Source organism: Anabrus simplex, chromosome 2 (genome assembly GCF_040414725.1).
Source record: "Anabrus simplex isolate iqAnaSimp1 chromosome 2, ASM4041472v1, whole genome shotgun sequence".
NCBI classification, from domain to species: Eukaryota; Metazoa; Arthropoda; class Insecta; order Orthoptera; family Tettigoniidae; genus Anabrus; species Anabrus simplex.
In genome coordinates this window covers 1091970824-1093124256 of record NC_090266.1, presented here as the reverse complement: position 1 = coordinate 1093124256, position 1153433 = coordinate 1091970824, and the positions used below count along the sequence as shown (strand labels likewise).

The following is a 1153433-nucleotide window of genomic DNA, read 5'->3' as shown; positions in this document are numbered from 1 at the left end:
ATTTTGTTTTACGTCGCACCGACACAGATAGGTCTTATGGCGACAATGGGACAGGAAAGGGCTAGCAGTGGGAAGGAAGTGGCCGTGGCCTTAATTAAGGTACAGCCCCAGCATTTGCCTGGTCTCAAAATGGGAAACCATGGAAAATCATCTTAACCCACTATCTCCCGAATACTGGATACTGGCCGCACTTAATCGACTGCAGCTATCGAGCTCGGTGAGACGCATTCTTTAAAACAAATGTAAGTCATAATCAGTTATCATAATGCAGGTACTCTGCTATGTTGTCCGTCCCTATGGCTAAAGCGTGCTGGCCTTTGGTCCTTGCGGTCCCGGATTCGATTCCCGGTAGGGTCGAGAATTTTAACCGTCATTGGTTAATTTCGCTAGAACGGGCGCTGTGTGTATGTGTCGTCTTCATCATCATTTCATCATCACGACGTGTAGGTCGTCTACGAGAGTCAAATCAAAAGACCTGCCCCTGGCGGGCCGAGCCCTGTTTCATTTCTGCTATGTTTATTTCTAAGTAGATCTTAAAAGGGCTATTTGCAGTAGAGTAGGCTTTTACCGACAGAGGTGCAATGGGCTTGTATGCAGTCATTAGATTAATGAAGCAAATGTTCAAAATGATCACCTTGTTTGTTAATGCAAATCTGAGCACGGTGTAGGAGAGACATTCTTGCTTGCTGCAGCGTATGTGGTGGAACTTGCATGCCGATTTCAGTGATGAGCCGCCGTAAATGATTCGGGCTCTCTGGCTCCTGTTTATAGACCCTTTCCTTTAAACAAAGCAAGAGGAAATCCTCCAGTGGAGTAAAGTCAGGTGAACTAGCCGGCCATGTAGCAGGACCCTCTCGACCAATCCATCGTCCAGTAATTCCGTACTGCCAACGGCCAGTGTGGAGGAGCTCCTTCCTGCTGGAACCACATCCTTCACCGTGTCATAAGGGGCATATTCTCCATTAATGCCTGGAGGTATTCAAAAAGAAATTGCGGATAGCGTCGTTCCAGGAGGTTTCCATCGAAGGAATATGGCCCAATTATGTTGTCACCTATTATCCCGCACTACACGTTGAAGCCTCATTGTAAGCCGAAATCTAGATCCCGTCATCCGGTGAAGATTTTGAACGCTCCAGTAATGGAGGTTGTGACGATTAACAGTTCCGTTGTTGTGAAATCAAGATCCGTCACTAAAGAGAATGTCCATTAAGAAATCCGCGTCTGATTCAACTCTTTGCAATATCCATTGCGAAAATTATATCCGTTTTTGAAAGGCATCTCCGTGAAGTTCCTGGTGTAGTTTTTGATTGTAGGAGTGGAATTTATGGCGATGAAATATGCGCAGTACAGATACATGACTAATGTTCAATTAATTTCCAATGGCCCGTGAGATTGTATGCGAGTTTTACACAACTTCATTTTCAACAGCTTGTTCATTATTTTCAGACGTTACTGGGGCATACCGAGCGCAGGGTAATGTTTGAAATGACCACGCTGCAAGCAACCGTCTTTCAACACGTCGAAATATATCTGCATTTCCTTCGTTCAGGAAATCGTTCTTGATACAAGCGTCTGGCTACCCGTGAATTCTGCCTTGCTTTCCAATATTCAGATTATGAGGTGTCATGTAGTTAGCATGAAGAATCCTCTCGGCCATTATTCTTGGTTTTCTAGACCGGGAGTTCGTTGTAGCCGTTTGCCACATGAACGTCGCTCGTTGTTATTACTTTCCATGCTTTCTTTGTAAAGTTGAAAAATGTCTTTTGAGACTTAAGGAAATTGAACCTTAATTACGAATGCCTTTACGAGTATAACATATCAAATTGAAAAGTTTGTAACTAGATTTGAACTCCTAATCCCTGAAAACGATCATATGCTGGCTGCGACTAGTACCATGTAGCCACTCCCGGTGACAAACACTGCGTGTCGTAACTCTGCACTAATGGAATAATCTAGTCTATTGCTTCGAAACAGTTCTATTTTACAAATACTTAACTCGAATTTGCAGGCAGGTTTGCCTTGTTCCAAACACCAGAGTGTGCTAAAGAATCATGTCTCTCTTAAGCTCAGATAGTTGCAACCATTCCCTATTTGTAGCGATGTACCTCCTACCTGTCTGAATGAGTCTTACGTAACGTTTCAGGTGATATTCACAATGCATTTGTCCATAGTCGTGCTTACGTGGCGATTTTTTATATTAAAACTTGCTTAGAAGAATATCTGAGAGTTCGGAAAAGAAAAGTCCTCCGATAGGATGCTTAGGCGAGTACGAAATGAAAATTAAGGAAGGCATGACTCAAGAAGGGTTTGAAACCTCTCTGCTCCAAGGAGCCTATCCACTTACATGTAGCATGCATAATTCCACGTAGTTACTCCCATCGTGGAGGTTAACCCCTAATCTATATATATAAAGTAGCTTGTCCTGACTGACTGACTGATTCATCATCGCCGAGCCAAAACTACTGGACGTAAAGAAATGAAATTTTGGGCATAGATTCATATTAAGATGTAGGTGCTCGCTAAGAGAGGATTTTTGGATATTCCGTCGCTAAGGGGGTGAAAAGGGGGGTGAAATTTTAAAATGAGTGTGTCTATATCTCAAAACTTTAAAAGTTTACAGATGTGAAAATTGGTATTTAGAATCTTCTTTAAAAATAAGGAAACACGTATTTTTTTGTTTTGAGACAATCCCAATAGGAGGGGCGAAAAAGGGTGAAAAAGGGGTTGAATGCCTTTAATCGGGATACCGGTACTTATATCTCAGAAACTGAAGATATTACAGACCTCAAAATTGGTACTTTTGATCGCTGTGAAAAATAAAGAAACACATATTTTTTTGTTTTTGGAAAATCCAATTAATGCGAGGGTGAAAAGGGGGTGAATTTTTAAAATGAGTGAATCTATATCTCAAAAGTTTTAAAGTTTAGAGATGTAAAAATTGGTATTTAGAATCTTCATTAAAAATAAAGGAACACGTATTTTTTTGTTTTCGGAAAATCCCAATAGGAGGGGTGAAAAGGGGTGAAAAATGGGTTGAATGCCTTTAAAGAGAATACATATATCTCAGAAACTGAAGATATTACAGACCTGAAAATTGGTACCTTTGATCTCTTTTAAAAATAAAGAAACACGTATTGTTTTGTTTTTGGAAAATCCAACTAATGGGGGTGAAAAGGGGGGTGAATTTTTAAAATTAGTGTATCTATATCTCAAAACGTTTAAAGTTTATAGATGTAAAATATGGTATTTAGAATCTCCTTTAAAAATAAAGAAACACGTTTTTTTTTGTTTTCGGAAAATCCCGATAGGAAGGGTGGAAAAGGGTGAAAAAGAGGTTGAATGCCTTTAACGAGGCTACTTATATTTCAGAACCTGAAGATATTACAGACCTGAAAATTGGTATTGGGGATCCACTTTAAAAATAAGGAAACACGTATATTTTCGTTTTTGAAAAATCCGGATAATGGGGGGTGAAAAGGGGGGTGAATTTTTAAAATGAATGTGTCTACATCTTAAAACTTTAAAAGTTTACAGATGTAAAAATTGGTATTTAGAATCTCCTTTAAAAGTAAAGGAATAAGTATTTTTTCGTTTTATGTAAATCTCAATAGGAGGGGTGTAAAAGGGCTAATAGTGGGTTGAATGCCTTTAATGAGGATACATATATCTCTGAAACTGAATATATTACAGAACTAAAAATTTGTATATGGGATCTCCTTTAAAAATAAAGAAACGCGTATTCTCGGAAAATCCAATGAAAGGGGGTGGGGGGAAAGAATTCTAAAATTAATTGACTTAATTGTATGAGAATACATACATCTAATAAAAACTAAAGTTGTTACGGACGTGAAAATTGGTATTTTGATCTCCTTTAAAAACAAAGAAATACGCGTTTTATGGGGGAAACCATCTTGGGGGGCGGGAGTGGAAAGGAGTTGAATTCCTTTCATGAGGACACATAAATAAAAAACTGAAGAAGTTAGAGTCGTGATAATTGCTATTTAGAAGATCCTTTACTATTAAAGAAACAAGTATTTTTTGCCGGAAAATTCACTTAAGGGGGGGGGGGGGAGAAGTGTGAAAGGAAGTAAAAAGAGCGAATTATTTTTATGGGGATACTTATATCTCAAAACTCAAGGTAATAGACGTGAACATTGGGGTTTGGAATCTCCTTTAAACATAAAGAAACACTCCTTCTTTTAATTTTTTTTTGGGGGGGGGGGGTAAATAAACTTAACGGCGGTGGGGTGTAAAAGGAGGTGAGACCAATTGATTTTGCTGTTCATAATGCACTTATAAGGAGCCTCCGTTGCTCAGGCGGCAGCGCGCCGGCCTCTAACAGCTGGGTTCCGTGGTTCAAATCCCGGTCACTCCATGTGACATTCGTGCTGGACAAAACGGAGGCGGGACAGGTTTTTCTCGGGATACTTCGCTTTTCCCTGTCATCATTCATTCCAGCAACACTGTCCAATATCATTTCATTTGTCATTCATCGATCATTGCCCCAGAGGAGTGCTTCGGCAGCCGGCACAATTCCTACTGTCGCCGCTAGATGGGGCTTTATTCATTCCATTCCTGACCCTGTCGAATGACTGGAAACAGGCTGTATATTTTCGATGTACTTATTCTGATCATAAACCGATCTTTTTAATCTTTCCTGGGTTCGTTTTCAACAGCCAACTTTTCCTTCGGAGAACGTTCTTATATTACAGTAGATTCTCCTGGCATATGAATAAAAATTTGAACCCATTTGAAATAAACGATAGGAATGAGATTGACCGTCCAATTGTTCACCTCTATAATAAGGTCAATAATGCACGGAAGTATGTCATTCGTATCGCCAGAAATCCCGCACACTTGCCTACGCGCGACATTGGTGCTGGTCACATTCTCAACAATAACAATGGCAGCAGATGTAATTTACCGCCAAGTAGCGGTCTTGCATCTTGCTGTGGGGTCCAGAACATCTATAATAATAATAATAATAATAATAATAATAATAATAATAATAATAATAATAATAATAATAATAATAATAATAATGTTCTGGACCGTCGTCAAATGTGCGGACCGCGGTGGAAACGGGTCCTGGACGGGTAATGACTAAGAATGCAGTCGGGCCGCGGGTTCAGTACCGCCAAGGCACCCAAGAAGACACCACGCCGGATCTCCTGAAGGATTTGTTCCATATTAAAAATGCTTATAAGAAAAGATGGCAAAGATTTAGGGACCCAACTGACAGGGTGGAATACCTGGACCTAGCCTGGGAAGTACGAAATCGATTGCTGGAAATAAAGATTGAAAAATGGGAGGAAACTTGCCATAATCTATTAGAAAACGAGTCAGATCGCGAATTTTGGCGGATTCTCGCAGAAAACGATTCAGATCGCGAATTTCGGCTGATTATATATCTAAAACAACATTCAATTATAAATTTCAGTATAATACCGTAGCGAAGCACGGGTATCTTGCTAGTTAATTATATATTCACGAGGAGAGCGAATTTTCTCGCTTCGAAAGTTACTGATGTGTTATAGCCTTATGGTTCAGTTTTATACCTTTATTGAACGCTATATCGGTAGTAACATGACATAAGCTATAACATCTGGTGTTTAGCATTTGCGTGTCGCAGATTATAAAAAACGGTCAAATACACGTTTCTATCAATTTCGATGTGATGAGGCTGTACAAAACGGCGGTGAATTTTCATGTTCGTACTTAGTCCTAACCTATCGCGTTTGTTATGGTACAGCGACCACGCTTTTCTACGAAAAGAAAACTTCCTCTTGGATCAACCATGTGCGCAATTATTTACCGACTGCTATAGTAGAGGCTATGATTTTTACAGTGCAGTAATATTGCGTAAGAAATGACTAGAATACTGTACTCAGTTCTATATAAAATGGTACAGAGTTTTTGAGTTAGGCCTCACTTACTACCTTTTGTACTGTTCTTTTATTCCGCGTGGAAGTCTTTCTGTGCTAACTCCACATAAAATTACTGTAGGATGTTGCGTAAGATAGGACAATTAATTTTTTTAAATCCCAGCTGGTTGCATATGTTTGGGAAAAATAGGGGCAGCTGTACCACCCGGTATATCATACAGACCATCGGTCACAATAGTCGAATACTGTCCAGTGTCGATGTCGGATATGGTTATTTGGAAATCAATATTTGTACGTAATAACAACAGTACTTTAAGGAATGGCAGTGCTTTAATGGATGCCATGATGATGCAGTTACGTCACATGTAATTATCCTATTATAGTATGGTCAAACAGAACTGTGTGTATTCCACTGTGCTGAATCATTTAGTAATTTCTGACAAAACCATCGAAGGTGTTCCATGAGCATCAGTATTTTAATTTCAGTGATCCACACCTTGTTACGAGGTATTTCTTTTTAAGATTGTATAAACGCGGTGTTGAAAATATTTACAGCAAGGTTGAATTCAATAAAGAAAAAGGTAAGATATCGTAAAACCTCAAAAATAGGACATTTAATTATGGTCGAACAAAAACTGTCGTATGCACCTTGCCTATGATGGTAAATAAGACGCTCGTTTTATAAAAACTCTCGTGTCTTCACAATGCTATTAAAGTTTCCTTTCATAAAAGCTATTATCGTAGAGGACTTCATAAAGAAGTTGTTAAAATATTTAACCTACAGGAAATACAGTTAGTAGAGTCATTATTGTTTGACTGACCCATACCTAGCTGTTTATCATATTCTAATCGACACGAGGTACTTACTCCTGGTTTATTCAGTTGAACTGAGAACATCCGCCGAGATTTCACAAGTGATTGAAATCGACCAGAGACGAATTGGTGGAAGTCAGGGGTGTTATGTCCAGGAATCATACTGTAGCAACTAATTAGCTGTGGCCAAATTAAATTTGGTTCTGGGAAGCCGATAGGTGACCTGAAACTATCCTTTCCACAAAGTGAAAATGACATGGAGAAGGATCGTCCAGTTCACGAACGGATCCGTGTACTTCCAGAAATACAAGGAAACAAACAAAGAGAATGTCATTCACAGCAGTTGTGCAGCATCTTCAAAAATGTAATGCTCCATTTGCCTTGTTTCCCTTGATAACGCAACAGTCTAAAACGAACATCATCCTAGATTTCTCGTAGATAGCTCACATTCTGTACTTAAAAAGAATATCTGGAACTCTGTGACTCATATATAGGGAAATTATGACTTAAAGAATGAAAAAGACACAGAGACAGGGATGAATCTGCGACAGTTTTATCAAATATTCACCTTGACAATTTCTACAACTTCATTAGCTGTATGCCTCATTGAGTGAAATCATCTCAGATATTCAGGTGAATCGTATTCACTACCTAAAACTCTACAAAAGTGTTTTTCTCAATCTGTTTTACGTCACGCCAACACAGCTAGGTCTTACGGCGACGATGTAATAGGAAAGGACTCGGATTGTGATGGAAGCGGCTGTTTTCTCTAGTGTGTCGTTCCAGGACGAATTATCATATCTGTCAAAGAGCATTTCAAGAAATTGTTTTACACAAGTAAATTCGGCATCTTGCGAAAAGAATACAATTGCAATGATACGCATTATAGTTCGTATCCGGCTCAATAACAGGGTTCCCAGAAATGTTAAAATGTGTCCACCTCAAATCGTCCAGTTTTTCTTCTTTAGATATTCTTTCACCATACTACCTGGTACCAACACATTCGACTGCGGTTTTTCCAGAGAGCTTGTCATCACTGCACTGAACATGACCAAACCATATCAGTATTGACTCTGGCATCTTCTTATTTACTGGAATGATACCTAAAAATTTTGCGAACATTTTCGTCCTTCATTTGATCTAATGTCATTACTCAAAGAGACCATCTCAGTATTTTCATCTGCATGGTGTGGAGAGTCCGCTCGTGTTTCTTTCTCACTGACCAACACACTGAGCCACACAAAGCCTCTGTTCAGACTACAGTACGGTATACCTTAGACCTGAGAGATATTTTTTGCTAGTTGCTTTACGTCGCACTGACAAAGATACGTCTTATGGCGACGATAGGACCGGAAAGGCCTAGGAATGGGAAGGAGGCGGCCGTGTTCTTAATTAAGGTAAAGCATTTTCCTGGTGTGGAAATGGGAAACCATGTATCAAGAACAGCGGTGAAAATTCATTACCTAAACTGACGTTTTTCCACTCTCCTGTAAAATTACCAAAATATGACTTAGGCATACGTTGTTCCTTTCTTTGTTAGTGGCTTTTCGTCACACCGACAAAGAAAGGTCTTAAGGCGACGATGGGATAGGAAAGGCCTAGGAGTTGGAAGAAAGTGGCCGTGGCGTTAATTAAGGTACAGCCTCAGCATTTGCCTGGCGTGAAGGTGGGAAAACCACGAAAAACCATCTTCAGGGCTGCCGACAGTGGGGTTCGAACCCACTATCTCCCGGATACGAGCTCACAGCTGCACGGTCCTAACCGCATGGCCAACTCACTCGGTTAAAATTATTTTCTTGTCACCTAGAACTCCAGTGACCTCAAGCCATTTCATCCAGGCAGTATTCGCCCGTGTTTGAACTTCCAAGACTGTGTTGCAGTCAGTTTTGACACGTGTCCCCAGGTATCTATAACTGGTTACTTTGTTCATAAGCATCGTCAGCGGTATTTGTCAATCGTCAATAATTAACAGAAGGTCGTTAACGCCTGTTCTGTTCGAATTTAAATACTGCTTATATTATCCGTCACCAGTAGAATATGTTCACGTTATAGTATACTAGTTCGGGAATCAGACGTAAGAATAAGAATCATCTAGGTATGTTCGAACTTCGGCATGGGTATACAGTAGTGACTGGAAGAATAGATTGGTCAAGAATATATAAAAAACCAAACCCCCAGGCGCAAGAGCCCCGAATGGCCATGGCCTACCAAGCGACCGTTGCTCAGCCCGAAGGCCTGCAGATTATGAGGTGTCTTGTGGTCTATACGACGAATCCCCTTGGCCGTTATTCTTGGGTTCCTAGACCGGAGCCGCCATCTCACCGTAAGATATCTTGTGAGTTGTAATCACGTAGGCTGAGTGGAACTCTAACCAGCCCTTAGATTAAGGTAAAAAACCTCATTAGGCCGGGAAACGAACGCAGGTCTTTCGAGTAAGAGGCAGGTACGGTACCCCAACACTGCGGAGCCGGATTCTGGAATATATAATCACAAAAAATGTTATAATCACCGGGGAATTATTGTGTTGACTAGGATACTGCTGGGGAAGAAATCTTAAAATCTCAAGCAGTTCAATTCCCATTTCGAAGAAAAATGTGAGGCGGCAGCCTAAAAGAACGACTTACGTGTAATATCGTTATGAGTCCACAGTGCGGCAATATAGCGGTCCTGAATTTATAACTACGTACTCAATCACGGCGTTACGTTATAGATTACATGGATTACATTCTTACTTCCTCGAGAAGGTATGTAGTACGGGTGATACGTCTATGATAACGTGTTCTTTTAGGCTATGGTGTATGTATGTATGTATGTATTGAACCCGAGTGACTTAGGCCCAAAGTTAATCATGATTTGATTGATAAAATAATATATGGTACATTTATTGAAATACAGAACTGTAGTTGAAAACATTTCATATATGTAATGTCGAAATAGGAGCGAAGGAAGGCCGACAGACTGGAGCCTGACGGATTAGCTCGACACACCAACATTTAGCTACTTCACAGCAGGGGATCTCATTAGTTGGCGAACAAGGAAATACAAGTCTACAAATAAGTCTTGGTCAGAAAGAGAAAGGGGGTAGGTGATACAAAGGAAGCTCGCTACATGAGTAATGCACTGGGATATTTTTGGCAGGACGGAAATTCCGTGCCGTCATGGAAAGCTACAGCGGCTGCGAGTACATTCGCTAGCCTAGGTTCGGGCAGGTGGAGATTTAAATCACGTGACCGCTTGCCGGCCAATCGTAAAAAATTGATGTAAGACTCAGGGATACCATCTTAAGGAATGATGGATGAGATATTCTCGTAACTTCAAAATTAATCAGTAATAAATTATTGTGAGTACACGGATCGATGTAATGAATTTATTAGATGTCACGCATGGAAAAATAATCAATAATTATTGGCAAATTAAATAAATTGAAGGGTGGATTTCTTGGAAACCAGACAGCTTGAATCTCATTGGCTGGACAAAGACCACGTTGTAAGGGACGCTTCCGAAGGCGCGAAATGTGAGGAGCTAAATCCACCCGTATCTCCTAAATCTGTGATCACCAGGAGTTCATATTTAATCCAGCAGATATGCTAGCGGAGTGGATTAATTTGATGTAAATTTTAACGTCCAATTCGGAGTGCAAGTACCGATATTAAAAATCCACCCCCTCCCTCAGGGGTATGACGTCAATGAATCCGCGGGAGAAAGCTTCATCCATATATACGGGACAAGGGATCCTCGCCAACACACTTGAAATGAATCTCTGGAGGTGAACCGTCGGTCGCAGCTAACTTCGAATTTTACAGGCATACAGTAACTCAACATTTAATGGCGCGAGCATCCGCCAGTGTTTGTAAAATGTGATCGCGCTCAAGCGACATGAACTGGAAATAGTTAACGTAGGACAGTGTTTGTCAGTTATAAATATCAGTGAAGTAAATTAAATGCACTATAAGAGAGTAATATAAATTGTACCACAATAAGTACGTAAATAACCTACTGTGTGACGAACAGTACTTTAAGGGAATAGTAGCCTGTACTTTGCAATATCGAACCGCTATCATGAACACTTAAGAGTGCCGTATGAAACGGGCGTATCGCGTCAGACGACATAAATCGCGACGGGCGTAAAATTTGACACCTCGTCGTACGTGTCCAGGTCCATTGTGCGGTAATTGGACGAAGATTAAAATAGTGTAAATATTAAATTTTTGGGTCTAGGAGATTAATTTGTTGTATAAAAGTTAAAGTATTCAGTGTTAACGTTGTCAATGGTAAACGTTTTGTGATAATTAAGGTATTAGTGTAAAATGGTAATGTGCCAGGAAATCTTTTGTGGAACTACGCCATCAAGAATGGAGGAGTAAAATGCAGAGAGGGGCCGAAAGGAGCCTCTCATCTGCAAAGCTGTAATGGAATACCGAGAAACTAAGATGAGTACATAATGTATATAATATTTGGGAAATGTTAGCGTGATTGGGAAAAATGGGAATAATTTGATTATACTTGGTTACCTTCTGTAACAAGATGAGTCGCTTAACGACCCCATCCTAAATTTGTAGCACGGACAGTAGTAAAGATAACAATGTAAATAATCGGGTCTTTTTCTGTATTCAGTTTGTTGGAGATGTAAATTTTGTATATATAGTGTAGTACGTTAAGTCATGCATGCATTCATATTTCTTTGTAGAATAATTTTCTTTCATTTGATTTTGGCTATGATAGTTAAATAAGACCCGATATGTGCTTTTCTGTTTGTCATTTTAACGAGCTATGTAATGACACTGAAGGAAAATCCAGCTTCGCCATACCAGTTGTGTTTTGTTGTGATTAGTATGTTCATATTTTCAAAGTGAAGTTGTTAAATTTGTGAGAAGCGATTATAATAATAATATTCCAAGTAAATCGTATCTGGAGTTGATTAGTGCCAGAATAAATCGAAATTGTAAAAGGGGTTATGCGTTAAACATCTTAAGAGTGGACTACCGTGTAACAGGCGAAATTAATTTTTTTAAATTAATAATAATAATAAATAAAAAAATAAAACTACTTTTTTTTGAAGAATTTTTTAAAATTTTAATTTGGATATAATAAAATTCATGTGATATCGGAATTTTTAGTGAGCCGTGCGTAATAGTACATTTAAGTGATCAGGTGTTGTGTTTGTCGGAAATCATTTAATGACGGGACGTCGTTTTTAATTCGGAATTAAAGTGTGTGGTAATTTCACTTGATAAATTAATAATATTGAAAAGTAGATCGGTGCTAATAATCCGTACATGTTAATGAACGTGTGGTTTAAATTACGGTCCAATATTTTTCTTTACGAATAAATGTCGTGTCTTAAATTTGCAATTCATTAGCCGGAACACGTAGGAATAATATTACGAAACCATGATTGTCAAATTTTGGTAAATATAATTTCAAGATGTTACGATTATTTGTGGAGAACGAACTAAGGCGTAGATCAAAATGAGATAGAAAAATGTTAAAGAATCTGCAGTCAGATAATAAAAAGGTCGTACGATGTCAAAAGTGGAATAAATAAGTCAGTTGATAATTCTGTGAGAAATAAATGAATCAAGGAATATTGAGATAGAAAGGGAAATAAATTCCTTACGAGAGACACTTAGGATATTGAAATGAGTGTAAAATGTACGGGCAGTGTCACAGAGAAATACTGAGTTACGTAGCGGGTAGAATTCGGACCCGTGACAGCATGTACGAAATAAATAGACTGCACAGCTATTCGTCGAGATACTACGGATCTAAGGATAATGAGAGTTCAGAGTCCACATAAATGATCGTATATTGTAATCATTGTAATGACGAGCGATGACAATCATGATGTCGTGATAATAATAATAATAATAATAATAAATATTGCAGATTGGACCGCCTTAATTAATTGAGCGTTGATAAAGATGTTAAACGGGAATCTAAATGATAATATGCAACCGATAATAATAATAATAATGTAAGGACGATGTTAAATCATCGCGGTCAGCTTAATAATAATTGTCATAATAATAACAGTAATGATGCCGTTGGTTGATCAGTGAAATAATTATAATTGCGACCGATATCTTAATATATTTGGCGGAAGTGACCGATTCATTAATAATAATAACCTCTTGAGTGACATGAATAATAATAATAATATCTTGAGTCACCTATTCATTAATAATAATAATAATAATAATAATAACCACAAGAGGGATATAATAATAATAACATTAATAACCATTTGTGTTTGCATCCCGCATAATAATGACGATATTAATCAAACGTGACAGTGCCAGGAACCGTTGAATAATAATAATAATAATAAGAAGAAGAAGAAGAATTTCTAGGATGATAATTTCATAAATATTCTGACGATAGTTAATTAATTAATTGGTGACAACATCCCTCGATTCGTATGTTTAAATAATAAGAATGATAAATATTAGTCATTTGTGACCTCGTTATCGTACGGTTTCCCCACGGTATTTCCCATCGCTTCTCGTTATCTCATCTGTGGCAGTAGTCTACTGAGGCTCCTTTGTAGCATTTCAGATCATGTGTAAATAAAATGTAAATGCTAATTCTGTGGTATGGTATCAGCAGGACATCGTAAGATAGGAACTGTCCGTGTAATCCATTTTTCGTAATTCACGAGAAACATTACCCAGTCCGAGTACCGGTCTCGGAAAAATGTATATAGCCGGAGTACATCATCTTAGTTAAATCGAGAAGCCGACCGTAACATAGGTTATGCTCGGGCTCCCGATAGAAGGAAGCTATATCCTTGAACAACGGTTCGATTCAAATGGAATCGATCCGTAAATTATACCTCAAAATGTCATTTTATTTCAGAAGCAACCCAGCAAGATATTGATACCACTTGCGGTATAGCGAGTGATTTGTTTATGTAACATGTGTGGGAATTTAAATATCGTTGCCAAATGTATCAAAGTTTCGTACGTCGGATGGCGTAATAAACTGCTCTTTCTGGCAATTATTTCAAAGGAAACCATTCTCATAATCTTTTTATTGTAGTTAGATGATGCCTTTTTTAAAGTTAACAGTCACTTCCTAGTCCTATCATGGAGTCCTTAAATTCAAGTTTACAATCGAGCCTTCCCCAATTTTAATTTTAAATTGCTCCGTTCATTCCCGTGTTCTATTTATGCCGCTATAGTTATATTTGATGACTTAAATAATGAACCGACACCCCTGAGATAAATGCTAGTCTGGGACTCGGGAGGTGGACGGGTGCAAAATGGCTTGCCCAACGTGGTGCTTTAAGAAAGGCAGAGAGGGCCTAACAAATGAAGGGAAGAACTACGAGTCATGTTGGTTGACATCAGTAAAACGATGACCAATTGTAGGACATGTTACAGTTGGGCCAGAAGAAATATGGCTGGTTTAAAGTGAGACTTTACTGTGTGCCCACTGGGAAGCTTGATTGCATTCTAAAGAGGCCAATATCATTGCTAATCAATTGTAATAATTTTTAATATACTTTTTTTCAAATTTTATATTTTTAAATTTTGATTTTAATTAATTGATGACCGCATCACGGTCAGGTGTGTGTTCACTTGTAACGTAATATCATGCTAGAGTAAGGTTAGTTTCGAACGGGGCTAGATTTGGCTAGTTTATTAATATAATCCATTGCTAATCTCTTCAAGTTAGGCAATGATTCAAAATTCAATAAGCTCGAAGATTTGATGTTTCTCTTTTTCCCATATGAAATTTAATATTATTTTGGTAATTCAGGACTCCATTTACATGTCATTGGACATGAGATGAATATTATAAACAGTTATGTAGGAAGGCTTGAATTGGTAAAAATATTACTGAGCACCAGTTCAAGTTATTATTTAAAAAGAGGTTGAGATGGTATAAATTAAAATTAACGTATTTCAGGGCCGGAGATTTCCAACTTCATCGTTGTTTTTAATGTTGTTGTTATATTGGAGCAGTTTATTGTGAAATCTTAGGCGCAAGCCAGCAGTCAAGTGAATGACGTGCAAATGTAAACAAGTTTTAAAGTCAAAATTTTTTTTTGTTAAATGAAAGTTAGTGTAGGGGTATAACATCATAGGATAGGGCCTAGACCCAATAGCGTATTCCTTCGTGTGCAGCAAGGTGAGAGGCCGATCGGCCCTTTGCTTTCTCAAGAAAAGTTTATAATGTCTGACGACGGTGGGGAGCGACCCCTGGACGTAGTAGATGGACAGGGAGAGGTGAAAGATACAACGTTAGAGAAATTAATGCAAGCGTTGGCTTTGAATAATGTTTCGATGGAACGTAGGTTCGATCAAATGCGGGCCGATAGTGTTTCGATTAAACATGAACTTGCAGAACAAATGCAGGCCAATAGTGCTTCAATTAAACATGAACTTGCAGAACAAATGAAGGTTAATAGTGTTTCATTAGAGAACAAAATAGACCAAGTACAGGCTGCGTGTGAAGTTAATAAAACAGAACTCAAGGCACAAATAGATGCAGTTCAGGCCGCGAGCGTAGCGATGGGACAGGAACTTAGGGACAAATTAACTCAAGTCCAGGAAGCATGTCACTTCGCGAAAGATGAATTAAAAGGGCACCTGGATTCATACATTACCATCATTAATGAAAGGGTTGACCGCGTTAGAGATGAGGCTCAAATGGAGCGGGCAGAAATTAAGGAGAAATTGAACGCTAGTGTCAAGGAACTCGCCGCTCTACGATTAACTGACAGACAAGACATAGAATCACACATAGAGGAAATTCGGGATGAATGTCGGAAGGAGAATGACATCGTCCGGGGACAAGTAGAAGAAAAATGCGCGCAGATAGCTGGCACCTTGGACAAGCATGACAAGGGCATGAACGAGTTACGTGGGGAAGCTGCTCGTACACTTGTAATCGTAGCAGGACTGAAAAACAAAGTCGAGGAATTAACTGTAAAGTTAGAAGACCGTAGCCAGAGAATAACCAAGTGCGAAGACGCAAACCTAGCGTTATTCCAGCGGACGGAAGACCTAATTGAACAGGGCCAATCATTTGCCGACACGGAAGTTCGCCTATTAGAACAGTGCAAGGCGTATAATTGGCAAATTTCCGGCACAAAAGAAATGTCAAGTAGTAATCCCGACGGCATGGATGACATCCGAAAAGACTTGGAGATGTTGAAGGCTAGGTTGGAACCGTCAGCGTCTAGCCAAGACTTTAACCTCCAATACCGTGAGTACGAACCCCATGATAACCAGGGGATTTATAAGAAAGGGGGCCTATCCCAAGTTGACACAAACGGTTTCAAGTTTGAGAACAGAGATGGGTCGTCTACATCATCGAATGCTATCCCGACATCGGTGGTACATGTTATTAAAATGTCTGATGACAAGCCACCAAGGTTCGATGCCCGTGGGCATATCACCCCGAAAGGTTTCATCCGGGAAATCGCCGGTTATATAAATGAAAATAAGATACCAGTAGAGCGACAACTGCGAACAGTCGAGAAATTCCTAGACGGAGCACCAGCTGTATGGTTCAGGGCTTTCTTGTATACCTTTGAAGATTTTGAAGGATTTCGGCGGGCTTTTCTCCAAAAATTCTGGAGCATTCAGGAACAGCAGGAGTTAAGGCTGGAAGTCTACTCCAGACGATATTCAACATCTTCACCCACGAAATTCTCAGATTACTTTGTGGCACAATTTCACAAGCTACGAGAGCTTGAAAATCCAATGAGCGAAACAGAATTGATTAGCGCCATTGGAAAGCAATTGCCATTTGAGGTCCAACGAATGATGATAGCGTCAAATGTCCAGACGGCTGTCGAAGCGGAGGCTTTGTTACGTCAATTAGACCTCACAACGCATCATTCGAACCCGAGACAAATTAGGAGCAGGGACCAACAGGTGAACAATATCGAACGGACAATCGAACCGAAGACCACTAGTACAAAGAACCAGGGAACTAGTACTGATCCGGAACCTCGTCGAGCATATAATACGGAGTGGAAGCCGCGACAATGGACGAGACCTAGGAATTTTGCGGAAGGCAACCGGCAAACCAACCAAGGTCAATTTCGAGCTGACAGGGGATACCGTGGATTCCAGAGAAATAATTATAGGCCGTATCATCTAGAAATCAAGGGAACCCGAGATATTACCAGGGAGGATCTCGTCAGGAGAAGGATGACAGATATCAAGAGTCTAGGTGGTACATAGAAGAGCTGAACAAGAGAAAATGGAAGGAGGCGATCCATGATCGAGGCCGTGATGAGGAAGCGACAGGAGCGGAGAGCTTGGAATTCCAAAGAGCAAGGAAAGGGGGCAGCGACTTGAACCCGAATGCACCGACGTTCGATTCGGGACAAGGAAACAAAGGGATGTGACTAGAAGCAGAGATTGAACGAGAGGAAGCAGATGACGAGCCGGAAGAAGATGATGTCGAAGAAGAAGATGAAGAAGAAGACGGACGGGAAGAAGAAGTCCAAGTAATCCATACACCAATTGAAGCAAGGCCATGTCCGGAGTGTGGAGAGATAGACAGCGATGTGCAGGAATTTGTCAATACGATCCATCAAATCGAAAGACAGAACGAGGAGTTAAGGTTCAGGAACCAGATGTTGAGAGATGAAATCAATAGCCGTCACAGGACAGAGGATCCGATGTCAAATCATGATTGTGATGATATGGACACACCATAAAAAAAAATTCTCATGATGCTCACTAGATTTTTTTTTTACCTGGGCAAGAGGAAGATGAACCCGATTGACTTAGGCCCAAAGTCAATCATGATTTGATTGATAAAATAATATATGGTACATTTATTGAAATACAGAACTGTAGTTGAAAACATTTCATATATGTAATGTCGAAATAGGAGCGAAGGAAGGACGACAGACTGGAGCCTGACGGATTAGCTCGACACACCAACATTTAGCTACTTCACAGCAGGGGATCTCATTAGTTGGCGAACAAGGAAATGCAAGTCTACAAATAAGTCTTGGTCAGAAAGAGAAAGGGGGTAGGTGATACAAAGGAAGCTCGCTACATGAGTAATGCACTGGGATATTTTTGGCAGGACGGAAATTCCGTGCCGTCATGGAAAGCTACAGCGGCTGCGAGTACATTCGCTAGCCTAGGTTCGGGCAGGTGGAGATTTAAATCACGTGACCGCTTGCCGGCCAATCGTAAAAATTTGATGTAAGACTCAGGGATACCATCTTAAGGAATGATGGATGAGATATTCTCGTAACTTCAAAATTAATCAGTAATAAATTTTTGTGAGTACACGGATCGATGTAATGAATTTGTTAGATGTCACGCATGGAAAAATAATCAATAATTATTGGCAAATTAAATAAATTGATGGCTGGATTTCTTGGAAACCAGACAGCTTGAATCTCATTGGCTGGACAAAGACCACGTTGTAAGGGACGCTTCCGAAGGCGCGAAATGTGAGGAGCTAAATCCACCCGTATCTCCTAAATCTGTGATCACCAGGAGTTCATATTTAATCCAGCAGATATGCTAGCGGAGTGGATTAATTTGATGTAAATTTTAACGTCCAATTCGGAGTGCAAGTACCGATATTAAAAATCCACCCCCTCCCTCAGGGGTATGACGTCAATGAATCCGCGGGAGAAAGCTTCATCCATATATACGGGACAAGGGATCCTCGCCAACACACTTGAAATGAATCTCTGGAGGTGAACCGTCGGTCGCAGCTAACTTCGAATTTTACAGGCATACAGTAACTCAACATTTAATGGCGGGAGCATCCGCCAGTGTTTGTAAAATGTGATCGCGCTCAAGCGACATGAACTGGAAATAGTTAACGTAGGACAGTGTTTGTCAGTTATAAATATCAGTGAAGTAAATTAAATGCACTATAAGAGAGTAATATAAATTGTACCACAATAAGTACGTAAATAACCTACTGTGTGACGAACAGTACTTTAAGGGAATAGTAGCCTGTACTTTGCAATATCGAACCGCTATCATGAACACTTAAGAGTGCCGTATGAAACGGGCGTATCGCGTCAGACGACATAAATCGCGACGGGCGTAAAATTTGACACCTCGTCGTACGTGTCCAGGTCCATTGTGCGGTAATTGGACGAAGATTAAAATAGTGTAAATATTAAATTTTTGGGTCTAGGAGATTAATTTGTTGTATAAAAGTTAAAGTATTCAGTGTTAACGTTGTCAATGGTAAACGTTTTGTGATAATTAAGGTATTAGTGTAAAATGGTAATGTGCCAGGAAATCTTTTGTGGAACTACGCCATCAAGAATGGAGGAGTAAAATGCAGAGAGGGGCCGAAAGGAGCCTCTCATCTGCAAAGCTGTAATGGAATACCGAGAAACTAAGATGAGTACATAATGTATATAATATTTGGGAAATGTTAGCGTGATTGGGAAAAATGGGAATAATTTGATTATACTTGGTTACCTTCTGTAACAAGATGAGTCGCTTAACGACCCCATCCTAAATTTGTAGCACGGACAGTAGTAAAGATAACAATGTAAATAATCGGGTCTTTTTCTGTATTCAGTTTGTTGGAGATGTAAATTTTGTATAGATAGTGTAGTACGTTAAGTCATGCATGCATTCATATTTCTTTGTAGAATAATGTTCTTTCATTTGATTTTGGCTATGATAGTTAAATAAGACCCGATGTGTGCTTTTCTGTTTGTCATTTTAACGAGCTATGTAATGACACTGAAGGAAAATCCAGCTTCGCCATACCAGTTGTGTTTTGTTGTGATTAGTATGTTCATATTTTCAAAGTGAAGTTGTTAAATTTGTGAGAAGCGATTATAATAATAATATTCCAAGTAAATCGTATCTGGAGTTGATTAGTGCCAGAATAAATCGAAATTGTAAAAGGGGTTATGCGTTAAACATCTTAAGAGTGGACTACCGTGTAACAGGCGAAATTAATTTTTTTTAAATTAATAATAATAATAAATAAAAAATAAAACTACTTTTTTGAAGAATTTTTTTTTTAAATTTTAATTTGGATATAATAAAATTCATGTGATATCGGAATTTTTAGTGAGCCGTGCGTAATAGTACATTTAAGTGATCAGGTGTTGTGTTTGTCGGAAATCATTTAATGACGGGACGTCGTTTTTAATTCGGAATTAAAGTGTGTGGTAATTTCACTTGATAAATTAATAATATTGAAAAGTAGATCGGTGCTAATAATCCGTACATGTTAATGAACGTGTGGTTTAAATTACGGTCCAATATTTTTCTTTACGAACAAATGTCGTGTCTTAAATTTGCAATTCATAAGCCGGAACACGTAGGACTAATATTACGAAACCATGATTGTCAAATTTTGGTAAATATAATTTCAAGATGTTACGATTATTTGTGGAGAACGAACTAAGGCGTAGATCAAAATGAGATAGAAAAATGTTAAAGAATCTGCAGTCAGATAATAAAAAGGTCGTACGATGTCAAAAGTGGAATAAATAAGTCAGTTGATAATTCTGTGAGAAATAAATGAATCAAGGAATATTGAGATAGAAAGGGAAATAAATTCCGTACGAGAGACACTTAGGATATTGAAATGAGTGTAAAATGTACGGGCAGTGTCACAGAGAAATACTGAGTTACGTAGCGGGTAGAATTCGGACCCGTGACAGCATGTACGAAATAAATAGACTGCACAGCTATTCGTCGAGATACTACGGATCTAAGGATAATGAGAGTTCAGAGTCCACATAAATGATCGTATATTGTAATCATTGTAATGACGAGCGATGACAATCATGATGTCGTGATAATAATAATAATAATAATAAATATTGCAGATTGGACCGCCTTAATTAATTGAGCGTTGATAAAGATGTTAAACGGGAATCTAAATGATAATATGCAACCGATAATAATAATAATAATGTAAGGACGATGTTAAATCATCGCGGTCAGCTTAATAATAATTGTCATAATAATAACAGTAATGATGCCGTTGGTTGATCAGTGAAATAATTATAATTGCGACCGATATCTTAATATATTTGGCGGAAGAGACCGATTCATTAATAATAATAACCTCTTGAGTGACGTGAATAATAATAATAATATCTTGAGTCACCTATTCATTAATAATAATATTAATAACCACAAGAGGGATATAATAATAATAACATTAATAACCATTTGTGTTTGCATCCCGCATAATAATGACGATATTAATCAAACGTGACAGTGCCAGGAACCGTTGAATAATAATAATAAGAAGAAGAAGAAGAAGAATTTCTAGGATGATAATTTCATAAATATTCTGACGATAGTTAATTAATTAATTGGTGACAACATCCCTCGATTCGTATGTTTAAATAATAAGAATGATAAATATTAGTCATTTGTGACCTCGTTATCGTACGGTTTCCCCACGGTATTTCCCATCGCTTCTCGTTATCTCATCTGTGGCAGTAGTCTACTGAGGCTACTTTGTAACATTTCAGATCATGTGTAAATAAAATGTAAATGCTAATTCTGTGGTATGGTATCAGCTGGACATCGTAAGATAGGAACTGTCCGTGTAATCCATTTTTCGTAATTCACGAGAAACATTACCCAGTCCGAGTACCGGTCTCGGAAAAATGTATATAGCCGGAGTACATCATCTTAGTTAAATCGAGAAGCCGACCGTAACATGGGTTATGCTCGGGCTCCCGATAGAAGGAAGCTATATCCTTGAACAACTGTTCGATTCAAATGGAATCGATCCGTAAATTATACCTCAAAATGTCATTTTATTTCAGAAGCAACCCAGCAAGATATTGATACCACTTGCGGTATAGCGAGTGATTTGTTTATGTAACATGTGTGGGAATTTAAATATCGTTGCCAAATGTATCAAAGTTTCGTACGTCGGATGGCGTAATAAACTGCTCTTTCTGGCAATTATTTCAAAGGAAACCATTCTCATAATCTTTTTATTGTAGTTAGATGATGCCCTTTTTAAAGTTAACAGTCACTTCCTAGTCCTATCATGGAGTCCTTAAATTCAAGTTTACAATCGAGCCTTCCCCAATTTTAATTTTAAATTGCTCCGTTCATTCCCGTGTTCTATTTATGCCGCTATAGTTATATTTGATGACTTAAATAATGAACCGACACCCCTGAGATAAATGCTAGTCTGGGACTCGGGAGGTGGACGGGTGCAGTATGTATGTATGTATGTATGTATGTATGTATGTATGTATGTATGTATGTATGTATGTATGTATGTATGGGAGCGCACTATACTGTTTTACACTTTATTTCTTTCTACCCAAATGAAGTACTTTACACATCATTTCTTACGTCTTCCTGAAACCAACATTTCGGAGTGCTGCATACCTATGCTTTGACAGCTGTGTCCAGTTTTGCAAAATCTGCAAAACGGCGACGACGCACAGGTTTATTCATGTGCCCGAACAGGTGATAATCACTTGGTGCCAAGTCGGGAATGTATGGTGGTTGTGGCAGCAGCGTGAACCCATTTGATCAATGGCAGCGTTGGTGTCTCGGCTAGTGTGGGACCGGGCATTGTTATGTTGCAGAAGCGCACCTTTAAACCATTTTCCTAGCCGCTTAGTTTGAATGGCACGACGGAAGCGCTTAAGGGTTGCCACATATGCTGCACTGTTAATCATGGCCCCAAATTCCAGCCAGTCAATGTTGATGCTGTCCTTTGTGTACAAGAACACTGCCGCCATTCGCTTGTCAACTGATGGCATTGTTCGACATTTCTTTGGCGGTCGACTGCCTCTATGCTTCCATTGCATCGATTGTTGTTTCGATTGTGGCTCATGGTATTGGAGCCATGTCTCATCACCAGTCTCAAGTCTAGCCATGAAGTCGGCTGGATCTTGATCGTGGAGTTGCAAAAGTTCTCTGCACACGTCCATACTCCTCTGCTTTTCGTCTGTAGACAAGAGTCTAGGCACCCAAGTGAATGACTCCTTCCTCACCTGTAAGTTGCCGTGCACGATCCGCTGCAGGGTGTTTCGACTAATTCCCGTGGCTGCCTCCATTTCCGTAAATGTGATGCATTTGTTTCCTTGGATGGCCTGTTCGACCCGGGCAATTTTGGCTGATGTTGACACTCACATTCCTTCCAGAACTGGTTCCCTTGTCCACCGATTTTCGTGGACAAGGTTTTCAAACCTTCCACCCAGTTGCAAACTGTTTTCCGTAACGGCGCATGTTCTCTACAGACTGCCACCAAGCGCCTACTTTCCGTAGGAACGAAGTCGTATAGCGCTGCCTTGACGGTTGGTTTCCATGTTGTCTGCTCCTGCTGACAATGTTGTTATGAAATGGCTAAGACGAGTGCATTCGTTGGCCCCTGTGCGTGTGCTGCCACCAAACTCTGGAACAAGACCGTAGTTATACGTCACCACCTTCAAAAGTGAAATGTGAACCATACCCGGATGTACAAAAGAAAAAGTGTAAAACAATATAGTACGCCTCTTCGTATGTATGTATGTATGTATGTATGTATGTATGTATGTATGTATGTATGTATGTATGTTCAGTCCTCAGCCCGAAGGCTGGTGGGATCCTCAACAGCTCCACCATTAGCTGCCACAGATGGCCTAGGTATCACTGAAGAGGCGTACTATGTAAATGAGGAGTGAGGTAGTTTCCCGTTGCTCTACTCATTGAGCCAGAAGTTGCTATTACACACCAGTCTGCCAAGCGATGTGAAACTCTCGTTTCGTGTATCTTGTCCTAGTGCAGTGTGAGAATACGCCACATCCTGTGGCAACTGGTAACGAGTTGAGTAACAGCCTATAACTAAATCAACTGGCTAATTCCAAATATCCGAATCCTGCCTGGACGACCACACTGGTACTTTCGGTTTAGTTGATCTAATTATATTCCCATGGCATCAGGTTAGATGCAGGTTGAGGATGTTCAAATATTATGACGACTCAGTGTCGTTGAAATCCGGCATATTAAAGAAATCCTCCACGACAAAATCCTGGAACCCCTGATTCTCTTACAATAAATAGCGAAAAGACTTGAATCAAGTAACATTATTATTTAAATTCTATCAAATTTTATTGACGCCACGGCCGCTTCCTTCCTACTCTTAGCACTTTCCTGTCCCATGGTCGCCATAACGTGTAACGTAAAGCCACTTGCAAAAAAAAAAAAAAGTATTTTACTTCTACTAAGTTATTAATAATTGAGAATATATTCTTTGATCTCAGTATTTCCAACATGTATTACATCGTAACTCTCCTCTATCAGCTTTAGGTACTTGATGGACAACGAAATTTAACCGTGAAATGTACGAAACAGCACTCGCGTATGTTGAATAAACAACCATATGCCAGTGCATCATAGAAGGGGAACAGATGCACTTACCCGTAACATCTGATTTGCTGGCTGTTTATGGTTGAATGCCGGCAATGTTTACAACTGATGCTTGTAGCATAATTTAGGTCCATTTTGGTTCGGTACTGTTCCTATTCTCATGCTGCCCCATTACCGCTTCCATTCACCCATACAGAAGACATGCACCCTGACTCATTGTTAATAATTGTGTTATCTGCTCCATGCAGCGTTGGCCGCAGGCTGAAGGAGGGAGCGTTCTCCCTTCCATACGCTCATCATGTTCATTATATCACGAATATTTTTACACAATTCTGCGCGCGTGCAAGAGAAGTTAGCGCAGAGCAGCTTTAGAGCTCATGCTAGTCTTCGGCCATTCCACGAGTGCAGAAGTGAACGATATTATTTGAATCCGATTATTTTTCCCTAATACTGTATTGTGTTTTCCGGGATAATCCCCACACCAACATGGTTTATTATACGTGAATATTCATGAAATTCTTTCTTAAATAATGTATTCACCAACTTGCCTACAAAAGCGAATTATAAAGTCTTCGCCCGATTGACGTAATAGAACCATATTAAGGGACTTGCATTCTCCTTATTTCGTTAATTCTCTGTGATATACAGGGCTGTTCAGCTAAGCTGTGCACCTCAAATAACTCGTGAACAGTTAAAGACAGTGATATTCTGTTTTCACTATCGATAATGATACCAAGGAGGCTCATAAACGGACTTTCACTACTTTGTTATTTTAAATAGAACTGCACTGTTTTATGCACATAGCCTTAAATTTTAAACATTACAAAATCAGCACCGTAAATAATTTTAAAATCCTACTCTTAGAGAAAATGTGATGTATTCATATGTGCTTCTTCATTTGCCCGCTGGGGACTGCTCTGTTCGATTCGCGCTACGTACACGTATGAAACATGAGCTAGCTGTTGAAATACAAGTTGCTTCACTTTCTTCTTACAGATATGTATTCTCTCTAATGCCCACGTAAATACACTACAGCATGATAACATGTATTATATCTGTACCTGACAGCTAAACCAAAATATACCGGCCCGGTCAGGGGCGCGCGGCTGTGAGCTTGCATCCGGGAGATAGCGGCTTCGAATTTCACTGTCGGCAGCCCTGAAGATGGTTTTCCGTGGTTTCCCACCTTCACGGCAGGCAAATGCTGAGGCTGTACCTTAATTAACGCCACGGCCACTTTCTTCCAACTCCTAGGCCTTTCCTATCCCATCGTCGCCGTAAGACCTTTCTTTTTCGGTGTGACGAAAAGCCACTAACAACAAAAGGAACAACATATGCCTAAGTCACATTTTACTAATTTTACAGGAGAGCGGAAAAACGTCAGTTTAGGTAATGAATTTTCACCGCTGTTCTTGATACATTTTGTGTAATCTTTGTCAGTGAATACATTCATTCATATAATTTACACTTAAACAGGTTAATTATTATTTTGTAAAGAAGGAAGTCATACTTAGCCGGGCTCAGACGGTTGAGGTTGCTGGCCTCCTGACCCCAACTTGGCAGGTTTCATCCTGGCTCAGTCCGGTGGTATTTGAAGGTGGTCAAATACGTCAGCCTCGTGTCGGTAGATTTACTGGCACGTCTCCAAAACCGTAGAAGTAGTTAGTGTGTCTTGTAGCCAATAACATTATAATTAGGAAGCCATGTCTTCCAGTGTCGACTTCGTTAAATGTAACTTGAAATCTTTCCAGTCTGTCAAACACACGGTTTCAATATAAATTATAACACTATATAACACCTCGTAAAGAAATACACACTAATACACAAACAATGACATGTTTCCTTCTGCAAGAGAAGCTGAGAATCCCCGGATGTTCTTGTACAACGAAACATGTCATTCTTTGTGTGATAGTGTGTATTTCTTTACTAGATGTTATAAAGTGTTATAATTTATATTGAAATCGTGTGTTTGACAGACTTGACGGAATTTATGTTACAATTACTATTTTTATTTCCATAAAAGTAAGATGACACTGGACTTACGTTCATATAGCTGTAAGTTTATTTCAATACTCCAAGATTTGCAGTGTTAAAGTATTATGAAAATATTAAAAAAATACCATGTGGAATAACCATATACATGCGTTAATACTTAATAATATTTAACATAGTGATGAACAGGTGCCTCCGTGACTCAGGCGGCAGTGCGCCGGGTTCACACTGCTGGATACTTGGTTCAAATCCCGTTCACTCCCATGTGAGACTTGTGCTGGGCCATGCGGGGGTGAGAAAAGTTTTCTCCGGGTATTCCGGTTCACACTCTCATTATTCATTACAGCAACTCTCTCCATTTCATTTCTTCAGTCAGTTATTAATCATTGCGCCCTACGAGTGCGACAGGCTTCGGTAGCCGGTACAGTTTCTATTCTCAACGCTAGATGGGGGTGCGGGTCTTCATATATTGCATTCCTCAATCTGTTGACACTGGAAACAGGCTGTGGACTGTCATTTTCATTGTGATGAACAGAACTCCTCAAACATCATCTTCTACTTTATCTTTATGGGTTAGATTTCTGTAGTAGGAAGGATAATTCCCTGGAATCCATTGCAACAGTGTCATTCAATCTTTATGTTTCAACCAGTCGATTTGTTAATGATTTGTCTCGGTTGAATATGCAATGGAAAGTATACCAGCTTCCGAATATTTCGCCGTATATCAAGAGACTGACATTGTTCGGTGAAATTTGTTTTGTAAAATAGGATCCCAAACGCATCCTCTCGTTTTTGCAACCATACCACTGAAGATATTTTGAAAGGTATCACCTTCAGTGCACTTCACAGTCTCAGTCTTCAAAGGAATTACTAACAATGCCTTTGTCAAGATCAAACATATGCACATTGTATCCCACAACAAAGACTTGAAACGATTGTTTGATTGCTTGCTTAGAGCTAAAACAACGCATTTGTACTTAAGCTTATCGATCCCTAAAATATTTAGAACCATTTTGTAGTAACGTGCCTTACATTTATTTAGCTCCACTATGCAGTAGGACTTGCATCATTTTAAATTTGCCTATTTCCTTTTTAAAATAAATTTCGGACATAATTTAATTTAGTTGTAAAGCAGGAGGCCATAGGAACCTTCTTCTCAGGGTTTTCTCAGTTTCAGCAAAAAATGCTATTTAAGGGATAGCCCCAGCATTTACCTGGTGTGAAAATGGGAAACCACGGAAAACCATCTTCAGGGCTGCCTCAAACTCAAGGAAAGAACGAAAACCATAGCCTATATGATAGACGTCATGAAGGACATCTCCCCTTAAACCGGTGGCAAGCGACATGCGAAAAACGGATTGCAACACATCCCGACCAAGTTCTGCGAAAAGTGGTATTGAAAGAAGAAACATTAATGAACAAAAAAGAAAGAGAGGTGTAGTTTGAAAGTTTTAAAGTAACGGAGGTAGTGGGTGTGTATATTACTTGAAGAAGAAGTACAACTACTACAAGTGAGCAATCACCCCTTCTTAAGTCCGGCTCCATGGCTAAATGGTTAGCGTGCTGGTCTTTGGTCACATGGGTCCCGGTTTCGATTCCCGGCAGGGTCGGGAAATTTAACCATCATTGGTTAATTTCCCTGGCACGGGGGATGGGAGTATGTGTCGTCTTCATCATCATTTCATCCTCATCACGACGCGCAGATCGCCTACGGGCGTCAAATCAAAAGACCTGCATCTGGCGGGCCGAACCCTATCTGGGAACTCCCGGCACTAAAAGCCATACGCCATTTCATTTTTTACCCCTTTTTAACACTAATCAGAAGGGGAAAAAGAGAAGTTGCTCTATTCTTCGGAGAATGAACAAAAGAAACAAAGACCATAAAGGCCGTGAAAATGGAAGACTCCCCAGCCACCGCAAATCGAATACCGTGGGGATCACAAAAGAAGGGTTGACTATGTGAAGTCGAGTAGGAAAGGAAACTCGTCGCATTTCTGCTTATCCTTTACCTGTTATCTACGGCAATATTAAAGGTGTTAAATCATACAATTTATCATTGTGCATTTATGAGCACAGTAAAGAGAATATCTACAGACATGGACAAAAGTATTCATACCCCTACCCATCTAATACAAAATGCTTTATTGCTGGACCAATACGGAGTACAGGTCAAAATTGCAAATCCAAACGTATACCTTGTACAACAGTTGTCATTACAAAGCACAAAATAAACTGGAAATAACTAACAGTACATGACAAAGTAACAAATGCGTACTCCATGGCACTACTTGTCTGGACATAAGTATTCATACCTTACGTGTAAAAATGGGGTTTGAACGAGTAAACAGAAACCTGTGTTGTTCCGTGGCATTAGTTGTGCAGTAGATGCAGACAGAGACGGACTGATTAGCTAGTCAGAGACGGTTCTAGTCCAATGGCGAGGAAAACTAGGGAAACGTCTGTTGAAGAGAGACGACTTATTCTGCGCCTTCACCACCAAGGAAAATCGTATTCTGAGATCGGAAACATCACAGGAAGAAGTAAACCATCTTTGCAAAGCATCATACAAAGGTTAAGAGAAGAGTATGTTCATATAAGCAAGAAAGAACATGGACATCCGAAGAAACTGACCGCATGATAAGAAAGGTTCATAGTAACCAAAATTAAAAAACAACCACACACTACATCTTCGGCAATAGTATCGCAGCTGGCAGAATATTTCCATCATGCAGTGTCACACAAAACAGTAAGGAGGGCCCTTCGCTCCCCGGGTATCGATCTAGGGTCCCAAGAAAGAAACCGCACATAACGAAAGTGAATCGACGGAAGAGACTACAATTTACAAAGGAACATGTGGCGAAAGATAATGCGTTTTGGTCGACAGTGATGTTTACAGATGATAGTAAATTTAATATTTTCCAAAGCGATGGACTCATTTTAGTGTGGAGACGCCCCAACACAGAGCTCAGTGAGCAGAACCTTGTTACCACTGTGAAGCACGGCGGGGGTAGGGTAATGGTGTGGGGTTCAATGGCCGCTTCAGGTGTTGGGGAGTTGGTATTTATCGAGGAGACCATGGACAGATTTCAATATCTGAATATCCTGAAAGAAAACTTTCGCAAAAGCGCCGAAAAACTTGGGATTCCCAATGAGTTATATTTCCAACATGACAATGACCCCAAACATACGGCGGAAATTGTTCGTTTGTGGGTACTCCACAACACGCCGCACACATTAACAACACCTCCCCAATCGCCGGATTCCAACCCCATCGAACATCTATGGAGAGAATTGGAGTCCAGGCTAAAAAATACCACATAGCAAGTAGAGCACACTTGAAACAGTTACTATAACAACAATGGGGGAACATTTCATCTGAACTAACACGGAAACTGGTGTTCTCAATGCCCAGCAGGTTAAAAGAAATAATATACAGGAAAGGCAAACAAACGCGCTACTGATCGAGTTGGTAATATCATTCTGTTTCTTCATTGAGTTGTGAACTCTTCTGGGATACGGTGTGAATACTTATGTCCAGACAAGTAGTGTCATGTAGAACGAATTTGTTGCTTTGTCATGTACTGTTAGTTATTTCCAGTTTATTTTGTGCTTTGTAATGACAACTGTTGTACAAGGTATACGTTTGGATTTGCAATTTTGACCTGTACTCCGTATTGGTCTAGCAATAAAGCATTTTATATTGGATGGGTAGGGGTATGAATACTTTTGTCCATGTCTGTAGCTGTCAAAAGAATATGATGCACCTGCCAAAGGCTAGCTCATGGTTCATACATAGCGTGAATCGAACAGGGCAGTGCCTAGCAGGCAAATGAAGCACATTTGTATACATTGCATTTTCTCGGGGATTACTTGTCCGATTTTCAAAATAATCACGATGCTGAATTTGAAATGTATGTAGGCTTAAATCTAGGTATAGAAAACAGTGTAGTTCCATTCAAAAAACTAAGTTTTTACCATTTTTTTGCTAGTTGCTTTACGTCGCACCGATACGGATAGGTCTCATGGCTACAATGGGACAGGAAAGGGCTAGGAGTGGGAAGGAAGCGGCCGTGGCCTTAATTAAGGTACAGCCCCAGCATTTGTCTGGTGTGAAAATGGAAAACCACGGAAAACCATCATCAGGGCTGCCGACAGTGGGGTTAGAACCTCCTATCTCCCGAATACTGGATACTGGCCGCACTTTAGCGACCACAGCTATCGAGCTCGGTGGTTTTTGCCATTATCTCAGAAGATATTGCCGCCATGAAAAAGTAATGCAAGTCCGATTGTGGGCCCATTGGTATCATTACTGCACGTTAAAACAGACTGTCGATAACTTCACGAGATATTTGAGGTGGACAACTTAGCTAAATGTCCCTGTATATTCAATAGCACAAGCAATAAAAGACTTTAGGAAGAAAATTGACCTGCCCACTTCAGACATTGGTAGGCTCAAGCAAAAACGTCTGCGATAAACGTGACAAGAGAAATATTACTAATTCAGAAATCTTGTGTTACGGAAGAATGCTTTTTTTTTTTTTTTTTTTTTTTTGCTACTTGCTTTACGTCGCACCGACACAGACAGGTCTTATGGGGACGATGGGACAAGGAAGGGCTAGGAGTGGGAAGGAAGCGGCCGTGGCCTTAATTAAGGTACATCCCCAGCATTTGCCTCGTGTGAAAGTGGGAAACCACGGAATACCATTTTCAGGCCTGCCGATAGTGGGGTTCGAACCTACTATTTTCCGAATACTGGATACTGGCCGCACTTAAGCGACTGCAGCTATCGAGCTCGGTGCGGAAGAATGTAAAAGTAATGTAGAAGAAGTAGGTTATTGATTTAACGTCCTACTAATTACTTCGTGTCACCGAGCTGCCGGGAGTTTGTCCCGTAAGAGTTCTCTTACATGCCAGCAAATCTACCGAGATGAGGCTGGCTTAATTAAGGATGTTCAAATATCACCGGACAGCAATGACCGACCCAACGAATTTGGGCCCAGAAAGGCAAAGCTCTACAATCAGCGCCACTTCGCCCGGTACAGAAGAATTTTGAAGGTAAAATTACTAGATAGGATCACAAATTCAGAGATGCTGAATGGAGATGGTGAGGAAAGAATAATTTGGTGAAATTTGACCGGAAAATATGATAGATTAATAAGGCACTTCTTGAGACACCCACGGCGTGTTTAGTTAGATGTTGACGGATATTAGTGTGGGGAAAGAATGGTACGTGTTGGTCAAGGCATGAATATGACAAACAGATTAGAGTAGACATATGCGATACAGCAATTCCGTAAAGATGAAAAGGTGAACACAACATGGGGTGACATGAAGTACTGTCTCGAACCAATCTATAAAAGTAACAGCCAAACAACAACAACAACAACAAGAAACAATGTTTGTTAGAAATTTGTTTACGTGCGTGTATTGAAACATTCTCATTGTTATTTGTATGGAGATAGCATCATAGTTCATCCACATCTGCCGGAAATTTAAGACAAACTTGAATGTTAGAAATAGCTTCAACACGGTAACGAATGAAAATATTTCAGGTTAAAATCTATAGTTTCCCAATTTCAACTCCTAGCGAGTGGCTGGGTAGTGCTCAACACAGAGACCACGACCTATACATTGGTAATCCTAGTACAAACTGAGTTAGAAATTCGTACACGGTCACAAGTGCCAGAGCCAGACAGGCACCCAAATATTTACACAATATTTATAATGTCTCATGTCTCTTAATTACAGCAGTAGCAACAATAACAACAGTAAACGTACTTGAGAATAGAATGCCGAAGTAACTAAATGTCCCATTAGAAAATAATGTTGCGTCTCTTGAGATCAATATTTGAGTGTGTTTTGCCATGAGCTTCATCTAGATTAGTATTATTTCTGAATCTCATTACTTCAATTTAAAAATATACTTTTCAATAAGTAGAAACGTTATTTTATGGAGTGATGGCATTACGTCGGAACAATGACGACAGCTGATTCGCATTTGCAGCAGGTATGGCATTTAGGGGACTTACTTGTTTGATCGCGTAGTGTATGCCGTAAACCCTACGAGATGATCTGCTTGAGCAACATCTGTCTTAAAAGCTCTACTTCGTGTCATTGAATAGCTCTGGCTACAAGAAATGGTACTGTAACTATCTTAATTCAGTTAATATTATTGGTTTTACGTCTCACTAACTAGATTTGCGATTTTTGGATACGACTTGATGCCTGAATTTTATCCTATAGGAATTCTCTTAGGAGCCAGTAAATCTACAGGCACCACGCTCGCGCACTTGTGCACAATCTGATACAACCAGATTGAGAAGGGATCGAGTCCGCCGTCTTCGGCTAACACTCCACCACCTCAACCACTAAACCCGATGCGGATGATCTCTCCCCCGGTTGGCGGGTGTTCGTGACTGGAGGGAGGGGCTGTCTCTTCGCGGTTTTCGTTTGCTCGAATGTGGTAGAAGTATGTTTGGAATGTTATAAAAATAACAGCACTAGGTGCATGTGATTGCGAATATAGCTGTGGAAGGGTGGTCTCTTCCACGGTTGGTGGCCATTCGTGACTGGGGTGGGGGTAGGAGTAGGAAGGGGATTCTATTCATTCTCTTCGACCATTCATATGTAGCGTAAATAAGGTTGTATAATATGTACTGTGTATACAACATATAACATATAAAGGATGACCCAGAAGTCCGTTCACATTTTACGAGGCAATATTTCACGGAATATTAGAGGAAGAGAGGTAATAATTGGCATACATGATTGGCATGACATGGGGTTTTATTGACACTAAAATAAAGTACACAAAATGACCAACAGATGGCGCTGGGCACAAGCACGTCAGGTAAAAATGGCCACACATCCTTGTCATGAAATGGGGTTTTATTGACAATAACAACGAATGCACAAACAGGCCAATAGATGGAGCTGGATAGCAACAGGTCAGTGATGCAGAATGAGACCCGTGTACGGTATAAAATGAGCCGTCGTGAGAGAGGGCGTGACACCCAAATAACGCCCAGTGAGCCCTCGTAAAACTCCTCCTCTCCACTAGACAGCAATCTCAAAGCAAAAACCTTGGTACTAATACATGTTAAATATGTTTCAGAAGCAGTGTTCACCGTCTAAATTGCCAAATAACCTGTAGGAATGATTTGTTTCCAGCAAAGTGCAACACTCAATCTTAAAAACCACGTAAATATTGCAAATATTGTAAATATTGTAAATACTGTAACGAACAGTAAATTCTGTAAATACTGTGCAACTAACTGTAAATACTGTTATAGTACAATTATCACAACCTCTGTATACTATCAAATATGCAAACATTGTAAATATCTTAATAACCCCCAATAAAGTTCTTATAAAGAACCGGGGGAAATGAATATCCTCTTAAATGTAAATTGTAAAAAAATATATATTGTAACCGTGTAATACCAAATGTATAAAAGATCACCAGAAACCTTGTAAAGAAAATGTAATAAGACACAAAACATTTATTGTAACAGTGCAAATGCAAATTGTAGAAATACAAAATATGTAATTTGTAACTGACTGTACAAACTGGAAAACCAATAAAACACTTAGCCAAGAGGTCGAGACCCCCTCCCCCACTCTTTCACAGAATCAAAGCCCCGTCCCCCTCTCACAAACCCCAAAAATCCACCAAACCCGCCGAATCTCCTGGCCAGAGAAAAAGCGTCACTTTCTAGCTGGCCCGCCCCTCCCCTTCGGGGAGGGGAATAGGAACATTTCCTAGGTCTTAGGAGAGGGTGTCAAATGCACCTGAAATCGCGGCATGTTGACGTTACCAGAAAAGGCACTGTTAGTGAAGCTTTATTAACTTTATTTTGGTGTCAAGGAAAACCCATGTCAGGCCAGTCTTGTGTGTCAATTATTACCCCTCTACCTCCAATATTCCACGATGTATTGCCTCGTCAAATGTTAACAGACTTTCATTATATATATTTTTTACTATTTGCTTTACGTCGCTCCGACACAGGTAGGTCTTATGGTGACGATGGAATAGGAGAGGCCTAGGAGTGGGAAGGAAGTGACCATGACCTTAATTAAGGTACAGCCCCAGCATTTGCCTGGTGTGAAAATGGGAAACCACGGAAAACCATCTTCAGAGCTGCCGACAGTGGGGTTCGAATCCACTATTTCCCGGATGCAAGCTCACAGCTGCACGCCCCTAACCGCACGGCCATCTCGCCCGGTAAACAGACTTTCGGGTCACCCTGTATTTCAAACATTATTGTAACACTTCAGGAATTGGAATATCTTTGTTTTGTTTGGTGTTTTCTTTTTTTGTAGTACGTTGAAAACTAACTGATATAATAATTTAGATTACAATGAACGAATAAGCTCTCCCTAGTTGTTGGTCATCCGTGATTGGGAGAGAAGTGTATTCATTCATTAATTCATTCACTAAGCCCGATGTTAAAATTCAAACTATACTCGTGGGACTGAGGATATCCTGTATTTCAACAACTGAAACGTCCACAGACTGTGACACACCTTCATGTTGGTCATTATAATATATTTTTATATTTGTTCTTCGTTTTCCTTTCCAATTTCTGAACTACTCATTCCGAAACGTGAAAAATAAATTATTTGTTTTCTGAATGCTCTACATCAACTGTACGTCACATCTATCTCGTTATTGGACCGCTAATTAATCATCCCGATCCTCGTAATAACACCGTAGTTGAAGATAATGCGTACCATATATATGCTCAGATTCTGAACAAAGCTGTCCACTATTCGTGAAACGTTTCTGAAGCTACTTATGGAAAAATACTATGAAATATTATTACCAGAGTCCGGATTTCCATGCACTATCAAATATCAAAATGTGCATGCATTCATACACTATCATATGGAAAAACATCCACAATAAACTGAAAAAATATGCACTTTCAAAATTCAGTTCCTTTTGAAACTTTGAACAACAACTACCGTAATTTCTCCAAAATGTCTTGATTTAACCTCATCCATTTATCTGTCAGCACATTCTTAAGCACAGAAAATGATATTTCTACGTGACAAGAAGTGACAGGTGCATATATTTAAATGAAGACATTTGGGAAAATGTGAGGTCAAATTGTACGTCTCTTGCATTTTCACCACAATTCGTCTTTTATAAGCTCGACGAATTTAAATAAGGGTGTCAAGGGATCACTTTGTAGCTGGCGCAGCTACTTCTCCGTGCGATGATTGCAGACACATTTGAATTTCCCCAATAACAGGTAACGATTGCCTGCTACAATAACAAAGACGTGTGACGAGTGAGAGTGCTGGGTAGAAAATTCCAGGACAAGAGGGTTCAGTGCAATACCAAGGTTTGTAAGCTGCTATCTCAGTACCGCGGTGGCACAGAAGTTGTGATACAAGTTTTATTTTGTTCGCCTAACATAGGCGAAAAAATGAGCCCTCAATGAGTAATGCATAACTTACGATTCAATTTAAAGCAATGTATAACTGGGACACCTTATTCCTGAGAATTACAGAGATCGACGTGGAGCCTTCCGTCTTACGTCAATGTTTACTTACGCAACAGATAATAAAGTGCTTAGTTATTTTGGTTATAGACTTCTACCGTATGTACCAACTTTAGTTGTCACTTAGGATGCCAGGAATACATTCTCTCCGTCTCTCAGTAATAGACATACAATATAACGTGGAAAAATGGTCCCAATCTCTTCAAAACCAACATTCATAAAAGCACTAACCTGCAAGGTAACATCATACAGGTTGTTAGGGGTATACGTGCAGATATTTTGCTAGTCGGTAAAGAAAAGTACATCTCACAACACGTACTATGTACGTCTTACCATGCCCTATTAGTTTCCCTATAAACGAGCCAAATATTTCAGGACCTAATGTGTTTTGAACTGCCGTAGTAGGAAACTCTGGTTATGTCTTACTGTCCTCGTGTCGTTGAGTCACGTGTTCAATTACAGTAGAAGAGTATAGGAGTTGTTGAACCTGTTTGCTATCGTAGGCCAATGCATGTTGGTGTGCTCCTCCCCTTTTCGCTGGGGAAGAGGGCTGACAGCCTACGTGCGAGACGAGGTCATGCTGTAATCGTAAACCGGTCTAGCTTTCGTAATAATAATAATAATAATAATAATAATAATAATAATAATAATAATAAGTTTCACGACCCACTAACTACTTTTCCAGTTTTCGGAGATACTGAGATGCCAGAATGTTGTCTCACATGACTTATTTTAGATGCTACTTATGCGAGGCTGACGTAGTTGAGCACCTTCAAATATCACCGGACTGAGCCGGATCAAACCTGCCAAGTTGCGATCAGAAGGCCTGCGCTCTACCGCCCAGCTAATCAACGCGGCATTAGAGCATCCGTTTCACCATATTTAGGGCATTATACACCCGTTGAGATCCATAGTTATAAACGTTGATGAGTGTTTCCTAGGCACAGCATTAATTACGAGTAGTCAGTTATTCTCCTTCCTATTATTATTATTATTATTATTATTATTATTATTATTATTATTACACATGCCTTCGCTCCATTGATTTATTCCAAAATGCATTCTTGTGTTTATTTTAAATGAATCTCAAGACACTGTTAACTCTACGTATACCAGTCAGATGAGGGAATGATTTTACGCAGCTGGTATGCAAGCAATCCGAGTAACGTTATACTCAGCAGTAGTGCGTGAACAAGTGAATGCGACAGTGGATGTAGACTCTACGCTACCTGCTCCACTGTCATTGCTGGCAAGTTGTTCCTGCCTGTCCCGCAGTCGGGGGCTAACATCACTGTAGCCAACTGATTACATAACGGAAACATTTACATGTGCCGAATTAGCTGATATTCACCTCGTTTACGGAGCTGTACAGACGAAGATTTCCAAACCGCCGTATTTCCAATAGCCGAACGTTCGCCGCTGTGTGCCGGACGCTCGGGGACTCAGGCTCGCTTCATTCTCGGATCGAGTGCCGTGGATCTCATCGCGATCCCTCGGAGCTTCGGCGGGAAGAAGGATTTAAAAGAAAACTTGTCCAAAAGGGGCCGACTATAAGCACAAGGAGCTTGGCAAGACAAGGAGGTACATCTAACTGGACTGCTCATCGTACATTGCGTGAACAGCTATTGTACCCACAACACTACAACAAAGTTCAGCATCTCACCGAGCAAGTAGCCGAGTGGTTTGGGTTACGTAGTTATCAGCTTGCATTCGGGAGTTAGTGGATTCGAACCCCACTGTCGGCAGCCCTGAAGATGGTATTCTGTAGGTTCCCATTTTCACACCAGGCAGATGGTGGGGCTGCAACTTAATTAAGGTCACGGTTGCTTCTTTCCCATTCCTAGTCCTTTCTTATCCCGTTGTCGCAGTAAGACGATGGGATAGGAAATTGTAAAAAAGTTCAGCATCTCCAAGAAGCGGATCACCTACCAAGAGCTGAATTCTGTACCTGGTTCTTGTAACAATGTGAACGTAATGCAGACGTTCCGCACAGTGAGTTGGTTAAAAATGAGGCCTCCTTTACCGGGGAGGGGGGGGGGTAAAATTATTTTTCACAATGCCCATACATGAGCAGAAAAAGATCCTCAATGCCATTCACAAAGGTCATTTCCAGCACAGGTTTTCTAAAGATATTAAGGCTGTAAATTCGGGAGATCCGCTTCTTGGACCATTAGAGCTGAATGCACGATTGACTGGCTCTAATTATCTCCATTTTATGCAGTTTTCTCTTCCAGCGTCTCTGGACGACGTTCCACTACAGATACGTAAGCGGCTGTGGCTCATGCACGATGGGGCATCTCCTCACCCCAGTATGTATGCTCGTCGATCACTCGAACGCCGTTTCCCTAATCGGTGGGTTTGTCGGTATAGTCGCGTCAGCTGCCAATCGATTTCATCCGAATTAAATCCACTAGATTCTTATTTCTGGCCGCACCTCAAAGACTTGGTGTACCAAGTGGAAATGCCGATGAATTTACTGTGAGCCGACGTACTGGGGATGCCATCGTAACTGTGAGAGCTGACAGGGAGGTGTGGAGGTGGGTGAGGGATTTACGCTGTCACCACATGGAAGTCGGTCGTCGAGTTAACGGACGACATTTCGAGCACCACCTATGAAGGAACAGAACGGTAACTTCGAAGTACATGTTCAAGATATTTCGGAGTCGTGTTCAGAGTTAAGATTAACAAATCGGATAATAATTCAGAGTTGTTGACACTTCATTATTTTCTTTTTCGTGTATTCTGACAAATTAAGAGCTACAAAGTTTGAGTGTGACGGATAGATTTTATTTTAATAATAATAATAATAATAATAATAATAATAATAATAATAATAATGTTATTTGCTTACGTCGCACTACTGGTAACGGTTCTCGGAGACTCCGAGTTGCCGGAATTTTGTCCGGAGATCCGGGGTGCCGGAATCTTGTCCCACATGTATTTTTTAACGTGCCATTAAATCTATTGATAGAAATGTGACGTATTTGAGCAGGTTAATATACCACTAGACTGAGCCAGGATGAACTGTAGGTACGTTAATTTATGTACACTGACTGACAGAGCAAATGCAACACCAAGAAGGAGTGGTCAGAACTTTATGCCAATTGCAGGGTAGACTGACGTCACTGAGGTATGCTCATGATATGAAATGCGCCGCTGTGCTGCGCACGTAGCGAACGATAAATGGGACACGGCGTTGGCGAATGGCCCACTTCGTACCGTGATTTCTCAGCCAACAGTCATTGTAGAACGTGTTGTCGTGTGCCACAGGACACGTGTATAGCTAAGAATGCCAGGCCGCCGTCAACGGAGGCATTTCCAGCAGACAGACGACTTTACGAGGGGTATGGTGATCGGGCTGAGAAGGGCAGGTTGGTCGCTTCGTCAAATCGCAGCCGATACCCATAGGGATGTGTCCACGGTGCAGCGCCTGTGGCGAAGATGGTTGGCGCAGGGACATGTGGCACGTGCGAGGGGTCCAGGCGCAGCCCGAGTGACGTCAGCACGCGAGGATCGGCGCATCCGCCGCCAAGCGGTGGCAGCCCCGCACGCCACGTCAACCGCCATTCTTCAGCATGTGTAAGACACCCTGGCTGTTCCAATATCGACCAGAACAATTTCCCGTCGATTGGTTGAAGGAGGCCTGCACTCCCGGCGTCCGCTCAGAAGACTACCATTGACTCCACAGCATAGACGTGCACGCCTGGCATGGTGCCGGGCTAGAGCGACTTGGATGAGGGAATGGCGGAACGTCGTGTTCTCCGATGAGTCACGCTTCTGTTCTGTCAGTGATAGTCACCGCAGACGAGTGTGGAGTCGGCGTGGAGAAAGGTCAAATCCGGCAGTAACTGTGGAGCGCCCTACCGCTAGACAACGCGGCATCATGGTTTGGGGCGCTATTGCGTATGATTTCACGTCACCTCTAGTGCGTATTCAAGGCACGTTAAATGCCCACCGCTACGTGCAGCATGTGCTGCGGCCGATGGCACTCCCGTACCTTCAGGGGCTGCCCAATGCTCTGTTTCAGCAGGATAATGCCCGCCCACACACTGCTCGCATCTCCCAACAGGCTCTACGAGGTGTACAGATGCTTCCGTGGCCAGCGTACTCTCCGGATCTCTCACCAATCGAACACGTGTGGGATCTCATTGGACGCCGTTTGCAAACTCTGCCCCAGCCTCGTACGGACGACCAACTGTGGCAAATGGTTGACAGAGAATGGAGAACCATCCCTCAGGACACCATCCGCACTCTTATTGACTCTGTACCTCGACGTGTTTCTACGTGCATCGCCGCTCGCGGTGGTCCTACATCCTACTGAGTCGATGCCGTGCGCATTGTGTAGCCTGCATATCGGTTTGAAATAAACATCAATTATTCGTCCGTGCCGTCTCTGTTTTTTCCCCAACTTTCATCCCTTTCGAACCACTCCTCCTTGGTGTTGCATTGTCACTGTCAGTCAGTGTAGTTTAATAACACGTACACTACCCTTTTGAAACAAAACGTTCAATACTACTCATTTGGATATCCTATCCCATGCATTATTTCCTTGACGCAAGGAACGTTGTTATCGAATACGCCAGCATGATTTTGCCTTATGCAATGCAAAACGGGGATAGTAGCATACTTCATGTCCTGGAGTACCTATCCTAACTCTACTCTCGAATAATTATCATAACACACAATCTTACAAACCCCATACTGACACTGATGTTCAGGCCATTCCACACTTACTAGAGCATTGATGCTGATGACCACAAATATCCCAATCCACTAACGGACCTATCAGTAACAGAACCCACATTAACACCGGCTATTCGATACATCTCCATTAACCGAGATCGCTGAGCAGTGGCGTCTGAAGATCTTAAAAATGGAAATCACAGCCTGTTTCCGGTCATTTGACCGGGTCAGAAATGGAGTGAGGATAGGAAATGTGCCGGTTGTCGAAGCCTGTCTCACTCCTCTGGGGCAATGACCTGTACCTGGCGATCCGAACTTGTCCTTGGGCATTCCCGGCACTAAAAGCCATACGCCATTTCATTTCATTAATGACTGACAGATGAAATGTTAATAGTGTGTGTTGATGGAATGAAAGATGACAGGGAAAATTGGAGTACCTGCAGAAAGCTGTCCCGCCTCCGCTTCGTCCAGCACAAATCTCACATGGAGTGACTGGGATTTGAACCACGGTATCCAGCGGTGAGAGGCCGACGTGCTGCCGCCTGAGCCACGGAGGCTTCCTGAAGATCTTGAAACGGAAACAAAATGCTAACAATTTATCGCGGACAGGCTGCTCGTAAATAAACAAAACTGGTTTGGGAAGAATGTTACGTAACATATCATGTACCAGTAGCACCAGCCTTCAGCTGTTATCTTGGACAGGCTGCCGAAACACGTGAACAAAACCAGTTTGGCTGATTTGGAGCATAACTTGCCATGAAGCACCAGCCTTCACCTATTATCGTGGACAGGCTGCCCATATACATAAACAAAGCAGAGTTATCCTTTCACATCAAAGAGGCGTATTAACTACTCTAAAACATCATATCCCTTTGCTCACGAAAGTACCTTCCGACGATTATTAAAAAATTGATATATATTGGTTCGACACATCATTCTCGATTGATACAATAATTATCTGCGCGTATACCCCTAACACGCTGTATATGCGCCAAAGTCAGAAGAAAAGTCATATTATGTAATATTAAACGTCCATATATTCGCTATTAAATCCAAAATCTTCAAAATATGCATTAAAAAACTAAAAAGACTAAAACATGAAAATATGCAGGGAAAATGAACGATTATTTGGATTCGTTAAGCCATAAAACGAATATCTGCAAAGTTTGAGAACTGTGACCAGCTTCTTTAAAAACATGGACTTGCATGGAAATTCGGGCTCTAATTATTATTAAGAAATAAATCGTAATTGGGAAATATCCCGGTGGAAATGATCACTTCAGTAGTGTGATAATGAACTACAATTTAAATACGATTACCCAGTAACAGATACAAGAGTGCAACAAGCAATTCCATGGAAAGAAAGTATTACAAGAAACCCCACTAGTTTAACATTATAAATCCAGCATCAACATATAGAACTTAAGTACTTCCAGTGCTTAACACTACGGCTTACAGTACTATAGGTTGAGCTTACTACTAATTTAACATTACAACACCGTCATATAAAAATTCACACGTACATTAATACTTGAACATTTTGCACTATAACTTAAAACAACAACAACAAGAGTACAACAAGCAATTCCATGGAAAGAAAATACTATAAGAAATCCTACTAGTTTAACATTCGAAATCCATTTCTAATTATAATTGCTCTTTGATACTGGTACTTGGTGCCCGGAGACTCCGTTCGGTGGCAATTTTCCTTTTATTCAGTCCAGCGATAAAGAACACCATTTTAAAGCAAACTGGTATAAGCAAGGGAAACGGAAAAGAAAAGGGAGAAGAATGAACGTACGAAGCTTTCGCTCACAATCACAGCAGCGACTAAAAGATGTGACGGCATTGTGAAAGAAATTCTATGCTGAAAGGAAGCTTTGAGGGCATGCCTTAATTAACACGAAAACATTTAAACGTTAAGTAATATAGCTCTTAAACGAATTGGATGAAGAAGAAAGAAAGTTAAAGTTATTCTGAATGTCGAATTGACGTGTATACATCCACCTTATGACCTGACATGAAATATTTTGTCTTTAGAAATTTAGGAACATTATTAAATTAGAAAAACTACTTACTATAAAGCTATAGTAGCAATTGTGAAATAAACCATATAAATGGTCATAATTTACTTTACATTATATTTTACTTAAAGCGGAAATACTTGACCGTGCGAGTTAGCTACATGGTTCGATTCACGCAACTAAGAGCTTGTATTCGGGAGATGTTGGGTTTGCACACAGCTGCCGGCAGACCAGAAGATGGTTTTCCGTTTTTCCACATGTCCACACCAGGCAAATTCTAGGGCTGTACCTTAACTCCTAGATGACTTCCTTCCCAGCCAGGCTGAATTGCTCAGACGGTTGAGGCGCTCTCTCCCTGTCCAAATTGGCAAGTTCGATCCTGGCTTATTCCCGTGGTACTGGAAGGTGCTCAAATACGTCAGTGCCGTGTCGATAGATTTACTGGCAAGTAAAAGAACACCTCCGGGACACAATTCCGGCACCTCGGCGTCTCCGGAAACCGTCAAAAATAGTTCGATGGTCGTAAAATTATTATTATTTTCTTACGAGTCCTATCCCGGTTCTACCTCATCGCCACCATAAGGAATGCCTGTGTTAGTCCGATGTAAAATAAACAGAAAAAAGATCTGGAGACAATTCATCCTTTAAGGACCTCAACCAATTTTACAGCTTTCAATTTTCCAATTCGAGCTTACGAGACATTCTCAAAAAAAGAACTCGCTCTCGATGGTGTTCACTTGATCCAAACATTTCTCTCTTGGAACAATAATGATAGTCGAAGTCGTTTATTGCGACATCGCTTTTAACGACGTATTGGATAGAATGAGGAAATCTAACTGCCCCGCCTAAATCCTATATAAACTCTGTATTTAAACGAACGCTTAGTGCGACATCGCTTATTACGGCATCGCTTATTACGACATCGCTTATTACGGCATATCATGTGAAACGACGTATTCTTATCACATTTTCGAATAAATTTTTAAAGTCCAATATTATTTTTGTATGTTATGCGCTTGGGTATTTCTGACAACAATATAAAGCTTGATTTCAAACTCTTGTTTTCAGCAGTGTGTAAATTTAAAAATTGTGTCTGTCTATTAAATAATCAAAAGAAAGGGAAAGTGCTTAATACTGAAGAAAAGTCACTCGTAATATGGCGATTACATAATGGGGAAACAAACGCCAGTATCGCGAAGGAATTGTGTGTATCACACTCAACAACTTCTACAATATGGAAGGGCAGAGGGAACACCGTTAACGACATTATTGATCAGTTTACATTGCTGCTACGTCTCTCCTCATTTATTATTGTATATATTGCTGACATATTATTGCTGTACGTACTGTGTTAACGTTAGAAGAAAAATTTCTCTCATTTGCATTCCACAAATACTATGTTTTGAAATTTTAAGGTTTTCTAGTTATTGAAACTTGCAGATAGAATATTTTTAGAAACAAAAGAAAAAGACCAGCTTATGCGGCTATCGCCCATAACTACCATTAATTGGCTTCCCTTTGTAGTATTTAATAATAATAATAATAATAATAATAATAATAATAATAATAATAATAATAATGTTATTTGATTTACGTCCCACTAACTACCTGTACGGTCTTCGGAGACGCCGAGGTGCCGGAATTTAGTCCCGCAGGAGTTCTTTTACGTGCCAGTAAATCTACCGGCACGAGGCTGTCGTATTTGAGCACCTTCAAATACCACCGGACGGAGCCAGGATCGAACCTGCCAAGTTGGGGTTAGAAGGCCAGCGCCTTAACCGTCTGATCCACTCATCCCGGCACCGTAGTATTTACAACCGATTTCAACTGTATTTATAAAATTATTTTACATTCCATTTCTAATGAGGACTGAGCATGTTAAAACTGCTATAACCGCTGATCTCATACAGACAAAAGAAATCATTAAGCTGCAGTGCTGATCATTTCAAGTACTCGAGGTGGAGACCAAGTTTACTGACGTGAGTAATGATGTGTAGCAGAAGTATGGAAACACGATGTACTTACGTCCCTGTCATCTCAAAGGAGAAGTTACTCAAGTATGATAGTCAGACTTCTAGCGGATCACTTTATGTGAGAGAGTTCTTACATGAACTGAAGATATGTGCACTGCGGACTTAGTATTGGCTTGCAGTTAATGCTTAAAATTAACAGTCTTTCGATTAAGGAACATTGGAAAATATGTGTGCTATAACTGGGACCTGAGTATGCGTTATATTCGTCGAAATTCGTCCACATTACAAGTGTTATAGACAGTATGTATCCGGAGATAGGTTGAAGAACTGTGTCCATTTCATTCACAGCAGCTCTTACTTCGCTGTTTCTCTTTAAGAATCGGAGATTTTTTTTGATCACCTAATCGATTAGGTTAGATTGTCATATCGATATGGACGTGAAGTGGATAGATTGTAATTCGCTGTTTCTGTTAGTGATTCCTTATTACGATAAGGTTTCTGCACAGTGGATGATCTGTGGATCTCTAGGATATTCTTATTCAATGATGGAACTTGTTTCTTTCGTAATGGTGATGTAATAAGCATAATATGCATGCAGTCCCATATTTATCAATAGACAAACCAGGACAGTTGCGCCTGGCCGACAGAATTTCAGAGGTGGCATTTTCGCCAGGAAAGATATAAACATTCTCGAAAATGGTTATGAGAAAATCGATCAAGTGGCAGCAAAGGTTGGGCACGTATCTGGGTTCGAACCCCACTGTCGGCAGACCTGAAGGTGGTTTTCGGTGGTTTCCCATTTTAACGCAATACTGCGGGTGTACATCTAATAAGGCCACGGTTGCTTCCTTACCATTCCTAGCCCTTTCCTATCCCATCGTCTCCATTAGACCTATCTGTGTCGGTGCGACGTAAAGCTTCATCATTTTCATCATCAAATATTCAGTCGAGTGACTGGTCTGATGTCACAAATTGATGCCAAGCTGTACGGTTTTTGCAGCATACTTCATTGCTACGTAGTTTCCCTTTACGGTATCTTCCTGGATTTGTTTGAGATATGTATATCTCGGTTTACCTCGAGGTTGATTTCATTAATTAATTATTCCACAATAATTGCCATTAGCTGAGAATGGCGTAAGGTGTGGCTCCACCAAGAAGGACGTCATTTTCGAATCAGTTCTATAATAGGTCTCTTCTGGTTTACTCTGTGCAATGCCTTGGTATTTGTCACCTTTCCTAACCACGGAACTTAATGATCTTACGAGAACACCGCTTTTTGAAGGCCTCAAGATACTTTACACGTTTTCTTGTTTACTGTCCATGGTTCTGAGGCGTGCAATGGAACAGTTGAAACAAGTGCATGTAGGATCCTTATAGCAAAGGATAGACTGAGTTTATTGCTACATGGCAACTTCTTTAACATAGCTATCAGCTTGCATTCGGGAAACAGTGTGTCTGAATCCCACTGTCGGCAGCCCTGAAGATAGATTTCCATGTTTTCCCATTTTCGTGCCAGGCAAACGCTGCGGCTGTACCTTTATTAAGACCACGGTCACTTCCTTCCCACTCCTTGCCCTTTCCTATCCCATCGTCGCCATAAGAAAGATATGAATTAGGGAAAAATCTTTTAAAATTCGACATTGCTACTAAACATGTTTTATCACATAATTCCTTCAAAGATTCAATCATGAAGTCGAAAGTACTTTTATAAGTTGAATTTCATTTTATAAATTATAATTTCCTATGTCCGGATATTCTGGAACCGAGTAAACGATAAATCGCTCTTAACAATTTTTTAAAATTTTGTTTAAATATTTCAAGATATTGACTGTTATCGATTTAATATTTAACTTGTGTTGGTTTGCACGGTCAACAGTCTCTAATGTCAGCCAAATTAGACCTGGATATTTCTGATATTTATTATGTTGATGAATGCATCGGGAAAAATGTTGGTTGCTTGAGCGGTACGCTTAGACTATCGACAGCAATATTGCCAACAATTGTTTGAAGCATCCGATTTAATTTTTGTAACTGAAAGATGCAATTATCACATTGCACATGTATTTTGCTGAGTGATCGTAAGGTGGTCAGGTTATTCAGAGAGATAATACAGCAGATAGTTGTCCCTATATAGGAATCGAAATTCGGCCTCCTAATCAGTTCATATGAAAAAAAAATATTTTATCTGACGGTTGGATTAAGCAGGGCTTGAGTGATAAATCAAGATTGAACTTGCCAACAATGAGGCGTATGTTCTCTTTCAGATTTTATTTGAAAAGGCAGATCCAATGCATGGTATTTCAATTCGGGGTGTACGAATAGTGTCTAACAATCGCCAATGAATTTTTTAACACAGAGAGGTCTGGATAATGGAGTCCGGTATTTTCTTAGAAAGTTGTACGTCTCCGTAGGAATTGACCCTCTAGCGCCAATCATAAGGCCAATGACTTTCCATTTTGTAATTTCATACTTAATTCCGAGATCCTCAATGCATGGTTCATATATGGCTCTTTTCTACTAACGCACTAATCGAGGCTGGTGTTCATTTTCCTCGAACTTTACAGTGGGATTAATCACCTTTCGCCCGGTCGATCACAACAATATCAGCTCGTCTTGTGGATCCAGTTGCGGAAAAACATCCTGCTTCATCATAGATCTCCAAGTGGTATTGTCTGTGGACGCTTCCAGCAAGGAATGTGCGAAATGTGTTTCAGTAATTGATTCCTCATCAGCTCTCCTTTACGACAGCACCCTAATATATTATATTAACTATATACAGTAATTCTTCGAACTTATTTAAGAGAAGACCTTGTAAATAAGTGATAGGGAATCGGCCACCTGGGCGACTGCCCTAAATGAAGATCAGTGGTGATTGATTGATTGATTGATTGATTGCTTGATTGATTGATTGATTGATTGATTGATTGATTGATTGATTGATTGATTGATTGATTGATTGATTGATTGATTGATTGATTGATTGATTGATTGATTGATTGATTGATTGATTGATTGATTGATTGATTGATTGATTGATTGATTGATTGATTGATTGATTGATTGATTGATTGATTGATTGATTGATTGATTGATTGATTGATTGATTGATTGATTGATTGATTGATTGATTCATTCATTCATTCATTCATTCATTCATTCATTCATTCATTCATTCATTCATTCATTCATTCATTCATTCATTGAAACTAATTCTAAAAACAAAATTACTTTCTAAGTAATCAGAGTTCGGTCCAGCAAACTGGTACTTTCAAATCCAACGCTTCTGGCTTAAGTGATCATATTTTCGATTCAAAAATACAGCTACAGTGAAGAGCACAGACATTTTCTCGCCAATTAATGACAGTGATATTTTATTTCCTCACGAAGCCATGTTTTTGAGAGTTTTCTCCTCAATTAGTCACGTAAGGAACAAAGGCGAATAATTTACTATTGCCCCGGGTGGCAGAATGTCGAAATTCAGCCCTGTATACATGAATGGCCGCAGGAAAATCTACATTCCGTACATACAGCTGGTCGGTAAATCTACCGACACGAGGCTAACGTATTTCAGCATCTTCAAGTACCATCTGACTAGTGATGGGACATTCGATTCATTTTACTGAATCGATTCATTTGATTCCGTTCACGTTACTGAATCGATGCAGTGATCCGATTCACGGCTCATTGGTCACCGCTCCTACTGCATCTGTGCAGTATGTGCTGGTAAGACAGCAGCAACAGCATTCAGTGCTCGCAGCTGCCATCTGGTCTTCATATTATGAACTCCTTTCTTAGGAAAAATGCTAGTTACTCTAATACATCGAAGGTTTCCGGCGACGCAGGGTGGGAAAGGTTAGGATTAGGAAGGTAGCAGTCATGACCTGAATTAAGGTACAGTCCCAGCATTTCTTGGTTTGAAAATGGGGAAACTACGGAAAAACCATCTTAACGGCTGCCGACGGTGGGATTCGAACCCACCATCCCCCGAATGCAAGCGCATAGCCACGCGATATTAACCGCACGACAACTCGCTCAGTCATATTAAAAAAAGTATTTTTCTATCAGCTGAGGATTTTTTTATCGTCATATTTTGTATAGGCTACCCGAGATGTACAGTAGCCCGCTGGTTTTCTGATTCAACATACTGTTAATGCGTCTGTCCACATATGATTGAAATCTTGTGCAACGATGTGACATATGAACTGAGAGAATACTGAGCCGTTCTTCCCAGTATAAAACAGGTACTTTTGAGTGGTCATGAGCATGACTCATAGTCATAGGGCAGGCTAGGGTCGAGTTTAATTGTCAAATGTCAACTAAGTTATAATACTAAGATTCATTAAACTAATAAATAGTATAACCTAATAGCCTACCTACTTACTAGCTACTTCAGAATTATGTTGTGACTACCTTTTTAACACTGCAAATAAATCCATCTATTATTTAAACCTCCCTGTAAGAAGAGGACAGTGAATGCAAATGGGTATTATTTTCAAATGAGCTGAGCTCGAGAGTCCATTATAGCATACGATTCTTTCAGTGTAGCATGGCTCACTGTATGTCTCGCTGCAGTGAGCCGATAAGGAGCCGTGTGTATCTTGTGTCTCACTGAGCCGCGCTGGTTCACGATTCTTGCGATGTGCCATGGCTCACTGTATGTCTCGCTGCAGCGGAAGCTCGGTTCTCCGCGTGTCCAGTGAGCCGATAAGGAGCCGTGTGTATCATGTGTCTCACTGAGCCTCGCTCGTTCACGATTCTTTCGATGTGCTATGATTCACTGTCTCGCTGCAGCGGAAGCTCGGCTCTCCGCGTGTCCAGTGAGCCGATAAGGAGCCGTGTGTATCATGTGTCTCACTGAGCCGCGCTGGTTCACAATTCTTTCGATGTGCCATGATTCACTGTCTCGCTGCAGCGGAAGCTCGGCTCCCCGTCAACGTCCAGTAAGTGCGCCACTCAGCACTGTCCGCTGGGAGTAAGCTGAATCGTGTGCCGTGAGCTCGCCGTTCCTGTGAATCGATTCACTCGGACACTTGAATGAATCGATACACTGCTTCGAATCATACATTCAGTAGCCAACACTACATCCGACTGAGCCAGGATCAAACCTGCTAGGTTGCACTCAGCAGGCTGGCGCTCCACCATCCCAGCTACTCACCCCTGCTCGAATGCATCATAAAATACTACGGCAGACATGGCTGCAAACAATTCCTAAAAGGCAACCCCATTATATTTCGGTACATGGTATGTTGCTTGAATAAGACTCAGGGGTACCTTATAAATTTTAAATTGTGCCAAGGACGAAATCCTCGTAAGAAATAACAGGACGAGAAGGCTTTCGGTAAAGCTACAGTGCCCTTCATTCAAGTGATTGAGGAGTTTCCACTATAAGTGAACCTGCTGAGATTTGGGGTTTATTTGGACAACATATTTACCTCTGCTGCCTCATTAACAATGATACGAGAACCTAGATATGGAAGTACAGGAACAATACACGAGAATCGCGCCCCTAAAAACCGTGAATTGATCATTTCTAAGCAAATGGTTAGGAAAAAAACAGAGGGACTACCACGAGTACAGGAATAGCGATGAGAGGTGAATCATCAAACGATGTCTCGACACTATTGCTTCAACAACGCACGGAATGAGGCTGGTTTCTGGAAAAAATTTAAATCGTCCCTCGTCCATATGCATTTAAAGAATAGTGCATAACCAGCATATGGGTGGAACTGAACGAAAACACTGCAATATAAGAACACACGTTCGAGGAAACAAAGTGGTGGTGGCCTATATGCACGTGGTTGATAGATGTGTCCGTTAACAAAGCTTCAATACTGTATCGAAAAAATAGAATGGTCTGCCTCAGCTTCAATTTAGAAGACATATTGTGCACTGCTGACATCGAACCTAATGCTACCGAGAGGACTAGGTCGTCCTGGATGCTCTTTAGAATCCATCCATATCAAAGAAGACATCAGATATGATGGGAGAAATCATTTGCCGGCCATGGTTGCTGATAAGAAACGAAAGCACTGGCTGCGGAAACCGCCGTGTGCGTCAAATGTGCAATAGGTCTGTCTATGGAGGGTTTTGTACCGTACCACACCTAAAAAAATACTGAGGAGAGATAATTCAGTGTCGTGGTCCCTGGTGTGAAAATGAGAAATCACGGAAACACATCTTGAGGGCTGCCGACAGTGGGGTTTGAACCTACTATCTCCCGAATACAGGTTTCAAATATTGATATTGTATAATTTGCTTAGCGTTCCTATATAGCACACACTGTATTATTCACTATATTAAACGAATTTCATTGAAGTACTCTAAGAAAACTATGAAGAGCGTTTGATACTATTCTTTTCGAACGCGGTCTGTTTCATGCTTTACAGGAGGAGATCGTAGTTGACTGAAAAATATTTTTCAACGTAGGCAAGTCAGTCAAAAGTAATAAATATATTTTCAGAACATGTACAGTTATAACTAAATTCCTAAGACAGTTATTATTTTATTACCTCTATAACTGTACAGATATGAAGGTCATATCCTTAATAGTACTCTTCACAGTATTTTATATGTCTTATGGCTGGAGGTCATCCGATAATTTGTGTAACGCGACGAAATGTATGTCGGAAGTTACGTCACATCGGTCGTTACCGTAGCCCATGGTCCACAAAGATGCTGCGGTTGTGTATTTATATAAAGAGAGTGTGTTGAACTAGAAAGTGTATCGTTAGTGGCGTCACATTAGTCATGATGTTCTGTGAAATGATGCAAATAAATCGTTCGTTATCAATATTTGAGTTACATTTATTGAAAGACATATTCATGATCATTAGCTTTTCGCAAACGGTGAAGTTTCTTTCTTTAAAATGTTGAGTGTCGGAAAAATATACTACATTCAACAGTTAATGTAAGGAAGACCTGAACAGAAAAAGCTGATATTGCTCAGAAATGAATATCGCCAACAATTTTATTTTTCTAAGATAATACTACAAAACTGAATCGCTAACAAGTTTAACCCTTAATTAGTCGCTCACGGAGATTTCCTCCGGGCCGATTACATTTTGTACGGTACTGAACTTCCCAGTTGAACTGTGGGTGTCCCCATCCCTATACATTTCTCCTTGTTCTTGTGGACTCGTCCTGTCAGCATTTCGGCGCGATCGTGCATCTTGTGTGCGAGTGCGGGATTATTCTTTTGACGAGTGACATCGCCTGGACGTATCCTGCGTGTGCGATTAAGTACGTTACCTTATATATTAGTGCATTTTTTATTTCTGGAGGACCGGGCGAGTTGGCCGTGCACGTAGAGGCGCGCGGTTGTGAGCTTGCATCCGGGAGATAGTAGGTTCGAATCCCACTATCGGCAGCCCTGAAGATGGTTTTCCGTGGTCTCCCATTTTCACACCAGGCAAATGCTGGGGCTGTACCTTAAATAAGGCCACGGCCGCTTCCTTCCAACTCCTAGGCCTTTCCTATCCCATCGTCGCCATAAGACCTATCTGTGTCGGTGCGATGTAAAGCCCCTAGCAAATAATTATTTCTGGAGGTCGATGACCTTGTTGTTTTGTTCCTCTAAACTTATATAAGAAAAATATTATTTCACATTTCATATGATGTGATCGTCGTAGGTAATGGCGAGTCTCACGAATTTAATATCATGAGATCATTCGACATAGTTAAGGTCTACAGTATTCTGCTTTTAGATCAAACAAACTGTGTAAAAATAACCTACAAGTACTAAAAAGGGTTTCTTTTAATTATACCGGAGAATACTGCAAAAGAACATGCCAAAACAACATCGTGAAGGACGAAAATGACGCGCATTTTTAACCCCGGAGGTTACCTCCGTGCGCGACTAGTAACGTACTAATTTTCTTGCGACTAGACAAGGGTTAATTGTGAAGGATAATTTTATGCAAGGTTTGCTTCAAGCGAGTATCTTCTGGATGTTACTTTAAGAAAAATTCCCGATTCTTTAGATTAAATGCACGAACACTAAACGTTGCGCGTTGTCCGTATTATCACAAGACTCGTCCACCTCAGACGCATAATACAGTACGTGTTTGAGTTCGAAGAATCTGAGCCTTGTACACGTTTATGAGTGTCAATAAAACATCCTCATTCTATTCAAATGCCTCTACAGCACCAATGGAATACACCGTGACTATGTTTGTACGGGTAAAAGGCTTCATATTATGCTATAATTATGTTTACTGAGGATCTATGAAAGGATCAGAGTGGTTTCAGTGCTCTTTTCTCCTTCCGGATCAACACCTCTGAAACTGGAAAATACTTGGAAAAGAAGGAATCTACCTAGGATTCTCTAATGCTTCCACCAAAGAGGTAATTTTCTGCATAATATTTATGCGTGGTTTATGTCCTATTGTGGTAGGAAGAAAAACCTACAACCTGTTTTCCAGTCTTTGACCGGTTCAGGGATGTAATGAATGAACTATTATTACAATGGGGTCGCCACTCCCAAGGTGATTTATTAATGACTGATAAATGCTATGAAATGATAATGGAGAGTGTTGCTGGAATGAAAGATGACAGGAAAAACCGGAGTACCCGGAGAAAAACCTGTCCCGCCTCCGCTTTGTCCAGCACAAATCTCACATGGAATGACCGGGATTTGAACCACGGTATCCAGCGGTGATAAGCCGACGCGTTGCCTGTTGTGGTAGAATGTTTGGTTATTACAATTGTATGCTGAAAAACAAAACACACAGCTGATTTTTGCAGCAGACTTCTCTTCTTTTGCGTCCATATTTTACACCACCTACTATCGGGTACAAACCACGAGGTAAATAATCATAAAAGATTGAATATATCCTGCCTTCTCCAACAAACGGGAGAGTCTGGAAGACAACGACAGGTCAGTTATATTCGCGCATGGACGTACGCCACCTCAACCGATTTTCCTCTAATACCATTATCAGCGGCGCCTTCAGAATTCTGCCTGCAGATGGCTCTGCAGGTAGGTATATTTGATTTCTCAATTGCTGAAAAATAATAGCGTAAAATAAAATAACGCAACTTTTATTCTTAATAACTGCGTTATTTCAATATAATACAGTAGTGCAGTGAACAAAACAATTTATTATATTTAATTTTTTGTTCATTATTTGATCGATCCGGAAGTTGAAGATACGCGATCCGATTTTGAGCTCGGGTACACCAATTGACACCTACGACACTAGGCATCATTCGAAACTATTTTCAATGATATCCTTATGCTTATGTCACTAGAATAATTGCAGTAACTACACTAAGCTGGGTGTTTAACTATAGAATGGCTCCGGAGTGAACGCGAATACGTGAAGCCCTATCGAAATACGTTTGTAAAGATTGTTTGCTTCAGCGTAGGGATCTTTATGTAGAATTTAAACGAGATGCTACCAGTCCTACCAGAGAGGATATAGCCACTTGACTATGGAGATTAGTTGATCTAGGTAGCTAGGAAACAGCTTCATTTAACTTTGCATTAGTCACGTGTTATCTGAGAGATACACGGTGGTGATTATTTGCTGTAACTTGAGTTTGCCTGAGACTAGAAGCCCATCTCCCCTCCTAGCTTCCTGTCTCGGAAGTGGTGGCATCTAGTAGTTTTGTGACCTTCATGCAATACAAATGTCATGGCTGCTGCTAGCTTTACCTCGCAGATACGACACGTGTACATTTGTGAAGTATTTGTGAATATCTCTAATGCGTTTGATTTGCTGTGTATTACCTCATTACTTTTTGTTAATGCTTGCAGCTCGATATATTTTTAATTCAAAATGAAGATGATTTTGAAAAAAAAATTTTGTGTTCAGTGAGTTGTTAGACTAATCATTAACATTACGATCTCAGGATCCTGAAGCCTGTAAAAGAACAATCAGATAATTAGTTAATTTTTTTAAATATTCCAGTGTACTTTCTCAACATTTCAATGGATATGTTGTAAATATAACTTAAAGTGCATTTTGTGTTGGCTTCTATCTTCCACAAATTATATAGGAGTTGCGTAGATGGACTAAATTTATGTATCTCTCAGATATGACGCGAACACTGATGCTACTTTTAGGACGTACCTAATGCAGTGTTAATTTATGACCTGATCTAGCTTGACGAGCTGTATAATATTTCCTCGCTGAGTTGAAAGAATTTGGCTCCATTAAATAGTTCAGTATTTTTTTTAATTTATTTATTTATTTATTTATTTATTTATTTATTCATTTATTCATTTATTTATTTATTTACTATACCTTTGTAGGTGGTGAAATTAGGGCTGTTGAACCTCTCTTACTCTTAAACACCGTAGTGATACACCATTGGGAGCAGAGTTTGTGTACATAATATTATATAGTAAATAATAAACTACACAAAAATACATGAAACTATTCTAACTCACATTCATTCGATCATGCAGTCATACAAGTTAGTCAGCTGCATTCAGCAGGTAGTCTCGGCAAGCAGTCTTAAATTTAAGTAACGAGGTGGTATTTCAGACACTGACAGGCAGAAAATTCGAAAGTCTAGAACCCGTCACAACAGAGGAATTGTCATACATAGAGGATCGGTGAACAGGAATAGAAAGGAAGGAACCGGAGCGGGTTTTACTGCTGCGAGAGGAGGACAAATACTTAAGCTGGGATTAAATGTATAGTGGTCTGTCTTGAGAGAGCAGTCCGTATATCTGTATCAGTACGCTCGTCGTTTATCAGGTTTCAACCACGAAATAGTGTGATACTATGGGGAGACATGTGTATCATAACTCAAACTGTATATAAATCTAAGGCAACAATTAATCACTCGCTTAAGTTTCGAAGTCTGCTATTTTGTTGCGTCTACAAGAATGACGTCCGGCTCCACGCCTAATGGTTAGCGTGCTTGCCTTTGGTCACAGGGGTCCCGGGTTCGATTCCCGGCAGGGTAAGGAATTTTAACCTTAATTGGTTAATTTCGCTGGCATGGAGGCTGGGTGTATGTGTCGTCTTCATCATCATTTCATCCTCATCACGACGTGCAGGTCGCCTATGGGTGTCAAATGAAAAAGACCTGCATCTGGCGAGCCGAACATGTCCTCGGACACACCCGGTACCAAAGCCATATGCAATTTCATATTACAAGAATGACGTCATGGTAGTCGAGGACTAGAAGCACTAGTGTTTGTATGAACTTGACTCTCACATTACAAGGCAAAATATTGCCTTTTTCTTTTAACTGAGTGAAGAATCGAAAATATTTTTACACACATATTTAATATATTCAGACCAATTTAAAGTTTTGTTCAATGTCACTCCAAGATTTCTCACAGTTGGGTTGAATGGAATAACTCTGCCATTCAGAATAACTGGAGGAATAGTTTCTTATCGTCGTGTGGTTAACAATTTTCGAAAGTTAATAATGATTGCTTGTGTCTTGGAGGGGTTAAGAAGGAGGGAATTTTACAAGGAGTAAGCAATAAGTCGCTGAAGGTCAGCACTAATGCCTGTTAAGGCTTGAGGCAAATTAGAGGTCTACAGTGACAGTATATTTGTAGGTCGTTCGCATAAAGATGGTAGCTACAATTCTTTAAATTAGATGAAATGTCGTTCGTGTACAAAACAAATAGCAAAGGGCCTAAAACACTACCCTGCGGCGTGTCTTCCTTCCTGGTTAGCCAATTAGAGGTTTTATCAAGGGCTGTAATGCGTTGTGCGTGATGTTTGAGGTACGATGAAAAGAAATTAATAGTTCGTTGATTTAAGTAGTAAGATTGCATTTTGTTTAACAGAGTCTGGATGTTTATAATGTCAAATGCGCTACTGTAATCGAGGAGAGTAAGTATTGTCACCAGTCTTTCGTTCATTGCGTGTCGTATGTCCTCAGTCACTTTCACCTGTGTCCCTTCTTGAAGCCAGATTGCAATGGGTCTAGGAGAGAATGGTTGTTTAAGTATTCCAACACCTGCCCATGAACCTGACGCTGGAGTGCTTTGGGAATCGCAGGTAAAATATAAATTGGTCTGTAGTTGGATGGTTGGGAGGGTTGAGGTTTCTTAGACACAGGGATAACATTGGCCAGTTTTCATAGTGAAGGAAAGGTTCCGTTCTTAAGGCAGTAGTAAACAATGTGGGCAATAATTGGTAAAACAGCACCAATTATGTTGTGTACGTAAGTTATAGGGGTATCATCTACTCCTCTGGCTTTTGATTTGATAGAATATAATACATGTTTATTAGCAGTAACGGGGTGGAATGTAAAATGTTGTTGGTCAGGTAGGGGGTTCTTTACGGAGTTGGGTACCGAGTTTAGGTAATTTAGTGTATTAGGTGGTGTTCTTTCAGCAAAAATCTCATTTAACTTATCGAGTGGTATTTCTGGCACATGAGGTTGTCCCTGAGGTTCCCCTATGCCTAAGGAACGAATAATGTTCCAAGCACTGCTAGAATTCATATTTCAATCAATCAATCAATCAATCAATCAATCAATCAATCAATCAATCAATCAATCAATCAATCAATCAATCAATCAATCAATCAATCAATCAATCAATCAATCAATCAATCAATCAATCAATCAATCAATCAATCAATCAATCAATCAATCAATCAATACTGATCTGTATTTAGGGCAGTCGCCCAGGTGGCAAATTCTCTCTCTCTTGTTTTGCTAGCCTTTTCTTAAATGATTGCAAAGAAATTGGAAATTTATTGAACATCTCCCTTGGAAAGTTATTCCAATCCCTAACTCCTTTCCCTATAAAAGAATATATACCCCCAATTTGTCCTCTTGAATTCCAACTTTATCTTCACATTGTGATCTTTCCTACTTTTAAAGACACCACTCAGACTTATCCGTCTACTGATGTCATTCCACGCGATCTCCCCACTGACAGTTCGGAACATACCACTTAGTCGAGCAGCTCGTCTCCTTTCTTCCAAGTCTTCCCAGCTCAAACTTTGCAGTCACGTTTCGCAAGTAAGTACATTTACGGTTCCTAACGAGCTGTTTAACTCGAGTTCTAAGAACCCGATAATTTTCGAAGTCACATTGGCCAGGAGCCTGTTTAATGCGTCCTTAAAGTGCGTCGCGGTGGGCCATCATGTTTTAATTGCATTATTTATCCATGGACAAGATGGACGAGTAAATTTTATCTGACGTTTAGGGGGGTGTTTATCGTACAGAGTGGTTAAAAGGGAGTTCAACTTGTCTACTTTCGCGTCATTATCGTCCAATAGCAGTATGTCATTCCAGGGTAGATTGTAAGCGTCATGTCTTAACTCGTCCATATCAATGCTTTTTGTGTTTCTGTAAATAACATACTTAGGTTTATATGTTGGCATTCGGAGGAAGTAGGATAGGTAGATAAGGTCATGATTGGAGATGGCTGGGACTGAAATCTGGCCGTGAGTTATAACTTTGTTAGGGTTATTTGTCACAATGTGGTCAATGAGCGTGTGTGTTCCGTTGTTATCTGTGTAAGTGTGATTAGTAGGCTCTAAACGGAATATGGTCATATCACGGGAAGAAAACATGTCAATAAATTCCGAAATGTGTTTGTATAGATCTAGTTACGTAATCGTCAAGGAGATAATGCATTGCCGGTTGGTAGTCTATTAAGTAGGTGTTCCATTGCGAACCCACTACCATTAATGCAGAGAGATAGATAGATAGATAGATAGATAGATAGATAGATAGAGAGAGCCATTTTAATTATTTTTTGGTGTTTGCGAAGCTGGAAAGCCAAGCTATGTTCCGATCCGTTCCCACGAGCTCGTGACGATGGCCTTATCACGCGTCAAGTTCTGAGTTTTATGTGGAACTTTGGCAAGACTATTTTCCAAACAGCTAAGCCCTTGTGGGATGAAGAGTGCTTTTTTCTAGTATTTACCAGTATAATTATATATTTCTAACTTGAGCAGAATGATAATCCATGAAAATGCGTGCCATTTCAATTGACAGGATTACTGAGATTTAGACAGAGAGAAAATAATGTGACGAACGCCACAGAGTTTATATGCAGAAATCATGCCACCACAATATTTTGAGTACCAGCTTCATGATGACGGGATTTGTCCACGCCAGTTGATACTAACTTTAATGCAAAATGTTCCAAGTGAGGAATTTAAGGTGTTTGTCAATGATGCATCATAGAAAATCCTGGAGAGGGTAGCAAAACCAATAAAACTAAACACACTATGTTGATTGTTATCAGTATTCCACGAGATTTTCGACGTGCAGCCACGCAGCCCAGCGCCAGTTCAAAAGTGTCTGTTTTTATGTTAGAGTCCAAAGTGTGGGACTTCTGGGTTTTGAGCGAGGTTGGCGGTAGGAACATAGCCGCAGAACGCATCAAAGTGTGTCATAGAATTTGGAAGTACGATGTAGGAACTTTAACTACTTGGAGCTACCAACGATACAGATGGTGTTTCAGATATTAACATTGTCAGTTACAAAACTTAGCCTTAATTTGTGGTTTGTTGATTTCAACTTTTACTCCGTGAAAAGGAGCATAAGACTGCGACATTGTTACATTATACAGTCAGACCACTGAGCTCAACGCATCGTCTCAGACAGAATTGCTATGAGATTATTTGTTCTGCGGTCTGGTCGTTGCAGTTGTGAGACAGCCGTTTTCAAAGTATATTAGACTTGAGAAGAATGAAGACCTCAGATAACAGAACTTTACTGACCAATACATTTGTAATTTATATAAAATATCGGTCGTTCACGGAAAACATGTGGAAATATTAAGGCCAGCAACAAGTATTTTACTTGATATAAATTACCGAGCGAATTAGCCTAGCGGTTAATAGCGCGCATCTGTGAGCTTTCATTCGGGAGATAGTGGGTTCGAACCCCACTGATGGCAGCCATGAAGATATTTTTCCTTGGTCTCCCATTTTCACATCAGGCAAATGCCGGGGCTTTGCCTTAATTAGGCCGACGGCTGCTTCCTTCCCACCCCTAGCCCTTTCCTACTCCATCGTTGCCATAAGACGTATCAGTGTCGGTGCGACGTAACGCAGATTGTTAAATTATTATTATATTATTATATGATGTCCCCTGTACCAAAATTGGTAATACATGTACAGGTCTGACCATGTTTCATTGTTACGAGTGCATACAGCAAGATTGAAGACTGTCTCGTGCGATTTTTTGTTTCATTATTTTCAGGTTATTAAGAATTGTCAAAGCAAGAAACAACCATAATGAAATTGCTTAAAATTATGATGATGGCCCAAAAAACGGAGATCATCAGCGTATCACGTTGGAGGAAGGGATCTCAAATCAGGTCTGCGATTTACTACGTGCAAGTGCTATGTCAGTGTTTCATTTGCATGCGTGGTAGATTAGCCATGTTTCAGTGAGTGTCTATATGTGTAATTTCCAGTGTTCTAATTTACGTTTGGATAAAATATCATAGGAATAGTGATATCCGAATGTCCAGACAGCGTTACTGTGTTTGTAGATAGAAACCTGTTAGTTTTTTATCCATGTTAAGACGCTGGAGTATTAATTATTATTTATTTAATGTCCGATTAACGGGTATGAAGCTTACTTGTATACCAGAATCGCTAAATCTAAAGTCACTGTTACTTCTTGGTTGTTTTTGTTGATCTATTATATTAAATTCGAGACATTTTAATATCCTAGATATGTGAAGTCGATTTTCTGTGTCAATACTGGTGAAATTTGTGATATAAAATACTTTAAAGAACAGGGTATCCTTCGTCACGTCATGTGCATTCTTTCTCGTATGTTCTGGAGATCTGAGGGGTGGGGGTGGGGGGGTTCGATGTTTCCTTCGTCAACGCAAAGTTAATTATCATCACCATCCCAACGGTGCACTAACCATCAGAGTTTTCGAAAGGTATGGCGATTCAAATGAAGAACCCAGTGCCACACTGGAGCGAAACGCTGGCAATTTCAGGACTGAAAAGCCTGAAGAGCTTGAATACATCATTTGTCATGTTAAAATATTTCAAAGTTTTCCCATTCAAGTTCTCAAATTAAATAATTCCATGAATATTTTGTGTTTCCGAACACAAATAATCACATAATGTAATTGATAATATACATTTCTATTTATAACAGAATATCATTAAGTTATTTATTTAACAATCTGCTTTTCGTCACATCGACACAGATACGTCTTATGGCAACGATGGAGTAGGAAATGGCTAGGAGTGCGAAGGAAGCAGCCGTGGGTTTAAGTAAGGCATAGCTCCGGCATTTGCATAGTGTGAAAATGGAAAACCACGGAAAAACATCTTCATGGCTACCGACAGTGGGGTTTGAACCCACTATCTTCCAAATGCAAGCTCACAGCTGCGAGCCACTAGCCGCACGGATAACTCGGTCGGTAATTTATATTAAGTAAAATACTTATTGCTGCCCTTAAGATTTCCACTTGCTTTTCGAGAACGACCGATATTTTATATAAATTACTAATGTATTAGTTGGTAAAGTTCTGTCATCTAAGCTCCAATATTGTGTGAATATTGACAAGGAATTCTGGCTCTTCATAATATATGTGCTGCAGGTCAGTATTTCTCCAAAAATATTATCACATAGCGGTTTGCGCAGGCGCAACGACTCTATGTACTTCATATTCTCTTCTGCCTTTAAGCGTTCAGTTTGAAGGCCTCTGTGAATTAACTATGCACTTCCACAATTCTCCATTTGCAATTAACATAATGATCTCATTTAATTCTACACATTTTATCATTAAACAATTCAAGCTACATCTAATTATAATCATAATTGTCTCCCTGTGCTTCTCTTACACTCCATAGATTAGTCCCTTACACTCCTACGTAACCTATCCCCCTCCATTCGCATTACACGACCCCATAACTGAAGCTGGTTTCATTTAGGTTTTTTTCCGGTTTGAACCGTGTTGTTCTTTTATGTACATTACGTACAGTTTTCCGACGTTTCGAATACATTGCAGTATTCTTTGTCAAGGCGACTGAAATGCCCCTACTCGATCCGAGGTAATCAATCTCCCAGGCAGCAATCACACTACAAGAGTGGTTCCTGACCTTGGTCTATACAGTATATCCTAGCCTTTCTGGCTGACGTAAGCCCACTGGCTGTCTGGTGAGAATTCTGGAAGGTATATGTCGCAGCCGGGTAGTGGGGCCTGCCCGCGCCTTTATGTAATAGGAGGTGCGAACTGCATGTTTATGTTGTGGTCTGTATGTCTTAATCTATGTATGATAAGCATCCAAACATTATTGTTTTATATACTTCGCCTAAATTCATATTGTTGGGATGTTTCTTGATTTCGATAGCCTCGCGGATTTTCCTTTCCACATTTCAACCCGGCAAATAAACTAAATAATTCTACACACCGTGGAAGCTTCACCTCTATGAAGCTGGTTTGTACTCATCAGATTAATCCACCCAGTTCATTCCTAACCGCCTCTGTGGATCCGTGGTAGAGTGTCGGCCTCCGAATCCCAAGATAGCGGGTTCAAACCCGGCAGAGGTAGTCGGATTCTTTGAAGGGCGAAAAAAAGTCCATTCGACACTCCATGTCGTACGATGTCGGCATCTAAAAGATCTCTGGTGATACATTTGGTATTTACCCGACAAAATTAATTAAATCTCAGCCATAGACGCCCAAGAGAGATCCGGTTTACTCTGTCTGCCATCTAGCGAACCTAGAGTAAAACGAAACGTCGAAATTGACGAGCAGACAGCCAGATGGCGTCAAATCGAAATGTCTGCACACGGTAGCTGAGGCCATACGATTATTATTATTATTATTATTATTATTATTATTATTATTATTATTATTATTATTATTATTATTATTATTATTATTATTCCCAACTTAGCTCTTAAGTGCCAACGGCCGTAGCCGTGTTGAAACGCCGGATCCCGTGAGATCTCCGAAGTTAAGCAACATTGGGCGTGGTCAGGAGTTGGATGGGTTTCCACGCGCTGTTGGTGGGGGTAAGGGAATGGAGGAGCGGAAAGGAACTGGCCACTCTACCGCACGTAAACTCCGGCTCAGGAATACCTCTGCGGATGTTCGGACCTGCCTTCGGGCAGAACAACCCTTACCTAGCTCTTAAGTACTCCTTCCGAGTATCGTCCTGCCCTTTTCCCACATGTTGGTACGAAGAATCACTTATACCTATAGGTTTGTTACTTCCAGTTTACGTAGTAAAATAATTTTGGCTTTAGAGTTTTAAACCTGATTCCGGTGGACTATTCTCCATCATTCGACATACGATATTAGTTTTCGGAATATTAATTTACCTCCTTTATTGGATTGAGGCAGAAATGAAAATGTAAACGAATTTTATACCATTCATCATTTATAAACGTATATTTAACAGAATTAAAATCAGGGAATATATGGCAGGGGTGCGAGAAATCTGGGCCCGTGCTCGAGGATCTGAGTGTCATTACTTCCAGTACAGAAGCAGAGTGAGGCACCAGGGACAAGTCATTAAGTAGCTCACCTACAAGGTCCATAATATTAGTTCTACGGCACGGAAATGATGGAGAATTAACAGCAAAGCTTTGAAGTTCTAACCTCGGCCGTGAGGAGCTTCCCGGTGCGCCCGCTGAGCGAGTGTCATTTATTTGAAGAGACAGTGCGTCCAGCACAAGCCTCACCGGCTATTGAAGCAATCCGCTTAAATGTTATAGAGGCTTGGTAGCCTCACAGGAAACTCTGTCTGCTTTCCTCTCCTCTATTGATTACAGCCTTCGCAAGACTGACATTAGCACAGAAATGAAACTGAAGGGCGCTCTACTGGTAACCACCAGAGAGGACCGCTCCAAGTAGGGATCAGCAAAATGGACCTCTTATTCGGAAAAGTAATTTTCTTTTACGGATCGCCAGTTAAAACATTCTTTTACAGTTCGAGTTCCTTTATTAGGATTAAAATAATGGAAGAAGAAAACATAATACTGAAGAAAATGATATTGATAACTCAGCATAGGTCTATGATGGGACAATGGGACAGGTTGAGGGTCAACTTCAGATAAAAGTAATTCTCTGCATTTTTCTCTGCAAGGCAAAGCAAAATGCCATGAAGGCCCTTGGAGGGGTGGAATGTGAAGGCTTCCACAATCCGTAATCTCGATACTTGGTGGGGTACGGGCTAATGGGACATGTGGAGGGCCAACTTCAGATGAAGTTAATTCTCTGCATTTTTCCGTGCCTTATACAAAATCTCAAGCGAACATACTAAACTACAGTGACTCGCATAATTATTCGGACAGACATGATTTATTATAGTTTCCTTTATATTAGTGCTTTCAGTAATAATAAAGCACTCACATAAATTAGATACAAGTTTCTGTATGGAATATAAAAACTAAACATCCATCTTTCTTATAATGAATACGTTCAATGAAAATATAATCATTAAAAACAAAATCGAAATCGAAACCAATATTGCACAAAATTATTCGGACACTTGCCGTTTTACTTATGGTCCTAAGGGTTCAGTATCTGGTGGGCTTTCCTTTCATTATAATTACTTCCGTGAGTCGACTTGGCATGCTCTCCACTAATTTCCGGGTGTAATCGGGAGATATCTTCTGCCACTCTTCTTGAAGTCCATTTTTCAATTATTCTCTAGATGTGATTGTTGTTTTCCTTATTTATTTATTCAGTTTGTCCCAAGGATTCTCAATCCCATTCAAGTCTGGTGATTGATGGGGGGGGGGGGGGGGTATGAAGCACCTTTGCGCAATTAAACAATAACCACATCCTTATATTCCAGGCCATATGCTTTGGGTGGTTATCTTGATAAAACCTAAAATGTTCACCAATCCCCATGTTTTCGGCACTCTCTTTCATATTGTCCCTCAGTATTTTAAGGTATTGAAAGTGGTCCATTTTACTCTCAATAAAAACCAGTTCACCAACTCCATTCGCCGACATGCACCCCCACACCATTACATGTCCACCACCATGCTCCACAGTTGCTTTCAGATTTTTGTCTTGAAGCTCAATCTTAGGACACTGCCAAACTGTTAACCTCCCATCATATTGACATATATTAAATCTACTCTCGTCAGCAAATATAACAACATTCCACCACTCATTGTATTCTTTAACATGCTCTTTGGCAAACAGCATTCTCTTTCTTCGATTTACTTGATTTATGAAGGGCTTCCTTCTTGCAATATGGCAGTGAAAGTTACCTCTTCTGAGCACTCTACGTATTGTTTAGGGATGCACTTTCTTTCCGGTGTCTGCGGCAATCTCCGTAGCGAGTTTTGGAGCACTTAACTTGGGTGCCTTTTTCATTTTTCTGATGACATAACACTCTTCCCTCACAGAAAAAATTTCTTGGACGTCCCGTATGCGGTAGATGTCAATCCTATCTTCCTCCCGGAATTTTGTGACAATATCAGAGACTGTACTTTTCTTCATTTGTAACATTTCAGCAATTTTACGACAACTTTTACCTTTAGCATGGTGAAAAATTACTAGCTGCCGCTGTTCGATTGTGCTCTCTCTTCCTCTGCGGCCCATTTTCACCTACGTTGTACACAGCTCTTTAACACACTGAATGTTTACGTTCACACTGTCCGTGGCTCTTTTACATACGACCCCTGCACGGCAACTGACTTTTGTCCGAATAATTTTGTTGAAGCACGTTAACTACGTTCTGAGGTTCCGTGGTCGCTGGTTCTCTCCTGTTTTCTAAAAGTACACATTTGAACGTCGTGTTGAATCTGTCAAACTGGGTTCTGTCAGAAACTAGCTTACGTGTACGATATTTTCTCAGAATTATAGGGCCAGTGTGTAGCAAAGACTATAATTACTAACGTGTAGGAATAATCATTGTGAGTCACTGTATATTATATGTCAATAACCGGTAAAGAACAAAAATGTTATTTGTTGTATGTCCCACTAATTATTTTTACCACTTTGGGAGATATCAAGGTGCCGGAATAATTTATCTCGGGTGTTTTTAACGTGCCGGTAAATACACCAACACGAAGTCAACATGTTTAAGCGCATTTAAAAACCACCGAACTGATATGGGATGGAATTCACTCAAAAGGTCAGTGCTCTATTATCAGAGCCAATCAGCCTGGCTCATGAGATTCCATTACTGAATCCAACACTGTAGGCAAATTAAGGCATTTATGATGGTATGGAAAATATTCATGTATGCCCTACGGTTACGCTCTGAGTCCAGGAGGATTTCGAAGTTATTCCTGTCAATAAATTAGTCCTAAACCATCAGTCCTTCATTTTGGATGGCCGATACAGTCGCTAAGATAGAATAAAACAAATCAAAGATTCAGCACTTTTCCGATTATTGTGTTCCAGCAGGACAATACAAGGCATCATGTCGTTAGTCATCATCATCATCATCATCATCTGTTTACCCTCCAGGTTCGGTTTTTCCCTCGGACTCAGCGAGGGATCCCACCTCTACCACCTCAAGGGCAGTGTCCTGGAGCTTCAGACTCTTGGTCGGGGATACAACTGGGGAGAATGACCAGTACCTCGCCCAGGCGGCCTCACCTGCTATGAACAGGGGCCTTGTGGAGGGATGGGAAGATTGGAAGGGATAGGCAAGGAAGAGGGAAGGAAGCGGCCGTGGCCTTAAGTTAGGTACCATCCCGGCATTCGCCTGCAGGAGAAGTGGGAAACCACGGAAAACCACTTCCAGGATGGCTGAGGTGGGAATCGAACCCACCTCTACTCAGTTGACCTCCCGAGGCTGAGTGGACCCCGTTCCAGCCCTCGTACCACTTTTCAAATTTCGTGGCAGAGCCGGGAATCGAACCCGGACCTCCAGGGGTGGCAGCTAATCACACTAATCACTACACCACGGAGGCGGACATGTCGTTAGTCACCTGTAATAAACTATACGAGATTCACTGGGGCGTCTCAACTCACCTGCCAGTTTCGTCGCTTATTGTGCCATACGGCGTAACTTACCTCGCCCCCTGTAACCACCGCACTCAGTCAGTGGGTGTATATGTTGTCATACAATCAACGAGAATGAGAACTGTCTACCATTCGAACGAGCGGTTTGGCTATGCGGTTCGGGTTACATAGGTGTGAGCTTGCATGCCGTGTGAGCCCCACTGTCGCCATTCCTCAAGTTAGAATTCCGTGGTGTTTATTTTCACAGCAGGCAAATGACTGGGACTGTACCTTTGCTTAAGTCGCTGTCGGCTCCATAATGACACGAAGACTAAGCAAAAATAAAGGACGATCAAAAAAAGGGAAAAATGGTTAGATGGTACTGTATTTGCTCTGCTGCCGTAGACACGTCAGAAAAATAAGTTGTTGATAATTAAAAGAATATGGAGTCAGTGCTAAAATATTTTTGATCTAGAACTAAAGAATGATATCGTATTAGTTCCTTTCCTGTCTTATCCCATCGTCGCCATAAGACCTGTCTGAGTTGGTGAGAAACAAAACCAATACCAGAGAAATATACAAAGGTCTACATCACATAAATGCTTTCATACATACGCACATAAGGACAACTGAGCTCGATAGCTGCAGTCGCTTAAGTGCGGCCAGTGTCCAGTATTGGGGAGATAGTAGGTTCGAACCCCACTGGCGGCAGTCCTGATGATGGTTTTCCATGGTTTTCCATTTTTACACCAGACAAATGCTGAGGCTGTACCTTAATTGAGGCCACGGCCGCTTCTTTCCCACTTCTAGCCCTATCCTATCCTATCCTATCCTATCCTATCCTATCCTATCCTATCCTATCCTATCCTATCCTATCCTATCCTATCCTAAAGTCGCCATAAAATCTATCTGTGTCCTTGCGACGTAAAGCAATCTGTAGAAAATAAACTTAAGGTCGAAAATAGATGGAATAAATAGACTAAAAATAGACACTACGAATATTAGATGGCAAATGTTCAACTTTCATAGAAGTTGAAGGGATAGTGTATGTGATCTTCAATCCACTGTCAGCTACCTTTCAGACAAATTTTCGTAATATCCCGATTTCAATTACTGGAACATTCTAGATAAATGTTACCCTTTCCAAATAACTCATCCAATTTCATTACAATCCTTGTCCTTATCATAAACATATCGTATGTCCGCCTCCGTAGCGTAACGGTTAGCACTATTAGCTGCCGTCCTCGGTGGCCCGGGATCGATTCCCGGTACTGCCAGAAATTTAAGAATGGCAGGAGGGCTGGTATGTGCTTGAAATGGTACACGCAGCCCACCTCCAATGGGGGTGAAAATAGCTGCACTACCTCCGGAAGAGAACACGAGTTTACTTACGATCATAAATATATGAAATAGTATAGGCAACACAATACGAAACTAACGCGTCCTTCACGCGGATACTGCTATGATATTCCCTGTATCTGAAATGAGGAAACAATACCTTTTCGATGAATATATTGCAACACTTGCCTCTGCGAGTGATCTTCTGAGTAAATCATATTTGAGAGCTCAAGTATAGACAGAAGTCTAAAGTGCCGGTCTTAAGTTAGTCTGACTCAACAATAGCGCTCTGTGGGGCTTGAACCATTCTCGCACATGTTAATGATACTCAGAATCTACGTTCTGACTTTTACACACTTCATACAAGCGTTGAGAGCTCATTAAAACACCTACCCCTCGTCAAGTGAATTGTCATTTCATATACAATTCACAGTTGAAGTGGACGCCATACAGGGGATTTCAATCAATATAATACCCCTTACTAACATGGAAAAACTCGATTTAGGTAGTCAATGGTCTTTAATGCTTTGAAGGAGAAATAAGAAATTTCCTACAGTTCTAACCATGCACATTAAGACCATTGGGGCCCAAGGAATTAGAGCTGAGTTTGGACTGCGGTAATCTATATATATAAAATCCCTAATTCTGTCTGCCATTCACAGCGATATTGAGAAAACGAGAAGGTTTAAACAACTAAAATAGGTAGGCCTACCAGTTATAGGTTGGTACGCCTTATTTACAAGAAAAATGCAATGAATCCCTCACGACCATGACTTTTGTATTTTTCTAAATACAAATACTTTTCCATCATCGAAGTTGTCTCATATTCGCCATGACGACGTAGGTACAAGAACCAAGAGGTCGAACTAATACTCGCACACTTTTTAGTGATAGATTGACACCCTAATGCTGAATCCGTCGACCTCCGCAATCTTCGAGACTCGTATTGGCATCCTTTGAAACACCAACTATGAATCGCTTATGCATCGCTGTGCGACATCTGGCGTACACTTTACGCACTAGTACAGTTGTTCTTTACACAGCAAAGCCAAACTATAGAATTCATGCTAGGAACAAGATTCGCATCGAGAATTGTTATATAATATTCTATATTGTGTGTGTGACACAGTTGTTGGCTTAAGATAATAAAGCTTTAGAAAATTCATATCGACCAATCATATTATCGATTCAATTCAGATTTAATTTCCATTCAGTTGGCAGTATTACCGGAACCGCGAGATCTCCCTCCTTACTCCTCAATCCCGTACACAAATCTATCACTAAAAAGTGTGCGAGTAATACGTACATCCTGATTTCTGTAGCCTTTCACAGATATGAGAAATCGGGAACGTGAGAGAGGCTTAAACTGGTATCAGAAATGGGTTGCAAGAACAATGCAATGATGACCATCAAACTTGAACTATTTAGTGAAAGATACTATATTTCAGTGAAATGAAAGAATCATTTTTTTTTTCCATTCTGGGATGTGAAAACGAATTAGGCCTATCTTCTTCAGTTATCCCTGCCCGCTTGGTGGCCATGATCGTTAAGGCGTGAAGTATATGGTCTGACACAGTGGTTAAGCGATTAGTGTCCCGTTAGTCGAAAATATTTTTATCATCAGAATGTTGGCCGGCAGGTTATGGGATGTGGTGGTATAAAAGTTCTAATCACTAGATTGCGTGCTAAAAGTCTTATACAAAAGACGAATGACCAAACGTAAACTTTCTTAATAAAATATAATAAACAAAACGGATGAGTGGCATGGTCAAGTGCATATAATTAACAATATTCCAAAAAGAAAATCACGAGGGTGCCCATGCTCACAGCCAAGTCGTCGTAGGTCAAGATGGTGAAACCACTTCGCATTGTATTATTTTAGGAGCTTGTTTACACTCCTTTTCGTAACATCCTAGCCACACTAGCGTGGCCTGAATGCCATCCTCAGCACCAACCCATATTTCAGCAGCTGCCATAGTGTCCAAGTCATACTTTGGAGGAAGTAACATTTTGTTGTGGTCTGTGTCAAGGGACAGATACAAAGACACTGCATCCATCAAAAAATATCAACAGAGACGAAATAAATAAATAAATAAATAAATAAATAAATAAATAAATAAATAAATAAATAAATAAATAAATAAATAAATAAATAAATAAATAAATAAATAATATTACCCAGTATACGACAAATTAACTATTTTAGGGTTTCAAGATATATCGAGGTCTTGAAATTTAATCGTGTAGAAGTTCCCTTACGTGCTGGTAAATCTACCAAGAGCTGGCCTATTTGGGCACCTTCTAAAACCATCGAAACCGTCAACCTGCGATCAGAAGGTCAGCTCCTCTATTGTATGAGGCACTCAATCTCACTATATTCTTATATCTGAAGCATTTTGTTAACTGCCACTCTATGTACTAATATTGGAGCAATATGACGTACTTGTACCTCATAGTAATTGAAAAACTAGTATGTTGGTTCCACCATTAAGTTTATTTACAATTAAAAGTTGTAAAAGCATTTTATTAAAATAACAGGACATGTTTCGGCCGTATATGGCCATCTTCAGCTGTTTAGAATTAACTTGAAGTTAAAATACTAAGACTTACAAAACAGGAAAAAAATTCGCACTCGTATGATATACGGTATTTATAAATTAAAATAAGTGCATATTTAAACATCATCAGATGAAGAAGTCGCTAGATGCAATGTGATGAAGTTAGAACAGTTATACGTAAAATGACGATGAAGTAATTAAAAGTTTGTTCTATCCTTAAAATTAGTTCCATGTAAAAATAATTCAGTAAAATTGTTATTCCATTTAATATAAAACATTCTAAAATGTTATGAATTCACAAATATAGATCGAATTGATTTAATGCAGCCAGACTACTGAGTGGAAATCAACTGCCGTACATCCAGCGTACAGGCGTGATATGACGTAAACACAGAGCTGTAATTTCATATCGCACAAACATGACCGAAACTGGTTTGATCCCAGCAGGTTCACAATTGACCGTCATAAGAAATGTATGCGCCATCGGCGGGGTATACTGAGAAAATTAGTATTCAAGTACATTCCTGTTGCATTCCAAACCGAGCCAGAAGATGCTATTACATACTTGTGTACCAAGCCTGCTGGCATGCAGACACCAATAACTGAACCTATGAACATCTTCACGCTACTCAACACTGGGGTTGGCAGCAAAATGAAAGGTATTTATGGCACCGTTTATACCACAGTCACCTTCATACAGTCAAAGCCAAGTATGACAGTGGGACAGATTAATGGTAGTAACAAAGTTGATCTAACCCATACGCTACATACGTAGTAGAGTAATTAAGTTCGTGGACTGGCCGCCTAGTGTTGCTGTGGTGCACTACATGGAGAATTTGCGAATATTATGGTGTCATGATAGTACTTCGCTAGTCCCAGTAAGACGCAGTTGCGTGCATACAATATTCTACAAGCAGAGCTGTGTTTTCTGTTCAGAAGAGTAGCTGAATGTCAGTGGTGCAACTTGAGAACGTCGTAGATTGAGCAACAGCCAAATTTCAAGTTTTTCCAAAAAATACGGAAAGCCGGTAGCGAAACAATTGAGGTGCTGAAGTCGAAATCACGCTTATCGGCGAGGCGGGAAAGGCCGCGCAAAGGCAGGCCGAAAGACTAGTGATCGCTGAACTGAAGGCGCTGTTCCATGAAGTTATTGACAGTAGTACGTGAGAGTGCGTTGTGTTGCCTACACTATAGGCGCCAGTCCACGAACTTATTGGCTGTAATACATAAAAGCACGCTACTTTACCGAAATTTAAGGAGACAGTCCACGAACATATTGACTCCAATAGTCGTGCACTGAATCCCATCTACCCCTGCGCTGCTGGGGTAAAGAACTTTGTGTAAACATTTCCTAATTATTCCTTGGAACGCTTTTAATAATGTTAAAAAAATTGCGAACATCTAAGCCAAGCCAAGTACAGCTGTCTCGAAAATCCGCTCGCACTACCGCAGATCAGCTTCTCCAGCAAGCTGGGTTTCCTTGCCGGCGCGGAAGAGAGATACCCCAGCGGAATTTAAGGTCGCTTGGGTGACGCATGCACTTGAAGGTTCCCTTGTCCTGGGAGCTGGACAGAGATGTAGGCCCCAGCAATTTACGGCGACAGGCCAGCTAGCTTAGGTAGGGTAATTTTAGTTTTAATACTTGACACTCGAAGTCTTCAGCGCCACACAATAGAGACTGCAAGAAAAAATATCAACATCTTAACAGTATAGCCACTTGCATATCGTCTTGCTAATAAAAAGAGAACCAGTATATGAAATCAATTGTAATATAGAAGAGTATATTTTAGTCTTGGGTTTCTGAATGTATACAGTTTCTTCGAGCAATTCATTAATGGCACGTGTAGAGTATGTGTTCCGTTAGCTGCAGAAAAATATTCAGGTTGGTTGTCTGTGATGGTGGTATATAGCGTATTTTTGTAGTGTTCTTTTTGGATTATAGGTGAAGTTGTCGCAAGTTCTGTGGCATTCTTCATGAATATAACGTGTGTTATACGTCGTGACAAATATTTTCCCTCGTTTGTCGTTGATGCACGTACACTCAGTATGCGAGTGGAACTATAAAATTTCAACGACTGTAAAATACAAATTATTTTTTCTGATTAGTTTAGATTAGGCTTTTTAAGCAAAAAACCCACATATTAAGTCCCAGTGTAATTTTGTGAAAACCATGACTGTACTATCATGAACTGTCGCCGGATGAAACTGTAAGCACATTGTTCAAAATCTTCTATAGATTAAGTTATGATGGTGTCGTCACTGCCGTGAATATCAATTTGGAAGTATATAGGCTACGAGTGTGTGGTTGAAAATATTCTTGAAAGATCCTTCTCAGGTAGACCTTTGCACGAAAAACGCAGCCTTATAAAATGATAATGTTGACTTTAGAGAGTGTAGTGGGGCTACGATTGTTTATATTTTTTAAAAAAAATTGCAGCTGAGGTAATGAATATGTTCACCGCACGCCACTGCAGATATTGTATGTCAAACTAGATGGATCTCAGCTGGCTTAACTAAAAGGTAGTAACATTTCGAAATCCTCATTTTTGAATTCGTCTTGTGCGAAGTAGATCGCGTGTGGTCGCGACATTTTGACCTATCCCTACGTTTTCCGGAATTACATAGCATAAAATTGCCGGCAAAAGAAGAAAGGTTCTGCAAGCGGTATCTCTGTACAAACAGACTGAGAATGGGTGAGTGTGGTAACAAACCTGCCGTCATGGATATGCCTCACTCCGTGCAACCGCAGCAGAAAGCGAAGCGAGCTGAACGGTCGCCAGCCGGCCGGGTTCCCGTGGCTTGTGTGTGACACACATATTAATGTTTGCAGGGAGGAAGCCAGTTAGTTGGCTGACTTGCTAGCCTTGCAACATTTCGCGTAGCAAGTGGGAGAATGAGCATTGTAGATCAAATGATATCTCTGGTCATTCCGCTCAACACCATGTTCGTGATATATTAACACCGCAACTCTCCACTTAGACAGCACATTGCTCTTATTAGGATACATATAAGCTGCGATATCATCATGAACAGTGCTGCTGTATCAGAAATGCAGTTCATTTTACAAAATGTTGCATTGAAATTTCATTGGAATTCTAAATACAGAGTTTAAAATTAGTCCATTCGAACCTCGGAGCGTTGCAGCCCCCGGTAATACAGTATATTTAAGGCAGGAACCAACTCGCTACCTCGTTCTTCGTAATACTCGAACGGAGAACGATGATATTGCCAGTCATGATTCTCACGAATACGAAAGGATGATATTCATAAGTTTGTGGAACACGTTTAGACAACCAATAATAATAATAATAATAATAATAATAATAATAATAATAATAATAATAATAATAATAATAATCTTCTTCTTCTTTTCCTACCGCTTTTCCCACACCGGTGGGGTCGCGGGTGCGATCTGTGTCGCACATGTGGATTTGGCCCTGTTTTACGGCCGGATGCCCTTCCTGACGCCAACCCAATATGGAGGTATGTAATCACTATTGCGTGATTCTGTGGTGGTTGGTAGTGTAGTGTGCTGTGTGAATATGAAGAGGAGAGTGTTGGGACGGACACAAACACCCAGTCCCGGAGCCAGAAGAATTAATCAGAAGCGATTAAAATCCCCGACCCGGCCGGGAATCGAACCCGGGACCCTCTGAACCGAAGGCCAGTACGCTGACCGTTCAGCCAACGAGTCGGACAATAATAATAATAATAATAATAATAATAATAATAATAATAATAATAATAATAATAATAATAATAATAATAATAATAATGAACCCTTGAACTTACCGTCTCATCGTTAGTCGTCTGCCTCGGCTGCTTCGGTAGAGCAATATCGTACTCTCGGGTCTCAGGGCCGTTGCTAGTGTTTTTCTGTCACTACATCGACCAGACGATAGAGTTCAGAGGGGAGCATAAATATTTCAAATGAGGAGCAGAAATGTGCCTGCGAGTTGGCCGTGCGGTTAGGAGAGCGCATCTGTGAGCTTGCATCCGGAATATAGTGGGTTCGCACCCCACTGTCGGTAGCGCCCGAGAAGGTTTTCCGTGGTTTCCGCTTTCACACCAGGTAAATCCCAGGGCTGTACCTTAATTAAGGCCACGGCCGCTTCCTTCCCATTGCTAGGCTTTTCCTATTCTATCGTCGCCAGAAGACCTATCTGTGCCGGTGCGACCTAAAGCAAATCGAAAAAAAGTGCTTACTAAATTATATGTTCAATCTAAATTGAATTGATTTATTTATTAAATAGGTGAGAAAAGTCAATTAAATTTTTCATAACATGTTTTAATGCAGTCACAATGTCTAACGTGAGGGTAAATATATTTTGAAATTGTTTATTATTGTCTTCCAAAAATGGAAACGTAGTGTAAAATTCGTGAACAGCAAATACCAGAAAAAAGAACAGAAAAACATGAAAATCGGACATCATTGATCCAAACGATAACTGACAGTTCATATACACAGTCCGTGGAAAATCTGACCTTCAACAAGTAGAATTCCAGATTTGTATTTAATAAACGTTATCCACCAGTTTATTGTCCGACTCGTTAGCTGAATGGTCAGCGTACTGGCCTTCGGTTCAGAAGGTCTCGGGTTCGATTCCCGGCCGGCTCGGGGATTTTAACCATCATTGGTTACTTCCAATGGCCCCGGGGCTGGGTGTTTGTGCTGTCCCCAACATCCCTGCAACTCACACACCACACATAACACTATCCTCCACCACAACAACACGCAGTTACCTACACATGGCAGCTGCCGCCCACCCTCATCGGAGGGTCTGCCTTACAAGGGCTGCACTCGGCTAGAAATAGTCACACGAAATTATTACCAGTTTATTATTCGTGATTTAAAAAATCATATTTCCATACCAATTTTTCAATACGTGGACTTCATTTTTGAGTAAGAGTAAGTCTAAGAGTAAACATTAAATAATAATAATCTGACGAGCGGCTTCTCTGCTTTTGGTTTGCATGCTTTCAAAATTGAAAATAGTTGCTCGCAAGCTCATGTGAAGCCAAACAGCTATATTGACGGGATATACATTTTTAGGATTTTGTGTAAGTCACACATATTCCCGACATTCTTATACCAATATTTTGCATCCCCATCATACTGCAAGTCTATTAGCTCCAGCTGCAGGCCAGAACCAACGTTATCTGCAGCAACTAAACACGGTGTGGCCACGATTTGAAATTCAGATGCCAGATTTTGGAATATTGAATCGATTTTTAAATTAAGTTACCATGTTTTCTGGGTGAATTCAGTGCTGTTTTCAGTATCTATAGATTCAAACACTGAATCCATTTTGCCACAGAGAGTTACTTCCCTCCCTACCCCTTTCCAGCCATCACCTGAACTGCTCAATTACTTGCTACGTTTTAATTTTTTCGAATCGTAAAGCTGCTCTGACGTCACAAGTTGGTTGAGCGTGGAACAGACGCTAAATGAAACCAACATACTTTAACGAGAAACCCATCCCACTTCAAGGTCAGGGAAGCAAAATCTTGGAGAAAGAGTTGAAACGGTCACTCAACGTTTAGTTTACATGCACAATATTGGTTACTACTGAAAATACTTGCCTGGAGGACAACAATGGTACATTGAATTTTGGGTAATAGGAAAGGCATTTGTCTTTAAACAGGAAGATTTCCTATAGAAAACAGGATTAATACATTTCATAAATTGATCATCATCAGAGTTTAATACATTATCAAAGGGGACTTTTAACTTGCACAATACCCGTTTTTCTTACTTTTACGATTTGCTTTACGTCGCACCGACACAGATAGGTCTTATGGCGACGATGGGCTGGGAATGGGAAGGAAGCGACCATGGCCTTAATTAAAGTACAGCCCCAACATTTCCTTGGTGTGAAAGTGGGGAAACCATGGAAAACCATATTCAGAGCTGACGACAGTGGGGTTCTAACCCACTATCTCCCGGATGCAATTTCACAGCTTAAGTGCGGTCAGTATCCAGTATTCGGGAGATAGTAGGTTCGAACCCCACTGTCGGCAGCCCTGAAGATGGTTTTCCGTAGTTTCCCATTTACACACCAGGCAAATGCTGGGGCTGTACCTTAATTACGACCATGGCCGCTTTCTTCCAACTCCTAGGTCTTTTCTATCCCACCGTCGCCATAGGACATATATGTGTCGGTGCGACGTAAAGCCAATAGCAAAAATAATTCACAGCTGCGCGGCCCTAACCGCACGGCCAATTCGCTCTGTGCTGGCACAATGAGCAATGAATGAAGAATGGGTCACAATACTGATCACAAAATATTACTCCATCTGAATCGAAAGCGAACTCCTTCAGTGCGCTTAACCATTCGGGATGATGAAGTCGGTATAGCATGGTGCTGTAATATGCTTTATATAAGGATTGTTCTCACCTGTCACTTTGAAGCGAGGTAAAAGTCAAGAATAATGAGTACATTAAGTTATATTGTGTATCCATGTGTGCAATACGTACAGAAATTACAGCAAGAAGTAATGAGTGAGGTGGACAGTCATAATGCCATTAAAGTGATCCAAAAAGGCAACATGAACAAGGCAGTCCCGAGACTGGAGCTTCTAATACATAGTGCTACTTTGCCCGTCGTTTGTCCCAAAAGACAATCAAAATCGTAGTTCAATGAAGTTTGTTACATGGCCCGTAGGTCCACACTAGAATCTCCACAATTAGCACTGAACCTTCCAACTGCTGAGCATTTACAAACTTATACCAAAATGAGGAAGGAGTACATACGTATCATGAACGAAAGAAAAGGAAGCGTACCAGAAACAGGAAGAACATTGTTTGATTGAGGAGGCGGAACGGGACCCATACAGTGTACTCAATCCAAGGCAACCTAAACACCCTAGAAATATTCCAATGGAAGTTTTGGAGAATCATCTTAGTAATGTTCTACAAAAGGAAGATACCCGCCCATTAGATAACGAAGCAAGTAACTGTAATCATGGACGATCCAGAATGTTTCACAGTTGAGGAAGTGGCCAATAAGATAATAAGGCCTCTGGCCCTGATCGAATTTACAATGTGCACCTCAAAACTGCACCGCCAGTGCTTAAACAAGCTATTACTTCAAACATTTTTTTAATAGTGGCTTTACATCGCACCGACACGGATAGATCCTATGGTGACGTTGGGATAGAAAAGACCTAGGAGTTGGAAGAAAGTGGCCATGGCCATAATTAAGGTACAGCCCCAGCAATTGCCTGGTGTGTAAATGGGAAACCACGGAAAACCATCTTCAGGGCTGCCGACAGTGGAATTCGAACCCACTATCTCCCGGAAACAAGCTCACAGCCAAGTGCCCCTAACCCCACGGCCAACTCGCCCTGTACTTCAATCTTAAATGGGTGTATTCAACAGGCAACAATCCCTAATCATTGGAGGAGCACAACTGTTAGAATGCTCTATAAGGGAAAGGGAAACACGAAAGACCCAAATGCCTATAGAGGCATTGCTCTCGAGTGCACCATGTTCAAGATTTTAACAAAGCTACTGTGTAAACATCTGACTAGAGAAATCGATGCCAGACTCCCGGATGCACAGTTTGGATTTCGGAGGGGAAGATAAAACATACAGGCTATTCACTGTCTTGAACATGATATCGAGGCAGCTCTAGCAGTCCCAAGAGGGAAATTACATGTCATTTTCATAGATTTTTCCAAAGCGTTATCCGACTCTTTGGCTAAATGGTCAGCGTACTGGCCTTCGGTTCAAAGGGACCCGGATTCGATTCCCGGCAGTGTCGGGGATTTTAACCTTCATTGGTTAATTCCAATGGCCCGGGGGCTGGGCGTTTATGCTGTCCCAAACATACCGGAAACTCTCACACCACACTTAACACTATCCTCCACCACAATAATATGAATTTACATACACATGGCATATACCGCCAACCCTCATCGGAGGATCTGCCGTACAAGGGCTGCACTCGGCTAGAAATAGTCATACGAAATTATTATTATTATTATTATTATTATTATTATTATTATTATTATTATTATTATTATTATTATTATTATTATTATCACCAAAGCGTTCGACACAATCAACAAGAAGATCCTGTTAGAGAAATTAGGACAATTGGTAGGGAATAACAGTTGCGTAACACCACTCATTAAGAACATACTGAATTCAAATCATTACATAGTGATAAATGACGGAATAACGACATCTGACCCAATAGAACAAACCACTGGCGCCTTACACGGTGATCCTCTGAACCCGTTATTGTTTATGATTGCGACAGCGGATGTTGAAGAAATGTTTTCGGAACATGTAATTTTGTATATGTATGCAGACGGTGTCGGGTTCGAATTCAGAGCAAGAGCTGCAAGCAGCTTTTGACCTGTTAATGGAATGGGCGCAAAGAATGAACTTCATCTTAACGAAGAAAAGACAGTCTCGATGACGTTTAGGAAGGGTGGAAGGTCAGCAATTTTCAGGGCAAGGGATAGACCCCTAAGCAGCGTAAACAGCTTCAAGTACCTGGGCGTTATATTACAAATTTCTGGCAAGCATTCTACACTGCACATTAGAGATCAAGTAAATGCGGCAATCAAGGCAATTAATCCTACACCCAAACATACTCTCCTTAAAGATGGCTCTGCAATTAATGTTTCATCTGAAGGTAACACCCGTTGTGGCATACGGCGTGGAAACCCTGTGGGCATATCTAAAGAAGAAACACTTGGCGCTATTAGAAAAAGTTAAAGCGACTTTCTTGAAGAAGGTTTCGTGCGTTTCAAAGTACACTCTCTCGTGACTGGCTAATGATCTCACAAGGGAACTATTTTACTTTGAGGAACTTCGTCTCAAAATGCTTCTACAGTCCACTCCAGGATATGAACAACTATTGCAAGAACTACAATTAAAAAAGAAGGACATGTGGGGAGACTGCTATGCCACTTATGCAATGATTTATAAAGACTGGATGCGCAATGGATACGACTTAAGACATATAGTCACTAGGTTCGCCGTCCGTGGTTTTCAGTATAAACTGTGTGAAACAAAACGGTTCCATGAACCAGGACCGTATTGTACAGTATATGTGATCACTGCGGAAATCCTTGTGAACGATACCAAGCAATGTACTGCAAAACCGGAATGAATCCTAGAAGAAATTCTGCTCTGACGACTGTTATATAGTGCAATTTATTTATGTTATTTATGTGCTATATTGGAATATTGTATAATTCGTTATTCATAATGGGCATTGGCTGGAACAAACATTTCATTCATTCGTTATATCTACATATATAAAATGACATGTCCTGCCTGCCTGACTGACTGATTGACGGATTCGTCATCGCCGAGCCAAAACTACTGGACATTGGGGATACATTTATATTACATTGTAGGTGCTCACTACGGAAAGGTTCTTGGATATTCCGTCGCTAAGGGGGTTAAACGGCGCGGGTGGTGAATTATTTAAGTAACTATATCTCAAAAACTTAACAGTTTACAGATGTGAAAATTGGTATTTGGGATCTCCTTCAAAAAAATTAAGACGTTTATTTTGTTTCCGAAAAAAACCGCTTAAGGAAAGTGGAAAAGACGTGAGAAAGGTGTTGAATTCCTTTTTATAAGGATACTTATATCTCAAAAACCGAAGCTGTTATAGACGTGAAAATTGGTAAATGGAATCTCCCTAAAAATAAGGACACATGCATTTTATTTAAAAATCCAATTGGGTGGGGGTGGGGGTTGAGGGAAGGACTGAAAAAGGGGTTGGATTTTTGAAATGGAAATACTTGTATCTCAAAAATTGAAGATGCTACTAGAAATTGGTATTTGGACTCTCCTTAAAAATAAAGAACCCTTTTTTTCGACCTGAGAGAGAAGTGTTTCTCACATGAACAGTTCTATGTGCATGTTCCAGAGTTAGCTCTGTCAGTATCTTGGTCATCATAGCCCCTAAAGGCAAGACCGCGAACGTGGATTACAAGGAGGTACTGGGGTAAGTGAAATTCAGTTTATCTGTGAGTTTTTATACTTTAGGAATTTTCAGATAATGTCTTAGTACAGTACCGAGGAACGATTATTTTTACGAAATTACGAAATCCACGCGAGCAAGGCCGCGGGGAAAAGCCAGACTGTAATATCCGGTAATTTGTGCTGAAACGCCGTGTACATGGTTTGTACGGCTCCAGCATGCTGCATAATAGAGCGCCGCATATAAGATCTTTATCTCATTCTCCAGAAGTAAGCTAGTGGCGAACTGCAAAGCGCTCAGTATGTTATCTACTTTTAACGTTTTGTAATCGCTTACCAAGGAAGTTCCGTGCCAAACAGACGAGCTTGTTAGGAAACTTAGTGGATTGAAAAAAAAAGACCACGAAGAAGTGAGGAACGTTTGTTTGACGTTTATGCTCATGTTAACTTTCTTAAACTTTGGAGGGAGTACAGCTGCGTTCTTAAGTCATTGCAGCAAATGGAACAATAGAGACTTAGTAAATAATTTAGTACGTACCATAAAATCGGGTGCTTTTGAGTTAAACTATAATTATTGCACAAATTAAGCAACTTAGTCAACTGTGCAAAATTTAAACAAATTATTAGACGAAGAGATGGGGATAATATCGCGAGACTTTTAACTTCCAAACAATAATATGAAATATAATAACAAATAATAATCATCTGTAAATACCAAGACTGGGCGCCACCTGTAAAACAATTACAGGAATATATAACTATGTAGAGCAATGAGTAACTCCCTTTCCCAAGGTGACGGTCATCAGGCTGACGAAGCTCCAGACTAACTTTATAACCTTACCTGTTTACCCCTGAAATTAGATTCATCCATACTCTGATAAAAGATTCACTGCAGGTTTCCTTCCATGACTTTACTCCCAAAATAAATAAATATATATATAAATTACCTCAATAATCATCACTTGATGAGACCAACACCTGTTCGCCGTTTACAAAGGGCAAATATACAGACCACTAAAAACCACATACAAAAATAAATCATTTGACGAGACCAACTCGTGTTTGCCGCTTACAAGGTCTAATTACAAACGTCTACAAACCACCAACATAAATAAAGAAACATCACTTTACGAGACCAACTCGTGTTTGCCGTTTACAAGGCAAATTACAAACCACTAAAAACACCAAGTTAAAAAAAATCACTTAACGAGACCAACTCGTGTTTGGCGCTTATAGAGGCAAATTACAAACATCTTCAAACCACCATAAAATTATCTTCACTGTTTACATTTATCATACCTTCGGGTAAGAGTCGCACTGCACTCTACAGTTGCAGAAGAAAAGCTTAATCTGGTAAAGAAAAGTACGACGACTTTCTCTACGTACGGATGCAACCTTCTTTACGAAGAGCATCCCTAACATTATCTACACACTTCTTCATCGACGTCTTGGATCCTTACCGATTGCTGCACCGGTTAGTGTCACGCCTCACGTTTCTCCCACCGAAACGGCATACTCGGCCGACGATGAATTACTTTATGAAGAAATCTAGAGTTGTTCAAGCTGAACAATAGACGATCGCATTGGTAACTGCCTAAAATATGAAGCTCCCGCGCACCGGTCCGAATGAGAAACACACAGAATCAGAGACAGAAACACAATCAGAATCAGCATTAGAATTAGAATCAGAGTCAGAATCAGCATTAGAATGACTTGCCGCACACGCGTACCTGCTTATATAGGCTTGCTACACGTGGTTATAGCGACCAGAAAGGTTTACTGGTAGCAACGCTCTCACAGGCACTTCTTGACGCGTCACTCAGTCAATCCAACCTCGCTTAAAAACAAAGCCCTCGTATTGGCTATCGTGCGTCTGATGTGACATCGAACGTCCACTCACGTACATCCACATTGATCAACTCCAATTCTTCAGCCTATACTACCTGCCGTACGCCGTGTTTCCAAGCCACTTTGTTGCAACACATTCAACTGACTTCAACCGTCCTTCCCGATATAGTCACAGTTTTCCCGGTTGCACAATCCTTACGGCTAGGCCATACTTACAGACTCTTACCCAAACGGAAATTTATACAAAATATAATGATGCACATACGCAATATTCCCTAACTACACATTCTTCTTATAATATTACATTTTTACATTCTCAATAAACAAAATTACATGATTTTAACATTACAAACTATATACGAAAATTTCCTAACCTAAAAATTCGGGGATCGTACATACGTACGGTTCCAGACTCCAGAGACTCTTAACACCATAAGCAATTATAATGGACGTTAAACAAAGAGTATTTTTAAATATTATTATTTGTTATTATAATGTCCGGCCCGATAGCTAAATGGCCAGCGTGCTGACCTTTTGTCCAAGGAGTCCAGAGTTCGATTCTTGGCCGCGTCGTGGTTTTAACCTCCATTGATTAATTCCGATTGATAGGAGGCTGGATGTGTGAGCCGTATTCAGCACTAGAATTTATCATAGATTGGTACACATCCTCATAGACGCGCAAGTCATGATCTACACGAAAGACTTGCACAAGGCCTCTCCGGAGGCCACGTACCATTAATTAATTATGTATTTAATATTATTATTATTATTATTATTATTATTGGTCGTGCGGTTAGGGGCGCGCAGCTGTGAGCTTGAATCAGGGAGATAATGGCTTCTAACCTCAATGTCGGCAGTCTTGAAGATGGTTTTCCGTGTTTTCACATTTTCACGCCAAGCAAATCCTGGGGATGTACCTTATTTAAGGCCACGGCCCACGGACGCTTTCTTCCCACTCCTAGGGCTTTCCTATCCCATCGTCGCTCTAAGACCTATCTGTGTCGGTGCGACATAAAGCCAATTTGCAAAAATAAAAAGAAAGATTATTATTATCATACTTATTCGTTCAGTGAGTTCTTGGTTGTCTATATACAAGGCTTGGGACAGTATCGTCAACAGCGCCAAGAAGTTAGAGCGTGTGATACCTGCCGGGTTACCTGTGTATCGGTTGAGTTGGCCGTGCGGCTAGGGGCGCGCAGCTGTGAGCCTGCATCTGGGAGATAGTGGGTACGAACCTCACTGTCGGCAGCCCTGAAGACGGTTATTCGTTGTTTCCCATTTTCACACCAGGCAAATGCTGGGGCTGTACCTTAATTAAGGCCATGGTGGCTTCCCTCCCACTCGTAGCTCTTTCCTATCTCATCGTCGCCATAAGACCTATATGTGTCGGTGCGACGTAAATCAAGTAGCAAGAAAAATGATTATCTGTGCATCTATATGATTTCTTCAGGTATATGTCGTTGCAATTAATTATTATTTTGGTATGAACGTAAGTTTTGGGGTAAAGCAATCAGGTACCATCTTGATGTTCATTTGTAAATGGAGTGAAAAACCGTGGAAGCCCAGTGAATTCTGAAGACAGGTTACTTAAGCCATTTTCGAAATACCTTGCACTGTCATATTGTAGTGTCCGTACGTGAACGTCTGGGTGCTTAACAATTATCGCTGCCTCACCTTCCAAAGGTCATTTTTATGATCATGTTGTACCATTGGGAACTATGGACTAATACCGACTGGCAATGCACGCATCATTTACACTGAGTGGCCAAGACACACTGAATGTGATGTTAATAAAGAGTTGCTGATCCGCGAGCCCTCAAGACGGCAGCAATACCGCGGGGCGTTGATTTTACAAGGTGTTGGCCTAGTTCTGGAGCGATCTGGACCCACGCAACTTGCACTGCTACCCACAATTTGTCTTGTGTAGTTGGTGCGTGGTTCATGAAACGTACACCAGCATTGACAGAATCCCATAAATGCTCCATTGCATTAAGATCGGGCGATCTGGGAGGGCGATGGTGGTAACTTCATTGGTGAGCTCCTCGTACCACTTGCGTGCCACCACAGAGCGATGACATGGCGCATTGTCTTGTTGAAACATGGCATGTCTCTCAGGGTACTGTAGGGCCAGAAAGGGATGTACATGATCTGAAAGACTGTCCACATAACGTGCACCTGTCAGTGCTTCCTGCAACCGGAAAATGGGGACAAATTGCGACCATGAGAACGCCACCCAGGCCAGAACTTAGCCACCTCCCGCCTGGACACAAACTTGTTGTCACGCAGGATCCATAGCATCATGGGGCATACGCCACACTCTCACGCGCCCGTCCAATAGAAACAACTGGAACCGGGATTCATCGGACCATACCACACACCGCCACTGTTCCTTGGTCCACTGCCGATGTTCGCGGGCGCACGCACGTCGTTGAGCTCTGTGTCGTGGTGTTATCAAATTGACACGAGTTGGTCGTTGGCTGGTGAATATTATTCGGTGTAGTTGCCTCCCTACAGTTCTGGCAGAAATGGGTTCCTGACTCTCACCTTTCAACGGGGTGGTGATATGACTCACAGTAGCAAGTCGAGCGCCCAGTATGGTTCTGCGGAATCGACGTGATATCCGTTCGTTAAACACCTGTTGTTTTCCCTTGCGGCGGCTCACGCGGTTGGTAACATTCTCTCTGCGATAAGGATGATCCATCCTCGACACTGTTGACTTCCTAAACCCGAATTCGCATGTAATGTCCGCAATGCTATGACCTGTGTGCCGATGATCATCCCACGTTCGAAGTCGGTTAACTTGCGACGTGTTGCCATCTTCCCGACACTGATGTCTGTGACAGAGTGCTCAGCTGCGCCGCAGCTAGCCGCAGCGCTCAGGAGTCATACACGGCACATTTTGTAGTGGGACACCATTCCCGTGACTTCTGGCCACTCAGTGTATGTTAAGAATACAATATAGTATATCAACAAATGCAGACATGTTGTACGAAAGGACTAGGTTTGCGATTTTCATTCAAGTATTCTTCACCGATATTGGTTTGATTTGACATTATATACGTAGGAATCTGAATTACTTCTTATTTCCGTTTTATATTTAGTTATCACCCTTCTGACGGTGTATCTTGAATAATAACAAATCTGGCTACAGAATCTCCACAACGTATATTTTATCAGTCAGTACTACACCCACATCCGAAGGAGCTAGTATGTCATTCAACAAAGAAATCTGTTTCTCTCTTTCAATCTTAATCAAAATGTTCAATGTGGATCCAGTCAAAACACTAACGCAGGGCCTCTCAGAGTGCATGCACCGATGTATTGTGCGGCGCAAGTTGCAGAAGACGATTTTGCGAGGTTGACCAGAGTGCAGACTCCCACTCCTCGATTATGAGCAATAGCGCTGTCTCTCTCTTTCCTAACGCCAGACACTCTCGCTCCGCCTGTCTCCCCCTTCTTCACTTGTTCTGCAGAGCTCTATCATTCGAGCAGAGTTGAGCAGAGTTGAGCAGAGTTTAACCGAGCTTAGCCGAGTCGCCCCGAGACAATACGCTGGTCCGAGGCGAGCGGAGTCGGACCGATCCACCGATCCACGGTTTCCCCGAACCGTGCACCTCAGTTTGCACGCGTGACATTTTGGGCGGCGTGTGAAAGGCCCTGAACCAACGTAACCATACAGAAGATTCCGTCTTTTATGTGCTCTTCGTAACACAAAAAGAGACCAGACTATATAGTACGGAAAAATCAGTGATCTGAGTAAATATTTTATTTTATTTTATTTTCAACCCCTTCAATTTTGTCATTTTTGTTTTTTTTAAATAACAATACGCATTTGGTTTGTTTTTTAAACATAAAACCATTAACTTAAGGGCTCTTTTGGGTGTTTCCAATTGTTTTTGTAGCAATTTTTGAGCTGTAAGAACGTTCCTTTCTGCACAAAATATTGTCAGATCGTCAGCGAAAAACCATGCCTTTAGTGGTAAACTAATGAAGGAATCAATACTGTTTGTTGCTACTAGGAATAACGTCACGCTGATAATGTTAGTTATGGGACTCAACTGTTCATGGCAACTTCCTCCGATTAAATTCCATTCCTCTGACTTGGATTACTCGATCACGAAACAAATTAAAAATAAACGGCAATTTGTTTCCAAAGATGTTTATTCCCATCAAGTATATTTCTTCCACACTATGTCATAAACAAGGAACGGATATATATGTACTTACTAATAATTATTGAAATATGTACATATATATGTAGTTATTTTTATTGAAATATGGAATTATGTATGGACTTAGAATTACACATATAACAATAATTTCTATTTAATACCGAAGTTCAGAGAAGCTAAACAAAGTACATTTACATGCAACATAATTTTGCACTTCTCATTTTAATATATTTGAAGAACACAGAATATTTTATTCTCTGTTACCAAAAAAATGGATTACAAAACGTTCTTTTAAGTGCTAGAATGTGAATCTTCTCCCATTATCTCTAAGGATAGATTTATGTTGACTGAAACTGCGTTCAACCTCGGAAAAGGCAATGGGGGCATAATTCAACTTCACAATATCTGCTGGGGTTAAATCCAATGCTAATTTTACACTTAAATCTCCACATGGCATTGCAGCAACCTTTGTCATTTCTTCATGTCCAGGGTTCTTTGAAAGTACAATGGCCATTTTCATGTTTGCTATATCTGCAACTTTACTTGTACCACGATTTAGTTGTTCCACTGTTTTATTCATAATTTCACAACTTTCGGAAAGTGAGAGATGGGAGTTTTGGAGACTTTTCAGTGTTTTTGTGATGAATGAAAAATTATGCTGAATGTAACATAAGTCATTTCCCACACCTGTACCGCAGACAACTGTTTTCGCGGCTTCAATTGAGGCTGCATCTTCAGAGTCCATGGCATGCAGAACGTTCTTAATACAGTCTACAATGGAATCTCTGGATACATTTCTTTCAAAAGATGAACTCTTCTGTGGGCTTTGGGAAAAACATATTACACTGAGGAAATCAATAAATCTACCTTGTGGTAACTGTCTCTTACAACTACTGCCACACGATGAAAGGCATGTGCTTCACATCTTAAATGAGTCATCTTAGGATATAAAACACATAATGCTTCTCAGGCTTTTATCATATAAGGTGCGGCATCGCTAATAAAAAGTAGTACTTTATTATACTTAACGCCCTGTGGCCAGAGGATACCCACAGCCTCATTCAACAGTTTTGCTACAGTTTTGTTATCGCACTTTTCTAGAATATCACAGTGTAAGAGAATCCATTTACATTAATCTTCGCTTAACAAACCAATGATTACGTTGCCAATTAGCGTGCATTCTCTGTCTGTTGTCTCATCAATGGAAACCCAAATTGGACCATCTTTAACCTCTTGCCTTATCTTCCGAATAGCTTCATCGTATATGACTGAACAGTATGTTTTTCTGAACGTTGACTCATCCAAGATGGATCGTTTAGTATATTTATCGAGGCATTCCCTGAAGCACTAATTATTCAGTTTGAAGATTATGTCAGCAGAGATGGGAGCACGGCAGAGATCGGTGTTGAACTCGGACGTTACACCGGAAGTTGATGGTTGTGTAAGAAACAACTCTGTCTGCTTGGAATCTCGTTGTTTGTTAGCCTGGTGTTTACTGGTTGAAACGTGCTGTTGCACAAGGAACCTTTGAGTAGATGTCACTGTACAATGACACAAATTACGGTACAAAATAGTATGTTACTGTCAGTTGATAAACCATCTTCTTAAATTTTGATACGTAACTTTTCAGTTTTAAACTGGTTGCCTGAGCTACTTTAGGCATATTGTAACAACGTTAATGTCTTCAATGAATATCAATATACAACTGCACACACTGAACGTACAAGAACACTATGATCCGTCTCACTGCTAATTCAAACTGTGAATGACTGGTAGTGAACTAGATGGAGTTATGAAGCAATCAAAGGGAATGCCCGAATTACGAACTAATCCGTAAACCGCTATCACATCGTAGATGAATGAGATTTCCCTAGTTACAAAATTATGGCACAGACATAGTCGATGTTATGTAATGCAGCTTATCAGTGCCGTAAGTGTGATTCAGATAGTCACGGTACTGACCGGCTGATCTCCACCACTTCCGGGCTCAACCTCTCTCTGTCATCGCACCTCTTATCAGCTAATTTTATCAGCCCGGACGTGGACAGGCGTGATAATGACCTGCACACCAGTTAAAATATTAATTTTTCGAATATAGATTTTAATTTATTTCTCCATTATTGAGACGACTGCTAATTTAATATAATTTAATACTTTTTAGCCGAAATATGGACTATATTGATTTTAATATCGAAGAATATGGAACATATGTGCTAAATTCCAAAATCTTGAAAATTATGGAAAATGAATACTCCACTTTTCACCTCCACACGTCATGATTCGTAAAGACAATGCAAATATAATTAATTTTAGCTTCCTAAACAGATATGTCTTTAAATATTAATCCGTTCCCTGGTCTTAAACTTATTTAATGTATAAACTGGCTGCTATGAGATGGTGTTTGTTGATGAACGTACCCCAGATTTCGGATTCTAAGTTTAGCAAGTAGTGTATAGCTGAATGTGCTTCTCGAAACATATTTGCATTGGGCTACAAATGCAATGTGTTCGAGATATGAACGTAGTCTATAAAATGATTTTTTTCAGTGGCTTGTAAACTATATTCTTTAATGCAATGAGCCGGTAGCTGTCAGGCATAGTGTTTTTCTTTCCTGGTTAAGTACTGGAACTCCAATACCAATAGCGCAATGCATTTGATCAAAAAATAATTCGTGTTCCATATATGGTTGAATAATGCAAGCAGGCAATAGAGAATACTGCACTGAATGGAAGTTGTTCTAAAAACCCGAAAGGGACAGCACCAGAACCAAGATTGGAACTTCCACATTCGAAACGTTCAGTAATTACTTCTTGCAACAGTGAAATGAAAATCTACAACCTGTTTCCTCTCATTCGAATGGGTTAGGAATGGAATGAAAGAAGCCCCCATCTAGCGGCGAGGATAAGAATTGTGCCGGCTGCCGAAGCATTTCGCATTCCTCTGGGGCAATGATTAATGACTGACAGATGAAATGAAATTATATTGGAGAGTGTTGCTGGAATGAAAGGTGACAGGGAAAACCAGAGCACCCGGAGAAAAAATGTCCCGCCTCCACTTTGTCCAGCACAAATCTCACATGGTGTGACCAGGATTTGAACCACGGGACCCAGGGGTGAGAGACCGGCGCGCTGCCGCCTGAGCCGCGATGGCACCCTGGTTCTCACAACAGCAAGGTGTCAATAATAACCAGATCGCTGTCAATGGAAGCTTCTTCTAAATTTATCTCTTCACAAGTCGTCTCAGTGTGGAGAAATTCCAAGTCTCAATTGGTGTGATTGGAAATTTCAGCAAAAGTATTCGCCAATTCAACAGCTAAGCCTATGTGTTGATGATAATTTATACATGATCCATCAACTGGATTCCTGACATTTGTAATTCGGAACTAATGGTTGATGCAGTTCATTGTTTTGAATTTATCCCACCTAACTTTTGGTGGACTTTTGGCAGTATATGGGGAAACAAAAGTTAGCCTAGAGTTTGTTTTACTTTAAATTCCTTGCGAGCTATTGCTCTATATTTCTCTTAAATTAATTTATTTAACATGCATATGATAATAATATTATTGGCCTTACGTCACACTATTTTTTAAGGTTTTAGGAGACGCACAATTTCAGGAATATATTCCCGCAGGAGTTCCTTTACGTGTCAGTAAATCTACCGACATGAGGCTGAGCACTTTAAAATACCACTGGACTGAGCCAGGATCGAACCTGCCAAGATGGAGACATGGATACGATTTTGGGCGGGGTGTCTATTTGGACGGAGCGTCATCAATTCAGCGTCGACCGAAAACCGACGCCGTGGTAACCAGTGTCCGTCATCTATTTATACTAAATCTTCGTCATCTTCTTCCTCGCAACATTGCCGTGTGCGAGAACTCTGCCTTGTATGCAGGGTGATCGGAAACAACGTGAACCTGGTATATCAGCGTTAGAGGGTTCGTCATGCTGATAAATAATTTCACAGAAATAATTCGATATATCGCCCCGTTGTCATTTTATCAGCTGCTCAATTTAGCCAATCAGATCTCTTCGCGAACGAATTCAAATTGGCTTTGTGTGGCGGTGTAGCTAAATCAGCACGTGACTTCACAACGGCTTGAAAGTCATCCAAGAAATTAACATCAAACACAAACACACCGTTGGTTTCAACCAGTGTCACTGTAGCGTACTTGCTATGGCGCGATCCAGTCAGCCCGGAGGTCTGTATTCAAACCCCTCCGCAAACCCTCGTCTGGTGCTCTCATGCCGGTTCCTGGCCACGTAGCAACACAGCCTCGCGAGATCCATTTGAAATCGCCAGCGATGTGATTGGACTGGTTAAGTCCAGTAGCTGATAAAATGACAACGGTGCGAAATATCGAATTATAACTTTCAGATTATTTATACGAGTGACCAACACTCTAACGCCCATATACCCGGTTCGTGTTGTGTTCGACCACTCTGTATATAGTCGGCACAAATGGCGCCATGTTTTGAAAGAGTTTTTATTTCCCTGGACTGGCGTTTCGTCCAGGTCACAGCAAAGTCGCTTACAAACGATGTCACTGAAGGCAGGAGAATTTGTTTTCATAATACGTTCCTTGTGAATATTTATGGCAAAACCATTGTGAGCTATATCAGCGACCATTTTCTTGGACGTAGATCTGGGTAAGTGACATAGCAAGGGAATCTTGCGTGCTGGATCAGCTACCATATTGTTGTACGTATATCTCCTTTTGTTTTATTACTCTAGTTTACTTCGGGTTGGCCCAATAAATCTACACACACATATAGTAGGGCCCTCACACACACTAGTTTAATCAACCTTGAGTGGCCACACTCAATAATTGCTGTAAATTTACAGGTCTCTCTTCCTTATGGCAAAGTAGGCGGTCCGACCCCTTGCTATACCTGGAGACGATTAATCCTTACTTTCACTTCGCCAAGTCCACCTCATACAGCAGCCGTGTGTAGGCCGCTGGGTCTGAACACAGGGATACGAGCCACTCAAAACATGTTGACTGTTATATGGATCGACTCCAGCTACAGTCCAGTAATTCACACTTTCATATGCAGTGAACAACCAAACAGCAACAGCTCAACAGTATTCAACGACAGGACGATACTCACAACAGCGAACATTAACACAGGCCCATTTAACCACACACTCACGATAGCGGCTTCCCTCGCTGACTCACGGTGATCCTCAGTCCACAGGAATACACAAACACACAGCACTATCAGAGAGTACACAGTCTTTCATTCCGCACGTCGTCTGCTGTCCAGCTACTTGCTTGACACTCCGAAACACCAACAACTCCTCGTTCAAACCTCGGTGGGACACCGGCGACAGCCAACTCCTCTGTCGTCCTCAGCCCAACCACCGAACCCCAACCCACTGAGTCCCACACTGACTTCACGACAGAGTCCAATACTCACTCCGATTCAAGCACCAACACAACACTGACTATAGCTCCATCACGGAGCCCAGTTCTCTTGACTATAGCTCCACCTCGGAGCCTAACTCTGACCAACTGTCCGCGGCTAGCCTTCCATTTTTATAGCTCGAGGGATGGGAACCATAATGTTCGCGAGGTGGCGGAACATTCCGGTTGAATCTTCAAGAAACTCACAGACAATTCGGCCGACGAGAATAATACACCAGTCCCTTCCAAAAAGTATAGTAAGAGGCTGGAGTGAAAGGATGCCGCAAGGGGCTACTAGGTGGGGAACAACCAAAGAATCGGTACTCGCTTTCTGCCTTTCCAAGCCCAAAAATATAATCTCGATTCTATGCTTTCCCGTGTTACGGAGAAATGTACTTGTATCTGTTGTTCGGGAGCGGATTTTCTCCTCTAATATAAAAAGTACAGTTTTTATTTCTTATAGCCAATTTACAAGATTCATTCCACCACGGTACCCTTTTCTTCAAAAAATATCGTTATTCGAATCCAGAGATTGAACTGTTTCTTCTGTAAAACCACGAACAATATTTTTAATATGCTAATTAGGGACTTCAGTTGGTAATGTTAAACCATTTAAGAGATTATTCACTTTGTTTCTAAACAGCTGCAAATTCGCTTTTGTCTGTCGGTTCCGGTATTCAAAGCGTGCTGCGCCACCTACCCTTTATCTGGCGTGAGGAAAGAGCGATTAGGAAGTGTGGGATTTTCGACGAGGACATCGAAGTGTTAAAATTGGTGATTAACCCCGTGCATAACACAGACGTAACCCATGGAAATAATACTTACCTCATTTAACGTGTGGGAAAATTGCAAGATACGGTTTTAGTTCCTATTTCTGCATAAATGACATGGTCTATTACGTCCTTGTCTTCAAAGACGACATTTTATACTCACCCGATATATATATTGATTTTATGCTTTAACCTTGTTTATCATTGTATCTGAATGTATATACAAACTAATGAATGAACCAGAGCACGCATTATCTCATAATATCCTATCAGTGAGCTGGTAATTTCATTAAAGGCCACATATTAAAATATTACTATAATGGAAATTTCATCGGAGCAGATGTGTTAATTATTGCAACGATAATTCGGTAAATATTGTGTAGTCTGGTTTTATCAGCCAGTAACTTAAATATTCACCTCTGATATTGACAATGATGAGAGATATGAGAATATATATCAGAAACAGGCGGTATGACGAAGTTCCTGTATTTTATCATTTTCAAAAGTTATCTTACTTCACAGCATTGTGCAGTGAATAACACTGAACGACATAACTCTTCTAGAGTGTGCATATAGCCGTTAGTGATCGTAGTTCACACTATAAAAACTGGTTTGAAATCCTGAATTCGTTATGCCTTTGCTGGTGATACCTAATGTTTACAGTGCACTGTGTCTTCTGGAATGGGCTACAACAAATTTGTTACTTTCATTGACCTGTCTCAGTTTTTGCGGTATGCTGACTGAGGAATCAGTGATGCTAGTATTGCCATTACTTACGCAGCCAATTCCAGTTATGAATGGTGAAACAATGTCGCTCATAGGGCCGATTTGCATGTGCGTTTCGGTGGGCTTGTCAGGCTGATATAATAGCAGTTCAGGCTCGGTGAGGAAAGTAACTGGAAAATGCATCACTCCCCACTTCCCTTGTACACTTATTCAGTGTTGCCCATAGTATCTATGACCCCTGATAGCGGAACTGTTGATAATCAGAGCAGACTTCGAGCTGACTACTAAATATACATACTTCAATTTTATATCTCAACAGTCGTAATAGTTCACTTTTATCTCTGACTATATGTCTGTTACGACATCACACGAACGCATTTGATAGTCAATTTATGAATCTCAGTATCTGAATTGAGAAAAAGAAAAGCTAGGATAGAGTTTATCTGATTAAAGCTACAAGGCGCGATAATATTAATCCAAGTTGAATATTATTGAGAACCTTATTACTAAAAATAGGCAAGGACGTCCAAATACAGGGAATACAACTTGCTTTGTGTCGCACCGACAATGATAGGTCCTACGGCGACGATGGGATAGGCTTAGGAGTGGAAAGGAATCGGCCGTCGCCTTAATTAAGGTACAATCCCAGCATTTTTCTGGGGTGAAAATGGGAAATCTCGGAAATTTATCTTCAAATACAGATAATAAATACCAGGCATAGTTTGAGAGAAAAATAAGTCTAAGTAAATTTTGGCAAGAAGGAGCCATTTGTCTCGTAAACATAATGAATGGAGCAACACCCTTATAAAGATCAATACTGGGGTATTATAAAATAATGACTTACGAATTGAATGGAAGATTACTCCGCCCTCCCGGTTCACTAGCCCGTATTCAGGAAAGGAATGAGAATGTGAGATAATACATTTTATTATTAAAACTACAATACCGGGCGAGTTGGCCGTGCGGTTAGGAGCGCGCAGCTATGAGCTTGCATCCGGTAAATAGTGAGTTCGAACTCCACTGTCGCCAGCTCTGAAAATGGTATGCCGCAGCCTTGTCTGTCTATTTGGTCTACTATCTTTGAAGACACTCCGTTTTTCGTTGTGAGTATTTTTAAAATAATCAGACCTCTGATTTGTTAATGTCTATTGTTCTAATTCCAGACATAGAAACAGTATAGGTCTATATTTTAAAATATATTTAGTATTGTTACATCGGCAGACTATAACACTCTGGGAAAAGCGCTGACAGTTTGGTGGCTAAAAGTGAAAACATGTTTTCGATATTTTTAAAGGAATTTAACCTCACTATGCCATTCTATTTGAAATGATATACAAATGAGTGAATCAGGACCCATATTATCTCACAATATCCTATCAGCGAGTTGGTAATTTCATTTAAAAAACACATATTACAATATTAATATAATGGAAACTTCATCGGAGCAGATGTGTTACTTATTCCAACGGTAATTCGGTAAAGTACAATTGAGGTAAAGTAAGCTTTAACAATCGGAGGGATACATTCAGTTATTTAACTGAAGCGGGGAAGTAAACTGTACCCAGCGTTGAGAGATCGATGTTATTATACTGACAGGACGTAAAGGAATCATTTGTAAATTCAGGGTATCCAGCATCATTTCAGACCGTTAGTAGCTCAAGGGATAATAAGTACTTGCAATTCTGTTGACTATTCAGAAGGAGAGAGAAGGTGACAAAACAATGATATCCGAAAATTGGAAAGGGCACGAAACAGACGCTACAAACTGGCTCTAAATCACACATCTATTGCCGCTGCACTACGAGAAGTAGTAATGGAGAATTTTGTTCAACAGTGGGCATTCTATATATTGGAATTAGAAACATTTTTGAACATAAAACGAACAATGCAAGGTGCACTCTGGATATAATGTTCTTGAATCTCAAGAAATAGATACGAACGAGACGAGAACTTGAGCAGCTGTACAAATGTGAGTTAATTACAGGAGAGAGAGAGAGAGAGAGAGAGAGAGAGAGAGTAAGCCAAAAGGAACCAAGGAACGAATGATCCCGAAGTTAGACCCTAATGATCAAAATTATAATGAAGCAAGTATCAAATTACTTCTTGTCGCGTAAGATGCACAAGTTTGGTTCAGTTCGGTTCGGTAGACGTAGTTTAGATCATAGGATGAGAATTTAGTAGGAGGAATAATGACTTAGGAGAATAATTAGTTTGTCTGCATGGAGGAAGATAAGCGCTACACCGGAGAAAAGCATTTGTCAAACCCTTGAACAAGCACACTGGTCGCTTTTGAGCGATGTAGGATGGATGGTGTTGCACTGGTACCTAATGGTCATGTGACCCTTCACCACATAAATATGGCCATAGCCTTGAAGTGGTGTGTGTCAGTTGTATGGGAACAGCGCATCAAGCTGAGTCGAAGTAAATGTGTGTCAGATTGGCAAAAGGGGCTATTGTGTATGGATATGCCCATGACCACACAGTGAATGAAGTTGCCCAATTTGCTGCTGAATGCGGACATCAGCACCTCTGGAATTTGGTGGCTCTATGGGATTTCATCATCTGTATATGGCTACAACTGGAATGGCATACAAAACTCGCATCCCAAAATGTTCTTCTTACCCTTTATGTTTCTTAAGATTGGTCACACCTTCTGGCCACACATGGATATGCAGTCCATCAGAACAATATTCGTTGCGTTTATTTTTCTGCGCTAATATATAAAGGAAAATTAACTTTATTGTACCTTACTGAAGGAATGTATATTTTCACGAAGTATTTGCATACTCTTACAGTATGCATTTAAGGTCCATGTTTATTTACTCATCAGCACAGGGAAATTAACACAACGAACGTTGTTCTGATAGACTGCAAGACCATGTGTCGCTGGGAGGCGTGAATAGTCGTAAGGAAGGTAATAGATCAGAAGAGTATTGCGGGATGCGAGGGACTGTTCACGCACCATCGACTTGTGGACTTCCTTCCCTGTCGAATGAATGTGGTTATCAAACCGGTGTTACACGCTATTAGACTGAAGTTTCGAGGGGGTAATTAGTTTTTGGGCCTAAGAGTTTACTTAGAATGCGGTAATTCGTTTCACTATGCTTTCAATGTCATTTGGGTAAGGCGTTTGTACGCAAAAGCAACTGCTGTGCGAAGAGAAGAACATAGAAATGTTTTTTCCTTTCTCAATGACCTTATAGACTGAACGCAAGATGTGTAATGTACAGTATGTATGTATGTATGTATGTATGTATGTATGTATGTATGTATGTATCCACAATGGAGTATTATACCTTCATACCATATCACAATTGAGTGACTTGGCTACAGGGTACGGGTCGCGAAACTGTATGCTTGCATGCAGATGATGATAGGTTCGAATCAAATCGTCAATCCTAAAGATGGTTTCCCATGGTTTCCCATTGTCACTCCATGCAAATGCTGGGACACGAGCAGAGGATACTGGATAAACTAATAGAAAATATTGTGACTAAGGTTACATTATTGGTTTAAATCTGTCTGTCTGCCTATTTTAATAACATTGTTTATCCTATATTGATTGATGTGTTGATTTCGTAAATAATAATAATAATAATAATTTCGTGTGGCTATTTCTAGCCGAGTGCAGCCCTTGTAAGGCAGACCCTCCGATGAGGGTGGGCGGCATCTGCCATGTGTAGGGAACTGCGTGTTATTGTGGTGGAGGACAGTGTTGTGTGTGGTGTGTGAGTTGCAGGGATGTTGGGGACAGCACAAACACCCAGCCCCCGGGCCATTGGAATTAACCAATGAAGGTTAAAATCCCCGACCCGGCCGGGAATCGAACCCGGGACCCTCTGAACCGAAGGCCAGTACGCTGACCGTTCAGCCAACGAGTCGGACGATTTCGTAAATTATACTTGCATTTACAGTCTGATAAGGGAATAACATTATTTCAAATGATATGTTTAATTTTATGTATTAATATCCCAACGAATAACAGTCTCAGAAATAAGAAGTAGGCTCAGACGATAGAGTTCTGGCCTTCTGAACAGAGCTTAGCAGGTTCGATCCTGGCTCACTCCGGTGGTATTTGAAGATGCTCAAATACGTCAGCCCCGTGTCGGTAGATTTACTGGCATGTGAAGGAACTCCTGTAGGAAAAAAATACTGAACAATGGTGTCCCAGAATACCGAAAAGTAGTTAGTGAAACGTAAAAAGAATAATATTATTGAATCCGTCGAACGCGAACAAGTGGTAAGGGAAAATTGCCAATCAACAGATAGGAATTTTAAGAAACAGATAAGGGGTCTGGCGGGAGCAGATGTGTTGTAACATTCAGTTACCAACATAAACCACTGTTTCTATAACGGCATGATTTCATGCACCCAAGTGTACATATAATACACCAAAACGTCCAGAATGAACTGTTTGTTACATATAATTTCTACTTTCCCAAACCATTTCCATTCCAAAAATTCCTCTCAAGTCCACTGCACTGTTTTTGAAGTTATATTGCATTTGATATCAAATAAAAATGAAAAGAATGGCATATGGCTATTAGTGCCGGGATGTGTCAGAGGACTTCGGCTCGCCAGGTGCAGAATTTTTGATCTGACGCTCGTAGGCGACTTGCACGTCGTGCTGAGGATACAAAGAAGATGAAGACGACAGACACACCCACTCCCCGCGCCAGGGGAATTAACCAGTTGTGGTTAAAATACCCGACCATTCCTGGAATCGAACCTCGGACCCCTGTGACGAACGGCCAGCGTGCTAACCAGTAAGCCATGGAGCCGGACAAGTGAAAATGAATAATCAAAACGTTTCGAACATTTTAAAATACAGAGCCTGAAGAAACATATGTTTATAAAATGTATACAAAATTTGTGTCGATACTGCTAATATTTCCTTAATTATCCATTATCATTATCGGCGAAACAGCAGCATAACAGCATGGTTAGCAGATTTTTTTATTTGTAACCTACAATTCTATTCTGTAGTTTGAGGCAACTGCCATTGGCAATTTCATAATAATAATCATAATAATAATAATAATAATAATAATAATAATAATAATAATAATAATAATAATAATAATAATAATAATGTCAAAAATTGCTTTCACAGCCGCAGATCTTAAAATCACAGCAATAGAACCCGCTTTTGGGTGGTTAGGCCGTGTGCATTATGCAGAGTTTCGTCCAGACGTGCCAAATGCTGTGATTTTAATAATAATAATAATAATAATAATAATAAAATGGTTAATGTCCCACTAACAATTTTTGTGATTATCTGAGACGCCGAAGTGCTGTAATTTCGTGTTGCACGAGTTCTTTTGTGCACCGGTAATTCAACCGACTCGTGGCTGACGTATTTCAGCACATTCAAATGCCAACGGGCTGAGCTGGGATCGAACCCGCCAACTTGAACTCTGGAGTACAGCGATCTACCGCCTAAGCTACTCAGCCCGGCAGCATTTCAATACAACGATTAACTGAATTAATAAAATTATATATTACCCTATAATTTCACACAGTACATCTGGTTAAATTGAATAAAATTATTGTCTGGATTTAGAGTTGTACCATATGGGCATGTTCATTAGGTCCAATCACTTCAACCAAACACTATATATAATCTATATCAGACACGTTATTTGAGTTCCGAAATACATTTTATTTCCTACGAACAGCTTCATCGTTTAGCTCCATAAAACTTTTATTTTTATTTTTACAATTTGCTTTAGATGGCGACGATGTGATAACAAAGGAAAGGAAGCGATCGTGGACTTATTCAAGTCAGCCCAAGCAAATGCTGGTGTGAAAATGGAAAACGACGGAAAACAACTGCCGGCAGTCGTGTTTGAACCCACTATCTCCCGAATGCAACCTAACAGCATTAATCATTAATTAGTTCAGGATAACATTTCCGGAAACAAGTATAGCATCTTCTGGTAGAGGTATGCGACTTTCCAGAGAAAGAGAGAAAACTTAATATTGTATCTGCCATTCGTAATTTATTTACGGCCATGACCCGATGACGTGGGTCCTGAGGACCGAAACAATGTGAATCATAGCTTTAATTTTCAGAATGCTATCCAAGCTAGGAGAAAGGGAGCTAAGCAATGCAATAACGCTTTTATACTTTGAACCATTGACGGTGGAGCAGTCTATCACAATATAAGGCTTATGTTCATCAGGAGACAGAGTTACACTTGTATGTATAGTACATAAATCAAATATTATTATAAAATCCCCAATCACTGTGCAGCTCACACCCTTCATCGCCTCATGAGCAAGTGCGAAGGGATTTCTGGAAGCACCACGCTCCCCTCGTGCAACCTCATCTTCAACCCATCAATCCCAGAATCCCCTTTCGCACATCCTCCCCCTACCACGTGTGATAAACTGCCACTCCCGCGCCTTCTCTGAACCAACAAGCGTGACGTTCTGCCAGTCTACACAAATCCTCGGATGAAAGTTGCGAATCACTATTTCTTACAGGTAATTTTGATAGAAACACTGGCTCATGAGTGATAGAGAAGAATGAAAGGAAATTTGTCTTCCTCTAGAAGCGTGAGCACGTATAGGCCTACATTTTCCATACAATGGTGAAAATTATTATGTGAATACAGTATATAACGTATTGAAAATGAAAATCCACAGCCTGTTTCCAGTCATTCGACAGGGTCAGGAATGGAATGAATGAAACCCCCATCTAGCGGCGAGGATAGGAATTGTGCCGGCTGCCGAAGCCTGTCGCACTCCTCAGGGGCAATGATTAATTAATGATAGATGAAATGAAATGATAATGGAGTGTGTTGCTGGAATGAAGTATGACAGGGAAAACTGGAGTACCCGGAGAAAACCTGTCCCGCCTCCGCTTTGTCCAGCACAAATCTCAAATGGAGTGACCGGGATTTAAACCACGGAACCTAGCGGTGAGAGGCCGGCGTGCTGCCGGCTGAGCCAAGGAGACTATTGTTTAGCGTATTATTGAGTGAAATGATCTGTAGTGTACCCGTCAACGAAAGGTTATCTTTTGTAACTGCAGCAGTTGTGCTACCTCCGCGGAGAAGTATGGCAGAAGATAAAAAGGACAACGATAACCATTCTTTGTAATGTTATTATTGTTAAATTTAATGGACTTGGAACATCGTAGGCCATCGCATTTTGCTTTCTTCTGGCTCCACTATATTATGCCATTCGATATCTGGGATTTCAACCTCCTCTCATATGAATCCATCCTTCTTCATTCTTCGAGTTACGGTTCGTTCACATTTTTGAGTCATCTTGATCTTTCTGATCAATAAGAGCTAGCACTGGTTTGCAGCTTATAAAATCATTCACCACTACAATCACTACCACTGGCATTTAGTTTGTACCACGAAGACTGAACAATATTTCCAAGTTAGTGATTCTCGCCGTTGTTAGACTTAGCAATTAACATCAAAATTCCTTAATATCTGCATTATTATAGCTCATACGGTAAGAATGTGCAACATGTAAAAGATTGGAAATTATATTGCCCATTGCATTTCTTACATAGTGTCCGGCTCCATGGCTAAATGGTTAGCGTGCTGGCCTTTGGTCACAGGGGTCCCGGGTTCGATTCCCGGCAGGGTCGGGAATTTTAACCTTAATTGGTTAATTTCGCTGGCACGGGGGCTGGGTGTATGTGTCGTCTTCATCATCATTTCATCCTCATCACGACGCGCAGGTCACCTACGGGTGTCAAATCAAAAGACCTGCATCTGGCGAGCCGAACATGTCCTCGGACACTCCCGGCACTGAAAGCCATACGCCATTTCATTTCTTACATAGTAGTATTTCCGGAGATACTTTGAGGAATGTGAAAAGTGTAATAATGGTGAATAGCACCGTTATAATTCCTCGTGCTCTAAAAACGCAAGAAACATAAGAGTACGGGAAATTACCTTTTACACCACTTTTATTATGTTCAGATTTTCGATGCAGATAATATTAACAGATAATTTTTATATTTCCTTTTGCGGTCCACTAAATATTGCTCTGGTTTGTGGTGTGGGCTACTGTACTCACGTCCTAGTTCGTGAACTAAGGGCAACGACTGAGTAGCCTAGGACCTAGGAAATGGGAGGGGTGAGCCACCTAGAAGGTAACGCCTTCTCTCTGGCCAGGAGATTTGGCGGGTTTGGAGGATTGATGGAGTTGGAAGAGGGAAAAACGGTGATGTGTTTAAGTGGGGGTGTGTTGGAGGATTGGCCTCTTGGCTAAGGGAAGTGCTGTTCCTCAGTGCTTTATTAAACACACACATATATATATATATATACAAAGATTTATGGATATTTAAAAAGATACATGTGCGATTTTACAACCAGGTTGCATATGGTGGCGTGACGAAGTGAGGGGTTTCTCTAGGTTGAGGGAGAAGCTGGAGTGCTATGATATGGTACAGGGATGAGAAGTTTACCAGGGAGGTGAGTAGGAGGCTTAAGAGGTTAGGAGGAGGAGGAGGGGGTAGTGGGAAGATTGTAGGTGGGGGTGGTGGATAGTTGCTGGGTGGATGTGGCAGAAAGCGAAAGCGAAAGTGTGGACGGGGAGGTTGAAGAGGGGGTGCAGGCCGGGAGCTGCCCTTAGAACCGGAATACCAGTTGCGGTTGAATACGAGAGGGCATTTCGAGGATATATTCTGAGAGCTGTTCCTCCTAGTTGACCTCAGGCGGCTAGGACTATGCAATCCACCGGTGGTCCGTAACTTGTTATATGAAATATTCTCGCTGAGACTATGTCTAAATAGGCCAGCATCCGGCTTGAAAGAATTTATCGGGCTCAGATTATTTTGAGAAAGCCTGGAGTGTGACTGCGGAGTTAAATTAGACTATGGCATTGGTAAGTGGGGAACTGAGAGTGAGAATTAAAAATCGTAGTGAGTGGGGAGAAGATATGGATCTACGTTCAGATGGCCTTCACTTGAACCGCAATGGTCCATATCACATGGGGGTTTGTTTAGAAGAGATATAGGGAGGTGTATCCAGGGAAACGGGGAGAAATAAGGAGGAGTGATGACATAGGAAGCAGGAAGTCATGTACGGATGCCATAAAATTGTTAGTGTACAACGGTAGAAGTATTGTAAAGAAAGGAATAGAATCAAATATATTTACCAAATATTTGAATAGGAATTGAATGAAAATGAAGTGGCGTATGGCTTTTAGTGCCGGAAGTATCCGAGGACAAGTTCGTCTCGCCAGATCCAGATCTTTCCGTTTTAAGGACGCAGGCAACCTGCGCATCATGATGAGGATGAAATGATAATGGAGACGAGTCATACACCCAGCCCCTGTGCCAAAGGAATTAATGAATTATGGTTAAAATTTCCGACCCTGCCGGGAATCAAACCCGGGGCCCCTGTGACCAATGGCCAGCACGCTAAACAATTAGCCATGGAGACGGACAGGAATTGCATCGTGGCTGAGGAGTGGAAGCCGATTCTGGTTGCGGAAATTTTCTCCCGGAACTGGAGTGCTTATTGTACAGAGAGTTTAGGAACGATAGGAGGAGGAGTATTAATACTTCTGAAAGAAGAATCTGTAATCTACGAAACAGTTAAGCATGGAAAATATGAACATCGATCAATCAATAATGATCTGCATTTATGGCAGTCTCCCAGGTGGCAGATTCCCTATCTGTTGTTTTCCTAGCCATTTCTTAAATGATTTCGATGACATTGGAAATGTATTGAACATCTCCCTTGGTAAGTTATACCAATCCCTAACTCTCCTTCCTATAAATGAATATTTGCCCCAAGTTGTCCTCTTGTATTCCAACTTTATCTTCATATTGTGATCTTTCCTACTTTTAAAGACGCCACTCAAACTTATTCGTCTACTAGTGTCATTCCACGCCATTTCTCCGCTGACAGCTCGGAACATACCACTCAGTCGAGCAGCTCCCAGTTCTTCCTAGCCCAAACTTTGCAACATTTTTGTAACGCAACTCTTTTGTCGGAAATCACCCAGAACAAACCGAGCTGCTTTTCTTTTGATTTTTTCCAGTTCTTTAATCAAGTAATCGTGGTGAGAGTCCCATACACTGGAACCATACTCTAGTTGGGGTGTTACCAGAGACGTACAAGCCCTCTCCTTTACATCCTTACTACAATCCGTAAACACCCTCATAACCATGTGCAGAGATCTGTACCCTTTAATTACAATCCCATTTATGTGATTACCCCAATGAAGATCTTTCCTTATATTAACACCCGGATACTCACAATGTTCCCCAAAAGGAACTTTCGCTCCATCATCGCAGTAATTGAAACTCAAAGGACTTTCCCTGTTTGGGAAACTCACAACCTGACTTCTAACCCCGTTTATCATCATGCCATTGACTACTGTCGATCTCACAACATTATCGAGGTCATTTTGCAGTTGTTCACAATCCTGTAACTTATTTATTACTCTATAGAGAATAACATCATCCGCAAAAAGTCTTACCTCTGATTCCACACCTTTACTCAAATTATTTATATATATAAGAAAATATAAAGGTCCAATAATACTGCCTTGAGGAATTCCCCTCTTAATTATTACAGGGTCAGATAAAGCTTCACCTACTCTAATTCTCTGAGATCTATTTTCTAGAGATATAGCAACCCATTCAGTCACTCTTTTGTCTTGTCCGATTGCACTCATTTTGCCAGTACTCTTCACCCTATCAAATGCTTTAGACAGGTCAATCGCGATACAGTCCATTTGACCTCCAGAATCCAAAATATCTGCTATATCTTGCTGGAATCCTACAAGTTGAGCTTCAGTGGATTTACCTTTCCTAAAACCGAATTGCCTCCCATCGGACCAGTTATTAATATCGCAAACATATCTAATGTAATCAGAAAGAATGCCTTCCCAAAGCTTGCACGCAACGCATGTCAATCTTACTGGCCTGTAATTTTCAGCTTTATGTCTATCACCCTTTCCTTTATATACAGGGGATACTATAGCAACTCTCCATTCATTTGGTATAGCTCCTTCAACCAAACAATAATCATATAAGTATTTCAGATATGGTACTATATCCCAGCACATTATCTTCAGTATATCCCCAGAAATCTGATCAATTCCAGCCGCTTTTCTAGTTTTCAACTTTTGTATCTTATGGTAAATATCATTGTTATCATATATAAATTTTAATACTTCATTAGATTTAGTCACATCCTCTATCTGGACATTTTCCTTGTAACCGATAATCTTTACATACTGCTGACTGAATACTTTTGCCTTTTGAAGATCCTCACAGACACACTCTTCTTGTTCATTAATTATTCCTGGAATGTCCTTCTTGGAACCTGTTTCTGCCTTAAAATACCTATACATACCCTTCCATTTTTCACTAAAATTTGTATGACTGCCAATTATGCTTGCCTTCATGTTATCCTTAGCTGCCTTCTTTGCTAGATTCAAATTCCTAGTAAGTTCCTTCTAAAGATAATAGGCCAATCGGTGTCTTTGGGGTGTAAAGATCTGATAAGGCTGCAGTGGCGGTGATACGGCCTTATGTGATACGATGCAGAAAGGAATGTTATTTTAGCGGATGATCTCCATTTAACATTAGTTAACTGGGAAGAGAATGCAAACGACGGAAAGCATGACCACAAATTGTGAATAAGTTAATACCGAAGGACAGCTGAATCAGAAAATGACGGAACCAACTAGAGGGAATAATGTTGTAGACGTGGTGCTGATAATAATACTTTATGATGATGCTTGTTGTTTTAAGAGGCCCGACATCTACGTTATCGGCCCCGTGGTACTAATAAAACCAGATGATCTCTATAGAGAAACAGTAATAGTAGATGGTATATGTGGTCATGAAACTCTGTCGTAGTTAGAAGTAAATGTGATAGATAGGAAGGTTGTAAAAGTAGGATTATTTGGCAATACCATATGATTGATAAGACAGGCATGGGTAAATTTTAAAAGACAATTATTATCAATGGGAAATATAAACAGTGCATGGGACGGGTTTAAAGAGATAGTTGAGAAATTTTGAAACAGGTGTTGTTGTTTGAGTCATCAGTCCATTGATGCAACTCTCCACGCCACCTTATTTCGTGCTAACTTTTTCAATTCTATGTAACAATTGCATCCTGCGTCTGCTCTAATCTGCTTGTCATAATCATACCCTGGTCTACCCCTACCGTTTTTACTTCCTACACTTCCTTCATGAACCAACTGAACAAGTCCTGGGCGTCTTAAGATGTGTCCTCTCATTCTATCACTTCTTTTCGTCAAATTTAGCCAAATCGATCTCCTCTCACCAATTCGATTCAGTACCTCTTCATTCGTGATTCGATCTATCCAGCTCACCTTCAGAATTCTTCTGTAACACCACATTTCAAAAGCCCCTCTTCTCTTTATTTCTGAGCTGGTTATCGTCCATTTTTCACTTCCATACAATGCCACGCTCCAGATAAAAGTCTTCAGAAACCTATTTATAATTCCTATATCCATGTTTGAAGTGAGCAATTTTTTAAGAAAGCTCTTTCTTGCTTGTGCTAGTCTGCAGTTTAAGTCCCCCTTACTTCTGCCATCCTTGGTAATTTTACTACCCAAGTAACAATATTCATCTACTTCCTTTAAGACTTCATTTCCTAATCTAATATTTACTGCATCACCTGTCTCCGTTCGACTGCAACCCATTACTTTTGTTTTGGACTTATTTATTTTCATCTTGCACTCCTTACCCAAGGCTTCGTCCATACCATTCAGCAACTTCTCGAGATCTCCTGCAGTCTCAGATGAAATAACAATATCATCAGCAAATCTCAAGGATTTTATTTCCTTTCCTTGGAATGTGATTCCATTTCCAAATTCCTCCTTCATTTCCTTTACTGCCTGTTGTATTTAAACATTACTACCCAAGTAACAATATTCATCTACTTCCTTTAAGACTTCATTTCCTAATCTAATATTTACTGCATCACCTGTCTCCGTTCGACTGCAACCCATTACTTTTGTTTTGGACTTATTTATTTTCATCTTGCACTCCTTACCCAAGACTTCGTCCATACCATTCAGCATTTCTGGATATCTGCTTCATTTTCAAGGCCCTGGATTCTTATCACTGCAGACTGATTTTTATACAGATTGTAGACAATTCTTCGTTCTCGGTATGTGATCCCAATCACCTTCAGAATCTGAAATAGCTTGGTCCAATCAACATTATCGAATACCTTTTCTAGATCTACGAACGCCATGTACGTGGGCTTGTCCTTCTTAATTCGATCCTCTAAGATCAGACGTAAGGTCAGATTGCTTCACGTTTCTTCTGAAGCCAAATCGATCTTCTCCCAACTCAGCTTCAACGTGTTTTCCCATTCTTCTGTAAATAATACATGTTAACATTTTGCAGGCACGAGGTACTAAACAAATGGTGCGGTACATTTCACACTTGTCACCACCGGCTGTCTTGGGAATAGATATAACAACATTCTGCCGAAAATCGGATGGAACTTCTCCTGTCTCATACATCTTAAACACTACATGGAATAAACTTGCCATGTTGGTTTCTCCTAAGGCAGTAAGTAATTCAGAGGGAATGTCATCAATTCCAGGTGCCTTGTTCCTATTTAAGTCTATCACAGCTCTGTCAATCTCTGACCTCAAAGTTGGGTCTCTCATTTCATCAGCATCAACAGAGTCTTCTTGTTACAGAGCTGAATCATCTACATCTTTACTTTGATACAACTGTTGGATATGTTCCTGCCATCTTTCTGCTTTGTTTTATTTCCCTAGAAGTGGCTTTCCTTCTGAGCTCTTATTATTCATAAACCTAGATTTCTTTTCTTGAAAGGTTTACTGTGTTTCCCTGTATGCAGCATCTACCTTTCCTAGGACCATACACCATTCGACACATTACACTTCTCCTTCAGCCATTCTTCCTTAGCTACCTTGTACTTTCTATGCACTTCATTCTTTAATCGCCTGTATTCGTTTCTGCCCTCTTCATTTCTTGCATTCTTGTATTTTCGTCATTCATCAATCAGGTCTAGTATCTCCTGAGTCATCCACTGATTATTATATGATCTTTCCTTCCTTCAAAACATTTCTTCAGCAGCCCTACTGACTTCAATTTTTATGACTATCTACTCTTCCTCTATTGTGTTTCCTTCAGCCTTTTAACTTAGTACTTGTGCAACATTTTCCTCACACCCTTTTCATTCAACGTGTCTAGATTCCATATCCTTGCGTTCCTTTCCTTCTTCACTTTCAGATGGCATTTCATGACCAGCAAGTTGTGGTCAGAGTACACGTCTGCTCCTGGGAAAGTTTTGCTATCCAACACTTGGTTCCTGAAACCCTGATAATCATAATGAATTCTATTTGATACCTTACCATGTCTCCGGGTCTCCTCCATCTATACAGACGTCGTTTGTGGTGTTTGAACCAAGTATTAGCAAGGACTAAATTATCAACAATGCAAAATTCAACCAGCCGATTTCCTCTTTCAGTCTCTTGTCGCAATCAGAGTTCTCCTACTGTATTACCCCCTCTTCCTTGACCCACCACCGTATTCCAGTCCCCCATCACAATTAGATTCTCGTCACATTTTACATATTGTAATAAATATTCTAACTCTTCATATATTCTTTCAGTTTCCTCATCATCCACTGAACTAGCAGGCTTATAGACTTGCACTATCGTGGTTGGCATTGTTTTGGTGTCTATCTTGACGACAATAATTCTTTCACTATGCTGGTCGTAGTAGCTTACCCGCTGCCCTATTTTCTTATTCACTATTAAACCAACTTCTGCATTTCCCCTGTTTGATTTTGTGTTGATAATTCTGTAGTCGCCTGACGAAAAATAATGTTCTTCCTGCCAACGTACTTCACTTATACCAACTACACCTAACTTAAGTCTATACATCTTCCTTTTCAGATTCTCCATCCTACCAAAACCATTAAAACTTCCAATATTTCACGGTGCGACTCGTAGAATGTCTTTATCCATCTTGCTGATGATCGTCCCCTCTCCTGTAGTCCCCACCCGGAGATCCGAATGGGGGACTAGTTTACCTCCGGAATATTTTACCCGGTAGGAATCCATCATCAGTACATCATTCATACAGAGAGAGCTGCATGTCCTTGTGAATTCGTTACGGCTGTAGTTTCCCGTTGCCTTCAGCCGCGTAGCAGTATCAACACAGCAAATCCATGTTGTGTATTATTACATGGCCATATCAGTCATCATCTAGACTGCCGCCCTTGCAACTTCCGAAAGTCTGCTACCCCCGTTTCGATGAACCATTCGTTAGTCTGGTCTCTCAACAGATACCAATCCGACATGGTTGCACCTGCGGTTGGGCTATCTGCTTCCTTGGGACGCGCAAGCCTCCCCACCGCGGCAAAGTCACATGGTTCGCAGGGGAGGGGAAACAGGTATGCAACTTCAAAAGTAGTAAATAGTAAGAAATGGCAAAGGCCCATTATATTACAACATTGAAGGAAAGAGATTAAAATGGAAATGCACATTAGGAAGAAATATTAGAAATGTTTGCAGAAGTAAGGAGTGATTGAAGGAACTAACAAGGATACTGAATTTAGCAAAAATGTCAACTAAGGATAATGTAACGGCAAAGCTAATTGGCAGCCATATGAATTTTAGGGAACAATGGAATGATATGTATAGATACGTTAAGGCATAGTCATTTTTCAAGAAGGGAATTCCAGGTATCATTAAGGAGTGAGGTGAGTGTATATGTGAGGACTTACAGAAGGCAGGTTTATTTAGTCTGCAGTATATAAAGGTAGGTGGATAAAAGGATAATATCCAGATAGCGTAGGCAACTGATACTGGCGAATTACTGAAATATATCTATGATCGTGAAGACCAAAAAATTCAAACGTTGAAGGCTAGAAAATCAGCTGGGATTTATAAGATTCCTGGGGATATAGTAAAGGCAATGGGTTGGAATATAGTGCTGTATCCGAGACACTTATTTGATTACTGGTTGCATGAAGGAGCGATACCAAACGAATGGAAAATTGCAATAGTAATCCCAGTGTACAAGAGAAGAGGCGATAAACTTTAGGTGAAGAATTACAGGCCAGTCAGCTTGATATGTGTCATTTGTTAGGTCTGCATACTTTCTGGTTATATTAGATACGTTTGCGAAATTATTTACCGGTTTGATATGAGGCAGTTCAGCTTTAGCAAAGGTTATTTCAGTGAGGCTCTACTTGTACAATCCAGCAAGATATAGCAGATACATTATAATCAGGAGGTCAAATGGACTGTATTGCTATTGACCTATCCATGATTTTTATAGGGTACATGATGGGAGTTAGCTGACGAAAATGAGGGCTATTGGACTAGACAAAAGAGTGGTTGGATGGCTAAATTTCTAGAAAACAGAACTCAGAGAGTAAGAGTAGGTGAAGTATTTTCTAATGGTGTAGTTATTAAGAGGGGGTTTCCTGAGAGCAGTGTTACTGAACCTTTATATTTTCCTGAATTGTGTATAACAGACACGATTAAGGAACTGGAATCATAGATAAGGCTATTTTCGGATGATTTTATACTGTAAGCGTGGTATGTTACAGGGTTGTGAGCGATTACAAAAGAGACCTAGACTATGTTGTGAGGTGCACAGCGGACAATGGTATGATGGTAAAGGGGATAAAAGTCGGGTTGTAAATTTCACCAAGGGAAAAGTCCTCTCAGTTTTAATTACTGTGGTGATGGAATGATAGTATCTCATGGGGATCACTGTAAGTACCTAGGTGTTAATATAAGGAGTGACCTTCACTAGGGTAATCACACTAATGAATTGTAAAGGCAATTTACATATCTCTTCACATGGTTATGAATGTAATTAGGTATTGTAGTAAAACTGTAAAGGAGGGGGCGTGTAAGTCTCTGGTAAAACCCTAGTTAGAGAATGGGACCCACATGAGGAATACGTGGTATGAAATCTTGAAAATATCCAATGAAAAGCACCACGAATTCTTGTTGGTGTTTTGCGACAAAAGAGTAGTGTCACGAAAATGTTGCAAACTTTGTGCTGGGAGGACTTGGGAGTAAGGAGACGAGATGCTCGACTGTGTGGTATGTTCCGAGCTGTCAGTGGAGAGATGGCTTGGAACGGCATCAGTAGACGAATAAGCTGGAATTCAAGAGAAACAATTGGGGCAAATATTCATTTATAGTACGAAGGGTTACAGATTGTAATAATTTTTCTAGTGAAATGTTCGATAAATTTCCAAGTTCTTTGAAAATATTTAAGAAATGTGTAGGTACACAATTGGTAAGGAATCTGCCTCCCGGGCGAAAACCCTAAAAGCAGGTCATTGATGAATGAATAGGAAGAAACTTGCCTCAGTGTATTCATCGTGTTAGCGTTCAGATGAGGATGAATTTGACATTTGCTATTCTCATGTTCATGAACACTTACTAGAGCTTATTGTGGCCGACAGATTCAAAGGCTTTAGCGTACTAATGTATTTCTCTAATTATCTTCCCTTCTTTCATAATCCGGCGAATGTTAGGACTTTGATCTGTGCTTCCTCTGGCTTTACGGAAACCGGCTTGTCCCTCAGGCAGTTCTGTGTCTATATACTTCGGAAGCCTATTTTGCGTCATCAACAATAACTTTGATAGCGTGCAAGATGAGTATAACTGTCTGGAAGTTCGAACATTCTTTGGCACTGCCCTTCTTTGGAATTGACGAACCCAGATTTTTCCAAACTTCTGACCACTGTTGGGTTTTCCATATCTGGTGACATATTGATCCATAGTATGTAGGAAGATGTATTAATTTTTTATTTTCAGTCACATTATGCCGTGGCCGTCATGTCTGTCTTGTAACATTAAGTAGAAATTCAGGGATCCGTCCCGTCATTTGCCTGGAAGTGAAAATGTGAAACCATAGAAAAGCATTTTTCAGAACAGCCGACGGTGGGTCTGAAACACACTCTCGTCTGGAATGTAGTTGTGGCGTGTGTTAACTCGGGCGAACACTCCACTCGGTGTTTGGTTCAAGTAATGCAAACAATTCAGTTGTATCCACTTCATGTTCTTCTTTCTTCTCCTGGGCTTTGTAACATGGATATGTTTTTGGGAAGCGTGTCGGTCTGGAATTAGCGTCCTTCAAATCCAGACACCATTGTAACCATGGCAACCAGTGTTCGTCTATGTACACTAGGTCAGTAGCGTCATCTTACTTTCTTCTTGTAACTAAAAACTACAGAAAACCTCGTATCAAAAAAAAACGTTCTACTCCTCATACCAGAATTAATAATCCACATTTCTAGACTTTCAGGAAAGCAACTCAATGCTGAAAACATCCTAGGGATATGAGCTACAAATTGTAGGTAAATAAAATATAAAAAGTTATGAGAATATATTATTTATTTATTCCTAAAAATTGCAATCCTTTTCTTATTCTTCGTTATCCGGTCGAATATATTCCTTTCTTTTTTGAAGTTGTTTTGCATCGCACCGACACAGACAGTTCTTATGGTGACGATGGGACCAGGAAGGGCTAGGAGTTGGAAGGAAGCAGCCATGGCCTTAATTAAGGTACAGTTCCAGCATTTGCATTGTGTGAAAATGGAAAACCATAAAATCATCTTCAGGGGTTCCGACAGTGGGGTTCAAACCCACTATCCCCCGGATACAAGCTCACAGCTGCGTGCACATAACCGCACGGCCAACTTGCCCGGTGCACCACACATTAACCTCCACTGGACATGCATATGCTGTGCTCGAACCACAGACAGGCAGCGCTCTATCCTGTAGCATTGGTGATAGTGAAGCCGGAAGCTTGCGGCCGCTGCCATCATACGTCACTACAGATCCACTGTAATCATGTACGTTACTGTGTTACGTGCAGTTTTGGTTTACATATTTTTAATGCACATTTCACATCAATTTTTCGGCAAACTGCTGAGTAGCAGAATGATGAGTACCTGCGTAGTATCTGAGTGTAGTTTTTCTATTCAAGAAGAAATAGGAAGGAAACAACAGGAGTTTCAATACACCGGTAAGTGGCTTACATGTGCTCATGTGCACTTGTTTTCCGGTTAATATTGTAATTAAATTTAATATTAAAGGTGCCTAATTATGTAGGAGACAGATCACTTCCTTCCGATGCATATTTGTTGGCGTTAGCACCCTTGTGATGGAGTGCGGCAAAATATTAATAATAATAATGATAATAATAATAATAATACATTTGGCTATAGGTTAAGTTTATGTATCGGTTTTGTTAGTAATTGAATACTAGTGGTCTGGGTCTCTTCTATTTTTTAAAGATATGTTGTAAGGATGTCAAAATTACTGTTAAAATTAGAGTGGAAGGATGAGTAAGCTTGCATAAATCGAAATAGGTGTTAGGTTAATTATCAGAGAATATTATTGAATATTTCTCAGGATTTGTGGTAAAATTTTTAGTCAATTCTCTACAGTGCGATACTTGCAAGGAAGTAGTTGTACAAAAATAAAATCCTTATCCATTCATGATTTTCAAGTATAGGGGTGTCCGACTCGTTGGCTGAATGGTCAGCGTACTGGCCTTTGGTTCAGAGGGTACCAGGTTAGATTCCCGGCCGGTTCGGGGCTTTTAACCTTCATTGGTTATTTCCAATGACCCGGGGGCTGGGTGTTTGCGCTGTCCCCAACATCCATGCAACTCACACACCACACATAACACTATCCTCCACCACAATAACACTCAGTTCCCTACACATGGCAAATGCTTCCCACCCTCATTGGAGGGTCTGCCTTACAAGGGCTGCACTCGGCTAGAAATTGCCACACGAAATTATTATTATTATTATGTATAGTATAGGGGTAATCTGTATGTTCCTACGAAAGATGTTATTCATGTGTGCAAAATTACTGAGTGTATTTCAGAGAAAATACTTGTACCGAAATGGTTTAAGTTCAGTCACGAAAGGGAACATTCCTAACGAAGTTATAGCTCTATTGTATGAAAGAAATTGATTTTCGAAGTTAAGCTCACATATTTTAGATCTGAACCCAGTGGACACGAATTTTTATCGCTTTATTAGTGTAATTTTATCGTTTTATTTGAAAATAGTATGAATCATGCTGTAAGAGAATTGAATAGCAACAGATTTGACCATAGATCGTTCTGTAACAGGTTGGCTATGTTTAAGCATTTGTAAATTGATATACCAGTGTTTCTTTGCTTTGACAGTAAAATAAGGGACCTAATGGGTCCAATTATTCAGTAATTTTGCTATTATTTCGATGGGATTTTAATCATTTTAATTATCTCCTGTCCAATATTCCCGTTTCGGCTATTAGTTTACATTCATGCATCGGGTAGTGTAGTGACGTAAGATGGCGGCAGCCGCACGCTTCCGGCTTCAAAATTCTGCTGCTCATTGCCAGTCTAATTCTATTTGCCTGTGGCTCGAATCCAGTGGGGGTTTGCTGGAACCCAATAATGGAGATTGCGAGTGTTGACAATGGAATCATTCGAAAAGTAACATTCACCGCTCCACAGGATATTCCTGATAAAATTTGGATCTTGCTGTAATGCCGCGATCATTCTTCGGCAATATGTTACCCCGCGATCAAAATCATCTCCATGGAATTGCTGATGCAGATGCGGCTTATATGGGTGCCAATTTCTCTCCTTCGGGATGCTCTGTATGGAAGTTTGGGATATTCGTAGGTCATCTTTGTCCTGGGTGATATTAAATATGTGCACTTTTAACAATGATGGTTTGTATATTATTATTATTATTATTATTATTATTATTATTATTATGATTATTATATCATCACAGTAAGGCGAAGTTCAACATGCTGTGTGAAGGATAGCATTAAAAGTACTGCAGTACATTCTGCACAACGTCGGTGTTGTCAAAGACGGGTCTCTCCCTGCTCGTATGTGCCTTGAACGATCCATTAGCTCTTAATTTTAGCTCTGTTCGGCGAAATACGTGAACAGAAGGCAGGCGTATGTTTGGAAACTCGTGTGCATTCCGTCCGCGAGCTTCGACTGTATTCCCACCAGATTCTCCATAGATTAAAATGATGCTTATGTATTCGTCGTTGCTGAACACAGTATCCATTGCAAATATGCAGACAGCAAATGTAGTCCTTGTGTACCGTATACGAGCGTAGTACTATGCGGTCGAAAACGAAACTCACTAATGCAAGGGGTTGCATTAAACGTGTAGTGCTGAGGAACTTCCAGCGAGCGGCTATCCGGTCGTTATCACTTCATATTCTCAGGTAACCTGCCTGCTGGCAGTAGTGCCCCTGTGAAAACCAGTTAGTGGACATTCAATTCATCATTAGTGCATACGGGACATTTATACGTAGAAAGTGTGGTGCTCGCGGGCAACCTGGTATATCTAGGGTTACTCACCTAAGATTTTACACGGAAATAACTTGTAAACTATTAAAGATATCGGCATTCCGTTTCCATATTCGTAAATGGTACCCAGGAGCTTGTAAAATAATGTGCTAATTATTCTCGTGGATTGATTAATAACCGGGATAGTGATACTAACTCCACATTTTTAAAGAGACGGCACAAATTCATACCTCTTGTCTAAAAGTTCAACGGCATGTAAGTTCAAATATGTATTTTGAAAATCGGACATAAGTTTTGACATATCAATAAGAACAAAATGCGTTGTTCTGCATGCCGCATCAGACAGTGTGAAGTCGGACAAGGATATATTGACGCGCAAGCAGGTTCTTGGATGTGATTCCAGTCACAGAATGGATAAAAGGAATGTAAGCATATCGTACACATGTGATGGGTTTGCAAAGATTGTATGACGGGCGAACTCATGACAGGCCAGGGAGGTGTGATGTTTTGAAAAGGAATAAAATAATTACTTTGACTTCAAGGGAACATAACGAAAGCTATAATTGTCACTGGCTTGAGTGTACAGTACATACTACTGCATGAATATAGAAATAAGCATAATACAGGACACCGGAAGAGCTCCTTCTAGAAAGGGAAATGAATAATGTCTGACTAATCTCCCTTCCCCGTTGTGAGTTCGCCAGTCATACAATAACGTTACACAACCTGGGTATGTTACGGTACATCACATTCTGTGTACGATAGTTTACAGTACATGCCTGGTATCCGTTTTGTGGCTGGAATCAATGCCAGGAAGCAGCTTGCGTGCCAGTACGTCCTTGGCCGACCGTACGCTGTCTGATGCGGCACGAAAAAGCCCAAATGCGTTTTTTATTCATATCTCAAAAAGTAAGTGTCCGATTTTGAAAATACTTAGATATTTGAACTTGTACGCAGTTTAACTTCTAGGCCAGCAGTATGCATTCCTGCAGTTATATTTAAGGATATGTAGTTAGTATCAATATCTAGGTCATTAATCACCCCATGTCCGATTCGTTGGCTGAACGGTCAGCGTACTCGCCTTCGGTTCAGAGGGCCCCGGGTGCGATTCCCGGCCGGGTCGGGGATTTTAACCTTATTTGGTTAACTCCAATGGCACGGGGACTGGGTGTATGTGTTGTTTCATCATCATTTCATCCTCATAACGACGCGCAGGTCACCTACGGGAGTCAAATAGAAAGACCTGCACCTGGCGAGCAAAACCCGTCCTGGGATATCCCGGCACTAAAAGCCATACGACATTTTATTTCATCACCCCATGAGAATAAGGTAAGGTAAGGGTTATTCTGCCCGAAGGCAGGTCCGAACCTCCGCAGAGGTGTTCCTGAGCCGGAGTTTACGTGCGGTAGGGTGGCCAGTTCCTTTCCGCTCCTCCATTCCCTTACCCCCACCAACAGCGCGTAACAACCCATCCAACTTCTGACCACGCCCAATGTTGCTTAACTTCGGAGATCCTACGGGATCCGGTGCTTCAACACGGCTACGGCCGTTGGCCCATGAGAATAAGAAGCACGTTATTTTACAAGGCCATGAGTACCATATCTTTAATGGTTTAGAAGTTATTTCCGTGTAACCTCTTAGGTGAATAACCCTGTATATGTCACATCTACTTTGAAGTGCATATGTTGTCTATGATCTAATCACCAGACAGCATTTTGTTTATACGAATGTAATGTAATATGAAGTACTAAACTCATCACTCTGTTTACACAATAAGAATAAGTTCACGTAAGTTTTAATTACACTAATGTTATTTGTTCTATGTCCCACTAACTAACTTTATGGCTTCTGGACACGACGAGGAGCCCAACTTTTGTCCCATAGAAATTGTTTTATGTACCATTATGTACTGAAGCAGGATCGAAACCGCCAAGTAGGGCTCAGAAAGTCAGTGATCTACCATCTGAATTACTCAGCCATGATCCATTTTTGAAGTACTGTAAACTGGACTGATGTTCTTTCTGGCTGGCTGAAGACCAAATATTGAACCCTTGAACTTACCATTCCATCGTTGGTCGGCCACGTATCGTTATCGTGACATTAAAGCTCCACGATTGGGCCGCCACTTCTTACTGAACCCTTGAACTTACCATTCCATCGTTGGTCGGCCACGGCTGCTACAGTAGAACAATCTAGAACTCTTAAATCATGGGTCGTTGCGGGAATAAATTCCGTCACGATCTTAACCAAACGATGGGGTTCAGAAGAGAGCCTAACTACTTGAAATGAGGAGCAAAATGTGCTTACTAACTTTTATTAAATTGAAATAGCACGATAACATTATTAATTTAATATGCATTCTTGAAGAAAAAAATTATAAATTATTGATTTTTGAATATTTCAAACACAGTCACATTACATAGCGTTGATTTGTTTCTTACAATATCGAAGAGTTGCTTCGGAGAAGTTAATATATTAGTGGACAGCGAAACTGAAAAACTGAAAAGGGGAAGACCTGAAAACCGGGCACCTATTATTCCAAACGAGAACTGAGAGTTAATCAACACGATCCGTGGAAAATCTGACTTTCAACAAGTAGAACGCCTGATTTTCTCTCAATTAAGGTTATCCACCAGTCGAATACCCTTTACGGATACGGAACACCCGCCGAATGGACCCTTAATCGAACCAAACTGACTATCAGTTGCTTTGGATAGGTTGCGAAATATTATGGGAAAGCATGGTGTTCACTACGAGTTAACAGCATCATTCACAATTGAAATAAAATCCCACCATGTATTTGTCATTCATGACACCCTTAAGTGATAAGGTAATCCCGATGCTAAATGTGCATCACCCAAAACAGCTGTTCGGAAGGAACCAACAACATCATGATCCGTGAGGATCTTACGTTATGTCGTTCTAAAGGAACAAAACTGCGAAATGCAGGAAACACTTATTCATCATGCATTTAGAAGAAATGCCAAACACTGAAGTTAATTAAAAAGTGGAAAGTCACTTGAAAAGTATTATTATCGAACCGATTTTCAGGTTAGAAATGGGTTTGTTATGCTTAATAAAATTACCAGTACACGTTAAAAATTACTACAACTTTAAGGAATTCTTTCCCATGAAAAACAATGCTACCAGTACAGATCTATTTATTTATTGTCTGTCCCAACACACTACTTATAAAGTGATCACTTAATTACTTCAACTATGAATAAAATGAAAGTACGACAAGATTGAAAATAAAATATTGTTACTGGCTGACGAATCGAAACCGCATTCGCAACTCAAGTCTCACACTAATACACTGAGTGTCAATATGCACACTATCAAACGAAACGGACGTTAAAACGAGGAAACAATAAAGTCCATAAAATAAATTAACATATCGAAGTCATTAAAGCTCAACACGCACGGAGAATTACAGTAAAGATAGTTAATCTAGATCAGGTCGATGTCCAACATTTGGGCAACCCTCAGCCACCGATAGCGGTCCCGTTATCTCAAGGAGAGCTACACCCAGACCCTCTTCATAATTCATATTTACTGTAGGTGCTACCTTCGTCCAGGCCACTTCAACAAAAAAACAAAAGAAACATCTAAACTGAGACTTGAGTGTGTACAGCTGACATCCCAGACCTATCGTCGGGCTCACTTGAAATCTGTACATCCTAACACTAATCTCTATGTACATGATACCTTCCAAATTCTATCGTCGGGCGTGAACTAGGACGTCTCATCATCAGTGACTCCAAGGATAACATGTGACGTCCTAAATCTATCGTCGGGCGTCAAAGTGGGTCGTACTACGCCTCCCTTAACATATCAGGCGAACTAGCAATTTCAAACAAACTCCGACTTTCAATACTAAACCTGGTCCAACTAACAACACACGACGGAACACGTCTCTTACGATCAAACGAAATGCAAGTCGAAAAATACAGTAAGTCTCTACCTCGTTACAATACGTGAACTCAAAAATAAATATACGTGACGAACGATTCTCCACCTCAAACACAATCTCAGCCTGTGCACTGAAGTTTTAGGGAAGCAATGATAATTCCCAACACACGTTTACCATTTAGTGGATGCCTTCAAAATAATAATCATCACTACCGCATTCGAAACTCAAAATCGCCTATCGTCAATTCCAACTATTTATATCAGTGATCTATCCAGTGCACAAATTCAATACAACACCAACCGTGTGTCCAAAGTGCTCTTTTATCCTTGAGGTCGCATTATCTTAATATTCATACGGGCTTTACGTAACAAAATCACTGGACGTTTACTACCAATATTTTAACCTTTTACTAGAATCGTTTTCACTTGGGATCTTACTATAAATCTACGGTGCTTCACACAGTAGTCGTCTCAAATTTCAGATTGGTAGCGGAAACCAATACAGCCTGCCTCAATACAGCCTGTTTCCTAAATACTTCCTCTGCAAAAATATAGCCTGTCTCAAACTCTCTCCTCGCTTTATTCCAGCGGTATCACTTAAAATCCAGGCTTCATTTCATCCACCTCTCTCATCTCCACATACATATAAATTCGTCGCTCTCAATCCCTTTTTCTTATATTTCCAAGACCCTTTTTCATAATTCAATCCCCTGGTGAAAACAACAACCACTATAAAACACATCTCTTACTTTCTGTTATTACGACTTCCGGACCCCGAGAATCCAAGAGCACACCGCGACTTTTCGTATCATTGATATACACGATGTCTCAAAATTTTTCTTCCCATGAATAACTGTAACGCTACCAAATTTCACTGAAATTATCTAAATGTGCCTGCGATCCTTGTAAAAATATACTGGTTAAAGGCACTTTTAACATACAAAAATGTCTTTATCCCGCGGTAGACATTATTATTATTATTATTATTATTATTATTATTATTATTATTATTATTATTATTATTATTGACAAACATTTCCGAATTCAACTGATATTTGAAATTTAGGTATTCGCCACGACTAATTTACACTTATAACTTTCCAAAAATCCACGCTTTGGACAATATATCATCGAACATTAACACCAAATTTTTAGCGTCGCATTTTACCGTTTCTTGACATGAAATTACACACTGAAAGTTTCACACGCTGACCAAAAATTACAACACCTTTCGCCTGATCATTACGAATATCAACCCGACAATCATCTTGAAAAATTTGTTGGGACAGAACAAATAAAACTAACTACAACATAATATAAATATAGACAGACCTGCACATGGCACCATTCCCAGTATTCTGGTTACATCGTCACCAGCTGACCTCGCTCCTTAGCCGTACATTTTCACAAAGAACATTATCATTTCCAACATCTCACTCTTACAAACACTACCCTTCTCACACACGATATTAAAATTACCACATAAATCACGCACTTTTCTCTGTAATTGGCACCACGAACTTCCCTCGTTCTGCAGTCCTCTGCGACTGTCTGGCCCGTTCCCGACGTTGTCTCTCTCTGTTACTCCAATAAAACAGGTGTTCAACAGATAAAGGGAGCAGAACTACTCTGAATAGCTTCCCCAACCCTCTTCACTTTCAAACGTACATGAGATGATATAAATAAAATCTGCTGTGTATATTTTAACTAACGCCTACACTTTCCTAGTTCATCGGCAAACGTTCAGAACTTTCCCATCACCTTCTCTTCTTAACCGAGTATGTGGACCTTAGCCACGGACATGTATTTAATTATTTGTCGATCAATCTGGCGCGAATTTCCAATGACGACGGGCACTAGCTCCCGCGGCTTCAAGTTCCAGATCGACACTGAAAAATATACGGTGGGGGGTTTCTTTTATAATCTCAGAAGGGACGCTATCCCCACTATTAAACTTGATTGTGTAATCTGCCAATTTTGCGTCCCATAGACCGATTTTGATGAGACTTGTCCAAGACTTCCGGACAGGCTTGCACTTATTTAAGATGTTAATCTTATAATTTTACCACACTCACAACAGGGGAAATAAATTATTTCTGCCCGTGCGTTTCGCGCGTTTACTTCATCCCCTGACCTTGGCACGTGTAGCTGGTTCACTGATCTGACGCTAACATGTACTTAGGCTTAACTGCATTTATGTTTTTCCCTGGGGGCTCTGTCTTCACGTAGGGTGTACGAATAATTTAACTTATTTATTTCTTTATTTGCTGTATTGCCAAAATCCCTCGTTGTATAGAATTCCATGAATTTAAAGAATTGTCGGGCACTCGAGTTGCGCCGAGGTGTCCCGGTATTTCACGAGCTTGCCGTGAGTGAGATCCTTCCCACGCGACATCGGGGCTCTTAGGAACGCAACGTGGCTGCCCTCACACATAAAAGTAGTTTCTTGATACCAAATAAATATTGAGAAAAAAATATTTTTCTCTCCGTAGAATTATGGGTTCAATATATCCAGGCAACAGTAATTGCTAAGTGATTAATATATTAAATGCTATTGGTATCACCAAAAACTGCTGCTTCAGAGTTAGTAATCTGTAACTGCTATACTGCGTACCATTGGTTTTACATTCCATAGTACCGGGCGAGTTGGCCGTGCGCGTAGAAGCGCGCGGCTGTGAGCTTGCATCCGGGAGATAGTAGGTTCGAATCCCACTATCGGCATCCCTGAAAATGGTTTTCCGTGGTTTCCCATTTTCACACCATGCAAATGCTGGGGCTGTACCTTAATTAAGGCCACGGCCGCTTCCTTCCAACTCCTAGGCCTTTCCTATCCCATCGTCGCCATAAGACTTATCTGTGTCGGTGCGACGTAAAGCCCCTAGCAAAAAAAATACATTCCATAGTCTTTATCAACATCCAAGTTTAATAAAGTTAGAATAAATGTACCGGGCGAGTTGGCCGTGCGGTTAGGGGCACGCAGATGTGAGCTTGAATCCGGGGGATAGTGGGTTCGAATCCCACTGTATGCAGTCCTGAAGATGGTTTTCCGTGGTTTCCCATTTTTACACCAGACAAATGCTGGGACTGTACCTTAATTAACGCCACGGCCGCTTCCTTCCAACTCCTAGGCCTTTCGTGTCCCACCGTCCTCATAAGATATATCTGTTTCGGTGAGACGTAAAGCCAATAGCAAAAAAATTAAGAAGAAAGTATCCAGCTGAAGTGTTATATGTGTACTATAAAAATAATGGTGCGTGGTCAATGGAGAGGCCCAGTTCAGGTCTTTCAGTATGACGCCATACAGGCGGCCGCGCGTCCCTGAAGGTGGTACCCTACCTAAGAGGAATTCCACTGCAGAAGACAACATCAACATTCAGCCCCCGATCCAGAGGAATTAATTATTGTAAGTTAAAATGCCCGGAAATCGAACCCGAGACACCTTGGACTAAAGTCCAGCATGCTAACCATTTAGCCATGGAGCCGGACACTTGTATTACAATCAATAAAAATAGAAAGTGGATTCCTTTCCTACTGAAATTTCTTGCTTTAAGAGACTGCCAGCTAAAACCGTAATGCCGACGTATTTACGTTGGAGTCTTAAGACTTTCTGATCACTCCTGTTATTGTGATGCCTATGAGGAAGTCCGCAGTGGTGAGAAGAGTACCAAAAGGGACTTAATTGGGATGAATTACAGTTACCTGAGAAATATTTTATCCAACAAGCATTTGTACCCATTCTTCTCACAGGAATTTTGTAGTGGATTCCATGTTACTTTCACGAATTTATGCGAAGTAACGTACGATCTAAAGCGACATATTAAAATGATATTTTACTACGAAAGCGCGTGGCAGTAACATGAAATATGATGAAGCAGAACAAATTCGAGAGAGAATGATAACGATTTCCGAATTCCTTGTACGGTACATTCCTGGCCCGAAGTTGTGCGACATTCTCCAGGGTTACATACTGTATCTCTGACCAATTCTCATTGTTAAACTGAGGTCTATTTGCATTGAGAAGTTACACCTTCATACTAGGAATTCTGTCTTGGGAGCTAGTATCTGACGTTACGGCTTTGTGCCATTGTAGTTGCAGATATGAACCATACGTACACTATAGTTGAGTATGGATTCATGGATCCTATGTCTGGAACGCTCGAGTTACTTCTTCAAATAAAATCAAAATCTCTTTATTTGCAAATGAGGTGTCTACCTCGGTGGCAAATGGTACATAAAATACATTATTGTCAAGCAGTAAATTTTAAATTAACAAGAGAAGAAAATTTTTCTAGAATACAATAATATACAATTTACGCTAACAATTCTTCTATTAAACAAAAAAATAATAAATTTATATTGTTTACAAAAATCTACTTATAATATCTCCTATACTTACAAACATAGTCAAGTCATATACACTATGTGGAATTACTTCAAATAATACTATGCAACTGGTATAAGATTGAAATTTACATTGCATTTATTTACTTATTTTTAATACCCATTTTGGAACCTAAGTAGCATAACGACCTGCTGCGTCTGAACCAGAGCCCCTTTTGCCACCACTTTTCAGAGTTCCTGAAGGGCCTTCACAGCTACCGTAGCGGTCCCAGGGCCCTCGAAGTCACCACTGTACTTCACCCGTACAGGCAGTCCCCTACTTTGGCTGTTCAAACACCTTAGACCAGGGGATGGAATTAATTTTCTCACACACATTTTATATTTACAATAGCCTGCACTGATCGAATGCCCTCTAACATTTCATTCATTTTCCCTGTTACTGTTTATTCTCTTCTTGAATATCTGTACAGATTTTGGAAAAGGATCAAACACTACCCCTGGTAAACTGTTCCACTCATTCACGCCCTTCCCAATGAATGAAAATTTACCCCAATCGCTTCTGCTAAAATTCCTTCTAATTTTATACTTGTTGTCAGTTCTGCCGATATAATTATTTTCCAACTGAAGCCTCTCACGTATTTATCCCCATGCTTCTTCTCCTGTATAGGCTCTATATAATCCTATAAGTCTAGTTTTCTCCCTTCTCTTACTTAAAGTTTCCCACCCAAGTTCCTCTAATATTTCTGATACACTACTGTTTCTCCTGAAATCCCCTGTTACAAATCTTGCTGCTTTCCTCTGCACACTATCTATTTCTTTTATTAGGTATTCTTGGTGAGGATCCCAAACACTGTTTGCATATACCAATAATGGACGAATCATACTTAAGTAACTTTTTTCTTTTATTTCTTTGTTGCAACCTTTAAGTAGCCTCATTATGACATGTAACGATCTGTATGCTTTCCCAACAATGTCATCAACATGACCCTTACAGTGCAAGGTACTTTCAAATCTCACACCTAAGTATTTGCACTTGCCATCTTTTGGGATAACTACCTCATCCAAAGTATATTCAAATTCAGTTTTAAAGCTTCTGTTTGTAAATGTTGTAACAGTTGATTTGCCTCCATTTACCTTCATATTATTTTCTTCAACCCATTGTTGGATACTGTCAAAGGCCCTTTGTAATTCTGAACAATCCTCAATGTTATTTATTTCCCTATAAACAATTATGTCATTTGCATACAATCTTATTTTTGATGTTATATTGTTCCCTAAATCATTTTTGTATATTAAGAAAAGTAACGGATCGATTATACTACCCTGTGCAGTTCCCTTCCAAACTTTCCCTTCCTGTGATATATTATTTCCTACTTTGACTTTCTGAACCCTTGAATTTAGAAATGTTCTTATCCAACGTATAACCCTTGCGTCCAATCCTATTCCCTCCAATTTCTTTAATAATATTCCGTGTTCCACTCTATCAAAGGCGTTGGAAAGATCTATGGCTATGCAATCTATCTGGCCTCCTGAATCCAACTGATTTGATATGTCCTGATGAAATCCCACCAGTTGTGCCCCACAAAAAAGTTTCTTTCTAAATCCATTCTGGCTCCTCAGAAACCAATCTTTATCATCACATATCTTTCTGATGTACTTTGCTATTCAACTCTCCAGTATTTTACAAACTATACTGGTCAGGCTGATTGGGTTGTACGGTAGTTCTGTTTTCCTTTTATCACCCTTTCCTTTATAAGTTGGTATTATTATAGATTCCTTCCAGTCTTTTGGTACTACACTATTATTTATGACATAGTCAAAGAGAAATTTTAAATAAGGCACTATGTACCACCCCATTGTATTTAATACCTCCAGAGTAATTTGATCACTCCCTGCTGCTTTTCCTTGCTGAAGCAGTTGGATTTCTCTGAGAATATATTCATTTGTGAATAGAAGCTTCTTGTTTCCGTATGTGTCTCTCCCTCTCTATCTTCTGTTACTGTTTCCAACTCCTAACAATCTTCTACTGAATCTTTGAATTCCCTACTAAATAGATTTTCTTTCTCAGTATCTGTAAAATAGTGATCACCCCCTTCTCCCAAAATTGTAGGAATTTGGATTCCTTCTCCTTTTCGATCCCTAATATACGAATACAGCTTTTTCCATTTCCCTTTGTGGTCATTACCCTCTTGAAGTATGCAATTCTTATATTTCTCTTTTGCTCCCTTTTTTACTCAATTAAGTTCCCTCATTAGCTGTTTTCTAGTTTCACTATTTTCCCTACCCTCTTTGATTTTCCTGTTTACTATTCTACACTTTCTTTTTAATTTTATTATTTCCCTTGTATACTAAACAGGGTCTGAGGTCATTTTACCCTTCATAACAGGTACAAATCTCTTCTCTCCTTCCCAAATGATTCCTTTAAATTTAGCCCAATGTGTATCCACATTACTCCCTTCACTTATTCAACAACTGAATTGTGATTTAAGGTAAGTCCCAAATTCGTCAACTTTAGTTTTTCTGTATAATTTCTTGTCTTGTGTGACTCTCTTATCAAGCATTTTTGGTACGAGTCCTACATCCATTATTACAGCCTTGTGGTCACCTATTCCTTCAATTACCTCAGTTTTATCAACACTTTCCCATGGTTTAACCAATAATACATCTAGCAAGTTATTGAGACGAGTCGGTTCTTGTACTACTTGTGTAAATTATTCCTCCCAAATTAACTTATTTGCCAGTTTCTGTTCATGGGCTTCACTTGCAGTTCCATTCCATTCAACTTCAGGCAAGTTTAGATCTCCCCCAATTATTACCATATCATTATTATTGTTTTTATTTGTATGATCTATTATTTTCTCAAATATTTCGATGTCTCTTTCCTCTCTTCCAGGCCTTTATGTTCCTATAATTCCCACCACCTTCATATTATCACAAACTAATTTATCCCTAATATTTCATCCCTTTCATCGGTAAACCATTCATGTGAACAATAAGTTTCCTTCACCAGAATAAACACCCCCCTCCCTTTATACCTCCTCGGTCTCTACGACAGACTGTATACCCTTCTGGAAGTACTTCACTATTACCCACCCCTTCTCTCAACCACGATTCCACTCCTATCACCACATCAGTCTCATAAGGTTCCATCAATGTACCGAATTTTAATTGTTTATGTACTACACTCTGACAGTTTACGAAGAGCAATCTCAGACCCCCTTCCTCCCTAAAACTTGACTGTTGCAATTGAGTAACATTTGACTCATGAATTGAGAACGTCCCTGGAACCCAGATCCTTGTACATAGATCTTGATTTAAGGATCTGAGTTTTCTGGCAAGTTTCCTTGTATATGCCAGTTTAGTGGTATGGGTTTTCTTAAGTGCATATTAGTTTGCAAATCTCTGTTGATAATTGTGGCAATTTGTCTAGAGAGGGTTGCTTTTCCATTACCATTCAGATGTAACCTATGCCTAGTGAACATTTGCCTGCCAAGACCTAAAGTATCTACTAAATATGCATTTCTAAAACTCTTACGTAATCTCTTGATTTTTATATTTACATCATGTACAGCTTCGTCCACACACGAGTCCTCTAAAAGGTCATACCTGGGTGGCACATTTACTACAATTACTTTTGGGTGAGGTAGTTTGGAAATCTTACCTCTGAGGGTCGTAATTAGTTCCACACCTTCATTTGCAGCAATGTCATTTGTATCACTCACAATCACCACATAATTGTCCTTCTCTAACACAGGATCACAAATTGAAAGGAGGTCTTCAGTTTTCGCACCTGGTTTTATTAGTCCTGAAACCTCAGTTTCTGGATTATGCAGCTCATTCTTGATGCCTTGTGCCATACCCCGCCCTTGACTGTCTCCGTAGAGATGAATCTTTGGCGATCTTGATTTTCGGTTGGTTTTCTCCTTCTGTAGGTTACCTCCACTGGATTTAAAATTATTCTGAAAACTAGATGTTTCTTCTTCTGGAACTTGCTGCAATGACTGAAATATATTTTGGAACAGGAAAGAGTTTTTCCCGGTTTTAAGTGGAACGTAGTTTTTCCCATATATTTAACATTAGGCCTAACACGGCTACGCGTCACTTCCGTCCACGGCGATCTTTCTTCTCCACTGTCTTCTTTTTCTTCCATTTTCTTTATTCTATCCGTTAAGCTTTCATTTTCAAGTTTCAGAGCAGATAAGTCTTCTTGTAGCACTCCTAAAATCTTAAGAATAGATTCGTAAGTCTCTCTTTCTTGTTGTTCTGCCTCACTATCAATTTGTTTACACTCGGGACACAGCCACACACTTTCTTCAATATCAGTCCTATTTACAATATTTGCACAATGAAAACGGCACCATTCATCACACTTACGACACAGAATCCCATTTTTAACTACTCTTCTGAATTTGCCACATTTTTCATTGCATCTTACACCATTATCCAAAACGGATATCACAGACTCACACACAGTAGTCGCCATCTTGTCACTTCTTAGATTCAGTTATCGTAATGCCCCCATTTTTCCCGAGCTAAGCCCAGCCATCGAGCGAGGAATCCCAAGGTGGACCGTTCGATCGTTGGCTATCACTTTCTAGAGGCATTTAAGGGTTGTTAAGGATTGATGACCAAGCAGGATAAAAGAAATATTAAAACAACACTCTGACATTTATTCACATAAGCAGACAAATAACAAAATATTCTTGATGATATTTTTCTTTTTACATAACAGAGCTTTCATAATATCGGATTTCTTCCTCGATTTAGAGTGACACGTGTTCATATCTCCAGCTCTACTGTGCTGTAAATGAAACCAAAGAAGTAATTAGGCCACTTGCCTTTTTAAACCAAACATTTGACTGAAAGAACTAAATAAATTAACATGTGTTCAAAGTTTCACCAATTTAAAGGAGTCTCGACACGTGGTTTTTACAATGTACACAACTGAATTAGTCATTTACAGTATTTAATGTTGATCAATGACACCAACATGAACTTCAGTAGCAAAGGAAACACTGTTTCCAAAATTCTCAAAATTAATTAATTATTATCTTGATTATTATTATTATTATTATTTTATCATTCAATTAACCTGTTTCATTGTCACACGATCGTGTTCTTATTAATTCTCCACCGCATCATTTACCTAATGATCATCATTAGCATTTCAGAGTAATGATTTTTAATTAATTATTAATGACTTATTTTCACAATGTTTCAAAGCAATCATGCGGCTGACAAATTTCTATCTTTGATCTTTGCATTTCATTTCTATTCAAATTAATCTCAAAGTATTTCAGATCTTTAGAAATTTACATTACCAACGTGTGAGCTAGTTAAATAAATTTTACTTACAAATCGAGTGCCTTCACAAAGTAACGAGATGATCTTTCCTTTTAAATCTCGCTAATTAAAAAAAATTAAATTAAATTCCTTCCTAGTCTTCCTTGACTTAATTTAATTAAACTTTCTCTTAAGGGCATGAAATTATTTCTTAAGGCAACACACAACGATGAATGTGATCCGCGTCACAGCGAGTGCGCGACCAGATCAAAATTAAATGAAATCAACATGGCACAAGAGAAATATACACATTTACACACACACATTCACGCTAGGGAAACACGTTTTTATGTACACTATTTACATCGAATCCTGATTTGGCAAATTTATTTATGATTTTTATCAATGGTCGGGACGCGTAATGTCTCGCAGAATAATCCGTGTACAGAAATTCTCCTACATTAATGGTGGCTAGTGATCGAAGTCATGGGTATCACTTGGTAGAAACACATTTCACATATCAGCGCAAGTTCATCTAATTCATGAGATTATAATGGAAGATTCTAGTAAAATCCATAAGCACTACCATCATGTGGGCTACAGGTTGAATTTACCGTAAGCGTGAGCCTTACTCGCATTATTTTTACTTCCTACCTGTGAAATACACTCGCAAACACGTGCTCCACTAATTATAATCTATCTTGCGCTCCAAATACACAAGAATAAATCAATATCGCCACTAATTCATCATTTACTCAATTATGCAACAAATATCCCTCAGAATAGGCCATATTCCAGACCCTTCATGAACAGAGCACATTTCATCTCACATTTAGGAACTCTACAGTAGTTTTATGGCTCACGAGCGTTTACATCTGTTTTACCCGATCTTTAGTCAATATTATTATTATTTAAGTGATTATTACATCTACTGATTCTCCTGGAATGTCGTAAAATTAGATGACTTCATCATAAAAACAACAAGTGATTTTAAAAGACACTAGGTTCGACCCTATTCACTCAAGATGTACACGCAAATTTTCCGTCCGGTAACTTTCAATATTACAAAGAAAGTAGATTTATCGTGTGGTCAGTGATTATTAAACTTAAGCTCCTTAAGCATGGGAAGTCATTCAAAGACAACCTACATGTCTACTCTAATAGATTCCAAAATTTCATTCACACGTACCTAGTCTACCACGACACCTTAAGAAGTAGGAAAATGAAATATTTCTAACTACAGCAAACTGATAGATCTACGACTTAAGAAGAAAGACCTCTAGTTGTACAAAAGATAAGACAGATAAATTAAATTAAAAGGGTACTCAAGTTTTTGTAGAGTTCGATTCCCGTCGACAGTCAGTTATTTCAGCATACTCCGGCCAGTCTCCTTCCCATTACCAGAGACGCCTTACATTTTTACAGCTCCATGGAGGCTCTGCGATGGATGTCCCTCGATGAAATGATGTTGGTAATTGCGGAATTCTTCATCTTGAGACGTTCAATTCCAAGACGTCTTCCGTTGATTGCTGGTCACAAGCTGTAACTAAGATGACAAAATTAAGTATTTTGCACAAGCACACGCAGAATATAAACAGCTCGTCTACACTGTCACACTTAACTTGGCTCCTAGGTGTTTTTATTCCACAGAATTCACTAATTATCAGACTAAATTCTGGTAGAACGGGCGTCGACTTGACTTGAAAATTTTCTCTCCACGTGGTCCGGTAATGTGATGTCTCACGCAGCGAACAAGCATTAAGAAACAAGCATTAAGAGAGCGATTCACTCGAAGCAAGGCCTTTTATCTAATTAGCCCAGGGAGGTGTGTTCTTCAGCGAGAACGGTAATTGGCTGATGATCTCCTTTAATTTGCGCAGACTATTCCAGAAACAAGCTGGGTCGCGCGTGCGAAGGCAGTCACGTGGTTTGCTATAACCTTGGCACAGTCTTGCCGATGACGTATCGCACCCCTCTGAACGACAAAAAAAACTCGTTCTCGGCTCGCCACGACTTCCCAAGTGATGTGTTGCGGCTTCAAGCAGACAATAAAATTTTTGCTTTCCACTTGTTAAAATATTTGTAAGATCGCCAATTTTCACGGGGACAGTAATATAGTTCTGGAAGTCTGCCTGTGGCTATATAGTAATGGTGAAGTGTTTTCATATCAATCAATCAATCAATCAATCAATCAATCAATCAATCAATCAATCAATCAATCAATCAATCAATCAATCAATCAATCAATCAATCAATCAATCAATCAATCAATCAATCAATCAATCAATCAATCAATCAATCAATCAATCAATCAATCAATCAATCAATCAATCAATCAATCAATCAATCAATCAATCAATCAATCAATCAATCAATCAATCAATCAATCAATCAATCAATCAATCAATCAATCAATACTGATTTGCATTAGGGCAGTCGCCCAGGTGGCAGATTCCCTATCTGTTGTTTTCCTAGCATTTCTTGAAATGATTTCAAAGAAATTGGAAATTTATTGAACATCTCCCTTGGTAAGTTATTCCAATCCCTAACTCCCCTTCCTGTAAATGAATATTTGCCCAGTTTGTCCTCTTGAATTCCAACTTTATCTTCATATTGTGATCTTTCCTACTTTTAAAGACGCCACTCAAACTTATTCGTCTACTAATGTCATTCCACGCCATCTCTCCGCTGACAGCTTGGAACATACCACTTTGTCGAGCAGCTCTCCTTCTTTCTTACAGTTCTTCCCAGCCTGAACTTTGCAACATTTTTGTAACGCTACTCTTTTGTCGGAAATCACCCAGAACAAATCGACCTGTTCTTCTTTGGATTTTTTCCAGTTCTTGAATCAGGTAATCCTGGTGAGGGTCCCATACACTGGAACCATACTCTAGTTGGGGTCTTACCAGAGACTTATATACCCTCTCCTTTACATCCTTACTACAACCCCTAAACACCCTCGTAACTATGTGCAGAGATCTGTACACTTTATTTACAATCCTATTTATGTGATTACCCCAATGAAGATTCTTTCTTATATTAACACCTAGATAATTACAATGATCCCCAAAAGGAACTTTCACCCCATCAACGCAGTAATTAAAACTGAGAGGACTTTTCCTATTTCTGAAACTCACAGCCTGACTTTTAACCCCGTTTATCAACATACCATTGCCTGCTGTCCATCTCACAACATTATCGAGGTCACGTTGCAGTTGCTCACAATCTTGAAACTTATTTATTACTCTATAGAGAATAACATCATCCGTAAAAAGCCTTACCTCTGATTCCCTTCTTTACTCATATCATTTATATATATAAGAAAACATAAAGGTACGATAATATTGCCTTGAGGAATTCCCTCATAATTAATACAGGGTCAGATAAAGGTTCACCTACTCTAATTCTCTGAGATCTATTTTCTAGAAATATAGCAACCCATTCAGTCACTTTTGTCCAGTCCAATTGCACTCATTTTTGCCAGTAGTCTCCCATGATCCACCCTATCTAATGCTTTAGACAGGTCAGTCGGGATACAGTACGTTTGACCTCCAGAATCCAGGATATCTGCTCTATCTTGCTGGAATCCTATAAGTTGAGCTTCAGTGGAATAACCTTTCCTGAATCCGAACTGCCTTCTATCGAACCGGTTATTAATTTCACAAACATGTCTAATATAATCAGAAAGAATGCCTTCCCAAATCTTACATACAATGCACGTCAAACTTACTGGCTTGTAATTTTCAGCTTTATGTCTATCACCCTTTCCTTTATACATAGAGGCTACTATAGCAACTCTCCATTCATCTGGTATAGCTCCTTCAACCAAACAATAATCAAATAAGTACTTCAGATACGGTACTATATCCCAACTCATTGTCTTTAGTATATCCCCTGAAATCTTATCAATTCCAGCCGCTTTTCTAGTTTTCAAATTTTGTATCTTATTGTAAAAATAATTGCCATGATATGTAAATTTTAATACTTCTTTAGCCATAGTTTCCTCCTCTATCTGGACATTATCCTTGTAGCCAACAATCTTTACATACTGCTGACTAAATACTTCTGCCTTTTGAAGATCCTCACATACACACTCCCCTTGTTCATTCATTATTCCTGGAATTTCCTTCTTGGAACCTATTTCTGCCTTAAAATACCTATACATACCCTTCCATTTTTCACTAAAATGTGTATGACTGCCAATTATATTCGCCATCGTGTTGTCCTTAGCTGCCTTCTTTGCTAGATTCAATTTTCTAGTAAGTTCCTTCAATTTCTCCTTACGTCCACAGCCATTTCTAACTCTATTTCTTTCCAATATGCACCTCCTTCGCAGTCTCCTTATTTCTCTATTATAATAAGGTGGGTCTCTACCATTCCTCACCACCATTAAAGGTACAAACCTGCTTTCGCATTCCTCAACAATTGCTTTAAAGCCACCTCAGAGTCTGTTTACATTTTTATTTACCGTTTTCCACCGATCATTGTAACTTATTTAGAAACTGCCTCATGCCCGCTTTATCAGCCATATGCTACTGCCTAATAGTCCTACTTTTAAAACCTTACTTTCTCTCACATTTATTTTTATCTACGACAATAACAGCTTCATGATCACTAATACCATCTATTACTTCAGTTTCTCTATAGAGCTCATCTTGTTTTATCAGCACCACATCCAGGATATTTTCCCTCTGGTTGGTTCCATCACTTTCTGAATGTCTCTTGGCACCGGCTAGAGTAAAATGTGACTGTGAGTGTACGGCAGATACTGTGGTATGGGCGATGCTGAGTAATGACATTTCAGAGCACAATTACTGCGTCTAGATCAGAGGTGCTCAACTGGGTGCTGGCTGAAGCTAGCCCAGTGCGCCCGGGCTGGCCTGACGTATATGCGGCAGCTTACCTAGCATGCATACGCCACAGTGAAGCTAGAGGGCGAACACACTTGGCAGGAAAGTGAAATCATGCCGTTTGATTGTGACTACGAATCTCTCCTCCACCACTCAGCAAAATTTGGATTCGGATAAAATATTTATAATAATATAAAGGCTATAATCGCAAGAAAACCGGTCTTTCCAACATATTCCCGTTTTATTTATACTACGTTCGATATAAACAGTCAGTTTTATTTTATTATATTTATAAACTGAAAGACAACCGACACGTTATAATTTTTGTGTTACAATTTACAAGGATACAGCGTTTAAGCGTACAAGCTTCGATATACTATTCCTTGGATGAGAATGAGAGTATTTCCATTCAAAACGTAACATTATTGCTAATAACTCAGCTAAACGTAACACATTTATATAATTCAACAAGTTTACTACTTGATTTTGCAAAGTGTATCGTTACGTGATTTTCTGTGTTCACTGAATTTCTGAAAATCGTATTTAAAACTTATCAGGAGTCCGATGAAAATGACAAGGAGTGTCATCACGAGTGAGGACATAGATATTTACTATACTAAGATGAAAGTACAACAGTGTAAATGCATCTACCCAATAAATGCAAAGTATCTCTTCAAATAAATAACCTAACTTATGTCATTCCTGGTAAGCATGATTGGATTGTTGGTGATTTTATCAGAGAGTTAGACCCAAGCAACTACACGCCACAGCTTATCCACCGTAACTCCGTATTATACTAGAAATGTTTCTAAAGCACATCTTAAAATATAATAGTGAAAACTGTAATTCATTACGCACAGTCCAAAATATTTGGGATTGTACGGCTAACTCTTTATTGTATCCGGTCAAAATGCATGAACTTCAATGAACGTAGATAACTTATTACTTACAACGTAAATTGAAAATGACATGGATTTCTGCCCTTTTTCATTCATTATTTTCTGCCTCCATTTCAAACTCGGGTAACGCCGCAGTAATCGAGAGTGACTGGGAGAACATCGCCCAACCTTCACGGCCTCTGGCTATACGACGACGTCACTGTAACTGAATAGCATATGCTGATCGCCCGCCTGCCCACCCGCTTGCAGTGCTGTGTGCCCGCGGGACAGCCCAAGCACCTCTGGTCTAGATGTTTTCAAAGGTGCTACTCATATAGTCAGCCATGCTTGACTCAGTGCGGAAAGCGAATGCAAACTACCTCACCCCTAATCGCGCCTAGTACACCGCATTATGACACCACCGTCAGTTTTTGTGGTTCCATTATAACAGCGTAACCCTCAGTGGTGTTATTTGAGGATCTGACCAGCCTGTGGGCTAATGACGTGACTGATAGTACTGGAAACACCTACTATGAGGATGATTTTTGTTCGACTTCCTCTTAATGTATAAGAATCAAGTACCAGTATACAACCGCACCTCAAGTTCTAGTAAACTTTTCCAAACACTTGTACCGGAATATTATCTAAGGAAGCCATAATTGATTTACAGTATGATAAAGAACCAACCTCCCGTGGCTTTATGCCTTAAAAGCCTGTTGTGATCTACAAGAAAGCGATGCACAGGTATAATATTTCATGTCTTTTAAATTTCAATGTGCGTGTCTCCATGTTTAAGTGTAAAAATGTTTTCACAGTTGCTTGGCGGAGTGACTCAGAGAGTTGAGGCGCTGGCTTTCTGACTCCAACTTGGCAGGTTCGATCCTGACTCAGTCCGGTGGTATTTGAAGGTTCTCAGGTATGCCAGACTCACTGGCACGTGAAAGAACTCCTGCGGAACTAAATTCTTGCACCTCGGTGTCACCGAAAACCGTAAAAGTAGGGCCAAGTTAGTGGGATGTAAAAACAAATAATATTATTTTATAGTTAAAGCATTTTGAGTGAATGGAGCTATTGAATCAAGCTGGTGGTGTCTTCCTCAACAGGAAATGGAAGTTACATCAAATTCAACATTTTTGGCGTCTTAATATCGCATTAAGAACATTAATTGCACGAGAACAAACGTGTTTTCCAGGTCAATAGGTAGTTGTAAGAAGGGTGATGAAACTATACAGCGCTGACGGAAATAAAATTCCGGAAGACTTCCTGAACTTGCCTGTGCAGCAAGGAATGTGAGAAACATACCCGCCTCCAGCGGGAGGGCCCTCAGCTGCTCGCGAAATTTTAGCAGTGAAGAACGTTCACGTCTTGGTGAACATACACTTAACGATATACCAATACAAGCAAACGGTACATTTTCCATGAATTAAATATGTATGAAGGAATTTTAAACTTTGGGAACAAGTGGCAAAACTACACTTCTAAAATATTGACTTACGTTTTAATGTTTAATTATTTTGTGGGAAAGGGATTCCCCAATTATTGAATGTCAAGCTCCTTGGCTGAATATTCAGCGTAGTGGACTTCGGTGTGCAGTCATGATATACTCTTAAGAGTGGTGAACCACATGGTTCTGTTCTGGGTCCCCTGCTATCCCCTCTGTATTTTCGATTCTCGGCCTGGTCAGGAAAGTCGTTGTCCAATTAGTGTGCAATGCATGAATCGGAAATAGGACTGGTACTTACTACGAGAGATGACAACGGCAGTAAGAGTGGAGCATCAAACAAAAGTTCCTTCATCGAACGTGTCCAGATACCAGAATCTACAAATGGTGAGCTAATGGCACAAATGACTGCAAGTCTCCGCATAACAAATCATTTTACTAAATTTTATTTCATTCAAATTGTTTTCTTTTATGTTCAGTGTTCGTAAATACGCCGTCACGTTTATTATCCTACTAAATCTTTATTTTAATTTGTACTTTCTTAAAGTCTTATTAATTATCCTTAGTTTCGTAGTTTTAGTGTACTTGATGGTTAGTGTTCTGTCACCACAACTCTGGGAGTATCTAGAGTCTCATTACTTATTACTATCAATTATCCACTATTATCTTCAAGCCGTAACTCTGAAGGCTGGACCCCAAGAGATATTGTTTATGGAGAGGAAAATTAGCGAGTTTTTATTTATATTAAAATTAAAGTGGCCTGGCGCGTCACAGTGATAAAATTTAAAACAACGGATATTCGCGTTCAAGAAAACCAGGATCTATTCTTCAGTTACCGTTGCATGACATAAAACTGGGTATTTGTTGAGCAATCACTCATTCGCGAACCATTGCGCCTTTTGCCTTTGTCTTTCATGTTCTTTTACTTATTTATGGTACCTCGAAAATATCCTTGTACATGTTTCCCAGGAACTTACCGTAGGCTAACTAACATACGGTTATTCTCGAAAGAATCCCTTACGATGTAAGAAATTTGTTGATGCACATTATTTGGATGATTCATTACAGTGTATCCAGCCGTGAATTATTCCTTGCTTGATAATAGTTTTGCTATGTCAACACTTTATTTTAGCCCTCTTTCTAAAATTGTATTGACATATGTCGCTTTTCAGCGACACTGAGTAAGGAAAGAGTTGAAACAGAGTATAGCGGTCTCGGCCTTAAAGAGTGCCCAGGATTTTCTCTGACGTGAAAACAAGCAAACTTGGAAGGTCATTTTCAGGGATGCTGACGGTCGGTCTCGAAACCACATCTTCCACATTAAGACTAAAATTAAACGACCAGTACCGTGGAGTTAGTTTTACGTTTTACCGATTCAGAAAGGTCTCATGGTGACTATGGCACAGCCCAGGGCTGGGACTGAAAAATAAATTATCGTGGCCCTAATTAAAGTACAGGTGTAATGGTAAATTGCCTGGTGTAAAAAGTGAAACCACGAAAAATTATCTCAAGTGCTGCCGACAGTGGGGTTCGACCCCACCAACTCACGAATACAAACTTACTTTGTGCGACTTTCATCCTTGGAGTAACCCTTAGCGAATGAAGTATGAAGAAAATTCCCACCTGTAGGAATAGCTTGAAATAAAATCCTATCAACTGACACCAGAAGTGATTAATTCAACAGTATGTCTCGAAATCGGATTAAAATTTATCAAATATGCTTAATAGAGTACGGTCAACACCTCCAGGATATTTTGTGAGAAGCATATGAATAAGAGTTACGTTAATTGCATACTTGTTTTTATTTTCACTTACATAATAGACTGTTGTGATGCTCAGTTATTGTCACAGTTGACGAGAGATCTTTGCAGGAAGCTGGCCCCTCGTTGACCCGAGCTGTTCTCTCCCGCTGCTAACCGCAGGGGGTTGCATTTCCAGGCACATGACCTGTACTATAAAGGGTTAAGAACGCTACGTTTTGTTTGCTATTGTGTATGGTATGGTAATGTATGCTTATCATATTTCGTTCCATTTTAAAATGTACATTATGATAAAAGAACATATGAACAGATTATACGCGACTTTTGGACACAATAGTAGTTTCATAACGAGAATGCAGTGAACACATAAGGAATCACTAGCAGCGAATGGTGTATTGGCCATTGAGATGGATGGCAACGTAGCAGCAGTAGAGGCATGACCTATGACAGAAACCGTTGTTCACGTTGTCATAACGAGATCGAAATTTTCCTCACGCCTTAGGACACTGTACATATAGTACAACTATAATTAATGCCAAGCATCACAGCATTCGCTCCATTCTGGCCATGAACATAAAAGATTCCGACAAGGTTGTTCATGAAGAAGTTCGTGGCATCTCCAGTACAGGTGGTATTGTTCGAAAATACACAATCGCCTTCGACGAACGAATAGCGGGTATATAACCGATTCAACAGTCAGATTCTATACGGATGTAACACTGCTAGTAGAAGTGGACAATGAGGAAAAGAATATATGCATCCTCTGTAAAATCTACTACCACAATAAATATAATCTCAAAAACCTTGAATTCGTGGCACTTACTGTTGGATCCAGAGGCGCAATTTCATCTTCCTTGTCAACTCTTGCAGCAGACTTAGGTCACCAGATATCATCCATGACGTTGCCTTACAGCACTAAAGGGATTATATTATGAACGCACCTGGAACCGTAAATTACTGCGTAAATCGTTTCATTTATATTTTTGAGGAATGGTTTGATAGGTACTTGAGTTCGACAATATTAGCTGATGTAAACATGTGCTCATAGGACGAAAACATGGCTATGATTTCAAGGATTTTTGGATGAATCGGACAGAGAATACAGTGATTTTGAAGACAGTACTTACGAGATTGAAAGTTCAGTATCATGTGAAAGTGAAATGGATTGATATTGGGGCGGTAGCGATGCAGATAAAAGTGCAGCATTTCAAAGTATACTTACTTTCCACGATGTTTCCCCGTACGATCTTGGACTTGCTTACACATTGCCTTCCAATGTATCCACACATCATTCCATAAACCTCCAAAGTAATTTTGATGTTGACACACATCCTATAGATTACTTTAACCTTTTTCTTAATGACGAAATGATAACGCACTTAAGTGAAACTAACATATATGGTGATAGGAAAATGGCAATAGAAACATCACCATATTCTTGGGAGGGGAAGTCGGTGTATATTGAAAGAGTGATGTCGAGGCCCTACCGAGCATGATTATAAATGTGTCTACATCCTAGATCTGATATAAAGGATTATTTTACAGAGGAGTGGCAGAAGTGCATGCCATTTTCTGGAAAAGATTTTTCTTGTAATAAATTCATGTTGATATTCCTGAGCTTGCATTTAAATCATGATCATGGCCAAGGTGGCACAGAACATATAGATCATAAAATAAGACTAGTGCTAGAATATATTTCAGAAAGATGTACAGTGTTCTGCACACCTTCTGAAAATGTTGCCGTAGATGAGAGTACTGTCAAGTTCAAGGGGGTTTTCTCCTTCAAAATTTACCATCCTAATAAACCTGTGCAATTTGGCCTCAAGGTCTTTGCCTTCTCTGAAATTGGGACAGGTTATTTGTATTAACTTTTACCATATTCTTGTAAGTCCATCGTTATTCCTGGTAGCAACCAAGTGAAACCTCCCAAGTGGTTTTACGCCTATGACAGTCACTTGCAAAAGACACCAAACAGCCACCCAGAAGTTTCAATGTATATACTGATAGATATGAAGTCCTGAGTTAGCCAATGAGTTTGGAAAAATGGGTTTTACTCTTACAGGCACTGTCATGCCTACAAGGAAATAGATGTCAACAGAACTGAAGAAATAGGAAACTAAAATGATGAAGAAGGGCGAGGTCAAAGCCTAGAGAAAGGTCAATATTATGGGTTTAGCATGGAAGGACAAGAGGATTGTAGTAATGCTGAGTACAAAACATGAGGGTGACAGCATTTTAGAAGCCGTCAAGCTACCAACTGAGAAACCAGTAGTAGTTCATCATTATACAAAGAAAATGGGAGGTGATTTCGAAGTGATCACTTGATTTCAAATTGCGAGTTTATGTGCAGGACACTAGTTTGGTGGAGAAAACTCTTCTTTTGGTTAGTGGAACTGTGCATCAGTAACTCCTACATTCTCTACATGTCTATGAAAATCCACCACCAGAGGAAATCACTGTCACATCGTGCTTACCGTGAATCACTTGAGAAGTAACTACGTAGCTGCAAATCGCCTGAGGAAAATGGGGGATATGCCTGAGAGAAAAAGAGGGAGAACTCAGAAGGGGCCAGAAGACGAAAGACTAAATGGAAGACCTCACTATATGGGAAGGAGGATAAGGGATCTTTCAGTCGTGTTGTTTGTATCAGTAGAAAGCAAAGAAGAAAGACTATTTACTACTGTAAGACTTGCACGGACAAGTCATACCTTCATCCAGTGGGAAGATTATCATTGCAAGAAACAATACTAAAAACCAACAATGTGAGTCTCACTCATCATGGTGTTACAATCTGTGTTTCTTGTTGTTTTTTCTTTTGTCAATTGTTAAGTGTTATAAGGATTGCGCTTTTATTGAAGAACAAAAGGGACTGATTTGTAGACTGAATATGAACAATATTAACATTTAAAAAAAGATGTGCATGATTTGGAAATTTCCCTTGAAAAAAGAATAAACACTGAGGAAAGGTACAAAATTTTTCAGCGACACTGGACGGGTTAAATATTTCCCTTGTGAATAACAATAATGTTATATGAAAAACTTATTGCAGAAATGTCCTCTCCTCACAGATTAACATCTTTCATCTGTAGCAATAAACACCTTCATAATGTTAGACATTGTAAGAAAGCTAACGAGTGAAGAATGATGTATATTTCAAATAAATCCTAACTCTTTAAAGAAGTGTTGCAAAGAAACTGATGATCCTGACAATTTTTTGAAGAATTCTTCTCATACTGTCAAAACTGATTTAATAATTCATGGTAAAGTTCCAAGAGCAATTTTGTATTTCTTCTTTTACAATTTGTTTTACGTCGCACCAACACAGATAGATCTTATGGCGACAATGGGATAGGAAAGGCCTAGGAGTGGAAATGAAGTGGCCGGTGCCTTAGTTAAGGTACAGCCTCATAATTGGCTTGGTGTGGAAATGGGAAACCGCGGAAAACCATCTTCAGGGCTGCCGACAGTGGGGTTCGAACCCACAAGCAATTTTAAAACGGTCTGATTCACGGGGAGAATATCTACGTTATTTACTTTATGAAGTTACATACTTATGCTCTCTACAGTGGATATATTTTTACACATGTGTTAGTTCACCATTCCGAAGTACAAGCATAATTCTTATATATGTCCTAACCTTTGAAAAATATTAAAGTATTCATACAAGTAAAAAGCGACATCTTAGGTATTGCATACAGATCCATAGATTCGGTATACTTTTTATTAGGTTAGGAGTGAGTGGAAATCTCCACACAGTGAATTTCTTCGAGTTTTGGAAGAGACGTTCTTCATAAATATGGGTTATCTTGAAATGCTTTCACACAAGAAGTGATTGAAAATGATCCTATGGAGTAAGGCAGTTACCTATGTGCACGTGGTGGATTTTTTCTGGAACTCCATATCTAATTGTGTTACTTTCCCGAAATAACTACGTTTCTTAATCTCATTAAATTACATTATTAATTACTTTTGTTAGTAGGGATATGTAAGTTAAAATTAATAATGGGGAGATATCCGGATTCTTTCAGTATAATTTCTTCGTAAGTATATAATTAATAGAACCACAGTACTCACTGCTTCAAATAAATGGCTGGAATTAAGTTCTTTAAATCTATATACACATTTAAAAGAATTAGGGGAACATATATTTGAACGTATGCCATACTCCACAAAACAATACCTCACACCCAGGTATATTACTAACTAAACTTTTATTCTTTACCATTGAAGTGCACAAAAGAAAATCGATGGGTTCGCGTTCATTTTTAGAACGCAAAAGGAAATGTCCAAATAGGAGGGAAAACAAAGTGATAACAGTTCTCCAGGGTGGATATCTCATGGGATGTGCTGGTGTACGTATAACGTGCTCAAATGACCGCAGTAGTCTGTGTACCTCACAATGACACACTGACGCACTGCTATTCAATTTGTTTTGAAGGGTCACCTGACAGTTTAATGCATGGCTACGCCTACAGAGGGAGTATAATTTGGATTTGACATACTGTATATTGAGTAGCAAAGGTCTCAAGGTGTGTTGCAGGACGACTGGAACCCCATCTACCGAATTAACGTTCACATACCAGATGTTACAAAACATATTCCCCTACTTTTTTGAACTGTGTATATAAAGTAACATGTCCTGACTGACTGACTGACTGACTGACTGACTGACTGACCGACTGACCGACCGGCTGCCTCATCATCGCCCAGCCAAAACTACTGGACATAAAAAAACGATATTTTGCGGATACACTTATATTAGTGTGTATGTGCTCACTAAGGGAGGACTTTTGTATATTCCATCGCTAAGTGGGTGAAAAGGGGCTGAATTTTTAAAATGGGTATATCTATATCTCAAAAACGTACAAGTTTACAGAGGTAAAAATTGGTACTTGGGAACTTCTTTAAAAAAGAAATGCGTATTTTTTTTTGTTTTCGGAATGCACCATCAAGGGGCGTGAAAAAAGTGGAAAAGTAATTGAATACCTTTTATGAGGATACCTAAATCTCAAGAACTGAAGGTTTTACAGATATGAAAATTGGTATTTGGAATCTCCTTTAGAAAGGAAGGAACAAGGAACACGTATTATTTTTTGTTTCTTGTAAATTTAATTAATGGGGGCTGAACGGATGAGACGAAGGGAGTGAATTTAAAAAAGACTATATCTACAATATATCTCTTTTTTTAATTCACTCCCTTCGTCTCATCCGTTCAGCCCCCATTAATTAGATTTCCAAGAAACAAAAATAAAAGACTATATCTACAATATATCTCACCGAGCTTGATAGCTGCAGTCGCTTAAGTGCGGCCAGTATCCAGTAATCGGGAGATCGTGGGTTCGAGCCCCACTGTCGGCGGCCCTGAAGATGGTTTTCCGTGGTTTCCCATTTCGAGACCAGGCAAATGCTGGGGCTGTACCTTAATTAAGGCCACGTCCGCTTCCTTCCACTTCCTAGACCTTTCCTATCCCATCGTCGCCATAAGACGTATCTGTGTCGGCGCGACGTAAAACAAATAGCAAGAAAAAAAATATATATATATCTCAGAACCGTAAAATGTTACAGACGTGAACATTGGTATTTGCAATCTCCTGTAAATGTAAAGAAACACAGGCAATTTGTTTCCGGAAAATCCACTTAAGGGGCAGAAAAGAATTGAAGAAGCGGTTGAATTTTTAAAATGAGTACCGTTATATCTACAGTACGTGTCAAACACTTTACATGTTACAGACATGAAAGTAGGTACTTGAAAATACCTTTAAAAATACAGGAAGATATATTACTTTGTTTTCGAAAAAGGCACTCAACGGGGGTGAAAAGAAGTGAAAAAGAGTTATATTATATTTTGTGAGGATACTTATATCTCAATAATTGAAGATCTTACAGGCGTGGAAATAGGTATTTGGAATCTCCTTTAGAAATAAAGAAGCAATTTTTTTTCTACTGAGAGAAGACTGTCATGTACAGATCTATGTCGCGTGGTCGTCTTAGCCTCAAAAGGCAATACCAAAAACGTGGTTTACTAAGAGTTTCTCTAGTAAACTAAACACAATTTTTTCGGCGAGGTTTTATACTTTAGGGATTTTCAGATAATGTCTTAGTACAGTTCCGAGGAACGATTACTTTAATCAAATTACGAAATATACGCGAGCGAAGCCGCGGGCAACTACTATTCTAGGATAATCCATAGCACCGTATATATCGGTGATTCGAACATAGCACTTGATCTCTGTTAGAAAGATTGTAACAATTGCTGCTAACGTCTAGAAATGAGGAGCGGAAGAAGTGTAACGACTAAGGGCTACACAACACACCTATCGCTTGTGACAAATGTTAATTTTGTGAGCTATTTTTTGTTTTTATATTGTAATACTAGTTCATATTCTGTTACAATACTTCAATTTCGCCGCTGTAACGATCATAATAGAGCGGAAACTATTAAAAAGCTTAGGAATTCGGCTTAGTTAATATTCGAAATTGAAACTAACCTGTTATTTGTTTTGCCAGAAGCACCATGTAACACAGGGGATGATGTGGATTGAAGTCGGGACGTTTGTCACATCAGAAGTAGATGAATTTTGTTTCAACACGTAACAGTGATACTAGTATATTAGCTGATCTAAGTAAGGTTTGTTTGCTATTGCTATAGCTATTTTACGAGGACGTATGCAAGAATGTTGCTTAACGTGATGTCAGTACCGAGATTATAGTCCCATGTCCTCCAGTTGCACATAGAAACTGAAACACAGTAATATGACATTTAATTTCAGAATTTCCACGTGTTATCGTGGGTATCAAACCGGTAACATACGACTCTGCTATCACACCCTCTATTTTGATGATACACTAGTGTCCAAAAGTTAAGCATAAGTTACGAATAAGCAGGGCAACAAGAAATAGACCGCAAATCACATGCCATATGCCCTACCAACCTTACTTCTTCGCTCTGTATGGGAAAGGAGTGTTCCCTGCTTTGACTAGTGGCGTAACCGCACGGTAAACACAGCCAGTGCCTGCGCCCCATATTTCCTCAGTCGTGTTTGCTCTGTTATAGTGTGCGGAGTGTGGCCTCGTGGTGAACGTGACAACATACTGGCACGACGACGCCATTTGGAGCCCGTTTTGCAGGGTAGAAAACTCGGTCGCCTGGAAGCAGGCCGGACACAGACCGAAGTTGCCGTATCCATGAATGTGCCACGAAGTGTCATTTCCAGGCTTTGAAGACGATTACGATACACAGGAGGTATTAGTCGTAGGCCAGTACCAGGTCGACCATGGGTAACCACACCACACCAGGTCCACATCTGGCCTTAACCGCCCGACGAAATCGGAGTGCACCTGAAAGACAATTGTCGACGGACCTTGCAACCGTCTCAGGGGTTGCCGTTTCCCGGCAAACTGTGTACCGGAGGCTCAGAAAAGTACGGCTGTTTGCCCGACATCCAGTGGTGTGCGTCCCGCTCACTCCAGAACAGAGACGGGCCCGTTTACTGTTGAGCCGTCAACATCGAAACTGGACCATGAATGAATGGAGTCATGTGCTCTTCACAGATGAATCCCGCTTCAGTTTGCATAACGATTCCCGTCGCACATTAATCTGGAGAGAACCGGGTAGCCGATACAACCACAGGAACATCGTGGAACGGGACCAGTATGGTGGTGGTGGCGTCATGGTGTGGAGCGGCATCATGTTGAATGGCCGTACAGACCTTCACAAATTCTCAGGTGGTGCGAGGAACACTGTTAACGCTCGGAGATACAGGGATGAGGTACTGAGACCACATGTTCGACTCTTCAGATATGCGGTTGGTCCAGACTTCCTCTTAATGGACGATAATACCCGACCGCACCGCGCTGCTCTGGTGGATGAATTTCTGGCTGGGGAAGACATTCTTCGCATGGACTGGCCAGCGAGGTCTGCGGATCTGAATCCTATAGAACATGCCTGGGATGCATTGGGGAGGCGAATTGCATCCCGTCAACCTCCACCAAGGACCCTCCAAGACCTTAGTATTGCCCTTTCGGAGAAATGTGATCGACTGCCACATGAGCTCTTGGACCATCTGGTAGAGAGAATGCCACGTCGCTGCGAAGCATGTGTGGTCGTTAGGGGTAACCATTCACCACATTAACAGCATAGTTTGTTGTGAGCCGGGCTGAGTGGCTCAGACGATTAAGGCGCTGGCCTTCTAACCCCAACTTGGCAGGTTCGATCCTGGCTCAGTCCGGTGGTATTTGAAGGTGCTCAAATACGACAGCCTCGTGTCGGTAGATTTATTGGCACGTAAAAGAACTCCTGCGGGACTAAATTCCGGCACCTCGGCGTCTTCGAAGACCGTAAAAGTAGTTAGTGGGACGTAAAGCAAATAACATTATTATTATTATTAGTTCGTTGTGAAAGACATTGCCAAATTTTGTTAGCTGTCGTCAAAGGTATACCTTAGCTACCATAACCTTTCTGACACTGTTTTTGGATACGTTGTGTGATGTATTGTGTGTGATTCAGCTTCCGTTTGTTCAGCAATCCGTCTGATATTCTTATCAGGCGGTATGGCCTCGTTTAGTGATTATGCTTAACTTTTGGACACTACTGTATAACATAACAAAGAGAATATGTTAACTAGTAATTCTGTAGCTTAAAATAATACTGTCAGTTTCTCTTCCATTAGTCCCTTCTTTCTTTCTTTCTTTCTTTCTTTCTTTCTTCCTCTCTCCCTTCCCTTTCACCCTCAAATTTTAGCGATGTAACTTACGTACTGATGCGGCTCATTTTTGGTCCACTACCTTCTTCTTAATTTGAATTAAGTCCAGGTGTTAAGTACAAATACGTATTTCAGGGAAGAGCTATGTGATTAAAGTGCGTAGCTAAATCGCGAGGTTAGGTACTATTATAATACTAAGAAGAGGAAGAACTTAAAACGATATTGTCTTGGCAGCTAGAAACACGTCATTTATTTCGACGCCTTCTGGGTGGGCTGTACACCTTATAACAAATATAATAGTATTTCCATACAAACTAAGTATATGTGTGTAAGATTCTGAGTCTCAAATAAGGTGCCGATGAATAGTTTCACAATTATAATAGGATGAATATCTTACGAAATAAATATTTCATAGCAATAAATGTATTGAAATACACGGGATATTCTGCCCACAAATGTTCCAACTCTGACTTTGCTGACCACAGCAACATTGCGAGTGAATGAAAAGTGTTCTGCCTATGCAACCTGGGGGGGGGGGGGGGGTGGAGATTGGGGGTTATTGGGAAATTCACATAATGAGTTGTCCTTGGAGGCTTTTATGAAATGAGGACGAGCCGTAGACTCAATAAACTTCTGATAGACAAGTCTCTTAAAGGAAAGACGCAGCAGCTATTGGAAGTATAGTCGCTAACACAGGTGAAGTCTTTGCAAGATGACGACAAGTCATCACTAGATACACTCAATCCTTAACTTCTTTTATTATCTTCTCAATTAAATTGGTGAACAGCTTCACTGCTACAAGCATTTTAATTCTGTAACACACAAATAAAGACAATTGCTCTTGTTCGGCTATACCGTGTGTTAAGGACTAGCTTTGATTGAAGGACTGGGAGTTAGAAACTAGTATTTTCTATCAATATGAAATATTTACCACTAATAGCTATAAGTTTCAGGACAATACTCTAAAACTCTCAGTTTAATTCATCCCATTCTCATATTAATAATTTTGTTATTAAATTATTGGTACGCTATAAAAAGTAACTAAATTAGATATTATCCTGCCAATGTTCTGCAATTCGATATCCGTCACCCGTGCAACCGTTCCCATACGAAAGATACAGCGAGCAATTGCGGCTAGAGAAAGCTAGTGGCAGTATTGAATTAGTCCTTCTATATACTGCCTAGAGAAAGTGAATAGGATTTTCATCTATTTGGATAAGGGGTTAAAGAAGGTATCTTACGTTTTCCGTTTCTGCACATGTACTTAAATTTTTATTCGGTTCTAAAGCAATTTTCATTTACAATTAGTGATAAAAAATGTACACATCTTAAAGCGAAGATTATTCCCGAATATTCCTGCTTTGAACGGCCATTTAGCTCACTTGAGATTAAGAAATTATTCTGAAGTAAAGACTGTACTATGGTCCTCATTCATTATTCACTGCATCTGTGCTTTGAATTTTTGAGCCAACAGTAGATTAAAAGAGTAGATTATATTTCCTCAGTCTCAGCGGCACGTGAGCTAATTACATATAGCCTCTGATACGTATTTAAAAATTTTACGTCAGGAAACAAAATTATAATATTCTACGTAGTTACGCATTATGAACTTCCAGCTGCCTCAAAGCATTCAAAATACAGCGTTCACCTTTAACTGTGAAACAAACAAGAAGAAGACATGGCTATCGAACAGTACTGCTAAGTACATGGAAAAAAGTGTATGACGTTCTAACTCTGACGCAATTTTCCCTCGTAATTCCGTGGTAATTATATTTCCTTTCCATGAATTTCATTTGATACACATTTATGTCTTAATTTATGATTCACTCCAGTCATAAATACTGAATAAATAAAATCATATACATTATACACTGAATAAAGAGATAAAGAGGGATAAAAGGGAGATATTTGTACTTCTAAATTGAACATTTTTACGGAATGTAATAATATAAACTGTCCTTATACGATTCTATGGTCTGTACCGTCATTCGGGGACTGTATTTGCAAACAGGCTGAGACAACAGGTCATTTATACTCGAACTCCTAACTACCTTTAACTTCTTTCTTGAAATTTATTTACTCGATTTTTTAAGATGTCATTTTGTGTTTACTATCAATGTTAGATCATTATTTCTTAAAGTAATACTTAGTACGAATGTTCGTAATAATTAACTGAAATTACATTTTTTGATACCGAATCCGTTTTCCATGCTTAGAGAATTCCTCCAAATAGTTTAAGCAACCTGTAGGTCAACTAAACGCTTATTAATTAAATATTACAAAATATACAATTAATAAAGGAATGCTACTGTGGAGGTAACGTTAATAACATTATGATAAAGTGATCTGAGTAGTAGTAGTAGTTGTAGTTTGTAATTGAGAGGTGAGGACAAGATACATCAAACTAGTCTATGGGGTGATGACCCGCACAACTACAATTTTACTGTTCCAAGTAGTATGTCAGAGGAACAGCTAACATCATTAAATAAAGACAATAGGGGTAAAGTTTCGTTGTAAATATCTTACATCTCACTCAAAATTTAGCAATGCTTTAATAATCCTTATGATATGAGAGTATCTAGGGATTTTAGCGGCAATGATGCCTGATTACCGTCAGTTGTATAATTTTCTATTGGTGTGGAAATCAGGAACGGCCTTGATACTTTACCGCGAAGACGACTGAAAGACCATATTGTACTGATATGGCTTTCTACATGTCACTACATTAGTAGAAGAAGATAGCTATGATTGTATTAGAGCACATTTTGGAAGTGGTGTTCATATTCAAGTCAACTAATGTTTAATAAGATATCAATTAATCAAAACACTGTATACACGTATTAAATTAAAATTCACACCATGGGTAAAGTAACATATATCCTATATTTTGCGTTCTTGCCTCCATAAAAATTTACAAATAGGTGAACAATCATTGCTTTTCAATAAACCGAGACCTCTTTGTTATTCAGTCTTATTTTCCTTTCTAATAGCATTACGTGATACGTTCCGTGGAATGAAATGAATAAATAATATTTATTTTTTTAAATTATTCTCCGGTAAATAAGTTACGATTAAGCCAGTGTAGCTGTCGGTAATCTTACATTTTTTGATATGGAACACGTCAATTATTGAACAACATTCTGAATATTTTACTCATTCTATACTCTGCTCAATCGTTCAATACACATTCTACCTGGTCTCTTTAGCCACTACTTCCCTTGCATCACTAGAAGTCACATATATTACATACATTTCATTACATACATTACGTACAAACAGTGACAGATAATGAAATCACAACACCAAGAAAGAGCTGTGCTAGATAAATGAAACTTGGGAGGCGTGATTCCACATCTGACAGATGACGCATATTAGAATTTGCGCGTTAGTGTAGTGCTAGTAGCGCCACTATGATCTTCAAAGTAAGTTTGCTTTAAATACCGGTACGTACTGTACATTTCGTGAGCGTTAGTCATCATCTGGTGTTAACGTTGCGAAGAAGGTGTGAGTCAAACATGTATTAAGAAGACGAGGAAGGCAGTATAAGCAGCTTGCTGAGTTTGAACGAGACTCTAAAGGGGCCCATAGACGTTCAATATTATTGCGCAAAATGTATTGTACAATATACTGTTAGCAGCCTATAGACGTACAATATTATTGCACAAAAATCGAGTGGAGATAATATTGATAGTTGTGCAATATATTGTGCAAAGCCGTCATAGACGTACAATATGCGTTTTAGTATATAGTCAGTCCATGCCGGTATTTTATTTGGTGATTATATTGAGTGGTCCGCCTCTGTGGTGTAGTGGTTAGCGTGATTAGCTGCCACCCCCGGAGGCCCGGGTTCGATTCCCGGCTCTGCCACGAAATTTGAAAAGTGGTATGAGGGCTGGAACGGGGTCCACTCAGCCTCGGGAGGTCAACTGAGTAAAGGTGGGTTCGATTCCCACCTCAGCCATCCTGGAAGTGGTTTTTCGTGGTTTCCCACTTCTCCTCCAGGCGAATGCCGGGATGGTCCTTAACATAAGGCCCAGACCGCTTCCTTCCCTCTTCCTTGCCTACCCCTTCCAATCTTCCCATCCCTCCACAAGGCCCCTGTTCAGCATAGCAGGTGAGGCCGCCTGGGCGAGGTACTGGTCATTCTCCCCAGTTGTATCCCCGACCAAGAGTCTGAAGCTCCAGGACACTGCCCTTGAGGCGGTAGAGGTGGGATCCCTCGCTGTGTCCGAGGGAAAAGCCGACCCTGGAGGGTAAACAGATGATGATTATATTGAGTGACACTGATCTTTGCTGCGTTTTGATCGCCGTAGGCGTAAGTGCCAAAAAGAAGCAGAAACGGAAAAGAGGCACAAGGGACAAACAGTGGTTTCTAGACAGAGAAAAGTACACTCATGAAAATTTACTCAATGAATTGAGAAAATGGGAACCAAATGATTTTCGAAACTTTCTGCGCATGAATGGTGAATTGTATGATGAACTCCTCGTTTTGCTCTTAACGTCCCACAGAGCTGGAAGGCCATGGTACACTTCAATAAACTCAAAAATAAACTTTTTCTCCTCCTTTTTGCCTGCCATCACGATACCTTCTCCAACGCTTGTTGATTCCAACTGGCGGGAGGACGGGATATTGCACAATATTGCCAACACACAGCACAGTATTTTGCGATTTGCGCAATATATTTCAAACTTTCTTGATTTCGTACAATATATTGCACAACCCTTCAATATTAAATACACACTATCAATTTTATTACACAAACCCCGATATTGCGCAATAATATTGCACGTCTATGGGCCCCTTAAAGTAGGGCTATGAGAAGGGGTGTGTTTATTCCGCAATATAGCAGAAAGATTTGGCAGAGATGAATCCACAGTTCATCGGTGTTGGCAACAAAGATCACGGGAAGGTACTGTCTCATGAACACCGGGGTCCGGCCGAATACGGGCCACTACAGAGAGGGAAAACCTTCATATTTGCAACATGGCTGTAGTGGATTGTACTTCATTTACAGCAGCCATTACAGATTCAATTGGCACCAGAGTGACACACTAAACTGTAACAAATTGATTACTTGAGGGGCAGCTCCGATCTAGATGTCCTGTAGTGTTCATGCCACTAACTCAGAATCACTGTCATCTGGTGTCAAAATAGAACTTCAATTAGAGCTCATTGGAAGATGGAGTGGAGATATGTTGTGCTCACAGTCGAAATTCATTTCTGTCATGTTGCCATTGATGGCTGTAAGTTGGTATGTAGGAAGCCAGGTGAGCGCTTGTAACAAGCTGTCTGCGGTGTCGACACACTGGACCTACACCAGGAGTATGGTCTGGGGAGCGCTTTCCTTTGACAGCAGGAATACTCTCATTGTTATCCCAAGAACATTGACAGCGGATTTGTACGTCTGACTGGTGACTGATCCGGTTGTGCTGTCATTCATTCGCAGTATTCAAGACGGTGTTTTCCAACAGGATAAATTTCATCCCCATACCAGGGCCGATGACTTTAGATGTTAGGCCCCTTTAAACAACAAGCAAGCATCCTCATACCGCTGCTGTCACCCAACGTGCTCGACAGAGTGTCGATCAGTTGCTGCGAGAACACCAGACGTTTCGCCCATCGAGCGCGTATGAGACATTATGTGACAAATTCAGCACCATCCAAAACCAGCATCAACCGTTGTTAATTTGACTGACCAGATGCAACAGCCGTGGAACTCCATCCCTTAAAATGGTATAAGGCACCTGTACCATAAAATACATTCACGTTTGCATGATTGCACTTAAAATCGTGGCGACTACCGCGGTTATTACTGTACCACCATGCCACGTGTTTTCTCGCGCATACTTGAACCTGTGACCTGGAAACTTTAATCCAATATATATGTTACCTAGACAATTGCTTAGCCTGAATTGCATTCCTCTAATCTTCTTGGTATTGGGATTTCTATTACCGCCAGTATACATACATACATACATACATACATACATACATACATACATACATACATACATACATACATACATACATACATACATACACACATACATACAAACATACTGCACCCATAAGCTAATGTGCATAATAGATGCCTAAATTAAATGTTTAATAATTCGCATATGGGAATACTGCAGAAGGCTGGGAAAAGCTTGCAGTCTCACAAAGCAACATTCAGGCGCCGTTCAGACTGAAAATATATCCACAGAATATGTCTTAAGGCACGAACAGGAAATAGCTGGCCTGAGTGGTACGTCCAATTATGTTTATGATGCCCACGAGAGGTGGAAACTTTCTATCCAGTTCCCACGTGAATCCGCACATCGGAATCTGCACTACCTAGATGTGGGACAGAGAAACGAATAATGCCCGTCATCCCTTGGCAGAAAGTGGATGAATCCAAGCTACTAAGAGCGCGAACGTCTCAGCCAATCACAAAATTGCAAATTTGAATGTCTTGTCATAGCGGGAATCTACAGCTAGTATTTCGCGATTTGGTGCCCGAAGTAGCTGTGAAAGATTGTGTCCTAACTTCCAAACAATATTTGAGGATTTATCAGCGCAAATGTGTGGTTAATCAGTGGTTAAATAAGAAATTTTCAATTTTACATGGAAGAGTGTTATCGCCCAGGAAATGAACAGTCATGGCGCAAAGGTGCCATACTCTTGCAGAAAATAGAGCCAGTAACGCGCGCCATCGTATAAATTAACCTGCGATCGTTTCTCATAACGCAATGTAACACGTAAATCGGACCAAAATTAGGAATGTTTAGAACACATTTCCTAAAATTCTAACCTACGGACGTATGATAAATCGGTCCCAAGTGCAGGATTATTACGCCACATCCCTTCCACAGAACTATTTTCGAAGTGGGGGGAGGACAGTGTACAACACCAACGACACCAGTGTGGTGAATTCTCAGTCTTGTACGAATCTCCGGTCTTGTTTGAGAATTTGCTCTTGTCCGAACAGTTTTGCGGGAGAACTTAAATGTATGGAGTCTACTCTACGGAACGCGATAAGAGACAGTTGTTGGCATCCGAGCGAGTAATGTATTTACTTGTGTGAGTAATATCTTAGCCGAAATGAACACTTTGATAAACTTTTATTCAACTTTAGTTTATGCAGAGATAATCAGGCAATTAAATTAACAAATGACAACGGTAGTTATATTCTCAACACTTGCCTTGAATGAACTTATAACATGCTAGGACCGAGATGAACAATGAATCTTTACGTAACACGTAGCTGCATAACATTCTTCCTAGTTCACGTGTAGCTTGTATATTTTGTGGAAAGGTCATATTTTGGAGGACGATTATTATAAAAATTCTCCGCATATCATCGGGAACATTACATTTAATTTTTTCCACACTCTCATAGAACTATTATTGCAAGTGAGATATTTGGGAGCAGAATTAGTCAAGCCAGTTACAGGGAGAAGGACTTTGTTTTCGCTAGTGGAATGCTGCGGCACTAAGACCTTGAGTCCAGTGTTATGGTCAGAGAAGGTGAATAACCAATCATCCTCTACACAAACAAACTGAGAGGGGTGAGAGAGACGACAGTAGGAGGCTAGGCAGATAGCGGAGTCCAGACTTTCAACTTCACGACAGGTGCTCAATGCAGTGTCATTGAATAATCTCCATAAGAGTGTTAAAATGCGAGTGCTAATATAAATGTGGACGTGTGCAACGCTATCGTAAAAATGCATCAAGTTTTTGCGTGTGACATCTCGGATAACCACATAAGCTTGAAGATGGAGTACTAAATTCATCATGACGGAGGCCGGAGGGTGATCCGACCTGCCTCCAGCACAAATAAGGTAAATGAGCAGAATATAAATATGTAAATATGTAGGACTATGAACAATCGATGATCAAAAATGTAGTTTAGAATTTTAGATAGGACTGTAAATAATTCACGTGTCGGATGGTATTAAATATAGTTTGACATCATTTTCATTTTTGAGTTAAACGTGAGACTACGACAATTATATTTGGCGACTCGGAATATAAATGCCATAGTGTCACAATAATAGTAATTATAAAAGTTACGATCGTAATAATAATAATAATAATAATAATAATAATAATAATAATAATAATAATAATAATAAATAAGTGTTATTTGCGTAGTTTCCTTAAGTAAATGTTTTTCATATTATTTCTGGATCATTTCGAAGTCAGTCATTTTGACATATGAGAATCCTATTTTACTAAGAAATTTACATACAGTGTAGTGCAGATTTTAGAGTGATGGTAATAATAATAATAATAATAATAATAATAATAATAACTATGGTAATGAGCGTTATTTTGTTGACGTTTTGATTTTGTAGATGCCGCCATGTTAGTTTAAATGTTTACTTTTGCTACTAGTGCATCCAGTTTATTATTTCATGTTATGTAATCATTATTCAGATGACCGTTTCCGGTAGCTCTCATACTTTGTATTTCGTGACGATATGGTTGATACGCAAAATTTAATTTCTTTATGTAAACGTTTTTACACATTTCGATAGCCGTTATTTCAGTTAAATAATTAGTGACAGGAAGCCATTAATAAGTTAGCTCTGATATTTCATAATATGTGAAACGGTAGATGATCAAAATAACGAGCAAAGTAATAGTAGTATCCCTGATGATATGCGGTGAGAAATGGAAAATGTGATATTTGGACCATGTCATGAATAATGTCGTAAAAATGGATATGTGAACGACACAGTTATTTCGCCCGCGTGATACGAGCGAGGCCGTACTATGAGTTACTACGTCGAGAATATTGATGAATAAATAGAATTGAGAGATGAATAATTTAACCGAGAGTGTTAGATATGCGATGACATGTGTGATGGTTGTAGGTGAAAAGCCTGTATTGTTTCAAATAGTTTCCAGGGAAAATAGATGCTCGGAAAATATGCAAGTTAGAGTCCGAGGTGAATTGTGAACAGAGCGATCGATCAATGTGTGCTTCGACAGTCATGTATAATCAATGATGACATATAAGACCAAGAATTATTGTCCGTAAAGATTGAATAGTGCCATGCCCAGACATTTTTCGTCTGAGGTTAGAAGATTGCCATCAAATTCACATAATTTTGCTACTTGAATCAGGGTAATATTTTATACTTCGATTATGCCCATTTTTATTTCAAAATTTTATTAGGCTGCGATTTTTCAGATCTGGATTTTTATTATAATATCCTTTCTTTGTATATATTTTGTCACCGTATTATTTTAGAATCTGATGATACGTGAATAGTGTTTGTATTTAATTTATGTAAATAAAATAGGTGTAGTCAGGTTATTTTATTTTCAGTATTTCTTGAGAGCAGTGTTTCTCCATTGACATGTTCATTTATGTAAATAAGATTTCATGTGTTAGGGTAATAGATCATCGATTAGTTCACAGTCAAAACCATAGTAGTGGTATGCTCACACCAGAAGACAGTTAGTAATCACCAAGCCTTAGAAATCCACTACATTTCAGTTAGGCAAATGAAGCGAACTTTAACAAGCAGTTGTATCATAAGTGCCGCAAATGAGTTACATAAATAAGATGGAATCTGCCTCCATCTAGAGTTGGTACCGCACAAATATGCATTCGCAATGAAAATGCAGGCAGCGGCAAACTAGGTAAAGTTAACGATGTAAAGGGATCGCTTTCATTTGAGATGTAAACTTGAGGCACTTGGCCTAATTAATTTAAGTATTTTAAGCGTCCAGACTATCACAGTTAAATAAGTAAGGTTTAACTAATTAAATGAGTGATGGTAGCACTCAGGTTTTTGGTTCAATAAATTTTCTTGTTTTCAGCCACGAGTAGTTTAAATATGTGGCAAAGGTTATATAACGGATGAAGTACCATGTTCATAGTTGTTTTGTTTTTCTTTCTTCTTTTCATTGTTACACATGGTTCGTGTATTCTATTACTATTTTAGAGTTGGGTGTTTCCCAACTGAATTTGAATATGGGTTATATATTTGATAGACACCTCAAAGTCAATGTCAATTTGATGAATTAACAAATTAATTAATTACTCAAATTTACTTTGAGAGGACTTTTTACAAGGTACTGCAAATCATTTATTCAAATGAGGCTGTATTTCTGACCAGTGTCTTAAATGTGGTCACGTCATCGTCATGAAGACAGTGGTTCGATGTAATCCAGAATATTTAAATTTAATCGACATTCAGTCGAAATTTATTAAGGCAGTTAATTAACTTATTGTATTGCAGATCTTTTAATTGTTTTAAATTTTAATTTCATTTCATATTATTTTATCTTACACTATTTTACTTTCATTTTCACTTTGCAAGTTTTGTTAAATAAATCATTTTATTTACTTAAATTTTAATTCAGTCTTTGGGTACCGTTTAATAGTTTAGTTTACCCCATCTTTCATTTCCTCACCCCCGATCGACGTGTGGCCCATCAACCCGAGGGATCCAAGAACGCACCACGCCTGAGAAGAACAGTCTACATGAGGCGGTAGGTATTTTTAAATGTCATTATTTGCAGGAGCAGCCGGCGCATATATCAAGAAAGAAGACCACCGCATTGGGTGCCTTAAAAAGGGCACAATACATACATACATACATACATACATACATACATACATACATACATACATACATACATACATACTGTCCCCGTTCAACACTGTCGACGTGTTCAGAGACCAGTTCTTGTCGAGCGAGTATTATACCTACCTGCCAATTTGCTTTCATCCGACAGCTACGCACTCTGGCGAGTAAATGCCGACCACCACACGGTGTATCCCATTTATAAAAGCTGGCATATCCTATTTGTGCATGTCCGATCTCCTGCGAGGGTCAGGATTACGTTGCCACTATTGTATTTAGGGCCCTCGTATGTACAGTCGTAAGCACTTGCTATAGGCCTAAATAGTGCATTAACCCGGTTAGATGAAAGAGAAGGCCACGATGCCTTCACCTTACTAAATCAATCAATCAATCAATCAATCAATCAATCAATCAATCAATCAATCAATCAATCAATCAATCAATCAATCAATCAATCAATCAATCAATCAATCAATCAATCAATCAATCAATCAATCAATCAATCAATCAATCAATCAATCAATCAATCAATCAATCAATCAATCAATCAATCAATCAATCAATCAATCAATCAATCAATCAATCAATCAATCAATCAATCAATCAATCAATCAATCAATCAATCAATCAATCAATCAATCAATCAATCAATCAATCAATCAATCAATCAATCAATCAATCAATCAATCATTCAAATCAAATCAAATCAATATCTGCGGTGCATTAGGCTGGGCAGTAGCCCTCTTGGCAGACATAAGGCCTAGTATAACCTATGGGCTGTGAAATTAGCTACGTTTTAGTATTCCTTGCTTTATTTGCCCAGTAATATTTAATTCAGATCATCTTCCTTTTCCTGTCCTTTTTCTACATTAATTGTGGTCTGTACTAATATGGATTAAACAGAATTTTACTCTTGGATGTCCTCCCTGACGACAACCTTATGTGGAGGGAGTGTTCACTACTGTGTGTTTCTGTGGTGGCTTGTAGTGTGATTCGTTGTATGTAAATAAAAGTATGTAACAAGAAAGTAGCCTACGAGCTTAATGAATTATCCGGACGCGGTTAAAATCCCTGCAATAGAAGCCGAGCCACTATGAACAGAAGTTCATTAGGCTAAAAATTCACCGAAGAACCGGACAAATATTTCATTGAGATGATGAGAATTTGAAATCACCTATTTTGATTTACTTATATTATCAAGTGAGTAAAATGACATCAGTTCGTGGCTAAAACAAGGTATGAACAGAGTTTTTTTAACTGAGTAATTTCTGAACAAAGCAATTTGACAAATAAACTGTAACTTGTAACAGAAGCACATTATATGGATCGTACGTCGTGAAAACGTAACATTCTCCAGATTTCTTTCTCAAATTTAAATTATGGAATTAGATTTTGATACCACTGTTGTCACCAAAGGAACATGCCAGTACCTTGAAGCCAGTTCATGAGAAGATCAACATGACAGGCCAGAAATTAAAATTTCGAGTGGTTCCCGAACAGAGGAATTTCACAAATATGTCGTAATAGAAGTGTACTTAAACAGGATTATTTTGTTCTTACGCCCTGAAAACATAATACACCGAGCAATTTAGTAATGACGTGTCGTAAAGCTTGAAGCATGGATTGAGAAGATGGTAGGTTTGTACCTCGTCGTCGGCAGAATAGAATATGCCTTTTCCGTGGTTTATCACTTTCATTCTAGAGAAATTTTGGTATGAAGTTTAAGAAATGCCCCGGCCGCTACTTTCCCAATCTAAGCCATCACCAATCCCATCATTACCGAAGACAGTATTAGTTAAAGCGACGTTCAACACATTGAAAGGAGGGAATTATTTATATTCCGTGCGTACTTTGCAAGTTTAGGCTGCTGCAATGATCTCCCTATCCATTATATTCCTTAAGCTTTGTCACACTCGCAACCACATAATGCATATGCAGTCCATCAGAAAAATGTTGATTGCGTTCTCTTTTGTTTGCTTGTGTCAAGGAATATGAACCTTAAATACATTGTCCTGTACGATTGCGTAAATATATCACCCAAATGTACTTTCTTACAGTGCGGCAAGGTTCATTTTCCGTTACACACACGAATAGGAAAATGAACACAATGAAGATTGTTGTGATGGACTGCATAGGCCTATCCTACTCTGCTAGTAGCTTTACGTCGCACCGACACAGATAGGTCTTACGGCGACGATAGGATAGGAAAGGCCTAGGAGTTGAAAGGAAGTGGCCATGGCATTAATTAAGGTACAGTCCCAGCATTTGCCTGGTGTGAAAATGGGAAACCACGGAAACCATCTTCAGGGCTTCCGACAGTGGGATTCGAACCCACTATCTGGCGGATACAAGCTCGCAGCCGCGCGCCCCTAACCACACAGCCAACTTGCCCGGTCGACTGCATATCCCTATGTGGTTGGGCGGCGTGACCAGTCTTAAGGAAAGTAAAAAGGAAGCAAGAGCATTGTGACATAGGAGGTTTTGTTTCTTCAATGACCATGCCATAACGTAGACGTTTCCGCGGGTAACTCTGGCCTTTTTTTGATTATTTTTTTACGAGTTGCTTAACGTCGTACCGACACTGGTAGGTCTTATGGCGACGAAGGGATAGGAAGGGGCTAGCTGAGGGAAGGAAGCGGCCGTGGACTTCATTACCTGGTTCCGGCATTGTTGTACCGCTATTTACGATATTTATACGATACTAATAGTGGCTAAGCATAGCAATGACAACACACGTCTCAGTGGACACGGTCCCTAAAGCCTCCCACTTACCATCGCAGAGCAAGTCCAGTCCAGACTGACTGTAATATGAAGGTCATATAACTGGGAGGATTGTATATAATCTAGAATTTAATTCATAACATGACACGAATGTTAATGAAGTGTCCGTCATATTTCGTGCGGTGCTAGTCATTTGAAATAGAACTGACAGTCTGCTATCAATACGAAATTTAGCAGTCATCATCTCGTTGTAAGTAGCGTCCTTAATCAAGAATAGCGCCAACTCTACTTGAAACAGTACCTTTATATACATTCCCCCCCATGGCACTACATCGCTTGAAGGGCGTTGGCCTACCAAGCGACCGTTGCTCAGCCCGAAGGCCAGCAGATTGCGAGGTGTCGTGTGGTCAGCACGAAGAATCCTCTCGGCCGTTATTCTTGGCCTTCGAGACCGGGGCCGCTATCTCACCGTCAGATAGCTCCTCAATTCTAATCACGTTTGCTGATTGGACCTCGAACCAGCCCTCAGGTCCAGGTAAAAATCCCTGACCTGGCCGGGACGCTGGCAGGCACGCTACCCCTACACCACGGGGCCGGCTTTATATACACTGCCTGACAAAAATACAAAAATGAAATATCCATAAGGGGACGAGGAAACGAAATGGAACTTCACATGCTGAGAGAGTATGTGATATTATTTCAGTGAGTACGAAATCGAGTCAAATTTACAAGGAGCTTGACAGTAGGAGACCACTTATCAATATGACGTTCCACCCCCTCTGGCCAGGATGCATGCACTGATTTGGTTGGGAAGGGTGGCATTAAGCCGTTGTATCCTCTCATGGGGCAAGCTGGCCCACTATTGTTGTATAACTTCCTAGTCATTTATTTATTTTAGTGCATGTTCCTGGGGTATCATATGCAGTACGTCACCAATAGACAATTAAAACAATGATTCAATGGATCATGTCTGCCTTATCTACCGTATGATACATACAGTTACGATTGCTACATGTTTTACGTCGTACCGACATGGAGAAGTCTTATGGTGACGATAGGATAGTGGAAGGAAGCGATCGCAGCCTTAATTAAGGCAATTGTCTCCAGCATTTGCCTGGTGTGAAGATAGGAAACTACGAAAAAAACCATCTTCAGGACGGCCAACAGTGCAGTTCATAAACGAATGATACATAAAGGAATATAACTACCAAACAAACTTGTAGATTCCCTATACCACTATGTCCATACTATATCTCAGTGACGTACTTGGAAATATCACAAACCCTCAAATTGAAACGTGCAGAGATTTAACCTCTGTACTCGATGTTCACTTTGTTTCTTACACTTCATATATCTAGAGTTTGTTGCTTGGTATCAAAATGAGTGTGGAGGTAATTTACTCCGTAAAATAACGTAAAAGCGCTTAAATGTAATTTTAAACTTTCAAATTTGATGAGTAATTTCGGTCTTCATGAAGCTCATTGGTTTCCTGGGCAGAAAGGCATTCGTGGAATTCTGGCGATTTATGTGACCAATCATGGTTTACAAATTGCACTCTTCTGATATATAACCGTTCATTCACTATTTTCTGGCCATGTATAATAATAATAATAAGAAGAAAAATTTTATCGAGCGTTTTCAGGAACTTTTTATACTACTACAAAGACACCTCCGTACAGGCCATGAATGCCCTTGGAGGAGTGGAGGGTAAGGGCTTCCACCATTGTTAACCGCGGCACGTGATGGACTGGAGTGATTAGCTCTACACCCGGCCACCTTTGCTCCCAGGAATTAACCTGGTACTTATGTTTGGTGTAGGCTGAGTGAACCTCAGGGCCATATGCACCTCCGGAAGTGGAAATCTCGTTTCATAAATTTTTACGACTTCCTGTCGGGGATTCTAACCCACGTCCTTCCGGGCGAACCGAGCACGCCTTTACCGCCTCGGCCAGGCAGCCCTTTTTGATATTACTGGGTGTTCTTTTTTGTTTCACAAACGATGATGACCCGCAGTCTACATTAGGATGGTAAAACTTTAACGTATTGCCTAAGTAAAGTAAATATACATGTACGTGGACCTACCAATCATTATCTAGATACTTCCAAAATGCACTTCTATAAAAGACAAATAGGAACGTAAGTATCCCACTAGGAATGTCACAAATGCAGCCAGTAATGTACTGAAACGTCTGCAAAGCATACTGCGTCGTTGCCTCCTCTGCGGATAATAAACTATTTGTAAAATAAAACCTTACAAAATAATTCTGGCTTTCATAAGTTAAGGTAAAGAACTCAGAGGATGTGAAAAAAAATTGGAAGACAAAGCTGAACGGCATGTGCTTTGACAAGGTCGGCTTTCCGTGGCTGTATTGAAGTTTCATTCTTCCTCCTACAAATTTCCCCCAGCCATATTTTAGGCTACTTAATGATTAGTGGTGGTAGAGGAGATTACTTCAAATCATTTCACTGCCATGAGACAAAAGTGATCTACAACGGGGGCCTTCCATAGATATTCATGGAGTGGTATATGCATGGGAATGGAAGTTTGCCCAGTTATAATTTCAAAAGTAGGCGTCTTAGCACCTTATTAATTTACTAATTTACTATCTTAGAATTTTGGTCCATCGTGTATCTTCTTAACAACAATAACGAAAACAAGAAAACGTCACTAATAAAACGTCGATTTTTTTATTGAATTCTTGATTAAGTCCCAAAGAACACATCTCTTCAAGTGGATTTTAGATGCAAGAAGCCCTTGTATTACCCCTAACATCATTTATTCTATGCAACCCCGAACCAATTTTACACCCCAGAGACGTCATTGGTAGAACCCCTACACTGCATCTGCTTGCTGTTTGACTCACATACTTGTAACACATCCCTCTATCGTGTGAGGTTGAATTCATATGAAGTGCATTCACCCTCGCAAGCCAGCAACCCCCAGAACAACACTCGCTGCCTTTTCCAAAAATCATGCTGTGCAATGATCACTATATACATAAGGACATGTAATACTGGACGCCCCACCATGTTAAGATCACTGAACATTCTCAATATCTATAAATGAGTCACTGGGAAGAAGATTATGGTGAAGAGTTATTGCGTATTAGTAAGAAAGCACACGGATATTTAAGGAAACGAAATAAATACGGAAATATATGTCCGGCTTTATGGCTAAATGGTTAGCTTGCTGGCCTTTGGTCACAGGAGTCCCGGGTTTGATTCCCGGCGGGGTCGGGAATTTTAACCATAATTGGTTAATTTCGTTGACATGGGGGCTAGATGTATGTGTCGTCTTCATTATCATTTCATCCTCATCACGACGCGCAGGCTGCCTACGGGAGTCTAATAAAAAAGACTTGCATCTGGGGAGCCAAACTTGTCCTCGAACACTCTCGGCACTAAAAGCCATACGCCATTTCATTTTTTCATCGTGAACTGTGATCATCCCGGGTAGATTATTCTGCTGTAGCGCAATAAGACGAGTGTATGGACAAATACTTCTCGAAAATCACTATGAATACGGAAAGGGCCCGTAATATTTTTCCATACTACCAATGTAGCTTGCTTAATCGAACTACCTTCCAAAAAGCGCAGGACTACACCGTAGTACAAAATGAGTAGTCTAGAAGTTCTGCCTTGTAGCTGCAGATTATTACTGGTCTGTGCTTCAAAGTATCACAGAGTAGGATAGATAAGAACTCTTTCTCATTCTGGAAATTATTTGAAGAATTTGGAACCGAGGCTCGAAACCGACCCCTACAAATGTACAGTGGATCGCCGTGGTGAATTACCTCACAGCTAAGGCAAAGTGCGAAGAGGGGATGGGAAAGGGCTAGGATTTGAAAGGTAGTGGCCATGGCTTTAAGTGCAGTCCCAGAATATACCTGGTGCGAAAGTGGGAAACCGCGGAAAACCATATTCAGGGCTGTCGGCGGTGGAATTAGAACCCACTATCTCCCGGATACTAACTTACAGCTGCCCGACCCTAACCGTACGGCTTATGATGAGAGTTCTCCGTATTTTCCGAGATAGAAAAGTGAAGGTGCATCCAAACAGATAGTAGGTTTAGAACTGCCTTCTTAGATCACGGCAGTAAAGACCAGTGCAGTAAGGGAATTGTAATTATTCAGTGACGAAATTCGCTTCAATCTGGTCGTGAGTAACGGACATAGGAGGGGTGACGTACTGCAGACCTAGAGTGAAACAATGGTTTTGACACACGGAGCCAATTATAGGATTTATGGTTTGAGAAGCCGTGCCGTAAAACAGTTGAACACTTCTCGTCATTACCAACGTGACCCTCACAGCCATTGCATGCATGCATTCTCTTCCAGTTCGCGGTTTTCCACAGGGACAATCTTCTAGAAAGAAAAAATTCCAATTACATTCTGTGCAAGTAACACAACATTCTCTAGTAAATCCCAGACGCCTATGGCCCACTCGATCTCCAGACCCCTCCCGAATAGGTAGAACATGGGTGGGATATGACGTACCCTTCTCCGAGCATGTACGATAAATCTCACATAGTTCGGTGTATAGCATTTACAGGCGGGGAAAACCGAAACTCGGTGGTATTTGCAGCAACTTTACGACAATTTACATGAGAGAATTTGAGCGGATTTTACAGCACAAGGTAGCGATATATGATAGACTACTTATGCTTGTCTCGGGTCGTTAAGGCTTCTGTCTGCAAAGTATACAATAATGGAATGATACATTCATACTGAAAGTGAGGGCATGATTTTAATTCCTCTATCTTTCCGCCAGATTTCTGCTATCTGCCGTTATTCCTACCAGGTGTCACTATTTTAAGCCCTAGCCCAGCCCTGGATATTCATTAAGAATGGCGTCTACTTTCGTGTACAGGAACTTCCTGGAGGGAAGAATATTATTTCAAGTCGTGGAGAAAATTTTTTGGTCCTCTCCGAACAATACGTATACCGAAGTAGTATAACTTAATCCACAATATTCAGAAAAAGACTCTAAAGAGCCCGACCAGTCACTGTCTATGTTACTGTTCTTCGCATGTACGGGTAAATAATGTGGTCTTAAGATTTCAAATGAGAAATTTCAAGATATATATGCCAACGGAGTAGCTCTTGCCTAAATTATAACACTGCAACTCGTTTCAGATCAATAGAGAGTAGGTAAATTTCTTTTAAATTTTATCCGCTAGGACAAGCTCCAAAGTATTACAAAGATTTAAGTATCAAAATGCAATCTCTGTGATATTCGACATCATTATCACAACACCTCGTATAATGTATGTTGATGTGCCATTTGCTGAGAGGAACATAATAGAATCGAGGTGTAGTGCTTAGACTATGGTAACCTCAACAGTGACGCCATTGTCGTAACTGTGTGGTAGGCTAGTCGGTTGACCAAACTATCCAACAGTCAATGGTGAATGGTGCGTTGATTAGTAGCCTATTCAAAAAAGAGAGGTTTTAGTACTAACCGTCGTTAGATGTTGCGGTTTCCCGCGACATTATTCCCACGCTGTAGGTAGGGTTATAGTGGTCTAAAAGTGTCAAATTTTGTCTATCAGCAGGTAATCCAGGTGTAATATTAAATACTAAAGCTCATATTAGAGCCCATACACAGAAGCGAACAAAGTTCACATTCACTTGACAGTGAAAAGACTAGCATTTACTGAACATACGAGTATCATTAAAGTTGCAGATAAGAGAGATGCGTTATCAGTACTGCTTGGTACATGAGGGTTATGCTTTTTCCCAGAAAAATACAGCCATAGTACCCACTGACTGCTAATCATCCTATATAAATCGAACTCCAAATACTCTAAATTATAGGAAATAGACTAGACGCCAATCCCCCTGTGGGCAGGAGTGCTATAATACCTACACGGTATTCCCAGCCTGTCGCAATGGGGACTAAACCGGGTCCCAGTGCATATTACCTTGGGAGAGTGGGTTGGCGACCATGAAACGCTTAGCTGAGTCTTGGCATTATCTTCCACTTACTTGTGCCAGGCTCCTCATTTTAATTTATCCTATCCGATCTCCCCTGGGCAATGCTTGTTGTTTTGTGACCCCTACGGAATCAGAACATATGAAGCCTAGGCAGTCTTTCATTATCACGCCCTTCATGGCCCTTGTCTTTCTTTGGCCGATACATTTATTTTACGAGGTGTTGGATCCCTTCAACTTTTCCCTTTGATTAGTGTTAATAGAGGATGGCTGCCCAGTTGTACTGTACTTCCTCAAAAATTTATCACCACAACCACCAGCACCATAATAGCAAATGGGCCTACTGCAATCATACAGGATGGTGATCATTTTCAACTAATAATAATAATGATAATGTTATTTGCTTCACGTCCCACTAACTACTCTTTTACGGTTTTCAGAGACACCGAGGTGCCGGAATTTAGTCCGGCAAGAGTTCTTTTACTTGCCAGTAAATCTACCGACACGAAGCTGTCGTATTTGAGCACCTTCAAATACCACCGGACTGAGCCATGATCGAACCTGCCAAGTTGGGTTCAGAACCATCTGAGCCACTCAGCCCGTCATTTTCAACTTCTAACTGCTATGATATATGATTATATCTTAGTATATTATACAATAAATTAGTGAGGGGAGTCTCCCTACGCCAGTGTGCTACAAAGAAAAGTAACCAAGTAAATTGTTTGTAAAAACTAACACCTGCTAGTTCTGCATTGTCAGGAGCGGCATAGTACCTTGAATTGCGGTGAATGGAATTTTAATATTTTCAGCCATTTATTTACTACATAAATAGAATAGATACCTCTTTTACATATTTTCTGCCTGTTCATGGAGTTACTACTCCCACGAAATAAGTATGGGTCACAAGGGCTTCAATTATGTTGGATTATAGAGCATTTACAAACTTATAGAGCGAACAACTCATCCATTGCTTGTAAAACATGTGGTCTCTAGTTGTCATGAAAATGGTGAGAGGAGTAATCCACTGTGATTGGATGTGGAAAAAAGAATGAAGGCACGGTTTAGAAGAACCTAGCAATCTAATAGTAAACAAAGCTTCGAAACAGGTATAAATCGATCTGACGGCTGCAGGTAACTCACGATACTGACATAAAAAACAAAACAACCATCACCACATTACTAACCTAGTATCATTTCAAGATACTCAATTTTAACAATCTCACTTATTTTTACTAAGTAAAGACTCTATTGATCACACATTGTGAAATTGCGTTGAGCTCTGCAAGGTGCTCATCATCAAAATAATGGCAAAGTCCACTTTTGATTTAGTTCGAATTCTCCTAGACATTGCCAGAACCTCGCATGTGGAGTGTGAAATCTGATGATAAACGTCATTTTATGGTATCTGTACTGGGCCTAGAATCAAGAAATATAAAATCATCCCCGTGACCTGCCATGTGTGCTCCTTGTAGCGGAAACCTGTCAGTGATGCCCAAAAATGCGAGTGTGTGTATTTTTCTGTAATTGAGAAGTAAACGATGTTCATGAAAATTGAACCATTTGAACTCTTTTCTAGACCTGAAATAGAACACAACCCAAAATATTTTCATGAAGAGCAGACGGGGGTAATTCAACTTCACGACATCTACCCACCGGATATATCTACTATTTGAGATTATTTTTTTTGCTATTTGCTTTACTTCGCACCGACACAGATAGGTCTTATGGCGACGATGGGATAGGAAAGGCCTAGGAATGGGAAGGAAGCGGCCGTGGCCTTAATTAAGGTACAGCCCCAGCATTTGCCTGGTGTGAAAATGGGAAACCACGGAAAACCATCTTCAGGGCTGCCGACAGTGGGATTCGAACCCACTATCTCCCGATTACTGCTATTTGAGATTATTAATATGACTGGGTTAATTTAGGATAGGTACAAACCGACTTGAAATAATGACGTAAGAAAAAATATAATTGTAAGATACAAAAATCGCCAGGAATACTGTAGAATTTTTTTTAAATCACTCAACTTCAGATTCTCAGGGCTGAGTGGCTCAGAGAGTTGAGGCGCTGGCCTTCTAACCCCAACTTGGCAGGTTTGATCCTGGCTCAGTCCGATGGTATTTGAAGGTGCTCAAATACATCAGCCTTGTGTCGGTAGATTTACTGGCATGTATAAGAACTCCTGCGGTACTAAATTCCGGCACCTCGGCGTCTCCGAAAACCGTAAAGAAGTAGGCTTTTGGTACTTGCCGTAGGACACTCAGCTATGTAGAGGCTGGGAATGTTAGAATATTCCACTATAATCACAGAATGACGCATGAACGATCTGTTTACGAGGGGTGGGAGCATGCACAATAGGCGCAGATTGTATGTGCACAGTTCCGCTCAACTATTTATTTAAGAATATCTATGTTGACGCAAGAATGCCAAGGAAGTGAGGAGTGGGGTGAGTGTAAAGGGTGACTCACTAGCACGAATCCCTAAGTATTCCCCAAGTGAACCAGGAACTTTAAAGAGAAACGTGTAGGCTTGAAAAAAATTCCCTGTCTCTTGGTTTGGTAAGCAATTTCTGGGCTGGGAGAATATAAATAATCGAAGTTGACAGACAGTCACGTCTGTGTAGGCGCGTTTACATGCAGGGACGAAGTTGTGTCCCCAGAGAGCTGGCTTGATAGATGCTCTTGCTCCGGCACCGCCTCGTCACCTCCCTTTGACAGTTGCTCGAGGAACACATCTCCCCCTGACATCTCCATATAGCTCTTGGAGGCTTCCAGCAGCTTCACATTCCTCTCCAAAATACTAACCAGTCGAATACAGATATCTCTTAAAATATTCGGAAATTCAATTTCTTTTTTGACAGACAGAGAACGCTAAACGTATGATGTTCTTCAGTGAAGAAGAACTCTGTCCTCTACAACAGCAAATGTATTCAATTTCAGACTTTCAGACATATTTCCTTTGATACTTCATTACGGAGATTAAATTATTTTGCACATAATTGCCCTGTGCTAATATTAATTCACTTAGAAAAGCAAATCAAACTCATCTCCGTACAGGCCATGAAAGCCCTGGGAGTGGTGGTAACCTCGGCACTTGCTGGGGCAGAGTGGTAAAATCTACGCCCGGCCGTATTTGGCCCCTGCTACTCATGTTTGGCGTAGACTGGGTGAATCTCAGAACGAAGTGCACCTCCGGAAGTGGAAATCTTGCTGCATAAATATTTCTACTTCCTGACTGGGAATCGAACCCACGTCCTTCCGTGTGCACGGAGCACGTCTTTACTGCCTCGGCCAGGCAGCCGCTATTAATCCACTTAACATCCCTATCATACGTTAAGGTTGCCATGGTATCGGAACATCATTTAACATTTGAATTTCTAATGTGATATCTGAGATTCTAAAGGTATTAGGCATTACATACCGAGAAAGTAAGTTTATCTGCAATCTACGCAAAGTTCATCCTGCAATGATAAGAATATGGGGCTAAAAGACGTAACTAACCTGAAAGGAATAAAGCAGGACCTCGGTTTGCAATTATTCTCCCCACATCTCACACGTATTTTCAATGTTTATATAGAACAAGTGGTAAAGGAAATTAAAAGGGATTTATAAAAAGGAATCACAGTTATAGATCCAAATCAAACCACATGGCGCAACAGCCGTGAAGGACCATGGGCTACAAATCGACCGCTGCTCAGCCCAAAGGTCTGCAGATTACGAGGTGTATTGTGGTCAGCACGACGAATCCTCTCGGCCGTTATTCTTGGCTTTCTAGACCTGGGCCACCTTCTCACCATCAGATAGCTCCTCAATTGGAATCACGAAGACTGAGTGGACCTGGAACCAGCCCTGAGATACTGGTAAAATCCATGACCTGGCCGGGAATCGAACCCGGAGCCTCCGGGTAAGCGGCAGGCAAGCTACCCCTACACTGTGGGGCCAGCTCAGAGTTCAAGAAGGTTAAATAAATACCCTATGATTTGCCAATGTTGTTATTTTATCTGAGTCTGCAGAAGATTTGGAGAAATTGCTGGAACGAATGGACAGTCTTGAAGGAGGAGTACGAGATAAAATTAAGTAAATCTGAAGAAAAGTAATGTAATGCAGTCGAATAACTTCAGGTGATGCAAGAAGTTAGATCGCGAATGAAGCTTTAAAGAAAGCAGGTGAATACTGTTTCTTGTGTGTGATAATGTCCAACGATGGCAGCAGTAAGGAGGACACAAAATGCAAACTAGACCAAGCAACAAAGGCCTTTTTTAAGGTAGCTGGACGTGAAAAAGGCATGTCTCAATGCCCAATTTGGAGTTTCATATCTATGAAACTGCTTTTGTTTAGACTGCTAAACTTTAATTACCTTTTAACAGTAACTAGAGTAAAATAAATGCATAATATAATCTATCTACCTCCCTAACATCGTCAAGAGGAATGCATAAAAGTACCAAATCACATACAAAAAATTCACATTTCTGTCACATCATTACTCACAATTTTCACAGAAGATACTATTTGATAAAACATAATACTTCTGGTGATATTATGATGATGTTTTTGTTTAAAGGGCCTAACAGATAGGTCATCGGCCCCTAATGGTACGAGGTGCAACGAAATGAAACGAAAATTAAAGCTTCAAAATATATCCACTGACTAAAATACAAAACAAATGATGAAAAATGACCATGAATTCAAAACAATCAGTGGATCGAATTCACAATGCCTTCTTTTCTGAGATGATGCTTCTTATAAAAAGGGGTTCAAAATCCAGGTCACCGGCCCATCACAATAGAACTAATCACAGGTATAGCAGAACCATGGTGTCCCTCCTACAGTGGTACTAACCACAAGTAACGTAGACTCATGGTGTTTCTCGCATGGTGGTACTAATCACAGGTAATGCAGATTCATTAAAATTCTTCTTGTAGAAGTTAAGAACACTAATATCTTAAACAAAGAGCTGCAAATATATCCAAAATACTTTACCTTATTAAAATGGACCTCGAAAAGGTAATATGTTTTTCCTAAACTATGTGATGGGTAGTTAGTGACGTGTTATTTATATATTAGAGGAAAATAGGGTTTTCATATCTTCCTTGCAGCTTGTAGGCAATTAAGGTCGTGTACTGAGTTTGATATCCCTAGCACCAACGGACCCTCAGAAGAATGTATCCCTTTCAGCAAAGTAACCTTAGCTGACAGGTGAGGGGGGGGGGGAAGGCGGTATTGCCGTCACATTTGAACAGGAAAACACACTTCTGGTGCAGAAACATACAGACATTACATATTTTTAGTTTCTGCCAAGCTTACTTCATTGAAATATTAGAAGGAAGAATATGTGATTTCTTGATGACGTTTGACGTCCGAGTGCACTTTACAAAATTAATTGCTCACATAAAACATAGATATGAATATTAGAGAGATGTTTCTGAAGAGTGTGACGTATGGTTTTTAATCAGGAAGTACCTAACGTAGAAAGAAAGACTGTTTTATAATTGGCTTTACGTCGCATCGATACTAACAGATCTTACGGCGACGAAAGTATAGAAAGTGCCTAGGAGTTGAAAGAAAGCGACCGTAGCCTTAATTAAGGTACAACCCCAAAATTTGCGTGGTGTGAAAATGGGAAACCACGGAACACCATCTTCAGGGCTGCCGATAGGGGGGGGGGGGGGTCGGACCCACTATCTCCCGAATGCAAGCTCACAGTTGCGCACCCTAACCGCACTGCCAACTCACTCAGTGAGAGAAAGAAAGAAGAAGAATAAAGCATTTTGAAGTCTAATGTTACAGGAGAATGCTGAAGGTGAGATATGAAGACTGGATCAGGAAAGAAGACATACTGAATCGAGATGTTGAGAAGAGAACAGCAGTGTTGCCAACTCTCGCAGAATGTGTGTTATAGCGGGTGTTGGGTTTTCATGTGACTGCCTCTTATAATAGTATAGGAACCACTCACGTGGGATGAAATGTGACCCAGAGTACATCAGGAAATGATACGGGAACCTGATGTTAGAAGATGAGAAGCCATTTGTTCTCCTCAAGCTCCTTGCGGGAGAGTTGTACCTATAGCAGGACCAACTATAATTAAACCTGACCGTGACCTAGAGAAAACATGGCGGACATCGGTGTGCGACATGAGAGGTTCAAGGAAAGATTATACGTGTTTATTTTGAGTCACCTATAGAAAACATCACAAGTCGAACGTCATGAAATGCAACTCATTAACTGTAAATATGAATAATTATGCACCAAAAGTAGCGTTATTGCGTAATTCTATTTTAAATGTAATCGTAATAATAGTGGAAAAATAAGTAAGAGAGAATTCTTTTATCAGCATCGGTTGAAACAGACACACACTATAAAAATATTTCACATATCAAACTAAGACCATAAAATAAGATAAATAGATGTCAACAAATAACACTATTAACCTTACATGAAATATCATGCAACATCACCATTAACCAGAGCTCAATATGTAAAACATGCAATCAAATATATTTATTGTACATAATCTCAACTCTGTAAAATCCACCTGAATTGTTGAATAGGTTCAGTGATATTTGTATGGTACACTTGAACATACAAAGCACCAGTCAGCTAACTCACCGGAATTGATGTCACATCACCCTCTTGTAATTTATACAAAAGAACCTAATCCTTATTTTCACTCACAAGAAATGGGGTGAGGTTTTGTTTACGCACCTCCGTTGTAAAACGCTGAAAATTATTAAATTCATACTTCATGCACCACCGTTTTAAATTATTTTCGTCTCTCAATCAAAACTCTTGGTCACGATTTTCCGGATCTTTACGGGAATTACTTAATTTTCTTTGTAGTAATGTAAGTTGGCTGATCGGAGAAAATGCTATGATAGGTATCATTAGTTTTAACTTCGGAAGTTTGCGCGTCACTTTAATTGTATCACCACCTTCTATGGGTATAATATCTTCCCTGACAATGAATTTGGCATCAAAATAATCAATGCACACACACTATTGGGCTTCAACGTTGGTTCGAAGTTTTCCCTATGAATGCACTTAAGGCATTTTTGCCGTAAAACCGGATCTTTTGGAAATCTGAATAGAGATGTTTGTGCACTACGCCTATGATTGGACTTTCATACAGACACACAGCTCATTTAACTATAAATATAATGCACAGGTAATTGAAAATATAAAGCAAATACTTTCAGAGAAAAACACGAGAACCACCACCGACATTGTTCGAATAAATAGGCTCTTTAATAACAAACAGTTTCTTACTTCACAGAAAGAGTCTCTATAGCTTTCTTCAGACAATAAATGAATGTAATTTACGATTAATAATATTCAAATGTCCGTAAATATTTGATAAAACACGGCTTACACAAACCGAAGCAAACACATGCTAGCATTCCAATAATTGCCGCCATTACAGACAGTTTCGATAGGTCGGTTAAAGTCTGAGGTATTGTAGTTGATCTTGCCTAGGCTTATAGCAAGACAGTGCACCGGCCCATTGCCCCCCGAATTATGACTGATTGGTCCGATGAACAGACATGGATATGAGGATGCTTGCGTGGCCCCCAAAGCCACCCGATTCAATCCTATTGAGCACATTTGGTTTGTTGGCGAGTGTGATGTGCGGGTCTTCCCGTGGGTCCTGCTGAGACCAATCTCCGTGTGTTATGGGAGGCTGTGCAGCGGTCGTGATCAGTATGGTTCCCAAGGCCTTCTCTTCGGATGTCCTTGGTTCGATTTTCAGTCACATAAGGGAATTTAACCGCATAGGGTTAATTCCGCTGACTCCGGGACAGGTAAGTTTTGTTTGTGCCATCACACACCTCTTCATAAACATACAGTAGCCACAGAAAGTATTCGTTCACGAACATTTTAATGTATACCTTGTACATTAAGCACCATGAAGTAATATAAACACTTCCAGTGAGACATATGCATAAAGAAAAGACACCTAGCTGTGCATTTGCTATGAGATTTACAGCGCTTAACATAATAAACAAATAAACTCGCCTTTTAACACAACAAAAAGTATTCGTACACTACTAGATAATTCAAACACTTGCCGAAGTCTTTGTTCAAACACAGTCTTAATACTTTTTATGCATGCCTTTAGCTTTGATGACCTGTTCCAGACGTCTTGGCATTAAGTTAACTAAACGTTTGGTGTACTCTTCAGATATGTTGGACAATGCATCTGAGAGTACCTCTTTAAGATGTTCTTTACTAGTAGGACGGCGTTTTTGCACTTCTTTGCCTAGATGATTCCACAGGTTCTCTATGGGATTGAGATCTGGACTCTGCGGTGGAGTGAGAAGTCTTCTAGGGGCATTGTACAACAGCCATTCACGGGTTATCATGACACAATGCTTAGGATCATTGTCCTGTTGGAAGTGGAAAACTCCTTCCAGATGAAGCTTGTGTGCACTGCTGCTTAAATTATGGCGCAACACATCTATGTACTTCCTGACATCCATAATACCATCAATAGATCCCAGGTTTCCCAATCCATTCGCAGCCATGCAGCCCCAAACCATCAAACTCGCTCCACCGTGTTTTACCGTGGGGGTTACATGTTGAGGTTCAAGTAAAGTGTTTGGCTTCCGCCATACCTTGCTGCTCCTACCAGTTCCAAACTATGAAAACTTCGCTTCATCAGAGAAAATAACGGTGTTCCAAAAGTCCATTGTCTTTTCACAATACTCTTTCGCGAACTGTAGGCACTTCTGCCTATTTCTTTCACTTATAAGTGGCTTCCTTCGTGGACATCTACTATGCAGGTTCGCGCTGTGCAATACATTCCTTATAGTTTGCACGCTCTCCGTTTTGTTGGACCTTGAAGCGAGTTCTGTAGCAATGGATGCAGCACTCCGGAACGGTTCCTTTCGTGCCGGATGCACAATAATGCGTCGCTCCCGTACTGTCAGCACTTTTGGACGACCAGATCTGGGTTTGTTTTCGGTTTGTTCGCTGTGCTTGTATTGATTAACTATTGAACTCACCGTAGTATATCTAATGTCCAGCGGTTTTCCAATTTGACGATAACTTTTACCTTGTTTATACAGTAACACTATATTCTCTCGTCGACTCACTGGAAGTACTCTCTTCTTTCGCCCCATACTAAATAACTTTGTGACAACAACAGCACAGTGATGACTGAAGAGATAACAACCCCTCCTGCAGGCACAGCGGCGTAAACCTGTGCGACAACTGGTTTAACCAATCACAAAGCAGTACACCCACACTGTACGAATACTTTCTTGGCGGTACGATCTGTAGTCTGTATAGAGCAGGGCCTCTCAGGGTGCATGCGCGTGGTGCATGCACTGTGCACGGTGCAAGAGACGACTTGGCTTGGTTGACCAGGGTGCAGACCCCCACTCCTCGATTTGGAGCAATAGCGCTTACTCTCTCTTTCCTCACGCCTGTCTCGCTCGCTCCGCCTGTCTCCCTCTGCCCCACTTGCGCCGTAGCGCTCCAAATCCAAGCTGACTCGAGCCGAGCATAGGCAAGTTGAGCCGAGCTTAACCGAGTAGCCCAGAGACGAAGCGTTGATCCGAGCCATGCCGAGCGGCAGCGATGCACAGTGCACGGAGCTCTCGCGCCTCTATCTGCACGCGTGAGATTTTGGGCGTTTGAGAGGCCCTGGTATAGAGTATCGTGCCGATCATGTTACATTTTTAAACGATCTGCATGTTCAGCGTGTATATCTGATGTCTGATGTTATGCCGTTTATAAATATCACTTCAGCTCGTATACCGTCATGATGTTCCATCACATTCCATAGGTGTACGAATACTTTCTGTGGCCACTGTATGATTCAACCGCTTGCCACGCGCGTTCGTCATCCGGCAGTCTCCTTAGTGTCAGGTTGTTTCTTACAGTGTTGTCAAATACTAAATGATTGTTAAAAGTATAATCACGCCGTGCTTTTATTTAATTGTAATACATGTGTAACATAGCTCCTCCGGTGAAAGCATTATTATATAGCATTGAATCAAAATCTCAAAAAGCTATTATTACCGCAGTTAAGTTGGAAAACTGACAACCTTTATATCTCTGTCCAAATTCGCTGAGAGAGCATAAAAAACTTACAATTTTGTAGGTTTTTTCCGGTTTGATGTATATACTTCATCCCCCCCCCCCCCCCCCGCGCGGCCGCTATATCCCAAACCCGGGTACTTTATGTTGTCTGTACATTTTTGCCCCCATTTCTAATTCCCAACCTCCGCTACTAGTTATGGAAACACCAAACTGCAGTCTATAGGAAACCATACCACTTTCCAAAGCCGCTACTGTTGCGGGTTTGCCTGCTTCTACTTCAGCTTCGGTTGCAGCAGAACACTGAGTGGAGTAGCCAAAAATGTTGCACGCTTCTAGCCGGGCTGAATGGCTCAGAGGTTTGATGCTCTGGCCTTCTGACCCCAACTTGGCAGGTTCGATCCTGGCTCAGTCCGGTGGTATTTGAAGGTGCTCAAATTCGACAGCCTCGTGTCGTACGAACTACTGGCACGTAAAAAAACCCCTGCGGGACTAAATTCCTGCACATCGGCCTCTCCGAAAACATTTAAAGTATTTAGTGGGACGTAAAGCCAATAACATTATGTTTTGCATTCTTCTAGCAGGTATACGGTTATGATCGTTCAGGCGTGGCCAAGAAGTGGTGATATACAATTTATATTCACTAGAATGCGTGACAAAATACTAGATGCAATTCCAAACCTCTTCTCAGTGTTCATATGGGGAGAGGGCATGTGATGCTGTTCATAGGGACTCGTCCGTCGGATAGATACGTTCAGCCTTGATCAGGCTCATTGCTGTTATCTGGCAGGAGTAGGCTTTGTGCCAAACTCGGGTTTCACCCTCCTCCTATCTCACTGCCATCATCCCAGACGCCCAGGTAGTCCATGGGCGTCAAATAGAAAGACCTGTACCATGTGAGTCGAACATGTCTGGCACTAAAAACATACGTTATATAAATAAGCAGATATAGACTGCATTAGAATAATGAGTTTGATATATAGTCCGACTCATTGGCTGAATGGTCAGCGTTGAGGCCTTCGGTTCAGAGGGTCCCGGGTTCGATTCCCGACCGGCTCAGGGAATTTAATGTTTTATTAAGTCTTTTAGCACGGGGAGTGGGTGTTTGTGTTTGTTCCAACACTTTCCTCGTCATATTCAGACAACACACTACACTACCAACCACCAGAGAAACATGCAATAGTGATTACATCCTTTCATATAAGGTTGGCGTCAGGAGGGGCAATCGGCCGTAAAACAGGGCCAAATCCTCATGTGCGACACAGGTGTGGGAAAATCGGTAGAAGAAGAAGAAGAAGAATAATCACCTTGATATATCAAGATGTGACAAGTGAGGCGCTCAGAATACAACTGGTGTAAGTCCAAAATATATTGTTTTTTAGAACGGAGGCGTATTATATTCTATAGTAAGGGGCTTTTTCAGAGGACTCGTGAATGAAAACCGCAGTTGAGCTGTTTTTCTCCAGGCGGCAGTACATTAGATGACCTCTGAAGCAGGTGTTCATTATGTCAGAACACAAGTGAAGAAAGTCCACACTCCATGTGATTTTTTGTTGTTCTAACACCATTTAATCATTATTATAGTCAGAGAAGAGTGTTTGGAAGAAAATTAAGGTAAGTTTTTTCTTGCTAGTTGCTTTACGTCACACCGACACAGATAGGTCTTATTGCGACGATGGGACAGGAAAGTGCTAGGAGTGGGAAGGAAGCGGCCGTGGCCGTAAGTAAGGTACAGACCCAGCATTTGCCTGGTGTGAAAATGGGAAACCATGGAAAACCATTTTTAGAGCTGCCGATAGTGGGGTTCGAACCCACTATCTCCCGAATACTGGATACTGGCCGCACTTAAGCGACTGCAGCTATCGAACTCGGTAAGGTAAGTTTTAAAGCATATTATTAATAATATGAAATCATTTTCTGCCCATCAGACTCATTAAATCAGAAATAAAAATCATGAAAAACCCCACAATTGTCTATCCGCAAAATGGAGAATATCTGCGCGTGCAGGAATGTAAAGATGAATAGAAAACACCAGTGAAATAAAAATTCTATTACTATGTTTTCGCGACCAAATTTAATCTCCATTAACAAAAATATTTCAGTGGAACAGAATGAAGCTAAGCCGATGTCCCTGAAGCAGGGAGAATTTAAAATTAGATGCAACTAATTTTTCAGATTAATGTTATTATGCTTGCTCGAAAAGACGTAGGTGATGAAGACAATGGTGGATTGTTCTGTGTGTGAATCTGTAACGAAATGTGTTAAATACAAGAACTGCGAATAGAAACATTGGAATATGTAGTTTTAAGGTGCATTTTGTCAATTACAAACTTCAAATGACATTTTTATATTGTGTACTGAATATTTTGTAATAGTTTTCTGTAGAAAACTGAAGTGTCCGTAATTACTTTTTCATGAATTTCATGAATTTTCGCATTCCAAATAGGTAAAATTTATACTTGTAAAATATATGCGGATTTTTTTCCCCGTATAGCTCCAACCCCAAGTGTCACAATGGCACTTTATCTGGGCTTACACCACTTGTATTCTGAACGCCTCGAGTGGAATTAACACATGTTATACACTGTAATCAAGGTGACATTTCGAGTGTGTTGCAAAGTTCCAGTCCACACATTTCCTACTTAATGAAACTTGGACGGACACACACACACACACGCGCGTCTTTCCTTCTCCATGACAACTCTTTGTGTCAGTGACTTTGTCCTGTTGACTTGTCCAGTATCCAGATATGTTACAGCATGTTTGGGACAAAATAGAAAAGAGGGACATAAATGTGAACAGTCGACCTCTGTGATACAGTCAGTGAGCTGTCATTCTTTTCTTACCATAACAGCGGGTTCAATCCCGGCTGAGGTCATTGAATTTTGAGGAGTTATAAATGTGACAACCTGTTTCATTGTCTTTAGACATTAAAGATTTCTTTCGTCGCCATAAGACCTATCTGTGTCGGTGCGACGTAAAGCCCATAGCAAAAAAAATTCTTGTGAGATAATGTTCTGGCGCATCGATCTCTCTTAGGACCTATAGCAAATGAAGGAGTGTTAAACTGATCTCCCTTTTTTTCGTTTACGTCCTTTTAACTACGTTTACGATTCTTCCGAGACGCTAAAAATGGCAGGGAGGGTTTCGGTTAAGTGAAAAAATATAGTAAGCAGTTCGGCCAGCGCCGATGACTTGGTCTTAATGATACATTGTGCTGAAAGGCTGCAATCTGATGTCTTGGAACTTGAAAATTTGTGCTGCGAGTGTGATTTGAAAATTCGCATTTTTAAGGCTAAGATGTTGTCGGTATTGAAGAAACCTAAGAGGACTAAATGCCAGGTAGGGAAAACGAAACTGGAACAGGTGTTTTCAAGTATTTGGGGTGTGCGTTCTTTCGGGGTGGTAGTATATTAAGTGACATTGAAACAAGGTGCAGAAACACTAATTCTCCGTTATGATCAACGGTTGTGTAAGAAAGAACCGATTTCTAGGACGAAAATATCTTTACATCGACCGACCGTAAAAATGCTATCGCTTGTGGTCAGACCACGAAGGTACTATTTCGGGCACCACGTAAGGGTACTTCCAATGGTTATCTCGAACACATTTTGTTTCCGTATACATTTATGTAAGAGCTGCTTCCTTCCTACCCCTAGCCCCCAATGAATTGAACACAAACACACCGGTGAAGATACCTTGACGACGAAAGTGAAAGGCGGGCTCCGACTAGCGAGTTGTTGCATGTAACGTAAAGGTTACCTTAAACACATTATATTAAGGCGCATTTAGACGGGCAACATTTTTGCGGAAATGTATGGCGGCAATATACTTGCCGAGTGTGGCCAGGAAATGTGGGGCAATATTGAGCAATGTGTTTCGAATACCACCAGGTGTTTCTGTACATTGCCAATACTGTTTCTAGCAATCTTCGTGTTGCCTTGAAAATTTCGGAGGGTTGCCGAGTATTCCACTGGAGGTGGGAAACTCGGCAATGTTGCCAGATTAGTGTGAGACTGCAGACGCTGTATATGAGTGTGGTATTCCGTTTCGTGGTTTTCAAGTCAAAATGTCTTGGAATAAAGAGAAATTAGTCGACTTTATCAATACTATCCAGTTACATAGTGAACTGTAGGACATAATATCATCCGACAAGTACAGAGACTGAAATTTAAAACAATAACAAATGTTATGAAATCGCAAATAAGTTTGGTGTTTCGGTAGACGTTGAGCGTTCGAAATTTAAAAGTTTAAGGACATGTGGTAGAACTAAAAAATGAAATTGTCGGCCAAGAAGAAAAGTGGCAATGGAGGTGGTGAACAAAGGAGTTCCTGGTTTCTCTGCAAACCATATTTCCCAAGATTTCCGGACATGTTTTGCCCGTCTAAATGCACCTTTGGTGGAGACTCTTTCAGGACTATGCTGGCGTTTGGACTTTATAACAATGTAGTGAAGTTTTCAAGCAGGTCGTCCTCAAGTCTTATTTCACGATAAAAATTTGTATTACAATGTCTTGTAACCAAATACGAACATGTCCACAATCTCTTCCTTCGTTTCATTCGGTTGGTAATTATTTTGTGAATTATTATATTCGACTCTGCTACAACTGCGATATCCATGCTGCGATTCGCTAGGTAACATAGCGAGAATTTCTTGCTCATCTAAATATAATTTTGCCCATCCATTCAGTTGCTCTAAATTTCCGAGTAAGTTTCCGAAATCTTTCTTCGCCAGTATTGCCGGAAAATGTGTTACTAGGAAATACTGAGGCAAGTTTAAGACTACTTATTTCCCAAGATTTCCGGACATGTTTTGCCCGTCTAAATGCACCTTTAGTGGAGACTCCTTCAGGACTATGCACGCAAAGTACTTCGAGCGCGACCTATAACACGACGCAATAATCACTACCCGTAGATTTTCGCTGCAAACACAAAGGAGGCTCGCAGTAAGTTCGTGAGCCCCATACACACTGGTTTGTTAATGTGTATGTTTCTTCCAAGTCAGGATTAGCGTTGAAAATCACTATGGAGTGGGGCGATGAGAAAGATTCTGAATTTAATTGAAATGTATTAGAAAAAACGGATAATATGGCATCAAAAAGGTAAAAATTACTATTTAAAGCACCTGAAATTGGTGCAGCTATTTACATGACGAGCACCAACTGCAAGCAAAACATGGTCAATTTGCTCGCATATATAAGGTAGGAGAGAATGAAAATAAGGAAAAGTATACGAAATTTCCCTAATGACCACTATACATTTTTGTGATTTTAAATCCAGATGTAAAGGAGAATCGTTACCTTCGTCGTACAAAACATACCGCCATCATCTTCGTAAGTCTTTATCGTCTGTAATTAAGTTGTGTATCAGGGTATACGACGCCCTGACAATTAACTCAGCCGATATTTAAGAAGGAATATCTTTACGACTAACTCGCCACGAAATCTGCGGATCTGACCGCCCGTAGTCAGTTACATGACGACTGTAAACCAGGCCTCTACACGCTACAAGCAACAGTTTGTTAATGTATATCTACCTAAACATAATACATGAGATAACTGAAGGAACAATTTACAGATGTATGTTGAGCCCCGAAGTCTGGCTGAATCCCATAGAGCTCCACTATCAGCTGCCATAGACAGACAGGGCGTCACTAAAATGGCGTACTATGAAAATTAAAAATGTGATTTTTTCCAGCGCTTTTCTCTGCACTAGAAGGACGTATTGCATATCAGTCTGCCAAACTCCATTAACTGACCCTACGAGTGACAATTTCCCGTCATTCGCAGCACAAACTGACTTCATGAGGAATCGAAATACTCGCATTGCTCGTGCCTCGGCCACTTCCATGTTTTCAAAGCTAAGGATGAGACAGAGACAGGTCAGTGAAAGTAACATTTTTCTAGCCCTTTTACACCCCAGGGTACAACATTTTTAAATAAATGTTTTATATTTTTTAATGCTGGAAAAAATGACAAATGACAGGAAGAATGTCAGAAAGAAAATTATCACTTTTTATTTACAAATTCGCGACCTACACATTTCTGCGATCTTGGTTATTTTTTCCCAATTTGCCCTTTTATCACAGACTAATTTCAATTGTAACCACACAACATTTGAAAAAACTGAACAATACTTATTGCATAAGTCCTTGATTTGTACGAGGTTGGTTGAATCCCAAAGAGCCCCACTAAATTAGCGGCCATACACAGACTGGGCGTCACTTGAGAGGCGAACTAGGGAAACGAGGAGTGTTGTAGTTACCTGTTGGTTTCTTTACTGAGCTAGAATCGGTTTGTACTATTTAAAAGACTCAAGTGGACTAATTATATGGTATTTGTCCGGCTCTATGGCTAAATGGTTAGCATGCTGGCCTTTGGTCACTGGGAACCCGGGTTCCATTCCCGGCAGGGACGGGAATTTCAACCATAATTAGTTTATTTCGCAGGCACGGGGGCTGGGTATATGTGCCGTCTCCATCATCATTTCATCCTGATCATGCCGGGCAGGTCGCCTACGGGAGTCAAATCAAAAGACCTGCATCTGGCAAGCCAAACTTCTCCTCGAACTCTCCCGGCACTGAAAGCCATAAGCCATTTCCGTTTTTATACGGTATTTTAACACTTATTAAAAGCCTCCGTGTCTCAGGTGGTTGCGTGCCGGCCTCTCACCACTGGGTTCCGTGGTTCAAATTCCGGTCACTCCATGTGAGATTTGGGCTGGACAAAGCGAAGGCGGGACCGGTATTTCTCCGGGTACTCCGGTTTTCCCCGTCATATTTCATTCCTGCAACACTCTCCAATATCATTTCATATGTCATTCATTAATCATTGCCCCAGAGGGGTGCGACAGGCTTCGGCAGCCGGCACAATTCCTATCCTCGCCGCTAGATCGGGGCTTCATTCATTCCATTCCTGACCCGGTCGAATGACAGGAAACACTTACTGCTTGGTATGTGGTACGAGGACTGGAATGGTGTCCACTCTGCCTCGGGAGGTCAACTGAGTAGATGGGGATTCGATTGCCACCTCAGCCATCCTGGAAGTGGTATTCCGTGGTTTCCCGCTTCTCCTCCAGGCAAAAGCAGGGATGGTACCTAACTTAAGGCCACGGCCGTTTCCTTCCCTCTCCCTTGTCTCTCCCAGTTTTCCCATCCCCCACAACGCCCATGTTCAGCATAGCAGGTGAGGCCGGCTGGCGAGGTAGTGGTCCTTCTTTCCTTTGTATCCCTCCGACCGAAAGTCTCACGCTCCAGGAAACTGCCCTTGAGGCGGTGGAGGTGGGATCCTTGGCTGAGTCGGAGGGGAAAGCCCACCTTGGACGGTAAACGTACTGATTGTGAGAAAGAAAGAATGAAAGAAAGACAGAAAGAAGGAAACAAATAAAAAATTACATATTGCACAGTCAATGTAATGTCAATGTCTTTTTTTGGAGACAGATGCTCATCATCGCATTAACATTTCACAACTAAGTGCTGCAGCTGCTTCAAGATTATTGGAACATTAACCGATTGAAGCAGGGAGGGTAAAGCCAACACAAACGTGTGCTACAGTATCGAACGGTCTAACGGGAAACATAGCCCGAAAGAAAACATGTTCCTGATTTGTGTGGGCAGGGTCTGAAAAGGCTATCCCATATCAGAAGACAGTGCACCATAAACAGTATGTCTCACCAGAAATGGATCTGGGTTTAATTTACGGATACTAAATGACTACGGCATTATTTCACTGCAGGACCCGCAAAGTTAATTAACGTCCCTGCAAAAATCGGTGTGGCACATGTCAGACACTCCCCTTGTAAGTATATCATGCTTACGCCATACAACCGTACAGTTCAATTTGTCGTTCATTGTTCATGCTCTATTCCTAAACAAACTTTTATGAAGGCCTACTGTACTTCCATGACTACAGGTATAAGTCAAAAGAGTATTAAGTTATTACATGTCAAAATAATTAATTTCGTTTCCTACATATAACCTAACGAATGAATAGAACTAGAGATATTTAATTAGCATATGGCGTGTGTATACACAAAATAAGTTAATTTATTTCCTCACCATAATATAATGCACTGAACAGAACGACAAAATGGCTCAATAAATGTCTTAAAAGTTGCAATCTATTTTGATGCGCGTCCCTTCCTTAGTTGTTCATCAGAACCATGTCCGGCTCCATGGTTAAATTGTTAGCTTGCTGGCCTTTGGTCACAGGGGTCCCGGGTTCGATTCCCGGCAGGGTCGGGAATGTTAACCTTTAATTCCGTTCGCACGGGGCTGGGTGTATGTGTCGCCTTCATCATCATTTCATCCTCATCACAACGTGCAGGTCACCTATGGGAGTCAAATCAAAAGATCTGCATATGGCGAGCCGAATTTGTCCTCGGACACTCCCGGCACTAAAAGCCATACGCCATTTCATTTCAGAGCCATGTAAGCAGCTGCTAGGCCGTACGTTTCGTCAGAGTGAATACTCTGCTCCTCTTCCTGACTGAGATGGAGTGTTGCTCACTGTTTTGAATTGTGCACACCTTCGGTTCTAACACATCAGGGGTGTTTGCAGAGAGCCTCTCGAAGAGAGTGAGCTTCGCTTAGCGAGGGCTCTACTTCCTATCAATCATTGGCGCACATTGTTAGGGATTTTTATTGTGTGGTGGTTGGTTACGAAAGTTGCGCGTTTTTATTTCTGGGAATGATGTAATCTGGATGATATTTCACCGAATGACACTGGGAGTTGCGGTAGTAAGTGTGGAAAATAACGCGCGATTCATTATATTACAAAAATAAATATTCTTCTAGGGGGAGGTTGGTGGGTCTCTGGCAAACACAGTGAGCATATCCCTCCTCTATAAGCAACAATAGTAGTAACATTATTGGCTTTACGTCCAACTGACTACTTTTTTACTGATCTCGGAGACTCCGTGGTGCCGGAATTTAGCCCCGCAGGAGTTCTTTTACGTTCCAGTAAATCTACCGACACGAGGCTGGTGTATTTGAGAACCTTCAAATACCACTGGACTGAGCCAGGATCGAACCTGCGATATTGGGGTCAGAAGGTCAGTGCCTCAACCGTCTGAGCCACACAGCCCGGCTACAAGCAATCCGTGTTAACATTAGCATCATTTATTTATCGCTATAATGGTTTCTAAACCTTGCGGGGCCTTTAGATTAACTAATCCCAAGAAGATTTATAAGATTTCTTTAAAATTATCGATATGCATACTTTACACAAAAAAGAGCAATATTTAAGATCCATCAGCTCATTTTCTTTCAGTACACAAAACGCCATATAACAACATTACTAAGGCAAAACGGTGTTGCATAATATCTTCATCTCGCCTGCACTGGCCGTGAGTAACAGCTTTTGTGAGAGGACTCCTTTCAATTCCTTTTCGATATGACCTATACAGTCAGCAGTTCTCCTTGTATGCTATCGAGATCTTCTCGCACGCATCAACGACTCACCCATACGTCGTCTTGCAATAACCTATTCCTCAATCTCCGATTCGCTGTCACTGGGTCTCAATCAATGAACACATTATATGCGCTCCACGAGTAGGGGCAGAGGAAGAGGGAAGCAGTATCTCACAAGCGGGGCTAGAGCGGAAGGAAAGAAATAGTAGCTCTTGAACTGCTGCGGGCGAGAAGTGGAAAGAAATTTAAAAGTGGGGAATTTAACGAACCTTTCAGTGGGCTCATCACTCAATACCCAACAGCATTTTCATGAACTCATCGTAATAAAGAAGATGAAATGGAGGGAATTAGCTGCCTATTACTTCCGACTTTTCTAGAAAAAGGTTTTTTCTGTTATCGATCTATTTCATAGACTTAAAAGGATATGCTGTTGCATTAATATGGTGCCTCTAATAATGCAAAATTTTCAATAGGTAGGTATCTTGTACGTACTTATCAAGCATAAACCTGAGTGTATGTGGAAAAGCCAAGAAGAAATACACTCAAAACATGTAAACATGTAAAACGGCATTGTCGAGAACAGTTTAATTTTTATATGTATTTCCACATCTTTGTTTGTTTTTATTTGTTTTTTGGCGATATCGCGCACATCATTTGAGTTAGGGATGGCCAGGCTGTGCTCCAAGATATATATTATTTATTAACTAGCTGATGTACCCGTGCTTCTCTACGGGATTCTCAGAAAGACTGTCTTTGTGGTTTTCCTACCTGAAGTCGTCAGTATGAATGTAACAATTAAAAGCAATGTTATCATATAAAATACTCGATCAAATGAAAAACCGCACATTTTCTCACTTTTAGCGAACAGTACTACGGTGCTGTCCAGCTCCATGGCTAAATGGCTAAATGGTTAGCGTGCTGGCCTTTGGTCACAGGGGTGCCGGGTTCCATTCCCGGCACGGTCGGGAATTTTAACCATCATTGGTTAATTGTGCTTGCACGGGGGCTGGGTGTATGTGTCGTCTCCATCATCATTTCATCCTCATCATGACGCGCAGGTCGCCTACGGGTGACAAATCAGAAGACCTGCTCCTGGTGAGCCGAACTTGTCCTCGGACACTGCCGGCACTAAAAGCCATACGCCAATTCATTTTACTACGGTGCCGATCAAACAGTCCAAAGTTCCAGTGCTCTAATGACCAGACCGGAGAGAGCCGTGAACACTCTTCGGCCATTATTCCGTTCAATATGCACACTGCTCATTCCAATCAGTGCCTCAGAGTCGGGATTGTATAGCTCGAATGCCATGATGAGCCAGTTTGTTACGTATCAGTAGTATCAGAAAATGTATGAACCAGAGGAACGGCATGCTAAAGAAGAAAGTTATATAACTCCCCAGCAACTTCCCGCCAATATTCAGGCAGTTTGTTATTTTCAGTACGACCGGGCGGGTTGGCCGTGCGATTAGGCGCGCGCACCCGTGAGGTAGTGGGTCCTAACCTGTCGATAGCCCTGAAGATGGTTTTCCATAGCCTCCCATTTTCACACCAGGCAAATGCTGGGCCTGTAACGTAATTAAGGCCAGGGCCGCTTCCTTCCCACTACTAGCCCTTTCGTATCCCATCGTCGCCATGAGTTCTATCTGTGTCGGCGCGACGTAAAGCAAATTTTAAAAAAACCTCGGTATACAGCAGTAATCCCATCTATCGGAGAGGACTGGCAACAGAGACAAAAAGCACATCACAACAAACAATGGTCAATGTAATGTTATTGTTGATCAATGTTATGAGCTTTCTGTATTGTAGGCCTTCACATTGAGTTTTCTTTCGACTCTGTAATATTAGGACGTTTTATAAAATTAATTATAGCGTAGACTGTAGTTCCTTCTTCCTCGACTTTACATACTGATTTTCATTAAATTATGTTTACCCATTTTCTCGTAGCGGCGCTGAAATGGACTAGCAACAAAAATTCAAATTCATGAATATCTCAGTTATCATAGCCGATACAGTAAAAACGTATAAGACATAAATGATCGGAAATTTAACAATATATAATTTAGTTATATTTTATTTGTCAACAAGACCACTAATAACACACATAATTGATTATTCAATTTTAGGCCTTCCCCTAAACTACAGTACCATTTCTCTCAGCCTAGATTGTAGCGACTTATTCCCGGACTTTACACACCGATTTTCATTAAATACTCTTCAACCGTTTTCTCGTGATGCGTGGTCAGACAGACAGACAGACAGACAGACAGACAGACAGACAGACAGACAGACAGACATTACGGAAAAGTAAAAAAATGCATTTCCTTGTTACTATGGATAAGACCGATACAGAAATTCTGAGCAATGTACAGACAAAACTCTTGTCTATATATATAAAATAACTTGTTCTGACTGACTGACTGACTGACTGACTCATCGCCGAGCCAAAACTACTGGACATAAATAAATGAAATTTTGGGGATACATTCATATTAAGATGTAGGTGCTCGCTAAGACGGGATTTTTGGATATCCCGTCGCTAAGGGAGTGAAAAGGGGGGTTACATTTTAAAATGAGTGTATCTCAAAACTTTGAAGGTTTACAGATGTAAAAATTGGTATGTAGAAACTTCATTAAAAATAAAGAAACACGTATTTTTGGTTTTCGTTAAATCCCAATAGGAGAGGTGAAAAGGGGTGAAAAAGGGGTTGAATACCTTTAATGAGGATTCCCATATCTCAGAAACTGAATATATTACAGACCTGAAAATTGGTGTTTGGGATCTCCTTTAAAAATTAAGAAACACGTATTTTTTGTTTTCGGAAAATCCAATTAATGGGGTGGTGAAAAGGGGATGAAACTTTAAAATGAGTGTATCTATATCTCAAAACTTTGAAGGTTTACAGATGCAAAAATTGGAATTTAGAATCTCCTTTACAACTAAATGAATACGTATTCTTTTGTTTTCTGTAAATCCCAATAGGAGGGATGTAAAAGGGTAAATAATGGGTTGAATGCCTTTAATGAGGATACATATAACTCACAAACTGAAGATATTACAGGACTGAAATTTGTGTATGGAATCTCCTTTAACAATAAAGAAACACGTATTTTTTGTTTTTGGAAAATCCAATTAATGGTGGTTAAACAGGAGTGACAAATTAGGGTGAATTCTTGTAAAGATAATATCTACAGAATATCTGAGAAACGTAAAATGTTACAGACGTAAAAAGTGGGTATTCGGAATATCCTGTAAATGTAAAGAAACATAGGTGATTTATTTTTAGAAACTCCACTTAAGGGGAACTAAAAAGGGGTGTAATTTTAAAATGAGAATTTCTACAGTATATCTCAAAAAACGTAACATGTTACAGAAGTGAAAAATTGTATTTTTTATCTCTATTAAAAATAAAGGAACGTATATTTTTAGTTTTCGGAAATACCACCTGGGAGGAGGGGGGTTGTAAAGGTGACTGAAAATGGTGTTGAATTCTTATAATTAGGCTACTGATATCTCAAAAATGAAGATGTTACAGACGTGAAATTTTATAATTGGAATCTGCTTTAAAAGTAAAGAAACGCGTATTCTCGGAAAATCTAATGAAGGGGAGGGGGGTTGGTGGTGAAAGAATTGAATAATTAATTGACTTAATTGTATGAAAATACATGCATCTAATAAAAACTAAAATTGTTACAGACGTGAAAAATTGGTATTTGGATCTCCATTAAAAACAAAGAAAAACGCGTTTTGGGGGGAGACCATCTTGGGGGGCGGGAGTGAAAAGGAATTCCTTTCATGAGGACACAAAAATAAAAAACTGAAGAAGTTAGAGTCGTGATAATTGGTATTGAGAAGATCCTTTACTATTATAGAAACAAGTATTTTTTGCCGGAAAATTCACTTAGGGGAGGAGAGAAGTGTGAAAGGAAGTGAAAAGAGTGAATTATTTTTATGGGGATACTTATATCTCAAAACTGAAGGTAATAGACGTGAAGATTTGTGTTTGGGATCTCCTTTAAACATAAAGAAACACGCCTTCTTTTATTCTTTGGGGGGGGGGGGTGGTAAATAAACTTAACGGCGGTGGGGTGTAAAAGGAGGTGAGACCAACAGATTTTACTGTTCATAATGTACATCGTCGCCATAAGACCTATCTGTGTCGGTGCGACGTAAAGCTACTTGAAAAAGAAAGTACATATAAGGAGCCTCCGTTGCTCAGGCGGCAGCGAGCCGGCCTCTCACAGCTGGGTTCCTTGGTTCAAATCCCGGTCACTCCATGTGACATTCGTGCTGGACAAAACGGAGGCGGGACAGGTTTTTCTCCGGATACTCCGTATTTCCCTGTCATCATTCATTCCAGCAACACTGTCCAATATTTCATTTCATTTGTCATTAATCGATCACTGCCCCAGAGGAGTACTTCGGCAGCCGGCAAAATTCCTATTGTCGCCGCTAGAAGGGGCTTTATTCATTCCAGTCCTGACCCTGTCGAATGACTGGAAACATGCTGTAGATTTTTGATGTACTTATTCTGACCATAAACCGATCATTTTTAATCTTTCCTGGGTTCGTTTTCAACAGCCAAATTTTCCTTCGGAGAACATTCTTAGATTACAGTAGACTCGCCTGGCTTATAAATAAAAATTTAAACAGATTTGAAATAAACTATAGGAATGAGATTGCCCGTCAGATTGTTCACCTCTATAATAAGGTCAATAATGCACGGAAGTATGTCATTCGTATCGCCAGAAATCCCGCACACTTGCCTACGCGCGACAATGGTGCTGGTCACATTGTCAAAAATGACAATGGCAGCAGATGTAATTTACCGCCAAGTAGCGGTCTTGCATCTTGCTGTGGGGTCCAGAACATCTAATAATAATAATAATAATAATAATAATAATAATAATAATAATAATAATAATAATAATAATGATAATAATAATAATAATGTTCTGGACCGTCGTCAAATTGTGCGGACCGCGCTGGAAACGGGTCCTGGCCTGGTAATGACTACGAATACAGTCCGGCTGCGGGTTCAGTACCGCCAAGGCACCCAAGACGACACAACGCCGGATCTCCTTCGGATTTGATCCACACTAAAAATGCTTATAGGAAATGATGGCAAAGATTTAGGGAACCAACTGACCGCATGGAATACTTGGACCTAGCCCGGGAAGTACGAAATCAATTGCTGGAAAGAAAGATTGAAAAATGTGAGGAACTTTGCCGTAATCTCTCAGAAAGCGAGTCAGATCGCGAATTTCGTAGGATTATATATAAAACGTTAAGCATTCAATTATAAATTTTAGTATAATACCGTAGCGAAGCACGAGTATCGTGCTGGTTTTATATATATAGATATACAGCGGCGTTGCGATATTACGAGTCCAAGGCAGGAAATGCAAAATGTTTCATCCTTTATTTTTATGTTTTTTTTAATCGTATTTAGAATGGAATGGAATACTTCCATCTCCTCGAACCGGATTGCCAGGAATTGAGGAGAGAGTAGGACCTAATAATTTACTGCAATCCAAATTCTTTTTGATATATATTCATGATGTTCTAGTTCCAATTAATTTACCTGTTACTACATTAAATATAACAAATACGCCTAATCACTATTTCCACCCAATCTGTAAATTTTAATTTTTTCGTCCTAGATATTAAGAGTGTTATATAATCTAGGACAACATGGATCTTACCCTTGTATTAGTGCATGAATTTTCCTTTTGTCATGAGCTTTACGTCGCACCGACACATATAGGTTTCACGGCGATGAAGGATTAGGAAAGGACTAGGAGTGAGAAGGAAGGGGACTTGGCTTCAATTAACGTACATCCCCAGCATTTTCCTGGTGTTAAAATGGGAAACCACGGAAAACCATCTGCAGAGCTGCCGACAGTGGGGTACTAATCCACTATCGCCCGAATGCAAGCACGCAGCTGTGCGCCACTAACCGCATGGCCTACTCTCTCGGTATGTCATGAATCTTAACAGAGTTATCCTAAGCTTACAGTAGATATTATGAATGAATGAATGAATGAATTAATGAATGAATGGATTGGATACATGCATGCATGAATGAATACAAACTGATAGAGGTATTCGTGATTACAACGTTTTACATAAACTTCCAAATATCTCCGGAAGCATTAGTTATATCTATATATTGTACATGTAAACAATGTATTGAATCCATAATTCTACGATGAAAAATAATTCCAGATATTTATTTCAGCTACAAATAACTTTTTTGAGAGTAGCCATGCTTTATTTCAAGAGTCTCGCTCTCTCGTGGGAACCGAATTCACTGTGACAAGCGAGCTACCATCTCGTTAAATGCCGGGATATTTCGGTTGACCTCGAGTACTGATAATTTATCAATTTCGAAAAATACTTCATAACGAGAGACTTTTGCGACAGGGTAAATCCAGGAATAAAGAATCTAAATTATTAATAAACCTTACATGAAGGTAGAATCCCCAGGGTAAATATAAATGCAGTTAATCCTGGAGGAAATTTGGCGTCATACTCGCGGATTTGCGGCAAGTGTCGAGGTCATTTTCTAAAGAAAGCGACGTTACATGTCAGAAATAAATTTATTATGCCCGTTGCAAGTATGGGAAAAATATAAAATTAACACCATAATGAATTATAATTTTGTCTGAATTTGTGAAATAAATTTCAAGAAAATTGGTCCAGTGGATGTGGAATTAGCAGGTTGAACCATCGAGCTTCATGGTGAGGGAGGCGTCCACTCAGAGAGTATAAAAGAAATCCCCTCCATCTACTTTTACTCATTCCATCTGAAAGTCTGGATGGTGAAACCCATGTCGCTCGTCTGCAAGAAAGTGCGGGGTTTAGCTCTCAAAATAACTTGTTATAAATTCGTGTCAATGGTTCAAGTAGAGTATTAAATGGAAGGTGATAGAAATTTTCCTGAGCTTCCGCCGACGAAAACTGTGAAGGCTTAGATATCTGTTTAAAATACGTAGCTGAGTTTCTCTCTGTATCACATTGTGTGTGTTTGATATTGTCATAAGAGAGTCTGGAGGCTAGCCAATGAGGTCTGATTTTTATCTAGTGAAACACCCGGCCGGTATTAGGGTGAACTAAATCAGGGTCCTGAGAAAACTGTCGCAGTCGTCAGTAGAGAAGGAAGTTTGTCGCATGTTAAAACGCGAAGAAAGTGCGTCATTTGCGGTGTTAATCGATAGCGAGTGTAACATCTGTGTAATTTAAGTTATATGTATAAGAAGATGATGTCTACTATAGCCATGAACGGCTAAGTACGAGGGCAGCTGGCTAAATGTGGCCGGAATCTCCAAGATGACTACTGTTACAGGTCTGTGTCTATATTTGTATTATTGTTGTAGAATATAATTTGTTTGTCCCAATAAAATTTTCAGTGTGTGTGTCGAATTAATATTTAATAATGATCAGGCGAATGTGTTATATTTCTGGTCGTCGTGTGAAACTCTTCAGGGCAGTAAAATTCGAGAAACTGTAAAATGCGAAGTTTAAATAATGTGTTAACATACTTTGAGATAGTGTTCAAACTGAGTAAAATTAGGACGGTGATAACGATAATGTAGTCGAGGTGAATGCAATAATTTCGAATATCGTATGAGTTCGGATATTTTTGTCCAAATAATAATAATAATAATAATAATAATAATAATAATAATAATAATAATAATAATAATAATAATAATAATAATTGTTCCGGGAGGGGCACCTCAACGCCGCGCATTCAAAATTAGCGCCTAAATGAACTCCTCTACTGGTAAAACAGTGAAAATGAAACTAAACCAACTTGGAACTGTAATCAGAAGATGTCACCACTAAAATATTGAGTAATTTTGTTATTGTGACGTTTCCTAAACTGACTAAATTTCTCCTAGTTTTGTTTGCTATACATCAAGAGGTTTGGACACTCTTACATATATGACACTACCAAAAAACTATGATCATGCACCCTGGTGAAAGGTGTATAAAGTTATAGATTAAAGAAGTTTTGTAATTCTAGGTTTTTGTAACTGATTGATGTTCATTTATTTGTGGGTTAGCAATACTGACTTTTTCTTTCCGCCAGTTTTGAATCTAGCCTGTCACTAATTTTTGCAATTAATTTTCAACCTATCATAGGCTTCTTGTTCGATTCTGAGGGTAACATTATGATTAACCAATAAAATTGAGAGGGTGTGGCTAGTTTAGTCTTGAATGATCTCGAACCTTCCCTGAGGGTTTATAAACTGCGGGTTTTTTCGTTTCCTGGCCAACTGATCGTCGACTATCTGAGTGCGTGTGCTTAAGCAGGAGGTGGGCGGACTCTTTCGTCGGCAGCTAGAACATCTACAAAGTAATGGCCACATAACTTTATTCTTTCTTGCTACCTCCGCAGTTTAATCCGAGGGAAAGGTCCGAATCTTTAACTGCGTAGCCTACTTTTCTAAAATGTAAATCATCCTTCCGCTAATGTAAAAATTTAATAAAATCTTTAACTCTAAATCGGGGATAGAGAGTGAATTACCCTCTCGAGTTCCCCTTCATCTTGGTTTGAGGTGACTACGTTTTGTAACCTTTTATTTTCTTCTGTAATGTGTTAAAGTAATTTCTATACGAATCACCTCAGTTGTTAGGGAATAGCCCCTGTTCCATCGGCCTAGAACCCTTTAGATTTTTAAGTGTTCATATCTAGGAGTGCAAGCATACGCCTCCATTCATCTTTGGTTCGGTTCATTAGATTAAATGTTATTCTTATCCCTCGAAGGCCCAGTAAGTTGGGTATTTAATACCCCCTGTAAAAAACGTTCCATTTGTAAATGGTGGTTTGAGAGACCAGAGATTGATGTAATGTTGCCTTGAAGACGTCAGACGATACCGAGAGCTTGTTCGCTCTTTTTCAAAGTTTTTGTAAGATAAATGAATGCCCTGGGAGGCTTGAGATTGTGATTTAGGGAGTAAGTGCTCTTCAATGAGGGGATTTCTGCCCTCAACTAATTAATACCACTTCCATTTTAAAATTGTAAAACTAGGGGCTTGAACCCAAAAATTGTTAAGGTCCTGAATCATAGATTTTTCCTAACCTGGTTTCAAGATTGGCATTGTACCTGATATGTTTTATGTTAAGCAAGTGAAAATTGTTAAGTTGTTCTTTTCTGAAAAAATATAAACTTCAGTTCAAGTTTTAAATTAATTTTGATATTGTAGATAGACCCATTCACCCGGCACCTTCTTTAACCTCTTTCTGCTCCACGGGTAGCCCCGTAACAATAATATTTACAGCGGGAAAAATATTTTCAATGTTAAAATTGTATTTAACAGATAAGTTGAGTAAGATTTGCGTCCGTTTTGAAATCCAGTGAAGTCTGAAAAATTTATATTTATTCGTGGAAAGGTAATATTTGTGACATCGTGTATGTTAGTGATATAGGAAATCACGGTGTGTTATTGTATTCTTGAGGTCCGAAAGTTGTTGTAAAAATGAATGAAAAGGATTCTTATAAAAATTGTTCGTTACGGGAGTATTGAGGTTTGAAATGTTTTGAAACAGGAAGAAATGGATTGTGCCGGAATGATATGTTGAAGAGAATAGTCGTGTAGATGTTGAAGGCATAGGAAGCCTGTATTCCTGTAATGCCGCCGTTCTAGACGATGAAGATGAGTTTTTGAGAGAGTCTATATTTGTCGATGGCGAAGAATTTTTGAGACAGGCTGTATATTAAATGTGATATTTCTGAGGCAGTCTGTATTGAGATTCCGTTAGCAATCCGGAACAGCTGACCGGGTGAAGGTTGGTTCCGAGTGAGTGCTTTGTGACGTACATTATGATTTCAAGTCAAGAACTCCCAGTGAAGAACAATTTCTGTATAAGATTGTAGCTCTTGGCAGTTAAGTCCAAACGACGATCTAAGTAAAGTCAGCATAATGTATATTATAGTACGCGATCCCAAGGATAGAAGAGCATTCTGAATACACGGTGGTGTTATTTGACTGTTACAACGAATTTCCATTCAGTAAATTTAATATATTACGAGCCGATAAATTATCATTCATTCGGAAACATTGTGGGATGAGATATTGGACGTTATTAAAATGATAATTTAGCTGTGTAGATTCATTGAATTTCGCTTCACTGAATAGTGTATGGATATGAATGTTTGGAATAGTGAGATGGTAGGCGATTTTGGGCCTCATCCTAGAATTACAGTGTGGATTTTTGCTGTGGTGATGATTACTGTTTTGGCGATATTCACAGAATGTAAGACGTGTGCTGAAATTCATTATTATTTTCCAAACTTCATTGCGCATGTCGAGATCGTGTTTGAGTTGTGGATTGTTTTCTACGCGTTATTTATTTTCAATTTCACGTTTTATTGACAAGATAGGGACTTAGTTGCATTTTGAAACTTGCGTTCATTCTGTGGAAAGATTCGTTTCATTGTGTGTTATAGCTTCGACAAGGTTTCCAGCTAAATATCAAAGAGTGTGTTTGAAGTTACGATTTCGCCTGACATTCTAGAGGATGCGTAGACAATCCAGTTTCCGCTCTACGATAGATTTAGGACGTTACGCAATCATAGGAGTATACGGATGAGTAGACATCTCCATTTACGCTCAACGATAGGTTTAGGAAGGTGTGCGTGTACATAGAGGTTATTGTTAGGGTGTGTAGACATTATGTAGGCTTGACGATAGGTTTAGGATGTCGTCTGTATATATTCAAGTCTTAGGTTAGGTGTTTTTGCGAAGTGACTTGAACGATGGTAGTGTCTGCAGTAGTGTATGCAATGCGAAGAGAGTTAGCTAAGTAATACTGAGCCCATGTTTCGGAGAAATACTTACAAGCTGGAAGGTGTTTACATAAGATTATGGAACCATTAGTGGCCTGAACGTGAGGGTTGTTCAACACTGGATACTTAGCTAATGGTGACTGAGTATTACTGCTGTCTGCCACGCGTGTTTGAGTTCATTGAACTTTAGTATTTATAATTTATTTACGGACTGAATTGTTTTGTCGTTCTGACGTCCGATTGCTTTGTTAGTGTGCGTGTTGACACTTAGCTTATTTATGTGAGACTTGAGTTACGAATGCTGGTTCGGTTCGTCAGCTGGGAATAGATTTTATTTTCAATTTTTCGTTCTTTCGTTTTTATAATATTTTTGATTTGATTTTACCATGTGGATTTGCAATTTTATTAAACTTAACGTAACCGTTTATAACCTGAAATTTGGTTTTATAAGAATATTTTTCAAGTGATTTGCCACTTTTTCTTTAACTTCAGTTTTTGGCATTTCTTCTAAATGCATGATGAATAAGTGTTTCCTGCATTTCGCAGTTTTGTTCCTTCAGAAGGAGGTAACGTAAAATCCTCTTGGATCAAGTTGTTGTTGGTTCCTTCTGAACAGCTGTTTGGGTGATGCACGTTTCAGCATCGGGATTATCCTGTAACTTAACAGTGTCACGACAAGGCAATACATGGTGGATTTTTATTTTTAATTGTGACTGCTGCTGTTAACTTGTAGTGAACACCATGCTTTCCAGTAGTATTTCGCAAACTATCCAAAACAACTGATAGTCAATTTGGTTCGATTAAGGGTCCATTCGGCGGGTGTTCCCATATACGACAGGGTATTTGACTGGTGGATTAGCTTAATTAAATTTAAATCTGGAACTCTATTTGTTGAAGGTCAGATTTTCCACGGATCGTGTGAATTAATTCTCAGTTATCGTTTGGATCAATAGGTGCCCGATTTTCAGGTTTTACTTTTCTTTTTCGAGTATTTGCAGTCCACTGATTTGTGATACTTTCTAATATCCTCCGATGAAAGTTCTTCGATAAATGTAACTGATAAAAATCATACAATGCAATGTGACTGCATTAAAACGCTAAAGAATTAAAATTTCTGGATGAATGATTATAATATATTAAATTTTTTTGCATTTTTATAATTCATAAAAGTTAATAAGCACATATTTGCTCCTCATTCCAAGTAGTTAGGCTCTCTTCTGAAATACATCGTTTGGTTAAGATCGTGACCGTAATATTCCCGATACGACTCCAAGATTTAAGAGTTCGATATTGCTTTACTGCAGCAACTGTGGCCAACCAACGATGGAATGGTAAGCTCAATGGTTCAATATAATATCACATTTTCCATGTTTTGTAACGGATAAATTTTTGCCGTTCGTGCTACAATAATGGAGGTAATCATAACTTAGATTTTTATTACCAAGTCCATAAACGGTGAGTATCGCAGATGTTGAAATACGGTATAGTCCAGTGGGGTGCACTGAACCCCATCTAAATGGATTTGTATGAACATTTTCTAATTATTCCTTAGAACACTTTTTATAATGAGTAAAAAATTGCGAACATCTGAGCCAAGCCGAGTACAGCTTTCTCGACAATCCGCTCGCACTACCGTAGTTCAGCTTCTCCAGCGAGCTGGGTTTCCTTGCCGCTGCGAGAGAGAGCTACCCCCAGCGAAATTTAAGGTCGCTTGGGTAACGCATACATTTGCAGCTTTCTCGAGGAGAGTATGTGGCCTCTCACCCCACAGCAATTTACGGCGACAGGCCAGCTAGCTTAGGTAAGGGGTGTTAGTTTTAACACTTGACACTCGAACTCTTCAGCGCCACACACTACAGACTGCAAGAAAAATATCAACATCTTAACAGTGTAGCCACTTGCACATCGTATTGCTAATAAAACTAGAGCCAGTAAATGAAATCAATTGTAATATAGAATAATATATTTTAGTCTTAGGTTTCGGCATGTATACAGTTTTTCGAGCAATTCATTGATGGCACGTGTAGAATATGTGTTCCAATAGCCGCAGATAAATATTTAGTTTGCCCAGCATGAACACAGAATTAAGCACGAATGGTTGTCTGCGATGGTGATCTATAGTAAATTTTTGTAGTGTTCCTCTTGGACTATAGGTGAAAGGTTTCGCGAGTTCTGTGTCATTCTTCGTGAATATAACGTGTGTTATACGTCGTGACAAATATTTTTCCTCGTTTGTCGGTGATGCACGTACACTCAGTATGCGAGTGAAGCTATAAAACATCATCGACGGTGAAATACCAGCTAAATTTTGCTGATTAGTTTAGATGAGACTTTTTAAGTAAAAAACAAACAGTCCCAGTGCATTTTTGTAAAATGTACTATCACGAAGCGTCACCGGATGAAACTGTAACTACATTGTTCAAAATCTGCTATAGATTAAGTTATAACGGTGTCGTCACTGCCGTGAATATCAATTTGGAAGTATGTGCGAGCGTGTGGTTGAAAATATTCTTGAAATATCTTTCTCCGGTAGACCTTTCCACAAAAAATGCAGCCTTATAAAATGGTAATGTTGACTTTAGAGGGTGTAGTGGGGCTACGATTGCTTATATTTAAAAAGCTTTTTTTTTTTTTTTTTGCAGCTGGGGTAATGAGTATGTTCACCGCACGCCATTGGTATTGTCGTAACGGTAATGAATCAGCTGGCGAAGTTACTCTGAGTTATTACGGTTGTTAAAACCATGAAGTTATTAGCCCTTGTTGTTCAGCAAGATAATGATGACTATCGAAATAAGAAGAAAAATATGACGGAGCACTGACTTGAAAGATGAGGGAAAAGGTAATTTCTAGGTCTTGAATGTTAACCGAGCGGGAAGAAAAGAAAATGTGGAAACTCTAATAACAACAATTTACCATTCCCCTTATCAACAAAAACGTTACATTCCCTTATCTGCTGCCCGCTGATCTCCGCTGGAACCGCAGTTATTATTATTATTATTATTATTATTATTATTATTATTATTATTATATTATTATTATTGTTGTGATTATTATTATCATAATGTGGCTGTTAAGCAAGATATACAAGATAAATATACAATATTCTTCTTTGTATTCCAATTTTCCCACACTGCTGGGTGTTTCTGTGGTAGCTGGTAGTGTGATATTTTGTGTGAATATGACGGGGAAAGTGCTGGGGCCAACACAAATATCCAATCCCCGAGTCAGAGGCAATAACCAGATATGATTAAAATCCCCTACCCTGAAGAGAATCTACCCCGGGTTCTTCTGATCCGAAGGCCTCAACGCTGATGGTTTAACCAAGGAGCCGAACAAAATACACGTAACATCGATCTACAAATTAATGCCTAGATATAACAACCAGTCCACAGCACTCGGGGTCACTTCATGAAGACCACTCGGCCATCTTGAAATACACGAAATGGTCAAATAATGCTGTCGCTTTTACGTCCCACTAACTACCTTTGACAGTTCTTCGGAGACACCGAGGTGCCGGAATTTTGTCCCGCAGGAGTTCTTTGACGTTTCAATAAATCTACCTACATGAGGCTGGCGTATTTGAGCACCTTCAAATAGCACCGGACAGCCAGGATCGAACCTGGAAAGTTGGGGTCAGAAGCCCAGCCCCTTAACCGTCTGAGTCACTCAGCCCGGCACGAAGTGGTCATATCTCCACGATGTACGTCATCGTCTGCCTCTCCGTTCCATAGTCGCATGTAGCACTTTCACGGAAACCCCATGCATTCAGGGTGTAGCTAAATCTCCCCTGTCCTCTTCGAATACGGTTGAGTCTCGCGTGGGTGAGATAAATACCTCTACCTCCCTTGTTGAGTCTTGAATCTCGTGCGCATTACGTGGTGTAGTTTCATTCTAACGTTCTCTCCATTTGGTAACTGCTCCAATGAAAAAAGCTTACCCATTGACGACGGTTATATGACAGCTAGTTGATTATAATCACTTCTTCAGTGCTTAGGATGTTGTTTGTGAAAAGGTAAATGTGACGGAAACAGAAATAGTCGTTGTATATTCTCCGTCTGACAAATATAGTTGTCTTGCAATTTTGAGAATACTCTAATGTGAATACCTTAAATGAACGTTTATTTCCATTTTTGAAATTACCAAGACAATTGCCAGTTAGTGAGCAAAAGGCAGTAAATAAACGCCCCATAGGTACGATATGACGAGCTAACATCAATCAAAACAGACTTAAACAATATATTGTGCTGTAGCCATTGTTTAGTAACAAGATAAAACAATAAAATAATGATTTTATTGGAACTTAAAAAATATTGTTTATAACTTACGTGATGGTTATAAATTACACAATAATTTTGATTTAAGCACAACGTTAGTATTATAGACGTACTATCTATATTAAGGATCGGCAGGGCTTCGGTAACAGCAAGTGACAATGTTAGCGGAGTAGAGAGATCTTGTTTCCGATCACCTCTCCAATAACCTGAGAACATTTGTTTCATTCTCCAATACCAAGGAGAAAATGTAATGTAATGTTGAAGACCGCAAAAATACCCAATTCCTGAGCCAGAGGAGTTAACGAATGAAGGTTAACAACCTCGAGCTGGACGAGAATCACACCCGAGACCACTCAGACCATAGGTCCTCCTGCTAACCAGTTAGCCATGAAGCCGGCATTATTTAGTGATAGTCGAAATATCACTAAGATACAAATATTAATAACTAAACAGTACAGTTATTACTAACAATGAAGTATTCCCTTACTTTAACCTAACACAATACTCCACAACAGCTACAATCCGTGCAGAAAGATGAGGCAGAAGCAGGAAGCTGTCCAAAGATCCCCTACGTCCCTCCTACGCAACATCTCGTCCCGACCTGATCGTCTAAAGAACTCTGATACAGTCTTCCCTCTCTCAAGGCCTACTGAATCGTGGGCAATCGATTTACCCTGTACTTCTGTGATCTTTTTCCTCCCTAAATCTGCTACCAGTTCTGTCTTCAAGGTATTAAATTCGTTCACCGAGCGAGAGGCCGTGTGGTTTGTGTCATGCAGCTGTCAGCTTGCATAAGAGAGATTGTGGATTCGAATCTCACTTTCGGCAATCCTCGAATGGTTTTCCATGGTTTCCCATTTTCACACCAGGCAAATGCTGGGACTGTACCTTAATTAAGGCTACGGCCGGTTCCTTTCCATTCCTAGCCCTTTCATGTCCCATCGTCGCCATAAGACATATCTGTGTCGGTGCGACGTAAAGCCAATAACAAAAACAAAAGATTTCCTCCATGGAGTTTGAACCTATACTCTTGGAATTCGGAGACAGAGTCCAGCAACGATCCACAGACGGAAGAGCTAATTTGGCATGTAGTGTACATAGTTCCTGGTTCTAGGCTGCAGTTAGCAGAAGTTGTAATTTGTCTTGTTTCACAAGAAGCAATTGAGACATGAAGTACAGTATACTGATCAGCATGGGAATTGGAGATAGCGACCGTTTATGAGAAATGGCGCTGTAGTCGGACCGTCGAATATAATAGTACAGTGGGCTTTCCACTGGTTACCGTGTCAAGAGGTCTCCGTGAGTACGTGGATTCTGGATAAACCACCGCCACCAGGGTCAACTACCATCGTCTACAACGTGTTGATAACAGGGGTCGCCATCTGTTAGATCGAATGGTAGAGAGCGGATAAACGCGTCAGATCACAGGTGAATTAAATGCTAGATAACAACGATGTGTGAGTAGCCAAACCATCCAGGAACTTTTCCTCGCAATGGAGTAAAAAAGCTACTCAACAACTAGGGGAACTCTCCTCGCCGCACCTCATAAGACACAATGTCTGAGATGGGAAAAGGAATATCATTGAACTCTCGAAGCTTGGTTAAAGATCACCTCGGCAGATAAGTCGAGGTACCAGTTGGTACACGCTGATGTCTGGGTACGAGTGCGTACCAAACCACATGAGGCAATGGATCTCTCTCGCTAGCAGAGTGCAGTTCAGGCTGGTGATGATGGTATCCTTTTGTGGATATTGTTCACGTGAGTTAAAATTTGGTCCTTCAAGGATCTGCCAATGTCCTCCACTGGCGAACGATACACCAACTTGCTGCCAGGTCATATCCAACTGTTGTTTCCCCTTCAGCAACCTGCAGGAGACCTATACCTAAATCTAGTATATTGACCCGCTTATCGCCCACGAATTGTGGGCTATTGCTTTGATAGGTATGGGCATGGGGATGCTTGCCTACCCCCCAAAGTCATCTGACCTCAGCCCTATTGAGCATATCTGGAATGCTGTCGATTGGGATGTACAAGCCTTGGACATTGTTCCGACAAATCACTATGCACTTTCGGACTCTGTGCAGTGGTCGTGCATCAGGATCACCTCCTAACACTTTCAGTGTCTTCTCGAGTACGTATGACCCCACATCGCCGTCGTCATCAGGAAGAAAGATGGTCCAACACGCAACTAGTCAGGCATAACTAACTCAGTTGCTCATCACTGTGTTTGCGAAGATCGATTACTTACCCATTTATAGTGTTTGTGCTTCTTTGTAAATTTATAAACTATTAAAGGATGTTTGAACTTGAGATATGGTATAATCCCGATATTCACCAGAAATTGTGAGTTAAAATCCTTTCTAGATTGACCAAGAGTGGTAATGGTGCGTAGATTACCTCCAAATTCCCCCCTCCCCGAATGTGAATTTCACACCATCCATCCAACTCACATTCTTAGTGGATTTAGAACAGAATGTGATCCAACCGGTTGGGAGGCCGCCGTTTTAAACCGAAAAACATAACTTTTGCTAGGTAATAAAAACTAATTTATACGTAACTTACTGAATGGCGAGCTAATAAGGTATAGAGTTAACTGTGACCCCACCCAGCATAGGCACATACCTGTAAAGAAAAAATAATATGTTAGAAGGATTAACACAAAACATGCATATGTCAGAAAATAATTTCTAAAATAAACTTGCACTTTTTTGACAAATAGTTGCACATATGTGGTTGACAAGGTAAGACAGTCTGAGAGTATTTAAATAAGGGAACTACAGGCGCAGAGCGAGAGAAAGAGCTGTTTTTAAAATTAAATATTGCCCAGTTATACGCTTAATCTGTATGTCTGTATTATGGTCAGAAGAGGATTTTAAGAGCTTTTACGGTGAATGTCAACTTCAAGTTCCGTGAGAGACTTTTGATGATTTCTGTTACTGGTATACATTAACTAAAATACTGAACCAAAACAACTGTTAAGCTCAGGTGTTGGGTCTGTATAATTACACTAGTGTCCAAAAGTTAAGTATTCGTTACCACTAAGCAGGGCAACGGGAAATAGACCACAAATCGGACCACATATGCACCTACCAACATCACGCGTTCGCTCTATATAGGAAAGGGGTGTTCCCTGCTTTGACTAGCGGCGTAACCACAAGGTAAACACAGCCAGTGCCTGCGCACCATATTCCCTCAGTCGTGTTTGCCCTGTTATAGTGTGTGGGGTGTAGCCTCATGGTGAACGTGACAACATAATGGCACAACAACGCCATTTGGAACCCGTTTTGCAGGGTAGAATATTCGGCCACCTGGAAGCAGGCCAGATACTGACCGAAGCTGCCGTATCCTCGAATTAACCATGAAGTGTCATTTCCAGGCTTTGAAGACGATTTCGAGACACAGGATATATTAGTCGTAGGCCAGTACCAGGTCGACCAAGGGTAACCACCCGACAGCAGGACCGAGGCTCAGAATAGCAGGGCTGTTTACCCGACGTCCAGCGGTGTGCGTCCCGCTCATTCCAGCACAGAGACGGGCCCGTTTACTGCGGAGCCGTCAACATCGAAACAGGAGCATGAATGGAGTCATGTGCTCTTCACAGATGAATCCCGCTTCAGTTTGCTAAACTATTCCCGTTACACTTTATTCTGGAGAGAACCGGGTAGCCGATCCAACCACAGGAACATCGTGGAACGGGACCAGTTTCGTGGTGGTGGCATCATGATAAGGGGCGGCATCATGTTGAATGGCCGTACGGAATTGCACATCTTCATGGGTGGTCCGAGGAACACTGTTAACGTTCGGAGATACAGGGATGAGTTACTGAGACCACATGTTCGATTTTTCAGAGGTGCTGTTGGTCCAGACTTCCTCTTAATGGACGATAATGCCCGACCGCACCACGCTGCTCTGTTGGATGAATTTCTAGCTGGGGAAGACATTCATCGCATAGATTGGCCAGCGAGGTCTGCAGATCGGAAACCTATAGAGCATGCCTGGGATGCATTGGGGAGGCGAATTGCATCCCGTCAGCCTCCACTAGGACCCTACAAGACCTTCGCATCGCCCTTTCGGAGGAATGGGATCAACTGCCACAAGAGCTCTTGGACCATCTGATAGAGGGCATGCCACGAAGCTGCGAAGCATGTGTGGCCGTTAGGGGTAAGCATACACCCTATTGACAGCATATTTTGTTGTGGATGATATTGCCTTTTTCGTTAGTTGTTGTCAAAGTGCACCTTAGATATCAGAACCTTTCTAACACAGTTGTTTTGGACAAGTTGTGTGACATATGGTGTGGGAGACAGATTCCATTTGTTCGGCAATCTGTCTGACATTCCTACCAGGCGGTATTGTCTCGTTTAGTGATTGTGCTTAATTTTGGTCAGTATTGTAGTTTCAAATTCGACTAAATTTTTCAGGGAGTAATGCCAGCTTTGACAAGACGAATGTGAGTTCTCAGTACTGTGTACAGAATTATCTACAGTGACACGCATCTAATTCATAGATGCAATTATGCCTACACATGAACCTACAGTCAAGAAACTAAGCAAAAAGGCTTGGAAAGTTTTTTTAACCCTTACATGCACAGCATTGCGTATGTGCAAAAGGAAATGTACTTGCGTTTTATATCTGATTTACGAGTTTACAAGTGTGCATTTACTTCTGAAGTGTTGCAGCAGCTAGAGTAATCGTACAATTTTGCATTTACCGATACGTAAAACATTCAAAACACTTAAAATTTTACTGATCCAAATACATATTAGAAGTATTTTTACAAATATTTTTAAAAGTATTTTTCTGATAATAATGTATTACTTTCGGAATGAAACACCATAATGTATTAAATAAATAATAAATCGCGCATTTAAGGGTAAATTCACAACATTTTCATAATTTACTTTATTTTCATACCGAAAGAAAATATTATGCACGCAAACTACTTTGTAATTATTTTAAGAAATATTAGAAGAAGAATGCCTGGCTGAGTGGATTATACGGTTGTGACACCGGACTTCTGACCCAAACTTGTCAGGTTCGATCCTGGCTCAGTACAGCGGTATTTGTAGGTGCTCAAATACGTCAGCCTCGTGTAACACCAGAGGGACAAAATCCCGGCATCTCGTGCCTCCGAAAACGTTAAGAAGTAGTTAGTTGAACGTACAACCAATAATAATAATAATAATAATAATAATAATAATAATAATAATAATAATAATAATAATGCGGTGAGGTTCACGCAGCTGTGAGCTTGCACTCGGGAGACAGTGCGTTCGAACTCTAGTGTCGGCAGCCCTGAGGATGTTTCTCCGTGGTTTCACAGTATCTCCCCAGGCAAATGCCGGCACTGCACCTTACTGAGGCCACATCCTCTTCTTTCTCACTCCTATCCCATCGTCACTATATGACCTATCTATGTTGGTACAACGTAAAGCAAACTTTATAATAATTGTTAAGGAATACAAGGGCATTAGACGGCAAAATGCGGCAGGCCCTTTGCTACTGGACAAATGACCACACAAGAATTTTCTATTTTTAAGTTATTTCTTAAATGATTTTTTTCTTTTTCATTACTGTTCCAATATTCTTTTAAAAACAGCAACAATGTAACAAATAATAACAACCAGAACAAAAATTTAGCAAAAGGATATTTACAATCATACGCTTTAGAGCTTAATTATTAACAGGGGAGGAAGAGCTCCCCGTTTTATAATATTTGCTACTCTTAATACATCTTTGGTACAGAGAGAGAGAGAGAGTATCATTGGTACTAATTCGATGGAGAAGCTTGAGCCTCCAATTATAAATATATCCCTTCGCAGGTACTTCGAAACTTAACTTTATTTTAGTATCGCGCAAGGGCCTAAGGTTCATATTTATGTTCCTTTACACTTAAAAGCTTATCAGCTCTTATCCAAAATGGCACCCGATGCCATTGCGAGGGAAAGCAACAACACAACAGGATAGATATATTATCAAACACTTTGATCAGAGTTTCATTGGATATAGACCTAATGCAACTCGAAATGGGAACTTTCAACTTTTCACATGACGACAAACTGTACTGATTTAAAAGTACACCGCGGCTATCCTGTTCGTGCGTGTATCTGGAGAACGACGAAAATCATTTTCAGCATTTCTTGTGAAAGGGAACCTTTATAACCCACTAACATTTTTTTAAACAGCAAAACAGCAGCACCGGGCGAGTTGGCCGTGCGCGTAGAGGCGCGCGGCTGTGAGCTTGCATCCGGGAGATAGTAGGTTCGAATCCCACTATCGGCAGCCCTGAAAATGGTTTTCCGTGGTTTCCCATTTTCACACCAGGCAAATGCTGGGGCTGTACCTTAATTGAGGCCACGGCCGCTTCCTTCCAACTCCTAGGCCTTTCCTGTCCCATCGTCGCCATAAGACCTATCTGTGTCGGTGCGACGTAAAGCCCCTAGCAAAAAAAAAAAACAGCAGCAGAAGTTCATACTACACGGCCGAAAATGACAATAAAAGTTTGGATAGGAAAGTTCTAAAACAAAATAGAATGGAATGTTAAACCCACTCAAGCAATGACTTATTATGAAATCTAATGGGGCAGAAGGCCCGGTAACAAAGAGAATAACCCAAACTACGTTGGTGACTAAGGCAGGAAAGAAAATAACAGACCGAAATGCAGATATAAAATTTAGAAGTTAGGAAACTTAGTCACTAAAACGCAAAGCGAACAAGGGAAACGAGTGTCCTTACTCGCACATCCTTAAGACATTTGATGACGCCCACTAGGGTGATTACACTCCGTACGAAGGCAACCTAAGAACCTAAGTATTAACAAACAAGGTGAAAAGAAGATAGGCCCAGTCTTTATTAAAATACAGGTAAACGCTAACCGTTTCATGGTAGAGGGGATCGCCGGTATCTTCCCGTCACCACACGCAAGTTAGTTCACATGATTAGCGAAAACTCTTGCCGCCTACCTTGGACGCTACCCTAACCTGTCTGCAGCCTCCTGTGAGGAGAACCTTGCTAGTTGCTTTACGTCGCACCGACACAGATAGGTCTTATGGCGACGATGGGACAGGAAAGGGCTAGGAGTGGAAAGGAAGCGGCCGTGGCCTTAATTAAGGTACAGCCCCAGCATTTGCCTGGTGTGAAAATGGGAAACCACGGAAAACCATTTTCAGGGCTGCCGACAGTGGGATTCGAACCTACTATCTCCCGAATACTGGATACTGGCGGCACTTAAGCGACTGCAGCTATCGAGCTCGGTGTAAGGAGAACCTCACTTGTCGCTGCACTGATCCGATCCTAATAGATACATAAGTTCCTAGTTTACTCCTATTTATAGGTGTGAACAGGGCCATGATTGACTGATTTAATTTTAAAACACGGTAGTGGCAATTTGGAAACAGAAGTCGTAAACTTCCTTGTACCAACCACTAAACAATTACAAGACACATTCCAAGCCCCCAGGCGACACTCTAAAATCAAAAGTAGTGATATATGTTAATCAACTGGAAAATCAAGTTCTCTTCATAAGGTACAGTGTATTTCCGTAAAACGTCACCGCCTTCAGGTGTTTGTAGTGTTGCCTACCACGAGGCAGAGGCCTTACTGATTGCAGAATAATAATTATAACATTAATAATAATAATAATAATAATAATAATAATAATAATAATAATAATAATGGACAAGTCGAAGTAATTTACGGAATGGACATAATGTAATTAAGAACCTTCAAAAAGAGCATTATGCATATACTCGTAAGAAATGGAAAACAACTGAACAGGAGTAAAGGATTGTAGCAAATAGAGAGAGAACAGAACGAATATAAACATATGAATATAGAAAGAGAATAAAAGATTAACTTGCACTGTACCAAAGACAATTAAGAACCAATTACTCAAAAGTAGAATTAAATTACAATATTAACTGTTGGAAGTCAATTCAAGAAGCTAGTTTCTTTCGCTTTTCAAGTAAATGAACTGGGGTGTGCCAATGAGCAACTTATTCCGTGTTAGGTAATACTATTTTTCAAAAGTTGAATCTAGCATCGATCCAAATCCGCTTATTATTCCCAAATGATGCTTACTTACATTCAAGGAAGGAAACACGTACTGCCAATGAGCTACATAACAGTGATACGGAAGTACACATAAAAGTGAGTTAGATTGCAGTAAACATTTTGACATTCATATTTCCAAAGATTCTTCGCATTATAATTATGCATTAGATAGAGCCTTCAGCTATTCTCCTCGCAAAGCACTAAAAGCTCGTAGGGTATCTGCTGTCTACTTGCCAATTTTCTCTCTCCCGCACGCTTGTTCTATGTTTGCTGCCTGTTTGATAACTTTCTCTGTTCCGCTGTAGCAGTCCCCCACGCTACCTCCTAGGACCTAGGATGTGAAATGCAGCCACGATATACTTTTAAATCAGTACAGATTGTCGTCATGTGAAGAGTTGAAAGTTCCCAGTTCGAATTACATTAGGTCTAAATCCAATGAAACTCTGATCAAAGTTTTTGATAATACGTCTATCCTGTTCGTGCGTCTGTCTGGAGAATGACGGAAAGCATTCTCAGCATTTCTTATGAAAGGGAACCTTTATAACTCACTACTATTTCTTTAAATGTACATTTTAAACTGTTTATAACAAAAAGCCTTGAATATCGCATTATACTGAATAATATTGATAATTTAAATATTTCGTCCACACGTAACCCGGAAGGCTCATTACTTTAGGCGTGGTGGCATTCGACCAACTTGTCATGCTATTGTGAGCTTATGTACCGATTTCTGGCTGCGGAGAGAATAGTTGAAAGCATTTTGTATATATTACAGATTAAATATTAAAACACAATCAATGAATTCAATTATATCCCTGGAAAATAATTAATTGAAACAAATATTTACCGAACTCCTATGGTGTCAATCGCTTGTTGTTGAGACTGTCTGAAGAAAATGGCTTGTGGAAGCAAACCGACAGTTCTACAATTTTACCAACAACTTGAGAACACACACACAAAAAAAAAAAAACTGCAACAAATGTTCAGTTATATTAGGGTGCACAGGAGAAATTTTGCTGGCAATAATCACACGAAAGTTAGGTTGGATTAGGGTAAGCTATTATTATTTTTTTTTTTTGGTTTTTGCTATTTGCTTCACGTCGCACGGACACGGATGGGTCTTATGGTGACGATAGGATCGGAAAGGATTAGGAATGGGAAGGAAGAGGCCGTGGCCTTAATTAAGGTACAGCCCCAGGATTTGCCTGGTCTGAAAATGGGAAACCATGGAAAACTATCTTCCGGGCTGCTGACAGTGGGGTTCGAACCCACTATCTCCCGGAAAATGGATACTGGCCGCACTTAAGCGACTTCAGCTATCGAGCTCACAGCTGCAGCTGCGCGCTCCTAACCGCACGGCCAACTCGCCCGGTAATACGCTAAGCAATTCGAAAGCTATGTAAACTGAATGAATGAGTTAGTATCCGATGAATAAGCATTAATTTCGACAGCAAATAATTTAAATTTGGTAAGCAAATACACATAATTAATTGAATAATAATAATATAGCTCCCTGCTGAATGGACAGCGTAGTGACCCTTGGTTCAGAGGGTCACGGGTTCGATTCCTAGCTAGGTTAGAGATTTTAGCTAGCCTACCATGCAGCCACTGCTCATTCCGAAGTCATGCAGATCACGAAGTGACCACAGGCTTAGCCTACGACAGGAACATTGATATTACATCTCTTTCTGAACCGATAACCCTCTAATATTGACATTCATTATTTTTATGATACTACTACTTAATTTAATAATTTGCTATTTGTTTTACGTTTCTCTACCGACTTTTAAGATTTTGAGAGACGTCGAGGTGCCAGAAGTTTATCCCGCAAGAGTTCATCTACGTGTCAGTAAATCGTACAAAACTAGGCTGGCGTAGCCTATTTGAACACCTTCACATACCACTGAACTGGGCCGGGTTCGAACTAGGAAACATGGGGTAAGAAATCCATTGCTCTACCATTGGAGCCACACAAGTACTTTTAAGTGGTATTTCAAACAAATGGTGTTTTTCTAAATTGAAGAACCCGACGGAAATCTGCACACAAGTATATTTTTGGATTCAGCTGGTGGAATTATATAAACACCTTAAATTATTTCTTTGTAACTGAACAAAGTACCCAAGTGATGGGCAGTGAAGGAGGAGACACCATTCAACCAAACGGTCCGATGTCCTGAAATGGGTTATGGGACTAGTTTGGATGAGGACTGCACGTAACAGAGGAATTTCGAAGAGGTGGTGGAGGCGTTTGTCCGAGGAGGGGAGAACACAACATTGAAGCAATACACTTTCAGAGGTGAATGACGGTAGATCAGAAACACCGTAATACTTACTACACATTTACTTTTTCAAACATCACAGCAGTAGTTAATTTAAAATTAACCCTTAAATGCACAGCATTTTATACGTGCAAAGGAGAATTTACTTGCCTGTTTTATCTGCTTTGCGAGTCTACAAGTGTGCTTTTACTTCTACCTTGCAGAAGAACTCGCTAATGGTCACGAATGTATTTTAAAAAAATGAATATTTTATGATATTTCTTGCTAAACAGCTGGAGTGAAGTGTAAACTTTAAACAGTTAAGGTAAAACAAATAACATGTTGTTTACCTCAGAGAATTCGTGAGCAAAGACATACCTAATCAGTCACTACTGATCTGCATTTAGGGCAGTCACCCAGGTAAATGAAATGGTGTATGGCTTTTAGTGCCGGAAGTGTCGGAGGGTATGTTCGGCTCGCCAGGTGCAGGTCTTTTCATTTGACCCCACTAGGCGACCTGCACGTCGTGGTGAGGATGAAATGATGATGAAGACGACACATGCACCCAGCCTCCGTGCCAGCGAAATTAACCAATGATGGTTAAAATTCCCGACTCTGCCGGAATCGAACCCGGGACCCCTGTGACGAAAGGCCAGCACGCTAACCATTTAGCCATGGAGCCGGACAGTCACCCAGGTGGCAGATTCCTTATCCGTTGTTTTCCTAGACTTTTCTTAAATGATTGCAAAGAAGAAGGCTATGTATTGAACATCTTGCTCGGTAAGTTATTCCATTCCCTGACTCCCCTTCCTATTAACGAATATTTGCCCAAATTTGTCCTATTGAATTCCAACTTTATCTTCATATTGTGATCTTTCCTACTTTTAAAGACACCACTCAAAATTATTCGTCTACTAATGTCTGTCCACGCCATCTCTCCACTGACAGCTCGGAACATACCGCTTAGTCGAGCAGCTCGCCTCTTTTCTCCACGTTTTCCCAGCCCAAACTTCGCAACATTTTTGTAACTCTACTCTTTTGTCAGAAATCACCCAGAACAAATCGAGCGATGACTGAAGTGTGGCAGTAGCAACAGTAATCGTACAGCTTTTTTATATACCGTAACGTTCCGTAAACATTCAATTTCCGTAATATTTTGACTGATCCAAATAAATAAGTAAATATTTCGACAAATATTATTTAAATATTTTTTGGATAACGCATTACTCATGGAATGAAGAGCCGGCCTCGTGGTTTAGGGGTAGCGTCCCTGCCTCTTACCCGGAGGTCGGAGATTTTTACCTGTATCTGAGGGCTGATTGGAGGTCCACTCAGCCTACGTGATTAGAATTGAGGAGCTATCTGACGGTGAGGTAGAGGTCCCGGTCTAGAAATCCAAGAATAACGGCCGAGAGGATATGTCGTGCTGACAACACGACACTTCATAATCTGCAAGCCTTCGGACTGAGCAGCGGTCGCTTGGTAGGCCAAGGCCCTTCAACGGTTGTAGTGCCAAGGGGTTAGGGGGTTATGGAATGCAATGCCATAATATTTGAAAGAAATGTTGAATTGCGCTTTTAAAGGTTAATTAGATAAACACACACACACATGGAGAGAGAGAGAGAGAGAGAGAGAGAGAGAGAGAGAGAGAGAGAGAGAGATCTTAAAGTAACTTTCTATATTCTCAAGAAAATGAAGTAGATTAATAAACTCGTAAGTAGCAGTATTACTTCCAGACATTTTATCGATTTTATGTGTGATACAGATCTGTTAACGTGTTCACTTTTTATTTAACATTCCTCACTACCATCACCGCTTTATGTGAACATTTTCCTGCATTCTATACGTAATAATGAAAAAAAGAAGAAGAACACCTGTGGCGTTATGAGGAACTTCGCAAACAGTTACACAAGTAACGTTGTTTCCTCTTCACTTTTACTCAAACTTCTACTTCTTTAGTTATTGAGCTTTAAAATACTACAAACTGTTGTGTGTTTCCATCAGTGACTCTGTTTGGAGCATTGCCACATTGCGGACTAGAAAAACATTTCATTGAACTTCGACAGCTTTATGAAGTAACTTCCTGCATCACTTAACAAAGAAGGCAATAGAAAGTCATAATAATAGATTTACCTCAATTTCTCCTGTCTCGTTTCTAATTTACGATAGCATTCTTTAGACTAATAACCAAAGTACTAAACTCACACAGTTCTATGAGCTGGTGAGTATTTCTGTCACTCATCGAATTAATCAAATATTCGAACAGTACCTTCCAAATAAACCTCGTGTAAATATAATAAATATCAGTTGATATCAAGAGATATTAGTAAAATTACTATAGTCGTGAAAAGGAAAAATAAATAGAACACATATTTGCATACACTTAGAGCAGATATCCTATTTCACAAAAGGGCACTGTAAAATAACACCACTTTAAAGTCTGACTGTGCAAATGAGACTGCAGATTGCAGTGCGACAAACGTATTGTTATCAATTATTTTCACATTTACTAGGCAAAATGAAATATGTCATCTGCTGATGCAATGCAGATTTCGATATTTACCGCATGGAATAAAGGATGTTCAGTAACTGCAATTAGTTTACATTAATATTTTCAAGACGAAGTCATTGGGAAAAGTATCTGAAAATCTCTCTTGCGTTTATGCGGTAGGTTTCAGGTTTAATTAAAGCAGAAACTATGAACAGGTTTTCTATCAAATAGGAGTATAATATAATTTTACACTTTGGATTAAGTAGTTGCACGTTTAAAACCACTTCCGACTCCTTTGCTGACTGGTCAGAGTGTTGAGACCTTCGATCCAGAAGCTCCCGGGTTCGATTCCCGGAAGGTTCGGTGATTATAACTAAGTACGGTTAATTCCTGTAACTTGGGGAGAGGGTTATTTTGTTTGCCCCAGTACTCTCCTCTTAAGCACATCATACTACCACCAACCACAGAAAGATGCAATAGCGAATGCGTCCCTCCACACAGGGTTGGCGTCAGGAGATGCATGACTGTAGAACTGGGCCAAATACATAATGTCAGATACTGACCCCATGGAGTTACGATATTCCATGGGGCAGTATAATAACATGCACGACCGAAACCACAAAAAATAATTTTTCAATTGTAAGATAACAAAGGAATTTACATTATGTAATTTCACAATTAGTTTTCACACACAAATTTTGTTTAAACGTAGTGAGACAAAAATGTCGTACAAACACTGTTGTATAAATTATTATTTGTGACTGCGGCGACAGCATTCAAACTACAAGTAGTTTTATACTAATAATGACGCAATGTAAAAGGTGAAAAATTATGAAAACCTGATGGTAAGACTTTGAAATCAATTCAATGAGGAACAATGCTTATGTGGCATTAAATGCTTTTCAGATTTCCTAAAATATACCAATTACCTGCTATTAACCTCAAAGGAAATTGAAAACCTTAAAGAAGAAAAGCATTTTAGAACGTAATAGGGAAGAACAGACGATAGTTAAAGCATGCTGAGCTTTATGTGAACCGTTCAGCAAATGAAGTGGACATTACGCGGCCTCGTGATCGTTCCTAAAAACTTCCGTCCTTAAGGGTACGTGTAACATTCTTGTCCTTTTTGTACACCCGTTCCTATTGTTTTTCAAGACCTGGACTTTAAATTTCCTTTAATGGTTCTCGTTTGGTGATAAGGAATCTTCATGTCCGAGTGCCGGACATATCCAAATATTTTAAATATATCTTAAAGGCTGAGCAAGTTCACTGCACTTCTGCACCTCAACAGAATGGCAGTGTGGCTCATTACGCACTTGTCTTCTCTGCTGAAGATTGAGAGATCTAGTTCAAGTGGAATAAGTGCTCAAATTCAAATGCTAGAGACCCGTGCCATCATTACTTTTTACTTAATTTGTAATTGTATTTATGCTAGAGGTTTAACATCGTCCCAGCTTAGAAATCTTCTTTGTTGACGATGGGTTTGAAAGACTTGGAGGACGTGACCGTGGCCGTAATTAAGGTTGAGCATCAGCATTTGCCTGGTGTGGAATTGATATACTACTGAGAATCGTCTTTAGGGCTGCCAATAGTAGGGTCCGAACCCACCATCTCCCGAATGCAAGCTAACAGGTACATGGTTCGTACCACTCAACTAACTCGCTAGGTCTGTATCAGTAGTTAATTTGATACGTTGTAGAATACTTTCATTAGAACTTGTCTGAAGACATGGAGTTGAAGTGAAATTACAGTCATATTATTAGTATTAGAAGAATCCTGCATATGTAAATTATGCGGTGTGCAATGCATCCGATACCTTGTACCCGCGTGTTCAAATTGAAGTTGGTGTGTTGAAGAATGACAAAACTGCTTGTGAACATTCTTATTTGGTACAGTGTAAAGAAATGCTTGCTGCAATCCATGCCACTCTACCTAGGTTTTCAATGAAGCCATGCACTTACTTTGGCCAAAAGGTATAAAATACGACCATGTATTGCTTTACCTTACTGATAGTGCAGCTTACATGAAAAAGGCAGCCGAAGGCCTTTCTGTGAGCTTTCCGAAAATGATACACGTATCTTGCGTTGTTCATGCTCTACACCGATTATGTGAAACTATGTGGGTTCCGTATCCTCAAGTGGATAAATTAGTGTGTAATGGCAAAAAAGTATTCGTAAAAGCACCCTCAAGAAAAGACCTGTTTAAAGAAAAGAACCCGGATCTTGCGCTTCTTACTCTGCCTACTGTTACGCGGAGGGGTGCCTGGCTTAGCGCTGTGTTATACTATGCAGACAATTTCGAAAGTTTTGCATCCGTTGTGAATGCACTAGATGAAAACGACGCGTCGTCAATTAAGATTCTTCAAGGGATACTGAAAGACAGCTCTTTGAAAAATGATTTAGCGTTTATATCTGCCAATCTAAGCTTCTTGTGTAAAACTATAGGCATACTTGAAAAATCCACTAACCTCTTGGCCGAAACAGTGAAGGAAGTGCGCGCTGTAGAAATTAAATTAGATTCACTCCCGGCTTCACAGGTACAGGGACTGCTAAAGGTCAAATATCAAAATTTGTTCAGGAAAAACAGAGGATTTCAAACAATGTGCCAAATTTCTAATACATTAGAGGGTGCTCACAATGGCGAAATTGATGGCGTTATTGTTGGTTAACCATGCACATCTGACTTCCTGTGATGTGGAGTGATCGTTTTCGTAGTATAAGGCGTTCTTTAGAGATAATCGGCATGCATTTGTGATGGACAATTTGGAGATGAACTTTGTCGTTCATTGCAATTCTGAGACTACTTCTAGCAACTAATATTCTAGCGTGTCATGGCTGAGTACGAACTGGTACCATTTTTTCAAAGATGATAGGTTGCTTTTGCCATATTTAAACAAAACATTACCTTTTAAAGAAATAACCATTCATAATATCTACTCTGGTACATCAAAAATTAATATATCATAGTGCACGATTCCATACACAGACATCAATTTGCCTTAAGGAGCACGTTTGGTAGCACCACGTTCTATTACAAAACGTTATACATATTTGCTTCTTGAACGCGAGTAGTTATGTGATATTTAAAGGAAAATAATTTTAATTTGTTACCACATATGTTAAAGTTTTTCAGCACATAAAAATATTTTTCGAATTTTTAGTACATAAAAATCCGTTCCCTATACATCAGATCTTACTGGACCATGTAATATGGTACATGGAGGGAGATTTTGGAGCCTATATAAATATCCACGGCAAGAGCTGGAGAGGGCAATTCTATCGAGCAATTCTAATCATTACATCGGAGTGGACTGTAGGTCTTGACATTGGAGAGGGTCATAACTTAGTTCACTTCGCATTTGAGTAGAGCACTACACAAAATTACTCTCACTGAGACCTGTTTATCTCAATGACGAGAGTTAAAGTCAACGAGAGACCGATTTTGACTGGTATATGACAGGAGGAATTTTGTTATGTATTTAGTTACGTTACAATACTGTAATACGGAAGAATAAAAGTGTATTCTCTCCATGAACGTAACCCAAGGTGGTTTTGCTACTGAGATTAGCACTCACTACAATTTTATGTAAGGAGTACTGTAGGGAGTATTAAAGTCAGGAAAGCCATGGTTCAATTAGTGAGCTATGCACGAATCAGGAATAGGACTGGTACCTACAATGAGAGTTGTCGATGCCAGCACGAGAGGTCCATCAAACATCACCTGCTACATAGATCGTGTGTAGATAACAGAGTCTAAAATGGTGAGTAAATGGGATAAATTACTACAAATCTCCGCGCAACAGTTGAGTTTATTAAATTCTATTTCATTCAATTTTTCTTTTGATTCCGTAAATTCAGAGTTCGTAAATACGCCGTCATGTTTTTTTTATCCTCATAAACAGTTATTTTAGTCGGTATTTTCAGAAATACTGATTAACTATCCTTAATTTCCAGAGTTAGTGTGTACTAAAATGGTACCCCATCTCTGGGAGTATTTAGAGTCTCATTACCTATTATTATTATTATTATTATTATTATTATTATTATTATTATTATTATTATTATTATTATTATTATTGGTAGCTCTCTATAAGCTTCAGTTTCGAAAATGATATTTTTGCAGAATGAATAATTAGTTCTGAAATGGGATATTTTGATACCAGTTTTCACTGTCTCTTTCATAAAAATTTGGCGCAGATTATTGCGAGAGAGCGTGCCGCTCATGTTACGACAGACAGCTGTCTTAGACCCAACGATAACAAACCAAACAAACCCCATGTTTGAACAGCCCCGAAGGGCCATGGCCTACCCAGCGACCGTTTCTCAGTCCGAAGGACTGCAGATTGCGAGGTATAATGTGGTCGGTACGACGGGTCCTCTCGACCGTTATTCTTGGCTTTCTATACCGGGGCCGCTATCTCACCCCCAGATAGCTCCTCAGGTCCAATCATTTAGTCTGATTGAACCTCGATCTAACCCTCAGATCTAGGTAAAATTCCCTGACCTGGCCGGGAATCTAACCGAGGCCTCCGGGTAAGAGGCAGGGACGCTACCCCTACACCACGGGACCGGCCTTAGACCCAGCAAACTAATAACGATACTTCCAGGCAGTAGAAACCACCCGATAGTTACTCTGCATAGCCACTGTACGAGTAAATCAAACCTATTCGGCTCATTCTACAAACATATCACGATGTCACCTTCCCCGCGTAGAGTAGAATTCGGGTAAAGTTAATTACGATTTGTTTTCTAGGGAGGTCTGCGGGTCCCTCAAGCCGCTGGCAGGCTCTAACGTTACGCCACTTAAACGACGAAAAATTGTGCTATTTTATATCATTCTACTACGTCCACTATTCGGGTAATGTCGACAAATAGGCAAGTATCGTTTCCAAGGCTATATTGCATTCTTAAAGTTATAATCAGTGAGTTCTACTAGCCTGCATACTATCAAGAATTTAGCTGTCCCAATTCTGACTTTTGTACAACTATGGAGGTACTGTAGATATGTTATGAATATTTATCGTAACTTACCATGTGCCAAGTTAAAAGAATCTGCGAACAGAACTAACCACTCTATCTCACGATGTACCGAGGTTAAGAATAGTGGAATATGTTGCCTTCCACTCTTCCAGGAACTGTAATTGCCTATACACAAATCGTTTTGCTTTGATTGTAATACAAATTCCATAATTTGCAATTAAGTACTATTTTGGAAGTTTCAGTCATGACTTAATGCACATCACTTAAAAGAATACTTGAATTCAAGAGATCATGTTCTTCTGTTATCTTAGCTTATCTAGTTTGCTCAACTCATCCCCATTGCGCCGATTATCATCAGATTTTTAATAGGTGTTTATATTCGTAATTAATTCTCTCTCTCTTTAGCTTGGTCTGTTTCAAATTTACATGAATTTTCCTTGTGAAATTTCACTCTAATGATTTCCCAAACATCCCATCTTCAAAATTAAATATATGGTCATTTATGTTATTTTTCCTACTTCTGGATTTGAAGGTAATTTTCAAACTCGTACAATGAGATTATTCCTCTATTGCATGGTCGTTTTCCGAATATTATAAGGAGTTTTATTCATACATCAGTTAGAAATCAAAATGTCCCAGATTACTATGTTGAATATAAGTGCACATGTGTAACGAACAGTACGAAATAGCCCCTAAGCGAATTAATATCAATGACAATTTAATAAATAGCCTCTAATGCAATATTAAGCATTATTAGTTTCATTTTTGTGTTGAAGGTCTCTATCGACGTAAATCATAAAGCTTTCCTTGTATGAGGAGTACGTGTTATGCACAGTAGTAATCGTCTTAGTGATACCGAACTAATGGACCCTTTGTGCGCTTGACTCATGGTCACCATCATGCACAAACGAGAGAAGTAAGTCATTTTACTAATTTCACGAATACGAGGTTGGCACTACGCCGTAATGTTAAGCGAAATCAACTTTGATTTCATTACGCATCATCCATTAATAAATAGTAAAGTGATGACTTCAAAAGGAAATCACTGCACTTCATCATCGGTTTTTAATATAGAACATTTACAATGAATCTGAAATATATTATATTAATTCACGGTAATTCTAATTTTATTAAGAGCAACGCAAGGTAATACGTGTTTCAAACTAAGGATGATCACAACTAGTGAGCTCGAAAGTAGACAATCTAAGTAAATTTTAATTTTCTCTCTCTTTAACTTGGTCTGTTCCAAATTTACATGAATTTGAATCCCTCTTGGGCTCCCTATAGTCTGAAGTCGAGTATTGGAGTAATTCGTGGCAATTGCATGTAGAACAATCTGAAGCTACTCAACAAATGATCTACTTAATTTCCGACTGATGAAACGGAGAACGGAAAGGAGATTCTAGTAATATGTGACTGCTGATATCGTGATCGCAATCAAGTGACTTTTACGTGGAGTCCAAACAGCAGAGACATGTTTTTAATTTACATAATGTAACATAAAATCTTTCCAGTCTATCAAACACACAAAAATTTCAATATAAATTATAACGTTATAAATATACCTGTAAAAATACACAATATTGTACAACGAATGATATGTTTCGTTCTACATGAACATCCACAGATTCTTTCAAATCACTTGAATCATGCGTATATATGTGGAATAGGGCTTACGTTGCGTAAACTTATAAAATCGTTATTTAGTAATACTAATTACACCAACCACTACACCAGAGATGTCCTTTCCTTATACGGCTTGTTTTATTAGCAATGTGTCCCGGGTTAAGTCAATGAAGACTGAGCGCTGTTTTATTGCAGTTTAGTTTGTCTGCTAGGCAGCACGATTGTACACATAAGTGTTATAATAGAACGCGTTACAGCTATGGCTGTGTAACTGTCCGATTTGGAAAATACTTATATTTTTGAACTTGTACGCAGTTGAACTTGTAGGCCAGCTGTGTTTATTCGTGCCGTTATATTTAAAAACATGGAGTTAGTATCAATACCTCGATAATTAATCACCCCATGAGAATAAATAGCACATTATTTTACTAGCCCCTGGTTATCATTTACGAATATGAAAACAGAATACCGATATATTTAATGGTCTAGACCAGAGCCTCTCAGAGTGCATGCACCTGGTGCATGCACTGTGCACTTCGCTTGGTTGACCGGAGTGCAGACCCCACTCCTCGATTTGGAGCAATAGCGCTGTCTCTCCCTTTCCCCACGCCTGTATCGCTCGCTCCGCCTCTCTCCCTCTTACTCACTTGCTCCGTAGCACTCCAAATCCGAGCCGAGATGAGCCGAGCTTAGCCGAGTAGCCCAGAGAGGAAGCGTTGTTCCGAACCGAGCCGAATGGGACCGATGCACAGTCCACAGCAACTCTGCGCCTCAATTTGCACGCGTGAGATTTTGGGCGTTTGAGAGGCTCTGGTCTAGACGTTATTTCCGTATAACATCTTAGGTGAATAACCCTGCATATTGCACCCGTCCACCTCCTGAGTCCCAGACTAGCATTTATCTCAGGGGTGTCGGTTCATTATCTAAATCATTAAATATAAATATAACGGCATAATAGAACACGGGGATGAACGGAGCAACTTAAAATTAAAAGGGGGAAGGCTCGATTATAACTTGAATTTAAGGACTCCATGATAGGACTAGGAAGTGACTGTTACTTTAAAAAGGGCATCATCTAACTACAATAAAAAGATTATGAGAGTGGTTTCCTTTGAAATAATTTGCCAGAAGGAGCGGTTTATTACGCCATTTGACGTATAAAATTTTGATACACGTGGCAACAATATTTGAATTTACACACATGTTACATATATAAATCACTTGCCATACCGCAAGTGGTATCAATATCTTGCTGCGTTGCTTCTGAAATAAAATGACATTTTGGAGGTATAATTTACGGATCGATTCCATTTGAATCGAACCGTTACTCAAGGATATAGCTTCCTTCTATCGGGAGCCCGAGCATAACCCATGTTACGGTCGGCTTCCCGATTTAACTAAGATGATGTACTCCGGCTATATACATTTTTCCGAGACCGGTACTCGGACTGGGTAATGTTTCTCGTGAAGTGCGAAAACTGGATTCCACGGACAGTCCCTATCTCACGATATCCAGCTGATACCATACCAATGAATTAGCATTTACATTTTATTTACATGTGATCTGAATTGTTTCCAGTTAGCCTCAGTAGACTACTGACACAGATGAGATAACGAGAAGCGGTGGGAAATACCGTGGCCAGTGACCCCCCTCGCATCGCGAGCGAAGTAAACAAACACGCAAGTATGTAACATCGTCCCATACGGAGACCGTACAATAAAGAGGTACCAAATGACTCTAATATTATCATTCTCATTATTCAAACACTAATAGAGGGATGTTGTCACCAAATAATTTAATCCACGAAATTATCATCCTCGAAATTATTATTATTATTATTATTATTATTATTATTATTATTATTATTATTATTATTATTATTATTATTACTCAACGGTTCCTGGCACTGTCACGTTTGATTAATATCATCATTATTATGCGGGATGCAAACACAAATGGTTATTACTGTTATTATTATTATTATATCCCTCTCGTGGTTATTATTATTAATTAATAGGTGACTCAAGATATTATTATTATTCACGTCACTTAAAAAGGTTATTATTATTAATGGACCGGTCACTTCCGCCAAATATAGATTAAGATATCGGTCGCAATTATAATATTCACTGATCAACCAACGACATCATTACAGTTATTATTATGACAATTATTATTAAACTGACCGCGATGATTTAACATCGTCCTTACATTATTATTATTATTATTATCGGTTGCATATTATCATTTATATTCCCGTTTAACATCGTTATCAACGCTCATTTAATTAAGGCGGTCCAATCCTTTATCTGCAATATTTATTATTATTATTATCACGACATCATGATTGTCCTCGCTCGTTATTACAATGAATACAATATACGACCATTTATGTGAAATCTGAACTCTCATTATCCTTAGATCCGTTGTATCTCAACGAATAGCTGTGCAGTCTATTTATTTCGTACATGCTGTCACGGGTTCGAATGCTACCCGCTGCGTAACTCAGTATTTCTCTGTGACACTGCCCGTACATTCTACACTCATATCAATATCCTAAGTGTCTCTCGTACGGAATTTATTTTCCTCTCTATCTCAATATTCCTCGATTCATTTATTTCTCACAGAATTATCAACTGACTTATTTATTCATTTCTGACATTGTACGACCTTTTATTATCTGACTGCAGATTCTTTCACATATTCTATCTCATTTGGATCTATGCCTTAGTTCATTTTCCACAAATAATCGTAACATCTTGAAATTATATTTACCAAATTTTGACAATCATGGTCTCGTAATATTAGCACTACATGTTCCGGCTAATAAATCGCAACTTCAAACCGCGACATTTATACGTAAAAAAAAATATTGGCCCGTAATTTAAACCACACGTTCATTAACATGTACGGATTATTAACACCGATCTACATTTCAATATTATTAATCGATCAAATTAAGTTACCACGCACTTTAATTCCAAATTAAAACGACCTCCCGTCATTAAATGATTCCCAATAAACTCAACACTTGATCACATAAATTATTATTATCCCCGAATCGTATTAAAAAAATATCTTCACAAAAAAATAGTTATATTATTTATTTATTATTATTATTAATATTTAAAAAAAATAATAATTTCGCCTGTAACTCGGTAGTCCACTCGTAATATGTTTAACGCATAACCCCTCTCGCAAAGTCGATTTATTCTGGCACTAAACACTCCAGATATGATTTACTTGGAAATATTATATTAATCGCATCTCACAAATTTAACAACTTCACTTTGAAAATATGACCATATTAATTTCAACAAAACACACTTGGTATGGCGAAGCTGGATTTTCCTTCCATGTCATTAAATGGCTCGTTAAAATGACAAAACATAAAAGCACATATCGGGTCTTATTTAACTAGCATAATCAAAATCAAATGTAAAGAAAATTATCGACTACAAAGAAATATGAATGCATGCATGACTTAACGTACTACACTATATATACAAATTTACATCTCCAACAAATTGAATACATAAAAGACCCGATTATTTACATTATTATGATTTACTACTGTCCGTGCTACAAATTTAGGATGGGGTCGTTAAGCGACCCATCTTGTTACAGAAGGTAACCAAGTATGACCAAATTATTCCCATTTTTCCCATCACGATAACATTTCCCAAATATATTTTACAGTTTAGTACTCATCTTAGTTATCGGTATTCCATTGCAGCTTTGCACACGAGAGGCTTCATCCAGCCCCTCTCTGCGTTTTACTCCTCCATCCTTGATGGCGTAGTTTCACAAAAGATTTCCTGGCACATTATTATTTTACACTCATATCTTGATTACCACAAACCTTCACCATTTACTACGTTAACACTGTATACTTTAATTTGGATACAACAAATTTCTATCCTAGACCCAAGAATTTAATATATTTACACTATTTAATCTTCGTCCACCTACCGCACAATGGACCTGGACACGTACGACGAGGTGTCAACTATTTCGCCCGTCGCGATACGCCCGATTTATACGGCATTCTTGACGTGTTCATTACATCGGTTCGGTATAGCTAAGTACAGGCTACTACTTCCTTAAAGTACTGTTCGTCACACAGTCTATTATGTACGTACTTATGGTGATATATTTTATACTACTCTCTTGCAGGGTAATTACTTTACGTCACTGATTATTCATAAATAACAAACACTATCCTACGTTAACTATTTCCAGATTTAACATGTTGCTTGAGCGCGATCACACTTTACAAACACTGGCGGATGCTCGCGCCATTAAATGACTGTACGTCCGTAGAATTCTAAGTTACCGGCGACCAACAGTTCAGCTCCCGATATTCAATTCACGTGTGCTGGCGACCGTCAATTCAGCTCCAACGATTCAAGACAAGTGGCTGGCGACCGTCAATTCAGCTCCGTATATATGGATGAAGCCTTTTTCCCGCGGATTTGTTGACGTCATGCCCCTTAGGGAGGGGGTGGATTTTTAATATCGGTACTTGCACTCCGAATTGGAAGTTAAAATTTACATCAAATTAATCCACTCCGCTAGCATATCTGCTGGATAAAATATGAACTCCAGGTGATCACAGATTTAGGAGATATGGATGGATTTCGCTCCTCACATTTCGCGCCTTCGTAAGCGTCCCTGACAACGTGGTCTCCTTTCAGCCAATGAGATTCAAGCTGTCCGGTTTCCAAGAAATCCAGCCTTCAATTTATTTAATTTGCCAATAAGTATTGATTATTTTTCCATGCGTGACATCTAATAAATTCATTACATCCATCCGCGTACTCATATTAATTTATTACTGATTACTTTTGTAGTTACGAAAATATCTCATCCATCATTCCTTAAGATGGTATCACTGAGTCTCCCATCAAATTTTTACTATTGGCCGGCAAGCGGTCACGTGATTTAAATCTCCACCTGCTCGAACTTAGGCTAGCGAACGTACACTCAGCCGCTGTCATTTTCCATGAGGTCATGGAATTTCCGTCCTACCAAAAATATCCCAAGGTCTTACTCATGTGGTGAGTTTTCTTTGTATGACTCTCCCCCCTTCCTCTTTCTGACCAAGACTTATTTGTGGACTCTGTATTTACTTGTACGCCAACTAATGATATTCCCTGCTGTGAAGTAGCTAAAAGTTGTCGTGTTGAGCTAATCCGTCAGGCTCCAGTCTGTCGTCCTTCCTTCGCTCTGATTTCAACATTACATAAACGAAATATTTTCAAATACACTCCTCTGTATTTCAATAAATGTCTCATATTATTTTACCGATCAAATCATGATTGATTATGGGCCTAAGTCACTCGGGTTCATCTTCCTCTTGCCCAGGTAAAAAAAATCTAGTGAGCATCATGGGATTTTTTTTTTTTTATGATGTGTCCATATCATCACTATCATGATTTGACATTGGATCCTCTGTTCTGCGACGGCTATTGATTTCGTCTCTCAACATCTGGTTCCTGACCCTTAACTCCTCGTTCTGTCTTTCGATATCATGGATCGCATTGACAAATTCCTGCACGTCTCTGTCTATCTCTCCACACTCTGGACATGGCCTTGCTTCAATTGGTGTATGGATTACTTGGACTTCTTCTTCCCTTCCGTCATCTTCTTCATCCTCTTCTTCGACATCATCTTCTTCCGGCTCGTCATCTGCTTCCTCTCGTTCATCCTCTGCTTCCCTGTGGTCTGCTGGCGTGTGGTAAAGCTTTAAATTTGCAGCGTTATAGATGTTCTCTGAACTTCCATCCAAGCTCTGAACTTTGTAAGCATTGTTGTCATAAGTTTGGATAATCTTGAAAGGTCCCACGAACAATTTACAAAACTTGTGGTACACCTTCTGCTCTGGGTTAGATACACTAGGCTTCTTCACTAGAACGAGCTCGCCAACCCTCAACGGACGGTGGAATCGTTTATTTCTCAACCTTCTCAATCGTCGTTCTGCTTGTGCCTCCAAATGTTCCCGTGTCTTTCTGATACAAATTTCGCTGGATACGCGTGGATCTGCAGGACATGCTACTGCATTATGCCATGGCCTGGCCGGATATCTGTTAAAGTGAACCACTTCCGGTATCTGGCCTGTTGCTTCGTGGATCGTGGTGTTAATACATTTAGTTATAATGGGCACCACGTCAATCCACCGCCAATGTGCCTCGGAACAATAGATCCTGCAAAATTTTGCAATCTCTCGCATAATCCTCTCTGATGGATTCGATTCGGGATGGCGAATCGAACTAAGTACATGCTGAATATCCAGTTGTCGTAATTGATTTGCAAACGCAGCAGATGTGAACTGACTACCATGATCAGTAAGGATCTTCTTAGGCTTCCCCATCTGTGGAATGATATGTGAAGTAATTCCTCGTAGTACAGTTTTAGAATTTGCCTTTTGTAGCGGATACAAGGCTACCAATTTAGAGAATACATCTAAACTAACAAGGATGAATTGATTTCCCCTACGGGCCTTGGGGAGTGGTCCGTACAGGTCCATTGCGAATATCTCGCGGGGTTCAGTAGGTAACAGTGGGCGCGGAGATTGCTTAAGTAAGTACGGATTAGGTTTAATCCTTTGGCAGACGTCACATGATCGTAGTACATTTCGGACTGTTTGGTTCATCTTGGCCCACACGAATGTCTCTTGGATAGTTGCCAAAACCTTCCCTATACCTCCGTGTCCAATGACCCGGTGTACATGGTTGACTACCGGTACTTGCATTTCAGATGGTATGACTATGCGAAGTTTCGTGTGTTCCTCATCCAAAAACTTATGAAGAACCCCATTCAAATAATGGTAGCTCGCTGATAATTTACTAGCTCTGTCATACTGTGGATTGTCTGGTTGCAATGTTTTGTTAAAAAAATTCTATCATCAAGTTAGTGAACCCATCTCTCTTCTGTATCGCTCCGATGTCCTTCAGATTCCTTAAGACCTCCTGATCCTCTTCTATCAACTCAATTTGGTGGATTACGACTTCCTCCGGGTTTGGATGTCGACTCAATGTGTCTGCCAAAATATTGAGTTTCCCGGGGCAATGTTCGACTGTTAGATCAAATTGCTGGATAAATAATGCCCAACGGCTAACCCTCTCGCTTGCCATATTGGTTTTCATAATGAACGTCAGCGCTTTGTGATCGGTACGAATAACAATCTGAAAACCATACACGATCTTCTTCCAATATTGCAAAGCGCTCACGATAGACAGCATTTCCAATTCCGTGATAGTATACTTTATCTCATGCTTCCGCAATTTCCGGCTCATGAAGGCAATATATGTCTTTATGCTTGGATCATCGGGGTTTTCCTGCAGTAACACGGCTCCTATACCTATGGTTGAGGCATCTGTTTGAATTATGAATTTGAGGCTGAAATCCGGGTATCCGAGCTTAACATTATGCAGTAATCGTTGCTTGGTCTGGGCGAACGCCTCATCACAAGTATGGTCCCACTTCCATCGATTATTTTTCTTAAGCAGGTCCTGCAATGGTGCTACTACGGTTGTGTAATCAGGGCAATGATCAGCGAAGAACTGACACATTCCAAGGAACTGCCGAACATGTTTTACTTTAGTAGGCTTAGGAAACATCCTAATGGCCTCAATTTTGACTGGGTTTGGTCGCACACCGTCTCCATCCACAAGGTGACCCAAAAATAACACCTCCTTCTGACAAAAATGTGATTTCGATAGGTTGACCTTGAAGTTATGCCTTCCTAAATCGGTGAGGACTTCATTAATATTTTCCAAGTGCTCCGACAGTGTTCTTGTAGCTACCAAGATATCATCCACATACATGATAGTCGCCTCTTTGACCTTTGGACTTAGATTGCGGTCAAGAGCTCGAATGAGAACCGAACCCGCATTCTTAATACCAAACGGGAGACGATTAAAGACATAAGTCTGTTGATCGAATAAGAATCCCGTCAACAACTTAGATTTAGCTTCCAACAGTATATGATGAAACGATGACGTCAGGTCAAAAGTGGTAAAATATTCCATATCTTTAAATCTCTTCAGGATCTCTTTAATAGGCGGGGCCTGCTCATACTCTGGGACTAATCTCTCGTTGATAGCACGTGCATCAAGGCAAATGCGCACTGATCCGTCCGGTTTCCTTACTATCACTAAAGGATTCAAAAATGGCGTCGGTGACTTCGATATCAATCCACTTGCTTCCATTTCTCTAATAGCTTCGCGGACTTGGGGATAGAATTTCTCGGCAATTGGATATAATTTCTTCTTATACGGGGACCAATCATTCACGTTTAATTCGTATTCAAAATTTTCAATTTTTCCAGGTTTTGAGCCAAACGTGTCGCTATGCTTTGTTAAAATTTTGAATAAATCTTCCTTCCCCTCGGGACCTATTACAGCTGCATTAACTTTATCTGCTATAACCTTCCCACAGTTGATTTCACCTTCCTGCAATTCTGCCGCAAACAGTTTATAATCATCAGAGGTCACATGATCATCCGTCTCACTCATGACACTTTCGTCCGTCCTAAGCGGATTCACGACTTCGGTGTTCCAAATTTCTTCATGTTCTCCTATCTCCGACTGAGGGTTCATGGTTGTATCCTCAATACCTTCCCTGTGCTTAAATCTGACAGAGTTATCCCCCATATCGATCACAGCCTGGTATTCGGTCATAAAATCGGCCCCTAGGATCAAGTTATAGTTGATTTTATTCATGATAATAAATGTATGAGCAAATTTTGAATTTCCAATTTCGATGTCCAATAATGCCTGGTTCTTACATATGACGGATTTATCCGGGATAATTCCACGAATCTTCAAATTTGAAACTGGGATAATCGGGATGTTTACTTTGGATTGTAGTTCATTTACCAGAACTTGGGATACTACTGATACGCTGGCGCCTGTATCAATGAGTGATCGAACCCTCACGTGGTTGATCCTAGTGTATATCACTGGTAGTCTCTTAATTTCCTTGGAAATTTGGATTTCGGGATCGTCAATTAATTCGTCAGAGGTCACAACCCATGTATCGACCTCTGCGATGATCCATTCTTCAGTTAAAATTCGGCGTTTTTTTTTTCGCCCCGAGCCGTTCTTCAGATTCGAACGTCGGTGCATTCGGGTTCAGGTCGCTGCCCCCTTTCCTTGCTCTTTGGAACTGCAAGCTCTCCGCTCCTGTCGCTTCCTCATCACGGCCCCGATCATGGATCGCCTCCTTCCATTTTCTCTTGTTCAGCTCTTCTATATACCGCCTAGACTCTTGGTATCTGTCATCCTTCTCCTGACGAGATCCTCCCTGGTAATATCTCGGGTTCCCTTGATTCCTAGCTGGATACGGCCTATAATTACTTCTCTGGAATCCACGGTATCCCCTGTCAGCTCGAAAGTTCCCTTGGTTGGTTTGCCGGTTGCCTTCCGCAAAATTCCTTGGTCTCGTCCATTGTCGCGGCTTCCACTCCGTATTATATGCTTGACGAGGTTCCGGATCCGTACTAGTTCCCTGGTTCTTCGTACTAGTGGTCTTCGGTTCGATTGTCCGTTCGATATTATTCACCTGTTGGTCCCTGCTCCTAATTTGTCTTGGGTTCGAATGATGCGTTGTGAGGTCTAATTGACGTAATAAAGCCTCCGCATCGACAGCTGTCTGGACATTTGACGCTATCATCATTCGTTGGACCTCGAATGGCAATTGCTTTCCAATGGCGCTAATCAATTCTGTTTCGCTCATTGGATTATCAAGCTCCCGTAGCTTGTGAAATTGTGCCACAAAGTAATCAGAGAATTTCGTGGGTGAAGATGTTGAATATCGTCTGGAGTATACTTCCAGCCTTAACTCCTGCTGTTCCTGAATACTCCAGAACTTTTGGAGAAAAGCCCGCCGAAATCCTTCAAAATCTTCAAAGGTATACAAGAAAGCCCTGAACCATACAGCTGGTGCTCCGTCTAGGAATTTCTCGACCGTTCGCAGTTGTCGCTCTACTGGTATCTTATTCTCATTTATATAACCGGCGATTTCCCGGATGAAACCTTTCGGGGTGACATGCCCACGGGCATCGAACTTTGGTGGCTTGTCATCAGACATCTTAATGACGTGTACCACCGATGTCGGGATAGCATTTGATGACGTAGACGACCCATCTCTGTTTTCAAACTTGAAACCGTGTGTATCAGCATGGGATAGGCCTCCTTTCTTATGAATCCCCTGGTTATCATGGGGTTCGTATTCGCGATATTGGAGGTTAAAATCTTGGCTAGACGCTGATGGTTCCAACCTAGCCTTCAACATCTCCAAGTCTTTTCGGATGTCATCCATTCCGTCGGGATTACAACTGGCTATTTCTTTTGTGCCGGAATTTTGCCCATTATACGCCTTGCATTGTTCTAATAGGCGAACTTCCGTGTCGGCGAATGATTGGCCCTGTTCAATTAAATCTTCCGTCCGCTGGAATAACGCTAGGTTTGCATCTTCGCACTTGGTTATTCTCTGGCTACGGCCTTCTAAATTTATAGTTAGTTCTTCGACTTTGTTTTTCAGTCCTGCTACGATCACAAGTGTACGTGCGGCTTCCCCACGTAACTCGTTCATGCCCTTGTCATGCTTGTCCAAGGTGCCAGCTATCTGCGCGCATTTTTCTTCTACTTGTCCCCGGACGATGTCATTCTCCTTCCTACATTCATCCCGAATTTCCTCTATGTGTGATTCTATGTCTTTTCTGTCAGTTACTCGTAGAGCGGCGAGTTCCTTGACACTAGCGTTCAATTTTTCCTTAATTTCTGCGCGTTCCATTTGAGCCTCATCTCTAACGCGGTCAACCTTTTCATTAACGATGGTAATGTACGCATCCATGTGCACTTTTAATTCGTCTTTCGCGAAGTGACATGCTTCCTGGACTTGAGTTAATTTGTCCCTAAGTTCCTGTCCCATCGCTACGCTCGCGGCCTGAACTGCATCTATCTGTGCCTTGAGTTCCGATTTATTTACTTCACAAGCAGCCTGTACTTGGTCTATCTTATTCTCTAGTGAAACACTCGCGGCCTGTACTTGATCTATCTTATGAATAATTTCCTGTTTATCTGAAACACTGTTAGCCTGTACTTGATCTATTTTGTTTTCTACCGAAACACTATTAGTCTGTAATTGATCCATCTTCAAAGTTAAATTTCGTATTAAGTCCACTAACGTGCTATCGACCACCTTTCCCTGTCCTTCTACCACTATGTCCTGGGATCGCTCCCCACCGTCGTCAGACATTATAACTTTTCTTGAGAAAGCAAAAGGGCCGATCGGCCTCTCACCTGGCTGCACACGAAGGAATACGCTATTGGGTCTAGGCCCTATCCTATGACATTATACCCCTACACTAACTTTCATTTAACAAAAAAAATTTTGACTCTAATACTTGTTTACATTTGCAGGTCATTCAACTTGAATGCTGGCTTGCGCCTAAGATTTCACAATAAACCGCTCCAATATAACAACAACAACAACATAAAAAAAACGATGAAGTTGGAAATCTCCTGCCCTGAAATACGTTAATTTTAATTTATACCATCTCAACCTCTTTTTAACTAATAACTTGAACTGGTGCTCAGTAATATTTTTACCATTTCAAGCCTTCCTAAACAGCTGTTTATAATATTCATCTCATGTCCAATGACATTTAAATGGAGTCCTGAATTACCAAAATAATATTAAATTTCATATGGGAAAAGAGAAACATCAAATCTTCGAGCTTATTGAATTTTGAATCATTGCCAAACTTGAAGAGATTAGCAGTGGATTATATTAATAACTAGTCAAATCTAGCTCCGTTCGAAACTAACCTTATTCTAGCATGATATTACGTTACAAGTGAACACACACTTGACCGTGATGCGGTCATCAATTAATAAAAATCAAAAATTTAAAATATAAAATTTGGAAAAAAAAATATAAAAATATAAAAATTTTACAATTGATTAGCAATAAAATTGGCCTCTCTGCCGTTCTTAAAGCAACACTTTGCCGTTCTTAAAGCCCCACGTTGGGCGCCATTTTGCACCCGTCCACCTCCCGAGTCCCAGACTAGCATTTATCTCAGGGGTGTCGGTTCATTATCTAAATCATTAAATATAAATATAACGGCATAATAGAACACGGGGATGAACGGAGCAACTTAAAATTAAAAGGGGGAAGGCTCGATTATAACTTGAATTTAAGGACTCCATGATAGGACTAGGAAGTGACTGTTACTTTAAAAAGGGCATCATCTAACTACAATAAAAAGATTATGAGAGTGGTTTCCTTTGAAATAATTTGCCAGAAGGAGCGGTTTATTACGCCATTTGACGTATAAAATTTTGATACACGTGGCAACAATATTTGAATTTACACACATGTTACATATATAAATCACTTGCCATACCGCAAGTGGTATCAATATCTTGCTGCGTTGCTTCTGAAATAAAATGACATTTTGGAGGTATAATTTACGGATCGATTCCATTTGAATCGAACCGTTACTCAAGGATATAGCTTCCTTCTATCGGGAGCCCGAGCATAACCCATGTTACGGTCGGCTTCCCGATTTAACTAAGATGATGTACTCCGGCTATATACATTTTTCCGAGACCGGTACTCGGACTGGGTAATGTTTCTCGTGAAGTGCGAAAACTGGATTCCACGGACAGTCCCTATCTCACGATATCCAGCTGATACCATACCAATGAATTAGCATTTACATTTTATTTACATGTGATCTGAATTGTTTCCAGTTAGCCTCAGTAGACTACTGACACAGATGAGATAACGAGAAGCGGTGGGAAATACCGTGGCCAGTGACCCCCCTCGCATCGCGAGCGAAGTAAACAAACACGCAAGTATGTAACATCGTCCCATACGGAGACCGTACAATAAAGAGGTACCAAATGACTCTAATATTATCATTCTCATTATTCAAACACTAATAGAGGGATGTTGTCACCAAATAATTTAATCCACGAAATTATCATCCTCGAAATTATTATTATTATTATTATTATTATTATTATTATTATTATTATTATTATTATTATTATTATTATTACTCAACGGTTCCTGGCACTGTCACGTTTGATTAATATCATCATTATTATGCGGGATGCAAACACAAATGGTTATTACTGTTATTATTATTATTATATCCCTCTCGTGGTTATTATTATTAATTAATAGGTGACTCAAGATATTATTATTATTCACGTCACTTAAAAAGGTTATTATTATTAATGGACCGGTCACTTCCGCCAAATATAGATTAAGATATCGGTCGCAATTATAATATTCACTGATCAACCAACGACATCATTACAGTTATTATTATGACAATTATTATTAAACTGACCGCGATGATTTAACATCGTCCTTACATTATTATTATTATTATTATCGGTTGCATATTATCATTTATATTCCCGTTTAACATCGTTATCAACGCTCATTTAATTAAGGCGGTCCAATCCTTTATCTGCAATATTTATTATTATTATTATCACGACATCATGATTGTCCTCGCTCGTTATTACAATGAATACAATATACGACCATTTATGTGAAATCTGAACTCTCATTATCCTTAGATCCGTTGTATCTCAACGAATAGCTGTGCAGTCTATTTATTTCGTACATGCTGTCACGGGTTCGAATGCTACCCGCTGCGTAACTCAGTATTTCTCTGTGACACTGCCCGTACATTCTACACTCATATCAATATCCTAAGTGTCTCTCGTACGGAATTTATTTTCCTCTCTATCTCAATATTCCTCGATTCATTTATTTCTCACAGAATTATCAACTGACTTATTTATTCATTTCTGACATTGTACGACCTTTTATTATCTGACTGCAGATTCTTTCACATATTCTATCTCATTTGGATCTATGCCTTAGTTCATTTTCCACAAATAATCGTAACATCTTGAAATTATATTTACCAAATTTTGACAATCATGGTCTCGTAATATTAGCACTACATGTTCCGGCTAATAAATCGCAACTTCAAACCGCGACATTTATACGTAAAAAAAAATATTGGCCCGTAATTTAAACCACACGTTCATTAACATGTACGGATTATTAACACCGATCTACATTTCAATATTATTAATCGATCAAATTAAGTTACCACGCACTTTAATTCCAAATTAAAACGACCTCCCGTCATTAAATGATTCCCAATAAACTCAACACTTGATCACATAAATTATTATTATCCCCGAATCGTATTAAAAAAATATCTTCACAAAAAAAATAGTTATATTATTTATTTATTATTATTATTAATATTTAAAAAATAATAATTTCGCCTGTAACTCGGTAGTCCACTCGTAATATGTTTAACGCATAACCCCTCTCGCAAAGTCGATTTATTCTGGCACTAAACACTCCAGATATGATTTACTTGGAAATATTATATTAATCGCATCTCACAAATTTAACAACTTCACTTTGAAAATATGACCATATTAATTTCAACAAAACACACTTGGTATGGCGAAGCTGGATTTTCCTTCCATGTCATTAAATGGCTCGTTAAAATGACAAAACATAAAAGCACATATCGGGTCTTATTTAACTAGCATAATCAAAATCAAATGTAAAGAAAATTATCGACTACAAAGAAATATGAATGCATGCATGACTTAACGTACTACACTATATATACAAATTTACATCTCCAACAAATTGAATACATAAAAGACCCGATTATTTACATTATTATGATTTACTACTGTCCGTGCTACAAATTTAGGATGGGGTCGTTAAGCGACCCATCTTGTTACAGAAGGTAACCAAGTATGACCAAATTATTCCCATTTTTCCCATCACGATAACATTTCCCAAATATATTTTACAGTTTAGTACTCATCTTAGTTATCGGTATTCCATTGCAGCTTTGCAGACAAGAGGCTTCATCCAGCCCCTCTCTGCGTTTTACTCCTCCATCCTTGATGGCGTAGTTTCACAAAAGATTTCCTGGCACATTATTATTTTACACTCATATCTTGATTACCACAAACCTTCACCATTTACTACGTTAACACTGTATACTTTAATTTGGATACAACAAATTTCTATCCTAGACCCAAGAATTTAATATATTTACACTAATCTTCGTCCACCTACCGCACAATGGACCTGGACACGTACGACGAGGTGTCAACTATTTCGCCCGTCGCGATACGCCCGATTTATACGGCATTCTTGACGTGTTCATTACATCGGTTCGGTATAGCTAAGTACAGGCTACTACTTCCTTAAAGTACTGTTCGTCACACAGTCTATTATGTACGTACTTATGGTGATATATTTTATACTACTCTCTTGCAGGGTAATTACTTTACGTCACTGATTATTCATAAATAACAAACACTATCCTACGTTAACTATTTCCAGATTTAACATGTTGCTTGAGCGCGATCACACTTTACAAACACTGGCGGATGCTCGCGCCATTAAATGACTGTACGTCCGTAGAATTCTAAGTTACCGGCGACCAACAGTTCAGCTCCCGATATTCAATTCACGTGTGCTGGCGACCGTCAATTCAGCTCCAACGATTCAAGACAAGTGGCTGGCGACCGTCAATTCAGCTCCGTATATATGGATGAAGCCTTTTTCCCGCGGATTTGTTGACGTCATGCCCCTTAGGGAGGGGGTGGATTTTTAATATCGGTACTTGCACTCCGAATTGGAAGTTAAAATTTACATCAAATTAATCCACTCCGCTAGCATATCTGCTGGATAAAATATGAACTCCAGGTGATCACAGATTTAGGAGATATGGATGGATTTCGCTCCTCACATTTCGCGCCTTCGTAAGCGTCCCTGACAACGTGGTCTCCTTTCAGCCAATGAGATTCAAGCTGTCCGGTTTCCAAGAAATCCAGCCTTCAATTTATTTAATTTGCCAATAAGTATTGATTATTTTTCCATGCGTGACATCTAATAAATTCATTACATCCATCCGCGTACTCATATTAATTTATTACTGATTACTTTTGTAGTTACGAAAATATCTCATCCATCATTCCTTAAGATGGTATCACTGAGTCTCCCATCAAATTTTTACTATTGGCCGGCAAGCGGTCACGTGATTTAAATCTCCACCTGCTCGAACTTAGGCTAGCGAACGTACACTCAGCCGCTGTCATTTTCCATGAGGTCATGGAATTTCCGTCCTACCAAAAATATCCCAAGGTCTTACTCATGTGGTGAGTTTTCTTTGTATGACTCTCCCCCCTTCCTCTTTCTGACCAAGACTTATTTGTGGACTCTGTATTTACTTGTACGCCAACTAATGATATTCCCTGCTGTGAAGTAGCTAAAAGTTGTCGTGTTGAGCTAATCCGTCAGGCTCCAGTCTGTCGTCCTTCCTTCGCTCTGATTTCAACATTACATAAACGAAATATTTTCAAATACACTCCTCTGTATTTCAATAAATGTCTCATATTATTTTACCGATCAAATCATGATTGATTATGGGCCTAAGTCACTCGGGTTCAATATATAGTGCAAAGATGTAGCTGCGACGAGGCTCGACCTCACGTCGTCGAGGTTCATAGACAAGTACTGTAAACAACCGGCTACCGCTCCGGTTGGCAGTAGTGTAACTCTCCAAGTATATATGCTTTGCATTGGAATCGGGGATTCATCAAATTTTCGGAAATTATTAGGTTGCGGACCTGACATGTTTAAGTAAAATTTGTTCGCCATTCAGTGTTCTATCACCTCCACTTGGTCCGAAGCGGATACTGGGTCATGGCATTTGACCTCATTTTTTTCGAAAACGAAAGCGTATTGACCTAAAACCTTCCAAACGAGTTTCTGTTGACTGTCCCCCGACAGGTATATCGAAGCAAGTTGAAAGAGGTTGGACGCAGGTTCTGGCATCTCCTTGTAAGTGGACTTCGAACAAACTCTCAGGTCTTGGTAGAAATCCGTGACTTTGCCGAGAATCGAAACCGGGGCCTCCGGGTGGGAGGCTGACACACGGGACCGGGGTGAGTTAGAGAGAACCTTAAATTATTCTGCTCAGTGTAGACGTGTATACTCGCACGCAAATTAATACAATTGTGATCTGCTCACTGTTGATACATTTCACTTCAGAACACTTAAAATGCTGCACATTAATATTTTTTACCAGGTGTACGGATACGTTTTTACCGTTTTTGTGGAAAGCAAAACACGTAATTTTCAAGGGAAATTTATTGTTTGTTTATTCAAAATATTGGCCATCAGCTTCTACAGCCATCGCTCATCTTCCAGGTATGTTACGAATGCCATGCCAGAAAAACTGCTTGTTATTTGCGGCAAACCATTCGTCGAACCATTTTCCAATTTCCTAGAAATTGCTGAAGTGCTGCTCTGTAAGCGCGTGCCCCATAGATGCGAATAGGTGATAGTCAGATGCCGCCAGGTCGGGGCAGTATGTCGGGGTGCGGAAGGATGTCCTATCCAAGCGATTTCAAGGTGTCTTTCACAGGTTTTGCTGTGTGAGACGGCGCGTTGTCGTGTAACCAAATAACTTTGCCACGAATTCTGGCGCATTCCGGTCGCCATTCAATTATACGTGTTTTAAATGAATCATTTGTTGGCGATAGCGTTGTGCATTAACGGCTTCACCAGGCTTCAAGAGTTCATCATACACAGTGCCACTCTGGTCCCACCAGGCACAAAGCGGAAGCGATTTGGCCTTCGCCAGGTGACAGCCACGATTTTCTCCGCTTCAGGTTTTCAAACTAAATCCATTGTTCGTCACCCGTCACAATTCGGTACAGAAATGATTTCCATTCATGGCACTGAAGCAGCATTTCACAAGTGACTTTCCGATTTTCCATTTGCCGTTCATTCAAATCGATTGGGACCCATTTACCTAGTTTATTGATCTTCTCCTTTGCTCTGATGATTGTTTCTTGTGACACACTTAATGCTTAGCCAATTGCTGTTGAGTTTGATGCGGGTCATCATCCAGAGCGCACACTGTCTTTCACATTGAAGTCACCACGTTTAAATTGTCGAAACCATGTCTCCCATGTTCTAATCGATGGAGCGTGTTCACCATATGTTTCTTCCAGCAAACGATGACTTTCCACACCGTTTTACTTTTGACTAAATAAGAAAAGCAATGTGTGCCGCAAATATTCTTTTTCAGGTACAGACATCGACATGACCACTTTACGACACAATACAGACGCTAGTGTTTGGCGGACTCATCTTGTGTGTGACGTGTGTGTAAAATGAATACGCTGCGTACTGTTCGCTGGCGCCATCTCTTTGTAAAACCGGAAATGACTTATGCATACACCTGGTATAACGTACAATTAAATCAGTGAAAGGATAGTCCTCTATGCCACGTTGGTGTTAATTAGTGTCAGGGTGACTTGATTTCTGCATACCTGGGGCGTAAGATGCTTCAGAGTTCAGGACTCTCTCGTTCGTGGCAGCTGATCAGGTAATTACTAAGCATGGCCACGGAAGTCCATTTCATTCTATATATCTAGCAGGACGAGCTATGACAAATGCAGTATATATCCCAAGTATGTACACCACACAATCTAATTGGCCTATCAATCGAAAGGTTCTAATCATGCAGGTACTGTTCATTTAAAAACCTGTAGTCTGTAGGCTTTTGGGGTAGTATACAGAACATAATAGACTGCAATAATGATGGTGTTGGCATTACGTGCCGCTAGCTACTTTTAAGGTGTTCGGAGACGCCGAGATACAGAAATTTAGCCCCGCAGTAATACCTTCACGATTGTATATTAGGTACTAATTAGTTACGTCCTTCAGTGATCGAGCGCTAAGAAAGGCATCCCTTTGACATCTTGTGAGTTAGGTGACTGCTCAATTCAGTAAACATAACAAAAAAATTTTGGTAGACTGGCTAAGTACCTTTTTCCATCCGACAGTTTATTCACAAGTCTAAGACTTGAAGAGAATGGCGTACGAAAATCCCGCCCGCCTGGTTGACTCATTTCTTTCCAGTGACAGATGGAAACAACCCATAATATGCATTGACAATTATTATAACCCCATCGCAATATCTACTTCTCCTTAAAGTGCGTTTTCTATAAAGTGCATTATTTGAGAATGATATGTAATGTGTGAGAAAACTCCCCCATGTGTTTCTATCCTGGGAATCAGTCGCTGAGAATAGCTGTTCCCACATGATCGAAAGCGTACCGACGACGTAATTAGTTTACTCCTAACAAATACTAGTGTAGTCTGAATAATACTGTACTGTGTATTATTTATCGTCACTACCATATCCCCATAAAATGATTTGTCTGGATCTCAAATTATTACAGAAACTGCCACCGGAATGTTTTCCCGTGCAGAATTAAAATTTGTATATTCCATCTGATGTGGTAAAAGTACAGTTGTAACTAGAAATAGCCCTGAATTGTAATAAAATTGAATTTTTATCAATAACGCGGACAAATAAAACGTCCATGTGCAATGATGGCAAAATGTTTCCATTCTAAACAGGTTACAGGATTACACTGAGTAATGCGGTGGAGATAGCATGTAGGGTATCGAGGAAAGAGACGATATGATGGCGCTAATCGAATCACTTCATGTTATATGACTGGGACTGCCGCAATCGATATTTGGGAAAACGGTGTGAACACCACCATCTGCAGCTACACTACAGCAAACAGCGGAAACACTCCCTATTAACTCCCGAGCGACAAGTAATTGAACACGCACAGGCTGTAAATAAGATCTCGTAATTTCAATCCAGTGACAATCTGTTTTACCGCATTGCCTATCACTGGAGGGATTAGGAGGGATGGTGTCAATAATTATTTAATTATAACTTGAGAATTATATTAGGAGGGATTTTAGGATTACGCGTCTATATTACAATATATTTCAGGGAAATGCCCCTGGGAACGAATTTAAAGGCGAATAATTTAAGCTATGTAACGGGATGTACAGGCTAATTAAAATTAATTTACAGGTGGCTAATCTCAACTGTGACAATTCTGAAAATGAACTTGTATATTCAAGAGAGTCAACATTGTTATAATAAAGGACTACTGTACATTGTAGATGGAGAAGGAGAAGATACTTTGATCATTCGTAACTACTGCGGTAGTTGAGGTATCTAAAACATACACTAGTATATTTATTTACTGACAAATATAGACCATGAGATGTTGTAGAGAACAGAATGCATACAACAAATGTACACTAACTCCAGGCCCAAATTTCATCGGTATTGGATCACCCTATTCCATGAGATTTTCAAAGTTAACCAGCATTGGGCGTGGTCACCATTTGGATGAGTAGTCTAAATGCTATGGAGTGGAACTGGCCACCTTACCGCAAGTAAACTCCAGCTCAGGATGCCTGAACAGTGACGTCTGCCTTTTCTGGGAGAAATGAATAGTTTGCCAAAGTCTAGATTTTATTTATAATGGTATTTGCTTTACGTCCCACTACCTACTTCTACGGCGTCTAGGTTTCCATAAAGCATTTGAATATCGTTGCTAGTATTATTATTATTATTATTATTATTATTATTATTATTATTATTATTATTATAAACGCGATGTCGATTCACAAATCGGTGAAGATCAGAAATATTCTGTCCGCTTCTCCTATCAAGTAGAATAAATTAAGAGACTGTTCATGATCATGTTACGTTTCCAATGAAGAATGATGGTGTTATGTTATCACATCATTTCAGCACTTACTGTGATAACGTTAAACTCCCCATGAAGAATAGTAACTTACATAGCAACTATATTTAAATTATTTGAATATTTGTCCAGCTCCTTGAATGAATAGTTAGGGTAGTGTCTTCGGTTCAGTGGGACCCGGGTTCTATTCCTGACAGGGCTAGGGATTTTAACCGGATCCCGTTAATACTTCTAGTTCGGGCGCTGGGAAATTTTGCTCATCATATAACCATCTATATGTACATACAGCATATCACTCTACAAAACACCACAGAAACACGTGATAGTGAATAAACCATTCCAAATAGATTTGGCGCCAAGAAAGGCATCGCGAAGTAAAACAGGACTTAATCCACATATAGTGCCGATACCATGTGCTTGGGAAATGGCAGGAAGAAGAGAAGAAGGAGGAGAAGAAGAAGAAAAGGAATGCAATTTAAGTAGGGTAGGATGGGGCTATTTGAATCATTTCAGACTTAACGGAAGTGCATGTAAAAACAAATTTTCTCTGATGGCAAAATACAGTCTAGTACTCTGCTATAAATGGTGCAATAATAGGCGCAAAAGATCGATTAATTTGCTAGCAGTAATATAAAAAAGTACGCCTATTGCAAAATATCACTTTTAAAATATTGTGGGGTGAATAGTATCATACATGGTGCTACTTGGATCAACCAGATCGAAATGCGCTACACCTGCTGCAACACCAGCCTCATGATACGTTTCACATTTCTCACAACATATCCAGTCGCCTATCTTGAACTATTCTAGGTCCGAGTAGAGCATCATACGCAACCCACAGGCTGAATGCCCTTCTTCACCTGACGTTTCGGATAAGGAACTTCATAAATATAAAAGCGATTTCTTCCTACTCGTTCCTGAATGCTCAGACCTCTTGCTGTTACCCACTGACTTAAGTTTGCTGCTAGCCGCAGTTTGTTCTTTCGAAAACTGCAGATTCCCCTTTACCTGTGCTTTCTGGACATGTTCAGAAGATGTCAGGTTGCAGCCTGAATGCACACCGTTAACCGTCTTTTCCACGATATTTTCCTTCGGTGACGGTAAAATAACGAATAAAGTTTCTGAAATAGGCCTAGGTAATAATGGCTTAGGTCTAATACTATCTGAACACCTTTCTCGCTGTGAGGAGTGCAGTGCATTTGAGGTGCATGCAACGGGAGCATTTTTGTTTGTAGATGCACTGGCTTCATCAGTAGGAGAGCTTGACGGTCCTGGATTTCCTATTGATTCAGATAGCTCAATTACATCATGATTTCCTCACCATGTGAAAAACAAAACTAACTAACTAACTACAAATGCTTTCATTCCCCACCCTGAAGGGGTGGGGCGGGCCACCTAGAGGGTAACGCCCTCTCTCTGGCCAGGAGAGGTGACGGAGTTGTGGAGATGTGTGAGAATAAGGAGAGGGGAAAAGGAAGATATTCTTTATTACGGCTTGGCAGCGGAGATGAAATTACCGGAGATGTGTGGAAGGAATCGTGCATTTTATTGAGAATTTTTCATGAGTTACATACATTGAGTTTCATAGGGTTTACAATACAGTTTACACATTAATATAGTGTTGGTACAGTTTGCCGGTTGGACGTGATGGTTTAGTACGGGGTACTGGGGTAGAGTTGGGATGTAAGGAGGTGGATGGTTGTTGTAATGTTGGTTATGGATGTGGCTAGAAGGTGGAGAAGGTCTAGAATTGGGAGGGGCGGTAGGAGGAAGCTATTTTGAGGAAAGGGTAGGTGCATGGCGTGCGGTGGTGGGGTGGGTGGTGGGGGTGGCCGGGGGTGACTGTGAGGGTTGTTGGGAGGGGAGCGCATAGTATGGGGTGGGGAGCGTGAGTGCTCTACTCGGTGGTGCTGGCTGTGAATACGGATGCCGTTGGTTATGAGATGATGTACGTCTTCTTCGGAGGGGAGTTGAATTCGTACCATGAATGTTGGGCCGTGCCTGTTGTAAATGCGATATACTCGGCGGGCTGGAACGCCTGCTGTTAGGAGTTCTTGAAGGATGTTTCTGGTTGTGATGGCTGGATCAATGCCTCTGCTGGGGTGCTGGTGTTGTGGCGGTTGTCTCTTCTTGTGAGGCTGTGCTGCGTTGGTTACATCTGTTTGGTTGGCAGAGGGTTGCTGAGGACTAGGTGGTGTGAAGTTTATAGAGGTGATGGGTGTTGACATAATGGGAGAGGGGTGAGTGGTCATGGTAGTTATGATAGAAGTATGAGGAGGGGTGTAAGCCGAGGTAGTGATGGTAATGGTAGTAGTAGTAGTAGTAGTAGTAGTTGATGTGGCCGAAATGGAAGTTGGGGGCGGTGGAGGTTGCTGGGTTGTTCTAGGTTGATATTCATCAACGGTGGGAAGGGTGTTAGGATTATTGAACATTTGCTGCAATATGTATTCCGGAGTTGGCAGCACTTCATGAAGTCTGTTATTGATCTTCGCACCGCTGGTTTCGAGGACTGACGTTTCGTCTCCATCTCGTAGGTATGCCAGGACCTGGGTTGACGGTAGTGAAGTTGATCGATCCCGGAGCCTGCGGACATCGTGGACTCGGGAGCCGGACATGCGTAGTTCGGTGAGAATGAAGTTCTCCGTGAGGGCAGTGTCCACACCTGTGATGAGGCAGGAACACATGATGTGCTGGGGAGGCGACAGCCAACTAGGCGTCTGCCTATTTATGCTTTCTTGGGCCGACTGAGTTGCAATTAGAGGTGAGGGCACCCCAGCCGAAAAAATACAGCTATTTGGTTGATCCCGAGTTTGGTGAGAGATTGTGTGAAAAACAAAACAAAACAAAACAAAAACAAGAGGTACTTATAATTAATATACGCAATTGTATTCTTCATTCGGGCAGTGTTAAAGAACTTAAGAACATATCATGCGGGAAAAGGTCTTGTTAGTGTTTCATCGTATCAAAGACTAAGATAAAATCAATATTTTCATACGGAACACATAAAATATCTTGTTTAAAAAATACTGATCCAAATAGCCCGCGAAAGATGATTCAAATATCCCCATTTGTAATATTCTACTAAAATGTTAACAGTTCATAATGTTGCCAACAGAATGTGCTAGTTGGCATGGTGGATGGTGTGTTAGGCCCATTCTTACGCCTACAAATAAGGCACTAACTTATTCTCAATAGTGTGAACACAATGTCTGAAATATTACGTCTCCAACGTTACATCAAGATAAATTACGAACAACTGTCAATTACCTCAGCTTATTTAAACTAATATTGGTGGAATGTGATGATAGATCCCGTCTAGAAAGCCAAGAATAACGGCCGAGATGATTCGTCGTTCTGACCACACGGAACCTCGTATTTTGCAGGCCTTCAGTCTGAGCAGCGGTCGCTTGGTAGGCCAAGGTCCTTCAGGGCTGTAGTGCCATGGAGTAAGGTTAAGTTATGATGATAGATGTCTTGGTATAGTAAAACCTCAGCCCACACACCTCTGGCTCGCAATGACTCCTGACATGCACTTCCTGAGTGCGCAGTGATCCGAATAACCCCATCATTCACACAGCCCTGCCCTACCCTACTCCCTATGATAATTTGATGCTCCTCATGAAGAATTGCGGTATGTAATATGTTTTCAATATTGCTATAATGATTTTATATTTCGTATCAAGAATTATGGCATCTCACATAATTTCCGTACATACTATGATGATTTTATGATTTTCCGCGAGATCGTTAATTCGTCACTGTGTGGGCAAAAGTTCATATCTCCTAATGCTCCTCCTATCCATCATCTTCCTTAAGACTGGTCACGCCTCTCAGCCACGTATGGATATTTAGTCCATTAGTACAATATTCGTTGTGTTCTTTTTCCTGTTCTTACTTGTAAAGGAAAATGAACCTTACCGTACCGCACCCTAGGAATGTATGTTTGCGTGACTTATTTACGCACTCCTACAGTATAAGTGACTTAAGGTTCATTTTCCTTTACACGTTAGCATACGAAAATGAGCACAACGAAAATTTTTCTGATGGACTGCATATCCATATGTGGCTGGGAGGCGTGACCAGCTTTAAGGAAAGTAATAGATAGGAAGAGCATTGTGAGACATGACCTTCTGCCAGAAGAGCAACGAATTCTCTTCTTCAGGTGAGGGGAATGTTTCAGCAGGTCTGAAAGTATAACATTTAGTTATGTTTATATCTGGGAGCCAAGGCTATTGTACGAATAACTGACATATTAATGAGATTCTTTTACTGTAATTGAGAAATCACTCCTAAAACAGACGAGGATTGGTAATTATATGAAAGGAAGAAATGAGTGAATTTAGAACATGCAAAATAATTAGATGAATATAATGATGATTCCTGTTTTACTGAACCTTAACTTTCAGACCATAGGCTCCAGAAATGATTAACAGAATGTGCCTTAGTATAATAAATGACTAGTTATTTACTTTAAACGAGCCGACATGGAGATTTCGTGTTTCAGTTGTGATGTTCACAACCCAGCAGTCAGGCGAGGCCTAAACGAAATTTCATATCGAATATGTGAAGCACTTTTATCGCGTGACCCAGAATATTCTATCATATGTCTTTATTTTTATTTAAATAGTAATAACAAGAACTCATTACGCTCAGTTCAGCGCCCACCATTCAAACAATCGATGGATATAACAATAATGTAGGGAGTTTCAGATGAAGAAATTGATGTTCCACTAATAATCTAAGATAAAACGTAGGATGAAGCTGGGAAACTTATTCTTGCCAAACCAGAATTAAAACATAAAAAGGAATATAAAAAACTTTGTTCTTGGCAAACAATGAACAACTAAAATTATTAAAACGAACATACTACGCTCACATGATGCAGTCCAGCCATCTAGTAATTAGCAATATTACATTGACAAGTTTCTTATCGTATGGTTTTATATTGGTAAAAGTTGATTGCGGTAAATAACTTCTGTAACATAAATTTTCACTTTCCACATTGTTTTGAACAATGTACCGTAAACATACGAATTTCAATATACCATCAACTATAGAACATGCTAAAATATGTAGTGTAGTTATAGTCATGTTTACTGGATGATTAAAAATATAATTCTTATTCTTTTTTTGTATTACCTTCTAAGAAGGACATAAAATTTAACAACGTTAAAAGAAAAATTAAGAAAAGATGATTATCCATTAATCCAATAAGATAGTCATCAGAGTTTTATGTGTCTTGTATCACAGGGTGTCCTCCAACGCCCTATGCCTCTGGTATAATATCAAAATCAGTTTCTTCAATCAGGATATGAGTGAGGTATTTTTTTTTGCTAGGGGCTTTACGTCGCACCGACACAGATAGGTCTTATGGCGAGGATGGGATAGGAAAGGCCTGGGATTTGGAAGGAAGTGGCCGTGGCCTTAATTAAGGTACAGCCCCCGCATTTGCCTGGTGTGAAAATGGGAAACCACGGAAAACCATCTTCAGGGCTGCCGATAGTGGGATTCGAACCTACTTGCTCCCGCATGCAAGCTCACAGCCGCGCGCCTCTACGCGCACGGTCAACTCGCCCGGTGGGTGAGGTCTAGGAGTGTCTTTGGCACAGCAGAATGGCCTCGAATCCGTGTGTTAAGCATCTCTTCTCTGTATTATTGTTATTATTATTATTATTATTATTATTATTACTATTTTTCATATCTTGGTATAGGCATGGCCCTGTTTTACGGCTAGATACCCTTCCTCACGCCTACTAGAAGGGATGTGTTCATTATTACATGTTTATGTGGGATGGTGTGTGAGAAAATGGAGAGGTCAATATTAAAACAAAGACACCTCGAGGAAAGATCTGACCAGAACCGAAGAGTGCTGCGCGACAATTAAGCCAATATTCTTCATGTATTCGTTAGGATGATTGTAATTCTAAGGGGTATATCATCTAGGTTATCGGTGTGTATCCGTTAGGATTAAAGTAAAATTTATCAGTGGACAAATCAGTACTTGAATTTGACCTTCAATGAGGAAGATCTTCCTGATATCTATGACAGATAATTGGATGACTTGAGGTGCATGATATTGAATTCTGGGTCTAAACTAAATTCGTCCAGCAACATATTCTCCTCTAGTGTGTAGGCAACATGCACCGATGTGCCAGTGCATTAAGACTACCCGAATCCGGGAACATTTAACGCGCCTGGAGTGGGGAGAGTAACATGTTACATGCTGGTATCATGCTTTTTATAAGGCAGGTCTATATGCTTGCTGTTAGCAGTGCCTCCAGCGTCAGAATGGGAAAGCGGCCGATCTCTTCACGTATAGTAAGAGGAACCTTTATGATGGCGCTGTGGCCTTGGTACCAGCATCTCTGAAACGGCGCGGCTTGTAGGGCGTGTTCATGATGCTGTTGTGAACGCGTATCAGAAGTGGTGTAACGATGGCAAACAACAAACCGCCGTCAAGCCATGTGTCAACAGCGGCTCATTGATGTCAGGCGTCAGCGGTGGCTGTCGCGCATTGTTCGGAGTAACCGCGGAGCGACACTTCCAGAAGTCGCTAACAGGCACAACGGTGACGACCAGGCCAATGTTTCCTAGCAAATAGTTCATCGGACACTGCTGCGCATGCGACTGTGGAGTCGACCACCCCGTCGAAACCTGATGCTCCACCGAGCATGAGGCGGGGATAAAATCATCGCCACGGGACTGTGGATGAATGGATGAATATTTCTGGTTCATCACGTCGATGGCCGAGCGCGTGTACAGCGATTTATATCGGAGGCTATGGCACGAGACCCTCTAGTCGGGCGGGGACAAGCTGTTGGAGGAGGAGGCAACTATGATCTGGGCGATGTTTTCATGGACACATTGGGACCCATTATTCCGGTACACAATCCCTAACAGCTATCCGGTAACTGGACGTTATTGAAAAGCAAGTCCATCCGCTCTGGTCAAGAGTGTTCCCTCTTGATCCCCGCTAATTCCAACAGGACAATGCGCCATGCCATTGTGATGGGATGATTCGAGGGACATGATAGTGAATTTGCTGATTTTGCTTCAGGCCAATCATCCCCAATAGCCCCGATATGAACATATGTGGGTCGACTTGAAGAAGCGAGTTCGTGCTACATTACCGCCCAACCGCGAACGCCGTCTAGTAGAATTGCAGATACGCCGCGATAGCTAACTCTACTTCGTTGAATCGATGCCCTAGCGTGTGGCCGCGGTTCTTCGCGCAAAGGGTATTCCTACATCGTATTAGGTCGATGGTCATAATGTGTACGTCTTTGTGACAAAGCATCACGTGACCAGGAAGGTCGCTAGAATGCCTGGTCTGATGTCACTAATGAGGCACCAACATTTTTCAAATCCAATTATCTCAGTAGGTTAGCTGCTGGTTGTCCACACAGACGACCGACAATTGCTTGGTTTTCAAACCACTTTATGACACTTTGGATGATATCAATTTCATGTTCTTTGCTTACCGTACTGCTAAAGGCGTAAATATGATTTTAAAATTTTTCAAACTTACCAGCTGGAATCATTAAGTAAAAGGTTACCAGTGGTGAGTTGCTAATATCCAGAAGTCCATGGCAAAGGAATAGGGGGCAAATAATATTATGTTCTGGGTTATTTTCTTACCAACCTTCCATTCCCAGTATGTCGCAGCAACCACAACTCTCCATCACGACCTCGCCAAAATCCCTTTCTGTGCACCTCAGGTGAGTACGTAGTTTAAAAATGTTTAAACGTTATAATTGTTCCACAGCCAATTCACTCCTTACCACACATATATTTTACTCATTTGCTTAATCATTTATTAATTACAAAAGCATCTTTTTTGCCATTCTGGTGTGTAAATTTAAACTGGAAAGATATATGGATAGAATAGAATTGAACTGAACCTTTCTAAAAGCCTGCGACGACTCCAGTTCATTCAGCACCAGATCAAATTCACACACACATACACGAGAAGAGACGCTTCACTAATACAAGGGTACGGTCACACACATTGCAGACATTCAGGAAGTTCATAAGACTGCTGATCACTATGTCATACGGATTACGTGCCAGATGCGACCCGGCCATTATCGTGCCAATAGCGACCGAGTAGATAAGCATCGTGCCGCATGCGAAACATCAATCACTTACAATTGATCTGCGTTAAGGGCTATCACCAAGTGGCAGATTGCTTATAAGTAGCTAACTTGGTATTTTCTAAAATAAAGGTCTGACACCGTGGTTAGCAGGTTCGAGTGCCGTTGGCCGAAAGAAAAATATAATAATGTTGCTGGCTTTACGTCCCAGTAACTACTTTTATGGTTTAAGGAGACGCCGAGCTGCCGGAATTTAGTCCCGCAGGACTTATTTTACGTGCCAGTAAATCCACCGACACAAAGCTGACGTATTTGAGCACGTTCAAATACCACCGGACTGAGCCAGGATCGAACCTGCCAAGTTGGAGTCGGAAGACTAGCACCTCAACCGTCTGAACCACTTAGCCTTGATGAAAAAAAAATCACCATCAGAATGTTGGCCAGCAGGGTAGGAGAGTTGGTGGTAGACAGTTTGTAATCACTAGATTGCGTGCCAAAAGCCTGGATTCAAATCCAAAACTTTTCGCAGTGTTCAAATGGAGTGAGGGGATATGATGCTGTTGATGGTGATTCGGCCGTCGGATGGCGACGTAAAGCATTGAGCAGACCCCTTGGTATTATTCGAGAGGAGTAGGCTACGTGCGCAAACCGGGTTTCATCTCTCCCTACTTCACTATCATAATCCCACATCCAGACGCGCAGACCGCCCACGGGAGTCAGGTAGAAAGAGCTGCACCAGGCAAGCCGAACACGTCCTCGGACACGCCTGGTACTAATAGGACACGATGAGGAAGTAGGCCTAAGTCGTAAATAATTTCAGAGAATTAGGATCTTTTTTTGCTAGTGGCATTACGTCGCACCGACACAGACAAGTCTTAAGGCGAAGATGGGATAGGAAAGGGCTAGGAATGGGAAGGAAGTAGCCCTGGTCTTAATTAAAGTACAGCCCCAGCATTTGCCTGGTGTGAAAATGGGAAACCACGGAAAACCATCTTCAGGGCTGCCGACAGTGGGATTCGAACCCACTATCTCCCGGATGCAAGCTCATGGCCGCTCGCCTCTTACCGCATGGCCGGTGGGAAAAGACGTAAACGCATCACCATGTTTCGTGTTGTAAAACGAGTTTCCCCCAGAAGTGTTATGTAAAGTAGGGGCAGTAGCTGCTTATAGGACTTTTGCACTTCGTTTAGCTTACCTTATCTTGGGGGATGACACAACTTATCAAATGGCAATTCGCTTGTCAACGCCGGTCGCATCCGGCACGGTTACAGATTATGCGGTCGCTAGTGGCACGGGTCGCATGCGGCACGTTCGCACCTGGCACGCCACCGTCATACGTCCCAAGATACGTAGTTACTTGCTTGCTATCGAGGAAAACCTCCCTCGCACTCGCGCGGAACATATACAGTATCTCATTAAGAACATTACTCTGCCGATACGGCAACTGGCCAGCCAGATGCCACGTGGTCAGTCATATTGTTTGGCCGCCCTAGCCGGGTCTACTGTCTCTCATATTAGACATCACCTCAGGAATTAAAGTTGAAAACATTTCTTAGAAGACAAGTACTGAGTACCCATACTACGAAAAACATAATATCCTCAATTGTGCCGCACGATGAAGTGCTAAAGGTCCCGAAAAAGTTTCAAATTGTGAGTATTGGAGAGTTCTATCAAACTAAAAAAATAGGCTATATTTCGAAAATCACTTCCAGTGTAAATGCAGTTCCGGAGAAACAGTTTGAAGTCGATTATTTCTTTACTCCCTTTCTATTTTTTTTTTCAAATTGTATCCAAATGAAATCATTTACAGTCCATAATTCTTTCTCTAATGTGCTTTTTGGTTCAATACCCTCAGGAATTTTATGATTTTTAGAAAAATTTCTACACCGAATGTAGTTACAAGGGCTTAACTGAAACTCTGCATGGACTCACATTAGCGCTCGTAGTCGTAGAGAAAGGAAAACTGCTAATCTAATCGACCGGATAACGATGACTAAGAAAAGGATTATAATATTTTGGAATAAATAAAGAATATGTTATCAGAATATATTATCATACTTAATTATATTTTACTGTCCGACTCGTTGGCTGAATGTTCAGCGTACTGGCCTTCGGTTCAGAGGGTCCCGGGTTCGATTCCCGGTCGGGTCGGGGATTTTAACCTTGATTGGTTAATTCCACTGGCCCGGGGGCTGGGTGTTTGTACTGTCCCCAACATCCCTGCAACTCACACACCACACATAACACTATCCTCCACCACAATAGCAGGCAGTACCTACACGTGGCAGATGCCGCCCACCTTCATCGGAGGGTCCGCCTTACAAGGGCTGCACTCTGCTAGAAATATCCACACGAAATTATAATAATTATTACATTTTACTTACCTAAAATTCGTAGCTCATATCCCTAGGATGTCTTAAACATTGAGTTGCTTGCCTGAAGGCTTGGATTTTCAGACGAGACGAAGTGAACACCTCACATCCAGAATTCTACTCTATGATCATGCGAATAAGAGGCAGTTTCGCAACACCTGAACTACGGATCTGGCCAGTTCCACTAACCATGTACAGAAATAGAGAATTAATACTCTACACCCTTCTTAGATCATGCGAGAATGTAGTATTTTAGAGCTACATTACTGAAAATCTTGAGTAATTCGTCACGTTTATTTACATTGTGTAGGCGGCGTCGAAAAGCGAGGGCGTGGTCACGTAACCTTTACGCAGTATATTCCAGTCTTGAAAGAGAAGGCACGAACTTGTATTGACAGTGTTCTCGTAAAATCTGACGTGCAAGTCATCTAGCCGGACTGAGTAGCTCGGACGGTTCGATCCTGGCTCAGGCCGGCGGTATTTTAAGGTGCTCAAATACATCAACCTCGAGTCGGAACGTTAAGGGACTCGTGAGGGACAAAATTACGGCACCTCGGCGTCTCCAAAAAGCGTAAAAGTAGTTCGTGGGACGAAAAATAAATGAACTTATTAATTATTAAGTCTGTAAGAATTGATTAATTTGTCTACATATTTACCGTATGTTTTTTAGTGCCGGTAGTGTTCGAATAAATGTTCGGCTGACGTAGTGCAGGTGTTTGTATTTGAAGCCCATGAGCGACCTGCGCGGTTCGTTGTGGGATGATGGTGATGTTGAATATGATAGTGAGGCAGGGAGAGTATTAAACCCCGTGTCGGTACATAGCCTACTCATATCGAATAACACCAGGGGTTCTGTTCAAGGCTTAACGTCCCCATTCGACAGGCGAATCACCATGAATAGCGTCATAAGCCATCACTACATATGAACAGTGCGGAGAGATTTGGCGTTGAATCCAGGCTTTTGTCACGCAGTCTAGTAATTAAAAATTGTATACCACCACACCTCATACCCTACCGACCACCATTCTCATGGTGATTTATTTTCCACCTGCGGGGCTCGAATCAGCTAAACCACGGTGTCACATCATGAATGATTGACGCTGTAACAATCATGGCCACCAGGCTGTCTTCTATACAGATTGGACAGTAGGTCAGATGTGCTCCCACACACAATACAGGTACAGGTAAACAAGTGCTGTGATTCGTAGAATTGGGAAAAAGACGAGAGCAATTGTGGACTAATGGTACTGTATTGATTATCTGAGGGTGCCCACACGTTTGATCCACAGACATTTCGCCCTTTTACTCGTCCTTTTTTTGGCATTTCCGTTGATTTCATATTATATTCAGTACCGTTTTTAACAATTTTCAAGGGAAAGGAGTATGTAACGCAGCTGTCTAAAATATTTATTTATGAAACACGTGCATACATATTATATGTTGAGTTTTGTGCGTAATTCCATTTCTTGAAATTTCTCTCCACTTCACGCGTTTTTCTATCAAGGATAAAATTTTCAAGAGTGTGTCTACCCGTTGTATATACCACAGCGATCGGTTCCGATATTTTAAAAATTGTAACGTATCTTGCTAAGCATTCTCTTTGCTCGTATCCCCAGTTCTTTCGTGTTCTTTTACTACTTGCTGAATGATAATTACACAAAAAGTTCACACCTGGCAACCATCCTCCCTTTCTTGACTCAATTTATCTTGGCATCTTTAAAGAAATACCGACTTGACCTCCTGATCTTTCCTCCAATTGCTTAGTAGGATAATAATAATAATAATAATAATAATAATAATAATAATAATAATAATAATAATAATAATAATAATAATAATTGTTGTATGTCCGTCGCTCCCTTCTCGATCCGCCAGCCAGCTACACGTGTGCCAGTGTGTTATTCTTCGAGCCTCGACGCGCAGCTCTCAGTGCGCGTGCCTGGAACGTCGTGTGTGCTATAAAAAGGAGCTCCTAGTCTGTCCAGACCCCACTGACACCGGTGTCCAGCTCCAGAATACACCCTACGTCGAGCACGGAGGCTACTCCTCTTGAAAATGTGCTTCGGCCAGGTGGACTGAATTTCTGGCAGTAAGAGGTCTCACCTCGGGTCACCGCTCCTCTTGTCTATTCCGCTGTCCATGCCCAGTCTTACCATTATATGCCACTATCATTCCCTAGCTAATGCAAGCTCCCATTATCAACATAGTTTTGCTAAGTAGGAACTCTTCAATCATTGAACTTACGTTAATGAACTCAGACACTTCAACAAGGAAGGACTCTCTGAGATATTTACGTCAGTGCTTCTGATAGTTTTCGACTATCAAGAACTTTTCATGTCACAAGGACTATCTTTCCGAAATAGTAGTGAACGTGAATACTCCAACGTGTATATAGTGTACAAAGACAGACTCTTTCTCCAAATTCATAGTTCATTTTGCTTCGAGATAACTTTCAGTTTTGTTAGTGTAAATATTGTAATTTTACATGTGAAGTAAATAAAGAAGTTGTGTTTTTGTAAACCCAACCTTGTTTACAACAATAATAATAATAATAATAATAAAATCGTCGCCATAAGACCTCTCTATGTCGGTGCGACGTAAAGCAAGTAGCAAAAAAATGTATTAAAATAATAATAATAATCATGCACAGCATTAATAACTGGTAAAATTGTTTAAATAACCTGTTTAAGGAGTAGGCCCTAAATGAACTGTTCATGCACAGGAAAACTATCATATCAGCAGCTTTTTTTCTCTTAATTGTTAACGTACAGCACGGCCTTAACATTTTTGTAATAGCCCTGCTATAGGACCAAATATTATATCATATTTGCTAGAGTCTCTGCCGTCGAATATCACCATTAACACCTCGATTAGGCCACCGCCGAAGTATATCAAACTATCTGTTTCATAGCAGGCTCGCCTAAATTTATCTTAACTTTCTGGCTGCCAGCTCAGAATCATATTCCTAAATATCATCTTCGAAGGATATAACTGCCAATCCTAATCTGCTTATCCATGAGAATATTGCAGATACTGAAGTAATCAGCCACCGCGCCGTTCGGGTCACATTGTTGTGAGTCTGCATTTGGACATGGTGGGTGATCCTACTGTTCGAAGCCCTGAAAATGGTTTTCCATGTTTTCTCATTTTAACAGTAGGCAAATAAGGTCAAGATCGCTCCTTTACAATTCCTGGTGTTGTGCTGTCCCATCTTCGCTGTAAGACCTGTCTTCGACGGAGCGGCAACCTTTAATCATGACAGCTAATAACCGGGAAGGCAGTAATTACCATACCAGTCTGGCGTGGAAACAAAAATGGATTAAAATATTTCCACCACTGTTCCATAGTTATCTCAGAGGCAGTGTTAAACCTGAAACCGATCGTCTGAATTTGCCTCACAGAAAGTGGATTACGCTGAACGGGATCGAGACAAATCATAGTAGAGTTGCTGACCTTTTCCACAAGTTGAGTAAGATTCCGAACCCAACAAGCAAATTTGGATTTCCCAGACAAATCAAAATCATATTATTGTCGAGCACTGTGTCTTAGTACTACGGAAGTTTACTGGATTTCCTGGATGCTACTCCAGCAGAACAAAAAATAATAAATAATCTCGGCATCAATTTGTAAGTTTCTTTCCGTATGTTTTATATTAGTATTGATTGATTGATTGATTACGTATCCTGTCAATATTAAGGCCAGGTGACCTAGTACGTCCAACCACTTTACGTAGGGGTATCGTAAAAAATTATTACCTTTAAAAAATTGATAGAAATTTTGTTTTCATTTGTAGTTGCTAAATCTTCTCTTGGTAGTCGCCATCCTGATTTAGACATTTTTCCCAGCATTTCTTGATTCTCTGAATACCGTTATTGTAGAAGTCTGCAAATTGCGCCTTAAACCAGTCTTCAACTTCAAGAATGACGCAATCTGTGTCGTCAAATCGGTAACCCCGCAATGGATTTTTTATTTCAGGAACAACTCAAAGTCACTTGGTGGGAGATCGTGAGAATAAGGCGGATGCTGAATATTTCAAAACTACATGCCTTGTTTTGTTAACTGTAATTTGAGTTGAGTGAGCTGGTACATGGTCAGCTGGGAGGCGAATCCCTTTGGAGAGAATACCGCGGAGTGTCACTTTCAGAGCACCATTCAACTTGGCCAAGAGATTGCTGTAGTATGCTCCAGTGATGGCTTGTTCCTTTGAAAGTGGTTGACTCCATGACAATCCCTGAAGACTGACAGCATGACCTTCCATGCTGACTGTTGCACCTTTTCGTTTTGTGGGGAGTTAAATAGGCGTGGTTACACTGCATGATGCCTTTGCTGGCAGGACCTAGTGTTTACAGTGCACTAAGTCTTCTGGTATGGGCTAGAGCAATTTTGTTACTTTCATTGAACTGCCTCTGTCTTATTCTTGGCTTTGACAATATGAAAGTGACTGAGGTATGAGCGATGCTAGTAATGCCATTCCTTCTGCAGCCAGTCCCTGCTATGTGAAAATATTGCTCATAGGGTCGGTTGGTGCATGCATTTCAGTGGGCTTGGCAGACTGATATGTAATAGCAACTTCTGGCTCGGTGAGGAAAGCAACGGGAAACTACCTCACTCCCCATTTCCCTAGTATGCTTCTTCAGTGATGCCTAGACCATATATGACAGCTGATGGCAGAGCTGTTGAGGTTCCAACCAGCCTTAGGGCTGAAGACTGAACATACACATACACTGCATGCTCATAGTTTTGTTTTATGGAACGTACTAACTGATCACACATTCATCCATGGTTACCAGGCGACCAAAATACAGCCTACTCTTCATTCTGTTCCAACAACGTCAACATCTGTCTTGAAATGTCACGCCGTGTTTCTTTCAGGAAAGGGAACAGTTCAGACATGTGCAGTTCGTCTTGAATAATTTCCCACACACTAACGTATCTGAGACTAGTGTCATTAATGATCATGTTGATGGTTGTTTGTCTTCCAGGATTAAACACTCCACTATATGCACTGTGGCCGCATCGTCCGTCGATGATGATCTTCCAGGTCCTGTCTTGTCTGTGATGAACATATGACCACTTTGGAAATTTCATAAGATGCGAAATGCTTTCCATAAGCTTCCAGCATCTCGTCATGAATTTTCGGGCACTGCAAATGCAGGAATTTATCATGCTGCGAGCCTCAGTATTCTCCATCTTACACTTCAAGCAAATCTGGCCCAGTGTGTTAAAAAAGGACACAATGAGCTGATGTTCTCAATATGATGCACTTAGGGACCCGTGATGGCATTGACAATGTTACGTCAATATACCATAATAACGTCTGGATAATAATAAGAACTTTACTATGCCCTCTCGCAATATAATACTTACATCAAGTTGTAAACGAATATACACATATTACTTAAATTACGATGATATGTTAACTGAAATTATTAACGGATTTTATATACCGGGTGGTTCACCAGCTCCTTATATTTTTCGGAGGCAGGTAACCTAGCTAGCGCGTATATCATAGTCATTTGAAAAACATTACTACCTGCTTCTTTATGGCCTTAGTACAAGCATACCGTTTATATAATGCTCACGAATATGGTAGAAAAACTGTAATTAATGTGTAACACGATCACAACTGCGAATAACACCACCTTATGTTTGGACAGGTATTGTTTATAAAGACTGAAACGTGCTAACTATCCACTACGGTTCGCGGTAGCTTAAGGGGTTGAATCACGCATCACCGCTCTAGCATCAGCCCAGCTGTTTACTATTGAGTTCGACTCACAGGGTGGAACATATTTTTCTTCGATTAACGCCGTTTACAGTAACTGTAATATGGCCAGATATCAACCTCCTTCTTTCCTTCTTTGTTTCTTTCTTCTTATCTGTATTTCTTAATTTGTTTACCCTACAGGGTTGGTTTTCCTCACGGACTCGGCGAAGGGTCCCACCTCTACCGGCTCAAGAGTAGTGTCCAGGAGCGTGAGACTTTAGGTCGTGGGTATACAGCTGGGAAGGAAGACCAGTACCTCGACCAAGAGGCCTCACCTGCTATGCTGAATAGGAGCCTTGTGAGGGGATAGGAAGATTGGAAGGGATAGACAAGGAAGAGGTAAGGAAGCGGCCGTGACTTTAATATAGGTACCGGGGCCGATGACCTTCGATGTTCAGGCTTCAACTGCATTTTTTGAATACTGTAGAGAACGGTAAGAGCTTCGAGAATAGTAATTAGCAACTCATCTTGTAAATGCTGGTGTGCAGAAAAGAACTGCCTAAAGAATGGCAGTATTCTAACATGTCTTTTAATACAAGAGTAAACAGGGTAGGTTGCAGTGATAGTAGGATTCCCACTCCTCTTATGAGTAGAATACAAGTAGTCTAAGAATGCCAGGATTCAAGCCCATGTTCCGAATACAGTAAAGTACATCAAGTGCTTCAATAATAAGAAAACATCGAAACGAACGTCCGGCTCCATGGCTAAATGGTTAGCGTGCTAGCCTTTGGTCACAGGGGTCCCGGGTTCGATTCCCGGCAGGGTCGGGAATTTTAACTTTAATTGGTTAATTTCGCTGGCACGGGGCTGGGTGCATGTGTCGTCTTCATCATCACTTCATCCTCATCACGACGCGCAGGTCTCCTATGGGAGTCAAATCAAAAGACCTGCATCTGGCGAGCCGAACATATCCTCGGACACTCCCCGAACTAAAAGCCATACGCCATTTCATTATTTTCATCGAAACGAACTGCTTCAAGAATGGGGGGATTCGAGCCTCTATTCTGAATATAGTAGGGCAGAACAAGGGCTTCAAGAATTAAGGGAATCGTGTCTGGTTATAGTAGTGAATGGCGTTAGTTTTAATAAAATGAGAAACGTGGCAGGTAAAATATCGCTGGTTTTCTTGCCATTTGTTTTGCGTCGCACCGACAAAGGCAGGTCTTATGACGATGATGGAATACGACAAGGCTAGGACTACCAAGGAAGCGGCCATGGTTTAATTAGGTTCAGCTCTAACATTTGCTTGGTGTGAAAGTGGGAAACCATGGATCTGCCGACAGTGGGTTTCGAATCAACTAACTCACAGTTACGCGAGCCAAATTTCGTAGCCATCGCGCTTGGTGGTAGTAACTATCTCAATATTTCTGCTAAGGTTGTAAGCAAATCAATGTCTGTGTTCACCCTTGAGAGACTAATTTCAGAAAAGTAAAATATTTGACTTGTAAGATATTGTAGAGACGTTCAAAGATAAGAGAAAGGGACATTGATTGCTTGATATTCTTTAGTTCTCCTCCCTCGTCAGTGTTGATAACGGGATAATTTACACTGGGGTCGAATCTGTACCATCAATCACTGGAGTTCGTTACCTAAGCCGCGTACTTAGTGGCCGGCCTAATGGTATGAGTTACATAGCGTGGGTATGTTCAAATGAGTGCCTTCACATTTATCTTCTAAACACGGCGTTTTGTTGGCATTGTTCCGAGGAAAGTTGTAAGCCAAAAAAAAAAAAAAAAAAAAAATGCTCATAACCGTCACTTAATTGTCGCTGTAATTGGATTCCGTTAAGGGATTTAGAAGTAATTGTGACTTGTAAGGTAGACTAAATATTTTAATTAAATCAACTGGCCAACATGCAAACAATGCAGTTGCAGCAAACCACGGATATAAAATATCGAGCTTGTTTCGGATTTACAAGAATGATCGAGTTCCATTAGCTAATAAACAAGAGACAGTCGATATCCACGTAACGATGATAGCATTACGATCCGTTCGCTCTTTAATGGAATTCTCCAGAAAGTGATAGCAGCCGTACTCTCAGTTAGGAACTAGAAATATCAATAGTCATTAGCTCCATATAATTAGTGGTAGTGACAAACGCTTGACATCCAGTCCATACGAGAGAGATAATTTGTGTTCGGAAACGGAGGAACAAGGTACGACTTGTCCTAAAAGTGATTGAACATGCAACTCCATCACTAAAATTTTCTCTGAAAAGAAGAAATTAGAAATTGGATTATGATCGTTCAAAATCCTACTTATAAACTTCCCATTATTTTGCTTTTATTTTCGGATGATTAGATTTCCGACGTTATATTGGACTGATTGACATGAATTTACTTTTGAGGAGAACTGTAGTATCTAAATCGTATTGTTAATTCTTCTTCGAAGGAATGCTATAAGTTAGTTTAGATTTTTGTCACTTTCGCGTCGATTTAATAGCTGAGTGACACCGACCCTGGCTAATCGCAAGGGTGCCCGAGGTTCGAATTCCGTTCAGCCCTTGTAGAACATTTGAAACGGAAAGTCACGTCCTTGTACTTCGAGTTACATGCAATACGTAAGTCTTGAGGCGAGTTATCGTAAAGATTAACAGTCACGTAATTCTAGTTGCTTGCTTGTTTCCACATATTCCTTCTCTTCCCGTCTGGGTTTTGTACTCTGTCCTGCACGTTCATCCTCAGAGCAGTGTACTCTACGAAATGCATACTTTATATCACATTAAATTTTATGTTATTACTCGTACTCAATAGAGAATATACCTGGGGAATATGATCTATCCCGGTACAGTACGTGACCTCACTGCTTTGGTGATGTGCAGGACCCTTGAGGATTAGGAGGAGTTAAATCAGGAAATGTAAGGAAGATGGCCATGCCATCTGGGAAGGACACCTATGAAGCATTTGCTTGGTGCTGGAAAGTAATCCACGGGGATTAATTTTGAAAAAATACACAGTAAAATGGGATGCGAACAACTTTGTCCCTTGAACTCATGAGTAGAGACCGATTTAACCTGTATTCAAACATTTTGCTAAGAAGGAATTTCTTTCTTTCTTCTTTAATCTTCTTACCCTCCAGGGTTGGTTTTTCCCTCGGACTCAGCGAAGGATGCCACCTCTACCGCCTCAAGGGCAGTGTCCTGGAGCGTGAGACATTGGGTTGGGGGATACAACTGGGGGAAATGATCAGTACCTCAGCCAGGCGGCCTCACCTGCTATGCTGGACAGGGGCCTTGGTGGGGGATGGGAATATTGGAAGGGGTAGACAAGGAAGAGTGGAGGAAGCGGCCGTGGTCTTAAGATAGGTACCATCCCGGCATTTGCCTGGAGAAGCGGAAAACCACGGAAAACCACTTCCAGGATGGCTGAGGATGGAATTGAACCCACCCCTATTCAGATGACCTCCCGAGGCTGAGTGGACCGCGTTCCAGCCCTCGTACCACTTTTCATATTTCGTGGTAGAGACGGGAATCGAACCCGGGCCTCCGGGGGTGGCAGCTAATCACACTAACCACTACACCACAGAGCCGGTCTAAGAAGGAATTTACGTTCCTAAATATTAAACAGGTCCGCCTCTGTGGTGTAGTGGTTAGTGTGATTAGCTGCCACCCCCGGAGGCCCGGGTTCGATTCCCGGCTCTGCCACGAAATTTTAAAAGTGGTACGAGGGCTGGAATGGGGTCCACTCAGCCTCGGGAGGTCAAATGTGTAGAGGGGGTTCGATTCTCTCCTCAGCCATCCTGGAAGTGGTTTTCCGTGGTTTCCCACTTCTTCTCCAGACAAATGCCGGGATGGTACCTGACTTAAGGCCACGGCCACTTCCTTCCCCTTACTTGTCTATCCCCTCCAAACTTCCCATCCCCACAAAAGGCCCCTGTTCAACAAAGCAGGTGAGGCTGCCTGGGCGAGGTACTGGTCATCCTCCACAGTTGTATGCCCCGACCCAGAGTCTGAAGCTCCAGGACACTGCCCTTGAGGTGGTAGAGGTGGGATCCCTCGCTGAGTCCGAGGGAACAACCTACACTGGAGTGTAAACAGATTAGCAAGGAAAGAAATATTAAACAGGGACAGGAAACATAAATATTATGTCTAAATATTTGAGTGTGACTTTATATAATCTGATAACGTTCTTTTAAGAACGAAACAATCATTCTTTGTTTAATAGCGTAATTTTCTATCCCTTGCCTAATAGTATGTTTTTAAAGGTATGTTATAGTATTTATATTTAACCCGAGTGTTTGACACACTGAAGAGATTTTAAGTTGCATTGTACTAAAACAGTCTGAGTTAGCCCATATTTAGATTTTTATTGACCACCTGTAAAAACTCGGAAATCCATTTTTCATTTCCTTATTTTGAAACCATATAAGTTAATGGATCATTTTCTTAAAAATGTACACTGTGATTCAGCAGCCTCTTCCAGTATCGTTTGCTGCAGCCCATCTAACGTGCACATGGTTATAGGGGTGCTATTCCTCTGCAGGCGTACTGTATGGTACTAATACTCTGCGAGCACATTTTGCACACGATTCTGACCCCTAGCGGAATGGTATATCATCCGTTCACAAAACATGACGCCTTGAAATCATGTAGCAACTCCTATTTACCATGTAACTATGATAATGTGCCGTGCCTCGTGACCGGGTGTAACGAAGAGGGGAATCAATGCATAAAACTAGGTAGAAGTGCAGTAATTAATGTCATAAACACCGAACCCCATGGCGTATGTACTCTCCTCTCGTCGTACTACCACAATCTTTCCAGCAGTGTAGCGTAGCTGATGTGTTTTGGCGTTCGCCTGGCAATCGACGGAATATGCCAGCAGCGGTTCGAACCCTGCATCGTTCAAATATTTTTGCATCGGTATGATGTTCGAATACGTAAACGCAGGCCCACGTTTACCACATTCAAACAGTGAAATGACGCTGTTATTCATATTGTGCCCTGCGCATACTCCGCTGGTTAGTGCCTGAATTTACTGTAATCTCTGCCGTCATTCGGCATGTTCTCCACAGAGGAATACGCTGACATGCTCCTCATTTATGGGGAAGCAAAACAAAACGCGTAAAAGGCACTACGTCTGTACCACGAACGGTATCCCGACAGGCAACACCCGGCTGTTACGACATTCCGCCGTGTTGAAAGACGCGTACGGTCAACAGGCGTGATTTCCAACCAGCCACCAGTCCGCGATAGGCCCGTTACATCGGGTGGAACAGAAGAGGCCGTTCTGAAGGCAGCTCTTAATAATCCAGACATCAGTATAAGGGCGATTACACGACAGGCGAACACCAGCCAGCCTACCGTCTGCACGAACATAAATTTCACCCATACCATCTTGAGCTACACCAAGAGCTCCATGGGCGGGATTTCGAAGCTCGAATGAAGTTCTGTCGGTGGCTGTGATGCCGCATTCGTATCGCATATCTTCTTCTCGGACGAATAGCGCTTCCACAATAACGGGATCGTCAATCGCCACAACATGCACTATTGGAGTCCGGACAATCCACACTGGGTGCGACAGGCGGCCCATCAACTACGATGGGGAGTGAACGTTTGGTGTGGAATCTTGGGTGATCGCCGGACTGAACCTTATTTCTTTGAGGGCCATTAGACGGACAACGCTACCCGCACTTTCTGCGTCAGGAACTTCCACTGCTGCTGGAGGATGTGCCCTTGCACGATCGCTTGACGATGTATTTGCAACAGGATGGAGCTCCACCACATTCGACTTTACCCGTTCGTAACCATCCGAATGGGAAACTGCCAGGGAAATGGATAGGACGAGAAGGACCTCTTTCTTGGCCCCCCAGATCACCGGATTTTACGCCGTTAGACTTCTTGTGGAGACATTTGAAGAACGTCGTTTACACTCAAGCGCCGGAAAATCTCGACCAGCTGCGGCAACTCATAACGGACGCCTGCCGAGCAATTACACCTGGAATGCTTCAGCGCGCAATACGATATATTGGACACCGATCGCGAATGTGCATAAACAAAGACGGTCATCACATCGAGCATTTGCTGCGATAAAACTTTGTCAGGGCAGTTATGTTCCTATTATTTCCGGTCTGTATGTGTTCGGCCTGTTAACTAATCGGCCCTTCTTTGGGCCACAAACACATTCATTCTTACACAAATTGCATGAAAGCGGGTATTGAACGTTTTATACCAATGTTTTAAAAATGTGTAATCTTCGCCCCGGACTCGAACCTCCCACCTGACAAGCAAGTCCGCTCCGCCACGCCTTTAACAACTACACTACGGTTTCATACGGCACAGTGGACAGCTTATAAAATGTATTAGGTTTACTGCGGTCACAATATAAATTTAGTGTTTCGCCGGCGTGTCAGGTTCATAATATGATCTAGAAGGCACACGCATGCCTTCCAGTGTTTAATGCGAGTATAACATTGCGGCGTCCTATCATGGTGAGGCGGTAAATACCAAGATATTCGATTGTGTTTTCTGAGCATACCGTCACGGCAGATGTTTCCAGGACAGAATGAATATTGTGGGTTGCATAAAACTACTTTGAAAGGGGCGGCTGAATCACCCTGTATACATGTAATCTGTTGAGATGTAGGAACTTTTACGATTACGTGTTGATAATCAGCTGATATACCACTATGAAATATAAACATTACCGTATTTTATAAATATTTACTATTTTGAAAATAATTACGAAAAGGGGAAAAGAAACAAAAAGAATACATTCTTTTCATCGAGGACAAAACGAGAATTTTACTTTTCGAGGAATATGAAGATACACATTCACTACCATCGTTCAGGCGATAAACTGTGCTAACTTCAGACATTGTACACTTTCTGTTGGGGTCCAGCGGAGCGGACGCGTGTTAACACGCTACGCTATGGAGCCAAGCTCTGCATTGGGTAGATGAGCATGTTCGAACCCCACCGTCGGCTGTTCCGAAAAGAGTTTTCTGTGGTTTTCCATGTTCACTCCCAGGCAAATGCCGGGAGAGTTCCTACTGATAGACCATAGCTGACTCCTTCCACTTTCACACCCAAATCAATCACCCTCATTAATTCCTTAACTGAGGTTTGCGTCAGAAAGTGTATCCGGCCGTAAAAAACACGCCCTATTATTTCATAGCACCTTATCCCCGACCTCGTATCAGGAAACGGAACATACATACAATGGCGTCATTCTTAAATGTAGTTCCTTTGCAGGCTACTTCCGTACTCGCTCCAGGTATGTGCTAGAAAAGATGTACCCTGGATCAATTTCTAATACCAGCTTCCGTATAATTATAGTTATACTAAAAATGTCACTTTAATGTCATCAACTATATGACAAGGAAAGACCAAAAAGGACTAATAACTGGGTATTCATATGCCACTAAGTATTACCGGTAATGAAATGGCGTATGGCTTTTAGTGCCGGGAGTGTCCGAGGACATATTCGGCTTGCCAGGTGCAGGTCTTTTGATTTGACTCCCGTAGGCGACCTGCGCGTCGTGATGAGGATGAAATGATGATGAAGACGACACATACACCCAGCCCCCGTGCCAACGAAATTAACCAATGGTAGTTAAAATTCCCGACCCTGTTCGGAATCGAACCCGGCACCCCTGTGACCCAAATCCAGCACGCTAACAATTTAGCCATGGAGCCGGACAGTATTACTGGTAATAAACAAAAATGAAATCCACAGCTTTCTTCCAGTCATTCGAACTGGTTAGGAATGTAATGAAGCCCCCAATCTATTAAGCGGTGAGGATAGAAATAGTGCCTGTCCCAGTCGTCTGGGGCAATGGTTAATGACTGACAGTTGAAGTGAAATTATAATGCAGAGCGTTGAGATTACGGGGAAACCAGAGTACTCTTAGAAAAACCTCCCCCGCCTCCGCTTAGTACAGCACAAATCTCACATGGATTGACCGGGATTTGAACCACGAAACCCAGAGGTGAGAGGCAGGCGCGCTGCAGCCTGAGCCATGGAGGCTTTTTAATAAACAACAATATGACACTAAATTCCTGTTTCACTTATCATGTTTACGAAATACAATATTAATCGCTTCCTGATACTATTGCAGCCGGATGTAGTCCTTTTAATGTAGATCCCCGCTGAGTGTTGGTGGCGTCTGTCTTGCATGCGAACTGCACATTGTAATGGTGAAGGATCGTACAGTGTATGGTGGGTGTGTTGTAGGAATATTAGGGGGAACACGATCATACAGTACTGTTCCCGAAGCGAAGAAGTATCCGTTTACGATCAAAACCGAACCGCTCCGCCAGGAAACGGCCCCGGGGCCCGAAGTTCAAGATTCTCACCACCCAGCTCAGGAATCAGACAAATATTATAATAATACTGGGATATACTGTATAATTTGAGGCTTTGTATTGCTGAAATGAAACTGGGAGGAATCTTGGAAATTTACAAATTTTCACAATTTCGCTACTGAAAATAAATACATTAATAAACTAATAAAGTAATAACCTAACTGGGTTGCTCATACTGTCGAAAAGCAGGCCCTCTGAACCGAAATTGGTGGTTTCGATCCCGGATCAGTCCAATGGTACTTGAAGTTGCTGAATTACGCCAGTCTCGTGTCGGTAGATTTACCGGCACATAAGAACTCCTGTGGGTGGAAATTGTGGAAACTCCGCGCCTCCAAAAACCGTAAAAATATTTATTGGGACTTGAAAATAACAACAGTTTAAACATACATCCTTTGAAGGGTTGAATCCCACTTCTCACAATGTTAGGCATGGCTGATATCACTTGAAAGGGAAGTATTTTCACCATGTTAGTAGCTGCACCTGAGGACTGGTGATTGTGATTGTGTGAAGGCTCTCGTAAGACTAGGGGTTCGAACTCGGCGGAGGTGGTCGGGGATTTGGAGAGAGAGAGAGAGAGAGAGGGAGAGAGAGAGAGGGGGATTTCACTAGACAATCCATGTCGTACGAGGTCGGCATGAAAAAGATGCCTGGTGACATTTTTATTTATTTATTTATTTATTTATTTATTTATTTATTTATTTATTTATTTATTTATTTATTATGCCTTTGTAGGTGGTGTTAGGGCTCTTGGGCCTCACTTACACTTAACCAGTGTAGTGATACATCATTGTGGGTAGAGATTAAGAGTACTTAGTAATATATAGTAAATAATAATCTACACGATAATACATTATATATTTTTAACGCACAGTCATTATTCACACATCCAGTCATACAAATTAGTCAGCTGCATACAAAATTACTTGAAAAATTCACACATAGATTGACCAGAGATTCATTTCTTTGTTATGTGATAGAGTAATTCTGAACAATGAAATTGACACGCAGGCAAGAATATGGCGTGAAATGAAAATGCCTGTACACTGTGGCTGAGGCAAGATATATATATATATATATATATATATATATATATATATTACAAGTTGCTTTATATCACACCCCCACAGATAGGTCTTATGGCGACAATGGGACGGGAAAGGACTAGGAGTAGAAAGGTAGTCTGCATGGCCTTAATTAAGGTACAGACGCAGCATTTGCCAGGTGTGAAAGTAGGGAGACCTCGGAAAACCATCTTCAGGGCTGCCGACAGTGGGGTTCGAACCAACTATCTGCCAAAACAGTGGATACTGGCTTAAGCGACTGCACCTATCTAGCTTGGGATTATTATTATTATTATTATTATTATTATTATTATTATTATTATTATTATACTGGTATGCAAGAAATCTGTCCTAGGTTGTCTGCTCGTTAACCCTATGGTGAAAGATTTAATATGGCATAAAAATATATCTTGTGAGTATTTATTGAAGGCCATTTCCAATTGGTTATAATGTATCTTCAAATGAATTTTTCCTCCAAACTTTCCGATTAAACTCCCAGAACGCCTAAATTCAGTCAAAGTTCCCTGAATATTCCTCCTATGCAATGTATGTCTGGTGTTACTCATGCCGTTCGGTCTTTTAAAATTATCAGAAGGCAACTGCTTGTCATATCTTGTGAATATTACCCGAGTGTAAACAGTGGAGGGCGGTCTGGATTCAGTAAATTGTTGACAGTGGGATGGAGGGATACAAGCCCTTTGTGGAAGGAAACGGGATGCAATTTAGAAAGCTCCTTACTTCTGCAAATTGAAACATCGTTAAGGAAGAGAAACCGATGGAATCAAAGAGTACAAATAAAATCAATATTCACTTAAATACTTCAGGAACTGGAAAATTTGTACACAAAGGTTAGTACATAAACCATAGAAAATTTTAATTACCCCAAATGGTGTCTTCCTCCCTTTGTTGGTGAATATAATCAATCTCAAACACGCCAACAGATATATTATTTTACAGATACAGCTGAAACTAAATTGGTTGAAGAATGGTATTACAGAGGATATATTTCTTTCTTGAAACTCTCTTATTATACTTATGCCAATAATGTCTTTAATTTTCCTTCAAATCTGTTGACAGTGGAACGTCGGTCATACGTAAACTTTACAGCTACCAATTCCGTACTTAGACAATACTCTATTTATTACGTTCATGTTCTTCCTTAACAAAATCGAGTCTCTGTTGTTTCAGTCTCTCATTGCATGCAAATGAAATTATTAAGCAGAGCTGTGAAATGAACTCAAACGACCTGGATAACAAAGTCTGAATGCACTTGAAGTCTCTCATGAAGACGGGAGTCCCACTAAGGGAATTTCTCCGGGTAGTTACAGATAACAGATCAGTTAGTAAAGGCACTTTTCCGTCAAGCTTAACGTTGTGGGACCGGACCTGACTACAGTCCACTTCGCTCTTGAGTGTGCTTACGTGCAGGAAAGATAAGCCGTCATGATTTACAAATTCTTGTTCTTTAATGTGCCAGTAAATATACCGGTAAGTGTCCCTCTTCCGTTTAGGCCTCTTTAAATGCCTAATGACTTAGCCAAAATCAGGTTAATCAATCTTGACCATTGAAGCTAAGACGTCAAGTAACTTTTAATGAGCATAACACTCTCGCATCACATCTGTCATCACATGTCTCCCACATGTTCTATGTCGTCGAGGATTTAATACATTTGACGGACAGGATTGGTGTGCATTCGGACTAAGGTTAATTAATTTAGCCTATAAATTGTAAAAATACCACTATCAGTCATCCTAGGAGTGAGTTTCCGTAACATCTCACCTCTGGTCCAGCTGAATGCCCAGATGATAAATAAAATGAAGGCAAGTGCCAAATCTATCCCCCTTAAGGCGGCTACACACGTTACTGTATAACTGTGCGATTTAACTGCAACAACCGAACTGCGGAGATTTATCTCACGTGTGGATGGTAAATCGTCGCAGTTATTTCTGCTTGCACAGTTCATCTGAGCAAGTTCATTTTTCTAACCAATAAAACTGTGTCGATTGCGTTTGCACAGTTATATCGCAACGTGTGGACCGTGGCGACTGCCGAAGTGCCGATTGCTAAGTTCAAGTGAGTCACTCGCTAATAAGATAGTGCGCGCTACTGCAAGTTATCACAAAATGTCTCAGGAAGACCAAAGCGGATATCGTGAGCATTTAGAAGCTTTTATTGAATGCTATAGAAATGAATGTTGTCCTTGGCAGACGAAGTCTATAGATTATCACAGTCGGAACAGAAAAGACGCCGCCTACAGTAAGTTGATTGAAAAATATAAATTAATTGACTGGAGAGCTAACAGAGACGTAGTTGTAGAAAGATTAATAATCTTAGGAGTTCTTACAAAAAGTAGTAAAACAAAGTAAAACAATTTAAAATAACGGGGTCAGGTACTGACGAGACATACACTCCGCGTTTGTGGTACTTTCATCTATTGGACTTCTTATATTGTGTATTATTATTATTATTATTATTATTATTATTATTATTATTATTATTATTATTATTATTATTATTATTCATACTACATGTAACGCTAAGAATAATTTTCTCGTAAAATCAACGTTAAGGCGGCTACACACGTTACTGTATAACTGTGCGAAACCGATAACTGGAATGTATTATCTGCAGCTGTCTTGGAGTCTTTTCCCCGAAATGTAAGATGCTTTAAGAAAATTCTGTAATATCCTGCAAATTTCCATATGACAGTTGTATTTCCAATGTTACGCCCTGCCGGGAATTGAACCCGGGACCCCCTTGACCAAAGGCCAGCACGCTAGCCATGGAACCGGACCAAACAGGTCTAACGTGCTGTTATTCTGCGGTACGTAGCCTAACTCATTTAATAAATTTACGTGTGAATATTGCTTTCTCTGTAGTAGCCAGTCTTTAGACCACGCACTGCGTGTCTTCCATTGCTCACACACACATAGGCTCAACACCGCTAGTATGTCATCATCGTCCGTCGGTGACATGTTGCTTTGATAAATGTCTGGTGAGTACTGTCGATCGACGCAGTTATCTGTACCGTCTGGAGGCTATGGGGCTTTCAGTTTTACTGCGCAGTTCATCGTTGCAGTTAAATCGCACAGTTATACCGTAACGTGTGTAGCCGCCTTTAGCCTTATCAACCTCAGCGCCACAATCGTTTAGACGAGGTCCTTTTTCTTTACTTTCTTTTTCTTTTCAGCATAGCAGATTGACCCCACCCAAGGTCGGTGGCGTCAGAGGGAGTTGATATAGGCCTTGAGTATACTAGTTTTCATTAAAATCTCGGGCCAGAAACATTCATTTCAGGCAAGAAAATCAGTACAGCCTTCAGAATCGCCCAGTGCCAGCTTACACACTCTCTCTCATTAGTCAGTTCCAAGCTGAAGCACAACACATGGCCACACCTGAATTACGAGGTGAGGGGTGATGGGGAGTTGAAATGAGTATTTTGTACATTTGATTAGTGTGTGTTGATTTATGATCTTCTACAATAATATACACGCGTGTGTTGGTTTATGATCTTCAGATGTACTTATCGGTCCGAATGCGTTTCGTGTTAGGTGCTTGTAGATGAGAGTATGAAGCCACGAAATGAAAGAATGATTTAATATCGGTTAAATAATTCATGTACAGCGGAAATATTTAATGTTGATTAAACAATTCATGTATAGAAGAAATGAAGTATAAATTTTTGGGTTTAATTGTCACTCAAGTGAAGATGGTGTATGTAATACTGGTCAAATATATATTTTCTATTTTTGAAAATGTTAATAAGTAAATGATAACAAAAACCGATAGGTGGTAATCAAAAGAACGATTTATTTAAATTGACATCGGCAGTATTTATGGTATTGAAGTTGTCAAAAATGAATTTGCTAAGAGATGTAACAATATTTCAATTGTTTGGTATGCATTTTTTTGAATTTGGAGTATAGTAAAGGAGAATGCTGTTTATGGTCATAATTTATGAATGGAATTGAATTGGTTTGAAACTTAGGTCAACTTGCAAAATTCAATAAATGAAAGCATTGGTGATTGATTGGAATAAATAATTAAGTGGATTAAATCAATCTTATAACATTAATGATATTAGTAAGTGTTTCAGTTGACCTAGTGCGTGAGTGACGAATTTGTATAGCGAAATGTTATTCATTTTTAATTTATTGTAGTGTTGTACTTTGCCAAAAAATTTTTTTTCAATCAATTTGTTTTGCCGCAGAAGGTTCTCGTTCATATAAATTTTTCTTCTCTCTTATCCTTCCTGCTTTTAAGATTTAAGATTAGTTATTTTACTCGAAGATATCTCCGGGTACTACCCGTTTAGCGACCCTGGGATTTATATTGCCGGTGGCACATTTCAAAGGATGGAAGTGCAGAGGGTTGAATATATTTGCACTAAAATATGCACGGGTATCAAATTTAGACGCAAGAAATCAATACGATGGAAGGCAACCTTCACTAAGAACTTAGCAAAACAATTCTTGTTTCATTCGAAGACATATTCCTTTACTGAAATATCATACCATGTTTCTTCTTCTAATATATATGGAAAATGGGAGAGAAATGAAATGGGATAACATGACGAACAAATATAAGACAGATAAATTGCTTACATTTAAATGGCATGTAAATGGAAAATATTCTTCACAGTCCAAAAGAAAGAAGAATGATAGGCGAGCTGTAATAAATAAAAATTAGATATTCTCATAATATCATATTAAAATATCTTAAAGGAACAAAGCAGTGTATTTTGTAAGGAAACGTAAATATATACAATGAACGCTTCCTACGCAAAAGATAATTATATAGCAATTTAGATAATTGGAGTAAACTTATCACGGGAAAACGGAAACTGTATGGTTCCCAATTACTTTGTTAATAGGAAATGCTTTTCATTTCCAGCTTCTAAAATAGCTGTCTAGCACGCTAGTTGCCTTCTTAGGTTGTCCCGATTTTCTGTGAGTTGTTAAGGCCCTCCATGCGCTCTTCCTTGTATCTTCTTCTCTACACCCAAACTGTGTCTTCCAGTAAGACTATAGAGTAATAGCACTGAACCTATAACAGTGGGTGACTACTGAAAGATTTTAAATTCTGTATGCAACTCCATTATTTTAGCAGATTAGGAACACTGAATTACATGCGATGTCCGTATTCTTGTGAGACTGATCATAATCAGTATTCAAATGGGTTGAGGTGGTGTGTGCTATTCTATATTACCGTAAGTACATTACAGGTCCAGAAGTTATTCATAGGGGAAAACGTGCTAAGTAGGTCAGTCTTTACCTTTATTTTTTTCTTTTCACGAACTTCCATGTGGCGTAAAATGTCCCTTCTTACTATGACCATTTTTTCCACCTGTATTAAACCGCTCAATTTTAAGTAACTGCTGATTTTATTTCCCATGGCCTGTATTATTATTATTATTATTATTATTATTATTATTATTATTATTATTATTATTATTATTATTATTATTATACTTTGTCCTTAACAACGAAAGAAAAATAACTAGGCATTAGATAAGTATAATAATCAGAGACACAAGAGTGTTTGATAATCCGTTCCTATGGAGTTATGGTAAGCGCTAATGATACACTTAAGTTTTATATGTATTGGGGTTGGATTATATTGTGTACATTTATTCGGAACTAAATTACAGTAAATTGTTTTCCTTGATTAGGAGAAGCCAGTATAGCCAGAATGATTAACCAAGAAAAAAAAAATCTTAATCAGTTCCCGAAAAAATGGAGTAGGGAGTGACCTCTGAGGGCGTAACTTCACAAGACACACCACGTGGAAGACGAACACATGTGACCTTGTCTCGCTTGCTTCTCCTACATACTCAGGGTTGGCCAAAATATACGCCCGAATGTTACCTGTTTTCCTTTCCACCCGCAATTCCTCTAATCACGAGTATACACCGAGCTCGATAGCTGCAGTCGCCTAAATGCGGATAGTTTCCGGTATTTGGGAGATAGTGAGTTCGAACCCTTCCGTCAGCAACCCTGAAGATGGTTTTCCACAGTTTCCCATTTTCAAACCAGGATAATGTTGGGGCTGTACCTTAATGAAGGCCACGGTTGCTTCCTTCCCACCGCTAGGCGTTTCCTATCCCATCGTCACCATAAGACTTATCTGTGTCGGTGCGACGTAAAGCAACGTACAAGAAAAACGGGGGGTTTCAGTACATTAAGTAACTCCTACAAGACAAAACTAACAACCAAAGGTAAAAATCATCTGTAGTAATTTAAAGGACGTTTAGCAAACATTACTGTTGTTATTTCCGTGGCTCAGACGGCAGCGCGCCGGCCTCTCACCACTGGGTTCTTTGGTTCAAATCCTGATCACTCCATGTGAGATTTGTGCTGGACAAAGCGGAGGCGGGACAGGTTTTCGTTCGGGTACTTCCATTTTCCCTATCATGTTTCATTCCAGCAACACTCTCCAATATCATTTCATTTCATCTATCATTCATTAATAATCGCCCTAGAGGAGTGCGACAGGCTTCGAAAGCCGGCACAATTCCTATACTCGCCGTTCCATTCCTGACCCATTGGAATGACTGAAAGTAGGCTGTGGATTATTATTATTATTATTATTATTATTATTATTATTATTATTATTATTATTATTACACTGATCAGCCAGAACCTTGTGACCACCTACCCAGGAGCCGGTATGACCACCTTTGGTACGGATTACAGCGGCGACGCATCTTGGCATGGAAGCAATGAGGCCTTGGAAGGTTGCTGGAGGGAGTTGGCACCACATCTGCATACATAATTCCCGTCAAATCCGATAAGGGGTTTGATGAGCTCTGGTGTGACGTTGAATCACATGCCAGATGTGTTCGATCTGGTTAAGATCTGGCGAGTTGAAGGCCAGTACATCAATTGTAACTCATCACTTTGTTCCTTAGAACATCTCCATCACATTCCAGGCCTTATGACATGGCGCATTATCTTGTTGAAAAATGCCACTTCCATTGGAAAACATGATCGTCATGAAGGGGTGTATGTTGTATGTGGTCTGTAACCAGTAGGCCTATACGATAATTCTCGGCCGTCATGGTGCCTTGTACGAGCTCTATTGGACCCATGGCTGCCCACGTGAATGTTCCCCAGAGCATAATTTAGCAGCCGCCATCTTGTTTCCGTCCCGCAGTACAGGTGTCAAGGAGCTGTTTCCGTGGAAGGCGACGGATTCGCACCCACCCGTCGGCACCATGAAGAAGGTATCGGTATTCATCAGACCAAGCAACGCCCTGCTCCTTCGCCGACGTCCAGTGACGATGGTCAGGTACCCATCTTAGTCGTAGTTGCCGATGTCGTAGTGTTACCTTTGGCACAAGCATGCGTCGTCGGCTGCGGAGGCTAATCCTTAGGAGTATTCGGTGCACCGTGTGTTCAGACACACTTGTACTCTGACCACAGTTAGTCTGATGTTAATTCCGTCACAGTTCGACGCCTGCCCTGTTTTACCAGTCTGCCCATTCTACGACGTCCGACATATGCAATAACGGGTGGCCGCCCAACCCCTTGACGTTTGTACGTGGTTGCACCTTGGTTTCCCCACTTGTTGAAGACACTCACCACAGCACTCCTTGAACACCCGACAAGTCGTGCAGTTTCCGAGATGCTCGAGCCGAGCCTCTGGGCCAACACAATCTGCCCTCGGTCAAACTCAGGTAGACCGCTCGCCTTCCCCATTCTACACACGGACAGCACGCTCACTGATACTACATGCACAGTGCGTGTGTCTGACTAGCAGTCATTCCTCGTCAGGTGACGCCGCTATCAGCCATATGGATTTATATCGATAGTACGTACGTGGTCGTAACGTCGTGGCTGATCGGTGTATTAGAGAAAGGACTTTTAGGCACGACTGATTTAGAACGCAAACATATTTGAACAAGGCGCTCGTATCATGTAGTCGCTCTATATTTGTGGTGGTGTGATAATTCAGATAACAAATATTTATGCAAATCTCACTGCAGAATAGTTGTGCGTGTTTTGCGCCTTGGTTAAATACGTCTGCTTTCTAATTCGTGACTAAGAATCCTTTCACTATTATTATTATTATTATTATTATTATTATTATTATTATTATTATTGTTTTGTTTTGTTATTACTAAGCTCAGATCCATCTCTGGTTTTATATATAGGGCCTACAATGTCCTGTGTGCTCAGGTATTGCTTGAAACATGTGTCTTACTTCCCTTGCCATTCCTTAGGCTAGGACCACACTAACGTGATTTCAAGCTGCTTTACTGAGCGTTTTTCACGCAGCTGGACGACCTGCGAGGTAGGTGGTCACACTTGCCATTTATCACACTGGATTTCTGCAAGTTTTCACGACAGTGCACGTGACTACACTTGCTTGTTTCCACGGCTTGACTTTATTTGTGTGCTGTATATTGTAGAGAAGCAAACCATAGCCATTGCTCTGCATATAGAAGGAATTCCATTAAATAATAACTCCGTTGGTGCGTTATGGGCTGCGTTGATTGTTCGTCGTCGTTGTCGTCAGAGAAAGTATTAAATCCATTTTATAATATGTGACAGGTCATCAAGTGGACAATTTGTGCACCTACAAAATAAACAAAAAGATAACCAAAAGTATTTTTAGTGCTACAGAATATCCGTGAACTAATTTAAAATGCTTTTTTGTTTGTTGAAAACCGTTATCAGCAAAAGAAACACAACGTCTCCCCCCACACAGTGACCGTTCCTGACATCCACTCATCTCTCTTAAAGTCTCTGTTTTTGAGTTCTAGGTTCTTTGTATCGTAAAGGCACGGGTACTTTTTTACCTCCAAAATGATTAATCCTCTTTCTAATTCCATTCTGCAAAGTGAAAGAACAAAACGAACGCAGATCGACCACGCGCAATATTCACACAAGAGCACAGCATCTTCATTCCGCAAGTGTGGCCAGGCACTGAAATGGAAAACACGCAGACAAAATTGACCTGGACCCATTCAAGAGCGGGTGAACTTGAAGACGCACCTTGTCGCGTGTCCCGCGTGGGGAAAGGACGCTGTGTGCGGCTTGTCCCGTCCAAATTAGTGTTGTGCATTTTTGCCTCGAGATTTCACGCAGTAACGTAGCGTGAAGTCACGCAAGTGTGGCCTTAGTTTGATCGTGGATTTGGATAATGTGATAGTGACTGAGAGATGAGCGATTCTAGTAACACTATACCGTATGTAGCCAGTCCTTGTGATAAACGACGTGGAAGTATGGCTTGTAGGGTTAGTTGGTGTAAACAAGACATACGGTAAATGGTAGAGCAAACCGAAAGGGCAAGTAAGTTCTCTGAAAAGAATCATAACACACTTCGTTTCAAAATCCAATGAGGTGTAGTTTCGAAGATATAGCCGGTTGAAATTGTGGTGAAAATGAGGAGCTGGCAACGCTTGGGGAGTTTTCAGCCGATCATAATAACGCTATGATGATATTGGAATTAAACGTCACCAACAAATTCTACAGTTTCGGAAATGCCGAGATGACGAAATTTTGTCCTGTGAGACTTCTTTCAAGGGACGGTAAACCTACCGTTATGAGGCTGACGTATTTGAGCACCTTTAAGTACCACCGGCCCAAACCAGGATCGAAGCCACCAAGTTGGGTCCAGAAGGCCAAGCTCTGACATCCGAGTCATTCAACCTAGTTGGAACCGATCACTTTTTATGTCTGAAAGTGTATAATAACTCAAAAGAAGAACGAGACCATTTAAAGTCCTTTGCAGGTGCACTTTCCTTAGAAGCAATTGAATCTATCGATATAATTATTGTTGTGTGTATCTAATAATAATGTCATAGCAATTTACGTCCCACGCCGACGTGCCGGAATTTAGTCCCGCAGGAGTTTTTTACGTGCTACTAAATCTACCGACACGAGGCTGATATATTTGAGCACTTTCAAATAGCACGGGACTGACATGTGAGACAGGATCGAACTGTTATGGGTATCCCTAGGGTTTGTATTTACATGGGAGGTGAATTATATTTTGATAGCAAAATAAAGCCTGATAAAATATGAAATGACAAGAACGTACAATGACCCTGGGTTCTATTCCCGCCCTAGTCAATGATTTTTACATAGATCTGAGGGTTCGTTCGAGGTCCACTCAGTCTACGTAATTACAATTTGGGAGCTATCTGACGGTGAGATAGCGGCCCCGGTCTAGAATGGCAGAAAAAACGGCCGAGGGGACCCGTCGTACCGACCACACGACACCTCGTAATTTGGAGGCCTTCGGGCTGAAAAGCGGTCCTTTGGTACATATGCACTGGCTCTTGGGGGCTGTTGCACCATGTGGTTTGGTTTGTTTTAGGAATATTGAATACCATGAACTCATTCATTTTTTGAGTGATTGTACTCTTACATTCATCTCATTAGCACAGGCTATCAGACACACCTCACACAAACATATGAAATAAAGGACTGGTGATCCTGGTGTGTCTAAACGCTTACATAAGGGATGCCCTGGTTGGATTTACGACAGGCAGTTCTAGCCGAGTCCGCCTCTGTGGTGTAGTGGTTAGTGTTATTAGCTGCCACCTCCGGAGGCCCGGGTTCGATTCCCGGCTCTGCCACGAAATTTGAAAAGTGGTACGAGGGCTAGAACGGGTCCACTCAGCCTCGGGAGGTCAACTGAGTAGAGGTAAGTTCGATTCCCACCTCAGCCTTCCTGGAAGTGGTTTTCCGTGGTTTCCCACTTCTCCTTCAGGCAAATGCCGGGATGGTATCTAACTTAAGGCCACGGCTGCTTCCTTCCTTCTTCCTAGCCTATCCCTTCCAATCTTCCCATTGCTCCCGCCCCCCGCAAGACTCCTGTTCAACATAGCAGGTGAGGCCGCCGGGGCGAGGTATTGGTCATACTCCCCAGTTGTATCCACCGACCAAGAGCCTGAAAACTCCAGGACACTGCCTTTTAGGCGGTAGAGGTGTGATCCATCGCTGAGTCCGAGGGAAAAACCAACCCTGGAGGGTAAACAGATTAAGAAGAAGTCCTAGCCGAGCTGCTCGCCAGTAAGTAGCGGCGTAGTCGCCGCCTTGCGTGAGTAAGCCTGCAACATGCAATACAGCTCTGCTCCGTGGTAAGCTGTCGTCACGGCGCAGTGGATACTGGCGGACACCTGTGACAGAGGATAGTGTAGAATTGAGTTGCATTACAGTGGAGGTGGGAATGCACGAGATATTCATAAGGCAAGTTCAAGGTACAGAATGCAATATGTTTATTGAGTATCAGTGAGTACACGGTTCACTGCAGGCACAAGAGCTGATATATCTGGAGTCAGTATATTTGCTGACATGATGGGCAGGGCATTCTTAAATGTTGGGTCTCCATGCATTTTGTTCGGTTCATCGCCGAGAAAAGCAACTCGCAACAGTATATGGACCAAAACATCCACATGAGCTTGTGCAGCCTGGGAAAGGTTGCTTTGTATAGTGAACGATACCAGCGTGATAGATCCAGAGTGTTATAATATCCGTCTTTTAGTATGGTAGAATTCTGTAAGTCTATTATTTCCAACTGCATTGACGGCGGGCAGTCATCGCGGGTAACTGAGGAAGGAGTGCTTAATAATCGCATTTCTTTCTCACAAACATCGAGCTTTTAGTACCTGATTTCAAAAGACTGTTGAAGCCCCATGATCCTCTTTAGATGCTTGTCCAAAAAGGTCTCAGGACGCATGCTTAAAGAGCCGAGAAAATCGAAAACTTTAAATCTCTATTCGGAATGTGCCACTCAAATAAACATAGCTTTTCTGTGGACGCTCTGAGTTTAGCGTACATATCTACGATTAATAGATCTTTTCCTTACATTGGTGTATTCACGAGGTTTGGGTGCACTGTTATAACTGCAAGAAAGCCCAGGTCTTCTACACATGTTGGATCAGGCAGACATTGCTCTGCATGTCCATTCATTTTCAGGAATAGAGCGATTTCTTCGCGAATGGCCAAAAAAAAAAAAAAAAAAAAAACACGTCAAGAAATGTTCCCCGACTTAGTCAGTGCTGTGTTAGGGTGTATCACCATAAGCGGCTTCTAGATCATTTAGAAACCCTTTGAACTGACCACAATTAACCCAGTGACACCGGACAAAATGTACATACGTAACTATAACATTCATAACAGATTCCAGTTCCACTATTGCGGCACAAAGTGCCTCTTCGTGAAAACAACAGTGAATAGTCACGACGTCCTTGCCGAATTCACTTTTAAATTTATTTTTTAACCGAGGTGCGAAGCCCTGCTCTCGTCCGACCTTTAGCGGCGTGCCATCTGAAACCACCGAATGGAGCTTTCCCCGTGGTAAGCTCTTGTTGTCCACAGATTCACAAATCGCCTCAAACATTTCTTGACAAGTATCAGTGAAATCCAGCGGTACCATATCATAGAGTTCCTCCATGACATGCAGTCCCGTGTCGACACTGCTCACAAATATTGTTAGATGACCGTAATCAAATACATCCGTACTTCCATCAAGTGCGAGCGAAAAGGCCACCATGTTTTGAATTCTACACTTGAGCTTTTCTCTCCAAATTCCCTCCCATAGTGCGAATGCGAGTGAACAATGTCTGTTTTGGGAGATAGACCGATTCAAATTTCCGCCTTTCCCTTAGAATTAAACATTCCGCAACAGTGAGCAAACACAATTTCACAATAGGCTCCACCGGAAACCGTTTCCCATTCATCGTAATGATGTGAGCGACTTTGTAACATGCTCGAATTGCTGCCTCACTGGTAGTTTCTTCAATATAATTCACCTGGAAAAGAAAGTACGAATAAGTTTTCCTTTTAATCTGTAACGTTTTATGTCAAATGAATCCACAGTAATATTTCTTTTTAGAAACGTACGTATTTCTATACGTCGGCTTTCAGTAAACCTACGAGCTCCTGCCGTGCTTCTGTTCATACAGAGCTGAATGAAGTGTTGTGTAATGACGCTGTACGTTCCATATATTCATTGAATGTAGGACTTTTTGACACATCAGACACAGCAGGAGTCAGTCATTTCGCTAAAGACGAACTGTTCTTCTCACGAACGAGGCAACGGCCCTCCCCGGCTTGACTTAGTGACAGAATACTATGTTATGTAGTGATGGGGAAATAACACAACATCAATACTGGCAGTGACAGTGACCTTCGCCCAGACGTATTGGCTATCAGCCTTTCAACCCCCGTCCCTATGCCCCTCCAAGCGTGCTTCGAGCAACACTGCTGCGTACTAGCGCGTACGCATACTCAAACTCGTGGATTTGGAACATCCTGATTTACGCCTTTTAAATTATGATGTGAAGCGACCATCAAGCCGCGGGCGGGAGTACCTGTCTCTATTTCGTTGTGTGCTCGAATGTCAACAACACACATTGCCTCAGTGTCGGAATATACTACAGTGAAACTTGTATCCAACGGTATCTCATGGTACTACTTTTCGTTCTCGCTATGCACAGGTTTCCGCTGAGAACAGGGAAACGTATTGTGTACTGGTAGTCTGAGGTATTTCCTAGTCACATTACTGCATTGTGGAACTCTTGGGACAAACAACAGATAACTCTTTGCTGTAAAACTGTCTACTTTATTACTCGTTACACAGGAGGGACTTTTTTTCCTTTTGCTAGTGGCTTTACGTCGCACCGGCACAGAAGAGGGACACAATAATAAATTTCGTTTTCACAGCTTTTTATGTTCTCAAGGATGTTAAATTTCTCGTAACAATTAAAATTTGTTAAATATACAAGAGGCGGGCTGAGTGGCTCAGACGGTTAAGGCGCTGGCCTTCTAACCCCAACTTGGCAAGTTCGATCCTGGCTCAGTCCGGTGGTATTTGAAGGTGCTCAAATACGACAGCCTCGTGTCGGTAGATTTACTGGCACGTAAAAGAACTCCTGCGAGACTAAATTCCGGCACCTCGGCGTCTCCGAAGACCGTAAAAGTAGTTAGTGGGACGTAAAGCAAATAACATTAAAATTATTATTATTATTAATATACAAGAATTGATTTCTGGGCATATAATAATAATTTCGCGTGGCTATTTCTAGCTGAGTGTAGCCCTTGTAAGGCAGACCCTCCGATGAGGGTGGGCGGCATCTTCCGTGTGTAGGTAACTGCGTGTTATTGTGGTGGAGCATAGTGTTATGCGTGGTGTGAGAGTTGCAAGGATGTTCGGGAGAGCACAAACACCCAACCCCCCGAGCCACTGGAATTAACCAATGAAGGTTAAAATCCCCGACGCGGCCGGGAATCGAACCCGGAAACCTCTGAACCGAAGGCCAGTACGCTGATTATTCAGCCAACGAGTCGGACTTCTGGACATAAAGTGTAGGATTATCAACATTATTTCATTCCTTAAACATTCGGGCAGTATGGAACTGTGCCCAAGCCTCATTAATGACCCTGGTCATTAGCGTGAACCTTCGAATCATGGCAGTGGAAATGCGCCCTTGGTTAGTGGTCAGGTAGGCTCCTCCATCCTCCCTCTAGCGAATTATGTTGGGTCGGGTGATGTCAGTTTTAAGTGACCCATTTCTATTTGTGTAAACTTGCGAGGTAACAAATAGTGTGTTGTGTGAATATGAAGACGAAAGTGTTGGCACAAACACCCTGTCCCCAAGACAGAAGAATTAATCAGACGCGATTAATATTTCCGATCCGGCCGGGAATAAAAACGCGGGACCTTCGGAACCGAACAAAAGGCCTCTAAAGTAGAGTAGGGTGACGCAAACTTGGAACGCTTGATAGCGCGCGAGTAATACCCACTTAAATGTACTGTAGAAAGGGTTTGCTAGCATGATCCTCTAGTACTTCAGTTGATACTTGATATTTATATTTGATATTTATGAGGTTTTAATTTAATCCTTTATTTCCGAGTAGTATAATACTACACATTTTCTTCGCCCTTCAGGACGAATTTTGTCTTGGACTGTTTTTGTAAATTTATTTATTGGATATAATGGCATTAGGCCTCGGAAGACCCTGCGTCCACATCTTATAAATAATTATTACAGTCTGATAAATACTGGCAAATTATAGCGCATAATTGTGGAGTAAGGTTTGATAACAGGATGGCAACTGAAGTTGGCTGTGCCGTATTTAACTTCGCCAAAGAAGGGTACTGATGGTTCTGTTGTTGGGAGTACTTCGTACAGGATATTAAGATGTGATTCAAGTCGGCTATTTCTCCAAGGTCTTCTGGGCAGTGAGGGTTGTCGAAGGCCATGATCCTGTGAAGAGGACTTGGATATCATCCATGCCCTAAACGCATTCTAATTAAAAATGAAAGGTGTCTGCGAGTTAGTTTCAATTTCATGAAACATATTTGCGTTGGTATGGTAGGCTGAATGTTAGCAAAGTGATTTCCTCTTGTAATCTGTGACATTTTCCAGTACTCACACCATTCCCTGTAGACCTGTTGTTTGATTATGTGAAGGAAGTCATAATATGGTAACTGTTCGTAAAGGCGGGGTTCACCAGTTGTGGCTACTTTTCGCTAGCTGGTATGCTGTCTCGTTCATCATTATACCAGCGTGGCCTTTAACCCATAGGAGTTGCACTTCCTAAGCTGCTTCCTGTACGGTACAGATTAACTTCAAAATGTCTTATACTGATCTCTAGACCGGTCCCAACGAGAATTTTGTGGCTTTTGAAGGACACATACCTAATTGCTGATTGGATAGCTAAAAATTTCTGCAGTAACAATAGACGTCTCTTGAGGTAAGGAGTACTCCTTTGACACCTGAGATGCAACACAGAAGAATGCATAACCCACGCCTGTTGTGGTCTTGGATTCGTCAGTATAAATATGAACAAAATTGGGCCAGCTGGTACTGAGAAATGCTGATAAACTGTCATTGATGGAAACACTGTTAGTAATGAAGAATGGTAAGATGAATATACAAGGTGTAAATATAAGAAGTTCCTACTTTAGTTGAAATACAGGGAGGCTTCCAGATTCAAGTATGAGGGGAATCAAGTGTTGGACATTCTTGAAGCTTTGATATAATAATGTAGTCCGGTGTTTCTTGCCGATGTTATTTCTGTCGATTGCCAGTAGTAGTAGTCTTAATTTTGTTATCAGTTTAATGGTCCCCAATGTTGATCGGCGAATAAAGAAGGTATTCGCCAGATATTGTCTTCTTATCGTGAGAGGCATCTCCTTGGCTTCCAGTAGGAGTGCGTTCGTAGGATTAGAATTCATTGCCCCTGGACGTATTCAGATAGCACGATAATGTACTACATCAATTTTCCTGAGAACGTATCGTGGTGCATTTCCTTAAAAATGCTGCCGTAGTTTAACATGGGACGTATTAATGCTCGATACAGTACTAAAAATGTTGTAGTGTCCGCACACCACCAGATTCCAGAAACATCTCGTAAGACATTCAAAGCTCGATCAACTTTTCTTAATAGGTGCTCGACGTGACTTCTCCAGGTAAGCTTACTATCGAAATGAAGTCCTAATAGTTTCACTGATGATTTTAGTGGAAAGGAGAACGGACCGAGGTGTGTCGTGTGTGAAGTATATGGAATCCTTTTTCGACTAAAAATAACAGCAGTTTATTTCTCAGCAGATAAGTTGAGTACTGTTTGCGCTGTCCATTGTGTTAGGTTTGAAGCTGCAATGTTTAGCCACATGCATGTTAACCAAAAGCTACTAGAGGCGGTGTAAATACGTACATCTTCTGCATATTGAACATTTTATCCAGATCTGCCGTGTAGGTGGCATGTAATAAAGGACTGAGAATATCACCTTGAGGAAGTCCATTGGTGACAATATGAGGGCAATGAAGGGTATTGTCATGACGGCGGAAATACACTGTTCTTGTGATCAGAATATTGTTGATCCCAGAAATATATATACTGGGGAGGCCTAAAAGTCTGAGTTTGGATACTAGTATAGGGAGTATCACACAATCGTAAGCCTTAGAAATATAAAAAATATAGCAAATTAATACTCTTTGTTCAAGAAACTCCGTTCTACATCGGTGGTTAATAGGATGGGGTTGTCAAATGTACTTTTGGCTTTCCGGAATCCAAACTGCATCGTTGAAAGGACTGCGTGATGTTCCATCCAACATTCAAGTATAAGTTTCAAGTTCCTTTCAAAAGTCGTAGCGATGCAGGATGACAGTACTATAGGACGATAGGATGATGGATCGTTGGGATCCTTCTCTGGTATCAGTATTGGAACAATTATTTGAGTAGTCCAATCTGTTGGAAAGTCACTTTCCTTCCGTATGTCGTTGAAGAGGTGGTGGAGCATCTCCTTGGCACACCGAGGGAGGTTAGATTTCATCAAGTAATGGATTTGATCATACCCTGGAGCTGAGTTGGATGATGCCTTCAAGATAAATTCTAATTCACGGAATGTGAACGGTGATGTAAGAGGAAACCTATAGGACGTCCGCTAATTAGAAGATGGCGAATGTAATCTTCCAAACGATGTGGTCGATGGAGCGATCAAATTCGCAAAATCTTCAATCCAGTCGCGGAGAGCTAATACCTGTGGAGACTTATTCCTTATTGTATTAATTGATGATCATATCTGCGATAACGGGGTATCATTAGACAACTTTTCGCAGTAGTTCTTCCACGCCGATTTCTTCCGATTTAAGAAAAAATACTGTAACTTGGGCGTCTGTGTTCTTGTACATGAGATTGTTGTTCCATGTTATTTCAGGTTTCAGTCGGCTGAAGGCTTGTTTCCCCTTAACAATCATACGGGAACATTCCTGATTCCACCATGGATTAGGCTGGTTCTTTGTATGATCTCTAGTTATTCTCTGTGGTATCGCTGTTGGGGCTGCTTCTTTAAGAATGTTGAGGAAATTCTGGTATCTGATATGAACTGTTTCGTGTTTGGGTGCTGTAGGAATGAGGTATTCTATTCCTCTTCTATATTTCAACCTGTCAGCTTTTGTAACATTCCATTTAACTGCCGGCTTATATGGGGTATGGAGATCTGGATAATTGCAGGAAATTAGGATCCCGTGGTGATTTGAACATAAAGGGTAAGATAGTGTCATCCATGAAAAGTCCGTTGATATTTTTGCTGAACAAAAAGATAAGTCGACGGCCGACGGTCTTCGTACAGGTATAGGTAGAAGAGTAGGTCAACCGTCATTCAATATATATAGATTGAATTCATCCATAATTTGCAAAATATCATCTCCATAAATGTCATTTATTGTACATCCTCGCGTAGTATTGTGATAGTTTAAGTCTCCGCTGAAGAGATACGGAGGCTCTAGACTGCGAGTAAGGTAAAACTATTGTCGTAACGTGATGACAGTACTTGGACGGCAATATACACTGACTGACAGAGCAAATGCAACACCAAGAAGGAGTGGTCAGAACTTTATGCCAATTGCAGGGTAGACTGACGTCACTGAGGTATGCTCATGATGTGAAATGCGCCGCTGTGCTGCGCACGTAGCGAACGATAAATGGGACACGGCGTTGGCGAATGGCCCACTTCGTACCGTGATTTCTCAGCCGGCAGTCATTGTAGAAAGTGTTGTCGTGTGCCACAGGACACGTGTATAGCTAAGAATGCCAGGCCGCCGTCAACGGAGGCATTTCCAGCAGACAGACGACTTTACGAGGGGTATGGTGATCGGGCTGAGAAGGGCAGGTTGGTCGCTTCGTCAAATCGCAGCCGATACCCATAGGGATGTGTCCATGGTGCAGCCCCTGTGGCGAAGATGGTTGGCGCAGGGACATGTGGCACGTGCGAGGGGTCCAGGCGCAGCCCGAGTGACGTCAGCACGCGAGGATCGGCGCATCCGCCGCCAAGCGGTGGCAGCCCCGCACGCCACGTCAACCGCCATTCTTCAGCATGTGCAAGACACCTTGGCTGTTCCAATATCGACCAGAACAATTTCCCGTCGATTGGTTGAAGGAGGCCTGCACTCCCGGCGTCCGCTCAGAAGACTACCATTGACTCCACAGCATAGACGTGCACGTCTGGCATGGTGCCGGGCTAGAGCGACTTGGATGAGGGAATGGCGGAACGTCGTGTTCTCCGATGAGTCACGCTTCTGTTCTGTCAGTGATAGTCACCGCAGACGCGTGTGGCGTCGACGTGGAGAAAGGTCAAATCAGGCAGTAACTGTGGAGCGCCCTACCGCTAGACAACGCGGCATCATGGTTTGGGGCGCTATTGCGTATGATTCCACGTCACCTCTAGTGCGTATCCAAGGCACGTTAAATGCCCACCGCTACGTGCAGCATGTGCTGCGGCCGGTGGCACTCCCGTACCTTCAGGGGCTGCCCAATGCTCTGTTTCTGCAGGATAATGCCCGCCCACACACTGCTCGCATCTCCCAACAGGCTCTACGAGGTGTACAGATGCTTCCGTGGCCAGCGTACTCTCCGGATCTCTCACCAATCGAACACGTGTGGGATCTCATTGGACGCCGTTTGCAAACTCTTCCCCAGCCTCGTACGGACGACCAACTGTGGCAAATGGTTGACAGAGAATGGAGAACCATCCCCCAGGACACCATCCGCACTCTTATTGACTCTGTACCTCGACGTGTTTCTGCGTGCATCGCCGCTCGCGGTGGTCCTACATCCTACTGAGTCGATGCCGTGCGCATTGTGTAACCTGCATATCGGTTTGAAATAAACATCAATTATTCATCCGTGCCGTCTCTGTTTTTTCCCCAACTTTCATCCCTTTCGAACCACTCCTCCTTGGTGTTGCATTGTCACTGTCAGTCAGTGTATAGAGACGATTGTGATGGTTTGGTTACATATGCGAACCGTAGCTGCCACTGCTTGAAGACTGTATATTTTTGTATTATCTACAACATCTTCTGCTAAGCGAATTAATGCTGATCCACCGTATCCGTCTTCGCGGTTAAGGCAAAGTACATGGTAGCGTGGAAATGTAACTAGTTGTTCGTTGTCGAAACCGTGTCTCTGAGATAGCTGCGATTGAGATATTTTCAGTTTGTAATACCCGTTGTATGTATTCTTTATTCGCACTAGCAGACCGAGTGTAACACTGAAGAATTTTAAACTACATCATTAAACGTGTAAAGACTCGCACTAATACCATGAATAACTGTCGGAGTGAAGGCTGCTGGTGAGGACTGAACCTGGGTGATCAATTGCATGATATGGTTTAAAATGTTACCTGTGATTTTATTGCTTCTAAGCGGTGTATTTGTCATCCTGTTATGTGGTTGAGGAGGATATGGATTATGAGATACAGGACTGTAGGATATATGTTAAGGAATAAATAATCGTTCTGTGGCCGGAGGAAATTGAGGTTGATGAAATGGATGTAGGGTATGTTTCGATGAGTTGTACTGATTGACAGACTGGGGTGATGGGTATCTAATACTGGAAATACGTGGCTGAATAAGTTGTATGGGTTGTTGTTGTTGTTGTTGTGTCGTTGCTGTTGCGGCGGCTGCTGCTGCTGCTGTATTTGTTGTATCTCAAGTGCTGGTGGATGTTGTTGAGAACTATCCTCTTTGTGTAGTTGAAAATGAGGAATGTTGCTCCCTGGAGGCGTTGACGTGGTAACTGTTCCAATGGATGTCACATCTGATCGTAGAGGGGCTGGTGGTAGTAGTGGGCTTATTACGTGTTGTGCTGAGAGGGGAGGGAATTCTTGGTGGTATTGCCTGTTAAATGTGGGCTTATTTACAGCCGTCGCATATCCTCGGTTATTATATAAACTGAGAGAACTATCTTGTGAAATGTTATTGTGAGCCATTATATATTTGATTTCGGTTCACTTTTTATATTCTGGACATTCCCGGTCGGTAGACAGATGAGGTCCTTGACAGTGAACACAGACAGGGGCTACAGTTTCGGAACACGATCTTATATCGTGATGGCCACTACAGCGACTGCAACGTTGATTACTGCGACATTGTGACGTAGAATGTTTGAACCGTAAACATCGTTCACATTGTAATACTAAAGTTTCATTGGCACAGCGTGTGCCTAGATCGGTATTTGGCCGGAGTCCCCAGTCGATGCTTTCCTTGAAAAGCGTTTTATGTTCGCGATAGGGACTTCCCATTGAGCTTCTTGTGTACGGATTTTTCACTGAGTGAAATATCTGCATCTTTAATTATTCCAAGCCTATGGATAACACTGTGAGGTCTATATACATAAAAATGGGAGATTCTACTAGGTGATTAGCTGTTGAACCTGGTATAATTTCCACGCGTAATCTATTGCATGCTGTTTTTGAAATGTTTATGATGTTTTCTTTGGAACAAATACTTTCTTGGAATATTATCCTACCAATTGCCGTTGGATGAAACTTACCCGCAGGTTTTCCCGTTACTTCTATAATTACAAAGGAAGGGCCACTATCAGTGTTAGATTAACGGTTATTTTGACTACGGCGGGGTTTCAACTGGTTAAGCACACGGGGAACCTCACCTGAGTGAATATTATTCCCACATTCCATTCGGTCTGTATTGACAGGTTCCAAACTACCCATTTCAAGTGTTCCATCTGGGACAATCGCTCAATCTACTGATGATTTGTTGGCACGAAAACGTTTCAGTTGATGGCATATTTGATCAATATATCGGATGGAGAAAGCACATTACCTGGTATTGATGGTCGTTGTATAGATCCCGTATCAGTTGTGTTGGTTGTCATATTTCCTTGTGGTTGATGAATTTCGGTTCCATTGGGGCGGCTGCTTGTTCATACAGAGAATATTGCACTTCCGTAAGAGACATATGTTCAGGTTTGGCTTCACCATAAAACGTCTGAGGGGCAGAATGCACTAACTGCCCGATATCGGGAGGACAATTCATATTCTTACTTACACCACCTTCAGTTGCACTGAACTGCTACAAGCTATGGAGTGAGTAAACACCTTCTACTGCACTGGGGTCACACCTGGAGAGAGAGCACGATATACACGACAGCCTGCTTGGCCGGCTGTACGCTGTAGACTGGTCTTAAAATGTTGTATGTTGGGTTTCCCGTAGTGCAGCTGCTTATCGGGACGGGAGACTGCCTCGTACTCTCAACAGTACAGAAGCTAGTGTTGGAAGACATTCCGTCACTTCCCCTTAAACTGACTTTGGGCGAACAACCGACTTGACTCTGGGTGCACTTCAATCGGCCTAATTAAAGGATCTGGAAATACCACTGACTATGGGTGCAGTTCCATATCTCCCAAACATTCAAAACCGGAAACTTGGCCGTGCAGTTAGCGGTGCGCAGCCTGTGTGCTGGAGATAGTGGGTTCGAACCCTACTGTCGGCAGCCATGAAGATGGTTTTCTGTACTTCCCCATTTTCACAACAGGCAAATGCTGGGGATGTACATTAATTAACGCCACGACCGTTTCATTCCGACTCCCAGGCTTTCCCTATCCCATTGTCGCCATAACACCTATGTGTTTCGGTGCGACTTAAAGCAAATTGTAGAAAAAAGCATTCAAAGTCATTCTTTAATGCCAGGCTGAGTGGCTCAGACGGTAGAGAGCTGGCCTTCTGACTGTAATTTGACTGGTTTGGTCCTTGTCGTGTTTGAAGGTGCTCAAATAATTCAGCCTCTTATCCGTACATTTACCGGCACGTCAAAGAACCCCAGCGGGACCAGATTCCTGCACCTCAGTGTGTCCGAAAAACCGTAAAAATATATATGTTTAGTGCTACATATAATCAATAATATTATCATGAACTCGAATACTTGTAAACAATTCAGCTCTCACCATGAATGAAAATTTACACAAGTAAAATAACTTATTTTCTGCTATGTGCTGTAAAACTGTTTCCTTCTCAACGTTGGGCAGGTTGGGCTAAGAACAATACTTTTGTACATATTTTAGTGTTAATCCCATGGGACCATGGACTATTTCCGTTAATACCAGGTTTCCGCTATGTGCAGGTTCCGTTGTAAACAGGTTTCACTGTACTTATCTTGCATCGTGGCATAGTCATCCTCTGGCCCTCTCGAGATGTTTAACGACATACGAAATACAGACAGGTACTAGGCGTCCTACGATTGACATTGTAATTTCGAGGTTGTTAATTCAACCTGGTCGTCTCTGTTTTACTTAATGCTACAACAAGAATTCCATGTGAAACAATGTTATCTTGGTTATTTATCTTAGATGTTCTTGACGTCTTTCCCGCAGGATGGAATGCAGAGCCTAAACGATAATGACGTACATTATTAAATTAAATTTAAGAATTTTTGAATTTTTGGTCGCGCGCCAGTTGAATGCCTATTGTTGACGACAACACAACATTTAAAAGTTTACCGCCAGTCGTGTGTGAAAAGTACTAATGTGAATATTGGATTTGAACAGTGGTGGACGATTTGACTGACCTTGTTATGAATGGGTAATTATATTTACTGTAATTTACGGTTAATATTTGAGAAATTTATAGCGTAATAGCTCAAAGGCTAAGGCTCTAACATATGTATGCTAAATTTTCTTTGAGCTTACATTCATAAGCAGTAATAACGTCAAAATTTCAGGTCCTTCTGGAAGGACGTCAGGACAATATGCTATTTCCTTTTCTTTCTGTCACAAGGAGGTGAATTGTACTGCATGAAGTATTAGATGTCTTGGAAAGTAGTGATGACATTCCATGCAGTGGTGTAGATGTTGCCTTTTTGCTACCTCTTAATACAAGTGATGATTTGACTGCAGAAGGCAATCCATGTGTAGATGATTTGCCTGGAAGTCGGCTGAATTCCGATGTGTTTGTAACTGACACGACTATCAGAAATTTATGTGGGGAATCGTCATCTGCCAGAGGATCACCGCCTGAACCGTTACCTGGCACATCTTCTCTATCTAGGAAGTTTGGAAGAACAAGTTCTACAACGCCCCCTCCAGCCCTGGTGAAAAACAAAGAAGATACTGTGGGGACAAATGCTTGAAAAGAAGAAAATCTACAGAGGAACCTGTAAATAAAACCACAGCTCTTCCTACCACAGAATGGCCTCTGATTTACGACGTAACACTCAAACCCGGTAAAAGTGCATTCGAATACTTCATACAATTTTTTGATGAAGATGTTTTGAACATATTGGTTACGTATACCGATCAGTACGCGACAAAGAAGAACAGAGTAGGAGACTGCTCAGAAAGTGAAATGCTAGTGTTTATAGCAGTGCTCCTGCTTAGTGGATACGTAGCAGTCCCCAGAAGAAGAATGTACTGGCAATGAGAACAGGATACTCACAATGAACTTGTGGCAAATGCCATATCAAGAGACAGATTCATCTTGATCATGATGAACTTGCACGTGTGAGATAACAATAACCTACAGAAATCAGATCGTTCTGCAAAAATCCGCACATTGTTAAATGTACTCAGTGCGCGTTTCCAACATTTTGGACCTCACCTCATCATTCAATTGATGAGTCAATCGTCCCATACTTTGGAAGCCATGGATGCAAACAATTTATTAAAAGTACCTTTATTTTCATATTTCGTAATATATTACGTTATTATACCGTATATTTTTATATATCCATTATAATACTGTATGAAAAAAGTATACATCTCCTAACTCATATGTTTTATATTTCAGGAAAGCCAATACAGTATGGATTCAAGTTCTGGTGTGGTGGTACCAGTAATGGACATTTTATGCGGTTAGAACCTTATCAAGGAGCTGGTGTCTGTAGTGAGATGTATAGAGACAGAGTTCTGGGATATGGAGTGGTAATGACCTACGCCGATCAGCTAATTGATAATGTGCCGTACCGCTTTTACTTTGACAATTTATTCACAAGTGTCCAAATTCTGAATGACCTGAAGAGAAGAGGTACTGGAGCGACGAAAAAAATGCGACAAAACCGTATTCCTAAAGACTGCACCCTATCTTCTGCTGGAAATATAAAAAAAGGGAAAGAGAGGGACACAAGAGGCATGGTCAGATAAAACTTCAGGTAATCACATAAGAGGATTTTAAATAGTGCTCAGATTTAGATAATCTACTGTATATGCGAATTATATTCATTTTATCCTTTGTTTTTATTAGGCACTACCATTGTCAAATGGAATAATAACACTGATCTTAAAATAGCAATCAATTGTGATGAGGTTTTCCAACTGAGGCAAGTTGGACGCTTTTCAGCAGAGATGAGACGAAGGATAAATGTGCCTCAACCCAGTCCTCTTGAGCCGTGCAACACACATATCGGAGGTACTAATCGCGGTGACCAGAATGTGTCTCTCTATCGGACGTCCATCAGAGGGAAGAAATTTTACTTCTCAATAGTGTTGCCTACTGAATGCATGATTCGAAGCAGTGTATCGATTCATTCAAGTGTCCGAGTGAACAGATTCACAGGAACGGCGAGCTCATGGTTCACTAGCGGGACACTGGACGTTGGCGGGGAGCCGAGCTTCCGCTCAAGCGAGACAGTGAATCATGGCACACCGAAAGAATCGTAGGCACAAGCACGGCTCAGTGAGACACAAGATATACACGGTTCCTTATCGGCACACTGGAGATTGGCGAGGAGTCGAACTTCCTCTGAAGCAATACATACAGAGCCATGGTACATTGAAAGAAACCTATGCTACAATGTACTCTCGAGCTCAGTTCATTTGAAAATAATACCCACATGCATTCACTGTACTCTTCTTACAGGGAGGTTTAAATAATAGATGGATTTATTTGCAGTGTTAAAATGGTAGTCAAAACATAATTCTAAAGTAGCTATAGTATTATAACTTGGTTGACATTTTACAATTAATTAACTCGACTCTAGCCTGCTAGTAAGTAGCTAGTAGCTAGTAAGTAGGTAGGCTATTAGGTTATACTATTTATTAGTTTAATGAATCTTAGTATTATAACTTGGTTGATATTTTACAATTAATTAACTCGACTCTAGCCTGCCCTATGACTCATCCTCATGACCACTCAAAAGTACCTGTTTTATATTGGGAAGAGCGGCTCAGTATTCTCTCAGTTCGTATATCACATCGTTGCACAAGACTTCAATCGTATGTGGACAGTAAGTGAGCCGATTGACGCAATAACTTAACCAACAGTATGTTGAATCAGATAACCAGCGGGCTACTGTACATCTCGGGTAGCCTATACAAAATATGACGATTTAAAAAATCGTCTGCTGATAGAAAAATACATATTTTCAAAAATGACTGAGCCAATTGGACGTGCGGTTAGTATCGCGTAGCTATGTGCTTGCATTCGGGGGATGGTGGGTTCGAATCCCACCGTCGGCAGCCGTTAAGATGGTTTTCCATAGTTTCCCCATTTTCACACCAGGAAATGCTGAGACTGTACCTTAATTAAGGCCATGGCTGCTACCTTCCTAATCCCACATCTTTCCCATCCTGCATCGCCGGTAACCTTCGATGTATTAGAGTAACTAGCACTTTTTTCTAAGAAAGGAGTTCATAGTATGAAGACCAGATGGCAGCAGCGAGCACTGAATGCTGTTGCTGCTCTTACCATTACATACTACACAGATGCAGTAGGAGCGGTGACTCTAATGTGCCGTGGATCGGATCACTGTATCGATTCAGTAACGTGAACGGAATCAAATGAATCGATTCAGTAAAATGAATCGAATATCCGATCACTACTTCCCAATCATTGCTCACCTCATAGATGTCGCTGAACAGAACTCCTGGCATTTGTACATGCGTAATGAAGAGAATATAGATCATCTCACTTTCCAGAGAAGAGTTGTTACAGGTATTGTGGAATCAAACATAAGGGTTGTAACCAGCAAAGGTAGGCATTCCAGGGTATCGAAAATCGAATCCCGGTATGATGGACGAGAACACTATATTTCTGATCTCCCAGTAGACATTCATACGGATAAGAAGAAGCAGCTGAAATTCAGGAAGTAAGCAACCAGAATGTGCCTAAAGTGTGATCTCCCACTCCATGTGGAATGATAACATTGTTACAATAGCAACCAATTGTGATGTGGTTTTTCTACTGAGGCAAGTTGGACGCTTATCGTGACGTCCAGTGAAAAAAGTGTGCTGTCTTGTGTCTTCTCACGCGAAATGAAGTGATTGGTGAAGAAAAATTACTTACTAGATAATCTCAGATAATGCCAACTTTACTTTGTAATATTTATTACTTTCAGCATGTTTCAATAATTTATGAATACAATTTTTGCAACATATCATTCCTAAACATATATCACTAATCCCTGATTGTTACTATTTTTTGGTATCCACGGGACGAATTCCAGGGTAAATAGTATAATGATATATGCCTATCACTGATGAAAAATATATTCTTCATATTTCTTACGAAAATGTACCCATATTATCCTAACGTCCTTCAAGAAGGACGTCGCTTTTGCAAAACCTAGAAAGACTATTACTTAAAACAACTAATGTGTCATTTCTAAGCATCCCTAGAAACCATATAAAGGCAATGTTTCCATGTTTCTAAAAAATGAAAGAAATAATTCAGGAACATCTGGGTTATTGAAAAAAAGTCAATGGTTTGAACTTATTGAACGAAGTCATCTAAGAAAAGTAAGGAGGTAAGTTAATCTGTCCTATTTCATGGTAGGCAACCTCTCGTATTTTAGATTAAATGAAGTAGCCAGTAAACCAAGAAACCACCTCCTTGTACGTATCCGACCTTCGCCTACAAAGGAAAGGGAGGTGTAAGCTATAAACGGGAGGTTGAGGATAAAAGAAAAAGTGCACTGCGAAGAGAAGAAAGGAGATTTTGAGAGAGAAGGAGGGCGTGATATTGTCGTATGTGGCGAAGTTTACTGCTGGTGGGCAGGGAAACAAAACACTGAAGAGGAAGTCATTTAGTGACGGCCGACGAGTGCTGCGCTTTTATACCAAGAACTGGGACTTATAGTACACGCAGCCTTTGATCATAAAGATCTTTATGTCGTTACGACAGCCAACATTTCTTACAGAGTTACAGCAGATTTTACTGCATAAATGATATGATAATAGGGGAATGCTTTGAACCAAGTCGTCTCTTATCAATGGAATGGAATTGCGTCTCCATAAGAAAAGTTGGCACACAAATATAGGAAGATCATGACCAACTTCTCCTCAAAATATATTATGATACACACCTATTGAACCACCTCCTCTCCGTCTGAAGTATGGTACGCTTATAACTATATATTCTCCTATAATTCTGCAAAATCGTTACTACAGAGCTCTCCAAGGAAAGTTCCTGAAATGCCAAGGGATCTATAGTTAGCAATAAGATTTGAACTCATAAACATTACTTCATTACATTTGTCAGTAAAATAGTTTACTGTGAGTAAAGCAATGAGAAGCGAGACACAACATTGGACATTGTGTTCTAATTGCATTATTGAATAGGTTCACGTTCGTTTTCAAGCGTTATGGAAAGTTTTGTGATAATGTTTGACCATCAGAATTTCTAATCACAGAAGTGACAGCAGCTTTACTCAGTGATGCTCTTCCTGTGTTGACTGAAATATAAGTAACGTATTTTACGCCCTAATAAATTCTTTCAGCCCGAGTGCTTCAAACATGATCGTGCAAAGCACAAATATAATGAGAGCCAGACTTCATGTACAAGTGACTAACATTTCTCGCTTTTTTGTCTGTAGTGTCGTAGCACTTAAAATTTTGTCCGACTCGTTGGCTGTATGGTCAGCGTACTGGCCTTCGGTTCATAGGGTCCCGGGTTCGATTCCCGGCCGGTTCGGAGATTTTAACCTTCATTGGTTAATTCTACTAGCTCGGGGGCTGGGTGTTTGTGCTGTCTCCAACATCCCTGTAACTCTCACACTACACATAATACTATCCTCCACCACAATAACACGCAGTTACATACACATGGCAGATGTCGCCCACCCTCATCGGAAGGTCTGCCTTACAAGGGCTGCACTCGGCTAGAAATAGCCACACGAAATTATTATTATATTAATATTTTTTATCTGATTCGATTTTTGACCTAAAATATTTAGATTTACATCTTCCACCATTTTTGTTAGTCAACTTTCCTTTAGAATACTGTATTCTGTACATTCAATAAAGTGTATTATGGATTCTATCGTATTTTGAATTTTGTTGTGACTATAGAATATGTTAGGAAACCAGCTCCTTCTTTGAATGGTCAGCGTATTGTTCCCCGGTTCAGAGGAGTCGTGGATCAAGTCCCGGTCGGGACGGGGATACTAACTTTTTATGACTAAGTCCTCATTAATTCCACTGTGTGTTGGTCTTTGTCGTAATACACGTCTCTTCATTTACATAGAACACACCACACTACACCAACTACAGAAAAACTCAATAATGATCACAACCCTCCACATAGGTTTCACGTCAGGAAGGGCATCGTGTCGTAAATGTTGAACAATTCCACATCTTCTGCCTACCCCAATGAACTGGGAATGAGACCAGCAAGCAGAGGAAAGAGAAGAAGAAAATATGATATCAATCATGATTCGTCTTGAAACCTAAAATAATTAGATCCACTTCTTCCAGCATCTTTTCTTTTTCAATTACTTTCCTATGCGATGTCGCATGCACAGACTGGCCACTTGGATTAAACATCCATGTTTTTGTAATCATCGACGGTTTTTTAATCGCGAAGAAGTTCCCCATGAACTACACAGGGACATTTTCCTGGTGTTCCGGAAGTTTATATGACCTGTGAAAAGAAACCAGGCTTCGTTATTCATAAAATACAGCAGCGGATCCAGCAACGAAATATCAATTATTTCAAGTAGCGTTGTGCAGTAATACACAGGTTTTTACCCTGTCTTCCCCTTCCAGATCTTGGACGTATGCAATTTTGCTTGTAAAACTCGTTGACAAGACGTACGCTAAAAGATTTGACAAAATGGCACGAAAATTAAAATCGGGTGTATATGGTAAAAGAAACCAAGAGGGACCTGGAAAATTGTGCTCGGTATTTGTCTTTTTCAAGTTACAAGGAGTGGCAGCATATATCACAATGCTTGTTTTGTTATCAGAGCACATTTGAAGCGCTAGATCGTTCACATATACTTGCTAACTGAGAGCTCAAACGCATATAATCAATGATGACAAAGCATTCATGAATTATCAAACATAATTTTCGTAAAGTGGCTAAGTAGAGACGAATAATAATAATAATAATGATAATAATAATAATAATAATAAAAATAATAATAATAATAATAAAAATGTCCGGTTCCTTGGCTGAGTGGTCAACGTATTGGACATTGGTCCAGATGACCCTGGGTTCGGTTCCAAATCGAGTCGTGAATTTTAACTTTCTCTACTTGATTCCTGCAAACCACCACAGAAACGCACAACAGTAAATACTTCCCTCAGTAAAAGCTTGGTGTCATAAAAGGCCTCCGGGTATAAAACTGGGCTAAATCCATAAAAAGTGTGACACCAGGAAATTGGGGAAAGGCCAGGAATACTTATAACAACTAGCATTTGTACCCGTTCTTCGCACGGGAATTTACAGTGGATTACATGTTTCTTTCAGCAATTTCTGCGAAGTAACATGGATCTATTCACGCGTTTAATGCGGCATGTTAAAACGGTATTTTCATACGAAAGCGAGTGGCAGTAATGTGAAGTATGAGGAAGTTGAACAAAGTCGAGAGAGAGAATGAGGACGATTTCCAAATTGATGGTACTGTACAGTTCTGGTCCTAAGTTGTGCGAAATTATCCATGGTTCGCAGGTTGCATATTCAATCCCCGACCACTGGCGTGGCGTTCTGAATTTCATGATACCTCCCTTAATAACTGCCCTATCGAAGAGACTAAAATGGCCCTTCAGATTTTCCCATTACCCAGCTTGAAGTGACATGCATGTCCCATGGGACTTGGATTAAACATCCATGTCGTTATTATCCGTCGTACGATACATGGGATAAAGGAAAGGAGATAACGTACTCTTAAATGATTGTTATATACAGACCCAATGTTAACAAAATTATTTGAGAATAATCTTTCTGTAAATACAAACTCCATGTGCTTACCATGATATCATATGCACCTGTAACACAATCCTGAGCGTGTAGATTCCAAATACCTAGTTAGATTGAAATAAGTTCATCAGTTTTCGAAATTTAGGAATATAGAAACAGATAGATAATCAGGCAGACATACTCCAAACGGAAAAGTTCCAACTCATGTTTCCTTAGCGCACAGTTACATTAGGTGCGGTTAATTTTCAAACCGAGCGGAATATTATGCATCCTCTGACTTTCTCATGTCATGTCATCGCATGTCAAATATATGTATGTCTGCGAGGGTGTCCATCACTGGCTGCAGAGCACGAAGCCCGAAGGAAATAGTACTTTTCTCCAAAGTTTGAAGAATAAGCGAAGTTATGCACATGACAAAAAGTTATTTAAAATGAAGGGGGCGTTTCACATATAGTATACAGATTTTATATATGATCATTAGTGCAAGAGAAAACTGAGAAACCCCTCCTGATCTTCCTATAAAGCCCCAGTTTATTCAATGATTTTTAATTATTCATATCGACACCTGCTCCTGGATGATTAGACTCTATACATGAAATCTGGTCGAGATCTAATCAACAGTGTAAGAGAACATTGAGAAAAACCTTCTGGTCTTCCTATAAACCCCCACTCCTTTCAATGATTTATAAACGAAGTTTATAATGAAATTTGGTCGAGTGAAAGTGTAAGTGAAAATATAAAAAACTCTCTTCTGGTCATTGGTCACTCCATGAGATATTTGTGCCTGACAAAGCGGAGGCGGGACAGGTTTATCTCATTCCAGCAACACTGTGCATTAACATTTCATTTCATCTGTCAGTCATTTATCATTGCCCCAGAGAAGCTCGACAGGCTTCGGCAGCCGGCACATTTCCTGTCCTCGCCGCTAAATGGGGGCTTCATTCATTCCATTCCTGACCCGGTCCAATGACTGGAAACAGGCTATGGATTTTAATTTTCATTTCTTCTGGTCTTCCTATACCTCCCCAGTCTGTTCAGTGATTTTTATGTGATATGCATATCGAAACCTGCTCTGGATGAGTCGACTCTAACTATGAAGTTTGGTAGAGATCTGTTCAGCCACTTATCCGTGCTTGTGGAACAAACAAACAAACAAACAAACAAAAACAAAACAAACAAACACTAAAGCTCAAAACTACTCGTACGATCTTGACTCAAAACGGATAAATATATCGAAATATGGCGAAATAAATGACATTATAGACAGTGGACCCCCTAAAACTTTATTTATAAGATATTTGGTTTTTGTCCCACTAATTAATTTTGCGGTTTTCTGACACGGCAATATGCCAGAATTTTGTTTCGCAGCAGAAAATCTATCAACACGATGGCATCTATGACTGCTTGTGGTGGCACTGAGGGAGATCTAAGTAGCCTTTCGGCTGAGGAGTCAAATAGAAAAGTGTGAGAGAGGGCCTGAATAAGACACTGAAGAAATAAATAAAATATTTAAGTTGCATGACAGGCGCATAATATTAGCAGGATCCAAACAACATACCTTACACAAGAAGTTTACCAATTTCCTCTGCTGAAGTGTCAAAAAGCAAGCTTGTGGTTTTACTTGACTGATTATGTTGAGATCCTGGCCACGGGATGCCCAGTCTTACTTCGAATCCGAACCTAAAGTACGTGACATTTCATTTCAAAAATCCCATTTAGCACTGAATACGTTTCGAACCGCAGCCACCTTGGTGGGAAGCCAGTGACTCTACTACTTAGCCCTCATGCCCCTCTACTGAAAGGTCCAACGAAGTAATGTTCACCCATTCTTTGCCATGTGTTTGTACTTTTTAGGCACAATAACTTTAGTGCAATGAACAGTGATGCCAACCCGAAATCTTGTCTCCGCTAATTTTTAGATGAAAATTCGCTAAATTCTGCTAAATTTCGAACTGAATCAAAGTAGCATATACCAGCTGTTTTAATAGAGGAGATTATCTCAACACTCTGCCGTTTCAGAACAGGAGGTGATCATCTTCTCCTCCCAGCACTACATCCTCTAAAGCAGAACATGCTGGGTTGAGATCCTGTGATTTCATATGAAGCCACATGGTACTATTCTTTCTTAAAATGCCAGCAGTTCACAGTAGAAAAGCACATGCGGACATTTTCGAATCTATTTTCAAAGTTATTTTCACTTTTTTACTGTTTTCATTGTTTATGATAAGTGCGAAAAGAAATAATGTCAAACAATTTCGCATTTATATTGCACTGTCAATAGATGCACGGACCGTTGTTGGGATCACCGAGAAGCTCGACCAACTAGTCTTTTAAAATTTAATTATTTAACCACTCTTTACGAAATATCTGACTGTACTTTTCAAACTTTTATTTCGTCATACTGACGTACCGTACCAAAAAAGAACCTAATGTCAAAAGAAACACGATACAAAACACGACACTTCCCGGCAGTAACGACTGCAACAAATTCTGACTGAGGCTGTTGGCCAGAGTTGGTCTAGAAAAGGAGTGGTAGTATGCAGAATGAGTTCAATACAACGGTATTAACTAGACTATCATACCGTAGTAAGTTCTAGATTACATTTTCTCCTGGTGATGAAGGAAGATATTGTTAAATCTGGAAAACATTAATAGAAGTTTGAAAATCCGAAAAATATCCGCTGTCCGCTAAATGGAATTTTTTCCGCCGTTACATTTAAAAATACGCCGAATTTAGCGGAAAATCCGCTGAGTTGGCTACACTGGTAATGAAATGCCAATGAACAGGAAATAAATCTAAACTTTTTTTGGTGTTAGTAGCAATTAGCTGATGAAATCGCTCGGTAAATTCTCTATTAAATATATATAGAGCGCTGAGAATATACTTGTTCTGCGTGCAGGAAAATGTCAGCTGCGATCTTCTTCCCACAAGATATTGCTTGAGCACGATTGACGTCGTCAACTCGCAGCCCTTGGTAACAAAATCATGAATTATAAAACGAACCGTTCGGATACAGAAAGCTTTATGACTCTGTCTAGATTAATGTACCACTCATACTTTTCATACATCACACTGAGAACTCTCTGGATATATTCTACAACGTCAATATTTATCAGTATAACATGAACCATGCCGGGGAGTCGCAGCGAGCGCAAGGCTGTTTTTGAACTCGATCGTTGATTAGTTTTAAAATTTATCCCACAGTTTGACATTTCACTACTACCAACACCAACTCCACTGCCATCATCATCATCATACGACCTGCAGTTTTCTTTGGCGTTCAAACCGTGGTCACATTGGTGAAAAGCCAGAGAAAATGTTACTTGGCTATCACGCCTATGATAATAATAATACTAATAATATTAATAATAATAATAACTGGCCGAATAGATCAGACGCTAGAGCACTGCCATTAGTTGAGTTCATCCCGGCTCAGTACAGCGTGATTTGAAAGAGCTTCGAGAAAGGAGATAAAATAAAATCTATTGTTCTGCTAAATATAATGGCCATTCAAAAAGATACGAACCGGAGGCTATTTCAATGGTATTGCCCAGCGCTGTTGAGGCACTTGTCCCCTTGCGACACAAGGCGGAAACGGCCGTCTTGTGAAATTTCTGGGACTGCGTTGTGAACCAGTTCCGAACGTAATGCTTGACGTTGGTGTCCGAGGTAAATCGTTTGCTTCTCAGAGCCTTCTTTAGCTCACATTGGATTTTTGGATGGCGACGACACTGTGTGCTTCCACTGGAGGCTTCGTCGTTTTGTCTAGGGTTCGAAGTGATGGCACTATATCTGGTCTCCAGCGACCACTCGTGAGAGGAACTCATTCCCTTCCTAGGCACAGCGCAGCATATGTTTGAGAGAGAGGTCCATTCGAATTGCTTCTTGTGCTGGTTGAAGACTGTGAGGCACCCACTGAGCACACTTTTAGCGAAATTTCAGTCTGTCCTTATTGATGGCGTGAACACTTCCGACGCTCGCTCCGACCTCTGCGGCAATGGCTGCTACCGTAACTCGCCAGTCCCTCATAATGAGGGCATCCACCTGCTGGACAATGGCATCGGCAATGCGATATGGCGTTCCAGACCGTGTATAATCGGCCAGCGAAATCCGTCCTTCCCTGAATCGCTTGCAACGGACATGCAGTGCTCTCCGTACTTTTGGGCCATTCTTCGACGAATTTTCGTTGCCCTCAATCCTTCTGCAGTCAGGAAACTCTCTACAACCTTTTGCTCTTCTTTTGAAGCCTCCATTTCATTGGTTTCATTGCGACTGGGTGCAGTGGACGATCAGCGCGTTCACGTGCTCGCTCTGTCGTCACGTTGTGTCCACCCCTACCGCCCCCCCCCCAGCGGCGATTTGAGGACATCAGCGCTCTTATAGGGACCGCACATTCTTCCGTAGTCAACTGCATTATGATCTGTTCAGCGGTTTTCATTTCATAGCCTCTGGCTCATTTCTTTTTGACTGGTCCTCATATATTCATGATAACTATACATACTTGTAAAGTGCGAGCCTCAGTCAAGTTACCAATTACTCCCTGTACTATGTCTAGGCGAAATGATGATGCAATAGCCACCTGATCGATATAGCTCTCCCAGTGATGGCAAGGTCTCAGCTCTTCTGAGGTAAGCTTCCGTACAGCGTACAGTGTGATTACTTCTTATACAGCAGTAACTGTTCGGTTTAGTGCGTTTCATGGCTTATGAGTTAAGTGTTGAAGAGCGTATTTTCATGTGTTGTAGATTTTTAAATGCAACTCGTACCGAAATTTGGAAGATACGTGAGGCTGAATTGCACATAGTAAATCTGAATATCATCACACACAACAACGTTTGTCTACAAGCTGAGGGAAAACATTATCAACACTTAATGTAATGGGGTTAATTTATAGTATTCTTATGTTTTACAATTTCGTTATCCATTCCTTGCAATTAAAGTCTAGTCTTTTCTTAAATTATTTCAAAGAACTGGGTATGAGAGCGAACGCGCTCTCCTGCGCTGAATACTGCACAGTAGTGATAGGATATTCGACTCATTTTACCGAATCGATTCATTTGATTCCGTTCACTTTACTTATTGATACAGTGAACCGATTCACGGCACATTCCAATGAAAATAATGAAGACTTCTCCGGGATCAGAAGTATGCTTGTACTTTCTAGAAATACGACAAGAAGGATGGGCAGCAGCTAACAACCAGCCTACGAGCAGCTGGACCCAAAATTGCATACATTAAATTGTGTCTTATTTTGCAGGTAATTTCATGACGGGTGAAAGCAGGGGTTCTACTGAGAGACGAAATATATTACGCACAGTAAAGTCGCCGATATGATTATGAAACCATTTTTCCATTTTGTCTTTCATTGTTCTGACCTAAAACAATCATGATGAGTACGTTTCGGCTCCTCCTTAGTTTCAAAACCACACGGGAACATATTCTAACTGAATGAAGAGTGATGCAGTACGTCTCATTAAACGCTGACCATTCATCCACGGAATCGGATTAACATATTGCCAAGTGTACTGGACATTTCTAATCATCTCCTCCTCATATACAGTGTCTCTCATATAAAGTAAGACAGTCGAGGTGGCGTTTATACCATGCGATCCGTAAGCTACAGTATGGGAAGCGCGGACATAGTTCTTGACCTTGCAAGCAGCCTGCACGTGTTCAACCTGGCAAGCAATAGTCGCCACTCTGAATCTCACCTGTTCTGGTTTCACCTTAATGGTCATGTTAACAGTCGTAACCCTCGCTATTCGTCTGCAAAATATCCTAATGGTGTTTATGAAGTCCGTCATTATGACAGGAATATTGATGTTTGGAGTGTTGTTAGTACAAGGAGAAGAACTGGACCTATTTTTTCGAGACAACAACAAATTCAGAGAGGTACCAAAATGACACCGTTATTCCATCAGTTAATTGAAGAAGAAAAATCGCGTGGGTGGTTTCAACAAGATTCCGCCCCTGTTCATACAGGAGAAGATTCCCTTCTTACAATCTCGGAAGTGTTTGCAGACGGAGTGATCAGTGCTGGTCTATTCCCCCCCCCCCTTCTCCACATCTAACAGTGTGTTATTTTTACTTGAAGGGTAAATTGAAAGACGAAGTATATCGAACAAAACCTCACACACTGGAGGAACTGAAAGAAAAACTTAGGAAACAAAACATAAATATTAGAGTGGCAGAACTCACTCGTGTCAGCCAGAATGTGGTTACTAGATACAATACTCTTCCTTTCTCATTGTAAATATAATATTAGAACAGTTCAGATATTAGGTTATTAGACTAGTTTAGATATGAAATTATGTTTCTTATCTACTTATTTCTTGTAAGGATTAGATAAGTAATATTATTTCTTTCTCAACGTAAATATAATATTAGAAAAATTTAGATATTAAGTTATTAGACTGATTGAGATATTAAAAAAACACGTGTAAATATTTGCCACCGTAATTGGGATTAGAAAACCTGTAATGCGAAATAAATAAATAAATAAATAAATAAATAAATAAATAAATAAATAAATAAATAAATAAATAAATAAATAAATAAATAAATAAATAAATAAATAAATAAATAAATAACAGAGGAAGGAGGACACTTCCAGCATCATTTATAAGGTAAGATTTCATATAAGGTTTTATACAGGCTTAAAAGCAGGGCGGCCCCGCGCGCATAAGTTCAGCTGAGAGAGATGCCGTAGCGCAGATTACGAACACCGACTGTTCGGTCTGAGTGTATATGAGAGTATCTGTATTGAAACTCTATGCTAGATTTTCGTGTAACAATTCATCAAAGAGAACACCTCGGGTTCCCTATCTGTAGCTAAATTGTATTAAACTATGATTCTTCATGGAGCTGCGTGTGCATAAAATGAATACGATTTGGTTAAGAAAGATTACTCGTTCATAAAAGCTCAGTGGTGATATCAATCTCACTGTCAATAGCCAGATCATAACGGTGGATATGATATAGGTGAAAATGATACGGAAAGCAACCGGATTTTTATATTATTAAGATACCAGGAACGTGTGACTGATAATAAAGGTAACTCTATACGTCCGTTTGGTCTGCAGGCTCGGAGGTTGGTTGAATCCTAAAGTAACAGCACCAAAGTTTATGAAGTTATAGGGAAATATAAATCCCGATTGACCGAGCTCGATAGCTGCAGTCGCTTAAGTGCGGCCAGTATCCAGTATTCGGGAGATAGTAGGTTCGAACCCCACTGTCGGCAGCCGTGAAAATGGTTTTCCGTGGTTTCCCATTTTCACACCAGGCAAATGCTGGGGCTGTACCTTAATTAAAGCCACGGCCGCTTCCTTCCCACTCCTAGCCCTTTCCTGTCCCATCGTCGCCGTAAGACCTATATGTGTCGGCGCGACGTAAAACAACTAGCAAAAAAATCCCGATTGCAGACCAAAATGAGACCTACTAGACAAAATGACGACACGGATTACATACTGTCACGGCCATAAATAAACCTGAGACTCTGGTGGAAACTACATTATAATCTGACTTGTGCCAGGATAGCGATAAACAAATACCGCATCCGTCAAGAAATAGTAACTGGCGGAAATGTAGATATGCACGATTTTTATTTTTGGTTCAGACAGAAATGCTGATATTAATAAATGTGTTCTCACGCGTGGACTGTAAGTACGAGTGACAATTCCTCCATTCATATCACTTCCTCACAAATTACATTAAATATGACCAGCATCTTGAAATTGGTAGAAGAATGATTTTAAAGTACAGATAAAACCATTCAAATGTTATTGTATGCTTATAAAAGCATAATTACTTATTTTTAGATATCAGAAAAATTAACGCACATCGTAGATACTTGCAACTGGTTCACAACCTACGGCAACTTTCTACAAAACCTTGCATTTCAACTATAGCTACTCACAACCAGTACATACCCTAAAATTAAAAGTGATCTGACTTGCTATCCTACACTCAGTAAGGAAACTAAGGTGATGAACATTACGTTCCAATTCCTTAAGTCAATCAAGGATGCAAGGGAAACATTTGCGAACAGCTCTCGCGTCCTAGAGTTGCAAGCATAATATCTTAGGATTTACAGTACATTGCAAAAATATTAGTTTAACTGCATAACTGGAGTGAAACATTAGACTGTTTCATATGATATTGTCTCTTTTCTCCTCTCCTATTGCGATTATAGGGCACGTTTCCTTGTCACCCGCTGTAGATGAAGACGGAGCTTGTCGAAACCCATCGATTCTCAATAATCGGTATGAACATATTGCTCGGCAAAAAGATGACACACTCGACATTTATGGCCCATTCTTGTCTTTCCGAGGAAAGTTCATGACAACACAGAATTTTATAAGGCAGGAGCTTCAATCATTACCCTATGGGCGTAACATATGGAACTCTTTTTCATGTCTACTAACTAGTTGATTAAAATTGTAAAAATGTAATACATCAAAAGGCAAAGACTTGACATTTAAGTGAATTTTGAACTAAAATAATTGAATATGTAACAACTTTGTAAATAATTATAAAACGTCGTCAATATTTTTATTTTCAAATAGGAACGTGGTTTTTACTGATGTCTGTAAGTAAAATTCTAGAACCGCTGACTACGTACAACCCTTCCGGTAACATTTTGATGCTTCTTTCTTTCTGTTAGCTTTACCATTGCGACACTCTGCCTGTACCTGGTACTGTCAATCCGTAAACTAATTATGTGGCGCACCATGTTTTCACACTTCTTGCAAGTCACTTGATATCCTCATTAATACAACACATTATAACCACAATAATATTTACACAATTTTCGACATTTTTGAAAATAAAACAAAAAGTCAAGAAAAGCCAGTGGTTACGCTCGGTGAAGGATTAAATGCTACAAACAATAATATATCAACTCGGAAGTAGAAGTATACTACTGCATATCTCATTCAATAATTCTCGCTTTCTCATCTGACAGTTATACAACTAATTTATATAAACCTAGTTGGCAAAATACACTACCTAGGAAACTTTGTTTGTCAACAGATCGCATCACGAAGTCTTCACTTCACTACATCACCTAAATACCCTCAATTTTCACCGATCAACTGGCCTAATCTCCATCAAAATGCTGGAAAATCAAATTTATATATCTCTTAGTAAAATTATTTCTGGTTCATCAATTATTCAGATTTCGCGGATGAATGTCGCTTTCAGTACGTGCATTTCGAAATAGAGTAAGTTTGTGCTTCGTTTTATTAAACATCTCTCTGGCAACGTTTCGTGATTCGGCCATCATCACTGGTTAATGTGCCTCGCAAGCATTTTAACATACATTCTATCATTTCTTGTCACTTCACTTGGTGGTGATCTCATTTCAATACCTTTAATTTAATAATTTATATTTTTACCCTACGTTCTTCTTCCACGACCATGTCCAAGTAATAGGTAGAATATGGCAAAGTATTATATTCGAGTGAAATCAAAGAAGATGATCAGCCACTCCGGTGTAAGCGTGTAATTGTGTCAATTACAATTAGGCTACATTTTGTGCTTATCTTTACGATGTAATGTAAAATAGTTTCCTAAAATAATGCGCCAGGGATATAATGGAACGTAAAGACTTAAACGAAGTGTTTCAGGATTCCATGCTTGACTAAATGTAATTATTTTCAAATCATTTCAGATGAAGGTCAGCACTACTCGTACGTGATCCTGTTGATGTCATTAAAACATCAATGATAATGAATATTATATTGAAGTATGGTACTCATTTCGATACTTTCCTTGCAATATCCTCGAAGGAAATATTGTTGGCAAGAAGGTAATAGGGCGAATGAAGGAGTTCTGTTTCAAAATCTTGGCCGCTAGAATGATCTGCAGCTCTAATTTAGAGCTATTGCTAACTTCTCAAGACAGATCTTTGTGGTCGCAGCGACAATCTTAGCCTTTAGAGTATGAATGAGTAAACTAATTTTGTATCACTGCAAATGGCTAATCTTTCAATACAATACATTTTCTCCCAAGGAAGGGGAAATAGGTTCTAAAAGGGTCCAAATGCACTGCTTGGTATGTAGTCCTGCCATTACAGTGTCAAATCATTCACTGGGAGAACATGAGGATTCCAGGTACAAATTCAGCTTACTGGAACCTATAGGATTCAATATGAAAGCACGATACTCTCCTAGCAAAGTAAAGAGAAGTAAACCCTTGTACGAATCGACTGTATTTTCCAAGCGTGACGGTCTCAAACACTATAGTTCCCCGCAAAGCCCTCCCGAAGAAGATCTTTACCACTCCACTCCTCTGACTCAGTGAAATCAAATTTTAAAGAAGCTGAAAATTCTATTCAAATCTCCGCACGCACTTGATCTCTGATAGCTAAATATCAACCAAGATTGGTGAAGCTCACCTTAAACCCATAATTTGCTTTAGCGCAAGGGTTGTAAATTATTTCTCTATAGATTATGTTGTAAAAGTGCAGATGTACATATACCTATAAGAACAGTTACTAATACATTATTGAGCACCATAAGTTCAGCGACATTGAAATAAAACTAACCTCAATGCAGTAGTTGCGATGATAAGTTAATACAACAAGAGTACTATTTTATGTCATGCTCAATTACTTACATTCCAGTTTAGGCCCCACTCATGGCATGCAGTTGTATATTATTTTTCTTGTGTACACCCACAGAACTGCCACCCTAGTGCATTCTTACATATTCAGCCCGTACCGTGATGGCACAAGTTCGAGTTACGCGTGTGAGAAGGTGCGAGTGTCATGCCTGCCTCGTCAGTGCTTTTTTTTTTTTTTTTGCTACGGGCTTTACGTTGCACCGACACAGATAGGTCTTATGGCGACGATGGGATAGGAAAGGCCTAGGAGTTGGAAGGAAGCGGCCGTGGCCTTAATTAAGGTACAGCCCCAGCATTTGCCTGGTGTGAAAATGGGAAACCACGGAAAACCATCGTCAGGGCTGCAGATAGTGGGATTCGAACCTACTATCTCCCGGATGCAAGCTCACAGCCGCGCGCCTCTACACGCACGGCCAACGTCAGTGCTTTGGAACTGGAGCAAGCAAGAGAACTGGGGTAAATCAACAGCACCAGTTGTCTGATACAGCTGTAGTAGAAAAAAAAAGACAAGTTAGTGTGATATTTATACGAAAGGAAATCAGTATTCTATCCGAATCTGTGTCAGAACTATCACCAGTGTTTTATAGAATAATATTGTGGTTTAATTAAGAAGATAGGCCGCCTCTGTGGTGTAGTGGTTAGCGTGATTAGCTGCCACCCCCGGAGGTCCGGGTTCGATTCCCGGCTCTGCCACGAAATTTGAAAAGTGGTACGAGGGCTGGAACGGGGTCCACTCAGCCTCGGGAGGTCAACTGAGTAGAGGTGGGTTCGATTCCCACCTCAGCCATCCTCGAAGTGGTTTTCCGTGGTTTCCCACTTCACCTCCAGGCGAATGCCGGGATGGTCCCTAACTTAAGGACACGGCCGCTTCCTTCCCTCATCCTTGCCTATCCCTTCCAATCTTCCCATCCCCCTACAAGGCCCCTGTTCACCATAGCCGGTGAGGCCGCCTGGGCGAGGTACTGGTCATACTCCCCAGTTGTATCCCACGACCAAGAGTCTGAAGCTCCAGGACACTGCCCTTGAGGCGGTAGAGGTGGGATCCCTCGGTGAGTCCGAGGGAAAAACCGAACCTGGAGGGTAAACAGATGATGATGATGAATAAGAAGATAAGTGGAATTACTAGGTCATAGTTTGGAAGCTTCGATAATCCTCGCAATTTTTTTTTATTTTTTTTACAATTTGCTTTACATTGCACCGACACAGATAAGTCTTATGGTGACGATGGGACGAGAGACGGCTAGAAGTGGGAAGGAAGCGGCCGTGGCCTTATTTAAGGTACAGCCCCAGCATTTTCCATGTGTGAAAATGGGAAACCAACGAAAACCATCTTCGGGGCTGCCGACAGTGGGGTTCGAACCCACTGTCTCCCGAATACTGGATACTGGCCGCACTTAAGCGACTGCAGCTATCGAGATCGGTCCACGGAAAACCATCTCCAGGGCTGCCGACAGTGGGGTTCGAACCCACTATCTCCCGAATACTGGATACTGGCCGCACTTAAGAGACTGCAGCATTAGAGCTCGGAAATCCTCGCATTTTGAAATAGAGTTCATGCTTTATCTTTCTCCACTTTCCCACTTGTTTATATTTTCTATTATGTGCTGACATAACAATAAGCAAACTTTCCAACGAAATTCATACTCTGAAACACATGAAGATCGTAAGAAAATAGAAGTTCTGAAGTTCCTCCGCTTAAATTTACTAACTCAAACACCTTCACATTGGTAATTCCACGATTTCAAAAGCCTAAAGAGCTTGAATTTTTTGAACATATGCAATCGATGAAATTAAATTTTAAGTTCTTCTGGGAAATTCATTTTTGAAATGAATTTTACTTTATATATATATATATATATATATATTGCTATTTGCTTTACGTTGCACCGACACAGATAGGTCTTATGGCGACGATGGGACAGGAAAGGCCTAGGAATGGGAAGGAAACGGCCGTGGCCTTAATTAAGATACAGCCCCAGCATTTGCCTAGTGTGAAAATAGGAAACCACGGAAAACTATCTTCAGGGCTGCCGACAGTGGGGTTCGAACCCACTATCTCCCGGATGCTAGTTCACACCTGAGCGATCCTAATCGCACGGCCAAACTCGCCCGGTTACTTTATATTAATGAAGGAAGTGATCTTGACGTATATTTGTTCTTAAAGAGACGAACCCATATATTTCTGGCGTAAATACTCTCTTAGAATTTCTATTGTGTTTTAAATTACGTAGTCAACCGAGATGACATGTGCAATTGTGTCTCCAACAAGTAACATGTCGGCGACATTTGAAAGCAAAATACGAGCATAGACCCAATTTTCATTTGACCACATTGTAGTAACAAAAATTAAAAAAGTTTAATCTACTCTGTCACAAAGGCAAAGTGTAGCGCGGGTAATTGAGTATTGGGTTTAAAAGGCATAGTAGTGACACAAAGACCAAATAAATCGATCACAACAGCAGTCCTGTACTTTCGTGAAATAGCAGAAAATACAATATTTGTGGGTGATGCGTAGTTTTTCTGACAGAGAAAATTTTGAAGAAAGTATAAATAATGTCATGTATGCGTAGTAATAGTAGTAGTAGTAGTAGTAGTAGTACTAGTAAACCCCTTGGCGCAACAGCTCCGAAGGGCCATGGCCTACCAAGCGACCGCTGCCCAGTCCGAAGGCCTACGGATAACGAAATGCCGTGTGGTTAGCACGACGAATCCTCTCGGCCGATATTCTTGGCTTTCTAGACTGAGGCCGCCATCTCAACGTCAGATAGCTCCTCAATCGTAATCACATAGGCTGAGTGGACCTCAAACCAGCCCTCACATGCAGGTAAAAATCCCCTGGCCGGGAATCGAACCCGGCGCCTCCGAGTAAGAGGCAGGCACGCTCCACCTACACCGCGGGGCTGGCAGTAATGGTAGTAATGAGCGAGCAAGTGGCTGTGCGGTTTGGGTCACATAGCTTGCAGCTTGCAGTCGGGAGATAGCGGGTTCGAACCCCACTGACGGCAGCCCTACAGGTGGTTTCCCGTAGTCTCCCACTTTCACACCAGGCAAATGCTGGGGATGTACCGTATTTAAAGCCATGGTTGCTTCCTTTCCACTCCTAGCCTTCCCTATCCCATCGTCGCCATAAGAGCTATCTGTGTCGGTGCGACGTAAAACCAAAATTTTTCAAGGAAAAACGTAGTAATAGCAGTAGTAGCATCTAACTTGAATCTCTATGACCTGTATGTACCCTGTCACACAAGTTGGCAGAATCAATGATTTTTAAGAACAATGATAAGTATTGTTATCATAATAGTTCATGTGCCTATCGCAGCCTGGGTGCAGAACTTCCTAGCCAGAATCTTCGTGGGCGGTAGATGATGTCTGTCATATGAAGTACTGCGAGTTGTCATGGTGGAGGTACATGTTAAACGCGAATTGTAGAGAAGTGTAGAGATAGTATAAACACCCAGTCACTGAACCACTGTAACTGTCCATTTGCGATTGAATTCCACATCGCGGCTGGGAATCGAGTCCGGCTCCATTGTGTCAATGGCTTGCGCAAAACAACTCAACCAAGGAGACATATATTTAGTAATGGTAGTAGTTGAGATACTGTACTGTGAATTCGACACAATAAAAAAGTGGATTCAAACTTTTGTGTTAATTCATATATGAGCCGCTGAGAGCCAAAGTGGTCTAAGTCAATTTTTTCCCATTCTGAGAAATTAAAGGTTTCGCGTTTCGTGTCATGTAAATTGAGGATTTACAAGAATTCATGATTCACTTGATGAAATATGCGGACGATATATTAAAATTATATTTAATAAAGACATTTTAGTTATTTGTTCCTTAAATTGCTTCCTATCGGTCCTAAAATTTGGAGTACCTCTTTTCCTGTCAGCAGTTTACTCATAGCGAAAGGTAAAGTGGTTCAAATCAAGAGTTGTACCACTCTTCCGATAAATGTTTTCGCGAAGTTGAGTAAAAGGAAAATGTATAGGTTGTGTTTTAACCTCTAATATGGCAATGTATTTATAGCATAATTGTTAACGAAACACAATGTTGTACAGTAGATGAGAAACGGCACGTACGGCTTCCATTACAACTTTTTCTCTCTCAGACTGAGTTTAAATAATTGCTCTGTTGTTAAATGATAGCTACGCAATCTGGTCTAATAGTTCAGCAGTACGGATACTCATGAATTATGAATAAATTGTTTTGCCCAAATGTCAACATTTCTGAAAATTAAATTATCATGCTGAAATTTAAATCGACTTTACAATGGTAGATGCCAGTTTACTCAATTTCACAATTTACGTCATCTTCCTCTTGTAATGGGTCGACATAATCAGGTCCGTACTCCACAGCCGAACTCACAGTTGTCAGTTGATTGAAGAAAGTGTGGTGTACCGGAGGGATGTCCGACTCGTTGGCTGAATTGTCTGCGTACTGGCCTTCGGTTCAGACGGTCCCGGGTTCGATTCCCGGCCGGGTCGGCGATTTTAACCTTCATTGGTTAACTCCAATGGCCCGGGGGCTGGGTGTTTGTGCTGTCCCCAACATCCCTGCAACTCACACACCACACATAACACTATCATCCACCACAATAACACGCAGTTACCTACACATGGCAGATGCCGCCCACCCTCATCGGGTCTGCTTTACAAGGGCTGCACTCGGCTAGAAATAGCCACACGACATTATATATTATACATGAGGGATATATGGGAGAAGGGTCATGTCTTTCTTCTTAGCCTTGGTGACAGGTCGCACAGCGTTGGAGGGATGAGTTGAACACCAGACAAACGAGGATGGCAACGAACACGATGTGAAGGAGTAATGTCAAAAGTTTTGAAAGGGATTCCTTCATCCAGAGATTCCTTGTAGAGAATGAGATGAAATCGAAGCCATTGAACATGAAACCAACTGAACTTTTCATTTTGCATGTTCATCTTTCTAAATGTTACACTTTTCTCTATGTCTTCAGTTGAGACAAAGTCATTTGGAGCCATTCTATAAACGGCAAAGGGTTGTTTTCTCTTTGCCTTTTGAATGGTATTACACCAATCATCCGGAGTGAAAATTTGAGCAGTTCTTGATTTTCCCTCGATAACTCCGAAATCCCGATCGCTTGGAAGAAAGGAGAATCCTGATAGCATGAACTATGAGCGAATTTCCCTTATAAAGACTATTTTTACTTTAATAACACCTGAATATAAAAAATCTAAATAAAGTAAACAATACCGATACTTACTAGCACAGTTAAAAGGTATTTTTCATTTCAGAACGTAAATAACAACGATAATGAACACAGAACACAACCTTGTGGCCGTGACGCTATTCCTGTAAATGCACTCCACTCTGGCGTGATGGGAAGAATGCATCTAGCGCTCTCAAGCGTCTCCCATGGGAGTTATCGTTATAACACATCTTCACAACAAATTTCCATGCGTTATAAGTGCACTGAGTGGTATAACTCAAAAACTGACATTTCTTGACTTAGACCACTTTGGCTCTCAGCGGCTCATATATTTATTTCAATAAATAAGAGTTTGTTTAAAAAGCTGAAAATTATCAGACTGAAATTTCATCTGTGGAATTCTCCACGATGTCGGGCGTTTATACTTCCTTATTTTCCACATAACATGTTTCACTGCATATGGAGATATAAAGATGCATGCGTATCCGTTTAATGTTTAAACACACATTCAAACTGTAATGAATGTATTAATGTATTTGCCATGTTCACATCAAGTATATTTGTTTGTGACCCCTTGGTAAAGCTGGTAAGCCGACCTTATTACGTAGCGAGGTAAAACGGGGCGGGGCTAGGGGATGTCGTGCACTCGAGACTTTCCCTGCTTGATGCTCGCAAGGCAAGGATCTCTTTCATTTAAATGTCAGTTTACCTCTCTAAAGCCTCTTATTCTGTTTAGTGAAATATACCAGCAGTAATTAATGTTTGGATTAAAATTACTCCCGTTATAACATTGAATTTATATGTTTTCCTTTCCTCTGCACTTCTTTCCTCATTTGGAAACCTTCCCGACCCTCTCCTCCCCAAACCTTCATATATTCGCCAGTTTGTCTTTCCTCTTATTCCATCTATTAGAGTTCTGCTTCCCCGTCAATTAAACTAGCTCGTTCAGCTTTAAAAGTTTTATGGAGAAGAAAATTCCTTATTAATCCTACTCCACCGTACAGCTCCACAGAACACATAGGCCTATCATATTTCAGTGTTCATGATATTAAATAGGACGGCTCCATTCCTACTTCGGGTGTTACAGAGTTATCGAGCGATCTTCCTGTGTTCATATCCGTGCATGCGTATAATGACAATGCTGGTTAATAATAGAAATCGGTTAATTACCACAAGTGAAAATGTACGTATTTCCATAATAATATTATGAATGTTTCATGCAGGGAATTTTGCAGTGACTTCATATACTCAATTGAAAATTCATGATACTATACTTAAAAGCATTATGTAACTATTTCATGGTCAGAGGCACAGATTCATAACAGTGAACGGTGTTAGAAAGACTTATTTTGTTTTATTAAATATACTAGCGTAATCAATATTTGCATTTGTCTGGTGTGAAAATGGGAAACCACGGAAAAATATCTTCAGGGTTGCCTACAGTGGGGTTCGAACTCCTTATCTCCCGAATACTGGACACGGTCAGCACTTATGTGACTGCAGCTATCGAACTCGGTACAAAGGAACTTGATTAGAAGTCTCATCTTGATTATTCCTTCTTATACGCGGCTCTGGAGTATTTTCATTATATGCCAATTTTGCGTCATGTAGTTCGGATAATGTCGGAATTTTAATGACTTGCAGTGAGTTCCGTCTAATTGATTGCTGTACTATGTATAGCCTACCCGGAGAGGAACAAGTGACGAGATCACAATCACTACCTTCATTTAACTAGAGAAATGCGCACCGGCAAGGCTTGGGGTTGCCATAAAGAGCCTCTCAGGTCAGTAGTTTTGCAGGGCGTCTTCCAGACTTAGCAACCACGGAAAAACCGGTAGATACAAATCTTCAGCAGGACTGAGGTAAGGACGGAATTTTCTCAGCGTTAGCAGTATAGGGTTGCCCTACTGAGGAATAAATAGCCTATTTAAACTATTTCCTCGGCATCAAATACTTTCTCTTGTACATAGTGTGGTGTAGACTTTGGTGTTGAGATGTGGAACCCTGTCTCCGACTGCCGGAACACTTTCCGTTTGAGTTTGTTGGCGATGAGACATTTTGCGTAGAAAAGCCAAATCAAAAGTGGTATCTTCACTGTGCGTTGTGTACGAGGAACATCTCGCGTACATTCGTGGTCCATTATCAATATAGAAACATTTACAGTTGTGTAAAAATATTTGTGGAGTGCAGGGTTCGAGCCTCCGTCGATGTACCCTGATTGACCTACACCACGCAACATTTTTACGACGCCAGAAAAGCACAATTCACGAACTTTCTGGGGCTCCTTAACGTGTACCCCGAAATTTGGATGTGTTACAGTTTCCTCGCACGAAAATATTTACTATAGAATGTTGTCACAGTGAGACATGAACTGATTTTAGTTATGTTAACATCAGAGATTTTATGTTCAACCAAATATACATGAGAGGCATACGGAATATGGTTCAACACATCAACTTCAATGGTGCAGTCTGTTAGTATTGCTCTTTCACCAAGTTTATGGATTCCATCTCGAATGGGGTCGGTTACGTTCGACGGTGATCAAAAATGATAATCATGTACTGCGATGTAGATAATTCGTCCGAGGAAGGACTCAAGCATTCGATGGTTCATCCTGCTTGACCTCCGTCACGAAACGTTTTCACACCACCAGCGACAACTACGCTAAGTTGTACATTTACAGAACCGATAGTTTCAAACATGTTAAATAACTCCTCTGGACAAAATTCCGACACCGTGAATACTGGAAATACACTTCATTTTTAGAATGGAAGTTAAATAAATAATGTTATCATTGTAATTACCATGATGTGGGAAAAAGACGAAATTGTTAATAGGTGAAGTGAGAAGTCACTAAAAAGAACAAGGTAACAAAAAAAAAGTCGAAATAGATACAACTTTTCAGATGAGTATATCTGCTGCTTATAGACAGGAAAGGAAACAAGTGAAATCAAGTTCGCGATCGGGTAAACAATATCCATCTCCCAGGACAATTTCCACCATGGATTAATATTTCATTCTGATCTATGCTAGGGGCTTTACGTCGCACCGACACAGATAGGTCTTATGGCGACGATGGGATAGGAAAGGGCTAGGAGTTGGAAGGAAGCGGCCGTGGCCTTAATTAAGGTACAGCCCCAGCATTTGCCTGGTGTGAAAATGGGAAACCACGGAAAACCGTCTTCAGGGCTGCCGATAGTGGGATTCGAACCTACTATCTCCCGGATGCAAGCTCACAGCCGTGTGCCTCTACGCGCACGGCCAACTCGCCCGGTATTCTGATCTATGAAGTGGTGTAATAACATAATATAAAATACTGAAAAAACTACAACACTATGGAGAAAATGATATTGCGTGTGATCGTAATTATCTCAGGTTTATATCGTGTAATGCAGGCTCACCTGAGTAAAAGTGGAGCGTATTGTACAAAACCGTCCTTAAAATTACCATTTCACACTTTGTTGAACATTTGTCATACAAATTATTATTAACAGTTAGAGGCAGTCCAAAATATGATCCCATGTCTTACAGTCTACTGGAACATATTATTTACAGAATCATAAGCAGTCTCTGGTGAAAATGTTACATTTCACTCTTAGGTAATCGTCGCAATTTCCTTGACATCAGTCTACATTTAATGCTAAAAAGTCAAACTTATTTCAGAATATTCAATAAAATTGCGTGAGCCTATGGCTAGCCTGGTGCAGCAGATACTCCAAAAAGGTGGCAGCATCCACCGTGTGAGGAAAAATGCATGTTATTGTGGTGAATTATAGTGTTGCATATGGTTTATATGTTACAGGGATGTTAGGAACAGCACGATCACCCACTCCCCGAGCCAAGGGAATTAATCCTTCAAGAGTAAAATCCTCGGCCTGGCCGGAAATAGAACCTGTGGCACTCTGAACCAAAGGCCGCTAAACCGACCATTCAGCCAAGGAGCCAAAATAAATTCGTGTCCTCGTCTCGAGGTGGTGTGGCACATTTTAGGTACACCCCCAGTAGAAGTGAGCTGCATGGATATTTTTAACCACATACCAGCCCTCCTGCCAATTTTATATTTCTGGTGGTACCGAGAATCGAATACGCTCCTCGAAGACGGCATCAAATAGTGCCAACCGTTACACTTACTGAGGTAGACACCTATATGAATGCCTGAAAAGTTTTAACACAGACGACCAAACTGTAAGAATGTGTTGCTAATAGTCATGACATGTAGTTTTCGTCAGTTTGACGAGTGCTTCAATATTTGTATTTCAGTGATTCTCATGTTAATATAACCATAATTATCTTCAAAGTATTTTTTCAAAAATGCAGTTAAGTTATTCTTTTTTTACTTTGGAAGTCATGAATGAATGTTATATTTAAATAAATTAATTTCTCTGCTGTTCATTATCCGTTGTTGCAAATACCGTACATTAGGGGTGGCATCTCACGTGTGGATTGGTTTCCGCATGTGTGAGGGGTCACAAGAACTAAATTAGGATACTTAGAGTTACAGAGATGGCGCTTGCACGTGGCTCTCCGCCCATGTGAGTGTCCACATAGTAGATTTAGCTTTTTCTTATTTTTTACTTGTTAACGGGAGTATGTATGTTGGGCGGAAAGCCTGTAAAGTTCAGCATCAATAAACATATACCGTACATCGCATCAACGGTGGACATTAGTGTTGCCTACTGAGTAAGTGATTCGAAGCAGTGCATTGATTCATGCAAGTGTCCGAGTGAATCGATTCAGAGGAACGGCGAGCTCACGGCACATGATTCAGTTTACACGCAGCAGACGGTGCTGAGTGGCTCACTCACGGATCAGTGAGACACGACGCACACACACACACACACACACATACATACGGTTCATTATCGGCACACTGGACACTGGCGGGCAGCCGAACTTCCAGTACGGGCGCGACATACAGAGCATAGCACACTGAAAGAATCGTACGTCATCACGGCTCAGTGAGACACGACACACACACATGGTTCATATCGGCACAGTGGACATTGGAGAGGAGCCTAAATTTCCCTGCAACGAGACTTACAGGGCCGTGGCACACCGAAAGAATCGTACACCATGACGGGCTCACGCTCTCAGCTCATTTAAAAATAATACCCATTTGCATTCACTGTCCTCTTCTTAGAGGAAGGTTTAAATAATATATGGATTTATTTGCAGTGTTAAAAGGGAAGTCAAAACATAATTCGAAAGTAACTAGCTAGTAAATAGGTAGGCTATTAGGTTATTCTATTTATTCGTTTGATGACTCAGTATTATAACTTAGTTGACAACTCCGCCAGTGCCGGTCCCAAGCCCGGCGCTTCATCTCGCAAGTGATGAGGAAGGAGGAGGGAGAGGAGTAACACCTAGCAAAAAGACCAGGGTGCATCTGGCTCCGGACAATAGCATCCTGTACGGGCCCCTGTCTGGGTTACAGACGAAGAAGGCGGCCAACAGCTTTTACAGAAGTAGAATACATAACTTCAATGGTGTTGAAGATGAAGAATAATCTATCCCCGACAGTTGAGCTACAATCCAGACACATCTGCTGGAAAGGAGCAACCCTAAGGCTTAAAACTTTAGTGGTATCTTGAGCTGACCTCGGTCGACTCCCCCAACAACTCCCATTAACTCGCATGATGGAAACATTTCTTACGGAAACTACTCCAGGTGGCAGCTTCAAGAGGAAATCCACCACTGCTACAAGCAGTGCACTTGGGCCATCGGATTCTGGAGAGCCCAAACCACCACGCATAGATGAGTCGGAGCATCTAGGAAACCCATTGCCATCACACGCATCCAGACTGAATACACCAAAATTAAGACCTAAACGGAAACACTTTTTTGGCACGTTGAACACAAATTCACTCCTAAAAAAGTAAAACTTGAACAACTTACAGACGTAATGGACCAGCCAAATATTCTGATCATAGCACTTCAAGAAATAAGATTCACGGAATCAAGCAGCTATAGAATCCTGAAAGTCAAGGTTGGCATAAGGATCATGAAGAATATGCCACATTTAGGAACAGCATTTGTAATCAATAAAAATATTCTAAATTCGGTTATAGACTTCCAGTCTCCAGATGGAAGGCTCTCACTACTAACCATTAAGTGTGCAAAGAAAATATACACCCTCACAATGCTCATGCGCCAATTAATGGCGACAATCGAACTAGCCCACAAAAGGTAGATGACTTTTGGGAAGAATTAGAATTGGTAACATCAGAAAGTCCTGATAATCATGTGAAAATACTACTTGGGGATTTCAACGCACAGGTAGGACGAGAAGAAGTCTACAAGAGAACAGTGGGGGATTTCTCAACTCATAGAAGAACCAACAGAAATGGGCAAAGACTTATAGAGTTCTGTAGGAACTTTAATTTGAAACTGATGTCCACTCATTTCAAGAAGCATCCTAGGAAACAAACGACGTGGGCATCACCAAACAAACTATTAGGAGAATATCAAATTGATCACGTTTCAATCTCCCATAGAAGTCAAAAAGAAATCATGAATGTTAAAGTTAAGAAAGGAACCAACATAGAAACAGATCACTCTTTGACAATCATCAAGATAAAGTTTACTCCCAGCAGCAAGAAGAAACACACAAAGAACAGAGTACTAAGATTCGACACTCAAAAGCTGAATCAGAACAGCAACAAGTACCAAGAACTGACGAACATTGAAACAACTGAACGGAAGCAAATGCAACATACCATGATAGGAGCAGCCAATGAAACAGCATTACTCAAGAAATCACGAAAACATCCATGGTGGAATGAAAGATGTGAACAGGCAATATCAATCAGGCTACAAATATGGAAGAAGTAGTACTCATCAAAGAAAGAGGAAGATTACAACAGCTTCAAAGAACAAAGAAAATCAATCGCAAAAATAATAAGAGGAGAAAAAAGAAAATTCGAGAAAGAACATCTGGCTGCAATAGAACAAAACTTCCAAAAGAATAATACGAGGGACATTTACAAGACATTTAAGAGGCATCTTTCTAAATATCAACCATCGAGCTCGTGTTTCAAGAAAGAGGATGGCACCATCGCAACAAACAATGAAGAAAATTGCCAACTGTTAGCATAATACTTTAAAAAGCTACTTAACTGCCCAGTTCGAGAGGAGAAGCTTGCCACAGAACATACGCAACAGAACCCAGACTCCACACCGCCAGATGAAACAGAAATCACAAATCTAATCAAGAAGCTTAAGAACAACAAAGCAGCTGGTGAAGACTCAATAACGAGTGAACTATGGAAACATGTGAGCCCCCAAATGATCAAAAACCTATGCCAGTTAATGCAAGAAATCTGGAACACTTGTAAGATTCCTGATGATTGGAAATTAGCCTTAATACACCCACTACACAAGAAAGGGGACAGAACAAATGTCAGCAATTACAGAGGCATCTCACTCCTTCAAGCGACATACAAGATACTATCGATGGCATTGCTAACAAGATTAGAACAACAAGTTGAACACAAAATCGGCGAATACCGGGGAGGCTTTCGGAAGGGACGATCATGTGTGGAACAAATTTGGAACCTCGAGACAATACTGAAGGACAGAGTTGCCAGGGGCAAGAAGTATGTAGCAGTTTTTGTTGACTTTCGAAAAGCATATGTTTAAGTTGATAGGAGCACATTGTTTAACATACTTAGAGAAATGGGTACAGATAACAAGATATTACAGCTAATAAAGGAGACCTTAACAAACACATACTCAAAGGTTAAGTTTATGGGAGAGATATCTGAACCCTTTGAAATCAAGACAGGCGTTAGGCAAGGAGATTGCCTATCCCCACTGCTGTTCAATTGTGTCCTAGATAAAGTCATCAAAGAATGGGAAAAAGAACTCGCAGAAAAAGGCACTAAAGACCAAATAAGGATAGGATACATGAAAGAGAACATCACTATCAACTGCTTAGCATTTGCTGACGTTCTTGCAGTGTTATCAGAAGATATTGCATCGGCGATAATACAAGTTAACACTTTAAAAGAGGTAGCAAAGAAAACTGGGCTGCAGATATTATTTGAAAAGACACATTTCATGACCAACATTAAAGAAGCCCCAAGATACATAGTAACAACAAACAATGATAAGATAGATAAAATTGTTAAATTCAAATACCTTGGTGAGATTATACAACCTAATGGGCTTGATAAAGAAGCAAACCGCGAGAGAGCCAGGAAAATGGAGCTTGCATTCCACCTTACAAAAAACACATACAACAAGAAAGCGATCTCTATTAGGACAAAACTACGCCACTATGAGGCAGTAGTTCAACCAGAGTGCTTGTATGCTTCAGAATGCCTGGGATTAACAACCAGGAAAAACACTGAAGAAATTGAGAAAAAGGAAAGAAAGATTCTAAGAAAAATCCTCAGTCCAAAGAAATGTACTGACACATATCGATTACGCAGTAACAAAGAAATATATAAAACATGCAGTAGGATTTCAGATGTCATTCGAAAGCGAAGAGTTACATTTTTGGACATATTTCAAGAATGCCTGATGACAGACTTGCCAAGAAAATCTTTAACCACTCCAGTAAGCCCAATAGGAAAAGCAGCTCTTATGAAAAATGGTTTGTTAACACGAAGAAGGATTTGCAAAAAACGAACATCACACATCAAGACATCCACAATAGAACCACCTTCAGAAAAAAGTTACACACATTTAAGGGTTTCCTAGAGCCAGAAACAGCGACCAAGAAGAAGCAACAATGGAGGGCTGAAAGAAAAGAAGCAGCAAGCAGGAGGATGAAGGAGTACTGGCGCCAAAGAAAGTTTAAATCATGAGGAGTTATTTACGTGGTCCACAGCTGGCCAAAATCCATAAAAGAAGAACTTAATTGACATCCGACAATTAATTCAACTCAACTCTCTAGCCTACCTTATGAGTCGCCATAAGCCTGTCTGTGTCGGTGCGAGGTAAAGCAACTTATTTTATATATATTTAAAATGTAGGCAACTTTTTGTGAACACAGGTAATTTTGCATCAAATTTTGTATACATAATAGAGTTGTGGGCTTCATAGAACTGAGGGAAAACCATAAGTTAGTGAATACAATTTGAGTAATATAAGTTCTTCTTCTTCCTCTCTTATCATGCTTCTTCTTCTTCTTCTTCTTCTTCTTCTTCTTCTTCTTCTTCTTATTATTATTATTATTATTATTATTTACGTAAGTTTTGTACAGTAATACAGCAAGCATGTATAGTACCGCACAAGCGCCTATTTTTTACTGCAATCCATTTTTAACTTTTTTGTTTGTAATGTGTACTTACCGTGAATACAATGAAATGTCCATGTACATTGAAATCATTTCAGAAAAGACTAGGCAAACAATTGATAGGGAATCTCCCACCTGGGCGACAGCTCTAAATGCACATCGCTGATGACTGTGCGTGCAGATATTTTTGATCTAATTCTACATATTTATTAAATGGAGTTGTCACTGTAGGGGAAAGGCTTCGTAACATCAAAATTTGATGCGAAAAGGTGCTTGCCAGGAGAAACTTGAATCTGGAAAGCTAGATGACGCGTAAGGAAAGCAGCTCATAGAATGAAGACCAGATGGCAGCAACAAGCTTTGAATGTTGTTGCTGCTGTCTTTTGAGTAGACATTACACAGATGTAGTAGGAACGGTGACTATAATGTGCCGTGAATCGGATCACTGTATCGATTCAGTAACGTGAACGGAATCAAATGAAACTATTCAGTAACATGAATGAAATATCCCATCACTAGTGGACATACTAGACACCATACAACGTTAATTCTTCATTATAAACTACTATGGTTTCAATGTTCAGTCTGCAAGCATCTGTGAATTAAGTAAGTACCTCCACAAACCTCTGTTTGCAACCATTCCTGTGGCCTTGTTTAGTTCCACTATCGTCAGTTTGGTGTATGTATGTTGGGTATTCAGCCCGAAGGCTGGTTTGATCCTCTGCAGCTCGCCAACAGCTGTCATAAATAGCCTAGGCGTCACTGAAGAGGCGTACTAGGGAAATGAGGAGTGAGGTAGTTTCCCGTTGCTTTCCTCACCGAGCCAGCCGTCTGCCAAGCCCACTGAAATGCATGCACCAACCAATCCCATTAGCGATATTTTCACACCATTCATAACAGGGACTGCCTGCATAAGGAATGGTATTACTAGCATCACTCACACCTCAGTCACTTTCATATTGTCAAAGCTAAGGATGAGGTCAGTTTGGTATGCCTCTGATTTTCTCACCCTCCTTAACACAGTCCATTATTCTCCTAAGTAATCTACTTTCCTCAACTGGCCTCATATAACCCCATCTCCGAAGACGCTTTATACGAAAAGCTTCATCTGTCGAGCTTATTCCTAACTTAGGCTTTATCTCTTCATTCTCTGTCCACTGTGCCCACCTGATTTTGCCAGCCATCATTCTCGCTACTTTTATATAGTTTTGTGCTTACTTCGAATAATAAGTCCTGAGTCAACGCACCGTTCATTACCGTACAGAAAAATGTATCTGACAATAGACCTATGTAAAGATAGTTTCACCAGAGAACACTTCCTTGTTAAAAATGTCGTAGATCACAACTGCCAGTTCGCTGCATTTTCTTTACTACACCTTGATTTTATTTCAGATAGTAACCTATACTACCATCCTGCGAGAATACACATTTTAAGTACTTGAAATGATATAATTGTTCCTGTTTCAAATTCCCCATCTGGCATTCATTCCCCTTCGGTTTCTTCCCTTCTGACATAAATTTATTCTTGAAAATACCGAGCAAGTAGCCATGCAGTTAGGGTGCGCAGGTATGAGATTGCATTCGGGAGACAGTGGATTCGAACCCCACTGATGGCAGCCCTGAAGATGGTTTCGAGTGCTTTCCCATTTTCACATCAGGGAAATGCTAGGGCTGTACATCAATTAAGGCCACGGCCGCTTCCTTCTCACTCCTAAACCTTTTCTCTCCCACTGCCGCGATAAGGCCTGTGTGTGTGTCGGGTGCAACGTAAAGCAAATTGTTATAAAAGAACCTCCTGGAAATACTAAGTTTCATTTCATACTCGCTGCACATTTTTCAGGCCCCAAGTTATTAGACTGCACTCCCTTAGCACAGTCTGCCTTGAGTTCAAAGCATCGGCATAGGCTAAACTAATTAGTAAATTTTCATCCAACTGAATGGGTAGAGATTAAACTCAAGAGAAAACGCTGAATTCCAGAAGGCAGTTTTAACGAAAAGAAAAATTTTGTAGCACTATTTATTTACTCTGGGTATTCCAAGTTTACGTTTTCTAGTTATGTTTGAAAGCTCTGTTTGGTTTAGTCATTTATAAAATATATTATATTTTTCAACATTATCAACGGAATATTATATTTGTATTGGATTTCCTGGTGGTGTATTAGCAGCCAAAATATCTTCATTATAAGCCGAATATCAAGGATCTGAGATCTTTGTAAAACAATTGCTTCAGTACTTACTATATATATTCAGTGCTAAAGGTTGGAGTATCGATTCACCACACAATCATCTCGTACTTTTGCGTGCTTAAATGGTAGGGACTTCTATCAGATTTACTGTTTGGGTGGCTACTATAAAAAAAAATTCCAAAAATCCAGCGTCTCATAAAATAGACGTAAGTTAAAGGAATAATAAACATAGTTGTTTTCTTATTATATTATTATTAAAAAATGCATCGCAACTGGTAAATATCCCGGCGGCAATGGTCACTTACAGTAGTGTGATGATAAAGTGAATTTAACACATAATTACCCAACAATACCAATAACAACAACAACAACAGGAGTACAACAAGCAATTCCATGGAATGAAAATATGAAAAGGAATACTACTAGTTTAACATTCTAAATCCAGCAACATCATATACAAATTCACATCGTACGAGATGGAGTGCCTAATGTGTATTTTTCCTCTATTCAGAAATTCTGTCGTGTCACTGACACGGCGCCGCCCGCAGTCTGTACATGACTGAGCGAACGGTCCGACCTAGAGTCGAACCGCGACCTCCCAGTACGAAGAGTAATGTAAATTAAGAGTCATAGAGTCAAAGAAAAGGAAACTCAACCTATATGTATATCACAATATAGTAGTGAAATACCAGATCATGAACTGAAAGTGTCAGAGTAATATAATTATATAAGGAAATAAATTTAATACATATATTAGGAATCTAAAGACAATGCAGCTTTGAAAAGTTGAAACCAGCTAGGCATGGTGAAACATTATAGTACATAACATGATGTTTTTAACTCCCTTATCACGGTGTGCTCATGTTCAAAGGGCAGTAGAACGAAGCTTGAAGGACACACGTAGGACGGAAACTTCCAGATGCCTCAAGCTTTCAGAACAATCGTATGACTAGAATCTTATTACGGAAGGGATGTTTCTGACCAATAGGAAAACGACAACTCAGGATGGCGAGGAGGTCGAAGTCGACACTGCGTGGTAGTTTCGGAAACACCGAAGGTAACTTAAGGAGGTAACACAATAGTAGGAGATGAATCGACAACGGGAAGTCAGAAACGGCCAGTCAGCAACAGAAAGTCCGTCAGGCCGCGAGACTGTAACCGAGTAAAGCTCAGAGTCGGGGCATAACAGTCAGGGAAGCGGCGAACAGTAAGTCACAATTGAGAAGTACTCTTCTGACCAATTGCCGGGAAATCATCCATGCTTAGACCGCAGAGTAGAGGGTCGGAACGACACTTAAGCGGGTCAGACAGTACCGCAAGTACGAAAGGGAAGCCTTTCAGGCAGATAAAGGTTACCAGGTGGTTACACAAGTAATTGGGCAAATAATCGATAATCACAATCATACAGCCGCAGTATAGAGACATATAATAAAAGGGAACACTGGCTGTTCTCATTGATGACTAGTTGAAGGTCTCTGGAGGAGCCCACCGGGTAATTCACTAAACCTTACAGAAACAATATAAGGGAATGTTCACGTAAGAGACGTGGAGCCTTCAGGTCACAGACTCGAGAGGGGAGAAGGAAACTACCGATGGCAGAGCAGACAGTGAGGAAGAGGTAACCACGGAGGGAGCAGATCCATTACAGCTTCAGAGTCCAGTATCAGGGAACCCATACAGACATGGACACTTAAGAGGCAACAGAGCTGCATTATCTTGGGTTGAGGTGTGTGAAGCGTGTGAAGTTAGTGAGTGTTAAAAGGTGCTAGAAACCACGTAAAACGAAGAGAGAAGACATCCTGGAAGCCATCTTTATATTAGAAGATAAGTATTTACTAGTAACATCCTGAATAGAAAACAGGGAACCAACGACTGTTTAAATAGCTTAATTATATGTAGATGTAGGTAGTTCCCTAACAGCAAGAAGTATCTTGGATACACTTGTTTTGTATAGTGTGTATTTTTGTATATTTGTGTACAGTGAATTTCAGGCAAGTTTTAACATAGTCTATTCGGCATTAAGCCACCTTAATTGGTGTTATTGTAGAGGCACTAGTGCATCAGAACCCAATCCAGTCCCCAGCCTGTTAGTCCCTAGGATGTGAAAATTCGAATATGGAAAGGGAAAAATGTCATTGGTTTCAATTAATAAACGGTAATATTTTTTATTTCAGATATTCAATCTACAATGATAGACATAGATTTTAATTCCCTTAGGGTACGATGACATACGTAATTTAAAATTTTGTTATCGTTTTTGACCATTTTTTGTAGTTCAATAGCAAGCATTTTCATAGCCATACATACCTTCAGGCACTGTTGTGTTCAATAACATGAAGTATCTCGATTTGTAGCGGTGCAATATAGCTTCGATTGCAATTTTCTAGTATGTCGATATAGTTTGAAGTCTCTACATTCTAGAAGGAATTGATTATATAATCCCTTTACATCGCACCATATCCCCCCGAGATATTAACGAAGTTAATCAACCCTGGCTGCTGTCAGTACTTGGATGGATAAAAGCCTGCCATTTCCGAACAAATGCAGCGGGTAACTTGACAGATCAGTGATCACTCAAATAATCTCATCTAACAAAAGCATTGTAAGTCGAATATTTTATTTGATCTGAGGAAATACTACCCTCGTATCTGAAAGTGTGTACCGTATGAACACTTCCAAACCTCATTTCCTTACCTGGTGACAGTTTTAGATTCAAGGACTGAAATTTCAGTTAATCGGCCCCGTAAACGTCCTGTTTATGGTAAATTATGGATGTTTTGAATATGCCTATATTCAAAGGATAATTATTCGAAACTCCAATCAATACATTTTTAGTACAGGTTACAAATCGTGTGACAGTAATAATAATAATAATAATAATAATAATAATAATAATAATAATAATAATAATAATAATAATAATAATAATAATAATAATAATAATAATAATAAATATTCCTTTCTTAATCAGTTTACCCTATAGGGTTGGTTTTTCCCTCGGACTCAGCGAGGGATCCCTCCTCTATTGCCTGAAGGGCAGTGTCTCGGAGCGTGAGACTTTGGGTCGCGGGATACAACTGACGAGGTGGACCAGTACCTCGTCCAGGTGGCCTCACCACCTATGCTGAAAAGGGGCCATATGGGGGATGAGATGAGGAGATGGGATGATCGGAATGGATAAACAAATAGCGGCCATGGCCTTAAGGTAGGTACCATCCCGACATTTTGCCTGGAGAAGTAGGAAAACCACGGATAACCACTTAGAGGATGGCTGAGGTGAAGATCGAATCCCCCTCTAGTCAGTTGACTTCCCGAGGCTGAGTGGACCCCGTTCTTGCCCTCGTGCCACTTTTCAAAATTCGTGGCAGAGCCGGGAATCGGACCCGGGCCTCCGGGTTTGGCAGCTAATCACACTAACCACTACACCACATAGGCGAATAATAATAAGAATAATGGAATCCACAACCTGTATCCAGTCATTCCACCGGGTCAGGAATTGAATGAATGAAGCCCCCATCTAGCGGCGAGGATAGGAATTGTGCTTGATGATGACGCTTGTTGTTTTGAGCGGCCTAACACCGAAGGTCATCGGCCCGATAGGAATTGTGTCGGCTGCCGGAGCCTTTCGCACTCACCCGGGGCAATGGTTAATGACTGACAGATGAAATGAAATGATATTGGAGAGTGTTGCTGGAATGAAGATGACAGGGAAAACCGGAGTACCCGGAGAGAAACCTGTCCTGCCTCCGCGTTGTCTAACACAAATCTCATATGGAGAGACCGGGATTTGAATCACAAAACCCAGCGGTTAAATGCCGGCGTGCTGCCGCCTTAGCCACGGAGGCTCCCGAATAATAATAATAATAATAATAATAATAATAATAATAATAATAATAATAATAATAATAATAATAATAATAATAATAATAATAATCGTGTGTCCTCAGCTGCCATATTCCATCATTTTTAATTAGCGCCATCACGGTTACCTGCGCGTAATTTTCAATTGTATTTTATTCCACTAGATGACAGAGTAAACCGGATCTCTGTTGGGCGTTCTATGGCTTAGTTCTAAAAAATTTTTTTTAGTAATATCCAAATATATCTCTTTAGCGTACACCGTAAAGTACTGAAAGGGCCTTTTCCGGCCTTCAAATATCTGACTACTTCTGCCGGGTCTAAACCCGTGATCTTGGGGTGCGGAGGCCGGTATCCTACCACTAATCCACAGAAGAAGCTGTATTACACGATTTTAATGAACAAAAGAATAGCAGAAGAATGTTCCGTGCCCTTATTACCGCAATATGTTACTACATTTAAAAGAAAATATTACCGGTGGTAACTAGAATACAACAGCATACAACTTATTCAGTCAGAAAATATGTTATTACCTTGGCTAAATTGCATTGCATCATCAGAAAAGTAGTTGAGGCAGGATATGTTAAAATGTACGAAGGTTGCCAACAGATTATACAGAGCTTTGCAGTCTCTCCAGACAAATAAAACAATACAAAATAATCTAAGCAGGATGTTAAAAGTGAATCTATAAGAAAAAATCATATCAGATCTGTCTTAATATACAGCGAAGAATCATGTGAAATGACTGAGGATATGGAGAAGAAACTGAATGTCGGGTGAAGTGCTGTATTTAGAAACATAACCGATTGAGTTCGCTACGCGGTCGGTGTCACTTAGCAGTAAACTTGCTTTCAGGAGATGGTCGGTTCGGACTCCACCATTGACAGCCCCAAAAATGGTTTTCCGTGGTTTCCAGTTTTCACACCAGGAAAATGCCGAGGCTGTAACTTAATTAAAGCCACAGTCGTTTCCTTCTGAGTTATATTTCATCATCTTGTTTCATATCGTATTGGGGTTATCAGGACCAGATTTTCAGTATGCACCAAGTAACTGTAAAATGCTACGATAGGAATAAACAGCTATGTTATGTTTCCTAGATCCAGAATAATTTTAGAATTTTTACGTCCCACTAACTGCTTCGACGATTTTCGAAGACACTGAGATGCCAGAATTTTGACCCGCAGGATTTCTTTTTACGTGCCAGTATATCTACCGACACGTGCTGACGTACTTGAGCACCTTCAAATACCACTGGAATGAGTCATGATCGAACCTGACAAGTCGGGGTCAGATGGCCAGTGCCTCAACCGTCTGAGCCATTCAGTAGGACCCTAGATCCAGAGACGGAATACGACAGAGTGCCGAGAAGAAGATGCTATCCGCACTGAGCGATTATGGGATTAACGGTCCATTATTAAAAGCAATCAAAGGCATTTATGTTGATAATATGGTTGCAGTGAGAATTGATTGTAGAATGAGTTCAAGGAGAAGAAGTCCGAACTCTGAGATTAGTTGTTGTTATTCACTTATCAGTGAGTGTTATTTGAACCATCTGAATCACTACATGGGCCTGTTCTTATGTTAACGAATATCGTACATCAGATATGTATGTATAGTTCTCTCAATTTCCTCGTTGACGACCAGCGACTCAAACATTAAGCGGTTGTGACCAATTGCAGTTTGCTGTTGACTAATAGCGTATTTGCTTTGTCAGTGATAGTCCACGCGGAGTACTTAAAAGCGCGCCGGTCCTGAAGCCGCCTTGCTTGTCAGGTCTCCAGTGTTGCACACCTCCACGCAGTTCTGTCCAGTCTCGATGCTCGCTCTCAGAGATTAGGTAGTTAAAACGGAGAATTTACAACACTGTGCCTCGAGTTGGTGAAATCTGGCCACTCCGCGGACAAGGAATGTAAACAAAGCCGGCCAGCTAAAGCTACAAAAGCTTGACGGTCTTGACGTGGAAATTTCAGGAACTATACTACTGTTTGCTTAGCAAAATAACTTGTAACCCTCATGCTGTGGTACAGACAGATGTGAGAGAGGTGATATGGAATAACCAAGGAGACAGAAAGCCTCCAACATACATCGACAGGCGCGTTGCACGGAAGTTGTATGGCCTACTGGAGCAAAATATCCGCAGTGGCAACATCATGTGGGAAGTACAGATATTTTATCTGAATATAGTAAATAAAAATTTCGTGTGGCTATTCCTAACCTGGGGCGGCCTTTGTTAGGCAGACTCTAAAACGAGGGTGGGCAGCAACTGCCCTGTGTGAAAACTGCGTGTTTTGGTGGAGGAGGAAAGTGTTGAGTGATCTGAAGATAGAGATACGCCACAGACTCCAGCACACAAGGTGGTAACCAGTTTCAGTTCCTATGAACCGTCACCATGCTAAGTATTTATGACAGTATTCAGATTGCAAAGAATACCATTGCAGCAACTACCCGAAAATCATCACCGGAAAAAGAAAGGCAAATTGTAAAGGCGCTTGGAAGAAGTGGGACACTAGAACAAAGAAATGCTCGAATTCGCGAGCATATGTGCACCAGATTCCGGAACGCGCGTGGCATATGACGCACAGTTCACGACTTGCATATAAGAAGTGGGCGAAGGAAGCAGTGAACTCGATGGCTTTAAAATTTGGCATGTCCAGCAAGTATTTTCAGCAACGATTCAACAGCTGCTAAACAATAACTTAATGCAGGTTATCCCCTCAGAATATTTGTGGCTTTATTTATAAGATTTACTTTCGAACGTAACCAGATGCGTTGTACAACTGGATTAGATATCGTCTCTTACCCTCAAGATATTGAAATCGAGCCCAAGTAGTCAGATGTCACTTTTTAGTGCTTAAGGAGAGATGAGGTTCAACTTAATGGCAGATTGCTCTTTCCAATTTCATTTCCTTCTTTATAGAATACTAGCTGATGTGCCCGTGCTTCGCTACGGGATTCTCAGGAAGACTGGCTTGGTGGTTTTCATAACTGAATTCAACATGGCTCATTACAAAAAAGTCAGTAGGAATGTAGCAATTGAAAGCAAAGTACCCGTGCTTCGCTACGGGATTCTCAGGAAGACTGGCTTGGTGGTTTTCCTAACTGAAATCAACATGGGTCATTACAAAAACGTCAGTAGGAATGTAGCGATTGAAAGCAATGTTATCATATAAAATACTCGATCAAATGAAAAACTGCACACTTCCTCACTTTCAACGAACAGTACTACGGTGCCGATCTAAGAGTCCAAAGTTCCAGAGCTGGAATAACCAGGTCGCAGACTGCCGTGAACACTCCTCTGTCATTATTCCGTTAAATATGCACACTACTCATTCCAACCAGTGCCTCAGAGTAGGGATTGAATAGCTCGAATGCTATGATGAACCAGTGTATTACGTACCAGTAATATCAGAAAATGTATGAACCAGAGGAATGGCATGCTAAAGAAGAAAGTTATCTAACTCCCCAACTACTTCCCGCCAATATACAGGCAGGCTGTTACACTCGGTACGACCAGGCGAGTTGGCCGAGTGGTTAGAGGCGCGCAGCTGTGAGCTTGCATCCGGGAGTTAGTGGATTCGAACCCCACTGCCGGCATCCCTGAAGATGGTATTCCGTGGTTTCCCATTTCACACCAGTCACACCAGACTGTACCTTAATTAAAGCCTAGGCCGCTTCCTTCACACCCCTATTCCTTTCCTATCCCATCGTCGCCATAAGACCTACCTGTGTCGGTGCGACGTAAATCAAATTTATAAAACCTCGGTACGCTGCAGTAATCCTATCTATCGGGGATGAGTGGAAACAGAAGACAAAAAGCACATCACAACAAACAATGGTCAATGTAATGTTATTGTTGATAGTGTTTATGAGCTTTCTATATTGCAAGCCTTCACATTACTTTTCTTTCGACTCTGTGATATTAGGGCGTCTAACAAAATTATTTATATCGTAGACTGTAGTTACTTATTCTCAGACTTTACATACCTATTTTCACTTAATTCTGTTTACCCATTTTCTCGTGACTCGGCGCTGATATGACTTAGTAACAAAAATATAAATTCATTAAATATCTCTGTGATTATATGCGGTACGCTAAAAATGTATAAGACATAAGTGATCGGAAATTGAATAACTTCTTACATAACTACTACTAAATTACGACATAACTAAAATTATGTTAGTTATGTAGTATTTATCGATATCTTCCTACCAGGTATCCCTTGAGAACATTATTTGAGAAATAAATAAATAACTTATTTGAGAATTACATTTCAGGCCTAACCCTAAACTACCATTTCACTGAGCGTGAATAAAATAATTTATAGCCTAGATTGTAGCGGTTCATCGCCCGACATTACATACAGATTTTCACTAAATTCTCTTCAGCCGTTTTCTCGTGATGCGTGTACATGCACACAGACGGACAGACAGATATTACGGAAAAGTAAAAATGCATTTCACTGTTACTGCGGACATGACAGATACAGACATACCATTCTTTTCAAATTCTGAGCAATGTACAGACAAAACTCTTATTTTATATATAGATTACATTTCAGGCCCTCCCCTAAACTACCATTTTAATCAGAGTGAATAAAATTATTGATGGCTTAGATTATAGCGACTTATTCCCCGACTTTTCATACCGATTTTCGTGAAGATACGACCACTAACATAATAAATATTTGAGAATTAAATTTTAGGCCTTCCCCTAAACTACCAGTTTTCTCAGCGTGAATACAATTATTTATGGCCTAGATTATATCGACTTATTACCCCGACCCTGCATACCGATTTTCATTAAGACACGGCCACTAATAACATAAATATTTGAGAATTAAATTTCAGGCCTTCCCATAACACTTCCATTTTACTCGGCGTGAATAAAGTAATTTATAGCCTAGATTGTAGCGGTTCATCACCCGACTTCACATTCCGATTTTCATTAAATTATCTTCAGCCGTTTTCTCGTGATGCGTGTACATACATACATACATACATACAGACAGACAGACAGACAGACAGACAGACAGACAGACAGACAGACAGACAGAAATTACGGAAAAGAAAAAATGCATTTCCTTGTTACTGTAGACATGACCGATACAGAAATACCATTCTTTTCAAATTCTGAGCAATGTACAGACAAAACTCTTATTTTATATATATATAGATAGTGTCCTCTTTTAATACAGTGATTCCGTTGAATCATTTCCTATACATAAAGAGATACAGTATATGAGGCGGTCCGTTTCAAAACTTGTCTTATAAACCACAAGTGATTTTTCAGGAAAAGCGAAAAATTGTAATATAAGTCTCCCTTAATTAACTGTATTACCATGTGTTCAAATACAATATCATAGGCTCGTCTTACTGAAGAATTATAAATATAATTAGATGAAAGTCAGTATATTAAATTTGTATTTAGGTTAAGATGAGTTTTGGAGCATCCAAATAAACCAAAAGGTATTACCTCGCACAAGTTATTTTAAAAAGAAGAAAAATGAATGAACTGAGAATTAGTACACTGACTCATTAAACGTAGGCCCAGGGTTCGAGTCCCGGCCAGGTCAGAGATTTTTACCTGGATCTGAGGGCTGGTTCGAGGTCCACTCACCCTACGAGATTCGAATTGAGGAGCTATCTGTCGGTGTGATGGCGGCCCCGGTCTAGAATGCCAAGAATAACGGCCGAGAGGATTCTTCGTGCTGACAACACGACACCTCGTAATCTGCAGGCCTTCGGGCTGAGCAGCGGTCGCTTGGTAGGCCAAGGCCCTTCGGGGCTCTAGTGCCAAGGGGTTAGGTTTTAGTACACTAACACACCTTTTTCATATCAGTATAATGATATTCACTAATAAATTAAACACTTTTTTTGCTAGTTGCTTTACGTCGCATCGACACAGATAGGTCTAATGGCGACGATGGGACAGGGAAGGGCTAGGAGTGGGAAGGAAGCGTCCGTGGCCTTAATTAAGGTACAGCCCCAGCATTTGCCTGGTGTGGAAATGGGAAACCACGGAAAACCATTTTCAGGGCTGCCGACAGTGGGGTTCGAACGTACTATCTCCCGAATACTGGATACAGGCCGCACTTAAGCGACTGCAGCTATCGAGCTCGGTAAATTGAACACTGCACTGAGATACATCACATTTACATCCTATCGATCGACACTCAGTATTTGGAGAGGATGCTTCCTTTATAGGCTACCTGTGCTAACAAGAGAGGTAACTTGATCAATAAAACATCATTTTGTTCTTAATCATGTTAATAATGCAATAAACTCTCATATCTGTTCCCTCTTGATATCCATCACAAAGTACTTCTGTTTCTTCAGCAAGATTGTTTTCGTCTACTGAAATTGTGGTGAACATATTCTTATAAAAAGAAAGCAACTCATTCCTTTCCCAATCCATTCCAAAATGCTTTTCAAGTAAAATACTTACGTCCTTTACTTTGGTGGGATTCAAGTTTACTCCTGACAATAATTCTGGCATTAGCATATCTCGCAGGCGCTTCTCTTTCTTCTTTACCGATTTTTCTAAACCGGTGTCCGAGTTATAATGAGGTTCTCCCTTAATGTTCACATTCCCCAGTGAGTCATAGCCAATGTAAAATCGTTTCTCTGAAGAAAATTTGAAGTGCCAAGATGCAGGTTATTCCATCATATTTCCCGCAAGCATTTTCCAGTTGTTTACCAAGCATACTCTGGCTAACTTGAAGACTTCAGCATATTTGATAAAGATGTCATCATACTCTGCTGGATTACAGATCATAGGGTATTCCCTACTTTTGCATCCATCTCTTGGCACAGGCCAGAGTAAAGTGTAGCTTCCACCGAAGTCCCAGTCACGTCCATGGCTGCGACAATATGGAAGTTGCTGGGGTATGGGTAGTGCTGAGTAATGACATTCAGAGCGCAACTAGTGCATCTGAGTGTTATGAAAGGTGCTGCTCATAGGGTCAGACGTGCTGCAATAGTACTTTCTGACCCAGTGAGGAAAGCAATGGCAAACTACCTCACTCCTCATCTTGCCTAGTACGCCTCATTTTGGTGCTGCCATTGGTTTTTGGGGTTTCCTTATAACCGCATAACCTTTAGTGGTGCTATTTGAGGATCCAACCAGCCTCTGGGCTGATGACCTAACAGACAGACAGGGTATTCCCATACCCCTCTCTCGACTCGAGCAGAGGGTAGAAATGAGTGGCCTGTCATAGGAGAGACCAATTCAGCACTTTCTATATTAGGCGGAGCTGTGTGTGTCAGGAAATGTGAGCATATCGAATCATTGTAATATTGCGGCTTACCGGGCGAGTTGGCCGTGCGGTTAGGAGCGCGCGGCTGTTGCTTGCATCCAGGAGATAGTGGGTTCGAATCCCACTGTCGGCAGCCCTGAAGATGGATTTCCGTGGTTTCCCATTTTCACACCAGGCAAATGCTGAGGCTGTACCTTAATTAAGGCGCTCGGTCTGAGTTTATAAGAGGGACCCTGTATTCTCAACAAACGGTACCCATTCGTTTCGCTATATGCACATCTCAGTGAGTTTTAAGAAGCAAGTTCAACGGTAAATGCATTACCGAATGGAATGGATCCTGGTACACAATAATATACACCTTTACATTGGAATAATGCTGCAAGACAGAGAATTTGGTGTGTTTATGGCTACTGAATTGTATAGGTACCGTGCACGAATACTAGTGGCACCACACAGCGTTACTGAGACGAATTAAATGTGGATCTTATGTCTACAGCAGTTGCGGCGCGTGACAATTATTGGTGTGTTAGCACACTAGTTTGGAGAAACACGGATGAAAACAATGTATGGATATTAAATCTTAAATAGAAGCGTGCGTTTTCAAACTTACACAAATCAGTCCTCTTCGCATATCTGTATATATTACTTCTTGTAACACAGCTCTATTCGGCGAATTTTGGGAGCAAACATGTCCGTAACAGAATCATGGAAACCGGGATTGTTCGTACAGTTTCTCAGTTTAATGGCAATTTTGATCATTTGTATTGTGTTTGCGTACTTCTTAAATAACTTAAATAGCTTTCGCTACTTTATTAAATTGAAATTTCACTGATAGATACGGTACCTGGTAGCCTTTGAGCGTAGAGGATTGTTAGAAAATATCGGTGGCTATTTACACTGCTGCTAGACATGGCTTGTGAACATCCTACTAACTATTGTATTAACATGATGTTGTCTGGGTCATCACTCCAGGGTCTGACTTGGTACATCTTTTCATATCACTCTATATTGTGCTAACCTTTTCATTTCTAAGTAATTCGTACACCCTGCAACAACCTACTGTATATATCTTGAACACCTGACAAATATTGCATCCTGCGTCCATAATATCGCATTATGGTTCTTCTAAGGTTGAATCTTTGATTACTACATTCTCTTCCTAGAAACAGAAATTATTGCTAATCAACAAACCCAAACGTTCAACGTGGCTTCAACTGCTATGAGCTTGAACAGATGTCGGAATGCTCGAATTGTGCCCTGGAAAAGGGCTCCTTAAAGTACACATAAATGTTTTGACACCTATATACGGTGATGATGTAAATAATAAAGCAATTTACCGTTGTACTTTGCATTTCTTTCAAAAGACACGGTTCACTCGGAATACGATATTTTAGTGTTCATATTCCTTCTACTCCCTGATTTTGGAAATTCTCTAAAATGTAATTAAATACGATTGTGTGCTACGCCAATACCTATCGCTATATATGGCTCATACGACGGTCGGAATTTTAATAGTGGCAACTATTTAATTACAACTGATACAAACGAGACGCATGTTACCTAGTTTTACTGTACTTCAAGGTAGTCACCAGTACTGTGTGCAGCCCGTTGCCAGCGATGTGGAAGTCATACGGTAATTTCGGCAGCGACTGTTGTTTTGATAGTTCGAATGGAGAGGTCTACTGCCTGAGGGATCTCTGGAACAGTTCTGAAGCGAATGCCACGAAGTGGTTCCTTCATCTTAGTAATCAATTCAAAGTCACAAGGGCTGAAGTCCGAAAAGTATGAAGGATGGTACAGCAATTCCCAGCCCCATCGACCGAACAAATCAGCCACAGCTTCCGCTGTGTGCGGCCGAGTGTTGTCGTCCAAAATAATGAGTGGGTTCTGCAGAAAGTGTCGCTGCTTCTTTCTCAAGCTGGTCGCAGGTTGTGTTCCAAAAATGAACAATAATACTGCGCATTGTTGTTCTGCTGTGGAGGAACGTAATGCGATAGGATAACACCATCATAGTCGTATACGAAAATAACCATAACTTTCACATAGCTGGAGTTCTGACGAACTTTCAACCTTCGTCATTACCCGTAATGACGTCATTCGTTCGATTGGCGTTTCAGTTGTGGCTCGTCAGATCTATCCCACGTATCATCCAGCGCAGTGATATGACGTAGGAAAACCTCACCTTAGCGCTCATAGCGCTCCAAGTGGTTACGGGAAGCGTCGTATCGTAACCATTTCTGCATTTCTTTCAAATCACGTGGAACACATGCCCAGGCGTCCCTTCAGAATGTGAAGCACAGTCGTATGCGCTAATCTGGTGTCTCGAGCAAGCTCACGAATCGTATGGCGTCAATCGGTGTCCAGTAACGCGGCAAGAGCTTGCACTTCTTCTTCACGGACCTCAGGACTACATGGCCGACGCATGTCTGCCACATTTTGGCGTCCCTCATTGAAGGCTTTTACCCACCATGCCACTGTTCTGTAAGACAATGCAGATTCCTCGAAAGCCTCTTGAAAACCTTGATGACACTGTCGTGCTTTACGGCCTCTGGCACATCAATCTTTATCCATCTCCGTTGTTCCTGGTTCAAAAACATCGTGAAAACACTACCTTAGAACGCCAACTAACACGAGGCACTGTTCCTCTCGCCAGTTAGCATGCGCATGATGTGGGAAGGGAGAGTCCATATGCTCTGAGGTAAGGTAGGTATGTAACTAACGTGTGCTCTCCCAGTGACTGGACGTAGTGCGCTGCGCAGAGTCCAAGAACAAACAAAGAAGACGAAGAACGTGTGCTCTCAGTGGCATTATTATGCTCCGTTGCATGGCGTCAATACAGCAATGTTGCCACTATTAAAGTCCAAACCTTCGTATATTGAGTGTCGTCAGGTAACATAACTCCTGAAACGTCACCTTGGATGATTGATACTGGGTGAATTTATGGGTCCAATTCAGAAATAAGAACACTCAATCAGTTGCTTGTAACTCCATATGATAACTTGAATATACATATTAACAGACATTTAAATTTAGTTTATATAGGCGAAACGCGTTTGACCAGCAACTTATAAGAAAATGTAAATTCGTGACCTCATCTCTAGGTGGCTCTTCTTACGCATACAACCTCCCTTCCCCTCCACCCCCACCCGCCATGGGGGTGATCTGCATGAACATATTTAACCACATACCATCTCCCCTGCCAAACTTAAATTTCTGGTGATACGGGAATCGAACACGGGTCCCCGAGGATGGCAACTAAAAGCGCTAACAGTAACATTACGGAGATGGACACACACATTAAATAAATGTACATACATCTTCGTTATATACTGTTATCCTTTTCAGCGTCGAGTACACAAGCCTCTGTGATTTTACTGAACGTTCTCATATTCCTCTATTTGTAACTAGTCCTGTGACCTCCTTTAGTACCGTACCACCTATATTTGAATCATTAGAATGTGGGTCTAACCATCGACGTTTCAGTCTCCCTCTACCTCTCTAACCCTCCGTGACGGAGTCCATTGACTTCCCAGATAAGCTATCCTCCTCCGTTTGCCTCACACGACCCTGCCACCGAAGCCGGTTTATACCTGCATCTTCATCAATCGATTTAATTCATAAATTAGCCTTTTTTCCGCATTTAGAATCATCTCCTACCATTATTACCACTTGTTTGTAGCAACGATCATTCTCGCTAATTTGATGTCTGTAACTTGTAACTTGTAAATACGATATCCTGAGTCCACCCAGATTTCACTCCCGTACAGAAAAATCGGTCTGAAAACAGACCGGTGCAAAGATAGTTTCGTCCGGAAATGGACTTGTTTTTACAGAATGCTGTTGATCACAACTGAGAGCTAACTGCAATAGATTTGCTGCACCCTGATTCAGTCTCACTAATCATACTGCCATCCGGGGAGAATACACGTCCTAAATATTTGAAATGATCTACCTGTTCCAGATTTGTATTCTCAACCTGCCATTCAATTATCTTAGATTTCTTCCCTACTGATATCACTTTAGGCTAATTTTCATATCATACTCACTGCATGCAGTTTCAATTTCTAGGATATGCAATTGTAGGTTTTCAGCTCAGTCTGCCATTAAGTCCGTCGTCAGCATAGGCCAAACTGCTTACTACATTCCCACGTAACTGAATCACTTCCACATTTCATTAGATGATCCATGTAAACTATGAGCAACAAAGGTGAAATATTACAGCCTGTTCCAACCCATGTCAGTACCTCGAACCCAGAACTCATTCTACCATGCCGTGCTGAGTGGTTCAGATGGTTATGGCGATCGTTTAAATCCGCAGGTTTGATTCTGATTCAGTCCGGTGATATTTTGAAGGTTCTCAGATATGGCAGTCCTGTGTCGGTAGATTTACTGGCACGTAAAGGAACTCCTTCAGGGGGTTAATCCGACACCTGGGCGCCTCCGTAAACCTTTAAAGTTTTTAGTGGGGCGTAAAAATAATAACATTATTATTATTCTAGCGAAGGAAGGAAAGGCAGAAAGATGGCAGGAACATATTGATTGATTGATTGATTGATTGATTGATTGATTGATTGATTGATTGATTGATTGATTGATTGATTGATTGATTGATTGATTGATTGATTTTTGTTGTTTAAAGGGCCTAACATCGAGGTCATCGGCCCCTAATGGTACGAAATGAGACGAAATCAAATGACAACTTAAAAAGTCCCAAATCCTCCACTGACCAGAATTCAAAGCGTGAGGACGAAGAATGAATGGATTGACGTATATGAATTTAAAACGATCAGTGGATCCGACCCACAGTGCCTCACATGTACAGAAACTGGAACAAAACAATAGTATTACTGACCAAGGGGCTTCTTATATAGCACGATGCTGAATCGATTATGCTTATAGTCGAAACGGGTCCAATATCCAGGTCATCGGCCCCTCATATTGGTGTTGATCACTAAGAAAGTAGAACCATGCTATGTGTAATGTTGCGGTACTAATCTAAAGTAGCGGAGACTAGCGGTATTCCACACATTATGGTACTATTCACAGGTAGTGTAACGCGCACATGTAAAAAAACCTATGGTGTTTCGCACATTGCGGCGCTATTAACAGGCAACGCAAACCTATAAAGGCAACGCAAACCTATGGCGTTCCTCACGTAAGTGGACTAACCACAGAGACTCGTACTCTCCCGTGGAATTCCTCACACAGTGGGAACTGAGCATAGGTAATGCAGAACCATGGTGTCGCTAACCCCATGGTGTCGCTCATATAGGGGTACGAATCGCAGGTACTGTAGGACCCACCTCCTGATTCACACACTGTCGCTACTAATCACAAACCTATTGCGTACCTAACATAGTGGTACTACGCGCAAGTAAATGAGACCCATGGCATTCCCTGCGTGATGGTACTAATTACAAATAGTTTCATAGTTCTAATTGGATCATGCCTTGGTCGCCCCTTTTAGTCGCCTCTTACGACAGGCAGGGGTACCGTGGGTGTATTCTTCGTCTGCGTCCCCCACCCACAGGGGGTTGTATGTTTGTTCCGCGAGAGGTATTTTTTTTCCTCAAGTCCGCCGGCAAGCCTGTTAAGACCCCCTATCCGCCACCTGGGACGCGCCACGTGGGAGTATCACCTCTTCCCCTGCTACGCCAGCGTAGTAGGTTCGTGGCAGGAACATATTAAAGACTCTAAGAAAGAAAAGAAGTCTATGATAATGTTCAGGAACGATAAGAAACTGTTGATGCTGATGAAATAGGAGACCCAATTTTGAGGTCAGAAGTCAATGGAACTTTGAGAGACCTAAATAGGAATAAGGTCATCTGCCCCCAGAAGAAATCTAGGAATCCAGACTTTACGTCTTTCTTAGAGGATCAAATTAAGAAAGAGAAGCCTAGGTAAGCCTACATGGTATTCGTCGGTCTAGAAAAGACATTCCATAATGCTAATTGGACAAGCTATTTGAGATTCTAAAGGTGATTGGGATCAGATACCGAGAAAGAAGAATTATCTACAATATGTACAACAATCAGTCTGCAGTGATAAGAATCAGAGGTTATGAAAAAGAAGAAACAATTCAGAAAGGAGTGAAGCAAGGCTGAGTTTGTCCCCTATCCATTTTAATGTTTTCATAGAACAGTCGATGAAGGAAAGCAAAGAGGAATTCGGAAAGGCAATCACAATCCAAGGAGAGGAAATCAAAACTCTAAGATTTTGCGGATCATATTGTTAGTCTATCTGTGTCTGCAGATGATCCGGAGAAACGACTGAATAGCATGGACACAGTCTTGAGTAAGGAGTACAAGATGAAAATAAACAAATCCGAAACAAATATAATGGAGTGCAGTCGAATGGATTCCGAAGATGCAGGAAGTATTAGATTATTAAATGAAAAGGAAGTATATGAGTATTGTTACTTGGGTAGTAAGATAACAAATGACAGCAGAAGTACGGAAGACATACTATGCAAACTAGCACAAGCAAAGACAGCCTTTAACCGGGCGAGTTGGCCGTGCGGTTAGGGGAGCTCGGCTGTGAGCTTGCATCCGGGAGATAGTGGTTCGAACCCCACTGTCGGTAGCCCTGAAGATGGTTTTCCGTGGTTTCCCATTTTCACACCAGGCAAATGCTGGGGGCTGTACCTTAATTAAGGCCACGGCCACTTCCTCCCCATTCCTTGGACTTTCCTATCCCATCGTCGCCATAAGACCTATCTGTGTCGGTGCGACGTAAAGCAAATAGAAAAAAAACGGCCTTTCTTAAGGAAAGAAAGATTTTGAAGATTTTCATCTGGAGCGTGGCATTGTATGGAAGTAAAACATAGATAATAAGTAGCTCAGAAGGAATGAGAATAGAAGTTTTGAAATGTGGTGTCACAGATGAATGCTGAAGATGAGAAGGGTAGATTGAATCACAAATGAAGAGAGAGTGAATCGAATCGGCGAGAGGAGAACGATTTGCCGAAATTTGGCCAGAAGAAGGGACTGAATGATAGGACACATCTTAAGACACCCAGGACTTCTTCAGTTAATTTTTGAGGGAAGTGTAGGCGGTGGAAAAGTCAGAGGGGGACCAAGGTATAAACATGAAAGAGAAATTAGAATAGTTGTAGGATGTAGAATTTAACGTAGAAATGAAAAGGTTAGCACAAGATAGGGTGACACGGAGTGCTGCATCAAACCGGTCTATGGACTTATAACCCATACTACATTATTATTATTATTATTATTAAGTTGAAAATTTTTTATGAAAAAGTACCATTCCGCCATTCAATTAAATCAAAGAAGCCCACTTCCAGAATAGCTGAGAGAGTCATTTGGCAGCCTTGAAGATTGTTTCACGTGGTTTACCATTTTCACACCAGGCAAATGCTTGGGCTGGACCTTTCTGTGTCGGTGCGACGAAAAACAATTTTAAAAAAGAAAAAAGACTGATTTTGGATTTCAACCCATTACTCGTCCATACCGAGTTCCTAGAACCGGGATTCAAACGTAGTGTACATTATTCGGTTGGGAAACAGGAATTCTAACCCTCAGACCAAAGTGGAGGTCGTTGCATGAATAAGCTAAGTTGCATGTTTCATTTCAAATAAAATATCTTCATGCGCCTGCAAAAATACTGTGTGAAATACTTTAGGTTAATTCTTTGGTCGGTAAATTCCTGTCATCTAACAATAAGTTTGAATATTGCACGAATATTGTTAAGGACTTCTCGCTCTTCATATGCACTCATGTTCATAAAAAAAAGAACACCTTGAAAGACCAGATATAGGAAGTTCAAATTCACAGGACAGGTTCATTAGTATGTTCTGCAGAAACGATTAGCATTTCAGTCACCTAGGTTCAGCATGTGTCCTGTTGCCTAGTAGGCGCTGGGTCCTCCATGGTCACTGAAAACTTGTTCCATGCCTGATGGCATCGACTCGTATAAGGCACGAATTGCGTCCTCGGGTATATCCATCCATGCTGCATTCATCTGGTCCCACAGTTCATCTTTGGTGGTTGGCACTAGGTCACAGCGCCACACCCGTCGTTTCACCATACCCCACACATTTTCGATTGGCGACAAGTCCGATGTCGGGCGGGCCAGGGAAACAGTCTGACATACTGTGACAACAAGAAGGCACGTGCTCGTGCAGAAACATGTGGTCGCATATTGTCCTGCTGAAATCTGGCGTCTGGGGTGTCGTTCAGAACGGGTATCGCTACGGGTCGAGGGATGGCATTCACGAAGGTCAAACTGGTCACAGTGCCCTGGACACGCACCAACTGTGATTTGTGGTTGTAGCCAATAGCACCCCACACTATAAGGCCTTGAGTAGGCGCTGTATGTCTTGTGCGAATGCAGTCAATGTGATACCTCTCCCCGTGTCTGCTCTGAACCAAAATGCGGCCATCATTTTCCAACAAACAGAACCTGGATTCGTCCGAAAACACATCTGCTGCCATTCCTGTCCCCAGTGACGTCGTTCCATACACCATTGCAGTCTAGCATGTTTATGCACATTAGTCGAAGGTAGGCGGATAAGTGGACGAAGCGCCGGTAACCCAGACCGTAATAAACGGCAACGGACTGTCATTTCTGATAGTGTACGATGCGTTACACTGTTCCTCTGTTGCGTCAGAGCCGATGAGGACGCAGTTCTGTCCTGCAATGCCATTCTGATGACGTGTCGATCCTCTCGGGGGGGTGGTTTGGGTGGTGCGACCAGATCCATCGGGTCGTTTTCTATGGCCTTCTGTGAACCATTCTGTGCAACCCGTTGCACTGCCGAGACACTTCGTCCCACGCGCGCAGCAATTTCCCGGTTGGACGCCTCACATTCTCTCAAGCCAACAATGCGCCCTTTTTTAAACTCACTCACTTGACGGTACGATTCTCGGATACGTCTGCGAGGCATCCTGCCCGTCTGCTCAAGTCACACTGATCCATTACCTTCGATTCATAGCGACAACGAGAGCAGCAGACACATTTTACCAGTCGGTGGTGGTGCGCCGCGATATCGATGTGGACCTTGAACCTGAGGGCCGACATGGATCAAATGCTAATCATATCCTCAGAACATACTACTGCACATGTGTAGTGAATATGAACTTCCTATCTCTGGTCTTTCAAGGTGTTCTGGTTTTTATGAACATGAGTGTGTATGTGCTGCGGGTCAGTATATAGCGTTTTTTGCAGGCGCAAGAACGATACATGATTTCAATAGGAAAGATATGTAAGGTACGAATGACAGCTAAAATAAGTGAAAGTTAGCGAATAGTTTTGTACCTGAATTCTAGATATTTCCGATTTTTTCCAAGGAATTGGAGAAAACAAATAGTTCTCGTTCGTAGTTCGATCGGAATTGAACATCTAAATGTTTCATTGGTTATGTGGCTAGCTAATGCTGATTCTCTGTCTTCGTCCATCCATACCAAAGAAACCTGACAGTAAACTACGAGTATTTACCGTTCCCCTCAGTAAAAATAAACCAAGCAATTTATTTTTTTATTTTTTACAATTTGCTTTACATTGCACTTATGGTGACGATTGTATAGGAAAGAGCTATGAGTGGGAAGGAAGCGACCGTGGCCTTAATTAAGGTACAGCCCCAGCATTTACCTGGTGTAAAAATGGGAAACCACGCAAAACCATCTTCAAGGCAGCGGAGAATGGAGTTCGCACACATTTTTTCCGAACGGAAGCTGGTAAATGCGTGACCAAAACTGCACAGCCACTTGCTTGGTCAACCAATTTCTTATGCAGCGTTATACCGGGTGGGCAAGGTAAACCTGTCCTGGACGCGGGATTGAACCTTGTTAATGAACATCACAGAAGATAATGGACCGGGCGGGTTGGCCGTGCGCGTAGAGGCGCGCGGCTGTGAGCTTGCATCCGGGAGATAGTAGGTTCGAATCTCACTATCGGCAGCCCTGAAGATGGTTTTCCATGGTTTCCCATTTTCACACCAGGAAAATGCTGGGGCTGTACCTTAATTAAGGCCACGGCCGCCTCCTTCCAACTCCTAGGCCTTTCCTATCCCATCGTCGCCGTAAGACCTAACTGTGTCGGTGCGACGTTAAGCCCCTAGCAAAAAAAAAGAAGATGCTGGAAGTGGCCTCATCTGAAGAAATGAAAAGTCAGGATCGAAAACTCCTGTGCCCACTTCCCACTTCAACGAGGTACCACCGGCAGAACTCATCTGGACGCTTTAACGCATACACAGCAGTAAATTTGTAAGGATACAGAGGCAGGTCATTTTTGTTAATGTTGCGACACGACGATCTTTTAATTGCCACTTGCACAGATAAACGGCGTTGAGATTTCATCGGACTTCGTTCCAGGCTTACACCCAAGTGAGGTTTTCTGGTGTTCGAACTCTTTTCGGATAGTTACGAACCCGTTTTACGCCATTCTACCACTGAGTTTTTAATTGCAGACTTTGCTGGACGTTTAGCCAAAATATTTCCCTGCTTAGACCCTTGCGAAAACAGTGCCGTACAGATTTTCCTGGAAAAGCTGCTTCGCAATCACTCTACAACTAACACGAGCTGTTTTATCGTGAGCACCACTTTGTGTTGAATTCAACTGATCAGTAAATACGTCTACTCTTCTCACTCACACGTAATGACGTACTCGGGAGATGCGCAGAAATGTGACAGCAAGCAACTGGTGCTACCAAATCGCGGTTTCCACCATTTTCTGTGACGGGCAGTTCACCTGTTCATTAACAAGAGTCAATTCCTCATCAGTCTTATAAATATTTTCCAGGCTAATTTTATGTTCCCCATCCTGTATAAATTGCGAAAGTGTTAAACTTCATAACATGTAATAGTGAAAATCCACAGCCTGTTTCCAGTCATTCGACTGGGTCAGCAATGGAATGAATGAAACCCCATCTAGCGGTGAGGATAGGAATTGTGCCGGCTCCCGAAACCTGTCGCACTCCTCTGGGGCAATGATTAATGAATGACAGGTGAAATGGAATTATATTGGGGAGTGTTGTTGGTTGAAATATCAAATCAATGCACATCGCTCGTCGCTAACGAGTCATGTATAAGACTTCGTACAATGCAGTCGTTATTTAGTGGAAGTATACTATTGTAAACAGAAGCCATTCAACAGTGATTACCCCTGAAGGTCATCGAGGTTCACCGTCAGGGCACTATTGTCAGAAAAGTATAGTTGCAGACTTTGCGTCACTAAAGGCGTAGGTAGACAGAACTTAACTAGAGCACACTACTGGAAAATTAAATCCTAGCACTAAGTATAAGGAAATTGTTAGTTTACAGTATGCTCAATCTCGAGGAAATCCAAAACAGTGGTAAATGACCCTTAAGAAGAGTAGTACCAAGGTCGGTATTTGCAGTCGCTTAAGTGCGGCCAGTATCCTGTATTCGGGAGACAGTTCGAACACTCTGTCGACGGCCCTGAAGATAGTTTTCCGTAGTTTCCCATTTTCATACAAGAAAATTGCTGGGACTGTACCTTAATTAAGGCCACGTCACCATAAGACCTGTCTGTGTCGGTGCGACGTGGAACAACTTGTATAAGAAGAGTAGCAGCCTGTGCTGACAACAACTTTCTTCCTTTGTTGAATTACTTCAGGTAGATGTCCATTTTATACTGTTCTACGTAGATACTGTAAATTTGATGTGATTGACAGTCTAATTTTGTAAGTTACAATTTTCAGGTATTGAAATTGATGTGAACTGATTGATAAAAGTACAGTAAACTCATCAAAACATATAATGTCCTCTAAAATAAATCAAAACGTACCTTGTCCAAAATGTAAATTAAATTTCTAACATCCCCAAAAGTAATTGATCTCTTGAAAATTGACATCTAATTCAGTATCCGAATGCTAACTGTGAAAACTGCATTATTTAAGCATACTGCAGTCTTTTATTGAATTCTTTAGGAACTGTTAGTTGTTCGCTTCTCCCAAAAAATTCCATTAATGGATATTACACATTTTGATTGGTTGATCTTTCTATCCATTCAACCGTGCAGAGAGATACTTTATCGTACTAAGATAATATGCAATGACTGCGATTTTAAAAGGAAAACCATCGAGGTCATCGGATCTTGGATATGTAAGTGAGAAGGAATACTAAATTATAATTTGTAGGTTGCGGATTTCATAGACGTGAAACTCACGAAAACGTTAAGCAAGGTAAGAGTGATTGTCAAAATGTAGGCCAAAGTCCCGTTGACGACAGGGCAAATATCCTGCCGAGTACGGAGAATTGTGCCTCATGTAACGAGAAAACTTGTGAATCTATTCAACAGAGGGATGCGACTTTGTTCCTTTGTATTAGTTTTAGCAGTACGGTACTCAGTCACTATCTTCTGTCACTTTCTGAAAGCAAATAGAGAATTATATTTTCAGACACTACCAGTGTCTCGAAAACAAAGCTCCTTCTCTACCAGCTCAGTTTGACAACTATTTACTCTAGCAAAATAATCAACAAAATAAGATAATAATGTGTTTTACAATTTGCTTTACGCCACACCGACACAGATACGTCCTACGACGACGGCGGAATAGGAGAGTGTTAGGAGTGGAGAAGAACGCATCCATCGCCTTAATTCATGTACCGCTCCCCAGCACACGCCTATTGTGAAAATGAAAAACCACGGAGAACCATCTTCAGTGGAAGGGTTATACATCACAAGCTTACTAAGTATACAAGAATTCTCAGGGCTGCCGACAGTGGGGTTCGAACCTACTATATCCCGAATGCATGCTCCTAGCGTTTCAACTTAGAGCAAAATTGCAATGCATACCAGAGAATATCAGTCATCTAACTTCTGTAGCGAACAAATTTATGTTGCTGTTTTTTCACCCACTGACTACTTTTACGGTTTTCAGAGAAGCTGCGGTGCCAGTATTTTGTCCCAAAGGAGTTTTTTAACGTGTCAGTATGAAATGAAATGTCGTATGGCTTTTAGTGCCGGGATGTCCCAGGACGGGTTCGGCTCGCCAGGTGCACGTCTTTCTATTTCACTCCCGTAGGCGACCTGCGCGTCGTGATGAGGATGAAATGATGATGATGATAACACATACACCCAGCCCCCGTGCCGTAGGAATTAACCAATTAAGGTTAAAATCCCCGACCCGGCCGGGAATCGAACCCGGGACCCTCTGAACCGAAGGCCAGTACGCTGACCGTTCAGCCAACGAGTCGGTCAACGTGTCAGTAAATCCATCGACACGAAGCTGACTTGTTTGAGCACCTTCATATACCACCAGACTGAGCCAGGATCGAACTTGCCAAGTTGGGTTCAGAGTGCCAGCGATCTACCATTCGAGCGACTCAGCCCGGCACCCACCTTGCAGGTTTGATTTCATTCAACAACTCAGCTTTGTGTTACAGAATGGAAGACGAGTGGGTTAGAATCCAACACTGACATCCTAGAAGCGGTCTTTCGTACTTTCCCACTTCAGCACTAAGCATACACCGGGATTAGATAATAATACACAGGACGTTACCGCGTCCATTCTAATTGTTACCGCAATAAATGAGAAAATTAATTACGCGAGCGCGCCCACCCTCACCCACCCACACAAACCTCATGAAACTGTTAACCTCGATGCCCTAATGAAGCAACAACATCAAATACACTTATTGTAAAAAAAAAAAGAAAGTTTAAGTGGCCACGACGAATCTTATCGAGCGAGTTGGCTACGCGGTTCGAATCACGAAGCTGAGATTATAAATTCCGAAGATTGTGTGATTTTGGAGCTCCCCTGTGAGTGCTCTGAAACTTATTATCCGTGGTCCATAGACTAGTCAATTGCTTGGACTGTGGACTTATGTCACGGCCACTGCTTTCGCAATCATGACCGTTTCCCACACTTGCATCACCGAAAATCATCCATCTGTTAGTACACTTAGCGAAGAAAAAAATGTAAGTGGAAATGGCATGAAACTGCACTAGTTGAATGTTGTGTTGCGATGATTAGATCATCACATCAAACGAACAACGGAGTTGCCAGTACGAGCATACTGCTGATACCACGTCAGCATGATGTAGTAACTCGTCGGACTTGGATGTATGGGGCGATTCGGTTCCGGAGTGAGCCGTACAGCCTCTCTATTCTCTTCTGAGGCAAACCGGCTCCAATGGTTGTAACTGGTTCTTGATCCGTTCTGCGTTGGAGTTACTGTAACATCCAAGCTGGTCCGACACGTGCTCTCCCGGGGAGAGATTGGGGACCTGGCTGACCATGGGCGTACGTCAACATGATGCAGGCATTCCATAGACACACATTGCCGTGTATGGATGAGCCTAGTGTTGTTTAAATGGTGTGCCAGAGTGCAGTCCACTCAGGGTTAATACATGAGAACTCTGATTATCGCAGTCTTTCTGTTGTATTGTCAACGTACCCTGAATCACCGACTACCAGGGGTGATCTGAAGTCATACCTACGACAAACTACACCATGATGCCAGGAGTAACACTGGCACGTCTCTCCACAACATTGCCATTCTCACACACGATGGTCACCCGAAGTAAGTTTAATGTAAAATCGATGTTCATCGCTAAACATTATGTAACGCCACTTGCGATCAGCACATGCCTACTGGTTACGGCACCAAAACAAATCCAGCCATCTCGGGTCTGGTGTTACCGGAAACCAACCTACGCATTGGACGGCGAACCTGTAGTGCAACTTACGCCAGTCGTCTACAAGAGTCGCCGAAGTTTGTTCGTATGAGAGTTGCAGATGCGATATAATTGGGTAATGCTTGGTGGATAATATTGCGATACTCCTTTGATGTGGTCTATGACACTCGTCCGAAACCTTCACGAAGTGTCTTGGTGTACACACGTGCACGGTAGTTTCAACATCGGGCTCCAGTGTCATATGCAGTCGTGAATGCCCCACACCCCTGGCAATTGTACGATACGATCTGGCCTCTTCGAGAACCGTAAGGCGGCGCCGACCAAACTCCATCAGATGCTAGCAATGCTGCCCATGCGTTTATGAGGTACTTTCTGTTTTCAGTGACCTTCACTCACTGTGTTGTTTGACTGACTGATATGTCTGATAATATTTTCGCTATAATTGTACTGGCACCACTAATCAATTTGTTGGCCGTTCTGGATGTTACAGGCTATTGTAAATGTAACAGTTTACACAAAGATCGACAGTATGCGTGTGTATCAAATCCCGTCTAAATTCTACCATTCCTTCAGTTTGATGAACCTCTTATGACACCGAAACTAGTTTTCTATAGTTCACTCAGAACTAGACCTCGAATGTTCACAACCACTACCTTAGATTCATCATGCTGTTCAATGAGCATTAGCGAATTAAATAATGATATTATTTTAATGGAGTTTGAATTGCTCTGCTTTCTTGATAAGTTATTTAACTCATGTAGTGAAGATTGGGAAATAATTTTGGTGTGTGTGTGTGTGTGTATGTTTTTTCGTTGAGGTTTCTGCTACGTCATCGGCCCATGTGCAACAATGATTGTGCACATTATTATTTCGATTATTATTATCGCATTTCAGACGGTTGTGGAAATATTTTAGGGGCATTTTAATGAGTTTAATGCCCATTATTTGCACGTGACAAGCTTACTACGTATACAAGAATCAATAAAATATTTAATTTTAATAGAGTTTGAAGTGCTGTGCTTTACGGAATAAAGATTGATTTAGTTAAGCAGAGTGAAGAGTGGTGAAATTCCGACTCGTTGCCTGAATGGTCAGCGTAATCTCCTTCGAATCAGAGGGTCCCGGGTTCGATTTCCGGCCTGGTCGGGGATTTTAATCGGTTCTGATTAATTCTTCTGGCTCGGGGACTGGGTTTATGTGTCCGTCCTAACACTCTTCTCATCATATTCAGACAACCTACCACACTACCAATCACCACAGAAACACGAAATAGTACTTACATACAGGGTTGGCGTCACGAAGGGCATCCAGCCGTAAAATAGGACCAAATCCACATGTGCGACACAGTTCGCACCCGCAACACTGCAGGTGTTGGAAAAGCGATAGCAAAAGAAGAAAGAAGAATAACTGAAGAGTGGTGAATCCTTTAAGCGGGTGTGATCGTTGAGGTTGTTCTGGTCAGCTCTTTTTCGTGATGTGAATTTCTATTTCTTTACGTATTGAGACTTTTTCATTGTTCTCGATGTGTAATATTTTTGATCTGTGCTGATGTCTGGGAAGTGGTGGGCGTTGTCATACTAAATGTGTTCGCCGAAGGCTGAGTGCCTGTTGTGTCTAATAATTGGATTGTTGTTTTCTTTGTACCTGGTATGGAAATTACTTTTCAGCTGGCAGATGTACGTGGCATTAGTTCCCACCGACTGATGAACCTAACAGATATACAATGAGTCGAAACTGAAAATAAATAACTTTCACTATAAGAAAATATCTTTAAAATTCCCATGATATGCACATGACCAGGAAAATGAAAGGGTTATACTTCACAAGATTACTAAGTATACAAGAATTTGCAATCGCGCATCTGGTAACACAGACACAACAAGAGTACTCGGGCTCTGAATCCGGCTCTTTCTAAAAAAGGAAAAGGAATGTCCTGAGGTATACGTTACCAGTTATACTGTATATTTAAGAAATCCTTCACCAAGCAAGAATAAACATTTGACAAGTACTATATTATGAACGTAGCTAACTGACCGCCAACTGTTACAATTTCGTTCGCACATCATCAGTAGTGTAGTCATTTATTGTTGTCTTGCTGCTTCTCACGTAGGTAGTTCGATCCTGGTTAAGATCAATGACTCTTGAAGTTGTTTAATGTGACAACTCCGCGTGGTTGGATCCTGTCTAATAACCGCTGTGGGACGATACTTCAACACCGCGGCGTCCCTTACTCTCTACAGCAGATATGTGTCGCTAATGGTCTCAACGTCGCACTAACACATCAATGGGAAGGATGTGAAAGGATTAAGATTGGGAAGGCAGTGGCTGTGGCTTTAATTAAGGTGCAGTACCGACATTTGCTTGATGTAGAAATCGGAAACCACGGAAAACCATCTTACGGACTGCCGACGGTGGATACAGCATACAATAGTATTATAAAGTTTCGTTGTCAGTCTTTCTAAGAAATGACAGTACTCGTCAGTAATTTAGAATGTTTTAACTTATAATTGCTCGAATAAGAGAAGGTCCGCAGAAAATTGCTGTATGTCATGCTTGCCAAAATTTCGCTTAATATCCATACCCTTCAAACTTAACTTGATGAACTTGAACGATAAGATATCAGCACATAACGGCCTCATATAGTTCAAGTACATTGCAGATGGCCCAGCTAACATGTTAATACACCGGGGTTAGCTACATCATTTGATTCGTTTGAGCGTTAGGTGGTAGTCCATATATGTCCCCAGTTATCTCACTGTTTGTCTGGAAGAGTATTGTTTACCGATTATTTGTAGAAGTTGTATTTGATCAAAGCCACATATTTGCCGCGATTAGATCCAATAACTCAACTGTAAAACTACTCTGATATAAGGTTCAATTTAGATTGAAAATATGCTAACAGTACAGGGTTCATACAATAGTGAGAAAGAAATTTCACTATATTATGCGCTGACATGGTAACTGTGATCAATGTTGTGCAGCATACATCTGAAACCATAAATAATAAAATGTAAGGAGTCAGTAGCAGAGAGTTCAGAGGGAGAAATAGTATGGAAGGCAGAGTTACCAATGTTTATACATAGTTTATAACCTCCAAAGGTTTGAAATTAAGTGATTTTAAAGTTTAGCAATCATCATCATTAATCTACATTTAGAGCTGTCACCAAGTGGCCTATTCCCTGCCAGTTGTTTACCTAGACTTTCTCTAATTGATTTCAAAACTTATAAATTTATCGAACATTTCCTTCGATTAATTATTCCAATCCATAATTCCTTTTCCTATAAATGAATATTTAACACAATTCGCCATCTTGAATTCCAAATTTATCATCTCTTATAACTTTAAATGCTGCACTTAGGTTTATTCGCCTACTAAACTCATTCCATGCGATCTCTCGACTGACAGCTCGGAACATACCGCTTGGTCGAGCAGCTCGTCCCCTTACTACAAAGTCTCCCCAGCCCAAGTTTGCAACACCTTCGTAACACTACTATCTTTGCCGTAAATCATCCAGAACAAATCGTGGTTCATTTCTTTGGATACTTTGCACTTCTCGTGTCAAGTAATCTTGGTGTGGATTCCCTACACTAGAACCATATTCGTGTTTGGTTCTTACCAGACACTTACACATCCGATCCTTTACCTCCTTACTACTATCCCTAAATACTCTAAAATCAATAAGTAACCGTTCTGCGTAACCTCATCAGTACGGTTCCCCATGATGAAGACCTTTCCTCACATAAATGTACACTCATGTTCATAAAAACCAGAACACCCTGAAAGACTTGAAATAGGAAGTTCTTATTCACAGAACATGCGCAGTAGTAACTTCTGGAGACATGATTGGCATTTGAACCATGTCGGCTCTGAGGTTCAAGGTCCACGTCGATATATCGGCGCACCACCACCGACTGGTAAAATTTGCGTGAGGCTGAGCCTCTCGTTGTCAGAATATATCGAAGGTAATGGATCGTGCGACTTGAAACGACGTACAGGAAGCCTCGCAAACGTATGCGAGAACCGTACCATCAAATATATTATTATTATGCTATTTGCTTTACGTCGCACTGACACAGATAGGTCTTATGGCGACGATGGGATAGGAAAGGCCTAGGAGTTGGAAGGAAGCGGCCGTGGCCTTAATTATGGTACAGCCCCGGCATTTGCCTGGTGTGAAAATGGGAAACCACGGAAAACCATCTTCAAGGCTGTCGACAGTGGGACTCGAACCCACTATCTCCCGATTACTGGATACTGGCCGCACTTAAGCGACTGCAGCTATCGAGCTCGGTGTACCATCAAATGAGTGAGCATGCAAGAGGGCGCATTATTGTCATGAGAGAACGTGATATATCCATCCGGAAAATTGCTGCTCGTGTGGGAATCAGTGTGTCGGCAGTGCAACGGGTGTGTACAGAATGATTAACAGAAGGCTGTAGAACACGACGGGATGGGTCTGGCCGCACCACCCAGAGCAGTCCCTGAGAAGATCGACTCATCATCCGAATGGCATTGCACAGATCTGCGTCCTTATCGTCTCTGGAGCAACAGTGGAACAGTGTAACACATCGTATAATATCAGGAGTGAAAGTCCGTTGCCGTTTATTACGGTCTGGGTTACCGGCGCGTCATCCAATTCTCCCCCTACCTTTGACTAGTGTGCATAAACATGCTAGAATGCAATGGTGTATGGAACGATGTCACTGGGTACAGGAATGGCAGATAGTGTTTTCGGACGAATCCAGGTTCTGTTTGTTTGAAAATGATGGCCGCATTTTGGTTCGCCGCAGACAGGGGGTGTGGCATCGCACTGACTGCAGTCGCACAAGACATACAGCACTAACTCATGGCCATATGGTGTTGGGTGCTATTGGGTACAACCACAAATCACAGTTAGTGCGTGTTCAGGGCACTGTGACCAGTTTGACCTACGTGAATGACATCCTGCGACCCGTAGCCATACCCTTTCTGCACGACACCCAGGACGCCATATTTCAGCAGGGCAATGCGCAACCACATGTTGCTGCACGAACACGTGCCTCCTTGTTGTCACAGGATGTCAGACTGTTGCCCTTTTCCGCCCGATACCGGACTTGTCGCCAATCAAAAATATGTGGGATATGGTGAAACGACGCTTCGGGTGCGGCGGTGTGACCCAATGCCTACCACCAAAGATGAACTGTGGAACCAGGTGAATGCAGCATGGATGGCTATACCCCAGGGCGACATTATTTCCTTATACGTGTCGATAACATCACGCATGGAACAAGTCAGTGCACATGTAGGACCCAGTGCTTACTAGGCGAAAGGTCATATGCTGAACCTAGGTGACTGAAATGCTAATCGTTTCTGCAGAACATAATAATGAGCATGTCCTGGGAATATGAACTTCCTATCTGTAGACTTTAAAGGTGTTCTGTTTTTTTTCTATGAACATGAGTGTATTAACGATGCACCAGATGTTGCTCCCTTCTGTGAAAGACTGCCATTTATAACCTCAACCCTGCATGATGGGATCGTGTTTCTGTAGTGTTTGGTGGAGTAATGTCTTTTATTCAGATGAATATGTGTGTTGGGACGAACATAAACACTCCGTCTCCGAGCTAGAGGAATTAACAATATGCAGTTAAAATGCACCAAACGTTCGTGAAACGAATCCGGGCCCCACTGAACCGAAGGCTACCTACCACGCTTACATTCCAGCCAATGAGCCGTTCTCTTGAAGCTAAAAGTGATAGGACGAAGTCAGCTAAATCCGCGAGTACAACCACGATCGAAAGGAGAGATATGCATATTTTTTGCGATTTGCTTTACGCCGCACCGACACGGATATGTTTTATGGCGACGATGGGACAGGAAATGCCTTGGAGTGGGAAGGAAGCGGCCGTGGCCTTAGTTAAGATACATCCCCAGCAAATGCCTGGTGTGAAAATGGAAAACCTCGGAAAACCATCAAGAGCTGCCGACAGTGGGACCCGAACCGAGTATCTCCCGGATGCAAACTCACAGCCGCGTGCCCCTGACCACACGTCAACTCGCCCGGTGTCATACAGTATTAATGGATAGTTAATACACGGAGGTTTATCTACACGTACCCTGTCTAATAACATAGTGCACTTGTATGATTTTAGAACGGGTTTAAATGTGTATTAAACAAACAGATGTCTATATAAATAAAATAAAAGTTTTGTATGTACACTGTTCAGAATTTAAAAATTATGGTATTTCTGTATCGGTAGTGTCCATAGTAACTTGGAATTGCACTTTTTAATTTTCCGTAATGTCTGTCTGTCTGTCTGTCTGTCTGTCTGTACACGCATCACGAGAAAACGGCAGAAGAGAATTTAATGATAATGGGTATGTAAAGTCTAGGAATAAGCCGCTACAATCTAGGCCATGAATAATCTTATTCATGCTGAGAGAAGTGGTAGCTTAGGGGAAAGCCTAAAATTTAATTCTCCAATATTTATGTTATTAGTGGCCCTATCTTAATGAAAGTTGGTAAGTAGAGTCCGGGAATCTCTACAATCTAAGTCTTAAATAATCGTATTCACACAGACAGAGATCGTAGTTTAGGGGAAGGCCTAAAATTTAATTCTCAAATATTTGTTATTAGTGGTCTGTCTTAATGAAAATCAGTATGCACAGTCGGATAATAAGTCCCTATAATCTAGGGCATAGTTAATCTTATTCACGCTGAGAGAAATGGTAGTTTAGGGAAAGGCCTAAAATTTAATTCTTAAATATTTATGTTATTAGTGGCCCTATCTTGATGAAAATCGGTATCCAAAGTCGACGAATAAGTCCCTACAATCTAGGTCATAAATAATCTTATTCTAGCTGAGAAAAATGGTAGTTTAGGGGAAGGCGTAAAATTTAATTCACACATATTTGTTATTAGTGGTCTTATGTTAATGAAAATCGGTATGAAATGTCGGGGAATAAGTCGCTACAATCTAGGCTATAAATAATTTTATTCACGCTGAATGAAATGCTAGTTTGGGGGAAGGCCTAAAATTTAATTCTCAAATATTTGTGTTATTAGAATTTGTATCAACAAATACTACGTAACTAAAGTTATATAGTATCAAATTATATATATACTTATATGTATATATAGATAGATAGAAAGAGAGATTTTGTTTGCTAGTTGCTTTACGTCGCACGGACACATATAGGTCTTATGGCGACGAGGGATAGATAGATAGATAGATAGATAGATAGATAGATAGATAGATAGATAGATAGATAGATAGATAGATTTCTGATCATTTAGGTCTTATACATTTTTACCGTACCGGTTATGATAACAGAGATGTTCATGAATTTGGATTTTTGTTGCTAAGTAAATATCAGCGCCTGGTCACGGGAAAATAGGTAAACAGAATTTAATGTGAATCGGTATGTAAAGTCGGGAAATAAGGAACTACAGTCTACATTATAAATATTATTGTAAGACGCCCTAATATCAGAGAGTAGAAAGAAAACTAAACGTGAAGACCTACAATACAGAAAGCTCATAATATTGATCAACAATAACATCACATTGACCATTGTTTGTTGTGATGTGCTTTGTGTCTTTCTTGCCACTCATCTCCGATAGATGGGATTACTGCTATATACCGAGTATTTTTTTAAATTTGCTTTACGGCTCAGCGACACAGTTAGGTCTTATGGTGACGATGGGATAGGAAAGGGCTAGGAGAGGGAAGGAAGCGGCCTTGGTATTAATTACGGTACAGCCCCAGCATTTGCCTGGTGTGAAAATAGGAGACCACGGGAAACCATTTTCAGGGCTGTCGACAGTGGGCTTCGAACCCACCACAAGCTCACAGCTGCGCGTCCCTAACCGCACGGCCAACTCGCCCGGTCGTACGAAGTATAACAACCTGCCTGAATATTTGCGGCTAGTAGCTGAGGGAGTTAGATAACTTTCTTCTTTAGCATGTCATTCCTCTGGTTCATTAATTTTCTTATACTACTGGTACGTAACACACTGGTTGATCATAGCATTGGAGCTAGTCAGTTCCTACTCTGAGGCACTGATTAGAATGAGCAGTGTGCATATTTAACGGAATAATGGCAGAAGAGTGTTCACGGCTGTCTGCAGCCTGATTATTCCAAGACTGGAACTTTGGACTGTTAGCTCGGCACCGTAGTACTGTTCGTTAAAAGTGAGAAAATGTGCGGTTTTTCATTTGATCGAGTATTTTATATGATAACATTGCTTTTAGTCGCTACATTCCGACTGACGTTTTTGTAATGGCCTAAGTTGACTTCAGTTAGGAGAACCACAAAGAGAGTCCTTCTGAGAATCCCGTAGCGAAGCACGGGTACATCAGTTAGTTAAAGAATAAAATAAAAACGTATTTTCAATTCTGACAAGGATTGTGAATGAAAAATCCCCTCTATTCAGATGGCAGCGCGCCGATCTCTCACCGCTGAGCTCCGTAGTTTAAATCCCGGTCACTCCATGTGAGATTTGTGCTGGAGAAAGCGGAGGCGGGACAGCTTTTTCTACCGGTACTCCGGTTCACCCCGTCATCTTTCATTCCAGCAACACTCTCCACTATCATTCCATTTCTTCTGTCAGTCATTAATCATTTCTTCAGAGGCGCGTGACAGGCTTCGGCAGCCGGCACAACTCCTAACAACGCCGCTAGACGGGGCTTCATTCATTCCTTTCCTGACCCAATCGAATGACTGGAAATAGGCTGTGGATTTTCATTTTGATTGTAAATGACGGTGACGATCGTGGATTCTATTTTAGGTAGGATATCAAGAATTCACTAGGAGTTGGTACGGAAATCCACGGAAAAGTCATATAAGTTGACCGTGAGTGAAATTTCTACTTCTTATGATAATTCACTTCCCGGTACTTCCTGTATCCTGTACCAGTTTTAACTTCCTGAGAAAAGTGTGCATCAAATACAGGCCAACCAGTCAGGAATTCATGATACTAATTTAGTGGCTCCCATTATTAGAGCCGTTTGCAATGAAGAAATATTTTAAACCAGCAAGGTACCCGTTCTTCGCTACGGTATTATACTGAAATTTATAATTGAATGCTTAACGTTTTATATATAACTAGCAAGATACCCGTGCTTCGCTACGGTTTTATACTGAAATTTATAATGAATGCTTATTGTTTTAGATATATAATCCGCCGAAATTCGCGATCTGACTCGTTTTCTGCGAGAATCCAGGAAAATTCCCGATCTGACTGGTTTTCTATTATTTTACGGCACGTTTCCTCCCATTTTTCAATCTTCCTTTCCAGCAATCGATTTCGTACTTCCCGGGCTAGGCTCAGGTATTCCTCCCGGTCAGTTGGGTCCGTAAATCTTTGCGATCTTTTCCTATAATCATTTTTAATATGGATAAAATAATTCAGGAGATCCGGCGTGGTGTCATATTGGGTGCCTTGGCGGCACTGAACCCGCAGCCGGACTGCATTCTTAGTAATTACCCGTCCAGGAGCCGTTTCCAGCGCGGTCCGCACATTTGACGACGGTCCGGAACATTATTATTATTATTATTATTATTATTATTATTATTATTATTATTATTATTATTATTATTATTATTATTACTATTATGTGTTGCTGGAATGAACGATGACAGGGAAAACCGGAGTATCCGGAGAAAAACCTGTCCCGCCTCCGTTTTGTCCAGCACGAATGTCACATGGAGTGAACGGGATTTGAACCACGAAACCCAGCTGTGAGCGGCCAGCGCGCTGCCGCCTGAGCAACGGAGGATCCTTATAAGTCCATTAATAACAGTAAAATCAATTGGTCTCACCTCGTTCTACACCCCACCGCCGTTAAGTTTATTTACCGCCACCTCACCCCCACCCCCAAGAAAAATTAAAAGAAGGCTTGTTTCTTTATGTTTAAGGGAGATTCCAAACACCAATGTTCACGTCTATTACCTTCAGTTTTGACATATAAGTATCCCCATAAAAATAATGTACTTTTTTCACTTCATTTCACAATACTCCCCCCTCCCCCTAAGTGAATTTTCCCGCAGAAATACTCGTTTCTTTAATAGTAAACGATCTTCTAAATACCAATTATCACAACTCTAACTTATTCAGTTTTTGATTTATGTGTCCTCATGAAAGGAATTCAACTCCTTTACACTTCCGCCCTCCAAGATGGTTTCCCCACCAAAACGCGTTTTTCTTTGTTTTTAAAAGAGAACCAAATACGAATTTTCACGCCTGTAACAGATATAGTTTTTATTAGATGTATGTATTCTCATACAATTAAGTCAATTAATTTTTCAATTCATTCACCCCCCCCCCCCCTTTCATTGGATTTTCCGAGAATACGTGTTTCTTTACTTTTAAAGAAGATTGCAAATATCAAATTTCACGTCTGTAACATCTTCATTTTTGAGATATCAGTAGCCTAATTAAAAGAATTCAACACCATTTCAGTCACTTTTACCCCCCCCCCTCCACCCAAGTGCAATTTCCGAAAACTAAAAGTACACGTTTCTTTATGTTTAATAGTGTTAAAAAATACCATTTTTCACTTCTGTAACATGTTAAGTTTTTTTAGATATACTGTAAAAATTCTCATTTTAAAATTCAACCCTTTTGAGTTCCCCTTAAGTGGAGTTTCCAAAGACAAATCACCTATGTTTCTTTACATTTACAGAAGATTCCAAACACCCACTTTTTACGTCTGTAACATTTTACGTTTCTAAGATATTCTGTATATATAGTCTTTAAAAAAATTCACCCCAATTTGTCACTCCTTTTTAACCGCCATTAATTGGATTTTCCAAAAACTAAAAAAATACGTGTTTCTTTATTTTTAAAGGATATCCCATATACAAATTTTCAGTTCTGTAATATCTTTCTTTTCTGAGATATATGTATCCTCATTAATGGCGTTCAACCCATTTTTCACCCTTTTACTCCCCTCCTATTAGGATTTACAGGAAACAAAAAATACGTGTTCCTTTATTTTTAGAGGAGATTCTAACTACCAACTTTTACATCTGTAAATTTTAAAGTTTTAAGATGTAGACACACTCATTTTATACAAATTCAAACCCCCCCCCCTTTTTCACACCCCAATATTTGGATTTTACAAAAACGAAAAAAGTACGTGTTTCTTTACTTTTAAAGTGGATCCAAAATACCAGTTTTCAGGTCTGTAATATCTTCAGGTTCTGAAATATAAGTAGCCCCATTAAAGGCATTCAACCCATTATTCACCCTTTTATACCCTTCCTATTGGGATTTTCCGAAAACAAAAGAATACATGTTTCTTTATTTTAAAGGAGATTATAAATACCAATTTTTACATCTATAAACTTTAAATGTTTTTTGAGATATAGATACATTCATTTAAAAAAGATCACCCCCTTTTCACCTCCCCCCCATTAATTGGATTTTCCACAAACAAAGAAATACGTGTTTCTTTATTTTTAAAGGAGATCCCAAAACACCAATTTTCAGGTCTGTAATATCTTCAGGTTCTGAAATATAAGTAGACTCATGAAATTCATTCGACCCTTTTTTCAACCTTTTCCACCCTTCCTATTAGGATTTTCCGAAAACAAAATATACGTGTTTCTTTATTTTTAAAGGAGATTCTAATACCAATGTTTACATCTATAACCTTTAAAAGTTTTGAGATATAGATACACTCATTTTCAAATATTACCCCCTTTTCAACCCCCCCTTATTTGGGTTTCCCAGAAACAAAAAAGTACGTGTTTCCTTATTTTTAAAGGAGATCCCAAACACCAATTTTCAGGTCTGTAATATCTTCAGTTTCTGAGATATAAGTAGCCTCATTAAAGGCATTCAACCCTTTTTTCACCCCTTTTCACTCCTCCTATTGCGATTTTCCGAAAACCAAAAAATACGCGTTTCTTTATTTTTAATGAAGATTCTAAATACCAATTTTTACATCTGCAAACTTTAAAAGTTTGGAGATATAGATTCACTCATCTTAAAAATTCACCCCCTTTTTACCCTCCCATTAATTGGTTTTCCAAAAACAAAAAAATACGTGTTTCTTTATTTTTAAAAGAGATAAAAAGTACCAATTTTCAGGTCTGTAATATCTTCAGTTTCGGAGATATAAGTACCGGTATCCTGATTAAAGGTATTCAACCCATTTTCCCCCATTTTCACCCTTTTTCACCCCTCCTGTTGGGATTTTCTGAAAACAAAAAAATACGTGTTTCCTTATTTTTAAAGAAGATTCTAAATACCAATTTTTACATTTGTAAACTTTTAAAGTTTTGAGATATAGATACACTCATTTTAAAATTTCACCCCCCTTTTCACCCCCTCAGCAACGGAATATCCAAATATCCTCTCTTAGCGAGCACCTACATCTTAATATGAATGTATCCCCAAAATTTCATTTCATTATGTCCAGTAGGTTTGGCTCGGCGATGATGAATCAGTCAGTCAGTCAGGACAAGCTATTTTATATATATAGATAAGCCGAAATTCGCGATCTGACTCGTTTTCTGAGAGATTACGGCAAAGTTCCTCCCATTTTTCAATCTTTCTTTCCAGCAATCGATTTCGTACGTCCCGGGCTAGGTCTAGGTGTTCCATCCGGTCAGTTGGGTCCCTAAAACTTGGCCATATTTTCCTATGAGCATTTTTAATATGGATCAAATCCTTGAGGAGATCCGGCATGGTGACGTCTTGGGTGCCTTGGCTGTACTGAACCCGCGGCTGGACTGCATTCGTAGTCATTACCCGGCCAGGACCTGTTCCCAGCGCGGTCCACACATTTGGACGACTGTCCAGATGATGCTGCTGATGATTATTATTATTATTATTATTATTATTATTATAAAGGTGAGTGATATTAGTTTAATTACATTATTATTATTATTATTATTATTATTATTATTATTATTATTATTATTCCGGGTTTCTGGGATCGCTGAGGTGAAAGAAGGTGCCGGGATGAATGGGTCTAACTACAATGTCAAGAATTGAATTTAAAACTTAAACTGAAGGTTATATTTTCAGAACACAAAATTTAACAACTTCACAGGTACAAGTAGAAATCATTAAACAAGTCTAGGATAGACAAGATTGGTGGTATGAACAGATCGTGGGCTTCAAGCCCTCACTTTACATTTCCTGAGCTTCTAGCTCAAATTTACAAAAGCGCACAAATTGTACAAGGGCAGAAATCCCCTAATTCAAAGAGCACTTGCTCCCAAAATTACAACATCTAGCTTTCAAGAGGCATTCATTAATCTTACAAAAACCTTGCAAAAGAGATAACCGGCTCTCCGCTTTCCAAGCCTACTCAAGGCAACATCAACTTACAAATTCTGGCCTCTGAAGGCACAACTTACAATAGGAAAATGATTATACAGGGGTATTTAATACCCAACCTACTGGATCTTCATATAAAAGAAATAACGGTTAAATAAACGGCCCGAACAACAAAATGAATGGAGGCGTATACTTGCACTCCTAAATATGAACTCTTAAAACCTAAAGGGCACTAGGCCGATGAAACAGGGGCTATTCCCAAGCTATGGAGGTGACTCGTATAAGAACAAATTAAAACATTACGGAAAGGAAGAAAACCAGTTACAAAACATAGTCACCTCACACCAAGATGAAGAGGAGCACAAGAGAGTACATCACTCTCTTTCTCCGATTTACAGTTAAAGATTTTATGAAGTTATTACAATAGCCGGCAGAAAGTTATATTTTTAGAAAAGAAGGTTACATGGTTAAGGATTTGGGATCTTTCCCTCGGGTTAAACTGTGGAGCTAGCAAGAAATAAAGATGTTATGTGGCCATTACATTGTCCATGTACTGCTGCCTGATGAAAGAGGCCGCCCACCTCCTGCTTTGACACACACACTTAGAAAGATGACGATCAATTGGCCAAGAAACGAGAAAATCCGCAGCTTATAAATCCTCGGGGAAAGTTCGAGATCATTCAAGATTAAACTAGCCACACCCTCTCATGTTTATTGGTCAGTTGAAAAGTTACACTCAAAATCGAATAAGAAAAGAATAAGAAGAAGACTGTGATTGGAAGAAAATTAATTACAGAAAGTAGGGATTGGCTAAATTCAAAACTGGCGGAAATAAAAGAGAATATTGCCAACCCGAAAGTAAATGAACATCAATCAGTAAAAAAACGTATGAATACAAAACTTCTTTGAATAATGAGTTCTTATATCACCCACCAGGGTGCATGATCATAGTTTTTTGGTAGTGTTATCTATGAGAGAATGTCCAAACTTCTTGATGAATGGAAAACATGTAGAAATTCACACAGTTCAGGAAACTTCACAATAACAAAATTATATCAGATGTTAGTGGTGACATCTTCAGAGTAATGTTCTAAGTTGGTTTAGTTTCTATTTCACTATTTCACCAATAGAGGAGTTCATTTAGGCGCTATATTTAAATGTGCGGCGTTGGGGTGTACCTCCCGGTACAATTATTATTATTATTATTATTATTATTATTATTATTATTATTATTATTATTATTATTATTATTATTATTATTATTATTGAAGATGTGGAACCCACCGCAAGATGCAAGACCGCTACTTGGCGGTGAATTATATCCTGTGCCATTGTCATTGCTGTCAATGTGACCAGCACCATCGTCGCGAGTAGGCAATTGCGCGAGATTTCTGGCGACACGAATGATATACTTCCGTGAATTATTGACCTTATTATAGAGGTGAACAATTGCACGGTCAATATCATTCATATCGTTTATTTCAAATGTGTTTAAATTTTTATTTATATGCCAGGAGAATCTACTGCAATCTAACTTTATGTACTACTAAGGAAAAGATGGTTCTTGAAAACGAACCCAGGAAAGATTAAAAATGATCAGTTAATGATCAGAATAAGTACATTATGAACAGTAAAATCAAATAGTCTCAACTCCTTCTTCACCCCACTGGCATTAAATTGATTTACCAACCCCCCCCCCCACCTAAAAAAGAAGGCGTGTTACCTTATGTTTACAGGAGATTCCAAATACCAATGTTCAAGTCTATTTCTGAGATATAAGTATCCCCATAAAAAAATCACTTTATTTCAGTTCCTTTTACACTCCCCCCCCCACTTAAGTGAATTTCCCGTTAAAATGCTTGTCTCTTTAATAGTAAAGGATCTTCTTAAGAGCAATTATCACGACTCTAATATCTTCAGTTTTTTTTAGATATGTCACCTCATAAAACTCCTTTTCACCCCCACCCCCAAAATGATTTCGCGCAAAAACGCTTTTTTCTTTGTTTTAATGGAGATCCAAATATCAATTTTTATGTCTGTAACAACTTTACTTTTTATTACATGTAAGTATCCTCATAAAATTAATTCAATTAAATTTTCACCCCCCTTCATTGGATTTTCCGAGAATACGTGTTTCTTTACTTTAAAAGTAGATTCCAAATACCAAATTTCACGTCTGCAAACTCTTTTATTTTTGAGATAATAGTATCCTCATACAAATAATTCAACCAATTTTTCAATCTATCTCCTCCCTTTAGGTGGATTTCCGAAATCAAAAAATACGTATTCCTTTATTTTTAAAGGAAATTCCAAATACCAAATTTCACGTGTGTAAACTTTAGCTTTTGAAATATCAGTATCCTAATTAAAAGAATTCAACCATATTCTCAGTCACTATTACACCTCCACCCAAGTGGAATTTCAGAAAACAGAAAATACATGTTTGTTTGTTTTCAATAGAGTTAAAAGATAATTTCTTCACTTCGGTAACACGTTAAGTTTTTGAGAAATACAGTAGAAATGCTCATTTTAAAATTTTACCCCCTTTTTCGTTACCCTTAAGTGGAGTTTCAAAAAACAAATCACCTATGTTTCTTTACTTTTACAGGAGATTCAAAATACCAATTTTTACGTCTGTAACATTTTATGTTTCTGAGGTATACTGTAAATATAGTATTTCTAAAATTTCACCCCAATTTGTCACTCCTGTTTAACCCCCATTAATTTGATTTTCCAAAATAAAAAATACGTGTTTCTTTGCTTTCAAAGGAGATCCCATATACCAATTTTCAGGAATGTACTATCTTCTGTTTCTGAGATATAAGTATCCTCATTTAATGCATTCAACCCCTTTTTCACCCTTTTTCAACCCTCCTATTGGGATTTTCCGAAAACAAAAAATATGTTTCCTTTTTTTAAAGGGGGATTCTAAATACAAATTTTTACATCTGTACACTTTAAAAGTTTTGAGATACATATACACTCATTTTCAAAATTCACCCCCTTTTCAAACCCCCCATTAATTGGATTTTCCAAAAAAAATATGTTTATTTATTTTTACAGGACATCCCAAATACCAATTTTCAGGTCCGTAATATCTTCAGTTTCTTAGATATACGTATCCCCATTTAATGCATTCAAACCCTTTTTCATCCGTTTTCACCCCTCCTATTGGGATTTTCCGAGAACAAAAAACACGTGTTTATTTTTAATGAAGATTCTAAATACCAGTTTTTACATTTGTAAACTTTCAAAGTTTTGAGATATAGATACACTCATTTTGAAAATTCGCCGCCCTTTTCACTCTCCCGTTAATTGGTTTCTCCAAAAGAAAACCTGTTTCTTTATTTTTAAAAGAGATCAAAAGTACCAATTTTCAGGTCTGCAAAATCTTCAGTTTCTGAGATATAAGTAACGGTATCCTGATTAATGGCTTTCAACAAATTTTTGACCCTTTTACACCCCTCCTATTGGAATTTTCCGAAAAAAAAATACGTGTTTCCTTATTTTAAAGAAGATTATAAATACTAATTTTTACATCTGTGAACTTTTAAAATGTTCAGATAATACATACACTCATTTTAATATTTCAACCCCATTTTCACCCCCTTAGCGACGGAATATCCAAGTATCCTCCCTTAGCGAGCACCTACATCTTAATATGAACGTATTTCCAAAATTTCATTTCTTTGTCTAGTAGTTTTGGCTCGGCGATGATGAACCAGTCAGTCAGTCAGTCAGTCAGTCAGTCAGGACAAGTTATATATATATATATATATATATATATATATATATATATACAGATGAAGTAATTTTTAAAAATTAAATTCAAGCAATATTTGATACGGTTTTACACTTGATGATACAGAATACCCAATTTATTGGACCATATTTCCATCTAATGGCATACAGTTTCGACAGTACACAGCGAAAGCCCCAAAGTGCAATAATGAGTTGACAGGTGACGACGTCCAAGTCTATAGTTACGTAGAGAAAACTTAAATTAAAATGCATATCCCGCACCTACTTTATCTTGTACAAACTTCACATGCAGTCTGTCAGACTTGCGTCAAACAATTTTACTTAGTGGAAAGAGACTTCAGAGTGATCTCGTTCATTGTTTTACTAAAATGGCACTTCATGCCTCGAAAGTAAACACCGATGTTGCAGGAAGTACTAGACGAAATTCCTTACCTTACGTGAAGGATGGTTGAGGTGCATTCGCCGACTTAATGTCTAAGCCTGGAAAGAATAAATAATAAAGAATTAGTATCTACAGCAAATAACACTTTGAACAAAGGTACAATACAATTGCATACATTTATATTATTAGGTAAGGCATGTTACAAACTCCTTAGGAGAATATCTTAACACGTCGTACAGGTTGCAAACTGGCTCGTTTATCGATCGTCTGGAATTTAAGTATTTTGTGACTCTGACGTTTTGAGACTCATATATTTTGAATCTACACGAATGAACTGTGCTAGATATCGCCAGGTAGGCTGTTTGACAGATGGGTAGCGCGTTTAAAATTAGCATCACCAGCTCTACATCCGGCCGTAGCTTTGTCTACCTGCAACCCAATTAAGTAAGTACTGATTCCTGCAATTTCACTTTCAACGGGTCTATCATTTCCCCACTTCATAAGTAGGTAACAACAATTTCCTTCATGCACAATTAGTTCGTTTCAGTCCAGCTATGGTTGTATTTGAGGATATTGTGGTTTATGTATAAAATTCCTTAGGGGACTATGGTGTTGTTCCTTAATTTGTAATGCATAAGGGGAAGAGAACTGTTAGTGATATATTGCAGGCGTATATGTGAGAGTTTGAAGATTTTTCAACTGATGGAAACAAGAAACGAGTTAAACAACTTCATCAAACTTGAAACAAAAACACCAGCCTCTTGTAACCACACCTTTAGTGGACCAACACCAATTAAAATATGTGAAGACCTGTGTAATGCGTTTGTCTCGGCAAACCTACAATTGTTTATGCTAAACAATAACAACATAGTTCAGTTTCTGGACTCGTATACGAAGCAACTAGTCCCAGACGAATCAACAATTAGGAAGAATTACATTCCTGGGGTTTTAAAGGCGACGGTAGATAAACTAAGGGAAAAGATTAATGGAAAATACGATATAGTCTCGCTGTACGAAACAACGGACGTAAATCAAAGATCTGTAATTAGCATCGCGTTTGGAATTTTAGGACAGGAAAAAGAGAGGAACAAATCATATCTACCAGCAATGGATGTTACCTAAAATTAAGGTGAATCACTCAATAGTGGCTGAATTTTTCAATGATACACTTACTTTCTTATGGCCATTACGCATTCTTTATGATCATGTTATAGTGGCCTGCATTGATTCTGAACCTTACACGTGTAAAGTCATGAGAGGTTTTGGGATATTACAATACATTGCAAGATGATACATTCGACTTTTGTAGCACATTGACTTCATCGAGTCGTTGAAGAAGTCCACGGTTCCTTTCCTGAAGTGAACGTTTTGATCTTTACAATGAAAAAAGTATTCGTAAAGACTCCAGGTCGCAAGAATATCTTTGTGTATACTGTTGGTAAAGTTCTGATCCCACCTCCACCAGTTAATACAAGATGGGGAATGTTGATTATTATGCCCATTATTTTGAAGTAGTAAAGCAGGTAATTGAAGATCTCAATTCTGAGGAATTTGTTTCTGTTAGAGAATCACAAGAATTCTTGAGCAAAGATGGTGTTCGCGAGCAGCTTATATTCGTACGTTGCAATTTGATGTGCATTAAGAAATTGCATGGAAAAGGACTGTGCCTTCATGTTAGTACTGAAATTGTAGAAGAAGTTGATCGATCCCTAACAAATCTAATAAATTAAGTTTTCTTGAAAAATGCAGAGTGTAGTGTCATAATACACGGTTTCCGAAAACTTGAAATTATTTCTGGTGTTCTCCATAGCAAAGAAAATGCTGACGGTGAATCGATATTAGGAGTCTCCGATTACATTATATTGGAGTATGCTCCAATTTTGGCATGCGTTTCTGTACACGAAACAATTTTCAAATGAAAATACTCAGCTAAAAATAATTAGAGTAACAAGAATTTGATTTCGTGTACTATGTAAGTAGTCCATGATTAAAATATATAGTGTTGTTTTTAATCTTTCTACATGTTTTATGAATGACAGGAATCCTCCACATTTCTTTGGAAAGCCATGGCTTTGTGTCAGTAGTCAAAATTATCATGCTAAGCCTCGGAGTGAAATGGGCGAGAAATGTCTCACTCTCTCATCTAGTGAGTGTGTAAAGAGTACGTCTCTATACTCTTTGTGTACGTTTCATCAGATGACATAAGGAATCCGCATGAGGCAGAACGTGTTCGGACAGTGACAATACTGCAGGAAGGTTGGACTACTCCTGCAGTGTCTACAGAGCTCAATGTTGCTTCATCTGTTGTCGGGAAACATGGGTCAGAGAAGACCTATATGTGGTGAGTTGTTCTTTCCACCGGTGCTCCCCGGCTCCCCGGGATCTACAAAATGATCTAAGTGCAGCAACTGGTTGCAGTATCAATGAACAAACAATAAGCAGCAGACTGAAAGAGGCAGGTTTAAGACCAAGAAGACCTCGTCAGTTCCCTCCATTAACTGTTCAGCACAAGAGATATCGACTTCGATTTACTGAGGACCATACAAATTGGCAGCTGTGTCAGTGGCGCAGTGTAGTGTTTACAGACGAGTTCCGGTTTCGTCTAACACTGTGCGACGTATAAGTGTATATCTTCGTCGTGGTGAACGTTATGAGGAAGAGGTAGTCCAGGAAATGGGCAGATTTGGCTTCAACGTGGTCATAATGTGTGGTGGCACCATGATTTATCACCGATAGGACCTTCAGATAATCAGAGGTCGACTTATTGTTCAGAGGTACCTCAACGGGATTGTACTGGATGATGTTATGACCATTGTTGTTGTTGTGATGTGTCCGCAGGTTATCCTTCAACACGACAATGCGAGAGCGCATTCAGCAACAGCCACTATGGCAACTCTACAGGACTTCGCGATTAAAATATTAGAATCGGTGCGACGTAAAACAAATAGCAAAAAACACATTAGAATGGCCTGCTCTGAGTCCTGCCCTCAATCCCATTGAGCATTTATGGGATTTTCTGGACAGAAAACTTTGGGCCCGTCCTCTAGCACCTCAGACTCTTGAACAAATTGCAGAGGTCGTTATTGAGGAGTGGGACAAAATTCCACAAGAAACTCTGTTCGCAGAATTGTTATGAACATGCCTCGAAGATGTGAGGCAGTACTACGGAAATACGGAGGGCCTTTCAGATATTGAAATATCTCTTTATGTGTCTATGCGGTTTAACTACAGGACGTTCCACTTTGGTTTGTAACATTGGGTTGAATTTCTGGTCATAGCACCAACATGTATGATAAGAAGTGATAATAATATGTACTTTTCTGTTAAATAAAGGTTTCATTTTCCACATAAAATCTTTGTTTCAATCCAACCATTCCTAAAAAATAATGCAGGTGTTTAAAATGATGACCGTATAATTTTTTGAGCAGTGTATATGGAAGATTACGTTTGAGCACCTGTTGCGTCATTCTGTTACTAAGCGTAATCAATACTTATGGATTTCGTTGAGAAAATAGAGCATTTTATTATGGTACGGTTTGTAATTTCTTTATTTTTTCTATGTTTAAAATGCAACAATTTTTAATGATCATCACAATGTGAAGCTATCTTACAGTAGAGTCGCAGATAGGATCAAAATCCCAGATAAGAGCTTCGACTGTCGCTGCATCTTCACAGCTAAACTAGAGAATATTCCTCCAGATTGCATATAAACGAATGTCATTGTACGCTTCTCCAAACCAAATGCCGGATAAATGTTCAAACTTCCGCATAAATTTGAACTGAACCTTTATGTGGCTGTCGTAGTACAGGCCCTTAATACTGACAGAAGGAGCTGAAGGTTCTGGAGGAAATATATTGTGTTACTGTGTCCGCTATGTTCAGAATGATTATCACACACTCTCCTGAAATTTAATCCAGGAGTGCAAATATTCACCCATCTGGCTCCTTGGCTGAAAGGCCAGCGTACCGGTCCTCCGTTTAGAGATCCCGAGATCGATTTTCCCGCTGAGATTAGGATTTTAATTGTGTATGGTTACTGACTATGGCTCGGGAAATGGGTGTTCGAGATCGTCTTAATACACCTTTCTCCATCCACGGCACCACACTGTCAACTACAGGAGAAACATGTCACAGTGAATGAATCCCTCCACATAGGGTTTGCGTCAAGATGGTCATCCGATCGTAAATCTGGACCAAATTCACAACACGTGCAGAACCCGAAAATTATGAAAAGTTCAAAGAAGAAGAAGAAGAAGAAGAAGAAGAAATGCAGCAATTCAATAATGACGATATTCTGCTGGGGAAGGAAACCTGCAACTATATATTTTCGCTTAAAAGGGGAATAAGTGCGTGGTATTGTATGTTCCGGTAATGAGGGTGGCACGGTTTTACGGTCGGATGACCTATCTGATGCCAAACTCAGTTGAAGAGCTAATGGAAATGAAATGAAGGATGGTGAATGAGATTGGGTGAGGAGGGTGAAGAAATCGGTTATGGCATGTGAATAGGAACTCTCCCAGCATTTGCCTGACAGTGTAAATGGGAAAGAAACAACAGAAGATCACTCACGACAGACGATGGTGGGGTTCGAACCAACTCGTCTCCCGAAATCTGAACTTAGCTCCATAGCCGCAGCGCGTTAACACCCGCGCCCACTCCGTTCGGTCCTCGCATTTAATATTGTATCAGACTTAATTTTAATTATTAACAAAGTATAATTCACCTCCCATATCGACACAAACCCTGCGAATATCCGCAACAAACAGATCTAGAATTTTTATAGTTTCTGAGAAAAAGTACCCATGAGGAACTAAAATACCATGTGCTCCTCCTATGTTTTGAGTGACTGTTCACTCATTTGTAAAAAGAATATACACACTAAAAAGGGAAGGCCCGTACCGCTGAATCAAGGATCTTAAGTAAATTTTGAATACACGTCGAATGACCCAAGAATAACATGAGGCCCAAACATTTCGTTCGGAAATTAACTTTGCGACCTACAGAAACCGACGACGTTCGCATGTTTGAATTCGCGTGCTTGGTTCACTCGTCGAGAGACCACTCCACAGATCTTCTATTCCGTTAGAAATTGCATAGCACGTCGCGAAAACAATGTAGATACATTAAGATAAATGATTTGAAGAATTTGCCTTTACGTCTCACCGACACAGATAGGTCTTATGGCGACGGGAAATAATTTAATGTAATTCCTGCATTGATTGTGGATCAATAGAGGCTATACAATAAATTTGTTATAGTGAAAAACAAGGTTAATCAGTACACACACGATAAGAATTTACTCCGCAACAATCTTGCTCGTGGTAGAAATATTGAAAGTACAAAGTGTTTCTACATCAACCACACTTAACGAAGCGAGGATACGGGCTTAATATCACATTTTCCATATATTTCTTCCAACGCAAAAATAACTTTGCCAATGTTGATTACCATTATAAAAAAACACTTTCCCCATACAACGACTATAAGCGTATGTCAGCGTGGCCTCAAATCACCTGATGGACAGTGCTAGTTGCGGATATCGTATGGAGTTGTGGCCTGCGTACCTGAGCACACTAATTCAAACGCACGTACTTAACTCTTTCTGTAGGTCGCACAAGTTAATTTCCGAAACAAGTATTTTGTTTGTGGCTCATATAACATTCGTGCAAAATTTACGTAGGATCGCCGATTTCAGCGTATGCGCTCTTCCCTTGTAAAAATGATTCGCACGAATACAAGAACGATTACCACGTGGTATCGTTTGGCATAGGCCGACATATATCCCATAAAACTTTAATGCTGACTGGTTGCGTGAAAGTGCCACTAGGTGTGTATATATCCCACCTTCATTCATAGATTGAACACACCAAATAAGGTCTTGGTAGCAGTGTGACCCACAGAGAAAAATTGACTGAATACGCAGCATGCACTGACGGCAAATTCGAGAAGCCCTTGACTAGCTAGATGGGTTGAAAGAGGCCGGATTGTCGGACTTAGATACGAAGTTGGGATGTTTCGGTGCATTGAACCAGTCTGACTAAATTGTGCGTCGGTGTTGGACGCAATGGGAACGTGAGAGAACGTACATGCGTAGAGAAGGCTCGGATCAATCTGGCGGACCACCAACAGGCAGGATCATTTCGTCGTACGAAAGGTTGTAAGCCAACCACTGGTGTCGCTGCGCCGTCCAGAGACATTCTCAGCAGCTGGGGATACGTCTGTGCCCACCAGTACCGTATCAAGATTGCCAGAGTAGGATCGGTCCTTGCGGCGTCACGTACGACGTCTTCCATTACGACCTGAGCATCGTCGAGCACGTTTGGATTTCAACCAGGAACGGGCAGCATAGCAACTTGGGGATTGGTGACGAGTGGTGTTCAACGACGAATCACGGTTCTGTCCGAATACAGACGACCGCCGAATTCGAGTCTGGAGACGTCCTGCCAGCGCAGTGATCCACACTTCGTTGTAATGCGGCACAGTACCCCCAGCGTGAAGCGGCATGGTGAGAGGTGTCATTTCCTACGATTTTCGCTCCCCACTGGTGGTGACTGAAGGAACCCTGACGACACGGCGATACGTCCAGAAATTCTGCCACTTTGTATGCTTTCCTTCCTGGTTCAGCTCAACAGCCACATTTTCCATAAAATAACGCTCGGCCTCACTCAGCACGGCTATCCCTTGCATGTCTTCGTCATGTCAACATGCTTCCTTGGCCTGCAAAGTCTCCAGATCTTGCGTCAATCGAGAAAGGGACTAGACTGGATGGCAAATTAAGTCAGCGGCAACTATGGTAGATTTAGAAGGACGGTTCCATCCGTTGTAGCAGGATCCTCTTCAGGAGAATATCCGACGGCTTTATGCCTCGATGCCCGACCTTATCGTCATCTGTCTCCGTATTACGGGTGGTCCCACACCATGCTAAATGCATCCTGTAAGTGTTTGTTATCCTGCAGTAAATGCTTGATGTGGCTTTCTTCGTACTGTCATGTCCTATGCCTGTACGCATTTGAAGAGATTATTTCCAAGCTGACGTAAATCCTAAATTGCCGATTTGATAACTTTTGCTCTAATACAATTGTTAATAGATTCTCTCATCGTATAGATAAAGTTTAAATCTCATTATATCTTATCTCCCATATTAATAGGGATACGAAAACTACGTTTATTTGTACAGTGATGTAACTCCGACGCGTATTTATTTCCAGTGAGTCTTATATCCGCTCTGACCAATCAACTGGCTCTCTGGACGTCACCTGTTATGACATGACGCAGAAACATCGCAGCTTACAGCAGGTAGAGGAATAATATTTGAGAAGTGCAAACCAAATCCATATTTTCGGTGCTGTTGTTATGTTTTCACACATTGTAGAAGAGGGGTAAAAAGAAAAATTGTCGTCTCTCAATCCCAGACAAGAACAGGAGAAGATACAAGACCCAAAATTGATTCCAAATACGTTCGTCATAACGGAGAACCATTCTGCAATGGCGCTGTATCAACATGTAATTGCTCTAGCTGTAAATATTCATAATGATAGTGACAGTGATGGCGATGATTGAAGACGATGTAATTTACACCATGTTTGGAGCATTATTTTAAAAAGTATTTTGCTTGTGCGAATACTGTAATAACCGGAGAACGTCCTTTGTTATCACTATTTGAAATATAGGTAATCATTGTTGTGTTTATACCATTTAAATGTTCAAAAATGTCACTCAAAACATATGCCAAAAATCATATAGTTCAGAAACGTCCCAACTCCATCTTACACAAGATAGCCTACATAGTGTCAAGAATTGTACAGAAGTAAAGAATGAAACTACATTATATTCATAATAATTTCTGAATTTAATTATAAGAAAATGAAAAATCGTGATTTCTGAAGTTTTGCATTTCATGGATTTACGTGAATTTGGAAATAAGCTAGTCATCTGCAGCCCCCTGCAATGGCTATTTCATGGCATGTCATTTCTTTTTGAGATTGATGCAGTGACCGTGACACCCTAGGTTTGGGCTGAAAATTTATTTGTAGTTTTTCTTTCAGGTGCCACATATCATTTTAAGTGAACCTTCCTTCACCCAACGAGGAGAATGCGAACTTCACTCTGGAGTAGGTAAGATCGTAGTTAAACCATTCAATTTAACATTTGCTAATCCCATTCATATTATTATTATTATTATTATTATTATTATTATTATTATTATTATTATTATTATTATTATATTATTTTGAGTCGCACATGATAACATTGAGACGTACACATTTGTGCAGTATATGTGAACAACCCTTATAACGTGCATTGTTTTACTAGACAATGTGAAAGAGCGTATCTCTAAAGGAATGAAGTGAACGCCAAATAAACCAAATATGAAACTTCCTAGAACAGTGATTTTCAAACAGTGAGGTACGAATGGCTTAGGCGAGGATGTAACAGGCTTTCTGAAATTAAAAACCTGATACATATAAATCAAATCCTTGGCACAATCACCCATTAAGCGTTAGCCTATCCAGACAACTGCTACTCAGCCAGATGGCCTGCATAAATTGGAGTGCCACGTATTCAATGTGATATCCTCAGCTATTTTGATTTGCTTTCGTTCCCATATCAGGGAGCTCCTTAATTGGTCTCACTTGGCTGATTGATTCTATTCAGCCCTCAGTACACAATTAAAAGTTCTGGAATGACCGAAAACTCAACCGGGAACCTCCTGGTAAGAGGCAGGCACGCTATCCCTACACCACGTTGCAGTCTAAGAAATAAAACTCCTTCAATTAACTACTCAATAATAATAATAATAATAATAATAATAATAATAATAATAATAATAATAATAATAGTAAGAAGAGGAAGAAGAATAAATATTCAGAAACAGCTTCTAATTTTGGAAAAAATACTCAGAACATTCCAACTACTTTTTTTGCTAATTGCTTTAACGTCGCACTAACACATCGAATATTTTTAAAGACGCAAGGAAAGGACAGGGCCAGGATTAGGTAGGTAGTGACCGTGGCGTGAAAGTGGGAAACCACGGAAAAAATCATCAGGGCTGCTGACGTTGGGATTCGAACCTACCATTTCCCAAATGCAAGCTTACAGCTACAGCTACCCTAATCGCGTGGCCAACTCGCTCGGTTAATTTAATTTCCTACGAAGTACTTACGTGAGATCTCTACGTTAGCAGTTATGAAGTACATTCATTTTAAAAATTGTAGGTTACAATAGGAACTAAGGGTGATCATTTTAAAATAATTATCCTATTTTGAAAATCTTCGTTAAAAAGCACGCTTTATATTTCGGTGGAATACCTCAATACTGTACTTCATTTTTGTGAAATACCGAACACAGGTTAAAAGAAATCACTTCGAACTAGTTTCAAATTATACTGATTTTGACTTCCTCTGTGGTGTACTAATTAGCACGATTAGCTGCCCCCCCCCACCCGGAGGCCCGGTTTCAATTCCCGGCTCTGCCGTGAACTTTGAAAGGTGGTACGAGGGCTGGAATTCTGTCCACTCAGCCTCGGGAAGTCAACTGAGTAGAGAGGGGTTCGATTTCAACCCACCTCAGCCATCCTGGAAGTAGTTTTCCGTGGTTTCCCACTTCTCCTCCAGGCAAATGCCGGGATGGTACCTGACTTAAAGCCACGGCCGCTTTCTCTCCGCTTTCTTGTCTAGTCCTTCCGATCATCCCATCCTACACGAGGCCCTTGTTCAGCATAACACGTGAGACCGCGTGTGCGAGGTACTGGTCCTCCTCCTCAGTTGTATACCCAGACCCAATGTCTCACGCTCCATGAGACTGCCCTTGAGGCGGTAGAGGTGGGATCCCTTGCTGAGTTCGAGGGAGAAACCAACCCTGGAGGGTAAACAGGTTAAGAAAGAAAGATGGTTCTGATCCTTCTGCCGCATTTCCCGCGCCTGTGGGGTAGCGGTTGCAAACACATACGGATTTGGCCGTGTTTTACGATCTGATTCCCTTCCTGGCACAAACCCTATGTGGAGGGATGCAATCACTATTGCGTATTTCTCTGGTGGTTGGTAGTGCGGTATGTTGTATGAATGAAAAGAAGAGAGTGTTAGGACTCACACGAACACCCACTCTCCGAGCCAGAAGAATTAATCAAATGCGATTAAAATCCCCGACCCGGCAGGGAATCGAACCCTAGACCCTCTGAACCGAAGGCCTCAACGCTGACCATTTAGCCAAATAGTCGGACAAATTCTAAATATTTTGATTAACTGTAAGATTTGTACTAAAACAAGTATTTAAATTAGGTTTCCGAGACGTGCAATGTAATTGAGTATGCCAGAATTATCTCGTGCAGTGTCTCCGCGTATATTTAGATAAACTTCACTTACAACCTCTGCCAAGGTTTTAGTTAGGAACTGCAAAGTAGCACTGTCGTCTCAAACACAATGAGCGTAATGTAGTACCGGTGATTGTATTCCCGACTCATTCCTACGTTCAGAGAGAACCAGAATAATTAGAAGTAATCCTGAAAACCATAATACAGGGCCTCTCAGGGTGCATGCGCGTGGTGCATGCACTGTGCACCGTGCAAAAGACGACTTGGCTTGGTTGACCAGAGTGCAGACCCCCCACTCCTCGATTTGGAGCAATAGCGCTAACTCTCTCTTTCCTCACGCCTCTCTCGCTCGCTCCGCCTGTCTCCCTCTCCCCCACTTGCGCCGTAGCGCTCCAAATCCGGGCTGAGTTGAGCCGAGTATAGCCGAGTAGAGCCGAGCATAGCCGAGTAGCCCAGAGACGAAGCGTTAATCCGAGCCATACCGAGCGACACCGATGCACAGTGCACGGAGCTCTTGCGCCTCGCTCTGCACGCGTGAGATTTTGGGCGTTTGAGAGGCCCTGCCATAATAGGTTTTAAATCGTGAAATAAATATTGTAGAAATGCAATACTTAATTTCACGTAAAACATTTTTATTCATTTGCTGAAGCAAATAGGATTGTTGCTTTTGGTTTCTGAAAAATCGAAACTCATAATTAAATACAGCTACTCGAAGATGTTCTAATACGTGGTATAAGTTTAACAGGTAATGCAGAAGTAGTTAGTGTTCACCGGCCTGAAATACGTCATTTCACAAGCGATGCTCGAGAACTTCTTGTATCTTAAATTTCGCATATTTGATGCACGGTGGGAAAAGTCCTGTTAGTTTGATTATCAGTAAAGACACCGGTAAAATCGTTCTGTTATCGTGGTATTGCACTTTCTTTCACCAAAAAATAGCATGTCACCTATTTCCTGGTTCTTTTCACGTTCTCGCCTTCGAAAAGCTTATTTTGTGTTTCTTTCCCTAGACTAGTTAGCCGAATGCCGTATTGTGTGCACTCTTGCGCAATAGTAATAATAATAAAAACGGCGTATGGCCTCCGGAGATGTCTGGTCTCTACAACTGGCTTTACGTCGCTCCGACACGGGAGGGCCTTATAGCGACATGGGATAATAAAGAACTAGGAGTGGGAAGGAAGCGCCATGGATTTAATTAAGGTACAGCCCCAGAATTTGCTGGTGTGAAAATGGGGAACCTCGGAAAAAATCTTCAGGGCTGCCGACAGTGGAGCTCGAACCCACTATTTCCCAAATGCAAGCTCACAGCTGCGCGCCCCTAACTGCACTGCCAACTCACTCGATAGGCCTTTTTCTACTGGTCGGCCTAAAGGCGCCCTACCTAAGATGATTTCTAATGTTGAATACATCACAAAGACTCAGCCCCCGCGTCAGACGAATTAAATAGTTAAGTTCAAAATTCCCGATTCGTCTGGGAATCGAACCCGGGACGCCTCGGAGCAGAGGCTTCCTTCCCATTCGTAGCCTATCCTATTGCAGTTATACAGTACAAGATATAAAACATACTACAAAAATCTCGTCACTCTATAAAAAACCCCACCACTTTCCAACGCAGCCGAAGAAAGTACGAAAGCTCACCGTGGCGTCACATCTTCCTTATTCATTGCGGTAAGTTACTGTACGTTTCGTTCCGTGATCAGAGTACTGCATGATGGGATGTAACAGTACCCAAGGAGGACTCCATCACATTCTGTCTGTTCTAAAGATCATATGTGGCCTGTTCGTTTCTGCCAATCAATGAGATATATCGAAGCAAAAATGAAAATACAATTTAAGAAAAAATGTCCAAGACGCTTAAATAGGCAATTACGGCAAAATAGGCACTAATGGTCAAAACAGGTATTTTGAACTCTCCTCGGCATATTTATCCGTTAGAGTAACAATTAGGCATTTTGGGAAATATCTACAGCTTAGTGATGAGGGATATGAAGCCAAGAAGCATCGTCACCGGTTTTTGTCCAAGGCGGTCGCGGTTCGTAACCCAGCCACTATAAGTAGGATTTCAGAAATGAAAATTGACGGCCCTGAGATTGATATTCCACGTAGAGGGGAGGTGTCATGGACGATATAAACAGTCACGTAAACCTAATGTACAATGCTGCCCTATGAAAACAGTGATGAGTTAAAATCTAATCATAGGGAGACATCAGTCACCTTCACAAAGTATATTGCAATGTATTCGAAACGTCGGCAAACTGTACATTAAATATATAAAATAACACGGTTCAACCCTGAACTAAATAAATTAAAATCACTTGCAACAGGCCCGCTAATACTGTTATTGCAAAAGAGTATAATATAACTTTTTTTTTGCTAGGGGCTTTACGTCGCACCGACACAGATAGGTCTTATGGCGACGATGGGATAGGAAAGGCCTAGGAGTTGGAAGGAAGCGGCCGTGGCCTTAATTAAGGTACAGCCCCAGCATTTGCCTGGTGTGAAAATGGGAAACCACGGAAAACCATTTTCAGGGCTGCCGATAGTGGGATTCGAACCTACTATCTCCCGGATGCAAGCTCTCAGCCGCGCGCCTCTAAGCGTTCGGCCAACTCGCCCGGTAAAAAATATAACTTATGTGATAAATATGGATGATGATGATGATGATGATGATGATGATGATGATGATGATGATGATGATGATGATGTCTGAAGGGAACACCCATCGGATCTTCCATCATACTGGTGGATTAATTTAACTTGAGATGGATATAATTAGTGTCACTCGATATTTTTCGCCACCCTTCCACTGCAATTCGGAAAGCTCTTCTCAAGGGTGGAACGTGGCAATTTGGTACATTATGTGAATTATTATGTGAATAGTCTGTAGGAAACATGTGAATATATATATCTGTACGTTTTGTATATGTGTATATTTGTATATACATATTTAATTCTTATTTAATATTCTATTACACCATCTGTAATTTGGGGCACCCTGTAGATGGTAAACAAATTATATTCTATATTCTGTTATATTCTATTATTTTACAGTTTAAAATAAATATTGGATCATTCATTTAGTTTCCCCAAGAGTTATTGTCTGTGCGTTTATGAATTTTAAGTGACATGATGTAATGTGTGTGACAAGAATGCAGAAACTTCAAAACGTTAGGAAACAGTACATGTGCTTGATAAACTGTTTTGTAACAGTAAACGCATGTTATGAAGATATAAATAGTTCGAATAAGAATTTGTTCCAAGTACTGACATTTGCGATCGGTATCCAATTTCTTATACCTAAGGTTGAACGGAATACATGCAGGTCATATAAAAATAAATGAATTTCTTGGAATGAAATGGTCTGGGTTAATACAATCTAAAATAACGTCGCAAACTGATGACTTGAAATTATAGCCTAAAGCATTCTTTGACAACTATAATCAATGAGCAACTCGTTAATATTTTTAGATACCGTTCATTTCTTCAGCCTTACATCAAGGACACAATAATCAATTATGTACACACCATGCACAGGTCTATGCCATAATGTCGGTGCAGTCATGCGGAACTCTCAACTTGACGGTATGCTAATGATGTTCGTAGTTTCTGTAAGAAGAACCCTGCTCCACAACACGTGCCATGATACAAGACGAGAGACATGCAGTTTCCCTGCAGACATTCTGCAGTCACATAATATTCCGGACTTACAGCTCATTCTGCTACAAACAGCCATAGCATATGAGAAAAGTAGCTGTATCTTACTAATAATAATCATAATCATAATCATAAGGAGAAGAAGAAGAAGCAGAAGAAGAAGAAGAAGAAGAAGAAGAAGAAGGAGGAAATGAAGAAGAGGAATAATGGTTATACGTCTCACGCACCACATCTTACGGTCCACGGAGATGGCAAAGTGCCACAATTTTGTCCCGCAGGAGTTATTTTACATTTTGTTTAATGTACCGACACGAGGCTGGCCTCAAATACCACCGGACCGGAGTTCGAACCCGCCAACTTGGGCTCCGAAGGAGAGCGCTCTACCATCTGGGCTACTCAGTCCGGCTAGCTATATTATTATTATTATTATTATTATTATTATTATTATTATTATCATCATTATTAATCTCTGGGAGACTTTTTGCTAGATTTTTAACGTCGCACTAACACGTCGAAGGTTTCTGGCGACGTGGCGACCGCGGTCTTAAAAAAGGTAGTGCCTAGTGTGTAAATGGGAAATCACGGATAGCCATCTTCAGGGCTGCCGACGGTGTGATGCAAACTCACCATCTCCGGAATGCACTCTCACAGCTAGGCGATCCGTATCGCAGAGCCATCTCGCTCAGTCTGAGTTTTCTCTTGCCCGTTGTTGAAGTAGTTCCTTTAACTCATATTTGGACTTATTGGTAACTTATGCGGAAGTGTCGCATAATCCACTCGGCCACTGAATTGGTACAATTTTAACTACAGAAGGTGTAGGAAAAATGCCGACCAATAATCGTGGTTTTGACAGAGGGAATCAATACAATTCAAAAGAGCGTAACCACCAAACCTACAACTTGTAATTTTCACCCAGAGTCAACTGGGGAAAGTAAGACATTGTGGTTTTGTAAGCATGATTTTCGAGGTAGGCGTCTCCGCGGTCATAATACCTGGTTTTAGTGCGATATTTATTTCCGAACGACGGTGTGAGTAAAGGAGTATTGTATTCGTGCAAAAATTCGACATGTCGGGCTCGATAGCTTAAGTCGCTTAAGTGCAGCCAGTATCCAGTATTCGGGAGATAGTGTGTTGGAATTCCACTGTCGACAGCCCTGATGATAGTTTTCCGTGGTTTCCCATTTTCACAGCAGGCAAGTGCTGGGGCTGTACCTCAATTAATGCTACGGTCACTTCCTTCCCACTCCTAGCTCTTTCCTTTCTCATCGTCGTCATAAGACATATCCGTGCCGGCGCGACGTAAAGCAACTTGTAAGAAAGTTCGACATTCGGTTCTTTGACCAATCTTTGCGTTGCATGACCTCAAGACACCATAAAGGTGGTTTCGCACCATAACTTGATATAACACGGAAATGGGGAACGGGGTTCGTACGCTCATTCTTTCCGGTAACTTGAACGGCGTGTAATCTCTTTTCAAGACATTCGGGTCACAAATCTCGTCTAAAACGACAATAGGTTGCTTACCTTATTTGGATCTGGATATTAGAAGGTAGGTTACTAGACTCACTTTAATTTTCCCGATCCCTTATATAAGGACCCATTTGCTGCATATAAGGAGAGATGATTGCCGAATGAATTTATCGTCAGTTTCTCACCCAGTCGACTTTGGTTAACATCCTGATCAATGAAGAGAATTTTGTGACATGAAAAGTTAAATTTCAGTGGCTGGGTTTCTACAGTATTTAAAACTTTGGCACGTAAATTATAAATTAGGAATAAAAGTCAAGTAAAACTTGATGTATGCAAAAACGTGTGAGGAGCGTTGTTTTAACTGTAATTTCATTTCAGGTTACTCCGTTTCCTTGGCTGAATGTTCTGCTTGTTGGTCTTCGTTTCAGAGGGCCCTCAGTTCGATCCCCGGCCGGACTGTGGACTTGTCAACGTAGTGGTTAATTCCTATGACTCCAGAACTGGGTGTTTGTGTTATTTTCAACATACCTGCACCTCATACACAACACTGTAATGCACCATAACACACAGCTTCCCATACCTGGTGATACACCTACCCTCGTAGGAGAGTCAACCTAATATGCGCAGCAAAAGGCTAGCTGCAGACGCACGAAAGTATTCATTATTTCAGGTTAAAAGGACTTGATTTCTATATTCAGAAAGAACATCAGCGTACTGACCATCGGATCAGAAGGATCCGTGATCGATTTCCGACCGAGCCGAGGATTTTATATGGTTAATTCCTCTAGCTCGGGGACTAGGTGTTTTGTTCGTCTTAATACACTTCTCTTCACGTGCTTACTGTAAGTAATAACAAACTACACGATAAACCACCGTAGACGAACACAACAGTGAATACTTCCTTCTACAAATGTATGCCATCAGGAGGGGTACCTACCCGTGAAAAGGGGCCGAATTCACAAGTTCGATCGCAACAAATTGAGAAAAAGTCTAGGAAAAAAAAACCAAGAAATGAACTATCCCACTTTTTACTCGGAGAAGAACAGTGTTTTTAATATCGATGTACCATGCTCGATAAATGCAGTCGTTTAAGTGCGGCCATTATCTAGTGTTCGGGAGATAGTGGGTTCGAACCCCACTGTCGGCAGCCCTGAAAATGGTTTTCCGTGTTTTCCCATTTTCACACCAGGCAAATGCTGGGGCTTAATTAAGACCACGGCTGCTTCCTTACAACTCCTAACCCTTTCCTATGCCATCATCGACATAAGATATATATATGTCGGTGCGACGTAACTCAGACTGAAAGAAAAGAAAAAAATAATATCAATGAAACCACCACACAAAGTCTAGTTAACATGGAACGTATTAACTGCTATTGGAAAATGTCTATCGGAGAACGATGGGATTTTTACTTTTAGATGAAAAACCTCTGACTTTGAATGGACTGTTGATTTATAGGAGATAGCAGCTCCAAGTAATACTTCACAAACTGGTCAGCTTGAGAGTGCACACATAATTCAGACATTCTACTATATATTGTGATGGTTGGTTGGTTGTTTAATGGAGCCTAACGTCTGTGTCATCGACCTCTATTCTACTACATTCGTTTTACTTGTTTTGCACTTAAAATCTTGATGATGATGATGATGATGCTGCTTGTTGTTTAAATGGGCCTAACATCGGGGTCATCGGCCCCTAATAGTACGAAATGAGACGAAATGGAATGACAAATTAAAAGTCCTAAATTCTCCACTGACCAGAATTCAAAACGTGAGGACGAAGAATGAATGGATGGACATGAATTTTAAACAATCAGTGGATGCGACCCGCAATGCCTTACATTCACAGAAACTGACGTAAAACAATAGGTTTACTGACCAAGGGACTGCTGCTATAGCATAACACTGAATCTATGATGCTTGCAGTCTAAAGGGGTCCAAAATCCAAGTTACCGGCTCCTCATAACGGTACTTATCGCTAGGAAAGTAGAACCATGGTATTTGTCACGTTGTGGTACTAATCAAATGTAGAGGAGACTCACGGTATTCCACAGATTATGGTACTACTCAGAGGTTATGAAATTCAACTTATAATACAGACCTATTGGTTTTCTCACTTTGCGGCGATATTTACAGGCAACGCAAACCTATGGTGTTCATCACATAAGAGTACTAGCCACAGGGACCTGCGCTATCCCGTGGTGTTCCTCATATAGTAGGTACTAATCATAGGCAAGGCAGAACCATAGTAGCGCTCATCCCATGGTCCTGCTCATATGGTAGTACTAATCACAGGTACTGCAAAAGCCGACCGCACAGTGCTCCTGTGTGCTACTAATCACAAACATATTAGTTACCTAATATATTGGTACTACGCGCAAGTAAAAGCGACCCACGATTTTCTTCGCGTGGTGGTACTAATCACAAGTAGTTTCATGGTTCCAAGACAATCATCCCTTGGTCGCCCCTTTCAGTCGCCTCTTACGACAGGCAGGGGATACCGTGGGTGTATTCTTCGTCTGCGTCCCCCACCCAAAGGGTTTGTGCGTTTGGTCCGCGAGAGGTATTTTATTTCCCTCAAGTCCGCCGGCAAGCCGGTTAGGACCCCCCTATCCGCCACGTGGGAGTATCACCTCTCCCCCTGCAACTCCAGCGTAGTAGGTTCGTGGCATTTAAAATCTTTCAAAGGGTAAAATAAACTTAGGAAGGAGAAAGTGGCAGAAAAATTTTGACACCCTTATATTATACTTCATTTTTTCAATCATTGATGGATTCTTATTACTGAAATAAATTAAAACGAGAGACAGGCGTATATCGGAATAGCATATGATATTGGCATTAATAAGAATTTTCCGTTTATGGAAACATTATTGGTATGCTAAAATGGTGTGGCACCTCCTGGTATGCTCTCTGTTATATTTTACGGTTGGTTCTTGGAAAATCTCAGAAAAAGTTTTCATTAACATCAGAAATTTCCACTATGTCGATATCCAAGAACAGTCTATTACACATATTTGAACTTCTTGTTGTTTTGCAGCTCCTTGGGCGAATAGTCAGCGCGGTGACCTTCGCTTCATAGAGCCTTGAGCTAGATTCTCGGCCAGGGTAAGGATTTTAGTAGCGTTTTCGTTCATTCGTCTATCTGAGGAGTTTCCATTTTGTAAGTGGTCAAGGGACTCATGGGAAACCTTAGACAAGTTCGTGGGCCACAGTTTAATAATAATTCAATTTTCGTAAAATTCTGCAAGTAGAGCAGAGGTACCAGTACGATATAATATGCGTAGTTCAATTGAAATGAAGGTTTAAGAATTTTAATTGCTTGAAAAACTCTTTCAGAATTCCACAAAAAGTCGTGAAATCAAAAATAAACACCTACACCCATGACAGTTGAACTTGGAAGAACAGCATCCAACAAAGTCAGTTCATTTTAATTAACATTTGACAAATGACAACAGTTTTAAAGAGTACTGTAATACAAACTGATATCAATAATGCAGTGAAAACAAAACTTAAAGAAGGACAATGTATTGGGAGTTTTGTGAAGGGAACTATGATATACAGTTGCAAAAGTCTAAAATTCCAGCAATGTACTACCTGGAGTACTTCCCTGAAAATTTCTTGGAGTGTGCAGCACTGTGAACCAGCCAGTAGGACCAATCATAGAAGAACGAAGAATTGAAACCGCTTATTACACTTATGGAAGTTTAAGCTTCTTTTTAAATTTTTATTTCGGTCCTAACGGCCATTTAGCCAGCTACAATTTTGTATGTTTCTGATTGTGAATTACGAAATAACTTATATGAATTGAACTTATACATTTAATACTAACACAAACCCAAGCCCCCGAGCCGGAGAAATTAACTAGACGAAGTTAAAATCCCCGACCTGGCCGGGAATCGAACCTGGGATCCCAGTGACCAAAGGCCAGCACGCTAACCATTTAGCCACGGAGCCGGACTAAAGTATTTCTTGGTATTCACTGCATGCTACGTTGCATAAACTGTCCACAAGGAGGTTGGCATGGAGTTCAAGATTTGGTAGGGATCCCATAGCCATTTTTATAATGGGCAAGACCATAGCACTGACATTTGTGGGGGATAATTTTACACCGAAGTTTGTATTCTATTTATTAATAAAAAATAATATATTCAGTCCAAGTGAATACACAAAAACAGGAAAGTTGTTAAAGAATGAATTAGTTGTGACTTAGATCTATAAAGGGTATCAACATTAATACACCGAGATCGATAGCTGCAGTCGCGTAAGTGCGGGCAGTATCCATTATCCTGGAGATAGTAGGTTCGAACCCCACTGTCGGCAGCCATGAAGATGATTTTCCATGGTTTCCCATCTTCACACCAGGAAAATGCTGGGGCTGTACCTTAATTAAGGCCACGGCCGCTTCTTTCCCACTCCTAGCCTTTCCTGTCCCATCGTCGCCATGAGACCTATCTGTGTCGGTGCGACGTAAAGCAACTAGCAAAAAAATACATTAATACATTTTTGAACGGGCTATGAAATGCTTTTGTAAACTTTCTTCACATTTATTTTTTTAAAAAATTAGTCTTCGTGAAGAATGGCTTCGCGGGCCACATGCGGCCCGCGGACCGCCGTTTGGGAACCCCTCGTCTAGCTCAAGGGATGAGTGTTGCTGATTGTTGTAATACGCATTTTTATGTACATAAAACAAATCCCACTGTAATTTACCACAAAAACAAGCAATGGCGGAAACATCCTTTTATACTAGTGTAATTCAGGAAAGGTAACTGGCCGTAAAACTGAGGTTAATCCACGTAAGTTCTCACCCCACACAATTAGGAAAAAGTGCAAGGAGAAAAATTTTTTGAGCTTTTTCGTGTACTATCTTACTAGTGGCTGTCTACACCCGTCAACTAAGACTATGGCATATCACTTTCCAACTTTGCTCACTCAAGGACATGATCCTTTGGAACCATAATAGACAATCGTGAACGCAAAATGTAAATTTAACTTTTTGCATTTAACCTCTATGGGGTTAAGCTCAATGGTAATGTCATATTATTCCACAAAATTTACCACAATTCCTATAGGGACAGACGTGTTTTGAAGCTTCAGTGGGTGAATTCATGTAACTTACCGCACGTTAATATAACTTACACAGAATAGAAAGAACTCCGAGGTTAGCATTAATTAATTTCCAGGGCAATTGTTAAAGAGCTTAGAAGAGAAGCACGGAGTGAGGAATGTTAGGGGAAGTCTCTTTTCCATAAGACTTTTCTTGCGCTCACTTTACACGAGCCCTGTTGTTTTTGTCGTCATAGTGCTTGCCTGCGTGCTTGCTCACCAGTACCGAGAAAAATCATTTCACTCGTGCGTAATGCAAGATAAAAACAGCAAAATGGAAGGAGAAAAGAGTGTTTCAGACAATACTTCACCTTATTTGATTGCCTTTTATTTCACGTAAGTTAGGATGTTAAAAGCCCCATCACGCTCAACAATTCCTAGTTTGCCCAGGAAGACGAGGAACACAAGATAAAGAGAAAGAGGCACAAGAAAAAATGAAGAATTTAATTTCACTGAGATGGAGCCAACGATATTAAAAGCTGAAAATGAGAAATAGAACACATCCCATATAACAACAGAGACAGCAGAATTACTGATAATATTAAAAAGCACATCTAAATTTTAGTCTTCAAAGCTGGGCGGAGAGATTGTCTTGTTCTTAATTGAAGATACCTCATGAAGTTTGAAGTGGAAGTGAAATTAAACGCACTTTTGTAGTATTTCTGGATGCAAATTTAACTACTGTATGCACGTTTGATTACATCTTTCAATAAACTTAATGTTCACGTACTCATACAAAGTAATTCCTAGGAATAGATTACTTTTAGAGGATTTCTGCCCATGCATCGTGCCATAACATGACAATTCAGCTTTCAATGGTAAAAAGAAGAAAATAAGAATATTCTGAATGATGTTACAATGGTCCAGTATATGACCTCTGGGAATGCCCTTCGCACATACTAATTCTTGAATCTTTAACTAGTTGTACATCGAATGCAACCATTAGAGCAATCACATTTTAAAATTTAAAATTGAGCTTCCAATTATATGTAACAGCTTACAGTCGGAAGACCATATGACTAAAACTATTTACTGATTCTCTCTGCGGTTCAGTGATGGAGTGAAGGCCTTCTGATCCGAAGATTGCGTATTCAAGCCCGGCAGAGACAGTTAGATTTTTGATGGTTGGAAAAACTCCATTATGGGCTCCATGTCGTACGATGTCGGCATGTACCTACGAAGAAGGTTTTTAGTTACACATTTGTGTTGTACCGACAAAATTAATTAAAACTGAGGCCTACATGACAAAGGAGAATTCAAGATCTTTGCCAACTGGTAGAGTAAAATTGAACGACAAGCGGGAAGCCTGAATGTCGTCAAGTATCAAATTGACGCAACTCGATAGGTGAGGCCAAACGACTTCATCATTTATAATTTTTGCTGTTATTATTATTATTATTATTATTATTATTATTATTATTATTATTATTATTATCGTTCTGACTAGAGAATTAGAATGAAGAATGAAACTAGTAGCTTACTGTCGATATCGAGATCATGGCCAGGGGCTCCCAATTTTGCGTGGGATATGAACCAAAGGAACCTGTATATTTTTTTCAGAATCCCTGATGTATTAGCCTTGATTCGATCCGAACCTGTCTCTGTGCGAAACTAGGGACCATAACTTTCAAATATCTCACTCTCTGATCACGAACATTACGTCGAAATAAATATGGATAACTCTAGCAAGAACGACAGCTGTTATATCTACATAGGTTTCAGGACCAAAAAAAAAAGGATAATGAATCACATAGGCACTCCAACTTCGAGAATAAATGCTCTCGGGACATCATAGGCGATTTTCAAGGTAAAAATGTAAGAGAAACGTCACACAGCACATAATATTGTCTCCCCCTCCTCCAAATGTACCTTTTTACGAATCTAAATACCACATTCAGAGATGGAAGAATAAGTCAATATCATTTCAGGTGAAAATTGTACCTGCAGAAACAATAATGTTTTAATTATTATTATTATTATTATTATTATTATTATTATTATTATATTAACAATATGGTTTGTACGTCTCACTAACTACTACTTAGATTTTTGGAGATGCTGAGCTGCGGGAATTTTGTGCCGCAGGCGTTCTTTTACGTACCAGTAAATCTACCGACACGAGGCTGATGTATTTGAGCACCTTCCAATACCACCGCACTAAGCCAGGATCGAACCTGCCAATTTGGGCAAGAATGTTTTAAATACAGTCCTTCTTTCCCATTTCACTGAATTCTCAGACATATTATCTAACAACAATTTCCATGCCATATTAATATCCGAGTCGTGGTTGAAACCAAGTATCCCGTCTTCACTAGTACATATGGAGCGTTACACGCTGATAAGAAACGATAGAGTAGGAAAAGGTGGGGGAGGCGTAGGGATATATCTGCGCAAAGATATGAAATTCAAAGAATTACTCAAAACGCCAAGTGAATTTTACAACGGGCCGGAGTTCCTATTTATTGAATTACAAATTCGCAGTGTTAAGTGTTTACTGGGTGTTGTGTATCGTGCACCGAAGACGAGATATATCGAAGACCTGGAGGAAGCACTACAGGACCTATTACCCAGGTATGAGCATGCTATTTTAATGGGCGACTTTAATTCTGACATGATAAAATGTGACTCTGCTGAATCTAGACAACTCAAAAGCATGCTTACCTCACTCAATATGACGATCCTTCCCCTAAATCCTACACACCACACAGCTACTTCCCATACACTACTTGATTTAATTATTACAAACAATACTGACAGAATGCAGACTTACGGACAACAGCCAGCTCCCGGACTTTCCCAACATGACTTTATTTACGCAACGTACTCACTGAAATGTCCCAAATATGAGCCTAAATTAATTTCCTATCGAGACTTCAAAAGCCTAAACGAAGAGGCGTTCATTGAGGACGCACTCAAAACACCGAGACATTAACGACAACATAACCTTGTTTAACAAACAACTTTTAGGACTGTATGACAAACACGCCCCCATACGGACAGCACGAGTGAAACGAAAACCATCACCTTGGCTGACGCAAGATATACGGTTAAAAATGGAGGAAAGAAATGCAGCTTACAAATATTATAGAAAAAATCCAACCGCAGACAATTTCGAAAAGTACAAAAAATTGCGTAACACAACAACTCAGACCATCAGGAATGCTAAGATACGCCACACACATGAAATGTTAAAGAATAACAGTTCTGGCAATGTTTGAAGTTTGAAGGTAAACAACACTGACTTGCCATTAGACGAATTAAATCAATTTTTCTGCTCACAAAATTCACATACAGACGAACGAACTAAAAGGGAAACAATCGACAGACTACATACGAAAACAAAACACGACGGAGAAGAATATTATTTTTCACATGTAACTCTTAATGACGCCAGAGACGCAATTCATGAAATAAAGTCAGAGGCTACAGGATGTGACGGAATAAATTTGACATCAATTAAAAGACTCACTGAAATTGTTCTCCCAACAATTACACACATAATAAATACCTCACTCATGACAGGAATCTTTCCCAATATATGGAAAAGTGCCATAATACGACTGATAAGAAAAATCGATAATCCAACAAAACCCGAAGACTTTCGACCAATTTGCATACGTCCTTGTCTTAGTAAAATATTAGAAAAGGTCGTTCACAAGCAGAGACCAAATTACCTTAACAAACACAATTTACTCGACAAATACCAGTCAGGATTTAGACCTAACCACAGCACAACCACAGCACTACTAAAAGTTACAAATGACATTCAAGCAGGCATGGACAACGGACAAATGACTATCCTTGTACTTTTAGACCTAAGTAAAGCATTATCTGTGTGGACAGGGAAATATTATTAGCTAAGCTACAAGCACAAAAATTTTCTTCAAGCGCACTGACGTGGCTGCACTCTTATTTAATTGGGCGGCAGCAGTGCGTTTCAGCAGGTACGAAAGTATCACACTGGCAACAAACTGAAGTTGGCGTAGTTCAGGGCAGTGTTCTAGTGCCACTGCTATTTTCACTGTACCTAAATGACCTACCAGAACATATAAAAACGTATATTCCATTTCTTCGCAGACGATATTCAACTTTATATACAAACAAACCCGAACGACATCCAACTAGACATTAACAAACTAAACGATGACCTGGAAAATATAAAAGACTGGACTAAAAATAATTCTCTTAAAGTCAATCCATTCAAATTGAAAGCAATCATAATTGGATCCAAAAGTAATCATACCAAACTGAAAAGTGTTAAAATTCCCCCAATCCTATTCCACGCAACACCAATACAAATAAACAAAACTGTAAAAAACCTTGGCCTCATTTTTGATAAGTACTTAAACTGGACGGAGCACACGACGAAAATATGCCAACGAGTATTCTTTTCTTTGCACTCTCTTAAACGTTTACGGGATCTTCTTCCTCTAAATACGAGAAAGTTACTTGTTCAAAGCTTAATTCTACCCATCTTCGATTATGGTGACGTAATATACAACAACCTAAACACCACACCTAATGCTAAACTTCAGCGGGCTTATAATACATGCATCCGTTTTGTATTAAATATGCCCAGGTATTTTCATATATCACCTTGTCTTGAACAGCTGTCGTGGTTATACTTGGCGGACAGAAGAAACCTTCACTCTGTTTCGCTTGTTCACAACATTCTCCGTACAGACACACCAAGTTATCTGAGAATGGAGCTTAAATACTTGTCATCTCCAAACAGTATACCTACAAGGTCAGAAACCTCATCCCTGCTGAGCTTCCCAATTTACCGCACGACCGGGTACGGCAACTCATTCATACCTGCAACCATACGCTCTTGGAATTCCCTTCCGTCTGTAATTAGAGACATACATAGTAGAAATGTATTTTTAAAAAAAACATGTTATAAATGGTACATAGACTTAAGAAATTAGTATTTAATGTTTTTTTTTTAAATAGTGACTCTCAGAAATTTACCTTTTGTTTATAACTATTATTTAAGTTTAATTTTATAATTAATTATATTTAACTAGAAATCCTAATACTCTGTAGTTTGTACAATGTAGTACATATTAGATGGTTTGGCATAACAGCAGGCTTCATAGCCCGAGCCACGCCACAAGTCAATAAGTAAATAAATAAATAAATAAATAAATAAATAAATAAATAAATAAATAAATAAATTCACCCTGTTTCTTACTATCTTCGTCACCAATGAATGGAGCAGATATATGATAAGGTGTAAATCTACAGTAGGTAAGTATTTATTAAATACATTTGTTTTAAAATAGGCTTCAACATAATTTACAAATATTACAGAGAATAATGGACTCAGGAAACTGCCTCGTTGAACATCTCAGTCCATCATCATGGACCCATTAAATGTTTTACCAACTTCAAATGACCTATTTGACAAATAGCTTTCAAATAATATGAAGGTCAATTCTCTCACACCTATACTCGCTAAGACTTTCAGTACTTTTAGATAAACTTTTGATCAAATGTCTTGGAATGATCTACTTATATCAAAATAATAATAATAATAATAATAATAATAATAATAATAATAATAATAATAATAATAATAATAATAATATGGCATCATCTACCAGACTTCCGTAAGTCGCACCGTTCAAGTGGCCACTGTATAAATTTTCGCGTTCCGATAGTATTGCCATCTGCCAACAAAAGGAAAACTCTGCTGGGTACTTTCCGAGTACATTTTCTGGCGTGGAAACTACTGTATATGCACGATCAGAGGTCAGAACTCAGTTCAAGACGGTTGGGGTAAAACATGTTTAGGTGCAGCCTGAATTTTCATCGCTTAAATGTAAATGGAGATGCACTACAACTTTTTATTATAAGTGGATGGAATTCATATCGAATACATGAGGAAATGAAGCTGGCATTAGAGCCGACTAGAAAACGAATATGTAATATGTTAGCGTCGGCCAGTGAATTAGTTTTCCTCAGCAGATGTTGGAAGAAAAGATAGTAATGATATAACGTTGGCAGTGATAAGCCTTATCTAAGTGCCTATGTAGTAGTAAACGAGACATGTTCGCGCATGTTAAGCAGGCACAGGATTTCTTGTATGGATTCGTGAGTTGGGCTTGTTTAAAGCTACGTGAGATTCTCCAGGTCGAACTCCTAAGACACTTCGTGTTGATTTCGAAATTCACCGTTTTGATTTGTCGGTAGACGCATTCAGAGTCAAAACGAAGATTGAGAACACTTCAGTGGAGTTGAAAGAAACCATGAGAAACTGAACTGTAAATTTTATCATGATGAGACAAACACATACTCCACACATTAAACAAGGCATTAACTTTCCGCCGTTGACGTATTTGAAAAATAAAACTGCCCCTCATTTTAACAACACAAAATTTCGCTCGGAAGCAATTTGATTTCAATTAATTTTAAATACAAATTTCCTGGGTACTCATATCTTCTGAAACTTGCATTGCAGGATTCAACAGTAAGCGACATCAATTCTTAACACCACCACTTTTACTGTGAATTGAACATATTATTGTTAATAATAAAAAGAAGCTTCCTTGAGAAATTTGACACATCTGGCATCAAATTCACACAACATTACTTAAAACTAACAACATAATGTGGCAAGTCAAAATTCTGCCAAAACGCAGTGAGTTGACTAATTGCTTACACATTAACATTACTTAGCCTATACTTAATTAATAACTTTCTAATAGACATAAACCGTAAAATCGACATCATGTTGCGGTGAACGTCACAGACCGGGTAGCCGGATATGTGGTCAAGGAGATATGCAGTCGCCGGACATTTGTGGTCATTTTGATATACTTGTGCCCACTCACAGAAATTTTCCAAAAATTTCCCAGCAGTCGCAGGAGATTTGCAGTCACTTCGTAGTGGGGTGGGCCTCGTTAGATTTATCTCTGGGTATCCCCACTGTCCTGACTGGTCTCCTAGTCTGTCGCTTCAAGAACATCAATTTCTCAATATCAATGTCTTAAAGTTAAAAAACGGGCACGTTTTGCGTTGTACCTACGACAGATTAAAATATAAATTACACATTCCAAACCTATGTAACCTAACGTGAAATGGAACGAGAGAAATGATGGCGCTCTTGGATTTTCTACAAGTATATTGGTTATTTCATAAACAACCTTCAAACTCGAGTTCACATTATATTTTAGTTAACTAGAGTGATGACTGCACTTCTCCGGAGGCAGATACCTCTTGCACCTCGGCCGACACAACCCGGGCACGAACACATCTCAGTGACCGCAAATGTCTGTGTTTTTGTGGTGACTGCGAAACTCCGTGACCGCAAATGTCCGGACACCGAAGACCGAAGGTGAAGAAAGACAAGAAAAGGCCATCACTTTGAGAGGTTGAACGTGTAAGGAATTCAGTTTATACCAATTTTCAGGCACGTGTCTTAAGTCCGTAATATCAATGTGCAAAACTTACCGGCCGCTCCACGTAGTGTAATGAAAATGATAGATTTAGTAAAGGTAATTCGGAGATTTCTCATCTTCGGTCTATTGTGATTTGCAAATGCCAAACTGTTCTGATACCATTTAGTTTTCTAACCGAATCAGCTGTTCGAATGGTAAAAACCAATGGGATCATGCCTGTTCTGAGCCAGTGGGTGGTAGGAAAATCTAGTGGTATCTGGAAAATGGAGATAGGATCGAACGAGGCCTATGTAGTGACGAGAATAATTCAGGCATAGAGATTAAGGAAAACAATCATACAGACTGAGAAATTCAGCTGTAGAAGGACAGTGAGATGAGGGTCGTGATAACTGTGTGGTATCCAAACCAATGCACGTAGGATTTATGAAATGGAAAGCCACGTCCCTACGGTGTGGATGTTTTGCAGAACTGAAAGTCCCGTGACGATCACGACTTCAACCACCGTATAAAACTACAAACTTGCTTTTTGTGAAATGTCAGTGTACCTTGAAGACAAAGTTGGAACATAATAACACTCATCATTCCTTGTTCTAAATGTTGATAAACTAGCCTATACTTAAAATGATTTCTTTTAACTAACTGATACAAGTGCATTTGATATACATTCATAATACTATTCACGGAAAACAGTCTACTCACATTCCAGTCCTCCTTTATTTGCAGCCTTGCTCCTTCAGAAACAGAATTCAAGATTCTCTTTTGTACATTGTGAACCAGTTTTTAATTTACTTGAGATGATGCACCCCATAGTCTTTTCACATGTAAAATAATTGTCAGTACAGAAGCAAAATATGCGGTTCTCCGTATACACAATGGCATCATTACTTTAACAGAAGTGAAGTAAAATGCACATGCTCTCAGAATTTGATACGTGGACATTATGTGAGGCCGCCATGAAAACATAGTATATAAAACTATACCCAAATACTTATTGTAAGTAGGTCCTCCACCTCAATTCTCTTACTACTCGAAGAGACACTTATTTTTACCAGCATTTGTACCCATTTTTCGCACGGGAATTTGCAGTGAATTACATATTTCCTTCGGGAATTTATGCGAAGTAACATGGGTCTATTGACACGTTTAATGCGACATGTTAACATGATATTTTCCTACGAAAGCGCGTGGCAGTAACGTGAAACATGACGAAGCTGAACAAAGTCGAGAGGAAGAATAAGAATGATTTCCGAATTCATTGTACATTACAGCTCCTGGTCCGAAGTTGTGTGAAATTCTCCCTGGTTCTTAGGTTGCATATTGTACGAGGGCGAATCAGAAAGTAAGTTATACTTCCAAGTTATGGCCATTTATGAAACCACCTACACATAGGCAAGCCGGGCTGAGTGGCTCAGGCGATTTAGGCGCTGGCCTACTGTCCCCAACTTAGCACGTTCGATCGTGGCTCTGTCCAGCGGTATTTGAAGGTGCTCAAATGCATCTGCCTCATGTCGTTAGATTTACTGGCACGTAAAATAATTTCTATGGGACTAATTGCGGCACCTCGGCGTCTCCGAAAACCGTAAAAGTAGTCAGTAGGACGTAAAGCAAATAACATTATCATTAACACATAGGCAACACGGCTGTAACAACATACAATGTAAGTTCACTTTTCCACACGATCCCCAAGAGACTGCAAACATATCTCTGAACAGTCAACCAACTTTTCGATTCCGGATGCGTATAAATAATCACCAGCGCTATGTAACCGCCTGGAGACAGCTGCTTTCACCTCCTCTTCATTTCGGAATTAAAGAAAAACGGCAGGTAAAATTGAGCGTCGGTGTGATTTTGTTGCACTATAGTGCAACACCTCATACGGCCCGCCATACGTCCGAACTGCTGTAGCGATTCAAGTGGGAGGTATGGCAACATCCTCCATACAGTGGAGACTTAACGTCATGCGATTATCATGTGTTCGGTAAGCTGAAAAAGGATCTAGGTGGACGACGATTCCGAAACGATGAGGAGGTGAAATGAGCTGTCTCCAGTTTGTTACATAGCGTTGGAGATGATTCCTACGCATCCCGAATCGAAAAGTTGGTTGACCGTTCCGAGAAATGTTTACAGTCTCTTGAGACTCTGTGGAAAAGTGAACTTGCATTGTATGTTGTCATAGCCGTGTTGCCTACGTATAGGTAGTTTCATAAATGGCCTCAACTTGGAAGTGTAACTAACTTTTTGATTCGCCCTCGTATTTCTGTCGCTCTGGCGTTGACGATTGCTCCCTTAATATCTGTCCTATCGGAAAGAGTAAAATGGCTCTTTAGTTTTCCCCGTTACCCACTTTGACGCGATATGCACATTATGTCCTACGAGACTTGAAAAAAAATTGTCCAGTTTTTCGTAACAATCAGTGTTATTTTCCGTCGTACGATACACACGTAGGCCTACATGGCTTAAAGGATTTCTTACTATGTGAGGTGAAATTCTATAAATTACAATAGTCTTACTTCCATGCATAATTAAACACTCATCATGACACCAATGTTGAAACCTTATAAATACACTTTGTAAATTTCTCTCACCCGTTCTAGAAAGCCAAGAATAATGGCCGTGAGGATGGGTCGTGCTGACCACACGACACCTCGTAATCTGCAGGTCTTCGGGCTGAGCAGCGGTTCGCTTGGTAGGCCAAGGCCCTTCAATGGCTGTTATGCCATCGGGTTTACTTTGGTTTAGATATTTCTCTCAGCAATTATTGGATATTTGTGGAGAGATATTATCAACTTGTCATTGAAATACACAAAATACCGACATATTTTAAAATAGGCTTCAACATAATTTCTTTCTTTCTTAATCTGTTTACCCTCCAGGGTTGGAGCTTCCCTTGGACTCAGCGAGGGATCCCCCCTCTACCGCCTCAAGGGCATTGTCCTGGAGCAAGAGACATTGGGTCGGGGATACACTTGGGGAGGAGGATCAATACCTCGCCCAGGCAGCCTCACCTGCTATGCTGAACAGGGGCCTTGGTAGGGGATGGGAAGATTGGAAGGTATAGACAAGGAAAAGAGAAGGAAGCGGCCGTGGCCTTAAGTTAGGTACCATCCCGGCATTTTCCTGGATGAGAAGTGGGAAACCGCGCAAAACAACTTCCAGGATGGCTGAGGTGGAAATCGAATCCACCTCTACTCAATTGACCTCCCTAGGCTGTGTGAACACCGTTCCAGCACCCGTACCACTTTTCATATTTCGTGACAGGGCCGGGAATCGGGCTTCCGGGGGTGGCAGCCAATCACACTAACCACTACACCGCAGAGGCGGTTCAATATAATTTACATACATTTAATACAATAATGGACACAGGAAACTGCCTTGTGGAACATCTCAGTCCATCATGACGGGCACATTAAATGTTCTACCGACTTGAACTTCAAATGGTCTGCCTCTGTGGTGTAGTGGTTAGTTTGATTAGTTGCCACCCCCGGAGGCTCGGGATCGATTCCCGGCTCTGCCACGAAATTTGAAAAGTTGTACGAGGGCTGGAACGGGGTCCACTCAGCCTCGGGATGTCATCTGAGTTGAGGGGGGTTCGATTCCCTCCTCAGCCATCCTCAAAGTGGTCTTCCGTGTTTCCCACTCCTTCTCCTGGCAAATGCCGGGATTGTACCTAACGTAAGGCCACAGCCACTTCCTTCCCTCTTCCATGTCTATCCCTTCCAATCTTTCCGTCCCCCCACAAGGCCGCTGTTCAGTATAGCAAGTGAGGCCACCTGGGCGAGGTACTGCTCCTCCTCCTGAGTTGTACCGTTGACCCAATGTCTCACGCTCAGGACACTGCCCTTGAGGGGGTAGAGGTGGGATCCCTCGCTAAGTCTGAGGGAAAAGCCAACCCTGGAAGGTAAACAGAAAGAAAGAATAAAAGAAAGAAATTAAGAAAGAACTTCAAATTACGTATTGGAGGAATAGCTTTCAATTAATTGAAGGGTCAGTTCCCTCACACTTATACCATCTAAAATTTTCAGTAATAATTTTAGATGTACTATTGAATTAAATACCATAGAAACTACTACTACTAATAATAATAAGAAGAAGAAGAAGGAGAATAAGAATAAGAATAATTATAATAATAATAATAATTATAATTGAGGGGCTTGCATGGGAAAGCAGTTAAGTCCAAAACTGCAATTTTACAGGAGAAGCAAATACTGTTTTAAAGGTCTTGTTTGAATTATTTATTCATTATAACAATAATATCAAAACCGTTGTTAAGTTTGAGAACACACCAAAACTATTGTAAAATTCAAAAACATGAAAAATAGACAACGGATTGCATAAACAATTTGAATTATAAGCAAATGTTGCGGTGAAATTCCCTGTACTCATCATCTAAATAATCCACCATCGAAAGTAAGTCCTTCTTCTTGGCCTCATTGATTGTTGGAGTACTCTGGATTGGTGGAAGATCTCGAAGATTAGCGACATCATTAAGGGAACAGGTTTTCTTGAAGATCCTGTATCGCTTCCACTCCTCAATTGAGTTGAAAGTGTGTCGAGTTGGGATGATAGGGAATCCAATTTTCGTAATTTTCACCCACGACAGTGTGCTTATTTTCATCTTGGTAGTGTCCAGAAGTCGGTCACTTACCAAAGACAAGTCACGAAAATCTTCAAGAGCCATCTCAACAACATTGAAAGGGTTGTCGAATTTGCAGTCCCGGACTATGTCTCCCAATTCGTTTGGAACCATTGCTCTGCGGATTCTTTTCCGCTTTTCAATGATTCCGAAATCCTGTTCACAAGGCATGTAAGAATGATCAGAAACTAAAAAATTTAGTTCAATGGTTTCAAAATAGTTTTTCGCAACCAAATAAATTAGAGCCATCAGGACCATGCGATTTTTGTTCTGGCCTGCGCAGTTATCGCAACAGATGACTATGTGTCTCTTATGGGTGAACTCCGATTTCAGTAATTTTTTTGTTTTTTTGCTAGTTGCTTTACGTCGCACCGACACAGATAGGTCTTACGGCGACGATGGGACAGGGAAGGGCTAGGAGTTGGAAGGAAGCGGCCGTGGCCTTAACTAAGGTACAGCTCCAGCATTTGCCTGGTGTGAAAGTGGGAAACCACGGAAAACCATTTTCGGAGCTGCCGACAGTGGGGTTCGAACCTACTATCTCCCGAATACTGGATACTGGCCGCACATAAGCGACTGCAGCTATCGAGCTCGGTAATTTCAGTAATTCCACGATGCATGAAGCTACTTCATTTCCCCCCCTCCCAGCAATGCCTTCGTGCCACATGCACATGTAACTGTTGCTTGTATCTCCAACATGAACACACAAGTTATAGTTGGAACGCTGTCTACAATAGAACATGCTTGAGTGAGTACGTGAAGGTGTGAACATTACTTGCTGCATATCTACACTCACTGTGCAAACAGCACTTGCAGGTGATCGGGACTGGGAGCAGTCACTGCCGAATAGTTGTTTTGCCTTTTCAGCTTTGCGCTGATGTACTTTACGCTTCGCTATTAAACCAAACTTTTCAGGCCCTTCAGTAGATTTTATTTTATTCTTCAAAATATCACAAGTTGCACACGTATCTGTGCGAGGACGATGACATTTCAACTTCGGAAATCCTTTCTTGAAAACCCTGCTAAAAATCTGTAACACATTTGACGTTCAGGATGCTTTATTCGATAAGCCCTATAGATCCTGTGGACATTAAGGTCTGGGCTCAAGTAAAGCTGAGACTATTGAAGCCTAGAATAATGGCTCTCTTCCGCTGGAAAAGACTGCACATGGGCTTTGATCGGATTCCTATCTTCATCAGTTTATTTGAATTTATGGGCATGTGAGCGTGGATTTTGCCCTCTTGTGTCCTTCCAGACTAACTGCTCTTCTTATTTCTTACTTATTAGACGAGCCAGGCGATTGTCTGATATCCCCAAGACACCACAGAATACCTTACTGCAAACTTTAACGTGGCCTGCAGAGGTTGGTAATCTATAAGCCACAGTTACCTGACGATTGCGAGTAGTTGGTGAGTCACCCCCTTGTTCAGTTGTTGAAACCCTCTTTCTACTTCTCTGAGTAGGGATTAAACTCATCAGCCCATGAGAAAGTTAGAGCGCGCTGAGTAATCCTCTTTCCAGAAATCGTTATGCAATGTCTTAGCTCCTTGAAGCAGGTCCTCATTCGTTGTACACTTGTTGCCACACCTTTTGCAATTAGGCTGGAAAGACGGAAAACACTGCTATAGCCTATCACGCCAGTTGAAACGATTTCACAAGTAAACATAACCTTCAAACCTCATCGAGTACTTAGCTTTTGAAACGGACGAGGCTGATCTCGACGGAAGCCAAGGGGACGATTTGGTTGCCTTTTAAGTTAGGTATTTATCACAAGAAACCCCTCACTGTTATAATACAAATCCGCCACTGTTAACCATTAAACAACTCTGCAACTCCACACATTATCATAACACGAAGCGATGAGAACCACTCCCGCCCTAACACAGACAAGGTTCTCTATGCCAAGGCGTCTGGACTTACAACTGATGTCATCTAGCGACCTTCAGTGGAACTGAACTGAACGAGGGATGGACTTACGGGTTTCTCCACGCCATCGGCATTGCTTTTTACTTGCATATCCGCGAAATATAGTGATTTTCGGACTTAAGTGCTTTCCCATATCAGCCCCTCAAATTGTACAAGGAGGTACACCTCAAGAACGCTCGTTCAAAATAAGCGCCTTAATAAACTCCTCTATCTATCAAAAGGTGAAACGGATACTACATGAACTTGGAACTTTAATCAGAAGATGTCACTACTGAAATATTAAGTAACTGTGATTGAATTTCCCCTTGTTTTGTTTCGCTATACATCAAGAAGTTTGGACATTTTTCCACAGATGACACTACCAAAAACCCTGATCATGCACTCTGGTGCAAGGTGGAAGAACTTATAACTTAAAGAAGTTTCGTATTCCTAGGTTTGCTATAACTGAATCTACTTTCATTTTATTTTTGGGTTGGCAACACTTCTTTTTCTTTCCACCAGTTTTGAATCTGGCCAATCATAAATTTTTGTACCGTAATTAATTTTCAACCAATCCCGCATTTCTCGTTCACTTCGAATTTGCCAATAAAAATTGAGAGGATGTGGCCGGATTAGTCCTAAACTTTCTCGAACCTTCCCTGGTGGTATATAAACTGCGGCTTTTCTGTCTACCTTGTCAATTGATCGCCGTCTTTCTAATTGTGTGTGTTAAGGCAGGAGGCGGGCGCCTCTCTCTTCGGCCGGCAGAACGTCTACAAGGTAATGGCCACGTAAATTCTATCTTTCTTGCTGTCTCCGCAAATTTATCCGAGGGGAAGGTCCGAATCTCTAACTATGTAACAAACCTTTCTATAATGTAAATCTTCTTTCGGCTAATGTAAAAATTTCATAAAGTCTTTAACTGTAAATCGGGCATAGAGAGTGAGTTACCCTCTCGAGCTCATCTTCATCTTGGATTGAGGTGACTACGTTTTCGTAACTATTTTCTTCCTGTAATGTATTAAAGTTATTTCCACGCAAGCCACCTCAGTAGTTTGGGAATAGCCCCTGTTTCATCGGCCGAGAGCCCAGTAGGTTTTAATTTTTCATAATCTGGGAGCGCAGTGTACGCCTCCATTCAGTTTGTGTTCGGGCCGTTTATTTAACCTGTTCTTGTTCACAAAGGCCCTGTAGGTTGGGTACTAGATACCCCTGTGTAAAACTATTTCAATTTGTAAGTTGTGCCTTGAGAGGCCAGAGATTGTAAGATTTTGATGTTGCCTTGAGTAGGCTGGAAGAAACTGAGAGTCTGTTAGCTCTTTTCAAAGTTGTCTAATAGTGAAGGGTGCCTCTGGAAGGCTAGACATTGTAATTTAGGGAGCAAGTGTTCTTGAATTAGGGGATTTCTGCCCTTGACTAAATTATTCCTCATTTTGAATTGTAAACTTCAGCTGGTAGCTCAGGAATTGTAAAACTAGGACTTGAAACCCAAAATTGTTAAAGTTCTGAATCTTGGGATTTTTCCAAGTTGCGTTTCAAGATTGGCATTGTACCTAATTTTTCATTGTGATTTCACCTAGTGGAAATTTGTCAAGTTTTTTTTAATATTGAAAGAAATATAACCTTTGTTAAAATTTTAATTCAATTCTTGGTATTGTCGTTAGACCCATTCAAAAGCACCTTCTTTCACTTCTCTGCGTTCCATAGATACCCCGGAATAATAATAATAATAATAATAATAATAATAATAATAATAATAATAATAATAATAATACGTTATCTTTTACTAACTTACAGAATTCCTTACGTCACACCATTCAGATGGCCGTTTTACAAATGTACGCGTTCCGATTTTACAGCCAACAAAAGCAAAACTTTATTGGGTACTTTCCGAATACATTTTCTCGTTTGGAAGCTATATTCAACGTCAGATATCCTTATCACGTAAACGGCTGTGACATGGAATTGGCTCCTTGGTTGAATGGGCAGTGTAGTCGGCTTCACTGCACAGGACCCTGGGTTACATCCCCGGCTAGCAAATCCATTTTACCCACGTTTAGTTTCTTCACTAGTTTGGAAAATTGAGTTTCTTGTTTATTTTAATACACAACTGTTCATTATTCCATACGAATGTAGACCCCACGTTACTGGGAAAAGTCCAGGAAGGAAAAATCATGATGTCGAGTAATAATTTCCCTGTCCATCCTATGAATCCATGAGTCAGATACACTATCTCTGATCTAAAGAAACAACACATGAATCGTTCAAGATGTGACATTCTACAATTCATTACAAATGATATGTTTTCTGACAGTTAGAACTATTAGCTGCCGTTCTCGGAGGCCCGGTTTCGATTTACGGTAGCTGCAGATAGTTAAGAATGGTAGAAAGGCTGTTTTGTGGCAAAAATCGTACATGCAGCTCACGACCATTAGGGGTGAGCCTGAAAAGTGCTGCACCACCTCGGGGTAAGAATACGGTGTACTTAATTGCTCTCAAGTTTAAAAGACGCCAGGATACAGGAATGTTGTCCTTCTGGAGTATTTAACGTGCCAGACGTCAACAGTATGGAGTACTTGCAATTAAATTCCTTCAAATGCGATTGATTTCAGTCAAAACGAACCCACTATCTTGGGAATGGAAGAACAATGATTAATTTCCGAAGAAATTCATGTCGTCCGCCTCTGTGGTGTAGTGGTTAGCGTGATTAGCTACCACCCCCACAGGCCCGGTTTCGATTCCTGGGTCTGCCACGAAATTTGAAAAGTGGTACGAGGGCTGGAACGGGGTCCACTTAGCCTCTGGAGGTCAACCGAGTATAGGTGGGTACGGTTCCCACCCCAGCCATTTTGGAAGTGGTTTTCCTTGGTTTCCCACTTCTCCTCCAGGCAAATGCCGGAATGGTGGCTAACTTAATGCCACGGCGGCATCCTTCCCTCTTCCTTGTCTATCCCTTCCAATCTTCACATCCCCCCGCAAGGCCCCTGTTCATCATAGCAGGTGAGACGGCCTTGGCGATGTACTGGTCGTCCTCCCCAGTTGTATATTTTGACCCAGAGCCTGAAGCTCCAGGACACAGCACTTGAGGCGGTAGAGGTGGTGTCCCTCGCTGAGTCCGAGGGAAAAACCGACCCTGCAGGGTAAACATATATCGAAGGAGAAGAAGTAACTAATGTTGGCAGCCTATACTTGAATATACAACACAGCCAGGTAAGTGTATATTCGGGGTGAGTCCGCTGCGCCTGACGTTTCTACGTTTAGACATCCCAACGAAGTCAGTGGGTTGATGCTCGATTTCCCTTTGCCGCATACCATGCTACAGTCGCCTTTAAAGCACTTACTGCGTCACCACTGCACGACTTTTGCAAAAACCTATCTGCGACAGGTAATTACACAATACATCAAACTGTACTACGGTTATTTAAAATGGAGGTACCAATTATAAGCTTTCGATTGGTTATTAAATTATCGCTAAAAGCGATGGCATACTGGTGGAAAACGTGTGTGGATTATGAAGCGCTACGTAGTTTTACAGCATGTACGTTTCCTGGTAAACTGGAGGGTACAGTCACCGAGGTGTAGTGGACTAATCAGAGACGTGTTGACGCATGTTGCGTTGGAAGGTGGGTTCGAATTCTACGAGCGATAAAAATGTTTATTCACATTTTAAACTTTGAGGATCAAATAAGAGGCCATTCGTGCCACATTCGAACAAAGCATGTATGTTGAATGCATAGTGGCCTGACACATGGTGTAGCCTAGCAGTCCTGGTTATTTCTTCGCTATGTATTCAGCAGATGAGTATGTTGACATGCTCCTCATCTACGGTGAAGCAGGACAGAACGCACAGGAAGCACAGCGCCTGTACCAGTAAAGATTTCTACACAGACAACAACCAAACGCAAATACGTTTAGGAGGGTGGAGTGACGTTTGCGAATAACTTCGTCACGTTCCCGAACAGGTCCTACTAGAGAGGCACCAGTTACGTCCGGTGAAACTGCCGAGATGGTTTTGGACATGTTCCGGGAGAATCCTCACACGAGTACCCTGGCAGTAGCACAATAGGCCAACATCAGGCAGTCGTCTGTTGTAAGGATATTGCATTCCAGTTTCTTTTCGTCCGTATCACCTGCAACTACATCAAGAACTGCACGGACGAGATTTTGAAACTCCTGTTGATTTCTGTGTGTGGATACTGATGCAAGTGGCAAATGATCCAGCGTTTGAATATCATATTTTATTTTCGGAGGAGGCACGATTTCATAATAATGGCTCAGTGAATCTTCATGATATGCACTACTGGAGTGCTGAAAATCCCCACTGGGTAAGGCAGGCAGCATTTCAGGCACGATGGGGAGTAAATGTCTGGTGTGGTATAGTGGGTGATCACCTTATTGGACCATATTCCCTTGAGAATCATATGACAGGAGCCCGGTACCTACAGTTTCTTCAAGACCAACTACCATTGCTGCTAGAGGATGTGTCCCTGGGTGAGAGTGTAACCATTTGGTATCAAGACGACGGAGCTCCCCCTCACATGTCAGCAGATGTTTGCACCTACATGGATGTTACACATCCCCAGGATAGGAAGGGGAGGACCTGTCACCTGGCTTACTAGACCACCCGATTTGATGCCACTGGACGTCTTCCTATAGGACTATTTGAAGAATGTAGTGTACGCTCAGCAGCCGGAAAATCCTGAAAGACGTCGAAACCTTATTACGGAAGCCTGTGAATCCGTAACACCTACAATGCTATAAAGAGCCCGAATTGCAGTTCAACGGTGTGCTGAAACTTACTGCGCTAAAAGGCTGATGCTCAGTTAAGCGGATTACCATTCTATCCTCGTCCAGACCTGCTTATAAAACATCCACATAAGCAGCCCTAATGGCCTAGAACAGTGCCAAAGTAACTAACTAAATATATAAGTAAATTATATAACCCACGACGTGAGGGCATTCGGATACTTTGGGTCTGTGGATGATTCTCGAAGGTCGAAATATGGAATTTTCGAAAAGGACATGAAGTCGATGTTAAACCCTTGCATCAGTATCCACACACAGAAATCAACAGGAGTTTCAAAATCTCGTCCGTTACAGTCCCGTATGCCGGCACACTGTATTGAAACACTCCTCCTCGAGCTCCTAATGTTCCGGAACAACTGACTGTTCCGGTCTGCCCAACCCTATTGCAAACGTAATGGTGCCGTGAGTGATCAAAGGCGATTGTTGCTTGGTATACGGCAAAAGAGAATAGACCATAACGACACCAGTTACGTTCGGTGGGATGCCTAACAGCTTAAAACGTCAAGCGCGGCTGACTCACCCGGTGTAGTAGATACAGTGTATATCATAACTATACCAACGATGGTGCAATCGGATTGGCAGAGAACATTAAATTGACGTACTTGCCGTATTTGCTTTGCCAGACCACAAGCCGCTGCCATGTTTCATGCAAGAGAAGAGAAGAGAAGAGAAAAGAAAAAGAAAAGAAAAGAAAAGAAAAGAAAAGAAAAGAAAAGAAAAGAAAAGAAAAGAAAAGAAAAGAAAAGAGAAAAAAGAGAAGAGAAGGGGAGGACAAGTTCCCCGTTCGACTCGCACGGGATTGTCCCTGTCTCCGACAGATAATAGCCACAGTTCGTTTCTTAAGCATCCGTACACGATTGTGTATTCCCTCACTCGCTACATTGCAAATGGAATGAACGAAGGAAAAATTCTCCCAATGGTTTGATTATAGTAGATGTTCTATATGACCCCTTATACTTCGATATACAGTTCGCAAAGTTGTAGTAATGACCCTTGGACTCTGTCTAAGATGTGTGGTACCCGGCGAGATGGTCGTGCGTTTGGGGGCGCGCAGCTGTTAGCTAGTGTGTTCAAAACCCAATGTCGGCAGCCCTGAAGATGGTTTACCGTGGTTTCCCATTTTCACACCAGGCAAATGCTGGGGCCATACCTTAATTAAGGCTATGGCCGCTTTCTTCCCGCTCCTAGCCCTTTCCTATCCCATCGTCTATAGAAGATCTACCTCTGTCGGTGCGACATAAAGCAAACTGTATAAATAAATATGGACGTGTGGTTCTTTTAATTTCGTGTGGCTGTTTCTAGCCGAGTGCAGCCCTTGTAAGGCAGACCCTCCGATGAGGGTGGGTGGCATCTGCCATGTGTATGTAACTGCGTGTTAATGTGGTGGAGGATAGTATTATGTGTAGTGTGTGAGTTGCAGTGATGTTGGGACAGCAGAAACTCCCAGCCCCCGGGCCAGTGGAATCAACTAATGAAGGTTAAAATCGCCGACCCGGTCGGGAATCGAACTCGGGACCCTCTGAACCGAATTCAGTCAACGAGTCGGACATGAAGTGTGCTGTGTAGCACATTACGTCTGTATCCCACTTCCCCTCCCTTCCCTTTCCTCCTCTGAGGCACAGCAACAGGCAACAGCTGGCTCTCTGCCACAGCTAATACGGCAAGTTCGTCACTTTGAATCTCGCGCCCGAAAGTAAAAAAAGGTAACCTAATTTTCTCGAAAATATTTTTTCCGCCAATCCGATTGCACCATCGTTCTTAACGTAACACGAAGAGAATCTCTGATTTTTTGTCGGCATAGTTATGTTACTCCCTGTATACTATGCTGTCTTCGAAGATCAGGACGTAATACACACGTCCTCGCATAAATAATAAATGAGAATATCCTGTAATGCAAGGGTTTAACATCGACTTCATGTCCTTGTCGAAAATTCCATATTTCGAAATTGCTCTTCCCTAACGCCCGGCAAGGAATGGGTCAAGCAGCACGCTTTCAGTACTTACATATTTTGACGTCGTCTATGACACGGTAATATTCTGCCTGTATATATTGAACCCTTACAGGTTCAATATGTCGTATGAATAAAACGACTGATGGTCTTAGGTATGTACGAACAAAAGTATCACGATGTTGTGAATAATAAATACCTTAAAGTTTTATCGAATTTATATCACTTTAAAAGCGAAGCTTCAAGAATAGCAGTGTAAAATAGCTGTCATAATGTAGACAGTAAATAAACTCTCCATTCTCTGCCTTACTCAAATATAACAGCTATAAAACCCTACCGTGTCTACACCTAAACATGAAATGCTAGGCACTCAACACGATATCTGTGGAACCACCAAGCTGATGAGTGGTTAGTTCGCTGTGAGACGTGCAAGCGTAAACATCGAACGCGCTGTTCAGTTGTGTGCTGTGAGGTAGAGTGTTTCGAGTGGTATTAGTACAAAGTGAAAGAAAATGGCAAGCTTTAACATTAGGAAAAATATAGTAAAATTTGCATTTCCTGATAAACTGAACAAAACAGGACCGGCACAGATTCATGAGTGGACTGAAACAGTTTTAAAATTAAATGTTGATCAAGTGGAAGCGATACAATTGGACAATTTGGAAACAGCAGTGTACATAAAATTAACCAGAAAAATTCTGATGGAGCGCATTCTGACTTCAACAGCAGGAAAATCCCAGGTAATGAAATTCAATGGTTCCTGTTCGGAAGTAATTATAACATGTGCTAATGTGGACACGAAACTAGTACGTATAATGAATCTTCCTATTGAAATGGTCAGTGAACGCGTGGCAACTTATTTCAGTAAATATGGGAAAGTTACATAAAAAAGAATGCCTTTAATGGAATTAGAGCTGTGCGTATCGAATTACAAAGTGCTATCCCGACAACAGTGACAACTTACGGATATAGAGCTCAGGTACTTTATGAAGGACAACCAAAACATGCCATTATTGTAGTGCTGGATGACCATCTCCGACAAGACTGCCCGGCAAGGCGAGGAACAACTTAGGCCGGTGAAACAGGACCTAGGCTAATGAGTCAAGTAGTTGTAGGGAACTCCACTGCCCCAACTCTCGCGAGCGACACAGCTGTAGACACAGGCTGAGCGACAAGCTGGAACCACAACAAATTATAGGTCTTGAGTCACAACATGAACAGCCCAACCCGGGTCTTATACAAGATACACTAAACGAAGTTCAGCTTATCACAACTCAAGCGAAGATACCTCCCCTACCGAATAACCTTGTAACACATGACCAACTCAGTCGGTGCGAACGGACCAGGGATAGATTCACAACCAGCTCATTTCGCAACTGCAGGACTGGAGAAATCTACGGATCATATTCAAGTTGAAGAACACTCATCCCACCAAAAAACCAAATGTCACCGAACTTACAATTATTAATTATTCTTCCTAGTTCCCGTGGCATAAGTTTCAACATAAGAGGAATCCTAATTGTAGATATTTATGCACCTTCTGGTTCCCAGGCGAGAGCCGAACGAAATGACTTCTATACCAGTGATATTATACATCTAATTAAAATCATAGAGGTAGAATGGTTATTGGTGGGGATTTTAATGCAGCTATCAACGCCAGAGATCAGAGCGGGAGTTTTCAGAACAGTATAACCTCAGCAACCCTTGCGAAAGGGCTCAAGCTGATAGACATCTGGGAATTACTAGCACCATTCGACCCAGGCTATACGTATTTTGCGTTACAGGATCATCGAGATTAGACTGAACATACATCCTGTGGCAATAAAGTTCGGTGAGTGAAGTCAGAACGGTCGATCCGGCAACATTGCCGACACACAACGCTGCACCTGCGTTGCAGCAGTTTTTGACCACCTGCTCCCAACGTTATTCAGTTGAGCTTGGCAAGACACCGAAAGAAACGCATACGATGCTGGTACGTGTTTATGAAGATCGAGCACTGTCCTTGAAGTGTGTGTACGAGTGGTTCACCCGTTTTTGAGGAGGCCGGGAAAGTGTTTGTGACAATCCACGTAGCGGAAGCCCGGCGACTGCCGTCAGTGACGAAAATATTGAGAAGGTGAGGACATTAATCACGAAAGATCGGCGATAAACTGTGCGCATGATAGCGGATGAACTGCAGCTTAACCGTGAATCCGTGCGACAAATCGTTACCCAGAAGTTAGGGAAGAGGAAAACGTTTTCTCGTCTTGTGCCAAGTCACTTGACTGACTATCAGAAGCAGGCACGTTTAGAGGCATCACAGGATTTTGTCAAAACCGCGGATGCGAGACCAAATTTCATGAACTGTATTGTCATTGAGGATGAAACCTGGTGTCTCAGGTACGACCCTGAAACGAAACGGCAAAGAATGGAATGGCGTTCTCCGGGATCCCCTCGTCGGGAAAAGGTCAGAGCTGAAAAGTCACTCATCAAAACGATGCTCATCACCTTGTTCGATAGTGAAGGCATTTTCCACATGGGATTCCTACCCGAGGGAACGACGTTGAATGCTGCAGGGTACAATGAACTTATGACCCGTTTCATAAAACGTCTACGCAGGGTACGACCCCAGTACGCACAAGGTTCATAGTTTTTTGTCCATTAAAACGCTCGCCCACACACAGCCAATATCGTCAAACAGTTCATGGTAAAGGGGGTGGTGCAACTTGAACTTCCCCATACTCGCCATATGTCAATCCTCCAGACTTCTTCCTATTCCCACGACTAAAATTCGAAATGAAACTTGAAATGAAAGAGATTTGACGATATTCCTGACATCCAACGAAACGTGACGAGGCTTTTGAACACCATCCCAAAGGAAGCTTTCTTGCAAAGTTTTCAGGACATGTATCGGCGATCTTAGGAGTGCATAGTCATGGGAGGGGACTATTTCGAAGGTCAGTAAGGTTACTGTCGTGCATTGTTCATCTATGTTGATAGTACAGGACTATTCACCGAACTTTGTCACAGGATGTATGTCAGACAAAGTCTGCAAGAGTATTTTGGGAATGCTGATGTGTGCTCCGCCGAGTTTTACGATCATGCAGCATATATAAATAAGTAAAATAAAGCAATCAGAGCTGGGAGCAGCTCGGGGAAGGGGTGTGGAAACTCAATACGAATATTCTCAAACACTTGAAGAACTGAAGGAGCAGTTTTCCATGCAGTGGCAACTATGGAGGAAACATACTTCACGTTATACAACGAGACTTGAGTGGTGGTTATTTTATGCAAAGCCCAACGTAATCAAATTCATGAAACGGTTTAGTGCTCAGTATACTCGACAGGTAAATCAAAAATCCGAATTCTTTTGCAAGTGTTCACGTGAGCTGAATAGGGAAGATCCCAGGAACCCATCAATATATCTCCGGATCAAGAAAACAAGAGCACTTCTCCTCAGATTATAAAGAGAAATGATCGAAGGACTTAAAACACGAGCAAGAGATCATAGAAATATTACTGATTAAATGACATCCTTGTACCATCTCATTCGTGAGAGTAAACGAGGCAAACAAAACTATATACCGAAACTGACATCGTCAAGTGGGGAGTCTTCCGGTGATGTAAATATCATTAAGAACAAAACTGAGCATTACTTTACACAATTGTATGACAAACGAATGATGTTCTTATTGGCAGCAACAGCGCCTTTTTGATTCTGTTAGAGGAAGACCCACACATGTACAACAAGACCATCTTATCGAAGAATTGAGGGAGGAAGGCATTTATGAAGCCATACTGCGAAGTCTGCCTAACAAAGCCCCTGGAGTTGATGGCCTTGGACGAGAATTCTACCTGACATTTTGGCCAGTTATTAAGGAAGACCTTACAATAGCCTTAAATGAAGTGTTATCTTCAAGACCAAACATAAGTCGCTTAAAAGTAGGATTGATTGAACTGGTACCAAAAAGCCTAATCCTAAATGTATACAAGATTACACACCAATTACTCTGATGAACTTCGATTACAAGAAAACAGCGAATGACCTTCCTTATGTCAGATGCTTTATGTGCACATCAATCGTGTGGAGCTCCCGTTAGAAGCATTTTATACTCAGTATGTGCAACAAGGGACATTATCAGTGACTGTAGGGTAAGAAGGCAGCGTAAACAACTAATATCTTCAGATTTTGATCACGGGTTTGACAGAGTGAATCATACCTATTTTATTGCTGTTCTACGTGCAATGGGACTACACAACCGATTCATTAATATTCTAAAACATGTTCTTCAAGGAGGGTCTACGAAAGTTCAATTTAATGGTTTTCCAAAAAGCACGAGTACAACAAGGGTGTACGTTATCGATGTTATTATTTGTGCTATCTCTTGAACCACTATTGAGTAATTTAGCATGTTTACGCGACAGAGATATGATGGAAATCCTTGCCTTTGCTGATGATGTCGCCATCATTGCAGACCGCAGAACAAACACACACGATCTTCAAAAAACTAGCAGTGACTACTGCAATATATCTGGTGCAACGCTAAATGTTAACAAATCGTGTTCGTTAAAATTAGCAGAAAGCCATGTACGCGATGAATCTTTGTTAAACTTGGCAACGGTGCAGAAAGAGGTAAAAATTCTAGGACTTAGCTATTTTAATAGTATTCACCAAATGGTCCAGCATTACTGGGGAAAAACAGTGAATATGATACGCGGACTGTTACAGCGAGAAAAATACAGGAATCTATAATTAATGCAGAGAAATCAGTATACCAATACACACATAATAAGTAAACTTGGATACATGGGTCAAATTATACCTCTGCCCGGGGTATCGAGTATTAAGGTAATGTCTGCCATAGGATAGTACATATGGCAAGTTTCAATCTTAAGGATGAATCGTGATACTTTAACTCTGCCAAGATCTACTGGTGGATTAGGACTCAAGGATATCCATAATCATGTGACAGCCTTATTCCTCAATCGATACATAAAATTCCTTATTGGTGCCAGTCATCCGTATTCTCAAAATATTCTCGAACAGTGGTGCAGTTTACAGCAGATGCCTAACTCTCCCCCTTTCTATGATGTGAATAAATTCGCCCCTCATGCACGATATTTGAAATATGAAATGAGTTATCTACCACACACTTATGAACAGTAACGCGACCTCGAAAACCATCTATATGTTTCTGCAGCGTAGCCAATATATAGCTCCCAGGGTTCAGCAGTCTATTCTGGTATGCAACTAGAATAGCATCTGGAGGAATATTACGCATAGGGTTCCTCCTCTTGAACTTCAAGAAAAGTGGTATATAGTTGTTCATTCATTGTACCGACAAATAGTAAACTGTATAATATTCGTATGGCAGAAGGAACACTATCTATTGTGTGTCGCAAACGAGACGACACTCTTCTCCACCGTCTGCATGATTGTACCCGTGCTACGCAAGCTTGGCAATATGTGACGCACATCATCAAACGGGCTGCTGGATCCCAACATTTTCAAGTACCACTGGAATGGATTGTACGCCCCACCTCTGGGGCAACTTCGGCTCATTTTACACCTGTCTAGTGTTAGTGACTGCAGTGTACGTGCATACAGTGTTAAAATCCCACGGAACTTGGAACTCTCGACACCATAGTTTGTGTCCAGATATCCAAGATGTTATTTGTCAAGTTTTATCGTCACCAAAAGCTAAATATGTTGGGGAATATGGTCCTTTATTTTACTCAATACTGGAATACTTCCATACTGAAGACAATATGAATAATTTAGGAACATATTTGTTATATTAATCTGTCATTGTAATTCTCTGAAATTATGTTAACGTTCTAGCTCGGTAATGCCAAAAACTAGTGTGTTGCTATTTTTATTTTTTTGTTATCTTTATTTAATTTCCATTATTTTCATAATAACTGTTAAATAGTAATGCTTCCTAACAAAATTTCAATAGCGCAAAGTTATTAAGGCATAAAGATAACTCTTAATTTTTCAAGACATTGTTTGATAATTTTGTAATGAAATGAATATATACAGGCTGTTTCCAGTCATTCGACTGGGTCAGGAATGGAATGAATGAAGCCCCCAACTGGCGGCGGGGATAGGAATTGTGCTGGCTGCCGAAGCCTGTCGCACTCCTCTGGGGCAATGATTAATGAATGACAGATGAAATGAAATGAAATGATACTGGAGAGTGTTGCTGGAATGAATTATGACAGGGAATACCGGAGTACCCGCAGAAAAACCTGCCCCACCTCCGCTTTGTCCAGCACAAATCTCACATGGATTGACCGGGATTTGAACCATGGAACTCAGCGGTGAGAGACCGGGGAATCTAAATTTGTAACATCACCTATATTATAATTGGTGTTGTATTATATGTGTACCACCGGTACTAACAGTGCCGAAGGATTAGGCACAAGAACTATTCATTGTTTTTACCCAAGAACAGGTCGTTACTGATAATCAATTATTCTCATAGCAATGTAAGAACGTTGAAGAACCAACAAGAACCAACAAGTTAGAGGGAGTGAAAAGGACTTATTATAGAACAGGATACATGTACCATGTAAATCTACCCACTGTCAAACTTGCAAACATGTACATTTATCAATAACAAGTTTTAAAAAGTGGCATCTGGCGTAGATGTTCCTCTAAAATCACTCGTAAGAACTAAGAAACCTTTTCTTTTAAAAAATATTCAACATCCCAATTGGTCAAAATGAGGAGGTAAATAACATGATATATAAACAGTGTTTCGGAGCAATAGGTCACCGGCTGTTATAATAGTTAATTTTTATGCCGCTTGGTGATGGTCTTATCACTTCTACCGGGCAAATTGGCCATGCGGTTAGTGCCGCGCAGCTGTGTGCTTGCATCCGGGAGGTAGTGGGTTCGAGTCCCACTGACGGCAGCACTGTAGATGGTTTTGCGTTTTTTTCTCATTTTAACACCAGGCAAAGGCTGGGGCTGTACATTAATTAAGGCAACGTACGATTCATTCCCATTCCTAGGCTTCTCCTATCCCATTGTCGCCATAAGACTTATCCGAGTCGGTGCGACGTAAAGTAAGTTGTAAGAAAACTTATCTCTTCTGTATTGTGGAAGGCAAACCATATTTTGAGAAGGATCATTTGCCAGCTCTGATTCTGATATTGTTCTGCTGATTGAAGGGGAAGGATTGATGTTGCAAACAGATATGATAATCCATTTTTAAATGCTGTATAAAGCTTATTAATTGACAAGGTAGCGCTTCATCAGTATGTGGTTTTAGACGTCTTCATCCTTGATTTTCTAAATAATATATACAGTTCAATAAAATTAGGGGAACGTGATTTTGAGCGTATGCCATGCTCCACAAAACAATACTTCATACCAGATATATTACCAACTAAACCTTTATTCTTTACCGTTGAAGTATACAAAAGAACACGGATGGATTCGCGTTCATTTTCAGAACACAAAAGAAAATGTCCAAATAGGGGCGAAAACAAAGTGATAACAGTCCTCCGGGGTGGATTTTTATCAGAGTTGGAGTGCTTCTGAATGATGTATGTCCTCCACGAGCATTGGCACCTACGTAACATGCTCCGTGTAAGTCAACGGAGGTCATGTTGCGGTGTCAGGTCCCATTCTCCAATGAGAGCCTGTTCGAGGTCTTGGAGAGTGTGAGGTGGTACAGGACGCCCACGAACTCTTCTGCCAAACCTATCCCACACATGCTTGATGGGATTAAGGTCGGGATTTACTGCTGGCCATCCATATCTTGAATGTCGAGTTCTCGCCAGACAGCTCTGGTGATGCGCGCTGCATGAGCCCTGGTACTGTCGTGCGTGAGTACGAATCAGGGCCAACATGCAGCAACCAACACATGCTGTAGCAGTATCTGCTCTAACGACGACAAGATCGGTGCGGCCATCAATACTGATGCGACCCCACAACATCACAGAACCTTGTCCGAATAGGTCGCCTTCCTGGACAACATTTGGCATGTAGGCTACTGTTCACCGCGGCGTCTCAATACATGTTAACGTCCATTACGCTGTGTCTGGACTCGTCTGTGAACAACACAGGTCTCCATTGGCGAAGTTACCAGTTGACGTGGGTACGGGCAACCATACAGCGAGCTGTACGATATTGCTGCGTTAAACGGGGCACTCGAACAGGACGTCTGGGTCGTAAGGACACTTCTTTTAACCTGTTCCTTATTGTCTGGTCAGACACCGTGACTCCAGTGACTCTCCTGAGGTCTTGTTGCAGTTCTCTAGCAGTTGCTGAACGACGCCGCAACGCACAGATGGTCAGATATCTGTCATATTGTGGGGTTGTCATGCGTCCACGACCTAGTACAACCCTCCTTGTGAACTGGCCTGTCTCATTGTAGTGATGCCACAAGCGTTGAATAACTGACGGTGAGACATAGACATCCACAGCAACAAGACGAAAAGTCCATCCTTGCTGGATCAAGGTGACGGCCCTTGCGACTTGAACCTCGTTAAGATGTCTCATGGGAAGTGCTGGTTTACGTACAACGTGCTTAAATGACCACTGTGTACTTCACAACGACAAACGGGCGCACCGCTATTCACATTGTTTTGAGGGGTCACCTGACAGTTTAATGCATGGCTAATGTGGCGAGTTTTTCTTCCACATTTCGTAAATAAAATCTCCTAGGAAAGCACAGGTAATTCCGCTATTGGTACTTAAAGAAATGTATTCCACCATAGTGTCAAATTGTGATGAATTTTATTCGAACCTAAGATTAAGGTGGTGTACACAAACACTCAATAGGAGATAGAAGAGTGCAATAAAAACTGCCGGCACCTCCTCATAGGCCTATTAAAATGCCACTTAACGCTTTGCTGTCCATTGTCAGATAGGTTTCGACACCGCGATTTTTTATTGAGACTGTACAGCATTTCTTACTCTTCCCCACCGAGTGATTCGGCCGTGCAGTTAGAATCGCGTACCTGTGATCTTACATTCAGGAGACGATGGGTTTGAATCCCACAGTCGTCAACCCTGATGATGGTTTTCCGTGGTTTCTTATTTTCACACTAGTCAAATGCTGTTTCTGTACTTTAATCAAGGCCAAAGCCGCTATCTTCCCAAACCGAGCCTTTTCCCATCCTTGCGTCGCCAAAAACCTTCAATGCGTCAGTGCGACGTTGAACCACTAGCAAGAAAAAGAAACTCTTCCCACGTACGCTTATTCTAAGAATACTGCGCGTTAACGAGTACCTTTGAGCTGTTAAGAACTTTCGGACAATATCACGTCTGGATTGTAACAGTTCTTCGGAAAGGTCATTTCCTGTCAAGATGAGAATCCACTGAAGGAAGAGCTACTTCCGTCTAGCCTAGCGGTGACCAGGTTGGGTTCACGAACTTGAAATAATGACTTCAAGCGACCCCTCACGAAACGCCCTGCGTACCTACTGCCCATACACGATGTATCTAAATTCCTATTACACTCTTTTAAGAGTTGGTACAGGGGACCGAGTTGATAATATTTTGAGTTGAGAACTCATGGCCGGAAACGTACCGTTTCCCCGTTTCTAGCTAAACACCATCATGTGTTGAAATGTTCTGTATCTGCTGTATCGAAGAATGGAGCAAAGTACTTGCAGTACGTCATTCCTGTGGAGCCACATGAAGAGTTGTATTTGCGAAACCCGTATGCACAGAGCACGTTCTGCTTGCGTGGGTTGTCGCAGCCACTGATGTTTGACTAATAGGTGCATTTGAGCGAGTATACCCGGACATGATATCGATGTTCACGCATGTACAGAATTGGTGTCGTGATATAAACCAAGCATTGCGTCACCCCATCTCCTCCCTTAACACATTGGTGCAGGTGTTGTATTTGAAATGGACACACTGGTGGATGTATAGCAATACACACACAGTTTCTTCAGCACTACCCATTCATTCCCTTACCCTCCTTTTCGGTAATGGAGTGTTCTTCAAATCTACCCATTCACTCCCTTTCTCTCCTTTTCGGTACTAGAGTGGCCTTCAATTCTACCCATTCATTTCGTCCTCTCGTTTTCACTGCTGCAATGGGGCAGTGTTGAATGTTTATTTCGGAACACCATTTTCGTGCATGCGTGTACAATATTCGTATCGAATTAGGAGGCTACCACTTCGAGCTGTTCCTGCCAGTGGATGTGGAAGCATTGCAGCAACAACGAACATACACCGCTCAGCTCATTGACACAGCAGACGTGGGACATTTAAAATCGTGGTGGTAGTTTCCTTGTAGCGGAGGAACGGTACGTTTGTAGATGTGGGTTCCAATTCAAATGTTTCCTTCTCTGTTCCCCTCTATAAACTGTCAAAGAGTGTAATAGGAATTCAGATACACCCTGTACATCGTTGTGTATTCCATCAACAACACACAATACATCGGCATCGAAACGTACTAATCAATTTGCAAACACGGCACAGTCGTTTTGTAATGAGACGCGAAAATGATCTGCGTGATATTTCAAGGCGTATGTGAGATTGACATAATAAAAATGAAATGACGTATGGCTTTTAGTGCCGGGAGTGTCCGAGGAGAAGTTCTTCTTTTTCTATTTTTTTTTTTTTTTTTTTTTGCTAGTTGCTTTTACGTCGCATCGACACAGATAGGTCTTACGGCGACGATGGGACAGGAAAGAGCTAGGAGTGGGAAGGAAGCGGCCGTGGCCTTAATTAAGGTACAGCCCCAACATTTGCCTGGTGTGAAAATGGGAAACCACGGAAAACCATCTTTAGGGCTTCCGATAGTGGGGTTCGAACCTACTATCTCCCGAATACTGGATACTGGCCGCACTTAAGCGACTGCAGTTATCGAGCTCGGTCAGGAGGACAAGTTCGGCTCGCCAGATGCAGGTCAGTCGATTTTACTCCCGTAGGCGACCTGCGTGTCGTGATGAGGATGAAATGGTGATGAAGACGACACCCAAACCCAGTTCCCGTGCCAACGAAATTAACCAATTATGGTTAAAATTCCCGAACCTGCCGGGAATCGAACCCGAGACCCTGTGACCAAAGGCCAGCACGCTTACCATTTAGCCATGGAGCTGAGATTGACATTAAAACGCACAACGATATTCAGACAGGTACACCGCGCGCTACCTGACGGTCTCTTTGCGTTGCAGTTTCAATGTCGTGAATTCAACCTGGACAACTGTGTGCTAGCAGTACACTTAGAAGTTTACAACGGACTGTGCCAAGCTAAGTATTAGAGGTAATATATAACTTGCCGGGCTGAGTGGCTAAGACGGATGAGGCGCTGGCCTTCTGAACACAACCTGGGTGGTTCGAACTTGGCTCAGTCCCTCGGCATTTTAAGGTGCTCATGTATGTCAGCCTCATGTCGGTACATTTACAGGCACGTGAAGAAGTCCTGCGGAACTAAATTCTGGCACCTCGGCGTCTACAACAACCGTAAAAGTAGTTAGTGAGACATTGGAATTAATAATGTTGGGGGGAAAATATCCAAACACCAAGAATTGGTCGTGCTAGATCAACGAACGCTGGTATACGTGTTTGTGCATCTGTAAGACGACGATGATTCGAATTTACCGCAAATCGCGTTAACATTGCGCTAGTAGCGGCCCCATGACGTTGCACATCAGGTTTGATTTAAATACGGGCTGTACTGTGTGAGAGCGTTAGTTACCTGTGAGATTGGACGGAGTGAATATGAGTGGTTCAAGAATGCCTTCACGACGGCGAAGAGGCCCGTATCAACAGCTCACAGCGGTTGAACGACGCCGCATAATCGGGCTAATTGAAGATGGATTTTGCTTTCGCGCTATTGCAGAACGACTTGGCAGGAATGTCTCCACTGTGCATGCGTGCTGGTAGCGGTGGTCACGAGAAGGTACGCTCGCAAGGAGATCGGTCTCCGGAAGTCCCCGTGGCACAACCCATAGGGAGGACCGCCATATTCGGCGTATGACTGTGGCGCAGCGTACTGCGTCTCTAGCAGCAATTCGAGCAGCAGTTGACACCACAGCCACGAAACGAAGTGTTTGAAATCGGTTACTTGAAGGACAGCCATGCTGCGTGCATTCCACTTACCCCAAACCACCGCCGTCTGCGACTTCAGTGGTAACAAGCGAAAGCTCACTGGAGAATGGATTGGAGGGCCGTTGTGTTTTCCGATGAAAGCCGGTTATATCTTGGTGCTAGGGATTGCCGTGTGTTTGTTAGGAAAAGGCCAGGTGAGCGCCTGCATTCCACCTGTCTACGGCGCGGCGTCGACACACTGGAACTACACCAGGAGTTCTGGTCTGGGGAGCAATTTCCTATGACAGCAGGAGCACTCTCAGGTTGTCCCAAATGTGCGCCTCCGTCTGGTGATTCAACCTGTTGTGCTGCCATTCATGAACAGCATTCCCGGGGGATGATTTGCAACAGGATAATCCACGCCCCCATGCCGCTGTTGTAACCCAACGTGCTCTACAGAGTGTCGACATGTTGTCTTGGACTGCTCGATTCCCCGATCTATCCCCAATCGTGCACGTATAGAACATAATTGGACGGCAGTTTCAACGTCAACCACAACCGGCATTATCCGCCCCTTTATTGACCGACCAAGTGCAACCGGCATGGAACTCCATCCCACAAGTTGACATCCGGCACCTGTACAACACAATGCATGCACGTTTGCATGCCTGCATTCAATATTCAGGCGATTACACCGGTTATTAATTGACCAGCATGGTACATTTGGGATGGCTTTTCTCACGCGGATATTAACATGTAGTCTTGTAATTTTAATCAATTATATATGTTACCTAGACAAATATGTTGCCAAAATTTCCGTATTCTACATTCCTTATTTTATCTTGTTTGAATATTTCTTTCCGCCAGGGTATATAGTTTCCTGTGGCTATTTCTAGCCTAGTGCAGTCCTTGTAGGGCACACCTACTGACGAGTGTGGGCGGCATCCGCCTTGCATACGAAACTGCGTGTTACTGTGGTGCAGGATAGTGTTGTTTATGTTGCGTCAGTTACAAGGATTTTGAGGACAGTACGAACACCCAGCACCCCCCCCCCAAGCCAAAGGAATGAAAAATTTTAGGTTAAAATCTCCGACTCGACCTGAAATCAAACCCGGGGCCCTCTTAACCGAATAGTAATGCGCTGACCATTCGGCCAAAGAGCAGGATACAGAGGCAATAGAGGACAAAGGAAATCCTTCTCATCTCCAAAATAACTTCAGTGGATAAGCATTCATCAAGATGCTATGAGATGTGTTTATTCAGAGCAGGCCCATAGCAGAAGTATAATAACAAATTTTCCATTTGAAACATTCAAGTTTTCATGTAAAATATTCTATTTCAATTAAAGGTAAGTATAACAACCGTTTAGCCTTTAGAATATCTAGCAATACACCTGCACATTTCCAGGAAAATACAGTACATACGAGTAGAGTTATACAACAAGCTTAACTTAACCGCTTGGTGCCAAATAGTGTGGAAAATTCAGTCTAATATAGCGCAGTAATCTCATTGCTTGAACAGAGATGTGTATGAAAGAGTACTGACCCTCACATATGGTACATGTTACATTATAGTCTAATTCACACTCGATAAAGTCGTATTTTATCCGCCATCACCAGCCAGTGTGCTTTGTGATCGTATAACTCACATCACACAGTTTGCTCTCCGCAGTGTATATCTCCCATTTATCTATTTATTCATGGTATTCCATCATTTTTATTACTCCAAGGTTTATGTAATGTCATTAAAGTCCAATTAGCCACAAAATATCGACGAGGTATTTCCACACGGTACGACTGAGGTGTTAATACACGAATCATACTAATAAGAGAAAAAAAAAAGTTAATACCTACAGTTCAGTAAATTGAGATTTATCACTCAGCTACAATGTGAAACGCCTTAATGGGCTTCTACCATTAATTAATGAGTAAATCACTTAATTAACTTGATAATCTCTCCCCGTTTTCCAGCTAAATGGGCTAAATCCAGTTATAACAGTGTGGTTTACCAACTTAGCAAACATTTCCCTAAATTAGGTGGTTCTTCTGTATTAATGTACACAGTAAGTGCCAGGAAGATTTTCATGATAAATTTTGTATTCATTTAATTACGCTGATTATGAAGGCTGTGGCTGTACATCCACTCTCACCCAAACTAAAGTAATGAATGTTAACATCGATGCTTTCACGACCCGTACTAGTAGACGTGATATGGGCTTTTGGGCTTATGTCTTGTGAAGAAAACATGGTGAAATTCTTCACTTTTCGTAGAAAAATTTGCTCCGCGTCTTCAGAAGTAAAATCTCGACTGTCTGCGAGGAAGTCTTCTACAATATTGAGGGTTAGAATTGAAATGGAGCAAAATTCTCTGCGAAACTTAAGGAGTTTCACATTATTTTCTTGACACGGCATAAGCAAAAAAGCCCATATCATCTCTAAACTCTTAATCCACGAAAAATAGATTTTTATATGTGTGCAAAAATTTAAAAAAGGAGGTAGTCAAGAAATGAGAATATAGTACAGTGCATGCATTGTGCACGGTGCAAAAGACGACTTCGCTTGGTTGACCAGAGTGCAGACCCCCATTCCTCGATTTGGAGCAATAGCGCTGTCTCTCTTTACCTCCACGCCTGTCTCGCTCGCTCCGCCTGTCTCCCTCTTCCTCACTTGTTCCGTAGCGCTCCAAATCCGAGCCGAGTTGAGCCGAGCTTAGCCGAGTAGCCAAGAGACGAAGCGTTGTTCCGAGCCGAGCCGAGCCGAGCCGAGTGGGACCAATGCATTGGGCGCAGAATCACTGCGCCTCAGTTTACACGCGTGAGATTTTGGGCGTTTGAGAGGCCCTGACATTGGACATCCACGCATATATAACAATGAAAAGAAACATTGGTCATATATTGATCATCAGTTACTTCACTAATAAAATATGGCTTGCGTCTCTCTGAAGGGTCCTTCTGTGTCCAAAATAACAGAAAAAAGCATGTCATATAGGCTCATGTAGGAGTGAAATATAAAGGCTTCCACTACTTGTAATATCGGCGCTTAGCCATGCGCAGACCGTGAAGATCTCTTTTCAATCTTTTTTTACTTTACACGTCTGAACCACCTCATTTAGCTAACCAGCACATCTTGTGGTCAACTCTGAAACCTGTTAATTAAATCGCACAAATTGTTGTTTTCATTTTATAACTTAGTTTACGTCGCACCAACACAGATAGGCCTTATGAAGACAATGGGATAGAAAAGGGCTAAGAGTGAGAAGGAAGCAGCCGTGGTCTTTATTAAGGTACAGCTCGAGCATTTCCCGCGTGCGAAAATAGGAAACCACGGAAAACCATCTCCAGGGCTGCCGACAGTGGGGTTCGAACCCACTTTCTCCCGAATGCACGCTCACAGCTGCGCTACCCTAACCTAACGGCCAACTCACTCGGTGGTCGAATTATTGTTCTCATTCTTGATATTCTGGTTAAATAGCAAGGCAAAGTCACCTCCGTACAGGCCATGAAGGATCTTGGAGGAGTGGAAGGTAAAGGCTTCCACTATCCGTAACCTCGGTACTTGATGGGGAAGAGTGGTTAGTTCTACGCCCGGCCGCCTTCGCCCCCAGGAATTAACCTGGTACTCATTTTTTGTGTAGGCTGAGTGAACCTCATTGCCATGTACACCTCCGGAAGTGGAAATCTCGTTTTTTAAAATTTACGACTCTTTGGCGGGGAATCGAACCCACGTCCTTCCGAGCGAGCCAAGCACGCCTTTACCGGGTCGGCCAGGCAGCCCCTATTCTGGTTAAATGTATCTGAATTATTATTACACATCGTTGTTCTTTTATTCGAAATCATCTTCCTTACGCAGTGTGGTGAAAGAAAATGTGTATTACTATTGAGGTGCAATGTGCTCTACGTACTACCTCCTTCTATAGCACTTAATCTATTTACATTTTTCAATCTGCTTTACGTCGCAGCGACGCAGATAGGTCTCATGGCGACGATGAGATGGGAAAAGGCTAGGAGTGGGAAGGAAGTGACCGTGGCCCGAATACAAGCTGATAGTTACATTACCTAAACCGCACAGCCATTTGATTGGTCGCACTTTATCTCAAGTGTACCGTTTGATGTATGAGGCTCTGTTGTGCCGATTATTCAGGAATTTGGTTTACAGAAAATATAGCTGCACGTTATACAGATTATTTTAGGAAATGTGCAGAAATGTACGTTTATATTTTTGGACACCGACATCCTATAACTTTTACCAGTGTTGGCTGGACAGAATGATGATCCGTTAATACTCTGTGGGCGAATTATGGACCCAGTGAGATATGTAATACTCCAGGAATGTTGGAATGCAATAACTCGACGAGCTGAGAACTGTACTTAATCCGTGATTATTTATTTTGAATGTTTCATTTGAAATAGTGTATCAGAGTATATTCTAATTACAGTAAATAACCATATAATTAAGTCTAAGTTAGGCAGATAAATCTGAAATTAAGGACGTCTGGACCTATGTTGTTATAAATTTCTTTCTCTACGTGTGAAGAAACTATCCTTAAAATTGTATACCAAAAGATTTTCACCCTGAATATGGATTCGTTAATCATTAATAAGTCATTCCCATGTATATAATAAACCCCACTGTAGCACATACAGCTACTTAATGGCCTTGACCGGCCAAGGTAATTGCTGCCTAGCCAAATTACTAGCAGTTATTCTATTACAGTACGTACATTTCCGACTGCTTATGTATAGAGTAATTCAAAAAGTCCGCAGAATCTAAAGTATTCCATAAAGGGTCGAAATACGACAACTTTCTAATAGCAACTTAAAGCCTAGGAAGAAATTCTGCATTGAATATTCCGGGGGAGATTTCGAACACTTTTTTTGTCCAATGTCTAACTTTACCGAGTACATAAAGGACTATCACATCACTGATTCTTAGTTCTGAATTGTTTACGAATGTAGAGTATTGTGGAAAATAAAATAAAATATTGTGTCCATCATGTCATTCCTGACATTCCCATGCTTGCCCTGACGGAGGGTTTAGTCCTAGACTACGCGTTCCTATCCTCAATTTTGTGGATTTCGATTTCTCAACGGGCAACTTCAGTTTCTCTATAACCTTTTGAACCACCCAGTATACATTGTAATCTGCTTTTGATTCATTGTTCACCGTTCTATGTATCGCAACAAATAATTCCATCATCAGGTTATAGGACCCCTTTAAATTTTGTCCGGTGATCATAGCCCTTCTCACGCAGACCCTCCATGGAGGGAGAGCACCATCTGCCATGAGAGGTGCTGAGCGCAGCTGTAGTGGAGGAACATGTTGCGAGTTGCAGAAAAGCGTACAGAAAGTGCAACCATTCAGTCCCTAAGTCAATGCAATTAACCATCCAGGATGAAGAAACCACAGCCCGGCCGATAACCAAATCCGGGCCCTCTTGGACCAAAGGTACATGCGTACCACTCGGACAAGGAGGCGAATGAATAAATAAATAAATAAATAAATAAATAAATAAATAAATAAATAAATAAATAAATAAATAAATAAATAAATAAATAAATAAATAAATAAATAAATAACGCGAGGTAGAAGATTTACGTGAGTGTTGATATCAAAATATAGCTAATGAACTTACAGTTTTACGTGGAAAACGAATCAGACATACGGATTTTCATAAAATTTCACGTACATTGGTCATGATTCAATCAGCGGCCCCCACCTGGGAATCGGGTAAATTTATTTATTTATTTATTTATTTATTTATTTATTTATTTATTTTTGCGTGTGGCCTCCGGATAGGCCTGATGTAGGGCCTACGCCTTATTGGCGATTTGCGTGTCTGTAAGGGTGGGACCCTACATATCATGAATTCTAATGCTGAAGGCGGCAGAAACACGGAGCCCCAGAGCTATCGGAATTAACCGATGAAATTCAGGTCCCCGATCCGCCTGTAAATCGAACCCGGGACCCATTGTACCAAAGGCAAGTACGGTAATAATTTATAATTTAGCCGTGGAGCCTGACGAGAATCGACTGATGATGACACTTAACTATCAAGTGTCCAACAACAACATGTTTGCATAAATAACTTTAGGAGTGCTGAACGATAGCTTTATTACTAGCCTCTGATGTAACAGGCTGTGGGTTGTTAAGGATTTGAAAAAGTTGACCTAATACCCAAGTAGATTATTATATAGGAGAAAGAAGAGCTTACCTTAAAACACCTAATTCCGTTTGGGAATACCTGTGTGACGTCCTCATTTTGCAATAGTGGTCTCAGCATTTGGTGATGAATTTAAATGATTAAATCCAATGTTTCGTTGTACTATGCCATTAACAAACTGAATAGCCCTCTCACTACTCCGTCGTCGTGGAACGGAATGCGGCAATAGAATAATCCATACTTAACGTAAAACACAACAGCACAAAGCTTGACTTAGTAATTTGGTTTCAGGAACACTTTATCATCGAATACAAACTTACAAGCAGTGTAATGTAATTTATTGCCATTTCCCTACGTCTGAAGCTGGACAAAGTTATGACTTTACTGAATTGTACGAAACAGATAAAAAAGGTATTCCACGATATGTACGAGAGAATCCACGCATTATGTTATCTATACTGGAAACGGGAGTGGATTTCAGTGATTTCAGCTGTAATATACTTCATTTGACGATGAATATTCAGTTTCAAATTGGCAATTAATTACGCAATTCTGAATAGGTCTAAACAGAACAGGAAACTGACTTTCTAATCGTTAAGCTTTGCATAACTATATTTACAAATTATTTAGCTCTTTTTTCGGGTTGAACAGTGTTGTTGTTTTCTGTACATTACATACAGTTTGCCGACGTTTCGAATATATTGCAGTACACTTTGTCAAGACAACTGAAATACCCCAGTGCTTGGGAGACCGATTACCTCGGATCGAGTAGGGGTATTTCAGTCGCTTTCACAAAAAGTATTGCAATGTATTCGAAACTTCGGCAAACTGTACGTAATGTACAAAAAACAACAATACGGTTCAACCCGGAAAATGAACTAAATAATTCTACACACCGTGGAAGCTTCACTTCTAAGATATTTACAAATTGTTCATACTAGCTTTTGATACTGACTGGGAAAATATTGTCTCGCATTAACATTAACAGTGTTCTTACAGAAACGTACGTTATTTTTTCGACAGTTTAAATTTTGGACTCAGAGATTCCGATGTTTCTGACATTGTTTACTATATTCAACCACCGGAAATGAACCGGAAATGAACAGGAAATTTACCATGTGATGACCGACTTAAAAGCCTGCCTCTTACCAGAGAGCCCCGGATTAGATTCCCGGCCAGGTCAGATTCTTTTACCTGGATCTGAAGGCTGGTTCGCGAAGAGGATTCGTCGTGCCGACCACATGTTACCTCATTAGCTGCAGGCCATGAGGATGAGCAGCAGTCGCTTTGTACGCCACGGCCCTTAGGGGCTGTTGAACCATGGGGTTTGGTTTGGTTTATTGTATTTTGTAACGATCTTTATCTGAGTGGTCAGCGTTCCGGTCTTCGGCCCAGAGAGCTCCGATTTCGGTTCTCGGCCAGGCCGAGGATTTGAACTCCGTATGGTTAACTCACCTGGCTCATAGACAGTGCTAGCATTCATCATAATACACTTTCTTCATATACATAAAGCACACTACTAGCCACCACTGAAGTACGCAATAATGAATACATCCCTCCACATAGAGTTGGCGTCAGGAAAGGCAGCCGGGCGTAAAACTAACCCGAATATTTATCATTGTTGACCCCAATAAATTGGGAAATAGGCCAAGAAGAAAATATTATATTAACTCTACTTAGGCAAGACAAAGTTATAGGTTCCAAACAATCAATTTCTAGCAGGGTATCATGTAACAGAGCGAGTTGGACGTGCGATTAGGGTCGCGCAGCTTTGAGCTTGCATTCGGGACATAGTGCGTTTGAACCCCAAGGTCGATAGCCCAGAAGATAGTTTTTTTACGGTGTCCCCCTCTTCACACCAGAAAAATACTGGTGCTGTACCTTAATGAAAGCCACGGCCGCTTCTTTCCAGCTCTTAGCCGTTTCCTACCCAATCGTCACCATAAGACCTATGTGTGTCGGTGCGACGTAAAGCGAAATTGTATTTGGTATACCTTGAATGATCAGAGTATATTGCACTTCAACGACTAAAGAACAATTCATCCCACTTCAAGGTCAGGAAAGCACAATACTGTTGATATTGTTGAAAGTGTCACATCATACCTTGTTTACATCTATATATATAAAATAAGAGTTTTGTCTGTACATTGCTCAAAATTTTAAAAGGATGGTATTTCTGTATCGGTCACGTCCATAGTACCAAGGAAATGCATTTTATAATTTTCCGTCATTTCTGTCTGTCTGTCTGTCTGTCTGTCTGTCTGTCTGTCTGTCTGTCTGTCTGTCTGTCTGTCTGTCTGTCTGTCTGTCTGTCTGTCTGTCTGTCTGTACACGCATCATGAGAAAACGGCTGAAGAGAATTTAATGAAAATCGGTATGTAAAGTCCGGGAATAAGTCGCTACAATCTAGGCCATAAATAACCTTTTTCACGCTGATAGAAATGGTAGTTTAGGGAAAGGCCTAAAATTTAATTCTCAAATATTTATGTTATTAGTGGTCCTATCTTAATGAAAACCGGTATGTAAAGTTCTGAAATAAGTAGCTACAATACAAACTATAAATAATCTATATTCACTCTGAAAGAAATGGTAGTTTAGGGGAAGGCCTAAAATTTTATTTACCGGGCGAGTTGGCCGTGCGCGTAGAGGCACGCGGCTGTGAGCTTGCATCCGGGAGATAGTAGGTTCGAATCCCACTATCGGCAGCCCTGAAGATGGTTTTTCCGTGGTTTCCCATTTTCACACCAGGCAAATGCTGGGGCTGTACCTTAATTAAGGCCACGGCCGCTTCCTTCCAACTCCTAGGCCTTTCCTATCCCATCGTCGCCATAAGACCTATCTGAGTCGGTGCGACGTAAAGCCCCTAGCAAAAAAAAATAAAAAATAAATAAATTTATTTACCGAGCTCGATAGCTGCAGTCGCTAAGTGCGGCCAGTATCCAGTATTCGGGAAATAGTAGGTTCGAACCCCACTGTCGGCAGCCCTGAAAATAGTTTTCCGTGGTTTCCCATTTTCACACCAGGCAAATGCTGGGGTTGTACCTTAATTAAGGCCATGGCCGCTTCCTTCCCACTCCTAACCCTTTCCTGTCCCATCGTCGCCGTAAGACCTATCTGTGTCGGTGCGACGTAAAACATCTAGCGAAAAAAAATTACTTGCAAATATTTATGTTATGAGTGGTCCTATCTTAATTAAAATAGATATACAAAGTCGACGAATAAGTCACTACAATCTACGCCATAAATAATATTATTCACGCTGAGCGAAATTGTAGTTTAGGGGAAGGCCCAAGATTTAATTCTTGAATATTTGTGTTATTAGTGGTCTTAGTGACAATTACTATATAAATAAAGTTACATAGTATTAAATTTCTGATCATTTATGTCTTATACATTTTGACCGTACCGGCTATGATAACGGAGATATTCATGAATATGGATTTTTGTTGCTAAGATCATATCAGCGCCGTCACGAGAAAATGGGTAAACAGAATTTAATGAAAATTGGTATGTAAAGTCGGGGAATAAGGAACTACAGTCTACGCTATAATTAATTTTATAAGACGGCCTTATATTAAAGAGTCGAAAGAAAACTGAATGTGAAGTGCCTACAATACAGAAAGCTCATAACATTGATCAACAATAACATTATATTGACCATTGTTTGTTGTGATTTGTTTTGTGTCTCTGTTGCCATTCATCTCCGATAGATGGGATTACTGCTGTATACAGAGTTTTTAAAAAATCTGCTCTACGTCGCGCCGACACAGATAGGACTCATGGCGACGATGGGATACAAAAGGGCTAGGAGTGGGAAGGAAGCAGCCCCTACGTTAAATACGTTACAGCCCCAGCATTTTCCTGGTGTGAAAATTGGAGACCATGGAAAACCATCTTCAGGGCTGTCGACAGTGGAGTTCGAACCCACTACCTCCCGGATCCAAGCTCACAGCTATGCGCCCCTAACCGCACAGCCAACTCACCCGGTCGTACCGAGTATAACAGCCTGCCTGAAAATTGGCGGGAAGTAGCTTGGGAGTTAGATAAATTTCTGATACTACTGATACATAACAAACTGGTTCATCATAGCATTCGAGCTATTCAATTCGTACTCTGAGGCACTGATTGGAATGAGCAGTGTGCATATTTAAAGGAATAATGGCAGAGAAGTGTTCACGGCTGTCTGCGGTCTGGTCATTGCAGCACTGGAACTTTGGACTGTTAGATCGGCACCATAGTACTGTTCGTTAAAAGTGAGAAAATATGCGGTTTGTTAATTTGATCGAGTATTTTATATAACATTGCTTTTAATCACTATATTCCTTCTTACGACTTCAGGTAGGAAAACCACAAAGACAGTCTATCTAAGAATCCCGTAGCGAAGCACGGGTACATCAGCTAGTGCGTAATATTACCCGCTAACGGAAACCCTTGTCCACAGCAGAACGATGGAAATTTTACGTTTCACTGATATGAGATACATCTGCCTCTTAGTAACATGATGTTATACCGGAGGTGGTTATCGTCAGAGATCGCAGAATGATGAAAGCTTACTCCTAATCTGCATCATGAGTAGCAAATGAAGAACGAGTCACTACTCTGATTACAGAAGATCAGGAAAGACACCATGGTGCTATATCTTTGAAGGGCCTTGGACCATTTAGCAACCACTTCAAAGCCCGAAGGAGTGTACTTCACAAGGTGATGCGTGGTAAGAGCGACGAATTCTCTCATCCATAATTCTTGGCTTTGGATACCGGAATTGCTATCTCAACCTCAGACAGCTCTTCAACTGTGCCCACGTAGGCTAAGTGGACATCGAACCAGTCCTCATTTCCAGGTAAAATTCCGTGACCTGTTCGAAAATCGAACGCGGGGCCTCCGAGTAAAATGAAGACTCGCCTCCTCTAGATCATGGGGCCCGTTGAATACAGAATTTCACCCTCTCTGAATCAAAAAGGAAGTCCGCTGGTTCGGTGAACCTTTCGGAGCGACCGGGAGAGTTAACCATGCGGTTAGGAGCGCGCAGCTGTAAGCTTGCATCCGGGAGATAGTGGGTTCGAACCCCACTGTCAGCAGCCCTGAAGATGGTTTTCCATGGTTTCCCATTTTCACACCAGAAAAATACTGGAGCTGTACCTTAATGAAAGCCACGGCCGCTTCTTTCCAGCTCTTCCAGTCCGTGTCGGTGCGACGTAACGCAAAATAGCCATTCGGAGCGATATTTTTATAGGAAAGAGATTCGAAGTGCGTTTTTCAGGAGAGGTTACACATATGATTAGAGCAGTAAATTGGTTCCAGGATTTTGAGCGACTGTAGGGGGACTTAAACAATGTAGTAAGATGGACAGCAGAGCATGGTATGAATCCAAATGGGGTGATAAGTCAAGTTGTAAGTTTCACAAAGAGGAAAAGACCTCTCAGTTTTTATGATTGTGTTGATTGGGTGATGGTACCTCATTTTGAACAATACAAGTACCCAAGTGTTAATATAAGGAATGATCTTTAATGGGTTAATCATATTAACGAGGTAGTTCAGAAAGGTTACAGATCTCTTTACGTGGTTATGAGAGTATTTCGGGATTGTAGTAAGGATGAAACGGAGTGGGTGTATAAGTATCTGGTATGACCGCAGTTACGGTATGGCTCAAGTGTATGGGACCCTCACCAGGGCTACTTGATACGAGAACTGGAAATAATTCAAAGGCAAGCAGCACGATTCGTTCTGGGTGATTTCCGACAAAGGAGGAGTGTTACTAAAACGTTGCAAACTTTGGTCTAGGAAGACTTGGGAATAAGAAAACGAGATGCTCGACCATATATGTTTCGAGCTGTCAGTGGTGAGTTGGCGTGGAATTACGTAAGTAAAAGAATAAGCTTGAGTGGAGCTTTCAAAGTAGGAAATATCATAATATGAAGATAGAGTTGCGAGGACAGGTTGGGGCAAATACTCATTTGTAGCAACAGAAGTAAAGGAATGGAATAAATCATCAAGGGAAAAGTTCGATAAATTTCCAAAATATTTACGAAAAAGCTAGGTAAACAACTGATAGGACTGACCTAAATGTAGATCATTGATAACTGATGATGATTATGATGATGATGATCGTCCTGATGGAGTTCGTTTCTGATTCAGATGGAGTGGACCTGTGTATTTGAGTCAGGATTCATTATTCCGTTTTCTTTAAACAAGTTGAGTGTCTTTAACCACTTTGTGAAATACAAGTCATATCTGACACAGCTCAGCCTCATATTAGGAGGCAGTTGCTTTGCTCCCCACCCAAAGATTAACTTTCCATCCTTCTCCTTTCTTGTATTGTTTTCCATTAGCAGCTTTTTTTAAGCAGGAGAATTTCATTTCATTTCGGCTACCTATGCTTCCGAAACCTCGAAATAGGACAGGTTCCTCGTAAGTAGTTCTTGAAAATAAGATGAAAAGACATTAAAATCGTGGTTTAGTGGAGGATTTGGTGATGGTAAGTAAGGAGTAAAGAGGAAGAAGGGGTGAGGTGTTTCTAATAGGTATCAAAAAGTTCTCAGAGAGAGAGAGAAAATAAGAGAGCTGGCAGTTGTTTACCTTGCGTTATTATTTCAAACAGGTTAGAAATTTATCAAATATTCATCTTCTAATAAATGAATGAAAATGAAAATCCAAAGCCTCTTTCCAGTCATTTGACCGGGTCAGGAATGGAATGAACCCCTTTCTAGCGGCGAGGATGGGAATTATTGTGCCGTCTTCCGAAGCCTGTCGCACTCTCTGGGGCAATGATTGAATAATGAAATGAAATGATATAGGAGAGTGAACCCATGGACCAAAGGGTTCAGAGAGTGTTGCGGGAATGAAAGATGGCATGGAAAACCGGGGTACCCGGAGTAAAAACTGTTCTGCACAAATCTCACATGAAGTGACCGGGATTTGAACCACTGAACCAGGCGGTGAAAGGTCGGCGCGCTGCCACCTGAGCCACGGAAGCTCCCCAATAAATGAATTTTTGTCCTAATTTATCCTCCTGAATTACACTTTTAACTTCATAATATAATATGTCCTACTGTTAAAAACTCCAGCTTTATTCGTCTTCTATAGTTATTCCACCCGATCTCTACGCTGGCAACTCGCAAACTTAGTCGAGCAACTCGTCTCCATACTTCCAAGTCCTTCCAGCCAAAATTTGCCATATGTTTGTAACACAACACTTTTATCGGAAATCAGGCTCATTTTGATGTGATGCAGTTTAGACTACCTGTGTGCAAAATTTCGACGTTCCGTTTTGCTCTGCCATATGACAGACAACCTGGAACATTACCGGGGTATTAATGCTGCATTTTAATTTCTTTTTTGTCGTGTAAATATCACTGGAAGTAATGAACTTCAATCTGCCATTCAAAAATCCGACTATATATTGCACCAATAAGCCGAATATCTTCCAAGGGTGCAATATCAAGCGTTTGAAACCAAACTCTTGACCGGCGAACAGTCTAACATTGATCGACAGAGGAAACTTCAAAAGTAGGATAGTACAGCCAGACGAAGACGTTTACAATAACAGGAAGACTTTGAGAGAGATGTCAGATTGAACTCAGAATTCTAAGTCCTTACTGAAGTCATAAACTCTGTGCTACATTACCCTGAACGTTCTTAATATAGGTTACGTGAATCATTTACTTAAGGACATAAAACTACTGAAGGAAATTCAATTCGACGAAAATCTTGTAAGGAGTTTGGTTTATGTTGATGACTTTCTTGTAATGCCAGATGGCGTCGAAAACTTTCAACTTAATCTAGAAACTTAAAGAGAAGTGCAGTGAATATGGTGTGGAGATAAAATGTATGCCGGTAAAGACGATAGAGTAGGTAAGAATTATGTATGCCAGGTAAGAAGTATAGAATTGGAGTAAGTAGACTATTCTAAATACTTAAGATGTGTAATTTCTAATATGTTAGTGAAATCTAATCAAGGTTATCACGGCTCCCTCCATATCGGCTTGACGTCCGAAACGGCATCCCGCCGTAAAACGGATCTGTCACAGCTTATGCTTAAGCCGAAGGCAACAACATTAGAATAGTGATGTGATGACTATAAACGTGGGCAAGCAATAATAATAATAACATACATACATACATACATACATACATACATACATACATACATACATACATACATACATACATACATTATCATTATAGACTGTTATGCCTTTCAGCGTTCAGTTTGCAAGCCTCTGTGAATTTACTAAACGTCGCCACAATCCTCTGTTTACAACTAGTGCTGTGGCCTCATTTAGTTCTATACCTCTTATCTTTACATCGTTAGAAACTGAGTCTAACCATCGTCGCCTTGGTCCCCCTCTACTTCTCTTACCCTCCATAACCTATCCTCCATTCGCCTCACATGACCCCACCACCGAAGCCGGTTTATGCGTACAGCTTCGTCCATCGAGTTCATTCCTATATTAGGCTTTATCTCCTCATTCCGAGTACCCTCCTGCCATTGTTCCCACCTGATTGTACCAGCAATCATTCTCGCTACTTTCATGTCTGTTACTTCTAACTTATGAATAAGATATCCTGAGTCCACCCAACTTTCGCTCCCGCAAAGCAAAGTTGGTCTGAAAACAGAACGATGTAAAGACAGTTTCGTCCACGAGCTGACTTCCTTCTTACAGAATACTGTCGATCGCAACTGCGAGCTCACTGCATTAGCTTTACTACACCTTGATTCAATCTCACTTACTATATTATCATCCTGGGAGATCACACAACCTAAATACCTGAAATTATCGACCTGTTCTAGCTTTATATCACCAATCTGACATTCAATTCTGGCGAATTTCTTACCCACTTATATCAGTTTAGTCTTCGAAAGGATAATTTTCATACCATACTCATTGCACCTATTTTCAAGTTCCAAGATATTAGACTACAGGCTTTCGACACAATCTGCCATTAAGACCAAGTCGTCAGCATAGGCCAGACTGCTTACTACATTTCCACCTAACTGAATCATTCCCTGCCATTTTATACTTTTCAGCAGATGATCCATGTGAACTACGAACAGCAAAGGTGAAAGATTACAGCCTTGTCTAACCCCTGTAAGTAACCTGAACGAAGAACTCATTCTACCATCAATTCTCACTGAAGCCCAATTGTCAACATAAATGCCTTCGATTAATTTTTATAATATACCTTTAATTCCATAGTCCTCCAGTATGGCGAACATCTCTTCCATGGGTACCCTGCCATATGCTTTCTCTAGATCTACGAAACATAAACACAACCGCCTATTCCTCTCGTAGCATTTTTCAATTGCCTGGCACATACTGAAAATCTGATCCTGACAGCCCCTCTGTAGTCTGAAACCACGCTGGTTTTCATCCATCTTCCTCTCAAGTACAGATCGCACCCTCCCTTCCAAGATGCCAGTGAATACTTCGCCTGGTATATTAATCAATGAAATACCTCGATAGTTGTTGCAATCCCTCCTGTTTCTTTGCTTATAACTTGCTTGCAATAATAATAATAATAATAATAATAATAATAATAATAATAATAATAATAATAATAATAATAATAATGGCAAATGGCCACTGGAGAGGCCTGGTGGATATCATTGAGTTGACGACCGTGAGCGACTTATGCATCTGTGAGAATGGGGCCGTACCTAAGGAGGAATTCTGATGTTGAAGATAACACACACGCACACACACACACACACACACACACACACACACACACACACACACACACACACACACACACACACAGACAGACACCGAGCCACCTGACTTAAATAATGAAGGTTAACAGCCGCAAACCAGCCGGAAATTGAATCCGTAACCCTTCGTACCATAGACCAACATGCTAACCAGTTAGCCACCGCCTTTGGGGGAGGGGTGTTGTTATGGTACATGAATGGCGGGATGGCCAGTTTACCTTAGAGTCTTACGGACTCCATTATATGGCTTAAGCGAAACAGAGGGAAACTAAATATGTTTAAAGTGAAGAGCCGGCCACTAGCAGAAATTTATGGAAGCCAATCATTCACTCATACCCGTTTTTCAGACTGAATGTCGATGAGTATAACAATCTATAGTGAAAATATTTATAGGCATGTATAGATATAATCCGTATTCTCAGTATAAGAAAAGGGAGAAGCAGCATCAGCGTAGTTCGCACTACCAAGTAGATTTCGTACACGAGCTTTAGTTGGTTTTGTTATTTCAATATGATCCTAAAATTCTTGTAGCACTGACATTAGAGAAGTACAATCAGAAGGAATGCCAGTGTCTTAACACAATCGTTTGAAGTAAGGAAATATTTTATGAAACGTGACCACCAAGCATATTTTGAACTATTTCACAACGGTATCATTCTAAATGAAATGCAATGGAATTTATTCTTGCGTTCAGCATAGACGAAAGGAGCAGCACGATTATCAAAAGTTTTCAGTAATATACCCGTAAGAATTACATAACTATTATCACCGTAGGTCATTTAAGTATAATACACAATTCTTTTACGATTTTCTTTATGTCGCACGGATACAAATAGGTCTTATGGCGATGATGAGAAAGGAAACGGCTAGGAGTGGAAAGGAAATGACCGTTATCTTGATTAAGGTACAGCCCCAGCATGTGCCTCGTGTGAAAATGGGAAAACATGGATAACTATATTCAGGGCGGCCGAGAGTGGGTTTGGAACCCACTATCTCCCGAAAGCAAGGTGATAGCTACATGACCAAAACGCTTAGTGGTATAAACCACGCCTTTAAGTATAATATTCAATGCTTGCCCATATAGAGTGTACAAAAACTGCCGCCCCATAATCACTGATCGTAGGGACAATCAGCATGAAGACTTAATTTAGAGTCAACTGGAGGAAAATACAGAAACGTAGTCTTATTACCAAAATGTATCAGGCTAGGATTCTGAACGGTCATTGTGTTCGGTCTCAGTTCTAGGTTTTACTTTCGAAAAACGATAGTAGTGAGCAAAGTTTTGTATTCGTGACCTCCGGTTTCCCAATATCTTGACGATTCATGACCCCATAGATACCGAAAATGTGTGCTTCGCAACATGGATGCTTCTACGACGTTCCGTACAGTAGATGCATTTGAACTCTAGAGCTATTCTAAACCGACATTGCGTTACTTCCTCAATTTGAATCTTTGAAGGAAATTGGCTAGTTAGAGAGCCTAATCCTATACTCATTTTAATCATTCTAATTGTTTTTGTTACGTTCTGTAAATAAGGGGCAGCATATTTCCTACACCCTGCATACTTATAACAACCTGTAACAATAAAGTTCGGTGAATGTAATCAGTACGGTCTATCTGGTAACACTGGCAACACGCAACGCTGCACCTGCGTAGCAGCAGGTTTTGACCACCTGCTCCCAACGTTATTCAGTTCAGCATCGCGTGTGTGTGTGTTGTTTAAGACCTGTTTGGCACAGTGCGTGTTTAATGCGTTGGTTCTGAACTGCGAACAGGAACATGAACGACGAAAAGATCAATGTACAGTTTTGTTTTAAGCTTGACAAGACACCGAAAGAAACGCATGCGATGCTCGTACGTGTTTATGAAGATCAAAGGCTCACCTTGAAGTGAGTGTACGAGTGGTTCGCCCGTTTTCTAAGAGGCCGGGAAAGTGTTTCTGACAACCCCCGTAGCGGAAGACCGGCGACCGCCGTCAGTGATGAAAACACTGAGAATGTGAGGACATTAATCACGAAAGATCGGTGATTAACTGTGCGCATCATAGCGGATGAACTGCAGATTAATCGCAAATCCGTGCGACAAATCGTTGCCCAGAAGTTAGGGAAGAGGAAAACGTGTTCTCGTCTCGTGCCACATCACTTGACTGACGATCAGAAGCAGGCACGTTTAGAGGCTTCACAGAATTTTGTCGAAACGGCGGATGCGACACCAAATATTTTGAACTGTATCTTCACCGAGGATGAAACCTGGTGTCTCAGGTACGACCCTGAAACGAAACGGGTAAGCATAGAATGACGTTCTCCGGGATCCCCTCGTCGGAAAAATGTCAGAGTCAAAAAGTCACGCATCAAAACGATGCTCATCATCTTTTCCGATAATCAAGGCATTATCCACAAGGAATTTCCACCTGAGGGAACGACGTTTAATGCTGCACGGTACGTTGAAATTTTGAACCCGTTTCATAAAACGTCTACGCAGGGTACGACCCCAGTACGCACAAGAAGGTTCATGGTTCTTTGTCCAAGACAACGCTCGCCCGCACACAGCCAATATCGTCAAACAGTTCATGGCCAAAAAGGGGGTGGTGCAACTTGAACATCCCCCGTACTCGCCAGATCTCAATCCTCCAGACTTCTTCCTATTCACACGACTCAAACTCGCTTTGAAAGGAAAAAGATTTGACGATATTCCTGACATCCAATGAAAGGTGACGAGGCTTTTGAACACCATCCCAAAGGAAGCCTTCTTGTAAAGTTTCCAGGACATGTATCGCCGACCTCAGCAGTGCATAGTTATGGGAGGGGACTATTTCGAAGGATAGTAAGGTCACTGTCGTGCATTGTTCATCTATGTTGATAGTACAGGACAGTGTCACAGATTGTATATTGCATCTTCAAATGTTAATATCTTTAGTCCTACAGTGGTGGTAATGAAGTGCTTCTGCTTCATTAATGGAGAGCATGAGAGACGTATGCATGGATGTATTCAAAATATCCGTGGATAATTGATATATTACCTACACTCCGTGTATGAAAAGTCCGCAGTCTATTACTCAAGCAGTCAGTATCAGGAGAAAAAAGGAGCACTGAATTTGAAATTTATGCACTATCTGAGTATTTTATTGGAATTGTGTAGAAGGAAACAAAGAAATCAATGTTGTACACGAAATAAATCTGTTAGGCTGGGATGCTAGTAGATTATAGTAGTTATAATAAAGACTAGATTTCTAAGTCCATTTCCATTATAGCCTACAGTACATCTCTGGGTGTACACGAGAGTTAACAATGCAGATTTACTCTTCGTCTTATAACCTAGTGTAGGATATTCTTCCAAGTTAAGCTATACATCAGAATACTTTTGCGTTAATGAGAACACATTTATTTAGAAAGTTTGCCAGCTTCTCTGTACGTTTATCTGTTTTACTTTTCAGGGGGATTATAGAGTTCCGTTAGAGGGGTTAAAGTTGAAGTTGAGCGTAAATAGGTTTAAGCATTTTTCAATATGAGGAAATCCCTCTCTCTTCTTAGTAATTCGCAACTTGAATGTATTTATTCTACGGTTATATTCCATGCTGGCCGCTGAATATACGCTGTACGGAATCATTACACCGAAGGCACCTTCGAAATTTGAAGCTGATGTACGAATAATAAGCCATTGTGGCAAACACTAGAGAATTAGAGGTGGAGAGAGGTGCTATTGGGAGCTGCCAAAACCTCTAATCCACCACAAAAGTAACGGGAATCATGCGTTCCTGGAATTCTATCCCGGCTGAAATTAGAGACGTAAGGAACCTAAAGCTATTCCGGAGAATGTGCTGAAGATTTTATCTACATTGAGATTAACTACACTAAGAAGCACCCTCAAATGTTAGATTATTAAATAAATAATATGTAAATGTAAGGTTAGTAAGATTGTAAATGTTTGCCCCTAAGCTTCTCACTAGAGGAGACGAAAGTTAATACCTTGGGACACATGAATATCAAATAAACTATATGTGGCTTGCCCGCAAATTGCCACGCAAATAGAAACAATTAACATTCCATGGTTTCCCATTTCTCTATGTGATGTATGGGTGCCAGCGTTACAGTTTTAAACAAAACTGTAAGGCAAAATTTATATATACTAGCATAGTGACTTATACTTAAACCACAGGGGTAGGATTTTAAATAATTATCCATTAAGTATCGTTTGAGAAAGAAAATTAACGCAATATAAAATACAAATGAATTTATTAAACAAAAAAATGAGATGAATCGGAAAAGTTCCTTAAAGCGTGGAGGGATTTAGAATTTACGTTACCGAAATTACTAATTGCTTGCTTTATCTAATTGAAGCTCACCAATTGCAGTTTCTATTGAAGTCATCTGGTTTCCGTGGTTACTCGTTCTCTTCTTCTCGATGTAGAATTGACTCCATGGACATCCTTCCTTCTCTGATGTGGTACGGGCTATCTGGACTAGCACTCCCTAATTGCCTAGTCTTTAAATTAGACATTGGCCCTATACTTGTAAAAACTGATCAGCGTTGATCGTATGTGGAGAAAATTCAGAGATATGAATATTTCCATGTTAGTAGAAATCTCAATCCAACTGAGCTATACTATTTATACGGTACGGACTTGTACCAAATTCCATGGACTTGAACTAAACATAGTTCTTCGTCCAGAAGATTTACTGAATATAACACAAGCCGTAAGCTTGTTTCGTCTCACGCAGATCCGATAACATGACCGCAGCTAAGTACTGTATCGAAGCGACAACACACTGTACAAAATAACTATGTCTCGGAGAGACCACACACTGTCTCCAAATCAATAACGTCGTTCAAAGTAGATGTTTACAGTAGAAGTTGCGATGTGAGTGAGTATCCGTGACTCCGTGTTAGATAATATCACCGGGCTCTCCCCACTCTTGATAATAGCTCAATATCAATTCTCTATATAACGAAGCATCTGATTCGTAGATCGCATTATCATCTCTCTCTCTTCTTTCTTCTAGACAAGTCCGGTAGGCGTGGCGATGATGTAGTCTGCAAGCCTAGCCTCGCGCGCCGGTCGCTGTTTACTGCCTTGGCTCATGAGTTTAACCCAATGACTCATGTAATTTCCCCCCGCTATAAGAATAACCTTTTCCGTATACACAAGTATGAGATGAAATGACAACAACTATGTCTCAATATATTGACCATATTTACAGTACATAATGAATTCCAATCCTACCTAATATAATAATTTAAATAATAAATGATGTTATAATTATATAATATGATTCCTTGTTTACAAATGATTGACGTAGAATAAATATGTTATTACGAATAATTGCCAATGGCGGATAAACTTGATATCAAATGATATCGCGTAAAATGATAGTATAATAAATTAGTCTGGCTGGAGAAGCCTGGACGGTTACAACATTATAGTTTAGTTTCCTCATAATTTAATTTTAATAATAGCAAATATTCTACATTAATTTAATAATTTTAAAATTATTTTTATGGTAATTAAATTTCAGCTAAATAAAGTAGTACGTTTACATTAAATAATATTACATTTACTTTTAATTTTAATTTTAAGTCTATTATATTTATGCAGGTGTATAATGATATGGTTTGACATAATAGCAGGCTTCATTGCCTGAGCTCAGCCATGTACAGAAAGTCATTAGCAAGTTCGGACTGTGTAAGCTGCACTATCCGGGTATCTGTTGTTCTAATCCTGATACTAATAGCCCCGTTATCTAGAGTGTCGTTTCCTGCTGGTTTTTTCTCCTATTACAAATTATTATTGAGCAGAGCAATTAATTGCCTGTTGTTATCTCTTTATGGGCACTGCATGATTTCATTCATCTACCGGTTTTGGCTAGATCAAAATACAACCATCACTAATTTCTCATGTATGACACCGTGCGGAGAGTGTTGACTTCTGAGCCATGCGTGATATTAAGTAATTGTATTTAGGGCACATGCAGTACCTGTGATTTCTGTGACGTGTGTTGCTTATGCAGTCAGAGGTACTACTATAGCACTTTCTGGTTCAGCCAGGACAGCATTGGTAACTTACTTTACTCTTCACTTGCCTAGTATACCTCCTCACAATGCTCCCTTGAGTCGTTTCAATTTTCCTCTAGTCATGTAACGTGTTGTATACATTTCCAGTCTTGGTGCAACTATGGTGCAACGATGAATATATTACACATTAACACAGGTCATTACAAATTCCCTGCTCAAAGTCTACTGATGGCTCAGGTTGAAGCTAACATAACGAAAAAAAAATTATAGTTTTAGGCTTTTACACCAATCGGTCGCAAATGTATTATCCTACTAGGTGAGAGAAGATCGTAACTCATTTATGAGTTCGTAACTACATAAAATGATGGTATATTTCATGAGAAGAAATGTCCTTCCATTTAAGAATATCGTTGTGAATAAGCTTTCATCATTGCAGTGTGAATGAGACACATGTACCCAATACTAGTATTTGCATATGCCAATTAAAAACAGAATCACACAGAAAAAAACACCATGGCGCAACAGTCGCGAAGGTCCTTGCCCCACCAAGCGACTGCTGCTCATCCCGAAGGCCTGAAGATTACGAGGTGACGTGTGGTCAGCACGACGAATCCTCTCGATTGTTCTTCTTGGCTTTCTGAACCGGGGTCGTTACCTTACCGTCAGATGGCTACTCAATTGTAATCACGTAGAATGAGTAGACTTGGAACCAGCCCCCAAATCCCTGACATCGCCGGGAACCGAACCCGTGGGCGCGGGGAAGAGGTAGGCACGCTACCCACTACACTAGGCGGCCGGCTTATCAAAGAGGTGAGAAGGAGGATATGTGTAGTAATAGCAGTGAAGAAGATAGGGGAAAGTTGTATTTCTTTGTAGCAACAACGAAAACATTACTTCATATCTTTTCCTTCAGCTTATTTTATGACAAATAAGACGTATCTCAGTAACTATTAATGTAAGTAGTAACTTTACTCACGTTTAAAAAATATTCTAAACATGATGTATGAAGAGAATATTTCTTTTACGTTTGATATTTTGTTTCTTAAAAAAATTATGAATTTTCTTTAGTCATATCTGGAATATCAACAATTTTATTTTTTAAAATGTAATTTTGTCCCTACAGAAGAGTTTAATAATTACGTTAGCTTCACACTAGGAGCGTGAAATGCGTCTAATCTTGGCAACTCCTTTCACAATGGCAAAGGGGTGAACAGCTGATCCAGTTTCCGAATTATTGCGAATTTGAAACTAATTTGGGCTCGTAATAGAATGATCTCGGTCTCAAGAACGTACCTTAGAAGAAAAGTAGTGAATGTAAACGTGCACACTAATCTTCTCCTCCTCATCCATCCCTTAACTGCGGAGCCGTGTGCTCGCGACTTATTGCATGAACTGTACACCACCACTTTGCCACACAGCCGGACAGCGTACTCCAGATCAGTCATACTGTTCAACGTCAATTATTGTAAAATGATGGAGTTGGCGCTAAAATATGAAGCGTGTAGCGTGATCAGATTTCTACCTGTAAGTGATACGTTAATACCTGAGGTAGTCGCTGAATCGACCTAGGTTGCTGTAAACAGGTACAATACTGTCGCGAGATAAATTCAGGCAATAATCAACCACCCGTAGACTACACCTACTTTATTACGACGCTACGATTCTAAGGTACAGCATCACCCTGTCTTTACGTGATATCGAATGGTGCCCATCGTTTTAAACCACTTTTACGAAGAACTTGAATGAAGCATCATGAATATCAGCCAGCTATCATATCCTGATATTACTTGCTTGGCCTTAATATTTTCTACACTGAGGTAGATGTCAAACATACGTCTGTATAAATTCTGCAGATTTGGAGAGGTAGTTTCTTATTTTGATATCCCAAACATGACATAAGATATTTGGCTCGCACATTCATAGAAAGAGTGCAGAGTAATCTTGCAGGGAAAACCACAGTGAGAATAGCTGGCTGGCTTTCAATAGAACAACTTAATTTCGGATCCCTGGCATCCAGGTATATCATGTTTCAGGTGTGTAAGTTATGGCTATCGAAGCGGATGCACTAACGAATTACAGCGGGATGTTTGGTGACATTTGATTGAGATAAAGTTTCCCCATCACCCTCTTCTTGTCAGACAGACTTACACCCTTGGTTGATGTCATCCATTCCGCTTTCAATCCCTCGTTGATTAGATTTGGTGTCTTAATTGCTCTATGCTCCGTCAGAGAAGAACAGCTGAGCCCGCGTAGCTCCTGCCTCTACCCCAAGTGCCTCCTGTTATCCGCTGGCTAGTCTCATTAACTACCTCGTTTACTAACATTTCTACAACTAAAGATGTAATTTCAAAGTAGAATCATCGATAATCCCCCAAGGTATAGGCTCACGAATTATTGTAAAGTTCTTATAAAGTTGTATATTGTTATTATATACAGTTCGTTTATATAACAATAGGAAAACACTCACCTATATACATATGTGGGAAATAATTACAACACGCCAAAGGCTGATGTTCAATAGGACGTGGATACGAAAGTTGCATATGGAGGATTGCACATAAACTTACGAATGTTTCAAGGACATCGGCGAACAGATGACGTGGTACACTTCAATTCGTCCAGCCACGCACCAGACAGTATCCTATGCGTCCGAATGGTTCTATGCTATTTACGTTTGTGGCAGTCAAGCTATTGTCATGCCTCCAAGACTGTTAGGTGTTCTTGATCGGCAATTATAGCTGTCTGAGAGGGATCACATCATGGGATTTCGTGAGGCCTGATGTGGCTTTGTGCTCTTACTGCTCCATTGGAATACTAATAATGATCAGTCTAACTAACTAACAGCAACATCTGAGTGGGAGTTTTGCTGCATTCAGAAGGAGAAGAAGGAAATCAATTTTCATATTCAGCCGCTTTACGAGGACAATCAATCGGTCAAATCAGCTAAATTTGGTATTTGACAGTAGAAACCTAAGTTGTTATAGGTTACCTAACAGAAGAAACACACGAGACCCGTAGTGTCAATGAAAATTACTCATGTATAAACGCCACAGAAAGGCTAATTTAGTGCCTTGATAACAATTTCCTATTTTGTATTACAGGAAAAGAGTAGTATCAATAAGAGGATAGTTACATGTTTCAATCGGTTATTGAAATGAAACCAAGTGTCAAAACAATCCATCTTCAGAGTTACTGACATACTGCACTGCTTTTCGTAACATTTTATTCAGAAATAAACCAAAATTTTCAGTGTCGACTCATTTAATATAACTTGTATGTTTTTTCCAGTCTGGAAAAGCACGTAATATAACACTTAGAACACTATAAACAGTGCCTCTCAAAATTATTATTATCATCAGAATGGCATGTTAACGGAATTCAACATTCATATCTTATAATTTGTCACACTTTTTCATAATACCACCCATTCACGATCATCGACAAGTTTAGGCAACTTTCACAATATTACACATATTCACTGAATCTGAAGACGTTAACTTATGGTAGAACGAAACTTGTCATTCTATTATTAATACAGTTTTTACAGGTATGTTATAGAGTGTTCCAAATGTTACATTTCGTGTTTCGGTAGACTGGAAAACTTATAAGTTATATTTTCGTGATATGACAATGTGCTCAAAAATAGCATCCCGTACACTGGTAAATAGCCATACGTAACATCCTTCAGTAAAAGTTTTTCATCAGTCTCGTGTGTATGAGAGAGAGAGAGAGAGAGAGAGAGAGAGAGAGAGAGAGACTCCTTTTGACAAACAGTATGTTATGGAGATGGGTTTTTTTCATACTGGATGCTTCAATCGTTTTGTGGTTTGTGGATCACAACAAAGGGAAGTGGAGACACACGTAGAGGTACAGTATAAAGTTTCAAATACTCAACATGATAACGCAGCTGGACTCCGGATATCGGCTGGCCTAGAAAGAATAAATTATGGTCTCGTAGAACGAACTCTCACTCTTTACCATAGCCATATATACAACTGATTCCTCATTAATACATTTAGTTTGCAGATTAATATTCAAAAGCATTTACTGGTTAATTAAATCCGATTTCATAAAATCACATCGTTTTATGCACTCACGCTACATTAAATCTGTTTACCCACATTATAAACGAAGAGAACTGGAATAAATTTCCTGGACCTTGAATTTTACCAACTGCACGTGTAAGTAATCAGCTTGTGCCATAAAACTGATATATTTTCGGGTTATTTATGAGATTGCCAAACTGGTGAACAAGCTTTAACCGACAATGAGAGAGAAATTGATGGAATAGGTTTCCTTCAGCGTGTAAGTGAAGAGACTCTTAATTCGGTAGTTTGTAGGAATAAATTGTGTAACAACAGATAATGAAACTCTTGTCAATTCTCAGGATTTTTTTAAATTTTTTTTTTCTATTTGCTTTACGTCGCACCGACACAGATACGTCTTATGCCGACGATGGGTTAGGAAAGGCCTAGGAAGTGGAAGGTAGCGGCCGTGGCCTTAATTAAGGTACAGCCCCGGCATTTGCCTGCTGTAAAAATGGGAAACCACGGAAAACCATTTTCAGGGCTGCCGACAGTGGGGCTCGAAACCACTATCTCCCGATTACTGGATATTGCCCTCACTTAAACGACGGCAGCTATCGAGCTCGGTCTCAGGAAAATAACCCTTCATTCTAATATTTAATGAAGGCAGGAAATATACAACATCGAAATATATTTTAACTCACTTATAATCCTTAACGATATACATATATATTCAGATTTATCTTTACGACGCACCAACACAGATAGGTCTTATGGCGACGATTAGAGATGAAGGGGTTAGGAATCGGAAGGAAGCGGCCGTGGCCTTAGTTAGGGCATATCCCCATCATTTGCCTGGTTTGAAAATGTGGAACCACAGAAAAGCATGTTGAGGCCTGCCGAAAGTGCGGCTCGAACCCACTATCTCCCGAATGCAAGCTCATAGCTGCGCTCCCCTAACCACACGACCAACTCGGTCAGTTAACTTGAATTCATTATGACGATTATTATTATTATTATTATTATTATTATTATTATTATTATTATTATTATTATTATTATTATAAGGAATGTTGTTTTTAGGTGTCAAACATAAGTTCATCGGTCTCTAAAAGAAATTCAGCCCGTCGGTGTTGATCTGGCGGCCAAGTATTACCCATGCAACCCGACATTTTATCCTTTATTGTACGTGTACTATAACGTGTTTCTAGTCTCTTCTAAATCATGCGTCATTTATTCATTCGTATCAGGAGTATACATCCATTAAAATAATAGAAAACAATGAAATACAATTTAAAAAATAGAAAATGGTCTAATAGTGTTTACCCACATATGAATTCCTACGTCATTGCTTGTAATTTGTGCGTTATAATACTCTTAAGTATTTTTTGTTGTGGGTATATTTTTTCCTTGTTTCAATGTATTTATTTAGTTGTCCTCTTCTGTTGTTGTCATAAAATGTCTTGCTCTGATATAATTTCCTGTAATATTTTGGTTACATGGTAGAGTTTGTTGTAATAATTTGTGATGTGATATATTTGTTCATTTACTTTTATTGCTACAATACTATAATCAGAAAGAGTCATTGGGATATCCCTCAACTGCCAAGCACATGCGAATAATAATAATAATAATAATAATAATAATAATAATAATAATAATAATAATAATAATAATAATAATAATAATATGAAGGCCTACGATTTCATTAGTGTAATCTCCCTAAGACTGTTTCTGCCACGAAATTTCTGGCCTACTGTAAATGTTATTGACATCTGAGGATCTGAAAATCACAATTTTTCATTAAATATCAATAAACCCCCCCGAATGGTTCGATTAGAGGAAGGAATTTGCAATTTCAACACCAATGTGCTCATGAGAAGTAAATTGAGATTTTGTAAGATAAATACTAGCTCGCATATTCCAACACGCAATCCGGAAACCCAAGTCACTATTCCTTTCTAATAACCCTCATGCAGAAGAGGAAAGAAATACATGTGAACGTTCTCGAAAGAGCAAACAGTATTTGAGTACCTCATTTAAAAATGTTGCGAAGTAAGCATCTGTCAAGTTAAGTGGAATTCCTTTAGAAAGAATTTTTTTGTAACACAAAGCTTTATGAAACATATAATCAGATAATAAATACAGGCGTAGGATATATTTGTATAACATCCTAACCTCAAGACGTTATTAGCTGGCACAGCGCTCGTAATGAAATTCCCTTCAAGTGTTCAGTGGAGCATTCTGTTGAGAACCAAGAATGGCTTGTGGGTTTACAATAGAACTGGTAGTAACCTAAGTGGTGGTAAATCCTCTTGCGTTGTCTTGAAGGAACTTTGGAATGGAGATCAAGCGAGACAGTGCGATACGTTTGGAGAAGGATTCCCACTAAGTAAGGAGTACAAATCCCACTGAAGGTGAGGGAGCATCTTCCTCTAGTTGGATTTACTTAACAATTCTCGGAGGTATAAGAGAAATACGGGTGCTTTATTTCATCTTACAAGCCTCTTCTCTGGAGATCGTCGCTGCACTTTCGTTAGAACAGCACAGCTTGAAATCAAGGCGAGATGAAAGGGCACACATTCGCTTTTAAGCTGACAATTCGTATGGTTCTTCCCTCGCAAGAGGAGGAAATAATAACCCATAACGGTTTTCAATTGTTAAAACGCATTTAGAAATCATGAGACATGAAGCTAAAGTGAATACCATCCGTCACTTGCATTCGGGACATAATGGGTTCGAACCCCACTCTCGACAGCTCTAAAGATGGTTTCCCGGCAAATGATTGGGCTATACCTTAATTAAGGCCACGGTCACTTCCTTCCCATACCTAGCCCTTCCCTATCTCATCGTCACCATAAGACCCATCTGTGTCTGTGCGACGTAACGCAGATTGAAAAGAAAAAAGATTTTTCACTTCAGCCATTATCTTCTCTTCAATCCAACCTTTACAGCATTCTCAAACAAGTTATGTCGTTTGCACATCCCGATGATATCGACTTAGATTGTTTGATTGTATGTCTTTCCTTTTTCCCGAAAATTTTGGTACTCTTAAATTTTTATCCGAGAATATACTTTCTAGTTTCCAAGCTAAACTGGTATACAATTTTTTAAGAAATAGATTGTAGAAATATGTTTTCGTTACGTTCGTAAATTATGCGTACATAGTCAAAATTTTAGACTTAAACTGTAATTACAGTACTTCCATATGTATATTTAGCATACGAAAGTAAAATATGTGTCTACCCCTTAGCATCTTTTCCCGATACGGGATAGGGGATGCGGTAAGATAAAATTATATGACACGCTTTTACGATCGGATGCCCCTCCTAACACCAACCTCAGTTGAGGAGCTACGGAAAATAAAATGAATGATCGTGAATGAAATGAAATGAAATAGCTGTGGGCTATGAACAGGAACTGCCATGACATTTTTCTAGAAGTGAGTGTGGGAAACCGTAGGAACTCATTCTCAGGACAGCCGACAGTGGGGTTGGAACCCACTCGTCTCCTGAATGAAGAACTTGGCTCTATATCCGTAGCGCGTTACGCGAGCGGCCATTCCTCTCGGTATACGATAAATAAAATAATGACAAATTTCATCATTGAAACCGACATATCAGGTAAACTACTTTGCGAGAAAACCCATTCATTACGTCTCCAGTACTTAAATACTAAGTATGGTTGTTGTGACAGCGGTATTAGGTTTGTTATTCAGTGCTTGGTTGTAGGGGTATACATACTGAATAATAACTTTGTTCGAAATTTCTAGCGTTTAACTTTTTGAAAGTTTCGTGAACTATTGACGCGGTAATATTATGTTTTTCAGAAATACGATAAAACAACTAAAAGTAGCCTCTAAAGTGAAGTTTAAAAAAATTTACTTCCTGCCTCATGTTATCACGCTTATATATTTTCGTAATGATGTAGTCTTGTCATGTTCTTGTTCTGGTTGTATGCCTTGTTCTTGGCTAATGCGTTTTTGGATTATGTCACTGTATGCCGGTGATTGGTCCGAGGTGTTGTGTCAAAAAAAGGAGGAAAGATACATCCTTTTGTGAAAAATTGTTGTAAGCATGGTGTCTGTAAATTTTAACTTGTGAATTAGAAATTCTTTCTTTCATTGTGTACCGAGTGGGTATATAATAATGACTTAGTTGATGAATGGAAGTTTTACGTGCTCACAAAATTTAAAGGTAGGCCTGTTAATAATAATACATACTGAAAAATAACTTTGTTCGAAATTTCCGGCCTTTACATTTTCGAAGCCGGCCCCGTGGTGTAGGGGTAGCGTGCCTGCCTCTTACCCGAAGGCCCCGGGTTCGATTCCAGGGATTTTTACCTAGACCTGAGGGCTGGTTCGAGGTCCACTCAGCCTACGTGATTAGAATTGAGGAGCTACCTGACGGTGATATGGCGGCCCCGGTCTAGAAAGCCAAGAATAACTGCCGAGAGGATTCGTCGTGCTGACCACACGACACCTCGTAATCTGCAGGCCTTCGGGCTGAGCAGCGATCGCTTGGTAGGCCGAAGCCCTTCAAGGGCTGTAGTGCGATGGGGTTTGGTTTGGTTTGGTTTTACATTTTCGAATGTTTCGTGAACTACTGGCAGGGTAATATTATGTTTTTAATAAATACGATAAAACGACTAAAAGTAGTCTCTAAATTGAAGTTTAAAAATTCTTCCTACCTCATTTGATCACGCTTAAATATTTTCGTAATAAAGTAGTTCCTTTCTTACTCTTTAATTGAAAGAAAGTTCAATATGCACTTTGCTAATTAATGTATGTAGGGTATTTCATTATGTTAGTAGGGTGACTAGTAGCGTTCAAAGAAATTCGCGGCGACTACTTTCATTTAAACAATTTGTTCTTAACCCGCCGCTAGTCGACACTGGAGCGCAGCCGTTACTCCCAAATTTATTTCATCTCCCTTCGTGAACAAATTATGCGCACACTTTGGGCACCCCTTTAGGTTCCGAAAAAGTGTTAGGAGTGGAACGGATACAGAGCCAAGTGCAGCATGGCCTTCAGTTGGAGTACGATACCACTGTAAGAGTGGGCCCCGTGCTCACATGTCGACCGGCGGTGTGATTAAAGTTTTCATTCGTACTGGTATTTTGATGTCAAAAGTAAATTTAAACAATGGATAGATATAATTTTATCGGAGATTTGTTGGAAGACAGTGGCAATTCGAAGTGGACTTCGCGTTACTCGCAGAATTAGAGGTATATGAATATTCTGATTTGGATGAGCCATCAGAAACTTCGGGAGATGACCTTCATCTTACGGGATCCGATCCTGTTGTCGCTGAGGCTTCTATTATTGGAAATATTCCTGGTTCTCAGTACGCAGGAGTAAAACTGTATGGAATAAGATGGATAAGATGAAAAATAATTAGATGAAATCGCTATCTACTGTTGTCAGTGTGTGCTACAGATGGCCCCTACGTATCTTTCTTCACTGCGATTGATACTGCTGGTATTAATGCCCAAGTCATCTTAGGTGAAATACTGAGGAACAAATGATCCAAAGGAAGTTCCTGAAACGTTCGGCAATGGAGCTTACGAAGCCCTATTGTGATTGCAAAGGCATCAGTGCACGGCATTCATGCTAATTTGCAGATCAGAATAACGAAGTGCCTCGGACTTGTACAGGAACGAAGAACTCCAAAGCAACTTCAAACCAGAGACGGGGTGAAATGTGCATTCTGTCCTAAGAGAAAGAACCGCAAAACTACCTCAAGGTGTGATAAATGGGAGGTTTAAATCTGCGGTGAACAATGCAATACTTTGTCATCCCTGTCACGAAAAATTCTTAAAATGAGGCTCCATGGTGGTTACGGTCCTACTTAATCCTTGTCATGTGGTGTTTCTAATGTAGAGACAGGTTTGCAAATGTGTGTTAGAGTGATAATTCCTTCATATGAGTTAATGTATTATTCTGAATTTTCTTACTTAATGCAATTTTTATGGGTAACACTGATCAACAAAAATTACTTTCGGCGGATAACTTTGTATCCAGCACAAGTTCTAAGACAACTGGAACATGTTGATTCAGAATATGCAAACCATTTGTTTCTACCATCCAACATTCTTGAGATATACGACATCAACCATTTACATATGTTTAACATTATATCCAGGAAAACAACGCCTAAACAGAAGTTTTACTAGAGCACTAATTGCTATATGGAGATAAATCTATATGACTTTAGCTAAGATTAGTGCAAGTGCACCACATGGCACATACTTCGTTTGTCTGTTACAAAGCCGTGAACGCAGCAAAACAGATTTGGTGAATTTATGCAACTTCTGGTCGCCACAATGTCCGTTGTCAATGACAATAAAAAAAGAAGCAAACGAAAAACAATGAAAACGCTGTTCCATGAAAAATTAAAACTTTGTCAACATCTCCAAAACCTGATATGATAGAGCAAAACAGTTTTCAGATTTGAAACTAACTTGATAAGCTGCACTAGAATCACTAAATATCATGTCAGATATCTGCTGTAAGTCAGTGTAATTGCTGTATTTCCTTGTATGTAAGAAGAAATCATCGTAGTATATGATATTACATGAAGCTAAAATTAAATTCGTACCTCCCTACATTATCCCCAACCAGCTAACCAAAAATTAAATAAAATGATAAACAGGACCATACAGACAAATACAATAAATCAGGGCAGCGCTGCGCTCACTTGTCGACCAGCAACGTGTTAAGGACGAAGAAGTGCACTTGAAAAGTGTAGGTAAAACTCTGTGTACTAACTATCAAAAAAATCTGTATGAAAATGTATCCGTACCTTTCGGTAGATAATGCTTGTCTGGGGGTGGGGGCTTGGATATGACCAGCTGATCACTATTTTGTCAGCAAAGGTACGCGGTGTTGTCATCGCCACACTCGAAGCCTCTCGTAGCTTTATAATGAAAACCGTGATACATCCAACCATTCACTCTAATTCCCCGGTTTACAAAGCCAAAAATAACGGGCGTGAAGATTCGTCACACTGACCACATTAGATCTGGGCAATAATCGCTTGGTAGGCCAAGGACGATGAGAGCTCTAGCACCGTGAGCTGCTTTTACATCCTGTTCCAACTAACGAACAGCCAAGTTGCAACGGTACTTGTCAAACTGCAGTCGACTATTGTTGTTCGTGGCTATTTTTTGACACAACGTATTCATGCTTACGTTCAACGAGTGGCATGTTCTGATAAACACGAGGTTAATCAGCTGACATTGAAGAAGTTGTAGCTCTTTTTTTTCAAACCTGCACAATCTGTCCCTCGTCCCCTTTCATCTACCTTTCCTTTACACCCGAAAAGTGCCTTACTAATGGATTATTTGAACATATTTATCCTCGAAAAATTCAATCAATGTGCAGGTAGCTAATGTTAACACCTTCAGGTATGAATAATCATGTCTTGTTCAAACTCCTTTACATCCATTTGCTTGTCAACCGATCGCATACCCCAGACGGTACAGCCATCAAGTCCAGTGGGTCCCCAGCCGTCAGCCTTCGAGTTGTAGCGGAGCACTTGATTTTGGCCGCCCTTAACCCCCTTAAAAACCATTAACGGTGCGTGACTGGGTTGCTAGTAGCTGGCTCTTACCAAGCTCGCCCCTGACTGCTCACCTTCCGCGTATTTGGTTTCAAGACGCAGTATAACAAAGACACAAACAAACTCCATGGTAGTAGACCATGCGCCTCAACGGATATGTGGGCGGAGCCCAGATCCTCTGAGCGATTATAGCCCTTCGGCCTTGTGGGCCTTAAGTGCTGCTTTCGGCAATTTGGGTTTGGAACAAAATGGTTATGACAGGTGGTAGTACCTAGGAAGAAAATGAGTCTGGCCAGAATGTGACCTGCACCCCGGAATGTGAGATAAGGTGGCCTTGGGGCACTGGTGACGGAGTCCAAGGGAATCATAATTACCCGATTATGGGAGTAGGTTGATTATTCATGATGGCTTAAAGCCTGTGTGAGCAGGGCGAGGGAGATGGTCACCCATCCAGCAGATGACAATGTCCAGTGTTGCTTAACTGTCAGAAGAGTTGGTAGTGATTTGAGTGGGGAAAGAAGAGGGTGTACTGGGAGGAAAGTCTGCAGGGCGGTGAATCCTGGCGGGATTGAAACTTGGGTGGCGGGTTAATGCATTAAGAGTTGTCTGTTGGACATGGCGAGTGCTTGAAATGGAAGATGGGGAGAAAGTATGTTAAGAGGTAAGTGGAGGAGGCTGGAAGAGTCTAGAACGAGTTGGTAGAAGGGTGGGTTAAGGGTCGAGGTAGTGTGGTTTAGGAGAGGAGGGGGGTGCTTGAAAGAGTTCAGATGTCTTACGTGCTTGTAATGGGCCCTAATTGCCCGTTTGATAAAGGGGCATCCAGGAAACGAAACGGCGTGACTGCCAAGGCAGTTCGCACACTTCGCCTGGTCCCGAGGCACCTTACAATCTGAGTTGCGGTGGTGACCACTGCACCTATTGCAGCGATATGATTCCTTTCATGTAGCAGCAAGTGTGATGTAGCTTCAAGCAATTATAGCACTGGATGATTAAAGACGTTTGAAGGCGGAGGGGAGTGGTCGGAGACTGGGTGACCAAGTTGGGGGGATAGACTTTTTGGCAGGTTTTACTGCGTCTATTTTTGGTCTGGGTAGTCCTGGAGGCTATGTTGGGAGTTGGGGGTTCGGATGATGGGGGTGGGGGCTGTGTAGGTTGGTTAGGGGGAGATGGGGCAGCCCTGATGAGCCTTGCTGTACCAAACGACCGCTGCTCAGTCCGAACACTTGATGATTGCGAGTAGACACGTGGTCAACGCCACGAATACTCTCGGCCGTTATCTTGGCTTTCTAGACAGGGTACACTTTCTCACCGTCAGATGTGTCAATGTGTCTCAAATAGCCTGAGTGGACTTCGAACCAGCCCTCAGATCATGCATCATATCTGTAGAAAATCTGTGACGACTTATATTTGTGCGTATGCATATTTTTTCTCTTAATCCAGTTATTTAAATTTCTATTACATCATCTATTACCCTGTAGATGATAAATATATCCTATATACAGAAACATCCCTAATCTTGGAGGCAACCAAACCCAGGGCCTGCAGGTGAGAGGCAGGCTTGTTATCCCTACACCACGAAGACAAATGGACTTAAACACTGTTACGTAAGAACCTAGCACCGAATATAACTAAAATACCCGGGTACTGCTTTTCTTTCTAGGATACACCTAAGTCATTGTATAGGTGTAAAGATACTTGGCAACAACGCTTGTTTCGAGAAAGCCGACCCTCATGATTTAGGGGGCCGTCCTACAATGTTGAAAAGTGGGCATTGTCTGCTTTGATGCTGGCTGGGGATCCAATCGCGCTGGTGACTATACAACACAGACTGGGGACACAAGTTCACTACCGTACGACATCGTCTTACATTATATGTCTGCCATCTTAAGTGCTGTACTTCATTCAGTACGTTTGTCTAATTATTTCGACGTACTCTACATGTATTCATGTATATTTTCGTTGAATAAGACGGAGGTTACTAAGTAGGCTTATCTACTGAGCGATGACGTTGAACATAAGGTGAGTTGAAGTAATATCTGCGGGTGACTGGAGAAGTAGGAACTGCCTGTCAGTTACGGCCTGCAGATGAGGAGTTTCCGCAAAATATTCACACATTTCAATAAAAAGATCCGAGATAAACTAATTGTATTACGGTAACTTGATCAGAGGAAAATACTCTTACAGCCAGTGACTTTTAACTGAATTATTATTCGCATATCCGACATTCAATGTTCGAATTTTAACCGGAGTTTAACTGAGGCTCAGTTACAAATTCATATCTAATTAGTAAAGTGGCATTCAGCTGTAAAATGTGAATAGATTTGACATAATCTGACATGATACGATATAGATCAGAGACATATGTGTTGTATGTTGTCGTACTCAAATTTCGTATGCATTTGACATGGATATGTAATACGCAGAAAACTGGGATAGAGAATTCAATTTGAATAATGCCACGGATTTATTTTCTAGTGAAGAAGTTAAAAAATTGTTGCCACAGAAGCTATATAGGAATGAAAATGAAAACCTACAACCGGTTTTCCAGTCATTGACCGGGTCAGGAATGAAATGAATGAATCATATATAGGCTGTTAGTACGATGGGGTCGCCACTCCCAAAGTGATTTTTATTAATGACTGATAGATGCTATGAAATGAGAATGGAGAGTGTTTCTGGAATGAAAGATGACAGGGAAAACCGCAGTACCCGGAGAAAAACCTGTCCCGCCTCCGCTTTGTCCAGCACAAGTCTCACGTGGAGTGACCGGGATTTGAACCACAGTATCCAGCGGTGAGAGGCCGACGCGCTGCCGTCTGAGCCACGGAGGCTTCCCTATATAGGAATGTCCCACTTTAAATATGAAAGAGTGAACAAACGGTACATCCAATAGTTGAAGGTTCCACGGTCCGTTGAAGTACTATTACGTTCTTCGGACGTGTTGGAGCAGGTTGATGTTCTATGTACATCATGTACAGCAGCTATGGCAAGCTCAAATGCACCAGAATGCATAGAGTGCAAGCGAGAACCTTCAGGGCAGATGGCACAAACAATAGAGTAGGTTCAGCGAGCACAAGGCTATGCACAAATGTAAAATTTTACTCTCGTTGAAACGCCTTTATTCAATAAGTGCAGTCATAGTACAAAGAGATACAGGGCGAAAGCTATTATCTGATATGTTTAAGCTTAAGTTGTATTTTAATAAAAATAGTAATTATAAAATAGAAGTAATAACATTTATTTTTGCGTTGTAATGTCGCGAAAACAGAGGGTATGGCTTACATTATTATTATTATTATTATTATTATTATTATTATTATTATTATTATTATTATTATTATTATTATTATTATTATTATTATTATTATTATTAGAACAATAATAAAACGCAAATCATGTTCCCGTTCGTGTTTAAAATCAAAACATGAAGCCAATATTCACACAGTGTCAACGTCCAGTCGCCGTCGTCTTAAAACTGGCGTGGCGAGCGCTCTGACGTTCACTTTGCGGGACACGAAGGCTCGTGGCAAAAGGAGATTGAAATTCACCAATGGTAGTTTTTGACAACGCTGATATACTCCTATTGGAAAGCAGAAATCATATTATACTGTGCCGTATCAGTAACATGAACTAGTGACCAAGGCTTTCATTAATTTGTTGTTTATTGTTTTGGTGATAAGCGTGTTTTTGTTTATTATGAGCAATTTCTGGCCTCGCTCAAGTAATGATTCTGGGTTCAAATTTTTCAGGGTCCAAGGATTGCCTCGTTCTATTGAAGTGTATAATTTTACATTTTTATTTTGTTTTTGGTGTAAATAGTAGGTGGGCATTAACCACTCAAATACCTTCAATTATTATTCTTGTTTATGTATAACTTTGTTGCCAGTGTCGATGGGAATGTAGTATAGAGTTCGCTGACACATTCGTAATTACGATATTTTACTAGATTATTAATGGGGATGTACTTCTCTGAAACTAATTCGAAATCATCTCGTAATTCGAGTGATTTTATTCGGAGGGTCAAGTACTCCGGAATATGGTCCTAATGACCTATATAAACACATGTATGAGTTAACAATATAATTTCGTGTGGCTATTTCTAGCCGGGTGCAGCCCTTGTAAGGCAGACCCTCCAATGAGTGTGGGCGGCATCTGCCATGTGTAACTGCGTATTATTGTGGTAAAGGATAGTGTTATATGTGGTGTGTTAGTTGCAGGAATGTTCGGGTCAGCACAAACACCCAGCCCCCGAACCATTGGAATTAACCAATGGAGGTTAAATTCCCCGATCTAGCCGGGAATCGAATCCAGGACCCTGTGAATCGAAGGCCAGTACGCTGACCATTCAGCCAACGAGTATGAATTAATGTTATATTTCTTTCTATGCCATTTATTTGTCACCAATGTCAGTAAATGTTAGTTTGCCCATTCTACGAGAATTTCATTTGCCACATCATAGAGCTTCCTGAATATTCCTCGCTTCCCTTAAACCCATGAGCTAGGTATAAGATTCTAGACTCAAATAAACCACCACTGGGAATGCCAGTAATCAAGATAAGAAGTGCCAATAAGTGTGCGTTCGAATCCTGCACATGCATTGGGGTTTGCCACATCTGTTGTCAAGGATATACTTGGCTTTACCTTACCTGGTTGCATTGTACCCCAGGCCAGAAAGGGTTCAATGCATACATATAATACTATACCTGTAATACGATTCCTTGATTAAAAGTTAAACTGCGTGGTTCAAAATACTAACTGTCGTGAACGCTAATTAGCCGCTGACGAAATATCTTCAGTTATATTTCATGCAGTACTATCGCAAGTTTTTCTCCCAAAAACTTCACTTTTACATTACAATGTGCCCATAATACGCGTAGTTTCCCTCTATCCTGGTTTTTCACCAGTTACATGGGGTCGGAACACCTGTGATATACGAATACGTACGAAAAAGAGTTGACCAAATGACAAAGATTTCTGTTACTGTCTGTAATGATTTAGTGTTTGGATAATAAAAATGTTATTAGTGTTACGCCCCGCTAAATAGTTTACGGTTTTTGAAGACGCCGAGGCGTCGGAATTTTGTCCCGTGGCTTTCTTTTACGTGCCGGTAAATCTACCGACACGGGACTAACGTATTTGAGTACCTTCAAATTCCACGGGACTGAGCCACGATCGAACCTGCCAACATGGGCTCAGAAAACCAGCGCCTTAACCATGTGAACCAATCAGCCCGACTTTATTGTTTGGAACACGTGAACATACAGGAAGTAAATAGTGGTGAGTGCGTGATATATCTGTCCAAATATAATCACATACCGAGCGAGTTGGCCGTACGATTAGGGACGCGCAGCTGTGAGCCTGCATTCGGGAGATGGTGGGTTAGAACCCAATTGTCGGCAGCCCTGAAGATGGTTTGTCGTTGTTTCCTCTTTTCACACCAGGCAAATGCTTGGGCTGTACCCAAATTAAGGCCACGGCTACTTTCTTCTCACTCCTACCCCTTTCCTATCCCATCGCCGCAATAAGACCTGTGTGTTTTGGTGGAATGTAAAGAAAATTGTAAACATAGTCACCCTGTTTGCTCAAGCATTGTCCCAGCGGTCCATGTGATGACGGATACCTGAAGTGAACGATGTCCGTGCTTGACGGCGGAACTATTCTTCAACGGTGACTTGGACTCATCATTGCTTACGAACCGGCATCCCTTGACCGTTGCTCTTGGTTTTATTCTCTCGCCAGGCCGTCCACTGAGTAAGACCTCGTTTTGGAACATCCTTATTTGTCGATTATGAAATTGCCAACACCGCCTGCCACCATAAATTCAATAACCGACGCTGGGTAATTTTTGACGAAATAATAGTAAATCAGTACCTAATTATTTCGCTTCGTCGCGTACAAACAGCACACTAACAAATTCCAACGACACCAGAATGGTTCCTGACATACGTAGTCATCCACTGACGCAAGCACAATGTTCTCTTAATTCGAATAACGATGCTGGTACTAAAGTCTCAGTTTCATTTGGGCAAGCCTTATACATATACAGTGTGTACAAAACGTACCGTTCAATAATCATGGGCTGTAATAGAGAGGATCAGGACATTTAAATTGAGGATAAGAACCAAAAATTTACCTCGCAATTCTTATCCATAATTGTTATTATTTTACAATTGGCTTTACGTCGCACCTACACAGAGAGGCCTTATGGTGACGATGGGATAGGAAAGGGTTAGACGTGGGAAGGAAGTGTCCGTTACCTTGAAATTAAGGTACAGCCACAGCGTTTGCCTGGTGTGAACATGGGAAACCGTGGAAAACCATCTTCAGGGCTGCCGACAGTGGGGTTCGCACTCAATATCTCCAGAATGCAAGATGATAGCTACGTGACACTAACCACGCAGACACCTGCTCGGTTTATCCATATTCAACTGCGGCATATACCGTTTTAGATTAGGCCTGCTGCCTAAGTAACATAACAGTATAATGAAAGGAGTTAGCACGACGTCTTACAGTATACTGCAGTCACGTTGTGAAACCCATGTTTTCGAATTTATCGATCATTAAACGTCTGTCGAAAACGTGAGGACGAATTTCGCACGAACACAATACGACACTTCCTACACTGCTATTGTCCTTCGGAAATAGGAATACAATGGAGACCAAGCTGGTGATCACAGAGATAAATTCGGAAAATACAGTTTATACATCTTTGCGAAACTGTATTATGTATTTTAAAAATTGAGACTTAGTTTATTTGCTTCCTGTTGTCATTTCAATTGTCTTCACCCCATCACGGCTTATCATTACTGAACGGAATTTCATAACATCCTACACATACATATTCATTTTAGATCGTAATGCCCTGAAGCGTTCGGTCTACAAGACTCTGTACGTGAATTATTATTATTATTATTATTATTATTATTATTATTATTATTATTATTATTATTATTATTATTATTATTATTATTATTCACATTACGTTGTACCGACACAGATAAGTCATATAGCGACGATGGTATAGGAAACGGCTAGGCGTGGGAAGGAAACGACCGTGGTCTTAATGAAGGTACAATCCGGGCATTTGCCTGGTGTGAAAATGGGGAAACCACGGAAATTCATCTTTAGGGCTGCCGACAGTGGAGTTCGAACCCATTATCTCCCGAATGTAAGCTCAGAGCTTCGCGACCCTAACTGCGCATCCAACTCGCTCGGTCATTTGTACGTGAAAAATCCTGTGTTTGTAACTGATTCTAAGACTTCTTCAGTCTATGATTCTTTTACATCAAGTGTCCACCTGTGCAGAGTAACGGTTAGCGCCATTAGCTGCCATTGAATACCTGAGTTCGATTTCCGGTACTGTGAGATGGAGGACACGAATTTTAGTATCTTACGTAGTTGACTGGTTAGTCTGGTCCAAGGAATCCTGGGTTCTATTACCAGCCGTGTCTGGGTTTCTAACCTTCATTTGTTTCTTAATCTGACTCGGGAACTGGGAATTCGCGATGCATTCAACATTAGATTTCATCCTAGGTAGGTTTTCATCCTCACAAACGCTCAGGGCACCCAGGGGCGTCAAGCCTCTTTTTATGTGGCTAGCATACAGTTTATTAATCCTAATTTATTACATTACATTGTGGAATTAAAGATATTACAGGTTTTCTATTTTAGGTTATAAAATATCAGAATTATACCATCCACCTTTGTAGTCTATAGGCTACATCCCTCCTAATGGGCCTGAATTCAATTCTCGTTTGGCATGCAATAAATTCAGTCTCATGGGAGAAAGTAGAATACTGGTCCGAATCCCACACATGTATATCCTTGAACCCTCGACCTGTGCATAGAAAATGAAGTATCTCTCAATTGATCTTCTGTTCTTCTATCCTAGAAATTATTTTCCGACTTAGTCTCCACCATAATACATAAATGGAACTGAACCGAACAAAACCTGCAGCTAGTTCTATGCTACTGTTATCTCTAATTAATTTTCACGCACATTTCCTGGTTATCATACACTAAAATAAACAAGTGTAAAGAGAAGGATTGATTTAGAACTAAAATCTGACCCTCTATATATATCAAAAGAATAACTAATTCGTAACATTTAAAAATACAAGAAGAATGAAATCTCTTGATTTGCTCTATATACGTTGTAAGTGAATTCTTCAATTTATACATAAATGCATAGTCCGACTCGTTGGCTGAACGGTCAGCGTACTGGCCTTCGGTTCAGAGGGTCCCGGGTTCGATTCCCGGCCGGGTCGGGGATTTTAACCTTAATTGGTTAATTTCAATGGCACGGGGGCTGGGTGTGTGTGTTGTCTTCATCATCATTTCAGGTCACCTACGGGCGTCAAATTGAAAGACCTGCACCTGGCGAGCCATACGACATTTCATTTCATAAGTGCATACATTGCATACAAAATGAATCATAAGACGTGTGGCTAAAGAGGTAGATCTCGTAAAATTGCGCCGAATAGCGGAATTCAACAGTGGTTCACTGGTTCTCACGTACGCACACAGGGATATTCGTATATTACAACGTATCCTTCTTCATACTTCTTTGCGACAAAGTGGTCTCCGAAAACTTACGCATTTTAATAGGCTTGATACTGACTTTTAGTTTCAAAACGCCGTAAAGATTTACAAAAGCAAACAGTCACTTCATACTCTCCCACACCTTTCGTACTATCTGGAGTGATAGAAGAGGTGAGATCTTCTAAAATCATCCTAAATTCATAATGTGTGAAGCGCTGGAGGAAAGAGATACAATCATGGTGTAAATACTGAATTCCGTAGACGAATGGAAGTGCTTTCCCATTGTGCCTCGAGCTAAGCTGCTCAAGTATCTGTTATTCCCTCCGCAACCTCCTCCCCCCACCCAGGGATTCTAATATTGCTTCCGAGTAGGAAAGTTACGCTAACATATTAGAGCAGCGAGGCTAGAGCGCTCTCAGGCATGTCCCAAGGCAACGGAACCAAATGACTGATGAAGCGATAAAAATAGAAGATCGATTGAGGGCTGCTCGGCTCCATTTTCTATGCACAGGTCGAGGGTTCAAGGCAGAAGCATGCTGGGCGCCTGCTTTTTCAATGAAGATAGACATATTTGTGGAAGTTTAAGGAAAGAATTTGATTCAGCAAGTATAATGGTTTGTGATTTTAACGAAGGCCTAGCAATATAAAGTCCACTTCAGTGTATATTCACATTACAACAAATAGTCTGAATTATTCTTAATCGTTTTGAGTTAATGACAGATGGGTTGGCTAGTTTATTTTCCTCGACACTTCTTGTCTTTTACCTGCAGTTCATACGCAGACTAAATCCAAAGCAAAAGCAAGCTTATACTTTTACGTGTTTATCAGTACCGTGACCATAGCTAAGATAAACTACATCTCTGAAGCCGATGCTAAGTATGTGCATTCAGATCGATTTACAGGAGCTTAAACAGTATACAAAGTGTTGTCATTTAAAATCTCTATTATTTGGTATATGTCCGGCTCCATGGCAAACTGGTTAGCGTGCTGGCCTTTGGTCACAGGAGTCCCGGGTTCAATTCCCGGCAGGGTCGTGGATTTTAACCACCATTGGCTAATTTCTCTTGCACGGGGGCTGGGTGTACGTGTCGTCTTCATCATCATATCATACTCATCACGACGCGCAGGTCGCCTACGGGGGTCAAATCGAAAGACCTGCACTTGGCGAGCCGAACATGTCCTTGGACAATCCCGTAAAAGCCATACGCCATTTCATTCCACGGTATATCATATGGATAATATCTATTATTTACATGTTTTTGATTGAATACAGAATGTGGCGTATAAACAACTTTCGAAAATTTACAGTCTATCTACCAGTAGTAAAGCAGAACGAGAGAAATTCTGTATGAATGGGAACAAAAACAAACACACCAGTACCGAGTAAGTGGCTGTGCGGGTTGGGTCAGGTAGCTATCAGCCTGCAATCGGGAGATAGTGGGTTCGAACACCACCGTTTGCAGCCCTGAAGATGGATTTGCGTGGTTTTTCACTTTCAGATGGTCGCTTCCTTCCAAGTCTTAGAACTTTCCTACCCCAACGTCACCATAAGACATCTGTGTCGGTGTGACGTACAGTAAATATAAAACAAACAAAAACAGTTATTCTTCTACCAAGACGAAAGGGAAAGTGTCCCGCCAGATGGCTGCAGATATTGGAGTGTGACGTTGCTAGCTTTCCGAAATTCTTGACTGAGACCGCTGTTTCTTGTACCAGATAGCTCCTCGGATTTTCTCACGAGGCTGCGTGAACATCACTCCGCCACTGAGTACGCACATGCATACATACATACATACATACATACATACATACATACATACATACATACATACATACATACATACATACATACATACATACATACATTCGTACATACATCATTATAGACAGCTATGCCTTTGAGCGTATACTCTGCAAAGCTCCGTGAATTTACGAAATTCCGCCACAATTCTCTATTTGTAACTACAAAGTACCTCCGTAGCCTCGTTTAGTTCTACACCTGTTATCCTTAAATCATTAGAAACTGCGCATAACCATCGTCGCCTTGGTTGCTCTCTACTTCTTTTATCCTCCACTCTCGAGACAATTATTCACCTATGTAAACTATTCACTTCACTCGCCTCATATGATCCGCCATTGAAGCCGGTTTATGTGTATACCTTCTTCAATTCAGTTCATTCCTAACTTACCCTTTATATCCACATCCAGAGTAACCCCTGCCATTATTCCCAACTGTTTGTACCAGCGATCATTCTCGATACTTTCATGTCTGTTTCTTCTAACAGATATCCTGAGACCACCCAACTTTTATCCCAGTAAAGCAAAGCTGGAACATTTACTTTCGTCTGGGAGACGACTTCTTTCGTACATAATACTGGTTATTCCCACTGCGTACCGGGCGAGTTGGTCGTGCGGTTAGTGTCGCGCAGATGTGAGCTTGCATCCGCGAGATAGTGGGTTCGAACCCAATTGTCGACAGCCCTGAAGATGGTTTTCCATGGTTTCCCATTTTCACACCAGGCAAATGCTGGGGATGTACCTTAATTAAAGCCACGGCCGCTTCCTTCCCACTCCTAGGACTTTCCTCGCCCCTTCGTCGCCATAAGGCGTAATCTATGTCGGTGCGACGTGAAGCAATTGGCAAAAAAAAGTCCCACCGCGAGCTCAGTGTATTAGCATTGCAGCACCTTGATTCATTCTCACTTACTATATTACCATCCTAAATACTTGAAATGATCTACCAGTTTCAGCTTTATATTCACAACTACTAAAATCACTTTAGTCTTGGAGAGTCTAATTTTCATATTATACTCACTGCACCTATTAGACTACAGGCTTTCAGCTCAATCTGCTATTCAGATCAAATAGTCGGCATAGGATAAACTGCTTATTAACTTTCCACCTAACACAATCCGTCCCTGCCACTTTTATTTCAGTATACTTCAGTAGATGATATGAACAACAAAGGTGAAAGACTACAGCCTTGTCAAACCAATGTTTGTATCTTCAACAAAGAAATCACTCTACAATCAATTATCACTGCAGCCCAACTGTCAACGTAAATGTATTTGATTGATTTTAATAATCTACGCTTAATCCCATGGTCCCCCAGTTCGGTGTACATCTTTTCCCTCGGAACTCAGTCATATGCCTTCTCTAGATCATAACATGACGTAACACAAACATAACTGTCTATTCCTCTCGTAGCATTTTTCATTTACCGTAGGCATACTGAAAATCTGGTCAAGACATTCCTTCTGTGGTCTGAAACCACACTGGTTTTCATCCAACTTACTTTCAAACATTGATCCATGCATGGCATACTGAAATAAACGATAGTTGTTGCAAACTTCCCTGTTCCCTATAAGTGCACTTACTGCTTTCATCCAATCACAAGGTACTTTATTAACATTCCATGCTAAAGTAATTACTTTACGAAGCTGTTTCATCTCTGCCTTCCTAAAACATTTCACCATTTCTGGTCTTAATTTACCTATTCCTGCTGTTTTATGCCAAAATAATTTATTTACCATCCTTCCAACTTGCTCAAGCGTAATTTCACTGTCGTCCATTGGAGCTCGGTTGTTCGCAACGTCACCATATTTACCCAGAACACTATTAACACTAGAACGTCCGGGGTTTAAAACCTTCCTCTAACGTCCAACGGGAGTAATTTAGATTCCATGGTTGATTTTAAGCCACTTCATATTATATGAATGCGATTGTTTGCTTTTTCTGTTTTACATGTTGGTCTCGGATCTTGGAAATTCATTGGACACAGTTTCCAAGTTGTAACAATTACGGGAAAATTGGGAGAAATAGTGCAAACAAACACACAATGAAAATATATTTTTTTAAAGATATTGCATATTATATTTATACAGTAAATGTTAAAATATGAATAATGTTTGCGAGTTTCTGCGGAACGAAAACTACTCGTAAGCATTGTTACACATTTTAATTTTCATTGTTGAAAGGAATGAAATCTGAGCAGTTCAATACAAAACCAGAATCATATCTGCTACGTGCAAGCGGGACTATCAGTGACTGGAAACCAGTGTACAACCGAGCGTGTAATGAACTGCCAAGTTCAGTCCCAAGTTATGAATTGAGTTAGTTAGTTTGTTTCGAAAAGACCTCTCTTTTCAATAATGTTGCACTTTCTAGTACAGCAGCAAGTGCAGGAACCACAGGCAGCTTTATTGCATGAGGGACATTTTTCTACTTTTCTACTTTTATTTCAGCTGCCTTTGATTTGACAGTACTTAGTCAATATCTCACCATCAGGTTGTTTTCTTGGGACACTTATTCGGCTGATTATGTTAGCGCATGCAAACTCTTTGGCTAACTTCCGAAGATATAGTGATCTTGTTATTCTCTCTGATGTTATTTCCTTGTAAATGATACACGCATTTATTGCAGCTAGATCTTAGGGTTTTCTGAAAAGAGTGAAGAGGCCACCGCTTTGTCCCTGTTCTGGTAGAATATTTACGGGTCAACTATATCAACACCATACTTTGTTCCGTTATGACACTCCACTGTTGAACTTGTTTTCTTTACATTTTCAGAGATGTCTACGTCTGGGTGGAGTGTGCTCAGAAGCACCACATTCTTCTCCCGCTTACCTTGATACACAATTAGGGTCATATCATCCTCCTTTTAGACTTTTGTTGAGTACAGTTAATTTTTCATCGTTTTGACTTCAGCTGCAATTTCCCGTCTTACTTTGGTTTACTGTGCCCTTGAGGCTACTGCCTCTCTCTTTCAGCTTCTTGGCAAGCCTTACAGATGTAAAGTAATTGTCAATAGTAACATTACGACATTTGTTCAAATATGGACCCATTAGCTTAATAACAACATGCTATGGCACACGTTCATCACCAGGACGAAAGTCATCCCTGCCAACATATGGGAAACCATTTGCCACATATTTACTTTCTTTATCTACAGAAAGCCAATATTATTGGCCATATTTTTCAGGTTTAGTCGCAATGAACTGAGTAAATGGGCACCTAGTTTTACTGGGAAAGAGTTGCTCGTCAACTGTGATAAATGGCCCAGGTCGATAGCAAGCAATTGAGTTCTCAATGAATTTGTTCCACACAGCCGAGCATAGGGCAAATTTATCAGTTTGCAGTCGCAGAGAGCGGGTGAATTTTTCATCAAATCGTACGAAACGTAAAATTTAACAAAACATATTCTTTGATTAATCTATCTTGCATAAGGGCACATCCCAACCTTCCTCCCACAAGGTGCGAAGATCCAGGCTATTCTTTTCGGCGACACTTCTAGCATACATCATCGCTATAAAAGCGTCTAATTCCTCAGCAGTAAAAGAAAAATTAGTGCCTTCAAACTGCCTTTTCGCTTCTTCAACTTTGCACTTGATTATATGTTTTATAATAGAATTGTCAATCATCAGCCTTCAGGCACTTGCTGGGCTGCCGGTCAGTACTGATCGTTTGACATATCCAGTAGGACCCTGTATTTCTCTCAGCACATTCTTTTGAGCTCGATGTCCTTTCACGTACTCTGCAGGCTTCATAGGATTCCACTCTGTACCATCGCTGGCCACCAAAACCCGATTCTCATCTTCTCCTCCACCACGGCGTCATCGTAAAGCATCAGCATTTGCAGTACGGTAAACAGCCCCCGAGAAGCAGATCCCCTTGCGAACCTTGAGCGTTTTCTCTCCTGTTGACTCCACCCATAGTCTTGGGAAGAAGTTGCTGCAACACATCATGTTTACTATAAAAAAACCTTGTCAGTGTTCGTATACATTAGTTATACAAGAGCAAATATATTACGAGGATACTTACAGAGTATGTCGGTACCTCTATCTAGAAAAACTGTTTCATGTTAACCATCAATGTCTGTCGAACTTGATATCTGAATTTGCAGTAAAACGAAGCCGTCGTCCGAGTCACGGTAGCTACTCTCACATTCGTATATACACTGACTGACAGAGGAAATGCAACACCAAGAAGGAGTGGTCAGAACTTTATGCCAATTGCAGGGTAGACTGACGTCACTGAGGTATGCTCATGATGTGAAATGTGCCGCTGTGCTGCGCACGTAGCGAACGATAAATGGGACACGGCGTTGGCGAATGGCCCACTTCGTACCGCGATTTCTCAGCCGACAGTCATTGTAGAACGTGTTGTCCTGTGCCACAGGACACGTGTATAGCTAAGAATGCCAGGCCGCCGTCAACGGAGGCATTTCCAGCAGACAGACGACTTTACGAGGGGTATGGTGATCGGGCTGAGAAGGGCAGGTTGGTCGCTTCGTCAAATCGCAGCCGATACCCATAGGGATGTGTCCACGGTGCAGCGCCTGTGGCGAAGATGGTTGGCGCAGGGACATGTGGCACGTGCGAGGGGTCCAGGCGCAGCCCGAGTGACGTCAGCACGCGAGGATCGGCGCATCCGCCGCCAAGCGGTGGCAGCCCCGCACGCCACGTCAACCGCCATTCTTCAGCATGTGCAAGACACCCTGGCTGTTCCAATATCGACCAGAACAATTTCCCGTCGATTGGTTGAAGGAGGCCTGCACTCCCGGCGTCCGCTCAGAAGACTACCATTGACTCCACAGCATAGACGTGCACGCCTGGCATGGTGCCGGGCTAGAGCGACTTGGATGAGGGAATGGCGGAACGTCGTGTTCTCCGATGAGTCACGCTTCTGTTCTGTCAGTGATAGTCACCGCAGACGAGTGTGGCGTCGGCGTGGAGAAAGGTCAAATCCGGCAGTAACTGTGGAGCGCCCTACCGCTAGACAACGCGGCATTTTGGTTTGGGGCGCTATTGCGTATGATTCCACGTCACCTCTAGTGCGTATTCAAGGCACGTTAAATGCCCACCGCTACATGCAGCATGTGCTGCGGCTGGTGACACTCCCGTACATTCAGGGGCTGCCCAATGCTCTGTTTCAGCAGGATAATGCCCGCCCACACACTGCTCGCATCTCCCAACAGGCTCTACGAGGTGTACAGATGCTACCGTGGCCAGCGTACTCTCCGGATCTCTCACCAATCGAACACGTGTGGGATCTCATTGGACGCCGTTTGCAAACTCTGCCCCAGCCTCGTACGGACGACGAACTGTGGCAAATGGTTGACAGAGAATGGAGAACCATCCCTCAGGACACCATCCGCACTCTTATTGACTCTGTACCTCGACGTGTTTCTGCGTGCATCGCCGCTCGCGGTGGTCCTACATCCTACTGAGTCGATGCCGTGCGCATTGTGTAACCTGCATATCGGTTTGAAATAAACATCAATTATTCATCCGTGCCGTCTCTGTTTTTTCCCCAACATTCATCCCTTTCGAACCACTCCTTCTTGGTGTTGCATTTGCTCTGTCAGTCAGTGTATACTCATAAATATCATTCAATAAGCCAACTATTTCCTTTGATTCCAATTTTCGTTCGCGCAATATTATTGAAATGAGAGGTCTTTTCGAAACAGACTAACCCAATTCATAATTTTGGAATGAACTTGGCAAGTCGTTACACGCTCGGTGGTACACTGGTCACCAGTCACTGGTAGTCCCACTTGCACTTAGCAGATATGGTTCACGAAGGGGACTAGACTGGACTGCGCGGTTCTTACTTTCAAATTCTCCCGACACATTGTTGAAAAAAATGCTATCACGTCACCCAAAACAATAATGAAACTCGGTTGTTCATGTGTTGCATCCTATACAATTATTGACATCTTATGTAAGAAGAAGTAACATGACAAAATATATTGCTTGTAAGCATAAAACTCTAGGAGTCAAAATGACTCCATTTGGGCGTTTAAAGTAAATTCATAAAGTACAGGCGTAATTTTTAATTAAGATTAAAATAGAAGGTTATGTAATTAAACTCTTCAAAAACGATGGAAAGTCAAGAAACAGATTTTTTAAAATTCGGAAAATTAAGAGTTACAGCAAACTTAGAAATAGGCTGAGGATTCAAAATGACTCTATCGGGCGTTCTAGTGCTAACTTCCTTTATTCTCTCCATTTCTAAGATTCTGTCCAGGAAGGTTTTCCTGCTGCTTGACCAAGCCTTTCCAGGTTATTACAGAAATCTTCCCACGACTTCTCCTTGGATGCAAAAATTATTTGTTTCGCTCCGTTTCTTTCATCTACGTAGAATTCCCTGTCCTCGTCAGTCCTTTTACGTTTATAAGCTACCTCCACTTCATTATTCCCTCAAGACATTTGCCTTTTCCCATCATTACACGCAGTTATCCCTAGGCATTCCTTTGCAGTTTCAACTAGAGCATCCCCGTACGCCACCCTTTCTCTTCCTGTATCTCAACCTGCTTACTGTATGTTGTTTGGAACTTATCATTAATCATATTCATGTACTTCTGCTCAATTTCTTTGCCCTGGATACTTTCTCCCTTATTCGTCTGCAGACTGTTTTCAGTTCCTCGATCCTAGGCCTAGAGCTACTCTGTTCACTGCAGATCAGAATTCAGATAGTGGTCTGTATCATCAAAAAATCCATGGAATTGTAGCTCATTCTTCACAAATTTCATGAATTCAAAATCGGTTAAGATAGAGCCAAAGCGAATTCTGGATTATTATTCTTCTTTCACTTTTCCCACACCTGTGGGGAAGAGGCTGAGAACTGTGTTGCACTCGTAAATTTGTCCCTGTTTACGGTCGGATGCCCTTCCTGACGCCAACCCCATATGGAGGGATGTAATCACTATTGCGTGTTTCAGTGGTGGTTGGTAGTTTGACATGCTGTCTGAATGTGAATAGGGAAGTTTCTGGACAAATACAAACACCCAGTCCCCGAGCCAGAAGAATTAACCAGAGGCGATTAAATTCCCGACCCGGCCGGGAATCGAACCTGGGACCGATGACCAGTACGCTGACCATTCAGCCAACGAGTCGGACAAAGCGAATTCTGGATTAATGTCTATAAAACCTTTCCAAGAAGCGTTCGAAAGCAGAAGGACAATAAATTGCAATAAAAAGGTAAATTTCAAGAAATTATAATGATTCAAACGTGAATACTGAGGGAGGAACATATATTAATTTTACTGCCATCCTTGATTTTTATCTTGGTCAAGGGAGACATTTGTTATAATGCAGCTTTACTCGCTCGAGAGGAATATTCAGAGATGGCATTTTTATCGTCGCCATCTAATAGCGCATGCATCAGCTGGGCTTAAAATTGGGAATATGTTGTCTAAATTCAATTGTAGTATCGGTACCATTTCAACTAAAGGATTAGACCACGGGTGTCAAAGATTGCCCACCAAATGATCAGTGCCCGTGCTAGAAATATTTATGCGCGAGAGCGCAAGTTCCTTCCCAACAGTCGGTTTGTACTTCCCCACGTTGCTGACTCAGGGCTGTAAACGCCTATCGATGACAGGGTTCAGTTTTCTGCATTGGTCCACAAGTAACATTCAACTGTGGCATAAGGACTGATAAAGTAATGTGTTATTGAGTGTTTGTATTTATGTACTTCTGTATCACCATGCGTTGCTTGAAGAGGTGCAACTTTTATCATAGTCTTCTCACTTTTGTTTAAGTATATAAAAGCATGCGGTGACGTTTTCCTTCAGAACGATATAGTAGTGGCGTAGTATTCAGTATTATTCTGTTTCACAATTGTTCACAGGAGAGTTGAGCATGTTAAGCGCCTAAAAATCAATGCATTTTACAGTATTTTGTACTTCATTGCATATGGCAACCTTTAATGTAACTTTATTTTCTTCGCACACGGTGATTACAAAGCATGTTATTTCGCGCAATTTATACAAACGCCGTGTTGAACACATTTAATTATGTATGTCCTTATATGAAAGAATGTACGCGTACTGTATATTGTACGGAGTACAGTAGTTGTGAAAGTGTAATGCACACCCCTCTAGGTTTGCGCTATCTGATAACGTCCTGGTCTAGCGCTCGTAGCATATGTTTCTCAAGCGCAGAGCTGTCAGTCAGCTCGTGACCTTGACATGGCCTGGATTAGAGGACTATCGAAATATGGAAACAATCCCACTGAGTACAAAGTGTTTCCGTTGCCATGATAGTAAGTCTTACGAGCGTTCAGTGTTGAAGAGGGGTGAATGAAAATGTTGATAACAAAATTTTCAAAGAAACCTTTCATTGTGATAAATATAATTTCAATATTCCAAACGTAGACCAAGAGAGCTGAACTATGTAGGGCCTACTAAAGTTTGCTTCAAAAGGTTTTTTCTGCACATTTCTTGATATTGCTTTAAGTTCTCTTACAGTAGAGTGAGGAGTAAGGTTAGTGGCTTATTTAACTATTTTCTGGCCGCGTGGCATGGGGCACGTATCTGTCATATTGCATTCGGGAGATAGTGGGTTTACGTTGTTTCCCATTTTCACACCAGGAAAATGCTGGGGCTGTACTTTAAATAAGGTCAAGGCCGCTTCCATACCACTCCTAGCCCTTTCCTATCCCATCGTTGCCATAAGACCTATCTGTGTTTATGCGACGTAAAGCAACTAAAAAAGTAATTATTATAATAATAATAGATGAAGTCCAGTATCAACCATTAATGCGGTAATAATTATTTAGTGTTCAGCGTTAATCTTAAATGATATTTTTGGAGATGCTCAGTTGTGTTCTTAGTTGGGTGCTGTGTTGAATATTGATTAATATTGGAATACGTAGTTACGTCATCGTAGCAAGATTTATTATATGATCGTTCAATTTTTTGAGCATTTCTAGGCATGATGATTCCTACATGATAAAGTATCGCAATAAATTTATAGTAGTTTCAACGATACGCTCAATTTAATTGATGCTATTATAAGATGCTATGTTAGATGAGATGAATTTTATTCGCACTTACTCGAGTCGTCTTGCTAACTTATTGTTGCCATAGAATTTTATACTTGTGAGCATTGTTTCGATTTGGCGATCAAGTTAGACCTAACAAGCGACCTGCTTTCATCCAATCAAGGATTTAAAACTTGGGTTGATTTCAATTTTAAGATTTTAGATACAATATACCACGGTTTCGTCTTAACAATAATAATAATAATTGTTACGGAGTTTTGTGGTTTTGCAGAGGTGAAAGAAGGTGCGAGCTGGAATAGGTCTCAACTACAAAATTAAAGTTAATTTAAAACTTTAACAAAGGTTATATTTTCTTTTCAAAATCAACAGATAACAACAACAGAGTAACAGGTACCAAGTAGCAGGAAAACAAGTAAAGAAATTACAATTGTTACAAGATTTGGGCTTCGAGCCCCAAGACTAATTTCTGAGCTCTCAGCTCACCACCACAATTGCTAAAGGGCCGAAAACCCCTAAGTAAGAGGAGCACTTGCTCCTAATTACAATGTTAAGAAAAAGAGCAAACTCGCTCTCAATTTTACAAGCCTATCGAAGGCTACAACAAATCTTCACTTCAGACTGCCCTCAAGGCACACCAAGAAACAGGGGTATTAGATACCCAACCTACAGGGCCTTTACATGAGGAAAACAAACATCGAGTTAAGTTACTGGCCCATAGTGCAAAATAGAATGGAGGCGATGACTTGCACTCCAACACAACGTTTGTGTCAAAAAACCTATGTGGCGCTAGGCCGATAATACAGGGGCTAGTCCCAATCTAGGAAGGTGACACGTATGAGAAAGCTTACTATATTAAAGAAGAGAAGAACGGTTATGAAAAAGTAGTCACCTCCTTTTTCAAAAATGAAGGGGAGTTCGAGAGGGTGAAGCACACTCTATCCCCGCTTTACAGATTGGTAATTTATAGACAGAAAAGAATTTACATTTTAAAAAGGTAGGTTACATGCTAAAGGTTTCGAACCCTCCCCGAGAGTTAAACTGCTGAGCTAGCACGAAATGAAGATGTTAACTGGCCATTACCTTGTAGATGAACTGCTGCTTGAAGAAAGACGCGCTTCCCGCCCCCTGCTATATATTCACACACTGAGAAAGATGTTACTGAAGTGGCCCCGAGACAAGAAAATCAGCAGTTTATATACCCTCGTGGAACATTCGAGACCTTTCATGAATGATAACAACCCGCCCACAAACTTTTATTGGCTACCAGCAAAAACTAATACACAAGACGATGAAGAAACACCTTATTGGTGGGAAATTAATTACAGAAATTTATGATTGGCTAATTTCAAAACTGCCGGAAGGAAAGGATTTGTATTTCCAACCCAAAAACCACAGAATAAAATTTAGTAAAAGTAAAACTTAGGAAAACAATATTTCTTCAAGAAAGTTCATTCCATTGCACCAGAGTGTGTTACCATAGTTTTGGGTAGCGACATCTGTTAGAGAATGTTCAAACTTCTTGATACGGAGCAAACAAACACAAATCAAAATAGACACAGTTCAGAACACTTCCAAATTACCAAATTTACAGTAGTGACATCTTCCGAGAAACCATTGAGTTAATACAGTTTGTTAAAGTTCAGGCTTCCTCCTGTAGAGGGGTTTCAACTGGCGCAATATTTGAATTCGCGGCGTGGAGGTGTACCGCCCGGTACAATAATAATAATATTAAATAATAATAATAATAATATTAAATAATAATAATAATAATAATAATAATAATAATAATAATAATAATAATAATACAGATAAATAATTCACGTTAAAAACACGTACATAACGTGTGCTACGTGTGTTTGATATTTGTGGTGTGATATTTTGCCATGCCTGGTATATTTCTTGTATGCCTCGTTGTATTTATTGTGCATTTATTTATTCCCATTGCCATTTTCCGCAGTGAATTTTTGTGGATTTTGAGTTCTGTCGCAATTGGGTTTGTATTCCAGTGTTGAACCAATCATTTTATCCGATATGGGGATTGTTATATTTCTTCTTGTATTGGTGAATGTCATAATTTTGGAAATAATTTACTGTATTGTGGCAAGAACGTCACATACTTTCGAAAGTTAAGGAACGTTCAAGAATGAAAGACTGTAAATAAATTAAAAGAACAGTTTAAAGTGAAAACACCTGTCCCTTCCCCCCTTGACGCAACAGCCCCGAAGGGCCATGGCCTGCCAAGCGACCTATGCTCAGCATGAAGGCCTGCAGAATACGAGGTGTCATGTGGTCGGCACGACGAATGCTCCCGGCCGTTTTCCTTGGCTTTCTAGGTCGGGAGTGTAAAGTTAAATTGCGAGCAATTTCTTACAGATCAGGAGCGATGTGAAGCTTTTTTAAAATTTATTTATTGATCGATCAATATTTGTGCTATACAGATCAGTGTGTAGAGAATATTTAATAATCACCCCCACACACACACACACACACACACATTAAAAAAGGAAAAAGAACAGAAGTAATTGATACTGACAAACACTCGAGATTAATTAGTCTGAGGTTTGCCATGTTGGCTTCTCTAACTCATTGAACACTGAGAAGAAAGCAGAACGTGGGATCACGCAGGATAGAGTTACTAGTTCATAATTTGAATAATGTATTGATAGGTTTAATTTGAATCCTATGTGTCAGTGAGTTACTGAGAAGCAGATCTTGTGGTAATCTTCGTTTTAAGTGGGTTGGCCGACGTGACTTGACCCCGATGTTGTAGTGCACAGCGCCTGCGACTGCATCAATTCGGATGAAGAATTTTCGGGTTATCGTTCTTATTATTGTCGGAGAGTTAGAATTCACATTTCGTTGTGGAGTTGCTTGTTGCGCAGATATCAGGGGGCGTTACTGATAATGTGGAGTACTCTACTCGAAAAAATGCAGTTTGTTGAGTTGATTGCTGGAAGCTCCAACCCAAAATAGAGCAGCATATGTGATTATTTTTCGGAGAATTGATATCTAAACAAATAATGAGCATTCAATTCCAAGCAATGTTTTCTTATTTATAATAGGATATAATTTATGTAAACGAGCGTATGCCAATGTTTTTAGTCGTTTAATATGAGCATTCCTGGTCAAGCGTGTGTCTAAGAGGACACCAAGATATTTGACTGCGGTGTCACTAGGTAGTCATGTTAGTCTGTTATTCTAGAGAATAAGAGACGGTGGAGCGGTGTACGGTCTGAGTGCAGATATTTTCGCCTCTGTCTTTGTAGGATTCAAGGATATTCGCCATTTCTGAAACCACTGAGAAAAGTGAATGAGAGAAGTTTGTCGGCTGGAGATGGCTTCGTGAAGATCAGAATGGGAGGTGAAAAGAACTATATTATCGGCGTACATTCTTGAGCATGAAGGTGTAAGATCAGGGATACCACTCAAAGATATTAAACAGAAGTGGTGCTAGAATGGATCCTTGTGGTACTCCTGTAGTTGTTTTCTTCGGAGTGGATGTTTGCCACCGATTCGCGCAACAAACTTTCGGTGTGAGGAAGCTCTTGACTATGGTGATTAGGTAATACGGGAGGAAAATTCGATGTCAATTTAACAGCAAGCCTTCATGCTACACGGTGTCGAACGCTTGTGCTGTATCCAGGAATAAAGCCGCTGTATATTGTTAATGTTCATAGCCTTTGATTATGGATTCAGGGACACGTATAATCTGGTGAACCGTTGAGTGTATAGATCGAAATCCAACCTGGAAAGTTGGCAGTATGTTATTCTTGAGGATGTAAGCAGACATTCCAAGGTAGAGAAGCTTCTTGAAGAGTTTGAATAAGGCGGGAACGAGACCGTTTGGTCTGTAGCTTGAAGGGAGGCTAGTAGGTTTTCCAGGTTTGTGGAAAACGATGATTTCGGCGAATTTACACTTGGAAACGAATAACCCCAATACAGAGCAGCAGGTAAGCGATAGCTTTCTTAGTGAGATGTTGAAGGATGATATTTGGTATTAAGTCATGGCCAGGTGTCTTTTTGTTTGACCGGCGAATGATATGTATTCGAATTTCTCGCGATGAGGTGAAGTGTTTTCGGGTGCGTGAAGTAGGTTTATTGTTCTCTACTAGGAGAGTGTCTTCTACTAGTTAAGTAGACTTTTCAGGTCCTGTTTCATTCGGAGAAAATGTGGACTCACAATATGCTGCAAGAATATTGCACTTGTCGACATCATCTCTGTATATGTGAACGTTACTTTTCAGATGTAGTATGGTTGTTGGTTCTCAGAGAATTCGTTTATTTGCTGTCCAGAGTGTGTGGTCATCTGGGTGAATGTTTGCTAAATATCGTTGGTATAAATAAATTCGATATTGGTCCAGTTCCGTTCTGACCCTACGTATTAGGGCATTTAACCTGCTATGTTGCCAGGGACGGCGTTCTGTTTTGCCAAAGATGTCGAATTCCATGCTTCTCTTTTACCGGGCGCAATATATTTTGTGGAAGATAACTGGAGGTTGGTGATGGCTTAGGGTTGTTGCAACATTGAAGATTTCACGCAGGTTATTATGGTGTCCGTGAAATTCTGAACGGCGTTGTCAATACATTCACAGCTTTTCACTTTATAAGGCTGAGTCAGTGAGATACCTACTGGTGTTTGAAATTTATGCCAATCCATACTACCAGTGATCAATCGTGAATTTTTGACTGAGATGTATGGGATCGCGCGAAATGTGACCAATGAGCTTAGTTCATCCCGAGGTTGCATATGGATGTGAAATTTTAAGTCTTTTCCAGCCCAGTGTCGAGTATATCTGGTTGTACTCGAGGATTAAATGAATAATACATAGGTTTTGGTGGTGCTAAGATTCATATACCATAGAATCTACTTGCGTCAAGAAGACGACATGCATTTGGGTTTGTGGTTCGGCAGCCCTATGATATATGTTTAGCATTAAGAAATCCAAGTAATAAGGTTAATTATCAACTTGTGAGAAGAAGTTCAATATGCTCATCATTTAATTTATATTTGGGTGGATTTATATCACATATCAGCAAAAGGTCACTGAGTCGTGGTATTTTAGTTTAATCCCCACTGTTTCCATATCGAGCAAGGCTAATAAATAAATACTACAGTGAGCAATTCTCTTCCTTACCAAGGTGGCAACTCCACCTGAGGCAACTAGTACTGTTCTGTCCGTACGGTCAATCAGGTAACCAGGAATTTTAAAATCTTCATTTGGAAGATACTGAGTTTCAATAACACAAGCAACGTAAACATTATGCCTTGCAAGGAAAGCAATAAATAGTGAGCGCTTTTGACGAATACCGTTTGCATTCCAGCTTACAAGTGTTAATTGATGAGCTATCTGTAAGTTACCTTCCTCCACGTTGAATAGTAGGCGATGATGATGATGACGCTTGTTGTTTAAACGGGCGTAACAGCTAGGCCATCGGCCCCTAATGGTACGAATGGAACAAAACGAAATGATAATTAAAATTGTAAAAACTGACGAGAATTTAAAATAAATGGTTATGAAAAATGATTATGTGATTATAACAATCAGTGGATCTAATTCGCAATGCCTTATTTTCTAATGAAATTGTAGAAAATGCAGGTGACAATGGAATAACACTTTGACTGGAAGTACAGATATATATCATTCAAGTTAGAAGTTAAAACAACACATTAAAGTAGGCAAACACGAACATTCTTTTGCTATTTGCTTTACAACGCACTGACACAGATAGGTCTTATGGCGACGATAGGAAAGCCCTAGGAGTTGGAAGGAAGTGGCCGTGGCCTTAATTAAGGTACAGCCCCGGCATTTGCCTGGTGTGAAAATGGGAAACCACGGAAAACCATCTTCAAGGCTGCCGACAGTGGGACTCGAACCCACTATCTCCCGATTACTGGATACTGGCCGCACTTAAGCGACTGCAGCTATCGAGCTCGGTAAAAACACGAACTAAATTAGAGTCAATGGGATAATAGCGCAGTAAACAGATATACACTAATAGAAAGAACATCATTACACACGGTAACAAGATCACTATCCCTCATAAAACGGATGACGAAGTCTGCTGATTGCTCGTCATCTCGCAGGATGAGGGAGATGGCACTCGGGAGTTTTAGAATACGGCGCAGATCGACCAGGTCCACGCACTCCGTAAGGATGTGTACCACGGTAAGATGATCGCCGCAAGTACACACCGGATGGGGTTCTCCTTTCAGCTAATAGTGCGTTATTATACCGTGGCAGATCCGAAGACGACATAATACCACTGATTCCCTCTGAGAAGTCCGAGGGGAAGTCCTCCATACCTTCGTTGTACCTTTTATCGCTCTCAGCTTATTTGGAAGTGGAGTGGCCTGCAACTCCATCACCCAATAGGACATAACAAAATGTCTCAGCTGAGAGCGAATATCACTTGCTGAAACCTTGAAAGGCAACGGGGGCAATGTAACTGATTCCTTGGCATCCTTATATGCTAACTCGTTTCCCTCTAAACCCATGTAGCGGATCCGCTGCACCAGAGGGTGCCGAGGAAAACAGGTATCAATAGACTGTAGCGAGCTCAAGGAGCCAGTACACAGCAGGAAGTGTCGGTGCTCATTGGATAGTGCGTAACGCAGATCTTCACAGACAGCATAGAGCTCTGCTCTGAACACACTACAGGTATCCGAGAGAGCAAAAAGAAACCAAACATTATTGACAACGAACGCACAGCCAACTTTCCTTTCTGCCCTCGAGCCAACCGTGTTAACGACGACTGAACCTGTATACCGGCCAACAATGGACAGGAAGAGCCTTCGATTAATCGAAGGGCCCGTGATTTCTTAGGGCCAGTGTACAGATCCAGGATTATTTCAGGTCGTCGTACTACCCACGGAGGTACCCAACTTGGTTGTCTGACAAGGCAGGGAACCAAAGGTACATCAAACATTCTGTGACTGCTACCCAAGCGTATTCCAAACGGCCGCGTTGCTCGAGGAGAAGCAGCGTACAGCCGACGGTTGTGAAATACGCAAGGATAGCTTGGGTGGAGTGGAATTTGTCGTAAATTTGCAGCATATGACGGAAGCATTTGCAGGCGCCTGAGGTGTAAAAGTGGCAGACCAGATTCAGCGAGCAGGCTAGCAATGGGGCTTGTACGAAAAGCTCCCGTTGCCAACATAACCCCGCTGTGGTTGAAGCTATTCAGTTTCGCAAAGACGTTTGGTCTTCCTGAGCCATATGCTGCACTGCTGTAGTCTAACCTGGATAAAATATGTGCCCTGTAAAATCGTAGGAGCACCGTGTGGTCAGCCCCAAGGATACTTCAAAATATTTAATTTTTTTAGTACATTGCATTTTAAATTGCCGCACATGTGGCTCCCCCGATAATTTGCTATCGAAAAGGAGTCCAAGAAATCTGTGTCAACTACGGGAAGAGGGACATTTCCTAAATAAAGCTCAGGATGCGAGTGAAGAGTGCGCTTCCGGCAAAAGTGCACACCGAGCTCGATAGCTGCAGTCGCTTAAGTGCGGTCAGTACCCAGTATTCGGGAGATAGTAGGTTCGAACCCCACTGTCGGCAGCCCTGAAAATGGTTTCCCGTGGTTTCCCATTTTCACACCAGATAAATGCTGGGGCTGTACCTTAATTAAGGTCACGGCCGCTTCCTTCCCACTCCTAGCCCTTTCCTGTCCCATCGTCGCCATAAGACCTATCTGTGTCGGTGTGACGTAAAGCAACTAGCAAAAGTGCGCAACAGAGGTCTCTGTGGTTGAAAACCGAAAGCCATGTTCTAAAGTCCACCGTTCCACTCTCCTAAGAGCTTGCTGTTAATTGTCGCTCTGCGACTGCCATATTGTGCCAGCTAAAATGCAGAGCAAAATCGTCCACATTTAGCGACGGTATTACTGCTGGACCAGCAGCAGTGACAATACCGTTTATGGCAATCGCGAACAATGTGACATTAATAACCGATCACTGAGGGACTCCATTTTCTTGAATGTGGTATTGCGAATATGCCCTCCCTATTCGGACACGGAATAGACGGAAGGACAAAAATTCGCAATAAATACCGGCAAGTTACCTCGGAATCTCCATTGATGCAGGACTGAAAGGATACCATATCGCCATGTTGTGTCATAGGCCTTTTCTAAGTGAAATAAGACAGCCACGAAATTCTGTTTGCGGAGAAATTCATCCTAGATAGAACTCTCTAGGAGTACTAAGTGGCCAGTGGTCGAACGAGCGTCTCGGAAACCACAGTGGTACTCGGACAAAAGTCCTTGTTTCTCCATACACCATACAAGTCAGCGATTTACCATCCTCTCAAATAGCTTACACAAACAGTTAATGAAACAAATAGGTCTGTAACTTCCTGCATATTTAGGATTTGTGTCAGGCTTGAGGACAGGAATGACTATGCCGTCTCGCCTGTGAGACGGAAATTCACCCTCTATCCAGATCCGTTTGAACACACGTAGTAATAGACTACCCTCACTAAGGTGTTTCCACATCTGCTTATGGACATTGTCTGGTCCAGGAGACGTGTCCTTGAAGCGCCAAGGCGCTGCGGAGTTCCCACTCCGTGAAGCGTAGACGACAGGCAGTAGAGGATAAATACGTGGATTTGTGAGAGATAAGAAAATATATAACTGATTTTAAGAGAGTGAGAAGCTGAGAGAAGAAGTCACTGGAACGATATTGGTTAGGAGGTGCGGTCATTGTTTCTTGTTGAGGCTGTCGTTGAGAGGGAGGTGAGGATCTCATGGCTGCAACGTAGTTGTTAGCACTACAGAGTGGCGCGTGTTGTTTGGGAGTGGACGTGAGAGATGGAGAATGTACATTATTATGGGGTGGTGGAACGTCCCCCGTAGCTCGTTGCTGCGAGTGAGCATGTCTTGGTAGCCGTTACTGTTGTTGTTGTTGTTGTTGTTGTTGCTGCTGTTGCTGTTGCTGCTGCTGTTGTTGTTGTTGTTGTTGTTGTTGTTGTTGTTGTTGTTGTTGTTGTTGGGTATACAAGACTCGCCAGGGTGTCGATGTTGGTCAATGCCTGTTAAGTGTGCGTTCTTTAAGTATTAAATAGTGAGGGCATCCTTAAAAATTGGCGGCGTGATGTTGCTGACACTTGACAGATTGTAGTGGAACCGATTTGGGACCTGTGCATTGGGAGTAATGATGAGAACTGATGCAGCGAACAGATTGTGGAAATAACTCACAATTATTCCATTTTATTACAATTTGTTTTACGTCGCACCGACACAGATAGATCATATGGCGAAGGTGGGATAGGAAAGGCCTTGGAGTGGGGAGGAAAGGGTCATGCCCTTAATTAAGGCACAGCCCCAGCATTTTTCTGGCGTGGAAATGGGAAAGCACGGAACACCATCTTCAGGGTTGCCGACAGAGGGACTCGAACCCACTATGTCACGGATGCAAGCTCACAGCTGCGCGCCCCTAACCGAACGGGCAGCTTGCCCGGTGCAATAATTCTTAGTGTGCCTATAAGCTTGTCAACGTGTACATTGAGTGCTATGATGGCGTAATTCAACTTTAACTATACTATGAGACAACATCGTGAGGTTAAGTATTGCATTTCCTTCATTAGTGTCAGGGAGTTCAAGTGCGCAGAGTGGGGTGGGCTGCTTATCTTTATTTTAAATGCGAGTGACCTTGTTAACTGGAAATCTGAGCTCTTGTAATTCAACAAAAATATCTTGATCACTGAGCGAATATGGTACATTTCGTATTATTACTGAAAACTTTTTATCTTGAGGGTTTCTATGAATGTACTATTGCTGGTGAATTGACTCGAAATACGCAGTCAGCCCTCGAAAACCTGTTGTTGTGGTAGTGAACACTTTTACAAGCTTGCCAGGTAATTGTGTATGGAAGTCGGATTGATCAATTTTTTGTATGTCTTGAAATAGTAGTTGATGATTATTCACTTCGCGTAAGCAGACTGGTGGGATCTTTTCGGTAACTGATGGAGTTACTTGATCGTGACGTGGATTATCTATGTTGTTAAGATCACTAAGTGGTTGGAAGAGACTGTGGGTAGGAACATTGAGAACATAACGAGTGCTACTCTGTGGAGATGCCGTTTCGATCATTAGTCGGGGAAAGAGTAGGTTGATGAGCTGATAGTCCTATTTGACAGTAGTGCCCATGTCTTCATTACACTGTTGTATATTATCAGTCACCCTATCACGAGGAGCGTAATTAAATCTAGGTGGCTGGACTATTTGCTTACTTACAGTCTGAGAACCTGAAGTAGTGTGCACGTTGGCGGTGGAATGACAGATTTCGGTAGTTTGACGTACAGTGACTGTAGTGATTTTTCCGACAGGCAGAGTTCCTTTAAAATAAAATAAAAGGTTAATAACAAACATATATAGTTTAATTTTGCTTACTTCAGAATGAACAGTTACACATACGGTACAGATACCAAAAATAAACATGCACTTCATTTCATCATACACAAAAATTTGAAACATATGAATGTAATTACAATAATACAAAATTGCCTGTTCATAAATATTCGGATAAAAATGCGCAAGTACAACAAAATTATGAAATATGAAGTTCATGTAAGAATATTAATACTTCGTGATTCATCCCTTCCTGCGAAGCATTTCAGTCAGGCGTCTCGGCATGCTCTCCACGAGTTTTCTTGTAGCAGAATGGGACAATTTTTCCTACGCCTCTTGCAGTCGTCTCATCACACCAGCTTTGGAATTTATGGGAAGTTTCCAGATGTTTTTTCCAGTATATCCCATAAATTCTCTATGGGTTAATGTCAGGACTTTGTGGGGGAGGATTCACAACTTTAGGACAGTTGTACAACAACCATAACCGTACATTATAGGCCGTATGTTTCGCGTCGTTGTCCTGATAAGATTTAAAACAGTCCCCAACTCCCATATTTTCTGCACTTTCCTTCAGGTTGTTTTTTAAAATCAGAAGATACCGGCGGTGGCCCATGTTTCCATCTATAAGAATTAGCTCACATACTCTTGAGCTGACATACAGCCCCACACCATAACATGTCCCCTTCCATGTTCTACCGTTGCCTTCATATTTCTTTCTTCAAACTCTTTATTGGGCTGTCTCCAAAGTATGATGCGCCCATCTGAGCCAGAAACGTTGAATTTCGATTCATCGCAGAAAATCACAGTCTTCCACCATTTCATATCTTTGCTAAGATGCTCCTTAGCAAATCGTTGTCGCATGTTCCTATTTATTTTGTTGATATAGGGCTTCCTTCTTGCAGTTCGCCCGTCGTAATCACCTTTATATAACACTCTCGGGATTGTACTTGCGCTGATCATCTTTCCAAACTCGTTCTCAACTGCAGCAGCAATAGTGGTTGTAGTAGGACGTGGATTTCTTTTCACTTTTCCTAATACTGCCCTCTCTTCTCTCCTAGTAAAGACCCTCGGGCGACCTGTCTGTGGCAAATTTTCAATTACGTCTTGAAATTTGTATCGGCAGATAATATCGTTATCAGTACTTTTCTTCATGTTCAGCAAATCTGCGATTTGTCGACATGTTTTCACCTTTCATGATGTAATATTACCAAATGCCTTTGATCAAATGTACTGTTCTTTCCTCTGCGTCCCACTTCACTCATGAATCGTTGCGTCTACTTTGTGCATGAGGAAGGCACTGACTGGGATCTGCACGCACAGCATGCGTCGAGTAGCAGAACATCTCCTGTCCGAAAAATATTGACCAGCAAATTTTCGTATCTCAAATAAGTAAAAGGTATTATTACTTTGTAAACTCATCTACAAATCGCAAGGATAATTACAGTACCTACGAAGTGCATTAAATTCAGAGTTCAGTAGTTTCGAATTTTATTACCTGTTCTTTCTTTAATAACAGGGATATTATATGTATAGGTTATTCTGTCCGAAAAATTCTGACTGTCACTGTAATTGTTCTGGACAGTAATGTTGCTGTGGTAGATGCTTCGAGAAATCTTGAGTTGAAATCGATGATGATGATAGCAGCTGTTGACCTTGATGTACTGTTTGGTTGCGGTTAGTGTCATAAATTGGGTTAATTGAACAGTGTATTAACTGGCCTGTATCGGGAAACTGGTTCTTTATTGCTAATTAATATAATGATTACTGGAGATAGTAATGCACACGAATGGTAGTAAACACAAATACACATGAGCACTAAAGCACAAGTTAAATAAGACACTAGTTTACTGGCGAGCAGTCCGATTTAACTTCAACTCATATAAGACTATAGGGCGCAAGCAAACACGTCTGACCAGATCGAGAGCGGGCAGGCAGGTCGTTGTGAAGTTTGAAAACCGGGCCTTTCTTCAAAGTAACTTCAAATTACCACGTTAATAAATAATTTAAGGTGTAATTTTTCTGGGAGGATTTCAGCCAGGTCTGAGTTAATTATAATTGATAATTTCATGAGAATAATGTTTTAGTTAATTAATTTGAGGACATGAATTATAGTACAGAAGTCATTAAGAGTAATATTTTAATATTTTCACGTTTCGTTGAGAATGTTATTCAAGACTTAATTTAATTTATTGGAGAAGGCTGAAGAAAGAAATGAGTGTAAATTAAGAAAATTAATGATTTAAAATTAATTTCAAGTGTTTGAGATGTTAAAGGAAACTACCAATCTGGAATTTATTTTGTAATGCATCATGGTTTTAATTCATTTATTATTATCATATTTCGGCATAAATTCATTTAATTAATTGTACTTGCATTTTATTTGTATGTATATTTTTTATTTTTTGGCCTTTGAAAGGTTTCCACTTTAATGCCCTGACATTTACTTAATGTATTCACGTTGGGCTAGGGTCCACCCTATGGGGATCCTCGCGATTCTACACTGAGCTTTGACGGTCTCTATACATACATACATACATACATACATACATACATACATACATACAAATATATATATACAGATACATGTAAAGATCGTCACTCAGAGTTTGTTGAAATCCAATAATTCAGCATTCTAGCCTCTAGCACGGGAAATTTCCACACAGGGTCTTTTATGCCTTCCTCATGTTCTACTACACGTTGTTTGCAGACGCAGGACTGGTAGAAAAGTGCTCAAAATTTTCCGATTTTTCTCTCTTCTTCTATTTTGAGAATAGGCCTATTTTTATTTAATGCTTACTGATATGTAGTTGATCGATATAAATTTAGAAATTGATCAATGAATTGATATAAAATTGTGACAATTCTTCCTCATTGATATGGGGAAGACTGTCACAATTTCGACATAATGGCGCGTTGCCATATTAGGCCACTTTGCATGTTATATTCGTGCCTGATATTGCAACATGGCACTGTGCCAAAGGTGTATCACTCCACGGCATTGTTGTCTCCAGTCAGAAAATTAAGCTAGAAACATATTTAACTCAGTACACCTGTCTGTCCATCCAGCGTACAGCATGAACAGTTTGTCATGGATAGGGTTCGGTACATACACAGTTAAAAGTCATGTTTCACTCTTCATTAACCTGATGCACTGCTGTAATTGCCTATGGCTTTTAGTGCCGGGAGTGGTCGAGGACATGTTCGGTCTGCACTTCGTGATAATGAAGACAACACATACATCCAATCCTCGTGCTAGCGAAACTAACCAATGATGCTTAAAATTCCTGAGTCTGCCGGGAATCGAACCCGAGACCCCTGTGACGAAAGGCCAGCACGCTAACCACTTAGCCATGCAGACGGACGATGCACTTCTGTAAATATCTAACAGATTTATATGTAGGAAATATATTACCATCATTCTCCATGGGATAAGGCCCCAAATTATTTCCTGTTTCATAATAAAATTATGAATTCTCATACCTGAATATTTATTATTAGGAAAAACAATGCGGAAAGATCGTTGATCTAACAGACAGTGTGAGTTACCATTTTGATAAGTTTGTTGGACGTTGTTCATAGTATAAATTAATACGTTTTCTGATATGTAAAACGGAGATTTTGAATAAGTTATGAATGTTCTGTACAAAGGTTCCGTTACTGAGAGTATAGGTGTTCCACAATGGTTTGGGCAGTACCTTTTGACTTATTCGCGTTCTCCATTAGTGACAAAGCTATAAGGTCTATCCAGAATCTTCTAGTCGAGTTCTAGTCCTAGGCCGGGTATGCATAAAAATATCACTCGCTCGACCACTTCCAACTCGGCACAGGGAAGGAAAGCAGACAAGAGCTACAGCTACCTAGCCATGTCAGGAGAAACCAACAGACCATGTTATCGTTTTGTCTGAGCACTAACGAGCACGTTTCATATCCTTATTCCCTCTGCAAAGTCACTTAATTAGCTCACCACCTGTAACCTAACTCGTACAAGATGAGGAAACTCCACCATAATCACTGTTCCTTGTTACATCCTGTCAGCTACTGAATAAAATGTAACACTATACACGTCCCGGAAATGAGCTTGATTTCTGCCCATTTGGGAATTTCATCCCGCCCTTTCCTAGTCATCATCTCTTTAGGTGTGAAACGCAACATTTATACTGCAGCTTCCTATGGCATTTATAGGGAATGATGTATGATGTTAAGTATCAGGTTGTACATGTTAAGTCCATTATAAACAACAAAACTAGTTATACTATTCCAAAATATAATTAACAGGCTGTTTTACCTTAATATTCATGCAAATATAGCTAAATGCTTATTGTGAATTTATTGATAAGTTATTATTATTTATTATTCATTCTGACACCAATACGTGTTTGCCAAAGAATTCAGAATAGCTCACACGTTCTTTGAAAAAAAAAATTGAATTGTTCGTATCGAAAGGAAATATCAATGTATTGAAGATTATGAACATTATTTTCTGTCAGAAAGAAATTAAATGTTTTCCATACAAATAGTTCCGCATTATGGCCACTGAGAATTTCATAATCGTGGTAACAATTTTACCTTGAATATTTCTGCCCAGTGTGTACGTTTGCCGACATTCAAAAACATTCCTGGGGATGGTCCCTCTAGCACCCAAGAGCAGTCCTCCTAATCGCAAGAGCCTGACGCTGTAGGCTCTCTGGAATTTGGCGCATATATATTATACCAGCAATTACCCGCGGCTTCGCTCGCGTGGATTTCGTAATTTCACCAAGTAATCGTTTCTTGGCAATGTAATAATACATTATCGGAAAATTCCTAAAGAAAGAGACTCACCCACCGGGCGAGTTGGCTGTGCGGTTAGAGGCGCGCGGCTGTGAGCTTGCACCAGGAAGATAGTGGGTTTGAATCCCACTGTCAGCAGCCCTGAAGATGGCTTTCCGTGGTTTCCCATTTACACACCAAGTATTGAATTTTATTTATCCCAGAAATTCTTTGCAAACCATATTTGTGGTATTACCTTTTGGGGCAAAGACGATCATGCGACATAGAACTGTACATGTGAGAAACAGTCTTCTCTCAAGTCGAAAAAATAAATACATGTTTCTTTATTTTTAAAGGAAGATTCCAAATACCAATTTTTACGTCTGTAACATCTTCAGTTTTTAAGATATAGGTATCCTCATAAAAATAATTCAACTATTTTTCACTTCTTTTCACCCCCCGTTAACTGCCTTCTCCGAAACAAAAAGGTACATGTTCCTTTATTTTTAAAGGACTTTCTAAGTACCATGTTTCTTGTACTTAACATGTTAAGTTTCTGACATATAATGGAGATACGCCGGTACCCATTTTAAAAATTCACCCATTTTTCCAATTCCTTTCAGCCCCTTAACTGGATTTTACGAAAACAAAAAAATACATGTTTCATTATTTTTAAAGGAGATTCCAAATACCAGTTTTCATGGCTGTACGTCTGTAACACCTTCAGTTTTTTAGATAAATGTATACTCATAAAATAATTCCACATCTACTTCTTCTTCACTTTGTCTCCACCCCTCTCCAGTCTTAAGTGGACTTTGCAAAAACAAAAAATACGTGTTTCTTTATTTTGAAAGGAAATTCAAAATACTAACTTTCACGTCTGTAACAACTTCAGTTTTTAAGATAAATTATCCTCATAAACATATTTCATCGCCTTATTTACTTATTTTCAACCCCACACACCTTACGTCGATATTCCGAAGAAATAAATGCGTGTTCCTTTATTTTTAAAGGAGATTACAAGAACTAGTTTTCACGTCTGTAACATCTTAATTTTTTGAGGTATAAGTATCTTCGTAAACGTAATTGAACTTCTTTCTCACCTCCCCCCCCCTCATACCCGTTAACCTGATTGCCCCGTCCCTCCCTAAAAGTGCGTGTTCCTTTATTTTTAAAGGAGATTCCAAATAGAAATTTTCACGTGTATTACATCTTTAGTTTTTGAGATATAAGTATCCTCATACAAAGAATTTAACTAATTTTTCAATTAAATCGTACCTCCTTAAGTGGATTTTCCAAGGATAATATATTATGTGTTTATTTACTTTGAAATAAAATTCCATTTACAAATTTTCATGTCTGTAACATCTTCAGTTTTTGATATATAAGTATCCTGAAAAGAATCAACTCCTTTTTCACTCCACCAGCGACCGTTAAGTTAGTTTAACCCCACCCACAAAATATCGTGCTTCCTTATTTTTCAAGGAGATTCCAAATACCAATTTCCATGTCTGTATCCTTCTGTTGTGAGATTTAAGTTTCTCCAGATAATTTTTTTTCACTTCCTTTCACACTCCCAACTGTCCGACTCGTTGGCGAAATGGTCAGCGTACTGGCCTTCGGTTCAGAGGGTCCCGAGTTCGATTCCCGGCTGGGTCGGGGATTTTAACCTTCATTGGTTAATTCCAATGGCCCGGGGGCTGGGTATTTGTGCTGTCCCCCAACATCCCTGCAACTCACACACTGCACATAACACTATCCTCCACCACACTAACACGCAGTTACCTACAAATGGCAGATGCCGCCCACCCTCATCGGAGGGTCTGCCTTACAAGGGCTGCACTCGGCTAGAAAGAGCCACACGAAATTAAAACATTCCCAACTTAATTGAATTTTCCAAAATTAAACAGTAACAGTTTCTGTAAAAGAGCTTCCAAATACGAATTACCACAACCGTAACCTCTTCAGTTTTGGGGATATATGTATCCTCGTAAAAGAGGACTTCATCTCCGTTTTATCCCCCCTACCAAGTTGATTCCCCCCCCAAAAAAAATACGTGTTTCTTAATTTTTAATGGAGATTCCAAATGCCAGTTTTCACGTTTGTAACATCTTTAGATTTTAGTATATGTAATCATACAAATAATTCAACTAATTTTTAAATTCTTTAACCCCCCGCGTTAAGGGTTTTTCCGAAAATAAAGGAATACGTATTTCCTCAATTTTAAAGGAGATTCCAAATACCAATTTTGACGTCTGTCACACGTCAAGTTTTTGAGAAATACTGTAGATATGCTAATTTTAAATATTCACCCCCTTATTCAGTTCCTCTTAAGCGGATTTTCCGAAAAGAATACTTATGTTTCTTTACTTTTATAGGAAATTCCAAATACCAGTTTTCAAATCTGTAATATATTACCTGTCTGAGATTTGAAGATAGTCTTTTTTTTAAATTTGCCACGTTTATCACAACTGTTCACCCCCTATTCATCGGATTATCCAAAAACTCAAAAATACGCGTTTCTTTATTTTCAAAGGAGATTACAAATACCAATTTTTATGTCTTGTAACATCTTCAGTTTTTGATATATATGTCTCCTCATAAAAGTTGTTCAACAGATTTTCCCCCATTTTTCACTCCCCAGAATGGGATTTTTTTAAAAACACAAGAACACTCGTTTCTTTATTTTTAAAGTAGATTAAAATACCAATTTTTACGTTTGTAAACTTTTAAGTTTTTGAGATATAGATATCCTCAATTTAAAAATTCACCCGTCTTTTCACCCCCTCAGCGCCGGCATATCCAAACATCCTCCCTCAGTGAGCACCTACACCCTAATATAAATGTAATTCCAAAAAATAATTTCTTTATGTCTAGTAGTTTTGGCTCGGCGATGATGAATCAGTCAGTCAGTCAGTCAGTCTGTCAGTCAGCACATGTTATTTTATATATATACTAGTAAGATACCCGTGCTTCGCTACGGTATTATACTGAAATTTATAGTTGAATGCTTAACGTTTTATATATATGAAAATGGAAACCTACAACCTGTTTTCCAAACATTGACCGGGTACTAACCGGCTGTTAGTACGATGGGGTCGCCACTCCCAAAGTGATATAGTATTGACTGATAGATGCTATGAAATGAGAATAGAGAGTGTTGCTGGAATGAAAGATGACAGGGAAAACCGGAGTACCCGGAGAAAAACCTGTCCCGTCTCCGCTTTGTCCAGCACTAATCTCACATGGAGTGACCGGGATTTGAACCACGATATCCAGCGGTGAGAGGCCGACGCGCTGTCGTCTGAGCCACGGAGGCTCTCAACGTTTTATATATAAACCGCGGAAATTCGCAATCTGACTCGTTTTCTGAGAGAATCCGCCAAAATTCGCGATCTGACTCGTTTTCTGACAGATTGCGGCAAAGTTCCACACATTTTTCAATCTTTCATTCCAGCAACCGATTTCGTACTTCCCGGGCTATGTCCAGGTATTCAAGTAGGTCAGTTGGGTCCCTAAATCTTTGGCAAATTTCGCTATAAGCATTTTTAATACGGATCAAATCCATGAGGAAATCCGGTGTGGTGTCGTCTTGGGTGCCTTGGCGGTACTGAACCCGTGACTGGACTGCATTTGTTGTCCTTACCCGGCCAGGACTCGTTTCCAGCGCGGTCCGCATATTTTGACGACGATCCAGATTATGATTATTATTGATGTTCTGGACCCCACAGCAAGATGCAAGACCGCTACTTGGCGGTAAATTACATCTGCTGTCATTGTGATTGCTGACAATGTGATCAGTACCATAGTCGCTCGTAGGCAAGTGCGCGGGATTTCTGGCGATACGAAAGATATACTTCCGTGCATTATTGACCTTAATATAGAGGAGAACAATAGCAGGGTCAATATTTTTCCTGTCGTTTATTTTAAATGTGTTAAAAATTTTATTTTTATGCCAGGAGAATCTACTGTAATCTAACTTTAAATTCTCCAAAGGAAAGTATGGCTCTTGACAACGAACCCAGGAAAGATAAAAAAGTGATCGGTTTATGATTAGAATAATTATATTACGAACAGTAATACTAATGGTCTCATCTCCTTTTTGCACCCCACCGCCGTTAAGTTGATTTACCCCACACCCATCCGCAAAAAAATATAAGGCGTGTTTCTTTATGTTTTAAGGAGATTCAAGATACCAATGTACCAATGTCCATAACAACTTTAGTTTTTATTAGATGTAATTATCCTCATACAATTAATTCAATTAATTTTTCAATTCTTTCATCCCCCCTTCACTGGTTTTCTGAGAATACGTGTTTTTTTACTTTAAAGGAGATTCCAAATACCAATTTTCAGGTCTGCAATATCTTCCGTTTTTGAGTTAATGGTATCTTCATACAAATAATTCAACTTGATTTTCAATTCCCCACTTTAAGTGGATTTCCGAAAACAAAAAAAATACGTTTTTCCTTATTTTTGAAGAAGATTCCAAATACCAAATTTCACGTCTGAAACATCTTCAGTTTTTGAGATATTACTATCCTAATTAAAAGAATACAACCCCATTTTCAGTCACTTTTACCCCCCCACCCTCACCCAAGTGGTTTTGCCGAAAGCAAAAAAATACGTGTTTCTCTATTTTAATAGAGATAAACATACCATTTTTCACTTCTGTAACATGTTATGTTTTTGAGATATACTGTAGAAATGCACATTTTAAAATTCACCCCTTTTTTAGTTCCCCTTAAGTGGAGTTTCCAAAAACAAATCACTTATATTTTTTTTACTTTTACAGGAAATTCCAAATGGCAATTTTTACGTCTCTAACATTTTACATTTCTGAGATATACTGTAGATATAGTCTTTCTAAAAATTCACCCCAATTTGTCACTCGCGTTTAACTCCCATTATTTGGATTTTCCAAAAGAAAAATAATACGTGATTCTTTATTTTTAAAGAAAATCCCAAATACCAACTTTAAAGTCTGCAATATCTTCAGTTTCCTAGATATAAGTATCCTCATTAAAGGCATTCACCCGGTTTCACGCCTCCTATTGGGATTTTTCGAAAACAAAAAAAAACTTGTCTCTTTATTTTTAAAGGAGTTCCCAAATACCAATTTTGAGATCTGTAATATCTTCAGTTTCTGAGATATATGTATCCTCATTAAAGGCATTCAATCCCTTTTTCAAACTTTTTCACCCCTTCTGTTGGGATTTTCCGAAAACAAAAAATACGTGTTTCTTTATTTTTAAAGGAGATTTTAAATACCCATTTTTACATCTGTAATCTTTTAAAGTTTTGATATATAGATACACTCATTTTAAAATTCACCCCTTTCTCACCCCCTTAGCGACGGAATATCCAAAAATCCTCTCTTAGCGAGCACCTACAATGCAATACAAATGTATCCTCAAAATTTCATTTCTTTATGTCCAGTAGTTTTAGCTCGGCGATGATTAATCAGTCAGTCAGTCAGTCAGTCAGTCAGTCAGGACATGTTATTTTATATATATAGACTAGCAATTACCCGCGACTTCACTCGCGTGGATTTCGTAATTTGATCAAAGTAATCGCTCCTCGGCACTGTACTAAGACATTATCTGAAAATTCTTAATGTGTAAGACCTCACCCAAAAATTGAGTTTCATTTACCCCAGAAACTCTTTGTAAACCTTGTTTGTGGTATTACCTGTTGGGGCTAAGACGACCATGCGACATATAGATCTGTACATGTGAGAAACAGTCTTCTCTCATGTCCGAAAAACTAAAACAGGTTTCTTTATTTTTAAAGGAGATTCCAAATATCTATTCCCACATATGTTACAACTGCAGTTTCCGAGATATACATAAGTATCCCCATAAAAGGAACTCAACCCCTGGTTCAATCCTTCCCCACCCCCACCCCCATTTAATTGTTTTCCGAAAACAAAAATACATGTTTCTTTATTTTCAAAAAGATCCCAAATACCAATTTTCACGGCTGCAACATCTTCAATTTTATGATATAAGTATCGTCATCAAAAATAATTCAACTAATTTTCACTTGTTTTCACCCCTCGTTAAGTGACTTATCCGAAAACAAGAAGGTACATGTTACTGTATTTTTAAAGGAGTTTTCAAATACGAAGTTTCTTGTCTCTAACGTGTTAAGTTTTGACATGTAATATAAAATACAGGTAATCACTTTAAAAATTCACCCGCTTTTTTAATTCCATTCAACCCCTTAATTTTACTTTACGAAAACAAAAGGATACGTGTTTCATTATTTTTAAAAGAGATCCAAAATACCAGTTTTCATGCCTGTACGTCAGTAATACCTTTTTATGAGATAAATGTATACTCATAAAAGTAATTTAACTTCTTCATCTTCACTTCTTTCCACCCCTCTCCCGCGTTAAGTGGACTTTGCAAAAAAATTCGTGTTTCTTTATTTTGAAAGGAAGGTCAAAATACCAACTTTCACGTCTGTAAAAGCTTATTTAATTAATTTGAACCCCACACCCCTTACGTCGATTTTCCGAAAAAACAAATGCGTGTTTCTTTACTTTTAAAGGAGATTCCGAATACTAATTTTCACGTCTGTAACATCTTGATTTTTGAGATATAAGTATCCTCATAAACGTAATTCAACTCCTTTTTCACCTCCCCCATTACTACCCGTTGAAACCCTTTCCCCAAAAGTGTGTGTTTCTTTATTTATAAAGGAGATTCCAAATACCAATTTTTACATCTTTAACATCTTTAGTTTTTGAGATATATATGTATCCTCATGCAAAGAATTCAACAATTTTTCAATTAAATCAGCCCCCTTAAGTGTATTTACCAAAGACAAAACGTTACGTGTTTATTTACTATGAAATGAAATTCCAATTACAAATGTTCATGCCTCTAACATCTTCAGTTCTTGAGACATAAGTATCCTCATAATTAGAAAACTACTCGTTTTCACTCCTCCCCGTTAAGTTGATCCTCCTCAAAAATGCCCGGTTCTTTATTTTTAAAGGAGATTACGAATACAAATTTTCACGTAGGTAACCGTAAGTTTTTGAGATATAAGTTTGTCCATAAAAAGAATTAAATTTTTCACTTCCTTTCACCCTCCCACTTAAGTGAATTTTCCGAAAATCAAAAATACTTGTTTCTTAATTTATAAAGGATCTCCGAAGTGCCAATTATCACGACTGTAATATCTTCAGTTTTGAGACATATGTATCCTCATAAAAAAGGATTTAAACTCCTTTTTAACCGCCCCCGCCCCAAGTTGATTCCCCCCAAAATCCGTGTTTCTTTATTTTTAAAGGAGATTCCAAATACTAATTTACACGTCTTTAACCTTCAGTTTTGAGATAATTCTCCAGAAAGGAATTAATTTTTTTTTACTTAATTTCACACTCCCCACTCAAGTGAAATTTTCAGAAATACACAGTAGGTACCCGTTTCTTTAAAAAACTTTCCAGATACCAATTATCACGATTGTAACATCTTCAGATATATGTATCCTCGTAAAAGGAATTCATCTCCGTTTCCACCCCCCTACCACGTTTATTCCCCTTCCAATGCGGGTGTCTTTATTTTTAAAGGATATTCAAAATACCATTTTTCATGTTTGTAACATTTTTCGATTTATTGGTATATATAACTATACATTCGCATACAAATAAACCACCTAATTTTTCAAATCTTTACCCCCAACCCGTTAAGTGTGTTTTTCCGAAAACCGAAGAATACGTATTTCCTTATTTTTAAAGAGATTCCAAATACCAATTTTCACGTCTGCAACATGTTAAGTTTTGTAGATATACTGTAGATATGTTAATTTTAAAACTTCACCGCACTTTTTCAGTTCCCTTTGAGTGGATTTTCCCAAAAGAAGTATTTATGATTCTTTACTTTTACAGGAAATTCCAATTAGCAATTTTCAAATCTGTAATATGTTACGTGTCTGAGATAATTTGCGGACATAGTCTTTTTAAAAATTCACCCCGTTTTACACTCCTGCTACCCCCCCCCTATTCGTCGGATTATCCAAAAACACAAACATACATTTTTCTTTGTTTTCAAAGGAGATTCCAAATACCAATTTTCATGTCTGTAACATATTCAGTTTTTGAGATATAAGTCTCCTCATAAAAGGCGTTCAACCCCTTTTCCCCCTTTCTCCACCACCCTTAATGCGACTTCCCGAAAACAAAAAATACGTGTTTCGTTATTTTTAAAGATGATTCCAAATACCAATTTTTAATTCTGTAAACTCTTAAGTTTTAGAGGTATAGATATCCTCATTTTAAAAATGAACTCCCTTTTCACCCCCTTAGGGACGGAATATAAAAAAAATACTCCCTTAGTGAGCACCTACACCATAATATAAATGTATCCCCAAAATTTCATATCTTTGTGTCCAGTAGTTTTGGCTCAGCGATGATGAATCCGTCAGTCAGTCAGTCAGTCAGTCAGAACAAGTTATCTATATAAATAAAATTGTTCGTGTCTGTTTGTTTGTCTGTTTGTTCCACCATCACGTCGAAACGGCTGGATAGATCTCAACCAAACTTCATATTTAGAGTACACTCCTCCCGGGAAAGGTTTCGATATGCATATCATTTTAAAATCTTTGAATATACGGAGAATGGTTTTCCAGCATCACGTCGAAACGGCTGGATAGATCTCAACCAAACTTCATATTTAGAGTATACTCCTCCCGGGGAAAGGTTTCGATATGCATATCATTTTAAAATCTTTGAATACACGGGAGGTTTATAGGAAAACCAGAATGGTTTTTCCACCATCACGTCGAAACGGCTGGATAGATCACAACCAAATTTCATATTTAGAGTATAGTCATCCCGGGGAAGGTTTCCATATGCATATCATTTTAAAATCGTTGAATACACGGGGGGTTTATAGGAAAACCAGAATGGTTTTTTCCACCATCACGTCGAAACGGCTGGATAGATCTCAACCAAACTTCATATTTAGAGTATACTCCTCCCGGGGAAGGTTTCGATATGCATATCATTTTAAAATCTTTGAAGACACGGGGGGTTTATAGGAAAACCAGAATGGTTTTTCCACCATCACGTCGAAACGGCTGGATACATCTCAACCAAACTTCATATTTAGAGTATACTCCTCCCAGGAAAGGTTTCGATATGCATATCATTTTAAAATCTTTGAATACACGGGGGTTTATAGGAAAACCAGAATGGTTTTTCCACCATCACGTCGAAACGGCTGGATAGATCTCAACCAAACTTCATATTTAGAGTATACTCCTCCCGGGGAAGGTTTCGATATGAATATAATTTTAGAATCTTTGAATACACCGGGGTTTATAGGAAAACAAGAATGGTTTTTCCAGCATCACGTCGAAACGGCTCGATAGATCTCAACCAAACTTCATATTTACAGTATACTCCTCCCGGGGAAGGTTTCGATATGCATATCATTTTAAAATCTTTGAATACACGGGGGGTTTATAGGAAAACCAGAATGGTTTTTCCACCATCACGTCGAAACGGCTGGATACATCTCAACCAAAATTCATATTTAGAGTATACTCCTCCCGGGGAAGGTTTCGATATGCATATCATTTTAAAATCTTTGAATACACGGGGGGTTTATAGGAAAACCAGAATGGTTCTTCCACCATCACCTCGAAACGGCTGGGTACATCTCAACCAAACTTTATATTTAGAGTATACTCCTCCCGGGGAAGGTTTCGATATGCATATCATTTTAGAATCTTGGAATACACGGGGTGTTTATAGGAAAACCAGAATGGTTTTTCCACCATCACGTCGAAACGGCTGGATAGATCTCAACCAAATTTCATATTTAGAGTATACTCATCCCGGGGAAGGTTTCGATATGCATATCGTTTTAAAATCTTTGAATAGACGGGTGTTTATAGGAAAACCAGAATGGTTTTTCCACTATCACGTCGAAACGGCTGGATAGATCTCAACCAAACTTCATATTTGGAGTATACTCATCCCGGGGAAGGTTTCGATATGCATGTCATTTTAAAATCTTTGAATAGACGGGGGTTTATAGGAAAACCAGAATGGTTTTTCCACCATCACGTCGAAACGGCTGGATAGATCTCAACCAAACTTCATATTTGGAGTATACTCATCCCGGGGAAGGTTTCGATATGCATGTCATTTTAAAATCTTTGAATAGACGGGGGTTTATAGGAAAACCAGAATGGTTTTTCCACCATCACGTCGAAACCGCTCGATAGATCTCAACTAAACTTCATATTTCGAGTATACTCATCCCGGGGAAGGTTTCAATATGAATATCATTTTAAAATCTTTCAATAGACGGGGGGTTTATAGGAAAACCAGAATGGTTTTCCTCCATTTTCTCTTATACTATTGATTTTCTGTAAGCTTCGTTTACCGTACGTGAAACGTCACTTCATTATAAACAACTTTCGTTATGTTCATAATTTACCTTACTCTTTACATGACGGAGAAATTTACAATTTTCTGCTGGTACCATGCTCTGCATTGAGTGACCGACAGACCGACAACGAACCTACAGGTTACCATGGCAACGTCTCTGACTGCATGCCAGCAGGGAAGTAACGTATTGCCATTTTCCTCATCATGCTTTTAAATTCGTGGTTGTTCCTTAGGTAGAAGGCAAGAGAGGCGTCAATCGGCCTCTCTGCGGGATATTGGCGGAATATCGTTGGATGTTATAACCGCCTTCGAATAGGTTAAGTAATAATACCATTAGTCATCTTCTTATTATTTGTTTACCTAGGAATCAATGGACCTAAATTTCTCCTCTGTTACCGCTTTATTATATCCATAACTCACACTAGCATAATTTATTGATGGGCATTTGATTTTCCAATACATTAACTTGGCATTTACATATTTGTCGTTATCCGGCTGTCCTCAGTTATAATCCATTTTCTATTACTTTCAACTTTCTTAACTGTATTATATTCTTCCTTAATTACGCCGTATGTACGCGAGTGCTACAAACTACTGGATGTATTTCCACCAATACTCATATTTAGAATACACCTGTCCTTGATAGGTTTTAGGGCAAATATTGTTTCTAAATCCCTGAACTGACTGGGGGGTTATACGAAACCGAAACAGTGATTCTGCACTTCCACAAAATATACACAACCAACGTTAATTTAAATCTACCTGCCTTGGTAGAAATTAATTTCTAAACCTTTTTTCTCATGTGCATCATTTCGATACGAGGATTAATAAGGGAGATATCATTAACGGACCGTTTTTTTGTACAAGTCCCATCGGACTTAACTCACGAGCGGGTGCGTGTAAAGCATATTCCTTACAACTTGAAAACTACTGAAGACATTCGAACCAAAATTCATATTTAGCATCCACCTGTCCAAAGGTAGGTTTTAAACGTAAATAACATTTCATGTTCCGGAATGGACTGGCGGTTTATAGGGAACCGAAATGGTGATTTTACTCTTCCACAGTATATACAGAACAAGACCAACCTGACTGGAAATCGACCAAACGTGATGGAATTCCACCTCTAAACCTTTTTTTCATGTGCATTTTTTCGTCAGGAGGATTAATAAGGGAGATATCATGAATGGTCAGTTTTGCAGGTTAAGTCCAGCGGACATAGCCAAAAAGGTGTTTTACATGGAGCAGATTCCTTATCTATATAAATCAAATCGTAACGACTGTGTGCCTCTACACTGACTATTTTGGCGAAATTTTCGTACAGCTTTGCGTTTAAGGGGTAATAATGACCATCTGCATAATTTTTGGTTTAGTTTCCTGAAAGTCCTAATTTTTAACCGCCTCGCCCAAAATCCAGGTTGCGACATAATCTGCCAGAAGAAAAAGAAGATAATTGAAATTTGACAAAATTATACGTTTTAGCCTGTAACGAACGGGAAACATCCAAGATCATTAAATTTTTCACTTTTTATCCCCGAAGAATATCGAAATATGCAGGCAATTTTAATGATGGTGCAGACCTTCGGAAATTCCTATCACATAACCGATTGCACAATCTCCGTTCAATTTGGAAAGATCTACAACCTTGGTCTTATGACTTTTTGCCGTATCTGTATCCCTTTTACGTTTGATTTTTCTCTATTAATGGATGTTAAGTCAATTTGGAATTTTCACATGCATAATTCATACCTTCGATTTCTTATATGAAATACAGAATCAACAAACTCTTCACGAAAATTGGCCCACCCGGTAGCCGTATATGAGCCAAATGCTATGTATGTAGCTGTCACATAATTATCCGAAAATTAATGTAATGTGAGATAATCTTACAAGAACGTTACCCTGTTCCACGTTTCTAACTCAATCTGACCCAAGAATAGATGACATATCATAGGACCAGCCTTTTAGGCCACTAAATCCGGCGTGTCTTATGGTATAATCCTTTGTCGATATGACGTACGTTTAGTAGCAGTTAATCTGTAAATGAAGGTCTTCGATATTGTAAACACGCATATACTATCTTATGTCGATCTATATATATTCACTGATGTCGATTTGTAGCGATCGAGAAAGGGTGGGTCTGCTATTGTAATCAGTACTCCCCACACCGACTTTGACTGGCAGTATGAAAGGGTTCCTTCTCCAACTCCTGTGTAACTGTCATTAGTAAGGAAGGTCTACAATTGTAATGAATAGTTCACTTCTCGATTTGACTTGCAGAAGGCAAGTGAGCATGCAGTTTTGTTTAAAACTCCCCTACCCGATTGTGTTTGGCAGTAGGCAAGGGTACCCGCCATTATAAAGAAATGTCCTCATCTAAAATGTGACTGGCATTAGGCAGAGTGGCCTGCTATTTTGATGGAAACTCACCAACTTGGTGTGACTGGCAGTAAGCTGGCTGGAAGTAGGAAAATGGGCCTGGCATTATAATCATAACTGCACAACTCAATTTCGAGTGATACTAGGGTAATTGCCTGCCATTATAATAAAAACTGTAATCTGTCTGGAAGTAGGAAAGGGGGGCTGCCATTTTAACGAAAACTCCCCAAATCGATTCTGTCCGCATAGTAGGCAATGGGGCTTGCAATTATAATGTAAACTTCCCAACTCGATTGTGAATGGCAGTAGGCAAGTGAGCCTGCCGTTATATCACAAATCCATAACAAACACTTTACATTGGAAACAACGTACGGGGACCTCCCCATGCTCTTCCTCGGATAACGCTAAGAGACATGTAATTTTAAAACAATCTTATTTACTGCATGTACACTATTTACTTCGATATTCGAATACAATGTAGAATACCGTAGCGAAGCACGGGTACATTCGCTAGTTTTATATAAATATAAATTTCTAACAGAGAAATTCAACAGGTTTTTTAACAAACTACATATTTATAACATTATCTTAGTGTAGACATCATTAGAAAGTTTATCAACCTACAACTACATTGCTTTCGTTTCAAGCATACATGTGCCCCTTTCCACAGTGAAATCGGTCACAATGAACGATTTGTAGAAAAACTCGCCAAATAATCAACTGAATAATGTTCCACACTAACAAGGTTTCATACTGAACCCTTGAATCTACCATTCCATCGTCGGTCGTCTGCCTCGGCTGCTCCGGTAGAACAATATTGATTCTTAGTTTTAGGGGCAGTGTAGGATTCTTTACAGTCACTTCATTGGCCGATCGACATGGTTCAGCGGAGAATATAATTACTTCAAATGAGGATCGAAAATGCTCTTAATAAAACTTATTGAACGAAATCACGACAATCATATTTTCAGAATAATAAATAAAACCTATATTTATCACAACATGTTATAAATCATTCACATTGCATAACGTGAACGGCGAAAGTGCCTCGAAATTATTTACAATAGTGTCTTCCCAAGTTTGGAAACTAAATGTAAGATTTGTGGACAGCCAAACCAGGAAGGGACCGATGACCTTCGATGTTAGTCCCCTTAAAACAACAAGCATCATCAACCAAACCAGGAAAAGGAACAGTAAACCTGAAAAACGGGCAACATTGACCGAAACGATAACTGATAGTTAAAACACATGATCCATGGAAAATCTGACCTTCAAGAAATAGAATTCTAGATTTACATTTAATTAAGGTTATCCACCAGTCGAATATTCCCTCGGATACCGGAACAATCCCCCAATGGATCCTTAATCGAACCAAATTAACTATCATTTGTTCTGGGTAGGTTACGAAATATTATTTGAAGCATGGTGTTTGTTACAAGTTAATAGCAATTATCAAGATCTGAAATAAAATTACACCATGTGTTGTCATCTCGTGCGACAGTTAAGTTATAGATACATCCCGATACCGAAATATAAATCACCCCAAACCGATGTTCAGAATGAGCCAATAACACTTGATCCGAGATCTTACGTTACATCGCTTTGAAGGAACAAAACTGCGAAATGCAGGGGAACATTTACTCAGTATATGTTTAGAAGAAACGCCAAGCACTGAAGCTAAATAAAAGTGATAAATCGCTCGAAAAGTCTTCTTACTAAACCAACTTTCAGGTTATGAAACAGTTACGTCATGAAATTAGATAAATTACAAGTCCACAACATTAAAAAACTCATGAAATGTTTCCAATTCTGCATAACTACAACTAAAATTAAAAATCTGTCTATCTTAACTTGTCCCCTTAAACTAAACTACAAATGTTCGGTAGACCAACATGAACAACGTACAATGTATAGAATATTATAACAGCTGACGAATCGAAACCGCATTAGTAGTGTAAAATTCATGATTACAAAACAAAGAACTAAGTTTCAACACACTGCTCTATCGTAACATACCGTACAACCGAACAATAAATCTCGAAATAGAAGAAGAAACAATGTAAAATAGAAAATGAAAGGTAATCGAGCTTGGATGCACGCGGCGAAGTAGCAGGGTCAACTCTTCATTAGCCAGGTTTCCACGTGAGACAACCCTTACATTTAAGCCTTAACTGATGCAATTATATTGTGGAAGCACTTTCAAGCTAGTCAAGGTTATGTCAAAGCGTGAGCTAAATAATACCTGCTAATGTCGTCCATGCCTGCATCCACTACTACAGTCACTATCATCTTTCAAGTCGATTTATGAAGATGTCTTCTTCTTGCTAGTTGTTTTACGTCGCACCGACACAGATAGGTCTTACGGCGACGATGGAACAGGAAAGGGCTAGGAGTGGGAAGGAAGCAGCCGTGGCCTTAATTAAGGTACAGCCCCAGCATTTGCCTGGTGTGAAAATGGGAAACCACGGAAAACCATTTTCAGGGCTGCCGACAGTGGGGTTCGAACCTACTATCTCCCGAATACTGGATACTGGCCGCATTTAAGCGACTGCAGCTATCGAGCTCGGTGTGAAGATGTCTAACCTATGACTTGGCTATCTACAAACGGAGTTCTGATCCTATCGTTGAGCCAACGCTACCGTGCCTACACACCTCTAACAGTTATCATGTACACGCGGCATCCCGAACCTATCGTTGAGCCAACATTATGGTATCTGCACATCACTGTTACTGTCGGGAGAAATCGAAAATTTAAAACAATGTCCGCTTATTTAAATCTAATTCTCACTGAAATTCAAACACGCGAAGTAAAATCCGCTACAGAAATTACATCGAATCTGGAATACTAATAACTATGTCCATTTCCTAAGATAAAATGTGAAATCAGAATTAAATAACGGATTTGAATAACTCAATCTATCACTCATTAAAATTTAAACACAGTGAAGTTCGCTAAATAAAAGTAAACACAAATCTCGTCTGATATTACACGATATTACTGAAAACAACAATCACAACAACCACGATATTCGCGACATAGCCTAGAGCGTGCGGCTCCAAATAACCTGCAATATCAACATTCCAAGCGTGTGTCATTTTAAACTTTTCAGTGAAGTAAATTTCATCAACATACGCAGGGTAAACTCTCAATCTGATGAACTCATTATCTCACCCGCAATATTTCCAATTCGCGATGTTTTTCGCCTCGTAAAGATACAGAATAAAATTCAAAATTCAATTTCCAATAACCAAGTATTACCTCGATCGTGTGTAAGAGGTCGTTTATAACAAAATTCATTTCGCTGGTATCAAATGGAACCGTCAACTTGACTTAACTGATGTTATCTACAGTCTTAAGTAAAAAAAATAATCATAGGAGAATATCAATGAAAACCTACAACCTGTTTACCAGTCATTGACCGGGTCAGGTATGGAATGAATGATGCAGATATAGGCTATTAGTACGATGGGGTCACCACTCCTAATGTGATTTATTGATGACTGATAGATGCTATGAAATGAGTATGGAGAGTGTTGCTGTAATGAAAGATGACAGGGAAAACCGGAGTACCCGGAGAAAAATATGTCCCTTCTCCGCTTTGTCCAGCACAAATCTCACATGGAGCGACCGGGATTTGAACCACGGTATCCAGCGGTAAGAGGCCGACGCGCTGCCGTCTGAGCCACGGAGGCATAGGAGTATATCACTTGTACTTAAAATATGCGTCACAACGCAGTCATTTGGACTTGACAAGCCTTACTTTTCCAATCGCTCTGTTTAACATAATTCAGGATCGCTACAGGATGTCACTTCTCTTAATACAGCCTGTCTAGCAAATACTACACATAAACATATATACCCTGTCACAAAAAATCATCTGCATCAAACTACAGGGCCTTTTATCTTCGGCATCCTGCTTAGAAATTCCCACTCACAAAATACAGGGCTTACCCTGCCACAAACTTTCTTCCTAATTATCCTCATAAATATTTCATTCCTCAATTCGATCCCTTTCTTCTTGCTTGATTAAATTGTTAGTGAAGTTATCCCATAATCAAACAACTTCTTAATGATCTCAAAGTAGCTTCTCTAAATTTTCCCAGACCCCAGGAGCAAAATATCATGCCGTGATTCTATTTCTCCGATAAACTGCCAAATGCCAACATTATCTCACTTCACTGGATTTCGATATGAAACTGTAAAGGTCGCTCCGCAACTGCTGTATGCATGATTATCATTTCAATTTACTCCTCAAGTATTCGGGAGATAGTAGGTTCGAACCCCATTGTCGACAGCCCTGAAAATGGTTTTCCGTGGTTTCCCATTTTCACACCAGGCAAATGCTGGGGCTGTACCTTAATTAAGGCCACAGCCGCTTCCTTCCCACTCCTAGCCCTTCCCTGTCCCATAGTCTCCATAAGACCTATCTGTGTCTGTGCGACGTAAAGCAACTAGCAAAAAAAATTACTCCTAATGCGAATATTGTTGTTGCTATTCTTCTTCTTATTATTATTAATTGACTGTATCACTCTTATAATTGTTATCTTTACTTTATCATTATTACGTTCGACTCGTTGGCTGAATGGTCAGCGTACTGGCCTTCGGTTCAGAGGGTCCCGAGTTCGATTCCCGACCGGGTCGGGAATTTTAACCTGCATTGGTTAATTCCAATGACCCGGGGGCTAAGTGTTTGTGCTGTCCCCAACATCCCTACAACTCACACACCACATATAACACTATCCTCCACAACAATAACACGCAGTTACCTACACATGGCAGATGCCACCTACCCTCATCGGAGGGTCTGTCTTACAAGGGCTGCACTCGGCAAGAATTAGCCACACGAAATTATTATCATCATTAATGCAACTTCTACCGGCGTGAACATATTCAACTGAGTTTTGCTGTAATATCTAATTTCACATTTTAAGAAAATCAACACACTTTTTCACGCGTCCCGGCTACAGTGTTTCCTGGTACTTTCTGCGGACATGACGAAAAATCATTATAGCAACACTCTTAATTCTACACACGCCATATATATAGCGCGGTGACATGATTTACAAACTAATTTATGAGGACAAGCATTTCTAACTACAAAGATATATTTGAATTAGACAGACCTGTAATTGTGCTGATTGATGTGGCGTCTTTTTCGCTGCATTTATCAAGCCAACAACTTCAGACTTAATGCCTCATGATGACAGGTGGCATCTTTCAATGAAATACTTTTTTTGCTAGTTGCTTTATTTCGCGCCGACACAGATACGTCTTATGGCGACGATAGGACAGGAAAGGGTTAGGAGTGGGTAGGAAGCGGCCGTGGCTTTAATTAAGGTACAGCCCCAGCATTTGTCTGGTGTTGAAATGGGAAATCACGGAAAACCGTTTTCAGGTCTGCCGACAGTGGGGTTCGAACCTACTATCTCCCCAATGAAATACTAACTTATCAATATTACACTGAACATTCACTTGTATTGATGCAACACAAATTCATTCTCTTGAGCCTGAAGTAACATAATAACAGATTTTATTATGCACATAACACAAAACGGACTACACCACTCCGTTCTCAACCAGTCAACTGATGGAAATTGTAGAAAGTTCCTACCCCTCGCCAGGTGTTTTCAAAATGTAGCCGCTGGAAAATGATACTATCCCTAACAAGAAACCAACTTTTCTCTCTGAAAGATTGTCAAAAGAACCGTGTTAATAATAATTTAAGAGAGCTATCTGGGACTTCGCTGCTTCTCTCGCAGAAGTTTATGAATCCTACAAATAGCCACTATTATATTGCCATCTACCAGGATGAAAGTCGTAAATAAAATGTTTTAATATCAAAGTTGTCTGCATTCCTTCTCAATAACTTATAAAATTATAAAATTTCTGGCTTTGGAGATTTCCGAGTCTATCTTCTAACACTTTAAATTTTTGTAAGTTCTCCTCTTGGTGTCAACTGTCACAGGTTCACCCTCTCGTACCAATGAATGCAGAGTGCTTCTATCGTGGCCGGAGGTGGTATTTATACGAAATCTAGGGACACGTGACAACGCGTCCTCTGCTATTGGGCAATCATAACATTTTTCTAACCGTAGGACAGATTTTTATGAAACTCACGTCAGAGATTCCGCCCCTTTTCCTGATACCAATGGTGTTGTTTACTGATTTCTCCTGCTTCTTTGAAGAGCATAATTAATTAATTCCGTGGGTGACTTACCCGCGTATTCTGACTCGACAAACTCGCCTCGTGCCATTCGCACTCTGCCGATAGACAGGCGAATTTCCCTCTGAGCATAATTAAATATATTTCTTCCTGTGAAGTGAGCTTCATCAAATGATTCCAAAATTCTTAATTAATTACTTCCCCGCTTATGACATTGCCAAAATCTATCCCTACAAGAGTTATTAGCGAAAATTGTATTCTTAATTTCCCGAGGTCATCCGAAGTGCTCTATTCTTGCTCGACGATTCGGGTCACCTGCTGCTATGAGTATAGCAAGGAACTTCAGGCTAGATATTTACAAAAAATGGATGTACGTTTTCCCCTCTTGTAGCTGGCCATACACAGGCCGTGCGGCGTCTCTTCTGCAATGTAGAACTATGGGATTAATACCTCGGATAAAAGAAAGAGCACTAAGCTTTAATCAAGAATCTAATAGAACTTTAAGAACCGCTCTCAAGAAACGTACGCACATTACTAGCTACAAACGACAATATAGGCTACTCCGCCATACTTTGTTTTCTTTTAAAAACCAAAGAAACATTGTTAGCGTCCATCATTTAAATTAATGACCAAACGGACGACAAATAATTTGTGTAATTGGCATATTGTTACCAAACAAGGGCAGCTAATTTCACTAATAGATATATTATTAAGTGTTTTAATTGTTATTTATACCCGTCTTGAGCGTAATTTGCTTTTCAGATCCTGTAATGATGAATCTGGCTGTATGGTCCACATCTGGCCGAAAGCTATTGTTTTAATTAATCTTCGACTGCCATTCTTTAGGGCCCAAAGCAGTGAAGGTCTCTACAACTTCCAAGAATTGACATTATAAGTACGAATATATCACCCACCTTAATCACCTTAACAATGTTAGAAAGAAAAGGAGTCAAGGCAATTTGAACATTTTATCTGGATGCAAAAGCTTGAGTAAATTCATCGCTACAGCATTGTATGATCAGTCATCCTAATTATTATTCTGATTACCTTTTTATTCATAATTCGTAGAAATTCAGTGGAATAATGAAATGCCAACGAAACCACGGTATTATGGGGACAATGGTGGATGAATAGTGCTCCGCTTGGAGCGGAGACAACAACGAAATTGAGTTCTAGACTGTCTGAGCAACCGTATTCTAGTACGATAAGTTTCGGCTGTCCTCATGAATACCAGAAATACTTTCTAAATTAATGAAATTCCACAGCGAATGAAGAATTGTTTACACAACATGTTGACTACGCTACTACTTCTGCTGTTGTTAATGATGGTAATGATTATGTGCACTTAACTTTCCTTCAGTATATATCTGAGCGGTCTTTTGGAATTCATATCCATCATTTATGTTATGAGCTTGCAATATAATTTAAGATATGATAATGTACAGAATAATAAACGTATATCTATATACCCTACGCATTTTAAGGGATTTACGAAGTTTAGCGTTTATAATGCCCTGTCATTGGAGAAAATTCAGTCGCGGTGAGGAGAGAGAGAAACATGTAAAATGCATTGTTGAATACAAATGGACTATTAACGTAATTATTAAATATTCCTTAAATAAAAAATGCGCTTGCCCACTGGTAAAAGTCATACAACCAACTGTTTTCAATATATTGAGATAGTTGTCAATATCCGGCCAATTGTTCCAATTTTGTACAGCAGAAATTTCTATAACTTATCATTTCAATAGCTACAATGTATTTCGAGCACTAAGGATTCCAAATGACAATAGCATATTCCGACCTGCTCCTTACAAATGAGTTAGGGGCCGAAGACCTAGATGTTGGGCCCCTTTTAAACAACAAGCATCATCATCAGCATTCTGCTCGAGTTAGGGAGACGCCTTGGGGATATCTCCAGATAAAAGCTGATATGTCATACGCAACAGTAACAAAATTGCGCATGTGTGAATAGAAAGTTAATTGAATCAAAAGTTACACTTTAATCTATGATAAAGCCGAATAAACAAAGGTACGGGCTTGAAATCTGTTTTTCAAAGTTGGCTTTAGCCTCATCGCTGATTCATGTGTTAACAGAGCATTTATTAATGTTCTATCACAGATGATTTGAACGCCTACTTTTCAATACACTCTCTGTGCCTCCGAGTAGCTGTCTACAGTTCTATTCTGAATGAATTACTTTATAAATGTTTACATCATCGGTAAACAACAGAATATCAGAACTATTTATAACCAGTGAGAGACTGGTGAGCAGTTACATACACAACATGAACCGATGATATAAATTTCGGGAGCACCTGATTGGGTGTAGTACGTGAATGTGCCATATCTTGTATTGGAAGCGAATTACAACCGATTTCAACATTAACAAAGTATAGTTTCAACAGACTTACTTAAGGAAAATTAACAGTAGTCTAATTTCTGTACCCGCGAATCATTTACCACTTTGTCGAATGCCTTAAACTTATATTAATAAGTATATGGTATATTACATCTATTTGAGCCCCATCGTCCATAACTGTTGATATTATATGAGAGAAATCCACTATGTTCATCAGAGTACATCGTCTGGCCACAAAACCATGCCGCGAGTTATTTATGGAATACTGTACTGTATGCTGAAGTGTGTCGGTATACGATTTCAACATTAAGAAAAGTATAGTTTCAACAGACTTACTTAAGGAAAATCAACAGTAGTCTAATTTCTGTACCCGCGAATCATTTACCACGATTTGTTCAAAGAACTCCGCAATAGCAGGGACGATTGCAACAATTATATAATATTACCTAAAACTGATCCGTCTCCAGCATGGCTTATTAGATTTACTTTCATATTTTCCACTTGGATGCAAACAACCCAGTATGCATACAAATAATACATCTCTTCAGCTCTTTACTACAGGTAGGCCTACATAGGAAAATACATTCATGACTTCCGGATCTTATGAGTTTCTTCCTAGATCAGGCATTTTTAACGTGTGAAACTTTAATTTCAGGGATGGTAAAATGTCAATTTTCGGATCTACATCCTGATTATCAGGGGTTCACACATCATATTTTGCGTAGTTTTGTCGATAGGTAACAAGGGAAATGCCTCGAAATTTATACTTATTTCGTGCTTTGTTTCTGTTTGATTTAGTTATTTTATTTTACTTAAGTTTATTTAATGTAAATATAGATAACCACACGCCCAACTCACTCGGTACAGGAGATATGGCTGACATAGTAAATCGAGGCTTCGGTGTTTGTGTTGCTGTTTAGAACTATGTTACTCTGCTGAGGATCACTCAAATAAAGTTATACACAAGAATGAGCCTTCGTGGGTATAAACATATTGATGGTTGTTCCTGTTTGGGACATCAGTCCATAGACTGGTTTGAAGCAGCCCTCCATGCCACCCTATCTTTCCTCAACTTTTCATTTCTACGTAACTACTACATCTACTCTAATGTGTTTGTCACATTCGTACCTTAGACTACCCCTGCCGTTCTGACCGCCTACACTTCCTGTGTTTCTTAAGATGCATCCTATCATTCTGTCTCTTCCTCTGGTCAAATTTTGCCAAATCGTTCTTCTCTCACGAATTCGATTCAATATATCTTAATTCGTGATTCGATCTGCCATCTAACATTCAGCATTTTTCTGTGAAATCATAGTTCAAAAGCTTCTATTCTCTTTCTATCTGAGCTAGTTATCATCTATGTTTCACTTCCATGCAATGCTACGCTCCAGACGAAAGTCTTAAAAAACATCTTTCTATTCATTATATCAATGTTCGAAGTGAGCAAATTTGTTTTCTTAAGGGGGAAGACCCAGCTTAACAAAGGAAAAAATAAGGTTAATATGCATTCGATTGTTAAATATGCTACAATTGTTGTTGACATTTGATGCACATATTCCAGTATTGGCATGCTTCCTGTTAACCAGAAGCAACTTCAATAATATCAAAATTATAATAATTATAATATTTTAAAATAAAATGTTATAAATTTCCCGCCTATTTTACCATATATCACTGTATCCCTTATAAAATCCAAGTTTATAAGAATTTTCGTACTTTTCATTTTTAAAGCGTGTATCAAACCTCCACCTACAAAATGAACCTCAATCACTAACAAAGACTATGATTTAGATATTTTTGTCGGGTTTTTATTCCGAGTACCTGAAAATATTAATATTTTTGTAATTAAATATGTTACATAAAATCTAATATAAATCCTATTGATCTGAATGAGGTACAGACTGTAGTACAACACTGCGGGAGGGAAATACTGAAAAATTCATAATTATCCGTTAAACAGTAAGAGAGTTATGAAGGAAACCGTGATAAGGCGCGAAATTTTCAACATTTTATTTAAAATTGTTATAATTAGAATTTTAACATTTTTTTTTGCTAGGGGCTTTACGTCGTACCGAGACAGATAGGTCTTATGGCGACGTTTAACATTATTGAAGTTGCTTCTGATTGCTAGGAAGCATGCCAATACTGGAAAATGTGCATCATTTGTCATCAACGTTTGTAGCATATATAATAATCGAATAAATATTGACCTATTTTCTCCCGTGTTAAGCTGGATCTCCCCCCATCAGAAAGCCCCTCTTTTCTTGCGCTAGTATGAACTTTATGTCTTCCTTACTTCTGCCATCATTAGTTATTTTACTACTCAAGTAACAATATTCATCTACTTCATTTAAGACTTTATTTCCTAACTTAATATTTCCTGCATCACCTGACTTCGACTGCACTCCGTTATTTTTGTTTTGGATGTATTTACTTTCATCTAGTACTTCTTCTCCAAGATTGTGTCCATACCATTCAGCAATTTCTCTAGATCTTCTGCAGACTAAGATAAGAAACAATATCATCAGCAAATCTCGGAGTTTTGATTTTCTCTCCTTATATTGTGATTGCCTTTCAAAATTCCTCTTTGATTTCCTTTACCATCTGCTCTATATAAAAACTGGAAAGGAGATGGTACAAACTGCAGCCTTGCCTCACTGTTTCTGGATTGCTGCTTCTTTTCAATAGTCCACGATTCTTATCTCTGCAGACTGATTCTTTTGTACAGATTATACATAATTATTATTTCTCAGTATGTAATCTCGATCACATTCACAACCTGAAATAGCTTGGTCCAATCAACATTATCGAATGCCTCTTCTAGAACTACAAATTCCATGTACGTGGGTTTTACTTCCTTAATTCGATCTTCTAAGATCCAACATAAAGTCAGGATTGCTCCACGTCTTCCTACATTTCTTCATAAAATCAAAACAGAAAAGTTGTAGGGAGATACACGACGTGAGGATGGGAACTAGAAGGTCGAAATGGACCGACTGAGCACACTAACTAGGATGAAGAAAATCTACTGGAGAACATGAGTTTTCGTAGGTTCCTCCTCCACTGAATCCCTTATCTATACAACATGTACCGAGCGAGTGTATCGTGTGGTTTAGAGTCTATCAGCTACGAAATTGCATTCGGGAATGGTGGGTTTTAATCCCACTGTCGGCAGCCCTGAAAATGGTTCTCCGTTGTTTCCTATTTTCACACCAGGAAAATGCTTGGGCTGCACCTTAATTAATGCCATGGCCGTTTCCTTCCCTCTCTTTTCCCATCATCGCCAAAAGACATATCTGTGTCCGTGCGCCGTAAAGCAAGTTGTAAATATATACAAAACATGTCGCTTTCTTGGTTAATTGTATTATTTTCGGATGGACAACCAGGCAAAGTCTCTTTCCAGTGAAACATTTTGAGACAGCGTGTAACTTATTTATGCTCCTTAACATATCGGTATTTGCATCCTATACTTGCACGCTCCATTTCTGCTAATGTGTGTATCGCACAACATCAAAGGCAGTTATGCCGTACTCCTCAACGACCAACAAATGAAATCGTGTTTCTCTGCGTATACGAGATGAGTGAACGTTTTAATTGGACGCTATAAAACTGTTCCCATTACCACACCTCAGCATCTATACACGTTCCTTGTTCTGCTGGTCAAGTGGATACTGGTTAGACATGTCCGTGTGAGCTGCTTTTGCATACAAGTGATAACCGTTAAATGAAGGTTAACTTAAAATGAATGCAAATACATTTCTTTGTTCCATTCGAAATTATTTTCATCACTAGTGATGGGTATTCGAAAACGGAGGATAGATTACATGACGTTACTTGTAGGAGTCATTGGCTCCAGTTTTTTATGTTGCAACTAGCAAGATAGCCGTGCTTCGCTACGGTATTATACTGAAATATATGATTGAATGCTTAACGTTTTATATATGATCCGCCAACATTCGCGACCTGATTCGTTTTTTTGAGAGAATCCGCCAAAATTCGTGATCTGACTCGTTTTCTGAGAGATTACGGCAACGTTCCTCCCATTTTTCAATCTTTCTTTCCAGCAATTGATTTCCTACTTCCCGGGCTAGGTACAGGTACTCCACTCCGCCATTTGGGTCCCTAAATCTTTGCCATCTTTCCTATAAGCATTTTAATATGGATCAAATCCTTGAGGAGATCCGGCGTGGTGTCGTCTTGGGTACCTTGACGGTGCTGATCCCGTTGCCTGACTGGATTCGCAGTCATTACCCGGCCAGGACCCATTTCCAGCGCGGTCCGCACATTTTGACGACGGTCTAGAACATCATCATCCTCATTATTATTATTATTATTATTATTATTATTATTATTATTATTATTATTATTATTATTATTATTATTGTTATGGTGGGTGATATTATTTAATTTAGGTTATTATTATTATTATTATTATTATTATTATTATTATTGTTATTATTATTAAGACCGCTACTTGGCGGTAAATTACATCTGCTAGAGTTGTCTTTGCTGACAATGTGACCAGCACCATTGCCGCGCGTAGGTAAGGACACGGGATTTCTGGCGATACGAATGATGTACTTCCGTGTATTATCGACCTTATTATAGAGGTGAAAAATTGCACGGTCAATACAATTCCTATCGTTTATTTTAAATGTGTTTTAATTTGTATTTATATGCCAGGAGAATCTACTGTAATCTAACTTTAAATTCTCTAAAGGAAAATATGGCTCTTGAAAACGAACCCAGGAAAGATTAATAATAATAATAATAATAATAATAATAATAATAATAATAATAATAATGTTATTTGGGGCCGATGACCTTCGATGTTAGGCCCCTTAAAACAACAAGCATCATCATCATCATCATCAATAATGTTATTTGCTTTACGTCCCACTAACTACTTTTACGGTCTTCTGAGATGCCGAGGTGCCAGAATTTAGTCCCGCAGGAGTTCTTTTACGTGCCAGTAAATCTACCGACACGAGGCTGTCGTATTTGAGCACCTTCAAATACCACCTGACTGAGCCAGGATCGAACCTGCCAAGTTGGGGTTAGAAGGCCAGCGCCTTAACCGTCTGAGCCACTTAGCCCGGCCCAGGAAAGATTAAAACTGGTCGCTTTATGATCAGAATAATTACATTCTGAACAGTAAAATTATTGGTCTCAACTCTTTTTCCACCCCACCGCCGTTGACTTACCCTCCCCCCACCCCCACGCCCACCCCCACCCCCCTCCCCCGCAAAAAAAAGAAGGCGTGATTCTTTATGTTTAAAGGAGATTCCAAATACCAGTGTTCACGTCTGTTGCCATTAGTTTTCAGATGTAAGTATCCCCATAAAATAATTAACTTTTTTCACTTCTTTTCACCCCCCCCCCCGGACTTAAGTGAATTCTCCGGCAAAATATACTTGTTTCTTGAATGGTAAAGGATATAAATACCAATTATCACGACTGTAACATCTTCAGTTTTTGGAATATGTGTCCTCATAAAAGGAATTCAACTCCTTTTCACCCTCACCCCCAAGATGATTCCCCCCAACAAACGCGTTTTCCTTTGTTTCTAAAGTTCCGAATACCAATTTTCACCACCGTAACAACTTTAGTTTTTATTAGATGTAGGTATCCTCATACAATTAATTCAATTAATTTTTCAATTCTTTCATCCCCCCCCCCCCTTCATTGGATTTTCCGAGAATACGTGTTCCTTTACTTTTAAAGCAGTTTCAAAATACAAATTTTCACGTCTGCAACATCTTTCGTTTTTTAGATAATAGTATCTTCATACAATTAATACAACTAATTGTTCAATCCTCCCCTCAAGTGGATTTCCCAAAACAAAGAAATGCGTATATCTTTATTTTTAAAGGATATCCCAAATACTAAATTTCACGTCTGTAACATCTTCAGCTTTTTGATATCAGTATCCTAATTAAAATAATTCAACCCCATTTTCAGCCACTTTTCTGCCCCCCCTCCAACTGGTTTTACCGAAAACAACAAATACATGTTTGTTTCTTTCTAATAGAGATAATAAATACCATTTTCCACTTCTCTAACACGTTAACTTTTTTTGAGATATACTGTAGAAATGCTCATTTTAAAATTTCATCCCCCTTTTAGTTCGCCTTAAGTGGAGTTTCGAAACAGAAATCATCTATGTTTCTTTACTTTTAGAGGAGATTCCAAATACCAATTTTTACGTCCGTAACATTTTACGTTTCTGACGTATACTGTAGATATAGCCTTTCCAAAAACTCTTCCCAATTTGTCACCCCTGTTTAACCCCCATTAAGTGGATTTTCCAAAAACAAAAAATACGTGTTTATTTTTAAAGGAGATCCCAAATACCAATTTTCAGGTCTGTAAAATCTTCAGTTTTTGAGATATAAGTATCCTCATTTAAGGCATTCAACCCCTTTTTCACCCTTTTTCACCCCTCCCATTGGGATTTCCGGAAAACAAAGGAATACGTCTCTCTTTAATTTTAAAGGAGATTCTAAATATCATTTTACATCTGTAAACTTTTAAAATTTTGAGATATTGATACGCTCATTTTAAAAATTTAAACCCCCCACCACTTTTCACACCCTTAGCGATGGAATATCCAAAATTCCTCCCTTAATGAGCACCAACATTGTAATGTAAATGTATCCTCAAAATTTCATTTCATTATGTCCAGTAGTTCTGGCTCAGCGATGATGAATCAGTCAGTCAGTCAGTCAGTAGGTCAGTTATTTTATATATATATATACAGATGATGCTCATTACATGAGTTGAGTAGAAAAGCTATGAGCCTTTGTTCGTTTCGTGAACTGGGTAACAAGGCTGTACAGTTCACGAACTGCGCAAAAATTCCTGAAAGGAGCAGTTACACTGTCTGCAACTGGGCGAGTTGGCTGTGCGGCTAGGCGGTTAGGGCCACGCAGCTGTGAGCTGCCATCCGGGAGATGGTGGGTTTCGGATCCTACTCTCGGCAGCCCTGAGGGTAGTTTTCCGTGGTTTCCCATTTTCACAACAGGCAAATGGTGGGGCTGTACCTTAATTAACGCGACAGCCTCTTCCTTGCCATTCCAAGGCCTTTCCTGTCCCATCGTCGCCATAACGGGTGGTCTAGGCAAGATGAGGAGTGAGGTAATTTGCCATTGCTTTCCTCACTGTACCAGAAAGAGTTTATGCAGCACAATTAACTCTTGAGCAAAACCTTTCATTACGCTCAGAATGACATTACTCAGCACCACTTGTACCCCAGCAGCTTCCATATAGTAACAACCATGGATAAGACCGGGACTTCAGTGGAAGTTACACTTTGCTTTGGCCCGTGCGAAGAGAAGGATGCAAAAAGTACTGCATCCACGAAGAAATGACAGCAGGGAATGGTCATACTATACAAAAATAAATCAATGTTACAACACATTTCGTTGGCACTAAGTTAACTTTGTACATACATACTATCAGAATTCTGTATTTTTAGTGTAATGGTGTCACAGGGGTCCCGGGTTCTATACCCGGCAGGGTCAGGAATTTTAACCATAATTGGTTAATTTCGCTGGCACTGGGGCTGGGTGTATGTGTCGTCTTCATCATCATTTCATCCTCATCACGGCGCGCAGGTCGCCTACGGCCGTCAATTCGAAAGACCTGCACCTGGTGAGCGGAACTTGTCCTCGGACACTCCCGACACTAAAAGCCATACGCCATTTCATTTCATTGTAATGATGTTTTCAATTTCACTCCTAGGTATTTCTTACATAATACTAAATAATAAAACGTTAACATGAAAAGGAAGTTGACAAAATTAGATTTGTTATCACCCGACACCTTGCTCACACATTGCTTCTCTATGTGTTGTGTACTTGTTGACTTATTACACCGCTTACATTCCCCTCATTTGTGTTATTTAAAAAAGTGAAATGTCATTTTCAGGTACACATTCGCTCAAAGAGATTAAAACCTTCCTTTGTACAATTTTAATTAACACTTGCTAAGAATATCATTGTTTCATCACCAGTTTCAGCAGTAGGGAAGGTACGTGTAGTTTGGATCACTTAACATTAAACGTCCATAACTCTATTGATCGTAATGAAAATTTCTCAAATTGTATACACGATAATCAGTATCAAATGATTTGGTGAAAATAAATGTTAATATTATCTTTAAAATTTGCTCAAAAATCAAATGTAATCAAAAATTTGTTATCGTGTAATCTGGACGATAGCGTGCAACTTGGACTAGGAGTTCGTATAATTTGGACTGGTAAATATAAACACAAGTTATTTAATGAATAGGTATGAAATATTAAGTAATAGAATACGACACTATTATGACTTGTGGTCGTCACTTTGGCATGTAGGACCATAATAAAACAATGCATTCTGAATTTTAGCGCAGTTTTCATGGACCATTTTTTGCAACTGAATCCAATAGTCATCATAATACTTGTCACATACAACACCTTCGGATAGCTCCTCTATTGTAATCAAGTAGGCTGAGCGGACTTCGAACCAGCTCTCAAACCCAGGTAAAAATCGCTGACCAGCCCGGGAATCGAACCCGGAGCCTTAGGGTAAGAGGAAGGTACGCTACCTCTGCACCACGGCGCCGGCCTCAAATTATAAAACAAGTTCTGTTTTAGAATCACCAGTAAAACTACGAAGGAACGTAATTATTACAATTGTTTCAACGGTCCAAATTACTCATTCTCGGGAAATCCACATTACACGATATGTAAAGATTTAATAAAAAACTAAAATATACTAAAATACTAAAAAACTGAGTGGAGGTGGGTTCGATTCCCACCTCATCCATCCGTGAAGTTTTCCGTGGTTTCCCACTTCTCCAGGAAAATGCCGGGATGGTACCTAAGTTAAGGCCACGGCCACTTCCTTCCTTCTTCCTTGTCTATCCCTTCCAATCTTCCCATCCCCCGCAAGGCCCCTCTTCAGCATGGCAGGTGAGGCCACCTGGGCGAGGTACTGGTCATCCTCCCAAGTTGTATCCCCCGACCCAGAGTCTGAAGCTCCAGGACACTGACCTTGAGACGGTAGAGGTGGGATCACTCGCTGATTCCGAGGGAAGAACCGACCCTGGAGGGTAAAGAGATAAAGGAGCAGCAGAAGAGGAATCTAATACGCAAAGTATTTAAAAATTATGAATGAAACGATGTTAAGACTTACCTAGATATGTCGTCAGGACTTATAAAATCTAAACATACATACATATTTTTATTGCCCACCCTAGTGTACACCATCGGCTTACAGGCAATAAAGACAGACAGAACGAAACACAGGAAAACAAGCAATAATAGCAACTACATCTCTCTTAAAACTACTTAACTACATTTACTACTTCTACATCTACTCAGTATCATCCCACACGTACGCGGATAGCCAGCACACATGCAGGACGATACCGCACTACTAACTACCCAAAGCCCAACCCCTGACTACCACCTAAAAAATAATTTAAAAAAATTAATTAGACTGGTCGCTGCAACAGCCCTGGCATGGAACACACGCCCACCAACCCGTCTACAGCAGCCACCAGCCTTGCCACGTGAGAACTGGTATCGTATCTCACCGACCCTCGCTGACAAACACTGTGTTCCTTTCCTTATCATGTGTTACAAGCCACCCTGGCTGAAACCAGACCCAACAGGTGGCCTGCAACACACTTCCGCTATGTACGTCACACATACTCTTGTCCATTGTCAGCACACTACCTTCCCTATCCTTTTCATTTCCGTGCAGACATGCTCAAGTCTAACTTCTTTGGAGTGGGGTCAAGTCCCCCACCCCTCCCTCTTCACTTGATACGTCACCCTCACCTCTCACGCACTACTCCCGCTATCTACATCTCACCTTATAAAACTGAAGACTTAAACATCAGCTAACAACCATTTAAAATCCCTCATCAACGCACCTAAAACAATAAACACTTTTTTTTTACACAGACAAACTTTTTTCATTCGAAGTCCATTAGTTCACTCAGTCTTCTCCACCTACCGCACCACACTTCATATATCAAACCGACTCATCTTATTAAGCTTCAGACTTAAACATCAACTAACAATCATTTTATATCGCACTAAAAACAGTTTGACTTGTGTTTTTTTTTAACATTTCACTTACACACAAACAAACAGTTTCCATTCCAAATCCATTAGTTCACTCCGACTTCTCAGTCTACAACACCTCAATTACATCAAACTGTTAGATCCCATTTCTTCCATCCTATTAAACTTAATACATAAACATCAAGAATCCCTCAATTTTACACCCCTCATCAAGGCATCTACACCATTTAAATTTTTTAAAATTTTTTTCATATGACCTACTTTCATAATTTCCATACTGCCAACATTTTCTCCTTAACTACATTCCCACTTAATCTATCACAATTCTATCACATATACCTTCTATATACTCCCTCCTCACACAGATAAACTTAAACAATCCATTTTTTTCACTCCTCATTCACACCAACAGACAGTACTCCATTCCAAGTCCATTAGATCACTCAGTCAACTCGCTTTTTTTTTTACTTCCACCTAAGCTTTACACTACCCTCAAACCTACTCAACCTCCCCTTTTCTCAACGCTTACCTAATTTTCTCAGGCTTTCCCTTTGCCCCAGGCGGATCACCTTTCCACAGGGCAAGGTGTTCTCCCCCTTTCCCCTAACACTACAGCCCCCTCTTCTGATATCATGATTACCATGATACCCTTCCCGCATTTGCTCAGGGCGGATATCCATTCCTCTGAGCAGAATGCCTTCCCCCTTTCTCCCTCAGCACGAACCACATTATCTGCACAACCCCTGTTACTCCCTCAATTTCTTTATAAATATACCTCTGGCCACATTTAAGAATTTCGCTATATTCGTTCCTTTCTCCCACTCTCTACATAACCAAGATGTTATCTTATAGCTTTTCCCTACCATATGAAGCTCCTTCTTACTTAGTTGTTTGATCTTTATCTCCGCCAAAGGTCGCCATTGATTAAAAATATGCAGGTCCTCCCACTTCTCTCCACATAACACACATCTATCCCTATTCTCACTACCTACCCACCCCCTATTCCTCGGAAGACTCAATACCCACCAATACAAACCTCTCTTATCCCTTCTACCCTCAAACTCCGTTTTCGGGTTTATTACTTCCATCAATTTATTTAATACTGATAAAGAGACTCTCTCTCTACATTCCCCTATTAAGCTTTGTCTTTCAATATCTAGTAGTCTTCCCTTTATCCTTTCCCATACCCATTTATTCCTACCATCCCCCCAGACCTCTCCATATACCCCCAATCCAATCTTTTGTAACCATTTTTTGCACTTATTCACCCAGTAACCTTCATTCGTCATACCTTTCTGAAAATTAAACGTTTCTTGTACTAACGCCCCACCCTTCCCTTCCTCCAATCTAATCCAGTACTTGAACACCCTCTTAGCTATTTCAACCTCTATTGATTCTTTACAGACTAATCTGGCCCCGGCATTGGCTGTACAATTCGGTAGGTCCATCATGATCTTGCTAAATTTCGCCACCACCTGGTTTAGTTCACTCCTGTCTTCCTCCATTCCCCATACTTCAACCCCAAATAGCATTTTGCACATTACCAGTGATTTAAATACCGTTTTCTGAATTTTGTATTTAACGCCTGGAAATTTATTTTCTAATACTCCTACTACCGCAAGCGCTCCTCTTCCTTTAAGTTTTGCCTTCTTACACTGATTTTTCCAAGAAGCATTCTTACTAATTATTACACCTAGGTACTCAATTTTTCTCCCTGGTTTAATTTCTTCCTGCTCCAGCCTCCAGACTTCCTTATTCTTTTTCCCACCCCTTTTCCTACACACCATTATCTGAGTCTTTCTTACATTTACTCTGAGAGACCATTTCCTAGTATATTCAACTACCTTGTCCAACCCTTTTTGCAACCCATTTGCCGTCAAAGCCAAAATCAATAGGTCATCCGCGAATAGCAACCCCGGAACCTCCATTTTCCCTACCCAAGGGCATTGCCATGCGTCTCCACCATGACCCTCTAAAATATTATTTATAAATAATATAAATAATATCGGGGATAGCTTACATCCCTGTCTCACCCCGCTTTTCGATTCAAAACACTTACTCAACCTTCCATCCTGCAATTTAATCATCACAAACACTTCCTCATAAATAGTTTCAATTGCCACCCTCATTTTTTTCGACATTCCAACCTCCCCTAATCTCAAAAATAGCGCCTCCCTACTGACCGTATCAAAGGCCTTTTCTAAGTCAATCGCTGCTATAAATAATTTACGCCCTGCTATCCTCACATACTTTGTAATCAAAGTGTCCAGAATCCAAACATTATCAACTGTATTACATCCTTTCCTAAATCCAGTTTGGAACTCAGATATCCTACCGTACTGTTCCGCCCAATTTGTTATCTTATTCGCCAAAACCCCTGTGTACACCTTTGACAGCGAGTCTAGGAGTGTAATTCCTCTATAGTTGTTTGGATCACTACTAGCTCCTTTATTTTTATAAATAGGGCATAATACCCCCTTCCTCCATTCTCTGGGAAATTTCCCCGTTTCCAGCAACCTATTAAAGAATTTCACAATCCCTCTCAACATCGGTTCATTTGCCCCTACCTCTTTCCATACACTATTGGAAATACCATTCACACCTCCTGCAGCCTTGGATCTAGCATTGTTTAATACTGTAATTACCTCCTGCCTTGTTATCTCCCCATCCAATATTGTAATGCCTACTTCCAGTTCCCTTCCAATTTGTGACTTGTCTATTTCTCTACCCAATTTCCTCTCCCCTTCTAAAAGCCTTTTAAAATGCCTAACCCACTCGTTTTCTCCTATTTTATCCCCCTTCCCCTCCGGTTTCGTTCTTCTAATCTTGTTTATTGACTCCCAAATCCTCTCAAATTTCTTCTCTCTACAATAAATATTTATTTTTTCAGCTTCCACCTCCTTCCATCCTCTTTTCTTCTCATCCAATACCTCCTTATATTCCCTTCTCAATTTACAATATTCCTTCCTTTTTTCTTGCACACCTTCCTTCCTAAACTCCGCTAGGGCTCTCATTACAACCTCACGTTTTCTCCTACAGTCTTCATCAAACCATCCATTCATTTTCTTATTTTTTCCCTCTACCCTTCTCCTCACTTTCTTCCCCACCCTCCACACAGGGAGTTCAATTAATTTTAGCACGTTGTCCATATCATTCCCTTCTACCGCCCTTTCAATTCCTACCCTTAATATATCTCCCTCCTCTTTCAAATGCCGTCTTAATTTCTCTTTAGTATTATCATCCCATACATACTTCCATCCTCCATTCCTATACCTCTCCTTACTTTCCTCCATCTTTCCCTTCTCATCAGCGACCATCGTTCTCAATTTTATTTTGATAGGCATATGTTCTGTCAACCCATATTCTAACACCTCAAAACTTATTATTCCCCTTAACGCTATCTCTGAGCTTATTCCTATGTCCACCACACTGCCTCCATTTGTTGTAATATACGTCAAATCTCCCACACTATCCCCCTTCATCCACCCATTTAAAATAAATAAATGTTCTAGAGCACATAACTCTAATAACCTTTCTCCATAACTATTTACAACATTATCCTTACTCTTCCTTTGCAGTACCCCGTCTACTTTTACTTCTTTCCCGTATACCGGTACTCTATTGCTCACTCTCGCATTCCAATCCCCCAATAAAATCATCCCATCTTCTACATACATTCCTTTAATTGTGTTTATTTCTTCAATCAGTTCGTCAAAAAAATGTTTATTTGCATACACTGAATCGCTCGGATGGTTATAAAGCAGTGCCAGACAAATTGCTTCCGCTGCCCCCTTCCCCATTTTTACTCTCAACCACACTACCCCTTCTACCCTAGTCTGTAACGTCTCCACCCATTCAGCTATCTCATTTCTTATTAAAACTACTATGCCCCCTGGGTTTCGGCCCCTCTTCCCTATTTTTTTCCTTAACACGTTAACTACTCTATAACCGTCCCATGTAATTTCAACCCCCTTCCCTAACCACGTCTCTACTAGAGCAATAATCTCAAAATCTTTCACTAAATCCACAATTTCCTTATTCCCTAACTTCCCCCTCAACCCCTCAATATTCAGCATCCCTATCACCATATCTAGTTATTTATTTCCTCCCCCTCCCTCCCTATACTTCTGCATTTCACCACCTCCCCCCTTACTTCTCGTGATTCTTCCTTTTGGCTCCACCCCATCCCTCTCTCTTCTCACCCCCATCCTTCCCCTTTTCCGTGCCAGAGCCTTTTTTCCCACCCCATAGATCTTTTAAACTTAAGGATCTCGCCTTATTTAACGCCTGCTTTCTCTCCAGGTTTATTTCTGCATTATTCCTATTCGGGGAGGTTGAGTCACTACCCTGACTCCTTTCCCTTCCCGTCACCTCTTCACTACCTGTATCCACTTCACTTCGGTCTAGTGTCTTACTTGTTGATTCACTCCTTCCTGGGCTGTTCTGACTCACCAAGGACTCTGCTGTCTTCGCTACCTGCCCGCTGACACCGCAGTCCCCTCTTCTCTCTTCCTTCTCCGTACTGATGTCGCCCTGCTCTCGATTTCTGCAACTCATTTCCTCCTCACATTTTTCCATCCTCAGCAGTTCCTCCTGTGTCCACGATCGCGACCAATTTCTGCCTGAAGTAACCAGACACCTCCCCACTATCTTGACTCGCAATCCCTGCGCTCTAGCACGCCACATATGCCGCTTATAAACATCCGACCGCATCCTGTCTTCTTTCTCTATCTCAGCCTTCAAATAAATGTTCGATCCTTTCAAATTTCCAGCATTCCTCAGAAGTATATCAGCCATCAGGGTTGATATTAATCTTAACTTCACCGGCCTATGTCCCTTGTTCCTTCCCACTCTATATATATCATCTATATCAACTTCAGAAAAGTTTATCTTCATTTTGTTCGAAACTATGTCCACCACTTCCAATACTAATTCCACTTTTGATTCTGTTCCTTCCTCAGGTACACCATACACAAACACATTTTTTCTTGCTGATTCGTTCCTCACTAACCTCGCTTCTCTCTTCATTGCTGTTAATTCCTCTTCCAGTACCACCACCTTCTTTTTCAAGCTCCCTACCTCATCTTCTATCTCCGCTAACTTGTCATTTACACCTCCAATTTCTTCTTTTATAAAACTTTTTTAAGTCCTTCATCTCCTTCATTTGGGTTGCCTGGTGTTCCTGCATCATTTCCTTAATTTCTTCTCCTTTGCTTGCTTCCTTCACCACTCTCTTGATCTCTTCAAGCTCCTCCCAGCCGAACGGTCCCTGGTTTGGACCCGGATTTTTTTCTATACCTCCTACCACCAGCAGCGTCGCAATAACCGTCGCACACAACATAATCTCCAACAGTCCTTTATAACCACTAATTTCTCTTCCTCTCTCAACTCCACCTTCCTTCCAACACTGCCTTGCACCATGCCATCTTCCAATTCTTAGCCTGTATTGCTGTATCGTTATTCCCATATTGCGCACCTCAGCTCATTCACACGTCCGCACTTCCCGATGTCTCGCTCGTGACTGATAAAATCTAAACACCTTCCTGGCTGAAATAACTACTTCATAGAACACTTACTCGTACTTGTCACCGTATAAGCTTACAAGGACTGTGAGTATGAAGACTGTTTCCCCTTTCTCCTTCAACCTGAACTCCATTAGCAGAACAAATTCTACGAAGAAATCAACCCTCGGCTGTCTTGCTGACCTTGACTCAGACATAATGTGAGCCAATTTGCAAATACCAAAAAATGTTATCGGTCAAAATTACACGCAGGTCCAAATTACACGGATTTCCCTTGCCATTCATTATGAAAAGAAGAAATAATATTCCATTGCTCCTCGTCACTAATAATTTCAATGTTATTGTCTAATTTAAGCAATTCTTTGAGATTCGCTGCCTACCGGATAAGACCTGATGAACCGGACACCGCGTAAAAAGTAAATACAAAAATAAACCCTCATACAGTTTTGTAAATAGTTGCTGAAAAAGAACAGATTGGGCATGGAGGCAACAAATTCAACATTTTTACATTTATTATTCCAAATGGCTGATACACCTGTAAGTAAATACTTCAGCTGAAAAGCAATTATACTCTAATATGAAGGAAAGCATAACAAAGGAATTCGCTGGATCATGGAATTCAGCCTCACTGGTATTAATATTTTTTCTAGCTGCTTTACGTCGCACCGACACAGATAGGTCTTATGGCGACGATGGGACAGGGAAGGGCTAGGAGTGGGAAGGAAGCGCCGTGGCCTTAATTAAGGTACAGCCCCAGCATTTGCCTGGTGTGAAAATGGGAAACCACGGAAAACCATCTACGCACGGCCAACTCGCCCGGTGGTGTTGAATATTAAAGAGAATAGACATTTCTTCTTATACCTTTTACAACACCATACCCGCCAGAGGTTTTAAGATTGTCCGCTGAGTGAACGATGAAGTAAGTAACAGAGTTATGAATTACCTGATTTATGTGCAATACATTCTCCTAATTTCTAGAACAAGTCATTATAATTCACGGCAAATTTCTTAATGTCCATCACCGGCTAGTGACCTCGACCAACACGGTAATGTACACTCTAAACAAAGCTGTTCTTCATTGAGGTTAACGCATACAACAGTTGTCTTAAAAATGAATCTCAAACTTGCCGGAGTCAAATAACTGTCGCACCAAAGATCGCATTCCGTGTAGGTCACAGCTTATTCATTACCATCTACCATAGGTGCAATTATTTTAAAATATTCACAACATTACTCACAAACAGCAATAATGTAGATACAATCCTCCTCCATTTTTCCGATTCAGGAATATACATATGTTCACAAATACCGGGTTGGTTCAAATGATATTACTTGTCATTTTGGAGAAATAGTATAGGAAGTTAACATTATAAGATCAGACAGTGATCCTTGAAGAAATGATTCATTCCTATTGTGCTTGGTGAATCCTGATGTTCGTCGACTGAGTTTTAAAGGCAGAGAATTGAGATGGAAAGCTCATACGTAACAGATTTAGTGGGACGAAGCGATTATAGTAATAAATCTGTAGAACATTAAAAGAAGTACAGTGTATTTTTTTTTCAAACGATATTTCAACTGCGAAGAGTAAAACGTATACCATATTTCCCAATGGGAAACCCTGTTCCTTAGAGGAAAATAGAACTGTTATTTCTGTGTCGTTTATTGTATTTAAGGGACGTGTTTCGCGAACAATTGATTCCCTGCGGTGGGAATCGTTCGGTAGCCAGAGATTCAGCAACAGGTGGCTCACTGAAAATAAGGATATTATACCACCATAATCGATGAATGAATACGCATACATCCATTCTCGGATCTACATCTGTTATCTTCACCTTCATAAATTTGTGTCATATTAATAGGCGAATAGAAAATAGCAATATAAATTGAAAGTCACATGATAGGTTTCAGTTGTTCCATGGTCTAGAGACAACCTGCTTCAACAGCTTCGTATACATTTGCGCATGCAAATGGAATCTCTCTGAACCTGAACTCGACACTAATACTACAAAGAGGAAAAGTTCATGAGGTTGCTCGTATGTGGAAGGTAATCTCGAGAGCCACCCAACTGATTTTAGTAACGATTTTACCATTAGAAAGGTTATTTCGTCCACATTATTTGAGGCTATGTATACTTATGCTAGCTTATCAGATGAGTAAAAGAAAGCAAAGTCACCTCCGTACAGGCCACGAAGGCCCTTGGAGGAGTGGAAGGTAAAGGCTTCCACCATTGTTAACCTCGGCACGTGATGGGGTAGAGGGGTTAGCTCTACCCCCGGCCGCCTTTGCCCCCAGGAATTAACCTGGTACTCATTTTTGATGTAGGCTGAGTGAACCTCAGGGCCATATGCACCTCCGAAAGTGGAAATCTCGTTTCTTAAATTTTACGACTTCCTGACGAGGATTCGAACCCACGTCCTTCCGGGCGTACCGAGCACGCCTTTACCGCCTCGGCCAGGCATTCCCTTATCAGAGGAATAAGTAGTTCAAAACAGTAAAGTATGTCAGAAATAGCGTATCTAGGAGAAATGCTTGAAACGTTAGTCCTATTAAAGGATAGAGCTCATCAAGCGCACTTATTATTCAATTTTCAACAAGACATCCATATCCATTTTCTTCATAAATCTAGCTGTTTTTCAAGAACTCTAGCGGTTTGCTAGAAAATTGAAATCCAGCCTGCTTTTTTTTGGTGCTAGTTGCTTTACGTCGCACCGACACAGATATGTCTTATGGCGACGACGGGACAGGAAAAGGCTAGGAGTGAGAAGGAAGCGGCCATGGCCTTAATTAAGGTACAGCCGCAGCATTTGCCTGGTGTGAAAATGGGAAACCACGGAAAACCATCTTCAGGGCTGCCGACAGTGGGGTTCGAATCTACTATCTCCCGAATACTGGATACTGGCCGCACTTAAGCGACTGCAGCTATCGAGCTCGATCTCCTGCCGTGCTAAAGGAGCATATAGTCGTTGCGCCTATAAAATCTATATATATAAAGTAGCTTGTCCTGACTGACTGACTGACTGACTGACTGACTGATTCATCATCGCCGAGCCAAAACTACTGGGCATAAAGAAATGAAATTTTGGAGATATATTCATATTAAGATGTAGGTGCTTGCTAAGAGAGGATTTTTGGATATTCCGTCGCTAAGGGGGTGAAAAGGGGGGTGAAGTTTCAAAATGAGTGTGTCTATATCTCAAAACTTTAAAAGTTTACAGATGTGAAAATTGGTATTTAGAATCTTCTTAAAAAATAAGGAAACACGTATTTTTTTGTTTTGAGACAATCCCAATAGGAGGGGCACAAAAGGGTGAAAAAGGGGTTGAATGCCTTTAATCGGGATACCGGTACTTATATCTCAGAAACTGAAAATATTACAGACATGAAAATTGGTACTTTTGATCTCTTTTAAAAATAAAGAAACAAGTATTTTTTGTTTGGGGGAAATCCAATTAATGGGAGGGTGAAAAGGGGTGAATTTTTAAAATGGGTGCATCTATATCTCAAAACTTTTAAAGTTTAAAGATGTAAAAATTGACATTTAGAATCTCCTTTAAAAATAAAGAAACTCGTATTTTTTTGTTTTCGGACAATCCCAATTGGAAGGGTGGAAAAGGGTGAAAAAGCGGTTGAATGCCTTTAATGAGGCTACTTATATTTCAGAACCTGAAGATATTACAGACCTGAAAATTGGTATTTGGGATTTACTTTAAAAATAAAGAAACAGGTATTTTTTTGATTTTGGAAAATCCAAATAATGGAGGGTGAAAAGGGAGGTGAATTTTTAAAATGAGTGTGTCTACATCTTAAAACTTTAAAAGTTTACAGATGTAAAAAAATGGTATTTAGAATCTTCTTTAAAAATACAAGAACACGTATTTTTTGCTTTCTTTAAATCCCAATAGGAGGGGTGTAAATGGGTGAATAATGGGATGAATGCCTTTAATGAGGATACATATATCTCAGAAACTGAAAACATTACGGAACTGAAAATTTGTATATGGGAGCTCCTTTAAAAATAAGGAAACCCGTATTTTTTGTTTTTGGAAAATCCAATTAATGGGGGTTAAACAGGAGTGACAAACTGGGGTGAATTTTTTGAAAGACTATATCTACAGAATATCTGAGAAACGTAAAATGTTATAGACGTAAAAAGTGGGTATTTGGAATCTCCTGTAAATGTAAAGAAAGATAGGTGATTTGTTTTCGGAAACTCCACGTAAGGGGAAATAAAAAGGGATGAAATTTTAAAAAGCGAATTTCTACAGTATATCTCAAAAACTTAACATGTTACAGAAGTGAAAAATGGTATTTTTATCTCTATTAAAAATAAAGAAACGTGTATTTTCAGCTTTCGGAAATACCACTTGGGTGGAAGGGGGGGGGGGTAAAAGTGACTGAAAATGGTGTTGAATTCTTTTAATTAGGCTACTGATATCTCAAAAATGAAGATATTACAGACGTGAAATCTGCTTTGGAATCTGCTTTAAAAGTAAAGAAACACGTATTCTCGGAAAATCCAATGAAGGGGGGGTGGGGGGGGGTGAAAGAATTGAAAAATTAATTGAATTAATTGTATGAGAATACATATATCTAATAGAAACTAAAGTTGTTACGGACGTGAAAATTGGTATTTGAATCTCCTTAAACAAAGAAAAACGCGTTTGGGGGGCGGGAGTGAAAAGGAGTTGAATTCCCTTCATGAAGACACATAAATCAAAAACTGAAGAAGTTAGAGTCGTGATAATTACTATTTAGAAGATCCTTTACTATTAAGGAAACAAGTATATTTTGCCGGAAAATTCACTTACGGGGTGGGGGGAGGGGACTGTAAAAGAAAGTGAAAATAAAGTGAATTATTTTTATGGGGATACTTATATCTCAAAACTGAATGTAACAGATGTGAACATTGGTGTTTGGAATATCTTTTAAACATAAAGAAACACGTCTTCTATTTTTTGGGGGGGGGGGGGTGTAAATAAACTTAACGGCGGTGGGGTGTAAAAGGAGGTGAGATCAATTGATTTTACTGTTCATAATGTACTTAAGGAGCCTCCGTTGCTCAGGCGGCAGCGCGCCGGCCTCTCGCAGCTGGGTTCCGTGGTTCAAATCCCGGTCACTCCATGTGACATTCGTGCTGGACAAAACGGAGGCGGGACAGGTTTTTCTCCGGATACTTCGATTTTCTCTCTCATCATTCATTCCAGCAACACTGTCCAATATTTCATTTCATTTGTCATTCAACGATCATTGCCCCAGAGGTGTGCTTCGGCAACCGGCACAATTCCTATTGTCGCTGCTAGATGGGGCTTTATTCATTCCATTCCTGACCCTGTCGAATGACTGGAAACAGGCCATATAGTTTCGATGTACTTATTCTGATCATAAACCGATCATTTTTAATCTTTCCTGGGCTGGTTTTCAACAGCCATCTTTTCCTTCGGAGAACTTTCTTAGTTTACAGTAGATCCTCCTGGCATGTAAATAAAAATTTAAACACATTTGAAATAAACGATAGGAATGAGATGGACCGTCAAATTGTTCACCTCTATAATAAGGTCAACAATGCACGGAAGTATGTCATTGGTATCGCCAGAAATCCCGCACACTTGCCTACGCGCGACGATGGTGCTGGTCACATTGTAACAATGACACTGGCAGCAGATGTAATTTACCGCCAAGTAGCGATCTTGCAGCTTGCTGTGGGGTTCAGAACATCTTTTAATAATAATAATAATAATAATAATAATAATAATAATAATAATAATAATAATAATGTTCTGGACCGTTGTCAAATGTGCGGACCCCCCTGGAAAATGGTCCTGGACGGGTAATGACTAAGAATGCAGTCCGGCCGCGGGTTCAGTACCGCCAAGGCACCTAAGACGACACCACGCCGGATCTCCTGAAGGATTTGATCCATATTAAAAACGCTTATAGGAAAAGATGGCAAAGATTTAGGGACCCAACTGACGGGGTGGAATATCTGGACCTAGCCCGGGAAGTACGAAATCGATTGCTGGAAAGAAAGATTGAAAAATGTGAGGAAACATACCGTAATCTATTAGAAAACGAGTCAGATCGCGAATTTTGGCGGATTCTCGCAGAAAACGAGTCAGATCGCGAATTTCGGCGGATTATATATCTAAAACTATTAGCATTCAATTATAAATTTCAGTATAATACCGTAGCGAAGCACGGGTATCTTGCTAGTCCTCTATATGATAATATTTCAGTTTAGAACTATGACCAGAATGGCTCTGACCCGTAAGGTTCAGTTTTGCATGAACGGTGCCAACGAATTTTCGTCCTAAGTGATACATGTGCTGAGGGTCAGTATTTCTCCCGACAATATTGTCACACAGCAGTATTTCGAGGCGCAACGACGATATACCACTGACGCCTTTTTCTTTTCATAACTGACAGTAAAGCAGCCGCATATCCAAAGGCACTCTTCCATTCGATCAACATCCACGCTTACCAACAACAGGTTACATTCCATGGGCCCTCCACACCCAGTTACCACAGGCTTTAAGAGCACTTCCTGCGCCAACCTCAAAGATATTTCAGACCTTGATTTTACAATACGTACCCCTGGCCAGTAGGCAGTAATGATCAATATTTCAGTGTTAAGAGCTTATAATTGTATTCACTACAAATTGTTTAAATATCCCATTATGGTAAGCCACATCATATACGAGTTATAAAGTAATGCTCCACTTGAAAATTACGAGAAAATGTAACGTAAATCGAACTTTCGTTTTTGAAAATATTCATTGGCAAATGCAAACGAAATTAACTCGTGCACCTGCTACCTTTCAGTCGTAAAAACACGGGTGTGGCAAGTAGTGCTACCGTAAATACAAGTGTATTTTTTAATACTTTAACGACTTCAATTTCATTAGGAAACTTCTTGATCTAATAAAACACACTCCAAGGAATGTTCAGTAGAAAATTGATATTTTGTCCATTATAAAGGTACAGCCTCCCCTTAAAAAAGAATACACTGTCTAATCTATTTCATACCGAGCTCGATAGCTGCAGTCGCTTAAGTGCGGCCAATAGCCAGTATTCGGGAGATAGTGGGTTCCAACCCCACTATCGCAAGCCCTAAAGATGGTTTTCCGTGGGTTCCCATTTTCCCACCAGGCTGTATCTTAATTAAGGCCACGTCCGCTTCCTTCCAACTCCTTGCCCTTTCCTCTCCTATCGTCGCCATAAGACCTATCTGTGTCGGTGCGACGTAAAACAACTTGCAATAATAATCTATTTCATTTACAGGTTTTGGAAAATTAATGTTTCCTTGCTAATGCCTTGGACATTTTAACTGATGTAGAGGCCGAGTGGGGGGATGAATTATGACAGGGAAGGTGATTAGGTAAGTTAAGATTGGACGGTTCACTGTTGTTACCAACAACACAAATCTAATTATTAAGTCTGACTTCATCGCGAGTCTACCTGCGGAAATTGATAGTTATAATACAGAAATATTATTGGTCTTTAAGTCACATATATATTTATAACTAGAAGGAATAGTGAACGGATTTTTTGGAAGAAGGGTATAACTAGAAAATTGGCAAATGTGATATGCCCATCTGTTTTTCAAAATGAATGCCAGAGCTGTTTAATACTAATGTAATGTCAAAGGATTTCATATTCCATCATATAACTAAAAGTCCCATGAATGTTATGTTTTTACGTTTTCATACACGCATTTAAAATGTTGTGTCCTTTGTCCGAGTAATCAAGTGTTGGGCATTTGAATATATATCGAAAAACTTATCATTTGAATTTTTCTCATTTGGGTATGGGAAATTCTAAACATATGATAATGTTCACGACGTGAATGTAATCTTAGAAAAAGTGTGATCTTACACTAAAAGGTGGAACTCAGAAATCGCCATTCATAGTCCTCTCCCACTGCACCTACACTCCACGATTATGAAGAACAAATTTTCTAACAATGTACAATGAAAGTCAATATTCTTTTAGATATAAACTTAAAAGAAAATGACACGTAAATCTAATCGTTCCCCTTCCTGTAAATGCCATAATTGTTGGCTTTTGGCAATTAAACTACGTCTGCTTTTTTTCCATTCCTTACCTTGTTTCCTTCTACGGAGTCACCTTGTAAACATTTCAACTTTTGGTCAAGATGACTATTAAATTTATATTGATCAATTACTTTTGTACTTAGTTTTTCAATACCTCCATAGTGCTTAATATTTTAGCTATCTTTTATACTGATTTATTCTGAATTAAGCGTCATCGTAATTTAACGAAATATTTTACGTAATGAAACTGGTTATTTAATAGTTACTTCTAATGAATCGTTAATCACTAGCTCTATTGTATGTAACTATTACTAAACCATTGTTTTCTTACTAATGTTTAGAAATAAATATTTTCAGTGCCGTAAGTTGGACGTCCTTTCAACTACATTCGGTTCTAAGAGACGCCGGGAATCGATTCCCTAATTTCAGATTAAAACCGTGACTACTTAACCAATTGTGTTCTTGAGCAGGTAAAGTTTAGAAAGTATTTCCAAGACTAGAAATAATGAGAAAGTACATCTTCAGAATTGCCGACGGTGGCATTCAAAGCGGCGAACTTCCAGATGAAAGCTAAAACTTAATGATCCATACCGTGTAACCAACTAGCTCAGTGATTGGTGATTGCACGGTAGATATACTATAACGTTTTACACACCACCTTCAGACCTGGGCATTTGGGAAGCCACATGTTTAGCAGATGTGTGTTCTAAATCCTAGCGCAGTCAATAACTACGGTGAATATGGTTTTCATTCCAGCTTTTCTCTGATTCGTACTCCAGAACAGGGTTGGGAGGCGATAGTTTCTTACCATCGTAATTATTCAGGATGATAAGTATGTTACAAGCTCCTACAGTGGATCACCAAAACATTACAAATATATTTTAGCAGTTATGGTATTTGGATTCTTTAACGTTAGAGTCCCGCCCCCACAGTAGAGCGTATGTACTTCCTACCTGTGTGTCCCAAGGTTCAATTAATAATTAATGTTATTGGCTTTACGTCCCACTAACTACGTTTACGGTTACGCAGAGGTGCCGGAATTTAGTCCCGCAAGAATTCCTTTACGTGGCAGTAAATCTACCGACACGAGGCTGACGTATTTGAGCACTTTCAAATACTACCGGACTGAGCCAGGATAGAACCTGCCAAGCTGCGGTCAGAAGGCCAGCACCTCAACCGTCTGAGCTACTCATTCCGGCACCTTAGGCTCGATTTCTGGCTTCTTCAAATATTTAAATCCTGTACTAAGTGCCGGAGAGGAGTTATGAACTGATCTGAGAAGCTACCACATACATGAGTCAATGAACCCAAGTAATATCGCCGAGGAACTCATCATATTGGTCATATGGCACTCCAATATCTGCAACACATCTGGCTGGGCAGCAGTGATCTTGGCAGGCCGAGCAACAAGGTGGTTGTTTCTTAGTTAACATAAGATATTGAAAGGTGAAATGAATCTAGTACTTTAAAAATGAATTTCGTTATGTAAGGGCATGTAATGTCTCCCCTTTCCATACTGTGTTGGAATACAAACTAACACAACAATGAAAGTTTTTTAACTCGTATTTCTTCATAATGTCACAATTTTATGAACATGTGGAGCGGTTATTTTGCAATTCCAATTTCAATTACGTCGCCCTGTTTAGAGCTGAATGTGGACTTTGATACGTGCTCCATTGGCATTCTCAGTGAATAGAGAGAATAATCTGATGTGACGATTAGTCGGCTAGTCTGCTGGAGAACAGGAGAAGAGTCGTATCTGCGTGCGAGGAAAAGAGACAGACGCAATGTGTGACGTGAAAGCAGCAAACGCGAGGGATAGCAGAAAGACAGGCCATGAAACAATAACCGAGAACAACAGGACGTCGATATCTCCAGTGCACAATGGAGCAATCCATGTGGCTTCAATTAGTCCATCAAAAGGCATCATGCATGGCAGAGTATGAACGAGTTAACAATGCGGACAGATTTCGCTGCTTAACTGTCTCGCTTGGTAAATAGTGTAGTATAATGTTCCAATGTGTAATTCACGAGATCACTCATAGAGCTGATCACTGCCGTGGAGTTTCTACTGTACTTCTCTCTTTATTTCTAGCGGTAACGATCAAAATTTCATCGAACTGAACAGTATCATATCATATCATATCATATCATATCATATCATATCATATCATATATCACAATACTGGATTTGAACGTTCATGGAGTCTGTCACCAACTTCTTCTTCTTCTTCTTCTTCTTCTTCTTCTTCTTCTTCTTCTTAGTACACCCTTATGGGGTTTGATATGTGAGCTATGTAGCACATATAGATTTGGTCCTACTTTACGGCTGGTTACCCTTCCTTGTACACTAACCCTACGTGTATGGAAATAATAATAATAATAATAATAATAATAATAATAATAATAATAATAATAATAATAATAATGCTATTAGCTTAACTTCCCTATAACCATTTTAATGTTCTTGGAATCAGCGCGTCTCAACGTTGGCCCATTGCAAATCGTCTACGTGCCAGTACATGACGACGCTTGCGTATTTTATTACCTTCAAGTATCACTCAACTGAGCCAGAATCTACCCCACCAACTTGGGTTTAAAAAGTCAGAGCTCTACCATCTGAGCCACTCAGTTCAGATTTATTATTATCATTAGAAATGTGCTAATTTTTAAAACAGACATGTTTACTAACAGAATATGTCTGTAGATATGATGAACTCAGTGGTGCTGTCAGTTACTCCTGTTACGGAGATAATCGGTCTATTCCAGCTGAGGTAGGGTTTATTGCAGGATGTTTAAATGCGGCAACTACGTGTTAATGAGAAACATTTGACGGACAAATGCCTACACTCCGATGTCTTTTACAATGTGTAGCAATTGAAAGGACGTTAAACAAATAACGTTATTTTCATTAATGCCTCTAAACTTGCATATGGCTGTGGCATTATATCTTTAATTACAAAAGTGGTTGAAGGAGACGGTAGGTTTTTAAATACCGAATGTAAGATAGGTCGCGTGATCGAAAGTGAAGGAAAACTGCAGCGAGTTGGCGAGAGGAGACTGATTTGATCCTGTACTTGTCAGTTAGTTTGGGGGTAACTTTGGACCGTAAGTACGTTAGAGGATGGCCAACAAGTGGTTATTGTAGATTTAGGCTGCAGTACTTTCGTGGAGTATTGGATAACTGTATCAAAACAATTTCTGAACTGATAAATCAAATGATAATTAAAGCAAGAATAACATCCTTACTGTCTGTACCAACTTTAATAATTTAATCAAGCATTACAAGCTCCGTTGTGAAACTAGGTTTACATTCAAGATCACAACGACTTTGGATGGCCATCTAAAGAATAATATTCCGCGCTTTCTTGAGCTCTGGTCCTAAAGAGAATGGCTGAGGTGTAAGCAATCTTAACTAACCCTTGCCTAGCGTAACAGTTAAAACCCACAGATTACTTCCTTTCCTTTTTCTTAACAATTGCCTTTATGTCGCACCGACACAAATAGGTCTTATGGCGACAATGGGATAGAAAAGTGCTAGGAGTGGGAAGGAAGTGGACGTGGCCATAATTAAGGTACAGCCTCATGTGCCTGGTGCGAATATGGGTAACTACGGAAAATCACCTTCAGGGCTGCCTACAGTGGGGTTCGAACCCACTATCCTCCGAATGCAAACTCATAGATGCGTGCCTCTAACCGCACGGCCATTTCACTCAGTCTGATGAGAAAATGAAAGAATACAGTAACAACAGTGTCCACCTCCGTAGTGTAACGGTTAGCGCTGTTAGCTGCCGTCCTCGGAGGCCCGGGCTCTATTCTGGAGATTTAAGAATCGCAGGAGGACTGAAATATGTTCAAAATTGTACATGCAGCTCACCTACATTAGGGGCTGTGCCTAGAAAGAGCTGCACAAACAATAATGACGTTTAAAATTCCGTGGACTAATGCAACCGTGGAAGAAGTCATCCGTGAAATTTTAGATTAAAATAATCCTGCCCCCTCCCAAAAAAGACTAATCGGCAATACGGATTAACTATAAAGTATGACAAGATGGAGACAAAAAGAAGTAGAAGTAATGAGGATCCTGTTAGAGTTATAATGTCCAATATTTGACACGATTTTTCAATATCACGGCGCTACTAGATATGGTGGAAGCGATAAACTGCTCTTTGCGTTGAAAAATAAATTTTACGTTCCCAGACTAGCAGCTGAAAATTTTCATTACGTTGTAGGGGGTGTAATACTATCAAATCTGAACACCATAGCATTGTTGTACGAAACATCATTACATAGGAATTGATCTTCGACATCAATTTGATTTGGTCGATTATCAAACAACTTCCTATGAAGAATTCAAATGTTGATTGAACTACCAAAATATTGTCCTCTTCTCTCTTTGAAAAAGTAAAAATCAAAATAGAAGTGCGCTGCTGAAGTTGTGAAGGGACTTTTAGACTTTGGTGAACTTAATTTTGCAGAGCGACATCGAGCGAGAATATACAGGTAGCGTGATCAAGGAAGTTTGAGCTACGTGCTGTGACTGCAAGAAAGTACACGGAAGACTACAACATCATACTCACAGGGGATCAATGAGCGGTGCAACCAAGGTATTGAAAATATAGGGTGAGTATCTTTCAAAGGTTGAGCGGCAGGCGCGCCTAGGTTGCCTGCCTCCCGTTGGTAGAAGGGCAAAATATGTTCTATAAATGGGTGCTGAGTCAGCATTTTTCCATGGGGTCACTGACACCTAGTGGTGTACCAATGGGGGTGTTGACCCCTTGTAGTGTGCCTATGTAGGTTCTTACCCTGGTTCAATGAACTCTCGGTGAGGTCGAGACGCGGAATAACGTCATAACCTTGCGTACGAGAGCAAGCCTAACACCGCAGACTCCATTGGAGCGGCCCAATTGGACAGGGAATGATCTGGGGTGCTTTTGACTCGTAGGTAAGGTTATGACGTGACGTCCATACATGCGAGGACAATGCTAAGTTCACTGGCCAACCTGGAGTATTTTGACCGCTAGGTGAGGTTATGCCGTCATACATGTACGTACGAGGTCAATGCTAACCTCACGGGCCACTTTGGAGGAGCCGAATCGGACGGACCCCATGGAGGAGCCGAGATGGTAAGGTCACGGACCCCTTTGGAGAAGCCTAATCGATCAGGCGCACATGGAGGTGCCACAAATCGGTTAATTGACCTGTAGATGAGGTTAAGACGTCATTATAAAGTGTTAACCTAACCTTGCGCACGAATACTAACCTAACCTCACAGACAGTCTCCCCTTGGAGGAGTCCAATCGGTTAGGTGATTGGTAGTTGAGGTTATGACGTGTTAAGCTAAACTCACTACGAGGAACGCTAACCTAACTTTAGACGGGTTCCCCTTGGAGGGGACGAACTAGTGAGGCGACTTGTAGGTGTGATTAACACGTGTGTTAACCTAACCTTGGCCACAAGCGGTAACCTAAAACTCATACAGGCACTTTGTCGTTTCCCCCTTACAGTCATGAAGGATATGTGACGTAATAAGCGCAGACAATTTAAAAATGCATGATTATCTTCGCATAACCGAACGCGCAGTCTTTCTCCTGACAGAGCTGCGATGTTACAGCGTGAAAAATGAATATCGGATCCCACTAGTGACATATCAGTGCGCTCTCGCGGCGACATTGTGAGTTACTGTAATCAAAAGACTATCAGAGCCCTCTAGAGACATAACAGTGCTCTCTCGTCAGGACTTCCAGGGTTACTGTAAACTAATTACTATTATATCCCGCTAGAGACATAACGGGGGGAATAGATAATGCGCATGTGCGCATTTACATCATGATGAGGTACACTCTGACGGCGAGTTTGCAATTTACTGTCAAACGGATTACTCACGCACTCCGTTAGGCGTGGGAAAAGTAGGTTTGCGGGTGCGCTATCTATCTAAAGAAATGACAAGCATTTCTCCATCCTTTGGATAGGTGCCGCATGCATGTATGCAAGACGGATGACATAGGCATTACTTTTACATGTTTGTATGTATGTGTTTAGAAACAAGGAGATAATGTGCGGTCGACATCGGAAAGAACAAGAGATGACTAAGGGAGGTTGATAATAGCGTGGTAAGAGACGAACAACGGTTGTGATAAAAAGAGTGTTAGAAGTTCTTCAGCCTTCATTTTAATAAAAATAAAAGGGCGACGACTACGTAAAGAATTGATAGGTGTGAGGAGGCAAAGGGAATGCAATAAGTATAATATTTTTAATTTAATGAAATATTTATTGTGTAATTATTTACAAAATTAAACAAACTATTACCGGATATACTGAAGTATTTGTTATGCTGCCGGCATGGTTTTTGTATTCCTTAACATATTACTGTGAAGAGGTAGCATGATTCCAACAATAAAAATAAACAAAATATTTATTGTTTATGAAATCAAGTTTTCAAAATACACTACGCATGTTATGCTTCGCAAATAAGTTGATGCAGTTCTTACATTGATGTCATCCATGTGTTTAATTCCTTTCAGGATAATTATCATGTAATGTATAGAAGGGGAAAATATCATGCATACACTGTCTGCAGTTTACAATCTTCTGACTAGGTCCATCCCAATAGATGTGATTTTCACCTCGATGCTTGTAATGTCGTCGACAGCGTTTGAATGAAGCAACTTCGATGGGCATCTTACTGTGGAGAGGTAGGATGTCCCACAAAGCATCTACGAAAGGAGCAGCGTACGTAGATAAAAATCTTGGTGGTAAACACTGAATCAGATATTTCGGCATCTGATATAGTGTTCTACGTTTATAGAACATCCTAATAGCCTCACTTACTTGAGTGAGGTAAATAAGATGTAGGGGAAAGTCGGGAGGTATCGGACAGTTTAACTTTTCTGCCATAATTTGTTTATGGAATAGGAAAAAATTCATGTAATGCACCTTTGTAAGCATCTATATTCTTGTATCAACGTACTCACTATAATATATTTAATCACAATTAAAAACACGGACAATATTAACAAATTAAGGAGGTCATTACACTTTCGTAGGTTTGAAAAATGGAGGGTGGTATCGGACGGTCAATCTTTTTTAACAAAAATTTATTTTCTTCACATTCAAAATAAAACAAATTAACGTTTAGCCATTCTGCACATATTACGCTCATTAGCGATGAGGATTCTTGATGGACTAAACAAATATTTAGTCATAAGATCATTTAATTTATCAAAAATATGTCCACTTGCTCCTTGTTGAAGCCTACTGCTCACTGCAAGCTGATAGACTCAGCCGTCGTCAGACGGAGGTCTTAATGCCTGTTCATAAAATCATTAAAAGGGTCCTTGCTGCCATCGTTTTAGTTCTATTAAACCTATGTTCAGCTCTCAATTCCTCAGCAAATTGATACACGAGTTTTAAAAATTCTGTTTTGATGAGTGGCATGAGCTGACTGTCGGGGACTTGATATGAGAATGTTCTCTGAAAAGTCTCATTGTTCACCGTACACGCTTTTATTGGAATCTCTTTACCAGCTTCAAGAACTTTAATTCTATCATCTAACGTGCTTTTGTGGAACAGAGGAACATTGACTGGCCTCTCTAATACTGATTCTATTGTTCCTGACACTATTCACGGCTAATATTATTTTGCTTTCTTCCCATTATCCTCGCATCTTGCCCATGCTTACCTAAAACACAGGATATGTGTCCGATACCGCACGCCAGTTTCGTGTCCGATACCGCCCGAACTCCCTTAAGAAACAACTGGAACTGAACGAGAACGTTCGAAAAGAAACTGATTCTAAACACATGATATTACAGAGTAAGGAATACTGCTTCTGCTAATGTACTTAAAGTTCAATGCAACTTGTCCTTGTTGCTGATACTTCTGGGTAAAAATAAATCCGTGCCGGCCGAAAATCGCACAAAGGACAAAAATACACCACCACTCATAAATGACCCTGCCTTTCGACTGAATAGGATGTACCCACCCTTCAAACATGCAGGTGGACCTGTGAGTAGCTAAACAGGTTCTGCCACATGCTGCTAACAAAGACATCTGTGAATTGTCCGATACCAGCCGCCGTCCGATACCTCCCGACCTTCCCCTAGCGTGTTAGTTTCGCTGGTAGGCGAACAGAATGCACATTCACAGTTTTGTTTGTTATCAATACGATTGTCTGTAACCGTGCAATCTTTTTAATCTTTCCGTTCGATAATGTACGCCGTAGAAGCACACAGTAATGATCATGATAAAGGACTATCCTTATTTTTAGTCTTGTAGCAACATTCGTTAATTTATGTTAAGTGACATCACTGATATGAATAAGACAATAGGCTGTTGTGTTAGCAGGAATATTTTCAGATGTTTCAAATTCTAAGCGAAATATCGACAGGAGATTCTTGTATAGATTCTTCATGTTAAGAGCAGTCTATAACTACAATCGGTGCTTTATTTTTAAATTCCTGAGGCGAAAACAGCAGACGATTTTCTTTCTGATAATACGATGATTGGAATTTACAAAACATCTCATAGAGCAACACTTTTTTTTTCAAAATTAATGTCCGTGTTTTCGTAGGGATACGTAATTCCTTTGAGATATAGTATAATATTTATTAATTTACAGTGATCAAACTGGGAGATATATTTTTCATGGTTGAATTTACGATGGGTTTGAAATCCAGAAATAATATACAAAGGATTTTCAGTAAAACGTGACGTTAACAGCCCAGCTATGATTGTTTATAGGTGGTAGCACAGGATACTCACACAGCTCCCAACTTAGAAAACGTATAGGTAATGGTGTATCATTTTCGACAATATTGAGCAAACGAACTTTTCTAGATCAGATAATGTTATATGTGGAATGTCCACAATATACGATGAAGAGTAATTTTCGAGTCCACTGGTGATACTGCTGCTTTAAGAGAATTGTAATCACCTCGATCACGGATTAGAATTAGCTCTTGTTTTGCGTTGATTATAATACGTCTAAAATCATCAGCAACGCTGAGAATATATTTTAATGGTAACATACCAGAAAAAGTACCGTCCTGATTTATCATCCAGTTGTCATTAGACTTCGGACACCATCCTACCATCCGTGAATATTACTTTCTTCATCATTTAAGAAGGGTAGAGTTTCATTGCACTTGTAATACCAACATCCTTCGATCTATCTATTTCCACAATATTTACTTCAAAACGCGCTTCAGAGAAGAGAAAAGCTAGTCTATGGTTGTTTAGTTGAGATGTGTTTGGTCCTCTTCCATCTGCCGTATCTAGTTGTCCTTCAATATAGGGGTAGCTTTCATGTGGTAGGGTGTATACATCTTGATCATTAATGATAAAGTGAATTTCAGCACTGTTATTGAGTCCAAACGTAAAAGGTTGATAAGAATTAAGCTCTTTTCGTACTACAGCTTCATGAGTTTCCACTGTGTTCATAATGTCTAGCATTTATTCAATTTGTTGTAGTAGCGTATAACCTAAAACTAGGACAAATTGCTTATGGTCACCTGTTAACTCGTTGAGTCTTCGCAAGCATATAGTATGTCTCCTGAATGTACACTGTGTTTTATAGATTTTTCATACTGGTGTAATATGATGTTTGTAAGCTACGTACGTTTGTCGATCTAAATTAATGATCTGATTATGTTTATTCACAAGCCTAAGAGTGATGTTACTAATGTGTTTTACAGACACAGGATGATTAAGAACTATTGACGGTTTCTCACGGATAGTATAACCACTTTCCTCAGTAATAATAAAGTCGTGCAGGACGTGCGAAATTTGTTGATTACTATACAAGCCTCTAATAATATCACAAGTGATGTTTACATGAAGATCATAAAGAGTGTTATAGGTTCATCAGACTCTCATTAACGTATGTTCGGTATGGACTCTCTTGGTGAAAATCCAAGCAATGATCGAATCGATTCAGGTTGTGATTTGAAGTCAATATTGAATGAAGACTCAATAACACTTATATATTAAATGTTGCTCACAGTAATTGAGAATTTGTAATTATTATTACTAAAACTCCCATCACTAAACACTTCAGTTAACGTACTTTCAACGTAGTCATGAATATCGTCTACTGAATAACTGCCTGACTGTAGCATTAGCACATACTCATCGTAATTCCCTTTGCCTCCTAACACCTATCAATTCTTTTCGTAGCCGTCGCTCTTTTATTTTTATTAAAATGCTAGTTGCTTTTACGTCGCACCGACCCAGATAGGTTTTATGGCGACGCTGGGACAGGGAAGGGCTAGGAGTGTGAAGGAAGCGGCCGTGGCCTTAATTAAGGTACTACAGCCCCAGCATTTGTCTGGTGTGAAAATGGAAAACCACGGAAAACCATCTTCAGGGCTGCTGACAGTGGGGTTCGAAACTACTATCTCCCGAATACTGGATACTGGCCGCACAGAAGCGACTGCAGCTATCGAGCTTGGTTTTATTAAAACGAAGGCTGAAGAACTTCCAATACTCTTTTCATCACAACCGTTGTTCGTCCCTTACCACGCTCCTATCCAACCTCACTTAGTCATCTCTTGTTCTTTTCGATCTCGACCGCACATTATCCCCTTGCTTCTAAACACATACATACACAAATTTAAAATTAATGCCTATGTCATCCGTCATACATACATGAATGCGACACCTATCCGAAGGATGGAGAACTATTTGTCATTTTACCGAGCTCATACCCAAGGTAATGACGTTATTCCGCTTCTCAACATCACCGAGAGGTCATTGAACCCATTGAACCCAGATTCTATTTCAGGAGAGGCACTTAAACTCGGGGTTGAAGCGATCCTACTATATTTAATAAGAATGTTTAATATATCACTGAACAATAGGAAGTTTCCAGAAGATTGGAAGTCGGACATTGTAATTCCTATTTAAAAAGGGGGTGATAAAAGCTACTTGAATAACCACTGACCGGTAAGTTTGACATTAATAGTATGCAAACAAATGGAGCAATTAATAGTAGATTATTTGAGGTTAATATGGGACTCTTCTGCAATGATATTTATTGGGCAGCATGGATTTAGGGAAGGCTTCTCCTGCGAAAGTCAGCTCTGTTCCGCATGCCATGATATAACGGATAAGCTCGACAGTGGGTCAAGAATTGACGCAATAGTAATTGATTTTGCTAAGGCATTCGATATTGTGCCACATGACATCCTCCTTAACAAGTTAGCGCGTACGAGCATTGACATAAGAGTTGTGAAATGGATACGAGAACTCCTCAATGGAATAAATCAGAGGGTGCGCATGGGAGAAACGATATCTTCTCCAGTAAGTGTTACGTCTGGTGTGGCTCAGGGTAGCGTTATTAGGCCAATTCTCTTCATCTTATTCATTAGTGATATGCCTGATTCGATAAAATCGGAAGTACGCCTCTTTGCCGATGGTTGCGTCATATAACGGGAGATAAAGACAGAGGAGGACGAACTATTGCTTCAGGAGGATTTAGATACGATTGAAAAATGGGCGCGTGAAAATCGAATGAAAATCCACAGAGGAAAAAGCAAAGAAATGTGTTTCATTAAAAAGTAAATGACAGGAAAGAGCGATTACGAAATTGGAGGAGAAAGTGTTGTTGAAGTTGATAGTTGAATGAACTGAGGTGTTACTATTAGAAAAGACTTAATCTGGTCAGAGCAAGTGGAAAATGTAGTTAAGAAATCCTGGAGATCATTACATTTTATTATGCGGAATCTCAAGAAAGCTAATACTGGTGTCAAAAGTAAAGCTTATAAACGCTTGGTAAGACCGATTCTTGAATATTGATCTGCGTGCTGGGTCCATACAGTGTAGGTTTAATAAATTACCTAGAAAAATTTAAGGACGAGGGATGCGTTTCGTAACCGGGAGTAGGCGGAATACCATTAATTGGAAAAGTTTTGAATCTAGAACAACTAGAGCTCGCCTGTGTGGTTTTTATAAGAGCTATATGGGAAAGGCTGCCTGGAGTAGTATTACGAATAGGTTGGAATCTCCCACATACTTATCGAGAAATGATCATAAGCATGAAATTAGGGCCAGAAACCAGCATACGGACGTGGGAAAATTTTCCTTCGTTAACAGGACCATAGGAGATTGGAGTACAGTACCTGCAGCAGTCTTTGATAGATTCCCTTTCGGTATCAAGTCATTTAAGAAGACCATTAGTGCTAGTGTAAAATGAAAAGTAAATGTTTTAAATTACGGACACTGAATTTGTGATTTTCTGCACAGTTTAGATTGTGAAACTAGGAGTTCTTTCTTGTTGTATTCTCTTTCCAGGGAATTTCTTATTGTACTCATGTAGTAGTAGTAGTAGTAGTAGTAGTAGTAGTAGTTGTTGTTGTGTAATTACGAATGTTTTAAATTTACTTTATTATGACTTGTAATGTTAAGCTAGTGGTAAGTTCAACCTATAGTATTATAAGCTGTCGTGTTAAACACTGGGAAATACTTAAGTTTTGTGTGAACTTGTATATGATGGATTTAGAACTTTAAGCTTAAACTAGTAGTATTTCTTGTAGTATTTTCTTTCCAGGTATTTGCTTGTTGTACTGTTGTTGTTCTTGTAGGTAATTATGTTTTAACATTACTTTATTAACATTGTAATGTTAAGCTAGTAATAAGCTCAACCTATAGTACTGTAAGCCGTAGTGTAAAACACTGGAAATACTTAAATTGTGTGTGAAATTGTATACGATAATGCTGGATGTAGAATGTTAAACTAGTAGTATTTCTTGTTATATTTTTTCCGTGTAATTGCTTGTTGTACTTCAGTTGTTGTTGTTGTACTTCAGTTGTTGTTGTTGTTGTTGTTGTTGTTGTTGTTGTTGTTGTTGTTGTTGTTAGGAAGTTATATTTAAAATTTACTTTATTTATCAATTGTAGTGTTAAGCTAGTAGTAAGCTCAACCTATAGTATTGTAGGCCGTAGTGTTAAGTACTGGAAATACTTAAGTTGTGTGTGAATTTTGTGTATGATGATGCTGGATTTAGAAAATTAAATTAGTAGTATTTCTTGTAATATTTGCTTTCCATGGAATTACTTGTTGTACTCTTTTTGTTGTTGTTGGGTAATTATGTTTAACCTAACTTTATTATAACTTGTAACGTTAAGTTAGTAGTAAGCTGAACCTATAGTTTTGTAAGCCATAGTGTTAAGTATAGGAAAAATTCAGTTGTGTATGAAACTGTACATGATGCTCGATTTAGAATATTAAACTAGTAGTATTTATTGTAATTCTTTTTCCTTGATAATGTATGTTGCTTTTTTACTCGAGTTGATGTAGTTGTTGGGTAGTATACTTCTAACTTGACTTTATTATCACCTGTAGTGTTAGGCTAGTAGTATGTTCAATCTATAGTATTGTAATTCGTAGTGTTAAGCACTGGAAATACTTAAGTTGTGCGTGAATTTGTATATGATGATGCTGGATTTAGAAAATTAAACTAGTTGTAATTCTTGTAATATTTCCTTTCCATATATTTGCTTCTTGTACTCTTGCTGTTTGTTTGTTGTTGTTATTATTAGGTAATTATGTTAACTTTACTTTTTATTACATTACTGTAAGTGACCATTGCCACCGGAATATATGTCCGTGACCTCCCGACTCGGCTCCTCCAAGGGGCACCCGTCCGATTCGGCTCCTCCAAGGTGACCCATGAGGTTAGTATTGCCCTCGTACGTAAGGGTATGGCGTTATAAACTTTGCTAGCGGTCAAAAACACTCCAGCCTGGCCAGTGAGGTTAGCATCGCCCTCGTACGGATGGGTATAACGTTATAACCTCACGTATGGGTCAAAAGCACCCCAGATCATTCCTTGACCAATTAGCCCCCTCCAATGGAGTCTGTGGGGTTATGCTTGCTCTTGTTCGCAAGGTTATGACGTTATTCCGAGTCTCAACCTCACCGAGAGGTCATTGAGCCCGGGTAAGAACCTACATAGGCACACTACTAAGGGTCAACACCGCTACAGGTACACTATTAGGGGTCGATGACCTCGTGGGAAATTGCTGACCCAGCACCCATTGTTTTTTAAAATACTTTGCCTTCTACTTCCGTTCTTTCACCAATATCCCGTTACACAGCGCAGCGACAGCATGCAAATGCCCACACTTCGCTGTTCAGGTCCGTGTTCAGAACGTGTATAAAGTGTCGATATGTCGCTCCCACTCTTCTAGAGTTATGAAGTGTTACTTCGAGGTATAATTCTCATAATGCCTCCACATATGTACACGTTAGAGGAGGGCGTATTTGTACAGGATAAATATGTTAAAACAGAGTCTTGCAGGGAAGTCATTTGGTGATTTGTAACACAGTTTCCAGGTGTACGCACTCCATTTAGAGACCGTGTGGAAACTCCTAAACAAATGAGTTGAACTAGTTCTTTACTCGATAAGAAGCGAAGTGTTAATCAACATGTACTTAACGAGGATAAAGTAAGTGCAATTACTGAAGACGAACTTATGCGTGTGAATCGGAGTTTCCTAAGACGATGCCAGAAATCTGAGGATGTTGGGGGAGAACAATTCCAACATCTCCTGTCATAAGGTACGAGTCTTTGTTGCTATACTGCGGAGCGGGGAGTAATGAGTTATCGGGAGGCAGATAAGCTGGGCGCGCCTGCCGGCCAACCGAGCAGAGGAACTCACTATATTACGCGCATGGATGGATGACATTAGAAGTACTCACCGGCTAGTAGCGCACCGTTTTATTCATTGGCAGAAAGAAAAAAAAATCCTTAAAACACAAAAGTCATAGGACGAAATCCGCAGACTGCACTTTCGGGAACAGAACCAAAGTTAGGATTAGGCTCGACGAATGTTTCACGAACAATATTAGACAAATTTACCACCGAAGGTGATTTGGAGCAATTTAGAGAGTGTAAGAATGAACATCAAAGGAAGAAGAAAATCAAGATGCAAACTTGGGGAAAGGAATTTGTTCAATTTGTTCACGCAATTTAAAAGAATCAACATTTGTATCGCGCTCTCTATATGCTATGAATATTCATATATCTTGTTGCCAAAGCGTTGCCTAAAACTCTGAAGATTATCGCTGTGATTCTCGTGACGTGGAAGGAAACAGTAAAATAGCGTCAAAATGCACATGAAAATCATAACAGAGCAGCAGAAGAAGTGATTGAAACTACTGAGAAGAAACTGAGACACGTTGCAGTTGGAGTCTTTATTTTATTAGAAAGTACGAAGGTAGACCGTGGGCCTTTAGACTATCCAAATTTAACTGGGAACATTCTTAAGGTGGAAAATAATTTTTACCACATAAGAACAAAGTGCGCATTAATAAAACATGATTTTTTCTGGATGTGACTTATATTTTTCTGGCGTCTAAATCATTAAAGACGTCGCAGAAAAACATACCTATTCTTGAAGCTGTAGTGGATGAATCCAAGTTTAGTAGTCAGGGACATAGCAGCAGTAAGAGTTCAGTGTTAAAAACAAAAGTGTGTGTGAAAGAAGGCAAATCAACTGCCTTCACTGATGTGTCACAAGAGTTCGCCATGTGGAAATAAATGATTATTGGTAGGCCTAACTGTTAAAAATATAATCAAAATAGAAACATGTATATTTTGGTATACTATTGTACCATTTTTTATTGATGAGCTTGAATTAAACAGGGTAATTGAGCAAGCAATTGTATATATTATAATTAGCCTAATTATGTATGGGATCATTACAATAAACCTAAAAATATCAGGCTAATTAGCCCTAGAACTGACAATGTTAATTCTTGTGGTGGCAGCCATATTTGGCAACTTCTACTTGTCTAAATAAAACAAAAAATATCCGCAAGATATGAAATAAATCTACAATGTTTTATATATGTACATAGAGCTAATACATTGAGGATTGTCGTGATGACACGAAATTGCATAAATGTTTTGACTAAAAAAGTATACAGTCTATTCAAGGAGTGTAATCCCTAAATTCAAAATAATAACAAAATTTTAGATCATATTTATATGAAACTGGAACATGTCACAAAAAACTGAGATAAACAGATTGCCAATAATGTATCTGCAATGCACTAGTAAAAGTTTCATCACCCTGGGAGGTATATTCTTGAAAATATTAGGGGAAATGTTGTAACCGTACAACAGGGTTACAGATTCCATTCAGTATTTATTATTATTATTATTATTATTATTATTATTATTATTATTATTATTATTATTATTATTATTATTATTAACCCGATTCATTAGATTTTATATATTCTGTTTCTCATCATTTAGACTGTAATAATTGTTGCTTGTTGCTTTACGTCGCGCCGACACAGATAGGTTTTATGGCGACGATGGGACAGGGAAGGGCTGGGAGTGGGAAGGAAGCGTCCGTGGCCTTAATTAAGGTACAGCCCCAGCATTTGCCTGGTGTGAAAATGGGAAACCACGGAAAACCATTTTCAGGGCTGCCGACAGTGGGGTTCGAACCTACTATCTCCCGAATACTGGATACTGGCCGCACTTAAGCGACTGCAGCTATCGAGCTCGGTACTGTAATAATTAGGTATCACGTATATTATTGTATTTAATCATAGGTTAAGTGAAATTTATTTGTAATTATTCTGTATTGTAGTAAGTGAGATTTGTTGGTTTCATATTGTCATGCTGTGGCTTGTAACTCTGGCTAGATGAGCTGGCATAGTATTTTGCAATCGAGGCTATGTTTAACTAAGAATGTTGTGTGCAAGTAGAATTCCCGGTGACGCATTCAGCATAGTCATTCTCAATCCGCTTGTGTACGCTTAGACGACACATGACTGATGACATCACTGCGTGGGCACGTGATTGCGACCAAGTGTCAGTATTCGCCAGCTACTGTATGTTGAAGTGGAAGGGATGAACAGTGAGTAGGGAGATGAGTCGTCATCGCGAGGTTATATATAAGTCGATGCAACGGTGGGGAGAGGTATTCAGTTCATATTATTCAGATCATATCGTTCAGATCATATTGTGCAGATCATATGAAACAGTCAGAGGTATCAAATGGAATAAGTGGTCTTAGTGTGATGGTCAGAGCTAAGAGTTGTGTTTTCAAGAGGTCTTGTAATCATCGAGGAGGTCTACAAGTGGTGGTTGTATCCGAGCAGAGACGGGTACTATGCTGATAAAGAAAAATCATCATCTTCTTGTGAGGATGGACTTCACAAGATGTTTCAATAATATTTTCAAATTTCTTATTATATATTGAGTGGACGTAATTACATTGAAGCTCCCTACACGCGTACATGGTATGTAGGCCAACTCCTTGTTATATAAGAAGATAACAGCAGACGGCTCCCGACTTCAGCTCAGAGGTTTTCCCAAGAATTTCAAGTTCAACAGCGGTATAGGCAGACATCAGGTAATTAAAGCATCAGACATGTTATGCATTCATAACATGAAGAAGAATGTAATCAGCGGCGATATCACCTCTCACTTCAAGTTCATGCCAATAGTTTTTTTTGTTTAGATTAAATTTTCCTTTTATTAGTACCGCAAATCTCACGATATATTTTTTTTGTTAAATTAAAAGACGTCAATGATTGTTCATTGTGACGTAAATTATAGTCATAAACTCAGTTTTATTTTAATTATAATAAGTGATTCCAGTTCCATGTATAATCCTCAATTGTGGAAATGCAACAGTAATTTAATATTTTCCTGATCCATATCCCTGTATATTGCCAGATATGTGAGTTTATCACCTCACGCCTTGAGATAATTGATATAAGAGGTATGCTCTACCGAATTTTGTTGTTTTTCTTAAAAAAAGCAACTGGCGCTCAAACAAATGTTATTTATATTATGTGGAAGAGATGAAGGTATAAGAGTAGTGGTTGGAGTAGCCACAACGTGTCGCCAGCAACGTGGGACTCGAAAGGTTCAGAAAAAGTGTTTCTGAATGGCAATATACATGGATCAGTTCTTTTAATGAGTACGCACATGTTAAATTCACCGAGTAATGTTAGGAAGGTCATTTTGTTGAAGTTTGTATTTAAGGGGTAATGTCAGAGGAAGTGCAAGGGGAAATAGCTTTGAGATCGCGAAAAATTAGTAGGAAACCGAAGATGGACAAGGATAGCAATATGCAGTCAGGTGATGTGGCTGAGGTTATTGTGTCCAAGGAAATCCAAGGTGGTAACATAAATAGGAAGTTGGTGATGCTGAAAGTCAGAAAATAGTAGAAAGTGAGGAAAACGCTGTCACGCAAGATCAAAGTAAAGGGGTGATTGACCTGGGTTTATTTAATTTGCTGATGTCCAAAATGACTGAGCAGAATAATGCCATTAGTGAGAAAATTGAATCTCAGAATATTATTATGAGTAAGAAAATTGAAGCGGCCATTAGTGAGAAAATTGAATCTCAGAATAATATTATGAGTGAGAAAATTGAATCTCGGAATAATATTATGAGTGAGAAAATTGAATCTCAGAATAATATTATGAGTGAGAAAATTGAATCTCAGAATAATATTATGAGTGGGAAAATTGAAGCTCAGAGTAATGTCATAAATAGTATTAATAAGAAGATTGATGATGTTAGTAATAAGATAGATCATAAGGTGTTAGAAATAAGTAAGCAAATTAATAATTTAGAAAGTAAGGTAAATAGGGAGTGTAGTGACATCAGAGCTGAGATGGAATTGGGTCGGAGCAATCTCCATACGGAAATAGAGCAAATTAGTGAGACATGCATCAAACAGATTGATGAATTAGGTGCCAAGATCGAGTCTAATAAAGGAGAAATCAATGAGTTAGTAAAAGAAAGGTTTGAAAAGATAACCAATACAGTGGGGCAAGAAACTAGGAAATGTATTAGTAGGGTAGAACATGTGGAAAGAAAACTTGGAGAAGTAGGTGATCTAGAGAGTGAACAAAAATCATTATCACAGAAGGTGAGAGAATCGGAAGAAAAGTTGCAGGAGGAATTAAGAAAAATTCAAGAAAAGGCTGAGGAAACAATGGAAGAAAAATTTCTGAGTTGCCAGAGAGTACTCCAGAAAGAAGTGCGTGATAGTAAGAATGTACGTGAGATAATTGTAAATAATAGTTTAATCAATAGAGATCATGATTTACCTAAGTTTTCTGGGAAAGAGTCCAACCCGATGGAATTTATGAGAGTAGTAGAGAAGAAATTTGCTGTTCAATTAAGAGACAATATTATTAGCTGGGAAACTGTATTGGAGATCTTATCTAATGCTTTCGTAGGAGAGACTAAGTCTTGGTTTCAAGTATATAAAAGCTCGATGTCTAGTCTAACTAAATTTAAGGAGAAATTCATGGCTAAATTTTGGAGTGAAGGTGTTCAGAGTAGAGAGTGAGAGAGAGAGAGTAATGTTTGGCAGGTATAATTCTAACGAGGGTGTTAGAATGACTGAATACATTTTGGCTCATGTTTTGGTGTGGAGAAATTTAGAATGTATTGGACCTGAGGCTGATATAGTTAGACTTATGGCTAAGCACTATCCCGATAGAATAAGAGAAGCTGTTTGTATGCAAAAAGTGGAGACTATTAAGGAAATGGAGATTTTGTTGGAAAGTTTTGATGCTTTAGGTAGTAGCTTGAATAATAGTAGGACACTAAATAGGAATGTAGAAGGAAGGGGTAACCAATCTAATAATCAGGACAGGCCTATGAATAATCGTAACTACAGAAGAGAATATCAGGAGAGACCTAATAATAATTTCCACAGGGAGAGAAATTATCAAAATAGTTCGGAAAATTTCAGTACTGGGAGGCGTGATTATGGTAATCAACCAGAAGCTGGGAGGCGGGAGAATACAGGCCATAATAATAATAATAATAATGACGCTAGAGGAAATAGGCAACAGGGGAGGCCGACTGAGGTGTGTAACCAACAAGTCGTAACCGAACCAAGTACTTTAAACGCGCAACGGACTGTATAAACAGGTCACTTAGACAGTCCGTAAATGGTGAGTTCACGTATAAGGTAGATAAGTATGTCAATGTCGACCAGCCTATAGTTGTAAGTGAACATGATTGTGACCTAGGTAGCAATAATTCAAATGTTTTAAGTGACGACTTAATCGTAGACAATAAATTTTATAAGTGTAATTTAAATTTAGATATAAGGCAAGATTTGTTAAGTGATCTTATATTATGTAATGAGGATAATTTAAGTAGTGTTACTGTTACACCGACGATTGAACTGCTGATATGGGGCAGAAAAGTTAAGATTTTGTTGGACTCTGGTAGTGAGAAGTCATGTGTAAAGTCCAAGCTGTATAAGGAAGTTTTGAGAGAGAAGTATGAGGTAGCGGAAATTCCAGTGAGGAATACGTTCATTGTAACAGCTGTGGGAAACAAGTCTCAAAGAGTGAATAAACAAATAGCTGTCCCCATTAACATAAGTGGAGAATGTATTTTCCAACCATGCTTAGTTGTGCCTAATTTAGTTTATGCCGTTATTTTAGGTACTGACTGGTTAACGTGTCACAAGGCTAAATTAAATTTTGATCTGTGTAATGTCAATCTTATTTGGGGAAAGAGTAGCAGGGAAGTCAGTTTACCATATGATGTTTTGTCAGAAATTAGTGCGAATAAAGTGTGTTCTAGTACGGAAGGGCCTTGTGAAATTCCTAATATTAGGAAAAATATTGATGTCTGCCATGTGTCTATACAGAGAGATTCTAGAGATGAATTGTATGAGACAGTGGAGAAATGTAATTTAGCGGAGAGTCAGAGGGACGAATTGTGTGAATTATTGATATCACAGAGTGATGTTTTTAGTGACCGGCCTGGTAGAACACATCTTTACGAACACAAATTTAAGGTTCTTGATAACTCAACTTTTGTAGGACCGAAATATCCCATTCCGTTAAAATACGCTAGCGCTGTTGAAGAGCAGATTGACATTATGCTAGATTATAATATAATTGAACCATCATGTAGTCCTAATTTGAATCCTCTTGTTATTATACCTAAGGAGGATAACACGGTAAGATTGTGCATGATAATTTTTGTAAGACTACTTTGGATGAATTTGAACTTGGTGACAAGGTTTTACTGAGAGTGCCACTCCCGTCATCAGCAGAAGCTGGTCAATTTTCTAAGTTTTTCTTGTTATATCAGGGATACTTCACCGTAGTGAAACGGATTGGGAAATGTGCTTATTCATTAGAAGACAAGGAAGGAAATATCGTAGGCACATACAATATAAGAAATCTTAAGAAATATATCATGTGAGTTTGTTGATTAATTTTCATTATTATGTTAATTCACCATGTTTTATGAAGCTGGCATTGCGAACATGACCTCAGTGAAATTAGCGTGTGTTGTGATATTAAGTGAGCACGGCAGTGCAATAAACTCCAGTGCTTGGAGAAAGTGTATATAATGAAATGTTTTCGAGAATTACTTTTGGACACTAAATGAACGTTTGAAACGACAGAAGTGAGAAAGAAATGTAATCTCTGTATGTAAATAATACTGTTTAATCAAACTGAAAATGATAATTGATCAATGTTTTATATGTGAAACAACGAACATCCAGATGGATGATACTATGTACCCAATTTGTAAAGGACATTTTTATACATGTATATATTGGTGTACTCGATTTCAGGTGATTATGTATATATTTCATGAATCAATCGATTCAATTAATCGATTATTTCATGAGGGAGGCGTTCTGTAACCGTACAACAGGGTTACAGATTCAATTCAGTATTTATTATTATTATTATTATTATTATTATTATTATTATTATTATTATTATTATTATTATTATTATTATTATTATTATTAACCCGATTCATTAAATTTTATATATTCTGTTTCTCATCATTTAGACTGTAATAATTAGGTATCACGTATATTATTGTATTTAATCATAGGTTAAGTGAAATTTATTTGTAATTATTCTGTATTGTAGTAAGTGAGATTTGTTGGTTTCATATTGTCATGCTGTGGCTTGTAACTCTGGCTAGATGAGCTGGCATAGTATTTTGCAATCGAGGCTATGTTTAACTAAGAATGTTGTGTGCAAGTAGAATTCCCGGTGACGCATTCAGCATAGTCATTCTCAATCCGCTTGTGTACGCTTAGACGACACATGACTGATGACATCACTGCGTGGGCACGTGATTGCGACCAAGTGTCAGTATTCGCCAGCTACTGTATGTTGAAGTGGAAGGGATGAACAGTGAGTAGGGAGATGAGTCGTCATCGCGAGGTTATATATAAGACGATGCAACGGTGGGGAGAGGTATTCAGTTCATATTATTCAGATCATATCGTTCAGATCATATTGTGCAGATCATATGAAACAGTCAGAGGTATCAAATGGAATAAGTGGTCTTAGTGTGATGGTCAGAGCTAAGAGTTGTGTTTTCAAGAGGTCTTGTAATCATCGAGGAGGTCTACAAGTGGTGGTTGTATCCAAGCAGAGACGGGTACTATGCTGATAAAGAAAAATCATCTTCTTGTGAGGATGGACTTCACAAGATGTTTCAATAATATTTTCAAATTTCTTATTATATATTGAGTGGACGTAATTACATTGAAGCTCCCTACACGCGTACATGGTATGTAGGCCAACTCCTTGTTATATAAGAAGATAACAGCAGACGGCTCCCGACTTCAGCTCAGAGGTTTTCCCAAGAATTTCAAGTTCAACAGCGGTATAGGCAGACATCAGGTAATTAAAGCATCAGACATGTTATGCATTCATAACATGAAGAAGAATGTAATCAGCGGCGATATCACCTCTCACTTCAAGTTCATGCCAATAGTTTTTTTTTTGTTTAGATTAAATTTTCCTTTTATTAGTACCGCAAATCTCACGATATATTTTTTTTGTTAAATTAAAAGACGTCAATGATTGTTCATTGTGACGTAAATTATAGTCATAAACTCAGTTTTATTTTAATTATAATAAGTGATTCCAGTTCCATGTATAATCCTCAATTGTGGAAATGCAACAGTAATTTAATATTTTCCTGATCCATATCCCTGTATATTGCCAGATATGTGAGTTTATCACCTCACGCCTTGAGATAATTGATATAAGAGGTATGCTCTACCGAATTTTGTTGTTTTTCTTAAAAAATGCAACTGGCGCTCAAACAAATGTTATTTATATTATGTGGAAGAGATGAAGGTATAAGAGTAGTGGTTGGAGTAGCCACAATGTATTGGCATGCAATCATTTGGAGGGGTACATTTAGACCACGTTGTAATGATAGGTTACTTTATGGGAGATCCGTCACCAGTTTCACTTTCCGATATTTGATGCGAAGAAATAGCTGATAAGCTTCCCAAATCGGACTGAATATGTCAGTTCATTCTAATGAACATGGAAGTCGCATGCGTCAATTTCATCTCCCAACAAATTTCTCACTACTTCATTACTTTATTTTTTGTAATGAAGTGAATATTCCATATTTAGGTACACGCACTGTACTAAATGTGTAGCGTATATAATAAATCAAATAACAATATATATATATATATAAGTAAATAATTCGCACCGAACGGAAAACTACGAAATGAAACGTAATAGAATAGAATGGCAAAGCAGAGCCCGTGAAGGGTTGTTTACAGATACTACAGAAATGGCGCTCAAATAGATCGTCGGAAAACTGCACTCAATTATTTGTGTGAAATTGCACCCAAAGAGGTTGTAAATATGAATGAAACTGAACTCACGGCTGTTGTCCACATCGACAACGACAAGACTTACACTTTCATGACATCTGTTGAAGAAATGAGGAAATTAATGGAAGAAATACGAACATGTAGAATATTCGACTGTGTCACTACGGCAGGGGCCAAAGTGTCGCAAAATGACGATGCTCATTGCAAGAAACCGGATTCTTCAAATAGCCTACGACATGATCTGTTAATATACATATATATATATATATATATATATACCAACCCTCCTTAACTCTATCTTCTGACAGGAACTTGGACGTTTTTTCTTCGTATGCCTCCTTTAATCTATTCCTCCTTAACTTAACCTAGTTCATTTTGTTCATATTCCTTTTTTCTCTTCTCATTGCTGTCCTCTCTTTTGTACATAATATAATATTTATTTATTTTTTACTGTACTATACAATTACTTAAGTGTTATATCTGTATTTATCTTACTGTGCCTAGCTATAAGTTCTTCTCTTCGTTTTTCGTTCAACAATTTTTCTCGTTGTTTCTTTAGCCTTTATTTTATGTTTTTATATGTTGTGTCTCTAATTTTATTAGTTTTTAATTTTTTCCTCTATTTTTATCATTAGATGTTTTTTCGTCATTGTTCTTCCACTTTTCTTTATGCTTGCCTTGTGCTACTCTATTGTAAATATGTATTTCATTGCGGAACTCTGTAATTCGGCTTCTCGCTGTTTTGGTTTCCCAAATAAATAAAGATATATATCTTACCTATTAAAATTGTTAGTCCTATTGTCGTTAGAAACAGATTCATTATTTTAATGTCGCACAAACTCGTACAAGTTTTCAGCAACGATGGTAAGGGAAACGTCTAGGACTGGGAAATCAAAGGGCGTGTCTTTTACTGAGGTAAAGCCCAAGCATTTCCAAGGTGAGAAAAAGGGAAACCACGGAAAACAGTATTGTGGGCCGTCAACAAAGGGGTTCAAACAACTATAATCACTTATTCATAGTTAATTCGTGGTCCATGAACCTATCCATGTGTCTTTCAGATATTAGAGTGTCTCATGGTCAAAACGACGACTCTGCTGCTATATTGCTTGTCTGACTTGACTGGGCTAACGTATCACTCAGTTCAGTCGTTGATTTCACGAGATTGGGTGAATTCCACTCAAGGCCTAACATCCATGGCTGAATACTCAGTGATCTGGGCTTCAACAGTTAATTTTCTGGGTTCAATTTTCGGCCGAGTCATATCGATATTTGATTAATTTCTTTAGCCCGAAAGCTGGGAGTTTCCTTCCTTCCCCCTTCACCGCGGGAGAGTTCTGTCCTACAAAATCTGTACCAAGCTGCATTAGCCACATACGGAGAATAATTTAGTGGGACTAAAATCCGCAGTTCAGGGTGTAGAGTGCTGGCTTTCTGAACTCAAGTTGGCATGTTCAGTCCCGGCGAAGCACGATGGTATTACAAGGTAAGTTTACTGAGACGCAAAATAACTCCAGCCAACGAACTTCCAGCACCTCAGCGTTTGCTGAATTCGTAAAAGTAGTTAGTGGTTATTGTAGCCACTAACTTAAAGTTATTTATTATAGTTTAAAGATTCCAGTACAAGACTAGAATCGAATATGCACTTGCGGGTAAACTGCTGAGACGCTACAAGACAAACAGTTGATAACGTATTCGGTAAGCAATCGGATGAATTATCAATGAACCTTGCGAAATGATCGTTTATGCATGACATCACTCCGTATAAAATGTAAATATATACACATAGACAGAAAACACGAAAGCGCACAAGTAAATAAGTGTTTGTGAGGAAGTGGAACAAAAACGGAAAAGCTTGATTAGAGAGCAAACACGAGGGAAGGCGGTACAAGCAGAAAGAGTTTCTACACGAAAGCTTTGAGAACGCGAACACATGAACATGCTAGCTTATTACCTTTTTAAGTCACGGCAACACTTCGCTAAAATGTACACCAACACTGAATGTTTACTGTCCGTTCAGGGAACCTGCATAATGAAGTTAGGTTTACTATTCTGGAGGGCATTTTTGAAGTTCGATGACCAGACTATGTAATTAGCTTATATTTACCATTCTCCTGGACTTCAGTCTCCTAATTAACAGAACGCTGGATGGCTCATACGTAGTTTTAGAAAGCTTCTCACAATACAAATGACGAGTCAAAAGGAAGATCCGGTTAATCCTCAAAGATAAAAGTAAATTATATTTCTGAGTCATATACTGGTTTCTATTTAGTACTAAAACATTCTCAATACAAGAAGTGTACGACAACCCTACCCACTGATCCACTGCGGTTTGAAATTTCGTATTCAGTGGATAAATCGGTTAACCCTCAAAATTTCGCTGATCGGTGTACACATTTTTATATAAGTATGCAATTCCTTGAGAATATTTGCCCCATCGTTGAAACTGCAATAAACAGTTCCCACTTCGAGAGATTATCCATTGTATGGAGTTCGTAGTTGGCCTATCACTATCGATTAGGTAACATTAAATAATGTTGCTCGGTGTAATAATAGAAACTTACTGTAACTTTCCTACTCTCGAATGTGCTTTCTATGAAGTATAGTTGTGATTTTCACTGGTGTGAATTTGGATTTTACCCCTTTTTTCCCTTAGAATATCTTGCAGTTCTACCACATTTACGGTATCTTTATTAATACCTTATTTTTTTAAAGTGGTACCACCATTGTCGTCATCCATGAAAGTATGCCTAACAATAGTGTTAATACCAAGTAATTAAATACCGAAACCGAAGCAATAGTAATTAAAACATTAAAATACTTCTTCTCAGAAATTATATGTTTTTGGGTTAGATGTTTTTCCGGCGAACTCTTCGCATGTATTTTTCTCTCCGTATCGACAACGAATTAATTGAGGTATATCCGCTGTAGAAGGAATTGCACCTGTTTATATGTTATTCTTGTTTGTGGGCTTCTTCATTTACATTCATATTTAAGGTTACGGTGGGGGCCTCTGTGGCTCAGACGGCAGCGTGTCGGCCTCTCACCGCTGGATACCGTGGTTCAAATCCCGGTCACTCCATGCGAGATTTGTGCTGGAAAAAGGGGAGGCGGGACAGGTTTTTCTCCGGGTACTCCGGTTTTCCTTGTCATCCTTCATTCCAGCAACACTCTCCATTCTCATTTCGTAACATCTATCAGTCATTAATAAATCACCATTGTACTAATAGCCTATATATGGTTCATTCATTACATCCCTGACCCTGTCAAAGATTGGAAAACAGGTTGTAGGATTTCATTTGGGGTTACGGTATCTTGGGTCTATTCTGTTGTTACTTTTTGATAGACAGAGTATTTTTGCGTCTCTCTCCTTGCATACGTAGGCGAAATAGGTAGTTTCCAGGAAATCTCATTCTCAGTTATGGCTGTGATAGGATGGAAGCTGCTGAGGTGTAGGGTGCAGCTGAGTAATGACATTCGGAACACGACTAGTGCATCCAGAGGTTACAAAAGGGACTTTTCACAGAGAGCTCGTGTTGCAACTGTAATTTCTTCTTTACATCCCACTAACTACTCTTTTACGGATTTCGGAAACTTTAATTTCTGGCACATTGAGGAAAGCAATAGCAAACCACCTCATCAGGTTTCGTAAGCCTCATTATTGCACCACTAACGGATTTTTTGTGTCTCTATAACTACATTAACTTTGATGGTGCTATTTGATTATCTAACCGGCCTTCGGACTGAAAACAGACATCTTGAATGAACAGTCTTCCGTAAGTGAAAATGTAGATACTGTAGGCTACTTTACCTCTGATATTCTAGGATGTGTGATAGTGCATTTGCCAATTTCTTAAGCGGCTCCGTTTTGGTTCAATGGTAAAGGGTGGGTTTAAATCCGACAAAGACAGTCGATTTTTTGAAGAGAGGAGCGAACTCCATTCGGGCACTCCAAGTCGTACGATACTGACATGAAAAACATCTCTGGCGACACATTTGGTATTTACAATATTTCTGCTGGCACATTTGGTATTTACAATATCTCTGGCGGCACATTTGGTATTTAAAATATATCTGGTAGCACATTTCGTATTTACAATATCCCTGGCGACACACTTGATATTTACAATATCTCTGGCGACACACTTGGCATTTACAATATCTCTGGTGGGGCACATTTGGTATTTTCAATATTTCTGGCGACACGCTTGGTATTTACAATATCTCTGGCGTCACATTTGGTATTTACAATATCTCTGGAGGCACATTTGGTATTTACTCGACAAGATTAATAAAATCTTGGTCATACTTCGCCCGCTCCGTTTCTCCGCCATCTGGTAGAGAGAGTAAAGCGGAACGCCGAATGTAACACGCACGCAGCCTAAATGGCATAAAATCAAAATGACTGCACACAGTAACTGTACCCATGTTATTATATCATTATCATTATTAATTCCTTAAGCTCAGGATTTTGATACGAGGTGCCACGCGACCTGCAATTATGGATTAATAATAATGTTAATAGCTTTACGTCCCTCGACCTACTTTTACGGTTTTCAGAGACACTGAGGTGCCGGAATTTAGTCCCGCAAGTGTTATTTTACGTGCCAGTAAATTTAATGACACGAAAGTGACGTATTTTAGCTCTTTCAAGTACCAACGGCTTGAGCCAGGATCGAACCTGCTAAGCTGGGGTCAGAAGGCCAGTGCCTCAATCGTCTGAGCCACTCAGCCAGGCAAAATTTTTTGGATTAACACAGCATTTTCCCATACTTAATGGAGAATAATCCCATTCAAAACAACTCCCAGAGTAATTGCAATCTTTTGTACCCGGGTGATATAACCCATAATTTAATCATGATTTGATATCCGAAGTAGAATATGTTACGCATATTGAAATGGGAAGAATCGGTTAACAATATTCGGACCCAAGGTAGTGTGGACGTAGACGAGCCGGCTGCGCGACGGATTGGAGCCGTAAGGATTATTCTGTCACATTGGCCAGAGTTCTCTCTCCCAGTAGGGAGCCCATTAGTTTACCGAATAGAAGATTTGGATGTCCCCAATATGCCTCGTAAAGGAAGAGAATGGAGTGCCGGAAACAATGGCATATGTTACAACATTAGCGCTGCGAAGATGTATTTCTGTCAGGCAGAAATTTTCACTACATCACGAATTCTCGGAAACTGGAGATTGGAAAGACCAGCGCCTCAGAGCGAATGTGTGTTAAGTTGTCACGGAGGAGTATTCAAATAAACCGCTCGCTCTAGCCCAATCACAAAATTCATTTGGCCAGCCAGGAATACCATCTTGAAAATATGAATTGAAATATAAGTTATTTCCGAAAGTAATAATTAATAAAATATATATGAATTAAATTAACGAATTTTCCAGATGTCTTGCATAAAAGAACCAGTTGTAAATTTAATAAATTGAAAAATGAAATTCCTGGAACTGGGGCATCTCGATCGCTATTGGCCGGAAGGTGACTACGCTATGAGAGATGCTGCTTAACTCGCGAAATATTGAAGAGGGATAACTGCTAATATCACTGAGATCTGAGAACGTTAGGATATCATATTAAACCAGGTGTATGTTCCAAACGAGGGGATTGACTTGGTGTCAATTATAACCTTCTATTCGGACTGCCAATGCCGACTTGAGAAAACCACCCCTATCTCCAAGGCATGACGTCAGTTAATCCAGCAGTAAGGCCCTCCATCCATAAATATGAGTGAAAGGGACAAACCACACTCTTAATCGTATTCTGATCTCGGTGAAGTGACGTGTCATTCCGATTCAGGTAGTTGCGTCCCAGTCACCCGCGTTCGAGTGAATTTTAGATCCAGCTAGATCTTGTTACGATCCGAGCTGACTATTCATATATTATGAATTCAGGCAGATGTGTAGTAGTCAGAGAGTTATAAACTGTCTTCTTTGAAATTAATGGTGAGAGCAGAAATAGTAAGCAGTGTGACGAACAGTCAGTAGAAGTTATAGTGAAGAATGTTAGTAGTCTGTAATTAAGCCTGTACCATTGGACGGTGAGATGAGCAATGCGGACCTCCGGGAACATGAAAAAATCAACAGTGCGGCTTGATACTATTTCGGACGTGCCGTATCGGGACTCGTGAAACGCGCCGGGCGATTTATTCGACACTACGTCGTTTGTGTCCCAGTCCTTTGTGCGGGAAAGGACGAAGAATAATTAGTGTAAATAAAATTTTGGGTCTTAGGTATCTCAGTGTGATCATGTGTTAAAATAAAATCTCAATGTGTAAGTGTTAAAATATCAAATCTGTGTTATAATGGCGGAACGCCGTAATGTAAAATGTAATTATGAAATGGAATCAGCCACCATGGAGGAGTAGACGGATGATGGCCGAATGGGCCTCTCATTCGTAATCAACCGACCAAGAATATCGACCAAGAGATGAGTACTAATCTGTAAATTATTTGGGAATATTACCGCGATTAGGAAGGAAACAGTATTTTGACTTGGTTACTTCGTATAACAAATGGATCGCTTCCTGGGTCAATTCTAAATTTAGGATGAACGGACGGACTTAAAATTTGGTAATGTAAATGATGGATCAGATTCAGTAGTATATTGTTGTACATAGTTTATCGTAAGTGTGGGGTAGTAATTTAAGTCATGCATGTATTACAATGTTAACTGATTCGAGCTTTTCTCGATATTGATGTGTATAGTGTTTGTACTGACGCATAGTTTGCTTTTTTATGTCAGTCACTTGATGACAAGTTGTGTGAAAATTTCTATGGGAAATCCAGCCAAATGCAATGCCATTGTTTTCCGTTACATCAATTTTTTTATTTACGTTTACGAATTTGTAGGGAAGGTCAAGAAATAATAATAATAATAATAATAATAATAATAATAATAATAATAATAATAATAATAATAATAAAACAGAGAAAGTACGGTTTTATCAGATCCATAGTAAGTATTTTTAACTGGGATGCACACCATGTAATAGTGCAGGCAGCATCAGGTTCCCTATTTCCTACACACCTGATTTGTTTTCCAAGGTTTTGGAGATTTAATTGCCTAGCTAATGAATTTTCTTTACCTTGTTAATATACTTCAACTAAATGTTCCTTTGTTCCCTTGCGAGTTCTATGTTCACGGTTAAACATCACCAGCTGTAATAATTTCATCAAAGCATGTGGTTCAGAAGAAATTAATTTCACATCATGTCTTAAAGCTGACCATTAACATAACTTATAATGTTATACAGTATATACCACAAGCACAGTTTCTGCACTGGGTAGTTGAATGTCAAAATAAGAACATATACAGTAAAAGCAGTGGTGTTCCGAAGGGTTTTAAAAGGGGTTGTACACACTTGAGTTTGAGGAAAGAAAGTTAAGTAGGAAATTGTTCACATTAAATGGTAATACGAAATTTATTCCATGAAAATGTACTTCTTATTAAATCTTACAACGTACAGAGAACGGAGGAGCTAATGGATTCTATCCTCAATTTGTCCTACCTGACATTTAAAATTCCTGGGTACACTACGCAACTACTCTACATGCAATCGTGTTACGGCTTCTAGGCCTGCGGCGCAAAACGATTCATTAAGTAGGTAGGGCTGTGCAGTGTAAATGTACACTGCTACATTACCAAAATCTACAAACCATATATCGTAACTGAATCCGTACTTGACGAGGAATAATGATATAATACATAATAGATTCAGAACGTGCATGCCACTAGTTGAAAGGGAACACACTGAACCCACACTGAAAACGCCTATCGATGGCTCCTTACGGGGGTACTTTCATTTGATATCGAATTAATCCTGTATTTCAATTCTATAATTAACAATAACACCTGCTAATGAACATCTTTAATTGAATAATATTTTGAACTTTTTAGGGATACTTAAACCTTATAGACAAGCTTGCGGAATGTCGTGAATGCCTGCCCTTGTGAAACACACCAAATAAATTCACACTCCCCGAAAAGACCAACCATCTGGTGATACTTCGTCAATGGATTAAAAATTGTACGTGTCTTAAATAATTATTATATTCTACATAACTGCAGTTTCGCATATCATGTGAAAAGAGATACTTCTCTCATCATCTTGTAAAAAATCCATAGTTCTAGCAACTCAATGTTGAAAACATCCTAGGGATATGAGCTACGAATTCTACGTAAATAAAATATAATAAATTATGAGAATATATTATTTATTTATTTATTCCTGAAAATTACAATCCTTTCTTTAGTCATCGTGATCCGACAGACTAGATTAGTAGTTTGCCTTTCTCTACCATTAAGAGCGATAATGTGAGCCAATGCATTGTTTCACTGAAGTACCACTGCGAGCATTAATGTGAATCAGTGCAGAGTTTCACGTAATCCCTAATAAATATATTCGGTGTGGACATCAAAAATCGGAAAACACCTGAGGGTACTGAAACAAGGAATACATTAGAAAAAGAAGTGTGTAAATAAGTGAATTTGGGTAGGATTTTAGTCAGAAAGAAAACCAGTAAGGAAACAAGCGATTTTAGGCTGTTTTACCGGAACTGCATTTAGGCCGAAAGTTTTTTTTTCGAAATTTGCTTTTTCTTAGTTTGATAGAGCTATCAAATGCAATTTGAAACATTTCCGGGCCTTTCAGCCGTTCAGCATTTGCCACAATTGAGGGAATTGCTTAATTTTACTTTTTTCGTAGTTTTCGTAGTTTTTTCTTCTAAGAAATGCTTTCAACGTTAAAAGTAAATACCATGCCGTAAACTTAATTACAACCTATATTATGGAACTATGGAAGGAGAATAAAAGAAACAGCATTTTTCAACCCTTCACGCGGTAAATAGCTGTTCTTTTAGGCGCAGTATTGTAAATATTTTAGTCGTAATGGGGTTGAGCCTAGGTTAGTGTGGTGATGTATTTATTCACTGAGGAATGAAATGGCCATTTCTGACTTGCTGGAGTAAGATGTACTTAAGATCTTCGGGTCAATATTGCGAATCTGTTAAAGATGTTAGTACGAAATAATGCGTTATCTGCCCCTTATGATTTCGAAGTGTTTCGCCCGGTTTATTCAACCTCAGTTAACATATGACTGCCTGTTAAAATTTAACAGTGAACTTAACCAAATTACCATTTAATCAACATTGGCTAACATCTGTTAAACTCTCAGTTAATTTAACTGCCCAGGTTCAAGCAGTTACATTCTCTGTTAACTCAAAATATGGCAATTGCATTAGAAACAGAACTTCTGTATCTTGAATATTTGGAATATTTCTAGAAAGAGTTACAAACGGAAGAAATGATTTTCATACAGTTGTTTCAGTTGTTTGATCGTACGTTGACTAACATCAGTATGTAGATTGAATTCACTACTAATTTTCTGACAAGCGTCACTTTTAGCTTAGAGTACGCATCCGTTAGTTTCATTACTTTCTATAACAGGTAATTCGGTGTTATCCCCAGAAATTTTCATCATCCGGTGGTAGAAATTAGCAGCCAGGCGGGATATACTACGTAAAAATGAATATGATCAAATTTCATTTTATTCCCCTCAGACCGAGCTCGATAGCCGCAGTCGCTTAATTGCGGCCAGTATCCAGTAATCGGGAGATCGTGGGTTCGAGCCCCACTGTCGGCAGCCCTGAAGATGGTTTTCCGTGGTTTCCCATTTTCACACCAGGCAAATGCCGGGGCTGTACCTTAATTAAGGCCACGGTCGCTTCCTTCCACTTCCTAGGCCTTTGCTATCCCATCGTCGCCGTAAGACATATGTGTCGGTGCGACGTAAAGCAAATAGCAAAAAAAAAAAATCCCCTCAGAGCATTAACAATAATACCAGAGAGGTAAGCATTAATTGAAAAATTGAACTATTTAGTATTATCATGAACAGGACATAAGAGTAGGGTATTCTGAACTCCTCGTCGTCTGCTGCTCGTTCATCATCATGTAATATCGGGACTTACCCCTCGGTTGCTGTAGAGTGCCCTGCGCAATTCCGCATGCTACTTCGGACACTGCTCGCGCACGATACTATGTGATAGTTAACCTGAACATTTGAACTCGGATATAATTGATGCAATTAAGCTGACAATGATGAAGGTTTATCATTTAAATAAGCAGTTTTGCAGTATTTAGACCTTCATTTGACTCATGTGTGTATTAATGTTATGAAACTTAACACATATCTGGGTTATGCTTGCTGGGCGGTCTGTAAAATCGGCAGTGCGATACTCTTATTCAAAAAGTACTAGGAAGAACACTTGGTACATAGGCTACTTGGAAATAATTTCCGAAATAGCTATATTCTTTACGTCCCACCGACACAGATAAGTCTTATGGCGACGATGGGATAGGGAAGGGCTGGGAGGGGGAAGGAAGCGGCCGTGGCCTTAATTAAGGTACAGCCCCAGGAATTTGCCTGGTATGAAATTGGAAAACCACGAAAACCACCTTCTGGGTTGCCGACAGACGGGTTCGAACCCGGATGCAAGCTCACAGCTGCGTGCTCCTAACAGCACGGCACACTCGCCCGGTAAATTTCCAAAAATAAGAGAAATTTGAACAACGCATTCTCTTCTCGGTTTTTTTAAATATTGGTCTGTAGAGCAACATGGTATTCAAGGTCAAGAAAACATTTCGAATAAATATTGACCCCACGCGCCTTGGCTTACAGCTGTATTTAAAAAAAAGCGCACCAATGCGCGCTCAAGAACTGTATAGTTCTGCCACTGCCTTCTAAATTCTCACTGATCGTGAATCTAGTGAGAGTTAACACCGTGTTAGCTAACGGTTCCGAGGAAATGTTTGGATGAAAGCAAGAAAGTTAACATGCTGCTAAAATGTTTACGCTACGTTAACAAACAGTGTATCAATCTTCTTTTAACTGAGATTGAATAGACCGGACCTTTTATGTTTATTTGCATAGGCCTAGTTATAAAAATGTTAAACGTGTAAAGATAAACTATAACTATGTATTGTTGAAAAGACGGGGCGAACATACAAAGAACTATTGAGTCACATGCAGAATGAGTGGAAACTTACTTTAGCTGGCCCAGCAAGGTCAATTACAAAGACAAGATGTATTACCGCACGAAATTTCAGGAAGTGGTTCCACGCTCGAGCTGCAAGATAAGTTAGGTCGAGGCGCTGACAGCCCTGCATTACGGGACAAGCGTCTGTTGGGTGTAGGATAAGTAGAGACAAGCAGTGACGGTCTGGAGTTTGGGGAGGATTTAAGTTCCATCTCCAAGAGACGAATGGAGAAAACTGGCGTGAGATTGGATGTGCTCTCTGCTCAACTATCTTCGTAGCCACGATTAATAATTCCATTACAGAGATTGAGTAGTTTAATGGGATAGGAAGATCTGGTTTTGTTCCTTCTTGCATGCAGAGGCGTGATCATTCTTTCAAAGCCGATAGTGAGAGGGGAGACACTGTTTGCGGTAATTTTTTGTTTCAGTAAGTTGCAAATGAGTTCAATTGGATTTAGTTTACGGGGGTAATGATGTAATCTCTGAACAGTAAACCCAGTGACTTTCAAAATCCTGTCTACCGTGTACACAGGTTTCGGTTTTTTTGCTTTTGCAAGTTCTACCAACTCACTCTGGGTCATTTCGTCAGTCGTAGCCATTTTGTTGTCTTTCCAGCACGACACTAAAATGTCTTCACGTGCAGTACGTGTGGGAGGTTTGTTTTCCCGGATGGTATGATACGGTGCATTGTCAAGGCCTAGAATGAAGCCAGGTGGGACGTCAAGATCTATCGACTTTTACCTAGGGTTCGAATCACAGTTCCACCATCTGCGGCTTTTTCGTACTGTCTAGCAATATTACACACGGTTCTTCCACTTCTACCGATATATTTAGCAGTGCCCTTCAGAGCTTTCTGGAAATGAATTACGAGACCTCTCCTCTTCTTCTCTTCACAAGAATGTAATACATTACACGTTAAATTCCTGTTCTGATGTCTGAACACTTCGTGCGATTTCTTCAGGGTCATCTGCATGCCAAATGCAATGCAATATGTCATATTCTGTTTAATGTCCTATGATGTTTTTAAGCTATCTGACACGGAGTAGGAACACCGCATCCAATACGCAACCCAGCTTAGTGCTAGTGGCACAATGATACACATGTGTAGACTTCACTGCGCATCGTGATCCAACCTACAGCTCCATACACAACTGTTAGTTCGCTCAAATCCTGCAGGAAAGGACTCATACAACGGGTAATAAACATAGGATATAAACAGCAATACATCGGAGAAACATATGGAAGACTGCACGTGTGTAGCCGATCTTACCATAGAGAATCCTAAGGAAACCCCGAGATTTCCGCTTCTGAATTTTGTGAAACTTTGTAACAGTGCGTGTACTGAGGTGAAAGTAACACCAGTGAAGTAGTTTATTTTGGAACTATTTCCGTCACGAGTTACTGAAAGAGAAACTTCGAACTCCTCCCAGTAATTAAACAACTTAAAAGCGCCTTTTAGTAAAATGTAAGACATACATTACATTTATAAGTTATCTCAGCTAAGTTCCTATAGGAAAATGCATCTTATATGAACAAAATAATAATATAAATCACCTGTAAAACGAAAATTAAATTTGTTGACTACACTTCATCGTAACGAAATCTTCACGACAGAATTTTCGTTATCAAAATGCACTCTTATTTACTGTACTGTATATCATGTGTTCATTCAAATATCAACCAGTGCTTCGTTATACCTGGCAAGCGGTAGGGATTTTTGCGATGGCTTCTGGTGTTCGATGTTCAAATGAAGTAGATATTAATTTTCATGTATCAAGAACCTGAAGTGTATATAACAGAAGACGCAGCTTCACTGAAGTAACTGATAATTGCCTGAGACAGTTCCTTTATTTCACTGAGTACTCGTGGTTTAAATACACTTTCATCGTCCAAGCACTGTTACTACATGCAATCTCCCCATAATAATAGTTTGTGAGACCCGGAAAGCTCAGAGCGATATTCCTAACCGAACAGCTGTTAACTAGGTGAAATAATCAAGCATAAGCGACGCCCGTCAGTTCAAAGCTGCACTTCTTTCGCTGGAAACACGTAACTCCCCTACTCTCGCAGGGATTCAGTACACCCGGCATTTCGTCGCTGCCGGGACAAAACCTCATATGTGAAATATTTAAGCTTAGAACTTTGGCCTGTAAGGATCTGTCATCTAAGGTGCAATATTGTGTGCAGGTTTTCAAGGCATTCTCGCTCTTCATAATGTATGTGCTGCGGGTCACTATATCTCCAAACATATTATCACATAGGAGGTTTTGTCCCGGCAACGACTATTTGAAGAACGCTGTTGTGATACAGCGTCCCTTACGAGAGCAGCAAAATAGTTGGTCTCAATAAGGCTATGTCCTAATTGGAAGCGTTTACACGCGGTGCTAAGAAGCACTTTATCGCTCATGGAAGCAACACATTATTTCAAATGCGGCTGTCCTAATTGACTGACGCGTTGCGCCATCGCGCCGCTTAGCACAGCACCGCACAGCACAGCACAGCACAGGACAGGACAGCGAGCATAGCAAGCCTGTTTGATTTTGATACTACTTCGCTTAACTTCGCGTACGATGGAAATTAATACAGAGGAGTCTGTTTCTCTCGTCCACGCTAAAGACTGTTTGTGGGAGAAGAGACATGGGAATTATGTGAATTCGAGAATGGTGGATAAGACTTGGGAGGAAATCGCCTCAATTAAGTGCAAATGTACTTTCAGTATACATATTTATTGCCTAAAATAACATTGCTTTTTCGAATTACGGTTAATTTTAGAAAATATATTTGAAGTACAGTCCCATCGCTTCGTTACTGTTGTACTTACTATTTATGAAATGTGCCTTTCATGATCTCATGTATCCGGAAGGACTGTTGAAGTAAACACAGAAGGGATGCCTCATAGCACTTGCAGACCTTGTGCTGGCATTGTTCACTCACATGTTAAAGTTACGTGACGATTCATTTACCACAAATCGTTCCGCATCAGTCAAAATACCTTCATTTAAACCTTCTAAATCACATAAAATATTATGTAATATCACAGTACACTCAACAATGTGCGCAACTCCTTTCATCATCAGGCAAGTAAAACGTTTGACCACACTATTTTCAAATATCAACACACGTCTTGCATATAACCCAGGAAGGATGACATTTCCAGCATATTTTATAAGATAAGGTTTCGTATAAGATTGTATATACGCTTAAAGCAGGGCGGACGCGCGCAACGTAAGTTTGGCTGAGGCCTTATCGCAGAGTACAAACACCGTGGGTTCGGTTGAGTTTATATGAGGCACCCTGCATTTGGGCACACAGGGATTGTGCGCAGCTCGGCCTCGCTCAGCTCAGCTTAGCACCGCGTAGCAACGCTTTCCCATTAGGACATGGCCTAATGTAAGCTTCCGGGTGATCCGCTTACTGTGTGCAGGTAAAACATAAGCAGTTTTATTTGTTTCATTATGGTCTATGTAACTATGCTGAAATTCATTTTGCCTCTCTAACATTCATATTTTGAACACTCAAGTTCAAACTGATCACTAGCCCAAGCAGATACAAAAAGAAACTGATGCAAGTTTATTGAATGCAGCCGATATGCATTTGTATATTTTCGGTTTGTCATGCACAAGATGTGAAGTTTCCCAACAAGAACATTATCGCCTGGAGCAATTACTTTGGTGTTTATCTTTCACCCTAAAATGAGAGAAACTGAAACAAGTAATATAGTCTGAAACATGGGTACATCTACTTTTTCATCAGTTAATGATCACACAGCATGTATGCAAATAATTTGCGGAGAATAAGCGAAAAGGAAGGGGTGAGAACACTTGTTTATGCATTTGTTGTTTGTAGTAGCACGTCAGTGTGAATCTATCTATGATGTAGCACATATGCAACATGAATTTAACATCTCTTTGCTCTTTAAGCTACCAAGCTGGAATTTTTACATCATCCCCCCGCTACAAACCTTCCAAGGAAACAAAAATAACTTTCAAATTTCGAAATAAAACTTACGAATTTTGATTTCTGTAAACAAGCTTGACGGTTTGCCTTCTAAACTCAACACTTTTGTATATGTTGACTTGGTACATATTTTAGATATATTCAAACACACAAATATTAAATTGAAAACTGTTTTCGTACTCATTATGAATCTAAACATCTCTCAGCATACGAATTCAAGAGAAGCACAGTAAGTAAAACTTTAAATCTACAGTACAAAATACCGAAATTTTTAAACCGAAATCAATTCTTTGCTAAACAATAGGTGGTTAAGAGAGATAATAGTATGCAACGCATCATTTTTGTGGTCATTCTCTACATTCAGCGAATCGTAGAGAACTGTTACCTCCGTAGAATCCAGAAGTCGTGAAGACGATTGCCATTTGGAATATGTGAGACAGTTACACCCTACCTGAAAACGAAAAAGAACATATTTAATTGTTATGTTTGTTTCCAGTGTAATGGAAGAACACTTACATTCATTAAGACAATAACTTTAATCCCTTCAAAATTTCATTCATGCATTTTTGTATCTTACAAATAAATTTGCAGAGAAAATTAATACACTAGAATACATACAGTAGGTGACATGAAAGTATTAATAGGTAATCCCATTCCCATAGTCATTCCTAAGTATGGAAATCTCTTATTTTTAAAACTGATGATAAGTGATTCGTTTGCAATTGGAACAGTACTATATGACGATATATTCTTTTGCATCACGTAATATAACGTTCATTTTTTTTATCTGAGAGAGGCTTCAAATTTCAATATCAATGTTGAAAGGCTCACAGGCTGATATCTTCTTCACACTGCATGCATGGCACGCTAATTAACTGCAGCTAGGCACAGGTTTACAAAACATGAGCCCCTTTATTCTAAACAACACATTACATCATTTACAGACTAATTAAACACGCGATTGGCTTTCAATAGCTCAATTAGCTGAGATACCGTAGGGTCCAATATTATTCAAGTGAATAAAGAATTTTCTGTTGACGACTTCAGATATCAATGGAATATAAACCAGAAAATGTTCCCTTTATATTCAATGTAATAATACATGGTAATATTTTCTATATTTTTGAGTTAATCGCTATCTTTCAATTTCACTCACTCGTTCATTCTCATTTCTGACTCTGTTTATAAGTACTGACATTTGATTCAATGCACTGGAATTAAAAGTTGCAGAATGAAAACAGAAAACGTCACATTACTCCTCCAGTATGTGTTCATTGCATAACACAGCCAAAATAGTTCATGTTTCGGGGTATTCGTGCACATCTAAGGAATTTATAACGTGGAATCTATGCAGTCTTTGCAGTTCTCAGAGGAATTATGTAATGCACGTTCCCCTACAACTAACTCAGCCACGAACTGCGAATTGTATTCATGAGCACAACCGGAAAACTTGATTCCTGGGATATTTGACTAATATTATGCGAAAATGAAGCAGTGTATGACCACACATTGATCTGTCGGACCAGATATCTTAAGCCAAATATAAATTGTTATTCAACACCTCCATACATCAATGAACAATTTCTTTTTAACCTGTTGAAAGCCAGCCCCGCAGTCAAGAAGTACCGATCCTGCCACTTAACCGGAAACCGCGGGTTTAAATTTTCGGCAAGCTCGGAGATTTTTACCTGCATCTGAGGGCTGGTTCGACATCCGCTCAGCCTACATGAGAACTACTGACGAGCTATCGAACTGTGAGATAGTGGCTACAGTCTATAAATTCTAGAATAATGGTGAAGAGGGATCGTCGTGCTGACCACGCATCATCCCGGAACATGCAGGAATTCGGAATCATCAGCGGTCGCTTCGTAGGCCAAGACCAATCATTGCTTTACTATTGGGTCTGGATTCTTTAACTGGCTGGAAGGAACGCCCGAAATCAACGTGGCATAAAATAAGTACTGTACATTACCATTGCACCCTGTAAGAAGGTCCAGATCACCATCTTCACGGAGAAGATCGTAATTTCGTATTTTTGGAAACGCAGAAAACTTTTCTCGTAGAATTCACTCAGTATGGTTATTTTACCAAAGTGGAACGTTAATATGAAACACTCACGTTGTTGCCAAGAATAGGCTTTATGGTGTAATGATTCAGGAAGCAAGCTGGTTGCAGGAAACTTGTTCTTATGCAATTGGTATGACCGTGGAAACTGCGGTGAAAAGGTGCGAAACAGTGCACTATCCTCCTTACAATTTAATCATTTAATGATTTTATTGGCTTTACGTCCCTCTAACTACTTTCATGGTTTTTGGAGACGCCGAGATGACGGAATTTTGTCCCATAGGAGTTCTTTTACGTGCCAGTAAATATACCGACATGAGGCTGACATATTTGAGCACGTTCAAATACCACCGGACTGAAGCAAGATTGAATCTGCCAAGTTGGGGTCAGAAGGAGAGCGCCTCAACCGTCTGAGTCACTCAGCCCGGTATTTAATCATTTCACCGCATGATTTTCACGTGCACGAGACTGTGACGGGCACACCAATCAAACCAAACTACCAAAACGGCTACTTTGGTTGTCGATTTACCAGGCTCCTTAGACAATAAGAAATGTTCTTAAAAGCTGGAGATGTATATATCTGACAGGGGGTTTGGCAAGTAATTTTGTTGACCTTACAGACATTACACCTTTTCCTGTGAAGCATTACTGGGATTTTATTTCCAACCACGATGAACGATTTATTTTACTCCTTTAGTCTCGAGACACGGTTTGTAGATAACGGAAAACCGATAGCAATTAATAAAAACTCATTTGAAAAAAGCTTGCTTGTTGTTCTAAGGGGCCTAACATCGAAGGTCATCGGCCCATTTGAAAAAAGATGGTCACTACGTACAAATCGTGCAAATTCAACAACGGTTCTAACACAGAACCTTTACAGGCTGACATATGTCCTGTTTGTGTTTAATTCTAATTGCTTGGGCGGAATTGCAACTAGGGGGCGTACATGTTCCTCCACATTCCACAGCAGAACAACAAACGATCATATGCCTTCATGAACGGCTGTATCACTACCTGCCCCGCGCTACGGGGGGTCCAACATCGTACGTAGTGCACCCTCTAAGTGTTTGTTACTCTGCATTAAGTGCTTGGTGTGGTACAATATTTGAATGTTTTCGTTATACTACCGAGTCCTGTTCCTATACCTACTTGCGTGCCACTTTGAGGGCTCCTTCATAGTAATTTTCTTTTCGACAAGTTTTATGAAGCACTGAGAGCTATCGTGGTCAGTGTCAACGGCAAGAATAGGATAGCGGTAACGGGCTATTTTAATGCGAGAATTGGAAATGGAACTGAAGGATAAGAAACGGTGATGGGTAAATGGGGAGAAGATATAGAGAAGATATGGAAGATAATAGGAATGGGAAGCGTTTATGAACTTTTGCGCTAGTATGGGGTTTGCAGTTGCGGATACATTCTTCAAGCCTAAAGCCATTCACCGCCACCTATGGGAGGGCACAAGATTCATAACAAACTATATCCGTGCCGACACTGAATTCAGGAAATCTGTTAGGAATGTGCTGGATATTCGGGGGATTTTTCGCTGGTACAGAGCACTGTCACATCTCTTGTGAACTAAGTACCTCTTGGCCTAGGATAGAGAAAGTGATATCTGTCTGCAGAAGAATAAGGGTAGAAAACCTCCAAGACGAGAAAATTAGACAGAAGTACATGGATACGATTAGTGCGAAGTTCCAAACAATAGACACTAAGAAGGTTCAGGATATAGAAGGAGAATGGGTAGCATACATGGGATGCTGTAGCAGGAACAGCAATTGTGTGTAAAGATGAGAAAAAGAGAGCATCTTGTAGGAATTATGATGATGATGATGATGATCGTTGTTTAAAAGGGTCTAACATCTAGGTCATCGGCCCCAGATGGTACGAAATGAGACACAATTTAATGAAAATTTAAAAGTCCAAAATCATCCACTGACCAGAATTCAAAATGTAATGACGAAGAATGAATGGATGAATATGACTGTAAAGCAGCGGATCATATCCGCAATGCCCCATATTCCCAGAAACCAGGGTATTACTGACCAACGGACTGCTTCTAAAGCAAAATACTGAATAAATGATGCTTGTTGCCTAAAGGAGACCAAAATCCACGTCATCGGCCCCTCATAATGGTACTTACGCTAGTACAGTAGAGCCATGGATTTTGTCATGCTGCGGTACTAATCAAAAGTAGCGTAGACTCGCGGTATTCCACACATTATGGTAATACTCGCAGGTAACATAATACGCACATATAGCGCTGACCTATGGTGTCTCTCACATTGCAGCGCCTCTTATAGGCAACGCAGACCTATGGTGTTCCTCACCTAAGTGTACTAATCACAGGGACTCGTACTATCCCGTGCTGTTCCTCACATAGTGGGTACTAACCAAAGGCAACGCAGACCCACGGTGGCTCTCATATAGTTGTACTTATTACAAGCAACGCCCAGACCCGTGGTGTTTCTTACATAATGGTACTAATCGCGGGCACAGTAAAACTCATCCTGATTCACACACTGTTGCTAATAATCACAAACCTATTATGTACCTAACATAGTGGTACTACTCGCAATTAAAGGCGACCCATGGTGTTCCCCGCGTGATGGTAACCTACGAATTAAAAGTAGTCTCACGGTTCTAATTCGATCATCCCTTGGGGCCCCTTTTATTCGCCTCTTACGACAGGCAGGGTATACCGTAGGTGTATTCTTCGTCTGCGTCCCCCACCCATAGGGAGTTTTGTGTTTGGTTTGCGAGAGCTATTTTATTTCGCTGAAGTACACCGGCAAGCCCGTTAGGACTCCCTATCCACCACCTGGGACGCGTCGCGTCGCGTGGAAGTATCACCTCTCCCCTTGCTCGGCCAGTGTAGTAGGTTCGTGGTGGAATGATGAAGTGAGAGCAGCTTGTAAACGTAAAAAATAAAAGAACACTTATCAGAAATGGCTACAAACAAGGACTGATTCAGTGAAGTGTTCGTAGATTAAAGGAACAGAGCGAAACAAATAATAGTCTGACATTAGCCTGAAATGGTTAAATATACTGGGAATACAGGGATGAAATGACTTCATCGAGATTAGAACATGGAATGTTATTCTCCGGACCACCTTTTGAGCAGACTAAAGCGGAAGTGACGTCATTGTCTCGTCACACTCGCCGTGGTTGCCAAATGAGCCGGCGCGCGATTCGAAGTTGTACTCCACCACTAAAATACAGCACAGCTCACGGACTGAACCTCGAATGAATTTAAAATAATACATTAACGTATGCGTGTTAGAATCCCATACATTTCTTTAACGGCTTACATATTTAAACAATTAATTTACTGAAATACATTTTAAATGTGAAAACCTACAATCTGTTTTCCAGTCAATGACCGGGTCTGGGATGGAATAAATTAAGCCCCATGTTGCGGCGAGGACAGGAATTGAGCCGGCTGCCGAAGCCTGTTTCACTCCTCTGGGGCAATGATTAATGACTGACAGATGAAGTTAAATGATACTGGAGAGTGATGTTGGAATGAAAGATGACAGGGACAACCGGAGTACCCGGAGAAAAACCTGTCCCGCCTCTGTTTTGTCCAGCACAAATCTCACATTGAGTGACCGGGATTTGAACCACGGAACCCAGCGTTGAGAGGCCGACGCGTTGCCAGGGTACCATATGATTTGTTGAAAGCAGTAATTTTTCACCTATCTACAAACAAGGGAACAGGAATGATTGCAACAATTATCGAGGTGTCTCATTGATCAGTATACTAGGCAAGGTGCTCACTGGCATTTTGGAAGGTAGAGTGTGATCAGTGGTGGAGAGTAAGTTGGATGAAAACAAGTGTGGTTTCAGATCACAGAGTGGCCGTCAGGACCAAATGTTCAGTGTGCACCAGGTAATTAAAAACTTCTACACACAGAGCGAGTGGCTGTGTGGTTTTGGTTACGTAGCTGTCAGCTTGAATTCGTGAGATAGTGGGTTCGAACCCAACTGTTGGCAGCCCTGAACATGGTTTTTTGTCGTTTCCCATGTCCACACCAGGCAAATTCTGGCGCTGTACCTTAACATCCTGAGGCCCAGAACATTTCTCTTTTCGTCAAATGTCATAAAAGTGTATACTTGTTTAACGGTGTCTTGGTTGGAGACAGTGAAGTGACAAGCATATCACACCAAGGTACATGAATTCCCAAAAAAAAACATAGCACCAACAAAAGGTCAATTTTTATTTATTTTATTTTTAAAATATTTCTTTTACATGATATTCCATTTTTAAACAGAGTCCCTTTAAAAGGACGCCAGGCCTCAGGAGGTTAATTACGGCCACGTTCGAGTCCTTCCAATTTCTAGCCGTTTCCTATCCATCGACACCACAAAACATATCTGTGTCAGTGCAACGTAAAACAGTTTGAAAACTAATCGACGAGAGGAATACAGTTATATTTATGTTTTTTTTTGTTTTTTTTTGCTAGGGGCTTTACGTCGCGCCGACACAGATAGGTCTTATGGCGACGATGGGATAGGAAAGGCCTAGGAGTTGGAAGGAAACGGCCGTGGCCTTAATTAAGGTACAGCCCCAGCATTTGCCTGGTGTGAAAATGGGAAATCACGGAACACCATTTTCAGGGCTGCCGATAGTGGGATTCGAACCTACTATCTCCCGGATGCAAGCTCACAGCCGCGCGCCTCTACGCGCACGGCCAACTCGCCCGGTTATTTATGTTTCGTAGATTTAGAGAAGACAGACTTAAAGATAACAAGAACAAAATAATGATTACACACGAATAATGAAAATTTTTTAAATTATAGTTATCATTTTTCAGAACGTATTTTAAATATGATCATGACATATGTTAGATATGTAGGTAGTTCATTCTAGCATCAGATCCTCCATTTCTTAATGTGGTGAATGGTTATCTTTCGTAAGTCCATTACATTCCCAGTAAACTGTTATTACTCCTGAATGAATCATTTTGCTTTTAATTTTATATATCATGCATCGACATTGACTATGTTTAACAATTTTTGACAGTCCACAGTAAATTTTATTCATGCTCCAGCGCCTGTCAGTTCAGTGTAAATACACAGATTCTTTACATAAATCCAAGCTCCGTTAAACCATACATAAACGCAGGAGCGTAACTAGAGCGATGCTGAATCTCAGCTGACAGATGCTGACATCGAAGTAGTTCCACTTTAAACTCATAAATGGCACTACTGGTTAGTGGGGAATCGATCTCAGTTTCAGCCGTTGATTCCCTGGCGTGAGAGACAATTGTAGCCGACTGCATTACCAGGCCATCCCTGCACGATGCCATATTATAATATTGAATAATGTGCTTCTCTGTTATGGAGATATAAAACATGAAACTATGTTCCATTTCTAGTCATTTATTGTTATTCACAACTAAATTAGGATTTTAAAATACCAGAAGTTTAATTTATCAACATATATTCTGAGTGGTAGTCATTAAAGGAGCTGCCTGGCCGAGGCCGTAAAGGCGTGCTCGGTTCGCCCGGAAGGACGTGGGTTCGAATCCCCGTCAGGAAGTCGTAAAATTTACGAAACGAGATTTCCACTTCCGGAGGTTAATATGGCCCTGAGGTTCACTCAGCCTACACCAAAAATGAGTACCAGGTTAATTCCTGGGGGCAAAGGCGGCCGGGCGTAGAGCTAACCACTCAACCCCATCACGTGCCGCGGTTAACAAGGGTGGAAGCCTTTACCTTCCACTCCTCCAAGGGCCTTCATGGCCTGTAGGGAGGTGACTTTGCTTTGCTTTGCTTTGCTTTGCTTTGCTTGTCATTAAACTGCTGTAGCGTGTTTATGTCAACATTTATAAACTAATTCTGGAGCTCATATGCATACATAATATTCAGGATAAGCTTTAGAAGATTTAGAAGCTTGTATGGTCATTAAACATAATTTTTTGGGGACTGATTCTCAAAGATCGGTCGTTTCTTAGCAAGGATAACTTGAATTGACGCATATTATAGGTACTAGAATCTAAATCCTTCCTTCTATGGAGATGTGCACGATGCCTTCCCACTACATGGCCAATCCTTTTCAAACGTTAGCTGCGTCCTTCCAACTCATGGTTATACTATTATGCTACAAACGCTCTTGTTATTTCCTTTCTAATTTACATGCCTAATGCACTATTATCAGTTGTTACTTGGGTTTTGAAAGACAGAGTGCGAAAATCTAGTTCAGGAAACACTTCTTTAGCATACTAGTACATTTACAGTATGTACTTCTCACACATGTAAGCCCACTTGAATGCCAAGTTAACATACTTGGTATCATTATTATTAATTCCTTTCTTTTCCTCTTTTTGTTCACATCGCACCGATACAGATAGGTGTTATGGTGACGATGGGCTGGGAAAAGGCTAGGAGTGGGGAAGGAAGCGGTCGTGGCCTTAATTCAGGTACAGTCCCGGCATTTTCCTGGAGTGAAAATAGGGAACAACGGAAAACCGTCTTAAGAACTGCCGAAAGTAGGGTTCGAACCCACTATATCCCAATGCAAGCTCATAGCTGCGCGACCATGACCGCGCGGCCAAATTGCTCGGTTTATTCATTTCTAATTAATATTCACTGAATGTAACAAGAATAAAATTATTAAAATAGTAGTCCCCAACTTTTGTCACAAGTCTAATAGATGCGGACAGACTTTCAGACGACGAAACACATGGCGATGACTACCGAGTTTTATTTACCAGCATAGCTCAGTTGTAGGAACAAAAGCAAGAACTGCTTCTAGGCCACCCATTAATCGAGTGTCCGAAAACTGCCATAAAGAAAGACCAGTGCGTGAATTCGTAGGGACCGAGCTCGATAGCTGCAGTCGCTTAAGTGCTGCCAGTATCCAGTAATCGGGAGATAGAGGGTTCGAACCCCACTGTCGGCAGCCCCAAAGATGGTTTTCCGTAGTTTCCCATTTTCACACCAGGCAAATGCCGGGGCTGTACCTTAAGTAAGGCCACTGCCGCTTCCTTCCACTTCCTAGGCCTTCCCTATCCCATCGTCGCCATAAGACATATCTGTGTCGGTGCGACGTACAGCAAATAGCAAAAAAAAAGAAAGGAAGAAAGAATTTGTAGGGTATTCTAAGAACGTTTATCTCGGAAAAAATAATTGCGAAGTGTTTCAATGCTTCAAAATAGGGTGTTAAATTTGCACATCTGGCAACATCTCATTGGAAGTGTGGTTCTTTTGCAACGGCGGGAAGACTAATTGGTATGCTGCTCTATAGTAACATGCTATCACATTGAATTTGTCTAAAGCACACGTGGTTTACAATTCGAACACCTTAAAAGTACTAATATGGAAGTTATTGTTTCCTACAAATTATAGTTTGATTGATTCTTTTATTATCGTTCTCTCTTTACAAATTTGAAGTTTGCATATTGGTATCAACTACAACAGATACAAGTTCTTTCTCTAGTGATATACAGGGTGATCGGAAACACCGTGAACCGCGCATGTGGGCGTTAGTGTGTTGGTCATACTGATAAATAATTTGAACAGCAGGGAGGTTTCAATAACAGATGGATTTATTTGCAGTCTTAGAAAGGTAGTAAATTCATAACTCCAAAGTACCTAGCTTGTAAGTAGATAGGCCATTGGGTTATTCTATTTATTAGTTTAATGAATCAGTATTTCTATAACATTCGACAAATAATTCAACTCAACTCTCTAGCCTACCCTATGACTATGAGACATGCCATGATCACTCGAAATTGTTTGTTTTATGTTGAGAAGGACTGCTCGGTATTCTCTCAGTTTATATGTCGCATGAATGCACAATACTTCAAAAATGGAAGCACGATACCAGTGGTGTACGTGGACAGTGAGTAAGTGAGCCAGCTGATGCAACAGCATAAATTAAAAAAGTTTAATCAGAAAACCAGTGGGCTACTGTAGATCTCGTGTAGCCCATACAAAGTATGACGATTTAAAGTATCCTCCGCTGATAGAAAAATAAAACTTTGCAAAGATGACCGAGCGAGTTGGCCGTGCGGTTAAAATCGCATAGCTATGAGCTTGCATTCGGGAGATGGTGGATTCGTATCCTACCGTCGGCTGCCGTTAAGATGGTTTTCCATGTTTCCCATTTTGACACCAGGCAAATGGTGCAGCTGAGCCTTTATTAAGGCCACAGCCACCTCCTTCCCACTCCTAGCCCTTTCCTATTCCGCCGCCGCCAGAAAACCTACCAGAGTCGGTGCGACGTAAAGCAACTTAATTGATTTATATTTAATATGTAGGATACTTACTGTGTACACAGGTATTTTTTTTACATTTATTTCTGGGTATACAATAGAGTTGAGACTTTCAGAGTACTATGGAAAACAATAAGTTAGTGTACAAAATTTGAGTTATGTCAGTTATTAGGGTCGATTATAATTATTATTAGTATTAATAATAACCGGTTCGCAATTTTTGTACTGTAACTTAGTAAGTAAGTACTGATGGACAGGAGAGGAAATTTTACTTGCATTTCATTTTTAAAATTTGTTTTTTGTTAATATGTAGGCTACTTATTTTAATCACAGATCTTTTTACATCTAATTCTCTACATTTAGTGGAGTTGTTACTTTCTGAGAACTGTGAAAAATCACAAGTATGTGCAGAAAATTTGAGTTATGTCGATTATTATTATTATTATTATTATTATTATTAATTTGTATTATTATTAACTACGTATATCTTGTGCTGTGATATCATAAGCATGGCGAGTACTGCACAAGTAGGCCTACCTATTTTTTCCTGTATTTCATTTTTTTACTTATTTATTTTTATTATGTAATAACCGTGAGTACAATGAAACTTCCAAGTTGTTTGAAATCATTTAAAAAAAGACAAGGCAAACAACTGATAGGGAATATTCCACCTGGGCGACAGTTCTAAATGCAGATCATTGATGATGATTCTGTGTACAGCTAATTTTTCATCTAATTCTATATACTTATTTAATGGAGTTGTCACTGTGGGAGAAAGGCTTTGTAACATCAAAACTTGATTCGAAGAGGTGGTTGCAGGAGAAAGCTGAATCTAAAAGCTAGATGTCGCATAGAAAAGCAGTTCATAGAATGAAGGCCGGATGGCAAAGCAAGCATTGAATGTTATCAAGGAACTGCTGTCTTGTCAGTACACACTACACAGACACAATAGGAACGGTGAATCTAATGTGTCGTGAATCGGATCATTGTATCGATTCAGTAACGTGAGCGGAATCAAATGAATCAATTCAGTAATAGAATCTTATATCCCATCACTACACTCCAGAGGCCTGGTGATGGCGATGTAAAGTCCAAATACAGTATTTTACCTTCAGACGATCCTAGAGAATGTTTGCACCCTTGTGAAATTGAAATGCTGTAGAGTTTCCTCCTGAAGTATTTGATACACAATCGAACGAGCCAATCCTGTTCGATACGATACGTGACAGACAGATGCTCTAGGGCAGGGCCTCTCAAACGCCCAAAATCTCACACGTGCAAACAGCGGTGCAGCGTTCCTGTGCACAGTGCATCGGTCCCGCTCGGCTCGGCTCAGACCAACGCTTCGTCTCTGGGCTACTCGGCTCAGCTCGGCTCAACTCAGCTCGGATTTGGAGCGCTAAGGAGCATGTGAGGAAGGGGGATACAGGGGGAGCGAGCGAGACAGGCGTGGCGAAAGAGAGAGACAGCGCTATTGCTCCAAATCGAGGGGTGGGGGTCTGAACTCTGGTCAACCAAGAGAAGTCGTCTTTTGCCCCGTGCACAGTGCATGCAACAGGCGCATGCACCCTGAGAGGCCCTGGTCTAGGGAGACCAGACAGTACACGATGAAAACGTTGTTTATTCCCTGGCGATTTCGCCCATTACCATGCCTATGAGGTTCTAACAACTCTCATTCCTACAGGACGGCGATGGTGGAGTAAAAATAATTTTACTCTGGACCATGCCGACGTGGATAGCGTTCCGCATTCATACGTGCAACCATGTTAACGTTACATGGACACTCTCCAATTGTGAGATACGTACCTGTATATTCATCTCAGTTGTACACCACACTGCTTGACGGATGAACAGGCCAGTACAGCGTGCTACTCGCTACAGCAGAAGACAACGTTACTACTTCACCACCAGGTACAGTGAATTTGTGTAGAGAGGGAGAGAAGGAAGAAACATAATGTGAACGAAAATTAGCAACAAATAAGAAGTAAATGAACGATTGTGAACTATTAAAGAAGTTACACATTTGAAGGACGTGCATTGTAAACCATACGACCGTGAGACAAACGAAATGTAACAGTGCTTTACCGCTGAGCTAACAGCACGCCAGTTGTAGTCTTCCTACTGCAGCAAGAGTCCCACACATCCGATGCGAAGTTACCACATTCTCAAATACAAGAGCCAATTCTGACGCAACGAAATATTTGGCAAAATTTTAACGTTGATAAATCAATTCACGTATTGACCTCTTTATATGGCGTCTGAGTGAGTTCCACGCGCAAAACTAGCTCCTCAAAAGTGTGTAATTTGAAGTGATTACCAGCGGGATTTTCAGTGTACACTCTCGACGTATTGAAGTGTGTGATACAGTATCTATTGTGAAGTTATTAAAGAAAATCACTAATTTACTCATCGGGAATCCCGAAATAGTATTATTACCGGGCGAGTTGGCCGTGCGCGTAGAGGCGCGCGGCTGTTAGCTTGCATCCGGGAGATAGTAAGTTCGAATCCCACTATCGGCAGCCCTGAAGATGGTTTTCCGTGGTTTCCCATTTTCACACCAGGCAAATGCTGGGGCTGTACCTTAATTAAGGCCACGGCCGCTTCCTTCCAACTCCTAGGCCTTTCCTATCCAATCGTCGCCATAAGACCTATCTGTGTCGGTGCGACGTAAAGCCCCTAGCAAAAAAAAAAAAAAAAGTATTATTTCCGGAGCTTGTTGTAAACATAGCAGAATGGGCGCTTGCGAGCAATGTGGAATGGAGCTGGGAAGAGCCGTCAAGGTAAAGCGTGCTCAGTGCAAAAAGTGGTATCCCAAGAAATGTGTGAACAACCTGAATACATTTAGTATGTTGTCTTGTTGTTGTTGTTGTTGTTGCTAGTTGCTTTACGTCGCACCGACACAGATAGGTCTTATTGCGACGATGGGACAGGAAAGGGCTAGGAGTGGGAAGGAAGCGGCCATGGCCTTAATTAAGGTACAGCCCCAGCATTTTCCTGGTGTGAAAATGGGAAACCACGGAAAACCATTTTCAGAGCTGCCGATAGTGGGGTTCGAACCTATTATCTCCCGAATACTGGATACTGGGCGCACTTAAGCGACTGCAGCTATCGAGCTCGGTATGTGTGTTGTCTTATGAAAGTTGTATTACACTACAACAGTAAGGGGAAATCAATGGGGAACACTATTCCATCATTAGGTACTATATTTTCTCTTCTAAAAGAACTAACCGAAGAAATTCGGCAAATGAAGGAAAACCTGAAGTTAAGAGAGACTGATTTAGGGAACTCACTCGAACTGTGTCATAAGACATTGAACGATACGGCCCAGCTTATCTCGAAACAACAAACTGGCCTCGAGAAGTGTGTTGATCACATAGAAAACCTGACTCAGGAAAACTGCAATTTAAGGGTAAAAATAAAATTCCTAGAGCGCCGAGTGAATGACGGGGAAATGTACTCAAGAAGGAACACAACTGAAATCCAGGAGGTTCCTGATATCCAAAACGAAACTGTACTGGATACAGTTAATAAGATTAGACGGGCTCTGTACATACTGTACAGTAGTGGTGAAAGAAGAGATAGTGGACGCGTGTCATCGCCCCCCGAAAGCTCCGCACCATCAACACAGCGGAATTACAGTGAAGCTGGTAAGGCGGATGGACAAAGATCTTTTCTTGTAACGACGGCGAGTGAAGAGAAACCTCTCCACCAGGCACGCAGGTCTTCCAGGCGACATTGTCATCTACATCAACATCAACGAGAGTCTGTTACCGCAGAAAAGGAAACTGCGAGCCCAGGCCCGAGTCATCCGCAGAGAAAAGGACTACGCGTACATATGGGTAAGAAACTGAGTCATTAAAATGCGAAAAACTTAGGGTTCCAAAGTAGTTGTTATTAACAACCAGGATTTCCTAAATAAGCTGTAAATTAATGGACGACACCACGCTTTATATTCATTATCAAAATGTGCGCGGGTTGAAAACAAAACTTGATGAACTGAGTCAGAACATCAATCACTTCGTGGCCATAACAGAGACTTGGCTGTACTCTACTGTGTTCGATAGTGAGGTCTGTAGTGAGCAGTACAGAGTGTACAGGGCTGACCGTAGCACTAGGAGGGGCGGGGGTGTGCTCACTGCTGTCAGGAGAGAACTAGATCTAACTGTGCTCAAGGCCGAGCAGGTCACAAATAGTTTTGAGTGGATCTTACTGAAAGTTGTCATTCAAGGAAAGGTATGGTATATCGGTAATATGTATGTACCACCTTCCTCAAAACCTTTTTTTTACAATTGGATTTACGTTGCACCGACACAGATAGGTCTTATGGCGACGAGGGGTAGGAAAGGCCTAGGATTGGGAAGTAAGCGGCCTTAGCCTTAATTAAGGTACAGCTCCAGCATTTGCCTGGTATGAAATGGAAAACCACGGAAAACTATCTTCAGGGCTGCCGACAGTGGGAATCGAACCCACTATCTCCCGGATGCAAGCTCACAGCTGCGCGGCCCTAACCGCACGGCCAAGTCACCCGGTTTCCTCAAAATCAGCTGTCTACAGTAAAATATTTGGATGGCTAGAATCTCATGACGAGCTACACAACAATAATGTCGTCAATGTCGGCGATTTCAACAAACCATCAATTATTAGTAACATGACCAGCGATTTAAGCTCGAAAACGCAAAGTCAGCAATTAAGAAATTTTATTAATCTTCACAATCTGTTCTTATGTAATTTAGTTCCAAACTGTAACGGAAAAGCATTAGACTTAGTAATGACTAATCAAAATATTTCAAGTATTGAATATACAAAGAGCACAGACCCGCTACTGCCAGAGTGTGTACACCAGCCGGCCCTAGAAAAAGAACTGCGAATTACAATGCATCGGGCTGGACCTAACACTACTCATATAATTTTAAAAAAGCGAACTACGAACAACTATTCATGAGGTTTAGAGACACGAATTGGAACTCTCGCTATGAATGCACTGAAGTTGATTCTGCAGTAGGCTGTTTTTACGGGAACCTTTATTCAGCGATAAACGAATCGGTTCCCACGAGAAAAACAGGTAACGGCAAAACATACCTCATTTGGTTTACAGATAGCATAATTCGAAAACTGAAAGAAAAATCATATTTTGCTAGAGGCTTTACGTCGCACCGACACAGATAGGTCTTATGGCGACGATGGGATAGGAAAGGCCTAGGAGTTGGAAGGAAGCGGCCGTGGCCTTAATTAAGGTACAGCCCCAGCATTTGCCTGGTGTGAAAATGGGAAACCACGGAAAACCATCTTCAGGGCTGCCGATAGTTGGATTCGAACCTACTATCTCCCGGATGCATGCTCACAGCCGCGCGCCTCTACGCGCACGACCAACTCGCCCGGTAAAAATAATATTACACAGAGCGGAATTACATTGCGGAACATTATGTTAATCAATATAAAATGCTGAGAGCTCAAATTAAATCAGAAATTAAGTCCGCACACAAAATATACATTGAGACGGTGGAACAAGGTATGAACTTATAAATATGGTATGTACTTATAAATATGAAAATAACGTACTAGATATTAAGTTTGAAGTTGTAGAAGGTTTTGCGGACTACTTCCAATCTGTATATTCCCCGCATAAGACACAATATCGCATACCTACCGCTATATCCTTCACTAACGATACGTTGCATATTAAAAACTCCGCTTTAGAAAATGTTGAAGTAGTACTTAAAAAGCTGAAACCTAAATCATCTACAGAACCAGACCAGGTATGTGATAAAAGGTTGTTCAGATGTTCATAAGCAACCACTTCTATTTATTTATAATTTGATTATTAAAACATCCATATTTCAATCCGTCTGGAAGTTATCATGAGTGTGTCCCATACTTAAATAAGGGGATCTCACATTAATAAACAACTACCGGCCTGTTCCTATATTATTCGCGATAGCAAAAGTTTTCGAATTCATGTAATGTTATCGACATGGTGTCCTTTCACGACGTTCTACAGTCACAAACTTGGTTAACTTCACTCAGCGAGTGTCCACTGAACTTGACACGGGTGGACAAATGGACGTAGTGTTTAGAGATTTTGCAAAAGCATTCGATAAAATAAATCACGATGCCCTACTGAGTAAGATAAATCTGTTCGGTTTCTCAAAACAACTGTTACGTCTTTTCAGTTCCTATCGTGGTGATAGGAATACCCCTTAAATTCAGGAATAATTCAGGGGTCAAATTTAGGCCCTTTAGTTTTTCTCGCATTCATCAATGACTTGCCTGAACAAGTTAAATATTCCAGCTGTCTGCTATACGCGGACGATTTCAAAGTATCCAAAGCCATTGAAAACATAAACGACTGTAAACAGTTTCAGCTAGACTTGAGAAGTGTATTGGAGTGGACGACTGAAAATAAACTGTACTTAAATGTAGAAAAATGTGTATCGATGTCGTTCACCGGAAGGATAACTTTCCTCCACTACACTTACAAGCTAGGTGACTGATTAACGATCGGTTTGCGAGATGAAAGATCTCGGGGTTTTATTCGACCACGAGCTTACATTCAATTCGCACGTACTGAATGTGATGGCTGAGTCATATAAGGCACTATGATATAAATAGGTTACATAGGATAGATAAAGGAATATAAAACTCTTCAAGAACACACAAACTTGCATTTATCTCTTCCATGCCATAGTAAGACCAAAATTAGAATATGCCAGCATTTCTTGGAGCCCTAGGTGTCAATCATATGTCTATCAGATTGATAAATTGCAAAACAGATTCTAAAAATACCTACAATAAAAAACTGGCTGCTATTCCCGCATTATACCCTATAGGTTCCGTGCGCTGATGGGAGAAATGCACAGCTGCGCTGCGAGTGGCGAACATTGTAAGTTATTGCGTTTCACCGCGCACATATCCGCTGTCGTCTCACCGCGTGATGCCATGGCCGATTAAATAACAATAATAGTGGGATTTCAGAGTGATTTATGCAACAACAACAACTGGAAATATTATTACAAACTTGCATAAAGTGGTCATGTAATACATTTACAAGGAAAAACAGTTCGCAGGAAATAGTAACAGAGCAATAACTGCAAATGAGATCAGAAAGAAACATTGGTTCACTAGATATCCTACCGTTTTACGATAGAGGCAACGTGGTAATTTATGTATTAGTAGTGGTGATAACGAGATTAGTGTTCATATACACATTCAACAAGGCTGTCTATAGAAAAATATCCTTTGTCTATTTCTAATACGATATTATGTTAACGTAGGTTAATGCTGCTAGAAAGGCGATTAATTTTTAATTTTAATTTTAATTAATTTTAAACATAACCAAGTTTTCTAAGGAAGGCCTTGGTAACAATCATTATTTCATGAAGGCGAATAACTGTTTCCATGAAATGTAATGTATTGTATGTATTGAAATGTATTTAAGCTGTTCTTTATGCATTTTGCTCAGAACATGCCACCTTGCGTACTGATCGACCGTGTGAATGGTCTCTACATTGCGTCTCAAACGTAGGGAACAGGGGGAAGAGAGAAAAGGAATTTTTTTTCTGATAAAAAGGCTCAAGCTTGATGTTGGACCTATTGGGATTCCTGATATTGAAAGCGCATGTACACAATCAAAAATTATGCACGAGGAGAAAAGTTCAGAATCGCTTAAAGTTGTCAGTAAGCGATTATTTATATTGTGTGTCTGTATTTATAATATGATCAAGTCCATCTATGTGATATAACGATTGGCTCTACTAAATGTCTTCCTCGGGAGCCCGGACTTGAATCCTGACACTGCCAGAAAGTTAAGATTGGTATGAGGGTTGGTGTGTAGTTAACACGGTGCATGCAGCTCATTTCCATTCGGGGTATGCTTGAAAAGAAATGCATCACCTCGGGACAAGGACAAGAATTTACGGATTTAAAATACTGTATTTCTGTGAGCTATTGATGTTGCATAATGGAGGCCTATTTGTGTAATTATATTTGTCTAGGGCCTTTCCAAATCCACTTCGATAGGTTGTAACGGAATACTATAAAATTTCACACTTTGGTCTGTAGTACGTACGATATATTATTATTATTAATATTATATCCGACTCGTTGGCTGAACGGTCAGCGTACTGGCCTTCGGTTCAGAGGGTCCCGGGTTCGATTCCCGGCCGGGTCGGGGATTTTAACCTTAATTGGTTAATTCCAATGGCACGGGGGCTGGGTGTATGTGCTGTCTTCATCATCATTTCATCCTCATCACGACGCGCAGGTCACCTACGGGTGTCGAATAGAAAGACCTGCACCAGGCGAGCCGAACTTGTCTTCGGACACTCCCGGCACTAAAAGCCATACGCCATTTCATTTTATTATTATTATTATTATTATTATTATTATTATTATTATTATTGTACTGGCTGTCTGACTCGTTGGTTGAATGGTCAGCGTCCTGGCCTTCGGTTCAGAGGGTCTCGGGTTCGATTCCCGGCCGGGTCGGGGATTTTAATCGCTTCTGATTAATTCTTCTGGCTCGGGGACTGGGTGTATATGTCCGCCCCAACACTCTCCTCATCCTCTTCAGACAACATACTACACTACCAACCACCACAGAAACACGAAATAGTGCTTACATCCCTCCATAGAGGGTTGGCGTCAGGAAGGGCATCCGGCCGTAAAACAGGGCCAAATCCACATGTGCGACACAGTTCGCACCCGCGACCCCACAGGTGTGGGAAAAGCGGCAGGAAAAGAAGAAGAAGAATTATTATTGTACTGGCTATAATTAAGACTGTGGCAATACAATACAATGTGTATCTATTATGACATGTGCGCTCTGAAAATGATAGTCTACTGCAGCTTGCTTTGCAAATATAACATTGCTATAATAATTTGTTTCTAATAGTTAACCTATTTGTAAAATGGTTAAAATGCATGTTGTAAGGAGTTATTTTGTATTAATTAAAATGTATAAATCTCTAATTACTTCTTGCGATTTACTGCTATGTTCCACCGTCTTTTCAAATGCATTTCATGATGTCGTAAATAAAACCTTTGTATCACAATATCTATTAATGCAGCCAACAACAAGCATATAGATCTGCCTGAACGTTATGACATTAAGAAAAAATCATCTGAAGTCAGCATTGTAAAATGATTCTTCTCCTATTTCTAGTTATTCTCCTTCTTAATATATTTATTTGGTTCCGCTTTCACGTTATACCCAGCTACTAGTCGTTTTATCGAGTAAAGCCCAAACTATGAAATAATATATATTCATTGTAAAGGAAGGGGAGATAAGAAATTAGGTAAAAACATACGTAGGTATCATATGCTGTGTCAAAAAACAAAACAAAACTTGGGATAGAGAATGTACAGGGACACAATGTTCTACTCTTCACGCCGATGTGATCCATCACGGCTGCTATCTACATCACAAACATGACCGGATCAACACATAGGGAATGTGGTCTTAGATTCTAATAATGGCTTTAGACAAAACATAGAAAGGGATTCAGCGATAGAGGGCCACAGTAAAATGATTGAATATACGTATGTAAACATCACACATAATCCAGCTGTTGATGAAGGTGGCCCTAAGTAGTTCTCGTAATTTCCACCCGCAGCAGCACATTGCTATACGCACGGAGCCTGTAGTGATATCCTTTTAAATTTCGGAGTGGAGAGTTCAGAAGTTTGCAGACAGAAGGATGCAGTAAAATTTGTTTTTAAATTGTACACTATACTATTGATAATCCAGAATTACTGTCTCTCTTAAATTTCCATGTACCTCGCTTCAATTCCAGAAATAACATAACACCTTTTCATGAAAAAACCAGGACGTGTGCCCATGATAACTCGTCGGTGAACAGGCTCTGTATTACCTTCAGTAGTGCCATTCAGAAATATAATGGCCTTGACTTCAGTCTGCCAATGCGCGAGTTTGTAACGGAACTTCATCACGCAATTTTATGAAGTCCTAAAAAAGGGGGAATTCTAAGGCGAAGTTTTATAATATTATGCATGTACGTGTATTGGTTCTTTTATTTAGTCATTTTACTTTGTCGTGTGTTGTTCCAACGTATTAATATAAGATTCTTTAGCTTTTAGAAAAATACTTCGATATTTTATATTAACATTATAGGATATTAGATAAAATTGTAGAATATAGTTTAGATATATAAGTACCACCATGTTAACTGTAGTATAAATGACGTAGTTGCCAATGTAATTGGAACACTAAGTCCTGTAGTGTGCAATAAATAAATAAATAAATAAATAAATAAATAAATAAATAAATAAATAAATAAATAAATAAATAAATAAATAAATAAATAAATAAATAAATAAATATGGCAGTTTCTAAGCATTATATACTGGCAGAGCAATGTTATATACTTTATGTTGAGGTGAAGATGAACGTTCTATTAATTCAAACACTCATTTAAGCGTGCTGCATAGATTGCCCGAGTTTACGGTGCATTCCATGAAGTGAATATCATATAAATGTAGTTATTGCTAAAGAAATAAGAAGGAGATGATGGAAATAAATGTCGTAGTTACAGTTGTCGAATAGAAACAGAAACACTGAGAACTTCAAGTAATGGTGACACAAGTCATATCAGATAAATTATATGAGGAACACTGCTCCGCTTTAAGTCCGTTTACGAGAAATAATTCGAGGACCTGTAAATGTTCTTTATTACTATAGTTTAACATATAATACTGGAAATTCTCATTGTTGACCTGCAGTTCATGTACCGCATGTGGTGAAATAGCACACTACAGTCTACAGCATAAATTTAAGCACGAGTTTTAATGCCATCAATCTTAGAGCTGTTTAAAAATGTAATATTTTCCCTTTACGTAAGTATTTTATGACTTAAGTCTTGATGAAATCGAGAAGAGATTTTCATTGCCCTGCAGGTAGTGCAATAAATTTTCATTAAAGTTGCGTGTGCAGCATTTTAAAGTACCGGTGTATTTATCCAGGTTTCGATGTCGGTAAGAGCACCTATAAACTCCGTTGGCTGGTAGATATTCTGAATACAGCCATTAATATGGAGCGCGTAGCAGAGTAGTAAAGGAAAGCAGCTAATACCTCACTCTACTCAGTGCTATATCTCGAACACCAATTTCCAATTATCGTTTCATGTAAGAGTGAGTTATGACTACACTGGCCAATCCTAGCCCAAGTGCACTTTACAGCGGTCTTTCTATTATCATGACATAAAATACTGGCTGAATATCTCTCTCGTTGTCTGACGACGGAAGTGCAGTTTTCTACCGTTAAATTGTTTTAATGAATAATGCCCCCACCAGTAGAACAGGGTGCCTCAATACCATGAATCCTTCTCCAGTATTACTTTTTTTTTACAACTTGCTTTACGTCGCACAGACACAGATAGGTTATAGTACTACTCACGCACTATCCTTGTTAACCAGCGGCACATAAAACCGTCATCTACCAAGTTCCGAATATCCGTGGTTGCTAAGTTTCTTTAGTGTGATCATGCTATTTTCAACAAGAAATCTAAACGGGTACGATGGACTAGGCCTACAAGCAGCAACTGTTGAGAACTCCGTTTATAAGCTTCTCAATGACCCTAAAGTATAGTAACGCTTACTCTATGTGCAGAAGACATGCAAAGGTCCGTATGCTGCTACATCCAAATATATACAATAAGAGTTTTGTCTGTACATTGCTCAGAATACAAAAAGGATGGTATTTTTGTATCGGTCGTGTCCATAATAACAAGGAAATGCACGTTTTAATTTTCCGTAATTTCTGTCTGTCTGTCTATCTGTCTGTCTATATGTATGTACACGCATCACGAGAAAACAGCTGAAGAGAATTTAATGAAAATTGGTACGTAAAGTCCGGTAATAAGTCGCTACAATCTAGGCCATAAGTAATCTTATTCACGGGGAGAGAAATGGTAGGCCTAAAATTTCATTCTCAAATATTTATGTCATTAGTGGTCCTATCTTAATAAAAATCGGTATGTAAAGTCCGAGAATAAGTCGCTACGATCTAGCATATAAATAATCTTATTCACGCTGATGAAAAATGGCAGTTTAGGGGAAGGACTAAAATTAAATTCTCAAATATTTATGTTATTAATGGTCCTATCTTAATGAAAATAGGCATGCAAAGTCGAGGAATATGTTGATATAATCTAGGTCATAAATAATTTTATTCACGCTGAGTAAAATGGTAGTTTAGGGGAAGGCCTAAAATTTAATTCTCAAATATTTGTGGTATTAGTGGTCCTATCGACAATTACTACATAACTAAATTATGTAGTATTAAATTTCCGATCATTTGTGTCTTATACATTTTTATCGTACCGGCTATGATAAGAGAGATATTCATGAATTTTTATTTTTGTTGCTAAGTCCATACCAGCGCCGAGTCACGAGAAAATTGGTAAACAGAATTTAACGAAAATCGGTATGCAAAGTCGGAGAATAAGGAACTACAGTCTACGCTATAAATAATTTTGTAAGACGCCCTGATATCACAGAGTCGAAGGAAAACTAAATGTGAAGACCTACAATACAGAAAGCTCATAACTCATAACATTGATCAACAATAACAATACACTGACCATTGTTTGTTAGGATGTGCTTTGTGTCCCTGCTGCAACTCATCTCCGATAGATGGGATTACTGCTGCATGCCGAGTTCTTTTAATTTGCTTTACGTCGCACCGACACAGATAGGTATTATGGTGATGATGGAATACGAAAGGGCTAGGAGTGGAAAGGAAGCGGCCCTGGCCTTAATTACGGTACAGCCCCAGCATTTACCTGGCATGAAAATAGGAGACCACGGAAAACCATCTTAAGGGCTGTCGACAGTGGATTTCGAACCCGCTACCTCCAGGATGCACTCACAGCTGCACATCGCTAACCACACGGTCAATTCGCCTGGTCGTACCGAGTATAACAGCCTGCCTGAATATTGACGGGAAGTAACTGCTGAGTTAGATAACTTTCTACTTCGGATGCCATTCCCCTGGTTCATAATTTTTCTGATACTACTGGTACATAAGAAACTGGTTCATCATAGTATTCGAGCTATTCAATCCCTACCCTGAGCCACTGATTGGAATGAAATGTAAGGGTGTATTCTGCCCGAAGGCAGTTCCGGACTTCCGCAGAGGTGTGCCTGAGCCGGAGTTTACTTACGGTAGGGTGGTCAGTTCCTTTCCGCTCCTCCATTCCCTTACCCCCACCAACAGCGCGTGGTTACCCATCCAAATCTTGAGCACACCCAATGTTGGTTAACTTCGGAGATCTCACGGGATCCGGTGTTTCAACACGGCTGCGGCCGTTGGCGACTGGAATGAGCAGTGTGCATATTTAACTGAACAATGGCAGAGGAGTGTTCCCGGCTGTCTGCGGCCTGGTCATTCCAGCTCTGGAACTACGGACTGTTAGATCGGCACCGTAGTACTGTTCGTTAAAGCGAGAAAATCTGCGGTTTTTCATTTGATCGAGTATTCTGTATGATGACATTACTTTTAATCACTACATTCCTACTGAAGTTTTTGTAATGGCCTAAGTTGACTTCAGTTACGAAAACCACGAGGACAGTCTTTCTGAGAATCCCGTAGCGAAGCACGGGTACATCTGCTAGTCACTACTATTGAAGAATGAGACAAATCACTATTTTCCTTACTTTATCTCAATCTCTAGGAGACAGAACATTGTGTGAATTCGACCCAGTTTTACGCCCGGATGCCCTTCTTGATGCAACTCTATCTGAAGGGATATACGGCATTCGCTATTGCGTGTTTATGTGGTGGTTGTTAGTGCGATGTGTTGTACGTAAATGAAGATGTATATTAAGATGAACGCAAATGCGTAGACCCCGAGCTATAGGAATCAACCATACCTAATTAAAATCACCGATCTAAGCAAGAATCAAACGCAAGACCTGTGAAGCAAAGGTCACTACGCTAACAATTCAGCAAAGAAATCCGACAGAGAATGAGACAGACAAGTGCCACTTACTGATGCGGTATGAACAAACATGTTGTGCCACTCCAGTAACATTGTCACTTGCTGTTAACAAAGGCCTGCTGGTCTTTATCCAGGATAGTTGAAACTACGGAAGACCATGTTGAGGACTGCCGATGATGAGTTGCAAAGCCAGCACATGCTGAATGCAAGCTAAATGTTACACGGCCCGAAGCACGCAGAAATAAGAACAGATGTTTCTTCAGAGTGTAATCATCCACAATCATCCATGGAACTTCATTTGAGTATTCTCGAGGTTAATGTTTGAGCAGAGAGTGGCTGCTCAGAAGCGACAATCAATTACTTTGACAGGTTTGATGACGATGCTGCTTGTTGTTTAGAGGGGCCTAACATCTAGGTCATCGGACCCTATGGTACGAAATGAGACGAAATGGAATTACAATTTAAAAGTACAAAATTCATCCACTGACCCGAATTCAAAACGTGATGATGAGGGATGAATCGATGAATATGAATTTAAAACAATCAGTGTATAAGACGCGCAAAGCCTAACATTCCCAGAAACAATATTACTGACCAAGGGAATGCTCCCAAAGCCCAATCCTGAATCGTTGATGCTTGTGTGAATGGGCCAATATCTACGTCAACGATCCCGCATAATGGCACTTATCGCTAGTAAAGGAGAACCATGGTATTTCCCAAGCTGCGGTACTAATCAAAGGTAGCGTGAACTCACGGTGTTCCAAACATTAAGTACTACTCACAAATATTGTACGTCGTAAAGGTAACGCATACCTATGGTGTTTTTCACACAATGGCGCCACTCATAGCCAACGCAAACCTATGAGGTTCCTCACCTAGGTGTACTGATCATGGGCGCCGGCATTCCCGTGGTGTTCCTCACATACAGTAGTGGGTACTAATCAATGGCGACGCAGACCCGCGGTGTCGCTCATATAGTGGTACAACTCACAGGTGTTGCTCACATGGGTACGACTCACGGGTACTGGAAACCCACACTGAACCCCGCTTGAGTGCTACGAATCACAAAACTATTCAGTACCTAACAGAGTGGTATTACTCGCAAGTAAAGGCGATCCATGGTGTTCCCCGCGTGATGGTACGAATCAAAAGTAGTTTCATGGTTCTAATACAATCATCCCTTGGTCGCCCCTTTTAGTCGCCTCTCACGACAGGCAGGGGATACCGTGGGTATATTCTTCGTCTGCCTCCCCCACCCACAGGGGGTGTGTGTTTGGTCCGCGAGAGGTATTTTATTTCCCTCAAGTCCGCCGGCAAGCGGGTTAGGACCCCCCTAACCCCCACCTGGGACGCACCACGTGGGAATATCACCTCTCCCCCTGCTACGCCAGCGTAGTAGGTTCGTGGACTTTGACAGGTTTAACTATCAGTTAGTGAGCACGAAAATTACAGGGGTGACACAGTTGTAGAAGTTCATATTGAGTTTCAAGAAGGTGACCGTTGACTTTATTTCTGAAACACTTTATTTCCAGCTTTCGAGTGACATTCTCCTCCATTAGCATTCTCGATCTCATTCTTTGTAATGTCTCCCGTTGCTGGAATGACAGCAACAAACACATTAAAATAAGAAGTCTTAATCACACTCTTTTCTCATTTTCCCCATGAAACGTTCTTCGAACAGTTGTTTCCATTCCTTTTGTCCATTTCAAGACCTCGATTAGCAACGCCTGTTTTTTTTTGTCTTGATGGCTTGTTTGTTATTTTTTTAGGTGTTACCTACAGGCAGCAAGGAATTGTGTAATTGGTTATCGCATCCCCTTTAATTTACATGACTGGTGATACCCTCGATCAATTGCATTATATTTCCAAAAATTCGTCAATTTTTCTTCAGTGAATCCACGAACTCAAAACAACCACTCTTTGTCAGCAATATCTGTTTCTTTTCTACTTTCTATTTCGCTACATACTTAGAATTTTCTCCTTTATGAATCCCAGGAGTTTCCCCTTCAGTTTAAAGCAGAATATGGGATCTGCTAGGACAGCCAAGCTATCACACAAGACAGATACAATCAGCTCGTTAGTACTGAAATTGGTGTCTTTGGAGACATCTCCCAGGCAACGTCTGGACTGCTATGGAACCACTTGATGATAACCGGTGTATTTTCTGTCGGCCAAAACTAGCAAGTAACTACAGTTTTGAAATGTAGAACTTAACTTAAGAGGAAAGCTTCTAATACAGCGTTCCAAGATGAAAGAACTCAACCCGTTAATGCATCAGTCTCGAGGAAGAAGGATTTAGGTTCGAAACCCAGCTCTTTCATCTCGGTTGGTTCTTTTCAGATTTTGTTGTTTCGTGTAAGAGAACAGGACATTTTGGCTAACAGCCCAATGTACTGTGTGTAGGACAAGCATTCTTAGATAACTTGCGTCGACATAGTGTATATCTTTGGTGTTTGAGTTGGGAACAGAAACAACCGTAGTTTGTGTGTTTTGTTTATATCAGTCTCCAATTTTAAAATGCATCAGCCAATATGATTTTACCTACGTGCCTTCTCTACTATAATATGAAAAGCTAGTTACAACCGTTTAAAGCTCAATTCGTAACAGATCTAGAAATGTAACTAAGCCACGTAATGAGAATTTGAAATAAAAGGAGTCCGTCCACCAATTCAAAAATGTTCTCGTTCAAACTCTGGAAATGAAAAGAAAACGAAGAATTTAAACTGGCATTCTTCCCTTTCATATTTCTTCACCTTTACTACTTTAGCAAATGCTTTTTTTTTTGTTTTGTTTTGCTCTTTGCTTTACGTCGCACTGACACAGATAGCTCTTATGGCGACGATGGGAGAGGAACGGCTTAGGAATGCGAAGGAAACGGCCGTGGTCTTAATTAAGGTACAGCCCCATTATTTGCCTGGTGTGAAAATGGGAAACCACGGAAAACCATCTTCAGTGCTGCCGACAGTGGGATTCGAACGCACTATCTCCCGGCGAGCTCACAGCTGCGCGCTCCTAACCGCACGGCCAACTCGCCCGGTTCCCAAATGCTTTAAGCAATATCTCATTACACATTTATAGTCAGAAACATTACATATTACATCGCGATAATTAGTAAGTATATTATCATAGCAGAGTTAATGAAGGAAATGTTCCACAGTGCATTTGACAACAGAGTTCTAACCTGAATTTCACAGAGTCTTATGATTGATTACGTTTACTAGTTACTAATCAGCGCTTCGTTCGCGTATCTTCAGGCATTGTTTATAAGAGTCACCAAAGTAAAGCTAAGTCTCTGAGTGAGTCTGAGCTCTGTGTCCTGCTTTCGAACATTTGGATCACAAATACACCCATCACCGGGCGAGTTGGCCGTGCGCGTAGAGGCGCGCGGCTGTGAGCTTGCATCCGGGAGATAGTAGGTTCGAATCCCACTATCGGCAGCCCTGAAAATGGTTTTCCGTGGTTTCCCATTTTCACACCAGGCAAATGCTGGGGATGTACCTTAATTAAGGCCACGGCCGCTTCCTTCCAACTCCTAGACCTTTCCTATCCCATCGTCGCCATAAAACCTATCTGTGTCGGTGCGACGTAAAGCTCCTAGCAAAAAAATACACCCATCAGTCCGCCTGATCGTTGTTGGTTGACTTACTTACGAGTACTTGGTGTTGGGAGGCGATATCTCGAAAACTTTGCATTCTACATTCTTTCCGTACAAAACCCTTTCCATCCTTATCAATATTCCTCGCCTACCGGAGTTGGTCATTTTCGTGAAGTGTCCCAGGTTTTTCTCAAAAATGATGCAAAACATTTATAGTTCAGTAAAGAGTAAAAACGGAAACCGTTAATTTACCCACTGTGAGCGATCTATTGCACAGCCGAGCAAACGGAATGTTGACGATTTAGAAACAGTGATTTATGTAGGTAATGGAATGTTACAATGAGTCTGTTCTACCCAAGTCCATCCACTTATCCGATTCTAGAAATTTGCCCTGATTGGCAGTCTAAACTTACCCTTCCTTCGTAGCATCCAACGAGGTAAAGATAACTGAACGATGAAATTTGCAAGGCAGTATGTCTCAACCACTCTGGTTCGCGTTTACTTTACCCGTCCACCTTCCCTTCACACTTAGAACACACATTTATTTATATGTTAGGGTTTGTGTCCCAAAATTGACTACAAATCAGTAAGAGACAGGGCATCACGGGGTTCATGGGAACAGCAATGTTAAAGGAGGTTCTGAAAACATTATGTAAGACAAAACACAATTGGCACGGTTCCGTGCTCTAGAATTAAGATTTAGTCAGTACCGATCTTTGCTCTATCTACAAACGTAAGGCAATACCAGAATTTTCACGATCGGGAAAGTTGGTCGTGCGGAAAGGGCGCGCAGCTGTTAGCTTGCATTTGGGAGATAGTGGGTTCGAACCCCACTGTCGGCAGCCCTCAAGATGGTTTTCCGTGGTTTCCCCTTTTCATACCAGGCAAATGCTTGTACTGTACCCTAATTAAGACCATGGCCTCGTCCTTCCCACTCCAAGCCCTTTCTTATCCCATAGTTGTCATAAGACCAATTTGTGTCTGAGCGACGTAGAGCAAAAAATAAGAGAGATAATGTTTAAGCGTCAAGGTCTAGCGTGCTTTGTCACTTTGCTGTACATTTTCTTTATTAAATACACCTGATTTGAGTAATATTCATAGTACATAGAGTGATATTTAAGAACATATATAACCGAGCTCGATAGCTGTAGTCGCTTAAGTGCGGGCAGTATCCAGTAATCGGGAGATCGTGGGTTCGAGCCCCACTGTCGGCAGCCCTGAAGATGGTTTTTCCGTGGTTTCCCATTTTCACACCAGGCAAATGCTTGGACTGTACCTTAATTAAGGCCACGGACGCTTCCTTCCCATTCGTAGGCATTTCCTGTCCCATCGTCGCCATAAGACATATCTGTGTCGGTGCGACGTAAAGCAAATAGCAAGAAGAAGAATATATTTAAAAGTATGTCAAACTGCATTCAAATAACTCCAGCCGTTTCCGAGTTACCGTGAAACAAATCAACGTACAAATATCGCTTCGACGAACAGTTTCATTATATGCACAGATTAATCTAAAACTTTCTCAATTCATTTAATACGACATTGGCCTCTTGAAACAATCTAAACCATTTATTTTAGAGTATATATTTTAATTGTAGCATGAATTGTGTTTCTCTCATCTGCAGCTAGGATGCCAGTGTAACAGAACTGTAATGAAGTTGAACCAAAAAAGGAATCCCAAAACAAAAAACAATTAACTTCATAATAACGTTATATTTATTAACATACCTGCTTATTAGGTATTTGAGGAAACATGATGAATTAGATGTTTGCTCGTTCATTTGCTACCCACTAAACTTGTCGGAGTGCGCAAAATCATTGAAATTAGACAAATTCATTAAACTTCTTTTAATAACCCTAATAAACTTAAGTTTAAATTATGTTTACATTACCATTTATTATTGATCACTTAGAAGATGATGTTGCCCTGTTTATTTCCAATATAAGCCCTGTATGATTTAATAATAATAATAATAATAATAATAATAATAATAATAATAATAATAATAATAACGTGTGGCCTCCGGAAAGGTCTGGTGCAGGTCTTTTGAGTTGACGCCTATAGACAATATCTGTGAGTTGAAGCCCTAGGTGTGATGAAATTCTAATGTTGATAACGACACACACACACACACACACACACACACACACACACACACACACACACCGAGAGAGAGAGAGAGCGCACAGAGTGGTCATAATTAATTAAGGTCCAGTTTCTTGGGGTCGACAAACCTTCCTACAGCTTTTCCTAGCAATTTCTGGAGTCGCTGGGGCCACTCAGGTTCATTTTCGTTCTGGCCGGTGGTTTATGGCCGATTGTACATCCTAATGTGTTTAATGTCGACATTTCTTCGTTCACCCGTATTTTCAACATGGTTCTTGATGTACGGTGGATTTTATGGGCGAACCTGGTTTGACGGTGTCTATGGAATCTATAGCATGATTTCATGCTCCACCGTACAATGCTTTGCAGGTTCCGAGGTGAATTTTAAGGATGTTTAAGACGGTTAGAGCTAAATGGGAAAGAACCGACTACTTGTAATCCTGCTACGTGTACTCCTAGAAATATATGCTTCATTCCTGGTTGAAGATTTGTAACTAAGTACTGTATCGTACCGATATCGAAGGCCAGATTTCTAAAACAAGCGAATAAGGGATCAGGAGGGATCCACCCGGTATCGAACGCTCACTCTAAAAATAAATTGATAGCCTCAAATTACTAAAATGAACTCGTATAATCTTATATACATTGAAGAAAGTTTTCATTTTTATAGTTTTAAGTACGATATATTAAAATCGTTTTTGAACAGGAAAAAAGTAAGATGGATATCAGCATATTTTAACTTATGAAACGCTGGAACGCTGTTGTAACAGTTGCTGAACTCCTACGCCAAACTTATTACTCCATCCTCCTTTCTGATTCCTAAATATTCTACCAATTGTATTACTTTACTCTCTACGAGTCCACCTCAATATCACCAGCAATGATGTTCATCGCTTAGTAATTTCCATTCAAGTTCTGCTTTTGAATGGTATCTACGTATACCGCTCTAATGTTACACACGTTCCATGCATTGTTGTAATTTTTAAGAGTACGCTTTTGTATACTCGTACAAAATTATTTTTAGAACATATGGTAAGCTCAGATGTATCTCGGGTGAGATTCGGTGTTGATGGCACACTTATATCTTCAGGTACAGATGCATACTCCATAAATCTGTCTCAGTCTTATCTTTGGCTGGTTGAGGTGTGTAGGGCCTGGAATAGTTTTCCTTGGGTAGCCAGTTTTTGTGATGAATGACCTGAATTATTCGCTCTTAGGGTCGGTTGGTGTGTGAATGTAAGTAATCTACGCAGAGTGAATGTTATGACACCTTCTGTATCGGTGGGGTTATCAACAGAACTCCATCTCACCCCTCATTTCCTTCCACTGATGCCTCGACTTATATGACCCCTAATGATGAAGCTGTTGGGGATCAAGCCAGTCATCGGTATGGGGACAAAATAAGCATACACACAGTGTAGCATAGAAATAAAAAAACGTTCATTTTTCCGGTTGATCGATGCCTGCGTGTCATCATTAGCATTAATAACAACCAGTACTAATTCTTCTAGGTCACTGGACAATCCGATGCTATCTTCTCTGCCAGAATGCTAATAGAAAAGCACCGAGAGTAAAAACAGCCAATGTATATTGCCTTCCTTGATCTTGAAAAGGTTTTTGACCGTGTTCCACATTGTGTGATCTGGTATGCAGTTCGTGACAATGGTGAACCAGAAATGTTTATCAGTTTGATCAAGATGCTATACATCAACACCACAAGTCGTGTACGTTGTTTTCGGCATCTCGGAGAGCTTGCCAATGAAAGTCGGCGTACACCAAGGTTCCGCACTGTCCCTATTGCTATTTGTCCTCGTCATGGACACAGTCACGCGGTATCTGCAAAGGGGTGTCGCTTGGACACTCCTATATGCAGATTATGCCACACTTGCTGATACCACCAGAAGAGGATTGCAGCGTCAATTTGAAGATTGGGAGAGTTGCCTCTCTCAATAAGGTCTTAGACTGAACAAAATGAAGACCGAATATCTGGAGACCATCCCTAGCAACGGCTACATCCAATTTGATGGGGAGAACTTAGCGAATGCCGTAAGCTTCAGGTATCTAGGACTTCGCCTACGGACTGATGGTGGGATAGGTGATGAAGTGCGAAGTAGGATAAAGGGAGCAGGGATGAAGTGGAGGAAAGTCACAGGCGTACTCTGTGACAGAAGAATGCCACTACACCTGGAGTCCAATATATCCCCAATGATAGTACGTCCAGCAGGAAAAGCTACGGAGCGCCAATTATACACCATGGAAATGCGTATGCTCCGTTGGTCGATGGATATCACACTTCTGCATCATATCCAAAACGACACCGTTCGCCAGAAAATGGGCATTGCACCCATCACTGAGAAGGCACGGAGAAAAATTTCCCCAATTGTACGGTCACGTCCTGCGAGTTGAACGTGGAACAGTACCAATTTCATCCACTCCTCTGAAATTAATAGGAAACGTCTATGTGGACATCGAAAACAGCGCTGGCAATACACGTTAAATGCTGATGCGGAGACTTTGAACATAAGACCACATGATGCCCAAGATCGTGCAAAATGGTCAGCCAAGGTTAGAACAGCGGATCCTGCACCAGCGGGAAAACGCTATGGTGAAGGAGACGATTCAGCTTTCCGGTCAGTGAATTATGTTCCTATTTTTGCACGCTATTAAATGGGGTGTTCCCCCAGCATCTCCCTCGTACAGTGGTTAGTACTGCTCAATTATGGACAAGAAACCTTGGGCTCAATATCAGGTATGAGAGTCTGAAACAAGCTGTACTCATCCTCGTGGGACAATTGGAAATCTGTATAATCTCTATATATAAAATAACATGTCCTAACTGACTGACTGACTGATTCAGCATCGACTTGCCAAGAGGTGACAAGGGGGGGGGGTGAATTGTTTAAGTGAGTATATCTCAAAAAATTAAAAGTTTTCAGACGTAGAAATTGGTAATCGGAATCTCCTTTAAAAGTAAATAAACACGTAATACCAATTCAGGGGGGTGAGAAAAGGTGAAAATGCGATTCAATACCTTTTATGAGGATACTTACATATCTCAAAAACGGAAGATGTTACAGAAATGAAAATTGGTATTTCGTATTTCCTTTACAAATAAAGAAATACGTATGTTTTTGTTTTTGGAAATTCAAATTAATGGGGGTGAACAAGAGTGACAAACGGGGTGAAGTTTTTAAAAGACTACATCTGAAGTATATCTCAGAAACGTAACATGTTACGGACGTGAAAATCTGTATGTTTAAACTTTTTTTAAAATAAAGAAACATATTGAAACGGGAATGCCGTGCCGACATTCTCCGCCCAAAGTATTTCTGAGACAACGCAAGCTAACACCCGTTTAGGTGATTTGGAACTATGCACAGGCAACGGATATGACGGCGAGTCATGCGGCTGCTTGCTGCTCTGAGGTTGCCAAGGGCATATGACGTCACAATAGAACCTTCTATAAGTTCTATGTCACTATCTCATAAATGAAACTTGATGTCAAATTTCTGACTACACCATCACATAGCCCAGTAAAAAATATGGTGATGAACCAAAATTCAAGTTCGCGGCAAGATAGCCGAGTAATTAGAAGTTAGAGTTATAGGAATTTAGAAGCCTGTGGTCCGACCTTTGCGTATAAAAGAGGGAAACGATTTATTTATTTATTTACAATGACTGACAGAGCAAATGCAACACCAAGAAGGAGTGGTCAGAACTTTATGCCAATTGCAGGGTAGACTGACGTCACTGAGGTATGCTCATGATGTGAAATGCGCCGCTGTGCTGCGCACGTAGCGAACGATAAATGGGACACGGCGTTGGCGAATGGCCCACTTCGTACCGTGATTTCTCAGCCGACAGTCATTGTAGAACGTGTTGTCGTGTGCCACAGGACACGTGTATAGCTAGGAATGCCAGGCCGCCGTCAACGGAGGCATTTCCAGCAGACAGACGACTTTACGAGGGGTATGGTGATCGGGCTGAGAAGGGCAGGTTGGTCGCTTCGTCAAATCGCAGCCGATACCCATAGGGATGTGTCCACGGTGCAGCGCCTGTGGCGAAGATGGTTGGCGCAGGGACATGTGACACGTGCGAGGGGTCCAGGCGCAGCCCGAGTGACGTCAGCACGCGAGGATCGGCGCATCCGCCGCCAAGCGGTGGCAGCCCCGCACGCCACGTCAACCGCCTTTCTTCAGCATGTGCAAGACACCCTGGCTGTTCCAATATCGACCAGAACAATTTCCCGTCGATTTGTTGAAGGAGGCCTGCACTCCCGGCGTCCGCTCAGAAGACTACCATTGACTCCACAGCATAGACGTGCACGCCTGGCATGGTGCCGGGCTAGAGCGACTTGGATGAAGGAATGGCGGAACGTCGTGTTCTCCGATGAGTCACGCTTCTGTTCTGTCAGTGATAGTCACCGCAGACGAGTGTGGCGTCGGCGTGGAGAAAGGTCAAATCCGGCAGTAACTGTGGAGCGCCCTACTGCTAGACAACGCGGCATCATGGTTTGGGGCACTATTGCGTATGATTCCACGTCACCTCTAGTGCGTATTCAAGGCACGTTAAATGCCCACCGCTACGTGCAGCATGTGCTGCGGCCGGTGGCACTCCCGTACCTTCAGGGGCTGCCCAATGCTCTGTTTCAGCAGGATAATGCCCGCCCACACACTGCTCGCATCTCCCAACAGGCTCTACGAGGTGTACAGATGCTTCCGTGTCCAGCGTACTCTCCGGATCTCTCACCAATCGAACACGTGTGGGATCTCATTGGACGCCGTTTGCAAACTCTGCCCCAGCCTCGTACGGACGACCAACTGTGGCAAATGGTTGACAGAGAATGAAGAACCATCCCTCAAAACACCATCCGCACTCTTATTGACTCTGTACCTCGACGTGTTTCTGCGTGCATCGCCGCTCGCGGTGGTCCTACATCCTACTGAGTCGATGCCGTGCGCATTGTGTAACCTGCATATCGGTTTGAAATAAACATCAATTATTCTTCCGTGCCGACTCTGTTTTTTCCCCAACTTTCATCCCTTTCGAACCACTCCTCCTTGGTGTTGCATTTGCTCTGTCAGTCAGTGTATTAATTTATTTATTTATTTATTTATTTATTTATTTATTTATTTATTCGCCTTGAGAGGAGACTGTTTCTCACATGTAAAGTTCTATGTCGCATGGTCACCTTAGTCCCAAAAGGCAATACCACAAACGTGGTTTACAAAGAGTTTCTGGGGTAAATGAAACTCAATTTTCGGTGAGTTTTTATACTGTAGGGATTTTCAAATAATGTGTTAGTACAGTAGCAAGAAACGATTACTTTCATCAAGTTACGAAATCCACGCGAGCGAAGCCGCTGGTAACCAGTAGTCCAGAATAATATCAACCACCGGTTGGACAGCAGTAATGGTGGAACCCCTGCGCTGACTACAGTACTTGCAGATTTGAATATGATGTGTACTTGGTAATATATAAGGAAATCGCAACAACTACGTAAAGTATTACATACAGTAATATAATCGTCCTAGCAACTGATCTAGTACGTATAGTTCTGTAGAATTACGAGCAAAAAATATTGTGAATATCAGGGAAGAATGTGTCCTAAAATCTTCTAATTAGTTGCTACATTATAGACTTATCATTTTCATGTAATAATAATAATAATAATAATAATAATAATAATAATAATAATAATAGTATGCACATTGTAACCGTCCAGGCTTCTCCAGCCCTACTAATTTAATATAATATCATTTTACGCGATATCATTTGATATCAAGTTTATCCGCCATCGGCAATTATTCGTAATAACATATTTATTCAACGTCAATCATTTGTAATCAAGGCCTTTTGGAATCATATTGTATATTATTTAAATTATTATATTATGTAGGATAGTAATTCATTATGTTGTAAATACGGTCAATATGTTGAGACATAGTTGTTTTCATTTCATCTCATATTTGTGTATACGGAAAGTTATTCTTAAAGTTGGGATTTTGCGTGACTCATGGGTTTGGCGAAGGCAGTAAACAGCGACCCGCGCGCGAGGCTTGCATATAAATAGTATAGCTCAGTTGGATTGAGATTTCTACTAATATGGAAAAATTCATATCTCTGAATTTTCTCCTCATACGATCAACGTTGATCAGTTTTTACAAGTATAGGGCCAATGTCTAATTTAAAGACTAGGCAATTAGGCAGTGCTAGTCCAGATAGCCCGTACCTTATCAGAGAAGGAAGAATGTCCATGGAGCAAATTCTACATCGAGAAGAAGAGAACGAGTAACCACGGAAACCAGATGACTTCAACGGAAGCTGCAATTGGTGAGCTTCAATTAGATAAAGCAAGCAATTAGTATATTCAGTAAAGTAAATTCTAAATTCCTCCACGCTTTAAGGAAACTTTTCCGATTCATCTTATTTTTTTGTATAATAAATTCATTTGTATTTTATATTGCGTTAATTTTCTTTCTTAAGCGATACTTAATGGTTAATTATTTAAAATCCTACCCCTGTGATTTAAGTATAAGTCTCTATGCTAGTAAATATAAATTTTGGTTTACAGTTTTGTTTACAACTGTAACCCTGGCGCCCAAACATTACATATAGAAATGGGAAACCATGGAATGTTAATTGTTTCTATTTGCGTGGCAATTTGCGGGCAAGCCACAAATAGTTTATTTGATAATCATGCGTCCCAAGATAATAACTTTCATCTCCCCAAGTGTCTTGATGATGGGTCGAACAGTTACAACATAACATCCCTTAATCTGTTTGAAGTCCTGAGGTGTGATGGAGTTTTGTACGGACGAAGTACTTTCGGATACCAGCTAACCAAATGTCACAGATTTTTGATATTGAAGTCCCTTGTCAACATAGCGTTACAAAATTAGTTCCAGCTAGACAGAGGAAGTAAACGTCTGGAGCCAGAACAGGGCATAAATGGATTAATTTCTTGTTACCATATTTTATTCAGTTACCTCCATAAAATGTGAGTAGGTAAATGGGTGGTTTCATCTTGCATGAAGAAATAATGCGTGGTGTCGCTCGCTAGTGGTGATGATTGATGTCCTCATATCACGCGATGAACACGCACATGAACTCAATGTCATTTAAGCGCCATTTATCAGAAATCGGTGCAGAATATAATGCTGCACCTTTTAAGCAAAGTTCCTGTGTCAGGCATTTATAAGGTGCTATGATCATTATAAAAAAGTACTAAATTCATGTGACAGAGTTACAACATTTTTAAGTAGTTTGAAAATTTCTATAAACATTGCATAGTAATTATAATTTGCACTTAACATCCCTTAATCTGACTGAAGTCCTGAGGGGTGATGGAATTTTGTACGGAAGAAGTTCAGTGGATCTGTCACACAAGAATGTTCATGCATCAGAAAGCATCTTGCGTGTTTGACCTAAAGGCCCCCATATGTCTTCAATCTTTCGTTCGTAAGTATTTCACCCGGTTTTTCGCAGACAATAAAAGTTATTTTCTAGGTGTGTGCAATAACTGTCCTTTTGCTGATTGTTTAACGTCACGTTTTCAGCAATGGAGAGGTGGTAAATATCTAGGATTGGGAGAGTACAGCCGTGGCCTTAATCAATATACAGCCCCAGCATTTGCCTTGTATAAAAGCGAGAAACCACGGGAAATTAGCAGTTGCCGAAAGTGGAATTCTATCTTAGTATCTCCCAAATGCAAACTCACAGATTCACGACCCAAACCGGACGGCCAACTCACTCGGTTGTGCAGTAATTGAAGGGCTTTTTTATGACACTGATCACTAATTTATCTGCGGTTAAGTTACTATGAAGAACATGGAGATAGTCTGCGGACGATATGGACGGAAATTCTTTACGATAAGGAAATAAGACAAATATACCTGGACATGATCGCTGGAAAATTCCCAGAACACAAAAATAACATGTTCTTGGATGCAGAAATAGAATTAGAGGAATACAGAAATGTAGTATAGAAGTAATAGGGGTATAGTTCGGAATGAAAATCCATAGCCTGTTTCCAGTCACTAGACCGGGTCAGGAATGGAATGAATGAAGCCCCCAATCTAGCGGCGAGGATAGGAAACGTGCCGGCTTCCGAAGCCTGTCGCACTCCTCTGGGGCAATGATTAATGAATGATTAATGAAATGAAATGATATTGGACAGTGTTGCTGGAATGAAAGATGACGAGGAAAACCGGAGTACCCGGAGAAAAACTCGTCCTGCCTCCGCTTTGTCCAGCACAAATCTCACATGGAGTGACCGGGATTTGAACCGCGGTATCCAACGGTGAGAAGCCGGCTCGCTGCCTCCTGAGCCACATGGAATTCTTATAGTTCGGAATAGTAGAATATAAAAATGGGAGAAGCGTGCATCCCAGTAAAAGGATAGTCATGACATCAAGCAAATCTGAAACGAAGGGTTTACAAACAAAAAATTCTGCATCTGGGGAGTGTTGCTTGGAAGGAAGGAAGGAAGGAAGGAAGGAAGGAAGGAAGGAAGGAAGGAAGGAAGGCATGGAATGGAATGGAATTAAAATATAACTATACAGTACAACAGAAAATCGTGAGACTTGCGGTGTATCCAGAATATGTTCAATTAAACAAACGGGAGACCTTCCTGGAAGAATAGGGAGGAGAAGATAAGTGAGTCAGGTTTTAGGTAAGTCAGATGAAACCATTTTAGTCGGATGGAAAACATTATTTGAAAATCTACTCAGTATACTAGAATATTACTCTATTAAGGCTTCTGGTTACAGGCTAAATGAACGAGGTAGAAAATTGAAACACCACAATGGCCGAGGAAATGGTTGTAAACAAACAACAGTATCATAAATCATTAAAAATGGTGAAATTTAGTTTGTCAATTATAATGGCCAGTAATAAATATAATTACTTTATAGGATCAAATAGACTAGGATAAGACGTATTTTGACAGAGGGAAAACAGCAATTACAGCAATCCACAAGAAACGGGACTGGGTCCTAAGAACTCTCAAAGTAATTATTTGATTAGTATATTAGGCACTATGTAACCGTCTCTACGATTACTGGTGGGGAGTAAGCTGAATGATATCTAGAGCGATTTCAGATCACAAATTGGTGGCTACGATAATACTATCAATTTATGACAAGTTCGTGATATATGCCACCAGATGTACCTACTGTACACTACCGGTATTGATCCCAGGACCCAGAACTGACTTCAGTCATGCATCATATAGGCAATACTTAGTTTCGAGCCGAAGACCTTGTTGCTCATTCAATTGATGTTTAGGGCTTTGGAACAAGGGTCTGCAAGGAGGCCGAGGCGAAAGAGAGAGCTAGCAATACCAGATGACAGAGAAAGGAGAACCTTTAAACATTTCAAACGATCTGCCCCCAGCAGGAAACTTAGCAGGGGATTTCTTTTATGCCAACATGCCGGGACCTGCTCAGGACTGCCATCGTGAGGGTTAATCTGGGAATTTACATCTTTGAGAACAAGGATAATTCCTGGAATAAATGTACATACATTTGAGCGCTAAATTGATTATGAATACGGATACCATAATAAGTGATAATTATTTGTTCTAGTAAGACTAACGCGACGGTTGGAAAACGCCGAGATAGGCAGGTCACCAGATATAAAGGAAGAGTAATTGTATTTCGGGAAGTCCCATAGCTCAGTCGTCTGCCGTGCCTGACGCTAGTTAAAGAAATCATTATCTTAGGGACCAGCGATCGGATTTAAGCACGCCTGTCTCGTAAAGTCCCATCAAGAAGAGTGCATAAGCTGTGAGACTTGCCAGAATATTACGACCGTTAACAACGGAGCGACATTTATGAATGTGCTGTGAGTTTAATTCACGTCACCATGTTTTCAGATTTGCTTATAATGAAGCCCACCCGGGCTTAAACGTCTTTCGTGTCACGTAGATAGACTTCGTAATTGGCAGCAGACTCTATCAATATTGAGGGAGTGGATTGCTTGCCGCTCTCGGAAGTGAAAATAATCATTCGTAGACTTTTATACGTGAATTTTAGATGCATGTCGCAGTTCAAACAATCCCACTTAATTAGTAATTTTTATAGGGCAGGTCAAGGCCCATGTGTTATTTATTTTATACATTTTTTTTCTAGGGTCTTTACGTCGCACCGACACAGATAGGTCTTATGGCGACGATGGGATAGGAAAGGCCTAGGAGTTGGAAGGAAGCGGCCGTGGCCTTAATTAAGGTACAGCCCCAGCATTTTCCTGGTGTGAAAATGGGAAACCACGGAAAACCATCTTCAGGGCTGCCGATAGTGGGATTCGAACCTACTATCTCCCGGATGCATTTATACAATTTGCTTTACGTCGCTCCTTACAGAGATACCTTACAGAGACGAGGGGTCAGGAAAGGACTAGGAGTGGCAAGGTATCAACCATGGCCTGGATTAAGATACAGCCCAGCATTTGTGTTGTTGGAAATGGGAGAGCACGGAAAACCATCTTCAGGGCTGCCAACAATGGCGTTCAAACACACTATCTTCCGAATGCAAGCTGACAACTACGTGGGCCAAACCGCGTAGCCACTCGGTTCATATGTTGAATGTTGAACTGACATTACAAGGTATAAGCTCATTGAATGACAGGGAGAGGCAATGATTCCTCCGTCGTATCCAACACTATATTTTGATTGTGCGGGAATTCAATGTGCAACATTGGGGAACCATCTTTCGTGTGTGATTGCCCTCTTCTGTAGTTCTTCCACACCCATTAGTACGAGGAAGGAAGAGAACGTTTGGACAACGGAAACCTCAACAACAACTTGGGAGAGTGAAGTCATCAGTCGTCTTCAGCACCACGATGCGTTGCTAAAGCATCTATATTGGGTCCTTGCCGAGCCCCAAGTTCACCACCAAGGGAGATCGGAAGAGTACCCACTATGTATAATTATGTCTCATTCAAATACAGCAGTGTTATATGGGCTGTTTATGAGCACATCCCTTCATTATAGGACTTTAGTGGGATCAAGTTTTGTAGATTTAGAGGTGAGCTTTACGAGTGCCTTAATTTGGGAACCTAGTATTTTGCACCATGCAAATTAGCCACCACGAAATTTTTAGAGGAATGTTCTCTGTATATTTAATTGGCTAGTTAAAATGTGTCATTTGTGTTTATGGGACTGTGAAGGCTTACTGAGTTTTGAATCCAGGAACAGTAATCATAGGTAGACACTCCGTGCAGTAAGGTAACTGCGTAGCTTAGTGCATGTGTGTGTTATACATACGTGTCTTTCGAAGATCATTTGAGTGTGAAGATGTGACCACCACCCCAAGGAATCGAACATATGATTATTAGCTAGTATGTCTTTCATAGCTGCTTCACCCTAGTCATATCCCCTTTCTTAGTCAATGTACGGGGTTGAGTATAACCGACATCAATTTGTAGTTTCTAGATTCCAGTGAGAGTGCAACTAAAGACTTGAGAGGATAATAACCTGATTATACAGGGAGTATAATTTAAGACTTCGTAGTGGACTACCGAGGAATAGGAGCACAGGGAAGCTGAGACAAGGTATGCAGTGACCACAGTGGCGAGCAGACGTAATCGTCTGAAAGAAGCGGCGTGTTTGTAACTATAAAAACTAAACGCTTTTGTTTGCTATTTGCTTTACGTCGCACCGACACAGATAGGTCTCATGGCGATGATGGGATAAGAAAGGCCTAGGAGTGGGAAGGAAGAGGCCGTGGGCTTAGTTAAGGTACAGCCCCAGCATTTGCCTGGTGTGAAAATGGGAAACCACGGAAAACCATCTTCAGGGCTGCCGACAGTGGGGTTCGAACCTACTATCTCCCGAATACTGGATACTGGCCGCACTTAAGCGACTGCAGCTATCGAGCTAGGTAAAAAATAACTAAACGGAATTGAACTCAAGAGTTATATATATGCTAAGGAAAATAAATAAAATAAAATAAATAAATAAATAAATAAATTTATAAAAAATGTCGTGGACACTACTCATTAACCAATTGCAAAATCGCATTCTTGCAATGAAATCTGTAGGTGGTATATTACGAACTGAATAAGACCAGTAAGAACGTAAATGTAATCATTTTGTTGCACTACGTGCTGAAGAACGTGAAATACCAGTTTCCTGAGCTACTTTCGGAAGCGATGTATGTGGACTGACTTGCATTCTTGGCCGTATATCTTCTAAACTATCCTGTGCGAGAACTGTTCTCATTCCCTGTTTTTTTTTCTTATTAGTTCCTGAACCAGTACTACGACAGGTGTGAACGAGTTGTTGCACGTACCGTTTTGATGGTACTGTCAAACCGGGAAACTGTCTACGGAATTTTCGAAGGCACCTTTTAACTTGGTTTCTTATTCTCGTGCAAATACGACCACTCGACCAAAAGTACTCGCTGTGCTGTTGTGTACTCGACCATTGTGATAATAACCTTATTCTGTAACAGACCTAAACATGTCCAATGGTCACTAGCGAACTGAGGGAGAGAGTCAAGTATCTGCTGCGTCAGCCGTCAACACTTCTTGTCAGGCCAACTTGACACAAGTGATATGGCGCTGGCTTGGAGATTCCCACGGCTTACGACCAGAAGCGCGAAGTCCTAAATTACAGTATGTACCTTTTCTATTCGTACAGGCTGTTTGCTTTAGTACTTCAACGCACTGCTACAAAATAATAAACTGAAAAGTATTTTATTCACTCAACATACAGTACATTCAACAAAGCTTTCAGGAAACATATATCTACTGCATCTGCCTGCAATCATGTTAACCAAACATACAGCTTCTAATAAAGAAAAGCGCGCCCATAATCTTGTATCATTCCTATTCGTACAAGCAAACTGAACACTTGAAATAAACAAAAAAAATGAAGGGTTCCTGAAACATGTTAGTATCTAGTGGAATGTCTCCAAGACTTTTTAATTGCCTGACATCGTCGCCGCGTAGAATGCACTAATTTCTTGCACATGTCGGGGCTGATTTTCTGCCATTCCTGAAGAATCACACTTTTAAGTTCCTCCTTCATACGCATACGTTGCCTACGGAGATTCCTCTTCAACGTAGCCGAAAGATGTTCGATGGGATTTTAATCCGGAGACTGGGAAGGTGTTCTAAGCTGCTTAGGAATGCTCCAGATCAACCATGTCTTTTTAATATCAGCAGTGTGTTTTGGTTCATTATTATGCTGGAATATATAAACAGGTGGCATCCCCATATTTTCGGCACTCTGCTTCGCGTTTTCCCACGGGATTGCATTATAGCCCTCCTTGTTCATTATTCCGTCGATGAAATGTATGTTACGCACACCTCTGGCTGACATCCAGCCCTAAAGCATTACAGACCCACCACCGTATTTTACAGCTGGGAGTGTATTCGTCACATCATTGTCCTTACCAATTTTTCTCCATATTCTGTAGATGTTATCTGACCCAAAAAAGTTTATTTTTGTCTCATCAGACCAGACAACATCATTTCAGAATTTTTTCTCCTTATTTATATGCTCCTTAGCGAATATCAGTATAAGTCGTCTGTTTTTCATACTTACGTATGGCCTTTTCCGAGGGATTCGTCCATACTACCCATGCCGATACAGGATCCGACGGATGGTGGAGTTGCTGATCGTCTTTCCATTTCGTTCCTCCGTGAGTTGCCTCAATACTGGTGCACTTAATTTGGAATCTGACTTTATAAGCCGAACAACAAGCCGTTCTTTCCTTTCAGTTAAACGCTGTCTTTTGTGTTTCCTTGGCGTATTCCTAATAGTGCCTTTGTATTTAAACGTATCAACCACATATTACACCGTAGAATGTGTTCTATTGACCGCTGTTCAATCTTTCGTAATGAAAGTCATTTAAGTGCCAGTTTAAGTATAGTGTTGTTGAGCTCCGTACTTAAATCTGCACTCCTACCGATGTCCACCACAGATAGACTTGGAAGGAGACTATTGCACTTGACCAGTCGTATGCCGTCACTGAGGCTCCGTGCATCGCAACCAAACGGTGGGTATCAACCTGTCCATGTGTACGAATACAACTGATACACCCGTTTGTCAATGCCGGCACATTAATATAACATCTTCTTGTCTGTATGTAAATAAGTATGGTTTCCACTAACGAATTGTCATTGACATGCCATGTTTTTACCCGTAATGTACGTTTTATTTCATTTTTTCAATCGTTAATGTGAATATACGAGACTTGATAAGAAATTGAAGCCTGTACGAATAACAGAGACACATACTGTATACTCCGTGTATAATGTGAATACGGTGATATAAGTTACAGAATGAGTTATGGATTTATGAGATTATTACTGGGCAGTACTGGTACTCTGAAGCTGGATTGCGATTGTTTAAGCTGGGTTCACACGGTGCGAGTGGACTCGGAGCGAGTGGACTAGCATGATGCATGCGCATCTTCTGGCCAGCTACTCGCATGTAATGGGTGTTCACACGACGTTGTACTCGCGTCTGAATTAAGATGGCGGACCTCGTAAGCTGTTGCTGATATGTTAATTGTCGAATTAGTAAATTTTGTTGGAAAAATAAATAGAAAGGAAAATGTAATGTGAGCGCGAGAGTGGATTGCATGACGTAGTGCATTAGGTGCGTCGACACATTTTTACGTGAAGTTCTAGAGGGGGATGAAAACACATTTAAAAATCACTTACGACTCACAGCTATCCAGTTCGATCAACTTCTACAGATGATTAAAGTACAAATACAGAAATGCAACACAAATATGAGAGCGGCTTCAACTGCCCGTCTGAAACTCCAGGTTACACTGCGGTACTTGGCGACTTGTGACTGTCTCAGATCTTTGGAATCTTTATATCGAGTTCCAAAGACTACAATATCCACGTTTGTGTCGGCTGTGTTGGATCCAATCTATGATGCACTGAAAGAATGCATCATAGTGTGTTCGTATGGATCAATTATTAAGTGTCGAAGAATATAATACATTGTTAAACATTCACTCAGCCCGGTAATACTGAATGGTTTACAATGTAGGTATTATATTCTTTGTCCCTTTAATAAATGGTAGACGACAACGGAGTAATAAATAAATACCAGTAAATAAATAAATAAATTAATTAATTAATATCACACTCTTACCAAGTTGGTGAAATTGCTTCTCGTATTCATTACTCCATTCAGGAATCTATCAGCGATGTTAAACCATTACATTGTCGGTGAATAAATTTCTTCGGGTGATGTGCCTGACTTCTTGGATTTCTTAATTTTTAATAGTAGTTCTCTGTACGTGCTACGAATGTTTTTAGTTTTTGTTGATTTCTTCGACGCCTACCCCAGGAATATTCATTTTTCAGCAATCCGTAGCAACGCTGAATCCCCGGCATCTTTTATTTTATAACTGGGAAACCTAGCATTCCACAACACTTCTTCAGATTCGCACAATTGTACAAGAATTATTGTCTGCGTATCGCTCCACTTCCTTCCTAGCACCGTCTTCAAGCTTTCCGCCATCTTGAATTTGCTACTCGCTTGTAGAAAGTAGGGCACGGTCCGAGTTGACTCGCTTCTCTCAAACTCAGGCAACTGGACTCGCATGAACTGTTCACACGATGCGAGTGGCGGGCCAAACGTGCGCACACATCATGGGAGTCCACTCGCACCGTGTGAACCCAGCTTTAAGCTAGTGGAGTTATTTACGATGGCCGTGTAGCGCCTGTCAGGTGAGTGCCGTTGAGAGCGAACTTTGATTTTATGAGCCAGTATCGTCAGAGTACAAGGAGAGAATCCCGGTATTAGCGGAACTATGAAGTCCACCTAGGTTATGTAAGAAGTGTTCTCAAGGAAAAGCTATTACCTATAGCCCGTTTGTTACTAGCTGTAGGGTTATTTAAGAAAATCAATTAAGGGAGTTGTCATCGTAATATTACCCACTTGTTAAGTCAGAGAAAAGGATAAATATGTTACTTTTTTATATCCAATTCTTCAGATAGGTATTTTCAGGCACTGTAAGATGTCTTGCGTTTCTGAGGAACGTGTGTCAGCTTCTATGTGTAGAAGCTTTGATTTTGCCATAGATCTGCGCATAATTTCTTCCAGGTTCTTTCTGATGACATTTTTGTTTACGCCTGTGGGTTCACCAATTCAAGTATTCAGAACGTAGATTTCCCCACGAGAGAAATGGAATTTGGCTGCAAGGAAGCTAACGCAGTGATTTCGAAGCCCCCATCAATAGCGCTTCGGAAGAACCAAGTGATTTCCCAGACAAAATCATCCGAATATCGTTCTATTTCAAGCCGACTTTGGAATACGAACGTGAAAGAAGAGTAGGTTTGGAATATCTTCGGCCTAAGTTGCAGGGAACAAATATAAAGCTAGCATGGATAATGCTCGCACGAACTAACGAACTCATTCTCATTGTCAGTAGCACAGACTGATACTCGTTGTCCTTATGCTCTCTAGTTGGGGGATGGATCCCTTCAGAAGTTTGTGATATTTAAGGTTGTTTAAATGTGACAACTCAATGTCGTCGTTTTCCGACACCCTAAATAACTCTTGGGAAAAATACTTCTGTCAACTTGGTGTGTCTTAAAATCAATAGCTTTTGAAGGGATATTACACACACACACACACACACACACACACACACACACACACACACACACACACACACAAGTATTATTATTATTATTATTATTATTATCATCATCATCATCATACGCCGCCTTATCTGAGTGGTACGGCACTAGCCTTCGTTCCACGGGAGTTTGAGGAGTTCGATTCCCAGTCGAGCTGTGCGATATATATTACAACACCCCACCCCGACACTGTATTTAATTCCAATGGCTCGGGCACTGGATTCCACCCGGCCTCTTTCAGATTTGGTTCTCCAACATGTACGTATTTTGCGTCTGGATATGAGAGCTATTTAGAGGTCCATTCAGCCCACGTAAGAACATTTGAGGAGTTACCACGTGGTAAAATATAGGCCCCGGTCTAGAAAGCGAATAATAACGGTAGAGAGGATTCATCAGGCTGATCACGGTTCACCTCGTAATATACAGGCCTTCAGGTCGAACAGTGATCGCGTCGTAGACCAGGGCTCATCAGGGCTGTAGTGTCACATGTTTTTTCATTTTTTTTACACAATTACACGCAGTACTCCACACGGCTGACGCCATCCTCCCTTCACGGAAGGTCTGCCTAAGAAAGGCCGCACTCGGGCTAAAATAGCCACGCAAAATACTATAATAATAATAATAATAATAATAATAATAATAATAATAATAATAATAATAATAATAATAATAATAATAATAATAATGTTCTTCTTCTCCCTCGTTCCTTTCCTTTTTGACTTTTCCCATTTTTGGGGGTTGGTACTTCGTGTGAATTTGGCCTAGTATCATGGCGGGGTGGCCTTCCTGACGCCAACCCTATGTTAATGGGTGAATTTTTTCTATTTCGTGAATTATTTCGTGGGATTGGTGGTGTGCTGTGCTGTATAATGTTGAAAGGAGTGTATTAAGATAGACGCAAGTATCCAGTCACCGAACAGGAGGAATTGACAATATGCAGATGAATTCCACGATCAAGCCGGGAAACGAAGCTAGGGCCAATCGAAGGCCACTACGTTACGATGACCATTTAATCACGGAGGTGAACGAAGTAATAATGTATTTATTAAGTAATTCTATATTTAAAATTGCCTGTTACAGAGCTTATCTTCAATTACAGAAGGCAGTGCAGAGTACATACAGAGAAAATTTAACGAACAACATAAAAACGTTGACAGAAAAGAACAGAACCAGAAATGGATCTCTGTGTCGCAGGAAAACAGAGCATCTTCGAGTACGAAGAGTACTTGTTTTAAATTCTAATCAGTGCATTAATTAATATTATCCGTAAGAACAATCCTATTAGAACAATGTACAGTAACGTGAGATATATAGCAATTTAATGGACATACAGGCAAACAAGGGGCATGTTACTTTATTAACAATTATGTTTAGTAATAATAACTATAATAACAATCATCATCATAATAATGGCGTATGGCTTCCGGAGAGGCCTTGTTGCAGGTCTTTCCCTAGTAGACGGCCAGACTAATAAACCAAATAAAGTTAAAATTCCCGACCCGGTCGAAGAACAGACTCGGGATTCTTTGGACTAAAATTCAGCACGCTAACCAATTAGCCATGGAGTTAGACTTTTGTATACCAAAATTATTACATTTAACTACTATTACCCGAAAATTCAGTGGATAGATAGATACATAAATTGTCTATTTTTGACATTTAGTGTCAAATTAGGTGGTATACAGTATACAAATACACTGCCTGACAGAAAATTAAAGCACCCAGAAGAAATGGTCGGATGTCAATCTAACATCGTACACGTACTGTACACACCATCGACGGGTATGTAAATTATTAGAGCTGCAATTCTCTATGACAGGTAGAACGACCACCACAGTGCATTAGTGTTGTTCCTGTTTAGTGTTGTTAACAGGCCTGGTAGGGTACATAAGCAGCGTGAACAGCGTCAGCTATTGAGTGATCGCTCTGAAGGACACGGAGATGGCGCGTACTCGTGTGAGGCAGCGTTATCAGTACCTCACTGAGTTTGAAAATGGCCTCATTGCTGGTCTTCATTTGGCCGACTGGTCAAATCGTGCAATATCCACATTTGCGAGGTATTCCGAAGTGACAGAGGCCCGATATTGGACTAGATGGCAAGGTGAAGGCAGCATGATCGTCGTGAAGTTTCCGGTCGACCACATCTGACCACCACAAGGGAGGATCGCTGTGTTTGTGCACCAAGCATATCGTAATCGCTTCACATCTTCGCCTGCCATCCGAGAAGTGATGGACACCCTGCAACATTCTGTGTCATCCCGCACCATTGGTCAGTGACTAGTAGCAGCCAAACTTGATAATTACCGTCCCGTGCGTAGGCTGCCGTTAACACCACAACACGAACGGCTGCGTTTGGTGTGGTGCCATGACGGGGAAGCATGGTCTGCTGATGAATGGCGTCGCATTGTGTTCAGCGACGATTTACGGTTCTGCACTACCCCGGATGAACATCCTCTGCGACTATGGCGGCGATTTGTGGAGAAATCTAATTGTTTCAATGTTTTAGAGACGCACAGCGTTATTACTCCTGGCGTCATGGTGTGGGAAGCCATCGGGTATGACTTCAGGCCACGGTCGATAGTGATCGACGAAACTCTGACGGCACAACGGTACTTCACGGTCATCGTGCGTCCTCATGTGTTTCCTCTCGTACGACAGAATCGTGGTGCAATTTTTCAAGAGGACAATGCTCGTTCACACACGACACGTATCTCTATAAACAGTCTGACAGATGTTGACGTACTCTCTTGGCCAGCAAGATCCCCAGATCTTACCCCAATAGAACATGGGTGGGGCCAGCTCGGACGTCAACTCCGTCCCAGTGCCAAGTATCCAGAATATCGAGGACCAGTTACAACACTTATACGTCAGCATGCCTCAGGAAGGAATACAACGGCTTTAAGACACCCTTCCAAATAGAATCAGTGCATGCATCGAGGCCAAAGGTGGTGCAACGTCATACTGATAAGTGAGCTCGTACTGCCAAGATCTTTGTAAATTTGACTCACTTTTTTAATAACTGAAATAAGACCATATACCCTCTCAACGCGCGAAGTTTCAATTCATTTCCTCCTCCCCTTCTGGGTGCTTCAAACATGTGTCAGGCAGTGTATACTGAACAAGTAAGAAAACATATTTATGCCATATCCTATTAGTAATTAATTTTTACTGAATTTTGCTTAATTAGATAATGTTATCAGTAACGAAACTACAGTGAGCAGACATACTCTACGTAATAGAAAAGTATCAACATCACAATCTTTGTACCAACGAAACAACGCTACTAAAATAATATTTAAATGGCTATCAAGGAACCAAGTCTTACTCACTCCTGTGAATTAAAGGGGACAATATTTTTTTCTGAGAAGAACAACACGTTTTAAAAGGAATTTTGGTGTACCCTGTCTCCTTTTATATTATTAAATACTTGTAACTCTTAACTGGTCTGTGGTATTCGTGGCAGGCTGTAAGGAAAGAACTTTTTCTGAAGAGCAGTTCGTTCAAATTCACAGGGTGGGCTGATAAAGCAGCTGACATGGTCTGATCTGCAGGTAGGAACATTCTAAAATAAAATGGAATTGATTATTGCAGGGCTAAACCCGTGCACTTCTCTGGACTGTGAAGGAAATGTACTTTTTTCTCAGATGAACAATATTTCAAGGAATTTTAGAGGACCGCACAAAGTTGATACGGTTTCCTTTACATTATTAAATGCCTCTAATGTCTCTTGGCTTGTGTTCCTCTTGGTAAACTGCTTGCTTGCCTGAAGGGCTGTTCGTTCCAGTCCACAGTGTGGGCGGTTAAAGAAACTGAAGCTCTCTGGCTTACAGTCACTTGATTGCACTGCACGCTAAACTTTGTGACCGCCTTCCCCTGCTGCGTCCAGAGCTAGATGGCTTGCCCATATACTGGTGCTTCTCAACCTCAATTTATTATTGTCCTGGAGTAAATTAACTTAAAAAATCTCAAGCAACTACGGACGTTTTATAGATCCCTCGCATGGCTCAGAAAAATACGTATGTCTTTGATCATTGTTCACATTTGAGTTCATCGACCGCGTGGATATGGCTTCTATATTCAGGGTCTTAGGATCGAATCTTGGCATTTTCGATTGGTACCTACGATGGTTCGCTTACGACAGACTCATTCATTGGTTCGTAAGTATCCGTTTTAGGGCAATTTTCATGTTTCTAAAGCACATAAAATTTGAAGGACGTTAAACACAGCACTGGACACATAATTGAATATTCAATATTTGCTACAGATTCAGCGTATCACTGACTCGTACATGCTTCGAAGCTGATACGATAAGGAAGAACTACACGTAGAACAAGAAAGAAAATAGCTGTGGCATCAATTTGTATGATTTGAAAATGGGAAACCACAGAAAGCTATCCTCGCGGCTGCTGATGGTGAGGTTCAAACACAATTTTTCCCGAATGCAAACATGCACATAACGAAGGCTTCTTCCACCTCATACCATTTGTCGGACAAACCATAGCAAGCCTATGGTACTAAAGTTGCTGCTATACGTAACTCCATAAGCTGCATAACCGATAGAGTATAGGCGTACTCGGTTCACCCAAAAGGATATAGGTTCGATTTTCTGTCAGCAATTCAAATTACTAGAAGCTATACTTCCACATCAGGTGCAGAATATGGGCGTGCGTTTTACTCAGACTACACTAGAAACAAGTACTAAAAAGATTACTACGGGCAACGGTGGTCGGATATTAAGCTGAATGCTCCACCCAACTTAGTGCCAAGATTATGAATAGTGGAAGTCTTTACATCCCACTCCTCGATGGTCCTGTGCAGAAATGATTGATTTTTGTATTGTACTCAGAGTGTAATCGCAATTATCAACCTGATCGCTAATGGCCTGTTCTACACAGCAGCTTACTCGGAATACGATCTAGTGATGCCTGCTAACGAGGGTGTTAGTGCAAGTTACAACAGTGATTGACATGAACTTGCGTTATATGAGAACAGGGGTGATGTATACAGTAGATTACAAATATGCACTCATAACATGCCGTCGTCAGTTACATCGAGCTTTACAAACAGGTACACGCGCGCACATTAATGGTGTCCCGTTGTAAACAATCAACACTGCTTCACTCCAGTACTGGTAAGGAGAGGAGGGAGTGAAGGGATAGTGTTGAAGACCACACTGACCCACCTCCTCGCTTAACGCACGCATTGCTACATGTAGACAGCCCGCTACAAGACTTTGTTGTGATTGAAATGGGCACAGCGGCGGATGTATTGAAGTACAGTATTTTCTTGCTATTTGCTTTTCCGTCGCACCGACACAGATAGGTCTTATGGCGACGATAGGATAGGGAAGGCCTAAGACTGGAAGGAAGCGGCCGTGGCATTAATTAAAATACAGCCCCTGCATTTGCCTGGTGTGAAAATGGGAAACAACGGGAAACCACCTTCAGGGCTGCCGACAGTGGGATTCGAACCCACTATCTTCCGGATAGTAGTTCTTCTAGGAGCCTTGTTATGTGTCCTATGATCTACCAATCTTTTTTTTTTGGCTGGTGGCTTTACGTCGCACCGACATAGATAGGTCTTATGGCGACAATGGGATAGGAAAGGCCAGGGAGTTGGAAGGACGTGGTCGTGGCCTTAATTAAGATACAGCCCCGGCATTTTCCTGGTTTGAAAATGGGAAACCACGGAAAACCATCTTCAGGTCTGCCGACAATGGGAATCGAACCCACTCTCTCCCGGATGCAAGCCCACAGCCGCGCGCCCCTAACCGCACGGCCAACTCCTCGGTCAAATCTTTCTTCACCTCGTTCTTGCCTTATTCCTACCCACCTCCAAACTGCCTTAAGACTGCATGGTATTGCTTCAGCTATTGCTTGGGGGACCATGCGAGCCTCCCACATGCAAATAATACGACCTCGATTCACTTGTAGTAAGATAGGAGCCATCTAACAGTGTTACAGTATAACGAAATGTAGGCCGCCACGGAATACACACACTGTGCCTTCACCACTATCCGTTCACTCCCTTCCCCTCCTTCTAGGTACTGGAGTGGGGCAGTATTGATTGTTTATGTCGGGACACCATTAATGTGCACGCCTGTTCATGTTGATTCACAGATTTTAAAAACAAGGCTGTTGTTGGCTCTTGGTTAAAATATTATGAGGCTGTGCATATCCAAAATGTACATAATCCGATAAAGACCCGATTACTCTGCTTTTCAACGTAAGACGTCCACTCGGGTCGTGCCTGAAATATATCAGCTTTGACGGTGAGGTAATTATGTCCAGATAGAGTTCCGGAATATCTAACGAATTATATGGAAATAAAAGAACAGAATTGATCATGATTATTACATTAATCAGCAATGAAATGGAATCCATCTTTGGTGGTGTGAAGTAAATCATGTGTAAGATAACGTGATCGTCATTCCGTTACGGCACCGCCTTGAACTACCGAAAATGTAGCATACCAAGCAGCTGAAGGTACTGTGTGCATCCTGGAAGAATGATCGTCATTGTAGATCAGATGGCATCTACATGAGTTCTGTCGTTGTAAGACACAAGAAAGTCAACCAGAAGAAACTTTTCCTCGGTGTACAAATAAGTAGTCTCTAAAAGTATTGCACAATGATTTATTTCATGATAGGCCGGAACTCGAGGCAACTTGAACCAGTTCTTGTGTGGAAAAGCTAGGTCTTTTAAACAGTACTGGTGCTCATATATGTCACTCAGGTGACCAAGAATGTTTTAAGTCGACCATAGTATGCATATATTCTAAATGAGATCGTGTCGACATGGTTACAGTGTACAAACGGATGTTAGGCATGGTCGCTTGTGAATGAAATATCGATTGGTTGTAACTTACAACGTAATAAAACATGACACATGCGTTTTGTGAATTTGTGTTCGACACGTCAATTCCTTTGACATAATCCAAAACTAGACTGAAATCAAAATCGCAACTTGTGCTAACTCCCTCGTAAGGAAGATAAAATGGTAATAAGGAATTCACAATTCCATACTCGAGTAAAATGATGCAGAAATATGATCGTTTTCAATATTTCATTGCTTCATACAGAGGGCTTGGGCCACACCAGTAAGTGTAGGGTCTGTCTGAAAATCTGTGTGTATGTGGCTTTTGTTATGAAAGTATTTGCAATAAACTGAGAGAGAACCAGCCTTGAGTGCCATCTTTGTATTCATGAGTAATTTGCGTAGAAGACTACGGAAACCAATTCTAAGATGACCAAGAGTAGGATTTTTATCTACTTTTCATTTCATTCGTGTTACGTAAAGCTCAAGAATTCAAGCAGAGTATTCGAGACAACTAGTTTACACGATAGTGACTTGAAAACTGTCATAGCAGCAACATACTTGTCGCTTCTCATTTCTCAGTTAATTGGAACGAATAATTTCATAAGGATGAATTTTCTCTCAGCTAACCATGAATTCCAGGATGAAGTGATGTAAAGCAGAAAGTAAAAGGAATACATTCACTGTGAGAAGAAGCATACCATGAAGGGCAGAAGGTGATTACACAATGTGATGGTTAAACAAGCCCTGCACTAATCTGAACGGAGTGTTATTGGACAGCACAACTGTGACCTAGATTTAAAACTAGAGCATACAGAGGCATTAAAAGAATAAATTCTCTCTCTAGAGGCAAACATACAATATTAATACGCCAGCATAAACGGTGTTCCCCATGCTGCACGTGTGGCTTAGATAATATAGAGAGGTTCACGAGATTATGTTTGTGTTCGGGTAATCCACGTTCTCCAAGAAGGAAAATAACAAGGAAGTACACCAAACAGGCAGTATGAAAGTGTATACATAGTTTTAAATGGCTTAGAGTATAAATACAGTACATACCGAACAGACCTTTGTGCCCATGTCTGCAAATTTACATGAGATAGGGAATCTGCCTTGTTCTGAGGTCAAAAGTTTGAATCATGGTGTGGAGAGCAACCGTCATAAGTATGCCTTTACTATGTATAAACTGATGATGATGATGATGATGATGATGATGATGTTTGTTGTTTAAATGGGCCTAACAGCTTGGTTATTGGTCATTAATGGTTACAGGCGACTGAAATGAAAATTAAAACCTCAAAATATATCCACTAACTCTAAAACGTATGATGATGAAAAATAATCGTGAAACAAAAACAATCGATGGATCCAGTTCACCACGCCTTAATTACTGGGATGATGCTTATCATCTAAAGGGGTCCAAAATCCAGGTCACCGGCCCCTCATAACAGTACTAATCCTGGTAAAGCAGAATTATGGTGTTCCTCGCTTAGTGGAACTAATCACAAGCCACGTACACTCATGGTGTTGCTCACATAATGGTACTGGGCATAGGCAATGTAGACCCACGGTGTACCACACAATATGATAACGCCTACAGACAACATAAATCCATGGCTTTGCTCACATAATGGTATCAATATCAGGTAACACAGACCCATGGTTTTCATCACATAGTGGTACTAATCACAGGCGTCAGCCAAACCCGCGTTTTTTCTCACATAATGGTACCAATCACTGGCAACGTAGACCCATGGTGTTTCTCATAATGTTGTACAACTCTTAGGCAACCCAGACATTTTCTAAACACAGTGGAACCGACCGGTGGAATACACACGATGACCATTATCACAAAAAACGCCCAGATCCGTAGTGTATCTTCGACCCTACTCCGCACGTAATGGTACTACTCACTAGTACTCTCATGGTTTTAATGTTACCATCTGTTGGTCACCCCTTTTAGTTGCCTCTTATCACATGCAGGGGGTACCGTGGGTGTATTCTATTATGTCTATACTAAAGCGGGTTACGTTACCTTACGTCAAACTCAGGGTTCATATTCCAAACACAACATATCATACACCTTTGCATGCGGCTGTACTACTCCCCTTTCCCGCAATAAAAGGTTTCCAACCCCTATTCCATTTAAGTACATTTCAAGAAATAGCATAATGCAGAATTTTGTCCTGAAATGGGTTATTTAATGAGCCAGTAAGTCTACTGACAATTTCCTGAATTTGTCTGTCTGTTAGGTCAACAGCCCAGAGGCTGGTTGGATCCTCAATTAGCACCACCAAAGGTTATGCGGTTATAAGGAAACCCCAAAAACCAATGGCAGCACCAAAATGAGGCGTACTAGGCAAGATGAGGAGTGAGGTAGTTTGCAATTGCTTTCCTCACTGGGTCAGAAAGTAATATTGCAGCACGACTGACCCTGTGAGCAGCACCTTTCATAACACTCAGATGAATGTCATTACTCAGCACTACCCATACCCCAGCAGCTTCCATATTGTCACAGCAATGGATGCTGACTGGGACTTCGGTGGAAGGCTACACTTTACTCTGGTCTGTGCCAAGAGGTAGATGCAAAAGTACTGTATCCATCAAGAAATGACAGTAGGCAGTTCCTGAATTTAAGCACTGGTAAATACCATCCGACTGCGCCAGGCTTCAAAACTGCAACCTGGAGAACAGGAGGGACGCACATTACCAAGCAGCCTATGCTACGAGAGATTTTGATGAAATTTGTGCGCTTGGAATATACAATAATTAAAAACCATCCTAAGTTATTGGTGAGTTCCAGTCTTCACTGTACCAATAGGCTTTACTTCATAGTTGATAGACAATCCTGTTGTTTACAAGTTGCTTTACGTTGCACCGACATAGATAGGTCTTACGGTGACGATGAGATAAGAAAGGGTTAGGAGTGGGTAGGAAGCGGCCTCGGCCTTAATTAAGGTACAGCCGGGCTGAGTGGCTCAGACGGTTAAGGCGCTGGCCTTCTGACCCCAACTTGGCAGGTTCGATCCTGGCTCAGTCCGGTGGTATTTGAAGGTGCTCAAATACGTCAGCCTCGAGTCGGTAGATTTACTGGCGCGTAAAAGAACTCCTGCGGGACTAAATTCCGGCACCTCGGCGTCTCCGAAAACCGTAAAAGAGTAGTTAGTGGGACGTAAAACAAATAACATTATTTATTTATTTATTTATTTTTTATTTATTTATTTATTTATTTATTTATTTATTTATTTATTAAGGTACAGCCTGTTATGAAATTGGAAACTACGGAAAACAATCTTCAGGGCTGCCGACAGTGGGGTCGAACCCTCCGAATACAAGCTCATACGTACGTGACCCAAAACCGCACATCCACTTGCTCGGTAGTTGATAGATGTTTGAGTATCGGGAAATTGAGTGGTTCATATGGTACAGTACCTCAGGCAAACTAGCAGGTGCGTTCCCTTTGTCTGGTGATATTTGAAAATGCTGGAAAACGCCAGCTGCATGTCCATATACCTACTGACACGTAAAAGGACTCCATCAGGGAAACATTCTGGCTCCTCATTGTTTCTGAAAACAGTAAAGGTAGTAAGTGCGACGTGAAATCACTAACATTATCATCATTAAAATAGTATCAACATAACTTTGATACTTACATCGGTCAATTCCTGAAAACTATCTTAAATTGATTATTAACACAGGCTATTCTGGGTGCGGCCTTGTGATAATAAGAGAAGTATACTTCTTCATTAAGACGGTTGATGATATAGAAATGTGAATTTATTGTGCCACAAGGCTAAAAATGAAGTGAAACTTCAAATTTTACGTTTGCTTGTTTTTGAAAAGGGAACGACACAGTTCTTATTCTCCATGATTCTCCCCCAATATTTTATTGTTCTCCACTTATATCATACACTTCTGTTCAATAAAATCAGAGAACTCAAAATATGTTGCATCATGACATTTCATTTCAAAGAGCGCGTGCAATACGGAATAAATAACTATACTTTTAGTGCCCTACGCCCCTATTTCCACATTATCGTAAATTTGACGCCGTATTTGGTATTTACTACCTACCGATCATGTCGAAGCATTGAACTAAGTAATATTCGAATGCTTTTTATTTTTATTTTACAAGTTGCTTTATGTAGCACCGACACAGATAGATCTTATGGCGACGATGGGATAGGAAAAGACTAGGAGTGGGAATGAAGCAGTCGTGGTCTTAATTAAGGTACAGCAGGTGTGGAAATCGGAAACCACGGAACCCACTATATCCCGAATGCAAGTTCACAGTTGTGCACCCCTGACCGCATGGTGTTGAATCATATAGCAACCAGCAGCATCCGAAGTTCAACAGGATTACCTGGTGGATGAAATGAAATGGCGTATGGCTTTTAGTGCCGGGGGTGTCCGAAGACAAGTTCGGCTCTTCAGGTGCAGGTGTTTTGAATTGACTCTCGTAGGCGACCTGCGTGTCGTGATGAGGATGACATGATGATGAACACGACACATACACCCATCCCCCGTGCCAGCGGAATTAACCAATTATGGTTAAAAATCCCGACCCTGTCGGGAATCGAACCTGGACCCCTGTGACCAAAGACCAGCACGCTAACTATTTAGCCATGGAGCCGAACACTTGGTGGATGATCGTACCTGTCGTTTGAGTGTGTCTTAGATAAATCGGGAGTTAACTCGGGCCACTTTGCAGGCCATGACAATATTAGTATATTTTTTTCCCCGCAGAAGACACACGTTGGAGCTACAGAATGCGATCTGATGTTCTGCTGAAATATGGTCCCAGGTATTTCTTAAAGAGATGGAAGGACGACTAGTCGCAGAGTGTTGTTAACGTACATAAGGCTCTATAGAGTCCTGCTTATTCGCACGACAGGCGATCTAAAGTGATAACTGATAGCACCACAGACGTGAACACTAACAGTTGCTGAATTATACTGATGTATATACACTCTGTCCGACACCTGTCTGTATGGACATAGATCTCATCACCATTTTCATCTAAACAAAAGTGCGATTTGTACGTAATGAATAAGGTGTGAAATTCTACAAATCACTCACATTTTTGTCGCACCGCAGCAGCTTAATATGGTTTCAGTGATTGTGGAGAAATCAATGCTCATGCAGTCTAGACTGTAATCAATGACGTGGTGCTGTAACAGTTGACTTCGGAGAATGTGTATGTCTAAACTGTGCTTGGTGCTACTGCCCGATTGGTCAAAGCCATTCCCATAGATAATGATATATGCTGTGTGTGGTTTTCCTTCGACGACCAAGCCTCCCTTTTGCGTGTTATCGCGTTATCCGTACAATTTTCTGAAGGTTCTGGCAACGAATGACACACTGTGCCCTACTTCCTGGCCAACATATCTGTAGGACTCATTGCTGTCCGTCATCCGGATAAAGCGTATTCTGTCAAAGTAGGTAACGAGTCTGTACCGTTCTTTCACCGAAACATGTGCAATTTTCACTGCCCGGACCATCAACTTACCTCACCACTGAGCCATGCGACCCGCATCGAGCGGTGACAGGTCTGCGGCGTTGTATTGTCTTATGAGGCTAGTCTACCAGGATTACTTGATTCGAGAACTGGAAAAAATCCAATGAAAGCAGCTTGATGTGTTCTGGGTGATTTTCGACCAAAGTTGCAAAGTTTGGGTTCGAAAGACTTCGGAGAAAGGAGACGAGCTGCTCGACTGAGTGGTTTGTTCGGAGCTGTCAGTGTATATATGATGTGGAATGACATTCGTAGACGAGTAAATTTGAGTTGTATTTTTTTAAAGTGGGAAAATCACGATATGAAGATAAAGTTGGAAATATTCGTTTATAGGTAGGGGAGTTAAGTATTGGAATACTTTACCAAGGGAGATCTTCAATAAATTTTCAAATTTTTGGCAATCATTTAAGAAAAGGCTATGGAAATCAGATAGGGACTCTGCCACCTGGGCGACTACTCAAAATGGAGATCAGTAGTATAATAGGACAGTTCTGCCGCCACCTCCTCCTCCGGCTCTCGGGAGAGGCCTCCGCCTCCCGCGGGAAATTTGAATTTTGGCGGGAAATATGAATTTTGGCGGAAAATTTGAATTTTGACGCGAGATTTGAATTTGTAAACAAAGCCACGTGCTTTTTGACAGCTGTCATAGACAACAACGCATCCCTAACCTCACTGCTGCCATCTTGACGAGCCTAAACTTCAGTGGTACCAACTTAACCTCACAAGCGCGAGATTTGAATTTGTAAACAAATCCACGTGTTTGTGGACAGCCACGTGCTTTTTGACAGACAACAACGTATCGCAAACCTCAGTGCTGCCATCTTGACGGGCCTAAACCTCAGTGCTACCAACTTAACCTCACTAGCGCGAGATTTGAATTTGTAAACAAATCCACGTGCTTTTTGACAGCTGTCATCCGCCATCTTTAAACTACAGAGCACCGTGCTGCCCTCTTTACCGCAGTACCTGCAAATTCGTCACCTGTCATCCGCAGTGCTGCTATCTTAACGGGCCTAAACCTCAGTGCTACCAACTTAACCTCACTAGCGCGAGATTTGAATCGGTAAACAAAGCCACGTGCTTTTTTGACAGTTGTCATCCGCCATCTTTAATCATGAGAGCGCCGTGCTGCACTCTATGTGGTGGCGGCAAATTCGAAGTGCTTTACAAACTCACGTGCTTTTGCCATCCGCCATCTTTAATCCAGAGAGGACCGTGCTGCCCTCTTTGTGGCGGTGGCAAATTCCACGTGCTCTTGTTTGGAAACAAACTCACATGCTTTTTTTCTGACAGCTGTCATCCGCCATATTCAATCAAGAGAGCGCCGTGCTGCCATCTTTAGCTAGAAAGCTTTGAAATGTGGTGGCGGTAAATTCTACATGCTTTACAAAGCCACGTGCTTTTTGTCATCCGCCATCTTTAATCTAGAGAGCACTTTGCTGCCCTCTTGCGTCAGCTGTCATCCGCCATCTTTAAACTACAGAGCACTATGCTGCCCTCATGCGGGCAATTTCGTTAGCTATCATCCGCCATCTTTAATCTAGAGAGCACCGTGCTGCCCTCTTTGTGGTGGTGGCGAATTCCACGTGCTTTACAAACCCACGTGCTTTTTTGACAGCTGTCATCCACCACCTTTAATCTACAGAGCGCCGCGCTGCACTCTGTGGTGGCGGACAATTTGAAAAGCTGCCAAGAGAGCATCGTGTTGGCATCTTTATTCTTTGACATGTGGTGGCGGAAAATTCCACATCCGCCATCTGAGAGCACCGTGCTGCGCTCTTGATCGTAGTAGCGGACAATTTAAAAAGAAGCGATTAAGAATATATAATCGAACACTGTACTCGATACAACATATGATCAGAACATCGATTTGTTCTAAGAGAAAACAAGGCTACGGTTTTGAATAGCTTGCGTAAGATAGCGATTGTTTGCTTAGCATAACTTGCACCTAACATGCTTGTTGTTACATCAGGAATGTTAACTAGCTAAATCCTGGTCTTTCAGCGCTAGGAGGGGAATCTAGCGGTAAAACAATAGTTCAAGAAACTTTGATTTAAATTTCTAGCAGTAAAAACAGATTCTTGCGTCAGGAAGGGCATCCGGCCGTATAATAGGTTCTTACAATTTAAAATCTCATGTTAGGAAGGGGAAACCGGTTGTAAAAACAGGAGGAGAGCACCAGCTAGCTGCTTCCCAGTGAATTTCAGGTGTTATGCCTTACGAGTAGCTATGTGCTAGCACCGGATTTAGAATAAGCAGACTCTAGAACGAGAAAAAATATCTGGGATGTGTTTTTGAAGCATGCCTACAGACACACACGCGCGCGCGCGCGCGCAAGCTGCATCCGGCTAGCGAGCTCCTACCTGGAATGTGTTTGCCTCAGCGGAGTACGAAGTCCACTGCACGCGTACAGTTCGCATTAAAATTATTAGCAGCTTGTAGAGCTGAGCTCAAACCTTCCCGTTTAATCGTAGTACAAATACGTATGCTTGTAGAACTTGTATATTTCGGTACCTCAGCGTTTCGTGTTGTTGCTAACAGGTAGGGGGTACTGTGGATGTAGGCTTAGCTTAGTGCTCCTGAGGATTACTTCTCAGCCTAGCGCCTTTGAAAATCGCTTCTTAGCCTAGTACTCTCTTTGTCGACTTACAGGTAGGGAATACCGTAGATGCAGTCTTAGCTCCGTACCTACAGGCAAGGAATACTGTAGATGTTGGCTTTTTGCTTAGCTGAGCACCCTTACAGGCAGGGGATATCGTAGATGTGATCTTAGCTCAGTACCTACAGGTAAGGAATACCGTAGATGTAGGCTTAGCTCAGCACCCCTGCTAAGTACAGGTAGGGGATACCGTAGATGTGATCTTAGCACAGTACCTACAGGTAAGGAATACCGTAGGTGTAGGCTTGGCTCAGCACCCCTGCTAAGTACAGGTAGGGGATACCGTAGATGTGATCTTAGCACAGTACGTACAGGTAAGGAATACCGTAGATGTAGGCTTAGCTCAGCACCCCTGCAAAGTACAGGTAGGGGATACCGTAGATGTGATCTTAGCTCAGCACCCTGCTAAGTACAGGTAGGGGATACCGTAGATGCAGTCTTAGCTCGGTACCTACAGGCAAGGAATACCGTAGATGTCGGCTTTGCTGAGCACCCTTACAGGCAGGGGATACCGTAGATGTGATCTTAGCTCAGTACCTACAGGTAAGGAATACCGTAGATGTAGGCTTAGCTCAGCACCCCGCTAAGTACAGGTAGGGGATGCCGTAGATGTAATCTTAGCACTGTACTTACAGGCAAGGAATACGTCGGATATCGGCTTTTTGCTTAGCATAGTACCCTCCCGTTTTAGTTCAGAGGTCGAGGATAGCGCGCTAACTTTCCTAGGTTCGATCCGCTGCAGAACTCCTAAATTCTAGCACCTCGGCATCGACAGCAGGTTCGATCCCGGCTTAGTGCTTAAATACATCAGCCTGCAGAACTCAGCGTAAGGCACTCAGGAGAGCTCTTGTTGCATAAACATTTAGTTCCAACTGTACTGCAGATGTCAGCGACTCTGATATCCGCTTGGGAACAAGCAGCATATTTACTCGCTGCAGTCTGCGTGAAGCGTTCACAGTTCTTTGTGTGTGTTTATTACGTGCACATCCCGTCTAAGTACTCTCTGCTGTGAATATTATTCTTCAGCCTTCAACTTAAAGTAAGCCTGAACTGTTGGTTAGTGTTTGCAAAGCAACTTCTACGCTAGGTAATAAACATCCACATTTATATATATATTTTCCTTTCATTTTTAGGTACAACTAGAATATTATCGTTCGAGTTACAGACTTGAAAGTACGCATTTTATATATCCGAGTAACAGTTTGCAGCGCGAAGATTTTAAGGTATGTCTGACCTCTATAGGTTGAAACTTGGTTTCTTCCGAACACCGTAACTTTAAGCTAATCTCTATTGATAAATAGTTGTTCTCTTCAATCCTCATGCTATAGAAGAGGTTAATCTTATCATTTCAAACTCACAGCAATGTCCGACCTCTATACGTTGAAACTCGGTTTCTTCCAAACATCATATCTTTAGTCTATTGATAAATAGTTATTCTCTTCAATCCACATGCTGTAGAAGAGGTTAATCTTATAATTTCAAACTTACAGCCATGTCTGACCTCAATAGGTTGAAACTTGGTTTCTACCGAACATCGTAACTTTAGTCTATTGGTAAATAGTTACCCTCTTCTATCCGCATGCTATAGAAGATGTTAATCTTATAATTTCAAACTTACAGCAATGTCTGACCTCTATAGGTTGAAACTTGGTTTCTTCCGAACATCGTAACTTTAGTCTAATGATAAATAGTTGTTCGCTTTAATCCACATGCTATAGAAGATTTTAATCTTATAATTTCAAACTCAGAGCAATGTCTGACCTGTACAGGTTCAAACTTGGTTTCTTCCGAACATCATAACTTTAGTCTATAAATAAATAGTTATTTTCTTTAATCTGCATGCCATAGAAAGGTTAATCTTATAATTTCAAACTTACAGCAATGTCTAACCTCTATAGGTTGAAACTTGATGTCTGACCTCTAAAGGTTCAAACTTGGTTCCTTCCGAACATAGCAACTTTAGTCTATTGATAAATAGTTGTTCTCTTCAATCCTCATGCTATAGAAGAGGTTAATCTTATAATTTCAAACTCACAGCAATGTCCGACCTCTATACGTTGAAACTTGGTTTCATCCGAACATCGTAACTTTAGTCTATTGGTAAATAGTTATTTTCTTTATTCTGCATGCCATAGAAGAGGTTAATCTTATAATTTTAAACTCACAGCAATGTGCGACCTCTATAGGTTGAAACTTGGTTTCTTCCGAACATCGTAACTTTAGTCTAATCATAAATAGTTGTTCTCTTTAGTCCACATGCTGTAGAAGAGGTTAATCTTATAATTTCACACTTTCAGCAATGCCTGACTTCCATAGGTTGAAACTTGGTTTCTTCTGAACATCGTAATTTTAGTCTAATCTCTATTGATACATAGTTGTTTTCTTCAATCCTCATGCTGGTTGACCGTTATTAATTAAATTTTCGTTTGTTCTTTGCGACTGACCTCTATAGGTTGAAACTTGTTTTCTTTCGAACATAGCAACTTTCGCCTAATCTCTATTGGTTGTTGTCTTTTCAGATGTTCCCCTGCTGTGAGGAATGCAATGTAACGTTTACAAGGCGAGATAACATCATGCGCGATATGAAATCAAAACAACCTAGCATAACATCTGCTTTATGTAAAGTTTGTGGTGTGTATTTCGCTAACGTAAAGCGATACGAGGCTCACTTAGTAGAAGCGCATCAGGTATCTACTCGCAACTATAACCCTCAGGTAATAGGAGAAAAGCGTAAAAAAACGGATGTAGCTGTAGAAAGTACTAGTAGTAAAAAACCTAGAAAAAATCATGAACTTCAAACTATTCACTGCGAGCACTGTAACACTGATGTACCATCTTCACATTTTCAGGGTCACTTACGGAGTAATGCGCATAAAAATAATGCCTGTAGAAGTGGTAGTAACACAAACATCGAGGAAATTAATAGAGCTTTTAAAAGTAGGATTTCTAGTTGCAGAATTCGTGCTAGTCAAAAGTTTCAGAGTAGTGAACATTTTTTAAATTGCATTCAACCGGATGTACAACAGCTTCTTGCTAAAACTTTGTCCAATCATGATCTATTTAAAGTTAATTTCGAACTTTGCGCCTTGTACATTAAAAGCACGCATGAATCGGAATTAACGGACATTAAATCATTTAATACGAAAAATTTCGTCATAAGTCAGTCGACTAATTTTGGTGATGTATTTAGGGATGTCTAGAACATTATTTCAACTAAGAGTGAGGAATTTCAGGAAAAGGAATCAGGGTGGGCTTTAGTTGAAATAATGTATCTAGAAGTTAACATCAATAAGTACAATCCTATGCGAGGTTCATCGTACATCGAGCTGCCGACATGGATTCAGCAAAGAAAAGCTGTTGTAAACATCCAAAACAATGACGAAGCATGTTTTGCATGGGCGGTGATGTCAGCTTTAAATCCTGTGAAATCGAATGTAGCGAATAGAACGTCATCGTATCTATACTATTCAACGCAACTAAATTTCGATAGTATAGAATTTCCTATGCAGTTAAAGGATATTAAGCCCTTTGAAGAACTAAATAACATTAGCATTAATGTGTATGGTGTAGGGAAAAATTCTGTAGTAGGTCCTCTGTATTATACATGTCATAAGAAGAGTAAACATGTTAACTTACTCTATATCGAAAACAGTGAGAATAGCCACTTTTGCTGGATTAAAAATCTGAGTAGACTTGCTGGTAGTCAGTTGTCAAAACATGATGGTAAAATGTGGCTATGTGATGGATGCTTGCAGTATTTAAAACTGAAGATCAGTTAACGAACCATTCCAAGAATGACTGCAATCATGTACGTACAGAGATAACTACTACGGGCAATGATGTTTTAAAATTTACAAATTATGACAAGCAGATGTGGGTACCTTTCGTGATTTATGCAGACTTTGAAGCCATCCTCAAGCCATGCAGCACATGCTTACCTAATCCTAACAACTCTTTCACTAATACTATGCACATGCGTGTCCCGTATAGCTTCGCGTATTACATCAAGTGTAGTTATGATAGTACGCTTAACAAGTTAGAGCTGTATCGAGGACCTGATGCTGCTAAGGTATTTTTAGAAAAACTTGAAAGTGATGCAACACGTCTTGGTCTTATTCTAAATAGTAATATTCCTATGAAGCCACTCACCGAAATTCAGATAAATGATCATGAACGTGCCACAAAATGTGGCATTTGTGATGGGGAATTTTCCGAAAATGACCCTAAACTTTTTGATCATGATCATTTAACTGGTTTCTACAGATGTGCCGCTCATAATAGCTGTAATCTCAAGTACAGAGTTCCAAAATTTATCCCTGTAATTTTTCATAACTTATCTGGTTACGACTCACATTTCATCATTTCACAATTTGGAGCTTCAGATGAAAAAGTAGATATAATTCCTCAGAATAAAGAGCGGTACATTGCATTTGCAAAGTCTGTAAAAGTAGATGAGGAGCATTCTATAAAACTGAGATTCCTTGACCCGTTTCGCTTTATGGCGAGTAGCCTCGATAAACTTTCTAGTCATTTACAGCCAGAACAATTTACGGAAATTCGACGCGTTTTTCCTGAAGAAGCGCAGTTTAATTTACTTCGGCGTAAGGGTGTTTTTTGTTATGAATATCTTGACTGCTTAGAACGCCTCGAAGAACGTGCTTTACCATCGAAACAATCATTTTACAGCTCGCTGAATTCAGCGGATATTAGTGATGACTATTTACATGCACAACATATCTGGGAGCAGTTCCACATTCAAACGCTAGGTGAATACTCCGACTTATATTTAACGACGGATGTACATTTGTTAGCTGATGTTTTCAAAAATTTTCGCTGAGTTTGCAAGAAAACCTACAGCCTTGACCCATGTCAGTATTTTACAGCGCCTGGGTTAAGTTGGGATTTCATGTTAAAATACACGCAGGTGAATTTGGAACTGCTAACTGATATTGATATGGTGCACTTTATAAAATCGTCTATTCGAGGCGGTCTAAGTCAGTGCAGTGGGCGGTATTCCAAGGCAAATAATAAGTACATGCCGAGTTTCGATTCTAGTCAGGAATCTCAGTATATTGTTTATCTCGATGCTAATAATCAGTATGGGTGGGCGATGAGTCAGCATCTACCGGTGAGTGGTTTCCGCTGGCTAACGCAGTGCGAAATTGATGCTTTACAGCTGCACGCCCTAGGCGATGAAGCTGATAAAGGCTATTTCCTCGAAGTTGACTTACAGTATCCTAAAGAGTTACACACTTCTCATAATGACTTACCGTTCTGCCCTGAATATATGAAGCCCCCGTACATCGCATCAACGACGAAAATGCTAATTGCTAATTTGTGTGATAAATCTAAGTGTATCATTCATTACCGAAATTTAAAACAGTGTTTGCAGCATGATTTGAAGTTATCCAAAATTCAGAATTTAATCAGTCACCGTGGCTAAAGCCATATATCAATCTGAAAAATAATTTAAGAACAAATGCAGTTAACGAGTTTGAGAAAGATTTCTACAAGCTCATGAATAACAGTGTGTTTGGTAAGACTATGGAAAATGTTGACAAACGCGTTGATGTAAATTTGATTACAAATTGGGAAAATATTAAGAAAAGGTATGGTGCTAACTATTTAATAAGTAAACCAAATTTCCACAGCTGTACCATCATACATGAGAATTTAGTTATTATACAGATGAATCGTGTTAGGGTTAAGTACGACAAACCTGCCTACGTCGGCTTTGCAATACTTGAATTGGCTAAAACACTCATGTATGAATTCCATTACGATTATATGATGAAATACGCGCATAATGCGCAATTGCTCTACACAGATACCGATTCGTTTATTTATCAAATCAAAACTGATGACTATTACAATGATATAAAGCCAGTCTTGGGTAGGTTTGATACTAGTAACTATCCTGCAAATAATCAATATCATCTACCGCTAGTGAACAAAAAGGTTCTAGGTAAAATGAAAGATGAATGTGCTGGAAATATTATCGATTCATTTGTACGTACTAAATCCAAGTCATATTGCATAAAACTCTTAAATGAACTACACATAAAGAGATTGAATGGGGTTAAAAAGAATGTCGTTCAGAATCAGCTAAGTTTTGAAAACTATAACAATCGCATTAAAAGTAATCCACCTATTTTGCATAAGCAAATGTCTGTCATTAGAAGCAAGCACCACCAGTTGTACACTCATTTAATTAGTTAGGTAGCCCTTAATAATGATGATTGCAAACGGTTTGTCATTCCAAATTCTACCAACACTCTAGCCTGGGGGCATAGTAGTATTGATAGGTACTACTTTACATAAAGCAGGTGTGTGTAAAAATACATTATGCTAGAGGTGTGCACTTTGTAATATATACTTTAAACTATCTTACATCACAATTCACTGTACATATTGTATAAAGATAGGGAGAGATACGCTGAGAGCGTAGTACGGCAAGTTTAAACTTGTACATTCAAGAATTATGTCGAGAATAGGAGGAGTACGCAAACATCACTGCGGTAAAATGATTCGAGATAAAACTTGTACATACAAGATGTAAATAAATAATGTAGAATTGACATATTCTTTTATTTTAGGTTAGGTATTACATTCCTCCCGCTCCTTATTAGCAAGATAGAGTTTTGTTCAATAGTATATCACTCAAGGAAGAAGAGTAAGTATGTCAAGAAAGAAGGTGATGAGCAAATTCGTAAGTATGTTATCGTCTATCTCATGTTGAGAAGAGCAGTATCAGCAACATCGAACTCTAGTATGTGTTCAAGTCTAAACTTGCAACACTCTTGCTTTTGCGATGCACGTTAGATAGAGATGTACCTTGATAGAGGAGGAAGAGCAGCTTAGTAAGTATGTTGAGAAGATATTTTTTTCTTCCTAAACAGTCCTCGATTCTAGTCATGCAATGCAGTGTTCAACAACGTCGAACTATAAACAGTAGTATGTGTTCAAGTCTAAACTTGTAGGTACGCGATATGCTTGCTGTCTTATGTGTAAGATCGCGTTGTGTGTTCGATAAAGCTATGCCTTAACAGAGCTGGAAAAGGAGGTTATAACAATCGCTATCATACGCAAACCGTTCAAAACTGTTCTCTTGTTTTCTCTTAGAACAAATCGATGTTCTGATCATATGTTGTATCGAGTACAGTGTTCGATTATATATTCTTAATCGCTTATTTTAAAATTGTCCACTACTACGATCAAGAGTGCAGCACGGTGCTCTCAGATGGCGGATATGGAATTTTCCGCCACCACATGTCAAAGAATAAAGATGCCAACACGATGCTCTCTTGGCAGCATTTCAAATTGTCCGCCACCACAGAGTGCAGCGCGGCGCTCTGTAGATTAAAGGTGGTGGATGACAGCTGTCAAAAAAGCACGTGGGTTTGTAAAGCACGTGGAATTCGCCACCACCACAAAGAGGGCAGCACGGTGCTCTCTAGATTAAAGATGGCGGATGATAGCTAACGAAATTGCCCGCATGAGGGCAGCATAGTGCTCTGTAGTTTAAAGATGGCGGATTACAGCTGACGCAAGAGGGCAGCAAGGTGCTCTCAAGATTAAAGATGGCGGATGACAAAAAGCACGTGGCTTTGTAAAGCATGTAGAATGTACCGCCACCACATTTCAAAGCTTTCTAGCTAAAGATGGCAGCACGGCGCTCTCTTGATTAAAGATGGCGGATGACAGCTGTCAAAAAGCACGTGAGTTTGTTTCCAAACAGGAGCACGTGGAATTTGCCACCGCCACAAAGAGGGCAGCACGGTCCCCTCTGGATTAAAGATGGCGGATGGAAAAAGCACGCGAGTTTGTAAAACACTTCGAATTTGTCGCCACCACATAGAGTGTAGCACGGCTCTCTCTTGATTAAAGATGGCGGATGACAGCTGTCAAAAAGCACGTGGCTTTGTTTACCGATTCAAATCTCGCGCTAGTGAGGTTACGTTGATAGCACTGAGGTCTAGGCCCGTTAAGATAGCAGCACTGCGGATGACAGGTGACGAATTTGCAGCTACTGCGATAAAGAGGGCAGCACGGTGCTCTGTAGTTTAAAGATGGCGGATGACAGCTGTCAAAAAGCACGTGGATTTGTTTACAAATTCAAATCTCGCGCTAGTGAGGTTAAGGTGGTAGCACTGAGGTTTAGGCCCGTCAAGATGGCAGCACTGAGGTTTGCGATACGTTGTTGTCTGTCAAAAAGCACGTGGCTGTCCAAAACCACGTGAATTTGTTTACAAATTCAAATCTCGCGCTTGTTAGTTTAAGTTGGTACCACTGAGATTTAGGCCCGTCAAGATGGCAGCAGTGAGGTTAGCGATGCGTTGTTGTCTGTCAAAAAGCACGTGGCTGTCAAAAAACACGTGGCTTTGTTTACAAATTCAAATATCGCGCCAAATTTCAAATCTCCCGCCAAAATTCAAATTTCCGGCGGGAAGCGGAGGCCTCTCCCGAGAGCCGGAGGAGGAGGTGGCGGCAGAACTGTCCTATTATACTACTGAGATCAATTTTGATTGTTGCTGTTTTTGTTGTCGTTGTCGTTGATACGCATAGACGCATTAAAGTGAAGTGTTGAAATTAATGTCATAGCATACCATCTGCTAGGTGCTCTGCATTTGATGAACAGTGGCCTAAATTCATAGCTGACATTTTAAACTCATATTAAGGATTAGGTAGTAATGTTAACATTTGTTAACCCTTGTTCCCTTAACGCTCTTTCCATTTCTTCACGTCTTAAGAGTTGCCAAGGTGTCTATATTTTGTCTCGCGGGAGTTTATTTACGTGCTGGGAGCCAATAATTCGAGTTGTCAGATTTTAGATCCAGCAAATATGGCCGACCTTATTTGTGATTGCAACCGTACACTTGGCAACGAAGGGACAACAATAAGTGACCACATCACTAAGGTCGGAGGATTAGGTGCATCTATCGTCGTACGTTCAGTTGATAGCCATGAATTATCATGCCTGTCCTTTCGGATTTCTTTTTGCTACTTGTTTTACGTCACACCAACACTGCAGCTCATATGGTGAAGATGGGATAGAACTAGCAAAGAAGTGACCGTAGCCTTAAAGATACAGCCTGACATTTTCCAAGTTTTTAAATGGGAAACCACAGATAAACCATCTTCAGGTCTGCCGACAGTGGGCTTTGAACCCACTATCTACCAAATGCCAGCAAGGAGCTACACGACGAAGATCGCGTAGCCAACTCGTTTAGAGGAATCTATTTTTAATTGGCTTTAAGATGTGCTAAACGATAGAGGAACATACCGTAAATAAATCCCTCCTTATATAATATGGTACAAGTGGAGAAATGAAACAATTTGCCAATACTTTGTGTTCAACACAGGAAAGCTTTGGAATTATTCTACGCCGATTTTCTAAAAACTCAAACATCTTTCTCTACAGCTTTTATTTTCTTCGTTATTATCTCTTAACTGGAGTCGATACACACGAAGCAAAATACGTGAGAATATTCTGAGAATTTTGCCGTTCCGCGGCAAAATATATAACTCCGCAAATTTTAACAGGCGGTTCTCTAATTATAATATCTAATTCTATTAAGCCCTAGCTAAGCGAAACTTCAATTCTGTATATAGTCTTGTATTTAAGAAAACTGCAACACAAAGAGGGAAGGTTGGAACACATGCAAATCAGGGTATGACTAGGAAGTGTTTAGAATTGCGGTGTGATTTTGCATTCGTGGAATCTGCAGTGCCCCTGGACTCTCATATTCGGTGTATGAATGGACGGCTTTTCAGATGCCATGCAATAAGAATATCGCAATCAACAGGATGTAAATCTCTATCTATGAATTATTAAGCCTCATCTTTCTAATGTTTGAAGTATAGATAAACAACAAGTTGAAAGGCGTGAAGGTGGATTTTCGTACCACGAACTTGTTGCTCGTATGAAACATAATATAACAAGAGTGATGCGAATCTGGACATAGATTGTCGAAGAGGACCGCACGGATCGAAAATCTGGCACTGGATCACGAACTGTAAGAACACACCGGGATGAATGACATATCATCTGCATGGTAACGATGGATCGTACAATTTCATCACAAGTGTTGGCACAACTCTGGAGCATTGGAAAGAATGTGGCATTGTTTATTTCCAATGTTCGACAACATCTGCTTTGAAGAAGACTGGCTGGACGTACTCCTTCGCGGTCAATTCCCTTGACCTTTGACCATCGACATCTAATTCTACCACGGACTTTTGAACAAACACAGCAGCGTGCAGACTGGCAACGCGCCGTATTTCCAGATATTCCCACCTTAACCTCGGCTACAACGATGATCATATAAGCAGTGAAACGATATCACTGTGAGTCGTGTCACCTAACATACAATGTCCAGCGTCATGCTGGTCTAACGTTATGAGTGATGGAGTCGTGTGCCATAGGGTATCGTTCACGATCTCGACTGCTACATACTGACGCTGGTACATCAGGGAAGTTTTAGAGATAGAAGTCGTACCCTTCATTCGGCGTACTCCTAAGGCTATATTGCAGCAAGACAAGGGCTGAGCATGTGTTGCTAGGAACATGATTTCTTCGAAGCACAGCGGATACAGCTGCTTCTGTGGCCAGAAACTTGAACTTGTACGGAATATGGTGGGTCGGCAACGAGACCGTGAAAATCCACCACCAGCCAGCAACAATGAACAGGGGACTCTCATAATAACAACCTGATAGAAAATAACTGTCAATAAGGCAATTATTTACTTTGGAATTCTCCAGGAATGCATCCTATATGATTCAATGGCACGATGTATAGCAGCTCTCATTGCAGCTCGTGGAGGTTCCTTAACATACAGATTTCGTCATGTGTGTTAGTCTGGAAATGTAATCATTCATGTATATCTTTAATTATATGTAGAATAAATTATATTCTGTTCTCATGACTGATTGATGGTCACAAACACTTGCCATATAGAATTACAGTCGAAATGGTTATTCTATTCATTTGATGGAGTGTACGATGGTGGCGCCAGTTCATGTTAATGTATCTTAATATATCTGTGGAACATACCTCAATTGTTCCTAGATTAAATTGTAGTGATATGTACGGATATTCAAAATATTGTTTCCCCTTCTGTCTATAGCCACTTTGTATGCATGAACAGCGTCAACACTTATCTCCATATTACATCACGCAGACATTTATCTACAGCGTATAATAAAAGAAATACGAAGGTCTATATTTAAATCAACCGAAAAGAAATATTCAAATGGAAATGCCGTCACAGCTTTTGGTGAATAGATTTGATAAATTATGATTTTATAGATCTTAAGAATGGGTGGTTTATATCCTACAGCTTTGAAATTCTCTAGGGGTAAGCAAACGACAGCTTCAGGTTACATGAAAATTCGTTGTTGGTAATTATTTTTGTCACCAGTCCCTGTTCTGAAGTAGAAAGAAGTATTTCCTTAGGAGTTCTGAGTCTCGTCTTCACTTAGAAATAAACGAAAAGCGAACTAAAGATAGTATGACAGATATATGAACTGCTCCGGTCACCACAGCGTCTGTGAATTACTTTAGGGTACAGCTCCAGATTCAACAACTCCATCTGGTATCAATTATGATAACACAGGTGACATTGACAGAAGCTAAGACGTAATAATTCGATGATGCGGTAAATTTGTCCACTGTACTGCAATAATACGTAATATTTCAAATATCTGAATGCATTGTATGCAGAAAAGATAGTAAATGAGCACCGTAAACTTGTCAGTTGATCATTCGTTGAGTACTGGAAAACGTTCTCTGGTAACAGAAGGTAAATGAGAAACAATAAAAGTAAGTAACTCAGGCAATATATTTATTTTAAAATCTTCATGATTTGAGACGTAAGCAGCAAGATGATGCCCCCGATTTTGGCTACAAAGGAAACCGATACATTTGTATTTATGGAATTCTAGATAAGTTACTGTGGTTTGTAATTGAATCAATTCGTTTTGTAGTCTTGTCTTGGAGCATGTTGAAGCAAACCCGAGAATGTAGACTTATCGGAGGAAGAGTAAGATTGATGGCAATATTTCGTAAGAGGATAAGAAATTTATTTTTTTACATAATTAGGGTTATGGGATTTTAGTAAGCATGAAATATCTGAAAAAAGTATACAGGTATGGAAAAACATAGCTCTAGGCGCAGTTTTCCATGTATTGTAATAAAGTACAGCCATCTAAGGAAAACCTCCTAATTTCCAATTTCCTCAATTATTAGTCCTGAAACCCTGAAATAACACACTACTTACCATTCACGAAGCCACTATCGAGATTAGCGTCTTTTGATTAAAGTTAGACTATCTTACAGCTTTGCATAGACACTACGTTAGAGGTGCAGTTAGTCATTAGCTTTCTATTTTCCAGATAACGTGCTTGATACCGGCTAACGTTGGTGACATTTAAAGGTAATTTCAAGTGAAAACTCCTAGTTTCAGGATAACAGCACGTGAAATTGCAAGAAAACCTTCTATACCTCAGAGTCCATTGTACAAATGATATCGTTATTGGTTTATATGGAATTCGAACCACAGCGACCGGACATTTCATTTAAAGAATTGCTCATGGATTTGAATTGTGACCACCTCGGTGAGAGGCTGAGTTTTCACGCCCGATATACTCACAGATTCCCATGTTTCATCGTGTTAACATGTATGTATAAAGAATGGCACGAGGTACAGTGTGCTATATCCCAAATTTTCCTCGCATGGAATGCTATTTTTATTTTTAGAAGGTGACAGCTCAATCACAGACCATAGTGATTTATATAAAATACACTTATTAAATTTAATTCGCCTCCTTTGCAATTAAATTAAAGAATATCACCTTACCACATAGCCTATTCTAAGACATATGTCTCGTATTTCAAACGAGGTTGATTCAATAAGTAAGGTAACAATATTTCTTATTGCATTCATTTTCTCAAATCCCACATGTGCTTATAATGATGGTAGAGAATTAGCCATATTAACCTTACACATAGTCTTCACACCTATATATGCATTAGTTTTAACGTTATACTATGAAATCCATCTCGGCATACAAAAAATTAGTATAAAGCGCATGACAACGGAGCATGATTCCTCGCTGAACTTCGTGATCGCTCGCAGTGGTTTTCTACCTAGTTACTTCTTCAATGGTCCAAAATGAAGGATATTTGCGGATGTCAGATCAAATGAGGGGGACTCGCTAAATCTGAAGTAACCTTTTTTTTGCTACTTGCTTTACGTCGCACCGACACAGATAGGTCTTATGGCGACGATGGGACAGGGAAGGGCTAGGAGTGGGAAGGAAGCGGCAGTGGCCTTAATTAAGGTACAGCCCCAGCATTTGCCTGGTGTGAAAATGGGAAACCATGGAAAACCATTTTCAGGGCTGCCGACAGTGGGGTTCGAACCTACTATCTCCCGAATACTGGACACTGGCCTCACTTAAGCGACTTCAGCTATCGAGCTCGGTCTGAAGTAATCTTTCAATAGTACTAAACCCTTGAACTCACCGTTCCATTTTTGGTCGTCTGCCTCGGCTGCTTCAGAAGAGCAATACAGTACTCTTGGATCTTGGGGTCGTTGCGTGCTTTTTTTTGTTCTGTCACTTCATTGACCAAACGATACTGTTCAGAGGAGAGCATAACTACTTCAAATGAGAAGCTAAAATGTGCTTACTATAATTTATTCAATGTAAATCACGATAATTTATTGATTAAACATGTAAGAAAGGTCACTTAAAATTTTCACATGTTTCAACGCAGTCACAATGCATAACGTGAGTGGTAAAGTTTTACTGAAATTAATTATTATTGTCATTCAAAGAATGAAAACGTAGTGTAACATTCGTGGACAGCAAAAACCAGAAAACGAAAATGGAACCTGAAAATCGGGCACCATTTATCCAAACGACAACAGAGTTAATCGACACGACCCGTGGAAAATCTGACCTTCAACAAGTAGAATTCCAGATTTCCATTTAATTAAGGTTATCCACCAGTCGACTACCCTAAACGGATATTGAAACACCCCCTGAATGGATCCTTAATCGAATCAAACCGACCATCAGTTGCTTTGGATAGGTTGCGAAATATTACTTGAAAGCATGGTGTTCATTACAGATTAACAGCAATTGTGACATTCAGAAATAAAATTCCACCATGTATTGTCATCTCATGACACCCTTAAGTTACTGAGGAATCCCGATGCTGAAACACGCATCACCCCAAACAGATGTTCAGAAGGAACCAACAACAATTGATCCGACGAGATCTTACGTTACATCGTTCTGAAGGAACAAAATTGCGAAATGCATGGAAACATTACATCATAATACATTTAGAACAAATGCCAAACAAGAAGTTAAAGAAAAGCAATAAATCGCTTGAAAATGTTCTTACTAAACCAACTTTCAGGTTATTAAACGATTACGTCGTTAAATTTGTTAAATACAAGTCCGCAATATTAAAAAAGAAAATTTTTCCAATTTTCTATAACTACGAATAAAATTATAAATCTGTCTACCTGCACTTGTCCCATTAAACCAAACAATACGTGATCGGTAGATCAATGCCTCACATAAATAATGTGAATAACGAAAAAATGAAAAGAAAATATAATTGCAGGACACATTCTTCGCTTAAAGCACTGCCTTATAAATACACAGATTCTGCACTCGGCTTGAAGCAACACAACTTAAAATCGTTTTTACATCTAAAACTCGACCAAATTTTTATTGTGTACCCTTATACAACAGTTAAACCGAAACGCTTCGCGTCGAGAAATCAACTATTACAGTATGCGAAATCTTCCAACTCCATCTTATCCAGATGTTTTACAGGTGAGACTGACCGTGAGACACAAACTTATCTCCGCCAGAAGCCCTGCCTTACCGATTGCCATAAATAACCTCGTCCGCAGTAATTCGTAAGAACTGTCTATGAATCCGCTGTCTTTCTATAAGAAGTTCAGGTATCCAACTGGCTTTAGAGATTCTACAAGTCTATTTTTCCCAGTTTAAGCTTTCTTCTTAATGTCGCCTGACGCAAACTTATACTCTTGGACCACGGAATGATGACTGACGATCTTGGTCGAGGAGGGAGTATTTATGCATGTAGAAGGGACGCTATGCTTGGCGTTATCTATTGTTGTGCAATCATTCCATTTGATGACCACTGAACCGATTTCTTCGAGACTCACCCCAGAGATTCCACCAATTTTTCCATTCGTGATTATGTTGTATTCTGATTTCTCCTGTTTCTTTACCGGGCGTAATTAATTTTGTGCACGATGTTTCCCGCGCATTTTGCTTGCATGTCCTTGACACGTGAGTTCATCTCGGTCAAGATATATGCCAACTTCTCTCCAAGCCTAATTTAATACATTTCCACCCCGTGGACCTTAGCTTCATCAGATACTTCCCAAAATTCTTGATTACGAGTTTCTTTGTTAATGACAGTGCCGAAATCTCTCGCAATGAGGGTTATTATCCAGAATTTCATTGTTAATTACCCGAGGTCTTCCGAAATGTTCCGACCTTGTTCGACTTAATGGGCGGCTTCCCGGTGTGAGTTGTCACGCCACAGAACGCGAGATGAGCTTGCGTTAAAAATATGGATGCACTTCACTTTAGAGTTGAAATTTTTAGCAAGGTAGAATTATGGGCTCAGTACGATACCCGTTTGTAGTAACTGAGGTTGTCTGCTATCATCTTTTTGGGTGTTGAAAAGTCTTTTTGACATACAAGTCAGATGACTCTACGCAGCTCGATGTTTGACCAGATTTACACCATCCCTGCCATCATACAACTCATGTTGGGATACTCTGACTGATCAGAGTTCCCGTCTAATGTCAGTAAAGGGACATGGTGATGACCCTGCTCTGGTTTGATGTGAAAATGGAACAGAACAGAGATCAATGCAGAGGTGATAGATCATGGTGGTTTACGTATTTAACCACTTATGTGCATCCATTAATATTGGTGTCAACGTAAATAATCGATATGATTAAATGTCCAAAAACTGGTGAATTTGAGGAAGAGAGTTGTCCTTCATTTTTACTACTGATGAATATTTATCCAGCAAAGTACTTTATACCTTATCTGTCTCAGGCTGAGTGCTGTAGATCATTAATTAGGGACTCGAAATTTAAGGTATCCGAGTTAGAGTGATTCCAAGACAACGGCCTCCAACCTGGACGTGGTAGCTGGACTTAATGAAAGGATGAAAGTGTCCATTCACCACTCGATGTCGTAGAATACTGGCTGGTAAAAACTCCCTGGTGCTACAGTTGGTGTTTATCCTGATAATTTTTTCAATAAGCAATAAGTCGTCGAATAGATTTTCAGTTTTTCATCAGAAGCAATAAAAGGGAAAGGTGGAATGTACTATCACACAGCCGAAATTGCGTCAAACAAAAATGGTTACACACAGTAGATGATGCCATACTGCCCCCATTTTTCCCGAGCTAAGCCCAGCCATCGAGCGATGAGTCCCAAGGTGGACCGTTCGATCGTTGGCTATCACTTTCTAGAGGCATTTAAGGGTTGTAAGGATTGATGACCAAGCAGGATAAAAAGAAATATTAAAACAACACTCTGACATTTATTCACATAAGCAATTAAACAACAAAATATTCTTGCTAATATTTCCTTTTTACATAACAGAGCTTTCATAATATCGGGTTTCTTCCTCGATTTAGAGTGACTTGTGTTCACATCTCCAGCTCTACTGTGCTGTAAATGAAACCAAAGAAGTAATTAGGCCACTTGCCTTTTTAAACCAAACATTTGACTGAAAGAACTAAATAAACATGTGTTCAAAGTTTCACCAATTTAAAGTTGCCTCAACACGTGGTCTTTACGATGTACACAACTGAATTAGTCATTTACAATATTTAATAATGGTTAATGACACTAACGTGAACTTCAGTAGCAAAGAAAAACTGTTTCCAAAATTCTTAAATCAATTAATTATTATCTCGATTATTATTATTATTATTATCATTCAATTAACCTGTTTCATTGTAACACGATCGCGTTCTTACTAATTCTCCACCGCATCATTTATCTAATGTTCATCATTAATATTTCAGAGTAATGATTTTTGATTAATTATTAATGACTTATTTTTACAATGTTTTAAAGCAATCATGCGGCTGACAAAGTTTCTACCTCTAATCTTTGCATTTCATTTCTATTCAAATTAATTTTAAAGTATTTCAGATTTTTAGAAATTTACATTACCAACGTGTGAGCTAGTTAAATAAATTTTGTTACAAATCGAGTGCCTTTACAAAGTAACGAGATGATCTTTCCTTTTAAATCTCGCAAATAAAATTAAATTCCTTCCTAGTCTTCCTTGACTTAATTTAATTAAACTTTCCCTTAAGGGCATGAAATTATTTCTTAAGGCAACACACAACGATGAATGTGATCCGCGTCACGGCGAGTGCGCAACCAGATCAAAATTAAATGAAATAAACATGGCACAAGAGAAATATACACATTTACACATACATTCACACTAGGGAAACACGTTTTATATACACTATTTACAACGAATCCTGACTTGGCAATTTTAGTTATGATTTTTATCGATGGTCGGGACGCGTAATGTCTCGCAAAAATAATTCGTGCACAGAAATTCTCTTACATTAATGGTGGCTAGTGATCGAAGTCATGAGTATCACTTGGTAGAAATACATTTCACATATCAGCGCAAGTTCATCTAATTCATGAGATTATAATGGAAGATTCTAGTAAAATCCATAAGCACTACCATCATGTGGGCTACAGGTTGAATTTACCGCAAGCGTGAGCCTTACTCGCATTATTTTTACTTCCTACCTGTGAAATACATTCACAAACACGTGCTCCACTAATTATAATCTATCTTGCGCTCCAAATACACAAGAATAAATCAATATCACCACTAATTCATCATTTACACAATTATGCAACAAATATCCCTCAGGATAGGCCATATTCCAGACCCTTCATGAACAGAGCACATTCTATCTCACATTTAGGAACTCTACAATAGTTTTATGGCTCACGAGCGTTTACTTCTGTTTTACCCGATCTTTAATCAATATTATTATTATTTAAGTGATTATTACATCTACTGATTCTCCTGGAATGTCGTAAAATTAGATGACTTCATCATAAAAAACAGCAAGTGATTTTAAAAGACACTAGGTTCGACCCTATTCACTCAAAATGTACACGCAAGTTTTCCGTCCGGTAACTTTCAATATTACAAATAAAGTAGATTTATCGTGTGGTCAGTGATTATTAAACTTAAGCTCCTTAAGCATGGGAAGTCAGTCAAAGACAACCTACATGTCTACTCTAATAGATTTCAAAATCTCATTCACACGTACCTAGTCTACCATGACACCTTAAGAAGTAGGAAAATGAAATATTTCTAACTACAGCAAACTGATAGATCTACGACTTAAGAAGAAAGACCTCTAGTTGTACAAAAGATAGGACAGATAAATTAAATTAAAAAGGTACTCAAGTTTTTGTAGAGTTCGATTCCCGTCGACAGTCAATTATTTCAGCATACTCCGGCCAGTCTTCTTCCAATTACCAGAGACGCCTTACATTTTTACAGCTCCATGGAGGCTCTGCGATGGATGTTCCTCGATGAAATGATGTTGGTAGTTGCGGAATTCTTCATCTTGAGATCTTCAATTCCAAGACGTCTTCGTTGATTGCTGGTCACAAGCTGTAACTGAGATAACAAAATTGAGTATTTTGTACAAGCACACGCAGAATATAAACAGCTCGTCTACACTGTCACACTTAACTTGGCTCCTAGACGTTTTTATTCCACAGAATTCACTAATTATCAGACTAAATTCTGGTAGAACGGGCGTCGACTTGTCTTGAAATTTCTCCTTCCACGTGGTCCGGTGATGTCTCACGCAGCGAACAAGCATTAAGAAGAGCGTAAAGAGAAGAGCATTAAGCATTAAGAGAACGATTCACTCGAAGCAAGGCCTTTTATATCTAATTAGCCCAGGAAGGCGTGTCCTTCAGCGAGTACGGTAATTGGCTGATGATCACCTTTAATTTGCGCAGACTATTCTAGAAACAGGCTGAGTCGCGCGTGCGAAGGCAGTCACGTGGTTAGCTATAACCTTGACACAGTCTTGCCGGTGACGTATCGCACCCCTCTGAACGACAAAAAAAAACTCGTTCACGGCTCGCCACAAGTTCCCAAGTGATGTGTTGCGGCTTCAAGCAGACAATAAAATCTTTGCTTTCCACTTGTTAAAGTATTCGTAAAATCGCCAATTTTCACGGGGACATCTCTCCCTTGGTTGGAATATAATTTCATTTGTAGATGAAATTATTACATAACAGTGTCCATTACTATTGTTCCGGAAAATTGGTTGTTGAATCACCTGGTAGTAACTTAGTTGAGCTCGCGATAGGTGTGAGACTCAGAGTTCCTCGTTCCGCTCCTGGCATCCAGTAGCCTAGTCTCTCCATACAGGGTGTTCCTCAAGTTTTATTTCTATCTTCAGTAACTTATTTTTTCCCTTTTAACAGACGGTTACACGGTGTCAGCTAGTGGTGTAGGTGTTCGATAGAGTCCACGCGTCGACCTGTATCGCACTTCCTTCTTGAAGTTTGCTGATCTTGCCTTCAGGATTCGTTCTATCTCTTCTCATTGAAGATGAGGTCTTTTCTTAATGGCACCTTGGCTGTGCTCCTGACTCGAGTTGTTATGTTGGCTTCCCCGAGCCTTGGCCTCTTGGTATTGAAGGCTTTCCGCTCCCACGATATCAGGGTTGGTATCCTGGGTTTGGATTGCTCTTCGCCATCGTTCGTTTTCCTGCGTCGAGTTTTGAAGGTCTTTTAAATATTTTTCCTTTTCTTCTTCTCGCCAGTCTCTCCTTCCTCTTGAGTGGCGGAAGTCCTGGTTTCGGTTCCAGCTCCTTCGGTAATCTGAGTATGGACGCTTCCTCTCGTTACGTCTGGAATATTCCCAGTTTCTAATGGGTCTATTTCTGCGTACGGGCGATCGATCATGAGGTGAATCTTGCCCTCCAGGGTTACGTTTCCACGTTCTCCCTTGGTTGACTGATTTCGATTCTTCCTCCTTATTCGTTGTTACCTGATGGATCTGAGGTTCCGAGTTTCGTCCCTGACGAACTGGTTCTTTGGACGTCATGTCTAATTGTCTTAACAACGCCTCAGCCTGAATTGCAGATTGCGTATTTGAGGCTATCATGATCCTCTGCACATCTGGTGGTAACTGTCGGGTGATCAACTTAACCAACTCAGGTTCTGATGGCGGTGAGTCTAGTTCCCTTAATTTTCTTAATTGGCTGGATAGGAAGTCCGCATATCTCGTGGGCGTAGATGATGCATATTTCCTGGCGTATAACTCCGTCCTAAGGTTGTATTGGACGTCGCTATTCCAGTACTTCTCCAGGAATGCTTTCTTGAAACTTTCGAAATCGTCAAACGGAAATCGAAATGCGACAAACCAGGTATGAACTGAGTCTTCCAGGAATTTTTCGGTGACTCTTAGCTGCCTTTCTGGTGGAATTTTCGCATCGCGAAAGTAATCCTGCAGTTCCCGAATAAAGCCTTTCGGAGTCACGTTTCCTCTAACGTTATTGAATTTCTTGGGTTGGTCTTCGTGAAGACGAATTATATTTACTATTTGCGTCTGGCCGGTTGTATTCATTTGAGACGCATTTACTGTCGGCTCTGAAGAAATGTCGATTGTATTCGCAGCGCCTGTCCCTGCAGTTGCAAGTGGAGTTGACGTCAGACCCGTGCCGGTTACACGTTGCTCCAGTAATGCCTGCTTTTCTAGCAATGAGTTGGTGACCTTGCTAGTGTTCTCGTTCTGGATTTTCAGGAGATGCATTTCATGTACAAGCTCCTTAATTCCATCCGTGTACTCCTTTCGAATCCCTTCGGTTTCAGTTTTTGACTCAGTCGTGACCTTATGTATGGCATTCATCAGGGTGGTTTTAATGGTTTTTATTTCGCCCCAACTATCCTCAAGCGACTCGTGGATATAATCCATCCGTTCCGAGGTATCGACTTGGGATGTCTCGATTTTGTCGAGAATGCCCTTTTCGACTTGTTGTAGCTTCTCGTTTAATCCAATGAATTTCTTCGCCCAAGCCGTTTTCGTAACCTTAAGGTCCTCTGAATTTGTGTCAATCTTTTCCTCAATATTCAGGAATGATTGTTCAACTTCGCCCTTGTATTTGTCGATTCCAGTTAATATGTCCTGTTGAACGTTTGCCAGTCGTTCACTGAATTCATTGGACATGCCCGCCATAGACTTGGCAATGTTTTCGTTTACCTCCTTTTTCATAGTAGCGAAATCATTTTTGACTATTACGAGCTCGCTCTGCATTGAGGCTAGCTTGCCGTTAAAAAGTTTAATGTCCGAACATATTTTTCCTAAACCTTCCTCAGTTTGGTTTTTAATGTCCGTCAACTTTTCTTCAATAGCTTCCCCGAGAGATTTTTCGAGGTTTATTTGTGCGTCACTGAGATCACTAAGTCCTTTTTCTAAGTGTACCTGAGTGTCACTAAATTTTTTCTCTAGGTTTTTCTCTAAGTTAGCTTGACTATGATTGAGTTCAAAGAGTCCTTTCTCTAAGTTAGCTTGACTATTATTGAGTTCAAAGAGTCCTTTCTCTAAGTTAGTCTGATTTCCGCTAAGTTTTTCCTCTAGGTGAGCCTGATTTTCATTAAGTTTTTGTTCTAAGTTAGCATTGATCCTCTCCTCCATTGCCAACAACATCTGCCTTAAGTCCTCCATAGTTACAATTATTCATTAAATGGCTATTCTGGTATTGGAAGGATTCTAACCGGGCTACTGAAATATTGGGAATCGAACTCTATCAAATTTGTGAAGGCACCGATTTGTCGATATCATGAAAGTTCCAAATTTTCACCAATATCGGTCGCAATTATGAATCTAACTTTAATTAATTATCATCGCAGCAAATTCAAATTTCTAATTACCAGCAAGAATTTGTTTTTAACAATATTCATACAAGTTACATTTAACATGTGCTTATGTTAGCCACAAGAATTTGGGCGAATAAATGTGTCAGAGTCAGCCTAATTTAATTGGTCATCTGATCTTGTCAATGTCATAAACACTGGACAGCACAAGATCATTTTCGAGCTTGGATAAGCCAATCTCGAGCCCCACGCTTGGATTAAGCCATCTTAAATGCCCCCATTTTTCCCGAGCTAAGCCCAGCCATCGAGCGATGAGTCCCAAGGTGGACCGTTCGATCGTTGGCTATCACTTTCTAGAGGCATTTAAGGGTTGTAAGGATTGATGACCAAGCAGGATAAAAAGAAATATTAAAACAACACTCTGACATTTATTCACATAAGCAATTAAACAACAAAATATTCTTGCTAATATTTCCTTTTTACATAACAGAGCTTTCATAATATCGGGTTTCTTCCTCGATTTAGAGTGACTTGTGTTCACATCTCCAGCTCTACTGTGCTGTAAATGAAACCAAAGAAGTAATTAGGCCACTTGCCTTTTTAAACCAAACATTTGACTGAAAGAACTAAATAAACATGTGTTCAAAGTTTCACCAATTTAAAGTTGCCTCAACACGTGGTCTTTACGATGTACACAACTGAATTAGTCATTTACAATATTTAATAATGGTTAATGACACTAACGTGAACTTCAGTAGCAAAGAAAAACTGTTTCCAAAATTCTTAAATCAATTAATTATTATCTCGATTATTATTATTATTATTATCATTCAATTAACCTGTTTCATTGTAACACGATCGCGTTCTTACTAATTCTCCACCGCATCATTTATCTAATGTTCATCATTAATATTTCAGAGTAATGATTTTTGATTAATTATTAATGACTTATTTTTACAATGTTTTAAAGCAATCATGCGGCTGACAAAGTTTCTACCTCTAATCTTTGCATTTCATTTCTATTCAAATTAATTTTAAAGTATTTCAGATTTTTAGAAATTTACATTACCAACGTGTGAGCTAGTTAAATAAATTTTGTTACAAATCGAGTGCCTTTACAAAGTAACGAGATGATCTTTCCTTTTAAATCTCGCAAATAAAATTAAATTCCTTCCTAGTCTTCCTTGACTTAATTTAATTAAACTTTCCCTTAAGGGCATGAAATTATTTCTTAAGGCAACACACAACGATGAATGTGATCCGCGTCACGGCGAGTGCGCAACCAGATCAAAATTAAATGAAATAAACATGGCACAAGAGAAATATACACATTTACACATACATTCACACTAGGGAAACACGTTTTATATACACTATTTACAACGAATCCTGACTTGGCAATTTTAGTTATGATTTTTATCGATGGTCGGGACGCGTAATGTCTCGCAAAAATAATTCGTGCACAGAAATTCTCTTACATTAATGGTGGCTAGTGATCGAAGTCATGAGTATCACTTGGTAGAAATACATTTCACATATCAGCGCAAGTTCATCTAATTCATGAGATTATAATGGAAGATTCTAGTAAAATCCATAAGCACTACCATCATGTGGGCTACAGGTTGAATTTACCGCAAGCGTGAGCCTTACTCGCATTATTTTTACTTCCTACCTGTGAAATACATTCACAAACACGTGCTCCACTAATTATAATCTATCTTGCGCTCCAAATACACAAGAATAAATCAATATCACCACTAATTCATCATTTACACAATTATGCAACAAATATCCCTCAGGATAGGCCATATTCCAGACCCTTCATGAACAGAGCACATTCTATCTCACATTTAGGAACTCTACAATAGTTTTATGGCTCACGAGCGTTTACTTCTGTTTTACCCGATCTTTAATCAATATTATTATTATTTAAGTGATTATTACATCTACTGATTCTCCTGGAATGTCGTAAAATTAGATGACTTCATCATAAAAAACAGCAAGTGATTTTAAAAGACACTAGGTTCGACCCTATTCACTCAAAATGTACACGCAAGTTTTCCGTCCGGTAACTTTCAATATTACAAATAAAGTAGATTTATCGTGTGGTCAGTGATTATTAAACTTAAGCTCCTTAAGCATGGGAAGTCAGTCAAAGACAACCTACATGTCTACTCTAATAGATTTCAAAATCTCATTCACACGTACCTAGTCTACCATGACACCTTAAGAAGTAGGAAAATGAAATATTTCTAACTACAGCAAACTGATAGATCTACGACTTAAGAAGAAAGACCTCTAGTTGTACAAAAGATAGGACAGATAAATTAAATTAAAAAGGTACTCAAGTTTTTGTAGAGTTCGATTCCCGTCGACAGTCAATTATTTCAGCATACTCCGGCCAGTCTTCTTCCAATTACCAGAGACGCCTTACATTTTTACAGCTCCATGGAGGCTCTGCGATGGATGTTCCTCGATGAAATGATGTTGGTAGTTGCGGAATTCTTCATCTTGAGATCTTCAATTCCAAGACGTCTTCGTTGATTGCTGGTCACAAGCTGTAACTGAGATAACAAAATTGAGTATTTTGTACAAGCACACGCAGAATATAAACAGCTCGTCTACACTGTCACACTTAACTTGGCTCCTAGACGTTTTTATTCCACAGAATTCACTAATTATCAGACTAAATTCTGGTAGAACGGGCGTCGACTTGTCTTGAAATTTCTCCTTCCACGTGGTCCGGTGATGTCTCACGCAGCGAACAAGCATTAAGAAGAGCGTAAAGAGAAGAGCATTAAGCATTAAGAGAACGATTCACTCGAAGCAAGGCCTTTTATATCTAATTAGCCCAGGAAGGCGTGTCCTTCAGCGAGTACGGTAATTGGCTGATGATCACCTTTAATTTGCGCAGACTATTCTAGAAACAGGCTGAGTCGCGCGTGCGAAGGCAGTCACGTGGTTAGCTATAACCTTGACACAGTCTTGCCGGTGACGTATCGCACCCCTCTGAACGACAAAAAAAAACTCGTTCACGGCTCGCCACAAGTTCCCAAGTGATGTGTTGCGGCTTCAAGCAGACAATAAAATCTTTGCTTTCCACTTGTTAAAGTATTCGTAAAATCGCCAATTTTCACGGGGACAATACGATTATTATTACAGTATTATTATTATTATTATTATTATTATTAATAAAAATAGTATTATTGTAATGCACAAGGCAAGATATTAAACTGGGTATTTTCTAGATCAGTCACCCTTTTATTTCTTATACTCTGTCACTTAGCATATAAAATGAAACAATATTCAAGGATTAAAACACAAACTCCTGTAAAGGTGATCCGAGGAATTTCGACTTATAACTTAACCTGAAATTAACATTTTGAAAATTAAAAAATCCACTTAAGAGAATTTTGAGACAAGAAAGAAAAAGAAAATCTCATTCTTTTCCATCAAATGTTGAACGCCTTCATAAAATTGAATTAAATCTATATATATAAAATAACTTGTCCTGACTGACTGACTGACTGACAGACTGATTCATAATCGCCGAGCCAGAACTACTGGACATAAAGAAATAAAATTTTGGAGATACATTCATATTAACATGTAAGTGCTCACTAAGAGAGGATTTTTGGATATTCCGTTTCTAAGGGGGTGAAAAGGGGGTGAAATTTTAAAATGAGTGTATCTATATCTGAACACTTTACAAGTTTACAGATGTAGAAATTGGTATTTAGAATCTTCCTTAAAAATAAGGGAACACGTATTTTTTGTTTTCAGAAAATCCCAATAGGAGGGGTGAAAAAGGGTGAAAAAGGTGTTGAATGCCTTTAAACAGGATACCGGTACTTATCTCAGAAACTGAAGATATTACAGACCTGAAAATTGGTAGTTTTGATCTCTTTTAAAAATAAAGAAACTCGTACTTTTTGTTTTTGGAAAATCCAATTAATGGGAGGGCGAAATGGGGTGAATTTTTTAAATGAGTGCATTTAAATCTTAAAACGTTTAAAGTTTACGGATGTAAAAATTGGCATTCACAATTTTCATTAAAATAAAGAAACATGTATTTTTTTGTTTTCGGAAAATCCCAATAGGAGGGGTGAAAAGGGGTGAAAAATGGTTTGAATGACTTTAATGCTATTGTGTTCTACGTCGCACCGACACAGATATGTGTCATGGCGACGATGGGAGAGGAAAGGCCTAGGAAGTGGAAGGAAGCGGCCGTGGCCTTAATTAAGGACAGCCCCGGCATTTGCCTGGTGCGAAAATGGGAAACCACGGAAAACCATCTTGAGGGCTGCCGACAGTGGAGCTCGAACCCACTATCTCCCGATTACTGGATACTGGCCGCACTTAAGCGACTGCAGCTTTCTAGCTCGGTGAATGCCTTTAATGAGGATACTTATATCTCAGAAACTGAAGATATTACAGACCTAAAAATTGGTGTTTGGGATCTTCTTCAAAAATAAAGAAACACTTATATTTTGTTTTTGGAAAATCCAATTAGGGGGGTGAAAAGGGGGTGAATTTTTAAAATGAGTGTATATCTCAAAACTTCTAAAGTTTATAGATGTAAAAACTGGTAATTAGAATCTCATTTAAAAATAAAGAAACGCGTATTTTTGTTTTCGGAAAATCCCAATAGGAAGGGAGGGTTGAAAAGAGGTTGAATGCCTTTAATGAGGCTATTTATAGTTCAGAACCAGAAGATATTACAGACCTGAAAATTGGTATTTGGGATATACTTTAAAATAAAGTAACAGTTTTTTCCGTTTTTGGAAAATCCAAATAATCGGGGTGAAAATGGGGGGGGGGGTGAGATTTTAAAATGAGTGTGTCTACATCTTAAAACCTTAACAGTTTACGGATGTAAAAATTGGTATTTCGAATCTCCTTTAAAAATAAAGAAACACGGTTTTTTATTTTCGGAAAATCCCAATGGGAAGGGTGGAAAAGGGTGAAATAGTGGTTGAATGCATTTAATGAGGCTACTTATTTTTCAGAACCTGAAGATATTACAGACCTGAAAAATGGTATTTGGGATCTCCTTTAAAAGTAAAGAAACACGTATTTCTTTTGATTTTAGAAAATCCAATTAATGGGGGGGTTAAAAGGGGGTGAATTTCTAAAATGAGTGTATCTATATCTCAAAACTTTCAAAGTCTATAGATGTAAAAACTGGTATTTAGAATCTCATTTAAAAATAAAGAAACACGTATTTTTGTTTTCGGAAAATCCCAATAGGAAGGGAGGGTTAAAAAGAGGTTGAATGCCTTTAATGAGGCTATTTATAGTTCAGAACCAGAAGATATTACAGACCTTAAAATTGGTATTTGGGATATACTTTAAAATAAAGTAACAGTTTTTTCCGTTTTTAGAAAATCCAAGTAATCGGGGTGAAAATGGGGGGTGGGTGAAATTTTAAAATGAGTGTGTCTACATCGTAAAACTTTAAAAGTTTACGGATGTTAAAATTGGTATTTCGAATCTCCTTTAAAAATAAAGGAACACGTACTTTTGGTTTTCTGTAAATCCCAATAGGAGGGGTGTAAAGGGGTGAATAATGGGTTGAATGCCTTTAATGAGGATACATGTATCTCAGAAACTGAAGATATTACAGAACTGGAAATTTGTATATGGGATCTCTTCTAAAAATAAAGAAACGCGTAATTTTTTGCTTTTGGAAAATCCAATTAATGGCGGTTAAACAGGAGTGACATATCGGGGTGAATTATTTGAAGGACTATATCTACAGAATATCTGAGAAACGTAAAATGTTACAGACGTAAAAAGTGGGTATTTGGAATCTCCTGTAAATGTAAAGAAACATAGGTGATTTGTTTTTGCAAACTCCACTTAAGGGGAACAAAAAATGGGTGAAATTTTAAAATGAGAACTTCTACAGTACATCTCCAAAAACTTAACATGTTTCAGAAGTGAAGAATGGTATCTTTTTATCTCTTAAATATAAAGAAACGTGTATTTTTAATTTTCGGAAATACCACTTGGGTGGAAAAGGGGGGGGGGGGTGAAAAAGTGACTGAAAATGGTGTTGAATTCTTTTAATTAGGCTACTGATATCTCCAAAATGAAGATGTTACAGACGTAAAATTGGATATTTGGAATCTGCTTTAAAAGTAAAGAAACACGTATTCTCGGAAAATCCAATAAAGGGGGGGGGGGGTGAAAGAATAAAAAATTAATTGACTTAATTGTATGAGAATACATACATCTAATAAAAACTAGAGTTGCTGCAGACGTGAAAATTGGTATTTGGGTCTCCTGTAAAAACAAAAAGAACGCGTTTTTGGGGGAAACCATCTCGGGGGGAGGGACTGAAAAGGAGTTGAATTCATTTCATGAGGACACATAAATCAAAAACTGAAGAAGTTAGAGTCGTCGTAATTGGTATTTAGAAGATCCTTATTATTAAAGAAACAAGCATTTTTTGCCGGAAAATTCACTTGGGGGCAAGTGTGTGAACGAAAGCAAAAAAGTGAATTATTTTATGGAGATACTTATATATCAAAACTGAAGGTAATAGACGTGAACATTGGTGTTTGGAATCTCCTTTAAACATAAAGAAACACGCCTTCTTTTTTTTGGGGGGGGGTGTAAATAAACCTAGCGGAGGTGATGTGTAAAATGAGGTGAGACCAATTGATTTAACTGTTCATAATGTACTTATAAGAAGCCTCCGTTGCTCAGGCGGCAGCGCACCGGCCTCTCACAGCTGGGTTGCGTGGTTCAAATCCCGGTCACTGCATGTGACATTCGTGCTGGACAAAACGGAAGCGGGACAGGTTTTTCTCCAGACACTCCGGTTTTCCTTGTCATCATTCATTCTAGCAACACTGTCCAATATTTCGTTTCATTTGTCATTCATCGATCATTGCACCAGAGGAGTGCTTCGGCAGCCGGCACAATTCCTATTGTCGCCGCTAGATGGGGCTTTATTCACTCCATTCCTGACCCTGTCGAATGACTGGAAACAGGCTGTAGATTTTCGTTGTACTTATTCTGATCATAAACCGATCATTTTTAATCTTTCGCGGGTTCCTTTTTCAACAGCCATCTTTTCCTTCGGAGAACGTTCTTAGATTACAGTAGATTTTACTGGCATATAAGTAAAAATTTAAACACATTTGAAGTAAACGATAGGAATGAGATTGACCGTCATATTGTTCACCTCTATAATAAGGTCACTAATGCACGGAAGTATGTCATTCGTATCGCCAGAAATCCCGCACACTAGCATGCGCGCGACAATGGTGCTGGTCACAATGTCAACAATAACAAGGCAGCCGATGTAATTTACCGCCAAGTAGCGGTCTTTCATCTTACTGTGGGAGCCAGAACACATAATAATAATAATAATAATAATAATAATAATAATAATAATAATAATAATAATAATAATAATAATAATTGTACCGGGCGGTACACCTCTGCACCGCTAATTCAAACATTGCGCCAGTTGAAACTCCTCTACTGGAGGAAGCCTGAACTTTAACAACCATGTTCATTCTAAAGTTTCTCAGATGATGTCGCTATTGAAAATTTTGTGGAGTTCTGAACTGTGTCTTTTTCGATTTATATTTGTTTTCTCTGTATTGAGAAGTGTGAACATTCTCTTCTAGATGGCACTACTGAAGAATTACAATTGTGCACCCTGGTGCGAAGTGAAGGAACTGGTTTTTTTTTTTTTTTTTTTTTTTTTTTTAGAAATTTTGTGTTCATAAGTTTGTTCTTTGTTAAATTTCTTTCAGTCATTTTTTGGGTTGGCAGTATAACCCTTCTCCTTCCGCTTGTTTTGAATTTAGCCAATCCCGAATTTCTCTAATTAATTTTTGACCAATTACGTATGTCTTCTCCGATATGGATATGTTGCTTGATCCTAGCCAATAAAATTGAGGGGGGGGTGGGTTCTCATTCATGAAACGTCTCGAATTTTCCGCGAGGGTATATAAACTGCTGATTTTCTTGTCTCCGGGCCACTTCAGTAACATCTTTCCTTGTGTGATTATATAGCAGGGGGCGGGAAGCGCCTCTTTCTTCTGGCGGCAGTTCATCCATCAGGTAATGGCCTTTTAATTACTTCTTTGCTTGCTAGCTCAGCAGTTTAACCCTCGGGGCAGGTTCGAAACTTTTATCATGTAAACTTCCTTTAAAATGTAAAAGACACTTGGTATAAATTCCGTCTCTTTAACTACAAATCGGGATAGAGAGTGCCTAACCCTCTCGAGCTCCCTCTCATATTATTTTTGAGGTGACTACGTTTTCATAACTGTTTTTCTTTGCTTCATAATGTAATTAATTTTCCTATCGTGTCACCTCCGTAGTATGGGATTAGCCCTTGCATAAGCGGCCTAAGAGCCAAATAGGTTTTAAAAAGGTGTATTAGGAGTGCAAGTTACGCCTCCATTCAACTCAGAATTTTGGGCCATGTAATTGACCTGTTTCTTTACTTAATAGGCCTCAGTAGATTGGGTATTATTACCCCTGTTCTTGTGTGCCTGGAGGGCAGCTTGATGGTGGAGTTTGGTTTGGCCTTTGATGAGCTTGAACTTTGAGAGCAGGTTTGCTCTTTCTTAAAAATAGATTTTCTGTGTGCCTCGAGGAGGCTTTTCTGGGTAATTGGGAGCTAGTGCTCCTTGGTATGATTGGGGTTTTCTGCCCCTTGGTTGAACCTTATACATAAGTAAAGTTGGGCTCATTGCTCAAGGATTGTGTGTCTGGGGGCTCGAAGCCCAAAACCATTAACAAATTGTAATTGTACATTCTTAATTTGTTGATATGCTACTGAGTACCTGTCATACTTGTTATTTCTTGATCTTGAAAAGAAAATAAAACCTTTGTTAAATTTTAAATTAACTTTAATTTCGTAAGTTGAGATCTATTCATTCCGGCACCTTCTTTCACCTCTAACTACCACGGATAAGTCCGTAACAATAATAATAATAATAATAATAATAATAATAATAATAATAATAATAATAATAATAATAATAATAATAATATTTATTATTATAATATATTTATATAATAATATATATATAATATATATATATATATATATATATATATAATATTTATTATTATTATTATTATTATTATTATTATTATTATTATTATTATTATTATTATTATTATTATTATTATTATTATTATGGTCTGGACCGTCGTCAAATGTGCGGACCGCGCTCGAAACGGGTCCTGGACGGGTAATGACTAAGAATGCAGTCCGGCCGCGGGTTCAGTACCGCCAAGGCACCCAAAACGACCCCACGCCGGATCTCCTGAAGGATTTGATCCATATTAAAAATGCTAATAGGAAAAGATGGCAGAGATTTAGGGACCCAACTGACCGGGTGGAATACCTGAACCTACCCCGGGAAGTACGAAAACGATTGCTGGAAAAAAGATTGAAAAATGGGAGGAAACTTGCCGCAATCTATCAGAAAACGAGTCAGATCACGAATTTTGGCGGATTCTCTCAGAAAACGAGTCAGATCGCGAATTTCGGTGGATTACATATAAAACAATAAGCATTCAATTAGAAATTTCAGTATAATACCGTAGCGAAGCACGGGTATCTTGCTAGTCTGATATATAGGCCTAGTAGTCCTCTTTCCGTTAACGATTCCGAACGTACAACACAGATCTTTGAAAGAAATCTCGTTTGCTGCTATTTATACGGTAGTTAAAAGTGTTTAGAACGGTCTACGGTTTGACAATCAAGTCATAGACCACCATGTTCGGTTCCGGGGTAATCATTTTTACGGGCAGATCGGTTTAAAATCTCATTTTTTCCCCCTAACTGCTTGATGTAATGATTTCGTGCTTGGCTTATTTAATCTCACTTTTGGTCATAATGGTGTTCATGTATAGGGAATGGAACCATGTTGCTGTTTTACCAAACACCTGTGGTGGTGGCTGCCCAATCAACAAAGTAGAATAAGTCTTAAAAATAAGTTCGTGCATTTTTATGTTCATTTGAAGATCCTCCCTGAAGTAAGCAACCGACGGAAACAGAATTAGGATTCATAGTTTCCACCTAATTTTGCTGGGGATATTATTCCAGTAGATTATCTCTCTGTTTGTATGATTAGCATTGAAGACTACTTCACGAGTTCGATTTCTGCTCCTCCTACGAATTTAAGACTGGATGGGAGAGGTAAGAATGATACTCACGCAAGGCATATGGGCAGATTCATCATTCGAAAAGGTTAACTGATATTGTTATTGTTTAAAGGGGCCTAGCATCTAGGTCATCGGCAACTGATATCAAACAAGGTACGATCCATAACGCTGATCACAATATACTCACTTTTCTATCAAAAGCAGGTAGTCAGAAATCTTTGTAAGACCATATACCTTGGCTGGATTTCGATTCATTGTTCATGGGATTCCTCCATGGTGTAATAAACTCATCCCACTTCGAAATCGGTAAAGCGCGATGTTCTTGATATCGCTGGAAATATAATATCAATTTCCCATGCGGGAAATGGACAACAACGATGGAAGTTTGCCTCTGAATTGGAAAATAATGAACACGATACAGGAGTTACATTTTCACAACGTAGTTATATTTGAGTTCCTAAAATAGTCAAAGCAACCGTTCCAATTGCAACATGAGTAGCAAGTGAAGAACTAGTCACTGCACTAACAATGTCGTGTGGCTATATCTAGCCCGGTGTAGCCATTGTAAGGCAAACCCTCTGACGAGAGTTTCAAATAGTAGGGATCTATAAATCCAAACATTTTTGAACATAAAATTACACAAACTTTAGTGCAATATGTTTCCTTATATAAATTGTGTACAGAAAACATTGATACACAGTACTTTTTAAAGAAGTATTATCTACCTAACACCAAATTTTCATTAACATCTCAATTAAATCTCATGAAAAAATCCGATTGAAAATACCACAGCTTGTTTTCAGTCATTTGACCGAGTCTGGAATTAAATGAATGAATGAAGCCCCCATCTAGCGGCGAGGGTAGGAATTGTGCCGGCTGCCGAAGCCTGTCGCATGCCTCTGGGGCAATGATTACTGACTGACAGGTGAAATGAAATGATATTAGAGAGTGTTGCTGGAATTAAAGATGTCAGGGAAGACTGGAGGAAACCCTGTCCTACCTCCGCTTTGTCCAGCACAAATCTCACATAGAGTGACCGCCATTTGAAACATGGAACAAAATTTGGATTAAAAATAATAAAAATTCCAATGCATTTTTTTAAAACTAATAGTTGTATACGAAATACATTTTCGTGATATTCCTACTTTTATTTACGTGACATTCCCACATAGTTTCGTGATAATTCATGCATTAGGTAAAAATATCCGTTTATCTCCAGACAATCCCCTTAATGTTGTGGAAGATAGTATCGTGTATAGTGAGTGAGTGAGTGAGTGAGTGAGTGAGTGAGTGAGTGTGTGTGTGCGTGTGTGTGTGTGTGTGTGTGTGTGTGTGTGTGTGTGTGTGTGTGTGTGTGTGTGTTTTGCAGTTCCCAATCCAAGGGAATTAACCATTTTAAGATTAAAATCGTTCGACCCAGCCGGGAATCTAACCCATTGCCCCAATGACCTAAGATCAAGACGCTTACCATTCAGCCGTAGAGCCAGAAGACACGACACTGATCACAAAGAGACCTTATATTTAAATCAAATGCGAACTCATCGATGAGGTGAACAGTTTAAGACGATCAGATGCACTGTGTAACTACTCTTGAAGAACGCATGTTAAATCACCGCGCTTCCGGGAGATAGTGGGTTCAAACCCCACTGTCGGCAGCCCTGAAAATGGTGTTCAGTGGCAAATCGTGTGGCTGTGCCGTAATTATGACCACGGCCGCATCCTTCCCACTCCTAGCCCTTTCCCATCCCATCGTCGTCATAAGACATATCTGTGTCGGCGCGACGTTAAGCAGATTGTAAAAAAGTAAATCACCACGCTGCCAAGCAGAGTGGCCGCGTAGCGTGTTAACGTGCGTTACGGTTATGGGCCGTGCTTTGCATTCTGGAGATGCTTGGGGTCTAATTCCAACGTCGGCTGTTTGGCGAATAGTTTTCTGCGGATTCCCATTTTTCCGTGCTGTTTATTCGTCCTCCTTACCCAATTTAATTCATTATTATTCATTTCGTCTTCATTAGCTCATCAACTGAGGTTCGCGTCAGAAAGTGCATCCGGCCGTAAAAACATGGCATATAAATTCACCTCACCTCATCCCCAACCCTGTGATGAAGTAATGGGACTAAAGAATAGACATACGTTACAATAAATCAGCACGTTGTAGAGATATGATCGTTTCGAGGGACTTAGATAGTTACGCGGTTCGGGTCACGCGGCTGTGATCTTACATTTAGGAGTTGTCGGTTTCGAAACCCACCACGTGCATCCGTGAAGATGTTACGCGTTTCTCCCCTCTTTACACTGATCAAATGCTGGGGCTCATCCCCATCCTTGCATCGCCGAAATCTTTAGATATGTCAGTGCGACGTTGAACTACTAGAATAAAATAGAACTACTAGAATAAAATAGAATGTCCGGCCCCGTGGTGTAGGGGGCAACGCGTCCGCCCGTCACTTGGCGGCCCCGGGTTCGATTCCCGGCTGGGTCAGGGTTTTAAATTGCAAAATGATTAATATCCCTGGCCTGGGGACTGGGTGTTTGTGTGGTCCTTAATGTTCCCTTCCTCACATTCAACACTTTACACTTCCGCTATTTCAAAATACACGTAGGTTCACATCCTAAGGTGCAAAGTAGGGGCAAAGGATCTTCTTAGGTTGACGCCCCGAATAAATAGCAGAACAAGAATAAAATAGAATACTCATATCCCCTAGTTCCAGATCGCCTGTAACTGGGGAGAGAACACCCGTTTATTGCAATTCATTTTGATGAATGCATTACATTTCCCTCTTGTAATTATTTGATTATTACTACAATAAGTACAATTTTGTCCTATACGTTAACAATACTATATAGTCTAGGACAACATGTACTGTACCTTCCCTTTCCTTAGCCTATTTAATGCTTACTTTTGAGTCACAAGTCTTTTGGATTATCCTACCAAAAACAGAATATCTTATGACTGAATTGAAGAATGGATGACTGCATGAAATTGTCTTCACTGCCCCGTCTCTCCAAGTCGCGGATAACCAGAACTGCGGAGAGAAAATTTCGTGCTTGATGATATTTTAATTGTGGATAAAAGAAATACCGACGGCCTAAATAGGTTAATGAATTGATGAACGGCTGCATGCGAGAATGAAGGGACTGGATTCCATATCCTCTCTCCCACCAACTGAGAAGAGAGTTTTATGAATGAATGATGAATGAATGAACGAATGAATGAATGCTGTTCTCATTCAATTCACCTGTACTTAACGTCGAACTACTAACAAAGTAAAATATTCGATCGTTCAGCACGGCTTCCATACGTATGCGACTAAGTCGAATATCAGAAGATCGATGTGACTGAGGCAGGAAGTCAGAGGAAGGCGCGTCTGTCAACACCCACTCCTCCATTCCATTCCCAGCGCATCTCCTCCGGCACTAAGTCACGTCGTATCGCAATTTGTCGTATGAGAAAAATGTACAGGAGATAGATGATGGGATATATTGTTTGATATTGCCTCAGTAATACATACTATTTCAAGGAGACAAATAATAAAGGAGATATTAAAGATGACTTTCTTCTCTTCTTGTCCAGACCTTCCTCTCAACGCCCTTTTCCTTCAAGAAGAGTCACAGAGAGAGCAGCTCAGATTAGAATCGCTGTTACACTTAAATTAAATACCAAGCTTCATCAAATTCCACCAAGCCATGTTGCTGCGTTTTCCTATTCCTTTTACAATTCGCTTTACCTCGCACCGACACAGATAGGTCTTATGGCGACGATGGGACGGGAAAGCGCTGGGAGTGGGAAGGAAGCGGCCGTGGCCTTAACTGAGGTACAACCCCAGCATTTGCCTGGTGTGAAAATGGGAAAGCACGGAAAACCCTACTCAGGGCTGCCAATAGCGGTGTTCGATCTCACTCTCTCCCGAATGCAAGCTCACAGCTGCACGCCCCTAACCGCACAGCCCACACTCTCCGTGCATTTCTTTAAGATCGCATGCTATTCCTACAGATGTTACTGCGACATTTACAAAATTGTATACAGTAAATGTGACTATTCTAATAACCGTTAATTAGATAAGAAAAGTCAAATAAAAGGATAAATCAAGTACATGACAAATTCAGTTACAGAAAGTGAAGTTCCTTGCACCGTACTCAAACAACGATCACAAGAAAATGATTGCAGTCCAGACCCAGCGATGGACTGGTAAGTGCAAAATAATTCTGAAGGACAGTATACCGTAAGTGTCCAGTTGCAGAAACGTGCTGTGACATACGGCATAAAAGTGCCCCATTTTGTGCATTCCAGAGAAGATATGGCCGTAGATTCCTCGTGGGAAAGAACGTCGTCAGTAGTTGCGTATCTTTTGTATTTATTGGAGTTTTGAGTGCATGGTATACCGCATATTATTCCTAATAGTTCTGCATTTGACGCTGCGTCTCTCTGTGAGGAACTGGCTCAAGTTTCCACAACATCCTCCGTCGCACAGTCCGACGAAACCCATACACCGAAATCCGACACGGCATTTAATAGATGTTTGAAGATGTGTTCGTGATAGGTGCACGGAGTGGTATTCATGGGGTTTCACCGCTGGACTTTGACCTCCTGCAGTGGTATCAAGTGGTGGTTCGGCGCTTTACAGTGTTTCTCCGGACTTTCATACCGACAGACAAGTACTCATTTCCTCCAGCTGAATACCATCTTTAGTTACGGGGCAAACTCAGCGGTACAGTGCAGTGAACTTTTAGCAACATCATGTACCCCACCGTAACCACCACACTGACTACCACCACTTCAGGCGCCGTCCAATCAGCTGCAGAGCTAGCTACCATTGCATATCACACGGCTATCTTGTCTTCACCCGCTGCTCCAAACTATCAGGCCCAGTTCCTACCTGTGGGACGACGCTCGAACACCGTGTAAACGAACAGCATCACTACTCTCTGCTGAAGGGGAACCAGCCCCCCGCCGTCGTGCTGTGGGTTCATCATCACTACCTTCAGACCCCATGACCGGGGTGCTACCAACTTCTGTGAACAGTGAAAATAGATTATTTCTCCAGGACCAACCTGACCCATCCGACCTCCCCACCTCCAGAACTCGCCGACCCATCACCAACCTCCGCTCCCTTCAGCCGACCCCTACTGGCACTCATATGTTTCTCCTGTTCAATCCCACCTCATATATCCGTTCCCCAGCCTACATATTCAAAACCTTACTCCGCTTCAACAGGAGACGTGAAGAGATTGCTGACATACGACCTACTTCTACAGGGATGCTCATCAAATTCAACGGAGAAGCCGCCGCTCAGAGACTCACTCAAACGATAGGTGCAGCTCACTTAGGACCATCAGTACCTTTTCAACCCCTCCCTATCCCAGCCTTTAAACTACCGCCCCACCCCCCGCCCCCGCCAAAATTTAGACAGCTGCGTGATCCTTGGGGTGGACACGGCCATCTCCGATGACGATATTCTCAATGAGCTTCATGTGGAAGGCGTTCCAATTCGGAAGGCCTTTCGCATCTTTAATTCCTCTTGGCCCACCTTCATGGTCCGCATCCTTGTGCCCATTGTCGATTACATAGATCACCCCATCGCCAGTGGAATTTCCATTTTTTGGCGTCATCATAGGGTTGAATCCTCTAAAACCTTCAGCCCATCCATTGTGACAGATGTCTCGCTTAAAATCAGCACCCCACGGCGCGATGCACTACTGAACAACTAGCCTGCGCTCACTGTTCCCAATATCATCACATCTCCAAATGCCCTCATCTTCAACATCCCCCCAAATGTCATACCTGCGCGGACACTCACCTCACATATACTCGCAAATATAAGGCCCGCCCATCCCCTCCCGCCGGATCTCGTAGCCCCCATCCGTACGATAGATTCCCCCACTGGCCCCAACTGCTCTCTCTTTCCATCACCTACCATTGAGGACCTAATGCGCTTCCTTACCAAATCCCTACTCAATATCCACCCCCTTTCAACATTCTTTCGTCCTCGAAAAACTCCAGGCAGCTGCCAATCAAACTTTAAACTTGCATTACCAAACCTCCCACTCAGGTCTGAACACACACTTCACCTTCACCCCGCTCGAGACCTTGGTTTAGTTCCCCGTAATAGCCGGCTTCTTTACTATCCTGCCCACTCAGCCCCACTCCCACTCTAGGATGACGACCTCTATATCTGAACGGAACACCCTTTCCTAACTTCCGTACCCACCTAGCGTGGAAGTCACCCAAGTTAGCTCAACTACTGTGACACAATCTGTACCTTGGATACATAACTCCTACCAACAGGGAACAATTTCATTTTAGGTTACATGCCATTGTCGTGTTCAAATATTATAGCAATGTACGTTCAGTCTACCTTCACACTGCTCTTCGATACTCAATTACGTACTGGTCAACTTAGGCGAAGTGTCACTTGTATTAATCTGAGAAATTTGCAATAATATAACTATGTGACTCCACTGATATAAAAGCTAGCAACTCCAGAAAAAATCAAATGCTGAATACATTATGTGTATCCAAACCTCGATTTCCATCGTACATAATAATGTCACCCCTGTAACAGTATATACACTGACTGACAGAGCAAATGCAACACCAAGAAGGAGTGGTCAGAACTTTATGCCAATTGCAGGGTAGACTGACGTCACTGAGGTATGCTCATGATGTGAAATGCGCCGCTGTGCTGCGCACGTAGCGAACGATAAATGGGACACGGCGTTGGCGAATGGCCCACTTCGTACCGTGATTTCTCAGCCGACAGTCATTGTAGAACGTGTTGTCGTGTGCCACAGGACACGTGTATAGCTAAGAATGCCAGGCCGCCGTCTACGGAGGCATTTCCAGCAGTCAGACGACTTTACGAGGGGTATGGTGATCGGGCTGAGAAGGGCAGGTTGGTCACTTCGTCAAATCGCAGCCGATACCCATAGGGATGTGTCCACGGTGCAGCGCCTGTGGCGAAGATGGTTGGCGCCAGGGACATGTGGCACGTGCGAGGGGTCCAGGCGCAGCCCGAGTGACGTCAGCACGCGAGGATCGGCGTATCCGCCGCCAAGCGGTGGCAGCCCCGCACGCCACGTCAACCGCCATTCTTCAGCATGTGCAAGACACCCTGGCTGTTCCAATATCGACCAGAACAATTTCCCGTCGATTGGTTGAAGGAGGCCTGCACTCCCGGCGTCCGCGCAGAAGACTACCATTGACTCCACAGCATAGACGTGCACGCCTGGCATGGTGCCGGGCTAGAGCGACTTGGATGAGGGAATGGCGGAACGTCGTGTTCTCCGATGAGTCACGCTTCTGTTCTGTCAGTGATAGTCACCGCAGACGAGTGTGGCGTCGGCGTGGAGAAAGGTCAAATCCGGCAGTAACTGTGGAGCGCCCTACCGCTAGACAACGCGGCATCATGGTTTGGGGCGCTATTGCGTATGATTCCACGTCACCTCTAGTGCGTATTCAAGGCACGTTAATTGCCCACCGCTACGTGCAGCATGTGCTGCGGCCGGTGGCACTCCCGTACCTTCAGGGGCTGCCCAATGCTCTGTTTCAGCAGGATAATGCCCGCCCACACACTGCTCGCATCTCCCAACAGGCTCTACGAGGTGTACAGATGCTTCCGTGGCCAGCGTACTCTCCGGATCTCTCACCAATCAAACACGTGTGGGATCTCATTGGACGCCGTTTGCTAACTCTGCCCCAGCCTCGTACGGACGACCAACTGTGGCAAATGGTTGACAGAGAATGGAGAACCATCCCTCAGGACACCATCCGCACTCTTATTGACTCTGTACCTCGACGTGTTTCTGCGTGCATCGCCGCTCGCGGTGGTCCTACATCCTACTGAGTCGATGCCGTGCGCATTGTGTAACCTGCATATCGGTTTGAAATAAACATCAATTATTCATCCGTGCCGTCTCTGTTTTCTCCCCAACTTTCATCCCTTTCGAACCACTCCTCCTTGGTGTTGCATTGTCACTGTCAGTCAGTGTATCTTATCGTGTCACTATGAAAACAAAGGTATGAAGGAAACGCAAATAGTGTTTTATGTTTAACAACATGTCCAAAAAAAGTTAGGTTGGTCAAGAAATACCACTGTTGTAAAATTTTCTGTTTATATGTATTTACTGTAGCCTCCGTGGCTCAGGCGGCAGCGCGCTGGCCTCTCACCGCTGGGTTCCGTGGTTCAAATCCCGGTCAATCCATGTGAGATTTGTGCTGGACAAAGCGGAGGCGGGACAGGTTTTTCTCCGGGTACTCCGGATTCCAATGTCATATTTCATTCCAGCAACATTCTCAAATATCATTTCATTTCATCTTTCATTCATTAATCATTGCCCCAGAGGAGTGCGACAGGCCTCGGCAGCCGGCACAATTCCTATCCTCGCCGCTAGATGGAGCTTCATTCATTCCATTCCTGACCCGGTCAAATGACTGGAAACAGGCTGTGGATTTTCATCTTTCATGTACTTACTATTGTAAACCCCTTCATGTAATAAGGCAATTCGCCCATAGGCCGAAACAATCCCCCCCATCTCCTTCTTACTTCACATCTTTAACCCCTCTTCTCAAACCTTCACTTCCTCTTCAACTGGCCCGCATCTCTTGGCCACAGAGAGGGCGTAACCCTCTAGGTGGCCCGCCCCACGCCTTCAGGGTGCGGAATGACGACTTTCATGGATAGATAGATAGCTAAAGTTTATTGAGTTTGAAGGTGACGTTACTAAGATTCAATCAATAAAAGGTGCGCATTATTACAGCAAGACTTTCTCCGGTTCGAGGAAGGTTAATTCAATAGAAAATCCAGGAAGTACTGTACTGTGGATGGAACCGATTTGTTACCACAATCAGGAGGATACCGTCCGGATGCTGCATTTTCTTGAAATTTCTTATTCTGTTCCATGGAGTCATTTCATTGAAGAAGAAAATTTGATAATTTGGGGACGCCAGAAATGCCTTTACAGAGCTTTCCGCTTGCAAATAAAGGGATTTCTGGGATGGAAGACTACATTGAATATTCCTTCACGATTTTTATTCACTGAACTAACTGCTAACAAGTGTTGTAATACTCTAAGGCATCCTTCCACGTAAACTCTGGCAGAACAGTAGATTTTATGTTGCTAGTGGCTTTATGTCGCCCCGACACAGGTAGGTCTTACGGCGACGATGGGATAGGAAAGACCTAGGAGTTGGAAGGAAGCGGTCGTGGCTTTAATTAAGGTACAGCCCCAGCATTTGCCTAGTGTGAAAATGGGAAACCACTGGAAACCATTTCAGGGCTGCCGACATTGGGATTCGAACCCACTATCTCCCGGATGCAAGCTCACAGCCGCGCGCCTCTAACCGCATGGCCAACTCGCCCGGTGAAAAGTAGATAAAAGTCAACGCACACCATGGCATTTCTCTTAACTTTTATCCTGACAGGTAGAGATCTAGGAAGGAAAGTGAATCGATGGTACAAAAATATAAACACCTTATTTATAGTCTAATATAGAATATTAAGTATTTACATTTGAAACATGTTTATGAGGCTGTAACCGAATGGCACGCATTGTTCCATGGCTGTTCCTTGAAGATCTGCTCTCTCTCCTCTTCTCCCCATAAAAATAATATTCATCCACGTTACATATTTTTTAAATGTGATTCAGCGAGAAATGATTTATATGACTGTCGATATTGGGATTCAAGTGCTAAATCGTCAGCTTCTCTGTTAAGCGATCGGAGTTTATTCCTAGGGTAGACTACGACTATTTTGAATACGTTTCCACCGAGATCGATAGCTGCAGTCGCTTAAGTGCGGCCAGTCTCCAGTATTCGGAAGATAGTAGGTTCGAACCCCACTGTCGGCAGCCCTGAAAATGGTTTTCCGCGGTTTCCCATTTTCACACCAGGCAAATGCTGGGGCTGTACCTTAATTAAGGCCACGACCGCTTCCTTTAAACTCCTAGCCCTTCCCTGTCCCATCCTCGCCATAAGACCTATCTATGTCGGTGCGACGTAAAGCAATTAGCAAAAAAAGTAAAAATGAATACGTTTCCTTCACGATATTTTTCGCAACGCTAATTGTTGACAAGTGCTCTAATTTTATCTTATTCTAGTATATCCTTCCTCTTGAATTCTGGTACCAAATTAATTACGCCGGAATGAGTGGCTCAGACGGTTGAGGCACTGGCCTTCTGATCCTCATATGACAGGTTCGATCCTGGCCCAGTCCAGTGGTATTTAAAGGTGCCTAAATACGGGAGCTTCGTGTCGGTACTTCACTGTTACATATAGGAACTCCTGCGGCACTAAATTCCAGCACCTCGGCGTCTCCTATAACCGCCAAAGAAGTACGTAGTGGAACGTAAAAAAGAAAATAACATTAACAAATTAATTACAGTAAAATCCAGGCACACTAAGCGTATTTTATGGCAGATGTTTATCCAATCCACAAATGTAAGCAATAACATCATTTACACTGTTCAATGTCCATTGTCTTTATACTAACTTTGAAACATCATTACGACTGTCTTGAGCAACGCATACTGTTACCTCATCCCTTTCGGTGCCGTAAGCACCGACAATAAAGCTACAAGGAAATTGAGCCAACTTTGAGGAAACTCTCCAGTTCTCCGCTACTAATCCACTTTGTGCTTGGAAAACTGGTAAAGAACGCCGGCTACCTTCAGAACGCTGAACAGTATCCGTCAATTATGTAGCGGTTCCGCTCCCTAAAGCTTACAGGTCGTTAGGTCTCCAGACCCCTGCTCAATCAATAGCAGAGTATTTCCACACCGATGAACTCAAATTGCACCGCGCCTTATACAATGAAGATTCTTGCGGGGGCGAACTTCCTTAAAGGAATACAGCCATTCACGTACAAAACAACATATTGCATAAAATATTTCATGTTGCAACTTCCAGTATATTTCCTCCGTTACAACACCACAAGACGGGAAAATCGAAAGGTTAACCGACTATATTTTAATGGTTATAGAAATATTCCCAGCCAAGGAATATAAAAACTGTGTACATCCAAACATAATTTTTAACAGAATTATTATTATTATTATTATTATTATTATTATTATTATTATTATTATATCCTTTTTATTATTCTTCAAACGCTTTTCTCACACCTGTGGGGTCGCGGGTGCAAACTTCGTCGCATATGAGGATTCGGTCCTGTTTTACGGCCGGATGCCCTACCTGACGCCAACACTATATATCCGTGCTTTTTGTGGTGGTTAGTAGTGTAGTATTTTGTCTGGATATGAAGAGGAAAGTGTTGGTACGAACACAAATACCCAGTCCCCAAGCCAGAAAAATTAATCCGACACGATTAAAATCCCCGATCCAGCCGGGAATAGATTACGGGACACACTGAACAAAACGTGTAAACGCTGTTCATTCAGCCAAAGAGTCGGACATTATTATTATTATTATTATTATGATTATTATTATTAATAATATTGTTATTATTCTTATTATTGTTATGGGTATACCCGTGGAGCAGAAAGAGTTTAAAGAAGGTGCTGGGATGAATGGGTCTATCTACAATATCAAAGTTGAGTTAAAACTTTAAAAGGTTATATTTATTTTCCAAAAACAAACTTAAAAATATTTTTCACTGAGTGAACATAACAATATAATCAGGTACAAAGCAATCTTGACACAAGACTAGGAAAATCCAAGATTCAGAACTTTAACAATTTTGGGCTTCAAGCCCCTATTTTACAATGTCAGAGATACCGGATTCAGTTTACCGAACTTCAATTAAAATAAGAAATCCTTTAGTTAAGGGCAGAAATCCCCTAATTCAAGAGCACTTGCTCCCTCAATTACAAATGTCAAGCCTTCCAGAGGCACCCTTCACAATTGCAAACTTTGAAAAGAGCAAACCGGCTCTCCATTTCTTACAGCCCGCTCAAGGCAATATTACCTCAAAATTTACACTCTCAGAATTACGAATAACAGGGTTTAATACAGGAGTATCTTGTAACCAACCTACAGGGCCTTTACGAAAAAGAACAGGTTTAAAGAAAACGGCTCGAACACAGAATGAATGGAGGCGTACACTTGCACTAGTAGATAATGAAGAATAAAATCCTAACGGGGCTCTTGGCCCAGAGATACAGGGGCTAATCCCAAGCTACTGAAGTGACACGAATAAAGATTCAATTAATGCATCACGGAAAGGAAGGAAAACAGTTAAAAGACGTAGTCACCTCAAACCAAGATGAAGGGGAGCTCGAGAGGGTACATCACTCTCTATCCCCGGTTTACAGTTAAAGATTTTGTGAAATTTTTTACATTAGCCGGAAGAAAGTTGCATTTTAGAAAAGTAGGTTACATAACTAAAGATTCGGACATTTCCCCTCGGATTAAGCTGCGGAGGTAGCTACCAGAAGAAAGATGTAATTTATGTGGCCATTACCTTATAGATGTTCTGCTGCCGACGAAAGAGACCGCCCGCCTCCTCCTTAAACACACACACTCAGATAGACGACGATCAATTGGCCAAGAAACGTAAAAAACCGCAGTTTATAAACCCTCAGGGAAGGTTCGAGATCATTCAAGACTAAACCAGCCACACCCTCTCAATTTAATTGGTAAATCTCAAAGTTACACTCAGAATCGAACATTAAGCCTGTGATAGGTTGAAAATTAATTACAGAAATTTTTGATTGTCCAGATTCAAAACAGGCGGAAAGAATAAAGGAGGGTTGCCAACCCAAGAATATTTGAACATAGATCAGTTATGGAAAACCTAGGAACAAAAAACTTCTTTAAGTTATAAGTTCTTACACCTTGTATCAGGGTGCATTATCATAGTTTTTTGGTAGTGTCACCTGTGGAAAAATGTCCAAACTTTTTGATGTATATCAAAACAAAACAAGGAGAAATTCAGTCAGTTTAGGAAACTGCACAATAACAAAATTACTTAATATTTCAGTGGAGACATCTTCTGATTAAAGTTTCAACTTGTTGTGTTATTAGTTTTACTTTTGATTGATAGAGGAGTTCCTTTAGGCGCTAATTTTGAATGCGCGGCGTTGAGATGCACCTCCCGGTGCAGACCTCCCCCCCCCCCCAATGTTCTTCCTTGGGGTGACGCAGAAGAATTTTAAGAAAACATTTCCAGTTGAAGAATATATCTAAGTCTTTTTCGGAAGTTAATTTGTTGAAAAAATTATTAAATGCAGATTTAGATTGTCCTTGTTGTTGTAGCAGTTGAATACATGTTGATAGATTTGACGGCAAGTCCTGCCGCCGCTGCCGATACCCAGTTGAGGTCGCCCGGACCCCTCAAGTAACCTGAGATACACCTCTCCCACTACTATGAGAGGGGTAGTCGTGGTGATGGTCGCCGCAGATTAGAAGTATATGTACATTCCCCAGATGAGTTGGCGGTAGGGTCACTGCACTTCAGCCTTTGCCGGGAGATGGACTCCGGCGCGACGTTCACAAGGAGTCTTCACGGGAGTGGAGTGAGCCCTTACCCCACTTCTGTTTTCTCACCAGGTGTTGCAGTACGGCGGCGAACGGCTCAGGGGGCACTGAAACAGTAAAACCTCGGCGACAGAGAAATGTTGTTGGAGACTTGAGAGTACGATCGTTATTGGTGATGCAGAGGGGCCGCACTCTCTCAGTTTAATTGGTTAATCTCAAAGTTACGATCAGAATCGAACAAGAAGCTTGTGATAGGTTGAAAATTAATTACAGAAATTTTTGATTGGCCAGATTCAAATCTGGCGGAAAGAAAAAAAGGAGGGTTGCCAACCCTAGAATAAATGAACATAGATCAGTTATGGAAATCCTAGGAAAACAAAACTTCTTTAAGTTATAAGTTCTTACACCTTGCACCAGGGTGCATGATCATAGTTTCTTTTTGGTAGTGTTATCTGTGGAAGAACGTCCAAACTTCTTGATGTATATCAAAACAAAACAAGGAGAAGTTCAGTCAGTTTAAGAAACTGCACAATAACAAAATTAATATTTCAGTGGAGACATCTTCTGATTAAAGTTCCAACTTGTTGTGTTATTAGTTTCACTGTTGATTGATAGAGGAGTTCCTTTAGGCGCTAATTTTGAATGCGCGGCGTTGAGGTGTACCTCCCGGTACAATTATTATTATTATTATTATTATTATTATTATTATTATTATTATTATTATTATTATTATTATTATTATTATTATTATTATTATTATTATTATTATTTCTACTGTCACTTCTACCCCACCCTGGTGGGGCACGGGTGTGAACTGTATTGCCCATGTGGCGTTGACCCTGGTTTGCGGCCGGATGCCCTTCCTGACTCCCAATCCTATGAGAGGGAACTTAATTACTATTGCGTGTTTCTATAGTGGTTGGTAACATGGTATGTTGTCCGTATTTGAAGAGGAGTGTATTGAGACAAACACCCAGTCCTCCAATCAGAGGAATTAACCATACGCGGCTAAAATCCTTTACCCGGCCGGGAGTCGAACCCTGGTTGCTCTAAACAGGAGGCTCTTGTGATGACCATTGAACCGAGAAGCTGGACTATAATAATAATAATAATAATAATAATAATAATAATAATAATAATAATAATAATAATAATAATAATAATAATAATAATCTCGTTCTACCGCTTTCACACATCTGTGGGGTCGCAGATGCGAACTCTGTCGCACATGTAGATTAGGCCCTGTTTTAATGTCGGATGACCTTCCTGATGCCAACCCTATATGAAGGGATGTAATTAATATTGCGTGTTTCTGTAGTGGTTGGTAGTGTTGTGTGTTGTCTGAACATGGAGAGTGAAATGTTGCGACAAACACAAACAACCCAGTCCCTGGGTCACAAGGATTGATCAGACGCGATTAAAATCACTGACCCGGCCGGGAATCGATCACAGGACCCTCTGAACCGAAGGACTCAACGCTGATCATTCAGCCAATGAGTCGGACAATAATAATAATAATAATAATAATAATAATAATAATAATAATAATAATAATAATAATAATAATAATAATAATAATAATAAAAGGCCCTATATTACCTGGCATTCCTTCCGATTTCCTTAGGCCGGCATTTTGTGTAAATTTAGCCTACTTTTATGACCAGTTGCCCTTACAGATATCAACCCTATGTGGAGACAAAAATTAACTCTTACGTGTTTCTTTTTTTAAAATTTACGTCGCATCGACACTCATAATTCGTATGGGGACGATATGATAGGGAAGGGCTAGGAGCGGGAAGGGACCAGGCGTGTCTGGTATAAAAATGGGAAACGACGGAAAACCATCTTCAGGGCTGCCGGCAGTGGGATTCAAACTCACTATTTTCCGAATGCAAGTTGACAGCTACGTGCCCCAAACCACGCGGCCACTCGCTCAGTTTGCGTGTTTCTGTGCTGGTAGGTAGTGCAGAGTGTTGAGTGCATAAGAACAGATATGGCCATGAAAACTCTCTGTATCGGTGCGACTTAAAGCAAATTCTTAAAAAAAGAAAAAGTAGATGTGTGCACAAACAAACAAACAAACAAACAAACATCCAGTCCCCCAGTTAGATGAATTAACCATTCGCAGTTAAAATACCCGGCCGTGTCTAGAATCGAACTCTGAGTCGCATGAACTGCAGGCCACTCCCGCCGACCATTAATATGATTTTAAAACTATCCTATTAGCTTAGGATGTTGCACAAACTAAGTGAAATAATGGATGTAATGGTCTTTCAGAAAAAAATTTGTAATAAATATTAAGGCATCATTGTATGTTAATACAACGTTAGGATAAAATGTGTAAATAAATTACATTAAAAAGTTGTGCTTTACGGCCTATGCCCTTTTTTTCTGAAACCATGGGTTTGCTATTTCCTGTGAATGAGAAGATAAGTAATCAAAAAGACAGGATAGTACATTACAAAATAATTCTTTTAAAAAATATTTAAGCCTGAACCTGAATGAAAATGTTAAATTTAAATCTCAACGTAGGCCAAGTCCATTAAAAACGGTTGTTTTCAATGATCATTCATTCGATCTAATCACCACTTCCTTCATCCAAGTACTTATCAAAACTTCTCACACCACACCTTTGATATCCCAATAGTTTCCTTTCTTTTTTTTTTTTTTGAAATTTTTGAGCGTACAATTCTAAACTTCCTCTCACACCGACAAAATGAGTGGCAACGAACTGGATACAAATGTGTGATTAAAATTTCATGAATTCTGTTTACCAGCTGCGTCCGATAACAGTACAACATTTTTAACACCAGGATATTTCTGTTAAGTGTTTTTCAGACAATTAAACAAGAATTACGTTACTGATTTTGAGTTCTTTTTCGATTTGGTCTCCATGAAACAATAAAAATATGAAGAGTTATCACTCAAAACGTGAATGTTAAATCCATACAGACATAGCAAACGTTTATAAAACTGGCTATTCACATTTATTTTAGGAACTGGATAGTTCTGAGAATAGTCCAATTCTAGTACTAAAAGGGAGTGTCAGTCTTTGCCTTTGATATGAAATGGTCTTTCAAATCCTTCCTCCTTTGAACTTTCCTATATGCATCTGGAAGAGACTTAAGTTGCCCAACTGATATGCTAAATAAAAATTACTAAAACAGTTCTCTTTGCAACATTTGATAAGTAAACAAAATTCCTTAGCCTAACCTCAGTGCCAGAGGTAAGAGTAGAATTTTTTCCACTACACTTTCTTCATTTAGGAATTTCACGTTTTGAATGATAATGGCTACGTATTTTACGTCTCTTCTTAGGATGATTGCTTTGTTACATGACTGTCAGTACTATTCACACACCCGGATAAAAGTAATGAACCAACACATACTGCATAGCTAAATGTTTAGCGTGCTGGCCTTTGGTCACAGGGGTCCCGGGTTCGATTCCCGGCAGGGTCGGGAATTTTAACCATCATTGGTTATTTTCACTGGCACTGGGGCTGGGTGTATGTGTCGTCTTCATCATCATTTCATCCTCATCACGACGCGCAGGTCACCTATGGGTGTCAAATCGAAAGACCTGCACCTGGCGAGCCGAACATGTCCTCGGACACTCCCGGCACTAAAAGCCATACACCATTTCATTTACATACTGCACAACAATATCACAACCCAATCAAAACAACTGCTGTAAATATTATGTCAAGGAGTTGTCAATACCAAGTGTGTCAATTTTTATTCGTACTGTTCTCACAGAGGTTAGAGCTGTAATATCGTAACAAAATTTGGTGGGCTTACTCTTTGGAACATGGTAGTTCTTCTAAAATGATTACCAGAAAAAGGGCAAATAGGCCATGTGCCCATCTTCGGGAAATGTCCTCAAATAAGGCCAAGTCCACTACCTTCCAAATTCTAACAGTTTCCTATTTTTCCGTCACCAAAACCATGGATGTGTTAGTGCGACGTTTAACCAAGTAGGAAACCATTCTCACTATATTCTTGTCCGGTACTTCCAAATTATGAAGACATCCTGAGTCCAATGAGCTTTTTCATTCGTTCAGAAAAGTTCGTCTGAAAACAGATCTATGTAATGGCAATTTTATCTGAGAGCCCACTCCTTTCTTGCAGAATACCGTTGATCGAAACTGCGACCTCACTGAATTAGCTGTTTTACATATTAATACAATTTCACCCATTATAGTGTACATCCATCGTGGGAGAATACACATTCAGTGAACTTGAAATGATACATCTGCTCCAGTCTCTTATTTCCTTTTTTTATACAAGGTGGTTTACGTCGCACCGACACAGACAGGTCTTATAGTGACGACGGGACAGGAGAGGGCTAGGAGTGGAAGGGAGTGGCCGTTGCCTTAAATAAGGTACAGATCCAGCATTTGCGTGGTGTGAAAACGGAAAACCACGGAAAACCATCTTCAAGGCTGCCGATATTGTGGTTCGAACCTACTATCTCCCAAATACTGGATACTGGCCGCACTTAAGCGACCGTAGCTATCAAGCTCTGTGATCCAGTTTCCTAATACTCATCTGGGATTACATTCACTTAGCATTTCTCTGATTTGAAGTTCCTTTATTCACTAAAAGACTGACTTTGATATCATACTCGCTGCATCTATTTTCCCAAACTCAAAGATATTAGATCGCAGCATTAAACACAGTCTGTCATCAAGACCAAGAATCGTCACCATAGGTCAAACTACTTACTAAGTTAACACGTAGCTGAATCTGTTCATACCATTTTATACATTTCAGTAAATGATCCACACAAACTATAAGAATGAAATCCAATAACTTCTTCTTCTTCTTCTCTTCTTATTTTTATTATTTTCCGTTGAGCCAACTGTGGACTACGAAAGTTGATTAAATTGATTTGTAGCTTAAGTTTATGAGGCTGTTTTGGTTTCTTGAGAGTTTTCTCCAGCTATGTGGGAAACGATACCGAAAGGAATGTGGCTGTAGCGGGTGATCTCAATTTACCAAGTACCAATTGCGAAGGTAATGCGAATGACGGGAAGCATGATCAACAAATGGCAAATAAGTTATTATGGGAAGTAGAGCTAATTCAGAAAGCGATGGAACCAAGTATAAGGAAGAATATTCTGGACGTGGTGCTGGTGAAACCAGACGAGCTCTACAGAGAAACCGAAGTAATAGATGGTATTAGTGATCACCAAGCTAGTTTTGTAGTAGTTAAAATAAATATGATAGAAAGAAAGGTCTTAAATGTAAGGTATGGCTGATAAAACTCAGGGTTTTAAAAAGTAACTATGATCGTTGGAAAATGGTAAATAAAAATGTAAACGGACACTGGGATGGGTTTAAAGAAATTTCTGAGAAATTTGAAAACAGGTTTGTACCTTTAAAGGAAGTAAGGAGTGGTAAAAGCCCACTATATTATACCAGAGAAGTAAAGAGACTAAGATGAAGGTGCAGACTGGAAAGAAAGAGAGACAGCGATAGCTGTGGAAAAAAGGAGAAATTGAAGGAACACACTGGGAAATTGAAACTGGAAAGGAAGTCAGCTAAGGAAAACATGATGGCAATAATAATTGGCAGTAATATAAATTTTGGTGAAAAATGGAAGGGTATGTACTGTATAGCTACTTCAAGGCAGGTTCCAAGAAGGACATTCCAGGAATCACTAATGAAGAAGGGGAGTGTTTATGCGAGGATCTTCAAAAGGCAGAAATATTCAGTCAGCAATATGTATAGATTGTTCGTTACAAGGATAATGTCCAGAGAGAAGAGGTGACTATTAATAAAGAAGTACGATGATAATAACGACATTTATAATAAGATAGAAATTTTGAAAACTAGGAAAGCAGCTGGAATTGATAGGATTTCAGGGGATATAAACATACAATGGGTTGGGATATAGTACACCTGAAGTACTTATTTGATTATTGTTTGCATGAAGGAACTATACTTAATGAATGGAGAGTTGCTATAGTAGTCCCTGTGAATAAAGGAAAGGGTGATAGACATAAAGCTGAAAATTACAGACCGGTCAGTTTGACAAGCATTGCATGTAAGTTTTGGAAAAGCATTCTTTCTGATTATATTAGACATCCTTGCGAAATTAATAACGGGTTCGATAGAAGGCAGTTCGGGCTTGGAAAGGTTATTCCACTGAAGCTCATCTTGTAGGCTTCCAGCATGTTATAGCAAATATCTTGGATTCAGAACCTCAAATGGACTGTGTCGTGATTGACCTGTATAAAGCATTTGATAGGGTGGATCATGGGAGACTGCTGGAAAAAATGAGTACAATTGGACAAGGGGAAAACAAGTGACGGAATGGGTGGCTATATTTCTAGAAAATAGAACTCAGGGAATTATAGTGGGCGAAGTTTTATCTGACTGGAATAATTAAGAGGGGAATTCCTCAAGGCAGTATTATTGAACCTTTATGCTTTCTTATAAATTATTTAAATGATAAGAGTGAAGAAGTGGAATCGGTTACAAGACTGTGATCAACTCCAAAATGACCTCGGTAATGTTGTGAGGTGGGCAGTAGGCAATGGTTCTATGATAAACGGGTTTAAATGTCAGGTTGTAACTTTCACAAAGAGAAGTCCTCTCAGTTTTAAATACTGCGTTAATGGGGGTGAAAACACCCTAGGGAGAGACTTGTAAGTACGTAGGTGTTAATACGAGTAATGACCTTCATTGGGGTAATCACATAAATGGGATTTTAAATAAAAGATACTGATCTCTGCACATGGTTATGATGGTATTTAGGGGTTGCAGTAAGTATGTAAAGGAGGGGGCATCCAAGTTTCTGGTAAGAACCCAAATAGAGTATGGTTCCCGTGTATGGAGCTCGATTTGTTCTGGGTAATTTCCGACAAAGGAGTACCGTTACGAAAATCTTGTAAAGTTACTGGTTTATTTTTTTGCAAGTTGCTTTACATCGCACCGACACAGCTGGGTCTTATGGCGAGGATGGGGTAGGAGTTGGAAGGAAGCGGCCGTGCCTTTACCCATCATTTACCTGGTGTGAAAATGGGAAACCACGGAAAACCGTCTTCAGGTGTGGTGGGGTTCAAAACCACTATCTTCCGAACGCAAGCTCACAGCCGAGCGCCTCTAACCAAACGGCCAACTCGCTTGGAGTTGCAAAATTTGGACTGGGGAGACTTCGGAGAAAGGAGACGAGCTGTTCGAAAATGTGGTATGTTTCGAGCTGTCTGTGGAGAGATGACGTGGAATGACATTATTAGACGAATAAGTTTGAGTGCCCTCTTAAAAGTAGGAATGAACACAATATGAAGGTAAACTTGGAAGTCAAGAGGAGAAATTGGAACACATTATTTTATAAGAAGAGGAGTAAGGTATTGAAATAACTGACCAAGGGGAATGTTCAATAAATTTCCAATTTCTTTGCAAACAGTTATGAAAAGGCCAGGGAAACCAACAGATAAGGCACTTGGCACCTGAGCTACTGCCCTAAATGCAGATGACTGATTGACTGATTGATTCTTGTGGCCCATGTCTCTTTCGTTCTTGGGTTTTTTACCGCTTAGCTTCTTCCGTTTCTTTCGTCTTTCGTCCCAGTCCTGTCTAAAACTCACTTTTTGGGTTATGTTGTGTCGCGTTTTAGAAAGCTTTTTTGCATTTTATTAATATTTCAGGGATGTTGAAAATGGATTTTGATGGTCAGTACTGATAATTTGAACCCTTCTTGGTATCCATATGACTGTGGCATTTTTTCATAATGGTATCAAATAAATAGTTCCTCATTGCATCAGTGGTACCATTCTCTGTAGATAATCCTGGAGATGATTCTTTCCTTGACCTCTAGTTTCTGTAACAGTTTCGCTTCATGTGTCGTTAGGGCTTTTGTCGCATAAAGAACATCAGGTTTCATTATTGTGGTAAAGTGTCTCAGACTTGCATCGAATGACATGGAATTGTTTAGGTTAACTTCCATGAATAGATTGTAGGCTATATCTATTTCCCTGACTATTCTTCCATTACCGGGCGAGTTGGCCGTGCGCGTAGAGGCGCGCGGCTGTGAGCGTGCATCCGGGAGATAGTAGGTTCGAATCCCACTATCGGCAGCCCTGAAAATGGTTTTCCGTAGTTTCCCATTTTCACACCAGGCAAATGCTGGGGCTGTACCTTAATTAAGGCCACGGCCGCTTCCTTCCAACTCCTAGTCCTTTCCTATCCCATCGTCGCCATAAGACCTATCTGTGTCGGTGCGACGTAAAGCCCCTAGCAAAAAAAAAAAAATTCTTCCATTGCTTAGCCATTTTTGAGATCCTGACGGCCATGTGACCTTGCCGCGGTGGGGAGGCTTGCGTGTCCCAATGATGCAGATAGCCGAGCCGCAGATGCAACCATATCGGATGGGTATCTGTTGAGAGACCAGACTAACGAATGGTTCATCGAAAGGGGGGTAGCAGCCTTTCGGTAGTTGCAAGGGCGGCAGTCTAGATGATTGACTGATACGGCCTTGTAATAATACTCAACATGGCTTAGCTGTGTTGATACTGCTACACGGCTGAAAGCAACGGGAAACCACAGCCGTAACTAACTCCCGAGGACATGCAGCTCTCTCTGTATGAATGATGTACTGATGATGGCTTCCTCCCGGGTAAACTATTCCGGAGGTAAACTAGTAACCCATTCGGATCTCCGGGTGGGGACTACACGAGAGGGGGCGATCATCAGGAAGATGGATACTGACATTCTGCGAGTCGGAGCGTGGAATGTTAGAAGTTTGAATCGTTGTGGTAGGTTAGAGAATCTGAAAAGGGAGATGGTTAGGCTGAAGTTAGATGTAGTTGGTATAAGTGAAGTACGTTGGCAGGAAGAACAAGATTTTTGGTCAGGCGACTACCGAATTATCAACACAAAATCAAACAGGGGAAATGCAGGAGTTGGTTTAATAATGAATAAGAAAATAGGGCAGCGGGTAAGCTACTACGACCAGCATAGTGAAAGAATTATTGTCATCAAGGTAGACACCAAACCAATGCCCACCACAATAGTGCAGGTCTATATGCCTACTAGTTCAGGGGATGATGAAGAAATCGAAAGAATATATGAAGAGATAGAAGATTTAATACAATATGTAAAAGGTGATGAGAATCTAATTGTGATGGGAGACTGGAATGCAGTGGTAGGCCAAGGAAGAGAAGGTAGTACAGTAGGAGAATTTGGATTGGGACAAAGGAACGAAAGAGGAAGTCGGCTGGTTGAATTCTGCACTGATCATAATTTAGTGCTTGCCAATACTTGGTTCAAACGCCACAAACGACGGCTGTATACGTGGACGAGACCTGGAGACACTGGAAGGTATCAAATAGACTTCATTATGATTAGGCAGAGATTCAGAAACCAGGTGTTGGATTGCAAAACTTTCCCAGGAGCAGACGTGGACTATGACCACAACTTGTTGGTCATGAAATGCCATCTGAAGTTGAAGAAATTGAAGAAAAGAAAGAATGCAAAAAAATGGGATCTAGACAAGTTGAAAGAAAAGAGTGTGAGGGATTGCTTCAAGGAACATGTTGCACAAGGACTAAATGAAAAGGCTGAAGGAAACACTATAGAGGAAGAGTGGAGAGTCATGAAAAATGAAGTCAGTAGGGCTGCTGAAGAGATGTTAGCAAGGAAGAAAAGATCATCTAAGGATCAGTGGATAACTCAGGAGATAGTAGACCTGATTGATGAACGACGAAAATACAAGAATGCTAGGATTGAAGAGGGCAGAAAAGAATACAGGCGATTAAAAATGAAGTGGATGGAAAGTGCAAGGTAGCTAAGGTAGAATGGCTGAAGGAGAAGTGCAAGGATGTTGAAGGCTGTATGGTCCTGGGAAAGGTAGATGCTGCATACAGGAAAATCAAGGAAACCTTTGGAGAAAGGAAATCTAGGTGTATGAATATTAAGAGCTCAGATGGAAAGCCACTTCTAGGGAAAGAAGACAAAGCAGAAAGATGGCAGGAGCATATCCAACAGTTGTATGAAGGTAAAGATGTAGATAATTTGGTTCTGGAACATGAAGAGGCTGTTAATGCTGATGAAATGGGAGACCCAATTTTGAGGTCAGAGTTTGACAGAGCTGTGAGTGACCTCAATAGGAAAAGGCACCTGGAATTGATGACATTCCCTCTGAATTACTGACTGCCTTAGGAGAAACCAACATGGCAAGGTTATTTCATTTAGTGTGCAAGATGTATGAGACAGGAGAAGTCCCATCCGATTTTCGGAGGAATGTTGTTATACCTATTCCCAAGAAAGCCGGTGCTGACAGGTGTGAAAACTACCGCACCAATAGTTTAGTATCTCATGCCTGCAAAATGTTAACACGTATTATTTACAGAAGAATGGAAAAACAAGTTGAAGCTGAGTTGGGAAAAGATCAATTTGGCTTCAGAAGAAATGTAGGAACACGTGAAGCAATCCTGACTTTACGTCTGATCTTAGAGGATCGAATCAAGAAGGACAAGCCCACGTACATGGCATTCGTAGATCTAGAAAAGGCATTCGATAATGTTGATTGGACCAAGCTATTTATGATTCTGAAGACGATATGGATCAGATACCGAGAACGAAGAATTATCTACAATCTGTACAAAAATCCGTCTGCAGGGATAAGAATCGAGGCCTTTGGAAAAGAAGCAGCAATCCAGAAAGGAGTAAGGCAAGGCTGCAGTTTGTCCCCTCTCCTTTTCAATGTTTACATAGAACAGGCAGTAAAGGAAATCAAAGAGAAATTTGGAAAGGGAATCACAGTCCAAGGAGAGAAAATCAAAACCTTGAGATTTGCCGATGATATTGTTATTTTATCTGAGACTGCAGAAGATCTCGAGAAGTTGCTGAATGGTATGGAAGAAGTCTTGAGTAAGGAGTACAAGATGAAAATAAATAAGTCCAAAACAAAGGTAATGGAGTGCAGTCGAACGAAGGCAGGTGATGCAGGAAATATTAGATTAGGAAATGAAGTCTTAAAGGAAGTAGATGAATATTGTTATTTGGGTAGTAAAATAACTAACGATGGCAGAAGTAAGGAGGACATAAAATGCAGACTAGCACAAGCAAGGAAGAGCTTTCTTAAGAAAAGAAATTTGCTCACTTCAAACATTGATATCGGAATTAGAAAGATGTTTTTGAAGACTTTATTGTGGAGCGTGGCATTGTATGGAAGTGAAACATGGACGATAACTAGCTCAGAAAGAAAGAGAATAGAAGCTTTTGAAACGTGGTGTTACAGAAGAATGCTGAAGGTGAGATGGATAGATCGAATCACGAATGAAGAGATACTGAATCGAATTGGTGAGAGGAGATCGATTTGGCTAAATTTGACGAGAAGAAGAGATAGAATGATAGGACACATCTTAAGACACCCAGGACTTGTTCAGTTGGTTTTTGAAGGAAGTGTAGGTGGTAAGAACGGTAGGGGTAGACCAAGGTATGAATATGACAAGCAGATTAGAGCAGATGTAGGATGCAATAGTTACGTAGAAATGAAAAGGTTAGCACAGGATAGGGTGGCATGGAAAGCTGCATCAAACCAGTCTATGGACTGATGTCTCAAACAACAACAACGACGGAATCACTGTCCTAAATATTTTAACGCTTTAACTTTTTGACCTACTTGTCCGGCTCAGTGGCTATGGAAAGCGTGCTATCCTTTGGTCACAGGTTCCCGGGTTCGATCCCCGCATGGTCGAGAATTTTAACCATAATACTGGCTAATTCCGCTGGCACGGGAACCGGGTGTATATCTCGTCTTCATCTTAGTTTCATCCTCATAACGACGCGCGTTTCGCCTACGGGCGTCAAATCAAAGACCTGTATCTGGCGAGCCGAACTTGCCCTCCGACACTCCCGGCACTAAAAGCCATACGCCATTGCGTTTCATTCGACCTTGTAGATGGATAAAAGGTATTTTGATGCTCATGTGTCGTTAGTCATGAAGGCTGTATTGAAAATGAAAAACCGCAGTTTGTTTCCAGTCATTCGACCGGGCCAGGAATGGAATGAATGAAGTCCCCATCCAGCGGCGATGATAGGAATTGTACCGGCTGTCGAAGCCTGTCGCACTCCTCTGACTGACAGATGACATGAAATTATATTCGAGAGTGTTGCTGGAATTAATGAAGACAGGGAAAACCGGTGTATTATTATTATTATTATTATTATTATTATTATTTATTCTTTCTTAATCTGTTTACTGTCCAGGTTTGGTTTTCCCTCAGACTCAGTGAGGGATCCCAACCCCACCACCTCAAGGCAGTGTCCTGGATTGTGAGACTGTGTCGGGGAAATCAACTGGGAAGTAAGACCAGTACCTCGCCCAAGAGGCCTCACCAGCTATGGTGAACAGGGGCGTTGTGGGAGGATGGGAATATTGGAAGGGATAGACAAGGAAGAGGGAACGAAGCGGCCGTGGCCTTAAGTTAGGTACCATCCCGGCATTTGCCTGTAAGATAAGTGGGAAACCACGGAAAACCACTTCAAGGATTGCTGATGAAGGGAATCGAACATCCCTCTACTCAGTTGACCTCCCGAGCCTGAGTGGACGCCATTCCAGGCATCGTACCACTTTTCAGATTTCATGGCAGAGCCATGAATCGAATCCGGGGTGGCAGCTAATTACATTAACCATTACACCACCGAGGCGCACATTATTATCATTATTATTTGTTACTGGATTTGAAGATTCTTCTGATTATCCACCCCACTCATGGCACCCAACTCGTCGCTAATCTGGTGGGAGATGAGGCGCTGAGAAGCGGCTCGTGTCAAGTCACTATCAATCTAGTGGCCTATCAAGAGCCGCTATCGCAGATTTCATGTTCCACTTTACGTGAGAGTCGGAGAGAGGGTGTGAGGAGGACATTCTGTCTGTGTGACTTGGCAGCCCCTTTGTCATGCCCCTCCTTCCCTGATGCGGTTTCTCCTTATCGGAAGCTTGAGAGTCTACACCAACGTGGCCTATTATAGCTCCGTCTCCCGAACCTTAATCTATTAAATTATACAATTTACGTTAGCGTTACGCCCTCTAGCTAACAGATGGCAATTAACAAGGAGGTGAGAGCGAAATGGATGGATTATTTACAATCGTTCCAACGATTCCCTCGTAATCATTTTATTCCATTTTAAAATTTCTTCACAATATGAAAAGTCAACAATTAAATAAATCTCGACACAAGAGAACAGTAGACTTTCCATCGTCGTAGAGTATCTGTCCTGCAGGCAAACCCACCACAGAGTGTAAACAATGACTTGATTGGTGTATACAAGGCGGGTCAAAGGCGTAGGCCATGTTGACCGTGCACCGTGGCGCGAGCGCCAACATAACGAAAAAGACCTTGATATTATTCTCCGATTTACAAGCAAAACACGTTAAGAAACATATATAATATATCAGAAGAAAAAGGTTTGAATGTGCTCAGTATTTCATTTTCAATACCTGCTCTTAGAATAAGGAAAGGAATATTTTCTTTAAAATTATGCAATGTTTTTAGAGTACCTAAAATAGAGCTGTGTAGCTGAAACTGTGTTTAAGTTCTGCATTGTCTTACACAGGAGGCTTGTAGTGGTGTCTCAACGGCGCATTAACCGCCAGCGTCTTGGAAAAGTGTAGCAGTACAACTGACGAGCGCGATGCTACATTGGGGCGAAACGCTGGTAATTACACGATTGAAAATTCCTATCTGTGGTGTAGTGGTTAGTGTGATTAGCTGCCACTCCCCTCCCCCCCCTCGGAGGCCCGGGTTCGATTCCCGGCTCTGCCACGAAATTTGAAAAGTGGTACGAGGGCTGGAATGGGGAGCCTCGGGAGGTCAGATGAAGAGGTGTTTCGATTCCCACCTCAGCAATCTTGAAAGTGGTTTCCCGTAGTATGCCACTTCTCCAGGCAAATGCCACGATGGTACCTAACTTAAGGCCACGGCCGCTTCCTTATCTATCCCTTCCAATCTTCCCATCCCCCAGCAAGACCCCTGTTCAGCATAGCAGATGAGGCCCCCTGGGCGAGGTACTCTTCATTCTCCCCAGTTGTATACCCGACCTAAAGTCTGAAGCTCCAGGACACTGCCCTTGAGGCGGTAGAGGTGGGATCCCTCGCTGAGTCCGAGGGAAAAACCGACCGTGGGGGGTAAACAGATTAAGGAGAAGAAGAAGAAGAAGAAGAAGAAGACGGATATTCCTAAAGAGCTTAAATGATTTTGTGATAATGTACTTTTCCCTGGCTGAAATTTCGCTCTTGTGGTTTAACAACAAAATGCAAATTACATAATTCAATAACTAATATGACCTCGTACACCTTTTCGATAGGGGCTGCCTCGCCAAGGCGTGTTCGATTCGCCCGGAAGGACGTGGGTTCGAATCCCCGTCTGGAAGTCGTAAAATTTAAGAAATGAGATTTGCACTTCCGTAGTTGCACATGGCCCTGAGGTTCACTCAGCCTACACCAAAAATGAGTACCAGGTTAATTCCTGGGGGCAAAGGCGGCCGGGTGTAGAGCTAACCACTCTACCCTATGAAGTGCCGAGGTTACGGATAGTGGAAGCTTTTACCTTCCACCCCTCCAAGGGCCTTCATGGCCTGTACGGAGATGACTTTATTTGCTTTGCTTTTACACCTTGTCGATAAGGCAGATATTAAGGGAGGCATCATCATCTACGTCAGAGCGTCATGCCAGTAATTAGAAATAAAACATGCAACCTGAGAACCACAGAAAATTTCGCACAACTTCGGACCAGGAACTGTAGCGTACAACAAAATTTGGAAATCAGTCTCATTCTCTCTCGACTTCGTTCAGCTTCATCATATTTCACGTTACTGCAACGCGTTTTAGTAGGATAATATCATTTCAACATGTCGCGTTAAACGCGTGAATAGAGCCATGTTTATCGCATAAATTCCTGAAGGAAGCATGTAATCCACTAAAAATTCCCGTGCGAAGAATGGGTAAAAATTAGATGTATTTATAACAAAGAATATTTCCTGCAGTTATTTCCCTCTATTAGACTACACAATAGAAAACTGAACATGGTAAATAATTGTTTGTATCATGTACATTCCGTGATCCAGCTCATTGGTCAAATGGTCAGCGTGCTGGCTATCGTTTAAGGAGCCCCGAGTTCGATTCACTAAGAACGATCACGGGCATACAGTGGTCCAGCTTCTTTTGTGTCTGATGTGATCTCATTAATTATCGTTTCCTGTTACATCACCCAAAAGTGTAAGCTACCGTGTTGTTCGTGGACGTCTGCCAATCTGTCTCCAGCATGTAGCACTCGAGCTTATTATGTTTAAAATTCTCGTTAACATTCAAAGATGAGGTGTTTACCACCAATTATTTAAAATTCCATTCGTGAAGAATGTTCCCGTTACGACATGCAAACGCTACACGTTGTCTTCTGTGTGAATGAAAGCCGGAGTAACATCGTCTGAATGGATAACAGATTTATCTCCAACATCTCGCATTACAACTCTATATATATCTATATTTTGCTAGGGTTTCTACGTCGCACCGACACAGATAGGTCTTATGGCGACGATGGGATAGGAATGGCCTAGGAGTTGGAAAGAAGCGGCCGTGGCCGTAATTAGGGTACAGCCCCAGCATTTGCCTGGTGTGAAAATGGGAAACCACGGAAAACAATTTTCAGGGCTGCCGATAATGGGATTCGAACCTACTATCTCCCGGATGCAAGCTCACAGCCGCGCGCCTCTACGCGCACGGCCAACTCGCCCGGTCAACTCTATATTATCTCCGAGTCTGACTACTTTCTGCACGACATTCACAAGCAGCACCGTAGTATCTTCATTCACGTAAGCTCATTGTTTAGATGAATATAAATATCTTAGCTAATTGGACCACGGTCTACAAGCCTGGAAGGTTTCTTCTATATTCATCGTGACGTCGGCCTCGAAAGCCTAATCTGTTTTATTTAGAGCCAGTGAAAATGACAGGAAGGCCTCCAATACTGTGCCTATCAACTGACTCTTTGAAGGAATGATTTCTGCTCAGGAATGTTGCTCTGTATGAATTAAGTGGTGTTCTATCACCGCTTACATATTCGACTCGTTGGCTGAACGGTCAGCGTACTGGCCTTCGGTTCGAGGATCCCGGGTTCGATTCCCGGCCGGGTCGGGGATTTTAACCTTAATTGGTTAATTCCAATGGCACGGGGGCTGGGTGTATGTGTTGTCTTCATCATCATTTCATCCTCATCACGACGCGCAGGTCACCTACAGGTGTCAAATAGAAAGACCTGCATCTGGCGAGCCGAACCCGTCCTGGGATATCCCGGCACTAAAAGCCATACGACATTTCATTTCACCGCTTACATCAACCAGTCCATCCGTCACCGTCTGATATAACATCTTCATAAGACCTTCTTTGGGACAATCACATAAATGGGACTTTGGATAAAAGGTACAGACATCTGCACATTATTATAAGGGTATTTAGGAGTTGTAGTAAGGATGTAAAGAAGAGGGCATATATGTCTCTGGTAAGACCCCAAATAGACCATGGTTCTAGTGTATGAGACCCTCAAGAGGATTACTTGATTCGAGAACTAGAAAAAAATTTAAAAAGACAAAAGTAGCTCGATTTCTTTCTGGGTGATTTCCGACAAAAGAGCAGCGTTACGAAAATGTTGCAACGTTTGGGCTGGGAAGACTTGGGAGAAAGGAGACGAGCTGCTCGAGTAAGTGGTATGTTCTGAGCTTGTATGGGAGAGATGGTTTGGAATGACATTAGTAGTCGAATAATTTTGAGCGGTGTTTTTAAAAGTAGAAAATATCACAATATGAAGATAAAGTTGGAATTCAAGAGAAGAAATTGGTGCAAATATTCGTTTACAGGAAGAGGAGTTAGGGATTGGAATAATTTACCAAAGGAGATCTTCATTAAATTTCCAAATTCTTTGAAATCATTTAAGAAAACACCAGGAAAACAACAGATAAGGAATCGGCCACCTGAACTATTGACCTAAATGCAGATCAATGTTGAATGACTGATTGATTGAATATATGCATCTCTGCTGCCGTTCTGATACAGCACACTAATGCAAACACTCTGTGTACTGTCTCCTCCAACCTAACAAGTTCACTAATCTGCCTCTCTGTAAAAACTTCAGAAGCGATGACATAATAGTCCTAAATATCGAAATAAAATCAATAATGATTTCGTTAACAACCTAATGTACTGTATTCTACATCATCTCTCCTCTAATAGGGGATCATAGAAGAGGAAGAATCATTTAAGTGGAAGTGTTTACCGAGTGCTTCATATACATACAGCTAAGTTAGGAGGAGAGCCTAACGTAACGGCGCTTCTGAGTTGTAGATTTACTGTCCAAAAACCCAATGTGTTGGCAACCTATCTGTTCTCCAGAGATAGGCAGTGAAAAATTACCGCACTATTCGTAGGACGTCGGGTAGCAGATATCCCGCAATCCATTTCTAGACTCACCGGTAGGCTAGCAGCATGGGTGGGTAGCTCATTACGGTAGACCTAACTTATTAGTTAAGAGTTAATAATAATTATAATGTTTTACGTCTCGCTAACTACTTTTTGACGGTTTTCGAAGACAACGTAGTGCCGAAATTTTGTCCCGCAGGAGTTGTTTTATGTATAAATTGATCTATCGACACAAGGCTGGCGTATTAGAGCACCTTTAAATACCACCGTACAGAGGCAGAATCGATCTAAACTGCCAAGCTGGATTCAGAATGGCAGCGCCTCAACGGTCTGAGCCACTCAGCCCGGCATTCAACAGTTTATAATGAATGAAATCTAAAGCTAATATAGATCTTACCTTTCATCAAAGCATATGTTGAAAATGGTGTCCATCGTTCTCGATATAAACGTTGCATCAGTTTAAAAATTTCCGAAACAGTCTATGTACCCCCACATCTGAAAGTTCGCGTATCAGACATCTGATTTCATTCTCCAGGGTTTCAAGTCAGTGGATTGTCCTTATACGCTTTTTTCCTTTAAAATATCCGACAAATAATAATTTCACACACTTAAATTTGCAAACGGTTCTGTCATACTTTTTCTTCTTTAGGAGAAATGCCTTAAAAATAAATATCCGCTTTCCAATAATATACGTCACCATACCGATAGCTAACAGAAATATCGTTCAACAACTGTAGGCATGCAACACTAACAACGCTAATAACTTGCGCTCAACGGGAATTCCGCTCGCAAATTCGTACACCCCTTTTCCAACCTTAGAATGAAGCAATACCGCAGTATATTTTCTGAGATCTTAGCTACCTCTCCTCTCATCAGCATCACAACCGATCCAACTGCTCGCTTACTGTACCTATGAAAAGTACAGACGTGTACAATCGTTTATTTCTCCATTCTGGTGCGAGGCTATTGAATTATCTTCAACTGAGTGTTACGAACTGCACTATATTTGCCTCTATAGACGACCTTGCCGGGAATTCCTCCTAAGTGCGTAGCCAGCTTTCAATGAATGCATGGGCAAATGTGATTATGAATGACGTGTTACTACAGAATTGTAATACGACGCAATAATTCATGAGGACCATAAGTGTGTTACGAATGGTGCATGTTATGTTCAGTGGCGTTTCATGGGCCACAAGTTCAGGCGTTGTTATAGATAAAATTATCAATTTTTGCACCTATTATCCCCCCCCCTCACATTTCCTTTACCGGATTATTCAGATCACGAAATGAATGAATGTAACAGAAAAAACATGGAGATAAAAGAGAAAGTCTCTAGAGAATTCCGATTTTCTTTCAAAGGTAAAATACGTACTTTGGCCATTTAATTCACTTCACCATTTTAAATTTGTGTTTAGGGTTTATTGTAATAATAAAGCAAAACTAAAGTACAGAAAATTAACATACCACCGTCGGCAGTCATGAAAATGCCTGGGCATGAAAAAAAGTGTTTAATATTTGTTTTACTGTGGCTTCTCTACCCATATTAAAATATTCAAACCTCCGACTTGATTGCATAAGCAATAATACTCTCGCGCGGAGCTTGGAAATAAAAATCAACACAAAACGCTGAAAACCGAAACAACGCCTTGGCCAGGTTTAGCAAGCATGAGATAAGCGTGTTGAGAGCGTAGGGGCACATGGGCGATTCCAGGGAGTGGAGCCTTGGAGGGTTGGTAGACTAGCAGAGTGTTCTGGATGGCGGTGATAGTAGCTACAGTATATGGAGTGGAACAACGAACGGTAAAGAAAGTAAATATTATTTTCAGTTCGATTTTATTTGGGCGTTGACAAACAACTTACACGCACAGAGTCGCCACTTGTTATGTCATTAGTTACTTATTTTTAATACAGTTAGTATCAGACATTATACTAGTTACTTAGAGAATTATGTTTTGGAGTCTGAATGTTACCATATTTCCTGTTTTGTAGCTACATGCTGAATGTTAAAACCTCTTATGCACTATCATCATCACAACCATAATCCGCACCTACTATTTAATTCAATATTATTTAATCTAACCTATAATCAAGAATGTGGTTAAGTGTAAGAGAGTCCTGACCTCACCACATGCAAAACATTAAATAAATAAATAAAGTAAACATTCATTCCGCACTCTTACACTAACCATGCTCGCTGTGCAGTCTGACCGCGCACTCTAACCCGCCACTCGAGAACTAAGGAAGCATTTCCCCAGGCCACCTGCGCAGCAGCATCGGAAAAAATGGCGGTAACATTCCACTACCTCTCCTTAAACATGTGTAGCGGGAAAGTCTAGCGGACTGTAAAGGTGAAAGCTTAAAATGGAATGAATAAAAATATAAATAAACATTTATTTTTATAAAATAAGTTCAAAATAACTACCCTCCTGTTTTCACACGTCCCACGCTCTCTTTCACCTTCGACGATATGAGGAGTGTGACAGTGTCACTTGCTGCATTACCCTTCCCAAATAATCATCGTTTTCAGAAAATGCTCTGTAAATTATGTCACACATGTAGTCACACAAAAAGAAACCAATTTCTTCTACTTTTCCATGCACTAACTGCATATTCACTATGGCATTGTTACAATAAAGCCTCTGTCCCCGTTAAATAACAAACAACATGCAATGGGAAACGGAAATGCTTACTATTGCTCTTCGTGAGTGAAGTCAGAATATCAACAAACACCTCTTCCCTTGTGCAGAATGTTTTAATCGTTTACTTCAAATATGAACCTGAAGCTTTCGCCTTTTGTTAGAGTAGGCCGTCCCGCTGCACAGGTAAAACCGAGAGGTTGCCAACACATTGGGAGTTGGGACTGGAAAACAACTACTACGCAGCTCCCGTTTCTTTAGTCCATCCAATTTCCTGACGGGTGTGTATCTGAAGCAAGTGGTAGAGATCACAGACGATTTACCTGCCACCAGTATCTATTTTTAGAAGAGAATCATGCCAGTTTACACATTCAAGGTTAACTGTAATTCCACAATGACGGCACAAAATCAACCCTCGTTTGGACAAGATGTCATTTTTTAAAAAAATTGTTTTACATCGCACCGACACAGACATGTCTTACAGACATGGCGTAGGAAAGGGCTAGTAGTGATAAGGAAGCGACCGTGGCCTTAATTAAGATGGGAAACCACGGAAACTCATCTTCAGGGCTGCCAACAGTGGGGTTCAAACTCACTATGTCCCGGATGCAAGCTCACAGCTGCGCGACCCTAACTGCATGGCAAACTCGCCCGGTAGGTGTCAGTGTAAGCTACACTATGCAGTCAAGTGCAGTAACTGTAACCGGATAGGATGAATGCACGAAATGTTCAAGAATGTTTTTATAAATCCTACTCAGCACTCGGGGATCGTAAGAAATTACTTTAAAGTACATTAATTGTATATAAATTATGTTCAACACTTAAGTTCCTGAGCATAAAATTCAATTCAGATATCATGTTCAAAATTGGATTGTCAGAATTTAACAGTATATCACGTACGAACCATAATTTAAGAAAACGAGTATAGGAGAACAGATCTAAAAATTGGACGGACACATGGTAACTTATGGGAGTGGCATACAGTGGTGCCACTATTTATAAACTGTCGACAGAAAGAGTTTTCTGTCTGAAAACATACCGCTGTCATTACTGTTAAAAGGATTTTGTTCAACATGAATAATTTGTGTAATGAAGATTATCCTGAATACAAAGCATTGTTTAATGGTAATAATTCAGAACACAGGGTACAGGCCACAGCTCTCATTTCTCATGGGATAGAATCACAAACAGTAATCGTCGTTACTGATAACACAGTGCCTCCTCTGATAAGAGAACCATTTCATTATACAATGTAGTTACATTTAAAACGTACCCCACAAAGGAAAATGGAGCTGAGAGATTTGCATATAATTTTAGCTGTTATTATTATGTATCATTTGAACTCTCGTGGGAAGAGAACTACACCCTGGTACGCTCACCTGGTTGCAGTTAAGGCTTGCGGCAACAAAGGTGTATTTGAAAGTTTCACAGTGGCAATATTTCAAGAAATGAAAACTGGAAATCTTTAATATATACTACTGAAGCGGTAATATGAATAGAGCAATATTGAGCAAAGAATATTGCCATCCTGGTGTCTTATGTTTAAAATATTAAAATAATGTTAATTTTTAACAATTTAACTTTCTGTGCTTATGGCCATCTTCGTATTCAAAAGATGAATGGGAAACGTATCCTTCAGCAGAAGATTCAATGTCATTATTCATCTCACTTCGCTATTTAATTGTAATTTACTACCAACATAGAATACGCCATTCTCACAAAAATCACAATTTATGTAGTTACATCTAAAAGTCACCAGTCAAGTGTATTTGTTTCCTTTTTTATATTCTTTCAACGTCATAATAATTCCCTTCAGTAAAATCAACTCTGCTCGTTCCCTTTCGTCGTAAATTAATGTGCCCAACACCCCAAACCTTTCACGGTGAGCGTTTTACGCAGTGGTGAAATTCACATCAAAATCTGGTAGGTCATCTTGAGATTAGTCCGCACATACATAGACATAATCCTACCGGGAAATTTATTTTATAGTAAATTACGTATGGATATGTTATTTTGATTTCGTGGCGCTGTGTAGAGCTGTGATGCAACTTCAGTTAAAGTACAATCCTAGTATCTTTCTGAAAGGAGTATGAAATAATCTGTGGACAATGACGAATAATGAAATAAATTAATCGCGAAATTCAAGCCAACTCTTCTCGAGATGTTAACCCATGAATTCAGGTTAATGCATTTCTGGGCAAAGCAGAATTTGACAAACTGTTATCTGTGCCCAACTCAACATTTATTCGTTCAAATCGCCATGTCCTACTTATTTCCCTCGCATTTCAAGAAGTAATTAATAAAAAATGGAAACTCTCACGTCCATTGTGTTGACGTAGCCAATATCTTTTTCTTAGCAAAGTCTAATTCCACTGAACATACCTGGAATTGATACAAACCAGCAGTTCTTTATGTCCTCACAGGCCATTAAATAGCTGAACCAATTATAAGAACATTCCAATAAGGATGTGAGCATGTATCAGGGAATGAGACGACTAAACGGTAACTACTAACTAAATATATAAAAATTGGTTTGTATGGTACAAACCTAGCAACTAACTCACCGTTCGTGAACAGAAATTCGTCAACATTTTTATGGACTAGAAACTGATATTGTGGGTTAAGTTAAGCTTACATTCCTATTGTCCAATTCTGTGTCGAAGGACATAGAATAAAAATGCATACCCAGAAATTTTTGATAGGGGCAAAATCAAAGTTCTGCGAGAAATTCATGAAATTTTTACATTTACATTTCTTGAAGTCGAAAGACCTCGTAAGACATTCAATTGTGACAAATTTTATAGCAGTGATTTGTTTCAAGTGACCAGCACTACGACAACTGTACAATCACCTACACTAACTGAATATAGCATATTACTCTTCTATAAAATTAATTGAATTACTTCATCAAAACTAAACATAACTTTTTTTTTAAATGTCACCCCTCATTTAGTAAGTAACATTGTAATAGTAACCGATTTGAAAGGATATCTTTTAGGAGGAAAAGTTATTTAATCTAATGAATTTGTTGCATTACTGTAAGTTACACAAGTGAACCTGAAAGAGGAGAATACATCATCATTCACACGCTTATGAAGCAGTTTTTCACACTATCTGTCGAGTTCGTGCGCGGTATATACAGGCTTGGAGATTTGAAGCCATTTGTTCGCCTGGTACAATACACTCGTACATTTCATTACTGACTTTTCACCATGTTGAAGACCTCCTACATACGGAGTGTAAGATGTTCAGAAAGGTTCCCTGAACGCCAAATTCGCCAGGTCTCTTTCCCACCGAACGTGCATGGGGCACGAAACGTGATGGCGTAAAGTGATTTCAAATCACCTAGAAATCTTGCAGAATTACATCAACATGTGCAAGGGGTGTATCATAATGTATCATAATTATGATGGTGTTCGCCACCGCTATTTCCGTCTGACTTTGTATGCTATACAGCATATTGGTATAGTGTACGAGTAGCCCTACTGTAGGCGCTTGTAACTACAGTATATTACCAGCAGAAGTGGCTCCATAATTAAATGGTTAGCCTGCTGGCCTTTGGTCCAAGGGGTCTCGGGTTCGATTCCCGGCCGAGTCAGGGATTTTACCTTTCATTAGCTAATTCCGACAGCTCGGGGAATGAGTGTGTGTGCCATCTTCAGCATTATAATTCGTCACAGAACCCCATTTTCACAGACAAGCAGGTCGACTACAGACATCAACTTGAAAGATTTACATCAGTCCCCACTGGAGCCCACATGTCATTAAAATTGAACTAGTAGCAGTAATCTTGAGTAACTGAAACATGTGTATTGCGTTATACACGGTGAAGCAAAATTCGCGCATTCGGGCGTCACGGCGCGACTCCTCACATGCCAGCAATAAAAATATCTCTCACAAAAGATTGTCCTGCTAATACATCCAGCAGAAAAAGAACGTTGAAGAGTGGCAATCTGGCAACACTGTAACCATATGCAGGGTAACTACCCCTGTCAGCACGTAATAGTCGTGCTGTACATTTGGTGCAGTCGATAGAGTTTTGGATTAGCATGCAGGAGGTCGAGGGTTCGATCCTGGGTTGAGGCGCTTTTTTTATTTGCTAATTTCCATCGGATATTACATACTGTAAAACAGTAAGACACCGTTTCATAGGTCACATGTATCCTATATTTACAAAATTTAGTAACGCTGAACACGTAACGCATGAAGTGGTGCGAATAAATTCACGCCCGCGTAGTGGAAAGGCGTCTTTCAAAGCTGACCAATGAAAACGAATGTTGGTCCATTTCTAGGATCGTAGTATGTAAGTGCAAAAGGTTTCTAGCGGACCCGCTGCAATCGCTGTTGACGATTAATATGCCAGATAGCATAACACCTGGACTACATTTACGAAATAAAAAACATACGCCTCAACCCAGGATCGACCCCTCGACCTCCTGCATGCTATCCCCAAACCCTATACACTGCACCAACTGTACAGCATGACTTCAAGGTGATGACAGAGGTACAGTAGTTACCCTACATGTGGTTACAGTGTTGCCAGATTGGCACACTTCATCCACCTTTTTCTCCCGGATATACTCGCAGGACGAACTTTTGTGAGAGACTTTTTTTTATTGCTGGCATGTGAGGAATCGCGCTGCGACGCCCGAGTGCGCGAATTTCGCTTCACCCTGTAAAATATGGTTTCTGGAAATGTAGCCATACTGAGTGGTTCCAAAATGTACTGTTTTGGTCATTTATGCGGTGTTGTTTGCCTAAAACTGGGATATGCAATATGGTTGCTGGAAATGTAGCCGTACCGAGTGGTTACAAAATATATTAATTTGGTCATTTCTGCGGTGTTGTTTAAAAATCTTATAACACGTAAATTCACAATTCAATTACGAAACCTGACATGAAATACAGACTAAAATATTTTGAATTTTGGCCATCATTGACAGAACTTAAGAACTTTTGAAATGTCGTAAACGTTTTTCCTTCGATGGTTGGATGGATCTTACATATATTTTGGAATTAACTCTGGAGGGAAAAACCCAAAAATAATTTGTGAGAAAGTTTGAATGTTGAAGTTGGTAATTGTGTCGTTACCCTTATGAGTTATTTTGTATTTCCAAACTTGTCAATAATATCTCCGACGCCTCCTTTAATTCGACCAGCCTATCATAAGATAGAAAATTAAATTATTCACCAATTATTATGGACCTGTTTTGTAATTTGCGGCTATCCAATCATATCCTTGGATTGTAAAAATCTAGATGTTCTTCCCATTCTCCCTTTACAGGAGGAGTCTTACCTGGCTAGTGTGGTAGTGTGTTCATCATGAAGGAGGATTGAGAGAGGCTCCCTCGGGAGTTAAGGAGGCGAAGGCCACGGCCTGAGGAGGTTCGAACTAACAAGGTACGGGAGAATAGAATAAAATAAGTGATTGTTCCTGCGAATGAAGTGTGGGGAAAGAAACTTCAGTGGTTCTTCATTTAGCATGTACTAGTTAGCCCTTACCTTTTCTAGTAATGCAGGGCTTTCTGCACAGTCTTCGGATTTAAATTTTATTCCCTACTGGGAATTTAATTAAATGTAAGGGGCATGAGTGATTACCTTCGGAATCCTCCTCTTATACTCGAAGTGGGTGACTAAAACTTATCTTCTAAACTTAAATTTTGTTCTTGCCCTTAAATGTTTCCCCGTTTAGTCACCTGGTAGCATGGGATTAGACCCCATTCGTTCTGGTCTTAAGCCCGCTAGGGTTTTTCTTCTTTCGATTTTCTGGAGAGCTTGTTTCCCCCCTCCATTCGATTGTTGGATTCCGGCCTTTAATAAATGTTTTCTTTTCTCTTTTTCGTGGCCGTGTAGCATGGGTCATATGCCTCTGCATGTACTCTCTGTTGACGATAATCTTGACGTGAATACATCTGTGACACTAGGATATTTTCTATATAAATTTATATTGCCGACCTTGGGCATACTTGGTGGTATGTGTCACCGGGTGGTTACATTTCCTTTGAATTGTGGATACCCTATTTGTAACACAAATTCGTACTCTGCTGATTATACCGGTAAGAGCTAATATGCTCACCTAGTATGGTAGAGAAAAATGGGAGTTCATTCCTTGAATATTTTACCTATTTGAAGCTATAAGCTCGCTAGCACCTATGCTCCTTCTTTGGGTGTTGTTTGTTGTTGAATTATTATAAATTAACCAGGAGGGAATGAAATAACTTTTGTCGAATTTTATTAAGGTAACTTGTACTCTAATTTGTGCACTGTCCAGCCATTCACCCCACACGCTTCATCACCTCTGCTTATAATGGAGGTCCACGGAACACTTCGTGTTAATACACTGACTGACAGAGCAAATGCAACACCAAGAAGGAGTGGTTCGAAAGGGATGAAAGTTGGGGAAAAACAGAGACGGCACGGACGAATAATTGATGTTTATTTCAAACCGATATGCAGGTTACACAATGCGCACGGCATCGACTCAGTAGGATGTAGGACCACCGCGAGCGGCGATGCACGCAGAAACACGTCGAGGTACAGAGTCAATAAGAGAGCGGATGGTGTCCTAAGGGATGGTTCTCCATTCTCTGTCAACCATTTGCCACAGTTGGTCGTCCGTACGAGGCTGGGGCAGAGTTTGCAAACGGCGTCCAATGAGATCCCACACGTGTTCGATTGGTGAGAGATCCGGAGAGTACGCTGGCCACGGAAGCATCTGTACACCTCGTAGAGCCTGTTGGGAGATGCGAGCAGTATGTGGGCGGGCATTATCCTGCTGAAACAGAGCATTGGGCAGCCCCTGAAGGTTCGGGAGTGACACCGGCCGCAGCACATGCTGCACGTAGCGGTGGGCATTTAACGTGCCTTGAATACGCACTAGAGGTGACGTGGAATCATACGCAATAGCGCCCCAAACCATGATGCCGCGTTGTCTAGCGGTAGGGCGCTCCACAGTTACTGCCGGATTTGACCTTTCTCCACGCCGACGCCACACTCGTCTGCGGTGACTATCACTGACAGAACAGAAGCGTGACTCATCGGAGAACACGACGTTCCGCCATTCCCTCATCCAAGTCGCTCTAGCCCGGCACCATGCCAGGCGTGCACGTCTATGCTGTGGAGTCAATGGTAGTCTTCTGAGCGGACGCCGGGAGTGCAGGCCTCCTTCAACCAATCGACGGGAAATTGTTCTGGTCGATATTGGAACAGCCAGGGTGTCTTGCACATGCTGAAGAATGGCGGTTGACGTGGCGTGCGGGGCTGCCACCGCTTGGCGGCGGATGCACCGATCCTCGCGTGCTGACGTCACTCGGGCTGCGCCTGGACCCCTCGCACGTGCCACATGTCCCTGCGCCAACCATCTTCGCCACAGGCGCTGCACCGTGGACACATCCCTATGGGTATCGGCTGCGATTTGACGAAGCGACCAACCTGCCCTTCTCAGCCCGATCACCATACCCCTCGTAAAGTCGTCTGTCTGCTGGAAATGCCTCCGTTGACGGCGGCCTGGCATTCTTAGCTATACACGTGTCCTGTGGCACACGACAACACGTTCTACAATGACTGTCGGCTGAGAAATCACGGTACGAAGTGGGCCATTCGCCAACGCCGTATCCCATTTGTCGTTCGCTACGTGCGCAGCACAGCGGCGCATTTCACATCATGAGCATACCTCAGTGACGTCAGTCTACCCTGCAATTGGCATAAAGTTCTGACCACTCCTTCTTGGTGTTGCATTTGCTCTGTCAGTCAGTGTATATAGATTTTGTGGTTAATGAACAAATATTCACCAAATAAAGTAGCTCTCCAAATTTGCTTCCTTCATATTTTCTGAAGTACAAATTGGCGCTGAAATGCAGATGAATTGCATTCCTTGCTAGTGTTTGGATTTGTATAAGCTACTGTAGGTTTTCGATGGCGATGGGATAGAAGAGGGCTAGAATGGGATGGAAGTGTCCATGGCCTTAATTAAGGTACATACTCAGCATTTGCTTCATGCGAAAATGGGAAAAGTAAAATCTTTACTGCTGCTGACGGTGGGGTTCTAACCCACTACCTTATGAATGCAAGCTTACAGCTACACAATTCACAACACTCAGTCAACACGCTCAGCACGGTTGAATTTCCTCCAGCCATTTCCTAGACTGTTACATCAACATTCGTTAAAATAAAGTGAATTTACAATAATAATAATAATAATAATAATAATAATAATAATAATAATAATAATAATAATAATAATAATAATAATAATAATAATAAATAAATGAGTTTGGTCGACGATCAGATTTGAACCTATCCTTCAACCGAGTCTAGCCCTGAAAGAGTATGTGACTAACCATTAATGTAACCTGGTCTCTTTCAAACTGATTTTGTTTGGCCAAGTTAGAAATTACATTTTTGGAAGTTCCAAACCGAATACGTTTGGCGAATTTCTGCGACAGAGTAAGAGTGAGTCGGCACTTGTCCGGCCACTCGGTGTAGGGGGCAACGTGTCCGCCTGTCACCCGGCGGCCCCGGGTTCGATTTCCGTCCGGGTTTCGGGTTTTTAATTGTAAATGATTAATATCCCTGGTCCGGAGACTGGGTGTTTTTGTCGGCCTTAACGTTCCTTTCCTCACATTCAACACTCTACATTTCCGAAATTACACTTACAAATAGGTTCCTATCATATGGTGAAAGTAATGGCAAAGGATCTACAGAGGTTTACGCCACGAGCAAATATCATTTAAAAAAAAAAAGTCGGCACTTTGTCGTGTTTAAGGGATATTACTATATCTTTGCAACCATTAATGGTTTATTTGATTATATTTATTTTGTATTGCATATTTTTCACAATTTTTTTTTTGCTAGGGGCTTTACGTCGCACCGACACAGATAGGTCATATGGCGACGATGGGATAGGAAACGCCTAGGAGTTGGAAGGAAGCGGCCGTGGCCTTAATTAAGGTACAGCCCCAGCATTTGCCTGGTGTGAAAATGGGAAACCACGGAAAACCATTTTCAGGGCTGCCGATAGTGGGATTCGAACCTACTATCTCCCGGATGCAAACTCACAGCCGCGCGCCTCTACGCGCACGGCCAACTCGCCCGGTTTTCACTATTTTATTGCCTCTTTCACCTAAATTAATTTAGAAATATGAATTACTAAGCAAAAACACTAAATAAATATTTATGTTATTGGTAAAAATCTATATTGTAATAATAATAATAATAATAATAATAATAATAATAATAATAATAATAATAAGCAGAAGAAGGAGAAGACGAAGAAGAAAAATTATGTCCGACTCTCGACTGAATGGTCAGCGTCGAGGCCCTTGGTTCAGAGGGTCCCGGGTTCAATTCCCCTCCGGGTCGAAGTTTTAATCGCGTCTGATTAATTCTTCTGGCTATGCTCCAGGACGCCATTCGCGCCTTATGCGCGTCGATGCCATCACGCATGGTACAAGTTATCAGTGCCTAGGGAGGACACAGTGCCTACTAGGCAACAGGACACATGCTGAAGCTAGGTGACTGTAATGCTAATCGTTTCTGCAGAGCATACTAGTGAAAATGTCCTGTGAATATGAACTTCCTATCTCTAGTCTTTCAAGGTGTTCTGTTTTTTTATGAACATGCATGCATTATAAGAATGAATTTGGACTTAAGAAAACTCACACAAATATAAATGTGCGTATGATGATGGTAAATATACCGGCACGTTGAGGAACTCATGGGGGACAAAACCTCGGCATGTCAACACTCAGCAAAAATGGATAGTGGGTCATACCTTTTTCTCTTCTTTTCCTCCTACCGATTTTCCCACACCTTTGCGGGTCGCGGGTGTGAACTGAGTCACATAGATGGAACTGGCCCTGTTTTACTGCCGAACGCCCTTCCTGACACTAACCCGATTCGAAGGGATGTACTCACTATTGCGTGTTTCTCTGGTGGTTGATAGAGGAGATTGTTGGGGCAAACACAAACACCCAATCCCCGAACAAGAAGAATTAATCAAACGTGATTGAAACCCCGACCCAGAGGGGAATTGAGCCCGGGACCCTCTGAATCCAAGGCTGTTACGTTGACCATTCAGTCAAGGAACTGGAGAGTGTTCCAAAAGTGTGAAATTTGTGGGGAGGGTGCACTGATTGTTGGTAATCGATTGAGAACATACCAAATCTTGTCATCATATTCTGATAATTTAGTTACGTGGCAGGTGGTGAAATTGAGAATATGCATCCGTTGAATATATTATGAAGGACGCATAAGACACGAAACATATGGTGTCATATCTTAGCTACGCGGCTAAATGGAGTTTATGTGGTCATAGTAAAATATGTCACATACATAAAGCTTAGGAGAGTACTGGGCGTGTTAAACCGACTACTGAGGATCGAACCATCTGTAGACAGACGGTTAACACACTCGCTTAGTAAATAGCTTGGATATTTTGGTATAAACGACTTTTAGAGTTACGCATATACCTTGTTCTGAGAAAATATTTTACTCTGCCAAGTGACAATCCGCAATACTAGGTTAAGTGAGTGCTAACCACCATCTTCGGACGAAACAATAACTCTGGAATCATTCAATTGATTCACATGCATACCATGTACTGTATACCATGGAGAAATTATTACTATTTAAATCTACAAATTTATACAGTATACTGAACATTTCCCTCTTCAACATTTTTTCCAGTGATGTTGCAAAAATTAATTATTGTACATTTTTTCAGAAACAGTCCGGCTCCGTGGCTGATTGCTTAGCATGCTGGCCTTTGGTCCAAGGGGTCTTTGTTCGATTCCTGGTCAGTTTGGGATGTTAACATTCATTAGTTAATTCCGCTTGCTCGGGGACGAGATGTGTGCACCGTCTTATACATTAGAAATCACCCCAGGTGGGGCCTCGTCCTTACAAACGTGCAGGTCGCATATGGATGTCAACTTGAAAGACCAGCACCATACCTCGCTCGATTCAATACATCATCATCATCATCATCATCATCATCATCATCATCATATAGTAATGTTATTTGCTTTACGTCCCACTAACTACCTTTTAAGGTCTTCGGAGACGCCGAGGTGCCGGAATTTAGTCCCGCAGGAGTTCTTTTACGTGCCAGTAAATCTACCGACACGGGGCTGTCGTATTTGAGCACCTTCAAATACCACCGGACTGAGCCAGGATCGAACCTGCCAAGTTGGGGTTAGAAGGCCAACGCCTTAACCGTCTGAGCCACTCAGCCCGGCATCATCATCATCATCATCATCATCATCATCATCATCATCATCATCATCATCTCGGAAACCACCTATGGTACTGATCTAAATTTTACCTTGCTATATTCTCAGTGTGAGAGTGTGTGTGTGTGTGTGTGTGTGTGCGTGCGAAGTTCACTGAAGAAAATGGAAATTGCAACACCCAGAAGGAGTGGTGCTACATTGCTGCAATTAAACATGCAGGACGAGTGTTCGGTTGTGATTCGATGGTTACACTTTCAGGTCCCTATGACCGCAAGTTTAGACAACAATCAATACAGGATGTGCCCATCACGAGCTGCAATGCATTGATGAATTCGTCGAGGCATGGAGTCAATAAGGCCCTGAATCGCTTCCTGAGGAATTGTGGCCCATGCTTGCTGCATTGCACGGGTCAGTTGTTCCAGAGTTCTGGGTGGCTGAGGACGGTTAGCCAGTTGTCGACCCATCATGTCCCACATATGCTCAATAGGACTGAGGTCCGGTGATCTGGCGGGCCATTCTAAGGTTGAGATGTCGTGGAGAGCTTCTCTGGAGATGCGTGCAGTGTGAACCCGGGCATTGTCCTGCTGGAACATCCCATTAGCAATGTTCGCCATCATAGGGACAACCACTGGATTGAGTACCCTATCAACGTACTGTCGAGCAGTCATAGTGCCCTCAACAAGCATTAATTGTGATTTCACATTAAAGCCAATAGCTCACCAGACCATAATGCTTGGTGTTGGCCCAGTGTGCCTCTCGACAGTAAGATCTGGGCGGCCCCTCTCCTTGGTACGTCGGCGCACACGATTCCGGCGATCACTGAGGCCAAGACAGAAGCGCGATTCATCACTAAATACGACACTTTGCCATTCGTTGACCCACGTCGATCTTTCTTGACACCAGGCCAGCCCTACACGTCGCTGTTTTGGAGTCAATGGAACACCTTCTGCAGGGACACGGGCTCGTAAGCTCGTAAGGCGATTTACCAATCGTTCGTTGTGTAACGTGGGGTGCCACAGCTGCTCGAATTTGTGCTGCTGTTGCATAGGGTTCCATCCGGGCCATCCGAATGATGCGGCGATCCTCTCTCACAGTCGTCCGTCGCGCTGGGCCTGTGCCAGGTCTACGAGTGTGGGTGCCTTCATTTGACAACTGCTGTCATACACGTTGTACCGTAGGTGCCTGTCGGCCAACACGTGCAGCGACAGTCCTTAGTGATAATCTAGCCTCACACAACCCAATTTTCCGAGCCCTCTCAAACGGCGACAGTTGTTGATAGCGTGCTCTTCTCTGTCATCGAGGCATGTTTGACACTTCACTGCACAGACTGCAAGTCAACTACGTTACACCGTATACTGGAGTTGATTTCTCCGCGACCAATCACGTGGGGAGACTTGTAGCAACAATCCAATGGGTCTGAAACTTTGATCGTGTATATACCTACATGACATCGTTCCATATCTTGAAAATCAACACAAACGACCAATGCCTTCATGTTGATGCAATTTCCATTTTCTTAAGTGTAATTTGATCTGATAAAATATTTTGCTTCTCAAATATTATTATGAAATAATGTAATTTCAGTCGAGTATTGAAAAATATTTCATATTTTTAATTAGAAAAAGTCACCTTATTAATATTTTTTAATGTTCAAGTTAATCTGCAACTATTGAAGAATTCGTACCAAAACTATTATATTAACGGTACTGATACTGATATGAAAAATGCACCTTTGTGAGAAAAAATATAAATGTTAAGAAATAAGGGTTAAAGTAAATCATGTACTGCACCTGTACTGCTGGAGTATTTATTTGTATGCCACGCCCACCTTACACTATCAGTTTCGTAAGCCCACAACGTGAAAACGAATGGAGATGTCACCAAAATCAGTTTATTTCAATAGAACAATCTATGAGTTTTTTAAAATTGCAATAGCATTCCCCCACCCCCGAAAAAATTGACTGAACACCTCGCTTAGTGCTTCCTTAGTCAACTTTCTGTCCGACTTCTGTAGTTCTGAATACATGTTTATACATTTCTCGAGTTGCAGGGAGAATACTGAGAAATGATCACTACCACACTAACGGAATGATTTTCTGCTTGTCACCACGAGAAACCGAGTCTGTATCTTCTGAATGTTGCGTCCATAAACTGACCCGCTGTGCCGCAGCAGTAGCTGGTACATCACTTCGAGTCAATGTTTATGTGGCACTATGGCAGGCTATTGGCTACAATAACATGTATCCCCAGTGAGCGATTCTGCTTCGCATGGTACATGCAACACCATAACCAAGCTAATTTAATGAAGCCACAGGCCAGAACTGAACGTTTTTGAAGTCCAACTGGTTAGCACGAACTTCGCAGTGGCACGTCCCCAAGGAGATCGTCAGTCATGTAAATCAGTGCTCGCTTAAAAAACTGTTCATTTTAATTCTTACTTGCCTACATTGAGTATAAGGAAGGAAAAATCTCTCCCAAAACATTCTTCAAATATATAGGCTATTTCCAACAATATTTTTATTCATGATGTATGAATATTTACTTAACGGCTCTTTCAATTCCTTCGACGAGCAAGTGTCTGCGTGGTTTAGGCCACGTAGCTGTAAACTGTCGTTCGGGAGATAACGAGTTCGAACCTCACTGTCGGCAACCCGTTCCGTGGTTTTCCATTTTCACACCATACATGTATTGGGGCTGAACCTTAATTATTGCCACGGTCGCTCCCTTAACATTCCAAGCCCTTTCCTATTCCATCGCCGCCATAAGACCTATCTGCGTTGGTGCGAATTAAATAAAACTATTTCTATTTTGATGGTTCATTGATGTTGATATGTGTGTCCAACATGTTTGATTTTGGAAACAAGTGCGCAGCTAGTGCGTTGAGCGCAGGTGCGATGCTATCCTTACCTAACTGGTCAAACAGTTGTATCATAATGAAAATCTCAACCCTGATTGGTAGAAAATCTGTATCATAATGAAAATCTGAACTCTGATTGCTGGAGAACCTGTGTCTAAATGAAACATTAACTAAAATGAGCCTCATTAAGATTCAGTTTTCTGGCATATAATATTTATATTTCGGCATCGTCGAGCATAAATTATAATAAATTTACTTTCAATTTTAATTACAATGCAGGTGTATAATTATATGGTTTGGCATATTAGCAGGCTTCATAGCCTGAACCCCGCCATGTACAGAAAGTTATTAATAAATAAAAATAAATAAATAAGTTTGGGACACCACGAAACCGTGTTGCTCACACTAAACTCGGGAATATATTCTCCACATCGTGAGAGGAGTCCGCCTCTGTGGTGTAGTGGTTAGCGTGATTAGCTGCAACCCCCGTAGGCACCGATTCGATTCCCGACCCTGACACGAAATTTTAGAAGTGGTACGAGGGCTGGAACGGAGTTCACTCAGCCTCGGGAGACCAGCTGAGTAGAGGAGCGTTCGATTCCCACCTCAGCCATCGTCGATGTGGTTTTCCGTGGTTTCCCACTTTTCCTGTGGACAAATGCCGGGATGATACCTAACTTATGGCTATGGCCGCTTCCTTCCCTCTTCCTTATCTATCCCTTCCAATCTTTCTATCTCCTCCAAAAGGCCCCCGTTCATTATAGCAGGTGAGGCCGCCTGGGCGAGGTACCTTCCTTCCCAGTTGTATCCCCTGAGTCAAAGATTCACGCTCCAGGACACTGCCCGTGAGGCGGTAGAGGTGGAATCCCTGACTGTGTCCAAGGGTAAAACCTACCCTGGAGTGTAAAGAGATTAAGAAAGGAAGAAAGATATCCTGAGAGGGATTTAGGATCCCTCAGGCTCCTAGCTGAATGTACAGGAGAAACTGGTTTGAAACAGGTTACTGTTGAGATGCTGACCTTCTGACCCCAACTTGGCAGGTTCGATCCTTGCTCAGTCCGGTATTATTTGAAAGTGCTGAAATACGTCAGCCTAGTGTCGGTAGATTTATGGGCATATAAAATCATTCCTGCGGGACTAAATTCAGGCACAACGGCGTCTCCGAAAACCGTAAAAATGTAGTTGGTGGGACGTAAAGGCAATAAAGCAGCCCATTTTTATACCAGCAAGTACTGCGTTGTATCTCAATTAAGGCCACGGTCGCTTCCTTCACAGTCCTTTCCTATCATGTCGTCACCGTGTCGGTGTAATGTGAAAGAAATAGCAAAAGAGAAACAAGAGATTATTTGATATCACTTTAGCTTCTACCAAACTTACGGTACATCAGAATGCCCCGAATTATCCCTGAAGCAATATTAAATCTAATTTAATTAAGCTAGGAAATGACCCCTTGGTCTTGAACACGGAATGTGAATACCCCACGATCTGCTGTATTCAGTCCCCCATATCTTAGTGATCTATATATATAAAATAACTTGTCCTGACTGACTGACTGACTGACTGACTGACTGACTGACTGACTGACTGACTGACTGACCGTGTTGACAGATTCATCAATGCCAAGCCAAAACTGGTGGACATTAAGGAATAAAATTTTGGGAATACATCCATATTACAATGTAGGTGCTTGCTAAGGGAGGATTTTTGGATATTCCTTGGATAAGGGTGTTGAAGTTTTAAAATGAGTGTATCTATATCTCGAAGACTGAACGGTGGGTGAATTAATTGAAAAATTAGTCGAATACTTTGCATGAGGATACTTATATCTCAAAAACCGAAGATGTTGCAGACGTGAAAATTACTATTTGTTATATCATTTAAAAATAAAGAAACAAGCATTTGTTTTTTTCGGAAAATTGAAGTAAGGGTGTGGGGTTCAAAATAATTAAATAAGGAGCAGAAATATGTTTATGAGGACACTTTATCTTGAAAAAGTGAAGCTGTTACAGACTTGAAAGTTGGTATTTTGAATTTCCTTTCAAAATAAAGGAACGTGCATTTTTTGTTTTCAGAAAGTCCACTCAAGGCGGGAGAGGGTCAGAAAGAAGTTAAGAAGAAGAAGAAGAAGAAGAAGAAGAAGAAGAAGAAGAAGAAGCTGAATTGTTTTTATGGGTGTACATTTATCTAAAAAAACCTGAAAGTTTTACAGACGTACAGACATCAAAACTGGTATCTGAAATTTCGTTTAAAAATAATGAAACGCGTTTTTTCTTCGGAGAATCCAATTAAGGGGCTGAAGAGTGTTGGAAAAGCGGGTGAATTTTTAAAATGGGTACCGGTATATATATATATGTGAAAAACTAACATGTTAGAGACAAGAAATTTGGTATTTGAAAAGTCCTTTTAAAATACAGGAACATGTACCGTTTTGTTTTCGGAGAAGGCACTTAACGGGGGTGAAAGGAGTGAAAAATAGTTTAATTTATTTTATGAGAACACTTATATCTTAAAGAGTGGAGATTTTACAGACGTGAAAATTGGTATTTGGAATCTCCTTTAAAAATAAAGGAACATGCATTTTTGTTTTCAGAAAATACACTTAGATAGGGGTGGGGGTGGGGGAAGGACTGATCAAGGGGTTGAATACTTTTATGGGGATACTTATATATATCTCAAAAACTGAAGATGTTACAGATGTGGGAATAGGTATTTTGAATCTCCTTTAAAAATAAAGAAACATGTACTTATTTTTTCGACTTCAGAGAAGACTTTCTTTCTTGTACAGTTCTATGTCGCATGGACGTCTTAGCCCCGAAAGGTAATACCACAAACATGGTTAACGAAGAATTTCTGGGGTAAACTAAACTAAATTTTTGGGTGAATTTTTATACTTTATGGATTTTCAGATAATGTCTTAGTACAATGCCGAGGATACTTTGATCAAATTACGAAATCCACGCGAGCGAAGCCGTGGGTAATTGCTAGTTCTATATAAAATGAAAGATTATTTAACTCCTCCTTCGTAAAATTTACTCCGTTACTCCAGAATACAAGCACCCTGCTAGGCTGAGTAGGTGAGACTGTTGAGCACTGTCCTTCAGAGTTCATTAACCTGTCAGGGCCATGGCCTACCAAGCGAACGCTGCTAAGCCCGTAGGCGTGCATATTACTAGGTGCCGTGTTTTCAGCGCGACGAATACTCTCGGGCGTTATTCTTGGCTTTCTAGACCGGGGTCGCCATCTCACCGTCTGATAACTCCTCAATTGTAATCACGTAGCCTGAGTGGACCTCGAACCAGCCCTCAGATCTAGGTAAAAATCACTGACTTGGCCGGAAATTGAACCCGGGCACTTCGGGTGAGAGGCAGACACGCCACCCCTACACCGCGGGGCCGGTGTCTCCGATACGTCAGCCTCGTGTTAATAGATTTGTACGTATGATGGGTATTCAGTCCAAAGTCTGGTTTGATCCTCCACAGCTCCACCAACAGGTGTCATAAATATCCTAGGTATCATTGAATAGTCATACTACGGAAATAAAGGAGTGAGGTAGTTTCCGTTTATCTCCTCACCGGGCCAGAATTTTCTATTGCATATCAGTCCGTAAGCCCACTGAAATGCAGGCGCCAACCGACCCTACGAGCGATATTTTCATACCATTCATAACACTAACTGGCTTTTTAAGTAATGGTATTACTAGCATCGCTTAAATCTCGGTCACTTTCATATTGTGAAAGCTAAGTATGAGACTGAAACAGGTCAATGAAATTAACAAACGTATTCTAGCCCGTACCACTTAGTGCTCTGTAAGCACTGCATCTCGCCAGCAAAGGCATATTAACAACTTGGCGACTCCTTAGGCTATTATTATTATTATTATTATTATTATTATTATTATTATTACTATTATTTTTTGCTAGGGGCTTTACGTCGCACCGACACAGATAGGTCTTATGGCGACGATGGGATAGGAAAGGCCTAGGAGTTGGAAGGAAGCGGCCGTGGCCTTAATTAAGGTACAGCCCCCGCATTTGCCTGGTGTGAAAATGGGAAACCACGGAAAACCATTTTCAGGGCTGCCGATAGTGGGATTCGAACCTACTATCTCCCGGATGCAAGCTCACAGCCGCGCGCCTCTACGCGCACGGCCAACTCGCCCGGTGCCATTAAAATTAGTTAATGTTATGAGAGTACGCTCCTTGCTCAATGCCTGAAATGTGTGCAAATGGCTAAATGCGAGTGTTACCCAGGTTACATTGTGATATTTCTATACGAACATCAGGAGATCCTATGTGGAGCATTCTTGCTTTTAAAGTCTTATTCTGTATTGTTTCAGCTGAGACTAATCATAATTACAAGTAAGAAATCAAATTAATGTTCCCCACTAATTAATTTTCACTTCAATACCTCCGGCTTGGAAGAGTCCATTTCTTAAAAACTTAAGAGAAGTGCAGTATGGATGCCTGCCTTAATAAGATTTCTGAATCCGGCTGGTACTGCGAAGTGTGCTGTACGCTAATTGGCATTTAGTGCCTTGTTACGAAGTTTTGCGGTACAAACTGTTTTGAGCTGCCAGATGTCTAGAACCTTGGGACCTGCATGGAATTGTGCTATAAATCATTCCACAGTGAGACGAGAAGCTTTGCAACACCTTGGATGCGCCACACCATGCGAAGCCAAGCCAAGCCAAACCGAGGCCAGTCCTCTAAATGGGCTCAATATTTCCAGACAAGCGGAACTTACGGCCCCGAAGCGAGCAAGATTTATGCATTGCATGGGCTGGTTTAAACTAACACGTCTCCATATCCCGCCGCCTGCGCTTGTCTCTCACGGGAAATATAAAGTGATGAAACTCTCAGGATATTACATTTCAGCCAAGTTTTGTGTAGTGTATTTGTTTCATTTAGTTAGTCCAATAGTTCTGTGATTCATGAATTTTTAAGGCAATTATAACATCTCCATCACTTGCATGTACAAGCAGAGAAACTCCATTGCTACATGCATTAATTTAACTTAGGACAGGTCACTTTCCATCACCATTATTACGACGACTGTTCGCTCCTGGTTAACTCAGCAGCATATTAACTGGAAGATAAACATTTGCGAACAATAATTATTGCATGAAAAGGTAAGGGAAGGTGAAATTAGTCGGTTCATTTATCCAAGGGATAAGTGAATGGTGTGTAGAGATGGGTGGTATTTGACGCAACAGTTACAATTACAATGTTTCTGCCCGATAATATGTTATCAGACGAACAGGTTATTGAACTAATCCTGTTAAATTTTTTAACAGGGAGCATATCCCCCAACCCTTAAATATTTAATTATCAACTTCATTCACTTATGTCAATTGATAAATTACTTCCGTTGTGTTAGTTGAATACAGGTAAGAGTGCTTCTGGGTTGAATGGTTTCACACTGAAGAAAGCAAGGAAGTTTCCTTACGTCTATCACCTCTTCCTGTCCAATCACGGCAGGTGTTATGTTGATGGCGACTACTGTGTGTGAGTCTGTGATATCCGTGGTGGATAATGGTGTAAGATGCAGTGAAAAATGTGGCAAATGCAGAAGAGTAGTTAAAAATGGGATTCTGTGTCGTAAGTGTGATGAATGGTACCATTTTCTTTGTGCAAATATTGTAAATAGGTCTGATATTGAAGAAAGTGTGTGGCTGTGTCCCGAGTGTAAACAAACTGATAGTGAAGTAGAACAAGAAAGAGAGACTTACGAATCTATGCTTAAGATTTTAGGAGTGCTACAAGAAGAAGACTTATGTGCTCTGAAACTTGAAAGGGAAAGCGTCAAGGACAGAATAAAGAAACTGGAAGATAAAGGAGACAGTGGAGAAGAAAGATCGCCGTGGACGGAAGTGACGCGTAGCCATTTTAGGCCTAATGTTAAACATATGGGAGAAACTACGTACAACTTAAAACCGGGAAAAAACTCTTTGCAGTGCCAAAATAGATCTCAGTCATTGCAACAAGTTCCAGAAGAAGACACATCAAGTTCTCCGAATAATTTTAAATCCAGTGGAGGTAACCTACAGAAGAGGAAAACCAACCGGAAGTCAAGATCGCCAAAAAATCATCTCTACGCAGACAGTCAAGGGCGGGGTATGGCAGAAGGCATAAAGGATGAGCTGCATAATCCAGAAACTGAGGTTTTAGGACTAATCAAACCAGGTGCCAAAACTGAAGACGTCCTTTCAAGTTGTGATCCTGTGTTAGAGAAGGACAATTATGTGGTAATTGTGAGTGGTACAAATGACATTGCTGCAAATGAAGGTGAGGAACTAATTACGACTCTCAGAGGTAAGATTTCCAAACTACCTGACGCAAAAGTAATTGTAGTTAATGTGCCACCCAGATATGACCTTATAGAAGACTCGTGTGCGAACAAAGCTGTACATGATGTAAATATAAAAATCAAGAGATTAAGTAAGAGTTTTAGAAATGTATATGTAGTAGATACTTTAGATCTTGGCAGGCAAATGTTCACTAGGCATGGGTTACATCTGAATGGTAATGGAAAAGCAACTCTCTGTAGACAAATTGCTACAATTATCAACAGAGATTTGCAAACTAACATGCACTTAAGGAAACCCATACCAATAAATTGGCATATACAGGGAAACTTGCCAGAAAACCCATATCCTTAAATCAAGATCTATGTACAAAGATCTGGGTTCCAGGGACGTTCTAAACTCATGAGTCAAATGTTACCCAATTACAACAGTCAAGTTTTAGGGAGGAAGGGGGTCTGAGATTGCTCTTGGTAAACTGTCAGAGTGTAGTAAATAAACAAATAAAATTCAGTACATTGATGGAATCTTATGAGACTGATGTGGTGATAGGAGTAGAATCATGGTTGAGAGAAGGGGTGGGTAATAGAGAAGTATTTCCAGAAGGGTATACAGTCTATCGTAGAGACCGAGGAGATAAAAAGGGTGGGGGGGTGTTTGTTCTGGTGAAGGAAACTTATTGTTCACATGAATGGTTTACCGATGAAAGGGATGAAATATTAGGGATAAAATTAGTTTGTGATAATATGAAGGAGGTGGTAATTATAGGAACATACAGGCCTGGAAGAGAGGAAAGAGACATGGAAATATTTGAGAAAATAATAGATTATACTCATAAGAACAATAATAATGATATGGTAATAATTGGGGAGATCTAAACTTGCCTGAAGTTGAATGGAATGGAGCTGCAAGTGAAGCCCATGAACAGAAACTGGCAAATAAGTTAATTTGGGAGGGAGGATTTACACAAGTAGTACAAGAACCGACTCGTCTCAACAATTTGCTAGATGTATTCTTGGTTAAACCATGGGAAATTGTTGATAAAAATAAGGTAATTGAAGGAATAGGTGACCATAAGGCTGTAATAATGGATGTAGGACTTGTACCAAAAATGCTTAATAAGAGGGTCACACAAGACAAGAAATTATACAGAAAAACTAAAGTTGACGAATTTGGGACTTATCTTAAATCACAATTCAGTTGTTGGATAAGTGAAGGGAGTAATGTGGATACACTTTGGGCTAAATTTAAAGGAATCATTTGGGAAGGAGAGAAGAGATTTGTACCTGTTAAGAAGGGTAAAATAACCTCAGACCCTGTTTATTATACAAGGGAAATAAGGAAATTAAAAAGAAAATGTAGAATAGTAAACAGGAAAATCAAAGAGGGTAGGGAGAATAGAGAAACTAGAAAACAGCTAATGAGGGAACTGAGTAGAGTGAAAAAGGAAGCATAAGAGAAATGTATGAATGGCATACTTCAAGAAGGTAATGACCATAAAGGGAAATGGAAAAAGCTGTATTAATATATTAGGAATCAAAAAGGAAAAGGAATCCAAATTCCTACAATGGTGGGAGAAGGGTGTGAAAATATTCAACAGATACTGAGAAAGCAAATCTATTTAGTAGGGAATTCAGAGATTCAGTAGAAGATTGTCAGGAGTTGGAAACAGTAACAGAAGATAGAGAGGGAGAGACACATAGGGAAACAAAAAGTTTCTCATTCACAAATGAAGATATTTTCAGAGAAATACAACTGCTTCAGCAAGGAAAAGTAGCAGGAAGTGATCAAATTACTGGGGAGGTATTAAAGACTATGGAGTGGTACATAGTGCCTTATTTAAAATTTCTCTTTGACTATGTCATAAATAAGAGTGTAATACCAAAAGAATGGAAGGAATCTATAATAATACCAATTTATAAAGAAAAGGGCGATAAAAGGAAACCAGAGAACTACAGACCAATCAGCCTGACCAGTATAGTTTGTAAAATACTGGAGAGTTTAATAGCAAAGTACATCAGAGGGATATGTGATGATAAAAATTGGTTCATGAGGAGCCAGTATGGATTTAGAAAGAAATCTTCTTGCGAGGCACAACTGGTGGGACTTCAGCAGGCCATATCAGATCAGTTGGATTCAGGAGGCCAGTTAGATTGCATAGCAATAGATATTTCCAAAGCCTTAGATAGAGTGGAACATGGAATATTATTAAAGAAATTGGAGGGAATAGGATTGGACGTAAGGGTTATACGTTGGATAAGAACATTTCTAAATTCAAGGGTTCAGAAAGTCAAAGTAGGAAATAATATATCACAGGAAGAGAAAGTTTGGAAGGGAATCGCACATGGTAGTATAATCGGTCCGTTACTTTTCTTAATATATCCAAATGATTTAGGGAACAATATAACATCAAAAATAAGATTGTATGAAGATGATATAATTGTTTATAGGGAAATAAATAACATTGAGGATAGTTCAGAATTACAAAGGGACCTTGAAAGTATCCAACAGTGGGTTGAAGAAAATAATATGAAGGTTAATAGGCAAATCAACCTGTTACATCATTTACAAACAGGAGCTTTAAAACTGAATTTGAATATACTTTGGATGAGGTAGTTATCCCAAAAGATGCAAGTGCAAATACTTAGGTGTGAGATTTGAAAGTAATTTGCACTGGAAGGGCCATGTTGATGACATTGTTGGGAACGCATACAGATCGTTACATGTCATAATGAGGCTACTTAAAGGATGCAACAAAGAATTAAAGGAAAAAAGTTACTTAAGTATGGTTCATCCATTATTGGAATATGCAAACAGTGTTTGGGATCCTCACCAAGAATACCTAATAAAAGAAATAGATAGTGTGCAGAGGAAAGCAGCATGATTTGTAACAGGGGATTTCAGGAGAAACAGTAGTGTATCAGAAATGTTAGAGGAACTTGGGTGGGAAACTTTAAGTAAGAGAAGGGAGAAAACTGGACTTATAGGATTATATATAGCCTATAAAGGAGAAGAAGCATGGGGAGAAATCCGTGAGAGGCTTCAGTTGGAAAATAATTATATTGGCAGAACTGACCACAAGTATAAAATTAGAAGGAATTTTAGCAGAAGAGACTGGGGTAAATTTTCATTCATTGGGAAGGGCGTGAATGAGTGGAACAGTTTACCAGGGGTAGTGTTTGACCCTTTTCCAAAATCTGTGCAGGTATTCAAGAAGAGAATAAACAGCAACAGGGAAAATAAATGAAATGTTAGAGGGCATTCGACCAGTGCAGGCTATTGTAAATAAAAAATGTGTGTTAAAAAAAATTTAATTCCATCACCTGGTCCATGGAGTTTGGACAGCCAAAGTAGGGGACTGCCTGTAGGGGTGAAGCACAGTGGGGACTTCGAGGGCCCTGGGACCGCTACGGTAGCAGTGAAGGCCCTTCAGGAACTCTGAAAAGTGGTGGCAAAACGGGGCTCTGGTTAAGACGCAGCAGGTTGTTATGCTACTTAGGTTCCAAAATGGGTTAAAAAAAAGTAAATAAATGCACTGTAAATTTTAATCTTATACCAGTTGCATAGTATTATTTGAAGTAATTCCACATACGGTATATGAGTTGACTATGTTTGTAAGTATAGGAGATATTATAAGTAGAATTTTGTAAACAATATAAATTTATTAAGGATGATCTGTTTGTTTAATAGAAAAAAATTTATTCCAGAAAAAAAAATTCTTCTCTTGTTAATTTAAAATTTAGTGCTTGACAATAATGTATTTTAGTGTACGATTTGCCACAGAGGTAGACACCTCATTTGCAAATAAAGAGATTTTGATTTGATTTTGATATGAAGGCTAGGACTTCACGGATCCTTTGCCTACAGTGCTCACATGGGAGACACTGCGGTCAACACTGCCCCTCCACAAGTGTCACTAATCAGGAAAGGTGATCGGCTCGCAACTATAAGGACTTCAGTTCTATCATGGAAATGAGGAAATTAAATGAAATGGTGTATGGCTTTTATGCCGGGAGTGTCCGATGACAAGTTCGGCTCGCCAGATATAGGTCTTTTGATTTGACACCCATAGGCGATCTGCGCGTCGTGATGAGGAGGAAATGATGATGAAGACGACATATACACCCAGCCCCCGTGCCAGCGAAATTAACCAATTAAGGTTAAAATTCCCGACCCCGCCGGGAATCAATCCCGGGACCCCTGTGACCAACGGCCAGCACGCTAACCATTTAGCCATGGAGCCGGACATGGAAATGAGGGACATTTCGCAACTGTTCTGACAATGTGTAGGGAAATGGCTATTCTTTCGGGGTAAGAGCAGGTGTACGCAGAATGCTTGCTCATAGCTGTGATAACATAGAGGGTCGAGGAGGGAAGGGTATAAGGAAATATTCCTTGTGTGGCATTAATGTGTAGGATGTGGCACTTATCTGGGAGAGGCTCTTAAAAAGTGGATCCTCAGGTTCAATTTTCAAATAATAATAATAATAATAATAATAATAATAATAATAATAATAATAATAATAATAATAATAATAATAATAATAATAATAATAATAATTGTTCCGAGGTTTCTGTGGAACAGCAGAGGTGAAAGAAGGTACAGGAGTGAATGGGTCTAACTACAAATGCCAAGAAAAGAAAAATTTAAAACTTAAACTGAAGGTTATATTTCCTTTTTTCTAAATTCAACTTTAGGAAATTTTATAACAATGAAACGTAAGGTAAAATGACAAGGCTTTGACCAAAACAAGAACATCTAAAATTTAGAGAGAATTTAACAATCTGGGCTTCAAGCCCCAAGTTTTACAATCCTTGAGCTACTAGCTCAACTTTACCAAGGCACAAATTTGTTCAAAGGGCAGAAATGCCCTAATTCCTGGAGCACTTGCTCCCAACTCACAATATCAAGCCTTCAAAAGGCACTCAGTAATCTAATTTTGAAAAGAGCTAAGGCTCTCAGTTAATCAAGCCTATTCAAGGCAACATCAAATTTTACAATTACTTGCCATGAAGGCACAACTTACAAAATTAAACGGGGGTATCGTGCACCCAACCTACTGGGCCTTAGCAGAAAAGGAACAGGTTAAGTAAATGGCCCGGCATACAAAAGGAATGGAGGCGTGAATTTGCACTCCTACATGAAACTTCTTAAAACCTAAAAGGCACTAGGCCGATGAAACAGGGGCTATTCCCAAACTATGGAGGTGACCCGTATAAGAAAGAAATATGAACATTACGGAAGAAAAGAAATTCCGTTACCAAAACGTAGTCACCTCAAATCAAAATGAACGGGAGCTCGAGAAGGTAAAGCACTCTCTATCCCCGATTGACAGTTACAAATTTACTTAAGTTTTACATAAACTGGAAGAAATTTACATATTTATAGAGATAGGTTACATGGTAAAGGTTTCGGACCTTCCTCGCGGATTAAACTGCTGAGCTAGAAAGAAATAAAGATATTAAGTGGCCATTACCTTGCTGAAGAGCTACTGCCTGATAAACGAGGCAACTCCCGCCTCCTGCTACACTTCCATACACAGGATCAGATGTTAAACAAGTGGCCGAGAGACATGAAAATCAGCAGTTTTTATACCCTCGGGCACGTTTCGAGACCTTTCAAAAATAATTAAGACACACCCACAGGCTTTTATTGGCTACAGTACACAGTTACACACAAAATCGAAGAAGACATACGGTATTGACTGAAAATTAATTACAGAAATAATTGATTGGCTAACTTCAAAACTGGCGGAAAGAAAAGATTAATATTGCCAACCGACAAATGAAAGAACGAAATTTAGTAAAGAAAAAATTTATGAGTACAAAATTTCTTCAAATAAAGTTCCTTCACTTCGCACCAGGGTGCATGATCATAGTTTTTTTGACAGTGCCCTCTATGAGAGAATGTCCAAACTTCTTGATAAATAGAAAACGAAAACAAGTCGAAATTCACACAGTGCCATCTTCAGAGCAAAAGTTTAAGTAGGTCCAGTTTAAAGTTCAGTGTTTCTCCAGTAGAGGAGTACTTTAAGGCGGAAAATTTGAATGTGCGGGGTAGAGGTGTAGGCCTACCACCCAGTACAATAATAATAATAATAATAAATAATAATAATAATAATAATAATAATAATAATAATAATAATTAATAATCATCATCAACATTCAGACTGAGATCCATTAAAAACCACAGAACACCTTGAGACACCATGTAACAACAGCTCGTTCACAAATTCCTGAAAATGCAACTTGCTCCATTTCAACAACTATTGTCCCTTTTCTATCCAAAAACCACGGCACTTCTTAGCAATTTTTGACAAAATTATATGTACAGTTCCGCTCAGTTTCTTTGCGCGCTTCACTGTAACTTTCTTCCCCATGAAATTCCACATCATTTAAGTTTTTTTGTTAGGGGCTTTACGTCGCACCGACACAGATAGGTCTTACCACATCATTTAATTCAACAGTTCATTGGCCCGTACCAGTGACCTGACGAATCAATATTTGCTGAAGTTCTCGGAAATTCATACCTCCCTCAGAAATCGAATCAATTGTTCGATTTTATGCTGCATCCACCTCCCATCATTTGACAGACACCATTTCCCCTCAAAACGAGCTCAATTCGATAATTTAGATAATTATCATCCTTTCCTATACTGCACTAATAAATTTACTCTCCCACCTACCTCAGCTCGCATGCCTTCTGCCGTATCTGTTGACACCACTGGTACTATTCAGTATAAGACATCCTCTCTTACTTGTTATCATTTCCAAGGCATTGGACATTTCGCTCGTGATTGCCATACTCCAATTTCAGTAAACTCCCGCTCTCCCTCAACAACCACTACCCACAATTCGTATGTTTTGGCGTACAGTTCTAATATTTCCTCCATTGCTCTTTTGCATTCTGGAGCTTCTGTTTCTCTCATTAGTTTCAGATTTTTCTACAATATTTCTTAATTATAACCTCATATTTCTTTGTCAACATAGTAAATAAATGTAATTATGTTTTTCAGCATTTCCTCAATATTTATGGACAGGTTGAATTACCCATTAAAATTGACAAATTATCTTGGTTCTATTGTTTCTACGTAGTTGAAGATTTCACCATTCCTGTTATACTAGGCTATGATTCCTTTTCAGCACAGTAAGCTGATATATAATTGTGCCACTTTGACTGTTTCATTCATATTTGATTCTGCCATTAATATTTCATTAATTAATCCTTCTGAATCCTTCTGAATACACCATACAAGATCATGAAGTCCAGTCCTTGGTATATGCTATGCTACTATCAACCAAGATAAACAACATAACTTATTTCTGTAACATCTAGATATTCTGACGTAATAAATGGTACCTTGGGAACTGCTAAGAATTATCAAGTCCTCATTGATCTTGTTGCTGCAACTCCTGTACGTTTTGCCCCCTATTACATAAACCCACCCACGAATGTCTCTTTTTAATAAAAATATAGACAAAATGCTTCTCAACTGTACCATCTTTCTTTCTTTCTTTCTTTCTTTCTTTCTTTCTTTCTTTCTTTCTTTCTTTTCTTCTTCTTCTAATCATGCCTCACCAGTAGTTTTGGTTAATAAGCCCGATGGTTCCTCTCTCCTTGTTATCGATTACCGAAAATAAATTTAAGAATATTTATGATTCATATCCTATACCTAAAGTTCAAACTGCATTTCACTATTTTCACAATGCCAAACACTTTCATATTCTAGACTTAAATTCGACTTATTATCAGACACTTTTAGATGCTTAAACTAGTAAACTGACTGCATTAATCATCCCATGTGGCCTTTATCAGTTCAGCAAGGCACATTTAGGCCTTAATCTCGGGCCCGAGATTATGCATAGTATGGTTGATTCTGTATTTCCTGATATCAAGTATAAGTATAGTAGATTTTTCCTTACATTGGTGAATTGTTAATTTATACTGTGTATTTCGACTCTCACCCTCAGCATTTAGGAGCAGCATTTTCTCCGTCAAGATGGTCTCACCGTTAGTGCGTCCAAGTTTTCCCTTGCGCATAGTTCTGTAAGTGTTTGGGACACGTAATTTCTGAACACGACATCTATGTGGGTCCTAATCGAATTTCAGCGATTAATTGTCAAACTCCCTTACCCTAAGAATCTCATACAACTCCGTGCCTTCCTTGGCATGGTTTCATTTTACAGATAACCGTGCCACTAAACTAGATTTAAAGGAATAAAGTCAGATTTCTGTGGACTTCAGGCGGAATCGAGTATTTTTTACATTAAAATCATGCCCTACTTCTGCCCCAATACATCAATTTCCGGATTTTTCCGAAAAGTTTGACGTTTATATTGATGTTTCTGATGTCGGTGTAGCTGGAGTCCTCCACCAAGTGATCAACGATAGTGTGTTACCCATAACTTACTTTAGTCGACTATTACACTCTACCGAATGCAATTATTCCATCTTTGTGCATGAAGCCTTAGCCCTCCTAAATACTACTGAATATTTTTCTAAATTCTTGGAGCATAAATTATTTCTAGTCAAGAGCAAAAAACAAGGTCTTTCTAGGATTTTTAACAATGCTCCGGAAATTGCTAGTTGCTTTACGTCGCACCGACACAGATAGGTCTTATGGCGACGATGGGACAGGGAAGGGCTGGGAGTGGGAAGGAAGCGGCCGTGGCCTTAAGGTACAGCCCCAGCATTTGCCCGGTGTGAAAATGGGAAACCACGGAAAACCATCTTCAGGGCTGCCGACAGTGGGGTTCGAAACTCCGGAAATTGAAGGTACTTGCCGGTGACTTTCCAGATTGAAATTTTCTTTGAAGTTTATCTCCGGACAAGAACATTCAGTAGTGGTTGTTCTTTCTCGCACATTTAATACCCCGCCTCCACCCCACTATCACATATTTTGATAAACCAATAAACTGTTAAGAAAGCTAAAGGGACCATGATTTCTTAGCATCATTTATATTGTTGCTTAGCTTTTTGAAAAATTCGTCTTGAGATTGGTGATTTTGCAAAGATTCAAATGCAAGAGGAAAATCAATCAAAGAGTAAACAGCATTAACCTGAAAAGTGGAATGAGAAGGGGGCAAAGGAGTTGAAGGGTAAACCCGTTCTATCTGCTATCTTACTACGACAGTTCTCCTGTTGTTGCGTATCTTGGTGTAGCTAAAACAGTGGCATTAATTTCCTCTCCTTTTTTCTGGCCTCAAATGCGTGAATCTATTCAGGAGTTTGTACTTGGTTGCGAATAATGTCAGAAAATTAAACCACGTAATTGTCTTCCTTTTGGCCTTACTTTTTTAGTACTATACCCATCAACCCCACTCAATATTTCTTTTCATTGACATAATAGATCGATTTGTTATACCTTACAAAGGTCATTGCTATATCTTCACCCTTTTAGATGGATTTTCCAATTTTTTTATTCTTCGTCCGCTCAAGAATGTTTTTTCCATCATCATCATCATCAATCTTATAAACGAAGACATTTTTGTTATTACCGGTGTACCAGTTCATTTAGTGTGTGATAATGTCTCAGTTTTTCCTCTGAACCCTTCTTTGACAGTTGTCTTCTTTTGGATATCAACCACGTTTATATCACTACTTACCATCCTCATTCTAACAATATCGAGAGATACCATCGCAACATGAAAGTTCAACTTTCTATTATTGACAGTAATCACTAAAATGGGTGGGATCCACATCTATCCTCATTAATGCAACAATTAATTATTCCACTCAGGTGACTCCTGCTACGTTATTCTTGAGTAGAGAATTGCAAAGTCCTCGTACCATAAAGTGGAATCTTCAGGACCGTTTATATTACCCCCCTACTATTAACACTACACACCTGTGTGAACACGCTCCTCGGTATCTAAAAGAGACTCAAGTTACTCGTCAAAGAGGTCTATGATCGTTGCCGACAGCCATGTAATTTAAAATTTTCTGATATGGTCCTTTTAAGGAATCATCCCAAGAGTTCAGCTGCCGATAATATATCTGCTAAATTGTGTCCACGTTGGATCGGTCCTTATATGCTTATCACTACGTCTTCCCCTGTAACAGCTTTGCTTCAGTCTCAGACCGACTTATACAACGTAAAACGTGTCTATGTGAGACAACTGAAAAGATTTGCAGTTCGCACCCGCCTTTCTTGTTTTTGTTTCCTGGCTCATTATTTTAAAGAGCTATTAAACTGTATTTTATTTTGGTGCAATTCGTTTTGTCAACAGTAGCTTTCCCATGTAGTGTACTGTGTGATGTAAGGGAATATATATGCCGCCAGCATCAATATTTGCTTATAATTGCATATACATACATACCTATAGATGGTGCGCATCATCTTACTATTTATAACTGTACCAATTTGGGTTCTCCTTTGTTTACTGTGTATATATTATATAGATCCGCTTGCTGTGCGTTATTTTTTTATTGCAGGAAATATCTTTCCATTTTCCTGCCTGCTCTCTTCGTCAACTCTTTCCCAGCTCTCTGTCTGGTGACTTTTCTCGCGGGTAGGCGCCGCTATGGGACTTTTCCGCCACAATATCTTGACTCCTAAGTTTTGCCATCTTGCCTGTTTTGAAAATGTCGACCTTGTAGCTTGTTCTTCATTGCTGAAATAAATGTGAAAATGAATCGGTACCAAATCACGTCTATGCGCCAAAATTTGTAAGTTGGGCCTGTGTTTCTTCTCCCTAGTAGGAGCGGAGTTTTCCGTCGATCAGGATGACACCAGCTAAGACTACGCCAAGGTGCTTTTTTCGAACAATTACTACTTCGATCACCCCTATGCTTGACAGTACCGGACAGCGTTAACCTATATCCTCGTTCAGGGAAGCCAATGAAGAGAATACTTCCTGCGTTCCAGAAGTCAGCCACAAGCATCTTGCCCTACGGATAGCGACATCTAGAACCATTCTCGCGGGAGAACTTGGGTGCTTCCATTCCATCGACGTTGTCATGAATTCCGTAATGAACGAAACATGATCCTCTTTCACACAGGGTATGATGAAGGCATGTCCATCATTTTGGCATCGCATTAGAACATCAAGGCTACAACTCACATCGACTGACGATGTTCAAGCGTGAGGTGACATCTTATATCAGATACCTCTTCATGAGATTTCTTGTTCCGTAAATGTAGTCATATTTACAGTTTTCCGGAATCTTCATATTGTCGAAGAAAATCGTTAGCTCTTTCCATTCTTTATTGGTATTTTATACAGTTTATATACAATCTCCGCTCAGATAGATGTATGTTATGGAGTCAATACCTCCTTACTACCTTTCTCAGACAGAGGTTTGTCTCAGATAGCTGTGATATTCAGATAATCGATTTCCCCTCCCTTTTCCCAATAAGTTAGAGACAAGATATTCATGTAAAATTATGAAAGTGATGATGACACAATATATCATAATATCAATATTAAATCCATACTATTGTAATGTTTAAGAAGTTGGACGAGCGGTACGGGTACAAAGTGGGATTCGCGAGATGGTGGGTTGAAACCCCGCCGTAGGCAATTCCTGGGATTACCATTCTATGTCAGACAATAGTCGAGGCTGTTCCTTATTTAAGGCCATAACCACTATTGCTCAGACATATCCCTTTGCTTTCCCATGACTTCTACTAACTTGTATAAGAAAGACGTTGATCACAGAGCAGACACTTGTATTGTACGGTTTTTGATTATGAACAGTGGTTGAGAAAATATAATCCACCCCGACTTAGGGAAAAACATTGAACGTAGAATAAATATTTCAAAACAAGTGTAATTCAATAATATACTTACATGAAAGAAGCACGAGTTGAAATGCTTACACAAGACCACAAATATTTTACAATGGAGTTAAAAGTTAGAAGAATGGAATGGGTAGGATCGGTTGGTTGAAGGATGAACACATTCAACTGAAAGTTCCACATCGAGACAGATTGACAGTAGTGTGGATGTGACCTCTTGAGCGCGCTTTTGAGTTGTTAGATTATGTGGACTTTTAAATGATTACTGATGTTTCAAAGAAAGTGTATCCGGGATCCACGGAGTACGTGATCCAGTCGCTCCAAGGAACGGTAGGTAGTAGTAGAAATCAATTTATCAATTTCGGAAGAAAATTTTAGAAGAAATGCAGTTTGAAATGTCCATTGCTTTTCCGTATGTACACCGATGTTCATAAAAAACAGAACACCTTGAAAGACTAGAGATAGGATGTTCATATTCACAGGACATGTTCATCAGTATGTTCTGCAGAAAAGCTTAGCATTTCAGTCACCTAGGTTGAGCATGCGTCGTGTTGCGTAGTACGCACGGCGTCACCCATGGGCACGGATATTTTTTTGCTACGGGCTTTACGTCGTACCGACACAGATAGGTCTTATGGCGACGATGAGATAGGAAAGGCCTAGGACTTGGAAGGAAGCGGCCGTGACCTTAATTAAGGTACAACCCCAGCATTTGCCTGGTGTGAATATGGGAAACCACGGAAAACCATCTTCAGGGCTGCCGACAGTGGGATTCGAACCCACGATCTCCCAGACGCAAGCTCACAGCCGCGCGCCTCTACGCGCTCGGCCAATTCGCCCGGTGATAATTTGTACCGTGCGTGATGGCATCGACGCGTATAAGGCGCGAATGGCCTCCTGGAGTATAGGCATCCAAGCTGCATTCATCTGGTTCCACAGTTAATCTTTGGTGGTTGGCATGGGTCACAGCGCCGCACCCGTCGTTCCACCATACCCCACACATTTTCGATTGGCGACAAGTCCGGTGATCGGGCGGGCCAGGGCAATAGTCTGACATCTTGTGACAACAAGAAAGCACGTGTTCGTGCAGCAACATGTGGTTGCGCATTGTCGTGCTGAAATATGGCGTCCGGGGTTTTCTTTTTTTGCTAGTGGCTTTACTTCGCACCGACTCAGATAGGTCTTATGGCGACGATAGTATAGGAAAGACCTTGGAGTTGGAAGGAAGCGGCCGTGGCCTTAATTAATGTACAGCCCCAGCATTTGCCTGGTGTGAAAATGGAAAACCACGGAAAACTATCTTCACGGCTGCCGACAGTGGGGTTCGAACCCACTATCTCCTTGATGCAAGCTCACAACCACACGCTCCTACCTGCACGGCCAACTCGCCCGGTCGTCTGGGGATTAGTGCACAAAGGGTACGGCTATAGGTCGCAGGATGTCATTCACGTAGGTGAAACTGGTCAGAATGCCCTGGACACGCACCAAATGTGATTTGAGGTTGTACCCAATAGCACCCCACACCATACGGTCTAGAGTTGGCACTGTATGTCATGCGCGAATGCAGTCGATGTGATGTCTCTGCCCCTGTGTGCGGCGAACCAAAATGCGGCCATCATTTTCAAACAAACAGAATCTGAAATCGTCCCGAAACTCTACCTGCTGCCATTCCTGTCCCCAGTCATGTCGTTCCATACACCATTGCAGCCTAGCATGTTTATGCACATTAGTCAAAGGTAGGCGGAGATGTGGACGACGCGCCGGTAACCCAGACCGTAATAAACGACGACGGACTGTCACTCCACTGTTGTGTCGGACCGAGGAGGACGCAGATCTGTCCTGCAATGCCATTCGGATAAGGTGTCGATCTTCTCAGGGGGTGGTCTGGGTGTTGCGGTCAGACAAATCTCGTCGTGTTCTACGGCCTTCAATGAACAATTCTGTACACACCCGTTGCCCTGCCGACACACTTCGTCCCACACGAGCAGCAATTTCCCGGATGGATGCATCACATTCTCTCAAGCCAATAATGCGCCCTCTTTCAAGCTCACTCATGTCCGACTCGTTGGCTGAATGATCAGCTTACTGGTCTTCGGTTCAGAGTGTCCCGGGTTCGATTCCTGGCCGGGTCGGGGATTTTAATCATCATTGGTTAATTCCAATAGTCCGGGGACTGGGTGTTTGTACTGTCCCCAACATCCCTGCAACTCACACACCACACATAACACTATCCTCCACCACATTAACACGCATTTACCTACACATGGCAAATGCTGCCCACTCTCATCGGAGGGTCTGCCTTTCAAGTGCTGTACTCGGCTAGAAATAGCAACACGAAATTATCATTATTAGCTCACTCATTTGACGGTACAGTTCTCGCATATGTCTGCGAGGGATCCTACACGTCTGCTCAGGTCACACCCATCCATTACCTTCGGTTTATAATGACGAGAGCCACAGGCACAATTTACCAGTCGGTGGTGGTGCGCCGAGATATCGATGTGGACCTCGAACCTGAAGGCCGACAGGTTCTAATGCTAAACATTTCTTCAGAACATACTACTGCATACGTTCTGTGAATATGAACTTCCTATCTCCAGTCTTTCAAGGTGTTCTGGAGAATGTGAGTGTAGTTACATAGATTGATCAGACGTGTTCACGCTAGTTCCAGGCCTAACTTAGGCTTGTTGTCGGAACATGGTGGAGATAATGAGTGAAACTTCGGAGGTTTTGTGATAGCTGGTGTGCCCAGTAAGTTAGGGAGAATCGAGTTACAAACATTATCGGGATGGTTTTCCTCTCCCTTCTTATTGACATTGAATGGGCGTTTGTAAAATGTTACGGCTTCTCTGGTCAGTAAAAGTTCATGTCAGAACTGTATTACGTGGTTTGTGTCCCACGTGTGTTCGGCTACATTTGATTTTTAAGGCTGATATAGTTAACAGTGCCATTCATTTTATTTTATTCTAGTTTTTATGCTGCGTTTTGAGGTACCTATTAGACTTGGCCGCATGAACAAACAACTTTCCAAACATCACGAATTGCGCATCTTTCAGAATTTTCTCCCGAATACATGAATTCACTGTTACTGCCGTATGTTATTATATTTCTGGGAAATTATTGTATATATGCTGATGAGTCTTGTAAGTTATTCGAAAACTCCACATCGAATTTTCATTGGATTGAAACTCCGGAAATGCTGATAACTCATTCATATTGAAGAAATCAAACTAATTACTTGAATTTTCGAATCTACCGACATCAATTAGGTTATGATGGAGATTAACTTAAAGAAGGAAAAACTATAATAGGTGTAGATGTAAAAGTAGCTGAATATTGTTATTTTGGTAGTAGCATAACTAGTGATGGTCGAAGTATGGAGGACATAACAAAGACTAGCACAGGCAAGGAAGACCTTTCTTAAGAAAAGAAATTTGCTCATTTCGATCATTGATATAGGAATTAGAAAGGCGTTTATGAAGACTTTTGTCTGGAGAATGGCACTGTATGGAAGTTAAACGTGGACAATAACCAGCTCAGAAATAAAGAGAATATAAGCTTTTGAAATGTGGTGTTACAGAAGAATGCTGAAGGTGAGATACTGAATCGAATTGGTGAAAGGAGAACGATTTGGTGAAATTTGACCAGAAGAAGAGAGAGAATGATAGGATTAATCCTAAGATACCCAGGACTTGTTCAGTTAGTTTCTATCGGAACTTTAGGTGGTACAAACGGCAGTAGTAGACCAAGGTTTGAGTATGACAAACAGATTAGGGAAGCTGTAGGATGTTAGTAGTTACGTAGAAATGTACAGGCTAGAACAGGATTCGGTGGCATGAAGAGCTGCATCAAACCACTCTATGGACTGATGATCCAAACAACAACCTACAACTTATTTTAACCTACTGCCTTTTTATCCTTTTATTTTCATTGTGAATGTTATTGTTTCAATATAATTACTTGTAATATTTGGTCTTCGTAGAATTGTTTGTTGGAGTTGTTTACGTTGAATTTTTTTTACATAATTTATGTTTCAATTATAGTGAGAATTTCCACCGGGTTATCTCCCAATTGCTATGATAATAATAATAATAATAATAATAATAATAATAATAATAATAATAATAATAATAATATAAACCTTCAGATCATTATAGGAAATTACTCATGCAAATTTTCAGTGAAGGGCAAATCAGTTCTTGCTGAAAAAATATTTAGACATGAATTTTCAATTGTCATTATTAGGATTTCTGAACAATGAACGTGATTTCGTGAATAATAATGAATGTAGGATAGTCATTCAAATGTCATCATTTGTATAATTTGCCATTTCTGTGCTAGTAAGTACCTCGCTCCCTAAAACATGAATGTCAAAGTGTGCACATGAACCTGGGCATATCGCCTGCCCGGAGATACGTTTAAAATGTCGTTTTAAAAGCGGCATTACCAATAACTAGAGGCATGATTTTTTCGCATTAAATTTTGAACGATTTCTCGAGAAGGATACTAATTTTCGCGTTAGTTCGCCAAATAGATATTGCCGTATCGCTTTAAATTCGCTTTATTGAACTTTTAAAATGAATCATTAAAGGTTTAATTACTATCACTGATCGTTAATTGTGGAGGTTTAATTGATAGACTGTGCATACATAGTACATACATTTGAAGCCACTTCCGGACTGCAGGTTCATCTACCTTCTCCAGCGAGATGTAGGCTTTGAGTGGCATCGCTATTGTTTCGTGAATAAATTCTTTTTTTTCTCTCTTAGCTCTTTTTAGCATATCTAATGAGTGCTCTATTGTTGCTTGCTGTTTCATTGTTGGAGTGCTAAATTTACGTTCTGAATTTTCCTTATTTTTTAAAAAATGATTTGAGACAGTATCTTCTTTCTCCCACTCGATACGAACATTACAAAATTTACACATTAAAATATTGCTTTCCGAAACGTATAAATCTTCATTCGCAAACTGTTCAGCTCTGCTGTGCACCGTATCACTTGTCGGGCGACCCATCTGCACTACTGTCTGCGATCACTGATCACGTTCTTAATTTTACCTGAGCACGAAGCCGAAATACACCAGTCAATGGTGCTGCTTGTAGACGTCATTAGGGATTCCAGGATTGCACAATGCCGTGAGGAGACAGGTTGGGGTAGGATTATCAGCCACGACAAGAACAGCATACCAAACATTTCGTTTGGCAAGAAACCTGGAGCCAACCCCTTTTCTTTGATGAAATGTCTTAAAGAGATTTTCCAGAACATTAATGATAACATCTTTCTTTCCTATTGATGAGTCTTTTTTCGCTCTTCCTTTTCTTTCCATACATAATCTTGGAACAAAATGTCAAGTTCGTTATTCACTACAGATTTCGCTGTAATATCGCGCTTATCGCGAAATAATTAAATTTCGCTTTAAAATGTCCTTATCGCTTTAATTCGCTTTAATTCGCGAACATAATATCCATATTTTCTTAAGCAGAAACACATAATTCGTACAGATATCGCAAAATCGCTTCAAAATATTTTTTGTCGCGTTTATAGTTAATGCGAAAAGATCATGCCTCTACCAATAACATAAAACTGTATTAGAAGTAAAGAGTCACTTAAAGTCATTGACGTTTTACACATGTTGGACTTAGGTTATAAAAACTACGAGGTGGTAGAGTGGTCCCCATCTTCTATTCATTTATAATGACTTCTCTATAATACTCGATGTTCTAATAACCGAGCGAGTTCCTAGCCTTTCCCATCCCATCGTCGCCATAAGACCTGTGTCGGTGCGACGTAAAGCCACTAGCAAAAAAAAAAAGATATTCGAATGCGACCGAATTCTTATATCATTTATAAATAATACTAATAATAATAATGTTATTGACTTTTAGTCCACTAACTATTTATTACGGTTTTCGCAGACACCGGGGTGCCGGAATTTAGCCCCCAGGAGTTCTTTTACGTGCCAGTAAATCAACTGACGCGAGGCTGAAGTATTCGATCACCTTCAAGTACCATCAGACTGAGGCAGAATTGAACTTACCACGTTGGGGTCAGGAGCCGAACGCCTCAATCATCTGAGCCACTCAACCCGGCATATATATACATAATTCAGTGGGGACGTGAAGTTTTATGACAGAGCCACTGGCTTCCCACGAAGGTGGCCACTGTTTTGATCAGAGCCATTGCATAGATGTTTTCTGAAATGAATAATTACGTATACCTACGTAGAATATTCTCTGCTAGTTGCTTTACGTCGCACCGACATAGATACGTCTTATGGCGACGATGGGACAGGAAAGGGCTAGGAGTGGGAAGGAAGCGGCGTGGCCTTAATTAAGGTACAGCCCCAGCATTTGCCTGATGTGAAAATGGGAAACCACGGAAAACCATTTTCAGGGCTGCCGACAGTGGGGTTCGAACCTACTATCTCCCGAATACTGGATACTGGCCGCATTTAAGCGACTGCAGCTATCGAGCTCGGTTAGAATATTCTCATGTGAACATTCTATATTCGAGTTTCTTGACATCTGATTGTGATACGGTGTGTAAAACTGTTGCTTCTCACCGTTTAGAATGTATCAACTGCATGAGCAAAACAGCAAATGAACTATATCACACCTTATGCAAGCGAGACAGAAGGGTGATTAATGAACTCTCGTCTGTGGAGCGGTAAGCTCTTGGCCCATTACGGAACACAACGTTTTGTTTTCATTCATCTGATGGAATTAACACAAACCGTGTTCAAGAGCGTTTGCCTTGACGTTGTGCGTTGTATAAATATATGTGAAATATCATATCTATGTACCATTAAGTAACAAGGTAATTGTGCTGTGTGAAAAGAATACTGTGATGTTTTATTAGGTTAGTTTGTATGGCTGAAACCACCAGCAGAGAACATATTGTACCTGGAAAAAGTTAACATGTGGTTATCAGTGACGCCAGAGATACACTTTGATCTATTGTACGGAGGGTCAGGGAAATAAACCAATGAAACGTATTCATGGGCACATCAACTAATACTAGTTCTCATCTCAGTCAAGATATACACTGTGCTCCTTCGGACGCCTTTAATGCATAGTAATGGAGGTGATTGCGGTTTTATTTAGGGATTGTAGTAAGGATGTAAAGGAGAGGGCATATAAGTCTCTGGTAAGACCGCAGTTGGAGTATGGCTCCAGTTTATGGGACCCTCACGAGGATTACTTGATACGAGAACTGAAAAAAAATCAAAGGCAAACAGCACGATTTGTTCTGGGTGATTTCCGAAAAAGGAGTAGTGTTACTAAAATGTTGCAAACTTTGATCTGGGAAGACTTGGGAGTAAGGAGACTAAATGCTCGACTATGTGGTATGTTTCGAGCTCTCAGTGGTGATTTCGCGTGGAATGACATAAGTGGAAAAATAACATTGAGTTGAGCTTTTAAAAGGAGGAAATATAATATGAAGATGAAGTTGGAATCCAAGAGGTCAGATCGGGGCAAATATTAATTTATAGTGCGAGGGTTAAGGGATTGGAATAAATTATCAAAGGAAATGTTCGATACATTTCCAAGTTCGTTGAAAACACTTAATAAAAAGCTAGGTAAAGAATTATAAATAAATGTAAATATGAGGTAAACAATTGATAGGGATTCTGCCACCTGGGCGACCGCCCTAAATGCAGATCATTCATGACTGAAATTGGTTGTAAAACTAGATAACAATACCACTTACAATCATAATTTGGAGGGAAAAAGAGAAGAGGTTCCATCCTTCAATGAATGAATGTATTAGGCAAGAGAAAGGGAAGAACGAGGGCGTAAAAAAAAGAAGACTTATTATGGCTCGCAAATCTAATAAATCGTTTGGGTCGGAAGGGAGCAAGAGTCCACCAAGTGAGGTCAGGTAGGGAAGATGAATGTGAAGAACCTGGCACAAGTACATGGATGCAATACCAAGCCCAAACAGGCGAATCATTTTCACCAACCCACGCTTTCAAGTTGAAGCCACTTGGAAGAAAACCTTTTATTCGCCACTTACTCTACGCCCGATCCATAGGGGAATATGTAATGGAGAGTCCTCTTGTGTTATATCCAAAGGGTGGATTATTTACGTCAGTAAAACTTTTTCAGTCCGTAATTATATCGAGTGAAAAAAGTTAAATTTTGCTATATAATAGTATGAATATTCTTGTAGATTTTCGACGGTCTGCCTTATACGGCAATAAGTCTGAATCGATGGCTACAGTTCTTTCTATTTATAAGTGTTCTTGTAGACGCCACCTCTGTGAACAATGTGACTTTATCGCGGAGGGGAGGCTTGTGCGTGCTGACGGAGCAGGTAGATGAGCCGTAGGTGCAACCATATCGAATGGGTATGTGTCGATAGATAAGACTAATGAATGGTTCATCGAACGGGATGTAGCATCCTCCCAGGACTTAAAGGGCAGCAGCCGGGATGATATGACTGCAAAGGCCATCTAATAATTCTTAGCATGGTATAGCTATGTTGATATTGATACACAACTGAATTTGACAGGAATATACAGCCGTTGGTAACTGAGAGGACAAGTTACTCTCTCCGTATGAATTAATGTTGTACTGAGGGTGGTTTCCTCATGGGCGAAATATTCCGGTGGTAGAACAGTCCCCCATTCGGATCTCTGTGTGGGAACTACACGGTAATTGGTATTAAATGAAGAGGGGGGTTGTTGGTCAGGCGACTACAGAATTAGCAACACAAAATCATACAGGTGAAATGCAGGAATCGGTTTAACTCTGAGTAAGAAAACAGGACAGCGGTAAAACTAATATGACCGGGATAGTGAAGGAATTATTGCTGTAATGGCAGTCACTAAGCCAGTGCCCACCACAATAGTGCTGGTATGTATACCTACTATTTCAATGAACGATAAGGAAATCGAAAGGATATACGGTTTGTAAAGGTAATTGAGAGTATAATTGTGACGGGAGTCTAAAATGTAGCAAGCGGGCAAAGTACAAGGATTTGGACTGGCACAAAGGAATGAAAGAGGAAGTCGGCTGGTAGAATTCTGCACCAATCACAATTTAGTCATTGCTAATGCTTGATTCAAATACCACAAATGACTGCTACATACGTGGACAATACCTCGAGAGTCTGAAAGTTATCAAATAGACATCGTTATGCTTAGGCAGAGATTCAGAAACCAAGTGCTGGATTGCAAGACTTTCCCAGGAGCATACGTGGACTTCGACCACAATTTGTGGATCATGAAATGCCACCTGAAATGGAAGAAATAAAGTAATGCAAGACAAGTTGAAGGAAAAGAGTCTGAGGGATTGTTTCAAGTTAATGTTGCGTGAGGACAAAATTCAAAGGCTGAAAGAAATACAATAAATGAAAAGTGGCAGTCTTGAAGAATAAGATCAGCAGAGCTGATGAAGAAAGTTTAGGAAGAAAGAAAAGATCAGCGGATAACTCTCGAAATACTAGTCCAGACTGAAGAACGGTGAAAGTACAAGAATTCAAAAAATGAGGAGGACAGAAAAAATATAGGAGGCTAGAGGAAGAAGTAGATGGAAAATACAGGACTGCTAAGTAAGAATGGCCGAAGTGCAAGGACGTTGGATGTCGTATAGTTTTAGGAAATGTAGATTCTGCATGTAGGAAAATCAAGAAATCCTTTTGAGAAAGGAAAACTACGTGTATGGATATTAAAACCTCAAATGGACAGCCACTTGTATGGAAAAAAGACGATGCAGTTTAATGGCTGGAACATACTCAACACTACTTGTATCAAGGAAAATAAGTAGATGGTAAGTTTCGAGAACTAGAACAGGCTGTTGATGCTGATGAAATGGGAGACCCAATTTCGAGACCAGAATTCAAGAAGGCTTTAAGAGACTTACAAAGAAACAAGGCACCTGGCAATGATGACATACAGTCAGAATTAACGACTGCCTTAGGAGAAACCGGCATGGCAAGGTTATTCAATTTACTGTGCAAGATGTATGATACAGGGGAATTTCCATCAGATATTAAAAATAATGTTGTTTTACCTGTTCCCATGAAAGCAGGTGCTGACCAGTGTGAAAACAATCGGACCATTAGTTTAGTATGTCACACTTGTGATATTTTTACACGTATTATTCACATAAGAAAGTAAAAAGAGTTTGAAACAATTGTAACAAGATCCGCCTGGATTCAGAAGAAATGTACGAACACGCGAAGCAATCCTGAATTAAGAAGGACAAGCCCACGAACATGGCATTCGTAGATCTAGAAACAGCTTTCGATTACGTTCATTATTCCAAACTATTTGAAATCCTGAAGGTAATAGTGATTAGATACCGAGAAAGAAGGATTACCTACAATCTTCATAAAAGTCAGTCTGCAGTGGTAAGAATCCAGGGCTATGAGAAAGAAGCAGCAATCACGAAAGGCGTGGGACAAGGCTGCAATTATCCCATCTCATTTTCAATGTTTATATAGAACTGACAATAAAGGAAATCGAAAATTAATTTGAAAAATGTATCACAATCCAAGGAGAAGAAATCAAAACTTTAAGATTTGCCGATAATATTGTTATTTTATGTGAGACGGAAGGAGATCTACATAAATTGCTGACTGGTATGGACACAGTCCAGGAGAAGGAGCACAATATGAAAATAAATCATTCCGAAACAAAAGTGATGGAGTGCAGTCGAACGAACTCAGATGATGCAGGAAATAATAAATAGTAAATGAGGTCATAGAGAAAGTAAATTAATATTGATACTTAGGGAATAGAATATGTGACTGTGACAAAAGTAAGGAGGAGATAAGAGACATACCTGTAAAAGAAATGAAGGCTTTTATTAACAAGACAAATTTTCTCACTTCAAAAATTTTCCACAAATTAGAAATATGTACTTTAAGACTTCAGTCTGGAGGGATCATTGTAAGGAAGTGCAATATGGACAATAAGTAGTTCAGAGAGAAAGAGATTATAAGCTTTCGAAATGTGTTGTTACAGAAGAATGCTGAAGGTGAGTTGGGTAGACCGAATAACAATGAAAACATACTGAATCGAATTAGTAAGATGGGAACGATTTGGCGAAATTTAACCATAAGAAGAGACAGAATGGTAAGATACATCATGAGACACCCAGAAGTAATTCTGTTAGTTCTTGAGGGAAGTGTAGGTGGTAAAAACGGTATGAGCAGACCAATACATGAATATGACAAACAGATTAGAGTGAATCCAGGGTGTATTAGTTATATAGAAATGAAAAGGTTAGCACAGGATAGGGTTTCATGGAGAGTCAAATCAAAGCAGTCTATGGACTCAACGCTGCCGCCCCATGATTGTGTATTCCTTCACTCAGAGCATTGTAAATATAGAGAAATACTGAACGAAGGAAACAATACTCCCAATGTTTTGACTATACTTGGTGGTCAATAATCCCCCCACCTACTTGGATGCACACTTTAGAACGGTGTAGTAGTGACTTTTGGACTCTGTTCAGGATGTGTGGTGTGTCGCGAACGACCTGGAAAACTACCTCTATTCCCAATACAAGTTCATCTTCTCTTTCTACGGGGTTCGCATAGTAGTCAATATGTGCAGAACAAACTGTATACTGTCTACTGGGGCTGGCAAGCGACTAAGCGAAACGAAGGAGAAACTTGTGCATTCGAACCGAGCATTACCTCTGTCTCCCACTTCTTTCCTCCCCTCACTTACCTTCTCACATCTGACGCACAGTAACAGGCAGCGGCTGGCTCTCTGTCATAGCAAGTACGGCAAGTTCGTCAATTTGAATAGCGCGCCCGGAGGTAACAATGTAAGCTCAATTTTTCCGCCAATCCGATTACACCATCGTCCTTAACGTAACACGAAAAGCACCCCTGACTTTTGTGGGTATAATTCTGATACACCCTGTATATGTATGTATGTATGTATGTATGTATGTATGTATGTATTTTTTTTGCTAGTGGCTTTACGTCGCACCGACACAGATAGGTCTTATGGCGACGAATGTATGTATGTATGTATGTATGTATGTATGTATGTATGTATGTATTGTACCAGGAAAGCCTAGGTCCTGGTCCATATTAATCGAAAGGAACGTTATTCCAGCATAAAAAGATCCGACCGACGTACGAACATCTAAGTAAAGAATGTTCCAGTAGGTGCCAGACTCCACGAGTGCACTAGGCGGAGTCAAGTGACGTCACCTGTCGCTCGAAGCTCACCTCCCCTAGAGATATTTCTCGAAAATAATTTTCTTTTCGCAAGTTTTTCAACGCCTGAACCAATTTCAATGGGACAAACGCTGAATTGTAGCGGACGTCATAAAAGTTAATCCCTGTGAATTTCGAATTAATCCATCCCATGGTTGTTGAGTTATAATAATTTAAAGTCTAAAAGAAATTACACTCATGGTCACATGGCCAAGAGATACTACCCCTCCCAGCGCTGGTATATGTGTCAAGGCTAACCAGCAGAGCGGCAGTACGAGGACGAGTGCACAGATGTGTGTGTGTTTGAGCGAGACAGTCGTACAGTATGTCCGCGCAGTCACGGTGAAAGTACTTGCCGTCGCATTTCCGGAACACGAAGTTATAACGCCGACAAAATTATAAAAGACGTCGCACTGTCTTTAGTATCTCACGTCGCGACTACGGTCTCATTCTAAAGACATTTGAGAATGTAATACGAGTGAATTTATTGAAGTGCAAATACCAAATATTTAACGTTCACAGAACATATCATTACGTGTAGACTTAGCTTACTTCACATGATATTGAACTTCTACCATGAACAGAACCTAACGTGTAGAATTACCAGGACTCATTTCTTTTCGAGCATCGAACTGTGTTTCTTTACTCACATAGTGTTCATGCCATATTAATATACAACTTACAGTAGTAATCTGGGTGAATACTAAGAACTTTTTCTGAGGTAATATGACGTTATAATAACCAGCTAATCAGAAAATAATCCTTAGTGACTTAATGACCGTGTTCAAAGGCTGTGATTATAGAATATGATTTGCCTTTTTTAAGTGTGAACTGTGTTGTTATGGACGTTTTCAGTAACGACTTTATATAGTATTTCATACAGAAAGGACTGTGATTATTCATTTAACGTCTTAAAGTTCAATTATGCCATAAACTGTGTTCAACAGTAAATGACAGTGTCAGTGATAACTACTCGCACCAAGTGAATTTTTCGTGTGCGTAAAATCACCTCAACGAGCTGCAATTCTACACGATCCAATTCCAGCTATCATCACCTCATCGGAGAACGTCAACATGGTGTGTTAAGGGAACATCGCCGATCCTGATTCTACACAGAACATTCCAGATATCCATCCTTCGACATTTGTAGCAACTTTTCTTTCAGTAAGTGAGTAGTAACAAACTGACTAAAATTTTCTCATTGGTTTTGAACAGTGGAAACTTCAGTGCCGCGTGTGAACAAATATTTCAGAGTTCTCATAATTTCTCAGAAGTGATTAATTTAATTTTCAAATTTAATTTTCATATTTCATAGAAAGACTTTAGGCTCTTCAAGTGTGCTATACATCAAGGTTTACAAACTGAAAAACTGAAATATTTTAACAGAAATTTAATTTTTCATGTCAATTTGCTATTACAAGTGTGTGCTTATATTTAGAAAGACTTTAGGTGAAAATCTTATACCTCATATTCTCACACATGAAAGACTTTGGAATCAGTGATATTCATTTAATTTTCATGAACAGAATTCAGGAAGATTACGTTCAAACTTTTCATTTCAATGCCAGATTTGAGTCCAATAATCATATTGCAGGGTGAAGAATTAATAAATTATCATAAAAAAAAAATTTTACCGTCTATTATTCGCTCTGCGAGCCTATCCTACTCTGTATCGGCTCCAAAACCAAGTTCCACTCCCTGAGGTCCTACTCATGCCCTTACCCAAAAACTTTTCCTGGTACAGTATGTATATGTGTATGTATGTATGTATGTATGTATGTATGTATGTATGTATGTTTGTATGTATGTATGTATGTACACTGAGTGGCCTAAAGACACGGGAAAGGGTGTCCCATTATAAAATATGCCGTATATGACCCCTGAGCGTTACGGATTGCCGCGGAGTAGTTGAGCAGTCTGTCACAGACACCAGTGTCGTGAAAATGGCAACACGTCGTTGTGTAACCAACTTTGAACGAGGGTTGACCGACGGTGCACGGCGCTTGGGTCATAGCATTGCGGAGATTATATGCAAATTCGGGTTTCCAAGGTCAAAAGTGTCGAGGGTGGATCTTAAATATCGCACGGAGAATGTTACCACCGGCGTAAACCGCCACACGGGAAGACCAAATCTGTTTACCGAACGGACATCATTTCACCTACGCAGAACCATACTGGGCGCTCGACGGGGTACTGTGAGTCAGATCACCATCCAGTTGAATGTTGGTAGTTAGGAACCCATTTATACCAGGACTGTAAGGAGGCAACTGCACCGCATAGGCTTCACCATCCGACGACCAACTCGTGTCCCTTTGCTGACACATCGACACAGAGCTCAACGACGTGCATGGACCCGCGAACATCGGCAATGGATCGTGGAGCAGTGGCAGCGTGTAGTATGGTCCGATGAATTCCGGTTCCAGTTGTATCGAGCTGGTGGGCGCGTGGCAGTATGGCGTATGCCCCATGAAGCTATGGATCCTGCGTGTCAACAAGGTTGTGTCAAGGGGTGAGGTGGCTCAGTTTTGGTCTGGGCGACGTTCTCAAGTTCGCAATTAGGCCCCATTGTCCGGCTCTACGGAGCGCAGACAAGTGCACGTTATGTGAACATTCTTTCAGAACTTCTGCATCCCTTTCTGGCCCTAGAGTGCCCTGATGGAGATGCAATGATTCAACATGAAAATGCGCCATGTCACCGCTCTGCGGTGGTACGCAGGTGGTTGGAGGAGCACTCCAGTGAAGTTAAGACCATGGAAAGGCCATAAAGATTCCTCGATCTAAATCCAATCGAGCATTTATTGGATGCAGTCGATGCTGGTGTACGCTCCACGAACCCCGCACGAACTACACAAGACCAATAAGTAGGTAGTAGTGCAAGATGCGTGGATGAAGATTCCTCCAGAAAGATTCCAACAAATTGTAGAGTGGATGCTTCGCAGTATTGCTACAGTTTTGAGGGCTCGCGGAGGAGCAACTCATTATTTAACATCACATTCAGTGTCTTCCCGTGACTTTTGGCCACTCAGTGTATATAGGTATGTGGCTCATGAATTGTAATTTTGTATCCAGAATTGCACATAAGTCTCGCTTCTGCATAAGTTCGGTGATGAGCTTGTAGAGTATGTAATATGATTTCTGTACCGGAAATGTACGTGGTGTTATTGTCAAGTGGCTGCATTTCCCCGCATTGAGGTTAATGTTCTAAGTACGGAGCCAGTTCGAGAGGACGTTGAGTAGACTGGTAGATTCCTGATCACCCTAAATATTTCGCCCATGTCATTAACGAGTAGAGTACATTTTCTCTCCTGTTTCATTGAGATTAGACGGCAAATCATTCAGAAATAAGGAAATTAGCAAAAGGGACAAAAAGAACCGCCTTGTAGAACAGTGGATATTACTACTCTCTGCTGACGGTTATGTACGATGCCGTCAAGAGTAGTCAGAAGACTGCCGCGTACCTAGTGCACTCATGGGCAGTTGGATTTGAGATACCTGCCATAGTGGGGAAATGACACTGAGCGTGACCCGGCGATGGCATGTAACATCCAGGACGTCAGATGTCGAACGGGCGGTATGCATAACAGTTGACTAGAGGATGGGTAAGACACGAGGCACCAGTCCATTTGATCGCGGCCAAATTGTCGGCGCCAGACGCATGAGCCATTCCATCTCTGAAGTAGTGTGGGCGCTGGGCTTTCCAGGGACCACCGTATAAAGAGAACATAGTGAATACGTGGATTCAGGTAAAATCGCCACCGCCAAGGTCAATTGTCATCGTGTACGACACGAGATGACAGGGTTCACCGTTGGCTAGCTTGAATCGTAAGAGCGGATAGACGGGCCACAGTGAAGCAGATCACTCGTCAATTCAGCGTTGAGCAACAACGACGTGTGAGCAGCCATGTCATCCAGAACCATCTCTTCAGCGTGGGATACAGAAACAAGCGTTTTACGAGAGTACCTCTACTCAACACCAGTCAAAAGTACACTGCCACTAGACGCTAAAAGCATAGAGAAAGGTCGCCTCGACAGATCATTTAGGTACTGGTAATGCGACAGTTGTTCGTAAATATAACCTGATCTAGATCATCAAACTCAAATGGAAGGAAGCATTTCGATTAATGTAACAAAATAAAGGAACCATAAGTACGTACACTTATAGTCCACATACAATGTACATAAAGCGTTCAAATTTTAATTTCAGCTATCCAATGCGTACTTTTGCCTCCGTGTCTCAGACAGCAGCGCACCGGCCTCTCACCGCTGGCGTCCGTGGCTTAAATCCCGGTCACACCATGTGAGATTTGTGCTGGACAAAGTGGAGGCGGGACAGGTTTTCCTCCGGGTACTCCGGTATTCCCTGTCATGTTTCATTCCAGCAACACTCTCCAATATAATTTCATTTCATCTGTCATTCATCATTGTCCCAGGGGAGTGCGACAGGCTTCGGCAGCCGGCACAATTCCTGTCCTCGCCGCTAGATGGGGCTCCATTCTTTCCAATCCTGACCCGGTCGAATGACTGGAAACAGGCTGTGGATTTTCAATGCGACTTTTGTACTGGTGTTCCTGCGTTAAGGTACATCATTCATATGAGTAATATCTGAATATAAAGGCGGAGAGGACTGGTTAAGTTCGATCAAGCTGATACGTATACGAGACGTGCACGTCTGTGAGGATAGGGCAATAAATAGGATGAAATATAATGTCTGAGGTGGCACAAATACCCATTTTCGGAGTCAGAGGAATTAATCAATGAAAGTTAAAATCCATAACACGACCGGGAATTGAACCCGACTAACAATTTAACCACGGTGCCGGGCCCAGCTAAAGTCGTGAAAACAGTGCAATGCAAGTCCATTATAACAAGAAGGACAATGCCAATATTTGATCGTGTTCAGATGATCACATTACCTCAGTAAGTAGTGTGATTACTCATGGGTGCGGTTGAACAATCCAATGAGGTTCGCACGTGGGATCATCTCAGAACAACATGTAGTGTAAGCCAACATGACGTAGCCCACACAGGCAGTCCACTTTTCACTACTGAAGCCGATGAATGCTATCCCTGACATCTGATTCGGAGGAACTTCCGGCTGAGTTATACAGGACTCAATTTCTCGTGCGTGGAATTTACAGTATTTGGATATGTCAATTGAAACCGCCAGGGACATGTTGAATGCAATCTAGATTGTTGACGGTTATGCCGAGGCTCGCTTTTCACAACCGACATCATGCTGCCTGCTACAGATGGGCAAGAAATTATGCCGAATCCCCAGAACTGGCATACAGTTTTTTGTGAATCGCTGAATGTCAGTCTACCGAGCTCGATAGCTGCAGTCGCTTAAGTGCGGCCAGTGTCCAGTATTCGGGAGATAGTAGGTTCGAACCCCACTGTCGGCAGCCCTAAAAATTGTTTTCCGTGGTTTCCTATTTTCACACCAGGAAAATGCTGGGGCTGTACCTTAATTAAGGCCACGGCCGCTTCCTTCCCACTCCTAGCCCTCTTCTGTCCCATCGTCGCCATAAGACCTATCTGTGTCGGTGCGACGTAAAGCAACTAGCAAAAAAAAAAAAATGTCAGTCTGAATCTAGACGACAGTAGTCAACGCGTTTGGAGGGAATTAGGTAATAATGTACGCCTTGGACACTGTGCCTGTCTATTTAGCAGAGAGATGGTTCACTGAAGAAGTTCACCGTATACACAACATGCTCCAACATACAGGGACATTTTCCAATGATTAGTAAAACTTCATTTTTTTACAATTCACTTTACATAGCATCGACACAGATACGTATTATGGGCAGGAAGGGGCTAGGAGTGGAAAGGAATGGGAAACTACAGAAAATTATCATCAGAGTTGCCGACATTGGGGTACGAACCCACTATAGTGATAGGGTAAAGATAGTTCTCCGGCCACGGAGGGTCTGCCCTTGCATTGGAACCTGCATAGCTGCCTTACTAGTGCAATGCAAACTGCATTGTTCCCCTACTAGAGGTTATTGACCTGAGGTCATTGACACTTACAGTAGTATAGTAGGTGAGCAATGACGATTTATGGATTTTGCATAAGAGAGCGAGCTTAACCTCACAGTCGCTATCTTGAGAGGCCTAACTGTACTTTAACGGCTACTTGCCCTTCCCGACGCCAAAGAGAGAAAGCCTAACCTCATGGAGGGGCCTAACCTTATTTTTACTTCTAGATGCCCTTCTCGATGTGGACAGTCGTTATCTTGGAGGGCTTAACCTTACAGGACGTAGTTTTACGGCGAGAAGCCCATCCCGACGCTATCTTGAGTAGTAGGACAATGATGATCCTCCCGACGTTGTTTTATGGTAGGCCAATGGGGATTCACATAAGTAAGCACATGGATGTGTCTAACTACACAGACGCAAACCGTGCAGTCACTCGCTCGGTCAAGTTGTGGAACCATATTTCTAGTATTTCGGAGAGGACTTCACCTTAATGGACGATAACTCCTGTGATAATAGAGCCGTTATTGTTAACACATTCATTTGTCACGCTGGTATCGTCTGAGTGGGGTAACCTGGCTCTTCCTCAGACTTAACCCTACTGGACATGTCTGATATGGACTGGAACGGATGGTTTCTGGACTTCCTCATCCGCCACGTAATCTGTGAAACTTACGAGAATTGTTGATGATGAGTGGAATTAATGGAGAGATAATTATCTTGAATACCTTCTGGACACTATTCTATGACAGATTTAAGCATGTCATCCGAGCAAGTGGATGTCCCACCCAATAATTACGTCGTCAAGTTTGATATGAAGAAATTCATCTGAAAAAGGGATGATGCGATCGTGAAAGGTCATGTTTTCATTTTCGGATTGTTGAACAGGAACTGGTGCAAATTTATTACAGTTACATGAATCAAGATTATGTCTTGTGTTACATTCGATGAACTGTATACTTCAAAGATGATGCGGACTTTTCGAAGTAATTAATAATACGTATTCCCCTACGTGAAACATTTAATCCTCTTCCGAAATAGTTTTCCTTCCTGTACTTGATTTCATCCACGAGGACTGTGTACTGAAATGATTCCATTTTGCAACATAGTTCGAAATACTAATGTTACATTACACAATATTGTTCTTCAGTATAAACAGTAAATAGCAGTTCTTAAAATGTAGGTACTTTTTGGTAGTTTTTGCTGTTATTTGGCACAGGAAGCAGTCTATAGAGCACTAGTATTTATTTTGTCCGAAGTCATATAGCCTATTTGACTGTAGAGACTGCAACGGAATGTGTATTTATGATTGTTCATAGGGGCCTAACACTGCGGTCATCGGCCTAGAATGTGTATTCTTAGGTGACTTGGCTTTAGGAATGGGCATGAATTGGCCATGGTCAGTATGTAGGTATCATCCTGGCACTTGATTGAGTTTGAAATGGAAAACTCTGGAAGGGAACACCAAGAACGGGTGATGGATTTCAACCCGCTTATCTTCTCAATTACAGATACCCAGCATAACGTTTTCTCATTTCAGTTTCTAAAATCACTTTCAAATTCGTAAAATATGAAACTGAACCCTAATATATAGAGTAGGAGATTTGAATGTATTTGTAAACCTGTATAACACACGTTCGACCCTTTTAAAGTAGAAAATGCAATACTCCTTTAGGCTAAGCTCTCCTTACAGGGATACCTCCAATATATTTTGTGGACAGAGGGGTATAACATTTATCTTAAACACTACTTCCGCATTCGTGTCAATGCTTACAACAAGAAAGCAAAGTTCTATCTACTTCAAAAGGCAGCAAATGAAGTGTGTTTCGTTGAACACTCTAACAACTAAGTGGCGTCGCTCACTCCTAATTCATACATTGAACTTCATTGAAGCGACTCCGTCACAGTTCTGACTTGCTAATTGGACTGATCTGTTAACAGGCACAACTCTAACTCTCGTCCTCGCACAGTTACCCAGCACTATCCATTCCATCCAATTGACGTTCATACAAACTTCTACGCACAAGATTTTCAAATTTACACTGAACTAAGCAGTTCTCAGAAGCTTTCAACATAATAATTACTTTCTTTAGCGGTTCCTGAATTCTAGCAGGACACATTGACCTCTTGAAACAAGAGTCATCATCATTATCATCATAATCATCATAATCATCATTATGTTTAGCATTTCTGCTATGAGTTTGGTGCAGAAAAAGAATACAATTCGATCCTTATCCATGTTTACATAAGTTGTGCATGTTAGGCCTTTCTGAAAATTTGTGATATCAACGTATCTGCATATGTCTGACATTTAGCCAGGTTGTTTGAAATATAATCGCCGTGAATTAACACAGAGTCACAATGCTGATGGAATGGAGATGGAATCCAATTTGCTTCAGTATGTCAAGATAAAAACGGCCTTTCACACGTGTATTGTTCCCCATTTCATTCTAATCACCTGCGAAACCAGAGGAACTACACCATGCTTCCCGTCATGGCGATTTGATAGTATATCATCACACTCGTTCCATCCAATAATCACCTGTAAGATGGTGGAACTAGCGGAAAGGTGGTCAAACACTGAGATGCGTAGTGTGGTGAAACATTGAGTAGTGTAAGGCATATCAACACTTGAAAATGACGTAGGTGGCAGTCGGAGTGGCTGTGAATATCAGCACACCAGGCCACACTTGGTCACTTTCCCGCTTGACTTCCGACGGTGATACCAATGTGTGGTAGAGCACCATCACGTTCTCAACTGCTTGGGCAATGCAAGATGCTTCTCGATGAGAGAGAAGTAGGACACTTTCTTTACAATTTTGCTTTACGTCGCACTGACACAGATAGGTCTATAATAATAATATTACTGGCTTTACGTGCCACTAACTACTTTTACGGTTTTCGGAGACGCTGAGGTGCCGGAATTTAGTCCCGCGGGAGTCCTTTAACCAGCCAGTAAATCTACCGACACGAGGTTGACATATTTAAACACCTTCAATACCACCGTATTGAGCCAGAATCGAACCTGCCAAGTTGAGGTCAGAAGGCCAGCAATTCAACCGTCTGAGCCACTCAACCCGGCACAGATAGATCTTATGGCGACGATACGATTGGACTAGAAAAGGGAAGGAAGCGACCGTGACCTTAATTAATGTACAGCCCCAGCATTTTCCGGGTGTGAAAATGGGAAACCACGGAAGATCATTTTCAGGGCTGCTGGCTGTGGGGTTAAAAGCCGACAGCTACGTCACCCGAACCAAAGGACTTATAATCATGGGTATTCACACTAGGCAAATGCCGGGGCTGTACTTTAATTAAGGCCACAGCCGCTTCCTTCACATTCCTAGGCCTTTCCTCTCCCATCGTCGCCATAAGACCTATCTGTGTCAGTGCGACGTAAAACAAATAGCAAAAACAAAGTCGAATGTTCATGAAGATGATGATGATGATGATGATTGTTTTTAAAGGGCGTAAGATCTAGGGCATCGGCCTGAATCATAATTATACAAAATATTATATACCATGAATCGTTCTTGGTGTTTTACGTTCGTATTACAGTACTGCTTCTCTCTTAAATTTTTTACGTGCTGATTTATTAATACCGACCTTCAGTGCAATTACTGCATTACTGTAATGTAATTATTGCTTCAGGTGTCCGGTATAATGGCTAAATTGTTAGCGCGCATGCCCTTCATGCAAGGGGTCGCGGATTCGTTTCTTCGCCGCGTCGACGATTTTAACTTTCGATGGTTAATTCCGATGGTTCGGGGGTACGTGAGTGTGACGTATTCGGCATTAGAATTCTTCATAGGCAGGGCCCCATTCTCATAGGTGCGCAGGTCACCTAACAGGCGTCAAATATAAAGGCCTGCGCCATGCCCCTCCGAAGGCTACACGCCATTATTATTATTATTATTATTATTATTATCATTGCTTCATATAAGGAACTTGGAACATTTTTGTCAATGGCAGAGTGAGTGTAGTCTATCGCACCGCTGATAATCTACGGCAATGTGATATTGTTTGTAATAAATTGCATCTAATATTGGGTAAGTCGTGGCCTATATGTAAGCTAACAACCGGATATTTGAGAGGAGGTGAAGTAAGAAAACCATGAAAAACCACTTCTAGGATGGTCGAGAGCGGAAATGATCACCAACTATTCCACTCAGTCGTGTTAACTAAGGCTGAATGTTCGCCATTCTTGTCCCTCAAATCAGTCTTATGTTCGTGGTGCAGCTGTGAATCGAACCCGAGCCAGCAGCCGATAGCCCAATATGCTTGGTTCAAGAGTGATCGTACATCTACTCGTCCTGAATTGTTTGTCATACCGGAGGAGCTTGCTTTTAATTTTGATGAATTGAACTTTTCATGACGGTGCAATAGCTTGTTCTTCATACGTAGCTCGTGGCGCAATGTGTAAGTCCGCGCTTATTACTTTATAACTTCTGACCATGATCATTTTGTAAAATATAACTCCTTTCTTCTATAGGCCGTCTTGCTATTCAGAGACACATGCTTTTTGCACTGTCAAAACATAAATGAGGAGCAACCAATCACAACGCGAAAAGTCCATTAATTACAATTTTTCCGGAGAAACGAAAAACTGATAGCTCAATTCAATAAAATATAATGGAGTTTTCATAGTTGGTTTCATATTGAGATACTGAATTGGATGTCATGTTGCAAGAGATGAATGACTTACTGGGGATGTTAGGAAGTTAGTTTACATTCTGGACAAAATACGTTTTGATGAGTTTACTGTATTTTTCATCATTAGCTCACATTAGACTTTCAATCACTTCAAATTTACATTACCTACTTAGAACAGTATTAAATGAATATCTGCCCGAAGGAATTCAACAACGACTACAATGAATGTACTTCGTAAAAATTTATTATGTCCTACAGTAGGTTACATTTATTACATTTTTTGAAAGGAAAGTAAAATGAAAATATGTCATTGGTGGACGTTATACTTTCTGATTCAGTCACAACGCGTGGGCAATATACAATTTTTTTACCACTCACATTCAAGATATTATTTCAATGTTACAATATACAGATAGATAAAATCTGAATGCGATAACACGTAGAGCACAAAAAATACTCCATGAAACTACATCAAACTCAATTTTGTCCAGAGGTGGAACTGTTTTAGTGTCCTCCGACTTGCAGGTATGGAATGTGCGAGTGTGTCCAGCTGGAGCGCTGACTTGTGACGTCAACCAGCCAGTATAAATTCCTCCGCTGTAGGCAGTCAGCTGTGTCCAGCGATCAGCTCTACGCCGTAAGTTAGACACGGAGGTACCCCTCTTGAAAATGTGGACTGAATAGGCGGACTGAACTCTGATCGAGAGGTCTCACCTCCAGACTAACTACCGCCTCAAGATTCCCGCCTTCTTTATAACTTAGCCTACACAATGATAGCATTCTGCTAGAAAGAACTTCGCATTACGTTCAAGCCAGACTTCGAGACCTTAGATAGCCATCAGCTATCAGAGATATTCACATGTTAGCGACACTCTACATCGTCAATATAGACCTAATTGTACATAGAGGACCAAAGTTGTATAAATGTAAATACGTCTTGTTCACACTGCAAACTTACTCGCGGTATTATTTAGAGTGTTCGTCACAATAAGAAGCAAGACACAAGTTCCTTTATTTTGTGTATTGTATGAAACATTGCAGAAAATAAACTTTTAAGTTGTGATATGTATATTGTGCTTCTTATATACAACAGGAACATTATATGTTTTGATTGATTGCACATCAAATGATCCGTCATGCTCTTGTGAACAAGGTTCTCCTTTAGTTGCAAATATTGTGAACGAAAAGTAGACGTTGTGTAGCGGCTTTAAGGATAACAAAAAACATTGTGCTTTCGTGAGCTTGGCGTGGGTTGGTTTACTATTAGTAATTCTGTGTGACAAAAGTGAAGTATTGCATGCGCCTTTCAAACTTGGAAGATTTTGGCAAATTAGTGGAATGAATGAATTTAATGTTTGAATAAGAGGTACATGAAAAATGAACAAAATTCATTAATTAAAACCTTACCAAAAATTACGGCATTAGCAGTTGACGAAATAATAGAACGGTGCAAGGCACAGTATAAATAATAAGTGACATGGAAAGAAGAATAACGGTTCGGCTCCTTGGCTGAATGGTAAGCCAAGTCCCAGGTTCGATTTCCGACCGGCCTGGGGATTTTTACTTCCTACTGTTAATTTATCTCTATCCAGGGCTGGGTGCATGTGTTCATCTCAGTAGGTATACATCTTTTCATTTACACATCAACAACACACCAATAGAGAATACATCCCTCCACATTGGGTTGACGCCAGAAGGGGTGTCCGTCCGTAATTCTCTGCTAAATCCACAACAGTGCCAACCCCATGAAAGTTGTGAAATAGGCCAGGATGAAGGAGAGGATTATAATAACTACGAATCATAGGTTGGATACTAAACGTAGACAATTATATGATTATATTATTACGTGAAAATATATTTTAATAAAAACATACATAATACATATATACACACATGCAAATTCTCAGGCATCATTATCACAGTTATTTATTTGTTAGACATCTGTTCCCAGGAAAGCCCGTTTGCGTCGGAAATAATACTAATAATAATAATAATAATAATAATAATAATAATAATAATAATAATAATAATAATAATAAATATAAAAATAAAATTGTTCGTGTCTGTTTGTTTGTCTGTCTGTTTGTCTGTTCCACCATCACGTCGAAACGGCTGGATAGATCTCAACCAAACTTCATATTTAGAGTATACTCATCCCGGGGAAGGTTTCGATATGCATATCATTTTAAAATCTTTGAATACACGGGGGGTTTATAGGAAAACCAGAATGTTTTTTCCACCATCACGTCGAAACGGCTGGATAGATCTCAACCAAACTTCATATTTAGAGTATACTCCTCCCGGGGAAGGTTTCGATATGCATAACATTTTAAAATCTTTGAATACACGGGGGGGTTTATAGGAAAACCAGAATGGTTTTTCCACCATCACGTCGAAACTGCTGGATAGATCTCAACCAAATTTCATATTTAGAGCATACTCATCCCGGGGAAGGTTTCGATATGCATATCATTTTAAAATCTTTGAATACACGGGGGGTTTATAGGAAAACCAGAATGGTTTTTCCACCATCACGTCGAAACGGCTGGATAGATCTCAACCAAATTTCATATTTAGAGTATACTCATCCCGGGGAAGGTTTTGATATGCATATCATTTTAAAATCATTGAATACACGGGGGGTTTATAGGAAAACCAGAATGGTTTTTCCACCATCACGTCGAAACGGCTGGATAGATCTCAACCAAACTTCATATTTAGAGTATACTCCTCCCGGGGAAGGTTTCGATATGCATATCATTTTAAAATCTTTCAATACACGGGGGGTTTATAGGAAAACCAGAATGGTTTTTCCACCATCACGTCGAAACGGCCGGATAGATCTCAACCAAACTTCATATTTAGAGTATACTCCTCCCTGGGAAGGTTTCGAAATGCACATCATTTTAAAATCATTGAATACACGGGGGGTTTATAGGAAAACCAGAATGGTTTTTCCACCATCACGTCGAAACGGCTGGATAGATCTCAACCAAATTTCATATTTAGAGTATACTCATCCCAGGGAAGGTTTCGATATGCATATCATTTTAAAATCTTTGAATACACGGGGGGTTTATAGGAAAACCAGAATGGTTTTTCCACCATCACGTCGAAACAGCTCGATAGATCTCAACCAAATTTCATATTTAGGGTATACTCATCCCGGGGAAGGTTTCGATATGCATATCATTTTAAAATCTTTGAATACACGGGGGGTTTATAGGAAAACCAGAATGGTTTTTCCACCATCACGTCGAAACGGCTGGATGGATCTCAACCAAACTTCATATTTAGAGTATACTCCTCCCTGGGAAGGCTTCGATATGCATATCATATTAAAATCTTTGAATACACGTGGGGTTTATAGGAAAACCAGTATGGTTCTTCCACCATCACGTCGAAACGGCTGGATAGATCTCAACCAAATTTCATATTTAGAGTATACTCCTCCCGGGGAAGGTTTCGATATGCATATTTTAAAATCTTTGAATACAAGGGGGTTTATACGAAAACCAGAATGGTTTTTCCACCATCACGTCGAAACGGCTGGATAGATCACACCCAAACTTCTTATTTAGAGTATACTCCTCCCGGGGAAGGTTTCGATATGCATATCATTTTAAAATCTTGGAATACACGGGGGGTTTATAGGAAAACCAGAATGGTTTTTCCACCATCACGTCGAAACGGCTGGATAGATCTCAACCAAATTCCATATTTAGAGTATACTCACCCCGGGGAAGGTTTCGATATGCATATCATTTTAAAATCTTTGAATACACGGGGGTTTATAGGAAAACCAGAATGGTGTTTCCACCATCACGTCGAAAAAGCTGGATAGATCTCAACCAAATTTCATATTTATAGTATACTCATCCCGGGGAAGGTTTCGATATTCATATCATTTTAAAATCTTTGAATACACGGGGGTTTATAGGAAAACCAGAATGGTTTTTCCACCATCACGTCGAAACGGCTGGATAGATCACAACCAAACTTCTTATTTAGAGTATACTCCTCCCTGGGAAGGTTTCGATATGCATATCATTTTAAAATCTTTGAATACACGGGGGGTTTATAGGAAAACCAGAATGGTTTTTCCACCATCACGTCGAAACGGCTGGATAGATCTCAACCAAACTTCATATTTAGAGTGTACTCCTCCCGGGGAAGGTTCCGATATGCATATCATTTTAAAATCTTTGATTACACGGGGGGTTTATAGGAAAACCAGAATGGTTCTTCCACCATCACGTCGAAACGGCTGGATAGATCTCAACCAAATTTCATATTTAGAGTATACACTTCCCGGGGAAGGTTTCGATATGCATATCATTTTAAAATCTTTGAATACACGGGGGGTTTATAGGAAAACCAGAATGGTTTCTCCACCATCACGTCGAAACAGCTGGATAGATCTCAACCAAATTTCATATTTAGAGTATGCTCCTCCCGGGGAAGGTTTCGATATGCATATCATTTTAAAATCTTTGAATACACGGGGGTTTATAGAAAAACCAGAATGGTTTTTCTACCATCACGTCGAAACGGCTCGATAGATCTCAACCAAATTTGATATTTGGAGTATACTCATCCCGGGGAAAGTTAAGATATGCATATCATTTTAAAATCTTTGAATAGACGGGGGGTTTATAGGAAAACCAGAATGGTTTTCCTCCATTTTCTCTTATACTATTAATTTTCTGTAAACTTCGTTTACCGTACGTGAAACGTCTCTTCATTATAAACAACTTTCGTTTTGTTCATAATTTACCTTACTCTTCACATGACGGAGAAATTTACAATTTTCTGCTGGTAACATGCTCTGCACTGAGTGACCGACAGACCGACATCGAACTTACAGGTTACCATGGCAACGTCTCTGACTGCATGCCAGCAGGGAAGTAACGTATTGCCATTTTCCTCATCATGCTTTTAAATTCGTGGTTGTTCCTTGGGTAGAAGGCAAGAGAGGCGTTAATCGGCCTATCTGCGGGATATTGGCGGAATATCGTAGGATGTTATAACCGCCTTCGAATAGATTAAGTAATAACACCATTAGTCATCTTATTATTATTTGTTTACCTAGGAATCAATGGACCTGATTTTCTCCTCTGTTACCGCTTTATTATATCCATAACTCACACTAGCATAATTTATTGAGGGGCATTTGATTTTCCAATACATTAACTTGGCATTTACATATTTGTCGTTATCCGGCTGTACTCAGTTATAATCCATTTTCTATTACTTTCAACTTTCTTAACTGTATTATTTTCTTCCTTAATTATGCCGTATGTACGCGAGTGCTACAAACTACTGGATGTATTTCCACCATGACTCATATTTAGAATACACCTGTCCTTGATAGGTTTTAGGGCAAATATTGTTTCTAAATCCCTGAACTGACTGGGGGTTTATACGAAACCGAAACAGTGATTTTGCACTTCCACAAAATATACACAACCAACGTTAATTTAAATCTACCTGCCTTGGTAGAAATGAATTTCTAAACCTTTTTTCTCATGCCCATCATTTCGATACGAGTATTAATAAGGCAGATATCATTAACGGACCGTTTCTTTGTACAAGTCCCATCGGACTTAACTCACGAGTGGGTGCGTGTAAAGCGTATTCCTTACAACTTGAAAACTACTGAAGACATTCGAACCAAAATTCATATTTAGCATCCACCTGTCCAAAGGTAGCTAGGTTTTAAACGTAAATAACATTTCATGTTCCGGAATGGACTGGCGGTTTATAGGGAACCGAAATGGTGACTTTATTCTTCCACAATATATACAGAACAAGACCAACCTGACTGGAAATCGACCAAACGTGTTGGAATTCCACCTCTAAACCTTTTTTTCATGTGCATTTTTTCGTCAGGAGGATTAATAAGGGAGATATCATGAATGGTCATGTTGTAACCAAGGTTGAAGTTTACAGAACACAACTTTTATTGCTTCACTTTATGATATTTACACAAATAACTGAAATTTATTTTGAAGCAAAAAGGAATATTGAATCTTGAGAAAAGTCTGTCTTTATACAATATGTACAGGTTTGCAGTCTTTATATACACTTCTATCTCGAAAAGATAGTCTTTGTGAATTGACACGTTGATAGTCGAGAACTATCTGGCACACTAACATAAATGTTCATGAGAGTCCTTGTTTGTTGAAGTGCCTGAATTCCTAAAAAGCAAGTTCAATTGATTGAAGAAATTCCACCTAGCGAAACTAAGGGAGCTTGCATAAGTTAGGGAATGAAAATGGCTTGTAAAAGAATTACGGAACATAGGCAGCGGAAACAGGTAAGGGAGCGGTGACCAGAGGTGAAACCTCGTACTGCCAGAAATTCAGTCCACCTGGTCGAAGCACATTTTCAAGAGGAGTAGCCTCCGTGCTCGACGTAGGGTGTATTCTGGAGCTGGACACCGGGGCAAGTGGGCAAGTGAGCAGGCCGGGAGCTCCAATTTATAGTACACTCGATGGTCAGGCACGCGCACTGAGGGCTGCGCGTCGAAGCTAGCAGAATGATACACAGGCGCGCGTGCAGCTGGCTGGCGGAACGAGAAGGGAGCGCCGGACATACAACACCCTCCCCTCCTAAATGCGCCGGTACGGCGTGAAACGGCGGCGGCGCTGGCGGCGACTGCGATGCTGGGGCGGAGCTGCTGATGTCTCTGTTGTATTGTCCGGAGCTGGAACTGGGCGGAGTGGCGCTGTCTCGTCCTGAAAGGAACCCATTGTTATTAAATGATCTAAGGCTCGTTCTGCAATAGATTTATCTGGTTTAGAAATAGCATCAATAGCTGGACAGGGGCGGTAGCGCAGACGTATCTGATCTTGATGGCGGCAGATACGTTTCTCCGTAGTCTGTATCTCGTAGAGACGATGACCCAAAGATCTGCAGATGACTCCAGGTATCCAGAGTGGGTTGGATTTGAATGTCCTGGTGTAGACCTTGTCGTTGAGGGAGAACTTCGTTGGTGAGGTCTTATGCTGGGTCGGAAGAGGCTGTAACAGAGAAAGTAAAGTTCTGTGAGGTCGTCCATGGAGCTTCTGTGCAGGAGTGATATTATCAGCGCCGGGTAGAGTTCTGTAGTTGTTTAAGAGTTGGAGCAAGGCTTGGTCTTTAGTTAAGCCTGAAGAGACAGCTTTCTTCATACTTCTTTTAAATGTTTGTACGAAGCGTTCAGCTTCACCATTAGATTGAGGGTGAAAAGGTGGTGCTAGGATATGACGAATGCCATTATGTGTACAAAAGTTCTGAAAAGCAGTAGCTGTAAATTGAGGTCCGTTGTCCGAAATGAGTACTTGCGGTAAACCTTCTGTAGTAAAGATTTTCTGGAGAGCACGAATGGTAGCTTCGGTTGTAGTAGTCGAATGCATATCCACGACATATGGAAAGTTGGACAGTGAATCGATGACTATTAACCACATGGAATTGAGGAAAGGACCTGCGAAATCGATGTGAACTCGTTCCCATGGAGTAGTAGCAGGAGGCCATGAAGCAAGATCAGAAGACGGGGCGTTCTGATTCGTGTGACATTGCTCACAATGACGTATTAGCTTTTCGATGGCGGCATCAATACCGGGCCAGTAGCAGTGTTGACGGGCGAGTTGCTTTGTTCTGGAGATACCCCAATGGCTTTGGTGTAATAATTCGAGAACTTGTTTCTGGAGGCTAAGTGGGATAACCACTCGGAAGATGGTGCCTGCTTCTAGTAGTACAACTCCGGCACGAGTCGTGAGACGATGCTGCATACGATGATAAGGTGCCAGGTGGGCAGGAAGTGTGCTCTGAAGAGGCCAACCGTTGCGGATGTAAGTACGTACAGTAGCAAGTGTACTGTCCTTATCCGTAGCTTTAGCTATGCAGGTAGCATCAATAGGAAAACTGGATACAGTATCTTCAAGTTCTATGTCCAACTGAAGACATTCAGATTCTTGAGAATCGAAGGCAGTATCAGGACCAACGGGTAAGCGGGAGAGGGCATCAGCATTACAATGCTGGGATGTGGCTCGATATACAATCTGATAGGAATAATCAGAAAGGAACATGGACCATCTTTGAAGCTTTCTGAGGGAATTCTCTGGGATCTTATTACCAGGATGGAATAAGTGTACGAGAGGCTTATGATCGGTAATGATCAGGAAATGGTTGCCATAAAGATATTCATTGAAACGGCGAATACCAAAGATGATGGCTAAAGCTTCTTTCTCTATCTGTGAGTATCGACGTTGATGGTCATTAAGTGTTTTCGAAGCGAAGGCGATGGGGCGTTCTTGTCCATGACGATCCTTCTGGGAGAGAACTGCACCGACACCATAGTCTGAAGCGTCAGTAGCTAGCGTGATGATCTTGTCAGGCTGAAAATGAGTGAGTTGTATAGCTTGAATTAAGGCGTTGTTGATTGTTTTCCATGCCTGTTGGCATTGCGGAGTCCACTGAAACTTAACACCTTTTTTACGTAGAGCGTTTAATGGAGCTGCCACTGTAGCGAAGCGTGGAATGAACTTATTATAATAGTTCGCTTTGCCTATGAAGGACTGAAGCTGCTTGAGGTTCTGAGGTGCTGGCATGTTTACTATCGCGGAGACATTCTGCATACTAGGACGAATTCCATTCTTATCAAGTATATGTCCGAGGTAGTGAACTTGAGGCTGAAAGAAGGTACATTTAGCGAGATTTGCTCGTAGGCCATTGTCTTTCAATTTCTGGAGAAGAAGTCGGAGATTGGTGAGATGTTCCTGATGATCTTTTCCAGTAACAATAATATCATCCAGGTAGTTAGCACAACCGGGAATTGAGGCGGTGAGTTGAGCCAAATAGCGCTGAAAAATAGCCGCTGAGGATGAAACACCGAATGGGAGCCGCTGGAGCTGGAGCAGTCCTAGAGGAGTGTTGAGTGTGAGAAATTTCTTAGATTCTTCGTCTAAAAGTAGCTGTAGATATGCTTCTTTAAGATCAACTCGAGAGAAGAATTGTCCACCAGAGAGACGACGGAATAAGTCTTCTGGACGTGGAATAGGAAAGATATCGGTTTCGAGTTGTGCGTTGACTGTAGATCGAAAATCGCCACAAAGTCGAACATTACCATCAGGTTTCTTGATTACCACGAGTGGAGTAGCCCATTGACTAGAAGTAACGGGTACTGCAATTCCAGTTTGTATCCATCTTTCTAATTCTTTCGTGACCTGGTCTTGAAGTGCTATGGGTACTGGACGTGCTTTGAGGAAGCGAGGCTTAGCTCCGGATTTCAGCTGTATGTGAGCTGTATAGTCTTTTGCTGTTCCGAGCTGAGAGTCGAAGACTTCAGGAAACTGCGCTAGGAGAGCGGTAACGTCAGAAGTAGGATGCAATGTAGATACGACGTTAATGTTGTCATGTATCTGGAAACCAAATAAGTTAAATAGATCCATGCCCATAATGTTTGATGCAGTGTAGTTGTTAACTACGAGAAGAGGAATGGCCTTCTGAATTCCTTTATAACTAGCCTGAAGCTTAATTTGACCTTTGATGTCAATTTTCTTCTTGTTAAATGTCACGAGCTGGATGTCAGCTGGAGAGCATGAAGGTGAACCTAAGTCGTGGTAGGTAGTCAGGTTAATAATAGAGACAGGTGATCCAGTGTCTAATTGAAAATCGACAGATCTATCAGAGAATGAGAGAGGAATGATGATTTTGTGAGAATCCTTTGTGGGAAGAATAAGATTGATCTGATCAACTTCCATGTCTTGGCGGGGCTGTATATGCTTCCGGCGCGCTGCAGTAGTCTTAGCAGGGCGGAGCGAACTTTGACAGACAGTCTGAATGTGTCCAAGTTTATTACATCGTTGACAAGTAGCTTTGAAAAAACGACAGTCACGACGTTCATGATGCTTGAAACAACCTCGGCAGGAAGGCAGGAGTTTCGAGGTGCTTTTAGGATTGGGCTTCCGTGCAGCATTACGAGAGGGAACCTGGCGAGAATGCTTGGTGGAGAGCGCCTTATCCGTACGGTTCACTGTAGCAGAGGACTTGCGGGCCTGAGGCGAGACTTGTGCAACTTCGTGTGGAGAAGCTATGGCTGCGGCAGTCTTGGTAGTAAGCTCATAAACCGTAGCAATACGCTGGACGTCTTCTAAAGAAGGGTTACTCTGCTTGACAGCGTCAAAACGTATTTTGTCTTCAGGAGTATGTAAAATTATCATATCCCGAATGAGAGAATCAGTGTAGGATGAACCACAACCGTCCTTGGAGCAGATGAACTGGCAGGGTTTAGCTAGACCACGCAATTCAGTTATCCATTCAGTATGTGTCTGATGGGGTTGCTTTCTGTTCTGAAAAAATTTATAGCGAGCAGCCACTATGTGAGGAGCTTTGGCATAGTGTTCCGTGAGACGGGCCAAGAGCTGCGTGAAGGGTACCTCAGATAAGTGTTCTTCTGGACTTAATTTACGTAGTAATTCACACGTAGCATTGCCAACCGAACTAAGAAATAGTGCGCGGCGGCGTTGATCATCTGTGACAGAATGGCAGATGAAATGCTGTTGCAAGCGGGCTAAATAAACTGACCATTCTTCCTTAGCTGGATCAAAAGCAGAGAACGGAGGAATAGCTGATGGCTGTGTAGAGACAGAAATAGCTTGAATAGCCTGAATTAATGCTGCCTGTTGTTGTTGCATAAACTGTTGTTGTTGCTGCTGTAAGGCTTGGAAGATCGTAGCTAGTTGTTCCGCAGTAGCCATTGCGAGATGCGTGCAAGAAATAGTAAGGTAAGCTGTGTGTCAGAACTGGTTGGAGTGTCGTTGTTGTTTAGCACGTCGCCGTAGAGTTGACAACTGGGCCCGTTGAATTGTAGTGTTGGTTTCGTGTGTACCTCGTCGCTATAGAGTTGGCAACTGGGACCGAAGAATTGTAGTTTGTTGCTTGTTTACCTCGTCGCCATAGAGTTGGCGACTGGGGCCGATGAATTGTAGTGTCGCTTTTTTACCTCGTCGCCATAGAGTTGTGTTGTAACCAAGGTTGAAGTTTACAGAACACAACTTTTATTGCTTCACTTTATGATATTTACACAAATAACTGAAATTTATTTTGAAGCAAAAAGGAATATTGAATCTTGAGAAAAGTCTGTCTTTATACAATATGTACAGGTTTGCAGTCTTTATATACACTTCTATCTCGAAAAGATAGTCTTTGTGAATTGACACGTTGATAGTCGAGAACTATCTGGCACACTAACATAAATGTTCATGAGAGTCCTTGTTTGTTGAAGTGCCTGAATTCCTAAAAAGCAAGTTCAATTGATTGAAGAAATTCCACCTAGCGAAACTAAGGGAGCTTGCATAAGTTAGGGAATGAAAATGGCTTGTAAAAGAATTACGGAACATAGGCAGCGGAAACAGGTAAGGGAGCGGTGACCAGAGGTGAAACCTCGTACTGCCAGAAATTCAGTCCACCTGGTCGAAGCACATTTTCAAGAGGAGTAGCCTCCGTGCTCGACGTAGGGTGTATTCTGGAGCTGGACACCGGGGCAAGTGGGCAAGTGAGCAGGCCGGGAGCTCCAATTTATAGTACACTCGATGGTCAGGCACGCGCACTGAGGGCTGCGCGTCGAAGCTAGCAGAATGATACACAGGCGCGCGTGCAGCTGGCTGGCGGAACGAGAAGGGAGCGCCGGACATACAACAGGTCAGTTTTGCAGGTTAAGTCCAGCGGACATAGCCAAAAAGGTGTTTTACATGGAGCAGATTCCTTATCTATATAAATCCAATCGTAACGACTGTGTGCCCCTACACTGACTATTTTGGCGAAATTTTCGTACAGCTTTCCGTTTAAGGGGTAATAATGACCATCTGCATAATTTTTCGTTTAGTTTCCTGAAAGTCCTATTTTTTACCCGCCTCGCCCAACATCCAGATTGCGGCATAATCTGCCAGAAGAAAAAGAAGATAATTGAAATTTGACAAAATTATACGTTTTAGCCTGTAACGAACGGAAAACATCCAAGATCATTAAATTTTTCACTTTTTATCCCCGAAGAATATCGAAATATGCAGGCAATTTTAATGATGGTGCAGACCTTCGGAAATTCCTGTCACATAACAGATTGCACAATCTCCGTTCAATTTGGAATGATCTACAACCTTGGTCTTATGACTTTTTGCCGTATCTGTATCCCTTTTACGTTTGATTTTTCTCTATTAATGGATGTTAAGTCAATTTGAAATTTTCACATGCATAATTCATACCTTCGATTACTTATATGAAATACAGAATCATCAAACTCTTCACGAAAATTGGCCCACCCAGTAGCCATATATGAGCCAAATGCTATGTATGTAGCTGTCACATAATTATCCGAAAAGTAATGTAATGTGAGATAATCTTACAAGAACGTTACCCTGTTCCACGTTTCTAACTCAATCTCACCCAAGAATAGATGACATATCATAGGACCAGCCATTTAGGCCACTAAATCCGGCGTGTCTTATGGTATAATCCTTTGTCGATATGACGTACGTTTAGTAGCAGTTAATCTGTAAATGAAGGTCTTCAATATTGTAAACACGCATATACTTTCGTCTGTCGATCTATATATATTCACTGATGTCGATTTTTAGCGATCGAGAAAGGGTGGGTCTGCTATTGTAATCAATATTCCCCACACCTTGACTGGCAGTAGGAAAGGGTTCCTTCTCCAACTCCTGTGTAACTGTCATTAGTAAGGAAGGCCTACCATTGTAATGAATAGTTCCCTTCTCGATTTGACTTGCAGAAGGCAAGTGAGCATGCAGTTTTGTTTAAAACTCCCCTACCCGATTGTGTTTGGCAGTAGGCAAGGGTGCCCGCCATTATAAAGAAATGTCCTCATCTAAAATGTGACTGGCATTAGGCATAGTGGCCTGCTATTTTGATGGAAACTCACCAACTTGGTGTGACTGGCAGTAAGCTGGCTGGAAGTAGGAAAATGGGCCTGGCATTATAATGATAACTGCACAACTCAATTTCGAGTGATAGTAGGGCAATTGCCTGCCATTATAATAAAAACTGTAATCTGTCTGGAAGTAGGAAAGGGGGGCTGCCATTTTAACGAAAACTCCCCAAATCGATTCTGTCCGCATAGTAGGCAATGGGGCCTGCAATTATAATGTAAACTTCCCAACTCGATTGTGAATGGCAGTAGGCAAGTGAGCCTGCCGTTATATCACAAATCCATAACAAACACTTTACATTGGAAACAACGTACGGGGACCTCCCCATGCTCTTTCTCGGATAACGCTAAGAGACATGCACTTTTAAAACAATCTTATTTACTGCATGCACACTATTTACTTCGATATTCGAATACAATGTAGAATACCGTAGCGAAGCACGGGTACATTCGCTAGTAATAATAATAATGTTAATAATAATAATACCGAGCTCGATAGCTGCAGTCGCTTAAGTGCGGCCAGTATCCAGTATTCGGGAGATAGTAGGTTCGCACTCCACTGTCGGCAGCCCTGAAAATGGTTTTCCGTGTTTTCCCATTTTCACACCAGGAAAATGCTGGGGCTGTACCTTAATTAAGGCCACGGCCGCTTCCTTCCCACTCTTAGCCCTTTCCTGTCCCATCGTCGCCATAAGACCTGTCTGTGACGGTGCGACGTAAAGCAACTAATAATAATAATAATAATAATAATAATAGCATGGATTAACTTTAGAGGATAGTGGTTAACTTTGAAAACTCGTGGCACATGCAGCCTATTTTTGGGTCTTGCCTTACCCATACCACTGCTACCCATTTGGATGACCTTAAAATTCCGGAATGCCACTCGGTCATGATGATGTCATCTTCAGTAGTATTACAGAACTTCTGTGACCCGGTCTGATGCCTCTCATACCAGGTAACTCCTCAGTTGGCCTCACGAGGTTGAGTGAACATAGTTCCAATCCTCAGCCCGGAAATAAAATCCCTGGACCAGCAGATAATCGATCGCATGGTTTGCGGTTAACAGGCAGGCACACTATCCTTACACAACGGTTCTGACTAATTTGAATAAACTACACAATATTCCATAACTTGCGACGTTAAAAGAATCATTAAAAGTTATTTCAAACCACTAAATTCACGATATAAAACTCACACTGGTTCCTTTACGACTCCACCAGAGGATTGAGAGAGCTTCAGCACAACCCTCAATTTCCTATAGAGCGTCTAGAAGGCAGAAAAGCAGCCCTTCAGTCAAAGACATGTTGTGAAAGAGACTAGCTTGTGAATGAGTGAATATGTTATTCCTTTCATTTCCACCGTGCGTGCTTGGTCTTGCATAAACGAGGTGTATGGTGAAAAGGGAAAAAGGATTTTCAATGCGAGGAACTTAAATTCGATTTTCGATAGCGGAGGAAGGAGTGCTCTAACAAAAGTAGAAGCTGCATCCCCTGCGTGACCCCCCCATGTGGCGACAGTGTCTCTCTGCGGAACTGAATCAAAGAGCTCATCCTGGCTTGTTATCAAGGTCTTCTTTCACCAGCGCACACGAGTGATGTAGTTCTGGTTACTGTTACAACAGGCAAACTGTTACCAGGATGTTAAGTTATGACTCTTAGGCAGTTTTATCCCTCACAGTACGGTTAATAAAGTATATTTCGGAAGAGGTAATCTGCGAGTTCTACGACAATGATTAAAATCCATTAAGAGCGGAACCATATCAAAGACACCTACGTACAGTACATTGAAGCTAATGGAGGAATGGTAATTACAGCGCGCAGCTGTGAGCTTATATTCTGGAGATAGTGGGTTCGAATTCCACTGTCGGCAGCGCTGAAGATGATCTTCCGTGGTTTCCCATTTTCACACCAAGCAAATGCTAGAGCTGTACCTCAATGAAGGCCATGGCCACTTCCTTCCCACTCCTAGCCCTTTCCTATTCCATCGTCGCCATAAGACCTACCTGCGTCGGTGCGACGTAAACAACTTGTACAAAAAATATCCAAATATCTAGTCCTTTGGACAAGAAACTGAACACTGAAAATGTTCCTTCACGAAATGTGGAGAAGGGAACGTTTAGGACATGAAGGAGAAGTGAACTATGAGACTGCTTACAATGTACACAATATTTATTACCATACTAATACAAAAATATACACATATTTTGTCGGCTGTATTTGAGTTTCTTCCGTCCTGGTTCATCACTATATTTCACCACCTTAAGTTTCTTCCAATTTTCTTACTTATTATTCGCAACCAAACGAAGTTTACGTGTTGGCGACACAATAGCGCACGACATACTCACGTGATTCATTGTTAAATAACATAAACTCAAACCTGAAACTCATTGGTTGATTAACTCTACCACTAGTAACGCTATTGTCATATCATACATGACCCCCTCAAATAGAAATGGAGACCTTAGTCTTGCGAAATTCAAAAATCGGGCGCATATTTTGTTTAGCAAATGATCAAACTATCGATTGAAATATTTAAAATGAACATCTGATAATAATTGTGTAACAAGTTCATTTATAAATTTTGCCCTCTTCACTGGTTTTTCGTCAATAGTATTTGGATAGGAGATGATTTCCATTTCTCTATTTCCATTTTATAGACCTCTCCAAAACACGCGTTTTGACATCTTCACAATTTCTCTACCTTCAATACTTTTGTCACAATAGAGTGAAATAGCTCAATTTTACGTTTTTGCTACAATGGGGCCGTATTCTGTGCGATCTAAGAAACATTTTTAATATTAAAAATTCGTAACCTCGATACTAAGTCGGACAGAGTGGTTAGCTCTTGGCCCGAGGAATAAAACTGTTGCGCATTTCTGGAGTATGAAGAGTGAAAACTAGGGCTTTGTGCCTCTCCAAAGTTGGATATCTTGTTTCTGCATGGTCACATTCATTGAATCCTTTAAAATGTTAAAATTAAATTTGTTTATGACATTGTCTTTCCCGTAGTTGATGGGACTGTAGCCTAGCACGTGCTTTATTACAATTTTGTTGACCCCTAATATTGTTCTTGAAATGCCGAGGCACGAACCTTCCTGGTTCTCTGTGGGTCTTTGCATCTTCATCGCTTTTGTATGATTGTCGCTCTACTTTGACCTCTTGTATATATGTTTTATTATTATTGCTAGTAGTTTTATGTCGCACTAACACATCGAAAATTTTCGGTGATGCAAAGATGGGAAAGAGATAGGAATGGGAAGGTAGTGTCCATGGTCTTCATTAAGGTACAGCCCCAGCGTTTGCCCTGTGTAAAATTGGGAAACCACGAAAACCACTTCCGGGACTGCCGTCTATCTCTCTCGAAACGAAGCTCACAGGTACGCGACCCTATCCGCAGGGCCAACTCCCTCAGTTTGATTTTACACCATCCTTCCAATATGAAAACCAAATACCGGCTTAATATTTTTTAAAAAGCCGGGCTGAGTGGCTCAGACGGTTGAGGCGCTGGCCTTCTGACCCCAACTTGGCAGGTACGATCCTGGCTCAGTCCGGTGGTACTTGAAGGTGCTCAAATACGTCAGCCTCGTGTCGGTAGATTTACAGGCACGTAAAAGAACTCCTGCGGGACAAAATTCCGGCACCTCGGCGTCTACGAAAACCGTTAAAGTGTAGTTAGTGGGACGTAAAGCAAATAACATTAATTAATTACTTAATATTAATAAAGTACAGATAAATTTCGTGGGATGATTTCCATTAACAACTCACCACGTGACCATTTATTGGTTCTTGTACTTAAACCTTTAAATTTCGGTCGTTGATATTGTGATAGTACATATATCACACCCCCGAATTATATGTAGAAGTTAGAGATATTATTGTCAGTATTCGATTTATTATTATTATTATTATTATTATTATTATTATTATTATTATTATCGGTATTTCATTTGTATGTTTTGTCATTTATATTTATAAGCTGGAAGATATCCACATATGTAGGTATGAGTAATTTGTTTTGCATGAGTGGGAAAACATTGCTTTAATAACTCTGGTAATTTGAATGAGTCATATGGCTGCCCCAGTGCTTGTTGTGATGTACTTGTGTCGGGAAATTCATGAGTCATGTATATATCCCAGCCTGATGAGATGAGCTTGTTGTTGTATTAGGAAAATTTGGTGATTCATGTAAAACTCCCGAGTGTTTGTTATTGTCTTGGGAGGAAGAAGTAGTTCAGGGCTTGGTCTTGACAAGAGGTTCACTCATGATTGGTGGGCAAGCACCAATCCAGACGTCTCATCTGACAGGAGGGGGATGTTGATGTTTATAAAGGTTGATCATACGGCGGCAACCAGGAACATTGTAAGGGTGATTGTAGAGGTGATTGTAAAGGAACGAGAAGGAAGATAACTACAAGCAGTAACACTGTATGAAGGAACGACAACTGACGCACTGTACGGGAAGGAAGTGGTGCTGATACACGGTACTGGAGTGACACGGCTGCAAGGGACTGGACTTCAAACGTTCGTGGAGCGTAGTCTTGTTATGTTCGTGGAAAGTGGATGATTGTGGAGAGTGCTTGCGCATTAAGTATTGTAGCACTTGTGGCGGCCTAGCATTATATGTTGGTGAAAGCTATCTCAGACTTTCCATAATTTATGTTGAGGATCGACAGACGTGTGTATATATCTTTACAAGTGTTAAAATATGTGAACACAGTAGTACAAGGTACAGCATCTGTGTGATGTGATAACTGCCGATTATGAGAATCGGTAAGTCGAATTGATATAGAGACAGTGAAGGGTATTTATCTTCATACATGTACATTGTTCATCGGACTATCGACAAATGGTGGCTTAGTTCGCGCTTTCGTTTTCCCACGATTTTCATTATTGTTGTTGTTGTTGTAAATATGGAGTCTTCCAGCAATATTTTATGTGTGTATTATATGTATAATGTTGTATGTTGATGAGGTGCTCATGCACGGAATTTGTTCAGAATATAGTTAGCTATTTTAGAATCAGTGTTATTGATGAACCTAGGTGCAGTTCCTACCTAATTAGTCGTTTTCAGGAGGTTAGGTAAGGCCTGCAGCAGATGTACCAGTACGCAGCATTATGTACACGCCCTGGGATATACAGTTTATCATGCTCTTATCTAAATTCGAGGGATCCATTCTAGTGAACTCTGGCGCCCATACTACGGACATTTCGGTTAATTATGCTGATTAATTTTATTAAGTTTTTGAGTAATTTTATTTATATATTTTTATTTATGAATTTATTTATTATTATCATCAAAAATAAGTTACAATATTTCCCTTAATTTTACTTTAATATCGGACACAGGTATACTGTAGAACCACAAAGTTTGTAAGGAATATTTTAAATAAATGATGTCATGAGCAATGTTCGTGTAAAACCAACCGTATAATATAACTTCGTGTGGTTATTTCTAGTCGAGTGCAGCCCTTGTAAGGCAGACCCTCCGATGAGTGTGGGCGGCATCTGCCATGTGTAGGTAACTGCGTGTTATTGTGGTGGAGGATAGTGTTATGTGTGGAGTGTGAGTTGCAGAGATGTCGGGGACAGCACAAATGCCCAGTTTCCGAGCCAAGGGAATTAACCGTTCAAAGTTAAAATCTCCCACCCGGCCGAGAATCGAACCTGGGACCCTCTGGAGCAAAGGCCAGCAAGCTAACCATTAAGCCATGGAGCCGAACAAACGAACCGTAAAAGAGATGCATTGAGTTTTATGATTTAGGACCCCTCTAAGACCCACCCATCCATCCCCGCAACCTGCTCAAATCTTTTGAAGAACTTAAAGCTGATACCCCATTCGCCCTCACTGTAAACTTAAATAATAAATTTCTGAAGATCCACCTATCAGTTTCCTCGGAATACAGGAACAGACAAACCCACAAATGGACAAAATTATACTGAACCCCACGCAGCCATTATTTGTCCTATACTGGAAAATAACTAGAGAGGGAGGGAGGATTTCTGTGTCAAGTCATATTATTTCCCTAACATTATATTGCGTAGCCCTGGATTTTTAACACGTTTCCAAGCATGATAATCAACATTTTAGAAGTTTTATTGGGCATATACATGCATTTTAGGCTTTTGTTAGTGTTGTGGCATATTCTAAACAAAATATCATTATAACGACATATTTTGGTAATTTTCGTGTTATAAATACCACAGTAAGCTCTAGAACAGGTCCATCAAGCCATTGCGCTCCGAGAGCGCGCCCGCGCTCGGGGAGCACTGGGCAGTCAGACTGGCTCTCCTTCCCCTACCACTACTACAGTGTGGCAGCGAGGAGACCTGAGACAAGGACAATGTTCGGACCGCGCTGACTAGATACGTACGAACTGTATCAGGCACTGTTCCAGCCCGGTACATTGTTTTATAATTGCCGGAATATATGGAAAAGGGACGGCGATAATATGTGTTCGTATGCCCGACATCTTGCGCGAGCGCAATACGAAGCTCCTCGTGGCGAGCTGGACACGTCACGAGCATTGAACCTGCGGGTGATGTCACTGCCACATGTTGTGCGCCTCCGTCTTTCGAATGTACTGGAAGGAAAATGTCTAACTTTTTAGCCGATAAAGATACGTAAATGAGACATACATCATCGTGTAGCTCATGTTCTGAACGTAAACATATGTCAATTTCAATAAAATCCATCACGGAATTCAAGAGATATAAGCGAGAAAGGAATAACACTTCCCCCAGTGACGTGGCAAGCAACCTTGTATCATACGGAATATAAGCAGCGGACCAGACCGTAGCTATTCAGTTCGCATTCTTCACAGCTGGCTCGCATGTCATGCTGCACGCGACGAGTCGAACTCAGTATTCATACTGCCGGACATCGTAATACTTATATAATTTCGACGGCAAGCTGACACTTAGTTTCTGTGAATACCAGTGAGTAATTTAGAAATTGTTGGACTTGCAATTCGTCAGACATTCAAACTTAGGAAATTAACGTGTGTATAACATCAAAGTCATAAGACTTATAACATTTCACCAATATTTGAACTTGACAAATGTCTCAATTTTCGTGTGAATAACTATAACAAGCTTGAAGTTAGCGCGGCTACTTTAAATTGTAATGATCTTGAACTATTTCAACTCAGAATATCGTGAGTATAGGTCGCAACACATTGACTATTTTGAGTATTATCAGAGCCTAGAACACTTTAATTTGTGCCGAAACAGACTGTACTATTTGAAACAACCCGTGTGGATAGATTGTATAATGAACTTCGTAATTCAGTGTTATTGTGAAGTATAGGACTCATACCTGAATACTTGTAGAACTGTGATAGTGAGAAGGAACATTACGAGATGTTACGAGAGAGTGCTATTTATTTATTTATTTATTTATTTATTTATTTATTTATTTATTTATTTATTTATTTATTTATTTGCTGTGAAAGTGAGCCATGATGATAAACTGTGCTTCGAATGAAAGTTATTTTTGACAATACGAACAGTGTGCAGTAAGTGTCAACATGAACTGTGTAGGGAAGTGTATTTTCTCATTATCGTAATGTACGATAATAGACAGTGCTCCGACGAATTTCTCATCCAGTGAATGGTGATTATTTATGAGACAGGGATAATCAGTTCTAATAGTGCAAATTCAAATGGTGCACATTTCAACCTAGTCAGTTGAACTTTCTCGTGTTAAAGGCACTCTTTTAGTAACATGAGAAATCCTGACTCGAGACGACGGAGATCGACGGAGAACGACGGAGAACGACGTAGATCGACAGAGATTTGATGCAGATCAACGTGGACTTGGTACTACGAGGGACGGTTTCAGGGACGTGGTACTATGGAAAATCGTGGTGTTTGCTGTTAGCTGAGTTCCAGATTGATGCTTGCAGAGCAGTATTAAACTGTTCGAGCTCAACAAGAAGGCGTATGTGAGGCGATATCAGTGCCTTTTTTATTCAGAAAAATATAATACTGACTTTGAGCAGGACTTTTATTAACAGTGTCATTGGTGACAAAGAACATTAAAAGCTCACTTACTTAGTATTTTTTAAACTTGGAAAATTAACGCTTTACGACTCTTAAAAGTAAAGACAGACTTTCAAATAACTCTGTGCTCTCGTAATGTCGTATATTCTCATTTATTGGAACTTTAAAATATCAGTTGAGTGTTTCATTCATAGTGGAAGTGTATCATGAACTCTCAATTTACAATATTTACGTAACGTGTACAATAAGTTACAAAAAATAGGACAATACTCAGAACTTTATACTAGAAGATCAGATTTAATTTCAAGTGTTTCATATTTGAGTTTCATGTGTTTACAAGAAGGAATTACCAAATTTACTTTATTTAATTTATGTAGAAAGCGTAATCTGAAATCGCAAGTGCCAATAGAAAAGACTTTAGAATTTCTTATTTATTTACAACATGCTTTATTATTAATTTATGCCATGAAAGTTATGATGGACATAAGTGATTGAGAAAGACATTCAGATGAATTTTACTTGATCATCGTGATTCTTCGATATTGTATTGTTGAAATTGGGATTTATTTTCTAGTAAATATCTATGATTCGGCAGTATAATAGGGTGACCTTCCAGAGATTGAATAAAGCAAAGAAAGAAATAATATTTACTATTTTGCCGTGCGATCCTCTCTCTCTGTACCATCTCCCAAGGACTAGGCACCCATCAGAAAGGCCACATGCTCTTGAAAATCAACTTTTCCTGGTACAGTACATTCGTGCGTCTGACGGCGTTTGTGGGTTTGTTGACATCATATTGATGGGGCTATTTTGCCATAGCAAATATACCGCATATACAAATCGAAGGGTACTCCGATGTATGGAATATGCAGGTAACGAAATCAAGAGTTAAGTTAAGAATACAGTAATGTGATTTGTTCAAAACTGAAATTTGAACACATCTGAGACGAAAATTCAACAAAATGTTAGCAATATGAACAGATAGTACAAACCTTGAGTGACTTTTGCTTAGTCGTTTTTACGAGCTTTTACTTTTGGAGCAAAAAATCTTCTCCAAATTGAGTAGGCCTACAATATTTCTGGACACAGCTATTCTTAAACAACTACGGAAGTTTATATCGCTCATCGTTGCACGATGCTTACTTTTGGTAAGCTTAAGAACCGAAAGGAAACGCTCACAAATGTACGTTGAGCCGTATATTGACAGAACTTTACAAGTATGTTTATACAAAACGGGGTATTCTTCTTCCGGAAAGCCGCTGTAAAGTTCTTCTAAACTTCGTGACATTAGAAAGCGGTATTTAAGACGAACATTGCACTGCAGTTCAAGCAACTCTAATTAAAATAGCAGTAGAGCACTGTCTGCACTAAGAGAAAATGGTGGAACAAATACATTTAACACCGCTTGAAGTTCTGATAATTCTGAAAATCTATTTTCAAACTCTTGTTGTAATTGGCGAAATACCTGCAAGTACTCATCAAAGTCGACAACTTATTTCACTGTTTCAAGCAATAGAAAATGTCCTGTGTTCCTTGCACGCAACTGGTGTTCCCACAAACTCTATTTTCTTTTGAACGCTTGAATTTTTCCCACCAAATCGCAGATATTGTGCTTTTTGCCCTGAAGCGAGGTGTTCAAAGTATTTAGATGGGCAGTAATGTCACTTAAAAAGGCCAAGTCCGCCACCCACTTAGGATCACACAAAAGAACTTCGGCCCCCCCTTACATGTCATAAAAGGTATATATTCCATTCCGCAAGCAAAAAACTCGATGAAGCACCTTCGCCTTGCTCAGCCATCTTACTTCTGCATGGTACAGGATATCCAGATACTCCGCTTCGATGTCATCCAGAACTCTCTGAATTTTGTTTTCTTTTGCTATTTGCTTTACGTTGCACCGACACAGATAGGTCTTATGGCGAAGATGGAACAAGAAAGACCCAGGAATGGGAAGAAAGCGGCCGTGGCTTTAAGGTACTAATTAAGCTATAGCCCCAGCATTTGCCTGGTGTGAAAATGGGAAACCACGGAAAACCATCTTCGGGGCTGCCAACAGTGGGTTTCGAACCCACTATCTCCCGATTGCGAGCTCACAGCTGCGTGCCCCTAACCGCACGGCCAACTCTCCCGGTACTCTTTGAATTGATGGTGCGTGAGCCCATGCCGCACTCTGGGCGAAACACTGGTTATTTCTGGCGATTGAGTTTCCTGAATTTTAATTCAACCATTTGTTCATTCCCGTTTGTAAACGAGCATTTAAAAATTAAAACAATAATACTTACAAAACAGTGCTGCTTGAAATTTTCGTTCAATTCTTCCAACATCAATTGGCGACTGGCGTCTGTCAAATCACCGTAATCACCCCTGTGGGTGGCACTGTAGTGCCGTTCCAAATTGTGTTTTTAAACACATTAAATCTCGGTGGCACGCTGAAATTTGGCATGCCCTTTATAAGCTGTACAGAGAAACGAAATTTTCCATTCTGCTTTAAAAACTGCTGCTTCACCACTCTTTTTTTTTTTTTTTTTGGTATGATGTTCAGTCATGACAACTGCGAAACTGATTTAGTTACACGCTGTCAACAAAGCCCATTGGACTAGACATATACATATAGAATCACTGTAGACTAGACTAGCGACTGACGGATCGGCTGCTCGCTCAGCCAGCCAAGATCCTCCCACCACTACTGAAACTACCTTCCTCCAAAGAGCCCGGAACACTGGCTTAGAGCGCGGTCAGAGCGCTAACGCTCGGGGAGCGCTGTTTGGATGGCTCTGCTCTAGAAGTTATTTTTCAGAATAGACTGGAATATACTTCCAATGAAGAACCATTGAAAAGTAGTGTATGGAATGTTCATAGCAGCTAAGAGCAATTGCTTGCTCGTTGCATCAATTTCTGGAAACCGGGCTGTTGTTTACACGGAAGCTGAGGCGATTCTGCAGTTAATTGTCATTGTTCTTATCTCTCTCCTTCACCCTGTCCGGCTTCATGGCAAAATGGTGAGCGTGCTGGCCTTTGGTCGCAGGGGTCACCGGTTCGATTCCCGGCAGGGTCGGGAATTTTTACCATCATTGGTTATTTTCGCTGGCACGGGGGGTGGGTGTATGCGTCGTCTTCATCATCATTTCATCCTCATCACGACGCGCAGGTCGCTACGGGCGTCAAATCAAAAGACCTGCACGTGGCGAGCCGAACATGTCCTCGGACACTCCCGGCACTAAAAGCCATACGCCATTTTTTTTTTCCATCGCCCTTCCCTTTTCTCCTTCGGCACACTGAATTACCTTGGTTATTGAGGGAGCTTCAGCCGTTGTACCTGCTTTCGAAATGCCTAAAACGAAAGTCTCAATTAGTGAAAAGTTTTGCTCGTGAGTTCGGTGAAAACATAATATGGATGAAGTGATATTATTCCGTAAATTGTGTGAGCATGTGCAAGGAACGGTAGCATTGGGGTACGCAGACAATTAGAAAATGTACGAAAAAGTACAACGGATTTTTGTACCTGCGTGGAATAAGTTACATTTTGTTGTGGAAACTCTTCACCTGCAGATTTCCAGGAATTCTCTCTGGTGACTTAACTCTATTAAAGTTCCAGAACATCCGGGAGATAGTAGGTTCGAATCCCACTATCGGCAGCCCTGAAAATGGTTTTCCGTGGTTTCCCATTTTCACACCAGGCAAATGCTGGGGCTGTACCTTAATTAAGGCCACGGCCGCTTCCTTCCAACTCCTAGGCCTTTCCCTTCCCATCGTCGCCATAAGACCTATCTGTGTCGGTGCGACGTAAAGCCCCTAGCAAAAAAAAAGTTCCAGTACACTCCCGTTACATCATGTGGTATCGAAAGAAGTTTCTCTCGCTATAAGACCATAATCAGTGACAACAAGTGAGGATTCCCATTCAACAATCTTAAGATACGTGAGGTCATAAATTGCAACAATCCTGATAGGCCTAATGGAGACTAGATCATGTACGAAAGCTACATTCAAATAACACAAATTTTGTGTATAACCAAAATCTGATTAATAATTGGACAGTGAAAGTAACTGTAGTGTTTATGTCTTCCGCAAATTCGTCCTTGCCTGGGAGTATGCTGTGTAACCTTAGTGAGTTGATGAACTATTCAGCATTATAGTTGAGTTATAGGTTAAAAATTTCGAGGAACTGAAGCTATTTGAACTCTACATTAATTGCTGCTGTACGAATCTTAACAAAAAGTTTCTGTATGTAATGTAGATGCCATCAATTAAGTCATATTTTGAACTTTTTAGGTCATATTTTTATGTTATATTCGGTCATAAATATATACGCCGGCCCCTTGGTATAGGGGCAGCGTGCCTGTCTCTTACCCGGAGGCCCCGGGTTCGATTTCCGGCCAGTTCAGGGATTTTTACCTGGACCTGAGGACTGGTTCGACGTACACTCAGCCTACGTGATTAGAATTGAGGATCTATCTGACGGTGAGATACAGGCCCCGGTCTACAAAGCCAAGAATAACGGCCGAGAGGATTCGTCGTGCTGACCACACGACACCTTGTAACCTGTAGGCCTTCAGGCTAAGCAGCGGTCGCTTGGTAGGCCAAGGCACTTCAAGGGCTGTAGTGCCATGGGGTTTGGTTTGGTTTTATAAATGTATGTATATTTAATACATTTTAGGTCATAGAAATCCGCCTCCTAGTAATAACCAAGTATCTTCTTCCTGGCGGGTCGGCAATCTGTGTGGATTAAGCCTAGTTTTACATCCGAAAGCCTTTTTCTTGCTTTATGTCACACCGACACAGATAGGTCTTAGGGCGACGATGGGATAGGAAATGCCTAGGAGCAGAAAGGAAGCGGCCGTGGCCTTAATTAAGGTACAGTCCCAGGATTTGCCTGATGTGAAAATGGGAAACCTCAGAAAACCATCTTCGGGGCTGCCGACAGTGGGGTTCGAACCTACTATCTCTTGCATGCACCGAAAGCCTTTCATGGCGCTAAACCTATATAGAGGGATGCATAATATTTGGTCAAAAGTATACGGACACTCTATACAGTATTAAACAACAACGAATGACGCATCGTACAGATACAAAACGACCGAGCAAGTTAGCCGTGCGTTTAAGGTAGCGCAGATATAAGCTTGCGAGACTGAGTTCGAACCCCACTTGTCGGCAGCCCTGAAGGTGGTTTTCCGTGCTGTTCCATTTTCACACCACACGAATTCTGGGACTGTGCCTTCATTAAGACTACGGTCACTTCCTTAACACTCCTAGCCCTTTTCTAACCCTTCGTCGCCGTAAGACCTATCAGCGTCGGTGTGACGTAAAAGAAAAATTGTTGTTGGTACAAAAAGTGGAGAGAGGTTTGTATTGTTAAGTGCGACTGTGTAATAGTAATATGGGTAGATTACGTGACTTATTGACTTCCAACGTGTGGTAATTTCTAGTTGCCGCATAAGGAAGAAATCTGCAAGGGCCTTTTCTAACCTTACGGATGTATCCGAAACGACTTTCAGTGATGTAATGTTAAATGGAAAGGTGAAGGTACAACCACAGCACAACCACGATCTGGTCAGCCGTATGTACGAACGAACATCAAACAGGGTTTTTCGAGAAAATCGTCGGCTGTCTGTAGTAATAATCACTAGCGATTTTCAAAGTGCTGCGCAATGTACACCCAGCCTCATAACTATACGTCGTACAGTCGTACAACTGTACGTCGTAAATTAAGAAGGATAGGGTTTCATGGTCGAGTAGCTGCCCTTAAACCAAATATTTCCCCTCGTAATGAAAAGCGCCGCCTGGAGTAGCGTAAAGTGCGGCGCCACTGGGTACTGGAACAGTCGAAACAGGTAATTTGAAGCGATGAATCACGTTATAAATTGTGACAATCTGATGGGAGAATATCGATAAGGATAATCCTGGGAAATGCTGTCTGCGAATAGGAAGGAGGCATTGCTGTGTAAGAATATTTTTCATGGCGTGGCCTCGACCACCATGTACGACTACATGGCACTGGAAAACGCAGAAGGATATCAGCTCATTTTCAATGCTTTCGTACTGCCCAATGTGGAAGATCAGTTCGGTGTTGACTATTTTTTATACCAGCATGATAACGCTCAGTAATAAAGCGGGCTCTGTCATCCAGTGCTTTGAGGTTAATAACGATATAACATTCTACAACTGGAATGACCCTACCAGAGTCCCGAACTAAACTCAATAGAACACCTGTGGAATGAGTTAGAGCGGTGACTTCGTTACAGAACCCACTGTCAAACAATAATGCGTTTTCTGCCTATGGCTCTTCTAGAGGAATGGGATGCCATTCCGAAGGAAACGATCTGACACTTGGTAGAATTTCTCTCCAGCAGTGTCAGGGTTGTGTTAAAGGCAAAAGGTGGACCAATATCACATTAACTGTCGACTATGGGTTTTTAAGTATGGAAATGTTCTCTGCACTTGCATCATGATCCGTGAAACGGTGCTGGAACTGTTGTTTGAGCTCAGAACATAAATCGCCTGCAAATTTGTGTGGGTATGGTGATTTCGCATGTTTTAATTCTTGACAGTACGGGAAATGCACAAAGCAGCTTGACATGACTTGCGACTCAGTCAAAGCCTATTGTCGCTGAAATTACTTCAATACAGTGTTAACGTGACATATTAGCTGCGCTGTGCTTGTAGTTTCAAGATGAATTCATTAAGAATTCCTGTCAGCGGCTAAAGCTAATTTTCAAAGCAATTCATAGTTCGATGATAGTAGTTGAGGGCAGTTTTTCTAATTGAGAAAAATGCCAATCCCTGCTATGAGTTTGAAATATCTTAATAAAAGTTTACCATTGCTGAGCCATCGAACTGCTGGATGGTACCGCAAATCTGGATATTCATCTACTTCTGGCAGAAACTCACGGAATTGACGATGGTTCAGTCGGTGAGAACGAATTAAGTTCAATATTGACACAACTTGTTCAAAAAAACACGAGAGATTCTGATATTTCCAACAAAGTGTCTACTGGTGAATAATACAACAAATAACCATAGGCTTCCAACACCTGGAATTTTCACAAGCCTTAAAAATGTATCCAATTAAGCTTTTGCATCCTTGCCTGTTCCACACCTATTTTAACCACCATCAGTTGTGACATATTTTAGCCAATTCCTCTTCAGATTGTACTTCGCTAACATTTTCTTAACTTCCTTGAAAATGTTTTCGCCCGTAGTTGTTCTACGCAGAGTATTCATAGAAGCTAATTATTCAGTCAATTCAAAGTTAGCATTGACTCGTCGAATAAACAGCATCAACCGCAGTGTCTGTTGACTTATCAAGAGCCAATGATTACTATTCGAAACCATTTTCCTTGTTAATCAATTGGCTACTGATGCTTCTCCCAATGTCCCCAACTCTTCGAGTAATTGTTCTCGCGGAAAGGCTGATAAACAAACATACCCTATGTCACCACAGCCCCGAAGGGCCTTGGCCTACCAAGCGACCGCTGCTCAACCCGAAGGCTTGCAGATTACAAGATGTATCGTCAAGCACGACGAATCTTCTCGGCCGTTATTCTTGGCGTTATAGACCGGGGGAAAGGCTGGCAGCATTAAATAAATTATTTTTCTTGACTCATTTCATCGGCTGCTACAATCAAACATGATTTAGGGTAATTAACTCACCATTAGTAAACGGTTCTCCTTCCTGGACTAGCAAATGAGCTACCCGTAAATTTGCATTAGTTAGCAGACTAATTTTCATTTTTGTGAATAAACTGCGCTGTTATGAAATACTCCATTTCAAAGTTCTTAATTTTTCTGATCGTTCCTTTCGTTTCATAATGGGAATATTGCGACAAAAGCTTAGTCTCGTAATGCCGACGTATATTGTACTCCCTTAGTACAGCTTTGCCATCTAATTCAGTAACAAAATAATTCTCACTTCACCCTGCCTTGAAAGTATGACACTCGAAGTCCAATTTTCTCCCATTTTCGGTTCCGATAGCGATATGATGGATATGCAATGGCATTAAAACGAGAACAAAATTTCGTACAACAGCGATACGCGTGGCATTGATAGCTCTGCCTAATTGTAACTGCGTGATATCACTAGAGCTCGGATTATATGTAATATAAGAATGAGAAATATGTACATAAATATGTAACAAAAATTGGCAAAATATTTAGTTAAATATGTAATAAATAAAAAATATGTAACTTAATATTTAAGCTTTATTTGATGTATTCTTGTACATAGAAAAAGAAACAAAACCGTAAAAAGTTAAAACTCCACAGGTTATTCAACCTCTAATTTTCATCCGGAGGCACAATTAAAAATTAATTATTTTTCCAAATTTTCTGCGGTCATCGAATGCCGTCTGTCTGTTAGGATGTTCTTACTCGTATATATGCAAAAGAACTTTCAACTCCACTTGAAGTCACTGGAGCGTATTTCAAATTGCCCCGCAAAAAATATGTAATTTAGACTTGCTCAAGCACCGAAGGTATTCATTACGAGAGCAGAAATTTGATCTCCTCAACACAAATATGCTTATTAGAAGAATGTTTCTAAAGGCTTTAGTATGGAGTGTAGCCCTTTATGAAGTGAAGCATGGGCAATAACCGAAGAAGAAAAGTAAAGAGAAAAGGCGCTTTTGACATATGGCATTAAACAGAAGACTGGCGAAGGGATCACAAAAGAAATCTGAGAGGAGAACAATGTGACAAAGTATGTGCAAGGGAAGATTGATAGACACAGCTCGAGGCACCCAAGACTTGCACCGTGAATATAGCTAAGGGATGCGATTCTTTGACAGATTACCTCATTTCAAATTATTAAATTATGTTTAGATGTTAGAGACGTACAGGCTTTCTAAACTATTTGCAAGTGTTTAATTAAAAACATAAATCGCTCAAAATTCTTTAAAATATTTAAAATATATAATATTTATCAAAATATTTATTATGCATCGAAATATGTAAAAATATGTACCTTTAAACTCCTGGAATAATGGTCCCTTTATTGTGATTCGCCGACATTTTAACTTATCTTTTAGCTTTATATATGGGAACAGAACATGTAATTACATATAATCCGGGCTCTAGTCATCACAGCAGAGACCACGAAGCAACTTGCGAATGTGAAGATACACGAGCGCCACACACGGCATTTCCGGCAACTTCTCAACTTGAAGTCGGCCTTTACAGCACGGATCCAGCCCTAGATAATATGCACCAAACAACTTAGGAAAGTTCCATAACGCCACACACGGTCTTTTTTCGCAAATCATCAACCCGAAGCTGGCCGTTAGAGCGAGGAAACAGACATAAACAATACGTACCGAAAAATCTAGGAATGTACCAATACAGCTTAATGAACGCTGACATTAGTTTCATATCATTTTTGCGCTGCATGAAATATTATTCCACTTTTAAATTTGTTAGTATTTCTTAGCTCGTGGGGCATAGCAAAAGGAAGCGACGGGCCGGATCTGGCTCGCGGGACTTAGTTTGCTCACCACTAAGATACAGTATTCACTGTTATGTGCTTCTCTGCTGATTCACAGTATGGTGTGTTGTGTGCAAATGAAGATGTGTATTAAGAACACAAAAATAAAGTCTTCGGGCTAGAGGACTTAACCTGACTTGGTTAAAATCCCCAGATCAGCTGAGAATGAAACCTGGGGCCCTCTGAATCGAAGGGGACTAAGCTAACCATCCATACAAGCAAGCGGACCCGGTATAATAACCAAGTACCAGGTTAATATTTATATACATACACGTGTGTGCAAAAGGGCATACAATAACATGAAACGAAGGAAAACCACCTAGTGGTGGACGTGTAGGCCTCTAAATCAGTGGAACGTAAAGGCACCCACTTTTCATACCCTCACCACTGCGTACGATGAAGTGGTGAAAATTAAATGTATGGCTTTTAGTGCCGGGATATCCCAGGACGGGTTCGGCTCGCCAGGTGCAGGTCTTTCTATTTGACGTCCACAGGCGACCTGCGCGTCGTGATGAGGATGAAATGATGATGAATACAACATATACACCCAGCCCCCGTACCATTGGAATTAACCAATTAAGGTGAAAATCCCCGACCCGGCCGGGAATCGAACCCGGGACCCTCTGAACCGAAGGCAGTACGCTGACCGTTCAGCCAAAGAGTCGGACGATGAAGTGGTTATCTCTATGGTAACATGATCGACCTTACCTTCAGGAATTAACAAAGTGGGCAAAGGATGAGTGAACTCCTGGGCGTCTGGTAAATCAGGCACGCCTTTACAGCATCAGCCAGACAGCCCTCAGAGACAAAGGAAGTCATATTATTTGTTATACGTCCCACTAACCACATTTTTTACGATTTTTTGAAACTCCAAGGTGCTGGAATTAAGTCCCGTGGGAGTTATTTTACGTGCCAGTAAATCTACCGACACATGGCTGACTTATTTGAGCACCTTCAAATCTCAACATTCTGTGCCGTTCAGGCCGGAAGCGAAGGTAGTATAACTATTTCAGTTTGAGTACATTCCTCTTCCTGCATGTAATACAGGGTGTTTAGAAAGAAAGTGAATCGGGTATATCAGCGTTAAAGGGTTCTTCATACTGATAAATGCCTCCGTAACGGTTAGTGTTATTAGCTGCCGTCCTCGGGGGCCCGGGTTCGATTCCCGGTACTGCCAGAAATTTAAGAATGGCAGGAGGGCTGGTATGTGGTTCAAATGGTACACGCAGCTCACCTCCAATGGGGGTGTGCCTGAAAAGAGCTGCACCACGTCGGGATGAGGACACGAGTTTTGTCCGACTCGTTGGCTGAACGGTCAGCGTACTGGCCTTCGGTTCAGAGGGTCCCAGGTTCGATTCCCGGCCGGGTCGGGGATTTTAACCTTCATTGGTCAATCCCAGTGGCTCGGGAGCTGGGTGTTAGTGCTGTCCCCAACATCCCTGCAACTCACACACCACACATAACACTGTCCTCCACCACAATAACACGCAGTTACCTACACATGGCAGATGCCGCCCACCCTCATCGGAGGGTCTGCCTTACAAGGGCTGCACCCGGCTAGAAATAGCCACACGAAATTATAATTATATACTGATAAATAATTTGAAAGAAATAATTCGATAACTCGCACAGTTATCATTTCATCAGCTGCTGAAGTTAGTTAGATCACTTCGTGGGCAAATTCAAATGGGCTTGGCGCGGCGCTGATGCTAAATCAGTACGTGGCTGAAGACTGGTATGAGATCACCAGACGAAGAATAAATTTTCGCCTGCGGAAGGTTTTGAATACAGACCTCCGAGCTGACAGGATCGCACCAAACCAAGTACGCTCCAGTGACACTCACTGAAACCTACAATGTGTTTGTTTTTGATGCTGGATCCTCGGCTTGGCTTTCAAGCTGTTCTTATGTCACGAACAGATTTAGTAAGCGAGGAATGGCAAGGCAAACCTCGAGCCATTCTCATGACTAAGGCAGGCACGCTAACCTTATACCACGAGGCTGAATAATAATAATAATAATAATAATAATAATAATAATAATAATAATAATAATAATAATAATAATAATAATAATAATCTAATATTATATAAAATATAATATTTAATATTTTTGCCCTTTCGTACAATTGACTTCACTTTTACAGTTTTCAAAGACGCCGAGGTCCCGGAATTTTGTCCTGCAGGTGTTCGTTTACTGTACGTGCTAGTTAATCTACCAACACGAACTAGGCTCACAAGCCTACATGAGCCGAAGGACCTGTTTCCGAGTCGGGGCTACCTACACTGCATACATCTCCGGCTCGAAAAACGACGCTTCCCAACCAAGCACGCGTAACACAGAAATTTTTTTGAGTTGCAGCCACAAATACACGAAGTGAACGCGCATTCGGTATAGCAAAATTTGAACTGACTAGCGAACGTTCAAGACTGCACCCAGATAATGTGAATGGTTTGGTTTAAATTCACAGTGAACTTTCTGTTCCTTAGGAATCCATAACGCGGTCCTTGCGTTGATATTTTATGTTACAAGGTTAAATTATGTATTGTTACAGTTAAATATTTCCATGTAATGATGAAGATTTCAACAAGCTTTTGTTTTCGTTTAATAGGGAAGTCAACATTTTGTTATAATTGTTTGTATTTTCGTTGCGATGTAAAGTAATGTACTTTCATTCAAATGATTGTGGCAGTAAAGGGTTTTCTAGCAATACTGTAAATAATTTTCCTACTAGATTATTTCAAAAGTTTCATTAATTAGTACTAGGGATTTTAAAAAGGAAATTAATATACAAATATGAAGTAAGATCACATGAAGTACATATTTTGACTTGGAAACAGAAATATTTTTCTTCTTACATCCATAAATAAAAGTAAATTTTCTCTATATAATTTAAACTTTTCTTCCGTTTTTTGTTTGTTTCACTGCCACGACAGACTTTGTATTAGGAAATCAGTTTCAGGAATAACGCCTGCCGTAAAGCATCTCTCTAAATATGAAGCTCAAGCTCAAGAGCATTTTTTCTCATATCTTGCCTGCCTCATGCCTAGAGGATCCGGTTTCAGTCTAAAAGATTTAATTCCAATGTATTTTCATTCTGTGCTGAAGGTAAGAACGAGGTTCACCGAGTGTCGTGAGAACATTCGAGGAATTGTTGATATGAGAGTCAGTGAAAAGTAAGATATATTGATGAGGATGTCGTCTCAATGACCAATTGTCACTCCAGTACCTGCAGATTAGATAGTCCCTTCGCATGCGGCTGTGATAGCCGAGTTCAGCCCCGTAGACAATGGACGCATATTGCGTGCTACACGATTGGTACATAATTTAGACGTTTTAACTCTCTCGATTCACTTTATCACTGCCTGTCGTTATTGGAAGGCATTTTTCATACACCCCATATGCTCTATCTGGGAATCACTATAAACATAGCACTAAAATGTGTGATTCAAATACATGCAGTATTTCGTTTAGTAATGCATGTTAACCGGGCGAGTTGGCCGTGCTGTAAGGGGCGCGCAGCTGTGAGCTTGCATCCGGGAGATAGTGGGTTCGAACCCGACTGTGAGCAGCGCTGAAGATGGTATTCCGTGGTTTCCCATTTTCACACCAGGCAAATGCTGGGACTGTACCTTAATTAAGGCCACGGTTTCTTCCTTCCCACTTTTAGGACTTCCTATCTCATCGTCGCCATACGACCTATCTGTGTCGGTGCGATTAGCCAATTTTAAAGTAATACATGTCAAAACAGAGCACCTAAGATTCGGTATTCTAATTTTGATGCGAGTGAAACCTTGGAAAGCGTATTGGGACACGAAGCTACTATTTAAAATACTGTCATGCGTGACACTACAAGTAGGACATTTCTTTGTACTTTTCGATGAAAAGTTACACTGCAGGAGTCGTACGTTGAAAGGCGGCTTTATCAACATCTCGATGGTGAATCGGTGTAACCCTCCCGAATTAGCAAATTGAGGTTATATATGAACTAAGTAGTTAACACTGTAACGCACATTCTGGTAAATTGGTGTAACCCTCAATATCTTCCTTCAATGAAAAAAAAAAAAAAAACGGAGAAAGTATATGGCGTAACCCCACACATGGCAAGGTCAGGCAAGCCACTTGGCGTGAACAATTAGTCGTAACCCCACAGTTTACAGTAGGTTGCGACCACTAAGATTCTCGATTTCACAAGTCCACGCAAGCCAGCTGACGTAACACAGCGTCCGTCTTTGTTTTGATGAGCGTGTCTCATTTAATTGTCACTAAACTTAACTACAGAATTCAGTAATAGTAGTTTTGTCATACAATGTACAAATACGTGTTAGTATCCAATGCTAATTCAGTTTAGTTGTGAATTTGAGTGTTACTTGTGTGAGAGTAATTTATTTAAATAAATCAGGATAGAAAATTTCTTTTTTGTAATAGTTTTCTTACTATGAACGATAATTATTTCACATAATAAATAGCTCACCACTGTTATTCTTCTTCTTCTTATTATTATTATTACTCCAATTTGTTTAACAAAAAAATAAATTTTTGTAACCAACACTGAAGTGGCATCAGTCCCAGTCAATGGCGTAACCCTCAAATTTCACTTTAAAGAATTAAATTCAAGGAACTGTATGACCCCACACCACATATTCTAGTACACTACAATCTTAGATACATTGCAGAATTCAAATAAACGACAATTAAGAAAGATAAATGCCTGTAGCGAGGTGCAATCTGTTTCCTCCTCTCTCCTGAAAAATTCATTGTTTGTGGCTTACGCCATTTGGCCTGTACACCATCGATATGATCGATTGAAAATGTTGTAGTCATAGGATCGGTAAACGAGGCTTAGGTACAACATGAACATTATTGCGCTAAAAATCTATAAGTCGTAAAATAACAGTTATAATGAACATAATCAGAATTTTCATGTTAGAAATTTGATATGGATGACATCTGCGGGCAATAATGTATGAAACGACGTCAAGCAGCATGTCCCGCGTTGCGGTGTGGTAATTTTGAAATGCCATAAAATTAAATGTCCTCGGTGATGTTTCAAACAAATGCAATGTACTGCCAGTCGTGTAAGTTACGGGCGTCATTTCACTGCAGAGTTATTTTTGAGAAACGATTTTTACCATATATTACGCCTCCTGTGGCAATTAAATGACGAATAATTAAGCAGGTGCACATGTACTTTAAAAATAAAAAAAAAACATTAGCGACGATTTATATGATATTGATGCAAATCATTTCGATAAAATAATCTCTAAAAACTCACCATACTTAAATTGACGAGACATTTAATATGCTCTAAGAATCATGTCTGCAGTACAACGTTAATGAAATATTTCCGGATAAATGCAGAAACCCTCTCTGAATTTTCTCAAAATCAGTGGTAGTTGGGGCAGTCTGAAGTACATTTCATCTTCGTATTGAATATGATGTTCCCTCATCAATTCTCGCATTGCGCATTTCTTCCAGCTTCTTGTCGGTGTAGGTATACTAAATAAATCTGAGATACAGTAGATAAACACCCGATAATTGGGTATATTTTGACATTCGATGTTCTGGGCATTTGTTTACTTTAGTAAATACGTGGAATAATATTGTAATAAAATATAATTTAAATTTAAAAATCCTAATACTTGGAAGTCGAGATCCATTCCTGGTATTATGTCACGTTTACACTGCACCCTGACTTGTGGTGGAAAGGTGTGTTTTTCCAACTGATGAACTCACTGCTACACTGGGGCGAATCGCTGGTAATATCACGATTGAAAAATCCTAAAGACATAAAGAGCTTAAGAGGAAGTTTGTTACTTTTATTTATTTGCATCAGTCACATCCACGGCTTGACAATATAATAATAACTTCGTGTGACTATTGCTGGCCTGGTGCAGCCCTTGTAAGGAAGACCCTCCGACAAGGGTGGGGGGCATCTGCCATGTATGGGAACTGCGTTTCATTGTAGTGGAGAATAGTGCTGTGTATGGTGTGTGAGTTGTAGGGATGTTTAGGACAGTAAAAACACCATGCCCCTGAGCCAGGGCAATTTATCATTTAAGGTCGAAATCGAACCCAGGGCCTTCTCAACCGAAGGCGACTACGCTTACCAATCAGGCACGGAGCCGAACTTTGACAATATGAAAGTGACATATGAGCGATGCCAGTAATGCCATTCCTTAGGCAGCCAGTTCTTATGTTGAATGCTGTGAAGGTGACGCCCATTACAGTAGTTCGTATGTGCGTTTCAGTGGACTTAGCAAACTGGTATGTAATAGCACCTTCTGAATCAATGAGGAAAATAAAGTAATCTACTTCACTCATTTCCTTAACACATCCCTTTATCAGAAGGTATTATCTACTTTTGTGTGTTTTTCAGTGTGCCCGGCTCCAAAGCTAAATGGTTATCGTGTTGGCCTTTGGTCACAGGGGCCCCGGGTTCGATTCCCGGCAGGGTCGGGAATTTTAACCATCATTGGTTAATTTCCCTGGCAAGGGGCCTGGGTGTATGTGTTGTCTTCATCATCATTTCATCCTCATCACAACTCGCAGGTCGCCAATGGGCGTCAATTCAAAAGATCTGCACCTGGCGAGCCGAATCCGTCCTGGGATCTCCCGGCACTAAAAGCCATACATCATTTCATTTTTCAGTGTATTTAATTTCTTTATCTGTCGTTGTGTAATTGTATACGATTGCTGGTCGCTGGCTGTATAGCACGTTGGAATCCGAAGCCGAAATTAACACTTTAAAATAATGTATTCATCGACGCCTGAGCTCTCTGTGACCACTGACGGTTAAACTGTTGCGGAACCAACCAGCCTTCGAGCTGAAAGATCAAGATATTTTAAGATATAGTTGGTTTAAAGGCGTTGTCAGTATGTTGCACACTTTAACGTTTCTCTTAATGCATGTCTTTAAATTATTAGCTAAATAATTTCAATGTTCAATGATGTTCTGAAAGCAGTAGAATCTTGCTGGCATCACTGACTGCGTACTGTAGGCGTAGTCTTACCCGAGAGGTCCTGTATTAGATTAATGGCTCATCCATCGAGTTTAAATACAGTTTGAGCGTCAATTCTAACACCTGGTATTCTAATTCTTCCACTACTAAGAGCTTCCATTTATCAGATACTGTAAACCTATTTATAAAAGCCAAGCAAAAATGCTGAGGAAATAGTCATATCGATCATATGATGACCCTCCACTACCTATAAGCCATTTGAATTTTCAGCAGCAGCCACCTTGGCAGGTCTAAACGTTTAAAGGACTGTAAGACAACGAATTAAGATAACTTTAGTTGACAAATTGGATGACATTCATACAGGAGCATCGAAGGGATTTATTAAATTCGTAGGAATATATGCAATATTTGGGTATTAGTTTGAAGAGTAGCTAGGAAAAAGTGTTTATATGTGCCTTGCACATATTGACTCCATTAGTCTTTTTTATGAATGAGCCTGATTATCCAATGTTATGTATGTTCAGTCTTCAGTCCTAAGGCTGGTTGGATCTTCAACAGCTCTGCCATCAGCTGTCATAGCTCGCCTAGGCTTTACCGAAGAGGCGTACTAGGGAAATGAGGAGCGATGTAGTTTCCCGTTGCTTTCCTCGCCCAGCCAGAATTTACAATTACATACCAGTCTGCCAAGCCCACTGAAATGCATGCATCAACCGACCCTTCGAGCAACATTTTCACACCATTCACAGCAGGGACTGGCTGCAGAACGAATTGCGTTACTAGCATCGCTCATACCTCAGTCACTTTCATATTGTCAAAGCCAAGGATAAGACAGAGACCGATCAATGAAAGTAACAAAATTGCTCTAGCCTATACCAGAAGACATAGTGCACTGTTAACACTACGTCCGGGCAATGCTACATAGATGATTACCTGCATGGCGCACAATCTCCTAACTTCACGTCTCCACACTGCGTTTGATTCGAAACTTTATTCGGAGCTTCGATTTCAGGTTATAGTAGTACTACGTAGGAATATAATTTTAATGTTGTGGAGGCCGTTTAAATATTCCTCAAAATAGTGATTTCAGTGACAACGTGGAGGTCGCCACAAATATAAAGGTAGCCGAGTTCAATGAAAATGGTAACATATATTGCTGATGAAAGATGCATATTAGATGACTGTCCGGCATCGTTGCTAGATTGTTAGTGTGCTGGATTTTGGTAGAATGGGTCCCAGGTTTGATTCCCGCCTATGTAGGGGATTTTAACCTTCATTGGTTAATTCCTCTGGCCCGGGAACTGATTGTGTGTATTGTCTTCAACATTATAATTCATCGTAGTAGTGCCCCATCCTCACTGGCACGCAGGTCGCCCATTGTCACAAATCAAAGGACTAGCACTACGCCCCTCCGGAGGCTATACGTCACTAAATTCAGATGACTGCACATGAGGATCGCAGGAACACAAGTACAAAGGACGCATTGGATTACTTAAATTTAATTTTGAGCTCAATTTATGTTCCATGTGACTAAGTGTGCATACTTTCGGGTTAGGATTAATAAAATCGTATTTGAGATGTGCATCCTGTTATGGAGCAGGGAGAATATGGTAAAATTTGCACTGTAGATGTCTATCAAATGAAATTCTAGTTCAAATGTTTATCTCAGAAATTGCTGTGTTATGACATTTCACTTTATTGTATTGTCATATTACGAAACAAGAAAATTAAATGTTAAATTCAATTCTGCAGCTGTACGTTGCGCTGTAGAGTAAGGAGTAAATGAAATATGTGAATCAAATTTCGTAGTTTTTATATCTGTTTCTAATCATTTCGTCTTCCTCCGAAGAGGTCTCCCAAGCAAAAATTGATATGCAGCATTAATTCGCTGATGTGAAGTCCTATATTTTCAAAGAACTACTACTCAAATTTTTGTCGCGGTCTCTCAATGGATGCAAGTTTAGAATAGGTCTCTAAGCAGAGGCTAGAGGCAGGTTACCACTCCAGAAGACATCTTGTACTAATACCTCTACTATCCTTTCATAACTTCTGTCTTTCTATTTTAACTCCTTATCAAGTTCTATCACTTGAACTGCTTGATAAAAACGGTTTCTAGTTATTCCAGAAATCTAAGCAGACCTCCGTCATAGAATTCTACCTTCGGTACTTTAATTTAAACGTTGTCGCTTATTCCATTATGGTCATAGCAACGTCAGATTCTATCGTTTATAATGTCACATATTCGATTCCAATTTAACTGTCTAGTATGATAAATGTGATAATGCTTACCTGTATATATAATGCACAACAGTCCGCGATAGCATCATATATTCTTAACTATCCATACTTCTGTTTGATACAGTAAAAGTGAGGACAGAACAGAATAGAATAGATTTATTTACCTGGCATGATTAAGGCTATTAGGCCTATTTTAACATGACCGTAGTATTCACAAGGGGTTAACGTAGCTATTATTTTTGTCCGTAATAAGAGCTTCGTTCTATATAGTTCTTGGCTTAAGAAAGGGGCACTTTGAAAATAAGATAACATATGAATAAGAAGCCAGAACTTCAACCCTTACCTAATAAAAACAAGTAGGGAGGTGAGCATGAAAAGAATGTTGGATGAAGAATGCAGGCCTATTTGAGGACATATTATTCAGTAATCAAATATACTTGTTTTATTGATCCCATGGTTTCTGCAAGTTATGAATGCTTAACACCAGCAAAAGTTGTTATTTACGGCAGATTTGTGGTATAATGTGGCAAGGGTACAGTCCTCAGTACACAAACTATATAGAACGTTATATATATATATATACATCCATTGTTAAATTCTGTAAGTTAGAATGTTAATCTGCGCAGTCCGACTTCTTCGCTGAGTGGTCAGCGTAGTGGTCCTCAGTTCTTAAGGCCCCGGGTTCGATTCCCGGTCGGGCAGGGGATTTCAACTGTTTTTGGTTAATTTATCTAGCTTGCGGGCTGGGTGTTTGGTATAGTGTAGATACATATCTTCAAGTAGGTGTACATACAACATATCACACTACCAACCACTAAGGATACATGCAATAGTGAATACATCCCGGCATAGAGGGTTGCGTCAGGAAGGGCATCAGTCCGTAAAACTGGGCGCAATTATCATTAGTTCCTACCCCAGTTAATTGGGAAAAAGCCGTGCAAGTGGCTGAGCAGTTTGGGGAACGTAGCTAACAGCTTGCTTTCGGGAGACAGTCGGTTCGAACCCCACTGTCAGCAACCCTGAAGATGGTTTCCTGAGGTTTCTCATTTCTTTATGCCGGGCTGAGTGGCTCAGTCCGGCGGTATTTGAAAATGCTCAAATACGAGACGTCAATCTCTTGTCTGTAGATTTACTGGCACGTAAAAGAACTCCTGTAGGACTAAATTCTGGCACCTCGGCGTCTCCGAAAACCGTAAAAGTAGTTAGTGGGACGTAAAGAAAATACCATTATTACTCATTTCTTCACAACAGGCAAAGGATGGGGCTGTAGCATAATTAACACGGGTCTGGGTTCCTAATGGCTTACGAACTCAGACTATAGAGTGTTACATTCAAGGTATGAGTCCTTTTCTAAATTGGGTGGCTCTGTTAGTTTCCAGGGCCCATGCAGTAAATTTTCAGCTTTTTCCATCTGGTTATTTTAAAGTTCTTCAAACATTCAACACTTTCGGAATTCTAGCACCAAACCTCTCGATTTAAACAGATTTGCATTGTTGCCTACGGAAAGAATGCTGTCTAAAACACACGAGCAAGTATATTTGATCACACTTCATGAAGAATACTGCATCAGGTCCTTTTTGGTACATAGTTGGACGTCGGACACATAAGCTTTAAATTTAGATAATCCGACCGAGCGAGTTTGACTAGGGTCAGATAGCTGTGAGCTTGCATTCGGGAGACAGTCGGTTCGAATCCCACATTCGGCAGCCCTGAAGATAGCTTTCCGAGGTTTCCCATTTTCACGCTAGGCAAATGCAGGGGATGTACCTTCATTAAGGCCATGGCCACTACCTTCCCAATCCTAGCCCTTTCCCATCCTTGCGGCGTTAAACCACAAGCAAGAAAAATAAGAAGAATGAAAGGAAAATCCAAGGAGATATGAGGACGCTGGGTGTTGTGTTCACATGGTTTCCGTCAGTCAATTCGCTCTTGGACCTTTCAGTTTGTCCGCATATCACAGAGATTCAAATTAACGTACGTTGGTAATCCATTTCAGAAATGTAATAACAGATCCAGCTTACACAAATACTAGTATTGATGTCCAAAATTCGACATAATCAAACCAAAATAAGAACAAAAATTGGTATCTGGAATAATGCAGCCTTTCTGAACAAAAGAAGATCATTAGTATTTCATAATTAAATAAATGTTGATATTCGTAGAGATTATCCCCCTACATGTTTTTAAATTATGGAAAGTAGATGTCAGGCCCCTTGGCTGAATATTCAGGGTGGTGACCTTAGTTTCCGATTTCTCGCCCGGCTGGGGATGTTAAAGGCGTCTGAACAATTCCTCGTCTTAATACGCTTCTTCATTTATGTACAACACATCACACTACCAACGACTTCATCCTTTCGCAAAAGGTTGTCGTCAGGGGACCGTAAAACTGGGCTTAATTCACATAACAGTGATAACCCCAAGTAAATGGGAAAAATACCAGGAAGCAGAAGTTGAACTAAATTAAAAGTATGTTTTTTCTTGTCCGTCATACAAGAAAGAAAGGAACACAAAACAATTTTGTCAGTGTGCCTAACATGAGGGTCTTCGATATAGTTGCCAGTGTAGCTCAGAGCTCTTAAATCTCACGGCCACCCGTCCCAGATTCCAAGGTGTCCAACACATCTGTGGCAAAACAGAGAACAGGGCTTCATGCTGTAACAGCTGTTATACTCGCGTTTACTGAAACTAATTTCGCGGGAAAATGCATGATTTATAACTGTAGGGATCACTAGGGTGTGTATGTGTCTCTAGCACCACCGAGAAGTCACTGAGGTAAATCATATGAAAGAGCTTACTCCTCCCTCCTTACCCAAGTAGAAGTAAGGTATTTTCTGCTATCCACAATGGTACTGTATCTCTGTATTTCAACATTAATAAATTAGATAGACGATGGTATATAAATTACTTCCCTGGGCAATATTTTCAAGGAAATTATACACAATATTACAGTGAATTCAAAGATAAATGGTGCCTCCGTAGCTCGGGTGGCAGCGCACTGGCCTCTAACCACTGGATTCCATGGTTCAAATCCCGGTCACTCCATGTGAGATTTATGCTGGGCAAAGTGGAGGCGGGACAAGTTTATCTCCGGGCACTCCTGTTATATTTCATTCTAGCAACAATCACACAGTATCATTTCATATGTCAATCGTTAATCATTGTTCCAGGCGAGTGCGACAGGATTCGGCAGCCGGCACAATTCCTATCCTCGTCGCTAAATGGAGGCTCCATTCATTCCATTCCTGATCCCTTTGAAACTGGAAACCGGCAGTGGATTATCATTTTCCCAAAGATGAATGGTCGGGTATTTAGAAGTGAATTCGATAAATCTGTACCAAATTACCTTAGTATATTTCAGTTCAATGATGAGTAATGAAGATGGTACGTAGTCCAGAAATCTGAAAACATTGCGCAAATAAAATTAAAAAATGTTCTGAATGCAAATATTTTGGTTAAAATATTATTGTATGCAACGAATTTTTTAACAACAAAAACTCAAGAAGAATCCTGGAATAATTTAGGAAGATCACTGTTAATTGTCTACTAGGAAGGGTTTTGTGGATCGAGCGGATTTATTGCTACAGATCGTGAGGTTTTCGCCCATTGTGCTCAAGGTTGCATATCCAAATCAAAATTTGTTTGTTGCATTTAAGAATGCTTAAATGCAAGATAGACAAAATTTTGATCTTCTGATGACTGGTAGTAATTGAAATGACGCACTACGGTTTGCACTGTTCTACAGAGCATTTTCCACAGAAGGTGTGTGTTGGGTATATGAATTATTAACCATATGGCAAACGAGAGGAGAGTGGTGATGATTCCGAAGCAACTAAAAGGAAATGCAGCTTTCCGAGAGCAGTCTCGGCTTACTATACATAAGCAATTTACGATTCAATGAACGTCCAAGGTATTCTATTAGACTCGTCTATCGAATGGCACGCAGGCATTATAAAGACCACTGGAGCTGACACTTGCATATTTCTCCAGTCTGTGTTCATACTGTACTCGTAGTGTGAGCGCCATGGGTATGCAAAAGGATATAGCGAAGTCAGAATTTCGTCCGGCTCCTTCGTTTAACCCGGGTGGGGGGGTGTTGATTCCCGATTTTAACTTCGTCTGGTTAATTTCTTTGGTTCGGAGGCTGGGTGTTTGAGTGCGTCTGAAATGTATACATTCAATTCATCATATCAGTTAATAATTAATGAGAAGAAAGATACAAAATTGTAGCTGGCTGCATGGTCGATAAGACCGAAAGCCAAAATTTAAAAAAGAAGTCAGAACTGTAGGTGTCGGAAAGGCAGTTTTTCCATCCCGTTCCCTTGAGTGGATTTTAGAAGCCAACAGTAGAACGAGCGAATTGTGCAGGGATGAACAAGCAACATACGTTCTACGTTCATAAAATGAAAATGGACAACAATGGTAAGAGAGAAGGGAAGTAGGAGGGCAACAGCTTCATAGTGAGCACCGAATGTGATCAATCATTGGCTTCTCACAAGGCGGCTAGAGGCATGCCAAATTTGTAAACTTAAAATTGTGCTGCGGATTTTACGTGGTTTATACTTAAATCATTAAAAGTCATGTAAACCTGATTGCTTACTTCCTTGCATCCACGTATTAAAAATTTTCTAAGAAGCCTCGAGAGTTTTGATTTTAGATTGTAAACTGACCATACCATTCGCCTTAAAACTGTCGACCTTTACATATTTTTCTTGTTCTGTATTTTAATGTAAGATTTTATCTGTATTGAAATCTGAATATCAACAGAATGCACTTGTTTCAGTGCTCTTATCCATGCGTGCACCACACACACACACACACACACACACACACACACACACACACACAGGCATGCATCTTAATTATGTTCTATCATAACATTATAACTTTTATTTCTGTCTAGAGACTGCACATATACAGACAGTTATCATTTTTCTATTTATTGTACACATATGTCTAATTAATTTAGTCAAGATCCTGTACTGTACTTTCGGATTCCGCCTAAGACTTGAAGTCCCGTAGTCCCGTAGTTATGGTCACGATATCAATAGTCACATGAAACTAAAAGCATTGAAGCATTCTGGAACTGTAACAAATTGGTAACTGGTCAACTAATGTAGCGGTAGTGTCTCAGTCTCTCATTTGGGCGTCCCGGTTTCCATTCTTGGGGCGTTAAACTATTTATATGAGGTCTTGGAATGGGAACGGAATTCACTCAACCAAACAATACGGCTTAAGTAGTCGTCTCACTGACCATCTAAAAATGTAACACTGGCTGCTGGCCCTGCGGTCTACGGGTAGTGAACCTAACTGATACCCGGAGATAGCGGGTTCGACTCCCGGCCAGGTTACGGATATTTGTTGGACATGAGGGCTGGTTTGAGGTCCAGTCAGCCCACATGAGAACAATCGCCGAGCTCTCTGACAGTAAGATAGTAACCCCGGTCTAGAAGACCTAGAATAAAAGCCGAGAGGATTCGTCGCGCTGACCTCGCACACCCCGTAATCTGCATACCCTCAAGTCTCTGATGTCGTCGCTTGGTAGGTCAAGGCCCATCAGGGCTGTAGTTAATTAATTCGTGTGGCTATTTCTAGCCGAGTGCAGCCCTTGTAAGGCAGACCCTCCGATGAGGGTGGGCGGCATCTGCCATGTGTAGGTAACTGCGTGTTATTGTGGTGGAGGGTAGTGTTTTGTGTGGTGTGTAAGTTGCAGGGATGTTGGGGAAAGCACAAACACCCAGCCCCCAGGCCATTGGAATTAACCAATAAAGGTTAAAATCCCCAACCCGGGACCCTCTGAATCGAAGGCCAGTATGTTGACCATTCAGCCAACGAGTCGGACAGGGCCGTAGTGTCATTGGGGGTTGTTTGTATATCCCTGGCAAGGCATCACTCATCTTGATGGAGCCAGATCATTTGACGGTCTAAGTCTGAAAACATATTAATCGTTATTATTTTGCATATACTTCATGCTAGTGTAACCTAAGCTATAAAAACAAACATTAATGTGCCTTCGGATGTTGAAGAAAAGTTCGGCCCATTGGTGTTGGAATAGCGTGCCTAACTCTTAGTCGGAAGCCCTGGGTTCGGTTCCTGGCTACTTGGAGGATTTTAATCCTCAGCTGAAGGCTTGAACACGGATCACACAGGCTCCTGACAAAACCAGTTTGATATGAGAGGCAGCAGACCAGATCATGAAAGCCAAGCAATATGGCCGAGGACGTCGCGTTGCTGACCATGAGAAACCCAAATATCTACAGGTCATCTGGATGCGCAACAGTCATCCTGGCAAAGCCAAGGCCATTAATTGGACGTGAGCGTTATATCGTTTGCTTGGGAAAAGTAGTGTTCATTTTGTTGCTTTGTTAATTTGGTTAGAGTAATCATAATTGTGTACTCTCTCCTTACAGTAAGAATCTTAAATAACCAATCAATTAAAATTAAAGGAATATACGGCGAAGCTAAGATAGGAACGTTAGCCAAGCGCTCATAAATGCATGAGAGAGGAGTTAGGAATCATGCCTATTTTATCAACTTCCAAACGTGAAAAATGTTTAGAAAAAGAAGGGTGTCAAAGAGTTCCGGGTAGTGTTGTCTAATGAAAAGTGTTCTGAAATGTCACTTTGTTCTCAATTTCTGAACGTATGTAAGTTTTTTTATGCTGTACCTGCTCTCACAATGCCAGTTGAGAAATAAGTAAAAAAAAAGCATCTGTTTAACGAAGGCATAGGGGGCATCAGAAAGAAATAGGCTATTAGTAAAATAGTTATTGTTGATTCACTTCAGCTTCAAAGACCGAAATTGTATCCAGTTGTTAAACATTATTTGGAGGACATACTGCTACTTCAAAACATTAGAAGTTCTTGAAAATGCAACTAGAGGTACGATTCTTCCTATTCTAAGTCATTTTACCGTCCAGGGTTGGTTTCTTCTTCGGAGTTCGCCTCCATGGCTAAATAGTTAGCGTTGTGGTCATTGGTCAGAGGGGTCTCGGGTTCGATTCTCGGCAGGGTCGGGAATTTTAACCATAAGTGGTTAATTTCGCTGGCACGGGTGCTGAGTGTATGTGTTTTCTTCATCAACACTTCATATTTATCACAACACGCAGGTCGCCTACAGGTGTGAAATCAAAAGGCCTCTATTTGGCGAGCCGAACATGTCCTCGGACACTCCCGGCACTAAAAGCCACGCGCCATTTCATTTCATTTTTCTTCTTCTACCACTTCAAGGTCAGTTTTATGGAGCGTGAGAATTTTGGGTCGGGGGTTGCAACTGGGGCTTAGGACCAGTACATCGCCGGACGGCTTCACCTGCTATGCTGAACAGGGGTCTTGTGGGGGGAGGGGAATGTTAGAAGAGATAGACAAGGAAGAGGGACGAAAGCGGCCGTGGCCTTAAATTAGGAACCATCCCGGTATTTACCTGGAGGAGAAGTGGGAAACGACGGAAAACCACTTCGAGGATGTCTGAGGAGAGAATCGAACCGCTCTCTACCCATTTGAAATCCCGAGGCTGAGTGGATCCCGTTTCCAGCCCTCGGACCTATTTTCAAATTTATTAGCAGAGCTAGGAATCGAACCCATGCCTCCGGAAGGTGGCAGCTAATCACAGTAAATACTACACTAGAGAGGTGGACTACAGTTAAGGTTAAGAATATAAAATATGTAACCAATAAGATGAGATTACAGCTGGCTATTTAATTAAGATCTCTGTTTCTTCCATTCTTAATCATTGTATACTAAGACTAGCAAGATACCCGTGCTTCGCTACGGTATTGTACTGAAATTTATAATTAAATGCTTAACGTTTTATACATAATACGCCGAAATTCGCGATCTGACTAGTTTTCTGAGAGATTACAGCAAAGTTCCTCCCATTTTTCAATCTTTCTTTCCAGCAATCGATTTCGTACTTCCCGGGCTAGATCCAGGTATCCCACACGGTCAGTTGGGTTCGTAAATTTTTGCCATATTTTCCTATAAAAATGTTAATATTGATCAAATCCTTGAGGAGATCCGGCGTGGTGTCGTCTTGGGTGCCTTGGCGGCTCACCCCGCGGCCGGACTGCATTCGTAGTCATTATCCGGCCAGGACCCGTTTCCAGCGCGGTCCGCACACTTTGACGACGGTCCAGAACATCATCATTATTATTATTATTATTATTATTATTATTATTATTATTATTATTATTAATAGGATGGGTGATATTAGTTGAATTTAGGTTAATATTATTATTACTATTATTATTATTATTATTATTATTATTATTATTATTATTATTATTATTATTATTATTATTATTATTATTAATGTTCTGGACCCCACAGCAAGATGCAAGACCGCTACTTGTACGTACATTATATCTTCTGCCATTGTCATTACTTACCATGTGACCAGCACCATTGCCGTGCGTATTCAAGTGCGTAGGATTTCCGGCGATACGAATGATATACTTCCGTGCATTATTGACCTTATTATAGATGCGGACAATTGCACGGTCAATATCATTCCTGTCGTTTATTTCAAATGTGTTAAAATTTTCATTCATATGCCAGGAGAATCTACTGTAATCTAATTTTAAGTTTTCCAAAGGAAAAGATGGCTCTTGGAAACGAACCCAGGAAAGATAAAAACTGATCGGTTTATGATCATAATAAGTACATTATGAACAGTAAAATCAATTGGTCTCAACTACTTCTTCATCCCACCGACGGTTAATTTGATTTACCTTCCCCCCCAAAAAATAAAGAGGCGTGTTACTTTATGTTTAAAGGAGAGTCCACGCCTGTTACCTTCAGTTTTGAGATATGAGTATCCCCATAAAAGTAATTCACATTTTTCACTTCCTTTCCCACTCCCTCCCCCCCCCCGGCCCCGAAGTGAATTTTCCGGCAAAAAAATACTTGTTTATTTAATAGTAAAGGATATTCTAAACACCAATTATCACGACTCTGCCATCTTCATATTTTGAGATATGTGTCCTCATAAAAGGAATTCAACTCTTTTTCACCCCCGCCTTCCAAGATTATTTCCCCCCAAAACGCGTATCTCTTTGTTTTTAAAGCAGATACAAATACCAGATTTCACGTCTGCAAAATCTTTGGTTTTTATTAGATGTACGGATCCACATACAATTAATTCTATTAATTTTTCAATTCTTTCACCCCCCCCCCCTCGCCTTTCATTGGATTTTCGGAGAATACGTGTTTCTTTACTTTTAAAGCAGATTCCAAATACCAATGTTCACGTCTGCAAAATCTTTCGTTTTGGAGATAATAGTATCTTCATACAAATATATAAAATATTTTCTCAACTACCCTCCCCCCTTTTTAAGTGGATTTTTGAAAACAAAAGCTACGTATTTCTTTATTTTAAAGGAGATTTCAAATACCAAATTTCAAGTCTGTAAAATCTTCAGTTTTTGAGATATCAGTATCCTAATTACAGGAATTCAACCCCTTTTTCATTCACTCTTACCCCTCCTCCAAGTGTTTTGTTTCCGAAAACAAAAATACATGTTTCTTTATTTAATAGAGATAAAAAATACCATTCTTCACTTCTGTAACATATTACGTTTTATAAATATACTGTACAAATTCTCATTTTAAAATTTGACCCCCTTTTTAATTTCCCTTAAGTGGAGTTTCCAAAAACAAATCACCTATGTTTCTTTTACTTTACAGGAGATTACAAATAGCAATTTTTACGTCTGTAATATTTTACGTTTCTGAGATACACTGTAGTTATAATCTTTCTAAAATTTCACTCCAATTTGTCGTTCCCGATTAACCCCCATTAATTGGATTTTCGGAAAACAGAAAAATACGTGTTTCTTTGCTTTTAAGTGAGATCCCAAATACCAATTTTCAGGTGTGTAATATCTTCAGTTTCTGAGGTATAAGTATCTTCATTAAAGACATTTAACAGCTTCTTCACGCTTTATCACCCCTCCTATTGGTTTTTTGGCAAAAACAAATAATACTTGTTTCTTTATTTTTAAAGAAGATTCTAAATACCAATTTCGACATCTGCAAAAATTTAAAGTTTTGAGATATGGATACACCCATTTTAAAATATCAGCCCCTCCCGCTTTCACCCCCCATTAATTGGATTTTCCAAAAAAAAAGTTTCTTAATTTTTATAGGCGATCCCAAATACTAATTTTCAGGTCTGTAATATCTTCAGTTTCTGAGATATAAGTATCCTGATTAAGGGCACTCAAACCCTTTTTCACCCCTTTCACCCCTCATATTGGTTTTTCCGAAAACAAAAAGTACGTGTTCCTTTATTTTTAAAGGAGATTCTATATACCAATTTTTAGATCTGTAAACATTTAATGTTTTGAGGTATAGATACACTCATTTTAAAAATTCACTCCCCTTTTCACCCCCCCCCAATTAATTGGATTTTCCAAAAACAAAAAAATACGTGTTCCTTTATTTTTAAAGGAGATCCCAAATAAAATTTTCAGGTCAGTAATGCCTTCAGTTTATGAGATATAAGTATCCTCATTAAAGGCGTTCAACCAGTTTTCCACCCTTTTCCACCCCTCCTACTGGGATTTTCAAAAAATAAACGAACACATGTTTCTTTATTTATAGAAGAGAATCTAAATACCAATTTTTAGATCTGTAAACATTTGACGTTTTGAGATACAGATACACTCATTTCATAAGTTTACCCCCACTTCACCCCCTTATCGACGGAATATCCAGAAATTCTCCCTTAGCGAGCACGTACATTATAATATAAATGCATCCTCAAAATTTCATTTCTTTATGTTCAGTAGTTTTGGCTCGGCGATGATAAATCTGCCAGTCAGTCAGTCAGTCAGTCAGGACAAGTTACTTTATATATATATATATATATATATATAGAGAGAGAGAGAGAGAGAGAGAGAGAGAGAGACTAGCAGGATACTCGTGCTTCGCTACTATATTATACTGAAATTTATAATTGAATGCTTAACGTTTTATGTATATTATATATATATATATATATATATATATATAATCGAAGCCATGCCTCCGGAAGGTGGCAGATAATCACAGTAAACACTACACTCGAGAGGTGGACTACAGTTAAGGTTAAGAATATAAAATATGTAACCATTAAGATGAGATTACAGCTGGCTATTTAATTAAGATCTCTGTTTCTTCCATTGTTAATCATTCTACACTAAGACTAGCAAGATACCCGTGCTTCGCTACGGTATTATACTGAAATATATAATTAAATGATTAACGCTTTATACATAATACGCCGAAATTCGCGATCTGACTCGTTTTTGAGAGAATCCGCCAAAATTTGCTATCTGACCCTTTTCTGAGAGATTACGGCAAAGTTCCTCCCATTTTCAACCTTTCTTTCCAGCAATCGATTTCATACTTTTCGGGCTAGATCCAGGTATTCCACACGGTCAGTTGAGTTCGTAATTTTTTGCCATATTTTCCTATAAATATTTTAATATTGATCAAATCCTTGAGGAGATCCGGCGTGGTGTCGCCTTGGGTGCCTTGGCGGTACTGAACCCGAGGCCGGACTGCATTCGTAGTCATTACCCGGCCAGGACCCGTTTCCAGCGCGGTGTGCACATTTTGACGACGGTCAAGAACATTATTATTATTATTATTATTATTATTATTATTATTATTATTATTATTATTATTATTATTATTATTATTCCGAGGTATCTGTGGAACAGCAGAGGTGAAAGAAGGTGCGGGGGTGAACAGGTCTCAAAATACGAAATTAAAGTTAAGATAAAATTTCACAAGGTTATATTTTCTTTAGCAAAATCAAGAAATAACAAGAATGGCAGGTACAGAGTAGCAAGGTAATAAACGTACAATTACAGTATTCACAGGATTTGGGCTTAGAGCCCCGGACTCACAATTCTTGAGCAATTAGCCCAACTTTACCCAAAAAACAAGATTCGACAAAGGGGCAGAAGACCCCACTCATGTTCAGGAGCACTTGCTCCCAATTACAAAAATAAAGCCTCCTCGAGGCACCCAATTTCAAAAGAGCAATCCGCTCTCAAAGTTTAAGCCTATCAAAGGCCACACCAAACTAGACTTTCAAGCTGTCCTCCAAGGACACAGACACAGGGGTAAAAAGATACCCAACCTACTGAGGCCTATTAAGTGAAGAAACATGGCCTCGACAATACCAAATTGAGAGGAGGCGAAGCTGCACTCCTAATACATTTTGTTTAAAACCTACTTGGCACTAGGCCGTTAATGCAAGGGCTAATCCCATACTAAAGAGGTGACTTATATGAGAAGACAATTTACATTACGCTAGAAGAAACGGTTGAGAAAATAAGTTCACCTCGAAGCAATATGAGTGGGAGCTCAAGAGGGTTAAGCCCTCTCTATCCCAATATGTAGTTTAAAAGATAGAATAGATACTAAGCGTCTTTACATTTTAGGGGAAAAGTTACATGGTGGAAAGGCTTCGGACCTGCCCCGAGAGTTAAACTGCTGAGCTAGCAAGAAAATAAGTTATTAAAAGGCCATTACCTTGTGGTTGAACTGCTGCCCGAAGAAAGAGGCGCTTCCCGCCCCCTGCTACGTACTTTACACACTGAAAGATGTTACTGAAGTGGCCCGGAGACCCGAAAATCAGCAGTTTATATACTCTCGCGGAACGTTCGAGGCGTTTCAAGAATGAGAACACCCTCCCACAAGAATTGTATTGGCTAACCAAGAAAACCCCTACACAAGATGAAGAAGAAACACATTATTGGTGGAAAATTAATTCGAGAAATTCGGGATTGGTAAATTCAAAACAAGGGGAAAGATAGGGTTAATATTGCCAACTTAAACAATGACTGAAAAAATTTAACAAAGAACAAACTTTTGAACACCAAATTTCTCCAAAAAGCAGTTCTTTCACTTCGCACTAGGGTGCACCATTGTAGTCCTTCAGTAGTGCCATCCGGAAGAGAATGTTCGCACTTCTTACTACAGGCAAAACAAACATACATCGAAAACGACCCAGTTCAGAAACTTCAAAATTTACAAGTAGTGACATCTTCTGAAAAACTTGAGAATTAGCACTGTAGTTAAAGTTCAGGCTTCCTCCAGTAGGAGAGTTTCAACTGGCGCAAATTTTAAATTAGTGGCGCGGAGGTGTACCGCCCGGTACAATTATTATTATTATTATTATTATTATTATTATTATTATTATTATTATTATTATTATTATTATTATTATTATTATTGTTGGTTTTCTGGACACCATAGGAAGATGCAAAACCGCTACTTGGTGGTAAATTACATCTGCTGCCATTGTCTTCGCTGACAATATGGCCAGCACCATTGTCGCGCGTAGGGAAGTGCGCGGGATTTCTGGCGATACGAATGACATACTTCCGTGCATTTTGACTTTATTAAAGAGGTGAACAATTGCGCGGTCAATCTCATTCTTATCGATTAATTCAAATGTGTTAAAATTTTTTTTTATATGCCAGGATAATCTACTGTAATCGAAGAACGTTCTCCAAAGGAAAAGATGGCTCTTGAAAAGCGAACCCAGGAAAGATTAAAAATGATCGGTTTATGATCAGAATAAGTACACTGAAAATCCACAGCCTGTTTCCAGTCATTCGACCTGGTCAGGAATGGAGTGAATAAAGCCCCTATCTAGCGGCGAGGATAGGAATTGTGCCGGTTGCCGAAGCCTGTCGCACTCCCCTGGGGCAATGATTAATGAATGACAAATGAAAAGAAATGATATTGGAGAGTGTTGCTTGAATGAATGACGACCGGGAAAACCGGAGTACCCGGAAAAAACCTTCCCACCTCCGCTTTGTCCAGCGCAAATCTCACATGGAGTGAAGGGGATTTGAACCACGGAACCCTGCGGTGAGAGGCCGGCACGCTACCGCCTGAGCCACGGACGCTCCTTATAAGTACATTGTGAACAGCGAAATAAATTGGACTCCCCTCGTTTTTCACCCCACCGCCGTTGTTTTAACATCCCCCCTCCCAAATAAGAAAGCATGTTCCTTTATGTTTAAAGGATATTCCAAATACGAATGTTCACGTCTGTTACCTTCAGTTTTGAGATATAAGAATCTCCATAAAAATAATTCACTTTTTTTCACTTCCTTTCACCCCCCTCGCCCCTAAGTGAATTTTCAGGCAAAGAAGTACTTGTTTCTTTAATAGTAAAGGATCTTCTAAATACCAATTATCACGACTCCAACATCTTCAGTTTTTGAGATATGTGTCCTCATGAAAGGAATTCAACTCCTTTTCACTCCCGCCTCCCAAATTGCCCCCCCCCCCACCAACGCGTATTTTCTTGTTTTTTTAAAGGAGATCCAAATACCAATTTTCACGTCTGTTACATCTTCAGTTTTTGAGATATCAGTATCCAAATTAAAAGAATTCAACCCCATTTTCAGCCACTTTTACCCCCACCCCCATCTAAGTGGTTTTTCCGGAAACTAAAAGTACACGTTTCTTTACTTTCAATGGAGAGAAAAAATACGATTTTTCACTTTTGTAACATGTTAAGATTTTTAGATATACTGTAGAAATTCTCATTTTAAAATTTCACCCATATTTAATTCCCCTTAAGTGGAGTTTCCACAAAAAAATCACCTATGTTTCTTTACGTTTACAGGATATTCCAAATACCAAATTTTACATCTCTACCTTTTTACGTTTCTGAGATACACTATAGACATAGTCTTCCTAAAAATTCACCCCAGTTTGTCGCTCCTGTTTAACCTCCATTAATTTCTTCATTTCTAAAGGAGATCCCATATACCAATCTTCAGATCTATAATATCTTCACTTTCTGAGATATAAGTATACTCATTCACCCTTTTTCACCCCCTCCTATTGGGATTTTCAGAAAACAAAAATGTACGTGTCTCTTTATTTTTAAAGATTCTAAATGTCAATTTTTACATCTGTAAACTTTTAAAGTTTCGAGATATAAATGCACTAATTTTAAAAATTTACCCCCTCTTCACCCCCATTATTTGAATTTTCCAAAAACCAAGAATATATCTGTTTGTTTATTTTTTATTTTGTGAAAACCAAGAAATACGTTTCCTTAGCGACGGAATATCCAAAAATCCTGTCTTAGCGAGCACCCACATCTTAATATGAATGTATCCCCAAAATTTCATTTCATTATGTCCAGTAGTTTTGGCTCGGCGATGATGAATCAGTCAGTCAGTCAGTCAGTCAGTCAGTCAGGACAAGCTATTTTATATATATAGACTAGCAATTACTAGCGGCTTCGCTCGCGTGGACTTCGTAATTTGATCAAAGTAATCGTTCCTTGGCATTGTACTAAGACATTATCTGAAAATCCCTAAAGTATAAAAACTCACCCAAAAATGAGTTACATTTTCCAAAGGAATTCTTTGCAAAGCCTGTTTATGGTATTACATTTTGGGGCTAAGACGACCATTGGGCATAGAACTGTACATGTGAGAAACAGTCTTCTCTCAAGTGGAAGAAATAAATACATGTTCCTTTATTTATAAAGGAGATTCCAAATACCAATTTTAAAAATTCACACGCTTTTCCAATTTTTTGCAGCTCCGGAACTGGATTTTCCGAAAACAAAAAAACACGCGTTTCATTATCTTTAAAGGAGATTTCAAATACCAGTTTTCATGTCTGTACGTCTGTAACACCTGGAGTTTTTGAGATAAATTTATACTCATACGAATAATTCAACTTCTTCTTTTTATTATTATTATTCTTATTCACTACTTTCCACCCCTCTCCGCCTTAAGTGGACTTTCCGAAGAAAACGTGTTTTTTGTTTTGAAAGAAAATTCAAAATACCAATTTCACGTTTGTGACAGCTTCAGTTTTTTATCCTCATAAACATATTTCAACTTCTTAATTACTTATTTTCAACCCCACACCCCTTACGTCTATTTTCCGAAAAAAACAAAACAAATGCGTGTTTCTTCATTTTTAAGGGAGATTCCAAATAATAATGTTCACGTCTGCAACATCTTCGGGTTTTTATATATAAGTATACTCACAAAAGTAATTCAACTCCATTTTCACCCCGCTTTCCTATCCGTTAAGTTGATTCCCCCTAAACTAATAGTACGCGCTTCTTCATTTATAAAAGAGATTCCAAATACCAATTTTCACGTCTTTAACATTTTTAATTTGTGAGATATAAGTACCCTCACACAAAGAATTCAACTAATTTTTCAATTCATTCAACCCCCCCCCCCTTAAGTGGATTTTCCGAAGACAAAAGAACACGTGTTTCTTTGCTTAGAAGATTCCAAAGACTAACGTGCAAGCCTCTTAACATGTTCAGTTTTTGAAATATATGTATCCTCATAAAAAAAATTAAACTCCTTTTACACCCAAGCCCACTCTAAGAATGCGTGTTTCTTAATTTTTTAAGGTGATTGCAAATACAAATGTTCCCGTGTGTAAAATTAAGTTTTCAGATATACGTACCTTCACAAAAAGAATAAAATTTTTCACTTCCTTTCACCCTCCCCGAAAACGAAAATACTTGTTTCTTCATTTATAATTGAACTTCCAAATGCCAATTATCAGTTTTGAGATATATGTATCCCCATAAAAAGGAATTATAGTCTTTTTCACCGCCCCCGCCCAAAGTAGATTTCTCACCCCCCTCAAAATGCGTATTTCTTTATTTTTAAAGGGGATTCCAATTACTAATTATCACGTCGGTAACGTCTTTAGTTCTTGAGATATAAGTATCCTCATACAAATAATTCAACTAATTTTTCGATTAATTCACCCCACCCTTAAGTGGATTTTCCAAAGAAAAAGATTACGTGTTTCTTTACTTTGAAAGAAAATTCCGAATACAAATTTTCGTGTCTGTGACACCTTCAGTTTTTGAGATAGAAGTATCCTCATGAAAAGAAGTCAACTCATTTTTCACTCAACCCCCGCCCGTTAGGTTGGTCTCGCCCCACCCAAAATATGCGTGTTTCATTATTTTTAAAGGAGATTTCTGATACAAATTTCCACGTCTGTAACCTTCAGTGTTGAGATATAAGTTTCTCCACAAAAAGAATTCAATTTTTTTACTTCCTTTCACACTCCCCATTCAAGTGAATTTTCCAAAAACAAACAGTACCTGCTTTTTAAAAAAGCTTCCAAATACCAATTACCATGACTGTAACATCTTCAGTTTTTGAGATATTTGTATCCTCCTGAAAGGAATTCATCTCCGTTTTCATCCCCCCCCCCCCATCACCAAGTTGATTCCCCACAAAATGCGTGTTTCTTTATTTTTAAAGGAGATTCCAAATACCAGTTTACACGTTTGTAACACCTTTAGATATTTTGGTGTCTATATACATTCTCATACAAATAATGGAACTAATATTTCATTCTCTCACCTACCCCCAACTCCGTTAATGGTTTCCCCGAAAACCAAAGAATGCGTGTTTCCTTACTTTTAAATGAGATTCTAAGTACCAATGTTCACGTCTGCAACATGTTAAGTTTCTGCGATATACTGTAAATACGCTAATTTTAAAATTTCAGCCCCTTTTTCAGTTTCCCTTAACTGGATTTTCCGAAAAAATATATTCCTTTACTTTTACAGGAAATTCCAAATACCAGTTTTCAAATCTGTAATATGTTACGTGTCTGAGATAATTTTCACATATAATCTTTTTTAAAAAATTCTCCCCTTTTCCACTCCTGTTCACCCCCTATTCTTCGGATTATCCAAAAACGCAAAAATACGTGTTTCTTTATTTCTGAAGGAGATTCCAAATTTCAATTTTCATGTCTGTAACATCCTCAGTTTTGAGATATAAGTCTCCTCATAGAAGGTGTCCTACCAGGTGTCCCCCTTTTTTCACCCCCCTTAATGGGATTTTCCGAAAACAAAAAATACGTGTTTCTTTATTTTTAAAGGAGATTGCAAATACCAATGTTTACGTCTGTAAACTTTTTAGTTTTTGAGATATAGATATTCTCATTTTAAAACTTCATCCCCCTTTTCACCCCCTTAGCGATGGAATATCCAAAAATCCTCTGTTAGGGAGCACCTACATGTCAATATGAATGTATCCCCAAAATTTCATTTCTTTATGCTCAGTAGTTTTGGCTCGGCGATGATGAATCAGTCAGTCAGTCAGTCAGTCAGGACAAATTATTTTATATATATATAAATAGATTTAGGCCTATACTGCTGCCATCAGACCAACCATCAATATTACATCTAATGAAATTCCCAAGAATCACTGAAAAAATTCCCTCTTTTTCTTCTCTTTACCTATCTGATAACCCTAGATACATATTTCACAAGCTGTTTGCAACATGAAATATTTCATACATCATGCAAATCACCACACAATTTTAGACTGCCTGGTGTTGTTTTAAACGGAAATGAAAGTGCTGAATTTGAGATCATACACAGTTTGGTGGCTTGGAATGGGTAAATCGTTTATAGGAGTTATCCGTTAATATCCACTAACCTAGGAAATCACCTCAATCGTGCTGATATGGCGTGTCCTCCGAGCGACCAAACATCATCACAAACATGTAACGAGATTATAGCCGTTACAAGCTCATAAACCCTGCTAATGGATTAATATCCCTAATTGTTGAATCAGTTGGTGGAATAACCTGCTTAAAGAAAGTAAATTATGTTGTAGTTTGCATACTTTCACGTTTTCAATTACTCGTGATAATTCATTCATTTATGGAAAGAGTGACTAGGCAGACATTCACAATGGAATGTGTAATAAACATTCCAAGCTCTAAAATTGATTTTTAATTTCTTTACATAAACAAGAGTGTTTGGAATGGGAAGAGTGCTCAATATTCAATTACCTACATTTTCGCCATGTGTTTTTGATTGATCTATATTTGAAAGGTAATAGAAACGTTTGTCGGACTGAATTCTTTAATATTTCGACTCGTGGTCAATTACATATTCTCTTTCCGTATCGGAACTATCACTGAGAAGATCACCTCGTTTTTGTCCTGTACCTTGTTGTTAATTATTACTATTATTTTATTATCAACATTGATGTCCGACTCCTTAGTTGAATGGTCAACGTTGAGTCCCTCGGTTCAGAGGGTACCGGGTTCGATTCCCGGCCGGGTTGGAGATTTTAATCGCGTCTGATTAATTCTTCTGGCTCGGTGACTGGGTGTCTGCGTTTTTCCCAACACTATCCTCTTGATATTAAGGCAACACACCTCACTACCAACCACCACAGAAACACGCAGTAGTGAATACATCCCTCCACATATGGTTGACGTCAGGAAGGGCCGTAAAGCAGGGCCAAATTTATAGTACATGTGCAGCACAATTCACATCCGCGACCCCGCGGGTGTGGGAAGAGCGTCAGAAAAATATAATATAATATAATATAATATAATATAATATAATATAATATAATATAATATAATATAATATAATATAATATAATATAATATAATATAATATAATATAATCATAATACGTATAATAATTATTACTAGTCTATTGCGGTCATCAGACAAATATGCTTCTGAACTTAAAAATTTCTGAACGCATATGAATGAATAAATTTAAAAAAAATAAATACTTTTCTCGCCCAATCACACATGACCAACAGCTAGGGAGAGAGTACTCATTTATTGTCATTATTACTAATACATAGTCATTTTTAATTTTCTTGTTATTTTTCTACCACTTTTTGGCACAACTTGTGGGGTTGCGGGTGCGAACTGTGTCGTACACGTGGATTTAGAACTTTTTTACGCCCAGGTGCCCTTCCTGACGCGAACCCAATGTGGAGGGATGCAATCACGTTTCTCTGGTGGTTGGTAGTGTGTTGTGTTGTCTAACTTTGAAGAGGGGAGTACTGGGGCAAACACTAACAAGCAGTCCCCAAGCCAAGAGAATTAATCGTACACGATTAAAATATCCGACCCAGCCGGGAATCGAACACGGGAACTTCTGAACAGCAGGCCTCATCGCTCACCATTCAGCCAAGGTGTCGGACTAAAAACCAAACCAAACCCCATGGCACTACAGCCCTTGAAGGGCCTTGGCCTACCAAGCGACCGCTGCTCAACCCGAAGGCCTGCAGATTACGAGGTGTCGTCTGGTCAGCACGACGAATCCTCTCGGCCGTTATTCTTGGCTTCCTAGACCGGGGCCGCTATCTCACCGTCAGATAGATCCTCAATTCTAATCACGTAGGCTGAGTGGAAGGTGTCGGACTAGTCCTTTATAATATACTACAGACATTCCAAAAAAAATTAAATATAATTAACACAGAATGCTTCCATAACGGCATGCAAAAAATAAACGAAAAAGACGATGCTCTACTAAACCGTCCTCTTCCAAACCTAATAAAGATAGGCTTTAACTTTGTTAATAAAGAAGCCATACGTTTCTGTGTCGGCTCAGTTAATGTAAGCTACTTGTTTAACGTCGCACTAACTCATCGAAGGTTTTCGGTGACAGAAGGATAGGAAAGGGCAGGAATTGGGAAGGTAGCGGTTGTGGCTTTAATTACAGCATTTGCCTGGTGTGAAAATGGGAAACCAAGGAAAATCACCTTCAGTGCTGCCGACGGTGGGATTCGAGTCCACTATTTCCAGAATGCAAGCTGAGAGCTGCTCGACCCAATCTGCACGCCCAACTCGCTCGGTTTAAAGCTTTTCAGTTTATCGAATACACTAATTACAACACAATAACATACCTGTAAAGCAAATAAATACTCATTTTATGGGTATGTTATATAGCTATAAGTAGTGTTTTTAACAGACTGAAAAGCTTTAAATTTGACTAAGTCACATATATTTTACGATATGTCGTCATGTACTGGGTGGTTACAGTTCAATTTTCTTGCTTAACCCCCTCTATTTTTATTTGTTTCCTTTCTTCTTTCTTTCTTAATCTGTTTGTACTCCAGGGTCGGTTTTTCCTTCGGACTCGGCGATGGATCCCAACTCTACAACCTCAAGGGCAGTGTCCGGGAGCGTGAGACCTTGGGTCGGGTAAAAAACGGGGAAGGAGGACCAGTACCTCGCACAGATGGGCCTCACTTGCTATGCCGAACAAGGCCTTTTGGAGGTATGACGTTACGGAAAAGGACAGGCTATTAGGAGGGAAGGAAGCGGCTGTGGCCTTAGGTACCTTCCAGACATTCGCCTGCAGGAGAAGTGGGAAACCACGGAAAACCACTTCGAGGATGGCTGAGGTGGGAATCGAACGCACCTCTACTCAGTTGACCTCCAGATGCTGCGTGGATCTCGTTCCAGCCCTCGTACCACTTTTCGAATTTCGCGGCAGAGCCGGGAATCGAACCCGGGCCACCGAGGGTGGCAGCAAATCACGGAACCCGGGCCACCGAGGGTGGCAGCAAATCACACTAACCACCACACCACAGAGGTGGCTTTTTTTTGTTCGGTCGAGAAAGAAGCCATACATTCCATTATCGACTCAGTTAAATGTAACTTAAAATCCTTCCTGTCTGTCGAACACAAAAGTTAAATATAATTACTATCACACTATAACATACCTCCAATAAAATGATTAAACATGGAACAGTGTGTATTTTTATTCCCTGTTTATTACTATGTTTTGTTAGAAGTACGTTTCAATGTGTTATTTAACTTGTGTTTACGACACACTGAAAATCTTTTGTTACATTTTACTCCCTCTCGACAGGAAATTACCAAACGCTGTAGAAATAATTTCCAGATTATGGCTGCAAGATTTACATGGTTCACCAAATCTGAAAGAGTTTACCAGGGAACGTTCTGAAGAGAAGAATATCAAAAGCGGTATCAGACATGCCCATAGACATGCTTCATGCATACGTACAGGTATCCTACGCTTTGAGACAGACCTGGGCACAGATGGGAGCCATTTCAAGCACACTTTGTAGTGTGACGGACTCTCCTTTAACAAACAAAAAAGAAAAAGAAAAAGAAAGGTGAGTCATCTGACCGGAAAACGGATTCTTTCTGCATGCCACGAATTACGGGAAAGGAGACATTTTGTGTGTCCTTGTGGCAACCAGTGTTTCATCAATATGTTCGACAAACCACAGAGCCGTTACGAAAAATGTGTCAGATATAGGGTTTATATTTTGAACACATTCTGTATCGACGTAGTTAGATGAGTATTGCCGTCGTCATCTTGCAAGATATAATGACGAATCTTAACGTTCTGAGCATGTTTGAAATGTCAGTAACTTACTGTTTATTTTGACGCAGGTACAACGAAATCACCAAACTCTTCTAACCCTAATAACGATAAAAAGGGAAGTTGTTCCATACTTCGAACAATGAAAGAACTGGCAAAAGAAAGCGACAGGCCACGAAGAACACCTTAAACCTCGCAAACCTAATCCCTCGGATATACATGGAAAACAAAAGTTGACCAAGAGAGATTAGACAGGAAATTTGAACAGTCTGGCTCAAGAAAATTGAAGCAATGTCATACTCACTGAGTGGTCCAAAGGCCACCCATCCACTCTTCCAAATTGAGAGCTCCTTAGGATTGCTACTTTTAGTCACGTCTTACGACAGGCAGAGTCTCCGTTCATGGTAGCTGAGGTGACTTCGTCGCTACATTCTCATCAACGCGGCTGTTGTTTAAATCTTGGTCAACGCAAGAGATTTTTTCGTGTAAAATATCACATCTCGCTGGTTCCAATTTTCTGTAAAATACTGTAGCAAGTCACGTGGCTTCGGAATGATGATCTGCTTCTGGTTTAACGTCGCACTAACACATCGAAGATTTTCGGCGCCATAATGATAGGAAAGGGTTCGGATTGGGAAGAAAGTGGCCGTGGCCTACCCTCGAGTGCCTACGGGTGCCGTTTGGCACCGTTGCGTACTGCTTCACTATATTTTCTAATTAGTTTTGAGAAGCTAATTAAACTAGTCATTCGCTGGTTACAACTTACGGCTGAGATTCCCGCCTAACTAACTGTGCCATTGTTTGCCCACCAGTACCACATAAGTCTGATTGTTGAGACATTGAATTGAACAGTGTGTTGTTCCTCGCCTCAATGGCTCACCGACGGAAGTAAGTACCGTGTTATTAGTGTTTCTTTTCTGTATTTATACATGGTAGAGAATATGTTTGTATCTCTTAGTATCAGCCTGTAATATGCTCTAATATTATTTGTATATGTTGCACTTTCCTTGATTCTATGACGTAAAATATTTGTCAGGTGCCATCCGACACCGCTAGGCGTTCGTCATAGCAACCAGTCACCGCGCTCGATAGCTGCAGTCGCTTAAGTGCGACCAGTATCCAGTATTCGGGAGATAGTAGGTTCGAACCCCACTGTCGGAAGACCTGAAAATGGTTTTCCGTGGTTTCCCATTTTCACACCAGGCAAATGCTGGGGCTGTACCTTAATTAAGGCCACGGTCGCTTCCTTCCCACTCCTAGTCCTTCCCTGTCCCATCGTCGCCATAAGACCTATCTGTGTCGGTGAGACGTAAAGCAACTAGCAAAAAAAAAAAAAAAAAAAAAAAAAAAAAAAAAAAAAAAAAAAAAAAGCAACCAGTCATTAGTGTTATTTTCTATATAATTGCCTATAAGCTGACAGACAAGAATTGTTTTATTCTATACGGCATTTCTGGTTGACTTCAAACGTTAGAACAATAATCTCACTAACATCCCACAATACGTACACAATAACATATGTTATATAGTCCGTTACATATACTTCCCTCATGATGTTCTGTGCTCTAACTGTACAAGGAGCTGTTCAACAGATCGAAGATGGTGATTTTGACGCGACTGGATATTTACTGAACCACCTGAAGATGCGCTACTTACGAATGGAGATTCAGGAGGTGAAGTTGAAGGTGGTCTTGTAGATAACTTGTCTGGAAGGCAATTGCGGGCACAACCTGAAGTTGTGTTGCCTGGAGGTCAGTGACTGTGCGGAGATAAAGCCGAAGAGGCCTTGGTTGAAGAGAGAGAAGGACCTAAGCCTAAATTCCGGAAAATTAGTAGCGAAGAAGCAATATGGGTACCTGAAGGTTTGGACGAAGATATTTCAATCTTCCCTCAACCAGATTTTTCTTCTTTCCGTGATCACACTCCACTGAGTATCTCAGAAGAAATACTTGACGATACTGTCATGTCATGTCATGTCATGTCATGGCATTCCTTTGTGACCAATGTTCTCGCTACGCACTCTTCCTGAACAACCCTGATCCACACGTTTCGAAAGAGGAGATGAAAATCTTCTTGGTCGTACTGATTTTGTCTGGCTACAGCAAGCTGCCTAATAAACGACACTACTGGGAGAATGCAAATGACGTAAGAAATGATGCGGTGTGCAATGCTATGCGCCGTGATTGTTTCTTGCAAATTATGCAATGCATTAATTGTGCAGAGAACAATGGTATGGTCGCAGGAGATCGCATGTGGAAGTTACGCCCTTTCGTGGATCTCCTGACGGTGCATTCGCATGTTCAAGGCCGACAAGTGATTTTGTGTGTGCGCTTTGAGAAGTAAATTCATCAGTTTAAATTAAATTCAATTTACTATCACACAGAATAATAATACCCTTTCTACTCGTAAATATAACACACTGAGTGTATGCCAGCAAAGTAATTCCAATACTGTGACAACTAAGCAAGCATTGCATCTATTGACTGTACGACTGCTTATGGGTGCCGTATGGCACCCACCTGTTTCTCGCAAGTAGCGGTACCGAGCGACAAAATCCTTAAATGCACACTTAAGTAGTAGCCTAGTTGATAATCACACGCATCAACATAAAAATGGTTTCCGCAAGAAAAATATTCCGGCGTTCTTAATTAAGGTACTTCCTCAGGATTTGACTGATGTGGAAATGGGAAACCACCGAAAACCATCTTCAGTGTCATCGACGGTGGGATCGGAACCCATCATGTCCCGAATGCAAGCTCACAGCTACAGATCTTAATCGCACGGCAAACTCGCTCGGTGGGCTTGTGATTAATAGACACGTAAAACTTATAACTTGCTTAGCGTTTTACAGATTGATTTACGTCGCATCGACACAGATAGGTCTTAGGGTGACAATGGGATAGGGAAGGACTAGGAGTGGGAAGGAAGCGGCCGTGGCCTTAATTTAAGGTACAGCATCAGGGTTTGACTGGCGTGACAGATAGACAGACAGACCACGCATCTCAATGGATATGTGTGCAGAGCCCAGGTCCTTTGAGAAATTTTAGCCCATCGACCTATTCGGTCTTGAGTGCTGCTTTCGACAGATAATGGAATGAAGTCAATGGTTTGGGTGGTGGTGGTACCTTGTGAGAATGTCGAGCTGGTCAGGGTATGACCTGCACCCCGAGGGGTGAAAGGTGGCCTCGGGTCTATGTGACGGGCCAAGGGTGTCATAGTTTCCCGTTGAGGGATATATATAATATAGAATTCATGATATCTCATGGCTATGGTAAGTGAAGCAAATAGAAGACGAATGGTCATCCAAGTGTTGACCAAGTCTAATGTTGCTTAAATGTCGTAAATCCAGTGGAATAGTGAACATTCAGAAGAAAAAGCGAGGATGATAAAACCATATTCTGGGCTACCGATGGTGCGATCCGAACCAATCATGTCCCGAATGCAAGCTCACAGCTACGGATCTTAACTACACGGCAAACTCGCTCGGTGGGCTTATGATTAATAGACACGTAAAACTTATAACTTATAACTTGATTTACGTCGCATCGACACAGGATGACGATTGGATAGGGAAGGTCTAGGAGTAGGAAGGAGACGGCCGTGGCCTTAATTAATGTAGATCCCCAGCATTTGCCTGGTATGAAAATGGGAAACCACGGTAAACCATCTTCAGGACTGCTGACAGTGGGATTCGAACCCACTAGCCCCCGGATGCAAGCTCACAGCTACCCGCGCCCCTAACTGCACGGTCAACTCGTTCGGTAACTTGCTTAGTGGATCATAGAGACGTTAAAGTCACACAGAAATTTTCAACCGAGTGGTTTGGTTCACGTAACTGTGAGCTTGCGTTGGGTTCGATCCCACTATCGGTAACCCTGAAGATGGTTTCCCGCGGTTTCCCATTTTCCCACCAGGCAAATGCTCGGAATGTACCCTCGTTAAGGCCACAGCCGCTTTGTTCCCACTCCTAGCCCTTTCCTATTTCATCGTCGCTATCAGACCTATCTGTGTCCGTTCGACGTATAGCAGATTGTAGAAAAATATCATAACTTGATCAGAGTTGTTTGAACCACAACAGCCTCTGTATAATAATAATAATAATAATAATAATAATAATAATAATAATAATAATAATAATAATAATAATAATAATGTGTGGCTAATACACATACACGTGGATGCTGATGTTTCAATGTAGACCATCCGATGAGGGTGGGTGACGACTGTTACGTTTGGGAAACTGTGTGTTGTTCCCGTGGAGGGTAATGTTGTGTTTGAGCTGCAGGAATAATGGTGGCAGCATTAACACCTAGTCTCCGAGCCAAGCGAATTAACCACTTAGGATTAAAATCCCACAACCATGTCGGGAAACGAACCGAAAGTCAGGAGCTAAGAGGCTAGCCAGTATGCAACGGACTCGGAAGGCAACCTTAATGACAATGCAAAGATACTTCATAATCAAAATAATAATATTGGTTTAACGTCTTAACTATTTTTGTGGGTTTAAAGGTGTAGAAGTGCCGGAATTTTGCCCCACAGGGGTTCCACGTGCCCATGAATCTACGGACACGAGGCTGACATATTTGAAATTCTTGATATACCACGGTACTAAGCAGGGTTCGAACTCTACTGTCTGAGCTACTTAGTCGAGCTCAAACATACTTGAGTTACAGTTATCTCATGTCGGTGGACTACTTTAGTAACGTCGTATAATAGATCACGCTGATGTATTCCTGATCGTTCCTCCACTCTCTGCTACCAATCGCAATCGCGATAGAATTTCAGAGTGCACTGTAATGTGAAGGTGAATGTTTGATGGAGTTAAGCGTGATCACAGATATGATTGCATTTCGCACGGAAGCATGCTCAAAGCAATCGCAAAATGTGTGTACCAATTACATGGCGTGAAATTAACACTAAAGTTTAAAAATCAGAACCCGGCGTACTGTTTTCATACATCCACACATAAATTTGGAAAGTGAGAGACGATCTGTCGTGTTCAAATGTGTCGCGCACAGATCCTGCTTTGCGTTCAAGTCAGTGAGCGTTATCTGTGTTAATTTATGTTTGCTTTTCCGCTGAATGGTTCTGCACATTGTCATCAGCAAAAAGTACCGTTCTTACCTGATATCCGGTAACTTTATCCTGTTCGTTGAAGTGTGGGAAGTTTTAAGTAAGCAGGCACTAAACATTGATAAGGTGCACTTGCGTGCAGAAAATCTGCCCCATGTAGAAACGCGGAGTTAAGTTCGAAATGAAATGTCTAACAGTCCCGCCCTTTTTCAGTGTGAGCCTCTCTCATCCTCTTGCATGCTTCTAGCAACATGATTCGCAAGTTACTTACATCCCCAAACGATGAGCGAAATTTAAAATTGCCGGAGAACTGTTTGTATTACTGCTAGTATAGGATAATTAAATTTTGAAATTAATAAGAGTAGTGATAGTAATGTTATTAATAAAAATATTAATTTATTTATTTATGTTGTGCTTTCTAACGGTACGGTATGGACAATTAACTTCTCCCCATTTCCCTCTTGGAATTCGAGGCTCTAATAATATTGCACTGGGCTAGCCAACCCTCCTTGCTTACTCCAATCATTGCAAACCATTAATGAAGCCTATTTCTGATACCTTCCTCACTTCACACCAAACATAACGTTGCACATTACTTCATTTTTCTTTCTTCGGATTTCCTTCACGTCCGTCTTAGAGAGCTGATGTTTCGCCTTTGCGATGGTCAAGTGTTAGTTCTGTAAATATGGAAACTTTATGGAAGTTGAAACACTATTGTGATCAAGGGACATTGGTGGTATTTTCTGAACAAAAGTGTACCTGGATAAGTGAGATTCATTTCCAGAATTTTTAAGAAGAAAATATCTAAATGGCCGGGAAATTTCGCACACAATTTGGCCACTTTAGATTACTCTGGAATCTTATTTCTTTTAAAAGGTCGTTTAACCGCTAGCAGACACCGGAATATAAAAATTTAGTCTCATCAGATTCCTTTAAGTGCCAGAGGCCAACAACATGTATTTGTCAACACCCCTAAATGGCATCGATTTTAGCTAAACTAGAATCCGCTACCTTGAAAATAGGTCAGTGACTAATCTACTGCACTACTCGGGTTTGCTGTCGTGGTTAGTAATTTAAACACTATCAGTTGTTATTTCGGGTACTTTTTATTTTGGTCGGTCGGTCAGTCGGTCGGTCAGTCGGTTTGTCGGCCGGTCGGTCGGTCTGTCGTTCGGTCGGTCGGTTGGTTGGCTGGCTTGGAGGTAATAGCGGTGTGGTCGTCTACCTATCCATCTAAATTATAGAACTTCAGATTTACTCTGGAGAATACCACAACATCAAATACAGTAGACATAAATGTTCGTCTCTTCTGAAGTATGTCACTACTTATGGGTCACTTCATGGCCTCGAATCGTTGCTCTTATAGTTTGCTGTTACTTCATTTTAGAAGAAAAACATGACGATTATCTGCTCCCCGAAGTTTTTGTGTATACTCTCTGGTTTAGTGTGCTTGTACAGTACATACGTATACTGAGTGGCCAAAAGTCGCTGGAAGGGGTGTCCGATTAGAAAATGTGCCGTACCGAGCTCGATAGCTGCAGTCGCTTAAGTTCGGCCAGTATCCAGTATCCGGGAGATAGTAGGATCGAACCCCACTGTCGGCAGCCCTGAAAATGGTTTTCCGTGGTTTCCCATTTTCACACCAGGCAAATGCTGGGGCTGTACCTTAATTAAGGCCACGGCCGTTTCCTTCCCACTCTTAGCCCTTTCCTGCCCCATCGTCGCCATAAGACCTATCGGTGTCGGTGCGACGAAAAGCAGCTAGCAAAAAAATGTGCCGTGTATGACCCCCGAGTTTTGCAGCTAGCTGCGGCGTAGCTGAGAAATCTGTCACAGACATCAGTGTCTTGAAGATGGTAACTCGTCGCGAGTTAACGGACTTTGAACGTGAGATGATCATCGGCGCACGGCGCATGGGTCATAGCGTTGCGGAGATTACACGCGAATTCGGGTTTCCGAAGTCAACACTGTCAAGGTTACCACCCGCGTGAACCACTGGACGGGAAAACTCGGGTATTTAACTAACGGACATTACGTCACCTACGCAGAACCATACTGGGCGCTCCACGGGCTACTCTGAGTCAGATCACCGCCCAGCTTTATGTTGGGAGTCAGGAACCCATCTCTACCAGGACTGTAAGGAGGTAACTGCACCGCATAGGCTTCACCAGCCCACAACCTACTCGTGACCTTTTGGTGAAACCTCGACACAAAGCTCACCGGCGTGCATGGGCCCGGAAACATCAGCAATGGACCATGGAGCATTACTTTCCCTTGTAATCGGTGCTGACTTAATTAACTCTGCATTCGTCATGCCTTCACATACATGTTTAAATACACTGACTGACAGAGCAAATGCAACACCAAGAAGGAGTGGTTCGAAAGGGATGAAAGCTGGGGAAAAACAGAGACGGCACGGACGAATAATTGATGTTTATTTCAAACCGATATGCAGGTTACACAATGCGCACGGCATCGACTCAGTAGGATGTAGGACCACCGCGAGCGGCGATGCACGCAGAAACACGTCGAGGTACAGAGTCAATAAGAATGCGGATGGTGTCCTGAGGGATGGTTCTCCATTCTCTGTCAACCATTTGCCACAGTTGGTCGTCCGTACGAGGCTGGGTCAGAGTTTGCAAACGGCGTCCAATGAGATCCCACACGTGTTCGATTGGTGAGAGATCCGGAGAGTACGCTGGCCACGGAAGCATCTGTACACCTCGTAGAGCCTGTTGGGAGATGCGAGCAGTGTGTGGGCGGGCATTCTACTGTTGAAACAGAGCATCGGGCAGCCCCTGAAGGTACGGGAGTGCCACCGGCCGCAGCACATGCTGCATGTAGCGGTGGGCATTAAACGTGCCTTGAATACGCACTAGAGGTGACGTGGAATCATACGCAATAGCGCCCCAAACCATGATGCCGCGTTGTCTAGCGGTAGGGCGCTCCACAGTTACTGCCGGATTTGACCTTCCTCCACGCCGACGCCACACGCGTCTGCGGTGACTATCACTGACAGAACAGAAGCGTGACTCATCGGAGAACACGACGTTCCGCCATTCCCTCATCCAAGTCGCTCTAGCCCGGCACCATGCCAGGCGTGCACGTCTATGCTGTGGAGTCAATGGTAGTCTTCTGAGCGGACGCCGGGAGTGCAGGCCTCCTTCAACCAATCGACGGGAAATTGTTCTGGTCGATATTGGAACAGCCAGGGTGTCTTGCACATGCTGAAGAATGGCGGTTGACGTGGCGTGCGGGGCTGCCACCGCTTGGCGGCGGATGCGCCGATCCTCGCGTGCTGACGTCACTCGGGCTGCGCCTGGACCCCTCGCACGTGCCACATGTCCCTGCGCCAACCATCTTCGCCATAGGCGCTGCACCGTGGACACATCCCTATGGGTATTGGCTGCGATTTGACGAAGCGACCAACCTGCCCTTCTCAGCCCGATCACCATACCCTTCGTAAAGTCGTCTGTCTGCTGGAAATGCCTCCGTTGAAGGTGGCCTGGCATTCGTAGCTATACACGTGTCCTGTGGCACACGACAACACGTTCTACAATGACTGTCGGCTGAGAAATCACGGTACGAAGTGGGCCATTCGCCAACGCCGTGTCCCATTTATCGTTCGCTACGTGCGCAGCACAGCGGCGCATTTCACATCATGAGCATACCTCAGTGACGTCAGTCTACCCTGCAATTGGCATAAAGTTCTGACCACTCCTTCTTGGTGTTGCATTTGCTCTGTCAGTCAGTGTATTAAGGATCATTATTCGTGTATCAACACACTGTCAAACAACCCGTCATTGAGCACTGCAGTGCCTGAGCTATCTCCGGCCACATGCACAAACACCTTTGCTCCCACGTTGACAGGGTGTGTCGCGTAGCCGAAGGTGAGACGATAAAATTTTGAATTATGTCTCGAATGAAAGCATCTTGGGTTCGAACCAGAGTCATAACTCGAGTCCAATAGAAGATGTCATATAACATGTCGAAAAATTATGATTGTATTATTAAAAGTTCCAAATACGTGATACCTAACTTATTGGCATATATTACGGTACTCTGATAACTTCTAAATAACAAGGCTTATTGAAGATAAAAGGTGCAGATGATTTATTAGAAACCGAAGTGAAGTCCTCCAGTCCTCCAGCATATAAGCTACCGTATATCTGCTCCTATACTGACCATACTCAGATTACATAGGCATTCATATAACTTACTCTCACAACTGTGTGTGTATGTGTGGGTGGGTGGGTGGGTGTGTGTGTGTGTGCCTCTGACCTGACCTATTGGCCTGTTTATTATTAGATATAAATCTGGCAGTAAGTTACTTTCCTTTGAAGGGTAGGCCGTTATGGTCATTAATCTTAGCAAATTGCTTCGTGTTTACATGTTACCACGCATAGTGCTATTGGCTAATGATCAGCACATATTTTAATACAAATGAAATTATAAACGGTGCGTTTTTAAATATCTGGTAACATTATTACGCAAGTGCATCAATTCGTTTCTCTTTGCTGTAGTTTTTAGTGTGATTAGCTGCCACCCACGGACGCCCGGGTTTGAATGCCGGTTAGACTACGGAATTTGAAAAGTGGTACGAAGACTGGAAGCGGGTCCACTCTGCCTCGGTAGGTCAAATGAGTAGAGGTGGGTTTGATTTTCACGTCAGCCATCCTCGAAGTGGTTTTGCGTGGTTTCCCACTTCTCCTGCAGGCAAATGCTGGAGTGGTACCTAACTTAAGGCCACAGCCGCTTCCTTCCGTACTCCTTGCCTATTACTTCTAATCTTCATATTCTCTACAATGCCCTTGTTCAGCATAGCAGGTGAGGCCGCCCTGACGAGGTACTGGTCATTCCTTCCAGTTGTATCCCCGACCAAATGTCTTACGCTCCAGGACACTGCTCTTGAGGTGGTAGAGGTGGGATCTCTCGCTGAGTCCGAGGGGAAGACCAACCCTGGAGGGTAAACGGATTGAATAAAGTAATACAATTTTTACCAAGGAAACTTTGGTGTTGGTGTCAATGAAATAAATTTGCGGTCGCTCGAACCACTCAGCCTCACTTCGGTTCTGGTCGAGGGTTAAAGACCGGATGCCCTTCCTAAGGTCACCTGATTCTTTAGATGAAACTCTCGACCCAGAATTGACTGGGATTCGAACCTCAGCCTTCTAAGCGGGAAGCCAGCAGCTAAGCCAATTAGATAATTACAGCCCCAAATATTGGCAAACTATAATCTTCTACAAATACATATTTCTGTTTTGGATTTATTAGAGTACAGCGTGTACTGTATATTGGCCCAGTACACCAGAATGCACCATACTGACAACTTGAGAACGTGGAGAAATTTGACTGCATATTTATTTCGAACATTACAAGCTTCTGTGAACCGATTCATTCAACAAATCGCCCAGTTTAATATTTTCAATTCAACTATTAATATTGTAAAACTATCTAACACTCATGATCGAGTGGCTGACAGTACTCTTATATCCTTATCATAGCCAGAGGAATTTTGGTGCGTTAGTAACCATAAGTCACCATATTATTAAGGTCGGCTTGTAGAAGGACGTTGGTGTTCACTCAGCACAGTTCTGTCCCTTCTGTGTTCCAAAGATCTCTCGGATTCCCTGCTATGTGTGCTATGAGTGCTGATCACAGTTCTATGTTGGGATCCTCAGGGACAAATAGCGAAACAACTTAATAGACTCACAAGAACATTCACGTACCATCAAAACTACGAGGGCCATCCGGAAAGTAGTACCCGTTAGCGCCGCATGAAGCGCTGACGACTCGGGTAGCCGCTGGGCAAGGTCAGACCGCGTCAGTGGCTTGTTTGCCTGCTCTGCGCGAGGTTGCGTGACGCTAGCATTGCCTGTGTTGTGTCTGTGATCGTTTAAAACGTTTAAACAAATTGAGAACCCCACCAGTTGTGAAGTGAGGGCCGTGATCAAATTTCTTAATGCACGAAACGTTCGACCTTATGATATTCATCGCCAATTAACGGAGGTGCATGGAGACAATGTGATGGACGAGTGTCTGTTCGGCGATGGTGTCGCAACTTCAACCTGGGGAGGGGGAATACACACGACGAGGAGCGTTCAGGGAGACCATCTGTCATTACAGACCAACTGCTGAGCGCAGTAGACGAATGCGTGAGGAACGATTGGTGCGTCACAATTGATGAACTCTGTGAACATTTTCCTAATGTGTCTCGAACAATTATTCATGAAATTGTCAAAGACCATCTGCATTATTCAAAAATCTCTGCAAGGTGGGTCCATCGCATGCTTATAGAGGAGCACAAAACAAAGCGTATGGCTGCAGCACTGACGTTTCTGGGACGTTATTCCGATGAAGGAGACTCTTTCCTGACTCGCATTGTTACTGGGGACGAATCATGGGTTTGTTATGCACCACCTGAGAGTAAACGACAGTCAATGGAGTGGCATCATGCTCATTCACCAACCAAACCAAAAAAAAAAAAAAAAAAAAAATCAAGACAGTCCTGTCCGCCAGGAAACTCATGGGAACCGTTTTCTGGGATCGCCGAGGTGTACTGCTCATTGATTTTATGGCCCTTGGAGACACAGTTAATGCTAATGCGTATTGTGAAACATTAAAGAAATTACAGCGGGCAATAACAAAATCGACGGCGAGGTCTTTTGTCCACAGGCGTCATTCTCCTTCATGACAATGCCAGGCCTCGTGCAGCTGCGATAACGCAACAACTTTTGCAGCAATTCAAGTGGGAAACTTTCGACCTTTCTCCGTATAATTCGGACTTAGCCCCTTCGGATTTTCACCTCTTTACGAAGCTTAAAGACTTTCTGCCGGGAGAAAGATTTGACAGTGATGAAGAACTTAAACGACCCGTGACCACGTATCTCAATACGCTGGTGGTGGAGGACTATGACGCTGGAATACAAAAACTCGTCCCACGTTATGACAAATGCCTAAATTTGCTTGGAGATTATGTGGAGAAGTGGTGTAAAGTATGCTGTTTCCAATAAAAATGTGTATATTTGTTAAAATTTACCCCTGTGTCTTTATTGCGCAAACGGGTACCACTTTCCGGATGGCCTTCGTAAATACACACAGTCGACATCTGAGGTAATCATCATTAACATGTCCGGCTACATGGCTAAATGGTTAGCGTGCTTGCCTTTGGTCACAGGGTCCCGGGTTCCATTCCCGGCAGGGTCGGGAATTTTTAACATAATTGTTTACTTTCCCTGGGGCTGGGTGTATGTGTTGTCTTCTTCATTTCATCGTCATCAAGACGCGCATGTCGCCTACGGGTGTCAAATCAAAAGACCTGCACCTGGCCAGCCGAACCCGTCCTGGGATCTCCCGGCACTAAAAGTCATACGCCCTTTCATTTTTTCGTTTCATCATTAATATGATTTTCCCACTTAAAATATTTCCGGATAGGGGTTTAGAAGGCACGTAATATTCAATAATATCAATACCTGTTGAAAGCTCCTACATCAGTTCCTTTAGTGGCCTCGTTCAGGCGTCAATACAAGGTTCTCTGGCACCGTGGTTTGTCTATACGTTTCAGTTAGAAAGAACTGAACCAGGCCCCTCAGGAAGCCATATGCCATATGCCATTTTGTTGCTGTTGTGGTTGTTATTGTTCCGGGAAATCTGTGGAACGCAGAGGTGAAAGATGGTGCGGGCCTGAATGGATGGATATAGAAGAGTAAAAGATTAATTTAATACTTTAAAATAGGAGCTATATTTCCTTTTCTGCTGTTCTTTCTTTCCAAATTTTAAATTTTACACTTGCTAAGTAGGTAATAAATCAGGTACAAATATTTTTCTCGTAAGCCTGAGGAACAATTTAGAGAGGTCATGAGTAATCAGATAACAATAAATTAACAATATGAGCTTAAAGATACCTAATTACAAATGTTACCTGAGCACTACTGCTCCTTTCAATCAATAATCAAGGAGACGGATCTTCCAATTTCTTACATCGGTGGAGAAGCATCTTTGCTCTACAGATTTACACTTCAGATGGTTATTCGCGAAATGTACAAGTTCCCGGCCTAACAAAACAAACAGTATTCACTCTCTTAACTGCTGAACAGTCTGATTGCCTAAACATGAAATGAATGATGTTAACTGTAACAGGGTTAACGAGTACCCATACTACCTGGCCTTTGATAAAAACAAAAGGTTAAAATTACTGGCCGAAAATCAAGATGGTAAGAAGGCGGAAACTTGCTCTCCTTGAAATTTACATGAACTGCATAAAACCCTATTTGGGATTATGGCCCGACATTACAGAGGGTAAGCCTATAGTACGGAGGTGACTATATGGAGAAAAATATTTCAGTTACAGAAATTACAAGATAGATGTAAAGGTTACAAAATCATAGTCACCCCAATATCAAGTTGAGAGGGAGTATAAGAGGGTACCTCACTCTTCGTTTGAAATTTTTTGTACATTTCAAGTTTGCAATTTACATTTTAGAAAATAAAGTTACATTACTACAGATTTAAATAATTCCCATCGGGCTAGCCTTCAAAGACTATTACATAGTTAAGACGAAACTGCCATTACCTTGAGCTGGTGATCCTCCCGAAGATGGACGAGGGAGCCTTTCCCCCTACCTCCATTACGTACACACTCTAGACTGGAGCGATCACTAAAACAACATGGCTCACTAGCCCTCAGCTTTTATAGCTGAGAGGAACGTTCCAGAACACTCAGGGCCTAGGCCCTGACACACCCTCAATTCTCATTGGTTAATTTAATAAGTAACAGAAGATTTCGATTGGTAGAAAAATAAATGTACAAAATTTCTTATTGGCCACCGCCTTAAGTTAGCGGGAAGAGATAGAAGTGTTGATAACTTTTGAACATCAAAAACTAACAGTAAAGATTCCAGTTTAGGAAACCATAACACAAAAAAATTATCTTGAACTTTAATAGTTCATCTTCACTCCATGGGGCACAACATATTAGTGTTGGCTACTGAATGCATGATTCGAAGCAGTGTCTAGATTCATACAAGTGCCCGAGTGAATCGATTCACAGGAACGGCGAGCTCACGGCACACGATTCAGCTTACTCCCAGCGGACAGTGCTGAGTAGGGCATTCACTGGACGTTGACGGGGAGCCGAGCTTCCGCTGCAGCGAGACAGTGAATCATGGCACATCGAAAGAATCGTGAACGAGCGCGGCTCAGTGAGACACAGATACACACGGCTCCTTATCGGCTCACTGGACAGTGGACACTGGCGGAAAGCCGGGCTTCCTTTGAAACAATACATACAGTACCGAGCCATGGTACACACTGTCCTCTTCTTACAGGGAGGTTTAAATAATAGATGGATTTATTTTCTGAGTTAAAAAGGTAGTCAAAACATAATTCTAAAGTAGCTAGTAAGTAGGTAAGCTATTAGGTTATACTATTTATTAGTTTAATGAATCTTAGTATTATAACTTAGTTGACATTAGACAATTAATTAAACTCAACTATAGCCTGCCCTATGACTATGAGTCATGATCATGACCACTGAAAAGTACCTGTTTTATATTGGGAAGAACGGCTGAGTATTGTCTCAGTTCGTATGTCACATCGTTGCACAAGACTTCAGTAATATGTGGACAGTAAGTGATCCGACTGACGCAATAACTTAACCAACAGTATGTTGAATCAGAAAACCAGTGGGCTACTGTACATCTCGGTTAGCTTATACAAAAAATGACGATTTAAAACAATCCTCTGCTGATAGAAAAATACAGTACATATTTTCAAAAATGACTTAGCGAGTTGGATGTGAGGTTAGTATCGCGTAGCTCTGCGCTTGAATTCGGGGGATGGCGGGTTCGAATCCCACCGTCGGCAGCCGTTAACATGGTTTTCCGTACTTCCCCCATTTTTACACCAGGAAATGCCGGGACTGTACCTTAATTAAGATCATGGCTGCTACCTTGCAAATCCAGGACCTTTCCCACCCTGCGTCGCCGGAAACCTTCAGTGTATTAGAGTGACTAGCATTTTTTCTAAGAAAGGAGTTCATAGTATGAAGACCAGGTGGCAGCAGACAACAATGAATGCTGTTGCTGCTGTCTTACCATTACATACTACACAGATGCAGTAGGAGCGGTGACTCTAATAAGCCGTGAATCGGATCACTGTACCGATTCAGTAAGGTGAACGGAGTCAAATGAATCGATTCAGTAAAATGAATCGAATGTCCCATCACTACAACATATGTTGATAGTCGAGACATCTGTCGGAAAATGTCCAGACTTCTTGTACTAGTAGTTTCAATGTTTATCTTGCAGATGGCCTTATCCAAGGTGCTTAATTTTTAATGCGCGTGGTGGGTGTACCTTCGGTACATTTATTATTATCATTATTACAATCGTTGTTTGCTGGTTCGAATTCCGGTAGAGGAAAATATATTAAATCAGACTGTTGGCCATCATAGCAGGAGAGGTGGTGGTATAAAACTTCTAATCACTAGATGCGTGCCAAAAGCCTGGGTTCAGTTCCAAGTTTCTCCGGAGTATTCATATAGAGTGATGGCATAAGGCGTTGTCGACAGTCATCAGTCCATCGGAACTGTGCAGCTCCTTTGCTGTTATTTGACAGGAATATTCTATATGCCGACAACGCGTTTCACCCTCTCCCTACTTCATTATCATCACACACACACACACACACACACACAGACACACACACACACACACTTAGACACACAGGTCACTCATGGACGTCAAACAGAATGACCTTCACCAGGCCTCATCGGAAGCCACACGCAATCAATCAATTTCCAGTAGTAGTAGTAGTAGTAGTAGTAGTAGTAGTAGTAGTAGTAGTAGTAGTAGCAGCAGTAAGCCACCTCTGTGGTGTAGTGAATAGCGTGATTAGTTGCCACCCCTGGAGGTCCGGGTTCGATTCCCGGCTCTGCCACCAAATTTGAAAAGTAGTACGAGGGCTCGAACGGGGTCCACTCAGCCTCGGGAGGTCAACGTAGGTTCGATCCCCACCTCAGACTTCCTCGCAGTGGTTTTTCGTGGTTTCCCATTTATCCTCAAGGCAAATGCCGGGATGGTACCTAACTTAAGGCCACGGCCGCTTCCTTCCCTCTTCCTTGTCAATCCCTTCCAATCTTCCCATCCCATCACAAGGTCCCTATGCAGCATAGCAGGTGAGGCCGTTTGGGGGTGGGACTGGTCCTCCTCTCCAGTTGTTTCCCCCGACCAAACGTCTCACGCTCCAGGACACTGCCCTTGAGGCGGTGGTGATTGGATCCCTCGCTGAGTCCGAGGGAAAACCATCCCTGGAGGGTAAAGAGTGTGCTCTAGGAACTTTGTTCCCAAGTTGTGTCCGAATTTCAGCCATTGCAAATGAGACGTTTGGAACAAAAGTCACGTTCCTGAGGTTACAATACTCCGTAAAACTCGAGATATCACGGCTATGCGCACAATACTAAATTTCACGTAAAACCACAAGCTTAATTGCTTGCTTTTCTTATAACCGAAGAAAATGTATACTTCAAAATTATTACATACTTTCATTCGGTAACAGAAAAGAAACCGAAATATGCCACTGTTATATTATTTAATGCTCCAGGGTAAGGTAAGGGTGTATTCTGCCCGAAGGCAGGTTGAACCTCCGCAGAGGTGTGCCTGAGCCGAAGTTTACGTACGGTACGTTGGTCAGTTCCTTTCCGCTCCTCCATACCCTCACCCTCCGCCAACAGCGCGTAGCAACCATCCAAGTCCTGACCACGCCCAATGTTGCTTAACTTCGGAGATATCACGGGATCCTGTGTTTCAACACCGCTACGGCCGGTAGCTAATGTTCCAAGATTAAATATTCGTTTTTCCCTCGGACTCAGCGAAGGATTCCACCTCTACCGCCTCAAGGGCCGTGTCCTGGAGCGTGAGATATTGGGTCGGGGATACAACTGCGGAGAATGACCAGTACCTCTCCCAGGCTGTCTCACCTGCTATACTGAACAGGGGCCTCGTGGGGGATGAGAAGATTGGAAGGGATAGACAAGGAAGATGAAAGGAAGCGGCCGTGGCTTAAGTTAGGTACCATCCTAGCATTTGCCTGGAGGAGAAGTGTGAAACCACGGAAAACCACTTCCAGGATGGCTGAGGTGGGAATCGAACCCACCCCTACTCATTTGACATCCCGAGGCTGAGTAGACCCCATTCTTTTTAGAATAGAACATCTCTTTATTCCCCACCCTAGTATACACCATCGGCTTACAGGCAATAAAGACAGCGAAACACACAGGAACAAAATACAAACAAACAATATCTACTATATCTCTTAAAACTACTTAACTACATACTCTAACTAATTTATTGGCGCCCCGCACAGGCGGAATACCAGACCCACGCACGGCACCCCCTTCACTAAAACTGCTGAGCTCCCTCTAACATGGGCAGATGTCCTAACCGCATGTTAGGGCACCCCCTACATCAACTCTAACGTGCTAACTATTTATTCAACAACCTACAGCTAATTAACAGAAAAATTAGCTGGTCACGGTATCGCCCTGGTAAGGAGAGAGCCCGTCCAGCCCGTGATACCACTGCCAGCCACACACCGTGGGTCAGGTGTCTTCCCCCACCTACACTTAGTTGGCAATGTGCTTCCCTCCCATTCTTTGAGTAGCGAATCACATGAGGCGGAAACCAGTCCATCATGCGACCCGTCGCGCTCTTATCTACTGTCCCGTCTGCTGATCCGAGTCGCCTTTCTTACACATTGTCTGCACCCATCCTTCACTCTCCTGTTCCACCATGTGCGGACATGCTTATTCCTTTCACCTTGGGATGGGCCAGTCCCACCCTACCCTTCCACGTCTTATACCTCCCCCTACTTATCCCATATCTTTCAATCACCCTTTCTCATTTACACCCTCCTTCATCTATCTCATTTGTAACTTATCCTCTGTAGTTTGCACACTGCATGCTCATTTTCATCCGCTATGTCCTATAGTTAATATTTAAACACTTTTAACAACACCGAACTTGCCAACAATTCAACAGTTTCCTTATTTCTCACAGTTCTTCCATCTTATTTACGACTCTTAGTCTAAAAACCACTCACTAATTGCACATTTCTTTACATTACCAACTCAATTATTATACCATCTCTTTACAGGTCCTCTCCCAACTTATCTTCACCTATCTAATTTCTTTATAAAAAGGTTTTCCTACCTCACCCTTATCTAGCATTTACCTACTCATCACTTGTTAGAATCTTTTACCAATATTTACAGGCTTCTTCTTATTGTGTCTAGATTATCTATCATATAACACATTTATCAACTCATCCTCATCCCTATCTAGCTATTACCACCTCGTTTCTTGATACCAACATCTACAGTCTCTTCTTTTTGTCACTACATTAACTGAAACACAAAACATTCGAAAATGTCTTCTTCACCCCTATCTAGATATTACCTATTCGACTCTTAATCCACTCTTCTACCAATATCTACCATTTCCTCCTTTTGTCTAAATCATCCTCATCCTTATCTAGCTATTACCAACTCGTCTCTTAATACAAATATCTACAATCTCTCCTTATCGTCACTATATTCACTGTACATAACACATTCGACAACATCTTATTCACCCCTTTCTAGATATTACCTGTTCTTCTCTTAATACAATCTTCTACCAATATCTACAACTTTTTTTAAATACTTCCAGTATATACAGATCTCTTATTATTATATTTACATTATATATTATCTAACAGTTTCGTCTACATGTTACTTCCCATTCCTCTGAAACACCATTCTACCTGTTATTCCCTTAATTTCTTAAAAATTCTAGCTCTAAGCAAATTTAAATATTTTGAAATATTTGTTCCTCTTTCCCATTCTCTGCACAGCCATGATGTCATCTTTTTCTATCTCTTTCTTATTCGACACTTTCATTTTAATCTCCTTTAACGCACTACACTGGTTAAATATATGCAGGTCCGACTATCCATCCTAACATAAAATACATCTATCTTTATTTGCTCGACCTACCCATCCCCTGTTTTTCGGAACTCCTATTATCCACCAGTATAAATCTCTTTTACCCCCTTTGCCCTCAAATTCGGTTCTCGGGTTCATTGTTTCCACCAGTTTGTTTAATACTGATAGCGAATCTCTTTCCCTACATTCCATTATTAAACTCTGTCTTTCTAGTTCTGCCACTCTCCCTTTTACCCTTTTCCATACCCATTCTTTCCTATCTCCCCATCCCTCACACCCTAGATCTCCTAACCCTAAATTCTGTAATTTATTTTTACACTTATTCACCTAGTACCCTTCGTTCTCCATACTTTTCTGGAACCTATACACCTCTTGTATTAAATATCCTCCCTTCCCTCCTTCCAATCTCATCCAACATTTCATCACCCTCTTAGCTATTGTAATTTCTATCGATTCCTTACATACTAATCTTTTTTTTGCTAGTTGCTTTACGTCGCACCGACACAGATAGGTCTTATGGCGACGATGGGACAGGAAAGGGCTAGGAGTGGGAAGGAAGCGGCCGTGGCCTTAATTAAGGTACAGCCACATACTAATCTAGTCCCCACATTTGCAGTACAGTCTGGAACCCCCAACATAATCTTACTCAATTTCGCCACCACTTGGATTAGTTCCTTTCTACTCTCCTCCAGTCCCCAAACTTCTATCCCATATAACATTGTTCCTTTAACCAGTGATTGGAACACCATTCTCTGAATTTTATACTTTATATCCGGGAATTTATTTTATAATAACCCCACTGCTGCAAGTGCTCCCCTCCCCTTAAATCTGTCCCTTCTGTTCTTATCCTTCCGAGATCCGTTACTACATTATTACACTTAAATACTCAATTTCTTTCTGGCGTGATTTCTTACTGCTCTACTGTCCAAAATTTTTCTTCTTTCCTGGCTTTCCTTTTCCTACATACTATTATCTGCGTCTTCCATACATTTACTCTAAGTGCCCATCTTCTAGTATATTCCACAACCTCTTCTAACCCTCTTTGCAACCCACTTGCTGTTAGTGCTAAGATCAATAAATGGCCTGCAAGTAGCAGTCCCGGTATCTCCCGCTTACCTATCCAAGAACATTGCCATCCCTCTCCTCCATGTCTATCTAATACATTTTTTTAAACAATAAAAATAACATCGGTGACAGCTTACAACCTTATCTCACACCCCTCTTCGACTCAATACACTTACTCAACCCACCCCGCTGTAATTTAACCATCACCATTACTTTCTCATATATTCCTTCTATTGCCATCCTCATTTTCTTCGATAACCCAATATCCCTTAATCTAGTAAATAACGCCTCCCTATTCACTGCATCGAAGGCTTTCTCTAAATCTACTGCTGCTGCATATAATCTCATCACAGCTATCTTCATATACTTCGTAATTAAGGTATCCAAAATCCACACATTATCCACCGTGTTCCTCTCTTTTCTAAACCCATTTTGATACTCCGATATACTTCCATACTTCTCTGCCCAATTTTTAATCCTATCGGCTAGAATCCCTGTATATACCTTCGACAACGAGACAAGGAGTGTTATTCCTCTATAATTATTAGGATCACTTCGACTCCCGTTATTCTTTTATATTGGACATAATACCCCTTTTCTCCACTCGCTAGGAAATTTCGCCGTTTCCCATATCTTGTTCAAAAATTTAACCATCACCTTCAACATCGGTTCATTTGCCTGTACTTCCTTCCATACCCTGTTAGTAATACCGTTCGCCCGAACCGCTGCATTACTTTTTGCTCTCCTTAACAACTTAATTACTTCCTGTCTTGTTATCCCCGCATCTAGTATCTGTACTCCTGCTTGTAATTCTCTTACAATGTAAGTCTTACCCATATCCCCATGCCAGTCTCCCCGCCCACATAAAAGACCTCTAAAATATCCTACCCACTCATTTTCAACTATATTCGTTCCCTTCCCCACAGGTCTAGTTCTATTTATCTTATTTATAGCTTCCCAAATCCTCTCAAATCTTTTCTCCTTACAATATCCATTTACTCTTTCAGCTTCCGCCTCTTTCCAGCATTTCTTTTTCTCGTTCAGCAACTTCTTGTAATCTCTTCTTAATTCGCAATATTCCTCCCTTTTTCTTGTTTCTCTCCCTTCTAAAACTCTGTTTGAGCTGTCATTACAACCTCTCGTTTCCTCTTGCAGTCTTCATCAAACCACCCCATGACTATTTTTGTCTCCCTCTTCTCTTATCTTCACTTTCTTTCCCACCTTCCATACTGGGAGTTCTATTAATTTTGAAACTTTATCCATATCATCTCCTTCCAGCGCCCTTTCAATTTCTACCCTTATACTATCTCCCCTCTCTTTTAACTCCGAGCTCAATTTCTCACTCGTAGTATCATTCCAGATATACTTCCATGCCTCCTTATACCTCAACCTTTTTCCTACCCCTCTCTTCACTTCACCATTATCATCTCTTATTTTTATCTTAATGGGCATGTGCTCTGTTGTCCCACATTCCGCCAACTCAAAACTTATTATTTTACTTAAAGATGTTTCCATGCTTACTCCTATATCTACCACACTCCCTCCCTTCGATGTGATGAATGTCAGTTCCCCCTTACTGTCTCCATTCATCCATCCGTTTAAAATATATAATTCTTCTATAGCACATAACTCTAACAACCTTACTCCATAACTATGTATACCTTTGTCCTTACTGCTTCTTCTATACTCTCTCACTTCGGTATCCTCCCTCCCATAAACTGGTACCCTATTACTCTTGCATTCCAATCCCCCATTAATATCATTCCATTTTCCACATACAGGCCTTTAATTTTGTTAATTTATTCAATCAGTTCTTCAAAAAAAATTATTCGCTTGAACTGAATCCTTAGGATGATTATATAATATAGCCAGACAAATTGCCTCCTTCGCGTCACCTCCTATTTAAATTCTATACCACACCACCCCTTTTACCTCATTTTGTATCCTATCTACCCTCCCTGCTATCCCATTTTTTTATTAAAACTGTTATCCCACCAGGGTTCCTTCCCATCTTCCCCATATTTTTAATATCACGTTGACTACTCTATACCCATCCCATTCAATTTCTACCACTTTCCCTAACCAAGTCTCTACTAGGCAATGATCCCAAACTCCTTTACTAATTTCTCAATTTCTTTGTTCCCTAGCTTCCTCACAAACCCTCAATATTCCACAACCCTATCGTCATATCTAGTTATGTATTCCCTCCCCCTCTCCGCTTCTGTGCTTCTCCACTTCCACCCCTACTCATTGTCACTCTTCCTTGCAAGTCTTCTCCATCTCTCTCCTCTTCCGTTTCTTCCTTTCTCTCCTCCTCCTTCCCTTTCTCCGTACATACGCCTTTTTTCCTTCCCCATAAATCTTTCAAACTTAATTATTCTTCCTTATTTAGCACCTGTCTTCTCTCCATTCTACTTTCTGTGTTCCTTTTACTCGGTGAGGATGAATCATTACCCTGTCTCCTATTACATTATTTCACCCCTTTCACTTCAGTCAGCACCACTCGTGACAGATTACTTGCTTCATCCACCTCTGCGTTGTGCTGGCTCTTCAAGGTCTCTGCATTCCCGACCATCTGGTTGCTGGCACTGCTGTTCAGCCGTTCTCTACTTCCTGCACCTGATATGATGTGGACTTCGCTCACTTCCGTAATATCACTCTCCTCTACTTCACTGCCACTTTTCCTTGTGCCCTTCGTTGCTACTCCCTCTGCCGTCAAGGTCTCTTTCTGTTGCTGTTGGTGTTCCTCATCAAGTTTCTTTAGCCGGCCCACCACCCATATACGTGTCCATCTGCCGTCTCCAACCACTAATTGCTGCCATCTAACATATGCTTTAAGGCCTTGTTTTTGCCTCCCTTAAATGTCTGTTCAGGATTCTGTTCTCCTCGATGGCTTCCCTGCGCATCTCCCTTCTTATCCATACTTTCTCTCCTTTTAAATTGTTCGAATTCCTTATCACATTGTCAGTCATCAATGTAGATAATAATTTCACTCTGATGGGCCTCCTTCCCTTAACTTTCCCCACAACGTGCACATCGTCTATATCAACTTCACTAAAGTTCATCTTCATCCTATTCTGAACCACTTCCACCACTTTGTACACTAGTTCCACTTTAGTCTCTTTTCCCTCTTCTTGCACACCATATATGAAAATATTCTATCTGACGCTTTCTTGCTCACCCCTCTCTACTAATCTCTTCGTTTCTCTCAGGTCACGCTCCAAACTTCTTATCTCCTGTTTCAACAGATCCAACTCATCTTTATTACACCCCTCCTCTTCTAACATCATCTTCACATCTTCATTAATACTCAACTTTAGGTGAGTGGACCCCATTCCAGCCCTCACACCACTTTTCAAATTTCATGGCTCTGCCGGGAATCGAACCCGGGACTCCATGACTGGCAGTTAATAACACTAACCACTACACCACGTCGTTATAATTTTGTATTTTCTTGTCGAAGTGGTTGGTTGAAATGATCCCCATGCAATATACCACTGGCAGAGATATTCTTTTCTAATTATGGTACTGTGAAAGCTCGATCCTCATTTACGCTCTGATTTTGTTGATCAAAACTTGAGATCCAAAGCAACAGTTCATAATTGGGTGTACACTTCTTGTATGGCGAAGACTTGTGACAGGAGCAAGCCAAAGTTTTCTGAGCTTCACAAAAGCTGTCCCTGTGAAAATGGAATCTGTTGGAAAGCAATGCGTCTTATCCCCCTCTCCACTGCGAAGTTAAGGAGACTCGAGCGAAGACAAATTGGATTTCAGACAATTCTGCGCAATCAAACTGTACGATTCGATCATGACAGCAAATACTACATCTGGGGTAAAGTTTCGTAAATGCAATATTTGCAGTCGATCAGGTGTCCTCTACACTTTTAAGCGCTGGTCATTGAGGTTGATATGCAAGGATTAATGAGGCAAACGGCTTAAAAACCCACTGTTGACACACCTCTAAAGTGTTTCCAATAATTTTTAAGACATTCTCCTATTCGACACACCGAACATACATTATTCAGTTCATAGGTTGTCTAGGCAGTCTTCCCAATCCATAAATATTTTAAACCGAACACTTGAGGAAAGGTTTTCACCACTTATTATTTATTTATTTCATGATACTTTTCTTGCATGAATCTTGACATTGGTAACAGCTGTAAGCACGTCCCCTTCCTTGTGTACATGCTTGAATCTGTATTCGAATACTCTCCACAAGGTTATCAAATCTAGGTTCAAGTTGATACATTCTTCACTGATAATTCAGGTGATTCTGCGTTAAGTGGTCGAAATGGCATGGTCCGTCAAGATTGACACAAAAAGCTCGTCTCAGTTTATCCACAACATGTTCAGTGGGCTCAAGTCGGTGAAACAGGCATGGTACTCAATTCTGGTGTTACCATAACGATGAAGGAAAGAGCTGATGACAATTGTACAATGGAAATGGGAGTTATCGTCAATTAACATGAAGTCTGTTCCAAGGTGCTGGAGATACGTTTCCCCTAATGTTTAGAGAATGTATTTCCTATACATTGGATCATTATGTGTGTGTGATGAACAATGCAGAAAGGCGAGCAGTGACCCGGTGTAATTCCACCCCAGAACATCAAATAGCCACAATCTTGCTGCACGCGTAGTGCTCAGCATCTGAGGCGAAGTATTATCTCGATCTCTCAGAAAACGTTGTGCGCGATAGTCGGCGTTCAGACATATGCGGAATTCATTAATGAACAGCACTCTACGCCAATTCTAGTGAATTCAACCGGCACGATTACTAGCCCATTTGTAAGGGACTGCATAATGTCAAGGTTCATGAGCAGGACTTCTCAATGATCTTCAGGAATGCACATTGCCATCATATAACAGTAAATAAATAAAGCATAAATCATGTGCTTTCCTGTGTGTCCACCACCCACCACGAACTCCGAGTTTAGTCCTGAGGCATTCACTCGGGGTTTCTCCGAGTCAATAGTCTGAGATAACAGTCAATAACTGCAGTTCTCGAATGCTGGCAGCCTGTGTCGGGAATGTCATCAACACGTTCATTCGCTCCGAATGTTCGAATCACACCAACGACATTCGCTGGCACACTTCAACCAACGTCGCATGTTGAAAATTTCTACTGACGTAAGCCGATTATGTGGACACCATTAAATATAAACATTCCCTATTTTTGTCATAATGGACACTCGGTAAACTCTTAATATCATGGCTATAATGCATCTTTACTGCGGCTATAACTTCTGCTGAAATTCTGCCCACTAACTGAGTTTGAAGTTCTCTATGTTGGTAGGTCTACATGTGATTATGAGTGTGTATTCTGGACAGAACATCAGCCCAGTTTTACGATAGGATGCCCCTCCTAACGTCAATCGCATGGGGACAAATATATGCACTGTTGGCACTGATTAGTAGCGAGATATATTGTCTGTAATGAAGACTCATAATAAGATACAACCCCTCGAGCTAGAGGAATTATTCAAAGTTAGTTAAAATCCTCGAGCCAGCTAGGAATCAGACCTGGGGACTAATTAAATTAATGCCACTAACAAGGGGAGGCTACGGCGATTCAATCCATCCTTGGTACACGTGTAGGACATGATCACGATTATAACGGTTACAAGTAGTAAGGCGCAATTTTCAGCCGTTTCCGAGAAATTAATTAATGAAAATTTGCACTGCGCTATGTGCAAGATATATTTGCGTAAAACACAACGAGCTCGTGGCGCAGCGGCAAAAGCTCCGCTTTATAAGCGCGGGATCGCTGGATCGACTGCCGCCGACGGACGATTTTTTCGAATATTTCACATCTCTCACAAATTAAGGTGTCTTCAAGAACTTCCACAACCAGAGCAGATTGTACAAAATTTCATTATCTGGTACACCATCAGTTGTCGGCGCAAATTTTCTGCGGCATGTTAAAATACGCGTTGTTTGCGGCCAAATTGTGCGATGACAGGACATCGTTCATGTTCGCTTTGCGATAGAATGATATATTAAAAAAAACTGCGAATGCAAAAATACAGCATTTATCACTTGCGCAAGATGCCGCAATAATTATTGTTTCTATGCTTCTATGAAAAATATCATCCTAGTTCGTGCAGTAATTCGTCGCGAACAGCACGATAGTGATTTAAAAAGATAGGATAGAATTAGTTCTACAAAATACTAGAAATATATTAATTTTTCAAACAGCTCCTGTGCGATTTTTTAAGAAACACTTTCCCGCTAAATATAATAATTCATTGGAATTGATTCGAAAATGAACATTACTGAAGACATCTTAATTTGTGAGAGATGTGAAATATTTGAAAAAATCGTCCATCGGCGGGATTCGATCCATCGATCCGCGCTCACGAAGCGGAGTCCTTGCTAGATGTTTTACGTCGCACCGACACAGATAGGTCTTACGGCGACGATGGGACAGGAAAGGGCTAGGATTGGGAAGGAAGCGGCCGTGGCCTTAATTAAGGTACAGCCCCAGCATTTGCCTGGTGTGAAATGGGAAACCACGGACAACCATTTTCAGGGCTGCCGACAGTGGGATGCAGCCCTGAAAATGGTTTTCCGGAGTCCTTGCCTTTGCGCCACGAGTTAGTTGTCTTTTTTGCGAGCATAAATTACACATCAGTGCACTGCAATTTTTATTTAATTAATTTCTCAAAAATGACAGATTGCTCCTTACTACTTGCACCTGATATACTCCTAGTCATGCACTATATATATACCAAGGATGGATCGAATCGATTAGCCTCCCCTTGTAAGCTGACCATTCATCAAAAGAGTTAGGCTAGTCAAATTTATCTCTAGTAGAACAAGATTGGAATTGGACAAGGCAGTACTTTGCGATTTTTCGGCATTTTTAGGTGAGAGATATGTCGTATGTACAGTAGTGGAGACTTGTATTAAGACAACTGAGACAATAGTTGGACACAAAAATCATGCAATATTGTGTAATAACTGTTAATCTTCGTTGGTGTTAGAATAACTGAATGTTCCACATAAGTTTCGAATATATTTTTCCTCTCTGTTAGCGTGAATGATATAGACGAAACTTCTGTACCTCTTGATTTTCTTTTCTTGGACTGTTAATAAAGCTACATTACATTAAGCCAAAATACTGTTAATTTTTATTCATCCCTGATGTTAGTTAAAAGCAAACAATTAACTGTTAGTTTTGCCTACAAATAGCAATTTCATGGAGGGGAATTCATGGCATAAAAAATAATTGGAACGATTAAAGTAAGACTTTCAGTTCAGTGCAGCGAGGAATTTATTTCGACACAGGGGAAGTATGTGTATGCCATTACAGATACAAGCTATTAGAACGTAACATTACAACTTCCATTAAAGGATACTGCGACACCTGCACGCTGCTACTGATTACCGCTTCCGATTTTTATTGTTGGCGGCAGGTGTTTTCGAGGGAAAGATAACCACAAAAGATCTGCAATAGGTCATAAAATTTTACCCTTTGGGTTCATACAGTGATATAGGAAACGTATCCCTGTTCCCTGCCATACCTCCTTGTCCACAAAAATGTTTGCCACTGAAGTAAAACATTCTTTAGTTATACTTGAACAGGCTTCCCAGTACAAATTACTTTTCATTACGAATATTTGTTGGCTTTTCTGTCTGTTAATCATAACCCACGAGACCAACAGTTCTGTACAGAATAAGAACAATAAGGATATGAGTTTAAATTCTGAAAATTCCACGTCTACTGGTAGGTGCTGTGACACATCTACCATTTCCGCTAGTTGCTTTAAGTGTCCCCTTAACGTTGTGCATTTTTGTTCCGAAGTTTTACGAGTTCTCTCTTCTGCTCAACAAAACTTCGAATAAGACGATCCTTTTAAAATTGTTATACAGTTAGTTCTACTAAACATGTACTCATGCGTTGCTCACTTCTAATATTTCAACATCTAAGTTCAACATCTAAGTTATATTCAACTAATGTGCAGTAATCTTATACAACCATGTAATTTAATACAAAATTTCGTTCTAGTGTGTGAAATTTACGCATAGAAACCTGCTGCCTCCTGTGGGCCTACTATTCTAACACTTTATACCCTATTTGCTTTACGTCGCACCGACACATAGAGATCTTATGGCGACGATGGGGTAGGAATGGCCTAGGAATGGGAAGGAAGAGGCCGTGGCCTTAATTAAGGTATATCGTAAGCATTTGCCTGGTGTTAAAATGGGAAACCTTGGAAAACCATGTTCATGGCTGCCTAGAGTGGTGTTCGAACCCACCATCTCCCGGATACAAGCTCACAGCTGCGTGACCCTAACCACACGGCCAACTCGCCCAGTAACACCTCATAATAGTCATATGTGATAGTATATTTCGTCTTAATGACAACTACAGAACAAATTACGAAATGAAACAACTAAAGCAGGGCCTCTCAGGGTGCATGCGCCTGGTTCATGCACTGTGCACGGTGCAAAAGACGACTTCGCTTGGTTGGCAAGACTACAGACCCCCCACTCATCGATTTGGAGCAATAGTGCTGTCTCTCTCTTTACCCACGCCTGTCTCGTTCGCTCCCCCTGTCTCCCTCTTCCTCACTTGCTCTGTAGCGCTCCAAATCCGAGCCGAGTTGAGCTGAGCTTAGCCGAGTAGCCCAGAGACGAAGCGTTGGTCCGAGCCGAGCTGATAAGAGAACCGATGCACAGTGCACGGAGCCCTTGCGCCTCGATTTGCACGAGTGAGATTTTGGGCGTTTGAGAGGCTCGGACCTAGAGTGTTAAAAATGCCGACATCGTGGGTTTACATGCAAAACACATTAGGCTAATAAAAATAATTCCTTATGAAGAAAGTAGTTTTGATGCTATTCACAGTCTTTCATTGCAAATATCAGATTTGAGAAACTATGTAGTTAATTTGCTAACAGCGTCATGCAGGGTTTTGTGAAAATGTCTAAAACTCGGAAAGCTGAGTGTGTTTAGCTTCTAAAGATGTGGTGTTATTATTTATGTTCAGTGACAATTCGTAAGAACGTATGATACAACATTCGTAACTTATAATATATTCGTCACATAATTCGACACGATCTGAAAATATTACCCCAAGGCGAAAAAACCGTTACTATTAATATCATATAACAGGCTAACCAAAACGTCCGTGCAAAAACAGCAAACTCTCTGATTCTTTGCGTTACTGTGCGATCAAAGACAGTCTTTTGTTATTTGATTCATGTTACGCCGACATAGACAGGCGATGGGATAGGACACGCCTAGGACTGAGAATGAAGGGACCATGGCCTTAAGATACAGTCGCAGCATTTGCATAGTGTAAAACAGCAAAACCATGGAAAACCTTCGTCAGAGTTTCTTACAGTGAAATTCGAATCCACATCTCCCGAGCGCAAACTCACAACTACGTAACCCAAATCGCGTAGCCAGCTCTCCTAGTATCAGTAGTAGTCCATACCACCAGTCTAACAGTATAAATAGTGCAATAATGCGGGTTAAACATTAAAGTCCAAGTAGCGAAACTATTTTACTGAAGAGCGAACCTTAAAAACCGTACATAATAAATCTCAGTGTCACACTGGCATGTGAGTTGAATATAAAGAACTCTTCCTTATTGCTTGTAGTACTGATTGGTTGAAATCTGGGATGAATGAAACACAGCCTTGGCTTTTGCTAACAGTGAAAGAGACCGTAACCATAATTCACGTTTATTGTTCTCTCAGTTGAGAGTAAGTGACTCACACATAAATACATATCTAAAAATATCACACTCATGATACGATATTCTTTATCTTGTATCGCTTTCCCCACATCCGTGGGGTCGTGGGTGCGAAATCTGTCGCACACATGGATTAGGTACTGTTTTACTGCCGGATGCCCTACCTGACGCAAACCCTATATGGAGGGATGTAATCACTATTGCGTGTTTCTGTGGTGTTTGGCAGTGTAGTGTATTGTCCGAATATGAAGAGGAAACTGTTGGGATAAACACAAACGCCCAGTCCCCGGGTGAGAATAACTAATCCGAAGCAATTAAATCACCGATCAGGTCAGGAATCGAACCCGGGACCCTCTGAACTGAAGGCCTCAACGCTGACCTTTCAGCCACTGCACGTTCATAATGCAATAGATACTGAAAACGTAATAATTCGAACTTTGGATATGCGAAGGATGATCATATCTTCTGGTGCGTGAGATAATATAGGGTACACTCAATCGCACGAAAATTGGCCGGCAAAGAAATATTTAATTTTATACATTCATGAAACGCGAGGATATTCGTAAACTGTGGATAGTCGATGGCCGAAGAGAGCTACTACTACTACTACTACTACTACTACTACTACTACTACCGAGCTCGATAGCTGCAGCCGCTTAAGTGCGGCCAGTATCCAGTATTCGGGTTATAGTAGGTTCGAACTCCACTGTCGGCAGCCCTGAAAATAGTTTTCCGTGGTTTCCCATTTTCACACCAGGAAAATGCTAGGGCTGTACCTTAATTAAGGCCACGGCGTCTTGCTTCCCAGTCCTAGCCCTTTCCTCTCCCATCGTCGCCATAAGACATATCTGTGTCGGTGCGACGTAAAGCCAATAGCAAAACAACTACTACTACTACTACTACTACTACTACTACTACTTTTTTCACACATGTGTGGTTGCTGGTGCAGCTGTGTTTCACATGCTGATTTTACCCTCTTTGACAGCCGGATGACCTTCCTGACGCCAAACCTATATGGAGGAATATAATCACTATTGCGTGTTTCCATGGTGATTGGTAGTATGGTATTTTTGTGAGTACGAAGAGGAGTGTGTTGGGACAAATACTCGGTCCCCGAGCCAGAAGAATTAATCAGACGCGATTGAAATCCCGGACCCGGCCAGGAATCGAGCCCGAGACCCTGTGAACCAAAGGCCTCAGTGCTGACCATTCAGCCAAGGAGTGGGACTAAACTTTCTTTAGCTTATCCCAGTTTATTCTGGGGATCGCTGGAGCAACCCAGGCTCATTTTGGATTTCGCCGATGGTTTAAGGCAGGATGCAGTTCCTGACGCCACGCAATTCTTGTGATTAAAATGTCAACCGAGGAATCGACCGGATTTCGAACCTCAGCCTTCTGGGTAGAAAACTTGGCCACTGAGCTAACTACGCCCCCGATACGTAGAATCCTACCACCTGCGCAATATTTTCATCCTATTTCAAACAAGAGGATTTAGAAAGAAAGTCTTCTTCTGCGAGAGCCAATTTTTGTGCGGTAGATTGTACATGGGGACAGCCCCATTTGTGTACGTATAGGAAAGTTTTTTCTATTTGCTTTACGTCGCACCGACACAGTTATGTCTTATGGCGACGATGGGAGAGGAAAGGCCTAGGAAGTGGAAGGAAGCGGCCGTGGCCTTAACCAAGGTACAGCCCCAGCATTTGCCTGGTATAAAAATGGGAAACCACTGAAAACCATCTTCAGGGCTGCCGACAGTGGGGCTCGAACCCACTATCTCCCGATTATTGGATACTGGCCGCACTTATGCGACTGCAGCTATCGTGCTCGGTATAGGACAGTAAACTGTTTATGAAGCAGGTGCGTGGAATAATCAAGACATCACAGTACCATTCCTCTATAAATGAAATAAGAAATAAAAGAAACTGACCGGGCGAATTGGCCGTGCAGTTAGGGGTGGGGACGTGCAGCTGTGAGCTTACATCCGGGAGATAGTAGGTTCGAACCCCACTATCGGCAGCCCTGAAGATGGTTTTCCGTGGTTTTCCATTTTCACACCAGGCGTTAAGGCTGTACCTAAAATTAAGGCCACGGCCACTTCCTTCCCACTCCTAGGCCTTTCCTATCCCGTCGTCGCCATAAGACCTATCTGTGTTGGTGCGACGTAAAGCAAATAGTAAAAAAAAACTGAATTTCGAGGATGACCGATGGATGAATTTTACCAGCCTGCCACGCTAAGCTTTTGATATTGGCTACTGTGTTCAGTACTTACAAGAGTCGATTTAAATGTTCTTAGTAGAGAGACTTTTACGCTGAGAGTTAATATTAGGGAATCCTCAGCTGTATTAAGTACCGGTAGATATTTTTCCTTTCAATTAATACTCCATTTGTCTACCTTAACTTGCTACGCCCATGAATAAAACACACAGAGATGGATTTAAAACCCCTGCACTGATTCTTGAGTGAAGTGGAGCATTGTCCGAGAAAGTCTACTTTGATTCAATATTGACCAGTAGAGGAAATAAACGTCTACGTGCACGACAATATTCGATCTGAAGAGGCCGCGCTGCCTCTGCGAGACTTGAGTGCTCGCTGGGGACGGACAAGTGGACGCGAGGTAATGCCGGACACCAAAGGACATTGCTCTTGGCTATGTAGAGGGAAAGAAATGAAAATTCACGAAGAAGAAAAAGGGACTGGGCACTTGCCCTCCTCATTATTCCCCCGTACTCTCAAGTAGGAGGATCAAACCATAAACATTTCCATGAATGTCAGGACCTATATTAAACGAATAATGAATTGCCTGTGAAAAATTGATGTTCGAGTACTTTATGCGTAGGACATGGAACTTCATGTTCAAGAGATCCATGCCCTTAGCGTACGTGAAGTAGCCCTATGTCTGGTAACCTGTGTAGACGTGATGTCGGTTATGTAGCCCAAAGGTATCGGCGAAATGACAATGTAATATTTGTCCCAAATGGAATATAATAATTGCTTTTACACCAATAAAGTGAAAAATCCGCGGTAAATAAAGAAATACCGTCGTTACTAGAGACATATTTACACGTACTTACGGGCCGTAGACAGGACTCCTTTATGTTGTATTCCGCTGCTCGTGCCGTCTTTTGTTTCTTTCTTGAGGTCCAAAGCTTCCACCAATGAATGGAAGTGATATGTCTGTGAATAGTCATTATATTTGTCCATATCACTAGCGCGGGCAGTTCAAACAAGCAATTAAATATATCATTTAATGAATGAGTTAGGGCAAAAAACGAATAAGCAACTAATATGGATACATACTTCACTACCTTACAACTATTGTTTCTGCTACGTCGCAGCGCTTCCGTATGTGTTTTGTTTGCCTAACACTTTCGTGTGGGATGTCTTTGCACACTGAAGTTGTTTGAATTAATTAGGTGCCGTTTTCTTCAAGTTGCTCATTCGTTTTGTGCCCTAACTCATTCATTACATACGTACATACATACATACATACATAATCATTATAGACTGTAATGCCTTTCAGCGTTCAATCTGCAAGCCTCTGAGAATTTATTAAACGTCGCCACAATCCTCGATTTGCAACTAGTGTTGTGGCCTCATATAGTTCCATACCTCTTATCTTTAAATCGTTAGAAACCGAGTCTAACCATCGTCGTCTTGGTCTACCTCTACTTCTCTTACCCTCCATAGCAGAGTCCGTTATTCTCCTAGGTAACCTATCCTCCTCCATTCGCCTCACATGACCCCACCACCGAAGCCGGTTTATGCGTACAGCTTCATCCATCGAGTTCATTCCTAAATTAGCCTTTATCTCCTCATTTTGAGTACCCTCCTGCCATTGTTCCCACCTGTTTGTACCAGCAATCATTCTTGCTAATTTCGAGTCTTACTTCTAACTTATGAATAAGATATCCTGAGTCCACCCAGCTTTCACTCCTGTAAAGCAATATTGGTCTGAAAACAGACCGATGTAAACATAGTTTCGTCTGGGAGCTGACTTCCTTCTTACAGAATACTGCTGATCGCAACTGCGATCTCACTGCATTAGCTTTACTACACCTTGATTCAATCTCACTTACTATATTACCATCCTGGGAGAACACACAACCTAAATACTTGAAATTATCGACCTGTTCTAGCTTTGTATCACCAATCTGACATTCAATTATGTTGAATTTCTTACCTACTGACATCAATTTAGTCTTCGAGAGGCTAATTTTCATACCATACTCATTGCACCTATTTTCAAGTTGCAAGATATTAGACTGCAGGCTTTCGGCATAGTCTGCGTTAAGACCAAGTCGTCAGCATAGGCCAAACTGCTTAGTACATTTCCACCTAACTGAATCGCTCCCTGCCGTTTTATACCTTTCAGCAGATGATCCATGTAAACTACGAACAGCAAAGGTGAAAGATTGCAGCCTTGTCTAACCCCTGTAAGTACCCTGTACCAAGAACTCATTCTACCATCGATTCTCACTAAAGCCCAATTGTCAACATAAATGCCTTTGATTGATTTTTTTTGCTAGTTGCTTTACGTCGCACCGACATAGATAGGTCTTATGGCGATGATGGGACAGGGAAGGGCTAGGAGTGGGAAGGAAGCGTCCATGGCCTTAATAAGGTACAGCCCCAGCATTTGCCTGGTGTGAAAATGGGAAACCATGGAAAACCATCTTCAGGGCTGCCGACAGTGGGGTTCGAACCCACTATCTCCCGACTACTGGATACTGGCCGCACCTAAGCGACTGCAGCTATCGAGCTCGGTTCATTGATTTTAATAATCTACATTTAATTACATAGTCCCCCAGTATAGTGAACATATTTTCCCTCGGTACCCTGACGTATGCTTTCTCTAGATCTACGAAACATAAACACAACTGCCTATTCTTCTCGTAGCATTTTTCAATTACCTGGCGCATACTGAAAATCTGATCCTGACAGCCTCTTGTGGTCTGAAACCACACTGGTTCATCCAACTTCCTCTCAACGATTGATCGCACCCTCCCTTCCAAGATGCCAGTAAATACTTTGCCTGGTATACTAATCAATGAGATACCTCGATAATTATTGCAATCCTTCCTGTTCCCCTGCTTATAGATAGGTGCAATTACTGCTTTTGTCCAATCTGAAGATACCTTACCAACACTCCATGCTAATTTCAATACTCTATGAAGCCATTTCATCCCTGCCTTCCCACTATACCTCACCAATTCAGGTCTAATTTCATCTAATCCTGCTGCCTTATGACATTGAAGTTTTCTTACCATCCTTTCCACTTCCTCAAGCATAATTTCACCATCATTTTCCTCCTCCCCATGAGCTTGGCTGTTTGCAACACCACCAGGATGATTTCCTTTTACATTGAGAAGATGTTCAAAATATTCACGCCACCTCTCCAGTGATTCCCTGGGATCTATTACGAGTTCACCTGAATTACTAAAAACACTGTTCATTTCCTTTTTCCCTCCCTTCCTAAGATTCCTTATTACTGTCCAGAAAGGTTTCCCAGCTGCTTGACCTAGCCTTTCCAGGTTATTATCAAAATCTTCCCGTGACTTCTTTTTGGATTCAACAACTATTTGTTTCGCTCTGTTTCATTTATCTACGTACAAATCCCTGTCTGCCTCGGCCCTTGTTTTGAGCCATTTCTGACAAGCCTTCTTTTTACGTTTACAGGCTGCTCTCACTTCATCATTCCACCAAGATGTTCGCTTTTTCCCATCTTTACACACAGTTGTTCCTAGGCATTCCCTTGCTGTTTCTACTACAGCATCCCTGTATGCCACCCATTCACTTTCTATATGCTGAACCTGCTTACTGTCTACTGTTCGAAACTTCTCACTAATCATATCCATGTACTTCTGTCTAATTTCCTCGTCCTGGAGATTTTCTACCCTTATTCGTTTGCAGACAGATTTCACTTTCTCTACCCTAGGCCTAGAGATACTTAGTTCACTACAGATCAGATAGTGGTCTGTATCATCGAAAAATCCGCGAAGAACTCGTACATTCCTAACAGATTTCCTGAATTCAAAGTCTGTTAAGATATAGTCTATTATGGATCTGGTACCCCTAGCCTCCCATGTGTAGCGGTGAATGGCCTTATGCTTGAAGAATGTATTCGTAACAGCTAAAGCCATACTAGCACAGAAGTCCAGCAAACGCTTCCCATTCCCATTAGCTTCCATATCTTCTCCACATTTACCAATCAGCCTTTAGTATCCTTCAGTTCTATACCCAACTCTCGCATTGAAATCGCCCATTAGCACTATTCTATCCTTGCTGTTGACCCTGACCACGATGTCACTCAATGCTTCATAAAACTTGTCAATTTCATCCTCATCTGCACCCTCACATGGTGAATACACGGACACAATTCTAGTCCTAATTTCTCCAACTGACAAATCCACCCACATCATTCGCTCATTTACGTGCCTAACAGAAACTATGTTCCGTGCAATGGTATTCCTGATAAACAGCCCTACCCCAGACTCTGCCCTTCCCTTTCTAACACCCGTCAAGTACACTTTATAATCTCCTATCTCTCCTCATTATCTCCCCTTACCCGAATATCACTTACTCCTAGCACAATCAGATGCATCCTCTTTGCTGACTCAGTCAGTTCTACCTTCTTTCTTCCATAACTCCCATTAATATTGATAGTTCCCCATCGAATTCCATTTCGTTCGCCAAGTTGTTTCCAAGGAGTCCCTCGCCTGTCAAATGGGAGTGGGACTCCATTACTCCCATAGGTCCGAGGCTTGCTTAAAATGTTCTGAGCTCGGTAAATTCACGAAGCAGGATGCTACCCTTCTTGCACATAGTCCAAGTGAGGATCTCTCCTCTAACGGGTTATGGACCCCCGGTGAATTGTATAGTCCTATCCGCCTGAGCACAAGGAGGGCCACGACTCAGAATATGTCCGAGATGCCCACTCCCATTCCATAGCAACTGGTATCCCGAATTTCAGGGCCACTTACTAGGCCACTCAGCCGTTGTCCATGGTTCACGAACTAGGACGTGACTACAGTAACCCACAAACATGAACCACACTCATTCACTAAATATTATATTTATTGATCCAGCGATCATGCTACTTTCCTTTCAACATACAAGTAATATATTTATTGGGCCAGTGATAAATGATATGTGTAAAAAAGTGGAATCAGAGACAAGTCTTTTCGCAGATGATGCTTTTCTGTACAGAGTAATAAATAAGTTACAAGATTGTGAGCAACTGCAAAATGCCCTCGGTAATATTGTGAGATGGGCAGTAGGCAATGGCATGATGATAAAAGGGGGTAAAAGTCAGGTTGTGAGTTTCACAAATAGGAAAAGTCCTCTCAGTATTAATTACTGCTTTGATGGGGTGAAAGTTCCCTTTGGGGATCACTGTAAATACCTAGGTATTAATATTAGGAAAGATCTTCATTGGGGTAATCACATAAATATGATTGTAAATAAAGGGTACAGATCTCGGCACATGGTTATTTGTGTATTTAGGGGCTGTAGTAGGGATGTAAAGGAGAGAGCAAATTTGTCTCTGGTGGGACCCCAACTAGAGTATGGTTCCAGTGTATGGGACCCTCACCGGGATTACGTGATTCAGGAACTGGAAAAATCCAAAGAAAAGCAGCTCGATATTTTCTGGGCGATTTCCGACAAAAGAATAGCGTTAAAAATTGTTGCAAAGTTTGGGCTGGGAAGACTTGGGAGAAAGGAGACGACCTGCTCGACTAAATTATATGTTCACAATATGAAGATAAAGTTGGTATTCAAGAGGCCAAATTGGGTCAAATATTCTTTTGTAGGAAGGGGAGTTAGGGATTGGAATAACTTACCGAGGGAGATGTTCAATAAATTTCCAATATCTTTGCAGTCATTTAAGAAAAGGCTAGGAAAACAACATATAGGGTATCTGCAACCTGTGCGACTGTCCTAAATGCAGATCAGTAGTGATTGATTGATTGAAATCATGGTATTTTATTGTTTGTAATGGCAATTCACAGACATAGCACTCCCATTCGTCGGTGCAAGACCTAGAACTCAAGAAAGATACAAAAGACGGCACGAGAAGCGGAATGAGCAACGTGAAGAAAACGACACCTTATTAATGCAAACAACTTCAGTGAACAAAGACGTCACACACGAAAGGATTAGATAAACAAAACACATACGGAAGCGCTGTGACGTAGCAGAAAAAATAGTTGTAATGTAGTAAAGTCTGTGTCCGTATTACTCCCTGCAAGTAAAATATCTCGTACTATTTCTCAATTTACCGTAGATTTTACACTTCATTTGAGTAAATGAATTATTATCTTCTGTTTGGGACAAATATTAGTCATATTTCGCCGATACCTTTGGGCTACATAACCCGTGGTGTCTGCACTGGTATGAACAAGACCATCCTTAGGAACCACTGTGGCTCACTGTTTGTTTTTGGCTAGGGGTTTAAGGTCGGATGCTCATTCTGACTCTTATTTCCTAGGTGTTGTTCAGAATTCCAAACTCATTTACAAGGGGGAAATCTAGCAACATGGTCCCAGGAGATAATCTCGTCTATCGTAAAGGTTCATGAATTTGTAATTAACTAGATATTAGTATTGGGAGGTTTATATGTCTGATATAATCCCAGCTATCACAAGGTGTAAACCACAAACATATAATTTATAGTAATTTAAAACATCCTTAATCGTAGCAACCTGAGTATCGACACCGAGACAACCAAAGGAACTGAAGTTGAAGTCTTAACTCTACTGAACCCTTGAACTTACCATTCCATCGTTGGTCGGCCACAGCTGCTGCAATGGAGCAATATCGAACTCTTAAATCTTGGGGTCGTAGCGGGTATATTTCGATCACGATCTTGACCAAATGATGGGGTTCAGAAGAGAGCCTAACTACTTGAAATGAGGAGCAAATATGTGCTTACTAGTTTTTATTAAATTATCAAAAGCAAAATTTATGTTTATAAAATCATCATCAGAGAAAAATATTAATTATTTAAAATTTAAACGCAGTCTCATTGCATTGCGTGAATGTTATCATTTTACATTTATCGAACCTTTCTTCGGAGGAAAGTAGAAAATATCACAAATTAGTGGACAGCGAATACTAGAAAAACGAAAATGAAACCTGAAAATCGGGCACCTCTTAATCCAAACGGTAACTGAGAATTAATCCACACGATCCGTTGAAAATCTTACCTTCAACCAGAATAATTCCAGATTTACATTTAATTAAGGTTAACCATCAGTCTAATACCCTGTCGGATATGGGAGCACCCGCCGAATGGACCCTTAATCGAACCAAATTGACTATCAGTTGCTTTGGATAGGTTGCGAAATACTACTGGAAATGATGGTGTTCACTACAAGTTAACAGCAGCAGTCATAATCTATATATATACAATAAGAGTTTTGTCTGTACATTGCTCAGAATTTGAAAAGAATGGTATTTCTGTTATCAGTCATGTCCACAGTAACAAGGAAGTGTACTTTTTACTTTTCCGTAATTTCTGTCTGTCTGTCTGTCTGTCTGTCTGTATACGCATCACTAGAAAACGGCTAAAGAGAATTTAATGAAAATCGGTATGCAAAGTCGGGGAATAGGTCGCTACAATCTAAGCCATAAATAATTTTATTCACGCTGATAGAAATGGTAGTTTAGGGGAAGGCATAAAATTTAATTTTCAAATATTAATGTTATTAGTGGGCCTATCTTAATAAAAGTTGGTATGCAAAGTCGGGGAATAAGTCGCTACAGTATAGGCTATAAATAATTTTATTCACGCTGAGTGAAATGGTAGTTTAGAGGAAGGCCTAAAATGTCATTCTTAAATATTTATGTCATATATAACGTCATATATAACCAACGTTATATAGAATTAAATTTCCGACCATTTATGTCTTATAAATTTTTACCGTACCGGCTATAATAACACAGATATTCATGAATTTTTATTTTTGTTGCTAAGTCCATATCGACGCCGAGCCACGAGAAAATGGGGTAACAGAATTTAATGAAAAGCAGTGTATAGAGTCGGGGAATAAGAAACTACAGTCTACGCTGTAAACTATTTTATTCACCCTGGATGAAATTGTAGTGTAGGGGAAGGCGCCTAGAATTTAATTTTTAAATACCTAGGCCTATATTTTTGGTCCTATCGAAAAGTACTACATTACAAAAGTTACAGAGAATACAATTTCCGGTCATTTATGTTTTATTCAGTTTTACCGTACCGACTATGATGGGTGGTATTTCAGAGTCGGAAGAAATCTAAATGTGAAGGCCTACAATATCGAAAGCGCATAACATTGATCAACAATAACATTACATTGACCATTATTTAATTTAATTTCCGGGTTGAACCGTGTTGTACTTGTACGCATATCACGTACAGTTTGCCGACGTTTCGAATACATTGCAGTATTCTTTGTCAAGGCGACTGAAATACCCCTACTCGATCCGAGGTATTCAGTCTCCCAGGCAGAAATTACACCATTGTTTGTTGTGATGTTATTTGTCTCTTATGCTGCCTCTCAACTCCGATAGATGGGATTACTGCTGCGTACCGAGTATAACAGCCTGACTGAATAATGGCGGGAAATAGCTTGGGAGTTAGAAAACATTCTTCTTTAGCACGCCATTCCTCTGGTTCATACATTTTCTGATACAGCTGGTACGTAACACACTGGTTCTTCATAGTATTCCAGTTATTCGATCCCTACTCTGACGCGCTGTTTTTTGAATGAGCAGTGTGCATACTTAAGGCAGAGGCTGAGTTAGTAGTAGTAGTAGTAGTATGGCCTGGTCTAGAAAAACAATTTAGGCCTATTCCAAATTATAGCACTACAATTCACTAAATAACCACAAATTCTACCCTGAAAAGAGCCATTTCTTAAGAAAATCTTCTTCCTCTTCACTTTTATTAAATTCTACATTCATTTTATTCCAAAATTATCAGTGAATAGGGGTTTTCCTCTCTGGCTTGGAGGAAAAATTTGCTTCCAAGTCAGATAGATTTTTCCGCCGCCAGTGTAGTGAATTGATATTTTCCGACTCGGGTACTCCTAGGAAACAGATTAGTAAAAGGGCATAATTTTTACCCTGGGAGTCTCGACTGTTCGACCCTCTCCCCACCGAAGAAAGACGAAGAGTGTTCACGAATAACGGCTATCTGCAGCTTGGTCATTCCAGCTCTGGAAATTTGGACCGTTAGATCGGCACTTTAGTACTGTTCGTTAAAAGTGAGAAAATGTCTGGTGTTTCATTTAATCGAGTATTTCATATGAAAGCATTGCTTTTAATCGCACCATTCCTACTGACGTCATTGTAATGACCTATTTTCTTTTCAGTTGGGAAAACCACTAAGACAGTCTTTCTGAGGATGTAAAAAGGCAGGTGGAGAGTGGGTGTCTACCATTATAATGAAAACTCCCCAACCTGATTGTGACTGATGGTATGCAAGCGGGTCTACCAGTGAAAATTCCCTAACTCAGTCTTCATATGAGAAAAGACGTTTGGTGACTTACCCGTCGCATTTCTAGGGGAACGGTAAGTGCTATGCAATTTAATACAATCTTGCTCACAACGGTACATTAGAATTCCGTGTACAATGTAGAATTCCGTAGCGAAGCACGGGTACATCAGCTAGTTAAATATAAAATTCCACCATGTATTGTCATCTCGTGACACCCTTAAGTTATGTAATAATCCCGATGCCGAAACATGCATCACACAAACAGCTGTTCAGAAGGAACCAACAACGGTTCGATCCGAGAGGATCTTACGTTACGTCGTTCTGAAGGAACAAAACTGCGAAATGATGCGAAATTCATCATGCATTTAGAAGAAATATTAAACACTGAAGTTAAATAAAAAGTGGTAAATCACTTGAAAAATATTCTTATAAAACCAATCTTCAGGTTATAAACGGTCAGGTTAAGTTTAATAAACTTACAAGTCCACATGATAAAATAAAATACAAAAATACCAAAACAATCCAAGGAAATCTCTCCATTCGACAAATTATGACTACCATTACAAATATGTCTACTAATGTTTGTCCCAATAAACTAACTACAAGTTATTGATAGACCAAAGTCTCACCTATTACAAAATGAAAGTATGAAAATTGAAAATAAAATATATTCGCAGCTGACGAATCGAAACCTCATTCGCAACTCAAGTCTCACATATATAAGCTAAGTGTCCACACCCACACTATCAATGCAATCGAACGTCTGAACGACAAAATAATTAAGACAAGAAATAAAATTAAAATACTAAAGGTCAATGAACTCAAACGCGCATGACAAACAGCAGTAATAATCTCCGTTAGCGCAGTACCCAATGCTAGACAACCCTCACGTTTATGTCTCTAGTGGTTCCATGCTATTATGTAAACACCTTCCAGCTGGTAAGGATTGTGCCGGAACATGGCCTCAATATTATTTTGCTAACACTCTTCGCATTAATCTTCACCGCTGCAGACACTAACATCGTTCAAGTCACTTCACAAAACACCTAACCTAAGACGTGATTTTATACATACGACACCCTAATCCTATCGTCGAACCTACATAGTGTATACACACCCTAACAATAAAATCTATATACACACACACGCAGCACACTAAACCTATCGTTGAGCGTAAAATGGGATATCTACTTATCAGTATACTCCTACGATACGCGTAACGTCCAAAATCCATTGTCGAACGGAAACTGGGATGTCTAATCATTCTCCAAATTGTCAGGCGAAATCGTAACTTCAAACAAAACTGCTGATATTCAACTTGAAACCTGGTCGAAACTCGCACACAATGAAACGAAGCTTGCCACAGAATGAACGCAAGTCTGGAAATACAACAAAGTCCAATCTCGTCAATAAAACGTGAAATGAAAATTTAATAACGCGCGGCTACTCAACCCACAACTCAGACACGATCTCAACATACACAGTGAAGTTTGGAAAAATAATAATAAATTCAGCGCTCGTCTAACTTCACGTGAATATCGCCAAAACAATAATCGTCATCATCGCAATATCCACACTGTAATTCTAGTGTGAGGCCCAAAAATCGCCTACCATCTCACTGTTCCTAACATCTCTATCCACAAACGATCCAGTGAAGCGAAAATCATTGAATCTACACAGCCAAACTATCACTTTAATAACGTCCAATATCTCATCCCACAATGTTTCCGATTAATGATAATCCCGTCTCGTAATATATAAACTTTACTGAATAGAAATTTGTTACTAGAGTTAAATGACACCAACCGTGTTTTCAGAATGCCCTTCTATTCTTAAGGTCGCTTATTATAACATGCACTATGCAAACTTTACATAAATCGTCATTTGGACTTAACTTCCAAGAGCTACAGCCTTCTACAGAAATTGTTTATCATGGGGAAATTCTCGACTTGAAATCATAGTTGGCGTTACAACGCACTCAGTTCGAATCTGACTATCATCCAATCAGTCAGCTGTTCCGGATTGCTAACGAAACCTCATATACAGCCTACCTCAGAAATATCACATTAAATATACAGCCTACCGGCCGAGTTGGCCGTGCGCGTAGAGGCGCGCGGCTGTGAGCTTGCATCCGGGAGATAGTAGGTTCGAATTCCACTATCGGCAGCCCTGAAAATGTTTTTCCGTGGTTTCCCATTTTCACACCAGGCAAATGCTGGGGCTGTACCTTAATTAAGGCCACGGCCGCTTCCTTCCAACTCCTAGGCCTTTCCTATCCCATCGTCGCCGTAAGACCTATCTGTGTCGGTGCGACGTAAAGCCCATAGCAAAAAAATATATATATACAGCCTGTCTCAATAATTCTTCGCCATCGACAAATATAGCCTGTCTCAAAAATTCTTCCCCATCCCCTATCATCACGGCGGAATTACTCATGAAATACAGGCTTCCTATGCCTTCAATGTCTACACAACTATTCTCTCAACATATCATTCCGACACAATCCATTTCTTCCTATTTCAAAACCTTTCAAACCTTGATACTCCCATGACGAACAATTTTATAAGAAACTATTCATTCATTTCATTACAACTTTCGGACCTCAAGGACAAAATAACATGCCGTGATTTCCCATATCACAAAATACACGATGTCACAAAAATTAACTTCCTACGAATAAATATAACTTTATCAGATTTCACTGGATTTCGAAACGAACGCAAATCTTAATCGACATTTCTGTTAAATACATGTTTATCATAGAAAATTTTATCCTGCTTTAAATATTATTATTATTATTATTATTATTATTATTATTATTATTATTATTATTGTTACCGAGTTTTTGTGGTAGTTAAGCATGAAAGAAGGTGCTGGGTGGTGAATAGGTCTCAAGCTACTAAAGAGAAATTAAATTTTAAAATTTAACAAGGTTATATTTTCTTTTCAAAATTAGGTAACAACAAATAGAACAGGTACTTAGTAGCCGAAATACAACTTGAAATGTACAATTACAGGGATTAAAGGATTTGGGCTTCGAGCCCTGGAAATACAATTCTTGAGCAACTAGCTCAACTTTACGATATACCAATTTCAACAAAAGGGGCAGAAGACCCCACTCAAACCCTGGAGCCCTTGCTCCAAATTACACAGCAAAGCCTCCTCGAGGCATACAACTCTCAGTTTTAGAAAAGAGCCCCTCGCTCTTAAAGTTAAGCCTCTCCCAGGCCACACCAAACTCAACTTTCAAGTCGTCCTCAAAGGACATATACACAGGGGTAAAATACCCAACCTACTGAGGTCTATTAGGTGAGAAAAGATTAATACATGACCTCTAAAATACAACTTGAGAGGAGGCGAACTTGCACTCCTAATACACTTTGCTTTTAAAACCTAATCTGGCTCTGGGCCACTAACGCAAGGGCTAATCCCATACTACAGAGGTGACTTAGAGAAGAACACTTTACATTACATAAACGAAGAAAAGTTTGAGAAAATAAGTTCACCTCAAAACAAATGTGAGTGGGAGCTCGAGAGGGTTAGCACTCTCTATCCCAATATGTAACTTTACAAGAAAAGAAGAAAAGAGTAGTTACATTTTAGGAAAAGGTTACATGATGGAAAACGCTTCGAACCCGCCGCGAGAGTTAAACTGCCGACTTAGCAAGAAAAGAAGATATTAATAGGCCATTACCTGGTAGTAGATCGCTGCCGAGGAAAGAGGCGCTTCCCGCCTCCTGCAATGTACTTAATACACTGAAAGATGGAACAGAAGTGGCCCGGAGACCCCAAAATCAGCAGTTTATATCCTCTCGCGGAAGATTCTAGGCGTTAGGGGAAATAAAACACCCTCCCACAAAATCTTTATTGGTTCGGGAAAAGAAACCCCTACATGGAGGAAAAAGAAACACATTATTGGTGGAAAATTAATTAAAGAAATTCGGGATTGGCTAGATCCAAACTAAGGGGAAAAAGAGGGGTATACAGCCAACTTAAACAATAACAGAAAGAAATTTAACAAGAAACAAACTTTTGAAATAAAAATTTCTCCAACAAAATAGTTCTTTGATTTCGCACTAGGTTGCACTATTGTAATTCTTCAGTAGTGTCCTCTAGAAGAGAAAGTTCACACTTCTTACTTCAAGCGAAACAAAAACACATCAAAAGTGACACAGTTCAAAAACTCAAAATTTTCCACGTGGTGACATCTTCTGAGAAAGTAGAGAATTAATAGAATAGATAAAGTTCAACCTTCCTCCAGAAGAGGAGTTTCAACTGGCGCAACTTTTAAATAAACAGAGTAGAGGTGTACCGCCCGGTACAGACCTCCCCCCCCAAAAGTTCCTCCAATGGGTAACCCAGAAGAACATAAGCTTTGTTTCCAAAATAAGGTCCAAGTTTTGATGTTGATATTAAGATTAATTGCGGAAGCATTTATAAGATTTTAGTAATTTGGTTGGTTGCAATTTCAAAATTTTGTTGTTGCCGGTGCAGTAAAGTTTTTATGTTTGTAGAAGTTGAATTTCTGAAGATAAACCTTTAATGCTTAAAAGGTGAAGAAAAGTTTTTGCAATGTCCACCAAATATTGTTGTTAAATTCCCAAATGTAATTATTGTTTATGGTGACTGTCCATGTAGTTGATGTAGATTGAGTCGGATGGCCAGACCGGCCGTTGCAGCTTGCGTCCAACGGAGGCCGCTCGGACCCCTCAAGTACCCTGAGATACCGCTCGCCCGCACTATGAGGGGAGCAGAGGTGTTGAAGTACGCCGCGCCCGCGGTGAACAGATACAGGCTGCGGGCATGTAGCAGGTCGTGCGCCGCACATCAGCCTTGGCCGGGAGGTGAGCTCCGGCTCGCCGTGCACATGTCGTCCTCGCTGGAGAGGAGGGGGCCCATCCCCCTCCCCAGTCGCTGCGCGGCGCTGCGCGGCTGCGGGGGCGCTGAAACATTAAAGCTAGGCGGCAGAATTGTGTTGGACAATTATTTTCTTTGAGGGTACAGGCTTGTAGAGAGAGTGAGGGGCCAGCGGCGTGCAGATATTCATGGTATTCATTAAGCCACTGTGTAGAGTGGAGCAGGAGACGGGAGCGTGGTAATGGCCGTGGCAAGAACAGGATGGCAGTTTAACGGGTCGGGGCAGGTTTTACATAAGGCTTACATCTAAAACCAAAATATTACAGAAGGGGCAGAATGCCTTAAAAGTGAAACTCAAAAAAAATATAACCTTCATATCCTTTCAAAATAATATGGAGCAAGTTAACACAGAAGTTACACCGGTTTCACCTGGGACAGGTGAACTCTAAATATCCTCTCGGTGGCTGGATTACTTAGCAATAAGGTAACCGGCGTAAGAAAATCGAGAATGATACAAGGCCCATGAAATCTGGGGGCAAGCTTGCCCGCGGGAGCAAAATTTTTGACCATAACCTGGTCACCTACCTTCAAAGTGGTGGGTCTCCGTCCACGATCATACCTTTCCCTAACCTTTTCATGAGACACTTTAAGATTAGCTTTAGCCTTCTTCCAAAGATCTTTAATGTTGTCCGGATCTATTGTCTCGGGCAGAATGTCATTCAGAGACCAGAGGTTAGAGAGCGGCGTGTTGGGAACGAACTTAAACATCAAAGAAGCTGGAGTAAATTTGTGAGATTCATGAACCGCCTAATTCAAAGCAAAAGCTAACCAATGCAGGGACGTGTCCCACCTAGAATGATCTTCATGATGATAGGCAATAAGTGCGGACCTGAGATTGCGGTTAACCCGTTCAGCCAGAGATGGTTGAGGGTAATAAGCAGATGTAGTTACATGAGAGATGGACAAGTCAAAACAGAATTTACGAAACAGATTTGATGTAAAAGCTTTAGCATTATCAGATACAATGTATTGGCACGGACCAAAAGAAGCAAAAATAGAATTTAGGCAAGTAATGGTGGACTGAGCGGTAGCCAGCTTAGTCGGAAATAACCAGGAAAATCTTGTAAAACCATCTACACACACAAAGATGAACTTGTTGGCATTACCCTTTGACTGGGGGAAGGGTCCCACATAATCGATATACAGGCGTTCCATGGGGCGCGACGCTTGATGAGAAGACAAAAGGCCTACTTTAGTGGACATGGTGGGTTTACTGATCAAACAAGATTTACAAGCTTTTACAAATTCTCGAATTTCACCGTCCATACCTTTCCATATGAACATTTCACGAATCTTTTCACGAGTTTTAAAGATTCCAAGATGCCCCCCCAATGGGGTCTCATGATAGTATTTGAAGATCATAGGTACAAGAACCGCTGGAACAACAACTTTCATCAACTTATCATGCCTCGAAGGGCAACATAGAACACCATTCCTCAGAACATAAGGGACAACATGTTCCCCAGAAGAAAGGGTTTCCATTATAGGAGCCAGCGTCGGATCTTCACGTTGGTATTTCTCAATATCCCTAAAAAGCATGGGAGCACCTGTTAAGATGGCATTAACACCAGATAGTATGGACTCGGAAGGTGATGAACTATCGACCGGTTCGTGGGTCTCGACGTCGTTATGAAACATACGGCTGAGTCCATCAGCAACAACATTTTCGGTACCTCTGATATGTCGTACATCAAATTGGAAGGCAGAAATACGGATGGCCCAACGGGCTATACGACCAGTACGACGCGGCCTACCTAAGACCCAGCTTAAGGCTTGATTATCTGTCTCCAGGTCGAATTTGACATGTTCCAGATAGAGACGGAACTTTTCTAAGGCGAATAAGACTGCCAACCCTTCGAGCTCATAGATGGAATACTTGGCTTCTTGAACCGATAGAGTCCTAGATGCATAGGCGATGGGACGCCTCCCTAGTTCAGTCTCTTGAAGAAGGACTGCAGCTACAGCTGACGACGACGCGTCCGTTTGGACGATGAATTTCTTCGAGAAATCAGGCATAGCAAGTACAGGGGCATTACAGAGAGCTAATTTAAGATCTTCGAAAGCGGCTTGTTGAGAAGGTCCCCACTCGAATTTGATGCCTTTCCTACGAAGAAGGTTTAAGGGCGCCGCTCTATTAGCGAAGTTAGGAATAAACTTCCTGAAGAAATTCACCATACCAATGAATCTAGCGATACCTTTGATGTCCTTAGGAGGTTTAAAATCACGGATGGCCTGTGTTCTAGAATGATCGACTGCTACACCATCAGGTGACACAATATGCCCTAGGAATGACATAGAGGGCTTAGCAAAGGCAACCTTGGACAACTTAACAGTTAACCCAGCCTTACGAAGGCGATTGAGAACTTCTCGCAAATGATCTAGATGTTCTTCAAAGGTTTCGGAAAATACGACGACATCATCCAAGTAGTGATATAAGTACTCAAATTTGATGTCGGAAAAGACCCTATCTAGTAGCCTAGTGAGCACAGCTGCCCCCGTGGGGAGCCCGAAAGGCACGCGGTTGTATTCATATAAATTCCAGTCCGTGGCAAACGCTGTAAGATGTTTAGACTCTTCGGCAAGGGGAATTTGATTATAGGCCTGATTCAAGTCCAAGATGGTGAAGAACTTGGCCTTACGAAACCATGAAAAGCAAGAATGAAGGTCGGGAAGGGGCACAGATTGCAACACCACCTTCCGATTGAGAGCCCTGTAATCAATGACAGGCCTGAAGCCTCCTTGGGGTTTCGGGACTAGAAAAATAGGCGAAGAATACGCTGACTTAGAGGGCCTAATAATACCATCCTTCAACATCTGATCGATGATTTCTTTCAGAGCCTTCATTTTAGGTGGAGATAGCCTATACGGTGGAAAACGGACAGGAATTGAATCCGTGACCTCAATTTTGTATTCAATAAGGTCAGTAACACCAAGAGTATCAGAGAACACCTCGGGAAACGACTGACACAGTTTCCGAATACTATCAGCCTGCTCCTCAGGTAGATGTCTAAGGTCTAACAACATCTCATCCTGGGTAGGCGAAATAGATGAACATGATACAGAATTACACTTTAACAAGGGAATTCTACAATTGGACGCAAATTTGAATATGCACGACCTACACTGGAGATCGAGCACAAGACCAGTGTGAGAAATGAAGTCCGCTCCCAATATGATGGGGCAAGACAAACGCTTGGCCACAAACAATTTGATCTTCCATGTAAACTTAAAAACCCGAATTTTGACATGTATGGAACCTAGAATTTCTAATGGAGATGAATTAGCCGAAACATATTGAACAGGAGAAGAGACATAGTCAGGGAGTTTACAAACAGATTTCAATTTAGAATACCAATCAGCCGAAATAATGGAACAAACACTGCCTGAATCTAAGAGAGCTGTTATAGGCTCGTTATTTAACTCAATCTTAAGAAAAGGAACAGGTGCGGGGGTATCCGCCGCAATCCTAAGACACTCTTTAGGGCATTCAAAAGATGAATTTGAAGGCTGGTCGTTCTCTGCATTTACAACCTGTTTACTAGGGGCTAAATCTCGGGAAGATGGATTAGTCGGCTCAGCCGACGCCACTAGTCACTTTTTATTATTGGAATAGCTGGAATTTGCACCAGAAGTTGAGCAGGAGGGGGTGCTATTTGAGTTTGGGCAATTCTTGGCGATATGTGAGAAGGCCCCACACTTAAAACAGCCTTGTGATGACCCTACTCCATTCCTTGTCCCACTTGACTTGATCAGAGGACACTTATTCCGCAGATGGTCAGGCGACCCACAAGCATAACATTTACGGGGATTGACTGGTCGGCGAGGTGGAGGCCGAGTGTTACTAAAGGAAGGCGGGGGTTCTTTCGCCACACGCAAGGAATCGGCATACCTAACTCCTTCCGCAGAGACGGCTAATGCTTCCAGTTCAGAGAAGGTTTGCGGGCACGCCGCGAAACACAAATATGACCTGTAGGGTGGTGAAATCCCTTCAACAATAGCTTGCACGATCTGATCCTCAGGGAAGTGGAGAGCAAACACCCTAGTATAAAACTTAATATCTTGGATGAAGTCTGCCAGGTTTTCATCCAAGCGCTGTACCCGATAATAGTATTTCTGAATAAGGGAGGACCTGGCCCTAGCCGGGATGAAGTTAGCTAGCAAATGGGCGTGGAAATCCTCAATAGAAGATTGCTCGGCAATGGCTCTAACTATTTTGTCAGATAGAACACCAATAGCATAAGGATAGATAATTTGCAAAATTTGACATGGGGAAAGAGAAAACACAAGGGCATGATCCTGAAATTCCACTAGAAATCTTAAAAATGAAATTACGTCACTGGTGGTGTTGACGGAAATCTTAGAGATACCTCTAAGCAACATTGCCAATGGATGAGGCAAGCTGCTGAACCCAGGTGTCATAGTCGTTAAAGGTTTCAAGGGCAAGGAAGTTAATTCAGAGCGGATGTTACTCAATGACGCACGGCGTTCAGATTCGTTGTTCGATGGGGCAGAGATAGTTTGAGCAGCAACGGTTATCCTATTGACTTCTCCCTGAGGAGGCTCTTCCTCGTTACCTACATTCACCGTGGCGGGTTGATCAGTTTTGGGAGGAGCTTCGCCGGTTAGCAATTGAGTGACCTTATTAGACAATTCAGAAATAGTTTCAAGGAGCGTATTAGCTTGCTTCCTCTGAACGTCATTCACCTTTAGAGACAATAGATCATTAACTCTATTTGCAAAGTGATACAGCCTGCCTTGCACACGCTTAATTTGATTAGGAGATGGATCGTTTTCATCAAAAAAGCTGACTACCGATGCTAGCCCAGTAATATTCTCGACAATCGTGGAAAGAGAGTCGTCAATTTCTTTCTCTCCCAAATTGGGGATGGAAATGGGCAAATCAAGGGACTCTCTAAGCTTGTTAGTGTCTATTGCAACCGTGCCTCCAGATTGAACGTTTCTGATAGTTAACTCATATATCAACTCCTCTTTGCGCAAGTAGTTAAGGAGGAGAACATCGCGAGGGCCGGGCATGATGACAGAACAATTTTGAAAAACTCAAAAAATTCCAGCAACTGAGAAAATTGTTAGAGTTCGAATCAAAGCAATGTTTAGCCGTCAAAAGGGGCTAAATTGAGACCCATTCAACCACGCTCTGCTACCACTTGTTACCGAGTTTTTGTGGTAGTTAAGCATGAAAGAAGGTGCTGGGTGGTGAATAGGTCTCAAGCTACTAAAGAGAAATTAAATTTTAAAATTTAACAAGGTTATATTTTCTTTTCAAAATTAGGTAACAACAAATAGAACAGGTACTTAGTAGCCGAAATACAACTTGAAATGTACAATTACAGGGATTAAAGGATTTGGGCTTCGAGCCCTGGAAATACAATTCTTGAGCAACTAGCTCAACTTTACGATATACCAATTTCAACAAAAGGGGCAGAAGACCCCACTCAAACCCTGGAGCCCTTGCTCCAAATTACACAGCAAAGCCTCCTCGAGGCATACAACTCTCAGTTTTAGAAAAGAGCCCCTCGCTCTTAAAGTTAAGCCTCTCCCAGGCCACACCAAACTCAACTTTCAAGTCGTCCTCAAAGGACATATACACAGGGGTAAAATACCCAACCTACTGAGGTCTATTAGGTGAGAAAAGATTAATACATGACCTCTAAAATACAACTTGAGAGGAGGCGAACTTGCACTCCTAATACACTTTGCTTTTAAAACCTAATCTGGCTCTGGGCCACTAACGCAAGGGCTAATCCCATACTACAGAGGTGACTTAGAGAAGAACACTTTACATTACATAAACGAAGAAAAGTTTGAGAAAATAAGTTCACCTCAAAACAAATGTGAGTGGGAGCTCGAGAGGGTTAGCACTCTCTATCCCAATATGTAACTTTACAAGAAAAGAAGAAAAGAGTAGTTACATTTTAGGAAAAGGTTACATGATGGAAAACGCTTCGAACCCGCCGCGAGAGTTAAACTGCCGACTTAGCAAGAAAAGAAGATATTAATAGGCCATTACCTGGTAGTAGATCGCTGCCGAGGAAAGAGGCGCTTCCCGCCTCCTGCAATGTACTTAATACACTGAAAGATGGAACAGAAGTGGCCCGGAGACCCCAAAATCAGCAGTTTATATCCTCTCGCGGAAGATTCTAGGCGTTAGGGGAAATAAAACACCCTCCCACAAAATCTTTATTGGTTCGGGAAAAGAAACCCCTACATGGAGGAAAAAGAAACACATTATTGGTGGAAAATTAATTAAAGAAATTCGGGATTGGCTAGATCCAAACTAAGGGGAAAAAGAGGGGTATACAGCCAACTTAAACAATAACAGAAAGAAATTTAACAAGAAACAAACTTTTGAAATAAAAATTTCTCCAACAAAATAGTTCTTTGATTTCGCACTAGGTTGCACTATTGTAATTCTTCAGTAGTGTCCTCTAGAAGAGAAAGTTCACACTTCTTACTTCAAGCGAAACAAAAACACATCAAAAGTGACACAGTTCAAAAACTCAAAATTTTCCACGTGGTGACATCTTCTGAGAAAGTAGAGAATTAATAGAATAGATAAAGTTCAACCTTCCTCCAGAAGAGGAGTTTCAACTGGCGCAACTTTTAAATAAACAGAGTAGAGGTGTACCGCCCGGTACAATTATTATTATTATTATTATTATTATTATTATTTCGACTATTCTTTTTTCTGAACTCAAAGGATATTCGAAATTATTCTATTCACCACGACTACATTATATCACCTTCCTAACTTAAATCAGTTTGATCAATATCTCAAAGAATTTTAACACATTATTGAAACTTCGCATTTTGCAGTTTCTCAACGTGATTTTTACTTCCCTGAAGAGTTCCACACGACGGCTAGAAATATAACACTTTCGCCTGATCATTATTAAATACTAATTCGACACACGCACTGGAAAATTTTATTGGGACAAACAAATTCAACCTACAACATTAATACAAAATATAGACAGACCTGCAATGTAGTCATCTTTGAGATTCTGGCTATATTTTAGCCAGCTGACCTCATATTCATCCGCTCATGACTGTAGAATACATCTTCTTTTTATAGATTACTTAAAAATACACAGGTTTTACACTCGCTGTTAATAAACAACACAAATGACGCACTTTCCTCGCTTTTTATCATGCGAACGAACTTTCATCTCTGCTGGCGACTGCAAACTGATTCCGGGGACTCTGTTCTCGTTCACCCTAATAATAGACCAGTTGTCTCAAAAGATGAAGTCAGACCTGTCTCTGACTAGCCTCCAAACCTCCTTTGACAATTTCAAACACACAATTAATAAATGGAAATCAGCTACGTATTTTAAGTATATATCTATGCCTTCTCGGTTTTTCGTCGGCGTAAGCTCAGGAAAATTTCTATTACCTTCAATTAAATACTCTACTTGAACCATCCACATGAATATATAACGTAAGTTATTTTTAAGATACAAATCCCGCACTTTCTTTTAGACGAGCGACGTGGGTTTCTCCCCCCAGACCTTCAGATAGAATGTGTAAATGTAGGTGGGAGGGATTCCTTTTATACCCTCTGAGAGGACGCTACTGTGATTATAAAGCTTTGTGGTGCAATCTTCTAATTCCACATCCGCTGGACCAATCTTCCTGAAATTTCTTCCACAAATTCAGACAGAATTATAATTAATTCACTCTGGTGTTATTTTTATATTTTTCCCATACTTGCAACGGGCGTAATAAATTTATTTCTGACATGTAACTTCGCGGGCTTTCTTAGGAACTGACCTCGACACGTGCCTCAAATCCACCAGTACAGACGCTAAGTTCTCCCCAGGCTTAATTGCATTTAAATTCACCCTGTGGATTCTATCTTCGTTTAATGTTTATTAGTGATTTCGATCCTTTATTCCTGGATTAACCATGTCGCCAAAATCTCTCGTTGTGAAGGTTTTTCAAAAACTGCTAAATTAGTCAGTACACGATATCAACCGAAGTGTCCCGGCATTATTGTCACGAGAGGATGGCTCGCTCGCTGCGGTGAGTTCTGTTCCCACGGAGGGTGAGACTCTCGAAATAAAACATGGCTACTCTCGAAAAAGATATTTGTAGCTGAAATAAATATCTGCAATTATTTATCACCGTAGAATTATTGGTTCAATATGAAGCATGGTGGTACGAAATGTATACCACCTTTTTAATTCATTCTGGGGATGCTGAATGGTGAAAAAATTCTACCACCACCACTTAGTACTGTTTCGCTAGTTCTCTGCTTTGCGAATAGAGTGCGCGCAATGCTCTGTTCTTCTTTCGGCTGCACTTCCTGGAAGTGAACTTCGGTGCGTCACGTGTTATTATTTATCGAATTCTTCGTGCAGAAACCTAACTTGGTGTAGTTTGTTTCTCCTGACAATGTCCCTACCCATCCGAGCTAATGTAAGTTATATCATAATCACTTTGTTTTACTTTAGAATATTCATGTTACCAGTAGCAGCGCTAAGAAGCCCACCTCCTGCCCCCCCCACCCGCAATAATTGAAAATAGGTCCTCATTTCCTGATAAGGAAATTTACACGTTTGTTTCGTAGTACAATGTTGTATATTATTACAATGAACAGCAACGACTATAATAATAACAATATTATTACGTAATTTAGTTTCGAATTCGAAGGAATTAATATAATACACTTAGACGGTACGAACACACACACAAAATTGCATATTTCAATAAACCAAAACCCGCTGACCATAACAACATTAATAAATAATCTCGCTCCGAGGACAAAATAATTTACCACTATTTACAACTCAACCGACCATCGTAAGTCTACGTAGCTACACTGACTGTCGAGGGTTATAAACAGGCTCGAAACTGCAGTATTTAGAGTTAAGTTAAGGAGGCTGTCCTTGTTATCGCATGTCCGCTGACTACTGGGTTCTCAGTACTGGCTAATTACTTCAAAAGCCTCGTTGATTGTTGTGAGTGGCAGCAAGGGATGGTTATTATTGGAACGGGTTGGGAAACCAACATTCCTTCAGAAATAAATACCGTACTCCTATTGATGAAAGAAGCTCTGCACTACGACGGCTTAAGTTTGGAATAACCCTCTGTAATACAAATAATACTGCGTTGTGTGCTGTGCCTTTATTAATAGTTCTATGTAAAATAACTCTTCAGCTACTGAATTAAGAAACAGTCATGGGCCCCTCACAAGCCACCGGCCCCACCGCCCCGCGGGGCCCGCAGGGTCCTTATTGCTGCCACTGAATGTGACTCGCTTGGAAAAAGTGGGTGGTACAAGTACGTTTTATCTACCACCGTCCTTTAACCACGCAAACATTTACAATGGAGACTATAACCTAATTTTTCTGCATTCCTTTGTGATGGATGTTATTCCAGATACTTTTATACCCACTCCTCTGTGAGATTTTTAAGCATTGTTTGTTAATAATTCCTAGCCGAATTTCAGATAATTTCGATTCAAAGGGGAATGGCTAAGTTAAATTATAGTGAAATAAAACAGAATGTGTGAAGTTCCGTCAAACAAAGCGTCTGTAGTTTAAAACTATGACGATGATGATGATGATGATGATGATAATGATGATGATGGACTCAGACTACGATGGTTCATTAGCCAGCGAGAACTCAGTGCTAAATGCTGAAGTTAAAGAAAATGACGTAAACATTTCAACAAGTACTGCTGACATAGGCGCGCCAGTTTGGGGACAACATTAAAACGTTTCTCACAAATAGATTTCGAGAGCGAGTCTGAACCAAGTTTCCACATTACGGATATGGAGAACCCTAGCCGACACGTATTGATATATTACGCCAAACATTCCCCGATGGGTTGATCTATTTGATTGCTTTCCAAACAAATTAATATGCGACACAGGTGAGGAAGACCTTCGTACGAACAACTGCTGACGATATTCGGACATTTCTTGGAATAAATCCTCTGATGGGAATAAAACATCATCCCTCTTAGAGAAACAATTGGTCGAATTCACCTGAACTTCATGACCATTACATAGCATCACGGATGACAGTCAACCGTTTTGGATGCTTAATATGCAATTTGAATATGAATATGGATGATAGTTGCCGGCAGCCGAAGAAAGGTAGACCTTATTATGACAACCTATACAAGCTGCGGCCTGTGAGTTAAATACAGTATGGATCGTTCTGGAAGTGTTAATACCTATCATGCTGCTGACGAATCAATGATCGAATTCAGAGGTCGAATTGGAAAGAAACAATATCCGAAGGACAAGCCTCTCAAGCGAGGATACCAAGTTTAGATGCCTTGCGACAGTGGCTCATACAATTTGATATTTGGAATTAACGCGGGAAAAGTGGGGGGTAGTTTACACAGACGCCTTGGCGAAAGTGTAGTTCTCAGTCTGTCATTCATTAGATCTGGCAAGTGAAGACAACCATCCATACTTCGGTAACTATTTCAATAGCTATAGTCTTATGGTAAGCCTGCGTAGTAGGAAGGCCTATGCTTGAGGAACAGTACCGTCTCACAAGACAGCATTGATAAAAGCTAAAATCATACAAAGAATTGAACAGAGGGGAATCGCATTGGTGGATCAGTCATATCGGCGCACTTTTCCTTCAAATGGAACACCACGCGACCTGGACGTTCATTTAGGGGCGTGCAGCTGTGAGCTTGCATTCGGTATATAGTGGGTTCGAACCCCACTGTCGTAGCCCTGAAGGATGCTTTCCGTGGTTTCCCATTTTCACACCAGGCAAATTCTGGGGATCCACCTCCGTTAAAGCCATGTCCGCTTCCTACCCATTCCTAGCCCTTTCCTATCCCATCTTCGCCGTAAGACCTATCTGTGTCGGTGCGACGTAAAGCAACTTGTAAAGAAATGGGAAGACAGGAGAACTGCATCTATTTTGCAATTTTCACACACCATAAGACCTCGTCACCATGGTAAGACGAAAGAGGGATGGTATATCTCTAGATATTTCCAGTTTCCTCGATGTAAAAGATTACACTAATCTCATATGAACAATGGACACAGACTAGACCACGGGTTTCTAAGCTTGCCCGCCGTAAGTGCAGTGGCCATACTAGAAATACCTGTGCACGAGGGCGCACGTCGCTTCCCCTCATTCGTCTTGTACTTCCCCACGTTGCTGACTCATGGCTGTGCACGCCTAGCGGAGAGCGTTCATGAGAGAGTTAAGAGTGTTAATCCCCTAAAATGTAAAAGCCTATTATTTTATACTTCTTTTCTTGCTATTTGCTTTACGTCGCACCGACACAGATAGGTCTTATGGGGACGATGTGTTAGGAAAGGCCTAGGAATGGGAAGAAACCGGCTGCGGCCTTAAATAAGGTACAGCCTCAGCACTTGCCTGGTGCGAAAATGGGAAACTACGAAAAATCATTATCAGGGCTGCCGACTGTGGGGTTTGAACCCACTATCTCCCCAATGCAAGCTCACAGATGCGCGACCCTAACCGCACGGCCAACTCACCCGGTATTTTACACTTCATTGCTTATAGCAACTTTTAAAGTAATTATTTATATTACTGGTACAGGGTGATTACAATGTTTGGCACATTTTAAACAGACGCTGTGTTGAACACAGTTAATCACGTACGCCCTTATAAGAAAGAATATGTACATATACTGCACGGAGTACAATAGTTGTGTATGTATGTTTAGTCCTCAGCCCGAAGGCTGGTTGGATCCTCAACAGCTCCGCCATCAGCTGTCATAAATGGCCTAGGCATCACTGAAGAGGCGTACTAGGGAAATGAGGAGTGAGGTAGTTTCCCGTTGCTTTCCTCACCGAGCCAGCCGTTGCTATTACATATCAGTCTGCCAAGCCCACTGAAATGCATGCACCAACTGACCCTATGAGCAACATTTTCACACCATTCATAGCAGGGACTGGCTGCATAAGGAATGGCATTACTAGCATCACTCATACCTCAGTCACTTTCATCTTGTCAAGGCCAAGGATAAAGCTGAGACAGATCAATGAAAGTAACAATATTGCTCTAGCCCATACCAGAAGACATTGTGCACCGTAAACACAACGTCCTGCCAGCAAAGGCATGTACAATAGTTATGAACGTATAATGTACATCCTCTAGGTTTGTGCTGTCTGACAACGTCGTAGCGCTCGTGACAGCTTTTTTTTTTTGCACGCAGTGTTTTCAGTCGGATTGCGACCGTGACATGCCTGCTCTAGACCAAGACAATGCAATGTGCTTGTACAGAATGTTTTCTACTTCCTTGATTTTTCTGTAGTAAACAGTTATATTATTTTTAAGCAGTTACAAGTTCGTGGTAAAATGACTACTAAAACATTTCGTAGGAGCATTCTGATAATGAGCAGTACACCACGAGTAATGCACATTAGTCACCGATAAGTAAAGTTCAGATAAAGAAACATAAGCCACATGTTCCACAGGATGTACAACTGAAGAGTTCAACTCATTTACCAGTGCGCTCAATAGAATGTGTCTGTGCCAAATGCTGGACGAAGGACAAGAAAGTCCTTTTTTTTCTTTTTTTTTTTTGCTAGTGGCTTTGCGTCGCACCGACACAGACAGGTATTACGGCGACGATGGGATAGGAAAGGGCTAGGGGTGGGAAGGAAGCGGTCGTGTCCTTAATTAAGGTACAGCCTCAGCATTTGCCTGGTGTGAAAATGGGAAACCAAGGAAAACCATTTTCAGGGCTGCCGACAGTGGGATTCGAACCCACTAACTCCCGGATGCAAGCTCACAGCTGCGCGCTCCTAACCGCACGGCCAACTCCCCCGGTAAGCAACTTCTCACCATGTGGATGTTCTCGGAATGTACAGTTCCATTGTGCCTTAGTACAAATAAAACACATTTCCAGAATTTTTACATACTTGAGGACAGTGTTTTGCTGGTAATTAGAGAAGTATTGTAATATTTTTGTAAATAAAGTAATACATTTTAGTGTTCGACTTATTTTGCTTTCATTTTCTGTCCTTTTTGCCGTAAATGAACATAATTTAATGAAATTGATTACTGTATTACTATTCACCACACCTCTTCATAAGTTGCTTTACGTCACACCGACACAGATAGGTCTTACGGTGACGATGGAATAGGAAACGGCTAGGAGTGAGAAGGAAGTGGTCGTGGTTTCAATTACGGCAGAGCCACAGCATGTACCTGGTATGAAAATGCGAAGTTCACTATATTGCAGAACAAGACACGCAATATATTTCTAATCTTTAGCATATAGTGATTGAAAATGACACCACTGGCACTGTTGTAACGGTCCAGGCTTCTCCAGCCCTACTAATTTAATATAATATCATTTTACGCGATATCATTTGATATCAAGTTGATCCGCCATCGGCAATTATTTGTAATAACATGTTTATTCAACGTCAATCATTTGTAATCAAGGCTTTTTGGAATCATATTGTATATATGATAACATTGTTTTATTATTTAAATTATTATATTATGTAGGATAAGAATTCATTATGTTGTAAATACGGTCAATATGTTGAGACATAGTTGTTTTCATTTCATCTCATGTTTGTGTATACGGAGGGTTATTCTTGAAGCTTGGGATTTTGCGTGCGTCATGGGTTTATCTTATGACCAAGGCTAGTAAACAGCGACCCGTGTGCGAGGCTTGCAAGCTGGTCAGTTATATCATCGCCACGCCTTCTGGACTTGTCCAGGAAGAAGAAAAGGGGAGTTGATGCTTCGATCTATCGAATCAGATACTTCGTTGTATATGAGTTTTGAGATTGAACTGTTACCAAGAGTGGGGGTGAGCCCGGATATATACTGATTCTCAACACGAGAACGGGACCTTCCAACCGTACGACCTTACAACCTTACAACCTAACTACGTGAACTCCATCACTAGTACTTCTACTGTGAACATCTACTTTGAACGACGTTATTTGATTTTTGAAACAGTGTGTGGTCGCTCCGCGACATAGTTACTTTTGTACAATGTGTTGTCGCTTCGGTTATGTTATCGGATCTACGAGAAACGAAACAAGCTTATGGCTTGTGTGATATTCAGTAAATATTGTGGACGAAGAACTATGTTTAGTTCAAGTCTACGGAATTTTGGTACAAGTCTGTACCGTATTAATAGTATAGCTCAGTTGGATTGAGATTTCTACTAATATGGAAAAATTCATATCTCTGAATTTTCTCCTCTTACGATCAACGCTGATCAGTTTTTACAAGTATAGGGCCAATGTCTAATTTAAAGACTAGGCAAGCAGGGAGTGCTAGTCCAGATAGCCCGTACCATATCAAATAAGGAAGGAAGGATGTCCATGGAGCAAAGTCTACATCGAGAAGAAGAGAACGAGTAACCACGGAAACCAGATGACTTCAACGGAAGCTGCAATTGGTGAGCTTCAATTAGATTAAGCAAGCAATGGTAAATTCAGTAAATTATAAATTCCTCCACGCTTTAAGGAAACTTTTCCGATTCATCTCATTTTTTTTGTATAATAAATTCATTTGTATTTTATATTGCGTTAATTTTCTTTCTTAAGCGATACTTAATGGTTAATTATTTAAAATCCTACCCCTGTGATTTAAGTATAAGTCTCTATGCTAGTAAATATAAATTTTGGTTTACAGTTTTACTTAAAACTGTAACCATGGCGCCCAAATATTACATAGAGAAATGGGGAACCATGGAATGTTAATTGTTTCTATTTGCGTGACAATTGCGGGCAAGTCACAAATAGTTTATTTAATATTCATGTGTCCCATGATAATAACTTTCATCACCCCAAGTGTTTTGACGAGGTGAAAAAGTTACATTTGTCGCACCAACGTGGAGCTCGAAAACCATTAAGTATTAGTGGAAGGAAAGCAGTAAAGTAGAGTCTGTGTTTGTGGGGGGTTAAGTGAGTGTCCATATAATTTGTATGTGTGATTTTGGGGGAATCATGGCTGCACAAGGTGAAAAGGACATGAAATTACATAGCGGAAACTTAGTAAAGGGAGGCGAGACGCTGAATTCTAGGAATGTTGTAGATGGAAGTATTGAAGTAGATACATCGGTAGAGAGTGGTGGGAGCATGGAAAATAATACAGAATCTGATGTAGCTAGGATGGAGGGCGAGAAAGATAATACGAATAGTGAAATGAATATTCGACAACTGTTGTTAATGATGCAAGGGTTATTAGAGCAAACGAAAGGGATAGATGAGATTAGGGAGGAAACGAAAGGGATACATGAAATTAGGAAGGAGACGTATGAAATTAGGAAGGAAACAGATGAAATTAGGAAGGAAGTCGAGAAAACCCAGACAGAGATTAAAGAAAATAAAAAGAAGATAAAATAGACTAAAACCGAAATTAGCAGAGAAGTGAATGCTAGGATGGATGCTTTAGATCATAGATTAGATGAAGAACTAGAGCAGCAGAAACTTTTTGAGAATCAGTTAGCGGAACAGGAGATGAGACGCAGCCAACATGAGAAAGTGGTAGAAAGAAAGTTAACTGAACATAAAACCGAAGTCATAGAGTTGGTAGAGAAAGAAAATAGTAAAGTTAGAGAAAGAGTACAACAACAATACGATGATCTGTGTGTAAGGTAGAGATTAATGCCAAAATATGTAATGAAAAGTTTAAGAAAGCAGAAGAATATGCTGTTGAAATTAAAGCCACGAAGGAAAGACAGGAACACATTGCAAATGACGTAGAAACTAGAGAGAAAAGAATTAATGAACGTATTGAGAGGTCGGAGGCACTAATACGTAAAGAAATCGGAGAAAAGCAAGGTAATATAGGAAGTCAGTGCCATGGTACAAATTTCATATATGAAACTCAACTACCTAAATTTAATGGGAGGCAGACAAACCCTTTAGATTTTTTAAACACTGTTAAGAAACGGTTTGAAAAGCGAATCGAAGAAGGAATCATTGAATGGGAAGAAGCGTTAGAAATAATTGGTAAAGCTTTTATTGGAGAAACGAAATCATGGTTTGCGGTGTATAAGAGCAGCATGACCAGTATGGTGGAATTCCAGAAATATTTCACGGAAAAATTTTGGAGTGAAGCTATACAAAGCAGGGAAAGAGAACGCATTGTCTTTGGGAAATTTAGGCCACACGAAGGAGTTTCTATGACCGAATATTTTTTAGCCCACGTTATGATTTGTAAAAACGTAGATGGGATGTCAGCGGAGAGAGATATTGTGAAGTTATTACTCAGACATTTTCCCAACAAAATCCGCGAAGCTAGCTGTATGCAACAGATAGAGTCTATTCAGGGAATGGAAAGATTGCTAGCAAGTTTCGATGCGTTAGGAAATAGTAATAGTACACGTGAGCACACAAACTATCAGACACCACCCAGAAGACAAGAACACAATCACCGTGGTCAGTTTCAACCGAGACAACAACCTGTAGGTAATCAGTCACACCAGCAAAATAGGAATGTTCACAGGGAACGTAATGTAGAGGAAGGTACAAGCCGAAATCAGGATACAAGGAGACACAGTAATTTAAACTGATAGTAGACGGTAATGAGAGATCAGATTATCAGTCCTCAGAACATGTTGCGACAAATTGTGTAATGACGCACATGAATTATGATCTCGATGTCAGAGATGAGTTATTACGGGAGGTGGAAGTGAATCAAGTCGAAGTTGGTAGTAAAAGTGAGAACCCCGTTGTAACGATCGTTATATGGAGGGCGCAGTATCAGGCTTTATTGGATTCAGGCAGTCAAAAATCATGTGTAAGTTTGAAGTGGTATGAGGACAGAAAGAAGGAGAATATTGAGATTGAAGAAATGCCTCTGAAATCCACATATATCGTCACTGCTGTAGGTAAACGATCCAAGCAAATATGTAAACAAGTTGCCATACCTATTTGTATTAACGGGGAGTCAAAAATTCAGATCTGTCTTGTTATTCCGAATCTTATATTTGATGTTATCTTGGGATCTGACTGGCTAAGTTTATACTCAGCTCGGTTAAATTACAATGAGGCGTTAGTATATTTAAGGTGGGATAATGAGGATGTTAACGTCACGTGGGATGCCGAAGTTCAGACGAAAGTGGAGGTTTGTAACATGTGGTGTGTTAATGAGGTTTCAAAAGATGAAGAAGAGAGAGCGGATTTTAAGTTGTGTGAAGTGTGGTTAGAGGAGAACAACGATGATGCTTTGAGAGAAGCGGTAGATAGTAGCAATTTGGAAGAAGGTCAGAGGGACCGATTGTTGTATGTGTTGAGAGAACACAAGGAAGAATTTTCATCGAAACCTGGCAAAACACATGTGTATGAACACTCATTTTCAGTGCTGGATAAAAGTATATTCGCTGGACCGAGATATCCGATACTACATAAATATGCTAAAGCGGTAGACAATCAAATTGAAGCTATGTTATAGGATGGTATTATTGAAGTTTCGAGTAGTGAGTGTGTCAATCTTTCATTGAGAAAAGCGACAGGTCTTAGTTGCAGTAAGATTATTAGTGACAAGTATGTTCAGGAATTAGGTACGCCTAGGAGGTTATTATCTGATAGCGGATCTCAATTTACCTCGAAGAAGTGGAAGGCTGTGATGACAGAGTTAGGTATCACACATGTTTTTTCCTCAATTAGGAACCCACGAGGGAATATGTGTGAACGCACGATGAAGGAATTAGGTAGGATGTTTAGATCTTTAGTTCATGACAAGCACACTGCGTGGGTTGGTTCTTTAGCGTTGATTGAGAAATGAATTAATATGGTACAGCATGATAGTACGAAGTTCACCCCATTAGAGGTTAATTTTGGCAGCAATCCTAGGAATGAGCTGGCAAAAGTACTAGGTATTACAAGGGAACCTCAGCGGGTCTCTAAGATATATGTCAGACTAGCGAGAGAGAATTTGATTAAAGCGGCTGAGAAGCGTAGCAGACAGCAGAAACGTCAGGTGTTAGACGAATTTCAGGTAGGAGATTCTGTTCTGTTACGTGTTCCCATGCTCTCGTCCAGTGAAGAGAAGGTGACGAAGAAATTCTTTTTGTTGTATCAGGGTCCATTCCAGATTCATTGTCGGGTTGGTCCTTGTGCATACAGATTGAAAGATGGTAATCGTGTCATGTTGGGCACTTATAATATTCGTTCTCTGAGACGATATATTTCTGCGAATTACGTGTAATGTCTCCCCGATGTTGTTTTGACAACATTAAATATACTTGAGTTAGAAAACGTGAATTCATGTATAGGTTGTGAATCTAGACCTGACACCATTGTAGAAGTCATGAGTAACTTGGGATATTTTTTTGAAACTGCAGAAGGAAATTAATGCAATGATTTTCTAAGTAGTAATATTTTTGCAATGAAAACAAGAAATTGCTTGCGGCCATCTAAGAGAGGTAATCCACGTGTGATTACGTGTGTGTGTGTGGTGTATATATTATGATAACCTGGAACTGCCGAACACTTTGATGGTGAAGTGCAAAGATAGAGTTATTTACCTGTTGTTGTAAATATTATGAGTGTCGCTGACAAACTTTCGCAAGAAAATTGGCAGGATTTATTACTAATGTTATCTGGTATCGTTGAAACAGACACTCTACAGTGAGATACAAGATTTAATTATGTATGGTTTTTTTATTAAGTGTTTGTAAGATGTAATGATGTGTATATCAGACGTTTTGTTGTAGTGTGTTATTTTCATATATGTTATATCTGTAATAAATTGATTACTGTATTACTATTCACCACACCTCTTCATAAGTTGCTTTACGTCACACCGACACAGATAGGTCTTACGGTGACGATGGAATAGGAAACGGCTAGGAGTGAGAAGGAAGTGGTCGTGGTTTCAATTACGGCAGAGCCCCAGCATGTACCTGGTATGAAAATGCGAAGTTCACTATATTGCAGAACAAGACACGCAATATATTTCTAATCTTTAGCATATAGTGATTGAAAATGACACCACTGGCACTGTTGTAACCGTCCAGGCTTCTCCAGCCCTACTAATTTAATATAATATCATTTTACGCGATATCATTTGATATCAAGTTGATCCGCCATCGGCAATTATTTGTAATAACATATTTATTCAACGTCAATCATTTGTAATCAAGGCTTTTTGGAATCATATTGTATATATGATAACATTGTTTTATTATTTAAATTATTATATTATGTAGGATAAGAATTCATTATGTTGTAAATACGGTCAATATGTTGAGACATAGTTGTTTTCATTTCATCTCATGTTTGTGTATACGGAGGGTTATTCTTGAAGCTTGGGATTTTGCGTGCGTCATGGGTTTATCTTATGACCAAGGCTAGTAAACAGCGACCCGTGCGCGAGGCTTGCAAGCTGGTCAGCTATATCATCGCCACGCCTTCTGGACTTGTCCAGGAAGAAGAAAAGGGGAGTTGATACTTCGATCTATCGAATCAGATACTTCGTTGTATATGAGTTTTGAGATTGAACTGTTACCAAGAGTGGGGGTGAGCCCGGATATATACTGATTCTCAACGCGAGAACGGGACCTTCCAACCGTACGACCTTACAACCTTACAACCTAACTACGTGAACTCCATCACTAGTACTTCTACTGTGAACATCTACTTTGAACGACGTTATTTGATTTTTGAAACAGTGTGTGGTCGCTCCGCGACATAGTTACTTTTGTACAATGTGTTGTCGCTTCGGTTATGTTATCGGATCTACGAGAAACGAAACAAGCTTATGGCTTGTGTGATATTCAGTAAATATTGTGGACGAAGAACTATGTTTAGTTCAAGTCTACGGAATTTTGGTACAAGTCTGTACCGTATTAATAGTATAGCTCAGTTGGATTGAGATTTCTACTAATATGGAAAAATTCATATCTCTGAATTTTCTCCTCTTACGATCAACGCTGATCAGTTTTTACAAGTATAGGGCCAATGTCTAATTTAAAGACTAGGCAAGCAGGGAGTGCTAGTCCAGATAGCCCGTACCATATCAAATAAGGAAGGAAGGATGTCCATGGAGCAAAGTCTACATCGAGAAGAAGAGAACGAGTAACCACGGAAACCAGATTACTTCAACGGAAGCTGCAATTGGTGAGCTTCAATTAGATAAAGCAAGCAATGGTAAATTCAGTAAATTATAAATTCCTCCACGCTTTAAGGAAACTTTTCCGATTCATCTCATTTTTTTTGTATAATAAATTCATTTGTATTTTATATTGCGTTAATTTTCTTTCTTAAGCGATACTTAATGGTTAATTATTTAAAATCCTACCCCTGTGATTTAAGTATAAGTCTCTATGCTAGTAAATATTAATTTCGGTTTACAGTTTTATTTAAAACTGTAACCATGGCGCCCAAACATTACATAGAGAAATGGGGAACCATGGAATGTTAATTGTTTCTATTTGCGTGGCAATTTGCGGGCAAGTCACAAATAGTTTATTTAATATTCATGTGTCCCAAGATAATAACTTTCATCTCCCCAAGTGTTTTGACGAGGTGGAAAAGTTACACTGTGCTATTTTATATATACCACCTTTTACTAACCAAATCAAACACAAAATCGCTCCTATGATGCTCTTCTAAGTGCATATAGAAGAAATAAATATGTCATGGGCACTGTCATAACGAATAACAAAGCAAATCACAAAATAAAAAGCCGAAGAGATTTTCCTTCAATCTTCTTGCCTGCTTTCCAAACACTTCCCATCATACGGACAGATTTACTAGTTGTTGTTCTTAACAGACTAATTTATTCTAAATAATTGACGGTCTTTTCTATAGCTGAACACACGCAATGAACCCTTCCTGTCCCGAGGTTGAGAAAGTACAATGTTGCTTGACATCCTTGAAATTGCCACACATCCTCCATTGCACATGTGGATTGTTAGCTCGTAATGCAAAATCTTGTTCACGGGAGAACGATGGCACATTTAACATTATGTTGTATGTTTAGTCCTCAACCCGAAGGCTGGTTGGATCCTTAACAGCCCCACCATCAGCTGTCATAGATGGCCTAGGCATCACTGAAGAGGCGTACTAGGGAAATGAGGATTGAGGTAGTTTTCCGTTGCTTTCCTCACCGAGCCAGAAGTTGCTATTACATATCAGTCTGCCAAGCCCACTGAAATGCATGCACCAACCGACCCCATGAGCAATATTTTCACACCATTCGTAGCAGGGACTGGCTGCAAAAGGAATGGCATTACTAGCATCACTCATACCTCAGTCACTTTCATTTTGTCAAAGCCAAGGATAAAGCTGAGACAGATCAATGAAAGTAACAAAATTGCTCTAGCCCATACCAGAAGACATAGTGCACTGTAAACACTAGGTCCCGCCAGCAAAGGCATACGTATAACATTAGGCATTTGCCATTAAAATAGGGATTACAGTGCACGAAGCAGTCATCGTCTGTGTTCACCAAATGAACCAAGCAGAGTTTTAATTGCTCCTTTAGTGGCGAATGAAGAACGAGTCGTTGCACTGATGAGAACTGTTTTCTCCATCTAACTCGAAATCAAACTTCTTCGCTGAGATAAAAGATTTTAGGGCGGGCAGATTTGCAACCATTATTCAATAACGCATACTGAATCAGCATAATATCCCAAAATCCATCGTTCCCTGTGGACAAGGTTTCACCATTAACAACTTTCCCATTAACAACTCATGACTAGAACGAAAGCCAGGTACGGGAAACATGTAAAAAGAAGAGTTTCTTGCTTAACATTTCCAACAAAGTACGATTTCGGTTTTACTGATATAAAAATTTCCATTAATTTCTGGTATGAACATTTGAAGTCCGCCTCTGTGGTGTAGTGGTTAGCGTGATTAGCTGCCACCCCCGGAGGCCCGGGTTCGATTCCCAGCTCTGCCACGAAATTTGGAAAGTGGTACGAGGGCTGGAACGGGGTCCACTCAGCCTCGGGAGGTCAACTGAGTAGAGGTGGGTTCGATTTCCACCTCAGCCATCCTCGAAGTGGTTTTCCGTGGTTTCCCACTTCTCCTCCAGGCGAATGCCGGGATGGTACCTAACTTAAGGCCACGGCCGCTTCCTTCCCTCTTCCTTGCCTATCCCTTCCAATCTTCCCATCCTTCCACAAGGCCCCTGTTCAGCATAGCAGGTGAGGCCGCCTGGGCGAGGTACTGGTAATTCTCCCCAGTTGTATGCCCGACCAAGAGTCTGAAGCTCCAGGACACTGCCCTCGAGGCGGTAGAGGTGGGATCCCTCGCTGAGTCCGAGGGAAAAGCCAACCCTGGAGGGTAAACAGATGATGATGATGATGATGAACATTTGAAATCAAGGAAAAATATTCATCAGAGCTGATGACGTTGGGGTTAAGAGTTTAGTATTGTCTCCCTGGTGGTAATATACAACATAGGATGTAGAATATTATAAATCTTACCTTTTTTGCTAGGGGCTTTACGTCGCACCGACACAGATAGGTCTTATGGCGACGATGGGATAGGAAAGGCCTAGGAGTTGGAAGGAAGCGGCCGTGGCCTTAATTAAGGTACAGCCCCAGCATTTGCCTGGTGTGAAAATGGGAAACCACGGAAAACCATCTTCAGGGCTGCCGACAGTGGGATTCGAACCTACTATCTCCCGGATGCAAGCTCACAGCCGCGCGCCTCTACGCGCACGGCCAACTCGCCCGGTAAAATCTTACCTCGTATGAGATATAGGAGAAATTGAAGTGTTCACTACCACTGACGTCCAGCGCTATGGCTAAATGGTTAGCGCTCTGGTCTTTGGTCACAGAGTCCCGGGTTCGATTCCCGGCAGGGTCGGGAATTTTAACCATCGTTGGTTAATATTTCGCTGGCACGGGGACTGGGTATATGTGTCGTCTTCATCATCATTTCATCCTCATAACGACGCGCAGGTCGCCTATGGTCGTCAAATCAAAAGACTTGCACCTGGCAAACCGAACATATTCTCGGACACTCCCGGCACTAAGAGCCGTATGTCATTCCATTTTTTATTACCACTGGTGAGCATCCAACACTCCACACTAGAAAGTACCTTTAAATTTGTAGTAAAATATCACGCCCTGCGTTTCTGCGTGAAATCTCGCGTCAGAAATGCACAACACTAATTTGGATTGCGCCGCCCACACACAGCGTGATTTCCCATCGCGGGACACGATAGAAGGCACATTTTCAAAATCGCTCGCTCGAGAATGGGCCGAGGTCCATTTTATTTGTGTGTTTTCCATTTCAGTGCCTGGCCACACTTTCGGAATGAAGACCTGCAGTATTGTGCTATTGTGTGACTATTGCGCATGGTCCATCAGCGTTAGTTTTATATTTTAACGTTGCAAAATGGAATTAGAGTGTGAATTAATCATATTGAAGGTACAAAAGTACCCGTGCCTTTACGACACAAAGGACCAAGAATTAATAAACAGAGACACCCAGAGAGATGCGCGCTAGTGAAGGGACATTCGATTCATCTTACTGAATCGATTCATTTGATTCCGTTCACGTTACTGAATCGATACAGTGATCCGATTCACAGCACATTAAAGCCACCGCTCCTACTGCATCTGTGTAGTACGTACTGGTAAGACAGCAGCAACAGCATTCAGTGCTCGCTGCTGCAATCTGGTCTTCATACTATGAACTCATTTCTTAAAAAAAAAAAGTAGTAGTCACTCTAATACATGGAAGGTTTCCGGCGACGCAGGATGGGAAACGTCTGGTATTAGGAAGGTAGCAGTCACGGCCTTAATTAAGGTACAGTCCCAGCATTTCCTGGTGTGGAAATGGGGAAACTACGGAAAACCATCTTAAGGGCTGCCGACGGTGGGATTCGAACCCACCATCCCCCGAATGCAAGCGCACAGCTACGCGATGCTAACCGCTCGTCCAACTCGCTCAGTCATTTTTGAAAATATGTTTTTCCTCTCAGCAGAGGAATTCTTAAATCGTCATGTTTTGTATAGGCTACACGAGATGTACAGTAGCCCATTGGTTTTCAGATTCAACATACTGTTGGTTAAGTTATTGCGTCAGTCGGCTCACTTACTGTCCACATATGATTTAAGTCTTGTGCAACGATGTGACGTACGAACTGAGAGAATATTGATCTATTCCCAATATAAAACAGGTACCTTTGAGTGGTCATGAGCATGACTCATAGTCATAGGGCATGATAGAGTCGAGTTTAATTAATTGTCAAATGTCAACTAAGTTATAATACTAAGATTCATTAAACTAATAAATAGTATAACCTAATAGCCTACCTACTTACTAGCTACTTTAGAATCATGTTTTGACTACCATTTTAACACTGCAAAAAAAATATCTATTATTTAATTTAAACATTTCTCTGTAAGAAGAGGACAGTGAATGCAAGTGGGTATTATTTTCAAATGAGACGAGCTCGAGAGTCCATTATAGCATACGATTCTTTCAGTGTACCATGGCTGTGTATGTATTGCTTCAGAGGGAGTTCGGCTCCCCGCCAATGTCCAGTGTACCGATAATGAACCGTGTGTGTGTGTGTCTCGCTGATCCGTGACTGACCGGGCGAGTTGGCCGTGCGGTTAGGAGCGCGCAGCTGTGGGCTCTCATCCGGGAGATAGTGGGTTCGAACCCCTCTGTCGGCAGCCCTGAAGATGGTTTTTTGTGTTTTCCCATTTTCACACCAGGCAAATGCTGGGGCTGTAACTTAATTAAGGCCACGGCCGCTTCCTTCCCATTCCTAGGCCTTTCCTGTCCCATCATCGCCATAAGACCTATCTGTATCGGTGCGACGTCCAGTGCCCCGCTAGTGAGCCATGAGTGCGCCACTCAGCACTGTCCGCTGGGAGTAAGCTGAATCGTACCGTGAGCTCGAATTTCCTGGGAATCGATTCACTCGGACACTTGAATGAATCGATACACTGCTTCGAATCATGCATTCAGTAGCCAACACTAATGCGTGGTTATCAGTAACGGGCACTGTCTTGGGGGAGTCGTGGTATCTTTTGCTGATAGCATTTTCCAACAAACAGAAAAGCATTTCAGATGAGTTCACGGACATTCTATAATACTAAAAAAAATTCTTAGTTGTCTTCCAGTTTATTGTGTAGGAGCACAAATTGTCCACTCTATGACCTGTCACTAATTATAGAATGGATTCAATATTTTCTTTGAAGACGACGACGAACCACCAACGTAGCACATAACGCATCAACGGTGCTGTTATTTAATGGAATTACTTCCATATGCAGAGCAATAGCGATGCTTTTCTACCTTACAATAAAAAACAAATTAATAAAATTACGTCGTGCAAACACGCAAGTTCGGCCACACGCCCTGTCGTCCAGCTGCGTGAAAAACACGCAGAAATCCAGCGTGACAAAACGCAAGTGTGGCCATAACCTCACTTTCACATTTCGACACACATATTACGTTTCCAGCAGTGAAACAACAAGATGTCATAAACAATACCTATGAATGATATAAGTTATGTGCTTTTATTATTATTATTATTATTATTATTATTATTATTATTATTATAGCAATGGTTTACCATGAAGCAGTGGCTCCAGTGAACAGGGCCATACTACCTTCGAGAGACTCTTTGCTAAGCGCCCCTGTCGTATTACACCAACTGCATTTTGTTACCAGCCAAGAAGTGTGCAGGCCAATAAAGAAAGAAGGAAAGAAAGAAACAGTGCCTCTCCCTCTCTTAGGGTTTCACTGAACAGGTGGGGTCCGAGCAAGTGAGGTAGCCTTCGAGCTCGAAGGAGGTAGGCGCTACCAAGAGAGCATCGTCCCCCGTGCCCAGAGCAGCGCACTCCCCTAGGGGAAAATACTGAAGATGTACACTCGAATGCAAGCTTACAGCTGCACGATCAGTATCGTACAAGGAAATCGCTCGGTAACATTGATATTTACTGTTTTCCGAGAATTACGTTATACTATTGAAATACGTTTAAGTCCACAATACTCTGAGTACCTTACACAAATGATTAAAATTCTTACACAATCTGAACAATTAACACAATGGGGTACTTGATCACCCAGTCTAAAGGTCTACAGAGACTCTTCCTTTCCCCAACCTGTTGCACAATTGATACATAGTACCGCTGATTTTGAAAGTCCTCTGCATATTAATATTTATATATTATACTGTAATAATAATCTCCGAAAACCTTCAAGAGTAGTTAGAAGGACGTAATCATAATAATAATAATAATAATAATAATAATAATAATAATAATAAGAAGAAGAAGAAGAAGAAGAAGAAGAAGAAGACGAAGACGAAGAAGAAGAAGAAGAATGTTGGCCTTCAGTTCCGTTCAAAGGGAGCGCGTTTGACCCCCGACCGGGCCGGGGATTTTAATTGCAAATCGTTCATTCCTCTGGCTCGGAGAACTATTTTCTTTCATCTTAATACACTGCTGATGGTGATGATTATGATGATGATGATGATGATGATGATGCTTGTTGTTTAAAGGGGCCTAACATCTAGGCCATCGGCCCCTAATGGTACGAAATGTAATGACAATTTAAATGTTCAAAATAATCCACTGGCCAGAATTCAAAACGTGATGACGAAGAATCAATGGATGAATATGAATGTAAAGCAATCAGTGGATCCGATCGGCAATGTCCCACATTCCGAGAAACTCTAGAGTAAAACAATAGTATTACTGACCAAGGCACTGCTTCCAAAGCACAATCCTGAATCGATGATGCTTATTGTCTAAAGGGGTCCAAAATCCAGGTCATCGGCCCCTCATAATTGTACTTATCGCTAGTAAAGTAGGACCGTGGTATTTGTCATGTTGCGTTACTAATCAATAGTTGCGTAGACTCGCGGTATTCCACATATTATGGTACTACTCAAGGGTAATGGAATGCGCACATGTAACGCAGACCTATGGTGTTGCTCACATTGCGGCGCTACTTACAGGCAACGCAAACCTATGGTGTTCGTCACATAGGTGTACTAATCACAGGCAACGCCCAGACCCCTGATGTTTCTCATATTATGGTACTAATTACAAGCAACGTAAGTTCCGTATGTAGTGGTACTAATCACTGGCACTGTTAAAACCCATCCTGATCCACACTCTGTTGCTACTAATCACAAACCTATGGTGTGCCTAACATAGTGGTACTATTTGCATGTAAAGGCGATCCATGTTGTCCCCCGTGTGATGGTACTAATTACAAGTAGTCTCATGGTTATAATTCGATCATCCCATGGTCGCCCCTTTCAGTCACCTCTTACGAGAGGCAGGGGATACCGTGGGTGTATTGTTCGCCTGCGTCCCCCACCCACACCCACAGGGGGATGTGTGTGTGATCCACGAGAGCTATTTTATTTCGCTCAAGTCCGCCAGCAAGCCGGTTAGGAACCCCTGTCCGCCACATGGGACGCGCCACGTGGGAGTATGTAATACACTTCTCTTCATCTACAAAGTACACAAAACGAGCCACACTACCAACCACCACAGACACACGCAATAGTGAAAACTTCCCTCCAGGGAAGTTTGGAGTCAGTAAATGGATCCGACCATAAAGCTAGAACTAATCATGTGAAATATCGATCCCAATAAATTGAAAAGCAGGTCGCAAATAGTAATAATGATGTTCTTGGTTTTACATCGCACCAGCTACTCTTACGGTTTAGGGAGACGTCGAGGTTCTGTAATTTTGCACCGCAGGACTTCTTTAACGTGTCCGACTCATTGGCAGAATGGTCAGCGTTGAGGTCATCCGTTAAGAAGGTCTCGGGTTCGATTCGCGGCCGGGTCGAGGATTTTCATCGCGTCTGATTAATTCTTGTGGCTCGGGGTCTGGGTGTTTGTATTTGTCCCAACACTTTTCTCTTCATATACAGACAACACACTACACTACCAACCACCACAGAAACACGCAGAAGTGTTTAAATCCCTCCACGTAGAGTTGGCTCCAGGAAGGGCATCCGACCGTACAACGGGGCCAAATCCACTTGTGCGATACAGATCGCACCCGCGATCCCATTGATGAGGGAAAAGCGATAGAAAAGGAAGGGATTCTTTAACGTGCCAGTAAATCTACCGACACGATGCTGACGTATTTGAGCACCTTCAAATACCACCGGACTGAACCGGGATCGAACATGCCAACTTGAGCTCAGAAGGCCGATGCTCGACCACCTGAGCTACCCCGCCTGCCCGACCAACTTTACCATTACCAGTAAGTTTAGTTCGAAATGTTGAATAGAGATTTAGTTCTTTCATTGGGCACATTTTTACATTTTTGCTTTACGTCGCGCCGACACAGATAGGTCTTATGGCGACGATGGGACAGGAAAGGTCTAGGAGTCGAAGGAAACCGGCCTTGGCATTTGCCTGGTGTGAAAATAGGAAACCACGGAAAACCATCTTCAGGGCTGTCGACAATGAGGTTCGAACCCTGTGTCTCCCGGATGCAAGCTCACAGCTGCGCGCCCCCAACCGCGTGGCCAACTCACCTGGTATATTGATACATGTTCACATCATAGAAGTATCTACAGTAAGTCTGCTTTTAGTCTGTTATTGTGTCCTTTGTTAAAGAGGATTAGAGATCAGGGTCAATGAAACGTGTACATTCCTAATTGTTTAAGCCAGTAAGCAAGCTTGAAATTTTTGACGTCATTGTTGATATCGTGATCACAGCCAGGGTCACACAGTTTTACAAGTAATTCGAACCACAGATATATGACTTTTGATTTCAAAACATCCACATGTGTTGGCTGGGATCTGAATGGCGGCAACTTGGGTGAGAGGTAGCAGCGATGTCACTCAGTTATCACAATCTGATTCCCAATAGTTTAACCCTGACAATTACACCATACGACTTTCTGACGTGTCGTGCGAATGAATGCCATCTAGTCCTCATAAGAAGGGGAAAGTTATCCATTCCACCACCTCCATTCCTTGTTCATTCCGTATGGTAACTTTAACGTAACTTTAAATAATACGCTTTAAGCGGCACGTCTTCGAGACGTGTGGTGTAACTAAAGCGATATTTATAGACGTGTTGCTGTCAGGGTTAACGACACTCTTACAAGATAGCTTTGTGACGACGTTTGGAGAGAAGAGGGATATGAATAGAAAAGTACAGTACCTTAATTAAGGTACAGCCTTGCCGTTTGCCATGTAAATGGGAAAACAAGGGGAAACATTATTCAGGGTTGTCAGCGATGGGTTCCAAATGCCAGCGTAGAACACAGTGCGTTATTGCAGTCTAACGGCAGAAAGCTACAAAACTTCCAGAAAGGTGGTCTTCCAGCATGTTTGGTGTTACTGGGAAAAACCACGGATATCTATATGCGACATTACCGACAGTGGGACCCGAAGTCACCTATCTCTCCAGTCCAATGGGACTACCAGCACAGCCGAACATTGAATACTGTACGATGGGCAGAGTCAATGTTCAGCAAATATACTAAATAATACGATGTAGGTGTTCTGGTATACAATTTTAGTATCATCATGAATTCCATAGCCATTCTTTCTAGAAGGTTAACATCGCACTATTACAGATACAGTAGATATTTGATTACGTTCAATGGGAAAGTTGTCGAACCGGAACGTCGGTGACCGTACACAGTATTACAGTGCAATCTTAGTATTTGTCCGGTGTGAAATACGAAACTATGGGAAACTGCCTTCAGGGCTGTCACTACCCCGTGGTGTTCCTCACAGAGTGGGTACTAATCTCAGGCAACGTAAACCCGTGGTGTTCAGCATACAGTGGTACTAATCACAGGTACTATAAAACCCATAGTGATTCACCCTCTCTTGCTACTAATCACAAACCTATTTTGTTCCTAATATTAATGTTATTGCCTTTAAGTCCCACTAACTACTTTCACGGTTTTCGGAGACACCGAGGGGCCGGAATTTAGTCCCGCAGGAGTTCTTTCACGTGCCAGCGTTGACGTATTTGAGCACCTTCAAATACCACCGGACTGAGCCAAGATCAAACCTGCCAAGTTGGGGTCAGAGGGCTAGTATCGTCATCCTTGCGTGATGGTACTAATTACAAGTAATCTCATGGTTCTCATTCAATCGTGCCTTGGTCGCCCCTATTAGTCGCCTCTTAGGACAGGCAGGGTGTATATTCTTCGTCTGCGTCCCCAGCCCACAGGGGTTGATTTCACAGATATTCCGATTCTTAACAATATTTTATAAAACACAAAATTATTTGGAAGTCTTCCAAATGTTTTCCTCCTCACTTTATAGATACAAACGATTAAGCGGGAAAATGTATACACTGGTGGACATCAGTGCAATGTGTGTGTTAAACTTCCCTTCAACTGATATATTTTCTAGACAGGGGTTCCATGTTGTTATATTGCCATGGATGTCTTACACCTACACCCTTTTAAATGAAACAATAACTACGCCGAAACAATCAGTAGGCCTACAAGATTTGTCAAGTCATTCCTAGGCGCTTTGGAAGAGGAACATTATATGTCTTGTTTCTGATAACGAAAACCTATAAAAGGAGGGACAGGAAGAGTACCACTCCCATATTAATGAGTAAAAGATATGAATATCTCCTACTGCTCATTGTACGGCTGTTTAATTTACATATCAGAATCAAAATTACAACGTGTTTCTAAATATCATAAATCGTTCGAACATCCAAATGCAATCTAACGTACCGTTATGTTTCGATCTAGCAACACTGTGCACATAAGTCCACTACGTTCAACGTGTCTCCTCTCTATTGGATCTGCAATTCTCCGTTAATAAGGGAATGCATTAAAACCCTCTCTAAATTATATTTCGATGGTGTATAAAACGAACCTTCTACGTCAAAATCATCAACTGTATACAGAACAGGAAAAGTCTATTTTAAATTTTACACCGCAACATATCAGTCTGATAATCTAACCAAACTAACAAAAAAATATTTGTGTAACAGATTCAGTGAGGAGTAGCGAATATTTACATGTTTTAATGCAAGAATTTGCATTTTGCACCTCTCCTTACGATATTAAAATTACACAACTATTCCCATTACATGCCGGATTCAATTTGCTAATAACTAATGAAATAGTTTAGAACATACCTGTCTTTAAGTGGTGCTACGCCTACTCCACAGCAGGAAGGAGCCACAATCACGAGAAAAATGAATCACATTCCATCCTTAACGTGTGAATTGGGTGAAAGAAAGCACTAGACACACAATGTCACACGGAACGGAGCGCTTCATCAACACACGTCTCTCAGCAACGCGACAGATTGCCCGAGTTACGGACTACGCACTCTCGATTCAAACGAAGCCCAATACCACTAAACGCTAGTGTATACACTGGCTCGTCTCTGCCTAGGAGAATACACGAGCACTCACAGTACTCAGTCACAGAACGCTCCACACGTCTGTAGTATGTGCACACCTTCGTTTCCTGATAAGGGGTCAGGGATGAGGTGAGATGAAATTATATGGCATGCACTTCCTGTCGCCAATCTCACTTGAGGAGCCAATGAAGATGAAATGAAAGATGGTCAATTAAATTGGTTAAGGAGGTGGAAAGAACCGGCTGTTTCCCCATGAATAAGAATCGCCCCGGCATTTTCCTGAAAGTGAGACTGAAATGGAAAAACCATAGAAAGCCATTCTCAGGATTCGAAAACACTCATCTCCCAAATACAGAGCTTGGCACATTGTCAGTAGTCATAGCGCGTAAACACGTGCGGCCACTCCGCTTGGCAGCGCTTCACACGTATTCTTCTTCTTCCCCTTCCTCTGCTTCTCCTTAATCCGTGGATCCCACCTCTACCGCCTCAAGGGCAGTGTCCTGGAGCGTGAAATCTTTAATCGGGGTTAAAAATGGGAAGGTGGAATAGTACCTCACCCAGGCTGCCTCACCTGCTATGCTGGACAGGGGCTTTGTGGGAGGATGGGAAGATCGGAATAGAGACAAGAAAGAGGGAAGGAAGCGGCCGTGGCCATATGTTAGGGACCGACCCAGAATTTGCCTGGAGGAGGAGTGGGAAACAACGGAAAACCACTTCGAGGATGGCTGAGGTGGGCATCGAACGCCCTCTACTCAGTAGACCCCTTGACCTCTCGAGGCTGAGCGGACCCCTTTCCAGCCCTCAAAACACTTTTCAAATTTCATGGCATAGCCGAGAATCGAACCAGGGCCTCCGGGGGTGGCAACCAATCACACTGACCACCACACCACAGAGGTGGATTCCCACGTATTACTGGATATTTACACTCCTAATCAGAAAGTGTGGTTGAACTTGCGTGGGATTTTAACTTTTTTTACAATTGGCTTTGTTTCACACTGACACAGATAGGTCTTATTGAGACGATAGGATAGGAAGTGGCCATGAGTTGGAAGGAAGCGTCCGTGGCGTTAATTGAGGTGACAAAATGGGAAACCACATAAAGCTATCTTCAGGACTGCCGACAGTAGGGTCCGAACCCACTATGTCCCGAATGCAAGCTCATAGCTGCGCGCCCCTAACCGTTCCGTAGAAAAAGGGAGGAGGGGCCTAAACTAAGTGATGCCGAAGATATATTCATATTTTATATTTGTATTTGTAAAATATAAATATTTGAGAATCGTATCTGAATAGAGTATGCGGATACTTATAAGGTATGTAGGGACCCCAAACGTCCGGATTATGCCGAGAAAGTCATTATTTTCCAGGGAGAGTTCCGGTTTCTTCGCATTTTTGGAAGGCTGTCCTGGTGTCTTGAAGGCTTTTGCTCGGGACACTAGCTGTTCTAATATTCGAACGTATATTTTTAAAATCACGAACCTTATTTCTGGGACATATTTTGAGATGCAAAACAAACCAAAGCCCATGGCTCAACAGCCTCGAAGGGCCATGGCCTACCAAGCGAAGGCCTGGAGATTACAAAGTGCCGTGTGGTCGGCACGATCAATCCTCTCGACCGTTCTTCTTAGCTTTATAAACCGGTAACGTTGTTTCACCGTCAGATACCTTCCCAATTGTAATCACGAAGGCTGAGTGGATCTCGATCCAGTCCTCAGATCTAGGTAAAATCCCTGACCTGGCCGGGAACTGAATTCGGGGCCTCCGGGTAAAAGACAGGCACGCTACTCCTACACCGCGGGGCCGGCCTATATTGAGAAACGGTATTTATAAAATATAATTAGTGCTGCTGGTGCTGTTTGCTAGACCGGGCGAGTTGGCCGTGCAGTTAGGAGTGCGCAGCTGTCAGCTTGCATCAGGGAGAGAGTGGGTTCGAACTACACTGTCAGCAGCCCTGAAGATGGTTTTCCTTGGCTTCTCATTTCCACACCAGGTAAATGCTGGGGCTGTATCTTAATTAAGGCCACGGCCCATTCCTTCCCATTCCTAGGCCTTTCATATCCCCTCGTCGCCATAAGACATATCTGTGTCGGAGCGACGTAAAAGAAATAGCTGATTGCTAGAGGCTTTACGTCACACCGACACAGATAGGTTTCATGGCGACGATGGGATAGGAAAGGGCCAAGAGTTGGAAGGAAGGGGCCGTGGCCTTAATTAAGGTACAGTCCTAGCATTTGCCTGGTGTGAAAATGGGAAACCACGGAAAACCATCTCAGGGCTGCCGACAGTGGGATTCGAACCCACTATCTGCCGGATGCAAGCTCACAGCCGCGCGCCTCTACCCGCACGGCCAACTCGCCCGGTAAATATAATTAGTTATACGTCTTACAAACTACTTCTACAGTTATGAGAGACGTCGATATTCCAGATGTTTTGTCCCGAGGGAGTTGGTTTAAGTGCTGGTAAATCTACCAATACGAGAATGGCGTATTTGAGCACCTTCCAACGCCAATGGAGTGAGCTGGGGTCGAACCTACCATCTTGTGCTCAGAAAGCCAGCGCTCTAACATCTGAGCTGCTCAGCCCGATTATACCATGTTGTCTTCATGAGTAATACTGTCTACACTGGGTAAAATATGTCGTGCAGGAGTATGGCACATTGTTGATCTGCTTAATATATATAATAAACAGAGCTTCATGTACGTGTGTAGATACACCGATAGTCTATGGTGGTTAGGTTGCTCATTTGTCACAGCGGGAATAGAGCGACCAGTGTTAGATTGACAGTCCCAATCCCCTGGGCCTCTTCAGCATGGAAGCTATACGAGTTTCTTTTCAAATGTTACCTGAAAACGTATCAAAACTCGTGTAGTTCCAACAAACTGGTCAGAAAATATCCATACATCCATTACCAGGCGGTAAACGAGTGCTCAGTTCACTTGAAAGGATGTGGGTTCGATATAGGCTCTATCATAAAAATCTCAACAAATTAATAAACGAGTCTTTAACTTCTGGATAAACACGTGGCCCAATGGTTCACTCACCTTCGAACAGAAATGAGTAACAAGTTAATTTATGGGGCCAAAGGCGACCAGACAGAGCACTAAACAATTTATCCTACGTACAGTCGAGCCTAGAGTACGAACAGTGGGTTACCGAGCAAGTGGCTGTGCGGTTCGGGTCACGTAGCTATCAGCCTGCGTTCGGGAGATTGTGGGTTCGAACCCCACTGTCGGTAGCCCTGAAGATGGTTTTACGTGCTGTCCCATTTTCTCACAAGGCTAATGCCTGGGCTGTATCTAAATTAAGGTCACGGTCGCTTCCTTCCCACCCTTAGCCCTTTCCTGTTCCATCGTCGCTATGAGACATATCTGTGTCGGTGCCACGTGAAGCAGTTTGTAAACGAGTAGTGGAAGCCCTTACAGTACACTCTACCAAGGACACTCATGACCTGCGCGGAGGTAACAAGTTACCTGTCCATTAATCGAGATTTAATGTGCGGAGGGTTGCTTCCGATCTACGGTAACAAGTTTAGAAGTTCACAGTAGCGGCGCACTTAAATGTATTGAAAGGAATCTAACTTCAGGAGTGTGAGAGATTCATAGCTAGTGTACAGTAGAGTGCTTTCATGCCTGTCATGTAAAATTATGTTGATACTGCCTTTTGATACATCTGCGTGCGCCGCTAATGTGAATTTCTAAACTCATTACCATAGCTCGAAAACAGTTCTCCATAGACTATCTCTCCCCACCTGACAAACTGATCCCTTTTCGCATTCGAGCATCATAGTCATGGTTCATAAAATAAGAGCTAAAGGACACAGCTTGGCAATGTCAAGTTTGAAGAACCATTACTACCTGATACGCCCGAGTTATGTTTGGCAACACTAGTTATGGCTTCTGTACAGCTCTCGCTACGTACATTTCCACAGACACTACATGAAAATAGATCATCAGACGACTCCTCAGCACTACTGCTTGGTTATTATTAGTGCTGAGCAAAACAGTTGCTAATAGACAAAGGTTCTCACCGAAACAGTAGCGCGCAGACAACCGTTTAATAAGGTAAGGTAAGGGTTATTCTGCCCGAAGGTAGGTCCGAACCTCCGCAGAGGTGTTCCTGAGCCGGAGTTTACGTGCGGTAGGGTGGCCAGTTCTTTTCCGCTCCTCCATTCTCCTACCCCCCACCCCACCAACAGCGCGTGGCAACCCATCCAACTCCTGACCACGTCCAATGTTGTTTAACTTGGGAGATCTCACGGGATCCGGTGTTTCAACACGGCTACAGCCGTTGGCACCGTTTAATAAAACGACTACAAAATAACGTACCCCTACGGGTATGGATAGAATTGTGGTAGTGTGTCAACCGCAGCGACGTCTCTCGACTTTCCCTCTACCGGCCAGCCGGTGATCCATATCATTCTATCCAATACAAATAAATATACAAGGAGTTATGTGTTTCCCATGCATACAGCATGGCCATTGGATATCTGAAGATAAAACGCGGCAAGAACACAATTTTCCTACCATCCTGAGCCAAAAAATTCCTTAAAATCGGTAACACCATTCTTCTTGGGAATATAACATTCTGAAGTGTATAAACAATGTATAAAACTTTCCATATTATACATACATACATCATAATCATAGACCGTTATGCCTTTCAGCGTTCAGTCTGCAAGGCTCTGTGAATTGACAAAACGTCACCACAATCCTCTATTTGTAGCTAGTGCTGTGGCCTCAGTTCTATACACCTTATCTTTAAATCGTTAGAAACTGAGTCTAACCATCATCGTCTTGGTCTCCCTCTGCTTCTATTACCCTTCATATAAGAGTCCATTATACTCCTAGGTAACCTATCTTCCTCCATCCGCCTCATATGACCCCACCAACGAAGCCGTTTTATGCGCACAGCTTCATCCATCGGGTTCATTTCTAACTTAGCCTTTATTTCCTCATTACGAGTACCCTTCTGCTAATGTTCTCACTGTTTGTACCAGCAATCATCCTTGCTACTCTCATGTCTGTTGCTTCAAACTTATGAGTAAGATTTCCTGAGACCACCCAGCTTTCGCTCCCGTATAGCAAAGTTGAATTGAAAACAGATAGATGTAAAGATAGTTAATTCAATCTCACTTACAATATTAACATCCTGGGAGAACACACATCCTAAATACTTGATATTATCAACCTGTTAGAGTTCTGTATCACCAATCTGACATTCGATTCTCTTGGGTTCCTTACCTACTGACATCAATTTAATCTTCGAAGGGCTAATTTTCATACCATACTCATTGCACCTATTATCAATTCCAAGATATTAGTCAATTGTCAACATAAATGCTTTGATTGATTTTAATAATCTAACCTTAATCCCAGAGTCCCCAAGTATCGTGAACATATTTTCCCCCGTACCCTGTCATATACTTTTTCTAGATTTACGAAACATAAACATAACTGTCTATTCACCTCATAGCATTTTTCAATTACCAGACGCATACTGAAAATATGATCCTTTCAGCCCTTCTGTCGTCCGAAACTACACTGATTTTTATCCAACATCCTCTCAACCACTGATCGCACCCTCCCTTCGAAGAATACTTCCAGTGAATACTCTGCCTGGTACACTAATCAATAAGATACCTCTATTGTTGTTTTAATCCTTCTTGTAGTTCCCATACATATAGATAGGTGCAATTACTGCCTTTCTCCAATCTGAAGGTACCTTACCAACACACCATGCTAATCTTATTACTCCATGAAGCCATTTCATCCCTGCCTTCCCACTGTACTTCAACATGTCACGTCTAATTTCATCTATTCGTGCTGCTTTATGGCAATGGAGTCTATTCACCACATTTTTCCACTTCCTCAAGCGTATTTTTACCAACATCATTTTCTTCCTCCCCATGAGCTCGGTTGTTCGTAACACCACCAGGAAGGTTTCCTTTTACATTGAGAAAATTTTCAAAATGTTCCCTCCATCTGTCCAGTGATTTTCTGGGCTATATTATGAGTTCACCTGAATTACCCAAAACACTGTTCATTTCCTTTTTTCCTCCCTTCGTAAGATTATTTATTACTGTCCAGAAGGTTTCCCTCCAGCTTAATATACCCTTTCCAGGTTATTACAAAAATCTTCCCAAGACTTATTTTTGGATTCAACAACAATTTGTTTCGATCTGTTTCTTTCATCTACGTAAAATTTCCCGTCTGCATCAGCATTCGTTTGGAGCCATTTATGATAAGCGTTCTTTATACGTTTGCAAGCTGCTCTCACATAATCATTCCACCAAGATCTTCGCTTTTTCCCATCTTTAAACAATGTTGTTCCCAGGCATTCCCTTGCTGTTTCCACTACAGCATCCCTGTACGTCACTCATTCTCTTTCTATATCCTGAACCTGCTTACTGTCCACTGTCCGGAACTTCTCACTAATTATATCCATGTTCTTCTGTCAAATTTCCTCGGCCGGGAGATTTTCTACCCTTATTCGTTTGCAGACAGATCTCACTTTCCCTATCCTAGACCTAGAGAAACTTATTTCACTACAGATCAAATAGGGGTCTGTATCATCGAGAAATTCACCGAAAACTCGTATATTCCTAACAGATATCCTGATTTCGAAGACGTTTATGATATAGTCGATTATGGATCTGGTTCCCCTACCCTCCCATGTGTAGCAGTGAATAGCCTAATGCTTGAAGAATGTATTAGTAACCGCTAAACCCGTACTAGCGCAGAAGTCCACCAAACGCTTCCCATTCCTATTAGCCTCCGTATCTTCCCCAAAACACATACTAGCACAGAAGTCCAGCAAACTCACCCCATTCCTATTAGCCTCCGTATCTTCCCCACATTTAACAATCACCCTTTCGTATCCTTCAGGTCTACTACCAACTCTCGCATTGAAATTAGCACTATCCTATCCTTTCTGTTGACCCTGACTACGATGTCATTCAATGCTTCATAAAATTTGTCAACTTCATCTGCACTCTCACTTTGTGAATACACTGAGACAATTCTCGTCCTAATTCCTCCAACTACCAAATCTATCCATATCATTCACTCATTTACGTGCCTAACAGAAACTATGCTGCGTGCAGTAGTATTCCTGATGATAAGTCCTACTCCAAACTCTGCCCTTCCCTTTTTAACACCTGTCAAGTACACTTTATAACCTCCTATCTCATCCTCGTTATCTCCCCTTACCTGAATGTCACTTACTCCTAGCGCATATCATCCTCTTTGCTGACTCAGCGAGTTCTACACTCTTTCTTCCAAAAGCCCCATTAATTTTGATAGCTCCCCATCGAATTCCATTTCGTTCGCCAGGTTGTTTTCAAGGAGTCCCTCGCCTGCCAAATGTAAGCGGGACTCCGTTACTCCCATAGATCCGAGGCTTGCTTGAAACGTTCTGAGCTCGGTAAATTCATGAAGCAGGATGTTACTTTACTTGCACATAGTCCAAGTAAGGATCTCTTCTCTAACGGGTTAGGCACCACTGGTGGAATAGTCCTAGCCGCCGGAGCACAAGGAGGGCCAGGACTCAGAATATGTCGGAGATGCCCACTCCCATTCCATAGCAACTGGTATCCCGACTCTCAGGACCACTTACTAGGCCACTCAGCCGTTGCCTATGGTTCACGAACTAGGACGTGACTACATTAACGCACACCATGAACCACTGTATATTGTGTTAAAATTTGAAATCGATCAGTTAACGTGTTTTCGGAGTCGGAGAGATGCCGGAAATTTGTCCAACAGATTTTCATTAATGTGTCAGCAAATCTACCGATACGAGGCTGACTTGTTTGAGCACCTCCAAATACCGGGATCGAACCTGCCAAGTTGGGCTGAGAAGGCCAGCGTTCCATCTTCCGAGCCATTGTGAGAGTGTCTTTGTCATTACAGAAACGGATTTGAAGTCGGGTGTTTTCGTATTAGTTTTAAATGTTACGGCATCTAAAGATCATTAGTTCTGTATTTCATTACTGAGTGGAATGTACTTAGAATAACCAACAAGATTAACTCAAGAAATACTTGGCTAACTATACCATGCAAAACTCAAGCCATTGAATCTGGCGTATTCCTGCCTCGGTTTCGTCAGGCGCATCAGCCAACAGCAGCGCAGCTCTCCGAAATGGCTTATATTACCTGTTAGTTATTCTACAAGAAATCCAACGATTGGGAACAATGGTTTTGTATACGTACCGGTTTTGAAAGTGTGAAACGGTGCTGGTGAAGAACGCAACAGCAGAACGGCACTGCAGCTGCAAACTGTTACTTTCTTGCAACGGTTTCACTCAACAACGGTTGTGCTCCCGAAACGGTTGCGATAAAAGAGTTGCTTTGTATCTGTCCCAACTCTAGTTATTATAACTGTGTTCGCTGACTCTTATACTAGCAGCAGCTCAGTTAACTTCACGTAACACAGTGCGAAATGTTACACCAGGGTAATAATCCATGGAAGAGCCGGGAATTAGTGGTAATATTCTTCCCAATTATTAACATATTTTCTGCACTACCCTAGCCTCTTGGAATAGGGATAGCGTGCTAGTCATTTATCCAGATTCCTCGGGTCCTGTTCCTGCCCAGTATAAGGATGTTAATTATGAACTGAGGGCTGGAACGGAGTTCACTAACTTCGTGAGGCCATCCGAGAAGTTATTGACACGAGAAGTGACGTTACGCTTACCACGCGACACTCCGATATCTTTTGGAAGCAGACATCTTATTAAGCCAAGAGCCACTTGTTTCTTGTTTCTTTAATGCACCGTGCGCTGACCAGTAATACTTTTCTCAGACATTTATTACAAGTGCTACCCTTAAAATGACTCTTCAAAAAGTTAGAGCAAGCTTGTATTCCTACGTGAGAGCTGATGTCGTGACCACAGCCACGAGACTGTCTATCTTATGTGGAATCCGAACCAAAGCGACTTGACGTTTCATTGAAAATTTGTCACATGCTTCGGACAGGATTTGCATCGCAGTCACTTTTATGAGAAAGACATTGCTTACGTCCCTCAGTTATCACAAACTCGAGATTCTTCGAGACATTCTGTGAAATTCCTGTATTGTGCAAGTTCTGTTGATTTGTTTGACAATTGAACCAATTATCTTCAAAACAGAAGTACTAGAACAACTTACCATTTGCGCTTCAGTCACAATGTTGTACTTTTTTTCTAGTGGCTTTACGTCGCACTGACAGAGATAGGTCTTATGGCGACGATGGGATAGGAAAGGCCTAGGAGTTGGAAGGAAGCGGCCGTGGCCTTAATTAAGGTACAGCCCCAACATTTGCCTGGAGTGAAAATGGGAAACCACGGAAAACCATCTTCAGGGCTGCCGACAGTGGGATTCGAACCCACTATCTACCGGATGCAAACTCACAGCCGCGCGCCCCTAACCGCACGGCCAACTCGCCCGTTATGTTGTTCTTTGCAGAACTCTGTTTTAACACTCACGAAAAGCCTCTGAGTAGCCAATCCGTGTCCTTGAAGAAAGATCTAATTTAATCATGGTAAAACCTGGCACTATGTTATGATCAGAAGTCAATGGATAGTTCTAGGCACTGAAGCTCATGAATGAAGCAAGAATATATTGTTCTCATCAGATGTACAGACTATATAATGTAGTTCTCCTATAGTTATATATTATGATAAATTAAACCGATGTTGCTTTAAATGAACCCATATTACAGTAATCCTTAAATACTCATAAATTAAAATTCTTGTATGCGGAGGTTAAAATTCCATTAATCTCCACTTTACGCGTATGGCGCATTCTTCTAACTTATGTATTGTATGAGCGTAAGACGCTTTGTAAATAGGGACATTTTATTTCCCTCTTTCCAGAACTTTCCTCCATGGAACTAAAAGGGGATTTGCCGTACACGAGATTGGTACAGGAACCCAGTATGAGATCCTCCATACTAAGAGTTATCTACCGCCCTACAGTTTGTTGCTGTGCTTCTAAATTGTTTTTGGAATAAAGTACAAAGACGTACGGCTTTTAGTGCCGGAGTGTCCGAGGTCAAGTTCGGCTCGGCAGATGCAAGTCTTTTGAGGTGATGCTCGTAGGCGACCTGAGCGTAGTGATGAGGATGAAATGATGATGAAAATGACACATACACCCAGACCCCGTGCCAGAGGAATTCACCAATTACGGTTAAAATTCCCGATCCTGCAGGGAATCGAACCCGGGACACCTGTGACCAAAGGCCAGCACGATAACCACTTAGCCATGGAGATTTCTGGAATGTCAAAATGAAATAACGACCATTTTTGATTTGTGTCCCTAAAAATAACATATGTGGATAATGTCATACAACTCTCATTTTTTAAATTTCTTTGTGTCGCACCGACAAAGATAGATCTCATAGCGACGATGGGAGAGGAAATTGCTAGGAATGGGGGAAAATGGCCTTACCCTGAGTTAGACCCCCAACATTAGCTTGGTGTGAAAATTGGAAACAACGGAAAACCATCTCCAGGGCTGCCGACAGTGGGATTCGAACTCGCTATCTCCCGAATAAAAGCTCACAGCTGCACGACCCTAACCACGCGGCCAACTCGATCGTTATTTATAATAATAATAATAATAATAATAATAGCCACGATGGGTGGCTCAGACGGTTCAGGCGCTGACCTTCTGACCCCAACTCGCACGTTCGATTCTAGTTCAGTGCGGTGGTATTTGAAGCTGCTCAAATACGTCAACCTCGTGTCGGTAGATTCACTGGCACGTAAAAGAACTCATGGGATTCTGAATTTTGACACTTCCGCGTCTACGAAAGCCGTACAACTTTTAGTGAGATATAAAGCCAATAACATTTTTTTTTACAAGTTGCTTTACGTCGCACCGACAATACAGGTCTTATGGCGACGATGGGATAGGAAAGGGAGAGAAGTGGGAAGGAAGCGTCCATGGACCATTTTCCTGGTGTGAAAATGGGGAAACCACAGAAAACCGTCTTCAGGGCTGCCGACAGTGCGGTTCGAAACCACTATCTCCCGAATGCAAGTTCTCAGCTGCGTGCCCCTAACTGCAAGTCCAACTCGCTCGCTAACATTATTATTATTGTTGTTATTACAATCATGTGCCGTAATTCTTAGGGGCTGCCTGGTCGATGCAGTAAAATTTTGCTCGGTAGAGGTCTGTAATCTATCCATTTCGTTCGCTCACGCTCATTCGATCCTCAACGGTCGACCATATTTTGGTCGATGTTGAGCGGGTTGGCTGGCAGCATTTAGTCCGAGGGGCGGCTGCTGATGAACCTATGAACAGTGGAAACAGAGTTACAACTATGAAGCTTGAAAGGAGCGAGGAAAGGGGAGTTGCTGCCCATATAATATTGAATACATGTGAATATTACTGTACAACGAAATATGTATTGATCTTTACAGATGAAAGTAATTAATTACAAAGCTATCTTACTATAAACCATCTGCGATCAACTTCTCACGTTAGTATACACAGAACATTAATTTACTGAGACTTTCACATCGTGATATACATACATTTTTTCAGTGCAGAATCAGTCAAGAGAGTGTCATACGTCCTGCCTAGATTTTGCGAGCTCGTTTTGTCACTAATTTCTTTCACTCGCCACATTGGAGGCTGGAATAGACAATATTTTATTCGTTAGAAGAATAAGTCTCGGATATTCTGTGTTGCATTTTCTCCATCTTACAATGGTATCGTCATGAGAAAGGCGATTTTTGATCAATCAAAGGGGAAGCTGTTTGCTTTATGTCACACTGACACAGATAGGTCTTATGGCGACGATGGGTCAGGAAAGGCCTAGGAATGGGAAGAAAGCGGCTGTGGCCTTCATTAAGGTACAGCCCCAGCATTTGCCTGGTATGAAAATGGGAAAGCACGAAAATCTATCTTCAGGGCTGCCGACAGTGGGGTTTGAACCCACTATCTCCCGGATGAGAGCTCACAGGTGCGCGCCACTAACCAGCACGGCCAACTGGCCCGGTCATTAATAAATCCGTAAATATCAACTGTATATTCGAAGTTAGCTTCTCAACGGTATTATCATGCTATTTCAAGAAGAGAAAATACTGTTTGGCGGCGTCGATAGCCATCTGATATGCCAGCAATTCTTCCGTCATGAATTTGTCTTGGAAAACATGACCAGGCACTGTGCTTCGAGAGTGAGGGATTTACGGATATTTGTGGTAGAGCTCAAGAGTTTCAACAATATTTGCTCTTTTATCGGCCAGGAAGAATTTCTTCATGTGTTCATGGCATATTCCCAGCTCCGAGAGCTTCTCTTCTATACATTTCCATAGGCCTATGTACCTGTTTTGCCTTGTCAATAAATTTAGTAGTAACGAGGGCGCGATTTTAAAGATTCCAATGTTTGTCAATAAAGTGAATGGTAATAATGGGGTAATTAATTTCCTTGTACGGATTCTTCTACAATCTGCTGTATATACACAGGCACTATTCTCCGCAGCTCGAACAATTTAAGGTAACATTTTAGCTCGTATCTTGGCGGCTTGCACTTTGATGTTTCGTGAATTGCTTGTGTGTGTTGGGAGGGTGGGATGAGGGCGGGTAGCGGGAGGGATAATATCAGCAACGTTTATTCATCCGTAATCCGTACCGACTTTGGCAAGTTCTTGACACAGATCTTGGAATTCAGTTCTTGAAACAACTGTAAAATGTGTGACGTACCTACTCGGCCCACTGATGTGTGACAAATTTTTGACGTGGCAGGTCACCTTAATATTAGTATAAATTAATGATATCTCATTGTTTCTCCATAAACAATATCCTATGGGCGCCAGCCTTCAAGCTTATGGCTTGAAAACGATAGTTAATAATAATAATAATAATAATAATAATAATAATAATAATAATAATAATAATAATAATAATAATAATAATAATACGTAATGAGTCTCTAAAACCTCCCAGGGGTGAGGTGACGGGGCACAAACCATTAAGTACACTAACTCGGGAGTTAAGGATCATTAATAATAATTTCAGAAAATACAAATTAAAACAGCTATTTATTAGGATGAAAAACGTGACTTAACGGCGTATTAACGGAATCTGAACTTACGGAAGCAAAATAAAAATTGAATGAAATAAACTGTAAGAAAATGAACTGTTGCGCGAAGACTTGCAGTAACTTATGCCATTAGCTCACCATTTGTAGACTCTGTTATGTAGAAGCTGATGATTGATGGATCTCTCGTACCGGCGGTGTCATCTGTTGTGGATTCCAGTCCTACTTCTGCTTTGTGCATATTACACTAGCTGTAATACGACTTTCCTGCCTTTAACACTTCCTGCTGTACTCCTTACATAAAGTCGTAATGAGTCATAATTTTAAAAGCAAAACCACCATGGTTTATATTCATGGAGAGAATACACTTGTATTCTTCCGTATTACGGAACAGTAGCGTAACTAAATTCACAACAAGAGATCTCCTGCCCTATACTTGTCAAAACCGGTCTCCCGTAGACTTTACCTCTCGTCATTGGGTTAACAGGTCCCAATGAGAGTAACTTTTGAGTAGTATACTACTCAGATGCGAACTGAACTAAGTTAAAATCTTCTCCGATGTGCAGACATAGAATCGTCGTAAGAGTGTCTTCCAAGAGTATCAGTACGAGTGTGAATCTGAATACGAGTGTCCTCTCCAGCTCTTGTCGCCGAGTATATAGCCCTCAAAATCTCCCACCATCAACCATATCGCATGGTCCAGTAAGATTCGAGGTCTCATCCCATCTACTATGTATTGCTGTGAATCCATCACTTTGCTTCATTACGTCCATTCACATAGGCTGAACTTTCCAGCGGAAATAAAGCGTCAGGTAGCGAACTTCGAAAAGTAGGCGTTAATAATGTTTCAACTGTCTCTTCATAGTGTGGAAGGGGTACGGTCTCTCGTAAGCTTGATGACGTACATTTACTGGTAATGGGCTGAAATTAGCCTGCTGACTCTGGTCACCTCACTGCGGCTATTGGAAAATTTACTACAAGCTATTAATACGAATGATGTTGAAATACTGTACACAATAAGTTGTTCGATCAGAATACGTTATAGCCGCGATACAAAGAAATTAAGTGATGATGTGAAATGGATTATTAAAAGCCTATATATATATTTAGAAATGACCTACCAGAGATTAAATATATACATCTTATCAATTAATTATACAGTTCAATAATTTAATACATGCCGTGATGTCCCAAACATCACAAAAGGGGAATATCGGTTACACCCATTTTGACGCACTTTTGTGCAATGTTGTGTTTGATATTGTTTGGTAGGCCCTACTGTATTGTATGGACACAATGCATTAGGGCACATTTTAGATTCGTATGTTTTCATAAGTGTGGTAATAAGATGGAAGCGTAAATAAGGAAACACAACGTTTACAGGAAACATATCCTACATGTTGACTATTTAAAGCTGTTAGTACTATTAATACTGCAAAGCAATTTTCGGACACACCACTTTTCATCATTTATTTCACATGTAATCTATATTCCTTTCTCTCAAGTTTTGCTTTCACTGTGTCTTTTGACTCCTGTTCCTTGCTCGCAGCAAATGTCACAGCGGTTTCGAATGTGAATCAGTTGGATCGAATGTTTTCTTTTTTGCATTTATTTTTACGTCTCACCGACACGGAGAGATCTTGTGGCGACGACGGGATAGGTAAGGCCTAGGAGTGGGAAGGAAGTGGCCATGGCTTTAATGAAGGTGCAGCCCCAACATTCGACTGGTGTAAAAATTGGAATCCGCGGAAAACCACCTTCAGGGCTGCCGACAGTGGAGTTCGAACCTACTATCTCCCGGATGCAAGCTAACAGCTGCGCGGCACTAACCGGGCGGCCAACTCGTCCGGTGGAGCGAATGATGTGCGTTCGTTCAGACAGTTGAGCGTCAAGCGGTCGGACAGGTCACACGCCGTAGCGGAGTAGGACTTAACTACACGACTACCTACGCTCGACCGACCGTGAACGGGGAATGCAGACTTCGGTTCAAGTGGATAAGATTTGCTTCTATTTCTTGAAAAGCATATAGACCTGTTGATCACTCTGGTTATGCCAGAAACGAGTAGCGGGTTAATTCCTGAAGGCAAAGGGAGCGAGGCGTACGGCTAACAACAAGTGACAGCTTTACGTCGAGGTTACAGATAGAACCCAAATATGAAAATTTAAGTTAATACATTCTTCATAAATTAATAACCGTACATGTGCTACTTCCTTAGTTCAAATTGCTCATTATTTCAGTGACACAGTGTAAAAGTAACTCGTAAAACTGAAGTTCACTAGTTCACTAGGCGGATATGACCTCGGACACTCCCGGCACTAGAAGCCATACGCCATTTTATTTCATTTACGATTATTGCCGAAGTATTGTCTGAAGTTCAAAGAATCTGGAAGAAATCTGTTACCGGGCGAGTTGGCCCTGCGGTTAGGGCCGCGCAGCTGTGAGCTTGCATCCGGGAGATAGTGGGTTCGAATCCCACTGTCGGCAGCTCTGAAGAAGGCTTTCCGCGGTTTTCCATTTTCACACCAGGCAAATGCTGGGGATGTACCTTAATTAGGGCCACGGACGCTTTCTTCTCACTCCTAGCCCTTTCCTATCCCATCGTCGCCGTAAGACCTGTCTGTGTCGGTGCGACGTAAAGCAAATTGTAAAAATACTCCCACATTTCCATTTTTTGTTAATATTTCAGTTCTTATTGCCTAATTTTTGTTATTTTACAAAATTCCACTACCGTTCTTTTTTATTACATTTTTTGCTTTACATCGCACCGACGCAGGCAGATTTTATGATGACAGCTACAGCATTTTCCTGGTGTGGAAAGGGGAAACCACGGAATACCATCTTCCGGGCTGCCGACAGTGGTGTTCGGGCCCATTATCTTCTAAATGCAAGCTGATAGCCACGTGGCTCAGTCACTAGTGTGCTCTTGCCATTACAGTCTGCCCTATTCTTCGTCTTTGTCGGTCTTTTACTTTCTGGACAGCTGCCTCTGTCGTTAAGTGGTAGAGTGTCGGCCTGCGGATCCCAAGATAACGGGTTCAAACCCGGAAGTGGTAGTCGGATATTTGAAGGGCGGAATAAAGTCCATTTAACACTCCATGTCGTACAATGTCGGCATGTAAAGGATCTCTGGTAACGCATTTGGGGTTTACCCGACAAAATTCATTAATAATAATTACGTGTGGTTATTTTTGGCCGGGTGCAGCCCTTGTAAGGCAGACCCTCCGATGTGTGTGGGCGGCATCTGCCATGTGTAAGTAACTGCGTGTTATTGTAATGGAGGATAGTGTTACGTGTGGTGTATGACTTGCAGGGATGTTGGGGACAGTACAAACACACCCACTCCTCGAGCCAAGGGAATTAACCGTTTAAGGTTAAATCTCAACCATAGACGCCCAAGAGAGTTTAGGTTTACTCGGTCTGCCATCTAGTAGGTCTAGAGTAAAACAGAGCGTCGAAATTGACGAGCAGAAAGCCAGATGGCGTCAGATTCAAATGTCTGCACACATTAGCTGAGGCCATACGATTATTATTATTTTATTTACTTTTTGGACGACTCTCTTACACAGTCTCCTATCATCCCTTGTTAAATTTATTTATCCTATGTCGTCTAGTGAGAATCTAACATCCTAACCACGTTACCATTGTGGTCATTGAAAGCCTCTCTTAATGTAGTTAGCCCAGATATATTTAGTTAATCAGTTTTCACACGAACTGCACATTTCTCCGCGGTAATTTGTACAAAAGTCCGCCGCTGATAAAGTAAGGGCGTACTGGCAGTACTCTGAAGCAAAGCTCTATTCTCTGTCTTTTCAAACGAAAGGATTAACTTCTATTCTTCTCTTGCCAAGACAAGAGCCTCCAGGGTATGCGTGGAAGATTTTAATCATGCCTTAGAAACCAAACAGATGTTATGTTTCTGATTAAACACCAAAGCACAGGTACGCCATAGAAACCATCCCTAAAGCTTCACTACTTCGAAACATGACTCACCCGGACCACTACATACAGGCCTCATGATGTAATGAGCCGGCCAGTCCGATATGTCATACAGTTCTAGCAAGACTAATTTCGTCTAGTATGTAAAATATACCATTTTTACAATTGGCTTTAAGACGCACCGACACAGATAGGTCTATGACGACGATATGAAAGGGCTAGGAGTGGGAGGAAAGCGGCCGTGGCCGTAATTAATGTACACTCCCGTGGTGTGAAAATGGGAAACTACGGAAAACCACCTTCAGGGCTGCCGACAGTGGAGTTTAAATCCACGATATCCCAAACACAAGTTCACAACTGCGCGCCCCTAACTGCACGGCCAACTTGTTCGCATGTAAAATACATTAGTTCTTAATTAAATACTTTTTGATACTGGTTTAACGTCGCACTAACATATCAAAGGATTTCGGTGACGGAAGAATGGAAAAGAGCTAGGACTGGGAAGGTACACCCCCATCATTTGCCTGGTGTGGAAATGAGAAACCCCGGGAAAACGACCTTCGTGACTGCCGACGGTGGGATTCGAACGCATTGTCTCCAGGATGCAAGTTCACACCTGCACGACTCTAACAGCACGGCCAACTCTCTCGGTGAATTAAATGCAAAGTTAATATTTTATTTTCAATAAATTAATCCGTAACTAATGACGTGATATTTGCTTTGCGTTAATACCTACGTGCGGTCCTTGGGACAATGAAGTGGCAGGTAATAAAACAGTGATATTTCAAAACTTTGAACAAAATTGCTTTTAAATTTATATTCCCTAGGTCCAGAACAAACCAAAAAATTAACTAAAATAACTAATATTCTGTTTCTCATCAAAATATACTATTTAAGAAGATGAAGACAGCAAACTTACATATACAGATAGTAGCATACAAAACCATTTCGGGGCCGATGACCTTCGATGTTAGGCCCCTTAAAACAACAAGCATCATCATCAGCAAAACCATTTCACTAAGAAAGTACATACAAAATTAAAATATCTCATGTTTTTATAATAGTCGATGCAATGCACTAACTAAACAATACAAACGGAGAAGCAACTACTGAGCAAACCAGCAATGGATCAATTATGCCTCTCCCGACGTCAGTTATTCCCAACTTTCAAAGTACTTCACACAGATTTTCCTTGAAAACTGCAAACATTCAGCTTTCATAGCACTTGCTTTCCTTCTTTGTTTTCGAACCGAATGAGTTGGCTACGCAGTTTGGTTTGCGTAACTGTGAGCTTGAATTCAGGAGATGACGGGTTAAAACCCCACTGGCCACAGTTTTTTTCCTTCCCACATCGGGTCTTCTCCTATGCCATTGGCTCCATAAGGCCTATCTGTGTCGGTGCGACGTAAAGTAAATTGTAAAAAAAGGAGACGTAGGTGATCCATGTAAACTGAGAACTACAAATGTGGAAGATTACAGCCTTGTCTAACCATTGTAAGTACCTCGAACCACGAACTCTTTCTACCATCAATTCTCACCACAGCGCATGTGTCAACATAAATGCCTTTGTTAGCTTTTAATAGTCTACCCTTAATCCCACAGTCCCCCATAGGCGAAAATCTTTACGCTCAGTATTCTGTCATAAGGGTTCGCTAGATCTACGAAACATAAACATACCTGTCTATTCCTCTCATACTTTCCTTTTTTCTATTACATGGCGCATACTTAAAATCGGGTACTGACAGCCCTTCCATTGTTTGAAACCACACTGGTTTTCATCCATCTTACTCTCAACCACTAACCGCACCCTCCCTTCTAAAATGCCAGCGGACGCCTTGCCTGGTGTACTGATCATAAAATACCTCGATAGTTGTTGCATTCCTTCTTGTCCCCTTGCTTATAGCTAGGTGCAATTACTGCTTTTGTCCAATCAGAAGGTACCTTGCTAAAATTCCATGCTAATCTTAATTACTATATATGAAGCAATTTAATCCCTGCTGGGCCGATGACCTAGATGTTAGGCCCTTTTAAACAACAATCATCATCATCATCATCATCAACATCATCATCAATTCCTCCAAGATTTTCGCTTTTTCCCATCTTTACATACAGTTGCATTCCCTGCCTGTTACCATTACAGCATCGCTGCATGCCCCCATTCTCTTTCTTCACTCTGAACCTGTCTATTGTCTATTTTGTGGAAATTTTCAATAATCATATCATCATATCCAGGTATTGTTATTCATTTTTCTCGTCCTGGAGATTTTCAACACTTATTCGTCTGCAGTCAGATTTCACCTTCTCTATTCTAGGCCAATATATACATAGTTCACTACGGATGATATAGTGGTCTGTACCATTAAAATAACCGGAATATCTGCACATTCGTAACAAATTTACCGAATTCAAAGTCGGTTTTGATGTAGTCTATTGTGGATCTAAAACCCCTACCCTCCCATGTGTAGCTGTGAATAGACTTATGCTTGAAGAATATATTCGTAACTGCTAAACCCATACTAGCACAAACGTCCAGGAATGCTTATTAGCTTCCATATCTTCACCACATTTACACATCACACTTCCGTACCCTACAATTCTATTTCCAACTCTGGTATTGAAGTAGCCCATTAGCACTATCCTATCCTTGCTCTTGACCCTACTACGATGTCACTCAGTGCTCCGTAAATCTTGTGAATTTCATTCTCATCTGTACCTCCACATGGTGAACAGAGTGAGACAATTCCCATCCTAATTCTTCCAACAGTTAAATCTGTCCACATCATTCGCTCATTTACGTGTCTAACAGAAACTATGTTGCGTGCAGTTGTACTCCTGATGAACAGTTCTATTCCACACTCCCCGCCTCACTTTTCAAAAGTAATTTATAATTTCCTATCACTTCCTCGTTATCTACCCTTACCCGAATATCATTAACACATATCACATGCAGACGTATCCTCTATGTTGACTCAGCCAGTTCTACTATCTTTCTTCCATAAGCCCCATTAATACAGATAACTCCCCACCGAATTCCATTTCTTTCGCCAAGATGTTTCGAAGGAGTCCCTCGCCTGTCAAACAGAATTGGGACTCCTTTATTCCCATAGGTCCTAGGATTGCTTAAAATATTCTGAGCACAGTGAATGCTGTGAAGCAGCGGGATACTACGCTATTTACACACGGTCCCAATGAGGATCTCTCCTATAACGGATTAGGGATGATCGGTGGATTGTAGGCCTATATTCCTAGCCACCTGAGCACAAGGACTCAGAATATGTCGGAGATGCCCACTCCCATTCCAATAATAACAATAATAATAATAATAATAATGTAATTTGCTTTATGTCCCACTAACTACGTTTTTATGGTTTTCGGAGACGCCGAGGTGCCGGAATTTAGCCCCGCAGGAATTCTTTTACGTGCCAGTGAATCTACCGACACAAGGCTGACGTATTCACGCACCTTCAAATACCACCGGACTGAGCCAGGATCGAACCTGCCAAGTTGTGTTCAGAAGGCCAGCGCTTCGACCGTCTGAGCCACGCAGCCCGGCACTCCCATTCCATAGCATCTGGTATCCCGACTCTCAGGACCACTTAGTAGGCTTAGGTTACTCAGCCATTGCCCATGGTTCACTAACAAGGACGTGACTACAGTAACGTACACAAAGAACCATCCCTCTAAATAATCTGAACAAAATATCTTGTTTAAGATCTTCGGGCATCAGTAGTGGAAAAGAGGCTCATCATGCCACACATGCCCCTACTCTTATGAGTCAACGTTTCTTATGGTTAATATGATTGAAATGAGCCAATCCGGACGAGTTACTCAAATTACTTACATACTCGTAGATTCCAATACGGAAGTAACAGACAGTGAAATTAACGAGTATTATGAACAAGATACGACACAAAACGTCTGGAAAATTTACGTATTTACAGAGTATACAGTACTACATTTTGTATCACCTATTTATGCTTCATGTTACTTGCCACTGAGATTTGATAACAGATACACGAAAACTTTCACTAGACATTATAGAAGAAGGATTGGATAAACTGTAGTTCTCTAACAGGCTATTCGTTGATCTCTGGTTGTAATAATAATATATCTAGGTAAGCCTTAATTATCAAGTAATTCCTACTATGATAGTGTCATGTTTTATAATTAAAATATACTCCAGAAACCTTTCCTTTTCAATTTTACATAGTATATTACCTTCGAGGTATTATGTAGGCCTACCTAATGGACACATATGTGCAAAGTTATTATTTTTAAGAACAAACTAAATTTCATGTCTGATATATAAAAAATAAGAGGCTTACACGACGTGATCTCCCTTCTTATAAATTCACTCATCCCATAGAATAACAAGATAAGTTATAGAGTTCTCAGGGGGAGCTTTTCTTGTTTTTAAAAAATACAAAATTACCGATTCATCATACGTTGTCAAACCATTCAGCGTTTTATGAAACAGCATTTTCAATGATGGCTTTGGTTGTATTTGATCAGAAAATGAAGTATCAGCTTAGGATCTTGAATGAAGCTGACTTTTCCTATATTGACCATTCATTGTTTTCTTATGTGGACCAGTAAAAACCAAAGCGTGTAAGTCGCATTTGTGTATTGTTAGCTAGTACAATTTTATTTTTACTTTTAAAAGAGGCAGCTGTTTAAATTCACTGCCAATAATTCATTAAAAAGATAATAATGTCCACATCCACAGTAACGACCTGAAACGTAGTACACGTAAGACAAACTGACTTATCTGGTTGAATCCACTTTTCTTAACAATATTCAGAATATTAACAAGATAACTCAATTTATCTGGTTCTTAGCGGGGACTCTTATATATTCTTGAATAATTAGGAAGAAGAATTTAGCTATTTCTTCAATATTATGACGAAATTAGTTAGGTACCTTGTTACTGTCAAAGTTTAGTGAGCATTGACCTTAGCACGTTATAAAAAAAATAAACAAGAACAAATAAACTGACATATCCGGGTTTCCCCGGGAGGAGTGAATTTACGGTTTCGCGGCATGTACCTCTTTTTCAGTGAACTAATCAGTTTTCTTCATTATTATCTTCCTAATGGCATCGTACCCTTCATAAAATTTTTAGGATTGCTATTTATTCGCTTATAATTCCATTAATTTAACATAAAACTTATATAATATGTAATCTTTTTCCAACATAAATGAATACAATCGAACTAGTTCAATGAATATATTTTCTAATTATAATTATAAGATGTGCCGTGTCGATTTCCTTTCTTTCAACTCTCATCCCATGTAACAAGCTAGCAGCACAGTCACGGTTTCGTCGAGCCCGGTACGGGAATAATGGGCAAGATTCCGCCTCTCTGTAGTTTAGATGGCCACTGACATTAGTCTTCGGTTCGGAAGAGGCTCTCCATTCGTTTCTATCTAATCTCTTGTCAGTTATGCCTCCCTCACTCAGCATTCGGAAAGTGTTGCCCTCGGTTGTTAATACAATCCGCCCTGCTACTTCACTAATGATGGGTAACAGATAGAGGGATAGCGGCCAGGCCATCAGTGTGATCACAGGCATAGGCAGCTGCCCAAAGAAACTTAAACATCGTCTGTGTAGGAGGCGGGACTCTGTTTCCGATTGACTTGACAAACGTCCTTTGTGCGCTTCGCCTATCGACCACATCCCTCGACAGCACTGTGTTGCGTTCAGTCGACGTTACTCAATACCGGAGAGCTTTTAATTCCTACCCTTCAGTAAAAGAGTAAGTATGACGCAAACAATTACCTGAAATTAAGTATTTCCGAGGCATTATTACATTATCCATTTTTTATTGGTAAAATCGTTATATACGGACGAGTTTACAGATATGAAAAGAATATAATAGGAATAAAACGGTGGTTTTGTCACCAAATATTTCTAATTTAACTATCTTCCTTCAGTTTATACCGGTTATTACTAGGGTCGTTCGTACCACTCAAGATCATTTTAATTTTGTACACAGGTTTAAGGCTAATGTCCTCCCCATTGCCACGTGACTTTCTTTCTTTCTTTCTTCATCCATTTACGGTTCACGGTTGTTTTTAACCTCTGAAAAGTCTTTTTTGGGGGTGGGAAGATTGGAGGGGATTCGAAGAGGGAAGGAAGCAGCCGTGGCCTTAAGTTAGGTACCATCGCGGTGTTTGCCCGGAGGAGATGTGGGAAACAACGGAAAGCGCCCCCTCTACTCAGTTGACCTCCCGAGATTGAGTGGCCCCCTTTCCGGTCCTCGCACCATTTTTCGAATTCCGTGGCAGAGCCCGGAAACCGGCCTTTAGGGGGTAGCAGCTAATTATACAAACCACTACACCACAGAAGAGGACTGACACGTAATTTATCTAGTAAAAATCCCAGCTCAGGATCGACAGGGATTCGAAACTCGACCGTCCAGGCGGAAAAGTGCACTATATTACAGCAATCATCAAGTAGTTGAACACGTTTTCATTGTATACAGACACTAACATGGAATACTCTTATTCTTACAATGAAACCAACCCCCAACTTTCCAGCTCCCCATTTTTATGAAATGTAGTAATAATACGTGCATGGATATAAAAAGTAACGTGTAGTAGTTAGTTTCGGAGCTCTTCCTGTGTTCCGTTATTGGAAGGAAAACTTTTAACTCCCCCAAATAGTTAGGCAACCCAGAAGTGCCTTTTGTAAAATGTGAGACAGAAATTGAGCGTGAAGATTTTCTCAGCTCAATTCCTAACGCCAGATGCCATTTATATGAACAAAGCAATAATAATAATAATAATAATAATAATAATAATAATAATAATAATAATAATAATAATAATAATAATAATAATAATAATAATAATACCGAGCTCGATAGCTGCAGTCGCTTTAGTGCGGCCAGTATCCAGTATTCGGGAGATAGTGGGTTCGAACCCCACTGTCGGCAGCCCTGAAAATGATTTTCCGTGGTTTCCCATTTTCACACCAGGCAAATGCTGGGGCTGTACCTTAATTAAGGCCACGGCCGCTTCCTTCCCACTGTTAGCCCTTCCCTGTCCCATCGTCGCCATAAGACCTGTCTGTGTCGGTGCGACGTAAAGCAACTAGCAAAAAAAAATAATAATAAAGTACCCGTTGAGTGGAATTTAATGCAGTTTAGAACAAAATGTTCGATGCACAGTTTATTTTTGCACGAAAAGCACACCAGGAAAGCATTTTTAGCACATTTATCTACACCGAAGATGAAAATTAAGGTCTAGAATATCTGAAAATCGAAAATGAGAAGTAATAAGAATAAAATCCTCCGCTTACCAGGCATAGTGAAGCATTCCTACCAGCACCTTCGTGGCACGGACTCAGCAACTCGAATTCTCAACACATCACAGCTATTATCATGCACCAACGTTTGCGCCACTGCACAATACAGTCCCGCGAAATTTGCTAAGTTTGCCGTGAAACTCCGATCCTTCTTAATATTGCTGGTGATTGTAATTAACATAATTTCACTCAATATTTGATTACTTGAAGTAAATAATGACATAAGAACCTTATTTGCAAAACATATCTTTTTACAGGATTAAAAATTTATGTATCTAGCCCGATAACATATGTAAGGATCGAAATCCAGACTCGTTCCTCCATCGTTTTATGCTAATGCTGAAAGACTGCAGGACGTATAGGTATCAATAGCTTCTACACATATTATGATCCAAGTACCTAGCGCTCCCAAGTGGCTATTTGATGAGTTGTAAGCTATGAGTTGGTTGTTAATATTTTGCAAGCAGTTTCATTGTTTGCTTTTAAAGGATATGTTTGTTGGTATTGTAGTTGCCAAATTTGACCATGATATCCAATAATAATGTTGATTCAGCCGTAAACGTCATAGGAAGGAACTCCGATGAAAATAAGGAGTTACGAAATGCAGGAAATCAGGATGCGAGTAAACATAAATTCGTAGTTCCAACAAAGCAACCATCCAAAGAAGTCTTGGGATGTAAATATAAATATGTTTCTATATACTAATCCTACGCATGTAGAACGAAGTTATTCCATGATCTTTATTAAGCGGACCATGATAAGCAGCAGAATTATTTACCAAGACTCATATCAGTGAAACATAATTATAAGCTGACGAAAGTATGGTACCCATCTCAAGGAAGACGTCAAACAACTGCCACTTACACAGTTCCTAATGGTGAAGGCGAACTAGTTCAAGTATGCAAGTATGCATTCTGCGGAATGTTTTCTTTGCCGTCTGAGAGAGTACAAGGCTTTGTGATATTGAAGAAGACTGGTAAGCCCTTGTTCACTGAGAAACGAGGAAACAAACAAGAAATACGGATACGGGATACGAAGTTTTTGTTTGTGATCAGTGATCACATTAATAGCATACCACGTGATGTTAGTCACAATGGTAGCCCTGATTTATATGTCGGCAGATTATTCAATGCCTGTACATTAATGAGTCCGGAAACAGATAGAACATATTTTTATTACACAGTTTTTAAAACAAAATTATCGAAGTTTTGTTTTCACGCTCCAAGATCTGTTTAGGCTGTGATCGTTATTCAGCTGAGATTGCAGGAGATGTGTGGAAACAGGAAGGAACATTGCAGAGCAAATGAAAACTCTTACCACCGAGCTCGATAGCTGCAGTCGCTTAATTGCGGCCAGTGTCCAGTATTCGGGAGATAGTAGGTTCGAACCCCACTATCGGCAGCCCTGAAGGTGGTTTTCCGTGGTATCCCATTTTCACACCAGGCAAATGCTGGGGCTGTACCTTAATTAAGGCCACGGCCAATTCCTTCCCACTCCTAGCCATTTCCTGTCCCATCGTCGCCATAAAACCTATCTGAGTCGGTGCGACGTAAAGCAACTAGCAAAAAAAAAAAAAAAAAAAAAAAAAAATCCTCGTACCATTTAAAATATAAAGCCAGATTAGAGGTGAAAAACTACTATACAGAGGCTCAGCGTCCTTATCATAACGAGTGTACATTCTTAATGGATATTCCACAAGTTCTCTTTTTGCCCACTTGAACTTACTCTCTTACCGGGCGAGTTGGCCGTGCGTGTAGAGGCGCGCGGCTGTGAGCTTGCATCCGGGAGATAGTAGGTTCGAATCCCACTATCGGCAGCCCTGAAGATGGTTTTCCGTGGTTTCCCATTTTCACACCAGGCAAATGCTGGGGCTGTACCTTAATTAAGGCCACGGCCGCTTCCTTACAACTCCTAAGCCTTTCCTATCCCATCGTCGCCATAAGACCTATCTGTGTCGGTGCGACGTAAAGCCCCTAGCAAAAAAAAAAAAACTTACTCTCACATGTACTACTCATGTCAGTTGTCCAGATTCCATCTCTATACAGTACCTATTTTTATGATCACAACAACATTATGAATCTTTGGCATGAGCGGCAATCTGGCAGAGAATCAAAAGAAGAGGCATCTTATGTTTCCCATATTATTAAAGATGTGTGTCCTAGTATAAAGTGTATATGATTTAAGTGACATTTGCTGTGGGAGAAACAAAAAGGTACTGTCTTTCTGCATATATACTGTGTTTCAATAGGTTTGTAGAAAGAAGTGAATCACAAATTACTAGCAAGTGGACATTATTTTTTAGAAAGTGATCGCTATTTTGCGCTTATAGAAAAGAGGAAACGTGTTGCACAGTACCGTGTGCCAGCAGACTTAAAGTTTATGACTGAAAGTGTTAGATAGAATATTTTTTTTTAGAATACCATGGAGGAAGTTAAATTCTTTGAATATATATTTTTTTGCTAGTGGCTTAACGTCGCACGGACAAAGATAGGTCTTAGGGCGACGATGGGACAGGTAAGGGCTAGGAGTTGGAAGGAAGTTGCCGTGGCCTTAATTAAGTTACAACCCCAGCCTTTGCCTGGTGTGAAAATTGAAAACCATGGAAAACCATTTTCAGGGCTACCGACAGTAGGATTCGAACTCACTATCTCCCGGATGCAAGCTCACAGCTGCGCGTCCCTAACCGCACGGCCAACTCGCCCAGTAATTCTTTGAATTTAAATAGGCTGTTGAGAAATGTCTGCTGAATATTACTGCTGCAGGCTTGATGTTGTTTGAATCAAAGGAACATTTTATGTTATTGAACCTTGGGCAGACTGCAATTTCTTCCGCAAACGAGTTGCAACGGATGTAACAGAAATTACCCCAATTCAATGATTGGCTTGCAACTCCAAGCTGTCGGAAGAAAAAGGTGAGATTTTAAGGGAATGACTTCCTTCCATGAAGATCAACATCAGAGGAATTTCTATCAAGAGCTGAATTATAAATGAAGCAATTCTTCTAACCCAGTGCTAAAGTAATACAGAACTTTCAGTTCACAGTGATGTAATGACGTGTAATTAAACCTGTGTGTTCCTTTCAAAGTGAAGCAATATCATATCAAATCCAGTGTTAGAATATGAGAAAAATGTCAGTTCATATCAGTGTTTAATCAATCCTGTCCCGTTTCTAAAGTGGTTAAAAGAGTGGATTTAGTAATACTGTAAAGGAAAATGTAAAATTCTTCCACTTCTTCTTCCTAAGGTTTGCCCCGCTTAGGTTCAGGGTCTGTTTTTATACAAGCTAATCGCCACTTCAGCTGACCAAGGGCATGATTGGGGGCGACACTGAAGAGTTTTCTGTCCTCGTTCAGCCGATCAAGCCAGCGTGTGTTGGGTTGGTCGCAGGGTCGGTGTCCTGGGCTGAGTTAGAAAGCCCGTTAGGCCACAGACTCCGAACAACGTATACGGGATTCTGTCACTTTCTGTTGTATGGGCGCCACTCCAACTAAGCTGCATTGTATGTTAGTATCCCTGGCACTTTGATAACGTTTTTTGACAATACCTTCGGCAGTTTGATGGCAAAAAGTTTAATACTTAGAAAATTTTGTATATGAAACAAAATTCATTTACAATACTTTTAGTTAATGTTTTCAATGTAGGATGACTTTATGCATTTGAGAACGAAAGAAACAAAAATTATACTTATTATCAAGGTAATTAAAGTAAGACTCATTTCCCAACAAATTTTGGAAATTACATTTCGATACTTATGTACCTCAAGTAAAATTTGTTCTGGAGAAGAAGCAAGTTTAAACATTTATTTTAGATGGGATTTGAACTACCATTTCAATCATAATTTGAGCTTCCCGTTTCTAACATAAAAGCGCAATTCGTGGTGGAACTGAAAACAAATACGCTTTTCCCGTTGAATGGTTAGAAGTCTCTCACATTTCTTGACCCTCTTTGTTTCCCTCGGTGCCGCTTTAACAACACTAGCAGTCGGAAATCGGGTCGTTCTCACATTTGTTAGATTTTGTCACCTTGAAACTATTTCCTATTAATCACTATCATATTCATACTGAATTAAGATTTGAAATAATTAAAATTAACACAATAATTATTTTGATATGTGTCAAATTAATGGTCTCAAAATATGCCAGAATACAAACGAGATGGCGTAACAACTGACTTCTAAATGCAAGCCGTGAGTGCACATGTTTGTTTCTCCCGCATTGTTCCGTGAAAAGTACAGGGATGAAAACCACTAGTGCAGAACTATCTGTTGATAAACTACTCCCAGAAAGTATCAATGTAACATAATCCTGCCTTTCGGATCCTGTCTTAAAGAATCCCTGAGCGCAATCGGCTTCAAAGGTCGATTTTTAACATTGAAATCTAGAATATTAACCGTGCAAGCAATTAACCACAAATTCATAGATCCCATAATACGAATTTCATCTCGAACTACGTTGGTAACAAAATTTCTCACGAGTTAAGAAAATATTTGCTTAAACATCACCTAGACGACTTGTACGGTAGTTCATGCTGGCTGCTTGTGAGATGGTTCGTGCTGTATAGGCTCTCATTATGGTAAGGGAGTAGTCGTTATAACATGCTAAGTTCTCCGTCACTTTCCCTTCAAATTCAAGAGGGGAACATTCCGGTATCGTGCTCACAACACATCACAGCTATTATCATGCACCAGTGTCGTGTCTGGCTTCTTATGCATTTAAGAACTTGGGCTTAAGTTGGGTACATACTTAGTGATATCGTCAGTCATAATCAACGAGATGTAAAGTAGGTAGTAAGAGGCTGCAACATTTCCTGACTCTGCGTATGAAACACTCTGGACGCCATTGCATTCATTAAAATAAATTAGGAGTGTACGGGATAATAGATACTGTTTTACACTCACAAACACTGAAGAGACATGTTACTTCAGTAGTTTATCAATCAACTTCCATGGCCGAGAAAGTGCCTCACGTAACGCGAAAGGTGACGAGTGAATTGTAGCAAATTTCTACGCAATTCTGAATCTTTACCAATTGCTATTTTATTCTCGCTAGATGGCAGAGTGGTTGTGTTAGGGCTGGAGTTTTGAAAATCATTTTAATCTAAGTTACTTCATTTTCAATTTACGTCACTGGTAGTGTCATAGTTGTCTTCAGTCCGGTGAACAAGAGTGTGTGAAGGTATTTTATCAATCAATCAATCAATCAATCAATCAATCAATCAATCAATCAATCAATCAATCAATCAATCAATCAATCAATCAATCAATCAATCAATCAATCAATCAATCAATCAATCAATCAATCAACCAATCAATCAATCAATCAATCAATCAATCAATCAATCAATCAATCAATCAATCAATCAATCAATCAATCAATCAATCAATCAATCCAGATCTGCATTCATGGCTATCGCCTACGCGGCAGATCCCTTGTTGTTTGTTTGTGTAATCTTCCCTTAAATGATATAAAATAATATGGTAATTTCTCAACCATCTCCCTTGAAAAATTATTCCAATCCCTAATTTATCTTCCTATAAACGAGCATTTTCCTCTTGAATTCCTATTTGATCTTCATATTGTGATCTCTCCCACTTTTGAAACTGCACACAGGCTTATTCGTCTACTAATGCCATTCCAAACCATCTGTCCACTGACAGCTCGGAATATTCCGCTTAGTCTCCTTATTCCCAAGTCTTCCCCGCCCAAAGCTTGCAACAATTTTGTACCACTACTCGTTCGTCGCAAATCACCCAGAAAAAAATGTTGCTAGTTTCCTTTGGATCCTTTCCAGTTTCCGAATCAAGTAATCCTCGTGAGTGTCCCATAAACCAGAACCATACTCTAATTGAGGTTTCATGGGTGACTGATACTCCCTCTCCATTACATTCTTACTACAACCCTTAAATACCCTCATAACCACAGTAAGAGATCTGTAACCTTTATTTACAATTCTGTTTATGTGATTATCCCTATGAAGATCCTTGTATTAACAGCTCAATAATTACAGCGATATCCTGGAGTTACTATCACCCCACCAACACATCTATTAAGAGTGACAGGACTTTTCCTCTTAGTAAAACTTAGAACTTAATTTTTCACTCGATTTACCATCATATCATTGTCTGTTACCCATCTCACAATATAGTTGAGGTATTTTTGCAATCACTTACAATATTGTAACTTATTTATTACTCCATACAATATCATTTCATCCAAAAAGGCGCCTTATCTGTGATTCTAGTTCATTACTCATATCATACGCGTATATATAAGAAAACATAGAGATCCAATAATACGGTCTTGCTTAATCCCCGTCTTAATCATTATTGGATCAGATAATGTTTCACCTTCTCTAATTCCCTGAGTTAGCCTATGTTTTCTAGAAATGTATCCACCCGTTCAATCTCCCTTTTGTTTACTCCCATTTTCGTCAATTATCTTCCATAATCTAATCTGTCAAATGCCTTGGATAGATCAATAGCCATACAGTCCATTTCACATTCTGAATCGAATATATCTGCTGACCCTCAAAGGAATCTTCCCTAAACCCGAACTTGCCTTCTCCAAAAACCGAACGTTACATGCTACACATGCCAAGCTGACTGGCCTGTAATTATCCGCTTTGTGTTTATCACCCTTTCCCTTGCTCTGTACACTGGGGCTACTATAGCAACTTTCCATTCATTTGGTATAGTACCTTTATGTAAACACTAATCGAATAAATATTCCAGATATGGCACTATATCCCTACCCTTTGCATTTAGTATATCCCCAGAAATACTACTAATTCCAGATGATTTTCTAGTTTTCAACTTTTGTATTTTTTAAAAAATAACTTTGCTATCATAAGCAAGTATTGTTCACCTCCTCTACCGTCTGACTCGTTGGCTGAATGGTTAGCGTACTGGCCTTCGGTTCAGAGGGTCCCGGGTTCAATTCCCGGCCGGGTCGGGGCTTTTAACCTTCATTGGTTAATTCCAATGGCCCGGGTGCTGGGTGTTTGTGCTGTCCCCAACATCCCTGCAACTCACACACCGTGCATAACACTATCCTCCACCACAGTAACACGCAGTTTCCTACACATGGCAGATGCCGCCCACCCTCATCGGAGTGTCTGCATTACAATGGCTGCACTCGACTAAAAATAGCCACACGAAATTATTTATTATTATACTTCCTCTACCTGAATATTATCCTTATATCCAACTCTCTTTACATACTGCTGATTAACTACTTCTTAATTCGGTAAATTCTCACATATATACTCCCCTTGGTCATTTATAATTCCAGGAATGTCCTTCCTGGAACCCATTTCTACCTTAGATTATTTATACACCCCTTTCCATTTTTCACTAAAAGTCATATCGGAGGCAGTAATGCTGCCATCATGTTATCACAGTGATATTTGTTGTGTTAATTAATTTATCAGTAATAATGGGAAATGTGCTCTCCAAGTGAATTCATGTTTTTTCAAGCATTTTTATGGAGTAAAAATGAAAAATTATTCAGATGAACCGCATCGAGGATCTCACTGTCTCGGGATAAAATCATTCAATTTTCTGGCTCCTAGTCCTTTGGTAGGTAAGGGTTATTCTGCCCGAAGGCAGGTCCGAACCTCCGCAGAAGTGATAATGAGCCGGAGTTTACGTGCGGTAGGGTGGCCAGTTCCGTTCCGCTCCTCCATTCGTTACCCCCACCAACAGCGCGTGGCAACCCATCCAACTCCTGACCACGCCCAACGTTGCTTAACTTCGGAGATCTCACGGGATCCGGTGTTTCAACACGGCTACGGCCGTTGGCATCCTAGTACTTACATAGGAAGTATTTCATTCTACACAGTTATGGGCGCATGCATTTAATTTTGATTTATTGCTTTCTACAGGATTTTCATCCCAATTACCGGAGCATTCTTTGTGGTATAAAGTGAAATTATGAATAACTTTTACTTATGATTACCTAGCCTGATAATATTAATACACATGCATTTTGCACGGAACAAGCTTGCAGAGAAGTAAAGGAGGAACGTGTGTTAAGAGTCTGGTGCGTTTGCAGTTCTGTGGGTGCTGTGGTCGCTCTCAAAGGCTCAAAGGGTCTCCGCCGATTGAGAGGTACGTGTAGTTATTGTGACACATTTACGGTAGCTGCGGAAGGCGATACAACACAATAGACGTGGAAAAATGTGTGCAGACCTAACGTTTTTTTTGCACGACAACGCATAGTTCTATACAGCGGGGAACACGCAGGTTGTTCTGCAGCAAATCGTGTGGAACATACAGTATTTGACCATCTCCCAAAGAGCACCAACCTTGCGCCCAGCGACATTCATCTCTTCTGTCAAATGAGAACATTTATAGCAGGACAACGTTTTGACAGCGATGGTGCGCTTCAGACGCCGTGGTTCTTTGCCGATAGACTCATATGACACAGCCAATCGGAACTAGGAACCACGCTACTGTAACTGCTTAAACAAGGGTGATGCATACCTGTACGATTACTGAATACACAGAATTAAAGGTCATTATATTCTTATGATCTGTTTCCTTATACGGACCACCAGAATTTAATTTCTGGATAGGCCTCGTATATAATTATTATTAGTTGCCAATAAGTGACAATTAACTAACTCGTCATTTGGCTGTCATGAACCAGTTTTTGCACTTAGGAATACAGTGTTTATTGAAGGGAAACGGGAAAGTATTAACAATATTATGTTACCGGTTTTACATCCCGCAAACGGCTTTTGTGGATTTAGGAGGCTAAACCAAGCCGGAATTTTGCTCCTCAGGAGTTATTTTACATGTCAGTAAATCTACCGACACAAGGCTGACGTATCTGAACACCTTCATATATTACTGGACTGAGCCAGGATCGAACCCGTCAGCTCGGGGGATCAGATGGCCAGCACTTTACCATCTGAGCAACTCAGTCCAACTAACGTCCGGCTCCATGGCTAAATGGTTAGCGTGCTGGCCTTTGGTCACAGGGGCCCAGGTTCTATTCCCGGCAGGGTAGGGAATTTTAACCATCATTGATTAATTTCGCTGGCACGGGGCTGGGTGTATATGTGGTCTTCATCATCATTTCATCCCCATCACGACGTGCAGGTCGCCTACGGGAGTCAAATCCAAAGACATGCACCTGGCGAGCCGAGCATGTCTTTGGACACTCCCGGCACAAAAAGCCATACGCCATTTCATTTCATTTCAGTCCCGCTAACAAGTAAATATGATGATAATGATGATTATGATGATAACTGTTGTCTGAAGGGACCTAACTCCGATGTCACTGGCCCATGAAGGGAAAAGCAACAAGGGCTCATTTTTACACATTCGAACATACACTGCGCCGTTATTTTTAACTCTATGTAACTTTTTGCCATTGCGTCTTGTACAATTTTTTTCAATGAGCCTATGTAATGAAAATGTAGATGTCTTACTCTTTCCGTGCATCTCGAATGACGTTACGTGCGCTGTACACTCTTTGTGAACAAGGAATACTGAAAGTTACAATAGATGTTTTAAATACTGTTTTGCGTGTTCATACCCGTTTTTGCTTTGCCATGCATGGAGTAATAACTCCAGCCTTGCTCTTACATGAAACTTAGAGAGATTACTAGAATTAATGTGTCAGCACGCTTGCCAGCTTAGGAAAGGAATAGCCGTTTCTTCCTCGCAGACCCAGTTATGTAGATGAGCAAATGGAAGTACTTCAACCACAGTACGAGTACACAGATCTCGCCTAATACGTGGCAGTGATCGCTATTGCGTCAAGTCTCTATGTGATCTGACACCGTGGTGAACCAGTTCGAGTCCTGTTGGTGGAAAGCACTTTCACCGCCAGAGAATTGGCCGGCTGTTTAGGAGAAGTAGTGTACAATTTGTAATCACTAGACTGTGTACCAAAAGCCTGGATTCAACTCTGTCTACTGGAAAAAATGAGGGCTAGAGAACTATACAAAAGAATGGGTGGCTACATTTCTATAAAAGAGAACTCAGAGAATTAGATTAGTTGAAGCTTTATCTGATCATTTAATCATTAAGAGGGTAATTCCTCAAGGCAGTATTATTTCACCTTTATATTTTCTTATATATAAATAAAACCGGCCCCGTGGTGTAGGAGTAGCGTGCCTGCCTCTTACCCGGAGGCCCCGGGCTCGATTCCCAGCCAGGTCAGGGAATTTTACCTGGACCTGAGAGCTGGTTCGAGATCCACTCAGCCTACGTTATTAGAATTGAGGAGCTATTTGACGGTGAGATAGCGGCCCCGGTCTAGATAGCCAAGAATAATGGCCGAGAGGATTCATCGTGCTGACCACACGACACCTCGTAATCTGAAGGCCTTCGGGCTGAGCAGCGGTCGCTTGGTAGGCGAAGGCCCTTGAAGGTCTGTAGTGGTATGGGGAGGGGGGTATATATAAATGATATGAATTAAGAACTGGAATCAGAGATAAGGCTTTTCCCGGATAAAGTTATTTTGTCTAGAGTAATAAATAAGTTACAAGATGGTGAGCAACTGCAAAAAGACCTCAACAACATTGTGAGATGGCCAGCAGGCAATGGCATGATGATAAACGGGGTTAAAAGTCAGGTTGTGAGTTTCACTAATAGGAAAAGGCCTCTCAGTTTTAATTACTGCGTTGAAGGGGTAAAAGTTTCTTATGGGGATCACTGTAAGTAACAAGGTGTTAATATAAAGGAAGATCTTCGTTGGGGTAATCACATAAATGGGATTGTAAATAAAGGGTACAGATCTCTACACATGATTATGAGGGTATTTACGGGCTGTGGTAATGATGTAAAGAAGAGTGCAAATAAGTCTGTGGTAAGATCCTAACTAGAGTATGGTTCCAGTGTATGGGGACCTCACCAAAATTACTTGATTCGAGAGCTGGTAAAAATCCACAGAAAAGCAGCTCGATTTGTTGTTGTGATTTCCGACAAAAGAGTAGCGTTACCAAAGTATTGCAAACTTTAGGCAGGGAAGACTTGGGAGAAAGGAGACGAACTGCTTGACTAAGTGGAATGTTCCAAACTGTCAGTGGAGAGATGGCGTGGAATTACATTATTAGACGAATAAATTTGAGTGGGATCTTTAAAACCAGGAAAGATCACAATATGAAGATAAAGTTGGAATTAAAGAGGACGAATTGGGGCAAATATTCGTTTATATTAAAGAGAGTTACGGATTGGAATAACTTAACAAGGGAGATATTCAATAAATTTCCAATTCCTTTGCAGTCATTTAAGGGAAGGCTAGAAAAGCAACAAATAGGAAATCTGCCTCCTAGGCGACTGCCCTAAATGCAGATCAGTGTTCAGTGATTGATTGATTCATTGATTGATTGAATTCCAATCCTCTCAGCAGCGTTATTATGGAGTGAGGGCATATGACGCTGTGGATAGTGCTTCGTCCGTCAGATGGGAAAGTTAAACCTTGAGCAGATCTCTTGGTGATATTCGATAGGAGTAGGCTATGTGCCGACACCGGGTTTCGCCCTCTTCCCATCTCACTATCGTCATCCCACATCCAGACTCGCAGGTCATCGATGTGGATCAAACGGAAAGACCTGTACCAGGCAAGCAGAATATGTTCTCGGACACTCCGACACTAGAAGCCTTTTGTTTTCTTGAAATTTCAGTGAACTCTTTGTTATGTCATACGTTTCTTTTATTCCTTCATGATGGTTCTAAGTGAAAATGAACACGAAATTCAGTTCAAAAAATGTGTTTTACATTGAATAAACGTATTCTGCATTCCCCATATCTGGAGAATGCCTAGATTACAAAGCTTATAATAAAATTAAGTTATGGTAATAAATTATATTTTATAAAAAATTACCACTCAGATTTACAACTAAAATACGACAAGTTCAAAACGTCATTATCTTAGATTAATTTAGATGAAACCGAAATTATATTTTAAAAATTACTTTCTTTTACGTTTGTTTTGTAGACTGTGAAGTTAATGAATTGTGCATTAGCTGTACAAATGGATCCTAAGGATATTCAGAGAATGTTCTCCAGCAAATAAGTACAGCTCCTTGATAAAAGTATGTCTCTGACCGAACGTATTACATAACTGGACGAATGTTTTTGCTATTGTCACTCTAGCACCAATGATTAAGTCTATACTATATGGCAATTGACATATTTCTAGATATAGTGGGATGATGAAGTTGTAGAATGAACTTTTCGATAGGGATCATGTCAGTGCATTAGTAGATGACCCATTTTCGAGTATGCCGTGAGCATCGTCATCCACCTGATTGTTTCTATCACGCAGGGCTAATGATTTTACTGATCTGATTCTGTGATGACGAGTTTTTCTTGACAATTCTCCATAAGGACGGACTTACAGAATGTGTACAAGGGTGGAAAAGAAGAAATAACTGGAGTTATACCTCAAAAGAGAATTAATTTCTGATACTTGCTGTTAATGGCGATCACCTGTTGGGATCAAAACCATGGTAACTTAAGTTTAGACCACATTTAAAAATTAACGTATGTGATATGTTCTCTCCGATAATTTAGCTAATTTCTTACTGGATATAGATAGGATGTGCAATACTTCTTTGATACTTCCTGCCGAGCCGAGTGTGTCAGACGGTTGAGGCGATGGCCTTCTGTCCCTAACTTGGCTGGTTCGATTCTGCCTCAGTCTGGTGGTATTTCAAGGTGCTCAAATGCGTCAGCCGTGTGTAGTTAGATTTACTGACACGTAAAAGAATTCCTGCGGGACTAAATTTCGGCACCTGGGCATCTCCGAAAATCATAAAAGTAGTTAGTTGGACGTAAATACAATAACATCATTATACTTCCTGCTTGAGAAGGATAGTGGAAAACAGTTAGCGATAATACTCAGAATAAATACTGTACGTGTACATAGATATGAATAAGTAACAGAGAAACCTATCAGAGGGAGAAGAAGTGACAGACGTAGCAAAAGAGCCGTAACACCAACAACCCAACGCACACCCTTTCTCTGCCCATATAAAATCCTACTAATATTCTTTCTTAGTAACCGATTACTATGAAAATAACAATCATTACGTATATGATTATTGATCTGATCCACTGGTGATGGTTATTTCTTGATAATTATCCGTAACGACAGACTTTCAGAATATGCAAAAGAGAGTAAACAAGAAAAATTTCACCGTAGTTATACCGCACAGCTGAATTAATTTCTAATAGCCTATTGGTGGTTGCATAAAGGGACTGAAATTTTCACTATTAAGGAAGTTTATTTATAAAACCTGTTGGAGGAAATCTGTAACAAAAAACAAATTGCCGTTTCCGATCGATGTACTCGAATTCAAGATTTGTAAAACGTACGTACATACTGTGCCACTTCACTGTTTGCAATGAAGTTTATCTGGAGCAAAAATTGTGGCTATGCCATAAGAACGCCAGAAATAAAACGTCAACGTGTGCATGAATGTTAAGAGAATGATACTTTCGTCAGGCAAAAGAATGGAAGAAATTAGAGAAGGCGGTGAGAAAAGACGACATCGTAACATTGTTAAAAATTTATTATTGAAAAAAATTCGATTTCTCTATAGACATACCAGCAGAGCAATTCACGAAGCATTTGGAAGAAGGCTGATTGAGAAGAGAGAGATATATATAAAGCTGAAGATAAATAATAGTAAACATCTTCATAAAAGTACAAGTCTTCGGTGATATAATATTTCATGATATAAAACTGCACGATCTAATCGGCAGAGTATTTCAGTGCTAAGTCAGAAAACAGATATAACGAAAGGAATTCAATATCAAGAATTCGCGGAATAATAACAACTGTTGCGCAAGGAATAGAAAGATTATATTACTGTTAAATTGAATACTTACTAGACATATTGAAAGACTCTAAAACATCATAAGATATCATAGTAAGAAGCAGTAATTACAGATTACCAAATAGATCACAGTAGGCTTTGTTTCCAGAAGATGACGAAAATGACCATGCTGATCTGCTTATCTATTTTCACTGCTCAAGAAACCGACTACGTCTTGTGCTAGACGTGCAGAGGCGGAGGCTACCTAGATGATGGTAACACGATCGACAAGTCCAGCCCATGAGGACCGGAGATCAGCGAAAACCATGCCTAACATTCCCGAAAGGCTAATACGATGCCGTGAACCCGAACACCGCATGTCCTGGCCAGCTGGACATGTGACAGCAGCAACGAGAACAGGAGGAAAATATAAGTCTTGAATAAGAACAATCTTCTGGTAAGTACTGTAATTCAGATAATATTTATTTGCAGAATGCCATTTTATATTTACATTCCTTACTTGAAAGATTTATATAAAGTGCTATTTCAAGTGTCCTATAATTGTGATGTTACGTGAATAGTCAACTGAATTCACAGTATCAGAGGTTATTAGGTAATAATCTAACATGAAAGACAAGTCCATTGATATTGGAAGTAATTAACCAGTGATGATTTAATTTTTGCGTTCGTAATGTTGCCAACGGTGAATGAAAAGAGGTTAATTCATGTAAATGCGATATTATGCGATATTGTGGTTAACACTAGGTTTATATTAGGGCATGTACTATTAAGCTGAGATGAAATGAGATCGTAGATAGGTTATTCTGACGTCGTAGGAAGACAAAATAAGATAATTTATGGAATTTGAAGAGAATTTGAGAACAAAATAGAGTATTTGGATGGGTGATTAACGATGAGAGTGTAACATGCGTCAAGTTGAGATGAATTATTATGTTGTTATAGTATTAGGATGAGACATGATATGTGTTATATGAAATAAATGAGTTATATATGAAGAATGGTGGAATGGTATGAGGAATAATCATGGTGATGATTATTATTACGTCGCAAATGCAATGAAATTAGGTTAATTGACGCTATTCGTGATAAATAATAATTATAATTATTCTCAAACGTATGTTAATTCTTCAGGAAGATTTATATAGTACCACTTACGATCCAAATATCATGCCTAACTTAACAACCACTTATTTGATCATCGAAAATGATTCCATACATAGATGTTAGCATGAATGTAACCTATTTCTGTACAAATTCCTAACCACAGATATTCTTACTTTGATAAGACAAGCTTAGAAGCTTATTTGTTTACATTATATGATATCACTGGTAACATTATTCATAACTGAAGGTTGATGGTGACAGAGTCTTCATACAAACCAGATTACTTAATATCTAGTTGAATTACATTATACACTTGTTAGATGTGAGTGACAGCTGAATATTTGGGCACATACAATTACTGAGCTGGCACTTAAGATTATATTTTTTTAAAATTAATATTTATTTAATAAGCAATTCAACCAATAACAGTAATAACATTTCGGTTATTTTATTTTAAATAGAAGAATGACTTAGAGAGTAATCTTTTCTTCAATGTCAATGGAATACCGCATTGAGAACTCGGAAAAGTTTTAGAAGACATGTGAAATGTTTGTGATATTTGAGAAGAAAGTTTTCTTTGACAAGTAATATCCCTGATGACAGAATGCGTTAGCTACTGGCAAATGAGTTTGTCATACTACGAACTGAGTAGGGAATAATTACTTAAATCAAATGAAAGTTTGTAGGACCAGGTTATGTGATGATGAAAGAAGGTTATAAAAGCGTGATTCTGATTTTATCTGCATTTAAAGCAATGAAAATTATTTGCGTCAGACATTCTCAATTACTCCCAATAAAGATTATGAATATTTGATTATGTTTTTTCTTGTTAATTAGTCGGAGACCTCTAATTTTAAAATACTTTAACAATTGATGAGATGCGACATCGATTAATTATTATTCATTTCTTTAATGATATTCAAAGCACTTAAGGTACTTTTTCAAGATTTTCTTCATTTTAATAAATAGTATTGCCTAAAATTAATGATTCTTTCAATGACTTCCTAGGATAACTGTTTAGTTTTAAGTGAATATAGATTAAGAATCATGTTCTAATACTTGGAAACGAACCGGATTCGCGACTAGGAGACGTCCGTTGCGTAGGTTTTGTTTATCCGATAGTTTACCACGGCGGTGTTTCCTCTCGTTTCGGAACCCATAGACCAGAATTTCGTCTGCATTTTGGAAATTGGTATTGTCTTCGAGCTAGTCTGGATTTTACGCGACCCAACCTGGACACGGGAACGGCGCAATACATACATACATACATACATACATACATACATACATACATACATACATACATACATACATACATACATACATACATACATACATACATACATACATACATACATACATACATACATACATACATACATACATATAGTACATACTTTACATGCATGGATATTACGAAAATACTGTGTATCAATTTTAAGTACGAAAAGAGAGTAGGTAACTGAATTAAATATCAAACCAATATGGTCGTTGATTATATATTGATGGTCTAAGATCGAGTATCTAAGGTTTCGAAATGGACAGTACGAATTAACTTTTGCGATGAAGTTCTGTGGTCTTCGGATAAAGAGGAATGTGTTAAAAGTTCGTCAGAATGAGTTGCAAACACTGTCATACCTCTGAGAAATGAGTTGTTTACTGGGTAAAGGAAAATAAGTCTGTATTAGTAACTACGAGACATTCGTAAAAAGACACAGAACTCAAAAGTAAACATATTATTTGGATGAAAGGACATAGGTAATCTTATTTTCTAATGCACAGTTTGGTGGCATGAAATAATAAACTTATTTCCCTTTTGTCCGTTCTACGATATTCAGTACTGTATAAATCTTAACCGTTATTAATATAATTATATTCAAACACATTGTTTTGATCCACTAACATCTTCGGACTGACGGTATGGATGTTCAACAAATCGTTCTCAAGCAAAATGTACGTCACTCACCACTTTGATTTCTGTCTCTACCCCAGAAGACATACTCAAATGTGGGGACTCGAAAGCAGTGTACTCACTTTAAGGAGGAGAATTAAAAGGAGACATGGATTGTAGTCCAGTTCTCGGCCATTCAATAAGTAACTTTATGTGGTTTCCCACTTTGACCGCAGGTGAATTCCGGAATTGGAAGACTTGGGTTCGATTCCCCGCCAGGAAGTCGAGAAATTTACAAACGAGTCTTCTTCACCGCTGGAGAGGTGCATGTTCTCTGCCTAAAACGGAAATGATGTACAATCATTTTTCCTAGGGAAAGAGGTGGCCCAGCATAGAACTAACCATTTTACCCCACTTAGTGGTGAGTTTACAGATAGTGAAGGCCTTTACCTTTCATGTATCTAGGTTATTTTAAGGCCTGTACGGAGATGGCTTTGCTTTTCTGTTTATGCATACCCTCAGATACCACAGCCGGACAAACGGATTTCACATGCACTAAAAATAAGAATTGAGCGTGGTTGACCACAGAAATTAAAACATTGAGTAACTTTCTTCCCCATAATACACATTTAAATGGAAAAGGACATATTTCGGTGCACCTTACCCAGACTGAGGGTTATGTTCAACAATTATGTTGATAAAACAGTTCCCGCCTTTCGTTGGGTCGATTGCCCTATATTTGTCACGCCAGTATCGTCTAGACTGCTTACGCAATAGTGTCTAGTGGACCAGACGACGGTCAGCGACATTCCATTACTCTAACGTAATTAAACAAATCGATGCCTGTGAACAAATACAACATACTCAAAACCACAAGGAACATTTTGTTAAATGAAATGGATTGAATATGTATTAAAATGGATCTTTATTCACTAAAACCCTTATTTCCAATACATATTTTACTACAGTAATTTAACATCTCACTTCATTCGATGGTCTGGAATAAATTCCAGCTTTCACTTTATCTGTACCAAAATCATACTTGACTAGTGTACTACCTATATAATTGGTTTTATATTTAATTCTGCCTGCATACTATTAATTACTTAAATGTAACCATTCTATAGACTTTTCTTACTTTCGTCTTACACCTATGACAGTCAACTCATTGAGTTCCAGGTGAAGCTGATGTACATATCATGTCCGCGGTGGCATTTTAATGTGGGAAGGCAGACGTCTTGGTATGAGAGTGATGGACGATTCATCTTAAGATAGAGATAAACCGGTGACTTAAAAATACAATGTGACAATGAAATGGAAAAGTATCCATGAACAGTTTTTCGAAAAAGCAATGCAAAGTAATTATGAGCCACCCAGTACCTGCTTACACACTCTTTCTCATTGGTCATATCCATTAGATGCGTAACACATGCACACATCTGAAGAGTGAGGGGAGGTGGAGAGAGCGAAGTACGGGATATCTAGCATTAACGAAACACACGCCACACGTCCCTCTGGCTACACAATGAAGAGAGAGGGGAACGAGGGCAGAACCATACGGCTCCTTCATGGCAACAGACGTACTGTGTATGTCTACACATTGAGGATCAAATTCTCCAGTTTCTTTATAATTCATGTGTGCGAAGACCGGCTGAAATGTTAGCAGCATCGACCATGACTGCATTATCAAATGGCATAGCGCTCAACCATTGTAGGAAAGAATGACCCTCATTTTCGTCGATATATGCCATATTAAATTAAACTTCTTTAATACCCTTGCAAGCACTGTCAAAATAAGATTTAATGTACTTTGCACTAAAATATACACGGATAACAAATATGAACGTAAGAAATCAAGATGAAAGAAAGTAACAGTTTTATTTAAAGATCTAGGGGCTACTCTTTTACTAAAATATTATAACATTCTTTTTTCTTAACATAATTATGGAAATGGGAGAAAAATTAAATGGGACAATTGACATATAAGAATAAAAGACAGATACAATGCTTCCATTTACAAAAACTTGTAAATGAATATCCTTCACAATCCAAAAGGTATGAATAGTGAGAGGTGAGTTGTAATAAAGGAAAGTAAGATATTATCATAATATCATAATAAACTGACTTGAAAGATGCAGAGGAGCACATTTTATAAGAAATTAAATAAATGAAATGAACGCTTCCAGCACTGGAAAAAATTGCATTTTTATGAAATAGATGTAGAGTATAATTATAAACAATGCACTAGTTTTCCATAAAATAATTATTTTATAGCCATTTAAATCATTGAATGAAACTAATCGGGGGAAAATTGAAACTGAATGTTTGATCATTACGTGATTAATAAGACGGCCACTAACCTTCAACGTCCAAAATTTCATAGAGTCTTCGAGGAATGGAAGAGACCAGAGAACTACAGATGTGAGGGTGTCCGCTGATGCTCTCCCAGACGTCAATAATAGGATTCTTGAGTGCATCAGGCGTGCGTTCTTGTCGCGACTCGCACTCTCTAAACATCAACGCCCATATATGTTCAATGGGATTGAGATCAGGTGACTTAGCGGGCCAGTCCAATGCCAACACCTCCGGGTGTAATGTCAACCACGTTCTAGTGGTGTGAGATGTATGCACACTGCTGTTATCGTGGATTATATGGATGGTAGGCATATCCTCCGTGGAGTAGAGAACTCGGACAGTAGGAAGCATACACTCTTGTAGAATCTGAGTATATTCTTCGGCGTCCATCCTAGACGAGACTTCCCCTAATTCTCCTAATCCATTGGCGCTCATCCACTCCCAAAAGCCCAAGCTGATTCTTACACTCCGTGCTTTAGTAACAACATGTTGAGGAGAGTAGCGCGTCTTGTCGCGTCACCACAGTGATAGCCTGCCATCGACATCTGATGAGAAAACTTTCTCATGTAACAGACTCCCAGAAGTATTGTGAAGCTGGAATATACTGGAGACAGATAGCCACGCGCGAGTCTCGGTGATCAGATGTAAGGACTCCGTTTCTGGCAGGTCTTCGTTGATGGATGCCAGCAGCATGAAGACGACGGCGGACTGTTAATGCACTCACCGACACTCTAGTGAGCGCTGTAGCTGCAAGGAAAGCATTTCCGTTTCTGGCTTTTAATATAGATCTGTCTTGCTCCCTAGTTGCCTTCTTAGGTTGCCTCGAATTTTTGCAAGTCTTAAGGCCCTCCGTGCTCTCTTCCTGGTATCTTCTTATCCAAAACCGAACTGTGCCTTCTGAGTGACCTACAGCTTCAGCAATATTTAACATCGGACGATCATATTCCCACATACCTACAATGTGACTCCTCGTCACCTCTGATGTATAAGGCATGGTGGCTAATGAGTAGGAAATAGTAGGTGTAACGCACGTATACTCCATTCACTTGAAGTAGGAGGGAGTGATTTTTCAGACTTCCTTTCGTTGCGAAGTTATGGCATGTTTATGCACTTTTCATACGGTCGGCTGTATCCGTGTTTCCCCACACCCATTTTTCCTGCGCACAGGCTGTGAAAGGAGAGATGTCAGTAAGAATTTGGTGTAAAAGCACTGAAAACATAAAACAGTTACCGACTACTGAAGCATTTTCCTGTCTGTACGCAACTCCGTTATTTTAGCAGTTCGAAAACACTAAATTACGTGAGGTATCCATGTTCATGCGAGACTGATCATGATTAGTATTCGAATGCGTCGAGGTGTGGTGTACCGACAATTGAACACAAGGACAACGAAACAAGTGACGGCACAACACCGCAAACACAGAGTATCGATTTCCAGCACTACCACAAGAAAACCTAGAGGCCATCCCAGCGCGAAATCACGCCAACAACTTAGTGTAGGCCTCGACAAAAACACAAAGAACAGGCCTGGGAATAGATGGAATCTGGGCAAACCAAGGTCAAAAGAACCTCAGCAGAGAGTGGATCTTGGTGAACAGGATACAACAAATCATGTGAAGTACCATGAAGCACCGTAAATAGTTTAAACCACATAAAAATTTAATGAATGAAGAATTTAAACTCTTGGATAGTAACATATATTAATAATTTCATTAAATGAAGGAAACAAGCACAAAATATTCTAAATAAATAAAGATATTAAAAAGAAATTATTTCATACGCCGAGTCAATTAAAAGGAAGGGATCTTCCAAATTCGTAGTTAATAACTTCAGAATTCTTATAAAAGCTATCATTTACAATTAGTTATTGTTTCAAAAACTTAAAAATCCTTAAAAGTATTCCCATTTAGGAAATAAAAGTAAATAACTTGTACACAAATGATACTATTAGAGTATAAACGTGAACCTTGAGTATCGATTACAAGAAAATTTAAATAATGGTACTTAAAGAACTTAACCTCAACTACGGTTTACACTACACACGAACTGCAGTTCTATAAAACCAACCTTTTAATCGAATGGTCATATGACCATACCTGTTGAAACCTCTGAATAACTACGATGAAAAAGAACGTGGTACCCCTTTCAGTATATCAAATTTCCTAATAGAAAATTGATGTGCATAATGAATTACAACTCCTATTTAAAAGTAGGATACACCAAATGAAATCAAGAACATTTTAAAAAAAGAAAGGGGAAACAACCCAAGCAACTAATTCGAAACACCCTGAATGGCAGAAGGAAAAAGCGGAAATATGAAAATTTGTAAGTCTGCAACATGCCTAATCACGGTATGTTCAGTCAAGTAAAATATTAAATATTTTCAAAATCACTATCACAAATAAAGCAGAAGAAATATAGCAGAGATCACATTTCTTAAATTTCTCCGAAAATATTATTTAATATGAGGTACTCGTAAACACAGTCACCATCAATTAACGATTTGACGTCTACATAACTCATAACAATAACAAACACATAAATGTGACGCAATGCATATCCTATATTACCTATACACATCATCTTGTCCCAACAATGGTATAACCGTTATGAGATGATGCAACAACAACAACAATAACAGTAATAGAAGTTACTAGAAAATGAACAAATCCCTTACGTTAAAGAGAATGTGGCCCAAAAAGGATAAATAGCACCTTTAATATCCCGTAGAAAATGAATGAGTTTAGCTACTAAAGGAACCTAAGTGTATTAATTTTACCAATAAATTAGGTTAAGTAGTACACAATTGCATACTTCAAATTTAAATATTAGTAACCTTAATAATCATGATTTCGTGTGGCTATTACTAGCAGGGTGCTGCCCTTGTAAGGCAGACCCTCCGATGATGGTGGCCGGTATCTGCCATGTGTAGGTAACTGCCTGTTATTGTGGTGGAGGATAGTGTTATATGCCGTGTGTGAGTTGCAAGGATGTTGGGGACAGCACAAAAAACCAGTTCCCGAGCCAAGAGAATTAACCATTTAAGGTTACAATCTCCGACCCGGTCGGGAATCGAACCCGGGTCCCTCTGAACCGAAGAGCAGTGCGCTGACGCTTCAGCCAAGGAGCCGGACAGTAAGGATATTGATGTTATATTAGACATTAGTTGCACTCTGAAAAGTCTTTTAGTTATATTACCAATTACGGAGTCCACAGGTTTAGTTTCTTTCAAGTCTAAACACATAAACATATTTACCAAACTTCGTAGCATATCACTTGAGAATTTCGAAGGAAACACTTTTAAATTTCTTTAAATATTATTTCAAACAATGAAGCTCAAATTTCAGGTAATTCCATTTAGTACCAAAGGTACTGTCCGCCTCTGTGGTGTAGTGGTCAGCGTGATTAGCTGCCACCCCCGGAGGTCCGGGTTCGATTCCCGGCTCTGCCACGAAATTTGAAAAGTGGTACGAGGGCTGAAACATGGTCCACTCAGCCTCGGGAAGTCAACTGAGTAGAGGTGGGTTCGATTCCCACCTCAGCCATCCTGGAAGTGGTTTTCCGTGGTTTCCCACTTCTCCTCCAGGCGAATGCCGGGATGCTACCTAACTTAAGGCCATGGCCGCTTCCTTCCCTCTTCCTTGCCTATCCCATCCGATCTTCCCATCCCTCCACAAGGCCCCTGTTCAGCATAGCAGGTGAGGCCGCCTGGGCGAGGTATTGGTCATTCTCCCCAGTTGTATCCCCCGACCGAGAGTCTGAAGCTCCAGGACACTGCCCTTGAGGCAGTAGAGGTGGGATCCCTCGCATAGTCCGAGGGAAAAACCGAACGTGGAGGGTAAACAGATGATGAATGAATGAACCAAAGGTACTAAGGACATATGTTTGCGTGGCATACCCAATAATGCAGTCGGGCATGTTTGAATTTTGTGTGTACTCTGTGCGCCAAAACCATTATAGTAGACGAGATACTTTCTTTAAAATATGTTTTTCAGAATTTACCGAATAAGTAGTCCATTCGTATAGGGACCCTTTTTAAATAGCAGCACAACTCACAGTAGAATTTAAAATAACAGAACATAAATTACACGATGATAATCCCCTAATTAAAGAATAAGTAAGAAAACAAAATAACGCCAATAAAACACAATTTTACATAAGAGGCTAAAAAGCCAAAGGGCGGTAAGTAGTCATTTCTTCTAGCCAATATGGCTAGACATAGCGTCGCTCCAAACGCAGCCATACTAGATGGTGATCTGATCACAACTGCCAGCCCAGAGAGTAGTGCACCAGAAAACGCACTTAGACAGTTGACGATCACAAGGTGGAGTCACGGAATAATAAGCAGTAGAAATTTCACCTCGTCGTCAAATCAAGATTTTAGATGTACATCAATTAACTAATCACAGCCAATATCGGTCTTGCAGGTCATGGTGCATTGTTATATGATACATTTTAAATTGTGAAAATAATTCCGCTTTTACTAAAATGTCATAGTTGGTAATATTTATAATAATATCACTTAAATTATAAAGCCACAGATGTGCTGTGTGCTATTCTTTTTTTTTTTGCTAGGGGCTTTACGTCGCACCGACACAGATAGGTCTTGTGGCGACGATGAGATAAGAAAGGTCTAGGAGTTGGAAGGAAGCGGCCGTGGGGTACAGCCCCAGCATTTGCCTGGTGTGAAAATGGGAAAACACGGAAAACCATGTTCAGGACTGCCGATAGTGGGATTCGAACCTGCTATCTCCCGGATGCAAGCTCACAGCCGCACGCCTCTACGCGCACGGCCAACTCGCCCGGTATGTGTGCTATTCTATATTGCCGAAAATACATAACAGGTTCAGGCGTTATTCACAAGAGAAACGTGTTATGTCTTTTATTTTATTTTCACGAACTGCCATGTGGAATAAACATATTCCTTCTTATTATGACCATTGTTTCCACCTTTACAAAGCTGCTGAATTTGAAATGACTGTTGATTTTATATCTCATAGGGTATAATAATTTCGTGTGGCTATTTCTAGCCGAGTGCAGCCCTTGGAAGGCAGACCCTCAGATGAGGGTGGGCGGCATCTGCCACGTGTAGATAACTGCGTGTTATTGTGGTGTGTGAGTTTCAGGAATGTTGAGGACAGCACAAACACCCAGCCTCCGGGCCATTGGAATTAACCAATTAAGGTTAATCTCCCCGACCCGGCTGGGAATCGAACCCAAGAACCTCTGGGCCGAAGGCCAGTACGCTGACCATTCAGCCAACGAGTTGGGCTCTCATAGGTGTATTATTATCATTATTATCAATAATAACAGTAATTTTCATCTTCATGATCATCAGAGACGCAAGGGTGTTGGAGTTTTGTCAGCGCTGATCAGACCTTAAATACCATATATTGGGATAGGATTACATCGTGCACACTTCTTCACAATTAAATCATAGGTAATTAATTGTTTTCCTTCATTAGGAAACGCCAGTATAGCCAGAATGTTTAACCATAGAAACATCTCAATCATGTCCGACTCGTTGGCTGAACGGTCAGCGTACTGGCCTTCGGTTCATAGGGTCCCGGGTTCGATTCCCGGCCGGGTCGGGGATTTTAACCTTAATTGGTTAATTCCATTGGCACGGGGGCTGGGTGTATGTGCCGTCTTCATCATAATTTCATCCTCATCACGACGCGCAGGTCACCTACGGGTGTCGAATAGAAAGACCTGCACCTGGCGAGCCGAACTTGTCTTCGGACACTCCCGGCACTAAAAGCCATACGCCATTTCATTTCATCTCAATCATTTCCCGAAAATATGAAGTTGGGAGTGACCTCTGAGTGAGCAACGTCGCAAGCCACACCTCCTGGAAGACGAACAAATGTGACGTTGCCCTGGTTACTTCTCCTTCATCATCAGGGCTGGCCAAAACCTACGCCCAAAAGTTACGTGTTTCCTTTTCCACCCGGAATTCTTGTGCCTACGAGTATACAATCGATGTTGACATGATGCTCATTACGGACCAAAGTCGATTTAAGTATTAATTAAATCAGACACTATCAATGTCCGTAGAAAGGACAACTGAATCTGCTGTTCAAAGCATTGCATACAATTCCCACTCCTACACTTAAGATGCTTGTCTTCCTGTCAGGACGTCTCGCTGATGAACTGTATATCTGCTGTCAGGAAGCGGGAAGTATATTTAGCAAACGTGGTACTGACACACTACAACGTAACCAGTCTCAAAATATAGAATATGATTGCAGCGCCGGTGATAAAATATCAAGAGATGTATGTTGTCCAGGATGCATGAAGGACGAGAATCGGGACTAAAGGGTATTTCGTTCCTGTTATCGGATTCATTGTCCAGTCAAACCGATGCACATTAAATTTGTCTACCAAAGCCTTCGGACACAGGACTGTAAACTTGTACTAAAAACCACAAAGTACTGTCAGTCTCTTAACGCCATTTACTTCTCCAGTACAAAGTACTTTCTTGACACATGTTGGAGTACATATTTATTACTGAGGAGGTCAACCTCAATAACAGGATCATGATTTTCAAGTTAATGAAATGTATATACAATCAGCTGAGTGATCCATAGTACCAGCCTATGATTCACCATGCAAGGCGTCTGGATACATGTCAAAGGGCAGGGCACTTCCGTTCCGTACTGTGTTGGGAATCAATTATCCACTTCTTGACATATGCAGTACTCCTGACTGATTCCAGTGCCCTCACAATTTGCTCGTGGTCTGAGATGCAACTTTGTTTGCAGCACTATATCCTCACACCAAATTACCACGATGAAGGATAAAGTTAGAAAATTCAAGATGCTGTACGTAATCTCAGAATTACAACGTCTCATATTTCACAAGTAGAGTGTGTTTGGTACGCTATCATACCAACATTATAGTCGTGCGCTCTACATTCATGAGCCTTATTTTTATCGCTTGCAGATGATGGCGAAATGCCACACATCACACCAGTCACTTTAGTCTCTTGCTCTTGCTTGTTCACCCCAGAAAGTTTAGTGCTGATTGTCAAAGGAAGTTCTGCAAGCTTCCATCGTAAGAAGTACAATGTAGAGATTGCCGATGTATTGCCAACAAACTCTAAAGACGCACATTCTAATGATTCCTGATGCAATGCCAACAAACTATAAGGCGCTTCGCGTAGAGATTACCGATGTATTGCCAACAAATTCTAAGGACGCACATTGTAGTGATTCCTCATGTAATTTCAAGGAGTTCGAAGAAGCGCATTGTATAGATTTCTGATGTAATGTCAACAAACTCCAGGAAGCATGGGTAGAGTGGAAATTCGTCGTGCAATGCTACCGAGCTCTTTGAACCACAGTGTGAATCAAATGAAGGAGAACAGTTCCATCATCATAGGTGACACAAGAACAATATACTGCATTTCGTGACTTAAATTTGACATCGAGAAAGCAACAAATGTAGCGTTTTGCCGCAAAGAATTGATCCAAATAGAAGAAATATCCATTGAAGAACTGAAATACGAGTATAAATTTCAGGACAGAACAGCATTTGTGCTTGTGCTCATATATATATTTGGTAGTACAAATCAACAGTAGAAAATGTACCACCTTGGGGCTTGTTCCTAGCTGGAACGAAGTTAAACCTTAAGTCTGTGCTATTACGTTATGGTAACAAGTTTCCATCTGCTTTCGTAGACTAAAGAAAACTTCCACGAATTCACTAAAGAACTACCATTAGGATTACAGGTATAATATATGTACGGATCTAAGTTCTTATACTGTTTCTATCTCGACATAGCTAGTTTGCAAAGGATAGTTGTTCGCTTTATTCTTAACAGATCTGTGCTTGTACAAGTAGTACACATTTAAATATTAGTCAATAAGTGATAAATTCACACGAGTGAAAGGTAATGTGAAAATATACCATTTGGGGCCTCTCAAAATACGAATCACCTCACTCCCACCTCCACTCCTAATTGTTTATGAAACTATGAATAATGCAGAACATTGTTTAAGGAAAGGAGAAAAGTTCCAATGATTTCATTTCCACAAGGAGTGTTTCGTGAGTTAGGTGATGTGGAATAAAAGGATGAGATCATACATGGGAAGCCAATATTAAATAATGAAAAATGTGAAGAAAAGACAAATAAATTCGAACGCGAAGCTTTGTGTCTTTTCAAGTTCGTGGGAGGATTCACACCCAATACAATGATACAAAACAGGGCATTTCAATAGGAAGTCTTTCAGAAACTATCAAAAGCATGGATGAAATATGTATCCAGAATATTAAATTACATTTCAAATTGTTTCCCTAACGTACGGGGAGAGGTACATTTCGATCAAATGAAAATAACCATATTGAGTACTTCTCAGGAGCCGAGCTGATTGGCTCAGACGGTTGAGGCAGTGGCCTTAGGACCCCAATTTGGCAGATTCAATCCTGGATCAGTCTGGTGGTATTTGAAGGTGCTCAAATACGTCTGCCTCTTCTTCGTAGATTTACTGTCACGCAAAAGGACTCATGAGGGACAAAATTACGGCACCTTGGCGTCGCCAAAAGCCATCAAAATAGTTAGTGGGGCATAAAACCAGTAAAATTATCATTATTTCATAGGAAACGTAATTTAAGTACCCTTTTAAAGCAAGGGAGAATTCTCGGTAGATAAGATTTAATAATCACTTAAGTTCTAACCCACTTTCGTCCTACGGTCAACAATGAACTAAAATTTAGCTCAGCATGGGGTGAACTTATTCGATCTAAATCTAAAGCTCAGGGCATACCGTTCAAAATAAATGACTTTTCCTTTGAAAGCAATGCACATAAAATTAAGGTGAAGTAATAGGGCGGTAGAGAGGGATATAAGAGAATATAACAGAAATTTTTCTCAGCATGACGCAAAATTATTAGATCTAAACCAAAGATCACGGCATAGGTTCAAGATTGAGTAAGTGGCAGGGAGGGTTATAAACAAGTCTTCCACTTTCGTTATTTGACTAATTCTAGCTTAACATAGAAGAAACGCGGTTTCCCAGTTTCGCACGAGGCAAAGGCCGGGGTTTACTTGAATTAAGACCACGGCCGCTACCTTCGCAATCCTAGCCCTTTGTCATTCTTGCATCGCCGAAACCTTTCGAATATTAGTACGACGTTAAACCACCAGCAAAGAAAAAATATAGAAGAAAAACTATTTTTTTATTTCGCATTACTTTCAATAATCTACAATATATATAAAATAACATGTCCTGACTGACTCACTCACTCATTCACTCACTGACTCATTGATTCTTCATCGCCGAGCCAAAACCACTGGATACAAAGAAATGAAATTTTGTGGATATATTTGTATTAGAGTGTAGGTGCTCCCTAAGGGAGGATTTTGGGATATTCCGTCACTAAGGAAGTGGAAAGGCGGGTGATTTGTTTAAATGAGCACATCTATATCCCAAGGACTTAAAAGTGTACAGTCGTAAAAATGAGTATTTGTAATCACCTTTAAAAATAAAGTAACACGTATTCTTTGTTTTCAGAAAATTCATTTAATGGGGGGTGAAGGGGACTGACAATAAGGTGTCAATTTAAAAAAAGAATATATCTACAGTATATCTCAGAAACGTAACATGTTACAGATGTGGAAATTGGTATTTGGAATCCCCTCTAAAAGTAAAGAAAGATAATTTGTTTTTGGGAAATCCACTTAAGGGGAACTGAAAATGGGGGTGAATTTTTATAATGACCATATCTACATTATACCTCAAAAACTTTACATGTTATAGACGTAAACATTGGTATTTTTGATCTTTTAAAATAAAGAAACATATATTTTTGTTTCCGGAAATATCACTTAAGTGGGGACGGTAAAACAGACTGAAATTGGGGTGGAATTCTTTTTATTACGATACTGATATCACAAAAACTGAAAATGCTCGAGATGTGAGAGTTGGTACTTGGAGCCTCCTTTAAAAATAAATAATACGTACTTATTGTTTTCGGAAAATCCACATGGGGGGGGGGGGAATTGAAAAAGTAGTTGAATAATTTGCATGAAGATACTTATATAAGAAAACTAAAGATGTTACAGACGTGAAAATTGGTACTTGGGATCTCTTTCAAAAATAAAGAAACACGCATTTTTGTTTCCAGAGAATTTACCTAACGGAGTGGGGGTGAAAATATGTAAAGGAGGAGTTGAATTCCGTTTATGTAGATGCTTATATCTCAAAAACTGAAGATGTTACAGACGTGAAAGTTGGTATTTAAAATCTCCTTTAAAAATAAGAAACACGCATTGATTGTTTTAAGAAAACCGACCTAACGGGATGGGAGTGAACGTAAATAAAGAAGGAGTTGAATTCATTGATGAGGATACTTATATCTCGAAAAGTGAAGATGTTACAGACGTAAAAGTTGATTTTTGTAATCTCCTTTAAAAATAAAGAAACGCGTACTTCATTTTCGGAAAATCCTCTTAAGGGGCTGAAAAGAATTGAAAAAGTGGCTGAATTTTAAAAATGAGTACCGGTATATCTACAGTATATGTCAAAACGTAACATATTACAGAAAAGGAACTTGGTATTTGGAAAGTCCTTTAAAAATACAGGAACATGTTCTTTGTTTTGCTTTCGGAAAATGCACGTAATGGGAATGAAATGAGGTGAGAAAAGAGTCGAATTATTTTTTACGTGGATAATCATATCTCAAAAACTGAAGATGCTATAGACGTGAAAATTGTTATTTGGAATCCCTTTTAAAAATGAAAGAAACATGTATTTTTGTTTTCGGAAAATCCACTTAGCTGGGGGTGGATGTGGGGGAAGGTCTGATTAAGGGGTTGAATACTTTTTACGGGGATACGTACATCTCAAAAACTGAAGATGTTATAGACGTGGAAATAACTATTTGGAATCTCCTTTAGAAATCAAGAAACAATATTTCTTCCGTCTTGAGAGATGACTGTTTCTCGCATGCACAGTTCTATGTCGCATGGGCACCTTGGCCCCAGAAAGCAATTCTACAAACGTGATTTACAAGGAGTTTCGGGGGTGAATGAAACTGAATTTTTTCGGTGAGTTTGTACATTAGGGATTTTCAGATAATGTCTTAGTACAGTACCGAGGAATGATTACGTTTATCATATTACGAAATCCTCGCGAGCGAAGCCGCGGGTAATTGCTAGTTCTGTTCATAAGCCTCGGGAAGTATAGTATTTCGCGGGATTGAAACCACGAAATTGCGAAGGAACTTTAGAATGTTTCATATGAATTGATGAACTTCGAGCCACACCAGTTCTGGTGGAAAACTAACGATTACTTTAACCAGTTATCACGTCCACATTAGTTGAACGACACACGTAATATCGATTAAGCACATTTAGAGTAGAGCTGCGTCTTGTTGCTGCCAAGAAAAAATACAGGTGATAACAAGTAACAGTAGGCCCATATATTTATAAAAAGAAATTATCGTGGTGTGAACCTCAATAAATCTCGGAGTTTCTACACCAGTCGACAAGAGCTGTATCGCGGCGTGAAATATGAAGGCGGAGCGCACGCCACGGCTGTAAATGAAACTTTCCATCCTCATACAATGCTTTGGTGGTTTGAAGGGGTGGTAATGTTGGTTCTATTTACTTGAACTAGAACTGGACAGAAACATACCTTTACAGACTACTGCCAAATAATTTACTACAGGTGAAATATGTTTCCTCTTTAATGACTGACTCTAGTGTTATATGCAATGGCACTTTAAATGCATAAAATATAGGCTATACAAATGTGTCAGACTGGATTCATAGCACCAAGTTGTGAAAGTCGTGATGAGGCCATCCATCAGAAGTTATAATCGTGTAATAGTTATAGAAATGGAGAAGTAGAAAATAAAGAGTGTCCACATTTCCTGTGTTATGTAGTGTTCTAATGAAGCATGCAAAGGAAGAACTTTCAAATTCAAGCTCACAACCAGAACTTTAGAGAGTAATGAGTGATTGCAATGGTATATGGGAAAACTATGACCAAATGTACCCGCATTCACTGCCGTTCTTTCAGACAACAAGGCGATTTAAAAATTAAGTGTTTGGCAGTTGTTTTTCGGTTAAAGTTATCATTATGAGATAATGAATAACTATGCCTAATATTTGCCCACCTTTAATGGTTCGTTATTTCCACTTAGGAGCAACCCAATGAAAACATTTAAAGAAAGATGCTTTTACCTCAGTTAGTAGCCGAGGTATGAGTGGTAGACGCGATTAGAACAGTGGCTAAGTTCTCGATTTCTATCAGACGGTCGAGGTTCAAATCCAGAGGGATTCCAAGTTCTAATACTTTCTTTGACTGACCCTTAAAGCCTTGAAGCGACGGATCCTTTCAGTTAGGTAATAAATACTTTCCTATTTTCAGCCCCCCTCTCCATTCGTTGAGAGTATCCCTTCTTCCAGTAGCCGCTCATTCTGTCTTCGGTCGCTCTCTTGTTATCGTTTCTTCAGCATCCTTTTCTGATAGTTGTGTTTAGAGGCCTGTCTCGCATGGTTCTCACATAACGTGGTAACAGGAAAATCATACAGCCACAATCTAAAATGGGCCAGGATGGCTCCAGCGACCGCAGACGTACATGTGATCCTGTCGTTGTTTGAATCATCAGTCCATAGACTGGTTTGATGCAGCTCTTTATGCCACCCTATCCTGTGCCAACCTTTTAATTTCTACGTAACTGCTCCATCCTGCATTTCCTCTAATCTGTTTGTCATATTCATACCCTAGTCTACCCCTACCGTTCCTTCCGCCTACACTTTCCTCAAAAACCAACTGAACAATTCCTGGGTGTCTTAAGATGTGTCCAATCATTCTATTTATTCTGGTCAAATTTAGCAAAATTGATCTCCTATCACCGATTCCATTCAATATATCTTCATTTAAGATTCGATCTATCCATCTCACATTCATCATTCTTCTGTAACATCACTTTTCAAAAGCTTCTATTCTCTTTCTTTCTGAACTAGTTATCGTCCTTATTTCACTTCCATACAATGCCACGCTCCAGACGAAAGTCCTCAGATACATATTTCTAATGCCTATATCAATATTTGAAGTGAGCAAATTTATATTCTTTAGAAGGACCTTTCTTATTTGTGCTAGTCTGCATTTTATATCCTACTTACTTCGGCCAGCATTAGTTATTATACCACCCAAGTAACAATATTCATCTATTTCCTTTAATACTTCATTTCCTAATCTAGTATTTAATGCATCACCTCATATTGTTCAACTGCACTCCATTACATTTGTTTTGGACTTATTTATTTTCATCTTGTACCCCTTCTCCAAGACTTCGTCCATACCATTCAGAAATTCCTCGAGATATTCTGCAATATCATATAAAATAACAATATAATCAGCAAATCTCAGGGTTTTGATTTCCTCTCCTTGGATTATGGTTCCATTCCCAAATTCCTCTTTGATTTCCTTCAATTCCGGTTCTGTATAAACATTGAAAAGTTTGGGTGGGCATACTGCGACCGTGCCTCACTGCTTTCTGGATTGCTGCTTCTTTTTCGAAACCTGTATCAGTAGATACAGTAGCACTTCAAAAACCAAGTTTCATCTTGTGCAGGGAGACGGACACAGTGAAAACTGAAGCTTTTGACTGACGGTTTGAACCTGTGCACACTCACACTTGATCATGCCGACGTTGATATAGCCCCACCTTACCAAGCTGATCTTTGACTTGCCCAATCCTGACTTCAGCCTGTTCAGAAATTTCCACACCATCCAACTTTCAACATGACCAGTTTATCTTCCAAACAGACAGGTGGGTAATCGTTGTCTTCCACTGCCGTAACCTAACCTCTCCAGGGGGGACTTTTAGTTCCATAGATGTATGGAGGAAACTCTTCCCAGAATTAACTCTCTGAGCAGAAGGTTCAAGTCCATAGAGTGGAGGAATATTTTCATGAAAGTTCTGGTACTCCATTATGCCATAGAATTAATAAAAATTGAGAGAATATTACGCATATAAAACCATTAACAACCAACTAGGCTTTTAGTTGCATACATGTAAAATTAATTTCATAAATCTGACTCCTCTAGTCTCTTCTGTTTCCGAAGAAGATTGAAATGAAGTATATACGAAAAAGAGCGTGCCAGTTACTATCATTATAATATCTAAAGGAAAGAAAATAAAATATTCAGAAATGGTCAAGGTAGGTTAGCAGTGAGCATTCCTTTTATTATGTTCCTAGCAGGGCTGATATTGAAACAAAATTTATCTGAGCAGTTTCAGTTTAGAGAAGAAACCAAAATCCTCAGATCTTTCAGTGACACTGTAGCTTCATTCCAGTTACTCTATGGTACCGTGAAGTAAAGCAGTACGTACACAGCAATGAAATCCCGCATAATATGAACGTGAGCCAAAGTAAGGAAAATGCCATTTATACTACGTAATGTGTCGTAAAATAGAATTCAATATTCTGGCAGTATCATATTGGGAACTTAAATATCAAAGAAAATAAATTAAATTTCCTGCTTAGAAGGACACTCAGGACGTGATATAAATGCAACCCTTCTCACTAAAACATACTGTACATATAGGGATTTTACATCGGTTTCTTAATGTATTTATGTGGCATGCAACTTTGTATGGAACTGAAACCTAGACGATATAATAACTGATGACAATGGGCATACAAATATTAGAAATGTGGCTACTAGAAAGATAATGAAGGGGAGAAGTGTATCGTGTTACAAATAAGGAGATAATCGAATTGAGGAGAAAAGTAATTATCAGAAGTGAAGATCTAGAACACTTTGAGATGTCCAAGACGCTCTCGTTTCACGTAACAATACGTGTGAGCCGTATTTATTTATTTATTTATTTATTTATTTATTTATTTATTTATTTATTTATTTATTTATTTATTTATTTATTTATTTACTTATTTATTTATTTATTTATTTATTTATTTATTTATTTATTTATTTATTTATTTATTTATTTATTTATTTATTTATTTATTTATTTATTCCATGTGAGATTTGTGCTGGACAAAGCGGAGGCTGGACAGGTTTTTCTCCAGGTGCTCTGGTTTTCCCTGTCATCTTTCATTCCAGCAACACCCTCCACTATAATTTCATTTCATCTGTCAGTCATTAATCATTGCCCCTGAGGAGTGCGACAGGCCTCGGCAGCCGGCACAATTCCTATCCTCGCCGCAAGTTGGGGGCTTCATTCATACCATCCCTGACCCGGTCATTGAATGGAAAAGAGGTTGTAGGTTTTCATTAAATACTTTTTGGCACAAAATAAATTACATTTCAAAAATATCTAACTCATAATGTATTAAAACTATACACCATGCAATTTTTATGCAGTACAATTAACTCGATAAATTTAAGTAAATTGGCTAAAACTAAAATTCAAGAAAGAAACAAGGAGAGGAAAAGAAAATAAGAGTAGATAATGAAATTTCAAATATCCAGCAAGATATAATATTTTTCTTATAATTTTCAAACATATGTATCTGTCGAATGTATCTGGGCTAGAGTATGTTAGCACTGACTGAATAGTAAAATGAACAAACTTTTGCAAATGGGGAATGAATGCGATGCACGGTTCTAAAGATATGGATGTGAAATAATATTTGCTTCAGTGAGGCTAACTTACACGTGGAGCATCAAATGGGTTTAGACCGATCAGTTCTGAACAATCAATATTTCCAGTGAGATTTATCTTAAGGCATGCGTTGATATATTGCTTTTCTGTTTCCTAACGATATGAAGTTTAAAATATATAAATCAATGTATACAATATTTTGTAATATAAGTATCTCAAACAATTCTTTTGAACAATTTAAATCGCAGTAGTCCTTTATAAAATGGATCCCAAATTATTGCACAATATTCTGATCTGTTTCTTACTAAAGCAGTACTAAAGTCAACTAAAACAACTGATCGAATAAATAATTCCGAATTTCTTATTGTAGCAAAAGTATCTGCTTTGTTTCATTAGTTATTTCCGTTATATAATCATTAAATGTTAATTGACTATCATTCTCGACGCAACTTCAAGATTTCTGTCACCTGTATAATGTTTTGGATTTTTAGGATTCTTCTTCCTGCCAAATACAATGGCGGAAAAAATATCGAAACGCCAAGAAGGGGTTGTGCTAGATTAACGAACGTTGGTAGGCGTGTTTATACATCTAAAAGTTGACGTTGTTCCAAATTTTCCGCAAATCGCATTAGCGTGGCGCTAGTAGCGGCCCCATGACGTCGCACATCAGGTTTGCGTTATATACGGGCTGTGCTGTGCGAGAGCGTTAGTTACCTGTATGATTGGACGGGGTGACTGTGAGTGGGTCAAGAATGCCCTTACGACGACGAGGAGGCCATTATTAACAGCTCGCTGATGTTGAACGAGGCCGTATTATAGGGCTATGTGAAGGTGGATATTTCTTCCACGCTATTGCAGAACGACTTGGCAGGAATGTCTCCGCTGTGCATGCGTGCTGGCTGCAGTGGTCACGAGAAGGAACGCTCGCATGAAGACCGGGCTCCGGACGTCCCCGTCGCACCTCCAAGAGGGAGGACCACCGTATTCGGGGTGTGGCTGTGGCGCAGCGGACTGCGTCTGCGGCAGCAATTTGAGTGACAGTTCGCACCACAATGACGCAACGAACTGTTCGAAATCGGTTACTTGAAGTATAGCTCTAAGCCAGACGCCGTGCGGCGTACATTCCACTTACCCCAAACCACCACCGTCTGCGACTTCAGTGATGTCAAGCGAGAGCTCATTGGGGGATGGAGTGGAGTTACGTTGTGTTTTCCGATTAAAGCCGGTTCTGCCTTGGTGCCAGTGATGGTCACGTGTTGGTTAGAAGGAGGCCAGGTGAGCGCCTGCACTCCATCTCTCTGCGGCGTCGACACACTGGACCTACACCGGGAGTTATGGTCTGGGGAGCAATTTCGTATGATAGCAGGATCACTCTCGTGGTTATCTGTGCAACCTGACTGCAGATATGTACGTCCGTCTGATGATTCTACCTGTTGTGCTGCCATTCACGAACAGCATTCCGTGGAGTGTTTTCTAACAGAATAATGCACGCCCCCCTGGCGCTGTTGTAACCCAACGTGCTATGCAGAGTGTCGACATATTGCCTTGGCCTGCTTGATCCCCGATTTGTCCTCAGTCGAGTACGAATGGGATATCAGTGGACGACAACTCCAGCGTCATCTACAACCGGCATTAACCGTCCCTGTATTGACCGAACAAGTGCAACAGGCATGGAACTCTATCCCACAAGCTGACATCCGGCATCTGTACGACACAATGCATGCACGTTTTCATGCCTGCATTCAACAGTCAGACGATTACACCGGTTATTAATGGACGAGCACTGCACATTTGTGGTGGCTTTTCTCGCGCGGATATTAACCTGTAGTCTTGTACCTTTCATAGATTAAATATGTAACGTCGACAAATATATTGTCAACATTTCCGTATTATAGATTCCTTATTTCATTGCGTTTGGATTTATTTTCCGACAGTGTACAATGATTTTACATTTATTCATATTTAAGTATAAATAATTAGTCTCACACCATGACACAGTACGATTAACATCCTGATTTAGGTCATCCTCATCACTTTGGCTATCTATTGTTTCGTATACCTTAACATCGTCAGCAATAATAAATCATTAACCAGGATAAAAAATAAAAGAGGGTTAAGAATGGACCCTGGTGGTACACAGAAAATACCGAAAAAACGTTGAGAAATTTCACTTCTTAGGAAAACAAATTGCTGCCTATTTCAAGGTAAATTAAGAAGCGGTTTAGTAAATACTAATTGGAACATTTTGTTTGTTAAAACATTATACTATAATAACCTTGTCAAGTTCATTTTCTACACCCATACATATGTGGGATATTGTGTAAATACTGAGTAAAATCCAGAAGATTTGTCTTAACAGATCTGATGGGATAAAGCCGTGCTGAAATTCTGAAATTTCCTGCTTAATATGCCCACAAAATCTGCAGTGTAAGTATTCATAAACCTTGGCTGTAGCATTTATCACAGAAACGGGTCGATAATTAGGCATCATTTCAGAATTGCGACCCTTTAAAACAGGAGTTGTCCTTGACATTTTCCAGTTTATTGGGAAGTAAGATTATTTTCAAAGAAAATTTAAAAATAAAAGGTAATTGGCTCATCACCACAACACTTTATTATGTACGGTGGATCATTAAGGCTTTACGTTTCTATCTTTTATTCTTTTCACTTCAGCGACTGCTGTACTAGTAATATTTAGCATTATCTACTCTGGGAAAGCAGAATATCCATTAAAACGCAGATGTTTCGTATTGTAGATGATGTCGGAATCGGCATACACCGATAGAAAAATTCAAAAAATCTGTCTGCAATATTTCCGCTGGCGTAACTGTTATTATTTAGTCGAAAATTACTAACGTAGAGTTGTGATTCTTCTTACACTTATCCTATGTCCAAAATAGTTCAATTTTTTCTTTCACTCCCATTCCTAAATTCTTAATATAAGCTTCATAAGCAAGGTGCATTCTTCTTTTTAATTCGAGTCTCAGATGCCTAAATATATCATCATAGAGTTTTGAAATTTTTCTCTTTTCAGAGCATTTAATTTTAATTTTTATACCTTGAATAATACATATTGTAAACCATGCGGGGTACCTGGACATTTGAATGGAATTCTGTTCAGGAATATATTTATCAAAGCACTTGTAAATTGATGTGTAAAAGAATTATATCGCAGAGTCAACATCCTCGTAGGAATAGCATGAACTCCAACTGAAGTCACGTGCGTTGTATCGTAGTACAAGAGTTGTGGGAAAACAGCTTCCTATATACTGTTGTTTTTACATCATAAGGACAGAAACAGATTTTATGGCGATGATGGGATAGGACAGGGAAGAAAGCTTTTCGCCTTATATAAGGTACAGTCTTATCATTTGCCTGATGAGAAAATGGGAAACAAATTTCAGGGCAGTCGATAATGGGGTTCGAACCCATTATCTCTCGAATGCACTCTTAACAGCTGTACGGCACAAACCGCGTAGCCAACTCGCTAACTAGCCAAATTTATTTCTTTTTAATTTCGAATACGATTAAACTTATTGGAATTTTTTTGTAATTGGTTGTAGAGTCAAATTAAGAGCAGGATGATGTAGGATACGGTCTAGTCTAGATTAATATTTTACCGGGCGAGTTGGCCGTGCGCGTAGAGGCGCGCAGCTGTGAGCTTGCATCCGGGAGATAGTAGGTTCGAATCCCACTATCGGCAGCCCTGAAAATGGTTTTCCGTGGTTTCCCATTTTCACACCAGGCAAATGCTGGGGCTGTACCTTAATTAAGGCCACGGCCGCTTCCTTCCAACTCCTAGGCCTTTCCTATCCCATCGTCGCCATAAAACCTATCTGTGTCGGTGCGACGTAAAGCCCCTAGCAAAAAAAAAAAAAAGATTAATATTTTGGTATGTGTGTTGTATTCTGCAAGTGGTACACACAGTTTTCAAGAGTAGGGAAGTCTACAGGATAAAACACTGTCTGGACAGGAAGTCATAACGGCAGCTTTTATATTTAACGGATGTGTGGCATGAGGTGGAATAAATTGCAGTTAGAAAATGCGCTTTTAGCAGACGCTGAACTAAATTGCTTTATGTTTAATTAGCACAGTTTTTAAGAAAAAAATTGTCGTATTTTCAGATGGCGGTATTCTTCTTCTCTTCTTCCTTCAATTCTGACTATGGCCTTGCCTTCCCTAGTGATCCGTCTTCAATGTGTCTCCATCTACATTGATGATTATGCTTGTTGTTTAAAGGGACTTGAAATCAACGTCATCGGCCCCAATTTCTTCATTCAACCGCTGTAACTGTCCACTAATCGTAATGGAGGTCAACGTTGTATGTTGTTATCCTTGATTCAGGGGAACTTTTCACTGAAAAATTATCTGTTTACTAAAGTTCGCATTGTGTTTTATAGGCCATATATTTTCGAAATAACGCAAATACCAAAAACTATACAACCAGCATTCATCTGGAAGTGCTTCTCAGTTAACAGAGAACTAATGACCAGCTAATAATTCTATCGCATGGGATGGCACTGTGAGGGAGTAAATATTAAAATATGTATTTATTTGTATATATATATTGTGACAGTTTCAATAGGCCGGATGGCTTGTATATGTGAACTGTGTGGCATATCTTCGAGTTAGTACTCTTTGGAGTCACATTGATCTCACCTGTGGGCGTAATACTCTTCGAATTAATGGTTTAAGCCATAAAACTGTATCCTGGTGTCGACGATTAGGAGTGAACCTGTCCAAGAAAGAAATAAAAGAAGAAAGAAAGAAAAGAAAAGAATGAAAGACAGAGCGCGACTCGCTAGCGTACGATAAGCTTGCAGACTAACACCGGTCATAACCAATCATATGAACGACTTGTGATACTATCAAAATAGCGTGATAGAAAGTCATTGTGTATTTCAATAATAATGATTATAATAATGATGATGATAACAACGTTTCTGAATATTATTTTACAAGTAAAACTAGTGTGGAAAATTATTACTGTTGTCAGTTTGACTAGATTTCCGGTCCGAGCGCGCGTGCGCAGAGCATCAAGGACTCCAGCCTGCCAGCTGAGAAGAGAAGTGGGTTACTGTGTTAGTGTGTCAGTCGCCGGACTTGTGTGGAGTTCGACACGCTGTTGAAGTAAGTACTTGGTTCGAGAGCGGACGGCGATACTCGAAGATTGATTTGAGGAAGTTGAATTGTATTAACATAGTCGGATATCCTACAAATATACTATTTAGAATATTACGCTTGTCAACGCACGTAACACAGCAGACGTCAAGTTAAGTTGAGCTGCCTACAGTGTTTAATATTTGAAGGATATTTCCAGGAAGTGTTGTGTGGCAAATTTACTAATCATTCTTGTGCTAGTTTCAGCCTGAAATTCAAGAGGATAGTTATGAATATCATCATGGTGATGTCACATACCGCTATATGTGTTGGTGCTGAAATGGAAGCTTAAACCCATGTGACCAGCTGACAGCGATGGGATGAGAGAAAGGCACCTATGACTGTATTATTATTGAGGACGACCAGTCGTTCAACATCATGAAGACATCGCAAAGCTAAGTCGACGCAATTGTATAAAATAATCTGTTGGTAGAAGAGTAGTTACGTAGCTGTAGTTGGTAAATGGTCTGGCGGTATGTTTTAGTTCTGTAGTCGTAGTACTTTGCCATTTTATAATGACAGTGGAAGATCCTCACATATTTATTCCTGTTAGATAATCATGTGATATTGGAACGGCGTACATGACTTATGAATTATATGAATTAATCGTGTGATATTGGAACTTAAGTCTTGAAAAGAAAAATGATTCCGTCATTTTGAATCAGAACCCGTGTATGTAAGTGCGGAACAGAGATAGTTGAATCGAGATATGAGAACCGGTAGGTGGATTGAATCTTCGAGAATTACATACGCGTAGGACTTGTTGCGTGACGATGTTAGAATGAATTTGTGATATCCCGGGGTGGATCACAAATGTATGGTCGTATAGTATGAGTCGTTATTAGAGATTTCACTACTATCAATGTAATAATTTAGTCTTTGAGAGAAATCATATTATAATGAATAATTGAAGTAGTTCTTCGAGAATAGAATCACGCCATGATTATTGAAGATGGTTTCTGAGGCAAGTGATAATTTGGTAGTGGATTATGGTAGATATTTGCGTGATTTAGGATAATGAACCTACGTCTGTTTGAATTTGAGTACGTCATCGAAGAAGTAAACTTAATTAGCTCTATCCCGAGTTCTCTACAATTCATAACTATAATGTTCGCGATAATTCACGATGGTTCTGGAACACTATTCGAGACTTTGCTCGAACTCGAGATTTTCTAGAATATTCGAGGACTTTCATCCAGGTCATCTGATTGAACACTACAAATTTCACGGTACCCTCAGCTATCCTAAAATTATTAAATGATACTCCGACAATATGATCAAATTACTCAATGATATTCCGACAATATGATCATATTTGTGTAGCCACATGTGTAGATAGTGTAAAATAGGGTGTAAATAGTAGTGTATTCTAGTATTATTATATGGTTATGGTATTTTGGAGTTGATTTTCCTTTTGTCTCAGGTGTTGTTATACGATGTGGACAGTGTTAATTTCTTCGTTATTCACATTCAGGATTTGTGATATGGTATTTCAGAAATTGAACTTTGAGTTAGGCCGACCATTTCAGATGTATATTACATTTCCAGACTTTAGTAATTTATTTATTTAATTTTGTTAATCCAGTAAGCGACTGGTAATTGAACAGATTATTATTTCATTGAGCCGACTCAGTTTTAAACAGAAATTAAAGCATCAAATTATGTAATTGTAAAAGAAATGTAAATTTTTGGATAGATAATTGGAAACTTAATGTGATTATTGAACAAAATTTAATTCAATCTTTTCTCTTTCTGATATTTCAGAGCGGATCGTCTGAATCCAGATCTTTCAGTAAATCAAATGAAATATGTTTACCTGATCAAAATTATTAAATTTAACATGTAATTATGATTTGCTAGGGCAAGATAGGGCATGAAATCATGTACCACCCCATTTTATTATTTCGATTGTACATCAAGAGATACATTCTTAATTTATTAGCGATCATTTTCATTATCACAGTTCAGAAGGATGACAATTTGAGAATATTTTTGTTGTTAATAAACCATGCCATATATTAATTTTATTCCTTATTTTCTTTATTATATGCCATAATTTAAGTTCATATTTCCTATGCATGCCACATCCTTGGATATTTCATCTGTGCGTTTTGTTTACGAACTGAGCACACCTGAGGTGTCTCAGTGTTCTCCGACTGTAGTTTAACCTTAATTAACGGTTGCATTAAATATATTTATTTATTTATTTACTTATTTATTTATTTATTTATTTATTATACTGTATTTCAATTGTATTTTCATGGGGGCAAAGAGAGGAGAGTTCGTTAATATTCCATCAATATTCTGGAAGGGATCCGTTCTATGGAGATTTTGATGGGAGGTGCATTAAAGCCTGTGTTTAATGTTTGGTAAGAACTAACCATTTTTTCTGAGGTTTATTTTAATGGCATTAGGTATGACAATAAAGCTATTGGAATCTGATGTGTTGCTTTTAAGAGGTCCAATATCTTTAGATTTCGCGTTCGTGAACGATAATGTAAGTCCTTACGGAGTCCGAATGTGGTTGATGTACTCTTCACAGAGGAAGGTATACGGCATATAGTGTGATCACCTTGGTCTCGAATTATGAATCCGATCGACCGTGCAGAGAATGCGTTACGAGGTACACCCGGTGGCCTCCGTCAAGGGAATTTCCAGGTCTCTGTGCTGCATTCTTTTTACAATTTGTTTTACGTCGCACCGACGCAGACAGCTATTATGGCCACGATGGGATAGGGAAGGCCTAGGAGTGGAAAAGAAACGGCCGTGGTCTTACTTAAGGTACAGCCCCAACATTTGCCGGGTGTGAAAATGAGAAACCACATAATACCATCTTCAGGGCTGCCGACAGAGAGGTTCGAACCCACTACCTACCAGATGCATGCTCACAGCTGCGCTCCCTTAAACGCATGGCATACTCTGAATTTGTTTAATTGAGATCGTAATGTATATTTGAAACAACAAAGTTAGAGTATAATGAGCGAGGTTAGCCAACTTCAGGGTTGTCCAAAATATAGAGTGGTGGTAGTGAGTATTGTTTTCTTTGTGAGGGGTGCGCAAAGCTTTACGGAAATGTTACGATAAGATATGATATCGTAATCGGCTTACATTTTATGGCGAGTTACTCATGCGGATTTTTGTTTTGTACTTAATTATTTGGGTTATCCAAGTATCAATGATGGCTAGTATTAGATTCGATTTAAAGTGTGATGTCATGAAACAAGATATAATACTGGAAGTAAATGATGTAAATTTTTCCACCTGCGCGATAACAACAGATGATAAACATGAAACGAATTAAAATTAATTACGTCAGAATTTGAGTAGGGACTTGTGAAAGAAACCATTCGTCCGCGAAGATAGAATTTGTTGTTTATTAAGATTCATTAAATCATTTAATTGTTAAATTTCGTGGAAACCGTATTTGTGAAATAACTTTAAACCAAGTGAATAACTTGAAGATGCATTCTGGAAATCTTAGTTTATTTTCTGGGAATATTCAAATGTTAACGTAACGATTAAGGGGACATATCCGAAGGTACTGGATTTTTCTGCCACAAAGTATTGTGAGAGTTGTTGCTGCTATTGTATTGTTTGACTTTGATTGATTGAGAATTAAATGTGCTGGGGTTAGTAAAGTGGAAACTTTGGTCATCAACCGATATAAATTAATTGTGTTTAGCCTTCAGCTTAGAAATTGGATAGTCATGGGGTCATCAACCTCAGTGACTTAAAATAAGGCCATATGCCACTGTATCATCTTTTTCCTTGCGGTCATCATCCACAATGACTCTAAAGTAACTTAGAAGTTTAGATGCCAGTCCATTACATAGTCGCAGGTCGCATCGATCCAATTAATGGTCCATGCCGTACAACCACGGTGTAGCACACACCGATTGGACTGCCTTCATTATACTCAGAGTCCAGAGTTCTTGTTACGAGGGCTGGACCATAAAGAATCATTATGATGGTACATGCAGTCTCACATGTAAGCCGAATTTAAGGATCTCCAGACTTTCTTTTCTTTATTAAATATGAGACACTGGTTTCAAGTAAGGATGCCCATCAGGCAGTTAAGTCAAAGGCTCAACCAGTATTCCGCTCCTTTGTGTTAAATTACGGGGTGTTATGTGGACAAGATTGAATCCAAGATATATGGATTTCAAATTATTATTTCTTCAGTAAATTTTCCAAAATAAAATACAAATATTTTATGAATAGACCTTTCATTTGAGTAGATAGATTAGGTTTACTGAACCCTACCTTTTACCTCAGCAAGTGACGAAGAACCCGAAACGACCCAAGAGAGAGATCTCCTGAAAATTGCTGATAGGTAAGGTTGGTAGGTATCCTTCACAGTGGCCCAAGGGTTCAGTAAGTTGGCGCCCAGCTTGGGGATTGAGTCAACCAACAGTCGTGCCTGAGTCACGATAACGATGAGGAAACCTGAGTCACGATAACGATGAGGATATTTCGGAAATATCGTGTGCCAGTGGAAATGAAAAATAATATTGAGGCTATGCCACATTATGGATGGTAAAATCGTGTACCAGAGTTGAGACTGAACTCGAAGGAAAATAGATGAACGCCCGATGAGTAAGGCTAGGAGATACTACAATGAGAGTAATTTATCTACTGAATGAAATGTATAATTTAAGTATATGTTGAGTAATCTTTCAAAATTTTTATATAGTGGTTTGAGTGTCTTGACTGAACACTTTGATCAAGTGAACGTTGAATTTCACATTTTATTAAATAATTATTGAGATAATGTTGCATTAACAGTTTGATATGCTAAATAGAAGAATGTTATAATGTTTATCGTCTGCATTCGTGAAGTACGTCGTGGAAGTCGCAGGCTCACCAGTGACTAATTTGTCTATCATTACAATTATGTCTATGGAGGAGGGAGAATTGACCCAAGGGCAATTTCTCCAAATGCTTAAGGACTTAAGTGAGAGTGTTACATCTATCAGTGATACGTTGGATAGTGCAGATATAGAATTAAAAGGCATGAAGGAGGTCGAGCAGGACACGCAGGATAGTTGTAAAGAAGCTAGTGGGGATATCAGGAAGGACATTGGTGACTTAAATATAAAGTTGGAGTAGAACACTAAGGCACAGGTTGACTTAAAAAATGAGATTAACCAACAGTTCATAGAAACTCGCGAGCTACATCGTGTTCTTAGTGAGAATCAGGACATAATTAGGGGAGACCTCGATAGGCACGTTAACGAAAGTAGGGAACTACATAAGCAGTTGATGTCAAATCCAGCTGAGCTTAGAGCCGATCTGAAGGCAGAAATAGAGAAGTTCAATATTCTGCGTGAAGACGACAAGTCAAAAGTCTTAACAACGATACACGAACATAATGAAATGTTGCCTAAAGGGATAGCCGTAGTTAATGCTAAGGTAGTTCAGGTAGCCGAAGACGTCAAGGTAACTATAGACCAACGCATTGAAGCCACTGACATGAAATTAACTCAGAGGAATAAGGAGGATATGGGAAAGATATGTAAAACTCAAGAAGAGACGGCTAGGAATATTGAGAAATTCCAAGCGGATATTGAGGAACTGAGAAAGGATCTAGGCGATACGAGGGTAGACTTATCCAAACAGCTTAAAGATACCCAAGATAAGGTCATAACTCTGAGGGACAAGCTGACATCTGTTCATGAGACTCTTAAGGGGGAAGTTAGCGCCCAGAAATTAGAACTGGATGGGTTAGTGAGCAATATAGTGGGAGTCCAAGCCAAGATAGAAGAAGTGGTTAATAAATCACGCCGCACCTCGGGCATGTCGTTCAGTTGTCCTAGCAATACTAGTAGTCCCATACACCTTACTGGGAACGGACACTTTGACAATTCTACCCATTCTCAGGGGCATAACGTCACGAATGTCATAAATATGATCCGGCTTAAGGAAGATCATCCCAAGAAATTCGATGGCAGTTGTACCCACACACCAAAGGGTTTTCTTAGAGAGCTCAGAGAGTATATCCGAGATAATAGGATACCTGAAGAGAGGCAACCAAGGACTGTAGAACGGTACTTAGATGAAGTTGCTTTACTATGGTACAAGGGATTCCGATATAACTTCGACACATTCGAGGAATTTCAGACAGCATTTTTTTTTTGGAAAATTTTGGAACTGTGAAATGCAACAAAACCAAAGGCTTGAGTTGTATTCTCGCAGGTATAATATCGCAGGGCCGCCGAAATTTTCAATGTATTTTACAGAACAATTGGTTAAGATCAAAGAACTAGGATCAGCTCCAAGTCAACAAGAACTGGTTCAGGCTATCCAGAAACTGTTCCCGCCGGATATTCAGAGGATATTAATTGCAGTGAACGTAGAAACCCCTATGCTGGCGGAATTGATATTGCGACAGCTGGACAATACTCATTCTTATCAATCAGCACCACGAGTAATTAGACATTCGGAACATCAGGTGAATGTCGTGAATCACAACCAGGAGAATACGCCAGTTTCACAGGCGACCAGATACGATTATAATGGGCGACGATTTGAAACTAGACCAAACCAGGGTAGAAAGAATTGGGAACATCCTAGATACCTTCACCAAGAGTGGGATAGACGCCGTGAAGAGTGGAGAAGGAACCAGGGTCGATATCAGGGAAATTCTGATCAAAGACGTAGATGCCATCGCGGGAATGAAGCCGACAGGAGATGGAATAATTATGACGATTCCAGACGTCCTGACCGTTGGCACGGACCTGAAGAGAGAAGAAGGGAAGGATATCAGTATATATTTCTTCAGTAATTTTTTCCAAAATATAATGCAAATATTTTATGAATTTGAGTAGATAGATTAGGATTACTGAACCCTACTTTTTACCTCAGCAAGTGAAGAAGAGAACGAAACGACCCAAGAGACAGATCTCATGAATATTGCTGATAGGTTAGGAAGGTACGTATCCTTCACAGTGGCCGAAGAGTTCAATACACAATCTCTTTACTCATCACGAGTGATAATGGAGAAGCACAGAAGGACACATTTGGGGTGGTCGAGAGTAAGGGAAGATCCTACTGTAATTTAAATTAACTGTAATTATCGCTTTATTTACACGATATTTTAGAAGTTGATTAAAACGCAGATCACTTAAAAACTATAAATTTGAATAAATTTGTAAAATATTTTCAAAATGAGGTTTAAAAACTATTTGGGCCTTTTTCAAAAAAATTTATGTGTACCAATATCTTTTTTAGACTTAGTTGAATACTAGGTTAGAGAAGTTGAAGGAATGAATTGTGATATTGTGGTATGGAATTGCGGATTTTAGTGTATTCCTTACTTATTTAACAACATTTTTATTAATATACTAGCAAGATACCCGTGCTTCGCTACGGTAATATACTGAAATTTATAACTGAATGCTTATCGTTTTATATACAACCCGCCGATATTCGTGATCTGACTCGTTTACTGAGAGATTACGGCAACGTTCCTCCCATTTTTCAATCTTTCTTTCCAGCAATCGATTTCGTATTTCCCGGGCTAGGTCCAGGTATTCCACCCGGTCAGTTGGGTTCCTAAATCTTGGCCATGCTTTCCTATAAGCATTTTTAATGTGGATCAAATCCTTGAGGAGATCCAGCGTGGTGTCCTCTTAGGTGCCTTGGCGGTACTAAACCGGCGGCCGGACTGCAATCGTAGTCATTACCCGTCCAGGACCCGTTTCCAGCACGGTCCGCACATGTTGACGACGGTCCAGGATATTATTATTATTATTATTATTATTATTATTATTATTATTATTAGGGTGGTTGAAATTAATTGAATTTAGGTATTATTATTATTATTATTATTATTATTATTATTATTATTATTATTATTATTATTATTATTATTATTATTATTATTATTGATGTTCTGGACCCCAAAGCAATATGAAGGACCCCTACTTGGCGGTAAAATACATCTGCTGCCATTGTCATTGCTAACAATGTGACCAGCACCATTGTTGCGCGTAGGAAAGTGTGCGGAATTTCTGGCGATACGAATGACATACCTCCGTGTATTATTGACCTTATTATAGAGGTGAACAATTTGACGGCCAATCTCATTCCTATCGTTTATTTCAAATGTGTTTAAATTTTTATTTATATACCAGGAGAATCTACTCTAATCTAAGAACGTTCTCCGAAGGAAAATTTGGCTGTTGAAAAAGAACCCAGGAAAGATTAAAAATGATCGGTTTATGATCAGAATAAGTACATCGCAAGTCTACAGCCTGTTTCCTATCATTCGACAGGATCAGTGATGGAATGAATAAAGCCCCATCTAGCGGCGATAATAGGAATTGTGCCGGCTGCCGAAGCTCCCCTCTGGGGCAATGATCGATGAGTGACAAATGAAATGAAATATTGGACAGTGTTGCTGGAATGAATGATGACAGGGAGAGCCGGAGTATCCTGAGAAAAACCTGTCCCGCCTCCATTTTGTCCAGCACGAATGTCACATGGAGTGACCGGGATTTTAAACACGGAACCCAGCTGTGAGAGGCCGGCGCGCTGCCGACTGAGGAACGGAGGCTCCTTATAAGTACATTACGAACAGTAAAATCAATTGGTCTCACCTCCTTTTACACCCCACCGCCGTTAAGTTTATTTACCCCCACCCTCCAAAAAATTAAAAGAAGGCGTGTTTCTTTATGTTTAAAGGAGATTCCAAATACCAATGTTCACGTTTATTACCTTCAGTTTTGAGATATAAGTATCCCCTTAAAAATAATTCACGTTTTTAAATTCTTTCCACACTCCCCCCCCCCACCCTCACAAAATGATATTAAAGCAAAAAATACTTGTTCCTTTAATAGTAAAGGATCTTCTAAATACCAATTATCACCACTCTAACCTCTTCAGTTTTTGATTCATGTGTCCTCATGAAAGGAATTCAACTCCTTTTCACTCCCCCCCCCCCCAAGATTTTTTACCCCCCAAGATGCGCTTTTCTTTGTTTTTAAAGGAGATCAAGATACCAATTTTCACGTCTGTAACAACTTTAGTTTTTATTAGATGTATGTATTCTCATACAATTAAGTCAATTAATTTTTTCTATCCTTTAACACTCCAAATCCCCTTCATTGGATTTTCCGAGAATACGTGTTTGTTTACTTTTAAAGCAGATTCCAAAAATATAATTTCACGTGTGTAACATCTTCATTTTTGAGATATCAGTAGCCTAATTAAAAGAATTCAACACCATTTTCAGTCACTTTTACCCCCCACCCCCCACTAACCAAGTTGTATTTCCGAAAACTAAAAATACACTTTCCTTTATTTTTAATAGGATAAAAAAATGACCATTTTTCACTTCTGTACAAGTTAAGTTTTTTGAGATATACTGTAGAAATTCTCATTTTAAAATTTCACCCCATTTTTGTTCCCCTTAAGTGGAGTTTCAAAAGACAAATCACCTATGATTCTTTACACTTACAGGAGATTTCAAATACCCACTATTTACGTCTGTAACATTTTACGCTTCTCAGCTATTCTGTAGATATAGTCTTTCAAAAAATTCACCCCAATTTGCCACTCCTGTTTAACCGCCATTAATTGAATTTTCCAAAAGCAAAAATATACGTGTTTCTATATTTTTAAAGTAGATCCCAAATACCAATTTTTAGGTCTGTAATACCTTCAGGTTCTGAAATATAAGTAGCCTCATTAAAGGCATTCAACCTATTTTTCACCCTTTTTCACCCTTCCTATTACGATTTTCCGAAAACAAAAAAGCACGTGTTTCTCTATTTTTAAAGGAGATTTCTAAATACCAAATTTTACATCTATAAACTTTAAAAGTTTTGAGATATAGATACACTCATTTTAAAAATTTCATCTCCCTTTTCACCCCCCATTATTTGGATTTTCCCAAAACGAAAAATACCTATTTCTTTATTTTTAAAGTAGATCCCAAATACCAATTTTCAGGTCTGTAATATATTCAGTTTCTAAGATATAAGTATTCTCTTTAAAGGCATTCAACCCATTTTTCACCCCTTTTCACCCCTCCTATTGGGATTTTCCGAAAACAAAAAAATACGTGTTCCTTTATTTTTAGTGAAGATTCTAAATACCAATTTTTACATCTCTAAAACTTTTGGGATATAGATGCACTCATTTTAAAAATTCACCCCCTTTTCACCCTCGCATTAATTGGATTTTCCAAAAACAAAAAAAAATATGTGTTTCTTTATTTTTGAAAGCGATCAAAAGTACCAATTTTGAGGACTGTAATATCTTCAGTTTCTGAGATATATGTATTCTCTTTAAAGGCATTCAACACATTTTTCACCCCTTTTCACCCCTCCTATTGGGATTTTCCGAAAACCAAAAAATCCGAGTTCCTTTATTTTTAATGAAGATTCTAAATACTAATTTTTACATCTCTAAACTTTAAAACTTTTGAGATATAGATGCACTCATTTTAAAAATTCACCCCCCTTTCACCCTCGCATTAATTGGATTTTCCAAAAACAAAAAAATATGTGTTTCTTTATTTTTCACAGCGATCAAAAGTACCAATTTTGAGGTCTGTAATATCTTCAGTTTCTGAGATATAAGTAGCGTATCCGGATTAAAGGCATTCAACCCCTTTTTCACCCTTTTTCACCCCTCCTATTGGGATTGTCTAAAAACAAAAAAATACGTGTTTCCTTGTCTTTAAAGAAGATTCTAAATACCAATTTTCACGTCTGTAAACTTTTAAAGTGTTGAGATATAGACACACTCATTTTTAAATTTCACGCCCCTTTTCACCCCCTTAGCGACGGAATATCCAAAAATCCTCTCTTAGCGAGCACCTACATCTTAATATGAATATATCCCCAAAATTTCATTTCTTTATGTCCAGTAGTTTTGGCTCGGCGATGATGAATCTGTCAGTCAGTCAGTCAGTCAGTCAGTCAGTCAGTCAGTCAGTCAGTCAGTCAGTCAGTCAGTCAGTCAGGACAAGCTACTTTATATATATAGATGGTACTGCATTATAAAAAATGATTTCATTCGTAGTATAACAAAAAATATTTCTCAAAGTTCCCAACTGTTGTTAAGATGGATGCTAATGTGACTCCTATATAAGTGAATATGTGTTTAGATTTGGAAGATAATCAGAATCAAAATATTGCACAGAGAGTGTTTTCAAATCCAGAAAAGTTTAAAGCAACTTACGTTGAAAGAAGACCCCACATTAACACAACACTTATTATTCAGAATAATAATAATAATAATAATAATAATAATAATTGTACCGGGCGGTACACCTCTACACCGTTTATTTAAAAGTTGCGCCAGTTGAAACTCCTCTTCTGGAGGAAGGTTGAACTTTATCTATTCTATTAATTCTCTACTTTCTCAGAAGATGTCACCACGTGGAAAATTTTGAGTTTTTGAACTGTGTCACTTTTGATGTGTTTTTGTTTAGCTTGAAGTAAGAAGTGTGAACTTTCTCTTCTAGAGGACACTACTGAAGATCAACAATAGTGCAACCTAGTGCGGAGTCAAAGAACTATTTTGTTGAAGAAATTTTTATTTCAAATGTTTGTTCTTTGCTAAATTTCTTTCTGTTATTGTTTAAGTTGGCTGTATACCCCTCTCTTTCCCCTTGTTTTGCATGTAGCCAATCCCGAATTTCTTAAATTAAATTCTATCCAATCAGATGTATCTTCCCCCAACTTGAATCGATTGCGGGGTCCTATCCAATAAAAACATTGTGGGCGGGTGTTTTCATTCCCCTAACGCCTAGAAACTTCCGCGAGAGTATATAAACTGCTGATTTTAGGGTCTCCGGGCCACTTCTGTTCCATCTTTCAGTGTATTAAGTACATAGCAGGAGGCGGGAAGCGCCTCTTTCTTCTTCAGCCGTTCAACACCAGGTAATGGCCTATTAATAACTCCTTTTCTTGCTAGGTCGGCAGTTTAACACTCGCGGCGGGTTCGAAGCATTTCCATCATGTAACCTTTTCCTAAAATGTAATTACTCTTTTCATCTTTTTCTTGTAAAGCTACATATTGGGATAGAGAGTGCTAACCCTCTCGAGCTCCCACTCACATTTGTTTTGAGGTGAACTTATTTTCTCAAACTATTCTTCGTTTATGTAATGTAAAGTGTTCTTCTCTAAGTCACCTCTGTAGTATGGGATTAGCCCTTGCGTTAGCGGCCCAGAGCCAGATTAGGTTTTAAAAACAAAGTGTATTAGGAGTGCAAGATCGCCTCCTCTCAAATTGTTATTTTAGAGGTCATGTAATCAACCTTCTTTTCATGTAATAGACCTCCGTAGGTTGGGTATTTTACCCCTGTGAATACGTCCTTAGAGGACAGCTTGAAGGTAGAGTTTGGTGTGGCCTTGTGATAGGCTTACAATTTTGAGAGCGGATCGCTCTTTGAAATTTGTTTCTGTATGCCTCGTGCAGGCTTTATGTGTAATGTTTGGAGCCAGTGCTCCTGGGCATGAATGGGGTTTTCTGCCCCTTGGCTAATTTTTTTTTTGGAGTAAGGCGGGGCTGATTGCCCAAGAGTTATGAAGTAAGGGCACTGAGCCCGAATCCAGTAATATTGTGCCTACATTTTTGCTACTCTGTACCTGTTATGATTGTTATCTCTTGTTTTTGAAAAGAAAATATAACCTAGTTAAATTTTAAATTAATTTTACATTGCACGTTAAATTCGTAGCTTGAAACCCATTCACACCCGCACCTTCTTTCACCTCTACCTACCACGGATATCTCCGTAACAAGTGGTAGCAGAGCGTGGTTGAATGGGTCTCAATTTAGCCCCTTTTGACGGCTAAACATTGCTTTGATTCGAACTCTAATAATTTTCTCAGTTGCTGGAATTTTTTGAGTTTTTCAAAATTGTTCTGTCATCATGCCCGGCCCTCGCGATGTTCTCCTCCTTAACTACTTGCGCAAAGAGGAGTTGATATACGAGTTAACTATCAGAAATGTGCAATCTGGAGGCACGGTTGCAATCGACACCAACAAGATTAGAGAGTCCCTTGATTTGCCCATTTCCATCCCCAATTTGGGAGAGAAAGAAATTGATGACTCTCTTTCCACGATCGTCGAGAATATTACTGGGCTAGCATCTGTAGTCAGCTTTTTTGATGAAAACGATCCGTCTCCTAATCAAATTAAGCGTGTGCAAGGCAGGCTGTATCACTTTGCAAATAGAGTTAATGATCTGTTGTCTCTAAAGGTGAATGACGTTCAGAGGAAGGACGCTAATACGCTCCTTGAAACTATTTCTGAATTGTCTAATAAGGTCACTCAATTGCTAACCGGCGAAGTTCCTCCCAAAACTGATCAACCCGCCACGGTGAATGTAGGTAACGAGGAAGAGCCTCCTCAGGGAGAAGTCAATAGGATAACCGTTGCTGCTCAAACTATCTCTGCCCCATCGAACAACGAATCTGAACGCCGTGCGTCATTGGGTAACATCCGCTCTGAATTAACTTCTTTGCCATTGAAACCTTTAACGACTATGTCACCTGGGTTCAGTAGCTTGCCTCATCCATTGGCAATGTTGCTTAGAGGTATCTCTAAGTTTTCCGTCAACACCACCAGTGATGTAATTTCATTTTTAAGATTTCTAGTGGAATTTCAGGATCATGCTCTTGTTTTTTCTCTTTCGCCATGTCAAATTTTGCAAATTATCTATCCGTATGCTATTGGTATTCTCTCTGATAAAATCGTAAGAGCCATTGCCGAGCAATCATCTATTGAGGATTTCCATGCCCATTTGCTAGCTAACTTCATCCCGGCTAGGGCCAGGTCCTCCCTGATTCAGAAGTACTATTACCGTGTACAGCGCTTGGATGAAAACTTGGCTGATTTCATTCAAGATATCAAATTCTACACTAGGGTGTTTGCTCTGCACTTTCCTGAAGATCAGATTGTGCAGGCTATTGTCGAAGGGATTTCACCACCCTACAGGTCATATTTGTGTTTCGCGGCGTGCCCGCAAACCTTCTCTGAACTGGAAGCATTAGCCGTCTCTGCGGAAGGAGTTAGGTATGCCGATTCATTGCGTGTGGCAAAAGAACCCCCGCCTTCTTTTAGTAATACTCGGCTTCCACCTCGCCGATCAGTCACCCCTCGTAAATGTTATGCTTGCGGGTCGCCTGACCATCTGCGCAATAAGTGTCCTCTGATCAAGTCTAGTAGGGCAAATAATGGAGCTGGTTCATCACAAGGCTGTTTTAAGTGTGGGGCCTTCTCACATATCGCCAAAAATTGCCCAAACTCAAATAGCACCCCCTCCTGCTCAACTTCTGGTGCAAATTCCACCTATGCCAATAATAAAAAGTGACTAGTGGCATCGGCTGAGTCGACTAATCCATCTTCCCGAGACTCAGCCCCTAGTAAACAGGTTGTAAATGCAGAGAACAATCAGCCTTCAAATTCATCTTTTGAATGCCCTAAAGAATGTCTTAGGATTGCGGCGGATACCCCCGCACCTGTTCCTTTTCTTAAGATTGAGTTAAATAACGAGCCTATAACAGCTCTCTTAGATTCAGGCAGTGTTTGTTCGATTATTTCGGCTGAATGGTATTCTAAATTGAAATCTGTTTGTAAACTACCTGACCATGTCTCAGCTCTTATTCAATATGTTTCGGCTAATTCATCGCCATTAGAAATTCTAGGTTCCGTACTGGTCAAAATTCGTATTTTTAAATTTACATGGAAAATCAAACTGTTTGTGGCTAAGCACTTGTCTTGCCCCATCATATTGGGAGCGGACTTCATTTCTCACACTGGTCTTGTGCTCGATCTCCAGAGTAGGTCGTGCACATTCAAATTTGCGTCCAATTGTAGAATTCCCTTGTTAAAGTGTAATTCTGTATCATGTTCATCTATTTCGCCTACCCAGGATGAGATGTTGTTAGACCTTAGACATCTACCTGAGGAGCAGGCTGATAGTATTCGGAAACTGTGTCAGTCGTTTCCCGAGGTGTTCTCTGATACTCTTGGTGTTACTGACCTTATTGAATACAAAATTGAGGTCACGGATTCGATTCCTGTCCGTTTTCCACCGTATAGGCTATCTCCACCTAAAATGAAGGCTCTGAAAGAAATCATCGATCAGATGTTGAAGGATGGTATTATTAGGCCCTCTAAGTCAGCGTATTCTTCGCCTATTTTTCTAGTCCCGAAACCCCAAGGAGGCTTCAGGCCTGTCATTGATTACAGGGCTCTCAATCGGAAGGTGGTGTTGCAATCTGTGCCCCTTCCCGACCTTCATTCTTGCTTTTCATGGTTTCGTAAGGCCAAGTTCTTCACCATCTTGGACTTGAATCAGGCCTATAATCAAATTCCCCTTGCCGAAGAGTCTAAACATCTTACAGCGTTTGCCACGGACTGGAACTTATACGAATACAACCGCGTGCCTTTCGGGCTCCCCACGGGGGCAGCTGTGCTCACTAGGCTACTAGATAGGGTCTTTTCCGACATCAAATTTGAGTACTTATATCACTACTTGGATGATGTCGTCGTATTTTCCGAAACCTTTGAAGAACATCTAGATCATTTGCGAGAAGTTCTCAATCGCCTTCGTAAGGCTGGGTTAACTGTTAAGTTGTCCAAGGTTGCCTTTGCTAAGCCCTCTATGTCATTCCTAGGGCATATTGTGTCACCTGATGGTGTAGCAGTCGATCATTCTAGAACACAGGCCATCCGTGATTTTAAACCTCCCAAGGACATTAAAGGTATCGCCAGGTTCATTGGCATGGTGAATTTCTTCAGGAAGTTCATTCCTAATTTTGCTAATAGAGCGGCGCCCTTAAACCTTCTCCGTAGGAAAGGCATCAAATTCGAGTGGGGACCGTCTCAACAAGCCGCTTTTGAAGACCTTAAATTAGCTCTCTGTAATGCCCCTGTACTTGCTATGCCTGATTTCTCGAAGAAATTCATCGTCCAAACCGACGCGTCGTCGTCGGCGGTAGCTGCAGTCCTTCTTCAAGAGACTGAACTAGGGAGGCGCCCCATCGCCTATGCATCTAGGACTCTCTCGGCTCAAGAAGCAAAGTACTCCATATATGAGCTTGAAGGTTTGGCAGTTTTATTTGCCTTAGAAAAGTTCCGTCTCTATCTGGAACATGTCAAATTCGACTTGGAGACAGATAATCAAGCATTAAGCTGGGTCTTAGGTAGGCCGCGTCGTACTGGTCGTATAGCCCGTTGGGCCATCCGTATTTCTGCCTTCCAATTCGATGTACGACATATCAGAGGTACTGAAAATGTTGTTGCTGATGGACTCAGCCGTATATTTTCTAACGACGTCGAGACCCATGAACCTGTCGACAGTTCATCACCTTCCGAGTCCATACTATCTGAGGTTAATGCCATCCTAACAGATGCTCCCATGCTCTTTAGGGATATCGAGAAATACCAACGTGAAGATCCGACGCTGGGTCCGATAATGGAAACCCTTTCTTCTGGGGAACATGTCGTCCCTTATGTTCTGAGGAATGGTGTTTTATGTTGCCCATCGAGGCATGATAAGATGATGAAGGTTGTCGTGCCAGCGGTTCTTGTGCCTATGATCTTCAAGTATTATCATGAGACCCCATTAGGAGGGCATCTTGGAATCTTTAAAACCCGTGAAAAAATTCGTGAAATGTTCATTTTGAAAGGTATGGACGGTGAAATTCGGGAACTTGTAAAAGCTTGTAAATCTTGTTTGATCAGTAAACCCACCATGTCCACTAAAGTAGGCCTTTTGTCTTCTCATCAAGCGTCGCGCCCCATGGAACGCCTGTATATTGATTATGTGGGACCCTTCCCCCAGTCAAAGGGTAATGCCAACAAGTTCATCTTTGTGTGTGTAGATGGTTTTACAAGATTTTCCTGGTTATTTCCGACTAAGCTGGCTACCGCTCAGTCAACCATTACTTGCTTAAATTCTATTTTCGCTTCTTTTGGTCCGTGCCAATACATTGTATCTGATAATGCTAAGGCTTTTACATCTAATTTATTTCGTAAATTCTGTTTTGACTTGTCCATCTCTCATGTAACTACTTCCGCTTATTACCCTCAACCATCTCTGGCTGAACGGGTTAACCGTAATCTCAGGTCCGCACTTATTGCCTATCATCATGAAGATCATTCTAGGTGGGACACGTCCCTGCATTGGTTAGCTTTTGCTTTGAATTCGGCGGTTCATGAATCACACAAATTTACTCCAGCTTCTTTGATGTTTAAGTTCGTTCCCAACACGCCGCTCTCTAACCTCTGGTCTCTGAATGACATTCTGCCCGAGACAATAGATCCGGACAACATTAAAGATCTTTGGAAGAAGGCTAAAGCCAATCTTAAAGTGTCTCATGAAAAGGTTAGGGAAAGGTATGATCGTGGACGGAGACCCACCACTTTGAAGGTAGGTGACCAGGTTATGGTCAAAAATTTTGTTCCCGCGGGCAAGCTTGCCCCCAGATTTCATGGGCCTTGTATCATTCTCGATTTTCTTACGCCGGTTACCTTATTGCTAAGTAATCCAGCCACCGAGAGGATATTTAGAGTTCACCTGTCCCAGGTGAAACCGGTGTAATTTCTGTGTTAACTTGCTTCATATTATTTTGAAAGGATATGAAGGTTATATTTTTTTTTTGAGTTTCACTTTTAAGGCATTCTGCCCCTTCTGTAATATTTTGGTTTTAGATGTAAGCCTTGTGTAAAACCTGCCCCGACCCGTTAAACTGCCATCCTGTTCTTGCCACGGCCATTACCACGCTCCCGTCTCCTGCTCCACCTTACACTGTGGCTTCATTATAGTAAATGCCATGGATATCTACACGCCGCTGGCCCCTCAACCTCTCCACAAGCCTGTACCCTCAAAGAAGATGATAGTCCAACACAATTCTGCCGCCTAGCTTTAATGTTTCAGCGCCCCCGCAGCCGCGCAGCGCCGTGCAGCGACTGGGGAGGGGGATGGGCCCCCTCCTCTCCAGCGAGGACGACATGTGCACGGCGAGCCGGAGCTCTCCTCCCGGCCAAGGCTGATGTGCGGCGCACGACCTGCTACATGCCCGCAGCCTGTATCTGTTCACCGCGGGCGCGGCGTACTTCAACACCTCTGCTCCCCTCATAGTGCGGGCGAGCGGTATCTCAGGGTACTTGAGGGGTCCGAGCGGCCTCCGTTGGACGCAAGCTGCAACGGCCGGTCTGGCCATCCGACTCAATCTACATCAACTACATGGACAGTCACCATAAGCAATAACTACACTTGGGAATTCAACAACAATATTTGGTGGACATTGCAAAATTTTTCTTCACCTTTAAGTATTAAAAGTTTATCTTCAGAAATTCAAATTCTACAAACATAAAGACTTTCATTCACCTGCAACAACAACATTTTGAAACTGAATTAAGAAATCTTGTAAATGCTTCTGCTATCTATCTTCGTATCAACATCATTACTTGGACTTTGTTTCAAACTGATTTCATGTGTCACCCCTGGAGGAACTTTTGGGGGGGGAGGTCTGTACCGGGCGGTACACCTCTACACCGTTTATTTAAAAGTTGCGCCAGTTGAAACTCCTCTTCTGGAGGAAGGTTGAACTTTATCTATTCTATTAATTCTCTACTTTCTCAGAAGATGTCACCACGTGGAAAATTTTGAGTTTTTGAACTGTGTCACTTTTGATGTGTTTTTGTTTAGCTTGAAGTAAGAAGTGTGAACTTTCTCTTCTAGAGGACACTACTGAAGATCAACAATAGTGCAACCTAGTGCGGAGTCAAAGAACTATTTTGTTGAAGAAATTTTTATTTCAAATGTTTGTTCTTTGCTAAATTTCTTTCTGTTATTGTTTAAGTTGGCTGTATACCCCTCTCTTTCCCCTTGTTTTGCATGTAGCCAATCCCGAATTTCTTAAATTAAATTCTATCCAATCAGATGTATCTTCCCCCAACTTGAATCGATTGCGGGGTCCTATCCAATAAAAACATTGTGGGCGGGTGTTTTCATTCCCCTAACGCCTAGAAACTTCCGCGAGAGTATATAAACTGCTGATTTTAGGGTCTCCGGGCCACTTCTGTTCCATCTTTCAGTGTATTAAGTACATAGCAGGAGGCGGGAAGCGCCTCTTTCTTCTTCAGCCGTTCAACACCAGGTAATGGCCTATTAATAACTCCTTTTCTTGCTAGGTCGGCAGTTTAACACTCGCGGCGGGTTCGAAGCATTTCCATCATGTAACCTTTTCCTAAAATGTAATTACTCTTTTCATCTTTTTCTTGTAAAGCTACATATTGGGATAGAGAGTGCTAACCCTCTCGAGCTCCCACTCACATTTGTTTTGAGGTGAACTTATTTTCTCAAACTATTCTTCGTTTATGTAATGTAAAGTGTTCTTCTCTAAGTCACCTCTGTAGTATGGGATTAGCCCTTGCGTTAGCGGCCCAGAGCCAGATTAGGTTTTAAAAACAAAGTGTATTAGGAGTGCAAGATCGCCTCCTCTCAAATTGTTATTTTAGAGGTCATGTAATCAACCTTCTTTTCATGTAATAGACCTCCGTAGGTTGGGTATTTTACCCCTGTGAATACGTCCTTAGAGGACAGCTTGAAGGTAGAGTTTGGTGTGGCCTTGTGATAGGCTTACAATTTTGAGAGCGGATCGCTCTTTGAAATTTGTTTCTGTATGCCTCGTGCAGGCTTTATGTGTAATGTTTGGAGCCAGTGCTCCTGGGCATGAATGGGGTTTTCTGCCCCTTGGCTAATTTTTTTTTTGGAGTAAGGCGGGGCTGATTGCCCAAGAGTTATGAAGTAAGGGCACTGAGCCCGAATCCAGTAATATTATGCCTACATTTTTGCTACTCTGCACCTGTTATGATTGTTATCTCTTGTTTTTGAAAAGAAAATATAACCTAGTTAAATTTTAAATTAATTTTACATTGCACGTTAAATTCGTAGCTTGAAACCCATTCACACCCGCACCTTCTTTCACCTCTACCTACCACGGATATCTCCGTAACAATAATAATAATCATAATAATGGCTTCACGTCTCACTAACTACTTTTACGGTTTCCGGTGACGCGGAGGTTCCGGAATTTAGTTCCGCATGAGTCCTTTTACGTACCAGTGCCGGCTGAGTGGCTCAGATGGTTGAGGTGCTGGCCTTATGACCCCAACTTAGCAGGTTCGATCCTGCCTCAGTTCGGCGGTATTTGAAGGTGCTCAAATACGTAATCCTCGTGTCGGTAGATTTACTGGCACGTAAAATAACTCCTGAGGGACTAAATTCCGCCACCTCAGCGTCTCCGAAAACCGAAAAAGTTGATAGTGAGATGTAAAGCCAATACCATTATTATTACGTGCCAGTAAATATACCGACACGAGGTTGACCTATTTGAGCACCCTCAAGTACCACCGGACTGAACCAGGATCGGACCTGCCGAGTTGCGATCAGAAGGCCAGCTCCTCAAGCGTTTGAGCCACTCAGCCCGCCTCTTAGATTTAAGATTAGGTGCTTCACCTCATGGTTTCTCAACATACAAACGAGTACATTACTTCTTTGGTCTTTCTGCTCTTATACATTCTGTAGCGATTATGAACAGAATGATTGCTATTTAGATTATCTCGCACTAGAATATAAATGATCAGGATGATAGGTGAACGACGTAGCCACTTGCTTTACACCAAGGTAGACGCGGTCCGAATTCTTTGAAAATCAGGATCATATTACTGTAGTTCAGATTCTGCTAAAATTGGAGATCGTGCCCTTGTGATAAGGATATCAACAGTCACGTAAAAGTTTAAGCTAGTCTACTGTTAGGACATTCATTCTCCATATAAAACTCAGTAATCATGGTTGGCTCGATAGAGCAGCAAGGTAATATGCTAACGCCAGGGCCATTGTGGTATTTCATAACAGATGTTTCTCTAATACCTCTCTGTCCCGTAATGGGGCAGTTCTCTTCGAACTTTTCATATGACTCGGAAAGCTGGTATCTAACGTAATGCGTGAGACCATGCCATGGCCAAACGGAGAGCCTATATAAGTCACTTGAGAAGATCAAAGCAGTACCAAGAGCGGGTATGATTTTGCAGTTAATAAGAACGACAAGAAAGGAAAATATGGAGAGACTGTGAAGTCAATAGAGCTTACGTGAAGTTCTAGAAGAAGTTTTACTCAAAGCATTTCTTTACACTGTTTGAAATTGGAGAAATACTTTATTTCTTAGCGCAGCTAAGGGACACACTTCCAGTAACTTACCTCCGTACGGCCAGTGTTGTGCTCCAGATATCAGTAAATAATTTTTAAAGTCATGTGAAATACGGTGCACTTATTTAGAGCCAGCTGTTAACAGAGAAAGATATACACTGTTTCCCTTTCTGGTACAATATTGCTGCTCCAAATGCTGCCAATAGCCTTATATACTCTACTGCAGGTTCCCTTAGCACTAAATGTTTTCTCGATCACTTTATTCCACGAATAAAACTAAAATTCACCGATTGTTTGACAAACTCCACGTTAATAACCTGTAAGTAGCGAAACCAAAATAAGGAAGGAAATACATGGATGTGCCCATGTTAACTCATAGTCGTGTTATGAGGGGCCGAGGAGTCGGACTTAGACCATGAAAGATGTTCCTGAATGTGCTATTAAACTTATTAACTAGTTCTCATTTAAACACTTCTCTGAGGCTCTAACATTCTTTGAAATGTGGGGTTTGTATCTGGCATTACCTACACTTACTTGTGTCTAGTTCATCTGGTAATCTTTATTGTCTCACCTCCCTCAAGAAACTCTAGTTCTTGTTCGACCTCTACGTTATTAGGATATTCAAAGTATCCAATCTTAGTCATCTATTGGGGTTCATGGCATGTACTCTGATATACTCGTCTCTCACACGCGGTGTGCGTACTCAGTGCTCTACCTAAAGGCTGATTTGATCTGCTAATGTTTTACCATCAGCGTTAAAATGAGGTCCTGGAGTCGGTGATAGGTATGCTAGAGAAATAAGGAGCGAGGTATTTTCCACAACGATCCAGAAATTGATAATACTATCTCTAAAATACATCCATTGGTCAGTGAAGCTTTAATTACCAACTAATTGTTGCGGGATTCTAAATCAGACTGGAAATCAATGGGTTAAAAATCACTACCAAAACACAAAAAAGTGCTATATTGGATTTTCAACTCGGTATCAAACGGACCCGTTGGTAAAAACGATTAAATGATTGCTAATGTTGTATATGTAGAGGTAGTGCGCCTGCCTTTTACTCGGAGGCCCCGGGTTCGATTCCCGGCCAGGTCAAGGATTTTTACCTGGATCTGAGGCAGCTTCGAAATCCACTCAGCCTACGTGAGTACAATTGAGGAGCTACCTGACGGTGAGATGGTGGCCTCGGTCAAGAAAGCCAAGAATAACGGCCGAGAGGATTCGTCACGCTGTCCACACGACACCTCAAAATCCGCAGGACCTCGGGCTGAGCAGCGGTCGCTCGGTAGGCCATGGCGCTTCGGGGATGTTGCGCAATGGGGTTTAGTTTTGTTTGGTTTGGTTTTTGATGTTGTATATCGATACTGCTGTTGATATTCGATAATATTCTACAATGCAGGCATAATTATGTCCAGTATACATTATACTTTCAGATATCCTATGTAATTATTGTTGTCTCAGGTCTAGACATTGTAATTCTAATATTTAGCGCTAATACTAAGAAACTATCACAAGATCCATCCCTGGTAACATATAGTGCTTAAAGTGCACTACATCTTCTGGTATTGGTCAGAACAAGTTTCTTTCCTACGTCGACCATCTTTGAAATAAGAAAAAGTAGTAATAACATTCCTTATACAGTCAGTCTCTGTGATGAATCGTGTGAAGGGTCGTTTATAGAATAGGTTGATGGATGCACATAATTGCATTTGGTCACCTGAATGTAATCGCAACTTCTGGATCGTTGAGAAAACAACGGGAATCCTCATCACTCCTTACTTCCGTTTGGTGATGCATCGACTTTGTGTGATAGTTGTCGGAATAACTGCTGGCCACCCCAACTAGCCTTCAGGTTGAGTTCTAGACATGTACACCCCCAGACTTAACGCATATTCTCAGTGGGCAGGGTGAGTGGCTTAGATGGTTGAGGCTCTGGCCTTCTGACCCCAACTTGGCAGGTTCGATCTTGGCTCAGTGCGGTGGTATTTGAAGATGCTCAAATACGTCGGCCTCGTGTCGGTAGATTTACTGGCACGTAAAAGAATTCCTATGGGGTCAAATTCCGTTACCTCGGTGTCTGCGAAACCCGTCAAAAGTAGTTAGTACGACATACATACATTCAATAACACTATTAGTAATATTATTATTGTTACTCTATATTTCCCAGTGGGGGTCTGAAGGCCAAATACTATTGTCGCTGGGTTCTTGCCAAGGTGGCTGCGGTTCAAATCCCTGTCAATGCATGTCGGATTCTGTAAATGAAAATTCACAACGCCGTGCTATGATCAAGATAACACGAATCACATAAAGATACGGGTATAGTCGCATATTCTCGGCATTTCCGTAACGTAAATAGGAAAATAGTTTGCTGACCATGTTTAGATTCGAAACATCAAATTTTGGCCTCTAAGTTATTGTTATTATTCTGGTCTCAGTTTTAGTTATTTGCGATATTGAGGACGTTATCGACATATACTTACTGTATATTTGAATTCTATAGAATGACCAGTGGTATTCTGATGTGTGCTCTGTTTTGTTATAATTAAGTCTAAAGTCGATTGGAAAATAAACTCTCTGGGCAAAGAATCTATGAAACTATGAGCCCACCTGTCTCCTGAAACAACAGAACACGGCACAGTGATTCGTAATTAAACATACTAAGGTTCCCTGGCAGGTTGGTTTCGCACTTTACTTTCTCTTGGAGCAATATGTTCGGCATTAAAGATTAGCGGTGGAGAAAGCAAACGAAGGAAAAAAATATCCCGTTAATAAATAGCCTAAAGGTCGCCGGGAAGTTTGAACCGTGTAACAGAGTTACTCTACTCTGATGACTTCACTTGCTACGGTGGCCTCTAATTAGAAGATCGCTATATCTCTCTAAATAAGATGAACAAGTGGAGCAAAAGTTGAGCTCCACATAATTTCCATACGGCTCTGGCTATCACCTAGATGCAAGCTGAAAATTAATTACAAAAATTACAAACTTCCCTCTCTCGACTTCATCAAGCACAAAATAGCACTCGCTGCACAGTATACGCTCTTATTTAATAAGCAAATGAATTGGATGGCGTTCAGTTTGTCGGCCTGAGTTACTGTTTGAAACCAAAACGAATCCTACTTTTTATAAAATGATGAAGTATATATTAATTTAGTGAGTGGTATACGCTCAGTTAATAGATCAGTGCAATCCACTCCATTCAACTTTATGCAAGACGTTTCTTCTCGCGATAACTAATATTTGCATTATTGCGACCGTATAAAATGTAAAACAATTGCTGGGTACTAGAAGACTAATTTCCGAATAAATGTAAAATTAAAAATAAAACGTAATACATTATAACTGAAATTCATAGATCTCTGTCCAGTAATTTGGAAATCCAATTCCGATGGTAGGCCTTACCATGCCTACGCCTGTGATAAACGGCTACTGACAAAGTAAAACGAAGGAAACGAAATTGAAAATCGTCAGTAAATCAGGAGGGCTGAAACAAGTTATGGTTTATCATGTAAAACCCATTTTGATCTGTTTACTGTACAGTTGGTCTGCAGATGCATATGTGGGACTTTGTCACAGGCTAGTAAAATCTAGACCTGTACTTTAGACCTACAAATTCACTAATTTGACTCTTTCGCTTCTTTGCCAGCTTATACAGCAAATATAATTAATTTAAATACACTATTCATTGAATGAAATGAACCAAAATACCACTTTGTTCACTTTCGGCTTGAAAAGAACACTTAGAAAACATTGTCAGTGACTGGAGTGAGTTTTAGAATAGTAGCCTCTCAGTCTCGCACTAGTACTTAATTTCTTCTTTGCTTATTGAAGATGAAGTAAAATGTTTCAGTCGGATAGCAGACTAGCTTACAGCTACATTGTCGTCCTTCCACTTGACCATCTCGTTGTATTGACTGTGACGAATGGTACGTGTAACACGTAACTTGTGAATGAGTGAACTTTTTAGTGAACTAACACTTGAAGAAGGATTCTCCTGCACAATTCAAATAGGCCCAAAAAGTCAAGTAACTATGAAGAAGTCCTTCTAGATATCATCATGACACCGTGATTTGGACGATTATACTCATGACTTCTCTTTATAATGCATGAAGGGACATCATCCCTTCTATACCTTCTTCAAATTAATCACGCTTGTTCCATGAAATTACGATATACTCAATTTTCTCGGAAGGCATGAAATTCACACATTCCAACTATATTTCATCCTTTATTTCCAGCACCAGTAGGTTGTTAACAAAAAGGATTATCCTGACTCAATTCCCCCTCGTTGTCCTTCGCAGCTTAAGAGGCTACTGAGCATAACTCTCTCGTAAATTTTAATATTGCAAAATATAAATGTTCCATATAAATTACATAAATTATACTATATACAGTACATATATGATACAGGACAGCAGGCAGCACATGAGCTAAAACCAAGCGGTGTGCATAACCAATGCCGAGAGGGGGGTAGTAGGGAGAAGGAGAGAGATAGGAGGCAGGCAGCTAAGTGTGGGATACACTTTGAGGATACAACCAACCTACCAGCAGATGACCTGACATACAGACAGACAGACATATCAGCATTCAAGGGATGCATTTTAACATTGTGATGTAATGATAATTTTACAATTTTTCATTCTTTTCTTGTTTCTTCTTTCCGAAAAACAAAATATTCTTAAAATGTGTGTAGGAAACTATACCATATAAGAGCTGTTATTCTCAGGTGATAAATTATTGTGACGGGCCAGCTGGTATGAAAGTACGGTGAAAGTGTAACCTCCTGATATTTGAGGTGTGGCCAGTCCCGCTGTGAATAGGCCTACACAGTAAGAATTATCCTACGTGGTTAGTGAAGCTCTCCATTGTTCAGTCGAAATAAAAGGTTAGAAAAAAAAAGATAATCGTTTTTCTCAATGCGTAAAGGTCGTCTCTTAGTACGTTTTTGATTTATTTACTTAGAGAACAACTCTGTATCCATTACTGCTAATTTATTTAACGAATGGCTAGTTACTTATAGTTATAGGTTCGAAATTCATGTATGTGAGTTCTATTGCACCATTGCACAGAGAACGTCGAAATATTCTAACTAAACATGTGTGAAATATAACCTTATTTAACAATTCCATTCACATAGCAGGGAGACAGATACTGTAGGTGTTATGTCGACAATGGGATATAAAACGGTTAGGAGTGCGAAAGAAGCAACCTCGGCGTTAAATAAGGTACAGTCCCAGAATTTTTTTGATCGGGAAATGTAATATCTGACCGTTTCAAAAGATTTGATACCGAGTAACAATTGATGATGATAGTTGTTTAAAGGAAGCTAACAGCTAGGTCATCGGCCTATGTAGCAAATCTGTTGGTTTTTACCCCCCCCCTTTCCACTAACTACTTTTACGGTTTTCGGAGACACAGAGGTGCGGGAAATTTGGCCCTTAGGACTTCTTTCATTTCCTGGTTATCTACCCACACGAGGCTAAACTAAGTTTGGTGCAAACATGTCAACTTTGGCTTAGATGGCTTGCATCGGATCGTTCGAGCCACTCATTCCGACCATTCTGCACTGAACTGAATTGAAGCAGCGTGTCAGCCAACTGTACACGTCAGGCTTCCGATGTCAGAATATTTTTTTAAAATCTTTCTTCTTTCTTAATCCGTTTACCCTCCAGGGTTGGTTTTTCCCTCGGAGTCAGCGAGGGATCCCACCTCCACCGCCTCAAGGGCAGTGTCCTGGAGCGTGAGAATTTGGGTCGTGGGGATACAAAAGGAAAGGAGGACCAGTACCTCGCTCAGGTGGCCTCACCTGCTATGCTGAACAGGGGCCTTGTGGAGGGGATGGGAAGATCGGAAGGGATAGACAAGGAAGAGGGAAGGAAGCGGCCATGGCCTTACGTTAGGTACCATCCCGGCATTTGCCTTTAGGAGAAGTGAGAAACCACGGAAAAACACTTCGAGGATGGTTGAGGTGGGATATGATCCCTCTCCACTCAGTTGACTTCCCGAGGCTGAGAGGACCACGTTAGAGCCTTCGTACCACTTTTCAAATTTCCGTGGCAGAGCCAGGAATCGCACTCGAGCCTCCGACGGTGGCAACTGATCACGCTAACCACTACACCATAGAGGCGGACATATTAAAAAAACTGTGGATTATAAAGTAGTGTAGAACATGCCATACCAGAATCAGTCTGAATATTTCTTTTTTACAGGTTGCGTTACGTCGCTCCGACACAGATAGGTCTTGTGGCGACGATGAGGCGGGAGAGGGCTAGGATTGGGAAATAAGCAGCCTTAGCCTTAATTAAAGTACAGCTCCAGTATTTGCCTTGTGTAAAAATATTAAACGACGCAAAACCATCTTCAGGGCTGCCGACCGTGGGGTTTGAACCCACTGTCTCCCGGATGTAAGCTCTGACATTATTCAATAGAAATGGTTGCGATTATGAAGTTTAATTTTCTCTTTTGGAAATCAGCATTTAATTTTTCTCTTTGCATGCCATACAAATACAATTATGTGGAGTACTATGGTTAAGACTATTATAATGATGATGATGATGATGATGATGATGACGATGATGACGATTATTATTATTATTATTATTATTATTATTATTATTATTATTAATATTATTATTATTCCCCCATAGCGCAACAGGTCCGAAGGGCCATGGCCTACCAAACGACCACTGCTCATCCCGAAGGCCTGGAAATTACGATGCGGCGTGTGTCAGCACGACGAAACTTCTCGGCCGTTATTCTTGGCTTTCTAGAGCGGGGCCGCCATCTCACCGTCAGATAGCCCCTCAGCTGTAATCACGTCGGCTGAGTGGCCCTGAAGCCACTCCTCAGATTCACGTGAAAATCCCTGACCGGGCAGGGAATAGAACACGGGTGCTCGAGTAAGAGGCAGGCACGCTACCCCTACACCGTGTAACCAGCTATTACTAATATTGTTAGCTAATAATAGCACTAGTCTACCGAACGCACAGGTACTGCGTCAGAATGAATTCACATAACACATTGCTGGTTGGTGTAACCCTGTTACACAAAGCTACTGGGGCATGCCGCACATCTCGCGACGAGTAACATTAACACCGCATTTGAAGCAGGTAAGAAAATAAATGCTTCATACATCGGTGATTATGTGGTATTCATGTTGGAGATTGATTATTTATTATTTTTCGTTTTACAATTTCCTTTACGTTGAACCAACTCAAGAGGTCTTATGACGATGACGGGAGAGGTGAGGGTGTGGAGCGAGGAGGAAGCGACCGTGGGCTTAATGTAATGTAATGTAATTAATGTAATGTAATGTAATGTAATTTGACTCCTCTAAAATGAGAAACAACAGAAAACTATCTTCAGGGCTGCTGACAGTGGGGCTCGATCTCACCATCTCCCGAATACAAGCTAATAGGTACGTAACCCAAATCACGCCGCTACTTGCTCCGTAACGGAAAAGTACTCTCTGGGTCACCGGCATACAGCAGATTCACGTGAACTTCTGGAGAATATTATTGAAGCTGACCCTCGGCAAGGTGTTCATGCTTCGCCGTTGTTTTGTCAATAACTGCTATGTGCAAAACACTAAATTTTTATGGAGAAGGAAAAAAAGTGCTTGTTGGTAGAATACAGCAGATTTGTTGTAGCAAGCAGTTTTTTTACAAGCTTCTTTACGTCGCACCGACACATAAAGGCCTTATGGCGACGATGGGATAGGAGTGGGAAGGAAGCAGCCGTGGCCTTAATTAAGGTACATCCCCAGCTTTTGCTTGGTGTGAAAACGGGAAACCACCTTCAAGGCTGCCGACGGTGGGGTTCGAACTCACTCTCTCCCGAACGCGAGCTCACAGCTGTGTCCCCTAAATGCACGGCCAACTAACTCGGTTTCGGTAACATCTGTTTGCAATAAATGTCATAGCAATTAACAACAATCTTCATCGAAATATGTGGTTATATACAATAATGGATATACACTGACTGACAGAGCAAATGCAACACCAAGAAGGAGTGGTCAGAACTTTATGCCAATTGCAGGGTAGACTGACGTCACTGAGGTATGCTCATGATGTGAAATGCGCCGCTGTGCTGCGCACGTAGCGAACGATAATTGGGACACGGCGTTGGCGAATGGCCCACTTCGTACCGTGATTTCTCAGCCGACAGTCATTGTAGAACGTGTTGTCGTGTGCCACAGGACACGTGTATAGCTATGAATGCCAGGCCGCCGTCAACGGAGGCATTTCCAGCAGACAGACGACTTTACGAGGGGTATGGTGATCGGGCTGAGAAGGGCAGGTTGGTCGCTTCGTCAAATCGCAGCCGATACCCATAGGGATGTGTCCACGGTGCAGCGCCTGTGGCGAAGATGGTTGGCGCAGGGACATGTGGCACGCGCGAGGGGTCCAGGCGCAGCCCGAGTGACGTCAGCACGCGAGGATCGGCGCATCCGCCGCCAAGCGGTGGCAGCCCCGCACGCCACGTCAACCGCCATTCTTCAGCATGTGCAAGACACCCTGGCTGTTCCAATATCGACCAGAACAATTTCCCGTCGATTGGTTGAAGGAGGCCTGCACTCCCGGCGTCCGCTCAGAAGACTACCATTGACTCCACAGCATAGACGTGCACGCCTGGCATGGTGCCGGGCTAGAGCGACTTGGATGAGGGAATGGCGGAACGTCGTGTTCTCCGATGAGTCACGCTTCTGTTCTGTCAGTGATAGTCACCGCAGACGAGTGTGGCGTCGGCGTGGAGAAAGGTCAAATCCGGCAGTAACTGTGGAGCGCCCTACCGCTAGACAACGCGGCATCATGGTTTGGGGCGCTATTGCGTATGATTCCACGTCACCTTTAGTGCGTATTCAAGGCACGTTAAATGCCCATCGCTACGTGCAGCATGTGCTGCGGCCGGTGGCACTCCCGTACCTTCAGGGGCTGCCAAATGCTCTGTTTCAGCAGGATAATGCCCGCCCACACACTGCTCGCATCTCCCAACAGGCTCTACGAGGTGTACAGATGCTTCCGTGGCCAGCGTACTCTCCGGATCTCTCACCAATCGAACACGTGTGGGATCTCATTGGACGCCGTTTGCAAACTCTGCCCCAGCCTTGTACGGACGACCAACTGTGGCAAATGGTTGACAGAGAATGGAGAACCATCCCTCAGGACACCATCCGCACTCTTATTGACTCTGTACCTCGACGTGTTTCTGCGTGCATCGCCGCTCGCGGTGGTCCTACATCCTAATGAGTCGATGCCGTGCGCATTGTGTAACCTGCATATCGGTTTGAAATAAACATCAATTATTCGTCCGTGCCGTCTCTGTTTTTTTCCCAACTTTCATCCCTTTCGAACCACTCCTTCTTGGTGTTGCATTTGCTCTGTCTGTCAGTCAGTGTACATTGCCTGACGAAAGAAAAACGTTCAGCACCCAGAGGAAGTGGTGCAATATTATCCCATTTCGGTATACACACATACCATTGATGTGTGAGTAAATGATTAGATTTACAAGGATCTGTAATGTGTAGAACGCCCACCAGAGTGCATTCGCAATGGCACCGTCCTGTTGTTGATAAGTTGTCACCCGTCAACAGCTGTGAGCCTGACAGTTAAGCAAGATGTGCAGAGAGGACTACATACATGTATGTACAGTACGAAGCACCTGTGACGCCTCGCAGATGTGTCCGCAATCGCCAAACAGTATAAACCATTCCATTTACATTGAACAGCAGTTGAGTATTTTCACATGTAGGACTGTGTCCCTACCGTGTTGGTACCGTGCTGTCATGGATCGCCAAGCAGAGCGATTACGGCCCACACAGTCGTCGCCTGGTCTCAGCACAGTACCACATGTGAAAATTAGAAACGGTCGCCCTAGTGTCGCCAAGCCGGACTTCCGTCTTATTTCGGTGGTAATCGGAAGCACTCGGTCGTACGTGATCCAGTGACCAACGAGCACAGAATAACATAGAGTGCGCAATGCACTGTCTGAGTACTGTGCTCGTTGGTTGAGATACATTGTGTGATAGTTTGCAGTAGTAGGTGTGGCGCAGTTGTCTTCCTTAAAGATGGACGAACAAGTGATAATTTTAGTTCAACAACATGAATGCCTTTGTAATTCTTATTCTTTCTTCTTCTTTTGTTGTAAAACAATGTACGCTGCGCAGGCAATAACTACGGTACGTCTTCTTCGTTCGGATCCATGTCTGCAACCTGTGAGCACAGATGCAATGAACAAGGACCACACGACCACAGCACAGTCGCAGCACAGTCCTACATGTGAAAAGACAGAGTAGGCGACACCGCCGTAGCACGGTCGAAGCACAGCCGAAGCACAGTCCTACATGTGAAAACAGGCCTTTAGACAGCCTATCCACCAACTTACAGCATTTGACAAGAGACTGCATGAGGCTGGTTGGTCGTGTTGTGCAATTCCAAGGCATGTGGGCCATTCAGATGTCACACTGGCCCGATATTGGACTCAGTGGGTACATGAGGATACCCAACCATGTCGTGCAGGGTTCGGGTCGACCAAGAAACTATACCCCGAGGGAGGACCGTCGTATTGTGCGCCAAATATTGCGGGATCCCATAACTTCGGCAGTGTTCCAACAAGATAATGCACGTTCACACACGTCACTTGTGTCTATGGACTGCCCAGAGCATGTTGAGGTCCTCCCATGGCCAGAAAGATACCCGGACCTCTCCATCATTGAACACTTGTGGGGTGACTTTGGAAGGAGACTCCGTCCCAGTACAAACCAGCGGGATCTGGTGGAAAAGTTGCAACAACTGTGGGCGAATTTGCCGCAGGAGAGGATCCACAGGCTATTTGACACCATTCCGAACCGCATAAGGGCGTCCATTGTGGCCGAGGGAAGGGGAAGGGGGAGACACCCTACTGACCTGGTCCCAACATTCCACCTGTTACTGCCAACGGCTTTGTCTCTTTCATCCCATATTACAATCATTTCAATAAAAGCACATGGTCTTTCATCATATGTAGTTTCATTCAATTTCCACCACTACTTCTGGGTGCCTAACGTTTTGTCAGGCAGTATATATTCATCGAAAGCACATAGAAGTATTTGCCTGTTCCTTTTCACCACACAAGGAGAAAATCCACTTAAATAATATACTTACTGTTCATAGCTTCATCATTAATTTATGTCCTTGCACACGTAATGCGATAGTCATTTTTAAATTTAAAAATGTGTTTCGACTTCTACTGTTGTGTAACAAAATCTAATGAAATTATAGCAAAATTTATTTGAGTTTAATAAGATAAGTATTTGTCTGCTGCCATTTCTTGATGGATACAGTACTTTTGTATCCATCCCTCGGCACAGGCCAGAGTAAAGTGTAGCTTTCACCGAAGTCCCAGTCTCATCCATGGCTGTGACAATATGGAAGCTGCTGGGGTATGGGTGGTGGTGAGTAATGACATTCAGAGCACGACTAGTGCATCTGAGTGTTATGAAAGGTGTTGCTCATAGGGTCAGTCGTGCTGCAATAGCACTTTCTGTGAGGAAAGCAATGGCGAACTACCTCACTCCTCGTCTTGCCTATTACGCCTCATTTTGGTGCTGCCATTGGTTTTCGCGGTTTCCTTATAACCGCACAACTTTTGGTGGTGCTATTTGAGGATCCAACCAGCCTCTAGGCTGATGACCTAACAGACAGACAGAAGATAAGTATCGAGAAAATAGGTACGGATGAAAAATTCCTTTCAAGGTTTATCCAACATTTTGCTGGCTTCTCACCTTCACCTGTATTTCATATTGTCGTAAGATGAGTGATGATCGCCTTCTATTACTGAATAACTACAGCCGTAACCACCTCCCGAGGACATGCAGCTCTCTCTGTATGAAATATGTACTGATGATGGCTTCCTCCCGGGTAAAATATTCCGGAGGTAAACTAGTCCCCCATTCGGATCTCCGGGTGGGGACTACACGAGAGGGAGCGATCATCAGGAAGATGGATACTGACATTCTGCGAGTCGGAGCGTGGAATGTTAGAAGTTTGAATCGTTGTGGTAGGTTAGAGAATCTGAAAAGGGAGATGGATAGGCTAAAGTTAGATGTAGTTTGTATAAGTGAAGTACGTTGGCAGGAAGAATAGGATTTTTGGTCGGGCGACTACCGAATTATCAACACGAAATCAAACAGGGGTAATGCAGGAGTTGGTTTAATAATGAATAAGAAAATAGGGCAGCGGATAAGCTACTACTACCAGCATAGTGAAAGAATTATTGTCGCCAAGATAGACACCAAACCAATGCCCACCACAATAGTGCAGGTCTATATGCCTACTAGTTCAGCGGATGATGAAGAAATTGAAAGAATATATGAGGAGATAGAAGATTTAATACAATATGTCAAAGGTGACGAGAATCTAATTGTGATAGGAGACTGGAACGCAGTGGTAGGCCAAGGAAGAGAAGGTAGCACAGTCGGAGAATTTGGATTGGGACAAAGGAACGAAAGAGGAAGTCGGCTGGTTGAATTCTGCACTGACCATAATTTAGTCCTCGCCAATACTTGGTTCAAACACCACAAACGACGGCTGTATACGTGGACGAGACCTGGAGACACTGGAAGGTATCAAATAGACTTCATTATGATTAGGCAGAGATTCAGAAACCAGGTGTTGGATTGCAAAACTTTCCCAGGAGCAGACGTGGACTCTGACCACAACTTGTTGGTCATGAAATGCCATCTGAAGTTGAAGAAATTGAAGAAAGGAAAGAATGCAAAAAGATGGGATCTAGACAAGTTGAAAGAAAAGAGTGTGATGGATCGTTTCAAGGAACATGTTGCACAAGGACTAAATGAATAGGCCGAAGGAAACACAGTAGAGGAAGAGTGGAGAGTCATGAAAAATGAAGTCAGTATGGCTGCTGAAGAAATGTTAGGAAGGAAGAAAAGATCAACTAAGAATCAGTGGATAACTCAGGAGATACTAGACCTGATTGATGAACGACGAAAATACAAGAATGCTAGAAATGAAGAGGGCAGAAAAGAATACAGGCGATTAAAGAATGAAGTGGATAGAAAGTGCAAGGTAGCTAAGGAAGAATGGCTGAAGGAGAAGTGCAAGGATGTCGAAGGCTGTATGGTCCTGGGAAAGGTAGATGCTGCATACAGGAAAATCAAGGAAACCTTTGGAGAAAGGAAATCTAGGTGCATGAATATTAAGAGCTCAGATGGAAAGCCACTTCTAGGGAAAGAAGACAAAGCAGAAAGATGGCAGGAGCATATCAAACAGTTGTATCAAGGTAACGATGTAGATAATTTCGTTCTGGAACATGAAGAGGCTGTTGATGTTGATGAAATGGGAGACCCAATTTTGAGGTCAGAGTTTGACAGAGCTGTGAGTGACCTAAATAGGAACAAGGCACCTGGAATTGATGATATTCCCTCTGAATTACTGACTGCCTTAGGAGAAACCAGCATGGTAAGGTTATTTCATTTAGTGTGCAAGATGTATGAGACAGGAGAAGTCCCATCCGATTTTCGGCAGAATGTTGTTATACATATTCCCAAGAAAGCCGGTGCTGACAGGTGTGAAAACTACCGCACTATTAGTTTAGTATCTCATGCCTGCAAAATTTTAACACGTATTATTTACAGAAGAATGGAAAAACAAGTTGAAGCTGAGTTGGGGGAAGATCATTTTGGCTTCAGAAGAAATGTAGGAACACGTGAAGCAATCCTGACTTTACGTCTGATCTTAGAGGATCGAATCAAGAAGGACAAGCCCACGTACATGGCATTCGTAGATCTAGAAAAGGCATTCGATAATGTTGATTGGACCAGGCTATTTATGATTCTGAAGATGATAGGGATCAGATACCGAGAACGAAGAATTATCTACAACCTGTATAAAAATCAGTCTGCAGTGATAAGAATTGAGGGCTTTGAAAAAGAAGCAGCAATCCAGAAAGGAGTGAGGCAAGGCTGCAGTTTGTCCCCTCTCCTTTTCAATGTTTACATAGAACAGGCAGTAAAAGAAATCAAAGAGAAATTTGGAAAGGGAATCACAGTCCAAGGAGAGGAAATCAAAACCTTGAGATTTGCCGATGATATTGTTATTTTAACTGAGACTGCAGAAGATCTCGAGAAGTTGCTGAATGGTATGGATGAAGTCTTAGGTATGGAGTACAAGATGAAAATAAATAAGTCCAAAACAAAAGTTATGGAGTGCAGTCGAACGAAGGCAGGTGATGTAGGAAATATTAGATTAGGAAACGAAGTCTTAAAGGAAGTAGATGAATATTGTTACTTGGGTAGTAAAATAACCAACGATGGCAGAAGTAAGGAGGACATAAAATGCAGACTAGCACAAGCAAGGAAGAGCTTTCTTAAGAAAAGAAATTTGCTCACTTCAAACATTGATATCGGAATTAGAAAGATGTTTTTGAAGACTTTTGTGTGGAGCGTGGCATTGTATGGAAGTGAAACATGGACGATAACTAGCTCAGAAAGAAAGAGAATAGAAGCTTTTGAAATGTGGTGTTACAGAAGAATGCTGAAGGTGAGATGGATAGATCGAATCACGAATGAAGAGATACTGAATCGAATTGGTGAGAGGAGATCGATTTGGCTAAATTTGACGAGAAGAAGAGACAGAATGATAGGACACATCTTAAGACACCCAGGACTTGTTCAGTTGGTTTTTGAAGGAAGTGTAGGTGGCAATAACGGTAGGGGTAGACCAAGGTATGAATATGACAAACAGATTAGAGCAGATGTAGGATGCAATAGTTACGTAGAAATGAAAAGGTTAGGACAGGGTAGGGTGGCATGGAGAGCTGCATCAAACCAGTCTATGGACTGATGACTCAAACAACAACAACAACAACAATAATAATAATAATAATAATAATAATAATAATAATAATAATAATAATAATAATAATAATATTAAATTCCGTGATTGGAATTTGTGATGGGTACAGTGATTGAGCCATGGTGTCATGTCATTATTTACATCTGTGAGGTTACAGTTTCCACTCTGCAAAGTACGCTACTTTGTAAGATATTTCACAACATGGACTGTATTTTAACATTGTTAGATCAAGGACAGTGGGTTCCACAGCTTTCTTACCAGGTCTCAGGAAGAGCAGGATACAGTTCAAGCCATCAAAATTTCCGGAAAACGCAAGTTCATTGACAATAATGTTAAATAGCTTCTTACGCCTGGCCGTTCTCAATGATCTATTGTAGTCCAAGGGTGTGGTGTTTTGAAGTACTGTTCTAGGGTAGGATGTACACTATCTGCTTCCATCATTGTATGACCCTTTCTAAAGAAGACTTGTTCAACAATAATGGATTTTGTCTTGGAAACATCGCTTGGTGAACTGGCCAGGGTTTTGCTCCGGTTCCGGTAGGCGCATCAATCGAAAATTAAGACTATATGCTTATACTCTTTTGGTATATGTTCCAAGTAATGCACTGTGCAAGTTACTAACTTATTTGATGAAACACCCTCTACCTTCATGCCATACATAGTGTGTAACATGTCTGAATAAACTTGAAATAATTATTTTAGTATTGTGAAGTGGACTGTATTGCCATGAGGCTGGTTCTCTCACAGGATGCAAGAAGGGATAATATAAACAACGGTAAACTTCAGTAACTATATTAAACATTGTCATGTGAACAATCAATACATGCTGTAGGCCTATAGGTAGTTAATACACTGGTGCAGGACTAAGCTGCACAATGCAGGGCTACGCTGCCACTAACACTCAAGTAAACATAATGTCTCCGTCCCTTATGTCCAGGGCACGTCCACTCACCCTCCCTCTCCCTCTCACACCGAGCTGCCAGGGGACATCCGAAGGCCATCTGGTAGCGCCAGAGAGAAGTGCATCACACCAAAGGGAAGTGGTGCTACCTACAGGCTCTTGACATATATACATCACTCTAATATTACCCATCCTCCGCCCCGTTGAACCTGTTCAAAACATAATTATATGACAATGCACAGAGAGTTAAGGAGGAGGCAGAGGCACCAGCTTCGTGATAGCACGCCTTAAGATATTGGAATTGCATCTGACGTCGGCAACTCTTATTAAATTGTCCCTTCCTGGAAACACCTGCTCAATAATGCCCATCTTCCACTGCAAAGGTGGCAGATGATCTTCCTTCAGCAGAACAAGCGTGCCTGCTTGAAGATTCGGATGCGACGTGGACCATTTCTTCCTCTGTTGCAAAGTGTGAAGATAATCCTTGGACCATCGACGCCACCAGTGCTGCTGCATCTGCTGAAGGTGTTGCCAGCGTGACAGTCTGTTAGGATGAGACTCAGTCATATCAGGGTCAGGAATGGACATGAGTGGAGCTCCAATGAGAAAGTGACCAGGTGTGAGAATAGAAGGATCGCTAGGGTCATCGGATAATGCACACAATGGTCTAGAATTGAGGCAAGCTTCAATTTGCGTGAGTATGGTAACCAACTCTTCGTAGGTTAAAACTGTTTGACCCACAACCCGACGGAAGTGGAACTTCATCGCCTTCACTGCGGACTCCCATATTCCGCCAAAGTGTGGGGAACGTGCCGGAATGAAGTGCCATTTGAATTTTGATGCTGCAGCATGATTGCTCATTTCCTTGTTGAATTGTTCGTCCTTCAGCATTTGCTGCAGTTCCTTATTAGCCCCAACGAATGTTGTAGAATTATCACTGTAGAGATCTTGAATATGTCCACGACGGGAAACGAATCTTCTGAGGGCTGCGATGAATGCCTGAGATGTCAAACCTGTGACAGGTTCGATATGTACAGCTCTCGTGCTGAAGCAAACGAATATCGCAACATAGCATTTGTAGATCGATTTACCCTTCCTGGATCCTATTTTAACATCAACTGGCCCTGCAAAGTCAACACCTGAGGACAGGAATGGACGAGACATCTGGATGCGAGCCTTTGGCAGTTGGCCCATGAGTTGACTTGCATTCTTTGCCTTAAGCCTGAAGCACTGCATACATTTGTGGACGACTGATCGAATGGTTTGTCTTGCTCTAGGAATCCAGTACCTAGATCGTAAGGATGTGAGCAGTAGCTGAATCTCAGCGTGGAGAAGTCTGTGGTGCTCATATTGAATGAGTAGACGAGTGAAATGGTGATTAGGAGGGAGGATTATTTGATGCTTTCTATCGTAGTCTAGGTCTGAGTTGACAAGTCTTCCTCCAACTCTCAAAATTTGTATTTCATCCAGAAAAGGGCTTAGACATAAAATCTTGCTCTTATGGGAAATAGGCTGCCCCTTGCTTAAGGCTTCGATCTCACGTGGGTAGCTGACCTGCTGAATCAGTCTAATACAGGTCAGGCTTGCCTCTTCAAGCTCCGTTGAAGAGATTGGTGTGATGTGTTTGTGTTGAGGGTTGCGGCAGTTTAGGACGAAGCGTTTGCAATAAGCAACTATTCGGACTAGTTTACTGTAAGAGGAATATCTTTCGATTACATCTTCGGAGGCTCCTGAAGTGGTTAGCAGTGAGGTGACTGGTCGTACTTCGGGCAAGTCTTGAGGAAGGTCTCTGGGAGTTGAATTTAACCAGAATTCATTCTGTTCTTCGAGCCACTTCGGGCCCTTCCACCACAATGGCGTTGACTGAAGTGCTGCGGGATCTGTGCCCCTAGAGATTAGATCTGCTGGATTGTCGTGCGTGGATACATGTCTCCAGGATTCCATGTTGGTCTACTGCTGAATCTGAGACACTCTGTTAGCTACAAAGGTCTTCCAGCGGGTGGGTGTGCCCATTATCCAGGCGAGCACAATCATAGAATCAGAGTATAAATGAATGCTATGGATGTCGAGTCCAACAACAGGAACTACCCTTTCAATTAATCTTGCGAGTAATGCTGCTCCACAGAGTTCCAGTCTGGGCAGAGTGATCCGTTTCACTGGAGCCACTCTTGATTTGGCGCATAATAGTTTGCTTGTGATTGTGCCGTGAACATCCATGGCACGAATGTAGAGGCAAGCTCCATATGCTCTTTCACTAGCGTCACAAAATCCATGAAGTTGTATATTGGAAGCGAGGTGAGGAATCACAAGCCGCTCAATTCTAATGTAGTTCAAGTGTTGTAGAAGGTTGACTAGGCTGAGCCACTTATCCTGCAATTCGTCTGAGAAAGGATCATCCCAGCCCAAACCAGAGCTCCATAAGTCTTGCAAGAACACCTTATATGTAATAACAACTGGGCTTATGAGTCCCAACGGATCAAATGTAGAAGCAACTATGGACGCGACCTCACGCTTAGTTATAAAGTGTCTTGCAGGGATCTTGTTATCCATCGTTCTTGAAATGCTTCTTATCAGGAAATGGTCTGTTGACGGGTTCCAAAGTAAGCCGAGGGTGTTGACACTATCATGTGTATCGAGTGAAATCAAATCTTGAGTTTCCTTACAGGTGGGTGGAATTCTTTCCAGAAGCTCGCTACGGTTGGCTGAAAACTTTCGAAGCTCAAACCCTCCCCTTTCGAGCAAGGCGATTAAATCATCTTGTAGTTGTACAGCTTCTTCAACCGTTCCAGTCGCGGTGATTAAGTCATCGACATAGAAGTCCCTCTTCAGGATTTGAGATGCTAATGGAAATTGTTTCATTTCGTCATCGGCTAGTTGTTGTAGAACACGTGTTGCAAGAAATGGTGCACAACTTGTACCGTACGTTACCGTTGTCAATTCATAGATTTTAATATTCTGATCTGGGCGTGATCTCCAGAGGATGCGCTGGAGTGGAGAGTCTAGCTGGTGCACGTAAACCTGTCTGTACATTTTGCAAATGTCAGCAGAAAATGCTACAGGCTGCATCCGGAAACGCAAAATAATGGAGTAAAGATCCTGTTGTATGTTGGGGCCCACCATTAATGTGTCGTTCAGTGAAAGTCCGTTGCTAGATCGCGCAGAACCATCGAACACTACTCGGGTTTTCGTGGTGCTACTTGTATCCTTGAAGACGGGGTGGTGCGGCAAGTAGAACACTTCTCTTTCGGAACTGCCATTGTCTGGAACTTCTGTCATGTGACCTAGTTGCTCATATTCCGACATGAATTCATTGTAGGCACGCCGAACATCTGGTTGTCTATGCAAACGACGTTCTAACTGTAGCAACCTCTGTTTTGCGTGTGAGCATGAGTCTCCCACCGGACCCACTTCTGAGCGACGAGGAAGGCGGACAATGTAGCGACCTGTAGAATCTCTCGTTGTGTTGTGAGTGAAGTGTTCTTCACATCTCATCTCTTCAATCGTTCGAGGTTTGTTTGGGAGGTCTTCTAGTTCCCAGAACCGTTGAAGCTGGTCATCCAATGAGGTTTCTCCACGGATGAAGAATGAACGTTGCGGCTGTACAGTTGAAGACGGTGTGCTCGATGCATTTATTGTTCCGGACAGTATCCATCCAAGCTCTGTTTCTTGCAACACTGGATAGTTCCCTGGTTTGGTCATCTTCCCACGACGCAAAATTTCGAAAAAGATTTCAGCACCTAGAAGTAAATCTATTCCTCCTGGCTGATGGAAGTTAGGATCCGCGAGTTGGATGTCATCTGGGAGATTCCAATCATCATAGCAAAGCTTCACAGATGGCATGTCTCCCGTAATACGTGGTAGTACAGCGCAAGTGACTGTTACCTTGTAATTGCTGGCAGTAGACTCTAAGTGCAGACATACTGAGTGTTTCGACTCGGACATGACCTCATTAATCCCTTGGATTGGAAAAGATATGCGAGACTTCTTCAACCGGAGCTTCTGAACTAAGGATTCTGTGATGAAATTAGTTTGTGATGCAGAGTCTAGAAGAGCTATGCATTTTTGAAGTTGTCCCAACTGATTACGGACCATGACAACGGCTGTAGCAAGCAATACATGAGCCGAAGCCTTAGGTTTAAAGGAACAATAGGAACCGAATCCTTCGTGTGAGTCTTGTGCCGAATCCGACTCCGTACTATTCTCGGCACTTACTGGCATGGCAGACTGTGTATGGTGCTGATGGACAAGTGTATGATGTGCCTTGCCACACTGACGACACACATTACCTGATGGACAATTAACAGCATTGTGCCCACTAGCCAAGCAATTGAAACACAGTTGATGTTCCTTAACAATGTCTAACCTTTCTTGAACACTAATGTCCCTAAATCTTCCACATTTATAGATAGGATGAGAGAGCTTACAGGCTACACATGCATTGTTAGTTGAAACGTAGCTGTGTTTAGTATCTCTGTTTAATTTAGGTTTTGTTTTCTCTTGTTGGATAATGCTAGGCATGTTAGATTTAATTAATTCTAAGACATGACACCTTTTTTCTAGGAATTGTAGAAATTCGTCGAGTGATGGAGATTGTTTTGCTGATAACATGAGTTCCCAGTCCTTCCTAGTATTGGCATCAACCTTATCTAAATACAGCTGTGAAATGATTAGTTCATGTAGTGGAGTTGACAATTTTAGTGCTTCAATGGCATGTAAATGACCCTTACAATGACTTAATAAAATGCGTAGGGAATGTGGGCAATCCTTATTTGTTGCTGGCGGAGATAACAATGCCTTTATATGTGTACTGGCTACTAAGCGTGGATTGTCATATCTCTCACAGATCAGATTCCAGGCAATATCGAAATTGTCAGCAGTGACCGGCAAGTTCTCAATTAATTTATGTGCTTCACCTGATACTGCTGACAATAAATAATAATATTTCTGAATCTTATCTATAGTGTCATTATTGATCAACAAGGAATTGAATGTGTCATAAAAATGTCTGAAGTCAATAATATTGTTATTAAACACAGGCACCTTTATAGGCGGCAGTTTTACATTAGCCCTGCCTGAGCCCACAGAATGTAAACTTGGTGGAAAATTACTGCCCTCTTGATCTTCGATTAATCTCGTCATATGAGCCTGCAGATCATAATACACCTCTGAGAATTGTTCCCTATCCCTCTCATGATGTTGGGAGTCGTCATCTTCTATTTCTAGTTGATCTTGCACGACAGTATAGTCCTGCCACGCTTGTTGTAAAGCATCAAGTCTAACCTTAACACTGAATTTATCAATATGACCAGTTAAAGAATCGGTATATTTCTTTATGTTGGTTACCTTCGATTTCGCGATTCCACGCTTCTTTATTAATGACTTTCTAATATCGGGATCCATTGTGTGCAAGGATTTGACAAATGAAAGGAAGTATATGAACTGAGCTTACCAATTGTTGATTCTGCTGATGAACTCGCAATGGTGCTGGATCCAGTGTCAGCGCAATGAATGTGACGTCACGCCGCAAGATGGCTGCTTACAACACACGTTCGAACGACTGGCCGATATGCACAAGCGTATATTGTATCACAGTCACAACACTCTCGAAACTACATTTAGTTCACAGTATGCACAATCCGTTAATTTTAAAGTACACCTTCTATGCATCCGGCCCGTGATGGCCATGAATAAACTTGAAATAATTATTTTAGTATTGTGAAGTGGACTGTATTGCCATGAGGCTGGTTCTCTCACAGGATGCAAGAAGGGATAATATAAACAACGGTAAACTTCAGTAACTATATTAAACATTGTCATGTGAACAATCAATACATGCTGTAGGCCTATAGGTAGTTAATACACTGGTGCAGGACTAAGCTGCACAATGCAGGGCTACGCTGCCACTAACACTCAAGTAAACATAATGTCTCCGTCCCTTATGTCCAGGGCACGTCCACTCACCCTCCCTCTCCCTCTCACACCGAGCTGCCAGGGGACATCCGAAGGCCATCTGGTAGCGCCAGAGAGAAGTGCATCACACCAAAGGGAAGTGGTGCTACCTACAGGCTCCTGACATATATACATCACTCTAATATTACCCAATGTCGGTTGTTTAATTCGTAAATAGTGAAGTTATGAACCTGCATATTTTTGTAATAGGATTTGAAAGCAGCTAATCATGGACACAAGAGCACACTTTGTACGTCCATTGTGACCACCAGCTTCTATTATGAGGCATTATATTTCATCCGATTCGTAATTTCTCTTGAGTCATTCTTCCTTTTCATATGAGACTGATAAACTTTCTCACTGACCATTTTTAGTTTTATAACCACAGTGTATGTCGTATTGGTCTTTCCTTTGGGCGTGTGTGGCTTATGTTGTTTTTCTTCATAATTTCGTAAAGTGACCTCTTTTCTACATGCTGTACACTATTATCCTTGCACTATACCCTATACATTTCGTACAAGTGAAGGATCGAACAGAATGAGGACTCTACATACGTCTTCTTGGAATTGGCCCTACAGTAGTGACATTGTGAAATTTAGGCAGATGATCTAGCCCCTCTTTCACTTGCCATACTCAATAACCGGGTTTTCCTTTGCAACTGGCTCATTTCAGTCTACGGCATGCCCAATGCCATTTAACTGAGATCAATCATCATTGCTTGCCCAGCTTTTAAACCTCTCTTCGCCAGTCACAAGAGTGTTTATAAATGAAGTTCTGCATAGTCTAATCATTTCACCTAATGATTTTCTTAAAAATACGTCTTGGCCTGTGTTCTTTCTGGTTTCTTCCTCTGTTAATTTCCTCCTTCTAAAAACATTTCTTGTTGTTACCAAACCACGAAAGAATATTTACTTTTCACTCCAAGAATGTAAGTTCCAGAATGTGCTAAATACTTCATTTCTCTCTTCACCTATTATTTCCGTTCACCAAAAACTGCGCGCAGATTTCTTAGTAGTGGTTGTGTACTTTCATTCAAGAAAAACTTGATTGGATTCTCTTAAACGATTTTGAACCATCTTATCCTCAGTCTTCCGAAATCCTGCCTGTTCCATCCCCTTGAGTCCTTTATTTTTATTTATCTTCCTGTTCGTATCACATTCTATATAATGTTTGCTTTGACAACGTCCTCACAGTACTCCCTTTCTGTTTCTTCCGTATCATGGTTTCTTCCTACGTTCCCCGTACAATGCTTTGTATTTCTTCTTTCTGTGCCACATTCATTTATCCAGAGAATCTTCCACAAACAGTTCACTAATAACTTCAAGTTGTAAACCAAGTTCATTATTGACAGGCGTCACACCTACCAGTCATATTGTTGTTTCCATCACCTACATCCCCTATTTCAATAACTTTTTGTACATCTTGAACTGGAATATTGAATAATTCAGTAATCTCGGGACCTAATTCAAGCATTATAGTATTATCGCGAAAATGCTATTGAGTCATAGTCTGTCACTGTGTTAGTGGTATTTTGTTCATTCTGCTCCTGGAACTTCTGCAACATCAAAAATGAGTACCAGGTTAATTCCTGGGAGCAAAGACGGCCGGGCGTAGAGCTAACCACTCTACCCCATCACGTGCCGAGGTTAAAAATAGTAGAAGCCTTTACCTTCAACTCCTCCAAGGGCCTTCATGGCCTGTACGGAGGTAACTTTGCTTGCTTTGCTTAACAGTTGACTTTTGATGTCGTATTACAATGCTCCAACACTCTAATTCCCACCATTTTCTCAATTTAGAAGCCACTTTATCATATACTGTAAATCTCAATCGCCATAAAACTTACTTGGTAATATAATGCACGGCAGCTTCGCTTATGATGATAACGCATTCAAAACACAATAATCCAGGCTAATGGAAGGTACTGACTAATTGATATGCCACGCAAACAGCGAACAATGGACTAATACAATATTAATAAAAATACCATGAAACACACACCAAACAGTTCAGAACTCAAGCCATGGAGTAAAGCAAAATCTCCTAGGTGATACTCTGACGTACAGTAGAATAATTTCGTTGCAAAATCAGCTAGGTGCACGCCTTGTCACATAGGAGATATTGCAGACCTAATATGTGCCATGAGCACACCGGAGATATAGTTTTCGTTAAATGTGATGTCCGTAGGGCTCGTAGGTTCATGACATGTCATTTTTCTTCATACAATTTCCATGGAAAATGCAAGGTAAGCATAATTTTATCTACGGTGACTAAAATTGTGTAATTTTTACGGGTCATGCAAAGTAATATTTTGGCTCTTTTAACGTGTTTTGTCAATTTCCGGTAATATTTCATATTATGGTCGTATTGCCCCGTGAAGTTTCGTATTTTTGTAATATATTTATCTCTCTATTCCATTTTCGCATATCAGCTTGCAGTCATCTCAAAGACGGATTTTTCACATCACCTAATTGTTGTTTGTATTTTTTTACAATTATATTTCTCAGAAATGTATATTTATGTGAATTAGGAGGGTAAGATGTACAGAAAGAGACCGATGTGTATTAAGCGGCTGAATAGTGAGCCTCAATTGAACTCTAATGATCTGACATATTTCAAATATGCCCTAATAAAATCCTGCGATGTTGAGCGATCATTTTCCCCTTGGAAGTCAATGTTTCGTGAAAATAAAAGATCGTTCCTGTTTGAAAACTTCAAAATATATGTAATTTTCTGTTGTAATTCTTCCTCATCGCCCATCAAAATGTGATATTTATTTCATTCTGTGCAGAGTCGAGAGTTACCTCTGGATTGAGTAACTAAATCAACTCAAAATGTAGTAATAAAATGATTATTATTATTATTATTATTATTATTATTATTATTATTATTATTATTATTATTATTATTATTATTATTGAATGTTCTAGGTTTCAAAAGTACATTTTTTCAATATAATATTAACTGCGGCAAGATTTTGAAGATTTCGAAATTGTGACCAAAAACTTTCAAGTCATATTTTAATACTTTTTAATGTCATAAATGCTTGCATATTTCTAACATTTTTAGGTCATAAACATCCGAGCCCTAGTGATGGGTAAGATATTTATTTTCACTTCGGAGGTTCCTCCATGTGATGCGTCATTGCTCCTACTATTTAACAAAGCAATAACCTGAAAAGGGGCAAAAATATCACAAAGGAGGTTTTGCAGGAACAGCGACGTAATTTGCCATTTATATATCGAAATTGTTAATCCTGACATCCATTACATTATAATTATAATAAATAATACTGAATGTAAACAACTTTAATCGCTCTTAAGTGTCTTTTCACCATCAATAAGAAATATAAGTTGGGTGCCGCCAAAAATGGACAACGCTTATTAGGCTGAAGAAAAAACGAGAAGTATTTCTGTATCCTATTGTCTCGTCTCATGGAAACGGGCTTGTTAGGACAATCACAAGTGATCAACGAATATACGGCCTTGCCTTAAAGCAATTTTCAACCAACAAATGGTGCAGCTGCTTGCTCACTTATCTACTGAAGTGGTCCATCACTTATTTTATTGCAGTTGATATAATCCTAGAATTATCAAGCAGAATACTATCAACATTCCTGAAATGCATTGTATTGGATTTTATGGAAACGTTCAGCGTACATTTTTGCATTAGACAAAATCATTTAGCAAAGTGTCCTCCACAATTTTTGTGATTTCCAGAAGTTTTATTGTTACATTCACCAGCATCACTATTCCATTTTATTATTTGTGTAAGTGATTTGATAGCATAACCCCTAGGGTTGTTTCAGTTACATTGTCTCAAATAATCCAATGGTCAATGTTTCAATGCGGTTTAGAACCAATTCTTAAAAATCCTCAGCAATTTTTCAAAATTATCCCCGACAGATTTTGTGGGACCCCAACACCATAGCGAGGAGTATACCCAGACTTCCCTAAATATTCATAAACGATGCTCATAACAGTCTCTAACTTTAAATCAGATGAAATCAATCAATCAATCAATCAATCAATCAATCAATCAATCAATCAATCAATCAATCAATCAATCAATCAATCAATCAATCAATCAATCAATCAATCAATCAATCAATCAATCGGGATTCAAATATTTTTTAGCTAAAGTCCTTGTCGTTGAACTCCTAAATCTGTAACCCAATAACAATCTTTTCACATAGTTCACAATTTTTACACGTCTCTGCTGTGTGTCCTCCATTTTATGCAGGTGAAGTACAAAATGTAGAAAGTGTACCTCTTACTTATTCACCATCGAACTCGAAAAGAACACAATAATAGATTATGCTAGTCATATTCGAATTTCTGTGTATTCTGAGAGACATGTAAAAATATTGTCTCAAATCTCTTCACGACACAACATGTGCTTTCAAACTGGATATCTGTGCACGGAAATCTCATATGTATAGATCTGTCAACAGCATTCAAGACCTACATAATTTTCGGAAGCTTCCGATCACATTATTTTCTAGCAAGAGGACAATTCTGCCCTAAAGCTTTCTTAGTTTACATGAATAATGTCTTTTCTACGACCATCTGCAACAGCTTGTATTGATTTCCACATGAGACTTGACAACCCTGTGTTATAAAACATACTTGAAATATTTGACATGAGCAGGAATGTAATGTCTAATAGTCAGCAGTATATTCTCTACTTCCATACCAGGAAGGCACGATTTGCTTCCTCTGGTAAGATAATCTCTCTTTGTTCCGTTATCAAGAAGTGAAATTACGTATTAATAACGTGTGTTTCATTGCGTGGAGATCTCCATTCTCTATATATTGAGGCCTTAATTTCAGTTCTTCCTGATTCATTCGTTGGCAGTAGTGAAGTGTTCTAAGCTGCGTCTATTACATTTCTCAGAAAGTAGAATGAACTTTAAAATATACATGTTTTGATCATTAGTTGTTCATTCAACGGAGGAGGTGGTTGAAACAGGAAATTTGAAGAATTTTTATGTGTCTGTCTAATTAAATCAAATAAACATATAACAAATGTGTGGTCCTCTCTCCCACTGTTATCCATTTGAATTTTACTCGCTTTTAATTAATTAAATTTGAAACATGGCAAGTATTAGCAATTTAACGTCTGTTCACTTTCAATATTCTTAAATTATAAAAACAATGCAAAATTTATGGTGTAAACTCAGCTGCTAAAGTCTGGCGTTTGAACGAGTCTTTCCACAAAGATTTAATTCTATGGCAAACAAGTGAACTTTTACTCGGTTGATCTGCTGAGTGTTCTTAAGTGGTTCGTCAGGACTAATAATTGGTCCATATAGAAATTATCAATCTAGACCTTGTGATTGAACTAAATCTCTTCTCTTGTAAGTGGAGTGACTCATCTGAATCATTGGTCTAATAGGAGAGTTTTAAGAAACAATGGAATATCAACCCATGACTGATATTTCTAACTATCTCTACATCTCTACGTTTATATCTATTGAACCTATTATTATGCTAGAACACATACAAACTTCCCTAGAAGAAGGTGAGCGGTGGAAAGATTTTCCAGGTTGTAAAACATAGGAAATAACAAGTCTCAATATCGTGAGTGTGGATATTATTTGCTTCTCTCTCTGCGCACAACACTTTATCTGCGTACGTTATATACTGCGTCGTAAATCTAGAGAAACAATGTGTGTACTACTCGGCTGTGTAATTATCTCCACAATTTTTAGCTATCAACAAACATCTGTGGCATTAAGTGCACATTTATTGTCAGTAACAAGGATCGCTTGTGATTGTGGTCAGCGTTGTGCTGTTCTTGGCTTTCGCCGTTAAGTGTTCTCTTAATGCCGGGTGGCAGCGTAGCAGCTAGACATTAGCGAGCAGCGTATATAACAGGTAAATAGGTCAATTCACTTCAAAAATAATTTATAGTAGAGCAAGTGTTGAGAACCAGTCCGTTACTCTTACTATTTTTATTATTATTATTATTATTAGTAGTAGTAGTAGTAGTAACCCCCATGGCACTACAGCCCTTGTAGGGCCTTGGACTACCAAGTGACCGCTGGTCAGCCCGAAGAACTGCAGATTGCGAGGTGTCGTGTGGTCAGCACGACGATTCCTCTCGGCCGTAATTCTTGGCTTTCGAGACCGGGGCCGCTATCTCACCGTCAGATAGCTCCTCAATTCTAATCACGTAGCCTGAGTGGACCTCGAACCAGCCCTCAGGTCCAGGTAAAAATCCCTGTCCTGGTCAGGAATCGAACCAGGGGCCTCCGGATAAGAGGCAGGCACGCTACCCCTACACCACGGGGCCGGCAGTAGTAGTAGTAGTAGTAGTAACTGTTATTAACTCTTATAAACGGGCTTGTCCGAATTCCTGTCTGAATGGACAGCGGTTCAGAGGGCCCTGGATTCGATTCCCGGTCGGGTCGGGAATTTTAATCGTGTCTGATTAATTCCTCTGGTTCGGTGACTGGGTGCTTTTGTTTTTCTCAACACTTTCCTTTTTCGTATTCACGCAATACACCACACTACCACGCACCACAGAAACACGCAATAGTGATTTCCTCCATATAGGGATGTCGTCAGGAAGAGCACTCGGTCGTCAAAGCGGGTCAAATCCACGTGTGCGATACAGTTTGCGCCCGCTACCCCACAGATGTGGGAAAAGTGGTAGAAGAAGGATATAAACGGGGTTGTAGCATTATGGTTACTACCCCTGGATAATTGATGATGATGATGATGATGATGATGATGATGATGATGATGATGATGATGATGATGATGATGATGATGATGATGATGATGCTTGTTGTTTAAAGGGGCAACATCTTAGGTCTTCGGTCCCTAATGGTACGAGATGGACGATATGAGATGATGATTAAAATTTTAAAATGTATCCACTGACTACAGTTTAAAATAAATGGTGATCAAAAATGGTTATGAGATTAAAACAATCAGTGGATCTAATTCGCAATGCCTTATTTTCTAATAAAATTATAGAAAAATACAGGTGACGGTGGTATAAGGCATTGCTTGGAAATACAGATATATATAATTCAAGTTAGAAATTAAAATAACACTTTAAAATAAGCAAACACGATCTAAAATAGAGTCAATGGGATAAAAGCGCAGTTAAGAGAAATACACTAGGACAAAGGACAATATTATACGTGACAAAAAAGGCCACTATCCCTCATAAAACGGATGACGAGGTCTGCTGACTGCTCGTCATCTCGCAGAATGAGGGAGATGGTACTTGGGAGCTTTAGACTACGGCACAGATCGTCCAGGTACACGCACTCCGTAAGGATGTATACCACGGTAAGATGATTGCCGCAAATACACACCGGAGGTGGTTCTCCTTTCAGTAAAAAGCAGTGCGTTATTATACCGTGGCCGATCCGAAGACGACATAATACCACTGTTTCCCTCCGAGAAGCCCGAAGAGAAGTCCTCCATACCTTCGTTGTACCTTTTACCGCTCTCAACTTATTTGAAAGTGGAGTAGTCTGCCACTCCATCTCCCAATGGGACATAACCGAATGTCTCAGCTGAGTGCGAATATCACTTGCTGGAAACTTGTAAGGCAGCGAGGGCGATGTAACTCCCTCCTAGGCAGCCTTATCTGCCAACTCGTTTCCCTCTACACCCATGTGGCTTGGGAGCCACATGAACGTGATTCTGGTGCCGGCATCCGAACACCCGGCCAGCATGTCCTGGATCCGCTGCACCAGAGGGTGCCGAGGAAAACAGGTATCAATAGACTGTAGCGAGCTCAAGGAGTAAGTACACACCAGAAAGTGTCGGCGCTCATCGGACAGTGGGTACCGCGGAGCTCCACAGATAGCATAGAGCTCCGCTGTATACACACTACAGGTTTCCGGGAGAGCAAGAAGAAATCTATCGTTATCGACAACGATATCACTTTCGTTTCTGCCCTCGAACCATCCGTGTAAACGACGACTGGACCTGGATACCGGCCAACAACGGACAGGAAGAACCTCCGTTAAATCGAAGGGTCCGTGTTTTCCTTCGTGCCAGTGTGCAGATCCAGGACTATTTCAGGTCGTCGTACTATCCACGGAGGTACCCCACTTGGTTGTCTGACAAGGCAGGGAACAGAAGGTATGTCAAACAATCTGTGACTGTTTTTCAAGCGTATTCCAACCGGCCGCGTTGCCCCTGGATAATTAGTGACATATCGGATTACCTTTATTACTGTGATATCTGTAACAGTGTAGGTAAAGTTAGCCTGCATGTCAATTGTAAAAGGCATGTGAACTGATATTTTCAGCATCAAATACTTATCACTTACGTATGACGGAGGTTCCTTCCATCATTTCTTTTCACTTAAATGACCTTGTCCAGGTTAAACACGATGACCTGTGTCATATCTAAATTTATTATCTATCCTACTTAATGGTCACGTGCACAATAAATTACAACCACTTCAGTATAATATTAATCACGTATTAGTGTGAATTTAGAGGTGAGATACCGTAATTCTTCAGCTATTAGTAGATTTTATTTCAGGCGAATCTCCTTAACATAGCCGTACGTATCATGTGTGAAGAACGTAGACCTCTGTGACAATATATACAATTAACAAATTCAAAGGCTGAGATTTTCTGATCGACAGTTGCCTTTGACGGAACTGTACATGATGATATATGACTAACATTCCTAGTGACTCTATCAGTTTGTATCAGTTTGTTTTCCAGATGCGAGTTATCAAATCTTATAGTTACGTTTCGCAATTTTTCTCACTAAGCTCAATCAATCTCATGTTGTTCTATCAAACTAAACAAATATCCTCAATCGGTATTTCCAAATTTACCTATAATTTATTTAGGTTTAAGAGTTGTAGGCGTGTATGAAGGCTTGCCACGACGTGATTAATTAGATAACTAATCTACCTCATTGTAAACGAAATGCCAACGGCCGTAGCCGTGCTGACACACCGCACCCCGTCAGATCTCCGAAGTTAAGCAACATTGGGCGTGGTCACGACTTGGATAGGTTGCCACGCGCTTTTGGTGGGGGTTAAGGGAATGGAGGAGCGGAAAGGAACTGGTCACCCTACCGTACGTAAACTCCGGCTCAGGCACACCTCTGCGGAGGTTCGGACCTGCCTTCGGGCAGAATACACCCTTACCTTAAACGAAGTGTTTAGCTATTGATAGTAAGTTTAACTAGAATCTTGGACAATCTTTGACTGTTGGTCCCAGTCATGCGGAAAATGAAGTAGATTCGAAAACTAGCTTCCCCATCATTCTGTGTAAGGAAAATGTCGTAGACAAAGCCAAAAGTTCTACACGAGACCGCAAAGAAAATCTCACATTTTTGCCCCTTGGTGGAAAGAATTGTCCGTCTATGGAGTAGATAAGTATGGAAATTACACGCACTCTTTAAATATATTTCTATCAGTTTACTTGTGACCCAGTTTTATCAACTTACTGATCTACAGAAACTTTTATATTATTACCATTCAGTGTTATATTTGTGTTAATATGTTATTTTAAGAGATAAATCTTCATCAACTTCTGATCAATCGAAGACGTTGTCCATGGGTAGCACAGAACTATGTAAAGTCTGATTCCAAATTGGCAGGAATGAATTACATTACCTTCTGTTACAGTAAATTATTACTACGATATAATTTAATACATGCAAACAGAACAAACTTTACCTACAACTGAAAGGTAGGCAAGTGCATAAGCTACTGAGTTTTACTTTTAAAGATGTGGAACGGACGGAGAGCCAGTGTTGATTCATGTGTTCCCAAATTCCTCTCAAAACCAAACTGATTTGCAATTCAGAATGTGTTTTTATTTGTATATAAACTAGAACATAAGTTTTTATTGTATATAGCATGACGTTGTCAGCTGTAAAGGTCTATAGATAACAGATAAAGAATTGAATTGAATTGAATTGAATTGAATTGAATTGAACTGAATTGAATTGAACTGAATTGAATTGAATTGAATTGAATTGAATTGAATTGAATTGAATTGAATTGAATTGAATTGAATTGTAGCTTTCATTCTCCTGTAAATAATTGAAAGTTAATATTTATACATGTAAGATTTCCATTTTTGTCACAGATGACAAAATCGTTCTCAAAACATGTTCTCGCACGTGCCATACCCAAAATCAATTGTCCTATCAAAAATGTGCCTGAAGCATAAAATCTGGTATATACCGTACTTTACCTCTCTGGTTCAAATCCACATTCATATGCACCCATGCATTTCTAAATAAATGGGAAATAGAAGTTTTTAAAAGAGCCGTTATGACAAAACTTCTTCTGTTAAAATAGAAGGGATCATCGAGAGCCTCAGAAACAACAAAGTCTCGGGTAAAGGTGGCATGAAAGCAGAGATATGGAAGAATGCAGACAAAATGATAAACGTTTTTTAACTTTAACCATGAAAAGTGGATGAAGAACGGTACACTGCTCTAATCACAAAAGGTCACTCCCTCTAAATGAAAGTAAACTCTATCGGTGTAAAAAGGACTCAGTATTATCAGACGTGTAACCTCTCTTAACGAACGCATATCGAATAAAAATACTGTACATATGAGCGTGGCAGTTAATGAAGATGTTCACATGAAGTTATTGGCCATTATAGCCGATAGGAAACCATCTTGAACAGTATACGTCATTTAAAACCAATTATTCTTCACGCCACTTCTGTTCATCTCTGCTGACTGGAACTCTAGCTCTCCCTCTAAAGACTTTGGAATTTGTACTCCCATTGCCATTAGTTGTTGCTCTGTGTTAATGAACGAAAGTGTAAGGTTGCAAATAACTTCCGTTAAAGTCGATGTCCAATTCTTTCTGTAACTCATTTCACCCCACGCACGGTTGAAGAGCCTCTGAAGAGGTAGAAAGGAAAGGAAGCAGAAAGTAATCAACGCCTGCGTGCCCTCCACACAAATAGCATTCCAAGGAAATGTAAGATTTTACAGGATATCCAGTTGATAAAATGTTCCTTCCGCATCACGAGATAAATATACCTTGCTTCGTAAAATAATGCATCAGTAAGAGAAAATGAATAAGAGACTGCCAATTGTATCAGTCTATACCCACTTGTGCGAATGTGTACAGAATTACAACGATGTGTCCCTTCAATTTCTATAGATGTTCAAGGGACGGAGGAGTGTACGTGTTATTTCTTGAAATGTAGTTATTTAAACTCCTAACTTAAGGCCATAATATTAGTCTAAAATATCCTATTATTTTACTGATAACATTTAATATTATATTAAACATAAGCTGTGGAAAAATATAATTTAACTTTATTCACTGGAATGTTAATTATACATTTTTGAGAACCTTTAAGAAAAAAGATTTTGTTAAACACGAATGTAAATAGAAGACATCATCAAGAGCCTCAGAAACAACTATTCATCGGATGAAGACAGCATAGTAGAAGAGATATGGAAGCATGGAGACGATCTCTACAAAGCATCCATCAGATCCTACAGATTATACAGAGACCTTACCAGAGGGATGGCCGATCCACTCACTGCATTAGAAGGGTAGTAAGACCTACCTATACAATTACAGAGGCATTTCCCTGCCTCTCACTTCCAAGATCTTCTCTAGAGCCCTGAAAACTGGAGTCACCAACCAGTAGGGCTTCCAGCTAAGTGAATACCAAGCTCGTTTTTGCATCATTAGATCTTGCACAGAGCAGATACAAAACCTCAAGACCATCCTCACACGCAGGAGCCGTGGCGGACATCTCTGGGTAGTCATCCCAGAAAACTGCAGAAGACATAATATTCGATAGAGAAACAAACGCTCTTTACCACCCTACGGGAACTGGACCTGGATGAGAAGACCATCATGCTAGTCCAAGCCAAGGAACACCACCTCCAGAGTCAAGTTCAGAGGCGAGGTCTCCGAGAGCTTCTCCATCCAAACAGGAGTTAGACAGGGTGATGCTCTCTCTTGCATCCTCTTCAATGGAGTGCTAGAGGAGATCATTACGGAATGGAATGCCACATCAGGAGCTGAACTGAAATTTGGATACCAGAAACATAAACTCAACGTACCCTGCCTGGCCTTTGCTGACGACGTCCCTTTATTAGCCAACGACATAGAGGAGGCTACTCACCAACTATTGAGCCTCTACAGCATAGCAGCTAAAACTTGTTTGAAGGTCAGCATAAAAATGTATTCATGACTAATATAAAGGGAGCCCCCCTCTACAATCCCACTGGCAGACACCTACATATGTAATCTCCCTGCAAAGGAGAGTGGATCTCAGCAAACGAGAGCAAGACCCTGGGTAGTGACACCAGATGCGCCAAGTTGCAGAGGGCCTACTACTCCTGGAGGAGTATATTTATCTCCAAGTACCTCCTTAAGAAGCTATATCGCAAACATTACAACTTAGTAGTAAGAAGCTCTGTACCCTACGCCTCCGAATAATCCTTGATGAATAGAAAGGGCACTTTATGGTAACTAGAAGTCAAGGAAAGGAAAGGGAAATCCTGAAGAGGACACTAAGACCCATTAGAGAACAACTACTAGATCAAGCACAGAAATAAATGCTACGAACACCAGGAAGACGTAGTAACATCAATGAGCAAGATTCGACTAGCCTACTACGGGCATTTGTCCCGCATGAACCCCTGCAAACTCACCATCAGGCCCACGCCGTGAAAGGCAGAGCGAAGACATCCGAAAAGTGAAATCAGACCTGGAGTAACTGGAGATGACATTAGAGACCATTCCGAAAGACCATCCTACAATGTGTTTTCCCGCACTCTTGCCAGCAAGGAGAGCACAGCGACCAACAGACCAGGTGGACGGAGGAGAGAAAGCTGACACACTGCCGGAAGGTGAAAGCGTTCTGGACGAAGAAGAAGCAGAAGGCACGAGTCATGACGAGCCCCATGGTCTTCGGTGCAGGCCCGAAAGACCCCCAAAAAATTAAATACTGTGAAATTATTTTGGCAGTGAATGTTTTGTAAACAATTACATCACAAAATTTCTGTGACTGTGCTGAAAAATATTTAATTCATGTTCCTCATGCTTGATAATCTAACTGCTTAAAAACCGATTTCACTTCCGTTATCCGAGGATGCAGTATCACTTACAGTCACGGATCTAGTACACTCTAAATTAAATGTTTCGTCAATATCGATATGGAACATCCCTCTGTTGATCATTGGTAGATCGTCAGCCTCCGAATCCCAAGATAGCCTATTTAAATTTGGCACAGGTAGTTGTAATTTTGAAGGGTGCAATAAAGTACATTCTAAACTGGAAGTCGTACGAAGATATTGAAAATTCACAGGCATAACACTTCCATTCGTCGGTGCTAGCCCTGAACTTCGAGAAGGAAACCAAAGACAGCACGTTGAAGCGGATCGCAATATGCTTAGTGGCATTAAATAATGTTGACAGTCGCTGAGACGTGAGATTTAGAGTCTCATAACCGCATTAACATGAAAATCATCGTCAGATCTAATTTTGAATAGTGTCCAGCTCCATGGATAAGTGGTTAGCGTGCGGGCCTTTAGTCACAGGGGTCGCGGGTTCGATTCCCGGCAGGGTCGGGAATTTTAACCATCATTAGTTAATATCTCTGGCACGGGGGCTGGGTGTATATACCGTCTTCATCATCATTTTATCCTCATCATGACGCGGAGTTCGCCTAAGGGCGAGAGATCCAAATACCTGCACCTGGCGAGCCGAACATGTCCTCGGACACTCCCGGCACTAAAAGCCATACACCTCTTCATTTCATTTCATTTTGAATAGCACTCCCTTTCGTTCGTGCTAGCCCTAGAGCTCAGGAAGTAAACAAAAGTGGCACAATGAAGCGTAATGCCACAGAAGAGAGCCGTGTCTAGAGCAAAATAGTCGTCGTAGGTAAGTATATATATATTTCTCTAGTAATAATGGTATATTTTAATTTACCGTTAATTTTACTGGCGATTTGCGTGAAAGCAATTTTTATTCTCCATTTAGGACAAAATTATAGTGAAATGATTCGTTCACGTAACCATCTTCCTCTTCGATCATAGTCGACGCTTCCTGAATCAAATGTCACTTCCGTGTGCTTCGGATTTCACGTACAATTGGAGGTCCAATGGATACGAACACAGTATCGATAGTCATGTAAGTATGATCCTTTCTAGCCATTGTTCTTTGCATCCGAGAGATAGTAGGTTCGAATCCCACTATCGGCAGCCCTGAAGATGGTTTTCCGTGGTTTCCCATTTTCACACCAGGCAAATGCTGGGGCTGTACCTTAATTAAGGCCACGGCCGCTTCCTTCCAACTCCTAGGCCTTTCCCATCCCATCGTCGCCATAAGACCTATCTGTGTCGGTGCGACGTAAAGCCCCTAGCAAAAAACCATTGTTCTTTTGTCATTCCATAAATCAGCTGGCTCGGTTCAACATCTTTTTCAATTTTCAAAAGATCATTAATGTGTCACTTGTGTATGAATGTCTGCTTAGTTCATTAATTCTTCAACTGTGAAAAACTTTGTAACTTCCCCGGATGTTATGATGTGTTTTGAACTTATTATTGTATGTTCATGAAGCTATGTTACCAAACTAAAGCGAGCAAGTGGCTACGCGATTTGCGTCACGTAGCTGTCAGTTTGCTTTCGAACCATCTTGTCTGCAGCCCTGAAGATCTTTTTCTGCGGTCTCCCATTTTTAAACCAAAAATGGTGGGAGTGTGCTTTAATTGAGACTACGTTCGCTTCTTTTCCATTCATAGCCCTTTCCTATCCCACCATCGGTTTAAGACCTATCGATGTCGGTGTGACGTAAGACAAATAGTAAAAGAAATATCACACTAACACTTTCGCTAGTTATTCAGCAAGATAGATTGCTGATAAGCCTGCAGAATATTCTGTTGAATGATAATGAGCGACATTTTAAATGCTTACTTTTATACATGAGCTGTCCAGTGGGGTGAGTCTGGTCAAATGTTTCAGTCTCGAGAAGTAAATAAACATTTGTAAGATTGGTAGCGAAGAAACTTAATTTCATTGGCTGAAAATGAACTTTTAATCAGTCAAATTTCCAACTGCGTATACTCCCAATAAGTCAGCTGAAATTACATGGATTGATGTTGCGTGTTATTTGTAATTTTTATGCAGTGAAGTTCACTGTGTGATCAGGTTCATGTTAGTGTCAGTTAAATAGGAAAAGGAAAGCAAAATAATGTTATGCTTTTCACCCATAAACTCTGTCCAACTGGTCACTGTGCAATTAGCTAAAAATTATGCGGACATCTTAGATTATGGCGATAGTGATGTTATATTCCTTCGATTGTTGCACTAAGGACGGCATGACATCGCCCTGAATGGAGTGGACACATGGTACTTTTATAAAACTGTATGTTGCCTAATTGGATAACAAAATCAGGCTATTAATGGTGATTTTATTGGTTTTCATGGCGTCATGGTGCCTATTGAGTGATTAATGATCGTTGATTCCACCTCAGTATATTACGGATCTTGGTCATATTTTTGGTTTCTATTTTCTTTCATGTTGCGACATAGTTTAAATGACTTTCTCTGAGACGCAGGCTATGGGCTGGAAAATATCAATCAAACAATCAATTAATCGACCAGTCATTCAATAATTAATCTAATCAATCAATCAATCAATCAATCAATCAATCAATCAATCAATCAATCAATCAATCAATCAATCAATCAATCAATCAATCAATCAATCAATCAATCAATCAATTAATAAATTAATAAATTAATAAATAAATAAATCAATCAATCAATCAATTAGTATCATCCATGATCTCCTGTACTCTGAGACGAGTGTGACGACCAGGAAATTCGAACAGCGTATTGCTTCCATATCCAACAAATTATTTTTGTTACTTCCGGCAAGATCAATCAATCAATCAATCAATCAATCACTACTGATCTGCATTTAGGGCAGTCGCCCTGGTGGCAGAGTCCCTATCTATTGATTTCCTAGCCTTTTCTTAAATGATTGCAAAGAAACTGGAAATTTATTGAACATCTCCCTTGGTAAGTTATTCCAATCCCTAACTCCCCTTCCTATAAACGAATATTTGCCCCAATTCGTCCTCTTGAATTCCAACTGTATCTTCATATTGTGATCTTTCCTACTTTTAAAGACACCACTCAAACTTATTCGTATACTGGTACCCCTCCACGCCATCTCTCCACTGACAGCTTGGAACATACCACTTAATCGAGCAGCTCGTCTCCTTTCTCCCAAGTGTTCCCACTCCAAACTTTGCAACATTTTTGTAACGCTACTCTTTTGTCGAAAATCACCCAGAACAAATAGAGCTGCTTTTCTTTGGATTTTTTACTGTTCTTGAATCAAGTAATCCTTGTGAAAGTCCCATACACTGGAACCATACTCTAGATCAGGGCCTCTCAGGGTGCATGCGCGTGGTGCATGCACTGTGCACGGTGCATAAGACTACTTCGCTTGGTTGACCTGAGTGCAGACCCCCCACTCCTCGATTTGGAGCGATAGCGCTTACTCTCTCTTTCCTCACGCCTGTCTTGCTCGCTCCCACTGCCTTCCTCTTCCCCACTTGCCCCGTAGCGCTCCATATCCGAGCTGAGTTGAGCCGAGTAGAGCCGAGCTTAGCCGAGCTTAGCCAAGTAGTCCAGAGACGAAGCGTTGACCGGAGCCAGCCGTGCGGGACCGATGCACAGTGCACGGAGCTCTTGCGCCTCGATTTGCACGCGTGAGATTTTGAGCGTTTGAGAGGCCCTGCTCTAGATGGAGTCTCACCAGAGACAAATATGCTCTCTCCTTTACATACTTACTACAACACCTAAATACCCTCATAACCATGTGCAGAGATCTGTACCGTTTATTTACAATCATATTTATGTGATTACCCCAATGAAGATTATGTTACTACCTAGGATTTACAATGATCCCCAAAGGGAAGTTTCACCCCATCAACGCAATAATTAAAACTGAGAGGACTTTTCCTATTTGTGAAAATCACAACCTGACTTTTATCCCCATTTATCATCATACTGTCCTACTGTCCATCTTACAACATTATTGAGGTCATTTTGCAGTTGCTCACAATCTTGTAACTTATTTATTACTTTGTACAGAATAACATCATCTGCAAAAAGCCTTGTCTCTGATTCCGCTTCATTACACATATCATTGATATATATAAGTTAAGAAAACATAAAGGTCCAATAATACTGCCTTGAGGAATTCCCCTTCTAACTTCCTCCTCAGTCTTCCTTCCAATACTTTCTCAAATATCTTAACTACATGGGCAATAAGGATGATCCCTCTGTAGTTATTGCATTTCTTTTTATCACCATTTTTTAATATCGGGATAATTATACCCTTTCCCCACTCTTCTGGGATTTCCTTCTCCCTCCAGATTATTCTAAATAATCTATACAGCCACTGTAGCTCTATTGGTCCTGCTGCTTTTATCATTTCCGTCGTTACCTCATCCACTCCTGCTGCTTTACCGTTCTTCATCTTTTGTATGGTTTCCGCTATTTCTAACATCGATATCTCCTTTTCTTGTTCTTCTTCTTTCCCCATTGTTTCTTCTTGCTCCTTCTCATCTATCAGTTCACTGTATTTAATATTTAACAATTCTGAGAAGCATTTTCCCCTTCTTTTTAGTATGTCATCTCTTTGCGTCAATATCTGCCCTGTTTTTAGTTTCTACAAATTTTGTATCTTCCCTATTTTGTAAACTATTCTTCACCAAACCATGTAAAACCTTTTTACTTTTCTTTATTTCCTTCTGTAAAGTTTCTGTGGAACTTTCCCAGCTCTTCTGTTCTCTTCTTGTACTATTTTATTACATACCTTTGTGGCTTCTTTATATTTCTGCCAATTCTCTGTACTGTTGCTGCCTATCCACCACCTCCAAGCCATTTGTTTGTCTTTAACTGCTTCCTTTACCCTAATGTTCTACCAAGGAGTCTCCTTTTCCTTTTCCCTCCCTGATAGTCTTCCACAGGAGTTTACTGCACATTACAAATCCACTTCTGAAACATGTCCATTCCTCTTCCATACTGTTCAAGTCATCCTTGGAAATTTCTTTCCTCAGGTCCTCTTGAAACTTTTCCCTTATATTTTTCTTTTTTTAACTTCCATCCCTTTATTTTTCCCTTTTTTCTATTAACTTCGTTATTTTACCAAATCTTGATTTCGCTACCACACTTTATGGTCTCCTTCGAAATCTGCTTTTGGCATTGCTGTCACATCTTCCAGCTGTCTACGTTTCTCCTTCTCCACCAAAATAAGATTAATCATTGTCTTCGTCTTTCTATCACCCCAACCATATCTAGTTACTTTTTGTGAGTTCTTTTTTCTAAACCACGTATTGCCAACAATTAATCCATTCCTTCTACAAAAATCTAATACCAAATCTCCTTCATCTTGGCTTTCGTAACTATAGGGGCCAATTATCTCTTCTTTTCCCTGTCTGTTCCAACATGTGCATTCATGTCTCCTATTATTATAACCTCTTTGTCTTCAATACAACTTTCCAGTTCTTCTAGAAACTCTTCTGAACACTCATCTGCATTCCCTGATTGGGCTGCATAAACCGGTATAAAATCCTTGATTCCACTCTCAATTCCTGGTCTCACTTTATTTATCCCGTCACTGATCTGGTCAATTTTGTCCCCATATTGCGCTAGGTCGTCTCTCAATATAACAACAACACCATTTCTTGCCATCTTTCCTCCTTTCCTCTTTCCTATACCCTTTCTTTAATTATTTTTTACCTTTCCCCTTCCATTTTATCTCACTTATTCCCATAATTGCTATGTCTTTCTTCTCCATATACCGTACTCTATCAGTTCTTCTACCTTGCCATTCAAAGTCATGACACTGATGATAGCGATTCTTGTGATGTCTGGTAGCCCGCTTCTCACAGTTCCCACAGAGCACCGGGAACTGCGCGTCACTTCAGGGTGACGACCTATCATTTTCCGAGGCATCGATTCACTCGCACTCATTTTACAGGCTGTTCGTACGATGGGTTCGCCACTTTCAAAGGCATTTTATTATCTTCTGTCAGGTTCAAATTAGGCCTAACATGGAGTCAGACGTCTTTTGTAGCCGCCCCTCTGGAGTACAGACGCTACGGGTTTACCCCTTATCTCACTTATTCCCATAATTTCTATGTCTTTCTTCTCCATATACCGTACTCTATCAGTTCTTCTACTTCTTCAGTACTCCACCGCACTGAAGGCCATCTTCTCCGCCGTAGATGCCATTGAGTTCTTCACCCATAACCCAGGGCAAGGGTCATCCATCTTTATGACCCCTGGAGAGAGGGTGCCCCTGTATTTGAAAAACCCCCAGGAATTGGGCTACCTGTTGGTCCGTAGGTTGTACTGGGTATTTCAACCAGCCCTACGCACTGTAGGGACTCTCTATCCGCCACCTCGGAACACGCTCTGTAGGGGTCAGGTTCCCCTGGTTACTTACTGGAAGTTAACTCCACCCAAAAAGGCTGAGATGATTTGCTTCACTGGTGTTTTGATTTCTGGGGGATACAGTCTCTTTGGAGATTGTTGGGAGCCATATTGGCCTTGATATACGATATGAATGTGTCATGCGGCGTGTAAGTTAATTTTGGTTATGGTGTTGAGTGGGTGAGCTTGGCTTATATTGCGGCGACCCAGATATCTGATCTGTGCTTTCAGATCAAGCTCAAAAGTCAACGACTGACTCTTGTCATGCTGTTACGGTTCTTATCGTAACGTGTCTTGATAATATATTATTTATTCTACTATGCATATTTGGTCCCTCTGTGTGTGTGTGGGGGGGGGAGGTGTAGCGTTGTGCGATTATCGGATCTGTGTTAATTTTCCGTGCCTTATGGATGGTGCTTTTTTATTATTATTATTTCATCTTAGTCTACTATTGTTCGTGGCTTGCTCAGCCAATTTATTTGCCTATTTCAGGATCTGACTCTCAGTTCTACTTGTTTCTTTTGACCCATGTTTATTTGCTTCTGTAACTATGCCAACACCTTTTAACATACTTGTGCTCCATATTTGTTGTTTTTTCTGCCAGCTTTGCTTCTCTGGTGCTTTGATTTCTGGGCAATACAGTCTCTTTGGAGATTGTTGGGAGCCGTATTTCCATTTAAATAAATGGATCTAAGCCTGGTCTTGTCTGGGGAGTTGTGACAATTTTTTTTGTGTGTGTGGGAGGTACCATTTTATTGACATCTTGCCTTTGGGAAAGAAATGCTTTGCATCAAATTTTAATTACCACTGTCTGGTAATAACTGAATATAACTGTGTCACTTTATCATGATACCTCTGTTGCGACAGTGCATAATTTCATGAGACTGAGTTTAACGAGTCAAAGACTCGATTGTGATTAAGATACCCTCACGGACCATATATGTGTGTATCTGCTTCCTTGTATCTCCCCAGTTTGCTTGTTTTGTGCACACATTTTAATTCTTTTGCCAATCATATGTTATAAACCTCATTCATTTTTAATTGACCTTTGTTTTGGGTACACGCCGTTGATACAGTAGAACCTCGATAATACGAAATCGGTTAATTCAAAATATCGCCTAATTCGAAGCAGCTCTCGTTCCCGGAAACATGAGGTTCGGTTTTGCATGTTATTTAAATCGTTTAATTCGAAATACGGATAATTCGTAATTCGAAGAATAATGTCGGTCCCGTTACCGAAATTCAGACTTTTAATTCGAAACTGCCTTTACATTTTTAAAAAAGGTAGTAATTTACAGAGTAATATAAATTTAAAATTTCTCCGCGTCATGAAAGAACGCGTCTTCCGGAACGTGAAGGGGTTACTTCGCGCACTTTCACCTACTTCGTCGTGTCTACATATGTGACAGGAAAAGAAGTACTTTTTTGCTAGGCGACGATGGGATAGGAAAGGCCTAGGAGTTGGAAAGTTGGAAGGAAGCGGCCGTGGCCTTAAGGAAGGTACAGCCCCAGCATTTGCCTGGTGTGAAAATGGGAAACCACGGAAAACCATCTTCAGGGCTGCCGATAGTGGGATTCGAACCTACTATCTCCCGGATGGAAGCTCACAGCCGCGCGCCTCTACGCGCACGGCCAACTCGCCCGGTGGAAAAGAAGTAGGCTCGACCCCGACAGAGATAGAATGCTTGTATTTTTAGCAAAATGTATGACAGTATTAGGTTACTGCTTTTTTAATTCATTTTCATTTATTTTTAAATAGGGTTGAATACTTTCTTTTAGTATGGCTTGTGGGAAATGTGTAACTAACTAGAAACACGTACCACACTATATTTTAACTTAATTCAGGCCCTACGATTATACAGATATTGAAGTTATAACATACTAAAGCCTATTTAATTAACAATATTTTACCGTACACCCTCCAAAATCCGGCCGGACTTCCGGAGATTCTTTTCAAATACATATGGCAAGTTCACATTTTTGGGCCGGCATGTAGTGACTACATTACAGAGATAGACTGTAGCATACGAATGAATGCAAGGAGGAAGTGCCCACTGGGATTGCGGTGGGTGGGAAGGTTGCCGTCTCACGCACTCAGCAATATCATGTACCTACTCCATTACCTTAGTCTGTATTAGTCCGTCGAGAGCGTTACATTATAATATTTATTTTTATTGTGGTAGAGAGTTTCTCGCCCAAGTGAAGCTGCACAATTTGTGTTATTTAAATTAGTTTTACAATCGGAGCATGGCCGGAAAAATGAATAAAAAAGGACTGCAGCGAGTTGAACAGGCTATGTGTATACTTTCCAGGACACATGGTCATTGTTTGATAGCGCCGTGCAAATGTGAGGAAAAGAATAGTTGCAATGACTTATATGCGAACCCTCGTATCAGGCCCTCACTGAGTGGAAAAAAAAATCAACCCGACACTTAGATCATTAAAAAGCAAAGCAAAACAAAGTCGTCTCCATAGAGGCCATGAAGGCCCTTGGAGGGGTGGAAGGTAAAGCCCTGCACTATCCGCAGCCTTGGCACTTGATGGGGTCGAGTGGTTATCTCTACGCCTGGCCACATTTGCCCCAGGAATTAACCCAGAACACAACTTTTGTCAAGGATGACTGAACCTCAGGGTTATGTGCATCGCCGGAAGTGGAAAACCCTTCTCTTAAATTTTTCGACTTCCTGTCGGGGAATCGAACCCACGGCCTTTCGACTGAACCGATAACGCCTTTACCACTTTGGCTAGGCATCCCATACTTACGACTACCGCTGTGAAGGAATCGGTTTTTATACGATGTGCAATTTGATCTACTATTGTAATTGACTTATAGTTAAAATCAGGATTACTCATTCTGTAACCAAATGTAATCAAATCTTAGTTCATGCTATGAAACATTCCACAGCCGGTTTCCAGTCATTCGTCCGGGTCAGGAATGGAATGAATGAATCCCCCATCTAGTGGCGAGGATAGGAATTGTGCCGGCTGCCTAAGTCTGTCCCACTCCCCTGGGGCAATGATTAATGACTGATAGATGAAATGAAATGATATTGGAGAGTGTTGCTGGAATGAAAGATGACAGGGAAATCCGGAGTACCCGGAGAAAAACCTATCCCTCCTCCGCTTTGCCCAGCACAAATCTCACATGGAGTGACCGGGATTTGAACCAGTGAACCCAGTGGTGAGAGACTGGCGCACTGCCGCCTGAGCCACAGAGGCCCTCCGAGAATTTAATATGAAAGTATCATAAAAGAAAATTTGCAACACAGAGTTGTGATGATGAATCCCACCGTGTCTTCGAAATTTCAAAAATAACTGAAGGCAAAACTGATTTGATTGAATTGATATCCTCATGTCATTATCCAAGGCATAGGAACTCGCTCGAGATAAATAAGATCTACATCTTGGCGGTTGCACATCTCAGTTTTCTCAAATTATTATCCTCTTCATATTCTTATACATTTCAAACCCCAGCTGTCCTTTTTACATTACATTAGGGTGGGGAGTTCGTGGTCACCACCGATGTCTGTTGTTCTGTGGTATAATGATTATGATTTCGTGTGGCTATTGCCTGGTCCAGCTCTTGTAAGGCAGGCCCTCCAACGGCATCTGCTGTGTTTGAGGAAATTGCGTGTTATTATGGCGGAGTATAATTTGGCGCGGTATATGAATTATAAGGATGTTCGGAACAGCACAAATGTCCAGTCCCCGAGCTGAAGGAATTCACCACTTAAGATCAAAATACCCACACGGCAGGAAATCGAACCCGGGTCCCTCTGAACTTAAGGCAACTACGCTGACTATTCCACCATTGAGCTGGACTGTTTTGGGTAACAAACCATTAAAGCATTATATTTTAATATATTTTACTGTAGCTAGTGCAAATAAAATTATCTGGATGTAAACTTGATATATGTGTTCTTAGACGATAGAAGGTGTCGACCGCGTGTCTTTTTTGGAAGAGGCATAGAATATTAGTCATCATCACTGTGTACTACTGTGCGTGCGGCATTTTCGAAATACATGTGATGATAGATGCAAATGAATAGAGCATATCTTCTTCTGCTACTTCTTTTTCTTCTTCTCTATATTTTTCCCTTCATGAGGGGTCACCGTTTTGTTCAAGACATTTCCCTGCGTCGTAAACATCTTTCTATGTCAACTGTTTCTCCCTCAAAATCTCACGCACACCGTCTATCCACCTTCTTCTCGGTCTTCCTCTCACTCTTTTGCCCTCCACCTCCAGCCTAAGCACTCCCCTGCGCACATGACTATCATTTTGGCGCACTGTGTGACCATACTTCGGAAGTCGTCTCTCCCTGATTTATTTTGTTATTTCAAACACTTAAACACTATTACACAGAGCAAGTGGCCGAGCGGTTAGTGTCGCACAGCTGTGAGCTTGCATTCTGGAGATAGTAGTTTCGAACCCCACTATCGGCAGCCATGAAAATGGATTTCCGTGGTTTCCTATTTTCGCACCAGGAAGATGCTGGGGCTGTGCCTTATTTAAGGCCACGACCATTTCCTTCCCACTCCTAGCACTTTCCTAGCGAGTCGTGGCCACAAAACCTATCTGTGTCGGTGCGACGTAAAGCAAATTGAAAGGAAAGAATATTTTATATGGTGACCATAACCACGTAACCTCCAGCTGTGTAGGAAATTTGAGGCACAGAAACGTGACTTCTCATGCTAAAATCCCATATGCATTGGCATAGCTTCAAAACGTGGAATCCTTGGTGACAATCCAATAAAGATGTAATTCAGCATTTTGTTTGCATGTGATATTTCAGATAAATATCCACATGAAAAAAAGAGGTGAACTGAATTTATGGAAAACAATTATTTCATTCACATTGGAAGTAAGTAATGCTTCTATTTATAGGCCAGTTTCCGAGATAACGAAAGCGTGCACGACATAAAATGTTAGCAGCTGCCCAAATCTCACCGACATGCCTCAGGGACACTATTTAAAAGTGACCTTTTTGTCGCACACAAATCTCGTCCCTGTTCTTCTCGAACTCTCCAGTGCTTGTGTAACTGACAGCTCTACTCCCTGAGTCCCACCGTACCGGACTCTGTTAAATGAAGGTGCTCCTGTACGAAGGCCCGTTCAGCACGTTACAATACAGGCATTTGTGCCACTGAAACTTTCATAGTTCTCCTTCAATATATTTTATTAAGATAAAAGCTGTGTTGCAATGGCGTTATTTGTCATGTTAGAAAACTAAGCTCAGTAGAACTCTGGAATGAAATTCTTTCGTGTATTTTGTGATAGGATTAATTCTTTTGTTCTCAGGCACACTCTTTTCAAATTCTTTCGTATATTTTGTATTAGGGTTAATTCTCTCGTTCTCAGGTACACTCTATTTATCACAGTAAATTATCAAAATATTCCAAATTTTAGGAATAATCTGAGATAATTGCATACAGTTTCAATGCAGTGAAAAATAAGGGTAATGCCAGTGACGGTCCTCCGAAAGTTTAAGTCTAGGTGTCGATAACTAAACCTATGAAGGTTTTTAAAGAGATTTTCGGAGAGCAAAGAGCGAAAGAATCATGAGGGTTAAATGGTTGGACAAAGCGAGAATCAAAGATTACATTTTAACAACAAAATCTAATGTAATTTATTTTCTTACTTGATGATCTTTTCCAAAACAATAACGGGATTTTCAAGAATTAATAAGAAATAACACGAGAACTTAGAAGCTCAGTAAATTTACTGGCAGGGGAGAAAGGACTCCCATTTCGTACCAGACTTAGAGTTGAGATGTGACCAACAGGTCGTATAGCAAACAGTCTTGGCTGATTTAATGCGGCACAAGCCTTTACAAATTACGTCCCACCATAGCAGAGGGAATATAGAATTTTACACTGTACAAGAGGTGAAACCACATCTTCAGAAAGAGGGGAATAGATCCACAAATGTAAGGTTATATTACATCAGGAGTGTCTAGAGTCCTGAGCTTCAATTAATAATTTTGAAATTACAGTTCCCAAAGGCTCTCTACCCCTGAACAAGAATTAACAATTTACAATTTACTATGCCCTCATATCTTCGAAGTCACATATTTTATTGAGTCAACGTTACTGATTACACGTCAAACACTTCTAGTTATTTTCAGCAGAATCCCCTTTCTGCACTTAAAAGCTTGAATAGCTTCTACATTCGCTACCCTTATTTCATAAGATAGCCACATCCGAAATGTAGATCGAATGATTTAGAAAGTACAGGAGCCGAATCCCATACTACCCGGCCAAGCAAAGAAAAACTGAGATATAATGGAAAGGCTGAAAACAAAACTGGAAATGGACGTTGAATCCACATAAGCTCTCCTAGTTCAAGACTAATTATAAAAAGTAATAGAGCTTAAGGCCCAATGATACAGAGGATTAGCCATGCTACTTGCTAACTAGGAAAGGAAACGTTAAAGTTCGAAAACAGGGTAAAAAGAGTTTAGAAACTAAGAGTTGTTCACCAGAAAAGAAAGTGAATAATGGAAATAAGAGTATACGTTCGTGCGTCCTAACATTTTAAAAAATCCCCATGAGGGGTGATTACATTACGTCCGTAGATTGCGTACACGGACCTACATTTTAAGTCCTATCGAGAAATCAACTTCTATATTAAATTTACGAAACGCAGATCGACCTAACAGTTACATATTAAAGGGAAACTCTGGAATCTTCCCTTTACTAAACGTAGTTAAAGTTCACGTAGTTAGATATGTTGCCACCTCTTTTCGCCAAAGCCAGCCCCAGTCTCCTCTGGTCTCCAGAGGGAGACCTCCTCACTTGAAGCAGCACTCTGTAAGTCTGATGAAGATGGACATCTTTAAATCTGATTGGTTAATAAAGTTACAGACAGTAGCGACAACTTCAGAATAAATCAAATCAACTGAAACGGGATCAGGCTATCAAATCTTAATACATGAACTTTCTCAATTGAGTTAATTACACTTTAAAATTCAGGTGGCACTTAGAATAATAGGTAGAGACATCTAGTTAAGATACACAGAAGTTCAGACATTTTTTGGTAGGTAGCACAACAGACGGAAGATGCGGCGGCAGTTTAAACTCAGAGATAATACTGGCAACATTTTAAATTCATTGTGACCGAGCTCGATAGCTGCAGTAGCTTAATTGCGGCCAGTATTCAGTAATCAGGAGATAGTGGGTTCGAACCCCACTGTCGGCAGCCCTGAAGATGGTTTACCGTGATTTTCCATTTTTCACACCAGGCAAATGCTGGGGCTGTACCTCAATTAAGGCCATGGCCGCTTCCTTCCCATTCCTAGGCCCATCCCATCGTCGCCATAAGACATATCTGTGTCGGTGCGACGTAAAGCAAATAGAAAAAAATAATCATTGTGCACCTGTCTCTATTTATTGAATATTAACGTATTACTTGGTCGAATGAGATTAACTTGAATGAACATGGAACTACACAGAGCCAGAGAGAGCAGGAAAGGAGTTCGCCACATCAATTCAGTTACAGGGAAAGGGTGTCCACCTACGTACCTCAGAATCTCAGCAAAGGAAGAGGGGTTAAGAGAAATGTAATATGCTCGCGATAAGTGACAGTCCCGTCAAAGATGACTACAACAGCTAGTATGTCAGCCATGTGTCAATAGATTTAATGCCATGTTAAAGAATTCCTGTTGGGAAAAATTCCGGCACTTCGGCATTTCTCTTTTTACAACTGGCTTTACGTCGCCCCCCCCCCCCGACACATATAGGTCTTATGGCGACGATGGGACAGGAGTGGGAAGGAAGCGACCGTGGCCTTAATTAAGGTGCAGCCCCAGCATTTACATGACGTGAAAATGGGAAACCACGGGAATTCATCGTCAGAGCTGCCGACAGTGGGTTTAGAACCCACTATCTACCGTATGCAAGCTCATATCTGCGCGCCCCTAACCGCACGGGCAACTCGCTCGGCCGGCGTCTCTGAAACCGACAAAGTACTACTACTACTACTACTACTACTACTACTAATAATAATAATAATAATGTTATTGTCTTTACGTCCTACTAACTACTTTTACGGTTTTCGTAGACGCCGAGGTAACGGAATTTGGTACCGAAGGAGGTCTTTTACGTGGCAGTAAATCTATCGACACGAGGCTGACGTATTTGAGCACCTTCAAATTTCACCGAACTGAGCCAGAATCGAACCTGTCAAGCTAGAGTCAGAAGGTCAGCGCCTCAACCGTGTAAGCAACTCAGCGTGGCAAACAAAGTACTTAGTGTGACGTAAAAGCAATATTATTATTATTATTATTATTATTATTATTATTATTATTATTATTATTATTATTATTATTATTATTATTATTATTATTATTATTATTATTATTAACAGCTAGTACACTATATACATACCTCGTAATCTGCAGACTTTCGGGCTGAGCAGCTGTCGCTTGGTAGGCAATGGCCCTTCGGGGCTGTTGCGCCATGGGGTTTAGTTTACTACACTATATGCACATCGTACATGTAACTGTACAAGAGTATGATCCCCAGTTTTAAGTTAGGAAATGTTTGAATACGACTAACTCCCAATTTTAGGTTAGGAAATTTTCGTAAAATAATTTGTAAAATAAGGTAGTAAATATCATGTGAGTTTTTAAATTAAGATATAAGAACATCATATTCTAAGAAGAATGTTGAGTTAGGGAATATTGCATATGTGCATCAGTATATTTTATATAAATTTCAGTTTGGGTGCGAGTCTGTAAATATGGTCTAGCAGTAAAGATTGTGCAACCGGGGAAACAATGACTATATCGGAAATGACGGTTGAATCGGTTAAAAGTGTTGCAACATGATTGTGGTTTATAAACCCGGGCTTAGGCCGAGAAGTGGATGCCGAGGACGAAAATTCATCAATGTTGATAAACGTGCAAGATCGCTATTAGCGGGTCGGTAGCTTGGCAACCAATCTGAAAGCTCCGATTTTGAACGAGGTTACGTTGACCAAGAGACACATGAAGATGTGGTAGTGTTGTTTCCTGTGGATTTTAGGAGACGCTATGCTACGTGGAGCGAGCCTATATATACGTGTGCGCGTGCAACGAGTGCCTTAGCTTACTTGATATGGAGTGATGGACGAAGCATATTGTGCGTGCATGCTACGAGTGTATTATTATTACTGTGCACGACTATTGCGGTTGCTGATCATTGCTATTGAGGTCGCGGTTGATGACGATTGCCATTGCGAATTCTTTGCTGTACTAGTCCTTCACGGGTGCATTACTGCACAATTACTGAGTCATGACGAGTCCATTACTCGTTAATTCACATTCCCGGTGAGCAGTTGGTGGAAGTTGCTACATAGTGTTGTTTTGTAAGACTGTGGATTACTCCTCGCCGAGGAAATGCGTATTGTGGGCAGTCATTTATATGTGTAATTTGGAGGTAATATGTTGTGCACAGAATTCCTTACGACTTGATGGAAACGTAGCCCAAGTGTTTATTACTTGCTCATTCTTTGAATAATATGACATGCTTGTCCTTATTTATTAATCCCACAGCAGACATTTTAAATTGTGGATGTGCATGGCTTAGTAACAGAGTATAGTGAGGTGACTTGGTTTGTTTTTGTACAATTATCACACATGGTAAATAGATTCCATGGTGATGATGCCCTTGTGCTATTCTGTTTAAGGTTAGGAAGGGGCAGTCTTCATATCCATAGGATATTATCAATTTGAAGCGTGGCCTTCAGAACTATGTACAGTTGTGGTGTATAGCTTGTAGATATTGTTTGTGTATGTGTTTATTGGTCTCAACACGTGATGATAATTATTGGTTTCTGTTTTGTTTTAATTTTGTTTTGGGAGTAAATTGATGTAGTGAAACTCGTGGTAAATCTTTTATCGGTGGAGTGAGGAAAACCTGACATGCTACCCAAATTTAATTTCAGGAGTAAACAGTAACATGTAAGGTTACAAAGCAAGTCTGGAGCCTCGTCAGCCTGATGACCGTCGTCTTGGGAATGGGAGTTCCTTCTTGCTCTACAGAGTTGATTATCCCTGTAAATTTATTTTGCAGGTGGCGCCCAATTTCGTTATTTATACTTTATCCTAGTGACCATTTATCCATTTAGTATTTTCAATATCGCCAAGGTGTTACATACATTCGAAATACCTTCAATCCTCACCACAAGCAAGCCAAGTAAGCTCCCTCCATTGATTAGTGGTAGAATGTCGACCTCCAGATTCAAAGATCGCGTGTTCGAACCCACAGAGTTAGTGTGAGTTTTCAAATGTGGGGAAGAAAACAATTTTCAGCACTTCATGTTGTACGATGTCGGCAGGTAAATGTTCCCTGGTGACATATTTAGTGTTTACTTCATAAAATTAATTAAAACTTAATCACAGCTCACCCAAATGAGTTCCGGTTTCTCTGGCTTCCGGTAGAGTGTAACGGAACGTTGAAACTGGCACGCAGGCAACCTAAGTGGTGTCAAATCCAAATGCCTGCACAAGGTAGCTGAGAACATAAGATTATTATTATTATTATTATTATTATTATTATTATTATTATTATTATTATTATTATTATTATTATTATTATTATTATTGTGAAGCACATTGACATTTCCCATCTGGAGTAATATTTTTCTATTAAAGAATTTAAATCATTTCTAGATTTGCACTTGTACACTGCAAAACATGTTTGGGGAATAATTCATTATTTTTTGTCCATAAAGGGGAGTTAAATAACTGTTAAAATAATCTCATATTAAGTGACACAGTTAAACTAATATAATTTTCAAAATGAAATGTGAGAAACCTTGAGAATCTGTTTTCTAGATGTTCATTATGACAACGTCCGACTGCCAGCTGTTTATATATGACCAGTGAAGCAATGTATAGGATGCATGGCATAAAGGTCGTTCCATTTCTGTTAGGGAAAGAATAAACGGACTGGTTTCCTACCCCTCCCTTTTCTTTCCCGGTCGAATGAAATCGAATGAAAATTACAATTTTTAATGACAGCTTAAACATCAATAATGTCACTGTGTGTGTGTGTTAGTGTTAAGAAACTGCTCCATTCCTATTTTTCTTTACATTGTTCTTGCAAGCGAATCCTAATGCGTATAACACTTTCTTCACGACGTTCTTCGCACATTTCCGTGAACCAGATCAATTACGACGTGTACCTTATTACCGATGTTAATACAACGCAACACTCGTTGTGAATATTATTGATATAAAACACCTCTCTCCAATTGTTTACTTAAATTTTGCTCTCTAAAGCCTCTTTTAAAATACGAACCTATTTCAAACTCGCCCTGTTTATAAACAGAGTGGTCCAGCAGCCCCTTACGACACTCGTTAAACACCACCATGTTGCATGGTTGATATTGATCTGCTGGCCAGCTGTTTGGCAGCCTAGTAAAACGAGCCTACCATTCAAAGCAAAACCGATGATTTACAACTTTTGTGTCAAAGGGAACACGTCATTCTACAAACACGACATTATTGCATGCTGCTGTAATCTATATATATATAAAATAGCTTGTCCTGACTGACTGACTGATTCATCATCGCCGAGCCAAAACTACTGGACATAATGAAATGAAATTTTGGGGATGCATTCATATTAAGATGTAGGTGGTCGCTAAGAGAGGATTTTTGGATATTCCGTTGCTAAGGGGGTGAAAAGGGGGGGTGAAATTTTAAAATGAGTGCACCTATATCTTAAAACTTTAAAAGTTTACAAATGTAAAAATTGGTATTTAGAATCTTCTTTGAAAATAAGGAAACACGTATTTTTTTGTTTTCAGAAAATCCCAATAGGAGGGGTGAAAAAGGGTGAAAATGGGGGAAAATGTGTTGAATGCCTTTAATCAGGATACCGGTACTTATATCTCAGAAACTGAAGATATTACAGACCTGAAAATTGGTACTTTTGATCTCTTTTAAAAATAAAGAAACACGTATTTTTTTGTTTTTGGAAAATCTAATTAATGGGAGGGTGAAAAGGGGGTGAATTTTTAAAATTAGTGAATCTATATCTCCAAACTTTTAAAGTTTGCAGATGTAAAAATTGGTATTTAGAATCTTCATTAAAAATAAAGAAACACGTACTTTTGTTTTCGGAAAATCGCAATAGGAAGTATGAAAAGGGGTGAAAAAGGGGTTGAATGCCTTTAATGAGGCTACTTATATCTCAGAAAATGAGGATATTATAGACCTGAAAATTGGTGTTTGGGATCTCCTTTAAAAATAAAGAAACACGTATTTTTTGTTTTTGTAAAACCCAATTAAGGGGGGTAAAAAAGGGGTAATATTTTAAAATGAGTGTATCTATATCTCAAAACTTTTAAAGGTTATAGGTGTAAAAATAGGTATTTAGAATCTCCATTAAAGATAAAGAAACACGTATATTTTGTTTTCGGAAAATCCTAATAGGAAGGGTGGAAAAGGTTGAAAAAGGGGTCGAATGCATTTCATGAGTCTACTTATATTTCAGAACCTGAAGATATTACAGACCTGAAAATTGGTGTTTGGGATCTCCTTTAAAAATAAATAAATACGTATTTTTTGTTTGTGCAAAATACAATTAATGGGGGGAGGGGTGAAAAGGGGGTGATTTTTTAAAATGAGTGTATCTATATCTCAAAACTTTTTAAGTTTATAGATGTAAAAATTGGTATTTAGAATCTCCTTTAAAAATAAAGAAACACGTATTCTTTTGTTTTCGGAAAATCCCAATAGGAAGGGTGTAAAAGGGTGAATAATGGGTTGAATGCCTTTCATGAGGATACTTATATTTCAGAACCTGAAGATATTACAAACCTGAAAATTGGTATTTTGGATCTACTTTAAAAGTAAAGAAACAGGTATTTTTTCGTTTTTGGAAAATCCAAATATTGGGGGGTGAAAACGGGGGTGAATTTTTTAAAATGAGTGTGTCTACATCTTAAAACTTTAAAATTTACAGATGTAAAAATTGGTGGTTAGAATCTCCTCTAAAAATAAAGGAACACGTATTTTTTTGTTTCCAGTAAGTCCTAATAGGAGGGGTGTAAAAGGGTGAAAAATGTGTTGAATGCCTTTAATGAGGATACACATATCTCAGAAATGAAAGATATTATAGAACTGATAATTCGCATATGGGATCTCCTTTAAAAATAAAGAAACACGTATTTTTTAGTTTTTGGAAAAGCCAATTAATGGCGGTTAAACAGGAGTGACAAATTGGGGTGAATTTTTTGAAAGACTGTATCTACAGAATATCTTGGAATCGTAAAATGTTACAGACGTAAAAAGTGGGTGTAAATCTCCTGTAAATGTAAAGAAATGTAGGTTATTTGTTTTGGAAACTCTACTTAAGGGGAACCCAAAAGGGGTGAAATTTTAAATTAGAATTTTTTCGGATATCTAAAAAACTTAACATGTTACAGAAGTGAAAAATGGTATTTTTTTATCTCTATTAAACATAAAGAAAAGTGTATATTTAGTTTTCGGAAATACCACTTGGGTGGAGGGCGGGGGGGGGGGTAAAAGTGACTGAAAATGGTGATGAATTCTTTTAATTAGGCTACTGATATCTCAAAAATGAAGATGTTACAGATGTGAAATTTGATATTTGCAATCTGCTTTAAAAGTAAAGAAACACGTATTCTCGGAAAATCCAAAATCCAATGAAGGGGGGGGGGTGAAAGAATTGAAACATTAGTTGACTTAATTGTATGAGAATACATACATCTAATACTAAAGTTGTTACAGACGTGAAAATTCGTATTTGGATCTCCTTTAAAAACAAAGAAAAAGGCGTTTTGGTGGGGAAACCATCTTGGAGGGCGGGAGTGTAAAAGAGTTGAATTCCTTTCATGAGGACACATAAATCAAAAACTGAAGAAGTTAGAGTCATGATAATTGGTATTTAGAAGATCCTTTACTATTATAGAAACAAGTATTTTTTTGCTGGAAAATTCATTTAGGGGGAGGAGAGATTATTGTGAAATGAAGTGAAAAAAAGTAAATTATTTTTATGTGGATACTTATATCTCAAAACTGAAGGTAATAGACGTGAACATTGGTGTTTAGAATCTCCCTTAAACATAAAGAAACAAGCATCCTTTTAATTCTTTTTCGAGGGGGGGGGTGGCTGTAAATAAACTTAACGGCGGTGGAGTGTAGAAGGAGGTGCGACCAATTGATTTTACTGTTATTAATGTACTTATAAGGATCCTCCGTTGCTCAGGCGGCAGCGCGCCGGCCTCTCACAGCTGGGTTCCGTGGTTCAAATCCCGGTCACTCCATGTGGCATTCGTGCTGGACAAAACGGAGGCGGGACAGGTTTTTCTCCGGATACTCCGGTTTTCCCTGTCATCAGCCATTCCAGCAACACATAATAGTAATAATAATAATAATAATAATAATAATAATATTCCGGACCGTCGTCAAATTGCGGACCGCGATGGAAACGGCTCCTGGAGGGGTAATGACTAAGAATGCAGTCCGGTCGCGGGTTCAGTGCCGCCAAGGCACCCAGTATGACAGCACGCCGGATCTCCTGAAGGATTATATCCGTATTAAAAATATTATAGGAAAAGATGGCAAAGATTTACGGACCCAACTGACCTGGAGGAATACCTGAGCCTAACCCGGGAAGTACGAAATCGATTGCTGGAAAGGAAGATGTAAAAATGGGAGGAAACGTGCCGTAAAATAATAGATCGGGAATTTTGGTGGATTCTCGCAGAGAACGAGTCAGATCGCGAATTTCGGCGGATTATATATCTAAAACAATAAGCATTCAATTGTAAATTTCAGTATAATACCGTAGCGAAGCACGGGTATCTTGCTAGTCTATATATATAAAATAACTTGTCCTGACTGACTGACTGATTCATCATCGCCGAGCCAAAACTACTGGACATAAAGAAATGAAATTTTGGGGATATATTCATATTAAGATGTAGGTGCTCGCTAAGAGAGGATTTTTTGATATTCCGTCGCTAAGGAGGTGAAAAGGGGGGTGAAATTTTAAAAAGAGTGTATCTATATCTCAAAACTTTAAAAGTTTACAGATGTAAAAATTGGTATTTAGAATCTTATTTTAAAATAACGATACACGTATTTTTTTGTTTTCTGAAAACCCCAATAGGAGGGGTGAAAAAGGGTGAAAATGGGGACAAATGGGTTGAATGCCTTCAATCAGGATACCGGTACTTATATCTCAGAAACTGAAGATATTACAGACCTGAAAATTGGTACTTTTGATCTCTTTTAAAAATAAAGAAACACGTATTTTTTGTTTTTGGAAAATCCAATTAATGGGAGGGTGAAAAGGGGGTGAATTTTTAAAATGAGTGAATCTATATCTCCAAACTTTTAAAGTTTGCAGATGTAAAAATTGGTATTTAGAATCTTCATTAAAAATAAAGAAACACGTATTTTTTTGTTTTCGGAAAACCCAATAGGAGGAGTGAAAAGGGGTGGAAAAAGTGTTGAATGCCTTTAATGAGGCTACTTATATATCAGAAACTGAAGATATTACAGACCTGAAAATCGGTGTTTGGGATCTCCTTTAACAACAAAGAAACACGTATTTTTTGTTTCTGGAAAATCCAATTAAGGGAGGGGGTGAAAAGGGGGTTATATTTTAAAATGAGTGTATCTATATCTCAAAACTTTTAAAGGTTATAGATGTGAAAATTGGTATTTAGAATCTCCTTTAAAAATAAAGAAACACGTATATTTTGTTTTCGGAAAATCCTAATAAGAAGGGAAGAAAAGGTTGAAGAAGTGGTCGAATGCTTTTCATGAGTCTACTTATATTTCAGAACCTGATGATATTACAGACTTGAAAATTGGTATTTGGGATCTACTTTAAAAATAAGTAAACACGTATTTTTTCGTTTTTGGAAAATCCAAATACTGGGGGTAGAAAGGGGGGGGGGTGAATGTTTTAAAAAGAGTGTGTCTACATCTTAAAACTTTAAAATGTACAGATGTAAAAATTGGTAGTTAGAATCTCCTCAAAAAATAAAGGAACACATATTTTTTTGGTTTCCTGTAAATCCCAATAGGAGGGGTGTAAAAGGGGGAAAAATGGGTTGAATGCCTTTAATGAGGATACATATATCTCAGAAACGAAAGATATTACAGAACTGAAAATTTGTATATGGGATCTCCTTTAAAAATAAAGAAACACGTATATTTAATTTTTGGAAAATCCAATTAATGGCGGTTAAACAGGAGTGACAAATTGGGGTGAATTTTTTGAAAGACTATATCTACAGAATACCCGAGAAACGTAAAATGTTACAGACGTAAAAAGTGGGTGTTTGGAATCTCCTGTAAATGTAAAGAAACATAGGTGATTTGTTTTTGGAAACTCCACTTAAGGGGAACTCAAAAGGGGTGAAATTTTGAAATGAGAATTTTTACAGTATATCTAAAGAACTTAACATGTTACAGAAGTGAAAAATGGTATTTTTTATCTCTATTAAACATAAAGAAACGTGTATTTTTAGTTTTCGGAAATATCACCTGGGTGGAGGGGGGGGGGGTAAAAGTGACTGAAAATGGTGTTGAATTCTTTTAATTAGGCTACTGATATCTCAAAAATGCAGATTTTACAGACGTGAAAATCGATATTTTCAATCTGCTTTAAAAGTAAAAATACACGTATTCTCTAAAAATCCAATGAAGCGGGGGGGGGGGGTGAAAGAATAGAAAAATTAATTGGCTTAATTGTATGAGAATACATACATCTAATAAAAACTGAAGTTATTACAGATGTGAAAATTCGTATTTGGATCTCCTTTAAAAACAAAGAAAAACGCGTTTTGGGCGGGAAACCATCTTGGAGGGCGGGAGTGTAAAGGAGTTGAATTCCTTTCATGAGGACACATAAATCAAAAACTGAAGAAGTTAGAGTCGTGATAATTGGTATTTAGAAGATCCTTTACTATTAAAGAAACAAGTATTTTTTTCGGGAAAGTTCACTTAGGGGGGGGGGGAGTAGTGTGAAATGAAGTGAAAAAAGTAAATTACTTTTATGGGGATACTTATATCTCAAAACTGAAGGTAATAGACGTGAACAATGGTGTTTGGAATCTCCCTTAAACATAAAGAAACAAGCCTTCTTTTAATTTTTTTGGGGGGGGGTGGCGGTAAATAAAGTTAACGGCGGTGGGGTGTAGAAGGAGGTGAGACCAATTGATTTTACTGTTATTAATGTACTTATAAGGATCCTCCGTTGCTCAGGCGGCACCGCTCCGGCCTCTCAAAGCTGGGTTCCGTGGTTCAAATCCCGGTCACTCCATGTGACATTCGTGCTGGGCAAAACGGAGGCGGGATAGGTTTTTCTCCGGATACTCAGGTTTTCCCTGTCATCAGCCATTCCAGCAACACATAATAATAATAATAATAATAATAATAATAATAATAATAATAATAATAATGTTCCGGACCTTCGTCAAATGTGCGGACCGCGCTGGCAACGGCTCCTGGACGGGTAATGACTAAGAATGCAGTCCGGCCGCGGGTTCATTGCCGCCAAATCACCCAATATGACACCACGCCGGATCTCCTGAAGGATTTTATCCATATTAAAAATGATTAACGGAAAAGATTGCAAAGATTTACGGACCCAACTGACCAGGAGGAATACCTGAGCCTAGCCCGGGAAGTACGAAATCGATTGTTGGAAAGGAATATTGAAAAATGGGAGGAAACGTGCTGTGAAATAATAGAAAACGAGTCAGATCTGGAATTTTGGAGGATTTTCGCAGAAAACGAGTCAGATCGCGAATTTCGGCGGATTATATATCTAAAACAATAAGCATTCAATTATAAATTTCAGTATAATACCGTAGCGAAGCACGGGTATCTTGCTAGTCTATTCTATCTATAAATATATAAAATAGCTTGTCCTGACTGACTGACTGATTCATCATCGCCGAGCCAAAACTACTGGACATAATGAAATGAAATTTTGGGGATGCATTCATATTAAGATGTAGGTGGTCGCTAAGACAGGATTTTTGGATATTCCGTTGCTAAGGGGGTGAAAAGGGGGGGTGAAGTTTTAAAATGAGTGCACCTATATCTTAAAACTTTAAAAGTTTACAAATGTAAAAATTGGTATTTAGAATCTTCTTTGAAAATAAGGAAACACGTATTTTTTTGTTTTCAGAAAATCCCAATAGGAGGGGTGAAAAAGGGTGAAAATGGGGGAAAATGTGTTGAATGCCTTTAATCAGGATACCGGTACTTATATCTCAGAAACTGAAGATATTACAGACCTGAAAATTGGTACTTTTGATCTCTTTTAAAAATAAAGAAACACGTATTTTTTGTTTTTGGAAAATCTAATTAATGGGAGGGTGAAAAGGGGGTGAATTTTTAAAATTAGTGAATCTATATCTCCAAACTTTTAAAGTTTGCAGATGTAAAAATTGGTATTTAGAATCTTCATTAAAAATAAAGAAACACGTACTTTTGTTTTCGGAAAATCGCAATAGGAAGTATGAAAAGGGGTGAAAAAGGGGTTGAATGCCTTTAATGAGGCTACTTATATCTCAGAAAATGAGGATATTATAGACCTGAAAATTGGTGTTTGGGATCTCCTTTAAAAATAAAGAAACACGTATTTTTTGTTTTTGTAAAACCCAATTAAGGGGGGTAAAAAAGGGGTAATATTTTAAAATGAGTGTATCTATATCTCAAAACTTTTAAAGGTTATAGGTGTAAAAATAGGTATTTAGAATCTCCATTAAAGATAAAGAAACACGTATATTTTGTTTTCGGAAAATCCTAATAGGAAGGGTGGAAAAGGTTGAAAAAGGGGTCGAATGCATTTCATGAGTCTACTTATATTTCAGAACCTGAAGATATTACAGACCTGAAAATTGGTGTTTGGGATCTCCTTTGAAAATAAATAAATACGTATTTTTTGTTTGTGCAAAATACAATTAATGGGGGGGGGGTGAAAAGGGGGTGATTTTTTAAAATGAGTGTATCTATATCTCAAAACTTTTTAAGTTTATAGATGTAAAAATTGGTATTTAGAATCTCCTTTAAAAATAAAGAAACACGTATTCTTTTGTTTTCGGAAAATCCCAATAGGAAGGGTGTAAAAGGGTGAATAATGGGTTGAATGCCTTTCATGAGGATACTTATATTTCAGAACCTGAAGATATTACAAACCTGAAAATTGGTATTTTGGATCTACTTTAAAAGTAAAGAAACAGGTATTTTTTCGTTTTTGGAAAATCCAAATATTGGGGGGTGAAAACGGGGGTGAATTTTTTAAAATGAGTGTGTCTACATCTTAAAACTTTAAAATTTACAGATGTAAAAATTGGTGGTTAGAATCTCCTCTAAAAATAAAGGAACACGTATTTTTTTGTTTCCAGTAAGTCCTAATAGGAGGGGTGTAAAAGGGTGAAAAATGTGTTGAATGCCTTTAATGAGGATACACATATCTCAGAAATGAAAGATATTATAGAACTGATAATTCGCATATGGGATCTCCTTTAAAAATAAAGAAACACGTATTTTTTAGTTTTTGGAAAAGCCAATTAATGGCGGTTAAACAGGAGTGACAAATTGGGGTGAATTTTTTGAAAGACTGTATCTACAGAATATCTTGGAATCGTAAAATGTTACAGACGTAAAAAGTGGGTGTAAATCTCCTGTAAATGTAAAGAAATGTAGGTTATTTGTTTTGGAAACTCTACTTAAGGGGAACCCAAAAGGGGTGAAATTTTAAAATGAGAATTTTTTCGGATATCTAAAAAACTTAACATGTTACAGAAGTGAAAAATGGTATTTTTTTATCTCTATTAAACATAAAGAAAAGTGTATATTTAGTTTTCGGAAATACCACTTGGGTGGAGGGCGGGGGGGGGGGGGGGGGAGTAAAAGTGACTGAAAATGGTGATGAATTCTTTTAATTAGGCTACTGATATCTCAAAAATGAAGATGTTACAGATGTGAAATTTGATATTTGCAATCTGCTTTAAAAGTAAAGAAACACGTATTCTCGGAAAATCCAAAATCCAATGAAGGGGGGGGGGGGGGTGAAAGAATTGAAACATTAGTTGACTTAATTGTATGAGAATACATACATCTAATACTAAAGTTGTTACAGACGTGAAAATTCGTATTTGGATCTCCTTTAAAAACAAAGAAAAAGGCGTTTTGGTGGGGAAACCATCTTGGAGGGCGGGAGTGTAAAAGAGTTGAATTCCTTTCATGAGGACACATAAATCAAAAACTGAAGAAGTTAGAGTCATGATAATTGGTATTTAGAAGATCCTTTACTATTATAGAAACAAGTATTTTTTTGCTGGAAAATTCATTTAGGGGGAGGAGAGATTATTGTGAAATGAAGTGAAAAAAGTAAATTATTTTTATGTGGATACTTATATCTCAAAACTGAAGGTAATAGACGTGAACATTGGTGTTTAGAATCTCCCTTAAACATAAAGAAACAAGCATCCTTTTAATTCTTTTTCGAGGGGGGGGGGGTGGCTGTAAATAAACTTAACGGCGGTGGGGTGTAGAAGGAGGTGCGACCAATTGATTTTACTGTTATTAATGTACTTATAAGGATCCTCCGTTGCTCAGGCGGCAGCGCGCCGGCCTCTCACAGCTGGGTTCCGTGGTTCAAATCCCGGTCACTCCATGTGGCATTCGTGCTGGACAAAACGGAGGCGGGACAGGTTTTTCTCCGGATACTCCGGTTTTCCCTGTCATCAGCCATTCCAGCAACACATAATAGTAATAATAATAATAATAATAATAATAATAATATTCCGGACCGTCGTCAAATTGCGGACCGCGATGGAAACGGCTCCTGGAGGGGTAATGACTAAGAATGCAGTCCGGTCGCGGGTTCAGTGCCGCCAAGGCACCCAGTATGACAGCACGCCGGATCTCCTGAAGGATTATATCCGTATTAAAAATATTATAGGAAAAGATGGCAAAGATTTACGGACCCAACTGACCTGGAGGAATACCTGAGCCTAACCCGGGAAGTACGAAATCGATTGCTGGAAAGGAAGATTTAAAAATGGGAGGAAACGTGCCGTAAAATAATAGATCGGGAATTTTGGTGGATTCTCGCAGAGAACGAGTCAGATCGCGAATTTCGGCGGATTATATATCTAAAACAATAAGCATTCAATTGTAAATTTCAGTATAATACCGTAGCGAAGCACGGGTATCTTGCTAGTCTATATATAAAGTAACTTGTCCTGACTGACTGACTGATTCACCATCGCCGAGCCAAAACTACTGGACATAAAGAAATGAAATTTTTAGGATACATTCATAATAAGATGTAGGTGCTCGCTAAGAGAGGATTTTTGGATATTCCGCCTCTAAGGGGGTGAAAAGCGGGGTGAAAATTTAAAATGAGTGTATCTATATCTCAAAACGTTAAAGGTTTACAGATGTGAAAATTTGTATTTAGAATCTTCTTTAAAAATAAGGAAACCCGTATTTTTTTATTTTCAGAAAATCCCAATAGGATGGGTGAAAAAGGGTGAAAAATGGGTTGAATGCCTTTTAATCAGGATACCGGTACTTATATCTCAGAAACCGCAAACATTACAGACCTGAAAATTGGAACTTTTGTTCGTTTTTAAAAATTAAGAAGCACGTATTTTTTTGTTTTTGGAAAATCCAATTAATGGGAGGGTGAAAAGGGGGTGAATTTTTGAAATGAGTTCATATATATCTCAAAATTTTTAAAATTTACAGATGTAAAAATTGGTATTTAGAATGTTCATTAAAAATAAAGAAGCCCGTATTTCTTTGTTTTCGGAAAATCCCAATAGGAGGGGTGACAAGAGGTGAAAAAGGGGTTGAATGCCTTTAAAGAGAATACTTATATCTCAGAAACTGAAGATACTACAGACCTGAAAATTGGTGTTTGGGATCTTCATTAAAAATAAAGAAACGCGTATTTTTTGTTTTTGGAAAATACAATTCATGGTGGGGCTGAAAAGGGGGTGAAATTTTAAAATGAGTGTATCTATATCTCAAAACTTTTAAAGCTTATAGATGTAAAAATTGGTATTTAGAATCTCCTTTAAAAATAAAGAAACACATGTTTTTTTGTTTTCGGAAAATCCCAATAGGAAGGGTGGAAAAGGGTGAAAAACGGGTTGAATGCCTTTAATGTAGCTACTTATATTTCAGAACCTGAAGGTATTACAGACCTGAAAACTGGTGTTTGGGATCTCCTTTAAAAATAAAGAAACACTTTTTTTTTAGTTTCTGAAAATCCAATTAATGGTGGGGGGGTGAAAAGGGGTCGAATTTTTAAAATGAGTGTATCCATATCTCAAAACGTTTGAAGTTTACAGATGCAAAAGTTGGTATTTAGAATCTCCCTTAAAAATGAAGGAAAACGTATTTTTTGTTTTCTGTAAATCCCAATAAAATGGGTTTAAAAGTGTAAATAATAGGTCGAATGCCTTTAATGAGGCTACTTATATTTCAGAACCTGGAGATATTACAGACCTGAAAATTGGTATTTTGGATCTACTTTAAAACTAAAGAAGCAGGTTTTTTTCGTTTTTGGAAAATCCAAATAATGGGGGGTGAAAAGGGGGGGGGGGATTTTTAAAATAAGTGTGTCTACATCTTAAAACTACGAAAGTTTACAGATGTAAAAATTGGTATTTAGAATCTCCCTTAAAAATGAAGGAAAACGTATTTTTTTGTTTTCTGTAAATCCCAATAGGATGGGTTTAAAAGGGTGAATAATAGGTTGAATGCCTTTAATGAGGATACATATATCTCAGAAACTGAAGATATTACAGAACAGAAAATTTGTATATGGGATCTCCTTTAAAAACAAAGAAACACGTATTTTTTTGCTTTTGGAAAATCCAATTAATGGCGGTTGAACAGGAGTGACAAATTGGGGTGAATTTTTTGAAAGAATATATCTACAGAATATCTGAGAAACGTAAAATGTTGCAGACGTGAAAAGTGTGTATTTGGAATCTCCTGTAAATGTAAAGAAACATAGGTGATTTGTATTCGGAAACTCCACTTAAGGGGAACTAAAAGTGGTGAAATTTTAAAATGAGAATTTCTACAGTATATCTCAAAAAAGTTAACATGTTACAGAAGTGAAAAATTGTATTTTTATCTCTATTAAAAATAAAGACGTGTATTTTTAGTTTTCGGAAATACCGCTTGGGTGGAGGGGGGAGGTAAAATTGACTGAAGATAGTGTAGATTTATTTTAATTAGGCTAATGATATCTCAAAAATGAAGATGTTACAGACGTGAAATTTGATATTTTGAATCTGCTTTAAAAAGTAAAGAAACGCGTAATCTCCAAAAGTCCATGGAGGTGGAGGAGGGGGGTGAAATTATTGAAAAATTAATAGACTTAATTGTATGAGAATACTTACATCTAATACAAACTATATTTGTTACAGGCGTGAAAATTTGTATTTGGATCTCCTTTAAAATAAAAGAAAAACGCGTTTTGGGGGGGGGATAATCTTGGGGGGCGGGAGTGAAAAGGAGTTGAATTCCTTTCATGAGGACACATAAATCAAAAGTTAGAGTCGTGATAATTGGTATTTAGAAGTTACTTTACTATTAAAGAAACGAGTATGTTGCAGGAAAATTCACTTAGGGGGGGGGGTGCGAAAGATGTGAAAATAGTGAATTATTTTTATGGGGATACTTATATCTCAAAACTGAAGGTTATAGACGTGAACATTGGAGTATGGAATCTCTTTTAAACATCAAGAAACACGTCTTCTTTTCTTTTTTGCGGGGGAGGGGTGGGGGGAATGAAATAACGACGGTGGGGGTGTAAAAGGAGGTCAGACCAATTGATTTTACTGTTTATTCATTCCATTCCTGACCCTGTCGAATGACTGGAAACAGGCTGTGGATTTTCGATGTACTTATTCTGAGCGTAAACCGATCATTTTTAATCTTTCCTGGGTTCGTTTTCAAGAGCCATCTTTCTTTCGGAGAACGTTCTTTGATTACAGTAGATTCTCCTGGCATATAAATAAAAATTAAAAACATTTGAAATAAACAATAGGAATGAGATTGACTGTCCAATTGTTCACCTCTATAATAAGGTCAATAATGCACGGAAGTATGTCATTCGTATCGCCAGAAATTCCGCGTACTTGCCTACGCGCGACAATGGTGCTGGTCACAATGTCAAAAATGACAATGGCAGCAGATGGAATATACCGCCAATTAGCGGTCTTGCATCTTGCTGTGGGGTCCAGAACATCTATAATAATAATAATAATAATAATAATAATAATAATAATATTCTGGACCGTCGTCAAATGTGCGGACCGCGCTGGAAACAGGTCTGGACGGGTAATGACTACAAATGCAGTCCGGCCGCGGGTTCAGTACTGCCAAGGCACCCAAGAAGGCACCACGCCGAATCTCCTCAAGAATTTGATCCATATTAAAAATGCTTACAGGAAAAGATGGCAAACATTTAGGGACCGAACTGACCGGGTGGAATACATGGTCCTAGCCCGGGAAGTACGAAATCGATTGCTGGAAAGAAAGATTGAAAAATGGGAGGGAACTTGCCGTAATCTCTCAAAAAACGAGTCAGATCTCGAATTTTGACGGATTATATATAAATCGATATCCATTCAGTTATAAATTTCAGTATAATACCGTAGCGAAGCACGGGTATCTTGCTAGTATATAATAGATTTCCTTGCGAATCATACTGAGTGTAGTTGTAAACTGGAGTTGTACTTTGACGTCTATATAGATCAGCGCACTACCGAGCAAGTAGCTGTTAGCTTGCAATCGGGAGATAATCAGCAGCCCTGAAAGCAAGTGCTGAGGGTTTACTTTAATTAAGACCACGATCACTTCCTTCCCGCTCCTTACCCTTTCCTATCCTAATGTCGCCATAATATCTATCTGTGTCGGTGCGACGTAAAGCAAATTATAAAAATGAAAATATCAGTGCAGTCTTAAGAAAGCAGCATACGGCTATCCAAAATTCTCGAATAGAGAGTTTTATCCCAACTTTAAAGTTTGTCCTGGTGACTTGTTCATTCTGACAAGGAAGGCTTCTTTTTAGAACGAATGGTATATTGGGATTAACAGGTGCTACATCCATTCTTGGAAAAAAGTAGGCCTACTTTCTTCCTGAAGCTGAGCCCGTCAGAATTTCTACATGAAAGATATTTTTATTCAGCTTCTCCAATATAATAAGAAGGTTATGCCAAGTGATCTGTTACGGTACAATGTTAAATGTCATGAACGAGAGATATGAAGTAGGTTTAAAATGTCGAGTTGGAGGGGCATCAAGCATGGCTTCTAGGAACTTGCAGATTGTTGTTGGAGGGTCAATATTCTTCAAGTATGGTTTGTAGGAACATGGCGATTTTCATCTGTGAGGCTGAATTGGTATCTAACCTATTGCAAGTCAGCGGTACAAATAAATCAAGTCTTAGTGCACCCAAATATTTTAAGTTACTTTCGCTACATTCTTGTCTGGCTCCATGACTAAATGGACTAATTTCAGCACTGTACCGCATGAGATAATTTAGCTAATCTATATATATATAAAATAGCTTGTCCTGACTGACTGACTGATTCATCATCGCCGAGCCAAAACTACTGGACATAATGAAATGAAATTTTGGGGATGCATTCATATTAAGATGTAGGTGGTCGCTAAGACAGGATTTTTGGATATTCCGTTGCTAAGGGGGTGAAAAGGGGGGGTGAAGTTTTAAAATGAGTGCACCTATATCTTAAAACTTTAAAAGTTTACAAATGTAAAAATTGGTATTTAGAATCTTCTTTGAAAATAAGGAAACACGTATTTTTTTGTTTTCAGAAAATCCCAATAGGAGGGGTGAAAAAGGGTGAAAATGGGGGAAAATGTGTTGAATGCCTTTAATCAGGATACCGGTACTTATATCTCAGAAACTGAAGATATTACAGACCTGAAAATTGGTACTTTTGATCTCTTTTAAAAATAAAGAAACACGTATTTTTTTGTTTTTGGAAAATCTAATTAATGGGAGGGTGAAAAGGGGGTGAATTTTTAAAATTAGTGAATCTATATCTCCAAACTTTTAAAGTTTGCAGATGTAAAAATTGGTATTTAGAATCTTCATTAAAAATAAAGAAACACGTACTTTTGTTTTCGGAAAATCGCAATAGGAAGTATGAAAAGGGGTGAAAAAGGGGTTGAATGCCTTTAATGAGGCTACTTATATCTCAGAAAATGAGGATCTTATAGACCTGAAAATTGGTGTTTGGGATCTCCTTTAAAAATAAAGAAACACGTATTTTTTGTTTTTGTAAAACCCAATTAAGGGGGGTAAAAAAGGGGTAATATTTTAAAATGAGTGTATCTATATCTCAAAACTTTTAAAGGTTATAGGTGTAAAAATAGGTATTTAGAATCTCCATTAAAGATAAAGAAACACGTATATTTTGTTTTCGGAAAATCCTAATAGGAAGGGTGGAAAAGGTTGAAAAAGGGGTCGAATGCATTTCATGAGTCTACTTATATTTCAGAACCTGAAGATATTACAGACCTGAAAATTGGTGTTTGGGATCTCCTTTAAAAATAAATAAATACGTATTTTTTGTTTGTGCAAAATACAATTAATGGGGGGGGGGTGAAAAGGGGGTGATTTTTTAAAATGAGTGTATCTATATCTCAAAACTTTTTAAGTTTATAGATGTAAAAATTGGTATTTAGAATCTCCTTTAAAAATAAAGAAACACGTATTCTTTTGTTTTCGGAAAATCCCAATAGGAAGGGTGTAAAAGGGTGAATAATGGGTTGAATGCCTTTCATGAGGATACTTATATTTCAGAACCTGAAGATATTACAAACCTGAAAATTGGTATTTTGGATCTACTTTAAAAGTAAAGAAACAGGTATTTTTTCGTTTTTGGAAAATCCAAATATTGGGGGGTGAAAACGGGGGTGAATTTTTTAAAATGAGTGTGTCTACATCTTAAAACTTTAAAATTTACAGATGTAAAAATTGGTGGTTAGAATCTCCTCTAAAAATAAAGGAACACGTATTTTTTTGTTTCCAGTAAGTCCTAATAGGAGGGGTGTAAAAGGGTGAAAAATGTGTTGAATGCCTTTAATGAGGATACACATATCTCAGAAATGAAAGATATTATAGAACTGATAATTCGCATATGGGATCTCCTTTAAAAATAAAGAAACACGTATTTTTTAGTTTTTGGAAAAGCCAATTAATGGCGGTTAAACAGGAGTGACAAATTGGGGTGAATTTTTTGAAAGACTGTATCTACAGAATATCTTGGAATCGTAAAATGTTACAGACGTAAAAAGTGGGTGTAAATCTCCTGTAAATGTAAAGAAATGTAGGTTATTTGTTTTGGAAACTCTACTTAAGGGGAACCCAAAAGGGGTGAAATTTTAAAATGAGAATTTTTTCGGATATCTAAAAAACTTAACATGTTACAGAAGTGAAAAATGGTATTTTTTTATCTCTATTAAACATAAAGAAAAGTGTATATTTAGTTTTCGGAAATACCACTTGGGTGGAGGGCGGGGGGGGGGGGTAAAAATGACTGAAAATGGTGATGAATTCTTTTAATTAGGCTACTGATATCTCAAAAATGAAGATGTTACAGATGTGAAATTTGATATTTGCAATCTGCTTTAAAAGTAAAGAAACACGTATTCTCGGAAAATCCAAAATCCAATGAAGGGGGGGGGTGAAAGAATTGAAACATTAGTTGACTTAATTGTATGAGAATACATACATCTAATACTAAAGTTGTTACAGACGTGAAAATTCGTATTTGGATCTCCTTTAAAAACAAAGAAAAAGGCGTTTTGGTGGGGAAACCATCTTGGAGGGCGGGAGTGTAAAAGAGTTGAATTCCTTTCATGAGGACACATAAATCAAAAACTGAAGAAGTTAGAGTCATGATAATTGGTATTTAGAAGATCCTTTACTATTATAGAAACAAGTATTTTTTTGCTGGAAAATTCATTTAGGGGGAGGAGAGATTATTGTGAAATGAAGTGAAAAAAAGTAAATTATTTTTATGTGGATACTTATATCTCAAAACTGAAGGTAATAGACGTGAACATTGGTGTTTAGAATCTCCCTTAAACATAAAGAAACAAGCATCCTTTTAATTCTTTTTCGAGGGGGGGGGGTGGCTGTAAATAAACTTAACGGCGGTGGGGTGTAGAAGGAGGTGCGACCAATTGATTTTACTGTTATTAATGTACTTATAAGGATCCTCCGTTGCTCAGGCGGCAGCGCGCCGGCCTCTCACAGCTGGGTTCCGTGGTTCAAATCCCGGTCACTCCATGTGGCATTCGTGCTGGACAAAACGGAGGCGGGACAGGTTTTTCTCCGGATACTCCGGTTTTCCCTGTCATCAGCCATTCCAGCAACACATAATAGTAATAATAATAATAATAATAATAATAATAATAATATTCCGGACCGTCGTCAAATTGCGGACCGCGATGGAAACGGCTCCTGGAGGGGTAATGACTAAGAATGCAGTCCGGTCGCGGGTTCAGTGCCGCCAAGGCACCCAGTATGACAGCACGCCGGATCTCCTGAAGGATTATATCCGTATTAAAAATATTATAGGAAAAGATGGCAAAGATTTACGGACCCAACTGACCTGGAGGAATACCTGAGCCTAACCCGGGAAGTACGAAATCGATTGCTGGAAAGGAAGATTTAAAAATGGGAGGAAACGTGCCGTAAAATAATAGATCGGGAATTTTGGTGGATTCTCGCAGAGAACGAGTCAGATCGCGAATTTCGGCGGATTATATATCTAAAACAATAAGCATTCAATTGTAAATTTCAGTATAATACCGTAGCGAAGCACGGGTATCTTGCTAGTATTATAATACTAATAGAAAGAATGTAGAAATGAAATGGTGCATGGATTTTCGTGCCGGGAGTGTCCGCGGAAATGTTAGGCTCGCCAGGTGCAGGTCTTTCGACTTGACGCCCGTAGGCGACCTGTGCGTCGTAATGGATATGAAATTATGATGAAGACGACCAATTCACCCAGTCCCCGTGCCAGGGGGAATTAAACAATTCTGGTTAAAATTCCCGACCCTGTCGAGAATCGAACTCGGGTCCCCTGCGGTATAGTGCTGAAATTGTAGTTGTTTATTAATATTATTATCAGTGTTTTAATTTCACGAATTGCAGTTTATTCACAGAACAATGTATTATACACATTATAACAGATGGTACTGTGCACGAATTGTATTTTCAGTTTTGATTCTCGCAAGTTGGCACGATGCATACATGCCTTATAGGCTTCATAGTTTGGTAGCGCGGGCGAAAACAGAAAGTTGTGTGCACCTCCCGACTGTTTCCATTGTCAGACTATCAGTTCTATATCCGCTACTCTAAGTTAAATAAGTGCAATCGTTGTTACAAAGAAGTAAAATAAGTAGTTGGTTTCAATCAGTGAGTAAAATAAGGAAGGTTGAAGAAGTAGAAATGGCCAAGTCTAGTTGTGATTCTGTAAAACACAATACTAATACCGGAATCACACGCGGTGAAGAGGATAACGAAACCAAGGCCGAATATTCACGGGGTCAAAAGGAATCGGACTGATAATGACTGGCCAGACTGTTGGACCAAAGAACCAAACCAAACCCCATGGCACTACAGCCCTTGAAGGGCCATGGCCTACGAAGCGACCGCTGCTGAGCCCGAAGGTCTGAAGATTGCGAGGTGTCGCGTGGTCAGCATGACGAATCCTCTCAGCCGTTATTCTTGGCTTCCTAGACCGGGGCCGGTATCTCACCGTCAGATAGCTCCTCAATTCTAATCACGTAGACTGAGTGGACCTCGAACCAGTCCTCAGGTCCAGGTAAAAATCCCTGACCTGGCCGGGAATCGAAGCCGGAGCCTCCGGGTAAGAGGCAGGCACGCTACCCCTACACCACGGGGCTGGTTAGACCGTTGGACACTTACGAAGAAAAGATAAAAATCCGCGAGAGAAAGGAGTGGGGGATGGTGACGACGAAGGTATATCGGAGTGAATGTTAGAAGTGTGGAAGTTGCTGTAATAGCCCCTACATGGTGTGACTACCAGCACATCTTCTCCCAGAAAAATCAGATTCTTATTCTTATTCTCATTCTTATTCTTATTCTTATTCTTATTATTATTATTCTTATCATATTTTAATGTGAATCCCGAACATTTCAATTGGAGTGGTTAAGTAAAATCCAAGCGAGTTGGTTACGCGGTTTCCATCACGTATTTGTCAGTTTGCACTTGAGAGATAGTGGGTTTGAACCCGACTGTCGGCAGCCCTGACAGGGTCGGGAATTTTAACCATAATTGGTTAATTCCGCTGGCACGGTGTCTGGGTGTATATGTCGTCTTCAACATCCTGCATCTGGCAAGCCGAACTTGTCCTCGGACACTTCCGGCACTAAAATCCATACGCCATTTCATTTTACTGGACTATCTGTGGAGTCGAACCAACGAACAGTCAACGTGTGTTTTGTAGCCAGTGGCACTGTGTTCAAATCTAGCGGTCTACACACAGCTGCTGTATGAGTTGTCTAGATTTGGGGAAGTGAAAGTAAGGATTAGCAGTCCCCGGGTAACAACGAGCAGGATAGTGTGCGGTGCCATAAGGAAGAGGAACTTGTGAATAGACTTGTAATTAGTAAGTGTGGTCATTCATAACTGGTTAGAATTGTGTGTGTTTAAATGTATGTGCGTGTGTGTGTGTGCTTTTTATTGAATCATCCTGAAATAAATTAGAGTAATGGAACAAGCGAAGTTTTATTTGTAACAATGATACAAATAATACTAGCCTAATAATAATGTCTTTGGTTTTACATTCCTCTAACTACGGCTTTCGGAGACCATGAGGTACCAGAATTTTGTCCTGCATGAGTTAATTTACGTGCCGCTAAATCTATCGACACGAGGCTGACGCATTTGAGCACCTTCCAATACTACCGAACTGGGCCGGGATTGGACCCGCCAACTTCAGCTCAGAAGGCTGACACACTAACACATATCCCCAGAGGAGGAGTAACTTAATAAGACAACAAGGAGTGGTAAACAAATATCCATGATCTTACGTGAATGATAAACAGTGACTACGGGGGCGTCATAGCCGAGTGACACAATCACTGGGTACTCACCAAGGCGTCCACGGTTTGAATCCCGGCCAACGCATGTGGGTTTTTGAAATGGAAAATTATATCCCTGTAGTTCAGATTACACATAAAACTATAGGCCCCGTGGCTATGAACAGTGTATCATAATACATGTAAAATTACAAGCTTGATTCTGTAATTAGGGATTATATTTGTTTTACGTCGCACTGACAGAAATAGGTCTGATAGCGACGATGGGATAAAAATGGGTTAGGACCGAGAAGGAAGCGATCATTGCCTTAAATAAGGTACAGCCCCAGCATTCGCCTGGTGTGAAAATGGCAAACCACCGAAAACATTCTCGGGCTGCTGATAGTGGGGTTCGAATCCAGTATCTCCCGAATGCAAGCTGACAGCAACGTGACCCAAACCACGCAGCCACTTGCTCGGTACGAAATAGTTTGCCAAGGCCTTGGTTAGGCATGGCTCTTGATACCAGCACCGCACTCTGACATTCCCATTGGTATCCCAGGCAACAGTGAAAGAAGACGTTTTTGTCTGGTCACAGATCCGCCCACTGTGAACGACTTCGATCTACAGGCAAAGAGATTACAGATGATAAATCCTGGGAGATTGCACAATTACGTACGAATATTCCAGACATTCTGATGCGGTGGAAACTTCACGCTGAGGCTACATTTTCTGCTCTCTACTCTACACTACCTCCTAAAGAACTAAAAGTATTTAAAATAAAAATAGAGAGAGAGAGATTCCATCAAGGTATAAAGGAGTTGGAAATGAGATTCTAGAATCGATGGAATATCCATGATGGCTAGTGGTTTAATAAGAAATGAACAGTCGTGACCATCACAAATACATGCCGAGGCAGAGTTCATTTCCAATGAAGTCGGTAGTAATAATTAATAATGATCAGACTTTTTAAAGCATGCACACTACATACTTGTGAACTATTGTTCGGTTATATCTCTCCAGCGTTCTTCGAAATCTCGTGGTTATGGTCAAATCAGGCCACAAACGAATCAACATCTGAATCTATGTGAATGTGCCTATTCACCGATGAACTGGCTACAGCAAGTACTTTATTATCTCCGCAGGCGGCACCTGGAATTCTCAACCCGTTAAAATTAGGATCATAAAATTATGCATTAATTTACATAGAATGATTATTTAAAAGCTACATTACGTACTGATTTAAAATAAATTACTTACGAGAAAACTGTATACAGGTTGGTCGGAAACAACGTGAACTGAGCGTTGGTCATATTGATATGTAATTTGAAAACAAATGTTAGTATCTCGCGCCGTTTTCATTTTATCAGCTGCTGAAGTTAACCAATCAGATCGCTCCATGGGCGATTACAGATGGGCTTTGAGAGGCGGTGTTGCTAAACCATCACGTGGCTTATGACCGGCTGGGAAGCGCCAAAAGAAGAAATAAAATTCTTCAGGGGAGGAACCTGAACAAGGACCTCCCTGCTGATAGGCTCGGCCCACAGCAAGCACCCTACGGTGGCATTGGCTGAAACCCACGATGTGTTGGTGTTTGATGCTCATTTCTCGGCATATCTCTCAAGCCCGACTAAAACACGTGTAGATTTTGCAACAACGCCTTGTAAAGCCCATTTGAATTTTCACGCGAAGCGATCTGATTGGCTAACTTCAGCAGCTGATAAAATGACAACGGTGTGAAATATCGACGTATTTTCTTTTCAAATTACCTTTCAGTATGACCGACGCTCTAACGTTCATATGCTCGGGTCACGTTGTTTCCGACCACTCCGTATATATAGATTAACTAGGGTGAATATGACACGGAAACTTCCTTTGGATGTCGGGCATTGGAAAACCGGAAATCTTCACAAGTTCTCGTCTTATTGCCTGTGGTGCTGTGCTATGTTTCCTTCTTCCCTTGCTCTCTGCCATTAACTGTCCTACGACTTTTGACACTTTATATGGCAAATCTGGCTATGTGTTTAAATGATCTAAACTTATTTTGGTTAGCTGTAAGGCTGGGACTGTGTCCGACTCGTTGGCTGAATGGTCAGCGTACTGGTCCCGAGTTTGTTTCAAATCGCTTCTGATTAATTCTTCTGGCTCGGGGACTGGGTATTTGGGTCCTTCCCAATACTCTCCTGTTCATCATCTTCATACAACACACTACACTACCAACAACCACAGAAACACGCAATAGTGAATACATCCTACAATATAGGGTTGACGTCAGGAAGGGCATCCTGCCGGAAACAGGGCCAAATTCACATGTGTTACGCAATTCGCAAGGTGTGGGAAAAGCGGTAGGGATAGAAGAAGAAGAATAAGAATTAGGACTGGGAATGGAACATAGCAAATATCTCGGACTTGGAATAAGATAGTGTCCCGGCAAGTGCGGAGACAGCCGGAAAGGAATCATCGAGAGCCTTTACAATAGCATGCATTTTAATCTCGGCTTTGCGAACGAGACAATTTCCAACCTTATCGTTGAGCACGAGAGACTTGATCAGTCTCGTTTGTCACCTTACAGAGCTTAAAGTTATATATGTGAACGATTTAAAATTTTATGTTAGTTGATGTGATGTGCCACAGTCACTCGTCGCGATGAGTTGTTGTTGCTTAAGTCTCTAAATTAAAATTCCACCCTCGTAGTATGCTCCCATGCTGCGAAACTTTATCCAGGTCCTTGGATTTGGTCAACGTCACTACACTCTTCAGAAGCGTTTCGTAAAAGATGCTAATGAATCATAGGAGGGCAGTAAAGACCCCTTAGAGCACTAAAAGGAACATTGATTCAGTTCCCGATTAGGAAGCCAAGATCTTTAAAAATGAGACTTAAACTTCAAGACAGGAACATGACACTGAAGTTCAACTAGCCTACAGCATAAATTAACACAAAATTAATTCCTGAAGTGATGAAAAGTGACCAGGCATTGAGCAAATATTTGATCCAACTTGCGGAGAAAACAATAACTTCCACTCATCCAGGAGTCACCATGTTTCTAATAGAAATGCTTTTCTTCTCGGTTTTCCTAGCGCATCATTATGCTTCTTTAGACCATGGATTTTTAGGTCCTGAAAATGAAAACCTACAACCTGTTTTCCACTCATTGACCGGGTCAGGGATGTAATGAACGAATCATATATAGGCTGTTATTACGATGGGGTCGACACTCCCAAAGTGATTTATATTAATGAGTGATAGGTGCTATGAAATGAGAATGGAGAGTGTTGCTGGAATGAAAGATGACAGGAAAAACCGGAGTACCCGGAGAAAAACCTGTCCCGCCTCCGCTTTGTCCAGCATAAATCTCACATGGAGTGACCGGGATTTGAACCACGGTACCCAGCGGTGAGAGGCCGACGCGCTGCCGTCTGAGCCACGGAGGCTTCTTTTAGGTCCTAAAATGTCTTTTAGATGTTCTCCAGTAATTCATTTAAGTTTTATAAAACATGAAATAATGCTAAGCGCATGGGATAGAAAAACATTATGTACATGAAAATGAGTACAGTGCTTCAAAATTAGCATATTTAATAGCGAGGGCAAATAAGCCAACCTATGCATAGCGTTGCAGACGACAGGAAATAGTAATTGAGTGCCCAAGCTGCATTTATATAAAATGGTATGAATACGACAAAATGTATTTAAAAATCCATGAAAATTGAATCAACGAATTGTTGGATTCGCAATATTGGCATTTACCTTCCTGTGCTTAGCTACAGTATAAGTTCTTCTCTTCGTTTTACTTCCAATCTCTTTCTTTAAATTTGTCCATATTTATAAATTGTTAACTGTTGTTTCCATGCATTTATCATGTTACTTTTAATTACATCCTTTACTTTTGTTATTAGTTGATATTTCTTCGTTGTTCCTTCATTTATACCTATATTTTTAAGTTTGCATTATGCTACTGTATTATAACTATCTACCGTGGAGCTGTGTAGTGCGGCATCCCGCTGTTTTGGTATCCCAAATGAAAAAATAAAGAAAGAAAGAAAGAAATACCGAGGAAGTGGCTGTGTGGTTCGGATCACGTAGCTATTTGCTTGCATTCGGTAGCTAGTGGGTTTGAACCCCACTGCCGGCAGCCCTGAAGATGGTTTTGCGTGGTTTCCAATGTTCACACCAGTAAAATGCTGGGACTGAAAATTAAGGCCACGGCCACTTCCTTCCCACTCCTAGCTATTCCTATTCAATCGTCGGCATAAGACCTATATGTGTCGGTGCAATGTAATGCAGATTGTAAATAAATAAATAAATAAATAAATAAATAAATAAATAAATAAATAAATAAATAAATAAATAAATAAATAAATAAATAAATAAATAAATAAATAAATTCTCAAAGTTTTCTAGAGAAAACCTATAGTGTTTGTCTCTAAAAATCAGTCTATAAACTTTGAACGAGCATTCCGCATCACCAGACTTCACTTCCGGCAGATGTTAAATTGGAATGTGGCAGTCAATTACACCATGTGGATGTCAGGGACGCTCAACACTAGACCAGCGGTGTTACAGACATACACAAATTGCCACAAGTTTCAGAGGCTGTTAAATATAAAGGGCCATTTTCTCGTTAAACAAAGGCCAATGACATAAATATTCGGATAAGTATCTGTTTATTATTGACGCAAATCAACATCCTATGTGTGAATGACATAGGTGACCACGTAGCTGTTACTGCCACTTACAGCACAAGATACACATTCTGGATAGGTACCGACCGCGTGCAAAAAAAAATATTATTATTATTATTATTATTATCATCGTTACGGTTATTTTCGTCGTTCGCAGAGGCAAAGAAGCGTGAGGGGTGAATGCCTGGACAAAGAATAAATCAGAGTTTAAGTATTACAAACATAATATTAGAAAAGAATTAACTTTCTTTTCAAGAAAAGAACGATGACTTTTAAACACAACTACAAGAAGTTAACAGAGTAGAAGAGAGAGCATGAAGATCAGAAAATAACCAGAGAAGAATTAATGCGCAATAATTTTTACAATTATATAGTTTGTTATGTCAAAATATTCACAGAAAGAGAGCTCGCCAGCTTCGAATAATTTACAAAAGGGAGTTCAGAGGCTCAGATTAAATTACAATAGGGGAAGCCGAAAGCTCGAAAACCTTAAAATTCCAAGGGGAAAGGTTCCCTTTTAAAATGACCTAGTCGAATTTTTCTGAATTTTCAAGCCTTTTTCACACTACATTTTGACAACGAGGCTAGCCTATACAGGATAGTATAAGTATATTCGATACCAAACAATGAAAGATGCCGTAGCTTCTGCAACAATTTTAAATAATACGGGTTTCCAAATCCTAGAGTCCAAATTACAACATATTCTGGAAACGCCTCTTACTTGGGCCAGTAGAGTACGTTAATTAAAATTGTCTGGCAATACAGATTCTTCAAGCATAAGGGTCATAATAAACAGGAGCAAAAGGCCCATTTTACAGGGTCATGAACAGAAAAATCATTTAAAAAATGGCGTATGGCTTTTAGTGCCGGGAGTGTCCGAGGACAAGTTCGGCTCGCCAGATGCAGGTCTTTTGATTTGACGTCCGTAGGCGACCTGCGCGTCGTGATGAGGATGAAATGACGATGAAGACGACAAATCCACCCAGCCCCCTTGCCAGCGGAATTAACCAATTAAGGTTAAAATTCCCGACCCTGCCGGGAATCGAAGCCGGGACCCTATGACCAAAGGCCAGCACTGTAACCATATAGCCATGGGGCCGGACAGACAAATCATAATATACGGTTAATTTGAAAAGGATGAGGACAAAGTTGAGACCGGAGGTGCAAATCGAGCACTCCAAAGAATAATTTAAACCGTACAATACCTAATTGGGAATAAGGCCCGCTGAAACAGAGGCTAGGCATTGCTACAACGTGACTAAGTTATGGAAAATATAAAGGTTGAACAAATAATCATAAATTTTAGAAGGTTAGAAAAACTTATCCAACGAAAACGAAGTAGGTAAGAAGTGAAGGAGGGTAACCACTCGTGCTTCCTCACATTTTACGGGTACCCATTGGGGAAGGCAATTTTAAAGTCTAAGGGGCGGAAAATAAACCTACATTTAAATTTATTTTAGAAAGAGAAAAAATCTTGCATTTTTATTTAAGAAGCCGAACCCTGGCAGTTACGTTCCAGAGGGGTACGTAGCACTCTTCCCTATGAGTCAGCGGAAGCTCAGGAAAATTTCTATCACCTTAATTTAAATACCCTACTTAAACCATTCCCATGAATAGACAACATAAGTCGATTTTAAGACACAAATCCCGCACTTCCTCGTAGACGAGCGACGTGGGTTCCACCGTCCTGACCTTCAGATAGAATGTGTAAATGTAGGTGGAGGGGATTTTGTTTATACCCTCTGAGAGCACGCAACCCTCCCCATGAAGCTTGGTGGTGAAATCTCCTAATTCCACATCCGGTGGACCAATTTTCTTGAAATTTATTCCACAAATTCAGACAGAATTATAATTCACTATGGTGTTAATTTTATATTTTTCCCGTGCTTGCAACTGGCGTACTAAATTTATTTCCGACATGTCATTTCGCAGACTTTCTTCAGAGATGACCTCGGCACGTGTCGCAAATCCGCGAGTATGGATGCCAACTTTCCTCCAATCTTAATTATATTTAAATTCACCCTGTGGATTCTGTCCCCAGTTTAATGTTTATTAATAATTTCAATCCTTTATTCCTGGATTAACCATGTCGCCAAAATCTCTGGTTATGAGGTATTTTCCAAAATTGCTAATTTAGTCAGTACTCGATATCAACCGAAGTGTCCCGGAATTTTACGAGGGGGTGGCTCGCTCGTCACGGAGAGTTCTGTTCCAACGGATAGCGAGACTCTTGAAATAAAACATGCCTACTCTCAAAAAAGTTTTTTGTAACTGAAATAAATATCTGCAATTATTTTTCAACGTAGAATTATGGGTTCAATACGAGGAGTATTTTTAAGTCGGGGCCGTTTTAAAATAACTACACAACGAAAGAAGATTTTCAAACACCACATTTATTTGCATTTTCTACACACTTTACTCTATTTTTCAACATAGCCGCCAAGTTTGTTTAAACACTTATCGTACCTTACAACTAAGTTTTGGATACCCCTTCATAGACACTTGCCGCCTGCTCCGATATCCAAGAGTTCCTGATCTTGATCTTGCGCTGGGACAGAATCTGTTTGGCCTTCACCTTTACAGGCGAATCTTTTGTTTTTGTACAGATTTGAGTATTCGATGACGTTTTTAACTCGTTATGCCGAAGAAGGTGACGACATGTTGAGTCAGATCGTAACGGGAGACGGAACATGGGTTTCGAATATCACACCCGAATCGCAGCAACAGAGCACACACACATTCGCCTGTAGAGGTGAAGGCCAAACAAGCTCTGTCCCAGCGCAAGTTCAAGATCAAAAATTCTTGGCACTTAAAATGAGTGGGTTGATTTAGAAGTCTTGGCAACTATTTCTTCTCTCGTAATGGCTTAAAGACAGGAAGTGTAGTAAGAACATTTGAATGTGTACAACAATGACCTTTTAAATGTGACACCACACGGGAATATAAGGAATATAAGTAAAATTTAAAGTACAAAGCTGGCGTTTTGAAATTATTGTTTTCTGTTTTATTCTCATATACCCTGTATGCCCTCCTCTGCGAACCATGTGACCTTGCCGCGGTGGGGAGGCTTGCGTGTCCCAATGATGCAGATAGCCGAGCCGCAGGTGCAACCATATCGGATGGGTATCTGTTGAGAGACCAGACTAACGAATGGTTCATCGAAAGGGGGGTAGCAGCCTTTCGGTTGTTGCAAGGGCGGCAGTCTAGATGATTGACTGATACGGCCTTGTAATAATACTCAACATGGCTTAGCTGTGTTGATACTGCTACACGGCTGAAAGCAACGGGAAACTACAGCCGTAACCACCTCCCGAGGACATGCAGCTCTCTCTGTATGAAAGATGTACTGATGATGGCTTCCTCCCGGGTAAAATATTCCGGAGGTAAACTAGTCCCCCATTCGGATCTCCGGGTGGGGACTACACGAGAGGGGGCGATCATCAGGAAGATGGATACTGACATTCTGCGAGTCGGAGCGTGGAATGTTAGGAGTTTGAATCGTTGTGGTAGGTTAGAGAATCTGAAAAGGGAGATGGATAGGCTAAAGTTAGATGTAGTTGGTATAAGTGAAGTACGTTGGCAGGAAGAACAGGATTTTTGGTCAGGCGACTACCGAATTATCAACACGAAATCAAACAGGGGTAATGCAGGAGTTGGTTTAATAATGAATAAGAAAATAGGGCAGCGGATAAGCTACTACGACCAGCATAGTGAAAGAATTATTGTCGCCAAGATAGACACCAAACCAGTGCCCACCACAATAGTACAGGTCTATATGCCTACTAGTTCAGCGGATGATGAAGAAATTGAAAGAATATATGAGGAGATAGAAGATTTAATACAATATGTCAAAGGTGACGAGAATCTAATTGTGATGGGAGACTGGAACGCAGTGGTAGGCCAAGGAAGAGAAGGTAGCACAGTAGGAGAATTTGGATTAGGACAAAGGAACGAAAGAGGAAGTCGGCTGGTTGAATTTTGCACTGACCATAATTTAGTCCTCGCCAATACTTGGTTCAAACACCACAAACGACGGCTGTATACGTGGACGAGACCTGGAGACACTGGAAGGTATCAAATAGACTTCATTATGATTAGGCAGAGATTCAGAAACCAGGTGTTGGATTGCAAAACTTTCCCAGGAGCAGACGTGGACTCTGACCACAACTTGTTGGTCATGAAATGCCATCTGAAGTTGAAGAAATTGAAGAAAGGAAAGAATGCAAAAAGATGGGATCTAGACAAGTTGAAAGAAAAGAGTGTGATGGATCGTTTCAAGGAACATGTTGCACAAGGACTAAATGAAAAGGCCGAAAGAAACACAGTAGAGGAAGAGTGGAGAGTCATGAAAAATGAAGTCAGTAGGGCTGCTGAAGAAATGTTAGGAAGGAAGAAAAGATCAACTAAGAATCAGTGGATAACTCAGGAGATACTAGACCTGATTGATGAACGACGAAAATACAAGAATGCTAGAAATGAAGAGGGCAGAAAAGAATACAGGCGATTAAAGAATCAAGTGGATAGAAAGTGCAAGGTAGCTAAGGAAGAATGGCTGAAGGAGAAGTGCAAGGATGTCGAAGGCTGTATGGTCCTGGGAAAGGTAGATGCTGCATACAGGAAAATCAAGGAAACCTTTGGAGAAAGGAAATCTACGTGCATGAATATTAAGAGCTCAGATGGAAAGCCACTTCTAGGGAAAGAAGACAAAGCAGAAAGATGGCAGGAGCATATCCAACAGTTGTATCAAGGTAACGATGTAGATAGTTTCGTTCTGGAACATGAAGAGGCTGTTGATGCTGATGAAATGGGAGACCCAATTTTGAGGTCAGAGTTTGACAGAGCTGTGAGTGACCTAAATAGGAACAAGGCACCTGGAATTGATGATATTCCCTCTGAATTACTGACTGCCTTAGGAGAAACCAGCATGGTAAGGTTATTTCATTTAGTGTGCAAGATGTATGAGACAGGAGAAGTCCCATCCGATTTTCGGCAGAATGTTGTTATACCTATTCCCAAGAAAGCCGGTGCTGACAGGTGTGAAAACTACCGCACTATTAGTTTAGTATCTCATGCCTGCAAAATTTTAACACGTATTATTTACAGAAGAATGGAAAAACAAGTTGAAGCTGAGTTGGGGGAAGATCAATTTGGCTTCAGAAGAAATGTAGGAACACGTGAAGCAATCCTGACTTTACGTCTGATCTTAGAGGATCGAATCAAGAAGGACAAGCCCACGTACATGGCATTCGTAGATCTAGAAAAGGCATTCGATAATGTTGATTGGACCAGGCTATTTATGATTCTGAAGATGATAGGGATCAGATACCGAGAACGAAGAATTATCTACAACCTGTATAAAAATCAGTCTGCAGTGATAAGAATCGAGGGCTTTGAAAAAGAAGCAGCAATCCAGAAAGGAGTGAGGCAAGGCTGCAGTTTGTCCCCTCTCCTTTTCAATGTTTACATAGAACAGGCTGTAAAGGAAATCAAAGAGAAATTTGGAAAGGGAATCACAGTCCAAGGAGAGGAAATCAAAACCTTGAGATTTGCCGATGATATTGTTATTTTATCTGAGACTGCAGAAGATCTCGAGAAGTTGCTGAATGGTATGGATGAAGTCTTAGGTAAGGAGTACAAGATGAAAATAAATAAGTCCAAAACAAAAGTAATGGAGTGCAGTCGAACGAAGGCAGATGATATAGGAAATATTAGATTAGGAAACGAAGTCTTAAAGGAAGTAGATGAATATTGTTACTTGGGTAGTAAAATAACCAACGATGGCAGAAGTAAGGAGGACATAAAATGCAGACTAGCACAAGCAAGGAAGAGCTTTCTTAAGAAAAGAAATTTGCTCACTTCAAACATTGATATCGGAATTAGAAAGATGTTTTTGAAGACTTTTGTGTGGAGCGTGGCATTGTATGGAAGTGAAACATGGACGATAACTAGCTCAGAAAGAAAGAGAATAGAAGCTTTTGAAATGTGGTGTTATAGAAGAATGCTGAAGGTGAGATGGATAGATCGAATCACGAATGAAGAGATACTGAATCGAATTGGTGAGAGGAGATCGATTTGGCTAAATTTGACGAGAAGAAGAGATAGAATGATAGGACACATCTTAAGACACCCAGGACTTGTTCAGTTGGTTTTTGAAGGAAGTGTAGGTGGCAAGAACGGTAGGGGTAGACCAAGGTATGAATATGACAAACAGATCAGAGCAGATGTAGGATGCAATAGTTACGTAGAAATGAAAAGGTTAGCACAGGATAGGGTGGCATGGAGAGCTGCATCAAACCAGTCTATGGACTGATGACTCAAACAACAACAACCCTGTATGCAATCATTTTTACTCATCGTAAAAACTGTTTAACATCCTTCAAATTAGTTTTCTGTGTTGTGTATGCCACCGTTAAAGAAAACGGGAAATTACATCGGCTGCCTGAGCTTCGTCAATGTACACTAGCTCACATGAAATTCTCGTACGAAGCCTTATTTTTGGCAAGACATTTACCATGCGATGGCTACTTCACCTTGGGAATAAGATCGAAGTTTCACGGACTAAGATGTACGAACGTTACTCGACTTTGGTTACATCCATTACGCAAAGCTATGATCAGACAACTGACTTAGGGAGCGTGATCTCGGCTAAAACGATGCACCCATACCCAATTTGCCGGCAACATTACAAAGTTCATGTTACATAATTTCAAATGCATACCACCGTTGCGCCTTGAAATGCTGCTATGTTACTGTGTCGATGGAGAAATAGTTACCCGCAGTACGTATATCAATTACAACGAAACTTCGCTGATGTGTTTCGTGCAATACTGAACCTTAGATGACACAACTGTTCTGGTCAGAATTCTAAGTTGAAATATTTTCACATAGCGGTTATTCTAGTCACAACAACGACACACCGTATTATATGTTTGGCGTTGATACCATTTCGGGAAATAAAAAATTCGTTGCCATGACTTCTGAAACAACCCTCGTATTTAACTTACCTGTGGTCGAATTTTCGGCATGTTCTACAGTACAATGTTCACATTGTTGCCAACATACCTATCCCGTTACGGCTCAGTTTGCTCGAGGTCTTGTCGTTGCTGAGTTTGCAGGCATTTCCGACATTTCTAAGAACATTTCAATCATTATTTTTAATGGCAATTTTGTATTTTAATGCACAGAGGACTCTTTCCAGACTTCTAACTTAAAAATAGAAATCTGCAGGCAATAATCTTGAAATGAGCCTTCATTTGGTATAAAAAAGTTAGTTAGCCAAAAATGTATGTAAAAAGTACATTTAGAACCGGATACTCAGGTAAAATAGGTGATTACCTAAGGATCCGTGGTCTACATGTCAGTAATTTTAAAAAAGTTTCAACTGCCCAATAACAGTAAATAAACTGAGATTTCGAAGCTTCTACTGTAAACATTTCTTACATAACCATAATCATGTACTTCAATGAAGACTTTATGGTATGGTGTGATTTTTCGTAATGGTGATCCATAAATTTAGCAGTATTAAAATTAATTCGAAATGTATTCATTTAGAGACTCCCATATCAAGCTAGATTCAGCTGTGTAAACTTCCTTATCGATCAATATTTACTCCTACGAGCGAAGTAAGGTGCTGGTTTTTCTCTTTCTTAGCGGTTTTCGTAATTACTTGGCATCCCCATACATTTGAATATAAGGCTAGCTTTACGGTCTGATGCAATCCCTAATGCCACGTGAAAATTCCAACCAAGAAGCCGCCGGGAAGCGAATCTCGGCCATCAGCGTTCAATGCCAGCAGCTAAGCCACTGAATACATCACATCCCCGAAGTCTAACGGTGAGATATTTTATATTAAACCACATAAATCGCAAGGATATATGTGAAGTATCAATTTCCTTTAAAATTGTGTGCTGTTTGGCTGCACGATTTATGTGTGTTCAAGGGTGATCGTGTTTTTTAAATTTTGTAACTACTTTTGGGCATCTAAAGTGAAGTGTATTTATACTTTTCTGCGAAGTTGGACACCGGCAGCTGTTGCGATGAATGAAATAAAAGCCATGCTCGAAAATTTCAGCGAGTTTCTTTTAAATTGTGGGTGTCTATCTACCGCCAGACAGATGTCTGATCGAGAGAGCCAGAACACGTACACCAAAGTTGAATTACGTGTACTCACACGCAACACAAGGATTTTTCTTTTCACTAATGGAAGTTTCAATAAATAATCTAGTTTTCAATTCTCTACATACCATTCAATTTCTCTCACCAGGCATTTAGAGACGCACGTTTGTGCAATGAAATAACGAATTAGTACCTATCTGGTCATGTTTAAATCATACGCATTTTCGGCGAGTATCGTTCTCAGCTGTTTCATCCCTTCTAGACCTAGAAATTATTTTTCTCCCGAGTCCCTTGTACGTCTATATTTATGAGGACTGCTGACAGCACGTGTTGTTGTAGTTGACGTGTGAATTTAATTAGCCGGAGTTTACAGAAAAAAAATGTTTTCTTCCGATCCCAGTTCGTACTCTAGTATGACATTCACATTCTTACAGAGCTCAGAGCAAAACCAGGAGATTCTAAGCGGAAATCTGCTATTGAAACTTCATGACCACGTACAGGTTCAATATTGTGTAATATTACCCTTTAACGTCAGTAAGTAATGTGTTCGATTTGTTGGCTGAATGGTCAGCGTCCTGGCCTTCGGTTCATAGGGTTCCGGGTTCGATTCCCGGTCGGGGAAATTAATCGCTTCTGATTAATTCTTCTGACTCAGGAACTGGGTGTATGTGTCCGTCCCAACACTGCCCCCATCATATTCAGACAACATACCGCACTACCAACCACCACAGAAACACGCAATAGTGATTTTATCCCTCCATCTAGGGTTGGTGTCAGGAAGGGCAACCGGCCGTAAAAAGGAACAAATCCACATGTGTGACACAGTTCGAACCCGCGACCCCACAGGTGTGGGAAAAGTGGTTGGAAAAGAAGAAGAAAGTATAAGTCAGCAGGTAATGTGCCACCGTAATTTCATAATTTTGCATCGACTGATTTCTGTACTTCACATTAGGCAATATTCTCGACTCATAGTTGATGCAAGATTTATTTATTTATTTATTTATTTATTTATTTATTTATTTATTTATTTATTTATTTATTTATTTATTTTATATTTATTTATTTTAATTTTGCTTTACGTCGCACTGACAGAGATGTGTCTTATGCCGACGATGGGATAATAAAAGGCTAGGAGAGGTAAGGAAGCGACCGTGGCTTTGATTCAGGTACAGAACGAGCATTTGCCTGGTGTGAAAGTGGGAAACCATGGAAAACAATCTTCATGGCTGCCGACAGAGGGGTTCGAACCCGCTATCTCCCGAATGCAAGCTCACAGCTGTGTGAATTGATAATGTAGATTCAACAAATCATCCTTCAAAAATACAGTACACATTTTGGAAACACTTTGAATATACGTATAGATATTAAGACTGTGAATTTCTGACGCATACAAATTATAAAACCATATCAGCATTTGCCAAAAGCAATAGAGGCTCAGATTTGTCTTATAATTCCTTACAATGTAGAGTTCTCAGTCTGTGTATTCAGAAGGGGTGTTCCATATTAATGGTGAGTTGCAAATGTGCGATCTCAGTGGCTGATTTTGGATGAAATGAACCAAACGACAGTGAAACTGGTGTCACTGTACTCAATATCCGCTGCGTATCTCGAACTCCAACTGTAAATATAACCACACTAGCGAGATACCCGTCCTTCGCTACGGAATTATAGTGATATTTATAATTGAATGCTTAATCTTTTATATATAATCCGCTGATTCTCGATTTGACTCGTTTTCTTAGAGAATCCACCAAAATTCGCGATCTGACTCGTTTTCTGAGAGATTATGGCAAAGTCTCTCCCATTCTCCAATCTTTCTTTCCAGCAATCGATTTGGTACTTCCCAGGCTAGGTCCAGGTATTCCACCCGGTCAGTTGGGTCCCTAAATCTTTGCCATCTTTTCTTGTAATCATTTTTAATAGGGATCAAATACTTGAGGAGATCCGGCGTGGTATGGTCTTGGGTGCCTTGACAGTACTGAACCCGCGGTCGGACTGCATTCTTAGTCATTACCCGGCCAAGACCCGTTTACAGCGCGGTCCGCACATTTTGACGACGGTCCAGAATATTATTATTATTGTTATTATTATTATTATTATTATTATTATTATTATTATTATTATTATTATTATTATTATTATTTTGCTAGTTGCTTTACGTCGCACCGATATTATTATTATTATTATTATTATTATTATCATTATTATTATTATTATTGATGTTCTGGACCCCACAGAAAGATGCAAGACCTCTACTTGGCGGTAAATTACATCTGCTGTCATTGCTGACAATGTGACCAGCACCATTTTTGCACGTAGGCCAGTGCGCGGGATTTCTAGCTATATGAATGATATACTTCCATTCATTATTGACCTTATTAGAGACGTGAACAATTGCACGGTCAATATCATTCATATCGTTTATTTCAAACGTGTTTAAAATTTTATTTATATGCCAGGAGAATCTTCGGTAATCTAACTTCAAGATCTGCAAAGGAAAAGATGGCTCTTGAAAACGAACCCAGGAAAGATTAAAAATAATTCGGTTTATCATCAGAATAAGAACATTATGAACAGTAAAATCAACTGGCCTCAACTCCTTTCTCGCCCCACCGCCGTTAAGCAGATTTACTCCCCCCCCCCAAAAAAAGGCGTGTTTTTTTATTTTTAAAGGAGATTCCAAATACCAATGTCCACGTCGGTTACCTTCAGTTTTGAGATATAAGTATCCCCATAAATATAATTAACGTTTTCACTTCCTTTCACTCCCCCCACCTTCAAGTGAATTTTTCGGCAAAAGAACTTGTTTCTTTAATAGTAAGCGATCTTCTAAATACCAATTATCACGACTCTAACATCTTCATCTTTTGAGATATGTATCCTCATAAAAGGAATTCAACTCATTTTCAACCCCACCCTCCAATATGATTTCCCGGCAAAACGTGTTTTTCTTTTTTTAAGGAGATCCGCATACCAATTTTCACGTCTGTAACAACTTTAGCTTTTAATAGATGCAAGTATCCTCATACTGTACAGTTAATTCAATTAATTTTTCAATTATTTTCTTTCACCCCCCCCCCTTAATTGGATTTGCCGAGAATACGTGTTTCTTTACTTCTAAAACAGATAACAAATACCAATTTTCACATCTGCAAAATCTTTCGTTTTTGAGATAATAGTATCTTCATACAAATAACTCAACTAATTTTTCAATTTCCCCCCCCCCCCACTTTAAATGGATTTCCGAAAACAAAAAATACGTATTCCGTTATTCTTAAAACAGATTCCAAATACCAACTTTCACGTCCGTAACATCTTCAGTTTTTGAGATATCAGTATCGTAATTAAAAGAATACAACCCCATTTTCAGTCACTTTTATCACCCCACCCAAGTGCTTCTTCCGAAAAGAAAAAATACATGTTTCTTTATTTTTAATAGAGATAAACATACCATTTTCACTTCTGTAACATGTAAAGTTCTTGAGATATATTGCGGAAACGCTCATTTTAAACTTTCACCCCCTTTTTAGTTCCCCTTAAGTGCAGTTTCCAAAAACAAATCACCTACGTCTCTTTACATTTAGAGGAGATTCCAAATACCAATTTTTACATCTGTAACATTTTACGTTTCTGAGATACACTGTAGGATATAATCTTTCTAAAATTCACCCCAATTTGTCACTCCTGTCTAACCCCCATTAGTTGGATTTTCCAAAAGCAAAAAAGTACGTGTTTCTTTATTTTTAAAAGAGATCACAAATACCAATTTTCAGGTGTGTAGTATCTTCAGTTTCTGAGACATAAGTATCCCCATTTAAGGCATTCAACCCCTTTTTCACCCATTTCACCCCTCCTATTGGGATTTTCCGAAAACAAAATATACGTGTTTCTTTATTTTTAAAGGAGATTCTATACCAATTTTTACATCTGTAAATTTTTGAAGTTTTGAGATATAGATACACTTATTTTAAAAATTCATCCTCCTTTTCACCCCCTTAGCGACGGAATATCCAAATATCCTCCCTAAGCGAGCACCTACATTGTAATATAAATGTATCCTCAAATTTTAATTTCTTTATGTCCATTAGTTTTGGCTCGGCGATGATGAATCAGTCAGTCAGTCAATCAGTCAGTCAGGACATGTTCTTTTATATATAGACTAGCAAGATACCCGTGCTTCGCTACGGTATTATACTGAAATTTATAATTGAATGTTGTTTTAAATATATAATCAGCCGAAATTCGCGATCTGAATCGTTTTCTGCGAGAATCCGCCAAAATTCGCGATCTGACTCGTTTTCTAATAGATTATGGCAAGTTTCCTCCCATTTTTCAATCTTTATTTCCATCAATCGATTTCGTACTTCCCAGGCTAGGTCCAGGTATTCCACCCTGTCAGTTGGGTCCCTAAATCTTTGCCATCTTTTCTTATAAGCATTTTTTATATGGAACAAATCCTTCAGGAGATCCGGCGTGGTGTCGTCTTGGGTGCCTTGGCGGTACTGAACCCGCGGCCAGACTGCATTCTTAGTCATTACCCGTCCAGGACCCGTTTCCACCGCTGTCCGCACATTTGACGACGGTCCAGAACATTATTATTATTATTATTATTATTATTATTATTATTATTATTATTATTATTATTATTATTATTATTATTATTATTTTTATTATTATTATTATTATTATAGATGTTCTGGACCCCACAGCAAGATGCAAGACCGCTACTTGGCGGTAAATTACATCTGCTGCCATTGTTATTGTTGAGAATGTGACCAGCACCATTGTCGCGCGTAGGCAAGTGTGCGGGATTTCTGGCGATACGAATGACATACTTCCGTGCATTATTGACCTTATTATGGAGGTGAACAATTGGACGGTCAATCTCATTCCTATCGTTTATTTCAAATGTGATTACATTTTTATTCATATGCCAGGAGAATCTACTGTAATATAAGAACGTTCTCCGAAGGAAAAGTTGCCTGTTGAAAACGAACCCAGGAAAGGTTAAAAAGATCGGTTTATGATCAGAATAAGTACATCGAAAATATACAGCCTGTCTCCAGTCATTCGACAGGGTCAGGATGGGAATGAATAAAGCCCCATCTAGCGGCGACAGTAGGAATTGTGCCGGCTGCCGAAGCACTCCTCTGGGGCAATGATCGATGAATGACAAATGAAATGAAATATTGGACAGTGTTGCTGGAATGAATGATGACAGGGAAAAGCGAAGTATCCGGAGAAAAACCTGTCCCGCCTCCGTTTTGTCCAGCACGAATGTCACATGGAGTGACCGGGATTTGAACCACGGAACCCAGCTGTGAGAGGCCGGCGCGCTACCGCCTGAGCAACGGAGGCTCCTTATAAGTACATTATGAACAGTAAAATCAATTGGTCTCACCTCCTTTTATACCCCACCGCCGTTAAGTTTATTTAACCTCCCCCAAAAAAAAAGAAAATTAAAAGAAGGAGTGTTTCTTTATGTTTAAAGGAGATACCAAACCCCAATGTTCACGTTTATTACCTTGTGTTTTGAGATATAAGTATCTCCATAAAAATAATTCGCTTTTTTTACTTCCTTTCACACTTCAAACCCCCCCCCCCCTTAAGTGTATCTTCCGGCAAAAAATACTTGTTTCTTTAATAGTAAAGGATCTTCTAAATAGCAATTATCACGAGTCTAACTTCTTCAGTTTTTAATTTATGTGTCCTCATGAAAGGAATTCAACTCCTTTCCACTCCCGCCCCCCAAGATGGTTTCCCCCACAAAACGCGTATTTCTTTGTTTTTAAAGGAGATCAGAATACCAATTTTCACGTCCGTAACAACTTTAGTTTTTATTAGATGTATGTATTCTCATACAATTAAGTCAATTAATTTTAGAATTCTTCCCCCCCCCCCCCTTTCATTGGATTTTCCGACAATACGCGTTTCTTTATTTTTAAAGGAGATCCAATATACAAATTTTTAGTTCTGTAATATATTCAGTTTCTGAGATATATGTATTCTCATTAAAAGGCATTCAACCTCTTTTTCACCTTTTCCACACTTCCTATCGGGATTTTCCGAAAACAAAAAAAACGTGTTTCTTTATTTTTAAAGGAGATTCTAAATACCATATTTTACATCTATAAACTTTAATAGTTTTGAGATATAGATAAACTCATTTTAAAAATTCACACCCCTTTTCACCCCCATTGTTTGGATTTTCCAAAAACAAAAAAATACGTGTTTCTTTATTTTTAAAAGAGATCAAAGGTACCAATTTTCAGGTCTGTAATATCTTCAGTTTCTGAGATATAAGTATCCTCATTAAAGGCATTCAATCCATTTTCACCCCTCCTATTGGGATTTGCCGAAAACAAAAAAATACGTGTTTCTTTTTTTTAGTGAAGATTCTAAATACCTATTTTTACATCTGTAAACTTTAAAAGTTTTGAGATATAGATGCACTGTTTTTAAAAATTCACCCGCATTTTCACCCTCCCATTAATTGGATTTTCCAAAAACAAAAAAAAGTGGTTCTTTATTTTTAAAAGAGATCAAAAGTAGCAATTTTCAGATCTGTAATATCTTCAGTTTCTGAGATATAAGTACCGGTATCCTGATTAAAGGCATTCAACCCATTTTCCCCCATTTTCACCCTTTTTCACCCCTCCTATTGGGATTTTCTGAAAACAAAAATATACGTGTTTCCTTATTTTTAAAGAGGATTCTAAATACCAATTTTTTACATCTGTAAACTTTTACAGTTTTGAGATATAGATACACTCATTTTAAAATTTCAACCCCCTTTTTCACCCCCTTAGCGACGGAATATCCCAAAATGCTCTCTTAGCGAGCACCTACATCTTAATATGAATATATCCCCAAAATTTCATTTCTTTATGTCCAGTAGTATTGGCTCGGCGATGATGAATCAGTCAGTCAGTCAGTCAGTCAGTCAGTCAGGACAAGTTATTTTATAGCAAGATACCCATGCTTCGCTACGGTATTATACTGAAATTTATAATTGAATGCTTATTGTTTTAGATATATAATCCGCCGAAATTCGCGATCTGACTCGTTTTCTGCGAGAATCTACCAAAATTCCCGATCTGACTCGTTTTCTATTAGATTACGGCACGTTTCCTCCCATTTTTCAACCTTTCCAGCAATCGATTTCGTACTTTCCGGGTTAGGCTCAGGTATTCCTCCCGGTCAGTTGGGTCCGTAAATCTTTGCCATCTTTTCCTATAATCATTTTTAATATGGATAAAATCCTTCAGAAGATACGGCGTGGTGTCATATTGGGTGCCTTGGCGGCACTGAACCCGCGGCCGGACTGCATTCTTAGTCATTATCTGTCCAGGAGCCGTTTCCAGCGCGGTCAGCACATTTGACGACGGTCCGGAACATTATTATTATTAATGTTATTATTATTATTATTATTATTATTATTATTATTATTATTATTATTATTATTACTACTATTATGTGTTTCTGGAATTAATGATGACAGGGAAAACCGGAGTATCCGGAGGAAAACCTGTCCCGCCTCCGTTTTGTCCAGCACGAATGTCACATGGAGTGACCGGGATTTGAACCACGGAACCCTGCTGTGAGGGGCCAGGGCGCTGCCGCCTGAGCAACGGAGGATCCTGATAAGTACATTAAGAACAATAAAATCAATTGGTCTCACCTCCTTTCACACCCCACCGCCCTTAAGTTTATTTACCGCCAACATCCCCCCCCAAAAAAAAAAATTAAAAGAAGGCGTGTTTCTTTAATTTTAAAGGAGATTACAAACACCAATGTTCACGTCTATTACCTTCAGTTTTGAGATATATGTATCCCCATAAAAATAATTAATTTTTTCACTTCATTTCCAACTGCTCCGCCCCCCCCCCCCCATAAGTGAACTTTCCCGCAAAAATACTTGTTTCCTTAATAGTAAAGGATCTTCTAAATTCCAATTATCACGACTCTAACTTCTTCAGTTTTTGATTTATGTGTCCACATGAAAGGAATTCAGCTCCTTTACACTCCCGTCCCCCAAGATGGTTTCCCCCAAGACGCGTTTTTCTTTGTTTTTAAAGGAGATCCAAATACGAATTTTCACGTCTGTAACAACTTTAGTTTTTGTTAGATGTATGTATTCTCATACAATTAAGTCAATTAATTTTTCAATTCTTTCACCCCCTCCCCCCCCCCCCCTTCATTGGATTTTCCGAGAATACGTGTTTCTTTACTTTTAAAGCAGATTGCAAATATCAAATTTCACGTCTGTAACATCTTCATTTTTGAGATCAGTAGCCTAATTAAAAGAATTCACCATTTTCAGTCACTTTTACCCTCCTCCCCCTTCGCCCAAGTGGTATTTCCGAAAACTAAAAATACAGGTTTCTTTATGTTTAATAGAGATAAAGAATACCAGTTTTCACTTCTGTATCATGTAATGTTTTTTAGATATACCGAAAAAATTCTCATTTTAAAATTTCACCCCTTTTGAGTTCTCCTTAAGTGGAGTTTCCAAAAACAAATCACCTATGTTTCTTTACATTTACAGGAGATTCCAAACACCCATTTTTTACGTCTGTTACATTTTACGTTTCCAAGATATTCTGTAGATATAGTCTTTCAAAAATTCAAACCAATTTGTCACTCCTGTTTAACCGCCATTAACTGGATTTTCCAAAAACAAAAAAATACGTGTTTCTTTATTTTTAAAGGAGATCCCTTATACAAATTTTCAGTTCTTTAATATCTACCGTTTCTGAGATATATGTATCCTCATTAAAGTCATTCAACCCATTTTCACCCTTTTACACCCCTCCTATTGGGATTTACAGGAAACAAAAAAATACGCGTTCCTTTATTTTTAAAGGAGATTCTAACTACCAATTTTTACATCTGTAAATTTTAAGGTTTTAAGATGTAGACACACTCATTTTAAAAACCTCACCCCCCTTTTCACCCCCCAATATTTGTATTTTCCAAAAAAGAAAAACTACGTGTTGCTTTACTTTTAAAGTAGATCCCAAATACCAATTTTCAGGTCTATAATATCTTCAGGTTCTGAAATATAAGTAGCCTCATTAAAGGCATTCAACCCATTATTCACCCTTTTACACCCTTCCTATTGGGATTTTCCGAAAACAAAAGAATACGTGTTTCTTTATTTTTAAAGGAGATTCTAAATACCAATTTTTACATCTATAAACTTTAAAAGTTTTGAGTTATAGATACACTCATTTTAAAAAATCACCCCCTTTTCACACCCCCATTAATTGGATTTTCCAAAAACAAAAAAATACTTGTTTCTTTATTTTTAAAGGAGATTCTAAATACCAATTTTCATATCTATAACATTTAAAGTTTTGAGATATAGATACACTCATTTTAAAATATTACCCCCTCCCCCTCTTAATTGGATTTTCCGGAAACAAAAAATACGTGTTTCTTTATTTTTAAAGGAGATCCCTTATACAAATTTTCAGTTCTTTAATATCTACCGTTTCTGAGATATATGTATCCTCATTAAAGGCATTCAACCCCTTTTTCACCCCTTTTCACCCCTCTTTTGCGATTTTCCGAAAACAAATATACGTGTTTCTTTATTTTTAAATAAGATTCTAAATACCAATTTTTACATCTGCAAACTTTAAATGTTTGGAGATAAAGATTCACTCATTTTACAAGTTCACCCCCTTTTCACCCTCCCATTAATTGGATTTTCCAAAAACAAAAAAATACGTGTTTGTTTATTTTTAAATGAGATCAAAAGTACCAATTTTCAGGTCTGTAATATCTTCAGTTTCTGAGATATAAGTATCCTGATTAAAGGCATTCAACCCAATTTTCACCCCTTTCCCCCCCTCCTATTGGGATTTTCCGAAAACAAAAAATACGTGGTTCTTTACTTTTAATGAAGATTCTGAATACCAATTTTTACATCTGTAAACTTTAAAAGTTTTGAGATATAGATGCACTCATTTTAAAAATTCACCCCCCTTTTCACCCCCCCATTAATTGGATTTTCCAAAAACAAAAAAAATACGTGTTTCTTTATTTTTTACAAAGATCAAAAGTACCAATTTTCAGGTCTGTAATATCTTCAGTTTCTGTATATAGGAACCGGTATCCTGATTAAAGGCATTCAACCCCTTTTTCACTGTTTTTTACCCCTCCAATTGGGATTTTCTAAAAATAAAAGAATACGTGTTCCCTTATTTTTAAAGAAGATTCTAAATACCAATTTTTACATCTGTAAACTTTTAAAGTTCTGAGATATTGATACACTCATTTTAAAATTTCAACCCCGTTTTCAGCCCCTTAGAGAAGGAATATCCAAAAATCCTCTCTTAGCGAGCACCTACATCTTAATATGAATCTATGTCCAAAATTTCATTTCTTTATGTCCAGTAGTTTTGGCTCGGCGCTGATGAATCAGTCAGTCAGTCAGTCAGTCAGTCAGTCAGTCAGTCAGTCAGTCAGTCAGTCAGTCAGGACAAGTTATTTTATATATATAGATTAGAGAGTAATCCAAAAGGGTGGTTATGTGATACGTATAGCAAACGTGGAATAGATTGTAACAATTAGATGTTCTGAAAAGGATCCAGGAAATGTCAAGAAGAAGTATCGAATGTTAGTTCATTTGAAAAGGATATTCAACATAAACCTGTACCGTATATGTTTCATTGATTATTCACGAAGAACGTAGTTCGGGTGTTCGTTAATCGTCAGTCATCCTTCCAACTAATGTGCTAGAACTTTAAGTTGATGAACAGTGGACAAACACAGAGTATTGACAATGAGGTTCACTTCTATTTCAGTACAGAAGCCATTAACGAACAAAACATCCTGCAGCCCACAGCCATGTGCAACAGTCGTTGTTAACGAAATTATGTTGCACTGTATAACTTTATACAACCGACCCATAATAATAATAATAATAATAATAATAATAATAATAATAATAATAATAATAATAATAATAATAATAATAATAATAATAATAATAATAATAATACATTGGCGGAAATAATATCCAAATATCCAACAAGGGGTTGTGCTAGATTAACGAAACATTGGTAGGCGTGTTCATAAATCTGAAAGATGACATTGATTCAAATTTCCCGCAAATCGCATTAGCGTGGCGGTCCCATGACTTCGCACATCAGGTTTGCTTTCAATACGGGCTGTGCTGTGCGAGAGCGTTAGTTACCTGTTAGATTGGACGGAGTGACTGTGAGTGGGTCAAGAATTCCCTTACAGCGACGATGAGGCCAGTATCAACAACTCACTGCGGCTGAACGAGGCCGATGAATAGGGCTACGTGAAGGTGCATATTTCTTCCGCGCTATTGCAGAACGGTGTGGCAGGAATGTCTTCACTGTACGTGCGTGCTGGCAGCAGTTGTCACGAGAAGGTACGCTCGCAAGAAGATCAGGCCCTGGTCGTACCAGTGGCACTACCGAGAGGGAGAACCGCCGTATTCGGCATATGGCTGTGGAGAAGCGGAATGCGTCTGTGGCAGCAATTCGAGCGGCAGTTGGCACCACAGTGACGCAACGAACTGTTCGAAATCGGTTACTTGAAGTACAGCTCCGAGCCAGACGCCATGCGGCGTGCATTCTTCTTATCGCAAACCACCGTCGTCTGCGACTTCAATAGTGTCAAGCTAGAGCTCATTGGAGGTCGGACTGGAGGTTCGTTGTGTTTTCCGATGAAAGCCGGTTCCGCCTTAGTGTCAGTGATGGCCATGTGTTGGCCAGGCGAGCGGCTGCATTCCACCTGTCTGCGTCGCCGACACGCTGGACTTACACCAGGAGTTCTGGTCTGCGGAGCAATTTCCTATGACAGCAGGATCACTCTCGTGGTTTTCCCACGCACCCTGGTTGCAGATTTGTAAGTCCGCCTGGTGATTCAACCTGTTGTGCTTCCATTCATGAACAACATTCCCGGTGGTGTCTTCCAACAGGATAATGCACGCCCCCATGCCACTGCAGTAACCCAACGTACTCTACAGAATGTCGACATGTTGCCTTGGCCTGCTCGATCCCCCGATCTGTCCCCAATCGAGCACGTATAGCACATCACTGGACGACAACTCCAGCGTCATCCACTACCGGCATTAACCGTCTCTGTATTGACCGACCAAGTGCAACAGACAAGAAAACTCCATCCCACAAGCTGACATCCTGCACCTGTATGACACAACGCATGCACGTTTGCATGCCTGCATTCAACTGTCACGCGATTACACCGGTTATTCATGGACCAGCATGGCATATTTGCGATGTCAATTCTCGTGCGGATATTAACCTGTAGTCTTGTACCTTGAATCAATTACATGTATTACCTCGACTAATGGAAATGAAAACCTACAACCTGTTTTCCAGTCATTGAAAGGGTCAGGGATGTAATGAATGAAGCGGATATAGGCTATTAGTACGATGGGGTCGCCACTCCCAAAGTGATATTAATAACTGAGAGATGCGATGAAATGTGAATGGAGAGTGTTGCTGGAATGGAAGATGACAGGGATAACCGGAGTACCCGGAGAAAAACCTGTCCCACCGCCGCTTTGTCCAGCACAAATCTCACATGGATTGATCGGGATTTAAACCAGGGTATCCAGTGGTGAGAAGCCGACACGCTGCCGTCTGAGCCGCGGAGGCTCCTACCTTGGTTAATATACTGTGAAAATTTCCGTATTCTACATTCTTTACTTCAATGTGTTTGGATATCTTTTTCCGCCAGTGTAATAATAATAGTAATAATAATAATAATAATAATAATAATAATAATTTTTTACTTTTTTAATTTCGTGTGGCTATTTCTAGCCGGGTGCAGCCCTTGTAAGGCAGACACTCCGGTGAGGGTGGGCGGTATCTGCCATGTGTAGGTAACTGCGTGTTATTGTGGTGGAGGGTAGTGTTATGTGTGGTGTGTGAGTTGCAGGGATGTTGGGGACAGCACAAACATCCAGCCCCCAGGCCATTGGAATTAACCAATGAGGGTTAAAATCCCCGACCCGGCCAGGAATCGAACCCGGGACCCTCTGAACCGAAGGCCAATACGCTGACCATTCAGCCAACGAGTCGGGCATAATAATAATAATAATAATAATAATAATAATAATAATAATAATAATAATGGCGTGTGACCACCGAAGAGGCCTGGTGGAGTTCTTTCAAGTTGACGCTGTATAGATGACCTGCGGGTCTATGAGGATGGGGCCCTATGTATTATGAATTCTAATGCTGATGACGACACACACACACACACACACACACACAGCCCCAGAGTCATTGCAATTAACCAATGAAGGTTAAAATCGCCGAGCTAGGTGGGAATTGAACCCGTGAATCCCTGATTCAATGGCCGGCAAGCTAACAATTTAGCCATGGAGAAGGACAATCGGCCATTTAATACATTCTCACTTGCCCTAGCTGAGGGTGGACTTATTCTCGTTGTTACCGTTGTTGTTACTGTTCGTTATATTGCTACATGTTCAACGTCCCTCCAATTGCAATAGATATTAAGAGACGAAATAGTATTGTAATTTCATCCTAAATGGATAGTTTAATGTTCCAGTAAAATGGAAAAATAAACACTGGTGGCTCCCATCTCAGAACGTTCAAATACCAATCGACTGCGTCGAGATTCAGTGCGGCAATATTAAGCAGAGGCGATGACCAAATTGCCAAGAACCCAATGTAGCTTTTTTGTTACTATTGTTGGAGATACTGATAATGATGTTAGCCATCAGTCCCTTTAGGTACTCGTGTGTAAGAAGTGCCTGAATACCAGTACTGCTGTAAAGTCTCTAACAGCTTGGGTGCTTTTAGTAGTCTTTATATGTGAAATAAAGGCGAGATCTCAGCATTCGTATTTAATGCCGATGGGAGAGGTTGGGGGAAATAAGGACTTAATATTGTAAATTCCATGGGAGGAATAATAACGAAATTGTCATTCTCTCGTAGAGCACGATTAAGGCAGTCAAATAACAGTGGTGGTTCACGAATCTATATTGGAGGGTGAAAAAATCTCATGTCCTAGTGAACGAGAAGAAAGAAGTAGTATCACGGCCAGGCATATAGAGATAATATTGCTATTAGCTCCACTACTATAAAGAAGTCATATCATAATGCTAGTTAAGTGGTGAAGTAATCGCGTGGGTGTTATTAGCTCAGCAGATTACTTGATGACTTTCCAATTGCAGGGTTCCAGCTTGATAGCAGGAGGCACGAGACCACAGTTTTATACTGACCTTCCAAGTCACCGGACCTGAACATCATAGAGAATATATGAATAATGCAGGAATGGGGAGGGTAGACATCTATACAATCGACCCACCAAGGAACACAAATTATCTTAGAAGTTAAGCTTCCACGGTGTGCAGAATTATTTAGTTATTTTTGCGGGTTGAACCGTGTTGCTGTTTTCTGTACATTACGTACTGTTTGCCGACGTTTCGATTACATTGCAGTGTTCTTTGTCAAATTTTTTGCTATTTGCTTTGCGTCGCATCGACACGGATAGGTCTTATGGCGACGAGATAGGAAAGGCTTAGGAATGGGAAGGAAGCGGCCGTAGCCTTAATTAAGGTACAGCCCCAGCATTTGCCTGGTGTGAACATGAGAAACCACGGAAAACAAACTTCAGGGCTGCCGACAATGGGGTTCGAACACACTATCTCCCGGATGCAAGCTCACAGCTGCGCGCCCCTAACCGCACGGCCAACTCACCCGGTGTATTCTTTGTCAACGCGACTGAAACACCCCTACTCGATCCGAGATAATCAGTCTCCCAGCCAGCATTCACACTGTTCAACTTGGAAAAAGAACTAAATAACACAAATTAATTGTGTGATCATGTTGTCAGGGTCTGGGAAGACCTCGTCCAAGACAAAGTATTTGGTCCACATGCCTGATTGTTATGCTTCATATTTCTTCCTCATTATTTTGATTTAAAATGCAGGACCATGTTGCTTTGTGTTACTTGCCTCTGTGCCATGGGCTACGAGTTGTTGAACGTAAATTTATGTAGGCCTACTTTTCTATATTGATGTAAGGACGGCCGTAACACGGCAACCATATAGCCGGGCGAAGTGGCTCAGACGGTTTTCTGAGCCCAAGTTGTCAGGTTCCATCCCAGCTTAGTCCGGAGATGTTTGAAGTTGCGGCACGTGAAAGAAATCCCGCGAGACAAAACTCTGGCACCTCGGCGTCTCTGAAAACCGTAAGAGTAGTTAGTGGGACATAAAATCAATATTATTATTACAACCACGTAGCCTGCAACGGTACTAAAATTATTAAAGTAGGGAGTGGGATTCGAGCTCCCATCTCTGTACGTTAAAAACATTTTCCAGGCGCCTTCGTTGCGGAAAAACAATGCAAAAAGAATAATTCCCCTCTTACGTGCCCGGCAAGCTTAATATCAACAGAAGGTGTTGGGCAGCGCGTATTATACGTTCTCAATATAATTTCACCTCGAGTATACCGAAATTGACCGTAGCGTTAATGTGGATTCACCCCGCAAACTTTCATGTGTCAGTTATAATGTCTTATGTAGCATGCACTACGGGACCTCAACTTTTGAGACTACAAGAGTTGAGCCATTACTTATTTCTAGTACTGTACTTACAATAACATTTATTTTCAAAATTCATGTCAAGCAATTTTATTCATTTTAACAAGTCTAATTTTTATGCCTGTATAAATCACTTTTTATGGAATACGTCTAAATTTCACTCATGAAACACAAACTCATGCTGTCGATAGTGGAGTGTTTCCATCGGTATGGATGGGATATACTATTTATGAGTTGTAAGAATATTAAACCAAACTAAACCAAATGGGGTAATAGCTCCGAAAGGCCATGGCCTACCAAGCGACCGCTGCTCACACCGACGGCCTGCAGATTACGAGGTGTGGTGTTGTCAGCACGACGGATCCCCTCGGCCGTTATTCTTTGCTTTTTAGACCGGAGTCGCCATCTCATCGTCAGACAGGTCCTCAATATCTATCATATAGGCTGACTGGATCTCGAATCAGCCCCCAGATACAAATAAACATCCCTGTCACGATCCGGAATCGGATCCAGGGCCTCCGGGTAAAAGACAGGTATACTAGCCCTACACCGCGGGGCTAACTGTAAGACTATCAGATATGGAATTAAGTTTTTATGTTATGGATCAAATACTGGATACCTGTAATGGCGCCTCATCAGGTTCCTGGTAATTTTCCAGGTAAACTCAGTGATGCTGGACTGGCGCATATGGTTGTCAATGTCCTCGGAGTTAGTTTGGATCAGTTACCGTGCAAGGAAAATTCAATATATTTTCAGGTAATTTCTGTCCTGAATGGTCATTAATATAGGCCACTAGATGAATACGAACTAGCAGAAACCGGAGGGACTATGAGAAACGATACATCCAGCCTGGAGATGAAGTTGATTTTAGATCTCAAGAGAGAAATCTAGTCCAAGTTTCTAGGTCACCGAGTGTTTTGAAAAAGTCCATTTAACATTTTGTTGATGTGTTGCCACAGGATTTCCTGCGACGAATCACAAGAGGTAGTAATTTGTGTTCCTTCCATATCGGTATCGACAATAGGGAAAGGTGGTCGGTAATAATAATAATAATAATAATCATAATAATAATAATAATAATAATAATAATAATAATAATAATAATAATGTTATTAGTTTTACGTTCGACTAACTAGTTATCCAGTTTTCGAATACACCAAGGTGCCAGGCGTTTTTCCCATAGGAGTTATTTACATACCGGCAAATCTACCAACACGAGGCTGGCGTGTATCAGCACCCTAAATACCACCGGACTGAGTAAAGTTTGAACCCGTCAACTTCCGCTCAGAAGGCACGTGTTTTTACCGTCTGAGGCACTTAAGCCGGCTGTACTGAGAGTAATTAAATGAGTAATAAAAATCATGTTTAATATCACACGAAGTGACGGAAGTTAATTTCCACTGTGCTCAAAGGCACTGAGAAATACTAAAAAAAGTGCGCTGTGGAGTATAATCCAGGATCAAGAGAATAAATATCGATTTAATGGTGGGTTACAGTGTCAAGTCGGTTTAGGAAACCAAGAATAACGGCCGAGAGGATTCGTAGCACTGATCATGCGACAACTCGAAATCTTCAGGCCTTCGGACTGAGCAGCGGTCACTTGGAAGGCCAAGGCCCGTCAGCGCTATAGTGCAATGGGATTAGGTTTTTAATAGTGTAAAGAGAACACTTCGAATTTTTTCAATTTCTTGTATGTCACACTGTCAGAGATAGGTCTTATGGCGACGACGGGATAGGAAAGGGCTAGGAGTGGGAAGGAAGAGTCCATGGCCTTAATTAAGGTACAGCCCCGGCATTTGGCTGGTGTGAAAATGGGAAACCACGGTAAACCATATTCAGGGCTGTCGACAGTGGGGTTCGAACCCACTATCTCCCGGAAGCAAGCTCACAGCTGCGCGCCTCTAACCGCACAGTCAACTTGCCCGGTGAAAACCTCTTTAGCTCAGTACTAGTTTAGAAAATCGTACCATATTCTGTGTTCATATTAGATACAGACATTAATAATAAATAATGTTATTTGTTTTACGTCCCACTAACTACTCTTTTACGGTTTTCGGAGACGCCAAGGTGCCGGAATTTAGTCCCGCAGGAGTTCTTTTACATGCCAGTAAATCTACCGACACGAGGCTGACGTATTTGAGCACATTCAAATACCACCGGACTGAGCCAGGATCGAACCTGCCAAGTTGGGGCCAGAAGGCCAGCGCCTTAACCGTCTGAGCCACTCAGCCCGGCGATACAGACATTGGCTCGAACACTTTCAGTATTAAGGCGAAGTTGAAATTTTTCAATGTGACTGCTCATGTTGCCTAATTGTATTATATCGAAACTCTTCTTCTTCTTCTTCTTCTTCTTCTTCTTCTTCTTCTTCTTCATAAGACGTCATCTCCGAACGGAGGTTGACGATCTACACGGCCAGCTCTGATCTTGACGTTGCAGCCATGCCATGTGAATTTATTGGAATTTCTCTGAGGATCTTCAGTGCAATGGTTTCCCGTTACTTTCTGCATCCTAATGCCGTTGACCAAACTGGTTCCTCCGCCTTTGGAAACAATTTCTTGTCCCAGAACAATAGAGTGCCCTTACACATACCCGTTCATCCACTGTCAAAGAGACTGTTGGCACTTGGCATAGGAGATCTCCTTATGCCTGGAGATAATCAGTCTGTTCATTCGTTAGCCGCCTGCATATAAAATATTATTTTTATATGCAGTCGTTACCCCTTCTCTACCGCGGGGAGGTGAATATCAGGATTTCACCGTCATTGAAACAAGGACCAAATGGCATTTCCTTTTTTCTCTGGTTCTTTAGAGAGGATCGAATCTCTACAGTTTCGTAAAAAGTCAATTTCTGTTTTGGATGCAACTTAGCGCAGAAGAGTTACAGTGACAGAGACATAGCACACCTCAGTTGAGAAGAGTAGTCCATCACTGCACTGTTATTGTTGATAATGGGCTTGGGGTATTGTAGTCACCTTACTGTATTTTATTCCAGCTCGGCGATTCGAGAGAATTTGAGATCTAGGCCTACAACCCCTCCTTTATAATGCATGTTTATCCTTTATTCCTCAAGTGAACATTCCTTCACGTTTCTCTTCTCATTTTTACAGTCATCGTTATCTGCCTGATCAATAGAGGCTAAAAGCCTCGCGGCTTTTCAGCTTATTAAAAAAATACGACAATATTCACCATGATCACCAGTTAGTTCGTTACCATGGCGAGCGAAAAGAATTTCCACGTCAGCGAAGCTCGTCATTAATGGACTGGTAATCTATATATCACACCACCGCAAGAAGAGTGTCACACTCAAAAATGAACGTTTCTGAGAATATAAATTTTTAAAGTTTAAGAAACCATATCAAATCAAATATAATAATTTTATCATACTATTTCTATATGAAAAAATAGCATATGTTATATCACATTTTCGCAGTGTTTCAATGAAATATATCATTAATAAGGAGTATCAATATTCTTGGCTGACGATGTTCAGTATGCAGAAGTGGTATAACAGCATTGTGATTTTTCGCCAGAAACAAATGAGTTACACTTTTGACAGTTTTCTACATCGATGCATGGTGCATGATATAACTAAAAAATGATATTTTTGAGTTGTGCCACTATTATTGCTAATTCCGTTGCTTATGCAAAATTATGAAAGAACTACTGCACCTATGAAGATGCCGAAATGAAAGCATTAATAAATGGCGTTGGCAATAGCAACCACATAGATGCGAACTGTTTTGTTCGTCCGTTCGTAATGGCTGAGATTTCTTGTTAAAACCTGGTTGTATTCAAATTATGAATCTAACAATCCAGTTCACTATGTGAAGCATTAGTTAAATAAAGTCAAAAACTATTGTTTGTTTATATAATTCTCACTGCTGACTGCTGACAGCGATCGATTTCTCGGTAATAGAGTACTGAAATTGGAGGAAGACCAGGAAACAGGTATAATTGTTTCTGCGCATACCTGAGAGTATTCAAACAATGAATTGAGAGACCCACTTTAAAATGAAAATGAGTTATGGAACTAGCTGTAGTATCCGTCATTGACCGGAAAATCATATAGCATGTGCAACGTCATGTAACTCCCAACTACTTTCCGCTAATATTCATTCACGCTGTTTTACTCGGGACGCAGCAGTAATCTCATGTATCGGAGATGAATGGCAGGAAAAGAGGTAAATCACTTCACAACAATGGTCAATGTAATGTTCTTTTTGATCAGTTTTATGAACTTGCTATATTTTAGGTCTTCGCGTTTAGTTTTCTTCCGACTCTGTGATATTAGGCTATCTAATGTAAAGGGAGTCCTTCCTTTTTTCTAGACTCCCTCTTGTCTTATTCTTCGTTCCTTTACGCTGTTTTCTCATTTTTATAATCATCTTCACAATATGTACAGATGGCCCTGAGGTTTTACACCTTAATTCAGTCATGAAAAAACCATCGGCAGTTAACACAATTGAACAAAACTTCCACGTTAGCATTGTTCGACACTGGTATGGACAAAGAGACAAAGGTCTAAATTCATTAATTCTATTATCATAGTCGGTACGATAAAACTGCAGACTCCAAAATAATCGGAAATTATGTTCTCTATAACTTTTGGTATGTAGTACCTTTCGATTGAACCAATAACATAGGTAGAGCCAATTTAAAAATTAAATTTTAGGCAGCTTTCCCTAAACTAACATTTCAACCAGCATGAATAAAATTATAGCCGAGACTGTAGTGCCTTATTTTCTGATTTTACATACCGATTTTTATTACATTCTGTTCACTCCTTTTCTCGTAATTCGATATTGATGTGGACTTAGCAACAAAAATCGAAATTCATGAACATATTTGTATGTAACGTAAAAGTGTGTAAAACGTAAATGATCGGAAATTTATTTCACTTTAACTTTAGTTATATAGTATTCATTAATAGGACCATTAATAGCACAGATATTTGAGAGTTACATTTTAAGCCTTCCCCTAAACTATCATTTCACTCAGCGTGCATAAAATTATTTATAGCCTAGATTGTAGTGCCTTATTCCCTTTCTTTAAATACCGATTTTAATTAAATTTCATTCAGCCATTTATCGTTATGCGCGTACAGACAGACAGACAGACAGACAGACAGACAGACAGACAGACAGACAGACAGACAGACAGACAGACAGACAGACAGACAGACAGACAGACAGACAGACAGCAGGCGGAGATGATGGAAAATTTAAAAAAAATCATTTCCCTTTTACTGTGGACGCGACCGGTACAGAAACGCCATTCTTTTCAAATTCTGAGCAATATACAGACAAAACCTTTATTGCACATGAAAACATGAATATAGACAGCCTATTTCCAGTCATTCGACCGGGTCAGGAATGGAATGAATGAAGTCCCATCTAGCGGCGAGGATATAAATTGTGCCGGCTGCCGAAGCCTGTCGCACTCTTCTGGGGTAATGATTAATGACAGACAGATGAAATGACTTTATATTGGAGAGTCTTGCTGGAATGAAAAATGACAGGGAAAAACGAGGTACCCGGAGAAAATCCTGGCCCGCCTCTGCTTTGTCCAGCACAAATCTCCCATGGAGTAACCGGGATTTGAACAAATGCACCCAATGATGAGAGTCCGGTGCGCTGCCGCCTGAGCCTCGGAGGCTTCCTTATTTTATATATAGCAATTTAGGGATATCTCGACACGCTAAGCAAAAACCTGTAATTTTGATCATGCTTTATTTGTAAAATATTTCAATTATTCCCCAGGTGATTTTGTACACGGTTAGTTTATATTTTCTATTATTCATGGAAAAAAATTACAATTCATAACATTTTAAATTATGAAATAAACAAAGGATGCAATAATGTCCACTTCCCCCGCACCTGACACTAGGTAGGACCTCCGAATCGTTATGCAACTATTGCACACAGTGGGTACATACAAAATGCTCATCGTTTCCATTTCCCAGACACATCTCGTGGAACCATTTCCTGCATTCCCCACTACATTGGACCCATGCCTCATTACAGTTGTCGTCACATACTGCGCAGTAATTCTCAGAGCAAATAAGACTGCTTGAGAAACTAGCTTCCTCGTTGCGCATGCCGAGTTCTCGTTGTTGTCCTCCGATTTGAAGGATTCTTTTCATTTTCGCGTTTTCTATTCTTTAAATTTTCCCGATAATCCTGTGATGTCACCGTGGCGGATGGGGGAGAAGTAACACATCTCTATTCATAAAGCTGATGCCTTATCAAGCATATCCGGATCTTTGCAGTGCGTTGAGTGTCCGTCGATTATGAACCGAATCCTGCCCCGAGGTTTGTAACGGTTTAGGTGATGCAAGGAATAATGAAAATACCTCAGTGGTCTTATACACTGATTCGGACATTTTAACAACTGATCCACTGGGCATTCCTGTTGGGTGTATCTTTCCCTTAGCCCTTTCATTATAATAAAGGGTGGGACAGCATATCCAATAGCATTACCACACACCATTACTGTTACCGTAGATCCCTTTTCTGCCGTGGTGCTGTCAAACACGTTTTTCTTTCCTTTTTCACTGATGATCTTCCCTGCCTTAAATATGAGATGAAAACCAGTTTCATTGACACTGAAAATATTACCAGGGTCTTGAGAAACAGAGTCATTTCCAACCATTGCCTTTTGTTTTTAAAAATGATTCTTAACACCATTCCTCTGAGTGAACCTAAAAGCCAGTTCTCGTAAGACGGTCACTCTTAGCCCAAACCCTTTAGAATCGAGATGAAAAAGATGGTTGACTAACTGGTCCTCCATAGCTTTTTCAATTGTTGCTCCTTTTTCCACTTTTCTTTGGTAGATATATCAGATAGTATTCTGGATCTGAGTGTATTCCTTGGAATACTGAAATACTTCGCAGCTGTTGCTAAAGGTCTTTCACGTCCTTAATAGCAGCAGCCATATCTTCTGCATTCCATCGTCCAAGCAGACCTTTGTACACATATTTCCGTGGCATTCTCCACCTATAAGCATTTGGATGCAAAACTATTAATGCGAAACTTCTACATTATCATCAGTCTCCAAACTTCGTAATTTGAGTTTAACTTAACAATACAAACATTATTATAAAAATATCGCTTTACAAAAATATTATAAATATCCTAATACACTACATTGTCATCATTTATTGCTCCTGCTAAACTGTAGTATTAACGCACCATTAAACCATGTCCCCAAAAACGTATCCAGGTTTAGAGATTCAGGGAGATCTAGACACTGTCGAGATCTCCCAGCTTGTCGTGTCTAGATCTCCTCGAGTTTCATTGGCAGGCAAGAGGTCGCAACACTTACCAAGCTGAAGGTTTGTCGATTTGGAAATGACATGACCGCTTCTCCGAAACTTGCTTAGTGCACCTAACCTAAAACATTATCTTAAAAATATCGCATACCTACCTATTTCCTTACAAGTTACTTTTAAATCATATATTACTTACTTACTCACCTTCAGTTATTCATATGCCTTGTATTAATAGTGATAATCTTCAGCCAACAGGATGACCATGAGCACAAAACCATGCGGCTCCAGTAAATGTCTTTGCAAGTTTGACCTGTGCAGTACCGTGGTTACCAGAGGCGCTAAGCTTAAAAGTGTCGAGTTCTTCCTCATGTCGGGATCTCCCTAAGTTACCTTATACAGACGTAAAAAGTGTTATTTGTTTATATAATTCTTCCTGCTACCAGCGATTTCTCCTTATTAGCAATAGTGTAGTGCCTAATAAGAGGTGTTAGCGGAAGACCAGCAAGACAAGATCGTTTTGAAACTTGATACAAATAAGTATAACTCTCGAGCAGACAATGTAAAGTTGAGACAATTTCTTCTAATTGTTTTGTTTCCACTTCAGAAAATATTGGGAAATTTCATGGTAACCTTATTTCACCCTGATAGCTGGGTGCATGCTATGTATGATAATGACACAAAAATTTAGAGTGTGAGATATGGTTCCGTATAATGAAAATAGTGTTCTTCGGCTAAAATCATCAGGTATGATTCAAACTGTATTATATCTTTCAAGCAGTTTTATGTTTGAATCTATTGCTGTCTTCAGTGACAAGGCCGAACATCTTGTCTCACTCTTCTCTCTCCGTGTTCCTTCCCGCTCCACCAGAACCAAAGACCTTCTCCACATTCCCCACACTCAGCACTCAATACTTCAACGATCTTTCCTAATCCGCCCCCCAACACTCTTTAACAATATTAATAGGAGACAAGAGCTTGATATAGCATCAAATAAAAGTGTATTCGAGAGGTGTGTAAATAGTCTCTTAAAGATAAATTGATGTGAAGGGATTATACCGCCATCTTGACGCACGACGATTTGGCTATGAACATGGACATTCTCATGGTTTTCGATTTGAACAGTTGTTATTAGTAGGCTGTGTACCTGATCTTGTTATATTTTGTAATGTTTGTTATATTTTATTACGAAAGTTTACGTTTGTTAAATAGTCTGTTGACAGTGGAAGTGAAATTTGCTCAGTGTAGCTGTATCTTGTGCTTCGTAAATAAATAAATAAATAAATAAATAAATAAATAAATAAATAAATAAACCAATTTTCGGCCATCATTTTCAAACAAACAGAACCTGAATTCGTCCGAAGACTATCTGCTGCCGCTCCTGTCCCCAAGTGATGTCGTTCCATTCACCATTGTAGTCTAGCATAGTATCTCTTCATTTACTTCGGTCTAATTAAAGTATTCACATTTTTAAACAGTCAACCAACAGACAGGCTGCTAATGCTGCCCCAGGACGCTAGTAAAAACTTAAATTAATGAGCATCTCCATTATAATAGCTCGTACGGCAGAACTCTATCACATATTAGGAAAATAAACATGATATATTCTTCATCATTTGTGCTATGCACGCGTTTCAAGCAGAGACAATATTTCCGGAGATATTTTGAAATTGTAAACATTGTAATAATCACGAACATATCCGTGAAAAGGTATGAAACACCAAAAAAAAAATCATAAATTATATTTTACCCAACTTCCAGTATCCACATTTGACACTTCTTGTTTTGACATTCATAATATCAGTACGCAACTGAATATTAATCAAATAATATAGTGCCTAGTACACACCCCAGCCATCAAAACGAATTCAAAACCAGACCAAATCACATAGTGCAACAGCCCTGAAGCGCCGTGGCCTACCAAGCGACCGCTGTTCAACCCGAAGGCCTGCAGATTACGAGGTGTCGTGTGGTCGGCACGGCGAAGCATCTCAGCCGTTATTCTTGGCTAGACCGGGGCCGCTATCTCACCGTCAAATAGGTCCTCAATTGTAATCCAGGATCTGAGGGCTGGTTCGAGGTCCACTCAGCCTACGTGATTACAACTGTGGAGCTATCTGATGGCATTGTATGTGGCAAGTATTATGATGAGTTATAGTTGCAAAAAGTTGACTCAGAGATACTGTGCCAAAATTCAGGATGAATTGTTTTATCATTGTCCTATATGCCAAAAGTGACTACCACAATATCATAGTGTCGTATTTCATGGTTTAGTATTTCATAATAAGTACATTAAATAACGTGTTTATGTTTACCAGTCCAAATTACACGATCACCTGGCCCAAGTCACACGCTATCGGCCCTAATTACACGATAACAAATTTTAGAATAAATATTACTTTTAAACAAATCCTAAAAATAATATCAATATTTATTTTCACAAAATCCTTTGGAAAATTTTACTAATTATCGTGTACGGTATAAAATTTGTGAAATTGTCATTACGGTCAATAGAGTTATGGACGTTTAAATTTGAGTGGTCCGAAATACACGGACTTCCCCTAAATATTTAAATGATATTAGCTTCAATTTTAACAAATTTACTCGCAGTTATCGAGAAGCCGAAATCCTTTCTTCCACATACATTTTTATCTGTAAATAATGCTATTTTTTTGCTATTTTGCTTTACGTCGCACCGACACAGATAGGTTTTATGGCGACGATGGGACGGGAAAGGACTAGGAATGGGAAGGAAGCGGCCGTAGCCTTAATTAAGGTACAGCCCCAGCAATTGCCTGGTGTGAAAATGGGAAACCACGGAAAATCATCTTCAGGGCTGCCGACAGTGAGATTCGAACCCACTATCTCCTGGATGCTGTAAAAATGGAGCACAATACTAATAATAATAAAATAAATAGGAATCCATTCATGCAAATAACAGGGATGAATGAATGTAGGACATTCATGTTACAGCAGATATTAAAATTACCCTTATGAAAATATTTTGACAATTCGATCACACTTTTTATTTTTATCCGTGGAATAAGCCACAGCTGGGATATGCAATATCTCCGTGCGTATTAACATTAGAATCTGCAATGGAAATGTCTTTCTCGTGGTCCTGTCAATAACTTTGTTACAAGCTCCCAACGCGCTTCAGCTGAAACGCAATTTAAGCCTGCTCCATAGGCTGACACACACTGTCGATCATCACTACACACACCCATTCCCGACATCAACCACCAACAGTTGGTCAATTACTTGCCTTGGTATGGTATATTACACATTCCCTTCTGTGTAATTAAATTCTTTCTTCCAAGGTTTGCAGCTTTAACGACTTTATTATGAGAAATTAAGTTACGTTCATTATTAGGCCTAAGTCATTCGCAAAAATTAACCAATGGATGTCTGAATTAATATTAACACCGATACTATGTTCATCGATCATATACTTCTTTTTGTCCGGCTCCATAGCTAAATGGTTGGCGCACTGGCCTATGTTCGCAGGGATCGATTTCCGGCAGGGTCGGGAAATTTAACCATCATTGTTTAACACCGCTGGCATGGGGGCTGGGTGTATGTATCGTCATCATTTCATCCTTATCACGAAGCGTCATATCCAAATACCTGCACCTGGTGAGCCAAACACTTCCTCCGACACTCCCGACAAAAAAATCCATACGCCATTTCATTTCATTTCATCTCATTTCATTGCTTTCTTCGGGTTATTTCATGAACCTCTCCGCTCCATATCATCATTATAACGCACTGTCTTGTAATGTTTCCTTGTACGATAAATAAGAGATTTCTCTGAAGATTTTTACTTGTCTTACTTGTCTTTCAGCTATATTTTACCTCATCATCACCACATGAATGCCGGGCTGAGAGGCTGAGACGGTTGAGGCGCTGGCTTTCTGACCCCAACTTCGCAGGTTCGATCCTGGCTCAGTCCGGTGGTATTTGGAGTTCCTCAAATACGTCAGCCTCGTGTCGGTGGATGTAATGGCACGTGAAAGAACTCCGGCGAGACTAAATTCCTGCACCTCGGCGTCTCCGAAAACCGTAAAGGTAGTTAGTGGGACGTAAAGCAAATAACATTATTATTTCACCACATGAATGGTGGTATTATTTTTCTTAAGATATATCTAAAATAACCGCAGTCAGTACTGCTGTATAATACAGGCTGTACAAATAAGTACGTCCAAACCTTCAGGGTACATGTCTCACGCGTAGAAGAAGAAAATAATTTGTTACCAATAAAACTACAACTATTTCATTTGACACCGCTTGACGCTTTTTCCCACACCTGTGAGGTCGCGGGTGCGAACTGTGTCGCACATGTGGATTGGACACTGTTTACCGGCCGGATGCCCTTCCTGACGCCAACCATATATGGAGGGATGTAATCACTATTGCGTGCTTCTGTGGTGGTTGCTAGTGTAGTGTGTTGTCTGAATACGATGAGGAGAGTGTTGGGACGAACACATACACCCAGTTCCCGAGCCAGAAGAATTAATCAGAAGCGATTAAAATCCTCAATCCGGCCAGGAATCGAACCCTGGCCCTCTGAACCGAGATATTCAACAAATCACTGTTGTATTCGAAAACAAATATGTGTACAATGCTATGGAGTATTCCGTGTAGCATGAGTATATTACAGTAACTGGGTAATGCTCCTAAGGGTAATTAAACCATTTAATTACACAACTACAACTCTCGGAACAGAAAAGCACAACTAATCAAAATCGTATTGAACCATAAAATCATAAAATGTGACTATATCATAAGCTCGATGAAGTCATTACCAACAGTAGTATTATTCTTCAAACAATTTGTGTTTAATGTTTGCTATCGAAGCACTAGATCGATGTACATTTATGTCAGTCTGCTGGAAACCTTCATTTAATCAAAATGATTTCATCTTTAAGCAACTAACCCTACAATTATTATACTTCCAAAACTCCAATAGGAGGTTTTATTTATTTATTTATTTATTTATTTATTTATTTATTTATTTATTTATTTATTTATTTATTTATTTAAATCAACACAATCTCCTGGAACACTTGGGCAAATCACTTTCAAAATTTATGATCACAGAATGTCCCACCTCTTCAGACACTTCACTCAGTCAACCCACACATTGAACGCATTACAATGGCAGAACTAGTTGCAGTCCTGAAAACACTAAAGTGCAATAAAACACCTGGTGAAGATGGCTTAAATTTGCAGTTATTCAAATATTCATGCGAATATTTCCAAGAAAGATTCACCGAGTTCCTAAATAGAATTTGAAAAGGAGAAAATCCACCTGAAAATTGGAATAAAGCAGTAGTTATACCCATTTTCAAAAAAGGCGACAAAAATTGTTGTGAAAACTAGAGAGGTGTATGTTTATTAAATTCTGGTTATAAAATATATACCAGCATCATAAAAAATAAACTCTACAAACACTATGAGAACATTCTGGGAGAGGAACAATTCGGCTTCAGAAAGAGATCTTTCAGCGATGGCTATTTCGCAACGAAAATCCTTCTGGATAAACACAGGGAATTTAATGTAGAAAAAATATTGCCTTTGCGGACTTCAAGAAAGCTTTTGACAAAGTAAACCGCAATACCTTACTTAATATTTTAATATCTGATCACACCCCACAACAGATGGTACAGAACATAAAGTAACCTTTACAAACATAAGCTGATTTCCGTAAAGGTCAACGATAAATTACCAGAATGGAAAACAATAAACACTAGAGTAAGACAGGGTTGTAGTCTTTCCCCTCTCCTGTAAATAATCTATATGAATGCTCTCATACGAGAATTTAGAGAAACAAGGCACGGTTCCATCCGCATTAACTGAAATCTACAGCTGGATATAATATTATTTGCGGATGACTTAGTGCTGATCGCCACATCAGAGGATGATAGAAGATGATTTACAGCGTTCATTGTATAACCTAAACCTAGTCTCAGAAAAGTGCTCAATGGAAATATCCCCTGTGAAAACTACGATAATGGCTTTCTGTGGCAAGGAACAAGTAAGAAGCAAGATCTGCTTAAATAACATTTTGGAAAGAGTAAATGATTTTAAATACCTCGACTACAAACTGTGTTTCTTTGAAGAACTGGACATACCCGAGAAAATCTTCAAATTCAACAGATGTTTGGGAATCATCAATAAAGTTTTCAGACCATCATTAGAATCTACAAAACCTTGGCAAGACCTGTACTTTGCTATGGAAGTGAAGCGCGGACCCTGAGGAAATTCGATGAGAGAAGAATAACTACAGCTGAAATGAAATACATGCGGCGAACATCAGGTGTCATTAAGTGGGAACACAAAAAAAAAATACAGAAGTGCTGAATGATCTTGAAAGCAGACCTATATTGGAATACATGTATGAATACCAGAGAAATTGGCTAGAGCATCTGAACAAGATGGACAGAAGCAGGATCCACAAAGCAGTCTTAAACTACTGTCCGTGTGGGAAGAGATCTCTGGGTCGCCCCAAGAAGGAATGGCGTGAAAATGCAAATCTTTTGTATAGACAGTAACAGTTCTATAGGATTAATACATGAAAGGGTGATGATGACTTATTTATTTATTTATTTATTTATTTATTTATTTATTTATTTATTTATTTATTTATTTATTTATTTATTTATTTATTTCCCTTGTTTTGCTTGGAGTAGTTACGGATATTAAAACAGACGCTTAAAAACACATCATTTCTTTTAACCGACAGTGAAAAAAGCAAACTAATTAAAATGAACCCAGGACTTCCCACCGTTAAAGCACAACCTAAAATACATAAACCTAATGTCCCGATACGTCCTATAGTAAACTACAGACCGAGCCCATTGTACAAAGTAGCACAATTCACCCAACAATTTCTTAAAAGACACTACACCTTTAAGTCTAGGAAATCTATCAAGAATACACTACAACTTATCAAACAACTGGATGACTTTACACTTCAACCATACCATTCTTTACATTCGTTTGATATCACTAATATGTACACCAGTATTAAACCAGAAAAACTTCTTAAAATTATCCCTCAAAATTTGCATAACCATAGTCAACTTAGTCAACTTGAGATCACTGACTTTATGTCTATCTTGAAACTTTTAATCAATAACAACTACTTCACCTTCGATAAAATAATATACAAGCAAGACGGCCTAGCCATGGGATCCCCAGCCTCCGGCATTTTAGCAGAAATATACTTAGATTTTTTAGAACATACAAAAATTGACAATAACACAACATTTAGCAATATACATCTTTGGTCCAGGTATATCGATGATGTATTTATTATTATGGACCAACGCACTACAGACGCAGCTACCACCTTAACGCACCTTAACACTATTGATACAGACATAAAATTTACACTGGAATCCGAAGCCAATAATACTATTAATTTTCTTGATCTCACTATCACCAGACTTCTATCTTCCTTCAAATATAATGTCTACAGAAAACCTACACATACTGCCACTACAATACAAGAAGACTCTATTCACCCCCTAAGCCATAAACGGGCCACTTATAATAGCTTAGTACATCGAGCATTTAATGTCCCAATGTCGAAATCAGACCTCAACAAAGAATTAAATACCATACGCAATATCGCAGCTCATAATGGATACAACAAGAATTTTATAGAAAATATAATCAGCAAATTCAGACATCGCCCAAAATCGAACCTAATTAAAGAAGCTACTAAATCGAAATCTTTTTCAACCTTTACCTACAACCGTAATATTTACAAAATTACAAATATATTTAAGAAACAGAAAACTAACATCTCCTTCAAAACTAATAACAGAAATTTAGATATCCTATACAATTCTAACTCAATCAATACCTCTAACCCTTCTGACAAATCAGGCGTCTACAGATTCCACTGTAACGACTGTCTCAGCACCTACCTTGGACAGACCGGTAGATCGTTCAAAATTAGATATACTGAACACGTAAATGCAATAAAATACAGAAAATTTTCCGCAATAGGCCAACATATACATGATTATAAACATAAATTTTATGGTATGAATAACGACATAGACATCATTGAAATAATAAATAAAGGCCCCATACTCGATTTCACCGAACAATTCTACATCTCACTCGATCAATACCATAACCCAAATTTTAACCTTAACGATCTCTCCGAAAAACCTACAATACTTTTTGACACTTTTATCAAAATAATGAACACTCTTAAAATACCAAAAAACCGATCCATTTTCAAAACAATACACAACACGCTTACATATTTCCCCTACCATCGCACGCGCCCACCTGATCACAGTCCCGCCTCTACCGCGTTGCCTCCTTCCCCTAACTCAGTAACTCCGCCCCTCCCTGCTCCCTTCTAGGCCTCGTCTCTCCTCAGCCTGTCAGTTCCACTACGTTCCGTCTACCATCAACTTGGCACCTGAGGTGAGTTTTTCATTCACCAATACTTCGCGAAATTTAACTCCCTTTCGTTTCTTAAATACGGTAACTTTATATCGCGTTTTATTTCTTATAGGTTCCGACTTGGATCAGGATCCCTTCTAATCAATTTATGTAATCACAACCTACAATATAAGATCTACAAGCACCATTTCAGCCAGGACTTTTGTTACTTCTCAGCAAGATGATATACAACCACATGTCGACATGTATAATTGTTTAATAGGACTTGCTGATCATCTACATCAACAAGCAGTGACCCATTTAAATTGTTCATTTCTACTTATATTGATATTTTACATAATCATCTGCTCCTCAAGCCCAAGTTGTAGCCTCAGCTGAACTTTACCATATATTTTAAGTGGAACACCATTAACTAAATGTTTTATCAACTTTTAACTTGTCACACATGGCTATATGTCTCGAGTGATAAAAATACCAAAATTAAGCCTACAAACATATTTACTACAACCTCAGCTGAACTGCATCACATATTTTAAGTGGAACACCATTTAACTAAATGTTTGAACACCTTTAACTTGTCAAACATAGCTATATGTCTTGAGTGCCAAAACTTCATAGATTTACACCTATAAACATACTCTGCTATAGCTATAATACAACAGCAGACTTTTAACACGTTATTTTAATTAGAAATTTTATAAGTGTACACCCTACAGGACTATGATTTTTCTTAAATCGTGATTTTTTACCTGGACATGTTCACACCTTTTTGTAGATAGATAATGTATAATTTTATATTCACTGTTATATCATACCTAAAGTATTGTAAGGTCTAATGTCCTCGATTAATTGTTCTTGGCTGATGATGACAGGGACACTGTCGAAACCGGTCCCGAATGTATAAAAATGTGAAGGTTTAACTGTAATGTAAAACTGTCACATAATATAATGTATTGAAAAGGTGGAACCTATTGGTACTTTTCTTTGATGTGTGTAGTTACGGATATAAAGCCTTCTCTTACACTAAACCAAGTTTAGCAACTACATCAAACTGATACTATTAAAGTAACTAGGAAATAATTTTAAGAATTGACACATAACTTGAAAATAACGGTAGTACGAATATTTGATGATGTTAATAATAATAATAATAATAATAATAATAATAATAATAACCTTAATCACAGTTTAACAGTAATGACAGTCACGGTTTAAATCGAGAGTTGTGAATAACGAGACCGTCGTCAGCTTCCGTAACTCGTCCGGTACAGAGTTCCAGACCCGCGCAGCACCTGCCATGAAGGAGAGGGAGTACCGTTTGGTGGTGTGTATCACAATTCAGGTACAAGCATAGAGACGGTGCGTTACATTTGTTATTGTAATTAACGTTTAAGAATAAAATGTAGATAATTAGTTTTGTAGACGGGCGTGAAATCCAAGTGGCACGATCACTGAATTCTCACCAAGATGGTTGCAGTTCAAATCCTGGCCGACGCATGTAAGAATTTTGAAATAATATGGCAGGCCCTGTGGTTCGGATTCCACAATAAAACTGGAGGTACCCTGACTACGACTGTGGTATCAACTGTCACGTAAGACTACAAGCTTACTTCCTTGTTGCAGTTTTGTAGCTACCTGACTTTAAATTGCGAAACTTAGATCGGTAAAAAAGCACGTGTTTCCTGTTATTTAAAATCGTCTTTACCAACGGAGTCTGTAGATTTCCTGGCGAGTTCTCCTTAATTTACATTTTTTAATATTATAATACAAACGAAATAACGAAATAAGGTAATTGTCATTGATTATGAAATTCTCAGATCGTTCAACTGGTCGAAAACTCTATGTTTGGTCTTGTAATGATGATGGTATTAGTATTTGAATGGCGAAAGAAAATCAGAGAAACTAACTTTGTGGGACTGCTTGTGTTGAAAAGACAGACTTCAGTTAAATTTGAATGAATGATCAATTCACATATTGTTCATTGTCAGGGTCCATATAACTACAAGTCACTACTCAGGGAGGTAGCGTGTTTTACTATTCACTAAACTTATTCAGTTACTATTTACAGTTATTTTCAAGTTCACTCGCGTATGGTGACCAGTTCATCTCTTCACTCACGTGCTCACATATTCTTACTCACTCGGGCAATCGCATAGCACTCCGACGTGTCAAACTCCTCTCCTCCAACACGTCCTCCAAAGTTCACTCCACAAGTAACAGGACTTGTTAAATTTAGGAGATAGATATTCCGTTGCTGTGCTTCGCCACCGTGTGGAAGAAAATTGCAATCGATGACTGGAGCGTCCGAACGTGTCCGATAATCAATGAAGTGGCATGTTCAGGCACATTGTGGACAATTTGTTACCAATAATTCCCATACAAAAGTTGGATAGCCTGTAACCCATAAACGATCAGCCGTAGGGCATGTGTTCATAGGGGACGTTTGTATTGTTTTCGGGGTGTACTATCCCACTCCCCAATCGATTACTTCCCACATGTTTGGTAACATCCTGTAATTCTAGTAATTTCCACTTCCAGAAAATAGATAGAAATTCACGCTCTACAAAGCTGTACTTGCACGTACAGCATGAGAATATGCAGCAGGGCATCTCAAATGCCTAGAAACTCACGAGTGCAAACCAAGGCGCAGTGTTTCTCTGCACCGTGCATCGGTCCGACTCGGCGCAGTTCAGACCGGCGTTTTATCTCGGGGCGACTTCGCTAAGCTCGGATCATCTTTGCTCGGATGGTTTCAAGCCTCTTGTAAGAGCTTCCTTAATGCCAGCCTCAACAATTCACCGGCCCTATCGATTTGCATACTGCTAGCCCCGTCTATATTTTCACCGCTACACTGGCATTATTGCCTTCCATCTGCACTTAGCACTGTCATAATATCCTAAATTTAATGGCAATCATTAATTTATCGTAAAATCATGACGAATATAAGACCAAGTGTGAGGACTCAGCCATTATAGGATGGTAGTTTGCGGTCCCGCCACTGCAAGCACTGCAAACGATTAAATCCAACACGTGCTCCAGTAGTTCCGGCAAGCCGGGACACGTTACTAGGCGAGATATCTCAGTTAATAAGTTGAATTTTCTTTCTTTTCAGTTCCTAAATTCAGTTCATTGTGTGTTGCGTACTTCAAGCATGTATCATGTGGTTTAATTAATTTAACAGTTCAGCATGCCGTATTGTTTTGTGCCTGGCTGTAAGTCAGGCTATGGTACAGTAGTTGATGATATGGGATTTTTTCACCACCAAAGGATATAAATTAATGTGAAAAATGGGCCAGAGCTAGTCCACGGAATTATACTGAGTTAACGCGTAATAGCAGAATTCGTCATGTCCATTTCTCTGATGCTTGATGGTAAAATCGGATAATTTTATAGTGAATGGTGAAAAAGTGGATATCTCTCGTGTGAGATGGAAATTACGTCCAGGAGTAGTGGCTTACATTTTCCCTAATTTATTGAAATACCTTTCAAGTGAGATTAAGTCCCGTGAAACTCCCAACAGGAGAAAAAGAACCTAGACACCATCAGGAAAAGAAGAAAGAAGATTGAAGACGGGATTGCAGCAGCGAATAGGGAATTAAAAGGTCAGTCTAATGTCGATCACAAATTTGGGTCATTCTAGTGTACTCTCTATTGCCGAAATATAATATTATCGTTCAAAAGGCGCCTAAGAATGCTAAGCGAAATTTAATTCGATCTAGAACCAGTCTCAACTCAGCAAAATCGAGAAGTAATTTATATCAATTCCATAGCAAATTGTCACTTGATCCTTCAGAGCTGGCTGTTGTTTTCAACAAGTTATGGATATAATCCCCTGACAGGTTATCATTATCTGAAGTGCCGATTTTTTCTTCAGAACGAAGGATATCTGGCAAGATTTATAATCTCTAACATCCGCAAAATATTTACGCAAACTTTCTAAAGTCCATTGACCGACAAATTGTGTTGATACATAGAGTATTATCTTTAAATAGTCCATGGGTGTTTGTTTTAATATGCTGGGAGTTACGTGTTATTTATCTGTATATGTACTCTTCAGTAACCCGTGCTTTCCGTAACATGTGATGAAGGCCGTGGCTGTTAATTCCATGTATGATTTTTTCCATTGTACCTGCCATGGTATTTTAATTGCAATAGCTCATTGTTTTTTAAAAGACAGTGTATACACTTATCAGTTACGGAGTAATACGTTCCCTCTAGCACAATTCCCAAGACAAGCTGATCGGTACTGTGGAGCTTGCCCACTCTAGCTCTGCCTGGTGGGGCGCGCTTGAATTCGAGGAGTCCTCACACTAGTTCTTATATTCGTCATGGTAAAATCAAAGTAGTTTTATTCCTGAAAAATAGCTGGACAACTCTTTACAGGTGATGACGTAGGATGATGCATTACATAGGTCTACCGATAGTCCTGTCTTAAAGTTACATAAACCAGTTAGTACTGAAAATGGGGTTTTTGACTACAAGGATAGAATTTCTTCACGATCTACAAAGCTATTTAACTCGCACGTGCAGTATGTGAATATACAGTGTTATTCAGGTAAATTGTCCACCTCAAATATCTTCTGATCCGCCAAAAATATAGACATTCTGTTCCGAAATTCTTTAATTGTATTAAAAGCCTCACAAAATAATGTCCAATTCGTCTCCATCACGTACATAATCACCGCGGAACCGATAGTAACTTCGTATTTTATATAGGTCTATACACATATCGCCCAATAGAACAAATTCAGTGATGTGCTTATTTTCCAAATCTGACGAGTACTTTTGGAGATATTAAAGGGTTTCATATGTGTAGGCATTAGCCAGAAAGTGATGTGCCACTCACTGTGATATTGCGTGACTCATGCTTTGTTGATGAACACACACTTACCTTGAGCGGGCTTCGAGACACAACTGTATGATGTGCAGCATTTCGTAGTTACAAAACTTTTGTTTCATTGACTTTGAATCGGAAAGAGATGAGATAACACAGTGAAATTGTAATAATTAAACTGTTTCATTGTCCTTATATATGAAATGAAACCAACAACTTCAAAACGCAGTGAATACCATGGTCATTAACGGAGAACGTTTTTGTTAGACTCTTTGGTCCTTTTTAGGGCCAATATGTAAGATCGATGCTGAACCCTTGAACTTACCGTTCCATCGTTGGTCGTCTGCCTCGGCTGCTTCAGTAGAGCAATATTGTACTATTGGATCTTGGGGTGGTTGCGAGTTTCTTTTCTATCACTTCATCGACCAAACGATAGGGTTCAGAGGGAAGTTAACTGCTTCAAATGAGGAGCAAAAATGCGCTTACTCAAATATTTATTCAATGTAAATCACGATAATTTATTTATTAAATATGCAAAAAAAAAAGTCAGTTAAAATGTTCACATGTCATCACGCAGTCACAATGCATAACGTGAGTGGTAAAGTTATATTGAAATTGTTTATAATTGTCTTCAAAGAATGAAAAGGCAATGCAAAATTCGTGGACAACAAAAATCAGAAAAAGAATAGAAAACCTGAAAATCGGGCAACATTGATCCAAACAATAACTGAGAGTTAACCCACACGATCCGTGGAAAATCTGACCTTCAGCTAGTAGAATTCCAGATTTATATTTAACTAGCTGATGTACCCGTGCTTCGCTACGGAATTCTACATTGTATACAGAATTGTAGGTTAGGTAGTGTACACCTTGTGAGCAAGACTGTATTACTGTATATAGCATAGCTCTTAACGTTACTCTAGAAACGCGACGGGGAAGTCACCAAACGTCTTTTCTCATATGAAGACTGGGTTAAGGAATTTTCGTTGTAATGGTAGGCCCACTTGCCTACCATGAGTCACAATGAGGTTGGGGAGTTTTCATGATAATGGCAGACACTCACTCTCCTCCTGCTGTTTTACATCTCAGAAAGACTGTCTTAGTGGTTTTCCTAAGTGAATTGAACATAGGTCATTACAATGACGTCAGTAGGAATGCCGCGATTGAAAGCAATGTGAAATACTCGATCAAATGAAATACCACGCATTTTCTCACTTTTAATGAACTCTGCCGATCTAACAGCCCAAAGTTCCAGAGCTGGAATGACCAAGCCGCAGACAGCCGTGATCCGTGAACACACTTCGTCTTTTTCCGGTGGGGACGGGGGGGGCAAATAGTGGAGAGTCCCGGGGAAAACTATGACCTTTTTCTAATTTGTTTCCTCGGAGTACCCGATGAGTCGCAAAATCTCAATTCACTACACTGGCGGCGGAAAAATCTATCTGACCTGGAGGCAAAATTTTCCTCCAAACCAGAGGAGAAAACCCTTCATCACTGCTAATTTGGAATAAGATAATCTAGAATTTAATAAAAGTGAAGAGGAAAACGCTTTTCTTAAGAAACGGCTCTTTTCAGGGTTGAATTTTGAATTACTTATTGAATTGTGGAGCTATAATTTGGAATAGGCCTACATTGAAATTCTAGACCAGGTCATACTACTACTACTACTACTACTACTACTACTACTACTACTACTACTACTACTACTACTACTACTACTACTGAGTGAGCCTCTGCCAAATATGCCCACTGCTAATTCAAAACAGCGCGCCAGAGCAGGGATCGTATAACTGGAATACTATGATGAAATGAACCAGGGTTTTACGTACCAGCAGTATCAGACAATGTATGAACCAGAGGAATGGCATGCTAAAGAAAAACTGTTTTCTAACTCCCCAGCTACTCCCCGCCAATATTCAGTCAGGCTGTTATACTCGGTACGCAGCAGTAATCCTATCTGCCGGAGTTGAGGGCACCATAAGAGGCAAAGAACATTACAACAAGCAATGGTCAATGTGATGTTGTTGATGTCCAATGTTATGCGCTTTCAATATCGTAGGCCTTCACATTTACTTTTCTTCCGACCCTGAAATACCACGCATATCATAGTCGGTAATGTAAAACTAAATAAAACATAAATGATCGGAAATTGTATTCTCTAAAACTTTTGTTATGTAGTACTTTTCTATAGGAACAATAACAAAGGTATTTAAAAATTACATTTTAGGCGCCTACCCCTAAACTACCATTTCATCCAGGGTCAATACAATTGTTTATAACATAGACTATAGTTTTTTTTACTCCGACTCTATATACCGATTTTCATTAAATTCTGTTCACCCATTTTCTCGTGGCTGTGTTGATATGGACTTAGCAACAAAAATAGAAATTCATGAATATCTGTGTTATCATAGCCGGTATGGTAGAAATGTATGTCATTAATGATCAGATATTTAATTCTATTCAACTTTAGTTATGTAGTATTTATCGATAGGACCACTAATAATATAAACATTTGAGAATTGAATTTTAGGCCTTCCCTTAAACTACCATTTTACTCAGCGTGAATAAAATGATTTATAGCCTAGATTGTAGTGGCTCATCCCCCGTCTTTACATACCGATTTTCATGAAATTCTGTTCGGCCGTTTTCTCGTGATGCGTGCACAGACAGACAGACAGACAGACAGACAGACAGACAGACAGACAGACAGACAGACAGACAGACAGACAGACAGACAGACAGACAGACAGACAGACAGACAGACAGACAGACAGACAGACAGACAGACAGACAGACAGACAGACAGAAATTACGGGAAAATAAAAAGTGCATTTCCTTGTTACTGTGGACATGACCGATACAGAAATACTCTTTTTTTTTTCAATTTCTGAGCAATGTACAGACAAATCTTTTATTTATATGTATAGACTAGCAAGATACCCGTGCTTCGCTACGGTATTATACTGAAATTTATAATTGAATGCTTATCGTTTTATATATAACCCACCGATATTCGCGATCTGACTCGTTTTCTGAGAGATTCAGCCAAAATTCGCGATCTGACTCTTTTTCTGAGAGATTACGGCAACGTTCCTCCCATTTTTCAATCTTTTCTCCAGCAATCGATTTCGTACTTCCCGGGATAGGTCCAGGTATTCCACCCGGTCAGTTGGGTCCCTAAATCTTTGCCATCTTTTCCTATAAGCATTTTTAATGTGGATCAAATCCTTGAGGAGATCCGGCGTGGTGTCGTCTTGGGTGCCTTGGCGGTACTGAACCTCTACTTTGCGGTAAATTACATCTGCTGCCGTTGTCATTGATGTCAGTATGACCAGCACCATTGTCGCCCGTAAGCAAGTGCGCAGGACTTCTGGCGATACGAATGACATACGTCCGTGCATTATTGACCTTATTACAGAGGTGAACAATTGCACGGTCAATCATATATCTATCGTTTATTTCAAATATGTTTAAATTTTTGTTTATATGCCAGAAGAATCTACTGTAATCTAAGAAGGTTCTCCAAAGGTAAAGATGGCTCTTGAAAACGAACCCAGGAGAGATTAAAAATGATCGGTTTATTATCAGAATAAGTACATGGAAAATCCACAGCCTGTTTCCAGTCATTCAACCGGGTCAGGAATGGAATGAATAAGCCCTCCCGAAGCCTGTCGCACTCCACTGGGGCAATGATTAAATGAATGACAAATGAAATGAAATGATATTGGAGAGTGTTGCTGGAATGAATGTTGACGGGGAAAACCGGAGTACCCGGAGAAAAACCTGTCCCGCCTCCGCTTTGTCCAGCACAAATTTCACATGGAGTGACCGTGATTTGAACCACGAAACCCAGCGGTGAGAAGCCAGCGCGCTGCCGCCTGAGCCACGGAGGCTCCTTATAAGTACATTAGAAACAGTAACATCAATTGGTCTCACCTCCGTTTTCACCCCACCGCGGTTAAGTTGATTTACCTCATCCCCAAAAAGAAAACGTGTTCCTTTATGTTTAAAGGAGATTCCAAATACCAATGTTCACGTGTGTTACCTTCAGTTTTGAGATATAAGTATTCCCATAAAAATAATTCACTTTTTTCACTTACTTTCACACTCCCCGTCCCCCTTAAGTGGATTTTCGGGCAAAAATACTTCTTTCTTTAATAGTAAAGGATCTTCTTAATACCGATTATCTTCAGTTTTTTAAGATATGTGTCCTCATAAAACGAATTCAACTCCTTTTCACACTCGCCCCCAAAAATTATTCTCCCCCCCCCCCCCCCAAGCGCGTCGTTTTACTTTTAAAGAAGATCTAAATACCACTTTTCACGTCTGTAACAACTTTAGTTTTTATTAGATGTAAGTATCCTCATACAATTAATTCAATAAATATTTCAAATTTTCACCCCCCCCCCCCAACCTTCATTGGATTTTCCGAGAATACCTGTTTCTTTACTTTAACAGGAGATTCCAAATATCAATTTTTACGTCTGCAACATTTTACGTTTCTGAAATATACTCTAGATATAGTTTTTCTAAATATTCACCCCAATTTGTCACTCCTGTTTAACCCCCATTAATTGATTTTCCAAAATCAAAAAAAATAAATGTTTCTGTATTTTTAAAGGAGATTCCATATACTAACTCTCTGGTCTCTAATATCTTCAGTTTCTGAGATATAAGTATCCTAATTAAAGACATTCAACCCCTTATTCACACTTTTTACCCCTCCTACTGCGATTTTCCAAAAACAAAAATACGTGTTCTTTAATTTTTAAAGGAGATTCTAAATATCAATTTTTACATCTGCAACCTTTTGAAGTTTTGAGATATGGATACACTCATTTTTAAAATACACCCCTCTTCACTCCCGACCCCACTATTTGGATTTTCTAAAAAAAATACATGTTTCTTTATTTATAAAGGAGATCCCAAATACCGATTTTCAGGTCTGTAACATTTTCAGTTTCTGAGAAATAAGGATCGTTATTAAAGGCATTAAACTATTTTTCACCCCTTTTCACCCCTCCTATTGGGATATTCCGAAAACATATAAATACGTATTTCTTTATTTTAAAGGAGATTATAAATACTAATTTTTACATCTATAAACTTTAAAAGTTTTGAGATATAGATACACCCATTTTCAAAATTCACCCCCTTTTCACACCCCCCATTAATTGGATTTTCCAAAAACAAAAGAATACGCGTTTCTTTATTTTTAAAGGAGATCCCAAACACCAATTTTCAGGTCTGTAATACTTTTAGTTTCTGGGATATAAGTATCGTCATTAAAGGCATTCAACCGATTTTTCACCCCTTTTCACGCCTCCTATTGGGATTTACCGAAAACAAAAAAATACGTGTGTTTCCTTATTTATAATGAAAATTCTAAATACCAATTTTTACATCTGTAAACTTTCAAAGTTTTGAGATATTAACACACTCATTTTAATAATTTACCCCCCTTTTCCCCCTCCCATTAATTCGATTTTCCAAAAAACAAAACAATAAGTGTTTCTTTATTTTTTTAAAAGATCAAGTGTACCAATTTTCAGGTCTGTAATATCTTCAGTTTCTGAGATATAAGTACCGGTATCCTGATTAAAGGCATTCAGCCATTTTTTCACCGTTTTTCACCCCTCCTATTGGGATTTCCCGAAAACAAAAAATACGTGTTTCCTTATTTTTAAAGAAGATCCTAAATACCATTTTTTTACATCTGTAAACTTTTAAAGTTTTGAGATATAGATACACTCATTTTAAAATTTCAACCCCCTTTTCACCCCCTTAGCGAAGTAATATCCAAAAATCCTCTCTTAGTGAGCACCTACATCTTAATATGAATGTATCTACAAAATTTCATTTCTTTATGTCCAGTAGTTTTGGCTCGGCGATGATGAATCAGTCAGTCAGTCAGTCAGTCAGTCAGTCAGGACAAGTTATTTTATATATATAGACTAGCAAGATACCCGTGCTTCGCTACGGTATTATACTGAAATTTATAATTGAATGCTTATTGTTTTAGATATATAATCCTCCGAAATTCGTGATCTGACTCGTTTTTACGAGAATCCGCCAAAATTCGCGATCTGACTAGTTTTCTAATAAATTACGGCACGTTTCCTCCCATTTTCAATCTTTCTTTCCAGGAATCGATTTCGTACTTCCCGGGCTAGGTCTAGGTATTCCACCTGGACAGTTGGGTCCCTAAATCTTTGCCATCTTTTCCTATAAACATTTTTATTATGGATCAAATCCTTCAGGACATCGGGCGTGATGTCGTCTTGGGTGCCTTGGCGGTACTGAACACGCGGCCGGACTGCATTCTTAGTCTTTACCCGTTTTCAGCGCGGTCCGCGAATTTGACGACGGTCCAGAACATTATTATTATTATTATTATTATTATTATTATTATTATTATTATTATTATTATTATTATTATTATTAGATGTTCTGGACCCCACAGCAACAGCAAGATGCAAGACCGTTACTTGGCGGTAAATTACATCCTCTGCCATTGTCATTGTTGACAATGTGACCAGCGCCATTGCCGCGCGTAGGAAAGTGTGCGGAATTTCTGGCGATACGAATGACATACTTCCGTGCATTATTGACCTTATTATAGAGGTGAACAATTTGACGGTCAATCCCATTCCTATCGTTTATTTTAAATGTGTTTAATTTTTTATTTATTGCCAGGAGAATCTACCGTAATCTAAAAACGTTCTCCGAAGGAAAAGATGGCTGTTGAAAACGAACCCAGGAAAGATAAAAAATGATCGGTTTATGATCAGTGTAAGAACATCGAAAATCTACAGCCGGTTTCCAATCATTCGACAGGGTCAGGAATGGAATGAATAAAGCCCCATCTAGCGGCGACTGTAGGAACTGTGCCGGCTCCCGAAGCACTCCTCTGGGGCAATGATCGATAAATTACAAATGAAATGAAATACTGGACAGTGTTGCTGGAATGAATGATGACAGGGAAAACCGGAGTATCCAGAGATAGACCTGTCCCACCTCCGTTGTGTCCAGCAAGAATTTCACATGGCGTGACCGGGATTTGAACCACGGAACACACTTGTGAGAGGCCTGCGCGCTGCCACCTGAGCAACGGAGGATCCTTATAAGTACATTATGAACAGTAAAATCAATTGGTCTCACCTCCTTTTACACCCCACCGCCGTTAAGTTTATTTACACCCACCCAAAAAAAATTAAAGGAGTGTTTCTTTATGTTTTAAGGAGATTCCAAACACCAATGTTGACGTCTATTACCTTCAGTTTTGAGATATAAGCATCACCATAAAACAATTATCCTTTTTCACTTGCTTTCACACTTCTCCCCCCTCCCCAACCTAGTGAATTTTCCGGCAAAAAGTACTTGTTTCTTTAATAGTAAAGGATCTTCTAAACTTCTTCAGTTTTTCATTTAAGTGTCCTCATGAACGGAATTCAACTCCTTTTCACTCCCGCCCCGCAAGATGTTTTCCCCCAAAACGCGTTTTTCTTTGTTTTTAAACGAAATCCAAATACCGATTTTCACATCTGTAACAACTTTAGTTTTCATTAGATGTATGTATTCTCATACAATTAAGTCAATTAATATTTCATTTCTTTCACCCCCCCCCCTATTTCATTAGATTTTCCGAGCATACGTGTTTCTTTACTTTTAAAGCAGATTCCAAATATCAAATTTCACGTCTTTATCATCTTAATTTTTGAGCTATCAGTAGCCTAATTAAAAGAAATCAACACCATTTTCAGTCACTTTTACCCCCACCTTCCACCCAAGTGGTATTTCCGAAAACTAAAAATACACGTTTCTTTATTTTTAATAGAGATAAAGAATACCATTTTTCACTTCTGTAACATGTTACGTTTTTTAGATATACTGTAGAAATTCTCATTTTAAAATGTCACCCCTTTTTATTTCCCCTTAAGTGGAGTTTCCAAAAACAAACACCTATGTGTCTTTACATTTACATGAAATTCCAAATACCCACTTTTTACGTCTGTAACATTCTATGTTTCTCAGATATTCTGTAGATGTAGTCCTTCGAAAACTTCACCCCATTTGTCACTCCTGTTCAACCGCCTTTAATTGGATTTTCCAAAATCAAAAAATACGTGTTTCTTTATTTTTAAAGGAGATCCCATATACAAATTTTCAGTTCTGTAATATCTTCAGTTTCTGAGATATATGTATCCTCATTAAAGGCATTCAACCCATTATTCACCCTTTTACACCTCTGCTATTGGGATTTACAGAAAACAAAAAAATACGTGTTCCTTTACTTTTAAAGGAGATCCTAAATACCAATTTTGACATCTGTAAACTTCTAATGTTTTATGATGTAGACACACTCATTTTAAAAATTCACCCCTCTTTTCAACCCCCCATTATTTGGATTTTCCAAAAACGAAGAAATGCCTGTTTCTTTATTTTTAAAGTAGATCCCAAATACCAATTTTCAGGTCTTTAATATCTTCAGGTTCTGAAATATAAGTAGCCTCATTAAAGGCATTCAACCCCTTTTTCACCCTTTTCCACCCTTCCCATTGGGAGTTCCCGAAAACAAAATGATACGTGTTTCTTCATTTTTAAATACCAATTTTTCCATCTACAAAATTTAAAAGTTTTGAAATATAAATACACTCATTTTAAAAATTCACCCCCTTTTTATCCCCCCATTAATTGGATTTTCTAAAAACAAGAAATACGTGTTTATTTTTAAAGGAGATCCCAAACTCCTATTTTCAGGTCTGTAATATCCTCAGTTTCTGAGATATTAGTATCCTCATTAAAGGCATTCAACCCATTTTTCACCCCTTTTCAACCCTCCTATTGGGATTTTCCGAAAACAAAATAGTACGTTTTTCTTTATTTTTAATGAAGATTCTAAATACCAATTTTTACATCTGTTAACTTTAAAAGTTTTGAGATGTAGATGCACTCATGTTAAAAATTCACCCCCTTTTCACCCTCCCATTAATTGGATTTTCCAAAAACAAAAAAATACGTGTTTCTTTATTTTTAAAAGAAATCAAAAATACCAATTTTCAGGTCTGTATTATCTTCAGTTTCTGAGATATAAGTACCGGTATTCTGATTGATGGTATTCAACCCCTTTTTCACCCTGTTTCACCCCTCCTATTGGGATTTTCTGAAAACAAAAAATACGTGTTTCCTTATTTTTGAAGAAGTTTCCAAATACCAATTTTTACATCTGTAAACTTTTAAAGTTTTGAGATATAGATACACTCATTTTAAAATTTCAACCCCCTTTCCACCCCCTTAGCGACGGAATATCCAAAAATCCTCTCTTAGCGAGCACCTACATCTTAATATGAATGTATCTACAAAATTTCATTTCTTTATGTCCAGTAGTTTTGGCTCGGCGATGATGAATCAGTCAGTCAGTCAGTCAGGACAAGTTACTTTATATATATAGATTAATGACATCCACCAGTCGATTATCCTCTAGAATATTGGAACATCCTCCGAATGGATCCTTAATCGAACCAGATCGATTATCAGTGCTTTGGATAGGTTGCGAAATATTACTTGAAAGCATGGTGTTCATTACAAGTTAACAGCAATTGTCACAAACAAAAATTAAATTCTACCATTATTTTCATCTCGTGACACCCTTAAGTTAAAGAGGAATCCCGATGCTGAGACTTGCATCACCCGAAATAGATGTTCAGAAGAAACTGACAACACTTGATCCGGGGGATCTTACGTTACATCGTCCTGCAGGAACAAAACTGCGAAATTCAGGAACATTAATCCAGTATGCATTTAGAAGAAACGCCAAACACTGAAGTTAAATAAAAGTGATAAATCACTTGAAAATGCTCTTACTAAACCAACTTTCAGATCATGGAAGAGTTACATCCTTAAATTCGTTAAAATACAAGTCCACAGTATAAATCAAACAACAGGAAATCTTTCCAAATTTTTATAATTACGACTTACAAATCTGCCTTCCTACATATTTCCCATTAAACCGAACTACAAGTGATCGTTATATCAACGTCTCACATAAATAATGTGAATAACGAAAACTGAAAATATAATATACTAACAGCTGACAAATCGAAACCCCATTCGTAGTGTAAATCCTACATAAATTAACTAAGTGTCAACACAAGGTACTAACATAATATATCGGACACCCGAACAATAAATCTTAAAGTAAAGAGAAGAAAACATAAAACGAAAGTTCCTCAAACATGAACTCACGCGGCTAAGTAGTAGGGATCAATCTCCATTAGCCAGGTTTCCACGTGGGAAAAACCTTACATTGGTGCCGCTACTGACGCAACGCTATTATGGGATCACGTTCCGGATAGTAAGAATTATGTCGGAACATGACCTGAATAGTACTTGCTAATACCTTTCACACTCCTATCCACAACTGCAAACACTAACATCGGTCAAATCGATTAGCAAAAATGCCTAACCTATGACTGGGGTATGTACAGACGGCGTCTTAATCCTGTCGTTGAGTCAATGCAGTGTTTACTCATCCTTAAGTTATGTAATACGCGCGGCATCCTAAATCTATAGTTGAGCCAACCTTATGTTATCTACACATCATTCATTCTGCCAGACGAAGTCAAAACTTTCGCAGAGTGTCCGGATTTTAAAATATGATCCTCGTTAAAACTTTAACACATGAAGTGAAAATTCGCTACAAAAATGAACTCGAGTCTGGAAATATTGCTGTGTCTATTTCTTACAATAAAGTGTGAAATCGAAATTAAACAATATGTTCGAACAATTTAATCTATACCTCATTACAATTTAAAAGCATGCGGTGAAGTTCGCTAAATAAAAATCAAATCAAATCTCGTTTGACATTACGTAATATCACTGAAAAAAATAATCACAACCATCGCGATGTTCACGGCAAAACTCGAGTGTGAGGTTCGAACTGACCTTTCATGTCACCACTCCAAACCTGAATAATCATGAACTGTCCAGTGAAGTAAATTCTCATCAACCTAAGCACTCTAAATTCTCATTTAATAAAACTCCATTTTCACACCCGCGATGTTTCCAGTCAGCGATATTTTCGTCTCGTAAAGATACAGAATAGAATTCAATTTACAATAATTAAATATTATCTACACCGTGTGTAAGATTGTATTTTGTTCGTGAGGTCGTCTATCACAAAATGCATTTCGCTGGTATCACATAGAATCGTCACCTAGACTTAACTGCCGTTAACTACGGTAATAGTAATCATGGAAGAACATCAACTTGTATTTAAAATAGGCGTTACGACGCACTCACTTGGATTTGAGAGCCCTTACATTTTTCAATCGTTCTGAATTGCTACAGTACATCGTTCCTCTTATACAGCCTGTCCCAAAATATTTACACATCAACATATACACCATAAAAATTCCTCTCCGTCGAACTACAGGGCATCTTATCTCTCCGCATCCTGCTTATTCTACATCACTTATAAAATACAGGCTTGCTCTTCCTTTAACATCGTCCTAATTATTCTCCTAATATTCTATTTCTAGTACAATCTATTTTCTTCTTGCTTGGAACTTTTTTAAGTACAAGCAATCCCATGACCAAACAACTATGTAATGATCTCAAAATTAACTTCTCGAAATTTTTCCGGACCTCAGGAGCAAAATAGCATATCATGATTTCCTGTATCACAAATACACGGTGTCACAAAATTTTAAATTCCCCAAAAATGCCAACTTTATCATACTTCAGTGGATTTCGATATAAACTGCAAATCCCACTTACCTAACTGCTGAACGCATAATTACCATCATCTCAAATTTTATATTGACGTGATTATTGTTATTATTATTATTACTGGATACAACGTTATTTGAATTTAACACACTCATAACGGTTATTTTATCCTTATAATCATTTTAACTTTTACCGTCTCGAATATTATCATTTATTTTCATTGCAATATTTATCTTCACTTTTAGCTTATTTTGTTAAGAATTTTAAACACAGTTTAACGTCTCGCGCGCTGACATAAATAACAGGCAATTCGCCTCAATAATGGAATAACGACAAGACACCTCATCGTCGTCGCAACACTAAATTTTACACACGCCACATATACAACGCGATGTTATGATTTATTAATTAACTAGCGCTTTTCCCGCGGCTTCGCTGGCGTCATAGTTATGTCCCATTATATTATTTTATTTATCATTTTCTTTTGAATGCCACCGAACCAACGTTATGCACTCATCGATTTTCGTAAGAAATGCAAGACGTGAACGTTATCAACTAAATATTGATTTTAAAAAAGCACCAAAATGTAAGAGTAAATTATCCTTGCCCTCTCGCACCATTATTCGAAAGGCATAATAGCTCGCTGCTGATAGCTTTCTGTTCAAAAAATATTTTTATGAGGATCACGTTGAGGAATATTTATTGAATAGCCATCTTCACCATAACAAAACAGCATAGGATATTGAAGTGCATCGTAAGACAGGTGAATTTCAATGATACGTTTGAGTTTATCATTGTGGCTCTGAATAACTATATCTTATTTTTCAAATTCTTTGCCAACGATTACTAAAGCAACCTCATTAGATGTTGGAGCGTTATATCGTCCTCTGTGTCCAGCTCCATGGCTAAATGGTTAGTGTGCTGGCCTTTTTGTCACACGGGTCACGGGTTCGGTTCCCGGCAGTGTGGGGCAAACCATAATTGGTTCATTTCGCTGGCACTGGGGCTACGTGTATGTGACGTCTTCATCATCATTTCAACCTTATCACGACGTGCAGGTCGCTTACGGGTTTCAAATCAAAAGATCTGCATTTGGCGAGCCAAACTTGTCCTCGGACACTCCCGGCACTAAAAGCCATACGCCATTTCATTTTATCGTCCTCTGTGAGCGTCAGCAGGCTTTCTGTTCGCATGAATAACTACCTTAAAATCTTGACATCCTGAAGGCACCTTCTCAAGAACTGTTTTCAATTTCTTCACATAACAGTTAACATCATGGAGCATTTTTTGCAACTCTTTAACCAAAGCCGGCTTAATATCTGGTATCTTAGAACAGTGTATTAGTGCTTCTCTTTCATCTTCGCCAACAAAGTCAATCTGAAAAAATCCAGGATCTTGATAAGCATTTGGCAATAGACTGCGTATGGAATGCTAAATTTGACCTTGCACTTTGAAGGTTGTCACAAAGTTGGCTTGGATGACTTGTTTAGTACCAAAAGGTGTCATTTGAAAACAGCTGCTATATTTTCTAATTCGAACCAAAAATGTGACCATGATGGAGAGTGGTGGCAGCCGAACTTTGTCAGAATAGCAACACATACCTGGTGTTTCATCTTTCCACTTGACTGCATTGCAGAACTGGCATTTATGTATTATTGTACGAATGGTTATCAAGCTGTTATCATAGTAATTAATTCCAGGATCGTAAGACATCCCCGAACGAAACTTAATTTTAGAAGGACCCGATCGTCTTTCTTTTCGGACCCCAGGGTAATGTTTCTCATATCGCTTGAATTGTCCTGTGATATTCGCGATTATTTTGCTGGTGTGTAGCTGCCGCTGCTCTATGAAACTCGGGATTATTTTTCTGGTATGTCGGTGCCGCTGCTCTATGAACCTTGAGATTATTCTTCTGGTACGTGCCCGCTGCTGCTCTATGGATTTCGGGATTTTTCTTTTGGTATTTACTTGCAGGAATGGTATGTGCGGAAGTATTATTCTGTAAAAATGTGGCTGCTGCTTTTTTAAATTGTATTTTTTTTGTAGGATTTGAGTATCGAGTACGACATTTTTCAGAAACTTTTGTAACAACGAATGTAGCACTTGTTTCTTCGCATAGACATTCAGATTTAGTACTTCAAAATGCCCGTTAGAGAGATTACCAGTAAATCGCAATATTTTTACGGTATTAGCTTCATCACTAAATGTCCAGTATAACTTTGGATCACGATAAACTTCAAAGCGGAATGGAAACATTTTGCTTGCTGCCGTCAACTCACATGTTTCACCGTAAGTTGAAGCTTCTGACATGACAAGTCGGCACTCTTCTGAGGAGGAATAGTTATTACCAAGATGATTATCGGACAAAATGGCGAACCCCACCCATTTGTTCACAACTTACGAAACAATACCTTCACGAACTTCTTTATGCCGTAACTGAGTAGAATATAAACTGTAAATAAGAGATAGACACGCACAGTTACCTACAATAGAAACAATGTTATGTGGCAACACTTCACCATTAATGTTTAGATAGGTTACTGCCATTCTGCTGTGCGCGTGAAAAAGACGTCATCGCCCTGCAGTCTGTTATTTAGCTGTCTCCTTGAAATATCACACACCAGTACGTTGAATCTTCTGTTATGAAAAGATGGTACTCTTCTCAGGAGGAATAGTTATTAGTAAGGATTGCCAAGGTTCAAAGCCTTCTTGCTCAAGAGTTCTTTCACACATCCCTCTGTGGGTGGGGGCGGTAGAATAACACTCACGATATCCCCTGCCTGTCGTAAAAGGCGACTAAAAGGGGCCCCTGGGGATCTGAACTTCGGAGCGTGGGCTGTCGTCCACGGGTCCCTTAGCTGAATCCTGGCATTGCTTACACTTACTTGTGCCAGGCTCCTCACATTCATCTATCCTATTCGACCTCTCTTGGTCAACTCTTGTTCTTTTCAGATCTCGACGGTATTACGTATGGAGGCCTAGGGAGTCTTTCATTGTCAGGCCCTTCGTGGCCCTTGTCTTCCTTTGGTCGAAACCTTCATTTTTCGAAGTGCCGGACCCCTTCCATTTTTCTCGCTGATTAGTGTTATATAGGATGATTGCCTAGTTGTACTTCCACTTAAAACAATAATCACCACCACCACCACTTCTATCACACTCACTTCATTAGGCCTACTGGTCGACAATATTATGCAAGTTGCCTCCGGTCTCTTCTTCGCCAATATAAGTGACATATCCTCGAATCTTAGACAGTTTTGCTAATGACGCGTACGCACGACGATCATAATGAAGGAAGAACTGGTACTGCTTTCGCCTAGCCTGTTTTACCAGTTGTACGGATGAAACAATTCATTTAAACTGTAAGCGGCTGCATAACTCACTAACAAAATATAAAACTGTAATAATTCTCCTTGAAAAAACAATATTCCTGTGTTAAAAAAACGCCAACAGGCAGAATCGAACCTGTATTCTTGCAGTCTGTACACCGATGACTTAACCGTTACGCTATCAGCGCAGCGTATACCGGGTTCGCATGAATTCATTCCCAAACATTCGAAAATGTAGGCCTATAAACTGTTAATAGTATTTTATTTTCTTTAAGGACTTGGTTCATTACCATCTTAAAATACACTGAAGTGGAGTCAATTGGTGCGTACACTTATATGTTGGAAAGTGCCGCGGCCATTTTTAATTGGCAAAAGCCAAAGATTCGTGTGCGCAAGGAAAGTATTTCATCTGGAAAATCTTGAAAATAAATATATTTCCGTTGACTTTTCAAGAAATGCAAGATATTTGCTGTGCTATTGAGACGATTTGGAAGATTGAATGAAAATATATGTACAATATTGTTCAAAATACGGACATATTGAACACAAATGTAAAACCACATATCACCCCTAATACCCCTTTAAAATCGGAATTTTAAACTTTTCCTTTAAAATAGTATTTATGATATATGAAAATAAATATCGGAATGAATATAAGTAAAAGAATTTTCACAGAAACGGAGATATTCAACAAAAATTTAAAATCACTTTTCACCCATTTTCACCCCTTTAAAATAGGAACCTTTAAAAATCCTTTCTTAGTGCGAATCTAAGCTACAGTAAGAACATGTCTTAAAGTTTCCATGCAATTATCTCCAGTAGGTTTTGCTGTGCGTTGATTATCAGTCAGTCAGGACATCTTGTTTTATATATATATAGATTAATTTAAAGGGACAGGCATTTACATCTCTAACTACAAAAACATAATATTTAAATTAGACAGACCTGTAATTGGGCCATTGGCGTGGCATTATCTCGGCTTCATCTTACGCCAGGCACCTCTCGACGTAGCCCCTCATAACTGCAGGATACATTCTTCGCTTAAACACTACCTTATAAATACACTGATTCTACACTCGTCTTGAAGCAACTCACATTGATTTTATTAAACTTAACCATAAATTTTATTCTGTACACATATATAACAGTTAAACCACCCCGCTTCGTGTCGAGAATTTAACTAATGCATTTTCCGGAATTCTCCAACTCCTTCCTCTCCAGGTGTTCCACAGATGTGACTGACCGTGGGACACAAGCTTATCTCTGCCAGACTACAACAGTCTTCCCTTACCGATTACCAAAATAACATCGTCCGCAATAATTCACAAGGGCTATCTATGAATCTGCTGTCTCCCTATGCAGAAGTTCAGGAATGCTACAATTATTTAAATTGAAGGGTCGGGGGAAAAAACCAGGCAAGTCACTTTTTCATCGAAATTGAGATATTGTTACAGTCCGCTTCAGAGTGATCATGCGCATCTATTGAGAGGTCGAAAATGGAAAAAAAAGCAGGCAAGTCAGGAGAAATTAGCACTCAAAGTTTCGCTGTTAGTGGAAAGAAATAGGGAAGTCAAGCACAAAAGTTGCTTTTTCTCAAGTTGTACAAATATTGACTCTCCTGCTTTTTTCCCCTGACCCTTCAATTATGATTTTCTTCCCCGACCGGGGTGGACATCGTAAATAAAATGTTTCAAGATCTAACTTGTCTTCGCTCACCATTACCACTTGGTAAAATATTCATCCCTCAAGCCAACTGGCTTTAGATATTTTTAAGTCTATTTCGCAGTCTTTAAGTCCTCTTTTTAATGTTGCGCGACATAGGTTCAACCTCTCAGACAATTGAGCGCTGACTAACTCTCTTGGTTGCGGAGGGGGTACTTATGCCTTCTCAAGGGACGCTCTTCTTGGCGTTATGTACTGTTGCGCAATCATTCAATTTGATGACCACTGTACCGATTTCTTCAAGACTCACTCCGGAGATTCCTGTACCTTTAACGGGCGTAATTCATTAATTTCGTGCACGAGGGTTCCCGTAAATTTTGACTGTATGTCCTTGATACGTATTCACAACTCTGCCAGTATGGATACCAACTTCTCTCCGAGCCTAATGAAATACACTACCACCCTGTGGAATTTAGCTTTATCAAATATTTCCCAAAATCCTTAATTACTTATTTATTTGTTAATGACAGTGCCGAAATCTTTCGCAATGAGGGTTATTATCCAGAATATCATTATTAATTACCCGAGGTCTTCCGAAATGTTCCATCTTCGTTCGATATTTGGTGGGTCGCATCGCGCTGTGAGTTGTCATGCCACGGAACGCAAAATGATCTTACAATAAAAATATGCACGCACTCCATCTTGTAATTGAAAATTCAGCAAGGTAGAATTATGGGTTCAATACACATACGAGCAACAGGTATTGGTCGAGTTGAGAATAAATTACACTGGTATCCTAGCACAACCGCTGTTTGGACACTTTGGCTCTAGCATTTTTTAAAATTTTTAAGAGCATTGTTTCATTTTGTCCCTTTTCCACACAAAAAGTGGTTGAGGTATGTGTTTGTCAACAAGGTGTAAGTCATGCAGAAAGTCCTGTATATCAGGGCCTCTCAGGGTGCATGCACCGGTGCATTGCGCGGCGCAAGGTAAAAAAGACGACTTCGCTAGATTGACAAAAGTGCAGACCCCCTCCACGATTTGGAGCAATAGCACTGTCTCTTTCTTTCCCCACGCCTGTCTCGTTGGCTCCGCTTGTCTCCCACTTCCTCACTTGCTCCGCAGCGCTCCAAATCCTAGCCGAGTTTCGCCGAGCTTAGCCGAGCCGTCCTGAGACATTGCGCTGGTCCGAGCTGAGTCGAGTGGGACCGTTGCACGGCGCATAGCGCCGCGGTTTGCACGCGTGAGATTTGGGCGTTTGAGAGTCACTGCTGTACATCAAAAGCGAGTGGCGCATCTCTTTGTTATGCCTGCACTTATGAAACCTTGAATATCTCCTAAAGAAATCATCAGATTTTCAAAATAAGCGCGTAAATGAACTCGCTCGATTTATAATTGATGTATTGGGAGAAATTAGTATTTTCCTATTTAAATAAACGAATTTGTTACCAATTTCTCGGTTATTACGAACGTGATGGAGATGCATAGGACAGTGTTTTATCAGCCCCTGAATACAATTTAGGAATTTGAAATCAGAATGTTTATATCATTGAAGGATCTGAAGACAGGCCTATTTTAGGTGGAAAACTTAGCTGAATAACCCTGTATACAACTAGGCCTACTAGAGTTTTAATGATTCTGTAGCGTTTATAATGGAAGCTAGAATATTATGTAGAATGCAATATTAATTATTCTTATACAGCGTATTCCCCTACATGTGCCAAGTAATCGGAGACCGGATATTACACCCAAAAATACACAAACATTCCCTATGAACATACGCCCTACGGTCGATCGTTAACGAGATACAGACACGTCCAAGTTTGAACGGGAAGAATTGGTAATAGACTTACCTGGCTCATCCCACGTGGAATAGTTGTCGTCATGTTTATGTACCAGCAGTGATACTGCATTCTAACACAAAGAGTCCTCAAAATGTCCACCATGCGCTTCAGCACACCACCTCATTGATTGTCGAACACGTTCGAACGCTCTAGTCATGGACGGCGACCTTGTTCCACAGTCTGGAGAAGTACTGCAATGTCCTTAACGGCATGTCTGATTCCAAACTTAGTCCTAGATACGAACTCTCCTCCCCATTCCAGCTAATAACTAAAACAGGCGTAGCTCGTGAACGATCGACCGTCGGGCGTATATTCACGGGGATTTAGGTGTTAATTTGGGGTCTAGTATCCATTCCCGGATTTCTTCCCATATGTTTAAGAACACCCTGTATAAACGTGCAAGCGATTAATAAGGTAGGGGGCCCACATTTCGTCCCCTTAACAGGTTTGGACTGGTAGAAATTCAGGAATATTATGGACAGGGCTAGAAATCGCTATATATATTACTGAATATATTATGCACTTGCGGGCAAGTTACAATGAAACTGCTATAACGTAAGGTAGCCAATATTTGTCATAAACCTAAACATTGCGAAAAACGAACTACCAAAAATGTGTTCATAATTTCGTCCCCCACCAAATTTACGAAAATTACAATTAATCTTAATGTATTTTTCCTTTCTTAACTTTCCCTATAATGAATTACTTGAAGGCCATTTATGAAAAATGTTTTCTTGGTATTCTTTTTAACATAGTCTTTCAGTGTTGCTCGTAGGATGTTAAACACTTTACTTGCACGTTCGTAACCCATTATCTTGTTCCTCACTGCCTTAATAACCTTTTTCATAGCCTCCTTAACCCACTGCTTGAGTTTTCCCATCTGAAAATAATAACACATAAATTGAAGGGGACGATATTTCAAACATTCGCTGATTTATTAAAATGGCCGCTACGATAAATTAAGCCAATCACCTCTCTGTAGCGATTACACGCCAGGAACTAAAACATACGACTGAAATGTAGTCCAATATTTCATACACATACCAGTGCGCACTCTAGGAAAAACAGGCTCTTAATTTGAATACTGCACTTACTCGGTTCAGCATGAAAAATGAATCCTCCTTGTTCATGGAAACTAAACGTGGTGCACCCAACCAACTCTCACAACAAGACAGCGGGAAGTGGCTGCGCGTATGCGCGTGGCTAAACATTAGGTACCAACCGTGCAAACTGGAAATTCCTATGGGGAAGAAATTAGGTGCAGGGACGGAATTTGGCCCCACTACCTAATAAACTTTTATTATCATAAATGAGAAAACTTCAGGAATCCTGTTTATAAACACACATTTCGTCATGCTGTGGACAGCCATGCAACAACGGCGATACGCAGTGTTGTTTTGATGTCTTAATTGATTTTCGTACCAAGTTTTATTGCATTCGTTTTGGTCCAACCCAGGCAGGCTTCTTGTTAGTAGAATATTCCATAGTTATACATATACCGCAAACGAAATAATTCCTCAGCATCTCCTAAAGGTTTGACGTCATACTAACACAGATGAGTTTTCGTTTTTGCTGGAATAGGAATGGACTGTGACTCATAACACAGAAGCCGGGCCAAACTTTCGGTACAGTTATGGTATTTGGCTTCAGTGAAAACCATGGAATATTATATCCCAGACTGTCCAATAGTTGAATTTAAACACGCTATCACTCGGATATTAGCTTACAGCTACATGAGTTTTAACATGTATTCACCTCACTCGGTTGACTGCAGAAGTAACTGAAGAATACCCTGTAAAGAATAGCGTAAGGGAAATGACACGACAAGTGGGTTGTCGAAATAATTGTAACTATAATACCATGTACATTTCTTACGGTACATATATTGCTTAGTGATTATTCTATAGTTTTTGAATATAGAAAACCGATAACTTATATTTTCCTTTACAATCAGAATGGGTATTTCCATTCGAGACCTCCCGAATTCTCAGTTTTTAAATACTAAAACACAAATCATGGGACCTCGAATTTCTATTTTAAATGGAATATCTGGTGTTAGCCTTGTATGAGTGTTAAAAATTAGCAATTTATGTAACAGCAAGTCAGATCATGATTATAAATTTCGGTGATGTTTAAGTGTGAGCACTAAGGAAGTAGCCAGGAGATCGACTTGCTAACAATTATAATAGGAATTGAAGAGGATACGTCTAGTATGTGTTGTACACTGACTTAGCAAATGTCACGGGATAGTCACCTAATAGCGTGTGGGGCCTCCTCTGGCCCTGCGAACTGCGGTGAGACACCGTGGAATTGAGTCGACAAGTCTCTGGTAGCCCTCTGGACGCAGCTGACACCAAATCGTTTGCAGAGCGGCCGCCAATGCTGGTCTGTTCGTGGGTGCAGGAACCATGCACGGAACCTGCGTTCAAGGAAATCCCAGATATGCTCGGTAGGGTTCATATCGGGGCTCCTGGTTGTCCTTGGCAGTCGTTGGACCTCCGCTGCATGTTCCTGGAGCCATTCCCGGGCGACGTGGGAGCGATGTGGCGGCGCGTTATCATCTTGAAACACCGCAGAACCGTCAGGGCGCTGGAAGGCCAAAAATGGGTGGAGATGGTCTCCGAGCAGCTCAACATACCGCGTACCATTCAAAGTCTCGTCCAGAACAACTAAGGGGCCCATTCCATACCAGGAAAATGCACCCCAGACGACAACAGAGACACCAGCGCCCGGGACCACACCTTCGAGGCAGGCGGGATCCATCGCTACATGTGGTCTGCGCCATACACGGTGCCTCCCATCGGCATGGTGCAGTTGAAATCGTGATTCGTCCGACCATATCACGTTACGCCATTGTTCGAGTGTCCATCCCTGGTGACTGGCGACAAATGCGCGTCATTGTGCCCGATGACGTTGGGTTAACAGTGGCATCCCTGTGCGGCGCCGGGTCCCATACCCCATGGAACCCATGTTCCTACGGATTGTCCACTGGGAGACGTGCCTAGCACGGTCTGTGTGGAATTAAGCCGTGATTTGTTGCACGGTTGCCCGTCTGTCACTATTGACAATCCGTCTCAGATGTCGCCGGTCACGATCATCGAGGGTGGCTTGACGGCCGATCGTTCGTCTGTTGTGGACGGCGACACACGCATTCAACCATTCACGATATACCCTGGGCACGGTTGATCGTGTGAACCCGAATTCACGCACCACTTCCGAAATCGCACTTCCCATCCGTCGGGCACCGACCACCATACCCCGTTCGAACGGTGTCAGCTCACGACGACGTTCCATGTTACACCTGTCACATGCACAGCCACTGCTAACAAGGTCTCCATACAACTGCCGCTGGCAAAGGGGGTGTGTGGTGCGCAGACAACACACCTGCGAATCAGTGCTCCGCTATCCCATGACATTTGCTCAGTCAGTGTAAACACCCTATTGAATAAGTAAGTAAAAATATCCCGCGGTTACTCGCATGAAGAGGGTGCATGCGGCGTAGTATATTGCTTGTTGTTGGAATGTAGTAACACTATGCTTTTCTGTGGTTTACCATTTTTCACCTCCAGGCAACTTCTGGGGCAGTTCCTACTCTCAATCCTCGGGCGATTCCTTCCACCTCCTTACCAGTTTCATTCACCAGCATTCATTTCACCTTCATCAGCTCGTCAATCGAGGTTGGCGATGAAAGGGCACCTGGCCGTAAAACCGTGCCAAATAATTTCATCTCACCTTATTCCTGAACCCATATCAGGAAACAGGTCTAGGGTGTAGTAATACCATGTCGTCAGCAAATATGGGGTTTAATATTCCCTTTCCACCGGTGTGTACTCCTCTTCCTTTTTCATTTAACCATTGCCAATTATTTAATCTAAATAGCCTGTATTTTATGCAACAAGTTTGATTGCCAGCAAACCTGCCCCACCTCCTTTCCAATCCCAATTGTTTCTGTCATCTAATATCTAATTATTATTCTTGTCCTTTGCTGTAAATATTGATCCATTTCCTGGAATCACAGTATATATACGAACAAAGGTCTGAGCGAGAATCATTACGAAAATCGTTGTTTACTCTATGGACAATCAATGGAAAAGGCTTATCTATTGCGAGTATGTAGGAAGAATGATTCGCTGAGCAGGGCAGTGAATATAAAACAAAAATAAAGAGAGAAATGAAATGGCGTGTGGCTTTTAGTGCCGAGAGTGTCTGAGGACATGTTCGGCTTGCCAGGTGCAGGTCTTTTGATTCGACACCCGTAGGGGACCTGCGCGTCGTGAAGAGGATGAAATGATGATGAAGACGACAAAGGCACCCAGTCCTCGTGCAGCGAAATTAAACAATGATGGTTAAAATTCTCGACCCTGCCGGTAACCGAACTCGGGACTCCTATGACCAAAGACCAGCACGCTAACCATTTAGCCATGCGGCCGGACAATAAAAAGAAAGAAAGAACTCCATAGACTCGTTAAATTAGTAAATAAAGAGTGGATTGCACCGGAAAGTATAGCAACGTTTATCTGTATTCTAAAACAATGTGGCGAAAAGAAATTAGAGAAAAAATCACTAACTAACATGTTAGTTCTAGAATATGTAACACTGTATATCATCTAGGATAGGATAAAGGTAATAAGTATTATTAAGTATAATTTAATGTAGAAACACAAAGAGATTGTGATAAGGAAAATCAAATGCATGTACCATAAATAGGTGTGCAACAATAGATTCCCTCTCCCCTGTTTCAGGTGGTACGGAACTAGAGGATAGGAGTATTCTATGTTGATCCATTTCCAGTTAATTCCTTTACTCCTCAGCATTTCATTACTTCCTCATTCTCATTCCAATCTTCTACTGTAAATATTTATTTCATTTCCAGTTAATTCCTTTCCTCTTTAGAATTTCCATCAGTTTGCAACATAGTACTGTGTCGAATGATTTCTCGACGTCTACAAATACAGCATAATCTGAATATTTTTCACAGTTTTAAAACTCAACAGTCCTATAGCATCGTTTGCTCATTTCCTCCCTAAATCCAAACTTTTCCACTGAAATTTGCCTGTCAAGTTTTGCATAGAACCTTCTGTTCATCACCCTTAATACTATTTTTGCTCCATGAGAAATCCCAACCTCAGTGAGATTCACTATTAGACGAGGGCCTTAAACACAAGTAAATGACACCATTGTAATTACCGTAGGAATATCTTATTATCATCACCTTTCATAATCAAACCGCAGCTCGTGGTGGTAATGTAATGTATTCCAATTTATATAAGCAGAGCAGGTAAAATAAAAAAACTTTCAGTTATAATTAGAGAGTACCTTCTAAGAGAACAAGTGAGAGACTAGAAGTCCCTAATGTAGTGTAATATGAGAGTTCTGTCTCAAGTTGATGTAAGAGAATACAGCTGCTTGGTGCTCTCATCTGTCGAAGGAAAATGGAGTTAATAATCTTGGAAGTGATCTTCTTCAAACAGAGAAAGTATTTCCACAGATACTGCCTAGTATTTTTCATGAATTACAATGTACACTAACTTAGAAATGTCATGGGATAGTCACCTAATAGCGTGTGGGGCCTCCTCTGGCCCTGCGAACTGCAGTGAGACGCCGTGGAAGTGAGTCGACAAGTCCCTGGTAATCCTCTGGACGCAGCTGTCACAAAATCGTTTGCAGAGCGGCCGCCAATGCTGGTCTGTTCGTGGGTGTAAGATCCATGACACGGAGCCTGCGTTCCACGACATCCCAGATATGCTCGACAGAGTTCATATCGGGGCTCCTGGGTGGCCATGGCAGTCGTTGGACCTCCACTGCATATTCCTGGAACCATTCCCGGGCGAAGTGGGAGCGATGTGGCGGCTCGTTATCATCTTGAAACACCGCAGATCCGTCTGGGCGCTGGAAGGCCTAAAATGGGTGGAGATGGTCTCCGAGCAGCTCAACATACCGCGTACCATTCAAAGTCTCTTCCAGAACAACTAAGGGGCCCATTCCATACCAGGAAAATGCACCCCAGACGACAACAGAGACACCAGCGCCCGGGACCACACCTTCGAGGCAGGTGGGATCCATCGCTTCATGTGGTCTGCGCCATACACGGTGCCTCCCATCGGCATGGTGCAGTTGAAATCGTGATTCGTCCGACCATATCACTTTACGCCATTGTTCCAGTGTCCATCCCTGGTGACTGCCGACAAATGCGCGTCGTTGTGCCCGATGACGTTGGGTTAACAGTGGCTCCCGTGGGCGGCGCCGGCTCCCATACCCCATAGAACCCATGTTCCTATGGATTGTCCACTGGGAGACGTGTATAGCACGGTCTGTGTTGAATTGAGCCGTGATTTGTTGCACGGTTGCCCGTCTGTCACTATTGACAATCCGTCTCAGATGTCGCCGGTCACGGTCATCGAGGGTGGCTGGACGGCTGGTCGTTCGTCTGTTGTGGACGGTGACACCCGCATTCAACCATTCACGATACATCCTGGACACGGTTGATCGTGTGAAGCCAAATTCCCGCGCCACTTCCGAAATCGCACTTCCCACCCGTCGGGCACCGACCACCATAACTCGTTCGAACGGTGTCAGCTCACGACGACTTTCCATGTTACACCTGTCACATGCACAGCCACTGCTAACAAGGTCTCCTATACAAATGCCGCTGGCACAGGGGTTGTGTGGTGTGCAGACAACACACCTGCGCATCAGTGCTCCGCTGTCCCATGACATTTGCTCAGTCAGTGTAAACACCCTATTGAATAAGTAAGTAAAAATAAACCGCGGTTACTCGCATGAAGAGGGAGAAAGCGGCGTAGTATATTGCTTGTGGTTGGAATGTACCAACAGATTTAATTTTGAATCTCCATACACATATCAAACACTTTGTTAGGAAGGGCAGGTGTCAGTTTTTTCCATCATATTTTAAAACCAAGAACCTCACTCCATTATTAGGTGCGACGGTGAATGTTTGATGAGCGGTGCGCTATGTAGCCAGTAACAGTGCTACTCGTATTTCGCACATTGTAACAAGTCAGGATTTGTCTTATCATTCCTTTCTTTCCTTTATCCACCGCTCTTCCCATATTTGTGTGGTTGCGGGTGCGAACTGTGTCTCACAAGTGGATATAGCCCAGTATTACAGCGGGATGCCCTTCCTGACGCTAACGCTATTTGGAGGTATGAAATCACTATTGCGTGTTTTTGTGGTGGTTGGTGGTGTGGTGTGTTGTGTTGTGTCCCAGTCCCCGAGCCAGAAGGTTTAATGAAATGCGATTAAAATCCCCGACCGGGCAGGGAAAAGATTTGTCTTATGCTTGTGTTTAATGTCGGGTGTTCATATTGTGTCTATTGTTAGTGAATTTATACAAGTTATACTGGCATCCACGGATCAGATACTTTCATGATTGAACGAAACGATGGAGGAAATGGACTTGAACACCGAAAGTGATGGTAATGAAACAGATGAGGTTTAAGAAAGTGATCATAACTCTAAAACAGAGTGTCTGCAAGTTTTGAGGAAGAAGAGGCACTTAAGTTGATTGAAGGCTGCATTCCATTCGTTTTAGGAAAGGATGGAATTACCAAGTGGGGCCTCCATGTTACTGCTACAAATGTTCTAACCGGGAAATAAAATTTGAAAATGTTCAAGGAAAGATACTGAAAGAAACAGAATTGATGACTGACTGCGCAAAATGTTTGTTTCATATTATGCTGGATTATATGTTCGCATTGTTTACTTCATACTAATCATACTCCTCCTATCTAAAAATTGTTTAATTTTAAGAATGCGTGTTCCTAAGTAAATAATTCATTGTTTAAATTTAAGCATTCGTATTCCAAATATTTTTTTTTTACTCCCACTGGGTCCCGTTTCTTGATACGAGGTCGGGGATGAGATGAATTTATGTCGCATATTTTATTACCGGATGCCCTTCCTGATTCTAACCTCAGTTGAGGAGCTAATGAAGATGAAATGGATAATGGTGAATGAAATTCGGTAAGGAGTTGGAAAGAATCAGCTGTGGCATATCCCAGCATTTGCCTGAAAGTGTAAACAGGAAACCATAGAAAAAAAAAACATTCTCAGGACAGTCGACAGTGGGTTTCGAACCTACGTGTCTCCTGAATGCAGAGCTTGGCTCCATAGCCGTAGCTCGTTAACACGTGCGGCCGCTCCACTTGCTAGTGTTCTCAAATAAATAAATATCTCAAATAGACGTATTAAAAATATCCCCATCTTTATATGGGCATATTGTTGACATACCGGATCCCGTGAGATCTCCGAAGTTAAGCAACCTTGTGCGGGGTCAAGATGTGGATGGGTTGCCACAAGCTGTTGGCGTGGGGTCAGGGAATGGAGGATCGGAAAGGAACTGACCACCCTACCATACGTAAACTCCGGCTCAGGCACACCTCTGCGGAGGTTCGGACCTGCCTTCGGGCAGAATACACCCTTACCTTACCTTTTATATGGGCAAAAACATAAAGGTGAGCGCTGCGCCCACTGGCGAGTAACGGAGCACGTATAGGCCTATTAAGTAATGCTCGGGTCCGCCTCTGTGGTGTAGTGGTTAGCGTGATTATTTGCAATCCCCGGAGGCCCGGGTTCTATTCCCGGCTCTGCCACGAAATTTGAAAAGTGGTACGAGGGCTGGAGCTGGGTCCACTCAGCCTCGAGAGGTTAACTGAGTAGAGGTGGGTTCGATTCCCACCTCAGCCATCCTGGAAGTGGTTTTCTGTGGTTTCCCAATTCTCCTCCAGGCAAATGCTGGGATGGTATCTAACTTAAGGCCACAGCCGCTTCCTTCCCTGTTCCTCGTCTATCCCTTGCAATCTTCTTCCCATTCCCCGCAAAGCCCCTCTCCAGCATAGCAGGTGAGGCCGCCTGGGCGAAGTACTGATCATCCTCCCCAGTTGTATCTCCCGACCCAATGTCTCACGCTCCAGGACACTGCCCTTCAGGCGGGATCCCTCTCTGTGTCCGAGGGAAAACCCGACCCTGGAGGGTAAGCATATTAAAAAGAAGAGAAGAAGAAGAAGAAGTAATGCTGGGTTATATATGGATGCTCTTTAAGTACGTATTACTGTGGATCAGTTGTAGAGTGTAGGTCCCCGGACCCCAAGATCAGCGGTTCATATTCCTCAGAGGTAGTCGGATTTTTATGGGATTGAAGAAAGTCCATTCAAGTCTCCATTTCGAACGATGTCAGCATGAAAATGATCTCTCGTGGGATATTAGGGTCTCAACCTACATAATTAATTAAAAACATAGCCATAGGCCGTCCAACACAGGTCCGGCTTCTCTACCATTTGTAGAGTAAAACTGAACATCGAAATTGAAATTCAGGCAGCCTAAATGACGTCAGATAAAACTGCATACACACGTAGCAGAGACTATAATCTGTACCCATTATTATTATTATTATTATTATTATTATTATTATTATTATTATTAACACTATTTTGCACACTATTTTGCCATTGTCACCGTTAAAATACATTCCAAAGCCTTTATACTGCAAGGAGACACCACAGGCACAGTAAGTTAGTTGTTATCCTTTGGTTCCCTACACACTGGGTTCGATCCAGGCTGAGATCAGAGATATTTAAGGGCGTTTGATTTTAACAACTGCATCCTTGGTGTCCAGTACATTAATATTCTCTGCGAGACAACATTTCAACACTCTGGAGTTCCTTTACCTGTATAGCAATTGACGCGTTGTTAAACAATAGCGCTAACCATTATGCTACGGAAATGGACAAGTTTTGAATGTACAGATCCTTCGCTAAATGCTCAGCATTAAAATGTTCGGTTCAGAGAGTCCTGGGTTCGATTCGCGGCTGGGTTGACGATTTTAACCACGTCTAGTTAATTCGTCTGACTCGGGGACGGTGTAAAGTCATTTTCATTTACACATACTATACACCACACTACCAACCACATCAGAAACGCGTAATACATGGTGAGCACATCCCTCAACACACAGTTAGCGTCAGGAAGGGCATCCGGCCGTAGAAACAGACGACATAATTTCGTCTCACATCAACCCCGGCCCCGTAAAAAAAATATGCCTACCTTCCAAATATAGCAAACTGGATAAACACTGTACTGAAGTTTTTGGCCGAATGATTCCGATATCCTTGAATTTTCAGATGATTTTGACAGTAATGGTGACTTTCTTTTGTCGAAGTAATTCCCATTATGTGGGAAGTGACGCTTATACTCCTGAAGATTTTCACACAGTCACAACTGCTTACGTGTATCGGACCGTGAAGAACCTGACATCGATGACAGTTACGTGTACAGTTACTTTGTGTCATACTTCATGAATGAGTTGCAGCATACACATCATACTGATATCAAATTATTCAGAATTAAATGTTCTTTCTTTCCGGTTTAAGAGTAAAGAAGAAAGACGCTGTAATGTCTGATCTTTCAGTCATTGAAAACTATTACTTATTTTTTTTAAATTATTTTCAAATTTTAGTATTTTTTTCGGCTTTCTCAATAATCATACGTCAGAGGTATATTCATTTCTGAAATGCTCATAGTTTCCTATACTAGTGTGATTATTTTATTTTAATATGTGTTACACTGTTTACGTGTTGATTTTTATAATTTGGTTGGAAAATCACAGAAATTAGTTTCAGCTGCTTCTAGAAAACCCCTGCATATAGGCTGAATACGAAAAGTTTAAAATAGGCAAAGATCTGGTTCGATAATAATCGTCTGGGTTTCATTCTTAGCAAGTGGCCATAAAATGTAATTCTCCTTCCCCGCGTGACATCAGAGATCTTCTGAACGTGAGAATACACCCCATGGTTGTGCCGATGTCTATATGCATGTTTGTCTTTAATCGGGCCACGAATTTTCCTTAAGATATTTCTTTAATTTCAAATTGTTCTATCAGACTTTTCTTGTTCATAGCAAGGCATTCTGCTGCATACAAAGCCTCTGGTCTTATGACAGTGCCATAACGTCTGAGTTTTGCGTTTAATATTTATTATTATTATTATTATTATTATTATTATTATTATTATTATTATTATTATTATTATCATCATCATCATCATCATCTTCATATACTGTACACAAAACTGCCGTCGATGGTACTCTTGTACGCGAAACCACATCCAATGTTGAAATAGTTTTCTGAATAAGTACATATCATTTTACAGATGGCGGAGAGAATGGAAAGAGGTTTTATATAATACTGGCACTCTTCCTACCGAGAGTGGATAAACGCTACACAAACAGGGTAACAATCTAAGTATGGCTTTAGGAATTCATTGACTGCGTAGCATATTTGTTTCAAGCACTCATCTTCCGTGCTCAAAATATTGATATCTGATCCCGACGCAGTAAGTTAGCTTTTAATAGTTCTTCTATTCCAGAAGGCTGTGTAGTAGCTGTAGTGGCACTTGTTCAAGGTAAAATATCTCCGGCTCCATGGGTAAATGGTTAGCATCCTGGCCTTTTATCCAAACGGTCCCGAGTTCAATTCCCAAACGGGTTGGAGATTTTAACATTCATTGGTTAATTCCAATGGCTCCGGTTTGTGTGCCGGCTTCAGCATTATAATTCATCATATGTAAGGGGAGCCTCATTTTCACAGATGCTCAGCTCGCCTATCAGGCATCAAATTGAAAGAAATGCACCTGGCCTCTCAGGAGGGACAAAATATTGGCACTCCTATATCTATTATTATTTACGGCAACTGAGGGGATATTTAGAAAAATTCCATTCGAAAATAAAATCTGTATACTACAGAGAAAGTAAACTACGCAGTGCCGGGCGAGTTGGCCATGCGCGTAGAGGCGCGTGGCTCTGAGCTCGCATCCGGGAGATAGTGGGTTCGAATCCCACTCTCGGCAGCCCAAAAGATGGTTCTCCGTGGTTTCCCATTTTCACACCAGGCAAATGCTGGGGCTGTACCTTAATTAAGGCCAAGACCGCTTCCTTCCAACTCCTAGGCCTTTCCTATTCCATCGTCGTCATAAGACATATCTGTGTCTGTGCGACGTAAAGCCCCTAGCAAAAAAAAAGACTACGCATTATGGATCTTGTAACAGTGATCTTGAATTTTGGAGGTGGGGTTTTTAATTATGCCATCAGTATCCCTGAATATAATACTGGCGGGAGAGTTGGCCGTGTGGTTTCGGTCGAGAAGCTGTGAGCTCGCATCCGGGAGATAGCTCGAACAAAACCGTCGGCATCCCTCAAGATGGTTTTCCGTGGTTTCCTATTTTCACACCTGGCAAGTTCTGGGGCTGTACCATAATTAAGGCCATGGCCGCTTCCTTCCCACTCCTAGTCTTTATTATCCCATCGTCGCCATAAGACCTATCTGTGTCAGGGTGACGTGAAGCAAATTGTACGAAAATGAAGACAACTGTTTCGTGGTTTCCCACGTTCACATCAAACGCTACCTCAATTACGTTCCTGCTGCTACCTTCACCTTCAATACCCTTTCCTATGTAAGAGTCATTGAAAACCTATCTGTATTTGGGCGGCGTCAAATCGACACGGAAAAAAAATACGAAGTATATTTCTATAAGTTGACGTCTGTCTGAATGGAACGGAATGTGCTGTGCTTAATGTACATGACACAAACAGCCGATGGACAGTTGATCAAAGATAGAATAACTGTCCTACCAGATATGTCACTGATTGCTTAGTGAGGAGAGATGTCTTGTCTTGAACATTTTTCATCAGCATATAAGTTATTCTCTCTATGAATACTCTTCATCATCATCATCATCATCTGTTTACCCTCCAGGTTCGGTTTTTCCCGCGGACTCAGCGAGGGATCCCACCTCTACCGCCTCAAGGGCAGTGTCCTGGAGCTTCAGACTCTTGGTCGGGGGATACAACTGGGGAGTATGACCAGTACCTCGCCCAGGCGGCCTCACCTGCTATGCTGAACAGGGGCCTTGTGGAGGGATGGGAAGATTGGAAGGGATAGACAAGGAAGAGGGAAGGAAGCGGCCGTGGCCTTAAGTTAGGCACCATCCCGGCATTCGCCTGGAGGAGAAGTGGGAAACCACGGAAAACCACTTCCAGGATGGCTGAGGTGGGAATCGAACCCACCTCTACTCAGTTGACCTCCCGAGGCTGAGTGGACCCCGTTCCAGCCCTCGTACCACTTTTCAAATTTCGTGGCAGAGCCGGGAATCGAACCCGGGCCTCCGGGGGTGGCAGCTAATGAATACTCTTATGAAATGAAATTACAACTGCACATCACTATTAACAGATTCCGCTTTCACCCCCCCCCCCCCCACTAACAGCGTGCAGAATATTATCTTGCTCCTCCAAATTAATAATAAGCCTTACTGACCAATACTTACCACTAGTCTAATTAGTTTTGATCCGTCTTACTGCATCAGCTCTTAATTCCAGACACGCAGCAACGACGTTCTTAAGTAACGTATTACAATGAGATGAGTGTATAAAACGTTCGCCTCAGATGTTGGAGATCCACGCTACCATCCAATTAGCACTCATACTCGAAAGTTACACGTTGTGGTGGTGGGTCAAAGGAGAGATGGAGTGTGTGAATAGCATTTCCTCTCTAAATCACTCAGCTAGCTAGTTACACTGGTTTAAAGTTACCGTAAACGTGTACCGCGAACCCATGGCCAACGATCCATACTTACATTCTCTTCAGTTATCGTAACAAAGAGGAGCAGAATTTTCAATCTCAAATGTATTTTCAATTGAAGTAGGGCTTGCTTTGATAACAATAATAAAACATTTTCACGTCTCACTGATTATTTTTACGGCATTCGGAGGCGCCGAGGTGGCGAAAGTTGTATCCTACAGACGTTACTTTTTACAGGTCGGTAAATGTACCTTCAAGAGTTTGACGTACATAAGCATTTTCAAATACCACAGGAATATAACTTACTGATACTATCCCTGATCATCATAAAGGAAATATATAATCTGATGACATGCTCTGGGCTTACGTCGAGGTATGTAATAAGAAATTTTAAACTTATATTTTGATCCTTAATCTCAAACAGTCGTCCTAAGTCGGCATCTTTAACAATGCTAAAGAAACTTCAGTTAGATTGAGAATTCATGATCTTTAAAATTTCCACAAATAAGTTGCTTTGAGATATCACACAGCACGGGTAAAATTCTTTGTTAATTCAGAGACAACACTTTCCTAGAAGATCAATTTAAGAGTTGTCCACAAAATTTGAAAGATTAACATATTTCGTTACTATATTAATAAATCCATTTTGGCTGTGGAGAAATACTATAAATATATTGTAAAACTTCTTTATATTTCCTTTCCTCATTTCATATTTCACTCCAAAAACAGAATGTGTTTTCAGAAAACTTCTAATTTCAAGTTGGATAACGAGAAAATTAAATCCATAAATACAATGCTTGCTTGTTGTTTAAAGAAACCTAACATCTCTGTCATCGGCCCCAAAAATACAGTTGTTTCTTATAACAATAGAGAAATACTTCTATGCTTCCCTAATCAATTTTATATAAACTTAAGTCAGTTGTGTATGAGAAATATGAGTGTTATTTTATCAGTAAAATTCCCAAGTCCTTCAAGGTATTCTTGCCCAGGACCAAACATGATCAGAAGGTGGTTTCTTGGATCAGAAGAACAGTCTGGAAGATTAGCACATTAGCACATTAGCACATTCAAAAATGTGAACTTACTATATCAATTGGCATTGTCGTATCTGCAAGAAAAATTAAATTCTAGATGCGGTTTATTACTGTTAACATGTGTTTTGTTTCCTTGTTTGTCACCGCACTCATTTTCTACGAAAGTGTACACAAATATACGGTAGCTGAAATCGGTAATCAACACTACATGTTCAGAACCTGTATGCATAATTGTTGGTCAGCATAGTATGTCGTTGGAGGATGAAACTTCTTCGGAACATGCTAAAACCAATATTAATTTGAAAAAATATAATTTTTTGTTAGACTTTCAAATTAACGCCGATTACGCACACTTTTTCTGTACATTATATGTCTTGGAAGTGTATTGCTCCATGTGCGTATTTCGTAACCATGAGGAACTTCCCTCATGCCACAAGATGAAATTGTTATAAATTTGTCCTTTCCTAGATTTGGAATGAGAAAAGAGTTTACTCCTCATTAAAGATCTCTTACAGTAGATCACTCTACTCTCCAACTAACTAAACACATGAGTGATGATGATGATGATGATGATGATGGGACCTAAAATCTAGGTCATCGGCTCCTACCCATGAATTATTATTATTGCGCATTGAACATACATTTATTATCAGCTGAAAGTTATGGCCTTCGCTATTGGGATATATACTTTTTATGAGACATGCATACAATTCTTAAGGAAACAGCTTAAATAAATGAATAAATCGTCACAGGATGTACCGTATGATACATAACAATCTGTTTGATATCCGGTCAGCCAACAATATACAATGTAGGACTAAATTGTTCGATTAATTCAAGTCAGAATATACTGGGCTTATAGCATGATTACATGAAAATAAACCAAACCTTGCGGCTGAGTATGAAGTTGAATCAGATGAACTGTGTAGAGGCGCGCGGCTGTGAGCTTGCATCCAGGAGATAGTAGGTTCGAATCCCACTATCGGCTGCCCTGAAAATGGTTTTCCGTGGTTTCCCATTTTCACACCAGGCAAATGCTGGGGCTGTACCTTAATTAAGGCCACGGCCGCTTCCTTCCAACTCCTAGGCCTTTCCTGTCCTTTCGTCGTCATAAGACCTATCTGTGTCGGTGCGACGTAAAGCCCCTAGCAAAAAAAAAAAAAAACTGTGTATCGTTGTAATGCGTAAACCATTTTACCGCACAGAGAAGAACACAGAGTTATTTGCTGACTATAAGATATTTTAACTTATCCAAAATGCCTAGATTTAATAACTGAATACAAATTTGAATATTATGACGCTTGATATATTATTATTATTATTTAATACGAAAGGGTACATTTGATATAAACTGCAAGGCAAATTGTATTCGGGTGAGCTGAGGCAATGCTCAGTCCCCACACGTGCTGCTGTGTGCAACATGTAGCGAGGTAGCTAGAGCGAAAATCAGGCAGCTTGCCCATGAAAAGAGAAAGCTGCTATTGGCTCTCAAAATTATACAAGATACGATGAGCTGGCTCCTTTGTAGTCAAAGATGATTACAAACAACAGACCCAAATTAGGCTCTCCCTGTTCTCATAAAGTACTGTACTTGAGACATATTACATGTTATATCCTACAATATGTGCTTGAATGATAACTTTTCTCTTTACCATGGTTAGTTAATAGATACCAGTGGAAGAGTTTATAGTTAATATAATATGGACATCTAAATGTGTTAAATATCCATTAGCAACGCTATCGTTAAAGCCTATTGACCTTTTGGAACTTAAATTCTACAACCCAATAATAATTATGAATGTTTTAAGTCATTAAGAGGCTTAAATGACAATGTCTGCTATTTACTGAGTAGTTAATTTCGTTTTATTGGGGCACGGAAAATTCTCTAATTGAATATATCTCTGTGATATTTATATTGTTGAATGAAACTTCCTTCATATCTGCTACATTCAATACACCCATTTTCCTTTCTTTCTTCCTAATTGCGTTTTATAAAGAGGTAAGAATCGTATCCTCTGGCGTATTCATTGTTATCCTGTTAAATAATGTGATTTTGAGTTTGCAATAAAGTTAGTTTCTTAACGGACTTTATTGTCAACATTTACCGATCACGTACAGTTTAATCCAGCCTCATATGGCTAGGCCAAGAATGTGATCTGTTCCATAAACAAGGCAGTATTGAAGGTTCCGTTCACTGTTGAGGACATTACTTCATAAAGTTTACAAACTCGAGAAACATTGATTTCAAGTGTTCACTCCATACAGAGGTTTCATTTTCAGGGAAGTTTCATTCATTTATTGGAGGAATTTTTCATGAAAGTAAGCGATTGCTATTCATGTAGTTTTTCCGTAGACGTACCAAAATCATGAGAGCAGGAACCAACGCCCATTAATGAATAAAAAGGCCGCGCCGGTGTCGTCAAATCCAACACACCGGTCGATTGCCTCATACACTCCAGCGCAGGCGCAGAATCGGACTTGAGCCTATGCTGGTTCAATTTTCCGGCAACGCTGTACCCAACCTCCAAATCAGAAGCATGTAAAAACACTGCTGCAGCACGATTGTCTGCAACAGGAGTTGTAAAACAGTAGGTAAGCGTGCGTTATGAAGAGACCCACCATTGAAAGCGCATTGATGCAAGGTAAACGACTGACCGCGTGACAACAATTCTTATAACGTCGTCAAATTATCAACAAAAATGACATTTACATATCACAGGGACATTTAAAGTTATGTCATGAGAATAGTTTTCAGGAAAGAAATCTTAATATTTCGAAGAGATCTTAGCTCCCTCTTGTGAAGTGTGAAAGTTCTGGTCTTCTTCCTTTTAAATCTATTCACTGGGCATAAACCCAGTGCATTTTTTTACGAAGATTGATTGATTGAAGAACGCGACTTCTAATAACTATTCAAACATAATATAATATGACATAATATAATATGCATGTTTGGAAATACGAAAAGTATGTATCGAAGGATGCACAGAAGTATTTCAAACTAACTCATATCGTCTTAATATTACGTAAACAGAAGCAACATTCTGCAAATTGTATGTAGAGTTCAATATTCATGCCAAAGAATATATGCCAATGGCCAATTAATTTGTTATTTAAGGTAGAAAGCAAAACTAAATCGGAAATTATCAACCTGTTGACAAGGACATGAGAGTGAGAGTTGACCCACAGACATTGTCACAACTCGCATCTATATATATTGCCGACTCTTGTTGACATCATTGTTAACCATTTCAAACACTACTAGAAGTTACTTATCTTACCTTCTCTGTACGGATAGGGGGATGTTAGCAAGCAGCGTTCGATTCCGGGATTGTTACGTCATTAATGAGCGTAACAAGTAGTTTATGAACCGGCGGTTCTTAACAACAAAACACAGAAACACACACTAGCACGATTAGGTAGGTTATTACATATACAACGAGTAAAACAGTCAGGAAACTACTGACAATAATTTTTTTGCGTGTTTTGATGTTTCACTCATACACTCTAAGAACACGAACGTAATTAAAGTTAATGTCACAACAACAATTAACATATAAGGGATATGAGAGTTTCTTTTTTTTCTTTTTAATTTTGTTAAACCATTCAGTTAACAAATGATGACGCGGGATTGGTGACACGATCACATGAGAGGTGTAAACATTGACTGCTACGGAGGCGAGGACGTTCAAAGAGTTTGTTTTTAACTTTTATGACAGAAATGATTATACCAGATTCTGTATTCTGAAAGGGCACACCGTTATACAGTTACTTCCTGCGTTTCAGTACACTGACCTAGCTAAGCACTTGGAATTAACCCAGTTTGTTGGCGCTGCATTGAACGGAAGGAAGTGGCGAGGCGCCGTAGCTGCTCCAACCGGCAGGATGATTCACTGACGGTGGTTCAAATGAGAATGAGCCGTAAAACCGTAGGCTCGCCAGCCAGCCACTGCATAAGGGATCTCAGCTTCACTAGAATATACACGCAGGCGCAGAGCGAGTGCTGGATCTTCCTCTGTCAATGAAAGCCAACACGCGGCTAAAATGAGTTCTGTTCCCTGGCTGTTAGAACACACTCTTAATGAATTTGTTCGATTATATCTATATTCTGTAAATAATTTACTATTCGTTCTGTAGTTTACATGGTAATTCATCACATAGCTAATTGATAGAAAATTTGCTGCACCAAAGTGCAAATTAGGTCGAAAAGTTAGATACACGAAGTTAAAGTACACAAAAACCTTCAGTTATTAATTTCAGTACATGAAATTCACGTATATTCTTTATTTTCTACATATAATCATAACATCAGGTTAGTCCGACTCATTGGCTAAGTGGTCAATGTTGAGGCCTTCGGTTCAGAGGGTCCCGGGTTCGATTCCTGGCCGGGGTGGGGATTTTAATCGCTTCAGATTATTTCTTCTGACCTGGTGGTTGGGGGTTTTTCCCAACAGTTTCCTCTTCATATTCAGACCATAAATTACACTACCAACCACCACAGAAACACCCAGTAGTGATTGCATCCCTCCATATGGAGTTGGCGTCAGGAAGGACATCGGCCGTAAAACAGGGCCAAATAAAAATATGTGACACAGTTCACATCTGTGACCCCACAGACGTGAGAAAACCGGTAGAAGAGGAAGGAGAAGAAGAGCCATAACATCAGATTGGATGGAAGGTTTTCCAACCAGTGTCGCAAAATATAATTTATAAATACGAATGAAGGCACGGAAGCCGAAACAAAACTAAAACAAAAAAATGTTTACATTTTGAGCCGACTAGAAAGTGCTCACATTATAACGTATCGTGTTAATGAACACACAAGAAGCATACCTGAACTCTACGTGAATATTAATCTAAATATCTTAAAGCTACGGGACAAGCAATATTACGTGGAATCCCAATTACTTCGGCATGACTTACCATTTCAAAAGTCTCACGTTCTTTGGAAGCAAACAAAGACAGAAAACAAAATATACCGCGTATAAGCAACCCCGGATTTTCTTCTCTATTGAGTGAGTTGCTTCACGGCACAGATCGCGTAGCTACAAGCTTGTGTTCGGGAGATGATAGGATCAGATCCCAAGTTGGTAGCCGAAAAGATAGTTATCCATGGTTTCTCATTTTCACACCGGTGCAGTACCATTACAAAATTTCCATAAAGGAACCTAAAAGCTGGCAAAAAGGACGTAAACATGCGATCCAAATTCTTTCATAATTTTAGTTTTAATTCTTCTTCTTCTTAAACTGTTTATCCTCCAGGGTCGGTTTCACCCGGACTCAGCGAGGAATCCCACCTCTACCGCCTCAAGGGCAGTGTCCTGGAGCTTCAGACTCTGGGTCGGGGGATACAACTGGGGAGAATTACCAGTACCTCGCCCAGGCGGCCTCACCCGTTATGCTGAACAGGGGCCATGAAGAGGGATGGGAATATTGGAAGGGATAGGCTAGGAAGAGGGACGGAAAAGGCCGTGCCTTTTGTTAGTTACCATCCTGGCATTTGCCTGGAGGAGAGGTGGGAAACCACGGAAAGCTACTTCCAGGATGGCTGAGGTAGGTGTCGAACCTATCTCTCTCTACTCATTTGACATCCTGAGGCTGAGTGGACTCGGATCCAGCCCTCGTACCACTTTTCAAATTTCGTGGCAGAGCTGGGAATCGAACATGGGTCTCTCGGGGTGGCAGCTAATCACGCTAACCACTACACCACAGAGGCGGACTAATAATAATGGAATATAATGTTTAAAAATACAAATTCCTGGTGGTATGCAACATACGGTGCAAAAAATGTGATTGAAAAAAAATTTCTTACAGACTGTATATATTTTTAGATTAACATGATTTAAAAAAGGAATTCCGTGTTTGTCAAAAGAAGTAATTGCAAAATTTGGATTGAAATAATTTTTCCACCAAGAATGATGTCTTCGAACCCGCAACGAAAATTGAAATTAGTATGACTGGAATCTTATTTGGCGTAACCACACTAGGGTTAGAGAAATTGGAATTCGGAAACCTTACCTGTTGGGTTTGCAGCATATCAGAATAGTCATCTGTAGGTTCTTAGTTGTAAGCGACCGTCACTTTTCAGACAGCACGTAGCCAAACATCGAGAAAATTCTCTCCACATCAACGGATGTTGAACTTGAAGCAAGTGAGTTCTTCCACCACCACCACCACCACCACCATCATCTGTTTACCCTCCAGGTTCGGTTTTTCCCTCGGACTCAGCGAGGGATCCCACCTCTACCGCCTCAAGGGCAGTGTCCTGGAGCTTCAGACTCTTGGTCGTGAGATACAACTGGGGAGAATAACCAGTACCTCGCCCAGGCGGCCTCACCTGCTATGCTGAACAGGGGCCTTGTGGAGGGAGGGGAAGATCGGATGGGATAGACAAGGAAGATGGAAGGAAGCGGCCGTGGCCTTAAGTTAGGTACCATCCCGGCATTCGCCTGGAGGAGAAGTGGGAAACCACGGAGAACCACTTCCAGGATGGCTGAGGTGGGGATCGAACCCACCTCTACTCAGTTGACCTCCCGAGGCTGAGTGGACCCCGTTCCAGCCCTCGTACCACTTTTCAAATTTCGTGGCAGAGCCGGGAATCGAACCCGGACCTCCGGGGGTGGCAGCTAATCACACTAACCACTACACCACAGAGGCGGACAAGTGAGTTCTTCCTTTTCAAAAAAATACTCACATAAAAATTATTTCAATATTTCATTTATCTTGCACATAATTTGATACCCCTGGGATTTTTCAAGCATTTGTTTCACTTTATCATTACATGTGTTATTCTCTCTTCTGAGATACGGTTGAAATATACGTATTTACTGGATGTCCGACTCATTGGCTGAGTGGTCAGCATTGAGACCTTCGGTTCAGAGGGCCCCGGGTTCGATTCCCGGCTGGGTAGGGGATTTTTTTTGCTAGGGGCTTTACGTCGCACCGACACAGATAGGTCTTATGGCGACGATGGGATAGGGAAGGCCTAGGAGTTGGAAGGAAGCGGCCGTGGCCTTAATTAAGGTACAGCCCCAGCATTTGCCTGTTGTGAAAATGGGAAACCACGGAAAATCATCTTCAGGGCTACCGATAGTGGGATTCGAACCTACTATCTCCCGAATGCAAGCTCACAGCCGCGCGCCTCTACGCGCACGGCCAACTCGCCCGGTGGTAGGGGATTTTAATCGCCTCGGATTAATTCTTCTGGATCCAGGACTAAGTGTTTGTGTTTGTCCCAACACTTCATGTTCAGGCAACACAATACACTACCAACCACCACAGATACACACAATAGTGATTACTTCACTCCATATGGGGTTGGCGTCAGGAAGGGAATCCGGCCGTAAAACAGGGCCAAATCTACATCTGCGATACAGTTCGTACCCGCGACCCTGAAGGTGTGGGAAAAGCGGTAGAAAGAGAAGAAGAAAGAAGATACGTATTTAGTGGATAAGAGATGTTTAAGAGGTTATGGGATGAACTAATGATGATTCGAATTGAGAATGGGCAGTAAAAATGTAGTCGAAAGAAGGTGAAGTTGCAAAAATACCGTTAAGACCTAAAAAAGGATAACAAGGAATAACAAGCCAAAAACACTGAAAAAGGCAAAAAAAAACTATTTACCCAAGCTCTACTGATAGTTTTAGGGACTTGCGGCATAGCAGATCAATATACTTTATAACATTCTGGCTCAATGGTACAAAAGCATTCAAGACTTGTGCTTTCAAGTCCCTCTTTTATGATTTCCTTTCACCTCAGTTTTTGTCCGACTCGTTGGTTGAATGGTCAGCGTACTGGCCTTCGGTTCAGAGGGTCCCGGATTCGATTCCCGGCCGGGTCGGGGATTTTAACCTTAATTGGTTAATTCCAATGGCCCGGAGGCCCAACATCCCTGCAACTCACACACCACACATAACACTATCCTCCACCAGAATAACACGCAGTTACCTACACACGGCAGATGCCGCCCACCCTCATCTGAGGGTCTGCCTTACATGGCTAGAAATAGCCACACGAAAAAATCTTAGTTTTTGAATGATTCTTACTTCATATTTTCCTTCTCACTTCGATAGTCTTCTTCATTATCTTCCCGATCACTAAGGGACAGTAACCATCTGGTCTCTCATATTTCTAAAAACAATCATAGCAACCACCACCATCGCCTGCCAGTACATTATAATGACGACTGACTTATATTTCCACGTCAGCAATACTCGCCGATGCCAGACAACAAACTGGCTGTCGGTGTTATCAGGATTGTGTTCTCAAGCCCATCACAAGGTATTATCTCTTAGAGTACCACTGAGTATGATAACCAGGGTTAGGATTCTTAGGAGCGCAACGTTTCTCTTAGGGTAAATTAAAGCTCGTCGGAAACATACCACAGTGTGAAATTTTCTCTCTAAGCGAAAAAGGAGGCATTTTTCTAGCACTTTTCCCCCTTTTGTTTGGTACTTCTTTCCCTTTCTTTTCACCTGTGCTCATAATCCCCTTTTTCCCATTATTTCTCACACTGTAACTTTTCAATTATCTTCTAGTGTGCATTTTTTTATTTATGAAGAGATATGACTTTTGAGTTTCATTCCATTTTACTTTCAGTAAACGCGGGACTGAAAGCACACCTGCAACAATGGAAAATAGTGTTGTGTGTGCGCAAATCCTCTTTATTTCACTTTACCGATTCAAACAGCTTGCTACAATGGAAATGCGTCGTATTTCAATCCATGAACATGTGCAACTACGGAACGTAATATTGTGTATGCCCAAATCCTCTTTGTCTTACTTCCATCTTCTTAATTTCACCGGAATCTGTAGTTTGTTGATCTTGAGTGCGAAGCGAGTGTATTATAGATTTTACAATGCCGAAGGTTTCCATGGCCCGATTTTGTTCTCTTTCTCAGGAATTCAAACAAAATTCCATAGAAACAGATGGAACTGTATTACGGTGTGGTATTTGCGATTCAGGAAGTTTGTTAGACCGCATCAAACAACACATTTCCAAGAACAAGTCTTTTCAAACAAATAAGTCGCTACCTATCTTACGGAATGCATTTGAACAGTGTTGTTCAAACATTCAAAATTTGAAGGAATTCTCTTACACAAGGGGGAATTGCACTCAATAAGGTAAACCATCGGGCTTTCAAAGGATTCCTTAAATAAGTACATAAAGATGTCAGTGCCCGTTAAATGTACTGTAAAAAAAACCTACATGGACCCTGTTTACCAAGGAACCGTAGAAAGAATCAAGGAGAAAGTGACTGGTTATGATGTGGGAATCATGTTGGATGAAACTACATATTCAATGGAACGATAAGTTTTGAACATATTCGTTTTTTCCCCTATCACAGGAGAAAGTTAAGCCCATCTTGTTTAAAATGGAGAAAGCCAATGCCAGTACAGTAATTGGACCCACAGAAAATGTGCATGGATGACATTTAAAATACTCTAATTTGTCACCCATCAGAGAATAGAAAACTGTACAGGCCAGAAGCTGGAAAACGTACAGTCTTATTGTATGCATGTTCAGTCGTCAGCCCTAAGGCTGGTTGGATCCTCAACAGATCCGCCATCAGCTGTCACAGATGGCATAGGCATCATTGAAGAGGCGTACTAGGGAAATGAGTAGTGATGTAGTTTCCCGTTCCTTTCCTCACCGAGCCAGATGTTGCCATTACATACCAGTCTGCCAAGCCCACTGAAATGCACGCAGCAACTGACCCTATGAGCAACATTTTCACACAATTCATAGCAGGGACTAGCTGCATAAGGAATGGCATTACTAGGATCACTCATACCTCAGTCACTTTCATATTGTCAAAGACTGAGACAAATCAATGTACATACCACTATTCTCAGATTATTACCACAGTTGCCTCATGAAGTTCAGATACCGATGACAAGGGTTTACACATGATTCTTATTGTTATTGCTATTCTTATTCTTATTACTCTTCCGGTGTTTCCGTGGATCACAGAGGGATAGGAATAGCCTGGGTTGAATGGGTGGACAAGGAATTAACTAGAGCAGAACTTAACACAATATTACTTAATTTCTATCGTTTTGTTTTTGAAATTAAAATCGGAGAAATAGAAAATTTGAATTAATAACAACAATACTAATGAGCTTGTCAGCTGTAACAATAACGTAGACTTCGAAGTCCGAAAATCAGGTACAAAATTTACGATTTGTTAACAGTTTGTTTGATTTACATAGAAAAGAGCGTTATTGCTCTTGTCAGGAACAATATTTTACAAAGAGCATGTTTTTCTCAGACCATTTAGACGACATACGAGACGGCGCTCCAAAAAGGTACCATGGTCCAGCCTCGCAGAGGCATCAATTTCTTATGGCGCATTAAGTTCCACCTGACAACCTGTTGGCTGTCCTCAATTAAAGTATTTACACACCGTTGCCGCGATTCTGTTCCCAAAGGGAACTTACACCAGAAAAGCTCTACACAAACCAACAAATGTAGAGGGGCATATTTGCCCATACTAAGTGGACTTAGTGTAGAAAGAAAAGGTTGAACATGACTGGCCATCAACGAAAGGCTAGGAGGCGAAACACTTGCCCTCCTTATAAAAATATTTAAAACCCTAAGTGGGCTTATGGTCCAAAAATTCAGAGGCTAATCCTATTCTACGCCGGGGTGACTAAATGAGAAACATTAATGCCAAAAGTTTTAGGAAATTTAGAGTTTGTGAAAACTTTAATCACCCCATGCCAAGTTGAATGGGAACTGACAGAGGGTAATCACTCTTTCTTCCGTTACATTACATATTTCCCAGTAGTGAATAGAAGATAGTCTTCAGACTTGCCGAAAAAATCTACATTTAAACCACCAAATTTAGGAATTTAAATTTGAAAAGATTGAAACCTACCCCTCACACTACCCGCGGGGGATATCACATATCTATGAAAATTCTGCCATTACCTTGAGTCGCTGGGCCTCCCTCACGCAGGCCGCGCCCTGCCTCATGGTTCACGCCAATTCACCCTCCTCACACTAGAACTATTTAGACAATACGGGCCTGAAGTGCCATTATTTTATAGTATTTTTAAGGAGAAGCTTCCAGAACTCTTTACTGATAGGCTGTAATCCTGTACACATCCCCAATTTTAATTGACTAGAGAAAATATTTACATGTTTCTGATTTGTTTATTACGATTGAAGAAGGAACCAGCTGAAGTGTTGACAACTTCGATACATAAACAAAACAATCCTCAAACCGTAAGGTTTGCCAACTGTGAAAATAAACATTCATTATGAAATAATTACAGTTCATCCCGCTAGAGGGAGCAATTAAACCGATGACAGAGACATCTAACAGTCGAAGATCAAAGTATTTTTTACTACAACATTTCAATTTTTTTTTTTTTTTTACATATATGGCCTCATAGAAGGTGTGCAGTTTAACTGGCCGGGGAAGGTGCACTCCCGGTACAATTAATATTATTATTATTATTGTTATTCGTCTTTCTTTCTTCGTTATGCCCATTCATAGAGCGCGTTTGAACTTGTTAGTTGGTTTGATGGTTTGTGCCTTCTTATCCTCCCAAAATCTCTTCATGAAAGCAGTATGTAGCATCTTGCGTTCTGTCGACTACTTCCTACCAGTTGTCTTTTTTGGTTTCTCCCTAAATCTATGATTGGCTACTTTTGTTCTAAAAGCTCCACGATTTTCCATGATGTCGTCTGTGATATTTATTTCTTGGAGGTCCGCCTTAGTTTCTTCTAGCCATTTTATTTTGACCTTCTTTGAGTTGATTACTTTGAATAATCTTTTAGTTAGTCTGTCGCTGTTCATTCTGTAGATATGGCCATAGAAATTAAGGCGCCTTTTCCGTACGAGATCAGTAAACCTGTCGGTGAAGGAGTAGAGATCCGCTGTTCTCCTCTTAATCCACATTCCATTTTCTCTCGTAGGACCACAAATTTTCCTGAGAATTTTCCGTTCCTGTTTTTCAATTTCTGTAATTTTAGAGTGACCACCTAAGCATATGGTTTCTGAGGCATATAAAGCTTCCGGCAATACAACTGTCTTGTAGTGTCGTAATTTTGCATTACGCGATATGACTCTTTTGTTGTAGTAATTCCACGTCCGTCTGTATTCCTTATGTAGTTTGGTGTTTCTTTCTACATTGGCACTACTGTCTAATCCTGATGGTAGTATAATTTCTCCAAGGTATTTGAAGGAGGGCACCTGTGAAATTGTGCCGTTTTCCATCTCTAGCGGAGTTCTTTTGCTATTTTGACGTAGATATTCCATGTACTTGGTTTTCTCGTAAGATATCTGGAGGCCTGCCTTTGATGCTATATTGTGTAGTCTCTGTATGGCATACCTTGTTTCATCCTTGCTCTTAGTAATGCTTGCGAGATCATCAGCAAATGCTAAACATTTCACATTGACCTTGCTTCCCAAATTTCCGATGTTCACACCCTTGATATCATTTTCCCACTCTCTAATAACTTTGTCTAGAACTAAGTTAAACAGAATAGGGGAGATGCCGTCACCTTGACGAAAGCCCGTACATATTTCAAAAGGCTCAGAGATTTCTCCAAGGAATTTCACTTTAGAGGTCGTACTTGTGAGGGTCAGCTGGATGAGTGCTCTGGTCTTCCTGTCCACTTCTTCTAGAGTATCAAATACTGTCTGTCTGTAAACAGAGTCATACGCCTTCTTAAAATCCACAAAGGTGACGATCGTGCTGGCACTTCGGCCAATCCTTAATATCGTCTTCAAGTTCCATATTTGTTCTGCACATGATCGACCTTTCCTGAAATCCGCTTGGTACTCGCCAATCAGATGATCTGTTTGTTTTTCTAACTGGTTCAAGAGAGCTTTGGAAAGAATTTTGAATGCGATTGACAGTAGAGATATGCCTGTATAGTTGTTTGGATCTGCCTTGTCACCTTTCTTGTGCAATGGGTGTATTAACGCACACTTCCAATTCTGTGGAATGATTTCCGTTCCCCATATTTCTACTAGGATTGCATGAATTTTGCTTACAAGATCGTCTCCAAGTTTACACATCTCCGCAGTGATGCCGTCCTCTCCAGGAGCTTTATTATTTTTAAGCGATTGTATGATCTCTGCTGTTTCCTGTATTGTCGGTGGCTGTGAATCGGGGTTGGGCATGGGCTTTTCAAAGTTCAGTCTTTCCTTTGGAGGATCACAATTGAGGAGGTCTCAGAAGTAGTCAGCTAGAATGGTGCAGTTATCTTTGGTGTTCGTTTCTAATGCTCCTTTTGCTCGACGGAAACATAAAGATGGTGGTTGATAACTAGATAAATTCTCACGGAAGGTCTTGTAGAAATTCCTGGAGTTGTTTCTAAGGAAAACTTGTTCGATTTCTATTAGTCTGTTTTTGTCATAGGCTCATTTCTCCCTGCGGATTACTTTTGAGGAGATTTTCTGAACTTTTAGGAAGGTCTCCCATCTCATAGTTGTTTGATGTCCATTCCACTGATTCCATGCTTTCATCCGTTCATCAATGGCTTTATCACAGGTCGTGTTCCACCACCTATGTTTGCGTTTCCTTGGAGGCTGTCCTAATTTCATGGCTGATGTCTGAAGTGTTTTACGAAGGCCTGGTCAGTCCTTGGGGCCCTGCTCTCGTATGTCTTGTAGAAAGGTTGTGGCGTTCTGTCGAAGACATTCTGGATCAACGCTTAGAGATCTTTTGTGTTTAGGTCTGCATCTGTTGGGTTGGAATCTCACTTTGATTGGTGTTAGGTAGTGGTCCGAGTCGACAACTCCCTTCCGTACTCCAACATTTTGGATCTCACACATATTCTTTCTTGAGACTGCGACGTGATCGAACTGGAATTCTCCTAATAACGGGTTTGGTGATTTCCACGTTTTCTTCTTATATGGGGGTCTCGCAAAATGCGTAGACATGAGTTTTAAGACAAAGGTTTTACAGAAGTCTATAAGACGTTCTCCGTTCTTATTCGTTCTCCAATGTACCGAGTGATGACCAACAATCCATTTGTGATTCCTCTCTTTGCCAACCTGTACGTTAAAATCAGCTACTAAGATTTTCACCTGATGCTTTGGAATCTTGCTAGTGGTTTCTTATAAGAGTTCCCAGAAGGCTTCCACTTTCTCTGGGTTTTTCTTATTTTCAGTGTTTGTGGGAGCGTGGGCGTTGACCAAGGAGTAAGCTTTATTGCCAGATTTCACAGTAAGTACTGAGATTCATTCAGAAGGGGATGTAAAGTCAAGTACAGAACTGATGATAGTTTTTCGTACCGCAAAAGCTGTTCCAAGTTGTGTTAAGTTCCCATGGATTCTTATGGCAGGTTTACCCTGAAATATCCTGTATTCTTCAGAGTCAATATGGTTTTCATCCTGGTAGCGCGTTTCCTGGAGTGCTATGATTTGAATATCGAACTTATCCAGGGTGTCCATTAGCTGTTTAAGCTTGCCTGTTTTCAGTAGGGTGTTGACATTAATTGTACCTAAGAAGGTCTTTTTCTTGGGAAGAAGAAATTTTTAGAAGTTCCGACTCTTCTCTGCATGATGCTCCCGATCCCCCAGAATCCGATGATCGGGAGAAACCGGACTAGGTGTGTCCAGAGTCTGGGGTAGTTGCTGTGATAACGTGTTATCCATCATGCCAATGTTGCAAGTTGAAGATACATGCAGGGGGTGATCATACTGGTATGATCACAAGGTTACAACTCGATGGTTAAGATCGAGAGGTGCCTCTTGGTGTCTTCCGGCTAAATTATCATTTACGATTAATTAGGAGTCCGTGGTTAGAACTTAGGTTGTAAGCCGAAGAGCCAGTTCTTCCGCTCTCTCAGTCGTTGGGAAATATCCTCTTCCGCCGTCGAGACCATTGACTGCAGTCCTTTTGTCCTCAGTTGATCCGCGGGTGCTTATTTGGCTTGGCCTTATTCACACCTGTCCTGCATATCTACAGGAACATCCCCTATCTTCCATATGGGACGCGCTGTGTCGGAGTTATTATTATTATTATTATTATTATTATTATTATTATTATTATTATTGAAGCCTCCGTGGCTCAGACGGCAGCGCGTCGGCCTCTCACCGCTGGATACCGTCGTTCAAATCCCGGTCACTCCATGTGAGATTTGTGCTGGATAAAGCGGAGGCGGGACAGGTTTTTCTCCGGGTACCCTGGTTTTCCCTGTCATCTTTCATTCCAGCAACACTCTCCATTCTCATTTCATAGCATCTATCAGTCATTAATAAAATATCTTTGGGAGTGGCGACCCCATCGTACTAATAGCCTATATATGATTCATTCATTTCATTCCTGACCCGGTCAATGACTGGAAAACAGGTTGTAGGTTTTCATTTTTCATTTATTATTATTATTATTATTATTATTATTATTATTATTATTATTATTATCATCATCATCTGTTTACCCTCCAGGTTCGGCTTTTCCCTCGGACTCAGCGAGGGATCCCACCTCTACCGCCATCAAGGGCAGTGTCCTGGAGCTTCAGACACTTGGTCGGGGGATACAACTGGGGAGTATGACCAGTACCTCGGCCAGGCGGCCTCACCTGCTAAGCTGAACAGGGGCCTTGTGGAGGGATGGGAAGATTGGATGGGATAGACAAGGAAGAGGGAAGGAAGCGGCCGTGGCCTTAAGTTAGGTACCATCCCGGCATTCGCCTGGAGGAGAAGTGGGAAACCACGGAAAACCACTTCGAGGATGGCTGAGGTGGGAATCGAACCCACCTCTACTCAGTTGACCTCCCGAGGCTGAGTGGACCCCGTTCCAGCACTCGTACCACTTTTCAAATTTTCGTGACAGAGCCGGGAATCGAACCCGGACCTCCAGGGGTGGCAGCTAATCACGCTAACCACTACACCACAGAGGTGGACTATTATTATTATTATTATTATTATTATTATTATTATTATTATTATTACCTGCAGCGGATAAGGGGAGATAATTTCTAGCATAAGGAAATTAGACATTCGAATTTAATACATGGATATGTTTAGTGAAAAATTCCAAAGAGTAGGTTCAGGATATAGAAACAGAATGAGTGGCGTGCAGGGATGCTGTACGTGAACGGCAAGGAAATGCCTAAAACCAACTGTGTGTAAGGATAGGAAAAAACGAAAATCTTGGTGGAATGATGAGAATCAGAGCAGCTCGTCAACGTAAAACAAAACCCTACGAAGAGTGGATCTACATAAGAACTGATGTAAATATGAAATTGTATGTAGATGGAAGAAACAGAGCGACACGAATCATTGTGGAGCCCAAGAAGGAGCTGTGAGTAGAATTCGGTGTTAATCTGGAAAGACATTGTCAAACCGCAGGAAAAACGTCCTAGACCTTAAAAATGTCTTTTGAAAGGAAAGGAGAAGGGAAATTAAGAGTGTATTGGATAAACCATCTGAATACAATGTAAATCCTTGACAATCACTGGGCAGATGGAAGGAATATTTTGAAAATCTTCTCAACGTAACAGGAAATATTTCTATTAAAGTTCAGAACAATGGAGAAGAGCGATGATAAATAAATTACACTGTCATAAAGCAGCAAGAACAGGTGAAGTTTATCCTGAAATGGTGAAATATAAAGGATGGGCAGGGATGAAATGGCTTCACAGAATAATAGGATTAGCATGTTACATGAAAAGGTACATTCTGACCGAAGAAAGCAGTAATTGAACCTGTCAATAAGAAAGGGAACAGAAGGAATTGCAACAACTGTCGAGGTATTTCACTGATCAGTCCACTAGGCAAGGTATTCAGAGGTACATTAGAAAAGAGGCTGCAATCAATGATGGAGAGTTTGTTTGATGGGAATCAGCGTGGTTTGCGACCAGATTTTCAGAATGCTTAAAAAGTAATTAAATGAACATATAATATTGAAATAGCTGGGCTGAGTGGCTCAGACGGTTGAGGCGCTGGCCTTCCGACCCCAACTTGGCAGGTTCGATCCTGGCTCAGTCCGGTGGTATTTGAAGGTGCTCAAATACGTCAGCCTCGTGTCGGTAGATTTACTGGCACGTAAAAGAACTCCTGCGGAACAAAATTCCGGCACCTCGGCGTCTCCGAAAACCGTAAAAGAGTAGTTAGTGGGAAGTAAAACCAATAACATTATTATTGTTATTATTATTATTTATTATTATTATTATTATTATTATTATTATTATTATTATTATTATTATTATTATTATTATTATTGAAATAATATTTGGCACATAGGGAGCAGCCGGTTAGCATCATGGTGTTATTAAATGTTGTCATAAATCTCTCAGTTATTAGAGCATTAACAACATTTTCTCTTTTTCAATTTGTTTTACGTCGCACCGACACAGAGAGTTCTCATGGCGACGATGGGATGGGACAGGCCTAGGAGTGGGAAAGAAGTGGCCATGGCCTTAATTAAAGTACAGTTCCAGCATTTGCCTGGTGTGAAAATGGGAAACCACGGAAAACCATATTCAGGGATGCTGATAGTGGGGCTCGAACCCACTATCTCCCGGATGCAAGCTCACAGCTGCACGCCCCTAACCATACGGCCAAATCGTGTGATCAACATTTTCTCTTGTTTCGTATGAGCATACTAGCAAGGCGGGAGAAATGCGTCTAAATTAGTTAAACTGGCTGAAATTGCTGATACATTAACCATACGATAGAAAAAATATATTTTCTATTTGGCATGAGAGCCTGTTGTACGACATTCGTTTGACTGACAAAGAAATAACCTCGTGTCAACTTCATTACTTAAATACAGCCGTACTCCTTTCCTCACATTTTAATTGGATCACTGAGTTGAAAAAGGAAGAACCTCCTAGCACCTAATAGGCCTACTTGAGAAAATCAACAAAAATTGTTTAACTTGGAAACGCAGGCTCTGACTACTTAACGATTACAAAACTCATACTCTGCTTCCAGGAGTTGTGCAGATCATAAAGAGGAATACATTTTGTGCACAGTATGCATTTCATTGGATTTAAAGTACGATGGAGTTTCTTCCTTTTTAAAGTCAACTTTTATTTCCCCTTTCAGGTTGCAGTAACACATGGACTTCTTCTCATAACGATGACAATAATAGAGCTGTGATAACTAACCTCAAATACATGAAGAACAATCCCTTTAAACACAGTTTTACCTGAAATCGCCGGCCCCGCGGTGTAGGGGTGCCGTGCCTGCCTCTTACCCGGAGGGACCGATTCCCGGCCAGGTCAGGGAATTTTACCTGGATCTGAGGACTGCTTTTAGTTCCACTTAGAATACATGATTACAATTGAAGAGCTATTTGACGTTGAGATGGCGTTCTCGGTCTAAGAACCAATATGTTTTTTTTTTTTTTTTTTTTTTGTTATTGGCTTTACGTCGCACCCGCACAGATGGGTCTTATGGCGACGTTGGGTCAGGAAAGGGCTAGGACTGGGAAGGAAGCGGCCGTGGCCTTAATTAAGGTACAGCCCCAGCATTTGCCTGGTGTGAAAATGGGAAACCACGGAAAACCATCTTCAGGGCTGCCGACAGTGGGGCTCGAACCCACGATCTCCCGAATACTGGATACTGGCCGCGCTTAAGCGACTGCAGCTATCGAGCTCGGTAGAACCAATAATAACGGCTGATAGGTTTCGTCGTGCTGACCACACGACACCTCATAAAATGCAGCCGTTTGGGCTGAACAGTGGTCGCTTGGTAGGCCATGGCCGTTCGGGGTTCTCGCGCCAAGGAGATTGGTTTGGTTTATTCAAAATCAAGATATTAAACACTGGGCTAATACAATATCAGTTCATTTGTGTAATAAAATACACAGTTATACCTTGCAGTGTTATGACAGTAAGTTCATTCACTTTCCACATACAATAACTAGTATTTACTTGTGGCCACTAAACGGTACTGTAGTAAGTAGTAGGTATGTACTTTAGGATTTTAGCAGCAATTTTACACTTTTCTCCATTCAGAGGAACATGTGCTATGTATGCTCTCTTGAGTTGCAGACGTCGCTTTTAGAGTTACTTTTATACAACCCAAGATATTGGAATTATATTTCACATCATCAATTACACTGATAGATATGCATATAGAATAAAGATATCACTCGCGAATTTATAACCATAATACTCCACAACATCATCTAAAGTCTCTTGCGGATTTACTGCTTTAATAAATGTGTCCAAAGGTAGAGATTATTCTGGTGCTCTATAAAACGAGCTCGTCTGTTCCAGAATGTTGCATACGGTAACTATTTTATCGATGCGTTCATTATATTGACCCGTTACGATTTGGAAGTCATGTGTATCCAATCCCTAGAGGGGAATAGCCCCGGAGAGCTACACGCACAAAAGCCGCACACCAATATCACATACATTTTCTGTCGGTTTAGTAGTGTTTAAAAGTACCTTGATGCTTTAACTAAAATCTGTTCATTTTTGTTATACCTATTTCGCTTTATATATATGCAGTTTATTAATTATAGACCATATTAATGATGCCAAGCAATTAAAATACGTTTCAAATTAGTTTAAGCATTTCATGTGAACATTGCTTATAGCGATGTAACGATCATTATAGCAAAAATATCGCTTTTCAGTCTGAATATGAAACTAAAAAATACATTGAAAATGGTATATTATTTCTGTGCATTACCTTGGAACTTCTAATAAGCTATAAACATTTAACTTGAAAGAAAATATTACGATGTCCACATTTCTCCTACTTTCCTGACGTTGGACAAGAAACAGTGTCACTTTGTGACTAGGAAATCCGATACCGTTTAACCGAGGCTATGCGAAGGAGAAGGGGAAGATGACTGAATACGGTAAAACATAATATTGGTATTTTTAGGTTACAATGTAATTTGATTTAGTGCTGCGTTATTTAACTGTGATTTTGGACTGAGTCATTGAAATATAGTTTCAGGTACTTAACATTTTATTAATTTTAATTTCATCTATAAAAGTTTTAGTTAATTGATTACGTTATCTATCATTATAAAGGAATTCAAATTTAAATATGATTAAGAAAATAGGTGTACCCAAGTATGTCTGTGATACAGAGAGAATGACAAGGCAGTTCTGAACATTTGCACTGGCAACGGGTACCTTACGCTATGATAACGGACTATAGCCAGAGTGCTTCTTGGACAGCAAATCCTGTAATTTCCTTTAACGAGCACCAATAAAATAGTTTTTTTATACAAAAGATACAAAATAATAATGAAGAAAATTTTTGTCTTACGAATTCGAAATGTAGAAAGTGAATTACTGCATTTTCACGCGGGTGAACATAAGCCTCTCTGTGAATTGATAATATTTCCGGTATTTAAGTTGTATTTCCATGTCTCATAGCATTCGGTGATTTTTATATGGTGCAACATTTTTACCATCCATGTGTGACCGAGGTGATAATAGTATGAAGGATCTTGCTGAACCCAGTATTAGCAAATATAGGACCCCTTTTACTTGACCTCGTGAACTGTATGAATATGGCTACCAGAATGTCAGTTCGATGCACACTAGCGTCCTCTTCTAGAATGCATGATATAGAACGTAGGATTTATCAGGATCAGCCATTATATACTTTGTTTATATATCCCACACTGTCATACTATTCTGAGACAATATGAAACGTGAAGACTTCAAATAATCCATGTACATTAATTTACATTTCCCACCAGGCAAATTTGATTTATGTTCAGTCGAAATATAAGCCTTAAACTTTCTGTTCTCATTGCGAATCAAGAAATGGCAAGACCGTGTGTTAATGCAAGCGTTATTTGAAGGAAACTTAATTGTCGATTTCATTGCATGTACTTAATGAATGAGATTCCAATGCTGCACGATAAACTATGGTTCTCCTCTCACGCTGCTTGTGGCGCATAGTGATTGGTAAAGGAGCGGATGTTTTTGTGACTATCATCACCTTATGATGAAACTCATTATCAGTGGGAATGTGCGTCCGACTCGTTGGCTGAATGGTCAGTGTACTGGCCTTCGGTTCAGAGGGTCCCGGGTTCGATTCCCGGCCGGGTCGGGGATTTTCACCTTCATTGGTTAATTCCAATGGCCCGGGGGCTGCGTGTTTGTGCTGTTCCCAACATCCCTGCAACTCACACACCACACATAAAGCTATCGTCCACCACAATGACACGCAGTTACTTACATATGGCAGATGCCGCCTACCCTCATCGGAGGGTCTGCCTTACAAGGGCTGCAACCGGCTAGAAATAGCCACACGAAATTATTATTAATTATATTATAGTGGGAATGTGCGGCATTTGGCTCTGAAAGTCCTTCAAGGATCTATTCACGCACAAACAATTATAATAATATAGTACTTGGAACGAACAATCTTCCTCACTTATTATATCATACGGTAGTACCCTATCTGGAACCAATCATATAACAATTACACATGCTAGTAACTTACTCCTGTCCTATACTAATCTAATTACGCCATAAAGCCTTGTTATCCCTTATTAGTCAGTATCACTTCTGGTTCAATTTCATCTCCTCCTGATGTTTTAAGATATTTATTTACTAGGAGTGGTTACATTTCATCATTATTATCACCCGATACTGCGATACACAACCCTGCAATTAAAATTTACCTTTATACTGACAAGGGGCTTGATCTCAAATGTTCTGAAACGCATGGGAACATCCTAAGCCCTCTCGTGCATGGAGACCTCATATGAGGTCGCTGGAGGTCTCATACATTTTTATGCATATTTATTACTTTTTAAACTCAATAGTACATTTTTCCTA

The 1153433-nt window shown here is 40.4% G+C and overlaps 1 protein-coding gene across 1 annotated transcript; it reads right to left on the bottom strand.

The window, feature by feature from the left end:
* Positions 1-104833: 104833 nt before the first annotated feature.
* On the bottom strand, positions 104834-105520 carry LOC137498505 (uncharacterized). Its single transcript, XM_068226087.1, has one exon. It carries the CDS (start codon positions 105518-105520, stop codon positions 104834-104836), a length of 687 nt encoding a protein of 228 aa, XP_068082188.1.
* Between the last annotated feature and the right edge of the window lie 1047913 nt (positions 105521-1153433).

Bases quoted from the DNA above. Each gene is read 5' to 3' on its own strand.
- LOC137498505 (XM_068226087.1), bottom strand. From the start codon at position 105,520: ATGGACGAAGCCTTGGGTAAGGAGTGCAAGATGAAAATAAATAAGTCC.